This window comes from Bacillus rossius (genome assembly GCF_032445375.1).
Source record: "Bacillus rossius redtenbacheri isolate Brsri chromosome 4 unlocalized genomic scaffold, Brsri_v3 Brsri_v3_scf4_2, whole genome shotgun sequence".
Lineage (NCBI taxonomy): Eukaryota > Metazoa > Arthropoda > Insecta > Phasmatodea > Bacillidae > Bacillus > Bacillus rossius.
Window position 1 is genome coordinate 44,609,044 of NW_026962011.1, and position 1,153,433 is coordinate 45,762,476.

General features: G+C 38.8%; 9 protein-coding genes and 1 non-coding gene across 13 annotated transcripts; 5 read left to right on the forward strand and 5 right to left on the reverse strand.

The window, feature by feature from the left end:
- Positions 1-234: 234 nt before the first annotated feature.
- Positions 235-544,626, forward strand: LOC134542076 (dachshund homolog 1-like). Of its 4 annotated transcripts, none has more exons than XM_063385989.1 (13): positions 235-315; positions 80,436-80,510; positions 212,230-212,369; positions 255,670-255,886; positions 261,277-261,336; positions 338,400-338,476; positions 340,299-340,478; positions 350,190-350,429; positions 391,546-391,629; positions 508,807-508,953; positions 518,859-519,017; positions 537,210-537,338; positions 541,972-544,626. In XM_063385989.1, the coding sequence occupies exons 2-13, from the start codon at positions 80,470-80,472 to the stop codon at positions 542,022-542,024; spliced, it is 1,527 nt and encodes a 508-aa protein (XP_063242059.1). In that variant the 5' UTR covers positions 235-315; positions 80,436-80,469; the 3' UTR covers positions 542,025-544,626. The 4 variants fall into 4 exon arrangements, with proteins under 4 accessions (XP_063242059.1, XP_063242056.1, XP_063242055.1 ...); XM_063385986.1 differs by lacking the exon at positions 235-315 and adding an exon at positions 664-775 and having other exon boundaries at positions 340,320-340,478; XM_063385985.1 differs by lacking the exon at positions 235-315 and adding an exon at positions 664-775 and having other exon boundaries at positions 212,236-212,369.
- A 325,484-nt stretch (positions 544,627-870,110) lies between these two features.
- Positions 870,111-899,723, forward strand: LOC134541844 (juvenile hormone acid O-methyltransferase). Its single transcript, XM_063385541.1, has 7 exons — positions 870,111-870,176; positions 872,200-872,422; positions 874,791-874,957; positions 894,760-894,892; positions 896,931-897,078; positions 898,226-898,339; positions 899,680-899,723. Exons 2-7 carry the CDS (start codon positions 872,216-872,218, stop codon positions 899,721-899,723), a joined length of 813 nt encoding a protein of 270 aa, XP_063241611.1. The 5' UTR covers positions 870,111-870,176; positions 872,200-872,215.
- On the reverse strand, positions 897,640-923,661 carry LOC134541890 (uncharacterized). The gene is made up of 9 exons (XM_063385619.1): positions 923,308-923,661; positions 915,785-916,025; positions 914,295-914,460; positions 911,723-911,856; positions 909,759-909,904; positions 907,919-908,015; positions 905,425-905,756; positions 904,527-904,692; positions 897,640-902,494 (listed from the first exon to the last, which is right to left on the reverse strand). The coding sequence occupies exons 1-9, from the start codon at positions 923,433-923,435 to the stop codon at positions 902,303-902,305; spliced, it is 1,602 nt and encodes a 533-aa protein (XP_063241689.1). The 5' UTR covers positions 923,436-923,661; the 3' UTR covers positions 897,640-902,302.
- Positions 923,662-924,423: 762 nt separating this feature from the next.
- On the forward strand, positions 924,424-938,877 carry LOC134541937 (engulfment and cell motility protein 1). The gene is made up of 8 exons (XM_063385690.1): positions 924,424-925,409; positions 926,802-926,894; positions 927,452-927,694; positions 930,081-930,326; positions 931,431-931,709; positions 933,081-933,256; positions 934,829-934,959; positions 935,647-938,877. The coding sequence occupies exons 1-8, from the start codon at positions 924,552-924,554 to the stop codon at positions 935,808-935,810; spliced, it is 2,190 nt and encodes a 729-aa protein (XP_063241760.1). The 5' UTR covers positions 924,424-924,551; the 3' UTR covers positions 935,811-938,877.
- Positions 938,878-941,970: 3,093 nt separating this feature from the next.
- On the reverse strand, positions 941,971-954,757 carry LOC134542130 (facilitated trehalose transporter Tret1-2 homolog). The gene is made up of 3 exons (XM_063386098.1): positions 954,137-954,757; positions 943,841-944,140; positions 941,971-943,325 (listed from the first exon to the last, which is right to left on the reverse strand). The coding sequence occupies exons 1-3, from the start codon at positions 954,462-954,464 to the stop codon at positions 942,295-942,297; spliced, it is 1,659 nt and encodes a 552-aa protein (XP_063242168.1). The 5' UTR covers positions 954,465-954,757; the 3' UTR covers positions 941,971-942,294.
- Positions 954,758-961,261: 6,504 nt separating this feature from the next.
- LOC134542090 (facilitated trehalose transporter Tret1-like) lies at positions 961,262-967,323 on the reverse strand. Its single transcript, XM_063386010.1, has 3 exons — positions 967,202-967,323; positions 963,162-963,464; positions 961,262-962,668 (listed from the first exon to the last, which is right to left on the reverse strand). The coding sequence occupies exons 1-3, from the start codon at positions 967,269-967,271 to the stop codon at positions 961,632-961,634; spliced, it is 1,410 nt and encodes a 469-aa protein (XP_063242080.1). The 5' UTR covers positions 967,272-967,323; the 3' UTR covers positions 961,262-961,631.
- Positions 967,324-987,021: 19,698 nt separating this feature from the next.
- On the reverse strand, positions 987,022-997,790 carry LOC134541975 (facilitated trehalose transporter Tret1-like). Its single transcript, XM_063385743.1, has 3 exons — positions 997,661-997,790; positions 995,465-995,599; positions 987,022-989,894 (listed from the first exon to the last, which is right to left on the reverse strand). The coding sequence occupies exons 2-3, from the start codon at positions 995,574-995,576 to the stop codon at positions 988,498-988,500; spliced, it is 1,509 nt and encodes a 502-aa protein (XP_063241813.1). The 5' UTR covers positions 995,577-995,599; positions 997,661-997,790; the 3' UTR covers positions 987,022-988,497.
- An 11,236-nt stretch (positions 997,791-1,009,026) lies between these two features.
- On the forward strand, positions 1,009,027-1,018,461 carry LOC134542143 (facilitated trehalose transporter Tret1-like). Its single transcript, XM_063386155.1, has 4 exons — positions 1,009,027-1,009,213; positions 1,011,507-1,011,795; positions 1,012,693-1,013,068; positions 1,015,833-1,018,461. Exons 1-4 carry the CDS (start codon positions 1,009,132-1,009,134, stop codon positions 1,016,562-1,016,564), a joined length of 1,479 nt encoding a protein of 492 aa, XP_063242225.1. The 5' UTR covers positions 1,009,027-1,009,131; the 3' UTR covers positions 1,016,565-1,018,461.
- Positions 1,018,462-1,034,855: 16,394 nt separating this feature from the next.
- LOC134541845 (uncharacterized) lies at positions 1,034,856-1,068,284 on the forward strand. Its single transcript, XM_063385542.1, has 11 exons — positions 1,034,856-1,034,995; positions 1,040,299-1,040,587; positions 1,043,633-1,044,008; positions 1,045,015-1,045,721; positions 1,045,775-1,046,315; positions 1,056,253-1,056,511; positions 1,056,975-1,057,150; positions 1,061,343-1,061,475; positions 1,063,838-1,064,126; positions 1,065,070-1,065,445; positions 1,066,303-1,068,284. The coding sequence occupies exons 1-11, from the start codon at positions 1,034,917-1,034,919 to the stop codon at positions 1,067,047-1,067,049; spliced, it is 3,972 nt and encodes a 1,323-aa protein (XP_063241612.1). The 5' UTR covers positions 1,034,856-1,034,916; the 3' UTR covers positions 1,067,050-1,068,284.
- Positions 1,060,081-1,060,152, reverse strand: Trnat-cgu (transfer RNA threonine (anticodon CGU)). Its single transcript has one exon. It is a non-coding gene; the product is annotated as a tRNA-Thr (tRNA).
- Positions 1,068,285-1,153,433: the final 85,149 nt, after the last annotated feature.

A 1,153,433-nucleotide genomic window follows, 5' to 3' on the forward strand; every position in this document is an offset into this window, starting at 1 on the left:
CTCCACGTCCGACCCCACGGCCAACGAGTGCAAGCTCGTCGACTACCGCGGCCAGAAGGTGGCCGCCTTCATCATCGCCGGCGACACGATGCTGTGCCTGCCGCAGGCCTTCGAGCTGTTCCTGAAGCACCTGGTGGGCGGGCTGCACACCGTGTACACCAAGCTGAAGCGCCTGGACATCGTGCCGCTGGTGTGCAACGTGGAGCAGGTGCGCATCCTCCGAGGGCTGGGCGCCATCCAGCCGGGCGTGAACCGCTGCAAGCTGCTCAGCTGCAAGGACTTCGACATCCTGTACCGAGACTGCACCACGGCCAGGTACGTGGTCCTAGCTGGCGCCTGGCCTGTGTCGCTACCGCCGCCGGGCGCTCGTATTCGCCCCGGGACGAACACTCCCTCACTCTCCACGTCTTGACTCACGTTCCACCAACACACCTTCCTTCCAGCTCTTCCGATGTGTGCGCCGTCTGTCGACCACTGGATCGTGCTGTTCTTTGTCTCTTTGTTTACTTTCACCTTCTCTCTCGCCCTTGACACACATATGAAGCTGTTGTTATTTTTATTTGTGTTGTTGATTTATTTCCCCCCCCCCTTTTTTCCTCCTTGCCAGGGGTGTGCAAATTCCTAACGTCTTGCCCATGTTGTCTTGTTGCAGGGGCGAGTTCAGGCAACCATTACGACATGCGCAAAACGTTGGGAATTTCAACCCCTCGCAAATGCATGTGTCGGCCGCTTCTGCTGCAGTGATGGTGAAAAACCACGAAAATCTTCTCATGAGGTAGTTCAGATAATTTCTGTTTCTCTTCTTTCTGTCTCTAGTTGTACGGCCCACCCCGTTTTCTTCATATGCATGCGTGACTCTTCCTTCAGTACACACACATATTTTTATTCAATAGGTTACATAGAACACATCATTGTTTTTTCCTCCATCTCCGTAGGATTTTTGCCTCTATTTTTATTACTTTTCTGTGACGTGAAATTTTGTAGAGTTTTTTTCTCTTGAAAGCAAATAATTGCAGTATGCTTCAATTATTCAAAGATTGAAATTTTAAATCTATATTGCGTGTTGTTCCTTAATTTTTTTTCTTTATGAATCGAAAAGTAGGCCTATTACGTGGTAAATTTGCTGCAAACAAACTTCTTGCTTTTCATGCGTTCATTCCGGGAAATATTTGTTTAGTGTTTAACGTGAAACAACGTGTTTATTGACGGTGAGTTTTAAAAAATGTTAAATCTATTTTTTTCTCTCCACGTTTCAGCGATGCCAGTGTCAATAGTCGGTATATGTCTTTACTCAGTATAATTAATAATTAATTTTTTATTCGCTAATAACTATCTACATGTCTATTTACTGTGTGACGACATAGTAAAGAATTAGGTAGTGCAACAAGAGTACTTTTCACTGTAAACAAAGCGTAACCTAAATGTGGAGGTTTTTGACTGTGAAGGAATTATGGTTTTTATCGATGTTTTGTTTGCCTGGATGGTCGTGTTAGTACGTCATTCCCGTTGAAATCTTTGCTGAGATAAGTGTCACAAGAATTGAACAATGAACGCAAAGAGAAGATATTTCGCTTGAATTAGCTTGTTATTAATTTCATCTGTAAGATGTCAGAACTGGATATGGTCGGTTGATAAAATCAGGTATGCAACAAAGTGCATTCAGTTGTGGATGTGCATTATTTAACTTTGAAGAAATAAAACGTCTCTCGCTTATGATAAAATTACACGGGTACAAAGTTATATACGGCCTACATGCGCTCTCAGTTGCGATAACCTGACTGACATACAGTGGAATAATCGTCAACTCTCCCGTTAAGATTTATCATAAGGTAGATGTAATTTTGGTTGCGTATCTATTTCCATTTACTCGTAATTCGTCAGTTCTCAACCCATTAAGACGCTAAGCAAACGTGGTCGATTTGAAATGAACCATTACGAAATGTGTAATAATATTACTTTCATGCGTGTATTTTTTACATGTTTTTTGGTTTTTTTATCTTCCTTTAATATTTACAGTTATATAATATTTTTTTACATGCATTTGCGTGTGTTTAAAATTTTAATACCGAAACTAAAATTAGGCTATGTTTGTCACAACTTAAGTTCATTTTAATCATCCGTAAAATGACATCATTGCGTATTAATTTTTTGACAGTGGACCTACAAAAAGGGAGAACTGGATACTTTATTAGCTGCAGATATGTCGTCATTGCAATAGGCTAAATAACCTTACAGACAAATAAACTGATCCCGCTAGCAACATCTTAATCTAGATAGAAGGGTTTACTTACTTTAGTGTTGACTTTTTTATAACGGCATTTTAAAAATCTTGATATGTTGAGCTTCTGCATATCGTTAAAATTAAACATTAGAACACTCGCAAATATTGTCCATATGTCGTAAATGTTTTATGATGGAAGAGGGGTGTAAGGAATAAATATTAAACGCAAATTTTGATCTGAAATGTAGCCTACAGTAAAAGAGAATTGTCACTTGCAACTTTATAAATGTTAACTCCAGACTAACACTTCCAAGAAAATTCGACTGACTCTATGATTTACTATTTACACGTATTTTTCGGCTATAAATTCACTCAAATTTTGTCCCATCTATTTTAAAGCTTACACGATTTTCCATTAGTATTTTTGTTGCTATAGAAACATTATTTCCATTTATATTTTGATTTCAAAGTTGCTGAAAGTTGTGTAGACCATCCTGATTTACGATTTACTCTTGTCACTCATAGTGAACTAAATAAATATAATTATACATTAGAGTGTTCAACCTTACACATTTTAAAACTCATTTCATAAAGGAGCCGTTCGCTTCTGGAAATTAATCACCTAAGTACCCACGCTGATTTTTTGTTCATAAGTCGGTATGAACGGATATTGAATTTTCTGAAATACGGAATGGTTCCTGAAACCATTGTTCTCTTGTCTTTATTTCGGTAAGCTTGGGGGTTAGGTGGTTTATTTCGTTTGTAAGATTGTCAAACGTTGTTTTTCCGCTTCATACCCGTACATTTAGTGTCTCTTCACTGTTAAAAATTTTTATCTTAAAATTACGAAGAACGCTGGTTATATATTATCCAGGGATCTTCGTGAATTTACCATCATCTTCGTAAATTAACGGGTACTAAGTTTATTGTCTTTGAACACGAATCCACGAGTATAATCTCGGAATACTGTCAAAACATAAAAATAAAAATATATATTTAGACTCCTGCGAAAACATTCTTACTTCTTCTACGAGTGTGTTTATCTTAAAAAAACAGAACTTGGAAGTTGTGAAATATGGTGTAATTTTTACGAAGATTCAGTCATATAAAATTATGAAGAACTCTTTGTTTATTTGAGGTGAATTCTTCGTTGAAAAGCACGAAAATTTATTGTAATTTCTAAGAGTGAGTCTAGGAAATATTTATTTTTCAATTTTTGCTATCCATTTACGGTTTTTTTGTACAACTTGTCTTTGGGACATTAATTTATTTCGAAGTTTAAGCGTCCAAATGCGTATTAAAAATATACGAAACATGTACTCTAGAGCCTCCAGTCGGTCACTATAAATATTTTAGAGAATAAGTTCCATTTAGTATATTATTCTCTATAATGCAACAAGTATTACCAAATGAATGTAGCATATAGGGTAAACAATTAAATGGAATCCACAGCATAAAGATAAACTAAAACATTTTCTTTGAAAATAAAAATTCGTGTTATTTATGTTTATTTTTTGTAGGAACATAGTTTTTTTTAAAATAATAGTAGATAGACAACTATTCCAGAAAACTTGTAAGTATTAAGATTTTTATTTCCACTCTGTATACAAACATAATTACGACGAAGTGGTCGCGCTGTTTCAGCAGATGATAATACTACTAATAATAATACTAATAATGTCTCAATCTGAGTGTAGTTAACAGCCTGCCTACAAGTGAGATTTGTTTCCTGCAGAAGTCATTTCCTTAGGCCTATAATACTTAATGCGTTTGAACTGTGTTCGTCTACCCTTAGCATTCTTACGAGAACAATTCCCCGGTGTGAAATGGAATTTTTATTGCACAGTTTAACAAAGTTTTTTTTATTCGAAGTTTTATACTAATATTATTGTTGGGAAACCTGGTCAAAAATCAGATCTAAGTGCCTTCATGAAATACATTATCCTATAAGCGTAGTTTTTTTTTTTTTTTGTAGAATGCATGGCTATATAATAAACATTTCCAAAATTATACACGGCTAGTTTTATTGTGAGCGCACATGAAGATTTTCCTTACACTTTATGTCTGTTAGTTATAAGTATGTCCTAAACTTTATGAAAAAAGGGAAATTCGCAAAGATTAAGGTAGAATTGGAGCACACTTTCCCTACTTTGATGATTAAACGATAATTTTTATAACGTTTTCAATAGGATCACGAGAAATTAATTAACAGCGGTAGAGTGGCTGATAGATGCGTACTCAACCTTGTCGAAAGAACTGCATATTACTCGCTGAAAACTTGGTCAAAGAAGAATCAAAATTAGCTCGATGCATCCAGACGGTATTGAATTTCAGCTGGATTAAAAGTTCTAGTCTGTATACATTATTAATCAAATAATATTAATCGGCACGTTTTATATAAACAGATAAGGAGACGCCTCAAATAAACTAAGGTTTCTTCGTTCTTCTAGATAACTGGATCTTCGTACAAATTACGTTTGGTTCCGAAAAAAAGAGTTGTGTTGGCCTTTGTAAACATGCACAGAGTGTGTTTTAGCTTCATTTATTTATTTATTTATTTATTTATTATCATCTTTATTCATGGCAAAGGTAAGGTGATACATCTTTTCTTGCACTTAAAACACATTTTTTTCCTATTATATCATACATTGAAATTTTACAAAAATTAAGCATAGCAAAAATATAATAGATGATAAAATAGATAATGAGATAGAAACCAGAATCAAGCTGCAACTGAATGTTCAAATATGAGGTAAAAATTAAAAAAATTCAACCAAAAAGCTAACTCACAGGTAACTAAAAGATAAGCATAGGCATACAAGTGCTGGAAAGTAATTGACACTTAAAAAATCAGGCGTTGTTAAGCCAAGATAATAAGTAGTACTAAATTAAAACCAGTCACTCAAACGTTCACACACAGAGTCAAGCAGTAGGTAAACTGCGAAGTGATCAAGGTAAGTAGGTGTTCCAAAGATATTGGGCTAAAAAAGATTTTTTTTTCGTGTTTTGTTAATACTGAGATATTTTTTTGCAAGCTAATGTTCAAAGTAAGTTTACTTAGTGTCCGTAAATTCAAGAAGATAGCCGTAAACTTACGAAGATCAATCGTGGAATTTAGGGCGAAAAATTGTAACAGTAAGTACTTTTAGAATACTTTTTCTGTGTGTTATTTCAAAGTTTCAGTTTAACGAATTGCCTTCACCGCAAATAGAAGCCTAATGGAAATACCTACAAAATACTGATTATTAGAGAACCATGTATTTCACGAAAGCGTCTTGCGTTGAGATGTTATTTTTCAAAACACCGTGGCATTTCTTACTGTTTTGGTCGACAGAAAAACATGTAGTAGTCTTTTTTTCACGCAAATAATTGGAAATTAAACAGTACAGATAACCGCGTTCCCATTGGTGGAAAAAAAATCGCCTTTATCCGACCACAGCCAATAGTAAAAATGTATTGCGAACATCTGAACACGGTCAAGCCGTCACGAAGTTGTCTACTGATTATCATAATCATCATAATCATAATAAGCCACGTTTGATCTCATTCGCTTTTGCGTGGTAGCAGTTTCATAGACTACTTCATAGTCGAGATGACGCGGTTCGTTCGGCGCTAGCCGGGAAGTCGCCTATTGGACAAACAAATTTTATTTAAGCGGGGGGGGGGGGGAGAAGGGGTCCCCCTCCCCTTTTTTTGTAACAGCGGAACTTCGCTCCCGGCCATTTCGAGCTATCTGTCAAGCTTGTTTCGGCCACGTTCGTTTATTTCTTTTTTTATTTCAACGTCCCTCTGCGGACCCCTATAATACCCCCACCACTTTTATCCCCTTCACGTCCCCCCAACTTGTCTTTTTACAAGTTGCGAAACTACTTGTTAAGGGCACAACCGACCGCAATAACGCACAACTCTTTCACGAACCCTTTTTTTCTGATCCCTCCCATCCGTCGAACTCACTTCAATCTTGCCTAAACCTTTAGTTTTATATTGTTAAATGCATAACCTCTACGAGTCATGGCTACTGAGACAAATTCAGGAAAATACCGTTAGGTAGTTAAGGCAGATATATTACACTATTACAATTTTACAAAAAAAAGTGCGCGTAGTAATGTGGGTGCGTTAGAAATTATGGTTATATGGCGTGATAAAAAACTGACATTAATTGTGCAACTAATTAATAGAAATAAAATAATAAAAGGACTGGAGTGATATTATTAATACTTTTGGAAAAGTATAAATTCAAGAAAATTAAGAAAATTAAGTAAGTACTCAGTGTTCAATATTAATATTTACACGTGTACAGAATTATTTTTTAATTTAGTAAAATAAGCGAGATAAATTTAAATTAATAAAAAGTCAATAAATATGCTGATTTTTATTCTAATTTACTATTTTAATTACTTTTCAATAATAATTTGATAATTTTTAAAGCAATTAATTATACACATGGGAGGATAAACTCACTTATATAAATATACTTGAAAATACACTTTAAACACAAATCCTATCACTTATATTCCGAATAAATAAACGTTTTTAATTATGTAGACCAGTATTCAATACAATCATTAAAGTATAAGATTGAAAGGCGCATATATAATTTTTATTTGTATGTAACTTTTTAGTATACTAGCCTTTTTTTTCATCCTGTGAAAATTTCGTTGCATGGTGAGCGCATCGTAAAAATTCACTTCCATCAATTTTTCATAACACGTCTAAAGAAGTATAACTTCAATAATATTGTAGCATGAAGCACACGCTATGTAAGTAAATTGTATTTAATTCTTTAGAAATTAAGGAAATAGATCAACATTAAATAATTCAGTGGTAAACAACACGCATAATAAATATAAGCCTTAATAAATAGTAAAAATCACTTACGGGAAAATTATTTATGATAACCTACTGTGAGAAAGGCTGTTAAATACGCTCCAATATGTTTAGAAAACAAAATTAAGTTAATTGCACATTTTATACGAAAATCAAACAATGCTGAATGAATGACATTTAAGACTAATTTTTATGTGATTTTAGACAAAACAACAAAAAAAAAATTGAGACAATGTTTTTCATCAAAATCGCAATGAATCACAAAATACACTACTTTCGCACATATTTAACGCTTTCGAAACGAAAATTTGATTGTTTGTGAACGAGTATGAAATCACGATTCAAATATTGAAACGTTTTTATTTTCAGTATAAATTTTTTACACACGAAGACTAACGTGAAATTAAAATAAAACATATGCAAACTTAATTTAGTTACTTCTGAGTAGGGTGATTGTATTTTTAATTTTTGACTGCACGATGAAAAAGTAAACTGATGAACATTAGTCTTCCATGACCTTAAATTGCAATATTAGAAATTTTTACTTTAAATGTACGTGTAACTCTGGTTACGAAAAAATATTCAGGGGTATTTATAAATATTCGGATTGTAGGATTATTAATAAATCTTCAGAAATTTAAAGCGTCCAGCGTCCACACACGTTGTTATCGTGTGAACAACGGAACACAGAACTAAGTCGTTATCAGGACTTAGTTTCTACAAAGATTTAGTTATCTGAAACTACGGGGTACTCTTCGTTTATCTGAGGATCACTCGTTGAAAAGTCATAAATTGCTGTGCAATTTCTGACAGTGTACCCTCTCCGTAGCCAACCTGTTGAAGTGCAAATACATGACTAAATTATTAAGATGACTATTTGCTTTTAAGAAAAAAGACCGGGACCATTAATACGGTGAATTTAACCTCGCATTCTTGTTAGTTTCCAGCATTTTGCAGATAAGTTTAGAACAACCATGGCTGCCGACTGATCGATGTTCGTCGCTAGGAAAATGAGCGCGGATAGACATGAGCTCTAATAAATGCAAATTGCGATATACAGAGCCCAACAGCAGTGGCATCCATCGGCGATGAGCACTTTTCTCATAAATTGCCGTGCGTATGGAAATTTCGGACGGAATAGCAAGTCGGAATGTCTACTGTAATGGGAAACGAACCAATTGGGTGAAATACGAAGTATGCCAGATTTGAAAAAAAAAAATTATGCGTAGTTGGACGGCTAGGTGAATACAAATTGCGACAACTGACGTTTGCATTTTTTTTTTTAAATTTTACATCGCGTATAAGAGACATATGATGTTCATCTGCTTTCACGTAAAACTACCAAGGATTCTACCTACATCTAATGGCACAATTAAGTAGTTCGTTTTGGGTTTAGATTTTTTTGTTATTATGTTTGAAGTTACAGTTTTGGATACATGTGATCCAGATCGTTTCTCGCCCAGTGAATTTCTTTAATGTTTTATTGTCTGACGATTCGATAAAGCGCGCTAGAAATTATTGTACAGTAGAGTGAAAATGTTTTCCCTTCAAATAAGTAGAATTGACTGCTGTATCTGTAAAACAGTGATTAATGTGATTGGACTTAATTTTTATAGAGCAGTTTTCATTGATTTTTTAATTATAAAGAAATTATCCTAAACTGGACGCATTTTCAGGAATTAAAGCCACGGGTCTGTAGATCACGATTACAATACTAAGCCGAGTCAGTTTATTCCGTTTGCTGGAACTCATTTCACTACAGATCCAGTGAACGATCTGTAGAATGTTGGCCAATAACTGTTATGTACTGAGACAACTCGGAAGAAACCGCTTTGTATCTCTTACAAAATATTTTGGAAAATTCTCCCAGGAAAATATTTTTGCAGGCCCAAAATATTCTGAAATTACTCAAAAATTATGGTGATAAAACTTCCTGTGTCACTGACAAACAAACTTATTCAAAAACACGGGAATTGTCTGGCAGGTTGAATTTCGGCCTTACAAAATATTCGTCCAATATCCTGTCTTTGTTAAATATGAATATTGGCGGAGTTACGATTAATAGGAAATCATACTTCTATTATTAAAATTAACAGCAAAGTATGTAACTTAATCTAGTGAGTAACATTATTGTGGTTAGTTTGCACATTAAGTTTAATGTTTTGTAGTCGTATTCAGCTATTTCAAGTACAGTGCAAACAGAAAATAACAGCGCCACATGTTACTGTAAAAAATATGATGAATTGATACAAAAAGTTGGGAATGAGTGGGAAAAATATTATTTGTTGCTTACGAGTATAATGTGTAATTTTAGGTTACTTTTTGCTTTATCTGTACAATAACTTATGTTGTCTCAAAATTGGTAGTAAATTAAATTTGTCTCTAATGTAAAAATCTTAATAAATTTACATTATTCCAGTTGTTATAACACATTATAAACTATTTACTGCGTTTGGGACAAAGTTTTTATATTTTGCAATTTACATGACATTGGTATAGTCAAATGATAAAATCACGCAATTTTCAAAAACCTTACGCAGTTGAGATAAATGTTTTTAAACTGTTTTGTAAACAATTTTACGTTCCAAGCCAATTTATTTTGTATTTAAAATACCTTCTCCAGCTCAATACATTTTTATTTACAATGAAAAATAGTGTCTGTCTAAAAATAAAAATTTGGTTTGGAACCCTAAACGTATTTCTTTGAATACATAAGAAATATTTGCTTAAAATTTACAAATATATATAGACTGATTCAATTTTACGAATTTTATTTCCCGTTTGCAGACCATGTATTTTTTTTATACAAACAAATCTCTCTCAAACTGCATGTTCTGATGAAAAACTTGAAATTTCAAAATTATTAAAATCTGAGCATGAAATAATAGAATATTAATAGTTTCCGTGTGTCACTTACAATTAGTCTAATTGTTTACTAACTGGGGTTCTAATACGTCTAAGCACATCCAAAAACTGATTAAAAGGTTGCAAATCTTGTGCAAAAAGTCCAAACAAATAGTCTTGTTTAGTTAAAATCATTACAAGCTCAAAAAATATAACTTTAAAGTAATTTTTTTCGTGGTAAAATTTATGGCTGGAATCACTATTTAAATTTTCTAGCACTCTATCAAAAATAAAATTATTTAGATAATACAGTTTTTTTTAATGTATTGAAATCGTGTAAATATTATTTCGATTGCAACTTATTCGATGTCTAAACATTGTAAGAAGTTACGTAAGACAAATATCATGTCATAAGCAGTTAACTTACGTAAAAAAAAAAACAGGTGCTTAAATTTTCAAAATACGGACATGTATATCCCGACTTTTTTTCAGCATACTAAACACAACAGGCGTTAAATCAGTATTTTACGTTCCTTAACATCTTAAATGTCAACTTCCACACTATTTAACATGGAAATGTTTCTTAGGATCATCAAGATTTATGGGGAAATAATATACAATATGTTTTAGTGATATTGATTTGTAAAATTATTCTTTAAGTGAATGGTTGCCTTAGTTTCCTTAATTAATTTCACAACTGCGCATTACGGCTGCCGGTTAAGTATTATGCGAGTGTAGCATTAAAAGTACAAATTTATAAAAAGTACATAAAATCAAATATATATTAGTGTTTGTTACTGCTTACTTAGATTCCTGTTTCAATTTTATCCCCCAAAGTGTTTCGGTTTTTTAAGATAGCTTATTAAAATGGTGTATTTATTTCTTAGCAGATTGTTAATAAAACAGTCACCAGCAAAAACAAAATTTGTTGATAGGAGTTGAGTATGTTGAGTAACTATGCAAAACCAAATAGTAATGATCACATTAATATACAATGGTTTGGCAGTGATCTAGACATTTAGTGTAGTCTACGGGTTCTGCGGCTTCCGATGTACACAATTCAAGGCATGATCAACAACTTTCCACGTAGGTACGTATCGTAGTGCAGTATTTCTTTAGCGTTTATGAGAACATATGTGCGACTATTCGTAATGTCACTTCATCATTATAACAAAAAAAAATATTTAGTAAAAGTATAGGTAGTTAGTTTTGGTTGAAGCAATATACCTACCAAGTATACAAAATAATTTTATTTGAAAAAAATTGATTACAGTAGTGAGTATAATCGATTTTATGAAACTTACAATCAGAAATTTTCAACTATAATAAATTAATTTCAGGATAAATAATGAATAAACCGACTTGGAAGTGATTTTTATAACTACCTTCATTTTTTATCTGAAGAATACTTTGGATATTTATTATATAGCTTAAATTCAAAGCAATATTGAGATAAATATATCTGCTGGTTTAAATTAATCTTTTTTTTATATTATTTATTTTATTTTAAATACTTTATAATAGGCTTGGGCACGAATAGGCATGAAAATATTTTTCCAAAATTTTTGCATTTGTTTTGAGGATAGAGTGACATACCAATATCTCAATTTGTAACAGCGTGGTGGGGAAATGTAAAGTTTTTGTAATTTCAAAAGCACTGTTAAAGTTTCCGTAAACTGAACTGAAATATTTTGCAGTGCTTAACAAACAAAAAAACCTACGGATTGGCACAATTATTTTTTTGTAATCATGGAACTTTTGTAGGAAGCAAACATTTTGAAGAGCAGTAATTGTATACCTGTAGGAAAAAAAAACTGCAGAAATTAATGGGAACCATAAACCTAATGAAAACTTCTAAGAAAATCAGGCGAAGATTGTATGTGTGTTGCGTATGTGAACACTACCTGTTCAATTCTCGCCAACCTGTAAAACAGCCAGACTTAACTTCACTAATGCCCACGGCATTTCTACTTGCGCAATTGGCCAGAAAACCGCGCAATGTGGTAGTAATCATATGTTAACTAAACATTGTTGCGTAGACCGTAACCTTGTTTCTTGTCTATTAATAAAATACGCCCTTTTCACGACCCACAATTCATATAAATCAAAAGTACGACTTTTTTTTAAAGAAATGGCTGGCTAAATTAATGACTACGTATTACAGTGAAAAAATATAATTTTTGAACTCACCTCGATCTCGTACAATTTAGTACCTACAGTCTAGAGAAATTATTTTAAGTAGCCCAAGTTATCTTAAAAAAAACTATAGTTTACATGCTGTCAATGTTCAGTTTCCACACTGTTAACAATTTTCAGCTTCAATTTACGAAGAACGCTGGTTACGAATTATTCAGGAATCTTCGTAAATTTACTTCGTAGGTAATTAATTCATTTACTTCCGAAATAATTCCACAAAAATAACCTTGTATACAATCATAGCATTCAAAAAACTGTTGAAAACTACTGCAAAAATAAAAATTATACCTTCCACGTGTCTGTTTATCATGTTTACAATGAAAAAAAAAACTCAAAATTCTAAATACGGGTTGTTTCCACGAAGACCGAGTTATCAGAAACTACGAACTCTTCATATATTTCAGGCGCATTCTGCGTTGAAAAGTTCGTACAATTACTGTTATTTCTAACAGTGAATTTGTCTCACTTGCCTGCCGTTTACGGGTTCTTTATAAAGTTAATCCAGCCTTTAATTTTTCCTCCGTGGTAATAGGAAATTTCCATATTTGGTCCAAATTTTCGAACGGCATATCGATTGAACCTTTTCGGACTACCTTCGAAGCATGTTTACAATGTGGTCACTCAGTTTTCTAATAATGACCTGTTTTCATTTTGTTTCTTGATGCTTTCATATTTTACATTTTATAACTTAAATGATTTATTATTGCAAAAAAAAAATATTTAATAATATTCTGATTGAAGATTAATTTGGAAACACGCAAGGCCTGTGCTTTCTGCTTGGGCTTCAGTAACTATCTTGCAAGGGTCTTTTTTACTATACAGGATACGATCAGTAAATCTCGTACGTCTTTCTGAGACGTTAGCTCTTATCTGAAGGGTTGTTTGCACTAGCCAAACACGTCAAGATTCAAGCCGGCGGTTAAACAGCGCCTAACTCTAAATTCTTGTAGGCTTATACTTCTCATAGTTTTACTGCGTGCGTACATACGTTTCAAAAAGCACTCTCAGCTCTCGGGAGCAGTCTGTAGGCCTGCGTCACTCTTGCCAAAGGGGAACTGTAGGCCTACTTCAAAACTTGCATTTTGTTGCTTAACATGCGGTATATAGCTCTGGTGCGAAATGAGCCAATGGCGGCTGATAATTTTCCCAAAATGAACACTTTTTTTAAAATAAATCTCTGAAAATATTCCTTTCTCACACGTCCATGTAGCCAAGGCGAGCCAAGTCGTTCCAAAGTTTATATTTGCTTATCTAAAAACAACTTAAGGTTAGGGATGGGCCAATCCAATTCTCAAATAGGGACCTAGCATAAAAGCTTAGGATTCGACATTCGAGAAAAAATACTCGAAAAAAATTTTAGTGGAAATAAACTAAATTAAAAAAATTCTACAGTGATAATCTCTTAAGTTTACTAGGCCAATTTTTTTCTTCATATCTATATTCCCTAACGTGTAATCATAGAAAAAAAATTACAATATGTATTGTTTCTGGAAACTTAGTTTGTGAAACAACCATTTAAAGGGTTGAATGTTTCAGCACCATAGTTATTTTTTTAAAACTTGACACCGAGAATCGGATTCGAAGAGTATTTATAAGAGGTAACTCTCTGGGACTCGAATTCGAGATTCGGATTCCAGAAAATTTGGATTTGGCACATCAATACTTAAGATATTTTCAATTTACCAATTTTAACTAACATACTAATACACTAAGCAGTAAGGAAACTACTGCATTTGACGTTTATAAAATGTTATCCGAACCCAGTTCGGAAGAATTTTTAGCACTTTTTCAATAAGACACGCATTAATATTGCATAGAATAATTTTTGTTTATATTGATAAAATAATCTGTACGAAAAAGTAGAAGTAACTTCAAACAATTACAGATCCCTTTTTTTAAGATAACGAAATTTATTTAGTGGTAATGTTCATAGTTACAGGTGAAATATTTTCGAATCTAACACGAAAAGTTCTGTTTACCTCTGCCCCCAAGAAATTCACAATTCAGTTTATTATTAAGGTCTGTGCCATGTTACTATCTCAAATTCGACAGTTCTTAAAAATTAGTACGAGTGGTTACCCGTTTCCCTTACAAAGCATCGTGTGAAGTTTGTTTATGAACACCGTCAATCATCTGAAGTTGTCTAAAAATACTCTTGACAGAACATGATACTTATAACATTGGCAGTACTGTTCAGAAATGTTACATGGCACAGACTATAGTTAGCTGGCCGTCCCAAACTATATCCTGGGCTCACCTCGACCCCTCTCTCTCTCTTTTTCAAAAATCATCGCCTTCTCTTTCGCGGGAGAAAATATCTCAATTTACGCACGTCGGGGCTCGTGTTTACGTCTTTAAGACTATCCCGTCCAATCTCTGAAGTATTTGCGCATCGTCTGGCCGCCTTCATTTTTATTATTCATCCGACAACCTCAACCAAACCCCCCTCCCCCCTTCCTTTCGATGCATTAATCGCCAGGCCAGACTTGTTTATTAAACCGCGCCGTATGCCAACATAACGACGGCGAAGCAGTTCGCCGACCAAAGCCTGCTTGGAGGAGGGAGGGAAGAAAAAAAATTATTTTTTGTCCACCCCTGTACCCGGATTTTGACCCCCCCACCTACGACCAACAATTCTCCACCTCCGTGCCATCGGCTGGCGCGACGGTATTTATTGTGTGCCGGCATTGGGTGCTCCTGCCGGGATTATTATTTTATAGTGGCGCGATAAACAGGCCGAACCTGCGATGCGTGGGACCATTCCGCCTCGCTCCGGTAAACATAGTAAACACATGCGGAGTGGCCGGGCGCCATGTTGGAGCTGGTCTGCGGGAGAACAGAGGAGGAGGAGGAGAATATCTCTCGGATGTTTCCCAAAGAATGTGTGGTGAGGGACAATAGGCTTTTCTGAGGTCGAAAATTGTACGAAACAATTTATTTTTAATTTTTTTTTTAGAGTCAGGGTCTATAATCCGTGGATAAACGCATTCAATAGCCTCCTCTCCACGTCTAAAAAACGTGGCTATTGGCTTATTATTTTCGTTTAATTTGGCGTTCAGTTCTCCAGACATTATATAAAATATTCGCTAATACACAATTCATGGAATAATGTCATTGTAAGTACGTGATAATTTTTTATTTTATTTGAAACAAGATGCATATATATATATATATATTTATGTGTAACATCTTAGCTCTCGGTATGCGACATTTGGTGGAAGTAAATTTCGTGGATGGAACGGTGCTACCACATGTGGCGGATGGTGCAAACCAAAGTTCACAAAGGCAAAGGGAAACTTTATAGTATTAACTGTTTAATGAATTTTAACTAGAGAAGCAGTAGTATTTTTAAAATCCCTTTGTCGAAAATCAAATGCAAAACTGGGGTTTATTTTTTCAAAGCCTTTTTACTTTTATCGGAGCCGTTTCATTACATATTTTAATATTTCAGTCTGCTTATCAAACGGATCGTAGTCGACGTAGCTGCTAGCGAATTCTAGCGGTGGATGCGGAAACTACGTGTGATACGCGTCGAGAAAAGTAGCTGAATATAATATTTGCGAGTACTTATCACGCTCGGCATTATTTTAAAGAATTCTATGTTACGTATTATGTGTTTGCAACATGAAAACACATGCGTTCGATCGTCACCGAGGTCGGATGTTACACATCACTGGAAGTGCTGAAAGAATCGCTCACATTATTTTAAAAAATTTCAGCCACTTTATAGGGCTTTGTCAGTTAGGTCATGCACTTCTGTGATGGCAACCATTTCGAAAATCAAGGTACCTGCGCTCATTACGTGGTCCACAGTTTGTGATTCTCCAACTCGCACGAAATGAGGATCAGTGATCCACAGTGCCGGGCTGTTTACCAAAATAGTCTCAGAGTTTTTTTTTCGCAAACGTCCAGCTCAACGTAGCCCGTGAGTATATTCCTCAATTTTAAAAAAAAGCCATTTCATCAAACATTTGGATCATATTTGTTGACGCCACACTTATGTGGTGCGAGGCATCCAGGCACCATGCGTATAATTCACTGTACCTACCTGGAATAATCCAGTTGAGTTTACGTCGTGGTTAAGTACAGAACTTGCACATTACTTGGCTGTTGTTATTTATCATGTACCCGTCAATGAAATCGTACTTTTAAAGAGGCGTGCAACGTTACTTCGCAACTGACTATAAGTGTTTCATTCGCATGCATTGCATTCACAGATACACAACACTAATTATAAATAGAGACCGGAAAAATTCGCGGATTCATTTCACGATATGACAGAATACAAACAACTGTACCTTTAAATTGCTTCTCTGATTGGCTCACAGTTTATCTGAAGGACTTTGAGCCTATGAAAAACCTTCAACCAAAAAAGTATCGAATCGCAAGCGTCCCAGTTGACAGGTGACACGAGCCAGTAGCCAATGAGCAGGTGGCTTTTGCCCGAGTATGTAGGGGATGGTGGAGTCTATCCTGGAGGTCATCCAAAGTGCAAATTTTTCCAGTCTCTAATTATAAACGTTCCTGGTCTGCACCTTTTGTACACGATTACATTCGTTTTCCACAAAGAAAGGCACACTGTGTTCTCACAATGGTTCCGAGCATTAATCGACACTCACGCAATAAACAACTCGTTTGAAATCGACCGTGCTGGCAGGGATTACTATCACTTCTAGCAGAAAATTGATTCTCACGTACGTAGGCGGAAGAACTACCTTCTGAAGCTTTTCCTGGCGGGTTTTTTTCTTTCTTAAATTACACTTTTGCTCGATTATAATGCCGTGTTGTAGATGTTCAGAGCTAGTTCTGTGAGAAAGAGAGATACAAGACCTCTACTTTCTAACTCACCTTGGAGAACGAAACTAGTTTTCGGGATCCTTTACGAGTGGTCGCTTCTAATGCGAAGTAGCTACGTATAGAAGCTGCGAAACGGAGTTAGTGGAGACCTATTTCGCGTGTCCGCTACACCAATCAGAATTTAGAATATTTCAATATAGTCTGACAACCCCTAGAAGAGCTTCCCAGTTCATGTGGACATTCGTCCAATCAACACATACAGAAAACTTTAACCCATTCCTACTGAATGAAAACACTTGACAAGAGTTATAATTGTAAGCGTACACAATACTTCTACGAAAATACTGCGTGCTTGTCATGTTCTAAAACAAAACAAATACATCTTTCTTTGAGAACATAATTTACCAAATTTTGGAATCTTTTATTTCCAGTAAATCTTCAACCGCTTTTGCCTTCTCGATAAATGTTGACACATGCATTCGTAAGCAACTAGTTATTCCATATAACGGAAATCAAATTAAAAATAATAATACATCCAATAAAGACAACAGTTAAAAATGTACACAATTATAGTATGTAGTTTATTTTTTTTGAGACTGATGTATAAGATATTGTTAGAAGCTTATTGGCTTTTCAAACATACATAAAAACCTACAAAAATATTTTAAAACAATTCAGTTGTAGCATACCTACGTTATTACGGGAAGGAAATGTAAATGGCTGACTCTGTACTAATTAACAGCTCTTCAAAAGTGTAACATGAAACCAAATTGTGGTTGGAGAAGGGACAGCGATAGGCTACTCAAAAGGTACATAAATTTAGTTATATCAGTACAAAATTCCTGTTTTTCTGTTTTTGTTTATTCACCTTTTATAGATATAGAAAATTAATACTGTTCATGCACATGTTCGTGTCATATATATACAATGACATTAGAAATATTTTGCAATGTGTTTATGTTCACACAAGTAGCTTGAGAAAATAAATCCTCTACAAAGCAGTGAACTTATTAAAAACCATTTTTATGGGAAACATAGGAAAATTTAACAATGAACTTACATATCGCCACAACATATTAATTCCACTATTTTCAATACATCCCAAGTTGGATAGTACGCGAAACACACCAGTTTCTAAATATTTGACGGTATACATGTATGTATCTTTCAGTACAAATAATCAAGTTAAATTAGCACTCCACCCTTTTTCTTGTGTTCTGACACAACGATATTCAAGTTAATATCTATAGCGAAGTTTACTATGCTAGTTAAGCAACCCCCTAAAATGTAGCGCCCCGCCTGCCCCTATCTAGTTACGTCCTTGCTTATACATGTCACTTGTGCTTGGAAAGTTGCTTGAAAACAGAAGGACGCAAAGAATTCCCTGTAGATGCTGCCCTGCCCTCGTGTTATTTCCTGGGCCCGTGCTTTAACCGAGCCCGGGTGGTTTCCTTGCTTCGCCTCGTAACAGTTATCCACTCTAGCAGTCACTCTTGTTTATGATACACTTTTCGGTTGTTTGCGGAAGAGAATATCTGCCAGTGCTTTCCTCAAAGAACTCAGGGCTATTCTCAAACGTTCATTCCGGTTATTTTCGTAAGTATATACCTTCCTAAGTGATGAGCAGTTACGTAAAAATCCTGCTTCGAGGTTCTCGGTCTAACCCGTCTTGCACAACAACAAGTTTTCGTAAATGGCCCCAAAATTTAGCTACAAAAAAAATAATACGTTCAAAGGCAAAATTTGAAAGTAAATTGTGTTTATCAACTTCCTCTAAGGTTTGTAAAAAAAGGCAAAAAAAAAAAAATAGCTTGTGCAATAATTTTGAAGAAAAAAAACCAGAGGTCGTTTTAAACGATAAATTATGGTACAATTTTGCTAATTTAAACATTTTTAAAATTGCTATATTTACAACTGTATATAATCAACTCAAACATAGCTAGTAAAATGACTGTAAGTACTATACTTCGAATTCTTAATGAAAGGTCAAAGTGTGAACAAAAAGTACATACATGTAACATTCGGCATAATCATGGCATATATTTGTCTCTGACCATTTTATCCTTTACTTGATTAACTCATATTTACATGTAGACCACTATGGTTTATGATAACGATAATTTTGACGTGTGTCGGAAATATATTAATTCGAAGACTTCTAGATTGATCAACTTAAAGTGAAAAAAATATTGATGAGTTTTTTTAGGAGTTGTTTGTTATTTCTAAACAGTTAATGAAAAAAAACCTTGTTTTAACAAAGACAGCAAACACAAATTATGAATACCTATATTGAAAAAAAATTAATTATGAGATTTGTTTGAGTTTTTAACACTAATAAGAAACTACAATTTTTTTATTTAGTTATAAAATTGCAAATAAAAACAAAATCTTCCGTTCCGGATTCACAGTGATGCTTTTTCCTTCAAAATTTAGAATTAAATTTTAACTGATAGCTAAATCGTACAAGAGATTGCCTTGCTAAACACGAAGGAATGTTAGTTACAATGTGGTTATGTAACTTGTTGAAAAATTATACACTTTTACGTTACGGAAATTTTTCTGGAATATAAAATCGAGACCCACAATTGAAAACATCCTTCCTACAAATAAATAATGCGAACGTTTGGGGTTTTGCATGTTTGTTACTCAATCGTGTATTTTATACTAAACTGATTCGGATATAATTTAGAACATAGGTAGCTAATATATATATATATATATATATATATATATATATATATATATATATATATATATATATATATTCCTACATGTTAGTCATGTATAGGACTAACACGTAGGAAGGGACTGAAAATATTTTGCGATTTCGATAAATTCTAGCATAGACTCTACGATATTATACATACTCGGGAAAATCCCACCTGATCATTGGCTACAGAATTGTGAGATTCCTATGGTTCGATACTTCTTTTGTTGAATGTTTTTAATTGGCTCAGAATCGTGCAGGTAAATTTGTTGTCCAATCACAGATGCAGCATATAGGTAAACGTGTTTTGATTCTAGCATATCTCAAAATAAATCCGAGATTTTTTTTCCGGTCTCTACACATGAGATGTATAGCATTAAAAAATTTCGCCCTTAAGGGAATGAAACTATGTAAGATGAGTATCATGGGAAGAAACACGTATCCGAAGCCAATAAAGTGGGCGGTAAAATATTGGTACGTTTCTAAATGAGTCGTGAAATGGGAAATTTTGATTTAATACAATTTTTTTGGACATACGCTATCGCATTATTACACTGTTTGTTGTGGAAAAAATTGATGAATGCGAAATGAGAAATAATAATATAAAACATAAAGTCACAGAGAATCAGCTGATGTTGAACAGATGGACCTAACCTGTTAAGTTTCATCGTTGGGGCCCATCTGTTCCACATCAGCTGATTTAGACTTGTTGCCTGTGGGTTTATGTTTTATTATTATTTCTTACTTTGCATTAATGAATTTTGTCAATGAGAAAACAGTGCAAAACTGCGATGGCGTATGTCCAGAATATTGTATTAAATTAAAATATTGGGTATGAATGCTAAGCATAAAGAACTACCAATCCCATGGCTAGAGACCTGCAAACTTCGCGGTTTCGATGGCCTTCAGGATAGACTGCACATACCCCTGTACACTCGGGCAAATAACGCAAGTTCATTGGCTGCCGACTTGTAAGTCGTCTCAGCTGGTTTGTCTGTGATTCGATCCTTCTTTGTTTGGGGGGTAATAACTGGTTGAGATTCATCCAGATGAACAGTAAGCCAATAGCAAGATTATCTAAGAGGTATATGTATTTGACTTCTAGCTTATCGCCTAATGAATCCGCGAATTTTTCCGGTCTCTAACAATCGCTAGCGCAGACATAACTTAGTAAAGTCTAATGTGTGATCGGATTAAAAAAAAATACATGCCCATTTGTATAAATAAAAGATAGGTTAGGTAACGTATGTAACATAAATAAAATTCTCCTCAATTTAAATGTTTTATTTATTTTTAGTTTCGTCTGGGTGATCAAAACTAAAATTAAACTTTATTTGAGTTTGGTCAGCGACATTAAAAATATTATTAAATCATAAAAAATGTATCAGTTGTTGCAAAATAGTGTTTTTTTTTCAACCAAGAAATTTCACGAGCGAGCGGCGAACATCGGATAAGTTCGGGACTGATCGGGGGTTAGTGAATATTAGGCTTCCCAACGCGAAACCCGGTAACCCTAGGAATAAAAGAGGGGAGAAAAAAACTCGTACCATTCGCTCTCTCTCTCGCTCTTTCCCGAAAACGCGCGAGTACCGGTCAGAGAAAGAGAGAGAGAGAGAGAGGTGTTTCCACGCTGTACGAGCTCTCGGGGGCAAACGAAATACGATAAACGGGGTTGTTACAGGCACTATTATCGTAGTACTTGTACCATAATAGAGCTTCGTCCACCACGTACCATGATTAAGCAAACATCAAGAGCACCGGGGTTGTTACAGGTACTGTTATCGTGGTACTTGTAACATAATAGAGTCTCGTCTGCTACGTAAAATGAAAAATAAGTCACGGTACGCAAATGTAGATAAATAATTTGACTTCAATGCAATTAGAAACAGTGAAAAAAGGTAGGTTTGTGAAACAATAAATCGTTCTAAACATTAGTGCCAGTATTTTTAGCTGTTACAAAGTTAGATGGTTCAGAGGTCCATAGCTCTGTTGGATGCATGCTGCAGTTCAAACAATAATACATTTGTGCTGCTTATGTTATTGGTTCACCGTTAATCTGGACTCTTGGCCAATTACATACCACCAATCGAAGAAGTATCGAATCACAAGTTAGTCAGTTGAGACGACTCGCAAGTCAGCAGTCAATGAACTGCTCTCGCGTACGCAGAGGATTGTGTAGTCCATCCAGAAGGTCATCGAAACGGCGAAATTGTTCCAGTCTCTAGTAATGATCAAGCCATTACTAGAGACCTGTAAAATTCGCGATTTCAAATCCCTAAAGGATAGACTCCAAGATCCTTTATGCACTCGTGCAATTTACATCTGCTGATTGGTTACCGACTTGTATCACCTGTTGACTGGAATGATCGTGATTCGCTAATTCTTCTGTTAAAGATTTTTCATTGGCCCAGAGTCCTTCAGATAAACTGTGGCCCAATCACTGAAGCAAAAATAATGTCAAAAGTATTTGGATTCTATCCTATCGCGAAATGAATCCGCGAATTTTACAGGTCTCTAGCCATTACTTGGCGACGGCGTACCATTATATTGGACATGCTGCACCACACGACCAGACGCTGACGACTCAACACCCGACGGAGAGAAAAGAAAAAACCCCTCGAGCATTGCGCAGTCGTCGAAGAACGTGCGTCCGCTCGTTACGCGAAGGTAGACCCCCCTTCTTTCCAACGCGGGGAGGGGGAGAAGGGGTGGGGTATAAATGACACAATTGCACGTTGCACTGCTCTCGGGACTTGTTATTCCCAGTTTTACGCTCCCCCGCCAACATCCGCGATCTCGCGCTTGATGCTGCACCCAATCACGACGGCGCGACGCGAATGGAACGTTTCACCTGCGGCCAATCGGGTTCGACGCACGCACGTCGAAATTCCCGGCCGCGACACCAACTTTCGGATTTCAAAAAATAAAAAAATAAAAAATAAATAAATTCCCATTTCCATTGCATCGCCGCGGTGCGAAGTGACCGAAATTCGTCGAAGAGTACATAAATTCACCCGATGCCCAACTCTCGTCTCATCGTCTATTAAAGCCCTCAAGGTCGACGAGAATTCATTAGTATATGTAAGTGATGTTAGGGTTTTGAAAAAAAATAAAATAAATCAATACAGGTCTCTTGAGAGTTCGCGACGGTAAATAAAAAAAAAAGGAAAACAAGAAAAGCGATCCTGAAACAACACGGCGTCTAGAGAGGGTCTTCTGGAACTCTGGCGTCGAGAGAAACCAGGCGCCCGCCCGTCATCGCCTCGTTGTCGGCCCACGAGGTCGCTACTGACTGACTGATTGGCTGGCTGGTATGCCGCTAAGGTGCTCCCACGCGCGGTAGAACCTCCTCCACCCCCTTCCGCGCGCTGTCCTGGTCACTCCTTCACTCCGCGGGAGATAGTGCCGGGGTTACATTAGCCCGACGATCAAAAATAAACATCAAAACATAAAATATCTCGTCGCCGTTGACATTCGCAACGTACATTCGACAGACATGTAAAGTTTACTTAAGCACTTAAATTAATCTTTTTAACTTTTATTTCGTTAAAGTTACACGATACTATTGAAATTCAGTACTTGACACCACAAATTTATAAATATTAAAATATATTTCAAGGCCAATCTGTGACTCATGCCATGTTTTTCAATTCGCATCCTTTCTTTGCACGAAAGCCCCTCCCGAAAAGTTTTCCTGGAGCCAGTTAACAAACCACGCTGTGCAGGATTTCGTAAACGAATACCCTGATGTACGCAAAATAATGCCACTCTAATATGTCTCTGAATAATGATGTGTAGGCCGTTTTGTCTTCTGCACAGATCACTAGCTTTTCCAATAAAGCAATCCATAGTTTCGACTGTCACGTTGGCGGGGTAGAGTTGTTTGCAAGCGCGAAACGCGCACGGTAGTTTTTTTTAAATGGAACAGAAATATTTATGTAAAATAACAGATGTTTGTAAATATGTACATTTGTACAAAAAGTTGTTCGCAGTAATAATACTAGGTTCGGATTCTTACCTGGGCATATACTTCGTGTTGTTACAGTACCTCCAATAGTTAAAGTTATTTGTAAACCGTTCCCTGAACACCTTTCCTGTATTAACTGCGCATATTAATAATAGGCCTATTCGATTATGTTGTCCACTGTCCAAAAAAAATATGCTTCAGTGAAACATCAATTAAAATATAAAATTATGCACACATTCTTGCAAGAAATATTCAGTATTATCTCGAAAAAAGGACTTTCATATATACCGAAATAAATAACCATAGCCATGTATTGTACGAAGTTACAATATCTTTCTTGTAGGATTACAAACTATTTCATGGAAACTGGTTTCCAGAGGAGTATTTTGTAAAAGTACAGAATAATAATTTTTGCACAGAACGTGCTGAGGATCTGTGGGTTTTCACGGGGTCTTCCTATTGCCCACAACCATTCAGTCTGTCGTTGCTCGATTCCCAGTCGCCTCTCGTAGTCTCAGACGACCCCAATGTTGACAATATGTCAAGCCTTAATAAATTTATCAATTACTCGTTGGATCACGATTTACTAAGCCAACTACCACAATCAGCTGGTTTTTAGAAGTGCAATAAAGTGTTTGTTTACCAATGGCATACTTTGTTTACAAATGGCATCAATACATTTTTTAGTTTGATGCAGTACATATCTTAATGTAGGCCGCCAATTCATGAAGTGTCAGACACTGCATTCAAACTCGTAAATTTTAAATATCATATGAGATTTGCAAACTTGAAAGATGTGCCATCTGCTTTCGCTAAAACGTATGTGTTTGACGGTTTCTTTGCAAAAAAAGCGTTTTAATTTTAACACAAAAATTTGGCACTGCTTGTCTTACAGGCGTCTTATTGATCTACAGATTTTAATAGAAGCTGAATAGATACCCACAGGATAAAATACCATGTCAACAAAAGTAAATTATTTACATATGACGCAAGTTTTTTTATCATATAATTATTTTTTGTGACACGTTTTTTTATCACAGTAAAACAAACAACAGAGGCGTTTTAAACCATGAATGCTTAAAATTTATTTTGTGTCTAATTGCTAATTGTTCTGTATAGAAATGGCTTGAATTTACATACTGGTACTTGATTGTGTAAAAAGAAATTGTAATATCTATTGCAAAAGTGTTTTTTGTAATAAAATACAATAACTTAATTTGTAGTTTGTGCATAATCGTGAGGTTTCCTCGGCAAAGCACACCTCAGATCTATACTTTGATAATGGTCGCCTAGGAATGAAATGGAATCTAAGTACCTACATGATTAGAATGCAAATATCTTAACGTTTTAAATGTTACCCGTATACACACATGTAACTACACAAACATAGGGGCAGTTATAGAGATTTTAAGTATTAATTTTATTTTAAATTACAGAGCATTGCAAAAGTACCTCCTCGTGGATTTAATTTTTATTTTGCTGGCAAACATAGCTTTCAGTAATTATTTTCTTTTCCAGAAATCAAAAAGACTTAATGAATGTTCACAACTAAATTTTTATTTTTAAACCTTTTGACTATAGGAAATAAGCCCATTAAAAAAGTATATTTATAATTACTTGCTAAACTTGTTATTATACTATGGAGTACTGTTATTATGTATTTTTCTTTCCTATTTAATTATTTTACCATGATCACGTGTTTTTTTAAATTTTATAGGTATAGGCGTGATATTTTTATACGCTTATGACTCATGATAAGGTACCCTTCCTTGTATGAATTTATTTGTAGTGGATCGAGTTTATGCACAAAAAAAGTAATTAGAACAACCGCATAAGAACTCAAGGCGTTTGCTTCGATAAAACTTGGAAAGGTTTTTTTTTTCATTTGTCTGGTTTAAGTTATTCAATCAAAACATTTAGGCACGAAACAAGTCGCAGTGAACCTGTTTCGGTCATTACTTTATGCTTAGCTAACTATACAAGAGAAAATTGCAATGGGTATTTTTACTGTATCCGGTCTTGCGACATTTATAGTTCCACAAAAAAAAAAACAGTGATTTAATTATAAGCATTTAAAGCATTCCTGAAAATTTATGCCAAGTGATTTGAATTAATTTAATTTTATTTGTTTGGTACCTGTTGTCGGCCTATGCGTGCTTTTTACGGCCAGTGATAAAGAATTGAGCCTTTACACATAAAAATTTTTTTGGACTGATAAAAATTGTTTTCTCGTTCCTTAAAATAAGATTTTTGTGAACAGTTCCATTACCTCTTTACCCCACATCACCCATCGCAATTTTTTTCTCGTGTGCTTTCGACAAACTGACCAATTTTCATAAGACAGCGTAAAAATTGCCCAAGTGGCTAATATGTTCCCGGATATATTTTTTAATGTACGTGCAGAATAATTTTAAATTTGCTAACTGATTTGTTACTTATTTTTTGACGTGTGCGTGGTTTTCAAAACCAAAACAAATTCGGTGGGAAGAATGATCGTATTCTTAATGCTAACGTATATAGCGTGTTATTCAGCTATTTTATTTTTTCAAGTTTTTGTAACCATGTATGAACTGAATATACGTATACAATCTTGTGGTCTATGCCAAAACCAAGCGCGTGTTACTGTACAGTATCCACACGATGAGGTTTAGAGATGTCCACAAAGTGGTGTTGTACTTCAAGTGTGTCCGCGCATGTTCGTGCATATAACATTCACGCAAAAGGCTTTGCATCTTAAACACGCTGTAGTATCCGTTGTAAATTTTCTTATCCCTTATAATAATTTTTATGGCGGACTGTGGTAGGTTATTTCAAATGCCCAAGGTGCGACGAAGAGGCTACTGCGCATTTTGAAATAAAATATTTTTATGATACTATTTACGAACTAATTGTTATGTCTGCAAGGCTTCCAAACCGACGCGACTGACAGATAAACACGCCATTGGTCTATGAGTCCCCGCGTCTTCATGATAGGTTCCTGGACACTTAGAGCCTAAGTTGCTAAGTGACTCGCTGGGAAATGCGTCACAACACGTCCCCAGCTTTTTTTTTTATTAGTGACTACCGCTTCGTCCAAAGTTTGAATTTTTTTTACTTTACTTAAAAAAAATTGATATTAAATAAAGTTCATGTCTCGTGAAATCACGTTATAATTTTTGTTGGCTGAGTCAAACGGATTAGTATGGCGTATGAGTATCACTAAAAAATAGTTATTTTTTAAGGTATGTGAATATTTTAAATTATCTATCAGACTTTTAGAACTCCAACGGTTACTCATAGAAATTTAAGCAATGATTTGGCTAGAGAAAAGAAAACTGAACCGCTAACGTTTTGGTTTTTGATTTAATTTTTTTAATACTTTGCTTTCAAGTCAATTATTTGAAGAATACTTTAAAACAAGTTATAAATACACACACATATATGTATCTATAAATATATAAATTTTATTTAATGTATGAAACCTCTCATGTCAAGTTTGTATGAAAGAAATGCTTACAAAAAACTCGTGTGCACACGTATTAACATACAAATAAATATAGACTACTTGAAAGTATAATCCCTGCCGCTTTCGTGTGTGTGAGCCATGTCGGGATATAATGGGGAGGATGTACATTATTTTAGTTCACTAAGGATTAAAAAAAAAAAATCCTTCCAAAATAATACCTCTGTAAACTTAGGCCTATGCCTTAATCGTGGAAGGGAGAAGTCCGGACCCCCCCCCTTTTTTTCCCCATGTCTACGTCACTGGTTCACTCCAGGCCTGTTACAGAGTTTCCAGGTTTCCCGTGGAATAATTTCATCTGTTATGTGTGTTAACCCGGTCGGACTGCCGAGGCAAGAACTGGGAAATGAGATCGCCTTATGTAAGTGTAATTTATCTGCAAACCAGATGATTATTATTAATGCAGATTATTAGACTAACTGGATTTCACTTCCCCGATAGTTTATAACTCTGACGTCATGCATATAATATTTTTCCATTACACTTTTCTCGCCGTATTTAACTTTTTTTTTCCCCGTTGTATTGCCGTAACAGTGGTTTTAAATTTTCCTGGCATGTTGAAAATAATTGTTACCCACGTCTCTATATTATATCCCAACGAAACAGAGTGTTCAGCATCAAATAATAATCGCGACGAATAATCAAGGCCAAGAAATAAACAAATATAAACTGCTTTGATGTTTACATAAATGTTTCGCAAGGCATAATTGGGTAAATTCCGAACGAATAATTGTTTGTACCATATGAATTAAATTAACTCCCAGTACAAGCATTTCTTATTACAATACAACAAAACACTATTTTTTACTAGAATTTACCTTAAAAACCTTAATTATTTTAGTTCATTTCGGGTGAATGGCTGAACGGTTCACGGACATGTATGTGAGGATCAATAATTAATTATTTGATGTAACCTCTGAGAAACATCAAAATGAAATATTTCGGCTTTCACGAAAAAAATACAAGTTCAAATCTATGTTTTAAGAAACCCGAATTCGTTGCAAAGGAAAGTTTGGCTCAAAGAATTTATTTGATATTGTGCTGTGTAGAAAAAAAAAGTATCATTTGATGTATTTGATCATTTCATATTCCCTCCGAAAAAGAGGGAGAATTCGGAATTTTAATTCGAGGGGCTGGGGATGAATTATATTTGAACTGCACTGTTTCGAGAGAAAAATAAATTTAAGCGCGACCACAAGAGCAAAAATTACGCATTCAGTTTTCGGAATTTCGGGGGCGGAGTACCTATGTCCAATTTCTCTGCCCCCTTCCTATTTTTTTTTCCTCACAGGTGCTCGAATAAATCTAGCACTGATGGAATCAGTCGAAGACTGCCAACACATATGGTGCTGGACGTCTTGGAGTTCAGTGCAGCAAAGTTGGTTATGAGTCTGCAGTAGTACAGGTCTCAAATTTGACATTTCCCAAGATTTCACTTCCAGCGAACGAATCACATGATGTTTGTTCACTAACAAAGGCTCCCATCTGTAGTTGTTTACAAATATTGTTGACAAAAATCAAACATCGGCATAAAGATACGTTAAAGACTTTTACAAACTGCAAAATTAAAAAAAAAAAAAACACACAGACTACAGGCACCACTGAAAGTTTAAGACCATTATAAAAATTAATATAACGTTTTTCTGAAGGTCTGGTAGAAATTGCTTTTTAACCTCAACAAATCTTTCAAAGACGTATTTCAAGGCTTTCGTTGCCTAGATAGTAAATTTTATATTAAAAAAATAAAGGCGATGGTATTGTTTTCCTATGAACTGCTATTCGCTAACGTAACTCTCTTTAATAATTATTGTTTATAAAAATATTAACCGTATTTTTGTAAAATGCAGTTCTTTTTTTAATAGATACAGGTCTGTCCCAAAATACAAAAAAAAAAAAAATGTTTCGCGAACTCAGTTATTTCAAAAACATTGAAAAACATAACTTAAATTGTAGTAAATACTATCTAGAACACTAACTTCTGTTTTGTTAGCAAAAAAAAAATACCGTTAATTCAAAATCAGAAAAAAAATTGCCAAAATACAGAATTTGAATTGCAAGAATAAAAAAAAAGCAAGGTTATTTTAAATTTTAAAGGCCAAATTAGGACTTTTAAAAGCTTGACTGAAATTTTTGGGAATTGAAGTAATCTTCTATTATGTAACCACAGACACTTACGAATGCAGAAAATCTTTGAAAAAAAATTATATACTTTAAATTAATGCTTTTAGCTCATATCTTTATTCAAAAAGCCAAAACATCATTCTTAATTACTGTATTTAGTCTGAAAGCTTTGATTAACGCCCTATTACCAGAGAATAACTTTCTAGTTGAAATTTTTTGACAGTAATAATCTGAATTACATATATACTACTATTGACTTACCATAACATCGTATTATTGTAATTTATTGCCTATGCAAATTTTTATTCTAAAATAAATTTTTATATGTATGCATACAATATACTTAAATACCTTACAACAATTCCCATGTCTTGATCAATCCGTATCAAGGATGCCATATTTGTGTCATAATCACAAGTGTAGGAAACCTGACAGCGTAGATGTGATTGATTATTTATTATCTTTGAAAGATTTGTGCACAGGGAGTGCATGGCTTAATGTAAGCTTTTGGACAAACGCCATTGCTTAGAAATGGCGTATTATTTATTTATTTATATATTTATTTATTTATTTATCGTCTTTATTGGTGGCGAAGTTAAGGCGGCACGCCTTTTCTTACACTTAACCATGTCCAAAAGCTTACATCAAGTCATTGATTATTTATTTACTAACGTATTAATTAAGAATTTTAGAATTGTTGAAATTAATGAGTTGTTCCTGCCAGAAGTTACATTATCATGTTAGTTTCTACTGGTGGTCAAACTCTCCGTGGGTCCCTCCCGCGGGGAACAGTGTTGGGATGCGGTTCTTCTCCGCCGCCAGGTGACGTCTTCAGAGACGCCGCCGACAGCGGTGTTGACAGCACAGCTTCCACAGGAGGGTGGCAGTTAACCTCGCTGTCCACCCTAGAGGTGTAATGTCCCACCCCCGCTGCGAGGGGGGGATGTCTTACAAGCCGGTGCCGGCCGGGACCTTTTGAAGAGGCGGGACTTCTGGTCGAGTGTTGTTGTCCCCTTTGCGCGACGGGGGGCGCGCGCGGCCATTGTGGGGTCGTGAAAACACAACACAACACGTCTTCCTCACCTGGGGACCTGCCCCATACCCTCCCTCCCCACGCATTTCTCTTGGCCATCTCTACCTCTCTCCCCCTTACTCACCATTAAATATACACCATGCGAACTTCTTTGGGAAGCCTAAGATGTACATCAAGTTCTATCCCTGCCCGAACACACCCGAAATTTCACCTTCGGCCAACCTCGGGGTTATTTATATATATTTTTTTAAATTTCTCTGTTTATTTTAATGTAGCTATACTAACATAACTAACCCGTCCATAGTGTTTTGAAAGTGTTTTAATGTAGCTAACCTAACAGACCACTTTTTAATTTTGAATTATTTTTTTCCTGCGCAAAAAATAAAACAAATCCCGAGGTTGGCCGAAGGTGAATATTCGGGCGTATTCGGGCAGGGACAGAACTTGATGGACATCTTAGGCTACTCGCGAACTTTTTCAAGAATATGCCATCTTGGCTTCGGTGTCCGACAAGTATAGCCAGGTCTCAAGGGTATTATAATACCTGGCGTAGGGGAAGGTTACGTCTGAACTATCAAGGTGCACAAAGCCACCGTCCTAGATAGAGAAGCACACGCGAGAAACACGCCTTTTTAAAAAATTTTCAGTGGCTCAAGCAAACTGGACGTTATTCCTTATTCGAGCGAGTGCGCAGCTCACACGACAGCGTGCTTATTTAGCGGTCGCTGGATCAAATCTCTCTGCGTATTTATTTTTTTCTTTTTCGTAGTTCTGTTCTTTGCTTTCCACGTATGTTTTGAATAAATTTTTTTTTTTATTTCATGGACATTTTTGGGTGTGAAACAAAAATAAATATTTGGCATGGTGAATACTGTACCTACATTAGTTTTATCAAATTGAAAATAAACCTGGAAATCGTAAATTAATATTCAAAAATCAAGGCTTGGAACGCTGCGAAGCTCTGAGATGAGCGAGAAATTTTTATGAATGTGAATGAAGTTGTGTATACCCAGAAACTTTGAATAAATCATTGTAATTGCAAGAACTTGGCGTTTATTCGACGTGCTGGATATATAACTTACTGCTTTCCATGTTTTTATGAGTACCATTAAGGCGCTTGTAAAACCCCGATTGACGAACATTAGATTAATTTTATTATTTAAGGTAAAATAAGGTGAACGCATTTATTTTTCAATATTAATTTATACGTTTTTGTTTTATTGTTGATCTGGTAAAAAATATATATACAGTATTTTGCCTGCCTAAAGATTTTTTTTTGTTTCAAACCCAAATTGTCACCCATACAAATATTATTATTCGAAATACACGAAGGAAGCCAATTAAAATAAGAAAATAGAGAAAAAAGGGGAGCGAAAAACTGCATGTAGCGAGATTTGTTCCAACGACCTAACGGTAACTAGACAAACACGCTAGCGAATAAGCTACGGACTAGTTCGTAAAGGGTATGACGTTCAGTTAATTACGCCACTTAAAATTTCAAAACAGGCGTCTTTCTGGGATATGCTTCGCTATCTAGCCCAATGGGTTTTCGCATTTAATAGTCGAGATGTGACATTCCATTACGCTAAGTATGAAGATATTTTGATAATCTGCTACCCTGCACTCTCCTTGTAAGCCGCAACTTAGTAGTGCTGCATGCCGAAGTTTCGCCCTGAATTTCATCAAGCATCTTCAGGGTTGATAGTTGCTCTTAATTAATTCTAAGTCCTGAGTCCGCTGCGACACACCTCAACAGAAAATGGCAGCGAAAATCTACTTTGTGAATAATATTCCTTTCTCTTATTTTTTTTCCACATTCGGTACATTCGATAAACTCGAATAAATGATGAAGTTTTTATACAACGCACACTTTCTTGAAACATATTTTTTTAAAGGTTAGGAAATGATGTTTACAGGCGTTTATAGACGCGAAAATTGAACAGCGGATTCAAGGAAATGTATGCATGTACTCTGGATGACACGAATACTCGTGGGATATGTTGAGTTTGATGCTTTGTGCTAAGCGTCTCACATACGTAAATGTAAACGTGTCTTCGAAATTTGAACGGTGTCCATCTAACTAAATGGAATAGGTCACCCATTCTGAAGTATTGGTACACGTGAATTTAACAACTATTTCGTCACCTGAAAATATATTTGAAAATGTATTATTAAAATTTATGAAAAATAAATAAATATTTGGGAGGAAAGTATGCTGTGCGTTATTGACAAATTTTATATTGTACAAAATAACAACTTTGGTTTAATTTTTGGACATAATTTTAATGAGATAAGGATTGTCGTATTGTGTTTATTTTGCCGTTTTACAGTGATAAAATATACTTGAAATGATTTTGCTGTTTGTTTTAATGTGATAACGATGTTAAATTTATTTTTTGTCATCATAGGTGATGGATTACCTAACCCTCACAGAGGTTGATTCCTCATAGCTTCAAAACCCAATGAACTGGTGTTTTAATGTGTGTTAACATTCAGTTTGCGAGGCTGCGAATAACGGCGGCGATTGGATGAAACTCGCGACTGTGCGGTCGCATCCCGCAAAGCTCCGGGATAGGCCCCAACGCGACGCCAGTTGGGGTAGTCCCCTCGCAGTAGTAAATCCCCGCCCCCCACAGTCAGTCGTACGATTTCATTCATCTGTCTCCGTCTCGCTCGGATTCCAATTGAAGCACTCCCCCATTCAACTCCTCCGTCCTCTCTCTCTCTCTCTCTCTCTCTCTCTCTCTCTCTCCCACTCAGCCGCAACCCGGCTCTGTTACTTTCCATCCCTCTTCCCCTTTTCACTCCCACCCCATGCCCCCGCGCCCACGGGGGAACATTCAGACAGTCTGGGAAACATTCCCAGCATCTCTATCTCTCTCTCTATCCACTCCGTTCCATTCAGCATTCGCAACCCCTCCCCTCCCCCTTTCCGGCAAGAGCCCAACAGGTGTCCCTCCAGAGACACACAAAACTTCCTTCCTCGCCACGACTTCCCCCATTTAACTTCCCCCGGCGTCCGTTTCCCTCCGCCACCCCTCGCCGACCCTTTCGGATCCGAATGAAATGTCTCTTTTATTTTCTCTCTCTCTGGCTCTTCCTTCCGGAATACTTTTTTTTTTTTACGCCCTTGTGAACGACTGTGAATGTGCGTACGTGCGGGTGGGGGGGGGCATTCTTTTGTTTTATCCGCGTGGAGTGGCCCTTTATTTTTTTTTGTCGTTCTCCCCCGCGCGAGGGTTTTTATTTCCGTCCTGCGGGCGTTTCGGAGGGTTCCGTCCCGCTGGAGAGAGAGAGAGAGAGAGAGAGAGAGAGAGAGACTGCGCTCGGCTGCGGGAGGGAGCGAGACGGCATGACTCGGCTGCAGCGGGATGCTGTGAGTGAGGATGAGAGGCGGTCAGGAGGTGGGGAGGAGGGGGAGTACCGGCGGCGCTCGCAGGACCTAGAGGTAGTGCCGCCGCGGCCGTCGTGCGAAGCGGGGCTGCCTACCGCGCAGGCGGGGCGCGCGCGCCTTCTATTCCGGTAGGGGAGGCAGTGGCGGATCCAAGGGGGCGCACCAGGGGCAAGTGCCCCCCCCCCCCCCGAAAAACCAATTGTCTGCTACATTAATATTGCCGACAAAAATGATTGTTTCTGAAACCAATAAAATATTTTAATATAATTAATGAATTTCTTGTAGAATCGTAAATGTTGGTGGTTGGATGTTATGTGTAGTGTGAGTAGATTAAATACAAATTTAGTAATTTTAAGACATTTTTTCTCTGGCTATTCTGAAATCCTAGAGTGCCCCGCTCCGAGGTGAACCTCTGGATCCGCCACTGAGGAGAGAAACTCTTAGTCGCCGAGACTGAGACATAGTTCTTGAAGTAGTTTTCGGCCCAGCCGCTAGATGGTTGCCTCCATAATACATTACTGACAAAGCTACGCCGATAGTGTGAATTAATGCATCAGCTGTAATCAGGCAAACAAACCAGCGAAAATTAATTCACCATTTTTTTTGTAGTGTGACAGGAACAGTATTAAGATTTTTGTACATGATATATCTCTTATACTAAGCAAAAGGTCTTCAAGAATTTAAATAATAATTATAAATCTAACACTACGGTTTTTTTAATCGCCTGCCCGTATATATATATATATTTGCTAGTAGTTATGGGCCCACCCGACAGATAGAGCCGCATTTCGCGCAAAACATTGTTTCAGTTTCCACTGTAAGAGTCGCATTTCTATATCTCACTCCTTGTTCAATGTTCTATTCGCCTCCCGACAGAAGTGATACACATTTAGACTAATTTGAAACAATTTAGCATGATATAAACTGGCAGGCTATTTCAATGATTACAGATCTCAGTCTGTAGTCTGTTCAAGTAGGTGCTTTATTACGTCTAACATTGTGCCTTTAAGGATAAACTATGGCGAAACAGTTTGATGTAGTTAATTTCAGCTGTTTACAAAATTTAATAAGTTTGTGCGAAGGTATTTTTTCTTAATCCCGTCAACTAAAAATAATGATATATAACATACACATTAAAAAACAAAATTGGACCTTACAGAAACTTACTCGGAAATAATAATAGATATGTGATATTACAAAATTTCAAACAAACTTTAATTGGATTTACATATTTTCTTGCTAATTGCATTGTGCTGTAAGTGTAAATTAAATGCAAGTCGCAAGGAAATCTATAATGATTCTAAATAGGCCTGTTTACTTACAACCTTCTGCTAGTTAGTCGCCAAGAATGTGACACAGTGAACATCCGGCCACCACATTGTTAGTTTTTTTTTCCCCCAAGCTCGGTCTCACCTTTCTCTATGGAAACTGCGATCAACACTAAACCAAGCACGGTCTCATATTTCTCTATGGAAACTGCGATCAACACTAACCCAAGCACGGTCTCATCTTTCTCTATGGAAACTGCGATCAACACTAAACCAAGCACGGTCTCATATTTCTCTATGGAAACTGCGATCAACACTAAACCAAGCACGGTCTCATATTTCTCTATGGAAACTGCGATCAACACTAACCCAAGCACGGTCTCATCTTTCTCTATGGAAACTGCGATCAACACTAAACCAAGCACGGTCTCATATTTCTCTATGGAAACTGCGATCAACACTAACCCAAGCACGGTCTCATCTTTCTCTATGGAAACTGCGATCAACACTAAACCAAGCACGGTCTCATATTTCTCTATGGAAACTGCGATCAACACTAACCCAAGCACGGTCTCATCTCTCTCTATGGAAACTGCGATCAACACTAGCCTTTGTCTACGGCTGGACCCTGCCTCCTGAAGTTATAAATTAATGCAGAATTTGAGTTCTGCGCAGGCTCCCGCCTGAAACCAGGTCTTCTGGAGATGTCGGTGTACGTCATCGAGGCAGCGCGCCACTCCTCCGACCACAAAAAACTTGACTTCCCCTTGTCCCTCGCAGGCGCTTTATAGCGTGAGTGGAATCTGTAATTGCAAATTTTTCTAAGGGTAATTTTTTTTAAGGGAACAATATTAGAACACATTCAACGAAGGCTAGATGAGATTGCAACCAGTTTATCCAAGATATATCCACAAATGTTTTCTAAATACTACTACAACTTAAATCTGTCACATTACCAAAAATTTCTTACAAGTAATGTACAGGAGGATGCTTTTTTGATTCATGAAACTTTGAGGATAATTAAGTTCTTGGTTTCGTAATAACTTAATAACTTTCTGCCAAATTGTTTTCACTTTAATCTCACATCTTAAGAATTTCCAAATACATATACATATATTTTTTCATAAACGAAACATATATTCACATAAAATGTTAACTGATGTCTTAAGAATGACAGGATAAAAAAATGTGGCGTTTTTCTCGAAAAAAAAATAAATTTTTTGAATTATTCTTGATGATTTCATATTTATTTTCAATGTATAATAAAACTGATACTTTGTAATCAAATAATTTAACTTATGTAGTGTAATTTTGTAATTTTTTATAAACTTTGATGAAGTAAAACTGAACATTAGTAACAATAATGTATTTATTTTTTAGATTTTGTTTATAAAAATTTTACACAATTTTTTTTAAATATTTTTTTTTTTATCAATTTACATTTTCCCTCCGTCTAACTTTAGTAGATACAAGTAGGCTATATCCCGTTGGACTGGCGGAACTGTCCAAACAAAACTAAAACTTAGGATATTTTTCATCAGACACATGGTTTGGAAAAAGAATTGTTTCCTAATAGACCTACTAGAATATAAAACACAGCTGAGACATTGTGTGTACATTTCAGAGGAATTCCCGCGCGGAAAAGTGCTAAAAGTATTTACAGCCGAAACAAGGTTCTACCTGGGAACTCGTAGCTACGTGTTTCGCCCACTCCCCCACTCCCCTTCAACGGAACCAAAATGTGGGTTTCTGTGCAACACACACGCCCCCGCGGATGTTAGGGCCCTTCATACCCAGGGGTCCCCGTCGATGGTAATGCTAGACGCACGCGCTCTCCAAAGAAGGGTGGAAGAGGGTGGGAGACCTCGCATGACCCCTTCCCTTACCAACCCTCTTTTTCTGTTAGTTCGTTACCTCCCCCCCCCCCCCCTCCCCGAGGATCAATGCAGTAGTCGTCGAGATACAACCTCCCCCCTGCAACGAACACTCCTCCGAGAGTTGCCGATGCGTATCTGCCCGACTACCGCGACCCTTCTCGAGTATCGATTGACGGTAATTTTCTTCTGGTACCTACTGCCGCCGAATTCGAGCCCTCTTTTTTGAGAGAGAGGGGGTTGTTCTGCCTATGCCTCGCGTGCCGTCGCGTCGTTTCGGTCACGAGAGATGCTGACGGCCCGTTGAGAGAGAGTGAGAAGGGGTGGATGGGGGGGGTGGGGAGGGGGTGGTGGTTAGGTACTCCGATATTCCGCGAAGCGATGATTCTCGAAACGTCTCCAGCGCGTCGCCCACAGCCAAAACCGAACTTGGGCAACACCTAACTTCATTCTGTCTCCAAGGTTTAAAGCCACTGAGTAATGCGAGTTTAAATAAACGTTCAGCATTAGCTTCAAAGTGAGTCGATGAAATTCGCAAATGACAGAACAACTCATTCATCTGATCACCCGGGAAGACCTATGAAATCAGCACACAAACCACTAATTAAAAAGCTAGGTTAGGACAATATAATGTATACTTTTCCAAGAAATAGCAATGGAGTAGACCAACAGCCAGCCGTATAACAGTTAATATTGGTCAAAGAAACTTGTACAAACAAATAACTAAGAGAAAAAACAAAAATCATACTTATTAGAAAAAAAAAATAAACAGATCACACAACGATAATAAACAACGAAGTAGGACGTTAAATAGGACAACACAACACACAAATTTATGTTTCAAAACTTAAGACTAGAAGAAATGTCACCTTGTTATGCTAGTCGTTAAACACAAATTAATTTTAAGTTTTCGGTGACAAAAAAACACAATCACTCGAAATCTATTAGTTATTAATTAAAAAAAAATATTTGCTTAAAAACTGATCATAATATCCTTGAATAACTTGAGGTCAAAAAGGCAGATTTTTTTATTGATACGAACCATTTAATTCTAAACTGTACAGCGTACGATTTCAAGATCGTACATGATGTTCACATTCTTGAAAAACAGGGGTCATCAGGTAATTTTCAGGGAATTTTTAATTGGTCGATGGAAATCCTGGAACATTCATGTAAATTCACCAGACTGAAAGCAATATATTTTTTCACACGTTTTTAATAGCGCTTATTTATAGACACTATAAAATAGTTATGTTTTAAATTTTTAAAAGGTGGAAAGAGAACTAGTTCAGGTTCGGGGATGGTAGACGCTGGGGTTTTCTTTAGTTACGTATTCCAAAAATTAAAACACAGGTGAATTGTTAAAAAAAAATTAGTCAGTAAATTTATTTTTACTGATTTTTTTTGAACAGCCGGTACTCAGTTCATGCTAGTATTTAAATATAAATACGCCTTTAATATTATATAAATTCTTATTAAATTGATAAAGCCCTTTATAAGTAGAGACCGGAAAAATTCGCGGATTCATTAGGCGATAAGCTAGAAGTCAAATACATAATATACTTTTTAGATGATTTTGATATTGGCTTACTGTTCACCTGGACGAATCTCAACCCATTATAAACCTCCAACCAAAGCAGGATCGAATCACAGACAAACCAGCTGAGACGACTTACAAGTCAGCAGCCAGTGAACTGGCGTTATTTGGCCGAGTGTACAGGTAAATGTGCAGTCTCTCCTGAAGGCCATTGAAACCGCAAATTTTTCCGGTCTCTATTTACAAGTAGGGACACATGTATTTCGCGAATACATTTCGTGTCAAGGTATTTCACAAAATACTGTAGCTTTTCTCCTGTGGTTATTGGCTGAGGTCGGTGAGAGGTGTCGTCCCGCTCTTGACGGGGCCAATGAGAATGTGGTCACCGTACTGCTGCACCCTCACAAACTGCCATGACTAGAGACAGGAAAAATTCGCGGGTTCAATGACCTTCAAAATAGACTCCAATATCCACTACACACTCGGGCAAATGCCAACTGTTCATTGGCTGCTGACTTGTGAGTCGTCTCGACTGGGTGGCATGTGATTCGACACGTCTATGAGTGAGGATCTCTAATTGGCCCTCAGTCCTCCAGATTAACAGTGAACCAATGGCAGAAGAAGCTCTAAGGTATAATTATTTGAATTTTAGCATAACATGAAATAAATCCGCGAATTTTTCAGGTCTGTAGCCATGACTCTTAGAAAAAGCTACAGTGTTTTGTGAAATACCTTGGCATTAAATGAAAACGAAAAATACAGGTGTCCCTATTTATAAGCAATATAAGGTTTAGTTTGAAATGGTGTAATATGGACGACAAACAACACCACAGCGTGTAATGAAAGCTGAAGCGGCGGACTCGCCGAACCTGGTGGGGTCCCGCGGGCAAGTCTGGCGGGCGCCGGCCCGTCCTCGCCCGCCAGAACTTGCCCGCGGGACCCCCGGCGCTCGCGCGTCTTCGGCTGTTCCATCCAGCTGGTTCCTCGAGCGACGCTTCCACCGCGGAGGACTGGCGTCGCACCGCGCGTGTCACTTTCCACGGGGGGTAAACTGTCTGCGGTGTTGCAGTGAAACTTCTTTACTCACTGGGTGGGCCACGATTCCCGAGCGTTTCCAAAGAAAATTGGTTGTCTGTAAAGTCGGTTTACGGACGATAGTTTAACGTGACAACGTCATAACAAAATATTGATGAAATGATTGCATACTTTTATGAATAGTTTAATGCGCCTCGAAAAAGTCAATTCGATGGTTGTTCCAAACGAGTGGAAGAGAGATAGATGCGGCGCAAGCGTACAATGAGCGTAACGGGACACAGCGTAACGGGGCAATGTGCGTTACAGGACACTTTTTCGTGCGTGCAGCCGGCTTTCATCGTTTTATTAGACGTTGTCACGTCAAAAATTCCGATCGCACGAGGGGAATAGTTAAGAGCGAGTGTGCGCGTCCGAGGCGACGCCACTCCAACGCATGCGCTAGCGGTCGAATGGGAATACGGCAAAAAAAGGAGGGGGGATAGGTACGTACCTAGCGTAGCATGCTGTATGTTAGTTCTAACGGCCGGAAGGGGAGACGGCAGGGGAAAGGTAGAAAAGACGCAGTAGTGATGCTACGGAATTATCGCAACGCTGCTTTTGTTTATCTACTCCTGAGTTTCTTTCACCCTCATCCTTACTATTCTAAATTATTATTTCTTGTTAAATTTAAATAAATATATAAATAATTTATTTCTATCTATACCTAATAAGCAATATATAATAAAATATATTCTAATTATTGTTTCAATCAAGCATAATTTTTTTAAACATTAGAAAAGATAATCGAATATTCAATATTTAATTTTTTTATTATGCTTATCAATGTGCGTATTCAATACTGTAAAGCTATTCAGGGAACAGTTTACATATAACTTTAACTAATGTAGGTACTGGGACAAAACAAAATATAAAAAATGCCGGGTAAGGATTCGAACCAAGTACTGCTGTGAACTCTATTTTGTTGTTGATACATTTTTGTTTTCACGAAAATGTACTAAATTTACGAACATTTTGTAATTTTAACATGAATATTTCTGTTAAAATTTAGAAAACTTTTTTTTTTTTTACAAATAATTGTGTGGTGGTAAGGATATGTCAGTAACCACTAAGTGAAATGTATTCTAGTTGAATCACAAATTTTCGAAGGTACATAAAATTTCAAACGCACGCAGGTTAGCGCTGGCGTACCACAGAACACGATAAACCAAAGGGTGCCCCGGTAAGTCAGGGAAGGTAAGACGGAGGGAACACTTTGCCGCTGCGCCGAAGACCTACCGCGGAGGAAAGCACTTGAGCGTGGATGAGGGCCGAGCGGGGAATTGTCCCACCGGAGAATATAGCCCACCCCATTGGTCACCCTCTGCCAGATCCTCCCGGGAAGGGGATGAATGTTTAACGCGGGCGGGAAAAGAGGGGGGGAAGGGGAAGGGGGGTCCAACTCGCCAACTCGCTAAGCTGATTTAGGCCTTCCGACTACCGGAGGGCCTGTTGCTCTTAGCCCCGGGTCTTCGTGGCGGCGGTGGTTGTGGTGGAGGAAGTATAGTTCGACCAGCGCCCCCCGTCGTTGTTTAGGCAGGGCTTCGTCGGGTTCCCCCCTTCCCCTCCCACCATCACACGTACGAGGAGCATAATCTCCGCGTCTTGGGAGCGTCGTCGCAAGGGGTCCATCCACCCCCAGCTTCCCGAACGCATCCCTCCTTCTCTTTCCGCGCGCAGACTTCTCATTTGAATGCGGAAACCCGCGCACCTGTGTCGGAGGGAAAAGAGGACGTGGAGAGAGAGGGGATTGGAGGGTTAAGGTGCTACCGGCGGGGGAGCTCGGGTTACCAACGCCGTAATTAATATTTGCGAGCTGTTGCTGTGGTTGTTTTCGTAGGATCCGGGAAGGATTGCGGGAGGGGGATGTGTACCTAGCGCACGGCGCGGAGCTGCCGGCAGCGCTCGCTTCCTCCCGCCTCCAGAGTCGAGGAAGATTGCTTGCACGCCACGACCAGACCGGCGCGGGTGCGGGGTTTCTTGGGGGTTCCGCCCCTGCCAGACCCCGGCGCGGGTGGGCCTTGGCAGCCGGGAAACCACCCTCCCACCTCCCCTCACAGCCACGACTTGAGATGGCAGCCATAGGAAGCCATATCACACTAAGTTGTCACGGGTATCACTGAAGGAATATGAAACCCTAACAAGGCAGCAAAGAACGGATGCGAGTGTGTCAGTAAATTAGTAGAGACCTGCAAAAATTCGCGGTTTCGATGGCCTTCAGGATAGACTGCACATACCCCTGTACACTCGGGAAAATAACGCAAGTTCATTGGCTGCCGACTTGTATGTCGTCTCAGCTGGTTTGTCTGTGATTCGATACTTCTTTGGTTGAGGGTTTATAACTGGTTGTGATTCGTCCAGATGAACAGTAAGCCAATAGCAAAATTATCTAAGAGGTACTTATATGTGTTTGAATTCTAGCCTATCACCTAATGAATCCGCGAATTTTGCAGGTCTCTATAAATTAGGTGCCCAGTGGAATTCGTAAATACAACAATTTATTTTACAAGTATATTATCACAAAAGAATATCTCATCTCATTCTCGAACTGACATTGATCGTTATAAAGCTGTACCCCTGCGTGGTGGGGTTGAATACCCGCTAGATGGCACACAGAGAAAAAGGTTTGTTTGATTCAAACAAATATTCGTTTATATATGGCGAAACAGATATTTACTTGCTGTAACAAAATATTTTGTCAGCTTAACCAAACTTGGTTAAGTAACAAAATTGATTTGTTACACCCAACCAAATATACAGTTGAGTTGACAAAATCATTTCTGTTGGGTCAACAGAATGTTTCCTACTACAAAATATATGTTTGAATCAGCAAAAATATATTCATTTCGACTCATACAAACAAATATTTTGTGGAGGCAAAGAAACCTTTCTTTCAGTGCATGATGTGACGTGGTTCGGGTCACTTTTTACCCCACCATCGCACCACAGAAATATAGCTTCTGTGGTATTCACGAAAGATTCTTTAGTAATAGTCCGTAAAACTACATGAAATGTATTGTATATTTTTACAACACATGGCTATGTTAAATTTTTGCATATATGACATACTTTGTTTTTTTTACGAAAATTGGTGCAAAATTTTATGTTTAAATTGAAGTTTCATCCTCTCATTATTTTTTTTAACCATACAAAAGATAACTGAATATTCAATAGCTGTACTTATATTTTGTTTCACCATACTTTTTAATGTTCTCAGTTCATAGTTGTATGATATTAGGGAATGGTTTACATATAACCGGTGGTCTGGGAAGAGGGGGAATGACCCCCCCCCCCTTCCGTGTAAGAGGGGTCTGGGGGTCCTCCCCGAGGAAATTAAAAAAAAAAAACTTGCATTAAATTGATAGTTTTAAAACCTTTTTGAGACTATTTTCACGTTTTAACCTTTTTCTATTTCACATTATAATATACAAGTTCCAATAAACATTTTATTTTTCTGCGCTAAATAAGGCTTGATAAATAAATAATTAAGAAAGTGACGTACTTGTAAAATATTATTTTACAATTGTTTGTAAATTATTGTTATTTCTACTTCAAAATGGGATGGTTAAATACTGGGATGAAAAATTCTGGGGTGGCAATAGCCACGTTTTGCCACCTCCGAATTACCGATTAGAGAATTTGTTTCAATTCTGAAGTAAGATGCTATTGATGTTCCTAAGATAAACTGTGCAAATGTTTGCATATTTAGAAATGTGTAAATCACTGCTGGTAATTAAGAGCGAAAGATAACATCGCACCTGGCAAGTCTCAATCAAAATGAGCGATCATTGCGGTGTTGATACTTCTGTCCACCATTATGAAGACGTGCAAACTCTGAAATAAGCCCCTTCTAGAACAATGGACTTTTTCATGCTTCGGTGTTCAAATCGCATTGCATTTGAAATAATAGGCGGATGAGAAAGCAGGCGTAAAGCTTTACAAACATCGTACAGTTGTAAGGTTCTTGGAGTGTGAAACGGATATGGTTTGATCAGACAACGAAGAAAACAGCACGGACGAAGCTACTTCATATTCATTTGTTTACCAAGACCGTTCTCGAATTGGCAGTTTTCTTTTACGCGATTTCGCGTACAAAGAATACAGTACATTATTCGTTCTTTTATTTCAAACCAAATATGTAAAAAAAATACTACACAAATTACTAAATATTTAAACTACCAAAAACACACTTTGTGAATGTGTAACTATTTATATACATTGATAATATAAATTTTTTATAAATCAAATATTTTTATAGTGTACTTAGATTTAATTCCCGGTAAAATTGCTGATTGAGGGATATTGATTATGTATTTTGGCACACAAAAAGAAAATAAAACAAGTCATTTAATTTATTCATTTTTACAAATGTGATAAATTTCGAAATAATTGTTGGAATATTTTATTTTATTTTGAGGTCAATTATTAAGCACCAATTTAAAAAAAAATACTAAGATATATAAAATGTGGAAGAAACAGATCCACCTTAGTCTATGTGTTTTAAACCCTATGTCAAAGTTCTGCTCTGAATGAAAAGCAAAGTCCCCTAATGGTATAAATAAATTTTTAGATGGGAGAAATGACTAAGTTAACTATTTTTTATTGTTTCTGCACCTGAAAAAAAATTCGCAATGCAAGAATTCACACACGCCCTTAGTTGGAGGACTTAGCAAAGCTGGTCCTAGTACCTATTCACTAAGGTGGATTCACTGAAGCAATTTTTTCGCACACCGCAGGCAGTGAAACTTTCCCAAAGGATAAACTGCGAGGTAACGTCTCGGTGAAAGCGGCAGTAAATATTCGCAGACGGTAGACTCCGCATTCGACTTACGCACACAAGCCGGTGAATGTTAGTCAACAGCCAGGAAACTGCGTTAGCTAAATAATGCAGTACAAAATGCGTTCACCGCAGGCGGCACGAATTACCTCGATCTATAGTCGGTCTGCTCCCAACTTCGTCGCCCACACACACGCTTTCAGATCCGATTTTTCTTCGTCTCGATTAGCCAGTTTCTTATTCTGGAGCGTTGGCGTGGCAACGTCAGAAACCAGGATCGACTACAGACAACTGATTTAGCTACTAAACCTATGATTTTTTTTTTACCTATCAAGTACGTTGTTAGAGCAGAGAGTGCCTTCTGTACCAATGGACCCAGTGTTACTGCTACTTGTGGCTACCCAATTAATACAATCTATATAAAGCCACACATTTTATGTTTGAAGTGTGCTGACAAAAGGTAAAAGTTATCACCAATGCTTCAAATACAAGAAGAGATAATAATACTTGTATATAAAATACAATAAGAAAATGAATATCAAATCCTAGTTATAAGTTTATATATTGTAACGGCTTCATTTTTATAAAGTTTTAAAATGTAGACAGAATTTGTAGGATTAAATTTAAACTAAATATTTCTTTGAATTTTTAAAACTTATTGCTGAAATAATATATATAAGAAGAAATACAATTAGTGTAGTTTAAAATTTCAGGGAATAACACTTTCAAAAAGTAAGTTTCCTTATGTAATGATAAAAATATTAATATTTTGTTATGCACTACATGTCAAATAAATGAACTTTAAATTTGTAAAGTTGTTCAAATCTTTATCCCCGTAAGTTCATGCGCAAATAAATCAAGTTGGAAGTAAGAACAGGTTTTCTACGGAGACTTAATATAGTAATTTTTACTTCACCGCCAAAGAAGTAAAACCAAAAAATATAAGATATGTTCCGTACCGAAATAAAACTTAATTCACGGAGAAAATAATTTTGTCCGAATCTGTTCAGACAGATGCAGGTTTTTTTTGTAAGAACAACTCTCCTGTCCTGGCCTTATCTAAAGGGGTGGAAAAAAACGTTTGAGCCATTACAAAATTTTTCTTTTTGTAATAATTATGTTTTATCGGTCAAGCGTAGCCTACATGTTTTGGTTGATTTGTACCAGCCCAAACTACTTAATTCCCTTTGTTCTGACAAAGCCTCCTTATAGGCGTGACGCAAATAGGATTGGCGTTTAGTGACCCCGGATCCCGGATGGATGCGGGCCTCATTTTCACCTGAAAAACACGTTTTGCGAACTGCAGCAGCGATAAGTTTCTCCGTCCCTCGCCAATCTCGCGGGAGAACTTTAGGGGGGGGGGGGACAATTTATGGGCCAGAGTATGATTTGCGAGTTTGTCGACAAGCCGCGTCCCGGTTACTTAATATGCATTTAAATTTGAAAAAAAAAATAATGCCGATGTACGAGAAGAATATATAAAAATAGGAATTTTTTTTATGAACACTTCTAAAACTATGGTGGGCCCTAAAAGTGAAAACCCATCTCGGTCCTCATACAATTCTTGTGGAAAATGTGCAATACTTTTTTGAGCATAGATAAATTTCTTATTCTTCAGTGATGAAACCATTTTGCTTACTTGCAAGCTGGTTTCTTTCTAAAAAAAAATTTCATTTGTATTGGTTTATACGTCATTCAGGTCACTATCACTAACTCGTTACAACGGAATCCATAGTCGCAGAACGTGAATACTTGTGACCAATCATCAGAGCAATGAAAAACACAAAATAGAGCTTGAACTCTGATAGTTATTCTTGAATCTATATTTTCCAAAATATGCTCTTGCATGGAAAGTGAAATATGTATTTTTTTTCTACACGAAACATATAAACTTATATTTGAGGATGAAAAAACACAGTAGCTAAAGCTTGATACGTAGGCTACTACATTACAAAAAAATCTACCCATCTTTTTAGAACATCGGGAAAATATTTTGGCGTCTGTATACTTAACTGTTTGTATCATTTCTTCCGCCACACTCTTGCCGCGTGAATAGGCTCATCAGTAGGCAATCTCAAGTCGGGTCGTCGGCAATTGGAGTGAAGTAATACTCTTGCAATTCATTTCTCTGACTGTTTCACACATATAATAATATATAATGGCACATAAAGGACATATAGTGGACGTGTATATATATATATATATATATATATATATATATATATATATATCATGGTGTTGGTTTTGCTGGACTGTGAAAGCACCTGACTTGAACCCTTACCTGCATACAGCCCCATGTGGGGATTTCAGTCTACAGGTTCCTAAGAAGCCACTATGGGTACCGTAGTGGTGGAGGGGACATGTTTTCTGGATCTGGTAGCTTCAGTAGGAAGGGGCCCTGAACTATACAGATCTGTAAGCAGACTCCCAATCTACCCTTAAAGGGCGCATATTTGGGAGGGGCGGAAGGCGGGTGCGTTGGCCTTCGGGCCTCCGAAAACATGTTTCACACAACACAACCTTTCCTTTCTCAGAATCTCCTCACGATTAAGTTACTACATAACTCGAGGTATTATTGACATTTAGAGCGATTAGTAATGGATTTATATCTCGGGAGCCCTGAATATCTTCGTTTTGTTTTTTTTGAAATTTGAATCCGAGAATTGTTTGTTAATGCCATTCGCGAGATCACAACGAAAATGTGCTCGATGGGAATCATCACAAATAGCCCACCGCCTCCGATGCAGACACGATAGAGAGGCCAATGGTCCACATACCAACCTGGAGCAGTTGACTCACGTATCTCCGAGTAACTTCGTTCCTTCCTTTAAAAAACCACAAGTGATACAAAAAAAAAGTGACAGCGGCTGCACACAAAAAAGTATCACATCTTCTGGACCGCAGCATCAGAGGTGTGTGCACGTCCTTCCCTGCTTGCGCCAACCATTTCCCCAATCTCCCTTTCCGCAAAAACACTTTTCCACCTGCCGGCGAGATATGTCGATAACTGCAACTGCGTATCGATTGTCGATGCAATAAGCGGCGCGCGAGCCTGTGTTAACAACCGCCTACCACTCACTCCCTTGTTCCCGTCAGCCCTTTTGCGTCACGTGCTAATATCAAGCAAATGAGGATGTGCAAACCCTGGAATGACAAAATTAAAATTACCATTTCGAGCGGCGCTTAAAAGCCGTCCCGGTAAAATAAAAAAATTAAAAAAAAAAAAATGGGGGGAGGGGGTTTACAGGAGTAAAGAGGAGAGGTATAAAGGTAACGACGACATATTTTTTTAAAACCCTCTTTTGAAGTAAACAAACAGCGAATGTCATTAATGGATGCGCCGTTTAGACAGTAAATTTGAAGTAATGTGAATATGTCTACAGTTCGACAAGGCGTTTAGGTGCATAGAAATGTTAGGGTTAGTAATTTAATTACTGTGCAACGTAAGCTATCCCATCTCCTTACCTTTATCCATCTACCACAGCCTAAATCATCCCTTGTCAAGTTTCGTGCGGATTGGATATATATTGTGTGCCATTGGCGTAGATCACAGTTGAGGGTTGAGGGTGGGGGGGGGGGGGGGGTCAGGGTGGTAAGGGCCTCCTCTGGAATCAGAAAGCCCCACGCTAAGGGATTGCAAAATCGTAATTGTGGAATAGGAATAATAAATGTTATCTCCCCCTCGCCCCAACAAGGGAATCCTAAAGATTTTCGCCCATGTGTGCAGTTTTACCTGTGTTGGCACCACTGCATGAAAGCAGGACTCGTGCCACAGGCGTAAGTACACTCTTCCGTGAGGGGCTGTCGCACAAAGAAAGGATGCATTTAGAAAACATGACATTAAATAAGTTAAATTTTTCCAAGTCCCACGGCATTGGAACCAACTGGTACAATGTTCCGCGCGTGAACGAAGCTAGTGGTGAAACCCCCGCGAAGAAAAATGTTCCGATTTGCACCCGTGCGGCAAAAGAAAATTTGATCTGTTGCGGGATAAGGATTAAAACTTTTTTTTTTTTTGAGATTCCACACTGTTGAAAGCTGGATTTTAGTGAGGAGGGGGGTGGGGATGTTAGGCGGCGTGTTGAACTTTTCTTTGATAAAAAGTTGTATGGAACTATTAAATGTCAGTATTTGAGTCTACGATGAAGCCGCTCCTGTCCGCTGATGAGCTGATGAGCCAACAACTCTAACGAAGGTTATATTTCACAACACCATTGATTAACAACTCAAGGAAAAGCTACTCTGTGCAGCAACTTGCCATTATTTTAGAATCCTAAGACGTCACCTGGGCCGCAAACATGTTTCAAGGGTATCTTCAAGATAAACGCCTTAAGAAATCAAGTTCACGGTCCTTTTTTGATTATTTTCTAGGCTCTCCATGTAACTCGTCAATGACTCGTGCAGCAGCTAGTAATACAAGGTGTACACTTGGGATGGATAAGTATCCACCGAGTTGAGGCGGTACACAGTTAGGTACCCGAAATTCACCCTGTGTCACCCTTCAGATTTGAAAATAAATGAGTCGCATTAGTTCTAACCTGTACAACCACAGATGACGTCCGTCAAAATTTCAAATGGTATCCGCCGGGTAAAGAGAACCATATGTACCTTAAACCTTTTTTGAATTTCGGTCTTACTGATGGTTAGGGGCATGCAGATTTCGCGAAAAGATTTCGAGACTAGATGAAAGTTAAAAAACTTTAGCACCGACTGTGTTTCGTGATTGGGTGAGTTTCCCCCAGGTACATATCGATTGTAACAACACAAATCACAGTGATTCAGTGCAAACGTAAACGCGTCCTGAGTGGCTCGGTCAAATAAGGCAACGACTTCTCTCACAGACGGCCACCAATCACAAGGAAGAAACCACAGGCGCGGGTATGCAGTGTTGCAGTCTAATAAGTATTCAGATCTTTTCGCGAAAAAAGCCTGCCCATACTGATGGTTATTTTTCCCCAAGCAAAAAAATATTCTTCATGATCGAAGCTGAACACGGCGTGGCAGATAAAATTGTTTCGCCAAGTAGCCACTTAGGGTTTACACAAGAAAGGGCGTGCGTGACGACTGTGGCATTTGTTGACACAGGTTCGGTCGATGTGCGTACCACCTTTGAATATATATACTATATAGAAGTCGCCAGCCCAGGTTAAAATTTCTAATACGGTTTTGAAGTAGTTGGTTAATTCACCGCCGCAATCGCCACCATCTCTAGGGCATCGACTTGTGGTGGTCCCTAGCGGACAAGTGTCGAACTCTTCAAACACCCCTTCCCCCTCCTGTTGAACGAACTTGAGCTGCAGTGAATGAATGGTGGGGGGTGCGGGGAATGTCAGCGGGCGACAGAGCTGCGCTCTAACGTGTAAATAACAACGAAGACGATACAGGGCGTTACGGCAGCGCACTGCAGCGGTGAAGTTCCCAAGCTGCTCATCATACGCTTCTGAAAAACGTAGAGTAAATCCTATCCACTCGCGTCTTCTATACAGTATATATATTCAAAGGTACCACGGCGCAATTGTCGAGCGCTTTACTCGTCCATTACACACAACAAGCACTGATAACGCATCCATAGTGTACTTCTGGACTGTTGACTGCCCCCCCCCCCCCCCACCAGGCAATTTTTTCAACGCCGTATCGAAGAATCAGTAAAGATAGCAGCGTCTTTAAATTTATGGTTAGAAATTCTGTCAATAGACAACTACGTTACACTTTTTGATAATGTCAAAATGTGTGTGTATGTGTGTGTGTGTGTGTGATCTATGCACACTGAAGGAAAATTTTTCATAACAAACGACAAACATTTATTATGGCGTAAAAAACTGTTTTGAACCAACATGTGTTTCTGTTTAAAACTATTCTCCTTTAATGGAGTTTCCACAAAAACAGGAGGTAATTTTGTTTTATTTGTGTTACGTTCTAAGTATTATTTTTTAAGTTGTAAAAATGTTCTTTAGGATACTAAAATTTTCTACCTTGTCTGTTGGTTGGCCTTCTCGAATTATATTCCTCCATATTCATGGTCTTTAACGTACATTTTTCATACTCTTCATATTTTTCCACTGAGCATTCTTCCATTCCAATTTCCGATGAACGGTCTCTTTTTATACAATGTCTGATACAGTTAATATAGCCTATGTTGTCCATTTTTCTTATATACTCTTGAGTATTCTTCTTAACTTTATCCACGTTTCTCAACCCATCCTTCCAGACGACTCTTTTCGAAAGCAGCAGTTAATTCGCATTTCAGTTTTCAAAAACATACCTTTAAGGTAAAATTGTTACTTATCACTTTTTTTTTACTCTAGATAAACCTAATTTTTTTTTATTTATCATTAAAATCACTCCTGTTTTAAAAGTGCAAACGTTCTACTATTATTATTGTTATTACTATTTGTATGAATTTGAAAACACTTGCAACTTAATTTCGAAGGTATTTCATAATTTTTTACTGGGTAGACAGTTAGGCACTGTTATAAAATAGGCTCGTTATAAAAGTAAGAAGTCTGGTTGCCGATACATTAAAAACTTCGCTACAACTAAATGCGGTTTTAAAACAAGAACATTGCGTTGTTTCGATTGTGGATTGCCAACGAGGCGAAAGCAATTTCCATACGATAACAATTATTGCCCATAATTGGCCAGCTGACCGAAAATATCACCAATAAAACATGAAAACTTTATATTCACGTGATTTCAATGATACAGCTACCGTTTTCAAGATAGTAATTTTCTGTTTGGCAATACTTTCTGCGAACTCGTTACGATAAAAAAAAATACCTTCTGCTGTGAAGGTTAAACACTTGTTAAAATCAAGTATTTGATATGCATAAAGTTGTTTGTATTGAGGACAAATTTATAAATTTTTTCAATCTTACATCATAAGACAAATAATAATAAGGCTATAAAAATCAAATTAAAATATGGTTGAAAATTTTAGTTACTTGCAACTTACAGTTTTGAAGTAGTATCTTTATTACCAAGACACTAGAGTTTTAAAATCAGAAAAGAGAATGTACTAAACAGGCGGTGATTGGGGACCAAAATATAGGCTTAGAATGAAGTAGGTCTCAGTTAATTCATTTATTTGAAAGTTTATTTTCAAAGTCATAAATAATTAACGTTTAAATTGCAGAAATATTTAGTCAGTTAGTTTTATAATACCTATCACTTATCTTCAAACATGTGAGTGGTATTAAAATAAACATACTTAATATGAAACTTCAAAAAATCTATGAAATCAAGTGATCTATCGGAATCAGCATTCCATCTGATAGTTTCGGTGACGTTAAGAGTATTTCGTTAAATCAACTGCAATTCCTAAACAGATGTTCAAAGCAACATAATGGTCAGGCGCTTTCCCCATATAAATCATTAGTGAGTAACCATAGCTACCAGCAATTCAAAACCCAGTTAAATTAAAATGATTAAATATAATTAGAATAAGAAAGCATTTGAGAAACCATCTGTTATAAGTTAAGCAATTTCTGAAGTGGGGAAATATTTTGTGGTTCAGAAAAACCCCACGAAATATTAAAATCTAGATTTACTAGAAATTATAAAATATTTTAATTAGTATTTTTTTGCCATTTATATTTTAATCACTCTTTTCATGAGAAGTTGACCATTTTTATTTAATTCGCATAATATTTTTCAAAGAAGTAATAATTTATTTTCTCAACGAGAGTAAATCTTAAAAACGCAACGCCTGTCAGAGACAGTTTATGAAACCAGTGTGTCACACGCTTTACCAGTTGCGAACAACTATCGCGACTACAAATTTTAATGCCTACAAATTAGTCCCGAATTCGACACAAAAAGTTTCAGAACATAAAACAAACAAAAAAGGTATATATATATTTTTTTCTTCTAATATTTTTTATGCTGGAAGCGTAATGTGATTATGATAAATGTGGAGTTTCTTTGCAAGCCGCTGTCTTTCGTACGCTCATCCTTGCATAGGAAATTCAAATATGTTTACCTCCTCTCATTTTCATTTCCCTATGGGAATGTCCTCGTCATGTCCTCTAGATGTGATGGGCCAAATTTCTGGTCGCCGAACTTCCATCCGACGAACAATTCTAGGATACAATGTAATGATCACTAAAAAATTTAGTTTCTCGTATATTTTCGTTAAACTATTTAAATAAAGCCTGTAATATTTGTAACCGTAGGTACTTCACTCGCCAGCGTAACCTCCTCTTGTGATCTATACATCTGGGTCGTGTTTTGGACATGCAAGTTTCGTGATATCACCGCTAATTTGTTTTTAATATCTTTGAAAGACATCCGAAAGCTTAAAAAAAAATAAATAAATAAAACTTTAGCTACGTGTCTTACGATTTACGGATACATATAGCCTATTAAAAAAATCTCCTAGTTATGAAAGTATGAAGTATAATACATTTCTAGATATTCAATTTAACTCTTTCAAAAAGTCAACTTTACACTAAATCTTGAGTTTGAAATTTCATTACGCTTCTCTTTTGCATTAAAATTCTTCTTAAATTAGAATTGTTTTAGCCAAAACCTTGATTTTCAGTTCACCCGCTGCAGGTATTTCATATTTTATCTGCAAAGATAAAAATAATTGCTCTTAATATTACCACGTAGAAGAAAATATTGTTAGCTACAAAATTGTGATGACCAACGAAAAGCATTTTAGTTTTTATAAAACTGTTTAAATAATATATATTAGGCCTATTTACACTCTGATCGTAGTTGGCGTGTGTTCTGAAAATGAAATGATGTACTTAAATGTTTTAAGAGTTTGTACAGAAAAAATAATAATTAATTATTAATTTTTACCTCCACTACAGTAACAAACAAGTAATGATATGATTGTGGGGTCGAGAAATATTAGGTGCCTAAAGTGAATAATTTATCATATTTATGTCGTCTAAGTCACTCAATGTACCTACCTCGTCTTTGAAACTGTCAACCAGAATACCCGACGCCACAGTATATCCAAATATTTGAAAATTTGCCTCTATATAAACTCACAAACATTTAACCAAGAGAATGCAGAATTACGTGTGTTTGAGTGAGTGTGGGTATGACAGTCATAAAAAATATTTATACTATTCTTTATTATTTTTTATAGTAAACACCATTTTATATGTTCCACGTTATTATTAAATATTAGTGTTGTTAGGTAGTCATTACAGATTTACCAGTAATTTTAGGTACGTAATTTCATATTTTTAATTTTTTAATGTTGTGTTCTTGTATCATGGTAGGTACTGGTTTAGTGTGAGAGAAACCGTAAAGGCCTTAACTGTGCGAAGTGAAGTCGAAATAAATAAATCGAAATAAACAAATTTTCTTTATGAGACAGGATTTAAATCATCAACTTAATTTACACACATTTTCTACGCATCAAAATAATTAATTGTTGAAAAAACCTCTTTATAAATGAAAATATATTACCATAAGGTAAAAGATCAGTTCTACATAAATTCCTTTTCTCAATGGATGTATCTGTTGCCATGCAAACTTGTAGCAGTAAAAATATTTAGATTATATTTACAGTATTGCCTTAAAATTAATGTTTAATGGTTATTTTGCAAATATCTTAACAAGCTACTTGTTCTGTAATGAACACAGAGCTTGGAAAGTTATATATATATATATATATATATATATATATACACACACACACACACACAGAGTGGAGTGCAGATTAACTAATGCATGCAGATTATGCAATGTAAAAAGATTGGGCGTAGCAAGAAAATTAAAGTACATGTTACGCCACTCTTCGATGACTTTACCTTATAAGATACGCTGATCATTTCCTGCTTTCTCCCATAAAAAGCTGCAAAAAGTTTGTGTTCACCTTAAAATGTTATGTGAAAATTTACCTTGCGAAATTTTTTATCGTCCACAGCAAAAAGTTAGGTCAATTTATAAAGATGTTATCACAAAAAAATATTAAGAGGATGAGTAAAAAGAACAATTTTTTGGTGGTAGTAGTTTTACTTCTACCGAGCTTACATCGAGAATGATTTTTTTATCCACAAAATGTTTGTTTACGATCGAGAATAATGTGTAAATATTTAATTGGAAGGTATGTTGCTGAAACAATGAAAATTATTCAGTGGTTTAATTTACGTTTTGCTGTATGCATGAAATACATTATTTTTTGTGAATACAATTTTGTTCAGCTGTCAGATTATTTTTTTCCCCAGCCAATCACAAACAATAAAGTTGTAAAATCCACGAATATAGTGGGTTTGGATTGAAACTTGAAGAACTATGTTACCCGTTTGTTATTTTCATGCCCTGTAGACAACGCCAATGCGTTGAGGTGGTGGGGGAGAGTTGAACAAGGGAGGGGGGGGGGGGGGGCATTGAAGATGTTTTAATCTGGCCGCAACTTTGCGGCGACATAGCGGCTCTTCCGCAGATCTTTTTTTCGTGTTGAATCTCTCTCCCCCCATTCCCTTATACGTCCAGTTGTTGCTGCAGATTCGCGTGCTGGCTTGCGTGATAAATGGCGACGAATCTATCACCGACCTGGGCAGTCAATTTGCCTGTCAGAATCAAACGTCGCTCGAGGTATCCCAGGCAGTATGTCACCGGGGAAGGTATATAGGGGTGGTGGGTTTATTCGCCCCTCCCCCCCCCCCGGGGGGGAAATAGCGGGGAAAATGGTTGGTGGAGGGGGGAGAGGTGTTTGTTGGGGTCCAGTGGTCAAGCGCTGGGATCCATCCCTCGTTCCGAACTATTTTTTTTCTCCCCTCCTCTGCTTGCACATGTCACTCTTACAACTTCCAGGATTCAATTCATTGCGTCGCGTGACATTCTTGTTTGCTATCATTTTTATATCTCGTCCTGGTACGATGTCTGCCAAGGTTTATCGTTTCAGAAGTTTGTTTTACTACAATAAATAAATAAATTATATATATATATATATATATATATATATACGAAACTCAAAATTTTTAGAACTTTAGTTCTACTTTAATAGGGAATAATCATTTACCCACATTCACTTATAAGTTTACCAATGTTATGATATTTTGTGTCGAACGATTTAGCCAACTAGGTGTTTAAAAAAAAATTCCGTGGTTATTTGATCGCATTGACGTTATTTAAAACTCTAAGTCAGTGTTTTATCAATTAAGGCTATCAGGGTTGCAAATCTGTAGGATTCGCAAGGAAATCCGAGCCCGAGTTTTGCGCTCGGGTTTTGACCGACATGAATCATCCCTGGGTTAGGGTGCTTGCATGTTGTATACTGACCATATTTTCGCCTTTATGCATACAACAGACAGAAAACTTAAAAAATGTGTAATAAGTTTTTCTTTAAAACATATTTTTGATGCAATGTGACGGCTGAAGGTTTCCCGTCGGCCCACATTCGTCCTGGTGAACAGTGAGCAAACCAATAGCGAAAGCGACCTTTGCGTGTGTATTTGGAGTTCAGCACGTCGCGGAATTCCCCGGGTCTCTGCTTGCAACGTGTCTTTGTTGGAGGACGGCTGAGGCTGCACCTCAACTGCCGCTCAGCGGTGAGCCTCAAGAGGCTGAGGCCCTCGGAGGCTCGGCGGCGGCCTCATGTATTGAAATTGGCCTATTACTCGGACTGCTCAATGGTGTTTCAATAGACCCGCCCTATTCTTCCTGCTGCCCTCCTCTTCCCTCCTCGACGCTCCCCCGAAAAAAAAAAACCTTCGAGCCGCATCCACGCCGGTCCTGTGGGGGTTAGCGCGAAGGAGGGGAAGTGAGGGGTGGCATTCGAGCATTGTTTCCATAAACCCCCTCCACCCCAACCCACCAATCTCCCATACCCCAAAGGAACAGTGATACAAGCGTCGCGAAAAGAATACGTCACTGGAAAATAAAACACACACACCAATATTTTCATAGAAACTCTTTCTTTAAATTCGAGGATTATGAAATTTGATAACAGCAGACTGCGGAATTATTATTCCTCCATACCCCCTGTGTTTTTTTCTCCCCGGGATGATAGTTAGCGAATTTACTTCCAAGTGTGGCACTTCCAATTACGTACTTGAGATTCGAACCCAAAAACCTTTCGAACACGTAAGCGAAACCGGCTGCGGAGGACGTCAGTTTTGGTGCGGGCATTTTTGTGCTGTCTGGGAGATGATTTGGTGATCTCACTCGCCAGGAAAACCTGTTACTGAGGATTTAGTCCGCAAGCAACCAACTGTCAGTGAGACGAACAGCAGAACGAGCCCGGAATGGATCACTCAGAGCTTACAGTCTTCGTCGGAGGACAGTTGAAATCACTGTGAAACAAACGAAATTCAATAAATTGTAACGACCTATAGAACTAAGACTGCGGATGGATGTTGTGGCTTCCACGTAAGAATAAACCGGGTGCGATTTTCACTCCTGGGCAGCTGAACCATCTATACGTTTCTTGTTGAGTAGAACTAGGAAAAAGTAGCTTTCCAGAAATATCATTGCACTCTGAAAAGTGAGATTTAAGACGAAAATTAGAGCTATTTTATAAGTCGGGTTTTAAGGGGCTGACACAAACAACCCCAACGAACTATGAACTCGAAACAAAAATCAGCTGAAATTTTTATTATATATAATAAGTAAATAAGTAATAAAGTTATGCGGCTTCAACACGCGAATTGCTAAAATGACTACATAACGCGCATATCTCCATCCTCGATTGCTTTAACACTTTGAACGCACATACGGTTTAGAATATTAGTTTCAAGACAATCTTACGTCAAGTTCCGCAGAAATAATAAAAAAAATCGGAAATATTAAATACACACTTGGTTTTAAGGGTGGTTCTTAGAATTTGAGAGTATTTGAAGCTGAAAATTCAAAGAACAGTTCCTGACAAAGGACACAGAAAATCAGTAAAAAAATAATTATTCTAAAAGTTTTCTTGAATTAACACAATATAATTTAGCAGAAACAGTTTCTTCGCATTATTACATAACAATTTTAATCTGGTTGTTCGTTGCTGATCAGTTTCAATACACGATGAAAGTTAACTGTGGGCAAACACAAAACTTGTTAGGTTTTTTTTTCTGCCAACTATACCGCGGGCTTGGAAACGCTTCAAGGAGTGTTTACACGCATTAATCCCAAATTTAATCTCATAATTTCGTGCGTTAAATTCAACGGTTCAAGAGAACTGAAATGAACGCGGCAGTGTCTATGGATTTTCGCATCTCTGAGCTTCATTAAGCCCCACTAAAGCTGCGCCTAAATGCCCGTGGCTCGTTCATCGCCGAACCTGCGCGCACCCCTCCGTCCCCCGACCCAAGACATTGTGTTCCCACTCAACCGCAGCCGCAACAGTTTCTTCTAACGTCAGACGCAAGTCATTGTACAGCAGCTAAACCCCCCTACCCCACTCCTTCCCCACAGGATACTTGATAGTGAAAGGATTCTCGAAGATGGCTTTTGTTTCCCAGTTCCCACCGTGAAATCGACGGAGAAAGCTGGATCCGCGTCGTAGGTCGCTCTTGCACGCGGGAAGCAACCCTCCACGCCGTCAACCACACACGCTGTATCTGTTCCAGGGCATCTTCCCCTCCTCCTGTCCTCCCGGTGGCACCATGATTCAGCACACAACACATAAAAGATAATATTAGATTGAATATAATGCACTGCGAGACGGACAGAGACGGAGGGGTGCGGGATCCGAAACCACCCCTCTTGCGCGCGCGTGGTTTTTTTTTTATCGCGTGTTTTCCAGGCGGTTTTTTGGAGCGTCGCCTTCATTGTTCATCGGAACAGCGGGGAGGAAAAGGTAAATAATAATAAAAATAATAAAAAAGTGCGTTGGGAGGATGGGACTGGCACTGCAATACTACATCACCCCAATCCCTTCTTGAACTCACCCCCTTGTTTAAATACAGTAGCGAATACCCCCCTTTTCCCTCACTGCGGGAGGCCAAATACCCCCTACTAGTGCCAACTCACCTCGGCCTAACCCCACCTTTTCCTCCCCCCTGCATTTTCTGCGCCCTTTTTTTAAATTTTATTTTACCTCATGGCCTACTGATCACGCATCGTTTGATACCCTCAAGTACGGAACCACTTCCCCCCCCCCCCCCTGACCAGGTCATCGGAAGTGAATGTACCGACTCCTTTCCTCCCCTCCCTCACCAAACTTCTCCTCGGCAACACGGCATCACCCGTGTGACGCCGCCATTTTGATGGCGATATGCATCCCTCTGTCGGCGGCGAGCGGGCGACAGCTGCCGCCCTTTGCGTTTCCGTCGGCCATTTCCCGACCGACGCGACGTGTCGTTCGGTGCGCGCGCTCCTGTTTCCGGCGTCCTTCGCGCCAAGCCTGCCCCCCCCCCCCCCCCTGCCCGCGTCAAGCCCGGCGACCACACTCGGAGCTCCGAACACTTCCGTTAAGGGGCCCGCCTCGTCAGGGGTGTATGTGTGTTAGTGAGGCGGGATGATAAGCGCGACGCTCGCTGGTGCTTCTAGCGCGGTATAGCCTCTAAGCGCAAGGCTCTGAACTGCCGCGCAGTCTTCTAGTCGCCACAGGATAACTGTGAAATTTGAGCGTTGACCGTAACATTAAATTGCGGGGAAATTAAGATAAAGGTGTAATGCAAGTCCCTTAAGTGCTTTCAAGAATCTGTACCACTTGTTTTACACCTAAAAATTACTCTGAAAACATGCTTTTCAGCCATTTTAACTCTTCTAGAAATACAGTTTAAAAAAAATGATCCAAAATTAAAAGTACTTTTCGGGCCTCAGCAAACTCTTAAATGCTTTTCGTAAACATACCCCACTCGGATATCTTGAGTAGTTTTGAAATCGCGTTGTTTTTCCTGAAGCTCTGAACACCGTGTGTGTGACCAGGTAGGCGGGCCCCTTAAGGCGCCTGCCTCGTTGAGGGTGTATCTGTGTTGGTGAGGCGGGATGATAAAGCGCGACGCTCGCTGGTGTTTCTGAACTGGCGCGCAGTCTTCTCGACCTGCGTACGACAACCAACTAAGAAACTTGAGCGGTGACCGTAACATTATACGGCCGAGAAATTAAGATGAATGTGTAATGCAAGCCCCTTAACTGCTTACAAGACTCTGTAGTACCGGTTGTTTTATGCATAAAAAATTACTCTGAAAACTGGCCTTTCAGCTATTTTTTTTTTAACTCTTCTGAAAACACAGTTTAAAAATTTCATTCGGAAACAAAACTTACTTAGCGGCATTAAACGAATACTTAAATGCTTTTTTTTCGTAAACAGACCCCATTCGGATATCTTGAGTGGTTTTCAAATCGTGTTGTTTTCCTGAAGTTCTGCACACAATATGTGTGTCCGGGCAGGTGGGGCATTGAGGCGGAATTGCAACAGCCTGTCGCCTCCGTCCGTTTTCCGTCTGTCCGTCTCTCTTGACGTCCGTCAAACCACGCATCCAGCCAAGCGATTTACAACTTGACTTCATCCGTCCGTCAGAATATTTCCCCAAATGAGTGCTACCGACAATCCATGCTTTTCTCTCTCAGAGCTTTATGTAGATGTTATATGCTATTTATGCCGTGTTTATGTACGGATTGTGGAAACTAACTGCAGGAGAGCAGGCACTGAGACATTGCGCGTGGCCAGACTTCAGGGGTTTGGTCAAAACGATTAACGATGTAGAGGGTTGCAAAAAGCGGAAAGGTAAAGCAAATAGCTTGAGGTAGGGTGCAGTAATTCTTGATTTAATGCTGTTTTTTTTTTTGGACATACGCCATTGCAGTAGGCCCAAAAATACGGCATTAAATCAAAATTCCCCATTGTATGAATCGTTTAAAGAACGCAGTAATTCTTACAGAAATGGTACATGATCAGATACTGTGTTTTATTCATTCCCAAAAGCGGAAAAGTGAAGAGGAACGACGCAATTTGTAGATTGAAGCTGTAGGCCGACGCAGGCAAAAGTAACTAGGACTAAACTGCTTATATGCCAAAGTTAAAAAAGTATGCAGGTCACATTATTAGGACGTCCGTTGATTAGGTACAATCTGTGTAGAGATTTTGTCACCGACATGGAAATCACGTATTTGACTTAAATTTTTGCATATTTTCTGTAGCTGACAAATAAGGGTTACATGAGAAAACAAACTATAAATACTCTGAATATTTTGTAAGAGAAGTCATAAATATCATTGCTGTTACAAACATATCTATGGTCTATTTCAGAAAAAAAACCATAATATTTATAAAACAATATAATTATTAATTCTACAGATGTCACATCCCGCACACATTTTTACAAATGGCCCGTGAACTTATGGATAACGTTTTGCCATTACTTTTCAGTCATTTCACTTTTATTTTAATATCAAGATTACTATTTATACATGAATTGTTGATGCATTATATTAGACACCTAAAGGGTCCTTTTTTATTTCAGTCTGTTACGTAACGAGTCACCACGGTCAATTCTAAACTGTTTATTTATGTTTTAAACCATTTTTTTTCTGCAGGGATTTTTCATGTGTTTATATGTATAAACTTAAAAACAGTACTGCTCTATGAAATTCATTACTCTATGATGCTACGGATGCCACGTAACAACATGAACCCGTATTCTCTAGGCAGCATTTTATTTTATGTCCTTTTAACATAAGCATTATTTTAACTGTTTTACGGTTTACAACTTTTTGTTTTGTTTTATCAACACTGAATAATGGTGGAGAAAGGGCTAACGTATAGAACAGACAAATCTATGAAACCTGTGGAATTTTTAAGTCAGTGAAATTGTGGTTACTTTACACAGGACTTCTGGTGTATTTAAATTATTAATAAGCCTCTTCTTAAACAGCAACCAATTTTTTTTGTCTCAACAAAATATTGGGTGGTGTGGGTGGTGTTAAGAAATATTTTGTAGTATCCACAAAAGTTTTTTTTAGAGTTGGTAGTCATTTTAAAGGCCACGAAATGTTTTATGTTTTAACAAAACTGATAGTATTCAATTAAAAATAGATATTAAATTTTGGGATTTTTTAATACATAAATTTTTCGGAAAACCTCTTATACAACAAAGATGAATTTATTTGCGTAGTAAAGTGTTTATAATTTTTTAAGGGGGACTTAAATGTGACACAATTTACATAATAAATAAAAACTGTATTTATTGGAACACGAATTATAAAACAGAGCATCTTTGAAACAGAGTTTTCAAAAGTGTTTCTCTCGCTAGAAACTTCTGATGGTCAAATGAATAAATTCATTTGTTAAACGGAAATGTTTTGACTAACAATCACTATAAAACAATTACTTACATTATTCGTACATGCTGTACGGGTAAAAAAAAATTCAAGTTATTTTGCGTATTGATGAAATAGTTCACACTTCAATTAACTTCATTTTATTTGTGCATTCGCCACTTTACTATTGCCAACCACAGATATAGTGAAAATATGATGAGGTTATTTGGAAGCTATTTTACAACTTGATTTGTGTTTTACGTGCGATATGTTCTGCTCCGTATATAAGACAAAAACAAGCACCATATAATAAAACAACATTAAATAGCTTATTGAAGTTTAAATTTTTAATGAAATAGGTTAAGAATTCTAGAGAGTATGCTGTCTACTCTAATTAAATTAAAAAAATTAATGAGGTCCTTACATTTTAAGACTTAAGACAAAATCAATGCTATGTGAATAAGTATTTTTATAAGCTTATCCGTAATAAATTGTCTTTTTTTTTGCAACGCGCTATTTATTTGGAATGGCCTCGTCAAAAGCTGTTGGGCGAGTTACAAAATAATGAACACGTAATCACTTTTGACCTTCGCAAATTTCTGCGTTTTTATGAGTCACTAATTCGAACCGGATTCAGCGTGACTTTATTTTCATCTTGATTTCACGCATGGGTAAATCTATTAAAAACTGCCATATTGATCTTCGACGCATAGGGCAACAACCTTAAGGCTGTGTAGTTTTTTTTTGCATTTCACTTTTTTTCCAGCCACAGAGTGTACGATCAAGCAGCTGGGCCGATTTTTTCAAGTACCAAACTTCAAGAGAGAAAAAAAAAAAACTAAGCGCCACCGATTTCCCTCTCCTTCTTTCAGTCTTCTCCGTGCGTAGGCCACGCCTCCTACTGATACTATATGCGTGTTTTTTTTTTATTCCTCCATTATTCCAATTTTAATAGAAACCTATTTTAATAGTGGCGGCCGGGCTCTCCCAGTTTTACCGCTCCCCCCTCCATTCACCACCCCTACCCCCTTCACGACCATCTTTCCCGAAACCCCTCCCTCATACTTTCAGTCCACCGGGCTTGAGTAATTACAGGGTCTTGTCCGTTCCCATTGGCTGCAGAGAGAGATACTCCCCGGAGCTGCCATTTGGGTATCTAGGTGGGATATGATACGATGCTCCGTACTTTGCATGTTTAAACAGGTAGGTTCGCGCGGCGGCCAGAAGTATGGGAAGAAGAGAAATAAAAAAAAAACATGTTTATATATATGTATATATGTATATTCTTCCCCAGATACCGCTGAAGCGTTGCGTGAGTTCCGTTAATAACAGCTCGCCCCGATATACTACACTTTTTGTTCCGGCCGAAGAAGGGGAAATATTGTTTCTCTGGTTGATAGTTCTTCGTGTGATGGACGCAAACACATTTTTTTTGTAATTTATTGCTTCTTACCCCAAAAACTCCCAACAACCAACCCCCTTTTAACCCGCCGTAGTTAGATGGGCCGTGTGGTTACCGCTTTGCGGTATTTATACTTCAGAACTGGTGAAAGAGGTTGTTATTATTACTTTCCCCTAGACCCGTGGCAAAGTTTCATGCGTGCTTTCTTTGTACGTGGCTAGTATCCGACTACCACGCCGCCATTCTTCCACCGAACCCTCCTTTTTTTTTGTTTCCGAAACCTCGGAAACCTTACCGGAACAATGTTTCATCGAGGAACTTCGTAGCTGTAATTAAGAAGCAAAGTAGGTGTACGTGGGCGACATTTGGTCTTTTTTGCGGTCGTGGTTTTTGAAAAAAGAACGGAAGCTGGTTGCTGGCGAACGTCGCATCGTTTACCACGTGGTCACGCGGCCAGCCGTCCGTGACGAGTCATCCACAGATAAGTTGTCAATTTCTCGGGTGGAACAAAATACCAAACTTTAGGTGGACTACGTCTCGCACGCGTGCCTTACAGACTTTACTCATCAGTAGAGACCTTAAAAATTCGCGCTTATGCTAAAATTCAAATAATTATAACTTAGTGCTGCTTCAGCCATTGGTCCACTGCTAATCTGGAGGACAGAGGGCCAATTAGAGACCCTCACTCATTGAAGTGCCGAATCAAATGCCACCCAGTCGAGACGACTCACAAGTCAGCAGCCAATGAACAGTTGGCATTTGCCCGAGTGTGTAGAGGATATTGGAGTCTATCCTGGAGGTCATTGAACACGCGAATTTTTCCGGTCTCTACTCATTAGTAGTAGTCCAATAAATGGACAGCAAAGTAAAATTACATAAAAAATGGATAGCAATTCACATTCACATTTTTTCCTTTTTAAATTATGAACTGAGAGCCTATATTGGTCCGACTTTCGAACTACAGTGAATTTTGACTTTGTTATAAAACAAAATAAAGACATAGAAAGATTTAGAAAGAATAGTTTTATGTTACAGTTGACTAGATACCTACAAATGTTTCAGACAAATGATTTTTTGAATATTAGGTTTAAATTTTTAAACTTCATAATATAGTAATCTGTTGAAATTTGAAATATATATATATATTGTTCAGTAGCTTTTAAATATTGAAAATAAGGGCACTTTTTGGGGGGGGGGGAAATTGTACTAAACGCGAAAGTATTTTCATCTTAGTCAACATCATTGTTTCTCTGCTTAGCAAAGACACGCACATTCAGTCTTAAGTGATTTTTTTTAATTTTTGTCGTATAGTTCGAAAAAGAAAACAAATATAGTTTGTGTATTTTTTACACTTTCCTTGTGAAAAATAACTACTGTAATTTTACATCAAATGTAGGTGGTTATTCTAAAAACTCAACATTAGTGTATGTCTTAGTAAAATTTCATTAACTTAAATTAAAATAAGTTAGGTTGGTGCAACCACGATGTGTGTGTAATTTTACACAAACAGTATGCCTATCAAACATCTATTACCACAATATCGTTTAGTTTTACACCAAATGTAGGTTGGTATTATAAACAAAAATCAACATTAGTGTAAAAATAAAACACGGTTTCCGTGTAAATAAACTATTGTTTTGAATGTTTCACACTTGCTGAGTTCGAAGCCGCGCCCCATGCTCGCTGAAGTCGCAGCAGCTGGATGGTCGATGATCATACCCTCCACCCCCCTCCCCTTCGCCATCACGAGCAGTCGCATTGTGGCCAACTGCAGGAAGGGAGGCGGAAAAATAAAAGCATTTTCCCTGGTAATTTCCTTGTCATGCGGAAGAGGTCTGAAGCCGTTTCCCCCGATGTAATCCCCTTGTAAAGGGGTGCGAGCCAGTGAGTAATGAATATTTTTAAGGGTCGACTGGAGAACCGAGATATTAAGGCGAAGGGGGGATTGGGAGATTGTGGGGGGGGGGGGGGGGATATCTTGGGGTAGGGTCCACAAGCAGCAATGTAATCTGCGAATGTACAAAGTCTTGTTGTGGATTTGTCCCGCGAGAGAGAATTATGAAGCATTGTTCCGGGGAAGAAAGGCTAAAAAGAAACTTTTAAACGAGAAGTAGGCAACGAAGGGGTTTGGGGAGGAAAAACGGCGGGCAAAGAGGGGGAAAAAATGTTATTAATTACCAAAGAATGACGGAGATTCAGAGTAACGTCTTAAATATGAAGGGGTGGGTTTATTTTGTTTTTAATATGAAGTTAATTAATTAAAAATGAAACACCCTTTCTAGTCCCCTCTTTCTTTTTCAGTTGCTCACGCTTACAAGATTACATTTCTTTCACATTGATTTTTTTAGATGTCTTTCAAAACAAATTTCACTCAGAATATTTTATTAAGTTTTTTTTCTTTATTTCTGGGAAAGAAGAACGTCTAAAACTCAACAAAAATTATATTTCCCAAGCAACAAATAAATTTAAATGCTGAGGACAAAAATATGTAATTTATTTTACAATTACGTGTTTAAAAACTTGGAAAGTTTATCAGAAAACTAATGTGCACTGTATAATAAAGTCACTTTGTATAAATATCTGATTTTACTTTATATACATCAATATATATTCACTCTGAAAATATATTTATATTCACTCTCCTAATAATTACGTTTTAATAAGAATTACTTGGGCATCAATCAGTATTAAGGTTGTTTACTGTTGAATTCTCTACACAGCATAAATACAATGTAGGTATTTAAATTTATATTGCAATTGAAAATAAATTTTTTCAATTTATTGTTAGCAATACTCCTGCCGAGTTATTTGGTTAAACATGCCTTTTGTGACTTAAATCGATATAGTATGTACAATGAAATAATTTAAATCATTGAGATAGCAAGAATATGATTATTTAAAACCAAAAAGGTAACAAGAGAATGATAACACTGGTCACGTAGAAAAATAACAAACAACTAACCCCTGTTATACAAAGTTCTTTATAGGACAAATGTACAACACAAAATTGGCAAAGAAAATATTTAATTCCAAATTATTATAGTTTTATCAACAAAATAAATTCCAATATAATTCTTAAAGAATTGTTATATGCTGAGAGGTGGCTCTAAATATAGCGCTGACGAAAACGACGAGCACAAACTCAACATATGTCGAGGCCTCAGTGGAAATAATCAATTTAATATAAAATTGAAATCTTGAGGAAACTCGCAACTAATAGAAAAATATAATTATTCAGCGTAATGGAGTCAGATATGCGCGAGGTTTTACCTCAACCTCTGTACTTGTAACACAATATTCATTTCGTATATTTGACCTAATTTTAGTAAACATATTCGAGTTGCAGCATTAAAATTGCACACAAACAGTAGTTTAATACATTTAAGTGTCAGTGCATGTGCACTAAGTTGGCTAAATTCACGTGGCATTTACTAAAATCTGCAGTTAGTGAATTATCAAATGCACAAGATGTCCGCAGGAAAGGACGCCAATCTATTTGAGTCGTTTTCTGCACTATTCTTGCCGCACTGATAAAAACTGGTATCACACTACAAAGTTCGTGTTCCCAGGCAATATTTCACTGCAACAATACTTCACACGCTAGTTTTGCGTGATTACGATGGTTTGGCCGTAGCTTAGCCATAATGGCATGTAATCCACTTAGTTCCATTACCCACCATGCCTCTGTCTTAGCGTTCAAGTATCTCAACAATCGAGGCTAGGCCTAGAAAGCTAAGAGATTGAACTGCGTGCCGTGATGACGTCAGACAATCACAACACGTCAGACAATCACAACACGTAAGACAGAATTACGCGTGAGTAGTTTTAAGTAAAACCTTAAACAATAAACTAAAGGAATTAGGCATTATTCACTACAAACATTATGCTTGCGTAATGCAACCATTAATGTAAATAAAGCAAAAACAACATAACATCAACAAAATTTCAAATTTTTACAACCAGTAATAAAATAAAATAACACAGTACTGAAAATGTTCTTCGTACAAGATTACTTTTACACTGCAATATATAATTTTCAAGTACAAGTTGTTTTCCATAGTACGCTAGTAACGTCTGTAGTAAATATTACGAAAGCATTAACGCTCAAAAATTAGAATCAGATTTTCCTTTGTTTTACTTAACGATAGAGTCTCGTTAAAGGCTTCATGTATTAGGTTAAAAAAACATAGCTTCAATTTTGCATTGTAAAGTATTGAATTTAACAATACTTCAAATAAAAGTACAATAACGTGGAAAATTCTGATGCAAATCAGTTTTGTAAATGGTGGCGTAAAAATTACAATAACAAAGATGGCGAAAGACATTCGGCTCTTAAAAAAAAATCGGTTGCAAAATGTTCTCGGCGGAATTCAAACAGCCAATTAAGGCAAAAAAAGTTAAAAGAAAAAAAAAATTTTGCACCGGTTTTTTCACAACGCTCGCCTGTGTCACGATCTCAAAATGGCGGTGAGACAGAAACCAGAGTCGAAGACGAAGAGACGATAGATGTTGCCATGACACCATGACCTTATGATGTCTGACTTCGGTTTCTGTTCGGTTTCATAATTATTTTTACTGTAATACTAGCTAATGCCTGGCAAGCGTTGCAATGCCTGAATCATTTTTTTTTTTTGTAATTTAATGATGTAGGTACACATAAACAAAGGATCTCTCTATCTCTCTATGTATATCTCTCATATGTCTATCTACATATATACTTATCCATCTCTCTTTATCTGTATATATCTGTATATCCATATCTCCCTCTATATCTCTCTATTTCTGTCATATATACCTATATCTATATCTATTTCTCTCTATGTATCTCTATACATGTCACTATACAGCAATGTAAATATTAAATGCTCTGTTTTACCTATGTTTTTATATATATTTTTACCTGTCACAGTTGTGACATTGGTATAGAAAAAGCGCGCGTATTCAAATGAAACGTTGTGTCAAAATTTGAAAGCAATCGGCGAAGAACTTTCGGAGATTTAGGATTTTGAACAAACATTAAAATTTTTATTTATATGGATAATACACATATTGTTCCAAATTTTACAATACAGCATTGTTTCTGGTAACAGTAACAAACTTACAGACTAATTTTTTTTAATGTTGTTGATAATTCTTTTTGTTGCATAAATAACTTCGCTGGTTTTAAACTAAAGAAAAAGATTCCGTCAAAAAATCTCCTCTTATATTAAGATAACTTTGTACAATTTGATAATGTGAACAGTATTATACTGACATTATTTTTGAACCACATGTTGGTCTTTTTGATATCTGTACTATTGTTCTGTTTTATCTGACACTATAGCATTGATTTCATGGTTGTTGTTGAAAGGAAATTTGCTTTTGATATAGAAGGCATTTTATCCGTACATTTATATTCTGTAAATGTTTGGTTTTGTGAAACAGTGGTGAGTATAATTAATTTCAAGTTTTTTTAAAAATCTATTCTGACTGAAATAGGAACCATGAACATTTAATCGTTTAGATTGAAAATCAAGAGATTTTTCTTTCTTCTCGGAATAGATGAAATTCGACAACGAACCAGCATTGTTTTCCACCGGTATTTACTGTTCTTGTTGCAACCGCCTAGTCACTATTTTAGTCTGGGCTGTAATTATTTTGTGACTAAAGTCCTTTCACGGAATTCCCTGTGTTGCCCAAGCATTTTACATGTGACCAGCTGATGCCGGCTTTTTCCACCCGTAACTTCAAGTATCTATTCGTCTTTGTTCATTCTTGAGGTTTTGTTACGACAAGCAGTGGAAAAGAGTTATGGTCCATGAAATCATTTTAAATTGTTATTCTCCATAACAAGCACCATTCAAATAGCGAAACATTTACAATTAAAATTATTTAAATCGTCGTCGACTGGTTTATAGCTCTCAACAGATCGAGTCAGCAGAGGCGGATACAGGGATATTTTTTTTTTTTCGAGAAAAAAAAAGAAATGAAATAAAATAAGAAATGTATTCAAAAAAAATGTGTGTGCGTGGAGTTTACGTGTGACAGAAGTGAAATTTTTTGCTTATTAGGTATGGATAAATATAAATTATTAGTATTTTTTACTGAACAACAGATAATAATTGAGGTTAGTTAAGATGCAGGTATGATCTAAAAAAAATAGGTTAGTAGGCAAACACAACAGCGTTACGATAATTCCGTAGCATCACCGCTGTGTCATTTCTACCTCTCCCCTGCCGTATCCCCTTCCAGCCGTTACAACTAGCATATAGCATGCCACACCAAAAACCTATCCCCTCCCCCGTGTCATTTTCCCATTCGATTGCGGGTGCATGCGTTGGAGTGGCGTCGCCGCTGACGCACTCTCCTCCTCTACCGGTTCCCCTACCTTGTACATAACCCTCAGCAAAGACGTTTCCCTTAAAAAAAAATTGGTTGTCTGTAAAGTTGGTTTACGGACGATAGTTTAACGTGACAACGTCATAACAAAACATTGATGAAATGATTGCATAATTTTATGAATAAAATTGAATCATTTTTTATTGAATTATCACTATTTTGTATGGATACAAAGAAGGAGTGAAATGAAATCTACAATTTAATTGTTAAATTTACTTTTATTTGCACTCATTAATTCAAATATGTTTTTTACTATAACGAAGAGATTATTTTAACTATAACTTTTATACATGTTTGCTATTTAACTTCTTCCAATCTGTGTTGTTCTGTTAAGGATAGGACGATGATAGGAAAAGTAGGAAACGAATGGGAGTGTTTAAAGTTTCATCGATTTATTAGACGTTGTCACATCAAAAAGGAGTTCGAACAGTTGCATTATCATTCCCAACATGTATCACTACATTTGGTCTGTGTTTCCAGGTGATTCCTTACTGCCGTTACTGAGATCTAGCACATCCCTCCCCCCCTTGTAACATCAGGTGGTATAGGGAGGGATATATCCCCTTAATTTTCCCTTGCGTACGCCAATGACAGTCAGCATAAACTCGAAAACTTTTTTTATGATCTTTTTTTTTCACCGTTATAAAAAATTTTTTTGAATCCAAAGACATGTAGATGCCGCCTGCGTATTGTGTCTAGACGCAGGCGCTTAGAAAACTTTGACAGGGCTTTATTTACCACGACGATGATTCGTAGCATTCAGGCAACAGTGATGCTATGCTACGTGTACACCCGAGACTGCTATTGTGTTGCCGTTCGCAATTTTAACGGAATCCAACCATACGAATTCATCCTTCAGCTGATCATTTGCCACCCATTATTCTCACAAAGAGATAGCTGAAACGAACACGTTTTCTATTCCCGATGATTTTTTTTTTCTTTCTCGCGCGTCCATTCAAACATACTTCACTTCTTTCGTGCTTTCTTCTATCCTGATATCTTAAAGTACACAAAACAAAAATTCAAAGGAAAATGTTTTATTGAAAGGAAGGATTGTCTCGCGTGGACTCAATCTATTGCATCACAAGATGTAGGTATAATGTTGTGTACTTTCTCGGAATCGAAAAGTGGATAATGTGTATTTTTTTTATATGTATAACTTATATTTCCTCGTCGCTTGAAAGTAAATGCAAATGCTGAATCATCGCCTTCAGTAACGAGGTTTTACTGCATAGACATCATTTAAAATGATTTTTGACAGGAGAACGCGTCCCGAATTCCACTCGCCACTTGGGGAAATACGTGGTATTTTGCACGCAATTTTGATATACGTATTTTTAACAGTTTTCTGATGTCGGAGAATTAAGGTGACAATAGTAGGTAATATACACAAACGTTTTTTGCAGCTTTTGATTATAAATTAATATTTATACTCACTGGCCTTTTATGTATATTGTTTTCAAATTAAGAAGATAAGTTTCCATAGACTGAAATACAGGATAAAACATGTTCCAAAAATTTTTGTTGGGTTAAAAATATGTATTCTTGTACTACATAAAACAATCTTCAGAGTAAGAAAGAAATGAATTTTGTTTTTTATAAAATAGAACAGATTTGTTTTGAAAGTTATTAATGTGAGCTTAGTTACATGCATGTGTGAAATAACAAAAATAACTATTTTCCGGTGTCAAAAAGCTCTTATTTCTCATATCTTTATTCATTGGTTGCGTTATTTGAACCAATAGCAGTACCATAGTAAAAAGTCAAAATTTTACCGGTTTATTATTTTTTTAGAGAATACATCTGGTTCGCTGGTTGTTAAATATTAATTTTTCTGGAACTATGATAAGTTCCTATCATTAGCCATACTTGCATACTGGGTGTGCCTGACCAATGAAAAATCAGTAGTTATGTTTCGAGCTTTGCCTGCGCTGCCTTCGTTGTGCCGAACAGTATCTTCTGCATATTTTGAATACTCGTTACTCTCGTTATACGTCCAATTATTATTATTTTTACTGAGCTGTTGGTTTTCGTCTGATTTTATTTATTGGCTGTCTTAATTAATTTTCTGGAGTCCTCTCGAGTATGTATTTGTTTTGACCGGTTGAACTAAGCTTTTTTTTTTAATGCGTTTCGTGCATTTTATATACATATATAGCAGGGCTGGCAAAAACCCGGGTTTGTTTGATAAAACCCTACCCGTGTGGGTTTTTCAACCTTTTTTTCAATTTAAATAATCATGTTTTTCTTTCAAAAAGTCTGCATTTTGGTGGGATTTCAGAGGATATACTATATATTTTAAAACTATTAACTTTTTAGAACTAAGCCTACCTTAAACCTTCTGTTTACTTGTCTACACAGTTTATCTAAATTAAATATTATTTACTTTTAACTTGTATGAAATCTAAGTGATATCTTATAATAAACTGATATCAGTCTGTGTTTTGTACTTTTTTGTGTAGGTATCTGTTATGTACGTGGGTACGTACTTTGGATGTGTTGTTTATGTTAAATAAATAATAAAACATAATTAATAACCATATAATCAATAAAACACGCTGATTTGTAATTTGATTTTTTCTTTATTAACATTGAAGGAAAAAATAGTCATTGCCTGGGTTTTTTCAACTGGGTTTTATTGAAAACCCCTATCAAAAACCTGCGGGTCAGTAACATGGCTGCAAACCCATAAATATAGGCATATATATATATGTATGTAAGATGTTAGAAACATATCAATGCTGTCTACTGTAAGCCACTGTTAGAAATTTCAGTAAATTGACGTAATTTTCAACGAAACATTGAACTAAAATGAACGAAGAGATTTTCATAATTTCCAAATTAATAAACTTCGTAGAAACGATACCATTTTTCAACTTCCCCCTTGTAAAATTTGTTCTAAAGACAGGTAAACGTACAATTGGACAAAGTAAATGTTTATGTTGTAGACTTAGCCAGTTTTTGAATGTTCTGCTAATAGACCAAGAATATTCTTTAGATTCATGTTCAATGTAGGCAAGCTAACTCTTGTGGGCGTAAATTTTACGAAGATCCTTGGATAATTTGTAACCAGCGCTCTTCGTAACTTGAAAGTAAAAAATGTTTAACAATGAGAGAGTGTAAACTCTGTTACTGAACTAACGATTTTAGTGAATAAATATAATTTTTTTTTCTTTCGATAACGTTATTACAAGCACCTACCAAGTGTCTAAGGAGAAATTAATTGTACTTTTCTTTTTTCCTTCCCAACGTTGAGTGACAAGTTATTTAATCCTCCAGCAAACGCGGCGATTGTTTTGCGTGCGTTTGCTGCCGTATCAGGAGTGTTTGTGGCGCGATAAGGCGTTGTTTCTCGAACGCAAAGACTCGTGTCGACACGCTGAGACAATAATGTTCGCGATGTTTTCGCCGTCAGCCGCGCTCGGGAGAAATACAGCCGCAGTGTCAACACCGGTCTTCTCATTGTCACAGAAACCACGGAGATTAGAGCTAACCTTTCCAAGAGTCTGATTCGTTCTTTTGTAAATGTGTGTGTTTTTTTGCGATGGGTTTACAAACCTTGAGGAGTCTCAAACATTGACTCGAGATAAGATTTGCCACAAACGCACGTTACTTATTCACTATAAGGATATCTATCAACATTTGATTTTCAGACACATGGAAAAAAAAATTCTTTTCGTCTGTAGATTAAACCTTATTTAATGCTTCATAATTGTATGATAAGCTACTAGAAAACTCTTGAAATTAGAGATTAAAACATAATGTAGCAAATCTGTACAGCAATGTTTTCCGCTGACGTAATCTAGAACGCCAGACACGGTACCTATAATCATTATAAATATATTTTAATAACATTTTAGGCTTATTATTGATGTGAAAGTCATTTAGAGTTAATTAATATATTAAAATAAAACAGTTAAAGTATGGAAGATAGATGTGTATTGAAGTTCTGATTTAAATTTTAATTTGCGACATTAAAGTTCATGATATCCACATATTTTGAATTTTTTCTGAGATCTACAGTATGTCCATAAAAGAATATTTCAGTTTCAATTGTAAATGACAACAGTTTCATTGAGACTATTTACCACAAATCATATATAAAATTGAAGGTAAACTAACCTAATCTTTCTTACAAGTGTTCAATATGTGCACCTTTATTTGCACGGCAAACATTCAACCTAAAGTCCAATTCTTCCCACACTTTGGTTAACACGTCCGGAGTAATGGAAGCAATAGCCTCTTCAATTCTGTGTCTCAACATGGCAAATCTTTAAGTAGCGACGGAACGTAGACACGATCTTTTATAAAGCACCAAAGGAAAAAAAAATCGCATGGCGTTATGTCAGGTGAACGTGGAGGCCAGCGGAAAAGAGCTCTGTTGTCTCGACCATTACGACCAATCCAACAGTCAGAGAATTTGACGTACAGCCACTCTGGTACAAAGAGATTCTATTGGGAAGGGAATCCATCCTGTCGCCAAATAAAGTTTACAGGTTCACCCTCTACTAATCGCTATTTTTCGAAGGTGGTGCTACTTTTTGAGTTACTCCTAAAATTTGTAACTTAGATATTCTTTTATAGACATACCTATGTATAGTGCCAGCTTTCTGTTCGACATTTTTGCTGATTTTTAAAATACACGTTGTTAAGTTAAACACATAGTAAAATACATTGACATTAAAATCTTGCCGAAGGCTAATGTAACAGTTTTTTCTCTCCTGGTGGCTTGACATGAAAGTTGGTTTGGCGATCGATCGTCCGTGTTCGTGCGTGTGCCACACAACTGTCAGATAACACTGCCCTCTGCGCTGCATGACCGCCCGTTCCTAGAGGGGGGGGGGGGAGGGGGGGAGCTCGTCAATACTAAAGTAAACGGTGGCCGGTTGGAGTTAAGCCCCAATTTACAACCAGATTAATGGCGGGCCGTGACGCGAACGCGCTTCCAGCAGCGTTTTGCGCACCATAGGTTACACGGTACATTACACGATTTCTTGAACACACACGGAGTACAAGCTCCTTAATTCTCAACTATCTGGGATCACGACCTGTGCCGGGATAATCGAACGTCAGTATAGTTTTAACATCAGGAAAACCAAAGATAAAATGACTATCTAGCGCAACGATGTTTAAAACAAGTTGTAATAAGCTGTACTACACTGTAAGCTGGTAGTCTGAAAACAAAAAAAAGTGTTTGCTGAATATTTTGCGTCTTTCGTTTTTGCGTAGTTTATGAACTAGGCCTGAGATCCGTTCTATAATGATACAGCAACAAGAGACGTATCTCACGGGGACAGAGTTTCTACAACAGCTCCCAGACTGAGACGGACCCGTACGGATCAGCTCGGCGATGTTGAGCTCTTCCGTTTACTTTGCTTCGCGCGACCAATATGATCCGAGTACTAGGCTGCGGTGGTAGTCATGTTCTAAATACGTTAAAACTGGTTTCGAGTACAGGAATATTTAGTGTTATAGTATTTATTTGCCGTTTATTTATATGTTAATTATATTTTATATATATATTTTAATTGTAAATTCTGCCAGTCCTATGATCTAGAATTGAAATGAAACTAAATGTTTCGTAACCTTGAAATACAATCTCATCGGTTGCCATTTTTTTTCTTTGTTTTCCGTGCATTGTGGAAGAAGCAGGCGTGAAAGTGCAATGTTCCTGGAGATACGTCTCCGTTTACGTGATCCGTCTCCGTGTCCGTGCCATTGTAGCGCGGACCCAAAGGGCAAGAGAGAGAGATGGGAAGGTATCGAGAGGGATCGGCGCATATCCCCAGGGCACAGTGGCGTGCCAGTCCAGTTACCGTCCGTCCGTCCGAGCGAGAGAGAGAGAGAGAGAGAGAGAGAGAGAGAGAGAGAGAGAGGCTCGTGCGCTATTGGGCCCCGCCAGTCACCCGTCAATCACACCCCCCCACCCCTTGCTGGATCGCCACAGGGCCAGAAGGGATTGCGACGGATGGCGTGACGCCATGTCCCGAGACCCTTGAGGGCGTTCTGGGCCTTATACCCGTCTTTCGAATTTGCCACGAAACCTCCACACACACCACATCTGGCCAGGCAATGTGGTGTCTGTGCCATAGAGATATTAGTCTGTGGGGCGGATATCTGTTCTATAGTTAAAGTTTTCCTTGATTACCCTGCGGTTGAACAGTACCGTACGTGCGCAATTGACTACTGGGGCAATCATCTTTTTTGAATGAAGGGATCAGAAAGATCTCCATCCTGTGAAGAAAATGCAATTCTGTTGAAGGAAACTATGAAGGAAAAATAACGCATTTCATTTGTATTTTGTTAAATCACCAAAAAAATAGTATGAAATTTTTTTTTCTTGTTTATGTTTGGAAGACCCTCGTAACTATCGTGGCCTCCTGTTGTCTTTGCGGCGACCCTAATTGCTGCGTGCCCAAGAGGTAAACGCTCTTGAGACCTCCTTCCCGTCGGGCCGACCGAGCAGGCTGTTGACACGACTCTCAAGCAGGGGACCATGTAAACGAGAAGCCTCTCCAGAAGTCGGCCATCCGTCACGTCGCGTCACCGCCCGTCAGCTCTGAATAATTCTCAAGGAGTTCTGAAGTAGTTCCCGGTCCCAAAACATCCGCGCGCCACTTCGAGAGGCGAAGAGAGAGGGAAAAAATACTTCTTCCCAGTTTCGTCCCGGAAGGAAAGAGGATGTGGGGCAGAGAGGGAGAGAGAGAGAGAGAGAGAGAGAGAGAGAGAGAGAGAGAGAGAGAGAGAGAGAGAGAGAGAGAGAGAGAGAGAGGCTACTACGATAGTCAAACGTGCAAATGTTTGTGTTTCTTCCAACTCCCACTTGACTCGACACTTCGCGCGCGACCCCACGAGGATTTTCTTCCCGACTGACACTTTGAACGGTCTGGTTGTTTGTCTGTCTGTACCGAGGCGAGATCTCCCTGCCGGTGTCTAAGCCTCGCGAGCTTCATTTGTCCGTGTCTGGTCGCATTACACGTGAAAAAAAAAAATACTTTGGTTGAAATAAAATGAAATTAAACTATACAGCAGTACAGGTTTATTCAGAACTGAATAAGTAAGTCTAGTCCAGCTTCCGTCTACAGGTTTTGATAACAGAACAATGATGTAAGTCATGAGCATGAGAACAGTGAAGTTTATTTAGATTACCATTCATGTATACTTCCGAGATTTTTTTATACATTAAAACCCCAAGGAGAAATAGTAATAACAATTAATAAAATTAAAATAATACGATAAAAAGTGAAAAAGATATGGAAAAATCTCTCTCAACATGTTTTTTTTTTAGGAGATAGATATCCAAATCCGTTAATGACTCATATGCAGACAGTATTAACATATTGGTTTTATAAAATGTTTCTTAGCTGCATGTTTTTATATTTAGATAAAAATTATTATGCCCCTCACATTGTTGATTCACAGTACACTGAAGAGAACAAACAAAATTCGGGTTTAAAAAAATGCGAAAAAGAAAATACCATGGAGGTATTGGTATACGGGGTGGGTGTCTGTTTTGAAGTTGAAGTCAACTGTTTATTAAAACCAATCACAGCTGCATAATCGCCAATATTCTAGAAATTTGCTTAATAGCGTGAAAAGAAAAATCCCATCTTGTAGTGAGTGTTTTTAATCAAACATGATAAAAAACCATCTGCAAAATAACAAAAAATAAAATTTGGATTTAAGTATTGGCACGACAAACATTGCACGCACCAAATCCATTACGGTCTTATATTCATGCAAAATACAATATGATCAAAAAATATGTCAACTAAAGTTATTCCTCTTAGTGTAGGCTGGAAGCACGGAGAAAGGAATATTGACAAGAGTCGTCATGCTGTGAAGTGGTTGAAGTCACTTTGTAACCATGCCATCACTATATTGTTCCCCCACAAAACATAGCGGAAACGACGATTAATAAAGTCAGATGGTGGTTATTAGATATGTATTAGAATCTCCGCTGTTAAAATCAATCACTTTTATTTTAAAAAATAAGGTCCTTCAAAACTGTTTTGACAATGCGAAAACTACACTTCAGCCAATGTTTTGGCTTCACACACTTTGGAAGTATATTTCAAGCAGGGCTTTCACACTTCGCAGCCAAGCATACCTGAGAAGAGAGGTTTGGCGGTGAAAACTTGTTCAAAGGGGTGCATCGCTTGAAAGGGTGCCGTATGCGGCCCGCCCTTAACGCCGGGGCGGACCGAGAAGGGGCGGCGAAGGGCGGGCCGATGAAGAATTTACCGATCTTCAGGGGATTCCTCCAGTTTTTTTTTTCTCCCCAATTCGTGGCCGCGGGAGGGCTTCGTCTCCGCTCGAAGATCCCTCCGCCTATTACGAGAGGGAAGGAAAAAGGGGTCCAGGGACCAATTTCTTTAATGTCTCGCACCGCAAATCACTATGATATCGGCGAGAGCCGTTTAGCGGGGCCTGTGTTTTTTAAACGCGGGCGTGTGTTCTTCTCGGATGCCCCGGGCGCCTGTTGCCGAGGGGGGGGGGGGGGGGGGGGGAGGGGGGTTGGTTTTTGGCCCGCAGGCGATCAGGGCTGCATAGTGTTCGTGCCGAGATGCGGTGAGTCCTCCTCCCCCCCTCTTACCAACTGAGTGGAGGCTTAAGAAAAAGTATTAAAATCCAAAATATAAACTGTTCCGTTTCCTTTTCTCAAGCAAAATCATTACTTAAATTTCTATATGCAAACGTTGGACTTCTAAAAATCTACTGTTCCCCGAGATTTTAGTGTGACATTTTTCTTTTAAAACAGAAAAATAAATTTTCTAAAAAAAAAAAAGGTTTTTAATTGTTACCTATACTAGACCCGCTCCACAACAAAATCCAGGGTTGATTCCTTATGGTTCTTCGACTGCATCTTACTAGTGAAACTCGGGTGGTTTGGAACCACAGACATGGATAGAGTTTTGGCAATGGGTGGTACTACTCCAAGGACCGAGATGCAAAACACTTGATTCATTAACTGGGAATATATATTCGCTTCCCACAGTTTTTATTTTTTCGGCACGAATCCTTGATGTTGATTAGTCAATGTATGTGCCAAAGTGTTTTGTAGGCTCGGCATATTTCGGTCCATGCACAGCCTCCCCCACGCTCTACACATGTGTTCACTCTACGTTGGTTGTGGACGTCAAGGAAGGAAATTAGTGCCAACAGTCAGACCCGAACCACCTCGTGATCACGCCTATGTTTGGAGCCCACTATAATCTTGGATGTCGCGTCCTCCGCGACTTCCTCTGCACCCCCGTGCGACGTAATACCACAAATCTTCACTCTTTCTCCGGAAACACATTTCACGTCGTGACTACAGTGCAATGCTAGAGACACCGTCTGACAAAACCACCCGAGTAACCGTCGGTTCGTCGCTGGGAGGCACCTATGGACAAGGTACTGAAATGGCCGTTGCAGACGTCATGGCTGCTGGGTGCGAAGGGTAGGCCCGAGAAGTTCATGATGGTTGCCGAGAAGGCCTTGAGAAGGGGGGAGAGTGATTTCGGATGCTAATGGAGACTTGACGTGCCTTTGATTTCTCATCCCTCTCCTCAGCCACTTAACCAGCCGCCTCTTGCATTCCTGCCCGTTTCTTTTTATCCTCGTTTCTATTTCGGATTCCTTTTTTCCGTCGCATCTCGCAATGGAGGTTTGGACGATCCATACGCTATCATTTGTGGATGCCTATAGAGGCCTCATCGGCCGTGTGGCTGTCCCAGGCGGAAACCGTCGAAATACCTGAGGACGCCTGTTGTCGTCTCGTGTTCGGTCACGCGACTGGGATTCCACAGTCTGTTTTTTTTTTTTTTTTTTTAGCTCGCGGAATAAATCGCATCCACCTGCACCAGGCATGTTTTCCCTCCACCAAAAGCTGCTAATCTAGTTTTTCGTGTACCACCCCTCTTACACATTTTCTCACTTGTGTGGTTGACCACACGGATGCAAACCTAATAGCTGAGGATACAAACTTTACTACCATTTAAAATATTGCCGAAAGAAATATCACAAGGAATAGGTAATAAGAATGACTAGATTCGCATGTGTAACGACTACACACTTAACATTCTACTGTAATTGCTTACCACCATAAATAAAGCAAATACATCAACCAGCACCAGAAACACATTGGTCTTGATACAAACAAGCGAAGGCCGAATATTAATACTATGTTAAATTATTATTTTAGTGTTGGCTAGTAATATTTATTTTGCATCTATGGCAACACTACTACTGTAGTAATATCAAGAATAATAACTGGACATAAACGAAGCTCTGGAGTCGATGTTGGGCAGTGTGGTTAATGGGCGATGCGTTAAAAACACAGTACTTGTACTTGCGTTAGTAAACCATGCAGTCACATCACCAATTGAATTACCTCTTTGGCTGAACGTTCAAAGGATGGATGTCAGTTTGACCACTTGGTTGCTGCCAACATCACAGTAAAAAATATTTAAAAGCTAGGATATTTTTATTGATAAATAGTTTCTGACAGTAGTGCCAATTTTAGAACCTAGGTGATTATTTCTACTGTTACTGGGAAACTAACATTTTGTGTGTATTACATTGGATGGAGGGATCGAAAATGCTTTCTCTGGAAGAATTTTTTGTGGACTTCCATCTTTTGGCATCCAGAGGTCCTGGTCTGGTCAGGCGTGTTGAGATTGTGTCCAAGTGGTGAGGCGAATAGTGATGGTTTGCGGCCAAACTTTGGCATGAGACGAGCACAATGGGCTGCAGGTGGTTTGGAGCCCACTTTGTCATTTTAAAAGTGCGCTAGAAGTCAGTGGGAGTCCCGCTTGACCTTACACGACTACAAGTCCACTCTACACACCTTGATCTTTCCGGCTGGGGAGTACAGATCTTTCACTCCTTACGAGATATCATTATAAAAAGCTGTGCCTGTAATATTCAAAGTCTGCATTTTCATTGAAACAGTATGCAGGAGGGTCATTTAAGTTTCAGATTTCATAGTTTATGACTCCTTTTTACTATGCTATGCTTTGGAAAATTTAAATTTACACATCGTGATTATTCATCGAAGCCTGGATACATGCTTTTTTACTTCCTTTCGTGTATATTCAGGAACTGATGGTTGCCTCAAAATTCGCTTTCGTTTCGCGCATTTTTTACAGGCTGCGGACAGTAAATTCTATGGCTCCCACTAACTTTTAAGCATTTTTTTTTTCAATACGCAAATGTGCGATGTAAAACCCTGTTTTTTTTTGGCAATAGCAAATTGTAAACAAGTGATACAAACCAAATTAAAATAACCCATAACTACTTTTTTTAAAAAAAAAATTAACTTCCATGCTTTGTGCGGCCAGCTACAGAATTGTGACACCATTTTTCGACATTTTTGTAGTTCCACGCTGTGGACGACCGGTGTCAGGCGACCCATGTGTTCGGTTCCCAGCCGCTGGGACCCAGGACTTATCAGGTTAGACTAGTCTGTAGTTAGATGGGGTAGATTAAAAATTATTTCATGGACATAACACTGCACACTGGTTCACGCTGGTTGTCATGAAAAGAAGGGGAAAAAAGACCAACTCTCAGGGACTGACAAACAAAGATGAATTCACATGCACACAGAGCACAAGCCAATATCAGCTGATGTACTACCCTGATATTTGACAATTATTGTTACATTCCAGGATAACACAGCTAATTCCGTGGAAAGAATTAGGTTAAAAAAAATACAGCACAGACAAACACAGTGTGCCAACAGTCACAAAAAAGAAAAGTAAATACAGATGAAAAAAATGTTTGCACAACACAGCGATGCATTGACTAACCCAACGACGAAACTAAACATATAAAAAAAATAGTTGTAACGTTTCGGTAACCGACATCTTTGTCCCGTCATCAGACACAAACAGATAGGGTAGGTTAGTTGTTTACCCGCAACAATTGGCGGTCATCATTATTCCTTGCAGGAATTTGGTATCGTGTAAGTTGGCACAGAGACGATTCATTTTCCTCCAAAAATGTTTTTTTTACTTTCCTTATTTCATGAAAATTGTTTATGACGACTTTTCAGAATAATTACATAAACAGAAAATCAACAAGGTTTATCATTATGGGTGATAGAAATTCCTCGCTGAAATAAATAGGGGTGATAGGAATTCCTCGCTGAACCACCCAGCTGATACATGTAAAAAGAATAAAATAGCACTTTGTGCATTTATCCGAAAATAACTAATTTTATATCCCTACATCTTATTATGGGCCTACTGAAAGTACCTATACAACAGTGGTCCAATTCATTGGGAAAAGAATTAGCTGAAAACGTTTTGTTCGTTTATGATTTATTATTTTGCTTCTGTTACACAGAAAATTTGACAACGTGAAAACACTACGTTGACATGCTACTAAAACTTTATACACGAGTTAGCTAAGTGCACGATAGTAAAGCAATAAGATGTTTCCTCCTTCTAACTCATAAAAGAAATAATTAAATTGTCTCCAGCACCGATTAAACTACTGCTATTTTACATCTGCAATAGGTTGCATGCAACTGTATTCTAACGGCCAAATAGGAATAAGTATAAAGAGTTATGTGAGTTTAATGTTGAAAATAATTTAAACATATGCCCTAGTTCATTCGAAGGTAATTTTTGAGCCTCAATGTTGTTCGTGTTTTAGAAGCCATAAACTTAGTTACGTCTCGGGTTAAGATATTCCATGGCGTTCCATTTGGTTTATAAATTTTTACAACTTAGCGTGATGGCAGGATCGAGTTTGTCCTTAGAACTGCTAACGAAGGAACATAGTTCAAAGTGGCATCCAGACGACTACCAGGGTTGAATTTCAGTGTTTCCGTAACTCTATGAGGGCTGTTAATAACTAATATTTCGAGGGGTTAGAGAATTAATATCTGGAAATTTTCTTCCGCCATCCCTTTCTTCCCCCTTCCCCGGCCCCGAAGAAGGGGTGGCAACCGGGGGGTAGGGGAGTGGCACGCCGAAGAGATGGGGGTTAGCGGTACTATTGCCTGTTAATTAGTGAAGAGACAGCCGGAAAGAAACAGGAGCTGGCAACACAGCAGGAACAAACTTCTCTCCCTTGCTCTTTGCAGTTTATTCTCCACGCCCCCCCCCCCCTTCCCCTTTGCTTCAGATCCTCTACCACTCCGAACTCTCTCTCTCCCCGACACGAAATTTTCGTTTTCGAAAACCCCTTGCGGCGAAGTTTCGCGGGCCCCGGAATAACCTACGTTACACGTCTTCGACGCAGTGCTGGTGTTTTGATAAACCACCTCCCCCCTCCCTTCCTAAACCATATTTTCCACCCTCCACTGCACGGCTCTCCGAAGTTCGCCGCCCAAGAATTCCTGAAGGGTACGGGTGTCCGCAGAATGGAAACGCGCCCGTTTCGATATGTGAAACTGAAAACAGGATCGCCCATTGTTTTCCCAACTTTCGCGCGTACTGCCTTCCATCCCTTCCAATCCTTCATCGCCCCCACACCTTCCCCCAACTTCTCCCTTTCCTTCCCTGTCGCAGAAATTTTCCCGATTCTCTCGCATCCTTCGCGCGGCCGAGAACTTCCGAAGACACACACGCCGACGAAAGTCTTCTTCTTCGACTGTTCTGGTTCCTGGGGCGAAATATACCCCGAGCTCTTATTGCAACAAGTTCATCGCCTATTGTTTACGTTTTTTTTGACGGATTTTTCTAAGTTTATGCTAGCATTCGTGTTAAAACCATTCGCTGCAACTTGCACTACGATGAATTCTAAATTAAAAAAGCACTTCCTTTTTGCTGTAAAACATTTACTTATTTAAAAAAAATATATATTTTTAACATTTTAATGCAACTGAAAACCTACGTATACAGTTTCGCATGCAATTTTTTTGATACCACACTGGCACTGATAACACGAAACTAAATTAAACTTGGATTGATAACATCTTAACCAAGTTTTCATCTTCAAGCAACTAGCCAGCTAAAGTCACTTGGAACTACCTCACTATGTACCGTTACGTTTGTACTGGACTTTGATTACTCCTAGAATTCTTATTGATTGCATGCAAGGAATTTGTTTTCAGACCAATGTGTTATAAACTTGTATCCATCTTTCCGCCACAATTGAAATAATAAAAATGTTTCGCAGTTAGGAAATCCGTAAAAAAATATGTGCTAGTAAAGTTATAACTATTGATTTATAGTGCATCTAATATAATTATTAAAAGTAACAAGTTAAATGGTTTTATATTTAAAGTACAGGTGGTTACAGTATGAAACTAACTAAATAACGCTTGAATGGGACGGGTCTCACAAGAATAATTATTAGTTATTCTCTATAACCTGAATAAAATTGAATTATGGGACTATAAAAGTTTTCTACATGAATTTGTTTAGAAAACTATGGCCTAATCTGCTATGATTTTATTTTCATTTCATTATATTTCAGGTAACTGGAGATAATGTTGCAAATTTGGGTCTTTTCATAATTCTTTATATAAAAAAATAAATGAATAAAAAAATTACCTTTATTTATTGCATGAAAAAAAATTCTTCGACATGACAATAATAGTTTTAAGTTTTTTTATAAAACATAAATAGTGTTTTGCACACTTTTGAGCTTATTAAATATTATCTAAAACTTCTGCCTGAAACCGTGGACATGATGATTAACAGCACACACCCACTGATGGAATCCCAGGGTTAGTTAACGGGTTCGTGGCTGGGTAGAGAGGGGCGGGTGTAAAACTAATGTGTAGGTTGCTGTATTGTCAGCCAATCGAACAGCTTACTTATACCTTTGAATATATATACTGTATAGAAGTCGCCAGCCCAGGTTAAAATTTCTAATACGGTTTTGAGGTAGTTGGTTAATTCACCGCCGCAATCGCCACCATCTATAGGGCATCGACTTGTGGTGGTCCCTAGCGGACAAGTGTCGAACTCTTCAAACACCCCTTCCCCCTTATGTTGAACGACCTTGAGCTGTAGTGAATAATTGATGGGGGGTGCGGGGAATGACAGCGGGCGACACTGCTGCGCTCTAACGTGTAAATAACAACAAAGACGATACAGGGCGTTACGGCAGCGCACTGCAGCGGTGAAGTTCCCAAGCTGCTCATCATACGCTCCTGAAAAACGTAGAGTAAATCCTATCCACTCGCGACTTCTATACAGTATATATATTCAAAGCTCATACTTTCCCTGTGCTCGCCAGTGCACAAGGGAGTTTTCCTGTTCGCCTGTGGGCTGGGCAGAGCTAAAATGTGCTAAGTCACAGCATCGGCAACTCTGAAACAGCTTCTTCGGAGCTCTGGAATAGTTCCCTCGAAACGTCCGCTCTGCGCCGCTTCTACCTGGAGACTAACTTCGAAACCTACCTGCAATTGTAGTTCCGAGCCGAAAGGTATTTCGGGTCTTCGCCACAAACTTACGAGGTGACACTTCTAAATCGGAAATTTCGTTGTGGTGTAGACATTCTAGCCCACGAGCCCAAATGTTATTAAATAAATAAAATTAAGTAAAAAACACCAAAAAGCATCAAAAGAACCCATTTATAACGAAATAAGTGTACTTTAATAGAAACTAATTTCAATGATTAAATGCATGAATTGTAGCGAAATAAATCAAAGGAAAGGACTGAAATGTGTGGAAATGTTATCTACTTGATCATATTAAGGTGAAATATCCGAAATAATCTTAAACGATACCAATACCAATACTGATACCGATACCAATACCGTAGCCTACTCTGGGCTGATGTGTGTCCAAACTGCTAGGTGCATTATTCCAACGGCGTTGTTTCCGGGAATTTCAAATGGGAAAACTTAAACAAGACTACTCATTGAAAACTAGAGTGAAACGAAAAGCAAATAGTCACATAAATCCAAATTCTATTTTTCGATGTAGTTTCGAGCTCCAGATACAGTAGTGATACTGGGTTGGTATTTCAAAGGAATACGTCAAGAAGCGTTTACGTCCGATGGACGCCATTTTGTATTCAACAGCTTTTAGGCCACAATATTATTTTATGGTCTGTACTGAAAATTTAACTCTTTAAGTCATATGAAATTTTTATAACGGAATGACTTAAGCACATAATTTCTTCTGTGAAATATTGAGGTTCGGTAATTCATTCTATTTTATTTACTTTCCGGTGTATGATTGACTTATTATAATTCTTGACAATACTGTTAACATTTTTAATACATTTAAGCATCTGAAGGTATATGATTTTAATGTGAAAACATATTCCAACAAAATTATATTTATTTATGCTTGCGTAGCAAAGATTTTCAATCTATGAGCTTAAACTTTTACTGTGTCTCATTTCAGCTATGTAATTAACTCCGAATGTTAAAAATGTTCTCACAGTATTTTATAATGTTATTTTAAGTGCCTACATGGCATTAACTGTATACTTAGAGCGTAAGATTAGGTGGATGTTTGGACCTTTATTAGTATTCTCTCATTCCTATTAAAACAAAGCCGCGATAAGATCGTAATAATACGAACTGATGACTGGAAGAATCTGCACTTAAATCACTTCGAGTGTCAGAATAAATAGCATTAGTTGTGGTAGCAGTGTTTTCAAGAACATAAGTTCCGTATGTATATATTAAAGCAACAAGTGATAAACAGTCTTCCTAAATAGAACACAAAAATATTAAGTGTTTTTTTGTTAATTACCGTCCCAAGAACAAATGGCCTTCCAAAATAATCTCACCGCAGGTTACTGTGGGAATTGAAAGAGTTCTCGTGAACGCAGAGTGGTGAAGACTTGTTAACAAGGTGAATTTGGGAAGGGGGGGGGGATGTTTGAATGGATGATCCTCTAGGGCTTCCTGTAAGTTAATTTTCCACGCTTCTTTTAATTAAAACACAGGGAATGATCCGTTGCACGCAGTGTACCCACCCTCGGAAACTACAAGCTCGTACATCTTGGCGCCTCTGTATAGGCAACACCCCCGGAAGAGTGTCCGTGTTGACCGAAATCTTATTTTGTGTATGTTGGGAACACTCGAGAATAACCACCACCCCTCCTCCTCCACAATACTCCGGAGCCTCATTATCTCAGCTCGCTAATTAGCAATTAATTACGACTCGTTAGGTCTAGCACCAGTTATCGTCCCTTGAAACTCGGCCAATTCGGGTGATTGCGGTTTCATGTCATTTTTAGATCGAGCGAAGCGACGTCTTCCAAATAAACTTGAGCGAATTGACACTACGTTTGTATGTATGTATGTATGTGAATTTGTCCGACGATAACTTTCGAACCGTTGCGTTGATCGGATCTACATAAAATTTGTATATGAGCTAAATAGGTCGAGGGATTGTTAATATATTGGGATAAATTAAAGGGGGGAGGGGGGTAAAAAAAATTCTCAGTTAGTTAATAAGGTTAAGCGGAGTATCATATGAAAGTTCTTTGCACCTTTGAGAAAATTTTTTGCAGCAGGCTTTATGTTATAATCTTAATAACTCCAAATAGTGTCAAAATTCCATTTAGTATAATTTAGTATGATAACCATTATCTTATTTTTCTTTTGTATTCTGCATCATAATTGAATTTTAACTGTGTTTGTGTTAAAAAAATTCTATGTTTACGTTATTAATTAATAAAATCTATTGACTAATGTTGTTTCTGAAATAAACACGTTTTCCATAACAACTACTTCAACTATGTTTATTTGCAATGAAATGAAACCACAGAAAACATTTAAATCAATAACCTTAATGCTATGTATGTAGCATGAGTAAGAAATTGCACACTTAATAACCGGACTACTTAAATAATCTAATATATAAAAATGTTTACATCTTTACAGAGTTCCTTTAGTGTAGTTAATGTCACTCGACAGTTGCCATGATAGATGTAGGTACATTTGGATTAACTGTTTAGTGAAGAAACAACATAACTTTTTGACTTATATTGTATCTGAAATAAATGTTTTCAAGACAATCTAAAATTGCGAGCAATACAATGACATGTTTTTTATGCTTCAAACGGTGCGCGTATACATGAACAGAAGTTGAATTCATGCTGAACTCAAAATTGCGAAAATAGTGATTTATTTTGTTTTGGAAATAACCGATTCAAATAGAGTTTAGCATTGAACTATTTTTTTTAGAATGCCTTCAACTGTAACTAACCAAGGGTATAAAAATAATATTTTTAATGTGTAACAAACATGGTAAAAAAATCTTGCAACGGTAGGAGCCATTTACTCTCTTATGCAAACTAAGATAGAGACACACTACAGAAAATCAAAATCCGTCGAAGCTTCAACAAAGGTCTATCTGTAATAGGCAAAATCCCGAAATCACTTTCGGCTCTGCCTATAGATGCAGTTAGATTCTGAAATTCATATTTTTGTACAGCGGAGAAAAAAAAAACCAAAGTCCATATTAACAGACTGTCTCCCATCTGCATTAATGGTTTCGGTCAAAATTTCAGGTAATATTTAAGAGGTTTACATTAATTTTTAACGGTATTGAGATTATGCTAACGAGGGAAATTATGATAACTTGTGTCTCACAAAGAAATGAGAAGGAGGTACTTGTGAGGATAAAATTGAACGCTATTGTACTCAGTTGTTTACCTCTATGTGTAGATAAGGTTTCCCTGAAGCTGAAGTGCTGATCTATAGCAAGACACCATTAATCTACAAACAGTTTAATAGTCCCTTCTTGAGTGTGGAAAAAACTACGAAATTTTTACAATAAGCAATGTTTTCATACTATAACGCATAAACTTGTAGTTATGCCAAAGGTTTTTTTTTCGTTAGTTACAGATTGTATGTAACTAAGTTTATTCTATCATTAGAGTGATTAATGTATATAAAATGTCGGAAACATAAATTTACTTATGATTCTAACTTACATAAAATAAAAATAATTAAAAATAAAAATTGGTTGTCTGTAAAGACGGTTTACGGACGATAGTTTAACGTGACGTCATAACAAAACATTGATGAAATTATTGCATACTTTTATGAATAAAATTGAATAATGTTTATTGAATTATCACTATTTTGTATGGATATAAAGAAGGAGTGAAATTAAATCTACAATTTATTTGATAAATTTAATTTTATTTGCACTCATTGATTCAAATATGTTTATTACTTTAACGAAGAGATTATTTTAACTTTAACTTTTGTACATGTTTGCTATTTAATTTCTTCCAATCTGTGTTATTCTGTTAAGGATAGGACGATGATAGGAAAAATAGGAAACGAATGGGAGTGTTTGAAGTTTATTGTGTCTCGAAAAAGTCAAATTGATTGTTGTTCCAATCGAGTGGAAGAGAGATAGATGCGGCGCAAGCGTACAATGAGCGTAATGGGATAATGTGCGTAACGGGACACTTTCTCGTGCGTGCAGCCGGCGTTCATCGATTTATTAGACGTTTACACGTCAATAAATTAATAGCACATGCGGCCACAGTGGAACTAAAGAGAACGCTTCCATTATTCGAGCTTCATTCTTCGTTGATAATTTCACTGAATGCGCTGTAATTGCTCGCAGCGCGTTGCGGGACGACCTGATTACGGCCGGGCCAGCGAGTGGCCGGTGTGACGGTTAGTTACAGTTACACAGCGCCGAAACTCCGGCCAGTGCGCCGCCCACAGGGCAGATGGCTGCTCGCCGCGCCGTCACGAACTTCCGGTTCCACCGTCTCGCGGCTGTTTCTGGTGAGCGCGCGCCGCGCAGACGTGCTGCAGCCCTAGGTTTGTTTACTTCGTCGCTGTTATATCTTTGTCGCTGTTTTATCTTTGTCGCTGTTATAGCTTTGTCGCTGTTATATCTTTGTTGCTTTTATAGCTTTGTCGCTGTTACAGCTTTGTCGCTGTTATAGCTTTGTCGCTGTTATTTCTTTGTCACTGTTACAGCTTTGTCGCTGTTACAGCTTTTTCGCTGTTACAGCTTTGTCGCAGTTATAGATTTGTCGCTGTTACATCTTTGTCGCTGTTATTTCTTTGATGCTGTTATTTCTTTGTCGCTGAGTTGCCTTCGTTGCATTGAAGTCGTGTTAGTCGCCTTCACGATTTTATTTTACAGCGGCATCGGCGTTTTTTTTTTTTTTTTTTTTTTTTTCGCTGTCGTGTTGGGCGTCAGTGTTCTTGCTGTGCCGCCGTTCGTTCTGTCGCCGCCGCCTTATCGTCGCCGCGTCTCCGAGAACGTCTCTCTCTAGCGGTTGCGCGGCGCGGCCGCCGGGCACGGAGTAACCTGGAAGGATACTAACCGCGCGGCGGCTATCGCGATAATTGCCTCGGCCCCGCCCCAGTATCTGGGCGGCGATTAGCCTCCGGGTGTACCAAGTCCGCGAAAAAAAAAAAATTACCCTCGCTCCCTTCTCCGACAAGTTCAAAAAATTAGCCATCGTCGGCGATGTTGTTTGTGTTTTTTTTATGTACCACCGGCGCGGCGGCTGAATGAATCACCTTCGTGAGCTCCGCGATGCGTTATCTTCCGCGGCTCCTATCTCTCTCTCTCACTCTATCACGCCCCTCCCCCTATATCTCCTTCTCACTCGTTTTTCAACTACCCCGGGACAGCGCGTGCGCCTCGCTGCTACTCCCCGTTGCACGCCAGCCCGCCATCACCGGCAGCTATGTACTCCCGACCGCACGCTAAGGCGCTCACGTGAAGATCCCCCCCGCTAATTTACTGTTTATGTCACGATCAGGGCAATTTGTCAACCCTCCTCCCTGCGCGTATATTTCCACGTGATAATCGGCACGTACTTTTTTTTTTCCACGTGCGCTGGTGGAAACCTCGGTGTGGAAGCCGATAGCTAGAGGACGACGACTAACGAGTCACGCCCCGGTACAAGGCGATCGGATTGATACGACGCCAGGTATGACCACGGCATTATTATAAATGCACGTAAATAACCCACGCTTGTTTTGCACGAACGCCGCCGTAGCGTAATTAATTTTATAACAGTGAGCGATGCCCTGGAAATTGTACTCATTTTAAAACTTGCGAGAAGCTATACCAACAACACAACAATATTTACATACGCACCAGCCTTTCTAACACAATTTAATACACGTGCAGCACTCAGATAAACGCTGCAAAAAAAAAATTGTTGTGGTGTGTAACAATTTCTTACTGAAATACTGAGTTTATAGAGTTAATTTTTTTTTTTGTGATTTTGGACATGTTTATGTTAAAGGAATTGAATATATTGCTAGAGTCCTCGTAAACGTACAAATATCGTAAACATTACAATTGCACGTTCCTCAGTCTTATATAACACTTCGACCACGGAAAGCACTGCAAAAATTAGTGTTATAGTAAGTAAGTGCTAAATTATTTTAATTCAAGTCACTTATTACCCATTGCAAAAAAATATGGGATCAGAAGTTAAATATTTTAATATTTAAATTGAATGTTAACCAGTTGACACTATATCATAAAACAATGATCAGTTAAAAATGGGTGGATATATTTTTATTACAGCTAGCTTATAGAAAGGTAATTTTTTAAAATCAGCACTTCTGAAGTCGTTCCATTTCAATTAAACGTCATATAAATTTAACCAAACTAAAAATATTCAGATTTTGAATAGATGGATAAAAATCTACATACATTTACCCTGACATGAAACACACATTTATTCCCAACATTAGGATGATAGCTCACATAGTGTATCGGTGAGTAGTGTTAGTTGAAGGCCCGGAATTCAATTCCGTGATATCCACTATCCGTAGACGTACTCAATGATTTCGGGATCAGTGGGTAGAAGTGGCATCTCGTAGAATTGTGCCGTCGAATGCCGCCGTCAGTCGCAACGCCAAATCTCGTCGTGTGACAAAACATTACTTTCATAATTAAAAAATATATTTTTTTAGTTCAATATTTTTGTGCTGTCATCATTTGTGGGTTTTTTTTCGTGCTATTCTGTTTTTGGAAAACTATTGTGTTTGTTTCGTCTTTTAGTTTTGGTGTGTTTTTGTCTCGTTTCAACTGTTGTGCTGAATTTTTTTTAGGGTTCAATATTTTTGTGCTGTCATCATTTGTGGTTTTTTTTTGTTCTGTTTGTCCGTTTTTCTTTGTTTTTCTTTGTTTGTTGACCATATTCCTGTTATGCAATATTATGTGGTGTTTATATCCTGTTGACAACAGCAATTTGTTTTGCTTAATTTGTGTTTTTTTCTTTTGTGTTTTTTTGTAGTTTTATTCTACAGACATACATGTGCTTAGCAATGGCGTATGTCCAAAAGCTTACATCAAGTCATGCACTCCCATTGCACAAATCTTTCAAAGATAATATTAAAATATACTCTTTTTCACCGTTTGCGGCAGTGAACTATCATTTTCGTTTAATATGCCTATATTCTCAGCATTTTCTGCATTTTTCTTGGTAAAATTAGATTAATTTTGTCATAATTATTCACGTAGTAAAACTTCTACGAATTTTGTTACTACAGTTCAATAATGTGACGAAATTGAAGTTTATAATTTGTAGCACTCACAATATTATATTTTACCTGCGCTAGCAAATTATTACGAATAATAATAGTTAAATAAACCTGTAAGTTGTCTTACACCATATTTCATAAGCTATATTTAATCTTATAAGGGGAATTACAACAATAATTATTGACTATGATTGTAGATTGAAATTTTTTGAAGTTATTTAGTTACAGGTACCTGTAGATTAGAAGAAAAGTTCTAGAGATTATAAATTTTAAATTAAATTACTTATTATTAAAAATTAAGCAACTTTTGGAACCTAATGATATTTTAATTTATAAAACGTAATTTTTTAATGGTATATAAACATAAAAAATAACGTTAGTGTGGTGCTTAAATTTTTCTTGATATACTTAGTAAATATTGTATCAACCCTTCAGCGGTGTAAAAAATGGAGGACGCTAAATGGTATTAAAAAACCTACGGTCGTTAAAGAAAGTTATTTCACTACCAGGTAATAAAATAGCACTGCTTAACGGCCGGAAATAAATTGACACGCCTTGCGATATTGAGCAGAAGGAAAACATTGAGCTCTCTAGCTGCCGAATCAAGCTTGGTAGACTTCAGAAGGAGAAGTTCGCGAGAACGCGCACGAAAAAGTCTACAGAGAGTATAGCTTTTTTTTTTGGTTGCAAAAAATATACTGCCAAATGTTAAGGTGTGCTCCTGTTTCGGTGGTTTGCACATATTTTTTCTTCACACTATCTACTGTCCGACAATGCGTAGGAGATGACAATCAATCTACTCGTGGTTTCTTCAGACAGACCTGCGTACGATGACTTAAAAGGGGCGCGTGCCATGTAACCTAGATATGAAATCTGCTATTTCTCAAACGTGGTTGTAGGGTTACCTTTTTCTCTAATGTCATTCGTTTACATGAAAGTGGTTTAGAAACACTGTAAACAGAACACTGGCAGAAGGACACGTAGAAAATTGGCGATACTTTTGATGTTACAATACAAGTCGGCTTAAACTCTTATTGTATCCTAGATTTGTACCCCTGGCGTCGGCAGTCTAGGAGTTTTGTATCTTATTATTATCATTGTTCAATCCCATGCTGCCATTTAATTATTAACAATGTTGGAAATATACCGGGGTTATTGGGGCTACGAGGTGTTATATTATATTACGTATATTATGTTATGATATTATAAATTTCATAAATTAATAAACATGAGCTAACCATAACTATAAACACTCAAATGATTACAAACAATATTATACACGTAATAAAATATAAAATTTAATATTTTATATATGTTTCTTCTAAGACTGCCATCGTGATCTTCCATCTACCTTCTTTCTTTATAATCTTGATGTTCTACCGACCACTGATAATTTTTTTTTATTTGTCATTTATCATACTAATTATCTTCCTTTCCATTATTCAACTACATTGATCCAATAGGCCATTCTTCCTGCCTTCATTTTGGTCTACAAGCAACCAATTTTTAATCTTAATATTCTTTTATTCTTCATGATTTTCCATGTGCTAGGATAAGTTCTGGTTCTCTTCTCCGTCTTCTTCATTCTCCATATCAGGCAGACAGATTCATCATTTTACTAATCGGCATATTCTTCTTAAATCTCCGGGATGTTATCATCAAAGTGGGTAACCTGGAAGTTATTCTCTTCTTAATTTTAATTACTTCGTATCCCTTAACTGCCGTTAGTTATTCTTAACAATGTTTCGGTCTTCAAGGAGCTTACGACACACGAGACGTTCATTTCTATTTATATCATTATTTACATGATTTTGTTTATTATATATATTTTATTATTACTATTTTAATAATAAATATTATTTATATTTATATATACACTGTTTTTACACCAATTGAATAAAGAAGATATTATAAGCGAATTAATATTATACATATATTTCTTTCTATTATTCCAATTTAATCAATTTACAGTTAAAAGCAAGAATAAGATTGTCTAACCTAGACGGTTCGATTACATCCTTTGCGAGAACAGCCGCCAAGAGACTCGCAAAGCCAATTATTCTCCTCGAGGCTCGTGTGATGTCATCAGACAGACAGACAGACGCAAGCCGGGGTCGGCCGACGGGGGGACCTTGCTGGACCCTGCGGGAAAGCTCAGACTCGTCGCTCCATCAGGCAACACCGCCGCAGGGTGAGCTGCAACTGTACTGTCATCATAGCCACATGCGGGCCTCGAAGGTCCGAGTGCCAGATCCGGGCATCAAACCATAGGCCCCGGGGTATAGTTCCAGGCCGCGGATTGCCCGCTCCACTACCACTGGTTGTGAAAATAGATATTAGGTTTTTAATGGTGATGTAGATAACGGATGTTTGGTGACCCTGAGGTGTTGTGAGTGGGTTGGTTTGGCGGGGTTGAAGTCGGGACTCGAACCCGTGCTGTGCTGAGGCTGCGGGAAGGCGAGAGAGTGACTGGGGGGGGGGGACGAGGCGCTGGCGAGGTCACCCGGTGACCTTGACCCAGCCCCACGTGTGTGGGAGTTGTGTCTCGGTTCCGTTCCTGCGGCGACTCGGCGGCGCTGGACCTGCCCTCCCGCCTCCCGCCTCAACCCTTTTTTTTTGTTTCATACCTTCCTCTCTCTCCCCACCCTTCTTCATCGTGACGCCTTACTCTTCCAGCCCCCTCTTCCTCATCTCGCGAAGTGATGAGACGATGTGCGATGGACGTACGCCTCCAACGGGTCCCGGCAAGCGGCCACGGTAGACCGCACCGCCGTTTTTGACGCGATAACGTCTTACGAATCGATGAAGGCCGGCTGCACGCACGAAAAAAATTGTCACGTTCCGCCTGAGCCGAGCGTGCAAGAACCGGCCAACCACCGTGCGAGAAAATCTTCTATAATATCAAACAGGTTAAGGTGTTTTTTTAAACTGATTGTTCGTGATTATATTTAAACAAATTGTTTAAATTAAATATGCAAAAAAAATGTAAATAATATTTGAAAATTAAAAAAATATGCCATTTTTCATCAATGTTTTCTTATGACGTTATCACGTAAAATTATCGTCCGTATACCGACTTTACAGACAAACCCCCCCCTTCCCTTTTATTTATTTTTTCCTCTTTAGTCTCAGTCTTACCCGACACATCAGCTATTTAATTTCCTCGTCGTTACTTTTTTTTTTTAATTTGAGGGCTTTTCGTGTGAATTCATTACGATGGCTGTCTTGCATTTTATGTTAAGGTAAGAAGCATAATTAAGCATTAATCAAATGTTCAATGATAAGAGGCAATCGTTACAAAATTTAAACAAACCTCTAATATGTCACCCATCGTTAATTTTTACGATCATTTGTTTGTTGTTTTTCAGCTTGCAAACTATTGTTGGGTATGTGTATGGAAAAAATTTGTGACGCAACAACAAATGGCAGAGTGCTATTGGAATGAATTCACAGGCAAAAAAAAAAAAAATTGAACGTGGTGTGTAACATCTGACCTCGGTAACAAACAAATTCACGTGTTCTCAAGTTGAAAATACACTTATGATTCAAAACTCGGGGACGGAATGTAACGTAGAATTCTTTAAAATAAGGCCGAGCGTGAAAAAATATACGAAATTTGCGTTTTCAACTTCGTTTTTGCACGTAGTTTCCGCACCCGCCGCTAAAATTCGCTGCTGGAGCAGATACGTCGCTTACTGAATCATTTTATTTGCAGACCGAAATTGTATGTGTGTGTATGTATGTATGTACATATATAATGAAACTGCTCCGATGAAAGCGAAAAAGCTTTAAAAAAAAAAAAGAAACGTATTTGGACTTGATTTTCGACAAGATATTTTTATTTAAATACTGGCCATCATGTTAAAATGAAATAAGCAGTTAATACTATTAAGTTTTCCTTTGTCTTTGTGGACTTTGGTTTGCGCAATCCGCAGAAGATGGCAGTACCGTTCCATGCGATTTCCGCGCCATTCACGAAATTACTGTCCTTCCAGTCGCTGTACAAACGAACCATTGCCAGAAAAATCCTGACGGGCTGCCCTTCCAAGGGGCAAGTTTTCAGGATTATTTAAACACTTAAAGGAACATGTTTTCAGAAATTGGATGGGCTGCCCTTCCAGTCGCTGTACAAACAAACCATTGCCAGAAAAATCCTGAAGGGCTGCCCTTCCAAGGGGCAACAATTCAGCTCCCCCGGAAAACTCGCCGCGCGCCGAACGAGACAGCTGCGCGCGGCGGGGGAGGGCAATACCGCCGGACCCAGAACAGTCACTGCGGTCCAGCTTCCCCGACACGAGAACCGGTAATGGGGGAACAATTTCCGAGAGAGACGTCGCCACTTTGACGATTCTCGTTCACAGCCGCGAGCAAGCCGCGCCAAAGTGCCTGCAGTTCCGTGGAACACATTGTCTGCGGCGGACACCCTTCGCCCGAGGGCTGGCTTTTATTGGCCAATATGTTTTATTGCGGGCGTCTTACCCTCCCCCCCTCCTACACCAAAACCCTCTTCCTAATCTTCCTCTCTCTCTCTTTTCGGGGCCTGGACGATACAGGAGGCTATGCGCGACGACCGCCGGGAATATTTTTGGAAATCCACTTCCAAACCTCTCCTCCCCTCACCCCCTTTCCCAGCTTTCCGCTCTTTGAAGTGGTCTGCGCCTATCTTTCTCCATCTGTCTGCTTCATTTCTTTCGAAAGCATTAAAAAAAAGTTTTAAAAAAAAGAAGAAGAAAAAATGGGACGGGAGGGGAAACCTCTGAGTAAAAAAAAAAAAAAAAAAAAAAAAAAAAAACGCAGTAGGTTCGCTACTTCTGTCGAAGGACGGACGAGATCGATTCTAAAAACCTAAACCTTACTTGGGCCGTACAATTTATTGCCCCGTATAAGAAAAAATATTTTCTCTCTCCCCCCCAGTGTGAATGCAGAAAATTGAAACAAGAGCATAAAAGAGGCACAACAAATTCTAGACAGATAAATATAGCCTCCGAACATTTTTTTTTCCCCCTCGTATTATATTTCCAAGGAATACGATACGTTAAAACAATTGTAAGCGTTTAGGTAAGTGTGTAGAAGTTTCAAAAAAAAGTAAATTAAGGCAATTCGCCTACCCGGGCACACACACACACGGTGTGCAGAGCTCCGGATAAAACCACGCGATTTAAAAATTGCTCAAAGTTTCCGAGTGGTGTCTGTTCACGAAAAGGAAAACGCTAAGGTCGTGATGGTCGTAATGTTTTAGTATTTCGTTTTTAAGTTTTACTTTTATATTAGTGTATGAAAATGACTAATACATAGAGACCTGCAAAATTCGCGGTTTCGATGGCCTTCAGGATAGACTGCACATACCCCTGTACACTCGGGCAAATAACGCAAGTTCAAAGGCTGCCGACTTGTAAGTCGTCTCAGCTGGTTTGTCTGTGATTCGATCCTTCTTCGGTTGAGGGTTTACAACTGGTTGAGATTCGTCCAGATGAACAGTAAGCCAATAACAAAATTATCTAAGTGGTATATGTGTTTGAATTCTAGCCTATCACCGAATGAATCCGCGAATTTTGCAGGTCTCTACGTAATTAAGGATGTATTTGGCTATGAAAGCATTTATGGGACTCGCAATACACCTTTTCCTTCATTTCTGCGCCATGTAATGTTATGGTTACCGCTCAAATCTCACAGTGGCCCTATGCTCGACAAGACGACTGCGCGTCTGTTGATGATATTGCTCTTGAGGGTAACACAGTGCTAGAAGCACCAGCGAGCGTCGTGGCTACAAATGGACGACTCTCTACAGCTTCATTCTTACAAAATACGTTTTCATACGAAGATAAGAACTACATACTAGGTTTAAAATATGTCTGATACAATAAGTATTCAGAGATTTTTACGGTACAGTCCTAAATAAAGCTAATCAAATGTTAAAACGTAAAGTACATTAAACAGTGATTCTTTAAAAAAACTTAATGTTTTCAATTATATCTAACATAAGTGTATATGTGACGCAGATTAATAACGTACTTGTTTAACACATGTATATTTAGATGCGATGTTATGCGGAATGTTTGTAATAAATTTGCAGTCTTTATTAAGCGTTTTCATATTTATTTCATTGGTAGGCCCTATATTTTTTTTATTCTTGTACAATTATTCCCATTATTTACGAATTCTTAAACGTGTAAGTTAATTATATTTATGTTGGGTTACAGCCTTTTGTGCTTGAATATTTTCTTCTTAGTTGGTATTGTAAAAACTTTTTGTTTAGTATTTTCGTTGTTGATACATTCGTGAAGCTTCATGTAACACTAATTCATTTAAGAAAACAGCTGAAAGTTTATTTCACCACTAAATAAAAAATAATGCCCTTATATTTAAAAAAACAAAGCCTTTGCTAGAGTTGATACGCTTGCATTTGATCTGATGGAACGTATATATTTGACTATCGCAATAATCTGTTAATATATATATATATATATATATATATATATATATATATATATATATATATACAGTTGTGTCAATGTGCGTTTTGAAAATGGCAATTCACGTTTCACGTGACAAACATTTTCATTGTAGTATTTTAAGAATTCGAAATACTTAACTTTTTTCTGTGTTTAAAAAATAAAATTACAGGAATAAGTTATTTTTAATGGTAAGAGTTTCTAAGGCTGTTTACATAGCGATCCCCGCCATCGAGGAATCTCCGCAAAAAAAAAATGATAAAGACACCGTCGTTTTTCAAACTGTAAGAACCGTGCCGAAGTTGGACTCGGAATAGTTGTGCGTCATATCGCGCACAGATGGGTCTTTCTACAGCAATTCCCTGTTGTTCCCTGTCGGGACCTTGCAACCCTGGCGGTCGCCCTTGATGTCGGGCGAACACCCCGCCAATGCCCCGGTGTGGAGTGAGGGGTAGGGGGTGTTTTAGGGTCTGGTGGTTCATTGTTCCCTACTGGCACCACAGCTCGTGGGCCCCCGAACACGCCCGGCCCACGCAATGCCGAGGCACCGTTACACGAGGTGTGTTTACCACCCCGCGCCCAGCTGCACCGGACAATGCAGTTCTTTCTAGACGGCGCCCGGGATTCCAGCCCGAGCGGTATCTGCCAAACGCGACCTCGGCCAGTCCGCTCGAAATTTACAGCCATTTGGACCCCTCTTTTATAATATTTACCAGCTTTCTCCTTTTCACATCACCCACAGAAGTACATACACTACATTTCAAAGAAAACAATACTACCACAAAAGTTAGCTTGTGTGTATACAGTGTACTTAATATCTACATGCGGTATTCTTACAGAATTTACCATCGCACAAAATATTTAAGCAATAGGTTAGAAAAAAAAATTCAAATGTACATTCTTATGCCACACGTAATTGCAATAAGTTCCATTTGCAATATAGGAGGACTGCTTCAGCTCAACAGTCAATCTATGCTAAAGGTCTCCAGGAATAGGACAACAATTTGCCAGGTTACATTAGAGAATGACCACATTTAAAAATGTTCAGGAAACACTTACGAAACTATTTGTTATGCAAAAGACAGCAATGACTTGTATACCAACTTTTAAGTCGGTTGGTGTATATATGTATACCAAGGTGATTTTGTATGAATACGTTGTTATAATGTTGTCAGTATTGGATGTATTAAACCTATGTTTTATTTTTATGTGATTATTTTAGCCTCTGTGCTATTAACAACAACAATAAACAATAAACCAACAAAATATCCCAAATTTTCTTTTTTTTGGTAACTAGTGTACTCGCGCTTCGCTTCGGAAGTCCACAGGCAGACCACTCTCGCATCAGCTCATTAGACATGACCCTCCTCGTGGGCACGCCACTGCCGTTGCAAGAGCCGTCACCCATGGATACGCCATGGAAACGCTTGTTGCTTTTGGAGACGAAGAAAGCATCAAGAATGCAATGGCGAAAATTTCACTAATAAAATAATTAAATTCTAGCTTCGAGGGGTTGTTTGCTCGCACTCTCGCCTAGACAGTGACCTTCCTCGTGTTTCGAAGGTCAATCTTCAGAATTTCAACTCAATGAAGCAACAGGAAACATAGCCAAGCGTAGCATAACTTGGACACGCTGATACAGAAAATGCCGGTCCAGGTACAAATTCCTTCATTGCAAACGAATTTACGTCACAACGGACTGCCTTTGCCTTTTGTCTCGAAGATGCAAAATAGTTTTAAAAAATATTCAAATAATACGTCTATGGGTCATTTTCCACAAGTGATAACGGAACATAAACATCCACTTATTGAATACTACCCAAATTGGTTAACGAATTATAAAGTTCCTGTAATTTTTTTTGGTTTTATACCAGCAATTTCTTGGAAAATAACCCTAACTTGCTAATAAAGAAAATATTGTTTTCCTTGCCTTTCTTTGGATTCGTACCTAAAAACACAGCACCCCTTATGGGTGGGTTGACGTCATAACAAAACTAAAACTCGAAGATGAGCTTGGTAATAAAAATATTTTACTGAACGATACTGGAAACTTTTTGTTTCCTTCTCCTTCCCTCCTTTCCCTTCAATTTCCGAATTTTTAAGAGCGTTGCACTGTACCTATCATTTTCTACGCTTTTACCAAGGGGATTTCTTCTCGTCCCATAGCGTTATGTATTTTGGGATTGTTAGGAGAAGGGGCTGGGGTGGTGTTACCCTCTGCCCGCCCTTTTTGTAAGTGGCCCTCGCCATTTTAGCATGCCAAGGACACAGGCCCAGCACGACAAAAGAGACGTCAACTTTTGATGCCTCCGCCGCAACAAAAAGATTGTTTGAGAAGGTCGCCGACCTGCTAGAAGGACAGAGTACCGTTAAGGATCGTTGTCACACGCCATGTTGAGTTTTTTCCTTAATTTTATGGCATTACTATTATATAAGCTGTAAACTCAACACGATACCTGTCTTGCATTATTTGTTTTGTCATAAATATTTCCAACAGATACATAGAAATAAAATGTCGTGGATGTGATTTTTTTTACAAACACTTGTGTGAATTGTTATGCCCATTATATTACAATAAGTGAGTAGATATCTGTTCAAAATATGCGATAAAACATGAAAATTAAAGGGAGACACCGTGTTAAATTTACAGAAATAGGATTTACAAATGCTATAAAAATGAAATCACACAAGTTGGTGATTTGACTTTTTTTTTCATTACTATTATTTGAGGGCTGTAACCTTTAAATTTGTCATGGTATATATCTGGCAATTTTTTTTTGTTTCATCTCCAAATATCTCAACAGATATTTACTGAATATCATCAAGTTCGAAGTTGTAAAAATTCACGCAAATGTCCGTAAGGTTGAAAATAACGTTTGGTAAACATCTTGTGAGAAAGTTTGTGACGTAACAAGAAACGCCAGAGAGCTATTGGAATAAAATTCTCAGGTGGGGCGCACCAGTCGATAAGGGCGACACTGACTCGTGCATCACACGCCTCACAGCCTCTACGCACCAGGAACCGACACCAGTAACTCGCCTCTATGAGACTGTTAGTGTTGCTTCTAACAATTAGTACTGGAATATTGAAGATAAGGAAATGCTCCCTGCGCGTCACTGTGAATTGAAACGTTCTTTAAACGAGTCATGCATTGGGGAATTTTGATTTAATATAATCCGTTGGACACACGCCATTACAGTTATTCACTATGGAAAAAATTCATAAATGCAAACTAAGAAATGAATATGAAAACATAAACCCGCCAAAAACAAGCCTAAATCAGCTGACATCAAACAGATAAACCTGACGAGGGACAAAACAACTACCACACCACGGACGAACACATTCAAACTTAAATATCAGACAGCACAATAATTCCTTGAAGGAATTCAGCCATGATAAAAAGAAAGAAAAGAATAACAGAACAGATGAACACAGCGGGCTAACAACGAGGAGACAGTTTCAGCAATAACAGTAAATGTAGACAGACACCAAATCTGGACATCGCAGCAAATATGTGAACACAACAATGAAAATAAACAGGTACTATGGACAGCACGACAAAAACAGCACCTAATGTTCTCTGTGGGTTTATGTTTTCATTCTTATTGCGCTTTATTGATTTTCTACATGACAAACAGTGCAAAACTGTGAATTGATTTTTCACACCTAAAAATGTCAGTAAAAAACACTCGTTATAGACGTAATCATGCAACGGAACTTGTACAGGAACATGCAATGGCGTACCTACGAGCGAGGAGGGGCGTATATAATGAGCTGCTTGGGAGTTCTCTGTCTGTAGAGAAGCACGGCAACATCAGCTAGTGTGTGTGAGCACATGTAAACACACACACGTGTCAAATTCAGTTTTTATGGGAGTTATTATTGTTCGACCTATAGAGTACAGTTTCCACTACGCAGGGGATCGCTGAAGGGAGGCATCTTGTTGTTCCAACAACCCATCGGCCCTTCGCCAGTTAACAGGGGGCATGGCGAGGGGCCAACAGTTCTTCCTGATTGATTGCTCTTTGGAATTGGACTGTCTTGCGGTTCCAACACCAGACCGACTCTGTGGAACCAATCACAATCTCAGATGACGAATGTCCGCAGCACGTCCACCACTACTTTTTTTTGGGGGGGGGGGGGGGAGGGATAGATTCTCTTGTAGGATTTGAACTTTCCCACAAACTAATTAATCCTAAACACACTCTCGCCTGAGGTGGCATTCGAAGCCACCATCCCTGGGCTATTAGGCGTCCTGAACTCTAGGCGAGGAACAAGGCAGGCCAAGGGGCTGATGCTAGTTAGGTGGTTAATTTCTCAAACGACCTTTGTCCTGTATGTGGCGAGGAAAGAAAAAAAAATTCCAAAGCAGTCGATTTAGTTCTTTCCCCCCCCCCCCCCCCTTAAAATTCATTCTTTGTGCTCGTGTCTGCGCAGGTTTGTTGATGAAGCGTTATTGAGAACGAAGTCGTTCTCTTTGGGGTCATATCGGCGTGCGAGCTCGTGGGAAAATCACCACATGTTGGCAACTAATGTACACCTTAAGGATAAAATAATTAATGAAACAATTCAAGACTATTTTAATCAAAATTGAAGGTAAATTTTATGTATTGGAATTTAACGTGTGGTCCACAATAAAGTCAATATAGACTAATGCACACGACACATTGCACGGAAATACGCGGAAGATATATATACGTCATGGCCTGCTGCCAAACCTTCCTAGCATTTTTCTGTAGTGATTTCGGGAGGTGTTGGGGAGGGAAGGGGGGGTTGGGAAGAGCGGGTAATGGAAAATCAAAATCAGTTTGACCTGATTGAGATCCGAACCCTGTATCTTCTAGAATACAATTCAAAAGTTTTATTACTTTGCTACTTCGCTCACTGTAAAAACATTTTTCGTACCTTCACAATGAAAATCCTTGGAAACTGAGTTGCCAACGGTATCACTTGAAGAACTGCATAGCGGAGCTTTTTACAATTTATAATTTTCAAAAGCTCTGCCTTGCAGTTTTACAAGTGATATTTTTGGCAACTGAGTTTCCAAGGATTTACCTCGTAAAATAACTTTATTTTTTTACAGTACCTGAAAGTAAACATGTCTTCATTATTTACATGCTTATTTGTGAGTAATCTATAACATATTAACATTTAAGGATAATTTTGTTGTATGCATGTTATTTTACTTTTTGCGTCAGTGCATCGATGGTGATGTTAACGTCTTTTTATTTGTCAATGCAGGAACAAAATAAACACAGAGAAAATTGTTTAATGACAAAGAATTCATAAAAGTTTGACTTTCAAGTAGGGAACCGGATCTAGACGTTGAAGTGAACTGAAACACTTCTGCAAAACAGTAGGTTTTTTTGTAGCATGTTCCCGGAGTTAGGTCTGACGACAAGGCGTTCAGTGGCGTAAACATTTCCAAGGAGGGCTGGAAAAACGCTGACCTTTGTCGTCAAGGACTCTAAGAAAATCTTGTTTACGTCGCAATTTTCTGTGGCGTTTAGCGTATGTTGCGTCATTAACCAAGAAAAAAAATTATTAACTACTGGTAGATACATGAAATGATTTAGATGATTTTACTGGAAACTTTGGTAGATAGAAAGATTTTAAATGTATTTTAGTTGCAAAAACACGCAATAGAGATGATATGAAATATGAAATAACACCAACCCCCCTGCCACCCAATTTAAATGTGCTCCGACTACAGGCGTAATGGTCATTGAAGCCTTTCTATGCTTAACCGTGCGACGATAAAACTCCCGCCATCTTTAAAACTGCTACTTCTCTAGCGCTTCGTTGAAAAGACACGCATTTCACACGAAGGTCTAGTTTGTGAGACCGCAGACTAATTTTCTTCCCTCTTTTTTTCTGTCCGCGGCTGGATGCGAAGAGGGGTCGTGCCACAAGCGGAGCGCTGTTTTCCCACCGATCGCCGTCGTCCCTGGTCTGGGCTCCCTCGCCCCTAGGGTCACAGCCCCCCGCGGCGAAGAACAAATCACCTCTCGCTCCTGGACCGCGTTATCTCCACCTTCGGCCCCCCTTCCCCCCCACCCAACAACACCCCACCAAAACTTCATTCCTCGCTGAGCCCAAACGAACCCTTCACAAATTTTCTCCGACCCAATCTCGGACTCCTGTTGGACCCTCCACAAACCATCTCCGTGCCTCGGCCTTCTGAACCAAGACTGACTTTGATTTTGTTTATTCATTTATTACCAATTTGATGGTTCAAGTTTAATTCTTCTCTTACACTCAAAACCATTTGGCAAACCACACAAAAATCAAGTTGCATAAACAAACGACAGTTCTGAACCACTTTCTAAAACAATAATTAAAAAAATATATAACACATACAATATAATCGAACGTATGTTATAAACATGAAAAAAATTGAAATGTAATAAAATAAAGGATTAGAACCGTAGATATACTCATTACACAGGCTATATCCACATTAACGTACGCCTGCCTATAAATTAACCCAGCTGTAGTTCCTGAATCAGTGGCAAAACTTAACGACGTTTTTCGAATCGGACGTTAGTTATTTATTATCAATTTTTTTTGGTTCGACATACCACAGTACCAATCTCTTTGGCCAATCTTGTGTTAACACTCGTGGCGGAGTGGGTCGTATGGATTTTCGTTATTTTATTATTGGCTACTTATATTTCATATTATCTTTGAAAGATTTTTGCAACGGGAGTGCATGACTTGATGTAAGCTTTTGGACATACGCCATTGCTGAGCACATGTATGTCTGTAGAAGAAAACTACAAAAGAACCAAAAGACAAAAACACAAATTTGTCTTTTGGTTTTTTGTAGTTTTCTTCTTCAGACATACATGTGCTCAGCAATGGCGTATGTCCAAAAGCTTACATCAAGTCACTTATATTTCAGTGTGACGTCAAAGACCCACGATCCAATGAAGTTGTTATTTAAGTGTACGGATTTTTTTAAAAAGAAAGTACCGTTTTGAAATTCTACCGCTGCAGCGCTGCGGTCGGCTTTCCGCGCAAGCTGGCTGTGTACCCACCTGTGTTGACAAGCCACAGACCCCATTACGGAAACACTCTACCGCGTTTACCTTTGCTTCAATTGAACATGTCTCCGCCGATCCGAGAATCCCGCCGACGGTGAAATACGCGTTGTAATTCGTTTTCTTAGTGCTGAAGACGTGAAAGCGGCTGAAATTCATCGTCAAATCAGTGAAGTATTTGGCGGAAACATCATGACAGATGGAATGGTACGGGAAATGGGTTAGAGGTTTTAAATATGGCCTTCGAAGTCCTTGCCGAGGAACAAAAGTGGACGACCTTCCGTCATTAAATAAGGTTTTTCTAAGTTATAATTGTTCCAGCTTGCGTGTCTCTAAGATATGGTCGTGCTGTCAGTTCCAAGGTATGCGTATTATTCTCGAGGATCTCACATCACGACTGTTCTGAGTTGTGACTCAAGACCTGCACGGGCAGACACTGCAGAGACGGGAAGCCTACGATTCACGCCGAGTATTTGACATGCCCGAACATTACCGAATACTTGTCTTCGGGTGTCTTCGGAATTATTTTGTTTAGGTGAAAAAAAAACGTCTGTTTTAAATGCCGGACACAAACAAATAAAGGTAGGAAGTTTCATAACAATAATACAAACTAAGCCATTAAAACCAAGACTAATATTTTAATGAATATACGAACATTCTCATCTTTTACATTCGTCTTGCAATGACATCAAATTAAAATGCGATGTAATTAACTTAAGATTTATTTGTTATTTGGATATTGTTGCGCAAGTAATAAGTAAAAAAAAAATTACGTGAGTTCCTACTGTTTATCCTTTGTCCCGGTTTGTTAGGTGAGGACAGTTACATTGTAAATACTTTAAAACTAAACAACCATTAAAAATAATTCATATTATTTTTAATGTCCGCTTAGTTTAAAGTATTTATAATGTAACTGACATGACCTAATCGACCATTTTTAATTAATTAGGCATTCACGAACACACGACAAAATAAAAAAAATGCGTTTTTTTTCCACCTGAACAAAAGAATTCCGAAGTCACCCGAAGGCAGGTATTCGGTAATTTTTCGGGCATGTCGAATACTCGGCGTGAATCGTAGGCTTCCTCTGCAAGAGACAGCAACTGCCTGGAAGACGAGCTCGCAACTGCATCTAGTAGTAGGCGGCCGCCTGCAGGGTGACCTGCGACCTAACAGAACTGCAATCTCGCGTCCCCGTCGCGAGTTGTAAACCCCCCGTTGTATCGCGCTGCAACGCAACGGGTAATGAAACTGGCGTTAAAACGTTTTTTTTCTTGTTACCGCCACTCCGAGATTCCGCGCGGTTGATTTGTAATGACTAAAAAGGCGTGGCGACCGTTAAGGGAGGTCGTGAAAAACCTCTTCGAGTGCACGAAAATCGCCGCTCGGAAGATAATTCCCCCCACCCCCTTTAGAGCGCGCGTGGTTGGTTTTTCACGCCAAAAGTACGACCGCGTGGGCAGTTATGTTAGTAGAAGTTTACAGGCGGTTCAGGGATAGCTACACACGCGAGCTCAGTTTTCCCGCACTTCATGCATACACTTCCGCAATTCGTCAAAAATTAACATCACTTCACAATCCGCGTGCAATCTCTCTTCCCCTCCCAAATTTTGACTTGATTTTCGGTCAACTGAGAAGATTTTTTTAAAATCTTAAGCTTGCTAACTATCAAAACATATCACGCTTTGACAAGTATGAAACAAAAATAAATATATATTTAAGCGGTCAAAAAATCCGCAAAAGGTTTGGTTGAAATCATCTCATTTCAACGCACGACTGATTCGCCACATAATTTTCCCCGTAAACTTGACCAAATGTATGTATGGCAATGTGTATTTCGAAAAATGTTCACGGTTGACAAATAAACTTCATGTGAGAAAATGTACCATGGGGCTTGTAAGAAATTACGAGTGGTAAAATGGTATAGTTCATAAAAATATTTAGGAAAAGGTTAAATAAGTAGTAAAATTATTATAATTGCATTATTCATTTCCCACATAGTGTACAAATAAGTAACTTCCATTCGTACATATTTAGAAACGTGGGCATAGATCCCAGAAACCCCTCACTGAGGGGGCCCGCTTTGCGCTTGCAAAATCGTGACTGTGAAACGGGGTTGAAAAAACGTAAACGTTAATACTATATGTAATGGAAAACTTACTGCATATTTGAAAATTTTTTGCTTATTGCACGCATGTAGGCCAAAATATGGGCAGTGTATAACAGACAGGCACGCTATCCAGAGATGACTTGTGTAGGTTAAGATCTACACGCCAATCTCTCGCCCCCCCCCCCCCCTTACCAACTTGCGTATCCTACAGATTTGCTTAGAAACACTAAATTACCACCCCCCCCCCGTAGTCATTGTTTAAGGGAAAAATTTACCTTAGGTAATTTTTTTCCAAGCAGAAGAGTTGGCATTCCTGGTGCTGGCTCACGTCAAACTCCCAAGCCCCGCTAGCCGTCGGAGACTCTTATCCGTCCAGGAGCCATCAGCCTGACGCTTGTGAAAGTTTCATTCGCCGCACGTCCTCGGCTATCGGTGACCATCCCTTGTCTTTATTAATATCTTACACCCTTCCATCTCCTCCTTCCATCCCCCCTACACCACTCTCCCGGTAACCGGCGGCCGGACTGCGAATGACTTCGTCTCCCCTGACCAATAGCCCCCCTCCCCCATCGCAGCGAGGGTAAAAATGACCCTGTGGTTTGTCAACGTCAGATGGGGTCCGATCAGCCGGATACCGGCGCGGCACGCCGCGGCTGGCATGTGGGTCTGGTGACGTCATCGGTCAAGGATCGCGCACTGTTACAAATTTCCACCTTTAATCTACGAAGAAGGCCGATTACAAATTATACAGCGCATCTTCGTAGATTCACGGGTATAAAGTTCCCTTACATTCAACACAAATAGTCTTGGCATATATGAAAAAAAAAAACATAAAAAAATTGCTAAGACTCATTTAAAAAATACGGTTATTTCGTCCACGTGGGCGTTTATTCTGTTTCTACAGAAAAAAAAAACTGAACAGTTTTCACGCATATCCAGCTATCTGAAATTACTAAGAACTTTTTGTTTATTTAGAGTGAATTCTTCGTTGAAAACCCCGTAAATTTACTACGTGTAAATAAACTGGGAGTAAACTTTTGAGCCTGATTGTATACATATTATGAAATCCTTTATGAAAATAAATTTTTAATTCCCTTCATAAGCTACATCAAATCGTAGATTTTCTTTTTGAGTGTTTTGAAACGAATAACTTCACAACACAAAAATTTATTGTTCTTCCTAAAGATCCACCTGAGAAAATTTCATGCCGCAGAAAATGATATTGAGAAAAAAACTTGAATATATTCAGAGAAATAAACTTTTTGATGTAACCAAAAAATTAGGGCTCATTTTCAACAGCATTTTTTTTTTTTTAAGTTTTCAGTGTTTAATCTACATATTTTTGAATACATATTTAGAGAATGCGACAGTAGAATTCGATTTGAATGGATAACGTTAATAGTAAAAAATATTCTAATAAAATTTTGTAAATTTTTATCTGTTGAAAATATTTGTTTAAAAAATACAAACAAACTGCAATAATGAATTTTTGCGTGGAATCCACACGTGGTAAAAGTGAAACTTCTTTGTCTGAGATCGCAGATCAAAAAAATATATATGTGCAAGTAAACGAGCGGTAAATGATGCTATTTGGTATGTATGCAAGTGTGAAAGTATGCGAGTTCGCAAGTATGCAATTATGCTGTATCATTTCTACCTCTCGCCTCTACCGGTTCCCCCACCACGTATCTTAACTATTCCCTTCGTGCGATCGGAATTTTCGTAATACTCTAAAATTGTAGCTCCTCACTTAAAAAAAAAAATAAAGTGAAAATGATATATCCCAAGGGAAGTTGAAACGGAGCTCTAGACGTTGCTTGCTCAGATAAACCGACGTTCTAAACGAGGCAGCTGGCGAAAACACGCAATCTGCCGTCTTTAAGTAGCTGTAATGACAGTTCCCATAACTTAACGAGCATGCACGAGTAAATGCAAAAAATTGCTTTGTAATGTGAGGCGTGTTCTACTTGCGGAATTAAGTACGGAACTATTGAAGTTAACAACGGGAAAGTTTTCGTTCACGTTGTCTTTAAGTGGTACTTTTACCGACGAGTTTGTGTGGGACTTGTGAATAGAGTACATGACTAGTACCCGGCTTGAATCATTGATCGGTAGAGACCGGAAAAATTCGCGGGTTCAATGACCTTCAGGATAGACTCCAATATCCTCTAAACACTCGGGCAAATGCCAACTGTCCATTGGCTGCTGACTTGTGAGTCGTCTCGACTGGGTGGCCTGTGATTCGACACGTCTATGAGTGAGGGTCTCTAATTGGCCCTCAGTCCTCCAGATTAACAGTGAACCAATGGCAGAAGCAGCACTAAGGTATAATTATTTGAATTTTAGCATAACACGAAATGAATCCGCGAATTTTTCAGGTCTCTATTGTTCGGTGTCACTGGGCATCGGTAAAAAAGCTTGCTAGAGTCACAGTGCACACGGAATTTTATATTCTAACAAAAAACTGTCTTGCAGTAATTTCCAATGTATTTAGTTTTTTTATTTGTAACATCTTAGCTCTAGGTATACATCATTTGGTTGGAGTAATTAACTAAATTAAAGGAATGGAAATATGTAACAGACGGTGCTGCTATCTATGGCGGATGGTGTGAACCGAAGTTCACAAAGCCAAAGGGAAACTAAATAGTATTAACTGTTCAGTGAATTTTCACAAGATGTAAAGTATTTTAGTAAAATTCCTTTTCGAAAATCAGATCCTAACACGGTTTTAGTATTTTCTCTAGACTTACTCGCTTTTATTGGAGCCGTTTCATTGTATAGTTTGAAATTTCGCTCTGCAAATCGAAGATTCGATAGTCAACGTTACTGCACCGGCAGCAATATTTAGCGGAAGGTGCGGAAGCTAGGTGTGATGCGCGTTCAGAAATTTAGTTGAAAATACAATTGCATATATAGTTATCACGCTCGGTATTGTTTTAAAGAATTCTACGTTAAATTTCGTGTTCGAGTTTCGTATTATAAGTGTATTTGGAACACGAGAACATATGAATTTGCTGGTTACCTAGGTTAGATATTACATATCACTCTTTAGTACTAAAAGTATATTACAATTATTTTTAACTGTTACCATTCTCGGTCACTTCCAGGTGTGGCAGTTTTGACCATCACGCACGAAAAAGGTTCTCACAAATAATTTTTGTAGGAATTAAACTAACTATAACTATATTTATTCATTTCAGGTCATCAAAATGCTTTATAATTTCTATGTTCCTTGCAAGAAGCAACGCAGGCAACCTCTAACTTTAAACTTTTTGGGTTTCGACTTGTTTTTCTACCATCTATATCCGAAGTGAAGTGTTTCGAAAACTTTTAGAAGTTTTAGAAATTGCAGACGTGGGTAATGTATACAGAAGACTACAAATCTCTGTTTTTTTATTACATTCATAAAGCTTACGCTTATTAAACTATGTACGGTTAAAGCAAATGACACATTCCAATCAAATGATAAATAATTACTTAAGGAATGAAGTCCGACAGAGAATAATGTTTCTTGAGTTTATGAGAGAAAAAAAATTAAAAAAGCATCGGTAATTAGAAATGTATGCAATTGTATTTACTTAACTTAACTTGGCATTTTTCTTGTATATATATATATATATATATATTGTCCAGAATAATTCAGTAAGTATGTTCACGGAGATCTAACGTATATTTCGCACACAATGTATTTGTCGCTCTATCCCTGCAAGAAATGTGAAATGCAGAAGTAAGGGAGTAAAACCAGAGTAATACGTAGAGACACAGTTCTTCATACAAACTACCATTCGCGGACCTTACTTGGTATACCTACACTTGAAACGTTAAAACTATCGAATAAATTCAATTTAGCTAAAGTTCATGCAATACAAATTAAAATTACCTAGAAATATACTATCTATAAGAATAACTTTTTTATAGCCAAGTGAATGTATTGAGTTTTTAGGATGATAAAATACAGTTTATTGTTTAAGCCTTAAGTATGGCGGTAAAATTTAAATTAAGGTTGAGTTGTGGGATCGAATCCAAGAACCCAAGATCTACGCCAAATGAGAGAGGCGCGTTTAGCGATTATGGGCACTGAGACAGTTTTTGGTGATTTTATACTTGGAGGCACATGTCCCCATTATTTTTCTTCTCTCGACCGTCTGGCGCAAGAACGGCGACCTGCGGAATGTTCCCGTGGGACTCCAACCTACGGGAACACGGGAAGTCACCGCATCCCATTCACCGGGGCGGGAACCGGTGATCCGACGCACGACATCGGAACGCCGTTCGGATCCCGGCATTCAATGCAAATCGAACGACAGCGACGCGTTTTGCATGTCCTCCTATATTCGGTCGGAGTATAGGGCAACTCGCGTCTAAGCGGGGGGGATAGCTTTTCTCTTTCAAAAATATAAAAAAATAAAATATATATACCGAGAGCTCAATTTCTCTGCCCTTGAACACCGGGACGAACGAATTCAAGGATTGCTAAACGAAGCGCGACATCCATAACGTTCCCGAATTCTCCAATTCTGCCTTCTCTTTCTCACGATTGGGAGCGATGAATCTCGCCTGCCAATCCAGTTACACTCAGAGGACTCTGCCGGGATACTGCCACAAAAGGGGAATCCAAGAAATAGGTTTTTTTTTTTACTTTTCTATTTCACGAAAAAAATCTAATAGATCATTCCGGAAAGCCAGTCGGAAAGAAGTAAAATAATAATAATAATAATAAAAGGAATCAGTGCGCATGGAAATAACGTGTGACGGGAAGGTGGGGCGAAAAGACGCATAATCGCCACGGCAAGTTTTTTCTTCCCCCCCCCCCCCATCCTTACGTTTCGTGTCCTTTGGTGTTTTTTTTGTACTCTCTCGCCCCCTCGCTGCAGCGCTGTGCTATTCGCGCGTCGCATCTGTCGACGTCGAAGTCTGCAAGCCGCGTCGCGAACAATCGCCACGAGGCAGAGGGATGTAGGAAAAAAAACAGCCGTGGACTGGAAAAAAGCAAGAAAAAGATGATGGAGGGGGGGAAGAGGAGGCGATTTGACCTCTTCGACCTCGTGCCCATAAATCAAGTTCCATTCCTGACAGTTTCTGCCCCTTCCTTATTTTGTTACACACACACACATACATATTATTTTTTATTGAAACAGGGCGGAAAGCTAGATATCCCACTCGTGTGCTGCAGGAGTCAAGAAGACGTATCTTGTTATCGGCTTCTCCCTCCCACCCTCCCTTATGCTCCCTCGCAAGCGATGTTTTCGTGGGTGAGATGGACTTCGGGAAAGAGCGGAGAGTGGGGGCACATCAGGCCATCTGCAATACCTACTCGCAAGGGATGGTTCTCCCACTTAAATCGACGCCGAATCCGTTCAGCGTCATTGAAGCAAACGCCTTATTTAGGTAAAATTAATAATAAGTTAAAATTTACTTTGGAATTCATCCCCGTGACTGGTCCAAAAGTTTTCTTCAGTAGAAGTTAGATAAAAATAAAATCTCCCCACTTTATAAAGTTTAAAGTTAAAAAGAGCAATTAATTTAAAAACAAGATAAAGTATATAACAATGTTACAGGAAAAAACATATAAGTATATTAAAAAGCCAAAAACTGGTATTTAAAGGAAAAGAGCACGTACATAAGTTACATCAGTTTATTTAACCTTACTAAAATATTAAATAAACGTCTTAATCAGTTAAATTATTCAGCCAAAGATATACTTTTTTTTAAATTTGAAAATAAAAGTCCAGGGTCTTTGGAGGTTGTGATTGCTGAGATGTCATGATAACTTGGTGCGATGGTAAATGGGTTGACTTTCACCACGGCAAGATCGACGCTAGAGTCAACTCTATGATGGCCCAGCACGTATCGAAGAACAAGTAGCCTACACAATTATTGTAAACTCGGAAGTTCGTGTAGGTTCAAGTGTCCCATTTCTCCACCGTTCGAAGATAACTAAACTTAAGATAACTTGTGAAAATTATGCCTGACAGGGTGTTTTAACAACAAACAAGATTTGTTTGTATAAAAAAATATTATTGTTTGCATTGTGATATTTATATTTAAACAATAAGAGAATTTTTAAAATTTAATTGCAAGTATTTTTTTTAAAAATGTGTGATATGTTTTGTTTGCACGTGTAATTATCTTTAGTCGCTAATATATTTTGTTACAGACACCAAAAAGTTGTTTCACCATAAACACTCTTCACGCAATAGATCGATAAAAAAAATAACCCAGTGCAAGGTTTTTTTTTTTTTTTTTTAATATGTTAACTCCCACCAGACAGATTACCGTTTTGGGTTCGGCCTGGGAGTACATAATTCCACAGACGCTCGCGCGCGAAACCACAGGGCATCGCTTCGAAACAGACGCGGTCATTACAGTGGTGGATGGGTTGGGGGAGGGTAGGCTAACTGGCTTTATCACTTCCGTTTCCTCCCCCCTCCCCTTCCCCTTCCAACACCCCGGGCAGGGAAGCAGCTCGACCAAAACATCGCTCTGCCAGCCCCCCTCAATGCACACCAGACAATCACACCCGCGTCAACCCAGTCGCTTTGATCTCCCCCCTTCGCCGCTGCACGTCGGGATGAGCATTGTCATTGGGAGGTGTCCGAGTGTGATTGTTTCAGACGAGACCCTCGCAAACGTTTGTCCGATGGGTGTTTGGTAGGGAGGTGGGGGAACAGCCACATCGACAATAGCCTCGGGGAAATGACTGACTGACTGACTGTCGGAGTGAACTGGCCTAGACGACATCTCCGCAGGCACAATGACTGTCAATGTTCTGTCGCGGCTGTATCAACCTCTCTCCCCCCAAGAGCAACCAACTGTCACACTCCACTTACGACTTACAACCCCTCGTTTTTTTTTTAAATCTATTTCTTTTTACGATTGCAGAACGCACACGTTAAGGAGGGGGGGGGGGGGTGGGGAAACAACTAGAAGTGTCGCTGCATTTGGAATACTTTCCGAAAGAGGGGAGGGAGCGTACAGCAGAAAACATTCTGTACTCCTTTTTTTTTATTATTTACAATTGGTTTCCGGCCCAGAGGGGTTGGTGGGACTTGAGGGTAAAGGGGGGAGGGTAAAGGCCCCTGGCAAACAAAACGGTACAACTGCCACGCCTTCCTGGGATGGTTTTTGCAGCGAGGGGCGAAGAAGAAAGTAGCAGAAACATGCCAAACATATCGCCCGGGCATTTTTCGATTTCGGGAGGGGTGGTATAAGATGAAAAGAACGGAAAAAAAGGGGGGGGGGGGCAGAGAAGTTAAGTGTAACTGCCTAGCGACCTTCTGCGCGTTAGAGCGCGATTCACATGACTCTATTGCAAGAAAGGCACCCGAAAAAAATTCCTCTTAAAAACGTATTTTCTGCCAATATAAAAAAAAAAATTTTTAGACCACTGTATATTTAGATTTTTACTCGTACTGTTTTTTACCATACTAATAGTTCTCTTACTAGCGATTTGAGACTATACAACACAATCTACAAGAAGCAATACCTAAAATATTGATCAAAACTCATTGAAGTAATTTTTACTTGTTAATAAATTTTTTCCAAAAATTGTTTACCTCTGGTTTTACTTAAATTATGAACAAATAAGTAGCTATAGTGTACATCTAATTAATGTTTTCCAGACAAACTGTTTTCAACAGTATTAAACATAATTTTTAGTTTTATTACATGATAACCTTAACCAGTAAAAGTGTGATTTTTTTTAAATATAAGAAGCTACTGCAGAGCTATGAAACATGTGTTTGGTCCTCCCAGAACTTAGTGGCATTAAACGACACATAACATGTATACTAAAAATATATAGCTATTCAAAAACTAAACAAGATAAAATTATGTTTATTAAATGCATACACTTAACAAATATATTTTGTTAGTTATTACATTTTGTGGCTTTAACATCGTATTGATTCTCAGTAATAGTCTACTTCTGTTCTACGTTAGCTTTGAAGCAAAGCCAAATCACGTCTGAATCCTAGCCGCATACGCACACCGTTTCTCAGGCCGAGGATATGGGGCAGTTTTATTTTCACAGACGAGAGAGCCAAACACTCGATCGTGCATCTTCGGTAATTTTTTTTGTTCATTTTAAATAAATATGACGGTGTTGATAAAAGGATACTAATGGTCAATTAGGTTAGGTAAGCTACATTATAAATTACTTTAAAACATTTGTGGACGGTTGATTTGGTTAGGATAGCTACATTAAAGATACGGAAAAAAATTGGTTGTCAGTAAAGTCGGTTTACGGACGATAGTTGAACGTGACAACGTCATAACAAAACATTGATGACATGATTGCATACTTTTATGAATTAAATTGAATAATTTTTATGAATTATCACTATTTCGTATAGATACAAAGAAGGAGTGAAATGAAATCTACAATTTAATTGATAAATTTACTTTTATTTGCACTCATTAATTGAAATATGTTTGTTACTTTAACGAAGAGATTATTTTAACTATAACTTTTATACATGTTTGCTATTTAACTTCTTCCAATCTGTGTTATTCTGTTAAGGATAGGAAGATGATAGGAAAAGTAGGAAACGAATGGGCGTGTTTCAAGTTTAATGTGCCTTGAAAAAGTCAAATCGATGGTTGTTCCAATCGAGTGGAAGAGAGATAGATGCGGCGCAAGCGTACAATGAGCGTAACGGGACAAAGCGTAATGGGACAAATTGCGTTACGGGACGCTTTTTCGTGCGTGCAGCCGGCGTTCATCGATTTATTAGACGTTGTCACTTCAAAAAACACGAACTTCGGGGTACTTCAGGTATTTGGCTCTCTCGTCTGTGGAAAGAAGGCTGCCGGGTCTCGCACTCATGTGAACCGCGCCAGAAACTAGCCTCTCTCACGAGAAGGCCAGGGAGGCTGGTTCTGTGACGTGACGCGCGCCTGTATTTGCACATTCAAATGAAACAGGGAGTGGTTTTTTTTTTCGAGGGCCAAACAGTTGTCATTCCCAGAGTGCTGTTTAAAACCACGCCAGAGGGTTCTTTCGAGGGAAGGTGGCCCCCCCCCCCCCCCCCTATCCTGTTCGAAAGCGGTGAGTCGTAAAAAAAAGTCAAGGAAAAAAAAGAATAACAGAAAAGAAGTTTAAAAAAAAAAAATCGTAAAAGGTAAAAAGTTTGTCCTAGTGCACGAGTAGTAGTTGTTGGAAGTTCCTCTCCCATTGTGCCAATGTTGAATGGGAGGACACGCCGAAAGATTTACTGCCATTGACTTCTGGTCCCCGCTGGCTCTCCCCGCTACAACTGTCTCTTCTGGCCTGTTGTGCGGAGTGTCGTTCGGCCGGCAACAAACAGTTCGGTTGCGTTTCCCCCCACTTTCCCCTCCCCGCCCCAAACAACGCCCCCTCCATCATTCTTCCCTTCGCACACCGGGCCGCCTGCGAAGAAACGCGGGCAAGATGCGCAGTCACTCCCCGGCAATTTTACCGAACTAACGGAAGTTTTCCCGTACCTTCTTCAAGCCACGATTTCGCTAAAGGGGAAAAAAAAAACGCGATCGTTCAACTGTAGTGTTCTGTTTCGTTCTGTTTGTTGACACAGCCTAATGTATTTTTTTTTACCATTAAAACCCGTTCCGCAATGACGCGGAAACATACATGAAACCAGAAACGAATCCCGGAATTATAACAAATGGCAACCAATGAGATTGAATTTCACGGTGGCAAAAAAAAAAAAAAATTATACGAGTAGATTACCCGGTCAGGATTTACACTTATATATATATATATATATATATATATATATATATATATGTATATATATATAATTCACGAAGTCATGTTAGAACAATATATATTTTTGACTTGAAACGTAGCTGAAACTTAAACAAACATGGCTACCACCACGGCCAGAAACTCTGCTCACTAACACAGATGCATTACTGACATGACGACACGTCTAAGATTTTCGTACAACCAACACGTCTAAGATTTTCATACAACCAGGATCACTTTGACATCACTCGAGGGTTTATGTTTACATAAAAAATATTGTGTTGACTAATTTTTACAACTTCCACAAAATACTTTAGGAAAGTTTTATGTTTGTATTTGAATTTATGTGCAAGCGCATATTTTAAGGAACAAAAAATATCATATTTGCGATGTCATTAAACTTTTAAGTGGATAGCTGAATACGCGTTAAATTGTGGTAGGCCTACTAGTCTAGGATTAGTGGAAAGAAGTAGTATTAAAGTTTTGCGTGACACTGTCCTTCCAGTACGCCCTGACGTCTTAGATTTTGAAATTATTTTTGTTATGACTCTACTTTAAGTACTTCTTCTGATAATACACATTGTTATCATCTGGTATTACTACACAGGCTCCGGTATGCAACGCTGGTGGACATCCAATGATTATTTCACTTGACTCAACAAGTGTGCTTACAAGTCTAGCTCACGTGTTTTATCAAGCTAAATAAACCGTCGCCGTTTAAAAAAAAATCCCTGATGGCAAGGTAAAAATCCCGCTAAGATTTAAAAGAATGGTGTAGTTTGGGGGGGGGGGGGGGGGAGCGTTCTTGCTAGTTTTTTCGTGGGCTCTGACCCACTTAAGGGGGCCGTCTGTATTACGGAGACGGGATGATAAGTGTGAAGTTCGCTGGTGCTTCTAGTGCGGTGTCGCCTCTAAGCGCAAGGCTCTGAACTGGCGCGCAGTCTTCTCGTCGTCATAGGATTATCTGTGAAATTTGAGCGGTGACCGTACCATTACATGGTGGAGAAATGAAGATATAAGGTGTAATGTATGTCTCTTAACTCCTTTCAAGAATCTGTAACGGTTGTTTAACGACTTATTACTTACGTGATCCCGATTTGGTTGCGGTTCTAAGGGCTGGTTTACAAACCACGAAACAACGCTACGCAAAGTATTGTTCAGTTTTCAACTTTCTTGCTCTTTGGCTTGCATGTTCGACGGCCGTATTAGAAGATAAGTGTTCCGAAAATGTTTTGAGACGTTATGTGCTTAGAAATCTACGATATCACTTTATTATATTAGTGGTAAATGAAAATAACAATTTTTGGATCCATTTACTGACAATTTTGTTTCCTTGATAGATATTGATATTCAAAAGAATCTCGGGGAAGAAATTTGTTTTATACCGTTTTACAATTTTATAAGGTTGGTGACGTCTTGGCAACCTGCGTGCTTTGTAAAAGACAGTGATTTTTTCTTGCGTTGGTTGCGAAAAGCTCCGTTTCGTCGTTGCGTAGGTTATAAACCCGGCCTGAAAACCTCGCATTAGGTACCAACTTATCCTCCCCAGTTGGCTTAAAATTTCTGATGTCTTCTTTCTTCGAGTTGTAATCACTGAGTAGGGTATACTTGAAGATACATAATATAATTTACATATATTAAAATAAGAACATTAAGACAATTCCTTATAATCGGCATCCCGAGGAATTTCAGTGGTCATCATAAATTGTAGTAGATTCTAGATATTTTTTATATAAACGCTTCATGGTGTTGTTGAACTGTATGGTCATCAGTCTCTTCCATGTCAAGCTACAATTATTTCTCCCTTCCTTTTTACCTGTATATACATACGGCTAAGTATTATATTACTGGCTAACAGACGGTTCGATTACGTCGACGTGAGAAGAACAGTCAATAAACTCACGTGAGAATCATTTATATTGCGGCGGGGTGTGCATTCCATTGTCACGGAGCTTGGTTCACCAAAAAAGGTTTGCGTCTTCTTATCTTCTGCAGTTCAATAAAAGTTTTTCCAACGATGCTGATCACTTCTAGCTCGTGGCCAGGCAGACTTCTCGTGTTACGTAGTAATTCGTGTTCCAGGAGTAGCTTGTTTTCTTAAGATATCCCTGGAACATTAAAAAAAATTGGTTATCTGTAAAGTCGATTTACGGACGATAGTTTAACGTGACAACGTCATAACAAAACATTGATGAAATGATTGCATACTTTTATGAATAAAATTGAATTATTTTTATTGAATTATCACTATTTTGTATGGATACAAAGAAGGATTGAAATGAAATCTAAAATTTAATTGACAAATTTACTTTTATTTGCACTAATTTAATCAAATATGTTTATTACTTTAACGAAGAGATTATTTTAACTATAACTTTTATACATGTTTGCTATTTAACTTCTTCCAATCTGTGTTATTCTGTTAAGGAAAGGGCGATGATATGCAAAAGTAGTAAACGAATGGGAGTGTTTCAAGTTTAAATGCGCCTCGAAAAAGTCAAATCGATGGTTGTTCAAATCGAGTGGAAGAGAGATAGATGCGGCGCAAGCGTAAAATGAGCGTAACGGGACACGGCGTAACGGGACAATGTGCGTTACGGGACACTTTTTTCGTGCGCGCAGCCGGCGATCATCGATTTATTAGACGTTGTCACGTCAAAATTTGCTTGTTTTCTTAAGATATCCTTGGAACATTAAAAAAAAAGAGGGGGAGGATTGGGGATGTGGGACCAGCCTGTTGGCTGAGCGGAAACTCCCAACACCCCTCCCCCCCAGAAAGGGCCACTTACCCCCGAGTGCCACTTCCCGACAGGAGCTGCTTTTGTGAGACACCCCGCGGGAGGCAGGGGTGATCCCATCTCGCGCGCCGCCGACTCCGCAAGACAGCTTCCCGCGTCACCTGGCGCCCCTCCCCCCCCTCCCTGCTCGTCTCACGCGCCCGCGCGCGCCAATGGCGTGTCCGCCTCGCGCGCATGAGAGCCCCCGGACCCAACCGGCGGCCGCTATTCTGCAAGTGCGGCCGGGCCTGATCATTACTACTACTACCACCGTCGCGCGGGCGTCGGTCCGGCATTGTGTCTCTCCCCGGAGGCTAGGAGGGGTTTTTATATCTCGTCGCTTTTGGCGCGGGGGCTGCCGATAATGGCCCGATGGGGGTTAGGCAGTCTTAACAGCGTGTTTTTCGAGTGTCACCCGTGCGCCAATGAGGAGAGGATACCTGTTGATCGCGCTTTACCCCCCCCCCCCCCCCGCACCCCCCCACCAACACCACCCTAACATTTTCTTTCTCCTGTTTCCCCCCCCTCCACCCAACTCTACCCTGATCGAGATGACGTATTCATGCGTCTCGCAGGGGGGTAGAGATGATGTCACACACGCGTAAGGCGTGTTTTGTCGCGGATTCTTCTAGCGCTTTGTGAGCCCCGGGTGGTGGGGGAAAAAAAGAAGAAGGGAGAAAGCCTTTGCGAGCCACGCTGTAGTCTGTCCCGCGCCTTCCATTTTGAAATAAGTTTCGGGATTAGGTCGAGCTTTAGTGCTGTAGCTGCGTCCCAGAAAACTCATTCTTTTATTATTTTCTTTCTATTTTTTCGGTGTTACAAAAACTTCTTTCTTCACAGAGTCACCTCTTGGCTATGTTTCTTGTGCTCGCAACGCCATAAATTGCAAAATCTTCACAGACACACTTTTTTTTAAAAAATCAGCTTGTAATTTTTGTAGCGGGTTAGCTTTTTATGAAGTCCGAAACTATTCGCGATTACTAGCAATTTGGTCCGTTTTATCCTCCAGCAGAACGAGGAAGAAAACACATTAAACTAATCTAGCTAATATGGTGTCAAACCTAGAGATAAATGTTCTCATTGTTACACCACAGATCCATCTGAGTGGTCACTAAATACATTGTATCCTGTGGTCGATCAGATGAAAAGTATCATGTCTTTATGGTGGGCTGTTTGTTTATTGGATCCGACGTGAAAAGTCGCTATGGGATAGTGGAAGATTTAAAACGTATTAGGATATCACCTTATCTTTTTCTGGCAGTAGGCAGTAAGCGACCCAGTAAAAAAAAAAAATGTAACTTTTGTGTGACGTGACCTCGTTAACATTTTTTAACCATCGCGGAAAAAAAAAATTCGACTGGGGGGTGGTTATGGTCAGATTTCCTCTTTTTCACTCCAAATCTCACACCCGCCTGTTTCTTTTGTCGCCTTCCGCGGTCACGGAACTCGATGCGATGACGTCACAAGGGGCTTAGCAACGCTTGGACTGCGACGGTTCGCCGCCCCCCCCCCCCCCTCGTCATGAAAAACAGGCTTATATTTCTGGCGTGCCAAATCTGCCGCGAAAATGCGTTCAGATTCACCCCCCCCCCCCCCTCCCTCCTGCACAGCCCGCCAACCCCGAAAAGGCCGTTGCGAAAATATCCCACAGAATTAGACCCGGGAGGAGGGCTCGTAGTTGGCGCACCGAGGCCGGCCTTCTGGCTCGGTGCAAGTGCGCTCGCCGGCGGTGGGCGGGGCCTAGCGATGCATGCGCGCCCGGATAGGCGGGAGGGCAGCGGGGCGTGGCGTCGTGAAACGGAACAGCCCGTGCGGAACAAAGCGGCCGCGCACGGGCATATTTGCACGCGTCGGGCTGGCCCACGGCCCGCCTAATTGGTCGGAAGACTAAAGCCCCGGCGCTCGCCAGCGAAAAAAAAAACAAAAAAAAAACACTCGCGAGCTCTGAGAATCGACCCGTGTTCGTTATATCGCGGGGGCTTCTGATTATCATTAGCTCCTTTCAACATTAATTTTTTTTAAAAAAAAATCTCTGCTGTTCCCTCACAGAGGGGAGCAAAATTTTGTTTGGTGGGGGGTGATGGAGGGGGGGTGGGGGTTAAGGGGCAGCGTGAAATGTACTCGAAGATGCGAATTTCACGAGCAATGCGTCCGAAACACATTCTCTGCAAAATAAAAATAAAAATTAACAAGGAGGAGTGTGAAGCGACAAAAAAGTGTCACCGGTCCCACCCGAACTTGCGCGTGCATGAGCGCTTCGTGTCACGCATCGGTGAGCGTCTGTGCAGTTTCGGAACGCTTGCGTTTCCGCACGGAAAACGTTTTAGTTCCCTGCGCCAACTCGCACGCATAAAAAAAAAAGGAGCTAAAAGTAGATATTTTTTTTTTGTTGGCCTAAGACTTACGAGTGTGTCCTGCTGTGCTATATTTGCCAGCCGATGGATAATTTACGAAGATTGACAATGATTGAATGATCAGTTAAATATTTTTTTTTCTTCTACTTCTGACAACTATCATTTATCCTTAAGATTTAGTTTACTAGTTCCCTTTGTTTTTGTAGTTTCACTGTATCAGAATAATGTAAGAAACCCGCTTTAAAAGTTCAGCCCGAAATCGATATCATAAAAAAAGTTAAATGATTCCAAAGTAATTTAATCGTTTGTATTTTCTGCGAATGCACTAGTTATAATTAATTTCGTAAAGATAACATTTATTCTAGCTATTGATTAAATTGGTATGTTACTTATTAAAACAAAAAATAATAACATTTTTTAACCATTATTAGCTTCAAACTACCATAATGTTAAACGAAAAAAAAGTAATTAATCACTGCATCAATTGTTTGCTGCACAAAGATTTAGTAACCTCAAAATATTCGGTGAATAAGCAACAGGCTTGATGTTTTGAGGTGGCTAAACAAGGCTGTAGTTAGTGACCTTATTTATCTCTCCCCTAATTAATGTTTTTATAAATACCAAACCTCGTTCTAACGTAGCTGATTTGGCTAACCTCTTTGAGTTAAATTTATGATATATCACGCTGCTCAGTTCCTGACTACTGAGAACGTAGCTAACGTGGCGATAATAGTAAAAAAATTATTGTGCATGTACGTATGTACACACATTAAAAGCCATACTTTTTCCCTGTTTTATGTAGTTATATTGCAACTTTTAGTTTGAAAACTACATAAAAAAAACAGCGCCGCGTTCGTAACGTTGTAGAGAACCAACATTATGTTAAATATGTTAGACGCCATGTTTGTTCTATAACCATTTTTTTTAAGCTAATCAATGATATGTATTTTTTAAAGTTGCTATTATGTTTTGTTACGACTATTCAAGTTCACGGTGTATTCCAGGATAGTTTTACTAATAAAAAATTTGTTTTGGTACACAAATACGCTTAGTACGTCCCTCGATGTTTACGAAAGTCAATATATACAGGTGCGTACCGTCACGCGCAGGTCCGTCATTTTGACGACTTCACCTCGTGGCTATAGCAAAAACGCGCATGCGCTTTGGATCCTTAACCTGTTACGTTTTCCGTTGAGTGATAGCGTGCGCATTTCACCGCATATCCGTTGCACAGTAAAATGTCAGACTCAGCGCTCTTAAAGAAGTGTCAATTAAAAAAAAAAGAAAAACCACGAAGCACCGGAGATTTCCACGAAAGTATGACTCCAGTTACCGGGAATCGAACCCCGCATGGTGAGTCACCAGTAGTAGTAAACTAAATATATGCTGTATGTATCTGGGGGATGTTGATTTGAACAAATGATTCAATTGGAAGCAGCGGACGTAAGGACGAAGGCGTCATCAACAACCCTTCAAGGTTACAGAGGAGGGCGCGAGAGACGGAAAGAAAGAAGTGTACGGAGTAGGAAAAGGAAGGGGGTGAGGGAGGCGTCGGGGAGGAAGTGAGAAGGGTAGTGTCGACGCCCTCATGGTCCAGCGAGCGTCGGCCGACGCCCGCCCCTTCCTCCCCCCTCCGAAGGGCGGGAAAGAAGGGGGTAGTGGCGTCTCTCCTCCCCCCTAACGGCGCCTCTTTTGTGCCCGCGCGTAGTAATTGCTCCGCGGGCGGTCTCCGGACTTTGCCACCCCCGCCGACACGGGAGGTTTCGTTTGTTGGGAAGGGGGGGGGGAGTTTTGGTGGTGAAAAGGGGTGCCAGGCGAGGTGGAAAACTGTCGCAGCTACCGCTCTGCGTCACGGCCTGATGAGCAGTGCGAGTTTTCGGACAAGGAGAGGGCGGGGAGTTCTGAGTACGAACCCCGGGAGCGACAACCATGGGAGTCCTACATTAAAAAAAAAAACCTGTATTTAAATTGCATTAATCTTTTTCTTTGCAAACTGCTAGACGTAATTTTTTTTTTGTAAAATAGTTCGCATTTGGACACATTCTTTTACTTTACGGGTGGTATGACCGGTTACATGTCATTATTTTATTTTTACGTTTAACACTGTTAAACTTGTAGACTTTTTTTGAGTAGCCGAAATTCAGCAAAATTGAAAAAAATGTATAGTGCATACTTTATGCATAATAAGCTGGAAAAATTGATTTTTTTTATTTTTGTGTAGTTTTTTTTTAAACGAAGACCAAATGGAATAAATAACTGTTGCTACTGCATAGTGTGGTGTGATGCTATTTTAGGAAAAAAATATTTGGTTTTATATATCCTTCCAAATGATTAAAATTCTGATGATTTTAAAAGGCCAGGCAAAATTACATAATTTTTTTTCTGAAATAAAGTAAACCATATCACATAGAAGCCAGTAAGTAACATTGACTTGAAACATACAATGGGCCAGCTTTATATTCCGTTTCATTCTCCTTATCCAAAGTGCACAAAAATGTTACAAATGAAACTTTGCACAGCTAACTATGCATAAATTATATATATATATTATTTGTGAATGTTCAAGAATGTTTTAACAACTTATTAACATTTTCCATTTCTTGTACGTAAACTCTTTCGGATTCGAATTTGTGATTCGGATTCGAGAAAATTGGGATTTGACCCATTACTATTTATTATCAATAATGTGATACGCGACCACAATATAATGTTAAACCTATCGTAGTAATAATGCAACCAGAAAATCAGAGAAAAACGGGGAACGCAGGAGATCAGGATGGCTGAAACGGTATTCGAAATCGAGCCAAATGTTTCGCTGTCGCGCCATCTTGCTTGTTCGTCCCTCGCTCGCAAGCAGTTTACTGACTTTGAATATATATACTGTATAGAAGTCGCCAGCCCAGGTTAAAATTTCTAATACGGTTTTGAGGTAGTTGGTTAATTCACCGCCGCAATCGCCACCATCTCTAGGGCATCGACTTGTAGTGGTCCCTAGCGGACAAGTGTCGAACTCTTCAAACATCCCTTCCCCCTCCCGTTGAACGACGTTGAGCTGCAGTGAATGTTGGGTGAGGGGTGCGGGGAATGACAGCGGGCGACAGCGCTGCGCTCTAACGTGTAAATAACAACTAAGACGATACAGGGCGTTACGGCAGCGCACTGCAGCGGTGAAGTTCCCAAGCTGCTCATCATACGCTTCTGAAAAACGTAGAGTAAATCCTATCCACTCGCGACTTCTATACAGTATATATATTCAAAGTTACGGAGAAGGAAATGGCGTGAGATTAAACGCGCGCTGTTTTTGGAGCGTACACGGGGTCTCCACCAGAGACGCAACCGTCCGCCAACACGTTAAATATGATAGTTTAACAACAGTGGGATTAATTGCTGTTGTGTAAGGCGATGCTAAGTCAATCAAGGTCCACTACCTTCCCTACATCTTGCTTATACACTCTCTCGGTGACTGCATAGCATAGTATAGGAACTAAAAGACCCACAGTCTTGAAATTTGGCATGTGTATTCCTTTTGCGGCGTGGAAATCCGCTAAAAAAATTATTTTACGGAATACCTCCCAAGGAGGGTTAAAGTTCAAAAATTCCCTATTTTTCAACGCTATTTAGATTGTTGGTGCTTTCTTCGTCTCAATGACAACAACTATTGCATTGTTGATGCCTTCTTAATCTCCTGGAGACTGCTATTACATTTTAATCCCTTATTTTTTTAAGATCTTGATCAGTTACCAAGGCGTGTTGCAGTAGCGTTGAAAATCAAAATTTCCCGTCGGGTACTGCATCAAGTGTCATGATGAATATTAATACCATTAAAATTTAATTTTTTCCCAGCTGAAACATATATATTTTTATAACCTCAGAAGATCTCAGGGCCAAGACATAACAAGAGTACAAAATAACGAAGAACTAATATTTATATGCTGACTGACTCTAGTGCGAAGAGAACTGGATTCTGACTTAGCTCTATAAACGACGAATTATTTCAGCGCTTTTCAGGTGCATGAATACGATTTATTTTCCAAAAATTTCTTATCATGTCTGTAATCCAAAATGTATATTTTCTAACCTACGTTTCATAATTTAATGACATAAATAAACTAAACTAGGCTAAAGTCACCAACTTTTCATACGTCTTGCTACGACACTCGCGTTGTGACTGCAAATTTGGAACGAAGAGGTAAAAGTTTAAAACTGAACGCACGGAATTTAAAAAAAAAAAAACTTTTAAAAATTCAACACGTGTCAGAATTTCAACTTAGGACGAGAAAACATTAGTTACAAAATAATTAATTGTTTGGGAAAATATTAATTATTTTGTACTTGGTTCTCTGAAGCATCTGACTAATGTCCTTCAGCTGAAGTGAACGATAGACAAAAATACTCCACAATATCTAACAGAGTGGCTTGTCAACTTCAATCCTGTTCCATAATCACGACACGAGAATCAAGAACTCTCTTCATTTACCTACCCAAAATGCATGCATCAGTTTTTAGACACTAATTTACCCACATGGCTTGTAAAAATACGGCATGATCTACCTATAGATCTCAAACATGTTTCACTTATCTCGTTCAAGGAAAAATTTAAGTCCTTTCTAATGCAAAAACCGTTTAATAAAGTGCAATGTTAAATTTCTGTACTGTACCGCTATTTAATGTATTATATGTTTTAATTTAATTAATACGTAGTTTTCTTAATATTAAATTATGAATTCCTAGTGGTTTTGTTTTGTTATGTACAGTTTGAGCTGCGTTCGTCCGTGAAGTAAATATATTAACACTGATAGATAACTTACTGTGTAGGCACGAATGCGAAGTTGCGCGGGTTGCCTACGCGGAGCGGCCAAGGGGCGCAACAAGTGTTCTCGGTGGTGGTTGAAGGAACTCTCCTTTTAGATGGTGAAGTAGGGAAGGGGGGGGGGGGAGGTGAGTGGTGGGTTGCGGGCCCATGAGCCGGGAAGGGGCGAACACCGCAGAGAAAAGGCGAGGGGGTGTAAGCGGCGCCTGGCCAGTCAGAGAAAAATAAATGTCCGTCGGTTCCGTCGGCGGTGGAAGGGTCGTGCGAGGGCTGCATCACTGCCGCCGCGTCCCAGCGCAACAAGGGAACAAGCGACGTCCCAATTACACCGACGTATCAGACGCGATTACACGCATTTGTCGCTTTCAGCCTGCGCATTTAATGGATTTTAAAAAAAAATTAAGTGACATCATTTCTTCACCCCACCGACCTACGAGTGCAGTTATATTATTCTTCAGCTACGGTGAGTATGTTCCAGGGTTAGATTAGCCTACAGGCGATGATACACACCAAATTAAATAAACCATTTTCATTACAGATATGTGCAAGACTCAACCTACACAGGAATTTCGAAACTCATTTAACTCCACATGAAGTACTGGCCAATTTTCAAGCATACTTCGAATTTGTTTGTAAATGATTATAATTTTCTGTCGCTTAAAACCTAGCCTTGCGACCCCAAGCAAAGTCACGATTGTGGCTGTGAAAGTGTTAGTTTTCCAACAATTTAGGTTTCTTGACAGGTGATTTTGCAGTACTTCAAGAATACTCCACAAATTATCCAAGGCATACAAATATATATATATATATATTTCATTCCTTCAAAATACGAATGATAAAATAAAATTTTCATAGCATACTATCTGCACTGCAGTTCAATTTAATCAGCAGGAAAATTGTTATTGCAGTATAAATATTCACAAATTAAATAAATAAATTTCGAACTAAATAATAAACGGAGAAGGCACTCCATTCTTGACAAATATTGAGCAACGAAAAATTTACTGTACGCGTATTCTGGAAAAAAAATTAGCAGTGCTGAATGGTCTCCTTTGTTAGTTGTGCTAATTGTTCGCAAATGCATTTACTGACATGACTGCAGTGTACTGTTCTTTAAAGTTAAAATTTCCATTCTTTAATTGACACGTAACGCACAAATACGAAGAGATTAATTAAAAACAAAATTTAATTTTCAAATACGCGGTTCGATATTACTTCCCTTGAATATTATTGAACATAAACATTTTTTCCACGTTTAAACTGTAATTATTTTTTTTCGCAATACATGTGGATTACTTTTATGTCTACGTATTTCCTGGTCCATTGCTTCCTTCTTCTTCAATCAAGGACCACGTAATTTCAACGTTTTTCTTCCTCGGGCTCTGATTTTGTACACTTTTATCGCATTCTTTTTCTTTGCTGTAGTTTTTTTATTAGTCCTTGTCTTTCCACTTTTTTCCAGCTTCGGATTATCTTGGAAATGTTGGTGTCATAAATATGTTTTAAAATTGAAAGTTAAAAATTTAATTTATTTCGCTCATAACATTTAAACATGAAATATAAATTTTGAAATGTGTAATAAACTAAACTTTCAGATGTCTGAATTAGTTGTCTTGGTGCTTAAATTGAAACGTTTTTAGATTAAAATGTTTATACTGCGAAGTTTAAACAAAAGTACATTTGACACTGAAATGATTTAAGTCTCGACTGCATAAAAAAATGTACATAGCAAAAACGTATTTTTATTTCATTTTGGGAGTGGAATTCGCCAAGATGAAAAAAAAAGAATAATTTCCGATCCTAATTTGCAATCTCCCGTCCCTTCCATTTCGCAGAAACGTCAGTGTGACGGGAGAGACGGCCAAACAACTTTTAATGGAAGTTTCTTTTTCTCGTTGTGAGACCGTCAACTGGCAAACATACACGCAACTTCATTCAACTTGAAATAATAACGTTTCGATTCTGTTTCTTTTCTTCTTACACCTTCGAACTCCCCCCTCCCCTCCACAGAGCCTTACGTCCGTAGCTCTTTTCATTTCGCCCGTAAACGAAAAACAAAATTGTCACAAAAACGTTGTATCCGAAATTAAATTTGAACGTTTTATTTAAGTTAGCGTGGCCGAGCTTTTGCAAAAATATTTCTCCTGTCTGAAGCGTGGCGAAATGATGTATTTTTTATTTTTTATTTTTTACAATTTATGTTAGTTATTTGAGATACGTTTCTAAGTACTGGCTAACATAGTTTATTATTTAATAAACAGTCGTAATTTTTAAAAATGTTTAGTTTTTTTAAGGCATATTAACTTAATCGTAATTTTTCTAATTAATTTGGTTGGTGGTAAAAACCAAAACCTCATGGCACAACTTATAAAATTATTAATCCCTAGCACGCATCGAAGTGAGAGGCATGGACTTATTATGCATGCCTTTGTATAGCTGCTAATAATTTAACGAACTTCGTGAATATACGGATATCTAATCAGATTTTTGACATACTTCCTTTGCTTGTTCAAATATATATGAATACCAATTTTCACAGCGATCGGTTGAACGGTATAGAAGTTAATGCGCAGTAGCGCCATGTAATGGCGAGCTATAACTAAACTGATATAATTAAAACCTTCTCCATGAAAAAAAAAACACTTCGATGTGCCTAATTTCATGGTGATAGGTAAAACGGTGTCGGAATTCATCGACGTCACACATACCGTCTAAATTTATATGTATGGAAGGAATGATCTTGTAAATAGGGCCAAATTGGTTAATCACTTAATCAGTTCGAATATTACAAACGTTAAACGTTTTTTTATTTACTTCAGTGCTGTTTTCTATGAAATAAGTGAAAATACCGCTTCGCCGAGAAAAATATGCGCAATTCGATTCGACTTTTCGAATATTTTAAATATTCGATTTGATATTCGCTTCGATTAAAAAAAAAAGCTAGTGTTCGTACAGGTATAGGCAAGCTTCTGTTGCCGTTCGGGACGCAGATCAAGCAGTAAGCCGTAGCCCGCGCCGCGTCTTGTTCGCGGCCGATGTTTTCAGGACGGGCGGCGTCGGCGGCCCGGCAGTTAATTTGCAACCGCGCGTCGGGAGAGGGCGGCTGAGTCACCGGCAACAGACGCGCACAGACGCTGTTGCTGACATTTAATCTGTGTCGAGATGTCTGCCGGCGGGCGCGCTGCGAGGGGTTGCGACCCCCTCCGTAAATGAGCGCTTCGACGCCTTAAAAAAAAAAAGGCGCTACAACTGGGATTTCGCGATGACTTCCCGTTATTTTGATTTCTGCCCAGCTAGTGCACGATCTACGAACACTTCGGCGCAGTTCATTTTTCTCCCCGTCGTGGAAGTGCGCAAGAGTGGACTTTGATTGATGACCATAATAATTATTCAATGGAATGCATTTTTACTCTTAACCGATATACAGTTTGCAAACACACAGTGTTTTTTTTTCATAAAAAAAAACTACGAAAACATGTTTTATAAGGAAGAGAGACAGAAACCTATAGACCTATACGCCAATTTAGACTAGGCAGTTTTTGGAACATAATTTTTAAAGTAGGTATAATCTGAATTTAGTTTTTTTTTGCAACATTGTAGCTCAGTATTTTTCAACCTTAAAATGACTACAACTGAGATATAATCATAAAAAGTCAGGTTGAAACAGTGCGCAAGTTACTGCGACGAAGGAGTCTTTTTCAAACGTGCATAATAAAATAAAACTTATCGCGATAATTTTATGAATTTGACAGAGCTGGGTAACTCGTAATAATTATTTGATACAGTCCCATTCCTGAATTTTTTTATTTATAAAAATCTGAAATAAGCAAAAAATAAATATATCTGTACCTCCTAGGCATACGACAGTGTCACATAATCCACATTTTTTTTCATGGTAGCAGTTTAAACATTTTTAAATCGTACTTCACTTAATTACATAAATATTTGCTACCGATAATGTGTGAATTTTTGCTAGGGCGTAGATCTAGTGTTGTGTACGTTGTTAAAGTTTCCAGTTAAAAGTGCATTTTGTCCAAAGGTAGACATAGTGCCTTATGCCCCCGAAAAAACAGATATGTTAAAATCGTAGCGGCGCGAACACGCAACGAAGGCAAAACTCGCCCTCGACTGTCTACGTGCTGAAGCGTTGTACAAGGAGGGGCGGGGGGAGGGTTGTCTCTCCTTATCCCTGCCATCCCTTGGGACCAGGGCGGCAGGCGTTGGGAGAGGGAATAGGGGAAGGAAAAAAAAAAAAAAAGAACAAGGGAAGAAATTTGATCCCGGGAATTGTCTGATATGATGGCTGGGGGCCTCTGGGCGCGCGCTACGGAGGTTTACATTCATATTAGTCTGTCTTACAATACACACACATACATGCGCGTGGGGGTGGTACGCTCGCTGGCAGCTGAGAATCGGCACTCGCGCCTAAATGGTACAGTCTTGTCCGCATAAATGGGAAATTCTCGTTGCACTTCTTCATTACAATTGAGTTAATGTTTTGTATTCATCCGAATAACAAGTTTTTTTTTTTTTTTTTTAAATATGAGATTCTGGATTTTCTTTGAATTTGAAATATTGCTAGAAAAATAATAACTAAGGCAGTCAAAAAATTTAGGAAATCTGTAAAATAAAGTGCAGTGAACGATAATTTAGTTTATAAAAGAAAGTAACATAAAAACTTCAGGAAGCAAATTATTGTAAATTTGCGATTAAAAAAATTCATACTTTATTTCATAAAAAATTGCGATTATTAATGTTATAAATCTTAACGAACACGAAGATAAAAAAATTTTCTCACGCATTTATATAGCCGGATAAATTTTGATGGGTAATCTTCATTTCTAATAAGCCTACTTTAAATGCAGAAAATATGAGTTACATCTTGGTCGACAATACGTTAGCGTGGGGAGAGGAATTATGGCACGCGGGCGTTCCTGGAATTCCCTGTAATTGCATTGTTTAATTCGAAGCTTCACTCATGCCCTTGTAATGAGATTTGCGAGCAGTACATCTCGTTGCATTGTTTTATTGCTGCAATACGATTCAGTTTCCTGAGCGGGATTGCTCGTGCGGCAGGGGAAGAAAGATCCTGCGAGAGTCGTCTTTAATCCAATTACCAACTGTAATATATTGCCTCGATGTCCGCGCGCTGCTCCCCTATGAAGGTTGATGCCATTGAGGATGTTACACAGTGCCCAACCCATGCACAGTTGAAACAAACTGAACTCGCTGAGAAATAATAATGTACGTGTGCGTTTGCTACACATACTACACAGAAAAAAAAAAAGATTGCTGTACTTTTCAAAATATTTCTTTGGATACCAGTTGCCTAGAAATAGTTTGTCATAATACAAGAAATATACTGTAAATTGTTATTTTTACATATATGGAATACGTTTTTAGATATAGCCTTGTACTGAGCATTTCTTCCGATAACTGGCCTAAAATTTTATACATATTTTAATTGACACTACATTCAAACATATATATTTTTAATCCATAGGAAATATAGTCGAATATTCAAAAATTTGACTTTATTTTGTTGTATCGTGCTTACTATGCACGCAGTAGTTAATACTGGAAAAAAAATGTCCAAGGAACGGTTTACAAATTACTTTAACTATTAGAGGTAATGGGATAACACGATGGATGAATTCAACGGAAAGAATCTGAACCCAGTAAAACTGCGAACACTATTTTGTAGTGATAGAGTTGTTTTCGTGCAAATACGATAATTTACAAATATCTGTATTTTTACGTGAACATGTTTGTTCCATTTACAAATAAAAATTGCAATGTAGAATACGCGTACATTTCACTTGGTTTCTCGAAATTTATCCTTTGAACAACGCAAATAAATAAATAATCTTTAGGTTTTAAATATGTTTATAATTTGTAAACATTATTTTTACACATAGCCTTTATTCGCCCCTTTAATATATACTTAATAAAACACTAACACTGACAGACAGACAAAGCACAGCTTAAACCGGTAGGTATAGAAGCATGGAATTATGCATAGGAGTTCCTTGAGTAACGTTTGTGACAGGGTACTAAGAAAGTAACTTTTGAAATTCCAAAACGTAAAAGGAGTGAAAGTGGGTGTATGAAGAAAAAAAAATTCTTTTAATATTAAGACGATGGAAATTTGTAAGTATACTTTTCAAAAGAAATAAAAACAACATTTGTTTCATTATTTTTGAAAATTCATCCCCTAAAAAGGAAAAAAAAGGGGGGGGGGGGTTTCCAGGGAATTTAAAATCAAAATTCCTGGTTTTGGTTGAAAATATCCACTGCACGAGTATTGCATTGTTGATACTTCCTTAATCTCCATCGCAACGGCTATGGCATTGTTAATGCATTTTTCGTCTTCGTTGTGGGGGTGTTAAAGATGAAAATTTCCTTTTTTGTTTGGCTTCAAGTAAATGTCCTACGGACATGAAACTCGGCAGTGATGTTCCTTATATCAGATCTACCTGGAATGAGAACGAGGTTTTCCGAAAATCAGCTCCCAAGGGTGGCTAAGCCCGAGCGATGCCGGATGCTTCAGCTAGTAACTTATAAACATTCTAGATCTTTCTCCTCCCACAATTTATTTTTTTCATGTAGCATGCGGCCTCCAGTTTTCCGATGCTTCTTGCTTATCTGTGTCATTCTGACGCTCAAGTAATGTTCAGCCTGGAGCCATCCTCATTTTATCTTCCCTATCCTCTATGCTTCTGCCGGTCAATAACTTTCGTTGCCTTTAAACTCTGGGCTTTTCTATTTCGTAAGTTTTTATTTTATTTTATTTAGACTTGAGCTTTATTTGGCCGCACGCAATGCACGTACATCTAATATTTTATATATATATTTTTTGTGACATAATATAACGGCGAAGAAAACGTTGGCTGGAAACACATTTACGGAAACTTAAACCGTGCGCAATTACTCGTAAATGGAAACCAGTTACACTTCTCACTTAAAACGTTCCGTCGATATTTCTATTCCTGTCCCTCAGTAAAAAAATAATTTAAAAAAATATTTTTTTTCTTGGTGCGCAGATTTAGTTATTAATTAAGAAAAATCTCTCGAATAAGGGGGAAAAAAGAAAAATTGTTTGGGGTGATAGGGGAGGAAGGGGAGATTTCTTGAGCTTACTGTCGGGCGGATTTGTTTATTAGCAGGATCTTAATTTAGTTTCCTTGAAAAACGAAACGAGATGGAATGTTGGCGAGCAAAAAAATATTAACACTCTTTTTTTTTTTGACGGGTACACATCCACCGAAAAGGCAGGAATGAAAGCGGTAAGATGTTTTGAAAGACGTAGTGGGGCGGGCACAGAGAAACATAACGAGTGTATATACGGAAGAAGGGGACGAGGCAAATTTTTCATCACGGAAGGATTTGATGAGTTTTTTTCTTCTTTCCCCCACCTTCATTCAGCCCCACTGACGTTCAACCCCCCCCCCCCCCCCTTTCCCAACACACTTCGTTCTTTTTAAAACGATCCACTCCGAGGATATTTGCAAAAAAACAGAGCAGCGCATCGCTAAGCCGGCAGAATTAATACGTCCTTCGGATAAATGGTTCGGTTCGTTTCTTTAAGAAGTTGTATCTACACCAAGTGTCTTTTTTCCTTTGATGGAACGCTTTTTTGTATGCATAAAAAGCTGGAAAATTAACAGGGGTAAAGTATTTTCATAAAAATAAAATACAATTAATCTTAAAAGAAGCTTTATTAGCAGATACTATAAACCATCTAATATTAGCATTAATTTGGAATTTCATAAAATATAAACGTATTTACAATTACAGTCTGATAATTTATTTAAAATTTAAGGCTTTGTATTATAATAACTGCAAGGATCAAAGTATGACTAAAAAGTCTCCTTATAAATAAATTCAGCTAAACATACACGCGCATTTTGTCATGTGGAATTACCAGGAATAATACGTTATTCTTCTCTTACTATATATTCAATTCAATTATACACCTTAAGATTGTTTTGGCTACTTTTAAATTATAGATCGAAGCAATATTGTTATTTCATCGCTCATAAACGTTACTACATAGCTAAGTAATATAATTGTTTTTTTCTTTTACCTCTTAAATTAAATATTATATTCTTTTTCCGTTAACTATAGCCAAAGTTACGTAAAACTTATCAATATAAAGTAAAAAAACCTAAAAATTATCGAAATTATTAACTTTTCATTTCTATCATTTCATATCGTAGAAGTGCACGCGTTTGGAAGATAGGTTTAGTTATATTCCAATCCCAAAAACCTTGATCAATGATTTTACCGGTGATACACACTGATACTTTTCAATGATATACACATATTTCGTTATAGATTAAATTATCTATGCAATTTGTGTAGCCGTGAAGTCCTCTGGTTTTACATTCCTGGATTTTTATTGAAAAAAAAAAAATCTTCCATTGAAATTTCACTTAGGTTTGGAGTGCAGGGCGTTCAATAAATCGCAAACAGTGTCATATTATCGTAAATCTGATAATTTGACATCTGCGCAAAGCGACTCATTATTATGGTTGGTGACTCGTACCCGCTCACCAAGAACCGATCGAGAGCAGGCCTGCCAACCCTTGCCCGGACGTGAAGTTCCGTCGCATTGCAGGGCCGCCAGCTTCACAAAAGGCTGCAAACTCCTAAATGTCAGTTCATTAATCCAGCTATTAGGAAGCGTCACATTTAAAAAATACCAGGATATTTTATACGCGTTCTTTTAATGCCTGCTCGGGAAATGACATTCGTCGCCGGGAATAAAGGTCGCCTCTGATTGACCCGCGTTTCCGCTCCCGTCGTTGGAAAACATTTCTGCCCGTAAAATTGTTTCGAAAGAGCTCGCCTTCGAAGTGTGTTGTAGCGTGTTAAAAATAGTAAATTATTTATAAAATAACATTAAGTAACACCTCCTCTTTTTTATACCTAGAATCCCATCAGGGAAATGCTTACGACGTATTAATTCTAAATAAACACGTTATTTAAGTGGGACTCAAACTCACGACCCTCAAAGCGATAAGCAAAATACCTAGGTTAAATACGATAGTGTTTACATTATTTACGGAGTTTTACTTCTTATCTGGGATATTTTTAAGTGTTTTATTAATTTCCAGCATGTGCATGACAAAGCCTAATTTTTAGTTACCTGTGAATTAGCCTTGTGGCGCCTGGTACGTAGAGGTGAAGAGGCGTGTAATGCGCGAGTCAGTTTCGTCCTTAGCGACCCTCTACGCATTGCACGGCGTGCCTATACTTAACCTAATTTACTTGTTGTTTTGACGCTCCTCATAGGGTCGAGAGTATGAGTCCGACTTAAATTACATGTTTATTTATTATTACCTCGTCGTCGGTCCTTAACTAATAGGATTTTATGTGAAAGGAGGGGATGTTTTTGAATCTATATTTATATATAAATGAATGCTGGTATATATGACGTTGATAAACTCCGACACCGATTGACCGATCGTCATGGAAGTTTGCACACGGAAGTATTTTTTTCTTAATGGAGAAGGTTTTTATGCTATCCATTTTTTTTGTAACTCTCCGCTAGATGGTTCTGCAGCGCATCAACTTACATATCGTTCAAAACCGATCCCCATGGGTAAATTCATATTTATAACACAATATCACAAGGTCGTAGACATGCAAACTGTGCGTTGTTGTAATTTCTCTACGTCCGCCACACGGTCATACAGTAAGGTTTCGGCAATTTCCTTTCCTTCTCCTTGGTGAGACCCCGTCCGCTCAGTGGAGCTCGCGGCGGCTAGCGGACTAACGGCAGTTTAGATTTTTGAACTTCGTCAATAGTAGGTCCCGCGCGACGCCGGGTACTGCAGCTGGTGTAGTTATGAGATCAGCTGGAACAGTTTAGCTGCGAGCTCTCGTGCCGGGCGAGCGACGTCGGGGCGTTGGCCGCGGAACTCGGCGGAGCCTCCTCCAGGTGGCGCCGCTAATGCCCGCGCTGATTGAGTCGACGGCTGCCCGCCATTGTCGGCGACCCCCTTCTCCGCGCAACAGCGGCGCAACACCGGGTCATTTCAACCTCCCCTGCCGACCGCGAGAGCTTGACCACACGCGGACCGACGACCCAAATGCGTAACGGCGTGCCATCTGCGTCAGGAGACCGAACAAAATCAGGAAATGTAAAGCGGGGATTTCTCGTCCTTGAAAAAGAGAACGTGTCGATACCTTTTGGTTAATAATGTTCGCAGGTTTCAACGGCTATTGTCTGAAGTAGTTTTGGCTTCTGGGTTGTAGCCGTGTCTTTGCTTTTATAAGATATGTCTCCTTAAAAAAAAATGTTACATCAATACATAAAATAACTTTTTCAGCCTACATTTAAAAAATTGTTTTAACACACTCTTGTTACAGTACTTACAAAAACATGGAAGACCATGAACAATTCAACACAAGGAATAATACTATGAGAGAAGAAAATATGACAATGAGATAATGGTACAAAACATTAAGCAAGACACATTTATTGATATCACCTAAAAACGTTTTGTCAAAATGTATATATATATAATTAAGAATGCACTTCATCATGTTCATAATGTTTTATCATGGAGCGACTTCAACGTCAACCGAAACGTTGGTGAATTATTCTCCAAGGACACGGCTACAACCCAGAAGCCAAGCTACTTCGATATCTTTGGTTCTTTACCAAGGTCACTATACACACCGGCGCTTGTTGACGGGTTCGGTAAATTTTTGTATGATGATGTCGTGCCTGAAGGGCACGAAGAGCGCCCAGATTGTCAGAGCTTCGACGGATAAGGTACGGATGCTGTCCGGAGGATCAGAACGAATTGTAACAAATCAATACTAATTATCTTTGAAAGATTTGTGCAATGGTAGTGCATGATTTGATGTAAGCTTTTGGACATACGCCATTGTTAAGCAAATGTATGTCCGTAGAAGAAAACTACAAAAAACACAAAAGACAAAAAAACAAATTAAGCAAAAAATTGCTGTTGTCAACAGGATATAAACACCACATTATATTCCATAACCGGAATATGGTCACCAACCAAAGAAAAACAAAGGAAAATGGACTAACAGAACGAAAAAAAAAATCCCCACAAATGATGACAGCACAAAAATATTGAACCCCCAAAAAAAATTCAGCATAACAGTTGAAACGAGACAAAAACACGACAAAACAAAAAAAAAATGTCTACAGACATACATGTGCTTAGCAATGGCGTATGTCCAAAAGCTTACATAACAATACTAGTTATTTTATTAGCTCTACTTTACGAAACACGTGTTTTCAACGGGGGCATAAGACATATCCTGTACCACAAGCCTATACAGCACCTGTGACCCCGTATTTGGGCCGTCGAGAGGGAACTAGCGGTGGGTCGAATCCCAGTTTTCTCGAATCCTAATCACGATTCAGAATGCCTGTGGTATACCCCTCGAATCCGAAATCAGGTCTCAAGGGTCCAAAATAAAATAATAAACGAGAACTGAAATTTTTTTAACAAACGTGTTGAAATATTTAACCCTTTAAAATTATTCATGAGATAAGTTCACAGAATTAATACTTATTGTAATTTATTTAAGTATATAATTACATCTTGGAAGGAAAATATGTTAACAAAAGAGCCGTGAAGAAGAAAAAAATTGACGTATTAAACTTCACAGGTTATCAGTGTTGAATTTTTTAATCTACTTTATTTATTGTTATATTTTTCTTAGATTTTTTTTCCCTCGAATATAGAATATTTAGAAGAAAAAAAAGGAATTGATGGTGCTTGAGGATTTGAGGGTTTGATTGGTCCATCCCTAAAATAAACTAAAGGGCACGAGGACAAATAATTCTGTCGGGTTCCCCGCCCCATTGTCGAATGTACATCTTTTCAAACTCCACAGTTAAAAAAAAATAGACTCTAAACGTTGCTGATGCCTTAACAACTGGAAAACGTGATTGTGTGTGTATCGCATTAATTGTGACTTTTCCTACCAGTTATATTTACTTATCATAAGACTTACAATTTACGTCATGTGTACCAGGGTAAATGCAAGCAATAAAAAAATTTGGTGGCCTGGGGTATTTCTCTCTATCTCTTTCTCTTTCTCTCTCTCTTTCTCTTTCTCTCTCTCTCTCTCTTTCTCTTTCTCTCTCTCTTTCTCTTTCTCTCTCTCTCTCTCTCTCTCTCTCCCCCCCCCCCCAAAAAAAAACCGCACTCCTTGACAAGCTTTCCATCCAAACTCTCCTGATGGCCATATTCCGATGAAGGAATTTAGTCAGTACGAAGAGAGAGTTGTCACTGCAACAGTTAATACTTGGGGAGGGGGGGGGGAATTAATCACATGGACAACAGCAGCGAAGCACAGACAACCCAACGATGCAACTAAATAGATTATCTGGATGACACAGCCACAGCTGCACGGATAAACTCAGTGAGCTTCCTATGAAATATCAGTTTCGGGAAGTGACATTCATTACGTCATCAGTTACAGAAGTACAAAACGACATTTAATCAGTCTTTTTTTTGTTCATTATTGAAGTTTCATACAAAAAAACAATTCTAAACGAGCAATAGTTTTATCTGTTAGTGGAAAATTTGTTTAATGGATTGTACGCGGTCATGACAAATGCAATTAGTGTTGCATACTTATGAACAGCTAAGCCCTGCATTTTATTATTAAAAAATATTTTTTTGAAGTAACGAAAAATAGTTACTCTTAGGTGTGAATAATACATTTTGGTATCGTTTAAAATTAAATTGGAAAACAATTTCAAAATTATTCGGCTTTAGTGAAAACACATGTTCGGATGCAAGTGCCCTTTCTTGTAGGCAGTTGCGCCGTAGTTTTGTTGTGGCACTCTCAGTGTTGAAGGACTAGTTCAGGAATAGCTCACAACTATTTGTTGCGTTACAGAATGTAAAGACGTTTTCACGACGCATTAATAGTTTTTTTAACGCTACCGCAACAGTTGAGTCAAGCTTTTTTTGTGGTATCGACTGTACACTCACGTGCCTAGCATAAAGTCGTTGGTTAAAGTTCCTTTCAGCAAAGTACGATAAGTCCTTCTTATTCGCCCTTTCCAGGTTTCGTGACGTACCACTGGTTTTTTTTATAGAGAGGAGAGAGGTGTGGGTGGGGAAATGCTCTCTTCGCTTTCACCATTCATTAAGACTTCATTACGCTCTGATAAATGAATTATTTCTTCTGATTGAGTCGAGCCGCAATGCGTCCTGACAAAACCGAGCTGGCACTATGCTAGGGGGGTAAGATTGCAACAACGACATATCTGCACTATAGGAAAGCAAACAAAAATTATATCCTTAAAAACTACAGCCTATATCAAATCATGACGCACAATGTTTAAACTATCCTGATGCCTTTTTTAAATAAATAAAATATATCCTTACATTTGTTTTAAATTAATGCTAAAATTTAAAACAACTTACTTAAGTGGATTTCTTCTGTGACGTTACTAAGCCTAGTTTTGCCGGTATGTAAATGATTTACTTTCAGTATTTTTTTAAACATAGTCGTGTATTTTTATGTATGTTAGTAACTAAATGAAGATGCGGTGCCGAAATTTTTACTGAATAGTGTCGATGCTTATTTCATGTTAAACTTTGAAATAGTCTCTTGCCGATGGTGTCATGAGGGTGTCACGATCACTGAATTGTCACAATCATCATATGAAGAAAATAATTCTGGAGGTTTGGTGCTCTCCGACCTTGAAGCACTAACTAGTGGGTATTACAAATCAGCTCTACTAACATAAACAGCTCTTCTGAAGTCAGGGAAAATCCACTGGTTTTTAATTTTTAATTTTTTTATTTTTTCATTACTCTATGTTTGTATCAAGCACTTGATGATAATGTGTTCATTGGAACACCGTTTCAGAGATCATAAAATGATTTTATTTTCAAGTAATTACTGACTCAAAATCACAATTTTTTGGGTTCTGAAATAATAGCCACTAAAACTTTTGTTATTATAACACTTTCGAAAAATATTCATTTAGAGCCTACAACCGAAAAAAAATATATATAATTTAAATTAGCTAGCCTATAAACATTTAACGAAGACAATAGTATCTAGATTCCTTTTTTTCCTGAACAAACTGGAACATGACATATACCTAAACTGAACTTACCTGCAGTGGACTCCACACAAAGTCCCGGTTGCGACTTGTGCCCTTCTAGCGCGCGGGCGACGCGGCCACCCCAGCAGACCGAAACAAAAAGCGAGCGCGCTGGCAGCAAATGGCGAGGAGAAATTACGGTATGGATTATTTCCTGAGTGAGTGCTGCAGCCGGTGGCGTCACTTCTGTCCGTCTCTGTGTGTGTGTGTGTGACTACACAGCGCGACCACTCTCTCTCTCTCTCTCTCTGGGCGCACCCCATTTGACGATCCGCCTCCTCGGCGGGACTTCAAAGAGACGTTCCTCCCGCGAGGCTAAATGCTAAAGAGGGTCTTACTGCTTTCGAGAGTCCACGCCCGCCTCGTTCAAGTGGCCGTATCGCGAACTAAAAAAACACGCGTGCGAGTCTTCCAGCGCTCGCCTGTGATGTGTAACGTCTATAGAGACCTGAAAACTTTAGGATTCATTTCGTGTTATGCTAAAATTCAAATAATTATACCTTAGTGCTGCTTCTGCCATTGGTCCACTGTTAATCTGGAGGACTGAGAGTCAATTAGAGACCCTCACTCATTGAAGCGTCGAATCACAGGCCACCCAGTCGAGACGACTCACAAGTCAGCAGCCAAACGACAGTTGGCATTTGCCCGAGTGTGTGGAGGATATTGGAGTCTATCCTGAAGGTCATTGAACCCGCGAATTTTTCCGGTCTCTAAAAATCTAACGTCGGATTCACGTGTTCTCATATTGCAAAACGCACTTGTAATACGGAAACTCGGACAGAAATTTAACATAGAATTTTTTTTTTTTAAATAATGCCGAGAGTGATAAATACACGCAAACTGTTTTCAACTAGATTTTTCTTGAAGCGAATCACGCGTAGTATCCGCCGATAAGTCGACTATTGAATCACCTTATTAGCAGACCGAAATTTTAAACTTTACCTTGAAACTGTTCCGATCAAAGCGAAAAAACGACTTGAAAAAAAAAAACTAACTAACTAAAACCCGGATTCGGACCTGATTTCCAACAAGAAATGTTATTGAAATACTGTTCAAATTCTAATAAAATTCCCTTTCGTTTTGTGAACTTCAGTTCGCCCTATTCACCATAGATGGTAGCACCGTTTACGCCCGAACCGTCCAGAAAGGTGGCATATAATTCACGCCACTCCGCGCGGCTTCCCGCGGAATTATCAAGACCGCTCATCGATAGATAACAGCACCGAGGAAGGGCGTTGTGCGGGGTGCGGTGGGGGTGGGGGAGGGAGTAGCGACGACCCTTTCAACCCGGCCGGGCACGCGTGGAGTGCCTTGCGTCAGTGGGCCGCACGTGGCAAGGCGCATGACCCTGTGGTCCGGCAGGGCCGCCAGCCAGCTCCGAACCTGGCGCATGTCGCGGTCCTGCCTGCGCTCGTAACAATATGTTCAACTGACACTAATTACATAATGGGCTATGCAAATATTACTGTGTGATCTCTGTGTTAACAAAGGCAAATTTAAAAAAAAAACTATTTTGTAGTGATCCAGTTATTTTCATGAAAATTGACAAAATTTACAAATAGCTTAAATTTTATCCAAAAAAAATTCTGATTTCTGATATACAGTGTCCAGTTTGTCGTCCACGGTAGCGCTCCTTGTCACTTCAACACCACTTCTTATCGGTGAAACCTCCCTAGGTTCCTAATGGGTTCGTCACTCCGTTTGAAGTCCAACGCCGCGCGCCAAAACGGTCCCGCCGCCGCCTGCCCCCGGACTGTAATTGGTTCACAGCTTCCTGCTAATCCCGCGCCGGCTCTGCACCTCAAGGCAAGGAGGAGGGCAGCTCTTCCCGCCCCTCATTGTTTGCTGAAACGACGACAAATTCCCGGCACAAAGGAACAAATCGCCCGCGCGGGTTCCCCCCCCCCCACTCCGCGCGCTAGGGCGCAACTGCGGGGCCCCTCGCCGAAGAACGAGAAGAGACCCCATCCGCAAAACCATCCTTCCTCTCCGGCAGCTCGCGTGTAAACCCGAAATGAGAATTGTTTATTGAAGTAAAGAAAACAAGTCTGAGTAGTAGAAATCGCGGAAGGGGGGTATGGGGTGGAAGAGAGAGGCGCAGACAAATCTACTGAAAGAGCGAAAAAGGGAAGGGGGTGTGAGTTGGGGGGAGGGGGGAGGGAAATGGTTGGCAGAGATTTAGCGAGTAATTTGAAAAAGGGGGGTGGGAGGGGGTGTGAGAAGGCAAGCAGGGGAAGATGCGCGCAGTGCAGTTAATTAAAATACTGCGCGAGCAAAAGGGTAGGGGAGAGGGGAGGGGTTGGTGGTAATGGGGTGTGGGGCGGAGTGTTTAGAAAGGGGAACCAGTTCGCTCGCAAAGTGTGAATAATTCCCAGTTTAAGACGATTCACTGATTCTCAGTCTGCCCTTGTTGCTGCGAGCAGAAGGAGCGTCTCTCGAATACCCTGCTCGTTCGAGCCGACCGAGTTTGCTTTGAAGCGAGTACGAGAAGTAAGAAACATTCGTAAAGCGAGTACGAGAAGTAAGAAAAATTCGTACCGTATACTAGTGCCACGGGCAACAGTTTTGTGGCAAACCTGCCCTACTTGTTTTTTTTTATAAAGAACTAAGTGCTACGTGAGTCCATTAAAATATGAAAACGTTAAAATTATATTTGACTTTTTGATGATCTTGAACTATCATAGCATTATAAGCCTCACGCCACGTTTTAGTTTCCTACATCAATAATTAATTCAATATTGAAAAAAATCTCATTTACAAGTAAATACAAAGATTTATTCGGTCTGTATACATTAATTTCCATACATAAAATTCATAATCAGTTTTAACACACAGTTTTGCCTCGATATACGTACCTACCATTCCAAGTCAAATTAAGGTTCTAACGTATTTCGAAAGCAAAATGAAATTTTTAAACTGCTGTCCCCTCACCGCTGTTCGGGTTGCTTGGAAGTCTTTTTTTTCTCCGTTCACAGTGAAGTGGCTTCATTCCTTATCCTAAACTATATTAGCGCAAAGCTGTTGACTTCGAGGTAAATTGAAATATAACCAAATCGAGACAATAGCAATGGTTTAGGCGAGAGTTTGCAATTGCAGATAGGTTGGACATGAGACATCTATGTGTAGCTGTGCGAGCAAATCAAAGTGAGTGCGAAAAGGTTTTTTTTTTTTTTTGGAACCGACTGTACGGACTCAAGACCGAGAACTTTGCTTTCCCTGAGACACCGCGTTTTCTGCGAGGCAGTGACAGGATTAAGGGAGCATCGAAGAGGGGGGTTGGAGGGGTGCTGAGGGTGGGTTCGCTCGAGGGGAAAAGAGAGGTGAAGATGAGGCCAGGAGATTAATAGAGAGGAAATTGAAGAAATGAGGCAAAACAATGAGCAAGAGTTCCATTCGACGTCTTCTCCGTCTGCAGCGGAGGGGAGTGTGATCGGCAAGTTGGGTTGAAGAAGTTGGAGGGGGAGGGTGTGGCCCCGATGGGGTTGAATAATGAAACAGATCGGATCGGGCGGACGGAAGGAGGGTGGAAGCTAATTTTCCAGTTTCTTTTCCGGTCTGTCCCGGGACACCCGCAGTCTCTGGGCTTGAGACAAAAGACCTGGGAGCTGTGCGAGAAACGCCGATAGGAAATTTGTTTGGCGGCGGCGGCAGGCGGCAGAACATTTAACAAGCAGCCAAGTCAGCTTTATAGGTACCTACTATCCGCCAGAAATAAAACTATTCGTCTGATCTCTGTTTGACGAGACTTACCTCGGGTCGCATGCAGAGCCAGATGAGTAGGTAACCAATAAGCGGCCCGAAACATCGTGACACTCTGCCGACGAATAAATATTTTCAGGTCTTGCGTTAACCACAAGTGTTCGTATTATCTGGAATACGTTAACATCATACTGTGTTATGAAACCATTGTATACTCACAGATAAGTAGAAACAATATTATTTATTATTAAGTAATATATACATATTTCATGGCACAAATATAATTAAATTTTTTTTATTGTTTATAAATACTACTGTAAGAGAATATTTCGTTTTCTTTTCATTACACGTAGAATATTGAATTTATTGATAACTGTACTCAATAACACGATATTAAAAATTGACTGTAAGAAAATTGATGTTAGTTCTAATTATCTGGTCTTCGAAAAGAGGGAAGTAGGCCGTTACTTATCTAAGCAAAATCTTTTCCCCAAATAACGGCTGTGACAAGCCGCTCTAAAAATCAAAGCATTTCATTTGTTTTGCCCCCAAAAACTTTTATATCGCCGACAGCAAAAAAGGTCCACAACATCGCTAGGTTTAGTAAACACAATATAATGAAATCATATAAGTGATAGGCTTTAACTAATTGCATGTTAATCCACAAAAACTTTTAATAAGTACATCTGAAGGGTTGTTTTGTCAGCTGCCACGAAAATGAAATAAAATAATAATAATAACACATACTGGCGTAATATGAAAGGGGTGTTTTAATGTCCTTACTTACATATTCTTAAGTATGGCTATTTCTGTGGCATCGCAGAAAGCGTTTTTATAATTTATTACTTAATCATCTCATTATATAGGTAAGCTGTTTTTAAAAATGATACAAATATCTTCCAAATATTTTTCTGTGAACGTAAATTTAGTATCAACACGGTAAATTTTCTTTTTACTCTCCTAAGGATTTTACATTTAAAATGGTATGGTAAATTTCCCAACCACATTTCTAGGCTAATAATAGATGTATTGCATTTTTTTGATACTTTATTTAAAAAAAATTGTTTAACGTGGCATAATTAAGGATTTGTCTACCACTTAACCACACACAATTTTATAAAATTATAAAATAAAAAGTATACATAAAATGGACACGTTTGTAACACGTAATATTAGAAACATGGATTGATGTTTCAGAAATTAATAACTGCATTTGAAGAAAATATGATATCTGATTCAGTTTAAATATACCAAACACTATAATTTTACAATAATCTTTTGATAAAAAAAAATCTGTTGTCTTTACAGTCTGTTTACGGACGATAGTTTAACGTGACAACGTCATAACAAAACATTGATGAAATGATTGCATACTTTTATGAATAAAATTGAATAATTTTTATTGAATTATCACTATTTTGTGTGGATACAAAGGAGTGAAATGAAATCTACAATTTAATTGATAAATTTACTTTGATTTGCACTCATTAATTCAAATATGTTTATTACTTTAACGAAGAGATTATTTTAACTATAACTTTTATACATGTTTGCTATCTAACTTCTTCCAATCTGCGTTATTCTTTTAAGGATAGGACGATGATAGGAACAGTAGGAAACGAATGGGCGTGTTTCAAGTATAATGTGCCTCGAAAAAGTCAAATCGATGGTTGTTCCAATCGAGTGGAAGAGAGATAGATGCGGCGCAAGCGTACAATGAGCGTAACGGGACAATGTGCGTAACAAGACACTTTTTAGTGCGTGCGACCGGCTTTCATCGATTTATTAGACGTTGTCACGTCAAATATTTTTAAAAAAATACGCAACTATGTTGAAAAAGACTGGGCGTGAGATGTGTTCGTCGAGATCGCAAGACGCCAAGACTCGGATGACACGGGCCACCCGTATCCGCGGCGTGCGAGCGCCCAGAGCCACCATTCCTGCGACGGGACGGAAGGCGAGAGAGAGCGAGAGAGAATGAAACAAAGACCCTCTCTCGCGCCCGGTCGTATCAGTTACCTGGGGGGGGGGGGGGGGTCCCGAAGGATGGGGGCGCCCACATGGGGACCCCTCTCCGGCGTCCTGGCGCAGCTTCCCCCATCCGGAGACGGCTCGCCGGCATCGTCGCGTGTTCTCCGTGCAGCCCCACCCTGCGGGCCGGCGCGGCGTCGCGAACCTAACAGTTCCTATTATCAAAACACACCCGTCTCACCTGCGAAACCACCGAGCTTTCCTATTCACCCTGTAAATTATTTCTTGACGGGAAACTTCTTTGGGCTCGACGGCAGTCAAATTTCAAGCCCGAATCTTAATGCAACCGTTCCCGTGAAACATATAGTTGCAATTTTTTTTCCTAACCTAACTAATTACTAAGTGTGTATTTGGGAGGGGTCTGGGTTAGGAAGAGACTCTAAGTGCGTCTCAGGCCGAAGCCTATACGCTCTAATAACGCAGGTTTTAAGCCATGCAGGAGAGGAAGCATGCAACATGTGCTAGGAGGGGATTGGCCAGCCATGGCAACGTTTTAGTCATGACTAACTCCCCTCACTGACTATTCTAGACTAAAACTAGATAAGTTGGGTCCAGGTAAAACCTGAATAGATACAGGGAGAACCCTGGGCACTTACATGCGGGATGCAAAATCTCATGCATTATTGACAAGCAGGTTGATTACAGGAAACAGAAGGATGGTTCCGGAAGAAGAGTTGGACAGAGTAGAAAATCGTCTACCATCCGGGGGGTTGGGGGTTTGCACATTGCTGTGCGCATTGGTTTTGGATGGCACTGGTTGTTTCGGGGGCGACTTTTGTAGTTTCCCGCCAGGCTGCCAGACAACCAAGTTACATGAAAGAACATAATTTAATTATATGACCGCAGCTGCCAGGTTGCCCCAGCCGTGAAAAATAGTTGCGAAACGATTTCTGACGCTAGTAGGTTGCGGACGGTGCAGAGAACGTGTGGCGGCGTGCGGCTCAGGCCTAACCATCCTGTGATGTGTTCATGAACAGTAAATAAATACCTGAAAGTAACTCAAACCAATCGCGGAACACAAGACGACACTATACAGTGTTTTAACTTTCAGCTCGTGTCGAAACTTTTCAGCGAAAAAAAAAAAAAAAAAAATGCATGTCTCTAATTTTATGCGAACTTTATTGAATACGAACATTAGTAGTTATTACTTCGCAGGATGCTCGATTTTTTTTTAATTTGTAAATGAACACTTTTTTTGTGTGTTGGATGTGAGAGTTTAAACTGCAGTCTTAATTTGATCAAAACTGACACGGCACGTAATTGGGCTCTCCCAAACTGCCGTTTTAGGTTTTTACCGCACCATTTCAACGAGTTACGAGCGGGAAAACGGTTACGTCGCGAGTTACGGCGCGAAGATTTGTTCCCTCCGACCCGCTGTCTGCAGGAACACATTAAAACACCTCAAGGAAGCTCGGGAATCTGCCTCCTCCCCCCCCCCCCCCGTTTCCACCGTGAACCCCTTCGACTAAGGTATGCGGAGAACCTTGCGGGGGGTGAGGCGGCGTACGAATAAATACGTCGAATTAAACCCCGATCGCAGCGAGCCCGCGAGGAGTAAATCATACGCACCCTAAGCAACAATCTCTCGACTCTCCACCCCCTAGCTACGACCCCCCTATCATACCTTCCTCAACCCGTGTAGCGACTGCGCCGCGTAATCAAAATCTTAATTGCCGCCGAGTAAGACAATACTCGCGCAATGATATGAGTTGTTGCGGGAGGGTGGAGCCACCTCCGTGCTGAAACGACCCAAGTCCCTCCTCAACGGACACACCGTCTCCGCAGCCCGTGTCCGAATTGAAGTACGCACCTGTGCACTTGCGTACTTCACTTGTCCTTGTGGCGTTAGGCCTACTGTACGAATCCTGACGAGCTCAGTGTTTGGCATTCTTCGAACGGTATTAAGCAGCCAAACGGGTCAATTATATAAATATTTTTTTTTTCAAAAAGTATAATTTTACCGTAAAACTATGTTTAACCGAAATTATTAATTTTTACGCATAAATTTACTTTATGATTCTACGTTAGTTTAGAGGTTGCTTACAAACTATTATTTTTATTGAATATATTAATACAAGTAAAATATAGGAAAATGATTTTAAGAGTTTTAAATTACGTACTTAAATATTATATCACACATAACCTGCAATATAATTTTTAATAGCGACATATATTGAAAACGAAGTACCTACGTAATAAGTACACAGACACGTTTACTTGCAGACTTCACTTCCAGTTCCGACATCCGTTGTGACGTCACTTCCGGAGGAAATTACGTACAGGTATATACGTGTAAGTGCACAGCTATGTAAATGCGACTTCGTGTAGGTACTTCACTTGCGGATATAATTTTTGGACTTTATAAACACGTTACCACTTTTTTCTTCTATCAATGAAATTATATTCCGACAAGAAAACTTAATCTTATAGCAGTATTTTTTTTTCCAATTTCATACAAATGAAACACATTATGACAATTTACTTTGAATGTTTCTTTAATTTAACACGTTACTAATGCTTATGTACTTGGTAAATGTAGAAATTAACATAACACTTATGTCAATTTAAATTGAATATAATATTCGAAAAGCTTTTTAAATTTAGCTAAAGTCTATCTTTTTTATCTTTCAACAAAACAGAGTTTTAATTTATTTTTTAACTGAAAATATAAATTACTACTTATTTTTTTAAATTAATCTATTGAACCTACATTTAGATCATGTCTGCTGCACAAAGATGAAATAGTCGATTTCGTTCGAGAGGCCGATTGCGTTCCACTTAGCAGCGAAAGCGAGCTCTGCAAACACAGACGGAACAATTAGGTACGCGAGCGAGTTGCGCCGTTTTTGCGCGCTCCGCCGCCAAAGCTGTTCGCGCCATATAAATTACTCGCGCGAGCAGAGTTTTGTTCATCCACGCAATTACGGTCGCTGTTTGTATCCGAGAAGCGGAACCACGCGAGAATGAATTTCCCAAAACAATCTTTTTTTTTTTGGTTGTGTTTTTGGTAAGGAATGGGAAGGGGAGGGGGTAGGGAGGGTTGTTTTCTTGTCACCTCAGCCGCGAGCAACTTGTTAGCATGGTTGAGCGCCAACTGCGCATGCCCGCACAGCCACGTCATACTTTTAATGTATTTGTTACCGCCTCCTTTCACCCCTCTTCCCTCTTCACACTTTTGGACTGGGTCCTAGCCCTTTCTTCCCCTCGCACTGGGTTTAAAAGGAAATTACAATGTATAAATTTACCTTAAGACGACGTTAATGAAATCTTCCCAGCGTTTTCTTCCTCACTTCCAAACACTCTCGCCTCTCTCTCTCTCTCTCTCTCTCTCTCGTTACTTACAACTTAGTATTTGGTGATGAGGGGGAGGGAGAGAGAGAAGGTCTTTCTCTCCCAGCAGTTTTCATCTCCAATTTCCGTCGCTTTTCTTCCTGTTCCTCTGATTTATTGTCTCTTTTTGCCCGTTTTCGTCCGCAGTTTTCTCCCCTCCTGCGCCCCCTAGTCATGGTCGACCGCTGGTTTCCTTTTGTGGAAACGCCCTGCGCGATGCCTCTGGCGGATGTAATATGTCCGTGTTCAACTGCGAACTTCATAACGCCCCATCGCGCCCAGATATATCACGGGCTTCTCAACTGCACGTCTCCCGGGTTGTTTCAAGTCCTCTCCAATTCAGATATAAGTTGTGCGTCTAAATTTTCGGGTGTAAACTCTCTTAAGAGCCGGGCGAGAATTTAATCTCAAGCGCACTCAGAGGTATAGCGTAAGAGCCGTTTATATTAACATTACTCTTGCTATCAAACACACAAACACAATGACTTGATGTAAGCTTTTGGACATCAGCCATTGCTAAGCATGACACTGTAGAGACTTCTTTTGGACAAGATTCGTGATGGACTGATAAATGCAATTGAAATCTTTAGTATTAAGGATGGACTGAATTTCAAGCTGTAGTGCCGAAATTTCATTGTTCAAATGTGATTTTTGACAGTGATATGCGGCAATTCTTTCACTCAGTAGCTTTTGGCTGGCTTTCCGGGTTATTTGTTGAGCCTGTTTGCTGTTGACCGGGGATTTGACTGTGAGTCCCCTAGGAATGACTCCCTTACTACGACATTTACAGAGAAAAGTCAAGTTGTTGGAACATTGTGATAGATCAATCATTTTCTTTTCCAACTTCCTCAGAGAAATATGCATACTGGATCCATACCGGGCATTGATATTATCTTTGAAAGATTTGTGCAATGGGAGTGCATGACTTGATGTAAGCTTTTGGACATACGCCATTGCTAAGTATGTCCAAAAGCTTACATCAAGTCATGCACTTCCATTGCACAAATCTTTCAAAGATAACACAAACCTCGTAAGTTTGCTTCAAACAATAAATAATTGAAATTTTAGCATGGGTGTGTTCGATTTACAAGATTGCCGAATACAAAACAATTTCCGAGTTTACTGAACTTACATACCTCCACATAATTCCATGTCTTAACCGACATTTTTTTAGAATTCCATCACCTCCAAACTTTTTCTCTTACAATAGTGTGCTTCATACAGAACTTGTTAAATTTCATTAAAAAAAAGAAAAAAATACTTTGTGTTCCAAATAAAAATTACTGTCTTATTTTTTAAAATAAATATTTCTTTGTTGGCTATATTTTTAATACTTTATTAATGTAAAGTTTTAACACAAACTGCATTGCCCTACAAAATTAAAAAAGGGCTTTATATTGGTCCAATGTGTATTTATAACAGCGTTTAGATCTTATAAAAGAATTCTCATAACTCAAGTATGATATAAATATAAGAATGCGAAGTCTAACATACATTTAAAAAAAAAATTATCATCCTTCCACACTGAGCTAAAATCGCCATGTGAAACTTGCACGCTTATAAATTTGAAGTCTATAAACATAAGGCGGAAATTCACAACGAAAATTAGGAGTGTTGGATAAGAGCGTATAGTAAAGCATTATCCTAGGATTTTCCTGGAGTATTCGTAAGAACTATTGAAATATACACCAGAGGTTCCTAACGAAGGGAACCTAATTAAACATCTACGACTGCGTTACCTTGATCAGAACATATTGAATTCCATGTAAAAAAACACAAATTTGAAATAAACCTGTGTAATGGTTTTATACATCATGGAATCTATACTCTTTTATATGTATTTTTTAAGAATACTAGTATTTTGAAACAGCTTGCATTTTCTGTGCAAAGTATTTTATTTACGAATATGATTTTTTTTAATTCTCTGCACCTGCCTACAATAAAACAACTCAATATCACTGATAATACAATTTTTGTATTTAAAAAAAATATATTTTTTTTAAATGTAGTAGCTGTATATTTTCTGGTACCTTAGAAAATATTACCGAATGACAATAATGTTTATTTAAACGATAAAAAATAAGAATTCTGTCATATTTCATGATAATTAATTCCACTATAGTAGATAACGTTCGCTGAATAAAGCGAAATGTTTTGTAGTAACCACATCGTTCTTGTTTACGAACTGGATGATGTTTTGACGGTGGATGCAAGAATGGAAGAAGGGGGTCTAGGTATATATATATATATATATATATATATATATATATATATGGGGGTCTAGGAATATATATATTTATATATATATAAACCTCAAAATTATGAAAATATTTGCAAGTACCAGCGAAAACAGTATGTGACTGTTATGAGTAGCCACGTCGTTTACGACTACTACTGTAGGCCCATATGCCAGTGTGTTAGCTTCAATAATTTAAGTTTTTTTTTAATACACGTGAGCAAATTGTCATTCTTTTCTATATTTTCTCCATAATTACCGCCCTATTTTTCTCTCCGGAAAAAATTTTTCCTCTATCCGCCACTGCGGTTGTGAACGACCAAGGAAAAATGTGTTCCTAAGCACCCGCGCTAACGTCTCGGCAGAGAGCTATTTCGCTCTTATTGGTGTCGAAAACGTTCTGCCAGTTACGTCTCCCCCTCCCCTCCACCCCAAAGCGGCATGGACAATAAAACTCCCGGGACAAAAGGTGCGCCGGCCTTCTAGGCCCCTAGGTTTGCGTCTCGCCATTAATTAGCCACCACCCCAACCGTTTCGGTAATTTAGCGGCCAACCCCCCTTCCCTTTTCCCTCCCCAGACCCCTGCAATAAAGCCCGATACATTCCTTGCGCATTGCACGGATTTCTTAATGCGGACCAGAAGCATCTTCCGCGGTAGGTAAAGCAATGGCTAGGGGCAGGAATTAACGGCTCAAGTGAGCGGAAGAGCCGTCTAAGAAGCCAGAATTTTCTGTTCCCTTTGGAATGGTTTTTCGAAAGCAAAGGTTCTGTGGCTACATACCTGAGATATCAAGTTAAAACTAAGGGAAAAATCTTACAAACTCGAAACAATTTGTGGATTATGTCAGTGAAGAAATTTCGAGGTCAATTAATTATAGTAATTTACAGCCACTAACAGTATTTTTAGCATTTATTATTCCACTATTTTAAATCAAAGCTCTAGAATCTGTGTTGCGGTCGTGCTTTGCCTCGTATTTCAAAGACAGTTAGTTGCAGGATAATTTAAATAAAAATAGTTTAACCCCTCCTTCTCAGCTGTTAGGCAAAGTTCCTAGATTAAATGTAAAAATTCAGTCTGAATTTATTTAACTAAATGGCGAATCAGGTGAACTGCACTCAGAACACGTGACCAAGAGAACTATAACTGAATGTACATTTGTAGACATCGCAATCAGCTATTAGCATTTTGAGTGATTACTATGAAATTTTTGTTTGGTCTCTGCCAAATTGGACTCCTAATTTCTCTCTTTGAAAGTTTAAAAGTAGAGCAAAAAAAATCTTACATCTGTTCAAACGTTTAATATTCGAGTTGTAATATAATTAAATAAATTTTATATTTTTAATTCACGCACAGTAAGCCTCTCTGTTGCTTATTCTTAGAATGCTAATTTCATCTTTAATTTTAAGTAAAGTTCTTTCCGCAATGTAAAGATATCCTTCAATTTATCACGTGAAGTTTGTGTATTCACCTATTTTTTATTGGTTTTATTGAATAGTATATTCCTACGGATGTTATTTCTAGCCCTTGGCCTATGACACGTTGTTGCACTGAAGCCTATGAAATAATAACCGAGTTTCTTAAAAAAAATAAAACAGAGCTACTTGTGTAAGAGATAAGGTAATTACCGCGGCAAGACAGCGTCGGATGGGAAGAGAATGAGAGGGGAGAAAAAAAATTAAGACGTAAGCCGTTAGAATTAATGCATATAAAAACCTTATTGCTGAAGCGTGTCGTGAGGGGGAGGGAAAAGCGAATTACTGGAAACCGGAATGTTATTAATGCAAGGGCGCCGACATGGCGACTGGAAAGTAAGGGTGGGTTTGCGCCCGCTGCTATAGGATCCTCTAGACAGCTTTCTTACACAGACTTATCGGATTTTTTTTGTGTTCTAGCAGATAATCGATGTTATTTCACCGATACATTCAACGGTTTCCACTTAAACAAAATAATTTTATTTTACATGCTTTTTCCTTAATTATTTATCTGTTCAACTCTATAAACGCATATAGATTATGTGTAGGTACGTATACTCTGAACGTGGGCACTTATAATCGCTAAAAAAAAAAGAGAAAATACGTGACTTTACCTATATGGCAAGGCGCGCACTTACTTCGTATAATGTATGGAAATCTTTCAATTATTGGTAAAGACTTCCTAACTAAGGCGTTGCAAATAACTGGAATAAATATTTAGTTTCCACACTCGGGTCACGTTTATTTAATTCGAGCTTTAGGAACGAGCACAAAAATTCGTCACGGACTGGTTAAACGTTGTCAAACAAGAATCCACCCGAGCATAACGACTTATTGGGCAACCGGTGTCTTGGCAGTGACAACAAGTGTGATTTTCTCCCGCAATCGGAAGCATTTTTTATATTTTATTAGAAAGCTGTTTTGCAGCATTTTCTAAAGATTTTGCAATTCGAAAGCGCCAACGTTATTCATCCCCCCCCTCGATGAAAATTAAAGCATTCTACGCCTTTCAGGCTATACGTGTAAATATACGACTGTCCAATAACAATCGGAAAATTCATGATACAACTATCGTAAAAACGTCCGGTAGAAACACGTGAAACTGAACGAGTCGAATATTTTTTTTTGTTGGTGTTTGTTAGTTTTTGATAAAAAGAAGAAAAAAGAAACAACTGACATGCAATTGTAACTAGTTTTAGAGAACATGAGATATCATACGAATATGGCGCATTTACTAAGCACTTGACTGTTTTCCAAACAAAAGTTTAGGAGGGTTACCAATAACTCATGGAATCTCATTTCACTCCAGACTGTACACTCGCCTTGCCTAAACATGATAAGCTTTTGGCGGGATGCACGTTATTGGGCAATAACTTCTTCTTGTTTGTAACTTTCTCAAGGTCTTCAAGGGTGTGTTAAAGCAGGGTAGTCCAATCTTACATGGAATTATAGCCCTAGCAATGTCCAAGCGACTTCGTTCACACTGTTAGAAATAACAGAAAATTTTCGAACTTTTCAGAAGAAGAATTCATTTCAAATAAACGAAGAGCTATTTGCGATTTCAAATAACTGAATCTTCTTAGAAACTACACCGTATTTCGACTTCAGAATCGTATGTTTCGTTCTAAAAGAAAGGCAAACACACACGTGGACTTAAACGGTTTTAGAATTTATTCGTTGTATACCAATAATATTCTTTTTTGATTCGTGTTTAAAGTAAGCGATTACGAAAAAAATTGGTAACAAGCGTTCTACGTTAAGTTGGAGGTGAAAATTTTTGGATAGTGCACGAAAGACACGGGAGTTTGAGAACGCTGGCAACAGGGCGACGGCAGCTGGACGTGCTGCCAATGTCCGTCCTTGCTTCCCGGACACGCTGCCAGTGTCCGTCCTTGCTTCCCGGACACGGACGCCGTCCGGAAAGGGGTTGCTCCGCGGCTCTCCGCAAACACCGCGCGCGACTAAGAATTCATGGGCCTCGATCAAACAGTGGGTTTGCAGCGCCGCAGTTCCCTTCCGACCGCCGTCTCGCCCCTTTGCTAACCCCCTTCTCCACCCCCCATTCCCCTGTCGCTCGGTCCCTCCGCGATATTACAGCTGTTTTATTCACCAGGTTTTAATTGCTCCGAGGCCCTCCGACTGTCTGCGCAGCTTCGCCTCGCCGCCGCGCCGAGCGCCTCAGGTTCGCCAACTTGCGCCGCGCAAATTGTCCGCTCCGTAGAAGGGCGACTCTTTCACGGTGGAAACTGTAACCATGCCTTGCGCGACACATGTTGGGCGGGCCCAGAACTACTAGAATAAGAAGAAGAAAAATCCTCGGGCAGGTTACGATGATAATTTAACTACCTACTTAACGACGAATTAAAAAAAAAAAACTTATTAACGTTTTGTAATAAAAAGAAGTCATGTTCTATATAAATGAGTCGGAGGTAGGCCTACAGTTTTTCTGGTATGCCACACACCCAAAATATTTGGCTACCAAAATTAAGTGAATTTATATTCACAGGTTTGTTTTCCTTGATGATAGCTGTTGCATTACTTCTCACAATCCAACGTAGCTATGTTGGTATTATATTGTTAAAGCTACTGTCTACCGGGTGTGCCCAAAACTACTTGAGCCTACTATGGCTCGTTGCAATTGGAGTTTCTTCCCTATGGTCCGCACCTGGGGTCACTTTACGAATTTGAAAATACTCTAAGGGCCTATCTTATATTTATAAGTTTTCCTTTAAAGTAGTTCATTGTGGCGTTTAAAAAAACTGAAGTTATTAGATTAATCCACTTAGATAACTTATTCCATAGTTCAAAGTTTACATAAAGTTTTGGTTTTCGATCTTTTAGCGTGACATCGTTCACCACTTTTGGAGTACTTAACTTATTATTTTTAATAAGCATGCAATAGCCGAGAAAATTAATGTGATCCACAAAATAATATTTAAAATATGTACTGTTCTGCGAAACGGTACGCAATATCTATTAATATTAGATGGCAGGTCAAAAGTTTAGTAATAAATTATCTTTAATCCAATTCTTTTCAATGTGTAGACATTGTAATTATTATAAATTTTATGACTGCCATTTTGATCTACGTATCAAAAAAGGAAAACCGCATCAAACAGCAAGAGTAAAATATAACGGTTTAACCATTGAAAATATTTCGCCTGGTTATTAATTTAATTATCGGTTTCAACTGCTTTAAGAATCTGGAATTTTAAAATTCCTTTTTTTCCCCCGGTGAATTATAAGTCGTGGACCTTAATCATAAGTGCTGTTAAATTATTGGCCAGTTTATTGACTGAATATTAAATGTACAGTAATATTCTAATCTAATTCATTTATTAAATTCCTGATTAAAAATGTTAGGAGATTGCTATTGAGCGCGTGGTACGTATCTACATATTCAGTGGATCGAGGTAGCGCATTGTGTGCTACGCTAAAATCTAGGTTAATTGTCAGTAGTAAAATACGCATAATATGCAACGTATCATGCAAATTTATCGCTGTGATGGTTTATAGGGTAACGGTTAGTCCACTTATACGTGACCCCGAATATTCGTTTGTCTTTCACTTTGCTCTTAAGTTATGTACCTATCTCGGTGATATTTTGAATTCGAGATTGAGTGAATGTTTTTAGTGGTAAAATCAAAAAGAACATTTGGACAGTAGCTCAAACGACCAAATACGTTTTAGCTACCCGATGATCATGCAATGCTGTAAACAAAAATTTTATTGTGATTTATTATTACAGTAATTTAGGAAACTACAGCCTTCACGGCTACAGTTTTATTTAAACACTTTTAATTATGATTTCTCTAAACATATTGTGCACAAAGGTTATTTTTTTTTATATTTTCAAAATAATATTTTGCAATAACAAAATAAATCATTAGCATTCACTTAAAGAATGATAGCAAGTGTTCTTTTACAAAATGGTTCGTTTTAAGAAGGGTAGAACATTTTTTTTTAAAGAATTCAGGCACTTTAAACTTTTTTCCATTAAATTTCAGGTCCAATACAAGGGCTCTAAAAATTGCAGTATTTTTCTAATGAAAACCATATACTAAATTTAATTATTAAGCTATAATAATATGAGAATATTGCTGTTAAAACGCCTTTATTTATAGTACTCTGTTGTGATTACTCTGTTAAAAACATTTCACCTTAAATTTATGAAGAAAGCTGGTTATACATGAATCTTCAAAATTAATCGTTTTATCTTCGTAAATTTACGGGTACAAAGTTTACTTTCTTTGAATTTGAACCCACAAGAATAAAATGTGTATGTAACAAAACATTCAAAAACTGGTTAAGAGTCATGCAAAAACACACTTATTTGTTACACTTGTAAGTTCATGATGTTTCACCGGAAAACAGAAACACGGCGTTGTTTCTATGATGTTACAGTTATTTGAAATTACGGAGAATTCTTTGTTATTTGAGGTAAAAACTTCGTTGAAATGTCCGTAAATTGACTGTAGTTTTTAATTGTGTAATATTTTGCAAACGATTAAAAAAAATAATCGGTAACATTTGAACATCACATTTATTAAAACCTAGCTTGAGATATTCTGTTGACGACGAAAGGTTGTTGAAACTAATGGATATTTTCAAAATAAAGGTACATTTTTTCTCCCCCTGATGACAGTTGGCAGTCTGCATTTGGACTGCGCCCAGCGACGACCTGGAACCAAAAAAAGTTGACCCCGAGTCATCCTCCACAGTGCTGACAATTCCGCGCCTTCAAATATTCATCGCGCACAAATTGGGAAAGTTCTTGAGCTTCTGCCTACGGCTTTGTGCGCCTATATTCTCCAGTTTCACTGTTTTTTTTTTAATTTTAATTTTTCATGTTGGCCGCACTGAGGGACCCGGGCCAGCTGCGCTCCCTCGCGATCTCGCGGTCGTTAAAGTCGCGTGCGCTGCAGTTGGAGCTCTCCCTTGCGCGGCTCGGAATTAAAACAACTTATTTTACGAGCGTCTCACGGGGCCGCCTCCAACCTCTGCCAGGGATCGAAGCCTTTAAGGGCAAGCCCACAGCAGCCCCAACCTGCGGGCTGACCTGTGTCCCCGTCCGAGCATTGAATGACGTCACTTTGCAGAACTGCCATGTCCGACTCCAATACGATGTCCGACTCTTACTGAATTCTCAAGCAATCACTTAGAGCGCAGTGTACCTATGCAGAGCGGCAAAATAGGTGCTTCTCGATTTTTTCCTGTTTTTTGTTTACATGCATTGTAACTGAGTATGCTGCTTGGTTTTGAATATGAATTTAACGTGTGAAAGTTGCAAGAGTTCAATAGCATTTAGTAAATGCTAAAAAACATGAATTATAATCACACTACCAAGGATAAATTCGTGTGTTTGACATTTCGTCTTGAACATTTAGCATTTCTGTTCCTACCACATAGTTAATTTTCCGTTCACAAACAGTTTTCGGATAAAAGCAAATATCAGGAGTGTCCTTCGCCTATGCTACCAAAGGATTACGTATTGGGACAAACAATTCAAGTTGACCAATGTATTCGGACGAGGAAGATTCGAACCATCGCCCACACCACGCGTGACGTCAGAGGGTCACGTGGACCAATCAGCGATCAGTGTCCGTCGAACACAATTAAGGTCATTGGAATTGTAGATGGGCCTTTATAGCCAGTAGAAATATATTCGACACAATATCTAGGGCATGCATCATTGCTGGTTTTCATAGAAAAACCCCCTCAGGAATAAACAAGAAAGAATGATAAAAAAAACACGCAGAGAACAGCCATGATCAGGCTAATTTCAAAAAGGGAGTAGTAATACATGCTTTAAAAACACAGACAGAAATTTTTGTGTCTAAGCATGTATAATTTTAACATTAATTGACATAAGCGGATGTCCAAGATATTAAGTCTAGTAATCCGTCGAACCATAACTTTCACAAATCCGTACAAAATATTACTTCTAATATATTCCTCGAATCCGAATAAAGGTCTCGCGGGCCCAAAATAATGTACAAGGAACGAAAAATAGTAACTATTGTGTTGAAACTTTTAACCTTCTTAATGTTTTATTAATGAACTGAGTTTCCAGAATCAATATATATTGTAATTTTATTGATATCCTGTAATTACATGTTAAAAGTCAATATCTTGGGGAGAGGAAACAGGACTGGTATATAGAATAAAACTGACCTAGTAAACTTCAGATGTTATCAGTGTTGAATTTTTGTAATTTTCTTTATTTCCTCTAATATTTTCATTCTAATAATATTGACTCGAATACCGAATCATTCGAATACTAAGAATCCGAGGAATAGAGGTTGTGATTGGCCCATCTCTAATTACGTTAATTCAATCTTCCCCAATGTGCAAGGAAGTACGAATACAAATACTTCAGTACGCAAATGAAAGTATCGGCACAATTTGCACAGCAAATAAGTCCGTTTCTTCCCTTACATGATAAATTGTTGGCTAAACAATCACTATGCTAGTTCCTTTGAAAGGCTTTGAAAAATATCTTTAAAGATTTTTATACGTTCATCCAGTTGACAGACCTGTAAAGCACATCACCAAAAATCAATTATACGTACAATACATGGATTGGAATTACAAAAAAATCGGCGTTCAATTAATCTGATGGTGACTGAATTGCCATTCTGCAGATTCGTCCGTCCTTGCCATGAACGGAATGTGTCGCTTCTTCTGTAAGATTGCAGAGCCTCTCCCGATGTCCGTATAAAAGCTTTCTTTTTTTTTTCTTTAGGTGTCCAGTCTTGCAAGGGTAGGGTGGGGGGGGGGGGGTGACCCTGGCACCCACTTAGGAGGCGGCGACAACGACACAATGCGCGCCAGGCTGTGTGATGTCCCTTCGCCAATGTTTACCCTTGAGTTTTTTTTTGGGGGGAGGGGGAGGGGCAATCCGAAAGAAAGAAAAAAAAAGCGACACCTGTCCCAGTGAACCTGTTGTCCTCTGGGTGTTTGGAGGAAGAATGTTTTCACCCTCGCCGCTCGTCCTTCCTTTGTCCGCGTCCTCTTTTCTCCCGCATTTCCCTTCTGTCTCTCCGATCCCGGTCTGTTTCTTCGGCTGCGACACGCCGGTCACCCTGTAGGGGGAGGAGGAGGAGGAGGGAAGAAGTGCGAGATAAATCCGGGGCAATTTTCCTCGCCTCCCAGTTCACGGTTGTCGGATCACACTGCGCCGATGACGTCCTGGTTGCCCGTCCGGTTGGGACTTTTCTGCCCCTGGACAACTCTTTTTTTTCCAGGATCAACCTTCTTGCTCCTGCAATGAACCTGCCTGCTCGATGCTTGGCGCTGTTCAATCCCCGCGCGAATGAGCCCAGGGTCTTCCACTGCGCCTATGCAGGTTTTTTTCTACCTGGGCCCAACTTCGCATGGTTTTTAAGATAGGGGGAGTTAGTCGTGGCATCAGTCGCTGCCATGTTTGGCCATTGCCCGAACAAAGCACACGATGCATGCTATCCTTGGCTGAAACCTGGCATGATTAGGCATATATACATAGGCTTCGGCCCGAGACGCACTTAAAGAGTCTTCCATAACCCAGACCCGTCCCAAACAAATACACTTGGTTTTAGTTACGCCAGGAAAAAAATAATTTGCCGAGAATTGAGTGCTACTTGCAGCATGAAGGATGAATATTTAGAGGAAGTAGGAACAAGAACCTCACGTTGGTAGCTATATTTCCTACCGAGTTACCACACGATCCACAGACAAAACTATGCCAGCAATTCCCGTAGATTCATCTGAACGTTTATCAGCCACGAGCAACAGGCCCTGGAACGAACTGGACCAGAAGCTATATATGTATATGGGAGGTTTGTAATATAAATCGAACAAAACTATTTTTTAAATACAGTTCCAAAGGGACCTAAGTCTAATGGAGAGGGTGCTTGTTTTGCTGACGTAAATAACAAAACAAATATTTATCAGGTTAAGAGTAGGGGAGCTGACATCTGCAAGTGACGCATGCTCGCGGGGGTAGGACACACCGCGACACATCTCGCTCGCGATGTAGCGGATACGTCACGCGGAGGTAACCCGACCCACGCCTGTGCCTCGTTGTTCCTGCGTGACCGAGGAGGGGTGGGGGGATGTGGGGTAGCTCGTCTCAAGGGGGGGTGTCTTTTGTCGCCACGCCTCGCTCTCCTGGCGAGAGGATTACTTTACCTTGCCGCGGGGGTGACGTTCTCGTCCAGTTCTCTTCTGGAGAAACCCGCGCGCGGTGTCCCTGAACACGGCGAGATTTTTATCCCCTCCCCAAAGGGCGCGCCGGGCTTCTTCTTCCGCGACAAAAACGTCCGCGGCGTAATCTCTGCTTCCCCCCCCCCCCCTCACATGGTGTTGGTCGGAGTGTTGTCCTGCGAAGGGCATCAGCTTCATCGGGAGATCTGGACGTGCCCCGAACACCGCCTCTTTTGTGCCCGCGCGGGGGTTGGATCTCCGGTCTGCGGGCGGAGGAAGGGAGGAGGGCTTTTAACGCGTTCCCGTACCGTACCGACGAGTTCTCTCGCGAAAGGATTCTCCTCCCCCCCCCCTCCTCCTAGCCGGGGACCGCAATCCGGGGGGCTCAGGGTCGTCCACAATGGACCGGCGGACATTTACACCAGCTCCTCGTCGGGAAAAGAGCCTCCCTCAAATCCGCATTCCGACAAAACACGACTCCCTCGCGCTGGTCCGCTCCGCTGCGTCATCGCCCCGACATTCCGCCCGAGGCCTGCAATGTCCTCCCTTATGAACTGAACCTAGTTGCGTTGTGCAGACGCAATTTATGGATTTATCGCAGAATGTTATTTTTTTTGGGTTCAAATGATGGTCATCAAAGTACTGTCAACTTCTTCGTAATATTTCGGTTAAGAAAGAAAAAGACGGGCATTAGCTATATTTCCCTACAAAACCACATATATGTCCTGGATAGCAACAGCTAAGTTCTCATGGACCCACATGTTATGCACGCAAGATTTTTTTTTTTCGCTGCCGACTTTCTCCGCTGTGTGTTTTCGAATTATGTCTATTTCTTGGTGGTAATGATAGATGTTTTTGGGATTTCGTGTTGGGGGAATTATCCCTCCCCCCTCCCCCTCAGCAACCACTCATCCTAAACCCCTGAGGGACAGAGCCAGTAAGGTGATTTAAGTTTAGGCGTAACAGTTACATTTTACCAGGATAAATCATCATCAGTAGTTTTGGCGAACTGCTCTTATTTAAACCGACGATCATTTGTTGGTAAAAATATAAAAAAATTGTCGTTTAATTAAATTAAATTGCAGGCTTACGCGCATCAAAATGGCAGATTGTACCGACTTTCCGCTCTGCATTGCAGCAGGAATCTTCACGGTTGGGAAATCAACTGAGAAATCAACTTATAGTCTGACCACCTTATGGTTTTCAGTTTCATTTCCTCTAATCCGAAGATGCCTGCTGCAATGCAGAGCGAAACGTCAGTTATTTATGCTCAATTACAAACGCGATTTTTTAATCTAACGGCACCAATGCATACTGTGATTGCTCCACCTCACAGGTCGTCTCATCATCAAGGCCCACACTTACTTGTCTTCAATTTTCGACGAGACGTTCCTTCAATTATTTTTGATTTAAGTGATATTGAACGTTTATTCGGTTCGGTCTTCGCGCCACGAGGCCTTCATGCGTGCAAAGCTCCAAAGGGTTAGTGCTTTCCCCCACACCCCTCACTACTGCACCTCGCTGATCATCCGGAGACATCTGTGGACTCTGGTTAAGGGCGTATGTCCCGTTCCAGGTCATGGTTTTAGATTTATATTCATCACTGATCAACTTTTAGACATTTTCAATCGTTTAACTTTCACGAAATGAAAAATATATATAGTTGCATACTTTTTGCATAATTATCTGCCAAAGTTACATTTTTAACCTTTTTAGATTGTACAAATAAGGAGAATTTAATTTATTGCAGAACGGAAACTTTTTAGGATTAACTGCAATGCCACTGGCTACTTCAAGAAATGGTTTCCATTTCTTTCAGAAAATATTAATTAATTTTACCTGACATTTCAAAATTCTCTAAATTTTTATGATCTTGACAGCCAAGAAACACGACATGAGTTTTTGTGATAGAAATGCAAACCATTTCTTGAAGTAGCCAGTGGCATTGCAGTTAATCCTAAAAAGTTTCCGTTCTGCAATAAATTAAATTCTCCTTATTTGTACAACCCAAAAAGGTTAAAAATGTAACTTTGGCAGCTTATTATGCAAAAAGTATGCAACTATATATATTTTTCATTTCGTGAAAGTTAAAAGATTGAAAATGTCTAAAAGTTGATCAGTGATTAATATAAATCTAAAATCATGACCTGGAACGGGACATACACCCTTAACCAGAGTTAGCAGGCCGGGGGACATTTCAGCTGCAGCCCACCCTGCCGGCGCGCGCGGGCGTAATAACTGCTCGTAACCACACCTCCTCGCACTTGGGGTCCCACGCGGGATCGACAGCAATCTGCACACAATGCCACCTGATGCCGCCACGCCGCGCCAGTGAAACTATTCCGCCCTCCCTCCCCGCATAGGCTCCATGCCTCCCCGAAAACAACCATTCCACACGGCTCTGGGTAATTATTACCTCCCCCTCATACCCCAGTACCTTCGTCGGGAGAACCGTTACAGCGTGATCACGTCTTTTTTTTTCCTTCCTTCCCCAGAGACACTACGCACTTCCACAGAAGGTGCTTAACACCTGTTCACACCAGGTGGACACTTTTTTTTTGGTTTCGAACCAAATGGACTCGCATATCGGAGCGTCATGGATCGAATACTACGCCCACGACCGTAGCCAGAATTTTGTGATAGGAAGGGGGTCCACTATTACCATTAAAATCGTTTTTTTTTTCAATTGAGTTTTAAAAGAAAAATGTCACACTAAAATCTCAGGTGACAGTAGTAGACTTTTAGAAGCCACGTTTACATATAGGAATTTAAGTAATGATTTTGCTTGAGAAAAGAAAACAGAACATTTTAAATTTTGGTTTTTATTTACATTTTTTTCTTAAGTTAACTGTCTGAGGTTTTCGTTATAACAAGTCATAAATATATATTTATGATGTTATTTAATACACGAAACACACATGTCAAGTTTGCATGAAAGACATGCTTACAACTAACAAGTGTGCAAATAGACCACTTGGAAACGCAATTTATTACTGCCACTTCTGTGTGTGAGGCACGTTGAACTAGATGGGAGAGTAAAACGCATTTATTGTAGCCCACCATAAAAACTACAATATCCCTTCTAAACAAAGCTCTCTGTGAACCTTATGTAGCTAAGTTGTTGTAATGTTCTTATTTTGTCTTGACTGGTAGTTTTTCATTTAGATCCTTGAAGGGAGGGGTCCCGGAACCCCCCCCCCCCCCCCAGACTATATATCTGCCCATTCCATGATCCCGGAATCACACGAAGCAAATGCTGGGATGGCTTTCCTTTCTCATAGATATGGCCATGCAGGGCCATCCAGAGAAACCAAAGGGGAAAAGGGGCAAATAACTTTGCAGGAGCCTGTCCCTGTTATCTAATGCACAATATTTTTTGACGTGATAACGTCTTATAAATCGATGAACGCCGACTGCACGCGCGAAAAAGCATGACTCATTGTCACGTTCCGCCTGAGCCGAGCGTGCAAGAACCGGCCAACCACCGTGCGAGAAAATCTTCTATAATATAAAACAGGTTAAGGCGGGCTTTTTAAAAGCAGCAATTTAAAAAATTTGATTTATTTGTCCAATTTCGTCATTTCAAATTAACAATTTATTGACATTGATTTGATTTCAGTTTATTTCTATAACTAATTGTTCGTGATTATATTGAAACAAATTATTTAAATTAAATTTGCAAAAACTGTAAAAAATATTTGAAAATTTAAAAGTATGCAATTTTTCATCAATATTTTCTTATGACGTTATCACGTAAAATTATCGTCCGTAAACCGACTTTACAGCTAACCCCCCCTTTTTTTCCTTCAAATTCCACAGTTAAAAATAAAATCCAAAGACTTTTAACGTTACCGTGGCCATAACACTTTAAACATGAATCTGTGCGTATATCATAAATTGTAAGGTTTGCTATAAATTATATTAAATTCTAGCAGTTTCACCCGCGCTTCTATCTGGAAGTCCACTGGCAGAACAACCCCGCACTGGTCATTATGAACGTCCCTCCCCGTGGGTACGCCACCGCCGAGTAAAGCCGAGCAGTAGGTAGAGTCAGTGTAGAGCCGAGCGTCCAGTGAGGGAAGTGAACTGCGGACTGGACCAAAGATTGATTAGTTTGCGAACATACATTTTGTGTTCCTCACTAACACTGAAAATGCAGTGTGTCGTGCGAATACGTACAGGTTATTAGCGTATAGATGGCCCTCTTTAAGATTCTAGCAAACTCCGAAATACTTGAGACGCGATTGAGCTCATGAATTAAGATGTTCCGGAAAGGAAAAAAAAAGGCAGGGCGGAGTGGGGAATGTAACCCACATTAACTCGAAACTAACACTTGTTTACGTGTGTATCAACATCATGCAAGTACGCTTTTTTTTTGTAGTCACAGAAAACCTGGAGCACAAAGCAATACAGCGCCGTCAGCTCAACATTCTTCTACGAGTCATAAACTCACATTGCAAGACTCGTTCAAAATTAATATACTGACATAGTTCCAAAGTCTATTCTTGCATGCCATACTTAAACTGCCTTTAAAATTTATCATAAAATAGAACTGTAGCCCATTTGATTGTCAGCTGAAGTTATCTCGGTGACCATACCAAGAAGTATGTTCTTCGGGTTGGATTAACGGGAGGAATACATTTCAGAGTTTTTATTATGGCATTTTAAAGTATAAATAAGTAAATTAGGTTGGCAAATTTTATAAAAATTACCATTTTCTTGTTTAAAGATTTTTTTTTTAAAAATAAAATTTAAGCTTAGATTTAAACCCGTAAAGTAAATATTCAAATTTTGACATTCTTAATTACTGGTCGATTTCTGGTTTGGGCACGACAGTCCTTTTATATCTTTCCCAGGCACGCCTTATTTGACCGTTATGCCCGGTTATTTTTTTAAACATATACTCGCTTAATACTTGAATGGCCTATCGTATTATTCCATTTTGGACGTTTCATCGTTGGCCTCCAAGATTTTCTCCCGAGCTGTGTGGGGTCCTTGTGAAAAAAAAGGGGGGGGGGGGGTGATGGGGGACAGGACCTGGTGGGAGGTTCTGTGGTCCTTGATCCCGGTCGGCGGGTCAAAAAGGAAACTGACCTGCTGGACGGGGGTGAGGGGCACTTGAAGAAACAGCTCTGTGACTATCACAACCCACAACCCCCCCCCCCCCCCCCCCAAGACGATGGCTAAGGGAAAACACGTCTGGCTACGACTGCTTCGACGCAAGGCGTGCGTAAGGGCTCTGCAGTTACGCTATGCTACGCGTGACGGACGAAGTTCACAAGAGCTCTGCGCATAGCCAGCCCCGAAACTAGCTTCGGCATCCAAAATGTAACCCCTTCCGAATTCCTTAAAAAAAATTTGGTAGTCTGTAAAGTCGGGTTACGGACGATAGTTTAACGTGACAACGTCATAACAAAACATTGATGAAATGATTGCGTACTTTTATGAATAAAATTTAATCATTTTTATTGAATTATCACTTTTTTGTATGGATACAAAGAAGGAGTGAAATGAAATCTACAATTTAATTGATAAATTTGCTTTTATTTGCACTCATTAAATCAAATGTTTATTACTTTAACGATGAAATTATTTCAACTATAACTTTTATACATGTTTGCTATTTAACTTCTTCCAATCTGTGTTATTCTGTTAAGGATAGGACGATGATAGGAAAAGTAGGAAACGAATGGGAGTGTTTCAAGTTTAAAGTGCCTCGAAAAAGTCAAATCGATGGTTGTTCCAAACGAGTGGAAGAGAGATATATGCGGCACAAGCGTACAATGAGCGTAACGGGACAAAGCGTAACGGGACAAAGAGTAACGGGACAAAGAGTAACGGGGAAATGAGTCATCATTTTTCGTGCGTCGGCGTTCATCGATTTATTAGACGTTGTCACATCAAAAAAATATCCGTCGAAATCAACCGTTCCTACCGTCAAAAAGGAAATAACTTAAAAGAAAATAGGTGGCACCGTGATTACCCGTGAATTGAAATCCTGCATATGCTTCTGCTCCTTTTTAAAGTATTATTAGCAATTGTTTCCTCCTTATAAAAATTCTTAAAATTCTATGTTTAAAAAAATTTCGAAATTTAGTTTTTCTCATTTCTATAAATAAAAATACTCTTTTGCATTAGCGTCATATATACCAAAAAACGTTACGAAATATAAATTTATTAGAATGACACCCAAATCTAATGGCACGATTTTTCTTATTTGAAACACTACACTGTAAGCTTAAATATAATTTTCTTGACGTACTTTGAATAATATCCAAGCAAACATGTGTTCCATGACAAATAAAAATTTTGTTTAATGTGACATTCGAGGAACTGGCTGAAACTCCATTTATAAGCCTAACACAATAGGGGAAACATGTATGCAAAGCCATACATTATATTCAGAGTGTTATTTGATTCTTTTGGAAGTTTTCGGTTCCTAAAACAGTATGACATTTGAGGAACTAGAACTCTCACTATCTACAAGTTTAACTCTTGTGGAATACACATGCATGCAATGACATGCAATAGTTTTAAAGTACTCATTACATCTTCCAGGATTTTGGAAGCCGAAATGAAAAGCGCGATACCAATCTAAATCGCACAATGATTTGAAACAAATCATATCCCCACTTAATTGACGTTCCACGGAAGTTTAGATATTAAGGTACTTGCGTCACTTTCGCTCAAAGCTCGCGTGGTTAACCACCCCAAGACTTCTGAACCTGGCGTTCAAGAGGCGTGTTCTTGCAGATCACCCCAGTCACTCATATTGCACGCACATTCCTGTTTCTTTCTTTCGGAAAGAATTATACGACGTTGATGCACGCGAAGTGACATTGGATATATATATATATTTTTTCCTGTTTAACCAGCCGACCGGTCTACTCCCTCCCTATTACATCTATCACTCCTCGAATTGTATTTACGTCACATGGTTTGGGATGTGTCGCTCCAAAATATTATCTTTATTCCGAAAGGCTCCCAAACAAAGATGGAGTAAAATATAAATAGTAGGAGATCGAAACCTGGGAGGGGGCCGAAGGTTTTTTTTTTGTGTATTGGCGGGGAGGGAGGGGGGAGAAGCACACCGAGACATCTGTCCGCGCTAACCATTTTCACAGCATCTGGCGCTGGATGTAAAAAAAAAATGAGAGGGGAGATGGAAGCCCCATCAACTTACGACTTTCCATCCTCCAGCACTACGTCGCTTTTTTTTTTTTTTTTTTTTCCCCCTTTCGCATCCACCCCATTTCGGTGAGGTTGTGATGGAGGGGGGGGGGGGGTGAAAAAAATGAGGGGGAAGAAGGGGTAGGTGAAGTCCCAGCGCTTGTTTTTTTCTCGAAAAAACTACCCCGGCGTGTAGTTCCTCTGATGGCTGCGACACTCTCTGGGGCCGTGTCCTCCGCAAGCGGCGCGCGAGGAGTGCTTTATTTATCCTTCCGCCGCGCCGGTCCTGACCTACGACACGGCAGGGGTGAATCCGAGTCCTGCTGTCTGGAAGTAGCAGCCGCTCCCCCTACCCCCCTTCCCACTCATACTCTCGTAGTCAAAGAAAAGCTACGCTTGCAGAAGCAGAACAAACTACCAGTCCTCTCTTTTACTAACGCTGTCTTTGACCACCCGGAGCCTATTATAACTATATATTCTTTTCACTGAGGATCTCTGTGACCACGGCGTGCATTTTAACGCTGTCGTTTGATAACACGTGTCGTTAATGATCCAGAGTCGGACACTTATCCTCTTAGTATTATCCGTGACGTCTCCACGTCGAATATTGCCCAAACCTATCATCTTTTGAACTAGACGGCATGGTGACACGGAAACGAACGTAGCATTTTGTTTCTCTTTCATACGTGAGATGTAAATCAGATCTTTTTTTGTTGTTGTTGTGTAACGTTTCCTCTGTGTAGTCCAGTCACAAGATAAGAGAGGAAATATAATATTCTGACACTGATAAAGTGAATGTAGTGTATCTGCTAAACAGGACCCGTTGTTTACTTTAAAATTATTTTCTTTATTGGTTTTTTTTTTAAAAGGTGCTGGGGGGGGGAAGGAAATCATCCCTCATATCCCCTCTCCCCTTGCGCACGCCCTTGCTACTAAGGGCTTAGTCTAGGTCTATAGAGTCATCTACAAACCGAGTTGTATCGATGTCGTGATGACTGGATGGATGTAACGAAAATCGTAAAATAAGACAACACGTTTGTACAGCCTTACATTGTACCCATTGATCTGAGGGGATGAAGATAGAAGCTATTTTCGATCCATCTATTTTTCAGCCATAAAAATTATGTGTGAAACTCATTTTCGAAAAAAAAATTGCTTCGACAAACGGTTTGGTGATCAGTAAATAAATCATTTCAACTCTCTTGGTACATGGGTTTAGTATCCCGACGATGTTATACACTTCTAATATAAACTGTACAAGTTGACGGCAGGAGTTTAATCACCGAAGTTTCGGTCAACGTTGCATGCACCATCATCAGGGTGAAGGTAACTGCTCCCTGATGATGGCGAATGACGTAGGGACTGGAAAAATTCGCGGTGTCGAAGGCCTTCAGGATAGACTGCACATTCTCCTCTACACTTGGGCAAAAAAACGCAAGTTCATTGGCTACCGACTTGTAAGTCGTCTCGGCTGGTTTGTCTGTGATTCGGTCCTTCTTTGGTTGAGGTTTTATAATTGGTTGAGATTCGTCCCATTGAACAGTAAGCCAATAGCAAAATCATTTTAAAGGTATATGTATTTGAATTATAGCCTATCGCCGAATGAATCCGCGAATTTTTCCGGTCTCTACGAATGAGACGTCGACCGAAACGCCGGTTATATCTTCGCCTTCGACGCAGCTAAAATCCCAGAATCCAAGCAACTTCAGAAAATTTTTATACGAGTTGTAACAGTCTCGGGGGACTGGTTTCTCGAGCAAAAACTTTTACTTGTAACACGGAGTAATGCATTCAAAAGTCTCAGCGGGACCGGAAACGCCCGGCAGTGTGGCGTGGCTACCATCGAGAGGGAAAAGTGCCACAAAATACGAAGTTGGACTTGCACGAGGATCGTATCGAGACCGTTTAATGGCACACCTTGGTTTCTGTGGGAGGGCGCGCCGCAACTCTTTTCTTTTTTCCCCCGGGGCTCGAGTCCCAGACAGCAGCGAGAAGGAAGCGAGTCGTTTTTCGTGCTCGGTCGGTAGTCGGTTGAAGCGCGCCTCGGACGCAATGCACGCGAACGCCTAATCGAGCGGGCTCGTGAATCTGAATCGAGTCCGCTGTTATCGATTTTCGCAGCGCGAAAGCCGTTTCCACGTCACGTTTCTCCGACAAGTCGCGGGGTCAGCGGCACTCGTGTCGTTTCGAACGTGTTTTTTTTCCCCCCTCGAGCTGCAGAAACTAGCACTAGACAGGTGGTTAGAATATTTCAACGAATCATATAAATCTTCGTAGGTTCCATACACGTATTAAATCCTTTATTCGATTCACTCTGTTCCTGAAAGCAGTCCAAAATCCTAATTCTCAGATGCGAAAAAACTAACAAAATTTAAAATAACACAGGTAAAAGGTAATTTATACATTGCGTTAAAAAAAAAATGATTTTGTGTCATTTTACGATTTCACATTTCTCATAAGATGGGTGAAGATAAAATACTGGCAAATTTATTTTTTCTATTAATTCTCGATTAAGAGTTGTAATTACATGTAATAATTTAAAATTGCATAAATAGTCGTTCCTTAACATTTTAATTTGTTGAAATTCAAACATACTTAATATTTTATTAATTTAAGCCTCTAGAAAGTGATAACTGATCAATTAATTTGGATGGCCTTTAACCTAAAACCTTTAACACTAATAGAACAAAACTTACTTAGAGATAGGTCCTATGCCATGCCCTGTACCAAATAAAAACACTTAATATGATAACCATAATTTCCTTGGAGATTGGAGAGAATTTATCTCAAGAAACTAACATATTTGGAAATGTCGTTAGATTCCACGCGTGAATGTAAGATAGGAAAAAATGGCCACATGATCGTTGTTTCGGTTTCCTCAACAATCAGTTGTGACAAATAACGGTCGCAACCCGACCTTCACGGGACTTTTTTTTTCTTTTTTTTTTTTGACCGATCGACAGCCGGATCGTGAAGGGAGCTTGCTCGACATCGGGCCCGCCTGCAGCCAATGAGAGGGGAAGTTATTCCCAGGACCCAACCCCCCTCCAACGCGCCCGCTAACAAATGCAGTTACGACTGGCCCCCGATGGGGCGTTATTTGTTTTCGCGGAGAAACCACGCGTCATCGCCTCCACTTGCTTGCGTCAAGCCGGGAAATAAACATATCTCTCCCCTTTCCTCCTTCTCTCGTATCATCATCGACTCTTCTGCAGTGCTGCCACCCTCACAGCCAGCTGCCGGGGTCTCACAATACCGCCGCCGGTCCAGCTGCTTCGGTGCGGTGGTGGAGGAGGGGGGAAGAATTGTATAATTTACTGTGTGTGTGTGTGTGTTCTCCGGGATTCCAGCGGGTTTACGTTATAGCAGTCGTTCCTCCTCGCGTTGCAGCAACAACACCACGTCATCGCAGCGATAACTCATAGGCGGCCTCCGTGAACGAACGCACGCACCAGAGAGAGAGGAAAGGGCGGATGGTGTGTTTTGGAAGATGAAGGGGAGGGGGGGGGGATGTATCTCCGGGTCCATGGGAACGTGTCTTCTGCCCAAGGACAATGTTTCGTCCGACGCTAAGGGCCGGTATTTCAAGACACAAAAACATAAGTCGAATACGCTACACCTGTTCCCTAACCGTATAGCTAGTAAACGATAGGACACGGCCAGCACCTTATTGTTTTTAGGAAAAGATTTTTGGTGTCCTGTCCGTTGGCCGTCTGTTGCCCAAAATCCGCGCGAGCGCAGAGCTCACCTTTTAGTTGATGTCGTCCAGATGGCGGACTCACCTCGTGATAATCGGGGGACGTCATCATTTGTGTTTTTTTTTTTTTTCGTTCTCTTCTGTTTTGGAAAACTATTGTGTTCGTTTCGTCTTTTCGTTTTGTCGTTTTTTTTTTTGTCTCATTTCAACTGTTGTGCTGAATTTTTTTTTGGTTCAATATTTTTGTGCTGTCATCATTGTGGCTTTTTTTTCGTTCTCTTAGTCCATTTTTCTTTGTTTGTTGAACATATTCCTGTTATGGAATATTATGTGGTGTTTATATCCCGTTGACAACAGCAATTTTTTGCTTAATTTGTGTTTATTTTTGTCTTTTGGGTATTTTTTAGTTTTCTTCTACAGAAAAAGTGCTTAGCAATGGCGTATGTCCAAAAGCTTACATCAAGACGTACCATGCATGTTGGTGTGCCAAATGAATCTTTATGACAGCGAAACTATCCTGGAATACACTTTATAAACTATCATGGACGTAACAAGAAAAAATCGCAACTTAAAAAAAGTGATTAGAAATGCAGTTTGATTTTTGGGTAAAGGTGCCGCTATCTCTAGTATTTTTGCAGTAACAATCGTATCGACAGTTGTGAAACGTCCGCTAGAATGGATCGACACCAATTTATAACCTCGTGCAGGGCACCGTTTATTAAAAAAGGTTGCCGATTTAGTTCCTTACTGGGATATGGTCTGGTCACGTTCTGGAATTCGGCCCGCGAGTTGGTGTCCCAACGAGGCAGTGTTTATTCGCTACCTCGCCCGAACGTCTTGGAATACCACCCTAAGAAGTGTCTGCCTAGCCAAGGGTGTATCCGTGTCAGTGAGGCGGGATGATAGGTGCGACGCTCGATGGTGCTTCTAGCGCGGTGTCACCTCTAAGCGCCAGGTTGTGGACTGACGTACGGTCTTCTCGTCCCGTGTAGTGGTAATCATAATATTTTATGGCAAATAAATGAAGATAAAGGTCTTACGTCAGTTTCTCTCTTGCTTTCAAGCATCTCGGCAGAAATATTCATGCCCAAAATTTATACTGAAAACACTCGTTTCAGGCATTTAGAATCCTAATAATGAAACTACTTATTCTCCCTCGGCTCTCGGCTTAAATGCTTTCCGTTAACAGAAGCCACTCGGGTATGTTGAGTAGTTTCAAGAGGCGTGATTTCTTTTGAAGCTCTGCACATTGTACGTGTGTCCAGGTAGGAGCTGCAATGTGTTCGAGTTGAATGAATAGGCGGGGTCTCGGTCGGTTTTTAGAAACAGTAGAGCTTAAAAAATTCTAAAAAAAATAATAATTACAAAATTCCCTATTTCAAAGGAAAAAAAATCCAGCTTAAAAAGAAAATTTTCCTTTTTTTTCTCAAAAAATCGTGAGCCTTTATTTGCCTCACTGAGGATTAATTTTCCCCAAAAAGTCTTCATTTCATTAAAATAGCCAAAACTCAAACCTCTGGGTCACAACCTCGAACATTGAACTTGATTTTGACTTCAGGTGCCAACTTGGAATCCATTATTTTGAATTATTAAAGTCACTCCTACCATCTTAAATTCTTGGCCAGCCATAGCAGCAGTTAGGTGCCATGACTAACTCCTATATCTTTATTCTAGACTATAACTTTTTAAGTTGGTCCCAGGTAAAATCCTGCATAGACACAGGGAAAACACTGGATACATTCACGCTAGGTTAAATTATTGCAAGCATTAAGCAGGCAAGTTCAATATAGGACAATAAAGATGGTATGAAAGAAGAGTTGGTCTAAATTTTAAATTATGTTTTTATGTTTTTATTTGTTCTCCGCAGAAGTAATCACACGGTTCAGAAGCTATTTTGGATCTGACTTTGGATTGCACAACATCTTCTGTTCCACGTGATGGCGGTTACTGTGGTTGTGCCGGTACACAACCAGAAACGTTTCTTTACAAACGCCTTTGATCAAGTTAGTCGACGAACTTGGCTCGAAACTGCAGCTGAACCCGAGTCGAAGCCGATAGCCGAAAGTACCTCTGGCTTCCCAGCTTCCAGGAACCTCTGGACCAGTTCTGTTGCCCTCTCAGGCCCCGTCCTCCCCTCCCCTCCTCTCCCAGTCCTGAGACTTAACAGAGACAAATTCCAGAAGAGCTTCTGGTCTGAAGTGCGTCGCGGGATGGCCGTGCGCGATAAGAGAAAAGAGCGCATGGCGTCTAGACACGACACAGTCCAAATGTAGAGAAAGATTAGCTTTTGTAGAGAGACCAGGTGACATTTTGAGGGCAGTTACTGGTAAAATTTTGAGCAGAGTGATGTTCTTAACGATGTTTTTTTTACAAAATAAGGAGAAAGGATTGCGAGTTTCTTAGTCGTAAACTTTTTAAGAATGTGGTTGTTTTGATCAATATACAGCTTTACGTTTAATATTTTTGGATCTAGCTTATTTCATGAAAGTTTAACAAAGAATGAACTGGTTAATATGATTGTGAAAAGGGGAAAGAGGTGGTTTGCAGATAATAGTGCAATCGTATGCGGTCGTAACGATACAAATACTGTAGATAATAAGCAAAATGATAGATAATGAGCCACGTCGAGCTAATTTGATGGTAATTTACTATCACCTTGAGCAGTATGAATAGGGAGACGTAAACCCCACTACAAACAAAAGTCTTGACATCATAAAGGAAATAAAATTGATAATAAAGCCTTAACAAGCTGGGAATCGATCTTAGAGGACTATAAGGAGAATATCTGGACCGAAATTAACTTCAGATTACATAGTCGAGTATGGACAATATAAGCAAACAATCTGTGCTGATTATTTAACTAAAGTAATCCTTTTTATTTGTCTGAAGTCACGATTTTTCATTTGAGTCCAAATATTACTGTTCAGACCGAAGCTTCGGGGCAGACAGTGTTTTTGTGATGCGAAGCACGACGCCTCTCCGTTCCTTGTATGGATTTTAAAGAAAACATAAAATATTGATCATAAAAGCAACTAGTCTAATCAAACAAAACCTAGCCATAGGATTTCGTAGATGATTCTAAGTTGCTGAGCGTTTTGAATTCAGAATTGACAAGAAGGATCACAAACATTCATTTCACAAGGTTGTTCTCAGAAATAGTTGCTGTCTAATAGGTACTTAAAAAGAAATAGCATAACTTCCTACGCGTGTACAAAAGTATAAACATTAAAAAAAAAAAAGGTTTTTGAGCCTCCTGACCATTTATTTACTAACTTCGTGCTCATAAAGTAACTAAACATGAGCCGTGCTTGGAACTGGGATCTAATTAACAACATTATGAGCCACGTTATGAGCGTGACGCCTTGGCATCCACGTTCACACATCGGCAACTCTTTGGAACAACAAACCGAATAATTGCACTAATTTCAAAAGTACATTAAGTATGTCACCTAGGCCGTGGCTAAAGCTGGCGATAAGTCTTCTAGCCTTCATACAAATAAATTTTTCTAAACATTAGTGATCCTAAGTAACCGACGGCATGTGGGCGATCAGCATTAAAACTTTTGAACTTCATTAGATCTACAGAAGTTAGAAACGCGAAGTGAACGTTCGTTAAAAGAAAAGATGTTAGTGACTAACGTAATCGCGTCTAAGTGAGCGTGTGGCAGGATCTATTGCCCCGGTTTGTTAAAACACGTTTGCTTTTATATTCTTCTTTTCGAGCGAAGCGGAAACGAGATCGCGTGCTCGTGACGACCGCAAGCTGCTCTCGAAGCAGCGCGTTTCATTCCTCCTCTTCCTTTGTTTTTTTCTTTTTGTCTTCGTTTCCGTCGTTTCTTCGCGCGGAGTTCTTTGGGCCGCTCTTCCCCCCCCCCTAGGACAGTCGACGCCGCAATAAGAGTTGGAATGCCAAGGGGGAAAAGAGGCGGACAACGAAGAACTAGGAAACAATTTGGATTCTGTCACCCTTGATTCCATTTTTCATCCCCAGCAGGCGCCACTGCGGTTTTTCCCCCTACCCCTCCCCTTTCTAGATTCTTCCTCCCGCTCCATACCACCCGAGTCATTTCTGTTCTCTTCCGGCCTGGAGGGTGTTGCAGAGGAGAGGAAGACGCAGGCGGACAGACGAGACTTTCCGCACTTTGTCTTTGCTGGGGGGGGGGAAACCCCTCTCTCGACTTCTTTAATGTTTTTTTTTCTCTCTCTCCTCCTCCTACTCCTCCTTGGCGAGAAAGCGTTCAGGTTAGATTTGTGGAACGGCGCCTCACCACCGACAACCCCCCACCCCCGCATGCCTCTCTCCTGGCGAACATTTTACCCTTCGACCCCGAGTCTGCTCTCACAGCCCCGTCTACCCCAGGAGCCACCTCCATTAAAGAATCTTTCGCAGGCGTCTGCCCCTTATCGCGCGAGGAGTGGACCAGGCTCGCTTCTGGCGCCGTCGCAGTCCCCCCCCCCCCAGGCTGTTCCGAGGACGCCTCGCAAGGGCGTCACCCCGCCGAGGAGAAGAGCGAAGCCCGGTTAGGGTTGTCGCGACGTCGGCCTCACAAAGCAAGGAAGACAAACAATCGCAGCTAAGTGCTATAAACAACGCTCTCATTTTCTTTGGAAATCAGCGAACTGTGCGTTATGTACCGGTAACCTAACAACCTAAAAATCGTTAACGTTTTCAATGTAAATGTTGGCAACCTTGATTTTATTTTGTGGTCGTTCGTTGCTCGTTATATTTACTATAAATGTTAAAGGTTATCTTTTTTGAAAGACATTCTTTGTTGTTGTTTTTATTGTTTTCACGCCGCGGTACCTCGAAACTTAAGAATTAAATTTTATCATGAAAAATGCTCTCTGTTCGTGGCCGCAAGGAAGTTTGAGTCCCGTATTTAAAAGGTTTGATATTTATCCTCGTGTGTTTTAAATATTATTTAACCATGCATAGTCTATATTTCATGTCCAAATACATATCCTAATTCTTAATTTTTGGCATGACATAAATTGACTTAAATGAACCGTTTATAACTACTGCTTAAATAACCGTAAACTAAAAGTCTTGGCTTCAAGAAGGGTGTGGATTCATGCCTAAAGGAATAAATTCATAGTATCTTTGAATATGATACAATATATTTACATTTTATTATATTGTTATACTGTATTAAAATTTATAAATCTCACGTGAAAACCTGTAGGTCACCCCTTAATAATTTTGAAGATTTTCCACAACCTCGTTCCGAAGTTTGTGCGTTGTAATTATAGTCGGTGATCAAGGGTTGCCAACTTCAGCACCGAGACATTGGCGCAGTGTCTGACTTGGCCGGAGCCTGCGAGTGACATTTCCTCGTGCACAATGGCAGGGGAACAAGGGGAAATTTTCCCGCCGGGTGCCGGTGGCAGCACTGTCCCCCGTGCCGGACGCCGTGACGTCACGAATCGAAACACAACACTGCAAGGCATAGTTCACCCCTCTTCCAACCCTCTTCCCCTCACTCCGCACACTTGTGGTCACTTTGATAAGACCCCCGAGGGTGAAAGCGGAACTCCCGTCGAGAATTAATTAACAGCAATTAATTTTCCTGGGCCTGTAAGTAAATTACCGCGAAAAAAGAGGAAAGAGGGGTTAGGGGGGAGATGTTTCTGGTCCAGTCGTGGTCTGCTAGCGCCTGTGAAGGTCAACAGGGCGGGAAGGAAAGGAATCAAGTTATTGTGAATTGTAGCGGTTTCCCTCTAACATTTGAAGCAGCTCACAAACCACTGACACGTACAAAAGGAACACACTCTAAATTTTACTGCAATGTATACAACTATCTTTGCAGCAATCATTCATAGATTACTACACTAAGAATATAAGTAGATGCATTACCAACAAAGCGTTCTGTAATACGTTTATAAGGTACCATAAATCAAAATTCAGTATCAGCATAAAACTGATCTGTACACAGAACATAATCAACCGTAGTTTATAACAGTTATGTGTGTTGCAAAAAAAAAAGTTTTTATGGTACATTCGACCCAGATTATTGTTGTTTCTTATTAGCAGTTTGGAAGTTTTGAAGGTTCAGAATTTTGGCACCTAATTCTAAATGTATCATAGTAAATATGGGTTGATAAATCAATAAATTATTTTCTGAAAGCACGCCATATTTCATTTAGCAAGTAGTACTTTGCATTCCCAGATCTTTATAGAAGTCTTGAAATTAGTAATATTTAATTAAATGACCAATTTTTTTAAAAGACTCTTGGAGACAGCAAAACACGCGAATGCCTAAATGCAGTGAATTTAAGAGTTAGATTTACTGCAAATCAGCAAGAAACAGTGACATTCAACTTTAGGGTTAAAGCAATTTAAATTTGGAAATTTCTCGTATTTTACATTCAAAATTTACATTAGCTTTTTTTCCCCCATCATTTAGTGAACTTTATTCTGAGCTGCAAAAGGTCTTTAGGAAGAATGTTGGCAGTGATCGGTGGGGTAGTTCTCTTACGAACAAAAACCGTCAGTGAACTAAGCCATCTGCTTCCGCACTCGCTTGCGACAGTGCAGTTCCACAGAAGAACGATACACAGTGTAAAAACTGTAAACAAAAGTCATGCCTCGCGTTTTATTACCCACGCACGTTTGAAGCGCACGTGTAATTAAGCTGCAATTAAAAAAGGCAAGCTCCGGAATGATTACACAGCAATTATATATTTAAAAAAAAGGCTGGATGCAGAGTGGCATGGCTTCTCACAGGATCGGGGAAGGAAATAATATCCCCTGTGCCTTAGACATGCCGTGTCGTTTCCTGCCTGGATTCGGGCAGAGCGCAGTTATGTGGCCGGCGTTTACCCGTTTCACCAGCAATTAGGAGGCAGCATTCACAATTGAATTACCCCCGAAAAAAAATTTTCATTTCACTAACTGCTGGGAGATTGGGGCCGGGAAATAATTACACCCCTCCGCGATGTTTACACGTTTTATTCGCGCTACGCGCGGAAAAGAGCTCTCCGACTTAACGAGGCGCGGAAGGGTCTGATGTCCTCTCGCTAACGATGCCGCGTCAACACCACGAACCTCTCGGAGCGGGTGGGTTCGTGCGCCGAGGAGTCGGGAACTGCCAGGATATGGCGTCCCGCGACATGCCCGCCTCGCCACCGCCGTGTTGCAAACACCCTCAACATCGCGCAAACGGCGATTGACCACGCCTGAAGGTGGTACGTTAAGGGGCGTCAGGGGTGTATGTGTGTTAGTGAGGCGGGATGATAAGCGCGACGCTCGCTGGTGCTTCTAGCGCGGTGTCGCCTCTGGACTGGCGCGCAGTCTTCTCGTCGTGCACAGGATAACTGTGAAATTTGAGCGGTGACCGTAACATTATATGGCGGAGAAATAAAGATAAAGGTGTTATGCAAGCCCCTTAAGTGCTTTCAAGAATCTGTACTGATTGTTTTATGCCTAAAAATAACTCTGAAAACACGCGTTTTAGGCATTTTAACGCTTCTAAAAATACAGTTTAAAAACTTAATCCGAAATTAAAAGTACTTTTTTCGGGCCTCAGCGAACTCTTAAATGCTATTCGTTAATAGGCCCCACTCGGATATCTTGAGTAGTTTTGAAATCGCGTTGTTTTTCCTGAAGCTCTGTACACCGTATGTGTGTCCAGGTAGGCGGGCCCCTTAAGCGAGAGTCACAATAACTGTCGCTGAAATCGGAAATCTTACACCGCAGGAGATTGCTACGAAGTTTTAAAGGTTGAAACCAGACAGAAAAAAAAAGTATTGACTCTCGCTTTTAACGGAATTTCGAACATAACAGATAATAATCCCACAAGCTGCTGAACCTTTTAAGCAGTCAGTGTAAGCGGATCCAAAGCTTGTAAAGGATTATATTCAGAAATTATTATCATTATTATTATTATTTCGTTTCATCTTCGGAAACCTAATTCCATACATTGTAAGTGGATGCATGGATGGATTTAACACTGAAAACAGTAGGCTTACATTGCATATAATTCACTAAAAAACATACAGAAAAAAGCTTATTTTAAACGTAAAAATAAGTGTAAATTTGGGAAACATTGCAAGGAACATTGTCAATATTTCCAACTTCTTTCACAGATTTATCAAGACCGATAAAAAAAAATTGTAAACACTAAAATAACATTAACAGAGATGACGAATGTAGATAAAAATATCTGGAATTCTTGGTTCTGCAACTACCGCGAAATGTCACCTTACAAGAAATAGCCACGTTAGCCAGCATCAAACTATGTAAGCAGATTCGTCCTGATTGGCCACTCCCTCCATAGGGACCAGTCACAGCTAGCTGCAAACGTCCATTTTATAAATACTGTGCAAGAAAATCAAGCCTTCAATATGGCTGTGAGAAGGCATATTCCGAAACGTCAGGCAAAAAAAGCCTGTTTCGCCGAAGTGGCCAAAATACAGAAGTTAACGAGTATTTAGTGATCAAATATTATTTTTAAAAATAATTGTAGAAAATTATTGATGAATAACGCCAATTTAAACAAAGTCTTCAATTTTTTTTACTAGTGGCTGTAAAACGTTCATGGCTTAGACCGGTATTCCAATACAAAAAGAAAAGAAAACAGTTTAAGGGTTTGAATATGCTATACCTGTAACCTAACCGTATTCCTAGTGCACGATAGGACACGGCCAGTCCTTTATTTTAAGAGAACGGATTGTGGTGTCCTATCCATGACCTATCTGTTGACCAAATTTCAAATTATCGCAACTTATAAAGTACTTGACAAAATTAAAAAAAGACGTTTATATTTATGTGCGTTGATTCTACTATCTCTTGTACTTTTGCCGTAAAAAAAAATGTATCGATGGTTGTGTATCGTCCCTCTAGAATGCGTTGAAACCAGTTTCTAGTCTCGCGTAGAGCACAGTTTATTAAAAATGCTGCCGATTTCTTTCCTCACTGGGATTTGGTTTTGGACACGTTCTAGAATACAGTCCGCCAGTTAGGTTACGGTTGTATCCAAACAAGGCAATGCTTATTCGTTACCTTATCCGAAAGTCTTGGAATACCGCCCTTAAAGTAAAAAATTAAAAAAAATTAAAAAGAAAATCACGAAGTTACATACGCAGACCAGCATGTGTTAGCAGATCTCGAACAAAGTCCTAAGGTAACGAATGTTTGTAAGTAATGAAGTCGGCCCTGAACGACTTCTGTTGACTTCAATACCACGTAAGGAAAGATATGCTACCTGGCATGGGATTCAAGCCTGAGTCCTTTGGAATGCACGGCAAGTGTACTACCAAAACACTTCTTTGTACTAGCCCAAACTCCGATTGCGCAGATGCCTAGTGAATTCAAGGACCGTTACTCCCTATCTCCTGTTATCCTGGGCGTGGCTCCCGAAATGCAACGAAGCCAGCGCTCTTCCGAGGTCCGCTTTCTTGTCAAACAGCGCTACGGTTTCGTCTTTGAGCAAAGCGATACGGCTTGAAAGCAAAGAAACGCGCAGTAACAGTCGGAAAGGCAGACACGGAAGAAGAAAGGGAGAAATAAAAACCTGGAAAATAAGAGACCAGTTATAATTAGCTATCGGAATTAAGCAGAAGGAAAACGTGTTGCTAATTAAGTTAATTTGCCCGCGAGGTGTTTTTACTAAGGTTTCTCGCTTCTTACCAGTCCCTCTCTCCCTTCGTCCTCCCCCTGGCTGGGAAAGCGTCTTACGTCTCCCTGTGGCGGGAGGCAGAAAACACCCCGTATAGCGAGGTTTGTTTCTTACTACCTACCCTCCACCGCCTTTTCCAAAGTTTTCCCCTCGGTAAGAAAGACGCACTCGCAGTCAGGTTAATGCTGTAATTCCACCTGTTCGTGAAGGCACACGCAGGGTTTTTGTAAAAGGGGGGAAAAAGAGGGGGGTTGAAATTTATTTCTCTCGAGGTGGTGGAAGGAAGGGCAGAAATCTCAATTTAAAGAGCAGCATAAGAGGGGTAGGCCCTTGTTTCCCCTACTTTTCCTCTTTACAAACATCCCCCCCCACCTTAAAAAAAAAATAAAATTCGTGAATGCTTAGGGGAAGGGCTAGACAGGGCTGCTAAGATCTTTTATGTAAGGAGATACCTACGTAGCCCGCGGAAGAATCTGCTCGGAAGAGAGCGATATTTCTCCTTTTTGGAAAATATATTAAATGCAATTAATTTCTTTCATATTCCATTAGGGGCTGTTCTGCCGCCCCGCCCGCCGCTGCGACGGGAGAGGCGCTGGAAGGCAGGGAGGTTGGGGAGGGATGAGCCAAGGAGGGTTTGGGGTGGGCTGGAGTATCAGCATAATGTTTTAATATCGCGGGTCGCCTCCTGGCGCGATCTAGTTAGCGCAGACAGTTTAATACATCTCCGCGGAACGTGAACAGGTGCGGACCCGGAGGGTTGAAGGTTGCTGAGGGGTAGGGGACGAGGACAACACTGTACCGGGGACGCACGCCGAAAAACCACAACGCCGAACGTACAATAACGCCGAAAACCATAACGCCGAATGCCAAATTGACTACAACGCCGACAGCTAGAAAACTGCTGTGTACCACAACGCCGAAATACATTAACGCCGAAAAATGTCATTGCAGGACTGCCACAAAGGTTAGGTTAGGTAAGGTTAGGTTAGGTTAGGTTAGGTAAGGTTAGGTTAGGCTAGCCTAGGTTAGGTTAGGTTGTGGTACATTTTTCGGCGTTACTGTATTCCGGCGATGTGGTACACAGCACTTTTCTAGCTGTCGGCGTTACGGTCAACTTGGCATTCAGCGTTATGGTATTCGGCGTTATTGTACGTTCGGCGTTGTGGTGTTTCGGCGTTGTGGTAACGACCCCACTGTACCCTTCCAGCAAGATGTTCCGCGTGGCAGATCGGCGATGGCGCTGTCTTGCTCGCGATCACGGACCAAGCCGTGTCCGTAGCCATGCGACGACTACACGAACGGACAGCCGTTTCCAGTAATCAGACATGCGTGGCAGATGCTGCTACAGGTGACCGGGTGGACTCAGACATCACTCCTGTCAAACAATAAGTGAATCTATTGCGGTTCACGTAAGACTGTTAGGGTTGAAGTGTATTTTATACCAAGACCAGATGGCGTGGTCGAGTAGACAGTAACATGTCGATTGTACACAAAAAAAAATATCAGAAAGAAGGATATTTATATCTCATAGACTTCGTGGAAATGGTTGCAGGAGGTAAGGAGTAAAGCCATGAGATGGTGTGTCGCTAACCATTTCTGGCGCGAACCCATGGCGTAAGACTGTTGACGATTGAAGTTTCCACGCGGTTAGAATCACATTGATTTTATGCTGTTTTCTCTTCGTAATCTCAGGTGACCTGATCTTCGCATAGACCACGCCTGTTTCCGACTTTCGAGTTTAATGTTTCGTCGTAAACAAGGTAAACACAAGGCATGGGAGGAAAAAAAAAAAGGAGAATTTTTTGCTGTACTGTCAAAATGATTTGTGATGTTTTGTTAATATGATAGGTTTATTACTATTATTATTATTTACGAAGATCCCTGCATCATTTGTAACCAGCGTTCTTCGAAAATTGTTAAGGTGTGAATTTTTGACAGTGCACGAGATTAAGTCATGTCAGTTTTCTATGGCATGTGCTGACCCGTGTACTCGCCAGCTGAGAAACTTCTCAGCCCGTTGTCCCCCCCCCCCCTAAACCCTTCTTCAGCCCGCGGGAATTCGGGGTTCGAACCCTGGACCGCCACCTGCCGAAAGCGCTAATCGACCGGCCGGAGCCGCGGGCTTGTGCATGCAGATCTGGATCCCTCCCCGCCGACCACCACTTTAATTGCGAGCGAGGAATGATACGTCTTTCTGGGGAAATGTTTTTTTTGGGAAGGGGGGGTTTATGGTAAGCGGGGTGGAGGGGAAAAAGTGCTTGGAGAGGGGAGATTAAAAAAATTGGGGAGGGGGGGGGGGGAAATCAGTCTTGGAGACCCGTGGGTGCTGTAAGGAATGGGAAAAAAGGGGGAAGGGAGGGAATCGTAATTACACATTCCATCGGAGCGGCCACTCCGGAAACGCTACATCAGACGTAATCACACGCTGTTTAAGAAGGTTTCTCCCCCTTTCGGATCTCTGTTAACTGATGTCAGTGCGGCGGGAACGAGCGGGCGCGCGCTGGCCATCAGCTGGCGAGCCTTTAACCCCCCCTCATCAACATTACCCCCGGCCAACCCCCTTCTCGACCACCTAATTGCCGGCCGAAACTCACCGGGAACGCTTTGCTCTCACGCGGCGACGAAGGCCTTCGCTAAACGCTCGCCTCTCTCTCTCTCTCTCTCTCTCTCTCTCTCTTTCTCTCTCTCTCTCTCCCTCGCCCCAACTCCTCTCTCCTTCCAGACGCTTCTTCTTTGCTGCGTGAGCCACGCGGTGTCGTCTGACCTCAGCTTGGCCGGTGTGCGATGGTCAGCGACGCAAGTCACTTTTCAAAGGAAAAGACTGATTCCGACTGCTAAAAAGCGACGTGCGACAATTTTCAACTCCCTGTACACGACATTTTTTTTGGTGGGAGCAATCCCGTGAATGCGACGGACGGAAGAAACAACCACAGGTTCTGCCATCTGTGGCAGATGGCGCGAAACAAAGTTCGCAAAGCCAAAGGGAAACTTTGAAGGTGTTAACTGTTTTAGTGAATATTTACAAGTTGGGCATTATTTTTATCAAGTTTTTTCTCTCTCTCTCTCGAAAATCAGGTTCAAAGCCGCGGGGTTTAGTATCTTTCCATGTCTTTTTTTTTTTGCCACTGTGCAAATAGAATGATTCGATATCGCCGTAGCTGCTTCAGCAGCGAATTCCAGCGGCGGTTGTGGAAACTACGCGTGAATTCGCGTCCAGAATTTTAGTTCGATAAAAAAACTGCAATTTGCTCGGCATGATTTCAAAAGAATTCTACGTGAAATAATTTTTCGTGTCTCGAGTTTCGTTTTGTAATCGTGTATCTGCAACGTGAGACCACGTGAGGTTAGATGCTAACACATCTCCGGCGAGTAGGCTACTTCTCAGGTCTGAATCTTCATCATGCTCGCTTACCTTTGGATTTTGTTTTAATTTTTTTTGTTGTTGTTGCGGGGTTTTGTATCTCCTTTTACAGCGAGGTTATCAGTGCCAGAGACACTCACAACTTAAATTATTTTTCAAATATAAAGAAATCATACTTTGGCTGTATAATTTTACTGATGATGAAATTAAAAAAAAATTGTTTGTCTGCAAAGCCGGTATACGGACGATAGTTCAACGTGACGTCATAACAAAACATTGATGAAATGATTGCATACTTTTATGAATGAAATTGAATAATTTTTATTTTGATAACAAAAGAATAAATACTTGAAATTATACTAGTAATCAGATTTTTAAAATGCAAGAATAATTAACCTTTATTGCCGAAATTGTTGTTGTAATAATCAATGAAAACCACATTAACTTTTCACTTCACTTTATAAACAGTCGACGAAACAGTTCACGTGTAGATGACTTGTAATTAATTTTAAAAACTAGCATTTAGCTATAAAGTTTAAATATAATTATGAACAAGTTTTCATGTAAATAAAGTGTAATCAAATATCTATCATCAATTATATGAGTCACCATACTTTTTTAGTCAATTGTAACATAACCTATTATAACTGCACTCGCCGACAGCGTAACGGAACACAGCGTAACGGAACAATGAGCGTAACGGGACACAGCGTAACGGAACAATGTGCGTAACGGTACACTTTTTCGTGCGTGCAGCAGACGTTCATCGATTTATTAGACGTTGTCACGTAAAAAAAAAATTTGGAAAATTCTGAAAGGAAATGACAACTTGTTTCCTTTTACGAATTTCTTCTTGGAGCCTGCCTTGTCCTGTTGTTATTATTATTTATTTATTTTTTTCCTCCGGAGTCCATCTGGTTTTCACGCTTGCGGGGATATGAGCACACCGCGCCGGGCTGGCTCATTAAACCCCCAGCTCATGCGAGGCACGAACGGGGCTGATCACCGGGTCCCGGACCCGAGAGAGACGGTAGTTTCACGTCTGGAAGCGAGTTCCCGTCTGGTGGAATTAAGAGCCGGCGCGGCTGTCATTTGCCCGGGCGCGCCCGAGTTTAAACAGCTGTTGGCTCCGTCCGGAGACAGTTCTTTAATGGGCTTTGTGCACGCTGTCCGTGGCCTGTCGGGCAAAACCACAAAACATCACCATCAGAAACGGAAACGTATTATGACACTTAAACCTGTTTTAGTGAAAAAATGAATAAAAATACGTCTCTTTTTGACGTGAAAACGTCTAATAAATCGATGAACGCCGGCTGCACGCACGAAAAAGTGTCCCGTTACGACATTGTTCCGTTACGCTGTGTCCCGTTACGCTTGCGCTGCATCTATCTCTCTTCCACTCGACTGTTTATAAAGTGAAGTGAAAAGTTAATTTGGTTTTCATTGCTTATTGCAACAACAATTTCGGCAATAAGGGTTAATTATTCTTGCATTTTAAAAATCTGATTACTAGTATAATTTCAAGTATTTATTATTTTATTATTAAAAAAATTATTCAATTTTATTCATAAAGTATGCAATCATTTCATCAATGTGTTGTTATGACGTTGTCACGTTAAAATATCGTCCGCAAACCGACTTTACAGACAACAAATTTTTTTTTTCATTATTCTAACGAAGCAAGAAATATCTTTTTTTCTATAACCTCATACAATTTAAATTAATCATTATTTTTTTAATTATACATAAATTCGTAAAAAAATGAAAATTTACGTGTCTCACCGAGAATTATATGTGAATTTTCTTTTCAGTTCCAAATAAATTCAACTTATGTAAAAAGTGAGTTATTATATTTATCTTTCAAACGGCGAAAGACCGTAAAGATGTTGTTGGCAACTACGAACACGTGTTCTATAACTTATAGATTCTGGACGTGACAGCTTAAAGTGAAGCTGAGTCTGACTGTTTTGTAGGTTACATGTTTCTACCCTTTTTGTTTTGTAAATTCATTAAATCATACCCTGCTTAAGCCGCGTTACATTTCAGTGTGACTTCCATTACCACGCATCACAGCGTCTCACTTTTTTTTTTAGTCCAATCGAATTTTCGTATACTTTCTGAAAATGTTTATCTGTTACATTTATTAAAAAAAATGACAATAGTAGCTTTGATTGTAGCTTGAATATAGTTAGTTACTTTTGGTTTACGGAGACGTGAAATATACTTTACTTCCTTTTATTTTCTACCCAAAATAAATTATCACAAATGGAAAGGTAGACCTATAAAAATTGAGATAGTAGGACAACACAGATGTTAAACATAAGTTCTAGTTCAAAAATTAAATATATAAAATAAAATATGTTTTGATTGTAGCCTATAATATCTTTACGCGAATTTAAAATTTTGGATTACAGTTAACTATAAACCCGATTAAAGGAAGCTCCTTAAGAACAAGAAAAATAACTAGTTAAAAAAGTAAAAAAAAAAAAAAAAACAGCGTTCTGAAGCAGAAAATACGAAATTATATTTTAGGTAGTGGTGGCATCGAGTGAACTGATGTCTTATGCTGAACTTCTGTAACCGAAGAGGAATTCAAATAACCAGATTGCAACGCGAGGGGTAAACTGGAAAGTACGTGACTGAAGGTCTGTGAACAGCATCGTCGTCGTCAAGCGGCAAGAAATCCGGGTTTAAGCGTGGTAGCCGAAGAAACCAGGTCTACCCGCGCCGGATTCCCCCTCCTTCCTGATCATCTCCTGAGGGAAAAGCACACGAACCATGACCGAATCCGTGCTTGATGTGGAAGGGTGGGAGTGGAGTGGGGAGGTAGCTCAAGAGATGTGAGGGGCACCGCCCCCCCCTCCTTCCCACACCTGTGGTGTGGAGGGGGTTTCAGGGCGCAGCGCACATCAGATAAACAAGAATCCCTGGCAAAGGGAGGCTGCGGCCTGGCAGAGGAAATGTGTTGCTCGGGTCCTGGGAGGATTATCTGGGGCGCACTTTCTTCTTAAGCCTTCCAATTTACAGATCTACCCTCTCGCTCGTGTCTTCTTTCCTCGTGTAACCACCCTCCTCACCCCCCCCCCCCCTTTCCCGCACATCACACTCAGCATCCCTCCCCTCCATTCCATCGCTCCATCCTCACCCAGACGCCACTTTGCTTGAAACCCCTTGTCAATTTTACTGTGGGCTGCCACACATATCTACCAAAACCATCGCTCATATTCTTCGAAATTACCCAAGAATTTTTGAAGTTATATTTCTTTAGGCACATTATGGAAAAATGACGAGAGTGAATTTTTATCTTCAAAGGAAGATGGCGGACCCACGTTTATGAGCACAAACCCATATATGACCACGTTCTTAAAAATTAGGGGACATACCAAACGCATTGGTGTGCCAAATGAAACTTTATGATACCGAAGCTACCTTGGAATATAAACAGTCCTAGTAAAAAGTAATCACAAGTTTTATAAAATCTAAGGATACTAGTATTAAAACAATTAATTATAATACATATTCTCCTTATAGTTTTCTGTCAGGCTTCATAGTGCAGGGGTAATAATGCGTGGGTAATATGCTAAATGAAAGTGGTTTAGTGCAGGGGTAATAATGCGTGGGTAATATGCTAAATGAAAGTGGTTTCAAAACACGGCAGTTGAAATTTTTTCCTTTACATTTTTTAAATTTTGATTGCTTGACTATACAAATCGTGCTTTAAATTAATAATTTTATACACGTGTTTACATTATTATTTAATACTGGATTTTTGTTACAATAAATTTCAAAATAGTTGTTTCTTAAATTAACTTTTAACGCGCGTACATAAATAAAAACACTTTTTTTTACTACCGTAATCATATGTTACTAGAAGAATTTTTACTCCAAAATTAATGATCACAAATTGTGAAGACACGTGTATATGGGACCGTGGTGGTATCCCAACCACGTGACTCGGATAACACACGGGAAGGAAATTTCGCACACTTGAAAAATTCTTTGACACAGATGGAAATTGAACCGTGGAATTATCGCTCACCAGTCAAGAGTTCCAACCAACGAAGCGAACAGGTCCGACACATATTCCAATAGCTAGTGTCAAAATATTTTGAAAATAATTTTTATAGATACCAGATTTAAAAACTAAAATGATGTGTCTCAGTGACAGGATTATACATATTGTACCGGAAATAAACAAGATAACGGTTCTGAATTAATAAAAAAATAATAATTTCAAAAAAAAATTGACGTGATAACGTCTTATAAATCGATGAACGCACGAAAAAGCATGACTCATTGTCACGTTCCGCAGGTTTTGGCAGGCTTTTCAAAAGCATCAGTTTCATGAATTTTAATTATGATTTCTATTTCATCGTTTTAAATGAACACTTCATTAGGCCTAACATTAATTTGATTAAAATTTATTTCTAAAAAATTGCTCATAATTCACATTAAACTTGCAAAAATTGAAAAAATAAAATCATGGATGAATTTAATTAAGTGTATTTATTCGTATTTAATTACATGTATTTTCATCTAGCTCAACGCCAATTTTAAAAAATCACAAGTTATCAAATTTTAATTAAGAATGTATCAATAAGTACTTTTTCATCAATGTTTTCTTATGACGTTATCACGTAAAATTATCGTCCGTAAACTGACTTTACAGACAACCCCCCTTTTTTGATTATAGGCTTTTATTCAAAAAGTATTAATATCTACACCCTGAATCTAATTGATACTTAGATATCGTGACAGCAAATTTTTGTCACGCAATCATGAACAACCTCACTATTGAAACCAAATTTACCCAAAAAGATGGCTAATTTTTTGGTCAGTACTCCTTGATTATTCTTTTTATTTAATTTTAAAAGTAATGTAACTCAGAACCTTCAAATTTAGAACCTATATCTTTGGATGATTAGGAAGCAGTGGCGATCGGGCAATTCAAGGGGAAAATTTTTCGATAGTGTTCTATTGGGTGTTGTATGTCGACACTACACGGTTATGAGGCGGAATAACCAAAGCTGAGGCCATGACGTAAGGTGCGTCCACTCAGTACTACGGCGGACGGACAGTAGCCGGACTGCACGCAGGAATGCGAAGTGCATCACGGGTCCTCACCCACCCAGAGCGGTCGTTCCACTTGGCGCTGATGGGGTGCGGGGAAGGTTTTCGAGGGGTCGAAAGGGGGAAGGGTTTTGCGGGCTTGCGGGTTAGATGAGGGGGGAAAAAACTTGGCAGGGAAGCTAGAACACGAGATCACGAGTAGAATATCGTGTTTCCAGGAATAATGACTTACGGGCCATTTTTTTTCTTCTCCTCCGCCACACTCCAACAACCCCTCTTTTCGCATAGGGTTCATTTCCCCGAGCCCCACCCCCCTCCGTCCGGCGGAGAAATCCGCGGAGTTGTAAAGGGGATGAATGGTTGAGTTTTCAATGCGATAATCACGGAGGGTTAGTGTGCATCACGCGTCGGAGGTCCGTGGTGGTCCGACCTCAGAATCCACAAGGGAAAAATATTTTTTTTTCGGGCAGATATTTTTTTTTTTGGATCAAAGGGTGTGGAGGGATCGGACATCAAATCGTTTCTTTGCGGATATTTTTTTTACATCATATTTGTAGATATCGCGTGGCGGGCGAACGGGTGGCAGAAAAGCACGTGCGCAACAATAGCTGGTTCTGTTCCGCAGATCACTCTTTGAAGCTTTAGCCTACTGCTAGATTTGTTTTCCTCCGTGATTTTAATCATTGCCGTAAATATAAAATCAGAACTATCACACGCCATAAATGAAAAAAACCCTTAAAAACCTTAGTTCGGATTTTATAACATGTACTTAAGTTGTCAGGAAGAAGTGTCGATTTACTTTAAATTGTGAAATATTTTTTTTTTTTATGATTTGCTGCCCTATAATATATTACAGTGTGCGTCTTGTAACGTGTTTCAAATTTAAAAATTCTCAAATGTAGTACCTGTAATATACGTAGGTATGCTTCAGCTATCCGTCAGTGTTCTTAAAGAAACATCACCTGCTGCTTTGCAAGTGACGTTTAGGAACTGTGCTAATTTTTTGAGAAAAGGTACACGAGACAGTCCATAAGTAAAGACCGGAAAAATTCGCGGATTCATTCGGCGATAAGCTAGAAGTCAAATACATATACCTTTTAGACGATTTTGCTATTGGCTTACTGTTCATCTGGACGAATCTCAACCCATTATAAACCTCCAACCAAAGCAGGATCGAATCACAGACAAACCAGCTGAGACGACTTACAAGTCAGCAGCCAATGAACTGGCGTTATTTGGCCGAGTGTAGAGGGAAATGTGCAGTCTGTCCTGAAGGCCATTGAAACCACGAAATTTTCCGGTCTCTATCCATTGGATATCATGGGACATATTAAAATTTTTTTTAACATAAATTCAGGAGTTATTGAATATTAAGTTTACTAACCAAAGTTAGCGGCGGTGACGTCATTCACGTCTACTCGGGAGTGCAAGCAAAGAAGAAAGAGAAGAAAAAAAAAGGTCTAGCCATGTTTTCACCGCGGTGACTCGATGCCGTCCGTCCGGATGACGAAGTGCTCTCGTCCCAGGAGAGAGACTTGGACGGCTGGTTTCACGTTTCTGTTTCTCTCCCGTCGTGCACGCATCGCACCCCCTCCCCACTTCGCCCCCCCCCCCACCCAGGGGCCATCTTGCCATCCCCCCCCACCTTAAAAAAAACCACCAACCCCTCCGAACATTTACCCAAGCATTCATCCCCCCAACCCCTCTCCCCAAACCGGCGAGCACTCGTTCAATATCTCCGTCGAAGGGGCGGCCGGCGATCGATGAGGCATACTGTAGGTAAGGGAGATATAACGTCCCTGAGTTCAATCATGGCGCCAGGGAAGGTCCAAGGGGGATAAGGTAATTGTGTTGTAATCTGGTCGGCCGGAGTGGAGTGTGGACACGAGGACGCCAAGCAGAGAACGCGTACCTTCGAAGACAAACCCCCCCCCTCCATCTGCCGCGGAGAAAAGGTCGTGGACCCCAGGTATCCGTGTTAATTAATAACGTTTCGGGAGGAAACCTTCAACGGAGAGCCACAAACTATCTGCCACAAAACACAAAAGCGTAAAATAAAAATTAAAAAGATCTGAAGAAACGAAATCTTGGAATTCATAGTAGACGGCAGTTCAAGTTTACTGTTTCGGCATATTCGATATGATATTCCAGGCTTATTGAGTTAATTTTTATTCAATCCTTACACAAAAAAAATGACTGAGGAGCATTTAAGTATTCATTAAGATGGCGCGAAAACAACCTTACGACTTATTCGAGATTGGAACTTACATCTCAAGAAGCATTGGGTCCAATGAAGAGCTTTGCAGCGCAGTGGGATATGGCATTTGATGCAACAAGAATGTGTGTATTTTTTTTAAGACTCTATGTTCTTGTGCTGAAGAATGATAGGTTTAGGAGTTATGTTTGAGGATCTTGCCTCGTAGGATGAAGGGATACACCGCCTTCTCTCTTCGAGACAGCGAGTCACGTGAAACCATTTAGCTGACGTCTACAGAGAAGGAATAGGGTTTTATCTTGTTTCTATAAACGAAATACTTTGTATTAACAGTAAACTAAAGAGTTTAAAATAAATAATATAGGTACACATGTTCTACCAGTGCAATTGACCGTATTGCAATTTTTTTTATTTACCTCTAATTACCTCATAAAATACAGCAGCAATTATACGTTCCAAAATTCTGATATCATCCCTCACAGCCAACGAAGAAACTAACTGAAATATTTACGCTGCCCAACATTGTGTTGCGGATCCTTTTACGGAGTTGTACGATTTACCGACTGTTTGAAGGGATGGCCTTTCCCCAACAGAAAAACCCGCTTGTTCACAGAAAGCTTAGAAGATACCACAATTGAATGTTACCACACACATGTGGACACCCCCTCCTCCCCCAATTCCCTTTTCAACCACCGCCAGTCGACAAGCTGGTAATGGAAAATAACAGAAGGACGTTAGCGGCGCGTGCGTGGCGAGACAGCCACCAGAGATGGGTGTTATTCCCATCGAATTGAATCAGTGTCAAATGCCAGATCCCTACCAGATCCTACTGTTATTTTTATGTCGGACGTATACAAAAAAAAAAGAGTTGGGGATGTATGAGAAAAAAAATAGAGGTTGGGGAACAGGGTTGCTGGATTTGCACAGTGTCTCGTGTATGATGGTCTTCCTTTCTATATCCCCCAGTCCATTCTCTTCGTTCTGAAAGGGAATATTGCACAGAACGTGCTGGCCAAATAATAGCCTTGGAAGAAAAAAGTGGCCAACGCTCATTCGAAAAAAAAAGTAGATTTTCCACGCGTTACTTTTCTGCGTTGCGCCATACTTTGAGTTTAGACGCCCAAAATATTTTAAATTTATTTTGCAAGAATGTATTGAGAGTTAAATACATGAAAAAAAAAAACACAATCTATCATTGCTGAAATTTGCAAGCAGACGTTTAACCTTGCGTCTTGCACGTGACGAATATGAAAGCAGCTAGCTTTAGGAAGCTTCGTACTATAATCTTATGCGCTGGCTTAGTTGCGTCGGTTCTTGTAGATTTTTTCAACTGCCGTTGGTGAGTTCTTTACTTCAATATGTAACTTGGAATAGTTTAAAAGCTGGTCTCTTAGTTGACGAGTACATTTAATAAATACATTTTATTTGTCATGTTCTAAAGAGCTCAAAGATTAATTTTAACTCTCTATATTTAGGATATTATTCACGAAAATATGTTGACCACATATAAAATTGAATTATTTCCTGTAAAAAACCACAGCATTCTAGGTGATTAAATATAATATATAACCCTGTTATTCAAGGCCCTCAATCTTATACTACTGTAAGAAGTATCCGTATTTTCTAACAATGAAAAACATAATTGTAACCCTTCGACCCTCAGCGAACTCAGCACGTACGGGAACATGTGACGAAGTAAACGGGGCGCGTAGGTCGTTCTTGCAGTGGGGTGTTCACCGCGAAATTTCAACCCCTACAACTCACCCCATCCTCTCTCGCCCTTCCCTCATGTCTGCTCGGGGGTCTCGTTTCAAACTACCCTCCCCAAAAGAGCGCGCGCGCGCTCAATCCAGACCTGCAGTACAATGACGATTATTGGCTCGAAATGTTAAGTTTATTTAGGACATTGTGAGGCGAATGCTACGCGACACGGGGAGAGGAGGGTTGCGATGTTCTTCGTGACCGGGTTCAGGGACAGTCAAAACGAGTTTCTCTTCCTCGCGAGTAGGACGCGGAACTCGCGATGACGATTATAGCCATTTGGACCGTCGTGAAACGTCCTTCGGCCAGACGTCACCGCCGCTGTATGTCATCACTGCAGCTTGTCCATGTCATCATGGATACAGGGCTGCCCTGTATTCTCCTTCAGGAGTATTTACTATCACACATAATCTCTCTTCGTTACCTGACGGCGATCGCGCGTACACGTGTGTGTTAAAAGAATAGTTCTTCTTTCTTCCCTGCACTAGCCACCGCCGCTAATTATACTGCATCAGCAACTGGAGTTCGCTTTCCGTAACATAAAATAGAAAAAAAACATGTTTTAAGGCAATATAAGTATCATACCGTACTACCAAAAACAGACCCAGCAAGTAAAACTAAAATAGATATCATAAAAGTTATGTTATTTGATATTATTGAAGTTAAAAACTGAATTTTTAAAAATTGCTGAATTTATAAAAGAAAATATTAAAATGTTTAAATACAACTGTAATCCTTCCTGCATGCAAACATTTCATAATATTCAGCTTTAAACCGTGGAATATTCTCAAGCTGAAAGAGTGAAGTCCAAACTGAAACTCAATCGACTAAATTTAATTCCTGTGTTAGATTTTAGCCGTAATGCCACATAAGAATAAATCTAAATGATGAGCGAAATGAGAAAGAATATCTTATAACTATTTTTATTTTGCACTAGTGGTTTCACGAAAACGTGATCATGATTTTGATACCTGAATTTTGAACGTTGTGACACCCAGAAGCAGTGGCGCTCCTTAGGTTTTCATGGCAGGGAGAGACTGTCATGGTTCAACGCTGCCTTCTGCAGTATGAATGAGAAAGGACGACAGATCGCGGGAATCGTCCCAGACGACGCGAACGTAAATGTTTAAAAAAAAGAAGCTAACTTGTGGTCGCTCCTCTCGATTGTGATGTGATATTTTATGACGCACCTTTCGGTTTGAAGATAAACTCGAAAAGAAACTCCCTCTACAGAACCAAACACTAACCATACAATGCGTGTTGAATCACAGCGATTTACCGAGGCGATCCATACCACGGGGAACCGTCAAACATAATAACACCGTGTATTTCCCTCCCACGTTTTGTGTTACAGAAAACTCCCCCCAAACATTTTTTTTTTCGCCCGCCACCGATGAGAAACTATTGTTAAACATCGGCAGGACACGTGTACCTGCCCTTTTAAACAATAAAATCGGGGGAGAAGCATTAAAGTCTCATATATTTTTTGAGAACCCCCAAACATCTGCCGGTTTTAACCCGCCATAAACCTCCGCGGTGTTTACTCGACGGGCTATTCGGCCGGTGTAGGAATATCAGGGTGTCGAGAATAACAGATTTTCTTCGCCAGCGTGCGGAAAGTGATTGGAGAGTAAGCAGTGTTTCTCAGCCATTGTTAGTTGCGAACTTTGTGCAGTTTAATTTATATAGTTTATACAAACAATTCACGATTGAAGCTCAAACTGAATCGGTCATCTGCAATTTGGGTACCAAAAGACGTGGTAAAACACCCTTTCAGCTGCCAGCCTAGTCATGGGTGCATCTCTGTTAGTGAATCGGGAGGATAAGTGCGACTCTCTTTGGTGTTTCCAGTGCGGTATCGCCTCTAAGCGCAAGGCTCTGAAATGGCGCGCACTCTTCGCGAATAGGCCAGCTATGAAACTTTAATGGTAACCATACACCATTGTATTTCGGATAATCGAATATAAATGGCAATGCAAGGACCTCGGGTGTATTCGATATTCTTTACTGAGTATTCAGGTCAAAACATTATTCAGAAAACATTCGTTTTAGCCATCTTCACTCTCTATAAATACAGTTTAAAAACCAACTACGAACGAAACAGAACTATTCATCCGTGCTCAGCGTATTATTAAATGTTTATGCGTCAGCTCAAAACGCAAGTCATAGACTAGGGCCTACATCGAAATCGTCTTCCGTTTCATGGATATTTTTGACCACCCATTAGAGACCAGTTAATTTAAGAATATCGTCTAGGACGAGAGCTCAAAATGTACACTGAAAAAATTATGAAAATAACTCATAGTCTTGCAAACCAGATATCGCAAGCAAATGTTTCGATTTAGGACAAGTATCAGAATCGACGCCTACACCAGGGCATTCCTGAAGAATGCTCAGAATGACATGATGCGCGGACGGGTAAGCGGTCAGAAGATAAGTTTCCGGATATAATGGGAGCACTTAGAGACAACCCAACACAGCAAATAATAATAATAATAATAATAATAATAATAATAACCCAGCGAAGTGCGGTGCACCTGGGATTCGAACCCGAATCCACTCGCTTCTAGCTGCGAAGACTTCCGGGAACTGTTTCCCGGACGGAATCCACATTTGGAACGCTTGCGGCGGGTATTTTTTTTTCGTGGAATGAGGCTGTTTAGCGTCACAGACATATTCCTTCTTCCCTCACCTCCCGAACCGGGCGCAGCGCAGAGGAGTCGGATGGTGGTTTGTGAGCGGGGGAAGCGGGGAGTGGCTGGCGCCTGGGACAGTGTTTCACAGTTATGTACACAAGGCCGCCTTGGAAGACGACGGCGGCGTAGGTGGGCCGGCAGATAGACGGAGTAATAATACCAACAACCACCCCTCCTCTCTCTCCCTCCAACCTTCAGGCCGGTTTTTATTGTGCGGCTCTGGTGCCCGGGATAAACCCCCCTCCCCCCCAGACGCCCGACATGGGTGGTGGCGCCTCTAGCGGCGTCCCCGTTAGTTTAGTCTCCCGCGGGCCCCACCCCTCACCGCCCACCGGGTCCACGAATTCGACAACGAGGTTCCTTGTGCCGAGTCGGGTGTAACCTTTCGCTTCCTGGCCATAAACGTGTGAAGAAGGTGGTCGGATAGGGAGAAGGTAAAATTTTGGGAAGGAAGGGAGGGGGAGGGGAGGAGGGGGCAGGTTGGTGCGGCTCTGTTTTCTTTATTTGCCCAGGCTCGCAGACGACCCACGTGTACGGCGCCGACGATGATCATCCTGGGAACGCGCGTTGCTTCGACGCTCGACGCAAGCTCCACCTTCAATTATAAAGATGTAATTCTCTGGCGGTATGATTAAAGGTATCACCTTGTTGTGCCTAACACGCCAGCCTCTTGATTTACTGAAATCTGTAAACCCTGTCGCGAGTTTGACTACTGAAATTTGTAGTCTACACTTACCTGAAGAGATCCAAGAAGATCGAAACATGGATGCGTAAATTTCTGAACCTTGAGCAGCCTCACGGTTTTACAACCCGAATTCTGTACCTATACCGCGAGGCTGCTCAAGGTTCAGAAATGTAAGCATCCATGTTTCGATCTTCTTGGCTCTCTTCAGTTAAGTGTAGACTACAGATTTCAGTAGTAAAACTTACGACAGGGTTTACAGATTTCAGTAAATCAAGAGGCTGGCGTGTTAGCCACAACAATGTGATACCTTCCATCTTCAATACTTTCTTTTTACGTGTAAAGGTCTCAGCTCTCGGTACACGTCAAGTGCGGGAGTGATTCGTGAGTGCGAATGAATTCAAGGAACGGAAATGTGTAACAACCATCTTTGGTGGATGACGCGGAACACAATTTCTACAAAGACAAAGGGAAACTTTGTAATATTAACTGTTTAATGAATTTTTATTTTTAACAAGATGCACAATATTATTAGTAAAATTAAGTACTTGTAGAAAATTAGGTCCAAAGCCGAGGTTTAGTTTTCAATCCTTTTTTAAACTTTTATGGAGCCGTTTTATTTTAGAGTTTAAATTTTTGATTTACTAATAAAAAGATTCAATTGTCGTCGTAGCTGCTTCGGCAGCGAATTATAGCGGCGGGTAGGGTAACAACGCGTGATTCGCGTAAAAAAAGTAGTTGAAAACAAATTTGCATATATTTATCACACTCAGCATTATTTTAAATAATTATATGTTAAATTTCATGTGTGAGACCAGAGTTTCGTATTATAAGTGCATTTGCAACATGAGAACACATGAATTTGCTCGGTACCGACTGTTAGATGTTACACATCTTGCGAACACTGAAAGACTTGCTCACTTTTTTTATTTTGCGAGCGCCCTCTGTTGTTCGAGTTGTCAGTACACTTCTCGTCCCTCTGCCCCCCCCCCCGGCCTTTTTTCCCCAACCCCCAACCCAAGATGTTGCTGCTTCGATCTTCCCAGTGGGGTTCGAACCCTGGTTTTTTTCACGTTGGGATTTTTCGGGGTATTTCCGTTTCCCACATCGTTTCATTCCAACTCTGCTTCGTTACCATGTCAACACCTTTTTTCCCATTGTCTGAAATTTACCAGATTTCTACGCGATGTCAGTCTGAATCGATTTCCAATTTTTATTTTTCTGTGAGGAGATATTTGCGTGTTCAACTCTGGGCTACGCGTATAGATAGGTCGTGTTTCATTCTCAGTCAAAAATGTATTGCCTCACAACAGTATTATTTTATTGACGTAATTGCGATGAGGTTTGTTTAACTGGCTAAGACATCCAACCGTTGGAACGTTAAGAGAATTGCTTTACGGCAAATGAAATGTGTTATCTACTCTAAGACATGCAACGTACAAATATATTGCTTCAGTGCAGTCAACGAAATATTGTTGCTCATGCAACACACGAGTTGTTTTAGTTTTATTCACCTAATTACTGAAGTTCCTAAAGTTTCGCGCGATATAAACTAAAAATGCTCAAGAATGCACGACGTCTCAGAAAGGATTTGCACGAATAAACGAAAGACAATAAGAATATGGTTAGTAGTTTAGAATGCTACCAACGTGGGTCGTCTATCACACCCAGAGATACAAACAGGATAAGACCAAGTGTTAAATTAATGAAAATAAACACACGTACTTGAAAAAAAAAACAGCAAGTTCCGAGTTTCACCTCAAGACTGATAGAGAATAACTTTGCGATGAGAAAGAAACATTTAAATTTTAAACATCGTTAGCAAGCAGGGGAAAAAAAAACCACCCCCTCCCGTGGCGTATAAATATCTACGCTTCACTCTTCTTCAGGAGAAGGAAAATAAAATATACAAAAGGAACGTTTTTTTTTGAAAACCCATCTCTTTCCCGGGGCCATCTCAGGAGTTTGTTTGCATTATTTTTCCGGCTAATTTCTGTTCTCGTGCCGAGTTCTTTTATTTATTTTTCTTTCTTCGGCAGCCCCCGCGCGGATTGCGAGCTCGGGTTTGATCCTGGGGGTTGTAAGGGGGGAGGGGGAAGGTTGGGGTGGATATTGTTCGGCTTCCAAACCCACCCCCTCCACTCGCCGGGGGGTGCCACGAGGCCTTGGAATTATGGAAAAGGAGGGGGGTGGGAGAATGATACCGTTTGAATCCAAGGGGATGGCTCGGGGTTCGGGGAGAGAGATGCGGAGAGTGAATGAACAGTATTTGTTTATCTGCTCCGGTGAGCAGACGGGGGAGACCCCGGCAGATCTAGACACCCCCTCCCTTCCCCCCACCAAACTACTCTACATTCGTACCCGCGGGCCCATCCAGCTCCTCGCTTGTTGTTTGCCGTAATTATTATGATTTCCTCCTGAGAAACGGGCGGTTGAGATCCATAGATGCCAGGAAGCCCCATTTTATTTTCGTCCGATGTTCCTATTATCTCGCATCACCGACTCTTTATTTAGTTTTGATGGCAGGGGGAAGAAAGCCTAAAACGATATATATATATAATATGTATAGACTACATAATATTCCGCAAGGAAAATTCTGTATCGGATAAACAAGTCGAAAGCCACACTACTTTTCATTACTAAACTATTAGAAATACTGCAAATCAATAGAATTTCACAGAAAATGATTAAAATGCCTTTCGACCAGGTTTAATGTAGATCAGTTTCAACAACTTCCCATCAAAATTTTACTGGTTCGCATTTAATATATACTGATATTAAAATATGTTATCAGCCAATTTTTTTAAAGAAAATATATGACATGCCTTGGAACGTATTTAAATAGGTTCACATATAAACTAAGACGAAGTTTTACAGAATGAAATGCAGGACATCTGAGGTATTGTCTGTAAAATGGCCGTAAAATACGAAACGTGACACTAAAAAATGTTCCCGGAAGAATAGTGTTGCAATTCGAGGGTTATAATTGAGCGAATCCAAATTTTACATCCAGGTTTTAAGATTATATTAAAGTATTAATTGTTGTTGAAGTGCTATGTATTGTTTTTCTATTGCAAAGTTTACTGCCGTAAAGACCAAAACTTGGATTTGCGACATTATCATCCAATAAACATAGCAGCATCAGAGAAACTGCCTTATGTATGTGAAAATAGTTTGTAATGAAATATATATTCAGTAGTGATACTTATTCAGGAATACAATGCAACTATTTTTAAAAGTAGGGAAAAATGTATTTTTAATTTTTTTTAAATGTCAAGCATAATATAAAAAATTAAACAAAAATACAACTACGAAAACCACGGGGAAGACGGTTGGGGTAATGTTGCAACAAGGAAAGATAAAGAAGAGGGAGTTCGGCTATACCCGGAGGCACGCTGCTACTTCCCAGTATCGCTGCCCCTTGAACCTTCCAGCCGTTATGCAACTCCCTAAACAGCCATGAAGAGCGGGATTGTCTACGTAGCCAGGAGTCACGAAACTGCCGCCTCGCGATGCTGCCTTTTCTCCTCCCGGACGCCGAGGCAGGACGCGCTGTTTTTTTTTTTTTTTTAATGAAAATGTTGGGCATTCCACGTGTCGCCCGACCCGCCCTCCTACTACTCACTACCAGGCTTCATCGTCTGGCTGGGCTCCCTCCTCCCCTGATTAATAACACGAGATTAACCTTTAAGGGTGCGCGAGGAGGGGCAAAAATCCTCTCCTACGATTGTCCCTGCGGGAAGAAGTTGCAGCCGGCACCGACGATGAATGATATCCTACATCTCAGACGTTTACTACGCCTTTATTATGTCTCGCGGGACAGATTACTTTGGGTGTTCCAACATGGCTGAAGAGACGTTTAAAAATACGTTTGCGAACTCACTATCTGAATTGTACTGGCGCACTGGGAGACACTTTCAGACTTAAATACATTCATCGTACAAACTTAATTTTATCCAGAAAATGTAATCGTTTTCACGTGTCAATAACGTTAATACATAAATTGTAAAGTTAAATATATTACAACAATGAAATAATACAAAATATTCACATTAAAAATATGCTGTCAGTTTTTTATGAGATAATTATTAAAACTATGAGATGGGAGATTGTTTTTAAACTTTCATTACTAATATAATATTAAAATTATTCAAACCTCTTTTTGACCTAGGCATATTGTTTTTATTTGTTCCACCGTCATCAATTAAAACCAGTAAATAAATAGGTCAAGTTCATTGTACTCTAACAAATTTTTTAACCCGTCATGTTTTGTCACCAGTCGTCCATGAAGAACTAAGGTTTAGGATGAGATTTTTTTTATTTTGTCATACGTTGCAGGAGCTTAACATTAAAACTGTTGAGTCAGCTATCATTGTTAGCAAGCTAATGCCAACACGCTTGCTACTAGCTCGATGCTTCAGAAATATTTCATATTACGTTGTTATAATTAGAACTGTCAAAACTTAGAAATACGTAACTTAGAAACACACAACGCCGAACCACATAATTAAAAACACAATAAGATATAAACGCATGACTTAGAACTTTCATGATTTAGAAACACGTAACTTAGAAAACCGCAAATGAAACACACAATGCCGAACAACATAACTTAGAATCGTCTAATTAAGAAACTCACAACATAGAACACAACCTACAACTTATTATTCAAGAAAAAAATTCCACATTACTCAGAACTGCCTCATGTTAGAACAAAAATAATTTAGAAACACAACGTCGAAATACGCAACTTAGATACATCGTAACTTAGCAAACCATAACTTAGAAATATCACAGCTTAGATCACGTTTCTTAGAAATAGGTACATAACGTTGAAACACACAACGTGCCGCAAAAGACTCAACTTGGAATCGTCAAAAAATTATGTACACACAACGTAGAAACAGGGGTAACTTAGGTAACTCTGTCTTGTGTGTTTTTAAGTCACGACAGCGAGAGCGCTGCCTGGCGCCGTCGACAAAGAGTCCCCGGCGGAGGGATACGGCGCGAGGGAGAGCAGGGGCATCAGGGGCACTTACTACCGGCGGTGCGGAGGCTAGCGCCCCAACCGCCCTGATAACCATGAGAATGGCCCAGTTTGTCGGAGCTGTTTCCGGCGCCCGGCCGACAGGTGTCGACACTGTTCCTCTTCCCTCCCTCCCCCCCACCCCACAACCCCCCTCCGCGGCTCCACCTCCGACGTCCGCGCCCGGCGTATCGTAACTCAAGAGACCCCTCCCCATCCCTTCTGCCCGCGACAATGCCGGCCCATTCACCGGCGCGACACAGCGCCTCCCGTGGTCCCCCGCGCGGGACTGCGGCCGTCGTCGCATGCATAAGTGACGTCATCCCCATGCCACTCCAACCCTTCCTCGCGACACCTCCATCGGGAGCCTGTGTGCCGGCCGCCGGCTCATTGACATTCGAGGTACGGCTCTTAAGAGGCCTGGCCACACGGCGAGCTGGATTACCGACAGCCGACCCAAAGGGCGCGGCGGACAGAACACAGAGGTGTCGAGGCCTTCATTGTTGCCCTTCCTCCTGTTCCGAAGCCAAGGGGCATGGATCACCATCTCGTCACGTCACTCAGTGACACACTCGCGCGCCCACAATACGCCATGATGGCTTCTTGGCTTTTAGGGTCGAGACCGCGTCTGCTGGGAAACGATGACAGGCCCTTTCGTTTCGGCACGCCTCGTTGCAGCCATCTTCTGAGCGATGGCTGCGAAACTTTGACCATGACAGCCTTCGATCAAGAATGAATATTCAATTGGTTACTCAAAGACAAAAGCTTGTCCCAACTAACACTTACTTAAAATTCTTACTGAGCAGAAACAAAATTGTGAATACTGTTTGATTAAAATTAAATTTTAGAAAGTTACAAGTTAAAATAATAATACCCAAGGCGTGATTCTCAGTCCGTACCCACGCTACTATTTCTGTTGGCTGTACGTATCCTTTTTTTTTTGTATGCTGGCGCTTAAAAACTAGCCCCCTGGTAAAAATAACAGACACTTAATGATACAGTGTTTCCTTGTTTTCATTCTCTTTCTCTCTCAGTCCCACCCCATCCCACGATATGTGTAATAATAATCATCACAGTTTACACTCCGGGATGTTAAGGCTTGGAATTGAACGGTGCCGTTATGGGAGCTTGGATCTTAACGGTGGGGCAGGAGTAAATATGGTCGAGGTCGTTACGGAAATAAATTGGTAGAAAAAAAAGTGTTATGTGTTTTATTTGTTAAGCTATGAACACTTTAGTACCTTCCTGCATGATTACAATTCAACAGTGGTTGGTATTGCGACGGGAATGTAAACTTTAATATTAGAAATATTTGTGTCTTAAAATATAGTAACGAGTTAGCCTCGGCAGGTTTTCTTAGGGATGCGTTTACGTTGGGCGCGTGGAACTAAAGGACTCACTCCCGTTGCTTGTTAATGCGGCAATCTGCTTGTATTTCAAGAAGGCATACCTATAAACAACTTAAAAATTTCATAACTTTTAAACGTTTCTTTTTTTGCAGCACGTGAACTTCATAATCATTTATGTGTTTCTGTGATTTATTCCTGTATGAACTTAATTAATAAATAAATATATAGGCATGTATAGGAATATATATATATAAAAAGAAAAGATTCCGTTAATGTTCTTAAAAATATATAAATGTGTTTTTGGAGTTAGTCTCCAAGTGGCTTTGGAGTCAACTTTATCTTGTCAGGCCCTCTGGGCATAACTGTGCGACATTAAAAACAACAACGCATCTTTGTTCGCAACATAGGCGCCTTAGGTCTGTTTCGAAACGGGACGTCTAAGTGAAGCGCCACGTTTTGGACACGGTTAGCGGATCGCTGGGCATTCTTGTCCACCCCTCGACCATCCCGTTATCTCAGCCGCGACAGTCAACTGTTGCGAGAGAGCCGGGGTCCTTCTTCAGGTTGTGGGAGGGTCGCACGGCCATTAGTGTCGAAACAGAAGTGTCGCGAGGGGAGTCCGCGATGCTACAACACCTTAGTCTTCTCCTCCACCCACACTGCTTCCTCCAAGGAAACGGCGATATTACGGAAGACTACCTTCCCTCCTCCAAAAGTCCTGGTCGGGATTTTTCTTCCGCCGGCGGGGGAGACAATAAAGAGTTATTGGCCGCTATATCAATCTCATGTTGGGGGCGAGTGTGGAGGAGGTTTTGGCCTTCGCGTGCCCCCCCCCCCCCCTTTTTTCCCTCCTCCAAAAGCCTCTAATGAAACGGTCCGCCACCCAAGCGCCGTTAAACTGTCGACGTCACGTGATTCACAGGCGTCCACCGACAAGGAGTCCCGACGTCGATTCCTTCAAGAATCTGACTCATTCATTAATTTTTTTAAGTTGAAACTTATTTACGAGTGACACGGGTGAGTCTGTGGGGGTGATTAATCAGAGCATGGCGAAAATTGCAGCGCTCAGGAGTGGGGAGGTAGATGACGTAGAGGTGGAGGGTGAACATTGAGGGTCCCACTCCTCACTCTCAGGAAAGCGTTAGTGAAGTGACGTTATAGTGCTGCGATATGCGGAACACTGGAAAATCTATTATAAATTTTTTAAAAGTTCACTGAAGACACGGAAATTAGTGGATATAAATACATTTTCAATGTATAATGGCATATTTTTCAATGAGTCCTGCCCAAAACACAGTCGAAATATGCAACCGTAAAAACTTTCTCAAACTCATCTAATAATGGATCAGTTGTAACCGTTTCTTCATCGTTCTAATCATTACTTTGCTTATGTTAGCATAGTTTCATTTTTTTCTTCAATGTTTGCTTAAACCATTGATCGTTCCTTAACAGTATGACCGCGAGACTTTAAATGTGCGTGTCTCAGTTAAAAAAAAAAAAAGAAAAAAAAACTATACATAAATCAGTTTGGTAATTTGAACGCAATTTTCTGTTGAAAACTCAAATGTACCATTTTTGTGACCTACTCCCAACGATTAGGTTTAGTTTTTCTGAAGAGATTCAAGTAGGCCTACTCATTTTAAAGAGGCAAAATTTTCCAAAGTAGGCAATTCAGTTTTGAAATCGGTAATATTCGATTTTTTTTTTTAAATAAAAAACAAACAAAACAACTGAAACACTTGCCGCTTTATTAAAAGAGTATGTATTTGAAGCGTGTGCACTCAAATTGGACCGAGGATCTAATGTTGACTGGGAAGGGTGGGGGGGGGGGGGCAGGTAGAAGGCGCTAGGTAAGCGCTGGGCGAATGAAAGCGAGGCAGGAGAGGTGAAATACCTCCGAAGAGGTAATCAGAGAGACGCGTTATGATCTCATCTGGAGTGTCGACGTCTTCTCGGCCTTAATCAGACCTTGGCGACACGGAGGGGGAGGGAGAGTGCCGTAGGGGTGAGAGAGACAGAGAGAGAGGGGATGGTCGTCAGAGGCCAGTTACAAGGACTGACAGCACACGGAACAGGAAGGGGGGGAAGAGGTGTTGGGAAAAGGGAGACGCAGGGCAGAAATTGCCGAGCAGTTAACGTCTTAGACGACTCTCCGAGACGAAGTCGCAGTTCCGTCCGCGAGAAGGGTGCCCCACGGCTCTTTCTCTCTCTCTCTCTCTCTCTCTCTTCATCTGACGTGGCGCGCAGTTTGCCAAGTGCCCATCCCTTCCTCCCCCCCCCCCCCCCAGCCCTCATGACGTCCAACCAACTCTCCCAAGTCGTCCACCTGATGTGATCCCGCTTAAAGTGCCTCCCTGAAGGGCGAAGATTCACTCCTGGAATGGGATTTTCTCTTATTACATTCGTCAGACGACGTTATCCAAGTCCCCTGGTATGGCCAACATCGTCCATTTTCTCTTAATTAGAAAACTCTCGTAATCTAATGGTACATTGTTAAAACTAGGCGCTATTATTTTATAAAATCTTGAAAATGTTGTCAGTAAATTTCTAAGCATTCAAAAAAATTAAGTTTAAGTATAATGATATAAATGTTTCTGCGTTTTAATATTTTTACAACATATACTTCTACTGGTTTACCCACAATAAAGGTAATGTTAATGATTTTATATAATTAAGTTTAACTCGAAACTTAGATTGTATTACTGCTATAAAAATATATTTGTTAAATAATGTTACCATATTCCCTTACTTTATGAAATTGTATAACTTTCACTCTGTTTAAGATAAGGTGTCACTTTTGAACAGTTTCTTCTGATTGTTACAATCAGACTTGTTAATTAAATAGCTATTGCGATGTTTTAAACAATACAAATGAAGATTTGTATAGCAACAGAATACTTACATCGATAACTATTTTATTTTATTTTATAAGATTATTCATCTGTCAAATTCCGAATGTTAGCTGAAGTAACAGTATAAATAGCGACACATTACCGTGAATAGAGTGTTATTTATCTTAATTATCTCTTCTCTGAACAAGTGAAGCCGGTTTTATTTGTTTATCTTTTTAAAATCTTTCTTTGGCATTGAAAATTACAATTCCTAATAAATAATTATACCTGACACACACTTAGTAATTTAAATTTTAACAATTAGTAATGTACAAAAATTATTCACCAAATTTATTTTATGTCTAATATATATCAAAAAGGGTAAACAATTATTCCTAACCTCCTGATAGAACTTAAGGTTAACTTTTCTAAGAAGTAGATTTCAGTCATTTCACACACACAGACACACACACAATCGAGATGTAATTACAGGATATTAAATTTAGTAATTGCTTTCGAAATAACATCAATCTTTTAAGAAATAAGCGGGTTAAACTTATGATGGACATAGACTTAGATGAGCAACTTATGAGCTTGCATGCCATCAGTCTCTCTCAAGCGAGAGATATGTCAATACCCACGGACTATCCTCATGCGGCGCCTCGAATGAGCGCAATGCCGTTGTGCTCTATGTCCGTCCGACATCCAGAGAAAACACGTTCCTCACGGAACGGAGAGAAAGAGAGGAGTGTCGCTATTTAAGTGGCTTATCGCAAAGCCCACCTCTCCCCTCTCCACTTTCCCGGTCCGGTCGAGGTGTTATATCGTCCAGGGGCGAAACGTTTGCCGGAATGGAGGGGGGGAGGGGGGTGGAAAAGGTTTATAGCCGGAAGTATATGAAGTCCAGCAGGGTTTACTTGGTCGCCGACACCTCCGATAGCACCTCCCTCTCCCCCCCCCCCCTTCACTGGCCAGACCTGACACAATGACATAAAAACTGTTATTGCCTCCAATAGAAGGCCCCTCTGGAATCGCAGTGCCTCCTGGGGTCGGAGTTCCTCGCCGAAGAAGATTTACCCCGCGCGGGCTTTTGCGGGGTGTGGAGAGTTGAGGGGAAAGAATAAAACACGATGACCGGCGTAATTGGCAGTTTTACGGCGTTCTATTCGGACGGGGGGGTGGGGGTTGCAGGAGAAGAATCTTCTGGTCCACCAGGTCCTTCATTTAGCGCGCGGGGCGGCCGCAGCGTCGCCGAACTTGATTCGTTGCCGCGGTTACATGGGTTGGTTGCTATCTCGCGACAGCCACGGCTTTCGAAACCAGGCGTGATCCTAAAGTGCCAATCATTTTATTTATTTCCTAACCTGACTGAAAACTAAGTCTGTCTGTTCGAGAGGTTCTGGGTTATGGAAGACTCCATGTGCGTCCCGGACCGAAGCCTGATCATGCTGGGTTTTCTTCATGTTCGTTCAGGGACTTGAACCAGCCATTGCAGCAACTGACGCCGTGAATGACTCCCACAAAACTCCAGGCTTTAACCAGTTAAGTCGGGTTCAGGTTAAACCTAACTTGGAAACAGGTAAAACCCTGGGCTTATTCTTGAGGGGGTTAAATATCGCAAGCATTAAGAAGGCAGGTTCAATACAGGACAAGAAGTGTTGGTCGGGACGGAAAGTTTCAACCAAATGTTTGGACCTTGCGGGCCCGCATTAGTGGTTTTTTGGTTGTTCGCATCTGGACTTGTACCAGTGGTGCGTGCGCCCCTGGCGGCGGACGACAGTACTCGTCAGCCCACGGCTGCTAGTCAGCTCGTGTGCTCGAGACTAGGAAAGCAGATGGTGTTGGAACGCGCACAAGAAAACAATTGTATTGACGCGACTGGCCGTCAGATCTCGCTCCAGAAGGGTTGGAGCGGCAGGTCGCCTGTCGCCAGGGACGGCTCGTTACCACAACGCCGAAATATCATAATCAAACCTAACCTTACCTAACCTAACCTTACCTAGCGTAATATAACTTAACCTAACTTAACCTAGCCTATCCTAGCCTAGCCTAATCTAACCTAGCCTAACCTAGCCTAACCTAACCGAACCTAGTCTAACCTAACCTAGTCTAACCTAACCTAGTCTAACCTAACCTAACCTTTGTGGCAGTCCTGCAATGACATTTTTCGGCCTTAGTGTATTTCGGCGTTGTGGTAATTCGGCGTTGTGGTAATTCGGCGTTGTGGTAATTCGGCGTTGTGGTAATTCGGCGTTGTGGTAATTCGGCGTTGAGGTGATTCAGCGTTGTGGTGATTTGGCGTCGTGGTAATATGGCGTTGTGGTAATTCGGCGTTGTGGTAATTCGGCGTTGTGGTAATTCAGCGTTGTGGTGATTCGGCGTTGTGGTATTTCGGCGTTGTGGTGCGTCCCCGCCAGGGACAGGCGGTCGGCACTTAGCGAAATGATCCAGTCTGTCATCGCAGAACCCTGGTCCCTCAGCATCTACGCTTCAGGAGCTACGAGTTAATCAACTTTGAAATGTCTAACCGTGAGTTGGTGCATCGGGACGAGCTCAGGAAAGATAGAGCTGCAGTTTGACCTGTCGCGAGTAGGCAGTCGGTATCACAAAAGCCCCGTAGGTTTCTATCTGTTCCAGCGGAGCCCGAAATGTCCGCGTGCCGATGTTTCGACATACGCGGCAAGGTTTATTCATATTTTGCCAGATTCTAGTGTCATTTTACCTGACACCAGTTTAATAATTTCTTCCCAAAATCTGCTGTCTTGTTGAGCTTGAAAGCGCACACTACTTTGTTCACAACAATTTCATTCAAAAGAATGATAGTTACGTGAATTTTGCTTTCCAAACAGAAGTTTGCAGTAGGTTATGACTAACGAACATATTCATTACAACTAATTTATCAAGCGTTTATATTTACATACACCTGTAAGCACCAAGGATATTTCGGAAAGCTGAAAATGTTAGGAATGTGTGAAACATGGATGTACCTATAGCAAACCACAATGTTTGTCGTTGCTTGTTTAAGATTGACACATATTTAAAAACTACTGAGTCACGAAGAATGTGGGTTACAAAATACATTTTATTAAGTATAATGATACCTCACCGAGCATTTAGGTCACGATAACAAGATAAATTTGCTACTGTGAACTTTTAACACAATAGTGGAATATTTAAAACTAATTGTGGACGATGATTTCTCAACAATCAGTGTTAAAATGTTATCGATACTTAAATGCAATCTAAATAATGCCTTTAAATATGTGTCACAAATAAAAAGTATATATTGTGAAATAATTTGAAATTATGAATCTATTAATAATCTTTACAGAATGAGTCAATTAATAATTATTTTACAAAGATAATCATAGTTGCATTTTTGTCTTATAATAAAACAATTGCACGCATGTTATGTATTAGTATATAAAATTATTTGTATTGCATATGAATGTTTACTAACTTTCCTTATTATTTCTTTGTCCTGGACACAGCATTAATCTTGACGTCATTTTCCAATGGATCATAAATTTAAATTTGTAATTACGTAGATGTACACAACAATTCCTATATATTGCAAGAAACTTAAAAATACGATTCTTTTAGTATACGTTATAATGTTTCGCATCCGTTTGAAGAAATAAAATGTGTCAACACTAGTTTAGGACATAATTAATACAGTATTAATTTACTAAACGTACTAAAATATGCATAATTTAATATGTTTAGACAGGTACGACTGTAGCAGCATATTAAATTAATGAATGACGTCAAGATAATGAAATCCATAATCTATCTCCTACTTACTTCTATCAATTTATCTACTGTCTCCTTACCAAACAGCCTATGCTGACACCTGATTTTCCTCCAGATCACACGTTAATACCTTCAACCCAGCACTTTTCCCATACCAATCTCACTTATAAGAAATTAAATGGCGGCAAACGTCTCCACGTTATGCAAGCTAATTCCTCCAAACTGCTATCTATAAAATTATGTACTTAAAGTCGTTACTCGATGGCAGCAACCTAAAAAATTTCGCACACAGTACTCCAGTACCTCGAATATGGTGGAATCTCCTACCTGCTCACTTTAAAAAAAAACTTTCGCTATCAATGACTGCATAAAAAGTGACTTCTGTCACACAATCATCCCAACAACATGGTAGAATTCTTCAAACAACCATGACATGTCAATCTATACATCTAGTATATCTCCATTCCCGACAGCAATGTCTGTGCTATCTCTCAATCGTACATTTCTTCTTACAACATCACAGCATGGTCAAACAACCTGCCCATCTAATATATCGCTATAGCTGACAGCAACGGCCAAACCGTATCTCAATCTTACCCTTCTTCCCACAACATGACGACAACGTCAACCCACCCAGCTAGTACATATACCGCAAACGCTGACAAGCAATAACACTGTGATACCTCTTGATCTTACCTTTCTTCTTACAACATCACAACACGACGAACCTGTTTACCTAGTATATCTTTATCGCTGACAGCTACAACTAAACCATCTCTCAATTTTCACCCCTATTCTCACAACATGGCAGCATCACAAACCTGTCCATCGAATATGTCGCTGTCACTGACAAAAAAAAAAACATTTCTTCTCACAACACGGCAGCATCACAAACCTGTCCATCGAATATGTCGCTGTCGCTGACAAAAAAAAAAAAACAACAGTTCTCACAACACGGCAGCATCACAAACCTGTCCATCGAATATGTCGCTGTCGCTGACAAAAAAAAAAAAAACAGTTCTTCTCACAACATGACACGTCGCCGTTGCCGACGACGAGTGCGCCACATCTCTGCGTCACTGCCACTCACGCCGCCGGCCACCGACTCACCACCCGCCCCGCTCCCGTCCCCTACTAACTCTGTGCCTCTAACCACAGTAACTGTTCTACCACTCCGCAGCTCCAGACCCGGGCGGCCGCCGAAGAGGGCCACGGTCGGCCTGTCCATCGCGGCGTCGCACCTCAGCCACCACCACCAGCTCAAGAAGCACCGGCTGGACAACGGCGAGTACCCCGGCTACGAGAACGGCCACATGGGAGGTGAGGAACTGCCCCTCTTCAGCCCTGTTTCTGTACCTCACCTACAGCTATAGCTAGCGACCGGAAAAATTCGCGAATTCATTTCGCGATAGGCTATAATACATATAGTTATACCTCAGTGCTGCCTCTGCTATTGGCTCACAACTCAATGATAAACGCCCGACCAAATCTTTATCGAATCACAGGCTGCTATGTTGGGACGTCTCACAAGAGAGCAGCCAATGAGAGGGTGACATTTGACCGAGTGTAGGTAGAACTATGGAGTTCATCCTGCAGGTCATTGAACCCGCGAATTTTTTCCGGTCCCTAGCTATAGCTGAAGATACACCCTATCTTGTTAAAAAAATTTTTTATAGGTTAACTAGCTGCAGTACCCGGCGTTGCCCGTGCTGAACACAAAGTTATATACGGTCCGCTAGTTAAAACAAAATATATAGCGCAAAAATAATGCCTGTTATTTAATCAATGATTAAATTATTAATTATATGAATCAATATCAATCTAAATTGTTAGAGGAAAAGATACCTAACCCAAATCTACCCGAAAAGAAAATATCGAGATCCCAGAAAACCCCAAGGCAAGATGTGACAAACGCACCAAACGGTAGCGCGTTTAAAATTCAAGGCAACGCCATCTATTGGCGAAGTTGTAAACTAAACTGTTGTAAGCACCGTTAGTTCGCTAGCCGCCGCGAGCTCCACTGAGCGGACGGCTCTCACCAAGGAGAATAGGAATTGGCCAAACCTTACTATATGACCGTGTGATGGACATAGGGAAATGACACATACTAACTGTTTGTATGTCTATGACCTATGATTTTCTGTTAAAAATAAATGAATTCACTCATGGTAATCGGTTGAACGGTAAATAAATTGATATGTTACTTATTTTTGAATGTTACAAGGTTATTAGATAAAAAAATAATATAATTTAAAAACATGCGTAAGGTTGAAAAGATTGATATCAGTTCTCACATTATAGTTTTTACCAAAAAAAAGATAAACATTGTTACTCATTTATCAAATGGACATGTAATATATATTAAAATCGTGTGAACAGTAATTTTTTAATGATATTAATAATGTGTTAAACTAGACTAAGTATTTCAGTTGGGAATGTAATGAAATTTTTGATGCCGGTGTTTGCAACTTAATTGTTTCCAACTTGTATGATGGCAGAAACTCAAAGGGTGTCACATTGGAGTAATTGAAATTGGATGGACATAAAAACGAATATTAATTTTTTTGATTTAGCAATTTCTAGTAACCGTTGTACTGTACGAATAATGTGATATGTCAAGGAGTAATAAAATCCGCTCTCGTACTAAAATAAATTCATTAAAAATGTACTTCAAACCATACACGTAAACAAGACATGAGTTATTTTCAGTTCCTCGCGTCTCCTCACTCTTTTTTATTTTTTTATTTTTTATTCTGGAGCCTCTACTAACATTTTCGTAATATGCACGCGCTTCGCCATATAAACTTTTACGGCGATATTTTATTATCTTGGCGGTGGGAAACGAGGGAGGTGAAAAATCTACAGTAAAGCTGTTTCGGCGCTTACGACTGTTCCTAAGAAGAAAAAAAAACTAGCTGCTACTGGTACGATAGCTTGAAGAAAGAAAAAAAAACTAAACAGAATAATATCACATAAAAACATACAGCATGCTCTATTTAGTTTTAGTCAAAAATGTATCATGTTTTATACGTCTTGAGTATGTACTTTAAAATTTGTTAAAATATGTAAGATATGAGCGAATAACATAAGCTTTAACCCATTAGTTAAGTCATTACCGATAATTCAAGGTGGTAATTTTCATCGCACGAACTTTAAGATTAAATTTGAAATTAAGAAAATTAGTTGGGATTTGACTGGGGTACTAACTACTTTAATCACTGGGATAAAAGTATTTTTTTTTTTTACGTCGGTTTAAGCTGGGGTAACGGTGGCCGAGTGTTCAGTTCACCTTGAATTCCAGCAAAGCGATCTGAGTTCGATTCTCGGGTGTGGTTGATCCCGCACATTTTTAAAAGTGGGGAAACATGACGGTCGTTGCCTCGAACTGGTTGGTTTTTCTCGGGGGGTATTACCGCCAATGCTCCATTATAATCTCGTTGGCCGGAACATTCTCTAATTCCGTCGTTGTCGACGAGACTTACAGCTCATTTATCTTATTTCAAGGAATGAATTAAACAAATTTGACTATATTTTGTGTCAATGGCGCATGGCGTTATCGAATCGCAAACACCCCAGTTGACAGATCTCACAAGATAGTATCCAATGAGCAGGTGCCCTAAGCCCTAGCCTGTAGGGGATTGTGGTATCTACCCTCCAGGTAATTATTGAAACAACGAATTTTTTCCCCAGCCCCTGTGAATATCATTGTGGCGTCTGGCTCGGGATAAGTGGATCTAAAGGTTTCTCGTATTCAACAGCCCGCAGCCTTATCGAAGCCACGCATAGAGAGACCAGCAGACCGCTCGGTCGTTCGGAAACGTGTTTCAAATTACTGTAATTACCTTTCTGAGTGATGTACGAGTGCCGGTCAGCTGTATCCTGCATTTTCACTTCTATTTTTATTTTTATAACGACGGTTGTTTTAGGCACGCGCCCGTTTTACGAAGCGGATTCGGAACTAGAAAGTATATTACGAAATATCAGAGTTGCAGCACGCCGAGAAAACCGCTAACACGGACAAATACGTTCTCACGCGCCCGGTAAGATTTATCATTGCTGGTTTATTACCTGATAGGAAGATATATATATGCTCATGGCTTTTACTGATGCAAAAATAAGCAATACCAATTATTGAAGACGATTAAAAACGGGAAATAATTGAGAATATTTTAAAGCATTTATAATAAGCCGTACTTTGTTAATGATCTTAAATCTCAGCATGTGGTTTTTATTTAAAATGTCTATGAGCCTCTCGCATATAAACAAAATTAAAAACTTTTTTTTTTTTTGGAAAAGGGAAAAGTGGCGGGCGTTTGGTGGGTATATTGCATTGTACGTAAGGTTGCTATTACCGGTTGGTTATATTTCCACCGCTATTTTCGTTTTAACGGCAGAGTTTACCATAAGTCATTGTTGGTTTGCTTAAGTATGCTTCCCCCACTTCGCCACTTTCTAGATTTTGCGTGATATCTCTTGAGGGATATATATACACATATACATACAAACATACTTACTTGGCGTAATAAAAAAATTAACTTTAATTTTTCACGCAATTATTCAAGAGAAATAAAATAAAAAAATGACTGGAGTTATTTTATAAATACGGTTTATGAAGTATAAATTAAATAAAAATAATTTTTTTAAATAAATACTTAGTATCAAGCATTAATATAAACATGAGTATAAAATTAATTATTTAATTTAGTTAAATGATTGAGATAAAAATTAATTAATAATGAAAATCGATAAATATGCATAAAATTATTTTAATTTACTAATTTTAATTATGTATTTATTAATAAATAATGTAACATTTTATTATTTTAAAAGCAAACCCATTATACATACCGTAACATAACTACACTTACAAATACACTTGAAATGGTTTATAAACACAATTTATATCCCTAATGTTTACAATAAATAAATGTTTTTAATTATATGGACCAGTATTCAATATCAATCACTAAAGTATAAGATTTAAAAGCACATATATAATTGTTTTGTATATAGCCTTTTTTTCATCCTGTGAAAATTTCGTTGCATGTTGTGCGAACATGGTAAAAATTCACTCTCACTCTTTTTCCCCTAACGCGCCTAAAGACGTATAACTTAAAAAAAAAAAGACACGTTTCTGCGTCGCAAGGTTGCGGTCAAGGTGCGAGGGACATTATTGTATTTATTGTATTTGGCTCTATAGTTGTATACCTCATGGGTACCAACTCACGCTCACATTCGCACTCACACTCACTCTGGACTTTAGTTTTGTATTTTGCTCTATATTTGTTGTATACCTCATGGGTACCAACTCGGTGCTCACACGTCGAATCAAGCCATGGTACTTACTCTGTTTTTTCAATGATACTTGTAATGGTGATTATTGATGAAAACACTTCCGTGGACATACGCCATAGTGGGTTGTACAGAGAATGTCGTAGCAAAAACCTCGAGAATGAAGATCAAAGATGAAAGAACTAAAACAAACGGAGAACTAGCCAAAATCTGCTGTCTAATTTTTAACTCAAAGACAACATACGGAATTCTCTGTGCTGTATAGGTATTTGATATCAGTTGATTTTGGATTTTTCTCCGTGTGTTTATGTTTTTTTATAATCTTTTTTGTCTTCCATTCTTGATTTTTTTCTATGACATACAGTTAGTCCAGGAATGGCATAAATATATGCAATTGTTTTATTTCAAGGCACTTAGGTTAAATGCCACATTATTTTTGCTGTTGTTTAATGCCAGTTAGTTGCTGTAGTTTTGTTCCGTCGTTTTGCTCTTATTTGGGAAGACTGTAATGTTGGTTGTGTTTTTAAATATTTTTCGTAAGCTCATTTGGATTCAATTTAAAAGTGAGAATTTTGAATATGGAAAACTTTCGTGTGGGCAAGCTAGAAAATTATGAGTTCACAGTACATTTCGCGGTTTTTAATTTACTAGAAATTTAGTCTCATTATTTTATTATTCTCTTTTTACGCAATCGTTACTTATTACAAATTTCGTGAACACAGCCCTACTAAAAAAAAAAAAAAAAATTAATGACTTTTGATGTTCGATACAAAATCAAGTAAATTATCTTCAGTTTTTGGGCAACTGTTACGATACATAACTTCTTGAAGTTAATTGCACTATCGAAATAAGCTACGTTGTAAGATTTGAAGATCGCGTGTATGTACTATAATTAAATTATGCATGTAAAAAAATTTTGTTTTGTGTGTTCTACGCTGATGGAAATTACATACAACGAAATTTATTTTTGTTAAAATACATACTACATTTTAATCTATACCTACATAAAAAAGAGTAACTATATGTGTTCGAAATGAATAAATTCCAATAAAATAAAAAAATTATAATTTCTTTACATTGGTCATACAACTATTCGAACATTTTCATGACACTTCTTTTTTTTTTTTTTTTTTCAATATCAAAATTCTGGTTTTCGGATTGCTAATTTGACATTAACTGTACAAAAAAAATCGCCATTGAATTGCAGGTTCAGTTTTTTTTTTAAAGACACGAAACGGGAAGCATAGCTAGTAGCGCTTTACCAGCAAGTAATGAAAAAAAGAAGCTCTTTGGAGGTGTGAAAAAGGGCTGCATGTGTAAAGGGGGCGGGCGGAGGGGGGGGGGGGGGGTTGTAAAAAGAATGGTTACACAGCAGTCATAGGACGACACTCGACTGTCAGTCAAACGGGGGGGCGCAAAGAGTCAATATTGAGAGTCTGCCCATTGAAAATGACTAGTCAGCGGCGGACAGCCGGGCAGTTTGAATAGAAACCGCGGAAGGTGAGAGAGAGCGGTAAAAAAAAAAAAGAAACGGCTTCTCACAAAAACACCTTCCCACTGGCCCCCGTCGTCACCCCTTTTCCCACCGCGCAATCCCTTACCTTTAGCAGCTCGTAAAACAAACACGGGAGGTCTCTCGTTAGCGATAATTACCGCGGGATCGATTCGCAACGCCGCGCCGACGTCGCGAAGCGCGGGTATATCAGGGAGGGGGGGAGGGGGGAAGGCGAAGCCAGAGATTCACCCACCTCCGATCTATCCCGAACGGGAAGCCTACGATTCACTCGTCTTTCTGGACATACCCGAATACTCACGTTGGCAAAGCCTTCTTTTCACAGACGAGAGTGCCAAACCCGAAGTTCGCCGAAGTTCATGCTCGCTTTTTTTTCCCGTACCACAACAGGTGTAATTTTTGGGGGAAACCGTTTACATGATTTAACAGTATCTTTAATGTAGCTATCCTAACCAAATCAACCGTCCACAATGTTTCAAAGTATTTGTAATGTAGCTAACCTAACCTAATTGACCATTAGTTATCATAATTTGTATATTTATTTACAATGAACAAAAAAAAACCGGACGGACGATCGGACGTTTGGCTCTCTCGTCTGTTGAAAGAAGGCTTGCCAACGTGAGTATTCGGGTATGTCCAGAAGGACGAATGAATCGTAGGCTTCCTGTCCCGAACACGTCCCGATGTTCACCCCTCGCTCGTGTGAGCCAGACTCGTGCGTGTATGGCTCCGCTTTAGATGTGAAACTTCACTCTCATATTAATCCGCTTAAAAAAAAAAAAAAAAAGAATAAGCAAAATATTCAATGATTCACTTGAACGATAAAAATAAACAATAAAGCTTGGCCTAGTAAAAAAAAAACTGTACAAAATTTCAGAATATTAGAATTGAATAGCTTATTTCAAAAACAGATTAAGTCAATTAACCATACTTTCTCAGGATGTACAAAAAACATAAAATTATTTTTTTTTTAAATTTTCACATAAACATTTTTATAAATCTTTTATATTTTCTTTATCATAATAGAATTTTAAATGTACTTGCGTTAGAAAAATTTAACAATTATGGGTTTACGTTTTAATTAGTAAATCCTAATGACGTAATGACTCATGATAATTTGAAGGAAAAAAAACCCACCACACTCTTCCCAAACAAATACTTCAACTATATTTATTTGCAATTAAATTAAAACACACAAATTATTTAAATCAATAACCTTTATGTTGCCTTAGTACAAAAAATGGCACACTAAAAATCTTAAATACCTAAATAACTTATTACCTATACAACATATTTTTACATCATAGTTGTAGGAAATTTTTATTATCTGTTTAGTGGAGACAATACACAACCCTTTCATTTGCATCTGCAATAAATGATGTTTTTCATGACCATTTAAAACACCTATTACTGGTCTGACTAATGTTTTTTTTTTTTCAAACTGTGCGTCTACATGTAAAGAAGTTGAATTCATGCTTAACTCAATACAGCAAAAATAGTCACTAATGCACTTTTTGAAATAACCAATTCAACTGCATTATTAAAGAGGAGTCTCTTCGTCGTTTCATTTACGCTTGTCTCACACTCAGAAGTGGAGCACTAAATATTCCCTTTCTCCTCCGCCATTGATTGCCCCACTCCTCAGCTTTGAAATTTTAGTTTGGATCTTATGAGTCATCGCCATTATTTTCCCGAGATCTCGCACGAGTTTAGAAAAAATTTTGAATGTAGCTCACCTAACCCAGCCAACATTTTTCTTTTTAGTTAAAATTAAACTACCATCTCGGAAGAAAATTTAGCGAGAATTTTATTTATGTAACACACGTCACATAATATACAATTTAATTTCACAACAGTAAAAAAAAAAATAATCAGGATTAAATTTCACACGAACGTGAATTTTCAAGCACCTGACTCGGGTTCAATGAATAGAAATGTTTATCAAAGAGGTTGGAGCATAGGGTGGCGAGGTGAGAGGGTGATGTGTTGGGGACCTAGAAAATGGGGGGGGGGGGGGGGAGACCACGTAAGTGCCGTGGAATTATGCTTGAGTGCTTGAAATGCTCGATTTACAAAGAATACTTCAAAATATCATACGTATTCGCAATTTTTTTTTTTCGCAGGGAAAGTCGTGTGTCATTTTCTTGTTGTTTAGGGTCTTTATGACACCCGGTTCAAGCATGGAGTTTTTTTTCCCATGCTGGTAAACGTGGCGGAAGTTTTTAGTGAGTCGACGGGTGTTTTAGAGATAGAGACAGAAAAAAATTCGCGGATATCTTTCGTAATTTGATAAAATTTAAACAATTACAGGTTTGTGCTGTTTATGCTGTTGGTTCATTGTTTATATGGACGACTCTGGAGCCAATCAGACCACTTCAATCAAAGACGCGTCGGAACACAAGTTATCCAGTACAGACGAATTTCAACAGAGGAAAACATTCGATTGAAAAACAGTCTGAATAGAACATTCATAGAGTCTAGTCTGGCCAAGATTGGTGTGTCGACAGTAGACATGTCACCTGAAATAAATCTAGCCAATCACAAAACACAGAAAATGCTACACAGCGGCGGAGACCTAATGAAAAACAAAAAAAAAAATTTAAAAGGCTTTTAAAGGATTTTGGACGTCTTGAAAAGTCGTTAGGAAACTACAGTTTTATCTCATTTTAAGAGTTTTAAAGTTTAAAAAAATTGCACACAGTAGAGTAGCCCTAAAACTGTAGAATTACACATGTTATAAACAATCTAACGAACTTCAAAATTCAGGCGTGGGAAAAGGAGGTAGGATCGTCAAATAACCGCCACTGATGCTGCAAAGTCTTAACACACATTTTGTTTCAAGGACGTAGTCAGGAAGAGGACATGGCTGCCATCTGAAGATTCTTACAAAAATAATGCAACTAATTAAGCAGTTTAAAATGACTGTTTTATGGTTCAATTTATGACCACCAAATGCAACATTATAGAGAATCTCTCTCTTTAAACATAAGTAAGAACACGACCATAACCAGTAGTACTGAAAGGCTCTAGCTACCTTTCACAAGTGGCAATTATTATTTAAGAATTTATGTTTTTAAAATCATTAAATGTTCTTCAGGTAGATCCAATATGCATTTTAAGAATTATACTTTTTTATGAAATCCCCCCTCCCCCTCCCCCCTCCCACTCGTTTCCACAAAGCCTTGCTTAGCCCATGGTTTTTGAAGTGAAACTTCTTTGGGCGCTATGGGAGTAAAATCTCACGGTAAAAAGACGGAAAATAGGTTGCGGACGGTGCAGAGAACTCGTCGGGCCGCGGGCTCCATGTAGCGGCGGGCGGCTCAGGTTGAACCCCGCCATGCTGCAGGGATAGACGGGTCGCGGCGGTAGGGACCCGCCTGCGCCTGACGCCACCCCTACTTGGGCAGAGGGCAACACAACGGGGTTTGAGGTTATTTTGAAGTGAGCAGTATATATTTTTTTTAATTCATGTTTATTTATAAAATTGTCTTACTTCTCTCTTTCTCTCTGTCTGCCGTTACACTCCTTACAATTTACTTACTGGTCGAGTGTGAATTTCCAAAGAAGTTTCTCTTCAAACAAATGTACTGAGATACACGCGCTCTTTTTTTTTTAATCTTTTCGCAAAAAAAAAAATACATAGACCATTAGATGACTCTGCAGAAGTTATTTTAAAAATTCACTAATAAATTTAACTGCGCAATTGGGGGAAGGAGACAGGCAGTTGCTTCGAAACACCCCTTTTGACACCACGTGACAGCGGACAAGAGGCGCCACGCCCCCTCACTCCTCTGTCGCCAGAGCGCAGGTTGTGCGCGGGAGGGTAAAATGGGGGAGGACAAGGTTGGGGGGAAGGGGAGAGGCAGGAGGCAGCAGGAAGACAAATAACACAGCTTTTGTGCGCGTTCAGCGACCGCTCAAAGAGTGTGTGTGTGCGCGCGCGGGCAAGGCTTGGCATTGCACGCGTTGTTTTCTCCCCGACGAATGATGGTGAATTTGGGGGGGGGGGGGGGGGAAGCAGGAGAAAAAGGGGAGAACGTTCGTGAAGGTGTTGTGTTTGTAAGAGAAACGAGCGAAAAGACAGTGGGAGTTCCGTGCAATTCACCAGCCTCGGCGGAACAGTGGTTTAAGGGGGTTTAGGCCTCTCCATCTTGCAATTTCTAATATTTTGATACTGCTTGCAGTAAAGCTTCCGTGCTAATATATCTTTTTTTTTGGTTTGACATAGCATAGGACTTAGCTTTGGCTACTTGTTGAGTTAGAACTTGTGAACTGGTGTGATTATCATGATAATTGTAGTCACCCACGTGAAACAATATGTTATTTCCTCGCGGTTCGTACAGACTAGAGCCTGTTAGTAAATGTGTGGTTGCAAAAAAGTATGTATGGAAGGTATGTGAAATATTATTTATGCCTTGACATGTCCAAAATACGGTAGCATAGTTCAAAATTGGAATTTTAGAAAAAAAAGATGGAAAAATCTAAGACGGCGGGGTTTAATACCCCTTAAAGCGCCCGACAAACCTCGATTTATAATAATAATAATTATTATTATTTTGGCACCGTTAGAGATCCAGATACTATTGTATAGCGGCTCACGGTTAAATGTTTAAAATTTCTGAAAATGTTGTTACCTTGGGTATAGTGGCTAGTGTAGCCTACGTGTTAGCCATTCATGACGTCGCACACTCTTAAGTGGACACCGATACTGTTTTCGGTATGCCCAGAAAAGTTAATTATTCGGTATGATACCTTAAACAAAATAAATATATTTAGTTTATAATATTCATTTATTTAGATACTAATAACATTCAATATTAGGCCGGTTATCGAATATTAATGCTTTTACAGAGTAGGCATGTAGTCCCAATATCAATTAAATTTAACACTGGAAATAATACAAAACATAATATAAAGTTGATTGTGTACAAATTGTTTTGTAAAGGTGATGTTTCGTACATACTTCTCTTTCCAAACGGAATTTAAATAAAGGACTGATTTTGAAGAAGTTTACAGTAACTCTTCCAAACAATTTTTTTTTTTAATATTCACACAGGTAAAAAGCTTAGTTAAAATCGATAATATTTTAGTACAATATCTTCTGCAGCAGCAAATATTAAAAAAAATATTAAAAAATAAAATAAAGTAAAAAAAAAATACTGGGCTTGAATTCACTTCGAAACGAACAAACGAAACTATCTACGTGAGGGCAGAGTACACAGTAATATCTAAATAAACTATAATTTAAGTTTCATAGCACACAGTGATGTTATCTTTATTTATAAATAAAGTCGTAATTACGGCCAAGTACGTGGATTGTCCAGCACACGAAGGGTTGCCTAATTTTATACATTCTGAATGCTACCTCTGAACTTACACGATTTAAATGATAGAAACATTGGGGTCTGAATAATGTTAAACTTCACCCTAAACTAACGTAAATACAAATCCAAAATATGCACTTAAATCCTCAAATCATCAGGTATTCGATGGGCTAACTAGTATTCAACAATAAAATTTTCCCCTTATTTTACAATATAAATTTAAAAATTTTCTCTATTTTTGTCGTAACAGGAAACGAGAAAAAAAGGATAATATTCAAATATTTTCTTACATTTATTTCCCATTATATATAATGAATAACAATATGTTTAGCAGTTTGTAGAGTAGCATAGTTTTTTTTATTAAAACTAGATTTGTTATTTGTCAAAGTATGCAACTAGTATTTTTCGGGAAGACGTACACCAGTTTTGCACGCGAAAGCTTTTCCTGAAAAGCCATATTTGTGTTATGGGGGAACAAAATATTCCCCCCTCCCTCTTGTGTCCGTTTTCTTTTCATCAGCCATCCTACGCTTTTGTGTTTAATCATTATTTCCCGGTGTATTGCTTCACCACTACCTGGCTAATACCTACCCTCACTTCGAAGTTGCTCCGAAAATATTGTTCACCTGAACATTCTCCTATGAACAGACGAAACGTTTTTGAGAAAGTTTTTCCAGGGTTATTTCTGCCATTTTTGTTTTGTTCTGTTTGTTTTGTTGCACAGAGCTGTGCTTACAATGCTGTTTTGTTGGCATCTCATTTATTTACGACCCTGTTTAGATAAATAAAAATATCTATATAAAGACCAAACACGAAAAAAAGTCTATGTAGGGAAAAATAAAATCCCTTTCGGCGTTTGTAGATTTCGTAGTACCTACTTATTCTGTAATTGTTCTGTTAACAACTATAAACTTCTGGAACATTTTAAAAACTTAATTTAAATTTTTTCATAACCCACGCAGCGAAAATATTTCGAATGTTTTTAATTCAATGCACCCAGAATTTAATAGCTAAGAAAGATTTTGATATTTTGACTGTTGAGGTAGTAGTGATTTTTTTGATCATCAAAAGTTTTTCATCCCTTGCTCTAATAATGCACAGATAATTTTTATGCCTTTTACAATGAATTATAATGGATTTGATAGTATACCTTATAAAATTTTTATTATTTCTTTGTCTTTCAATTTGTGTTATTTTAATCCCTTTGCAGTAATGGTTGGTTACATAAAAAAATAATTTAGACAAAGTTTTACAATAATTTTAAGAACTTAAAATAAATAAGATTGGATTCAATAGTGTACATGATACAGAATTTTTATTTATATGTTTGTTCCAACTCTTGTCTTTTCAATCATTTGCAGCCATGGTTCGTCGTAACAAAAAATTGTTTCAGACAAAAGTTTTAAATAATTTTTAGAAGATTTACAATCACTTGTTATACATTTTATAGTTTACCTAATAAGGGAGTCATTAATTTATTCTGTCCTTTAACCTTTTTGTTTCTCACCCTTTGAAACAATGGTTGTATCAAGTATTGTTTCAGACAAAAGTTTTGGATAACAATTTTTAAGGTTTACAAACTGAATGAACGTATTTGATAAATTGTCCACTAAGGATGTCGGAGGTCAGCATCACTCAACTACCGCAGCACCTGAAACTCAGCTAGGTTTAAGGGCGGTATTCCAAGACGTTCGGGTAAGGCAGCGAATAAGCACTGCCTTGTTAAAAACACAACCGTAACGTAGCTTGCGTGCCGTGTTCCTTAACGTGTCCAAAACCGAATCCCGTTAAGCAAACAAATCGGCAACCGTTTAAATAAACCTGGCCCTGCGCGAGGGTAGAAACTGCTTTCAACTCATACTATCGGTCGTTTTGCAGCTATCGATAGAATGATTACGTCAAAAATACTGTAGATGGCAGCACCATAGCACAAAAACACAACCGCATGCATGCTTTTCTAATTTCCTCAAGTAATTATAAAGTTGCGAATACTTCTTGTTATGAATATTAAAATGTACAAATGTATTTCGGGATAGTTTCGCTATCATAAAGTTTAATTTGGAACAGCGTTACGCTTAGTACGTCCTCCAATGATCACAAAAATGACTATATACGAGTTAATGGCGCCAGACGCGGCGCCGCCATCTGGACGAAATCAACGAATGCGCGGAATTAGGGCAAAAAATCGGCCACGGATAAAATACCCAAAATACTACCGTGCACTAGGAATACGGTTAGGTTACAAGTGTACCATATTAATCACCTAAACTCTTATTTTTGAGTCTTGGAATACCGGTGCAGCAATCAAACGCAACAGCACTGTAGCGGTTTCATCAGATGTTCGGCGTCGACCTAGCAAAAGGCTTTGTTGATTCTCTTACGAAGAACGGTCCGGGGGAAGGAGGAAACGGTCTAGTGTAATGTTTCCCCTCCGAGGATTTAATTGCTCTGAAGAAGGCCGCAATTGGCCTGTGTCACGGATTTCGCCTCTAGAACCAACTGTGGGATGGGCGGTTAAATACCTGCGTGACAAACATGCTTGGAAAGGACTGATTGGAAAGAAAAAAAAATACTTTTTTTTTCGAGTTGAGGGAGTGTTGTCAAGCGGAGGGTAAAACAAGCGAGAAGGTAATTTTTTTTTACGGCTGTCTCCTCTTTCTTTTGTTTCCCCTGAGCGCACGAGGGGGTGAAAATAAAAGACGAGGCAATCGCACGTCCTGTCGAGACAGTCTGCGACCGCATTTTAATTGCGTCGGATCACGACAGGCAATCCCAGCGTCCTTTTCAAAAAACATGCCCTCCTTGTCGTCTACCTATGCGCAAACCTTTCGGCAAGTCGAGTCATTTGTGAAACAGCTCGAGATTTCGAAAAGGGGTTATGATTTTATTCGGCGAGTCGAGTCATTTGTGAAACAGCTCGAGATTTCGAAGAGGGGTCAGGATTTTATTCGACAAGTCGAGTCATTTGTAAAACAGCTCGAGATTTCGTAGAAGTGTCATGATTTTATTCGACAAGTCGAGTCATTTGTGAAACAGCTCGAGATTTCGAAGAGGGGTCAGGATTTTATTCGGCAAGTCGAGTCATTTGTGAAACAACTCGAGATTTCGAAGAAGGGTCATGATTTTATTCGGCAATTCGAGTCATTTGTAAAACAGATCGAGATTTCGAAGAGGGGTCATGATTTTATTCGGCAAGTCGAGTCATTTGTGAAACAGTTCGAGATTTCGAAGAGGGGTCAGGATTTTATTCGACAAGTCGAGTAATTTGTGAAACAGCTTGAGATTTCGAAGAGGGGTCCGGATTTTAAGTACTATCACTTAGACAAGCGAAAACCTTGAAAAATAAATAAATAAAGTTACGTGAATGTTACATACTAAACCTAACCTAACATTTCCAAACAGAAAAAAATACCCTTGTATTCATGAAAGCGGATTGTGTGGGCATTTGACTCTGAGTAAATGAATAAGTGTAGTCGGCCGCGTGAAATAATAAGTTAATTTCTCGCAGCGCTTACAGAATACAGCCTGTTAGTAAATATGTGGTGTGAACAAAGTATCGAAGGTCTGGGCGATATGATTATTGACTCTACGTGACAAAAATTAAGAAAAAATTGTTAATAATTATAATTATAATGGTCTAGTAATCCTCCTTAAATCTTCTGTAAAAACACTTGTTTTGTCTTCATCAATGCCACACACACACACACACACACACACACACACACACACACACACACACACACACAAAATTAACGCAACCAAAAACTACAACATGTATAGGCAAGCAAATAGGATAGTATTATTCAGATACCTTTAAGAAATGTAGAGCGTGTTGTAAAGGGAATCCTTATTTTCACAGACGAGAGAGCCAAACGTCCGATCGTGCATCATCGGTTTTTTTTTGTTCATTGTAAATAAATATGGCGATGTTGATAAAAGGATACTAATGGTCAATTAGGTTAAATTAGCTACATTATAAATACCTCAAAACATTGCGGACGGTTGATTTGGTTAGGATAGCTACATTAAAGATACGAAAAAAAAAACATGAGCTTCGGGGAACTTCGGGTTTTTGCTATCGCGTCTGTGAAAAGAAGGCTTCCCGTGTTGTAAATGTGACATTAGCACGTGGAGCTCTGCACGCCATTCGGCGACCCGACAATCGACTTGCTGAGCAGTGTTGTGAACGGCGCGCACTATCGATCAATCGCAGCCCCGCCATGCCTCCGAGGCCGGTCCGGCGAAGGGGCCCGATGCGCGCGAACGGCCCATCGTCGCCCGCCCTAAACGACGTCTCGCGCCAAACACCGGCCCATAAAGATACTCCCGACCGAAGAATCTGCAACGACGTCCGTGGAAACGTTTCCCCGTTACCGCTTTTCCTCCGCTTTCCCCATTAAAATGTCCCAAGAGGTACATCTACCTTCTTCTTCTTTTTTTAATCTTCCTCTGCCTCCTCGCTTCAGATGTCCGTCGGAGATAGTATTTTTCTTCTTCCCGAACACGAAGGAAGGCGTTGGTCAAGAGCGGGGCGGTAACATTAGCTGATGGTCTCTTATCGGTTGTGGCTTCCTCCGGCTGTTTGAGGCCTGGTGGGGGGGGGGGGGGGGGGATAAAAGGTTATGTTAAAGCGCGGACAGACGCGAAGAAGAGGTTATCGACGGGCGACGATGGGTGTTCGATCGCCGTGACGGTCAGCTCGTAGCCGGGGGTCTATGGCGACGTCCGGGGAAGATGGTTGTCGATCTTTGGTTGTGCTCGGTGAGGGGAAAAAAAAGGGGGGGGGATTGTGACGCGGCGCCTGGAGAGTCGTTCAAGGGGGGGGGGGGAGGGGGGGAAGTGTGTTTTGTAACCGACAATAAAGTGGCGTTTCATTAGTTTTTACGAGGAAATCGTGAGAAGCCATTCCGCGCGCTCACAATAGACTTTTTGGGGGTCCGGGAAAAAAAAGGAGGGTGGAGGGGAAGGAGGAATAGAAAAGGAGGGATAGGGTAAAACGCCTTGACGGTCCACTGGCCATTTGCCAGCCGTCGCAATGACGGCCACGTCACAACACTCAGTCGACGTCGCGCTACTATACACGGCTACAGGGCCGGGCAATTATTGGAAACAGAAAAATTAAATTCTTATTAACATATAACATTTAAAGAGCAGATCAATAGCTATTTAAATTCATAAAATCGTATAAGAAAAACTTTCAGTTTTTTAATTGCTTCCTACAATGAAACGGTTTTACCAGAATTTGGATCGTAAGAATTCATAAAACTAACAGGTGGATACTTTATTAGGAATTATCAAATTTTTTTAAAAGATAACTTAGCAAAACCATCGTTAAAATAGTAGATACATGTTTGCTTTTTTTTAAAAAAAATCTTTGATTGAAAGAGTTTATTTTTCAAATACTTTGGGGGAGTGCTTGGGGGCTATATATTATTCCTCCTCTCCCCTCACCAACGGTTAGTCGTATCTTCAAAATATTATGCCCCCGTTAAAGTAAATGCCTCAGGACCGCGCAAAGTCTACGTTCGTCACTACATACTTATTTAGGAACATGGTTCCTAGAGAGGTAAAATGCTATAGTTATGGTATTCTTCCCACGATTTCTTGAGACGGGACTTCCAAGATATTACTTTACTTGCTGAACCGCTTGGATAAACGTAAGGCAGTTGTTCGGAGCCCGCGGTAACATCGGAGATAGCGTCGCCTCGAGGGCTTAAAAACCCAAATAAACAATTCGAAAACACGTTGGCGACGCTGGAATGTCCCAGAGCTGGACTCACAATGTCGCGACATTGTCGCATTGTTATAAAAAAAAACCTGTGGTTCTACAACTGCGCGAGGAACAGAAACACCCTAAACGTATGCTACTAATACACCGAGTCTTACCCCGAAGTTAATTGCCGCAAGTCTTGCTCTTCTCCCGTGAGTAAAAAGTTTTAATTTCATATTTGTTCATAAAATAAATTTTTGTTCGTGCACGCCTGTTAAAATATCAGTTGAATGATGATTGCATTATCAATGAAACAATTTAATCATCATTGGAAAAAAGAAGAACGAAAACTTCAAAGCTCTTTTCGGCAAAATGGGGCGGCGTCACAGCGTGGTATAGTGTGTGTATGTATATATATGTATATGTATGTACATATATATATATATATATATGTATATATATGTATATGTATGTACATATATATATATATATATATATATATATATATATACCGTAAAGTCTGTCGCCGTCCGCGAATTACGTCGTCGCGATGACGACGTCACAGATATTTCAAATGATTTCCATTATCGTGGCTTCCGTCGCGCCGATGTGATTCCAGAGCCTTGTATGTGTTGTGGTTAGGGGAGGGGGGAGAATGCAAACGCCTGTTGCGACACGACGCCCGCCCGCGGGGGTAGGAAGCCGCCGATTACGGCCAATCGGCGGGCGCGGGCCCCTCCTCCAGGCCAGCATGTTTCCTCGTCGCCGGGCCGGCGGGGCACAACAGCAAACACCCGGACTCAGGTTCTCTCTGGGGTCGCCGTGAGAGGCGTAGGGAGGCGTGGGGCGGTGGCCACAAACGGACACACGGACACACGGACATCGCGTGAAGCCGCTGGTGGTCCGCGGGACACCCCGGTGTCCGGTGTTCCTGGACGTTCGGGGTGAGGCAGCGAACAAGCACGGCCTTGTCGGGACACACAGCCGTCAACCTAACTCGCGGGGCCGTGTTCCAGAGCGTGACCCAAAAATCCCGGCAATGAAACAAACCAGCAACTTTTTTTTTTAAATTTCTGTGCCCTGCGCGAGGCTGGAATCTGGTTCCAACGCATTCTAGCGGACTTTTAGCAACCACCGATACAATTGTCACGGTAAAAATATTAGAGATAGCAGCAATATCGCACAAAAAAAAAAGAAAACAGTTTTTTTTATATATAATTTTCTCAAGTACCTTTTAAGTTGCGACTATTTCTTGTTAAGACCATTAACGCGTACAAAATGTTTTCCATGATATTTTTGCTTTCATAAAGTTTCATTTGGCACACCAACAAGCTTGGTACATCCCTCGATGATCACAAGGTGGGTCCGCCATCTGAGTGACATCAAAAAAGTGGGATGTGCGCATGCGCGGAATTCGGACAAACATCGACAACGCATAGGACACCAAAATCCGTTCCCTAAAAGTAAGGACCTGGCAGTGTCCTGTCGTGCATTAGGAATGCGGTTAGGGAACAGGTGTAGGGTATTCGACACCTAAACGCTTAATTTTTGTGTCTTGTAATACCAGCGTAAGTGCATTGTTTCTGTCGAAGGACAGTTTAAAATTATTTTTAATTATGAAAGTGACAGTGTTTACTGTCAGAAATTATAATTCATACTTAATTACCTCCTTCAGACGTGGCCAATCACCATTTCCGCAATGTTTCGAGTGTTTTAATATGGTGGTTTTGTGGTAGGACGTGACACTTCAACTGAGTTAATGCACATTATCTTCTGACCATTCCTAACTCTATGGAAAAAGTCCTATATTTCCCTTCATAGAATCACATAGAACAAGTTAAATTTAAACCAAAAAGTACAGTTCCAATAAAATTAATCGGACGTCGTAGCGTATGATTGTTTTGACTGCGTGTACCTTGTCATTCAACATTCATCGACAACTAAGTTTGGTTGTGAACTAACTTTCTCGGTGTTTTTCGAACAGGTCCGTTATCAATGCGTAATAATTTCGTCTTACAGGTGTTTATCCTGGCAGGTGCGACTGAAGGGTACCTGCGACCAGTTTCCTTGGCAAGCAACCTGCGAATTAGTGGCGGCCAGAGGCTAAGCAATTAAGTGTCTTATTTGGAATGCAAATTCAATCGTTTCCACACGCATATTTCATCAGTGCACGATCACGTTTATCGAGTTTACATTTCATCTGTGCTCGTTAGAACAACATCACATAAACTCCAAAGTTTACGAATAGCATTGGGTTGAAATTACAAACGAGTACACTTTTACAAACTTAAAATACACATGAGTACACGTTTACAGAAAAATATTACCTACTGGACATACGAATGATAGCCAAAAACCACAGTTGAAACTTATTGTGATGTTTAGAATGCTTAAGGGAGATAAGGCCGCGTCATTTTTGATTTTTCCATATCTGTGCTATAATTATAATTTTGAACTATTTATCCAAACTTGTGGCTTGCCAAGCCTCAAATAAAATCTCCCAGACCTTCTGTACCTTGCTACAACCACACAAGGCCTTAGTCTGTAAGTGCCGCGAGGAAACAACTTGTTATTTCACGCAGACGTCACCAGTTCACAACTGATGACTTCAACAAGTAGCCAAAGCTAAGTCACATCCAATGTCAAACCAAGTCTAGATTAGGTACTAGTGTTCAAATATGCAAAGTACCGCACATTGTAATTTATGCAGCACGAACTCAACATTAGAGCGTTTTGTGAGGTATGACACATGACTTACGAGCATGTTATCATCACCCCAACATTGACACTATTTCTTGAAGTGGTTCTACGAGGCGAGTAAGTGCATTGGTAACGTACCTACTGCACTCACATTCTCAGATGACCTGGGTTCGAATTCTGGTTGGGCCATGCTGATTCCAATGCTTTCAAGATATCACTTCCCCGCGAATTCTATGGTTCTTTACAATAGGCAATGGCCAATTTTTTTTCCTTCAAATTTCCTTGAACTTTTCTGCTTATTCGTCTCCGATAACTTTGCTGCGACGAGATGTAAGTCACAGATGTCACGATAGTTTTTATTCTCTGCGCAGGAGCCTACACATATTGCGTGCTGAGAACTGCCGGGAAAGTTTCCAACTGTTACGAGAAAAAAAAACCTACTCGTGTACCTTTAGCTGAAACACGCGCATTCTTTCCGATATATCGTGCGTTCATTTTCATTTCGAGACAGGTTTTTTTTTTTAAACTCTGTTTTGTCATTTTACTTTCACAATACGACACCGATTTCATAATGAGCTTTACGTTTAGCCTGAAGAGTTTGCTTATGTTACATTTCTAAACCTCTTAGCTCCTCGACCATGCGTAGATTGCATCTATCAAGTCGTCTGGATCTTACAGTAAGTAGTCTACTCCTTCACTACTGAATGTTAGTTAGGTCAGACAAACCACAATCCTGGAATAGATGTAACTTTGGATTTAATCAAAGACATTCTTTTTCTTTTATCGCTAAACAACTCTGGACTGTAGTTAACTTTTGGGTTTTAGTTGTGACAATGATATCGGGCTGTGACTTGGTGGGTAGCTGCAATCCTGAAGATGTTCTCCGCAATGTTAGTCGAAACTGTGATATGCTGCACGAAAACAGTGCTTGTATGAAGCAAATTCAATGGTAATGAAATCCTGCTCGTTCAATTAGGGAAAACTGTGGTTTCGTTTGGATTTAACTTTTTTAAAAATGATATTTTGTAGATGGTTAGTCGTGTAGCGATTTTTAATATCTACACACTTTATCGGTGACACGTCGCTTATCAATAGAACCGAACAGTTAAGAGTACGAATTGTTTGTCAATACAAGTGTTATTTGACTCCACATATCCCATGCACTGCCAAAGGATTATATATAAAAAAAATTTTTTACGTTCTAAACAGAAGTTGATTTGGAAGATGTTAAACGTCTCATCAGACAAGTCGTTCGACGGCCGACAATGTAAAACGCTATTAGAATTAACACTATGCATTTCCGGCTCAAACCGGTTTCCATCCGAATGCAATGCAAGTGGGCCCAGTCTCTAGGATACTTTAAGTGCCGGTTTTTTTTTGTTGATGATTTATGCTCATGCGACGAGGGTCCTGGGATCGATCACCAAGAACCGAGCGAGTTAGAGGGACTGTAAAACATTTGGTTCGCATGCCAGAGGAGCCAGATTCGAATCTCAAGTTCATCCGTTTTAATTTGTTTCCCAACGTTTACAGAGTGACACTTGAAGCAAATGGCCGAGTGCTTCCACGAATTCTCGTCCGTCTCTAAGGACCTTATTGACAACCTCGACCACAAAGTACTCCTGGAGGGGCGATATGTTATTAAAAGAGATATGTGAAGGTGTGTGGTAAAGAAAGAGGTCAGGTTTCTAGGGGCATGGAAAATTCGTGTTATTATTCGTCAAAAGACTAGACGCCAAAATACATTTTAATAACTTCTTCCATTTATTCGTGTGCTATTTGTAGGGGCAGGTATTTTTCACGAAAAAAATCTCAACGCTTACTAGACTGCAATATGCGTGGAGTGTCCTCGCCAGCGGTTCCTGCTTTGTAATTGTCAGCAGTCTGCAAGAGAAGACACTGCCTTCTTTGGCCGGGCTTATTAAAACGCGTTTTCTTCTGCACAAAAATAGCTGTGTTTGGTTTGCCGAAAGTAGACATGTAACTGAAAAAAACAAAACAAACTAAACATTGACGTAACACAGAAGATTCTACAGTGTTCTTAACGCATCTAGTCACAAAATCTTTTTATTTAAAACTCCACAAAGTTCTGAAAGCCAATAACAAAAAATGCGAACAAAGTGTCACCCAATCACAATAGAGGGTGTAGTGGAGCAGCAGCCAATTATCAAACGACACACAAGAATAATGGATTCTACCTTGACGCACTGTTAATTTACGGATTTTTCAATGAAGCATTTAACTCAAACAAAATAAGAGTTCTTCATAATTTCAAATAGCTAAATCTTCGTAGAAACTACGCTGTATTTTGACTTCCCCGATGTATATTTCGTTCTAAACACGTAAACAAAACAAGCGTGTTTCTGCTGTAGACTTAACCAGTATTTATATACTTTACTAATACAAAAATAATATTTTTTTTTTTGGATTCATGTTCAAAGTAAGTGAACTCGGTGTCCGTTAATTTACGAAGATCCATGGATGATTTTTTTAACGAGCGTTCTTCGAAAATTGTAGGTGAACATTTTTTTAACGGTGTGATGGAAAATGAACTAAATTTCACAGGCGTGTGCAGATTGCACGTGAAAGCTTCCAACTGCGCAGACATTGCTGATCTGTGCCTGCGCTCGGTGTACCTAGCCCACCGACCTCAACGATCGCCACGCCGCCGAGTCGCGAGGGGAAGAAGAGAAAAAAAAGGCCCAACTGGGGCCACGGGCAGACGATCCCGGTTCTTATCGGCGAGTCTTCATCTCTAATTAGCCGGCCGCAGGTCTTCTTCCTCGTTAATGCGCGAGGAGTGACCAGGAGGGGCGAACCGCGGCGCCTAATTGGTGCAATGCTGGCAGATGCTGTTATAATTCCTTCCGATAATTACCGGCCGCCTCCCCCCCCCCCCCCCCCCACCGAAGCGATGATGACACGCGTACGAATGGTACTTTTCTGCTGACACGCGAAAGCTCATGTGTGTTTTCCAAAGCGTGCTGTGTACAGTCAGGCTGAATTTCCTGGCGCAGGTGGACACTCAAAAGACCTCTCGTGGCTCTGCTTCTATCCTACGTGTGCTTAAGTATCATTAAGTTATAAATATATACGACGGGTGTATTTTATAATGTTGAAGCCACTCTGTTTAGCATTTAGTTTGTTAAACAAACCGTAGTCGCACAAAGCCTAATGTGAGAAGTTGGTAAAAGAGCTTGGAAGGAACTCGCTAAGAAGAATCGTAAAACTGCCGTCATGAAGTGAGTAGGCCCTATTGTTGAACAAAATGTTAGCAACATATCAGCAAAAACGTTTTGCTATCGAACTGAAAAAAGGGGCGAATTTGGAACTTGATCTCAGGGAATGCAATTATTAACATGGCAAAGTTTGCACACATTCACGTCCTGACTTGTTACCTCCATATATATATATATATATATACACATACGTATAGTTTGCATATTCCGCTAGGATACAACCATAACCTAACTCGCGGACAATATTTCAGAGTGTGTCCAAGCCGAATCCCAGTAGGTAACAAATCGGAAACCGTTTTAATAAAACGAACCCTGCGTGAGGTTAAATCCGGTTCAACGACTTATACCGGAGGTTTCGCATCCACCCATACAATTTTTACGGCAGAAATCCTAGATATATCATTACCATCGCATAAAACATTATTTAAATTTGATTTACGAATGATATACAAACATTTAAGTCATAGCACTATTATTACATACTCTTAGTTGATGCTAGGGTTAATATAAAATTTGACCTTAAAGTTCCTCAAAACCATTCACTAAATACTAAATTTATAAAAAAAAACATGTTTAAGACATCAATGGGTTTGGCAAATAGTATTAACGATTATTTTGCTGAAGAAGAACTTAATAATATTTGAGGCATCGGCTATTTTATTTACTGTGTATCTAAATATTTCTTTAAAAAATAAAATCCTTGCGAATGTTTTAAAGGCAACCAAAAATAACTATTTAAAGATGAAACAATAACATATTTCGCCAAAGTTTTTATAAAATAAACTAGCGTGATGATAGTCTAACAAAAATGTATGGTTTTGACGGAAAACTGCCGTAATTTTCTCGCGCGGAACTGCACTCAGCCGAGGAGTTGTTCGGTAGGGTTGACGCTGAAGCCAGCGACCTTGGACCGCGTGAGTAGGCCCGCGCCAGTGGAGTTATAAGATAAGGCCGGGCAGGAGCAGAGTGTCTGCCGCCGCCGCCAGGGGAGGAAGAGCGCCTCACGACCCGAAGAACAGTCCGCGCGACCCTGCGGAAGGCTTCACCAGCCGGCCTTTGAAGCCCAGACCTCGCCTGTCCCTCTCGGTCTCGCGCAACAACGAGACAAAGGACGGTCGTGGAATCCGATTCACTCAACTGCGGCCTAAACTGGCAGTATCCTAAAATATTTTTTCTTCCACGATTTCATGCTTTTGCTAATTATTTTTAATGAATTCATAATATAACTATCGTCGACTGCTTTACCGTTGCACCAACTCAACATTTTCATCAGAAACTTAAAAAGCTTAATTTTGTGTCCATCCTAGCACCAACTAAGAGGACAAAATTACAGTTATAAATTAATCGTTTGTATTATTTTTTTTAATCTACCACGAAATTGAAATAATTTTTCAAGCACTTAGCTTGTAACAATTGGAATTTAGTTCTACTTGTCTTTATGAGACGATCCCTAAGCGATTTAGACCATCACGTCCCAAGAGTGTGGAAGGTGTGTGTGCTTTCCTAAGCCACCAGTATTTATTTCCAGCTGCTGTAATAAGAACTAAAATATTTTGGTAGTTTCTGATATTCGTTGTAATAGACTCCCGTGTATTATGATCATGATCTTATAATCTTAATGCGCTAGACTAAAGCTTTTTGGAGTTGGGAAGCAGATTATTGGGGCGTTTATTGTTGAACCATTGTTTAGGGACCACGATATACATTATGCAGTATCAGTTCTATGGGAAGGGGTGGGAACAGGAAGACGCCAACTTTACTTTCACATTTTTGAAGCCAAAAAAGTTTTTTTCTAAGTGTTCGTATTGGAAAATGGCCTTTCGTTACGGCACCCAATAGAAATTAAGAAATTTTCTGATACATTAAAATAGTGTCTACAGACTATATTTTATCAGTTAAAGCCATTCAAAAAAAATTAATACTAAACGCCAGTGACTTCACAGTCAGTCACTTTTGGGCCTAACATCCGACATTCCAGTAAATTGAGTAATATGCTTCAACGACGATATATTTTCAAGTATAAACAATAAGTTGTTGCGCTCTAATACAGTTGAAACCAGTATCGAATATTTCGGCTCTTATATCTTCCGATTAATACAGAAAAAATGTTGGACTTGGGCCATTATAGCGCGGGAACCGTTACAGATGGAATGGAATTACAAGACGGGCGAAATAAAAAGTCCATATTCATTTGTCTGCTAGTGTGTATGTGTGTCCGTGTGGATGAAAATGAAATGGTTTTAAAAAACGGGGGGGGGATGGGATGATGATGAAGAAGAAGGCAGGTAGGAAGTGCACGGTAATGGCGAGTTTTGTATCAGGCGGTGATAATAATAGCCGAGGTAAGCTGTGCAGTGACAACCCGTAATTACTCTGCCTAGACCTGTCAACCGATGCTGCGTCTGAGTCGGTATAGCCGCTGGACCAAAAAAATTACGGATATTAGAAGCAACGTACTCGCCGCTAGTATTATCATTTAATTTTATGAATGTTTGTGTCTTTCCTTAAACATGTCTTTTAACCTATAAGTTCGTATTTTCTGTGGTCTTGTTTTGTTGATAATGCGCTTTAGTTTGATAATACTGTGGCTTAAAACATAGACTAGATAAACTTTTAACTTTCTGGCCTGATATTACTGCAGATGCTTATTATGCCTACGCCTAAGTATTGATATCGTTATTTTTTTTATATTTTTTTGGCAACATACCCCTATGTTGAATATTTTCCTTACGTGAAAATTTTTTATTACATACTAACCAGTAAATTGGACAAGAGACAGTAACTAATTAAAGATTAACTCAAACAAGCCCATGACAGAAAAAACTCGTGTGATATGTTTAAAATTTGCGTTCTCTCAATATGTCCGAGCGAAGATGAACAGAACGCTGCAGAATGATACAGCATGTTGGCAATCAGTCAATTAGATAATGCATAATAGGAGTTGATATACCGGACAGGCCATTCTAACTGCTTGTGCAGTAAATTAATTTCTGATCAGCATTGTGTATACTTCTTTTTTCTTCTTATTTGAGCGACAGTTTTGGTCAAGCGCAGCCTTTAAATATTTATACAGTATCAATGTAATAGGATAGTTTTTAAATATTTAATAACATTTAAAAATAATTTTTAAGCGAGTTTTAACTATCTTAAATGTCTTAAAAAATGTTTACATTAAGAGAGAGAGAGAAAGAAAGAGAGAGAGCGAGCTACAAGGAGGAGAGGAAGAAGCTTCCCGTCTTATTGTGAATTGAACTCTCTACTCGCCACTGCTCGGCGAGTTCAAACTTGACCGCTGATTCCTCGACAGCCCGGTATTCCCGACGGGCAGACTCCGGTGCTTGGTTTCCATTCGCCGAACGGGAGGACGCACTACAACGCCGAAATACCACAACGCCGAAATACCACAACGCCGAAATACCACAACGCCGAAATGCCAAAATGACCACAACGCCGACAGCTAGAAAACTGCTGTGTACCACAACGCCGAAATACACCAACGCCGAAAAATGTCATTGCAGGACTGCCACAAAGGTTAAGTTAGCATAGACTAGGTTAGGTTAGGCTAGGTTAAGTTAGGCTATATTACGCTAGGTTAGGTTAGGTAAGGTTAGGTTTGATTGTGGTATTTCGGCGTTAAGGTACATTTAAGAAACACACACAAATTCATTCAGTTGCTATTTCGGCGTTGTGGTACACAGCAGTTTTCTAGCTGTCGGCGTTGTGGTCAATTTTGACATTCGGCGTTATGGCATTTTGGCGTTGTGGTAACGACCCGCCCAACGGGATGCCTCGACGACTCGCTCGGTGTTCAGGTGGTCCAGAGACTGTACCAGTCGGCCACCCTCGCCGCCTCTGCCATCACGCGGGAGAGATACCCCAAGAAGCTGGCTTTTACCATTCCCGTCGACGAATTACATAACACACCTCAACCGCAAACGGAAAGAAAGAAACGGGTTGGCAGAGGTTTGGTTCGAGGAAGGGTAGGTTAAAAAAAAAATGAGAGGGGGTGATGGGGTGGCAGGAGGCGGAAGAAATAAAATACTACAACTCGTTTCCCCGGCTTTTATTCCACGTCCTTGTCTCCTCCTTTATTACTTTTATTGCGAGCACACTTCTGACATTTATGCCACGCCACCCCCATTTTTTTTTCCTCCGACTAAACCCTGGCCTCCCTACGGGTTCCCACCCCCCACCCGTCCCAAAACCCGTACCAATTTTCACTTGGTGTGTACACTCGTGCGAAGGGATCATTAAAGGCCCACGGGATTTATGGGAGGCGCAAGTTTATACGCATTGCTGTGGATGTAATGTGTTCGACTGAAGGCGAGCTTATGTGTCGCAATTAAATTTTGAAAAATACCCTGAAGGAGAAATTTGATACAGAATCCTGTTACAGAGTTTGAGGGGCAGTAATTTAAAATAGGAAACGCTACTCACTCGTGTACGTATATAACGTCTGAAAAATTGCTTTATTAAAACTGCAAAGACGTAAAATAATTAATTATCACTTATTATTAATTGTCACTTTTAATGATTTTTAGGTACAAAATGTCATTTTTGCTAGAAATTTTCAACGACTCCCAATGGTGCGAATGATCTTGGAGATAATTTTAATCACTGCCTAAGCTTTAAATCATACGTAAAAAGGAATTGGATCCCTGATTAATCATACAAAGAGACGTATTAAAATATTTTTTTAGAATGTATTTAGAAAAAAGACAGTCTACGAAATGTCGTAATGGAAACGAGCAAAAAACTGCGCGATTGCTGACTAATATAACTTTAGTGCTTTGTCACGATACATGTAGGCTATATGTTTTAAAACTCACTTGTTTCTCAAATTTCACGGAAATAAAGTCATAACTTTTATTCCTATAAAGACGCAGTGTTCTAACGTATGCACGTACTTAATTTTACAAGTCCTAAAACACATCATGGCTTTTTCAAGGATGCTTTTCGTTGAAATGTAGACGACGGTTTACTTTCTGCGAATCACAAACAAAAACATAATACCTCGCGTGTTCTTAAACGTATTGCGTATTTTTTTGGTAATATATATCTACTGTACCAGTTTCTCCAGTGTAGCAAGCGATGGAAATGTTCGACGTACTTGCACGACCCTCGCATAGAAGTTTTAAAATGTAGGCGAATGAGTAACGACTTCTAGTCACGGTATTAAAAAAAAATCTCTTGTGTCACTGCTTTCTTCGTGCTGTAAAACTGTGCAATGGAGGGCAATATTCCTTTCGGACCGGGTAAAGATAAAGAGCATAATAGGTTATTATTCGTGCCCAAAATGTAATGCTTACCGCCAGTGCACTAGAAACGCAGCCAAAGCAAAAATGTTACAGCAGGCGCAGAATATCTGTAATCATGTTTACAGTTGAATTTATTTTCTAACTAGGACACCAAATACTAGTCCATTTTTTATTTGTGCGTAAAAACTGTGAATATTCAAGCATTTCAAAAATTAATATTTAGGTTTTACGTTACCCTTATTCGAGTGTTTTTTCATAACTCTCCGAGCTTTAAGATATACTGCAACCACTGTACATTTATGGCGTTTTGGAGTAACTTGAATAAAAAAACATGTCAATAAATTGTTCATAGTTACAAAGGATAGCAGTTTTAGGCTTCTAAAAATTTTAAAATAATTTTGCAGTGAAATTCACTTAAACCCCTTCCCCCCTTTACAATGTACGTAGTGTCCACTAATTTGTCCGACAGTATCAGAGTGATAGCTGAAGTATTTGTGCAAAATAATACTCATTTCACTAATTCGGAAATAAATATTTTTTTAGGTATAAAGTACTCATGAAACTTACACCAATGAATAAACAAACACCTTTTTATCTTACGCCCTTAGCTTCAACATTAACATACGTATTTCCAATACAACTTTCAAAAAATGGTGATGAAAAATACGTCATGTGTATTGGTTTACAAATGTTATCCTTAACAAACACACGCTTCACTCTACGCTATTAAATATAAAATAGTTTTTGACACAGTATATATTATTAAAAATGTTAGCCAATAAATATATAACTCACTGCCTTTAAACTCTGGACGTAATAAATGCAAGAAAAGATTTTACATCCACAGCGACGTGCCAAGTGCGTACGCCAAGATATGAGGTTGTAGTGTCGTGTTATATTCATGGTGTCAGGAACTCCGCCATCGCCATATTGTTTCAGCCAAAATAAATTATTCTTGACCACCTCTGATGATGACTATACCAACAAAGCACAGACCGTTACCTGAAAGAGAGAAAAATAAAAATTGGTTTTCTGTAAAGTCGGTTTACGGACGATAGTTTAACGTGACAACGTCATAACAAAACATTTAAAGAAATGATTGCATACTTTATGAATAAAATTGAATCATTTTTATTTTAATAATAAAAGAATAAATACTTGAAATTATACTAGTAATCAGATTTTTAAAATGCAAGAATAATTAACCTTTATTGCCGAAATTGTTGTTTTGTAATAAGCAATGAAAACCACATTAACTTTTCACTTCACTTTATAAACAGTCGAGTGGAAGAGAGATAGATGCGGCGCAAGCGTACAATGAGCGTAACGGGACACAGCGTAACGGAACAATGTGCGTAACGGGACACTTTTTCGTGCGTTCAGCCGGCGTTCATCGATTTATTAGACGTCACGTCAAAATCTGCTACACCCGGTTACCATGTTATCATGCAGACTTGGCCAACCCTGGTTCTATTGGCAAATGATTTCGTCCAATGTTGGGGACACCAGTTTCATTCTCTATGCAGCTTGCAGACGTGCATGGTAGTTTCTGCTCAAGAGTCTTCTAGATGAACGCAAAAACTACAAACCCGCGAGCAGGGAGTGGACATGCATGCATTACTTCATGGAAACTGAGCAAAGAAAATTTTCTGTACTCGAACAACAGATTAGTTTGGAAACCAATTGCCTAAAAAAAGGTTTGTTTATATTACAAGAAAGACTTTGTACAAAACATGGCTGTGGTTATTTGTGCATATATGAGGGACTTTTTTCGAGATAATAACCCAGTAACTATGAAGAAAATTGACGCGTAATTTTAACGTTTTTATTGATTTTTCATTCAAGCATAAGTTTTTTAAACCACGTAAAAGATTACCGAATATTCAATAATGGGACATTATTTCGTTTTATTATTCTTATTATTGACGGCACTGGGACGAAACAAAGCATAAATGGCCGGGTAAAATTCTGAACCCAGTATTACTATAAACTCTATTTTGAGGAGATACAGTTTTTTTCTTCATGGAAATGTACAAAATTACCAATGAATTTACAAAAAAAAATTACAGTATATGAAGCCAATTATTGTCTAGCTGAAGGTCTGCTCCATGTTTGCTGAACAACAAAAAAAAATTGGGTACAGTGTAGGGTTTTCGTTGTGGAATCAGTTTCAAAGGACTGTATTTTATGGAAATGGCGGTTTTTTTCTATGTGCTTCTCAACCTTCAGCAGGCATGGCCAAATGAACATTTTCCCGCAATATTGTCAATATGGCGACTGTGAGGTTAGAAAGTGACCTTAAACTACGCCGTAGCATTCCATCTCCCGACAATATTCCTTACTCCACGCCCCGCGGGGGACACCTGTCCTCGCATCTGGCGGGTGGGGCATTGCCCAAGCTCCCTCGCCACCACGCTGCTTTTCTCTCTCTTCTCCTCCAACCTTACTTCTGGGTCTGTTGCGTTCACGGCTCGTTTGCAGTCGAAGAGGGGTTGCGACCCCCTCCTGCCTTTCCCCCTGGAGGCCGTGCGCGACCCTAGAGGGTATCCCGAAGTGGGCCTCCAGACAAACTCCCAACCGGCGCATCTGCCGAGCGCACGCATGCGGCAAATATGGGGCTCTCGACACGCGCAGCGCAACAGCGGCATACAGTCCGAGCCACGTAGCTCGACTCGAATTTGACCGTCGTAAAAATGTTCCGTATGTCCGGAATAGGAATGCCTATGGGAATGCAAATTTCACGAAAAGATTCCGAGACTAGCCGATAAAAATAAAACACTGTAGCAACATCTGTGTTTCATAATTGGGTAAGTTTCTTTCAGGTCAGTGTAAATTTTTACAACACCAATCACCGTGAGTCAGTGCGGAAGCAAACAAGTCCTGATTGGCCCGGTCAAATAAGGCGTTGACTTGTCTCGCAGACGGCCGCCAATCACAAGGAAGAAACCACTGGTACGGGTATACTTTGTTGCAGTCTAATAGGTGCTCAGATTTATTCGCGAAAAATGCCTGCCCCTAGGAATGCCTAGAGACCGGAAAAATTCGCGGATTCCCTTCGAGACAGGCTGGAATCCAAAACTCGTTTAGCTTAATGCTGCGTCAGTGATTGGACCGCAATTTACCTGAAGGACTCTGAGCCAATGGCCAACACTCAACAAAAGAAGTATCGATTCATAAGAATCGCAGTAAACAGATGTCCCGAGTTGGTAGCCAATGACCAGATGATAGTTGCCCGAGTACATAGAGAATCGTGGAGTCTATCCTAGTGGTAATAGAAACCGCGAATTTTTCCAGTCCCTAGGAATGCCCCAGCTATAAAATTTAAAAGTATCAACTGTTAGCGTCTTGGTTCCGTTTCACAATTAAAGAGCAATTAAAAAAGTTTCAGATCATTCAAGCGCGAATACTGTTCTGTGGTTTTCTCGCTTGCAATGTGAAAGAATAGCTTTTTTTTTTTCCAATTGGTGGAGGGCGAACCTGGAATTTTTTTTTTTTTTTTGCAAAAGGATGGAGATCCTCACCATTGGAATCTCTTTGTACGAGAGTGGTTGAATTGGTCGTAATGGTCGAACGCCATGCAATTTTTTTCCCTTGTGGCTTTATAAAAGATCCTGTCTACGTTCTGCCGCTACCTAAATATATGTCAGAGGTGAGACACAGAATTAAAGAGGCTATTGCTTCCGTTACTCTGGAAGTGTTAACCAAAGTGTGGCCATAATTGACTTAAGGTCGGATGTGTGCCGTAGAACTAAAGTTGCACATATAGAACATTTGTAAAAAAAATTTATTTACCTTCGATTTGATGTATGATTTGTTGTAAATAGTCTAAATTAAACTGTTTTAATTGAAACTGGGACATTATTTTATGGACTTCCTGTATTACCAGTGGTTAGGGCCATGCGTTTTTTTGCGAAGAGATTTCCCTAACAAATAGTGTGTTAAAAACTTTGGGGCACGGTATGTGTTTCAGGGTTTGCTGATGGATTTCGTTCTTGTAAAAGGTGTCTGCATTCTGGAAAGTCAGGGAAAATCAGGGGAGTTGAAATTGGTCAGTGAAAGTCAGGGAATATACTTTAAAACCTGGCATAGTTCTGCTTATTAACCAGCGATAGTCTGCCATCACTCAGAAGTATTATTTTTTGGATGGTGTTTTAGTGCTTAGTCATACTCCCTATAAAATTAAGTATGGAAGGTTTGTTAACAATGAAATGTAGAGATAGCGCAGTGTTCGTCAATCAATAGATATACAGGAAACTATTAGACTACATTTATTCGACGCCATGTTACAAGACATTTACTGGTTAAATATTTACTTTTAAATCTGACATGTTAAATAAACTCAATTAGAAAAAGTTTTTTTGTAGGAAGTACTTACTGACGGAATTATGTTGTTTAAGCAAAAACAATATATAGATACATATACTTAGAGTTATTATTAGTGTTTTGAAATATTTAAGGTTAATCAGGTTAATGAACTGCAACTTTTAGTTAGAAAAATTCTTAAAAGATACCAGCTCGCTCGTAATGCTTTATAGAACCAACAAACCGATATACCTATATCATTGACGCAATGTTCGTCGCAACACAGTTTCCCTGGATAATAAATTTTGGGTGTTTCGTTTACGAGCATCGTTATTATTAGTTCATTTGCAACACGAAAATACATAAATTTGCACTTTTTTTTCCGAGATTACATGTTTACACATCTCTGGCGAGTGTGCTGTAAAATATTCGCTCACATTTTTTGTTGTTGAGAAATGTTGATTTTGAGAGGCGAGTCGCGTGACACAGACTTTACCTTCAGCGTGTTCAAAACGAACTGTGAAGCTCGTCACTCTATGCAGACAATTCGCGCCATCTTCGTGCCAAAGCGTTTACATTCACGTCAACGTCCTTGATCCGTTACCGTGACGTCGTGGAAACCCTGCTTGAGGGGAAGCCTTCTTTTCACAGACGAGAGAGCCAAACACCCGATCGTGCATCTTCGGTTTTTTTTTTTGGTTCATTGTAAAAGGTTAGGTTAGCTACATTATAAATACTTTAAAACATTGTGGACGGTTGATTTGGTTAGGATAGCTACATTAAAGATACTGTGAAATCATGTAAACGGTTTCCTAGCCATAGATAGCTACATATTAAAAAGTTATTTGCTAAGCAACCATAAAATGATTTTACAGTATTTTTAATGTAGCTATACTTACCTAATGTAACCAACCGTCCACAATGTGTTAAAGTATTTATAATGTAGCTAACCTATCCGAATCGACCGCAAAATTTAATGCCACATCGGTTTATACAACGAAATAGAACGGGGGAAAAAAGCGAGCATGAACTTCGGGTAACTTCGGGTGTGGCTCTCTCGTCTGTGAAATGAAGGCTTCCCCTGATTAAGGCGGCGCGCTGGTGACGGATATGTAGGTTAGGAAGATCAGAACTTCCTGGCAGACAATTGTTATTATTTCCGCCCCCCCCCCCCCCCCCGGCCGGTGAAAGGTAGTTAAGGGGAGGGGGAGGTGGTGGTGGATCATCCCCACACGCCCAAAACGTACCCAGGTGCACGGTTCGAAGGCAACAGAAGGTCCGGTATCAGCTGGAAGGGGGGTTGGGGTGGAGCGAACGCGAGGGCTAGCAATTCCCCTGATCGGCCCTTTATCTCAAACACACACATTTCTCCCTCCCCCCTCTTCATCCGCAGCCAGCGAGCCCACAACCCGGGTCCCTTTTCATCGCTAATAGCGGAAACAATCGAAAGGGGCCCCCCTCTGGTTAAGGGGGCAGGGCGCAGATTATAATAAGGAGAAGAAGAAGACCAATTACCGGAGCTGTGGGAACACAAACGGTCTAACTGAAAGGAATAAAAAAAAGAACAAACCCCGTGGTCTTTGCCTGCGGTCTGAGAGGAGTGGGTAAGGTCTTTGAAGACGAAGACGACGACGTCGACGGCGCGCGAGGTATCGTGTTAGCGCCGCGCGGCCTAGGGGCGTCGTCTGCCGTCGGATGGGTTCGACTCCCTCCGGATCGGGGCGCCAACACCCCCCCCCCCCGCATCTCTTCAAGGGAACGCCCGAGACTTTTGTGGACGGTGACTGACGAACTTTTCCGGAAGGTTCTCGCGATTCAGACCGAAAACCTCCTCCACGTCGCCGGTTCTTTGTGAGAATTAATTGATAACTATTAGAGACCTGCAAAATTCGCGGATTCATTCGGTGATAGGCTAGAATTCAAACACATATACCTCTTAGATAATTTTGTTATCGGCTTACTGTTCATCTGGACGAATCTCAACCAGTTATAAACCCTCAACCAAAGAAGCATCGAATCACAGACAAACCAGCTGAGACGACTTACAAGTCGGCAGCCAATGAACTTGCGTTATTTGCCCGAGTGTACAGGAGTATGTGCAGTCTATCCTGAAGGCCATCGAAACCGCGAATTTTGCAGGTCTCTAATAATTATTCATAATATTGTAATTCATAATAACGTGCCGTTATATGCATACCTGTTTCCTCCTCTTCGCAGATGTACTACTGCAAGACGGATTCCGAATTCCAAGGCTGGTTCCCCCCCCCCTCGGTGACCTTGGAGCCGACAGTGGTATAAACGCCGAACCCATTTCACGTTTTACCCTCGCATCGTATTTCATTTGTACTCTCCCCTCCCTCCCTTCCATGCGGTGAACCGGCCCGTATATCTCCGATGCGGTCTTCCTTCTTGGGCCCGTTCCTAGCAGTGACCACCTACCACCAGTCAGTGCAAACAGAGCATCACGGTATAGTCTGTGTCACGTAACACTGCGACACTTCTTTCTCTCCAGTGGTACCACGTATCCTTTCTGCCAGGGTCGTTCCGTCAAACAGTGTTTGTGTTTGTGTTGCTTTGCGAGCGACAGAATTTGGGCAACCACTTGCACTAACTACTCTTGAGAACTGTCAAGTTTGAGACAAGTTACGCTGCACAGACTTAACTGCTGTACAAACAGAATTCAAGGAAACGTTAGGCTTTAGGAAGCTCATTAATTTCAAGCAATATTATACTCTCCGTGTTAGATTTTTGGTTTTTAGCTAGTTGTGTAATATATTTCTGAGATAATATTTAAAAAAAATACATGGGACTATGCGAAAAGTTTCATTTATTTCATTTGGCATGTCGACTTGGCTCGCAAAAAAAAAAAACCTTACACTTGAAATTAAAAAAAATCACACATTTCCATGCCTTAAGCAGCATTCTTATCCAGAACCCCTCGCATTGAGGTTAACGCTTTTAATAACATCGCTACAGATATTGGCTAATAGTAACGGTGTTTACATATGTAATAAGTAAAGATATTTTTAACTATGGATATTTCAAGACCTTTTTTTCTGAAATTAGTAGATGACGTGTAATATATAATAGGAAGAAAGAACAAATGAATGTAAAACAACCGAAGAATTGCAATAAAAATAGTAATAACGTGAAAATGCAAATACCCAAAAAAATTTTTTTTTTTTTGTGAAATTCAAACTTGGCCTGTTCAAACAGCCAATGCATACAAACGGAAAATTGCAGATGTATATTTAACCTATTACTTGAGTGTAAGTAAAAGAGCAGCATGCGTACAAAATATTGAATTAATGATGGGTTTAAAAAAAAGTATAAAGTTTATGGCAATGAAGACATCAGCACGTGTACAAAATATTGCATTAATGATGGGTTAAAAAAAGTATAAAGTTTATGGCAATGAAGACATTAGCTTCTCAGGTTTGGTTGAAATACACACGTGTGACGTGTTGGCCCAGTGGTTTGAAATTCGGTCTGGTAAGCCGAAAGTCCTAGGTTCGTTGCCCGGCTGGGTGTGGAAAAACATCCTTTGCCTAGTTAAGCATGGGGTGTTGTGTTATTCCTTCGCCTCTGTGCTGCGGAAGGCAACGTCGAGACATCGCAGAATCGAAAACCCCCTAGTGCCGTCGTGCCCGGACACAACTGTCAATTAATAATGGTTAGCGACATGCAAAATTCGCGGATTCATTTCGCGATAGGCTAGCATCAAAACAACTATACCTTCGTACCGCTTCTGCGATTGGCCCACATTTTGTCCGGGGAACTGTGAGCCAATGGGAAACACTAAACCAAGAAAGTGCCGAATTACGTACAGCCTAGTTGAGATGTCTCACACGTCAGTAGCCAATGAACAGGTGTCATTTCCGCGAGTATTTAAAGGACTGGAGTCTATCCTAGAGGTCAATGAATCCGCGAATTTTGCAGGTCTCTCTAATAATGGTTGTATAAATTATTTTCCACGTGTATACAGCTTAGCTCTCAGTATACAGCATTTGGCAGGAGTAATTTCGTGAAAATGGAACGGAAATCGATGAACGGAAATGTGACAAAAAAAGGTGGCGTACCTACATGCAGAAACATAAACCCGTACATAGTCATTTTCGTAAACATTCGGGTACATATCAAAGGTATTGGTGTGCTAGGGAAATTTTTATGATAGTGAAAATACCTTGGAATATATTTGGCAAACCCAAAAAATGCATAGTAATCTCAAGTTTTTGAAATAACTAAGAAAAACCTGGAATTACACACTTTTTAAATACACATTCTCCTTATATTTTCTTTATCCAATTGACTTAATAGCACAGTGGTAGAGCGCTTGCGTGTTAATCTCAAGGGACGCTGTTGGAATATCGTCAGTGGATTTTTTTTTAATTTTTATAATAAAAATATAAAATAATAATATTATATGGATTTTTGTAGATGTTTGTAATTTGTATAGCGAATAATTTAAAACAGACCTTCATGCCCAATAACTAATAAAGTTAACCGTCTAAATAACCAGTTATTCAATCGGAACCATAACTGCCTTAACCGGTGTTGAAAAATAACCATTTCGCTCATCCCTAGATGTTTTATCTGCGCGTGATGGCGGCAAGCAACGTTTACAATTCAGGCGCAGAATAAAGGTATGTGGGTGATTTGCGTCCAGAAAAATTGGTATTTGAAAAGTGAGGATTTTTATCTCTAAGTTTATGGATCACGCTCGGTATTAATTTTAAAGAATTCCACATTAAAATTCGTGTCAGAGTTTCGTTTTATAGGTTTATTTGCAACGCGAACAACTTGAGAACACATGCATTTGCACGCGTTACCGAGGTTGGATGTTTACACATCTATTGCGAGTACTGAAAAACTTAGCTCATATTCCTCCCCCCCCCCCCAAAAAAAAAAAACCAACGTAAATTCTCACTTGGTTTTGACGGCCCCAGCCTCAAAAATTCTACTTCTATCTTTGTCTTCAACTGCAAGACGGATGTTTTCGCGTCGGTTAGTACCGGTGGCGATGTGTCTCAGTGGGGGGGCTTCTTGTTACCGGAGATCCCCCTAGTGAGGCGCGCGGAAACCCTGCCCCCCCGCCCCCCTTGGCCAGCACCCCCACAGCCCCTAATTCCTCCTGCCCAAAAATACACGATATTTCATAACCGGGGGTCCCGGGTTATTTTTCGCTCATCTGGCCGCGTTCACAGCCTCCGCAGCGCCGCCGCCGTCGGGAAGAGAATTAAAAAAAAAAAAAAAAAAAAAAAAACGCACTTGGGAGGGGGAAGGGAGGGGAAAAAATAATAACTTACTATCTCAGAACTCATTCCCTTCTCCCCCGGCGAAACAGCACCTTTTGTTTCAAGGTGTCTTCCGTTACGGCGATACCTCACGAGGGCAGAGACCCACCCGCCGAGAGACTGGTCCTTCGTTTCGGCCCGTTCCATCGATGGAGCTCTTATAACATCGTGCACTCATTTTGTTACAAGCTGATGCCCGGCTTGCGCTGCTATGCCTAGTTCAGTTTTTTTAAAAATAATTTGTTTGAAGTAGGTACACATATCTCAATCATCTATCTATCTCTATATAAATCTAACTATATTTCTCTCTATATATAACACTCTTTACATATCTATTTATGTCCATATGTTTATCCACATCACTCTATCTCTATATCTCCCTATGTATCTATGTTTCTATCTCAATATTTCTCTATACATATATCCCTCGATCTATCTTTCGATACCTCTATATATATTTATCTCCCTCTCTCTATCTCTCTATATCTCTCTATACCTCTCTCTATATCAATATTTTTCTTTGTCTATATCTTCCTATCTATATATTTATCTTTACAGAAGCCGAACACGTAAACATTTATTTTTATACCTATGTATATATATTTATCTATTGTTTAACCTGTCACAGGTCTGACATAGACGGTGTATAAAAATATGAACGTATTCGAATGCATCGTTGTGTCCAAATTTTAAATCAGTCGGTGAAAAACTTACGGAAATTTAAGATTTTGAACGAACAAACATTTACATTTTTATTTATATAGATCACATTGTTGGACTTTAGACTATGTCTCACACGCCGGGGTTTGTTGTTTCATTTTCTTGTCATTACTGTTGAGAGATTTTTCCTGTAAATAAATTCCGATAGCTCTAACCGGATATTTACTGGGCGTTATTTTCGAGTTGTCGTCGAGATGTTAAGTCCAAATGAGAATTTTCGTGGCATATGTATTGAAGCGCTATCATTGTTGCGAGGGACTCTAGGTTTGAATACAAGTTGAAGTACACATGGCTGCCGTTTTTGCTAAGTTTTTTTTTTTTCGTAAGCCGCATACCGTTTATTATTCCAGCACAAAATGTTTCCATTTATCGAGCTATTTAGATTAGGATTATCCATAAGAGCACCTTAGTTAAAACTGATCGTAATTATTGATACAATATTATTATTAGGAAGCATTTTTTGTGAAAGACGAAATATTTGCCCTTTAACAAGACAAGAATAACTGTTAGTAAAAAAAATGTGTTTTTTTAGGCTTGTGAACTGTGTCCGACAGTGGACGCAACAGTTGACTGTCGAGTACTTGTGGAGATGCCCACCACCGCGTCTTGATATCCACAATCTACAGCTTGTCAGTCATTGTGCAAGTAATTCCCAGCGCGTTCTTCAGCGGAACTGCTAAAGAGAGAACTCGCCGTACGAAACACTCCGAACTCAATACATCCTATATGTTGTATGTGTGTATGTGTGTGAGTGAGTGAGTAGAAGAGTGGAGGGAGTGGGTTGGATAATTTTTTTTCGAACAGTCCCTCGATCCCATATATATATATATATATATATATGTGTGTGTGTGTGTGTGTGTGTGTGTGTGTTTTCTTCAGACGTCCGTCAGCGACGTCAGTCGAAGCGGAAACGTAACCGCCTGAAATCAGTTCGAATCATGTTCGGGGCTCGGGTAAAAAGGTCTCCCCCCCTCCCCTATCTTTTTTTTTTTCGTTCTCTCTTTGGCGGAGGCTGCATTTTCTCGTGTGTGCTCTGTTTCCACGGAATGATGGATCATTCTGCTCGCTTCCGCAGCTTCTCTCCACGCGAGGGAAAACTGTATCTTCCCGCGTGCGTGCGTGCGTGCGTGCGTGGGTGAAAGGAATATCTCCCCCCCCCCCCCCACCTAACCGCCTCTTCTTTCTGGCCCCGCCCGAATGTTCTCCGCGGCGGCATTGTGCAGCTGTCAGTTCGACGATGGATTCGCGGACGTCATAATGCGACCGCCGCTTTGCCGCGGGGTGCAAAAGGATAAAGGATTTTTAGGGGGTTGTACCGTGAAAATGTGGGGGGGGGGGGGGTAGTCGTGGCATAAGATCTCCAGCATGTGATACCGCTTATTATGTTAGCTTTTCCTTGCGCTCTGCAGGAATGAGACAGGAGACAGCCGAGAGTACGGAAGCGTTAACCAACTTACTGCTTATTAAAAAAAAAACCTCTGGTCATCAACAGAGTTAAAAATAACTATCAATAGCATATATATATATATATAAATTTCCAACTACACACAGTATTTTTCACAGGAAAAATTTCCTTAGCACATACGCTGACATATTCATCCAAGGGGCAAACATCTGGGACTAGGAACTGCCAGGGTCATACTACAGGTAAAAATCGAACTCTCGGAGATGGTAGGCTCGTGGTTTTTTTTTAAAAATTATAGTTTGTGTTTCTCTGCTGAAAAAAACTTTTTTTAAACTTAACAACTATTTTCAGTATTTTGTCATCAATGCGTTTTTAAGAACGAAAAATCTAACAAAAAGCACAGAGAAATGGGGATATGTGGATGTGATGAGGAACCATTCGAAAAATGTGAATATTGCTGAACATTGAGTGATTTCAGCAAACTATGTTTATTAATATAATTTTTTCATAGCTAGGATCAAATGTAATCCGCCTTCTTTATCTCCCAATTTTTGTGTCAATAAAAGCTGCAGTGGCAATGCGTAATTATTTGAAACTCAGATTCAGTTAGTATTTCCATTCTCTTTAGCCTGACATACAAGTAAAATGACTGTCAGCCCGAACAGAATAGTTGATTAGGTTCATTCTAAGCTTTTGGGTGAAGGACAAAATTCGAATGCACCAACCTGCCAAGGTAATTTCTTGGGAGCATTAATACCACGCAACAAGCATTGTTTGGCGAGCCACGAACAGGTTTCATGCAAATTACACTACCAAGGTTTTTAAATGTACGGTCGTTTCAAGGTGAAAAAAAAAAAAACACAACAGTCGGGTCACTATCAAGAAATATCTATACCTTCTTCGACACGACCTTTCTAAACCCTGGATATAAGAGGCAACTCATGCAAAGATGGTCTTTGCATAATTGATAAACACTGGGTTTCTGTGCTTGATGATTCGGAGACTGGTGTTTAGCGAAACAGCGCTGTTTCCCCATTAAACTTTCAAATGACACATTTCATGCAATTTTCTTGACGGCATATTTTCGAGGACAAATCATTAATATTTTTATTTATTTAATAATTTATACACGAACAACATTAAACACTATGCCGGTTCAAATTTTTCTCCCGTTATTACACCGTGCGAAAATTAAAATATCAATTTAACACTAAACATTTAAATCATGCCGTAGAACACAATTAACACATTTAATGTAAATCAGAGCCCGGATTCGATGGCCGGGTTACTCAGAAAATTGTTTTAATGTTGTGTTTTATTCCTTCAAAAGGGGAAATAAAAAATATTCACTTCACAGTGCTTATTTTTGTTATTCGCTGCTAATTCCATTCAGTTGCTGTGCCTTGGGGTGACAGTGTATTGCTGGTAATTACCAGAATTCATCTTACAGTATGCAACAGCAAGCGAATTGCTTTTTTTTCTTCCTGTGGCTGACATAATGCGAGTGACGACTTGGCAGCTGGGGAACAGACAGGATTCTTTCCAGCCAGAGTGAAAGGCGGGCGGAATGATATAAACGTTCTGCTGCGATGGAACTGATCGTTACGCCTGGTAATAACATTGTCTGTGCTCCGTCATCTAGCAGAAGGAATCGCCCAGAAAACCTTGGCACTTTTTTTCTGCCGACGTGTTGTTAAAGGTCACCAACACAGCGATAGCTATCGGTCGGCATCTTTTTTGTCCATTCTTTTGTAGCTCATATCACGTTTATCCTCCATCGGTAAAAGTTGTATTGTGGATTAGTAAGAGAATTACACTACTTGTTTGTCAAAATAATATGCTTCCAGCTTTTGCATGAAAAAAAAAATTCTAATCACAATGGCAAAATAAGTTAAAAATAATTATACTAAGGATTTTTTTTATCCTAAAATACTAGATTGATGAAATAAAATAAGCATTTAAGTCACAAATTAAAACAAAATTACTTAGCTCGTAAATTCCGAATGTGGTGACCCAATGCAAAGTCTCGTTTCTCTTAGACGCGACGTGACTTTTTGTGGCAGGGTGATCGGTTTTTGTGTAATTGCCTTCCGTACTGTGAAAGTGACGTCACAGCATGAAAACCAGCTCCTACCACTTGAATTATTTTTTATAGAAGTTTAAAATCATTGACACCCTTAAAAATATACTGCTAGACGACAAGTACCTTAAAAATAAGCGTCCGATAGCGTGATTCGTGAGAGGAGTGAGAATTTCCTTCAAGATAATTGATGCAATTTCTTACGAGTGTGGCCATATGCCATAAAGTATAGGGACAATCACCAACGATCTGCTACTGGCAAGCTTGCGGCATAATTTATACGTCTTGTTTCATTGTCACCTTAATGCCATTTTGTCATCGATGTGTTTAGATTATGTTGGAGATTCGCCCCCAACCAAGAAGTGCATTACTTCTGTGCTCTTTAACTGGTGTGGTCACTTGAGAATTGCTAAATACCTTTACTCAGAAAAAAAGAGCTATGTTCTAAGATCGTTGTGGCCAGTTTAGCGCTGTTTCATACTAAATTTGGCAAATGAAAACAGGACTTACCGCTATGGTGACCAATTGGTGCGATTATTTGGGAAATTAAGAGCCTTCTTCCAAGAAAGGCATTCTATGTTATGTTGTATCTTCGGTTTTAATCAGTTGGTCGTGGTTTCAGACTTCGTAATTGTAGGAGTGACAACGGTTGTTGTCAGCATGCTTAATGGGGGCTGGTTTCAGACGAACCCCTTCCGACCGAGCCCAGGTTTAAGACGAGTGTTGGTTAAGGTCCATAACCGGGTAGTCTCGGTCCCGAAAGAGCCGGGAGATCCCGGTACTTTTTTTTGACATGGTAAAAGATCCGGGAACTTGAAATCCATTCCCGGTTCTTTCGGTTACTTTCGGAACTCGACATCGACAGCACAAAATTTCATTTATATTGGGCGCTAAGGTTGCTTTCATTTAATACTCTCCTCTGGTGAGGCGATCTTTGTGGGCGGGGTGAGGGGAGTGGGTCTGCCGCTCCCCAGTCTTCAGTCAGTTTTCGTATTTCTGAGTGTGTCCAATTGCCTGTGGTTGTTGTGCCATTATTATATAAATAACGATATTTTTTCCTAAAAAGTATGTTATGAAAAATATTACAAAAATAATGTTATTTTAAGTTACATGCATCAAAAATATTAATTGTTTGAATGGTTTTCTTCCAAAATTAAAGTTTGATAGTAAGACTGAGAATGTTCACGTTAGTAAAATAATTTTTGCAATAAAAGATATGTATGACAAATATTTATATATATATTTTTAATTTTTGGTCACTAAAATACCTTTTTTTTATAATAGTTCAAAACTATCACTACTTCAATCACCGATTGCTCTACAGTTAATGAACAAAAGACTGGTACCGAAAATTCCCGGTTTTTTGAAAATCGGTCACCTGCTCCGCAGGGGTGTAGCCAGGATTTCTTTTCGGGGGGTGTTTACTTACACCCTGCCCCGGAAAAATTTTGATTATAATGTGCAATTTGGTGCTATTTAAAGCACATTCGTAATTAAAATATTGGATTTAAATAACATAAATTTGTGTCCCGACTATATGATATTTTTAACGAGACACTGTTGAAAACTAATTTCTGAATATTAAGGGTTATCGGGTAAAGGGTTCTTTCTTAGTTTCATCTAAGTGCATTTGCAACAGCTAGACAAGTGTAAATTTTGTCATAAGTACATAAATATACATTTTTTAATATTTCGGGGGGTGTTTGGACACCCAAAACACCCCCCCTGGCTACGCCCCTGTGCTCCGGATGCCCCTAACGCTGGTTGGGTTCCGTGCTTGCAGACCCGCCGCGCATGGAGAAGTCGCCGCTGCTCGCCAACGGCTACAACCACCCGCCCACGCACCTCAACCACATGCAGTTCATGGGGCTGAACCACCACCCGGCGGCCGCGCACACGGCCATCCTGTCGCCGGCCGGCATGCCCCACCCGGGGCTGGCGCGCGCCGACGGCTCCATCATCAAGAACCAGGGCATCCCGGGCATGGAGGCCATCGCCAGGTACGCCGATCAGGGCTGGGCGTCCGGGAAGTCACGGCAAGTCAGGGAAGGCGGAACCGCCCGGGGAATCTGCTTTTTACCCTGGACCAGCGGCGTGGCCAGAATTTGTGTATGGGGGAGTGTTAAGAAGCATGGCCCCCCCGTATTAAAGCGGGGGGTCGGAGGGTACTCCCCCGGGAAAATTTGGATTTGAAGGTGTAAAATAGTGCTATTTTAGCAGTTTCGGTACTAAAATTAAAAAATATTGTAACGGTAAAATTTTTATTAATTTTAACATGCAATTTGTTTGAGTGATGAATAAGAAATTAATTAAAGATTTGGTTCTAAGGGGGGGATTTGAAACCCCCTGGTTACGCCCCTGCCCTGGACAAATCACCGAAATTCCATGTGACGGCATTTTAACAGGAAAATGTAATGCTCTAGTTCGATATCATTCAGAAAGTGTGAGAAATTGTTTCGGATGGTGTTTTAGTACACGGTCATCAAGAGCATACCCATAATTTTATTTCGGGGAGAGGAGGGGGCGGGGAATAAAGCCACTTTGCCTGCTATTTGTGTTTTAGAACGTAGTAAACAGAAAATAATTTTCATGCTGTTTCCATGATATCAAAAACCACGTAGCTATTAAGATTAAGCTTATTACTGTTGTGTTGGTGTTTGTTTTATGAATAGCGTTTGTTAGCACAGTTTTAATGCTTGCGTAGAGGTCTTGTGATTTCTTTTGACCTTTAGGGATATAAGGCCACGCCATTTTGAATTTTTTTCTTTTCTTTATTACTATAATCCCAATTTGTGGTATGTCATGGCCCAGACCTTCTATAACCTTGTTGAAAACACATATTTAACTACAGGCTATAGTCTGTAAGCGCCACGAGAAAATAACTGCTTATTTTACGCGCGAAAACTACAACTGTCATGATAATCAGATCAGTTCACAAATGTTGACTTCAAATAGTAGCCACAGCTAGTAGTGTTACTACCAGTTAAGCCGAAATGTTTGAAACGGAATCTCTATTGTAAGTGGTATATAAAAAAATGCGAAATTGCAAGATGGCAAGGCCTAATCCCCATTAGTGTTTCACAGACAAAGATAAAATCCTTAAGAATCTTGTGAGGCACTGGTAAATCTGCGATGATAGCCCATGAAGAGTGTCGGCCACTGGTGATGGTGTTGGAGGACCATGTTGTCCGGTGGTGGTGGCGAGCAGTCCCGAGGAATTTTGGGGCAGGCGGGAAGAGTAATGGGAACCCGAAGCAGCCCACGAGTGGAAAGGGCAGACGAAGTGACATGGCGTCTTTTCTACGGCTTTCTAATCTCCTTTCCCCCCCTCCCCTTTTCTTGCAGGCAGCCAACTTGTAATGGACTTAACCCGTGAACCGAGAAATTCCTTTGGCCTCTTGACTGGCCCCTTGTTTTGTCTCGCTGCGTCGTCTTATCCAATTGGCAGGCTTAGCGCTAAATAGATGGGAAGGAGAGAAAACTAGAGGTTTGTTTAGTCCCAAGAACGGCATCGACTTGTGTGCTTTCTTTTAGAATAACGAACACCCTTATCAGTGTTTAGGGGTACTGAATATTTAGTCATCTACAGATGACACCAATATATTTACAGCACAATGAATGCTAAGGAATAAAAAATAGATATTATTTTGAATTTTTCTCTCTTAACTTTTTTTATATTTACTGCAATGATATTTTGAGTAGTTTTATATCTTATTTTTTTCAACATGTCGGATTTATTTTACAAATAATGTTCATACAATTTTTTACGAACTTTGTTTTATGCTGGATAGAGCTTTAATCTACACATGATTTATTTTAAAGTCAATTATGGCATAACTTCACCTAAATATATCTAAATTAAGCCTCTATCTTTTCTGTTTTCCTCATCCAACGTTATTAATATTTGAAAGCAACATGGAAATCTCCATAAACGTGAAAATGGACTGTATCAGTTTGAAGAGTTAAACAGGGGTAAGCCTCGAAGACCAACCAAAATTTAGCAATATTGCAAAAACCTGGACGATCCGAAAGAAGAAATTTCCCCCCTGGGATTCGATCACGGATTGTTTCTAAGAGCTATGCGTGTGAACCAGCAAAGTGGTTCATTCCTTTGAGATTTTCGTTAGCATTCGGCGAGGACCTTCCCTGTACCGTGGCTGCAGCACCTGTAGTGTTGGAAGCTATGCAGGCGATGAACACAGACGATACCAGACGCCCAAGACGAGAACAAAACCCGCACCCACCTTTCGACGAGGCCTGACGTTTTACTCGCAACCCTTTGATTCCCCGCGTCCCCTTTCGGGAACTCCCACTTCTTACTCTCTGTCTGTCCATCTCTTCCTCTGTCTCTCCCCGTCTCTCTGCCCTAGCTTCCTCCGAGTGTGCGTCCTCCCCTGTAATCCTTCTTACGGAAGATTTGCATTTTAATTAAAAGCAAAAGTGATGAAATGATAATCAGTTAACCATGCACGACCTCGCCCAACCCCTTCAGTATTTTTTTTCGGAGCCGTCAGCTTTTCTGACGGCGGCGTCCTGTTCTGTCTGCAGAGAAGTTCTCTTCATCTCTGAGTCGAAGCTAGTTCCTCTCGAGGCATCGTCGATCAGTTGTTAAGGCTCTGCATCTCACGCCGAGTCGGTCTTGTCATTACTTATATTTTTCCTGTAAATTTACTTTCGTAGTTTTCTAACGTTTGTTGTTGAGTCACAAAATTTCTTACAAGGTATTTAATAAACGTTATTTTGTAACTGTAAAAGGTCCCGCAATCGATAAACGCTATTTTATTTACGTGTGGGAAACCAGGTTCGAAAAGGATAGTCCAGTTAATTAAATATATGTTTACTTATTAACTACTATTTACAATATTAATTAAATACAACACAAAGTTTATGTTAAGGAAATCAACCACTCGTTCATTTAGTCCACAGTTCACTATCCCCACTGGAGTTCGTCTCGACAGTGTATCTACCCTACCGCTAGTCTCTTACCTCGCACCTCTGTACCGACACAATGGCTCGCGCTACTCACTCTTCCGCACAGCAACATAGTCACGACGCACCAGTCTCCGCACACGAGGCCTGTCGCATGTCGTCCGGTCATCGCTCGCCAAGGGGGTCACTTGCCCTCTTCACTTCACTTCACTCGGAGGTTGGAATCGTCGTATTTATACCTGCCAGCCCACCTTCTGGAATGATCTCGCACCCGAAGATTCCAGAACAATGGCGTCTTAGTTACGCCACTCCACGCTGCGTCCTCTGAGAGCCCGCAGAACCCTCCATATCGTCTGAGAGTTCAATGACAAAGCGCTGAGAAAGGGGGAGTGGTGGGGGAGGGTTGTAGCGAGGAACCCACCCGGGGGTCAACGCGACTGCTGACCGATGAGCAGGCCCACTGGCCTGCCTTGCGCCCCGCCTCCAGTATGCTCGTAACACTATGAACATTTACGTGACTTCCTAGCGCTATTAGATACTATATAGTACACAAATATAAAGATAATCTGATACGAAACATAAAATGCAAAGAGAGCTATTGCGATATTACTAACATAAAATTAACACTCAAACAACAGTAATGGCAAGAATATTAAATAACTCACATGATGCGAGAGACCACGCCTCAGCAATCAGTCTTTTTAGAGTATTCATGGGCGTAGTCGGGAAGAGGTCGTGGCCTCCCGGTAGACGCAAATTTTCCCCCATTAATAATGCACCTAATTAACCAGCTTAACATGACTAAAGTATGGCTCAGTTTATGGATACTAAATATGAAAAACTAGAGTCAATCTTTCTCTTTAAACATGTATCGGAACATAATCATGAGCACTGGTGTTAAGTCGCCATTTTTATCTAAGAAAATTATGGTGTAAATAAAAGCACCAAATGGTCCTTATACAGTCTAAAATTGCGTTTTCAAACCTGTTTCATTTCATACCTCTCAGAGTCCCAGAGCCCCCCAGAAATAGGCATGTGCAATATATATTCTTACAGCTCACATCTCTTCTCCTTTCTTATCCACAAATACTGACTACGCTCATGGGGGCGTTAGTTATTTAAGAGCCTCAATTAATAAGATTTAATGATATTAAATTGAAAAGGTTTATTTGAATTCTTGAAGGAGAGTTCCGCTTATAGCTGCATGATTTAGATTAAAAAATCTATTAAAGAGGTAATTTTTCTTATGTCCAAAGTGTGCAAAAAAAACACACAAATTCGAAATGTCTGCTATTTTCAAACAGGAGCTCGATTTTTTCGTGCAAGTAATACATATTGTAGCTATTTGCTTTAAGTCATAAATAAGGGCTTCGATTGCTCCTTTTCATATCTGAATTTTGAAAGAAAATTTTCTTATGTATGTTTTCGTTTTCAGTGCTCGCCCTGCCTTTGACGAGCACTCTGAAAACTAATCAGAGCGTATCTTCTGCTACATTGATTAGTTGCAGACTGAAAAGGAAAAAATATCTTTTAAAACTGCTCCTGTTCTTAGTTGTGATCAGGGCTGCGTACTGGAATTTAATCAAAATTCTTTAAACAAGTCTTTTTTTTCAGTGCTACGTCTCTCGACTTAATGAAATTCGTTTATCGCTTTGGTTTATTTACCTTCCCCATTAACGACAAGAAATATTTGAATAACATATTTTCCTCCTTTCGTCAGGATTAGTTTGATTATCTACGAATATTCCTAGAGCTATCGTCCAAAGGAATCAGCCAGATTAAAAATCTAATTAACTATAAGGCCATGTTTAGTACAAACCTGTCTTACAAACTGCTACAAAGGAATGCCTAAGCCAGTTACATATTTACTATTTCTTCACAATATGCGTAAATCAGTTTTTTTACAATTTAATATTCTTTGAAGAGGGAGTTATTATATTCTGTGCCTATCTGTGCACACACATAGTGTGCAGATAATCAGAAATAAAAACACGCCATTTGTAAACTGCTCAAGGTAGCCGAGTGGGGTCTGTTTACGAAAAGCAATTAGATTCGCAAAGGGCAGATGAGTAGTTTCGTTTCCATATTTCGTTTTTAAACCATATTTCAAGCATGCAAATATTGGTAGAGATTCTTGAAAGCAGTAAATAAACTTACATTGAACCTTTGACTTTATTTATACGCCATAATATGTTATGATTACCACCCAAATCTCATAGTTGCCTTACGCACTACGAGAGGCCTTGCGCTTAGAGGCGATACCACTAGCGTCGCACTTATCACCCGTCTCACCGACACAACTACACATATGGCTATTTAATTCCATGTTCCCAAGGCACTGTCGCCCTTTACGTGGCTCACTTCTGCCAAATATCCTTGCCTCAGGAAAAGTGTTTTGTTGTCCCATCAACCCCCCTCCCAAATCTATTGTGTGTTTATTAATTTTTTTTCTGCTCCTCAGGTCTGGCATCTGGGAGAACTGTCGTGCCGCGTACGAAGACATCGTGAAGCACTTAGAAAGGTAAGCAAATCCTGCAATGTAGTTACTAACTAGTTCGTAGTCACGTTAGCTAGGCAACAGTTTTATAAGGAAGGCAAGAGGGAGGCGATGAGATCGGAGGGAACACCACCTGTGACTTCGGCCATGTGTCCTAAAAATAGCACGAGTGATACCAATTATTGTGATCTGTAAATCGAACACAGCGCTCCTAGAAGCAAGTAATGATGGCGGCAGCGCTCTCTAGCAGACGATGTGTGCAGTACGCAATACTTGCGCTCCTAGTAGCAAGTATTGAAAACAATAGCGGCTCGGCTTCCAACAGGAGTTGCTATTATTACTTCACACAAAATTTTTTTTTCCAAATATGTGTTATTTTTATTCATACCTTATCTCATTCTCACTCTAGCAAATGTCTCGGTGCTCTGGAAGAAATGAACGCGAAGCATTTCTTGGATTACTTTAGACAATATTAAGTAAATTGGAAGGAGCTAGTCGATGTATTGATCTTATATACCAGGAAAAAACAGAGTTTTCATTCCGAGCCAAAATTGCTGTATATGACAGTTATTTTTCGGCCTAATGTTTGCAAGTAATCAGGATGAAAATTTTATTATCAGAAAATAATTAACATACATAAGATTATTTTTCGATATATATAATTAACTAAAGTAAAGGGCATTTTGTAACGCAAAAATAGTTTTTTCTCAGCATAGTTGTGTGTCTGTGTGAAAATCTCGCCAGTGAAGAGTGTATTTTAATACAGCACCCAAGCATAATTAACATGTGTTTGATATCAAGTACCTAACAAAATCGTGGCACCAACCCCATCCTTGCCACTTGCAAATGGGGGTGTTAAGAGTCATTTAGGTCCACATGCAGTCGGGTGAAAAAAACTGAGGCTACCTTCCAGCACTTGGAATCCACCATTCCACGTTTGATCATACCCACTACCAAGTACCACTCACATATATGTGTCGATACTAGAAATAACACCTGTACATAAATCGGCAATGAATTCTGCTTTCAATGCAAATGCTCAAAGGACGGGAAAATTATCAAACGTATGGAAACTGATCATCACACACAACGCGAGGTGGACCAGTGTTATGATACTGGACTCTTATTATGCAGGACATGGGTTCGAGTCGCGAAAATCTCGGTCAGGCCAATATGATTTAGATCAGTCCCTTATAAAAGAAAACTTAATTGTTTTCAACAAAAAAATGTTCAACTGACTGAAGGAATAAAAACCACGGGATATATTTTAACTATTATTTTTATTAAATATCATATATCATAGGCCTACTGTATTGCTAAAATGTACAGGTATCTAGTTCTCTCCGCTTAATTAATAAATGATGATTACACCAAATGATACTGTGTATAGCCCCTTTCATACTTAAATTGTTTATTGCTATCATTGTATAAGATCAACTGGATGCGCTATGCAAAGTCGTATATTGCTATAGGCCTAGTCATCCACCATGAGTGTCAGGTGCTAAACATTCACTAGGTTAATAAGTCGTTTTAATAACTATTTTTTTACTTCGTAATGGTTGAATGTTATCCGCAGTTAATAAATCTTTAAAAATTGTGTTACAAGCCAACGGGTTTAAGTTATGTACTAAGCTACTTAAACCGAATATGTTTTGCCTGGACTTTTCGTGCTATACGTAGGTGAGCAAATCTGTTAAAAATATATACATTATGTATATTTTGCATCAGTGACAAGTGATCTGAAGTTATTTAATATGATTTCAACTAACTTACCCTTGGGTACTGCGCAGAATAAAATCGGATAAACAAACGTACGCAGATTGGTTTGGCAAATGGGGAAATAAAAAAGACACAGGTTGTTATTGAAAGGAAAGCAGAGAGTGGAGTCGTGGAAAAGACGGGACTGTAAATCACACAGCTCAGTAAAAAAAGAAAAAAATAACCCTTATTTGCATCATCGTGAGTGGAGTATCACGAACGTTTCCGATCAGTTCGTTAGCTTTTTACTCGCGCACCGGGCAACAATTATTGATGATACCGCGGCGTGCTGATGACGTCAGACCCACCTGCTCACGAAGCGACCGGCGATCAGGGACCACGTGGCCCGGGCCGAGATCCGCGTCGGATGCTGGGCTGAGATCCGCGTCGGATGCTGGGCTGAGATCCGCGTCGGTTGCTGGGCTGAGATCCGCGTCGGTTGCTGGGCTGAGATCCGCGTCGGATGCTGGGCTGAGATCCGCGTTTGATGCTGGGCTGAGATCCGCGTCGGATGCTGGGCTGAGATCCGCGTCGGTTGCTGGGCTGAGATCACGGGCAACCAATCAGCAGAGACCTGTAAAATTCGCGGATTCATTTCACGATATGATAAGAGTCCAAACACTTTTGACATTATTTTTCTTCAGTGATTGGGCCACAGTTTATCTGAAGGACACTGGGCCAATGAATAAATCTTTAACAGAAGAATTAGCGAATCACGATCATTCCAGTCAACAGGTGTTACGAGTCGGTAACCAATCAGCAGGTTTAATTTGCACGAGTGCATGGAGGATCATGGAGTCTAATCCGACTGCAGCTGCGCAAACAACTTCCCGAGTGCGCGAGCAGTCTCCCAGATCAACAAGCACGCACTTCAATAAATACGCAACCCCCCCCCCCCAAAAAAAAAAGTTATAATTGAGGAGTTCCGGGCATATAGTACTATGGGATCTTCCCCTCCAGGATTGTTTTTAATTACTCTTTTAATCCAATTCAAATAATTACAGCTCAAAAGTAATAAAACAAGTCGGAAGACCAAGACAACGAATAAGTGAAAAAAAAAAAATCGTTAGCTGTTATGTATGTATGTATGTAATACATTTTATATACTGTCAGTTTTTTTTTTTGTCATCCAGTTCTGAGCAATGTTCTGAGCCAACTCTAGCCCATCGGAAAATTAGTTTAAAATCGATTGCAAAATTTGTACCGAACGGACAAACATACGGGAAGAAAAAAAGAAGTGAGTTATAAAAAAAAGGTGATGAAAATGTAAAAAAAAAAATAATAAATTTTACTCTTAAAAAACTTCAACTTATTCAGCCGTCATGTTTGGGTTGTAGTAATTTCATTTTTGATTTATTTTTGTCATCAAACTAGTTTTTTTTTTTTTTTTTTTTAGTTGTTAGGACTGCCACTAAACGAGTACATTTGTTGATGCCGGGTTGGACATCTCTAGCATTTCCCCCTCTCTCTTCAACCGCGGACCGATTCGCCACAGGAAAACCCTGCGTACGGTTTAATCCGAACGCTCCCAAATCCCCCCCCCCCCCCCCCAATCCTCTTCTAACCCTTTTCGGGGCTACCGAGCGTCAGGCAGCGTCCACCCGGCGATTTGTCGCGCCGCGTCGCCGTCGCTTAGTGGTGACGTCACACCGCACCCCCTACCCCTCCACCCCCACCGCATGCACGAGACGGGACTGACACGCACATAAAGCACGTTCCCGCACGGGCGCACATCGCGTTGGCACGACGCGTTATTCATTGCCGTTTTTCTCTCCCCCCCCCCACCCTACCCTGAAACCCTTTTCCAAATGGTTGTGTGAAAGGGGGTGGTTCGGGAAGGGAAACGAGAGAAGAGAAGGGTAGGGATTTTCTAGTTTACAAACTTCGCACGGTTGATGTCCCGGGATTTGGGTCGCCCTCGTTTTGTTTTATTGCTGACTTCCCCCCACTTCCCGTAGCCGGTAACACCAACCAACCAACCAACCACCCGTGTCCGAACCCTTCGCTTCCTGGTTTCATCCCTTTCGGATGAGTGCAACTCGTTTCGTTCTACAGTTTGGTGTTGCCCGACCCGTAGGACAGTCGACAAATTGAGAAAGCTAAACAGATTCCAAGAGGCAGTGGCACATCCAAGTTGGCAGTTATCGAAAGTAGTTCCCAGTGGTTACCCATTTTCCCAAAAGTCACCTTCGAAAACTGACAACCACGTGAAGTTGTTTACAAACAATTTAACAACAAACAATAGTGGCGGAAGGATACCTAGACCATTGGTACTATACTCTCCAGAGCTGTTAAGTACCGTGACAACTTACCTGACGTGCTCGCGTTAAGTGTTTTACTGATGTAAAGTTAAGTAGTTTTTAGCAAAATACTATTTCGAAACATGCAGTTATTTACATTTTTCTTTTGAATTAACTGTCCTCGGACGCATTTTAACCACGTTTTCTTATTAACTCACTTTCTTGACTGTCTGTCTCTGTGTTCGGTACAAATTTTTGCAATCAAATTTAAACTTACTTCTTATTTTCTTACTTCTTACTTCTTACTACTTATTTTAAACTTTAAAAATTGCTCAAAACTGAATGAACATGCACACATAAGACTACAAAACAGAAATTACTTAAGCAAAAATAATTTTTAATATATACTTTCCAAACGGACTAAAAAGTATAAAGTATAAAATAATTTTTTCCTCGCTCCATACAGATTCATAACCTTATACAGATTGTCCTGAAAATTTGTTATTGTATATTTTTAATGACTATGAAAATTCTTGTAACATTTAAAATGAAAAATAAACCTTGGGGTGCATACAATAGATAATAGAAAGGATTGTAGGGAATAACTGCAATTGAGAAAAAACACACAACATTTCATATTATTTGCAGTGCAATAAAATTTTTTGTGACTTAGGTTAACTATTCATATTCCATTGCGCAATCATGAAAGGCCCCTTTTGCCTTAAGTCTCTGTGCATAAAAGTATTATCTAAAACCATGCATAAGGTAAGTAAGTCTGTGGGATTGTTTTGTTTTTAATACAAATCTACAGCTTTTATACGAGTGTGATAACATTTTGCTAATTTTACCATCAAAACAATTTAAAGTACATTGTTTTTGTGCAATTAGAATTCAAAATAAGAAAAAAATTTGGGTCTTCTTCTGATGAGAAAAAAAAAACACCACCCTTACGTAGCCATTAACACTTCCATGTTTCATCCCTGTGGCCACCAGTAATTTATTTTCTTTAATAAAAAATATACGTTGTTTTATTTGCACAATTGACCTAGGATAAAAATAAAGGAAAAAAAAATCAAAAAATAACTCAGATTAAATGAGGCCTCTTCGCCAGGTACTTCAGCTAGTATCAAACAAACAATGCCAAGTTGTACTCGTCCGCGGAATTCACAGGTTACGGCGGTTGTAATTTCATCAACAGCGAAGTATCGTCATGCGTGCGTCACGGCTGTTAGGAACAACATGGCGGGAAACGGAAAAAAAAAAAAAAAGCTGTTGCGAGGAAAAAAAAATCTACGTAGTAGTCACTCCGCGCGTTAATAGCTAACCCACGACCGCGCTATTTCAGTCCCATTTGTTTCGTTACCCAGGTCTGCGGAAGGGTGTGTATAAAAAAAAGAAAAGGTGAAAAAAAGGGGAATGGGTGGCGGAGGAGAATCATTTCATGGCTCGTCACCGAGGGAGCTCGCCGGCGATTCGTCCCTCATTAATCAGTCGCCGTCGTCGCCGTCGTCGTCGTCGTCTTCGCCACCCGGAGGCGACACACGCGCGCTGAAGCTCTTCTCTCTCTCTCTCTCTCTCTCTCTCTCTCTCTCTCTCTCTCTCTCTCTCTCCCGTGCGGGCGAGGGATCCGCCCGAGGCAGCTGTGCGTTACACCTCTCCCCGACACCTCCTTAACCCACAACGGGGAGCTCCTACCCCCCTACCGCCATCACACACACACACACAGAGACACGGGGGTGCGCGATGATGCGGTAACGAGGTCATCTCCTCCACCACCCCCTGGCGAGACGCCAGTTAATTAAACCCGCCTTCTCAGGTCCGCCGGTGATGGATGCCCCTCGCAGTCGTCGGGGACAGAGGACCTACGCCCCTTAACCGCGCCACGTCCCCCGTTTCCCCCCTTCCACCCTCCACCTTATTTTCCTTCGCGCCTAACACATTTTTTTTTTATTTTCGCGGGGAAAATAGCCGCGACATCGCCCGCCCGTGTGTCAGCTAGCGCGCAACTCCTCTTCCCGGCAGTGTTGCTCCTAGTCGTCTCCTCCCGAAAATAGTGCCTTCCTCACTCACCTTCGACGGACACCCCACCACCGGCTCTTTGGTTCCCCAGCAGACCATGCGTGGGACTCTTAGAGACCGAGCTCAGACTGTCTAGCACAGTGCCAAGATACACGCGTGCCACAGTTTGTAGGCATGATTTTTTTTCCCTCTTTCGTGTACTGGCGATTACGAAATAAGAGCCAAAAGTCATCATCGCTACAAACCACAATTTCCTATGTCCTCCCTGTATGAGTACCAATATCGACGTCCCTAAACGTAGCTAATATTGGATTTCCTGTTTCACCCGTCCGGCATTTCACTTTATTTACTCGTGTAATTTTTTTTTTTTAATTTCTGTCGCCGGCTCAAGTACATATATAATAAATTAAGAGGTTATGCTTTACCATCACACTTGGGTCTTTTTAGACATATTTAAAACGTACGTTTCCTTCGGATGGGCCTATTTTTCTAAACAAATATAAAGGAGACACGATTTACTCGCGGGGAGTATCTTTACCATTCGCAATTCCTGGTCACAGCCATACAATTAGTATGGTAGGTTGAGCTTAGTGAGCAAGTAAGTAAATACTGATTAGTCACTTACTCATTTAACATTGCGACGGAATATTCGGATGATTAGTACATAATCGTAAAAAAGTACTGAAAAGGATGCATAAATCTAATTTTGTGCTTGCGAAAAGAAAATGCTGCTCGTTCGGTATTACGATTCAATACACACATACTGAATGGTTAATTTACGATATGGATTTTCTTAGCCCAAAATAAAAATAAAATAATGATAAACATTACAAAATAACACTTGATTTGAAATATCAGTTAACTCACATGAATTTGCATTTAATGCAATGCAATATATTCATTATTTTTTAATGGTCATTTTAGTCACATTTTGCTCGAGTAATCATTCAGATTTCGCCAATGCAGTGTTTGGTAGTACGATGACGTCTTTAGGTCGCACTTATAAGCCTTAAAAAAAGACCAGCGAGTTTCTTCGCGTGGGTCGTCACATCTTTAATCTGCAGAACGATTCGGTACGTGTAGGTAGTTCGCAGCCTTCTCTCATCTTGGATGACCTGTCGCATTAACAGTTTATCTTTTATTAGCCGGATGAAGTTAAAGGTTAGCTATTCATAGACAAGCCGAGTCAATTACATTTTTTGCACGGAATTTTGTCAAATCAATTACGCTTATTACTGAGAATTTTTTTAAACCAGACGCTCTTGTTTTATTGATTGTCGTAGAATGCCGATAGTAGCGAAAGGTCTGTTAGAGTCTACTTCCTGTGCCGACGAGATTCCTTCAAGTCCGAACAATGCCCTCAGTCCAGTTGATTTATCGTCCGGGGAGTGGGGGAAGGGCCGAAGAGAGAGAGGGGGGAGGCAGCGTGGTCCAGTGAAGGATTCGGCGGTGGTTAACAGAGGGTGGATAATGGGGCAGGGCAGGAAGACTTGGGGAGTCATTCAGAGTCGACCTCCCTCACACGCACGCGCGCACACACATCCACACACGTTCGCCTTTTCCAACCCCACACACACACACACAAACACACACACACACGAGAGAGAGGGTTGTTTGGGGAGAGAAAGAAAAAAAATTCCATGCCCCCCTTATTCCTCCCCTTCCCCGCACACGGGGCGAAGGACTTGAGTAATCGCCGCTCGCAAAGATTAATTAATTTTCCTTTCTAAATTCAAATCAGCCACCGGGGGAGGTTTCGGCAGGGGCTTGTTGGCATGTGTAGGGATGGTGGAGGGGGAGGGGATGTGAGTTTGTGTGACCGCAGTTCGTGGTTAATCGCCGCGCCTCCAGACGTGTAATGTGTGTCGACGTGGCGCGAAGACCCCGAACGGGGAGATTCCCCTCCTCCTGCTCGTGTGTTGACGGCGGCCTCGGCCGGGCGCATGAATATGCATGGCGGGCGCGGGCGGCGCGGCGGCGGTTTCCGCGCATGCGCGCCAGGCACGCGGCGGGACATTTGACGCTGACTCGCGGCGATGCGCGTCAAGTCGCCCGTGAAAATTGTGTGTGTGTGTGTGTGTGTGTGTGGGCGCGTGCGAGTTGGACCGCCGTGGTGTCGGGTGACGCCCGTCCTTCCCGCTCCCCTCCCCCTCTTAATGATCCCCCCCCCCCCCGCACCAAACGACCCCAGGGGGCTTGTTGACTCAACAGCGACCCACGACCGCCGACAACACAGACCTGAGAGGAAAAGGACGAGGCAGTGAAATACATATTTGCGCCCTCCGGCATCCGACGGCTGAAAGGGTTATGACCAGCGACCGGAAAAATTCGCGAATTCATTTCCCGATAGGCTAAAATGCAAATATTTATACCTCAGTGATGCCTCTGCTATTGGCTCACAAACTCACCATGATGACTCTGGGCCAATGAGAAACGCCCGAGCAAAGCTTTATCAAATCACAGGCTGCTACGTTGGGACGTCTCACAAGACAGCAGCCAATGAGTGGGTGACATTTGACCGAGTGTATGTAGAACTACGGAGTTCATCCTACAGGTCATTGAACCCGCGAATTTTTCCAGTCCCTAGTTATGACCGGTTCCATGTGATTATTTTGTTAAGAAAATTGATCGTGATCCAAACTCTGCAATTTATTTCTTCCGATCTCATCATTAGTCAGTACCACTGCGACTCCCGAACTGACCACGCCCTCGTAAAGGCACCGTTTTTGTCAACAATAAAAAAGGGGGGGTCTTTTACATTACAACATTGTTGTTCCTTTAAAAGCCCCCACGAGAAAATAAATTTTGTGTAAAAATGTGGCTAAAGGAAAGAAAGTAATTTAACCATTCGATATTGTTGAATTTATTGAACTCGGACGATTTCCGATTTTTTTTTTTTTTTTTTTTATGGAATAATGTTTTATGGAATTGGCTGAGAATGGTTCTCTAGATTCGTCTCCGGAAATTTTGCTGAAGAAACAAGACTAATTTAAAAACTCGTTCAACAACTTGCAGTCCGTTGAACAGAAAACAAACAACTAACTAATCGAAACCCCACGACCGACTGCTCTACACGCTATCCGATCTGGGAAGGAAAGTGGAGGGGATCTGTCCTAAGTCGAATAGTCCGGATTGGGAAGACCGTCCGACTTTCGTAAATAGGATTTCAACTTTTCTGTTTAGAATGATCGACGTACACACTACCCAAGTGACCATTTTTCATCATCCATTGATTGAATTAGAAGGTTTGAGTGGTCAATTAGGATCCTCTACGTGGTATTAAATGAGACTCCGTGCACTTCTCCGATAGTACGCATTGGATTATGGCAATGTCGATTGGCATCAGCGAGAGAGCAAGCAATCCGTAAGGCCATCGATATGGACGAAACGACACAGAACATGTAAGCATCCTTCCAGAAATTACAATTCTCCGAATGCAGAGTCAGCACAACATTGACTAAATCCGACTGGTGCTATTCGGGCCGTGCGTACGTTGACGACCAATAGGCGTCTACCTTTATTCACAAACAGCACCGTCAAAAACCGCGTGATGCGGCAGACGCAGGCAGTGCATTTTTGAGGTAATTTCGTCTCGTAGAACCTTACATATAGTGCATTAAAATATGTATTTATTGTTTATCAAAACAGTACTTAACCGTTCAATAACTTACAAAAATAATTTAGTATCTAATGGACTATCATTTTTTTACAAACGCACATGGCCTTGCATAACGTGAACTGATTTTGATATTTCTAATGGGGAATCATACACGAATGTTGGAGTCACGAGTATATACCACGGAAGAACGCAATTTACTGACAGACAGGCAACTGTGACATTACATAATATTCACAAAACAGGTTTTTAGTAACAAAAAAAAACTTGTGTTTTTGTTACATATAGTGGGGTCATTGGAAAAATGTTTGTACGTCAAGTTTCTTTAAAGTGACGTTTTAAGGGTAAATGAAACATAATTATGTACTTGAAAGAAGTCAGGGATTCTTAAAATTTTTACATATGACTGATTTGGAGATTGAATGATTTGGCAGGAACTATTCTGTGTTATTATTGATAGCAATTATACTTAAAGATGTTTCTGTTGGTTACCAACCTTTTTTTTTCGGCAACCCCACGTATGCCTCGTGAGACAATGCGCGCAGTTTGTACATCCATACACTTCCCTCCCTTGTGCCCACAGCGATGGACCAAATCTCGGGACCGAGCGTGTTGCTACAGCTCTCATCCTCTCTCCCCCCCCCCTTCCCCCTTCCCAGCCGCGAACCATTTGTCCGCGTCAGTCTGTATTAGCTAGCCCTGCGCTGGTGTTTAAACTGAACATTTCTCTCGGACTAGACTACACAAATCTCTGCAAACCCGGAGCATTTATTTCCACGCAGAGCTCTGCAGTGCGCGTCTTGTTCGGGGATTCCACCCGGAACATCTCGGAACGTGATGCCCTCGTCATTTGTCATTGAATGGGAGGTTTTTTTTTTTTTTTTTTTTTTTTAGAATTTAGAATTTAGCTAGGGGGTATAGAGTACTCGTAGCATAAATCAATCCCAATAATTTAGGGAAAAAACGTTTTTCCTTAACTGTAATTTAAAGTTTAATATTAAGAACTAAACTAAACTCTAGATTAATTCGAGCACGGAATGATTCTTGCAGTGGGCAGAATGATTAAAAATATTTTTGTGGCCACAGAATAAACAAGCAAAGGCATAGGTATGTCCACAAAAATTTTTTTATTCATGGGGGCACCCTTCCAAAATTTAAACTTTGTCCTGTTTTTATTATTGAACGAATTTTTATTTTGGCTCACTGCTGGTATCGACAATCATTTGCCCTGCCACAGACATTTGTTTCATCATTGAATTTCTTCTCTTTCTTTTTTCTTTTTTTCATACAAAAATCTGGTTTCGACAGGCGTTTCTTGAGAGATTCTTCAGAGTGAAAAACTCCCCGTCCCTCCTCTAGAGAAGCGATATCAAGCTGCGGTTTTACATTCCGCGTGAGGCTGTAGGAAAGTACGTAAAAAAAAAAGTTGAAGATCTCTTATACCACGTGGTCTGACAGGGAATGCGGTTGTTTTATGGTCCTTGAAAATGCGCGGAAAAATTCGCTGACGCCCCCGGTTTTATCGGTCGCGAGTGGTGTTTGAAGTAGTCCTGGATCATGGGCTCGAGGCTGGTTGGATGAGGGGGGGGGGAGGTGTGGTTCCTGGTTGGGAGGGAGGAGGGATGTTGGAATTATGTAAAGTGACCTTCCCCTGCCATCACCACGGATTGCGAACAGGGGCTGAACAGTTGTTTCCGTCTGGGGCTATGCAGATTAACAGTGGTTTCCCAAAGTGCGGTTGGACGCGACTTTTAATGGGCTAGCACACACGGCCCGGGCGTATTGGAGGCTGGTGGGGGGGGGGGGGGAAAGTGCGTTGGAAAAAAAAAAAAAGAAGGGGGGGATCATGAGTTAAAAATTGTGGAAGATATTTACCCATCGTTTTTCACGGCGACCCGCATAAGTTGAGGCCGGGGCCCCCAGCATTTTACGACCCTTCCAACTAGGGGTAGGAAAAAAATAAAAGAGAGCCCTGCTTAGATAAGCCATTGTCGTCGGGGTGTTATCGCATTTTCTTGCAGCGTGGGTGGAAAAAAATTTTTTCTCTCTCTCTACCCCCTTCCCCCCTGCTTCACAGTGACAGCGGGAGTTTTTTTGTGCTGTTTTATTTCCCCGCGCGAATCATTTGTTTCAACGCGTGTTTTATCCGGCATCGAGGGTCGCACAACGCAGGGAAGAGAGGGAAGCCACAAGAACAAACAACGCAGAGAGGCTCGCCGCTCGTACGAATGATAAGTGGGGCAGCGCGCGGCCGCGTCTGAATAATTAGCACCTGGCGTGTTTTCCCCCTTTTTCGGTTTCAATTGTCACTGTCGCCGATAACTTGACAAGGCCGCGAGCTCGGATTGGAGCTAGGCTTTGCTGGGCCCCATTGGCTAGCCACTTTTTTTTTTGGAGGCCCTCCCCACGGAAAATTTGAAAAATTTACTCTTTCAATCATTTCTAAACCCGATCTGGAACTTATATTTCGACTATGGTATAGCTAATTTATCTTGGGATATTTTGAATGTTCTTTCCTGATCAATTATCTTCAGATCGGTTTTATTAATGCTTAAAGTAAAAATCTCCGGTATATTCACATCATCATGCGAGGCAATATAATATTAGAAAGTTTTTTCTTTCTTTATGAAATACGGAATCATGAATTGAAATAGGTATTGACCAGCACATTAAGTCACAAGATAATAAAAAAAATTAAATTTTCCTTATCCTATTAATATCCAAAGTTATATAAATACAAGTATATGATAAAACAAATAATAATAAAATTGAATGTAATAATACAATAATAAATCCAATATTACAATAAATAAATAAAAACAATAAAAACAATAAATAAAAATAGAAGTATATAAGACAAAAACTTACTTGCCAAATATTTTTCAATTCCTGAAAAAATTCAAAGCAAATCTGCATTGCACTTCATGACCACTTTAAGACGCAGAATCCGTTCTCTTGAACTCATTTTTTTTCTAACCAAAAATTCACTAGATTTCAGTTAAAAAAATATTTAAATTCATATTTACCCTTTAGAAGGGCATAGAAAAATAAATGGTAAGAGTAATTTAATTATTCACGTCGGAAGAAAATGTTGGCGGAAAAAAGGCGGCGCGACGGTGATTCCAATAAGTTAGTGAACTATAAGAGACTTCGCATGTGGTCTCAGCAATGATCGTCTGTGGCCGTGCTCACTAAGGCGTTGTGCACATGGCTTAGCGACGGATTGATTCAATTCACGAGCTCAGAGTCGGAGCCCAAGTACAAGAGAGACCGCTCTTACCTTGGAGGTCCGTAGTAGTTAAAGAAATGCTGAACTCATTTTTGGTTGGATTTAATCTAATCTTGAATACATTTGAAAAATGAAATGCGTGAAATATTATCGAAAATTTTACGAATATAAATAAACAATATACAACAATCGTAGATGTTACGTTAGGGAAAAGTCACAATAGTGCAGTTGTGACCAGTTTTTAAGATTATTTTTTTAGACACACGTCATTCATGTATGTGAAATAAATAAAAAAACTCACAGCAGTGAATGTTTTCCGTCAGAATTCCTGTAAAACTTGTGTGTGATCACTGAAGCCTTTTCGAGATAAATTGAGTTAATATGTGTTAGCACTTTAACATAACGTATGTCTGTGGTAGCTTCATTGTTAGAGGCGATTTTAATGACAATCTCCCCCCCCCCCCCAATTGATTACTTCAATAGTAAACATCGCGTTACTTAATTTCCTGTATCTTGATCTCTAATAGCTCTTTAATTGATGGCAATTTTAAAGATCGTTATTATACCAATGTGATACTTCAAAATGAAACAAATTTGTAAATGGCAAAAATTTTAAAAGTCTAAAACAACTATAATGAATATGCTCAGCTTTTTCTTACCTTATCCCGACCCACAAAAATATTTTCCATTACCATAGATACCAGATACGATAAAAAAATCAGATTTCAAGAAATCATAATTACGGACTTTTACCTACAACCCTACGAAATTTTTACTTCTTGTAAGTTTCAGCGCTCTAGTCCCGTTACGACTTCCGTTGCAAGATCTTCATCTCCGTTCGCGTAGGTCACTTTTACTGAATCACTTCCGGGCAAGGTATCGAGTACACGGACACTCCTTGTGTCTGCTGAGTTAAAAAAAAAAAAAAAGTTCGCAAAGGGAATGCGACGTATCGGATGGACGTGCGTGCCGGGAAACCGGATCGCGACACACACCCCCGTGAATCCGCTTTCTCTGCCGGGGAAGTTAGGTACCTACCACTCGTTTGCCAAGCATCCGCCGGGGTGTATGACTCGCGAAGGTGGAATGCCGCAGTTTCCGCGTGCTTCTCGCGACGCACCCTTCACGAAAATCGAACTGCTGTAGTTTAATTAACGCAGCAAGTCCCCTCCTCCAACACACACACACACACACACACACACGAGGAAACCTTGCCCTCCAGCGATGCGTCATGGAATAACTGACGTGGCTGGGGCGTGTTCCCGTCTGTGCTCATTTCCACACGACACAAACCTAAGTAGCAATGATAAATTCCACTGAATAAAGAAGATATGACTAAATAGACAAGGAACAAACGTGGTTACCACCTTAAAACGTTACATGTTCCCCATAGACAGGGGAAATAATAAAAAAAAAATTGGTTGTCTGTAAAGTCGGTTTACGGGCGATAGTTTAACGTGACAACGTCATAACAAAACATTGATGAAATGATTGCATACTTTTATGGATAAAATTGAATCATTTTTATTTTTAATAATAAAAGAATAAATACTTGAAATTATACTAGTACTCAGATTTTTAAAATGCAAGAATAATTAACCTTTATTGCCGACATTGTTGTTGTAATAAGCAATGAAAACCACATTAACTTTTAACTTCACTTTATAAACAGTGGAGTGGAAGAGAGATGTGGCGCAAACGTACAATGAGCGTAACGGGACAAGGCGTAACGGAACAATGTGCGTAACGGGACACCTTTTCGTGCGTGCAGCCGGCGTTCATCGATTTATTAGACGTTGTCACGTCAAAAAATAGGGAAAACTCAAGAGTCTTAAAAACCTGGAAAACACGGGACAATTGGATTGTCTTACCAACTTTTTTTAAACGTATTATTCAGTATCTTACATAATGTGTTAAAACCAGTATTTTTTTTTTAAATATATATTTTTCTGCCATTAATAATTCATACCACTAACATTAATTTAAAGTAAGGGATAGAAATTATCTTTGTTATTTTTAAGCACAGTAAAATGTTTACAGTCACACTTAGTAACGTTTTTTTTCTAAGTTTGAATAATTGTATTGTGATGAGTTCAGAAAAAAAGGTTTTTGTTGTATATACTGCATGTTATGTTTTATTGGTGAAATGTATTTTGATGATATTGTAATACATCTGTTATCTTGCCAGACAACAAAGAAATTTTAGTTTTAAACAGAGAAACCAGGGAAAAAAACTCAGGACAAATAGCTTTGGGAAGAGAATGGGAACCCTGCATCAATGTTGTATTTGCTCTTAAAAAATACATTACAATTACATTACGAATTTAATTTATAATATCATAACTAATGAACAGATGGTTAAAATAATTAAACCATTTACAGGTTACATTTAAATACACATCAACACTTTGGCTATATATGGAGGACGTGTAGATTTGGCAGAAAAGTTAAAAAGTTGTTCTGTTTATCGCTTAGAGTCTTCGTCGTGTAGCAGAAAACACACTGGAGGCCGGTTATGTGGAATGCCAAGTGAAAGATCGTTAACACTTACACAACAACTCATATGCATGGGTTTATTGGTGTAGCTTGCCAATATGGCATTTATTCCACATAACAGGGATACCGTGTTTTTCATTGTACACGGCTACGGCCTCAGCCATAAACACAAGCAGCATACCCGGACCAATGTTCATTGTCATTTATACCTCCATTAGTACATATCCTGTATTCATTTGTGCTCAAAATTTTGACTCTTTTGTTGATGGGTACAGAAATCAATACGATATCGTTACGAATATTAATAATTTAGATACATTTATACTAATATATAGCACGACTTGGCATAAATGATAGCTTCTCAAATATGAATTCATCGTTATACTCTTTAAATTAATAACAACAGTGAACACTTAAGGCAATTTAGATAAATGCACACAAGTTAAGTCTTTTTGAACTGTCAAAACTTTTTTTCACAATTAAGTGATAAACCTATTAGTTTCGCAATTTTTGACATTGGGGACAACTATTAGCTCTTCATATTTATTAGGCACAGAAGTTAAACCGTAAAAACAGTTTTTTTTTTTTTAAATATTACTCACTTGTTCTTTAGATTCCTAGACGACTGTACCGCACACGGTTACTAAGAAATGTGTTAGTGTGTCTAGACGGTAAGTATTATTCTTTATTTGGCGCCAGGACGACAGGTATGAACAAAATAACGCTTCAGTTGAATTACATGTCGCATGCAAAGTCGATATGTATATACATATCATAAAAAATATATATATTATGTATATACATATAAAATATATCATATATATTTAAAAACACGCGTTTTAAAAACTCTTCAAAGTATCATAGTGGTTTCTGTTTACGAAAAGCATTTAAGAAAACACAGACGTTGAGGGCATGTAGGTAGTTCTGTTTAAACTTTATTTTTAGTGAGAGTGGGCATGGCTAAGAACGCGTGTTTTCAGAATATTTTTTTTTTAGACTTGAAACTATTCAAGGGACTTGCAAAAAACGTTCATCTGCATGTCACCGCCATATATAATATTATGTTTGCCTCTGAGATCTCACAGTAATCTTATCCACGACGAGAAGACAGCGCGCCAGTTCAGAGGAGACACCGCTCTAGAAGCACCAGCGGGCGTCGCGCTAATCGTCCCGCATCATCGCCGACACAAATGCGCCCCTGAATATAGTTGCGCCTGGTCGAGAAACTTCTGGTAGGGATGCTTAGGACGTCCCGACCTACCAAGGCTCGCACCAACGTTGATTGGAGAAGCAAGGAGGGCGGGCGTGTGCGTGTGTGTGTGTTGATGTCACGGGAAGATGAGGGTGGGTTTACGGCGGTAAAGAAGGGGGGGGGGGGGGACGAATTAACTTTTTATTCACCCCGCCTGTAAGTCTTTTCGTCTCCGCCTCCCCTCCCCTCCGGCGACTTCGTCCGTCGAGGCCCCAGACGCCTGTCAATACCTTGACAAATGGAGTGCTCGGTCACTCGCGCGGGAAGAAAAATGACCCGCGAATTGAAATCCAATATTTTGATATGCAATCCTAGGGGCTCCCCCACTACCCCCCTCCTCTTCAACACCAGATGAGCGACTAGTCCCCACGCTGCGGTTATATATATATATATATATATATATATATATATATATATATATATATATATATATATATATATATATTCCGTCGGTGTTCGCAAGGGGGTCGACAAGGAAGCTCGCTAGGGGAGAAGATGCGGATAAAAGTGACGGGATGCTATTAAAAAAAATGTCGAGGGGGGGGGGGGGAAGGGTGGTCGTGACGCATCAACAATGAAAATATGGAAAGTCACGCCGCGAGCGAACCAGCTGTTGACGTGCGAAAAGGGAAAAAAAAATATAAATGAATGTCTCGAGTAACGGTCTCCGTGAACGATATATTTTTCTATTCGGGAGAAATGCGATCGAGGGATGGGCAATGCGAGTTGAACTATACGTTAGACACATTGGCGTGGAGATTGCATTTTGTCCAACTGATGGTTGGCTTCGTGTTTGCGGGGAACTCACTAAACTTTGGGTGAGGTATATTATTTTATTTTAAAAAACAGTTACAAAGGGCTTTATTTCTTGGAAGTGTCTGTGCTTTAACGAGGAGAATTTTAATTCATACGTACGTGGTCCAGCATCATTTCCGCAATGTCAATAGGTGATGCGATATGGTGATGGGAGATTCAAATGTTGCTTCGACTACGTTTCAGCATGCCATATCCTGACGAGTTTTCTAACTGTATGCTACATGCCTTAACGCTAGGAAATAAAGAGGATTTTTTTTTAAATGCCACTGACGTTGGGAAATATCAGGGTGTTATATATATATATATATATATACACACTTATTACCTAATGAGTAAAGACCGGAAATATTCGCGTATTCATTTCACGACAGCATGAAATTCAAATAGTTATACCTCAGTACTACCTCTGCTATTGGCTCACAACTCACCTAGACGACTCTGGGCCAGTGAGAAACACTCAACCGAAGCTGCATTGAATCACAGGCCGCTACGTTAGGACACCTCCACAAGACAGCAGCCAATGAGAGGGTGACATTTGACCGAGTGTACGTAGAACTATAAAGTTCATCTTAGAGGTCATTGAACCCGCGAATTTTTTCGGTCCCTACTAATGAGAAACATGGTGGACGTTGCAATGATCATTATAACTTTAATTATCAGACAGCACAAGAATCTCGTTGAAGGGATTTTGCAATAAAAAAATTAACAGCACAGACGGCACAGTGGGATAGCAACGACGAGTCAGTTTCAATACAAAACAAAAAAGGAAGACAGACGACAGACTTGGACAACACAGCAAACATACGAACGACGACAGCGCCAATAAACACAATAGGTTTCCTGTGACAAAAACATTGCGAAGTTTCCGGGGTTGGCGTCTGTTCCCGTCATCAGGCAAAAATAGATTTGTATTATTATTTATTATCTTACATTCTTAATTTTTTTTCCAAGACAAACAGTGCGAAACGGCAATATGGTGTATGTCCAAGAAAAAAATTGTATTAAATCTAAATGCCCCATTGCACGAATCATTTAAAGAACGTATGAATAATCTATGTAGGCCTATTTGTGCTAATCTACGTCAGGGCCAGTGCAAGGTAAATTGGCGCCCTAGGCGAAAAACCTTAATGCCCCCCCCCCCCCCCCTCCGGACACCCCAAAAAAATTTTCCTTGCCTCAAAATACATCACGTAAGCCTAAGATTTTGTCAACAATCAAATGTAAGCAGGCTTGTGTGTTTTTTTTTTACTTTTTTACTTAATACAAATCATAAACAGGTCACCGTGGACTTTAAATAATTACTTACATCAATATAAACATTCCAAACTGTTAAAAAAATCCATTTTCATCTAGTTTCAATAATCGTTAAACATATTATATCAGCTGTTATGTGTCGTGCTGCGCCGCCCCCAGCTATTTGGCGCCCTAGGTGGTTGCCTATTTTGCCAATATGGACGCGCCGGCCCTTATCTAGTAGATTGTGTTATTGAAGTGAAACTTCTTTGGGCGCGTTGAGTGTAAAATTTCAAGGCCGAATTTTAATGCAACGTTTCCGTAAAAAACTGTTGCGAGACGTTTCTGACGCCGAAGAGACACGTAAAGAGAGCAATTACGAGTCGAGGTTTGAATATTACCGAATAAGTTTTACTTCTATCAAGTGTACCGGGTCACATGCGCGCTTTTCCTTGCCCTGAGTTTGAAAATATTAACATGCAACTTTTTATAACATATAAATTTATTTATTCTCTGGAAATTTTCTACGTGTTGGAGTTAAGGAAATTAAATTCCTTCAGACACAATATAATCATGGAATTAGGATTTTTCTAGAAGAAAGCATGCTGTGACGTAGTTGAAGTCACGTGTTTACCTCACCATCACCATCCTGCCCGAAACATCGCTGAAATGCTGCTTCACCATGTCTGAAGATGGTTAGTATAGTTATTCAAAACTGTATCCACAATTCAAACAGTACACTTCAGCCAATGGTTTGGGTGGCTGACAAAAAGGAGGCATCAAAGCAGAAGAAGAAAAAAAATGGCTTCACCCAGTTACCATGTAGGTAATCATGCAGACGTGTCTGGCTGTGATAGTAATAACATGGAAAACATTTATTTGACTACGGAGTAGATGTCTTCACCGCCACGCAGCGCCCCTGGCGACCGCCAGTTGCAGTCGAGCGCTGCATTATCTCGCCCGCTGCTCTGTTATCAGCGCTCGGAGCGACCGCTTCGACGCGCCGATGATTAGCCTCCCATATGCCCGGCAGGTCTGCTAGGCGAGGCTCTCATTCTCGTTACAGAGATTGATGTTTTGGGACGTCGCGTCGCGTCAAGGCGCCCTTCCTCCCCTCCATCACCCCCACCGTTGGCCAGGGGAACTGCCGAGGTGATAAGTCTTATCTTGATGAATCGCTCTCCTTCATAATAATAGTTTATCGCTCGCAGGTACAAAATGATCCGGGGGTGATTTTCTCTGTTATTGTTCAAAACCGATACCATAAACAACGATAGCCATTGTCTTTATTTTGGGGAAAAAAATCAATTTGTTTTAAAAATGAAACGTACAATAGTTTGTGCCAACACAAAGTCTATGTTCGCGTTAGTGTTTTTAAGCACAGTTTTTGCTGAAAACCTGTTTTTTTTTTTTTTTTTTTTTTTTTGCGTTTGATGTGAAAACAAACATAACAGTTTCTCGATTCTCACTTAGATTCTACCAAACTGAGAAGTTTAGAATTTGCGTCCACAATGTTTGTTGTTAGCCATTAAATGCTTATCGACATTTGGTATTGTATGTATTTTCCACTCTATATGAATTTACCTGTTGATACGGTTAACCTTTAGGTGACAATTTTTTTTTAGTTTTGGCTACTTAACTCACTATTTTTGTATCTTCTCAGTTAAATTTATGGCAGTATAAGTATATGCACGATTTAAGACCGTCTCACTTATAATTATATCGGAATTCTATGGTCTTGATACGAAATAAAACAAAAAAACGTAGGTTAAGAAAACGTAACGGTACTTATTGATGCGGTCAATAAAGGAATCCTTATGAAATGTCTTCAAGGCCATCCGAGGAAACGCCCTTAATTAAAAGACATTTTAAATTAAAATTTGTATTGTGAGGGACATTTACGTGGAACAATAATGAGATGGGCCTGAATTCAAAATGCAATGCATTAACGTTATTTATTCAACATGACTGCGACACGAAAGAGAGTTTTTCTGTTTGGGCGATGAGTCACAGTTTTACTATAGAAAAACAATAAATAAAAATGGTTAGTTGTGTATGTGCGCGCATACGGAAGATAAAAAAACATTATTATTAAATTAATGTAATCTAAAGTTATAACTTGACAATAAAAAATATTGCAGATTCGCTGTTACATCATGATTAAACTGGATGCACGTGGCAGTGAAAACCTGGTCGAATCCTAGGGAGTTGTGATTGCTAAGGCTCCCCAATTATCTACCAAGACAAAGGACAATTGTTCTATACCAGCCTCCTAAAGAAGCGCTGTTGTGAATGCAAATAAAATTATTTATAAACTGGTGTAATGATTTCTAACGTTGAAATAAATATCTTAAAATTAAGTATCGTGTTTTAAATATGTATATTACGTTAGTCCTAGCATGTACTTACTGAAAGCATGAAATTATTTTTTATATTAACCATTCGTGTGCAGTATTTATCTTAAAACTGTATTTGTAGAATATCATTCATAAATAAATAAAAATTCTTTTTTTCCAATGTCATCGACACGTGAGTTTTTCAAAGTTTTTGTGGGAATACCTAATGGCTATTGATGTGTGAATGATATAGTACTTAAAAAAAAGTGAGCGATTCTTTTAGTACTCGCCAGTGATGTTTAAAAACCTAACCTAACCTCGGTAACGAGCAAATTGATGTGTTCTCATTTTGCAATAACACTAATAATACGAAACGCGGACACGAAATATAACGTAGAATTCTTTTAATAATGCCAAGCGTGATAAATATATTCGCAAATTGTGTTTTCAACTACATTTCCAGACGCGAATCACACTTAGTTTCCGCACTTGCCGCTAGAATTCGTTGCCAGAAGCAGCTGCGTCGACTAGCGAATCATTCGACTTACAGAACAAAATTTTAAACTACGTATATAAAGAATCGGCTCCGATACAAGCGGGAAAGACTCGGAAAAAAAAAAAACCCTTCTCTGGACCTGATTTTCGACAAGGAATTTTATAGAAATTCTACCCATCTTGTTAACATTCACTATAAACAGTTGACACTATAACAATTTTTCCTTTAGCTTTGTGAACATATGTTCACGCCATTCGACACAGATGGAATCAGCGTTCCATGCTACTTCCGTTCACAAGATATTACTCTTACCAAACGCCGCATTCTGAGAGCTAAGATGTTACACACAAAAAAAAAAAACTATGAAACAAAGTCGATCAGATATTTTTATAAAATGAGTTGTTTAACTGTCCGGGTGGGGGGGGGGGGGGAGGAAAAAATAATGTTCGCGGGAAGAACGCAGCGGCGTGGAAAGTGGAACCCAGAGACGGTTCACCTTGTGGTTCGGAGCCCTGGTAACCGCGTCGTCCCATTTCCGAGCGACGCAGGAACACCCTATACCTTGGCTTCCGGGAAACCAACAATTTAACCCCCCCCCCCCCCACCCCCACCACTTTTCCATCCTTATTTTCCACCGTGACGGTATCGATAAAGCCAGCTGTGGAGGTGTTGACGTCCTCGGAAAAGTCACCCGCGCAAGAACTGCGGCGTAGGGGTTGAACGCGGGAAGGATAGGGGTTGCGGATAGGGGGCGAAAAGGGTCGAGCAGCTGGCCTTGCGGGGGAAGAAGAAGAAGAAGAAGAAGAAGAAAAAAAATGTGCGGGGGTGGTGTGAGGTGGGGGATTCATTAATTTAAATGGGTACGTAGCGAGGGGGCAGTTGATGTTGATTCACGCGCGCGCAAACAGAAACCGGGCGGCGGGGGTTCGGTCGAGGCGGGAGACCTCAGGTACCTCGGAGATGAGCTAAAGCTGGGTCCAAACTACCCCCCCTCCCCACACCCCCCCCCCCCCCCATCGCGCCACCAGGGTCGGCCACCGACGAACAGGCTGCCGGCACCGAGACTCGAATAAGGACTCGCCCACTGTTAGAAATCACAGTGATTTACGGACTTCTCTAAAGAAGAATTCGCCTCAAATAAATTAGGAGTAATTTGAATGATTCATGCAATCGGGAATTTCGATTCAATGAAATTTTTTTTCGGACATACGCCATTTGCAGTTTCGCACAGTTTGTCATGAAAAAATAACACACACACCACAAAGCGCAGTTTAAAACCTACGACTCTCGCGGCAATACACAGGCCAATAATATCAGACATTAGGTTGCGCGGCCAATCAGGGGAGCCCTTGCTTGCCGTTGGCTGTGCCAAAAGAGGAGATCGAACGTATATAAACCCCCTGTTTTAGATTGTTTGTTCCTGATGACGGGAACATATGTCAGTTCCCGAAACGTCGCAACTGTTTCGTCATGGTAAACATTTTGTGTTAGTCCTAGCTGTCACCGTTGTGCTGTCCCTAATAAATGTTTTGTTTCATCATTAGGTTCATGTTTTTATTTTTTTTTGCTTTTGTGAGCTTTTCCATGACAAACAGTATAAAACTGCAGTGGCGTATGTTTAAATGATTTTATTAAATTATACTAAAAGTTCTTCGTTTTTTTCTGACTCCTCGGGGAAAATACATACGTCGTATTTCAAATTCTGAATGATTATTTTCGGTATAAATATGATAATCGCACACCAGGTTGAAGAACGTGTGTTTTCGCATGAGTCTTAGCCATTAATTTTTTTTTTACTTTTTTAAAAATAATATTTTGGGTTTATTTTCAAATTAAGTGAACTTTTCACCGGTAAATTTACGAGGATATCGATAAATTAACGATTATCCCTGGACAATTTGTAATCAGCGTACTTCGTAAATTATAAGGTGAAAACTTTTAACAGTCTTGAAGGTGGTTTGAAGATATGCGGCCTATATCAACTCCCTGCTACTATAACAACTCAATGGTACGCTATACCAACACCATGGTACGCTATACCAACTCCCTAGTACGCCCTACATTCGCTTACGTTCTTGAAATGGTTCTTGCAATGGAAAAGAATGATTGAGTTTTTTACATACGCTTTTGCTGGTTTCATTGTATACTATAAGAAACCACAATAAGTATAACAAATATTGATATGGGAAACACATACAAAAGGAAGCTAAAAGAAGCTGACATCAAATAAAAAAAAAAAACAGAAAATATAGTGAGAGAAATTAATCAGAAAAATAGTACAGCAAAGTATGAAACCATTGTCTCGCCGTGGTCAGCCCGCTGTGTTCTTCTGTGCTGTAGTGTTTTTTTTATTATTCCTTCCACGTTATTTTCTGTGCTCTCTATGTTTGTAACTCTTGACATACTTGAAAGAATTTTCACCTTTATGTTCTACCTTCAACTTGTTTGTTATCAGTCGAGGAGTATTTGCGCATAATTTAACTATTTAATTGATAACAACTTTACTTGAGTCACCCAGGAAGGAATAAATGATAAAAACCTGGCACTGCACAATTCTTTACGTTTACAAAAAACTGTATTGGAAAATTTATTTTTAATAATTTTTTTTACAGAATATTAGTGTCTTACAATTAAATTTATTTCGTACAAAAAAATTCGCGAAAGATAACGCTCATAAAACTTGTCTGTGTATTGACAAAAATACATTTGGGCGACTGAGGTTCTTGTAGCCCTTTTTATTTTTAAATCACTAAATTATGGAATGAACTTTAAATTGAAGCTAACAAAGAATTCTCCCGATTGGATGATTGTTATAAGTGACAATTCATCTGCTGTCAGTGCAAAAATTGGAAAACCCTCTAAGATGATTTTCATTATTGTTATAAGATTAGATTTTCCGTGAGGATACAATTTTTAATTTTGTAAATTAACTCTTTTCTCTTTAAAAAATGCGTTAATGAAATACTTGATATATATATCTCAACAAAATAGTTTACTGTGTATTACGACCACATTTTTGGGTGATATACATTCAGCTGAACTAAATACAGCGACCTATCCATTTGCGACCATATACAATAAGAGAAAGAGACAGCGAATTTATATTTCTACTTTTTTCTCTCTCACAGGTTTTAAAAGTTTATCCGCCCGTTTATATCGTCACTATCATTAAATAATTTTTGCGCAATTAAGTTGAATTAACATAACATGAAGGAAAATTTGTTCTTCCAGCTTGAATTGATATGGTTATGTTTATTTCATTGGGAACTTTTCATCTTTATGTTGTTTAATTTTATCGACAGGATACAATTTGCACGATTTTTTTTTCTTCTTCAGAAATTACTGCTTTCATTTATCGTAACTTAAACTTTTTTTTTTAATGTTTCTAAAGATTTTTATAACTAGGTAAAAAAAAAAATGTTTCCATTGAGAAGATGGTATTATATTTAGATAATATGTACCACTTTTCAACGGGAAGTCTTTCCCTAATAACTCCGAACCTCAAAGTTCTTTGGACGGCCACATTTTTATATTGTTGTTAAGTCGTGGCGAGGCGTTCAAGACGGGAGGCCTACCGTGAAATTGGCTCACTGCTCCTGTCCGAGACACTTCGTGGTTACGTCATGGTTACGTTGGCTTTGGATGTTGGGTAGGTGTGAGGGGGGGGGGGAGGGTAGAAGGGGCGTGTATTTTCGTGATAAGAGGGGATGGGGCACAATGGTTAAAAGCTGGCCAGGGGAACACACACCTCCATTCTACCGCGCTCAAAGAAGCGCAGCGACCAAAATTGAAAAAAAAAAACATGACGGAAACGCGTATTGATTTTTATTAAATTGTTATTGCACGTCCGATTGTTTAGCGACGTACCAACCCCCCCCCCCCTCCTTCCCCCTTCTTCATCCATTGTTGTCAAGGTGGAAGGGATATTGGAGATGGGTTGTACCTCCCCTCTTTATTTATACAGTCGTGGCGATGCATAAAAAAAAAAAGGACTGTCGAAGGCAAGAAAGAACAAAACAACAAAAAAAAAAAAAGAAGGGAAGCATTTTGGCGCCAGAACCGGAACCAATAATGTGTCTTTTCCTCGCCGGAACTTATCAATCAGACCGCTCGTTAGAATCGCGGGAGGTTGCGTCGCGGCTTTGCAAAGTCCGGTAGAAAAACCTTGATGATAATAATAATAATAATAATAATAAATAAAACAGTCGCGGGTGGTCGCGAAGCTCAAAGAATGTTTTGCTCGTGCGCGCCGGGAAATATTTACCTTGCGAGTGAAAGAAAAAAGAAATTTTCCTTTATAGATCGGCTGCAGCGGAGCGCGAAGATGGTAATCTTTCTTCTACTTTTTTTTTACTTTCAGGCCGATTTTTTTTTGCCCTCTGTATTCGTTTTTCTTGCCATTGTTCGCTTAGCAAACACGTCTGGACAAGTTACGTTTCTTAGGTTCTTTTCAAACTCCACGACTGCGAATTATTTTTTTTAAACAGAAAAATGTAACATCAAAGATAATTGTATGATAACGTTCTTATCAATACAGTTTGTCATTTCAGAAAGGAATGAATTGAAATTCTTCCGATCCAACCTTTTGTAATAGTTACCAATGGCGCTACACAAAACTAAAACATAAAGAATGCTTGACTTGACAGGATGTCGTATTAATAAATTAACAGTAGTCAGCATATATATATGCTATATATATATCTTGTATATATACTATATATAAAGCATATAAATGCTATATATACGTTTGTGCTTTAGATGCGTGCGCAAAAACCCAAGCAGACACTTAGCAGGCAGTCGTAGACGAATGGTGTTATTTAACATAATAAACTATTCCAATAACGTACGGAAAATATAATCATGTTAAAAACCGAAATTATTTGCTTGAAAAATGGACACATCAAATGATTTGAAGAAACTTCACATTGTAAATTGGTTAAGCTTTCCGTAATATTAATTTCACGAAACTTAGAACATTTCTACCAATATTTTAAGTCTCAAACATGTGTACGAATATGTGTACAAATACGTGCGGCCAAATTTTTTTTTGAAGAATAAGTAAATTACAAAGAAATTTTATTTACATTCCTTGACCTTTAACTTTTAAATTATTTTAACATAAAATGCTGCAAATACAACGTTCTAATTTTTTTTTTAATTTTTAAGTGAAAACCATTTCGCGATGTTGAACTGAGTTTGGGAAATAGTCCTACCTCGTGACGCTATATCTTCGAAACACTTCCTGATATCCGAAAATACAAAAAAAAAAAAAAAAAATGATAGTACTTAACTAATAATTCAATTTATTCAGGCTTGGTTTTTACTTAACGATGTGTTTGTTGTATATAAATACACTTTGTTCGTTACTTTGTACAATCTATTCTTTGACGCTGCGACCGCGTTTTTTTCTTTAAAAAAGTAATCTTATCACGAAAGACATTAAGTGCATTAAAAATATTAAACGCTATGTCAACAGATTTCTGAATAGCAAATTGGACTTCAAGACGATCTGGAGATTGGGGGCGCGCAGTGGTTCCAGAATGTAAATTTTTTTTTGTTTCCGCGGCTCCGCCGACCTTCTTTTCCCCCTAAATTTTGAGGATGTGGTGGGAGGGGACAATACTTTATTCCCCTCGCGACACCGTTGGGGGAATATACCGGCTGCTGTCATATTTCAACATTTACCTCGTGCTTCACGATTCCCTCCTTACCCCCCTTTTTTTTCTTTCTTTCATCGTGTTCCTCTTCCTCTCATCGCCCATCTCAGGACTTGTCGCTAAGTATGCGCGACAGGCCGCAGTCTATTTGTCAAGTTAAAAACATTAGGCGCGGAAAAGCCGCTACCCGCTGTACTTAACTTCCTTGGCGAGACGTCGGTACGAGGCTTACGAGTTCTCCCCTCCATACCTCCCCACCTTTTTTTTATATCAACTGTTCTTTTTATTTCTCTTCCTTCCGACTGACTCCCTTCTCACGACGACCTTGATGTCTCCAAAGCGGAGTTGTTTCGCGTGGTAAATATTCATCCTTGTTCCCCCACTTCGATAACCGCCAACTTTAAATACTGTCGTGTAGAGACCTGAAAGATTCGCGCGTTCATTTCACGATAGGCTAGAATCCAAAAAGTTTGCATTTTTTATGCCTCGGTGATTGGGCCACAGTATATCTGAAGGACTTTGGGCCAATGAAAAAAATGTAAACAATAGAAGTAGCGAATCGCGAGCATCCCAGTTAACAGGTGCTGCGAGTCAGTAACCAATGAGCAGATGCAATTATTCGGCCGAGTGCATAGAGGATCATGGAGTCCATCCTATAGGTCATTGAACTCGCGAATTTTTCCGGTCTCTACTATCGTGCCTTTGCAGCTGCTACCAAACTGTACACGTCCCGCCTGATCTCATTGGCCTATCCAGGAAAAAAAGGGGTTGGTGGTAAAGGAGAGGGAATTTGTCCACCTTCCAAAGAAAGAAAACTTTTAACAACACAGGGATCAACCCCCTGCAGTTAGAAAACATCTGTAAATAAACTGCATGTTACTAACATCACAAATGATACCTTTTTGTAATAGTATATAACAGGACAGTAATTTTTGTAACAGTCATTGCAGCGTTTGGCGCCATGGCGGACGCCCCTTTGGTCGCCCTAGCTTAAAGATAAATACTGTGGCCCAGGTAAGACTCGCATAGACACAGGCCCTTGGCCGTATAAAATTAACATGCATTCAAGCAATCAATGTCACTATTGGATAAGGGGAAAAGGTCCAGGTGAGAAGAGTTGGGTATGGCAGAAATGCTGCAATGCAAAGTTTGAGAACTTGGGCCTTTTGACCCGCATTAATTTTGTTGCACGATTCCTTTCTTTGTGGGTTTGTATGCATCCGCCTCCGATATGCTGTCGAAAAGACGTATACATACACAAAAAAAATATCCAATATGTTTACGAATGGATCTGTGCCAAATAAAATGTTAATATGTATTAAGTGAATTTATAGGAACACGCAGATAGAGAGTGATCGGGTCCATAGAGTTTACAAGAGTGCGAAAGAGTCGCAGAATTGAAAACTCTGGACAAATCAAACGCCAAATCCTCTTATAAGTCTTATTTTGCACGTATCACGCGATGTAGCCTCGAACAAGCATGTGTCTGCGGGTGTTCAACATTTTTTTACTTATTTTTCTTTTTGGTTTTTGCCCTGACAACTTTAGAGAACACAGTTAAATTTTTTTTTTTCATTTCATCCAACAAAACATGGTGTACGTTTTTGTTTATTTTCCCTAGCTTCGATCAGCGTTTTGCCGCATCCTTATAAGTGAATCATGACAGCATATGTTCTTCTCGCGCCAGCTGTGTCTTCCATTACGCTTCGTCCCTGCGAAAAAAATTTGCCCCACCGGAGGGGAGTTCTCTTACGGTTGGGGAAATACGCGTCGTCACGAGCCAGCGACACCAGGCGTCCGTCGCTCGAGAAACGACCAGCGTCCCCCATTTGACGTTTCCTACATCTGGGAGCGGCTTCTGAGACCACGTAGTTTTACACCTTTTGACTTGACTCCACACATGTATGAAAAAAAATTGTGCGTTTGGTAGTTATGGTTAGAGACAGAAAAAATTTCGCGGATTCATTTCGCGATATGCTGGAATGCAAATAATTGTACCTTTATTCAACTTCTGGTATTGGTTCACTGTTAACCTGGAGGACTGTGGGCAAACTATAGACCCTCAGTCAAAGCAGTATCGAATCACGAGTCTCCCAGTTGAGACGCCTCACAAGTCAGTAGCCAATGAACATGTGACGTTTGTCCGAGTGTGCACAGGATCGTGGAGTCTATCCTGGAGGTCGTTGAATACGCGAATTTTTCCAGTCCGTAGAAAATCAACTATTGCGCTCCGTGAGCAAGTGTAAACATAAATTAAGAACCCGTGTTATCTGCAGAACATAGGATTTCGATCGACAAAATTACGTCTGGGATGAGTTACGTTTTACAGAACAGAAAACAAAAAGGTTTTGAGGGTTTTGTAAAATTATTAAAAAACAAAATTGCAATATTTAGATTCGCTAGAACCTACTTTGGTCCATAACCGAAAAAAAATCATCTTGTTTTCTCTCGTTTCACTTTTCACCGCGTGTGCAGAATTTGTCGGTTTTGCGTCAAATCACTTACGCGCTCCAATGGCAGACAAAAAGAAGCATGAGTACAGTGCGATGAGGAGGGGAGGGGATACTCACACGTGTAAAAATTTCCGTCGGACGTGTTTAAGTGATTAATTACGGACGTGACGCGAACATCCGAAACCGCGCACCTACCCCCTATTGCCCCTCTCGGGGATTCAACACCCCGCCACCCCCATCCTTTGTCGAAAAAAAACCCCACTCCCAACCAGAAATTTCCATACCCTTGTTAATTAATTTAATAAATACGAGCATGTATGAATACCTGGCGCCTCCAACCCCGTTCACCGGTCCCACGTCACGGCGATTATTTATTTTATTTTTATATTTTTGCCTCCATGCTCCCAAAAGCCGCCTGCCTCCACCCAACGTCAGCCATTTCCCTCCCCTCCAGTGGATCGTCGGAGGGACCGAAGCGATTTCATTCATCCCTCGGGCCACGATGTTTGATCTTTGTGTGCAAATGCCGGTCGATGCGCGGGGGAAGGGAGGCATCTAGGTCCGTGCATATTACAGGAGAGGGTACCCGATGGTCCGCGATATTGTTTCAACCCCCTGTGCCCCCTCCCCAAATTCTACCATCTCTCTCGCCATCCACCCTCTCATACCTTATCTGCCGAGCGCACAAAGACAGATCGACGGAAAAATTCAGGGGAATGCAAGGGAATGCTTTACCCCCACCCCCTTTCCCAATGTCCATCATTCCCTCCCTTGGGGTGCAGCATAGTGTTTTCATATGTAAACACCCCTTTTCCACCCCAAACTCCATCAGCATCCCTTCGCACCTGGGGCAAAGCTAGCACCGGGGAAAAAGATTGCGATGGGTTGATTAAGGGGGGGGGGGGGGGGGAGAGAAAAAAAGGAAGAGGGCATGGGGTTGCGTCACCGCGCGTAAATACACGAAGCAATTAATATCGCGTGGCGAATATCTCCCTTCTCTCTCAGTCCGTGGCCTGCCCGCGCGCCGCTAAATGATGCGCCTCTGATATCCGATGCAATATGCGAAAACGGAACGGAAACCAATAGCAGGGAATGCCTTTTTAATATTCCCGCCTTTCCCCCCCTCCGACCCCTCCAAAGCCATGGTTCCAACCTAGCGCTCTTGGGACCCATCGGAGAGTTCCGAGTGTCTGCTCCAAGGGAGGGAAAATAAAATATTTCTATGTTTTTCATGGGAATTTCTTCCATTTTTTTCCCCATCTTCTTTTGGATGGTATGTTTACCGAAGTTATTTATTGTTGCTGGCAATTAGCGGTGAACGTATGAACATATGTATGTTAGCGTTCAACAGATGCGGTGCGTAGTAAGTTCTCGAAATTCTTGCTACGTTCTTGCTGGGTACATTTGCAAGGCAGGTAATGTAAACTATTCTATGTAATAGTCACAAAACTACTCAATAGCTCTTTGGAGTAGAAATAATTACTTCTTTGTTAATTGCAGTCCTAAATCTCAACGTACACTGATTAAAATAATGGTCAGACAAATTACACATATGTTTTTGTCAAAAAAAAAAAAAAGACAAATTTGTTTAAATAAAATCTTTTTCCCATAGCACCAACAAAAAAGAAATGTTTCACTTCATTTTTACTGGTGAGAGCAAAATTAGTGACGCTTTTTGCTTGGGTTTCTTACGTCTCAAAAAAATAATGTTTCTTTAGTCGATACAAATCACCTCTTTCTTATTTTAATGTGGGAAATATTAAGCACTATCCATTAACTATTCTATATTTTAGACGTATTTTAGGACGAGGTACTTTAATTTTTAAATTAAGGTTTATGGTTTTATCATTGACAATTTTTTTATTGTTGAAATTAAAGGAAATACTCTAAATAATTTCAACCATGCGAATGGCGATAGTTTTGAAATTAAAAGTTCTGTCTGTTAATATATGAGAAATGACGTGATTATTAATACACATTATACACCCAACTATTCCATAACATGCAATTAGAGACCGGAAAAATTCGCGAATTCATTTCGCGATAGGCTAAAATACAAATAGTTATACCTCAGTGCTGCTTCTGCTATTGGCTCACAACTCACCTGGATGACTCTGGGCCAATGAGAAACACCCAATCAAAGCTTCATCGAATAACAGGCTGCTACGCTGGAACGTCTCACAAGACAGCAGCCAATGAGTGGGTGACATTTGACCTATTGTACGTAGAACTATGGAGTTCATCCTACAGGTAATTGAACCCGCGAATTTTTCCTGTCCCTATATATAATAAACTAACAACTGCCTTTAATTCACACAAAATTTTAGCTTTTGCGAAAATTTCTGAATAATTTTGGGACTAAACGTGACGTCATAAAGGTGAATTCATTATTCAACGAGCTGATTTAAAGATTACGCCTTATTATGAGAAGGAAAAAAAAGCGGTAAAAGATAGTTTATTTTTAAAAACCACTACCGCGTCGTTGCGCTATTCTTCGTGCTATGAATACACATTGCGTCTTTTTCAAAGCAGTTTTATTTTTGACCTTAGAAACTCCATTTTTGAAACATGCGTAGTTGTTTTAGTGCGTGCGATAAGAACGACGAAGTTCAGGTTTCACGTCACACAAGGGGCCAAAGTGGTCGAGTGGTCAGATAGATCGCCTTCCATCAAGCCGATCCCAGTTAGATTCCTAGATGGGTTCAAACGTTGGTGGGGTTTTTTCCCCGCAAGTTCGGAAGTACAAAGAAATAAATTTATAATACTTTATGAGTATTTATATTTCTGTATTTGGTTTTTAAAACTGTACTTTATGAGAGTGGAAATGGCTAAAAAGCGTGTTTTCAGAATAATATTTAATCATGAAACATTCTGTACAGATTTTAAAAAGTGCACTATAGGGACTTGCGTTACACGTTTATCTACATTGCTACGCCAAAAAGTGTTACGTTACCGCTCAAATATCATAGTTGTCCTGTGCACGACGAAAAAGACTGCACAATTTCGGAGGCTAGAAGCACGCCCTCGGCTAGGCGGGTGCCATTTAAGCCGTAATTCATTTAGTTATTTACGTCACACAAGTCATGCACTGAGGATTTAAGGCAAAGTGGCCTCCGGAGATGTCTGCGTGTCTGCTCGGGGCTCGTAATTCTTCGAAACGGGACGGACAGCAGGGGCGACTGAAATGCTACCCCTTGGAAGGGCAGCCCTTCAGGATTTTTCTGGCAATGGTTTGTTCAGCGACTGTAAGGGCAGCCCATCCAATTTCTGAAAACATGTTTCTTTAAGTGTTTAAATAATCCTGAAAACTTGCCCCTTGGAAGGGCAGCACATAAGAATTTTTCTGACAGTAGTGTGTTTTAAAGGTTGTCTGAATTGTTGCCCCTTGGATGGGCAGCCCTTTAGGATTTTTCTGACAGTGGTTAGTTTATAAAGTGACCTAACCTAACCTAACCTAACCTAACCTAACCTAACCTAACCTAACCTTACCTAAACTAACCACTGTCAGAAAAATCCTGAAGGACTGCCCATCCAAGGGGCAACAATTCAGACAACCTTTCAAAAAAACTACTATCAGAAAAATCCTGTTGGGCTGCCCTTCCAAGGGGCAAGTTTTCAGGATCATTTAAACACTTAAAGAAACATGTTTTCAGAAATTGGATGGGCTGCGATTCCAGTCGCTGTACAAACAAACCATTGCCAGAAAAATCCTGAAGGGCTGCCCATCCAAGGGGAAACAATTCAGCTCCCCCGGACAACAGAGTCCAGTCTCCTGGTAGACCCACGTCATCACGACTCCAAAAAGGTGTCGCACTCTCTCGGAAGCTGCTCCCACAGAACGGCGAACGGGCTTCCTCCAAACCAACCTCTCCTCCGCGGAGTAACGTTCTTCTTTCCGAACGAGTTCGGCTTTGGAACGCCGCAAGAAAAGGTAGAGCCCGGAAAGACGCTCCAAAGCGGTTAGAAGATCCCCTTCTTTCCCAATTAATTTATTTTCTCGGAGGGGCAAAGGAAGGCCTGGGTAGCAGCAGTCGCGTCTCGCGCACAATGCGATCGGGTGTTATTAAACTCGGGCCAAGGGCGGGGAGTCTAAAGGGGAGGAACGTAAGAGACCGGGGGCGGGTTGACGTTAACAATAGCTGCCGCCTTCCCCGGGCTCGGTCGAAGACACAAAGTAACCTCGCCGGATGAATCGGCTAATAAGAAATGCAGCCAACCAGCCAACCCCTCTTCTTTTCGAGCCTCGTAAACCTGGGCGGGCATCCAGAGACAACTTGGGTCCACGTGTGCAACCTCCTCCTACACCCCCCCCCCCCCCCCCCCGCCCCTCACTCACCAGACTTTTTCTCCTCTGCATTGCCTTCTTTCCCTCGGCGCAGCGAATAAGGAATCTCTCCAGGAGGGAGGGAAAGTTTCAAAATTTCCTCCATCCATCGCGAGATTTAATTTTCGCCCATCCCCCCCCCCCCTTCTTTAAGGTTATCCTCTGCTTACGTTCCCGGGGGGATGCCTACCGAACTGCGGGCATGACGTCAGTTTCCTGGGTGTTCCTTGTACAGCCATGGAAATCCACGCACAGTTTATTTGGAGGAACTTTGGTTGCTCGCGATGGCCTTGTTTAAAGGCACGAAAACTGGTTTGAAATTTACGATGAAAGGACAAAGATGGTATGGTACCTACACTCCGCCGTTTTGCTTAGGTAAATTTTGTGACCAAAGCCACTTTTAAAGTAACGATACTCTGGAAAATTTTATCCTTTTAATTTTTTTTTCTCACGGGTGGAAGTTATTTTTTTTTTGCTTTCTTACTTAAAATTGTCGATTTCAAATCGGACAGTTTCAAATTTAAATTTTTTCGTCATGTAAGGACAAGTCTTTCATTAATTTTTTTTATTTTTATCTTTTAAGTTTCGCTTGCTGGTGTTTTAGTGAAACGAAGAGGTGAAGGGAAGATACACTCTCAATACGCTTTTATTTAAATAATGTTTTTATAAAAATCTGTTAACTGTGATGGACAGTTGGGATTTTGTACATTCATAATTATATTTTGGCCGTTAAATTTAAAGCTTAGGAATTTTCATTAGTCAGGTCGGAAGGAAGTATTTGACTTATTGACTGGTTCGCCTAAGGGAAATGTTCTTTGCCAAAAAAGACTTGACAGAATTTACAGTCGGCGTTCACTTTGCCTCCCTTGTATATATATATATATATATATATATATATATATAATATTTATATATTTCAGCTTATAATTCACTGAATAATTTTATAAACTTACACTTAGTTTAGCCATGACTGAAACGCGCACTATGTTTTCTCGTTAAAACGGTTACATAAATTTAAAGCGATGACGATGGTTAATGAGATGACAAAGTTCTTTGTATTTACTAAAGAGAGCCTGTCCTTGTTGGAAAAGAATTCAGTTGATTGATAAGTAAATCTTTATCTATTATTTTTTTCACAATTTCCATGCGTCGGAGAAATTAAAAAAAAGTTAAATGAGTATTTATTTATATATTTAAAATATTCTCCAAGTGACTGTATCTGTAGCAATAACTTTATTTGACCGACGAAACACTGATCACAAATAAAGGTCTTAAAATAGTAAACTCTCATTGGTCTCAAATCATATGCCTTCGACGGAAGGGAGTTTTGCTTGAGGTCAGAGGTTCAGGACACCCCTATAGCAGGCTAGTTTCGACGGAAGAGAGTTTCGCGCGAGACCGGAGGTTTTGGACACCCCTGTTGCAGGCTAGTTTCGAAAAGGCCCGTTGTAACCCCGCCCACTCATCCCCCCTCCCCCCTTCTACTGCTCCCTTGCCATCAAAAACCCCCGCATGCACTCCTGTCCGGTGGCTGCAATTAGATTCTTGCCTTTTGTTCGGCGATTATTCCCTTCGGGAGGCGAATTCTCCGGAGTTGAAATTGAAAGATCTGACGGGGGCTTCCAAACCCCCCCCCCCCCTCCCGAACCCTGCTACGCGCTCAACTCCCTTCCAATTCCGCCTCCCATCGCCCTACGTTTCCGGTTTCATCCCTAATAAATGAGGTAACCATCGGTCTGTCCCGCTTTTGAGAAACGCTCCCTCGTTTGTGTTTCCGATGATGCATCGCCGAGTGTCGGCTTTCATTTCTCTGTTGGGATTTCAGCGAAAATATAATATTTCTCATCTCGAAGTCATCAGAAACACTAAAATACTACCTGACCTACCCTATGAGGCTCAAGAAAAAATTAATTGAACAAATAAAACGAACAAAGAATTTTTAAATTGATTATTTAATTATATTTCAGGTAGATGATTGTAAAACAGAAATTTCGCTGTTAAAAAACTGTACGTAATCAATCAATAGTAAGTTAACTTTACTTTCATGAGGTTTAAGGACTAAACAAATTACTCTTCAATGGTGACCCCACAGGGAAAATATACAAACAAAACATCTCGTTATTCCAAAAAAAAAAATAATTTAATAGCTATTTTAAAACGAGGACATATTCCGGGATATCGACATCACTAAATAAGGCATGGAGGTACTGAACTGGACCTAGGTAATATGGGACAGCAAATTCCGCTGAAGCCGGCCAGAGGACCGAAATTTGAGGTGAAGCTGTTTGGCGACGACGGCTTGGTTTCGTAATGTTCCAGTGCCACCGGGAGATTTAATTAACCACGCACACTGATTCCGACACGTTGTTTGGGGATCCAAAAACGACTTTGAAATTTCGCGCTTTGTTGCTTTGTGCGTTGGCATCAAGCAAGAGTTAGCAGTTACTCGTGGTCGGCTTGGTTTATTTTGAGAACTAAAATTTAATTGGAACCCACAGGTTTTCACCGGTGCCGAAGAAGCCATAAAAAGTTACACTATGTGGGGAAACTCGCGCACGAAAATAAAAAGAGTTGTCTTTTTTTTTTTTTTTTTTTTCCAAAAAAGACTTTTGGTTTTTAATATACTCTCTTCCTCGCGCACGTGTTCTTGTCGGGCTACGTTCTGTCCCCTGCAGCAGAGAGCCTTGTGATCAGTAGCGAAACCCCGACGTGCGACGCGCGGTGCATTGTCCGACGACGCCGTCTTTTGTCCGTCGCGGACCGCCCGGTTTTTATCGCGCGACCCCCACGCGTGGGCTAGGCGGAGGGGAAAAGGGACGGTGAAAAAAAAAGAAAAAATGAAAGCGTCCGGCACCCGGCGCATGCGTCACAGATAGCAATCTGCGTGATAACAAGCTCAGAAAAATCATAGCGGAATGGAAAAAAAAGGGGGGGGGGGAGGGGAAAACTTAAAATGCGAAAATGTAATAGGGGGTGGGTGAGGGTCTTGTCTTGAACAGCACGAGGGGGAGGAAAATAGTTCCATGTACGCCCGTGTGTCAGAGAGACGCCCTGTTAAAAGTTCGTTCAAGTCACAAATGACATACACACACTACACCTATATAGCACATCGTCGGAGACTTCAATTAGTAGATACGTAAGCTACACGATGCTGGGAAAAAAAAAATTGTGCTTGGTTAAAAATACGTCAAACGTATTTATACTTTATTTCATATTTTAAAATAGGTATACGGACAAAACAAGCACATTTTTTTCACTGAGTTTCAAGAAAATAACAACATAGTTAAGACCCTCTCAGGTATCGGTACCTCCGGTAAAAAAATAAAATCTACTTTTAGTAAAATTTTAATTTTTTTTTTAAATTTTGATCACACTTTCTATAGACCTACACAAACACCGTCTTCAGCTTGAAACGGAGTATTCGATATAGAAAATATTTTCAGCGACTGTTTTTCTCTGCCCCCGCAAATCGGTAGAAAGGGCATTTGGGGGTGTGTGCAATGATTGATGACGTGTTTTGTTTTTGATGTGGAGCTTTGCGAGGGGCGAGACTCAGCAGTCGTCGCCTGAGCAACCCCCCCCCCCCCCTCACACACACCGCCCCCCACTCCCCTTGTAAACATCTTCTCTCTTCAGCCGTCACGACCACCGATTAAAGGGACTCTGCCATAAACAGCGACGAACCATAATGATGCCTTAGTATCTCCGCAGAACAGATAAGTACCATCGAGTCGTCGTTAGGGTGGCTGCCATTGCCAGATAGCGCTCTTTTTTTTTTAGTATACACAAACACATCGTAATTGCTGGGTTCTGTAGTTAAAAAGGCCTTATAAGTTTAGTCTGTGTTCTCGTGGATTTTCGATTGCAAAGTGTATATGCATACTATGAAAAAAAATAGTATTTTCAGATGGCTGTTAGTGAAATGAAATGTATAAATAGTTAAATAAACTACTATTTTGAATTTATTTCCCCAATACTTCGCATTGAGAACTATCGTCCGAAACGTGCTCAAAATTTCCTAAGTCATTGTTTCCAAGTACTCATACAACGGTTTCCTGTAAATATCTACTTGTGGAGTACTAACGTTCATTACATGAAAAGTAAAATTAAACAAAAAAAAGTGCTGCAACACGAACTGAAAATTCTTAAATGAAATTTCTTTTTCAGATTAAGACATTAAACTTAATATAAATATTTTAAAAAGCTCAACTACTTTAAACAAAATAAAAAAACCACCAGGTTTGTGTTTGGATTTTAAGATAAGATAGAGTGCTTGTTTTTAACCATTAATTTTTTCAAACTAAAAAGAATATATTCAAATTTCCCTCACCCTGTTTTCAAATTAGCTAATATATTATAAATTTTTATTAATTTTCAATTTGCGTGACGTTCATGAAGCGAGGATCGTGGGCTTGATCGCAACATCTCGGCACGAGTCATTTGTCAGCTCTGAGTTTGTATCCAAGTGGTAGCTCTCTAAAGGTAATATTAAATGTCCCGCTGCCTCAAACGAGAAGCCTAAGATGTAAATCACGTTCTGTCCCTGCCCGAACACGCACGAATATTCACCTTCGGCCAACCTCGGGATTTGTTTTATTTTTGCGCAGGAAAAATTAATTCAATTATTAAAAGTGGTCGGTTAGGTTAGATATATTAAAACACTTTAAAACACTATGAACGGTTATTAAGGTTAGTATAGCTACATTCAAATAAAATGAGAAATATAAATATATATAAATAAACCCGAGGTTGGCCGAAGGTGAATATTCGGGCGTGTTCGGGCAGGGACAGAACTTGATGTACATCTTAGGCTTCCCGCCTCAAACTTCTTTGCATAAACGTGCGACGTCAACTCCATTAAACAAAACATATTAGCTGGAAGAGTTTTAAAAATTGTAAAACAATTAAATTGGGCTTAACCCTAAAACTGAGATCGAAAATCGCGGTTTAAATGAACACCACACAATTGTAGTTACTGTACCTATAAGAATCGCCACGACGTCTAGCAACATAATTGAGGTTTGGTGCAACTTTTTTCTTAAAACGAAATTTCGCATTTCCATACAGCGTATTAACAGTGCGTAGCAACGTGTACTTAAGAGGCGGGGTGATTTGGAGTTATTTTTTTTGGATGCACAGTCATTGCGAATGAATGTTTGTCCACACACCCGCTGCCAACAACAATGTCCGACTCTGTCGGTAGCGATGAGTTTTAAAAATTTTTATTTTAGTGCAAATGCAGGCAGTTTACCAGAAATCACACTTTGCTATAAAACACTCTTAAGTTGTCACATAAAGCGTATTTGAAGTGAAAACTTGTTTAGCCGCGTTGAGAGATTTTTGGTAGGGGCAAAACTTATGGGTTCGCGTCACTGACATGCTAGTGACGTGTTGCGCCAGACTGGCGAATCGCAGTGGCCTGTGTACATGTACACGCATATATACACTAATGCATTGTTTATACTCGACTGTATCATGTGCGTGTTGGACTCTTTTTTGGATGGGTAAAATCTTGTGAGTTCGCATCACCGACATGCTGTAGTAGCAGTAGGTGAAGTTAATTTGACCACGCGAATACATGACCTAAGTCTGACATCACTGGTAAGTCATAGCTAGGTAATGAATTTTTACGTAATTTGTACATAAAACTGACATCTGTTGTGACTAAAAAATGATGTAAGGATAAATTATATCATGGTGACATCGTACTGATATAATACCAAACTCATTTTCTTACGTACATTCGACGTAGACATGAATTCATATTACACATTTAAAAACAAAGTTCTAAGTTTTCACTTCTGTTGACAGTCCCATTGACTGGCTATTTTTTTCTTCTTCTTATTCGTGTAGACATCGGGTCCACGCGTTAGATAATAATATTCTGCGCAGCACAAATACGCCAAACTTCTGAACCTTGCGGATATCAGAATTTCACGTCGGTTCGTTTCGATCATTCCCCGGCATTTTCAACTCGTCATTCCGTCATTATCAATCACCGGGGTTTGGCACAACGACGCATCTGCACAGACGCCCCTGGAAAAAAAAAAAACTTCTTCGGAGAGACACCGAGGCCTTCCCAGGCAGTAATTGCAATCAATTTCAGGGCGCACAGCTGACAGACACTTTTTTTTTTTCTCTCGCAAAGTGCGCCTTTTGGCAATGATTGAAAAGACTGGCGGTTTTCACTGCTTTACCGAAAGGGGTGTGTTTGGAAGGGTTTTCGGTGAAAAGGGGGGAGGGGTTAAAAAACAACTCCCCCCCCCCCTTTTCGGCATCGTCCCTCGATTAGCCACCGCCCCCTTGCGTTTTCCGCGTGCGACTCTGCGTGCGAGGATTTTTTTTATTCTTTTCTCTTCTGGAGAGAGAGAGAAAAAAGCCGGAATGAGTGATCCATTTCGGGCGAGGTTCTCCGGTCCGAGGCTCCTCCCCCCCTGCCCCTCGCCCATCTCGTCCTCGCCAGCTTGCTATGCCCTTCCCACCGTGGTCCACGGGGTTTGAAAAGGGATTGCCATCTAGCCGCCGCCCCTCCACTCCTCAGCATCCCTTCAAAACTCATTCCGGATGCTCTTTTCTGCGGGATGAAGGCAGCCACCGCCAGCACTCATTCATCACTCCGCCGCGAGTGCTGTCACTGATGAAAATTAACTAACTTGCAGAAGGAAAATCACGGATAAGCCAATCCCCCTCCTCCCCTCCCCCCGTCTTCTCTTCCTCGCTTCCTCTTATTTCACCCTCCTTTGCCTGGCCATAGTTACCTCCCCCCCCCCACATTACCCCCTTCCCAACCGGCCCAACATCATTTTAAACCCCTCCACAGGGACCGTCCAATTTTTTTCCCCCCCACTCGATTTACTTGGACGTTTTTTTTTCTCCCAGGAATACGCGGCTCCAGTTCGCGTCTCAATCAGGGCCGGCGATTGGTAGCATCTGCCGGCTCCTACAGCCTCTGGCGCGGAGCAGCATTATTCCACACCTCGACCACAAACGTCCACGGGGCCCATTGGGGTCTAACTTAGCTTATTATTCTAGTCTCATTGAATACTACTCATCGTCAGAGATTTTTTTTAAAGATGAAATTGTCCAGTGGAATCTGCGAGAGTCTACTATGTGACTGTAATTTAAACCCACTTATCTTAAGAAAAACCTTTTTCCAGAATATTTTTACATTAATCCTCCATTCCAAAGCGTATATAATTTTTACTAAACCATGGTCTGATTTACATTACCGACTCGCTTTAGTTGACGAGAGTCATAATTGAATCTCATATATAAATAGAACCCTCTAAGCTCTTAAATATTCATGGTTATAACAACATACGACGTGTCAGTTAAACTAACATGTCTTGTAATTCAGTTGGGAGGATTCTTTTCCATGTCAAAGTAGACAGGATTGACAACACGAAAAAAAAAAAGTCTTCGTTGTGTTTTGTTTTCTTTGTGGCGCCAAAACGGCGGCTGATGCATACTCTCAACATTTCCCTGTAGTCATCACACTTTTTAAAGGTGCCCTTATCACAAATTGTTGACCCCGGGCGCCGTCGGGGGCGATTTGTCCCAGCTTCCATTTGGTGGTGTCTGGGTGTAGGTATACGCGCCCTGCCACTCCATCCACTATACGTTTCTAAAAACCCATCGGCAACCACGTGTGCTTCAGGAAATGGATCGAACCCGAGCGGTTCCCCCGACCCCCTTCCCCCGATGGCGCAGCCAACCTACCGCTTACCACACAGTCTCCTCTCCCAGCTTCTTCCTTCCCCACCCCCCTTCGTCACACTCCCGCCATTCTCTCCAGTATCGGTTTGCAATGTGTCAAGCTCTCCTCTCGCAGGGGCCCATTCCGTCACCTTTCGCCTGCCGCGTAGGCAACACATTTTCAGGTCCGCCCTCAGTGCGAGAGCCGCGCAAGTCTCACAACCACCGCTTGTTTGCCGAAAACTCCACGATCCGGGTGAAACATGGCACAAAGATATACCTGCACATTTATAGTTAAATATGTGGTACAATGTGAAGTTCGGATACAATAGAATAATTAACTAAAACACTAACCTTAAAATAAAAAAAAAACTAGGGATGTGCTAGCTAAATACCATAAAATCGTTCGTATTCGAAGAATTTGGTATTCAAGGAAAATGATTCGAAGAATAATATTTTAGGAAATAAAAGCAAGTTAAAAAATATCAACACTTGATAACTTTCGAAGTTTGCTGGGTCAAATTATTTCTTCATATACCTATCCCATTGTATACCGTAAATAAAATATTATGTATTAATTCTGGAAACTTTGTTTGTGAAATAACTATTTAAAGGGCAGAATATTTCATAGTTATTTTTCTTATTTACTATACATAATTTTATTTTTGACCCTTGACACCTAGATTCGGATTCGAGGAGTATATTTCAGGTACTCTAGCATTCGAACTCAAGATTCGAATTCAAGAAAATTTGAATTTCATCCATCAATAAATAAAACCATTTCTTTTATATATAAATGTTCGTTTAAGTAAGAAATTTTATGAACAACAAAAGTTTTATTTGGTTACGCAAACCAAATGTAGGCCTCAGTAGAAATGTATCAACTAAACTTTCTTGTTAGAACTAGGTAACATGATTTTCAGCTGAATATATTGTTTAAATAAATCGTTAGAATATTTTGCAACATCGGTAAAACATATTTGAATTATGTATTTTCTTTTATTATTTTGGAATTTGGTTACCAATCCGTAAATTGGACTGATATCCAACAATGTTTCTCAAATATTTTTTCAAAAAAATCTCAGTTTTTTTAAAACATGAATATACTGGTTTCACAGAGATTTCTACAAGTTGCACTGTACTCGGATTTTTCCACAGGTTAATATATTATCTAAAGAATAATATTTTCAGAATAATTTTGGTAATTGATATGTATGCATATACTGTATATATAATTTAGCAAGAGATATAGGATTATATATATATATAAAATGCATTTGTCTTGAGACTTAAGAGTTTTTGGAAATAGAAAGTGTGTGTGTATATATATATATAAAATGCATTTGTCTTGAGACTTAAGAGTTTTTGGAAATAGAAAGTGTGTGTGTGTGTGTGTATATATATATATATATATATATATATATATATATATATATATGCGTGCGTGTGTGTGTGAGTGTGTGTGTGCGTGCAAAATAGAAATATATGTGGATTTTACAAGAAGAATTTTATAAAATATGCTCAGTATTTTAAATCTAGGTTGCTATAAAAAGTAACTTCTGCTCCCGAAATGAAAATGACAAAATAGTCTAGCGCGGGATCGCGGTACGCTTCCTTCGTCGCCAACTACAGACAGATGGTTCCCGTAACTTTCCTCGGATGTGGATACTTGGCCGGTTCTTGCCTTCCGCCGAGGCCCGCTTCGCCGCGTGAGTTCCCACGTCGCCTTCGGATTTGGAGCCAGGAAACCAAGAGATAAGTCAGTTAAGTACCTTATATTGCTTCGATTTTTGCATCGCTTTATCATTTCCAACGAGAGAGCGGTAGATGAGGAAGGGGGTGAAAAAAAGGCGTTGAAGGGGAAAGCTGGATGGGGTTGAAGAGATGCCGCTCCGTATAGGCCACGTCGATCGAAGGGCGTTTATGACTTTCCAGCAGAGTAAGGACGAAGGACGAAGCAAGATGGGCTCTCACGAAACTCCTTTTTTTTTTCCTTCGCCTTTGCTTTCCTCTAGCGCTCATTTGATTATGCGATTTTTAAGCAGGTAATGTGATGTGCTATTGACAGATGATAGGGAGTCCCCCGAGTTCACGACCACATCAGAGGGCTAAGGGTTGAGGCGGACGAGATTAGATTCCATTATGATGGCGGCTGTGCGGATAGGGATGGGAGGAAGGGAACGATAAGTAGCGAAAATCTATATAAAAAAATTAAAAAAAAGGAATGTGGTTTTTGAGAATTTCAGTTATTTGGCACGTGTTACTGAAGAGTAGAGCCGAGAGTATTTACCACAAAATCAAAAAAGTATTTATTCCTGTAACTGTTTAGTATTTTCGGTCAAATCATTATATGTGTACCTATATAATCCCTTTTTATGACCACCGAGTAACTATATTGTAGTAATAGATATAAATATATTTTTTCGCACGGTTATTTGAAAAACTATTAGCAAAAATTGCGATAATTCTTGAGGCGGGAGCATGTGCGCCGCGCGATTAGTCCATCCGCCTTACAGCGGCGTCGTGAGGGAGAGGGTTATCCAGGCGCTGGCCCTTTACCTCTATTCACTGTCGCGTAACTTCCTCGAAGAAGGCATTGAGATGCTTGTGTCACGATATGGCAAATGCCTCGATCGTTTTGGCGATTATGTCGAAATATAAGTAAGACCCCCCGCTGAACGTTAGGTAATAAAATTATAATATTATGTAAATTGGTCTTTTTATAGCACACATTGGTTTTTTTTAGTACACTTACACAATTATTATTGTAAACATCATAGCTCTCGGTATATGGCATTTGATAGGAATAATTTCGCGAATGGAACGGAAGACCCGTGGGACGGAAATGTGTAACCACAGTGCTGCAATCTGACAAAGGGAAACACAGAGAACAAGGGTAGCCTTTATAGTAAGTGTACTAGTACTAGTAACTGTTAAGTGAATTTTAACAATATGGGCAGTATTTTAATAAATTTACTTGTCGAAAATTGTGTCAAATGCAGGGTTTTGGTTCCCCCCCCTTTTTTCAACTTTTTTTCGCTTTTATCAGACTAGTTTCATTAGTTTAACCTATCGCTGCTCTGGCATTAAATTGTAGAGACGGGAGCGAAAACTATGTGTGATTCGCGTTTATAAATGTTATTGAAAACACAGTTTGCATATATTTATCACGCTTGGCATTATTTTAAAGAAATCTAAGTTGAATTTCGTGTCAGAGTTTCATATTATACGTGTATTTGAAACACGAGAACACATGAATTGACTCCTTACGGAGATTAGATGTTTAACATCTCTGGCGCTAAAATAGCGTCCACACAAATCTGCAATAAATTTCCCTGACGTTCAAAATGTCATATTTTCCTAACTTTTTTAACAATTTAACTATTTTACGGTTTCCTAAAATATATAAAGAAAATACAGCGAATATAGCCGAGAATAATATTTAAAAAAATTGAAACAGAACTTTGCATACACCAGTTTATAGTGTTAAGATTATACAATAAACCACTACCTGTAATATTTTTTTTCACATTGTAGGTGATGGCAAATTGGAGCATGAAATTTCTCCAAGTGATTACCACTGGAGAAATTTCACGACTTTTCCAGGATTTCAAGTTAATTCTCTGACCAATTGCAAATTCCCTGAATATTCTCTGAATTTCCAAAAAATTAGTACCCTGATTCAACGTAACTAACATCAAAAAATCAGTACTAACTTAGAGGCCGTATCTTAAATTAATATCAATACTGTGGGAAAAGTGTAGGATGCATAAATGTTAGTGAACATTGATTAGTTACCGTGCACACCAAGATACACTGGGGCACTCTTACGTGGAATGCCATACCGGGCAACTTGCGCGTATGGTTAGTTGTGCATCTTGATGATTTGGCATCCCGCATAACAAGGGTCCATTGGTTCTTGATTGTTCGCGGCAACGGCTCTAGCGATAAACAAAGGCATTTTCGGACCTATGTGAGTTTACTGACATTTTGTATCCATGTGGCCATGTGGCCAAAATTTTGACGAGTATTTTATGTACACTCTGTATTGAATCGTGGCCAATATAAATATAGATTATTGTGTTATGGTGAAGGTAGTTGACACATTGTGGAATTTATGAAATATCATAACATTCTAAATGATAAGAGTTTGAATTCTGTAGGTGCACTGTTAAAAATGTTTACCTTCAATCTATGAAGAACGCTGGTTACAAATTATCCAAGGATCTTCGTAAATTTACATCGATCTTCGTGGTTGTACGGACATTTGAGTTCACTTACTTTGAACATTAATCTTAAATATGATTCTTGGTATATTAGCAAAACATTCTAAAACTGGTTAAATATACAGCCACAGGGGTCTTAAATGTTGTCCCCTTGTGTATTTACCTTTGTTTAGAACGAAATTTACGACAAGGAAGTAAAAATGCGGTGCATTTTGTACATATATAATCAGTTATTTGAAATTATGAAGAACTCTTTTGTTTATTTGAATATAATTTTTCGTCAAAAATTTCGTAAATTTACTGTAATATATATCAGTGTGTTAATTATAACAGTTTTTGACGTGATAACGTCTTATAAATCGATGAACGCCGGCTGAACGCACTAAAAATTGTCACGTTCCGCCTGAGGCGAGCGTGCAAGAACCAGCCAACCAACGTGCTATAAAATGTTCTATAATATCAAACAGGTTAAGGCGTGCTTTTTAACTAATTGTTCGTGATTATATTTAAAAACATTATTTAAATTAAATTTGCAAAATCTGTAAATAATATTTGAAAATTAAAAAAAGTGTTAAATATTTCATTAATGTTTTCTTATGACGTTATCACGTAAAATTATCGGCCGTAAACCGACTTTGTAGACAACCCCACTTTTTTTTTTTAAGTAGTTTCTCGCTGAATAATTTCCTTACATTCAGCAGTTTGAACAAATGTGCAGTTCCGTTTGAGTGGCACCCTGGAAACAGATGCGCACGTGATTGTAGTTGGCCCCGCGCGCTCTGTAGACAAGAACCCGTCTACGTCGTGTCGTTAATCCATGGTCGTATCTCTCTCTCTCTCTCTCTCTCTCTCTCTCTCTCTCTCTCTCTCTCTCTCTCTCTCTGGTTCGCCACACGCGGACGCGCGCAACGGGAACAGCGGCAGGTGATCCTGACTCTTCGCCGCACTGCTTGTTTGCGTCATGAAGCTGTATCAGCCGTTATCAGTTTGACGGCCGACACGGTTCCAAACACAGTTCCTCCGATATTACCAGCTCGCAGTCGTGATCAATAACACACGGCAGCATGCAATTTTGCGAACGAGTTCTGGTATCTTTTTTTTTTTTTTTTTTTTTAATGAGTAAACAACTTACCCCTCGGTGTACGGCATTTCGGTGGGAGTAATTTCGTGAAAATGAAACGGAAGTCGATGAACGGAAATGTGGGAAAAAGATGGCGGACCCACTTATAGCAACATAAACCCGTATACATAGTCACTTAAAAAAAATAATAGGGTACATACCAAACGTACAAGTGTGCCAAATGAAACTTAACTATAGTGAAACTACCCTGGAATATATTTTGTAAAATAAAATATTTAAAGCAAAAATGTAATAAGTTTGAAAATATGCTTGAAGAATGCCATTGCATAGCTGATAATACATAGTCTCCTTCCCAGGCAGTCGTTTACTTGAAGATATGTGGAACGAAACTCGCCAATGAGAATGTTTATTTATTTTTTACTTTTTAAAACATAACAATTTAGTTATATTATAATAATGTTAAAAAGTCTCAATAAAGTTAAGCTATGTGTGTAAAAAAGTATCTACAGACTAATTTTAGTCGTTTAAGCAAAAACAAATTTACAAACGTATACTTAGTGTTATAATGTGTGTTTTAAAAAGTTTCCGATTAGTATTTTAGTAATGCCGTAGAATAAAAACTTATAACGTACGCGGAAATTAACTGTTGAATAAATTTTAACAAGATGGTTAGTATTTGAGTAAAATTCCTTATCGAAAATCAAGTTGAAAGCCGGGATCTATTGTACTGCCACTTTCATTTTGAAAAAAATACCTGAAAGACAGCGCCACGTTCGTACGTAATGCTTCAGAGAACCAACCAAGCGTTAAATATTTTTGATGTTCGTCCGAACACAATGTTCTTGGCTAATAAATTACAGGCATTTTAAAAGTTGCTTTTAATTTTTTTTTACCATTTTTCCCTAAAAAAATTTTTTTGTATATTCATCGGCGTTATTTTTAAGAATTCTACGTTAATTTTGGTGTCTAAGTTTCGTATTATAAGTGTATTTGCAACATGCGAACACATGAATTTGCTCTGACTTGATGTAGGCTTTTGGACCTACGCCACTGCTAAGCACATGTATGTCTGTAGAAGAAATCTACAAAAAAAACACAAATGACAAAAACACAAATTAAGCAAAAAATTGCTGTTGTCAGGATATAAACACCACACAATACTCCACAACAAGAATATGGTCAACAAACAAAGAAAAATGGACTAACAGAGCTCTTTTTCTTTGTTTTTCTTTGTTTGTTGACAATATTCTTGTTGTGGAGTATTGTGTGGTGTTTATATCCTGACAACAGCAATTTTTTGCTTAATTTGTGTTTATGTCATTTGTGTTTTTTTTGTAGTTTTCTTCTACAGACATACATGTACTTAGCAATGGCGTATGTCCAAAAGCCTACATCAAGTCATGCGCTCCCATTGCACAAATATTTCAAAGATAATATGAATTTTCTCGTTACCGAGGTTCGAGGTTAAATGTTTAAACATTTTTTACACATCACTGGCGAGTACTGAACGACTCGCTCTTTTTTACTGTTTTTTTTGGTGTGGAGAGTGCGGGAGGAGATATCTCAACCTTGGCCGTGGAAACTAACGCAAATATTAAGAGACACGCCTACAGGAGCACATATACTGAGTGCAGAACTTCAGAAAAAAAAATACCCACGATTTAAAAAAAAATAAAACTGCTCAAAATGAAAAATGCTACTGACTTATTGATTAAACTTTTTATTTCACTCTATTTTTAAAAATAAAACTGGAAATTATTATGTTTTAATTCATGCATTATTAATGGCGGCTCATATTCGCTCATATTTGTATGTATCTTGTTTTCACGAACCTGATACCATGTTTAATTTTACTTTCTGCAAAAAAAAAAAAAAAAATCCAACCAAAAGCCTGGAATCAGAAATAAAAATCACGCTTGAAACCTTAGAGCACAAAATTAACTTTTATCAGTCATCATCATCTGGTATTTCGTTGTAATGGTCGCAGGAGAGCTGGGGCAGGGAAATGCCACATGATCACACGGAATAATAAAATGGCGGACGATACATCTACTCTTCCTGTTTCCGGTTTCGCGAGAGAGTGTTTGCTCGTTGAAAAGGATTGGTTGGAAGGGTGATGGGGGGGGGGGGGAGGGTGGTCGCTTGAGGGGAGGGAACGTTTACGTGGAAAATGTTCCGTAACCAGATACTAGGCAATGTAAACAACACCCGCCAAAATCCGCTAAGCACGTGTGATTGCTGTCCAGCGCGCAGGCCTGTGCGATGCTGCTGTAAATAGCAACCGTCATAAATTTTTTTTGTCTCAGCGGAGGAGTTTAGGGTTTCACCGCGGAAGAGAGCGGAAAAGTGTTACGATCCATGCATGGACAACTGCATTACCTTCCGAAGTATAAAAAATTATAAAAATGTAGAAAATAATTAAATAATCGTCACAAAATAATATTTAAAAAAATTAATTCGTAATGTTTTTCTTTTTGTTTTTGTTTACTAGCTGCACCGGCCACGCATTGCTGTAATTGTCTGGTTAAATGGAAAAAGAAAGAACGGAGAAAGCTCACATTTTTTTGTAATATGTTTGAAGTACGTACATATATACAAAACATATCTCTTTATCTCTCTATATATGTGTGTATGTCTCCATATCACACTCTTTTTATATCTCAGTATATCTATATCTTTCGCTATATCTCTCTGTGCCTCTATATATCGGTTCGTCTCACTCTCTCAATTTCTCTATACCTATTTATACCTCTCTTTCTATCTCTGTTCCTTTATAACTATATCTTCCTATCTATATCTTTATCTTTACAAAACAGATGACGAACACACAAACATTCATATTGAACACACGAACAATATTTTCACTTATCTATATAGCATTTAAGAATGCACTGAGGCACTGGTGGGCAGTTCTGTTTGCGTATTCCGTTTTAAAACTGTATTTTTAGAAGAGTGAAATAATGTTTAGACGTGAAACGCCCGGTACAGTTTTTCATTGTTGTCCTATCGACGATGAGAAGACTGCGCGCATGTTTAGAACCTCGCTTGTAGAGGCGATGTCGTACTAGAAACACCAGCGAGCGTCGCACTTATGTATCATCCCGGCCGATGATACCTTAAAGGGGAAACTTAAAGGGCGGATGGTTGACCCGTTGGTAATGTCAAATTTGCCAACGAAGTTAACGTTTGAATGGCGGCAGTGTTCAAACGTGGGACATGGATTTCAGTTTTCCATGCTAGAAAATGGTAGATTGCTTCCCCAGTTTCACTGAATTTCTCTAATGACCTCGTTTCCGACGAGGCGTAGAAATGAAATACATAATTAGAAACAGCGAACAATACCTGTCGCTGTCTTCCCGCTTCAAGCAGTTGTTGCCTTCGTACGCGGTTATTGCGGGGACTTGGCCGGTTTTTCTTCCCGGAAGACGCCGCGGCCGAATTGGAATGCTACAACCGGCGCGGTGCCAGCAAATTAAGATTAATATTCGTCGTCAGGAATCGTAATGCCTTTTATTATCGGCGACCCCCCTCACGTGAGTCAGGAGACGAGAGAGAGAATGAGAATGACGTGAGCAGGGGGAGGGGGAAAGAGAGAAGAGCTGAAGAAGTTGTGCGCACGAACTGTAGGAAAGGAGTAGTCTCAAGGGAGTGGCCGCGGGGAAGAAAAAGCGAAAAAGGGGTGGAGGGGGGAGAAGTTATTGCCCCCTTTACTTAGGCATTCACTACCCCTCACCCCTTAGCTCCGTCGCCAACAACATCTCCGCCCCACATATTCCGCGTTTGCTCCCTGATCGTCCCTGCCCCCCCCCCCCCCTTCCCATGTACCCAACTGATGCTCTTTTCGCTTTGTTCCCCTTCCCCCCACCCTTAAAAGCATCTTTTCTCCTTACCGAGCGTTTCACCGTTGCTTCATGCATCCGCAGGAAATTGCTTCCTTTTGGAACACAGCCGACGTTATTGCAATTATCATTTCGCTGCGTGCCCCTCCTTTATTGCAATCTAAATATTCCCGCAGGAAGGCGGAGCTGCAGGGAAGTGAAGCCTGGTTGTTTTCAGCTCGCCTGCCTTTGTCCGCACTTCTCGGCGGGTCGACCGGCTTGTTCCGCGTCCTGATCTGCGCCCGATAGCGATTCATTAGTCGCGGGGACTCTGTTAGGTGGTCGGCTGTGGTCATGACATAGGTGGAACCATGCTATTTTTTTTTGACGTGACAACGTCTAATAAATCGATGAACGCCGGCTGCACGCACGAAAAAAGTGTCCCGTAGCGCACATTGTCCCGTTACGCTGTGTCCCGTTGCGCCGCATCACTCTCTTTTCCACTCGATTGGAACAACCATCGATTTGACTTTTTCGAGGCACTTTAAACTTGAAACACTCCCATTCGTTTCCTACTTTTCCTATCATCGTCCTATCCTTAACAGAATAACACAGATTGGAAGAAGTTAAATAGCAAACAAGTATAAAAGTTATAGTTAAAATAATCTGTTCGTTAAAGTAAAAAACATATTTGAATTAATGAGTGCAAATAAAAATAAATTTATCAAATAAATTGTATTTTTTATTTCACTCCTTCTTTGTATCCATACAAAATAGTGAAAATTTAATTAAAATTATTCAATTGTATTCATAAAATTATGCAATAATTTCATTAATGTTTTGTTATGACGTTGTCACGTTAAACTATCGTCCGTAAACGGACTTTACAGACAACCTTTTTTTTTTAATAAGACGTGGTGGTTTTTTTATCTACTGCGCCGTTTCAACAATGTATTAACTTGAAAAAAATAACGAAAATATCAAATATCAAGAAATAAACACATAAATAATAAATTAATAATACTATCTCGGCTTCCGAGTTTGAGCTGTGTCGAAACAATAAAATGTACCGGAGTTTCGCTTTGCATTGCAGCAGGCATCTTCAGGTCTGAGAAATCAAGTAAGTGTGTAGGTACAATCCAACACTTCGACGTGGCTCAACTTCGAAAGCCATGTTAGTTCATTAGTCATCGGCCGCGGAACATTCGAATTCAAAAAATGTATTCCTACCTAATATATAAAGTGACGTCTACGCAAAAAATCTCTCCATCAAACGGTAAAACGCGGAAAATGAGGTTGGAAATAGAGGAGGGGGCAGTATGTACTTCTTGCTTAGAACCGTCACAGTATGCGGTATGGTAAGGTCGCAGGCATGCAAGTAAACGAAAGTGTGTGCTACTAGCGTATTTTCAGGTAAAGAAAAGTCGCTATTTAAAAAAAAAGGTGTTTTGAAGATTATATTTTATTGAAAAATAAAGGAAAAAAAAAAAAAAAAAACTCGTAAAATCGTTTTCGCATTATAATTGACGGGAACTCTAAAACCACCGTCAAAAAAGTTACCTCTGTACGTGTACTCTGAAAAATAAAACCTTATTATATCGACATTTAAAAAAAAAAGTTTTCATGATAAATTATAAATAACCAAAATGAAATAATTCTAAACGGAAATTATAGTTTTTTTGTGGGGGTATTCAGACTAGGATATTTAAAAAAGATTAAAAAAAGGGTGGTTTTATAATTCTTTCAGTCTACATCAGCTTGTTCACCATAACAAATTACGGTGCAAAGGCATTAACATAGGAAGCGTCTTTCACCCTAACGTTTAATATAAAACGTAAGATAAGATTTAACATCTCATGATATAAGTTAAGAGTATCAGGGTATAGTGCCATGTTAGAATCGTGGTCACAAGAGACTGCAAAACACACACAATTAAACAGACAATGGATATTGGGGAAGGAAGAGGCCATATCCTATAGTTAGGTAGCCTACCATCTCAGCATTGCCTGCGAGTGATTTTTGAAGTTATACTTCCTTAGGCGCGTAATGGGGAAAAAAAAATCATGAGAGTGAATTTTTACGATGCGCACGCATAATGCAACGAAATTTTCATAGGAATATGGTGGACACACGTGTATGAACATAAACCCATTTATAGTCACATTCATAATAAGGGGCTATACCAAACGTATTGGTGTGCCAAATGAAACTAAGATAGCGGAACTACCCTGGAATATATTTAATGAATTAAAATAGTAAAATAGTAAAGTTATCCCAAATTGTTTAAACTAAGTGAGGTTATGTTCCCGTATGTACGTAGTTGCATTATAAAGTATTAAATTATTACTGACAAATAATTAAAATTATTGAATAGGAATGTACATTCGGCATATTAATTCATTTTCATTATTAATTAAAATTTATCTCGATTATTTTACAAAATTAAATAATTAATTAATTTTACGCAATATTTTATACTGAGTATTTATTTAATTATTACTTGTCACAATTAAATTTCAAAATAAGTCAGTGTCTTTAAATCAAATAAGTATAACTTCTAACGTGAGTAGAAAAGTAGTTTCATTTTTTTTGGCCGGGGATTCGAACCCGTGTCCTCCGGAGGGCGAGCGCAGTGCCCCACCACTGCGCCACCTACCCCACCACACGCGCGCTAACGATCAACCAAGGTATACCCGGGAGAACCACACCCTCCTCCCGCCACCAAGGAATTTAATAACGCCCCTTCCGCTTCCTTTGTCTCGACGGTCGCATTTGACGTCCTGACAGCCAGACTGCTCTCCCGCTGGCCCCGTGTCGGCGAAACTGTAGCTGAGGGGTTGGCGGAGAGGGGGTGGTGGGCTTGATCTCTGTAGCTCGGGGGTAGCAGTGGTAGTAGAAGGGTAGCGTTTTCCGAATCGGTTAAAAGGGACGGGGGGAGGGGGGTTGATGAAGGATTCATTTCTGTCGCTGGGAGACGCCGAGGATCTCTCGCGCAAAACATTTCTAATTTTCCAACTTTAATTACATTTTAATTAGTACTTGAAGGCTAATTAAGACCCGATCAATTAGTTCTTTACCCCTTTCCACAACCAACAACCCTCTCACCCCTTCGCCTAGGGCACTGGGAGAGACCATCAGCAGTCGACATGGAACGGGTTATTAAATTCTCGAGGTTTGACGAAGCGGTTGCGTCCTTTCCCCCCCCCCCCCCCCCCCCGAAATCAACAACTTGCTGCACGAGTGTAACTGCTGCTGCCGCGCCGCGGGACTACAGTGTTGCCGTCTGAGGGAGAGGACAGCCTAGCAGCTCAGGACGTCGAGTTGCTACGGAGAAAGGGGATGCCAAGGGGGGGAGGGAGGAGGGGGAGGGGCGTAGTTAAGAGTTTTGAGTTTGCGGGGAGACCCGGGCGAAGTAATAACTGTGTTTAATATTCGGTTCCCTCAAGTTTCAGACGAGGCAATTGTGTTTTCGTTTCTCCGGGAAGGGCGGAAACCCCTTTGACGGGGTCGAAGCAACTTAAAGACGCGCGCGGGGCTCCCTGTCTTCCCACTTTGTCGGAATCGCAATCTTCGGGACCATCCTCCCCTCCCACCCTTCCCCTTTAACCGAGGGGGAGGGAGGTAGAACATGGACCCCCTTCGTCCTGCCACCAGCTGAAACCCTATGTCCGAGCTCTGTACAGTCGCAATCACGAGACTGTTTCTGTTTCCTAAAGTGGCTCGCCTATGGTCACGGGTGCATCTGTGTTGGTGAGGCGACTTGAGTGCGACGAACGCTTGTGTTTCTAGCGCGGTATCGCCTCTAAGCGCAAGGCCCTGAACTGGCGAGCAGATTCCTCCTCGTAGTGCATTGGACTACCATGAGATCTGAGCGGTAGCCATAACGTTACATGGCGGAGAAATAAAGATAATGGTGTAATGAAAGGTCTTGGAGTGCTTTCAAGAATCTGCACTGGGTTTTCCATGTCTAAATATTATTCTAAATACACGTGTTTCATCCCTCTGTGCTTTTCCTAAAAATACAGTTTCGAAACGAAATTTGGAAACATAACCACACATCCGCACGCAGCGCATTCTTAAATGCTTTTCGCAAACAGAAACCACTCGGATATCTCGAGCAGTTTTCAAATCGTGTGTTTTTCTTCTGAAGCCCACCCAATTAGATGGGCTCCTCAAGTGATAGCCTGATTCGGAATTACTTTAGAAATTGGACAACAGGCTTGTACTTATTTTAATATATAACACTTAAACAAATAAATATATATATAATGTCATGAATTGGTATCAATAAGTAATGATATTAAATCTGAAAAAAAATGCTTGCAATTATGTGGGACATTGAGAGATGGCTCTTTGAGTGTCGTTTGGTGTTACGTCGATATTTCGGACATGTTTCTTTTATCAGTCGATGGAAGTCCTTGACTAATGTTCGAAAGAACTGCGCTGCGAGTTGACTGTGTTCGGCAAACCCGTAATTGGAATTAGAATGTTTATTTTAATGAAATTAGGCTCTTGCAATACCCTAGTAAAAGAATAAATAAAAAATGTATCACAATAACAATTTCATTTTCAAACTATTATAGGTGGAATTTTTTTTTTTAATTGGCGGTGAATACTCTTTGGTTTCTTTTGAAACCTCATTTTCCAAACTCACTACATTGTAGGCTATCGCACGCAATTTAGATACTTAAAAGAGTTTCATTGGAGAAGAAATTTAACCTGTGTTCATAATTATGTACTTTGAATAGCTCCGTATTTCATCGGCACATATAAAACAACTGGTCCTTTTCCAAGCAAAACTTAATGGATGTCTGAAAGCTAGTTTAAGATTGAGTTTTAAGAATTAGAAGTCGGAATCAGTTCTGTTCTGAAAATACGTCTGACCAATTCTCACTGCCAATATATAGAGTCTTCGGTTGTAAAATTTCATACACTAACGCGCAACAGAATATTTAAAAAAAAACATTCGTTATTTATTTTAGCGTGAGAAGTAATTTACTTGTATGAGGTGAAAATGTCAGGCGACTATCGTTGGTACGAAATTTTCGCGATGTCCCTGTTTGAAAAAGTTTTTTTCCCCCTCCTATTCGGATCCCTCTCTTATCAGCATCTCTAATTATCAACCTCCCGCTGTGAGGCAGGAAATGAGCCGCGCTGTCGGATGTCGTGGCAGAGACTGTCTTAACGAGATTCGAAATGGCATCCATACAAAGTCACTTATTCCTGTACCATTCCCCCTCCCTCCTTCGCACTCCCCTCTCAACAGACAGGTACCGTGTCGATTTCCAGTGTCCACGAAGCTCACTATGTACGTTCTCAGTGTCACAGATAAGACAGCCTACGTAAAATACACCCTAGCAAAAATTTGCTCTAATTTCTCAGGGACCTTGTTTCAAAGCATTTTTTGCATGTTTGCTAATTTGAGAAAATAAAATTTCGTTGAATAATTTTTAGAATACACGCATGTGCTGGCTATGCGATGAAATTTGTGAACTCTACTTTATCAGTAGAAAAAACAGCATAAATAATGATTTTCACCACTGAATGAAAAAAAAGGTAGGTATGTGACACAATTAATAAACAAATATATGGCTTTCGATTATTTAAATGAATACATATTGTTTTTACCTTTTTAAGTGTATCAGGTAGTGTGATATTTCCCACAAAAGAAATATTTAAGCTTGGCTTATTCTTGGAATCTGTGAGATATTTTCCACGTAAAACTCAACTATGTGAAATTTAATTTCTGGTAAATCCGTGGGATGCACAATGAGTTGGTGTTTTGGGTTATAACAGTCATGGTTATATTTCAGTTATTAAAGTTATGCTTTATAAAAGCGTAACAGTTATTGAGAATTGGTTGAACGCATGGATGATATTTAAACCTGACTTTAGTGACGTTTTAATTGATTTTAACCAATTTTCAGTTTTCTTCTTTCCAGTTTTGGAATTAAAACATGGAAGAAGTAAGTCACAAAGTTGTTTCTGGCTCTGAAAAATTTATTTTTTCGTGCATGTTGAGAACTCAGGACTCTGCCTTGAATATGCATCGTGTTGTATTTCTAACCGAAAGAAGGTATTTAAAACTGGTCAAAAGTCAGCCTTTGTTTATCCCCGACTGCAAACGAGGCGCCACTCAACCCATGTATTCGTGATTTAGGTGGGAACACGTGCTCAGAAAGAAGTAAATAAAACAAAACAAGGACGATGAAATTAATTAGGAAGCCACAGTAACTAAGCAGCCCGACCACTTGCCTCCCACTAAGGCTATGCGCGTTCAATTATAGGTGATTTGAACCCGTAAATTTTGCAAGTGAGAAACGTGACGGACATTTCCGAGAGCTACTAAACACACCGTTGCTGCTACAGCCCACTTTTCCACCCCTTATCGGTCGATAATACCTTTGTGCAAATGAGCCTTCAATATCTAATGTATTCATTTATTCATTTTATCATCATTCCTGAGTTCATGTGAGTTATCTGTGCCGAACACGGCATGGTCATAAATATGGCCCGCTGGTCACCATCTTGTTAGAATCACTCGCATTCGAGTGGTACCTCTACATATTAGTCTTGGGCGAGCACATATATCATCCACAGATGCCTTGATCACACCAGTTAAATTTTAAATATTAGGTGGGTCATGATAGGCAGTGCTGCCAAATACCAGGCATGCCCATTAGTAATTTCATTTATGGATGCAATAAAACACGTGTAAAACAAACGCTTAAGGCTAAACTCTACAACGTACTGTATGTAATTAACACTCATTCCTGTACAGAATGAAGTAAATTAAAAATTACTCAGGTTTTCAAACAAACTAATATCCAAATAATCAAAAAATAGCCTACAGTATTAATGTCTTATGTATATTATAAAATGATTTACCCTCTTATTACATGAGATAGAAGAAGGAATAGTTGCGTACTAAACACTTATAGACACCATATTTCAGACATGACATGAAAATATTTGAGAAAGAATTGATGTTTTCGTGGATCTTGGTTTGTGTTGACGAGGAGGGGGGGGGGGGGAGTCCATCGCGCAGTCCACTGACTGTACACTTGGGGCGTCTCTCCTCCGGAAATCAGAGTATCGCAAGAGGCGGGCGACTGAACTATGACTAATTGAATAACTCGTCCTAATGGAAGGGAATAAGGCAGACATTTGGGTCGGGGGGAGGGGGGGAGGTAAGGAGTGGTCGACCGAGGGCTTCACTCGCAACATCCCCAGAACTTTCACGACTCCCTCCTATCTCCTCTCTCCTATATCCTCTCCCGCGGAGGGGAATCATTTCCTGTTGCGGTTATTCGTGCCGGTGTGTGGCGATTCGATTACTGTATCAACCATCGTCGTGTTTAATCACATGAACTCGAATGTTCGAGTTTGGTTCGACGAATGCATATTCGCGTTCCACATCGGCTTTCCAACGGCCAGATATTACAATAAAATTAATTAAATAACGCGTCCTAATGAAAGCGTGAAAGGGAATAAGGGCATAATCCTGATAAATTTCTAACTCTATGGGTAAAGATGATTGAAATTTTTGTAAACTGCGTTTGAGGACAGTTATATTTTATTCTATAGTTTTTACAGCGTGCGCACCTTTCCCCATGCTTGCCAACCGATCGATGAAAATCTCAACCAGTTGAACAGGCGGGATGAGGCCAGGCAACCTCTCGCACCCTCTCCCCAACTGCTCTTGTCTTCGCCGTGTTTCGCTACTTGGTTATTGCAGCAGACAGTTGGCTTCTTCATCCATCAGTCGCTGGGATGCGTGACGGCGCGAGGGGTGGATGATTTGGGCCCCTGGAGATTGTGGCAAGGGGAGAGAGCTGCACAGCCGCGACACATGGGAAGGGAAGGAGTGTAGGAAATGAGCGGCAGGTTACTAAAAATACTTACAACTCCCCTGGAGAAAGAGTAGCTCTGCCCTCTCTCCCTCTCACAATCTTCCCCAAAAGAGAGAATAACTTTGCTCTCTCTCTTCACTTTCTTCCCCAGGAGAGAGGGAGAGTAGCTATGCCCTCTCTCCCTTTTACACTTTTCTCCAGGAGAGAGGGAGAGTAGCTATGCCCACTCTCCCTCTTACACTTTCCTCCAGGAGAGAGGGAGAGTAGCTATGCCCTCTCTCCCTCTTACGCTTTTCTCCAGGAGAGAGGGCGATTAGCTATGCCCTCTCTCCCTCTTACACTTTTCTCCAGGAGAGAGGGAGAGTAGCTATGCCCTCTCTCCCTTTTACACTTTTCTCCAGGAGAGAGGGAGAGTAGCTATGCCCACTCTCCCTCTTACACTTTTCTCCAGGAGAGAGGGAGAGTAGCTATGCCCTCTCTCCCTCTTACACTTTCCTCCAGGAGAGAGGGAGAGTAGCTATGCCCTCTCTCCCTCTTACGCTTTTCTCCAGGAGAGAGGGCGATTAGCTATGCCCTCTTCCCTCTTACACTTTTCTCCAGGAGAGAGGGAGAGTAGCTATGCCCTCTCTCCCTTTTACACTTTTCTCCAGGAGAGAGTGAGAGTAGCTATGCCCACTCTCCCTCTTACACTTTCCTCCAGGAGAGAGGGAGAGTAGCTATGCCCTCTCTCCCTCTTACACTTTTCTCCAGGAGAGAGGGCGATTAGCTATGCCCTCTCTCCCTCTTACACTTTTCTCCAGGATAGAGGGAGAGTAGCTATGCCCTCTCTCCCTCTTACACTTTTCTCCAGGAGAGAGGGAGAGTAGCTATGCCCTCTCTCCCTCTTACACTTTTCTCCAGCACAGAGTATAAGTACGTTGATGGAGATATTGTGTTGACAATTGAAAATTTAAACGTGGGATGCCTTTCCTCTTCCCTCAACCTACTACCCAGTAAGAATTAATTAATTCCCCATTGTTTACGCCATGCTCTGTATAACATGTACAACGAAGACAGTGAGCATGAATTTCCAGTTTCTGCACATGGGTAATATATTCAAGTTCGTAGCTGGTTTGAAAAAAAATAAGCAAATATTCGCCCTTCACACAGTAATGAGTTTTTTTTTTCGCCGGGAGATTATTCCTAACAAGACCATGCCATAGTAAAAAAAATAAAAGCATAGATACTTCAACTTCTTCTTGCGTCAGAATTGTCGTCGGCTCTGCCACCTCCGACAGGCAGCGGGTCCCCGGATGGCTGTCTTCTCGATGACTCGGGATCAATTCTCGCCAATCACGATCCCCCGCCTCTGATTCACCCCTCCTCCAAACCCCCCTCCCCCCTCCCTGCTTGGAAGGGGTACCTGCTCGTCCGAAAGGAGGTCTTCTCCTCCGGTGACTGATGATAGGTCGCAGCGGTGCCGACAGCATCCCTGCTCCTCGTCTTTGCCTCGTCCCCTCCTTTTTTGGATTATCACACCCCCCCTTCCCCCATAACACACACCCCAAGAGTGTTTTATAAATCATATCACCGTCTGACACCCGCTTGAGATCATATTTCACCTGCAGGTGCCTTGAAACCATGGGTCCCCGAACGGCCCCGACGAAGAAACAAACAATACCACCTGTACACAGATTGCCTACTTCTCGCCGGGGCAGTGTTTCGTGCATTTTTCATCCACAACCCGAATCATCTGATCGTCCCTTCCTTTCCTACCTTTGCACACACAAACACACACGTACATTTACACGCACATTCGGCTACTGGGCACTTAATGCAAACCTACTTATTTCATTCAGAGGGATTAGGCCCCAACATTTTGAATTTTTTAAAATCGTTTTGCTATAACTGGAATTTTTATTTATTTTTCCCGATTTTTGGCATGCTCTTTTGGCAAGCATATCACCCAGACGTTCTATTCTTGTTTCAACCACAGATTGGCTAGCAGGAAACCAGAGCGAGGAAATAACTTACGATTTCTCGCGGGCGACTACAACTATCATTATAATGACACCAGTTTACAAGTGTTAACTTCAACAAGTAGCCAAAGCTAATTACTATGCCATGCCATATCAGAAATGTTAGCACGGAAGCTATATTGCGAGCTGCAAAAAATATTTGAAATTGAAAGATGGCGAGGCCTAATAGCCCTCAACATTGTTTATCGTCTGAAGCAGAACAGCAGTTGCCCATCCCATTTAACTTTAGAGGATTCTTCATCACAGGATGTCGGGTCCGAGTCTTAGCTACTTGTTAGCTTCTGGGTTGAGACAACGTCCAAGTATATGATGATGAGATCGACGTTGCGGCCTGCCACGCTGCAGCAAACTTTGAGGTTGATTAAAAACTAAAGGCCTTGTGTTCTGGCGTATTTAATAGATTGGGTCATTCACTGCCAAGATTGGTCCTGGCCATGTTGGGGTGACATGTGGCCAATCAGGATGGGCGTAGTTAATGTAAACTCTTTTTTTTATCTAGTTGTCCGGAATCAGACTACTACCATAAACCCCCCCCCTCCCTTTACAGAGGCTTTCGTAGCAACACGTTTTTAAATTAATTATCGACTTTTGGGCTGAGACAATTTTCAAAGAAATCATAAAGTGCCCAACTTTTCGGCTTTCCGTGTTTAAAGGTTTTCTTCGGGTATGTCTGGGGTGGTGTGAGTTATAAACCAAAACTTGGTCAAACCTATTGAGTTAACTTTATGCTTAATTGGCGGCATTTGAAAATGGACCAACGGTTCAATACTTCGACAAGTATGACCTACTTGTGCCTTTGCATACCCAAGAAAGACCAAATTTCGGATGTAGGATGAAGTCAATTCGTAACACTTTTCAGCAAGGAACTCATATGAATTGGGGGTTTCCGTGGTCGATCAATGTGATCACCTGCCTCTTACAAAGGCGATTCAAATTCGATTCCCGGCGGGGGCAACCCCAAATTTTTTCGCGAGTAGAAATCGCGGTGGACAGTGACATTGTTTTCTCGACTGACCATCATGTCTCTCCCACCCAGTTCATTCCGACAATGCCAACATTCTTATATTATCACCGCTTATCGTATCTAGTGACCACGATGTCTACAAGATAATTAATTTATTCTGGTAAATAGTCGACTAATGAATACTTGAAGTTAAAAAATCAATGCACTTTGTTGCTGCCAAAGTCATCAATCAAAGATTAGGTTACAGACGTGATGCTAGACTATTGGTAGTACCGTGTAAGATTCAGCATGGTCTCTGTGTATTAAGCGGACTGGAAAATACACTCAGGAATTTTTAGAAAAAAAATATATATTAATGTGAATCCGAACATCCACCATCTGAGATCGTACCCAAGGAACTGTTGATTAAAGTGGTACGACTGTCTTTTTTGTTCTTGCGTGCAAGCGTGTGTCCGGATTAGCTAGCGTGGTTCGTTGCCCGTGGCAACGTCGCCGTTATCCGTCGATAAGCATCGGCTGCTCTTCGGGAACATCACGAAGTTCGGCTTTGAGCGGCGCGCTCAAACGGGGAGCTTTCCAAGACACGGGGACCTCTCGGGGGGAGGGGGGGGAGTGTGATCCTGTGGTGATCCACCCGTTGCCTTCCGCATTGTGTGGAGGTACAGCGACCGCACAACACCCAGTCCTGAACACCGGGAGGGATATTTTCAACAAATTAAAAAAAAATCCTCTGACCCGGCTGGGAATCGAACTCTGAACCTTTGGCTCATTAGCCAGGAACTCCCACGAGAGCCGTCGTGAGTGAGGGGTTGAGGGGGAGGGTGGATCCCCGATGGGCCCTGGTTGAGTTTCGATTTTTATTCTAATTGAATGAGTTTACTTTGATTGTAGCATTTAATGACAATTTTATTCCTACTAACCAAGTTACGTATTATGTGCAGTTCACATTAACAGTTATGACCACGGTAATGTTAACAGTCTTAATATTTTTTTATAAAATGGTATTTGAAAATCTGTAAATAAAATAATGTGGAAAGGTGCCCGGCAAAACCATCTGCCCCTTGGGCCCTTCGTTCCTCTCTATGGTCTTGGCTCTAATCATTGGGTCCTACAAGTCGGACTGTCCTATCTTCCCCATGTTAAATCTGCTATGTATGTGTGTTATTATCTTAGAAACTATTTAACATAGAACTTACAGATTTTAACAGTGTTATTTATATAATTTTTATTTATACTGTACTAGAATAATTTGTTTTGATTTTTTGGAGAAAGTTATTAAGAATTTAAAAAATAAAAATATTTTCTATACATTTTAGTATACATTTTTCCTAGATTAGAAATTTCTTAAAACTACTTCACAATTCTAGTACAGTAATTTAATAATAATTATTAAAAGTTTTGATTTAAGTTTAATCTTTGTAGCTTTGTAGTTATTGCGATAATGAGTTGAATATAATAAAACTGCATTTTTCTAGAATTAAGGTCAAGGTCTATACATCAACAAAACTCAAGTAAGACTTTGAGTTAAAAAAAATAAAAAAAATATGCATTTTGAAAAATTTTTATTACTAAGAGGTTGCCTGGAAAATATTGATTCAAAATTATTTCTTTTTTAATAAAAAACTAAACGTTATTAAAAAAATATAAAAACTCTAGGATCAATGGAAACAACTTTTTAATATTATTTAAGGGAATTTCTTACGATTTACATATTTTCTAAAAAATGTTGCACTATATATTTTAAATATTTTGCTGTAAGGATTCTCATATAAAAATGGTTTTACAGAAACATAATTTATCTTCAATCACCTCTCCACCACTCTCGTTATGAGTGACTACCAGCCACATATAATGGTACCAGTTCTTTTTCTTCATGTTCTTTCAAAATTCTCTTTCTCTTCTGCTCTCGTGCTTCTTCTTTGACAGTTTTGCAATATCTGCTATTTTTTTTAATTCGCATCTTGTCCAGAAATTTGAAAGTCTTCAATGAATCGGGTCATGAACTGAGATGAAGTTCCTGGAGCATTTCGAATCTTTCAAAATTACCATCATTGAAGTTTATCACATCATCATTCACTCCCCACTTTAAAGTTTTTAGACCAAAAACACTAAAATTATTTTGTTGTTTACTGGCTCTCTTTAAGACGGTTAGTCTTGACCATCTTCGATGTTAAATTATTTTACCATAATTTCGCATTTTATCTGTTTATCTACATTTTGGCATACTGGGAATAAACTTCTCACTATTTAAATAAAATGTTACAGCCTGATCATTACTAACAGTAAAAAGAACATATTATTTCATGTTAACAATTACAATGGTAAAATAGTTACACAAATCCCCTAATGCTGACTAAAGCCCATAGCTAAATGCTATGTAATAGGGGAGCTGCACTAAAAAATGTGTCCAGATGTATGGAAATTCAAAAGACGCCTCAGCAGATGGTTTTTGTGATACATGCATTTTTCCTCATGCAGGTTTCAGACGTCTTACGCTAAAAGTAAAACATAGATAGTTAATATTTTGTGTTTGATACATAGTCATACTGCTGATTATGCACAAGATTTTTATTTTTACTTGTATTGCTAGAGGTTCGAACAAATAAGATCAGTATTCGCCTTTTAATTACTGGTAGTTTTTAATGATTTGTCATTGGTGGAAATAATCATTCAATGTTTTTTTCTTCTGAATGACCAAAAATCAAGGTTCTGATAATTTGAATAAAACTTTACGGGAACAGTACGGATTAAAAGCAGTGAGTGAATGTATGTTTTTCAGTCCAAAAATGAAAGTAATATTCTGCTTATTAAGTTTATTGAGAGAAGTATATTAAAAAAAACATTAAGTTCTTTTCACTGAAATATGAGGAGGGAGGGAAGGAAGGGCAGAAACAGTCTTATAATGTGTTTTTACGTTAACATTCTCGTGTGTACAAATTCAGTTTTATGCTGTTTTACGTGAAGATGAAGTAATGTTTATACCCATGTTTGGCCGTAATTTCCACCTATAGTCGTGCTACGAGCGGCTGAAACCTCACAGACGAAAAGGATTCCTCACGTAGTTTCGGCCGCAACTCGCTTTGTGCGTAACTGGTCGTTTATCTCGTTATGTAGCCGGAGATATCTGAGTCGTGGATCAATGGGAAACAAAAAACCATCGCCTACGTAAGTATACGTTCTATTCGGCCATTGACCTAAGTGCGAGCGGAAGAAGAGAAAACGCGAGGGTACAGACGTATAGGTGGACAATTATTGACTCGTTCGCGTCTTGCCTTGTTAGTGATTTCCTTCCCGTTCCAACTGGACCCTTTTTCAAAACTCACGGATGCCTTTTGGCATCATCATAGCCCTGCGATGTTCGGGTGGCAAGAAGCCATACTTCGTTTTGTGATTCACTTCACTACGATTACGGGTTCGTCGACTAAAGGCGGCGAAATGCTGACGTTAAGGTAGGATCAATCTTACCTTCTCGAGTAGGCTAAATTGACTTCTTGAGGGAATGAATTTTCAGCCAGGTTGGTTCAAGTGGGTTCGAGCGAGCTGGCAGTACACTTTACTTTACTGTGCATCCGGTTTAGTTTCGGGAAATCCGTCATTGCGAAGACGTGGACGAAATGGAATGAGATGTTCACAATTTCTGCCCTCAAATGTATATACCAGAAAATAATTACCAATATAGACATAACATATAAACGCCAGTGTAGTCTCAGTATTTTTCTTCAGTTTATATATGTCCAAAGACATAGAATACAGGGTATTTCCCAGGGTTCTTTATTGGTCGTTGGCCTACTCTATTCGTTTTATTGCTACATAACACAATTAGGGATTCCCGCAGAATCATTGAAAAATTGGCAATTATACAATTTCAATCACTGCTACGTTCTATGATCGCGCCGCATTGATTGGTGCGAATAATCATAACCAAATCATAACCACCGGAATCTGAAACAAAAAATGCAGCATGGGTGGTTTTTCCGCTTGCTCCTTGAACTTTTGACGTTACTATCTGACCTGGGACCTGGGAAAGTTCGAGCTGGGATTTAGAAGCGAGTGATGATACAGGAAAAACATTCAAAATAACGAACTAAGGTCCCTCGTTTGAAGCTTAGAAACTAAGTATTCCGTCATCAACGCGCGTGTTACAAAAATAAAATATTGCTTTGCAAAATTTACCAACACAAACATTAAACGAAAAATTACGAATGTTTTAATTTTAAAGAGCTCTATATTTCATAACTCACTTGAATCCCAACTTTTATTTAGCCACTTCATTGTAGTTTCGATTTACATGTCAAATTTAGATTTTTTTGCCGAAGTTCCTACGGTGTCTAATGTTATATGATGACATAGAAAAAAAATACTTGGCTTCATAAATTTTGGAGGTAATTATTGATCCTTAAAACTCATAACTTATAAGTGGATTCTGTCAAGTGAGTCAAAAACCTTTAGGTCATTAAGGAATAACATGGATTTTTTTTTCTTTTTCCGTTTGTATAAACAACATTGAGATATTAAGGCATGAGAAATTAATAACGATTAAATTACCTGAAGTTTAAAAAACTTATTTTTGAAGTGAAACTTCTTTGGGCGCGATGATAGAAAATTTGCAATTACAATTTCAAGGTTTTCGTGAAACATTGTTTTGAAACGTTTCTGACGCCAAAGCGATATAAAGAGAACACTTAAGAGTAAAGGTTTTTAATTGCCAAATACCTAAGTTTTACTTCTGTCACGTGTACTGAGATACACGCGATAAATTTTTTTTCGATGGGAAGTAAGTTGAAATTCAGCGTTAAGTCTTCTTTATGAAATTGACATTCTGCTATCAGTGTAGTATTTGCATGTTTTACATCAGCTGATGTAGGCTTGTTTTCTTAATTTGTATAGAAATTTTTTCCATGACAAGCAATGCCAAATTGCAATGACGTATGTCCAAATATTTAAATTAAGTACATGCATTTTAAAGTAAAAAAGGGGACTTTTTACCGGAGGGTGTTTACAATATTTTGCTCTGTACAATTTCAGAGAGTGTTCAGCCGCGCAACGCGGAATACGGAAGAACATCAGAATGAATAGTCGCCCAAGTCCACCGAGTTTTGTCGCCTCCAAAAAGGCGAAACTTGCGAATCAACCCGGGGGTAATTTTTCACAAAGGAAAGCTAAAAAGCCGACGCGGAGCCTAATAATTACAACCGGATACGAGAAAAAGGACCCGCCTTAGGTTTTTCTTGACGCGCGCGCCCCGCATAGCAAACTCCTTGCATTATTAAAGTCTCGCCCGCTGAAGACGGGCGGTTCGTTCCTTCTGTCGCACCCCCCCCCCCCCCCCCCTTTTGGCCGCTACTTGTTGAAATCCGATCGCGTTGAGAGGCAAGGATGTCCTTAGGGTCTCTTCCCGTAATAACCCAATCCTCTCTTCCTGGTCCAACCCCCCTTCCACCCCTCCTTTTGCAACCACCTCAAATTCCCTCAACTTCCAGGTGCCTAATGAGCACAAAGAGGCAAACGACCTGATGAAGAAAATGTGCCAGCGGGGGAAATATAATATTCCTCGCCATTCAAATGGACAAGGAAGTATTTTTATTTTCTCCTTTCGTAAAGATGTTTGTACAAAGAGGTCGTGAAAAGATGAGTTAGGTGGTAGGTACCTCGGCGAAAGAAGAGGAGGGAAGAAGAAAAAAAAAACACATTACCGATGTCTCCATTAGTTTAGCCCTGGTATTTTCTTAAAAGCATTTCCTCATTAGACGGCAAGACTGGAATGGGCCGTTTGAGTTCGTCCTCCCTCCCACACTCCCCCCCCCCCCCCCAAAAAAAAAATCTACCAACTCCGCAACTTTTAGTCCCGTGTTTTATATCGCGGCAGTCGGTGGTGGATCTTCGTCCAACATTTCAACCGCTCTCCCACCCAGCGGGGAAAAAACCCTCGCAACCGCCTTCTGGAAAACTTTTCCCCCCTCAAGCACTCGCGAAGCACTTTTACCTACTTACGTATTCCTGTATACTGGCCTCGCGCGCACTATGCGTGAGGGGCGAAGGGGGGGAGGAGAGGGAACGAACGTTTCGCTGGCATCAGGTATTTGTTTCTCTATTCCTTCCCTTTTATTTTTCCTCAGGGGAGAAGAGAGAAGGACGCGAAGAGCCCCCGTGCGAAGCAGCTGCGGACCGCGCTCCCCTGGCGGCGAAAATGCGAACTATAATTCTTCATTTCTCTCAGCAGAATTGTGGCGGGCATGGGGGAGGGGGAGGGTTGCGATGCGCTCGCGCCTCGTGTTGTACGCGTGGGCATGGTAAAGGAGGGGGGGGGAATTACACATCCGCGGCTCCCGAAGGATTAGTTCTGGATTTTTGCCGCCAGCTGACGCCTAGGGGGTTGATATCACGTGTATTTTTTCTCTCTCCCCCATCTCACCCATCGTGATTCTCCCTGCGGAGGATATTTACCACCCCCCTCCCCCCCAACCATTATCTCTCTCTCTCTCTTTCTCTCGGAAATGTTCTTGGGAATAAGAACCGAGAGAGCCGTAAATATTATTTTAGCTTCCTCTTCCCAACGCAGACTGTGTCTTGTCTCCCTCCACTCTGCACGTTGAGTTAATAATATCCGAGTTATCCCTCTATTAACGGCCACGATATTTGTATAGTGCAAGTTAAAGAAAAAGAGAAAAATTTTTTTAGCCTTTTGATGATGACCTGCCCTACACAAGTATATTTTTGCTGCCTCTAAAATTTTTCTTCGTTTAGTATTTATCTGGACAGAGAAATTGGAAAAATAATCACAATGCAATAAACTAAGGTCTCTTATATTTTCGTTTTAAACAGCCCAAAAGTTTTTTCGGTCGCATTCAGACTCGCTTTGCATGAACTGTCAGAGCGGCTGAGGAAAGCGCTCGCAGCTTCACAAGAAGTGTTCTGCAAAACAAAGATATTTTATGTGTTGCCAAGGAGCGCGTCTGGGAATCGGCCGGAAAATCTCGAGACGCGAGGTTGAGACACGGCGGTGCCGTGACAGGCGTAGTTGTTGCTAAGGCTACAGAATTTCAAGGCAGCCGATGACTGGGCCGCGCGATTGAAGAAAATCCAAGTCTCTGGAGCGACCAGCTGGAACGGCCCTCGCCTAACGCCCAACGCGTGGGCTGTCCGTCTGTGGACGTTCCTTCTCGTAGCAATGCTTAGCCATGGGGACGCACCACAACGCCGAACGTACAATAACGCCGAACGTACAATAACGCCGAAAACCATAACGCCGAAAGCCAAATTGACTACAACGCCGACAGCTAGAAAACTGCTGTGTACCACAAAGCCGAATTACCACAACGCCGAAATACATTAACGCCGAAAAATGTCACTGCAGGACTGCCACAAAGGTTAGGTTAGGTTAGACTAGGTAAGGTTAGGTTAGGCTAGGTAAGGCTAGCCTAGGTCAGGTTAGGTTGTGGTATTTCGGCGTTAAGATACATTTAAGAAACACACACACATTCATTCAGTTGTTTTTCATTTTGCTCCTGTGGACCCCCCTCCCCGCAGGAACACTTTTCGGCGTTACTGTATTTCGGCGTTATGGAACACAGCAGTTTCCTAGCTGTCGGCGTTTCGGTCAACTTGGCATTCGGCGTTATGGTATTCGGCGTTATTGAACGTTCGGCGTTGTGTTAACGACCCCTTAGCCATGCACCTCCTAAACACACGTGAACAGGCCGATGCCTTTTTCCCGTCTGCGGCGACAACGAGTCGAGGTCAGATAAAAACAAACGGCGAAGGGGTGGGGAGGACACCCCATCACCACTGAACGCCAAGGGTGTCCTTCGACGTCCGAGGATATCAATTGGTCGAGTGTTCGCTCCCAGCAGGGGTTGTCATCCACGGAGAAGCGCGACATATGGCCGCCTTTTTCATTTTTTTTTCTTATCCGTCCAGTGAGTGCCCTTTTAGGCCCGTTTCGTTATCTCTAATAAAATAACATCGGTATCGCGGCGCGGAAACAGCAGTAATTTCAATGCAATGTTCGGTACCGTGTTGGGGCCGGAGTGGTTTGCCACGACATTCGCCGATAAGGCGGTGATAAGCCCTGCCAGGCTGGAGGAAGAGCCGAACACACGGCAAGTGGGGGTCGAGCGTATGTTCTGTAGTGAAATTAGTTTGTAAATTTATTACAGAAATCTTCATGTAAATTTACAGATATTTGTACGTTTGTACATTTACATGAAAACAGCTGTATCACTACAAAACAGCTTTCGCAATAATACTGGGTTTGGATTCTAACCTCCAATAGAAATTGACAAATTTTTTTCCCCTTAACTCGTGTCATGGTTTGTCTACAAAAAAAAAAGCAAAACGAAATGCAATTTATGACAGAAATTACCAAACATGACGTATAAGAACCCCTGGAATTCATGCATGTAAATACGTATATTATTACTTTCAGAGTATTTTTAAGTGCTACTTACTAAACGACCCGTTCAATCTTAGAATTTTCAGGAAGGATTTTAAAATACTCAGTAATAAACATTTTGTTTCAAGTTACTGATTTAGTAGAAGTAAGACTTAGTAAGTCTGATTGGTAAGGATAATTTATACTTGAAAAGACAACTCTTTTAAGTATTAGGGTGAAAGAAAATTATTGAATAGAATCAGCTATGCATTTAGGAACCAACTACTGTAACACTTCTCGATCTACATTCTACAGCCATTTTCAAAAAAACTTTCAAATAACCCTTTTACACATAGCCGCAACATTTTGCGTTACTTTTTTTCCATACCGATTTATATTCAAAGGAATTGCCAAGTTCAATTATGTTATCTGAATGATTCTTGCAAATGAGAATATTGATTGAAAAAGTAATATTTTTTTGGTCATACGCAATTGCTGGTTAAAAAATGTATGTCATAAAGAAACCTCAATAACCGACAAAGTAGATAAATATGCAAAAACACAGAAAACAAGCAAAAATCAGCCGACTTCAATCGCCCTATTTTGTCTTGCTTTCTGCGCGTTTTCGTATCCATGTTTTCGTTTGTTCATATTTCAGGTTTTTATTATGACATACAGAATAATCAGTAATGTCATGCGTAAAAAAACATTTAAATCAAGCACAATTTTTTTTTTTTAATTTTCGAGCTAAGATCCCAAACATAGGAAATTGCAAAATATTGGTTTCTTATTGCCATGCTCTTCGAAGAATCGATACCACAGCAGTTGGGGGAGATGCCTAAGATGTCCATCAAGTTCTGTCCCTGCCCGAACACGCCCGAATATTCACCTTCGGCCAACCTCGGGATTTGTTTTATTTTTGCGCAGGAAAAATGAATTCAAATATTAAAAGTGGTCGGTTAGGTTAGCTACATCAAAACACTTTAAAACACTATGGACGGTTTAGTTAGGTTAGTATAGCTACATTAAAATAAACAGAGAAAAATAAATACTTATATATAAATAAACCCGAGGTTGGCCGAAGGTGAATATACGGGCGTGTTCGGGCAGGGGACAGAACTTGATGTACATCTTAGGCTTCCCGCAGTTGGGGAAGCTTTGATGATGATGTTTGGTTGAATGGGGAACGATGGGTGTAAGGGAAAGAAGGTTTTGGTGAAGTGGGGGCAGCGGAAAACTGTCAAATAATTCAGCTTCAGTGGGAAGTTGTTTCAGAGCGTAGAATAAATTTCAACCGCCGACAGGCGTGTTGTCACCGCGCCGGCAGACGCCACGAAACGATGCAATTATGTCCCCGTCGACGTGTGCGCAGCAGTCGCTATCAACGCGGGAACCTGCCACCTGGAACCTCGCTCCCCGGGTAAATACTCGCGGCCGGAGACGTAATTACGCGAGCAGCAACCCGCTTCCGAAACGGAGTTTGCCAGCCGAGGGTGCTTTCGAATAACAAACCGCCGACTCGAGGCTGACGCTTCATTGCTGTTTATTAAGGCCCCTTTTTTTTTCTTTCAAGGCCCTCGCTCGTCCACCGTGTTTGCTTACTACAGTCACGTGTCGTTGAGGGCGGTGTTCCAAGACGTTCGGGTAAGGTAGCGTATAAGCACCGTCTAGTCGGGATACAACCGTAACTTAACTCGTGGCCCGTACTACTGCCAAAGTTTTTCTGTCTAATTCTAAATTATTCTGTGTAAACATTGCGTATAAAGATTGATTGAAAATTGATTCATTAACATTGGTATGTGCTAAAATTGATATGTGCTACATTTTATCTAATATAACACAAAATTTATAATTAAAAAATGTGCCTGACTTATTACTTTACTGTCTCTCAGTGTTCATCTTTCTTCTTTTTACAGAGGAGTAATCGTTAAAACTTAGATAATTAAATACTGCTTCAGAAATATCTGGAATAATCAAATAAAATTTCATCATTGCGCAAGATGCAATATCTTAAGGTGACCCCATGACTGTAAGTACTTTATATATTTAAGATCGAGCTTGAAATATACAATGGATCAAGTGTCATATGCGTCACTGTGTTATGCGCGAAATTTAGTCTCTTGTGAATAACAGGAAATGTAGAGAGTTAGGTTATTTATACAAAGGCGTAACTAAAGAGCTTTCAGATCCGCGCCAGCGCTCGATAACTGTCGCGCTCGTCCGTGTTTCGAGTACCTTATCAACTATAGTGAGTTACTGTTTCGAAAAGTGAAATGTCTTCCGCTGAAACCTCATCGAAGAAAATTCTCCTGACTTGATTAATTTCAACGCCCGGAGTTGGAACTATTAGTGATAAGTTGATTGAAATAATCAGAATATTAGCAAATATTTTGGAGCAAATCAATACGATTGAGTCATTTAAATAACAAAAATAATAAAATGGAACAATTTAATCTCGTTTGTAGCCTCATATATGAGATAATGATGAAATTGTGGAAATATACTAGCCTATTAAAAACATTGAAAAAAACACCATATTACAATAGTTTTTGAAAATTATACTCTGAAAGTAATATGAGGAGGGGAGGGGTTACAGATAAAATTTCCCGTTTTTTGGTCGAAAATCCCCATGGTAACGACTATTGCATTGTTGATACATTCTTTTGTCTCCGTTAAAACTTAGCAAGGGGGTTAAAGATGAAAATTTCCCGTTTTTCAAGTAAAAATCCTACAGACTTTAAAGATGGCAGAGATGTTCCTTACATCAACTGAGAACGAGTTTTTTTTTTATATTTCCGAAAATCAGCTCCCAAGGGTAGTTTAGCCCGGTCAACGCCGGGGTACTTCAGCTAGTAAAAATAAAATAAAAAATTTGGTTGTCTGTAAAGTCAGTTTACGGACGATAGTTTAACGTGACAACGTCATAACAAAACATTGATGAAATGATTGCATACTTTTATGAATAAAATTGAATAATTTTTATTGAATTATCACTATTTTGTATGGATACAAAGAACGAGTGAAATGAAATTTACAATTTAATTAATAAATTTACTTTTATTTGCACTCATTAATTCAAATATGTTTATTACTTTAACGAAGAGATAATTTTAACTATAACTTTTATACATGTTTGCTATTTAACTTCTTCCAATCTCTGTTATTCTGTTAAGGATAGGACGATGATAGGAATAGTAGGAAACGAATGGGAGTGTTTCAAGTTTAATGTGCCTCGAAAAAGTCAAAACGATGGTTGTTCCAATCGAGTGGAAGAGAGATATGTAGATGCGGCGCAAGCGTACAATGAGCGTAACGGGACACAGCGTAACGGGGAAATGTGCGTAACGGGATACTTTTTCGTGCGTGCAGCCGGCGTTCATCGATTTAATAGACGTTGTCACGTCAATAAAATAAAACCCGCACTGTTTCCAATACTTCGAATGCAGTGTGGGATGGATGGATATGAGTGGTTTTCGCTCCGAGGTCCGCCCCCCCCCCTCCCACTCGCGGCTACGCGATGTAAGTGATTACTGATTACATATCTCTCCTGGCGGCGGGAAGCAATAACCCACTGATCCATCACGGCCTGAAATGTTTGACGTGCCATCCAGGCGACCAGCTGACGCCAGATAGCAGTTCCCCCGGCTCGGGGTTCCTTCGGGGTGCTCCTGCGTGGATGGTCTCGCCCCTGCGCCGACAGGTGGTTCGCTGGCTGATAATCGACTGCGTGACGCCCGGGCAGGGAGTGGCTCGCGTCCGTCGAAGCTTCCACCTCGGGAATCCTTCGTTTCACAGAAGAGAGAGCCAAACGCCCGATCGTGCATCTTCGGTTCTTTTTTTTGACGTGACGTCTAATAAATCGATGAACGCCGGCTGCACGCACGAAAAAGTGTCCCGTAACGCACAATTCCCAGTTACGCTGTGTCCCGTTACACTCATTGTACGCTTGCGCCGCATCTATCTCTCATCCACTCGATTGGAACAACCATCGATTTGACTTTTTCGAGGCACATCAATCTTGAAACACTCCCATTCGTTTCCTACTTTTCCTATCATCGTCCCATCCTTAACAAAATAACACAGATTGGAAGAAGTTAAATAGCAAACACGTATAAAAGTTATAGTTGAAATAATCTCTTCGTTAAAGTAATAAACATTTGAATGAATGAGTGCAAACAAAAGTAAATTTATCAATTAAATTGTAGATTTCATTTCACTCCTTCTTTGTATCCATACAAAATAGTGATAACTCAAAAAATTTATTCAATTTTATTCATAAAAGTATGCCATTATTTCATCAATGTTTTGTTATGACGTTGTCACGTTAAACTATCGTCCGTAAACTGACTTTACAGACAACCAATTTTTTTTTGTTCATTGTAAAAGGTTAGGTTAGCTACATTATATAAATACTTTAAAACATTGTGGACGGTTGATTTGGTTAGGATAGCTACATTAAATATACTGTGAAATAATGTAAACGGTTTTCTAGCCCTGGATAGCTACATATTAAAAAGTTATTTGCTAAGCAACCATAAAATGATTTTACAGTATTTTTAATGTAGCTATACTTACCTAATATAACCAACCATCAACATTGTTTTAAGTATTTATGTTGTAGCTAACCTATCCTAATCGACCGTAAAATTTAATGTCACACCGGTTTATACAATGAGATAGAACAAAAAAAAAGCGAGCATGAACTTCGGGGAACTTCGGGTATGGCTCTCTCGTCTGTGAAATGAAGGCTTCCCTTCCTCCTCGGTCAAGGAAGGGCGCATTTATACACATTATTTTACCAAAGACTCCTTTGGAAACCAGTCGCCAAGAAATAGTTTTTAATACTACAAGAAAAATATCGTAACTTCGTACAACATACTGCTAAGGTTATTTTTTCATACATGTACGAAATACTTTTTTTTAGAGATAATACTGTTTCTTACGAAAATTGGGCATAATTTTATATTTTAATTGATGTTCCATTCACGGATAATTTTTTTAAGCCGTGTAAAAGATAATGGCATATTAAATAATTCGACTATATTTGGGTTTATTATGCTTATTAATGCGCGCAGATAATATTGGAAAGCTATTCAGGTAACGGTTTACCAATAACTTTTCGCCGGTATTACTGCGTACGCTTTTTTTAGTGATGCAGATGTTTTCATGTAAATGTACAAATTTACAGATATATGTAATTTTACATGAATTGTTCCATTTACAAAAATAAATTACAGTCTAGACGGATGGGTGTAAATTAAAAAGCCTCTCACTGACGGGGTACGCTTGCCCTTGAAAAACCGTAACTTATCTGGGAAACGGGAATAATCGTAATCACGCGCCATGGAATAAATACTTCAGTTTTTTTTTGCATAGACCTCTGCTAGCATAGGCTGATTTCGGGTGCGTTCTTCACTGATGCAGCCTTATCGAAAAATCCTTTCAAACATAAGTTTGAAATTTAGCGAGAAACTTTTCGTGAAAAGACGTCCAAATTCTTTCGACGATAAAACAAATTTGTGTACCAAATAGAAGAAAACACTTTTTTTTTGCCGGTCATGTGCTTGTGTTTACAGATTCTTCGCAATATTATAACGAGTAATGTTTAATTACACGTTCTTCCAAGTTGCTAAACTCACAATATTAAAAACTCAGAAAAAAAACGTGGATACCAGTTGGCTGGTTCAACTACTGACCATCACATTTCTACTGAAGAAAGCGTCACAAGCTTCTAAAAAGCCTTAAGGGTGCTTTCATGGAAATGTTTCGTTGGCTATTCTGTAAATTTCCCAACAGCTATTCAGGATGACATCTTTTCAGATGCTTTTTTAATGGATCCTTCAAGGTCCTACAAAAAGGTTTTGGCGAACAACTGTATTCAGTCCTCTACGCTTAGCGTCGTAAAGAGCTGATGCACATAGTTCTTTCACATTTAGTATTTAAAAATATCTTCATTTTATATTTGGAATCATTCAATGTTAAGTAGTAACATGACTCAGTTCATCCTTCATTCTACTAGTAACTAATATTTGAAATACTGTTTGCTAGAAAACTCCCACATAATGAATAACATCACTTTTTTTAAAAAAAACCTAAACTGCCTGTGCCAATACACACGATTTTGACAGTAAAATGACAAAAATTTGCGTTTTAATTAAAAAAATTAATGTTTTAATATACACAGTTTGTGTGCACGGTTCTTACACACAAATTATTTTTAATCATTCCAACACGGTTCGAAGAAAATTTAATGGATGAGCTGCTACTTACCTGCGAACAAAATTAAACGTGTGGGTGGTAATGGTAACTTTATCATAAATTATAATAATCATTTTTTTTTATAATCTCATCGAGTAAAAACGATATTATAAAATCACCGCTGCCGCCAAAAATACGTAAAATTGTTCTCAAACACAACCAGGTGTACGCATGTGTCAATTCACGACACATTTGGACAAATAAGGTTTTAGACAAAGATTAACCTGGAAAGATAAATCAATTTTGGAATATTTATTTTTATCAAACTATAACGAAAGAGTGCAAACAAATGCAATGACCTCATAACTGTTAATGCTATTCAACATGCTGAACCATAAATTCGTTAAAACTAAAGTGACCTATGTTATAACTTGGACTATAATTTAACTATCATTTTGTATTGTTTTTTTTCCGTTTTGTAATATTTATTTATCATTCATCAAATACAAATATCACTAGTGTTATTTCGGTGCTTTATTTATGTGCGTACAATTGTTTCATTTTATATCGTTCTGCCTCTGATCTTGTTGGTAGTCTTACACCAAGTATTTTGCAGTTTGTTTGAAACTTTCCGGCGCAACACGATGTAAGGGCCGAAATAAATATTTCTGGGAGGATTAAAATATTTACGGGAATAGGCTAAGGGTTTTTTTTTAATGCCAGCACGACAAACCTACCATTTATTTATATCTTTTAACTACAAGGAAACGTGGGACGCACTTAGATCACAGTGCACTGCAAAATCGATTGTTTGTACACCATTGTACTTGCCCCCCGGGAAGCTTCAGTTCAAACGATTATTTATTCCTTGTGTTTGCGCAGCGGAATGACGTCGTGAACCTGTTTCTGACGAAGCACGTGTTGTTCGTGTGTTGCAGGCTACGAGAGGAGAGAGGGGAAGCTGAGAGAGCGCTGGTTTTGGACCACAAAGTGAGAGACCTCAGCTCCCACAACGGTAAGCTAAACCTCCATCTTCCGTCCTTCTTCCGAAAGCATGCAATCCTCATGCACTGATCCCTATTTCTCACGTTATTGATTTCGTGATGCAAGCGATTATTCTTTGACCTGTGATACTTTAAATACTGAGTGATATTTCCCTTACGAATGATATTATTCACTAGAAATTTAAATCGTGGAGTAATAATAAGACAATTTTAGAACTAGGAACACGATTTTCTGGAAAAAAAACTGTGAAAGCAACAACAGATTATAATCTTCGTTAAGAAATCTATTTGCTAAGTATAAACAGTTCAACCCGTGTTAAAAAAAAATTGTCTGTATACAAAAATAAACTTAAATATTTAAGAAAAATGTATAACATGATGAAGTATATATGTTCAAAAAATGTTTTATATGTGTAAATCATATGTAAATCATATATTTTCTCACATATAGCAACTAAGAGCGGTTAAACTGGCAACTTTAATATTTTCAATAATCCATAGTCGTACAATATGTCGAAAAGTTGGGCATCTAATTTTAAAACTGTACTTTAAAAACTGATAGTTTGGTCTATTAATTCATATAATACTATTAAAATAAGGCCTAGGCCAGTGCAGTTCATAATTCATATTTTTTTAGATGTGTTTTATCAGTATTGATAAGGAAGTTACCCTCCCAAAGGTACATCCATCAAACTTCCGTATTACCTTTTCCTGCCAACATAACACCCTATTAAAAAAAATTGTGACAACATGATTAAAGTTTAAAGTATAATCTTGTGTATATTATAGGTGTACCTTGTCTAAATTACTAACTTACTAACCATCAGGATTATTTTGTATGCTTCTGAGAGTGAGAGAAAAACGAGGAAGAAAGATACAGTACATACGTACACGAACGCTGCCTCGCAATGATTAGACGTGAATGTAAAGACACCCCCACACACGATCAGTCTGAATTTAGGTTCGGACTTATCAGTTGGAACTTAACATTTGGAATTGTCATGCAGCGTCTCGCCAGTCCAAACAAACAATCCATCAGTCCATTAGCTGAGTGTCATGGCAGACATATTTGCTTATACTCTCTGGTTGATTTACAATCCCCCCCTTTTTTTTAAAACAAAAAATCCAACTGCAATTGCAAAATTCAAAGTTTCGTCCCTATTCGACGATGGAATGATACATCCAACAGCAACAGCAACAACAAGACTGATCGTGTATGGAAAAAGCTTCAGTTAAGTCCAAGCTGTCAGTACGGACTGTTCGGTCCGAACTGAGCATCTGGACTTATGGTGTGTACAGAAATCCTTAAACTGACAGTTCATACTGAGTGGTCCGAAATGAGCAACTGGACTAATCGTGTGTGTGGGGCCTTTAATTTTCCTTGTAAGTGTTAAACTCAGAGATTAGGAAAGTATACAGATGGAGCATTAGCCGTCAGACGTGAAACAGTTTTTTTTCTTCTGATTTTCACATACTAATATGGCGGATTGTTTATTTATATTTGTATCACCTGTTATAGTCTGCTTTTATTAATGATTTTAGTTAAGTTGTTCGGATGAAAAATAGATCAATGTAGGACTGGTTAATATGTTTAAATGTATTACAATTCCAAAACTAATCTTCATAATACAAATGTAATGATAACAGTTGACATTTATCTCCGATTTAACCTCCAAATCAGGTAGAGCTGATACGTTTGCAAACAAAAGGCAGCCATGTCGGCACTTGCAGAACACTCGGACCTAGTGCTCCATCTGCACGTGTGGCTGGTGGCGGCAGGGGTTGTTGGGGAGGACCCGCGGCGTGCTGCCAACCTACTGAAGTTCCCCCCAGACTGGCGTTGGCATGCCGCAGGCTCGTCGAACGGGCCGAGCCCCGTGCTGAACCTGTCCAAGTCGGGCGGCGGCTCGGGCGGCGAGCAGTCGGGCAGCGAGGCGGGCCACACGGGGCCGGACGACGACGAGGAGGACGACAACGCGAGCGACGTGGACGAGGAGGACGACAAGGACCAAGGTGAGCACCCTCCCTCCCCTCCCTGCTGGTCTACCTCCTCCTGGTGCTAGCGAGGCTCCGTGGTCTGGACTCGAGCGGCGAGTCCGCGCGAGTGATGCTCCTAGAGGTCCCTTTGCCTTCAGGGTGTTTCCTTATCAGGGGCTCTCCTAGTCGGGGGCTCTTCTAGACAGGGGCTCTCCTAGTCAGGGGCTCTTCTAGTCAGGGGCTCTCTTAGTCAGGGGTCTCCTAGTCAGGGGCTCTCCTAGTCAGGGGCTCTCCTAGTCAGGGGCTCTTCTAGTCAGGGGCTCTCTTAGTCAGGGGTCTCCTAGTCAGGGGCTCTCCTAGTCAGGGGCTTTCCTAGTCAGGGGCTCTCCTAGTCAGGGGCTCTCCTAGTCAGGGGCTCTTCTAGTCAGGGGCTCTCCTAGTTAGGGGCTCTCCTAATCAGGGGCTCTCTTAGTCAGGGGTCTCCTAGGCAGGGGCTCTCCTAGTCAGGGGCTCTCTTAGTCAGGGGTCTCCTAGTCAGGGGCTCTCCTAGTCAGGGGCTCTCCTAGTCAGGGGCTCTTCTAGTCAGGGGCTCTCTTAGTCAGGGGTCTCCTAGTCAGGGGCTCTCCTAGTCAGGGGCTCTCCTAGTCAGGGGCTCTTCTAGTCAGGGGCTCTCTTAGTCAGGGGTCTCCTAGTCAGGGGCTCTCCTAGTCAGGGGCTCTCCTAGTCAGGGGCTCTTCTAGTCAGGGGCTCTCTTAGTCAGGGGTCTCCTAGTCAGGGGCTCTCCTAGTCAGGGGCTTTCCTAGTCAGGGGCTCTCCTAGTCAGGGGCTCTCCTAGTCAGGGGCTCTTCTAGTCAGGGGCTCTCCTAGTCAGGGGCTCTTCTAGTCAGGGGCTCTCTTAGTCAGGGGTCTCCTAGTCAGGGGCTCTCCTAGTCAGGGGCTTTCCTAGTCAGGGGCTCTCCTAGTCAGGGGCTCTCCTAGTCAGGGGCTCTTCTAGTCAGGGGCTCTCCTAGTTAGGGGCTCTCCTAGTCAGGGGATCTCCTAGTCAGGGGCTCTCCTAGTCAGGGGCTCTCCTATTCAGGGGCTCTCCTAGTCAGGGGCTCTCCTAGTCAGGGGCTCTCCTAGTTAGGGGCTCTCCTAGTCAGGGACTCTCCTAGTCAGGGACTCTCCTAGTCAGGGGCTCTCCTAGTCAGGGGCTCTCCTAGTCAGGGGCTCTCCTAGTCAGGGGCTCTCCTAGTCAGGGGCTCTCCTAGTCAGGGGCTCTCCTAGTCAGGGGCTCTCCTAGTCAGGGGCTCTCCTAGTTAGGGGCTCTCCTAGTCGGGGGCTCTTCTAGTCAGGGGCTCTCTTAGTCAGGGGTCTCCTAGTCAGGGGCTCGACTAGTCAGGGGCTCTTCTAGTCAGGGGCTCTCCTAGTTAGGGGCTCTCCTAGTCAGGGTATCTCCTAGTCAGGGGCTCTCCTAGTCAGGGGCTCTCCTAGTCAGGGGCTCTCCTAGTCAGGGGCTCTCCTAGTCAGGGGCTCTCTTAGTCAGGGGTCTCCTAGTCAGGGGCTATTCTAGTCAGGGAATCTACTAGTCAGGGGCTCTCCTAGTCAGGGGCTCTCATAGACAGGGGCTCTCCTAGTCAGGGGCTCTCCTAGTCAGGGGCTCTCCTAGTCAGGGGCTCTTCTAGTCAGGGGCTCTTCTAGTCAGGGGCTCACCTAGTCAGTGGCGACCCCAGACTTTGCGCGGCCCTGGGGCATTTACTTTTGAGAGGGAGGGTGGCGAAATAATTGGAGGACGTTCGGGAGATCCACCTTGGAAAATGACCAAATTAAACTCTTTGTAACAACAATTTTAAGCCAATCTGAAACTTGTGAATTTTATAATTTCTCTTAAGAAATGTTAGATTTATTTTTCCTGATAAATTACATTCGGTTTGTTATTATTAAAAACATGCTAAATTCGGGTATTCGACCCTTGGGTCTGATGTGGAGATGATGGTATCCCTGTAGCAGCCAATGATGTATGCTTGGGCCTGCTTCAGTAAGCAAATATTCTGAGAGTTCTTCATAATTTCATATATATGGATCTTCGTATATGTATACTTCGCTACTTGATACTACGTATAGACTCCTCTAACTTCCGAGTTCTGTCTTTTTTTTCTTCTTTATAAGCAGGATCAAGGCACAGGTAAAGGAAATGAATGTGTTTTTTTGCATGAGTCTTTGCCAGTTTCTGAATGTTTATCTTGTATACTAGGATTATTCTTGTAAGTTCATAATAAAAGTAAGTGAACTTCGCACCCGTTAACTTACGAAGGTATCCGCCAGTTTACGAAGATCACTGGATAATTTGTGACCAGCGCTTTTCTTAAATTTAAGGTGAAAATTTTAAGCAGTGTAACCATGACAATCAAATTTCAAATGTTGTACTATATTGTGAGTCTTGACTGTCAGTCGTATTTGCAAAGTGTTTTATTTTTGTTTATTTTGAGCGTTTATACTATCGGAAAGAAATAATTTTCATACCGTCGGTCAATAATAAGGAAGATAAGCCTATAGTACCATGTACCTAGTTAAAAGTGAATTTTGATCAAAAGTGGACATATTGTCTTATGCCTCCGAGGTAAAGAGTTATTTCTATGAAAGAAGGCGTGCTTAACGTCTCTTGATCCTGCAAAAATAATGGAATTCAGCTTGACGCACTTATTTAGCTAGCTTACTAATCTCGACCTAACCAGCAGGATCACAGTGGTCCCTAACGTTTCCAAGCGTAGCTACGATTTTACGACCCAGTGTTCTTCCCGCACGCACGGTCTTCACAGTATCCCATGCTCCAGGTATAATTTACGAGTGACGGGTTTTATTATACAATATTTTTATTTTTCCAATAATAGAAAAGCGGCACCCCCTCTGAGAGTTGTTTCTGTTATTCCCCTCGCTCGGCGGTCGAGGCAAACACTTTGGAGCGGGAAGGCGAAGGTGTGGGGAGGAAGAAACACAGAGAGAGAGAGAGAGACACGTACTTTCGGGGAATAAATGTCAGCGTGCGTGCGTGATATGGCGGTCCGACTGGTCACGTGTCCAGGGGCAATAAACATGGCGCAGGGACCGACCCTGGGTCTGGCCAGTTCAGTCACGTGAGACCGCTGGGGATACACGTATTTCCATTTCGATTTCGTAACAGGAGGCAAAAATTTCCTCGGTGGATACACTCGCTCCGGACGTTCGAACTGGAACTATGACTCACTTGTATGTTTCCGCTCTGGCCCACCGTACCAATCCATGCGTAGGAAATTTAAAAAAATATAACGCAATAAAAGTTTGAATAGCAAAAAAAAAAAAGTATATATAAAAAATGTTTTACTTCTATCACATATCCATTTCACGCATATTTTTATTCTTTATTCTGTACACATTTTTGATGCTAATCGGTCAAGAGAAAGAGTCGCATGTTTTTACGCACAACATGTTTTTGGCCACATCATTTCCCTTCTGCGTTCCACCTCTATATTCACTCAACGGGCTCAGTGGTTAGATATTCTGACTGTGTGGATTCCCGACTGAGTAGGTTATTTCTTTCTTTTCGTTTTTTCGGATTTTCTTCCTGGATGCTTTTACGCTGTGTTGTCCCTACATCACCATATTTTCGGAAGGCAGCGGGGAACCGCTATGTTACCATCTTTACCCTTGAATGCTTTGGGTGCTTCACGGTTTCCTTCACCGTGGCTTTTCGGGGGTTCGGACTTGACATTATCGAGAGGAAATCGATTATGAAGCGTCGTGCTTGCTTTAAGAGATAGAAACAAAAATTAAAAAAAAAAAATAATTTCTGACTGAAAACCTATTTCAATAAAGCCGTAGTTCTCAATGACCTCAAAAATAAAAATATTTCTCAGCGTTTGTAAATATGCTATCGTGAGTCTATGTTTTAAGGATTTTTTTTCTTGCGATTCAATTACAGGTAGAGTAACTTTTGGTACGTTGTTTTAATGTATATACGTATGAATACTGTACATACGTGTTAATTTAACAAAAATTAAATGCACAAATATTTGTTTTATAACAGAAATTATCTCAGTTCTGTTTGGTTTGTTTATTTACGGCGTATGCGCCCCCCTCCCTTTACAGTACGGAACACTTAATTAGCGTGACTACTACACAAGGAGAAAATTTCACACTCACTTCTACGTGACAATTTCCTGCAGGTGCTAAACACTCAATTTAGAACACAGGAAACGAATGATCTACAGGTTACGAGGATGAATCATAATTATTTTTAAATTAGACAGGAAGTTGGGTTCCACCTCATCTTTAAAGGACTAGCATGTACGACCCTAAATATCCCCAAACGCAGATGATTGGTACAACTTATTTTCCGTCGTCCTAAATTATAATCACGTTAAACTGTTATTTCCTTTGGCATTTGTAATCCTGTGGTTATACAAGTTTTTTTCCAGCAAAACATAGCCATATTTGGTAAAAAAAAAAATCTATTTTGGCTTTTTTTATACGACCAACCCTTACTGCAAGAAGTCACCCAAAATCTATCTTTTAGGAAAAATTTAATTTCTCCCTTACTAACCATATCTTAGAGGCCATTAAAAGTTGTTGAATATATTAAAATTGTTACCAAACAATTTTGTATAATTTTTTGGTAGTTTTTCTTAGGGTTAGGGGTATAAAAATTTGTTTGATACATAAGATATGGTATTAAATGTGTGTAATTTCCCCATAGGATTTTTCACTAGTGGCACAGCACAGAAAGTTTTCCTGCCTGCACCAGGCCATCTGCAGCTCAATCTCGGCTCGTCATTCTCAACGAGAATATTTTAAAATTTCTACCAAATATCAGAATGCATGAAATACAAAATATACGAAACATTTTGGCTGTATGGAATATGCTGAAATGTTTGATCGATCCTTTTGGAATAGGTATCCAAGAAAGAACAGGGAGATTTGTTTATAAGCATGTCCCAGAATTTTCTAAAACGATTCATAAGTTTCCAGAATGTTTAAAAGAAACGTGAACTTCGATATATACCTGAGCCTGTAGGTCAAGCCAAAATTGATTTAATATTTATTTCTTCTAATTAGTATATCTCAAACACTCTTTGTTTATATGTAGTCTAGTACCTATTATTTTCTTCAACTTGCTTGCTCTCCAAAAGCTTTGCCAGGAATGTATGCCATATACCGTGGAAAGGACACTGATCTTGCAAAGTACTTTACAAGGACGCAAAAAATATATAAGTTTTCCTCCATCCTAGCATCGTAAGGCTTAATGAATATTTTTAAAGTGAATTGTAATGTGAAACAGCCTTCATTATTAACTTACGCACCCAAGATTAAATCAAAAACAATTAACATTTATAAAAGAGTTGTTCTTGACGACAGAAATCCTGAGTTCCTTACTCTATCAAACTTGTTAATTAAGGCCATAGTGATAGTGTAATTGTCAAACTTCTAATGCCACAATAGGCTTATTCAAACACATACCGATTCAGATCTGGCTAGGATCAAACCAGTCTTCGGGCTGAATAACACGCATAACGTACAAAAAATACAAAGAAAAACGATTTCATAAATTAATGAATCCTCATTCGGATTTTAGTTAATTAGCTGCTAAGGCACTGACGAGTTGGCCGACGGCGCTGAGAACTAGTCCAACAAGAGGCCTATTAATTCTTACACGAATCAGTACAAAGCACCGTTAAGTAAGTAATTTTCAGCTAAGGAAGAAATCAGCAGGCACCTACCGAGTCCGGTTGGATTTGGGTCGATTTCTTCAGTTTCATTTTTTTTTTTTGCCCCGAGTTAATCTGATGATATTGCTGTAATCATACAGGCGTTATACTACGGGAAAAAGACATCGGCGGTTTACCATATATGAGGAGAAAAATGTACTCGCTAACCTGTTGGTTGCGGGGGGGAGGTGGGGAATAACTTCCATCTTAGGTGGTGGATGGGGGTTCGAAGAGAATCACTCAATTTTGGCCTCCCGCGAGCGGAAATCGGCCGAGATCGCCCCGGGTCATGATAACGGCATCGGTCGCAGGTGGTTTTTCGGATGATTTACGTGCGGGGTGTTTTTGCATGTTTGGCGGAGCACTCCGGGGCGAAAGTGCAAGCACTCTTTACTCTCCTCCCACCTTTCCTCCCATCACCTCCCCCCCAACCCTTGTACGGACACCCCGCGGCGTTTACAGAATGTGGCCAGTATTCGGAGACCGGTCGGCGCGGCGCGCACTAAATCAACTCCCGCGGGGATTCGACTCCTCCGTCGTCGACGGGACCCGCCAGCTATCCGGTCCCTCGATCTGGGGCAGTTTGCGGAATCGACAGCTTGCTCGTTCCGCTAACGAGCACCGCCAGATGCGCCGGAAGACCTCCCGCGATTACGTGCGAGAGAACGCAAAAACACCCCTTCCCGTCTTGTCTCGGGGGACTCTTCCGATATGTTTACCGCGTCCAGGCCTCTTTTCTTTTTCTTTCTTCTTGTCCGTTCCGCGCTAAATTGGGGAACGACGCGCGTTGGCCGTCGTTAAACCTCGCCGGTTTTCCACTGACGCGTCCGCTCCATCTGCGTTACCCCCCCGCGATTTATGAACCTCGAGGTTTGGTCACTGCAGGTGTTTCTGTTCTTTGAATAACCACGCGGCGCAAGACTAAAATGTAAAAAAATTCCATTCGGTTCGTAACTGATGATTGTGTACAATTATTATTTTTTTTGTAAATCTCGCTTTTTTTTATGTAGTGCTTAATTTTAAAAAATGGATATCATATGTATTTACCCTCTCGGCCATCACAACATCATGAATAACATTAGTCTTTTACTGGTATATATACATAAAATGTCTCAGTAATATAAAAATACGAGTTTTTAAATAAATAAGTACGTTTCATTAAAAATAATTTTATAATCTTAAGGAATAGTTATGTGTTTCGACGTAAGTCCATGATAAAACGTTATTTAACATAACCATATTGCAAAGGTAAAATGAATCATAAATAACAATAATCAAATATAATTTTTAATAAATGTTAATACATCTTATGGCCTATGTTTGTCTTTAGATTACTCCCCTTTATACATTATGTGTAAACATAAGTTATTCAGCCAGTGTCGATTGCGCATGATTAGTGAAAGTCGTGGTATACGTGCTACCTCCGTCATGAGTTATGTTCGAGTGTTGGGAGCCCGCTTCAAACCCTCTTTGCGTTTCATTTTGCTCGGGATCCCCGTGCGATTCATGGTTACCTTTATTTCCTCTTTATCTCTTTATTCAACAGCTAAAGTTAATTAGAAGTAGCTTTGCACAGTTATCACAAGTTTCCTGAAGAGCATTGAACTCGACCGAGATTTTTCATGTTTATATTTTATGTATCAGTTTGGAAGTGATTTGTGAAAAATTCCGGCAGCCATCGTGTCTACAAAAATGTGATATATGTGCATACACTTTTAGTTGACGATAGTTTTGGGGTTTATTGACCATGGAACGAAAAACTATTTAAATTTTTTTTACCGAATTTGCACCATGGTAACGGCTAAAATAGGTTGTATTTCTTCTAAATCTACCCAAAAAACCAAAATCGTTCAAGCAACCATAACACACGATGTATACATTCGTTATGCTGAACTTATTTATGCCTTATATTTGCACGCATCAATTGAGTAACTTCGCGTAAATTGTTCCAACTCACTGACACTAACATAGTCCTACCTATTTTCAGGTGGGCCTTCTTAAGAAAAAAACGTTAAGGTGTTCATCACCTTTAAATCCGCTGCGGAGTGAGGTTTCGACGGAATAAGAAGGCTTGGTATTGAGGGTAAACGGGAGCAATACGGGGAATCCCACCACCAGACCGCGATGGCCGCCACGGTTCCCGAAATTTGAAAAATCCTGGTTGGACCCCGCCGGTAATCCAACCAGAATAGCGTTGATTGGTGGAACGTGATATGACCACTGCGCCACTAGTATAACTACCACATCAGGTGATCGTTATTGGCGGACTGTCCATACGATCAAGATGACTCCCATTTAATTTTGGCTTATATGCATTTTTTTCGTTTCATTACGACTTGTTGGCTCAGTGGTTAGCGCTTATGGTTTTTTGAGCCAAGCATACTGGGGTCAATGGTGGAAAAATTTCCCTCGTAGGTATCTTTGTCCATTCTCCTCCTTACAGCGGAAGTCAATGATAAACCATCGTAGATTCATCCCGCCTAGTATGCCCAAGTCAAATTCTACCATAGAAATAACCTGAGATTAAAAACGAACTTCCTGGCCTTTTAGTACATCAACATTCTGTTACAACAAGACGAAGAAATAATTGAATTAAAATAGTAGTTTGCTAGTTCGAAATAATGTCTACTTCTCACGGCGCGGCGAAACAGGCGCAGCGACCAGACGAGGTTGCGTGTCGCTGATGACGTAAACAGCGACAGGAGGCGGCTGCACCGCCGACGGGCGTGCGTCACCAAACCATGTGACCTTCAGACCACGACTCGAACAATGCCGACAAGAGATGGTCTTACATGGGACCAAGTGCTGGCAAAATACAGTCTTGGTTGGGACCAGAACGACCAATTCTGGTAAGAGACAGTCTTGTAAAGGACCAGAACGACCAATATGGGCAAGAGACAGTCTTGTTTGGGACCAGAATGACCAACTCTGGCAATAGATAGTCCTCGATGGGACCAGAATGATCAATCCTGTTAGAATTTGTCTTCGATGAAACCAGAACGAATAATTCTGGGTAAGTACAGTCTTCGATTGAACCAGAACAACCTATTCTGTCTAAAAAAAGTCTTCGATGGGACCAGAACGACCAATTCTGGCTAGGGACAGTCTCCCATGAGACCAGAAAAACCAATGATAGCTAGAGACAGAGATGGAACTAAAATGATCGGTGCTGGCATATAACATTCTTCGATGGAACCAGAATAGTGGCAAGAAACGTCTTCTATGGTACCAGAACGACTCCGAACCAAGTTGATGCCACGGTGAAAAGTAGGATACGCGTTCAGGAGTGCGTAGGTTCGGAATCCTTGTCCGGCGAGCCCTTATTTATTTTGTCTATGATTTCACCGTGGCTTATTTCTTTCCAAATATCTGTTATGTGCGCTGGTGTGTGTCTGTGCCACGTCAATTGGATCTCGTTGTCAACGAGCCTTTATGTACAAATTCTTGTACTAATTATTTATGTAGACTTTCCAATTACAAGGGCGTAGGTGAAATTTATGTTTGTGCTGGCCAATCAAATCAGTTAATGCCATCGAATTTTTAACTATCGAGAAAAAAATGTTATATTCAAGGAAAAATATTCGTACCCAAAATATAGGGAAGAAAAATTCAGAAATTAAAAACATTAGAAACTGTGTAAATGACAATGACTGCGTTGTTTATCTCTGCAATAATCTACAATGTTCCAGAGAATGTTTGTTTATCCTTTGAAAGAACATTTTTGACACATGCGTATGAAATTGTTTGTGTCCTACACGTATAATATGTTTTTTATTCATAAATATTTTTTAAAACTAAATAGTTGATTGTCTTTATAAATGAGTTATTTTTTGTGATTTGAGGCACTGTTTTAAGAATCGAATTTGATATTTTAAGTTAGGAAAAAAATTAATTTGACCAATTACTAATTTTGTGTTTTTTTTAATTTGTTTATCTTGAGATTAAAAAAAATGTTGGGGAAGGGACAGCATGCAGATACTTGAGTCGTGTGAGAGGTTGCTCACCGGAGGGCTTGGTGTTGTGGCAGACCTGAGCGACGCCCCCGACCTGGGGGCGGGCAGCGCCCCCGGCAGCGACTCGCAGCACGCGCTCAACTACTCGACGCTGGCGGCGGCGGCGGCGGCGGGCGGCCAGGTGGTGGGTCCCGGCGGCATGGTGGACCCCAGCCTGTCGTCCACCGAGACGCTGCTGAGGAACATCCAGGGCCTGCTCAAGGTCGCCGCCGACAACGCGCGCCAGCAGGAGCGCCAGATCAGCTACGAGAAGAGTGAGTGGGCTCTTCTCATGCTCCCTCCCTCTCCCGCATGGCTTAACCCAGACCCCTCCCAAATACACTTAGTTTTGATTTAGGTTAGGAAAAAAAATAATCTTCTTCCTCTGCCGTGCCTCCTGGCCTGCAGTCTGTCTCACGCGTGGAATGCAGTACAGGGCGAATGGCGACCACCGTTGCCAGATTGCAGTTCAGAGTAAATGGCGATCATCGCTGACAGATTGCAGTACAGAGTAAATGGCGACCAACGTTGCCAGATTGTAGTTCAGAGTAAATGACGACGACTGTTGCCAGATTGCAGTAGAGTAAATGGCGACCCTCGTTGCCAGATTGCAGTACAGAGTAAAAGGCGACCACCGTTGACAGACTGCAGTACAGAGTAAATGGCGAACAACGTTGCCAGATTGCAGCACAAAGTAAATGGCGAATAACGTTGCCAGATTGCAGTACAGAGTAAATAGCGACCACCGTTGCCAGATTGCAGTACAGAGTAAATGGCGACCCTCGTTGCCAGATTGCAGTACAGATTAAATGGCAACCACCGTTGCCAGATTGCAGTACAGAGTAAACGGCGACCATCGTTGACAAACTGCAGTACAGAGTAAATGGCGACCAACGTTGCCATATTTCAGTAAAGAGTAAATGGTGACCAACGTTGCCAGATTGCAGTACAGATAAAATGGCGACCAACGTTGCCTGATTGCAGTTCAGAGTAAATGACGACGACTGTTGCCAAATTGTTAATACCTGGCTTGTTTACATTAAAAAATATATTTTTCACACCATCTTTAATTGTAAGTAATATGTTTTATAATTTTGTTTTATTCTAATAATTGTTGATTTTTAATACCATAAATTAGTTTCATTTGATAGTATTATTAAAGTTTGTTATTATGACAATTATTTTCAACGCTAAATACTTGGAAATTATTATTATCAGATGATGCTCTTGATAAAATACAACTAGTAAAAATATTTTCAAAATTTGTTTCATTTTTTTTTTGCATTTTGAAAAAAAAATAGTTAATTGCATTACAAAGTTATTTCGAAAACTTTTGTACTCTGTGGAGTATATATAGCAATAGCGCAAACCGAAACAAGGGCAATGCAATTGCCAGAAATCGTGAATTAGAAATAGAGGGAGAATAAATGCCCATTTAAATGCTTACTGAAAACTAAGACTTGTTTTTGTTAGTAATGTTAGTGAGTCAAAATGATGGTAAGTGCTACGCTCGCTGGTGCTGCTAGCGCGATATCGCCTCTAAGCACAAGTTTCTTAACTAGCACGCAGTCTTTACGTCATGCATAGTGCAACTAGAATATTTAAGGGGTAAGAGTACCATCTTATGACTTATAATGAAGATAATGAAGATAATGAAGTAGTGCAAGTCCCTTGAGTGCTTCCAAAAATCCCTACCGGGGGTTTCATGCCTAAAAAAATGATTTGAAAAACACGCTTTTCAGTAATTGTTTACTCTTCCAAAAAAAAAACAGTCTAAAGCGAAATCCCCAAATGCTTTTCGTAAACAGGCACCACTGGGATATGTGTTCCCGTGTAGGTTGGGTCCTTGAATAAGAGGATTTTTGCTGCTAACTAGTTAAGGAATGAGCCTTGTGATTGGTGGCCTCTCCTCGTGCATCACGCTGTATAACGCACCACTTGAACAAGACTACACAGTTATATACAATTATGTTTAAAAAAACTTTTAAAATTACTCACGCCCAGGCATACTGTAAATTTTACCATTGATGAATGATTTTCTATTACATGATGTGATAGTTAGAAAGGGAAAGAAATTCACCGTGAAGATTATTCTAACTGGGATACATACTAGTATATCATGTTTGTTTATAAAATAAATGAACAACAATTTTGTTAGTAACAATTTTTTTTGTAAATTCTCAGTACAATGTATGGGTTAACCTATGTTCCTAAAAAAGTGAATGACACACAACTACAGAAAGACACAATACTTATTTTCAATGCCCAGGGCAGTTAAAGGTACGGGACTGTTTCTTGCGGTGACGGGTCTTGAACTTCAGCCCCCTTAAGGGGCCCGCCTCGTCAGAGATGTGTGTGTGTTAATGAGGCGGGTTGATAAGCGCGACGCTCGTTGGTGTTTCTAGCGCGGTATCGCCTCTAAGCGCAAGGCTCTGAACTGACGCGCAGTCTTCTTCGTAGTCACAGGATAACTGTGAAATTTGAGCGGTGACCGTAACATTATATGGCCGAGAAATGAAGTTAATGGTGTAATGCAAGTCCCTTAAGTGCTTTCAAGAATCTGTACCGGTTGTTTTACGCCTAAAAATTACTCCGTAAACATGCGTTATAGAAATTTCAACTCTTCTAAAAATACTGTTTAAACACTTAATCGGAAATCAAAAGTACTTTTCGGCCCTCAGCGAACTCTTAAAATGCTTTCCGTAAGCAGACATCTTGAGTTGTTTAGAAATCTCGTTGTTTTTCCTGAAGCTCTGCACACCGTATGTGTGTGCCCGGGTAGGCGGAGACGTTAATGAACAGTCCGAGACGGACTGCGCAAGCTAATAGGCCAGTCAATAAGAGGAAAAGTAAGCACTTTTTACCAGCAGACCTCAAAACGCGATATAAGGGTAATTCGAGGACGCTGAATGGAATGGTGTGAAGTTTTTGGAGAAAAGGGTTAAAATTTGGTTTTCACTCAGTTTTTCTCTGAATCTAGGCGTTCAAGCGAAAAAAGTGTCAAACAAAGGTTGTGGAGAATCAAAAAATACATACAAAAGGTCCCCAGGTCCATCTTCGTATTTGTAAACATGAGCGAGAAATATTGGAAAGAAAGTAGTGAAGCGTAATTGTAAAAGTGGGGCTAGTGTGCGGGCAAGCGTTCGTGTGAACTAAACACAAACGAAGGGTCTTCGGCAAATTCTCGGGCCTCTCCGTCATGACTAGAGAGTGCGAGTGAGAGAAGGAACCATTTGACGTCTATTTTTTTTTATTATCTCACGCGTTAGCGAGTATTTTTCGTCTCTAAGTGATTGTCCTGCTCGCCGCAGGCCTGGTCTGTAACCCGAAGGGCAGAGGGATGGCAGAGGAGGACAGCGAGAGAACCGGAGATTCCTTCTCGTCGTCCCTTCTCGGTCCTCGGTTCCCCGCGCCTAGGGCCACATCTCCGCGAGCCCCAGGCCGAAGGGAAAGCGCCTGTGTACAATGTGAGCAGCGCGCGGGGGTCGCCGGGCCCCCAACGCTCAAGAATTTATGTCCGCTCACGAACTGGACGAGCCGGTAATTAAATATTGTGTTAGCTACCTCCCCCCTCTCTTTTTCTCATCCTCCTGAAGCATCGCACAGTCCTCTTCACCCCTCCCCCTCATCGCCCCAATCCTGAAGACCATCCTCCCGACCCACCTCATCTCTTCCACCGCCCTGGGCCAGGCCTGGAGATTGGCTACTTTTAACGATTGCCTCTGGGGTCACACCTTGGGGTCACCTGCATCTCGGCCTGTCCGGCTTTGGAAGGCCCGGGCGAGACCCAATAAAACAAACACAGCATTTTTTGTTTTCATCTTTACACAATGTTGCGGTGGGAGTTCTCTATTTCTTCCCTCTCACGTGCATTTTTTTTATTCCCGGCGGAAAGGGCGAGCTCGCTTACGAAGAGAAAGAGAAAATAAAAATAAAACGAGCATTGCGCACACGTTACGTCTGTGCCAGGAATTATAAATTATGATTGCGCGAGGGATGGGAAGATAGAGAACAGACACGTGATACCGACGAGCAGACACGACGAGAAAAGAGAATAAGGGAAGGGGGAAGGGGGGAGGGAGGGAGGAGGAGGAGAAATAAAGACCGTGAAAGTTGTTTAACTGCTTGTCAAAAGAAGTCTCTGGTCGTAAATAATGCCATTGTTTGTTATTTCGCTCCGCGCGTATTTCATTTTGCTCTTTGTGAGCCTGGCCCGAGTCGGTAATTACTATTCCGGCCGTTAATTGATATTGCTCGGAAACTATTTTTTTTTTTCGAAAACGTTTCGAGCTTTCCGCTTGTGGTGGGAAAGATTATAGAGGCGATGGGAGATAAAATTAAGTAAGATGTCGTGGACTCTCGTAGTTGACGACACAAATATTACTTCTCGCTACGTAGAAATTAAATTTTTCTTGATTTACGTATTTCTCCCTTGGTGTTTTTTTTTTTAAATGCCAAACAGATTATAATGAATGGCCTCTGATAAATTAGTTCTCAATGATAAAACCATCCATTGAAGAATAATTGGTAGATTACCATCAAACCCATATGGGTTTGTCTTTAGACATTAATCACGAGTTTTTTTTAGTGGCCTTTATCACCTAGTATTCGTTGAGTTGAATTCGATTGGTTGAAAACTCGTATTATGTAACTAGGAAATGACTGTTCGAGAATAAGAAGAGAAAAACTTTCAAAATAACTCAAATTTAGTTTAGTCTGACTAATAAAAACATATGTTTTATGGTTTTTTAAGGTCTGTGAACACTGACCGAGTGCTCAAAACCTACTGAAAGAATACTTACCACTGGAAATTTAGGACACTTTAAATATTTATAATGCTATGAAAATTTATATAATTTAATTAAATAAATGTATCACAAGCCTAAATGGGCTGAAGTCGAACAGATGGGCCAAACGATGAATCTAAAGAGGTATTGTGGACATCACAACACAGACGAACGGAACGAATTTTATAAACTGCAGTGGCATATGACCAAATAATGGAATTAAATCAAAACTCCCAATGCATGAATCGGTTAAAGAAAGATAGTTATACTTTATAGAATGAAACATAATCCATTTTTTTTTCTCGATGCTATAGGCGCATTGCATCAGGCAGTATTATGAGAACTGCTGCTTACTCGCCAATCTGAACAAAATTTTGGGAGATAGGCAACTCTGCCTGTGATTTTGAAAGAAAACGCTTTCTTAGGCCTGCGAGATAGGTAACCCAGCCTGTGATATTATTGAATTTTAAACTTTAAAAAAAAAAAAAAACGCATTGGCGTGTGTTCATCTGGTTTGTTTCAACGTAATGTCAGCTAAAATTGTTTGTTACAATTTATGAATGTAGATTTCTCGCTTTCCCGGACATTATCTTTTAAATAACTTGGCTCCCAGAGGTAGATTGGCGCCGGTGTTTCCGCTCTGCATTTAAGCAAGCATCTTCAGGGTTGAGATTTAAATAATAAATCATTTCAAACTCGGAAAGCCGAGATAACAAAATTTAATAATTATTTTTTGCTCACCCCAAACAGTCTGTAGAATAATTTAATATGAACGTTCAGAAAGTTGGTCAGCCCGACCAGGTGACAAGCAGAAACATAGTTGCCCGAGACAGCGCACGGGAATCGAAGCCACGGACCAATGATCGGGAGCCGTGGCCTGTGACGTCAGCGGTCGCTTGAGAGTCTCCCCTTCCCCTGACACTGCTACCCCCCCCCCCCCTTGCCAAGTGTTTCAGTTAAGTACCTGGCGCGCACTTAATGTTTTTATTTATTTATTTCATCATTTTTACCACTCGGGACGCGCTTTCTGCATTTTGACCTCTCCTCCTCTTCATGTTCATCACCCCGGCCTTCTACTTTTTGTTTTCCTTTTTTTTTGCTTCCTATCGTCCACTTGCGTTTGTCCTCCGTCCGCGAATGCTGATGATGCCGATTACGGCCACTTGCAGAATCGCTAATAACTGACTTTTCAGTTTTGCACGAACGATCACTCATGTAGTTTGAATATAAATCGACGTTTTCCAGTGACCGTGAAATGAGGCAAAATAACAACAAAAAAAAATACGTGACAGTACAAACTAGTAAAAAAAAACATAATGAAAAAAAAACAGAAAAAAACAGAAAGACAAATGTCTAGGAATAACCGGGAAATTTAACATTCATGGAGACGTTGCGAAAATTGCAACACAGAAATGAAAAAAAACGAGGACTAATCTTACTTAAGAGCAGCAGAGATTAGGATTATTGAATCACTGTAATTTTTTTAATGTGTAACAACTTAGTTCTCTGTATACGGCATATATTGGAAGTATTTTCGTGAATACCACGGAAGTCGCATGGAACGGAAATGTGTAACCACGGTGCTGCCATCTGTGGCGGATGGCACGAACCAAAGTTCACGAAGCCAATGGGAAACTTTATAATATTAACTGGTTTGTGAATTTTAACAATGGTCCGAATTGTAATTAATTTCATTGTTGAAAATCAGGCAGAATGCCGGGGTTTAGTATTTTTTCAAATGTTTTTAGCTTTTATCGGAGTCGTTTCATTATGTAGTTTAAAATTTCGACGTTGTTGCTCCGGCAGCGATTTCTGGAGTCGCGTGCGGAAACTACATGTTATATACGTCCGTAGTTGAAAACACAGTTTTCGTACATTTATCAAGAACGGCGATGTTCTTTTATTTTTTTAAGAATTGTACGTTAAATTTCGTGTTCGAGTTAAGTGTTGTAAGTTTATTTTGCAACATGAGAACACATGGCACTTTCCTCGTTACCGAAGGTCAGATAGCCTATTAGTAGAGACCGGAAAAATCCGCGGATTCATTCGGCGATAAGCTAGAAGTCAAATACATATACCTTTTAGATGATTTTGCTATTGGCTTACTGTTCATCTGGACGAATCTCAACCAATTATAAACCTCCAACCAAAGAAGGATCGAATCACAGGCAAACCAGCTTAGACGACTTACAAGTCAGCAGCCAATAAACTGGCGTTATTTGGCCGAGTGTACAGGTACAGTGTACAGTCTATACTGAAGGCCATTGAAACTGCGAATTTTTCCGGTCCTTGGATATTACAAGAGACCCGTGAATTTCGCGGATTCAATGACCTCCAGGATAGACTCCAATATCCTCTACACACTCGGGGCAAATGCCAACTGTTCATTGGCTGCTGACTATTGAGTCGTCTCGACTGGGTGGCCTGTGATTCGACACGTCTATGAGTGTGGGTCTCTAATTGGCCATCAGTCCTCCAGATTAACAGTGGACCAATGGCAGAAGCAGCACTAAGGTATAATTATTTGAATTTTAGCATAACACGAAATGAACCCGCGAATTTTTCAGGTCTCTACTCATCACTGGCTAGTACTGAAGGACTCGCTCACTCGCTTAATGACTTTTGAATCTTTGTAATGCGTGCTTGGCGGCGTGGCGTGAAGAAACCGCGCAGAACCACCAACACGGAGGAGCCATCTGCTTGTTTGGAGAGCTGACAGAGTTCGGCCTCGCTGGGGCGCTCTGGCGGGCTGAAGAGACTGTTGCCCTCCGCGTCTGCAGGGAAGACTCCGAGGTCGACAGCAGTCGACGGGAGTGCACGGAGCGACAGACAGACAGACGGACGGACAGAGAGAGAGAGAGAGAGAGAAAGAGAGAGAAAGTTATTCCGGAATCGGCCACACGCCCCCGGGCGCCCGTCAGACAGGTTCCGAAAATTGTCGGCGGTGGAGAGGGGAGTTATGGGGGAGAGAGAGATATAGAGTGAGAGAGATATACATATCTCCTTATGGTTTTTTTTGTTCTCCGGGGATCGATGGTAGCGTAGGCACGTCGGGAAGCCACATATCCGTACGTCGATCATCTTCGACAGCAGCACGAATACACCGGAAGGAAATAATTAGCTTACAACTCTTCGTAAAAGTTACAGTCCACGACAAGCGTTTTAAAAGTGACCTATGGTCCCTTTTTTTTCCATACTATCACTCAATAGTTCTCCCATCCCCACTACAACCGCCGTCCTGGAATATATATTTAAATTTCTAATCCTTGAGAAAAATATCTTATTTCGATAATACATTCATTCCATAACTGCGGAAACACTAGTTTGTGACAATGCGATTGTTCGTAATGGGAAAATTATAATAAAAATGAATTTTTTACAAAAAAAAATGTAGTTAATATGTATGCATTTTGAGGGGCTATAAATAAATACTTAAAGTTATTTTCAATGCTTGAAACATCCTTAGGGCTTTTAATAGATATAACATGTTCACGTGAAAATACAATAAACCTGCATAACGGTCTCAGACGCCGATTTGGTTGTGCTGTTCTACTTTCTTGACGTTACAAATTAATTGAGGCATTTTTCTTGTGAATTTGTTGCGAATACTTTCTTGGGTTTATATAAGTGATCGTAATAATGAAAACTTGCATGACATTTTAGCGCTGTTGAGGAAATTGTAGACGAATCATAAAATGCAAGTGAGCTTCCGGGATGAAGTTGCAGGTAGAGCACTCAGATAATAGTAACGACTACCTAAGTATTATTATTTATTTTTAAATAGCAAGTTTTTGTAATTGGTTTAAGTTCTTAATTTTTATTGTAAATCATTTTAAAAGGGGAAAAATATAAGAACAAAATAACTTATATTGCCCGAAATGAGAGATTTTAAAAAAAATTATAAGTAGTATATAATAGTTCCTCCTGGGACAGGGTTCATGGTGTGGAGCGAGAGCCGTGGAGCCTGCCGATTGCTCTGACGTCACGACGGCCATCTTGGATGATCGTTACCTTGACCTTTGACCTTTGAGATTGACCTTGACCCCGGCGGCCATCTTGGATCGCCATATTGGATCCGCCATCTTTAAAAAAATAAAAATAAAAAAATACAAAAACAGATTCTGCTAGCTTGTGAACTTCTCATTGTCGTGCAAAGTTACAGTTCTTGTACAATACAGAATTTTTGTATTTATTTGTTTTTATTTTAAATTTTTTATTAATTAATTTTTTTTTTTCTGTAATTCCAAAAGTAGTAATTCAATCCGTGAACCGTATTCTTGATTATTAAAGAATTGGCGAACGTTAAGGAGCCGATTGCAGCTTTCAAGCCCTCCGACCCCAGATGGCGACAGGGACATGAAGCGATTCCTCTTCTCTCCCCTCCTCATTCATCATCCTTTTCCACTCCTCCCCCCTCCCGCACCCCTCGGACACTCGCGACGCAGCCTCCCGGAGGCGCATGTGGCGCGACTGCGTCTCTGGACGTCTTCCGTCAGCGCTAGAGGCCGCCACGTCGCCAGGCGCGCCACCCCAGCGGGCGCGAAAATAATTAATGGCGCTGCAAAAAAAAAATTTAAAAAATAATAATGATACTGAGACTTGCGAAGCGCGCAGCTTCGCCAAAAAACAAAACCTTCCTGCTGCAGAAGGCGGCTAACGTAAACCAGGAAATGAGGAGTGTCTTCCCTAAACAGCGCGCCCGGCCCACGTGGAAGCTGGCAGCGAGTGACACGCAGATTAAGACTGAGATGTTTGAGAAATATTTGGCTCCTTGTGTGTTTGTTGTTCGACGCAGATAATTCCTCAACATCTTACGAATACTTTTTTTTTTTCACACCAGTGTCTTTACGAGCGATAGCTATACATACATCCGCTTCGCAGCTTTTAAAATTGTGTACAATATGATATAAATTTGCAATAAAACAATTCATTTAATCTTTTGCAAGCTAAAATTTTCTTTTGGGTTACTGTACCAAAAATGTTACTGTATTAGATATTAATGCTTATACTTTGCTCTACGTATATGGGGTTTGTAGACTACCCGGTTGTTATGCCGACGTGATAAGCTCAGAAAATGACATATGTGCTTTTAGGCCTAAATCTTATTCTTTAGTGACAAATATTTAATACTGACCATATAATTAAAAATATTTATTTATTTTAAATATTAGCGATATAAATTATGTTTATAATCCTTTTCATATGTATTTTCAAGTGTATTTATATATGTGAGATTATGTTCTCTATATATAATTTATTTTAATTAAAAATTATTACATATTATTTTAATAATAATTAAAAAATATTTTTAATAAATATTCTGCTAATTTATTGTGTTTTATTATTAATTATAAAGACTAAACAATTTATTTCAATTTTTAATTATACGCTATTTAATTTATACCTTACTAACGGAATTTGTAGTATTACTGCAGTTTTTTATTGTTATTAATTATTTTCATGCAAATAAGAAGTTATTTTTTTACCACGCCAAGTAAGTATAAATCCTAACACGCGTACGTAAGTACACGCACCTTTTTTTTTTTTTTTTTGTGAGTTCGGTTCGATAGTGAGTTCGGACAACTATGGGACAGCAGAAAAATACTATATCTCACTCTGCGTTCAAACACAGCGTGTGATCGTGTGCGTGGTGAAAAATTTATGCACCAGTAAATTGGCCTGCGGTCAACGCGTAACTCCGTGCGGCGAGCGCGTTGCTGTTATGTACGAGTCTTTATTGGTCTGCGGTTCTGACAACTGGGGAAAAAATATAAATAGTAGGCGGCAGGATTCTGAGGAGGGTATATATCGTAAGGAAGAACCTACAAAAAAAAATGTTGGACTAGCAGAACAGTAAAATTGAAAGTTGCGATGTCTGCCGTATGCAAATAGTACGTCGGGCAGCATTGTGATAATGTAGCACAGTTTGAAATACGGGAGGGTAATGCGGCAAATGATTTACGGCTCGTCGTAAACTTTCGTCCGGACGAGATACCGAGTCCGTTTCTTCTGCTCGCCGGGTACAGTCTCCATGGCGTTTGCAACTCCGTGCGCATCCGAATTGCAACACTGTACTTCTTTCTCTAAGTGGCCGCGAGTGCATTAACAACACCAACTGTGAGCGAGCCTTTCAGTACTCGCCAGAGATGTGTAACATCTAACCTCGGTAACGAGCAATTACACGTGTTCTCTTGCTGCAAATACATTTATAATACGTAGAGACCTGAAAAATTCGCGGATTCATTTCGTGTTGATATAAAATTCATATAATTATACCTTAGAGCTGCTTCTGCCATTGGTTCACTGTTTATCTGGAAGACTGGTGGCCAATTAGAGACCCTCACTCATTGAAGTGTCGAATCACAGGCCACCCAGTTGAGATGGCTCACAAGTCAGCAGCCAATGAACAGTTGGCATTTGCCCGAGTGTGTAGTGGATATTGGAGTCTATCCTGGAGGTCATTGAACCCGCGAATTTTTCCGGTGTCTAATAATAGGAAACTCGGACACGAAATTTAACGCATAATTCTTTTAAAAAATAATAATGCCGCTCTTGATAAATTTACGAAAATCGTGTTTTCAACTACATTTCTTGACGCAAATCACACGTAGTTTCCGCAAACCGCCGTAAGAAATCGTTGCCGGAGCAGCTGTGTCGAAATTTTAAACTTTATAATGAAACTGCTCCGATAAAGCCTAAAAAAACATTTAAAAATAATACCAAACCCCAGCTTTGGGCCTGATTTTCGACAAGGAATTGTATTAAAATACTGTCAATCTTGTAAAAATCCACTAAACAGTTAATACTATAAAGTTTTTCTTTGGATTTTTAACTTTGGTTTACGCCATCCACCAGATATGGCTGCATCTTGGTTACACATTTCCGTTCCATGGGACTTCCGTTCCATTTACAAAAATTACTACCCCTAAATGCCGTACACCGAGAGCTAAGATACCACACAGCTTACTTCAGTAATGTAGAATAACATCCACTGTAAACAAAAATTCGTAAAGAGGTTTCTTGGGTTTTGTGTTTTAGTCGCGTCGAAAGAAATTAGTCCACCGACACTTCGGTAGATATTGTGGTCGCATATCATCGGAGTAACAGAAGGAGTCTGTTTGTTTGACGTTGGTAACTGAAATTTCTACCGAAAATTTTGTAAACTCATCTCTTTCGACGTGAATACAACTCAGATGCCAAGAAACCCCAGGAATTGGCAACGTAAGCCCGTGTTCCTTATTAAAATAAGTAAAATTAGTTCAGACGCTGGACTGTCTAATAATGTGGTGTCTGTACGCCGCTAGTTCGTTTAGAGTGCAAGAAGAGTTTTATCTTTAATATGGAGGTGTTATAATTAAAAATCGTCCTAAAGTACATATTATTCTATAACGGTTATTAAGCTAAAACAAATCTCTAAGTAACACAATTTTATGTTCATTGTTTGTTTGTGTAAGTTTACTAAAAGATACAGTAATAATAACTGAAAGTTGTGTTTAATTTTCTCAATTATATATATATATAAATTTATATAGCACGGAGTAAAAAATGCCAATACGTGTAGGTGTAAAATTAAACTTACATCGATGAAGAACACTGCTGCCGCATAAGCACTACATTTTGTGCAAACCTAAACAAATATCTCGCAGTGCAAATCGACCGTAAAAGCACAGAAAATCGCATTCGTTAGACTGAAGACGGCTGATGGCTCTGAAACTAGCATATCCAACGACCATCGTGAATAACTAATAACGAACATAAATATGTTTAAGCACGCCTTTCACTGCACTGCGTCGCAATAAGCTGTTGCCTAGGAGCCGCACAATATGCATAAGGTGACCTTCGACGGCCGCAGTCTCTTGACACACAACATTCGGAACACGACATCTGCCTGTGTTTGGCGAAACACAGACCAATCGCCTCTGGTTGGCCAAACAGCCCAGCCAACCAGAAGAGAAGAGGCCAACTGATTGGCCAGCACTCCCAGCCAATCAGAGAAGCCCAGCTCCGTTTGGCCAAACCAACAGGCCAACCAAGGAGAAAGGAAGATTCTGATTGGCTCACAACTGCAGATAATCGGGAAACACTCCACTCTCGCCTGAGAGAACTTGTAATAACCTCAGTAGGTAACTGCTCCCTGATGATAGCGACTGCAGCGTCGACCGAAACGTCTGTGAATTCTTTGCCTTCGACGCCAAGAAACTCCAAGAACTTGTTTAGTAGAAAAAAACTTTTCTAAACAATTAAATATGTTTATGTATAACTATGTATTATATATAAATAAAATAATTTATGATACTACCTCCTTATCGGCTAGAAGCCCACCACAAGCTCGTAAGAAAAGGTCTGACCGAATCATGTGTGATCCGGAGAGAAAGTGGAATGCAGCAGCAGCTGATGTTACAACTGTTGTCGACTTGTCTGTACACATGTTCGTGGAGTTTACTAATCTTAGCTGGCAAATGACGCGAAATTTTCAGTTCGAATCACATTCGATCGTGGCCCCAGAGGTGAGCCATCACGCAAAGCAGTCACGCCATTCTCAGTTCACGTCTGTAAATCATTCCGAGAGAACGTTGTAAAAGCAGATTGCGAGAGACTAAAACGAGCATGTGATTCGCGAATAGTAAATCACATGTAAATTAGGTTATATTTTCAGCTGTATAAATGAACCCTCGTAATGAATTGTTGTTAGGCCTACATTAATACTTGAACAAAAACTATTTTATAAATGGCTACAAGTTAAACACGGAAGGTTGAAAAATCGGTTGTCTGTAAAGTCGGTTTACGGACGATAGTTTAACGTGACAACGTAATAACAAAACATTGATGAAATGATTGCATACTTTTATGAATAAAATTGAATCATTTTTATTGAATTATCACTATTTTGTATGGATACAAAGAAGGAGTAAAATTAAATCTACAATTGAATTGATAAATGTACTTTTATTTGCACTCATTAATTCAAATATGTTTATTACTTTAACGAACAGATTATTTTAACTATGACTTTTATACATGTTTGCTATTTAACTTCTTCCAATCTGTGTTATTATGTTAAGGATAGGACGATGATAGGAAAAAGTAGGAAACGAATGGGAGTGTTTCAAGTTTAATGTGCCTCGAAAAAGTCAAATCGATGGTTGTTCCAATCGATTGGAAGAGAGATAGATGCGGCGCAAGCGTACAATGAACGTAACGGTACAAAGCGTAACGGGACAATGTGCGTAACGGGAAAATGAGTTATCCTTTTTCGTGCGTGCAGCCGGCGTTCATCGATTTATTAGACGTCACGTCAAAAATCTCTGTGCTTACGGGTGTTTGGTCGCACAGAACCTTCGAGGGGTTTTATGGTTGTTTTCAGATCTCGCCCATCTAACGCTTAAACCTGGAACTTGGCCTTCTGTGGTCAGAGTATTCACTACTTTTTGGCCTCCGTACGGGCTGAGGCGACGCCAATGAAAAATATGCGACGTTTCGTACTCGCCCTTGAGGATATCTGCAAAGAGGCATGCCGAAACCCGTCGGGAACATTTTTTTTTTTTTAGTAGACGTGGCCTCAGCCCAGAAACCAATTTATTTTTATTTTATACATCACGACGCTTTGAAATCTAGTGGTAAAACTCTGAATTTTCGGCCATTTGATTTTTAAAGAAATTGTTTAAGCGCTGAAAACTAAATCAACACACACATACACACAAAACCCTAGTGCTGTAATTCAGAAAGAAGTTTTTTTTTTTTTTTTTTTTACCGCGCTTGAGGTGGCATCGCTAGAAAAGAGATCGTGGGCGCAATACCATCCAGACGTGTCCCCTCCCCCTTCTCACCAAAGCCAATCGTGAGCTAGTGACGCAAGCGGCCAGCGGCAATATAGTCCCCTGTCTAGCGCCGACCCCGCACGTATAAATCTCCCGTAGGAGCCTTTGCGCCCCGCGCGGCAGCACCTTCGGCCGCGCCATTGTTTTAATTAAATTAACTCTTTAACGGATGTCTCCGTCGCCCCGCAGGGTGGTTTGGGTGGAGGAGAGGGGGTGTTTGTTTAACAAGACGAACCCGGGCGGGGCCAGGGGTGGGCAAAGTTCGTCCCTCGCGTCTCGGAGAGGTCACGGGACTGGACTCGAAATGTGTCTGTCGCCCCTGGCTGCTCGTTGGCTGTCGAGTCTCTGTTCTCGCTTCAGCCTCCGACGAAGACTTGCAGAGCGATCTCCGGTCTCGTCACCACCATTCGTGGTGGTCACTGCAATTGCTGCCATTCCCACGGATGTTTAGATATTAGTGACAAGCTTATGTATGTGGAATATTGTGATAACACCGAACACTGTGTCGATACAACTTGTAACACCGAAAAGAAATTTAAATCATAAAAATAAGCAAAATTAAAACAATTAATTAATAATTTCAATCCAAGAATCACGTTATTTTAGAAAGATTTTGCACCTGGTTTGATAGTACGTTCATCACTTATTGAAAAAATTTTAATCCATCCATGTTAGTACATTTACTAAACACGAAAATTCTTGCTGATTTATCAATACTTACTATTGTTCCAAATAAATCTGTTTTACACAAAAATTTTTACATCATAATTATTAAAAAAATTGGTTCTCTGTGAAGTCGGTTTACGGACGATAGTTTAACGTGACGTCATAACAAAACATTGATGAAATGATTGCATACTTTTATGAATAAAATTGAATCATTTTTATTTTTATAATAAAAGAATAAATACTTTAAATTACACTAGTAATCAGATTTTTAAAATGCAAGAATAATTAAACTTTATTGCCGAAATTGTTGTTGTAATCAGTATTGACATTAACTTTTCACTTCACTTTATAAACAGTCGACGAAACAGTTCACGTGTAGATGACTTGTAATTAATTTTAAAAACTGGCGTTTAGCTATAAAGTTTAAATATAATTATGAACAAGTTTGAAAAATATACAAACTGTAATGAAATATGTATCATCAATTATATGAATGACCATAATTTTTTAGTCAATTGTAACATAACCTATTATTACTGCACTCACCGAAAGCGTAACGGAACACAGCGTAACGGAACAATGAGCGTAACGGAACATTGTGCGTAACGGGACACAGCGTAACGGAACAATGTGCGTAATGGGACATTTTTTCGTGCGTGCAGCCGGCGTTCATCGATTTATTAGACGTCACGTCAAAATTATTCAATTTTATTCATAAAATTATGCAATTATTTCATCAATGTTTTGTTATGACGTTGTCACGTTAAACTATCGTCCATAAACCGACTTTACAGACAACCAATTTTTTTTATTTTTCATTTTACTTTGTACAAAATATTTTTTTGGACAGAAATAGACATACACAACCATTAAATGAACTTTTGATACTGTAACAGTCAAAACATAGTACATGTTTTCTACTATTACACGTAGAAATATAACAACCAAAATATTTTAAATACCTTATTCCAACTTTTGTTACAATTGAAATTACAAATAATTAAATAGCGATGTCACTACGATGTGCACAAATATTTAAAAAAAAACTTTCTGTGGTTGTGTACTCAAAAAAGTTAATGTTTAATAATCCCGATGATTTAATTAAGTTTCTGAGGGTTTCATTATATGAAATAAAACATTTATGCTCCTGCTAAACTCTGATTTTTGTTCCTGCTTAACCCTCAAGTAAGCTATTACCAAGAATTCTGTACTCAGGAGTAATGCAAGTTCCAATAAAATATAGTTGTATTCAAATAATGTGAATATTTCTAAATAAGTAAGCAAATATCACAAAACTAGTGTCATCTAAATTCTTAGTCTTCGCAAACTAAAATTCCGGTGATGTCAGTATGAAAATGTATCTTTTATTTCACATCTCCAATACCATCATAGATTTAGTACTTAATTTAAGATTTTTAAAACGCCTATTTGCAAACAGTTGTTTAAATAGCTTTCCAGTATTAACTGCGCATATTAAGCACGGTAAAACAAAAGAAAGCCAAATGTTTTAAAAACGTTAACTTTTCTGTGGCTTTAAAACCAAATAAATAAAATGTTTTTACAATAACTTCATGCTTGTAAGCACACATATATTTAAACTAAACACATTCGTTTAATATCTAACATTTACTTCAAAATAACTTTACCATCGACAGTGCAAGCTCTTACGTATTTTTTTACTAGTCTATATTTCTATATAATTATAGTACAGCGGAACTGTGAGTTTTTGTTTGCAGGAAATCAACTAAAAACTTGCCAGACTAGTTATTTAAATTATATTTCGCTATTATGAAAATACATAATTCATGCTGAACGAACAACATAAGAACACATAAATTTGTTCATTAACAAGGTTAGAAGTTACTGCACGTGTTGATGACACACGAAAATACAGTCAACTCGCGGAATAAAATCATGTCAATGTTAAGAAGACTGCAAGTATCCGCTCTACCACTCTGGTTCTGGGGTAGAGCGCCTGCCTTGTGACTTGTAGGACCCGGGTTCGCGCCCCGGCTCCTCCAAGGCGGATTGCCCAGATAAAATGGAGGCATTTTCTCTGGTAGGAATACAATCCCTTGTAACAAGTCAGGCTACCAAAGAAACGGTGGGTGGAACAGAAAAAAACCTTCCAGGTGGCTTCCAAATGGGGAGCCCGTTTCTTTTCCTGGGCTCCCCATGCGGTGGCCATTCCGGGGGTTTCTCCGGGGGAACGGAGTTTTGCAAAAATATTTTTTGTAGTTTTGTAGCGTTTTACTTTTAAGTAACTGCAGCATTATCATTCCACCATGTTATAAATAAAGCTCAACCAACATATATATTTTTTGCTTTTGTACATAATATATTTGAAGTATTAAGTGTGTATCAGTCGCTGAGTGGTTGTATACCGATGTTGTGTGTTCAACCATTTATCGGTAAATATTTTCTTGAAGTATTATTGACAGTTTAATTTTAATTACAAACTATTGTTTTGTTATGTATTATTTTAGAAGTTTTGAACGAAATAATATTTATAGGCACATGAATTTTATTCCTAAAAATCAACATTGTTTTCAATCAGGAAGATCGTTTTTAACACACACACGAATTTTATATATATGTAACAGTTTAACATCCAGACATAAATAAAATATTCTATTTATTTCAACATAAGCAAATTATCAATTTTAGGCCTCGTCAAGCAATTCGTGGTATATATATATACATGTTTTAATTATCTTACAAATATACGCTTTTCAGTCAAATTTCCTAGGTTTTCGGTTCATGGTCCTTATACTCCCAAAATAATAATAATTATCTCTAACGTATACATATATATATCACTTTTTCATGGACACGATAATTGCGGTAACACAAATTACTGCCAGTATATGTTAAATATCGCTGTTGAATATCTCCGTAGTGTTCCTTGATGGGAAAAGATAGGAATACTTTCTTTATTATTAATAAACTATTTTGGCTTTGGAGGTTGAGTTTCGTCAGAGTAGTAGATTTTATTGACGTTTCACTCTGCATTGCAGCAGGTATCTTCAGAGTCGAGAAATAACACGAGAAGAGCTGTAGAAGGTGGCGAGACTCTATAATACAGTGCCAGGGTTCTTCTTCGGGTGACCAATCACGGGAGGCCTCTTCATATTGGCTCAGGTGTCAGCCAGTCAGAGGGGAGGGCTTTCCTGTCATTCATTGGCTTCTGCATCGGCCAATCATATTTTCTTCTCTTTACATTGGCCGTGATTGTAATTTAGAGTTCTTTATCTGCTCAACTGTTCTCTCCTACTTCTGTCTCATGAGCGCGAAGACTTAGCGTCTGCTATCAGGCGTATTCACTGATTCCGGCCGCAGATGGATTATTATTTTGGAGAATGATAGGAGAGAGCACACAGGCTGGAAATATCAGCAGACAAGGCTCTCTCTCTTAAATTCAATATAGAGAATTAAAACTTGTCACAAGTAATTCATGGATCATCGTAAAATTTTACTGATGTATTCAAAAATTTCTAAAAAAGAAGAAGAAAAATTTGCTCATTGCGATGGCGACGGGAACAGTATTTCCTACAAAAGCGTCCGCGACTAATCCTTCGAACGCCGACGGCCGAAAGCCACCAGCTGTCGGGGTGGGCCGGTGGAATGGGCTTGGGGGCGTGGCAAAGAAAGAATGGTTAAATGGGGGAGGGGGGGTGGGGGGAGTAGCGTATCGCCGGGAAGATGAAGCGTTCGTCGTCGATGCGAAGTTGCGATAACCTCCCGGAGTCGTGAGTCCCCGCTCGGTGGGGAAAAGGCTGTACATACACCTCCAAAAAAATATTTCCCATTAAATTCTCGACAAAGGCTGGTTACATATATATCACAATTTTTTACGATTAATCTCGTAAATTTATGAGTTATGAGTAGAGACCTGTAAAATTCGCCGGATTCATTTCGCGATAGGATAGAGTCCAAATAATTTTGACATTATTTTGCTTCAGTGATTGGGCCACAGGGTGACGATTGGTCGGGAAATTCGGGAAAACCTGGAATTACCCAGGATAATTTTGCCTCTGGAAAAATACTGGAAATACCCAGGAATTTATTCACCCCTTGGGAGATTCGCTATTCTTCCATATTGTAATTATCGTCTAACGTTAAAGTCGTTGATTATGTACATTTGCAATTGATATCGATATTGAATATTATATATTATATTAAATAGCAATGGATTGTGTAATAAATATTTATTTTTAGAATAAGAGACGACATGGGAGAGTCAGCATCCACAGACGAAAGCGTGATCGGCAATCCTGACGCCATTCATGTTTACGTGTGTGACTGTGACACTTAGAGAAATGTTTTCAGAACCTGACGCCAGAGCACAGCAGAATTAAGATTGTTTACCATGCGTAATTCCAATTTTCTTAAAAAAAAAATGAAGTTTAATATTTTATTCATTGGATAATTTATGGATTCAGTTTATTAAATTTTCATACGGCATATCTTTTAACTAATTGTTGGTTTTATAACAGCTAATACTTTTTTAGGTGTAAACTTTTATCTTGTCAATAGTTGGCAACACTTCATCTAATGTACCAATATCATTGTATCTGCAATGTGCATTAGCGCGGAAAGTAACGTAATTCAGCATTTTGTTAGGATATGTTTACGTAGGCAGGCTTGGAAGTAAATTTAAATTTTAAGTATAATTTAGTATTACAAAGAACGCATAGACTTAGTATAGAAAATGAGTTAAATATTCTGGAAAAATGAAAATAAATTTCTGGAAAACCTGGAAATACCCAGGAATTTTATACTAGGGTTGGAGTAGTCACCCTGCAGTCAACAGGTGTAGACAGGTAACCAATCAGCATATGTAATTTGCACGAGTGCGTACAGGATCATGGAGTCTATCCTTTAGGGATTTGAAATCGCGAATTTTACAGGTCTCTAGCAATAGGTAGAGACCGGAAAATTTCGCGGGTTCACATCGTGAAATGCTAGAATCAAAACAAAAGTATCTTCATATTCCTTCTGTGATAGGCTCACAGTTTATCTCAAGGATTCTTAGCCAATGGAAAACCTTCAACCAAATATGTATAGTATCGCAAGCATCCAAGATGACATCTCTCACTTGTCTGTAGCCAATTAGAAGGTGGCGTTTACCGAAGTATGTAAAGGATTGTAAAATCTATCCTAGAGGTCATTTAAACCGCGAATTTTTCCAGTCCCTAGCAAAAGGATTTAGCTCGTATGAACACAGTGTTATCAGGTCCATCCTGTATGTCTTTGAACACGCGAACTTCCCCGGACCCTTCAGTAGTAGACTGCTACAATGATGATGGCGACTACAAAGTTGACCGAAACGTCGGTGAACCCTTCGCCTTCTATGCGGCTAGAGCCGACACACCAAGCTTCTTCAGGCAATGTCCGCGAAAGCCTGCGAGCGATCGTTGTTAAATATCAGTGCCATATTTACACCATTAATGGTTCGGGGTTAGTGACGGGCGTGACACATCAAAGTTTTATCAAACTGATAGGACGGGATCCTATAGATTAAGGTAAAATGTATAGGGCCATAGGCAGAGACCTGAAAAATTCGCGAATTTCAATAACCTATAGGATATACTCCATTATCCGCTATGCACTTGTGAAAATTACATCTCCCCATTGGCTATTGACTCGTGACACCTGTTAACTGGGATTTTCGTGATTCTATAATTTTTTTGTTGAAGGTTTTCCATTTGGCCAATGTCCTTCAGCTAAACTGTGGCCCAGTTACTGAAGCAGCAAAAAAAGGCAAACATATTTTGGATTCTAGCCTAGCGCGAAATGATTCCGCGAATTTTTCAAGCCTCCAGCCATAGGGTTTATTTCTGGTAGATGTCTACTGTCAGCGCACCAATCACAGCATAGCCAGTGCGGAAACAAAGGCATCCTAAATGTCCCGGACAAACAGGGCTATGGCTTCTCTTGCAGACGGCCGCCAATTATAAGAAGCCATTGCTAGCGTGAGCATACCTTATTGCAGTCTGATGAGTGATCAGATTACCACGCAATAAATAATAATATGCCCGTAGCAATAAGGAACCTATATTAAGATTTATATCGGTGCAGATAAAGAGTCTACGTGAGTCAAAGTTTAAAATATATATGTATGAACCGAAATTTGAATCCAATTCCGTTAGTGAAATTCCGCTCATGATGATTAATGTGTGACAAGTGGATTGGGTGAGGCTCTTAGAAGCACGAGAATTCTTTATTTCCCTCATGACCCCATTGTCTTCGCAAAATGATAAAAAAAAACATCCTTGTAGAGTGTGGAGAAAGAAAACTTGGGTGATGAGCCAGTAGGATGAAAAGAAGGAAATGTGAAAAGGGGGGAGGGAGGGGGAAGCTTAGAAACCTGCGGTTATGAGACAGTAGCCCTCTAGGGTTATAAGATATTCAGAAACGAAGCCACAATTACAAAAATTACTTCAGCGTTCTCGAGTGGGAAAGGGGGAAGGGGGGTTGAAAAAAATACCTCCCTTAGCAAGTGTCTTGCCGCGATAAAACCTTCCCTTTCTCGAGGGATGGGGAGACGGGGCGGCCATTAAAATCTAGGGTTATTGTTTTCGCGTCCGTTCTTTTTTTTTTCTTTCTCCGCGCGGGCGCGAAAACTTATTTTTCTTTCATTCCCAGAAGTGTCGTTTCGGAGGGTTCGCCGACGACTTCCTTGTCTCAAGACTCTACCCCCCATCACCAAATTCTCCCCCCCCCCCCCCTAACTCCATAACCGCTTCACTTCCCCTCCCCCCCCCCCAACCCACCCTTGTTATCCGGAATCGGGCCCACACCACTTCCCTTCATGACATTTTAATGGAGAGCCGCACCCTCCTTAGCGACATATTTTCAATTAAAACTGGAAATCATTATTTAATCAGCGGCATCGTCGAAGAGGTTCCTCGCGGCTTTGTTTGCCCAGCTCCAAGGCGGGAGTGGAAACTGCCTCCAAGGAGTGAGGGACCCCGCCTTACCAGGAACGCAAGCTGCTCTCGCGATACCGCATCAGCTCACAGGAATAGACAGTTGCTATTTATCTCCCGAAATATTCGTTCTTTTTTTTTGCCTCAAGCGGAATATCGAGAGAAATTATTTGAACTACTGGGTGACAAAGAAAAATTGGTAGATTCTTTAAGTACTCGCCAATAAATAGCAAATTAATGTGTTTTCATGTTGCAAATACACTTATAATACGAAACTCGGACATGGATTTTAACGTAGATTTATTTAAAAAAAAAATCATATTAACATTAATGCTGAGCGTGATAAATATACACAAATAGTATTTTCAATTGCATTTCTGAAAGCGAATCACAAAGCAAAAAAGGAAACTTGAAAAAAGATTAAATTTTCCGGTTTGGACTATGATTTTCGAAAAGGAATTTTTATTAAGATGCTGTCCGTCTTGTTCAAATTCATTAAAAAGTTAATACTATAAAGTAACCTCTTGGCTTTGTGAAATTTTATTTGCACCTAACGCCACAGATGGTTTCACCGTGGTTACACATGTCCGTTCCGCGCAACTTCCGTTCCAATCTCATAATTGCTCCTTCCAAATGCCGTACACCAAGATCTAAGATGTTACACGTCAAAAATAGTATTGATTTTAGCTAATCTGTCAAGGAATTCCCCGTCTAGGTAAATATGAGACGCTTGTAAGTATTTTGAAATAAGTTTAAATATTCCTTAATGACATGTGTAATTACTTTAATCGTAATATATTAATATAAAATAATTATTTGTTTAATATATTGTTGTATTAAGGACGGATTGCGTTTGCCAATATAAGTTTTAAAAGTTGAACAGTACAGGACTTTTACGTAAAATAATCAACACTATAATGTTAAAATGTAGTTCATATTTCTTTTTTTTTGTTTCCGAGGTAAACAAATGTCACAGAGATGACCAGGAAATTCTAATTCTTCCTTTCATGAGCTTCCAGAAGAAAATATATCCACTTCACTTTAACGCTAACTTAGGAACCACTGGCTGTTCTCTCGCCAGCTTATTCCATCTTTCGACTTTTTTTTTCCGGCTGATGTGAGTAAACCGTTTTATGTTCATGCCTAGCAACAATGGGGGAAAACAATCACGCTGATTCAGACACAAGGTCGTTTCTGTATTCAAATTTAGAGTGTGTACGTTGCTGCACTGGAAAACAATTGGCTCCACTTCTTAGTCAGTCAGCTCCCTAGAACTTGACTTAGCTGGATTCAGTGGCCTGGTGATCCTACGAAAACAACTAATAACACGTGTACAGTGGGTTAGAGATCCGCTTAAAGAATTAGTATGGCTAAGTTTGTAATTTTTTTTCTCCCGCCAAACTCCTGGAGTCAGACAAAGATGTTTAGTAGTATACGAATGGCGGAACTGGAACATGGCTTCTGGCTGTGGATTGATGATTGTCTGTCCGCCATCTTGGATTGTGACGTCACGGCGGCCATCTTGGATTGTGACGTCACGGCGGCCATCTTGGACGAGCGTAACGTGACAATATGCGTAACGTGACACTTTTTCGTGCATGCAGCCGGCGTAACGGGACACAGCGTAACGGGACATAACGTAACGGGACAAGTATATCACGGCGGCCATCTTGGATCCGCCATCTTGGGTGACGTCATTTTGTTTTCTCGAACTTTCCGCCATTTTGTTTTCCGCCATATTGGATGATGACGTCACCGTTGCAATTTCCGTTACGGCCGCCATCTTTAACTTTTTTATTTATTATCCGATTTTAATGAATTTTTTTTTTTTAAATTATAAAAAAATTTAAATAATATAAATTTAATAAAATATTTATAAAAAACAAACATTATCGATACGGAGCACGGAGTCCTCGGTTCGAACCCGACGAGGTCAAAAAATTAATAATGGCGACCGATCCTTCCCCCTGTGGTGGCTGCTGACAGACTGCCCCCCCACCACTTTTTTCAAAGCATATATATCGACAGTGAGCATGACGTCATGTCCGCCATCTTGAAATCTGGACGCCATCTTGAAAATCTTTATTTATTATCCGATTTTAATGAAACAAATTCCAAAATTCATCAAAAAATTAACGTATTTGAATTCTGTTTGATTATATCGATGTACGTCCTTGGTTCGATTCCCGGCGAGAGTAAACGATCAATCCTTCCTCCATGAAAGCTACCTAGACTGATCTACCACCAACAATACCAAGGTTTATATCATCAACTGGTATGACATCATGTCCGCCATCTTGTCTTCATCCGCTGGAGTCCACCATCTTGTTTTCGTCTGCTAGAGTGTGCCGATACCATGTAGTATAATTATCTGGTCACCATACTTTTGTCCTCAACTGTTGTCATTGACCTTGGCCTTTGACCTTGACCTTGGCCTTTGACCTTGACCTTGAAATTTTACCTTGACCTTGAAATTTGACCTTGACCTTGAAATTTGACCTTGACATTGAAATTTGACCTTGACCTTGAAATTTGACCTTGACATTGAAATTTGACTTTGTCCTCGAAATTTGACTTTGTCCTTGTTGACCATTATGGATCCGACATTTTATGTTCAGTAGATGCTACCAGGAGCTACCACCTGCTGGAGTAAGCCATCTTGTGTGTGTGTACTCGTATTATAGAGTTCATTTCCATCTGGATAATTTTATTCTAACCCGCTACAGTACAGTAATCAATTACTACTGTGACACACGACATCTTGAAATTTTGACGCCATCTTGAAAATCCGTAATTTTAATGCTAGAGATTCGGGAAAAAGTTCAAAATTCATTAAATAAATTTGTAATCTATATACTGATTGATTGGATCGACTAAGGTCCTTGGTTCGACCCCTGACCGATACCAATCAACTTTAATTTTAAAAAATACCACAAAAGCGACAGGTTTGAGAAAATAAAAAACACCACAAGTTCTTTTAAAAACTTTTATTACATACATTCTAATCTACTACAAGTACATAATAAACACAGACAAAGTACTAAAGTCTTGTGGATTCCTCGATTCAAACAGTCTTCTTATTGTACGGACAAAGCCTTTTACATGACTTTAAATGTCTATACGATCCGTTCATCACCGCAGCCAGAGACGGACTGAAGTTCATATCACCAGGGTCCCACTTATATATTCTCATTTGCTGGTACAACACACGAGTCAAAACAATAACCATGTTCATTATACTTCTCGGAGCATTTTTTATAATGAAGATGTAAGCTATCAAGACGTGAAATTAGTTTTTTGCACTTATTGCACTGAAATTGTATTCTTTTAACATTATTAGAACAACTGCTTCTTTCATGTCTGCGAGCATTTGAGGTAATAGTAAATGATGCGTCACAGTATTTGCACCGACGCAATGTATGCTTTTCATTAGTGGAAGAATCCATTGCTGACGATGAAACTTCGGATGATGGTGGTATCACATCTGTTGAAATCTCCTCCAATGTTGACGTCGTCGTTGCCAACGGGATCTGCACCTTCTCCATCGTAGCTGTCGTCAAGGTTCCCGTAGACGATGGTACAACCTCCGAGTTCGACGTTAAAGACGGTAAAGATGCCATCGAGGTCTCAAGAACAGCTAATTGACACGTCTTATGCACCAGAAGAAACAAACTAGGTGATCCTTACACCGCCGACGTCAGTAACTAACTGAGCGTCCTGCTGTCTAGGACTCGCTTATATACATGCACCGGATGGAATAATAATACGCTAGTCAAATCAAGAACCATTTACAATAATACTAGAGTCAAATATACAAATTAAAAAAGAGGATCATTTGATCGAAAAAAAATTCGATCTCTCCAATATACGCCAGGCTCCAAGAGCTACAATTCACGTCATCAGATCCATCTAAATTTTGCTCCTATGCTTCAATTGACCATTAGCTGCAAGTGCTCCAACAGATCCATCAGCTCCAACACGTAATGTACGCAATGTACGCACAATACATGCAATTTACATGCAATAAATGTAATGATCACTCACTACACACAGGAAACGGAACGTACACACAGTACACACAGGAAACGGAACGTACACACAATACACACAGGAAACAAAACGTACACACAGTACACACAGGAAACGAAACGTACACACAGTACACACAGGAAACGGAACGTACACACAGTACACACAGGAAACGAAACGTACACACAGTACACACAGGAAACGAAACGTACACACAGTACACACAGGAAGCGGAACGTACACACAGTACACACAGGAAACGGAACGTACACACAGTACACACAGGAAACGGAACGTACACACAATACACACAGGAAACGGAACGTACACACAGTACACACAGGAAACGAAACGTACACACAATACACACAGGAAACGAAACGTACACACAGTACACACAGGAAACGAAACGTATACACACAGTACACACAGGAAACGGAACGTACACACAGTACACACAGGAAAAGGAACGTACACACAGTACACACAGGAAACGGAACGTACACACAGTACACACAGGAAACGGATCGTATACACAGTACACACAGGAAACAGAACGTACACACAGGAAACGAAACGTACACACAGTACACACAGAAAACGGAACGTACACACAGTACACACAGAAAACGGAACGTACACACAGGAAACGAAACGTACACACAGTACACACAGGAAAGGAAACGTATACACACATTACACACATTAAACGGAATGATCACACATACATTAGCGGAAACACACAGGCTTAGTTGGAAATCAGAATACAAGAAACAAAAACATTAAATTTTTACTTTCAATATTTAATTACTTCTCAACATTACACAAATACAAGTAAAAGAAACCATTATTGTATGTAGCCAGCTTTCCTCAGTTCTTTGAGTATGAAGGATATTTCTTTGATGCACGAATAGTTTCCTGCACAAAGCGAGTCATGTAGAAGTCTTAGCCGGTCAACCAATATGTTTGGATCTTTCCATGATGTGTAATCAATCTCTTCTACCACCATCTTACTTGCTTGTTTATTATAAATACTGTTAATATCACAATCGTCCCTGCGATCATAATAAGCATTATCAGATTTATTTTTTATAACACGACGTTTCCATCGTTTCGGTCTCAGGACATCGCCACATTCTTCGATCTTGTCAGCTCTAGGTGCTTCATCACAGTCTATGCCTTTGTCAACAGCCTTAGAGTCACTGTAACAATCACTGTAGAAGACATCCTCTTCACCCATATTACCGTATGAATTCGCTATCGATGATGTCGAAGTGTCTTCATCGTCTTCATGCTTCCTTTTTAGGAGTCCATCATTTTTACAAAGAATGGAGGATCTACTGAATATAGGCTTGAATGTATTCTCACTTTTCACGGTGTTGATACTTCCATTAGTTTCAGTCTTCCCGAAGCCATTAGCATCCTTCAATTTATGTTCTTCCTCACAATCGGGTGAGCTAATACCATCACGCTCAGGACAAGGAAAATTATTGACGTAATGCAGATCACTCTTCTTTAGTCTAGTGGATTCATCGGTGTCCTCTATGCCGTAAGTAGTCTTGACTTTACATGTTCTACCATGTCTTTTTAAGCTGTCAATTCTTGTTAACAACCTGCTACAACGATTACGGCTTAACATGTTGCGTAGTGGGTTTCTAGCACAATCATTCTTCTCATGACGTCTAGCATTCCTTCTCATGGCAAAATCCTTGCCACAGTATCTACAGCGGCTTCCTTCCGATTCAGCTGCAGATAACAAACCACGATCCATGGTAGCTTCTGTGACTAATGTTAGATACAAACTGTCAGTTTTCTCCAATTGGAACCATTTCTTAAATAGAGTTTTTGAAATGTTTCATCAGCGAGAGTTAAGTTATCTAATGCAAAGAAAATTGATGCAAGTAGTTCTGGCTGTCGTCAACAGATGTCGCTACGTGTTGCTTGTAGGTAAATAATATCTATTTCATTAATGTGGGATGCGTAACGCTCACTATCGATCGCAAAGGGAGGTTGGCTTCGATAGTATCCAAGGAGAAAAAAAGTTCGTCCGTGCTTCTCAGATTTCTCACGGTACACCATCTTGGATTGTGACGTCACGGCGGCCATCTTGGATGGGTGTGACCTTGACCTTTGACCGAAACCTCAGGAATGATCGCAAGCACACGGATTAACCATCAAAATATTGATAAGAATAATCAGGAGCACACGGAGAAAAACCATCATAATATTGGCAAGAATAATCAGGAGCACACGGAGAAAACCGACACAAGTTTTCTTTGATATCATAAAAATATAAAAAAAAATTAATAAAAAATTAAAAATAAAAACGAAAAAAAAAAATCAAACATTCTGGCTTGTGAACTTCTCATTGTTGAGCAAAGATAGAGTTCTAGCTTTTAATGATTAAGAGTTTCGGAATATGTAATTGAAATATTTCCAAGATATAAAACAAGCAAAAAAAAAAAGGAAACGCTGAATTTCGGACTGATGTAATTTACGTGTTTCCCACAAGGGAGATAAAGTCTTTTAACTTTATCACATCCAACTTCCCATTAAAAAAAAAAAAACTTTATTTTTAAATATTCCTGGCGGCACACAGCCAGCGCAATCTCAGGTCGCTACGGCAAAGCTGATCTTCCTTTGGCAATTCCCCTTCCACTCCCACCTCACCCCTCCCCCTTATTTTCCCCCTGCAACCGCGCGCTGCAACGGAAAGTAATTATTTAGAAATAAATCATGTCTGCGGTGTCTCGGATAGCTGTCGTCGGAAGGGCGTGGCTCGTCGGCACATTGTAGTTTTTATTTTATATTTTTACAAATGGAAAGGAAGTGATCATGTAAAATTACTGATATCTGCAAATTTGCGCATTTATGAGATAAAACTACAGGGATACAAAATATTGTTTACAGTATTACTGGGTTCAGATGTATTTTTTCCTGGGCATTTATGTTTTGTGTTGTCTCAGTACCTACATGAGTTATATTTAAACCATCCCCTCAATAGCTTTCCTGTCTTAAATGCGCACATTTATAAGTATAATTAAACAAAATAAATTCCAATAGTTGAATATTCGACTATCTTTTCCCGTGGTTCGAAATTATGCGACAGTATATATCCATTACTAATTAATTCCGCCAATATGTTTCAATGCCTCAATATTTTTTAATTTGTTACGCTTATGTAACGGACTTTTATTTATAAACAGCAGCCTAAGCACCAATTTCCCTATTTCTAACTTTAAAAAAATGTAAAACTTCTATATAAATTTTCATTTCCTTTTTAAGCCCGTTTGGGGCTGAATTTTCAGAAACACTTATGAGGAACGCCTATGCAAAATTCCATGCTTCAAGGCGCACCGGTTTAAATGGTACGTTGTCTGTCAGCCAGTGTTAGAGATTTTTGAAAGTTTATGCTTTAACGAAAACAAAATTTTAATAACAATCAAACTACAGAAAATTACAATAGCCAAAAAAGTTTGGAGCCGGAAAGGCGTCTCTCGGTTCCTATCTCTAGCTCTTAAATTTTAGCTACGTACGTCCGTTGGATACCGAAAATTCGCGCAGCCAAAGCAGCCCCAAGCTAAAGCGAAGAGAAAATAACAATAGTAATTAACGCTGATAACTTGCTCGAAACTTCGCGTTTCGCGGCGCTCAGGCCAGGTGGTGTATACCTTCAGGGTATGACCCAAACCAGGTGGTGTTCCGTCAGGGTATGCCCCAAACCGACGACCTCGAACAGTTCGTTGGAGATGTTTTCCCGCGTCGGAGGCCCGCTCGCGCTCAGGGCGACGCAACGGAGCAGCGATTCGGAGAGAAAACGGAGGAAAAATCAACAGAATCAACTTAACGGGGAGGAAAGACACCTCCGGTATTATTTTCCCCGCTGAAAGGGACGACGGGTAAGGAAAAGAGAGTTTGGACCCCACGACAGCGTCGGCAAGGGGGGGGGTGGGGGGGGGGGGAAGTCTCCGAACACGGAAGATTGAGGAAAAAGGTGATGGATGCAAAACACACTCCGTAAGTTGATAATATTTACATAGATATGGAAGGAGAGAGAGGAAAAAAAAGGGGATGTGCGGAAGGGAAAGGGTGTTTTTCTGCTTACGCTCTCCTGCGGTTGTAGCCGCAAGAGGGCTCGAAGGAAAGGGAAGTGCTGTGAAGGCGGATGCGATTGCTAGGGGATAGAAAGAAAGAAAAAAAGAAAGAAAGGGGGGAATTGGGGTTGGTCGTACGTCACTTCTGGAGAAGACGATGAAACGAAAACATTTTTTTCGGATCCGGAGGAGACAGGAGTAGGTAAATATAGCAGGGCTTAAGACAAAAGGACGACGCTTCGAAAGTAAGAGAAAAGGTTTTCTTCGGCAGGCAGTGAAAGGGGAAATCTTTTGGCCCTAGTCTTGGCTCGAAAAAAAATGTCCAAGGTCATGTCTCGTGAACTAAGTTGGTACCTATACTTAACTTGCTGTAATTCAGCTGGGCTTGCGATGCTTAAAGCTTCAAAACCGACATGACTCTTTTCCACCGAGTTCAGTCGTAAAAATCACGCTTGATTCAGGCACGAAGTCCAATAATACCAGAACTTTGTACTTCAATGTGGTTCGATGAGAGTAAAGCTTTATTAATCATAATGGCTTGCTTATAAAACAGTTTATAAAATCACATTAAAAAAATAAAGCCAATGGTAATGTTTCCCCAGAGTATGGTAGCTTTCTCGCGGGGTTACTGGAAAATGTTGGTAACTTACAGAAAATGGGTAAAGGTTTATATGTCAACAATGCGACCAAATTGTAATTGTCAAAAATGATTCCATGTCAAGCAAATCCATAAAATCTTCTTCTTGATTTCCTGATTTCTTTTGGACACAGAAACCGTTCTATCCGCATTAATAACTACAAAAAACCAAATACTTTGTCTTGGTCTCACGTAATTGTTGCTTAGTTCATCTCTGCTATAGAAAAAAAATATTTATGTAAATTTATAATTATTGCCCTGTTGAATTTGTGGTTTTGTCAAAAAAATTTTAAATATACACACACACACACCTATGTGTGTGTGTGTCTGATAACAGTGAAGTGTCACGCTATCACATGCGATCACATGCGTGACATTTTGCAGTTTTCAAATAACGTATATTGATAAAAGGCAGTGCAAGAGAGCTAACGTGATAAATATTGTCGAAAACATTAAATAATCAGCCGGGTGAGACCACGTGAATCCGTGACTTAACAACCTTTTACATGTGTAACTTTTAGCTCTCGGTATACGGCAGTTAGTAGAAGTTATTTCGTGAATGGAACGGAATTCGCATGGAACGGAAATGGGTTAACCACGGTGCTGCCATCTGTGGCGAATGGTGAGAATCAAAGTTCACAAAGCCGAAGAGAAACTTTATAGTAGTAACTGTTTAATTAATTTTAACAAGATGGGCAGTATTATAGTGAAATTCCTTGTCGAAAATTAAGTCCAAGGCCGGTGTTTAGTATTTTTCAGGTCTTTTTAGTTTTCTATCGGAAACGTTTCATAATAAGTTTTTTAATTTAGCTCTGCAAATCGAATGATTCAACAGTCGACGTAGTTGCTCCGGTAGCGAATTATAGAGGCGGGTGCGGAAACTGCGCGTGATTCACGTCGAGATAATGTAAGTAGTTAGCACAATATTCTAATATATTTATCACGATCGGCATTAGTTTTTATAGACTTGTAGGTTAAATTTCGGGTCCAGATTTAGTATCATGAGCGTATTTGCGACGTGAGAAGCCGCATGAATTCGCTCGTTACCAAGGTTGGATGTTACACATATCCGGCGAGTAAAATCACGGACACCTGCGATAGGGTGGGACGCACACAAAATTTTCGAAAGGCAATGATGGTTTATGTAACGCGAAGGATATTCCTGCTGAGTTTCCTCCGAAGAAGATCACGCCACTCTGGAAGGAGTCATGTTCTCTCTGGCGGCGGCTCATAGCCTGCGGAACCCTCCCTTCCAGGTGGTTTATGCAACTCACGGTATTCCTCCCAGGGTTTCAATGGATCCAAGAAATGCGCGCGCGTGTTTAGATACGAGATTATGACATGGCGGAGGGAAATTGTTGCCGGGAAGGGGGACTAGCGAAGAGAGGTGTCGGGACTCCGGGAGTCAGCGGAAGAAAAATAATCCACGGGGAGTTTGTGAAACATTTCGGGTTTGGGAAATAGAAGGGTGGCTGGCTGGCTCCCGGCGCTAAGTGAGTCGGGTAATCCGAACCTCCACCCTTCTCCCACCCCTCACCCCCCACCCATCATCAAAGATAGCAACGCAGATCTCGGCGAGATGATGGCGCGGAGTGGTGCAGCGCACAAGTAGGCCCCGGGTAGCAAGAACCAGTCGGAAGGACGAAGGATAAGGAAATCTTGTCAGCAGATTTGCCGAAGGAGATGGAGTAAAGGAGAAAGCCGAGTTCCATCTTCTTCCCTGTGCTCGAAACTCACCGCCTTCTCTGACTTCGATGTTCCCGGTTCGAGAGTTTCTACATACATACGTTTCGCCGGTGAGCGTTCTGAAACGGAACAGTATATGTGACACTATGAAAGTCATATCTCAAAAACTGATACTGCACAGAGATTCAATTTTTCTCTCGGTGCTGATAAATTCTGGAACAGTTTCTCGACTTATTCCTTCACGGTACTGGGTCAGTAGTTGGAATAAAGCTGTAGACCAGCAACTAAAGCAGATATTAAATAAAAAAATATTCACGATTTTCAACATAATCAATAAATGTTATTCACTACATTAATCAAATGAGTCAATACAATAATTGTAAGGAAACATGTGCCTACAGACAAAATTGACTAATTTGGAGTGATTTTAGTTTATTTTCAATTCTTAGTGAGTTATAAAAAATATTTTTTTTTTAATGTGAAAAATTCTTACCTATGGAATTTCTTATAATCTAATCAGTACCAAATTATGAAGTGAATTAATGTTCCTCTTACACGTAGTAGTAAAGGACGGTTGTTTTAATTTAATAACCCATACCATCATATCTGAATGCGTCTGTTAATAAGGAACACAATCGCAGCTCATAGTGTGTGCGGGTTGATGCGTATATTAAGTCTCTCTCTCTCTCTCGTTCTTCATAGTTAGGGCTTCGTCATCCTTTACTCCCCTATACATAATTTCCCTTTCTTGTACGTGTTAAGAGAGAGAGAGACAGAGGAAGAGTACGCGCCCAAACGGAAGGACGCAATGAGACGGCAAAAGGTAATGACATCCACCGGTAACTCGTCTTTGTCCAATATCCATGTCACCCGCCGTGAAAGGGGGTGAGAATGTATGCAGGGAATCGTGTGCTGTGGGTGGGGGGGGGGGAGGGGAGGACCAACTCCCTGCTTCCTAACAGGGCTGCCCCGTGTAATTACCGGGCCTTAACTGAATTTCATCTCTGCTGACTAGCCCTTTCCCGGCCGCGATTCGGGCATTGTTCCCTTGGGGGCCCTGGGAAGACGTCGGCGAGCCACGCCCGGGCAAGTGCCCGGAGCCCTGTGCGGAACCGTTCTGCGAGCGCGAGCGCTGATGGGACCTTTCATGTCTCTGATTGACTGTCTCCGAACAGCGCTGATAGCTCCGGGTCGCCTCGCTACAAAGGCCGCCTGCGAGCGTTGGAGGTGCGTCGGGATCCCCCCCTGTTTCCCGAGAGCGATATCAGCGCCGAAGTGAAGCTGTGCCACCAGCCACATATTGCCACTGTGGTTCAACATGCTTGAAACGTGTGCCAGGCCGTGTTTCGATAAACAATTTCCGGACTAAAATATCCATAAAAAATAACCAATTTAATGCCAAGTACTTTCAGTATAGATACTGTTAGTTCAAGTACATTTTTATGTAGAGCAGATCAAAGGTCCCAAATCGTAAGAATGAATAAAAAAAAATATATCGGCGTTCAGCCAGTTTTACAAACAAAAAGTAGTATTTTAATTTTCATGAAACTTTATTCTCTTAGAAAATAATATCTTCCTAAATAAGAACTGATATCGCTATATGTTTTGTTTGTACTTTTATTTATATATTCTTTTAAACTTATGGACTGTATTCGATATAAGTGAAGATTATAAATAACGATATGTGTGACAAGTGAGTACTAATTACTCAGAAAATGCCGTATAAAATTTTACTTGTGAGATTAGAAGAGCGAATTTAATATTACAATGATAAAGATGCATGCCATTTCCTAATTATTAATCGAATAGAAGAGTAAACAGCTAACCAATAATTCATTTCACCAACAGAGGGACTATGCTAATTTCCAAAGAGTTCTGAGTTCGTACAATGTAATGAGTTTAACCTTTGTATAATAACTAGATAACATTTAGTAACCTTGGTTCAGCTTTATACGCTTGTTGGATTACCGTAGGTAAGCTAAATCAAGGAGGAACATGGGCTACTCTGAGGTTGCCCTGCCAATATCAATTGAGGAACTCAACTGATACTTGAGAAGCAAACGCAGGTGGTAGCTTTGTATAGAGTCTCTCTGTGCCCTATTTCACAACAGTTTTTTTTTTTTGTCTTTGCATTTGAAGTGCTTTCACGATGTTTATCCAGCGCGTTCCTTCGCCTGTTGAGATATGTCTCATTCTCTAAGTGCGCGCGGCGAATGGAGTGCGGGGAGACAAAAGGGGTGCCCCTGTTCTCCCGGGTGGCTCTCTTTGTGCGTCTTGCGAGTGGCGGAACACCCCTTCTTCTGTGTCGCGGAACTACCCTCGGTTCAATTCAGCGACTCTCCCCGATTTCCTTACAACCCTGCCCCCTCCTCCCCTCCTTCAACGTTTTCCTTCCAGCCGTCTTTCTCCGCGCCGGGGTGGATGTTAGTTTAATTACACACATAACATTGTATTAAGCATCATTATCCCAGGGCACTCGAGCCTCCCCATTCGCGTGTGATTCAATTACGTCGTCCGACTGGGCGGGCGAATGAAGGCGCGCGCGCGGGTTCTGGCGCTGCCGCCGCGACACTGGCGCTCCTATCAGCCACTTGTGGAATCACTCGGGAGTTCGCTTCAACCCCTTCCCCCAACCCCAGCCCTCTCTTAATTAGCCGGGGGATCGTTCCAGCAGCAGCCGCCCCGTCGTCGCTCGTCGCCCGCCGACCCCACCTTGTTCTCGGCGGCTCTGGTGCTTCGGCCTCCCCGCTTCGAGTGCCTGGTGTGCTCGGTGACCGCGCTCTCTCAAGACGTCGCGAATGAATGGACTTCATGAGGGAGGGGAACGGTTTAAAGTCTCGTCGGCAGGGAGGTCATTGCAGATGGTGGCACACGACGTGAAAAGACCAGGCATTTTCGAAAATAAATACGGGTGAAATGGATTTCACAATTTTCTAGCCAAAAAAGAAAGAAAAAAAATTCTAAAGAGAAAACATACAACGTTTGGTCTATGTAAAGGTAGATTCTTTATTTTGATAAATAACATCCCTCACTAGTGTCAACAAAATATTACCTGAGTTATAACTTGCCACGAAAACCTAATATCTAGTAATGGACCTTCGAAATCGAGATTAAAATTAACTATCAAGGAAATGAATAGTTTATTTTGACTCTGTCACTATTTAGAAGCAGCATTGTTCTTAAGTATGCAACTTTTGAACATGAATGTGTAGTTCTTGAATTACTACATTAAAACCTCAGATAAACATAAACAATATCATAATACACAAAGAAGTAGTTTACAAGAGGTTACTGGTGGCAAATGGAATGAGCAAATATAAATTTTCGATAGAACAACAATTACATTTCTTTGCGTTAAGTGGTCTTCAAAAGTTTAATTAAATCATTAATTTCGACTAACTAACATATGGTAGAGTTTAAAATGCTTATCTCTAAATAGAACCACTGGGAAAAAAACTCAAGTATGACAAAAGAATGTGATAAGTAGAGACCTGTAAAATTCGCGATTTCAAATCCCTACAGGATAGACTCCATGATCCTCTATGCACTCGTGCCAAACTACATCTGCTGATTGTTTACCGAATCGTAACACCTGTTGACTTGGAATGATCGTGATTCGCTAATTCTTCTGTTAAAGATTTTTCATTGACCCAGAGTCCTTCAGATAAACTGTGGCCCTATCACTGAAGCAAAATAATGTCAAAAGTAGTTGGACTCTATCCTATCGCGAAATGAATCCGCAAATTTTGCAGGTCTCTACTTATAGTCCTTCACAAAAAAAAATGTCTGTACTTTTAGAAGAGATTCCTTTGGAAACCAGTTGCCAAGCAAGATATTGTAACTTTCTCCAACACATCTATGGTTGTTTTTGCATATATGAAATACGATTTCTTTCAGACAAAAGTCGAAAATTGGGACATAATTTTATATTTTTAATTATGTTTCATTCAGGCATACGTTTTTTTAAAACCACAGAAATAATAATCGGATATTTGAAAGTTTGACTTTATTTTGAAGTTTCGTGGTAATTTTGTGTGCAGTTAACCCTGGAACGCTATTGAAGGAATTGTTTACAAATAACTTTAACTGTTGGATAATTCTGGGACTACACCCAGTATATTTTTGTAGTGAGAGAGTTGTTTACATTTAATCGTACAAACTTACAAAAATTTGTAATTAAACATGAATATTTCTGTTCATTTTACAAAAATAAATCAAATTACTGCTCTGCATTCACCTGGGATGATTCGGGGGGAAAATTTGGACATGAATCAGGATTATCAAAACGAAATTCTAACACCGGACCTATGAAGTGCTGGTTCACTGTATCTGCCACCATGTCAACTCGCTCCATAGCGAAGGAATGAATTTGGGTTTGTTAACGTCCAGGGTACAAGGATGGAAAAAGGGGGGGGGGGGGGGGTGGAACTTGAGAAAAACCTATGACTAAACCCCTTTGGGAAACGAACCCAGGAGGCGAGTTACCCGACCGCCAGCCACCGTGGTCCAATAGAGTGAGGTGACTCAAATACTGAGTCATGTACGAACTCTCGGAAAGTTTCGTCGCGTTGAACCATGCAGAATACAACCCTGCCTAGATCTATTTCAACACAAGAATCCATTTGAAAGCTTGCAGTTTTCACCTCTTGTCACCAAAGTGACTTGTTGCTAAAACCACCCTGGGTGACTAAAATTTTTGACGTTACAACGTCTAATAAATCGATGAACGCCGGCTGCACGCACGAAAAAGTGTCCCGTTACGCACATTTTCCCGTTACGCTGTGTCCCGTTACCCTCATTGTACGCTTGCGCCGCATCTATCTCTCTTCCACTCGATTGGAACAACCATCGATTTGACTTTTTTGAGGCACATGAAACTTCAAACACTCCCATTCGTTTCCTACTTTTCCTATCATCGTCCTGTCCTTAACATAATAACACAGATTGTAAGACGTTAAATAGCAAACATTTATAAAAGTTATAGTTTAAATTATCTTTTCGTTAAAGTAATGAACATATTTGAATTGATGAGTGCAAATAAAAGTAAATTTATCAATTAAATTGTAGATTTCATTTCACTCCTTCTTTGTATCCATACAAAATAGTGATAATTCAATAAAAATGATTCAATTTTATTCATAAAAGTATGCAATCATATCATCAATGCTTTGTTATGACGTCACGTTAAACTTTCGTCCGTAAACCGACTTTACAGACAACCAATTTTTTTTTTGGGTCCCGGAAGCACGTCGAAATTAACGTATTTTAACTGTCTCAAAAAATCAGGGGCAAATTACTTCTCCCCTGAGTGACGAGAAGGTTAAAACCCAGAATGGCTCAGAAACATTCCGAATCGAAAATTAATTGGTTTTTAAAATTATCGAAATTTTGACCCTCCCCCCTTCCCACGAGAGGGAGTCGACTTCGGGAAAATTTCCCACCATGCCCCAGACTCATGAATATACAAAAAGACAAGGTTATTGCCCTTATGCCCCTCTCCCTTTCTATATTCGAGTCATAGTCATGAAGTTATTGTATTGTCATCAGTATTACATATACTTGCAAAATTTCAAATCGATACGACAATTATAAGTAGGTTAAAACCGAATTACAAGATTTGATTACTTAGTTACAAGTAATAAAGGCGTTTTTTAAAAAAAAATAGATCAAATACTTCAAAGTAATTTGGATATGTAATGGTAACAAATGTGCACCACCGCTCATCTGCCGTGACTGTACGTCCTAAACATCGGCGAGTGCGGAAAGAAATTGACTTGCGATAGCATTTCCATCTTGGGAGGAAGTGTGTTCTAGGGGCGGGTCGAGTTTAACCCCAATATCCTGGCGCAAACCTTCGCTGAGAGCTACCTCCACCCCGTCCACCCCCCGCCCCCTAATCTTGCAGCGAGTGCCACCCCGCCTCCAACCCTCCCTCGCCATCACTCCGGCAATTTGCATAACAACAGCGGTATGTTGTGTGTGTGTGTGCCCGCGGGGCCATGCAATGTACGCCCTGGAAATGCTTTAGATTTAAATGCTAATTAAGACCGTGTCGGGGAAGGGCAAACAAAAGTAGGAATCGTTTCTTCGAATCCAAAAACCAACAAAGCCCGAGGGGTCGAAATGTCGAGGGGGATGTTCGGGGGAGAACTTGGAGGAGGGGGGAAGAGGGAAGTGCCCGTACTTAGAGTTCCCTGCAGGGTGAAGGGTTCGCGTGTTAGGGGGGGGAGGGAGGATGGAGAGTGCTAACTGTGTTAAGGAGGATTTCGAGATAAGGAGCCGGAGAGGAGATGGTGAAGTTGCAGTTCTGAGGGCTGATCTCCGGAGATGATGAATCAGATCCGCGGAGCAGTACTTCGCACTTCGGTGACGGGATTAGTTCGCTGACGTAGCGCATTTCCCTCACTTAAAACATATCGCTCATTTTGCGTCATCAGTTATGTGGACTCAGTGCTTATTGATTTTATTTTGATAAAAGTTACATAGTGTCAAAAAAATATATATTTCTGACATGCATTGAAAGGAAAACAAATGATCTAAATTTTTGTGCAAATATTGATTGAAAGATTAAATAATATAAATAGTTTTGTAATCACACTATTTAAAGATTATGATTTTTTTAAGCTCGGGATATTGATTCGTACATATGCACGAATATTCAAAAAAAATCTTTTTTATATAAATAGCAGGTTTTTGGTGTAGGGTTTATGTATAACATTATTATGGCCTCTTTGCAATATATGTTTTAAGTTTTCCGATGAGTTGCGCATTCATTGTGGTGACATTTTGTCATTACTCTGTCGATCGACCCGCAATGATATGCTACTGAGTTAAGGGTACAACCTCAGTCTAGTAAATGCCGATGTGATATTATTGTCTCTTTTTTAAATACAGAAAACATGAAAAAAAACTGGCTACTACAAATACTACAGATATCTGCAGGAAATAAATTTGGATTATTTTATCAGTAAATAGTGTCTGGGGGAAAAACCTAGGGTGTAACAAAACACCCCATATGCAGACAATCTAATCATATGTCTAGGTGTCAATCTGTCTTCTTTAGAGTGACATGGGATGGGAACCTTTCAAGAAACAGCAACGGAACGCACGGTACGACAACTCTGACACCAACAGCGAACGTCAGCTGTGTACAAGGACTGGGGAAATTAGCGAAGTCTGTGGTCTCGAGGGTAAACTAAACAGTTCTTCGTATACTCAGGAAAAAATTTCACCCACTCATACGCCGTTGTCTTGTAGAACGTCCGAACGCAGGAGACTGTTATTCGGTGTCACTTTGGTCGAGAGTTTCTCATTGGTCCAGTATCCATTAGAGCCAATATCCGAATCAGCACTAAAAATAAATATTATATTTTTAGGGTGTTGAGAAAGTTTCCTGTCCTTAGCTATGTTTCCTACAATGGGGAAATCAGTTTGTTACACCTCGGTGAAGTTGACCCCTTAATTTAACTTTTTTTTTTGTAAATGGACAGAAATATTCACGTAAAATTACAGATATTTGAAAACAACGGTATCTTTAAAATAATATTGGCACTAATTCTGCGTTCGGATTCTATCCCAGGCTTTTATGCATTGTGTTATTCCAGTACCTCCAATACATAGTTAAACCGTTCCCTGAATATCTTTCCAGTAATAACTGCGCACAATAATAACCATAATATAACAAAATAATGACGAATTGTTGGATATTCGAATATCTTTTTCAACTTGTGCCTGAATGAAACATAAATTGAAATTTAAAATTATGCTCCAATCTTTTGTGAGAAATACTCGTATTCTCTCTCTCTCTCTCTCTCTCTCTCGAGAGAGAGAGAGAGAAAATGTATTTCACACATAACCAAGTGTGGTACGGATTTACAGTACCTATCTTTATTGCGGTGTTGCAAAACGTATTTCATAGCAACTGGTTTCTACAGACCGGAAAAATTCGCGGATTCATTAGTCGATAAGCTAGAAGTCAAATACATATATAACATTTAAATGATTTTGCTATTGGCTTACTGTTCATCTGGACGAATCTCAACCAATTATAAACCTCCAACCAAAGAAGGATCGAATCACAGACAAACCAGCTGAGACGATTTACAAGTCGGCAGCCAAGGAACTGGCGTTATTTGACCGAGTGTACAGGGAAATGTGCAGTCTATCCTGAAGGCCACTGAAACCGCGAATTTTTTTTCCGATCTCTTTTCACTGCTGTTCCACTGTCGCCAACCACACATTAATTATTTCCTCGTTACTGTGCAGTGTTTAGTAATAAAGTGTTATATGAGTGTTGCCCAAGCTTGTTTTCTTGAAATTATTCAACATGCTGTAGTCACATTCAGCTTGTCTGCAGTCACAAAACTGAAGAGCTAGTCATGAAAGTAAATTATTTTTCAAAACCATCTTAAAAAGATGGAATGATACAGTGGCATAACTGTAAACATGACCTGAATTCATTGCATAACTTGTAACGTTTCCAAATGAATTGTATTAGCAATAAATACACTTGTACTTTTTGTCCAACTATCAAGGTAAACATCGCATTTAAAAAAAATATATTTTGAAAATGAAACTGGGCCCCAGGAATTTCTTTCCCCTCTCAATGGCCTGGGTTTGATATACTCCACTTAATTCGTGTGGAAATAATCTTTGAAGAAAGTTGAGCTGCGTCTCGGAAGGCGCGCGAGGGTGTAGGCTAGCGCGCTGACCAGGGGGCGGGTTGTATCTTGTTCGCAGCCGAGCTGAAGATGGACGTGCTGCGGGAGAGGGAGGTGAAGGAGAGTCTGGAGAGGCAGCTCCTCGACGAGCAGAAGATACGAGGTGAGTGTCCCCCCCCCCCCCTACCAACCCCGCGCAACGACTTCGACGTCGACGCAGGGACGGATCTGGCCGTCTACCTCGCGCTCAGACCGCATCAGCGGCGGACCGCCTCCCGACTTGTCGACATTCTGAACCCCCTTTATTTCGTGTACAGAGTCTTCAATATTTAATAAGTCTTTATATAGATACATTTATGGCTTCTGGGTTGTAGCCGCTTCCAAGGCGAATAATAACATCACCGACGTGTTTCAGTCGACGTCTCTCGGTCGCCGTCATCAAGTGGGTAGAGTTAGTTACCTGCTGAGGTTATTTTACAACACGCCAAACTAGACAAAAGGGAAGGCTGCGATTGGCCCGCAGCTGCAGCCGATCGGGTAAGTAAAAACTCCTCTTCGGGCGAGAGTATTAAAGGCAGAAGAACTTGTAATATAACCTCGGTGGGTAGCTCTATCCTGATGATGGCGACTGCGAAGTCTAACGAAACGTCGGTCATGTATTCGCCTTGGACGCGGCTACGACCCAGAAGCCAAGAAAATCCAGAAAATGGCCGTGAAAGCTTGTGATCTTTATTAATATACATATTTTGCTGTTTGTGGATTTTTTAAGACTATAAATTAGTGAATGTTAAGTATTTTCGTATGTGTAGTCAGTCATCCTGACAAAATAATTATTCAATGCTGAACACCAATTATTATTTCACAGGAGAACCTTTTTGTGGTAGTCTGTCACTATTAATAACAAGGCGTTCCATGAAATTGTGTGCTATGCTCAAAAGAGCAAAATATTTCATTGATATACGAAATTGTTAAAAAAAATATATACTTGAATACAATTTCTCAATTACCACTCCTTAGAAATAAATAATGAACATTATCAGATGATGCTCTTGACGGAATACAACAAAAATGTAATTACAAAATTCTCATACCAAAATTTACTTTACAAAATGCAATGTTCAGATAAATTTTTAAAAAAATTTCATGTCATTACAAAGTTTTTTATATATTTTTTTGCTCATTCGAATGAGATTTGGCAACAGGGCACACCGAAACAACGACTGTGCTAATGGCAGAAATGGTGCATTGGAAACAAAAAGGTGCTAGTTGCTACGTTTACTTACATATAAATAACATTCAATAGCTATTGTTGTTTTACTTATAGTGACATTGTGAATCTCTCCTTAAATAGATACTAAACTGTATTGTGGTCGCAGCCACAAGAATATAGTTTGCCAAGTAAATCAAAGCAGAGGACATACACGATTTGTTTTAAATTTGTCCGTACTACGGAAGAACTTCGATTCTTAAGAAAGAAAGAAAGAAAGTCATCAAGAAATCGACGTGCCCACTCCAGAGGGCGATGGTGGTGACGTCAAGAATGAAGAGAAGGGGACTGTGGATAGACGCAGTGACCTTTCTCAGGGGCTAAATGTCAAGTGCCATTTATAGGGTTCCTTAAAACAGAAGGACTTGGAGATTGGTTTATATCACGTCGCCCCGCAGTGTAAATCTCCTCGGCGTTGTCTTGACCCCCAGGGACTCGACATTTAGACTGACTCCACCCTCAGCAGATCCTGACCCCAAGTTGGACTAACTGGCTTCCTTGCTTTCGATAGTTGAAACGTGAACTACGACTAGCAGATCATTAAAATCGATTTCATCACAGAACGCTTGTCAATTACTTTGACGATTCCTTTCTTCCTCCAATCCCAGAATGACTCATTTTTAAGCATCCAGTTGGCACCAAAATTATTACGAGACCATTATAAATTTATTGAGATTCCGTATCATAATAACGTAATGCATTACCGTGAGAATTAAAACTCAATTTTTTTTACATTTTTTTATCTCTTTACTTTAAATGTTTCAGACATTCATTCCTAGCACATTATACTTTGGCCTATCCACTAGTCGCCTGCAGATAATGAACTGTGATATAAGTAAGTGAAATTTTACTTATCGAAATCATTTGACTTATATATATATATATTTGCGAATGAAAATGATTTAATTTGGTACGGTAATTGCCAAGTCAGATTAGTTGAAGCTTTGAGACGTTCGGTTTGGTGAATTTTCTGTGACAGCGAAAAAGTAAACGGAAATTAATGCCTAACTGGGCATTTCACCTTATCTGTCCACCACTTACTTATTTGTTTAAATTACCTCATAGTCTATATTTTACTTGGATATTGATTTGTTTTATTGAAATTAATATTCCAGTTCAACAAATACCAAAAATACATACGTTCTTAAATAGTTCGCAAGTTAGATTCTTAAGTACAAATGCAGATCCAGTGGGTGGCCTTGAGGAACTTAAGTATCTTCCCTCTAATCGGAAACTTCACTGGATTAGTTGACAATCTCGCGAGAAAACTGCGAGAAAAAAAAGAACAAGTTTCCAAATGCGAGCCGAACTTCTGGATCCCCAAATAAATTTAACGTTATAGTCATAAAAGTACACTTTCTCGTGGGATTTTCAATGGTTAAGGCTGCGAATATTTCCGAAATAAATCTCACTCCAAGGCTGGACACCACTTAACTGTCTGCAATCAAGCATTTTTTTAGAATAATCATTAGTCGACAACTTTGGAAGGTTACGGGTGATTGGGTACTCATTCTTCTTTTAGTTCTTTTGCAACTATTTCATGGTCGTTAAAAGCTTCTGGAGAGATATGAATTTCAATAATTAACGCCAAGCGGATGTATATGTGTTTCAAGCCTACTTTTCTACCCAATGAATCAGCGAAGTAATCGTGGTATGCATACACAACGGCTTAAATGAACATCGTTAAGTTCGCGGAAGTGGTTTGCCATAAGTAGAGGCCTGAAAAATTCGCTTGTTCATTTCGTGTTATGCTAAAATTCTAATAATTATACCTTAGTGCTGCTTCTGCCATTGGTCCACTGTTAATCTGGAGGACTGAGGGCCAATTAGAGACCCTCACTCATAGAAGTGTCGAATCACAGACCACCCAGTCGAGACGACTCACAAGTCAGCAGCCAATGAACAGTTGGCATTTGCCCGAGTGTGTAGAGGATATTGGAGTCTATTATGGAGGTCATTGAACCCGCGAATTTTTCTGGTCTCTAGCCATAGACCTAAGCGAAACTTCTATCCCGAAGGATGATACACCTCGCTCAAGACAGGAAAATGCCACTCCTCGGGGTAGACCGGCGCCGAACTCCTGTGACGGTCTCTCGACCACGAGGGGTCGCGACCCCTTGACAAAGGAGCTCTCCTTGAAGGGGGGAAGGTTTTGGTGGTAGGGCGGGGAGTGGTCTAGTGGAACACCGAGCAAGGGCCGTAAATGTCAGGTGGCTAGACGGACCCGCACAGCTAGAGAGGATGTGGTCGTGCATCGCGCACTGATACAAACGAGCAAAAGGAGGACAGGAGAACAGTTTTACGAGCTAGCAGCGAACAAATTTCGATCAACCACCAACATGATCACAGATTTAGGGATGGGCCAAGAGATGGCGTGCTATGAACTAGTTTGAGGTTTTTCTGTAACGCCCAAATTAACATTGTGGAAATGATGCTTGGTAAATTAGGGTTTGCACGAGGGTCATTCAAATATGAACAGGAATACTGTCAGATAAAATCAAGTAGTGACGTGAGTAAGGAATGGGTGGCGGGAGAATGGAGATATGACAGACATACGCAAGGCCCTCGCACTCGCGTCCGTCATTATCAGTGTCGCTGTGATAGCACCAGTGCCAGTTGCGCAGCGCGTCATTGTTCGTTTTTCTCGCCAACGAAGGTGTGAAATCGATTGAAATCGTGAATAAATGGCAAGCACACTTTGGTGATGCTATTCTGAGCAAAACCATACTGTTCCATTGGGTTTAGAAGTTTCGAAATGGCCGTGACAAAAAAAGGAACATCAAAGCCATGAATTGCGTCCGGCGACCTCTTGAATACCCACCATTCAGTTCATACTTTACCCCATGTGACTACCATATATGTTTGGACCACTGAAGGATGCTTTCGGAGGCTAATGATTAGAAATAAGACAATGCTGCAGTCGAACAGTATATGCGCAATTGGCTACTTTTTTTTTTCCATGAGGAGATCAAAAAGCTTCCTATCCGATAGGAGAATATTTCTTTCTGTTGAAGGAAACTTAAGTAAAAAAAAGAAATGCATTTCATTTGTATTTTCGTAAATCACCATAAAATCTTTAAAGTCAATTGGTTGAAAATTCGATTATCTTTTCTACGTTTAAAAAAAAAATATGCTTGGATGAAAAATCAATTAAATCATAAGAAATACTCCGTATTATCTCGAAAAAATCTTATTACATAAATATGCAAGCAATAACCATAGCCATGTGTTGTATGAAGTTACAACATCTTTCTTGTAGTATTACAATATTACAAACTAATGCTTGGCAACTGGTTTCCTAAGGTGTCTTTTGTAAAAGTATTGACTTTTTTTTCTTTGCTTTGTGATGACCTTTAATTACGATATTTTCATCCGTTATTCCTCGGGGTTGCTTGTGACGCACCGGCTTGTTTAGCCCTGAGCTGATGTGCGTATTTTGCGATAAGCTTGTGCGTATTTTGCGATAAGCTTGTGCGTATTTTGCGATGAGCTTGTGCGTATTTTGCGATGAGCTTGGCCAAATGGCACCAGAGACGTCTCCGGATACGCCGCTGGTCTCGCCGACGCCTCTCCCCAGCAAGATGGACGACGGCAGAGTTGTCCCCGTCGAGTGGGCGACGCTAATCCATCTCGCGTGATGGATGTTGGAAGAGGTGTGGGGGAGGGGGGAGGAGGTAAGAGAGTCCGCGACAAGTTGACACAGCGACCTTGGTGGTTGGAGGGGAGGGGGAGAGGAGATCCTCCGACGTCGTCGCGGCGAGTCCGGGGGGAGGGGGAGACGCGTCTGCGTCTACTCTCGAGAGTCGCCGTCGATCAAACTTAAAGGGTTCTCCCCCAGCCGAGGATAGGGGAAGAAGGACTGAGGACGAAAGACGCTAATGGTGGCCCAGTTTCGAGTGCTGCGGCGCAGCCACACCAGGTCCCTGGGTTCTTCCGGTGCTCGAAGAGGAGAGCACTCGCCGGCAGACACTCCAACTCCGACGCCGTTCTCGACTCCGCCTGTCCGGGGCTGAGGACGACTGTCGGCGGGCTGTTTCCGCTCTAGAGGCGCGGGCGATTGCCCGTCGCGGTCCGCGCAACACTGGAGCAAGACTTTATGTAAGCTTTTGGAGATACGCCATTGCTAAGCACTTTTTCTGTAGAACAAAACTAAAAAAAATACCCAAAAGACAAAAACACAAATTAAGCAAAAAATGTATGTTGTCAGCAGAATATAAACACCACATAATATTCCATAACAGGAATATGTTTCTGTTTTGGATACCTATTGTGTTTGTTTCGTCTTTTCGTTTTGTCACGTTTTTGTCTCGTTTTAACTGTTGTGCTGAATATTTTGTGGTTCAATATTTTTGTGCTGTCATCATTTGTGGTTTTTTTTTTTTTTTTCGTTCTCTTAGTCCATTTTTCTTTGTTTTTCTTTGTTTGTTGACCATATTCCTGTTATGGAATATTATGTTGTGTTTATATCCTGTTGACAACAGCAATTTTTTGCTTAATTTGTGTTTTTTGTCTTTTGGGTATTTTTTAGTTTTCTTCTACAGAAAAAGTGCTTAGCAATGGTGTATGTCCAAAAGCTAACATCAAGTCATGCACTCCCATTGCACAAATCTTTCAAAGATAATACTGGAGCAAGAGGCTACGACTCCCTTCCCCCGCCATCTTCACAACGCTTCTGCACGCCGAAGAACGCGTGCATTGCCATCCGATATTACAATCTTGTTTTTTTAATTACGTTCCTTTGAATGATTCTTGCAGTAGGGAAAATTTATAAAAAAAAGCCACTTGTGCGAGTCTTTCAGTACTCGACAGAGATGTGTAATGATCAAATTCTGGTGTTCAGCTAAATTTCTTGACGCGAATTTAAACTTCGTTTCCGCACCCGCCGCTAGAATTCACTGCCGGTGCAGCTACGTCGAACTATTAAACCTTTTGATAAGAAGACCGAAATTTTAAACTATAAAACTAAACGGCTCTGATAGAAGCGAAAAAGACTCGGAAAAACATGACTAAATCCCGTCTTTGAGCGTGATTTTCGACAAGGAGTTTTATTAAAATGGTTCCCATCATGTTAAAATTCACTGAACAGTTAATAAAGTTTCCCTTCTATCTTTATATTAAATATAAAAGCACCTTGTGGTTACACATTTCCGTTTCATGGGACTTTCATTCACCGAAATTACTCCTGACAATTGCCGTACACAGAGCCAAGATGTTAGTTACACATCAGTAATTTCCTCGACGTAACGCCATTTCTGGTTTACAGTAAGTTATCGTATGTAAACCTCAATGATGGACTACAGATATGATAAAATAAACTCACGGAGGGCAAACCAAGCTTAAATGTTAACATGCCTAGATACAGTGCAGTTATGGAAGGTTATGGACATAAAAAAATTTCTTTCAGCACAGGCTGACACAAGGTGCTGCCAATGACGAGACAGTTGTAAAAAGAACAGAAAATGAAAAAAATTCTCACAGGTATTTGATTCAGTGTGTTCTGATAGTAAGTCAAGATTTATGGGTACGAGATATCTTATCATTAACTGATCTCCGTTCTGTTAGAATTTCAACTCAGAACTCTGGTTTTGAGGGATCCAACCTTCATCATAAAAACTTGTTGGGCCATCTTTCCACATAGTTGTGGGAAAAATATAAACAAATATAATTAATTTTAATACCAAAAAGTAATATTGAACAGCAGGATGTGTAACATTTATAATAATAAACCGTTAAAAAATGTTTCTAATTTAATTTCAGTCTGTTTCAATTTAAAATCAATATTTTCATGGACATATCGTCATTTCAACTGATTATTCCGCCAATCCTGGCACCACTTATATATATAACTTTATATGATATACAAATTAAAAATAAAAATGAACATGACGTACGCGAAATTTAATGAAAGTTGAAAAGTTACGTATATTATTTACCAACATACTGAGTCACGGTTAACTATGTGCTTGTAGAGGGTCTATTTTATTTCCTTCTTACTTTGTACAGTTGCACCGAACGGCAAATTGTGCCATGCCATTGAACTCGTTACAGAATAATTATTTTCACTTCGTGACAAATCTTGCTTTTATGTCCTAAAACAATATTTGTTGAAGTGTTCATTGAATATATTAAACGTTTTGTTTGAAGACCGTTGTATTCTAGAATTATGTTTTCTCATAACTTTCTGAGCAAACTTATATTTTTGGTCCCTCTGACTTGGCATAGACTATCTTTAATTATGGTTGTTGGAACATATACTTTTCTCTGTGACAGACGATTTACGAAAACTGTAATAAGCATGAAGATTACACATATGCATATATGCATATATTTGTTGTCTTTAATAATAAATAATGTAACTCGTAGCTTTTTGCTGTTAGTTGTCTGAAGGAAGAAGCACAAAATTAACTGTAATTATTAAAAGTAACATTGCCAGTGAAAACATGGAAATGTAAGATGTAAGGTTTTATTTTGTGTTTTCGATGGTGAAAGTCGTTTGCAATACTATTCTTCGTGTCACTTTACAAGAACTCCTCCCATTATGTCTCCTGCAGAAGGGAGTGTTTTTTTCTTCTTCTTACAAACTATCGCCTATCCTCACGTCAACTTGAAAAACAACCATCAATCTCTATACTCTTATCTTCAACGTTTCTGCCATTTTTGGTCGTGGGCGTGACATCAATGACTCTGAGAGTGACACTCCTTTTTTTTCCTAATATATATGTACAGTAGAACCTTGTTTAAACGGGGAAATTAGGGGGGGGGGGGGGGAGAGATAATCACGGATAAGCGAAAATAACGAATAATTAATCTTAGGTTATACAAGAAATTTTTACAAAACAAATGTACAAGTATTACTGACACTAATCGTTAATTTTTAAAAGTATGTATAAATGAAATTATTTCTAATGACCGAAAAGAAATGAAAAATATAAATTATATTTACAATTTAATACATTGTTTTTAGTTTTACTCCTTTCTTGTCCCTTCCTTATGAATTACAATTCGCGGGTTTATCCCCCCCCTCCCCCCAAAAAAATTAATTTTTAATTGAGAACCCGGTTAACCGTATGCCTGGATAATCGGGTCACGAATAATCGAAGTTCTACTGTAGATACACACATTTTCCTTATTCTATCGCATGCGCGTAAACATTAATGTATAAATATTCATAATAGTGACGCCATCGTGACACGATGCCATGATGCCACAGGCACTTGAGAGTAACGAACCCCTGGAAAAATAACAAACAACAGAAGATGTTGTGTTGTCTTTCGAACTTCGTGTGGCGGAAGGCAGTGGCGATGGCTGAATATCCAAACCAACACTCAGATTAGAGAATCCTTCAACATCGGGGCCTCGATGGTAAATAGTCGCTCAACCCCCAAGAATGGCCAGGTTCGATTCACCTCTGAACGAAAGCCGGATCTTCTCGCAAGTGTAAAACATGACGGACTTTTGCCGTTTCCTCCACCAAGTTTTTTTTTCGTTAATATCCCATTTTCATATCTTCACACCCTTCCCCGACTCTAGTGATTTAGATTCGTATGTGAGTTTCAGCTCTAGTTTACTTAATTATTGTCCACAACGAAGTCTCTATACAGGTAGCTAGTTACTGGAAAAGCCATGTAAAAAAATTATATTATGTTTGTCACATGAGTTAATCTACGGTTATTTGCGGATTCGAATTTGCTATAGCCTAGACATAATTTTTATGTATGGATTTATATAATCAAGCCTTTTTAGAGTGTTCATTGGTCGGTAACAAGGTCATCCCATTCGGCCGGGTTGATTGGGTAACCAGTTCTCTATTTAAGGATCGTCAAGGGCGTATCGAGAGCACTTTAGTCAGATCAACGAGGTACCTGCGCTTCAAGTATACTTTGACACCCAAAGAATACGCGAAAAAAAATCGTGGCTGCACACATGAGTATGGATCTGTAGAATTTCAGTTATTATTTGGAGGAAGGCTAGAATGCATATCATTGTGCACTTGAACTGCGTTCTCATTGGACCATAGGTAGCTTCGAAGCGTCCCGAAGGACATAAACCTACAACATTATCAAATTAAGATGACCCAATAACATGCAATCGGGACGGAAGGTAAATTATGGCAGCAGCAGCCAATAGACAAAAGACCATGACTATAGACCAGAAAATTTCGTGGATTCACTTGGTGTCTGGCTAATTTACAGTCCTATACAACATAATAGACAAACTTTCTTTCATAATGGCTTATTTCTTACTGCAGAAACATTTATTTGGATTTTGTTGATGTGATATGGACCCTCTAGTGCTGGCTGGTAGTTAAATGGCCCACAATCGTAGAAGGGAGTATACAAATAATTGTCATTAAATCTATGCAAATGTATACATATTTGCAGTATATCTTGCGACCAAATGAATCCGCGAAATTGCCGGGTCTCTAACCATCACTAGGGCCACGTTCATTAGACTGCAATAAAGTATGCTCACACCTGCGATGTCCTTCTTTGTAGTTGGGGACCGTCTGCAAGAGAAGACATCACCTCATTTCACCATGTCATAGAGGACGCGATTTTTCCCCACACTGAATGGCTTCGACTCGTGTACTAACATTGAACCTATTTAAACAAAGAAACTCAACCAATCACGAAACACAGACGATACTACAATGTTTAAATTCTTCAGGCAGTATCGAATTTTTTTTCGCGAAAAATACAATCCTCATAACCATGACTTATTTACGAACAAAGGTGTATGGTTACCAGAAAGTAACGCCTCTAGGTATGAGTGAGAAGTCCTTGCAGTGGATTGAGGGATATCATGTCGCATCTCTAACATAGGTACAGTAATGGAGAGAGTCAGCAAAGTGGTGGGACAATGGACACTCGTTTTTAGTGGGCCTGGTCCGGAGTCCAATTCCGGCTGTGACGATTTCGTTTTTTTTTGGCCGGTACTGCTGAAATCACTCCAGGCGTCGCTCCGTACGATGGGCCACAGATGATTCCACCCACAAGTACCCGCGGCATGCGCCTTGCGTCGGCGGTGTCTTATGGGTTAGGGCCATGCAAATTTCGCGTAAAAGATTCGAGGACTGGCTGAAAGTCGAAACACTGTAGCATCGTCTGTGTTTCGTGATTGGGTGAGTTTCTTTCAGGTGCATGTCGATTGTTACAGCGCCAATCACGGTAGTTCAGTGAGGAAGCAACGCGTCCTGGGTGGCTCGGTCAAATAAGGCAACGACTTCTCTCGCAGACGACCGCCAATCACAAGGAGGAAATCTCTGGTGGCGGGTGTACCTTGTTGCAGTCTAAAATGCGTTCAGATTTTTTTTTTTTTCGCGAAAAATGCCTGCCCCTACTTATGGACCTTGTCGTCACGACATCAGACCCCAAACAGCTGACCGAGGGTGGCCAGTTCGTTGGGTCCGCAGATGTACCAGCGGGGGGGAGAGACGCGGAAAGGCGTCCGTCGTGGTCCTTCCTCGAGGAAGAGGGGGGGAAGGGGCGGGGACGTGCCTCGCGGTAACTGTAGCCTGGCCGAGTCAACAGACGACCATTAGTACTGTCCTCCCCGGTTTCTCCTCCCCAATCAACCTACCGCCCTTCTTTCCCCGCCCCCGAATGAACAGCAACCCGGCGGGCAAACAAATCGCCCGCCTCCCTTGCGCGGACGCTCTTCGTCCTGGAGTCTGCTTTCTTTCTTTACTTCCGCCGTCGGTCGGCGCATCGGCTGGGGAGAAACTTTCTTTTCTTAAATTTTTGCTTTACATCTTGACCGAACAAAGTCATCAGTGGGTACCGAAGAAAAAAAAAATCGTGGGTTTTACGACTGCACAAGTCCTCTGCGTTCTGCTACTGACTGTTGAGAAGTCCCGACTGGGAATATTTTCTTAGGTTGAGATTTTATCGTTGTCTTATGGCCAGTTTCTTATTTTTTTATTATTATTTAATGAGCGGGAAATTTCTCCTCCATCTACATCCCCTACCCCCCCATTTTTTTTTTTTTTTTTTTTACGTACACTCCTGTTCGTAGGTGAAGAAAGAGGAGGTTTTAACGTAGGTACGAGAAAGCGATGATCGTGAAATCCTTGGTGTATGCAGGTTCCACCATTTGTTCTTCCCTTACCTACCTTTTTCAACGCGTGTGCACGTGATACCGGGTCCGCATCAGCATGTGGTGACATCCGCAGTCATGTCAAAACCGCCTTCACGGACGGTGTAGGAAGAGGGGAGGAGAAGTAACATCCCCGTGGTGGGTGGCTGGCGAGGGTGAGACGGGGTGGCATAACATCGGCGGGAGTGTTGACGAGTCGACAGTATATGCTTACAGGCGTGCCCCAACTCCACCCTTCCCCCCCCCCTCAACCGTGCGGGTCATCACCCGTCAGCAAAATTAAAAAATATATATATTCGCTTTGGGGGTGTGGCAGGGTGGCTGCATTAATGCCTGTCAGATCTAGCAGAAGCCTCCCTCCACCCTTCCTCCCTTCCCCCACACACTATTGGACGTAGCAGGAAGAGAATATTTTTTTAATAAAAAAAATCCGCGCGCATTGTGTTGCGAAATCTTTTATTTCGCGCGGATTTCGACATGACGCCAAAATTAGCATGAGTTTTGGTACCAGTGGGGAAAAAAAATTAAATCCTTTGACTCGCGGCTTAGCGCTAAATGAATTTAATAAACATTTCAATGGAACTGTATAACTTAAAAACAAAAATATGGCACAGGATTTATGTTTGCCAATTATATAGGATGTACAGTTGGTCCAAGACTTGCGTCGATATCTTATTCGCGTATCGGATAACAGCCAACACATTTCGAAACAACCAAATCGAGGAGATTAATAAAGTATCATTAACTAATTATATTATACATTTTGTGTTAAAAAATATATTATTTAAATTTATACTAAGCTGAGTTCAGAGTTATCTCCTTTTATTTGTCATTCATTAACAGCTACAAAATATAATTTGGTGTTTCTATTTGTGAAATAGGTAATACTGGTCATATTTTTTGGCATAGTAAAAACTGACCAATCGACTAAATTGCGGAAAATAAATACTGGCCAATTTATATAATTCTATTTACCATACAAATTTTATTAGAACTGTTGACACTTTGTCATGTTTAATTGACAAATATTACTTTTTACCGTTGAAAAATGTGTGCAACGCATGGTTGCTGAAAGAAGAAAAAAAAATGTGGGAAGGGGAGGTAGAGAAGGGGAATTTTTATTTTACTGCTTACCGCTTGGAGCGATCGGTCAGGGAAATTTCGCGATTGCAGCCGAATGGACCGAACGGAGCAAAATGTAAGTTAATGAGAGGGTAGCGGGGGAAGGGTTTTGTTGTTGTTGTTGGAGAGAGGGAGGGGGTGTGGTGGAGAGGTAGGTGTGGAGGCTTTTCGAGAACAGCGAGCGCGTGCGAAAGCCGCGATCAAATAACCAAGCCGATCCATCATCGCGGAAATCAGCAGAACAATGCTGATAACACGCCGTGGTAATGAGAGCGGGTTCGCCCGAAACCTATCCCCCCCTTCCCTTCTCCACTTATTCACAGTCTAATCCCCTCCTCTCGCCCCTGAACCGACGCTAGGTGATTTATGTCGTCCCGGGGGATGTCATTAGTCCCCGTGACGTGTGGAAGCGTCGGGTCACGTGGCTCAGGTTCGCCGTGACGTCACGCGGGGGCGGCCCCCTTTCCATCCTCCGGGCCGACAAATTGCCGGTGGCTCCAGAAGAATGGAATAATTACCCCCGCCCGGCTACCACTCTGTCCCCCCCTCCCCATCACCACAAATCCCTCCCACAAGAATTCTTCTTGGTGTGACCAAGGGGTTCAAACTCTCTCTCACTCAACCAAAGACTTCTCCCGGTCCATTTCGCCATTGGCTGCGACTAGAGACCGGAAAAATTCGCGGATTCCTTTCGAGGCAGACTGGAATCCAAACTCGTTTAGCTTAATGCTGCGTCAGTGATTGGACCGCAATTTACCTGAAGGACTCTGAGCCAATGGCAAACACTCAACAAAAGAAGTATCGATTCATAAGTATCGCAGTAAACAGGTGTCCCGAGTCGGTAGCCAATGACCAGGGTGATAGTTACCCGAGTACATAGAGAATCGTGGAGTCTATCCTAGTGGTCATTGAAACAGCGAATTTTTCCAGTCCCTAGCTGTGACCCATCTTGGCAGTAGCGGCGGTCGCTGGTCTTTGGAGCATGACTAAAGAAACGTGGCGCCCCTCTGGAAGGCCCCAAAAACTACATAATCCAGTATGCTACAGAAATGTGAAAGGAGCAACATCATGATGTACTGTAATGTTAAACATTAAAAAGTAAATTTGTTTTTAAAATATACCAAAATATATATTTTTTTCATGGTGAACTTTAAAGGATTTTTAAACTTGATGTTTGACGCCTAGGTTAGAAGGCACACATTGGCGTATCCAGTAGTGGAAGGGGGTGAAGAAGGAAAATCCCCTTCCTGCCCCATCCACACAAACACCTTCGAAGTGGAACAAATATTTTTTCCTTGTGTAATTGTTTATTAAAATATGACTAAGGAACACAATTGGCGAAAACCGTGTTTTTTTTTTATGTTCTTAATATTGTTAGTGTTTATTGTTGTATGTCACCGTTGATCTACCTGTTCCATGAAAGTGATCGAGTTTCAAAAAATGCACATCCGTCCGTTTTGAGTTGTAAACGCCCTTCAAGGAAAGAGCAAATTCCTTAAATTTTAATGTCTAGTAAAAAAAATCGATCTTTTTAGCAAATGTTAAGTTAAAAAATAAATTTAAATAATTTATGATAAGGTTTTAACGACTGTGTTTTTGTGCTTCGAGAATTTAGTTTTTTTGAAATGCAAGTAGTTGAACAGGAACATAATCCAGTACACATGCATCACTTAAAATTATATGCAGGCTTACAATTTGTTATGTGACTACAGTATCGTGAACGTTAACTTTTTTCATGTTATCATTATTTATTTTTATGCTTATAAATTATAACATAAAGTATTAAAGGATAATTGAACCACTATAAAGTTTTACTTTTTAATACCTATGCACGGTGTTAATTCTGTGATGTCCACAAAAGCACCATATAAGGATGAATCGCATGTATGCACCATTTTTTTAAAAGAGCTTAGAGACTTTCATAGATGGTGACACATTTACGTTCATATCGACTTAAGTTCTATTCACGGAATTACTCATATGAAATGTCATACCGAGAACTAAAATATCTACACATAAAAAAAATATGTTTGGTGGCAAAATATGCCAACTGCTCAGAACGTGGTTTGCCACGAAGCGCCTTGATCAGCTGTTCGCCACGCGCCATCTTGTCACGTGTCTCAGCCTAGTTCGCCGTTTTTCCGGTAGAGATAGCCACCGTCGCGGCTTCGGAGATTCCCTCACCCCTCTCCCTCCTCCTTGACCACCTTTTTCTTCCTTTTTCAGCTCTTCCTTTTTTTTTTCCGCGCTGTCGGAACGACATTCTTGACGTCTGTCTACAAACGTCATCCCCTTGCTACGGCCATTTCATCGCCTCACTCGCCATCCCCCCTTTTTTTTTATCCACAAGTATGATTGTCTTGACCAGTTGTCTGCTCGCTCGACGGATGATGAATTTCTGTTTGCCTTGGCGTCGAACCTGTCTTTGCTTCCATTTCCCTCGCTCCCTTCACGACGCAGGAGGAAAATAAGCGAGGAGGGGAGAGAAGGGGGTATGCGCCGGAAATTGCAGTCCGCGGCCGCCGCACCGCGTCGGATATTTGCGGGGCGGGTCATGTTTAATGTTGCTTCTGGGAAAGTAGGCGCGGGAGGGGGTTGCGGCTTGCCGGGAAGGTGGGGAAAGGGGATATTCACACCGGATATTAAGTGACACATGAAACCTCCCAGTTCCCCCAACGCTCCATCGCGTAAGAAGGAAAAAAAATTGACCGGGGAAAATAAGGAAGGGGGGGGGGGGGGGGCAGAGAGGGGTAAATTTCGGACAGCTTCCTGTTGGAGTTAATTTTTCTCCCCCCCCCCTTTTTTTTTTCCAGACCAGGCTAAAGTTTCGCGACCTTTAGGCGAGCGCTGCTGTCTCTTGTTTGTTTGTGTTTTCCTAAAGGCCTGGGACACCCAAGTTGAAGCCCCCCGATGTTATCTCCGTCTCTCTTCCTCGCCCCCTTCCTTTCTTCTGCGTTTCCCGCGATCCTGGGTTTGTTTTCGGTAAACCGCGCGCCTCGCGAAGCAGAAACAGATTGTCACAACAACAACCACGGGGCTGCAGCTCAAGAAGTCGCGTTGCTGAGAGAGAGAGAGAGAGAGAGAGAGAGATAGAGATAGAGATAGAGAGAGAGAGAGTGCGGGAGCAGAAGAGCTTCCATTGGCCGAAACCGCAGAAGCGTGCACGGCGGGGAAAGTCGGAAAAAAAAAGTAGTTTCGGCCAAGCTCGCCGGCGCTGTCTTCCATTTATTTTCTTCGCGAGCGTGATGTATATGGGACCTGCCATAACGTTTGGCGTTGTCCAGACGAGGCTGGCTGCTCTCCCGTTAAACAAATCCTGCGCGCGCGATTCTTTACGAGTGCCGCCCCGAATGACAACGTGACCATCAATCAAGTTTTGCTGAAGGAGGGGGGAGGAGTAAAAATTTTTCTTAAGAGAGATAAAAAAAAATATTTCTGCTTTCCGCTCCGCTTCAGTTATGAAAATCGGGAGGGTTTTACGTCCCGAGAGAGAATGCAAACAAACTTCCCTTGTTCCGTTGTTACTGACATTCTGCATTCAACGTTCTTGCGTAAATTTTCCGACGTGCGGACGCGCGTTTAACAGAGCCGTCCGATTGGAATTCCAGGCGTAAAACATTGGTGCTCCTTTCTCTGGCAGGGAAATTTAGGCTAAGTTTGAAAACTGCTCAAGATATCCGAGTGGGGTCTGTTTACGGAAAACATTAAATAATACGCTGAGGAGCCGTTCAGTAGTTAGTTTTTAAACAGTATCTTCCGAAACACGAACATAGTTAAAACGCTTTTATTTTGACGTGACAACGTCTAATAAATCGATGAACGCCGGTTGCGAGCACGAAAAAGTGTCCCGTTACGCACATTTTTCCGTTACGCTGTGTCCCGTTACGCTCATTGTACGCTTGCGCCGCATCTATCTCTTCCACTCGACTGTTTATAAAGTGAAGTGAAAAGTTAATGTGGTTTTCATTGCTTATTACAACAACAATTTCGGCAATAAAAGTTAATTATTCTTGCATTTTGAAAATCTGATTACTAGTATAATTTCAAGTATTTATTCTTTTATTATTAAAATAAAAATTATTCAATTTTATTGATAAAGTATGCAATCATTTCATCAATGTTTTGTTATGACGTTGTCACGTGAAACTATCGTCCGTAAACCGACTTTACAGACAACCATGAAACATCCGGTAGAGATTGTTGAAAGCACCCAAGGAACTTGCACTGCGCCTTTACCTTAATTTCCTCGCCGTGTGATGTTTACGGTAACCGCTCAGAGTCTCACAGTTGTCTGCGCGATGGTTCAGAGAGGCGACAACGCGCTGGAAGCACCAGCCTAGAGTCGCGCCTGGCATCCCGCCTTCAACGACACAGACACACCCTTGACCAGGCGCACCCCATGGCACGCCGGACCATCCATCACTGATAAACTTCCGAGCTTTATCCATCGACGTGGTGAGAGGGGTATTCGCATTACAGAAGACCATGGTGCGGATCCCCAGCGGGGCAGTCCACATTTCGTTTGATCCGTGGATTGCCAAGGTCACTCCAGGGAAAAAAAAAAATCTTGCATGCCTTATTATTACAGGCCGTGGCACAGTCAGTCATCCCCCAGTGTCCCTGACACGTGTCACCGTGTGTCACCGTCTCTAATGACTTCGCTGTCAAGCCTAGATATAATTATTCTCGCTTAAGGCCGTAGTTTCCTAAATTATTTTGCTTCTAATATGTTGTGTTTTTTGTCCATTCTTTTAAATAAATTATGAATGTAACCTTATTTAATTATTTATTAAAACTTTTTAAAAAATTCCTGTTTTAGTTTTTTATGAACTTGATGTCAATCCTAACATTTACTGAACACAGTCTTGGATTAATTATTCGTATGTAACCTTCCTTTTCACTTTATTTTCAGTGTATATTTAATAAATCAATAAAAATTGGTATTCCTGAAACCCCTGAAAAAATTAGGTTTATATTGTGTTGAGTTAACCTATTTTTTTTATATCTTCATGAATGATGTAGGCACTAAAAACAATGTATTTGAAGCTGAGAGCTACATACGAATTTTTGTTAATCCAAAAACTGTGTACCATACAGTTCCATGCTAGGACTGATATTAGATTTGCCATTATGTTCATAAAATGCAATGACTTGTTTATTATAAAAAGCCTTTTATTAACAATTAAACATTGTTATGAAATTAATTTATTTAAAATCGTGTGCAAAATAACACAAGAAATATTAGGTGCAAAATATTTAAGACACTACACCATTAAGCTGCTATCTCGCACGCCGAGGTGGTCATGCCATTATCAAGTCCTTGTTGTTGTTTAAGATGTTCTTCTTGTGAATTTATTCTAACAGCTCTCTTTAATTTGTTGTCGTGTCGCAAATTTACTTACCAGATATTCAATAAACGTTATTCTCGATCTGTAGCATGTCGCGCAATTGATCATGATTATGAAAACTTTCGTGAATTTTAACCGCCATTTGATAATCTTTAGTAATCATCTGTTGAGAGAAATGTAGGATTGAACATCAACTTCAAGATCGCAGTTGAGATAAATTTACAGGAAAAGCCGTAATAAAATATTCATGACAAGAAATTTGCGTGTGAAACATTTTTAGGTTTAGTAATTATTAGTGTGTTAAAATGCATTAAATCTGTTCTTTTCTAGATCATTTTAAGTAAGAAAACTCTGTTGAATAGAAACTGAAATTTTTAAAGCCTTCGTGTGGTTTTGTCATAGTTTTTAGGGTGACTGTTAAAATGTTGCTTGGAGATATAAACTGTACGCTTGTACAGTGACTAAGTGAGTGGTTTTTTTTAACACCTTGATGTTTATGCGGGGTCCTGTTATCGCTTATTCGCTTCCATGCTTAAAACGCGTAAAACGGCTGTAGGTTAGAGGAGTAGAAAGTCTGTTTGTGTAGTGTTTTACTACTGATAAGTGCCAGGTTTGTGTATGTGTATATATATATATATATATATATATATATATATATATATATATATATATACGTACAAGCGTACAGTTTATATTCCCTAATTACTTCGAATTTTGATTAATAATATAAAATAAGGTCATCCATTTTTCGGTAAGGTCGATACAGAACGCAAACGAGTGATGCTCTCACGCCTTACCAAATCTTTTTTTTTTCTCCTTACAATATTATTTCGTGGTTTTACACTATTGTTTTTTTTTTGGTGATATAAAAAATTACCAAAAAGATAGGAGAAACTCACAAACGTTTACGCAGTAGCTATGTATCGAGTTTCGCTTCCTTTGCGCTGATTCGTTCGTTCAAATACGGTCACCAGGAGGTACGATAATGCCATTACGCGCGCACAAAGTTTGGGCCGCGCTCTCACGTATGAAAGTGCTGGTAGCAACTCAATTACCTCGCCACGGGCATTGCATGGTATGCAGCGCTCGCACAATCGTTTTATTTAATTTTTTTTTTTATTTTCGTGATGGCCGAATGTAACAATATAAAAAAACAATGACGAAACACCGCTCGTCACAGATGGGTGCACGACGGTAAAAAGGGGAAAATATTTATTATTTCAGCGACAGTTATTTAATTGCGTTACAGACGGCAACGCGCAGGTATAAATATCATCTGAAATTAGGTTTTGCTGCAATGACATTATGTTTTTTTTTCCAGGATTGTGGAAGCAGTGCATGCCTATGAAACTGGTCTGATGCTTTAAAAAAAAATTTTCCCCCTAAAGAATTTACCTATTATGAGTGGAGGATTAGACTAAAATAATTTTTACTAGTAGATACCTAAACGGGACAGTAATATTTTTTCAACGCCTTAATATATTATCTCATACTTTATTTTCATACTCAACACACTAAACAATGCAAAATAAATTTTAATTATTATGCATATCCATGAATTTATTGGAATACGAACTAAGACAAGGTTTATGAAGTATGAATGATTTGGTTAATTTTAAAGTTTGTCAGTGTTTGTCTTTATCGCCATACTTTCGGATCAGGGATTGGTGTGGGGCGAGTGAACTTTGAACTTGACGAATTAACCACCTTCACCCCATCGACGTTAATAAACGGAGGATGGGGAGGGGGGAAGACACAAAAATATGTCTATTTTTGGAAAAATCTACTAGTCTTCGTTTGTTTTTAGCACCGCACGAATAACTACAAGAAGTTGCTTGAAAATCCTTTAATTGAAAAATATGCCTGCAAAAAACGTTTTTAAAATGTAAAAATACTGTTAATGAGGTTTTTCCGCCCACAAGAACGGGCTTTAAGTGTCAAGGATAATTATAATAGTTTTAAAAAATAGCGTATATTTTTTCAAAATTTGCAGAACAATTTCAATATGGTAAAATTAGCCCGAGTGTGGTAAAATTAATTCATAAGTTATTTTTTTTTTTTGTTTGTTTCATTTCAAAATCTTTAAAACGGATAACGCAACTAAAATATATTATTTAAGACATGTAGCTTAAAATAGCTTGTCATCGAGAAGTTAAAAAAAAAAAACTATAAAATTGACTAAGCAAATAATTTAAATTGGTTAAAAATTTAATATGTCCTCTAATTATGTAAGTTATAAGCAGCATAGCAATCCTCGAATAGTTTTCGCATGGCCTTGATAAAAAAGGGAAATAATTGTAAATCAGGCGTCTGCAACTGAATTAAGCTAGTTGATAACCGAAATTCTGGCTTATTGACAACGAGTTTAAAATTAAGTTGGCTTGGATTAGGAACCAGGTACAGATAACGCTCTTAAAAATTTTGGGAATTTGTGTTTCCAGATGAGAACGATTCCTGAGGTCTCACCTTATTTACAGTTCTCTAAAGCACTATAGCGTATTTTTGAATGATGGACACTTTTGAACCTAGGTGCACGCGAATGGAATCTGCAGAGAAGTGAGACCTTGTAAAATTATATATTTATATTTAAAAATTTGATCAAGCATGGAATTTTTTTTTGTGTAAATGAGATACTATTTCTTGTCACCCCTCTGCGTGCGGAAGCAGGACGAATGGCGAATGATTGATCGTCCCGGAGGGGTTATTGTTGCCATGGGGTGAGGGGAGTGGAGAGAGAGAGGCGTAGAATCACACCAGGAAACAATGGACAGACGCCATTCGCATTCGTTAGCGATAGACTTGCCGGCAGCAAAGTGGAAAGAGGAACGGTGGAAGGGGCACACACTCACTCCCATATTCCCCCTCCCTTCACCAACGGGTCGATATGTTGAATGTAACCCATTTTGAGCGGTCGGGTTTGCGAGCGATGTTTGTGCCCAATGCGTTCCTGTGAAGAGAGAATGGGGCAAAGGGGGCACGCGGGAAATAAATGGACATTGATGAAATTATAATTTCTCAGCGAGCAAAAGCCCAACCCTATCACCGCCGTGGGAAGGGGGTTGCGGTGATATGGTGCGTTCGAGAGTTGAGTTACTTGCGAGAGGGTTGGGTACGGAATCGAAGCCTGAGTTGGTGTTCAGAAGCTTTTTTTTTAACTCACTGAAAAACGCCATGACAAAGGAAGACAGTCAGCGGACGGAGAAAATTGCATACATTCATGAACTGAACCGACGCCCCCCTGATCCCTTTTTCGTCCTTCCTGTTCGGACAGCTCAAAAACCCTTTCTAGTTCACTTTACATAAAACCAACCCCTTCACTCTCCCACTTCCTTCAATTCTAAATCCCACCCCCCCTCCACCCCTTCTTTTCTCATGTCCGCGCTTGCTCTTCTCTGAAGTCACCGACTGGTTTTACATTTTAAGTGTTCCGCGCCGCATCCAACATCCCACCCCTTAAACTCCCCTCGGCGGCAAATGGACGTCGCATTCTTGCAATTCGACGGCGGTCGAGCTGCAGACCCGGGGTGTGGGGGGGGGGGGGGCGCCTGATGCGATTAAGGGGAAGCCATGCTTCGCTCCGTTTTGAAAGCAGAGTGTACGTACGTGAACAAAGATAAACGGCGCGTACGATACAAATATCGTCTGCAGACACGGGAGTGCGCGTGTTCTGGATGGTCGATGGTGAAGCAAACGATCGAAGGTTTTTCTTATTCCATTCCCACCGATGCATTCACTGTAATTTTTTTTTATGTGACAGAAATATTCATGAAAAATTTACAAATATTTGCACATATACATGAAAACAACTGTGTCGCTACAAAATGGTGTTCGCAGTAATACTGGCGTTCGGATTCTTACCCGGGTATTTATGCTTTGTGTTGACCCAGTACCTCCAATAGTACTCGTGCAAATACCTCCTGCCCGTTGGCTACTGACTGATTGGCTCAGAGTACCTTCAGATTGGCTGCGGCCCAATCGCACAAGGAGGAAATAAAATTATAACTGTTACGACTGGGAAAATAGGTTCGAAAGGTTAGCACGATTAATTAAATATATTTAGGCCTATATTTATTTATTACCTTATATTCACACTTTTAAGTTACAACAATTAAATTACATGTCTACAAATTAATCTTTCTTTCATTTATAACACAGTTTACGCCTCCCCATTGGAGCTTGACTCTACAGTGGCTCTCACGTCTGCTCGTCTCTTACTTCGCGCTTCTGACTCGACACACTGCCTCGCGCTACTCACTCGTCCGCCGCGCACACAACACAGCCCCGGATGCTTTGATCCGCGCTGCACCAGTCTCTGCGCACGAAGCACGTCGCTCGTCGTCCACCTTTAGCTCGCCAAGGGTGTCACTCGCCCTCTTCACACTTCACTGGCTGGCGTCGCTGTTTTTACACCCCTCAGCCCCCCTTCGAAGTGTCGCGTCGTCAGGTTTCGGCTTGAAACACGAAGCTCTCAGAACAATGGCTTTCTAGTTACGCCATTCCACGCAGGCGGGCCTCTGGGAACGGGCCGAACTCTCCAGAGCTGCAGAGAGTTTTCCGGGGGTGCGAAGCGCCAGTGCTAATCAGATTAGACGTGTGACGGTAATGTACCCGCGCCCCACCTGCAGGTGAGCGCGCGGGCTGTCTGACGAGCTGGCCTGTCTCGTTGCCTCGCATCTATACTATCCTCGTAACATAACCCGTAAAAAATTGAATCCACGAATTTTTCCGGTCTCTAAACATAAGTGAAATATCACCGTGCCAAGACTATAACTCGCATTCCTGAGGCCCCCCGGTTATAAAAGCTGGTTGGTTTGACCATTCTGGTTTCGATTCATTGGATTCCCAAAATCCACCTGATCCAAAATGCTGGGATGCCTTCTAATTTTATATCCATTGTCGAGTCTCAATATCGCTGGTTTATGTTAAGTGTTACCGTCACTCGAGCCCTCGCTGTCTATAAAACGTTATGCCCATAAAAATAATTAGCAACGTGGAGCCTAAATCCGACTTAAGTATTCATTAGGGTGATGTTATGGTAGGACTTCTAGTCGAACGGAAATTCTCCACGAAAGACTGGTTCTCAAATGGACACTCGATCACTTATATTTAGGACAGTAACAGGTATAGAATTTTTTTTCGCGAGGGAATAAGAAATTTATTTGAATTAAAATTTTGTAATAAAAAAATAATATCAGCAAAAAGAATTTTGTAGTTCCTGGTGTTGAAACAGCTTACTTTGCATCACCCAAAACAACACACTGCCTTCACCGAGAACTAGCGTACTTCTTCATAGAATCTGGAGGAGGGGTATAAATATCTCCTTTATCCCATCCTTTCCACTTGCCATTGGTTTAGGGGCATGCACTTTTTCACGGAAAGGTTTCTTTGTTAGCTGAGTGTTAAAACACGTATGCGCCATCTGTTTTTTTGTTGTTGGATGAGTTTCTTTCTCGTATGGATCTATTTTTGGCACATGAATCACAGAAATTATTGTGCGGAATCAAACGCGTCCTGAATTACCTTGCCAGATGAGGCGGTTGATTCTCTTGCGGCCCGCCACCATTTATTATGGGAGGGGGAAGGGGGTTGGGAAACACCACTGGAACGGGCATACCTTATTGCATAATAATGAACGTTCGGATGATTTTTTTTTTCCTCGCGGAAAAGTACCTGCCTCTACCGATATACCGGTTTAGTTCTCGTAATTACGAGTCATATTCCTTATTCAAGGAGAACATCGCGTGTGTCGGCATCGAAACTCCCACTACTGCGGCAAGAAGAAGAAGAATACAACCCTCTGACTGAGCTTTAGCCGAGCTGCGGAATCAGGAGACAAGTATGCCGGGGATACGAAGACGAGGGGAGTCAGGAATTTACGTATTCATGAACGCTGGTCTGATGCTCTGCAGACGGCCTCGTTCTCTTTATGCCAATGTAACTTAATTAATATTCCGCTTTTCTGCCCCCCTACCCGAATCTTTTGATGTGGCAATACCGAGCAAAGGTTCAAATATATTAGGAATGTATCAAGCGAGAATTCATTTCCACGCAGAGCCTTGCGTCTGAGATGGAATTTTGACGGAAGAAATAATAAAAAAATATAAAAAACACACCGGAAAGGGTTGTTCTGCAACCTGGGAGGCAAAGGACAAGGAATATCATCGCGACTTGGGGTGGGTTTATACAACGATCGTGCCCTGAATGCAGGGATAACCAAGACAGTTTTGTTATTTTTTTCCAACAACCACCAGAGACAAGATTCAAATAAGACAATTTATATACTTATAGTTATTATAAAGTAGAATGTGTATCAACATTCAATCAGTCGATTATAAGTAGGACGTAACTGAGGGATACGAGTGTCGTTTTGGACATTTCAATGGTTGCCAGAAACCATAACACTTTTTTTCTAGTTGTTAGCATGTTCAGGTATTTTATTTTCATCCGAAAGCCATCGTTGATATTCCCACCAGAACTGCTGTTATTATTATGATGCCATGGGATGCTTCGACCGAAACGTTGGTGAACTATTCATTTTTGACGCCGCTAAAACCCACAATCCTAAAACCTCAGACAGTACCCGCGAAGTCCTGCGCTCCTCAACAGTCAAATGAACTTAAAATGATTTCTTGCGAATGGGATAAAATCCGCAACTGCACGGTGGCGGAAAATGTCCGTAGCCGATTGCTATAATTTTCACAAATAGTAATACCACTTAGTAATATATATATATTTTAAATTCTGATTAAAATATTTTAAACATCTATTTAAAATGTTGATTTGCACGTTTATATTTTGCTTAGAAACTTAAAAATTTTGGCGGATTTTTTTTTTTTTTTTGCGATAGGTTAGCATCCAAATACAGCAAGCGCGATTAAAGGACAAGCAGTTAACGAGGTATTTGCTAATGAAGATTGGTTAGACTTAGCGGGGTAACACTCGTGGCGCAAATAATTTTTTAGCGGGAATGGTAATAAAATACTAGAACACGCAAAAAAAAAGTGAGTGAGTCTTCCAATATTCGCCAAAGATGTGTAACATCTAACCTTAGTAACGAATAAAATTCACATATTTTCAATTTGCAAATACACATAATGCGAAACTAGTAGGTACACGATACTTTACGTGTAATTCGTTAAAATAATGCCGAGCTTGATAAATACATTCGCGAATCGCACGCATTTTCCACAACCGCCGCTAGAATTCGCTAACGGAGCAGGTACGTTCACTATAGAAATATTCGATTTGCGGAAAGAAATATTAAACAACGTATATAATGAAAAGGCTCCGATAATAATGAAAAGGACTTGAAATGATGCTTGACCCCGACTTTGGTCCAGATTTTCGACAAGGGATTTCGCTAAATTACTGCCCATCTTGTTAAAATTCGGTAAACCGTTAATAGTTTTAAGATTACTTTTGGTTTTGTGAATCTTTGTTCGCGTCATCCATCACAGATGGCAGCACCGTGCTGGCAATCCTTGTAAATTCATCCAACAGCTTATCAGGATCTTTTTCAGCTGCAAGCAGCAGGCTCTGTATTGAACTGGACCAGACGACAAGGCAGTCTAAATAACCTAGCAACATTCAAACACAGGCTGAAGAAACATCTCTCTGGAACATCTCAGCATGATCACTTCACGGCTTACCTACTGTTACAATGTGTGTGTGTGTGGTGAGTGAATGTGTGGGAGAATGGTATTAATGTTATACTACATCATTTTGGCAACATATTATTCTTAACCTTTAATTACATATCAGATGGTGTGCATGCCAATCTCGAGTTAAATATAAATATGTTTTCTGTTTCTCTTTTCTCTTTGTGTATTTGATTTAGCTACATTCAAGTTTGTCTCATATCGAGTATTATTTTGGTATACTTTATTATTTAAATTTTTTTTAACATGCAATGTTAATCTACAGAAATTTAAATGTTTAGTGTGGTTAAATGTAAGAAAAGGCGTATCGCCTTAACTTCGCCACCATTAAAGACGATAAATAAATAAATGTTGAGGAAATGCACCAGACCAACGAAACACGCAATTTCCAGGAATCTACCCTTTTTTTCAGTTATTTATATATTCAAAAATGCGATAAGTCCCCACCAAATACGTTCCGGAGTATAGGATTCTCTGTTCATGAACAGGTTTTGATCATTTTAAATGTACTTGCAAACAATTTTTTTTTCAATCGTTGTTTTATAGTCCGATGGCGTTAACACGCACAAATTAATTGAGAAACAGTTAACAAATTACCTCTATTTTTTTGTTAGAATACAACACGCAGTATATTAATATACGAACATTAAATTTCCTTTCACGGTCGGGTAAAAACTTTTTTTTTAAACGTTACAACATCTCAACTCATGTGTAACTGAAATTGTGATAATCCTTACAAATGACTACACTTATCATTGACCACTCACAAATTCGAGTAATTAGAAGCATTGAAAACTTTAAACTTTTTAAAGTGTTGTTTCAAATCTAAGGAAAAATTGTTTTCCGCAAGACGCAAAAAATGCTTTTAAAATTACTCCCAGATTTAGTCTTTGTTGAAACGAACTTCGTGTGGTTATCACAAAATTCCCATTCCAGACTAATTTTGAACATTTGGTATCGGATCAAATGCCGAGCTTTTTCACTTTACAGAAATAGCACCTCTTTTGACTTCTTTTGTCCGACACGTCAAGTTGGTTTCTTTCTATAAAACGTCTCTCGATTGGTTTTTTATTATTATTTTATTTTGTCATACGTATGAAGGGGTTGGGGTCCGTGTCACGTCGTTTTCCTTTGTTTATTCGCGCAAAGGGACCCCATGTTATTACAAATCCTCACACAGGGCGCGTTTCAACCCTTGTGTTCTGTCCGAAACTCTCCACCCTCTCTTCCCATTACTACGTCACCGTTTTCCCCCTCCACCCCAAACCTTCACCCCCGGTCCCACACCGCGTGTCGCACCGAGTCCTTTTGTAGCGACTACCTTTCTCTTAATTACAACTGCCGTCTGTGATACGTTAAGGCCCGCCCCCACCTCGCCAGTCAAGTATGAACTCTCGACAGAGCGCAGCACCGGCGAGTTTCACTTTGTCGCCCGCTAGATGTCTCCGCCAACACTCCCCCCTCCATCCGTCCTGCTAGGACCGTGTTCAGAAGAGGGGGGGGGGGGGGGGGGTTGGAAGGGGTTGACGTCTGTAAGTGCTTGGAAGAGCCGCAGGTAATGGCCAGGGACGTTTCCCCCCGTTTATTTAATTTCACACCCCCTTTCAGATGGTTTACCGGGGTACAGGGTTGACCAAAATAGTTTCTCCTTTTTCCCCCCCTGAAGAACAAAGGAACGAAAATAAAAACAGCAATACTTTTTTTTTGACTGAAAAATAGTTTAATAAAAATGCAAAACGTTAGCATTTTATGTATAATCACCGAACGTTCTTTAAGAACCGAGTCGGAGACAAGCAGTTCGAAACCCGTTATTATACTGGATTTTCCGTCGGCGTGAAACATTTACGTTTAGGCTACTACGTCTAACGAAAAATAAATTGTAGCCTTGCTTGTATATTTAAGCAAGAATATTCCAAGCAAAAACTTTTCAAATTAATAAAATGTATTTATTGTTTCCCTTTCTTCATGATACCTTTGCTCGTTGACATATTTTACAATGATGTAACATTGGTTGTAAAATACGTATATTGTAGAATGATCATCAAACATTGGTTATAAAATACCAGCATAGGTTATTATTTGAAATTTTTTTTTAAAAACTGCCTTTACATTATACCTCATGATTAGAATGCGATCTCATTACTAAAATTGAACACAGTCGCATGCATTGCTTCCATATATCTTACCATTGAGTTTGTAGTCCGTCGGCGACAACTCACCAAATCATACAAAGGAGGCCACTTTGCAGCTTAATAAACTCAAGCACAACCAATTAAGTCTTAATAATTATATTGTCCTTAATTTAACGTTGCTATTAGACACTATGATAAAAATAATTAATTGTAAGCCTATGGCAGCGTTGTATTTATTTTCTAATTCGGATGTAACCTATTCAAGTTGACATGATATTTCACAGAATTCTTTTTGTAAATATTTAGTCATTATCATGTGTAATTTTATTGACAGACAGCAAATAAGTCATCCTGTTTGGACTGCTTAGTAGTATTAAAAAATTGTATCGGGTGCGACTCACTGAGCATAATTATTTCCTGGTGTTGAACTCGTAAACATTAACTGATTGCTTTCGCTATCAAAAATGTTTGTAGTGTATCTTGTTTAAGAAAAAAAATGTTGAATAGAACTGATGATTACATTAACACACAATTAACGGTCGGAAGGAATCACAGTATTTACGTCGCGGGGTTGATGCTATCGTTTCGTTTGGTCATTTCTGATTAAGAGAAGGTGTTTGTGTGTGTGTGTGTATGTGTATGTGTGTATGTTTGAAGCAAACACAATGATTCCGGTGAAATTGGACTGTCGGAGCCACGTGTCGGAAACACCGGACCCCCGTGTGTTTATTTACTGTTGATTCCCGTGTTATGATTGCTCGATGCTGATTATTGCTAATGAATTAACCGCGAGCTGAGTGTGTGCTCGTGTGCCGACGTGGTGGATGTTTGTTCCGAGTCGCGGTATCGGAAGAGGGGGGCGGGGGGTAGGGGGTTGTCGAGTGTACAAGGGGTTGTTCGGGGAACTGGAGTTCGCTCTCCATTCCGCGCGCATTAAGCTCAGTTCTCAATTCAGCGCCCTCCTTCCCCATTTGACCCTCTCATCAGAGATCGGTGGCCAGACAAGGACCACGGTTGTTCAGGGAAAAGCCTCGCTGACTGGCAGCGTAAAGGACGATGAACACTGTAGCCTGCCAATCCCGACGCGCGCAAGCACCAATGAGGGCCGCAAGATTCATGCATGGTTGGAACTTCCTGCCCCGACCAACTCTTCTTCCTGGACCATCCTTATTGTCCTGTGTTGAACCTGCCTGCTTACTGCTTGCACTACTTAACCCCCGCACGAATGTCCCAATGTGCACGCAGATGTTACCAGGAGGCCCAACTTAACTAGTTATAGTCGAGAGTTTAAAATAGGGGAGTTAATCATGGCATCAGTTACTGCCATGTCTGGCCAATCCCCGAAAAAAAGCACACCTTTTCTGCATGGCTGAATCCCCGGCTTGAATGGGCGTAAATGCTTTGGCCTGAGACGCACATAGAGTCTTCCCTAACCCAGACCGCTCCCAAACAAACATACTTAGGTCAGGAAAATAAAATAAAAAAATTGAGAAGCCAAACTCCGAGGTGAAATGACAACTTTCGGTGCGAAGGATTCCGGGCAAGAATACGTATTCGTCTATAAAAAAAACGTGATCGAGTCTTTCATCACACGCCAGAGATGTGTATACATCTAACCTGGGTAACGAGCAAATTAATGTGCTCTCAGGTTGGAAATGCACTCATAATACGGAACTGGGATACGAAAAGCAACGTGGAATTCTTCAAAATTATGCCAAGCGTGATAAATATAAGAAAATTGTTTTTTTTTTTTTAAATACATTTCTTGATGCGAATCCCATGTAGTTACCACACCCCTCGCTAGAATTTCGTTGCCGGAGCAGCTATGTCGAATATTAATTCATTTGGTTAGCAGACCGGGATTTTAAACAATTTATGTTAAACTATTTAACGTCTCCATTGAAAGTGAAAAAAACTTTAAAAAATACTTAACCCCAAATTTGTACCTTATTAATAAGTAAATATCCTTACCGTGTACAGCATTTGGTATAAGTAAATTCGTGAGAATGGGACGGAAGTTTATGAACGGAAATGTTCCACGTATAGCAACATAAACCCGCATGTAGTCTCACTTTCGTAAACATAAGGGGACATACCAAACGTATTGGTGTCCCAAATAAAACTTTATGATAGTGAAAGTACCCTGGAATATATTTGGTAAACTAAAATAGTTATGATAAAAATTAAAAATACTATTTTTAAAATACAGTAGAACCTCACATATCCGACCATGACGGGACCGGGCCAAGGTCGGAACGGCCAAAAGGTCGGATTTCCGTAGGAGCAAAAAAAAAAAAACGCCTTTCCCAGCTATACAGTGCGTACAGTTATACAACTTTATTTGTAAAATGTTGCTGTATACATTTCAAACATTTACTTTTGTTAAATTATAAATGAGACGATAAATACAATGTAAGCCTACCTTATTTAAAGAATTCAGTAATGTATTTTTGTTTCAGTTTTGCCAAATCTTGATTTTGCAGAAGTGTCCCTCCACTTTTTCTACCCACAATACATTACGTTACGTTTAAAAAAAACACAGAACAGTACAAGATTATAGTAGTAGAACATTCTGCACCAACAATCACGGCTGAACTGAACAGTTTGCGACACGAAGACATATTGTAGATGCGTCACTTTTTCAAGTCTGAACAGGCTCGCCAACCACGGAGACTAGGTCGGATATCCGGAGGAGTCGGTTGTGAGAAGGTCGGATATGAGGGGTTCTACTGTACCTAACAAAACTGGCATTGCAATAATTTCAATACATGTTCTTCTTCAAGATTAAGAGGCCTAGTAAAACAGCTGTAGATCGCGAGCTTAGTAACCTCAAAGTGCGTGGTTCGAATCTCGTCACTGAAATTTTTTTTCCTGTTTTTAATAATATAATATAATGCTGAATCAGCTCAATAATATTAAGGTTTGTTCGTAGGAAGTATTTACAGACTGATTTCAGTTGTTTAAGCAAAAACAAATTTACAAACATATACTCAGTGATCAAATATTTATTTTTAAAAATGTTTCGGGTTAATATTTTAGTAATGCCATATAAGTGTTACTTCTAACGAGTGCGGAAACTTTATAGTATAAACTGTTTAGTTACTTTTAAAAAAATAGGCAGTATTTTAATAAAATTCCTTTGCCGAAAATCAGGTCCAAAGCCGTGGTTTTAACGTAGCCGTTTATCAGAGATTTAAATTTCCTGTTGTTTCGTGCTGATAATTGCTATCTGCATTTTATTATGGCAAGCAAAATTTGCGTTTCAGACAGCGAATTCTAGCGGTGGGCGCGGAAAGTATGTGTGTTATTAGTATCCGGACTTGTTGGAATTGGAAAAGTGACTATTTTAATTTTTCACGTTCGGCATTGTTTTGATGAATGATACTTTGAACTTTGCTTCCCGAGTTTCTCTGAACAACGCGGGCAACGCATGAGTATGCTCGTTACCGAAGTTAGGGGATTTGCACATACTAGCGAGTACGGAGACACTTTTTTTTTTGGGTTCAATATTTTTGTGCTGTCATCATTTGTGGGTATTTTTCGTTCTCTTAGTCCATTTTTCTTTGTTTTTCTTTGTTTGTTGACCATATTCGTGTTATGGAATATTATGTGGTGTTAATATCATGTTGACAACAGCAATTTTTTTTGCTTAATTTGTGTTTTTGTTTTTTGGGTATTTTATAGTTTTCTTCTACAGAAAAAAGTGCTAAGCAATGGCGTATGTCCAAAAGCTTACATCAAGCCACGGAGAAACTCGCTCGCAATTATTTTTTTTACGGTCACTCATTCTCATAACTCTGCAGAACACCGACACTTAACGTTCGAGTCATCGTACTCGAGAAAAGGCGTCGACAGCCGCGCTTCAACGCAGTTGTTCCGGGCTCGAAGCAGCGACCGCGGAACTGCACTCCGCTCTGGACGACGCGACTTCCAGAAAGGTCCGTAACTGCCAACCCCCCCCCCCCCCTCCCTGCGAGCTAGGCAGCACGCCGAACCAAATCAAGCATAGCGTCGGGGCAGGGGAGAGGCGGGGGTTAGATCGCGCAGCCCAAGCCATCACCATGTTAATGTAATGTTGCAATCAACCCCCCTCCTCCTCCTCCTCCCACGCTGCCTTCCCTTCCGCGTCTCTCTCCCTCTTCCCCTCCCACCACCCCTGATCATCCCGGCTACAAAAGGCACAGCGCGATGTTCTATTGTGTTAAGAGAATCATGGGGCACGAGGTAGGGTGTTTGGTGGAAATGGGAAGGGGGATGAAAGCAACGAAGGGAAGGGTTCGCGGAGCTATCCCCCCCCCCCTTCTGTGACGTGAAATGACATCCAGTGTTAGTGTTTTGGTGTTTGTGTTTGTTCGATAAGCCAAACACTGAATAGGCCGGGGACTGAGAGAGAGCCACAACAAACCCAATAAAGGTGGTTCGGGAGGTGGTGGTTGTTCATAGATGCGGGCGCCCGGTCGCGCAAGGGTTAAATGACGCTATGGCGCGGAGGGGCAAGGGGGGTAGGTGGCGTCGGTGATGACGGTGATGAGATGGCGATAACAATAATATTGTGCGAAGGGAGGACCCCCCCCCCCCCCCTGGAGGGCACTCGCGGACACGCGCCTTATTAACCGCGCGGCGCGCTGGCGTGCGAGGTGAGGCTGCCCCGACGCGAGGCGCCGCGACGCCCAGGCGCAGCGAATGACGGCGTCGTCCAGGGACGCTCGCTGGTTGCGAATCGCTCCTTCACCTTGAAGAATTTGTCTGGCACAAAAACATAAATTGCCCTGAATATTTTAAAACTATATTCGTCACACGATTTTGGGCCATCGGTTTTCTTGATCACCAAGGCTGTGTGGAACCAAGTTTCTTAAATAATCATCTGGGGAATAAGCAGGACATAATTCTGTTGGTGTTTCCTGAACCATGCAAATTATCTTGTTGTTCATACGATGAAAATGTATTAAAGTCCTGACCTTTAGTCGTTTATCTATTCATTTTTTAATTTAACATGACAAAAGTGGTTCATGTCTGTAACCGGGATTATATGCCCTTAGTTGGTACCTACCGATGTTTGGAGTAGAATGTGATATTGTTTGCTCGTCATATATATATATATATATATATATATATATCAAAACCTGAAAGGTACATTATTTACAATGGTTAAAGAATGTTTTGTTGGCGACGCACATAAAAAAATATTAAGTAAACAAGAATAATATTATAGATCAAAAGAACAAATATTTCTTATTTAAATGCAGACATATTTTTGGACGAACTGACCGCGTCAACGAAGCTATTAAACTGCTAATTTGGCCACTCTTTGAAACTACTACCGCGATCATAGAAATGGATATTTTTTTTTTCCTGATTTCCGCCTCGTGTCAGTTAGTTCCTTCCCATTAAAATATTTCTGGTGGAAAAACTCTTCGACCCCAACGGGTGCGATCGGTAGAAATAAAACATTCCACCCCCTTTAGCTACAGCTGCGCAGGTTTAACTTAGTGGTCGCGACAGCGAAACATATCTTCTGCGGCGAGTTTACCGAGCGTCGCTGAACTTGCGTAACGGCCGAGCCGTGGGCAGTCAAATTGTTCTCACCTGTCTCTCCTCTCTTAGCTGCGGGATTTACCAACCAAGCGTTTGCCCTCCACCCCTCCCCAACTACCAAAGAGGCTTATCGACATGGGCCTGTAACAATCATTTCGAATTACTTCATGCCGGGACCGATATGCCGAGACTCACGTGAAAACGTCGACATTTCTGAAGCCGTCTTCGACATCTTCTAGACCGACATGTCGAGCGCTCAGTGGTGACATTTGAAACATGTCGATGGTCGACATCAACGTTTCGCAATTTAAAATATTATGTCGTTAGAGAAAATTTAAGAACTTGAAACAAATGTAAAAATTCTGTGGTTTTTGCACATAAGTGAGCCAATTTGAGGATATAACTTTTCATCTTTGTGTTAGTGCGTTCATTTCCAATACTTCATTTCCCACGGAATTGCAGCTTAGTAAGTGAAAATAATTTGTTAACTACGTTTGTTAATCCATTACTATTATTATTTTTCGTAAGTGCATCCCGTTTTGATAATAAACCCAAAAAGCGAACAAAAATATTTCAACTAAGTTTTTTAAGTTGACGTAGTGAAATTTAGTTACAACTTAGATAATCAAGCACATTAAGTTCATTGAATGGCAATTGATCTTGTTTCAGAGAAGTAGGTTCGATCCGATCATCAATGCTTAGGATCGATGGGAATAGTAGCATAGTTTATTGGTACATCACTTGAAAGCCGAAGTCTACGTTCGCGAAACGAATGACGAAGATGAAAGAACTTCACCGACGTGACTCAGAGCTCGGACCTCCAGTGCTGCAGTTGTCGGAACGATTTGTAGTCCAAAAAAAAAAAAAAATTCGAACGTGCCCGAGTTAGGGAAGGTTGACTAAGAAGGAAAATAATCGGCGCTGCCTGTTCCGATAAGTGGACACACCACTTGTTGCGGGATTTGCCATCCGAAACGCCTCGTGGTACAGGCGGCGAACCGCAACTCCACTCCTGTCCTTCTTCTTTTTTATTATTATATTTCTGCGGTTTTTTTGCCGACATTCGACCTACTGAGGTGGCTGGTCATCCGCGTGAAATATCCCAAGGAGAATATGAATTTATGCATATACCTCGTGAGAGGCAACCGATGCGAATTAAGGACAGAGATCAAGGCGTTTGTTACTGGCGTGAAATTTCTGCTGCGCGTCTGGTTTCTGTTTTCTCCTGAAGCTTGCGTTGGGTACGGAAGGAAGGAAGGGATGGAGAAGGGGGGGGGGGGGGTGGAAGAGGGCAATATTTTTTCTCCCGCAACAATGCAGTGGCAGGCGGTCACGACAGGGTTACACACGACCCAGCCCCGAATCATATATTTTTACCTTCCTGCTCTCCTCTCGGACGTATTTCCCCGAGAGCAGGAGGACAGCTACCCGCGGTGGCGAGCAAAGTGTAGAAGTAGGAGGAACAAAGGGATTCAGGACCAGGGAGTGGGGGGATGGATAGGAGGCAAACGGAAAATTGTCTGTCGTCTTCTCTCGCGGCCTAACCTTGAAGTGTATAGCCTCCGGCGGAGATGGTAGGTGCCACGCGCAACTGAAGGGGCTTAACTCTTCGCGCCACGCACGCACTTCCTCATCCACCGTGTTTGAATTCTGGTTATTTTATAATATGTGTCACGTATTTATGAAGAAATGTTTAAAAAAAAAATGGAACTATAGAAGTATAGTTGGTTGCAGTTATCATGAACAAACTTCCAGCGAATAACCTCAACTGGTTTAGTTAGGCAGAAATATAAATTACTAATATTTGTCGGACTTTTTTTTTTTACGGGTAACAGATATCGTGATGTCTAGAGTACAAATTAACAACTTATAATAAAACATCCTAATGAATTGAAAAAAAAGGAACACAGTTATGTGAAAAGGATTTTCATAGATATGGAACGAAGTCCAAAAAATGGTAGCTGATACCAACTTGAGTTCTAGCAAAAATAAATTTGGTAAACACATTTTTTTTAATATCAATATATGTTTGTGATAATTTTGATGTGTTTTAAAACTGCCAAGTAATTAGCCCCTCTCTGGTATATTCTAGAAATGCTTTCAAGGTCCTTTATTTTTTTTTTTATCTCTGCCAACCTCACTGTCGTTTGTTCAGTTCAAGAATTCACATTATTTGAGTTTGAGTTTATGTATTTACCATTACTGTTTAGAGTTCTATAGACTGTTTTACACTTTCTCACGCATATTTAAAAAAAAAAAATTCCTTGAAATTTTTCCCCCCCGGAATATCTTGCCTGGTTGTAATCGCCAACGGGTAGTGTTCATGTGATGAAGGAAGTACAGTCTCTGACCAAGTAGCAAGACCTTTCGGAACTTGCAATAAATATACAGGCCAAGTCTTTGTGTAAGCAGGTGGACGACTCGTGAAATTTATTTATTTGTCTTAATTTAACATGTGGCAATGTTATGGCGGTAACACAGCCCTGTCTTACACTTAACTGCAGATTTTAAAAATATAAAAGTATATTACTTTAACAAATAAAATAAAATAAAACAGAAGTGATAACATAAAATATATGACTAAAATAAGAAAATATTTCACACTTAAACTACGGAAAAAAGGTATAGTTATTTGTTTTTTTATTTCAATGTGTGTTTTTAATGGTGGTCTTACAGAGAAAAATTTCACAGTATAAATATATAACAAGGATAGAAAAACAAGAACAAAAACTGTAATTTAAAAAGACAAATTAATCCTCACAATTTTCATAACGCGTTTAAAGAAGTATAAACTAACATCCTTATAAAAAACACTTGAAAATACACTTAAAAAAGGTTTATAAACGTAATTTCTATCACTAATATTAACCACGAATTTTTTTTTTTTATGATTTGGACCAGTATTCAATATCATTCACTAAAGTATAAGAATGAAAAAAATATACATAATTTTTTTATTTATATGTAACATTTTTTTTCATCCTGTGAAAATGTCATTGCATGGTGCGTGCGCGTCGTGAAAATTCACTCACATAATTGTTTTCAAAGGGTGGCTAGAGAAGCGTAACATCAAAAATTAAACTGACGTCACATAAGAAGTGTCGACCGCGGTGGGAGAGGCGGTGGAGTCGGCGCATGGCACGACACACGAGGGGAGAGCCGACCATGGGTGTGGTAACGGGACAGCGTCGCGACGCCCGGCGTCGTCAGGGGCTGCCGTGGACGGTGTCGGATGCCCGCCCCAACACGCGACCGCTTCGCTTCGAGAGGATCAGATCAGTGCGCTCAAGGTCGACCAACATTTACGGTTTACTTGCCTGCGTTTTTTTGACGTGAATTTCCGACAGGAACGTGAAATGTCTTTAATCTCGGGTTGGGTGTCACTTCGGTTTGAGGATCCGACACCGCTTAAAATCTCGTATACTATGAAAGCTGCAGAGTTGAAGTAAAAATTTCTTACTAGCGCAGACTTTGTTCGTGGTCGTTACGTATGAGTCACCCGGTTGACATTTTCAGCGATGACGTAATGAGCGTTGGTGTGGAGCGTCGAACTGAATTCAGTGAGAACTGTAACTCCGGAAAGTAACTGAAGGATTTGCGTGATTTAAACTTTTAGTTGCTCGTGAGTGAGCACTGAGTGGTGTTGGTTGAGTGGAATAACTATAAAGTTACTAACTTTGGTTCATGAGCCATCAATCGCAAAATGTGTAAGCGAAAACAGGTGGGTTATGTGGGAGAAAAGAAAAGAACCACATACACTCTCTCTTTCTCTCTCTCTCTCTCTCTCTCTCTCTCTCTCTCTCTCTCTCTCTCTCTCTCTCTCCCCTCGTCACTTGAGCACGGATCTGCATCTTGTACGGTCAGAGACTAAGTCAAAGTTAGGCGCCTCATTGCAGTTATTTGCAAGATCACAGTAGAATCTCAGTCTCTGGAATTGCCTTTTCTGAGCTCGTGCGTTAAGGGTGTACATCTCATTCCAGGTCATTATTTTATACTTACGTTACACACGGATAACTTACCGACTTTATGAATGGCTTCACATTCACAAAATTAATAATAAAATATACATCGCATAGTTTTTTTTTGCATAATTAGCTGTCAAAGTAGCATTTTTAACGTTTATGTGCAGTATGGATAAGGAGAATCTAATATAAAATAAAATTGAAGATTTTTAAGTTTAATGTCAAATTTAAAGGATGCGATGTGATTTGGTTTAATTTCTTTCAGAAAAATTACTATTTTTTTCCTAGCCTTTTAAATTCCTCATACATTTTATGATTCTCTAAGGTTATAGAATAAAATAAATTTTTCTGATAGAAAATTTAAACATGCCCACGCAGTAGCCACCAGCATTGCTTTTAAACCCAAAAATTTTCATTTTTTTTTAAATTACTTCTGGTATTCCTTATACGTAGGCTACTTCACAAAAATGTTAAAATTTCAGCTTCGCCAGCTAATTAAGTAAAAATGTTTGCTCTACGTATGTTAGGTATTCATTTTGTTGAAGTTCGGTCACTACAAACGTTTACAAGTGTAACCATGTCAAACATAAAAATAAAATAATGACCTTAAGTTTCTTCTCTTCCATGTGTTAGATTTTTGGCGGGCGCCGAACCTGGATTAAGTTTCATTCGCAAGGGGCGAAACGCGGCGGACGTTTCCTTGAGTCGGAGGGGCTTTCAGGGAGAAATTCCATTCGTTCCGTCAATGCTCCATTCTCATCTCATCACCCCCTCGTCGTCCCAGATGGCCTAGATGCCGACGAAACGTTAAAAAACCCTTATTAATTCGTTAATTTGTTTACGCGGACGGCTTCAGGTAGGCCCGACGAAAGACGACGGCTCAGAAGACCTGCTTGGAATGCGGATATCAGAGAATTTCTGAGGTGGAGTCACAAGGTACTGAGACCGCGCTCTTGTCTGTTCGGGCATGGGGTGTGGAAGGGGGAGAGGAGTTGGGGAGGGGTAGGGGTTCTTAGTGTGAGGTAATGTTCGAAGGTTGCAAAGGAATTCCGGCCGCCGAAGACACTCGTACTTGCACCGGCTGCAAGCAAGCAAGCCCTCCGACGCGCTCAGCGTGGCGGAGGTTGTGGGGGGGGGGGGGGGGGGGGAAGGCTGTTGCGTTGTTTCGGCGACGTATCGAGGTTGATGAGTGGTGTGCTGAAGGGGTTGAGGGTGGCGGAAGGTAAGGGATGCGCTGCAACATGCCTGGAATGTCGCAGATGCCGGCATACCTTTGCCCGGGAAGGTCGTCTTCGTGACTTACGACCGCGCGGGTGATCTCTGGCCCCGAGGGCACACACGTCTCCGACGGCGTCAGCCCCCCCCCCCCCACCCCCACACACGTTCCTCTCTCGCACCGGATTATTTATTGCTACTGGAATTACGTGCGTGTCTCTGAAAACTTTTTTCAGCTCCGCAAACTGAACACTCAAGGAACTAAACGAAACAGGCTTTTAAAATATTATCTTTGAAAGATTTGTGCAATGGGAGTGCATGACTTGATGTAAGCTTTTGAACATACGCCATTGATAAGCACATGTATGTATGTCTGTAGAAGAAAACTAAAAAAATACCCAAAAGACCAAAACACAAATTAAGTAAAAAAATTAAGCAACAGCAATTTTTTGCTTAATTTGTGTTTTTGTCTTTTGGGTATTTTTTTAGTTTTCTTCTACAGACATACATGTGCTTAGCAATGGCGTATGTCCAAAAGCTTACATCAAGTTAGGCTTTTAAAGTCACTACATTTTTGAAAGGGCTGTGCCTGTGGTATTATTCCTTCTCTTTTATAGCTGTTCATCGGTATATTTATTACTTTACCAAAAGTATTATCATTTTTTACCGTAATTTTTTTGCGCTATTTCATTTTCCTTTAAACGGAAGACATAGTTTTGTATTTTTGATAATACATCAATATCAATTTTATGACTTGGTTATTTTGGAAAAGATATCAGCTATTATTCGCACTAAAAAGTAATATTGAATTTGCATCCAGTTTACATAGAATTTTAAACGGACTAAAATAGGACTGAAACTAACCTATATATAATTTGAATGAATACACGCATATAATAAAATTTCAAACCTCGCATGAATTGTAAACACCTGGGAAAAAGTAGTGAAATTTCCGAAGAAAGTTTGGAAATTTTTAATTGACTGAAGTTATTGAATAATTAACCTGTGAAACTCTTATTTATTTTTAACTGATGCTTCTTTTTTTTTTAACAATTCTAATTCGTTGGCAAATTTTTTTGTGTTGCTAGAATTCATCTTTACGTACTACAGTTTTCAGATATTAAAAAATACTAAATCCTTTGCATAGTAGAAGAATCTTAATATGGTGAAAGCTCATTTTTAATAAGAATTAAATTTTGTTCAAGTCAGTTGTTTTTTTCTTTCTTTCTCTCGAATTTTACTTCCCTTAACACGTAGGCTCTTTTATATACTCACACTACCTTTACTTAAGTGTACACGTTTCGAATGGGAATTATATTTTTTTCTAACTCGATGCAGGAGTCTGTAAATTCGCATTTAGTATTGAGATTTTGAAATTAATTTCTATTTTACCGCTATTGTTTTCAAAATCGTATACGAGTCGAATAATAAAAATTAAAACAAATTACATTTATTATTGTTAAAATTAACATTTCTTTTGGTTATAAAATTAAGGTATTGTTTCGTAATTTTGGATTTAAAAAGAATTCACAGAGTATCATGGAGCGCGAAGCAAGACAAAGCCTGTCTCCGAGATACCTTCCAGACCTGAGTGTTCCACCGAGACCTCCCCACAAAGACTCTTGTCACACGCGTGTGAGAACTCCCAACACAGTATTCCGAGTTATTCAAATGCGCATACGGAGCGCACACCACACCCGTCTGATACGAGTCCATTGTTCTTCAACTCTTACGAGAAAATAAAAATTAAAATAAAATACCCGTCTTTTCAACTGAGAATTTCACGGTAATTTCCCATATTACACAAATTACAGGATGTCGAAGGAGGGGGGGGGGGGGGGGGGGGCGGAGAGAGGAAAAATTCAGCCCCTATTCAAATTAAGGGGGGCAGTAATATATTCATTCTTCGAAGAATATTCCACCTTGATAATTTTTTTTTTCATTTCACCCCGCCCTCAGCCCTTCTCCTTAAAAAATACGATAGAGATAATGTTCCGGCGCGCACCGGGAGAAAAACCTCTTTCTCTTTTCAGGATAACCATCCTTCGGGTACGAAAAAGGTGAGAGAGTGGTAAGGAAGGGGGGAAGGGTTTTTTTCTCTACTCCTTTAGCCGCAAAACTTTTTACGCTCGAAAAAATTCTCGAGCCCTTCATACCGCTTGGCCTGTGATATCGAACGTATGGGTTTTTGTAGAAAAGCGAGAAAGGGGGCGAGGGGTGGGTTTGAAGCCGTGGTTCGTTGCTTGTTCGACGGAAAGTCCCCTGGGGCCAATTGCAGGGTCTCGCAGGAGACGAAGCTCCCTGCGGGCAGTCGGCGAGAGAGAGGGACGCACTGATTGGAGCATGACGGAATCGCGTAATTCGTGGTTCAATTCACACGCAGCTCATCCTCTGTGCCGGCCATGCCGTTGTCTTCTTCTCCCCCGCCGGCAGCGGTCGTCAGAGAGAGAGAGAGAGAGAGAGAGAGAGAGAGAGAGAGAGAGAGAGAGAGGGGGGGGAAGGGGGAGTCTCCTCTCAACTCGTAGGGGACTCGAACCCGCACGGACGCCTCGGTGCGGAAGAGACCCCGAAGGGCGTAGGGAGCGATCAGACAGACGTAAGAGGTTTCCGGTCGCCTCCACCCCCCATCTAGGTAAAGGTTTCAGGGCCGGCGTACTTTCCTCCCTTTCTCTCCCCCAAGGGTACAACCCCCCCCCCCCCCCACCAACCCAACAAAACATTTTTACACGCTCAGGTTGTCTCGGCAGAGGACTCGGGCGGCAGATCCAAGGGGCGTAAGAGTTTGTGGAAAGGTTTGAGCGGAAGACGAAGGAAGGGAGGGTTGAACGTTTGTTTCAGCGCTGGTCGCCTGTCGCCCGTGTCAAGACTAAAAACCTTCGAGGGGACTAATCGGCCGGTTCTCTCTCGCTCTCGTGTCTCTTTCGCCCCGTGGTCCTTTTGGCTTTGTCACAAAGTGTCACGGGACGGTAAAAAGTGTATCCCCCTCCCTTTCCCCAACCTTTTACCCCTCGTCTACCCCCACCTCCTGCCCTGTCTTTCCCACCGCGATGAAGAGGAAAAGAAGGCTTAACAAAGTTATTATTTTCATTGGTAAACCCGCTACCTGCCCTTCTGCTTGCATCACGAAAGACAAAAAAAAAAAAGTGTCTTTCAAATAAGCTGCGAGGAAACGTCTACGTCTGTGTAACGAAGCATAGTCCATTTTTTTGTCTCTCGTTATATTTAGGTTGTTAATTTTTTTAATACAATAATCTTTTTGGATTAGCCGAGAAAAAAGCTTAAAATCTAAAACTTGAAATACGATTGTATTTTTACCGAGTTGGGTAAGATTCCAATATATTGCCTGGATATAAAGTACATAATATTAATTGAGGATATAATTGTTTTATATATATATATATATCCTACTGTAACTGCTACATGAGTGAGCTCAGAAAAAAAAATAACAGAATATAAAATACGGATTGCACCAAAACCTTATCATAATCTTATTCTAACACCTTCATGTGCTTATATAAGTACATACGTATGGTCTTTCGGCGTACAAAGCATTTATGAAGTAGATTTAAAATAAATATAATAACATAGATAATGCTGCTGGTATTTTTATCTTCAAATAAATTATGCTACTCAAGGGAGGAAAAATTATTTCTAGTGTTTTAGTGATGGGGGAACAAGCTAAAATATCATTCAATTGCCATGAACGGTTTGGCTTTTCTATAGCGTTAAGCTACGTTAAGATACCTTACATTCTGCTTTTCATCTAGTTACTAATTGATTCGACTGTAAATTTCTTAATGATGCCCAACATGACCATCCAAAGTTTCACACAGGCTACATACAGTTCTTGGAATGTTTTACTGACTAAAAATGTGCAGAAGGGATTCGCACACAACTAAAGTCATAAGATAGAATAATTATAACTTAGAATTATCGAAAAACAAACCACACAACATGGAGGTTAGAACTTATCATAACGTAAAAATCACAACTGAGAAAAAACTTTTAGAAAAACTACACTTAGAAGTAACATAACTTCGCGCAACTTATAAACAAGTAACTTAGCACCATAACTTAGAAATTAGAACATTTTATAGTGTTATTCTACGTTGCATGTTTTGACAGCCCCTGAGTAGACTAAGCGCCTGGCTCTAGTTTTATCAGCGAATGGGTCACATGTGTTCCTTTTCGCGATCACAACACCAGGGAAAAGTGCCACTTAATTTTCGCGAAAAATATCTGAACTCTCATTAGACTAAAATAATGTTTCTTCTTTGAAATTGGTGACCGTCTGCAAGAGAAGCAATAACCTAATTTTGCCGTGCCATTCAGGACGCGTTTGCTTCCACAGTTGATGGCTGTGATTCGTGTGCCAACAGTAAACATAACTCAAACAATCAAAAAAACATAATCGACGCTATAGTGATTAAGCTCTCAGCTACTGTAGTCTCAAAATCTTATCGCTAAAAATACACGCCTCTAAAGGGCGGTATTCGAGGACGTTCGGGTAAGTTAGCAAATAAGCACTGCCTCTTTGGGATACAACCGTAACTTAACTGGCGGGCCGTATTCCAGAACGTGTCCAAACTGAATCCCGTTAAGGAATCAAATCGGTAACAGATTCAATAAACGTTGCCCTGCACAGAGGCTATAAAACTGGTTTCAACGCAATCCAGTTGATGTTTCGAAACCATCGATACAATATTTACGGTAAAAAAAAATCCACAAAAATAGAAAAGCTTTTCTAATTTTCTCAAGTACCTTTTAAGTTTTTTTTTTTTTTTACAAAACGTATTTCAGTATAGTTTCATAAAGTTTCATTTGGCACAAACCAAATGTTTGGTACGTCCCTCTGATGATCAGAAAAATTACGATATGCGAGTTAATGACCCAGACGCGAGTCCGCCATCTGGACGAAATCAACGAAAAAGTGAGTTCTGCGCGTGCGCGGAATTTTGGCAGTAAATCGGCAACGGATAGGACACCAAAATCCATTCCGTAAAAAAAATAAGGGAATGACCGTGCACTGGGGAACACGGTGAGGGAACAGGTGTGACATATTCAACACCTGAACCCTCATGTGTCTTGTAACACCGGCTCAAGTGCAGGGCATCGTCGGAGCGACCCAGCTGAAAAAAACTGCCGCGCAAAAACGCGCTTCTGGCGAGTGACCTCGCGAATCAGAAAGGGGCAGGGGGGGTCCGACCCTCAGGGGCAATGTCAACCGATGCGAAACACCGGGTAACTTGTGTGTGCGTGTGTATGTGTGTTTTGCGGGCGCCGGTCGTTTCCGACTTGGTGCCCCGGGAATGAGCGACGCGGTGCGACAATTTGTGGGAGTCGAGTGGGGGAGACGCGCTCGGCCATCAGGGGCGTCCAATATGCGTCTAGGCCCTTGCCACAGGAGCGTTCCGAGGAGTTCCTTTTTGATGCGTGACATCTCAGCTCTCTTTGGCCGAACGGAAATATGTAACCACGGTGCTGCCACCTGAGGCGGATGACGCAAAACAAAGTTCACAAATCTAAAAGAAAACTTCAAAGCATTTTGATGAATCTTTACAAGCCTCTGGCACTATAGTCGATGTCATGTAAAGTGTCTTAAGGTGGGGTCTCACAATCCTTGATTTTTTTTTAAATTTTATTGCCACTACTATTAGTTAAGGGTTATTTATGTAAATCTAACACTACACATTTCTTGCATTTTTTTGGTTGTAACAAATATTTTTAACAGATATGGACTAATTGTGATATAATTGCTGTAAAAAGTCGCGCAATATCTTATCAGAAGCACTTGCACGACGTTTTACACTCATTAAATGAAACACTTAGTAGATGTTTCTATAATGTTAAAATTTACAGCAATTAACTACTGGAACGTACGAGAAAATGTGCGAGACTTCATCCTTACATGACATTCCTTATAGCACCAACGATACTCATTTCTCAAAAAACGTCACTTGCAAGATGACATTTGTGTAAAGTCGGTTTACGGACGATAATTTTACGTGATAACGTCATAATAAAACATTGATAAAACATTGCATACTTTTTAATTATCAAATATTATTTACAGTTTTAGCCAAATTCAATCTAAATAATATTTGTTTATATATAATCACGAACAATAAGATAAAAAGCCCGCCTTAACCTGTTTGATATTATATAGAAGATTTTCTCGCACGGTGGTTGGCCAGGTTCTCGCACGCTCGGCTCAGCCGGAACGTGACAATGAATCATGCTTTTTTCGTGCGTGCAGCCGGTGTTCATCGATTTAAAAGACATTATCACGTCAAAAAAAAACTGTTGAGAGTACAACACTGGAAGGATACGTAGGCCTTCGGTGTGTCAGATTTGAGACACGTCGCGCAAGCTATGCTAGACTTACTTGTTCTCGAGAAGCTGCTGTCTCGCCAGATTGTCCACCCCTGGACCCCGCGTCGCCGCGGGCCCCTAAAAGGGGCACTCCGGCCCCACTGCCCCCCCCCCCCCAACCGCCCAACACCGCCGACCCTCCTTTCACCCCCAGATATGACGCTCATCACCGCCGGCGCGGCCGGGAACTGTATTAGAGTCGATTTGAGTTCGCTTTCGATTCCGTTTGCTCTGTTGATTCTCAAGTTTTATACGGAGTGGGGGAGGGGACTGACGTAGCGCTCCGGGCGAAAGCGTCTCATGTCCAGCCCCTTGTTGGAACGGCGTTCGCTCGGGAACAAAAATAGACGCACGTTTCCTTGAAACAAAAAAAAAACTGCTGGAAATACTGTTTAAAGGACTGACACTTATGATGAAATAAATGTCATAAATTACGCCACAATGTTAACGTTGACAAACTAAAACAAAGGTTCTAATAGAAAGAGTTATTATCAGTTCATAGCTCAGAATTATTTGCAGTATTTGGCTCCCGATGGCCAATTTGACTGTCATACTACCTGCAGCACTAGTTTAAAATGTGGTACGGGTGGCCGTGGGTTCGAATCCTTGTCGGACATGGTAGGTTCAGGTTTAGCGAGAAATTTTCGTGTAAGACGTTTTCCGTTTAGGCTGTCGTCGGCTGGCGCCAGCAGTCAGTTAACGGGAGTTTAAGTCACCTCAGCAGCTTTATGTTTTATAGGAGGTAGTCAAGAAACAGCCTGCAGATGCCGGATTGCCGGTTGGTTTGCGCGAAATTCCTGGAAGCAAATTTTATAAGCTGGAGCCTGACACACGTCACTCCTATATCGTCATCACCAAGCTGTTAAACTATGGACACTGCTTGAAATTTTCTCTCAGAAGGAAAGGCGGGATTTTTAAGTCACTCTGTTACGCGCAGAGGCTTAAATGACGAGGAACTGCAAGACAGGGATGCCAACTTGGGGGTTTACCCCCAAATTTAGGGGGAGCCAAGATGTAATGGGGTTTTTTAGGGGGTACATTTATTTAGGGGGATTTTTCAGCAGGTACATTATTTAACAAATTTTTTGAGGGCGTGAAATTAAAGTGTATATCTTGAAAACAAAGTTAAAAAATAACAGCCACACAAGTGGCGCTGGTGGCTGAATTTTGCACTACGACCAACAAAAACTTGCTGGTCAAGAAAATTTCGTTTTTACTTTTACCGTTAAACGTTTTCACGTTGTAAGTTGTCTGGTTGATGTTGTGTCCGTTAGTTAGTTGTGTACTCGCGAGTTTTATTGGAATGCAAAGTAAGTCGTTTTATGTTTTTCTGTGGTGCTAAGGAATTTAAAAAAAAACAAGAATAACAATTAATTAATCGTGTTCAAATCTTGTCCAAAATGCAAAAAAAAAAAAAAATTATCAGAAAAATTTACGAAATGTTTTAATCGAAATCTAGGGGTATTTTAAGTTGGTCCTAGGGGGAACACTCTGCAGGAGTTGGCATCACTGCTGCAAAATAATTGTGTGGGTTCCGAACCAATTAAGACTCGACTTGGAGATCTTATGATTCCAGCATTTTCATTTGGGTTTCGAACCCACGACTCCCGGCAAAGTAATCGCTGCTCGTCAGCGCTCAAGACAACCGACGACCCGGCAACGGGAAGACTGCTTCGCGCGTTAGGGCGGATACGGCAACTGATAACAGCAGTAGGCGTCGTCCTTAGAGGTCCAAGCTTCGAGTCATCAAGCACGCGAAACATCACCAGCCAGTTTGCACTCTTTAAGGTTCACGTTGGTTTCAGCGGTTTTGAGGCGTTAAAGGAATGCCGTAAGCGAATAATGACGTACTGCTTCAGTTAGTCCACCTTCTGAAGTCAGTGGCGTTTAGCATTGAATTCATATTTTTTGCGAATGACTTCAAATGATAATATACAATCGATATATTTTATTTTAAGTGTCATAGAAAATAATTTGCCCGCTGCTTAAAAGAAGGTAGAATTTCCAAATAAAACGTTAAACGATTTTCATGACATAAAGAAATTGTAGAAACCAGTATTGCGTGCTTCGTTAAAATAACTTAAGTAGGTATTTATGGAAGATAGTTCGTTGTGGCACGGGTGAGAAAAAACGAGCAGGGGACCCTATTGTGGATTTAGGCGGGAAAAAGGGGGAGTAGAGCGACGGGGAATTAAAGAGACGAGGAATTCACGGACAAATAAGAGATGGCTGGCCGGAGATACGAGTGATTCGGGGTGGCGGGCCGAGAAGAAGGGTTGTGTCAGCCGAGGAAAAGAAAAGAGAGGGGGGGGGGTGGTAAGGGGGTGGGGGGGGGGGGAGGCGAACCTAAGACGACGGAGCGAGTCTGGGAGGTGTTGTTGGCTTTTGTTTCCTTCGTGGAAGGTAACGAAGAAGTATTCGGTTTCGTATCGCCACGGCATGCCCCGGCCGCGGTGATCGGCGGCGACAGGGGCCAGTGGCGCGATCCGGGATGTTGTGTAAGGGGGGCCCACGGGGAGAAAGGTGGGGGAGGGTGTGTCCTTACCTCAACCCATTTCACGTCGGCCTCGCCAACAGAAGCGTTGCCGAATTTCATTTCGAGGTAAAACAAACTGTTAACAATCCTTGAAATTTCGAGCCCAAGGTGATTAACAGTTTATAACCGAATAATTTAATTTGAATTGATTTTTGATGTGAAATCTTTTTAACAGCCGGTATCCCAAGTCAAGGCGCTGACGTCATAAAATCACAACGAAAACTGAAGTTAAATAACTTGTCTAAAACACAGAGATAAAATAATCGGTTTCGACTCGTTTCTTGGAAATGGGAAAATTAAGAGACTTTTGACGTACTACATGAATATTTTTTTTTACGAGAAATGAAATTTAAAAAAAAAAAGCCTAGAAGACGTGGTGAAATTCGGTAAAGCTGTTTCGATCACATTCGGCTCTGCTTTTTATACGTTTGGTTGCCGTTGTCCCAGCCAGTTCGCAATTTTATTTCTCCCATAAACGTGGAGGAGCTAAGTGTATGACCCAGTTTTTATCGTGGGGAACGTCTAAATAACATAGTTTTTTTTTCTCTCTCTCTCTCCAAACAGCGTGTTTAATTGAAACCCACGTTGTCTCACCGAGCTGGGTTCAATCTCCCGTCGCGCTGTCGCGTTGTCTTCAGCTGTAATAGAACAGGATGTGGAGCGAAGAGAGGGAGGAATGGAGGAAGGGAAGAGGTGTTAGATGCGACCCCTTTATTGCTTGCCTCTCACGGTCTCCTCCAATGTCGCAGCTAAACCTCTCCCCTTCCCCCACAAACGAACCTGGTACACAGACTCATTAAATTCCGTTATGAAATGCGTTCTGTTTCTCCGCGCGAACAGGCATTGAGATGTCTTCTCCCCACAACCAGGAGTTTGAGCACGGGGGGGTTGTTTTATGGGCGCCGGACTCAAACCCCGCCAGACGCCTCGTCCGCAATGCGAGAAAACACGTAAGGTCGTAATAAGGACTCGCCTGCTTTGCAATGGTGTGCCGTGCGGTGAAATACGAGCTCATAAAAGTACAGTCTGGGAAAGGACAAATTTCGCGCGGCCTCGTGTTTCGACGACGACGGCGCATCCTTCCCGCAAACGAGAGCGAGCAGCTAGGGGATCCCCACATAACTTAGAAAGTCACATCTTAGAACAGTCATAACTTCGAAATACACAACGCTGAAACACGTAACTTATAACCTCATAATTTAGAACTATAACAACTTAGAAAATGTCATATATTAGAAACATGTAACTTATAAACACAAAGCCGACACACAACTTAGAAACGTCATAAATTAGAATAGTCATAACTTAGAACATTCAATATTGCGTGTTTCTAAGTTGTGTTTTTCTAAGTTATAACAGCAACCAAGCAGCGAGTCTCGAAAACAGCTTTCTTTGGAGGAAAATAGTTCACAATGATTTCAATCAAATAAATTTATCGAACCGAATGATTTCTGTTCACCGAAAAAAAAAAAACTTTGATTTCCGAAACAATACGTGACCCTTTTGACATGCAACATCTTAGCTCTCGGTATAAGGCATTTTATGAGAGTAATTTCATGAATACGACTGAAATGTGTAGCAGGAAGTCTGCTAATCGAATGGTTCGATAGTGGACGCAGCAAACGAACTGCTGTCTGCGCGTGAAGCTGCCAAACCACTTTTACAATTCTGGCAAAGAATTCAGTACGTGTGATTCGCGCGCATGAATGTACTTGAAAACACTTTTTGCGTATGTTTATAACGCTCGGCCTTTTCTTTGAAGGATTCTACGTTATCATAGAAACCGATAAAATTTAAAAAAAAATGGTTGCCTGTAAAGTCGGTTTACGGACGATAGTTTAACGTGACGTCATAACAATTATTGCATACTTTTATTAATAAAATTGAATCATTTTTATTGAATTATCACTATTTTGTATGGATACAAAGAAGGAGTGAAATTAAATCTACAATTTAATTGATAAATGTACTTTTATTTGCACTCATTAATTCAAATATGTTTATTACTTTAACGAAGATTATTTTAACTATAACTTTTAAACATGATTGCTATTTAACTTCTTCCAATCTGTGTTATTCTGTTAACGATAGGTCGATGATAGGAAAAGTAGGAAACGAATGGGAGTGTTTCAAGTTGAATGTGCCTCGAAAAATTCAAATAGATGGTTGTTCCAATCGAGTGGAAGAGAGATAGATGCGGCGCAAGCGTACAACGAGCGTAACGGGACACAGCGTAACGGGACCATGTGCGTAACGGGACCATGTGCGTGCAGACGGCGTTCATCGATTTATTAGACGTTGTCACGTCAATTATATTTTAAATCTTAAAAAGCTAAGTATATTCAACAGTGGGCGTAATTTACTCTGCACTGCAAGCCATGAGTGAGGCACTCTATAAGGGGGGAGGGGGTGTCTGTGTCTGTATAGTAGGCAATCAAAGGGAGGGCGGATATGAAAATGACCTCTTCCATGTGCTCCCCCCCCCCCCCTACTAGGAGGTAACGACGAGAACACGCCGTAAAGAGAGCCGTGTCGCGGTTGGTTCTCCGGGTGAAGTAGTGGGGGAGGGGGGGTTGTTCGCGACTGTTGGAGTGGTCACAGAGGCACGATTGCTGACGCATTGTGAATTAGAGCGTCGTAAAGCGAGGAGGCTAGTACGCGCGAATCACGCCCTCGGCCCTTGACGTCATAACACCGCCTTTCGCGGGCCGCTTGAGGAAAAAAAAAAAAACTCTTTCACTGTACACCGAAGCCCTTCATTTAGAATTTCATCTGATCCACTGACCTTTCTTGGAGTTGAATAAACATATTCCTTTTTTGACGTGACGACGTCTAATAAATCGATGAACGCCGGCTCCACGCACGAAAAAGTGTCCCGTGACGCACATTGTTCCGATACGCTGTGTCCCGTTACGCTCATTGTACGCTTGCGCCGTATTTATCTCTCTTCCACTCGACTGTTCATTAAGTGAAGTGAAAAGTTAATGTGGTTTTCATTGCTTATTACAAAAATAATTTCGGCAATAAAGGTTAATTATTCTTGCATTTAAAAAATATGATTACTAGTATAATTTAAAGTATTTATTCTTTTATTATTAAAATAAAAATGATTCAATTTATTCATAAAGTATGCAATAATTTCATCAATGTTTTGTTATGACGTCACGTTAAACTATCGTCCGTAAACCGACTTTACAGACAACCAATGTTTTTTATTGTAACTAAACTATTTTTATGTGGTAATTATCTTACGCTATAGTTATAATATTGATGTATAATTATTCTATAATAGAATAATAGTAGTAAAATAAAATGTATTTATTTCTTTGTCGTAAAATACGATGTCCACTACACCTTAACCAACACATTCGATGATTGATATACTCCATGCATCATTGAGATATACATAATATACAAATTGTCCACTTCAGCGGACTAATGCACCTGACTTGGTGCACGAGCGTTAAGGGCGATATTGGCTCGCACTTCTCGCCTCAACGCACCAGGCGTGCAGTCTCTTCTTGTCGGTAACGCGCCTCTATGAAACTTTAAGCGGTGACCCTATAATTTAATTCCGAAATATCAAAGATGAAGACTTCCTGCACGTCACTATATCACTTAAAAATACTGTGTCTAGAATTTTTAATCAATAAAAAGTCCGTGAAAACACCCGTTTTATCATTTTTCAGTGTTAAAAAAAAACACACTTTAAAGACTCAACCACGAAACGAAATTTGTTTAGACAATGTGACATGGCTCTTAAATGCTTTTCGTAATCTGATACTTTCACGTGTCTTAAGTGGTTTGTAAATGTCACGTTAATGCAGCTTGTTTCCACGGAAATCTTAGGTCTATTAAAATTGTGTACGAATACTAGGTCAGCCGTATTATCGAGAGCATAATTTTGTTTGATTCATCTTTTTAATTCCGGTACTAAAATTTAGAACACATCCAAAATCAGCACTGAAGTCATGTGGTTGGGGGATTAAGATCAAAATATTTTATAAAAAAATGAACCGTTGTATTAATATTTTGTGTGATTAGAGTAAAAGCTTTTAACGCGTACAACAATAAACTTTCAGAACCCACCCTATTGTTGGAGGTAGCTTCGCCTGAAAATGGAGACGGAAAGGTACCATTTTGGATTCCAGAATTTTATTAGTTCATCGCAATTATTTTTTATTGTTCATCGTAAATATTCTCTAAGCTGTAAAAAAAAACTCTGTTGATTATTCCTTCACAGCTGTAGTCAAACTTATAAATGAATTGAATCCTAGACTTCCAATTACTTTACAGGGTGAATCGTTTTATATTTGCAGCCAATCGTTGTCATAAAATTGAGTTCGAAATTTCATTTTTAAAAAAATTGTTAATAAAATTGATGTTAAATTTTGGTGAATTCAAGTTATCGTCTTTTGGCTGTGTATCCCTCTCCCTTAACACATTTGAGACTATTTTACGAGACAAAAAAAAAAGCATAAAAATGGAGCGTCAAATTGATTATATATGCATCTGTTCGACAGCAGCCGAAAAGTGTGTTTTTCCCGGGACAAAAAAAAAAGAAGAAGAAAAAAACACCAGTTTATCACGGCGGGGTAACGAGCCGACGTCAGCTAAAGCTGCGTCACGACGGGCTATCCGTGAAATCGAACCCAAGACCTCCTGGGGTGTTGGTTGGAGGGGGGGGGGGTGGGGGTGTTTGTGGGCGGGGGACATTGGGATGCGGCCGAAGTGACTGGCTGGCGAGTGCGCTGGGGAAACTGCGATGGACCAGTTCTCGTCTGTCCGGTGCGATGGCCACGGGCTCTCCTCCCAGAGACCGCTGTCCGCGAGTCTCGTTCGAGAGGCGGGCGGCCCATGACTTTGGAATTACTCTCTGCGAAAACAAATGAAGAAATAAACTCTGCCACAAAATTTAACGTCGACTTCTTCAAAATCATGCCGAGCTCGATAAACATGAGCTCAAATTGTTATTTCAACTACATTTCATGACGCATCTATCGCACGTAGTTTACACATACGCCTCTATAATTCGTTGCCGAAGCATTTAATTGGACTATCGAATCGTTCGATTTGCCGACAGAAATGTTAAACTAAGTAATGAAACGCCTCCGATAAAGGCGAAAATGACTTGAAAAAAAAATTACCCCAAACTCTTGCTTTGGACAGAATTTTCGACAAGGAATTTTATGAAAATTCTGCCGTATTGTGGAAATTCATTAAATCGCTAGTACTACCAAGTTTCCCTTTTGCTTTGTGAACTCTGGTTAGTGACATGCGACACCCATTCCATTCACGAAAATACTACTACCAAACGCCGCATCCCGAGAGATTCGATGTTACACGTAAAAACAACTTCGTATTTTGAGGTCGGTGAGGAAAATTCAAAATTCAACTACAGAGAGTAAGTACCTTCGCAGATAGTTTTTCCAAGCAGAAGATTTCAATCTTCTGGGAGAGTCCTTGTGCCCAAAAATACACGTTGACCATTCTAAACCTCTTTTTCTATCTTCCTACTGGTTCTGTACAAAAGGTATCAGGAACAAGCGTCAATAATAACAGAACACAGATTTGAGTTGGGTGTAGTTATACAATTTTAACTGAAAAATATAGTTAAAGCGCGCAATATGTTCCTATTATAAGTATGGCTTACTAGCACATACGCACGTAGAAGTTTTTTTTTTGGTAGTAACCCGTGTTTCAAGTAGATTATATCTAGTGTAAAATATTACTTTTCTTGACAGATTGCATATACACCAATATGAACACTGGCGTAATATTTTAAAATTTACAAGCTTCCTACACAAAAGTGGTTAATATAAGGCACAAGTAGCTACTTTCTTGTTGACTTGTGGTAACTACCTGGTGCTTGAAGTATAACTACACTACAGAGTTGTCGAAATACCTGCTTTTGATTGATCAACGTCTAATGAAAATTTTAATTATGGTATTGCTCATGCCGGAAGTGATTTTAAATACTTATTTGGAAATTGTTTCAGGCGACTTTTAAGCATTTGTTGATGAGTTATATAATATCTTTCAGAAGTTATTAAAATATATATCTAAACAAAAAAAAAACGAAGATAAGCCTTTTTGTCGTTAAGTTTCCTTTTCCTTGTGAGGGACGACGACATTCAGAAATGCTAACAAATAAAACGTCTATAATATAAGTATGCATTTAGTTTATAAAAAAACCTTGAGTCTTTATTTTAGTGCCCAAACATTACTGAATTAATGATAATAGTGCTTCAGCCTACCACAAATTAAAATTTAAATATTAAACTTTTAAACATGTGGTTACTATCTCCGATACTACAACACAAGTTTCTGAAGTCAGGGGGGGAGCAATTTTGTGAGAAAATTTTTGTGTGTTTATATTTAAATGACAGTGGCAACAAAAATAAATTTGGAACTGTGTGTGTTTGGTTTGTGTGTTTGCGCGTGTAGACATGCGGTATTTTAGTAGTCGAAAACAAATAAATTTTCAAAGTTGAGCTCTAGAAGGAGATGTAGTGCGGGAAAGAGTTTGTGAAGGGTTTTAAAAGGAAGGGGGGGGGGGGTGGTTGTATGTGGGGGAAGAGGGGAATGATACTGGAATGGTGGGGGGGGGGGAAGTAAGTAAAAAAAAAAGATGCTTCGGTCCATGCGCCCGGCCAATAAATTATTGCGCGCTGGGAAACGAGAGCGCGCGTTGGGAAGGAGGTGGCTTCTACCGGGACGGGCAGGCTTCCCGTGGCACCTCGCGGCGTCGGACGAAGAGGTTTCACGCCTGTTACAGCTTTGTTCCGGCTGCCTCCTGGACTCCGGCAGCTCCGCGGGCCACCTAGGGCGAGGGGGGGGGGGAGGAGGGGGGGTAACCTCCATCACGCCACTTTACGGCCCTATAAGCATCGTGATTTACTACCATCACCCCCTTCACACTCCCGAACCACACATACTGGACAAGAAACGAGTGCGCATGCGTAATCATTCCCCCTCCCCCCCCCCTTCCCAGGGAGGGAATCAAAGAAATGCGGAGGAACTACTAACCTCTTCTTCGCGATCGCCGATCGCGAAGTATTCTTCTTGTTTTACTTCTTCGTCTTCTTCACCTCCTTCTCCTCCTCCGAGTGTCTCCGCGGTCTTGGGTCGTCCGTTTAAGGCCTACCGCGCAGAGTCGTATCAGCTATCTCCCCCCACCCCCTTCCCCCCCCCCCCCCCCCCCCCGTCGGAGGCTGCGAAATACAGAAAATACCTTTAAGTTCGAGGCAGATAGAAACACGTGTCTTCACGACACTGGCCCTCCTGCGGCTATAGGTTGATAGGCTGGAGGTTTGTTTTTAGATCCCCACTCCTCGCAACAGCATTGTACTTTTTAAAAAAAAATTGTAAATGGCACATAAATATTCACGTAAAATTTACAGGTATTTGTAAAATTGGTACATTTACATGGAAAAAATTCTATCGCTACGAAATAGTGTTCGCAGTAATACTGGTTTCGGATTCTTACCAGGGAATTTACGATTGTGTTTTCCCGGTATCTCCAATAGTTAAAGTTATTTGTAAACCGTTTCCTGAATAGCTTTCCAGTATTAAATTGCCACGTAACAAGCATTATACTACAAAATTAATTCATTGTTAAATATTCATTAATCTTTTTCATGGTTTAAAAAATTATGCTTGAAACATCAATTAAAATTTTAAAATGCGCCAATTTTTCTAAGAAATACTCAATATATTTTCGAAAATTAAGTCATATACGCAAAAATCACTATAGCCATATGTTGAACAAAGTTACACTTTCTTTATTGTAGTAATATAAACTATTTCTTGGCAACTGGTTTCCAAAGGAATAATTTGTAAAAGTAAACAATTATTTTTCTGTGAGGGAGAAAGCCAGGGTGTTGACTAGGTGAGATGTAGATGGAAATGAATGTACAACAAACACCTTGTTCGGGAATTGAACCCGGGACCTTGGCTCTCCAGCCAGAAGTTCCAATCACAGAGCCAACATGGTCAAACTCCAAAGTGAAGGAATGTGTTTTCAGTTGTACGTCCACGGACCGCAATTTTTCCTTCAAGTGACGTTTTTGTCGCGTCGAAAAAAAAAATGAAACTGTTTCAATCGTGGGCGGGGACGCAGCAGTAGGCCGAAAATCACTACTCCGAAAGGCATTTGGCCGAAAATCATTTTAGCCGAAAGGCACTAGGCCGAACGGTCAAATGACTTTCGGCCTAGTGCCTGCTACCCCGTGAAACAGTGTTTGCCTTGCAGACTTTTTAAGAGTAGCATTATTTCCTTGCACGTTGTATGCACAATTAGCTGCAAAGTTGAAATTTTTGTACATTCCAGCGGCCTCCCCAAAATTAGCGCTAAACTAATGACAGAATTGAAAATACCATGACATAATTAAAATTTTTCAAACACAAATTTTTGTAACTTTATTTTCGTGGGAACACATTTTTAAACCATTGGTTTCCGAGACATTAGTTAGGGGTATCGGCGTGTTTTAAAGAAATTGTTGTTAACAAATGTGGTTTTATTTTATTCAAGAATGTTTTTTAAAAAGTCAAGTCTACTCCCAGCTGAGTTGTCTTAATTTGTCTTCACTACTTCGAGCAGCGAATAGTGACCAGAGCTGTAGAAAGGTTGAAGCTAAAAGTCTGTTTAATGGTTTGAAATTAATTTTCTATTAAGAATCGTAAATATGTCATCAGGAGGTGAGTATTCTTAAACAAACACGTTGTCAACACATCAGCAAGGAATCAGCATTTTTCATTTGAAACATTTTTTTTATTTTAGATGGGAAAATGATGTGTGAGACGTTATCATTTTTACTTCAATTAGGTATCAATAACTATTCCCGTGGCAAAGATTGCACAGACCCACCCACTTTCTCATTTATTACCTCGCTGGTTTCGGCGCGCTTTTTAAAAATTTCCAAGTTGACGGGGATACGATCTCCCGAGCCCTGGTGACTTTGTGGTCAAGTTCCACCGGCCGCACTCACGCCCGCAGATGCACGGGCGGTAACTCGGTTGTGTACGGCGGTCCCAGGGGTGTTGTCCACTTCGGCCAGTCTTAACCGCCTGCGCATCCCTTTCTTCGTTAATCCAGCCCCCTCCCACCCCCTTCCCACCCTACCAACCTCCTCAGCTCGAGAGCTCTCGAACATCCCCTTCCACCAAACGCACTCTCCGAGTCAACTTAATGCTCATCCCGGTCTGAAACATTGAGGTAATTCAGACCGAGGGGCAATTATTTATTTATTAACAACGGCGCGATGCGTCGTTTGGTGATGGTGGGGGGTTTGGGCTGATGAAGGGGAGGTTCCGTTGGAGAAGGAAGGGGGGGGGGGAGGAGGAAGTGAAGTAAGGGTTTGGGCATCCTATATCCTTCCTTAAGTCCCAGCCGGTAGTAAGGGGCTTCCTCGGATCCCCTCCTCTACCCCCCCCCCCTCACTATTCAACCTTGTGGATGGTTATGGCGGTCTGAATATTGCTCCTTCCAATTATGGAATTTATGCTGATGCTGCTTCTTAGTTACCTATCCTCTGGTTCTCGGAGGGCCGCAAAATACTATCTGCTCCGCCGAACCTCTGCCTCCACTCTTCCTCGGAAGGGACTCTGCCCCCATTTCACCCCCCCCCCCCCCCCCGCTCGCCGGGCCCTTTTCTTGCGCGCGCTTCCTCGCCCATGTAATGTTTAAGCCGCGCTGAATAATTAGTCCGCGGCGATCCTCCGACCCTCCTACCCCCCCCCCTTCCCCCCCCCCCCCCCCGGGCGTCGACCCCGCGGGCGCCCGTCGCGCCGCGGGCTTCCGGGCCCGATCGCCGGCTTGACCGCGTTCTGCGCGCGCATAATTCATGGCGGGAACAGGTGCGCCTCCGGGATATTGATCCCGCCTTCGGGGGCCTTTGCGAGCTTGTCCGCAGGTCGCATCAGGAATTGATGGGCGTGGGGATCACGCGTGTTTCGACGGACGTGAACTACTGTTCTTATGAGAACCCACCTCCACCTCCACCTCCCCACCGTTAGGCACATTTCGGTCAGCGGGCCGAGAAGCAGGCCAAAACGTGTGGTGAGTCAAAAAAATGCAAAAGCAGGCTTTGGCGAAGTTGTTGAGAGGTGTCCTTCGATGCTCCACTGGGTTCGCAACTAAGACAAGAAAATTACAAACGCTCCATCCACAGACAACACTTATATATATATATCTTTTTTTTTTTTTCCGTCATTGTCTGAGTTATAATGCTTGTTTGGTATAACGTAGAAATTTTCCATTTTCATCCAATAATCTTTACATAATTTTTTTTCTGCTTAATGCTATAGTATATTTTGGTACAGGTTTGTTATGAGAAAATACGAAGCAGAAATGTTGAACTCCTTCCATTGAAAAATGATTCTTCACTTTTGAGTACACTCTAGAACGCTTTTACAAAAAAAAAAAAAAAGTGAAAATTATTTACCTTGAAAGTAAAACTTGAAAAGCAGTTTTTTGTGGTTCAGTGGACGTCTTCGAGGCAACAAACCATTTGTCAGAACAAAGGACGGAGCTTTAAGAGTGCGCGCGGACGGACGCCTTCTTTGCCATCAGCCAATCAGGGCGGAGACAGGCGTCGTTGTTCAGATGATGAAGCGCCCGCGGTATCCTCTCTCTCTCCTCGCGAGGGACGTAACGAACCCAGGGAAAGGCTGTCCGTTGCTGTCCGTCGCTGTCCGTTGCTGTCCGTTGCTGTCCGACGGACACCTCCTCAAGCCCGCCGGGACCCCTGGCGCGCCCACTCGACGACTCTTCGCTCGCCGGTCGGGGTCTTCACCTCTTCCAGCGCTGACCTCTGGATCGTCTCCCTCGCTGACAGCGGGTACCGACCTCTGCCCCGCGAAACTATTCCAGCAAACCGAGCAGACAAAGATTTCTTTAACATTTGCGTTTACTCATTCATACCAAAAAAAAATAATTCGGAATATGACATACAGTAAAATTTTACATACGGAGACACAGTTATGCGAAATTACGGAATCAGTTTATTTGAGATAATTCTTCATTGGGAAGTACGTAGAATTTGCGGTAATTTCTAACAGCGCAAACTATTTACAGTTGGGGAACAGCGTCTCTCTTAGCCAAACAGAGTAACCTCCCCCTTCCTTTAGTTTGGAATATTCGAGCTGACCGTGGACACTACCGCACGTGCCCGCGACATAAACATTCACGCTCGGTTTAACGAGCCCCCCGGAATTTATAATTTTACTGTGTCCCGGGGACGAAGTATTATTGTTTCCCTCAGTGCGCAGATGCGCGGGCGATCAAGCGTGGGCACTCGTGACGTCATGTCACGCCATGTGGTGTGCTCATATCCGAGGCTTAGGTGGTCGAGGTAGACGGAACATTCTAGGGAGACCTAAGATGCACATAAAGTTCTGCCATTCACGATTACACCCGAACAATTCACCTTCGGCCAACTTCGGGATTTGTTTTGTTTATGCGCAGGAAAAAATGAATTCAAATATTAAAAGTGGTCGGTTAGGTTAGCTACATTAAAACACTTCAAAACACTATGGACGGTTAGTTAGGTTAGTATAGCTACATTAAAATAAACAGATAAATATAAATATATATAAATAAACCCGAGGTTGGCCGAAGGTGAATTATTCGGGTGTAATCTGTAATGGCAGAACTTTATGTGCATCTTAGGCTTCACAACATTTTATTGAAGTGTAAACATGTTAGCTCTCGGTGTACGGCGTTTGCTAGGAGTAATCACGTGAAGGGAACGGAAGTCAGGTGGAACGGAAACGCGTGACCACGGTACTGCCATCTGTGGAAGACGGCGCGAACCGAAGATCACAAAACCAAAGGGAATCGTTTTAGAGTTAACTATATACTAGTGAATTTCAACAAGTTGGGAAAATTTATTAAAACATAAAATCTGGTGTTTAAGTATTTTTTTAAGACTTTTTTTCGCTTTCATCAGAGCCGTTTCATTATAAAGTTTAACGTTTCGCTTTACGAATCAAATGAATCGATAGTCAACGTAGCTGCTCCTGCATGTGGATTCAAGCGGCAGGAGTGGGAACTAAGCGTGATTCGCGTCAAGAAATGCAGTTGAAATCACAATTCCACGTTGAATTCCGTGTCCGAGTTTCGTGTTATAAGTATATTTCCAACATGAGAACACCTGAAATTGCTCGTTACCAAGGTTAGATGTTACACATCACTGTCGAGTACTGAAAGACTCACTCGCATTTTTGACGTGACAACGTCTAATAAATCGATGAACGCACGCACGAAAAAGTTTTCTAAACGCACATTGTCCCGTTACGCTGTGTCCCGTTACGCTCATTGTACGCTTGCGCCGCATCTATCTCTCTTCCACTCGATTGGAACAACCATCGATTTGACTTTTTCGAGGCACATTAAACTTGAAACTCTCCCATTCGTTTCCTACTTTTCCTATCATCGTCCTATCCTTAACAGAATAACACAGATTGGAAGAAGTTAAATAGCAAACATGTATAAAAGTTATAGTTAAAATAATCTCTTCGTTAAAGTAATAAACATATTTGAATTAATGAGTGCAAATAAAAGTAAGTAAATTTATCAATTAAATTGTAGATATCATTTCACTCCTTCGTTGTATCCATACAAAATAGATAATTCAATAATAATGATTTAATTTTATTCATAAAAGTATGCAATCATTTCATCAATGTTTTGTTATGACGTCACGTTAAACTATCGTCCGTAAACCGACTTTACAGACAACAAATGATTTTTTTTTCTAATTTTACTTTAGCATAATTTTAAACAGTTTTACGCTAACAACCAGTCTCTTCTTTATCGATGTTTATACGAACTTATTCAAAATGCCGTATTTTCTTATATAAATATTACGTATAGATCGCTGGCTTCAGTGGCCAGAGTTGTTAATCACGATTGTGGCCACGTCCGTATAATCAATGGTTTGCCCGACGTTTCGGCGTGACTTGCTGCAGCCATCTTCAAACGCAGTTTGATAACGGTTGTGGACAGTTTTTTTTACGTTGACTGCAACAAGGTACGCTGGAACGTCGAGCAAACCATTGATTATACTTCAAACCTAAAACTTAACAATGTAATTTTTTTTTTCAAATGTAAAAAGAATGTTCATTTAAAATTACAGATACGTTTAAGGTACTAAAGCAGTTCTCACCAATAATTAATGAAAAACAGAAAAAAAAATTTTTTGATATTTGTTAACACATTATAAATGATTATTATTGTTTTAAAAAGTTAGTGAATTGATTATACTGAGGTATTATCCGTCCCTTGAAAAATAATGTCCATGCCAGTCTAGAACTATAATATCTAATAGGTAAAAAAAAAAAAGAATCATTTACACCTTCCTAAGAAATCTACTTTTTAGAAAAAATAAATCTTGTTTTCAAACTTGTTATGATGTTTTCAGCCAGAAACTCGTGAAAGGCCGCGATAAGCGATGCAAATGTGTGCTTATGTACGTTTTAAGGAGATACTGGACGACCGATCTATCGTCGTTAGCGTTTAGACAACGCCTAGAGTTCATGTCTATTTTAATCTCTTTGTGTAATTTGAAGATCAAGAATTTCGAAATATCTTGACACCCTACACTCGAGCAAAACCACCAAGTGGGAGAACGGAATGTAATAAGGTTTCACCCAAAAAGGCTCCGAAAAGTGGACGACGTAATTTTTCGAGGCAATTTTTTTTTAATCTAGAAGACAAAGGGGACTAGAATGACAATGACACTTGATTTTGTTTTTTTAAGGCACACCTGTTGAGTTTTATTTTTCACCGTCCACCCCTTTTCCACGTGTTCGGCGACACAGACTTCCGCACCGGACCGATCGACCTGTCAACCCCAGCGGTGTCGTCTTCCCCCGCGGAAACTGAACCTCTCCCGGTGTGGTCCTCTTTGTCACCGGGAGATTCGGCGTGTCTGTAAGACGAGCAGTTGACCCGGGGAAGGGGGGGGGGGAATGCGGCAGTTTAGTTCATCTGCTGACCAACAGGGGTTGGCAAAAGGGAAACGGGGGGTCGGCGTTTCTGCGGCTTCGGCCCCCGGTCCCCTCCTCCACCACCACCACTTGAAGACGCCAATTTGCGTGACCCCTTCTCCCCCTACCCTTTTCAACCAACCTTCCTAGCTGCTTCATCAAGGTGTTGCCTTACCCAAACGGCGAAAAAAAAAAAAAAAAAAAAGACATAGGTGACGGCATCCTGTCGTCGTGTTACCCTGGGACCCTTCCACCCACCCCGAATGTCCTCCAAAGTGGACTTCCTCTATCGCTGTCGGGGCCCTGACGGAGAGGAAACAGGACGCGCGCGCTGTCTTCTAGGTGGGAGGTCGTCGAAACCCAACAGAGGCCGAGGGCAGAACGACTGAGTTCGACCGCCGGTAGAGTTAAACGCGGCGCGGTGCCGTTATGCACGGAGGCTCAAGATGACGGGGCATCGAATATTAATATTTTTTGACGTGACCACGTCTAAAAAAATCGATGAACGCCGGCTGCACGCACGAAAAAGTGTCCCGTAACGCGCATTGTCCCGTTACGCTCATTGTACGCTTGCGCCGCATCTATCTCTCTTCCACTCGATTGGAACAACCATCGATTTGACTTTTTTTCGAGGCACATTAAACTTGAAACACTCTCATTCGTTTCCTACTTTTCCTATCACCGTCCTATCCTTAACAGAATAACACAGATTGGAAGAAGTTAAATAGCAAACATGTATAAAAGTGATAATTATAATAATCTCTTCGTAAAAGTAGTAAGCGTATTTGAATTATTGAGTGCAAATAAAAGTAAATTTATCAATAAAATTGTATATTTAATTTCACTCCTTTGTATCCATACAAAATAGTGATAATTCAATAAAAATGATTCAATTTTATTCATAAAAGTATGCAATCATATCATCAATGTTTTGTTATGACGTTTTGTCACGTTAAACTATCGTCTGTAAACCGACTTTACAGACAACCATATTTTTTTTATTTATTCACTAATTTAAAGTCTCTTAGGGTTGTTAAATCAAGGCTATCGACCTAATATTACTCTTAACCACATTTTTATAATTATTTACTATTGTATATTTTATCCAAAACAAACTATTTAACATAACAGATATAGAGTTGACGATAAAATTGGCTGGAAAACAAATTAAGCGCTAGATGATTGTTTAAAAAATCTGTCAAAAAAATAGCAAACAAAAACTAATCTATATACATATAACTATAAATTAAGTATAGGAATACACCTGCTGCAAATAAATTAAGAGTAAAACATCACACATCAACGATTTAAGATAAACGTGAAAATTGCTTTACATTAAGATGTTTAACACAGATCCATGCATCAGTGGGTTCCACGTTTCCAGCCACACGAGCGTGAGTTGGTGTTAGCAAAGGTTTCCTTCTTGCGCGGAACATTGGTGTGTGATTTCCGTTCAGCCAAGTTTCTGGCTCGATTGTGTGGAAGAAATCTAATTCGTGATGTCTGATTGCTAAACGAGTTCACTTGTACCATTTAAAGCGTGTTTTGAAGTTAAATAATGTAAATAAACCTTAGGATTTTTTTAAATAAAGACTTTTTTTTGATAGTTTAAAAATCTTTACTGAAAAACCATTATTTATAATACTTAATTAATTGTATTTTTAAAACGACATTAAGTAAAGAGAATTGTATATCATCTGCAAATTATTAAGTGTTAATGAAAATAATTTGGTACACTAAAAGTCATATTAAAAAAATCAATAGGGCATTAGATTTATTATTATTTAATGAAAATATCATAAAAATGTTTGTACACTTTCAACGTATTTATTAAATAAACTGACAAAAGTATAATATATATGATTTCGTATTTATTAAGAACTGAGTTACCTCCTGGATACTTATAATTTCCAAGTTTTTTTAAAATCATTTTCAAGTGGTTTGTAGGCCATGCCTATTGTTGTTAGTTAATTTAATTAGCCACGGCTTCATCGTGGGCATGCCAATTGTGTTAAAATTTTACTAACCACTGAACCAGTTACTTTTAGAATAAAATTTAACACTATTTATAGCTAATCTCGGAATAATTATATCACGCTTTCTTAAATTAACCAGCGTATTTAGACAAAAGTTAAGATATGATCGTGTGGCTACGCAATAATATATTACTTTTTAAGGGTCGCTAATTAAATTATTTCTCAAGAGATATTCTGGAATTAAACAAGGTTTTAGAAAATCATGAAGGTAAATTTGTTTATTTATTTCGCCTGTGGGTGGGACGAGTTACCATGTGTACAAAAAATTCATTACTCCGAAACAGTATAATATTTTTTAACGTTTATTAGATATATTTATTTAACACTCTTTTACGTACTTCGCTTGGATAATGCTCTGTCGTCGGGCATGAGGGACGATGTATAATCCTCATCTTAAAAAAAAAATGTTAAAATTCCACGGCAGAAATTTGAAACCAGCTCCGAGCTCAAAGCTAAACAATTCGACTAATGCGTGTAACGTCTTAATCAATCATTATTATTTTCCTCTTAATACCACACACTTTTGGTAATGACACCGAGTTCTCGCTACACGGCCGCAACCCTCCGACAACGTCGCCGAGAAGCTGGGGTGGGGGATTTCGAAAAGTGGCGAAGGAAAAGTGGAAAAGACGGAAAGACGTCGTCATAAAGCGACGGCGGGAAATAAAAAAAAATATGAAGGGAACCGAAAGACATGTTAATACCGCGATCACTCCATTACATTTATGAAACAATCCACTAGGTAGCAATTTTCCTAATGGGCCAAACAGACCCCGCTTTCGTCTATCCCTCTTCCCCGCGTCTACCTCCTTGGAAATGCCTTCTTTTTCTTTCCATCACCACGTCATTCGTCACCCACCACCGCCAGCCGGCCGTCATCTTCACCGCCGGGTCGCCGCATGCACGGGTTTGTTCACCATCTCTCCCGGAGATCAGGGAAGGACCCCAATGGAGCATTGGTAGAGACTGGAAAAATTCGCGAGTTCGAAGACCTCTAGGATAGACTCCACAATCCCCTACACACTCAGGCCAATGCCACCTGCTCATTGGCTACTGACCCGTGACCAGTGGCGTAGCTAGGATTTGTGTATGGGGGGTGTTAAGAAGCATGCCCCCCCCCCCGTATTAAAGAGGGGGGTCCGGGGGTCCTCCCCCGCGAAAATTTGGATTTTAAGGTGTAAAATAGTGCTATTTTAGCAGTTTTCCGTACTTAAATTTAAATATTGTAATGGTAAAAATTTTATTATTTTTAATATGAAATTTGTTTGAGTGATGAGTAAGAAATTAATTACAGATTTGGTGCTAGGGGTTGGGGGGGTTTGAACCCCTAAAAAAAAAAAACCCTGGCTACGCCCCTGCTCGTGACACCTGTCAACTGAGACGCTTGCCATTCGATACTATTTTTTGGTTGAAGGTTTTTCATTGGCTCAAAGTCCTTCAGATAAACTGTGAGTCAATCACAGAAGCAATATAAAGATACAGTTTTTTGGATTATAGCATATCATGAAATGAACCCGCGAATTTTTCCGGTCTCCAAGCATTGGCCGTCAGACGTGAAGAAGTTTCTCCCCCCCCCCCCCCCCTCCTTTCGGCAATTTTTTCCCTGATTATCACATACCTATATGGCGGACGTTTGTTTGTAGTTGTATCAGCTGTTCTAGCCTGTTTATTCAGCGACTGCAGATAAACTGTCCGGAAGAAAACTAGACAACAATATCACTGGTTAATATGTTTTTATACATGTATAAAAAGTCCAAAACGAGTCTTCATAACACAGATGTAATTATTATATGAGTTGACAATTTTTTTCTCCAATATAACCTCCAGTACAGGTACAGCAGATAGATACATTAAAAAAAAAGCCTCCCCTTTTGGCTTCACCCCCCTTGTCTATAATTGTACCTTATGCTCCATCTGTATATTTACCTAATCTCTGGTATCTCCCAGCTTAGAGCGACTGTGTGACCTTGGAGCGTTATTTTCTTCAAGGAATTTCATTAAAATAAAATACTGTCCTTTATGTTAAAATTTATTAAACATACTATAAAGTTTCACTTTGGCTTTGTGAACTTTGCTTCGCGCCATCCGCCACAGATGACAGCACCGTGGTTACACATTTCCGTTCCATGCGACTTCCGTTTCATTCACGAAATTACTCTCACCAAATGCCGTATACCGAGAGCTATGATGTTACACCTAAAAACTTAGTATGTTCAAATGTTACAAAGCGTTGAGCAAACCTCCAAAATGGTACACCCCAAGCAGCGAACTGCTTAGCCACGACGGCTAAACACATACCGTTTCATCTCGTAACTATTTACACCGGCAAACGAAAGTATAATAGCCTATAATATTACATAGCGCCTGCGAACTTGAATTTATTTTTTGCTCTTTTGGTATGAATCTGGTTTTACTTCTGGGTGATTTCTGATAGTTTTTGACGTGACAACGTCTAATAAATCGATAAACGTCGGCTGAACGCACGAAAAAGTGTCCCGTAACGCACATTGTCCCGTTACGCGGTGTCCCGTTACGCTCATTGAACGCTTGCGCCGCATCTATCTCCCTTCCACTCGATTGGAACAACCATCGATTTTACTTTTTTGAGGCACATTAAACTTGAAACACTCCCATTCGTTTCCTACTTTTCCTATCATCGTCCTATCCTTAACAGAATAACACAGATTGGAAGAAGTTAAATAGCAATCATGTATAAACGTTATAGTTAAATATATTAATCTCTTTGTTAAAGTAATAAACATAATTGAATTTATGAGTGCAAATAAAAGTAAATTTATCAATTAAATTGTATAGTTCATTTCACTCCTTCTTTGTATCCATCCAAAATAGTGATAATTCAATAAAATGATTCAATTTTATTAATTAAAGTATGCAATCATTTCATCAATGTTTTGTTATGACGTTGTCACGTTAAACTATCGTCCGTAAGCCGACTTTACAGACAACCAATTTTTTTGCTTTCGCTTTCTTCCGTCCACAAGCAAGCCCGTGCCACTGGACAATGTGTCCAGTCGGTTGTTGAGGAAAGAGGAACGAAGTGCCAATGGGAAACTCTTCGAATGTCATGCGTGCTCATTGGGCGAGTTGGAGAGTGATGGTTCGCCCGTAGTTTCAAACAGAAGACCCGTGAAATTTGGTCAGTGATTCAGAGTTAACCATTTTATTAATCTTAATTTTGTTAATCTTTTTATTAAATCTGACGACGTTTTACCACCCCACAACTTTTTGTGTTTATTTTCGTTTTCGTCACATGACTTGTTATTGGCTACGAAAAAAAAAAAAAAACATGACGATGGATGTGTCAACACTTAAGTGACGTGATGGAAAACATTTTATCATTGGTTTAGGCGCTCATAAACGAACACGAGACACGTCGCAGGCCACCGGTTGCATTGCGCCATGAGTGAGACGCCATAGGCGATCAGGATGCCCGGGGTGGATAGTGAACAAGAAATGAACCGCACCAGAAATTCCCTAAAATCTGTTTGAAAAAAAATATCGCTGAGGAATATGTAGTACTTTGGACGAGTTATGCATGTTAAATTATGATCACTTAAACTTGAAATTAAAATTAACAAAATATTTTTTTGTGTCTGTCAGATAACTGTATCGAACAACCGGTCAGTAGGATTAACTACTTAAGGTGCTGAAAGTAAATTCTTGTTTAGATGAAGTGTGTTTTATATCCCAAAAGTAAAAATAATCCGATGCCAATAAACGTTGCCTCTCCCCTATTTAAGACCCATCACGTCTGAGGCGTTCCTCCGTGAATATTCAAAGCATCCATTTTGCGTCTTTGCCCCGACCAACAATCCGTCTCTCCTTTCTTCCCCTCATTCACATTTTCAGTGACTTTTTTTTTCTTGGTTTCCCCCCAAATTTCCTTCCAGAATCCATCCCCTCTTGCATTTCCTTTCCCTCCTTCTCCGGAGCTTCACCAACAACCCTTTCGACAGTTTCCGGATCTTAAAGGTTTGCAAGTGTTTTGTCGTATATAACGACGGTAATTTGCATCAACCCCTAATGCGGGGCCCTCTCTATCCTCTCTCTCTCAATCTCTCTTTCTCTTTCTCTGTGTGACGGGTCGATGCGCGTTTCAGGGTTGAGGGATTCGAATTTCGTGTCTAAGGGGTGTCCAGCACTGTCCAGGCGAGAGGTTACAGGCGGACAGCCAAACACGACGGTCTGAACATTAATGTTACATCTTGCCTTACTGGTTTACAATACCATGTTTTAATCTAACCCGGGGATTAACTTGCGAGATACCTAATAGGTAGAGACCGGAAAAATTCGCGCATTCATTTAGTGATAGGCTGAAATTCAAACATGTGTACAATTCTGCTGGTTCTGCTATTGGCTCGCAGTTTAACTGGAGCTCTCTGGGCCAATGAGAGACTATCGACCAAAGAAGCGTCGAATCACAAGCTACCCAGTGTAGACGCCTCACAATTTAGTACCCAATGAACACACATGTTTTCTTGAGAAATGCAGAGGATAATGGAGTCTATCCTAGCGGTCATTGAATCCGCGAATTTTTCGGGTCCCTACTGATAGGTTTACAGATTCTTTTCGTTAACTATCAGTTTTTTTTTCTCACAGACATATTCTTATCAGCATTACAATATCCTTTGGTGTGAAGGTAATATTAATAAATTTCCACTCACAAAAAAATAACTATCTTATAGACTGTGTGCTTTCTCCTTAAGACCAAATAACACCTTGTATGTGCTAGTTTATATTAAATGTTGATATTTCCAGGCCTATATTTTCTTGTATCTGTCACAACTGTCTGTTATTGGTAGATTCGTAAAACTTTTTTCAACGTAGAAAAATAAAATTTTTACAGCTCCGCATATGAAGGACACTTAAGTTTTTGCACGGAAGTTACATTTACTTGCAGGAAACGTAGCGTCTTGTAAGCAGACTTCTTGTATATAATATATATATACTTATATAAGTACAATTATTTATTCATGACTTTTTTAAACGTTAACATAAGTATGTTGGCTTGATTATATGTCTGCATACAACATACAGACGGCGAAATTGGCCCATTTTTTGTCAAGTGATGCTCTTGTCCTCAGGCACAGAAAATTGTCGGAAATCCCATCACAACATTTTACTGAAACTACCCCATACACGTGGTAAAACCTTTTCGTCTCAGTACAGGAATGAAAACCAATTTAAATATTCAAGTGCTTCATTTAAGTTCTTTGTTCTAGCCAAAGTTTTAACAAAATATACTTTAAATATATTAAAAATATCGCACATAGAAAACAGATTCATTAAGTAATAAATTTTGTGGACCTAATTGAACTGTTTATCCAATAGAAAAAAATTATGTTCTACCAACGATTTTTTAAATCTAAGCTACCTTTATATCGCTACTAAGTATAGTATTTTGCAAGTGATGCAGTATACTTTTCATAACTTAGATTTAAGAAAGAATACGCTGATACTACTAAAGAGTGTTTCACCGGTTCGGTGACTCTGACTTACACATAGGCTACGAGAAGACAATCTGCATTCAGTGTTTGATTCGACGCTGTTTCGAGAAATTGTGGACACAGCGTTCACCGCGCTTGGGAATCCCGACAAAAGATACCAATTTCACGCCGAGAGACGTCTGAGGGGAGCCAGGTTTTTACGATTTCGTTCGTCAGGGTTGGTTGAACCCTATCCCCCGATCCCCTCTCCAACAGGGGCTGGGAGGCAGAGAGAGGCAAAGGCTGAAAACGAAGAGCAACAACTCTAGTCTCTTTTGCCTGCGAGCTGTCGATGAAAGAAAAAAAAAATTCTGACCGAGGGGAGAGAAGCCACGATACGTGTCCGTGCAATGGACGCAAGGTCTAAATGACCAGAAATGTTTGCACTTAAATCGATCAGTGTCCTGTCTGTCTTCCCCCTCCACCCTTCCCATACTCTTTTAAGATAGCTCTCTTCGTTTCCGTGTCTGCAACGTGACGGGACGGCCGAAAGTAATCCGAAGCAGCGGCGTCCTCTTTGAAGTGCTTGCCGAAGATTGTCCGTTGGAGCGTCCGCCTGTTCGACGCGTGAAATCCGTTGCAGCGTGCTGTTTGAGATACGCTTTTTTTCTTCTTTTAAAAAAGAAATGATTTCACGATCTGGTTTCTCCGGAAAATAACGCAAACAAACACTTCGTCTGCTCTTCCGAGCAGTCCGAAGCGTCATTCTCAAGATTTCTGTATATTTAAATTATTTATTTATTATTATTTGAGTGCCTACCAACAGTCAATGCCTTTAACAGGTGGGCACTTAACAAATATTACATAAAGAAATAACAATAACATCCACAAAACACAATGATAAATACAACAATAAAAATAGGACAACACAAACATAAACACATGACAAAAGACACTTAAAAAATTATAATAACTAAATTTGTCAATTTTAAATTAATTCTTATCAATGAAATAACAATAATACATTATTTAAATCAGAAGTTATCTTAACTGCAAGAAAATTAAGAATTCAAAATGTCTTTCATTGAGATTTTTGCCCTTTGGAAAGGGTCTAAATCTTTCAAAATATCATTACAATTATCAGTACACAGTTTTGATAGCTCATTTTTTATGTGATACGTTCGAAAGGGGTCGCATTGTTCTATGACTGAATAAAAACAATAATAAAAAACGAATTTTGTTGAGTCGTGCATACGTTTTTTTTTTTTTTTTTTTTTTTTTTTAGCCGATCGACCAGTTTTCATCTTCTTGAACTTTTTGAACATGTATGGTCATGCGGAAGCATGTCCAGCTCGCGTATAAAAGGTCGTATGTTCGACTACGCCCTTCAACTCTGGGTGTGGTTTTCACTCACTACTCCGATGGTGCTTGAAGTTCCTCAACACATACCTTCCCTATTCCCCAATCTTCACTTGTTCGCCAAGCATTAGGCTAGCATCTGATGCTCCAAGCAGCGTAGGAGAGCATGTTATAAATTTTTGTCTAGGTTGACGGCGTACATTCTTGTCGGACTGTGATCGTCATGAGATTCGTAGAGTCTTGAACAAGTGGCTACATATTTACTAGGATGTTAGAGATCATAATACACGGATTAGCGCACCTCAGGCTAGTAATGTTAGCGGATTCCGAACGCACCATAGGGGTATACGCCGGTAGGAGCGAGCATTGTAATCTTCTTCAGGAACATTGTCATTAATTTCACACATTCCTATGGCATTCTCGCCACTGAAAATAACTGCTGAGCCAATCACCTTAGAAACGACGGCATTTTTGTACCTTTCGGGCACTTAAATTGGGCTATGAAATACATCTGGTCTCCTAGATACACGTAGAATGACGCACGGATCTTGCGTAAAAATATGTTAGTTCTAGAGAAATAGATATGATTTTTCCACAAAATAATATTACTGCTTATATCTTAGATAACGTTTTCCTAGGGCTACCTAAATGTTTCTTCGTCAACCATTTGGCAAGACACCAATAGGAACACTCACATCCTCATGATACTAGCACAAAACTATTTTTATGCGTGCAAAAAATTTATCCACATACGTTTTAGCACGGTTGATTTAAATTAGATTTTAAATTTAAGTGGGCCATTTTGACACTGGTACCTACTATCCAACGAATATGTCCACCAACGCGTGTGGCACTATGTGCCACACACTTACATATGCATTTTGCCTGGTTAACATTATTAATCTTTTGTTTCCTTAATTTGACTTTACAGCTTGCTTTTTCAAATTTTATTTGGTACTCAGATGCTTTTGAATACTTTGCTGTATGTGATTCATATCGGTGTACCGAACTTTAGTAGTGGACAAAAAAGATTTTGATATTTAGAGCTTGATTTAATTCCAAGGATAGGGTGTAAATATTTGTTTTATAATAATTATATTTATCCCCCTCCCAGTTGATTCGTTTAATTGTCTTTTGATATTTTATGGCATTGCTTCGACGGTGATAGGGACTAAGTTCAAAACCTTTCAATTTGTTTTATTTGTCTAATTTTGAGGAATATATATATATTTTTGGGGGGAATTGTGGGGGGCAATGATTTGCTGGCACGCGGTGCTTGTGTTGGGGGCAACGCAAACCCGCGCGCTTCCAAACGCCCTCACCAGTAAGTGTCGTCGCGCTGACACTGTCGCGAGGTTGGGTGATCTCCAGCGGTGACTGAAGGCCCTCCGCAATGAAGACTCATGATGAAATTTTCGCGGGCGACTCCTCCGCGGAGTTGAACGCCGGTTGAATTATTGAAACAACTCTGCCGGGACGGGTGGGTGATGGAGTGGGTGGAGGGGGTGAAAGCCGGGCGGAATTAGGGAAACTCCAGACAGAAGGAGGGAGTGCGAGGGGTTCTAAGTGGTTTTAAAGGGGGTTTTCCTCCAAAGAGGAGGAAAATCACTTTAAATTATGTATTAAGATTATTTCTGTGTCGGGGCACGAGTAATAACTGTGGAAACCCTTTCGTCTGCACCCCAACCCCCTTTCCCACCTTTTCCTTTTCCTCTTTCCGCGCCCCGCGACATCTCCTCTTATTGCTGTTTCTGGGTGTTGAAGGTTTCTCCGGGGAGGGGTGGAAGCGGCGGAGTTGTTTTCTTCGCTGTTTCCGCGCGGGGCATTAGAAGTTTCCAGGGGTTTATGCGTACTTGGCGCGCCTGGAGTGGCCCTCGCCCATTGTGTTTCGTTCCGCCCCTAGCTTCCCCTGCCCCCGCGAAGAGCTTTATTAACCGTGTCGTCTCGAAGCAAGTTTCACATTTTAACCTTCCTTTCACATCACTGACGATTCTCAAGACGATATTCTCGCTGTATAAAACAGCATGAACACCAGAAAAGCTCTGTCTTTAAGGCAAAACTATGTATGTTTCCACAACACTTCCAGGTATAATATAGTTAATTTTATTTGGGATTTTCTAGATGATTCTGCAATTGCCACCTTATCTAGTATATCATGAAATTGCTTTGTAAGTTAAATGAATAGGTTATTTTTATTAGGCCAGTTCGTGCTGTGGATCTGGTGGAAATATTGCAAAGAGGAGATATCTGTAAAAAAATATTTCGAATAATCGAGAATAACGCAATGAATAGGAACATCGTTATTTTTACCTCGATGGTTTTTGTCCGTGTAAGCGTTGTACGCAAATTTGTGATTAAAAATTTATTATTAATAATGAATAGATGATATTCCGTAACTATGTAGTCCTTAGTCTCTGCACTTAAATTTCTGCTAAGCTTGGCAGTGAGTGTAAAATAACATATGTATTTTGAAGTATGATTATTTACAGCTATTAAAAATAGATTGTTATCAAATTTCGGATTATGTTTTACGGGGAATGACTCGGTGAACTGGTAAAAGACACTTTATTTACTTGCCCATGGACTTGGGTCAGTTTCTGATTAGGATATCTCATGCAGTTGCACGTTCAACGAAACGAGCATGCCCCTTGATTCGGGTTGTGGGGGGGGGGGAAAGAAGTAATAGGGGGCCCGGACCCCCCTGGATTTAAGAAGCACCTCACTGAGGGGGCCCGCTTACGCATGAAAAATCGTGACTGATAAACGTAAACGTCAAAACTATGTTTCATGTAAAACCTTTTTGTATATGTTTTTGAGTTTTCTGCTTATTGCATGCATATGAGCCGAAATATGGGCAGTGTACACACACAAGCACCCCCATCCAGAGGTGAATTGTGTCGGTTATATAACTCAAGCCCAGAACCCCCTTGGGAACATCTGTCGGGACATCCTTGCGAATCCTACAGATTTGCGCCCCTGGGATGGCACGTGTATTTTTTTTTCTTCGAGTCGGAGGAGCTGGGTGTCAAACCCAACCTCCCAAAAAAGCAAGGAGGGAGGGGGGGGGGGTGGTCGGGTGGGCAAGATCCCCTTGCAGTCGTCGAGAGGAGAGAGATTCTAGTTACCCCGGTAGGGTTCGTGGTTCCACCCATACACACACATCGGCGACGTCTGCGGACGTGGTTAGGACGTGATTCCCGTCGGAAGGTTATACCCCCCCCCCCCATCCTCCTAGGCCACCATGGCGGACTCCCGTTTCCGTCGCGCGAGACGGCCTGCTGATTGCTGTTGACACAGCTGCCGACGACCGCTGTTCTTCTGCCCGCCGGGGTGGTGTGGGGAGGGGGGGCAAGGGGAGGGGGGTTAGCCCGGCCGGCCGCGGCCACGACGAGGGAGGCTCGAAAGGAAAAGGAATTCCTGATTGAATTTGGCGCGAAGGTAAGAACAGGGAGGAGGAGGAGGGGCTAAGCGGAGGAAGCAGTAACAGGGTGTCCGTCGGACGTGCCTACGAGTAAATCGGCGAAATTAAAGCGGGGGAGGAGAGAGGTGCGAAGTAACGGATGTTCCGAAAATTGTGATGCGCGCGCGCCAAGACGACTTATTCCTTCTCTCATGTCTTGTAATTTCATTTCCACGAGTACAATTTAAGAAATAAAGTTCTTAACTACTCTCTTATCGTCACGTGCGCGTCGCGTCTGCAGTTGTACAGTGTATTTTTTTTTTTTTTTGTATTTTCACAAGGAAAGCCCTTTTGGGTAAATTAGTTGCGAACGATATCACTTGTAAAAACTACAAGGCAGCGCTTTGTGTCATAATTTGTAATTTTACAAAGCGTTGCCTTGATGTTTTAATAGCGATACCGTTGCCAACTGAGCTGCCAAAGATTCTCCTTGTAAAAGTTCGAAAAAGATTTTACTCCAGGCCACGATTGATGACATTAACAATGATTCATGCAAACTGTGGCTAAGGAGTGTAATCCCACTTAACTTGCTATTTGCACTGTTTCACGTAGATACATCTTAAGCTTCTAGTGCCAAATCCACCGTAAAACATTAGCTGAAACCATCATAGAGTCTTTTACAAACATCACTTTTCCCAGACGCAGAAAATTCTTCATGGGCAGAACAAGAGGTGTTAAGGAAGGTGCCTATAATTTTCTTTTGGCGGTACTTGTGTAATAAATTCTACAGTTATTTTCCCATCTCGTATTTTTATGACTATTTGAAGTGGAATCATTTGATTCGATTCTAATTACAGTTGGTAGGAAACAATTTGGCTCTTCAACTAATCAACAAAACATTTGGTAACATTTACTAACATAGGCCAACATTTAAAATCGCTCCCTCACTCACACAAACATATATGTATATGAATTAAATTTTACTGCCTGGAGATAAAAAAAAAATCAGGTTTTATTTTTTGACAAATATGTTCAAACGGTTACATTTTGGTCAATTGCTTGTTTAGTAACAACAATGGTTTTTGATTGCTTGATACTAATTTTTGTTTACTTTAGCTTACCCTACACAATTTTTAGAAGCGTGAATGAAGACTTCTTTATTCGGACGGAAGATGTCTCGTGGGTGGACCAGGTTGAGCCGAGCTCCGGAACACCCTGTGGCAGGGAACGACGCTCATTGTCTAGCCCTGGCCAACCGCTCCTCCTTCAATTCCAATTAAAGCCACCCCAGCTGCAAACAGTTATTATTTGTACCGCTATCCCACATAATGCCGTCACTAATTATCTGGGCTCGGACCCTTTCCTCTCACCTAGGTTCCGACCCTAAAACCCCATCCCCTTTCCTTTTTCTCCTGTCCACCCCACGGCACTTCCTCTTTCACCCCTTCTCCCTTATTTCCGAGTTCTTGTTCTCGGACCGTTTCGGCGACCAACACCAAGGGCTGCTGGTCGCTGTCGGACCCCCGTAAGAAATATACTGCCATCGACTGCATTGTTTGCGAATCCCCTTCTTTCATCCCACTCGGATGAAGTATATTACACCACATACACTAGCAAGCACACACATATACTAGTGCATGGCAATACATTAGAAACACGTATTATTGCAGGATAACTTCCACATACTGCCGTTTTCCAAAATAGGAAGCGAACATTCCAACGACTGGAATGTTAATTTTCTTCGAAACAGAACAATTTTCTTGTACTTTTGATTATTTCAGATGATGAAACATATTTCCATAAAAAGATGAAGCTGAATTTGAAATTAGATTCTTGATTTAGTCCAACTGCTAACGACTTTACGAAGTTTATTTTTTAGCACACTGGTCGCTCTTATGTTTATTTTAACACGTGCATTCTTTTAATCTTTCACCTTACATTTATGTAAAGCTGTTGTTATATTTTCGAACAGCATTGAGGTTTAAATGAACATGGAAATACCCATTAAGGCTAAATCATTATAAATGCACAATGGTAAAAATTATAAAATATCTGTGTAATGTGATAAACTAATTTGTCTTTGTCTCGTAACGACACGAAAGTTTTTGAGATATTTCATCAAAAAAAATGTACAAACAACATCATACTTATAGCAAAACTAAGATTACACTGCCCTTATATTTATTAAGAAAATAATATTTAACTTTCCAATTTTACTCTGTCACATTGTTTAGCCGAGCGGCAATGAAAAAAAAATTCTTAAAATTTTAACAATCACTGTAAATAATAATAAGTCCGATTAAGTTTTTATGTGTGTTTAAAAATGAGTAAATTTATTTTTTAGGCAAAAACACTGGCTAAATCAACCAAATAAATTTATCATTACTCGTAAGCTTGATGCACTTCTTAATGTTTTACGTATAATTTTACAGAAAAATAAGGTAAAATTGTAGTTTAAAGCTTATCTGATCTGTAATCTCCAAAATACTGATTAAATAAAAATCTTATTCGACGTTCATGTATTCGGCAACGTCTTCGACTTCCTTGCGTTATGCAACGGTATATCTGGGAAGGGTTCGGGAAGAAGAAGGGGAGGGGCGAAGCAAGGACCGAAACTGCTTTGGCCTGCAGAACACTAATACCCCGCCCGCAAACAGCGTGCGACATATTGTTTCCTTGATCAATAATTCCCGCAACTCGACGGACACCCTCTTCCTGCCACCCTCAGCCACCCCCGTTCCTCGCCCACCCTCTTCAACCCTTCCCGCCCTGCTCCAAGTCCTCCTCCTCCTCCTTGGCAATCATATCAGTATGCTCCAGGAAACCAATTTGGAGGCAGGCGTGTCCACGCATACGACGCCAGGACCTTAGTTGCCCCACCCTCCACCCTGCCCTTGGTCCCATACCCCCCCTTCTCCACGACGCCATCTCGTGCCTCCTGTAAGAAGTCGGAGGAAACTTAGCCGCTCGTGAGCGGGGTCGCCCCGCGCTCTCCTTCACCCGGCACGTAGGCCGCCCTGCGATACAGCGGCGCGCGGCCGGTTGCCTACGTCGTGGGCGCGGCGCCGCCGACCCGAGTGCAACAGCGGCCCAACTCTCACGCCAAAATTTTTGGCAATGAGAAGACGTTGGTGGAACTTGATGTAATGGTTCTTATTGTTCCTAAAATACTTGTTACGCTTGGTAATAGCTTAGATGCCCAAGTTAAAATCTATATAAAAAAAAAATGTAAATGTTTGTTCAAAGTATTAAATCTCCGAAATTTCTACACAGATTGTTTTAAAATTTTGACACAATGTTGTATTCAAATACTTGTGTGTTTATATATACCTATATATAGCTATGTTACACCTGTGGCCCGTAAAAAGATAAATAAAATATATAGGTTAACACCTATATTTTTAATATTTTAATTGCTATAAAGTGACATATATATATATTTATATAAAGAGACATAAAGAAAGATAGAGGTAGATATATATGTAGATACAAGTATAGAGAGATAGAGATATACATAGAGCGATAGAGATAATTAGAGAGAGATTGAGAGATGCTTTGTATATATGTTTACCTAATTTAAACAAAGTATAAAAAAATGATTGAGGCATTGCAACGCATGCTTAACATTAGCTAGCTTTTAATGTATGTTTTGTTGTGTCATTATCACCCCGTTTCTTATAGCTAAAATTGGTTGGCTTTCTAATAATTATTTTATGATTAATTAGTTTCTAGTATTCTTAATAACTAAATAATAGCGTATTATGATAACCTCCGTAACCAAGTTCATAGAGATGAAATCTTGTGATCACGTTGCTCTGATTTCGTTACTCAATCGTTCAATTAGAGAGGCACGGTGATTGTGCGGTCAGAACACTAGCCTATCCCAAGGACGAACCGAGTTCGGTTCCCGGCAAAGTAAAAACCCAGATTTTTTCGCAAGTGAGACATGGGGCGGAAGTTACTGTGGCCTGTGGGTTTCCTCGGGGTGCTCTTAATTTCCCCTACCAGTTCATTCCGTTGCTGCTTCGTACCTTATCTCAACTCACGAAGGTCCACGCTGGCCGAAACGACAAGCTCCTGTTGGTTGCAGCCCCATTGCATCCATGCAGACCCTGACTCAGACGGGAAAAAAATGTAGATTTTATTAAAATCAATCAATTACATCTTGACCGATACATTTCCTTCAAGAAAACTGAAATAAAAATCATAATTAAGGAGTTGAAAGCAGGCTGGTTTGAAATAATTAAAGATAAAGTTCCGGTCGAGGATGTTTGAAACATGTGGTTAATAAAATACGCGTAGTTCCACACAATCAGAGTTACTAAAATCCTCCTCAATCTTGGAGGCCGAAATAAGTAATTTTTTGCAACAAAGGTGGCATTTGAATAGTTCTGAACGAATAAAGGTATTGCATTTTTACTGGCCTGTGGTATTCGAACTGGTATTTCCACCGTTCCTTGGTTGTTTCCACAACCGAAGATTTTCTGGGTTGACTGGTGACATTAAGTGGTTCATTATGGGTGTTGTTTGACGGCGCGGCAGAAACCGAAAGCTTGGGTTTACAGTGCGATCAGTTTAACGGCCCTCGGCTGAGCGGCATTCTTGGTTTGGTTACCTCCTGTCAGGAAAAGAGGGACGGGAGGTCAAGAGTCTGAATCAGAATAAGTTTTGAGTTTCGCAGAGCTGATCTGCGTTAACAGTTTGAATCGCGAGTTCGTTGAGTCGGCGTGATAAATTGCAGCTCCTCTGGCGGTTGATCGTCCGTTACGGAGGCGGAAGAGACCCGGTCATGGGCCGTTGTCGCGCGGGGCGTCACGGCGCCAGGTGGCGCTCATAGGGGCGTCGCGAGCCCGGGAGTAATGAATGAGCCGCAATATGGGCCCGGGCGAAGACTCCCACCTCTTGCTCCCCTGCTGCCTCTCTCTCTCTTCTCTCTCTCTCTCTCTCTCGGTCCGCACCGCCTGCACTCCAGTCTCACTCGCCTTCTAATCTGGCCCTGCTCACGTCCCGCGCACACGTGAGACGGTCCGCACGACCATTTAGCGAGCAACCTTCCCTCGTCCTCATCCACCCCCCACTCCCACTTCATCCTCCTCCGTGAAACCTCCGTGGATGAGACACCGCAGGTGCGAACCAGGGTTGTTGGACGAACCCTTTACCGCGGCGACGTCACCATTATTACCGAGTTTTGTGTACCGCGTATACCCAGAGATTAGAGAAAGTTAACAGCTGGAGCATAAGCTCTGAGCACTGTAGCCAGTTTGTTCACGTAAGAAGAGGGCGGCCATTCGTTTATATAGTGTATATAGAATAGTAGTTTACTACATACTCTTGTACACAATCATTTTTCTCGAGTCAACAGTCTTTATTTGTTTAATATTCATGCACTTTTCCACCACCATACATACATCCATCACTTATATGAGAAAATGCGATTTTCTTCGTGGAACAATATGGCGGCGACCTGCTTCCCCATTACGTCCGTTGGCTTCAGCAGAGATACCTACAAACTGTGTTTATGCTCCATCTGTAACTTTATCTAATCTCTGATTATTACCGAGTTTTGTGTACCGCGTATACCGCGATGAAGCCGTCAAAGAGTGCGCAACTATACCTTCGCTTGACAGCACTGGAGATTAACGGCGAATCCAACATATTCAGCACTTTATAAGAAACAGTGTACTTAACTATACTTCATCAGCTTTTTTAGGTTTGTATTACATTGAATGACAACGCGATTTCAAAACTACTGCTGATACCCGAGTGAGGGCTGTTCACGGAAAGCATTTAAGAATTCTGTGAGAGCCTGAAATTACGTACATATATAAAACTGTTTTTTTTTAGAAGAGTGGAAATTAACTAAAAGGCGTGTTTTTAGAGTATTATTTAGGCGTAAAACTACTGGTACAGATTCTTGAAAACACTTGAGGAGCTTGCATTACACATTCATCTTCATTTTTCCGCCATATAAAATGTTAACGGTCACCGCTCAAATTTCACAGTTTTCCTGTGACGACGATAAGACTGCGCGCCAGTTCAGAGCCTTGCGCTTAGAGGCTATACCGCGCTAGAAAATACCAGCGAGCGTCGCACTTATCATCCCGCCACACCAACACATATACACCCCGACCAGACGGCGCCCTTAGGGATAATATTTCTGAGGTAAGTCAATGAAACGCCCAGGCCAGAAAAGTTCGAAGCGAAACAGACCGAGTATCAGCGGAACGAAATCGTCGGATGGAAATATACACCACGTCTCCCCCTCCCCCTCTCCATCCAATCCTTCACAAATATCATAAAAAAAGAAAGAAAGAAAAATAAATCGATTGGGTAGTGAAACACGAAACTCCCGGGGCTGTTAGCAACACTGCGTTATGTGTTCCGGCCTAGTTACCCCTGCTATGAGTCACACACCCGCGCAACCCCTCTGCTTTGTAGGGGTGATTTTTTTTTTTTTGTGGAGGAGGAGTTGAAATGGAGTACGTTGGTGTAAGAGGCAAGGAAATAAAGAGGGTGGGGGGAGGTTTTGTCCAAAAAGCACGAACGCACACACGCACTAGGCGAACAACGTCGGCCGCAGATAGAACCGACTCCTCGTGGTCATCTAAATCGAATTTTCTGGAACACGGCGTAAGGGCGAGAAGTCTTTGGATGGGGTTGAGGAGAAGGGGGAGAGTATGGATTTGGAAATTCGGTAACAGAAAAAAAAGGCGAAAGAGCGGGGCTCAAGTCGGATATGGAAACGAAACAGCTTGACACAGGAATACATTATTTTACAATTCTGAAAAGGGGAATGTAACGGAAGGGACCCCGAATGTCGATGGGCAAGAAAAAAAAATATGGCAACGACGAAAGTCAAGATTGAAAAAATGTAAACCTAGGAAAATTCGAGATGGACACAAGTCGTCATGTTTCCTTTCTGTTCAAGAGATGATATTTCAAACTGGAAAAAAGTAAATAGAAAAAAAAGTAGAATATATCTTTAAAAAATTTTATTCTTCAGAAAACTATTTCACAGATCTCTTTGGAACTTCGCTTCCAAAAATTTAAGCTTCTCTTCCAGGAAAAAAAATTAAAATTTGTAAATAATTTTCGAACAATAGTATTTATAAATCTTTGGCTGAATAGTTTAACTAATATTTTTTCTTTGATTTTGAAGAAGGGTTCCTTTTCTCTGATAGCTTATGTAGACATATTTTTCTAATAAGCAGTATTTAATTTTTTAACCAGCGTAGTTGTTTATCTTAAACAATAATTTATTGCATTTTTAAACCAAGTACCATCTTAAATAACAAAAAAAAAAGTTTGCAATTGCAAGATAGATGTTTGAATTTTTTCATATTTGGTTCCTGCTAAACAAAGTGCATTTGTGTAAACGATGTAAAAAAAAGTGGTAATAATGAATGTTAACAGTCCGATACATTGCCTAGAATATTACTTAGTCACTTGTGCAAGTGATGGCATTTTCTATTCCAAGAGGCTGTTAGCAACCTACAGTTTATTACTTGGCCCATGCTTCTAAACAACTTTAAAATATTTTCTTTCGCATTATATACATTTGAAAAATATATCACGAAAGTTTGCTGATCGCCATTTGTATTAACAATGAATGTAACACATAACATACCTACTGGACAAAATTATATCTATTTGTAGATTAAAATATAAACAGAAATAGAAAAACGAGCATAGAAATCATATCAGCAATACATTTTCTGGCTAATGAAAATATAAATAATGCCAGATTCTAATGAACGAACACGAATAACATGAAAGCTTGGAATTATATTTTAATCAATTGCTTGTTAATTCACTAAAACAACGAAACTAAATTTTTTTTAAATGAAAATATTTTTTGGTGGAAATATAACACTTAATACTACTAGACTTTGTCACACTAACAATGTTTATGATTTATAATTTTATAAAGAAACTTTTGAAAACTAGTTCTTAAAATATTTTCTTTTAAATCTACAAGGATACGACATGTATTAGTAAAATGCTTTATCTGAGCAAGCATGCATTTCAGTCTTACAAATTATGATAAAACGTAATTTACTGGTTTCGTATTGTATTTCCCACAACAGTGTGTAAGAAAATAGACAATATATTAAATATTAATTACTTGAAGTATTGTAACCAAGCACTCAGGTAACCAGAACTTCCCTGTAAAATTGTAAAATGTAAAACTGCTGTTTTATTGCGCATGAGTTAACGCGCGCAGAGTAGGTATACAATCGGTATTTTAGTATTGGAGTTTATAATAGCCCATTTAAGTTTGCTCACTCTGATTTGATAATTTTAAAAAGCAGCGAAACATTTTTCTCCGCTCTATCTTAATTGGTTGTTTGTCTTCTCGCTTATTTTAGACTTTTAACGATAAAACAATAACATGCCCGGTAGTTTTACTCTCGACGATAGTTTTCATTCAATTTCCTGTTCCAGTTTTTTTTTATTTATAGTGTTTCAGCTAAGCGCGAAGGTCGTAAAATTTGTTACGGGACGAAGTTATCGTTGATTGTCGTATGTTTTTTTTTTTTTGTTACTAGCCGGTCTCTCGTTTCCGGTACACTAGACAGCATCCCAACTGCACACCTACTTTTTACGCGGTCCTCAGAAACAATATCGCCGATATCCCGATGCGACCCCGGCAGTTATGCCGTTGATCGTATCGCGACACCTCTCCCCTTCCCTTCCCCTTCACCCCTCCTTCTGCTACAGCTGGCATATCTGTCCCCTCACCGCCCTCCTTTTCCACGGACATATTCTCGCACAATAAAACTTGATTCGACGCGGCCAAACGCCGCTATTTACGACGTCACTGGCCCGTGCTGATAACGCAGAATAAAAGAGGGACAAGGGGAGAAACAGATCTCGTTTTGTCTCTTTCCGCTCTTTCTTTCAATTTCTTCCGCGTTTACGGAAGGGACTTTTTTTTTCCAGCGGAGGAAAGAGCAGAGAGGAAGTCGGGATATGTAAGGACTGCCCGTACAAGTATACAGCATGTAACCACAATTGTGACACCGGTATCAAATAAGTGCAACCGTGCGCACACACCTTGGAAACTAAACACTATCCGATGAAATTTAATTTACATACATTCACTAGAGACGCAGTTAATAAGCTATCGATACTGGTTCATCTGCTAAGTGATCTGTGTCCTATAGCATGAATTAGGAGTCTAATATTTATTTGCATACAGTAAACATCAAACAAAATATGTATGTAACGTAAGTTTTGAATTTTTCCCTCCCAAATAGTTTTACGGACATAATACCTACATAGCATAAATATCATGTAAGGAAAAAAAAATGTGAGATTGTCTTCTAGCACTCGCCAGAGATGAGTGACGTCTTACCCCGGTAACGAGCCAATTCATGAGTTTTTATGTTGAAAATACACTTATAATACGAAACACTGACACGAAATTAAACGTAGAATTCTTTAAAATAATGCCAAGCGTGATAAATACATATAAGCAAAAAGTGTTTTTCAACTAAATTTCTGGCCGCAAATCACACGTAGTTTCCATACCCAAGGCTAGAATTTGCTGGCCGGAGCAGCTACAGCGACTATTGAATTATTCCATTTGCAGACAGAAATGTCCAACTATATAATGAAACGGCTCCGATAAAAGCGAAGAAGACTTGAAAAAAAAACCCGCTAAACCCCAGCTATAGACCTGATTTCTGGCAAGGAATGTTGTTAAAATACTGCCCATATTGTTAAATATCAATAAAAAGTTAATATTATAAAGTTTCACTTTACCTTTGTGACTTTGGCTTAGCGCCGCCTGCCAATGATGGTAGCACCGTTGTTACACATTTACATTCCATGCGACATTCACAAAATTACTCCTACCAAATCCCGGATACCAAGAACTAAGATGTTGCAACTCAATAACCAAATTTGTATCTATAACATGTGCCATTATTTTGTATGTATAAGCTATGTCGCACAGTAGTAAAGTTTTAATACTAAAACAGCACGCAGAGGCTTCAGTGTACAAGCGTGAAGTGTCATATTTAAGACCGACAAGTTGATACCCATGTCATATCGAGCGTATTTATTATCTTGGCCGTCTACATTACCGAGAGAACTAAAACTGTACCAAGTTATTTTTTTTTGTTACACAATTTAAAAAAACGCGATTCAAAGTTCACAGATGTGTGCAAGTAATTAAAATACGATCCGAATACTGTCTCGTAACTTAATAAATATACGTTAATGATGTAATGCGGTTTTTGTAATTAGTTATTGAGCTTTTGCAAGCAAATGTCCTCGACTGGGAAAGAGGACTTTTTTTTATCACTTTCATCCACGAAACAATTTTTTCGAACCCCAGGGGCGTTCGCTAACGTGTGCCCTTGCTGCTCGCTTCTCTTCCTGCAGAGAAGTAAAACTGGGAATCTGTCGACTTGATCGCAGGAGATTTGGAAAGGTTAGGGAAGCTAAAAGGGCGTCTTTCATCATCCATTTATTTTCTGCGTCAAGATTTAATGCGACTGTTACATTCCCCGGCTTTTATGTAGGAAAAGCGTTTTTCCGCGCAGAAAAGCGGGCCGGCCCTGTCGTTGCGAAAGAGATGGGGAAAAAGGGAGGGGGGAGGGGAGGCTGAGAATAGGGGAATGGAGTTAGAGTAGAAGCGGAGGTTATGACATGGTATGTTTTTTTTTTTTGATGGTCCTGTTCTCCCCCTAGTGTTTGATAGTCATGTGTTAGGGGGGTTGGAAAAGGGGAGTGAGTGCGTGTATCACATGTGAGTGTCACCCCACCCCCCACCCCCTTCAGATCTCCTTCACGCGCAGCAATCATTTCCACACGACAAGAAAAGAAGAAGAAAAAAATATGTTAGCTCAAGCTATTTATTTTTATGTTAGGGAAGTTATCATCATTTTACGGAGAGGTGGGTGCCTACAGATACCCATTCCCATTTTTTTTTCTGTGCAATTCTCTCTACGTCTCCACGTTTTTTTTTCCCCTTATCCTGATTCTTTAAATTCTACAACAAAAATACAACGTTCGGTGACATTTCGCACTGAAGCTAGCTAGCCCGTAAATTGGACCTTCATTTGGAGATCACGATAGTAAGGGCGCGCAAGTTATAAGAGTCAGTATAAATAAAACCAAAAAAAAAGTTGGCAAAAACATTACTAATTGAAATATATCGCAAATAACTTTAAAGACAGAGCGAGAATTTACGTGTTGACATTAATTTACCGCATTTCGGCCCGTAAATATATCGATGTTTTACCGCATGAGATAGACCAAGATAGATAATAGGCTATGGCATAGTCTCGCTCGCAAGACAGTAAATTTGACAATGACAGCTTTATAGTTTGCCTCAAAATGCCTCTACATTTTCGCTCACGTCCTCTTTCACGAAACTGGGCACAAGATAATGGAATATTATCCAAGCCCTTATCCTGAGCGTGGTTCATTCCATGATTTGATATTACTTTACGGAGCAAAGGGACGCAGTGAACGGACACTAGATGTGCTTTCCGGATAACCTGGACCATCCTTATTTCTGTTCACAGATTTCCGAAAATATTATGGGATGGTACCTACAATGTAATTTTTTTGTTGTATATGGAACAGAAATATTCATATAAAATTACAGAGATTTGTAAATTTATTTATTTACATGACAACAGCTGCATCACTACAAAATATTGTTTGCAGTAATATTGGGTTCGGATTCTTACCCAGTAATTTATGCTTTGTGATGTCCCAGTAGCTCCAATAGTTAAAATTCATTTGTAAACCGTTCCCTGAATAGCTTTCCAGTATCAACTGCGCACATAATTAAAGTAAAATCGTCAAAAATTCATGTATATTTTCCATGGTCTAAAAAACACTATGCATAAATGAAACATCAATAATCAAGATTTAAAATTATGCACCAATTTTCGTAAGAAATACTGAGTATTATCTCGACAAACGTATTTCGTATTTGCAAAAATAACCCTAGCCATGCATTTCACTAAGTAACAATATATATATATTTTTTACGATTTACAAATTTTATTTTGGAAAATGGTTTCCAAAATAATCATTTGTAAATGTACATAATTTTTTTTCTTCTATGTCTCTAAGGTTCGTGTCCGTCTGTTTCGTTTCACGTTATCGTCCCTAATGGCATCGCTGTCGATAGGATCTAAAGTTTCAGTAAAATTAAAAAAAAAAATAATTATTACAGCTAACATTTTATGCGTCTTGTGTTGTACCTAATCGTATAAAAGTGTATTGTTTACTTCAGGTTTTGAAACAAAATGCTTGTTTCCTAACAAGGGATACTAAAACGTTTCAAAATTTACGTACAAATCTCTCGCGTGGTCTGCAACTTAAAGCACAAAATTTCCCCATATTTGATACTCCAGTAGGTATTTAATAATGTAGGGACCATATATTACTTTTTTTAAACCATGTCTTAGAAGGATTACATTTTTCCTTTCCCATGGAGAAAAAAAAATTGGAGGGAGAAAAATGAAACACAAAAGACTGAATGGGTGAAATGGAAAGAAATGTAAAGAATTATTATATTTTTTTTAGGGAAAATTGGATTTGCATTCAGAAGTGGAACTGAAAGGACGCAGTAGGAAAGAGAGAGAGAGAGAGAAAGAAAGAAAGATATTCGCATGTCGCAGATGGAAGGGGGTCGACTCGTGTGCTGTATTTAAATAATGTAACAAATTCAAATTGAATTCCCTCTAATTTCAAAAGAATGATTTCAAAAGCCGAAAGAATAGGAAAGCTGAAGGGATGAAGATATATGTACAGAATGGAAAGATGTTGGGGAGGGGGAGGGGGTGCGTAGGAAAGCTATTTTTCTGCTCTGTTTTCTTATCCATTATCTTTTTATATTCGCTCCCGATCTTTTTTTTTTTTTTTAGCATTTTTCATTCTTCTTTGGGTTTTAAGTTGTAATGTCAATAGGCAGGGATATGAGATATCTGTTTGATATTCGGAGCTATTGTGAGTCACGCTGGCCGGCGAAGAGGAAGGAGACAGAGCATGCATGCCCGCAATAAAGCGGGCAGCACCGGGGATTACGCCGCAGGGCATTATGGGCGAACTGGCCCCAATGCGAAAAAGAAAAGTGAGTTGGAGGAAGGAGGGGAGGATATTAGGGCGAAGGAGGGGAAGGCGATGAGATCTTGGGTCTAGCACGGCTACGCTGTCACATCGCGGTCTGTCCGCGGCGAAGGGGCGCAGCGGGAGAAACTTGCCAGCTTCGCCACGACAGAAGCGAGGTTCGCACCATGGACTCAGCCCGTGGTACAGATCGTTTCTTCTCTGTTCATGAGCCGCAGTGGAGCACTCAGCCTAAAATTTTGGGAGGGGCTGATTACAGGGAAGTTTTGGGTCGTATGGAATACCTTCCAGTCATATTTTGAAGTCCAAAATTTTTATATAGCAGGCATTTAGAGGTTGAAAATTTTTTGTCCTTGCTGTTGTCGTTCAATATTCCATAATACTTGTTCAGTTTCATCGTTGGTTTCGTTTGTCCGACATCAGCTGATTAAGTCTTGTTTTCTGTAATTTTTTTATCTTTAGAATTTTTTTTTCTTTTTTTTTTCGGAAATTTTCCATGACAAACAGTGCAAAACTCTCAATGGCGTATGTTCAAAACCTGCATTAAATCAAAATTCCACATTGCATGAATCGTTTAAAGAATATGAGAATTTGAGGTGCGAATAAAATTTAAGGACAAACAAATTTTTGGGATGGGAAAAAAAGTTTTATTTTTGACGTAAGTTAATAATTTGCTTTAAATAAATACATGTAAAATCATACAATTTAACGTTACAACAGCCGTGAAACTGCAATGAAACTGCAACAACCAATTATTAAGTTTAAAAAAAAGACAAACAGACAATGTAAACTGAAAAACCTTGGTATTGAAAACTGATAATAAAAAGCTTGAATTTGTAAACTTTTATGATATTTGGGGAGAAAAAGAACTTAAAGGAGGACGGCTAAAGATTATCTCCCCAAAGCGCGAGATACCTGAAATCGGGGCCTGGTTCTATGATTATAGGCATTTTTAAAACGTTTTGAAATCCCCTCTGTGCACAAAATTACTAGACACTGTGATTACAAATTTTTGTCACGCAATCCAAAATGACCTTATTAAGTAGTTGATAGCAAAATTAAAATATTTAATATTAAAGCTAAAACATATTACTTTTGTATACCTTTTGTTTTTGGATTAGAATTATTTGTTCGATTCTCTTCGATTTTGTGCGAAGCATGGTATATTATATTCAAGCCATGTTTAGACGAATAAAGATGATAGTTTGACTTCAGTTAGGCCTACGAAGAAAATATTACATACTTTTACGGGGAAAAAAATTGTGTGCCAGACTTACATGTAAGAAATTTTGATCGGGAAACTTGCTATTTATACTGTAAAAAATTATAATGTTGGATTAGCAAGTTATTTGCTAAGTGGCTTGAACCAATCATATTCATTATTTCTAAAAATAAAAACAGAATTTTTTTTTCTGCTAATGGGTTATATTTAATATAAGTAAACACAGTTAAACATTTTACACATTTAATAGTATGTTTTTTAATTCATTGTTTTAGGTTTTTTTTTGTTTTGTGCCATTATGTAAATCAATACAATAGAATGCTTGAAGATACGAACTTATAAAAAAAGTTTCATTGTCACAGCTCTACATTTGACAAGACCTATTTAAAAAGTGTAAGATTGCACGTATACATATAGCATCGTATTGGCTAAGATTTATCACCTTAGTTGGAACGTTCTAGGCCTAGTTTTGAAATTAGCCATCTTGTATCAAAACTTACCGTCGCTGAAAATTCCAAGACACCATTGTCAAAATTTGTAGGTTTTTAGGAGGTTGAAACTAGAACATATAAAAAAAAACTCTTTGTAAGAAATGTTGTTACTTTCCTTAGTTTTTAGTCTTGAAATCAATATTTACTCTCCTAATGTTTACTGATACTGTAGCCTCTCTTTTCCTGTGTAGAAATTATAAAATCTTCAAAACTTTCAATACGAAGTCTTGTTACAAAGAAAATGTTTTATAATTCTTATAAGTCACATTAAATAATTGGTTATTTTCTAGTACCTGTGTGCTAATTTATGTTCTATATTGTCCATGAAGATTTTGTATTACATTTTCAAGTATCGTATGTAAGTTGGTTCTATGCGTGCAAGTCTACTAGACTAGATTTGCTTTATAATATTTGAGATAACGGCTGAAAAACTCTTTGCCACAAGTTATAAGAAGTTTCTAGGAATGAACCAGAACATTTTTTGTAAATTTATCTCCTTGGCAAACAGATTATTGGGGATAGGGAATGCTAATTGAGGTTATATAAGAAATTAAAATATTGGCAAAGTTGATTATTGAATTTTATTTACGTACCTGACGTAGACAAACTAGCCAGTATAAATTACTGGAAAACAATACTAGCTGAAGTTTCATTTAAATTTGGTAACATATTTGTACATAATTATTTATATTTAAAGCTATAAATGTATATTCCTTGGTTAAAACTAATGATTTTTTAGTTTTTTTAACTTTCGAAAATTTATTTTGCTATCTGTGAGAATCACTTGAATTTTTTACTTTCAAAAATTAATTTACAAAAATTTACATTAGTTCTTCACCAGCGTATTGTTTAAAATTTTAGTTAAGAGCATGTTGATGATTTCAATTGCTTCTTTGTCCGTATCGGTTGCAAAAATAATAGATTCGTTCCTCAGAATTATATAATTACCACCACAGTAACTAGACTACCACAAAAATATTAAATCTGAAACGTCTTACATTTGCATTTAATTTTTTGTTTTTGGATTATAATTTTTTGTTGGGTTGTCTTTTATTATGTGTGCAGCTTTTTAACTTATATTCAGGCCTTGTTTAGACGAATGAAGATGAAAGTTTCGACTTCAGTTACCAAGCTATCGATGACGCAAGAAATAACCTTTTCTTGTTTTATGGTTTTAATATATATTTGAATTTTTTTAATATTTTTTTTCTTATTTTCGTTTGTGAACGTTAGTATTTGTGTTCTTAGAATCAAAATCTGTGTAAGAACACAGGAAACGCATGCAATTTGTGTAGTTAACTAACCAATTTTTATTCTTGTACCCATCGGAACGGGCCCAGTGTCTGTGTTTAAAAATAAATGAATGTTAATTAGTTTAATTTAATTTCACCATACATGCCATACAGTTATTTTTTGGTTTTTCTAATTCGAATTGTTCAATTACAGAAATCAGGAATAGATGTCTAAATTGACTGGGTATCGTAAGAAAAAATTTATACATGTTTACGCATGCAAACTCGGATGTATGTGAACATTATTTTTACAAAAATGCTAAAAATAAACAAATAATAAAATATTTCATAATTATTTTACCCCTAATATCCCCAGTAAATTTTATCTGCCGAACTTCAAGCATAACTTCGCAAATTGATGTTACGTTGTAGGACCTTTATTGTACCAGAATGTTCAAACAATTCCGATCACTATTTTGTTTTAATAATTAAAACATAAGATTTTTATTTGTTTTAGTTTATTGCTTACCTATACATTTTTTTCAACACTTTAAAAGGTTTAAATTCTGAAAACCAGGGCATTTAAATTACACATGCAATTAATCAGAATACTTTAAAGTGAACCGGGGACATCATTATTTCAGCGAATGTAGACCTTATTCAGAATATTTTGGTGAAACATATTTCATAGAATAGCTTTAATTTTAAGTTTAATTTAAATAGTAGGTTAATTTCATGAAAGATAAAGATGTTTGAAAGTTTTTAAGTAAGTTTTAAGTATACAATTATGTACTAACAAGACTGTATTACAGAAGGCTTCTGTTATATTTTGCATCACACAAGAGCAGAAATTTTTTTAATAACTAGAGCTACTGATTCAACCTTTGAATACATATATTTTTTTTACTTTGTTTTATATTTATGATAGGCCTTATTATAAAATATAACCTATAGGTCTGACTAAAAGATTCTTAGATTTTATAACTGAAGCTTATCAAACCTGTAGGCGATAGCAAAACAAAGTGATTATGCCAATTTTTAATTTGTTAATTTTTTACTTAAAGTATCTGGCCTTTACGAACTAAATTAATGCGATATAATCACCTTTTTACAAGATTTTATCGAATAAAAATTTTTCATGTATAGTTTAGGCCTTGAAACATATTGCTCTTCTATGAGACAGAAGTACTACCACAAAAGTATTTCCCAAGTACTAGTCTTAACTATAAATTTCATTGTTTATGTTCGCGTTCAGTAAAACACTTTAATTATAGTGACACGAATATTCATGTAAGACAATATTTATTCATTTATATTGATATATTTCACTTGGCAAATTTAAGGTGGCTTAGTCAAAAATGTAACCACACAATGTTTATAAAGGTAGGAAAAATAATGAAACAAAACACATATATTTAACCTAACATAAATAAAACAATTACTAAGTATATGAAAAACCTTTAAAATAAAACAAAAAACAATTAACGAGTAACTAAAAAACACATTTGCTACACATGAGATACTTTACATAATTATGACGTGTTTTAATTAAATACTAAATAGAAATAATAACATTTTTAAAGACTTTTTCAAAAGTTGTATAGTAAAGAAAATTACAAGAATTTTACAGACAAATAGTTTTAAATATACCTAAAACTGTACACGTATTTTCATACTAAATTCATTAAAAACTTATAAAACATAATTAATTATCCTATAATACTAACACGTTTTATTACCATAATTCACACTTATTCACGCATATTCACACATATTCAGTCAAACATTGCTCACACCACATGGGCATGGGAATTTATGTTAATTTCTTAGTAATTTTTTCATAAATATTTGAAGCGAATTTTGAAGCCTAACTCGCGATGTTCATTCCAGGTGTGTCCATTAATTAAATAAAAGTTAAGTATTGATTGGACTCTTTTACAACTTTTATGTATATAGTATTGTGAAATCACAGACTTTGGTTGCTTTGTAACCTGCAGCATTTGCTAGCGTGGATTACCTGATGGTATATATTTTAGTGGCGTATTAAAGATTTAATGAAATAACTTTTTAATATTATGTCAGTCGTCATTTATGGGAAATAACCACAATATAAAAGAGGGCGATGAATATTTAGTGGCTATGCCTCAGTTGAGATGAATATCATAATTTCTTTACGATATTAATGTTCTAAGAATATCGGTTGCTTATGCTAACAATAAAAAATTTCCTAAGCCGAAATGTTGCAGTTGATTCAGATCGGCAAAAAATTCTACTGGGTATTCGTTTATGTAAGGTCGGTGAATCATATGGTAACTAAAAAAACACATTTGTGGAACGTTTAAGTAGAAATTATTTGTCAAAGTGTTTCTTTTCTTTTTTTAATATGAATAGCTTTCATAGGCCTAATGTGTGCTGCAATTTTCAGTTTTGTGAATAAAATATGCTATACACTCGCTTCTCAGCAAACTGAAGTACGAATTGAACCTCGTGGAATTCTTGGTAGCAGCACAGGCCATGTTGTTCGAGGATTATCAGAAGAGCAAGCCACATATTGCCTCCAGTTTCAGCACCAATAAAAAAAAAGAAGTCTTGTTTATTAAAAAATTCTCTTTTCCCCTCTACACCCCTCTTTCGTACGTACTTCTCCCTGGCGCACTTCTGTTTAACGACGAAGCTTAAAACTTACGTGAATTTTTTTTTTGGTAAGCTTCTGTTGCTTGCCCTGGGTTTCTTTTTTGTTTCCCGTTATTAAATGCGTATCTTTGGCGGCCGCGGCAGTGCGGGCTCCCTTTTGCGCCGGGTTCGTGGAGAAGGGGAGGGGTGAGGGGGAGTTGTTCCCGGACCAGCCAGAACTTTACCGTCCTTTTATTTTACGCCCTCCTTGTTTACCTGGAGAGGAGACCAGCTTCCAGGGAGACGGCGCGCTGGACCAATCCGGAATCCGCCTCCGGCTCGCTCAAGTTGAGAATCCGGATCTCCCAACGTCCGACAAGCGCCCCTACGCTGTTAAATGTTCCCGCAGTGAAACTTCTTTAAATCTAGCAGAGCGGTCCAGGCGACGTCTCGACAGAGCGTGAAGAGAGGATGGTCAGACGACTGCAGGACTTTTTGCAATATAACTTTTTTTTTTGTTTGTTACGATTGCGAACCTCCATTGTGCACTTTATCGTAAGGTTTTATCGGTCAAGTGAATTCTTGATTTTTTTTTCCATCGTTTACAAAGGGAATTTTTTTTTACAAAAAACTTCCTTTGGAAACAAGTGCCAAGAAATATACTACAAGAAAGATATTGTTAATTTTTACAACATATGGCGATGGTCTTTTTGCTTATATGAAATACATTTTTCGAGATAATACTGAGTATTACTAGGAAAATTGGCGCATAATTTTGTATTTCATATTTCATTCAAACATAACTTTTTAAAACTATAAAAAATATAATCGAAAATTCAACAATTTGATTTTATTTTGTTATATTATGATTCTTAATGTGCTCATTTAATACTGGAGAGCCATGCAGGAAGCAGTTTACAAATAACTTTAACTATTGGAGGTACTGGGACAACACACAACATAAATTCCCGGGTAAGAACCCAAATTCCAGTATTACTGCAAACACTATTTGTGTAGTGATACGGTTTTTATAATGTAAATGTACAAATTTTCCAAACATATTTAAGTTTGCATGAATATTTATGTTCCATCTACGAAATAAAATTACAGTGTTTAAGGAAATTTCAAGTATGATGTTTCGCTTCGAACGCGCGTGGGGGCTACCCACCGATTCTTTTGAAACTTACTTTTTTAAACATGAAATTTACAAAGGCTTCAACTCACACATGTCGTTTATTTGATTTTATTTCCGTTATTATTATTGTTGTTGTTATTATCTAAGAGCTACTTCTAAAAAATTCACGATAGTTCTTTTGCACTTGTATATTCGCTAAATTTTAATGATTCATCAGATTTTTTCAATAAGTTGGAACAAAAATTTGTAAATTAAAATCTAATTGTTTGGTAAGAAGTCTTTTTATGCTGAACTACGAAACTTTTAAACAAAAGTGTATTAGGCTTAAATATTAAATTTCTTTTGAAAACATAACTTGATTATTAACTTTTTTTTTAAATCTGCACTAGTCACTCTTTAGAATAGTAGTAACTAATGCTTAGTAAAACAGTGTTTTTTAATTCATCCTAACGAAACTTATATTTGGAAATAAAGAATTGTTTGCTTGGGCGATGAAAGAAGGAAATTTATATACTTCAGCAAACGGAAATCATGGTTTCAGCAAACTGAAATAATGGTTTCAGAAAACATAAATAATTCCTTTTGAAGGCAACTTTGTTTAAAATGATAACATTAAGACTAATGAACACACTTGTGTAGGACAAAACAACATATCTAGTAGAACATAAGCACTTGTGTATTAGTTAAGAATTATCATAAATATAGCCTATTTAAACACTCAACTCTCGGATCTTATTTGTGAATTTAATTGTGAAATTTTGCAGTCAAATATAGCTAAGTTGTGATACTTTTCATGTGTAGACCCTATACAAGGTTTTATTTAAACAAAATTAAAATTTAACTTCTTTAAGTGAATAGTTATTTATTATATGATGTTCACATTGTAGTGGGCCCATACATAATATATTTATAATGGTAAATACATGTAGTTATAAATCAATAAGGTTATGAAATCGAAGAGTAAATGTTTTTAATCAGTATAAAATACAATGACCATAAAATATTTAAAAAAAACTTTACTGTGAAAGTTAAATAAGTTTTTTCCATAAGTCTTCCTGAAATTCATACACTTCTACGTTTTCAAAAATGAACCATCACTCGCTGAAATTTGAATTTATTTAGAGTTGTTTCATGTTTTTGATAGAGAATAAGCATTGACAGTGATCGTTTTGTTTAAATACATGTAGCTATAACTAAAGTGGTTCAATGTTTTCTTTTTTTATATTGTTTTGTAAAGTAATTCTGAAATTATTTTGATACAAAGTTAAAAGTTTACTAAAAGTGAACCACAATCCCACCGATAGTAACTCAAAACACGTATGGAGAAACAAAGTTATTTCTCTGATCTATATTCACTTGCTTTATACACACACTTGTAGGTACGTTATTACGGGTGGATTTAGTTGATTCAGCATAATTATATTATTTTTTATATGTGTAGAGTTTTAACTTGCTTAACAAGCAATAATAGTATAAAGGAACTCTATGCCTGTAAAAAATACTAGTATATTGTGATTGGTTGACATAGTTATTTTTCTTACGCGCAGTGAATTATACTGTGAGATATAGTTGTTTTAGACTAGTTTGAATACCTTTAGTAAAACATCTAATATAAATAGATGATAATAAACTTGGATTTGTAACTGAGAAACAGCGTGTAGTTGCTTTAAGATTTATTTCACAGTTATAAGGAGATGAAAATATTAACAATATATATATATATATATATATATATATATGATTGCATAGAGAGTTGCTTAAACTGGTACGAGCACATATGAGTTAAACAATAGAAGTCGGTGTTCATAATTTTTTCACTAATTTTCTTGGCATCGCATATTCAGTTATTCTTTTAAAAAGTTCGTAAAGTTTATTTATGAACATAAGTTTGTAATTGTTACTCCAAGTTTAATTTCTCAGCAGGAAGCGAAAATTGGACTTCCATTTAAAAATTTTACTCACCCTATTTTTTTTTCCAGTAAGAGCACACGTATTACATTAAAATAAAAACAGCTGCAGGCCATTAAAAAAGAAAACATGGAAACTGGTTTTTGAGGCGGTCAGTAGTGAAGAGAAATATAAAAAGAAATTTTCTGTTCGGATGAAGCCAAACACAAAATAAAAATAAAACATAAACTCTAAGAAATATTTTAATTTTAAGTTATAGAATCCTTGCGAGGTTTCGTCATGGTTTTGTACACGTTGGAAGATGACAACTTTTTTTCTTATCTTCCTGTTGTCCAGGAATGTTTATGATGAGACAGGGGCGTCATTCTGTATTGTAAAGCGAGCCCCGAGGAACATGAACGATTTACTCAAAGTAAAAATTACCTAACAAAATTATAAATGTGCGGGGTCTCCATTGGACCGTCTCTATTGCTGGTTGGTATTGAAGGCGGGACATGTCTTCATTGTATGTAATTTTCTACCCCTTCTCCCACTCCCCTCCTCACCCAAACCAACAATGTTTGTCCAAACCTTTTTACCCCCTTGCGTACACTCACTCTTTTTCAGTCGTCGGAGCTCTACGAATATTTTTTTTTTTGTTTCCGTCTGTGTGGAAGGAGTGGCCTGGACGCAGCACGTAATAGCGCGAGCCGTCCAATCACGACGCTCCGACGGGGAATAAAAAAACGCCCCATCGCAGTGCCGCGAAGCAACGGTAATGATTCCACGACGCGGCCAGCATAATACCGCGCGCTCGCAACCTGCTTATTACTTATTCCCCTTCTCCCCACCAACTCCTTTCCCCTTCTCCCCCTTTTATTCGTTCACCCCCTTCCACTCACCCACCACCCCTTCCCTTTTCAACGAAGCGGCGTCGTCCAAGATGGCGGACCCTACCCCCTCCCCGCCGTCGGTGAGCGAGCGAGACGGCGGCGGTGTAGGTGAGAGTGCGAGAGAGAAAGAGAGTGACGGAGAGAGAGGAACTGTCGTGGGGATGGAGAGAGACGGAGAGATGGAAGGGGTAGATTTGTGTGTGTGTGTGTGTGTGTGTGTTGTGCTCGACGGTTGTCCGCGCGTATTGATGAATGTTCGGGAAACGCGCCGACTACTGATGAGTGCGTGAGACAGGGCGTTAACTCGCCGCGCGATCCAACACTCCCGAGTTTACCTTCGTAGCCGCTTTCCACACAAGACGCAGCGCCTGTTCCCGGAATGGCAACGGCGCGCGTCTTTTTACCTTACGCGAAGGATCTTTTTTTTTTTTGAAACATAAGCTGCATTCGGCGAGAATTCTGGCGCTAAAAGCAGTCCGATCGATTTCGACACTGACGCAACCCGAGCGAGTCTTTTTAAGTACTCGCCAGTGATGTGTAACATATCTAACCTCGATGACGAAACAAATTCGTGCGTTCTCATGTTGCAGACACACTTTTAATACGAAACTCGGACACGAAATTTAACGTAGAATTATTTTTAATGATACCGAGCGTGAATAATATACGCAAATTGTGTGTTCAACGTAATATATCACACGCAGTTTCCACAGCCGCCGATAGAATTCGTTGCAGGAGCATCCACGTCGACTATCGACTCATTCGATTTGCAGAGTGAAAGGTTTCTCTATGTAATGAAACGGCTCCTATAAAAGCGAAAAAGACTTGAAAATAATACTAAACCACGGCGTTGGACCTGATTTTTGACAATGAATTTTATTAAAATACTGCCATATTTTTTTTAAAAAAAATTCATTATAATGTTTGCTTTGGCTTTTATGAGCTCTGGTTCGCGCTATCCTCTACAGATGGCAGCACCGTTGTTACACATCTCCGTTGCGTTCACGTTACTTCTACCAAATGCCGTATATCGAGAGATAAGATGTTTGGACAAATGAACCCAGCAATGGAAAAAACAACGAGGACAGCACAGGTGAACACATTCAAACTTTAAATATCAGACAGCACAAGAATCCCTTGGAAGGAATTTAGCCATGAAAAAAATAACAGCACAGAAGAATACAGTAGGCTGGCCACGACGGGACAGTGTCAACAATAACAGTAAATGCAGACGGACAACAAACCTGGTCAACGCAGCAAACATACGAACACAATGATTAATATTAACTGGTATTATGGAAAACACAACGACAACAACGGCGACGAATACAGTTGTGCTATACATAACCTGTTAAGTTTCATCATCAAGTCCATCTGTTAGACACCAGCTTTCAGTGAGTTTGTTTTTATATTTATTTCTTATTTTGCATTCTTGATTTTTTTTTTCCGTGACAAACAGTGCAAAACTGCAATGGTATGTGTTCGGAAATTTGTATTAAGTCAAAATTCCCGATTGCATGAATCATTTAAAGAATGTTGTGTTTATGCCTCCGAGACACAGGGGAATCATCAAGTATATTGTACGCTGTAAAGGTGCAATATAGGCATGACATCTGATGCGTCGTGTTGTTGGGTCGTTACCACAACACCGAACGTACAATAACGCCGAATACCATAACGCCGAATGTCAAATTGACTACAACGCCGACAGCTAGAAAACTGTTGTGTACCACAACGCCGAAATACAGTAACGCCGAAAAATGTTGCTGCGGGGAGGAGGGGCCACAGGAGCAAAATGAAAAACAACTGAATGAATTTGTGTGCTAACCTTACCTAACCTAACCTTTGTGGCAGTCCTGCAATGACATTTTTCAGGGTTAATGTATTTCGGCGTTGTGGTGAATTGGCGTTGTGGTACACAGCAGTTTTCTAGCTGTCGGCGTTGTAGTCAATTTGGAATTCAGCGTTATGGTTTTCGGCGTTATTGTACGTTCGGCGTTGTAGTATTTCGGCGTTGTGGTAATACTTCACCTAGAGACTTCTGGCGCACGGCACTTTCCAGAACATTCATCCTCACGCCTTACAGAAAGCTGGAACAGATGTTTCAATATTAAAAAAAAAACTAAAAATCAATAATGGGGACTGTCGACAGAATTGGAAACTTAATATTTTGTTTTTTAAATGTGAAATTATGAAATCATTTCTACGTCGAATATACGCAAGAAAATGATATTTGTATTATATCACTAGCATGTCGGTGACGCGAACCCATAAGTTTTGCCCCTACCAATAATAACTTTAAAACTAGATGAAATGAAGTTTTTTCATTGAAAGAATAAAATATTATCTACAAATAATCAACATTATCTCTAATAAATCAATAACCTGACATTTGAAGAGATTCACATCGTAAATAAATGAACAAAATAAAAAAAACATAACCTCAACTTAACTACCTACTAAAAAATATCCCAATAATGTTAAAATTTCCTTGTAAAATAAAGATAAAACTAAACTTATATCATTAAAAATAGAATAATTTAAGTTTTATCCTTGAAATATAATAAAATTAACACGTCACGTGACCATGTCGATGATGACTTACATGAATTTACTCCCTATCCAAACCTTCCTATAGACGTTTTCACTTCAAAAAACTTTTTCGCGAGCTTCTGCGGAAAGGCGAATCGGTGGATTCATCTGAAATTGTTGATTGCGTCAATAATATTCCGTAACAGAGTATTTAAAAAAAATCTAGAGAAGTCAGTGTGACGGGAACAGTTTTCACTTTATCACAGTCGTATTTGACCAAACTGCGGGGTTGTTATTTTTCTATTTCTTATATAAGAGTTACTAGGTATCTTGCCTACTTTTCCCTTGAAAGTTGGAATAATGTGGTTCATATGCATGCCTGTAGGGAGGAAATTCGGGCGTGTGACATGAGACATGACCCTTTTAAACAATAATAAATTTCTATAGTTGAAATACAGCATTAAAAAAAAAAAAAAACTTTTCTTCGGGTGAAGCAACGGTTAAATTTTCAAAATGGTTTTACATGTTTGTAAAATTGCTCCATAGTGAAAAAAATTTGGTTCTCAACTAGTAAAGTGTTTTTATGAAACAAATCAATATGGTCCTCACCACAAAATATTCTTCAGAACTTACGAGAAAATGACACTAAAAAAAATTAACTACACACGTTTCTTCACTTAAGTAATTAATAAAAGAGTTATTTGACTATAAATATCAAATTTTAAAAACACATTTCTAAAATAAATAACAAAAACTCTTTGCAGTTAAGAAATATGTTACTTACAACACAGAACAAACGTGAAGACATGATTGACAATAAAACTTGCTCTTCATTAACATAATGGGGTTAGCTTAGGGCTGTAAAATAAATGCTTATGTTATTGTCAAACATGTGTTTACATTTTAGAGATTTGCTGTACAAGAAATATTATTCGCCTATTTATAGCTTAGTTGTAAATAGATTTCGATACATAACTAAACAAAAAAGGTTTTTCTAAAATTTGATTCTTTTTGCCGTCTTGCTTAGTCTTGACTTGAAAATGAAGTAAAGTATTTATCCATTTGATTAACCTGTTTAGTTTTTATTTACATTTTATTCACCTGATTCTGCAAGCACCCCTTAATGCCGCATAAACTGCCGTGATAATGACTTAAGGTGAAAAAAAAACTAATACTCAGTTCATAGTAAGGAGTAACCTCTCGCTGGGGTACTGTTACAAAATACATTAAATTTACGAACATTTACAGAAGAAATTATCTGAAATAAACGAAGAGTCCTTCGAAATTTCAGATAGATGAAATTTCGTAAAAAAATAGGTTGTCTGTAAAGTCGGTTTACGGACGATAGTTTAACGTGACAACGTCATAACAAAACATTGATGAAATAATTGCATACTTTTATGAATAAAATTGAATCTTTTTTATTAAATTATCACTATCTTGTATGAATACAAAGAAGTGAAATTAAATCTACAATTTAATTGATAAATTTACTTTTATTTGCACTCATTAATTCAAATATATTTATTACTTTAACGGAGATATTTTTTTAACTTCAACTTTTATACATGTTTGCTATTTAACTTCTTCCAATCTGTGTTATTCTGTTAAGGATAGGACGATGATAGGAAAAGTAGGAAACGAATGGGAGTGTTTCAAGTTTAATGTGCCTCGAAAAAGTCAAATCGATGGTTGTTCCAATCGAGTGGAAGAGAGATAGATGAGGTGCAAGCGTACAATGAGCGTAACGGGACACAGCGTAACGGGAAAATGTGCGTAACGGGACACTTTTTTGTGCGTGCAGCGGGCGTGCATCGATTTATTAGACGTTGTCACGTCAAAAATGGGGCTCATTTCAAATTAGGAGTTTACACGCTGCGTTGTAAAAGGGTAAACAGGCAAGCGTAAGGAAGATTTATTTTCCTTGCTGTAGACTTATCAAGATTTTGATTGTTTTTGTCGGTGTGCCGAGATTATTCTTGTGGGTCCATGCTTAATGCAAGTGAAATAATTACACGTCGAAAACGAGGATCCTTGTATAATTTGTAGCCAGCGTTCTTCGTAAAATTACGGTGAAAATTATTAACCATGTACTTGTTATTTTATAACGTTACTGTATATACAAAAAAAAAGATGAATTCGTCCGAGATGCAAATGAAGTGCATTTCCATTGCGCTGAATCACTTCAAAGATTAAATGTTGTTTATACTGAGCGCAGTCATTTTACTGAGCACATTTCTTTTGAAAACTTTTGTTATGTTTGTTTAATAATTTATATGTTTTATCCAATTGTGTTTTACTCCAAGCCAACTATATCTATTTAACTATAATGTAGTCGGAGTTCTCATTTTGTTTCGAACAGCCTAAACATCAAGTGGCTTATATTTGTAACATGTTGTAACACAAATTAAATTGAAAACAGTTGAAAATACGGAAAATTCTACGACGTGTGATTCCCTATCAAAATAAAGATGTCTATGAATGTATTAGTGGTAGCCTATATCTATACGCATGAAACCTTGGGACTCATTACTCCGTCTAGACCTAGCGAGGATAAATGTCATAAATAAATTCTGGCTATTACAGTTTGAGGTTGTAAGAACCTCAGAGAGAGAGGAATTACAAGCAGTTTCTTACAAAACAAATGACGACAAAGTGGAGACGTAAGTTGACCAAGGAGGGGGGAAGAACTCATACAGTATGATGGACCATTGTTTGGCTAAAATATTCAACACGCCGTGCATGACGAATATAAAAGAATTTGTTAAGTCGGGCTAGCGAGTGTGGCCAGAATCGCTGGTTCGTACTTTTATATTCAAGTTCCTCCGGTGCGGCTGCCTTTCTTATTGCCACATATTCCACACCGCTGCGCGCATCTATAAATTAGTGGAAAACGAAAAAGGCTATAATAAACACTATAATAACCACCAAGGTATACTTGCGTGACTGAACGGTTCGAAGGTCATCCAGTATACCTCTGGCAGAGTTTATGACGAGGACCCGAACGAAAATTCCAGTTCGCTTCGAAGACGAAGAAGAAGAAGAAAATCGCCGATTGAATATGCATACACTGTAAATGAATAGAAATATTCATGTAACATTACAGATATTTGTAAATTTGTACATTCACATGAAAAGAACCGTATCACTACAAAATAATGTTCGGATTCTTAGCCGGGTTATTCATTTGTATTACCCCAATACCTCCAATATTTAAAAGTTATTTGTAAACCTTTCCTTGAATAGCTTTCCAGCAAAGTCAAGTCCAATTTCTGAATATTCGATTATATTTCCCATGGTTAAAAAAAAAATTATGCCTGAATGAAACACCCATTAAAATATTTTAAAAATCGCGCCAAGTTTTGTAAGAAATGTCCAGTACTATCTCAAAAACGTATTTCATATACTATGCAAAAAAAATGGCAACTGGTTTCTTTATGAATCCTTTAGTAAAAGTACAGAAATTTTCTTTTCTGCCTATGAAGCTGTCCAGTTCAGCGCGACCGAGCTGCACATACGAGGGTGGTTTTGGTTTGAATGATATGCCTTGCGCTGTGCTGGGCTCTGTGGGAGACTGCAGTGACCCGTGAAACACAGCAAGTTTGCTTCCTTTCTTCAAGCGCGCTTCGTAGAGAACTAGTTCTCAAGCTCCCGAGTGAAGTCGGAATCACGTTAGTCCGTCTCCTCCGTCCAACCGGCACCAGGGTTTCCACAAGTAAAAAAAATATTTCGTACCAACTTAGGCAAGAAAAAAGTACTATATTTAAAAAAAGAGTACTAAATTATAATTTGTTATGGTTTCAACAATTTAGAAAGTTATTATGACATTGCAATGCTCTAACTTAAATATCACACCACACACACACATACATTCCATAGTTTTTTTTAAAAATAATTACGCTTAATAACAAAACATATTGGAGTCACTGTAATATTATTATATTAAAGAAAAAAGTTCTAGATCTGAACGTATATGTACTAGACCACTAAAAAACTTATAAAAGTACTAGATCTAGTACGAAAGAACTAACTGTGGACACCCTGACCGTCACTCTTTCTCTCGTCACCGCCTCGCAGCTAGCTAAGCGATTTACATCGAATCATTACCCAAAAAAAAAAAAAAAAAATCCGCTGCCAGCAATCCATTTTTTTCTCTCTCTCTTACATTTACATTAATGTTTTTTTTTGCCGTAAATGTCTTGTCCCTGCACTGTTAAAAATTTTCACCTTTAACTTACGCCGATTAAAAATTATCCAGGGATCTTCCTAAATCAACGGACTCTGAACATGAATCCAAAAGAATATTTTCTGTATATAAAAAAACACATTCAAAAACTAGTCAAGTCTACAATAAGAACACTCTTCTTTTGTCCACCTTTGTTTAGAACGAAACCTTCAACCTAACAGTCTAAATATGGCGTCGTTTCTACGAAGATTCAGTTATTTGGAAATCCGAAGAATTCTTCAGTTTACTTGAGTTTGAATTCTTCGTTGGAAAAGTCCGTATATTTACAGTACATTTATAACAGTGTGTAGGGTGTTGAATCAAGGAATTATATTAAAAAAAATCTGAGTCATGATCGAATTGTTTGGATGTGAATTTTAACAAGCGTCGACGTGTTTTTCTTCTCTCCATCTGCTTCGCCTTCGTCTTCTGCGACGCGCCGGGAACTCAAAAGTCTCTGTTGGACGGGTCTAGGCCCGCTGCTCCGGTGGCCGTCGAAGACAAGACGTCCTCCCGATGTTTTGCGACCCGACGGGCAGGCCGACCACGACGTTCCCTCCCCCCTTACACTCACTTCAACCCTTTCCTTTATTTTCTTGCCCAACACAGAATTCGCCTCGTCCATTCTCCTCGCTTTTGTTTCCTTCCGTTTGCTCGCCCACCGCCGCCCGGCGCTCTCTCGGAGTTTCTTCCCTCCGGGCTTCTTCTTTCTCTTCCTCTTTTCGTTTCTTCTTTTCTTTTTTTTTCTCGCTCCTAATTCCTGTCGATACCACTTGACGTCTCGACAACGGCCAATCGCCGGCAGTGCGACTGCGTTGCGACCGACAGAGGCTGGGCGCACATGTGAACACCTGTCCTACCCGGGAAAAAAATTTAATAAAATATTGGAGACGAGTAAATGCGCAATCGTTCACAGGCTGGTTTCTGCACTAAAAAAATAACTAAAACAGGACTTACCAATAATATTTTTTTTTGCGTTGCAAACAAATTAATTTCGTATGTTGTTCTATCGAAGCCTTTTATTAGTGACCTCAAAATTTTTCTTAATCTAATAGCTACACTTCTGGTATATTTTACACTACATTTTAATTTATCTCAAAGGGTAGTTTACGGTTGAGTATGATGGTCGGTACCGACTTTAGGTAATCGGGTATCCAGTAGATCGCGTTGGTATGCCCTTAAAGAATGCCTGATATCTTCCGAGAAACATGGACATACTGTTGGTCACTGGTGGTCGTTTCAGAAAATTTATTTATGGCATAATTCTTGAAAATATTAAATAAGTTATCCACACGGAGAACCGAGCAACTAGAAGTGACCTGACATTAAAAGCCACAGGCTATATTTTCGAGGCTTTACGTTACATTGAAGAAACCGCTGTGATTAATAGTTGGCAGTGGTGTGTACTGTTCGTTTTGTAGTCGTCATGGAGCTTTCTCGGCTGGAAGGGCCAAACTACTAAACCGCCCTTAGTCTTTGATCCTTCCCAGCCAAAGTAGTCGACCACCGCGCCGTACGCACCGCTGTCGGAAATGAAAGGTTCTCGAGTACAATAATTCAAGCAGCTTCATTGTTCATAGAGTTTGTGAGCCCGCTTTGTAATTACGAACAATTTTGATTAATCGAGTAAAATTGTTCCCGGGCTTCACTCTAGTCGCTTTAGTCCACAGATGTCCGGGTTGAGTTCAAAGGAAGATTGGATACAGGAAAGCTACAACAAGGCGGCTACACAGGGTTTCAAGGAAAGGGTGGGAACTTAAACGTGCGTCACAAATAAACAAATTTAAAAAAAATATACACAATAATTGATCGGGAACTTTCCGAACCTAGGCTAGGTTATTGGCTGTCCTAAACTTGGTTGGGTAATTACGGCGTTTCTTAAAAGTTATGTAGGTACCAACCGATTACAAATCTAGTTAACTTGGCCACGTTTCATCTTCTCTGGCCGCCGTCTGTTTAATGATGTCGGCGAGGTGTTCCTTAAAAGGTTTTTGTGCCGTGTGGGATTGGTGGGTTTTCCACGGAAGGGGTGGAGGGGGGTAGGTGCCCCCCTGCTGATGTGAAACATAAGGGGGGTTGCCTTCTTCTCAGCGGGGGACCTACAAAACCTTTCGACAGCATCGCCGACTCTGCTTTTTATTTTCTCTATCTATCTATCTATCTCTCTCTCTCTCTCTCTCTCTCTCTCTCTCTCTCTCTCTCCAAAGCGCAAGTTATTTTGTTGTCATGTACTAGGCGTGTTTACACAGAGGGTCCTTAGAACTACAGATTGCAAGAAGTGTTTAAAAAAAAAAAATAATAATCAGTAGTATATACCTCGGCGCAGAATGCAAATAAAAAGTCTTCCATAATTTTGATGTGAAGCTTAAATGGTCCCATTTATAGCGCGCCGGCTTGCGTATGCAGTGATTCCAAATCAAATACTTTGCTATGTAAGAAGTATTTTTTAACTTACTACATATGCCAGTGCCTGGGCCAGGGTGAGTTGAATAAATATTATTTTTTTTCTCTATGCACTATAATGCGGAATAGTAGCCTCTTTCAGTAAGGAAAAAAACCAAGAAAACATTAAAATCTGTTGACATCTTCTGGTCATGTGCGAGATCGTACTAAAATTTTATTGAAATTGACAAATTGAACTTTTTTAATATTTTAATTTTAATTCATATGTTAAATCCCGTCATTTCATAAACCTTTAGTAAAACGTGCAACCAGAATATGTATGCAGATTTTTTTTTTAGTTTTTATACTTAAAAACCGTAATTAAATTGCATTAAAACCTATAATTTACATTTTAACTAACATAAAAAATCACCACATAAACATATTCTTATAATATGGGACGATATTTATGATTTATAGTGGCTTAAAAAAAATCGTTAATATTATTACCAGTGATGGGTCAACTCCCAATTTTCTCGAATTCGAATCCCAAAGAGTACTTTGAATACACCCCTTGTTATCAGTATCTAGGTCTCAAGAGTCAGAAATTAAATAATGCACAAGAAAAGAAAAAAATATTACAATGGTGTTGAAAAAAATTTAATACTTTGAATGTTTTATTCATAAACAAAGTTTCCAGAATCAATACATATTGTAATTTTATTTATATGATTGCATGCTAAAAGTAAACTAACTTGAGGAACGGTAACATGACAGGTATGACGAAATAAATTGACCTAGATAACCTCAGAGGTTATCAGTGTTGAATTTTTTTTTAATTTACACTATTTCCTGTAATGTTTTTTTTTCTAAGAATATTTTCCCTCGAATGTCAAATCCTTAGAATACTAAGGATTGTATAATATTTGAAGATTTGAGGATTTGACTGGTCCATCCCTGATTATTACACACCATCCGAGTCTAAAATCGGAGACCTGCAGATCATGTTTACTAGCGGCTGGTTACTCTTCAGCGTTCCCGCTCTCTTTAAATCATATTTTAATGTAATCTCATACGACCTTTCATTCACCTAAGAAAAAAGCCACCCGGATACCGTGCTAAATTGTGTTGCTGTTATAGCAGTACACTCACAAGAGTGCCCTCTGCTAAATATTGTGATATACAGAATGTGTTAAATTAGCTATATTTGTTGCTTTTCCTGGCCTTATACCTTTTCGGATTTTTTTTCCAATTAAATACGACTAGTCTGCAAATTTAAGTTTATGATTAATTTTAAGACAGATATATTTAACTTTGATTTTTTTTAAATGACTTATGACTATTTTGTGTTTGTTGTGGCAGGATTGTATATTTTATCAAACACAATAATATTTTTAAAAGTATTTTTTTTCTTTTTTTTAGTTTTTTGTGGTTAGTCCAACTCCCTTATTTTTTAGGTGCAATTTTGGAATCACCCTAACGATTTGTGTAGATGCAGTTGATAGAATGTTAATTACACTTTTAATCAGAAGCAGCGTATTACTAGAGACCTGTAAAATTCGCGATTTCAAATCCCTAAAGGATAGACTCCATGATCCTCTACGCACTCGTGCAAATTACATCTGCTGATTGGTTACCGACTCGTAACACCTGTTGACTGGAATGATCGTGATTCGCTAATTCTTCTGTTAAAGATTTTTCATTGGCCCAGAGTCCTTCAGATAAACTGTGGCCCAATCACTGAAGCAAAATAATGTCAAAAGTATTTGGACACTATCCTATCGCGAAATGAATCCGCCAATTTTACAGGTCTCTACGGTATTACCCATGTTAGAAAATTTTACCATAGCAATTCACAGGTTGATAATTTGAACTTGACCCCTTGCGCGTCTCTTACTAAATCAGGAGCACTGGGTCAATTTTCAAGCGGTTTCCAAGCCCTCTACACATTGTCTTCGGAGGTACCTTGTTCTTAACCCAAATTTTCTGTTCATTTACGTAAGAGCGATGGAGCACATCGACCGGGTTGCGGCATTATTTTCTGCGAAATTCTGTTCCTTATAAACCACAAATTTTAATTGTATTTTTTTTTTTAATTGACTCAGGCTTTGTTAGCAATCGATTACTTTTAATTGCAATTCTTTTTTTTTTCCACTTCGAATATCGTGAGAAATGAAGTATCAGCTTTTGTCTTCACGAAGCACGTGCTGGGTTTGGAGAGATGAAACACTGTAATAACGGCCAAAAAAAAATTCAAGGGCGGGGGGGGGGGGGGGCGGGTTGAAATGACTTCGCTTCGCTTCCAAGCTCTCTTCTCGCTTGGCTGACCACATACCTTATTATAGCTTTTATTTGTTTTGCAATGGTTTGCTCATCAGAGTTGTTTAGTTATCGCCTTCTTTCGTTCAAAACTTCTCCGAAAATATATACTAGGCCTATCTACCAGCGGTGCATCGGCGCATACGAACTGGGATTCGGGAAGCTTGTTAATGATTTATTAATTTAATTTGATGTTTCATAGCAACCAACTTCACGTCTAGCCAATACTGTTTGTTTCCATGCCTAAATGTTTCAAGGTGGATAACTCGAGATAATATATACACAGAAAAATTTTTTTTTTTCTTTTACAAAAGATTCCTTTGGAATCCAGTTTCCAAGAAATAGCTTGTAATAATAGTTTGGCTGCGATATTGTAATTTTGTACAACACATGGTTATGGTATTTTTTTGCATATATGTATTACTTTTCCGATATAACCCTGAGTATTTCTTACGAAAATTAGCCCATAAATTTATACTTTAAACGATTTTCTTTCTAAACCATGAAAAAAATATTGAAATATTCAATCATTGGACTTTAATTTGTTTAATTATGCTTATTAATGTGCGCAGTTAATACTGTAAAGCTATTCAGGGAACTGTTTGCAAATAACTTTTAAGTATTGAAGGTACTGATACAACACAGTGCATAATGCCCGGGAAAGAATCCAAACCCAGTATTACAGAGAACATTATATTGTAGTGATACCGTTGTTGACATGTAAATGTATAAATAAATGTAATTTTACATGAATATTTCTGTTCAAATTACAAAAAAAATAATATTACAGTGTACCTGTTTTAGCCAGTTGCAATCAGGACCATAATCTTTAAATTCATTTTAACTTACTTTACCGCAGGTTTTCTAATTTTGAGTAAAATAAATAAATAAAATATAATATTAGTTTAATTCACGAAAATTAGTGGGCTGCCAACCACGTGTTAGCGAGACGGTGCAGACAGATAGGAATCAAAACCATTACCATATATTCATATTATACATATATACACACGTGACATGCGTGATGCTGCAGCGCAAACCGAGTAGCTCTATACTTGTTAAGGAGACCGCAGACCGCTATATGCCCGCCTCGTCAGACACCGGGAGAAGGTACAGTGCAGTACAGCTAATGTGAGCATTTTCAGATCTCTTCTTAAGGCCCGGTCGCTCACGCGTGTGGATGTTGTTTTTTTTTTCATTCTGTCGTCAAAACATTTATTTGAGGGCTATTAATGAAAATTTTAACACGATACCTCCCTTCTTGCATATGCTGTTCTGTCACAAATATTTTTATTAACATATATTATACTTAGTGAATATAAACAAATATAATATAGTTTATGCATAAAACCGTAACACTGGTACCTATCTCGGTACCTAGTGACGTTGGCAAGAACTGGCAGAACGTTTTTAAAAAGTTACTGTCAGACAATCGTACTGATCAATTATATTTTTTTTTTAAATTTCCCTTTATAAAATACAATAAAGAGGAGTTGTAATTTTTGTAGTAGCCTACCTATTATTGCTAAAATATTTCGTTTAAACAAATTTAACGAAACTAGGGAGCATGCACTTTTTTAGTTATGTATGTGAGCTGAAAATTAGTTTCATTAACCATGGATTAATCCGAATTGAAGATTTATAAATAAAAATTTATAAAATGCTTCTCACAAAAATATACCAGATGAGGTATTTGTTGAAACCGGTTCAAATTACACATAACAGTTCAATTGCACAAATACTCCTTTGAATTTCAAACAATTTTTTTTTTTTTTCACTAACTCGCAAACAAAGAAATTCCAACCACCCAGCATGATTTCCGTGCGTGTAACATGAAAATTATACTTAAGGGTGCGCCCACACAGTGCTCCATAGACCGATGTTGCTCCGAGGGCGAACGGCAATACGCCGTCCACCAAACAATACAAATATTAACTATGTTCTGAGTTATCGCCAGGTCCGGCGATAACTTATTGTCTCGCCACGCCAGTTACGTGTTCCGAGAGGGAGGCGGAGAAAACAACAACTAGAAGAAGAAGAACCCATAACGAGTAATTATAACCGTTAAGGGTTATGGCAACCATTACTTACCCGTTTCAAAGGCCGCGGAACCTCCGCAGTGATTGACATCGGCCTTTTGCGAGTTTTCTGGCAGGGAAGTAAAGTTTACTGCCGACGGATCAACTGACGAAACGAAGCACCCTTTGGAGGAGGAAACAGGATTTCCTCGTGTGAACCGATGAGCTATAAGTACTCAATAGTCCACCCCACTGTTAACTCGATGCCATAAAATTGTTTATCGCATTGTGTCAGAATTAATATTTCTACACTGCGATCTTGTTTTTTTTTTTTTTTTTTGCAAACGATACAGAAATATTCATGTAAAATAACAGATGTTTAAAAATTTTTACACTTACATGAAAACATCTCTATCACTACAAAGTAGGTAGTGTTCGCAGTAATACTGGGTTCGTATTCTTACCAGGGAATTTATGCTTTGTGTTGTCCCAGTAGTTAAAGTGTTTTATAAACCGTTCCCTCAATATTTTTGCAGCATTATCTGCGCTCATTAATAAAAATAATAAAATACAATAAAGACCAATGATTAAAAATTCGATTTTATTTCCAAGGTTAAACAAAATTATTCTTGAATAACTAATTAGTTAAAATATAAAATAATACGCCAATTTACGTAATAAAACGTATTTCATACATCAATGTTTTGAACCAAGTTACAATATATTGCTTGTAGTTTTAGAAATTATTTCTTGGCTACTCGTTTCCAAAGTAATCTTTTCTAATTGGACATTTTTTCTGTGTAGTGTAACCGTGCAACTAGCCTTCGTTGTGAATCTCTACGTGTATGTAAAGGTAAACGTGAAATGTTTGTTTTTGCGGAAGAAATTATTTTGTTGGTCACTACATGTAGTCATGTGTGAGCCTTATTTTAAGTTTTTTTTCTGTGGCTGATTTAACTTCGAAATTATTAAACGACTTCAGTTTAGCCAATAATGTGTTTAAAAATAAAACATAAATCTCAAAATTAAATAAAAAATAAATGTTTTGATGATATATGTTGATAAATATGTTAAAGATCCGATTACAATAGACAATGGCTAAATAAGCTATAGAAAAATTTATTAACATTTTATGTAGGTACAGTTTGATCAAATCGATCATTATGTAACTGGGAAATATTTTTTATCTGAAAGTTTATTTTTAATGCTAACCCCAATGGATTTTTGAACTTTGGATTAGGAAAGACACACTCATTGCTGGAAATAAAAGGAACGAAATGTTTAGTGCAAATTCGCTTTGCCAGATTTGTTGTGTTGGCACCCATAATTTTGCGTTGACGCACAAATGTTAGTGTGCATCAAAAAAATTCTCTTTTTCATATAAATAACCTGCAGTTACGTGGGTTACTAAAAATATAATTTGCGACTATCACAAAACTTTCGGTTGGGTAAATTGATAAACGAATGATAATAGGCTAAATGTTACACATTTAAATCATCGAATAATTAATTGTGCGACGAGTGAATATCATTCATTGTCTTTTACAGCTTACTACTAAAGAAAAAAACTTGAGTGAGATTTCGTGCACTCACATTTTATGGCATGTTTCATGTCACTTGTCCTTATTTTGACAGTTGTCAAAATTATAGCACCAAAGATCCACTAATCCATCGGCCACTTTATTTATGTCAAAAGTTTTTGTAAAAACCTTCGCTTGATCGTCATTTTTCGTAAACAAACATCATGTTTTACATTGCAAATGATATTACAGGAATGCGTTAGACTAGAACTACATTATGTTAATATCTTAACTCTCGGTGTACGGCATTTGCAAGGAGTAATTTCGTGAGTCGAACAGAAGTTTCATGGAACGGAAATGCGTGTAACAACGGTGCTGCCATCTGTAGCGCATGACGCAGAACCAAAGTTCACAAAGCCAAGGGGAAACTTTATAGTATTTAAATGGTTGATGAAATTTAACAATATTAGCAGTGTTTTAATACAATTCTTTTTTTTTTTTTTTTTTTTTTTTTTTTTGAAAAATCAGGTTCAAAGACGGGTCTTTTTCGCTTTTATCGGAGTCGTTTCATTATATAATTTAAAATTTCAGTCTGCTAATCAAATCATTAAGTGGTCGATGTGTCTGCTCCGGAAGCGAATTATATCGGTAGGTGCGGAAACTACGTGTGATTTGCGTCCAGAAATGTAATTTAAACACAATTTTGTATAGGCTATTATATATTTGTTTTATTATTCATTAAATCATAGTAAATCTAGATTTAATCTATAATAATGTATTAATATAAGACATCTAAATTACAATAATAACTTAATGATGAAAATAAAATTTTCGGAACAAAGTAAGTAATATATATTAAAGTAATTTGTTTTACCTGTAGTAGAAATGTTCTGAAAGAGCGAAGGTGTGTCAAACTGATGTTAATAATTTATATTATTGATAATTTATTTTAATTTACTCCTAGAAAAAAAACACTTGTTTGCACACTATTTTAATGGTTGCGTCACGTATCAATCGTTAAAACTGACAAACATTACATACCTACACAGTTTACAAAATCTATATAAGTTATAAACTATAACATAATCCATAACTTATAATTACATAGACTCTTCGGATTATAGGAATTGTGTAGGACTAAGGATGTCGATATAGACGACAAAGAAACAAATAAATGTTGTAGAAGAAACACACCCCACTTCTCCCCGCTGGCACCGTGTACCAAAATAATGCAAGGGAGTTACATCGCATTTTGGTTCAACATGCATTTTGTACCCGCGTATTGCAAAGGTAAAAGTAATTTTATGTATATTTACTTTGGAGTATCAACATATTAGCCATATTCAGTAGTATTTTCCCAATGTTGTCCCTCTGTTTCTTCCGCCCAAATCTTAGAAAGGATGTGTTATCGGAGTTTTTTTTTTTATTCAGCAGCGAGGTGTGTCTTGAGCGGTTGTTGCTCCCGCAAGCCACGAGAGGTGGGGGAATTTTTTTTTTTTTTTCCCCGCGGGAGGGAAATTGAGGTACGCCCGGAGCTGCACCTTTCGTCCGCGGCGGTGCAAGGTTCGGTCCGCCGACGGCAGATGGCAGCAGCGTCCCAGTCGCGGCCGTAGCTAGGGAAGCCTACGATTCACGCCGAGTATTCGACATGCCCGAAGATTACCGAATACCTGCCTTCGGGTGACTTCGGAATTCTTTTGTTTACCTATGTAGCTAACCTATCCTAACCAATCATCCTAATTTTAAAGAATATTAAATGGACCTAACCTATCATAACCCACTGTCCACACAACCTAACCCAACTGACCATTTTCATTCTCTGTATCACAGATTTGTAATACATAAACCTAACTTAGTCATTTGTTAAAATGGTGAACTATTATATCACAATGTCAGAAAAACCTTGTTAAAAAGTAGTTATTATTATTTTCCCTTTTATAAAAATTACTCACCTTAATAATTACAAATTTAATATTTCAGAAGAACAAACATAAATGGTGTTTTATTTCTTTTTTCATTCATACATAACTTTCCAGTATATGTGACACTCACATTGACCAGATTTTCTCATTGGTAGCATTGGAGAAGTTAGCATTGACATTTCCGGCATTTAAAACAGACGTTTTGTCACCTAAAAAAAAAAAAAAAAAAAAAAAAATCCGAAGACACCCGAAGGCAAGTATTCGGTAATGTTCGGGCATGTCAAATACTCGGCGTGAATCGTAGGCTTCCCGCCGTAACCAACCGCAAAGGAAGCCCACGATTCGCAGTGACTTGTCAACATGCCCGAATACTTCCCTTCGTGTGACTTCGGTTCTCGCTGTGCGATGTCTTCTTGCGACCGCAGTTATCGCACGCAGTGGCTTATGGTGGTATCGCATGTAGCCAGTTGATGATCATCTGTTTGAAGTTTGACGGTAGTAACACCAACTATTGTAGGTACGAACTCGTCGCAGTCGAGTCCAAGATTAGTTCATATGTTTTCGTAGTGTAATTGGACCCTGTTCTATAGTAAATGAGTCTATTTTCAATGATTTCGTGCGAAAATCTACACAGTTCGTTTTGCAGCCCTCGAATACCTGTAACAGACAGTTATTTCAGAAGTCTATTACAATATACTGAATTTTTTTCTTGTTTTGGCGTAATTCTTATGGCTTCTGATTCGAGTTTTCCACACTAAATTATAATATTCAGAAAAACGACGCAGCAGCTATCATATTGTACTCTCAAAACTTCTGAAATATTTTTACAATCAACAGTTCTCCTGCCATTAACCAATGATTTCTTTAAAAAAAAAAATTTAATCTTCCTCCGTGAATTTACTGTCAAACACTGGCCCTGTTGTATCAATCTTTACATTTTAACAACTGAAACATTTTTTATCAAATTTCAAAACATATTATTATTTAAAAAAAAAATAACGAAACCTGTAAGCGGCCTTACAACGTGATTTTAAAGAAACGGGTTAACCTATTCCAGATTTAAAGTCCGCCCGAAAACATGATGAGTGAACACATTAAAAATAATTAACGAATAAATTTAGTGCAGAAAACATTTTTTTTAAATAGACGAATGGTAATGATATAATTGATAATTTAACAATTCAGCAAGCATGGAAATAGAAAAGCATTATAATCGTGTAAGTCTGTCATACGCCCCCTCCCCCTTCATCACTCCTTCACGCTCTTGGAACCCGTCATCCCCCTGTTAGCCGAACCGAACAGATGTCACCCCAGTTCTCATGGCCGCCGACTTGAACACACCTGCGCGCTTGCGAACCCCTTCTCCCCCCTCCCCCTTCAACAAGCATGAGGGCAGCGAACGGAACGCACTCCGCCCCCTGCCTAAGGGACCACGCCTTACAGCCTGGTTCCAAGAGAGAGATAAAAAAAATATATATAACATGGCACGGTTAAATTATGGTCCCGAGTTCGGGTCGTTTAGTGGTTAAAAAAATTTACAAAAATACACGTTATAACACATTAAAAAAAAATGTTCTTGGTTTTTGTCCACGCACTGTAATTTACTCGAACTCCATCCACGCGCCCCAGGAGAATGGCTCTCGGTCTGAACAATGTGGCGGGCATGTTTCCAACCAACCAGGGTAGCGTTTTACTCAGGGACCTGTGGTAACATATGCTATTTCTCTGTGTTCACCTAGGATATTTATTATTTTTATGAAAGTTACATGTCGTGCGACGTAGCAAAACAAAGGAAAACGTTTTGTTCATTTGTCGACATGCGGTCTTTAACTAAACTATTATCTATATAATGTAAACATGGGCGAAGAACCGGAAGAAGAGGGGGGGGGGGGGGGTAAATGCGCTTGCAAAATCGTAACTGTGAAATGGGAATGATTATCGTTATCCCTCACCCCCCTGGGAATCCTACAGATTTTCGCCCATGAATATAAACATAAGTGTTACGCACGTGTGTTAAAAACTTTCAAATATCGAGAGATAGAAAAAAAATATCAGTGCGCTAAGTTAAGCTAAGTTTAATAATAATATTTTTTATTTTGGGTTTCAGTCTGTATGCAGGCATTACTCACTTTTCAAGTTTTGTTCAACGCTATCTAAACTTTCAGTCACAGATAAAATTTTGGAGCGAATAGTACTCTTCTCTAAAACAATTTACAAATCTAAAACTTCTTTAAAATTATCTTGAGTGAACTGAAATTTTGTGAGAGGATTGCTGAATATTGCAATAACTTAATTTTTTTCCTTCAAAATATGTTACTGTTTTAAAGTAATTCGTGTAGTAATTATATTTTTTGTTCTGATAAACCTCAATGATTTCACTGGAAAATTTTTTATCACAGTCAACAACTCAGAATTTTCAGCGATCCAACATATTACGTTTAACGTTTTAACGCAGTCAATGTAATATTTTGTAATGATAAAAATAATAAAATTATTGAAAACGAAATGCCATTTCTTTGTTATTTATTTATCCTTCGAAACATTGAGAATAGGAATACTTTTCGAATGTAAATTTCGAATTATCCAAGCTAACGAAGAAAGCACTGCATTTATTACCGTGCCTCACAAAAATTATAGTCTGTCTGTTACATGTATATTCTTTATTTGTCAGTGGGATAAAGAATATGGCGATAGCCAACCATAATTTCTTATCAAGCCCGAAGAGTGAGTTTTTTTTTCTTCCTCGAGCACACATATCTGATTGGTTAAAAAAAAACCTCGTGTGTATGTGTGACTATTCCTGATGCATGAGATTTCGTTTCGAAGGCGCGCGGAGATGGGCAATTTGCCAGTTTTAGTGAACGGACGGAAGATTCCCGATGTAGCTGACCCGAAGGAAACATTTGCATAAATACTTTTACTTGACTCGTGTTCCGTTTGCATCGCCTGCACACGTAATCGTGAGTTTTTTTTAAAATTTACTCACCTTTTTTTTTAATCTTATCAATTATTTTATTGTGGCAGCCCCCCCCCCCTCACACACACACACACACACACACACTTTTATTGCCTTTAAAGACTACATTTCCTTCTCACGAGGTTTACATGAATCGTTGTATTGTTTAATAAAATACTTAGGCCGGGTTTATAAACCAAGCAAGAACACAAAAAAAAAAAAACTATCATCGGCTAATTTTCAACTTCTTTCGTTTCGGCTTGCGTTTTTCGCCTTTCGTATTGGAAATGAATTGTTCCGTAAAATTTAAGGACGCAAACGTTATCTGAATAGAAGGCCACGGTGTTATTCTTATAATTATCATCTCGTTTACACTTGTTAAACTTTATCACAGTAAAATAAATTAACACATTTAAATACTTCTTTTTACAATCACATATGTTTTCATGATGAAAAAAAAATCTTCAAAAAAGGCCCGGGAGGAAATTTGTTTTCCACCGTTTTATAACACCATTTTGTAGAGTTGCTGATTTCTTGCGACTTTCGTCAAAGTGGCGGACCGGCGTGTCGAAACATGTATCCATACATATTGACTTTCGTGAACATCGGGGAATGTGATGAAGCGTGTTAGTGGGCCAGATGAAACTCTATTACACTGAAAATATCCTGGAATACACTTTGTAAACTTGAATAGCCATAGGACATAACATCAATCATTAAAAAAACCTATAATTTACTAGCCACGAGAACTGTGTTGGAACAAACATGGCAAACATTGTGTTTGTTTCGTCTTTTCGTTTTGTCGTGTTTTTGTCTCGTTTTGACTGTTATAATGAATTTTTTTTTGGTTCAATATTTTTGTGCTGTCATCATTTGTGGGCTTTTTTTTCTCGCTCTCTTCTGTTTTTGGAAAACTATTGTGTTTGTTTCGTATTTTCGTTTTGCTGTGTTTTTTGTCTCGTTTCAACTGTTGTGCTTATTTGTTTTTGGTTCGGTATTTTTGTGCTGTCATCATTTGTGGGGTATTTTTCGTTCAGTTAATCCATTTTTCGATGTTTTTCTTTGTTTGTTGACCATATTCCTGTTGTGGAGTATTGTGTGGTGTTTATATCCTTACAACAGCAATTTTTTTTTGCTTATTTTGTGTTTTTGTCATGTGTGTTTTTTTTTGCAGTTTTCTTCCACAGACATACACGTGCTTAGCAATGGCTTATGTCCAAAAGCTTACATCAAGCCATGGCGTCAAGCGTATTTAACATTTAAGGTGTTTCTCTACAACATTACGAACGCGGTGTGTATTTCAAACAAAAAGTGGGGAAAAAAAAAAAAATATGTGTAACTTCTAACGCATGTATGTACGTATGTACAAGGACAATAATTTTTTTTTTTCTCACGTGCGGGCTCGCGTTCTGTGCGCAGTGCTGTACCAGAAGCGGCTGAAGAAGGAGCGCAAGGCCCGCCGGAGGCTGCAGGAGCAACTGGAGCTGGAGATGAAGAGGCGCTCCCAGTTGGAGGAAGCCCTTAAAGCCAGCGGCGCCCCTCCTGACGCGCTGCGGATGCTCAACGGTGAGTGCGTGAAGCTCTCTCTCTCTCTCTCTCTCTCTCTCTCTCTCTCTCTCTCCCCTCCCCAAACCCCTACACCGTCATCTCGGACTCGGGTCGCCTCTCAAACTCGCGTACGTAAGAACTCTGGCGAGTTCGTCCCATTGGCAGGGACACCTGTATTTCGCGAATACATTTCGTGTCAAGGTATTTCACAAAATACTGTAGCTTTTCTCCTGTGGTTATTGGCTGAGGTCGGGGAGAGGTGTCGTCCCGCTCTTGAAGGGGTATGTGGTCACCGTACTGCTGCACCCTCAAAATTTGCAATGACTCTCGGAAAAAGCTACAGTGTTTTGTGAAATACCTTGAAATGAAATGAAATCGCGAAGTACAGGTGTCCCTAACCATTGGGGCTGAAGGGGCCCGCCTAAGACAGGGGCGTATCTGTGTCGGCGAGGCGGGGATGATAAGAGCGACGCTCGCTGGTGCTTCCAGCGCGGTGTCGCCTCTGGAACTGGCGCGCAGTCTTCTCGTCGTGCATGGGACAGCTATGAAATCTGAGGTGTAACCATGACATTTTATTGGTGGGAGAAATGCACGTAAAGTTGTAATGCAGTTCAAAAACGAAATACGGAAAAAGAACTACCCATCTGCCCTCAGCTTATTCTTGAATGGTTTTCGTAAACAGACCCCACTGGGATGTCTTGAGCAGTTTTCAAACAGAGTTGTTTCTTCTGAAGCTCTGCGCCACTGTATGTGTGTACACGTAAGCGCCCCGTCCCACATGCCTAGTATGATATTTCTTCTAGATGTATTAAAATTTCGCGAATTCACTTGTCCGCAAGCTAGAATTAAAACCTTCATACTCGTTCACCTTTGCGATCGTGAGCCAAGGACGCCCAGCTAGGAGAGAAGAAAGCGAATCAAGAAGTATCGATTAAAAAAAGACAAACAATTTTGTCCAAGAAATGAGTCAATATAAAAATCAGATAATGGTGGTTCAAACATAGGACTTTGAATTCTAGTCTGACGCCTAACGAATACGCGAAATTTCCCGGCCTCTAGTTATTACATTTTCTTTTCAATACTCTTTACTCATGGAATTTCCTGTATATTTAATCCGATGGCTCTCTTTAACATGTGGTTGGATAATGAATTTTGATCCCCATAATGTTCCCTAAACATGGTATAGTTCTTAAATGGTCGCGGAAATGATCATAATTATGGACATAATATCTTAGTATGCAACGGTGGTTCAACCTTTACAATTCCCTCAAAATTAAACACTTTACTATACTAAAAAAAAACAAAAACAAATAATGTTGGCTTTGGTGTTAAAGAAAATTGATATGTAATTGAATGTCTTACATAGCTTCTGGAAATAAAACCGAAGAAAATGGTGACTTTAATGCAATTGAAACAGTGGGACTAACTACCGTTATTTTCGCAAAGTGTCTTAAAGTTTTCGACGAAAAACAGATTGCCTCCTAAATATTTCCACTGGATTTTTTTAAAACTTCTAATTGAACATTTCTTGTCGTGCATCCAGTCTCGCTAATTAGAAATTAAAGCCACTTTAAATGTTCTTTCCTGTACAAAAAAAGCGACACGCTGTTTAATTTCGTTTTACTGGATAGGAAAGAAATTTTTTTCCTTGAGAAAAAGGGTAGTTTAAACAGAAAAAGAAGTGAAATTTCTTCTGTGTTTGAAAATTAATTGTGTTTTAATTAAGAGAAAAACCACTTCTCTCCTTCTCCTTGCCTGTAGTTTATTGATGCGCCCAGCTTACAATTAAGGCTACATTATCTAACGTGTTCTTTCTGAGTCTGTAAAAAACAAAGAGACGCACTCGTTCAGCTTTTTGATGATACTGTGAACAATTATTATCGTTGTTTTAAATTTATCTGTTAGTATGATTAAGTATCTAAAAATATACTATACAAATCTGGTCCGGAAAAGGTTAAAAATATCTTCTTAAGTGCGATTTCAATCACTGTTAAGATACCCACTTGGAATTTCCGTTCGTGGATTATTGTTGAATTTCGTCTTAAAGGGATCAGTTGAAAATTGTTAATAGTAAAGTTACGCGAATTTTTAACTCAGAATTATTAAAAGTAAAGTAACATAATTTTAGCTACATTAATTATTTTTTAGTTTCGAGTGATAAATATAAGAATTTATAGTTTTATTTTTTAGTCCAATTTCGTTTTTAAAAGAGAAGTTTACGAAGTTATAGTTTTTATTTTTTATGAATTTGGTTTTACAATACTTATTCCACTAATATGTCTCGTTTAAAGTAAACTTTCCGCATTTTTACAATTAAATAGGTTGTAATTAGTTTGTCTTAAACAGATACATTCAAAACATTAAAAATAATTGAATGAACATTTGTATTTTAAAAGTTTTTTTAATGCATGATCAAACAAATTAAATTAACTTTGCTACAAACTTCGTATGGGAATGACATTCCTTGAATTTCAAACACTAAAAGAATAATTTTTTGACTGATTTCAATAAAGTTTTTGTTTTAATGCTGTTTAATTGCATGATTTAACTTGCCTTTTAATGCGGTGTAGTGTTATAATTTGAATTTCTGTGATATACTGTGTATTGGTGAGTTTTTTTTGTGTCATATCGATTTTATCGCAATTTGACACATAATATAATTTCGAATCAAGATTTCACGTCTCTGAAGCAGTTACCTCCGTCCCGGCTGGAGCAGTGATAGTTATCGAGATGCGTGATCGATAGTTATCGAACAGAGATCGCGGAGGGGGAAAAGCACGTGATGAAGAGTCCACTAATCTCCCGGGCTGCTCTATGCACACGACGTGCCACCCAACACGACGAATAAGATCGTTCTTTCTCCTCCTTTATCGCTGCTCTATTCTTGTCTTTGTTCCCGGATTCCCGGCAAGGAAAAAAAAACAAATTAGCACAAAATATTTTGCTCCGCCGCTCCTTCCAATCCGACCATTTTCCCCACTTCTCTCCTGCTTACCGCGTGCTTGCTCGTCGACTGCGATTAATTTTTTAACTTTTAAGAAGTTCATTAGGTCTTACGTTTCCGTAATTAAAGACGAAAAAAAAGCTGGATACTTGCGCGGATAGGGCTTGCGTTGTGGACCGTCGTATTTAGTTTGTGTACTTTTGAAAGAAGAGAAAGAAAGGAAACATCTCAAGGCTTCTCTCGGATTTTAAAATTTTTAATTTCGTTGGACCAGGCATTGCGTGTAGTTACAGAAAAAAATATTTTTAATCGATAGAAATATCGCATATTAAATACGGTTTTTTTTTGTGATAAGCGTTACATAGGACTTTCTTGGATTGGCAACTTTTTGTTTTCTAGAAAAATCGTCCCATCGTCATCGTTGTAATTTTCTACAAACAATCCGAATAAGAACATGCTGTACGGTTCTGCCATGTTGTGAGCGCATGTAGAATATCTAAGCGCCTTGGCAATGAGTGATTTACAACATGGTTTTGTCAAGTCTTTGGACAGTCCGAACTCTCTTTGATTGGCTGTAGTACACCGTCAAAAAAATTTCCCGTCTATCACGGGAAAGTGCTGTTAAAATGCATACAGAAATATTCTTAATAATTCGAAGGAAAATGCTTTTAGTTTTCAGGAACTTTCCGGGATTTATTTATTTTACGGTTTCAATTTGGGATTCGGTTTTGAATTCGAAAAAAAAAAGTTATGCAGTTGTATCATTCTCCAACTTTTATATTCAAAAAGTTGGAATCTTTGTTAACTTTTCATTAACAATGAGTAAACTATGACCTATTATTACAAAAAAAGTTTCACATTACCAATTGTATTGGATGTATCAGAGTTAATGTAACAACAGTAGTGACCAACTATAGGACAAATACAATTTTACGTCCATGCCATAACCTGGGACTTGAGCCCGGAATCTCTCGCCTCGAAAGTCGGCGTGCGTCAATTTTATTTATCTTACAAATATTTTCCTTTACTAGTACTTGGTAAGCATGAACAATTAACATTTGAAAATTTTACTAGTATCAGAAGAATACCGGAACTACAATAACTTTATTCATTCATAAAATGTTTCGGGTGCAAAGTGGACACTGTTCCTCGAGTGGAGAGGAGAACTGGACAGAAATCATGTACTTCTCTGCGGAGGTTTGGAACGTTAAGCATTCTACTTTTGACTATTACCCTCTGACTTCCGCGTACATTTCCTAACAAATAATTCTACATTTACGTAACTGTAAAATCCGAACAGTAGCCGTCTGTTTTCTGCAATAGCACCAATAATTATCAGGCTTCATCGGCGCAGGAACGCTTCGTTATAATCCATTAAAAAATTCAGTGAATTTCAGTCGCTGAAACGATAAGTAGATATTAAAATATTAATGCCAATATTCTATAAATATTTGCTAAGAAAAAAAACTGTTAATGAATATTTTGATACTCGTCGGTGATGTGGAAAAAACTGACATCCGTAACGAACAAACGCCTGTCTTCCTATGTTGTACGTGTTGCAAATAAATTTATAATACGAAACTCGGACACGAAATTTAGCGTACAATTATTTACAATAATGCCGAGCATGAAATATAAACTTATAAAAAATAAGTCGCTTTTTAAATACCAAAATTTCTGGATGAGAATCACACAACTACTTTCTGTGCCCGCCGCTAGGTTTCACTGCCTAGTATTGTAAACGTTTATTGAGCAGTCAAGCGCAGTTTGCAATTAGCAGCACGAAAATTTTAAACTATTAGAAATGGCCCCGATAAAACCTCAAATTTGGACTTTATTTTCGACAAGGAATTTTACCAAAATACTCCCCATTTTGTTAAAATTCACTAAACAGTACATACTATAAATTTTTCGCCTTGAAACATTTTATAAACTATGTTTAACGATCCAGTATATGTGTGTATATTTGTTTTTTTCTTAAATGACTTAAATCATTCTGGAACATTTTAGAGCTGATTAAACAGTTTTATTGTTACATTATAATGTTACTAAAAAAAGTAAAAATAAAGAAAATTTCCAGTGACGAGATCTGACCCCGCCCCTTGCGGTCTCCAAGCACGCATTCTACCGCTGTACTGCTATGCTTCTTGGCAATATAGAAGGAGAATATATATTATTATAATTGCAATGCCAATTTTTCTTAGGTTTTTTGATTAATTTTACTATGACTATTTTTTACCAAATATATTCGAGGGTAGTTTCACCATCAAAAAGTTTCATTTGGCACACCAATACGCTTTGGTATGTGCCGTAATGTTTACAGAAGTGACTACATCCGGGTTCATGTCGCTGCACGTGTGTCCGCCATCTTTGCGACAAATTTCCGCTCAGCGACCCCCGTTCCAATTTTTTTCTCCCCACGAAGTCACTCCCACCAAATGCCGTATATCGGGGGCTAAGACGTTCACACAACCAAAAAAAAAATTGGTTCTCTGTAAAGTCGGTTTACGGACGATAGTTTAACGTGACAACGTCATAACAAAACATTGATGAAATGATTGCATACTTTTGTGAATAAAATTGAATCATTTTTATTGAATTATCACTATTTTGTATGGATACAAAGAAGGAGTGAAATGATATCTACAATTTAATTGATAAATTTAATTTTATTTGCACTCATTAATTCTAATATGTTTATTACTTTAACGAACAGATTATTTTAACTATACCTTTTATACATGTTTGCTATTTAACTTCTTCCAATCTGTGTTATTCTGTTAAGGACAGTACAATGATAGGAAATGTAGGAAACGAATGGGAGTGTTTCAAGTATAATGTGCCTCTAAAAAGTCAAATCGATGGTTGTTCCAATCGAGTGGAAGAGAGATAGACGCGGCGCAAGCGTACAATGAGCGTAACGGGACACAGCGTAACGGGGCAATTTGCGTAACGGGACACTTTTTTTCGTGCGTGCAGCCGGCGTTCATCGATTCATTAGACGTTGTCACGTCAAAAAAATTCGCTGGTCGCGGTCTGGAATTCGGGAGAGTGCGCTGTCGTGGGCGGAAGAAGGACGTCTTTCGAGGCTTTCCCCCCCCCCGCTGCCAGGAGCACAAACAACCTTTCCCCGAGGAAGACCTGTCCTGCGCGTGCCGCTCGCTGTTAATTAACCCCCTGCGCGCGCGCGAAGGACGTGCGTGTGTCAGGACCTCACCGTCTGTCCGGGCGTGTTGCGGGCGAGAGCCCCCCCCGCCACATCCTACCGACCCTGGGAGGTGTATGGGGGGTTGAAGACTCTCGAACAAGCACCCAAGATTCCCCCCCTACCCCCCTACTGCTATCCCCGCAAACCAGCAAGTTTCGATGCGAGCGAACCACCTCTGGGGTTTCCGCGACCCTCGCGGAGGATTCTGACGGGGAGGAGGCTGAGAGACGCGAGCGGAGCGAAGCATCTGCAGCGGAAAGGCCGGGACGAAGGCGCCGAGAGCGCCTCTCTCCGATCCGCCGATGACTTGACGGCGGTGTCTCGGTCACGGTTGCGATAATCACGCGATCACACATTACCGAAACCGTTCGTCAAAAACCAGTTTTTGACGTGATAGCGTCTAATAAATCGATGAACGCCGGCTGCACGCACGTAAAAGGATGACTCGTTGTCCCGTTACGAACAGTGACCCGTTACGCTCATTGTACGCGATGGCGCCGCATCTATCTCTCTTCCCACTCGATTGGAACCACCATCGATTTGACCTTTTCGAGGCACATTAAACTTGAAACACTCCCATTCGTTTACTACTTTTCCGATCATCGTCCTATCCTTAACAGAATAACACAGATTGGGAGAAGTTAAATAGGAAACATGTAAAAAATGTTAAAGTTAAAATAATCTCTTCGTTAAAGTAATAAACATATTTGAATTAATGAGTGCAAATAAAAGTAAATTTATCAATTAAATTGTAGATTTGATTTTACTCCTTCTTTGTATTCATAAAAATAGTGATAATTCAATGAAAATGATTCAATTTTATTCATAAAATTATGCAATCATTTCATCAATGTCTTGTTATGACGTTGTCACGTTAAACTATCGTCCGTAAACCGACTTTACAGACAACCAATTTTTAGTTTCTCTAATAGCTCGACGCAAAACCAAACCCTGAGAAAAAAAAGTTTTCAAGCTATTTTATTTTACTTATATTGAAGTAATTAAGTAAATTATACTTGTTAGTTTCAACTTTATAAAACCCTCAAATTTTTATAATTTTTAAATGCGAAAAACAGAAATTTTAATATTTTGAAGTGAAACTTCTTTACTGAGGTGGCAACAATTTTTGAGCGTTACGATAATTACGATCGCACGAGGGGAATAGTTAGGTACGTGGTGGGGGAACCGGGAGAGTGCGTCATCGGCGACGCCCCTCCAACGCATGCGCTAGCGGTCGAATGGAAAGACTGCAAGTTGGGGTTGGTATAGGTAGGAAGCGTATCATGGAATATGCTATAGTTGTAACGGTCGGAAGGGGCCGCGGCGGGGGAGAGATAGAAATGACGCAGCAGTGATGCTACGGAATTCTCGTAACGCTGGTTGTGTTTGTCTACTCCTCAGTTTTCGTAACGGCTGTCGATTGACGCTGCCACATTTCTTTTCTTTTATTTCAAGAATATATAATTAATTTATTTGTATGGAAAAGCGTTATTGATTTGTGCAATTGAGTTTATATTTATCATGTATTTTTATCTGAATAGTTTGATTGAAAATGAAAAATAATTTAACAAGGAGGTGTATAAGTGACCGCAGTGCTAGCTGTAAGGAAACTTATTCAGCAATATTAATTTTGTGAAATATGCGTGAATTTCATATGTACTGTAATATTACAATGACAGAAGACTAAAAATTAATAAGATTTTCTTCAATCTTCCATATTTTATACCAACATATAAAATGTTACAAAGCCCTATAAATACTTCCCTAGTTTCATCATAGAGATTTTTACACAAATATTTTTCTTTTATTGTATACCTACATAAAATGGTAGAATTTAGACGCACAGATTATCGTTAAAACATATCATTTATAGATTTTCGAAAGGTTTATTGTAAATTAGAAGCGTGACAAAACCGTTTGAAAGTTGGCCATCTTGTAGCATAATAATGAAGGAAAAACGGAAAGATTCAATAGCATTGAGTGCCCACACTGTATTAGTATTTTATTTATTTATGGTCAAAACTTTGGGTAAAAACAATTAAATTTGAACTAATACCGGACACTCTCTGGTAATAGTGGAAACTACTGCGTTCAGCGCTCCTAGTGAGATTTTTTAGTTACGAAAGATTGAAGAAGATCAATTATGGTTATGAATTTCGGTAAATATTAAAACGGTTAGAGTGTATTGGTGTTAACAGATTTGAAGAAACATTTTACGGCTCAAATGTGTCAAGTTTATAAAACAATGATTGCATAATGTAGAAAAGGTTATAGTCTGGCCACTATTCGAATGTGTGTTTGTTCTCGTAGCATGTACCGTGATGTTAGATCAGCGTGGAAATCAGTTAGGACATACTGATAATGGATCAGATGCATGGGAAAACCGCCACAATTTGTACTATTTATGGCTGTAATAAATACCGAGTGCAGAAGAAAGTGAAATCATTCTCTTCATTCCCGAAAACCTACATGTTATTATATGCCTGAAAACATATTTTACTCTGTAAATATATTTTACTCAAATAATTTGAAACGCCTGTTGATTATATAAACCCACAGAGACTTGGAAAATAAATACAGATTCATTTTTCAGGTATTACTACTTCCATTAAGGATTACCTGTGTGAAAGAGGTTATTAATAGTTTGTTTCAGAACAAATTATAGAAAGCTTTTTTTTTTTTTTTGGTTATTTTAACAATAATATTTCTCCATGCAAAACAAGCAGAGTATTCAGTATTGAGTTCAACAGTATTTGGTAAAAATGCAAGACATGCAGAGGCGGTGGAAATGTCAATGGACATAAGTGTCCGGAAATGATTATATTTATTGCTGGAGCCGTTAACGAGTGCAAAATTAAGGTTGTTAATTGAACACAGGCTAGAATATTTACGGTCAGAAAGTAAATTTGGCAGTAGTCAATGAAAAAAAAACCTGGTTTTAGTACAATTTTATGGAGTCTAGTCTGATACCAGAAAATTACGTAAATTTTGCCTGTCTCCAGAAATTAGATGAACTGGATTCGTTTACGTGAAATGCCAAATGTGCGATTTTGTGCACAGTGCAGAACACTACCGAACCTAAGATTTATTGTACGTATGAGTGAATTTCCGACAGTGATAAAACCACAAAGGGCAGTATTATAAACTATACGAAGCATTCCTTCATTGTAAATACAAGTAATAAATACGTCGTGTTCTCAGTGTATTATTTCATGTGATTTTTTTCCATAAAATGCTCAACCATATAAATGTAGAAATAAATTAATCAATGAAAAGTCATGGAGCTTCTTTTCTATGCCTTTGAAAGCTTGCCAATTTTACATCAACAATACACTAGTACAAAAATTTGCAGAATTAAGGTTATGTTGTAAAAAATAAATTTTAATGACATCATGTTTCATATTAGGCTACCATTGAGCATGGCGTTAGCAATATTGCCAAAATACAGTATGGTGTGACGTAGTTGAAGTCACTTATTTTTTACTTCGCCATATCCATATTGTTCCACCTAAACATTGCGGAAATGGTTCTTAACCACGTCTGTTGATGGTAAGTATGGATTGGAATCACAGTCGTTAAAAACAGTTACGTCCATAAAACGACAGTCGTTAAAAACTGTTTCCACAATGCACAAAAATTCAATAATCAACATGGCGCACGACAAAATAATACCGCTTCGCCCGGTTACCGTGAAATCATGCAGTGCACATTTTGTTGTTTGTTGTTTGGCGACGATGCTGACAAGCCTGTGTCCTGTTGGCTGTCGCGCAGAGAGCGCCGGAGAGCACCGCGTCACGAGCGACCAATCGGAGAGCCCGTACCCCCGCCAGCCGGCCAGCCACGTGGCAGAGCCGCCTAGCGAGAAGCAGTGGAACTACTCCGGACTGGACCTCATGGGCTCCGGGGCAGCGTTCTGGCAGAACTACTCCGGTGAGCTTAAGGCCCATCCCACAATGGCACGCATGCGGAAACTGAACCTAACGAGTAGTCCATCCGTGTACGTTACTCCGTGCCGAGTATTTGGTCGCGGTGGTAGCCATTGTTGTTTGCGTTCTAAATACATTAAAAATTGTTTCCAGTACAACAACATCTAGTGTTAAGACATTGCTTTATGGTTTATTTTTAATATGTATGTAGGCTAAATCTCGACAGTTATTATATATTATCTCAACGTTTTTCAGTTACGTTAATTGCTAGCTAATGCCTAGCATGCGTTGCAATGCTTCAATCAATTTTTTTTGTAATTTTTTTGAAGTAGGTATATATATAAAAAGCATATTACTATCTTTATCTCTCTATATTTTTATTTATAATATATATACATACATATTACTGTTTAGCTCTCCTCTATATACCTATATCTGCACACACACATATATATATATGTCACTCTGTAGCAATGAAAATATTAAAAATCTAGGTTTCTACCTACCTATAGTTTTATCTATCTTTTTTACTTGTCACATGTGTGACATGAGTATTTTAAAACTCGCGTAATTTATTGGTTAAGAAGTTTATAAAAAATAAAAAGTTCAAATGAAATATTTTAGTTTTCTTCATAATAGTAAAATCTTCTCTTGCCTTAAGATTTATGTCTAGTTCAAATAATTCACTGAATTAAATTTAGTACTCTGCATACGAAATAGCCTAGTGTCAGTTATATTGCTCTACATTTATCAGAAAAACATTAGTGAAATATTAATAGATTTGAAATTAAAAAATAATATATTTTTCCTCTTTTAATAAATGCATAAAGTATTTCCTCGGTAACATTTTTAAAACAGAAGATACATTTTTATTTACAGGCTTAACACTGTTACAAATAAACACAACCCTTACAAAGTGTATAATAAATTATGAAAGCTTCCCGCTAGTAATTAAATTGATGCCTAATTATATTTTACTAACCTCAGTGTTTTGTGGCACAATTAATTAGACTGAACGTTTTACCAGCGCTATAAACAAACGTGTGTGCCAATGATTTTTTTCAATTTGCTAATGATTGAACTATGTTACGCAATTAATTATCATTGGTTTTTACCGTTCGCACTAAATGATTGCGTGCAGGCCGGTATTACGGTTCAGTGGTTCTCAGTAAACCAAAACCTGACAAACATAAGGTAACTTTAATACATAGATATTTAAACGGATCGAGATTCTCTGTGCGAGGAATGTAATTTTTTTTGTCCACACGCACAACTTTTTATCTAAAAATCAAGGAGGTCCATAATGTCAAGTATAATGGGTTTCTGAATAACGAGTAGTTAACGATTTCTGACTCAATCTGTAACTTTTTTTATATATAATTCCACTTCTTAACATATTCACATTCTGACCATATATTTTTTTCTTATGTGATAGTTTGGCATTTGATACACCGTGTAAGACAGCATGATAGTTTTTGATGTGTGAACATATGGTATTTAGTAGGAGGATTTTCGTAAATGGAGCGAAAGTGTCATGGAACGGAAATGTGCAACCACGCTGCTGCCATCTGTGGCGGATGGCGTGATCCCAAGTTCAAAGAGACATAGAGGCATAGGGAAACGCTATAGTGTTAACTGTTAAATGAATTTTAACAAGAGGGGCAGTATCTTAATAAAATTCCTTGCCTAAAATCAGGTCCAAGCCAGGGTTTAGTTATATTTTCAAGTATTTTTTTGACGTAACGTCTAATAAATCGATGAAAACCGGCTAAACACACGAAAAATGTCCCGTTACGCTCATTGTTCCGTTACGATGTGTCCCGTTACGCTCATTGTACGGTTACGCTGTGTCCCGTTGCGCTCACAGTTGCGTTACGCTCATTGTACGCTTGCGCCGCACCGACAGAATTGAAAACTTAAAACTTTGTTTATAAATGTGTAATATGAAATAATTTCTACGTCAAAAGTACGTAAGAAAATGAATCTGATTACTAGTATAATTTCAAGTATTTATTCTTTTATTTTTAAAAAAAGTAACATTTGTCGGCGAGTGCAGTAATAATAGGTTATGTAAGATATTTGATTACAATTTATTTATATGAAAACTTGTTCATAATTATATTTAAACTTTATAGCTAAACGCAAGTTTTTAAAATTAATTACAAGTCATCTACACGTTAACTGTTTCGTCGACTGTTTATAAAGTGATGTGAAAAGTGAATGTGGTTTTCATTGCTTATTACAACAACAATTTCGGCAATAAAGGTTAATTATTTTTGCAATTTAAAAATCTGATTACTAGTATAATGTCAGGTATTTATTCTTTTATTATTAAAATAAAAATGATTAAATTTTATTCATAAATGTTTCATCAATGTTTTGTTATGACGTTGTCACGTTAAACTATCGTCCGTAAACCGACTTTACAGACAACCATTTTTTTTTTTTACTTTATTGGAGCCATTTATATATACAGTTAAGCTTTCACTCTGCAAATAGAATGATTCGATAGTCGACACAGTTGCTCCGGCAGTGAATTATAGCGGTAGGTGCGTTTATTTGCAACATGAGAACACATTAATTTGCTGGTTACCGCGGTTAGATGTATATTTATCACTGGCGACTACTGAAAGATTCACAAATATTTTTTTTTCATTTGACACATTATCAAAGTATTAAAAAAATACAATCTGTACATTGCGTTAAGTAAAAAATGTTGAATGAACCTGTACGCTCTTCGAGTTTAGGGTAAGCGCACCCCCTGAAATACATATGATTACTTTTCATCAGCTTCTGCTGATAGAAAACCTGAATCAAGTAAATGCCTAAGCAGTATTCTTGGGAACCATTCTAAGGAGTCCCCCAGAGATGCCGCCTCGTAATTCAGCGATTCCACCTACGCTACAAACTTCGTCCTTCCGAGTGGCCGCGCCGATTCTCGTAGCACACGAACTACTATTAACTGATTTTTTCCCCTCCCTCTTTCCTTCCCAGCACTTCCTCCGGATCTTTTTTTCCATTGTCTACAATTTTTTTTTATCGAACTATAAACCTTCCCCTGAACGCGAGCCGTAACAAAATTGGTAAAAAAAAAAAAAAAAAAAAAAAATCCCCGATATAAGTCTTTCTTCTGATATCATCACTGGACCCTGTAAATTACTTCGGCGTTATTACTTTCAACCCTCCCGTAACATCTCCCCCCTCCCACCCAATCCCCTCACTCATGCCTTGCGCGCACTGTAGCAAATACCGTGGCTTGGCCACGCACTTCTCTCTCAATTCTCCGAGGGGGTTTTAAAAACCATATTAAGCTATCGAGGAAAAGTGGTGTAGGGGAAACTGGAGCAGGTTTGTCAAGGAAGGGTACTGGGGGAAGCACCGGCCCACGGTCTGGATTTTATATTGGAATTATACGGCTTAGGGGTTAAACCTCTGGACCATCCTTCCTCCCTCCCCGAACATATCCCCTCCCCTCCCACACAACTTCTCCGCTTCCAGCAACCCAAAGTTTCCAACTTGATAATTGTTAGCTTGCGCGCGCGCGCGTGTGTGTAAGAGAGCGAGAGATGAGAGTTTATTTCACCCCCCTTCCCCGCCCTTCAGGAACCTTGCAAGAACCCGGTGGCTACCACAGGAGCCGTGGTACGCGATATTGATCCTGGCTTTAAGCTGTTTTAATTGTTTTCTCGTCGTTTGCGGTTCGAGCCGTTGCACAGATTCCCAAGTGGTCAGCCTTAATCCGGGAAGAACTGAATATGAGACGTACACTCTTTTTTTTCTCTTTAAATTACAAAGAAATTCCAAAAATTTCAAAGAATAATTCGCCTCAAATAAACTAAGAGTTCTTCATGATTCCAGAAAAGTGTATCTTCGTAGAAGCTACGCGGTATTTCAACTTCCGAGTTCTGTTTTTAGGATAAGCGCACACGTCACTGAGAGAAAGAATTGTTTGTCTTAACAATATATCTGTTTTTATATGGCGAAATAAATATAATTTGTTAATTCAAGCAAATATTTGGTAGTATGAAAGATTCTGTTGACCCAACAAAAATGTTGTTTTCAACTCAACTGTATCTTTGGCAGTGTTGTTAAAAGTACTCGGAAAAAGTAATTGGGCTCAATTACAATTACTGTGGTGATAATGTAACTAATTACAAGTAAAAATTACTTTACATAGAAGTAATCAGTAAAATTACAATTACAATTACTTTCCGCTACCATTTTAAAACTGACCTACCATTCAATGTTTTTACACTTTGTTGCATTAATAAACATACATATATGTTTTGTTAAAAAATTTATTTCATGTATTTATTAAATTTATTATCTTTAATTAAATGAATATTATTTGAGGACAAACTTGCTTGCATAACTTTATACAAGTAGTGGAATTGACCTTACAAAACAATTGCGTTTTAAAGTTCTCATCAGATAGATTCCCTCTCTTGATGGCAAAAACATCTTTGTCCAACACTAAAATGACGCTCAACGCACTTGACAGCAGCGATGAGTTAAATTTTTAAAATGCAGAATTTAGGATAGGGTAATTTTGGAGACACTGCAAGTCACTATGGCTCTTCATGTTTGATCATAGATGTTGTTCATACGATCGTAGCACTACAAGCGTAAAAACTTTACTAATACAAAAGTGTATCATCTTCTTGCTCTTAATTGTATTCATTATACGTTCCGAGAATAAAAGTAACGGCAAGTAAATATAAAGTATCGATTACCTTAATCTATCGATTACAATTAATGTTATGTATTCCGATTACAAGTACGAATTACATTTTTTAAATGTAATTCGTTACAAATATAAATTACTTGAAAAGTAATCGTTACAAGTAATCCGATTACTTGTAATTCGTTACTTAACAACACTGATATTTGGTTAGGTGTAACAAATCATTTTTGTTACTTACTAAGTTTGGTTAAGATAACAAAGTATTTTGTTACAGAAAGTAAATATTTGTTTCGCCATATATAAACAAATATTTGTTTGATTCAAACAAACCTTTTTCTCTATGTAGGAGATATATGAGAGTCCTAACAAGTTTTTGAATGTTTTATTAGTGTACCAAGGATATTTTAGTCGTTTTGTTCACTAATTCAATACAATCAGCAAGTGATCGAAATTTAGGAAAGTAACCTTAGATTTACGAAGATTGCTGGATTATTTGTAATCAGAGTGCTTCGTAAATTTAAGATGTAAATGTTTAATAGTGAAGGAACACAAAAGGAAATCGCGAGAAAGCGTTACAGTTTTTAATGCAACGAGATTATTTTGTTTGGCCAACTTAAATGAAATAATGGTAGCTTTGAGTTAAATTCCTTTCAATTGCAAAAGAGCACTCTCAACTAAAAAAAAAAATCGGATTAGAATAGAAACCACTTTTTAAATTTTCGTAGAGCATGTATATATTTTCTAGGGGTTAAACGCTGGAAGACATTTTTGTTTTAAAATCTTAATAATGGACGTTTCTTGTGCACGTTTTATGATTAAATAATGATTTGACAACTTAATGAAAACCAATCAGTTACCAGTGATGAGCGATACGAAAGTGCTGTTTATTAAGAATAGAATTTTAAATTCCTTTATTATCTTGCCCTTAAAACCATTTTAAATAAAAAATATAGTGATTATAACTTTCTTAAAATATGTTCATTCTCCTGCAGAAAAATACAATAAGTATATATGCCATAAAATATGTGCAAAATGTCATGTCTGAGGGAAATGTAGAGCTAAAATCCTATCGGCTGTTAGTAATGACCATTATTTTCATGAGTCGATTGACTCTGCCAAGATCGCCGTGTTAAGGCCTACTGAAGAAAAACTACAATTTTCCTTCCACAATTCATAACAAACGACATGGTATCATAGTCCTAGCTTTGATTATGCTAACACGTCTATATAAACGGGCAATATCAATTAGTTGATTGTAACTTGTTATAATCGTACTATCATAAGTTTATGCAGCCAGTATTTTAGAAATGTTATCGTAATGCATTAATATGTTATTTCTATGCCCCTTAAATCGATTTAGTACAATTTAACATTAACTGCTACATTAACAAATACTGTGAACATAAAATATCATTAGCATATAAAAATTTTCAAAATGGTGTTATGTGCTGCTATAAAATAATCTTTTGGAAATAATTATAAATAAGATTAATAAAGTTTTTTTTTAACATTAACAATTAAATTCTGGAAATTTTTTAGAAACAAAGTAGAAGCATGTTTGTTTAAGCCTGTGGTATCATACTGAGTATTATAACATGTATTTCGCTATTCGTGCTCCAAAGTTACCGCAAAGGCAACTACTTCCTACTGTGCTGCCTCTTTTTTTTTGTTCGTGCTCCTGAATACCAAGTTAGTGTGTCCTTTCTCCTGGTTTTCTTCTTTTGTTTTTCATACCCCAGGATGCGACACAGATACCTCATTTTCTTCTGGACTGTCTTTTATGCTGTTCATGTCCCATGGTATACCACCCAGGTACATCTTTCCTCCTGTTTTGCCTCCTTGTTTCGCCCGGATACATACGGAGCGCACCGACGCTAGCATCACTCCTGGTGGATAGACGTAACAGGCGCACCGAACAACAAGCCCCCCTCCCTCATTCTTCTTCTCCCAGCCCTTCCCACTTCCTCTCCTAACTAACAAGAAACCCTTTTTCTCCGCGCCGCCACCTTCATGCATGCCAGACGAGCTGGTGCAATATTACCGAGCGCTTTATGAAGACAGTCGAGGTAATTTCCCCAGCGTCTTCGGGGGTTATGGCACCGCCGGTTTATGTTTCCGAGGGTGTTCGGCCGCGGCGTCAGGGATTCCGGGCGCTTCTTCGTCGTCGACCACGACTGCCGTGCGTCTGCCCGCCTGGCCGGCGCTGGTTTCTGCGTGTTGGGCGCTGCTTCAGCAACTACGCAAACAAACTAAAGCATCCCATCCCAAACCCACCACGCCATCATAAATAACACAATTATTCTTCCCCGGATCCTAGCAAGTAATCCCAATTAAAAATACCACCCATGGTTTTCAGCACACAAGACCTGGTAAAACCTTTTATTCATATGCTCTATAATATTACGCACAATTTATTGTCTCCCAATAAAAAAAAACTTCCAAACCCTCGAGACGCATTTACACCGCTTGAAAATTCGATCCTAATGTTTCGATGACAAAGATCCTTGAATAGGGACTGGGAAAATTCTCGCTGTTTCGACGACCTTCAGGATAGACTACATACACAGTGCTCGGAATTCTTGGGCAAATAAAAAGCTACCTCAGCTGGTTTGTCTGTCATCCGATACTTATTTTGTTGAGTGTTTTTCTTTTGCCCAAAGTCGTTCAGATGAACAATGAGCCAATAGAAAATGCTAATGAGGTAGCTATTCTCCTTGAACTGAAAAAATTTAGAGTTGGTGAAAAAAAACAAAACAAAATTTGTGAGAGATAACATAACGGCTATTATCGTGTCAGTTTAATGTTTGGAAGAAAATGTATACAAGAAAAATTAAATAAATATCATTAAAAAAGGTTTTTACACGATTATGTTTATTCAAATCCACGTGATCAACGTTTAACATCTACAATTGTAACAAAGTATACATTTTATGTCATCAAAGCGCGCACTTTATGTAAAAAACTAACCAAAAAAAGGCTAGAAAAAGTATACATTGTGCATATCATGCCCAAAGATAGCTGGGTGCTGTAAAAGTATTTTAAATTGTGAATTTTATGCGCTCAGTATATGAATCGACTTCTGTTTTGTCGTGTTTTTAATGCTTTATGACGTACTGTTTTACAACTATTAGTTTTCATTCCATTACATCGGAAACAAAGTCTACTGTATACGTTGAAAGCGATTTCGTTTATACTCTTTCATAATCCCGCAAATAGTTTTCTTATAGGGAATATCGTTTTAATAACCTCAAATATTTGACAGTCGACTCATTTTGTTAAGATTCGTTTGTCAGCTATAATTGAACTTCCTCTCTCAAAGGCAACCTAATCTCAGCATGTTCAAATGTTGTCTGCACGAAGGATCATCTTACTTCAAGAATGGAAGAATGGCTCACGTTTCATTTGGGCGTGGTAAGGTGGGAGAGGGGAAATACCAGTTGAACCAAGTCTTAGGTCGTGAAACAAATGTACATACTCACTCATCCCCAGGCCCTGCACCTTTATTTTCTCATCCAGCGTTTAACATAGTTCTCGTCCACCAATAAGCGCGTACAATCCGATTGCTTTGTCATCCTACCAAGGATACCAGTTTCTGGAATGTGTTTAATTTGCCGGGAGCGCGAAGGGAAAGGGCTGTCCAACCATCACTTGCCGCGTAAAAATGTGCTGGCATCCATTTGAAATGGAATCTTATAAATCCATATTTTTATTGGTTGATTGCTTGTAACATGGACGTAGATTCCAGGGGAGCCCAGAAGTGACACCCCCACACCCCGGAATTTATAAGCCAGGCCTGCCTGAACTTGCAAAAGTGTGACTGTGAAACGGGTTTGATGTCAAAACTTTGTCTTAATGAAAAACTTCCTGTATATTTTAAAGTTTTCTTCTTAGGCCATAATATGGGCAGTAATATGGCCATATTATGGGCAGAATACAACATACAAGCACCATACCAAGAGATGACGTGTTAGTTAACCCCACGTGCAAAACTCTAGTGACGTGCGGACCCCCCTTGCGATTCCTACAGTTTTAAGCCACTGGTTTGTCAATTTAGTTGGAAGTCAGTTGGGAAATTTACCTTCATTGAAAATTTGTACGCACTCACTATAATTCGTTATTGATGTCATTAAACCTAATGGAAAACCTACTTATAAGCTTAATTTGGTAGACTTAGTTTGTTGAACAGTTTCAGCGTACAATCTCATGCCACTTCCTGTTAGTTTACGTTTCTAGGGTTACTGGATTTCTTTGAATCTTTGAATGTGCTTTATTACTACACCATTAAATTATGAAATGACCGTTTGATGACATACAACTGCTCGTACCGTTATGGAAATCTAACTGTCACGTGTGTCGAAACGACTACTGTCATTATGTATTCTGACACAAGCTAGCTAGGCGCTCGACATTCATTTCCAAAGCTTGCAAAGGAATAATTTGAAATGCTAGAAAATTAGTGTTGTGACTGCAATAAAATGAGACAATAGACGTTTCCATAACTTTACTGTTCCAACACCACAATATAACTGACTGCCCAGCAGGCCATTCTTTTACCAACAACAAATACGCAACACGGAAATTACACCAACTTTACAATACTAAAAACACACTTACCAACTGTAACATTTACAACAATTAGTTCGTGATTTTCTGCTATTCCCGATGTCCCTTCGCACTGCCACTGGCTGTCCCGGTCAGAGTTGACCCACCCCTGTCGAAGGTGGAAGAGGGGTAGAGGGAAGGAAACGCTTTCGGTTTCGTTCAAAAATGGCGCCATCCGCATTGTTGGGGCACTGCCGGGCGTTGGATTGGTTTATTGTGGCCACCGGTGTTACAGCGACCAATCGCAGAAGAATGGGAAACTAAATGCTCGGGAATAAGTTTCCAGAAAGGGAATCTGGAAGCGGGGACGTTTTCGAACGCAATAATGGAACAATAAAAAAGCTTTTTTTTCTCCACCCTCTTCTATTTTGTGTACCTGGAAAGGAGACGGTCAGAAGAGGGAACGATTAGAAGAAAAGATTTCATGGTGGATGTTTTTTTCCCCCCCGGGGAAAGTGTTATCAGAATACTTGGAACCGAAATTGAATTGGTTTTCATTTATTTGGATTTTTTCTCTCCTCTCACCTTCCCTTTACCTTAACACACGAGTAGCTGAAGAGTATCTCAGAATATGTTTTTTTCCTAGTAAGTATGACCCATACAGAAATATGTAACGCATTCTTTACATTAAAACGTTACCATCGCCCCTACATCCGAGAATCATTAAATCAATATATGACAGGTTTCAAGTAAGCAATTAACTGCGCAGGTACATTTGACATTTTACTAATGATTCGAAATTTTATTTTTACCAATGAGTTCACGCTTTTTCAGTAAACCGATTCATTTCAAGAACAGCACTCATTTATTTGAAATGTTAGAAAATCACGTTCTGCATCCTTAAGATTAAATTAAAATCTTCCGTATAAAATATATTTCAAGTTTTTGTGAAACGTAAAAGTAATTTATAAAAGAAAAATGTTGAAATACAAAGCTTAACCACGTGTATAGAACCTAAAGCATACGGAGACACATTGTTATGAATTTTCATTTATGTCGGTAGGAGAATACTTATGTATTCGCCTGTGTTAGGATTAATTTTTTTTGGGGGTTGTTTTTGGTTAACGTTAAGCCACATCATGCAAGGCGACCTACGTTTTCTGGTGCTTGAAAACAGTATCTCCCTTATTATTTAATAAAATTACCAGAACAGATGCCATTGCAGTTTTGCACTGTCATAATAAATATAATATTGATGCAAATAAGAATTAAAAAAATTAAAACATAAACTGACGGATAACAATCATAAATCGGCTGTGTCAAACAGATAAACCCAATGATGAACCTAAACAAGTATTATCGACAACACAATGACAACAGCACATAGGAGCACATTCAAACTTAAATATCAGACAGCACAAGAATTACGTTGAAGGAATTTAGTCATAAAAAAATTGGTTGTCTGTAAAGTCAGTTTACGGACGATAGTTTAACGTGAAAACGTCATAACAAAACATTGATGAAATGATTGCATACTTTTATGAACAAAATTGAATAATTTTTATTGAATTATCACTATTTCGTATGGATACAAAGAAGGAGTGAAATGAAATATACAATTCAATTGATAAATTTACTTTTATTTGCACTCATTAATTCAAATATGTTTATTACTTTAACGAAGAGATTATTTTAACTATAACTTTTATACATGTTTGCTATTTAACTTCTTCCAATCTGTGTTATTCTGTTAAGGATAGGACGATGATAGGAAAAGTCGGAAAAGAATGGGAGTGTTTCAAGTTTAATGCGCCTCGAAAAAGTCAAATCGATGGTTGTTCCAATCGAGTGGAAGAGAGATAGATACGGCGCAAGCGTACAATGAGCGTAACGAGACACAGCGAAACGGGACAATGTGCGTTACGGAAAACTTTTTCGTGCGTGCAGCCGGCGTTCATCGATTTATTAGACGTTGTCACGTCAAAAAATAATATTATCACAGACGAGCACAGTGGACAACACCAACGAACACAGAAGGTTTACTATGACAAAACCGTTGCAAAGTGGGAACTGACATCTGTTCCCGTTATCGGGAACAATCAGACTGACATCCGACACTGGAAAATAGGGGGTTACATATGTTCGACCTCCTACCCTAGCACATCGAATGGCTGGTGACAGAAAGTGTAAAACAGTAATAGCGTATGTCCATTAAATTGCATTAAATAATAATTCCCCATTACATGAATCTTTTAAAGGACATATCTCCCTTACGCTTGAATCTGGACTGGCGTGAAGTTTTGCCATCCTTCGTTACACCCCCAGAGTGATGATAACCAGGAGGCTGGGAAAACTTGACGAGGTGATAGTGGAAAACACAATACAACAAAAACACCCGGTTCTGGGTCCGGGAATCGAACCAAAGACCCTTTGCGGTCATTCACATACATTATTTACTTGTTTTATTTTCAGATAGAGCTGTCTAATAATACTGTCCTTTTTAAGCCAATACCCTACGTTATCAAAACAATTTTTGTGACGCGTAAAGAAAATGCCTCAAAAAAAAAATTTTTTTCCGTATGGAAACAAATTGTGAATGATTTTCACTTCGTTTTTACAGAATTTTAAACACATACAACGCATTTGTCAATCCAAGTGTATATTTTGCTGTTGGTAAAAAGAAATACTAGCCAAAGTTAGTTCCCAGTCAACACTAGTGTGTAAATGATGCCATGCCATTTCATTTTTATTTCTTGTGCAGAGGATGCACAGAAAACAAATGTTTTGTTCTTCTACAAAATAGTATTTTAGGAACTGGTTGTCAAGAAATGCATAGTTTGTAATACTAAATAAATACATTGTAACTTTGTACATTTTTTTTGCATACATGAAACACAATTTTTTGAGATAATATTATTTCTCACAGAAATTGAAGCATAATTTTATATTTTAATTGATGTTTCATTCAAGCATCCTGGAAATTATAATCGAATATTCAACTAATAGACTTTAATTATGTGCGCAGTTGATACTAGAAAGCTATTCATGGAACGGTTTATCTATTGGTGGTACTGGAACAACATAAAGCATAAATTTCCTGATAAGAATCCTAACCCGTTAGCTAATAGTTTGTAGTAATGCAGTAGCTTTCGTGTAACTGCACTAATTTACAAATATCTGTAATTTCACACGAATATTTCTGTTCCATTTGCTCAAAATCAAATTAACAGTGTGCTGGGAAGAGACGTGCGTACCTGAGCCAAGGGTTAAAAAAAAAATTAAGAAAAAAAATATTAAATTAAAAATGATATCTTCTTGGCAGATAGAGAGAGGGTGGACTAATGGAAGGGGCATCGGGGGATGTGGCCATGACTGAAATGCGAGGGACCCGATCAGTTCCTAATGGCGCGTCTATGACTCCGCACTTAAAGGGATAATTAACCCCACCAGGGACTAGCCCAGTCGGCACGGAAGGTCGACAACAATGGGGCACCTGGGGAAGAGGGAGGGGGGGGATGAGGTTGGCGCACGGTAGCCCCAGGAATTAGATATGCCCTTCTGTGGGACTCCCACCCGTGGACCAGCGCAGAGGGGATGCTGCGATGCTCCGTTGGAGGTGGATATACAATTGATGCTGTCTTATCTCGTGCGTACAAAAAAACAAACAATATTTTCAATTTAGACTGTTGCTTTGTGTTAGTCGTTTAAATTCGTGTGTCTTTTAATACTTGCCCTTCTACACAGTGGAAAAAGTTTGTTTAGATCTTTTTATAGCCAAATCTATCATTATACTAGAACAAAATAAAATCGTCTATTAGCCAAAGATATTATTAATACGCATCAAAAATAACGTTGCTTGTCCAACAAGTTTCTGTAAGGTTCCTTAACAGATAATGGACGTTATAAAATCGTTTCCCACAATTTCATGGTATAATGTCCTTCATATGTGTAGGAAACAGTTAAATTCATAGAAAAAAACATAGTTTTTTTAGGAAAATTTTGTATAAGAACTTTACCAAACGTTTATATATAGAAGTTTGAATTTTTTTTCTATTAGACGAAATATGAGGTCAAACTAATTTTTTTTTGTTAACAAAAATTTATATTTATATATTGACCTTATGCGGGACTAATTTATTCGGATGCATTAACTATTCTGTCGTAGGTAAGTCTTTACGACTAGTAGCCTACTTGCGGGTGTAGAGAGAGATTTTATACTGTTACAAAGACTCACTTCAAAAGTGAAAAAAAAAATTAATTCGGAGATCACTTTTCATAAAAAACGAGGCCACTATAGGCATACATTAAGGACCCCGTCCACCCGGGCCCACACACTGTGTTCAGAGCTTCAGAAAAAAAACTACGTGATTTGATGACTGCTCCGAGTGTAAAAAAGCATTTGAGAATGCACTGAGAGGGGAATGAGTGGTTATGTTTTCATGTTTTCTGTTTTAATTGAATTATTTTAGAAGAGTGAAAATATGGCTGAAACTCGCGATTTCGGAATGATTTTATGGCATGAAACTTCCGTTGGAGAGAAAGCAATCAAGGGGTTGCAGTAAAACTTTATCTTCATTTTTTTCGCCATGTAAGAACATGGTTACCGCTCAGATCTCATAGATGCCCCGTGCACGTAGAGAAGACTGCGCGCCGGTTCAGAGGCGATACAACGCTGGAAGCACCAGCGAGCGTCGCGCTTATAATCCCACCTCACCGACACAGATACACCCCTGACTACACACCAATGCAGACAAATCAGGGTAAGGAATCGTTCGTGCCCGATCGTTCCGTCATTTGCCTGGAGTGACTTTATGAAACCGCTATAAACAGGAATCTCTCATGGCTGGTCGGAGTGATCTCGTGAAATTGCTATAAACCGAAATCGTTCATGACTAATCGATACCGCAATACCAATTAAATTCTCAGAGCAAAATGTTCAGGCCCTGACCAATTTGGGAAACTTAATGACTACTTATTTCACGTACCGCAACTACTAAATTAGTTGTAACTCGCGCCCCAACTCCAAACCCCATTTCGGGTGGCCAAACGACGCGAACTTGCCCGGGCGGTTTTGGGTTGACAAAGAGGGGGGGGGGGGGTGGAGGGGGGCCGTAACGATGATGAATTCGTTAAACAAAGATCATCCGACTTGAGTTGGCAGTCCCGGACCAATATTGCAGCCCCTCCTGCCCTGAGGGAGCAACGGGTCCGTAATTAATTGAGGAGGTAAACAGTGCTCCAAGATATCCCTAAGGATGTTTGAAATTTCCACCCTCGTGTCCCGGCTGGGTTTAGAGGCCGCCTTGTTTCCGGCAAACATCTTGGCTTCACGTCCCGAAGCAATGCTCTCGCCATTCGGCAGCAGTATGTCTTGTGCTTCCAAGAAACTCTGCATTTCTAGCTGACTCCACTGTCCACGAAAACCTACGCACTTTACAGCAAATATTTGGGTTTCGAGTCCGCCCACTTGCCGTAGCGTGGTCGGAAACGCTCTGGGTTCGCATCCCGGGTAAAACACGTATTTAATATGCGTCTCCTTGGCAGTTACTAACAACTACAACAATACCTACAGTTACATAACTGCTCGGGGTTACTAAACAAATACATCGTTTGACCGCATTTTCCGTTCCACCATTGTGCTGCGAGCGCTGAGCGAAGATTGATGAACAGACTCTTGGAGCGACACAGCACGAGCAGACATGGCCGGCATTTTCACAGACATTGTGCAGGTTGATTTAATCAGAACTAAATTTTAGAATATTATTTACCAAATTCCAGTTTCATTGCAACAAACGAATCAACACTTTTACTTACTAGTGTCAAATAAAATAAGATAAACAATGATTTATTTTATACACAATGAGACATGAATTGAACCATTCAAGGATTGGTTTCTTTTCAAGAACTTTATCTGAGGTTAAAAACTTGTCATGTCATTTCCCCCTTGAGGCTAAGATCTGTGCGTGTTGAACGAGTTCCTTTTTTTTTTTTTTTTTTCCTTCCAAGTGTAAATTAAGGGTGTTAACTGCGTGTCCCTTTCTACCGCGTCGCTTGCTGTCTCTACGACAATTACCCTCGCTGAGATTAGTTCTCGCTCTGGGGTTGCTGCGCCTCTTCCGTGCAGCAGTGGCCTATAGTACTCGACTCTGCGCTTCTTTGGCGGACGGCTCAGCTCCATGTTTCTCGTTCTCACCAGTCCTCCGACACTAACTCATTTGGTTTGCAATTTATCTTTGCACGCGGTAACTTAGCAAACGCCACAGATGTCGCGCATAACAAGGACAGATGTATGAAATCGATATTTCACGTAACTTGGCTTACTAGGATATATATATATATATATATATATATATATATATATATATAGTTGTAGCCTCGTCGAAGACGAAGATATCACCGACGTTTCTGTCGACGTTGCAGTTGCCATCATCAGGGTAGCAAAGGTAGCAGTTTCGCCTTTGACTTGTCTACAACCCAGAAGCCAAGCAACTCCATTATATGTACCTATGTAATTAATTATATACCTGGGTTCTGTTCCCCGGCCAAGCCAGAGATTTTTTTTTCACTTATGGAATATTTACTGTCCCTTCAACTCCATGCTGTGGTAGGAACAGCAGAATCACTTGGCCTGGTGCCCCAGTCTTGCCAAGGCCATCTTCAGTGGAGTTTACAATATTTAAAAATTAAAAATACGTGGACGATATATTATAACAGAACACAAGAAGATAATTAAGTTTCAAAAGCAGTAAATACACAAATTGAGTGTGCAAAATTGTCGTCCCACACTTGCATTAAATCATGCAGCAGTTTTTTTTTTTTCAACGCGATGTCAAAAGCACTCCGAAATCCGCGTCGCGTCGCCTCGTGTCGCTCTTGCTCGCGCGCGCGACAGTGTCGACCCCCTCGCCCCCCCCCCCCCCCCCCCAAACCCTGCTTCACGCGCGCGACAATAATCTCGATGTTGAAGAGACTCTGGCCTCGGAAGGCACAAGCACACACTTCTCTCCCTCCTGCGGCCCCGAAGAAACGAATTATTTTCACCGGAGAGGAGTTTTGCCTTGCCAAACCGGGCCGCCTCACCTTCTCTACAACCACCCCTCCCCCTTTCCCACTCCCACTTATTCCCCATCGGCGACCAACGAAACTCGACTAACTACAAAGATATTATATTCCCTCCGTCCCTTCAGGGGTGTTTTTGCCTCCCTCCCCGCGCGAACCCTCGCAGCAAAACGCCTCTTGTCGCGATGCTGGTTCTGGGATCCCGCGCGCATCCCCCAAGAGACGAGAACAGTTTATTCAATTTCACGCACTGCTGACTGCATATTACAATTTAACATTTTCCCCTCCTCCCCCTTCGCTCCGGCACCTTTTCCGCCCGTCCGTTTTTTTTTTCTTCCTCCTACTTCTTTCTTGTCGCCAGTCTTTTCTGTTTTCCGCGTTATTGTTCGGCCTGCGGGGGATGTTTCCCTTTCCTCCCTCTTGTTGGCTGCGGGGTGCTTTTTTGAAGGGGGTGAAAGAACTCGTCGGCAGTTTTCCCCACTCTTCCTCTTCGCGACGAATGAAAGTGGATTACGCCCAAGACCGAAATTGGTCCTCTAGTGTCCCCCCACGAGTCCTCCCGGTTGGTCGTGCCCACGTGTCGAGAAGGTCTGAACCTCTGTGACAGTCTCGAGCCCACTTATTCACGCACGGAAGTGTGAAACTATTCAACCAGAATTACGAAACATCAGGGAACTCATTGGAACAGATGTGCCCATAACTCTGCAATCAAAACATATCATGATGCAATAATTTTAAAAACAATTACACACTATATCCTTCGGAGTTAATTGTATTTTCAAATCGTTCATATCGAATGCCGTCGGGTTACTGTAAACACTTGCATTGTCACTGAATAAAAGTTAACGGTCAGAATCTATTTAACATGGTCGTTTTGAAGAAAATGCTTCGGCAACACAAAGACAAAATCATTTTCGAACACTGTCATGCCAAATCCTAAAAAAAAAAAAAAATACTTTTGGTATTAATGATACACAAAATAAGTACACAGAAAGTCTTTATGACTTAATTAACACCAACACAGTTACATATTTATAAGAGGAATACATTATAGATTTTTTTTCACTTTGCAGTTCATATTTCAGAATTTCATATTATTTAGTACGTACTGCCGTTTTTTCTTATTAGTAAAAATATTTTTTTCCTAGAGATATAACAAAAACCTATTCATAATTTTACGTGAATTTCCTTGGGAAGTAACTCTGTGTCTATCAATAATTAATTTTTACTTACCAAACTGTTTTCTGTTTTAATAGTAACTAAATAAATAACCAAACATTTATACAGATAATAATAATTTTATAGGAAACTAATATTGTGTGTGCAGTCTTCTTAAACGGTCGAACGTATGTAATCATTTAAGCCGATACATGTGGCAAAAAATATCAGCGGTAGGTATTTTATTTTGCGTAAAACCACCGCAACACGTGAGCAAGGAATGTTGGAGGATAAAGCACACCGAGATGCTCTTTTTCTACGGGCCACTTGTTTCAACGCATCAGCGAAAACCCTTGCGTACTATCGCAATTAGCGTAAAGTTACCATTTACTTCCGAGTTGAAACTTCATGATAGAAACTTTCATATTTGAGCTATTCTGGAGTTGAAGTAGATAACCAAGTCTAGATGGAAAGATGGACCTCTTTGGGGTAGCAGTCAAGACTGAAATGACGGAGAAAGACTGTCGGGGAATTTTTTTTTTTGACAAGTTAATTTCGGTAAAGTGCTCTCTTCGGTAAACTGCATGTTACCGGCATTAATGTTTTTTTCCAGAAGAAATAAATGTTGGGGTTTTTGGTTAGATGAATTTTCGGTCTACTGTCGTGGTCCATGCTGGCCTTCTCAAGTGTAGGACCCAAAACCAAAGGGTGGGAAACCGGCGCTAAACGCTGGCCGCGTGTCGCGGTTTGCAGAGTCGCTGGCCCAGGAGCTGGAGCTGGAGAGGAAGTCGCGCCAGCAGCAGCAGCAGCAGCAACAACAACAGCAGCAGCAGCAGCAACAGCAGCAGCAGTCGGAGCGGGAGGTCAAGTCGCCGCTCCAAGGTACAGCGACCCGGCGCGCGACTAACTCTCCAGCCTCCTGGTCCCGTCCTCACCCCTCGCCACTGCCTGAAGTGGACCGCAGTCGAAGTCACATTCCGGCAATCGTGCAGCGAACATTCTCTTCAGAAGAGCGATTATTTTCTGGGGTAATATTTTGCTAGAAAGCATTGATAGCGGAGTCAGATTGTGGCATATAATTTATAATCCCTTGATTTCTTAAATCGTGACGCGTATAAAAACAAAATATTTACTTTTTTATTAATTTATGTCCACAATATAGTTTTTGACTCTCTTTTTATATGCAGCTCAAAAAAAATTCTCCACTTTTGCAAAATATTCATTTGGAAAACCATTTGGCAATAAATATTATGCTATACTACAATAAATATATTGTAACTTTATGCAACACATAACTATAGTTGTTTTTACACATATTAAATACGTTTTTCGATATGATACTGAGTATTTATTACGAAAATTGGATCATAATTTTGTATTTTTATTGGTGTTTCATTCAAGCATTAATTTTTTTTTAACCACTGGAAATCCATAATTGGACTTTATTTTGGTTTTATTGTGCTTATTTATGTACACAGTTAATACTGGAAAGCTATTCAGGGAACGGTTTACAAATAACTTTAACTATTGGAAATACTGGGACGAAGTAAAGCATTAATGCCCGGGAAAAAAGGCGAACCCAGTATTACCACGAACAGCATTTTGTAGTTATACAGTTGCTGTCATCTCCTCCCTATGTCAGGCCTTCTTTTTTATAAAGTTCACATTGCTCTCCTTGCGATGAAAGGTGAACATGTGTTTACTGTGATAGACGTAATGGGAAAAAAAAGTATTTTCGAGCAACACGATATTCGAAACCGCTGACCGTGTGAACTTAACGTCAATTGGTCGTGTTCACGCTTTGAACTTGAGCAGTACCGACGAAATTTCGGATTATGGCCATCGACTGAAGGATGGACACCAACCGAAAGACCCTGCTGCGCGCGTGTGTATGTTGCAAAGGTGCGGACGGAATGGGTCCTGAGGGGAAGTCGACATCCCCTTCTGCCGTGACTGCCCGACCCCCCCACCACCCTCCCCACTTCCACGCCGGAGAATCGAGTTTCACAGTGTTGTCAGAAGCACACGAGGCTGATTTTTGAGTCGGCGCGCGCCGGCGGCTCATGATTGATAGAGCGGCGAGCAGTCTTTCGGGAGAAATGATTGATGAAACATAGGGTGCGTCTGTGTCTGCGTTGTGCGCGCGCGCACTGGGAGAAGGTGTGAGGGGCACAAAGTGCGGAGGGGCATAAAAAGGGGGGGGGGGGAGGGAAGCGAAAACGGAAGACTGCGTGTGTATTCTAGGTATTGCGGGTTATTGAAACACAGAAACGAGCGTGTCTCGAGGTTCCTCGGTGATTGTAATACAATACCTCCTTACCTATCCTTCCCCGGCGTATCTCAAAAATTTTGAGTTTCGAGTTTGTGGCCAAGAGGTTCGGTGCCAACCATAGAATCGGAGATCCCGTCTCGCCTTGAGCCTCTGTCCAACTGGGCGACGCAAACCCCTTTCATTTCCAATTTTCACATCGCCATAACACCTACTCTCCTCGAACTAACTATAAGGCATTTGTTGGTCTTAGAAGGTCTCAGAAGGCATCCCACCACGTGGAAACGGTTTTAAGCCCCTTATGCACTTTAAAAGTTTTCACTTTAAATTTATGAAGAACACTGGTTAAAAATTATCTAGGTATGTTAGTAAATTTACGTCCATCTTCGTAACTTTACTGACACTGATTTCACTTACTTGAACATGAATCCAAAAACAACCTGTTTTGGTATATTTACAAAAACATTCAGAAACTGGTTAAGTCTACGGCAACAACACTCTTATTTTGTCTACGTGTGGGTTTGCTTTTCTTCAAAACGTAACACACTGCTCGTGAGTCGAAATGCAGCGTAGTTCCTGGGGAGATCCAGCTATCTGAAATTACTAAGAACTCTTATTTAAGGGTGAATTATTCGTTGAGAAACCGGTAGATTTTCTGCAATTTCTAACAGTGTGGCAATCGAATAATGATTTTTCGATTATTGGTGACGTAGGGGACTTTCAAGTTGGGGGACGAGCTACCCCTTACGACTGCTTCTTTCGTTGCTTCTCTCTGGCTGGTCGTACCGCATGTCGGCCGGTGGGCGTCTACCAGGCTCTAGAATTCATACACGAAGGAATGATAATAATGATCGTTTTTGTTTGCCTTCAGTTAGCTTTAGTAAGATAATTGCACACTAAAGACGACGTAGGAAAATTATATACGAAGGGAAGAATAAACTTTAAGTAACGAATTGGTCAAAACATTTAGAATGAGTGAACGAAGAAAACAATACCAAAGCAAAGAGGACAATTATAGCCAAAGAGGAATTAAAAAGTTGAGAGTATAGAGGGAAAGACGGACTGAGTAACATGCCATCTAGCTTCAAACGAAGAGGGAAGAAAAAAAGAAGGGCCTTTTCATAATTGTATTAGAATTGCCAAAATTATCCTGAATCATAATTTTTTTCACCATTATTCTCAGGGAAAATCAAATTAATGAGCTGACTTCTTACAAGGTGAACCAGGTCCTGGTAATAAAGAAGCTCACCATGCATGCGAGAAAATCATAGTAATTAATTAATGTTATGGTGAGTGAACATATGAGCTTACTTCTTATTTGAGCCTAGAGACCCATCAGTAGCGAGGTCATTAGAGACGCTGGAACAAGACGTTTCTGGCCAAGAATGTTGGGGAAGAAATCGGCTACGTGATATAGACAAGAATATTTCCAGCATTTGCTTGGAGTGATATCTTTATGTAAGCTTTTGGACATACGCCATTGCTAAGCACATTTTCTGTAGAAAAAAAAAAAAAAGACAAAAAACACAAATTAAGCAAAAAAATTTCTGTTGTCAACAGGATTTTTTGCTTAATTTGTGTTTTTTGTCTTTTGGGTATTTTTTAGTTTTCTTCTACAGAAAAAGTGCTTAGCAATGGCGTATATCCAAAAGCTTACATCAAGTCATGCACTCCCATTGCACAAATCTTTCAAAGATAATATGGAGTGATATCGATAAACCATTGGGGGGGGGGGGGGTGTGACATAGGTTTCCTGCATCAGAAATCGAACTCGTTCTTCTGGTATGTGCCATTTAGCTACATAGCGGACGTAAATATTTTTATTAATATAATTATATTTTAAAATTTTTGATATTAAACACCCTAGATCTCGGTATACGACAATTAATAGAAGGAATCTCGTGAATGGAAGTCGCATGGAATGTAGATGTGTAACCACGGTGCTGCCATCTGTGGCGGATGGGTTTTATCGGAGCCGTTTTAAAGTTTTAACTTTTGCTCTGCAAATATAATGATTTGATAGTAAGATGTAACTGTTCCGGTGGCGAATTCTAGCGGCGGTTGCGGAAACTACATGTGAAGCCGAGAAATGAAGTTAAAGAAACAAATTTTCGTCATTTTGGTCACGTTCGGCATTATTTTATAGAATTATACGATAAAATTCGAGTCCGAGTTCCGTGTTATAAGTTTATTTGCAACGTTCAGCACATTAAATTGCTGTTTACCGAGGTTAGATGTTGACACATCGCTGACGAGCACTGAAAGAATAACTCACATTCTTTTTTTTTTATTATTTTTTTTTTAGCTTTGCACGTGCCTCCAAGTAATCATTCATTCTTATCATTTGCAAGGATGTAAAACTGCAGGTCAAAAATTAGCCAACATATCCAAATTATCTATCGAAGAGATATTAATTAGCTTCAGACTTCTGGTATGACTTAAAACTTTATGTGCAAAAATTTGGTGAACAAGTGGTTTTGGGCCGGATATAATTTTGAGAGTTACTCTACATTACTCCGTGACATGAAGAAACGATAGCTTGTAATACATATGTGGGTAGAACTGACAAATTGCTAGTTTATTTACTGTAGTTAACATAATAAAATGAAGATTTTTCATGTGTCTTTATTAATGTGCAGGGCTATAAATGTCTTCAAATATTCTGTGTTTCATGTCTTCCATGTTTTAGCAGTATTTTTATTGAATTTATAATTACTTAAATATTTAGAACCAAGTTTCCTTCTAATAATTTTTTTAAGTTCCCTTGAAAATTAGTTTTTTTCTTGAAAAATTAGATTGGTCATTATTAGAGACCTGTAAAATTCGCGGATTCATTTCGCGATAGGATAGAGTCCAAATACTTTTGACATTATTTTGCTTCAGTGATTGGGCCACAGTTTATCTGAAGGACTCTGGGCCAATAAAAAATCTTCAATAGAAGAATTAGCGAATCACGATCATTCCAGTCAACAGTTGTTACGAGTTGGTAACCAATCAGCAGATGTAATTTGCACGAGTGCATAGAGGATCATGGAGTCTATCCTTTAAGGATTTGAAATCGCGAATTTTACAGGTCTCTAGTCATTAGATATGTGTTAGCGTATTTAATCAATTTACTTTTGAAATCTGATTATATGTATATTAACAATGATTAATTATTTTTGTGCAATAACAAAGCTGTGGTAGATTGCAATGACCATGCGGGAACTAGTTTCGCTGACGGGCGGGTGTGCCGTCGTGTTGCAGAGTCCCGAGCCGGCTACTACAAGAACTCTGTGCTCTTCACCAGCGCCACCTAGTCGAGTGGTCACGTGATCTGCGGCCTGCGCGCCGGAGATGCGCAGCAGCACCACGCGCCGGCCCAACCGATCTCATTTCGACAGGCGTAGCTCTTGTCCTCGTGGGCCGAGGCGGCTGCGCTCCGGGGCGAAAACACAAAACAAACGAACCAAAAACAACTGTTCTTCGAACCGAGAGAACGAAAATCGAGCGTATTGTTTTAAACACCGTCCCGCTTTATGGACATCGCATTTTTTTTTCTCTCTCTCTTTCTCTCTTTTTCGCAAAAACGAGCATTTGCCACTCCTCCAGGAAATGCAGGAATTTCTTCGAAGCGAGTTACGCAAGAAAATAACGATGAAGTGTAAAAATAAATGTTGATGATAACACGCATGTTCTTTTGTATTAATGTGTATAGTTTTGTTCTCCGTGTTCGGAACACCCATCAGTGTTCGTTTCAAGCGCCGAAGCTAAAGAGAAGACTTCGTCAGTGCTTGAAGCAGTTGTATAAGATATTTATTAAGAGAGATGGAAACGAAAACGTCCCTGTGGAATGTTTTTAAGTACTTTGGCACACGACGCAAAAAGACGAAAGAGTTTCGGCGTAGTGCTAGTGTATTGAGTGTTTTATCTGTGGAACTGTCAGCACCGTGAAATAATTTAGAAAAGAAGCAGTATCTGTAGAAACTTTACACTATTATTAAGGTTTAAAATGATTATTGATAACGTTTAAATCTTCATCAAGCTGTAGGAAAGGTTGTTGCATATGAATATATTATATGGTTAATTGGACTAATTATGTTGTTTCTTTGGATGGAGAAAGTGTTGATGGTTCCCGACTCACCGGTGTTTACAAAACTTCGCTTGCGGAGTTTGAATCAAATTCGAGGACGGTTTTGTGAAGTAACAGAAGGAGATGATTTTCGGTCCGTCAGAAACGAGCTACATATCCGATGACTTGTAGTGCTGATTTAAATTCAGTTTTATGAGATGTCCTACCAATGGACACTTTCATAACTGCTTAGCGGAGGAAATGTGACGACCGTATATGCTGAGGCATGTGTAGAATTTTGTGCGCACCCCGAAGCGACGTGTGAAATACAGACATGTCGGCATTCCGTTGGCGTTTCTTCCGAAACGACAGATGCATCTGAAACGTAACATCTCAAAAATTTTCTCTCATGGCTGGCGACATATTTCTTCTTTTAGAAGATTTGTGGCGGATTCGGGAGATTCTGAATCAGTGACGTGCATGGTTATTGTATCAAATTTGGGAAGAACAGTTTAAACCCAGAACTGAAACAATTGTGTGTCTGAACTTCTGAAAGGGGTACTTGCAAAAAAGACAGTTCTTTCAAGGGTCGTTAAATGTGTGGTCTCCACAAAGATATCATGTTGTGAGGAAATATTAGATGAACTTATTTGTCCTCTCACTATAGCAGTTTCGTAGTTCTTATACAGATACACATTTTCTCAGTAAACACTAAGCGAAATATCAAATAAAAAGATTAACTTTTAACGTGTTTTAGAGTTTGATAAGGAAACCCCTGTCGCAAATCCAGTATAGCTATTTCAAATTCCATTAGCAGTGTTTGAACCTTCCATACGTGAGAATGCGAAGTTTGTTGAAACAGTGCTGTGTTTGTATACGTTAATAATTATTTCAGAGACTACAGCACTGAGTTCATTTCTTTCCGACAGCGAGATTTTGTGAGAAATGAAAGTGTAAGTTATTTCTAACAATGCAATTTTAATATTTGAAGGTCCTATGATTTTGTTCGGCTGATGTATTACGTTTTTAATATCTATGCTAATTTAAGTGTATAGTTTTATTGGTATTCAAATTCTAAATTGTAAACTTTTTAGAAATTTTGTTGTTAAGAATCGATGTAAGCTATGACATGCTTATGCACATGTTGAAATGACTAAGAATATGTGAAGGTTTTTTATCTTGAAAATTTAAGGGGAATACATGCTAACGAGTTTTTCATGTATGAACTATTTATAAAAAGAATGTTAAAATTTTTAACACTGAACAATGTGTAATTTGTGTTTAATAAATGTAAACAAATTGTGATGCTAATACGTATTGCATGTGTGCTATTACAGTATAATTGCTCTTGTTATTATAATTATTTATTGCAAAGTATAACAACCCTTTCCTTAACATGTCTGTTAAAGTACACGTGTAGTCAAGTTCTCATTCAATTTGTTGGAGATATGTGAACGAAGGTTAATCGTCTTCGCAGTGTATATAGTAGTGTAGCTAGACGATTATTTCTTAATGGGAGCTTTTCTTAATCATTGCTCCATTTTTGTTTTAACTCCACTTGCTTGGTAGATATATATGTAGATTTTTGCAAGTTTGGATGTCGAAGGCACATCGTGCCAAATATCACAGCGAGAAAACAACCAAAATGTAACTTTGTGCCATCTTTTGTAGTCCTTCGTTCACAAATCTTGGAAAGATTTTTCTGACAGTGTTATTTAATAATGAAACTAAACATTCAAAATACAAAAAAAATGACCGGTATTTTTTTGTAACTGTATATTTGTGTGTGCCTTGTATAGTAGAGAGAATACAAAAAATAATACTAATTAAAATCTCCAAAAATACAGGCATGTGTTGTGGAGTTTATTCATACCTATTTCCCCATATAATCTGGCTTACTGGAGCACTGTTAGTAGCCAATGTCTTCAGTAAACTGTAGAACAGCTAAATACATATTTAACACTTTTCATGCAAAGATAGTAGTTACTTTTAAACTTTAAGGTCTAAAATTAATTTCAAAACCATTTCGTACGAAGTACTCATTTACTGCAATTACTATACTGTTGAATTTCACGCGATAGTTTTCGAGATTAGTTGAAAGTTAAAATACTTTAGCATCGTCTGTGTTTCGTGATTGGGTGAACTTCTTTCAGTTATATGTATACTGTCAGTACACTAATCACATTAATTCAGTGTATAAGAATAAGTGTCCCGAGTGGCATGGTCAAATAAGTCAACTGCTTAGCTCGCAAACTGCCGTGAATAACGTGTAATAAAACGTTTGTGTAGGTATACATTGGTGCAGTCTAATAGGTCCTCAGATTTTTTCACGAAAAATGCCTGCCCCTATAATAAGCCATTCAAGTGTGATTCATGGTAATCTTTAAAGTAAAATAAACTGTCGATATGTGTGAAAGATACGTATACTTCTCTTTAACTTATTAAAAAATACAGTTAGTTAGGCCAACACAAACATGGAAGGTATTTTTGTTGCCATAATAAATTATGTGATTGTTAAATTGTGCAATTTAATTAACAAGGCACAATATTTTCTTGGTTTCTTAATCAGCCATAAGAAATTAATGTTTTAAAGGAGCTGTCCAAAAATCTTGAACCAAAGTAAATTATATTGTAAGATTGTTTAGTTATTTTCGAGGTGATTGGTGGGCCAAAATTCTGCTACAGATAAACAAAAACAAAGTAAAAAATAACATATACATGATAATTAAGGAGTATTTACAGCTACTAACTAGATGTATGCCTTACATTATTTTGAGAAATAATGCTATTGAATGTGGGTCCTGTTTCCTATTCCCAATATTAACAATTTTATTCAAACTTCAGAAAAAATAACTAATAAAATAGTAATCCATTCAGAGGTAAATACTGTAATGTATAATCATACCTAGGGACCGGAAAAATTTGCGGGTTTAATGACCTCTCGGATAAACTTTATAGTTCTACGTACACTCGGTCAAATGTCGCCCTCTCATTGGCTGCTGCCTTGTGAAGGTTTCCCAATGTAGCGGCCTGTGATTCGACACAGCTTCGGTTGATTGTTTCTCACTGGCCAAGAGTCATCCAGGTGGGTTGTGAGCCAATAGCAGAGGCAGCACTGAGGTATAACTATTTGAAATTCAGGCTGTCGTGAAATGAATCCGCGAATTTTTTCCGCTCTCTAATCATACCTTATTTATATTACATGTAGTTGATCATAACAATTGTACGTTCTTTAAATGAGTCATGCATTGGGGAATTTTGATTTAATACAATTTCTTGGACATACGCCATTTAAGTTTTGCACTGTTTGTCATGAAAAAATTTAAACGCAAATTTATAACTAAAAAAGAAAATATTAACTCACAGAGAACAAGTCTATATCAGCTATGTCAAGCAGGTAACCCAAACTATGTGCCTAAACAGGTATTATAGACAACACACTCAAACTTAAATATCGAACCGCAGAATAATTCCGTGGAAGCAATTTATAACAGCACAGACGAACTCAGCGGGCTAATAATGAGAAGACCGTTTCAACAATAACAGTAAATGCAAGCAGACAACAAAACCTGGACCACGTAGCAAATATACGAACTCAACGATGAAGAAAGCAGGTATTATGGAAAACACGACAAAAACACAGCCGAACACGGTAGGTTTCGTATGACAAAACAGTTGTGACGTTTCCGCAACTGGCATCTGATCTGTTCCCTTCATCAGGCACAAACAGACTGGTTAGCCCCATCGTTTACTATTAGCTTTTATATCTCCCACCCTTCCACCCCCCCCCCCCCCGCTTTTCGCTTCAAATCTTACAAGTATTTTCATAGCTATTAAAAATTCATAATCACAAATTTTCAAGACAATGTGTATGGGGTTAGGAATCTGTATGGAATTGTAAATACGTATGACGCAAGGAAAAATTATTTTATACTTTTTAGTACGTTGTAAAGTGGTGGATTAATTTTTTATTCATATAATTTTTTTTGTTCTTTGCGTGCATTGTCACCATTTCTGAACTATGTTTAAAGTATTTAGTTCTGATTCATTGGGGAGTTAGTTCATAATCGATTGCAATTGTACCTAACAGAACAACAGACAGGCAAAAATGCGAGTTAACAAAAATCTGGCAAAAGAAAAGGAGCTTTAGATTTACGTATTACTGTTATTATTAGAGACCTGTAAAATTCGCGGATTCATTTCGCGATAGGCTAGAGTCCAAATACTTTTGACATTATTTTGCTTCAGTGATTGGGCCACAGTTTATCTGAAGGACTCTAGACCAATGAAAAATCTTTAACAGAAGAATTAGCGAATCACCATCATTCCAGTCAACAGGTGTTACGAGTCGGTAACCAATCAGCAGATGTTATTTGCACGAGTGCATAGAGGATCATGGAGTCTATCCTTTAGGGATTTGATATCGCGAATTTTACAGGTCTCTAGTTATTAGTGTAACTGCACTTGGCAGTGTCCTACGACATCACTATGGAACCACGGTTATTTGGGAGAGAATCAAAGTTTCGAACTTCTGCCCCAGGAGACTTAAATTCATTTACGTCGATTCAGCAGAGTCCCGCAACATTCACGTTATTTATTTTTGGAAAGAGGCTGGAATGCATTACTGGAATTGCGATCTCATTGGACCATAAGTGCAATGTAATAAAAAAGAGTTTTGTATTTTCACGAGGATATTCCTTAGAAACTCAATTGCCTACGATATCGCATGTAAAAGAGCAAGACAGAGCTTTGTACCATTTGCAATTTTACAAAGCTCTACCTTTGCAGTTTTATCGTTGGAAAATGAGATTTTAAGGATATTCCTAATAAAAAAAATTTTACTGTGTAATTTCGACGCGTTATAAATAACACTGTAAAATATATTTTGTACTTTTGACTGGTAAAATCCATGGAAACTCATTTGCCAATGATATCACTTGTAAAAATGCAAGGCAACTTTGTCAAATTGTCAAAGGTACAAAGCTCTTGACTTGCAATTTTACAAGATATATCGTTGGCAACTGAGTTTCCAAGGACTATCCGTGTAAAAGTACAAAAAAAAAACGTACAGTGCAAGAAACCAGTAACTGCATTACCAAATTTAAATAACCACTTTCAATCAAGCATGGAATGTTAAAAGGAGGCAGCAACGTGCAACTTTAAATATATACATATAGTTATATAATATGTACGCATACTCATATACATAATTACATTAGGTCCCTTGCAGATTTGATTAGAAATACATTTTTGGCACTATCCCGACAGACTTGTACCTATAGGAAATCGGTTGTGGTCGGCCTTTGGTAAGGGCCATTCACATGATTTCGTATTTATTGAATTCAATCCATTGAAGAAATTGATTAACTATTGATACACGTGAATGCTCTTCAAAGGTTGGAACACTTTAAAATTAAAACAGATTTTACTAAAAGGCCATTCACAAGCTTGAAGAAATTGCACCTGTTTCGGTTAATATATTGTATTAAATAAACAAAAACATTTCTTGGAGAAGTATGTGTATTTAAAATTATTATTGTCATAGACATATAACTTAGACCTCAGCGTTGGCAGCTTTAAAACATATTCAAAAAACTATAAATATTTTACATTAAATAATGTTTTCGTCCTCATCAAGCCATATTATTTTAATGCATTGAGACTTTTAAATACATTCTCAAAACTACTGCCAACGTGCCGAAGTTTACCTGAACCATATTCAAGTTTAATTTGGTTCGTTGTCATTACGTGTTTCTAATAAAGGTTGTCCATCAAAGAATGTCTCATTTTCAAAGCTATATTAAAAAAATTTAATTTAAATTACTTACAACAAATCATACATCAGATTTGAAGTTCAACTAACCTATTTTCACTTACAAATGTCCAGTTTGTGCATCTTTAGTTATACGACACACATCCAATCTAAAGTCAACTCTTTCCACACTTTGGTTAACACATCCGGAGTAATGGAAGCAATAAAAAGCTTTTTTTTTTAAATTCTGTGGCTCAACTCTGGCAAATCATTAGGTAGCGCTGGAACGTAGATACAATCTTTTATAAAGCCTCAAAGTAAAAAAAAATCACTTGGCGTTATGTCAGGTGAACGTGGAGGCTACCGAAAAAAAGCTCTGTCGCCTCGGCCATTGCGACCAATTCAAAGGTCAGGGACTTCGACGTTCAACCACTCTTGTACAAAGAGATTACAATGGGGAGGGTTGAAATTACAGATTAACTCTTAGAAAATTGCAGAACACAAAACGCTTTTACGCTCAGGAGTCGCCATTTTGCGTAGGTGGCGCTGCCAGCGAGAAAAAATGAAGCAAAACTCGCGCATGCGCTTATCTAAAACTGTTTGAGTTACTCTTTGATCGTGACATTGAACCAAAAATCGACAATGCTGACAGTTGATACTATTCAAATTTATAACTGGGAATTTTTTTTATGAAAAAACCGTATATGTCTAAGATATATTTAATTATCTATGGACCAGCTTCATAAACTTGCGTTTAAAATTCAAGCCTTGCATTGCCAAGGCTGAAATTTTAGTTTATTGATTGTAAAAGACGTATGAGAATACAGAGGTATATTGAACTGAAAATAAAGGCATTATTTCAACTCATAAAACAAAACAAAACAAAATTAACTAAGTGTTATCAAAGCAGTTTCTATAATATTTAAATTTTGATACAAAATAACCTGTCAATAGTGATTTTTAAAATTTATTTTAAAGTACAATGCTCTTCGTAGTAATACCTATATCAATATCGACTAATAAAAAGCAAAAAAACATGGAATAAAAAGTTAAATTATAAAAATAAATTAATATTAAAGAAAAATACAAAAACAGTGATTTTTTTCCAATAACAACTATAAATATAATTAAAGCATAACTGGTAATTGATTTAAAAATACAGCTATAAATAACTTTAAAAATTCTTTAAAAAGCGTCAATTGTTTGTCATTTATTTGGTATTATATCGGATTATAAGAGGTTAAAGTGCAGCAAAAATATTTGTGTTTTGTTCCGTTTAATAAAACAATTACCATTTAATATTGAAATTATATTCATTTAACACTACAATAGCCAGGATATGTGTTTATAAATTGCCCAATAAAATACTTTGAGTTAAAAATTCCACTTAGTTAATACATATGCAGATCCATAAGTGTAACAAATTTTGTATGTTGAGAACAATAGTAGATTGGGTTCATGAATATGCGTCATGATTTATAATACGTTCTGACCCTACGTGTGAATTTAAGTATACAATTAATTAAACTTCGTGTATTCTTTGATGACAGCAAGCGTTCTTCAGTTTCGAATCGGGCATTGTCTTCAAAAAATTATTACATTTCCCTCTCACTCGCGGAGACGTTTGAACGTAACTTTATTATTCAATTTAAAAAAACGAGCACATCATATATTAACCGGCTCAAACTAAAATCACATATTTTGGAGCTCCGTTTTACATGTTTTCAGTGTAATTTAACCACGTGCCATAATAGCATTGTTATGAGCCTTGTAATCTATAGGCGTGAGTCTGTCAAGGCGAAACTGTTACTAAACCCCAAACACAGAAAAATTTTCTGAACTTTTACAAAAGATTCCTTTGGAAACCAGTTGCCAAGAAATTGTTTGTCATACTACAAGAAATATATTATAATTTTGTACAACACATGGCTATTTTTATTTTTGCACATATGAAATACTTTTTTACATACTGATTATTTATTACGAAAATTAGAGCATAATTTTATATTTTAATTGATGTTTCATTCAAGCATATATATTTTTAAAACATGGAAAGTAAATTCGATTATTGTATTTTATTTTGTTTTATTATGCTTATAATTTCGTACTAAATATTGTGAAGCTATTCAGGAAACGATTTACAATTAACTTTAACTATTGGAGGTACTGGGACAACATAAAACATGAATACCCTGGTAAGAATCCTAATCGATTATTACTACGAACACTATTTCATGGTGGTACAGTTGTTTTCAATTAAAAAGTTACAAAAAAATGTAATTTCACGTGGACATTCATGTTCCATTAATAAATAAATAAAAATACGGTTTATGTCGATACGAAAGATGACAAACAAAAAAAACTTAAACGTTTCCTCACAAAATAATAGGACAATTACTCCGTCTTTGCACTGTAGGGAATTATAAATACGTATGAGGCAGGGAAAAATTATTTCATACTTTTTAGTACGTTGAAAAGTGGTGGATTAATTGTTTATTCAAATAATTTTTTTTTTATTCTTTGCTTGCATTGTCATAATTTCTGAGCTATGTTTAAAGCATTCAGTTCTAGCTCATCGGGAAGTTAGTTTAAAAACAATTGCAAAATGTACCTAACAGAACAACAGACAGACAAGAATGCGAGTTAACAAAAATCTGGCAACAAAAAAAGGGCTGCTTTAGAGTTACGTACTACTGTTATTAGTAGAGACCGGAAAAATTCGCGATTTCAATGACCCGTAGGATGTACTGCATGATCCTCTATGCACGCGGGAAAATTACATTTGCTCATTGGCTACTGACTCGTGACACCTTTTAACTGGGACGCTAGTAATTCGACACTTCTTTTGTTAAAGGTTTTTCATTGGCAGAGTATCATTCAGATAAACTGTAGCCCCATCAGAATTACTGATGCAGCAAAAGGGCAAACGTTTTTGGATTTTAGACTATCACGAAATGAATCCGCGAATTTTTCCGGTCTCTCTGACTACGTGGCACTTAAGGGCCCCGCCTCGTCAGGGGTGTAAGTGTGTTGGTGAGGCGGGATGATAAGCGCGACGATCGTTGGTGCTTCTAGCGCGGTATCGCCTCTAAGCGCAAGTCTCAGGACTGGCGCGCAGTCTTCTCGTCGTCACAGGATAACTGTGAAATTTGAGCGGTGACCGTAACATTATATGGCTGAGAAATTATGATAAAGGCGTAATGCAAGTCCCTTAAGTGCTTTCAAGAATCTGTACTGGTTGTTTTACGCCTAAAAATCACTCTGAAAACATGCGTTTTAGCCATTTAAACTCTTCTAAAACTACAGTTTAAAAACTTCATCCGAAATCAAAAGTACTTTTCGGCCCTCAGCGAACTCTAAAATGCTTTTCGTAAACAGAACCCACTCGGATATCTTGAGTAGTTTTCAAATCGCGTTGTTTTTCCTGAAGCTCTGCACACCGAATGTGTGTCCGAGTAGGCGGAGCCCTTAACACCGCCACGTGAAGTCGGAGACCTGCGTCGCAGTAAGTTGGGCGGGCACAACCACGCGACCAGCAGGGATGCAATTACCTCCGCACAGATGAACTGGAAGCGCGCGCAACTTGAGAACTGCCGACAGTTCGGAAGATTGCCCGCGGAGAACTATGCGCAAGCAATTAACCCCCTCCTCGGCTCTCCGGTGAGCACACCTGATCTGGAGCCTCTAGATAACCCGAGCAACGAACATTTACCACGGCACCAACTTGTGAAACTGCAAGATTTCCAGGCTAACAATATTGATTGTTTCTTCAGAACATAAAGCCTTCATCAGCATATTTTTGTAAAGGATCTGTTTTAACCTCGCAACACAATCTCATTATTATTAAGTTTTGTACACAAAAACAACAAAATTACATTACTTCCAAAAGTCGAAATAAAGTAAAAAGAAAGTTTGGAACAGAAGTTCCAAGCTTTGGCTAAGCAGAGCGTACCAAAATTGTATATTCCATTTTCAATCTGCTTTGGGAACTTAAACGTGTTCACGCTCGTATTTAATTCTACTCGTTCGTGCATGTATAAAACTTCCAATTACAGTTTTTCTTAATTAGTGGCAGGCTACTATCTAAGGTGATTCATTTTCAAGAAACTTATTTGCGTACGAATTTCATCACCATAAATGCAAGGAAGAAAAATGAGTCGCCCCGTATGGAAATAAATTTATGGGGGAACGTCTGAGAATGTGGTTTCAATCAGGAAGAAGAAGCAAGCTGCAGCTATGTGGGTGCAACAGGGATAGTTGAGGGGAGAAGGGGGTAGGGGGGGGGGGAGAGAGAGAAGCATGAATCTGTGCGGAACTTGACGCTAAACTGGTTTTTCGGTCTTTTAGGCCTGGTTCTGCCAGCGCCGGGTAGCCGGTCATCTCCAGTTCTTCACGCCTCTGCCGGCCATTAGCACAAACCAGCTCGAGCGGCGACGGCGGAGCGCGACCGCTAACGAGCGAAGAACCAGTCCGTCGCGGGGGCAGTTACTGAGGGAAATTGTTTCTGCGTCGGGGGAAAATATCGAGGGCGAGCTTCCTGAACGAGCGGCCATGCGCACGTGGTCAGTTGCGAAAAAAAAGTCAAGCCACGTGCCGCTGAATTCGGCGGTACCGGCAGTTACGACGTTAGGAATTTTAACAAGTTTTTATAATTTTTTTTTTCTAAAGAAGGATGCGCCGCAAATAAACAAATAAATCTTCGTAGTACCAACTGTTTTTTTTTTAAAGCGATTCTTTCAGTACCTCAGTAACGAGCAAAATCACGTGGGAATACCCATTTAAAGATGAATATGGATTAAAACCATTGGAATCTCAGTTTTTTAAGGTATTTTAAAACTTAAGATTACTTTTAACCATGACTATTTTAACTTACGAAATATATTCAAGGGCAGTTACACTGCCATTAAATTTAATTTGGCACACCAATACATTTGGTATGTACCATCATGTTCACGGAAGTGACTATATACAGGTTTACGTTGCTAGGCGTGGGTCCACCATCTTTGTGTCACATTTATATTCATCTATTTCGGTTCCGTTTTCACGAAAATGTAAAAAAATACCAAATATCAAAAAGGCGTACACTGGACGCTAAGATGTTTACACGTAAAGGATAAATAGCTGTACGTAGGGGCATGCATATTTCGCGAAAAGATTCCGAGGCTAGCTGAAAGTGAAAACACTGTAGCATCGCCTGTGTCTCGTGATTGGGTGAGTTTCTTTCAGGTCAATATCGATTGTTACAACACCAATCACAGTGAGTCAGTGCGGAAGCAAACACGTCCTAAGTGGCTCGGTCAAACAAGGCTACGACTACCCTGGCAGACGTCCGCCAATCACAAGGAAGAAACCGCTGGTGTGAGTATAACTTGTTGCAGTCTGATAGGCGTTCAGATTTATTCGCGAAAAATTGCGTGCCTCTAGCTATACGTGACAAGGTTGGCTTCGCAACAGGAGGAGGCGGGGCCAGTTCGGCCCGACCAGCGACTGTACCATGGCCGCCGCGCGCCGCCGAGCATTAGCATAATAGCGCCGCGCGCGTCGCCGCGGGAGGGGATGCGCGGCGCTTGGGTCGCTTCTGCACCCCAGCGCTTCAGTTCCGCGCGGTGGGCATGGCGAGGCGGGGAGGTGAAGGCGTCCACTTTCCTCGCACTTGGGCCCCCCTCCCCCCTGCCCGGGCACACGTACGGTGCGCAGAGCTTCAGGAAGAACCACACTAGATATCCCGGTGGGCGAGTAGTTTTGTTTCCGTACTCGGTTTTTAAAATATATTTTTAGGACAGTGAAAAGGTCTGAAACATGCGTTTGAAGAATAATTTTTTTTTCTCGTGGTAACGTCTTATAAATAGACACCTGAAAAATTCGCGGGTTCATTTCGTGTTATGCTAAAATTCAAATAATTATAACAACTTAGTGCTGATTCTGTCATTGGTCCACTGTTAATCTGGAGGACTGAGGGCCAATTAGAGACCCTCACTCATAGAAGTGTCGAATCACAGGCCACCCAGTCGAGACGACTCACAAGTCAGCAGCCAATGAACAGTTGGCATTTGCCCGAGTGTGTAGAGGATATTGGAGTCTATCCTGGAGGTCATTGAACCCCCGAATTATTTCCGGTCTCTACTTATAAATCGATGAACGCCGGCTGCACGCACGAAAAAGCATGACTCATTGTTACGTTCCACCTGAGCCGAGCGCGCAAGAGAGAGAGAGAGCGCGGAACAAGCGACAGAGAGGCACGATCGGCTTGTGACGCATCTATCTCTCTTCCACTCCATCGGCCGATGCGTCCGAGTAGAAGAGAGACAGCTGCAACAGACAACCTACGCGTGAACTGTTTTGCCAACACTGTTTATAAAGTGAAGTGAAAATTTGATGTGGTTTGTATGCAATTTTTCATCAATGTTCTCTTATGACGTTATCACTTAAAATTATCGTCCGTAAACTGACTTTACAGACAACCCCCCTTTTTCATGTCAACGTGACCCGTGAAGATGCATTACACCTTTATCAATATTTCTCAAAATGCATGGTTGTCGTATGCATAGGGGCATGCAAATTTCGCAAGAAGATTCCGAGACTAGCTGAAAGTTAAAACACTGTAGCATCATCTGTGTTTCTTAATTGGATGAGTTTCTTTCAGGTCAATGTAGATTTTTACAACACCAATCACCGTGAGTCAGTGCGGAAGCAAATAAGTCCTGATTGGCCCGGTCAAATAAGACAATAACTTCTCTCGCAGACGGCCGCCAATCACAAGGAAGAAACCACTGGTGCGTGTATACCTTGTTGCAGTCTAATAGGCGCTCAGATTTATTCGCGAAAAATGCCTGCCTCTACGTATGCATGACGAGAAGACTGCGCGCCAGTTCAGAGGCGACACCGCGCTAGAAGTAACCTACCGCCTCACTAACACAGAAACACCCCTGACCAGAGGAGCCCCTTAAAACCAGGAGGACATTTGACGCTAGGGAGTCGCAGGCTAGACCGCTCATTCATTGACTGTGACTCATGTTTAGGAGGAGGACATAGTCCATTTAGACGCGAAGCGGAAAATGTCTCCGGCTAGGACCATGTACTTACTGCTTAATATATTCACACCAGTTTTGTGTTAAAAAAAATCTTTGTAGCATTTTCTGTGTTTAGTGGTCGGCTGGGTTGCTTCCAGGTACATGCATACTATCAGCACACCAATCATAGCCATCCAGTGCGGAAGCAAACGTTGTTGAATGACCCGGCCAAACTGCGCAATGGGTTCTCTTGCAGACGGATGCCAATTATTAGACCTGAAAAATTCGCGGGTTCATTTCGTGTTTTGCTAAAATTCAAATATTATACCTTAGCGCTGCTTCTGCAATTGGTTTACTGTTAATCTTGGAGGACTGAAGGCCAATTAGGGACCCTCACTCATAGAAGTGTCGAATCACAGACCACCCAGTCGAGACGTCTCACAAGTCAGCAGCCAATTAACAGTTGGCATTTGCCCGAGTGTCTAGAGGATATTGGAGTCTATCCTGAAGGTCATTGAAACCGCAAATTTTGTCCGGTCTCTACAAATTTTCAGTGAACAATATCTTGCATAGATATAACTTTTTCCAGTCTAACGAGCGAGAAATTTTTTTTTCAGCAAAAAAAAATGGCTCTACCATTGATTACCATTGATTACCATTGATGATCTACCATTGAATTGTTTGAGACCCGGTCTTTCGTATCTCAGCTTTTGCGAAAGCGATTTTTTTTCTTGAGAAATTTAATTTTTTACTGAAAGAAAATTACGAAAGAATCATTGCGCAACCTCCCAATGATATAAGACACCACCAATTTACATTAAATATGTGGGGGGAAAACTAAAATAACTTTTTTTGTAAAAAAAATGCAAAGGAGCTTATCTTGTCGGAAATAGTTACGAGTTAGATTATTCTCTGGTTGTGATTACAACACCAATGTTAAAACCGTGTTCTTCCGTCAAATACTTACTTTACAAAACTTCTATTCATTATAACTTACGTGGAAAACAGTGCAGATTACTGATATTTGAGAAGAATTATTTGTAAGATTATGTTATAGAATCAGTTTTTTATACGCTTGTTAGCTAAAAAAATTAAACTAAAAAAATCATTAAAAGAGTTTGAGTAAGTGACCACGACGCAATAAGACAAAAAAAATTATTATGAATACTTGCCCTAATAAACATCAGATACCGAGCGGTGTTTATCAGGAGACAAAATGTTCCTCAAAAGTCTATTGTTGTGCAGCACATCCGTAGACATTGTCGACATTGTCCCTGATAAAAATAATGGCGAAAAAATCTACTAACCAAAGTGGGTGAAGCCGTTTGTTTTTGGCTTTTGATATTTACAAAATTTCATTAAGATTTTTTTTTTGTTTTGTTGACATGCGTTACCAAGCTTTGGAAAAACATCAAATAAAACAAGTACTGAGTTTCGATGACGGGCCAATCAGGTATCAACTGTTTACCTCCGCACAAAATTACGTACTATCATTGGTGGGCCGGCGGTAGGTGCGGGTCCCATAGAAGCTAACTCCAATCACAAACACAGACGATGTCATAGCATCCAACACACAGCTGTAGCGCAGTCTTTTATTTCGTTGTTGGTTGAGTTTTTTTCAGGTTCGTGTCTACTGTCAGCTCACAACCCAGCATGCTATTGAGCGGAAGAAAACGCGTGCTGATTGGCCTGGAAAAAAGAGACAATGGCTTCTCTTGCAGACGGCCGCAAATTACGAGGAAGAAACCGCCTGCGGGGGCATACCTCATTTCAGTCAACAACACCTGCCCCATCTCCCGAGTAACAATTTGTAGCTATGTCACGTGACAGCTCACTCTAAATTAAGTATGTTCACATGAAATATGTTTCTCTTTCCTTGAAAACTTGCAAGATATATATGCAGAAATTGGATAGGATAAATTTACAATACTCATACCTTTGTAATTCTTCTGCTATTGGCTCGAGGTTTATCTTCTAGACTCTGGCGCAATGAGATATCGTCAACCAAAGAAGTGTCTAACAACAGGCTATCCAGTTGAGACGTCTGACTAGTCTCTCAAAAGATTGTAGACGACTGTGGAGCCTAACATAGACGCAATTGAAAGAGCACATTTTTCTAGTCCCTAGATACATGTATGACGAGACAACGGCCGCGAAATCACAAATCGGTTTTGTTAGATAAGCTGCACATCTAGGGACCGGAAAAATTCGCGGGTTCAATGACCTCTAGGATTAATTTTATAGTTCTACGTACACTCGGTCAAATGTCACCGCAAGTTCGTGATTCTCGCACTTGCAATTTAAGTCACGCGGGTCGCTGGGTTCTCCAACTATGGCAGTGTCTCAAACATAGGACCTCTGTACTCTGTGTGAGGCTCGTGGCCAGCTGGTCTCTTGGCGACAGAACGCTATCACTGTGCAACTGCTGATTACTGAACTTAACATCTGCCCGAAAACAACCATCCTTGGAGCCTGCTGACCACGCACTGTGTGAACTCTACTGAACCCGCGGCATCAAAAACTACTAGTCAGCTCGACGCTTAAAGCATTGCAAGGCGGTGGTCATCTGCGGCAGAAGAAGGAAGAGTGACCTGGGTGCTGCACCAAAAATTGTCCACTCTCCGACTTCTTCGTGGTCTTATTGCGAAATAAATACTCTAGTCGTAAGTTCTCTCACAAAAGCAAAACAATTCGGGATACTGCCCCCCTTAAGGCCTAGGTCCGTGCACATACTAGCATCGTGTTTCAGCGCGGGAGGGTCGAGAGGGGGAAGGCGGGGGACAGGAATTAAATTTCTCTTTATCCGTTCCCCACGGGTGCCAACTGTCGGAACCCCGCTGGCGGTGTCACCCTCCAAGAACCAACCACAAAGAGCCTCTCGGCTCGACACGGGGGGAGAAAGGGGTCCCCCATTCAGAGGAGCCAGGTGACCGACTGAATAACCGGATCCTCACTTGGACTGCGTCCAGGTCCTTGTGTTTATTTTTTTTTTTTTACCAATGAAATCCAGGGAAAATGGGAGGGATGGCGGAGAGCATGCTGTCTCTGGGCGAGCAGCCGAAAGACCCGAACCAATCACAAATTACACCTCCTCGTCGTCACAGCCCCGTGGTCTCCGGCGGTTGACACATCTGGCATCCTCGATCGGTCGCCGCACCTCGATTGTTAATTAGCTTCTCCGGAAAGAACCTCACCCTCCCACCCACCAGAGGAAACCTAACATTTCCGTTTCATTGTTAAACAATTTTTTTTGAGCAATTTTTTCGATGACATCTTTTTGAAGGGAAATTTTCTTCACAGACATTAGGGTGATTCAAGGCGATGATGTCTTCAGAGCGTAACGAAAGTTTAACGCACAGATGGTAAAGAAAAGTGCAACGATCAGGAGTGGGGCGCTCGATGGCCTTCGTTGGTCTAGGATGCGGGCTGCAGGCCCATTCCACCTAGGAATCCAATGATGCACACACAGCCACAGAACAACCTTTGAGCAGGCATAATCCAGCTAACATCGAAAAATGTCCTGATGACAAAAATTCTATGATTAACTCTAACAGCATGAGCAGTAATTCAAATGTTCCTTCCCGCTCGTTGGATACTGACTCGTGACATGGATGCTTATGATTCGATCCTTATTTGGTTGAAGATTTTTAATTTACTTATTGTCCTCCAGATTAACTGTGGCCCAATCGCACAAGCAGCAAACGTTAAACGTGTTTGAATTATAACATATCACAAAATGAATCTGAGAAATTTTCCTGCCTCTAACAATAAATTAAGTAAATCAAATATATATTTTAATCATATAATTTTAAATAATACACTTATATCTTACTTCAAATATAAATGATACCATGTTACTAATTTTTAAATTGTTTGAACCCATCTAGACCAATGGGCAGGAAAGTTAGCGACATGTCGCAGCCTAGCATCGAGCTGTGCTCCTTAGAGTTACGAACTGAGCGAGTTTTCCCCCCGAGTCCAGCGGTTGCCTAGCAACCCTGGACTTGTTGACGCTCTTCCCTCCGCTGCCCCATATTCGCACCCTTCGCGCAGGACGGGGGGAGGGGGTGGAATGAGGGCGTAATGGTCCAGGAAAATGGGTCAGTGGGGGAGTGTGGAGGGCCATCCACCCCAGTAGCGAGGACGCAGGGGTTGTTCGTTATGATCTCTCTCTGTCTCTCTCTATGTCTCGTCACCCTCCTTACGTATGGTGCAATCAAAATAATCTGCATTCTTCTGAGATCAATACTTCGGTAAAATACCATTCCTCAAATGCTGACTTTGAACAACTTAAACATTTTAAGTAATGCGCAAACTTACACTTAAATAAGATGCACACATAGGCAAAGAAAATATTAGTGGGTAGAAACATATTTCGTGTTTTTAAACGCAAGACAATTTTTAGATTTCAGAATAAATATTTTGGAGCTATATTTTTAAAATTATTAAAATAATCTTAAATTATCAATTCACAACTCATCACAAGAGCAAACGTTTAGTAATAATTTGGACAAAAAATAATGCAGCCTTCATGAAGTGACAAACTTTTTTGTTATAAATTTTAGTTTATTTTATTATTTAATTTATATTTCTTCTTTGCATTTTATATTTCCTTGCATTACGATCTTTAAAAGCAAATTCATTTATTAATTCAAGTGTTGTTTTCAGTTATATAGCAATCTATCATTAAATATTTTATTTAATTAAAACCTAGCATAGGCTATACAGTATTTATTACTTGAGGATTTAACATTTCTCTTCGATCGATAATGTTTTAAAATCTGTATTTTGAGCTCACATTTCCCAAATGAACAATAAGACACGCCTTCGCTCGTAGCCCTTGGAGAGTCCGGAGTCTGCGTGGCATCTGGGTGAAGAGACCTCCTGGCAGCATCCGTTGGAGAACCTTTCCCTGATCTCCCTCTATCACTGACCGTCGCGAGCTGGATTCCCCTATCCGCTTACCTTCTCGCTCTTATGAAACATCTCCGACACTTCATCTCAGTTTCTTCTCTGGTTTGCGCTCCTGGGAGTGATTTATTTTTACCTCGCGACCCACCGTCAAGAACTCTCGAGGACAATCCAAAACCGTCCACAAAACGTACATCCCGACTTACCACCTGAAAAAATTTCCCGCCAATAATGTTCTGTCCAACTCCCAATCAGTCGGCTAGGTACACGCATAAAAAAAAGTTTGTTTGAAGCAAACAAATATTTGTTTATACATGGCGAAGAAAATATTTAGTTGCTGTAGCAAATTATGTTGTAGGCATAACCAAATTTGGTGAGTAAAAAAATTAATTTTTCATAGTTGAGTTGACAAAATCTTTCTTACTGCAAAATATTCGCTTGAGAAAACAAAATATATTTATTTCGCCATATACTATCAACATATTTTGTTGATGCAAACAAACATTTCTATCAGTGTAGACTAACAAGTCAGCGACCAACAACCGATGCGAGAGAAACATGGTACAGCTCCTTGAAATTATACATTTTTCGAACAAACATCCGGCCATCCAGTAGCCTACAGCACACTTAGGAACTACTGTTGGCAGGGCTTCAGATAAAGCAACTTGTAAAAAATGTATCTTGGGCAAGACTGACTGAAGAACCGTGATGGAACTGATATTTTGTTTTGTTCGGAAAATTTTATCATCACTCAATACCGACGTATAATTATATATTTTGATAAATGTTTCGAAACTCAAAATTTAAGGGTCACGATGTATAAAAAAATGGGCAAAATGTATTTTCTGCAGCATAAATATTTTTATAAAAATGTCTAAAATAATCATTCATAAATATTTACACGAGTTGTTAAGGGGTTCAAAACCCATAAAATAGGATTACGTATCATACTTATTTCCCTTCAAAATAATTCCAACACGTTCTTGGATTGGAGATAATAAGGTGAAATGTGTTTTCGTGAAATCTCCGTTAGCTGCTTAAAAAAAATAAAAAAAAATTAAAAAAATACAGACTGATACCTCATCAATTTCTCGGAACTATTTGAAACATTAACAAAACTGAAAACTAAATTTTAAGGATCTTTAAAATGTACTTCTCAATTACGGCGAAAGGACGTGGAATGTGGTTTCAGAAAAACTGAAACATGAAAATCTGTGATGCAATCGAAAACAACAAATGATCTATACCATTGCACAATAAACATGAGTTTTTGCTTCTTAAAAAGATTTTGGTCAGATATTCGCCCCAAATAAGTACAAATTTGGTAAAATATTTTATATAAAAGTCCACTGTATCACTCAGTCCCAAAAAGAAATCCAAAGTTTGTTCTTTAAAATGAATAAAATAATCGAAATTAAGTTGTAAAGTACGTTTTAAAATGACAAAAATTGGTTTTAGGATTAGTAAACTCTAAGGAACTATCAACCAAAATGATCTAATAAAATTTATTTCTTGCATCAAACGGTTACTTTTTCAAACTTAAAAGTAATTTCATATTTACATATGTGAAATTCCAAATACAGAGCGTGAATAGAGGCAAATGTTACTTTTTTTTCCCCTGAGATGCAGCGAAGTTTTCTGAAGGTTCAAGCGTACAATATTTCTAAACTTGAATTGGAGGTTGTTTTTTTTTAAATTTGCTTGCAGTTTGTGCGAGAATATCTTCAAAAACATTTTGGTCCCGTAGTTCTTAAAGGAGGTTGCTTAACGCTTGAACAATAATACCTTCGTGTGCGTTTGTTAAACCAGTTTTGGCAGTTATATTTGGAAACGGTAAAAAGAAACTATGTAAGTGATAAATAGTTTTTCCGTGTCTATTTAAAAGGAATAAAAGAGTTTTCTTACTTGTATAGTTTTAAGCTTGTGTAAACCTGAGCGTATCAGCTATTAGATACCAACTAAGCCTATTTTAAATAGTCACTTTCAATGCTTCCATTTAAAATCGGCTAAAATTATAAGATTAAAATCCATTATAGCAGCGAAAATATTCTCGTGTGATAAGGGTTTTAGAAAATAAAGGCCTGCGATTTGAAACATAACAACCTATTTTACATGGTCCTCTGTGGTTGTTAATACACTGTCTTATGATTTTTTATTTACTCTTCGAAAACGTTATTTCTAGTTTGGAAATAGAAGTCTGGTAAATTTCTCCAAATACTACTAACGATTTTGTTATAATAAGAGTCTAAAAATTGTCGTCTAAAAGTAGCCTTTATATATTAGCTGTGATCCAGGGATAGAAAAAAGCTTGATTAAATCATATTATAACACAAAATCTATATGTGTAACTACATTCTACAAAGAACTAAAAATACGATTTTCAAGAACAGAAGTCTTAATCAAAAGATGGTAAAAATCCAGCCTGCAACTTCTTACCTATAGTCTACAATTATGTTTAATATTGAACTGTGTCCATGTATTACGTTCAAAAAAATTATTGATGTTATAATTAAAGTAAAAATGCTATAATTTAAAAAAAACGCAAAAAAATCTCGAAACGATTCCTGTGTGCAACTTATTTCCACCTACTAAAGTTACGCACGAAATTCCAATTTTTTTTTAAAATTTCAAATTTAAACATGCATATGCCTTCCGGCACAGACATTCTTGCGCGGCAAATTATGTCGCAAGCCCTCACTTCCGACAAGTCCCTAGCTACGCACCTCCTGAAATTTATATTACGATTCTAATAAGAAGGCTCTTAATCGCCAACCGCTCCACTAAAATGCGCGTCTAAGATCGACGGCAATAAATAAAACACCTTCCCCCCTCCTACTCCACTTATATATTTTTTTTCATCTCGCGGAAGATATTACCAAAATTTGATTCAGAATTTATGTTAAGGCAGGCAGTAAATCTCATAGACAAGACAGAGAACAGCTTCTGAATCCTCCACCCTTCGACATTACGTCTTCTAACCAGATGTAGATGGAATAATAAATAAACCGTGCACCAGAAGAAGAGAAAGAGAGACGAAGAAAGCAGAGAATAATAATAAAGGGCAGTCTCCCGCGCCCGGGAAAGAGAAAGAAGGGGGAGAGACGAAAGAAAAAAACACATCAACGTTTCACAAAAGCGAATAAGAAATTTCTTGGCTGTAAAAATCAAGTTAAACTTCCATTGTAAGCGCGTCCCGCTGCCCCACGAAATGGGAACATCATGTGAGGAGGAAAAAAAAGGGGGGGGGGCAACTCGAGGCAGGAAACGCCCGGGTACAAGGAGGGGGTGAAGTTTAGGGCTGCGATGGAAGGGAAAGAAAAATGCGCATTTGAATGCAAATCAAGATGCTCAGCTAATGCGATATTTCCTTGGCCGTACAGCGAAGACGCCCGCTAGTCTTCTCCCCCACACCCCCCCCCCCCCTCCAATTCCCTTTTGCATTTAGGGCAGCAAAGAATACAAGAAGCGACGGGACCGCGGTTAAGTATGTGCAGCAACAAGAAACGTCTCGTTGATTTAGTTCCAAGTGAATTTCTCACAGACAACCCTGAAAGATGTAAATACTTGTAAACGTCGCATATTACAGCTCATTAACATTTCGTTCGGCATTATGTATGTATTTAAATTTTATTTAATTAAAGATAATTATCCCAAGTAAATCAGACGTAGTCTGACACCTAAACAACTTTTATTATATAACTGTCATTTCTTCAACGACCACATTAATTTTTTTAATCATCATAATTCATACAGATTCATGATGAATTCTTGGTATTATGAATAAATGCAACATAATTTTCTAAGAAATTTCTATTGACAGTAACCAGAAGAAATTTTTATTCTCGTGAAGTGTTTTGCACATAAAGTGACGAACTCAATGTTTAAGTGGCTGCAAAAATTTATGATAAGTCAACGTACATAATTGTTTATAAACTACGGTCAAGTTGCTCACACTTTAACTAAATCTGTAAATATGGTTAATTTTGTCACCAAAATATACTCAAGAGTTGAGAATAACTATTCAAGTGTTGAAATAATGTTTCACGTAAGGGACCCGACTAGTCAAGGGTGTATCAGTGTTAGTGAGGCGGGGTGATAAGCGCGGAGCTCGCTCTTGTTTCTAGTGCGGTAATGCCTCTAAGCGTAAAGCTATGGACTAGTGCGCAGTCTTCTCGTCGTTCATAGCACAAGTATGAAATCCGAGAGGTAACCTTAGCATTATAAGGCGGAAAAATGAACATAAAGGTATAATGAAAGTCCCTTAAGTGCTTTCAAGAATCTGTACCAATTGTTTTATGCCTAAACATTACTCTGAAAACACGCAATTTTAGCCATTTTAACTCTCCTGAGAATTCTATTTAGAAATTTAATCCGGGAACCAAACCTACTTTTCGGCCCTCAGCGAACTCTTGAAAGCTTTTCGTAAACAGTTCCCGCTCGGATGTCTTAAGTAGTTTTCAAATCCGTTGTTTTTTTCCTGAAGCTCTGCGCACCGTGTGTATGTCCGGGCAGGCGGGGGCCTTTTAGTCTAGATTTAGGTTTTGGTGTGGCGTTCACAACGAAGCTGGCCGAGTTGGACGGGTGTTCGTACGACGAGACAAAGCAGTGACGTATTGCATTTGCGTGAGGAAACTCACCGGCTCACTAAGGCTGGTATTCCAAGACGCAAAAATTAAGGGTTTAGGTGTCGAATATGCTACACCTGTACCCTAGTCTCTTTTTTTTAAGGGAACGGATTTTTTTGTCCCTGCACGTTTGCCTATCTATTGCCCAAGTTCCGCGCATGCGCATGGCTCACTTTACCGTTGATTTCGTCCAGATTGTGGACCCGCGTCTGGAGTCATTAACACGTATGTGGTCATTTTTGTGATCATCGGGGGACGTACCAAGCATGTTGGTGCGCCGAACGAAACTTAATGGTAGTGAAACTGGTCTTGAATATATCTCGTACATTTTAAATGGTCATACAAAAAAATAATCAGAAATTTAAAACGTACTTGAGAAAACTCTGCTTGCTCAAGTATTGTTTGCCGTAACAGTTGTATTGAAGGTTGCGAAACGTCCACTAGAATGCGTTGAACCAGTTTCTGGCTTCACGCAGGTTCACCGTTAGTTAAAACGGTTGCCGATATGTTTCCTTACCGGGATTCGGTTTGGACACGTCCTGGAATACGGCCCGCGAGTAAGGTAACTGCTGTGTCCCAACAACGCGGTGCTTATTCGCTACCTTACCCGAACGTTTTGGAATACCGCCCTATGTCCATCACGTTTCATACTGGCGGAAAATCCGAGCTTGATCAAGTCCGCAATAGAGCTCAGGTCGTCTAAGTGTGGTTCCGGCCAAAATAAAATTGGCACGCGAAACGTTGCTGGTTATACGTAATATAAATTGTCATGTCTAACGCAGAAAGGATATATAGATCAAGCTAAAAGATAAATTTTTATACGCCTAATACCTATAATTTTTATAACTTACGTTCGAAAGGTAGACTATGGTGAAATTTAAAAATGCGAAGTTTTGCATTTCATGAAAGATGTAAAGCTTTTTAAATGCGATGTAGCTCAAAACTGCTTAAGTAGATTCAATAATGAATTAAAATGTACTTGGAGCCTTTCACAAACTAAAAAAAAGGAGCTACACTAGTTGGGCATATTTTAATGTTAACTTAGTAATGAATGAAAAATAAAACCAAATAAGAGTTTCCTATCACAATAGTCTTTCGCCCCACGGCCCCCCCCCCCCCCCCATCCCGCTCCATAAAATGAGATGTTGATTATGTTGATGAGTCTTGGTACTCATTTATGAGCGTAGTGGCTGCAGATAACGTTGTCACTGCTCATTACGGGGCGTATCTGCAATGGCTAGCAATTGCCTTCTGCAGAATAGAGGTAAAAGGTACAAAGAACATCTGGTTATGGACCTAAGAAGACAATTTTTCCCTGAGTAAATAAAATCCTTTACCCGGATGGGAATCTAACCTAGAACCTATTGACCACCAGTCAGAAGCTGTTCATTCACGCAAGGAGATAAAAAAATAACAAATAAAGATATAAACAAAACAATGCTGTGAACCACTTGATGATTTAATTACGGAATGGAGTGCATTGTTATTGGTCTAAAGCAAGGATCCGACAAATTCAAGCCACTTTGAAGAATTAGTACTGACTCTCATTCCGGGGAAGAAAAAAAACTCGAAAATATTTCCCTGTACTGTGGAATGTAGTATAAGGGAGAGGGAGAGGGGTACAAGAGAATACGCAGCATTCCGAAAAGCAGCGGTGGTTTTCTAGAAACGAATTTTTGGATAGGACGCAGGAAGGACTGAGAAGGGAATATGTGAAAACTGAGGAGGATAACTGGGAAGGAATTACTAAGGGATTTCGATGGGAAGGAGGGTTCAGCAAGGGGGTGGGGGGTTGGGGGTCACTTCTTCTTATGACCACTGACTGCGGTTTATCGAATCGAGGATCCGAAAGCGCTGGGCTAAAATAATTCTCCCAGGCTAGCAGCGGTCAGAAAGCGAAGAGGGGGAAAAGACGGCAATTATCGAATATTTCGCCAAACCAATTTCTTTGTCTGAGGTTCTTGTGGACGCAACGTTCATATCTCTCTCCCTCTCTCAGAAACCGGCTCTGGAGATTCGAATGATGGCTGAGACATTGAAGGCCCCGCCAGCAACTGGCAGCTTCTCTTCATTGTTTCAAAGCCCGCTCGAGCTACAACTGCGAGTCACGTATCAATCAACGCGCCACACCAAACTTGCCCCAGCATTAATAAATAATTAATTCACTTGACATAACTGTCGTCCTTTTGTTACTCAATCAAGTATTTATAGCTAAACTAATTTCGATTATTTTTTGGAATAGAACTGTCCCATGTATTTTGTATCAAATCAAATGTTACTTTTCATTCATTGAAAACTAAGTTCTTTAGGGAATATAGCTTTAATTACGTTAGATACGTCGAACACGGTTCACAACAGTGATAGCTTTGAATAAGGGTGATAGCAATACGGAATGCCTGCTGCCTGTATTTATAAGTAGTTTCAATAAACATTTCGTTTGCATTATAATTCATTTCAAATTTTATTGCATAAACGTATGTAAAAATTTATGTTGTTAATTATGAGATTATGAGTTATTTTCGTAACGATATCCATAAATATGGACTTTGTGATGAAACTGAAATCGAACCTGTCAACGAGGTGTTACAGCTAGTAATAAAATACATTACGAAAGCCCAATTTTATTTTCAAAGGAGATTAATTTAGATTTGTTGGAATAAAAGTTTAGCATCAGCATGAAAATAGCTGTTTCACTGAAGACTGCGCGCTGTTTTCGTAAAAATAAAATAATGTAGTATATATATGTATATATTGACTGTTAACAGCTTTTATATCAGCTGGGTTGAAAATTTATTCAAATTTACTTAATTTCAAAGTAATTCCTTTATGTCACGCTATCTTGGGTTGGCTGCACGCTGAAATTTTCACGCGCGAGCCTTTCTTAGGCACCGTCATCTTAGACTTTTCCCTCGTTTTGCTATAATTATAATTTTTTGACCAAGTTACCCCCAATTTTTGGGCATGTAAAGGAATAAATCATACCCCTCAGATATTCCATACCTTGTTGCGACCACAATGTTACTAACAGGGTATAGTTCTGTAAGTGCCGCTAGTAAATAGGTAACTTATCATTTCACGTGGGCGACTGCAACTGTCATGATAATCACACCATTTTCCAAGTTTTGACATAAAAAAAAAGTATCCAAAGCTTAGTCCAATGCCACGTCGACCAAAAAAAAAAATAAGCATGGAAGTATTATTCCAAGCGGCATCAAAATATTTGAAACTGCAAGATGGTGAGACCTAATCGCCACTAAGAGCAACGTTATTTGTGTCGCACGTTAGTGCGGCGTGGGTTTGTAATTAAAACTAAACTTATGGCATGGCTCGATCAAAGAGCTCTGAGATGGGAGATGATACCCAAATGGTAAACATTGTACATATATTATGTATTATAATCTGTCACCTTGAGGCATTTCCGTGCGACACACCCTCCTCATTTTAAATCTTATTGAAAACATTTTTTTTTTGCTGTGTCTAGGGTGTTATTATAAACGAATTATTTAATTTACTGCAGAAGTGAATAAATTATTCGTCAGATTTCGGTCTGTTTGTTCAACCCACGTGCTGGATTCCCAAGCGCGACAAATTATTTACGTATTTATTTTTTATTTTTTACTAAAGTGAACAATTTTCTAAGAATATATATATTTATGTGAATTCAACCTTAAAAAAACTGCGAACGAGCACAAAAAAAAATCGATTAATCTTAAACTATTATTTAAAATATAATATAAAATATAATATATAATATTGTTAATTCATCTTAATTTATCTTAAATTCAAAAAAAAATTCAAATGACTGCCTCGTATTTTAATGATGTATCATTACTAGGGACCGGAAAAATTCGCGGGTTCAATGACCTGCAGGGTGAACTCCATACATAGTTCTACGTACACTTAGTCAAATGTAACCCACTCATTGACTGCTGTCTTGTGAGACGTCCCAACGTAGCAGCCTGTGATTCGATAAAGCTTTGGTCGGGCGTTTCTCATTGGCCCAGAGTCATCCAGGTGAGTTGTGAGCCAATAGCAGAGGCAGCACTGAGGTACAACTATTTGTATTTTTGTATTTTTGTATTTACATATCGCGAAATGAATTAGCGAATTTTTCCGGTCTCTAATCATTAAACGCGAGAAAACGTTACGGAGGTCTCCTGAACAAGCCGTTAGTTGTGTGGCGTACACTGAGCAGGCCCTTTCACAGTTCTTCTCCCCTGCGAGCCCTCGGCGCCTCCAGCCATTCCGCGGCACGAGACCACGGATCCCGAGGGGTGGTGGGGGGACGCCGGGGGGGGGGGGAGAAGAGAGAGGTCGCCGACGGTTTGTAGAAATCGAATGACCGCGAACTGCTGGACCGAGTGACTGGCTTCCTTCTCCCCTCGCCCGCCCTTCCCCTTGCTTCCTCGCCCTCCGACCCCTCTGGGTGCGGCGGGCAAGGCAGGCGGGGTTGTCCCGCGCATATTTTCCGATACGCTGCTTCCCCCCCCCCCCCCACCCCCACCCCTCCTCCTTCAGCGAACCCACGCGCAAACCTTCTTGCGCCCCTGACCAATCGAAATTCGTCCGGAAACCACGTTTCGCCCTCTCCAGCCGTCCTAATAGCACTCGCAGAAATTTAATAATAAAATACCAAAATGGAAATATATTGGCGATGTGTAATTTATTTGAGGGTAGTGGATTCGGGATGGGAATTGGGAAAGGGGGTAGGATTGGAATGGGATTGGAGTGTCCACGCGAAATTGAGAGTTTAAGGCTGGGGGAGATATTGAAGGAAATGCCGAGGGGTGTATGTAATAAATATCACAGACTACTATTCCAAAGATTACGTTTGATAATTCGTTTGGAAAACGGTCTATGGAGACAACACGGTCAGGGTATTTGAATTTTCCTTGGCAGCTGTAGGTGCGGAAAATGTTCAACCTTTTCGTACTTTAAAAATTAACTTAATTTTTTTTTATATATTTACTAAAAAAATGCACTAGCTATTCACACTTTATTTAAATTGGAAACAAATCACTAGCATACGGGCAATGTTTTAGAAGAAAGAAGTTCTAACGTCTGAAGTTCTTGCAAAATGTGAGACGGAGTTGTGGTTTTTTTTAACCTACTTCTTCTCGTTCTTTAAATGGTTCTTAAAGTGTAGGAGGTTGATTTAAGATGCTGTTTTCGACAATAGGTGTCATAAGAAACCTCAATACCAGGCAAAACAGATAAATATGCAAATATACAGAAAACAAGCAAAAATCAGACGATGTAGAAAAATTAAAAACATTGTACAGAAAACTCCGCGGAAGGATATAGTCCAAAAAAATACAGCACCAACGGACTCGGGCTAACAACGAGACAACAGCAACAAGAACAATAAATAAAAACTTTAAGCAACCTTGGACAATCTGACAACATAACATGATGACATTACGATAATTTTTGACGAATACCTTCCACGGAACTTTCTGTGTTGTGTTTTTAATTTATTGACATCGCCCGATTTCAGCTTGTTTTCTGTGAGTTAGGATATTTATTTTTTCTTGTCTTTTATTGAGAATTTTTATGAAATAAGAGTGTCATCAGCAATGGCATGTGTCCAAAAAAACATCTTAAATTGCTTCATCTCGTGTTCACTTCACATCTGCTAAATCTAAGTCCTTTTGCAGTCGTGGTCACTAAGTCAAAGGTCGAAAAATTCGATTACAACTCCAGGCATGGGCCACGCATCTATGTGCACCGCGCTAATCTGGTAGTGGTTGAGGGTCTTTATATTCATATCCATATTTCATCACCGAGTTCATAAATAAGTAGTTTTAGAGAATACAAAGGTTTTAGATAACCATCGTATCAACCTTAAACATGCAAATTCGTGTGATTTAAACTCAATATTTAAGCTTTATCTTCTGCACGTTCTACAAGGGCCCATTTTTTTTTATTCTTGCTGGAATGGACAGTTTTATTTTTTTGGGTGAGCTAGCCTATGATAGAACATTGAGCGTCAGGCTTCGACTTTCCCGACTACGAGTTTTGTTCAAACGGAGAACAAAGTACATATAATAACAAAATTTCAGTACATTTTAAACTAAAATATAGGTTCATGCTGTCCCATTGACCGATGCACATAATATTCCAAGGGATAATTCAAACCATAGGGAAATTTATATGTGTTGGCGTTGAGCGATTCATAAAAGGCCTCATATTCATTAAAAAAAAACACTTGCCTCGTAAAAAACTAAACTAAAAAATGCTGTAATTTTGTTTCTCGAAGTTTCTAAACAGTAAACCTTTTTTCTGAAAAACTGTTAGACCTAACCGAAAAGTCAATTTTCTCATGGGCCTTGGGGAAGGTTCTGCATTCATTGAAGAAAAACCGCAAGCTCAAGACTACCTAGAACTTCCCATATTTTCATGGCAGTCTGTCATCGTTCAGATTTATCTACGCTTTGATTGAGGTAGGCTCAGAACACAGTTACGAGAGCGAGTTATTTCGACCCTGAGAAGGACGAGACTGATAATAGCCCTGATTGATCCTTCCCCCCCCCCCCCCCCCAAAAAAAAAAAAAACAACTTTTTTTTTCTCTTTAATGTGCTTGAAGGGAAACGTGAAGACTTGTAAATAAAAGTAGCGCACAATACCTCTGATCTGCCTATACTTAGGATTTTATTTGTTTGAAAGACGCGATTTTATTGTACTCGATTTTCGTTGGTTAGCCAGAAAATACATTCACAATTAAAAATTCAACATACGCATGAAAACATTGTTTTATTTTTCATTAAAACCTGTGAGCTAACGTCTTTATGCTAAAAATAGATCATTACAGTTGGGCTGACTTTTCTACTGGGCATACACTGGTGATAATATTTTCCCCTTCAGTTTGCTTTGGTGTAGACAAATAAATAGCGCCAACGTGATATAAATAATGTTTTGGAGACATCCTCGAGTGTCTTTTTTTTTTGCGCGAACATGTCCATGCTTTCGAAACGTCTGTCACCGTCATTTTTTTTAGCGGTTTCATGTTCCAATGTTTTTGACACGAATTTTGTCACCTGATATTTACTTATCGTTATTTTTACCTGTAAAATGATCACACGAGTGGTCATTATAACGTACAATCGCGTGAAATTTCACCATTATTAAATAATCTTTAGTAAATATGTGTTGAGAAAATCTGAGACGAAACATAAAATGCAAGAGAACTAACGTAATAAATTTATAGAAAAACTCACAAGTAATAAAAACGAAAAAAAATTAATTAACTAAATACAAAAAAAAAAAATGAGTACGTCTTCCAGTTCTAGCCATTGATTTGTAACATCTAACCTCGGTAACGAGCTAACTCATGTATTCTCATGTTGAAAATACACTTTTAATACGAAACTCGGAAACGAAATAAAACGTTTAATTATTTAAATTAAAACAAAGTATAAAAAATTAACGCAAATTGTGTTTTTTAACTTAATTTAAGGACGCGAATCACACTTAGTTTTCGCACCCGCCGAAAGAATTCGCTGCCGGAGCAGCTACGTCGACTATCGAAGCATTAGATTTGCAGATAAATATTTAAAATCCGAAAAAAGCGAACTAGTATTTAAGAAAAATACTAAACTTCGGCTTTGGACCTGATTTTCGACAGTTATTTGTATTAAAATATTTTCCGTCTTGTTAAAATTTATGAAACAGTTAATACTGTAAAGTTTCCCTTTATATTTGTGAACTTTAGTTCGCGCCATCTACCACAAATGGCCGCACTGTGGTTTTTTTACAAATTTCCTTTCTATGATTTCCGTTGCATTCTCGAAATTACACCCACCAAATGCCGTGTATATGTTATTCATTAATGACCAAAATGGCGTGCGCGACAGAGTCTTGACGTATGGTTGACGTGAAGGGCACAAGAGATGGTGGAACGGTGAGCTGGAGAGTTTGTTGGAGGGGGGTGGGGATAGGGGTATCCGAATATAAAAAAAAAACACGGGTACTCACAACAACGTCCGCCATGTTTCCTAACCGTACAAATTCCAGAGTCCGACATCGACGGGGAATCGAACACGGATTGCCTCGGCGGCAGGCCACGAAGACTCCCGAAGAAACAGGAGGGTGAAGATTCATTAAGCTATTAGGAAAGAGGCGGGTGGAAGCCAGACGGGCGGTCCGCACGCACCGCGAAGAGATCGCGCCCGACGGTCACCTGGGGGCGACTTCCCGGTAAGGTCATCCTCCGGAGACCGCGGCAGAATCCAAACCCGTAATCAAGGTGTCTGGCGGGGAGGAAATATGACGAACGCCTTCTGGGGAATAGGTGGAGGGGGGTTGGGGAGGAGAGAAGAAGGAACAACAACAGCAACAAGAGCGGGTCGTTCCGTAATCGTCGTCGTTCCTCCTTTCTGTGCCGCGATAACCCGGGACACAAATGGTTGTGGAGCGATTAGCCAGGCCAATCTTCTCGTGGGGTCTCTCTCCCGGCCTTCGTCTTCATCCCGGGCTCTGGGGACCACGGTTTGAATGTCTGAGTAGCCGTCCGGCGCGCCGGCCGCCGTAACTTCTGGCGTGGCAACTCGACACCGGGGTGTCGGCTGCGGCAGCTGCGGGTCTCGTGGCACGAGGGTCGCGGGTTCGATCCCCGCACGCATTCCGACATGACTCAAATCCATGTCCGTACCCGTGTGTGGTTCGGAGCGCACTAACATGTTGGAGGTCTCGTCGCTTTAAGTCCGTGGGCATAACCGTGAGACGTGGGAACTTGCACAGAACCAAACCAATCGTAGTGCAAGTGAGGTTAGTTTCTTACTCAACCATCGAAGTCACTGAGCAAGAAAGTACACATCTTCAGAAAAATACATCAATTCAGATATTTCCATCGCTTTTTTCGAGCTGTGCGGTTTTATTACATCGTTATATTTATTTATCCACCACCAGATAATTTTATAATTACCACTCAAACATCATAGTTGTCTTATGTATGACAAGAAGACTGCACTCCAGTTCAGAACCTTGCGCTTAGAGGCGATATCCCGCTAGAAGCATCAGCAAGCGTAACACTATTATACCGCCTCATCAACAGAAATATACCCCTGACTTGGCGCTTTCTTTAAGATGAAAGTGTGAAACCCACCATTTTCTTAGGAATGCCGGCAGTTACGTCCTTTGATCTTTTTTACTTTGTGCTCCGGCAAGGATAGGTTAAAAAACACAAAACTGGTTGCAAGACCAGACAAATGAAACAACAACTGAATTCAAAAATTGGCCTCTCACAAAAACTCGGCTGTTAGATGTTTGATTTATGATTAATTTAATATAATAGTTATTTATTTACCATTAGAATTCAATTGTAAATCACGGACGGAATTATTATTCAATAAACTATTACGTGGCCTCCGCAGGCCGATGCTATTCCCTGGGGTCGGCGTTTACGTCTCAGTCCCCAGAACTGGATCAAATACTAAATGGTGCCGTGACCTCTCGAAGGCTGGAAACGTAATTACGCCTTCGAGGCAGTATCGAGACCAGTGGCGCACCCAGGGGAGGGGGGGGGGGGGGTGATTTAAACTCCCTCCGAAATTGTGAAGAAAATATCTAGAATGGAAAAAGTAAAAACATTCCCATTCCCAGCAAAATAGGTACAGTGGTCTATGGGCAGCGCTCAATCTACCAAACTTTGTGGGATGTTTTCACATCAGTGTATACATTATGGTGTTAGTATTACATTTGTAGTCTTTTACCATGAATTACTTTAATTATTTTACAAATTAGTTTATGTTATATAAAAACTACGAATTGTTTGTGCGCTACGTTTATCTCAATTTTTTCATAATTTTGGACTGTATTTTTTGAAGTTTTAACTAAACATAAAAACTTCATACCCCCCTCCCCCCCCCCAAAAAAAAAAATTCCTGGGTGTGCCTCTGATCGAGACCCTTTTCTACTCCGCACATCATCTCTCGAGGCTAGGTCAGTGCCCAGGACTCTCCCGGCTCCACCAATCAGCGCTCATCGGAAAAAATACAAGCCCCGCCCCTACAGCCAGATTTCATGTTCGCGGGCAGAGTTTTACTGTGATCTATTCGGATTTTTATATTTGTGACATTTACACATAGGTGACATTGATTTCTCGAATCAGAATTATTATTTGTGTGATAGTTTAGGAAAAAGTTTTAAATTTTTTACATACGACCAGCCTTGGAATACAGCTTCCCCATTGGCCAGTAGGAAAAAAAGACGGGCCAATCACCCTGTCTGGCACCGTCAGCTCCGGCATGGTCCTCACAAGCAGCAGAACGTCCCTTGACAAGGACAACATTAAATGTCTTCAAGCTGTAAAGCGTAGTTTTAACTACTGAATATTTCACGTGATATCTTAAATTAAAACATATTTATGATGAATTCTCTTATACATTAAATATATTTATAATGCCAAATAAGATTAATGAAATGGGCGTAGTGGTAGTCTAGTTTCATCTCGAATTATCGTCTTGCAATTATCTAGGATGGAATTTAGCCTTCTGGTAGTTTACGGAAACATCTTTGCAAATCCAATCACTCGTGGACGGTGTCGGGCCTCGAGGTTGTGGCGGCCTCGTGTGGCCCGATGCAGCCAGGGAAACCCGTCGTCGCGCGCCCGGCGACTCGGAAACAACCCCAGCCGTCACGCGCAGCTCGATCGAAGCGATCCCCGCTGCCAGGGAGAGATCGTCTGTCTGCGAGAGGAATACTCGCCCGAGAGGCACGCCGAAAGGGAGGGAAGCTTATTTTCAGCATTACGGCCCAGTGCGCCGAGCGAGTAATGCAATTTTACAGCTTTTCCACTTCTTTCCACCCCCTTCACCGTCGCTCCCCTCCCAAACCTACCCCCTTCCCGGACGGGATCAGCGAGCGGGTGTATGGGGGGGAGGGAGTCGAGCCAACCCCGCAGGAACAAATAATAGGTAATAAGACCCGGAGAGTACACAGAACGATGGCAGCCTCTTTGCTGTTCGCCAGATAAGAATAAAAGATCGCGATTTATGCCTCTGTCTGAGAAACCAACCCGAAACTCCTCTCCCTCCCCCCTCTCTCTCACCCCCGCTTCCTCCTTTGCCTTAACAACGCACCCCCGCAACTCCACCCTTGTTCTTTCAAACTACCTCCGAGGGATGGCGCTTGCCGAAAAGCCAGGTTATGTCGCAACATTTCACAATAACAATAACATAACTCCGCTGGCATTCCTTTAAGGAATCGTCTTTCCCGGTTACACTTTCATCTTTTTTCTCCCCTCCTTTCCACCCCTTTCGCGTGAGTCTTTTTTTTTTTTACTTATATCTTTCTTCTTCCTTCTTCGGCAAAATGCGTAGCCTCGGGTGCCCCGACGGAAAAAGTGGTTAGGGGGGGAAAAAAATGAAAATAATAAAAACGTTATTTTCTTTCATCATGTTCATCATTGTGTTTGGAATTCCGGTGTCTTCCCTTTGGCGAACCGGCTGCGCTCCGGCCCGCTTCCCGAGCGAGATAGCCGCCGCCGACACCACACGAGCTGACACGTGGTGACCAGTGCGCTGAGTCACGTGCTGGGCCGAGCGCTCGTCTTCGAACACAGCCGTTGACTTAGGACGCCCACGTAACTCAGAACGTCACAACTTGGAAAAGTGATAACTTAAAATTCTATAATAAAAAAAACCCACATGAATTAGAACTTCCACAGTTTAGAACGATCATGACGTAGAAACATACAACTTAAAACCCACGACTCCGAAACACACAACTTAGGAACATCGTAACTTAGAACTATCACGACTTAGAAACACGCTACTCAGAACTGTCATAACTTAGAAACACGTAACTTAGAAACACACAACGCAGCAACACGCAACTAAGATAAGTCATATCTTCGAAAATGATATATTGTGTGTTTCTAAGCTATGTGTGTTACTAAGTTGTATGTTTCTAAGTTGTGTATTTTTAAGATGTGTGTTTTTAAATTGTGTGTTTCTAAGTAATGTTTCTAAATGGTGTGTTTTTAAGTTATGTCAGCACCCCCGTTTACTTAAAAGTGTTGTGTCCCATTCCAGGATGTGCTTTGATTTATTTCACAAAAACAAATTTACGTAGCCTTTTTAAATCCGTAGAATTTTTATGATTATAATTGATAAATTCATTAGATAAAATATTCTTTTAAATTTTAAACAATATAATGGAGTAACCACCAGCATGCCTAAAACAAAAAACAATGTTCGGTTATTAATTTTATTTGGTTCTGCTTATCTATACTGCACAAAAATGTTTTTTAAAAAATTCAACTTTACCAGCTAATTGCGTACAACATATATATTTTTTTCATCTTGTTGAAGTTCGGCCACTAAAGTCTTCACGTTTAACTGTGTTAAACGTAAATTTAAAATAATTACCTGAAACGGGACATATCGGTTTTAACTTTATAGCTCTGGAGACGGCAGATGCATGTAGTGTGACCATAAAATAATCGCTAGGTACCATGAAATAAATAAAAAATATTCAATCATTTATTTTTAACCAAATTTAACCGTACGTCACAATATATTTTCACTGTAAAATACTAAACATGAGGTTGATTACGTACAATTAAAACATCGATGTAAACATTATCAAAAATTAAAGAATTGAATTTTATAATTTCCTTTTAACAAAACTAGTTTAGAAATAAGAATGACTTATTCTTTTCTCAGAACGAAAAATATATTTATTATTATTATTATTACTAAGCACTTTTCATAATGTCTTCTCATAACTCACATGTCATGTAGGTGAAAGATATATGAAAAATTTGGACACCTGAAGCGAGTTCTCATCTTTCGTCTCTAACTCTTTAAAAAAATATATTTCTTTCAAATAGCGTTGTAAAATATTATATTAAAAAAATATGCGTATATTGAATAGAAAAAAAATTATTTCTATGTATGGTACACTGAGATTTAAAATAATAGAGTTAAGATAATATATAATTAAAGATTTTGGCATAGAATTACTTTTTTAATGCAGTGACATTTTATAAAATAAATCATCTAAACATTGACAAATGTATTAATCTCTCACTTGCTTGTACCAGAAGACGCTGATCAGTATTTTTTTTTGTAAAAGTAAAGAAAAATATTTTATCGCCGGTGGCAACGTATAACATTTCGCTTCACTCGTGTTCAGGCATGCACTGATAATAGGTGACATTGTCCCGCAAACAATGGAGGCTCGATAACTCTCCGAGGAGATTTGCAAACGTGTAATTAAGCGCAGCTTTCAATTACGCTCACCGTGTCTATCCAGAAACTCCAGCCCACGAAAGAAGGATACGTTTTCTCACAGGTGGTTTAAAATATCCCGAACAATGCATTTTTTTTTTTGCCAAGCAAATTCACTGCGGCGTGTACCATACTTTCTGTGATGAAGACATGCTGCACACAATGAACGAGAAATTTGCTTAAAGATGGCATTGTATTAACATAATTCAGGTTGAAAATGTAATTATTATATTTATATTTTTTTTTCATGTCAACATTTTACCTTAGGCTATCTGGTGAAGAAAATCTCACAAATTACCCGCTGAACACAACGCCAACTTCTATATGATAATAAATTTTGCAAGTACGTGTGCCAACGATAGATTGAAGCTCTTCACATTTTGATCCAGCGGGCATTAACACAAAATTTATATAAACAATTTATTCTTATTATATGAAGCTCCTTAGTATTTAAAATAGTGATAGTTTATTAACAACCTAAATATTTAAGAATACTATCAACTTACATACATATATCTTTAGATGTAGAAAAATATAATGACGGTAATACAAATCCCCTATGCGCAATCCCGTTGATGTGTTTAAAATTTGTGTGAGGACATAAATTTAAACACACTAAAATTTTTTGCCATTATTTATATTCTATTTTTTTGCCTTTTTTAATGTCAAGTAGGCTAATAATACTGAATAATGTTTTCTAATTAAAAAATCGCCATGATTTAATTCTAAAACACCATACAAATTTAGTTCATTGTTAGTTAATGCTTTTATTAACCAATATATGTCTATTTAATGCTATTAGCAAATATAAACGCCAATTATAAATTTATGTTTCAAATAAATGACATTAACTGGTAATATTTATTTATGTGGTAGATAATCATTTTTGAATAATCTGTTTATGTGTAAAAATTAGAAATAAATTTAAATTTATAATATCCTGGAAATTTAAGTTTTTCAAGTTTTAAGAACTTTTTTTTAATTGATGACTGGCGCACTAAAATATTTGTTTATAACTTAGGCTACATAAAAACCACTTATTAAAAACTTTGGTACACGTTTCTACGTCACGTCAAAGTTTATGTTTTAATTGGCGTTTATAGTTTAAACAAACCAATAAACAAAGACTCGTTTGATTGATAAAAACATATTCAAGCAATCGACCATGGTATAGATAACATATTCAGTTCGAACAACGCGCAAAAATACAAAAAAAAATATTTCTAGTAGCGCTAATAATTTAGGAAACTACCCTATTTAGGCGAGGCGCGCTCAAACGTGCATTCCGGAACGCGGTCCTGCGGTCGACCCCCGAGGCATGCAAATGGCAAACGAGTCTGGCTCTCGCCCACCCAACCCCCTTCCACTGTGCGGTCTCATGCCGGCCCCAGCATTCCTGTGATTATTATTAAAAGGTAGGTGTGTTCTCCACCACCGTAATCACGATAATAAAAGTATGGTATGGGTAGGAGTAAGCGAGAGACAAAAAAAGGGGGGGGGGGGGGAGAAGAGAAGTACTGCTGATCTTTGTTTTTAAACTGTCTTAACGCCAGCCCCGAGTTTTACGACCCCTTCCCTGCGGAGCAAGCGCGGAAAAAAAAAAACGAGTTGGAAGCATGGAGTCTCTGCTCCGGACAATAGGTACTGCAGGCGCGTTGCAGCTTGCGCCTTGCGAGGGCAGGATGGCGGACGTACCAATTACTGTTAAAAATTTTCATCTCCAATTTACGATTTACACAACGTAAAACAAAAGTAATCAAGTGATCTTTAATTTTTAGGATTTAGTCATGAATTTACGAGTACTGAGTTATCTTTCTTTAACCGCTAAAACATAAAAAAAAAATGGTTGTCTGTAAAGTCGGTTAACGGACGATAGTTAAACGTGACAAAGTCATAACAAATATTGATGAAATGATTGCATACTTTTATGAATAAAATTGAATCATTTTTATTGAATTATCACTATTTTGTATGGATAAAAAGAACGAGTGAAATTAAATCTACAATTTAATTGAAAATTTACTTTTATTTGCACTCATTAATTCAAATATGTTTATTACTTTAACGAAGAGATTATTTTAACTATAACTTTTATACATGTTTGCTATTTAACTTCTTCCAATCTGTGTTATTCTGTTAAGGATAGGACGATGATAGGAAAAGTAGGAAACGAATGAGAGTGTTCCAAGTTTAATGTGCCTCGAAAATGTCAAATCGATGGTTGTTCCAATCGAGTGGAAGAGAGATAGATGCGGCGCAAGCGCACAATGAGCGTAACGGGACACAGCGTAACGGGACAATATGCGTAACGGGACACTTTTTCGTGCGTGCAGCTGGCGTTCATCGATTTATTAGACGTTGTCACGTCAAAAAAATAAAACTTATTCATACCAACAACGTGCAATTGTGAAGTTTCCGCTGCGTTCCTGCCGAGTAAGGAACAAAACTTACCAGCCTCGCGTTGTTCGTGAGAATCAGTCTTTTTTTATTTTCGTGTCACGAACGGGTTATCATCGCCTCAGCAGATAGCTTGACAAATGGATAATAAATAATCTGAATTTTTTTCATAATTTTTTTATTATATTCTGTAGCAAAATGAATCCGTGAAATTCCCAGGTCCCTGAGTGTCGAAAGCTATTTTCCGTATCATGATTTCAAAAGGATTATACTTCACAACTATAGAACAGTAAGTAATATATCTGAGTATTACAGATTTCTGTATCAATTTACTTCATAAAAAATTACTATTTGTTTTAGTTCTAATCAAACTGCATTCAATATAAGTTAACCTGTGGCTTTAACAATTTTTAAGTTTTTTTTATTTAACTACGAGATAAAGGTGTTGTAACTACACAATTAAAATATGTTATACTGATTACAATTAAAGTGCCTTTGAATAACGAGTAAATTTGAAAAAAAAAACAAGAGTAACAACTATATTAATAATGCCTCTGAAGCTGAATAATTAGATATAAAATAAATTTCTTTTTAATAGTTACTTTGAAAGATGTACCTACTTACCTAAGGCAAAAAGTGAAAACACTTGCATTTCTCGTGATTCATAAGTTGTCGTACGGTGTCGGCAATCTTGCGCTGACACCGTTTGAACACAATATTATCTAAGACTGGCCCCATTGCAATTCTGGAAGAGTATCTGAAACATTCTGTGCTCCTACTGCCCTGAGCCTATTTCGGCCTTCTAATTTGCCTTTTCGGTTTGCTTATTCAGTGATACGTGTTCCCGTTTCATCTTCCATTGAGGTTTGCGAGGTTACGTTAGAGGTTTGCGATGAGAGCTCAGACAACCTCGTGCTCGGCGGCGAAGTTTAGGTTAAGCGAAATGTTTCGCGGGAATTCCCCAGAGGTTTGCAGAGTCGGGTTTCTCGCGCGCGATCGGAAGCTGGATCAAAATTTCGTCGAGAGCGCTGAGAACTGCAGAAGTGTTTATGCGTATCTCTTGGCTCGTCTGGAAATCTCGGTTTTGCTGCGTGACGTACGTTACTCGAGAGCGGTTGAAAGGGCAGCGAACCAATTTTGTCCTGCCCTCATCCAGACCTCTCTTCATCCCACTTCAAATTATGTTCCACCCCCCTCTACTCTACCTCTTCGAGTCCTCCCAACTCCTTCCGACGTTCCCTCGTCCAGCATCCTTCAACGCGAGGTTTGTTGTGCCTGGACTTTAACCTGTAATTACTCCACCCTGGAGTCTCCAGAACAGAGCGTCTTGCGCCGTCCACAATGAGACCTGATTGCCCGGGAGACAGAGAACAGGGAGGAAAGAGAGACCGTCAGAGAGGGCGGAGGGGAAGGCACATTCCGCGATGAGATCAATTCTTTTCCCGCGGCAGCATCATCGTCTGGACCCCTCCGACGCCGTGCATCTCTTCAGACACGCGCGTTAACACAACGTACACACAATAAGATCAAGTCCGGGCCATATCGCACATGTAAGTATCCGTGCAGCGACGGACAAGAGCTGGACCATCGCTACAGGAACTCGTCTAAAACATTCCTCCCGCCAATTCGGAAAACATACACTGTAAGTAAAAAATAAAAAAAGTAGCAACGTTAAAAAAAAAATTGTTTGTCTGTAAAGACGTTTTACGGACGATAGTTTAACATGCCGTCATAACAAAACATTGATGAAATGATTGATCCAGAAGAAAATGAAATATATTCTGCCTGAGACTGAGCCGTAATAGGTTTTTGCAACCAAACCATTTAGTCATTAAAAATATTATATTCTTTGAGGAAGAAATTTTTTTTAAAATTTTTCTATCTTTTGTATGATAAAATCTACCTCTGCATACTTTTATGAATAAAATTGAATCATTTTTTTTGAAATATCACTATTTTGTATGGATACAAAATAGGATTGAAATGAAATCTACAATTTAATTGATAAATTTACTTTTATTTGCATTCATTAATTCAAATATATTTATTACTTTTTTGTGTCGCGCACGGCGTATTTATTTTTACAAGTACAAAAATGAAAGTATTGCAGCAGCTGGGATTCGATCCGTCAACCCTTGGATATGCTAACCGCACGGCCATGAGGCCATATTGGAAACAATTGTTTCAGATGTTATATATATATTTATATAAAAAAAAAAATTGTGTTGTGGAAGTTTTAAAAACGTATGTAGTCCGCCATGTTCATTTCTTATAGTGGTAGGTGGGAAATTAATAACCGCACCGATTGTGCTGGAATTCGGTGGACGATCGTTAAATTACATAAAATTATTAATTCAAAAGACGAAAATATGACTGAAAAGTCAAATCGATGGTTGTTCCAATCCTGTGGAAGAGAGATGCCACGCATGCGTACAATGAGCCTAACAGGACACATCCGTACTAGGACATCCGTAGTGGGACATCCGTAGTGGGACATCCGTAGTGGGACAATGTGCGTTACGGGACACTTTTTCGTACGTGCAGCCGGCGTTCATCGCTTTATTAGACGTTGTCACGTCAAAAATTAGAATGGCTATTTTTTTGCAAGCTATCTCTATTATTTTTAACGTAACAATTGTATCGATGATTGCGAAACTTCTGCTAGAATGCGTTGAAGCCAGTTACTATCCTCGTGCAGAGCAGCTCTCATTAAAGCGGTTTCCGATTTGTTCTCTTACTGGGATACGCTTGTATCCCAACAAGGCAGTGCTTATTCGCAACACCGCTTGGTAGTGAACGTGTAACTAACACGTCTACAAATCATCATCATCATCATCATCATCAAATTCGAAACTAGTGATTCCCCAGTGGGTAAAAGAAACAAAAACGGTGGAGAATTTGGAAGAAAAAAAACGTCGGGTGGGGGAGCCACATCATCTAGCCGCCACTTCCTTCCCGAGTCGCTTGCAAGCATAAGCGATATGAAAGCCGAGATATGTAATCTGGCATCCTTCTCCTTACCCCCCCCCCCCTCCAGGCAGTCAACCTTACCAACCCTCCTTCCAGTCTCGGGTCCTCGGATGCTGCAGAGATCAACTCCGACCCTCGGTAAGAAATTGCTTGGATTACTGGAACTAACAACACGAAGAGGAGACATAAACGAAAATCAATGCCGCGTGGCGGGGCCGTGCGCGCTCGTCAAGTCAAAGGAGAAGGGAAGATCGGGAGTAGGAGGAGGCAGAAATTAGGTACGCGAGTTCGATCACTTACGTATGCACGAGGGGTGGGTGGGTTCGGTTATATTTGAGAGGGGGGGGGGTTAAGGGGCGAGCGAGGAAGCTGGTTTCTTCATCTTCATCTTCATCTCTCTCTTCTGAAGCTGATCCATTCCGCACGCCTGCTCTCGAGACGGGGGAGATCCGACTTCTTTTCTATGATTATATGAACACTAAACCTTTTGTTTCACCGGCCATAAAATGACAGAGACTGTAGAGTAATTATTTAGATCTTAAATGTTTTCAATAATTTGTGATGCACAAATATTTTAATCACACACACACATACACATAGGTACATCACCAGATGTGCATTAAAAATATTAAGGAAAATAAATCGATGCCCAAGAACAATGGCAATGTCAAATGTTACAAGCAAACCAAAGAGAACAAGAAAAATAATTGTGCAGCTATCCATACATGATCTGTACGCTCGTATTGTGATGGGTTGTATAGTGGTGATTCTAAGGGCGAAGTGTGGGATTGTTCTTAAAATGTAAGAACTGGTGCTATGAGCGATGGGTAGGTGCAGGAAAAATTGACTCTTCGTTAACGCTAATTCAACAACAGCCTATAACTAACATTTAACTACTTTAGGCATTATAAATGCTGCGTTATTTTTACTTATGTCAATTCAATATTTAGATGGATATATTTTTTCAAAAATGGTGCAAATTAATTTAAATTGCATGAAGGCAATCCCAAGCAATGGAAACACATAAAATGAACTTATAGCAAACGATTATAACTTAATTTGCCAAATAAACTGTTTAAGTTATGGATAAGACTTCATATTATAAGATAAAGTCTAACAATTATGCAAACACATTTTTAAAAATATAAACATTACTGTGGTTGTTCAGGAAATTTGCAACCAGTAACACAGACCCAGCAGTTAACTGGTGATGTTGCAGACTCTCAAACCTAAATTGAGGATAGTGTCACCCAAGTTAAAGATAGTGCCACCCAATTACAATAGGTATCTCCAACACTATCGACCGAACTCTCTATCAAAACAAGTGACCAACCACGTCCAATAAGATCGTCGTCCAAGAGGAATTTATGCAAAACAGGCGTACAGGACAAAAATTCAGCTTCATTAGCAGATCTCTCTGTAGCAGAGTAGTACTTTAAACCAAAAAAAAATCTCAGTTGCAATGAAATGCCGTGACTGAGAATATCTCCCATAGAATTTTTAGTCAAAAGGGACTCAATATGTTCCTGCTCAGTTTGATACCAGAATTGGACGAGCAGAGTGATTCACAAATAAAAATATTCAAACGACAAATTTTCAGGGTTAATGATGATATTGCAGCTTCCAGGCACCAGCCACAGACACCATCAGGACTTACAATGCTCGCTATCACATGGAACTAAACGCTCTGCCCTGGAACCTTCGTTCAAGGACTTCGCCACTCTGCCGCACCCACGGCACGAACTGATTCACAATCAGTCATGTCCGTGTGCGGACAGAAGTATCGTTCAGGTTGTAAACTGGTTGCTAACTCAACTGGTTTGTAACCGTCATTTCAAAACAGTTGCTCTGTGTGCGCTTCTAAGGGAGTTTTCTCCTATGGTATGATATTAACAAATCTCTGAAATTATGATATAAGAAAATAACAGAAAATTTGCACTATACAAGAAATCATAATCATGTTACTGCCAGCTAAGATATTTGTAGATGGTAATCAATATAATAGCCATACGTTAATGAAAGACTCGTTTGAAAAATTGCAGTTAAATTAAAATCACGACTACGCAGTGAAACCCAGACTACCAAACAATATCAGCTTTTGAGAATAAGCTCGCCTAAAATTGATCTGTTGAAAATTTAAATATCAGGATAATTATTTCAAAGTGCGTCCGTTGCCTTATATAAGAACCAGGAAAATAAACTTAAGTACAACGGTTGACCTTTTGAAACATTCGAACGTTTCCAAGCCATAATAAAAACCCTCCCAAAATATACCCCCACCCCACAGTCGCACACCATCCAACCCATGTTCTTATAAGCGACGATCAACCGACTGAGAGTATATTAAAACGTACCGGATTACTATCCCAGTAATAACATACTTTTTTTCCCCCCTTTTCATCAACACCGATCGGCGTTTGAAAATTAACATTGGGTTACGTGCAGGTATGGGAGGAAATGGAAGGAGGTAAAAAGGTTTTTTTTTTTTTTTTAACTTAGTGGACATATGTTCCCGTGCGCATGCGCGAACAGCCGCCCTCGTAAACGAAGCATTGTGTGCGGCGGCAAATTGGCGTATCGAGTGCTAATACTCTAATAATGGCCGGATGGGCCCCGGTGCCGAAACGTTCACTACCCGAAAAGGAAAAAAAAAAGGGGGGAGGCAGATAACGAGAGAGTGCGAAAAAAAAATCCTTCACACGCCATTAACATTGCCGGGAATATTGATACTTCCCCCTTCCCCCCCCCCCTTTTTTTTTGTACTCACACACATACATACCCACACACTTCCAGTATTGCCATTTGTGTCTGGTATCATTTTGGAGGTTACTATGGATACCTTAAGTGGATTAAATACATCGGAAAACGTACTAACGGTAGAGAGAACATTCCTAAAACGGTACAAGTGTTCAACATTGTGACACCGTGGGTCTCAAGTATATATGTTTTTTCCATTTCATATTAATTAATTAAGTAATTAAGGGCGTCATTTGCTCTTTGTATTTACTCTTAATCTTAATTTGTTTGTTACCCACGATTAAGACTTTTAGTAGGACACGATCAAAGACTCTTTTTCGGGTAAGCGCGCCATAGCTTCTGTGTTTCGCGTACCACGTTTTGTGTGACGGGTCGTACCATATCATTTTCGACGTTTTGTTGTCACAGGTTTTACTATAAACATAGGAAAACCCTAACAAGGAGGAAAAATAACGTTTGCAAGTGGTTCGTAAATTAGCTGCCAAGTAGAATTCATTCCAATGATAATTTATTAACAAGCCCAATAACAAAAACAAGTATTTAATTGCATCTCAAACTGACATGTGTCGTAAATAAGCCGGGTCCGTGTGAAGTCGAACGGCTGACACATGATCCCACTACAACACAAAACAGACGAATTAACACTCTGTGAATAATTATGAAACATGTAAAAACAATAGTCTTAATTCTGTCGAGGCGTGAGCTCGTCACAGCCTACGACCAGTACGCTGTTAATCTAAACTGCAATCTGAACTGTTGGTACGCGAACTGACCACTGCGCGGCGCGATGATCGGCGGAGACGCGAGTAGTTGCGGCCATCTTTGCGGCCTGCAGGATTGTAGAGAAGAGTCTAGCAGCAGCAATGCTACCTTCCTGCAACTGGCTGCAAATGCCGCACCGCTCACGCTCGTTCCGGGGCCGGCGGCACGATGATATATGTCATCTGAAACTTCAAATTATCAAATATGGCTTCGTGGCTGAGCGCTCAGCGGCATTATCTTCTAATCGTAAGGTAGACGGTTCGAATCTCAGCAGGTGCGAATTTTTTTTGTACTTGTAAAAATAAATACGAGTACGTAACATTTCAAAAGTAATAAATATATTTGAATAATGAATGCAAATAAAAGTAAATTTATTAATTAAATTGTAATTTTCAGGTAAGGACATGATAACTAATGGTCAATTAGGTTAGGTTAGCTACATTATAAATACTTTAAAACTTTGTGGACGGTTGATTTGGTTAGGATAGTTACATTAAAGATACTTGGAAATCATGTAAACGGTTTCCTAGCGCTGAATAGCTACCGATCGGCCAACTTCGGAGAGGATCGGCATTTGCAGCCAGTTGCAGGAAGGTAGCATTGCTGCCGCTAGACTCTTGTGATTGTAGCTGCTGACCGAGGCGGTCGTGCTGACCAGTCTCCTGCGCCGGACTTGTCGATCCCACCCGGACTGCGTGAACTTCTGAACTTCCCACGAGACCATCTTCACGCCCTGGCAGCTGGGGTTTCGGCGGAGACTGCCGCATTAAGGCTAGTGGCGTTGGACCTAGTGGCACGAACGGTATGAACGGTAATTGCTTGGAAAAAAAATTCTCTGCCCCAGTCATTGCTTCGCAACGCAGTTTGACCTGGGTTGTTTTAACGACACATTTTGCTAAAGGAATTGCATTAAGAAATCAAATGCAGGAAAGCTGGTGTGGAATCTTTTTCTGCCATCGAGACAGCAGCGTTTGGTATATTTCAGTGGCTACCAAGTAGTAGCTGTGACGAACTCGAACTAACAGTTACAGCCCAACCTCGTCACAGCTGATAGAGTTGTAATTTTTGGAAGAAATAATGGCGGCATAATGCACGAACGCCATGCCGATAGATGGACCTTCTTTACGTCTCGTGCATTTCTGGCAAGTTATTTGCTAGTCCGGACGATTACATGCGGTACGATAGAGAAGTGGGCGCGGCCCTAATGTTTGGGTCAGGCTATAAGTAGCTTGCGACAGGAGCAAGTACGAACAGGCTGCGTGCTCGAGGTTTCCGCGCAGGCCCGTTGAAAACGCCAGGGTGGTGCGAGAAAAAGACTTAAGTGTTCTTAAATGAGATTTTGTACAGTTAATTGACCATCACGAAGCACAAGACAGTTTGAAATAGCGCATAGTTGACGTGCAACTTTTCTCCAACCTTTTTTTGTGAAACTTTGTAAAATTAATTTTGTGTTTCTTGTTGTGTTTAGCTTGAGAATTACGTTACGTATTAGTATTCACGTTAACGCTCGCGTCAAGGTTGAAATACTCTAATTGCCATGTGTTTTGTAAGCATGGGTTAGCGCATACTGATGAGCGGCAAATCCCGACAGTATTTTTATTATTGTAATAAGTACTATTGTATTTTCTTTCATAATGTTATATCTAAATTGGGTAATTTGCAGGTGAACCCCAGTAGCGAGTATAGATTACCATCGTGTATTCACCCAAGCCATAATTATCATTTTGAGTATTGCAGTATCATTTTGTTCTAATTTTTCGTAAAGTAAAGAGAGCAATGAACAACAATTTCAGCCTTTTATTGTGTTTGTGCTCAATTCACAGTAAGTGGATTACCAGGGTAACTCGAGCTTGGCTCTGACTTTAAATTTTTTGTCCACCACCCGCATAGAAGCCTCAACATTAACATACAACCGTTACTGAAGAAATTTTCCAAATGCGGAAAATGTTGACCTAAAAAAAATTATAATACATGCATGTCATGAAATTATAATCCTAATATTTATCACCGGATTACAGGAAGGAAATGTGTAAGCTAATTGTGATATATTTCTAAAAAAAACAACTAATGTTAGTTTGATAAATAGTGCCAGGTCTCTTGTGCTAAACAAAAAAAAAAACATAATACTCTTGGTCGCGGTATTTATTTGAACATATCTGCTACCAAAAATCAAAGGCCCAAGTAGATATGTGTCCCATGTTTTCTTACTCGCCCCCGGGTCGGACACGAATATATATTTTCTTTCTTCCTTTCCCTCGTGAGTTTTATCTGAAATATTTTTCTCCTCATCTCTGTGCTGAGAAGATTGTATTTTATTTCTCACAGCAATGCCCCTTTCGAATCCACGCTACGGCTAGAACAAAAAAAAAAGCGTGTTCGTGGTCGGAGAATCCATACCTTTTTTTTATGTCCTGAGGTGGTTAACGAAATAACAGTTGGAATTATATTTAATAGCGGTTGTGGTTCGTGGTCCCGTGCGGTCATTATGAGGTGAACACCCCCTCCCTCGGCTAGATGGTCGTCCCGGGCCTTAAACTCGGTACGGACTCCTCTTCGTGGCTATAATTTGCCATCTGGTTGCGCTTTGAGGCTTTCGTTCTAAACGACCTCTTTCGATTCGTGGCTGGAATGCTTACCGGTGCTACATCGGTCAGATAGCATCGCGCGCACCTTTCCTCGCCTCTCTTAAACCACGCGTCCTTTTCCATTCCCCCGTTCTCTCATCGCCGTCCCTGTTTTGTGTTCCCCTTCGCCTCTCTCTCTCTCTCTCTCTCTAATTCCGACAGCTTCTTTGCATTTTCGGGTGTCCTTCCTTCTTCCAGCGACTATGTCACGTAATTCTCTGTAGCAAGCCATGGTTATTGACATTCTAGCTTCTGTCCAAATTGCATACGTTTGGGTAACATGAATTTCGGTATTTTATTATTGACTTCTTGTATAATCTTTTGCTTTGACGGTAAAGGGGGGATGAGGGTTTGTGAGTCTGAAACTACCCATAGCCTGTTTCGAAATAAAAAAGCTAATTTTGCAGTTCTTCAGAAATATCTAAGTGTACGTGTAACATGAATTTTACGTGGCACCAAAAAGCAGGGAAGAAGATCGAAACCAGCTTTAAAACAAGTACCTTTACGAAATAAATAATCTGTAATATTTTTGCAAGTTGTATAAATTATGAAAATGCTGTCAACACAATTAACATTAAAAATAAATAACGTTTGGAGGACTTATCTTCTATCTCTGCGATTTTAGTTTTATTTGGCGAGAAATGCACGTCTTCACAAAATCTACCAAGAACTTTTTAATAGGCCTACCTCTGTTTACCAGTTCCTTTCCAATGAAATAATTTCCAACCTAAATAAAATAAATTTAATGTAGCTTAATATTTTATAACATTTTATTATGGGCGTGTTTTATATGAAATTGAACAAAATAATTTCTTCACAAGAACCCAGTGTGTTTGTATTTACAAAAATTTTTATTTTAATATTTTTTTTTAATTTAGGCATCTATATAATAATATATTATTTCATTTTATAGAAATGTAAATTGTATCAGGAAGTAAACAGAATCATTAACTTTTAAACTAAATACTGTATTGTGTGTGTATTTTAAGCTATCCTTGAAGGTAAGAACCAAACTATTAAAATTTGTTTTTGTAAAAGCAAAAATATAAAATAATATGTGCGCGTACGTATGAACGCATGCTAGAAGTTATACTTACTGATGTGATAAATAAAAACTAAATTAAATTTAATAGAAATTAAATAATAAAAGTACTGGAGTGGTATCATACATAAATACGTTTGGTTAGTATAATTTCAATCAAATTTTTAAAATTTATAACTACTCAGTATTAAATTTTAATAAAATCACGTATACAAATTAATAATGTAATTTAGTAAAATAATAATACATTTTTTATTAATGGTGAAAATTTATAAATATGCTGAATTTTTATTCTAATTTACTAATTTTAATTATTTATTAAATATTAATGTAATATTGATAATTCAAATAAACTGTACATACGGGAACATAAATTCACTTTTAAAAATACACCTGAAAAAGTTTATAAACACAATTTCTATTACTACTGTTCACAATAAATCATTGTTTTTATTATATGGACCAGTATTCAATATCAGTTAATAAAGTATATGATTCAAAAGTAAATTTATAACTTTTATTTGAATGTGGCCTTTTTCATCCTGTCAATGCGCGTGCATATTAAAAATTCATTCCCATAAAAATTTATATAATGCGCCTAACGGTATATAACCTAACCTCACTTAAATAAATACACTTGGGAAAGTTTATAAACACAATTTATATCACTAATTTTCACAGTAAAAATATATGTTTTTAATGATGCGGACCAGTTTTTAATATCAATCACTAAAGTATAAGATATAAATGCAAAATTATTTTATTTTTATTTTTATGCAGTTTTATTTATCCTGTGAAAATTTTGTTGCATAGCGAGCGCTCATCGTAAAAAAATACACTCATCAATTTTTTTTTCATAACGCACCTAAAAACTAAAAAAAGTATAAGATCAAAAAGAAAATGTAAATTTGACTGAACAAACCACCTGCGTGTGGCATATGTGGGGTGAGTTAAACCTCTCTAGGGACTTTTGTTTCGTTCCTCAGGCTGTCGGCCGCATCAAACCTCCCTCCAGCTTTTTCTGTCCCGCGCAAGTTAACATCAGCGACCCCCTAAAACCTTTCCCTGTTCTCTCTTTTTTTTTTTTTTTTTTTTTTTTTTGCCGTAGCAACTAACTATTCATAACATAGTAATTCACTGCGGAGCCCGTGCTGTATGGAGATTTAAATTTCGAGCAAAGTGGCGCCGTGTGCGTGCGTGCGTGTGTGTGTGCTCCAGGGGTTGAGGGAGGGGGGGAGGTTCAGCAGATATCTAGATGGTATTCCGTCCAGGCTCTTTGGTAATACCTGTTATGAGAGGGAAGGTAATGGTGGCTAGCTGCGAGCAGTGTCAGATGTCTGGTTAAGTTGGGCGGGGAAGGTAATGAAGAGGGGAGCAGGTGGATATTCCTTAGAAAGGGGGGAGGGAGGGGGTATGGATGGTCTTTACCGGACGTTAGAACAACCCGAAGCTTACCTTTACGTTGACCGAAACATCATCAATAGGTTTGCCGCGTCGATGTACAGCACAAAAAAATAAAGTGATTTTTTTTCCAAGTTTATTTTACTCAAATTTAAGGTAAATATCAAGTAGTAAATAACAGCAACCGATTTCATATTAACCAATCAAGCGTTGAATAAATTTCTCTCGCCGGTTAAAGCCAGTACAACATATAAAAGTGTTTATATTACAAACACGCAATTTATAAGTAAGTTACATATACGAAACGGTTAAAATTTTCGCCTAAGGGAGTGATAATCTTAAATATTTAGCTTCTTTGATTTCATGTATTTTGCTTATTATTTTAATGAATTTAGGACATAATCTTCGCAGAATATTTCATAAAAAGTTTTAACTGTTAAAAAAATGTTTATTTTTAACAATTTCGTTACGAAATAGACGTAACTCGATTGCGAGATGACTCGATGGATGTAACGATGAACTTAGAATTAGATGTCCTACGGTCTCTATGGTAAGTTATGATCATTCGATTACCTATCATCTCGTTCGACCTGATGGCAAGCGACAGTATAAATATTACGCACAAGAAAATAATTTATGATAGTGTTGCGAGAATACTAGAGGCTGGGTCAGGAGGCAGGCCAGTTGGACAGTCCGGTAGCCCCTGGATGGGGCGCTGTTTCGCGCAGCACATTCCTCGCCCCTCCACCCCGCTCCCCTCACCAAAACCCACCTGGACATTTCTACGGGCTAATCGGTAGCCACCACGTGGAGTGGCGTAACTAGGATGCCATTGTTCTGGGAGCTTCGGGCGCGAGACCATTCCAGAATGATGGTGGCTGAGCGGTATAAATACGGCGATGCCAGCCTCCGAGGCTGTGCAGTGAAAAGGTTGAGTGACTCCTTCGTGAGCGAACGACGTCGACAGGCGACGGGTCTCGTGTGCGGAGACTGGTGCGTCGAGACTGTGTTGTGTGCGACCGACAAGTGAATGGTGCGAGGCTGTGTGGTTGGGACAGAGGTAACAGGCGAGCTGTATGGAGAGCCACAGCTACAGTGGGGAGAGTGGAACTGTGGACAGAACGAAAGAGTGATTGATTAGTGTACAGACATCTAAAGTGTTGTAATTTAAGTAGAGTTTAAATAGTAGCTAATAAATAGAATTGCATTTAATTAACTGGGATATATGCTTATCGAACCCGTTTTCCCACCCGCCACAATGCTTATTCGTCTCGTTAGTGTAATTGCCCTCTCGCAGGTTAAAATTTTTTTTTATACATTTGCAGTTGTTGCGACGCGGAAAACTGAGGATACAAAACTGTCGATAATGAACGATAATATTGGTAAGCATCGACGCCATTTTATCGCAAAGAAAGAAAAATTAAGATCTAATTCCCAGTAAAAACGATCGTTCACTCGATTTTCTCTCGTTATTGCCGGCTCGATCGCTAGAGTTTCTCTCAGAGCTAGCCATCTATGTTGCTGATGCGTTCGAGCCCATTAAGAGATGGCCATTCCAAAGTTTTCACACGGTGATGGAGGGAAGCGAGTGGATGTTAGATGGGAAAATAGTGGTCCGAATGTTGGTGAGGGAGACGGGGAGCGGAATTAAAAAAGGCGAGTGCAGAAACACGAGTCGGGTGAAGAGTTCAAGTGATGACCTTTCCCGTCTCTCTCTCTCTCTCTCTCTCTCTCTCTCTCTCTCTGTCGAGCGGACAGAGCATTATACCCGGGTTGTGTACGTTGCCCGCGCGCTGGTAAAACCGTCCTGGGATCACCGCCGCAGCTAATGAATGCCTTTGGCCGGCCGCATCTCCAATCGCGAGGGAGGTTTAATATAATAACAGCACGCGGCGAGACGTCCGCGGTCCGAAACTGACCCCACGCCCCTTGACGCGACTTACACTCGGCCCCGCTTAGCCCTCTTATACACCATCGCATTTATGCTCCCCGTGGGTTTTAAAGAAATTAATTCCTTAGATACCACGTGCTATGGTTTTGTTACTAACCGCGATTTCATTTTTTTTTGAACTGGAAGATTTCACTTTTTATTTAGTCTTTTTTTTTTGCAGATATTTATTTCAGATTCATTTTAAGGATGTTGGTGCATCGTTCACAGCACATGATCGTTTATTTATTTAGAAAAAGTAATAAATATATTTGAACACTTCCAAGAACATGCAATTATCTGGTGCAAATTTTAAAATTAACTGTTTAAAGGAAATTTTTTTCATTAAATTATTTAGTTACAAAATTTAATTAATAAATAAGCAAAAATTTTGTTTTCCCAAAAGAATAGAAAAGTAATTATTTTTAGGGCTTTAGGGAAACTACTTTCATGTTAATTAATTAATGATATGCAAAAAACAATTAGTTCTTAAAACAAAGGATACATCAAATTGTTAATTATAAAATTTTGAAACATGAATTTTCATTTATGTTGCATGAATTGAGAGGATAGATAGTGTAGTAATGTTTTTTTTTATCTTCGAATTATTTGAAACGAAAACCTGTTGTACTGGTCAATTCTTAAACTATTATCTATAGTAAAATATTTAGTTAAATTTAAATAATCGCCAAAAAAATACAAAATTAAATAAGCAATAGAGTTAAGGAAACTGCACCCTTAAAAAAGGGGGATGGTTCTACGTCACGCAAGTTGAAGTAGTAGGAATGAATAGGAACGTCGAGAACTTCTACTCAATTTCCCTCTCCCTCGCTCTTCGTCGCCTCTTCCCGGAGTTATCAATCGTCCATTACCTCCCTGATCACTGTGTCTGCGCTAGGCCGCGCGAGTTGGAACTTTTCTGTGATGTAGAGAGTTGCTGACGAGTTGGAAACACAATAGCTCAGGGCTGAGCAAACTTCAGTCCTGTTCGGTAGGTTGGCATCCGAAACCAAAGAACATTTTCGGCAGTTTTCCTGGATTGATGTCGAGGAACAATGGAGAATTGCGTTCAGAATGCATGGCCCGGTTTTCGAACAAAGGTCCCCGTGAAGCGATGACCCGTTATCCACGTAGTTTTACTTTCTTTTCACTGTCCGCAGACCATGAAACCATCAACTCGTGTGTACAACACGTTGTTATTGTTATTTTTGCAAATATGAAATACGTTTTTCGGGATCATATCGAGTCTTTCTTACAAAAATGCGCGCCTAATTTTATATTTTAATTTATGTTTCATTCAAGTATTATTTATTTTGAACAATTGTAATGATAATCTAGTATTAAATAATTGTATTTTATTTTGTTTTACTATGATTATTAATGCTCAATAAATACTGGAAAGCTATTCAGGGAACGGTTTACAAATAACTTAAACTATTAGAGGTACTGGGACAACACAAAGTATAAATGCCCGGGTAAGAATCCTAACCCAGTGATTACTGCGTACACTATTTTTCAGTGATAGATTTGGTTGTGTGTAAATGTACAAATGTACAAATAACTTTAATTTTACATGAATATTTCTGTTCCATTTACAAAAAACAAATTGTGTACATGTATTTACATATTATCTATAATTCCATAGTATTTTATTGAAACTATGAAAACCGTTAACATACACAAATTACTTCCAGATTGATACATTAAATATAACGATGGATAATCTTGGTCGATTTTTTTAAAAGGCAAAATTAAACCAACGAAGTAGAAATGAAGGGAAAAAAAATATCTAAAAATCATTATAACTCATTTGACATGAGAAAATATATTGAGTTCCTTTAGGGTTATTAAATATTTTAATTTAATTTAATTTATTTTCCAGAAGTACCACTCGTTCGATGTGGTTGGAAGTTGGTCCATCAGTATCTGGCTAGATAAAGTGATGATTCTTCAAATTGATTGATATTTCTGCGCGCTTGCCTCTTATTGCCCAAACTAAAGTTGTTTTCCATTAAATATGGTGATATTTGAACACATGCTGCATTAAATGCTTTTTTTACACATCGGTTCCGTATCTCAAAAGAAAGACGGTATTTTTCAACGAGAAAGCCAGGTGGGACCATGGTTGACTGCACGTGTTAAACTAAAAATTGAAGCTTATACTCACCGCGTGAGGGGTCCACGGTAAATATTAGGCGAGTTTCAAACTGTCTTACAATTTAACTTATAATGTTGTCTATTAAACTTGACGTCATTCAAGCCAGTGTTATCTGCGGTCCTTTGCGTGGTTGTATGTCGTGCATTTCAAACTGCTAGTAGTTTGTTGTGACCTACATAAACCATAGTTAAATAATTTTTTTTTTAGTATTGTAATTCATGTGACTACATTAGTCTATATTACCATATTACTTTTATTGTGGGATGTCAAGACTTCGTGGATAGGCTAAACGTTGATTTCTGTTTTAATATGCGTATTTTTTGAAGTTACATTTTTTAAGAAGGTATGTTGAATAGAGGCGAGCGTGACGTAAAGTGGAACGCTCAGTATTTGTGAACTCAATGTCGGTGAAGAAGAGAGGGAATATCGAGCGACACCACTTCTCACTCTCTGTCAACCGCTAGTGAAGAGACGCTACAGTGCTGAGTTATTCCATTACGCTGGAAACGACGAAGGCATTCTATTTAAAAATTAAATTAAATACATTCAGAATCTTTAAAGTTTGTACAGACATTGCCATTACTACTAGTGTGTTTTTTTAATGAACAAGTCTATGACTCAATTTAAGATTTAAAAGAATTTTAATAGTATATTATTGCTGAGAGAGTCTCGTTATCATGAACCAAACCTGAAAGGAATAATATATGTAATCTCCTCTAAGACACGCTCGTGTTGCTGACCGACGCTTCTCATGGACACAGCCCGCTGAAAACACGGCGACAAACATTTCGTGAACGCGTTGCATTTAGTGATCATGTTCTTTGTTGTTTGGTTTAATCGTCCGAGTGAATCCGCCGTCGACGTGTGTCGTTGAAGTGTGAAGTTTCACTTGTGACGCGCGCGGCATCCGCGCAGCCGTAAGTCACGTCCTCTGCCGTCACCAGCACCTCCGGGTGCGGCGCAAGACGGGAAGCCTAAGATGTACATCAAGTTCTGTCCCTGCTCGAACACGCCCGAATATTCACCTTCGGCCAACCTCGGGATTTGTTTATATTTATTTTTCTCTGTTTATTTTAATGTAGCTATACTAACCTAACTAACCCGTTTATAGTGTTCTAAAGTGTTTTAATGTAGCTAACCTAACCGACCACTTTTAATATTTGAATTCATTTTTTCCCGCGCAAAAATAAAACAAATCCCGAGGTTTGGCCGGAGGTGAATATTCGGGCGTGTTCGGGCAGGGACAGAGCCTGATGTACATCTTGGGGATTCTCTCGCAAGACGTCTTCCTGGTCGGGCGGCATCCACCCCCTCCCTCCTCCAAGAACTGCGATCATCGCCGTGGGGACCGCTCGCGCATAGACCCTCCTGCAGATGGCGGGTCCACCAGGTGGAGGAGGGGCAGGGGAGTTGTCTGCCCCGCCATCACGCCCGCCGACGTGTCCCTTCCTCCGGCGCCGGCCGTATCTGACCGCGGAGAGATCGCTGGCCGTCGTTTACGCCGCGCCAACAACGGTATCGCAGTTCAGTGATGCCAACTTGAAGGTTCCCCCCCCCCCCCCAACTCACTCCAATGTGGTGGAGGGGGGAATTTTAAAACGTTGATTATATGGTTGGAAATATTTTATTAGGGTTTTTATTTATAGGTAGAGACTGGTCAAATCCGCGATTTCGATGACCTCTAAGATAAACTCCACAACCCCCTACATACTCAGGCAAATGCCTCCTGCTCACTGGTAATTGACTCGTGACACCTGTCACCTGGGAATCTTGCGATTCGATACTTTTTGGGTTGAAGGTTTTTCGTTGGCTCAAAGTCCTTCAGATAAACTGTGAGTCAATCACAGAAGCAATATAAAGATACAGTTGTTTGGATTATAGCATATCATGAAATAAACCCGCGAATTTTTTCGGTCTCTACTTATAGGGAGAAAATGAAAATATGCTAAAAATGTTTAACATGAAAATTAAGACTTTAAAAACACTGACCCAAATTAAGAACAAGAAGCTAATAAGTTCTTTGAAATTATTTACAAGTTTTGGGAATAAACGTAGTCTGAATATGTACAGTTTCATATATACATGTATTTTTTATTACTTATCATTTACACAATAAATAAGTTAACTCTTTTATAAATCCTATATTCTGTATTTAATAGAACCTTTTGACATGACAACTTCTAATAAAACGATAAACACTGGCAGCAACACGAAAAAGTGTCCCGTTACGCACATTATCCCGTTACGGTGTGTCCCGTTTCGCACATTGTACGCTTGCGCCGCATCTATCTCTCTTCCACTCTATTGGAACAACCATCGATTTGACTTTTTCGAGGCACATTAAACTTGAAACACTCCCATTCGTTTCCTACTTTTCCTATCATCGTCCTATCCTTAACAGAATAACACAGATTGGAATAAGTTAAATAGAAAATATGAATAAAAGTTAAAGTTAAATAATCTCTTCGTTAAAGTAATAAACATATTTGATTTAATGAGTGCAAATTAAAGTAAATTTATCAATTAAATTGTAAATTTCATTTCAATCCTTCTTTGTATCCATACAAATAGTGATAATTCAATAAAAATGATTCAATTTTATTCATAAAAGTATCGTCCGTAAACCGACTTTACAGACAACCAATTTTTTTTTTTCATTAGAATCTTTTCTTGATCAATTCTGATTACAATTGGAATATCATTTAGTAAATATTAAAGAGTAGTTAAGATAAACTACTACTTTGCGGAACACCTAATATCATAAAATTGCATTTGCAAATTTGACTGAAAAGCGTCTTTTTGTAAGATATTTAAATTATATATATATAGCTACACCACGTATTGCTTGCGAAGCTTAAAAATGATAATTTTTTATTGATAAGATTGTGTTGGAAAGAATCAAAAGGCTTTGCTTAAGTTGAAATACATAAAATATTTTATTTATGTTATCTGCCTTTTTTAAAACTGTATGGTTTTTCAGAAATAATATTTTTAGGAATAAAATTCATGTGCCTCTAAATATTTTTTCGTCAAAAACTTCTAAAATACTTCATAAAAAAGGTATCGGTCAATAGTTTGTGACTAAAATTTAACTGTCAATAATACTTCAAGAAATATACTGATAAATCGTTGAACACACAACATCGGTCTACACACTTAAAACAAATATTTTATGTACAAAAGCAAAAACATATATGTTGAGCTTTATTTATAACATGGTGGAATGATAATGCTACAGTTACTAAAAACTAAAACGCTACAAAACTACAAAAAAATATATTTGCAAAACTCCGTTCCCCCGGAGAAACCCCCGGAATGGCCACCGCATGGGGAGCCCAGGAAAAGAAACGGGCTCCCCATTTGGAAGCCACCTGGAAGGTTTTTTTCTGTTCCACCCACCGTTTCTTTGGTAGCCTGACTTGTTACAAGGGATTGTATTCCTACCAGAGAAAATGCCTCCATTTTATCTGGGCAATCCGCCTTGGAGGAGCCGGGGCGCGAACCCGGGTCCTACAAGTCACAAGGCAGGCGCTCTACCCCAGAACCAGAGTGGTAGAGCGGATACTTGCAGTCTTCTTAACACTGACATGATGTTATTCCACGAGTTTACTGTAGTTTCGTGTGCCATTAACACGTGCAGTACGTGCAGTAACTTCCAACCTTGTTAACGAACAAATTTATGTGTTCTTATGTTGTTCGTTCAGCATGAATTATGTAATTTCATAATAGTGAAATATAATTTAAATACTAGTCTGGCAATTTTTTAGTTGATTTCCTGCAAAAAAAACTTACCGTTCCGCTGTACTATAGTACTATAATTATATAGAAATATGTACTAGTAAAAAAATACGTAAGAGCTTGCACTGTCTATGGTAAAGTTATTTTGAAATAAATGTTAGAAATTAAAAAATAATATTTAAAAAATCTAAAAAACACGCTTTATATAGAAAACTTAAATAAAAAAAATTGGTTTTCTGTAAACTCTGTTTATGGACGATAGTTTATCGTGACGTCATAACAAACCATTGATGAAATGATTGATCCAGAAGAAAATTAAATATCATATTCGGCCTGACACTGACCCGTAATAGGTTTTTGCAACCAAACCATTTAGGCATTAAAAATATTATATTCTTTGAGGAAGAAGTTTATTAAAAAATTTTTTATCTTTTGTATGATAAAATCTACCTCTGCATACTTTTATAAATAAAATTGAATCATTTTTTTATTGAATTATCACTATTTTGTATAGATAAAAAGAAAGAGTGAAATGAAATGTACAAATTAATTAATAAATTTGCTTTTATTTGCATTCATTAATTCAAATATATTTATTACTTTTGAAATGTTGCGTGCGCCGTATTTATTTTTACAAGTACAAAAAAAAAATTCGCAGCTGCCGGAATTCGAACCGACAAGAGTCAGCCATGCTAACCGCACGGCCACGAGGCCACATTGAAAATAATTGTTTCAGATGTTATAAATTAATAATATTCTACGCACGATATTTGTTTGAATTTCTTTTAACTAGCATATTCTCTGTTGGACTCGAAATATTTACACGCTCGTGGGCTCATAAATATAATACGGTGTGTTATTTAGTTGATCAAATAATAACTCATGACAAATAATTACCAATGTCAAACTAAAGCGTGAAAAGTATCATACCAGCAAAAAATATTTAGTTACACAGCTAAAACAATACTCATACATCACTGTTTAAATATACTGATTTACACTAGTAAATAATATAATACCTACTTGTAAGAACGCAATTTCCTTGCGAATATACTCCCGTGGCCCGGCGCACAATAACCTCGAACCCCGCTATGTTGTCGTCTGCCCCAAGCCGTGTGTGGCGACATGCGCAGGCGTGATCCAACAGTCGTGACCCGCCTATCCCTGCAGCATGGCGGGGTGAAATCTGAGCAGTACGCCGCCACGTGACGGCCGAGTTCTCTGTTCCGTCCGCAACATACCAGAGAGATGCCACGCATGCGTGAACACGAGCAAATTCATGTGTTCTCGTGTTGCAAATAAACTTAGTAACATTAACTCGGATACGAAATTTTAGAGAATAACACTTTTTTTAAAATAATGCCAAATGTGATAAATGTACGAAATGTGTGTTTTCAACTACATTTGTGGACGCGAATCACAAGTAGTTTCCGCATGCGCCACTAATAATGCCGGAACAGCTACGTCGTCTACCGAATCATTCGATTTGCAAAGCGAAAGGTTAAACTATATAATGAAACGGCTCCGACAAAAGCGAAAAAGACTTGAAAAAAATAACTAAACCGCGGAGTTAGTAGTATAAAATCTCCATTTCGCTTTGTGAAATTTGGTTCGCGCCCTCCGCCGCAGATGGCAGCACCGTGGTTACACATTTCCGTTCCACGTGACCTACGTTCCATTCACGGGATTACTCCTACCAAGTGCCTCATACACATCAAAAAAATTAAGTAATATGAATGAGACGGGGGACGCACCACAACGCCGAAATACCACAACGCCGAACGTACAATAACGCGGAAAACCATAACGCCGAATGACAAATTGACTACAACGCCGGCAGCTAGAAAACTGCTGTGTACCACAACGCCGAAATACATTAACGCCGAAAAATGTCATTGCAGGACTGCCACAAAGGTTAGGTTAGGTGAGGTTAGCACACAAATTCATTCAGTTGTTTTTTATTTTGCTCCTGTGCCCCCCCCCCCCCCCTCCATGCAGCAACATTTTTCGGCGTTACTGTATTTCGGTGTTGTGGTACACAGCAGTTTTCTAGCTGTCGGCGTTGCGGTCAATTTGGCATTCGGTGTTATTGTACGTTCGGCGTTGTGGTATTTCGGCGTTGTGGTAACGACCCCGTGAGACGTGTTGTCGGAAGAGTGGCGCTGCAGGTATACACTTCCATGTCAGAGGGAGAGATGGCATCGCTTCTCTCTCTCTTTCTCTCTCTCTCTCTCGCAAGGGGAAGGTCGAAGCGTTTGACCCGCCGGGAAACAGCCCGCCTAATGGCTTCTAACAACAGTCGGAAACATTTTTATGGCCTCCTCGTGGTTTCGAGGAAACCAGTGGACTCTGCTCCCCCCACCACCCTTTTATTTCCCAACATTATTTTCCAAACCTACTCTCAACCCCTTTCCGCATTTTATTTTCCACCTTTCCCCGGGTGGGAGGTTCTCCCGCCACACTCCCGAGTGTGACTTTGCCAGATCGACCGTGGCGTGGCCGGGTTTCCTGACAGGGTCGTGACATAACGCATGCCAAATTTTTCTGGCATTTAACGAATGCGAAAATGAAGTTTTCAAATCCTGAGGTTGGCAACGAACTGTTGGCGCGACTGGCGTTCTCCCTGACTTATCTTTACTCTTGCGGATAAATGAAGTAGAGTTTTGACTATCTATCTTCCAATACTATGAATAGAGACCGGAAAAATTCGTGAATTCATTTCGCGATATGCTAAAATACAAATAGTTATACCTCAGTGCTGCCTCTGCCGTTGGCTCACAACACACCTGGATGAATCTGGGCCAATGAAAAAAACACCCAGCAAAAGCTTTATCGAATCACAGGCTGCTACTTTGGAACGTCTCACAAGACAGCAGCCAATGAGTGGGTGGCATTTGACAGAGTGTACGTAGAACTATGGAGTTCATCCTGCAGGTCATTGAAACCCGCGAATTTTTCCGGTCCCTAACTATGAACCGTGACAGAACTTTAAAGGTAGCTCTGAAAAACGTTACTGGTTTTCGGGGTCTTCGGGCAGCATTTTCCAAAGCGACGGAATTTGTTGCACGCGAGCCAACGCAGAGGGATTTTTTGACGAATGACGACTTGTGACCTGCGCCGCGATGCAACCGGACCGGAGTGAGGTATTCGCGAGCGGGGAACACTATCCTGGTAGCGGGGAGAAACGTGACACCTTCACGGACCCGCTTGTGCCGACTGCTTCCCACAGCGGCGACTCGCCTGTCCCTGGTAACGGATACGGCGACAGGTGAAAACTGCAGTCTTGCTGCAACGACCTCCCGCCCTCCTTTCTTTCTTTTCGCCGGCCTGCCATCATCGTGTTTCACTTGCAAACAAGACATTCCCCCTCTTTTCCCTTTTTACACAAAATCAAATTTAAGTTTCCTGGGAAACATGCCCTGCCAAAGAATATTTTTTTTTTGCCTTTTAATTAATATGTTGGCACTTATCGGTTGGTCGCGCGTATAGAGTTTCACGACGAAGAAACCTTTCAGTGACGAGGGGTAGAAGACGGAAACCCGACACCCCTTTTTCAATCTCCTTCCTCCTCCCTTCCCCACCCCCTCCCTTTTTGTACCAGCTAAGTCACCGCCCTGTAAGTCCAGCGTTAATGTGATGGAAGTGAACTACAGAGCGGCTGAGGGTGGGTTCACAATGTGGCCCATAATAACAAATAATACATTTACTGCTATCGTAGATGGGTGGCTAATTAGATAATCAGCGGGTTGAAACGAAAAAAAAAAACTGGTGTCGGGGAGGTAACTTTTCTGCCGAACCCTTTCAGTTCACTTTCCTCTCACCCCCCCCCCCCCTTCTTTGTGTTATTCAACCTCACCCCCTTTTTCCTCTCAAACCCCTCACCTTCCTGCCACTTCCGGTCTTCGTGTCTAGCATAGCTGGGCCAAATCCTTTTTGTATCAAGCGCTGTTTAACCTCTGTGAAATTTAATGGATTTTTTTTGTAATCGTAAGAGAAAGATAATTACTGAATATATTCTTTTCAAAGTTCTGTAAATTTTAAATTCAAATGTTTACACTTATTGTAAATATTATAAATTGTATTGTATCTGGTTCTCTACCAAAAAAAATATTCAAAAATAAAACAAGTGCTGAGCTGCATATTTCTGTAATCTTCGTAGTCAAATTACTTGTTCATAACTTTTCCATATTGTGTCTTCCCAGCAGCATTCACATGTGTGTTGATGAATCAACGATAGCATATAAATATTCGTCTGGAGTTTGCACTATGTCACTAGGCATCAATGTTTGTATTAATTTAATTGTTTTTTTTTCTTTTAATCTGGCCTTAATTGGGCTGATGAAATACAGTCAATGAAGGAAGAAAAACCGACAACCTAAAATACCCTTCAGGAATGTCTGTTTCAAAGTTAGAACGATGGGCTTGTCTTCCTGTATTTCTTGTATTTGCGTCGTAACTTCATCACATTATGTCATATTTTATTACTCTTTGTACCGAAATTCCTCTAATTATTTTCCTAATTTCTCACACAACTGAATACATGTGTTAAGATCAATCTGATTTGAGTGCAGAAGAGTGGGTAAACCATGGGATATGATAAAAACATGGCTTGTGATAACCTTAGACCCCGGGAAAATTGGTTTTTGTGTCATGTTTCGGTATCGGTGAATTCTGTATTTCAGTCAAAAACGATTCGAGGATGAGAGAATCTAATTCTACAAACAAGGAGGTCGCAGCCAGCCTCTCTGTCCAGAGTCTCGCAGAATTTATTAAGTCCTCTTCTTCTGCTTTACCATAAACCCGTAATACTCTTCCATCAAAATCTTTTACCTCTTAGGCAGGGCTCTGAAAAAATATAGTAAACAAGGGGTTTGGATATCAACGTCAACTTGCATCACTTCCTGTGTATTATGTAGATCCAGGTGCTGTAACAGCTCACCTTGCAACATCAAAAGCAACACACCACTATTACTGACATCTTGCTAAAAATTTCATACCTCCATTGAGGGATATATACCCCTCCCCCCTAACCACCTCCCCACACGACCACCACTGAAATCCATTATCAGGTCGCAAGTTGAACACTTGAACACAAGATCGTGAGCACTCGAGCAGACAATGTGTAATAGGTACATATGTGCCTTAATTTACGTTTATTTGGTGTATATTTATGTCTTATACGGTTATATTTTATTTGATACAGTTAGATTTTTATCTTAAACTTTTAACTATAACACTTTTAAAAGTACTAATAAATATCATTTTAATAAATTACCTGGAACATTTTTTGTGCAGTTCATAAACATTTGATGAATTTATTCTCAAGACCTGTGTGAGTTAGACGGAGCAATTTCCACGATTTTCAACAAAAAAAAATGTGTCGTACTGTCAGCATTGAATAGAGTTTAAGCTTCTTAACGTAAATACAATAAGTAATGCCGGGGAACTTGCACGCAGGCCTTCTTCCCTTAAGCATGTATGAGAAAGTAATTTTAAATTTTATATATTAAATTCGCTGTTTTTATCTTTAAACTAGTAAATTGACATTTAAAAAACTAATTTACAGACATTACTTACATTGAATATTATTGATGTCATATAATTTATACCTGTATAAAAAGTGTTTCAAAATTCGTGGTAGGTATAAAGCCTATGTTAGGGGATGATAAAATCAACTAGAAGAGCATAAGTCACCATTAAATTGTTTTTAACCCACAATTTTCTAAGTAATGCTGGCAGTTACCTCCTTTGATCTGTTTTACTTAGTGCTCCGGTTAGGTCAGGGTAAAATCACAAGACTGGTTAGCGAGATCATAAAAAAACAAAAGAACATCTGTGTTTTAAAAGAAGACTGCGCCCACAAAACGTGGCTGCTGGAGATTCGATTCATCGTGAATTTTAACATAACAATTATTCTTTTACCATTAGCATTCTATCGTAAATCAAAGACTGAATTATTATTCAGTAAACCATCTCATGCCTCCACGATCCGATACGTAGGGACCGGAAGAATTCGCGGATTCAATGACCTCTAGGATAGCCTCCATTATCCTCTGCATTTCTCAAGTAAACACGCGTGTTCATTGGGTAGTAAATTGTAAGGCGTCTCCACTGGGTAGCTCGTGATTCGACGCTTCATTGGTCGATAGTCTCTCATTGGTCCAGAGAGCTCCAGTTAAACTGCGAGCCAATAGCAGAACAAGCAGAATTGTACACATGTTTGAATTTTAGCCTATCACGAAATTAATACGCGAATTTTTCCGGTCTCTACCGATACGATTCCCTGGGGTAGGAGTTCACGTTTAAGGACTCAGAACTGGATCAAATACTAAAGGTGTCGTGACTCATCGAAAGCTGGGCGTGTCAGTACGCCTTCGAGTCAGTATTCAGACCCTTCGCTTCTACTCCGCACACTGCCTCTTTACGCATCCATCTCGTTGGATGTCTGCAGCACAGAATTGCAGTTGCTGTGAACTGCGTGTTTATATGGTTTTCTGGAAAGCACCCTGAAGCGATTCACCAGATTGAGTTCCGAGTATCCATTGTGCGGTGACATGCGCTGTCTGGTTGCGCTTCAAATCACTCCCCCTAACGTATGTGTCATAAGTAGAGACCGGAAAAATTCGCGGGTTCATTTCATGATATGCTATACGCCAAACAACTGTATTTTTATATTGCTTCTGTGATTGACTCACAGTTTATATGAAGGACTTTGAGCCAAGGAAAAACCTTCAACCAAAAAAGTATCGAATCGCAAGCGTCCCAGTTGACAGGTGTCACGAGTCAGTAGCCAATGAGCAGGTGGCATTTGCCTGAGTGTGTAGGGGTTTGTGGAGTCTATCCTAGAGGTTATCGAACTCACGAATTTTTCCAGTCTCTAGTGATAAGTTTCTAAATTCAGTGTCCAATTTTCGTATATACGTTTATTTGGAACACGAGAAAACATGGATTTGCTCGTTACTGAGGTTAAATGTTTACACATAATTTGAAGAGTACTGAAAGACTCACACTGAATTATTTTTTTTACAAATATCTTCTTTAGGCGAGGGAGGAAATTTCACCGAGCCATGCACGCGATATAGCCACGTGCCGATTACAAAAATGGCGGCGAACCAAAGAAGGCAGACACGAAAGCTCTAGGGCAAACCACGCAGGTTATCGGTTTTTCGTATAGTGTGGTCTCCCTTTGATGACCGGGTTTCGGCCGTGGACTCGCATGTGATTGGAGGGTGCAACTATGACGTGGCACAGGACAGATCAGATTAACTGACTCCGGTCTGAGAAGGTGTTGTGAAGTTGGGGGGGGGGGGGGGGGTTAGGATAATGAAAAAAATTGGCTTCTAGATTATGTGATCCGGTCAGCTGTCTGTGACGTTGACGGAAAACCAATGCTGAGCGTCCATAAGCAATAATATAGCACGCGTCTAAATACAATTGTTAAAAAAATGTTTATGGCTATATGATATTTAAATTTTAAGAAACTTAATTACATAGAAGAATGATATCCATCATTTCAACACTGCGATAAACAGCAATTGCAAAATTTAAAAAAAAATTCTAAACCCCGGCTTTGGTCCTGATTTTCAACAAGGAATTTTATTAAAACAATGCTCCTCTTGTTAAAAATTCACTAAGCAATATAAGGTTTCCCTTTGAATTTGTGAACTTTGGTTCGCACCATCCGCCACAGATGGCAGCACCGTGGATACACATTTCCGTTCCATGCGACTTCCTTTCCATTCACGAAATCACGCCCACAAAATGCCGTATACCGAGAGCTAAGATGTTACACATCATTAAATCCCATTAAATACCACTCACAGACTTGCCTTGATTTAGAAAAATGTTAAATAAAGTGGTGAGGAAAATTAGTCAACTTTAGATGTGACGATTGAGCTGTTAAACTTACGCGCAATTCAAATGTATCATGTAATGACTTTCATCGTTTGACTTAACATTGCACATGTCATTTTGCATGTTGAAAAGTTTTCGAGCATCTGTGGGAGTAAATGGTCTTGCTAATAATGGCCAAACACAGGCCAATAAACTTGAAACTTAGCGGGGTTGCATAGATTTTTTTTCCCCCGCAAATGTATTCACCAATGTCGAGACGCTGTTGAGATGTTTCATAGTGATGCGAAGGATGAAGAATGTTCTGATTATTTGTAAACAAGCTGGAGGTCTGTGTAGAATATCGCGGATTGAGAAGGACACGTAACAAGAGATGATCAACCTCGCCAGTAATTAAAGATTTTGGTTTAAACGGACGCATTTTTCAAAATGATGCAATATATCTTATTATTAAGTCGCAGGTTGTTATTTTAAAAACGTTATTGGAAAGAAATCAATATTTCTTTTCGTAGTACACTAGTTAGAAACAGTGGCTAGTTTAGGATAAGTCATCACAGCTACAAAACATATTATAAAGGAAAACAGCTGTCTGTATTTTCTTTGTTAACTTTTAAATGTAAAATAAATTTCTAAAATTTTGAGATTTTACTATTTGTTTCTCTTATTAACAATACAATTGCCTGGGTTGGTATCCATTCTAGGAGGCGAGACTTTCAGACTCTGAAAAATATCGTCTCTTTTAGACTACTGAGGGTGTATCAAGAACACGTTATTTACCGGGGAGATTATTTTAATTTTATTTTGCTTTGAGAATGACTTTCGATCTACTCACATAAACCGCGAACATGCAATGACGGGCTGCCACCATTATCCCGGAGTGTAAACGGGAAGAAGCTTAGAGAAGGGCGTGTGAAGATGTGATTCGTGTGCGCGCGCTCATCGAAGTTCCAACTATCTTCACTTCATCCGTCCCCTGACTCCCTCTGGCGAGAACGAGGAACTCAAGGGGGAAAGTAGGGGAGGTGGTGGGGGTCGTACACCCCCCCCCCGGCCCCCCGGGTGTTTGGAGTCAAAACACCACGGCGGGGGGGGGGGGGGGGCATTCACCTTTGCACTTGGAGATTACATCCGCGCGCCGGCCGACAATGTCGCCATTATGCGTCGCCGGCGACGAGAGATGAGGTCACTTGCCCCCCCCCCCCCCCAACGCCACAACCCCCACAACTAACCAGTGCGGACCTGTCCGGCCAACACACACATGCACACACCTTCCATACGACAATCGATATATTCCTTCACATTGTTGCCGGCTCGCGCGGGACTCGAAGAGAGGACAACATCAATCTCCCGGTACACATGTCCGACGGCTTTTGGGGGAGGAGAGGACAGGGGCTCAATGTTATCGCACGAGCAGACGGCTGCTGTTGTTCCAAAGGGGTGGTTGAGGGTTGCAGGCAGCTTTGCCCCTGGAGCTAGGGGTGTGTTGGGCTTCGACGGGGCGGAGGAGGGGTGTAATTATGAAAAGAGGGTTTTCAAGGCCCACGCGAGAGAGAGAGAGAGAGAGATAGCACCTGCGAGGGGGGTGTAAACAGATTGGTCGTAATGAGATAGGCTGTCGCGGGACGAAGGGGGGTGGGAGGCGTGGTGCGGAGGTAATAGCGATTCACAATCAACGCGGGGGCTGATTAGAATACCTGCAGAAAACAAGAGGGACTGATTTCTTCCCGTGAGGAAGAGGGGGGGGGGGGAGGGGTTGTTACCGCCGAGGGAAAGGGGCGGAGGTTAATGGAACACACACGTCGGAGCGGTCGCCGTTGCTGATGTTGTTGCGGAAGGGTCGAGCGAGGGCGCTATGGATCGTCGTGATGTTGGAACAACACGGCCTGCTGGAGCGGAGTTATCGGTCATCCACCTGCCGCGCGTGACACATCCCGTCGTGACAGTTTTCCCGTCGTACCACCGCGCTTGTCACTACTAGAGACCGGAAAAATTCGCGGATTTATTTCGTGATAGGCTGAAATTCAAACATGTGTATAAATCTGCTGATTCTGCTATTGGCTCGCGGTTTAACTGGAGCTCTCTGTGCCAATGAGAGATTATCGACCAAAGAAGCGTCAAATCACAAGCTACCCAGTGGAGACGACTCACAATTTAGTAACCAATGAACACGCGTGTTTAGTTGAGAAGTGCAGAGGATAATGGAGGCTATCCTAGAGGTCATTGAATCCGCGAATTTTTCCGGTCCCTAGTCATTACTACTCATTACTAGAGACCGGAAAAATTTGCGGGTTCATTGACCTTCAGGATAGACTCAAATACCCTCTGCACACTCGAGCAATTGCCAACTGTTCATTGGCTGCTGACTTGTGAGTCGTCTCGACTGGGTGGCCTGTGATTCGACACTTCTATGAGTGAGGGTCTCTAAATGGCCCTCAGTCCTCCAGATTAACAGTGATCCAACGGCAGAAACAGCACTTAGGTAAAATTATTTGAATTTTAGCATAACACGAAATGAATCCGCGAATTTTTCAGGTCTCTACTCATTACCCGTCTTTACATGTTCTTCAATTTGGTACACACCTGACGCTGCTCTGAGAATTCCCGTTATAAACGTTGGCTGAAAAGATAAAACGATAAAAGCAGCAAAAGGAAAAAACAATTCATACCGCACAAATATTTCCTTAACAATATATATATATTTTTTAAATTCAAGAAAAATGTTTATACAAAACTGTTAATTTTTGTACAAAAATGCACGGCAGAAATTTTATCACAGTAATACATACAGATACTAAAGTAAATCTTAAAAATTCAGACGTCTTTCAAAAATCAATTACAATATTGATTATTTCGTAACTGAACGAACATTTTGCTAGCTTTGAAGAACAATTTTAACAAACAACGTGGTTTAAAACGAATATAGTACTTGAGGTGTATATTTAAAAAAGATTTTTTGTGTATGTAAAGGAACATAGAATATAATGTTTGTAAGACAACGTACTCTTATACAAATTATGTTGTCAAAAATGACGCTGATTTATTTGTATGTTCTACAGTAATTTCTGGTAACTTATTTCTAAAATTGTTTATTATATATTATATGCTCTGTCTTGTTAACTGATAATAAACCCGAACAAATGGAGAGCTTATGGTTTGGCCGAAGTCTTATTTTGAAGATTAAATTACGCTTAGGAAAACGACAAAAAATTGCCTTTACTTAGAGTCATTTACGGCTACGTTAAATTTTTCTGGATTAAAAACATAAATAATGCACTTATTACATATAATTAACAGAGTTTACCAAAGAAAGGAGTATCTCCTAAAGATAAAAAATGAAAAATAGGTTAACTGTGATACCACATTCGCTTAACTGGGCGGAAACTATGTTGCTAACGACTTCTGTGAACCTGGTCTGCAGTATGTCAGCCTAGAGAAGGCCCTACTACAGCTTATATAATAAGTCAATGCGCTAAGTGGTCGAATAAAAATGAAATAAAAATAATACAGTACTTAAAGTTTCATGAAATCTTTGTTATCTTTGGAACTGGAAAACGGGTGATCCAGACTCACCAAAAATTTTTTGCGTTCGCTTTAGAACTATTAAAGGTTTTGATAAGAAGTTTCGTTGCCTGGGAGCTGCAAATGGATAATTACGCCTTAGCACCGCCTACATCTCATTTATAACAGACTTCGTCACTGATTTCTGCAAAGTCATTTTTTGGTAGTTTATTTCGTCATTGGAGCCGCTTGTTCTTAACCAATTTATTTTCTTTCCCCCCCCCCTCCCTTTCCCAACGCCCTCCATCCCTTTGGAGCGGTTTGTGCTAAAAGGGATCTAAACAATACCATGACTCGCAATGAGGATGTTATGAGTTTCTTTCGCAATCGCTGGATTTAGGACATTGTTTTTTACAATGAGTTTCCAACTCTTCCCCCAAAGAAATTACGTCGCAACAACCTTGCGTTTAAGTACCTACTTAATGCCGTACGTAGGTGTCCAGAATCGGTTCTTTATCCATTTACAGTCCCGTGTTCACGATCGCACGCGTGGCGATTGGCAAGCTTGAAACATTTCCGATCGTGCTCCGAAAGTATCCGAAGTTAGCCGTTTGCTCCCAATACATTTTTGATACAGCGAATAATAACTGCAAGGGGTGGAGGACATAGGCATTCATAACTCCTTTAGTAGAGAACCAATCTAATCCGTTCAGATTGTTTGTAAATATTATAATTTATCTAAAACTTTCGTGTAGAACAATTTTTAATAAGATGAACCATTGCTGCAAGGGGTTAAATATAAACTTTCAAACGGAATTGATATTCGTTATATTATGGGAGTCATTGCGATTTTTTTGTTTTTCAAAAAACCTCTCCTATTTCTACCTCTTTGGTCGTATTTTGCCTATTAACGAACTCGACCGAGATTTCCCATTACTAGGTTTTAAGTTTGGAAGTGGAAATTTACGGAAGTTACCTTGTCCATAAAAATGTGATAGATATATAATAACATAAGTACATATAATTAAACGATATTTTGCGTTGACGATGATTTTGGGGTCTATGGACGATAAAACGAAAACTGAATAAAATGTTTCTGGAAGTCGCACCATGGTTACGGTTAACAATAAGTAGTCTTTCTTCGAAATCTACCTAAAAGTTAACAAAAATGAGTTGAATACACGCTCAATCTATATCCGCACATCCATAACTCTTTAGTGTAGCTTCATTCCACACTGATATGCATATCGTCAAGATATTCATATAACAATGGTATGTTTGCTTACGGTTATTTTCAAGTATTTAATAATTATTATTTTAATATAAGTAGTATATAATGGTCGGTCCAGCGCCTGGGTTCTAAGTGTGGAAGCGGAGATTCTGACATCACGGCGGCCATATTGGATGACCTTGAACATTGACCTTCAAAATTTGCCAAATATTTTCAAAAAGATTCAAAATTCTTCAAAATGTTCCCAGAATTCACCGAAAATCAGCTAAAATTTTCTTTTTTAGGACAAAAATCCGTCAAAAAATAAATTAAAAAATTCCCTATTTTGAGGGGAAAAAACCCGCAAAAAATACATTAATTGGGAATTCTAAAAGCCTCAAAAACATTTGCCTTAGAAAAAAACAAAATGTCCAAAAAGCAAGCCGCCCTAGGCCGCCGAGGTCATGACCTTAGGATGTAATGGCCGCCATTTGCCAGAATATTATTTACGTAAAATCCCTGAACTAACTTACCTTAAAATTTCGTTCAGAACAGCAATAATCTTAAGTTGCACCATTGCGAGTGCTGGTTGCTCGGGCTGCTGACCCGGTGTGGAACGAACAGTAAGTTCCCTCTCCCGCCGAAAACTGCTGGGCGCTATGACAAAGCCTCTCCCAGAGGATATGAGTCAACAAGCACCATTTGTGTGCTCGCCTGCCGGAGTCACGGGAAAGGCTTTCGGCGTTTCGCACCTCTCGCATAAAAGGTCCGGTGATGGAATGAGAAGGGGATTTGGGGGGGGGGGGGAATTAGCCAGACAGTCGGACACAGAGGCCGCCCGAAGACAATGGCGACTGCTGTCGGAATAGCACGGGACGGCCCTGCTAAGACCTTGAAATACCGTCCCCGAAGGTGGCAACGATGTCGCTATTTTCCGCCGCGGGCGACCTTCAGGATAGACTACACAGTCCTCTGTATGCTTGGGACATTTAAGGGCTCCGCCTACCCGTACACACACACGGTGCGCAGAGCTTCAGAGAAAACAACGCGTTTTCAAAACTACTCAGGATATCCTAGTGGGGTCTGCTTACGAAAAGCATTTAAGAGTTCTCTGAGGGCCGAAAAGTACTTTTGATGTCTGATAAAGTTTATAAACTGTATTTTTAGAAGAGTCAAAATGGCTAAAACGCGTGTTTTCAGAGTAATTTTTAGGCGTAAAACAACCAGTACAGATTCTTGAAAGCACTTAAGGAATTTGCATTACACCTTTATCTTCATTTCTCGGCCATATAACGTTACGGTCACCGCTCAAATGTTACAGTTATCCTGTGACTACGAGAAGACTGCACGTCAGTTCTGAGCCTTGCGCTTAGAGGCTATACCGCGCTAGAAATACCAGCGAGTGTCGTTCTTATCATCCCGCCTCTCCAACACACATACATCCCTGACGAGGCGGGCCTCTTAACACCAGTTGATTGGTCGCTGACTTGCAAGTCTTCCCATTTGGTTTGCCTGTGATTCTAAATTACTTTGGTTGAAAGTTTCTCATTGGTCCAGAGTAGTCCAGATGAACGGTGAGCCAATACGCGTTTACTTAGTGCCTCACAACAGTTTCGCTTGGTGAGTACGACGAACTGGTCCTCGATTGTCTAAATAGCGTTTTCTTTTTTATATTCTTTCACGGGGTTTTGCCACGTCAGGTAACATCATCGGTGATGTTTACAACTTCTCACCTCCCAGACACCAGATTATCGACAGCCTGTTACTCACTTCGCTACCCGATAAAAGTTCGCCAAATTGCTCCACCTTTAATTAACACTCTAAATTCGGACGTGTTTTGAGATTGCAGGGGATTTTTTTTTCCCCATCACAAAACAGGTTTTTGCCCTTCTCTGTAATTAAACATTCTTGGCACTGCAATTTTACTCTCGTAATGATTTGGCGGGAGTTGGAAAAACGTTCCAGATACTCAAAATATTCACCCACGCTCAGATGTTGCAGAATCGGAAGATTTTTCACACAAGAGTAAAAATCTAACTTTTTAAGGAATATCATCAAATAATTTTATTTAACTTGTGTGACATGTTCAGTTTCTTTTGGATGTTTAGTATATATACCATCATAGTTCGGTACGCTCATCAAAAATTTCTAAAAAGGAAAATTATGACAGTTGATAAATATGTAATAAGAATAATATATATTAAGGTCATTTTTCATTTTTGAAATTACTTGTTTCATTTAAGTATATAAGTTTTTGAAGTCTATTTTCAGAACTGAAATACTGTATGTAAAATTTTATAACGCTATAATTTCGTGCAGATATAAATTTAAAAAAAATGTTATGTACACATTTATAAGGCATAAGTTAGTGTTGTTTTAAAATAAATATTAAATTGGTTGTTGGTTTCTTTGACTTGCTTAGATTATCAAATATCAGCATATCACAGAATATTTGCAAAGTTATAAATGGCTAAATATGGAAAATATGGTAAGTGCTCCAACTAAATACGCACTTAGAAAAAAAATAAAATCCATAAGAATCTTAAATACATGTCCATTTTACAGATTTAAAAAAACTATGAGCTATTTAATTCAAGTACTGCTCCGGCTACGAATTCTAGCGGTGGGTGCGGAGATTACGTGTGGTTAACGTCCAGAAATGCAGTTGAGAAAACTCAATACGCGCGGTATAATTTTAAAGAACTCTACATTGAATTGTGTGTCCGAGTTTCGAATTGTACGTGTATGTGCAGCATGAAAACACATGAATTCGCTCGTTTCCGATGTTATATGTTTAGAGACAGAAAACATTCGCGGGTTCAATGACCTCCAGGATACATAGACTCCAATATCCTCTACACACTCGGGCAAATGCCAACTGTTCATTGGCTGCTGACTTGTGAGTCGTCTCGACTGGGTGGCCTGTGATTCGACACTTCAATGAGTGAGGGTCTCTAATAGGCGCTCAGTCCTCCAGAATAACAGTGGACCAATGGCAGAAGCAGCACTAAGGTATAATTATTTGAATATTTAGCATAACACGAAATTAACCCGCGAATTTTTCAGGTCTCTATGTTGCACATCTCCGGCGAGTATCGAAAGACTCAATCACGAGATTTTTTTAAAAATGATGATTCGCACCTACACATCCACTAATGCGTCGTCATTCGGCGACGCGGCTTCTCTTTGGCCGACCTGCTTCCCCCCTTCCCCCACCCTGATGAGACCCTGCCTCACCCGAGATGAGAAACTACCGGGTGGGTCGCAGGTCGCGCCCACTGTCCCAACACCCCTCGGCTATTAACGCGGTCGGACAAAACAAATGAAGACCGCGGAGATCGATAGGTGCCGCCTAGGGGGGCCCGTCTCGACCCCCAGGAGAAAACAAAAGAGCGTAAACTCCCAGTTCTGACTGTTCCTTTCAGGTGCTTGGTGCTACAAGGTTCTATAACACCTCTCTTTTTCTTCACTACGTAACAAAATTCTACAATTTTTGCTACCTATTATTTTATTTTATGGTACACGGAATCTTTCCTGAAATTAGTTTGAATAGTAAAATAATTAAATTCTTGGTAGTTTTTTATGAAACAATATTAGTTTTCTTTAAATAAAAAAGGACAATACATCCATAATTTAATTATTTGAACCAACATGGTTGAACGTTAATATTTCAACCGTAGTATACTATTCATTTCACCGATAGTTAAACTATTCAGAAAAAGTTATCAAAACGAATCTTTAATTGTATACGCAGACCAGATTTGATTTTAATCTGGTATGTAAAACTATTATTTTAAAATATTAGACCCTTATAATTAAAATTTTCATTTGCCTTCGGTTATATTTTAACTACTAAAATTTTCAAAATTGAAACCATTCTCGATCTCAATGGAAGTAATTTACCAATTTATTTCAATAAATTATCTTGAAAAAAATTGCCTTAAAACTTTTTCAATTCAAAAATAAAACGTTTACATATATATATATATATATATATATATATATATATATATATATATATATATATATATATATATAGCTGACCCGGCAAACGTTGTTGTGCCATATAAATTATTTCTAGGGATTTTATAGTGTAGAAAAAAAACCTAACTTATTGTAAGTGTTTAAGGATGTGGTATATGAGGATGTGGTGAAAGAGGCATGGAGCGCTGTGAACGATGAGGGAATATAAAAATAACAAAAAACCAAAAATTAATATTTTTAATTTATTTTAATGTATTATTTAAAATTATATATATCATTAGTTTATTACGATAGTAACAGTAACAATCAATATCAATATCTTAATGCTATAGCGTGAACAATATTTTTTGTTAGCCCATATTTAGCTAACACAAACAAACTGGATGGCTCGAGAGCATGCCACGTATAATTGTCCGTGCAGTACCCGGCGTTGCCCGGGCTGAACACAGGGTGAAGGGGACCTTTTTCGAAATCAGATGTAGTTAGTAATTGTCTTCTTAATGTGAATGTCAAGTGTGCAAAATAATTTATATCACTTTCAGATCCCGACAGACGTTGTTCTGCCAGTGTATAGTTATTTACCTGTATATATCTAAAAATTTGAGGTCTGTATGTAATCTAGACTCTATAAAGCACTATAGAAAAAAGCTTAAAAATAAAAGATTACTAATATTGAAAAGATTCCATTATCTAGCTAATGCTCGGCATGCATTGCAATGCCTCATTCAGTTTTGTTTTGTAATATGTTTGAAGTAGTTACACATATACAAATCATCTATTGATCTCTCTAAATATATATTTATCTCTATCTACATCTATATATATATCTATTTATCTCTTTATATTTATATATACATATATAACTCCCACTATCTCTATCTCTTCTATATATAAATCTCTATATAGCTCTATATATCTATATATCTCTATATCTAACCCATTTCATTCTCTATACCTCGCTCTATCTCAACGTATCCCTCTGTCGCTCTCTATCTCACTCTATATGTATACTCTATCTCTATCTCTCTTTTAAATTTAAATAAATTGTGTCATGCATGCGCACTTATACAACAAAAACAGACGAAGTGCCGTTATATAATAATAAATAAACAATTTTTTTAAAAACTATTTGTGCTACAACTATTGCAAAATAGTTATACCGTCTCAGAAACCTTCACGGGCATGCGCATAACAGCTCACCAAAATTTCATCGCAATCGGATGAATGGTATAGGAACGCATACGGCACAAACAAACGAAAATTAAAGACATGACAAACGCATCAAACGATGGTGCGTTTAAAATTCAAGGCAACTAACTCTCTCTATTGACGAAGTTAAGAAAAAATCTGTTATGAGCGCCTTTATTTTGCTAGCCGCTGCGAGCTCCACTAAGCGGGCTGGTCTCACCAAGGAGAAAAATATTAATTTTCCAGACCTTACTATGTGTATGATCGTGTGGCAGACATAGAGAAATGACACTCACTCACTATTTGTATGTCTCTGACCTATGATTTTTTCTGTTAGAAAAATGAAATTATCACTTTTTCACTCCCTTAGGGATGGAATTTCATATTAATATGTGGTCGGTGTGTTAATCCAGGTAATGAGCTCGCTGTAGGCGGGGAAGGTTGATCAAGTGTTAATTGATCATCTATCGACCGGGGTTGAAAAATATAAAAATCTATTAAAAATTAGGGGTTGGTGATAGAAGGGTGAAAATTTAGGGTTGTATGTATTTTTTAATGCCACATTATAAAAAAATTAAAATTAAAATTTTGTCCAAAAAATTAAAAAAATAAATGTTAGGGGTGGACAACCCTTATCACTTAGGGGTATGAAAAATAGATAGTAGCCGATTCTCAGACCTACTGAATATGCATACAAAATTTCATCAAAATCGGTCAAGCCGTTTCGGAGGAGTATGGCAACGAAAACTGTGACACGAGAATTTTATATATTAGATATATATATATATATATATATATATTTATAAAAAACAAATTGCTTGAATGTGGATATCTGAAAGCTGCGAATATTGTACTAGACAGACCGTCAAGAATTTTGCTCCACGTGGTAGTGATGAGGAATATTTAGGATTTCCGAACGCTATGCTTGTGGGATTGCTCCAATAATAAAACAGATTTCCTGGTGGGATTTAAAAATTATTTTCTTATGCATAATATGAACATGTGCATGTCCTCAAGATGATAAAAAATAATATGATATCGGTTTGTGATTGTTTGCATGAATATCCTGTGTACTTTGAGATAAAACAAATTTGAGCTAATATTTCAGCACTCGCCAGTGATGTGGAACATCTAATCTCTGTAACGAACAAATTCGTGTGCTCTCGTGATGAAAATAAACTTACAATACTAAACTGGACACGAAATTTAACGCTAAATTCTTTAAAATAATGCCTAGCGTGATAGGTATGCGAAAATTCTGTTTTCAACTAGCTACATATCGGCACGCGAATTACGCGTAGTTACCGCGCCCGCCGCTAGAATTCGCTGCTGGAGCAGTTTCGTCGACTTTTGAATCATTTGATTAGGAGACCGGAATTTTAAACTACATATATAATGAAACGGCTCCAATGAAAGCGAAAAAGACTTGAAAAAAATACTAAATCCTGATTATAGACCTGATTTTCGACAAGGAATATTATTCAAATATTGCCCATCTTGTTAAAATTCATTAAACCGTTAATAGTTAAATGTTTCCATTTGTCCTTGTGAACTTTGCTGTGTGCCTTCCGCTACAGAAGGTAGCACAGTGGTTGTTACACATTTTCGTTCCTTGACTTCCGTTTCATTCACAAAATTACACTCACCTTAAGTCGTTTAACGAGAGCTAAGAACAATTTAAGTTCACAAGCCGTCAGGCTTTTTTTTGTCCTTACCGCAATATTAATTTTAAGCAGCAAGCAAACAAACTAATTTCATCACACAGGCTGTCAATGTGCCAAAATTGAAAAAAAAAAAAAAAAAATCTGGTCATGTAAAAATATTGTGACTTGGTACGCTCTTCGGCCCAGACTCCGGCTCGTTCTCACAGCGAAACACACAACCAAAAAAAAAAAAAAGTTCCCTGAAATGAAATTTTGAAGACAGACGATATTAGCTCATTAGGTCCCAATGCCTTTCTCTCGACGGGGAGCTTCTTCTTTATCTTAAAAAAAAAAAAACACAATATTTTTCTTATTAGTGTGTTCAAGTACGAAGATTGCGTTTGTTCGGACACAAGCAAAGCACCGACCTTTGTTTTTCTATTTAAAAAAAAAAGCTTTTTTTGTTTTCTTTTCCCACGGGAATCAACAATGGGACTTCTTCAAACATCGGAGCTATTCGTGGACGTAAAAAAATTGATCGCGAATCTATTTTTACTGCGGGTAGCCGAAGAGTGGTTAGGGGGCGACCCTTGCTATTGTTGTTTACCGATGGTGAGGTTTTTACGACGGAGCCCAGCGCTTTGGGTGGCGGATAAAAGAACTAAATGAAGGCGATGGTCGTAAAAAAAATAGTGCCGTCGTCCGCGCATTAGTCTCGACCCGGCGGGTGTGTGAAATTCAAATAAAGTTAAAATAAAGTCCGCGGTAAGAAATTTGTCGAGCTGGTAGGTCGCCGGCGTCACTGGTTTAAGTGATTCGTGATTCCGGTCCGGTGGGAGGGGGCGGCTAAGAAGCGGAATGTTAATCAAGGTCGCATGACTCGGCGGAATAAACATTTTAGGTAAATTAAATGTAATATCGGAACGCGAACACAGGCGCACAATCTTCTCTAGCTGTGACAACGAGTCCTACGCTGTCCAAACCAATAAAATCATTCATACTCTGCGCAGGGTATACGAAAACCCGGCCACCATTGGATCAATCTTAAGATTCATCTGCAATGCTTAATTTTTAATTTTATTTTAGCATAAATTTAAACCAAAAATATATAAATTTTTTTAAAATGAGGATATAGAAATTAAATTAGGGAATCACTGTACTTCAATTTCTAGATAGTTTCCATGATAAAATTATTCAAACAAAATGTGTCAAGTCATTGTGTATTTTTTATTTGTATTTATGTATAAAGTATACCAATATGTATGTGTATGTATGTATCATCCATTGTAGGCTATTTATGTTTACTGATATACGTTACAACCTATAATTTAGGTACACCCTCTACACATTTTATATACATAATTAATGTCTAGTATCAGTCTCATCAATAATAAAGTCCATTCAATGTGTATATAGTATTAAAAATATTAAAAAATTTAATATGCATTAAAAATATGAAATTTAATGTAATTTTGAATTCGTTATGTGAGACACATTCAACAATACAAAAATGTAATCATAATAATTCATAAAACATAAAGACTATATTCATAGATAACTAAACTTGAAATAACTTAAATCTAAATTACTGCAATGGCGGTAGTTCGACAGGTTATAGAAAATGTAACTTATATTATCAATATCCAACACACATATGTTAATTTTATGTTTTGAAATGTTATAAAATAAGAATTATGAATGTCAAAGATATGGCTATCTCAAAAAGACTATACACTGAAAAATTACACGTTGAACTGATTTAAATTTTGTGCATTGAGACTTTAAAGCAAATAAAATGTTTAAGGTTTTGCTACAACAAAAACTCAGGGTTCTTTTATCATTTGTCTTAAAACGGACCTCTGGTTACCGTGAGTCATTGACACGTCACAGTTCACTAGATAAGAATGATAATTTCATTAAAAATAATAAAGTACTTTAGTCAATTGCAATGTTGGAGTTCACATAATATAATAAATACATTTGTCAAATTTTTAACTGTCAATTTAAGTATTATAAGCTTGGCTTCACTTCGATACAAGCATTCCACAGCTTACCTTACTAGCTGATTATACAAGACACTTATATTTCACTCCTAAATAAGATATTTTCAAATATGTTCCTCAATAGCTAGTTAATTTGCCTTCTAAGCTTAGCCTTTTCTGTACCTATTTACAGAATCCTAGCTATCTTGCATGATAATTGATACAAGATATCTCAGAGTTTCTCAACATTACATAAATTAAAAAACAGCTGGGAAGAAACTTTCCATTTTCACTTATTGATTTTTCGCAAAGGTTCTGGTTACTATGTCAGTCCCAAAGACAAAATAATTACTGGCATTTTAGCAAAAAATACATTCCGAAATCTTTAAATTGCTTACTTAAATAACATAAAAATATAGAATGATAATAATTAAAATGATTAATTTTACAATATTAATATTAAATTGTAAACAACCTTTCTTTCGTGGCTGTGATCACACTATAAACTAACCTTAAATAACCAAATGTAATTTTATCGATTGTGTATAATGTTATTTTAACTGATACTTCAAAATGTGTAAATTTTTAATTAAAAATTATAAATATAGCATTCAAGACTTTTTTTTAGAACGTCTCTGTTTGTTCTCTACCGAACACCATGACAATATTGGCTAAATATTTTACAAGTAATATTAATTTCGGGACAAAATTAAAAAAAAAACCATAATATTTTATGCTTAATAGTGAAATATTGGTGTAAATTTTCCTTACCAGAAAATAAGGGCATAGATGAAGCTCAGGCTTATAGAAGAGCACGAAATACCCTTTAAAACCTCACATTTTCCACGTAAGAGCTTTGGAGTCCTGAACATGACGTGAAGTGAAACATAAGGAGTCTAACAGTTGTGCAAGGTACCTTGATAACCAAGCTCCTGGATATCATGCTTGTTAATATGTAAGTAACAAGTAACAAGCTCAAAGATTGTTTGCAAATACTAAAACATGTTTTGTTGTCAAATATCGCTGCAACGATTTTAAAGTAAAATGACAGATTTATCCAAATAGTCTGGTACTTTACTACAAAATGATCACAAGAAGCATAAAACGGTTTGTCTCTTTATTGCTGAAATTTGTTATGGAGTTGCTGTTTTTGTAATGGTACTAAAACGTGAATAGTTTAAAAAGTTTTATATTTTTATTTTGAAAAATTATTTTTGATTATATATTACAAAAAAAAATTAAAACTTTTTTTTTTGAAAATTGGACGGAAAGATTGAAAAATTGTCAGAATGTGGAAGAAACCAAGCAGTAGGTATTATATCTAGATATTACGTTAATAAGTGAACCAGCAACATGAAGACCTCAAGTTTACGCTCTTTCCTGCAACGCCGTGTGGAAGGTCATTATCATGTCCTTGAATAATAATACTATTGAGTTTGCCAAACTACTGACCGTGGTCATAAAACAGTAGTGTCCTTGGACTGCTCACGTCTGTCCACAGCGTAGAACTGAGAGCCGATTATTCACCAAAGGGGCCTGCTAGATTATTCCTTCTTTTCTTATCGTCGACTCGTTTATTGAGAGGTCGAATAAATTAAATGCGCCGAATATGGATGTCAGGGGAAGAAAAAGAAGAGAGTAAGAGGATCGAAAGGCTGACATGTGTATCGGACACTTTGGTTCGACTTGACCACGCTGTTATTCCTTCCACGCTACCCACGGGCTTCTGATTGCATTACGGGAAGGAAAACAAGATATATATGTATAACAGGGAGGAGAGAGAGAGAGAGATAGACGTCTGTGTGTGTAGAAGAAAATGATTAGTTATTCCCTTGTCCTACTTTCAAAAGTTATTAATGTTCGGCGCGGTAATCAAAATCGTTTCGTTCTTTGTTGCCGCCTCTAGGGGCCCGGGCGGGGGGTCGGGAAGGAAGGATGGTTGTCACGGGGGGGGGGGGGGGAGGAGGAGGCGGACCGGGGGGGGGGGGGGAGAGAAAGCAAAAACAACGAGAGGGTTCAAAGAGAGTTCACGCATGCGCAAACAGAGGGAAAACTTTGAAAGCGACAGGCGCGCACGGACAACCACCCGCAAACAACGCGGCCGCCGACCGACTGGAAAAGCAATCGTACGGGCAGATCGGCGAGGCCGCCTCCTCCTCCTCCTCTCTTCGCACGCCGCTGGAGAACAAGAGGCGGAGGAGAGACGACAGCCGCTGCGCGCAACAGCGGCGCAAGTCGCGGCGCGGCGCAGTCTCCGGAGACGCGATCCTAGAGGGCTTCAAGCGGACCGTCATAACAAAACATTGATGAAATGATTGCATACTTTTATGAATAAAATTGAATCATTTTAATTGAATTATCGCCATTTTGTATGGATACAAATAAGGAGTGAAATGAAATCTACAATTTAATTGATAAATTTACTTTTATTTGCACTCATGGATTCAAATATGTTTATTACTTTAACGAAGAGATTATTTTAACTATAACTTTTATACATGTTTGCTATTTAACTTCTTCCAATCTGTGTTATTCTGTTAAGGATAGGACGATGATAGGAAAAGTGGGAAAGTTTTTCAAGTTTAATGTGCCTCGAAAAAGTCAAATCGATGGTTGTTCCAATCGAGTGGAAGAGAGATAGATGCGGCGCAAGCGTACAATGAGCGTAACGGGACACATCGCAACGGGACAATGTGCGTAACGGGACACTTTCTCGTGCGTGCAGTCGGCGTTCATCGATTTATTAGATGTCACGTCAAAAAAAAACACGCGTTTTGAAAACTGCTCAATATATCCGAGTAGTGTGTGTTTTCGAAAAGCATTCAAGAATAGGTACCCTAACGACGGATGAGTAGATCCTTCTCCTTATTCAAGGGACTTGCGTTACACCTTTATGTTCATTTTTTCCGCCCTGTAACATTTAGGGAAACCGCTAAAATCTCACAGTTTAAAGGCGGTACACCTCACTTTGCGGGGCCATTTTATAAATGTTTTGTCCGTGCTCTCCACAACTGTTTTTTTTGTGTGGTATTCAAAATAATTCTGTAGTCTGAACAAAACCAATATATTTTTGTTAGCCTACAGACACACATAGTCACACATAGTCACAATTATTTCGCGGATCCAATTGGGTTGCAAAAAAGTCTTGAAACATAACATGCAGGCCCTGATTCCAGGCAGCTAGCGCTCTGGGAAGATAATCTTTAACCCCCCCCCCCCTTTTTTTTCCTTTTCCAGTTCCCTCTTATAAACATAAAATTGTACAGATTCAAGCTTATTTTCTATCAGTTTTAAAACATCACATCATGCGACTATATACTAAGGTTTTCTTTCTCCAAGACATGCGTCGTTTGTCTTTTTCCCTATATAAATTTAATAAATGATTTTTGCAGTTTTGTACGACAGTTATAGAAACCGTATTGAAAAATGAGTTACAGTGTGCTGTATATTGGTTTAAGGCCCTATATTTTTAAGTGCGCTGCAACAGTTAGTAACATTTCCCCTTGACATGTATTTTTAATAATCAAATCATATACCTACGTTAAAGAAAAAAGTTATTTTTTTTTCCACCGCACAAATTTTTGTCATATTTTTTTTTTTTTTCCTTCTACAAATTCTCCCGCCCCCTAAAAACAGGTGCTCTGGGCAATTGCCCGGTTGTCCCGTTGGTTATTCGAGGCCTGGAAACATGCATACATCTGTTACAAGTTGATGATTGAACTACATCTTGACAAGACCTTCAAGAGAAGAATTTGACTTGATGTAAGCTTTTGGACATACGCCATTGCTAAGCACATGTATTGTCTGTAGAAGAAAACTACAAAAAACCCAAAAGACAAAAACACAAATTAAGCAAAAAGTTGCTCTTGTGAACAGGATATAAACACCACATAATATTCCATAACAGGAATATGGTCAACAAACAAAGAAAAATGGACAAAGAGATCGAAAAACCTCCACAAATGATGACAGCATAAAAATATTGAACCCAAACAATTCAGCACAACAGTTGAACCGTTTGTTGACCATATTCCTTTTTATGGAATATTATGTGGTATTTATATCCTGTTGACAACATCATTTTTTTGCTAAATTTGTATTTTTGTCTTTTGGGTTTTTTTGTAGTTTTCTTCTACAGACATACATGTGCTTAGCAATGGCGTATGTCCAAAAGCTTACATCAAGTCATGCACTCCCATTGCACAAATCTTTCTAAGATAATAAGAAGAGAATTTGTTACTCAGTCACGTGCAACCCGCCAAAGAATGATAGTTTGTTTTTGAAGAATGAGCATTTTTAAAACGCTTCATTTCATATAGGCAAATATAATCTAGCCATTCTCAGATTTTACCAAATTTTTTTCTATGGGAGACAAAAAAAAATGATCTGAAACTTACAACTAAGACGACATTACAAGCTATTGTACTAAATTTAACTATGGTCGTGTTATATTCGATGTAATCAAATTATGATAATCTAATAACAGGGTTTTAAAAAAAATTATCTATTTTTACATGTATGGAGCCATCTCTTACAAATTAAATACGTTTTGACGTGACAACGTCTAATAAATCGATGAACGCCGGCTGCACGCACGAAAAAGTGTCCCGTTACGAACATTGTCCCGTTACGTTGTGTTCCGTTACGCTCATTGTACGCTTGCGCCGCATCTATCTCTCTTCCACTCGATTGGAACAACCATCGATTTTACTTTTTCGAGGCACATTAAACTTGAAACACTCCCATTCGTTTCCTACTTTTCCCATCATCGTCCTATCTTTAACAGAATAACACAGATTGGAAGAAGTTAAATAGCAAAACATGTATAAAAGTTATAGTCAAACTAATCTGTTCGTTAAAGTAGTAAACATATTTGAATTAATGAGTGCAAATAAAAGTAAATTTATCAATTAAATTGTAGATTTCATTTCACTCCTTCTTTTTATCCATACAAAATAGTGATAATTCAATAAAAATATTCAATTCTATTCATAAAAGTATGCAATCATTTCATCAATGTTTTTTTATGACGTTGTCACGTTGAACTATCGTCCGTAAACCGACTTTACAGACAATCAATTTTTTAAATATTATTATTCAGTTTCAAACAATAAATAGTTAATGTGAGGGAACTTCCTGCATATTGGGAGTCTGGGCGTGCGAGCGTGCGTGTATTCGCACCGTCAGCTCCGAGTTCGTCGTCCCTCTGGCGGCCGCTGCGAGAGGCGTGTGTTGTGTCGTCCACCAGTTCCCTTCTGTTGTGGAGGAGACCCCGCTGACCCCCAGTGCAGGCCACGAGAGGTCACTTGTGTTCGTGCAGAAGCAACGGACCAGAGCAGAGTTACGTTAGTAGTAGACTTGCCATACGTCCCGGTTTCGCCGGGACAGTCCCGGATATAAGTACTGGGTTGTCCCGGTGTCCCGCCCGGTTGTTGAAATTGTCCCGGTTTAGATTCAGGGCACAGTTTCTTGGAAATAATTGAGCAAAATTATTAGATCAGAGATTGATTAACCTGCTCTTGTGTGATCAGTAACATTTTGGTAAGTAACACAGTAATACAAATTTACAGAAGTCGGCAGCAGAGAAGTCCGTTGGAGGCGAAGCCTGCAGTCGACGTAACCTTGAATCAACCAATACGCATCCCGCCCCCGCGTGATTGTCATTGTCAATATGTTTCCCCACTCTAGCAGCGCCAAAATATACCTACCACTTACGAAACTGCCCGACTTGTACCGAGCACTAACGGAATCTCGCGGTAGTCGCCATCTCCAACAGTCCATCAGTCACGTACTACAATAGCGTGTAGGTACACGTGTGCAGTATTAGTTATTAATTTATTATTAATATTAAGTATTAACTATTCATCGTCATTTCAGTGTGTTTTGCAGGAGTTAAATATATAGCCTTAATCGATTTAATAACTATATTTTAAGTGTTTTTTACATTACTGTTTCCATAACCCCCTCCCCCCCCCCCCCCCCCGAAACCGACATCCCTAAAACCTAAAGTAAAAAAGACAGAACTGTCCCGGTTGGTCCGTGAAAAAATATGGCAACCCTAGTTTGTAGCGAGGGCAGAGACATGCAGAGTAGTGTGTCAGACTGAACAAGTGCAGTGGGTTGCATACCCGACCAGTGAGAATGTGCCGCACCCGGGTTGCGTGCGCTGGGGTCTCCGGTTCGAAGCTGGGGAGAATAGGAGCATCCAAATGTCCGAAGCTGTGACGTGCATATCCGCGTCAAAGAAAAAAAAAATCGGGTGTTTAAGGAACGGATAGTATCTCAGTACATCTTTCTGACTCCTCAGACTAAGACAATACTTAACCAATAAGTGCGAATATCCAGATATACAGAAACCTACCCAATACGATCTTAACTCCCTATTATACCTTCTTCTTCATCATCTCCTTATTTCCAGAGTTTACTCTGGCAGTGGCAAAACGTCGGACCATGACAGCAAGGGGCCAAGAATGATTAATAAATCATTTACATTTATCCATTGAAATTTTAACTTTCTCTCTTATCCCATTTGAGAGTTAGAGATTTGTGACGTACGTAGAGAAAGAAAAAAGTACATTTGTCAAAACAAAACAAAAAAAGGTCTTGTGTGAAGAACACGGAATTCTTAAATGATTTGTTAAAATACACAACATTATTTATAACATATGTTTTAGGAATGAGAAGTAGGTTTTCCATACAACATGTTGATACAACAGTACTAGGCCTACTATATACATTGTTTCGATAGGAAGAAAAAATCTTGAATTGTAAAATAGTAACAACCAATTGAACGCTTTCAATACCCCGACAGCACACGGTAGGAAATCGAATACCAAAATATTCCCGCATGCAATTCTTCAAAATAGGCTTCTGCGGTTTCTTATTTGCCTATTGTTTTCAAGTATAAAAAATTGAAAGGATAAAAATCCAAAAGTGCTACTTTAAATGCAAACTATGACGGAAAATTGAAATAAAATATAATAATGTTTCTCCCCCTGTTTCTGTTCTCCGCGTTGATAGAAAAAAAAGGAAGGAATGAAATTTGTCGATTTTTTTTTTCAAGGGTTGGTAAGGAAATAACGCCACGATTTGAAATGCATGTGTGAAAGAAGAGTAGAAAGATAGGTTTATGGAGGGTGCATTTGCAACGCCTTTAAGAGGAGCAAGCAAACCAGTCTTATCTTCCTATATATCGAAACGGGAGTAATTCGATGACGAAAATATCTTACCGCGAAATATTTTCAACGAAGAAGAACCTAGTTACTCGCCACCTCGTAAACTCTGCCATCGTCACCTCATCTGCACTCCGATGCTGTTATAAAAAAATATAATAAAGACTTCCAATCGTTTAAATATTTCAGAAGACCATATAAGAGTACATAATACTCCGACCTCACAAGAGATACCTGGATACTTAATACGTGCTGTAACAAAATCTTATTAATGGAGAAAATTATTCTAAACATTATTACATCGTAATAAATAACTTTTTATAATATTAAAATAAATCAAAAATTGGAGACTCACTTCTTGAAGTATAGAAGTCAAATAGTGCGACAAGCGATGCTAGCTAGCACTTATGGCAGCTTCGGTATGACGGCCAAGTTTCTGAATAAATATATATTGCAAGACATTATTTTAAACTTATATATACATAATTAAATTTAACCTATGAACGGAATAGTATGTGCAGATTTTTACAAAATTGAATACCAAGCTGTGCTAGTAATAAAATAATTAAGGCAAACTTCTGTAAATATAATGATTTATAAATATTAGGAAACATATTTACAATACTGAAAATCAAATATCTTGAACGGTCAAGGTCTAAATTTCAAGGTCTGGGTCATCTAAGATGGCCGCCGTGACGTCAGAATCCAAGATGACGGACATCGGCTCCCGGCTCCTCACTTCTACTCCTGCCGCAGGAGGTAGGCCTACTAATATATTCTAGGGCCTACTAACGGATTTTACAAAAACCAGATTGGTTTGCGGGGGCGATAAGTATCTACATTTCCTTTATTGCAATGCTATTGAGTCATGGTGCTTTCATTGTCTACATGGCAAAAGCTATTGCATTGTTGATGCCTTCTGCGTCTCCTGGCGATGGCTGTTACACGTACGTTAATGCTTTACTCACTATCAGATCTTAACTAGCTAAAGGAGGATCAAAATTTCCCGTGTCTCAAATATGCCTGTATGTCCTATAAATATATATTAGCTGAAGTAACCGTCACTCTTTGTTCTCAGTTAATGTTTGTGTATTATGAAGAATGTTCCTGCCGAGATTCAAGTCTGTAAGTTTACGCCATGTTTATTTTTTATAGTGCTAGGCGGGAAATTTAAACAAGCTGCTATGCGGCCGCCATTTACAAAAAAAATCAGTGTGTAACCTCTCGTTCCAAACGCAAGAGGAACAAGGGGTGATATGGTTTTATGATTTTCAAACACACAAATCTTAAACCCTTATAATTTACCTTAACGCTCTTAAGTACCTATGACATTAATTCTTAGGAACATAATTATTAAACATCACTGAACCAAGCGACGGAGTGACTGCTAAATTTATCAACGTTTAAAGTCCTCAATGTTCAAAATTCTTGTATCTCCATTTACGTGTTAGTTTATTTATAACTGAAAAACACGTAGTTCTGACTGTTGAATCCGGGAGTTACTGTTATTTGTCAAATCAAAGAAAATGTCTAATTTAATATTATATCTATATGAGTGTTGGAGGGGAAAATAATGTGCAGTTTTCCCCTCCCCCCTTGCACAAAATGAACGCGGTGGTAACTGCTCATGCTGCCCCCGCTATTCTGACGCGTCTGTGTGAATGCATGGCTGCAAATTAATAATGCATCTAAAAACTTGAAGCTGTAAGAGCAGAAACTGGTCTTGGTTGTCTGCGGGCGCAAAGAACCTCCTCGAACAGACTCACACGAAGACGTCAACCCTTCCCGCGTTGACAAAGGATTGTTACGTCGTCGACAACCTCGGAAGAAGCGAGAGCGACTGAGGAAAGGGGTGGAAAGCGCGCGGTCTAGGGTGGGAAAAAAATATAAGGGGTGGGAGGGGGATCGTAATAGAATAACTTGCGCAGGAGTGGGTGCGAACAGAGGGGAAAGTTTCATACCCCCTTTCCACCAGACTTTTACACCCTCCTTCCAACCCCACGCAAAACCATCTACATCTGAATCTCGCGGCTAACGCGGTGTGAAGACATTATCACAGATGACATCTCCGGCGAACCCGTCCCCCTATCCGCGCAGTTGCAGCATCTCCGGGCCTTTACAAGGGACAATCCGGAAGGTTTAGAGAGGGGGTTGGGGCTTCTCTGTTCATTGCGCCACGGCACCGCAACTCAGACAGCAGGCAATGCTCTTCCCCGCCTTTTAAGAAGATGGTGGTCAGTTCCGTCTGCAGAGAAGCACTCGTTCACCTCCGAGTCGAGTATTAGGTCATGCTAGTTTCTCTCACGGCGTCGGCAGCCAATCCGTTTTTGGAGGTGTCAGGTCTTTCAAAGAACCTCTAAAAAAAAATAGACTGTCTTAGCCTTAAATACAAATTTTTAATTGGATACTTAAAGGATTTTTCTCCATGGTGGTACATGATTTGAGTTATTCGTCTTCATGACCAATTTGTGCGATCAGACATAGGTACAAACTAACAATTCATCACTAAAATTTTCGAAGAAAAAAAAATTGGTTGTCTGTAAAGTCGGTTTACGGACGATAGTTTAACGTGACAAAGTCTTACCAAAGTCTATGATTTGTCCGTAATTTTTTTTATACTAATTTTGCGGCGATTATTCTTGACTTGACAACATCTGGCGGTTATTTCTAGTAAAGGCCGGTGATTTTCCCGTAAACGAAACCTCACTAACTAAAGTTTTTAGTATAAAATTGTCTTAAATTCGAACAAACCTGTAACTTCCGCGCTTTTATTTCTTGGACCTATCCCAGGTACACAGATATCTTCAGTACTATTGTGCGATCACAGTATTTCGGGCACTTTAAAAATAATATTTGAAGGAAAAAAGTACTTAACACTCAAACTGAAATATTAACCTGGCATATACAACGAGTCAAGGCAGACAGAAAATATCAGAAGTAGTTTCATATCTTAAGGGAGAAACATTCATTCCTTCGAACCCACATCTTTTTCATTTTAATTTCTTAGCATCGAAATGCGTTCAACCTTTTTTTCTCTTGACCAGGAAAAGAGCTTACGTACTGCTTACATTTTCTGTGGTAAATTAAAACTGGCTGTTCTTAAATTTATAGCAATACTTTTGATATAAATTCCACTGGATTCACAAGGTAGGAGGGAAGAAGATATTTTCCCCAGTAATTAATGGGAACAAGTCCTACAGAAACTAGTTGTCCAAATAAAAGTAGCCAGGAAACTATGCAAACGTAGAACGGTAAGTTTATTGTTGGCCAAATTAAATTGATCAACAGAAAAAAAAAATCCTGTTGATTTCTATGAGAAAAGCGAAATATTTCCCAAAAAGCAAGAACCACAGGTCCATAGGTTCACATTTCATAAGCCACGAAGATGACGACACTACAACTGCATGAGCATCAAGATATGTCACAAGCCACGGATACTTCATCCAGCTGATAGTATGTACACTCTGCACCATGTTTGTAGGGCATCCATAACATTGTTTGCACTGGGGAAACAGAAATGGCTGTATTACATACACGTGACCGTAATTAACGTCGGGAATCTAATTCGTTCTTGTTAACCTTAACCCGGCGTGGGCAATCCTACATTTGATTTTTCTGTCAATAAATACATTTCCAATGCAGTAACTTTAAAGTGAGCTATTCTCTTAATTTAGTAGTTTTAAAATTGATTAATATTATTTTCTTCTTCTTAATATTTTTTTTGATTCTTTAAGTAACTAATTGTTTTTTTGCACTGTAGATAAGTATAAGACAAGGCGGTCAGAACCTTAACTAAATAATATAACAAATTTTTGAATTTTTTTTTTTGGGGGGGGGGTGGGTTCAAATATGACGACGACGAGGTAGAAAGTGACATATTACGGCACGCCAAGCCTTCTCCTGAGAACTCTTTTAAGTCACAAGCGTAGCCATCACCGTTGTTAGCCTATAGAACTGGACCAGTTGTGAATTGCAGTCGAGCGCCGAGCTTAAAACCTTTCCTATTTTTTTTTTCCTACTCTCCCGTCGGCCGGGAGTGTTGCAAAGTGCGGCCACAAATTCAGAAACGGCTCTAACCCCCCCTCCCCCACCACCGTATGGGAATGGGTACCCGAGGGAGTCCGCCAACCCGCGCGCCGTTGTTATTTTCTTCTCCATTAAAACATTTAAAACCCTTTCTTCGCTAATGCCCGCCATTTTAACAGTTACACTAAGTGGTGGGTGTGCTAACGCGGAGACGTGACGCCTAAAGGATTACAGAGACGAGGTTAGTTGTCGGGTATTAGCGAGTAAAAGTTTGCTATTACTGACGCCATTGCAAACATTTAACGGCCAATTCATGTTTACAAATTTTAATGTTCCATTTCAAAAATACATGTAGAATTGTGTTTACTTTGTTTATAAAATTTCTTTCAAAATTTGTTCCAGCAATTTTTATTTTTGTTTTAAAAAAACATCATGGTATAGCAAAGATTATTTTAATTAGATTTTTTTTAGAATAATACTTTCTAATAATTATTTTTGCGTCAAATATTTTACTTTACAGATTTATATATTTTTTTTTGGAGTTCAAAACATAATAAGTGTCTCCCGTGTTATTTTCTTAAACTCGGAACATTTCAAGCCGAGAGTTTGTTGTCCCATCATAGTTTACTAATATTTTCCGCAAATTTCCGGGTAACTTTGGAAAAGAAAACTTTCAACATAAATCGGTATTTCACTCACAATCTGCCAAAATGACCCCAATGATTGTTATACAAGCAACCATCTCGCGAAACTATTAATTTACTGACTTATTTTGTTACTATTATGTAAATTATTCTGCTAGTAGCTACATAGGCACAGTTACGTCGATGGTCATTGCATAAAAAATTTTGGTCTTTTCAATAAGAAGTTTCCAAAATAAAATACAGAAATTTTTTCTTTATCGGAAAATGTGTTGGAATGTTTATTGGATAAAATCCATCGTGCGAACATAATAAACAAAAGAAAATAACATTCAGCACACACTAGTCAACGCACGCATTCACTTATCCATGAAATAAAGTTTTCGAAAACAATTTAGCAGGACATAACTCAAAAACGGTTCCAATGGTAACAGAGTAAACCTACAGCGAACTGTACTAAATGTCAATACCGCGACTGTTTAAAGCTTAACGCAAAGTTTACAAGGAAATGCTTTTATCATTTTTAATTGTAGCCTTCACGTAGTATGACTTTCATATGCAATCAGGACTGTTTGTAGTACTCGAGTATATGTGTTATGTTAGAAGGCCAGGTAACAGACACTCAGCTGTTCAATAGGTTACACTTTTCTGTCAGGTGCTACCAGGAACAAAATAATCATTGATACATGAACATGGATATTGATTGAGCTTTACGTCTCGTCCACATCGATGTCATTAAAGGCGATGAAATATGATGAGATGCTAATGGATAGATACAGGGAAATATTCGCGAATTCATTTCGCGAAAGTCTAAAATACAAATAGTTATACCTCAGTGCTGCCTCTGCTATTGGCTCACAACTCACCTGGATGATTCTGGGCCGACGAGAAACACCCAACCAAAGCTTTATCGAATCACAGGCTGCTATGTTGGGACGTCTCACAAGACAGCAGCCAATGAGTGGGTGATATTTGACCGAATGTACGAAGAACTATGGAGTTCATCCTGCAGGTCATTGAACCCGCGAATTTTTCCGGTCCCTACTAATGGAGCATTTGCTGGAATGAATTGTTGAGGTAAAACGGGAGTACTTCTAGATTGTATTTGAACGATTTTTCACATAAGCAGGAAAGTTTTAAGTTTTGAAATTTAATGTCGAATTACCGGGAGGTACCTGCGCAAATCTGCACGTCAAGAAGACGTAATGGGAGGCAATGGAAAAAGTGGTTGAGGGGTGGGAGGGAGGGGGGTCGCCAGAGGGATATTTACAAATATGTCGACAGTCGAAGATATGCCGCGGGTGAAGAGAGAGAATCACGGCGGGGGTCAGCCAACTCCCAAGCTCCGAGCAAGACCGGGACAAGGGAACACCGCACCAACAACCGCAAACGATTGACGCTTACGTACGGAATTCAATTGGGGCTAGCACGATGATAGACAAAGGGCCGGGCACAATCTACGTAAGCATTTTCACGAGCGCGACACAGCATTGCAAATGACAATTTAACTGCGCGTAATTTAATGTTCACATTACAACTGAACTTTGCGTTAAGCATCAAGCAAGCGCGGTATTCACATTTAGTGGAGTTCGCTATAGGTAGGGACCGGAAAAATTCGCGGGTTCAATGACCTGCAGGATGAACTCCATAGTTCTTCGTACATTCGGTCAAATGTCACCCACTCATTGGCTGCTGTCTGGTGAGACGTCCCAACATAGCAGCCTGTGATTCGATAAAGCTTTGGTTGGGTGTTTCTCATCGGCCCAGAATCATCCAGGTGAGTTGTGAGCCAATAGCAGAGGCAGCACTGAGGTATAACTATTTGTATTTTAGACTATCACAAAATGAATTCGCGAATTTTTCCGGTCTCTAGCTATAGGTTTTCTGCGTTACCATTGAAAAAGTTTTTTACAAGCTCTGGATGTCCTACTTGTTATATGTTTTTAGAACTTTATTTCATAGATAAATAAATTCGCGCGTTTTCTAGTGTTTGATGAATATTATTTTCGTTTGCACGATGGGTTTACGCAATTAACATCACAGCGCACTTTCCGAAGAGGATATTTAATTTCAGAATTCACGCGCTTTTAATAGTTAAAATTACACACTATTACACACTATCAACTACATCAGAATTAATTCCTCGCAAGCTAAAAAAAACCAAAGTATACAAAGTAACGGGGTTAAGTTTTAGTCGTAACCAGGCTGGTGTGTACGTTTTGCTTTCTGCTGTAACTATCTATGTGTCAATGTTTGTGACGGTCGCAATCCAAGCTTAAATTTTAAAAAAATGGTTGTCTGTAAAGTCGGTTTACGGACGATAGTTTAACGTGACAACGTCATAACAAAACATTGATGAAATGATTGCATACTTTTATGATTAAAATGAATCACTTTTATTTAACTATCACTATTTTTTATGGATACAAAGAAGGAGTGAAATGAAATCTACAATTGAATTGATAAATTTACTTTTATTTGCACTCATTAATTCAAATATTTTTCTTACTTTCACGAAGAGATTATTTTAACTATAACTTTTATACATGTTTGCTATTTAACTTCTTCCAATCTGTGTTATTCTGTTAAGGATAGTACGATGATGGGAAAAGTAGGAAACGAATGGGAGTGTTTCAAGTTAAATGTGCCTCGAAAAAGTCAAATCGATGGTTGTTTCAATCGAGTGGAAGAGAAATAGATGCGGCGCAAGCGTACAATGAGCGTAACGGGACACAGCGTTACGGGACACTTTTTCGTGCGTACAGCCGGTGTTCATCGATTTATTTTATCACGTCAAAAAAAATATATAAATACTTGTGAGATAGTCCTCAAGAACTCAACATCTTTATGAACAGGGGGAAATAATACCTAACCAGTGAGATGAGACACCTGATTCTACGGAGTCCATTGGATCTGAGCTGCACACACCCCGACCAGACGGCGCCCTCAAGGTTTGCCGCCTGACGGAACGACCACCGATGGCGCTCGCCGATAAACAAACGGCCAGCGGCCGCCATTACTGCAATGGCCTAATTGGCCCGGGCAGATCGCGCCGTGCATGCGCGTGTCTCCCGCGCTGACGGAAAATTGCTCGTTTAATTGGGCTGCTTTCTCCCGCGCGACCGAACAGGTTTCATTCCGACACGAAGGACCGAAAAACCCAGGAAGCCATACATACCTGGAGCGCGACATCTCAGCTCTTGGCATACGGCAGTCGGGGGGAGTCGTTTCGTGAATGCGACGGAAGACAAGGAATGGAAATGCGCCTTCTGTGGCGGGTGGCGCGAACGGAAGTTCGCAAAGACAAAGGTAAAGACAAAGCTTACGTGAACTTAAGCAAAATGATAAAGATCGCAGGCTTCCGCAACCATTGTCTGAAGTAGCTTGGCTTCTGGGTTGTAGCCGCGTCCGAGGCGAATGTATCATCTTGGACGCAGCTGCAATCCAGTAGCCAAGATACTTCACTTTTTAATAAAATGGTTAATATTTTAATGTAATTCCTTGTCGAAAATCAGTTACAAAGTAAAAGTATTTATTATATATTTCAGAAAATATAATTAATTTTACCTGGCATTTCAAAATTCTCAAATTTGTTACGATTTCGACAGCAAAGAAACATGAAATGAGTTTTTTTGTGGTGTAAATGCGAACCGTATCATGAAGTAGATCACCCAGCACGTAAGCCCGAGTCCCGAGTCGCAAAGGGCCGGCGCCGGGAAAAGGGCGAGAGAGACTCGAGGACTATGGCCCGGTGTTGCAGGGCAGAGGCGGGCCTCCTTGCGGGAAGACGTCTCCGCCCCATTTAGCTGATTGTCGGCGGCGCTGCCGAGTGACTGCGGAGCGCCCGGCAGGGGGGGGGGGGGGAAGGGGGCGAGCGAAGAGGAGAGAAGTGGGGATGTTTCACTTCGCAATTGGATCTCAGCGGGATGAGGGAGTGATCGGCCGAGATTAAGACACTCGGATCTGACACCCCGGGATCCACTGCTTCCCGGATTTCCAAGGTAGGGTAGATTTTTCCCTAAAGGTGTTTGTTTCCAAAAAAAAAAATCCTTCGGGCACTTAACTGAATCCAACCAGGGCGTTTGTTTTTAAACTTAGATCCCCCTAATAGACGTTTTCCTCAAATATATCGGTTGTCCTAGAATTTGTACGCCCAAAATGATTTTGCCCCAAAACAAAATTTCGTCGCCCGAGAATTGGAGTGTTCTATGTCCATTGAAGTTGGAACTAAGATAAAAGCATTTGAAAGTTCAAATAACTATGAATATCATGGCATAGAACAAAACAATATTGGTCCTAAATTAAGAACAAACATTTTTATGTGCGTAGACGTGTGTTGGATATAGTACAAATGAATACTAATATTAATTTCGTGTCCATAGCATGAAAAACCTAAAAAGTGGACATAGAACACTCCAATACTCAGGCGGCGATTTGCCGTGAAGGTATTTGCTTTGCAATGTTGTTTTGCCCTATGTTTATGGAAAATGCTTCTAGGGCAAATTTCTGTCTCACAGACAAGTTATTAAAGAACTCGAAAAAAAAAAAAAATTCCGGAACCACACACCTCAAGTTTGTTTTGACTGCGGGCAGGATGATTGTGAGCTCTGCCCGAATTCTCTCCCTCACGGTCAAGAAATTTTTTTCTGGAAAAGACCAACTGTGCAGATGTACCTAAGCCCGTTTTCTGTCAAACGTCAAGTTATTAACGTCTCTAGAACTCATTGACGGAATGTTTGTTATAAAGGCCCATTTTTATCGTGGACTTTCGTCGCCAGATTTCTAAATACTTCTTAGCTTTTGGTTTGTGTTCACGTCCGAGGAAATGATGTGCCTGACGTTTAGGCTTATCCTGATGCAACCACGCAACAACTGGAGGCCTGTTTTTCTGGTACAGTATTTATACACTGTCATTTTTATTTGTAGATGGAACCGAAATATTCATTTAAAATGACAGATTTTTTTAAGTTGTACATTTCCAAGAAAACAATGTATCACTAAAAAATAAAGTTCGAATTAATACTGGGTTAGGATTCTTACCTGGTCATTTATGCTTTGTGTTGTTCCAGTACCTCCAATTGTTAAAGTTATTTGTAAACATTTCCCTCAATTGATTTCCAGTTTTGGTAAGCACGTTCAAAAAAATTAAGTCGAATGGTATAATTTATAATTTTCGAGATTTAAAAAAAATATATTGCTTGAATGAAAAATCAGTTGAAATATAAAATCATTTGCCAATTTTCGTAAGAAATACTCAGTATTATCTTGAAAAACGTATTTCATATATGTGAAAATAACCATGTGTTGCACAAAGTTATTTCTTGTAGTATTACAAAATAATTTTTAGCAAATGTTTTTAAAAGGAATTTTTTTAAAAGTACAGAATTTTTTTTTCTGTGTATAAGGCATTTCGCAGTATAGCTATGATTAGTTAATTTGGGCAGATATGATTGGATAAACCTGCTGAGTAGAAGCTTGGTTTATTAAGTTGTATGAATTCAGGAAACTTGGTTGTTAATGGCACTGTTAAAGTACAGCCAGAACATCATCGCCATTGAAGATAGTTGCAACATTACAAGCCGAAAAGTCAGCCACACCATCTTTTTCTTGGAATTGGTCTCGACCAGAAAGCCAACGAGTTGTTGAAAAATATTAATTTTGGCTATCAAATCATTGTTTAATTTATAAAGGTTAGAAAATGATTTGGACTCGGTGACTTATACACACCAAAGATCTCTAATCTTTAAACTCCGACTTCGTGGGAGGTTTTAAACTAATCACGCGCATTCCAGCCCTTCTGAGGCATTGTCAGTATTATCGTTATATATCGCCATAGCTGTGGCTTCACTGCGAAATTAATGGTGAAATGCAACTGTTTAAAATCCAGTCCCTAGTTGTTAACAACAGCATACAACACGAAGCTTGTGAAATGAGCACTCCCTAAGCGTATACAAACATTATAGCATAGGAAGTACTAAATAATAACATAAAACACATGCAGACCCTGCCACGAACCGATATTTAAATTTAATAGTTATTTTTAGTACGAATTTTCTTATTGCGTTGTTTAAATTTAATAATATTTGAAAAAAAAAAGATTACTTTTATTTTTAAATAAATTTAAAAAATATATATTATTGCAACGGACCTGTACTCTTCGCATAGTTCAAGGTTTTTTTTTAAAGATAAAAAAGAATCCATAATTTGTGCACAGAAATTCAGAACAAATATTTAGTTTGGCTTAAAATTATCGCTGATTTAGTAGAAACGTGTAAAATTATTTAATGCGATATGCGATTTTTTTATTGATTTCTTTGCATCGAACTGATCGGCTGATCAGTCACGAATCTCCGATGGACAGGAGCGAACTTAACGCGCGCCTACTGGAAACTCAGGTTTTATTAAGCGAGTGCCGCGGGCGTATTTCGCTCGTAAATTTTCAGGTAAAGATATTTATATTTCCCGCGTGCCTGAGCGCCGTTTATCCGCTCTATCTTGCGCGCACATGTTTTCTCAACTCTTGTTCAGAGTGCCAGCGGCCCGAGGCTGTGAATATCTGGTTCTGAAGTTGAATGACAGACGTACAGACATACATAACCATTTATCCCGCGACGGGTCCGAATTTTTCAAGCGGAACGTAATAAAGTGGAAAAAAAAATTCATTATCCCTGCATCATTAATTTTTAAGTTGATATTACTCACTGCCAACATTTATTTTAATGCCAAAATAAATTGACTAGATAATAGCCGGCGTGTGCGTTAACGTTCATAAAAAAGTAAACTACTGCGAAGGAAGCAGACGTGCTTTCGATATTTTCAGGAATTGTTCAATAATTTGTCGTGAATGATCTTCATATCAACCCCATTGCGCAGCTTCTCGTGACGTGATTCAATCGAATCTTCAACAAAATTAAAAATATTATAGACCGAGTTAGCATGTAACACAGTAAAAAAAAACGCAAATTATTGATATTGTTATAGGTGGTATTATTAGCGTATGGTACTGGGAACCTTGTTATGAGAAGCGTTGTGTATCTGTCGCGAAAATTGATTGTAAACGAATGTTCTGACATATATGTAACTCTTTTAATTCTTGTAATCTGACCTATAAAGATAATTCGGGAGGCCACCGTTTTTAAAAAGTTTAAATGTTTATTTTTCTGACTTACTTTCTTTAACGTTTGCGTTAGCAAAGCTGTGGAATAACTATAATTATTTTTTTAAAAGTCTCTTTGTGCCTGATGACGGGAACACGTGCCAGTTTCCGAAATGTCAAAACTGTTTTGTCATAGGAAACCTGCTGTTCTCGCCTGTGTGGTCTTGTTGTCCATAATACCTGTTTAGGTTCATTTTTAGGGTTTACCTGTTTGGCACCAGTTGATTTAGGCTTGGTCACTGTGGGTTTATGTTTTCATTTTTATTTCTTAATTTGCGTTATTGAAATCTTTCCCATGACAAACAGTGCAATACTGCAATGGCGTTTGTCCGAGAAATATTGTATTAAATCGAAATTCCCCATTGCTACATTCATTTACAGAACTCTCTCATGTAAACTTGTATCTCAAATTTGAATGTTCTGAGAAGTGGTACCCATGCTGTACCCATCCACCAACTATCGATCGGAAAGCAACACAACGCATGATGTTTGTTTACAAGCACTGACAACAACATGAAGTTGTGTACAGACACTGTTGACAGAACAGTGGCAGGAGGATTCGCAGACCCTTTGAACTACTTTTCGATAACTGTCAGTTTTAAAGATAAGTTACATACGCTACACGAGACACACTTTTAACGTCTTAGCGTAAAAGTTTCGCATTTAAAATTTCGAATAAAAAGGCAATTACTGTTTTACGTCACGTGTTTAAGTGAAAGGTGATGGGACTTCTAGATTACAGTAGTGGGTAAATTCCGACTATATTCTAATAAATTTGTGTCATGTTGGGAGTTCGGACCGGAATCGTAACCTTCGAACTTATTACCAATTATACTTCAGACAAGTATAAATCGACAATTTCCATGCTGGCTACGAATAATTTTAGATCGCATTTATTTTTCGATAGCATATTATTAAAATTTTCAACTTTGTTAATCAAAGTACATGATCTCATAGAATTCCTGTAGTTTCATTACAATTGGCTGCTCTTAATATTTACCTATGCTTTACTTTTTAAAGAAATACTACCGTTGTAATATTAAATATTAAATTAATCGAACATGTTATAGAAAATGTAAAAACTCAAAATTTACAGCTAATTAAGCTCCAGTGTCATTTGAATAACAGTTTAATTCAATGCCAGAAAATGACAACGGTAAGACAAATAGATTCGTAATGCATTTAATTTGTCAAAAATATTAAGAATAACAAAGATATAGAGCAAATATTTTTAATTAATAAAAATATTTAAGATATAGTTGAAATTATGTTATGCCAAGAAAGTATAACGGATACAAGCTGGATAACATTAATAACAGATTTGAATACATTTATGAAAATATTTTTACAGCTTACTAATCACAAATTGACTGTGCAGCGATAATTTTAATCGATTCTCAAATGCATTAAACATTACTAGATTTTTTTCTGTCTTATTAATTTTATGGCTGCCGTAAATTCGTTCCCGATCATCCTACAGCAGTTAAGCATCTGAGCTGATCCTGTCCAAGCAATTTGTACAAGCCAGCAATTTTCACGAAGAAAATAAAACGTAATGTCCATACTTCGACGAGTTTAGTTTCGTGGGTTCTAAGATTACAGGTCATTGCTACTACAGCACGATAATTATGGGGAATAAATCGACGTATATAGAGATTTTGAAATGAATTTTCAAATCTAATAAAAGATACATTACATGTTTGTTCCTTTACGCCTTAGGCTGAAATTGATAATATTTTAAGCGTCATCTACTTAAAAATTTCTATTGTATGTTGGGTTTGAATTCCATAGTCCTTCAATGATCGATTATCTAAAAATATTTCTGCTTTTAAGTACAGATAGTTTTTCAATATTTCCATAGCTCAGTGATGCTCTTTTCAAAACACGTTTTATAAAAGTTCAAATGTCAACAAAGTTTAGAAAAAATATAACCAATTATTTTTTGTGTTAAATAATTGCATGCAATGTGCCTGAATTTATATTTTGTGTAATTTGCATAAAACAATTATGGGTGAGAACTTATAAGCGAACCACAAAAAAAATAAGGCTCTGTGAATGCATGTGTATTTTCGAATACTGCTACATTACTATTACATATAAGCTTTACCTAATGTTATTCTTTTGAGTGCTTTGCAAAGAATTGTCTATGTAACACTTAATAAACATAACTTATAAGCATGAAAATTGTATCTGAAAAACCAAGAAACTAAACAACTTAGCGGCAATTTAAAGAAAAAACAAACACGTACAGAAAAGTATCACAAAGCAGACCAAAGTATAAAAGCTTAAATTGTTTTCCATATGAGGTTTGCTAAACCGTTGGATCACTTCAGCTGTATAACTGTCACACATTTCACACCCTGCGAGATGCTCCAAATGGGTTGCGACAATCGAAAATTGTAACTGGAGGTTGAAGAAATAAAACGTTTAAGTTTTTATTTCTGCCGTAAGTAATTAAACTGGATTATATTTCTTTTTTGCCTGTATTTAACCTTTTTTTATGTTTCATTACAAAAAACGCGCCCTGCAGATAAAAACCAAAACAAAAGGTAAATATTTCATACAACTTACAACCTCCTACAGTGGCATCAAATGTATAATACTTATATACTTATGATGAAATGTTGAAAAAGTGTCAAAGTATTAACCCTCATGAATTATGGCTATAAATTTAGCGTACAGTTGGATATGAAATATTATGATGATAAAACTGACGTTTCACTTATTATTATTGCATTATCTCTCTTCTATCAAAGTTATTTTAAAAAGTGAAACCCCGGTACACTGCTGAAACTAATATGAGAACTCATAAATATTCTCTCAACTAACCTGTGCATTAATTTCATGAGACACATTAAGTTTGAAGTTTCTCGCGTTTCATTTTTACTCTTGACAACCTATCTGCCTGTGTATCTGTGTATGTATGTATGTGTATAATTGTTTATTTGTATAAAAGTGTATAAAATTTATGTTTGTGTTTGTATGAGCATGTAAATGTTTATGTTTTTGTGTAGACATGTGTGTCCCTATTTAATTATTTTCTGCTTAACCGCTTTCGAAGAGATTGCATATCCCAGATATTTTTTAAGCTTTTAGATTGACTGTAAAATTTATTTTTAAAATTAGTTTTCAAAATATATAAAAATACTTAGATTCTAAACTAAAAGTTAAATACCTTAAAACTACACAATCTATAAAAGAACTAAAACTAAAATATAGCATTTTCTGTGATAAGAAAGAAATTACAGAATATTTTACCTATTTGATGTGAACGTATATTTATATTTTGATAAAATAATACCTTAACTCTTCTAGTTAACTGAGTTGAAATATATCTAGCAGTATACAACTTACAAAATTAGTTTAATTTGTCATACTATATAATGATGGTTTACAAATATTAATATATTTACGTAATTTTAGCAAAGATATAATCTTTACACTGTTACCAGAATAATGGATTAATGTTTTATTGTTAGATTATTTTTATTTGTTCACAATAAATTTCATTTTGATCAGAATTTGTTGACAAACTCTTGGAAATTGCTTTATTCTGGATTTATTGCCTCCTGCTTTATTTTATGTTGTTTTATTTATTCTTACAGTTTTCCAAAAAAATTGTTTAAAATTTTAACAATTTAATAATTGTATGTCATCTTTTTTCGAAATTTAATGATTTATTATTTAATATTGACGCGTAAGAACGTTTGAATTTAATATTCGAGATTATCATTGCTAATAACAATAGAATATCTAGAAAAGAGTTGTATACTTTGATGCTAAAAATTTACCTGTGGACAGCAAAAAAGAAATTAATGCGAACTATGTTCTATTTACTAACCCTTTTAAATTATAGTTTATGAGTTTTTAAAAGTCCAACCATTTTAACAAAGATAAAAATTAATTGATGTAATAAAACGACTTGAAAAAATACTTTCTGTCGCAAAAATAGAACAATTAATTTTAAAACTCCACATTTTTAATCGAAAAAATTTTATGAGTTTATTTATTTTGCATGTACTGCCATATAAACGCTGAGCGGGTATTAATGTCGCTGTTTGAAGCTCATATAAGTTCGAAGTTTTTGTTATTTTTCGGCCTTATATTTGCAGCGTGAGCCATCGCCATCCAAACAAACTATTGGATCAAAAAATATTCGTTAAGCTGCCAGTTTTGTTGGCCATAAAGCAGATTTTACTAATACCAACATTTCTGAAATGCACCATTTTGTTTTATCAAAATAACGAAAGATTTAGTGAAGTATTTTTTTTGTAATAGTGTACAATAATTCACACAAACCTTAAGTACAACTTTAATTAATTATTGACATAATTCGGAAATTATGACCCATGGAGTTGGGTCATATTTTATATTGCAATGATTTACGAAATCAATTGAGATTTCCGCAAATAAATTTATTTGGTCACGGATCAAAGAATAATACCTGTGCGCAGACACGCAGTCACGGTACCAATTAATTGTCAGTGTCGCTCTGACCGCTACGTTACTTTAATGTTTCATCCAATTTCCTCAAAAATCTATACTTGTAGGCATGTAAGTTTCCCAGACCCGTATCCAGTGAGTCACGTTTACCGTAATATGAGCCTTTTTTTATTTCCCCGTAACTAGCAACCTAACATTCGGTGCAGTGTACTTTACAAGTTCTATCTTTACAGTTCTGACGTAGCCTGTATACATTTTTATTTCCTTCTTCGTAATGGCAACCGGTAACCACAACCATGTGCCTTAAAATATGTCCAGAATATTTTCCTCAAGTATCCGCGCATGCTCGACCTTCCACAACAACATTCCAAAGTGTTTTGATTTCGTACCCTGTACACACAACGAATTTTCACCATAAACAAATTCATTGTTCACAAATTACAGGTTAATAAAATGGTATGACTCAAAAGCACTTTTACTAATTTGCAGCCAAATTCAGTCGATGTATACCTAAACCAGATACTATTTTAAGTTAAAATAAGTGCTCTAATTATACAGCAGATTTAAAACTTTTATTCTTAACAATCTATGAAATACAGAAACACGTTAATACAATTCTCACCAGCGGTTGAAATAAAAAAACTCGTCTTAAACAAAGTAGTAGCATAAAAATTTGTTCTAGGAAGATGGTTGCGTATGCAAACCTTAAATCACTTGGTCATGAAAGTTCGTCAAGTAAATATGCTAAGCGCATCCGGTGTTCGTTAGGAAGTAGTCCCAGGAAATCAACTAGGCCCTACATAGAAAAGCACTGAACTTGGGATTTCTGTCACAATGGTATAACTTTTCTTAAAAAAAATAAATTTACATCAGAAGCCGCATAAACTGTAGATACTGTAGGTATTTCACCCTGGCAACCACCATGAAAAATGTTACGAATTTAGCACTGCAAGTTTTGGAGGTCATGGAAGAAAACTATTATTCCAAACGAATTTTATTTTATTTTTTTAAATAATTCATCTTTCCGACAAAGATAAATCCAAACATTTGAGGATTTTATTTTTAAAATTAAAAATCTTTGTGTCGTCGTAGAACATGAAAGATACTCGACAAAAGCTGAAAGTGTTTTTCTCAATTTCTGTGATCAAAGAAAACGATTCTTAAATTTTTCTGAAGGGGGAAAAAACTTTGCATGAGATTTTGTGTCTGGACAAGTATAAATATATATTTTTTTGTTTCCTCAAATTAAAAAAAAACGAGGTTTTAATGGCTTCGCTTTTACCTGAGATGATGCTTCATTTCATTTCTACTTGAAGGTCCAATAATATTTAACGGTGTATTGGACGAGGTGGACTCGAATAACTTGTTCGCCGTGTGTGACCTCCCAGCCATTGCCCATCAAGAATTTTATCTGTGAAGGTACATCGAACTGATGTAGTCCTTACATTTAAAAAAATCAGACACTAGTTTCTTGGAGCGTAGAAAAATTAAATTGACTACCATTTTGATATTGGTCGGATAACACATAGTGCCCAATTTGAGTGTTTAGATAATTTACCATAGCAATTTTAATTTTTTTTCTATCCAGTGATATGTGGTATGTTTTCATACATATAATATAACATATTAAATAGAAATTTGAAACTGCCCAATTTTTTTTAATAATTGAAGATTTAGGGTGTTAATAGTGATAACGAACATTCTTGTGTAGTGTGGCCACAGTGAAAGTAATTTTTATGCAATCAATAAAAAAAAACTATTTATGAAGGTTTTCTCTTTGAATTTCTAAGAAAGAATTCCTGGATAAGGAACACACTCACGATCAACTTTTAAAACGGAAATTTCGTTCCTTTTGGTGGTTATCATTATTTGCTCCCGAGACCTGTACTTTTGTAAGTTCTTAATAGTTTTCTCTTTCCTCCTGAGGTGGTTTGATGATCCCGTACCCCGTGAGCAAACTGGGTCAGCAGGCGCCAGTGAGTACCAGTGGCGCACCGCCGCGGCCGGAGATGAAAGCGCGCGGCCCGACTCCCAGCATCCACTCCTGTTTCCCGCCGAGTCACTCAAGGGCAATCCTCGGCCGGCTATTGTCGGAGGAGATGAGATCCCAGCTCTGGAAGGAGGTGGGAGGCGCCAAGGGCTGCGACGAAACCGTCAGGATGGGGGGGAAAAAAAGGGGGGGTGTTTGAGGAGAGGGGGAGGAGGGGAAGGTGAGTGATGAGCTATGGCATCCTCCCTCTCCTCCACTCGAATTGCCCAGAGAAGATTGCGGGATTCGAACCACTCCCGATAGCGAGGAAAAATCTCCGCGATCCGCTGACCCGACTGACGGTTAATCTAATGAGTCAGAATTCTACCAGCAAGCTTCGGCTGCAAGTTCGTCAAGAAAAAAAAAAGATCGCTTGTAACTCAGTGCACGTGAGAAACTTCTTTGGCAAGTCAAACCTTGACTCGTAAGTATATCGTAAAGGATAAAACGGCAGAGAGATAGAGAGAGACAGCGAGAGAGAGAGAGAGAAAACCAATTACAAAAAAAGAGCGTGTTTGTTTCGAAAAACAATTCTGCCATTTGGAACACGCCAAATCTCTGAATGAAACATGAAATTTATAACAGGTAGCGTTATATATATGCGGTAAAAACAGAGACTGTCTCAAGAGCGCTCCTGGTAGAAACAGGAGGAACGTGAGAGTGCTGGTAGCAAGTATAAAATCCAAGGCATTCACAGCTGACTATGGGATACGTATATATATTCTCTGTCTTATTCTTTCGTTCATCTGTGTCTCTCGGTTCTGTTTTTTTTTTTTTGGGTTGCGAGGAACGAATCATCGCACAAAGAGGAGAACGAACGAGCCCAGCAACTTATATAGAATAGTGCTCTCTTTGTATATATTTGGCCAATTACCTATTATCTGTCCTTTTCGCGTTAGAAACGTTTCACTACAATGTTCCACGAAAACATTGCATAAAAATTCGGTTTCACATGAAAAATAAGTTGGAAACATACAGTGCAACTTACGATCTAAAATCCTTCACAAGGCTGGTCTACACCTTTGAAGTTAAAGCCGAGCAACCCGTTTACTGCAAACAATAAAGTATTTAAGTGAAACACTAAGCACATGGGTAATTTTTAATTAATTGATCAAAGTTGTACAACCACCACAAAACAAGTTATTCTCGCAAAATGTTTTCATTTAAATTTTAAAATAATTAGGGTTAAAAACCCGTCAAAAATATGTATGGAAAATAAGGCGTAGGAAGAGAATACAGGAGGAATATAGATGAGCAAAATTTGGAAGGTAACACAAGGGAACTGGTCCATAGGGTCAGCTCCTCGGATACTCCGCCTGCTCCAGTGCCGTGGAGCTTACAGCATTATTTCGTGTCCGCGTGTGTCCGTTTCCACAGCGTAAGCCGAACCCGCACTAGCCCTTGCCATCACGTCATTGGTCCAAGGGACCCGGCGGCCTGAGGGCCCGGCAGTGCTGACTCCCCACGTAAAGTTTCCAAACCATCTGCTGCTGCTTGCACAGAAGGCCTTTCCGCCTCACCAGATACCTCTTTCCCAACATCTGAGGATGTCGAGTGACTAGAACTCCCCGATAAAGCTTTATGAGGTGAACATCACCGGTGCCACGATGAGGTAGAAGGTTTGCCTTGGCATAGAGAATCTATGTCTTCCCAGCATGCACCTTCCCGCAGATCTGTTGGATACTAGAGACGGCAACAGCTCGGACACCTCGAATGACATTCACCTTCCCTTGCGGAGGCCAGTACCACTCCCAGTCAACATCTGATCACATTTCGCATTTCGCAGTACTTACTACTCGCCAGTTGTGAAGCCCGTGAAGGGCCGGCATACACACCCAACGAGGGGCAGAGCCAGTTTTTGACGTGGCCCTATGTGGCGAGGTAAGTGGATACGCATATTCAACGTGGTTCAGAGGTGTTTGGGGAAGATCTATGTCAAGAGGCTGAAGGAACCCAGCCCATCATTGACAACACCACGACCCCTTTTAACCCATTCAGCCACCATCAGACTCTCACTGCACTGAGGGCGCGCCTATCCGAATCTATCACATCTCTGGGACTCCTCAGAAAACCCAGAGAGCCTGTTATGCGAATCAACGACAGTGTGATACTGTGAGTTAAGCTCTTCTTAGCATCCCGAAAGTCGGATCGGGGAACTGTTTGAACAATCGTTTACTTTCGTGTAGCCGTCGGGATCTGTGTAAACCAGGATGAATCAATGGTTAATCCGAATACATTTTTGGCAACCGTTCACTGTATTTGCTACCGCTGAGTTTGACCGAGTCCGCCGCGGCTAAGCCATTGAGTTCCAAAGATCTGGTGGCATTAGCGACGATTAGGGACCGGAAAGATTCATAGATTCAATGACCTCTAGGATGAACTTCATAGTTCTACATACACTCGGACAAATGTCACCTTCTCATTGGCTGCTCTCTTGTGAAGGTGTCCTAACGTAGCGGCCTGTGATTCGATACTGCTTCGGTTGAGTTTTTCTCACTGGCCCAGAGTCCTCCAGTTGAGATGTGAGCCAATAGCAGAGGCGGCACTGAGGTATAACTATTTGAATTTTATGCTGTCGTGAAATGAATCCGCTAATTTTTCCGGTCTCTAGCGATCGCGCAAAAAAAAAAAACAGGCGCACAAAACCGCGCAGCGCGCGCACGCAAGCGCACACACGCCGACCATGTACTGCCTCTCGACTTCGTCAGGTTGCCGACAAAAGCAGCTCCTATAGCGCCCGCGCTAGTCACGACCAACAAAACCAAGTAGGAGGCTGACTCTCTCCCCGTCTCCCACTCCTCTCTCTCTCTCTCTCATTCTCTCTCTCGCACTTCTTTCGTCCGTAAGGAAAGAAACAGGAGGAAAAACTAAAAAAAAAAATAAAAAAAAATGTTACGATGCGGCTGAAGAGGGGAGCACTTTGATTGGTCCGCTATTGAAATACTCGGCTATATTGGGTGCCAGGCCATCTGGTATTGTTATGGCGGCCGCAACAATTAAATAGGCGGATCAATTACCTGGGAAGGGGCGGGAGGGGTCCCAGGTAATGGTGGGGGGTTGGAGTGTTGGGGGAAACGGTACGTGGAGGGGGAGGGGCCACTGGCGTCTCCCGGCGAGAGCGAGCCAACTCACACGTTCACGTCGCTTCACCCGAGCTTCGGGACGGAGAACTGCTTTCGAGATCTTTTCGTCACGAAGCTAATGTTAAACCATGCGCGAGGGAAAAAGAAATTTTTCGTGCACTTTTTTACACACGTTATGAGTTATTCTTTTTGGTTTTAAATGCATCTATTTAGTTTTAAAATATACTAAAAAGATAACGAAGTATTCGTAACGTTATAGAGAACCTAAAAAAAATAATATACATATTAAATTTTTTTTGACGCCATCTTCGTTCAAAAACAGTTTTCTTGGTTTACAAATTGATAAGCATTTTTTAAGTTACGATTGTGTTTTGTAAAGACTATTCAAGTTTCCCGGATTGTTTCACTGTCATAAAGTTTAATTCGGCAAACCGATCTCCCGACGTTCGTGAAAGTAAGTATATACGGATACATGCTACCACACGCCGGTTCGTCATCTTGATAGTTTCATTTTTTTTTCTCTATAATAGAAAAGTGCACGCTCAATGCACTTTAAACCAGTTTGTTTCCGTTGTGCTATGCCCGCGCATTTCTTTGCTTTTCCGTCGCATACTAATTCCTCCCCCCCCCCCCCCCCCCCCCTAAACCGAGCCTAAAGAAGTACAAGAATGGCACTTCTAAAGCTTCATGTTTTTCATCACTAGGGACGGAAAATAAGATAAACTTGATAAAGATTTCAAAAGCTCAAATGTTGGCAAAAACTCTATTTGCAATCGTAAATGTAGGTTTTCATACATTATCTTTGTTGTATAGTATCTAGATATTCTTTTTTTCACGATTTAAATTTCATCCATAAAATTATAATGGACATTTTTTTTTTTCTCAAAAAAATATCTCAACGCTCGTTAGACTGCAAAACAGTATGCCCGCTTCAGCAGTTTCTTCCTTATGATTGGCGGCCGCTGGCAAGTGAAGCCACTGCCCCATTTGACTGAGCCATAAAAGACGCGTTTGCTTTCGCAAAGAATGGCTGCGATTCGTGTGTCTGCAGGAGACATGTACCTGGGGAAACCCAACCAATCACACGAAACACAGATCAAGCTTAAGTGTATTATCACATAGCCTGTCTCGAAATCGTTTCGCGATAAATGCGTGACCTTAATGGTTAGTATTTTATATTTATTTTAAAAGGTTTCCATGAATCTTAAAATCCAATTTACGATTAAAAATTTCAATAGCACCAAATTAAAAGAGCAAAACAAGAAAGTAAAAATCCATATTAACTGCGCGCAGCGAGAAAATATCGTCAAATAACAAAGGAATTTTTTTTTTACTGGATACTCATAGTGGGGTTTCTATCGACAAAAAATGTTACGCTTATTCATTATGTTAGAATATCATTAAAGGAAATTTCACTAAATATTTCCAACTAATCATGTATATTTGTTTATGTGATAATATTTTTTTAACTATTAAATGCAGCTATATTTTTCCAATCATTAATTGTATATGGAAAATTATTATGAAATAATATGTCATATTGTGTTTTTCCGCAGTATGCTAGAATAGCTGCATGATTTTTCTTAGCTTACAGAAATTTAACTTATAGTTTTGCACAAAATAAATTTATAATAATAATAACTGTTCAAGATGTATTTTAAACAATTAATAATTGTTTGAGACCCATTAAAACGTTATTCTTTTATATAAAATATTTATTGCAGGCTCTACATTAGTAAGTTATATATTGCTTGTACATACCCTCCTAGGCCTTAGTGTGTTTTATACCTGAAACACCTTACAATTGAAATTTGCACAACTATTGTGAAGTTTCACCTAATTTGTATATATTTTGACCCTATGCATTCCTTTGCAATTACAGCAACTAAAAACTGAAGTACCTACATAATTTCCGTATTATAATTGCTTAATGGGTGATTTGTAATTTAATATTTATAATGTTTAAATAAAAAAAAATATTTTTTTCAAACTTATGGTGACATTTAGATTAAGAATTACGTAGTTGTTTGAGTTTGTAACAAACATGACGAAAGATAAAAATCCGATTTATGTCAATACTTAAAGATGGAAACAGTTAAACTTTACCAGAATCAATTGAATGACTAAATATTTATAGATATAGATGAAATATAAGTACATTGAAAATTGTTCATGCAGGAGAGACAAAGTTCCGCTTAGCCTTACAGTTTTTTTATACTTAGTGAATTAACTTAACACTGTTGAACAAAATGAGTTTATAAATAAGCTGTTTACAATACAAAAAATTATAATATTGGAAAAATAGTGCTACTCTTCTCTCTATAATTCCACGATCACTTGATGATTTACTAGGATTGACAATGAGCTGTTCATTTTGGTTTTTAAATGCAAAACACAAATAATTGCGTATGCGAAATTCACTCAAGAAATGATTCCATCGATAAAATATATCATGTCAAACACAGAGGGTAACAGACACTACTCAAGAATTGAAGCAGAATAACATACTGGTACTTTCGATATTAAACGATCACACTTTTATGTCGTACATTCTGCTTAGGACTCTTATTCTCATGACCGGCTGGTACGATTTGTCTTAGAAGACAAGCTTGTCAGGTACAAGGAAATTATTAATTAGAAACATACCAGAAATTATATTTTTATCTTTGCAATACTACACAAGTTTTCATAATCACTCGTGCTCTTTCTCGTCGTAATTTTCATGCTGTGCCGATCGTGTAACATGAAGTAATAAATATTGTGTGTCGGGAGAGACAAGTATATCATATACTATATCTCTAATTTAAGTATAGAACAAAGTCGATATCCGCGTCTGTTTGTACTGTTACTTCTTTTAAACTACACAGTGGATTTTGATGCGGTTTTCATCATTATTTAAAGAATTTCTCAGGAAGGTTTCTGTGCACAAAACATTCATATTACATTTAAATATAGTTGATAAATCTCGACAATTTGTAATAGGACGGAAAAATCTGTTTTAAGGCGCTTACAAGGATTACACTTACATGGATTATACATTAAATGAATGTACTGCAGAATTATAGGTCTTAAAAGGGCCTACAGAAAATTCCACGATAGCGTATGTGTGTCTTCTAATGATGATCCACATTGACCATTTTTATCTTTCAAAATTTTTTCAAAAATAATGATTTATTTACTAATCCATTATGTTTATACATTTATATTAGATCAAAATGGTCATTCACACTATGTAGTTTAAATGAATATGTTAGACGATATCACAGATTTAAAAATTACTCGCAACAAAATAATTATGGTTTACTTGCGAATATATTTTGATCGACAAGGTATTAATCCTTATCTAATTAAATATGTTAGTTACACTATGCAATATATTTAGGTGTAAATTGTTCTGTATGCCCTATAATTTTAAATATATATCTTAGAAGATATCACATTAGTAGATCGCTTCAATGCAAAGCAGGGGTGGGTCGCTCATATATGTATATAAAAAAATCCTGTAAAAATTTACCTTATTTTTTCGGAGTGATGGCAAAATAATTTCATAATGGCCTACAAATTTAATGTTATCGACAGTGAAATAATGTAGTCAAAAAGATTTCTTAGGCCACTAATAAAAATTTGTCAATACTTCAAAGTCATTTTTAAGGAAAATGTTTATAAAATATTCTTTGAGCCGTTGACATCTCTGTCTCCTCCCCCCAACCAACAATTGTCTGCTTTTATTGACGGTATGATTGGAATGCTCTGAAATTAAAAATGTAAATTTTTGATAGATATTTTTAAGATATACTTTCAATTTACTAAATATTCTACCGCTGTATGCCAGAGAGTCAAAGCGTCAATCCAGAAAAACTACAATATCATTAGAAAAACCGTACATATTAATATCACTTCTTTTTTAATTTATTATTATAATATATAACATGGCGGATTTAAATTATCACTGAAAACAAATAACACACTTTCAGACTTCAAGACATAGGATTAATTTTCTTAGCTCGGTGTCCACTTAAGTAATATGTAATTTTTTTTTTTCGATTCAGAGTTTGCACTAGATTTTTTTCGATGTATGATTTTTAAATGTTTCAGTTAAGGTGGATTAAAAAAAAGAATATGTCTTATGTTACTGGAAATGAATAAGTAATATTTTTTTCACGTTTAAAAACAAATAAAAAGTGACAACATTTAATCACATTTTGAATGTTGTAACAGATCTGACGCAATTTAGCATACTGAAGCTAAATATTTATAATTTTGAAATAACAGTCAAAATATTATTCATGCCCTAATGAAGCCAGTATTAAAAAAATTAACTTTAACATTACCTAAGATGTGAAGCAATGTATAAAAAACCCATACAGAACCTCGCTCGCTTGGTTAGCTTATTCCAATTCTAAGTGTTTAGAAAGAAACGTTCTACCCGTGAAGCACATTAACAAGAATATTTATTTTTTTGGTCGATAAATCCAATTTTTGCCTACTTAATTGGTTGAATGTCTCATGTTACAAATATATGTTTTAGAAAAAAATTTAATTCATAAATAAATGCAATTGCATCAATTTACTTTTGATTTAGCAAACTGTATCTAACTGTAAAACCAATAAAAATGATTAGCTGAAGATTGACTGGTTATTATTGATTATCTTTAGAAAGATCCAAGTTTTATTCTGCTGTGTGTTTTCGCGGGTTTTGCAATTGGTTTTCGAGAAATACGCGGAAATTTTACTCGTGTACCTACATACGTATCTTCTCTATGACTTTGAGAGCAGCGATGTATAGAAATACATTGGAATTTCGTTTTATGGGAAGAATGCGGTCGCAACGTCGCGGCCAGTCTCGGAGAATAATTAAGAAAAAAAATTCCAATCGTCTGGGGACAAAAAGAAAACACGGTGTGTAGGGAGAATTTTATGAAACGTCTGCGCGCACCCGTGTTATTGGTGTACGCGTTTTCGTGAAAATAATTCATTATTTCCGTGGGCAGAAAAAATAAACATCGTCGTGGTGTCTAGTCTCTAGGACGTAATGAAACTGGGTGACGCAGAGCTGCCTGCAAGAAGGGAGCAAGTAGTACTGATTGCTAACCAAAACAGACACTACCACCCAGTATGGTGTCCAGCTACAGTATGTCCATAAAATAATGTCCCATTCATAGAGACCTGAAAAATTCGCGGGTTCATTTCGTGTAATGCTAAAATTCAAATAATTATACTTTAGTTCTGCTTCTGCCGTTGGTCCACTGTTAATCTGGAGGACTGAGGGCCAATTAGGGACCCTCACTCATTGAAGTGTCGAATCACAGGACACCCAGTCGGGCCGACTCACAAGTCAGCAGCCAATGAACAGTTGGCATTTGCCCGAGTGTGTAGAGGATATTGGAGTCTATCCTGGAGGTCATTGAACCCTCGAATTTTTCCGGTCTCTACCCATTTATAAAATTTAATATTATCAACTGTAAGCGTTGTATATTGTTGGTTCAAGGTCACAAATAAGGAGTCACTCAAACTGTTTCAGATAAGCGCATGCGCGAATACTGCTTTGTTGTTTTCTCGCTTGCAGCGCGGAAGAATGGATAATTTGTATTTTACCTTGCAGTGATACCAACCTTCTTTGAACTTGCACGGTTCGCACCCAAAACCTCATGTTTTTATATAAGTCTCTGCGCACTTGACTGTTCTCCGGATAAAGAAGTGCCACTTATTTTTACGAGGATATTCCTTCGTAGCTCTTAGACAAGACACTTCGCAAATGGATCTCATCAAGGATTTTAATGAAACAGCTTTACCAGCGAAATAAAATAGCCTTGTTAACTAGGTGTTAAACTGTGTTTTTTTTTGTAGTAATTTCCCTATAAGAGTGTGTAATGTGAGTTAACAACAAACGCATTGTACATATTTACAATTCGTTTGTTATTAACTAGGTTGAAACATGAGTACGAAAACTTTCCCTGCTTGAGTATACATTTTATTTTAAATTCTTAATCATAACACGCTACATCTGAATTATAGTTTGCGCACAATTTCAAAATACTTCTTAGTCTACTAATTTTCCAGATAAAAGTACTGTAGAACACTTTATTTTTCCGTGAGTAACACTAATAATACGTTAAGTGCTATAAAAATGTTTTTAATATATGAAATTCTTATTATTAATACTCTAAAGAAAACGGACTACCCCTGAATATTTTTGACTTTGAGCAGTAATTATAATTAAACAAACTTCTCTTAAGTAAACGAGTGATTTAATATTACCAGATATCACCTGATAACTGTTTATTTTCTGCAAATGAAGAACGAATATTATTTACAGTTTTTTTCTTTGCTATTTAAATCCTACACCAGGCACGCAGAATTAAATGTTGTGATTAAAAACGTGAGGGAAAAAAAAATTGTTTCAACTTTTATTCATGATACAGGTGGTAGACAGATCGAGTAGTAAGGTTGCAATTAACGAACTAAATTGTGGATAAAGTTGCCGTAAAAAAAAAAAACACCAGACGTATTCGTGTCTCACTTGGGGTTTGAACCAATAACGTCTAACACCTAGGAGTTCCACAGAAGTTGGATCTCTCTTTATCACAAACATTTTCACAATTAAAATATTACCTTTCTAGCAAAGGGAGGAAAAATTCTATTTTTGTTTTGCTTGGAACATGAGTGTAAACTCCTTGGGGGGGGGGGGGGGGGGGGCTGGGCTCCCCTGAAACTAAGCAGCCACTCACTCAGGAGGCCCTCTTGCACTTGCAAAAGCGTGACTAAATGGGGTGATGAACTTAGTAAAACACAAAAACTATGTTTTATGGAAAAAAATTCTGTATATATTTTAGTTTTCTGGTGATTGCATGCACTTAGGTCAAAATATGGGAGCTATACAATGCACAAGAACTCTATCCAGAGATTACTTGGGTTGGTTAATCCTACCCGCAAATCTTTCGGGCCAGGGTGGTTAACTTCTACCCCCCCCCCCCCCCCCCCCCGGGCCAAACCAAAAATTTCCGCTGGCCCCCAGTGCAAAGCCTACAAATTTGTGCTCCTGGTTTAGAATATTTATGTGTTTTTTTAAAGTTTATTAGCTTAAACCAATAAGATTTCGTAAACTGTTCCTTGAGCTGCATAAATTGCAAATGGAACCAAACATACATTGGATATTTCTGATTATTATGTTTAGCTGCCGAACATACTTTCCGATATATATCAAATTTGGCTGCGTTGAACCCAGTGTATCGGTATAGTCTACGAGTCGTCCGTGACCTTGACTTCTAATGAAGCATTTTTGTAAATAAATTTCGAAGCGTTATGTTATAACCAAGCACAGTTTAGGATAATATTATTTTTAATCCTAAATTCGACCCGGAAAATTTATTTTTTTCTAAATGTTTTATTTATTTCACATGTAACTGGTTTCCTTCCATAAATAAAAATTTTCATAAATCGTTTCCAAACTACAAAAATAACCACATGATATGTAGTTTTATTTTTTTTTAATTCCTGTTCTGTGACATAAAATAACTTTTCAAGCCATTGCTGAAATTTTAAATTTTATGAAATATTTTCGTATTTTTCAGAGTTTAACTACGATGATAAATGTCTAGAGACCGGAAAAATTCGCGAATTCATTTCGCGATAGGCTCAAATACAAATAGTTATACCTCAGTGCTGCCTCTGCTATTGGCTCACAACTCACCTGGATGACTCTGGGCCAATGAGAAACACCCAACCAACGCTTTATCGAATCATAGGCTGCTACGTTGGGACGTCTCACAAGACAGCAGCCAATGAGTGGGTGACATTTTACCGAGCGTACGTATAACTATGGAGTTCATCCTACAGGTCATTGAACCCGCGAATTTTTCCGGTCCCTATAAATGTCTCATTTTGGACAATAGAGTTAATCTGTACAATCTGATTTGATTTGATATACGAAAGTAAAAACTGTATAGTCAGATTAAAAAGAAAAAAAACAATTCGCAGAATCTTCGTGTTCTAAACATGTTGTGCTTGACCCGACACATTTGGTTCAAAGTTCACTCACCTCATTCGCCGATCTGCAGCCACGGTTAGTCGCATGAATAACCAACGAGCAGCGTTTAACTGACTGGAAAAAACTGGAAATAACTTTTGATCCTGTTTCGGAGTACGCGAGTAAACAGCGTCATAACGGGTGGGTACATCTGGACGTACCCGGGAAAGAGGGGGGGGGGGGGGGGGGGGGAGGAGCAACCCAGTTTTCATGTACTTGTGCGCCGAACCGGTACTTGCGATACCGTACTTCGAGATAATGTCACCGAGAACAGATTTACAAGGAAAAGCTAATCATCCGGACCCCGCCTCACAGGGAGAGTAAACGTTCTTCGATTATTTTTTTTTACTATCACTAGAGACCGGAAAAATTCGCGGTTTCATTTCGCGATAGGCTAGAATCCAAGTGCTTGTAACTTATTGCCGCTTCAGTAATTGGAACACAGTTTGCTTGAAGGACTGTGAGCCAATGAATGACCCTCAATGGAAGAAGTATCTAATCACAAACATCCCAGTTTAGCAGGTGTCACGAGTCAGTAGCCAATGAGCTGGTGTAATTTTCCCGCGTACATAGAGGATCGTGGAACCTATCCTGGGGGTCATCGAAACCACGAATTTTTCCAGTCCCTAACTATCACTAGGGGCACCTGTATTTCGCGAATACATTTCGTGTCAAGGTATTCCACTAAATACTGTAGCTGTTCTCCTGTGGTTATTGGCTCAGGTCGGTGAGAGGTGTCGTCCCGCTCTTGACGGGGCCAATGAGAATGTGGTCATCGTACTGATGCACCCTCACAATTTGCCATGACTAGGGACACCTGTATTTCGCGATTTCATTTCATGTCAAGGTATTTCACAAAACACTGTAGATTTTTCTAAGAGTCATGGCTAGAGACCTGCAAAATTCGCGGATTCATTCGGTGATAGGCTAGAATTCAAACACATATACCTCTTAGATCATTTTGCTATTGGCTTACTGTTCATCTGGACGAATCTCAACCAGTTATAAACCCTCAACCAAAGAAGGATCGAATCACAGACAAACCAGCTGAGACGACTTACATGTCGGCAGCCAATGAACTTGCGTTATTTGCTCGAGTGTACAGGGCTATGTGCATTCTATCCTGAAGGTCATCGAAACCGCGAATTTTGCAGGTCTCTAGTCATGGCTAGAGACCTGTAAAATTCGCGATTTCAAATCCCTAAAGGATAGACTCCATGATCCTCTACGCACTCGTGAAAATTACATCTGCTGATTGGTTACCGACTCGTAACACCTGTTGACTGGAATGATCGTGATTCGCTAATTCTTCTGTTAAGGTTTTTTCATTGGCCGAGAGTCCTTCAGATAAACTGTGTCCCAATCACTGAAGCAAAATAATGTCAAAAGTATTTGGACTCTATCCTATCGCGAAATGAATACGCGAATTTTACAGGTCTCTAGTCATGGCAAATTGTGAGGGTGCAGCAGTGCGGTGACCACATTCTCATTGGCCCCGTCAAGAGCGGGACGACACCTCTCACTGACCTCAGCCAATAACCACAGGAGAAAAGCTACAGTATTTTGTGAAATACCTTGACACGAAATGTATTCGCGAAATACAGGTGTCCCTAGCCATGAATCTTAGAAAAATGCTACAGTGTTTTGTGAAATACCTTGACATGAAATGAAATCGCGAAATACAGGTGTCCCTAACTATCACTAGAGTCCCGGAAATTTCGCGGATTCCTCTGGCCTCAGGGTAGAATTCAAAGTTATAGATGTACTCGACCCATGTTTACTTTCCCATTGGTTGATTTCTTAGCGAGAACATTTTTATCCTTGTTATTTGGCACCACCTGATTCGCATACTTCTCTCCTAGCTGGACATCGTTGGCTCACGGTCGTAGAGAGGCGTGTCCTTATAACTACGGGCCAATCATGAACACAGTGCGACAGTGTGGAGGTTCGCATTCTAGCTTGCGATTAAATGAATTCGCGAAATTTCCGTGGCTCAAACTATCACTTAAGCTGCGAGTTCAACGCAACTGGCACGAGGACCTTGAAATCCAAAACATTAAATTTTTCCCATGAGTACTTACATTATTATGAAACAATATTACAAGTTTGTAATATTATTAATGCTAGTAGGTATGTATGTTTTAAGATATATGAAATATATATATATATAACCAGCAATTCTACGTCCGAAAATGCGCTTTTTAATGCAAAACACATTTTACGTGTTATATTAGAAAAAACTATGTACACGAAGCCTAAATAACAGAGTTTTTCTGTGTATGTTAAATAGGTACATGTATGAAATAATTTAATGAATTTTTTATTTAGTTTTATTTTAATTTATTGCTCTCTCCCTTAGAATATTAAAATCACTGAAAAGGATTTGAGTTAGTATCTTAAAACTGTATTATTAAATATTAATGGTTTTAATGTGTATGTGTGTTACATAAACGTTTAAAAAAATTAGTATCTGGAATATTATGCAGATAATATGTAACCGATACATATTTTATTGCTGGAGCTTGTGAAAATATAAATATTAAAATTCCATAAATTACAACTTAAAATAATTTTAACAACCAATTATAAAAATTCATTTTGTATAATTTTTTAAGTTTTTTATAATGCATTTAATTACTTTCAATCCATTATCAAACTATACCTTTGAATATTTTGACATTTCGATTGTCTCAGCGGGAATAATAATCACAAAGTTATTGTCAAAAGTGATTTGCGCTATTCTTAAAAAAACTATTAGGAATAACATATTAAGGAATTAAATGATTTTATAATTTTTAATTTTCATTATTAGTGGCCTTTGGTAATGATGTAACTTTATAATAAGATTTTAAAACCTTATTTTTGTGACTTCATTTCGATGTTAATTATAAATTATTAATTTTCATAAATTTAGTTGTTGTACTGGCTACGCGTTGCTGTGGCTCAGTCTAGTGAAATGGAATAGAAAGAAAAGAGAAATAACACAATTTTTTTTTTGTAATTTGTTTTAAGTAGATACATATGTACAAAACACCTCTTTCTATCTCTCTATATATGTCCCTCTATAAATCTCACTATATTTCTGTCTATATATAAACATTTATATACATCTCTAAATCTTACTATCGCTATGTATCTCCATCTCTATATCTCTCCATATCTCTCTGTCTCTCTTTTTATCAATGTTTTATATAAGTAAATGTATTTATCTATATATCTCTACATCTATATATATTCCTCTCTATATCTATAACGCTATATATATGTATATCTCCCTCCCTATCTCCCTATGCCCCTCTCTACATCTATCTCGCTGTCTATATATTCGTATCTATATCTTTATCTATACAAATCAGAAGACAAACACCCAAAAATCATTCATATATTTTTATCTTTCTTTTTACCGGTCACAAGAGCGACATAGGTATACAAAAACACGCGCGTATTCGAATACAACGTTGTGTCAAAATTTCAAAGAAATCGGTGAAGAACTTTGTACAAACAAACATTTACATTTTTTATTTATATAGATAATAGATAAGAAAAGCTTATCACAAAAAATTAATTAATTTGGTAGACCTTTTAATACATTGTGAAAAAATAAATAAAAACAGTCCCTTACAGTTCCTTGAACTTCTTGAAAACGTATCAAAAATTAAAGTCATGCATAATAATAATAATAATAATAATAATAATAATATTGTACTATTAGCATATTTTCATTTTGTTTTTGTGATTTGATTTTGATCAAATTGTGTTCTTAGTTAATATTGTTTAACTCCTGAAAAATGTACTATGTCCAAAAGGTTTATAAATCGTTTGCGATTTCCCTTTGACATAGTTACATGTGAAAGACTATGCACGGATATGGGTGTATCATTATATATAGGTATATATAGATTAATGAAGTGGTTTTGTACCAGTGCAGTTTTCCGTACCATATATAAACGTTACTCTAGAAAATGGGCCTTTTTATTAGCTTACGCGTTATACTTAACGGACAAGTTACATTTATATCAAACCTAATTCTGCAAAATAATTCACCTTTAAAGTCTTTAATTGACTTTAATAAGAAACACAAACTTATGAACAAGGTAAAACCACACTTTTCTGAAATTACTTTCAAGTCCAGACTATAAATTGTTCAGCTTGTAAATTTTTGAGGTCATACTTACAGATGATAAAATTTCAAAATTTAAGCAAGATACTCATCTTTGATGTTTTACGTATACTCAGATCCAAAATATTGTATTTGTTTAGTTAAATGACATGTAAGGGTAAACTAAAAAAATTGGGCATTATAATCATGCTTCTTTATAACCAAATGGCTGCACACAACAATCAGAGTAGCTTGCAGGGAAAATATATATTATATACTGAAATACCTTAAGATAACCACTCAATGGAATGAAAAACAAATTAAAAATTCAGTAAAATAGGCTGTTTAAAATATTTTTTTTTACAACGGGTGCAGCAAATACATAATAGTTAGCTTATTTTGGTGAGGTTCAACAGTTATTTACCTTGTACATTTACCTTTGCACCCATAAGTATCAGTCACAGCAACGTGTCTCTCTCTCTCTCTCTCTCTCTCCTTTACTCAGAATAGTCTATTGGTTGCAACCAAACAATAAATGCCACACACAATAAATTGATGTATTGAGAGACGGATTACGATTGTGTTATATATACACCGCTATCTGATATTAAACAAATATTTCACGTTTCAAGCATATTGTTTATCTGAAAAACAGGCATCCTCAACTGAACATCAAAAAAAATTTTTATCTGCACGAAATAAAATTAGCCATAAAGTACTTTACTCTGTCAGTCACAATTTTCGACAGAATAATCTAGTTGGTATTAAATTATTCTACTTGATGGGTTTCGACAACACTGCTGTTGAAAGAGTTGGGCACAGAGTACGATCGACAGAAGGAGTTCATTCATCTGCGACGGCAATGTTGAAAATTTTCGAAAGAACACGCAGGGAACCCTAATGAATCCATTTTCGCCCTTTGAGACCTAACGCAGACGTGTCAGCGGCCATGCACCGCCGACAAGACGCAGCGACGCAAGAGACTCGCTCTTCACTACAAATTCCTAAAGACAGGAAAATTTTGCGGATTATTTGATGTAAACTTTTGGACATACTCCATTGCTAAGCACTTTTTTCTGTAGAAGAAAACTAAAAATTACCCAAAAGACAAAAAACACAAACTAAGCAAAAAATTGCGGTTGTCAGCAGGATATAAACACCACATAATATTCCATAACAGGAATATGGTCAACAAACAAAGAAAAACAAAGAAAAATGAACTAAGAGAACGAAAAAAACCCACAAATGATGACAGTACAAAAATATTGAACCCAAAAAAATTCAGCACAACAGTTGAAACGAGACAAAAACACGACAAAATGAAAAGACAAAACAAACACAATAGTTACATAGTTTTTCTTTTTTGTCTTTTGGGTATTTTTTAGTTTTCTTCTACAGAAAAAGTGCTTAGCAATGGCGTATGTCTAAAATATTACATCAAATCATGCACTCCCATTGCAAAAATCTTTCAAAGTTTCGCGATACACTAAAAACTCAGACACACCTTTAAGCTCTTTTTTCTATTGGCTCCATCTTCATTTGGACGACTCAGCCAATGAGAAACCCTCAACCGAAGAAGTATCGAATTACAGTCAAACCAACTGAGACGACTCACAAGTCAGCAGCCAATGAACTGGCGTTATTTTCCCGAGTACACAGAAAAACTGCGTAGTCCATCCTGAAAGTCATCGAAACTACGAATTTTTCCGTTTCCTTACAAATCCTCTGTGGCATTTAAAAATATCTCTGGATTTTTATAGTTTTTTTTTCTTTTCAAATCGCTGTACTTATTAGATTTTTCAAGATATTTTTACAATATTATTAATGTTTATCTATTTTATATTGACAACATACATTCCTTTATTTAGTATTCATTAGGTGTTAATAATTTGTTATCTTTGTTATTTGTTTACAAAATCAAACAAGTAAAAAAAGTGTTTGATTATAATACTTGTTGACTTATCTCAAAGATCAAAATAATCTATTAACATTTTGAATCATGTATCACTGAGAGAAAGGTTTGTTTGCCTCAACAAAATATTTGTTTATATATGGCGAAATAAATGTATTTTGTTAATTCAAAAAAGTATTTTGTAGTAGGAAAAATTCTGATGACCCAACAAACTGATTTTGTCAACTCAAAAGCACATTTGGTTAGGTGTAACAAATTATTTTTGTTACTTACCGAGTTTGATTAAACTAACAAAATATTTTGTTCCACCAAGTAAATATTTGTTTCGCCATATAAACAGATATTTGTTTGATTCAAACAAACCTTTTTCTCTGTGATAGTATCAGTGCAACGAGCAGGATTTTTTTTTTTTTAAGTTGGCATGCCATCTCTCGTAGGGAGACTGTCGCGGTGTCCCCACAGTTTGTTTCGACATTCGCCCTGAAGACACTTGCAGCACCGAGGTCACTTTTGCCCGGAGCCGCCTCGTGGTCGCATCGTCGTCCATGGCACTCACGGCCCGTGTATAATTAACCCCCTCCATACCTAAACACCCTCCCCCCCTTTCGAACTTCTTCCTTCTCTTCAGGCTACACGACGAAGCAGTTGTAATTCATCGGACCCCCACTTATCTGCTGCCCGCTTCTCAGACGACATCTATCTATCTCCTGTTTCGTAAACGCGCATTTAAAACCCCCTCCCTCCCTCCCTCCCTCTTTTCACGATCATTTCCATTTCTCTTTTTTACCACTTTATATATACCCCCTCCCCTTCTCACTCCCACGGACTTCGCTCCGGGTCCAAGCAGAACGTGTAATTATGTATAATTAAAGACATTATTAATACGGAGTACGACTGAGCGAGGCATCAAAAATGTCGGGTACATATATACTGTTCTCGGACGAAAAAAAAAAACTCTTTGGTATTCAACATGGGTAGCCGACGACGTGTATGACAAGGAGAGGAGACACGAGGGACAAGAATATAATTTTTTTTTTTGTTTCTCGGGATGAGATATAATGAAAAAGAGAATTTTTTTTTTTTTACCCTTCCCCCACCAGAAATAAACCAAACCTTTCTTGACACACACGATGGTTCCTCGGCGGGTCGCTTGTGTCCGGGTGCGATTTGAATAACCTGCCCTCCGGGCGGGGCCACGTGGTCGTGTGACTGCTCGCGGATTGGTGGGCGCCGCCATCTTGTCTCCGGACGGGGGAGCGCTTCGGAAGGTCGCGCCGCGCTGCCGGAAGCCACCGGATTCCTCCGCGGAGCAGCGAACAAGGGGGAGGGGAAGCAAACCTCCAGAGGACGAGAAGTACAGCATGTCCATAAAACCATGGGCGTCGCAAGGATATATATTTTTTGGGGGGGGGGGGGGCTGCAATTGATTTAGTTGTTGAGGAATATCCATCCCCTGGGGAAAATAAAGCGGGGACCCGGGAAAATTTGGGATTTGATGGTGCAAAAAGGTGGTTTTTAGGCATTTTTCTTTCCTAAATATTCTAATTATAGTTGGTTGCAATATATATATATATTTTTTTTAAAATATTTTCAGAGAAAAAATTTGTAAAAACACAGTGCTCACATTACCACGATTGGACTAAATGCACCATGTGCAACATATGGGTTATATAACAGAAATCATATTAATAATATAACTACGAAACTAAATATGTTATTGGAGGGGACGAAATTTAAGACTTTTATTATTGGGGGGACGTGTCCCCCCGTCCCCCCCCCCCCCCGTCCCACCCGGTTGCGACGCCCATGATAAAACAACGTCCTAGTCGTAAATTTTTATTAGTATCAACTGTAAGCGTTGTAGATTTTTGGTTCAAAGGTCACAATCAAAGAGTAACTCAAAACGGTTTCAGATAAGCGCACAAGCGTGTTCTGCTTTTGGTGTTTTCTTGCAGCGCCACCAACGCAAAATGGCGATTAGTAGAGGGTTTCCCCTTTAAACTTTATTTGGCAACAGGATGGAGCCCCTTCCCCATTTGAATCTGATTGTGCGAGAGTAGTTGAACGACGAAGTCCCTGACCGTTTGATTGGTCGTAATGGTCGAGACGACAGATCTCCTTTTAGCTGGATTCCACGTTCACCTTACATAACGCAAAGCGATTTTTTTTTTTCCATTTTGGGGTTTTATAAAAGATCGTGTCTACGTTCCGCCGCTACCTAATGATTTACCAGAGTTGTGACACTAAAACGAATATACTTTTGCTTCCATTGCTCCGGAATTGTTAATCAAAGTGTGTGAAAGTGCTTTAGGTTGGGTGTGTGTGTGTCGTAACTGAAGGTGCACATGTTAAACATTCTTAAGAATAACTAGGTTGCTTTACCTTCATTTTTGACTAGACAACGTCTAATAAATCGATGAACGCCAGCTGCACGCACGAAAAAGTCTCCCGTTACGCACATTGTCCCGTTTCGATGTGTCCCGTTACGCTCATTTTATATTGCTCTTTGCTAACCTGAACCTCCTAGCATTGCGACCGAGTCCGTGGCGTAATTCTGTTTTCATGCATTTCAATGTAACATTTTTATTGCTCTTTGCTAACCGGTTCCTCCTAGCATTGCTGCAGAGTCCGTGGCCCAAATATCTCTCTTCCACTCGATTGGAACAACCATCGATTTGACTTTTTCGAGGCACATTAAACTTGAAACACTACCATTCGTTTTCTACTTTTTCTATCATCGTCCTATCCGTAACAGAATAACACAGATTGGAAGAAATTAAATAGCAAACATGTATAAAAGTTATAGTTAAAATAATTTCTTCGTTAAAGTAATAAACATATTTAAATTAATGAGTGCAAATAAAAGTAAATTTATCAATTAAATTGTATATTTCATTTCACTCCTTCTTTGTATCCATACAAAATAGTGATAATTAAACAAAAATTATTCAATTTTATTCATAAAAGTATGCAATCATTTCATTAATGTTTTGTTATGATGTTGTCACGTTAAACTATTGTCCGTAAACCTACTTAACAGACAACTAATTTTTCAAGTGTATTTATATAAGTGAAGTTATGTTCCCGTATTTGTAACTTATTTGCATTATAAATTATTACAATATGATTTAATAATTAATTAAAGTTAATAAATTAGAATTAACATTCAGCATATTTATTTTATTTGATTTGTTGTAAATAGTCTAAATTAAACTGTTATAATATACCAATGGAATTGGGGTATCCTTTCATGGACACCCGGTAAACCACTCTACAGGCAGACGGTGGCGAGCGAGAATCAAGCCACGCGAATGGAAACAAAAACCGTAAAATAAATTTAGTACATGGCCGCCGTTAGAAGTGAAACTTCACACTTCTTTAATATACATTTGGACAGTAAAAACAAAATATTAAAGTACTAATTTGATGTTCACACTGGCGGTTCACCATTGTTACAAACATACGCGACAAAAAAATAAACACTGCAGAGAGTCTTACAGTTCTCTTGACTCTCCACTTTAATTGTTAATCACCCTACCTGAGTTTTTCATTCCTCAATGTTGCACCTTTCGTTACTCCTTGATGAGTCATCGCCTCAAATAACTCTAACAGTATTTATTGATCACATAACGTAGCTTCGGGTGTTTATTGTGGAGTTGCACTTCGTAACGTTGTATGTACTCAACCTGTTTACATGATTTTTTTTTGGAAAACTGGACATCATGCAGGCTCAGTTTTGTGAATATTGAAAATAATTACTTGGCTATGTAATTTTTTTTTGTATTTTAATCATATCTAAATGTAAATGGTGAGAAATGTGAAACTTATTTGTAATCTTAAGTGAAGTGCTTCAAGATATATATATATATATATATATATATATATATAGTCAGTTGGGCGAAGTTTTGCCACTCATAAACCAACAAAAAAAAATCACTTATCTTGGTATCCGTACAGGCATTTTCACAGTCTTCCGACTAAAATTTTTAACTTAACAACGCTGCTATATACATAATTGTGAGTCATTATTTTTCATGTTGATTGTTTTAGAAAGTAGTTGGCAAATTATATGTATATTTTTTTCAAACCAAGATTACAAATTTAAAACAACATCGTATTTGGTCCCATATCGCGTAAATGCGTTCACTAAAACAGATCCAGATGACTAATTTTTAATTTATATTGTATTTTTAATGTAAACAAAAATCATTGAACATAAGTTTGCTACAAAAAATAAACATTATATTGCATTAGCGGCACAGCTTTTATCTGCAGCAAATGAAATGTATGAAAATGTTTGTGCAAATTTGGTTTGATTTCAAATTATTTAGCAGTGCATCTGTGACTGGTAGTTATAGCTTCGTGGCTCATTGGTTGGTCGTTATTGACATATTATGAATACGAACGAAGCGAGCACCATTTGTTGTTTGTTTCTTACACTTGTCAAAAAATAATCTTCAATCTTGCACAACAAATTTTGTCAATGTTAGCTGAAGCGCATTTACTTAATAATGTACTAGAGCTGCGTCTCGAATCGTATCGGCCAAGCAGTGACGCTAGATAAGGGATGGAAGATCGTCACGGTAGAATTATCCTGGCTTCTTCATTTCCTTCATGCAGCACCATGACCATGACCATTTTCCCGAAAGTTAAAGAAAATTTCATCTTCACGAAGAAAATCAGTTACTAATTATCTGTGAATAATCGTAAATTTTAAGATCTAATGAGTTCACTTGCTTCGAACAAGATATCACTCCAAAAACCAGTTACGTCCACAGAAAATTAACACTATTCTCCCTTCCACGTAACTCATAACTTGTAAGTCAGAGTTTGGCGTAGTTTTCAAGAAAATTCTTTTTATCTGGAATTGAACCGGACACCAATGATTTGAGATCCATTGTTCTTTGAAAATTCCCTAAATCAACTGTAAGGACTGTTCAAATCATAACATTTAAGGAAATGTGATTTTAGCGACACTATTCTCCGCATGTCAGCAACCGCTATACTCCTGTATCAATTGATCAATTGAGTATACAGAATTTAATTTATTATCTTATCAAATCATTTCTAGAAGCAAAGATTGTTTTGTATTTACTTCTGAGTTACGAGAACTCATAATGAATGTCAAAAATTTTAAAGTGATTTACAATTTACACTGACAAGCATTGAAAGACCAAAGACTCTCTTCGAACTCTAATGATTTGGTGGAAGGACAGCTGAATTTCCTTATTCCAAAAAATCTTTGAAACACATATATAGTTTGCCGAGCAAGAGCGGATTGGAATGGCTTTGTCCCATGTTTGATAATGTAAAAAACTAAGCAAAATTGTTAGTAAAAATTACCTGAGTACAACATATAAGTGAACATATCAGTTGCAATCAGACTAACGAAACTCTCTCCCAATTAAAGTTTTACCAGTAATTGTATGTTACCTTTTATATATGAAATACGTTGAGAAACCCAAGAAATTGGAAGCAAATATTAAAGTGGAAATACTAGTTATTGGAATATTACGTAGCATGTAACTTCAGCGTTCACAAGGTCGTTTAAGAATAGGCTTTACAAATTATTTCGATATTTAGATTTGAAAAGGAGCCTAAAGGCTCTAATCTTACCAGGATAAATAAAAAATAATTATATAATCGCAGATAATACCTATCCGGTACACCACAAACCGATCATTATTATTTTTTTACAAATTTTCTGAGTAATTGTGCAGTCAGGCATGTAGTGTGAGATTTTATACTAAACGTGACACAACACCGGAATTACAATAAACTGCGCCAATAATTTCAATCTTTTTTTAAATTTTTGATCGTAAGTTAACTCAAACATTGAAAGTGTAATCTGCAAAGAACAAGGATTGATAAGTACCATGATGTTGCTGATTAAGTTGAAAACATTGTAAGTGGGCTTTTAAGAAACCTTAAAAATTCGACTATTGTATATTTTCATATAGAATGTTAAAGTGATTCATTTAACTTTGTAAACTGCAATTCCATGCAATATCTAACCCTAACGTTCATTTATAGATACATGCAATACCACTGTCTAACAAAGTATTTGTTTAATCTTATCATTCTTTGTTTGTATAAATGTATTTACATAAATATATAAATGCATATTATATATATATGCATATAACAACTGAAACAGTTATGTAACTCAACGATAATGATTTATAGGCCAGCATATTTATTGCTGACGTAATAAATTATTTTAAACAAAAAACTAAATTGAAATTTTAAAATATGAATCTTTGAATCTATGTTACTTTAAATATTTTATTAAAGATCACAAAATATTGCAAATATTTTGTTAAAATTACTTTTTACAAATTATAGTGATACTAAAGAGATAAATATATTAGACAAAACGTTTTTCAGTGTTAATAACTACAATAACATTTCAGTAAAAATGCATTCTCACCATTTATCAAAATTTAATTTTAATGTAATATATACCTTTGATTTTATAAAAACAGAATTTTAAGCCTGTTGATATAATATCAAAAGAAAAATTGTTATAAAATTATCAACAAATGATAAAAATAAGCGTTAAATCTTATCATTGGCCTCAATATTATATTCACAGAAATCTATAACGCTTGTTAAAATTTTTAACGTTTGGTTACATATAAATTAGACTTAACGTTTTGGAAGGTGAATAATCAGCTCGCAATTATTTTAATTTAATTCAGAAATACCACACAATCTCTATATGTCTAAGCGCTGAGTATCCAGGGGGAAAATATACATAAAACTATTAAATGTAACGATCTCATACTAAGTAGGTCTCGAAAAATACCTTGTCAATTCGTTATGAATTTACATCCATAGATTCAAAACAGTTCAAATTATATATTTAAATTAAATGTTTAGATAAAATATTACCCAACTTTTATGTTATTTTTTCCTTCATTGTCAGGTAAATCAATGTTGTTCTAACACTGAAAGATAAAATGCCAAGTGGTAAAATATATTCCGAAATGTGTGTTATGTTGAATTATTTTTTTTGTAGGTACTCTTAGAAGCTAAAATAGTGAGAAAAGAAAAAGAACTGCAGTTAAGATCTTTCAATTATATGCTGGCAGTCAAATATTTTGCCAAGCCTTTTTTCAGTGTTGGAAAATATCTCGTTTACACCTCCGACAAAGCAAGCTTACCGCTGAAGATAACAGATAACGAAACGACGCACCCGGTAGAACCACACGCTCCGAGTAAAATGCTTATTCGGTTCATTAAGCTTTCTCGGCGGCGCCGAAGAACGAAAACCAGTTCCTTCGATACCACGGAAGCAAGGCAAAAAAAGTGGGGAGGGGGAAATCTTGTCAGCAATGCGGTTCAACTAAATACGCACTTCCGCTCGAATCTAAAAATAAAAAATAAAAAAAATCCGTGATTGCTAGAGACCGGAAAAATTCGCGGATTCATTCGGCGATAAGCTAGAAGTCAAATACATATACCTTTTAGATGATTTTGCTATTGGCTTACTGTTCATCTGGACGAATCTCCACCAATTATAAACCTCCAACCAAAGAAGTATCGAATCACAGACAAACTAGCTGAGACGACTTACAAGTCAGCAGCCAATGAACTGGCGTTATTTGTCCGAGTGTACAGGGAAATGTGCAGTCTATCCTGAAGACCATTGAAACCGCGAATTTTTCCGGTCTCTAGTGATTGCATTGAAAAGCCTAGAAAATTAAAAAAAAAAAAAAACTATTTAGCATCTAGTAAATGTGCACTGTTCAGGGACTGGAAAAATTCTGCTGGTTCAGAAACTAACAGGATAGACTTCATAATCCTGTGCACACTCGGACCGATGTCAACAGTCCACTGGCGAGTATCTTGGCTGGGTCTCTCGTGTTCGGCATCTCCTCGGCTTGCAAGCATGTTATCGGCGCAGATGTCAACTCTTTTGAATTCTAGCCTGTCGCGAAATGAGCACGGGGAATTCTGGCCGGTCTCTAGCAAACGTTTCGAGATCAGAAAATCTCATGGTTTCATTTCGGGGTTGGGATAAAAAGAAAATTATTTTACATTTGGGCTACTTCTGGAATTGGCCCACAGGCATTGTGTTGAGGACTCAACAGACAAAGCATAACCCTAAACAACGGGCAACGCAATCAAGAAATCTCTCAAGTGAACAGCCAACGGAGAAGTGATTTTGGCTCGAGTACGTATACGACTGCGGAGTTCATCCTAGAGGTCAATGAACTTGCGAATTTTTTCTATCGCTGGAAATGTTCAGATCCTTGGGTTCTACGCACAACAATGCGTATCAATAACGTTTGGCAGTCGCCATTTCTTCGAGCGCCACTGCCTTTTAGCTTCCAACCAGAATGGGAAAAAAATTAATGATTCCAATCATACGTAAGAGCAGGTGATTCGTAAAATAAGTTAGCTATAGAAGTTTACCACCAAGTAATATGAACTTCTGAATAGAATCTGAAACATCACAAATTTATCAATAGTAAATACCATACAAAATTTGTCTTGTTGCTTGTTGGAAACTAAGAAATGTATGTATGTATGTATTAAGAAAAAAATTACTATTTCAAAAGCTTACCGGTGAAATTTTTCAGGAGATTTATCTTATTGTTTTCCAAAAGGACTCCAGACACCACTTAAAACAAAATAACTAGTTATGAAAAAAAAAGAGCTTTCGTAATTTTTTCTTTAAATAAGAAGAGAATAAAACAAGTAAACTTTTATTTACTGCCTCATGAAACAACTCAACAATTATTATTTCAACTTGACTTCCAAATATAAGTATGTGATTACGTATATATAAAATTAAATTGTAAAATATTGATTACAAGATCAAAAACTTTAGTTTACTACACTGCGTTAAAAATCTAAAAGTATATATTTTTGATAAAATAAACTTTTAGTTGAAACGTTTCTAACCCTTAGGCTAAAATGTTTTGAGGCATCCCAAAGGGCTTGTTTCGAAAGATGCAGTATGCGGCCAGGTGGCTACACCTAAAGCAAAATTGCCAGCCCACCGGACCACTGCGTGCTGGAGATCTCGATGCGAGAATCTCAACCTACCTTAAAAATAAAAACAAAAAGACCGGCACTTGAGGAAGCCCCTCCCCCCGGGGCGGCTCTTTAAACGGAGGTGCGCGGCATACCTGCGCAGAACAGCATACATCACGCCGAACAGCTCCGGGCGTGGACCGATTCTCGTCCCCTGCGCATGTGGCCATCATCGGCTGGCGATTTGACGCCGTGAGCCGATAAAAAAATAAAAAGTTATCACGTGATGTAAACACAGAGACGCGCGCGCTTATTTCGCAATTGTTTCAATCCAGGAAGCCTGCGCTTTTGTGGTTTAACCGTTAGTTAACCACAGGTATCACCGACTTTTTTTTTTTTGCAAGGGTAAACTTGGCCAAAATTTTCGCGATAAAAACAAAACCCTGTGAATATCAGAGTGGCGAAATTATATACTGTCCTAATGTTTGGGTTGTTTTATCTTGGTTTCATCCAACACACTACATTTTTTTCTTTTTGATGGAACAGAAATATTCTTGTAAACTTACATGAAAGAATATTTATCACTAAAAAATATTGTTCCTATAGTAGTAATGGGTTCAGTCTTAGACAGGCTTTTATGCTTTGTGTAGTCCCAGTACCACCAAAAGTAAAAGCTATATTTAAACTGTTCCCTGAATAGATTTACAATATCGATAAGCATGGTCCAACAAATAAAGTCAAATTGTTGAATATTCAATTATTTTTCCCGTTGTTTTAAAAATTATGCTTGAATTAAACATCAATTATAAAATTTTGCGCCAATTTTCGTAAGAAATACTTAGTATTATCTCGAAACGCGTATTTCATATATTCAAAAATTAAACCATAGCCAAGTGTTGTACAAAGATACATTATCTTTCTTGTAGTTTTACAAACGATTTATTGGCTACTGGTTTCCAAAGGAATCTTTGGTAAAATTACAGAAAATATTTTTTTCTGTGTATGGTATAGTAGTTTGCTTTGAAAGAAAATTATATGGACCTAAGCAATTGCTGGTTAACACTGCAAGTCAGAGGAAAACCTACATCAGAAATGGACAAGAAAGATGAATTTGTGCGCATGATGTCGGGAGAAGATGCCATTTCCCAAAAATGTTGCAACTGTTTTGTCATTAGAAGCCTGCTGTGATCGTATGTGCTTTTTGACGTTGTGTTTAAACTATATCTGTCTATTTTCATCGCTGAGTTCATCTGTGCGTCGCGTAACTGTATTGTCGTTGTATTGTCCAGCTTATATGTTGAGAATCATCGTTGGGCTTGCCTGTCTGTCGCCGTGTGGTCCAAGGTTGTTCTTGTTACAACTGTCTCGTCGTCTTCAATCCACTGCGTGCGTCTGCACTGCTTTTTACATGCTTTATATTAGCTTCACCTGTATGTTTGTTTGTCTGTCCGTCTGTAACTCTTTCAACTAAGAGTGAGTGGCCCATCACTGTAAAATGTCCCACCAATTTCAATACGTTCGTTAGCCGAGCTTTCGGATTCAGCGATCGTGGGTTCTACTCCCGGCCACGCCGAAAAAATAAAAATTTTTTTTTCCCGATAAATTCTAAGATTATATCCATACATCTAACTGTAAATGATTCGGAGAGACTTTACCATTTCTTTGTGACGTTGCAACTCCAAATAGTTATCTCAGATGGTAATAGGTAGTGTCGGTAACTCAATTCCTTATGATAATTATACATAAATATAGTTTAAAAAACTAAAAAACATGCTTTTAAAGAATATCAAACTAAAAAGTTAAAAATAAATATAGTTTAAAAAACTAAAAAAAATGCTTTTAAAGAATATCAAACTAAAAAGTTAAAAAAAAATATAGTTTAAAAAAACTAAAGAAACATGCTTTTAAAGATTATCAAACTAAAAAGTAAAAAATAATTTTAAAATTTAATTTATGACAATAGTATGTAAGAAAACTAGTATAAATGAGAAAAAAGCATGGGGCGCTTAATATACAAAAAATATGGCACAAAGCGCCTCAAGATATTTTCTCATTTATACTAGTATTGCTTATATACTATTGTTAGAGCCACGGAATTTTCGCGCATTCATTTAGTCGCAAGCTAGAATGCAAACCTCCACACTGTCGCACTATGTTCATGATTGGACCACAGTTATCTGGACATGCCCCTCTACGACCGTTAGCCAAAGATATCCAGCTAGGAGAGAAGTAAGTGAATCAGGTAGTGCCAAATAACAAGGATAAAAATGTTCTCGCTAAGACATCAAACAATGGGAAAGAAAACATGGGTCGAGCACACCTATAATTTTGAATTCTATCCTGAGACCAGAGGAATCCGCGAAATTTCCGGGACTCTAACTATTGTCATAAATTAAACTTTAAAATTATTTTTTTACTTTTTAGTTTGATAATCTTTAAAAGCATGTTTCTTTAGTTTTTTAAACTATATTTATTTTTCTGAAATATTTTCCTTCCACGAAATTCTCTATGCTGTATAGATAGAGACCGGAAACATTCGCGAATTCATTTCGCGATAGGCTAAAATACAAATAGTTATACCTCAGTGCTGCCTCTGCTATTGGTAGGGACTGGAAAAATTCGCGGTTTCAATGACCACTAGGATAGACTCCGCGATTCTCTATGTACTCGGGCAACTATCACCTGGTCATTGGCTACCGACTCGGAACACCTGTTTACTGCGATTCTTATGATTCGATACTTCTTTTGTTGAGTGTTTGCCATTGGCTCAGAGTCCTTCAGGTAAATTGCGGTCCAATCACTGAAGCAGCATTAAGCTAAACGTGTTTGGATTCCAGCCTGTCTCGAAAGGAATCCGCGAATTTTTCCGGTCTCTAGCTATTGGCTCACAACTCACCTCGATGACTCTGGGCCAATGAGAAACACTCAACCAAAGCCGTATCGAATCACAGGCTGCTACGTTGGGACACCGTACAAGACAGCAGCAAATGAATGGATGACATTTGACCAATTGTACGTATAACTATGGAGTTCATCCTACAGGTCATTGATCCCGCGAATTTTTCCGGCCCTTATGAATAGGCTCATCAGCTGATTTTGGCTTATTATTCATGTATTATCTATTCATATTGGTTGTACATTCTTATTTTTTTTCCTATGACAAGTGTAAAATCAGTAATGGCTAGAGACATGAAAAATTCGTGGGTTCATTTCGTGTTATGCTAAAATTCAAATAATTATACCTTAGTGCTGCTTCTGCCATTGGTCCACTGTTAATCTGGAGGACTGAGGGCCAATTAGAGGCCCTCACTCATTGAAGTGTCGAATCACAGGCCATCCAGTCGAGACGACTCACAAGTCAGCAGCCAATGAACAGTTGGCATTTGCCCGAGTGTGTAGAGGATATTGGAGTCTATCCTGGAGGTCATTGAAACCGCGAATTTTTCCGGTCTCTAGTAATGGCGCATCTCTATAAAATTGTTTAAATCAAGCTTTCACATTCCAAGAATCATTCAAAGGACGCATTAATGGTGGCAGTATATTCTTAAATTATTATTTTCACGAACGCGATAACCTGCGAACACGATACGTGAATAACCGCACTTTAGAACAGCGTTGGAACAAATGAAGCAAGGCCAAAGTTAGCAGCATGACGCACAACGTAATCTAAAGAGGTTACAGGATAGAGACGTCGATGCTAATCGACTTTCTCGTCGGACGTGTATTCCGACACTTTTGTCCGGCCATCCCGTACCTGGAGTCAACTTACAGATGCCGTTTTCGAGCTAAGAAGGGAATACTGGATGAATGTGCGTGTGAGTGTGGGAGAGAATGACACTATTACAATAAGTGTATTTATAATATATTTTTGTAATATTTTACTATTTAAAACAATATTAAATAGGTTTTAGGTTATAATTAAATTATATTTGAATATTTTTATCTTTCATACAATATTTAATATGGTTTTTGATAGTACTAAACTTGGAACTCAAATTTGGTGGACGATATATAAGTAATTTCTGTAATTTGTAATCCCTATTATTTTGGATAGTGGCATCAGAAAAAAGCCCCCACCCATTTTTGGTGGTTATAAAACACCCCTACAAAATCTGGGAACATTGGAAATATTTAAAAAATAAACTCTTTGAATCAAAGTCTCGAAGCCAGCCATGAAAAAATTTTTAATGATGGTTTTGCTCATTTTTTTTATTTGTCGAATGTACAAAAATAAATAACGATAAAGATGAACTAAGCGTTATCATAATTCCTAATAAGTGAGGTTTACGTAACGGAATGAATAGGATTTTAACAGTTTAGTGAAGAATATTTTATTTTACAGATGACTCGCTGGGCTCGGAGCTTCGCCCGAGCTTACTCCAGTCATCTGGAGTGCTCGGTGTGGTCTCTGGCCGGCGCACAGCCGAGCAAACTGCCCTTCCTCGACTCCATTGGCCGCGTCGCACGGCGCGCGCCGCGGCGGCGAGCAAAGCAGCGACCGCCGTCAAATGGGGCACACGGATCGGCGGAGGCGACGGCGCCATTCACGACCTCGGGGCGCCGGACACAAAAACGTTTTTTTTTTTTTTTTTAAAACACTCGGCCACAACTTTGCGGAACAGATCACACAGCCCTCACATTGCTCAATATAATGTACCACTCTTCACGTGCCCTTTATTCGATTTTTGTGTCGGTAATTCGAATATTCTACTTTGTAAGGATATTTATTTAAAATTCGTACGTTATTTTTAAATAATTTCTAATTTCTAAAAATGTAAATGTGTTGTGGGTTGTGTAATATGGAAAACAGTGGCATTGAAATCTGACGATGCATAAATAGCAAAACCATCACTTTCCAAAAATGTCTCAATTGATTTGAAAATTTAACAGTATTTTTTTCCCCATTATTTAATAGCATTATAACGAACATAGTTTAAAGTGAGAAAACCATAGTTCGATATTAACTAAGATAAAAACATGTTTTAATACATTTATGAATTGTCTGTGGTGTTTATAACGTGACTTTGAGGATAAGTTGTCCATAGACCGCAATAAATATTTTACTAAGGCTCTATAAATCATTTTCAAAAGTGGTTCGTGGGTATATGTTTTCACTAAATATAAATAAATTTTCTTGACGTTCATTTAAATTATCTATAATTTTACAACGGTTTATCCGATTTTTATAAAAATGTCATTTTATCTTTTTTTACCTTTGATTTGTTATCAGTGAATTATCATTTTTCAAAATCTTGCTAAAACGATTTTAATTTAAAATGGGTTGAGTAATACCTATTAGCCATTGGGTAAAGTTGCTCATAACTAACGAAATACAGTACACCAGTCATATTATATGGCTTAATTAATATGCTAAGTGTACCAATGTATTTCAACTAAATATATTTTAGTGAAATAAATATGATTGAAAAACACTTAGATCAAAATTTATCAATGGAGAATTTAGTAAAAAGTGCGTCAATCTTAGCGACTCAATCCTCAAAACTGTCTGGTGTCAATAAGAAAATATTTATAAAATTATTTTTGTTAATTTTTTCAATAATAGCGTGTGTATTTCCTTCTGTTTTACTAGTTTATTTTGTCTAAAAAAATGAATAACACGGTTACGTAATCAATTTATAGTAATTTGATAAAGAAAATAGAATCCAAACTAATTTATAGTTTGTGATTATGAGAGTGTGAAATTAAGTCAATAAAGAAATTTTTAAAATAATAGTTAATTATAAAATAATTAGAAAAAATTTACTCTTCGAGTTAAATAATGGTGGTAAACGTTGAACAGCGTCTATCATATGCATTTATTATGACTTTGCCTTCTGACAATTATAAAAAGGCAAATGAATAAATTCATTGTAAACGTGTTTTCACAGATCATAAACAAAAACGTCTCGGTAATCAAAGGACATGGAACACGCCTCGATCATTACTTCGTGAAATGACAGGTTGCAGCTTGGGAAAACTTGAGAGGCGTTGGGGAATGTGCGCTTGCCGCCGTGTCCCGCAAGACCTGCTATTGTTTACGTTCCTCAAGGAAAAAACACAATAGCTTCATCAAGGTGAACCCATTAGTATACAAGACGACGGCCGTAATCTAAAGGACTTGAACGTACCATGACCCAGTGATATAGCCACACACAATGAAGATGGCTAAAATCCCTGACGCGAAAGGAAAAAAACTTGTTCAGAGCAACATGAAAAGAAACAATTTGTCTTCCGATTTATAATATTTACTACTGACTTAAAAATAAACATTGAGTACCACAGGACGGAAGATCTCTACACTTGGCTCTTTTATATTATTATTTAAATTTTTAATCTATTACCTAAACAAATGTTTCTAAATGTTCGACCACTTGGCAGAATCTCTACCGCAATGTTTTACAGAAACCACCATTAATCCATACGTTTCAAACAGCTGAATCGGCGAAGAGACAAAAAAATGCGTTGCGCTGTAAGAAATTAAAGGATGACCTTTGCGAATGCACCACATATCAAATAAAATTTCTCATTAGTTCCAGATAACTAGATCATCGTAGAATCAACGACGAGTTCCGAAATTCCGAGTTCTGTATTATCTTTGTAAACAGGTTAAACAGAAAAATAATAAAAAAAGATTACGCTGGTATCCTTGAGGTATCTTTAACTTATTAAATTAATAAAATATGAGTGAATCACAAATTGGTGTATGTAAAAATAAAAAAGTTTACTTGTAAGGACGAAAAAAGTTTTTTATTATTGATGTTGACATATTTTTTCTGAGGTTTTAATCAAATGTCATACCTGATTCTTTGGATTTCATATTTAAAGTATGTAAGCGAACTCAGTGCCTATAAATTTACTAAGCCATTTGTAAATTAGCGAATTTCCCTGGATAGTTTGTAACCAGTATTTTGGTAAATTGGAGGTGAACTATTTTAAGAACGTGGTCTAAGGTCACTGTGACCTCTAGTGGGGGTGGTAATGACGGCTCTATGTAAACTCTCTGCATGAGTCGCAGTTTGCAAGAACTGAGTCGGTGGCCACGTGATTCGGTGACTATTTTTATTTTTGCGCGAACGTGTGAATAACATTCCAAATATTTTTAACTTCAACCAATTAAAAATGAAAAAATCCCTCCAAATTCAGTGAAAAACAATACAGATATGTTCGGTATTGTCATTTTAAATACTTTGTACGTTTTTTTTTTTTATGTTTAACATTTTAGCTCTCGGTGTGTGGAATTCGGTGGGAGTAATTTCATGAATGCGACAGAAGTCAAGGAAGGGAAATATGTAACAACCATGGCTCTGCTTTTAACGGTGGATGGCACGCACCAAGGTTCACAAAGCTAAAGGGAATCTTTATAGTTTTAACTGTTTAATGAATTTTAACCATATAAGTAGTATTTTAATAAAATTTTGTTGACCCAAATCAGGTCTAAATCGGGGAATTAATATATTTTCAACGGTTTTTTTTTTTATTTTCGCATTTATCACAGCGTTTCATTATATCGATTAAACATTTCAGTCTATAATCCGAATGATTCGATAGTCGACATAGCTGCTTCGGCAACGAATTCTAGCGGCGGGTGCAGAAACTACGTGTGATTCGTGTCGAGGATTGAAGTTGAAAACACAATATTTTTATGTTTATTAAGCTCTGCGTTATTTTTAAGTAGTTTATGTTAAATTTAGTATCAGAGTTTCGTATTACACATAGCCTAAGTGTATTTGCACCATGGTAACACATTAATTTGCTCGTTACAGAGGTTAGATGTTACACGTCTATGGCGAGTACTGAAATACTCGCTCAAATTTATTTTTAATTTTTAACTTATCATCCGATTCTTTAACTAAGTCATAAAGACAACTTAACTGATATGGAAAATCGTTTCTTGTACAATTCCTGGCTGGATGCGTAATTTTTTTAAATAAAATTTTCTTCACAGTAGCGCAGTGGCCGTTACCTATGTTTAGAGGTACGGATATTTCGTGGATTAATTTGGTCGCAAGCTAGAATGCAAAACTTAATACTATTGCACTGTTTTCATGATTGAACCGCGGTATTTTCATTACATATATAGGCTATTGTTTTCTTGTCTCATTATTTTTCTCTATGTTATCAAGTGGCATGAACTTAAACTTTACTTTTATCTTAAATACCCAGCATCTTTCATCTGTTTCTTCAGTAATGTATATATTTTTTAAGTTAAATAAAATTGATTTCCTTAACAAGTATTTCTCATGTTTTTTCAAGCTCACAATGCATTACAGTGACATTATCGAAAATTTCCAATTTATTATATTTTATTCTGTCCTTACTTAGTATTTTAATTGTGTGGTTGTTGATATTATGATTTATAATTCTTCTGGCGAAATATTGTATGAGTGAGCGGCATCATTAAGATGATATTTCATACGTTAACTAAATGTACACATGTCTAATTAGCCATAAGCTAAGCGCAATGTTACAGCGTCACGTAAAAATAAACACGAACTTACATTGTGAACATTACAATCAAAAGTTCTTTTTAATCAGATGTGCTGCAGTGGTTTATGGGGGTCCTTAAAATATATTTTTCTTTTATTCTTTTAAACATTCAGTCAGATATTTCAACTACAATAAGTAACTGCCTGAGAATGCTTTCATAGACAAGATTTTTCAAGAAATATTTTAAATTCAAGTGACCAGAAAGCATAACTGTAAATTAAAACACAAGCAATTTTGGGAACCTGTGGTTTTTGTTTTCAAGCCGATGAAAAATTCTTCACTGAAGTTAATTAATTCATAGTGATTAATTCAATTTTTAAACGTAATTATTTTTATATAATTAACTTGTAATTTATAGAGTTTTTATAAGCAATGTATACTTCATATTCTATTTGGCACGCAGGCTAATCTTAATAAAGTTTTTTTTAATAAATAGTTATAAACTTGTTTTCAATTGCTTGTTAATTTATTATTTAATAAACAACACCTGTGTAAATTATGTATTTTAGCCACTCTTCTCGATATAGTTGTATACATTATACTACTATATACTATAAAAACGTAGAGGTTCCTCGCCATTGAATATGTCGCATACAGAGGACCCATATGAAATTAGATTAAAATAAATATGACAACAAAAGACAGCTAAAATTGTTTTGATTGTTTTGTATAAATAACTTGAATATAAAACGTGAAGAACTCGACTCTCAACTTTCACCAAGCTAAACTTTTATTGACTGCAATAGCATTGTTTGAATACTGTCAAAATTATAGAATTTCTTTCAATGACAAACTGTAAACAACAAGAAAAAATTACTGCAACGATAAAGAAATTTGAAATCAGCAAAGGTCGTAGTTTTCATAGCTACATTTCAAACGGCAGCACTAAAAAAATTGACAAGTTCAACCCCCAAGAGATAAATAAGGAATGACAATTTTTATTAGTAACATGATTGTCAAAGTCAACAAATAACTACCCAAAAATTATTTTAGTTCAAAAAAAAACTTATCGTAAAACAACCAAAGAGTAAAACAAGACACAGCACTGATACAAATAGAGTCCAAACTCAAAAGGTATTAAACTATATTTGTGACGGTCAGAAATTTTTCGCATTACCTATTATCAGTCTAATTTGTTAATCTAAAAAAAATCCTGCTCACATTCAAAAAAAATGTATGATACCACTCCAACAACCTTAAGTCACACGGAAGGAATCAGACAATAACAAGCTTACCCTTTTTTTTCCCGAAAATATCTGTGGCAAGCTTCATTTAAAATATCAAAGAGCTGGTTGAAATCCATTTATAACACTCATCGACTGGTTGTGGACTATTCGCAAGCCTTTCACTTACGAAACGGCTGAATTTTTATGGCATCTGCCGCAAACAGTAACGACCAGTGAGCAGAAAAAGATTTTTCTGACGTGTCTTTGCTGTTTTTTGTTAATAAACTTATTTTATTTTATCGACTTAATTTATTTGGCAAATTATAGCAATATAATAAAACACCTAGAAATTTGAAAACAACTAAAGGAATTGATAATCAAATGATTAACAAGAAAATAATTAAAGACACGTGTTAGTAACTTATGAGATGAAGCTTTAGGGATTAAAATCCCCGCGCTACAATACAGCCCGTTCTGCGATCGTTTCGCGACAGTACCGACTTCTCCTGCAGCTAATCAAGCAGCTTATAAGCCGTGTTGCAAGCACGCCCTCTCCGGAAGTACCCGGGGCTTCACCTGCAGCTAATCAAGCAGCTTAGCAGCCGTGTTGCAAGCACGCCCTCTCCGGAAGTACCCGGGGATTCTCCTGCAGCTAATCAAGCAGCTTAGCAGCCGTGTTGCAAGCACGCCCTCTCCGGAAGTACCCGGGGCTTCTCCTGCAGCTGATCAAGCAGCTTAGAAGCCGTGTTGCAAGCACGCCCTCTCCGGAAGTACCCGGGGCTTCTGCAGCTGATCAAGCAGCTTAGCAGCCGTGTTGCAAGCACGCCCTCTCCGGAAGTACCCGGGGATTCTCCTGCAGCTGATCAAGCAGCTTAGCAGCCGTGTTGCAAGCACGCCCTCTCCGGAAGTACCCGGGGATTCTCCTGCAGCTAATCAAGCAGCTTAGCAGCCGTGTTGCAAGCACGCCCTCTCCGGAAGTACCCGGGGCTTCTCCTGCAGCTGATCAAGCAGCTTAGAAGCCGTGTTGCAAGCACGCCCTCTCCGGAAGTACCCGGGGATTCTCCTGCAGCTAATCAAGCAGCTTAGCAGCCGTGTTGCAAGCACGCCCTCTCCGGAAGTGCCCGGGGATTCTCCTGCAGCTAATCAAGCAGCTTAGCAGCCGTGTTGCAAGCACGCCCTCTCCGGAAGTACCCGGGGCTTCTCCTGCAGCTGATAAAGCAGCTTAGAAGCCGTGTTGCAAGCACGCCCTCTCCGGAAGTACCCGGGGCTTCTGCAGCTGATCAAGCAGCTTAGCAGCCGTGTTGCAAGCACGCCCTCTCCGGAAGTACCCGGGGATTCTCCTGCAGCCAATCAAGGCGGCGGGGCAACAACGCGTGGGAAAAACCTCGTCCCGAGCTTACATGGTTGCTCGCACGGTACGAAAACCGTGCGTGCGCGGGGCCGTATGTGCGTAGGTATAACTTAGCCCGTCACTGAACGAAGGCCCAAAGTGCGTATTCGAACGTGCGTTAACTCTTTTTCTCCCTTACCTTCTCCCCTCTTCCCTTACCTCGATCGAAATTTTTTTTTGTGTTTATTATTCCGGAGAACAAAACAAAATGGTTGAAGAAAGTGGTTGGAGGAGGAGGGGAAGAAGGGAGTCTTGCGCGGCTCAGGAGTGGTTACTTCTCTCGGAACCGTTGCAACGTATGATTTTACAAATTGTTGGGCTGCCGCGCGCGCCGCGATGGTATCGGCACCGCCTGGGTCTTGAGACGCCGCCCGCCGGCGTCTGCTAGCCAGAGGCGCACACTGGCAGAGACCACCGCCGGAATACCTAAGCAAAAAAAAAAATTATGTATATAAGTAAGGGGGAGGGGCAGACGAAGGGGTAGAAATTATGAATCACGGGAGGGCGAGTGTGGTACGCTCTGTGGTAATACCCAGAGGAGCTGGCATGGCGCCGCACCATCGGCAGCCATCAATCGACTTCTCCGCCGACTTCCTTGGCCGTTGACGTTGTGTGTGTGCGTGTATGTGCGGCGCGATCCCAAACAACCACTGAATATTTACCGACAGTGTTCGGTGCCAGTGAAGACTGAAAACTCCGTGGGCTATCGTTCAATCCAAAAGAAACGGAAAAGGCCCCAGTTTTTCCCTAAAAGACGCCCGGTGATCGTCTCAAATTGCAAAGTATTTTAAAACAGTACAACTTAACTTTGTTTCCCACATGAACAAACAGTCGCTGAAACTGATGTGCACAAAAATTGCGTTGGGCCAAAAATTAAAATATTTAATTTTACAGCCGAGATGAAAATAATTAAACAAAAATAACACCCTACGTTTGGTTTCAGGTTAATCATTTTGTAAATTATTTTATTTTAACTAATTACAAGGCATGAAATAAAAGTTTCATTCTGGTTCTGTCTTTACGGACGATATGTAAACTTGTCATGCGTAAAACCCAACATCGAAACGCATGTTCTGGGCCTTAACGCCAAAAACCTGGCCAACGTGTTGTGCACTCGTAACAGTTGATCACAAAGTACACACTTCCGAAGTGGCTGAATTTTTATGGCATCTGCCGCAAACAGCAACAACCGAGCAGAAAGAGATTTCTGACGTCTCCTCGCTCAATTTGATAGTTAACTTCTTTTGTTTTATCGACTTATTTTATGTGGCAAATTCTCGTAAGATGATAATACACCGTGAAATTTGAAAATATCAATAAGAGTTAAAAATCAAATTATTAGAGACCCGGAAATTACGCGAATTCGTCTGGCCTCAAGGTAGAATTCAAAGTCATATGTGTGTTAAACCGATGTTTGCTTATCCATTGGTTCATTTCTTAGTGAGAACAGTTATATACTTGTTAATTGACACTAGCTGATTCGCTTACTTCTCTCCTAGCTGGGCATCGTTGGCTCACGGTCGCAGAGGGGCGTGTCCAAACAACTGCGGTCCAATCATGAACACAGTGCGCGAGTGTGAACGTTTGCATTCTAACTTGCGACTAAATGAATGCGCGGAATTTTCGTATCACTACAAATGATTAACAAATAAATAATTAAATATACGTGTTAGTAACTTAAGAGATTTTTTACATAATTTAAAGCTTTAGCGATTAAAAAAAAAACGTACTGGCCTGACGAGCGGCCCACTCTTTGGCGCTTCTTAAGACACGAAGGATTGCCAACGACAGAGATGAAGGAACAGTTTAATGGAAGAATGGCGCGGGAGAAGATCTAGAACTGTGCCACTTGAATCACGTGATAAAAGACTAAGTATGCATAAGCTATGTTGTGATGAGGATAAAGGCTGAAAGACGCGGAAAATGGAGAACTGTAGACAATTGACAACCAACCTTTCGGTTGTGCATAAAGAAGAAAATTCATTACTCACAATGACATAGTTTCCCAACTTTTCAAAAAATACATATATTTGTTTTTTTTATTATTTTACCTTGAATATATAGAACATCGTGACCGTTTTAAATATATCCTCCATTCTACTTGATTGTTGTTTTTAAACCAAGTTCACAAACAACTATAGATTTTCCTCTCCTGTTTTTACCACATTCGGTATTTGCTGATAACACACTTATTTCAGAGTTATTTTGATAAAGTCGTTTTGTAATCTTATTCTGGAAGTTAGCCACTTAGTGATCAGCTCAATATGGCTTAATTTACAAATGTTATTATTTAATTTATGTATATATTTACGAGTGACTTGTAATTTTCTTTATCGCCTTCATTTCAACGACGTCCAGTTATGGTTCCGTGAGTTTCCATTCACATCTTATCGCTTGTATATCTCATATTGGCTCTTATTACAGCGTTTAGTCATAATACGTGAACGTATGCTTTTTATTTTAAATCTAATATCAAGGAATAAATAAATAAAAAAATATGTTAACTATATGCTGCTAATTGGCAAACAAGACGTACGATAATCTAAGAATTCGTATCCACGGTATGAGATTCACCCCAACCTGTATATTACAAAATGTGGTTGTGAAGTGTGTCCGTAAAATAAATTAATTCTTTGAATTCATCTGCAGAGTTTAACTGGTCATAGTGTGATAGAAGTTCTCTGGCTTGAGGTAAGTGAAAATCACTTGAACAATAAGTCTCATTGTACTGACTTGTGCGCGCAATTGTTGAGTTTAGGAACATTGTTCAAGTCACGCAATAAAAAAGAAGAAGAAATCACACTTTTTTCACTGTCGCTTAAACTGTACTCTGAAAATGTTTTATTTTATGTGTAACATTATAGCTCTCTGTATGCGGAATTTGGCAGGAGTAATTTCGCCATTGGAATGAAAGTCTTATGAACAGAAAAATGCTTAAACCACGGCACTGCCATCAGTGGCGGATGGCGCAAAAAGAAAAATTACAAAGCCAAGGGAAAATTTATAGCATTAAATGTTTCATGAATTAAAAAAGATAGGCAGTATTTTAATAAAATTCCTTGTCGAAAATCAGGTCCAAATCCAGAGTTTAGTATTTTTTAAATACTATTTCGCTTTTATCGGAGCCGTTAAATAATATATATTTTAAATGTCGCTCTGCAAATCTAATGATTCGATAGTCGACGTAGCTGCTCTGGCAGCGAATTCTAGCGGCGGGTGAGAGAACTACGTGTGATTCGCGTCCAGAAATAAAGTTTAAAACACAATTTTCGGGTATTTATGACGCTCGGTATTATTTTTAAGAAGTCGATGTTAAATTTAACGTCCCAGGTTCTTATTATAACTGTATTTGCAACATGAGAACATAATTCATTTGTTCGTTCCCGAGGCTAGATGTTAGGCTACAATCCCCAATGTCCCCGCGGAACTGCTGAGGTTTTAATTGGTGAGACAGAATCGCGTTGGTGTCGGGTTCGTGGAGACAGTGGTCGGCATGCATACCTGGAAAAAGTTAGACAGTGATCTCCGTGCCCCGATGCACAGACTGGCGACACGTCTGCAGCACTGGCCAGAGAGAGCTGGGAGGGGCTGCGGTCACGCGGACTGTGGTCGACCGCGATGAAACGACAACAAACACGTCCTCCCGCTGTGGCCAAGAGCGCGTGCTACTCCAACAAGCCGCAAAAAGCTGTTGTAAACACACTGTAGCGACCTGTCCTGACGTAGAGACGTTTTCTAGTTCCACGAAGCTCATGAGTAGAGACCTGAAAAATTCGCTGATTCAATGACCTCCAGGATAGTCTCTACTACACTCTACACACTCGGGCAAATGCCACCTGTTTATTGGCTGTTGACTTGTGAGTCGTCTCGACTGGGTGGCCTGTGATTCGACACTTCTATGAGCGAGGGTCTCTAATTGGCCCTCAGTCCTCCAGATTAGCAGTGGACCAATGGCAGAAGCAGCGCTAAGGTATAATTATTTGAATTGTAGCATATAACGAAATAAATCCGCGAATTTTCAGGTCTCTAGGGGTAGGGGCAGGCATTTTTCGCGAATAAATATGAACGTATATTAAACTGCAACAAGGTATACCCGCACCAGCGGTTTCTTCCTTGTGGTTGGCGGCCGTCTGCGAGAGAAGTCGTTGCCTTTTTTGACCGAGCCACTCAGGACGCGTTTGCTTTCACACTAATTGGTGTTGCATCAATCGACATGTACCTGAAAGAAATTCACCCAATCACGAAACACAAACGGTGCTACAGTGTTTTAACTTATAACTAGACTCGTAATCTTTTCGCGGAATATTCACGGCCCTACGTCATGAGCAACGCTGCTAATCGTCGCCATGCTTAACGAAACTAGTCATCGCTGCAGCCAAGTGCGCAGATATGTAGGACTCGCTGGACGGAGGGTGAAAAGGAGGGGAAGGGGTGGAAATTTTCGCGTTGGTTTAACTGGCACAAACAGTCTCACTCCGCATGCAACCAGCGGAAAACTTTCTTATTAAAAAAAAAAAGTGTTCCTTCGTTTGTCGTCTCAATCTTAGAATCAATTACGATTGCCTCCACGGCAAGGAAGATTTTGTGAAAAATCAGCTCGTCATCGCAGGAGACGTGGGTTTCCGTCGAAAGGACTGAAGAAAAAAAAATACGCTGTTTCGATGATCTTCAGGATAGACCACACAGTCCTCTGTACAGTCGGGGAAAATTAACGCCAGTTCTTTGGCCGCTGAGATTTTGAGTAGTCTTAAGTTGGTTTTTGCCTGTTGTTCGGAACTTCTTTGGTTGATGGGTGGTTTCTCTCATTGACCCAGAGTAGTCCAGATGAACAGTGATCCGGATGTAATAGAAATATCAGCTGTTTTAGCCTATCGCTAGGGACCGGAAAAATTCTTGGGTTCAATGACCTCCAGGATGAACTCCATAGTTCTACGTACGTTCGGTCAAATGTCACCCACCCATTGGCTGCTGTCTTGTGAGATGTCCCAGCGTAGCAGCCTGTGATTCGCATAAAGCTTTGGTTGGGTGTTTCTCATTGGCCCAGAGTCCTCCAGGTGAGTTGTGAGCCAATAGCAGCGGCAGCACTGAGGTATAAATATTTATATTTTAGCCTATCGCGAAATGAATTCGCGAATTTTTCCGGTCTCTACCTAACGCTAGGGCCATGCATATTTCGCGAAAAGATTCCGATATTAGTTATAAGTCAAAAAACTGTAACATCGTCTGTGTTTCGTGATCGGGTGAGTTTCTTTCAAGCGCGTTGTCGATTGTTTCAACAACCAATCACAGAAATTCAGTGCGGAAGCAAACAAGTCCTGAGTGGCTCGGTCAAAAAAAGAAAGGCAACTAACTACTTCTCTCGCAGACGGCCGCCAATCACAAGGAAGAAACCTCTGATGTGGGTATACCGTGTTGCTAGGGCCATGCATATTTCGTGAAAAGAAACCAAGGTTAGCTGAACGTTACATCACTTTAGCATCGTCTGTAATCCGTGATTAGGTGAGTTTCTTTCAGGTACAAGTCGATTGTTAAAACACCAATCACAGTTAAGTCAGTGCGGAAGCAAACGCATACTGAGCGGCTGGGTCAAATAAGGCACCGACTTCTCTCGCAGACAGACGCCAATCACAAGGAAGAAACGGTTGGTGCGGGTATATCTTGTTGCAGTCTAACAGGCGTTCAGATTGATTCGCGAAAAATGCCTGCCCCTACCTATCGCCTGATTGAATCCGCGAATGTTTCCGGGTGTCCGCGCATAGGCCACCTGCCCGGAGCGACTCTTCGCCGACTGCGGAGGTCGGGCCGGCACCCACCGGCCGGACAGCCGCCCCCGAAGGTGGACGTGCCGCGAGCTAGGCGTGTCGGAAGGACGGCTAATGGGGCTCGGGTAACCACCAGCTATCCGGGAACGCTACCGCCGAACACCGCGTGTAATCGCCAGCGCTAAGTGATCGGACGTGCGTACACGCAACTTTGGGCGGGACATTAAGTGGTGCCCCGCGCAACCACCTGAAATTGCAACCGCCCTAACCCCCCTCCCCCCCTCACGGTCCTACTTATAACTCAACCCCTTCCTCTACAAAGGAAGCTGCGTGGGGCGTAGCCCTCACAAGCCAACTCTCCCCTCTCCCCCCTTCCACCAGCCTAGCGCCAACGCCTTAATTACCAATTTTCTACAATGTAAATTTTCGAAATTCGTAATCGCGCCATTATTTTATTACCTCTTCTGAACGGCGCGTCGCAAGAAAGTTCGTAATTAAAGCCGAGGGTGTACTCCGAGATTAAGAACCTGGGATGGAAGCGCATCGGCATTAGGCGGCGTATCGTCCGGGGTCTGGCGTTGCTCCGTCATTAACACGGGAGTACGGGCGATTACCGACAGATTGCAGCACGTCCCGAAGCGCAGCCAATCCGCGCGTCGGCGAGGGGCCTTAAGAGGGCCGCGCGGAGCTTTACGGAGTCGGAGAGGTCTTCAACGTTTTCCAATAGCTGAAAACTGCTTAAGGCCCTGGCGCACCAACCATGATGAACTATTTAATTTTCATGTTTTTATTTTTGTTTTAGGGAAAACTACACATGTATGTTTCATAAAATATGCTTATTCAGTACAAAATATATTTCGTTGTAAATTCTGTCGCCAGATAGTTTTATACCATACATTATCAGTAGAGACCGGAAAAATTCGCGGATTCATTTCGTGATAGGCTGAAATTCCAACATGTGTATAATTCTGCTGGTTCTGCTATTGGCTCGCGGTTTAACTGGATCTCTCTGGGACAATGAGAGACTATCGACCAAAGAAGCGTCGAATCACAAGCTACCCAGTGGAGACGACTCACAATTTAGTAACCAATGAACACGCGTGTTTACTTGAGAAGTGCAAGGATAATAGAGGCTATCCTAGAGGTAATTGAATCCGCCAATTTTTCCTGTCCCTAATTATCAGTAGGGCCCAGAAAATTTAGCTTTTTAATTTCATCTGGAATAGACTTTACAGTTTCACGTGTACTCGGACAAATGTCACCCGTTCATTGACTCCCGACTCGTGTGATATCTCCACTTGGGAGCCTGTGATTCGGTAATTTTTCATTAGTTGAGGAATTCTCATTTGTCAGTAGTACTCCCTATAATTTGTGTGCCAATAGTGAAATTAGCTTAGAGATATACATGTTTGAATTTTTTTCAATCGCGAAATGAATTCGCAATATTTTTCGGACCTTTGTTTATCAGCTGTTTGTAAAAATACATATAGGTACTCATAATTATAATTTGTTATTTGACAAATTTTTTTTTGTTTTCCGCCACAAATCACTGTATTTGTATTCATAACTAGGTATTTTTATACAACTTGACTTATAGTGTCATTTTTTAAATATAAATATTTCATAAAAATTGTTTTTTCAGCAAATAAATCATAACATGGCGAGCTTAGATAAAAAAAACTAGTTTTGAGAAGTTTTGCTTCTTTGTTTAAAAAAATAAGTTTCTTACTTTAAATAACATCACAGCTGAAGTCTGTGAATACCGTCAATTTCTCGGGTTTCAAATATTAATAAAGATTATTAGGGATTGTAAAAATTCGCCGGTTAAATTACCTCCAGGGTAGACTTCAAGACCCTCTACATACTTGGTCAAACGTCGCCTGTTCATTGGCTGTTGATTTGTGAGTCGTCTCAACTGTTTAACTTTTGATACAATACTTCTTTGATTGAGGGTATTTAATTGGCCAAGAGTACGCTAGATTAACATTGATCAAACAGCAGTTTGATTTGTAGCATATCACAAAATGTTCCCGCAATTTTTTTTTCTACTGAGTGAATGGAACCAGTTATTTTTCGCGAAAAAAATTCTGACCTCGCAATGGACTGGTTACTTTATTTTTTTTTTAATGTTAAAATATCACTGGGTATTTTACATAGAACAATAGCTCTCGAGAGCAATGAAAGTGGTATTTTACATATTTTCAAAATCCAATATATATCAGTAATTATACAGCTTTTCATCACAAACTATCCAATTCATTTATTTAATATTTTATATTAAAACTAGCTGAATTACCTTCTTTGACCGGACTTCACATATCATTACTATAGACCTGAAAAATTCGCGGGTTCATTTCGTGTTATGCTAAAATTCAAATAATTATACCTTAGTGCTACTTCTCTCATTGGTTCACTGTTAATCTGGAGGACTGAGGGCCAATTAGAGACCCTCACTCATAGAAGTGTCGAATCACAGGCCACCCAGTCGATACGACTCACAAGTCAACAGCCAATGAACAGTTGGCATTTGCCCGAGTGTGTAGAGGATTTTTGAGTCTATCCTGGAGGTCATTGAACCCGCGAATTTTTCCGGTCTCTAATCATTACGCATCAGGCCAAGTTTTTTGAAAGACGGGAGATGACTACGAATTACCAGAAATGCTGATACGACTGACTTTTATTCACAAAAAGATGCCTAGACACCCATTTCCATATTTACCTAACTAAAAAAAATGACAAACTTCCAAAGAAAATTTCATCCCCTGTTTAATCTTCTGAAGTGTATGAATTTTAAAAAGTCCTTTGTTAGTGCTTATCTACGTTATATAAGTAGAGACCGGAAAAATTCGCGGGTTCGATGACCTCCAATATAAACTCCAATATCCTCTACACACTCGGGCAAATGCCAACTGTTCATTGGCTTCTGACTTATGAGTCGTCTCGACTGGGTGGCCTGTGATTCGACACTTCTATTGAGTGAGGGTCTCTTATTGTCCCTCAGTCCTCCAGATTAAACAGAACCAATGGCAGAAGCAGCACTAAGGTATAATTATTTGAATTTTAGCATAACACGAAATGAACCCGCGAATTTTTCAGGTCTCTATATATAAGGAACTTCTACGCAAAATAGCGTGCTTCTAGAGCCACCGGATTAATCTGAGGGTTGTCTGTCGTGCGGTCAGTCAGCGCCGGAGTTTTTTTTTATATTAAGTGGATGCATCTGGACACGCAATAAGTAGAGACCTGAAAAATTCGCCGTTTCGATGGCTTTCAGGATAGACTGCACATACCCCTGTAAATTCGGGCAAATAACGTAAGTTCATTGGCTGCCGACTTGTAAGTCGTCTTAGCTGGTTTGTCTGTGATTCGATCCTTCTTTGGTTGAGGGTTTATAACTGGTTGAGATTCGTCCAGATGAACAGTAAGCCAATAGCAAAATTATATAAGAGGTATATGTGTTTGAATTCTAGCCTATCACCGAATGAATCCGCGAATTTTGCAGGTCTCTAGCAATAAGGAATAATTACCGTCTGAAGATTGAAAACGAAAAAATCGACGCGGTAAAGAAAAAAACACGTGATATCTGATCGATTGTCGCGTAGGTCGCACGTGGGTGGGCGAATCAACTCGGGTCGCTCCCCGTCGTTGGCTGAACTTGAGCATAGTTGAGCAGTGGACCGGTTTCTTTCTTTTTTTTTTGGCCTGCCCATTTCTGCTACCGTGAGCGCGGCGTGGGCGGCCGGTGGGAGTTCTCCGTGATTTACGACGACGCCCGTGGCCGCGAGGATGAGAATATGCGCACCGGAGACGAAGACAGCCAGCGGTGAGGTTACCCGAATCCCCGAACCAGCTAAACGCGCATTTCATCTACACTGCTATAAATTGACACTAACTTTAACGGACTTTCCAACGAAGAATTCAACTGGAATTTTACCTGGCATTTCAAAATTCTAAAATTTGTTACGATTTTGACAGCGAAGAAACATGAAATGAGTTTTGTATATATTTTTATATATACATTTTTTATATACACAGGTTTTTTTTTCATATATATTTTCAACTTAACTTTTGTGTTGAATCTGCAGTCGAATACTCCAGGTATGTGATTCCTTACGAGTAAATAAGACGAAAAGGTATTTACAGTTTATTACCCTCAAGGGATCACTAAGGAAGTTATTCGTTATTTAAAGCCAATAAAATCCACACCCGTTTCCCCCCGATGCACGATGTTTCTATGTTTAAACTGGCGCAAACCTAGAACAAAACTCTCTTTCGACGTGAATCAATGGTTAGTATACCTAAGTTTGAATTAAAACAAACATTTTATATTGATTAACACAAACAAAAAAAATTATTAATAAAGTGGGATAGGGTGAACTCAAATTCTAAAAAAAAAAAAAAAAAAAAAAAACAGACATAAATCTGGAAACCCAGCAGAGGACCTGCAGTAGCAGACAAGAAGCCATGAACAAAATAACACAAAAACAAAAATAAAATCAGGTAGATACACAAGTAATAGAGATAAAGAAAATAAATCCTTGGCAGTAGCTAGAAAAGAAGAAGTATAAAATTAATACTTTACAAATGGTGATCAGGGTGAAAAAGGAGAGACCAAATAACATTTGAACCTCCAAAAGTTTTGTTTAATATCTCGCTAAAAATGAGGTCATTTGAAACTGATGAGAAGTAAAAAATGAGATGGAGCAGTGGCGAAATGCATTGGTAGTGGGAAGGAGCACCCCAAGAAAAAACACGTCCGTTCCAGGCAACGTCCGTCACGTTTCTCAATTGCTTTCGAACCCGGATCCACGCGATTTCAATTGCGCGGATACCTCAACAAAATAAAACTTATTCAGTCTAATGTTTATTTTTGGTCTATTATTTTGTAATGTCCCTCATTTTTATTGCAAATAGTTCAAAAGTACAGAATACTAATCAAGAGTTAATGTTCTAATGACCAGACACCTGAAATATTTCACAAGCCTTCAGTTATAAATTCATCTCGAAGTGACTCTCACCGATTTCCTTTTCGTCGCGTAAATATGTTTTTTTTTTTGTATTTATGCAACTCGCAGGGACTCTCCAGTGTAAAAATAAAGCGAAACTTTGCCGAGTGTTGCCTGATATGCATAATATCGGCAGTTTCTTGTGCTAGCTCTGGAGCAACTTTAACATCTACCACTTTTCTTTTGGTGTTGCTTTTTTTTATTTGTTTGATGTCTCGTGCGCAAGATGCTTAAGTGTCTATAAAAAAAGTTCCCTTTCGTGTAACTGCCTCGTATTTTAACATCCCTGAAAGCCAGTTACTTCACTCCACTGCCGGTTGCAATATAGCATTAACTATTTAATTTTCTAAGTGATGCTTGGTTGGAACCCGTCAGTAGTCACTAACTGGCGTAGGCATTTATTGGCAAGTATTATAATTATTTTGAGCTCAAAGTAATGTAATTTTAATATAATAGTTAGAATTTTTTTTAATTTTCTTAATTTATTCTTACTTCATTACTTGATGTACTGTTTAAGCTTCTTTCATAGTTCATAATTGTTGCCTTTGTAGAGGCAATAGTTAAATTAGCTATATCCTCACAAAAAATATGATAAAATTAATTATCTATGCTATGTTCAAACACGAGTGAATTAAGGCAGATGAGAATGGTTTCAGTTTTGGATTCATAAACGCGATCGGCTCATTTAAGAGGAGTTGAAATAATTTCTTACATTTACCAAGCATGGTGATTCTGGCTTGTGCTAGAATTCTATTCTTTTTTATTAAAAGGAGAAACTCACAAGCTGATATAAGTTGTTTTGTAATTTTCTAAATATAATTTAGATTCACAGATTTTGATGTGGCAAAACGTACGTAGGTTTTCCTTCGTGTGCTTCTGGTAATTCCTGTAAATATTCTGTTGGTTTTCTCTGTGTGCTCCTCGTTATTCTGAGAATAGAATCACCACGTGTATTTTTTGTAATGGGATATAATCAATTTTATTCAGAGTTTCGTTTGACTAGTGAATTTCTGTCACCGTATCAGTACTTACAATAGTTTTTTTATCAGGAGAATTTCAGACAAAAATGATTCATTACCAGATGATTACACTTTGCCTTAAAACCACTGAGAAACACTGTCAGGTGGAATTAAAACAAAAAAAAAATGTTTTCATTACTCAGACGAAAACTATGCCTTAAAGCAGCTGAGAAACACTATCATGCAAGGTGATTTCCCTTCCCTTTGAGGTCTAGCGAAGCCCTCCTCTTGCGATCGTGAGTGAGAATCCCGCATCCCACATAAAACAATAAATAATATTTACCTCAACACAACACGTGGCGACATCTGTAGGCAAGAATAGGAACTACTTGCAACATTGTTCACGTATGAGGTAAATTAACTTTCGCTAGTGAAATATTAAAAATTCTATTTAAGTAATTATTGTTCCAATTTAAATTGCTCAGTAAGCAACTTGTATTAGTCACAGAATCTAATATGAATCCCGATTCAATGCCTGTAGCATTATCGAAAGGACACCGCGGTAGATACTGCAGCATGAGAGGACCGAGTGTATTTTGGGTCCTTGCCAAAAACTATTTAGTTGCAGTCAGTGTCATAAATCCTTTGGTCGAAGATATTGCTTGAATAAAACATCTGAATACCTGTACAACTAAACAGACTGGAGATTACGATGACGGGTCTACAACACCGAGGAAGTGGAATGAGAGAGTCGCCTAATAGTGGACTTGCACCTATAAGGTTTACATTTGACTTGATTTTAACCCACTTAGTAAAAATCGCATGCTTTCGCAGCCATTTCTAGGCTTTTGGGTTGTGGCCGCGTCGAAGGAGAATATCTCACTGACGTTTGGGTCAACCTCGCAGTCACTATCATCAGGATAGCAGTAGGTAATTGAGATTATGGGGAAACCAGGTCAACCGAAACGTCAGTGAAATCATCACCTTTGACCTGGCTACAACCCATAAGCCAGGCAACTCCATTAACACACATAAAAAATTTCATAGTTCCCACACTGTTGGAAAACACAGTAAATTTATGGACTTTTAACGAAAAAAAAAACCTGAAATAAACTAAGAGTTGTTTGTAATTTCAGATTACCGAATCTTAGAGAAAAGTACGTTGTGTTCCAACTACCTAGTTCTTTGCTCTGCTGTAAACAAGGAAAAAAGACAATTGTAAGGAAGAAGGCCGTTCTTGCTGTAAACGTACCAAGTTTTTGAATGTTTTTGTGGTATACCGAAATTATTCCTGTGAATTCGTACTCAATGTAAGCGACTTCCCGGAATATTTACGAAGACACCTAGATAATGTGTAAGCAGCTTTCTTCGTAAAAATTAAGTTGAAAATTTCAAACAGTGCACCAAACGTACACGCACTATAGTGTCATCGCCCAAATCACTCCAGACCACCTGCCAAATGACGCATGAGGTGTTGGCCAGACGAAGTTTGACGAAGTATACTGACTTTGGCGCTCTTGATTTAGTTACGGAACTCCTTCAATTTCGCACTGACGTAGAAACGAAACTCGACTTGAGATGATTGAAGAAGGTCACAGACGGTGAACTGGCAGGTAAGGGTCGTGAGAAGAGGTCACTTCACTGCCTGGAACAGCTACCATGCCTACGACTTCGTTCAAGGCCAGCGGTAGAGAGAACCTGTTGAACTCGCGCGGGAGACCTGAAATCACCTATGACAGTTACAGCCCCCTCGTTCACCTGATAAAGAGTAAACATGTTTCTTTTATTAGCTTTGGAAACTGGATCACAACAGACTAACAAAGCGACCATACCATGTGGATAACCATCACCCCACAACTATGATGCTACACAGCTATAAAATGTAAGCTTGAAAGTCAAAGTTAGAAACAAACGCTTGTGTTAACTTTTAAGTGAGACAAACTAAATCTTATTTTAAAAAAAACTACAGATTATTTTCAATGCGCAACTTGTACTGATATTCATAATACTGATCTCAAGTTAATGTCGCAAGTATTTCTTAAAGGTTGAATTTCTTTGAAGAACATTGTTATTTTCACATAATACCACCTTTATTTTTCTGATTTAAATGTTTATTTTGAATTGTGTCTTACACAAATGCATTAAAATATAATAGAAGTATACAGTTTTATAAAATAACAAAATCTCATTCATATAAATATGCATAAATAATAGACAGGCATGTAATCTATACGTATCATGGAGTTTTAATGAGAGTCTAGCATATAATTATTTTAGTTTTCGAATATATATTGGTGACTAGGCAGAAATACCATATCCACGAAAAAAAAGTTATTTATATATCTGCAATGTTAATACCTAGTATTTGAAGAACTATTTAATTTATTAATGTTTTATTTTAAACCACAATGCCATAATGTATTCACCTTAAAGATAAAATTATATATAATCCTTAATATCTACCGTTTAAACAAGTTTTTTCAGGTAATGTATAATGAAAAAAAATAATTTTACTTCTTAAATTATAATATAAAAGCTAAAATTATTTTGTATGAATAACATGCAAAAAACAAACCAACTTATGTAATTTACTAAAAATAATAGCCAAGACAAAACATAAGCTATGAAAATATTTTATTTCTTTTTTTTATATTAAAATAAAACATTACATTTAAAGTTTAAAAAACTTTTTATTAATATTTCTGTCATGTATTCGTAATCCAAATGATAAATTTTAAATGTTTCATTTTATTTCAATTATTGTACGATACTTTGCTTGAAATAATTTATACTGCATGCATTAGCCATTTTCATTGCGATAGACACTGTTAAATGACGCACAGCATTACAGAAAGAACGTAAACGCTTTGTTAAGAAGTGAACAATAAATCAGCAACGACGGTAACTCCAGCACGTTAATTACAAACTTGAGGCTGGTAAAATAAAACATTACTCATCGATTTTAATTGCGCATGTTAACCGCAAGCTTACATCATCTTTAATTTATGCTCAAAATAAGTGCTTTAAGCATCTAAATTGTAAAATAACTCAAGTAAAACAAATAATACTACAAAACAGTTTGCTTAAACAATTACGGGGTTGTTATTTTGAGGAATAACAAAAACAAGGGCGTAAAAGTTGTTAATAGGCACAAAGTTAATTTTTTCTTCTTTAAATTTGTTTTGGATATTCAAAGAAAATATGGAATCATAGTTTAGGTTTAAGATTATAATCTGAACAGTTTGATGAAATTACCATACATAAAAACTTATAATATTGGATTGCTACGCTACAGTTGTTCTAGATAAAATAATTTTTTTATCATTGCGAAAACATTTTAATTTTACTCTACTTTGAAGCACCTTTTTCATATCAATCATATTAGATGAAGATGACACAGACAAGAAAAAACTCTTTGCACGTAAAATTAGGTTTGGCAATTAAAACAATACGTTACAGCAAATAAAAAAGTTTCACTAATGTACGATACAATCGACTATCGCCACTAAAATTCGGAATTCTTCCCTAAGGTGCTGAAAAAGGGGTAAGTTAAAGTAAATGAAGTGGAAGTTAAGAATTTGAGTATGACTATCAAAAATTAAACACCCAATTAGGTGAAAATTTGTTAGGTTTTTTTACTTTAAAATCTGAATCCACTAAGATTTAATGTAAAATATAGAACGAATAACACGTATAAGAGTTACGTATTTTTGGATACCACTTTTTGATATTCGATCGCTAAGAGGTTAAAATAGGGGTAAGTATGTCTGAGTATTAATAAAAAGTACCTCCAGAGCTAATCAAGCAATAAGTTATATATTGGATATGGATAATAACGCGACAACTATCAACTCCCTTCTACCTAACTATTCGTCCCTTAATTTAAGACTGCAGAATCCATTTCCTGGAGCATTTCTATTGACGATAAATAAGTCACTTGGGTAAACATTGAAAGTGGTTATGATAAATTTGTGCACCTTGTGCTTTTACATTGCAAACATTATGTTGCCTGCTCATATCTAGTGCTCAATATGACATGTTTATAGAGGTGTGTTACATTAATGATATACAGCCCCCGGCTAAACCGTGGTGTAAAATCTATGATTTGTAGTCGTGTTAACAACAGGAATGATAAAAAAAATACTAGTTGACTCTCGTAGAGACAGGAAAAATTTGCGGATTCATTTCGCATTAGGTTAAATTCAAAAATATTTACCTTTAAGTTGCTTATGCAATTGGCTCACTGTTCATCTAGTTGACTCCGAGCCAATAATGAACTCCCATCCAAAGAAGTATCTAGTCACAAGAAAACCAACTGAGACGACTCACAAGTCATTAACCAATGAACTGCGTTATTTTCCAGAGTATTCAGAGGACTGTGTAGTCTATTCTGAAGGTCATCGAAACCACGAATTTTTCCAGTTTCTACTCATAGTTAGATATGACACACACGCGCACACACACACGTCCATAACCTACTTGGGCTTCGAACCGAGGACCTCTGGCAATGAACTGGGCCGACATTTAAACCGAACGCCCTGCGGGGGTCGAAAACGACGGCGTCAATTTTTACACTGGCGGACAAATAATAGATGCGTAGAGACCGGAAAAACTCGCGGGTTCAATGACCTCCAGGATAGACTTCAATATCCTCGACACACTCGGGCAAATGCCAACTGTTCATTGGCTGCTGACTGGTGAGTCGTCTCGACTGGGTGTTCTGTGATTCGACACTTCTATGAGTGAGGATCTCTAATTGGCCCTTAGTCCTCCAGATTAATAGTGAACCAATGATAGAAGCAGCACTAAGGTATAATTATTTGAATTTTAGCATAACACGAAATGAACCCACGAATTTTTCAGGTCTCTATAGATGCGTAAATCAAGAAGGGTTTCCGAAATTGTTTACTAGAAGGCAAGATTCTGTAGGCAAAACTTCAACCGTTCTTTGTGCAAACGGCATGATAATCTGGGGAGCCATATGTTCTTGGTAACGACTTCACTTAAACATCGTGTCATGTCGTGCAAGGAAATACGTGCGTGGGGGGCACCCTGCATGCAATATGTTCCTTGCTTCCTGCAATCGTTAAAATGATGCCGCGGCTCTCTCGCTTCAAGTTACAACTCCATATCGTGTTTTACAGCGTCGTAAAGTTTTTACAAAAAAAATTCTTCCTTCTGCATGATTCGACGAGAAACCGCCGTCATTGTGTGCCGACTAACGTTGAGTGTTTCCAGTAAACGTTGTGTAAAGACTCAAACAGACAACACGCGTTTTTTCACGTCATTGCGGTCCATCGCACTCCTAGCTTTTCGATTGAATCACCAATTCCATAGATTCTGTTAGGAGAGTAGGTATATAAATGGGTAAATTTTGGGCACGTAAATTCTACCCAGGCAAACATTTCACAACGTGCGTCACAATAAATGTAACAGTGACATAATTTCGGATTAATATTGTTTTTGTAAAATTATACAAACAAACGGGGCAAAAAATTAAATTATATTTGTAATGCTTTTATACAGGCATCCGTGTGATGGCACCTCGCAACAACCAAATATTTGCATTGTAACTAATTTTGGTTACCTCAAAATGCTTGAACTTAGTCATTTCTTTTTCGATCCCGGGTAAATTTTTGAGGTAGTAACAAATTTTTTTCCTGGAAAATTTTATCAAAGTGTTATTACCGCAGTATATTTCTTGAACATGATGTTGAAAACCCAGTTGTAATACTGTTTATAATAGCCGCCCATTAAAATACATACAGATACATATAATAGGTTGTGGTTGACTGTCGTCCAATAAAGTGTGACTCGTGAAGGGGGGTGTTGGTGTCCCTAGAAGGTTTAATTCTTTCATAAATATTCTTTAATCAGGCATTTTATAATACAGCTCTCAGAGTCTTGAAAAAAAAGGCTACATCATCCGAGTAACGCGTCAGGAATCATTATTTTTTACCCCTTACCAAATATTTCGAAATGTTATGAGTGATTATATTCTCCGGCGTGTTTCTTGATGGACTTCCAAATACGTGGGATCCAAAAACTGAAGGGACTCGAGGGTGTAGATTGCTCCAATCGCTGTTAAATCGGCCCCTGGGTCTCGGCGTGGCGCAGTCCAGACGGAACCCCAGACGGCGCCCAGGAGACGATGTTTGATGCATGTTGACGATTTCGAATTCCGAGCCGGTATCAAATTATGTGAAGAAGGGAATGGTCCGTGTTTAATAACAGGCTCGCAGGCTCTGGTCGTTAAAAAATATGGGCGAAATTTAAATTCAACCGGCCAGGGGACAAGTAAAATTAGGCGGGGGAAAAGGGTATTTGGTTTTGTTGAAGGGAGGGAAGGTGTTCTGGAAGGGGTTAGAAAGATCGGGTCTCTCCCGACGTACGTAACCTTCTTCCTTCCATCTCGAACTCCACCCGAAATGTAATTCACGTCCATCCTTTGATCGAGTCCATTGTGCCGGACTATTAATACAGATTAGGTCGGCGGTCGGGTGCATGTGTTTTATTTATGGTCGGTCAAAATGGCCGCCCATCAATAACGTTGGGGCGGGTAGCGGATGGCCGCAGGAGCGATTAGGAAATGAGAAGGCACGGGCGAACGTTTTTCGTGGGCCGGCTTCGTTCATCTTCCCTCCCCTCCCCCGGCTTTTTATTCCCTTCTCACTCGCCCCCTCCCCTGAAAAAAAAAAAAAAACAACCTCCTGGAAAACAATGTCGTAACGCGCGGCGAGAGCGGAGATCGATAAATCGATATCTTGTGATTGGCAACGGAGTAATCAGCTTCGTGATGCACCGCGTTAGCTGGGCTTGTAACACCCCGAGTGCGGTTCACATGTTAGGGTCGACTGAATTGTAAATTCTTCTCTGTGAAATGGAAGCATGAAAGATATTTCGAAATTCCGAAAGCAAGAAATACGTATTTAACAATAACTTATTTTCCTTCCAATATAATGTTCTTAAAAAATCATAAGAGTATTTTATTTAATTTTGAATATAAATATACTTTTAAAAATCAATGTGTAAAGGAATTTTTAATTAAAAACGAAGTTACCTGCATGTTTCATTTCCACATTTTCTGGCTGTCAATAAATAATTAATTATTTTATCATATTTCTAATATTTCTTACTCTGCAGTCCGATGTAAAAATGACTTATCAAGTCACTCTCGTTCCTGTGTTTTTGTGTGCATTCGTGGGTCTTAACTATTAATTTAAATTTTTATTTTGGCTTGTTGATTTAGTTGACATTTAATATTTTAGAGTTTTACAGTTTTAAGATAAATGCTTATTTATCGAAAATTAGTTTGGAAACACCGGGGCTTTACTTAAGCTGTTATATAATTAAGTACGCCGTAAATAACTGAAAAAAATTAATGATAGGAAAAAAAATTATTAATATAAAATTGTCTGTGTTAAATTATTCTTAAAAATAATTTTAATTATTAATGAATAATTGGAGAAATGTTCTTATTAATTTAATTAAATATTATTTTTTACGTATATCTTCTAATAAATTAAATTAAATCAATTTTAGGACATTATTATTTTTAAATATTTTCTAAACAATAGCATTACGTAAAGACTGGGTCTCTTTAAAAATAATTTCCACCTTGTAAGAACGTATTATTTTTAAAACTTCAATTAAACTAACTTTATTTTTATTTATTATTTCGCTGCCTTGTTTTCCATAATGTTAAGTTTTGGTTTTGTTAATTTGTATAAAAACCCAAAAACATACCAGCATTTAATTTAAATTTATATAAATAAATGCTAGTAAACGTTACAGTCAAAGTTTGAAAACATAGGAGACTTGTGTCAGTGCATTATTAAGTAAGGAAACATCATCAAAGAAGACTACTAGATATGTGAGAAGACTTCTGCATGTGCTCATGATGCACGAGGGCATGAGGAGAAAGAATGCTTGAAGAACCAATCACGCTATGCGTTTCGCTGTGATAAGTGTCACGCATGGTGAACCCGTACTGGCAATTTGAGAAGACACGTGGAAAACTGTAAAGGCGAGATTCGTTCACCTACTGCGGACCACACAGTGTTGCAATCTCCCCCCACAAGTTAAGGGTGAGACTCTCATGCATTACGACTCCAACAGCAAAACAGATATGCAGCAAGCAGCTTCGACATCGACCCAATGTGCAACACAACCTACAACTGGCCTCGACACGTTCAGACCGAATGGAAATGAACTCGACCTGGTGAAATCAACTTCCCGTGGAATTTTGGAAATCGTTTATTACCTGAACGGCCCTCTTGCGCCAAGAGATATTTTTACTTTTCAATCTGATGTCAAGAAGGATGAAGTTAATCAACTTGAAGAAGTACTGGATAACGATCACTCTGTGAAATACATATAATTCGTGACGGGAATGTACTTATGGCAAACCTGAGCCATTTCGAGACCAGATTTGCAAAAGAGCATTCAGGATGAAAAATACTGCTCTCTACGTATCACACGACATCGAAGATTCTGTGTATGAAGGTATTGAAAATAATATGTCGCAAAGAAGAAGCATACCAAAGAAAAGCGATGCGGATTGAAACATAGCCACATGGATCGATTGCAAGTGAGAAAAAGCAGACACAACTCAGTGAAAGAATAACATTTATAAATTTATTAACTAACGTAATACATTCTATTTGTAACAAAAGTGTTGTTATATTTTTTTTTAACATGGCACTTTTATTGCAAAAAGTTAAAAAAAATTTTTTTAATTAATTGTAAATATGGCAAACGATAGGACGATCTGGTGATTTGTATATACTACTGCACTCTAGTGGTTAAAAAATAAACCAATTTGGAAACAGTGAACTCTATACGACGAAAACAAAACGGCGGATAAAAATGGCTGCCATAACATCATACTAGTTGGTGTAATATCTAAAATTAGTAGTATTGGTGGAATGTAAGCTTCAATGAGAAAGTACATACTCCGGGAATAGAACCGAGGACCAAAATTCGTGTTAGTAATGAAATATGAAAATATTTTTTAAAATATTATTAGTTTTTTTATTTTTTGGTTAAAATTTAAAGATTTTCAAGCTTACGGTCAATATCTAGATCATGGCCAGAGACGAGCTTTTGTCAATTTAAGGAATTTAAGCCTTGGCGTGGAATATAAGGCCTCTCTGAGGAAAATTAAGATTCTCTGAAGAATACTAAGCTTCTGAGGTAAATTAAGCCTCTCGATTTTTTTTTTTTTTTGCGAAAAAATGAGAAATTTTCACTAAAAATGGGAATATTTTTCTTTGAAATAGAGAAAATTTTAGTCAATTAGCAGATTTTTGAGTCTTTTTGAAAGAAAATCGTAAATTTTACACCAAAAATGGCCGCCGTAACATCAAAATCCAACATAGCGGATGGCACCTCTGGTACCTCCTTACGAAGCCTGTGTTTGGATGGGCCATGCAATTTGCAACTTGTTAGACATTCCATTTTAATGTACACCAACATGTCTTCGAAATCCTCTTGATTTTTCAACAATCCTGCCCGGCCGTGGTTCCAAACGTATCGAAACCGAAGACCTCACAACTTGAGTACACTATCACGTGGCAGCAAGAGCTGCACTCGGTTGCTTCTGGTTGCAGTATTCGCCGAGCACGATGGGTTCTGCCACGGCAACTAGCCCCAGGCACCAACCTAAAAAAAAAAGAAGGAAAAGGGGGTGAGTAAGGGGTGAAACACCCTCAAACAGCTGCTCGATTCCAGGCGTTCCAGACGGGGGGGACTCACGATCCATCAAAAAAAAAATATATATATATATAACAAAAAAAAATGACCAGTCTTCAGCACCAAATGTTGTCCCGTGAACGGGACTTTTGGATCACCCTCCCAACTTTCCTCGCTGCAAACCATCCGCCCCTATCTAGGTAATTGGTCAGTTGCCGGGCAGGTTAGGAAAGGAAGGGGTGGGGGTTGGGGGTAGGAGGGTGGCGAGGAAGTCCACGAGCGAGCATACCTCTCGCGATTAGACTTGATAGATATTCGGCGGGCAGGCGATGCGGTCTGATTGATAGGCTCCCCCTTGGGGAGGAGGCGTCGAAGGAGCAGCGAGGGAGCGGGAAGGAAGGACTCAGGACATCGCCCGTGCCTGCGAAGACACGGCAGGAGGACTCTTCACTAGGCGGGGTCGCTCCCTCGCGGACACACACACACACACACACACCAACACACACACACACACCGCGCGCTGGGCCGAAACACGAGCCGCAGTGCGTTCCGTCATCGTCCGTGAGCCTTGTGACGAGTTCCGTCACGCCCCAAAAGGGCAAGCAACCACCCAATGTAGGGACATGCAGATTTCGCGAAAAGATTCCGAGACTAGACGAAAGTTAAAACACTGTAGCACCGTCTGTGTTTTCGTGATTGGGTGGGTTTCTCCCAGGTACGTATCGATTGTGACAACACCAATTACAGTGATTCAGTGCGGAAGTAAACGCGTCCTGAGCGACTCAGTCAAATAAGACAACGACTTTTCTCGCAGCCGGCCGCTAATCACAAGGAAGGAACCACAGATGCGGGTGTACTTTGTTGCAGTCTATTAAGTGTTAAGATCTTTGCGCGAAAAATGCCTGCCTCTAATAGGTAACTTATTTGCTGAATACAATAATGAATCAGCGAAACATTACAATTTTATTTACATTCCTTCTCAAATATATAAAAATTTTAGTATTTAATTTCTCATATCAAATATTTAGAGGTTTGGCTGATAATGTTTTTTGTCCATAATAATTTAACTAAATTTGCAATACAATATTTCGTGTCATCAATGTTGCTCAGCGTCTATATTTTCACAGATAATATTAAAAAATCTACTTAAAAACAAAACTACAAGAGTAACAGTTCCCTACCTCAATTTTTTTTACGATAAACTTAAAATTTAAGAAAGTTGGCTGCCTAACACATTCAACATAGTTAAAATAAAATCGTGCAACTTAGTGTTCACACTCCTCATACAACTGTAGTTAAATTACATCTTAAACTTTTTATTCCCTTGGCATCACCAACTGATACTTGGGACATAGGAAACGTAGCACCCGTGAGGTAAATAACTAGGTCGTTTCAATAATTAACTCGATTCCTCCATGTAATTGGTTTTTCTGCCGCAAATATTTCCAACAGATCTTCACTGACACAAGTGTAATAACATGGGTGCAATTATCATCACTTGCACAACTTTTCACACCTATTATATTACACAAAGTGAATATATGTTGAAAAAATCTTAGGCGAACCAAAAATGCAAAGAAGGGATCAGGTAAAAATTTGAGAAATAGTACTTAAATAAAAGCAATGACAAAAAATTTAATTATGGCATGTGAAATCTAGACTTAAAAAATAATTATGGTTTAAAAGTTTATGCTCATTTTTATTCCAGATCCTATAACATTACTAATGGCACCATTTTGTACCGTTTAAACATTATTTTTAAGTGCACAGTGAACGGATTGGATTTTTGCCCGCAGCTACACTGGCGTTTCGTAGAAGACTGTACCAGGCTGGGTACCAATTGAATTCTCGCTCGTTGATACATAACAGTATATGCCAGCTTCCTCGCACGATCTTGCAGTTAGATTTCGATTAAACATCACTCCCACTCCTCCTCCTCCCCCCCCCCACCCCCGTCGACGAGATCTACCCCTAAACCCCTTCACCCCTTCACCCCTCTACCCCTTGTAAGAACATCCTATAGCTCACGTGCTAGGCACCTCGAATAATTGAATTACAACTTGAGAGATTAACAGGGAATCTCATTACTACCAAGGCAACGCAACAAGCGCTTAGATAGCGCCCTAATGAAAATGAGACTTTATTAATTAACAATTTTTCTTTGCTCTTTTCCTTCCGGCGAAATATTTTCAAAAGGAAAACTACGCAGGAAATACAAACTAAGAGAAAGATGGTAGCTTTTATTTTTTTTTCTGCCTTTCGTGAAAAACAGCGTTTGTGTGGTGACGAAAGGCTTCCAGAAGAAGGAAAAAAAAGAAAAGGTCCCTGAAGAAGCGACAACCCGGAAGAAATGAGAAAAACACGAAATGTAATTTTATTAAAGCAGGGATGGAGGGTGGTCCTTCTTTATTATTTTTTTTTTTAGCGATTATTAACTTACTCTGCATTACATTCGTTTAATGTTTTTGGCCTCTATTTTTTTTCTTTGTCGCCTGAGGGGAGCGATAGAAGGATTGCCTGGGGGGGGGGGGGAGGCTGAACGAACCGAGGCCCAGCTAGTTCTTTCCGAAAATTTGGTTTGTAAATTGGCGGTAAGAGCGGGCGAAAGACAATACTCGCCTTGTTCTTTCACTTAACGGCATTAACGGGATGGCGATGCGTCAAGGGGGGGGGGGGGGAGCGACATTGCCTCACCTCGCTTCCTGATAAACCACGAGGCTGCGCCCGTCGAATCTGCACTCTCGTCGTCTAGTCATTGGCCAACATCGGCACACCCAGCTTCCAAGCTAGGGTAGAGCGCTTGATCGGAGGTTTCCGGACGTGCTGAATACCTTCCAGCTGAATGGGGGAAAAAATTACTGTATGTGTAGGTACGAACCCCCTACAAATAAACGTATTACTTATTATTTTAAAAGCATTTTCAAAAATTTTTTTTCATCCGATATTTGAAATGTGACACTTCTACTGAAATATGATATTCCGATAGTAATTAGACACCCCAATTGCGTTTTTACCTAAAATTAAAAAAAAAACAGTCGCCATATTGAATTACATGAATTGTAACGAAATAAATCAAAGGAAAGCACTGAAATGTGTTGAATATATTAATGTGAAATAACCGAAAGTATCTTAAACGATACAAATGAAAATAAAATTATTCCACATATACTGAAATCAGTTGGAAACCTAATATAACAAATAAAAACACTTAATACAATACAAATTAAATGATTTGTACCCAAATGTAATTTAAAAAATTAAATGAGCTAAAATTACATGAAAAAGAATCAAAAGAACCCATTTATAACGAAATAAGTATATTTTAATAAAAATTTGTAAAACAAATTTCTAGGTTCAATTTCGTTGGGAATTGGACGAGCGTGACCTGAGTGGAAGGGAGGTAGGTGATATCCGTCACCTACGGGCCTAACTGATATTTGCTGTGGAGGGGTGTAATTTTCGAGCGTTGCGAAAATTCCGATCGCGCGAGGGGAATAGTTAGGTACGTGGTGGGGGAACTGGTAGAGAAAGGGTGCACATGCACCAGCGGTCGAATGGGAAGACGGTAAAAAAAAGGGGGGGATAGGTGCGTAGCGAAGCAGCTATATGCTAGTTGTAACGGACGGCAGGGGGGAGGTAGAAATGAAGCCGTAGTGATGCTATGGATAGAGAACGAAAGAATTCGCGAGTTCAATGACCTTTAGGAAAGACTCCAATATCCTTTACACACTCGGGCAAATGCCAACTGTTCATTGGCTGCTGACTTGTGAGTTGTCACGACTGGGTGGCCTGTGTTTCGACACTTCTATGAGTGAGGGTCTCTAATTGGCCCTCAGTCCTCCAGATTAACAGTGGACCAATGACAGAAGCAGCACTAAGGTATAATTATTTGAATTTTAACATAGCACGTAATGAACCCGTGAATTTTTCAGGTCTCTAGCTATGAAATTCTCGTAACGCTGCTTGTGTTTGTCTTAGGCTAATTATTGACGCTACAGTTTTACTTTTATTCTATTTAAAGGACCCACAATTGATTTATTCGTGTGGAAAAGAGTTATTGGTTTGTGCATTTAACTTTATAAGTATCATTCATTCTTATGTAAATAGTGTGATTGAATGAAAATGTAAAAAAAGACATATAAGAGTATAAAAGAGTTATGAGTATAATTGTTTTTTGGTATGTGAACACTGTGATTTGAAATGTCATAAGGACTTATAGAATTGTGAGGTAGACTTTATAAGTGTATCTAATATATGTTCGATTGGAGTAGTTATTTTTTTTTAATTTTATTCAGATAGAGATCGTGATTTAACATTATTCCTTAAATAACTAAAAAGCTAAAAGCATATAAGAGGTATTATCAATGTCAACTTGGGAATAAACCGCCAAAAAATGCCAGGGATCGGATGCGAGAGTAGAGGAAGTGGGAAAAGGTTTTTTTTATTGATATCATACCCGCCTCGTTACTATTCTCAATTATGATCTCTTGTTAAATAAAAATATATACTAATAATTTATCGCTATCTATAAGTAATAAGCAAGAAATCTCATTTCCGCCACGCATGGTCTCCACACACACACACACACATATTTTAAAATATAATTTACACATGATATAGTGACACTAAAAAGTGTCAAATAATACATTTTCTTATCAAAAGAAACTAAACCAATTTCAAAGGTCAGGGGCGGACTAGAGAATATTTTTTGTACGTTCTTTAAATGATTCATGAAATGGGGAATTTTGATTATATACAATTTTTTGCACATCCACGTCATTGCAGTTTTACACTGTTTGTCATGGAAACAAATTTGAAAATGCAAAATAAGAAATAAAATAGTGAAAACATAAAATTCTCAGAGAACGAGCCTCAATTAACTGATGTGGAACAAATTGACCCAACCTGTTTAGTTTCATCGTTCGACATTAGCTTTGTTTTCACAGAACGTGGGGTACGCTACACCCTTAAAACTCTAATTCATTTTTGTTAATGCGCTGATTCGTTCGTGGATTTTTTTTTGGACCTCCCAATACGGTGGTTCACGGGAACCCGTCTATACCATCCTATACTATACACTGTACTAAACTATGCGGCACCTCGACTTCTGTTATTATTTTTATCTGTTTTTGTGTGCGCAATGTAAGCGGGCTTGCTGGTCACACAGGGGGGAAGGCGAAGGGTAATTGTCTTAATAACGGAAAGAGTTTTGCCTTGTCCCGCGTCAGCGCTGCGTGGTTTATCACGCGTGCGACGGGTAGGACAGTGGATATCGTCAAGCCACGCGGACACGCCCCATCCCAAAGGGGGCCTCGTTGCAGCGGGTCAAGTGTAGCCGCGAAGAACATCCCAGTGCAGTTTTACTGCACCAACCGTTGGGGAAAACGGATCATAGCGTCTCAGTGTTAAGGCTCAGTCTCACGTGCCATGTAGATTTTATCGTTTCACTATCATTAAATTTTTTTAAAGGAATATTTCTACAATTTTACCTCAATATCCCTAGCATTAGTTCTTCTGCCACAAAAATATTAAAAAAAAATTATATAAAAAACTGTTTGTACCTTTATAATTAACTTAAAATCAGTGTGATAAAACTTGTCCCAAATTTCACATATGTCAAATTATTTGTACCGATAGCAATCTTAAGTATTCTTCTGCCTCTGTTGATATGTTGACAGCGTAGGCACAGTTGGCATTGTTTCTTAAAACCGTGGAAATTTAAGACAAGTTACGTGACACAAACTGTAATTAAACGGATGTTTGAAGGGGAAAAAAAATCAGGAGTTGGTTGATTCATTGCGTGATTTGTGTGAATTCTTACACTGCGCTGAGTTAAAAGTTGACGAGCTAAGAATACGTGAATCTAAAAATAAAAAAAAGTAGGGGGTGGGGGGGAACTAAACAATTATACGGTTTGAACTCCGTTACAAAGTTCTCCTGAGCGTTTAAAAGCGCATTCAAACTGAACAATGGCTCCCATCTCCGGACATTACTGTCCGTCTCCGCGAAGATGCGTGTTGCCTCCTGCGGCGGTTATGGATCACCTCGAGTCGCCATTTCCGTGCCCGTCCGGTTCCGAACCCCTTCGCACCGATTATAAACTGCATGACGTCCCGTCTCTCCTTCCCTCTCCTTGTTCTCTCTTCTTGTTCTCTCTCCACTGTCTCCGCTCTTCGGCCGGTCCGCGGCAACCTGGCCGAGGCGTGTGCGGTAGGGACACGGAGGAAGAGAGAAACGCGGCGGAAGGGTAAAATAATTTTTGGGACGGGACGGGTTGGTACAGGGGAGGGGGGTTAGAAGGGCACCTTGTGAGCGCCCGCAACATTTGAACCCGTCCTGACTGATGGCGCAATGATTCATGGCTTTCTGATCCTCCTCCCCTCTAATTTACAGACGCAAACAACTGCTGGATTTTTATACTTCTCCGTATTATAGAGGTTTGCTCCGGACTGTGGGAAAAGAAAGAAAGAAAAAAAAAGGACGTGAAAGTGATGCCCCGAAATAATGATAATAAGAGCAAAGTAAAACATCCCTTTGTACAGGCGCTTCAAATAATAACGTGGCCACATAAACTGTCAGAGCTGGAAAAAAAATCTTATTTCCAGTATATCATTAACCTCTTACGAAGTGGTAAAAAGGAAGTGACTAAAAATATGTTAGGTACTGTTAGCTACAAAACCCTTTTTTTTAATCGGTAAAGTGTGTGTGCAATGTGTGTATAAACTACGAAGAAACACTTTGTTAGATCCATATTAAATGTTTATAGTATTTCACTGCATAATATGAAAGGTTGATCGCCTAAAAGTCAACAAAAGTTATGATTTATAGTAATACACAAAGCGTGCACAGTTTAATATTAGTTTAAACTTTTATTTACATAAACTATTTTTTTTACGTTTGCATCCCGATTTATTGTAGCAAACATGAAATAATTTACGCTTGCTCTCTGAAATATTGCATGTTAACACTCGTATCAAAGCGCAATTTAAAAAAGTTTAAGTCTATGGAAACCTGTGTAATGGAAGCGAGGTCACTTTTGAAACAAAACAGACTATCCTCTCGGGTGTAATACCACTTTCCACTTGTGCAGTAATTGTCCGAAGCAAGAGCCTTGAACCTCTAGCACCACTTTAATAACATAAAACTCCAACCAGCGAACGTGGATGGATAGGCAGGGAGAGGGAGAGGGGAATATAAAAAAACAGTAACGCGTTTTCTACGGGTTTAAAAAAATTTCCACATTATTATTATTATAAAACACGACTATAATAGTAATTACATACCACTTCTCTTCAACCGCTGTTATTCCGTGAGATCTCTTAACAATTACGAAGAGCACTCGCAACAGACGTTCTGGTCACAATTTTGGTAAAAAGGGCAACCCCTCCAGTCGACCGGAACCTATGGAAGAATTAGCCACTTGGAAGCGGCTTCTTTGGCAGCCGTTTCGCTCCAATTTCGATGCGCAGTAACAGGCCAGGAAGAAAAGCAGTCACATTAACATACATTTAAAAAATTGTTCCATAAAATGTTATCGGCGGGGTGTTTTTCTAAATCGATAGACTAGGGCTACTGAAAGAATTATATTGTGCAGTCAACACTAATAATTTACGTCTACCCTTATTTTTTTTTTGTCTTCAAACCACTCATTACAAAGCAAGTAGAATAAAAGCGGGACACTCTTTCAGGATAGCACTTAATTTCAGACCTGGCCATCTTTTTTAATGTCCATTTGCGGTCTGGAACATGGGGACTGGAAATAGGCTGTTTTCGAGACTAGCTTCCTGTAATTCATTATGTATCTTATCATGTAAAGTGGCCAAGTTCTGAATCTGCTGCTGAAAACGTCAAAACATATTTCTTACGTGTGGAATTAATTTGCATTACTTTATATACGACACGGGTACAGTTTCCTTTGAAACACTTACGAACCCAAACCACATATTACAATATTTCTTTTAAATTTCTGAATCATTTATTTTTCAAAAAGCGTAATAAGAATAGTAAAAAAATTCAATCCCTATGATTTGCGACACAGTCATCGGTGAATATATACTAAAATTTATGTAATTTGAATCGATATTTTTAAGCTATAATAACTTAGAGACGTACTTTACTTCCCAAAAATGAGGAAATACTTATTTTAGAGACGTACTTTACTTCCCAAAAATGAGGAAATACTTACCATTAAATTATGACTTGTCATTTATGCTAATGTTCTTAAGGGGTTATGCCCAGTTCCATGTCATTATTTTATATTTACGTTTAATGCTGTTAAATTTGTAGAGTTTTTGAGTGACCGAAAATCAAATAAAGAAAAAATTAAAAATATATAATGCATACTTTTTGTATAATTAGCAGGCATTGTTGCATGTTTAACATTTTTTTTGCAGTGTGGACAAGGAGAATAAATCAGAATAAATAACTGAAAAATTTGTGTTCAAAGGCAATGCTGGTGGCTATTGCATGGTATTGTTTAGATTCCTTTAAGATAAAAAAAAAATATTTAAATTTATTCAGCCTTTTAAAATCATAAAAGGTCTAATGATTTTAAAACTATAGGTAAATAAATTAAACCATATCACATAGTAGCTAGTAAAATTGACTTTAAAAATGATAAGTTCCAGTTTTAATATTCTATTTCATTCAACTTATCCATACGCCATAGCCAACGTTGAAAATGCAACTTTGCTAGCTAATTATGCAACAAGTATGTGATTATATATATTTTTGGAATTTCGGCCACTCAAAAAGGCGGCACGTTTAACCGTGTGGAACACAAGTATAAAATAATTACCTGAATTGGACCATATAGCCTTAAGGCAGAAAACAGAATTATATACTAGATACACAGCTTGATTTGCTGTCTCGTAATACATAATAATTGTGTAGACCACAAGAATTATTTTTCTGCTTAGCAGAGTTCTGCTAAAATTATATCTATTTTATAGTTGAAACTCAACATAAGTAGAGTTTTTAAAATAAATAAAGGGATGCATCTTCCTGAAGAACATATTTTGCTTTAATACGCTTAACTATTTTGAATTTAGAAATAACAAAAATTAAATTATTAAAATTTGGGTAAATAACTTTTGTTTCAGAAAAAGACATGTTGCAGCACAATGGATACAGAGAAAATATTAAGCATAAAGGATGTTCACAAATTGCGGGGCATAAATTTTATGGGTGGCAGTAAATGTCTTAACACCAACGTTTGTTGAAGAACATATGTCCTGGAACTAAACCCAACAAAGTTAAAATTCATAAAATGTGTTCCAGAGTAGTTTTGCTATCACGAAAATTATTTGCCACACTTATACGCATAGTATGTCCTCCGATGTTTAAAACAAGCGACTAAATACAGTATACCACTACAGCGTCACAGACGTTGTTAAATTGTTTATTATATTTACAATAACTGTTTTAATAATATTGATATATGTTGCAAGGCATTATGATTGTTACACTTTCAAATATTATTTACAAATTTTAACGTAAAATTGATATGACCAGCCATTACTGCAAGGGGTGTAAATAACAAGAGTTGAATAAAATGTTTTTATACGACCAACCATAACTGCAAGGGGTAACAAAACCAAGCTTGGAGGACAAAAAAATTGTAACTTCCGAAATAAACACACCATCAAATCCACTCAAATAGTTTTTCAATATATTAAATATAATTTTTAACTTAAGTCTGAAATACGTTTTGATAAGACAAACCTTTGCTGCAAGGGGTTGAAAAAATGAGGATTGAAATTAAAAAAAATACCTTTGGTGATTTTTAGTTACTGTCGATGTTTCGTACTGTCTGTATCCTGCCTGCCCTTGACCAGACTAGCTTGTAGCCATCTCTCTGCTGCTATTGATGTTCTTAGCCCCTTTCTGCACCAACACTCTTGCCTTACTCGCCTTCTCAATACTCGCTCGGCGAGTAAAATTTATCACATCGTCGGCGAGTCTTTTAAAGTACCGGGCGCTATTCTGACCATCTAACTGTACCCAAATCCGATGAGCGGGTTTTTTTGCAATTAACTCACTCAGCGAGTTCAAACTCGCAGGGCGAGTTGAGTATATCAGTCCTCGAGCGAGTTACCTCAGTACACTGCAGCACTCACTCTCCGATGACAGTAGCTTTCTTCCTCGTGGTCGCTGGTGCTAAGTCTGAACTCAAAGATAGACAAAGTCGCTCTTAAGGGGCCCGCCTTGTCAGGGGTGTATGTGTGTTAGTGAGGCGGGATAATAAGCGCGACGCTCGCTGGTGCTTCCAGCGCGGCATAGCCTCTAAGCGCAAGTCTCTGAACTGGTGCGCATTCGTCTCGTCGTCACAGGATAACTGTGAAATTTGAGCGGTGACCGTAACATTATATGGCGGAGAAATGAAGATAAAGGTGTTATGCAAGCCCCTTAAGTGCTTTCAAGAATCTGTACTGATTGTTTTATGCCTAAAAATTACTCTGAAATCACGCGTTTTAGGCATTTTAACGCTTCTAAAAATACAGTTAAAAAACTTAATCAGAAATTAAAAGTACTTTTCGGCCCTCAGCGAACTCTTAAATGCTATTCGTAAATAGGCCCCACTCGGATATCTTGAGTAGTTTTGAAATCGCGTTGTTTTTCCTGAAGCTCTGCACACCGTATGTGTGCCCAGGTAGGCGGGGCCCTTAACCAATTGAGTGGCTAAGTCCATCATCGGACATCATCATGAATTCCGGCAGCATGGCGGCGCGTAGGATATCGGCGGTCCACGCGGCGAGAAAGTCACGCCGCCGCGGCGGCGTGACTAGCTTCTCTGCTTGTGCTTCTCTACTTCTCTGGGCCCGTGGATGGATATATACACCCAGCAGCTCGGCGCCCAGAACGAGACAGAATGTTCGCGCACCGATCGCGCTCCGAGTATCACTCCGCGCCTAGAGTTAGGCGGAGGCATCGCGAACAATCTCCCACCGGAACTACTTGCTGGTCGCGTGACTCGATAATATGACACGGTAAAAATGACCCTGTCACATGACCCGGTCACATGATCCAGTCACGTGATCTGGTCAAATGACCGTCCCATGACTCAGTCAAATGACCCGGACTCATGATTAAGTCACATGACCCAGTCACATGACCCGTTCACATGACTCGGTCGCATGACCCGGTCGAATTACCCAGTCAAGTGACTGCCTCAGAACCTCTTCCTTTGGTAGTTAGGCAACTGTAAATGCTTCGATGTATGGCGGGTGGTAAGCACTCAGGAGTTAACGTTACACAAAGACGGGATAGACAAAAGAGAATTGCGGGCGGAAAAATTACACCAGAAACAAGTTTTATGAAAACAGAACTTCTTCAATTTTAGCTAGAATATTGATCGTTTTAATTTTTCATCTTATTGGAGGAAGTTAAAGTTCTGGTATTCATTTAAATATAATTTTCAGAGTATGTAATGTTATCTTTGTTGTTGACTGTGCAGAGTTTTATGTATGTGTTAATGATTGAATTGGTCTGTATTTTTTCTTATATTTTTTATATGTGTAATTACATAAACTAACATCGTTTTCATGTAAAGAAGATTTCTATTAATTTCTTGGTATAAAACCTTTCATAATCTTTGATAGCTTTACCACATACTAGTCAAATATTTATAAAGCTTAGATAAGGCAACCAAGGAAAGACAGAACAATAAATATAAATAAATTAAAGAATTGTATCCTAGAACGAATATTGAAATTTTTTTTGATAATTTGTACATTTTTTTTTTCATTTTGTATGTCATTATGTATAATAATGGGTAACCTTAGTAGGTACCTTTCGTCGAAGATTTTAATAACTAGAACGGAATAAAAATCACACAGACGTATTTTCATTACTTTGTGTCATTGTGTCGTTTTATTTCTGTTTTGAAAACATTATGTACATTAAAATTCAAATTTTTGCCATTAATAATATCAAAAGAGAAAAAAAAGCTAATTGAAAACGAACACCCATAGATGTTGTTTTATATTGACTGTTCACTGGGACAATGAACGTGAACAAAACATGACGAGGACAAAAAACTTAATCAGCTCGCACAACCCAAGAGAACACAAAACATTTAACTTATGCCAACTATCCAAAACCGTATGACTTCCCACGTGAATAAATTTGCATCACAACTAAATCGCATTTAGTAAATTACAACTAAGAAGTTTTTGTTTACGTTGCTTACCAGATAGCTTCCAAAAATTCAGCCAAAATTGAAGTGTTGAGTTCCAATTTTTCTTCGATTTCTGTCCCAACATTATTGACGTGAAAGCTTCGATTCGAACTTTCTTGTGTGGCAAAATACAGTCAGATTTGAATCGTTAATAACTGCGAAACTAATGATGCGTAAACAATGGTCGATCACGGATAGATCATGTCTGTGAGTGTTTCTCGCGCAGTGTTTGTTTGGCCTGTGATGTGATCGTGCCAGAGTAGACGCATGAGCGTGATTGTTACGAATTAGTAGAGACCGGAAAAATTCGCGGGTTCAATGACCTTCAGGGTAGACTCCAATATCCTCTACACACTCGGGCAAATGCCAACTGTTCATTGGCTGCTGACTTGTGAGTCGTCTCGACTGGGTGGCCTGTGATTCGACACGTCTATGAGTGAGGGTCTTTAATTGGCCCTCAGTCCTCCAGATTAACAGAGAACCAATGGCAGAAGCAGCTCTAAGGTATAATTATTTGAATTTTAGCATAAAACGAAATGACTCCGCGAATTTTTCAGGTCTCTGCGAATTAGCCTTGAGTAAAGTTATAAACTGGTCTGGAGTGGAAACGCGTCTGGCTGGAACACCGATTCGGGTGTCATTGTGAATAGCTTGCGGAGCACTACTAGGGCCTTAAGTGAGACAAGTAAAAGTATTCACCGAATTATAAGTCAAAATCGGTAATTTATACTGAAAATTACAAAATGATTAAATATGACACGTAAATATGCTCGGAATTGTATAAATGCTAGCCAGAGGAAAGCTCGCCTAGAAGGGAATCCAAAAAAGCCCATAAAGTATAGTGCCGAACAAATGCAAGAGCTAGGGCAGCGTTGGAAAGGAAATGAAAACTGAGGTCGATGGTATAATTACAATATATTAATACTAAATACTTATGATTTTACCCCGATGTTTTCAAGAGAGAGAGAAAAAAATCAGTGGCGCGGATGCGAACTGCGCCTTTCTATGTGTTTTTTTTTTTTTTATGATTTACAGATGCACCCATTTTACTTAACTCCCCATTAAAAAAAAAAGTCAAAATTATTCTGCTCGCTTTACAATTATTAATGTTTATAATATATAATCAACAGTTTATTTTTATTTAAATTTTTCACTGTGCCTGAAATGACTCTGATCAAATTATTTTATTACGAAATTCCACGAATGACTTTCATTCCAAAATTTCCCTGAATATTGTATTAAATTTTTAAATTGTAACTAATGGGTAGAGACCTGCAAAATTCGCGGTTTCAATTGCCTTCAGGATAGACTGCACATACCCCTGTACACTCGGGCAAATAACGCCAGTTCATTGGCTGCTGACTTGTAAGTCGTCTCAGTTGGTTTGTCTGTGATTCGATCCTTCTTTGGTTGAGGGTTTATAATTGGTTGAGATTCGTCTACATGAACAGTAAGCCAATAGCAAAATCATCTAAAAGATATATGTATTTGACTTCTAGAATATCGCCGAATGAATCCGCGAATTTTTCCGGTCTCTAAAAATGGGCGTTCAAGCTAGGCACAACCTCTGGCCACGACGTCAGGACTCCGAGCGGCTACATGGGGGAATCACTGTACACGAACAGCCCTCACATGAGGCAGTCGGGTGGCTCATTTGTCGGCAGTTCTATTTCGGTCCCGGAGTTTCGCCCGCCCCCTCTGGCCCTCCTTGACGCAGTGTCTGAAACCACGCAATTTCGAACACGTCTCTATTCCCACTCAATTTTCCCGCTCCCTATTTTCCCTTGAAAGGTTGTAAATTACAAATCTCCCATCAAGCTGCTTTCGGGAAAGCCCCCTTTCTCGTGCGGACAGAAAGAAAGTAAAAGGAAAAAAACTCCAGTAGGAAGAAGAGCAGGAGAACGGCTAAAGGGAGGAGGGGGGTGGAAACAAAAGACGATGATAACGGTGTTTTATGTAATTCTAGGCATTACATCGCGTGACAATTTGCGGTCAGAAACCTTCTTGGTGGTTGGAGGGGTAGGGGTAGGGGTAGGGGCGCAGAAAACGGCGGGCTGGCATGCGGGTCCGCGCAGAGCTTCCCAGATAGCGCGGCAGATGGCAGCTCGATCGCTCGCGCGGTTATCGCCTCCCTCGACCGACACGTCACTCGGGGGAAGCCTTCTCGGCGATCGGGAAACAAAACGTGGACGATAAAAAAAAATTGGTTGTCTGTAAAGTCGGTTTACGGACGATAGTTTAACGTGACAACGTCATAACAAAACGTTGATGAAATGATTGCATACTTTTATGAATAAAATTGAATCATTTTTATTGACTTATCACTATTTTTTTATGGATTCAAAGAAGGAGTGAAATGAAATCTACAATTTAATTGATAAATTTACTTTTATTTGCACTCATTAATTCCAATATGTTTATTACTTTAACGAACAAATTATTTTAACTATAACTTTTATACATGTTTGCTATTTAACTTCTTCCAATCTGTGTTATTCTGTTAAGGATAGGACGATGATAGGAAAAGTAGGAAATGAATGGGAGTGCTTCAAGTTTAATGTGCCTCGAAACAGTCAAATCGATGGTTGTTCTAATCGAGTGAAAGAGAGATAGATGCGGCGCAAGCGTACAATGAGCGTAACGGGACACAGCGCAACGGGACAATGTGCGTAACGGGACACTTTTTCGTGCGTGCAGCCGGCGTTTATCGATTTATTAGACGTCGTCACGTCAAAAAAGTATCCTACGCCAAGCGGACCGTTAGAGAAACTCATTTCGGAACTTATATATATTCTATATTTTTATTTTTGTGATAGACCGAGCTTATTTTACATATAAATTTACAATCTCTTTTTTTATTCATTTATACCAAATAATTTTTATTATTCCATCTCAACTTGAGGGATATTTCTCGTAACGACGCCATCTACAGATTTATTTAATCTATGTTGTCAAACACGACAAAATGGTATAGATAGAATTTTTTATTGTATTTTAACTCTTTTAATCATACTACTATGTCAATTCATAAGATACAACAAAATTTAATTTTTAATTGTAACTGAACTATTTTTAGTGTGTTAATAATCTTATACGCTATAATTTATAATAATTGTATAATTATTTTATAATAATTAAAAAATACAATTTATTTATTTATTTATTTCATAGCCAAAAATACGTGTTCACTAGAATGTACGTAAACCTTAACCCACACATTCAAGGTTTGGAAACTCCATGTATCACTGAGATATTAACTGTTCACTTCAGTTGACGTATACACTGAAAGGGTTAAATATACTCATGGTTAATTAACTGAAAAATATTTTATGGGCTTGATTAAGATCCTTAAGTAAAACTAAGCTTCTGTCATTGTATTATTGCTTTTAGTTGTTTTGTTTTTAATTGATCGATAAAATGATATTAATGTTGATTTTTGTATGTATATTTAATTTCGTCTCACGTCTTACCATTCTGTTTAACTTGGCCAAAAAGAACTACTGAATTTGGCCTAGTGCCGATTATGTTCTTGAGTTAACCGTGATTATAGTTTGTCAATGTTGTTATTATATTAATGTCATTAATTTGTACGAAGGTATTTTTTTAATAAATTGTGTACTCGGCGTTGCCCGTGAAGAGGCTTCTTTTAGTCGAACAAAGATTTCCAAATACGCCCCCGCAACACCCCCCCCCCTTTCCACAGGGAGCTGATTTTTCGTAAAACTTCGTTCTTAGTTGATGTGCATATAATATAAGGAACATCCCTGCCTAGTTTCAAGTATGTAGAACATAAAGGTACTTGAATGTGAGCTGATTTTCGTAAAATCCGTTCTTAGCGGATGCCTAAGTAGCAAAAGGCACAAACTTGCTAAATTTTAAGTCTGTATGTCTTCTTATAGTCCACGATAATTCGTGATCAGTGAGTCAGTGAGTGGTATTTCATTTTTATATGCATACATACATATATATAGTTATTTCTTGTAATGCCTGTTTTTATTAATATTGCCTGAAAAAATCTGAGTAGTATATGCAATTAATTATATTTGGTTATCAATACTTGCTTGGCTTCTTTTTTACATACGGCAGATACAATATAGTGTATTTATGTGTATTCATATAAAACTGGTATCAACAAAAAAACCAACAATATAAGTTAAAACAAAGTGGGTGAAGTCGAGCGTTAAATTCAAGTCAACCGAATATATGTATGTAGTCAGACTAGTGCTAGTTATTTAGATGATATATAAAAATTAAAGGTGCTAAAAAAGTAGTACATTGCAAGATCTTTAAAAAAAAAAAGTGTAATGGATTTTCAGCGCGTTCTTTTTAGTATCCCTTCCTACTGGTGGACATTGAAATTACATTGTAGCAGCTGCTTTCGCCCTACCCCGGGAGTCGACACCCGTTAAAAAAAATAAAACACACACTCGGTCTGCCCTTCGCCTAATTGTAATTTCCGATTAACTGGCCGAGTCCTGGGCGAGCTGCGAGAACAAAAGCGAAATTTGACCCCCGACACCGGGACCTCCGAAAAGTCAGTGCCTCCCTCCTTTTTTTCCTCCAATCCTTTTTATTTCCCCCCCACCCCTTCCTTTCGCGGATGTAAAAAAAAAAGGGCCAGAGATAACAACAACCCTTTTGGTTCCAGTCATCGGTTTAATTATCGCCACAGCCGTGCCAACGAGAAGGGGTTGTTGCGAGAGGAGTTGTTCGGGAAGGGGGGGTAGGGGAGGGGGGAGGGGTTAACTGAAGGGAGATTTGAAAAAAAAAAACCAGCAAAGCCGAAGAAAAATCAATTAAAAACACGAAATTGTTCTGCCCGTTCATTAACTGGCGATGGAGGCGATTAGCGAAAGAACAATATTTCAATGGTGTTTTAATCACACGAAATTGAAAAGGAATAGAGATCACTTTGTAATTGCGGTCGATGGAAGAGCGTGTGAGTCACGATTCTCTTGATTTTGGGTTAAAAACAGATATCGGTTCAAGTAAAAATTCTGACAAGTGAAAAAAAAAAAAAATACTGAATTATCGCGTTGCCATCGCGTTATGCGAGTCCAGACGAATGCATGATAACATCAGTTTTTTTTTCATTGAAAATTATTAATTAAAAGCCAGAGCGAGGTCGTACTTTTAAAAGTAATGCGTCTAATAAAATGAAATGCTGTTTGAAAAACCGAGTGTAACGAAATTATGATGGATTTTAAAACGTTATAAAACATAAACCGGGTTTAGCATGTTCGAGTTGCGCATATATAGGTAAGGGTTTACGCATGCCCCATTTTGAACATTTTTTTTGTATATTTAAAAGCCCACACGAGTAATATGAAAGTTTCGCGAACGTTCGATTCCGGAAGAGACATCTATTTGAGAGCAGATATAAGACACACGCGTTAATCAAATTGTATCAAATAAAATTCGTATCGTGCAGAATATAATGAACTATTTAAAACCAAATTTGAAAACTTAAAAAAATATTAACGTTATAACAACTGCGAGATGAAATTACGAAAACAACCATCCAACATTTCAAATGGAACATTTCTAAATGCATAACGCAAAATGCGGACTACCAACAACCAAACTAATTGGAAAAAGGTGTACGCCTACATGATAGACAACCAATCGGCTAGCTTTGTAATGCGGAACGTTTTTGCAAGGAGTAAAAAATTCAGTAGTGCTTGCGAGAACCCCAAACACATTTTTTTGCTGACGTTAAATAACTTAATTTATCATAAATCCAATGATTAATTTTAAAACCATTATTTGTACACGACTTAATAAATATGAGATAGGACAAATAAAACTTTAAAGGCGTATTTTATAATGCACAACAGATTCAAATAGTTTGAATATGCCTGCGCAGGTAGAGTGAAAAGCTGATCAACACGAATAAAAATAATTTAATTGTTTGTCACATTATTGAACAGTTAAATATTAAGTCTGAATAATTCATTTATTTGTATCACTGGGCAAGAACTGAACATAATTATTGGGAGCAGTTGTAAATCTATTTCGTGGGAAACTTGGTTCTTATAATTCTGTTTATGATGGGCAAATTTTAGAGGCTCAGGAGTACTTTTTTGTTACTGGAAAGAGTTGTGTGAAGTGTTACGACATGCACTGACTTATTTTGGAATTAGCGTTCGCGAAATTAAAATCATATTACAAACCAAACGAGACAGAAAATGTTTTGCACTAAACTAACCACTATTTTAATTTAATATCATATTATTAAGGCTCCGTTTCATAAGCCGTATTGATTTTTTTTTTGTTATTCAATCATAACTTTTATTTAAGATCTATTTCTGAAATTTGAAACTCAGCACCTCCCTTGTTTTTGTTTTTCTGTCTCAAATATTTTCAACAGAAATCCCTCTAGTGCAATATGATGTGTGATGATAATTACGAATATTCGCACGATATTTTACACCTATGATATTACACTGTGTGAATATATGTTTTAAAATATTTGTACCAGGAAAAAAACAAATGCAAGATAATTAGCTGAAATTTCGGAAATAGACCCTAAATAAAGGTAATGATTTGAAAAAACGTGCACACCTTATGGGCTAGAGACGACGACTTTTGTGATAAACGATTTGATGTTCGTGTGGCAGCTACGAGTCGTGAGCCATCTTTATTTAATTTTTATCTTTCAGCACACGTCTATCTTCCTCGCTAAAATAGCGCGTGACATCTCGGGAACTGCGGTGCCGTCTGTTCATTGGCCGAGTATTGTCTGGGGGGGGGGGGGGGGGGGTTACAGAGTCGGGTCATTGGCCTCGCATTCCTGAGGAACCCGGGCTCCAACCCCGAACGTCTCGCTGAATTGCGCCATGCAATTGCAATAGTCGATGGCCAGTTCCTGACCGAATGTCCCTTTGACAGTACCGCCGTGTGTTACCGTCTCGCGAGACATGGTTGCCAAACGAAACTTAAAACCCTATAAAACGAATAATCCCTAGGGCCGTGCATTTTTTTTTTTTTTGAGAAAAAATATTTCGAGACTGTTTGCGTGCAAAAAAAAAAGCATTGCAGCATCGTCTGTGTTTTCGTGATTGGTCGAATTTCTGTCAGGTACGTACGTATCTTCTGTCAGCATGCGTCTGCGCATACAAGATTTCGAACTGTAGGGGGTAAAAACAAAAAGAAAATTTTCTTCTTTAGAAGATTTTGGACCAAAATGGATTTGAAATATGTTTTCAATGATATATATAGAGAGAGGCAAATTAAGTATTAACGTGGTTTGAAAGGAATTTTTTACGTGATCAGCAACCATTTTTTTTAAAGAAAAATGATTGTGTTTCTTTGGCAAATTCAGTCTTGTCAAAGCACTTTTCGTTTGAAATTAGACGGTACAGATGGCACCATTACGAGCAATGAACGCGTTTACATACGTAATCAGAATCACGTCCAAACAGTCGTGGCGCCGACCCTCGCAGCGGACAGCTGAGCTAACCGCATTACGGGAGGGAATCGAAGCCCGCACCCGCTCAGCCATTTAAACCGACCACCGCTCCCGGCAGGGAAATGATTGCGGTCGGCAGCAATTCATAAAGCGAATGATCCCCCGCGCCATTAACATTAGGACGCGAGGGAAAGTGCAACCGTGCGGCGGTAACGCCCTCGCGCGCGAACTGCAAGAAGTGCGATGCATCACCGGGCCCGGCTGCGCGCAACAGCGGGCTACGTCACCTCTTTGTGTCGATCAGGGGGGAGGGGGTCGCAGCCCTGTCTCCCGTAAGCACTCGTTTCTCGCCGCGATCACTTCGATTGTGAACAAATTTCGAACTACATCACGCGCTGCAAAATACGACCCCCCCCCCCCTTTTTTTTTTGACGTGACAACTTCTAATAAATCGTTGAACGCCGGCTGCACGCACGGAAAAAGTGTCCCGTAACGCACGTTGTCCCGTTGCGCTCATTGTCCGCTTGCGCCGCATCTATCTCTCTTCCACTCGATTTGGAACAACCATCGATTTCTCTTTTTCGAGGTACATTAAACTTGAAACACTACCATTCGTTTCCCACTTTTCCTATCATCGTCCTATCCTTAACAGAATAACACAGATTGGAATAAGTTAAATACCAAACATGTATAAAAGTTATAGTTAAAATAATCTGTTCGTTAAAGTAATAAACATATTTGAATTAATGAGTGCAAATAAAAGTAAATTTATCGATTAAACTGTAGATTTAATTTCACTCCTTCTTTGTATCCATACAAAATAGTGATAATTCAATAAAAATGATTCAATTTTATTCATAAATGTATGCAATCATTTCATCAATGTTTTGTTATGACGTTGTCACGTAAAACTATCGTCCGTAAACCATGTGCGTCTCTGCCTGAGGACGGGAGCAGATAGCAGTTCCCGAAATTCGCTTGTTTCTGTTTTAGAAAACTGTTGTGTTTGTTTCGTCTTTTCGTTTGATCGTGTTTTTGACTCGGTTTGACTGTTGTGCTGAATTTTTTTGGATTCAATATTTTTGAGCTGTCATCATTTGTTGGGTTTTTTTTCGTTTTTTTTTGTTTCTCTTTTGTTTTTGTTTTTTTGTTTTCTGGAAAACTATTGTGTTGGTTTCGTCTTTTCATTTTGCTGTGTTTTTGTCTCGTTTCAACTGTTGTGCTGAATTTTTTGGGTTCCGTATTTTTGTGCTGTCATCATTTGTGGGGTTCTTTTTGTTTCGTTCTGTTAGTCCATTTTTCTTTGTTTTTCTTTGTTTGTTGACCATATTCCTGCTGTGGAGTATTGTGTGGCGTTAAATCCTGACAACATTTTTTTTTGCTTAATTTGTGTTTTTTGTTATTTGTGTTTTTTTGTAGTTTTCTTCTACAGACATACATGTGCAAAGCAATGGCGTATGTCCAAAAGCTTACATGAAGTCATGCACTCCCATTGCATAAAACTTTCAAAGATAATTTGAATTTTTAACATAATCGTGCAGAATGTATAAGGAAAACCAAGTAAACAATAAATGGAAAATTTTACGTTTTAGGAAAAGCTGGTGTCTACTGCGTATTGTGGCTTAAAATTATTTCAGAAAATGTTATTTAATTTTATTCAGCCTTTTAAAATCACTATCAATTCCGATGATTTTAAAAGGCCACATTAAAAATTAGTTTTTTTTCTGAAAGAAATTAAACTATATCACATAACAGCCAGTAAAATTGAGTTTAAACCTAAAAAAAGTTTCAATTTTATATTCAATTTCATTCTCCTTGTCCATATGCATGTACCTCTCAAAAACCATAAAAATGAAAATTTTTCAGCTAATTCTGCAAAAAGTATGCGTTATATATATTTTTTTTCATTTTGTGAAAAATATATTTATATATTACCAAAAACTTGCAAAAAAATGTCGGCAAGTTAATGTGTATCAAAACGCATAAGTGTAATTTGCGAACGAAATGCACGGAATATATATATATATATATTTTAAATTTAAATATAAGAGATAAACAAATACACGAGTCCCGGCTCGAAGCGAGCCCCTCTGTCCGGTGCGAGAAGACACTCCTGCACTTACGCCCTTGTGGCCCGCGTCGCGACCAGTTGCACCGCCTGCGCCTGTTTATGAGGGATTAGCGATGCCGGTCCAAACACATGCAATCGTATAACGTGGCAATCACCGACTAAATGATTGCGATTCGCCCGACGTGGCGGGTGGTAGTGGAGGGGAGGTGGGCAGGGTTGGAATGGGGCGCGAGTGTGACTGTTTCAGGGAAGGGGAGGCCGGAGGAAGGGATTTGCAGAGGTGTGACAGCCAACGTTGCGTAAAAGCGACGCAACTCGACGCAGATGTTGCGGTCTTCACGAATGGGATGCCGGGATATATATTTTTTTTTTCGTTGACAATATGAAACAAATACACGTAGTCTTCTCGTTGTAATTGGGGGTAACTATGAGACTTCGAGTTGTAACCATAACATTTTATGGCGAAGAAACGGAGACACATGGCAAGGCCCTCCAGGGATTTCAATTATCTCGACTGGGAGTATCGTGCCTAAATATTAATCTGGCAATATAAGTTTTTTGCCATTTTAAAACTTATAAAAATAAAGTTTAATAACGAAATACGTAAATAGAACAACTGCTGATCCACCCTCAACATATTCTTAAATGTTTTCGTAAACAGACAACACTCGGATGTACTGAACAGTTTTAAAGTGACGTGTTTTTTTTTCCTGGAGCTCTGCACAAAGCATGCATAGGTATGCGGGGGCCCTTAACATGTCACATGATTTCGCCTTAAGAGGAAAAGTTAATTTGGTCGCAATGTAAAATTGATGCTGTATAGTTTAGCTAGTCGTCAATAATCTTTTCTTGGATTTAAATATGTCCAACGGTCCCTCTGTGTGATTCGGATAAAAGTAAATTACATCTAGATGTGGTTTGAAACGAATAATTTAAATGATTGAAACAAAAATACTTACGGATACCTATATTGCTTTGGTTGAGAGAATTCTTGGTGATATTTTTTTTGAACCACTTTGCTCTAATAGCTGTTGTTTAGACCCACTGGCACTGAACGGAGAAGCGCGAAGGTAAAATTTTGAACTTGAATTGGGATATACCCAAGTTGGCTACAGCCATATTATCTGATTTCAATTGCTTCCCGAAAAGAATGAAACATACTGTTCGGTTGGCACTTCGTAACATACCACATAGCTGGTGACATCCCCGATTGAGTTATTTGTATATACGTGTGTTTGTTAGCAACGACCTCGTTGTCAACCATAACCAAAATTAAACAAAAGTCCACTGTTAATCGGACTTAACTCCGCGTATTTTCCACCAACCACTGTCGTAATCACATTTGTAAACACCATTTCACACATCTTAACTTTACTTAAAGTTGTTTCGATTATGTTAAAAATATATCCTGTTTTATTTCTTCAAACTCTGATGACATAGTTCGTGCGTCATTCATCCCAAATACATCGCCCTTTAAGAGGCAGTTGATTACGACAGTCACTCAATTTTAAAGCAATGACTAGAGACCGGAAAAATTCGCGAATTTATTTTGCGATCGGCTAAAATACATATCGTTATACCTCAGTGCTGCCTCTGCTATTGGTTCACAACTCACCTGGATGACTCTGGGCCAATGAGAAAGACCCAACCAAAGCTTTATCGAATCACAGGCTGCTACGCTGGAACGTCTCACAAGACAGCAGCCAATGAGTGGGTGGCATTTGACCGAGTGTACGTAGAACTATGGAGTTCATCCTGCAGGTCTTTGAACCCGCGAATTTTTCCGGTCCCTAGCAATGACCCAAATAGCAGCTGAGTCCAACCTATACGACCAATATTTTTGCGATACTATTACGTCAACCGCGTGAGATTTTTAAGTTAGGGATTGCAAGTAAATTGGCAAATAAATATTATATACCTACTGAGTCTATATTCTACCAACAAACAACATCTGCAGGTTTATTCCGACAAGCTGAAAACATCCATACAACCATCGGTCTTGAGTGCTTCCCAAAGCTGATATGCGCATTTGAAGTTAGAACTGAACAACACTTTTATTGAAAATATTTGATAAAGTATTTCAGTTGGAACACCGAGTGTCTGGATTATGTTCAATTGAACGAATTTCTACAAACATTGCGACTTTTGTCGCTGTAGCGAAATTATTCCATTGAAATAGTAAAACATTTATTTTACGCATGTGTTTGTGACGTGTTACTACCTCCAATTATTTCAATGAAATAATTTTCCTACCTGCCACAAAATTCGCGGTGATTGTAGAACTTCGTTCATTTGAAAGTAATCTAAGCGCTCAGCGATACAGCTTAATCTTATATTTTCTTTTATTTGCAATAAAATTGTTGTTCAGCCACAACTTCAAAGACTTAACACCGAGCTTGGGAAGCATTTTAGACCACAAGTCGCATTGATGTTTTCAACTTATTGACGTGAATACGTCTTTAAAATTGCTTCCATAGTGGGAGGCAATTCAAAAAAACGAATGATAACAAAATCAGGGGTTACAGTTTGGTGTTGCAGCTACATATCTGTCATCTCCATCCAACATTTAATTACACCACTGAATAGCTAAAGGATCAAAGAATTCGTTACGCTAAGTGTGGACTGTGACTATCTCGCGCCATTTTGAGGTCATTTTGCTGCGTTTCGATATTTCCATTTAGTATAACGTTTGACTCGGAGAAGCTACGACATTCGTTTGGGTTTTAATCGTCAGTTATCGTCAAAATATATCAAATGCACGTATAAAAAATGAATGTAAAATATTTACAGTGAATATATATGGTGTTAAAATTAAAAAAATATAATATATATAAAATAGCGTATTTTATATTTTGTATAGAAAATATAACCTTTCACGTACACGTATTCACGTACAACACACCCTTTTTTTTGGGATGAACCGGCCTCCGAAGTTTGTGGGTTGAATTCAGACTCATCCTGTTTAACGCGTCTGCATTGAAATTCAAACTGAAACTGTTAGGAGTTTGAGACGTTGTTGCTCGCCGCGATGGATGGACGCAGGTTGTTCATACATCGCTGAGCGAAGAGCAGGGGAAATTAGGTAGCCTGCGATGTCGGAGGAGCGAAGAGAAACATTTTACAGTGTTAGCGCAAGAGGAACAGTTTTGGCGTTGTGAAGAGGGGGTGAAAAAAAAGAGGGGGGGGCAGGGGGAAGAAGAGAGAGGAAACACAGTAGCATTACAGCCGGCAAACTTTTCGCGGGTATTCAAATTGATTCGTAATTCGATTTTCGCCATCATGGGCGTCATTAAGTTTGCACGGGGGGCAGGAAAAAAAATACACAAACGGCTGGTGCCTGAAAAGATGGTTTCAATTTCGCCTCTATTTCAACGCCCATTAAATCCGTAATTATAGGCTCCAGTGTAAAGTTCGGCGCCGTAACAGATGATGGAAGTGGGGCAGTCAGATAGGTAAGGGGGAAAGGGCGTGTAGGCGGAGTGATATTAGCAATCGGATTTTTCGACCCCAATCCCCTCGCTCATACGCACGTTTCGTGAGATCGAATAATTTCTCAGCACATCGTCCGTTATCTTCCTACGCATCTACGCAATATTGCCTCGTTCATTATTTTTTTCTCGCCGAATAACTAACGCATGATTTACAAATTCCCAGGAACTTCGGATATCCCTGAAGCATGAGCATGGAAAATATACTTTTGTCAAGAAATCGGCTTAATCATGGTGATTAACCTAAATATACAATAAGATTTAATACTATGCTTGGCAAATCTTTCTTTAAAAAAAGGGGGGGGGGTGTTTCTGTAAAGTCGGTTTACGGACGATAATTTTACGTGATAACGTCATAAGAAAAAAATTGATGATAAATTGCATACTTTTTTAATTTTCAAATATTATTTACAGTTTTTTTTGCAAATTTAATTTAAATAATTTGTATAAATATAACCACGAAAATTAGTTAAAAAGCCCGCCTTAACCTTTTTGATATTATACAAAATTTTCTCGCAAGGTGGTTGGACGGTTCTTGCACGCTCGGCTCAGGCGGAACGTGACAATTTTTCGTGCGTGCAGCCGGCTTTCATCGATTTATAAGACGTTATCACGTCAAAAGTGAGCAATTTTAAAAAATATATATGTTTTTTTGGGTGGTGGGCATTGCTCTGTGTTTCGTGGCTGTATGTGGGTTTGTTTGTTGCAGGTACATGTCTACTGTCGGCGCACCAATCACAGCCATCCAGCGCGGAAGCAAACGCGACCTGAATGGCCCGGGCCAAACAGGGCAGTCGCTTCTCTTGCAGACGGCCGCCAATCACAAGGGAACAGTCGCTACCGCAGGAATAACTTATTGATTGCTAGGGACTGAAAAAATGTCAATGACCTCTAGTATAGACTCTTCGATCCTCTGCGCACTCGGACAAATTTACACCTGCTCATTGGCTACTGACTCTTGACGCCAATGTTTCGATACTTGTCCTGCTGAGGGTTTTTCTATTTACTCAGAGTCATTCAGGTAAATCGTGGCCCAATCAACGAAGCAGCACGAAGCTAAACGAGTTTGGATTCTAGCCTGTCGCGAAATGGATCCGCGAATATTTCCGGCCTATAATTATTGCAGTCTAATGAGCGAGCAGATCTTTTTTCGCGAAATATAAACGCCTTTAATAATGAACAATCACTGAGTAGCATAATTACTGTGGAGGTGATTCCGTTAAAGGTTTACGTGGAGATGTTTTAACATGCTTTGACAGTTATTCATACACTGTCGCTTGATGTAAATATCTAACAGCTCAATGAGAAAGATTACATATAACATTTCAGTGTGACATTGCTTAGGTCTGTAAATAAAATATATACTTTATATATATATATATCCAAAAAGATTATATACGAACTTTATTGTATACATTTAATTGAAAATAATGTGTTAATGACTTTGTGGGAGCTATTAGCGTCTATATGATGTTACGGTATTTCTCTGTAGTGTTATTAAACACTTTTTTCACTCCTTAAGTTTTGAATTTTTCAAAATGGTAAAATGGTTGGTTAAATGGTTAATTAGCTTCAAGCTGTACACAAAAACATCAAGGAAAACTTAAAATTAATAAAAGAAAAACCTCCGAAAATAACACTTGATTCGTTTAACTAAACATTGACATTTACTATGTTTTTTATTATTATTATTTATTTTCCTCTTGCTTGACATCAACAGGATGTCTTGGATAGAAATTTCCCCTGGGAGTTGTAACCCATATTACCGCTAAGAAGCGAAGCTCGGAAACCATTACACCGAGTGTAGTCACACAGACTGTGATTACCCAGCACAGGGGTTTAATTATTACCGGGAACAACGCCAGCATTTTGGATCGGCTGCGAAACCCGCGTGAAGGGATTGGGGGGGGGGGGGGGAGGTGGTTCGTGTGCTCGCAGACAACCGCAACAGCAGCCAGCAGATACAAACTTCAATTACCGGCAGCTAATGTCAAAACTTGACACCCGAAGTTTGGAGAGCCGAGGGTAAGGCGCAAGGGGCCGAAGGGTTTTTGGGGGAGGGGGGGGGGGGTGTTTGGAGCGGGGGTGGGGTGGGAAACAAGAGGAGTTTCAGGGGGTAAGTAGCCCATCTCGCGGTTACACCATCTTATTTCCACCCCACCTTCACCCCCCTCCCATCCCCCACACCATCTCTTTTCCGGCACAACAGTTCGGCCCACGCGCAACACCCCTCCCCTCCCCTTCCGCAAGCCCAATATTAACACCTTAATATTTAATGCTGCCAGGGGTAAAGGAGGAGCGCGCCAGACGGGAATCCCTCCCGAGTTTCGACAGTTGGCCGCCAGGGGCGCCCCTGCCGCAGCGCCGCTGAAAGGCAGGGCCTCGCCGCCATCTTGCCGACTTCCTAACCTCATCTTCTCGCACGGCCCGGAGCTTACTCACCTCCCCTCCCCCCCCCCTGTGTTCCTTGCCACCCCTCCACCCCCGTGGAATTGTATTTGCACTTCGCGCGAGGCGGCGAGGCGGTTCAGTGCATTATGCAAAGCGACGCATAAACAAAATGTTATGTTTCTAGGTGCTGAGAGGGAATGCTTGTAATGGTGGCAACGTCGTGTGGGCGAAGGGGGGGTGGGAAGGAGGGGGGTAGAAGGTTTGTCCGGGCTCGAAGAGGTAGAAGGGGGAGGAATTTGAAGATCGAGTCATCACCAAGTGCCGCAAGATGGCATTGAAAATTTAATGTGGCCGGAACGACGCTCGACGAAGAGGTTTTGGAATTGGGGGAGGAGAGAGGCATTCAAGGTTATGTTCCAATTTCTGGTCTTCCATTAAATGGGCTGTAGGTAGGCGCCGGGACGCATCTGGAAGGCGGCTGGGAAAGCGCCGTGCGTCTTCGGGATCAGCGTTCTGTTGCCTGCTCGCCCGATAATGGCGCTGGGATTGCACTCTGGTCGTTATCCGAGGCGCGCACGTTACTCCCGACTAAAAGCAGAACAAAATGTTTATTGATTGGTCGTGTTCTCGACCGAATTATGACTTTACTGCAGTTTTATAGACTTTTCAAGCCGTACTGTTTAAATTTTTCATTTATCAAGCTTTAACGTGTACAAGGTATTCTGTCCGTCTACTTATAAAACGCATTTAATAATACTAGTGTGTTTCCCCGTGCGAATAATCACACGGTGATATTTTGTCCCCTTTAATTAACACATCGTGTAAAAAAAATTGTGAAATTATTATTGATTATTATAGAATACATAAATTAGATTAAGTGTGTGGTACATAGTAGTATTGGTAGAAGTGGAAGTTGGTATAAATGGTAGTACACCTTATGTTAGTTGAAAATGGTTGTGAAAAAATTTGTTTTTTTTTGTTATATCTACAGTTCGCCTCATCCTATATAAATAAAAAATATACCAGTTTTTAAGTCTAATCATAAGATTTTTAAAAACAAAAAGTCAATCCTGTGCAGTAGTTTTTTCACGATACTCGAACAAACAGACAAAAAGAAAAATATTAAATAGTAATGTAAACTTCAATAACAATAATGCAATAATATTTTTTTTAATTAAAACTATTTTTAATTTAATAATAATAAAACTATTTAACGATACATAATTTAGATGGATTAACTGCGTGTTTTTTTGCTAAAAAAAGGGATTAACACATTTGAGTTCCTATTGATGATCATCGATTATGATGATAGTTATAGTTATGAGTGTTCGACGATCCGTCATGTCTATATGGCCAAAAGGGTTAACTGGAGATTATCTGCGTCACACGCCCAGAAATATTTGTGATTTGTAGTTTTGACAATTCCTCGTGGGAAAAAAACGCCAAAGGAAAAAATGCCAAAGGGAAATACGCCAAAGGAAAATATGCTAAAGGGAAAGACGCCAAAGGAAAATACATCAAAGGGAAAGACGCCAAAGGAAAGCGTGCCAAATGAAAATATGCAAAGGAAAATATGCAAAAGAAAAAAACCAAAAGGAAAGACGCCAAAGAAAAAGATGCTAAAGGGAAAGACGCCAAAACAAAATATACCATTGACCACAAAAAAAATTCCAAATGACCCAAGCACCCGGCGATCCGGGCAGAAGGTAAAAGGTATCAGCAGCCAGTGGAAAACAGACGCTGGTTTAAATTGCGTTAACAGCGCGTGGAGATGATTCTGTCCGCGGGAAACAACCCCAAGTCGTCCCGTCTCTGAACTACAGCCCAACATCCTCCCCTGGACCACCCTCTGTTGTCCCTTACTGAACCTGCATCCTGAATGCATGACCTATTGCACCCGTCGCGACTGAGCCCAGAGCCCAACCTTGCATCCATGCAGGGGTTTTACCTGGGCCCAGCTTCACTAGTTTTCAGTCTAGAGGAAAGATGGGGGGCGTTGGTCATGGCAACAATCTCGCTGCCGTGGCTGGTCAATCCCCCGAATAATGCACACGATGCATGCTACCCTTCCTCCGTGGCTGAAACCCAGCATGATTAGTAATGTAGGCTTCGGCCCCAGACGTCTTTTAGAGTTTTCCCTGACCCAGACTTAGAATAACGTACGTTAAGGAAGGAGGGGGGGGGGGGGAACTAGCTGTTAACGAATGCGTCACGCGGGATATGAATTACACAGGATGTTCTCCAGCGACCATTGTGGACGTCTTTCATGCGACTTTGTCACCGCGTCGTTAAGAGGGTATGCCGGAGGGCGTCGGGCTGGTGAAATACTACAAGGCCCGGCATCAAGGATTCGGTTTGAAGGGGAGAGAGGGGGGAGAGGTGTTGTGTGGTCGGGGAAGCGGAGAGGGTCGCCTGACCCCCACAGGGGCCGTTGAAACGACGCACAGACGGGAACAGCATTCGGGGGGGAGGGAGGGGAGCAGGAGATAAGGGTGTCGGTCACGCTGGCTCGCTGGGTAACAGCGCGTAGCGACCGTCCCCCCCCCCCTTATCATCTCCCCCCACCAAAACCCTTTCCAATTTCAGCTCTCCTCCCCCTCCAACCATTTCCACAACGGCTCATCCCCTATTCTCCTGTCCGCTCTATGAATACTGCATCAAACGGAATGCACGATGCTGTGAGTTTTTTTTTTTTTATATATGTTTGCGCAGCGAACGCGCGCATGGTTTGACCGTGTGACGAGCTGCCACACCCTTACCCCTCCTCCTTCGGCAAGTCAACTCTTCGCCGCTTTCATATCCTTCCGCCGTAGGTGCGACTCTTAAGGCGACGGACTCTCCTATGCCACAGTAAAAAAGAAATGAAGTCAACAACTCTCATTATCTCGACGTCCATCGGCAATTCTGGAATCACCAAACTTTCATTTCTCGTACTGGAAGAAAGCCCTTTCATACGTAAGAGGCTGATTTTTGTCACACAGACATCTGAAGAAAATGAGATGCACGAATGAAACATTTAAATGGTGTGTAATCAATTATGCTAAACCTTTTAAAATCATTATAACTGGAAAGTTCTTCGAAAGGGCAGACAAAGTAATGTGTAGATATAATCATAGGGTTCGTTTCGTCCGTTATACCGTTACTTAGGAAATATACATTAAACTATACTTAAAAAGATATTGTACGGTGACAAAACGCTAATAGCTATTTCAATAGGGAGTAACCTACTGTCTGTGTTTAAAGTTTTCATAAACATTTGGTTTTCATTATTGTATTGTACCTATAAAATTTATGACCACGTTACATAGGTTACGTTTTACTCAGCTTAAGCTTGCGTGTATTTTGAGATTTTCTCCGATTTTAATTTTAAATATTGCTATATCTTATAAAAACCTTAAATATATAAAATGAAACTTTCACTATGTTCATCGTCCATTTGGAATAATGTAGCTGTATTACAGTGATTTTTAATAGGTACAATATATATACCCTAAAACTTATTAAAAATATAGATTAATTAGTATAGTTTACAACAGTTAAGTGTATGTTTTATAAAGGTGGGGCACGTCTGGATGATTGCATGTTGTGTTCGTGAAGCCGTTTTTTCTTCATTACAGTGCCATAATGGTTACATGCCCAAAACGTTTGCATCGTAGAAAGAGTTTAAATTTTTTTTTAAAGTGGCTTTTTAACGACGGAGATTATAATTATTCATGTTTACTAACCATTATCTGATATTATCGAACACCATTTTTGCAATGTTTTAGGCGGGACAATATGGCGATGGCGAAGTTAAAAAGAGACTTAAACCATATCAAAGCATGCTGTCACTTGACAATTCTTAACTCAATTGTTAAATACACATTTAGTTTATATCTACACTTCCATATCTTTGACGTAAATTATTCCTTCCATACATGAATGTATTTACGATACATATATATATATATATATATATATCGTAAATACATGCATGTATGGAAGGAATAATATATATATATATATATATATATATATATATCCATGGTGTAATTTTTACGGTTATGTTTAAATATGTTTATATTATTTGTTAATAATTGGCAAATATAAACATAGCCTACATAAGTATGTCCAGAATAACGTGTTTTTATTTCAGAGAAAGAATTTTGATATATATCCAATAATTTGTGAATTTATTTATTACAAACAAATTCAAACACTCTTCTAATTTTTTTGGGATATATTTCGTGTTCTTAAAAATGATGTTTGTTTTTTGACGTTACAAATCATATACATGATATAAGAGGAATTATAATTAAGAAGTGAGAGATTTTCTACCATATGCACTTTGTTTTCAAGAATTTCTCGATGGAGTTTTTGATGGAGTTACGAAGCAAGTATAATTTAGTCTAAAAATGTATCACTTTAATTTGAATATTTATTCAATCATTTGGGAACATGTTTTGTTTAGTAACGATCAAATATTTTTAACATTCCTTTCCGATAATTAATATTAAATTGAATTCAGTTACTTATCTATTTTGGTTTCTTTGAGTGTCTTGGTCAATGTTGAATGAATTTCAGCAAATGTATCTGCTTAAAATGCAATGCAACTTGCAGAACGTAAGTTTTCCTATCATTTATAATAATTCCTTCCACTCCAAAATTTTTATAAAATATAAAATCAGAGCGTTATTTTGAATAACTATGGGTTACACGTCATAAATTATATTAAATCCTTTTCGAACTAAGAAAACTTTCATAGTGTTCTTAATGCTAGTAAATCCTTTAAGTTTCATATTGAACTATTCAGTACTGTTATTTATTTACTCTCTTTTTTTTACGTGTGATGAAGTCAAAGCACTAACAGACTTTTCTTAAACCTAATCCCAGGAAAATGAATAAATTACTTTTAATAATAAAATCAACAATAAAGTTAATAGTAATGATTAATTTCAAAAAGACTGCATTTGAGGGTCAAACTCCCATTAAAGTTGGTAACTTTTGTAAACTGAAGTACATTTAATTGGAAACGAAAACGTAATCCTTTAATGAAACACATTTTTATCAACGAACTAGTTTATAAACTTCCCAATCGACCATTGTTTCCACAGCCTCTGTGTAGCTCTTTCAAAGCCAATGGAGGCTACACAATATAACGTTACGTGCAGTTTTTTTTATCTGAGTTTGGAACCTGGAGTATTCTTAGTGGCACCGTCGCACTAATCTTCTGAGCAACGTCAAATCTTACACTGAGAAAAAGGCTTGTTTGAATCAACAAAATATTTGTTTGTATATGGCGAAACAAATATTTACTTGGTGGAACAAAATATTTAGTTAGTTTAACCAAACTCGGTAGGTAACAAAAATAATTCGTTACGCCTAACCAAATATACATTTGAGTTAACAAAATCATTTTGTTGGGTCAACAGAATCATTCCTACTACAAAATATTTGTTTGAATTAACAAAATATATTTATTTCGCCATATATAAACAAATATTTTGTTGAGTCAAACAAACCTTTCTCTCTGTGATACCTTTTGCCGCAGTCGCTCCGGAAGCTGGGAGAGGAGGGAAGTGAAGGCTGTGTCCTTGTCATGCACGTACAGTCGTGTCTGTCGAGGAATCGGGTAGACGGTCGACATGCCAGGGGTGTCCAAAGCAAGACAGCCCCTGGCTCACTCTGACATCGTTGGCTTCGTTCACCGGAACCTTTGTTTGCATTCACGTTAGATCAAGGGTGAATTCCGCTCAAAACCGAAAATTGTACAAAATAATGAGTTGCATTTTGTGGAATTAAATCTCTTTTATGGCAGAGGATGGTCCATGGGACCATACAATAATAATAAATGAAGTAGCTTGGCCGAAAACCTAGCTGGTGAGTACAAGGTTCCATGTTCTTGTATCAAGGGGTGTAAAGGAAAAAAACTGGCTGACTAATAATCACAAGGGTTAAAGAACTTATCAGCGACTATAAACATGAAAACCCATGATCAACTATAGCAGAACACTCCTTGGAAACCAGACACAGCATTGATTTCGACCAAATCCACACCATAGCCAACATCCGACAATACAAGAAATTATGCATTCGAGAATCAGTAGGAATATTAAAACACCTAGCAAACATAAATAGAAGAAATGTCTACAAATTAAGCATAATATGGGATATACTCTTCAGAAAACCTCATAACCTAGCTCTGCATCTAACAAAGACAGATCGTTTCTGGTTGGCCAAACAGCCCAGCCAATCAGAAGAGAAGAGGCCACTGATTTCCCAGCACCCCAAGCCAATCACAGAAGCCTAGCTCCTATTCGTTAAATCAACAGGCCAACCAGACGAAAGGAAGGCTGTAATTTGCCCACAGCTGCAGACAATCGGAAAACACTCCTCCCAGGCGAGACTATTTAAAGCAGAATAACTTGTAATAACCTCAGTAGGTAAATCTACCCAGATGATGGCGACTGCAATGTCGACCGAAACGTCGGTTATATATTCGCCTTGGACGCGGCTGAAACCCAGAAGCCAAGATACTTCAGACAATGGCCGCGAAAGCCTGAGATCTTTAATAATAAATATAAAAGATAAACATCATTGAAAAAATTTAAAACTTATTTGTATTAGTTACAATTTTTTTCGAACTACAGAGCCTTGTTTCCTGTATTTTTTCCGATTAGGAAAAGGGGGAGCTGCTCCCCATTTTTTTTCCCTCCCCTTGGATACTCCCATTCGTTTGATTTTGAAATTGTTTTATTACACACACACACACACACACACACACACACACACACACACACACACATATATATATATATATATATATATATATATATATATATAAATTTTCCTACCACTTTCATCTCAGTTTACCGTACTTATGAAAATTGCATCACGCAAGTTTAATATATATATATATATATATATATATATATATATATATATATATATATATATATAAAGTGGTAGGAAAATTTAAAAATGTTTTAGAATAATATTAATCTACGTATAAGAACTCCAGCAAGATGATTCAAAAATAGTCAGATTGCATCTGTGTAGTAGTTGGCAATATATTCCAACCAAACATATTTGGAAATCATTTTAAAGATTGTTCTCTCGGCCCACTGTATAAATTTTCGTCCTATGGGTGACTGCGTCTCGAATAGTATAAAATACCGGTTCTACAGGAACCAACTTCGTGACTCTCATCAAAGAAGTCGCCAAGAGGGAAGCAGCACTGATAAATAGATAAAACATTGTTATCCTCCTTTAAGAATCATAAACCACGCTTTACTGATAGACATCCCAGCAGCAGACATATGTAGTATTCCGAAAATTACTTTCGATTGCCGTTTCAAGCGTTAATCTTAAATTATTTTATATCATTGCAGAAAAAGTTTAAGTGGCTGCCATGTGAGAATATATTATGTTTCTTAGTACGTTAATTTATTGATTCAAGAAGTGTGATTTCTCTAAAGTCAAGAGATTAAACTCTTTTGCAATGAGCGTGATTTTTCCTATATTCAAGAGATTCAACTCTTTTGGCTTTAAAATTGACTGCAAGTAACGTAATCTCCAAAGAGTTAAGAGATTCAACTATGGGTTTCGCCCTGTGGCTGCAAGAATGTTTATCACACTCTAGTCAAGAGATTCAACTCTATTGGCTTCACTCTGTGAGCGCAAGATTTGTGGTCTGCCTCTAGTCAAGAGAGTAAACTTTTTGTCTTCAAACCCTCCTACTGATTGGCATGCAAATAGTGTACGGTTAATGGACTGGCAGACTTCACAATTGTGCCTTCAGGAGACCAGATACTGGGTCCGACGTGTCTACAAAATAAAAGACAATTCATTTGCATCTGTTGAAGAAAGCACGTAGTAGTTGAGAAGACCACAGATCATGCTGGTTTACACACCCCTGATGTCCCTTGGCCGATAATGGCGGGTGGGGAAGAAAAAAATATAAGAGAAGAGGTGAAATGAATTGTGAATGTCGAAACACTGATTTCAAGCATGTCCCCTGTTCCCTCTTCTACCCACCAATCAAACCGCAGCCTCGGTAAAAACTGTCACCGGAGCGTCAAATACCCGTGCAGTACCGACACAGAACTCTGGTTCCGAACAAATAGAATTAAAACTCACGTCATCGATTAGTCGCGTCAAGGAAAGTAAACGAGATTCTCGACTAAACTGCTTCGAGGCGAAGGAAAAAAAATTATAGTCTCTTATTACAAGGACTGGCCACGCTCGACTCGGGTTTCAACTTTTGTCAAAAAAACTTTTGGTCTCGTAATAATTCACTTTCAATAGGTAGTTACAACCCAACTGCGGCTATTAGGAACTTCCTGCTAATAGTACCGTGTTTCTATATAGATAGCTTGTTTAAAGCTCGTTATCAACAGCCATGTTGAATTTGTAGTTTGTTTTTTGGCTACTTTGATATTTTTATGAAGAGATGTTTCGGCAATCGGCATGGAATGAAACTCGGAAAATCTGAAGACGATATATCAGTATAAATTGTACTCGATAAATGACAAGTAAAATTAAAAACCTAACAATAGAATGGATTTAAACATTCCAATTTTAAGATTGTGTGTTACTTTAATTATTATGGCGTACAAATCGGCTGCATTTTTTTTTTTGTCCTCGCATATTTCCTCAATTCTAAAGTAGGTATTTTTCAGGCTTTCACAACTTTCACAATAGCTTTGATCCCGTTAACCAGGCCCCGGATATTTTTTTCCATCCCACGGAGTTAACATCAGGACGCATTTTAAAAATAAATTTGAGGGGCGAAATGCAAAACAGGATCGCAGGATCACAGGATCAGGCAGACGGGTTCTTCTTGGACGACGCCCCAAGACGTTACAAAACCGTCGAGCCTTGTATTATGACTCCGAAACACAACCCTCAAATCCCATAGTCTAATTCACCCCCCAGGAAATCCACACCCTTCGCTTTTTCACACCCACCCCCTTCCTCCAGCCAAGGCAAACTACCACCCCTATTAGCTAATGTAAGGAAAAACCTCATTAATTCTCTTCCCAAGTTTTTTTTTCTTTCTCCACCTCGCCATTTCCCCCTGTCTCCTTTCGCTAATGTCTTTTCCTTTAATTCCTCCGCTATTTCTCTATTCATAAAGTTACATTTCTTTCTTCGCCCGGAGTCCCTCCTGGGTCTCCGCCAGCCTCCCTCGACCGCTGTATCTGCGCTCGCAGCCTTCTTTACTTCCTTAATTCAATTATTTCTTCATTTATCATTCATATTCATTTTTCATTTCTTATCTCTCCGCGCTCGCACGCGCGGTTGGCGAAGTAACACTTCGAGTCGACGGCCATTGGTTGACGAGCTATCACAGGGCTGCTTTTGTTCCGTGCAGTTGTTTATGTAAGATGCGTAGTCCCTTGGTGCTTCCAACACCCAAAAAAATCCATAAAAAACGTTTATTCAAAGGCCAGGACTGTCAGCTATTTACACTTTCTAAAGCTATGCCTATACTTTCTATCTTTCTCGTGTAGACTTTTTATTATTTTTCTCATAATTATAACATTTCATGACTATAGGGCTCAAAGACGTGTGAATTTTACGTCAAACAGAACGAATTTGTGACAAATACATAAACATATAAAATTTATCCAGAGTATCGATCATGAAGTTCATGTACCTAGAAAATCATATTTTCCACGAACCAATTTTTTTTTTCAATATTTTCTTTGATACTTACTTCCCAACAATAGACTGTTTGATCACTGATGGGAAAATTATATAATGGATCTTACAGATTTTTTAATACTACATATATGGGGGTAAAGTTTTAATGTTCAAATTTTTTTAATTTGATTAAAAATATGTAACTTTCATTGCAAACTTAAACACTTTGGCACATAATCATTATTCAAATTGTCTTAATAATAAGTTAATAACTTTAAACTTAACTCTGATATTTAAATGTCTTTTTAAAAAAGTTTTATTGGTATAAATCGCTAAAAATATTTAACTAAAAACTATTTGATAAAACTCAGTTTTCACACATAAATGAAAATACATTAAAAATAACTGCAAGTAGTAGATACTTAACTCATCTTAAGATGAATTTATATTGAATTATTTACCAAGCCTTTTCCTTAGCCTGTCTATATGACGTAACTGTTTCAAGTAAACTCACGTTCAGCGCAAATTAGTATATTTTGATTTATGTTAACCTATAACGACGAGAAAGTCCATGATAACTGTAATGTCAGTCTAATCTTGCACGTGCATTATTGATGACGAAAATGATGTCGTATTATAGCCTATTTACGAATTATAGTGGCTAATGATTTTTTTATTGTTGGTTTAATTTTTTTTTCTAGTTTGTTTTCAGGTGCAAAGGAAGTTTCACTGCAAGGCACTTGCGTCGTGCAGCCGCTGTTACGTCTGCGACGCAGAGAGACTGTGAGTTGAATGACGTCAGCAACTCACCCGGTCCCGCAGATGATGCAGTGATTGTTACTGAGCTTTAATCCCTCGCGCGAAATGGGGGAAGACGTTGATTTATATATATCTGATGTTGGTTTGCCAATTTCTGAAGAATATAAATTTTTATATGGGCCACACGTTGCGGTGATGCTTTCTGTAGATACATAACTTAAATAAATATGTATGTAGGGATAAAGTGTATTGTACTCAAGCCTTACCTAACGGTGAAACCATGAAATATTATAGAATATATTCATATAATTCGTTTTTTCCTTCTCTGACTTCAGGTCTCTTTCAGCATACTATCATCGCTCATCTTCATGCCTAGTTTATCAGTTTGGTATATATAGCTGGATTAATCTTTTGAAGGGAAGTTTATAACATTCGAAAATATTTTTAAAAATAATTCTGTATACCTCTAGAACCTAACGGACAGATTAATAAAAAACTAACAAAAAATTTCAAACCATGATAATGATTTTTTTTGTCAATTATAATTTGGTCTTCTGTATATCACTGTCAATTGTCATTCAAAATATCAAAATATTACAAACAAAATGTCAAAAAATTAATTTATATTTTATATCTTTTACATTGTAAGATGGTCAGTGTGTAATTATTCTGATAAGTCCTGTTTGGTAATTAAGCTGACAATTGCTGGATAGTATGTGTTAAATTCCACAATTTTTTTAGCTGCGTAAATATAATTGATGATTGATTTGTTTAGCACTTTTTAATTTTAAGGAAAAATCCCAAAACCAGTGGGATAAATTTAAAAACTGTAAACCAGATTTACAAACATTCGGAAGAAAAAATTATTTAAAAATGTAATTGAAATCTGAGATGAATATGGGGATAAATTATTTAATTGAAACAACTGCAAAAAAAAAATCGCAGTATATTTCCTTGACAAACAAAGGAAGATGAGTATGCAGTAGTATACGGATCTTCATTTTGAAACTTGCGTAGTAACGGTTGGCTTGGTCCTGACTTGATACCAGCTGTCCACGAAAGTTGCCGTCAAATGTAAACCTCTTCGTTTATCCCCAAACAGAAGACTGTTGGCGTAAACAACTGTGGTCTCTATGGAGGAAAAGAGACAAGTCTCCTACGGCGGGTCTGTTCCTTTAACAAAACACTTTCACCATCCCCCCCCTCCCCCTTTTACGACCCTCTTGGATTCTTAATTAACCAGACGAAGAGGTTAATTAAAGCGCATTGTTGGCGCCGCCTGGGCCGAGGTTAATGAGGCGGACTCTGGAGAAGCAGGGGTGGAGTTCGGTCCTCGGGGAACGCCGCTTCGAGACTCGACTACGAGATTTTCAACTTGAATGCTTTTTTCATGGTGTTCTTTGAAAAAAAATAGTGCGTGGAGTCCCTCCGCGCGGAAGAAGTGAAACTTCGTAATGTGGAAATAAAAATAGGAAGGGGTATAAATTGATTTTTAGTAAAATCATGTATCAAATCAAACGAAAAAAAAATAAATGAAATAAATTTGTAACGATTCATAAATTGATTTTCAGAGAGAGAGAGAGAGAGACCTATTGAATGTATATAAAACTAACTTTTTTATGAGATCAGCTTTTCATGAAATAAATCATGAAATCATTCAACGATAAAAGCTGTTTATTTAACTAAGCGGACGGGTTCGCCCCAAGGAGAAAATTGACGCGGCGAGACCTCGTGGACATAGAGAAATGACACACGCTCACTATTTGTGTGTCTATGAAACATGATTTTTTTTCTGCAATTTAAATTGTAATATACAAAAAGGGTATTGACAATTGAAACAAATATGGCGACACTACAAACTGTGAGGATATTTATTTTTTTCTTACTCTCTAATTAGTTCCTTACAATAGCATTCACTCTCGCTCTCTCTCTCTCTCTCTTTCTATTCCCCCTCCCCAGGAGCGTTAAACGTTTAACGCAACCTGGTTGGAAGTCGCATTAGAAGTTTCACTTCAAAAAAAATTGTGGGTGAGTCTTTCAGTGCTGGACAGTGATGTGTAAATATCTAACCTCGATAACGAGCAAACTCATGTGTTCTCATGTTGTTCATGTTGCAAATGAACTTATAATACGAAACTCAGACACAAAATATAAAATAGAATGCTTTAAAATTAGTTAGTTTTAAGGTTCCCAAGGCACCCGTTGAAAAGTGATGAAAACAACAAAACTGTAATCTAATATAAGCTACACGATATATTTATCGAAATTCGATTTGTTTTAATGTTTTGCAAATGAATATTATTTCTTATATGTATGAAATAAAAAAAATTAATTGAAAAAAATGGCCTTTTAATGAAGAACCTGTAAACATTACATTGCATTTGTTAGACTCCACATAATAAATTTATCTAACATTAAGTTTGGCACATTGTGATTTCTCATTTATTTGTTGATTGTGTGTGTGATGTTTTGTGATGCGTTTGGCCATTGATTTTTAAAAGTTATTTATCATGACCCAGAAAAACGACGATTTTGGCACCCATTAAAGCGAATGACAAGGTATTATTGTAAGAACGAATCTGGTCTCTGAATTTTTTCCCCATTTTCTAGCTTTCAAATTATGGATTTTCAAGATGGCAGCTGTAAAAAAAGTGCAACGTCATAGTGGGGAATTCGAATCTAAAATGGCGAAAAGTACTAGAATTCAAGATTTCAACAAAAAATGATGGTCGTGTAATAGTTTCAAAATGGTGGAATGGGTTTTATTGAAATTTAATTAAATATTTTTTATGAATTTGAACATTTTTCTCGATTCCATGCTTTAATAATTACAAATTTTTAATATGGCGGCCATAATTAAAACTGTAACAGTGATTTCATAATTCAAAATGTCAAAATGTTTTATTAAAATTTGATTTATTTTTTTATAAAGTTTAAAAGGTTCCCCGATTCTCTAGCATAAAAATACGGAATTTAAGATAGCAGCCTTATTGAAAAATACAAAGTTCGATTTCAAGATGGCGGCAAAAGTGGCGGAAAGAAAATAGCGAAATATTCTATACTTTAAAATGATTGTATCCAAGATGGTGCATTTAAGATAGCCTCCGTGATGTCATTATGGTAGGTCATGGACCCCATCCACAATCCACAACCTGGGACCTGCCGCAGGAGGATACATCATATATTACTTTGAATAATTTTTTATAATTTATAGTCATAAAAAATGACAACTTAAAAAAGGATAGAGTCCTGGCATTGTAACCCTTAGTTAACATTGAAATGTATTGATGGCGCAGCGTTCATCAAATTGAAGAGACACAACAAATTGTTAGCCTACATTTATTCGACTCCAAGAAAAATAAAAATAAATTCGTGACAAAATGTTTACTGTTAAATCTTTGATATTTAATCAGCTCAAAGAAACTTAGGAATTATAATTACAGTAACTAGCCAAAAAAATTCGATCGAATTTACTTAGAGCACAAACAGTAATTATTGTTCCATTAAAATGGCTGATTGCAAAAGAATTTGTTTTGGGCTATTAACCATTTTTCGCTGTACGTATTGAAACCGATGGAGACGTACCTGCCAATGTTGTCGGAAATAACTTCAAAGAATTTTCGCTCGGGCGCTTGGAAGGAAAGAGTTGGCGATTCAGAATGGCGAAAGCAGGGCACCTTAATTGAAGGAAATTAGAAACAGTTATTGAGACGGAAGTCTCAACTAAAGTTTGCCCATGAATAAAGGCAACGCTGCAATACCACCCCCGCCCCCTTCCCCATCGCCATTAGCACCCTCGGTTGTGTCGAGTCTAACAAGAATTCTGGCCTTCCTTGGTGTATAAATACCACCCGAGAGATTTCAAAGACGGCGCGCCGACCCTATTATATTGCATCATTCATAATTGTTCAAATTCAGGCAAAAATAAAACTACAGCAAAAGTATAGGAAAAGACGTTCGCGGGAGAAAGTTTTAATCAACTTCCATATGCTGTAATTACTCTATCGACAGATGCGTTTCCTTCGTTATAGAACTTTCATCCTGATTGTTGGAAGTATTCGTGTGTTAAACTGATTGAGAAGTGCGAGAAAGTGTGGTGCTTCTGATCCTATCTTCTCATTTGCCTTCGCTGCCTTTACATCAAAGCTGTAAGCCCGAACATGTCAATATTTAAGAAACCAACGAGGATTTAAAAAGATGTAAGAAAATATGCATAATATTAATAACAAGACGAAGAAATTTTTATTATTTAAACCATTTATTTTTTTAATTTAATCAATGGTCTGTGGCTCACCAAATTGCAGCAAATACAGATGGACATAAAATTATAAACGGGTGGATTTTTTTATGGATATAGATACTTAACAGCAAAATTCTCCTGTTGCTATAAATTTACTATACACTTTTCAACTTGTGTGATGTGTGTACTACCTGAGACACTCGGTTGGGCGCATTTCTTTCTGGTTGGACTGCTACCACCTTAATATTCACTATTGTAGTGACACCTTTCTGAGTGTACACTACGCTATTGGATTGAGTTAATGAACATCCACAGAACACTATGAAATTTACATTTATATTCTATGTTTTGGGTCAATAATTCGTGAAAATGTAGATCTAATTTTATTCAATATATGGATCTTTGCAAATATTAAAACTTTAATGAGCATAGGTATGCCAAGCAGTGGCCATATACTTATTATTTCAAGTTTACTTGAAGGGGACAGTTCAATGTTTAGCCTAATAACAGTATTACTGTAAGAATCAAATGTTTGTGTATTTAACATAATTTATAATTTTACTTAAACAAAAAATTATGTACTACAAATAACATCATACATGATCGATTCTGCAAGGATACAGGTATTTTACATTATTCATGTTATGTTATTCTGGTGGGATAATTTCAGATATCTATGTTCTGGTTTTAACAATCTCTTTGCTTTTAGTTTTTTTTTTTTTGTGAAGATTATTAAAAACATAGCAGGTCTTTGACTTTGGCTTGATAAAATTTGGAAATATATAGTGTGTCGTTGAATCAAATGATGCTAAAAGAATATATGTTTTATAATTTGATATAATGTATTTTATTCCATATACCTAGGTATGGTATAGACGACAATATTCTGGCACTTGCTGTGATAACAGAATTGAATTTGTAACCTGTGGAAGTGATGATAGTGACTTTCTACGTTGACGCGTGTAAGCATACGACCCCACTTTATGGTAGCCAATTAAGTTCTGTAAGCTTTCTTAGCCCCACGTAGTAGTGCCAATTATTTCTGTATGTTTACAGCTCACTATAACATGCCCCAAGTTATAGTAACCAAATTGATCTGTATTATCATGAGCATACAATAAAAACAAATTTTTAATGGGATTGGGCGCCTTGTGTTATGATTAACATTATCTAGTGATTATTAGTACCTACCACAGTAACATAAACACAACATTTATTTTTGAAGAATACTCGACAAGAATAATATACATCAACACAGATTTCTCGAATATGTCCAAAAGAAAACAAATTATGTCCAAATCTATGTTCAGTTACGTTGGGCACATGTTTATTAATTTTCAAAAGTCTATTTATTATTTGCCTCCAGCTAGTCAGACACGAGACTCGGACTCCTAGGCCTACTGGACCTGTGTGCGACAGTTTGATGAAATAGTTCGTTGTTTTTAATAAAATTACTGGAAACACGTCAATGCTAATTACGTGCGTGATTTTAATAGTGTTCACTGGGATGGAGCTATCGACACACGGCGCAAACGTCTCTAAATGATGGTGCAGCCAGCCATACCTGAGTCCTGGTACAAGGGAATTTCTCAACCTTATAATTTGCGCTCTGCCTTCATTTGCTGACGTCCGGAGTGATTCGTACTCGCGTTTAACTACACATTTGTAGTTAAACACGACGCTGATATACTTCAAACGTCCAAATTCCGCACGGGAATTATCGCCGAAATCATGTCATATTCCCGGCGTCAGAAGCACTTTTTTTCTTTATATTTTAAATTTAATATTGTCGGTATTAGTCGGCCAATCCAAACTTAGACGCTAGGCGTCATTATTACAAGCGACCAATTATAATGTTATTGTTTCGAACCACGGCCGAATGTTGTTGATTTCATGAGTCGTTATGGCAACGTCCGAGGCCGCTGACGCTCGTGACCACACCAAACAAAACACTGTCGAAAGTCCGGTAACAAAACAAATGAGCATCAAAAACAGTTGCAGTAAACCTGTAAATACCGTAGTAATACACACGAAGAAAAAAATTACACGAGCCATTGAATTCAACAACTTCAAGGTGAGATCATTCCTACTTTGAGAGTCGTGAACAATATATATTTATTCAAATTGAAGCTACACTTTAATAAATTTTAAAATAGCATCCATGGATTCTCAAATTTGTTAAGACTATTCAAAATATCATGTGATAGTTGAATTAAACATATTTTATTACTGTATTACTAACATAGTTAATACCAAGACTAGCGGTCCGGAGTTAAGACCTTTTGCAATACCGTTTGTGTTAAGCGTGCATGTTAAAAGATTTTTCTGAGATCTTATTCACAATCGAGCTATAACAGTATAATACATATTATGCATAAGTTAAAGGACATTTGAAATGGTGTGCCATCATATAAGCAACGTTAGTTTAAATCAGTTATGGTTTACAATGTTTCGTGGTCTGGAGGAATTATTGATACTAATGCATGATTTTGTTTGACCATTACAAATAATGTTTGTTAGTCATTCATTACCCTCATTCTCCTGTTTTCTTCGTTAAATTAACAAAATGTACAATCACAATACTCGATAGAGATTTAAACTTAAGGCCATCACACTATAATATCGCACAATATATGTGGTGTGTGTATGTATATATGTATAATAGTTCTGTTTAATTTCTCACATGAGTGTTTACGGAAAATTATAATATACACAACAGTGCATTGCAATACACAGTAACCATATCATATAATCAAATATAAAGTATTCTTTATGATAACCTTATTATGGTTCAGCAGCACATAAACCTTCAATTTGATTTATATGTACATCTGTCCAGTAACTATGACACTGATTAATCATATAAGTTATATTGGCGACTAAAATAATTGTTTCCATAAATAGCGTTTAGTGGTATAAGTTATTAAGTCTCAATCTTAAAAATGGATATTAATGCTTCATAAAAGTTCCAGGCCAGCTATCAGTAGTTTACTGAGAATACTGAGAATGAATCGAGTTAGAGACTTTGAAGATAATACTTATTCCAATTTCAAGTTCATTATAGACCTAGTGAGTATGTTGAATAATTAAGATTATCTTGAACGAATAAATCATGATTGTAGTTTCAAAGAGACCATCAAAGATGGATAATGCCAACACAGCAATAGTAAAGAAATGTGTAAAATGAATTGGCCAAGTTCTGTGATTAGGGTTAATATCAAAAATAGTCCCAGAATACGGTGGAGATAGGAAATGAGGATTTCTGCCAGGCTTTAAACTTAAATACAATGTTCACATGGACAAAACTATGCAAAACTCTCCTTAGGTAATAATAATGACGTAAATGAAGTAGCTCATAATGGCAGGTGAGGTAGAGCCTTAGTAATTATCTTTGGATGTTTGAAACACTTACGCTTAGCTTATGCGAATCATTTTATTAGTTATGTAGGCTGTATATCGTGTGACTGGGAGCCGTCAGTTCATAAACAGTATGTAAATCTTTGAAAATATTCAGATCTGCAATGGCATGTTCAACGTATCGCGTGCCACAGAGCAGTACTGAATGCCAGTCCAGCGGTATATCCTTCCAACTCATCTCTCGGACCGCACAACCTCCACATTTTTACAGGATCCATAAAATTAGACCAATAATGGCTTACGCATATTACTTCGCCTTAAAGTCAGTGGGTCCTATAATTTTATTTTCCTCGAAAACAATAATCTCACAACGACCTTCTCTGGATCTCACACCTATGGCCGTTCTCTTTCCCAACTCGTCAAAAGAAGGAGAGACGTTGGCAATAATCTCCGCAAGAAGAAAGATGTTCTAAGGATTTTATTTCAAAGACACGACGCCCTTGCTTCGTACATAGTTACGCCTTCTTCTACCGGATGTTCTCAGCTGTGTGGCTCGTCTGTCCTGCTTAGCAGTCCGTAACGGAGTCTCTGAAATATTATATTCATTAAGTCCGAAGCAAGAAGGGCCCCGGGGTTTCGCAGCAATTAAAAACTGCTCCCTCGTTTGCGGCAACTCCCCCCCACCACAACCCTCTTATATTTTACTTTTCCCGACAACACCACTGTGCACGACCCTCGTTTCATTACCCCAGCCTGCCTTCCCCGTCAACAGCGAAACTTGTGCTCGTCTTAAAAATTGTACCCGTTAGGGCGTTAACCCTTCGCCCCCCCCCCCCCTCCCACGCCTCCACCACCTCCTCCAATTAAAAACAAGGAAGAAACACCTACGAAACAGGTGGTACTCCTGGGGGAAAGCGGGGAACCGCCCATATTAAGGAGAGAGTTTCTAGGGATCGTGGCTAGCTGACGCTAAATAATGCAGGCAATTTGGCGCTCGTTTTCCCGTCCCACGTCGTCGGCCAGAAAGAAGACATGTCCGCGAAACTTAACAGAAGTAACACGTTTGTATTGTCTCGGGAAGCTTGCTGTGTTAGTCTGTGCTTCCGTCGTTGTGTTGCCGGAATATCTGTTTGAATTTCGTCGCTGGGTTTTGCCTGTGCGTACCTGTACCTTCCAGATTATCTGTTGAGAATAGCCGTTGGTTTCCTCTGTTTGTCGCTGTCTGTGTTGTAAAGGGTTGTTGTTTGTCCGTGGGGGTAAACTGTTTTTAATTGCAACTGTCTCGTCTTTGCCAGCCTACTCTGTTCGCATGTGCTGTGCTTCCACGGAGTTCTCTGTGCGGTCCATACATGTTACATCTTCGGTGTGTTTGTGTATTCATCTTTCTTTTTTCCATTATCCAGGTTTTATTTATGACATATGTAGCGAAATTTCAATTCATAAAAATTAAGTAGAGTTCTGGTCTTGTTGTTCAAAACACACGCTGGCTTAATATGACAAGATATACCTTCATGACGCCAAAAATTGGTGAGCTACCATTATTGTTGTGTTACCTCAGAGATATTTTGTATTCTTATTTTATTTTAAAATAACGTCATTTCTTCTCAAGAGATGTATTTATTAAAAATAAAGAATTTTTTTCTCATTTTTTTTTAAAAGGTTTGTCAGCTGTTTTATTTACATAGTTTTGAAGCAATCTATAATTATGTTTCGTTCCAAAACGATATTGCTCATGACGAAACAGTTTTCCCTGTGTGTGAACAGCGCGCATGTTCTTCACTCTGATATACAAGTGCCACTGCGGGATGTTCCGCAAACAGGGAACCTAATTTTGCCGGTAAGCCCCACCCACCTCCTCCCCTTCCAAAAACACCGGCCTAGGACGGCGGACCCATCGGTAACGACGGCGGTGTTTGTAGATGGCGCAAGTTCGAAAACACGGTGTCTCGCACGCCGCGCGTGCCGTGTTAATGGCCAGCATCTTGGTCCATCATCTGCGAGACGCCCGTGTTTGCCCTCAGACCGACCCTACCCTCGCGCCTGGAAGGGCAAACACCGCTCGGAGATAGCGGGAAGGTCCTGGTGCTCGCCGATGGAAAGGGACCGGGGGAAAGGGTTGTGGGGGGCAGAGATCGTAAGGCGCTGAGCGTGGTCGTTCATAATGAGACTCCCCTTCCTTGGACCACGTCGGAAAAGGGTTCCGAGGAGGAAAAAATTGAAGGGGGGGGGGGGTGGGTTGGGGTGGAAAGGAGGAGGGTGATTAATCGGGCCACCGTCGGGCCGAGTGTCCAGTTCATTTGTCAGCCCTCTTCCCCTCGTCCTGCTGACCAAACATCCCGCACTTCGGCGGTAATTAAGTCCCTCGCGAGATGGCGAGGGGGCGCAGCGGTCAAGATACTGGAAGAAACGGCGCTCCGAAGGGGGCGGAGTTATTAAAAACTCACCTTCGGTGGTTTTGGTAATAATTCACGAGGTCAGCCTTTGAGACCACGGGGTCGTGCAAACCAACCAACAGTGGGAAAACACGCTGTGACTGCCGGTTGTTCAGCGAGGACTGACAGCTGTTCACTACTTGGGCCAGTTCCTGTGTTCACTAATATCTGGCTACCTTTCCCAGGTTCGAACCACTGATTGCCGGCAATCAACTTCGGGACTCGATGAGTGACGTCACAGCTCTAGAACGGGCGATCGCAATATGACATTGACAAAAGCTCGAACACGCGTCTGCCAATTATTCCCAGAAAACGTGTCATTTTACTTTGCTAAGCATCACAAATAACATCCGCTTTATTCAACACTACCACTACAAGAACTGAAAAAAAATTCCTAATTCGTGTAAAATATTTCAACCCTTGTCCATTTAAACTTTGCCATTCCAGTGGTATTTATCAAATGTAAAAAACATTTCCAGAAACACGTCGCTTATTATATGCTTTGACTTAAAACTGAAATTCCTGTGTGAAAATACAATGACTTTTTTTTAATGTGCATAACATTTTAAGAGGCTTATGCGCTAAATCATGCTTTAAGTATTAAAGAACAAGGCTGCATTTTTTTATAAATTTAGATTGAACTTGACAGAATTTGAGATATCATCAATTTCGCCGCAATTCCAGAACGTTTTTTTGTATTAGCCTACGATTTGAAAACAGTAATGAATTTACTGCATATTGAAACATAATACTTTGATAATTCCAGCTGAAATTGTTTCCGAGCTAAGGGCAAACATGTGTGTTTTGTGATCCGTTGTTCTTCCCGTTCGTCGAAAGACTTCCCTTCCTCCCCCCTCAATCATCCCGGAACACCCTCTTTCACGAATGCGGTTTCGTGTTCCACCGGCAGCTTCCATTTTTATCACAACTCAAATATTTCCTTCCTCCCCAATTTTTTTGTCTGCTCCGTTCTTTTTTTTTTAAGTCCCGCCTATTTCTTTTCCCTTTTTTTTCATTCTCTCCTCTTTCCTTCAGTTATCTTTTATTACCGCCTATTTAATCTTCTGGGCGCTATATTTTCCCATCAGTTCCTCCGCAATGATCGCCCGCCCTATGTCCCACCTACAGTTCCCCTCACCACCCCCTTCCCCAACCGCCCTTCCGAACGGGCATGCTCGTCATATTTCGGCCAATTTCCCCCGTGCCAATTTGGGAGGGAGGGATCGGGGCGTTTGTCTCCGCGGGTCTCCTCCTTTCGCCCTTCGTTTAGTGTCGTCCCCGCCCCTCCCTGGCCCTGCTTCATCTTCTCTCCTCGCACTTCCCGTTCTCGTTCAGGCGCCGAGGCAAATGTCCCCACTTCTGTTTTCCCTTTCCTCCCGCTTTGACGCGTGACAGTGAAGGAAAAAAATAGATTTCGAATCTTATTTTGGGTTGAACAGTGATTGGTCCTCGTGCGCTTCCACTTTAAGAACTGTAAAAAATTTGTATTACTGTAAAGTTGCATTGTTTTTTTTTGTTGAAACTTGTCTAGTCGTCAATTCCTGTTTGACGTTAGTGTTATTGGTTTCATGTCATCGCATGCCATACAAACCACGTTATTTCAAGTTAGATCCGATGTTCATTTTCAAAATACCTAGAACATTATAAATAATATTATAATTTTTGGGTGTTTCCCACATGAAGGTAGCGCCTGCCTTGTGGGTAGTACCTGCCTTGTGGGTAGTGCCTGTCTTGTGGGTAGTGCCTGCCTGTATATAATGCCTGCCCTACACTACTCTATCCACCATATAGTTATTTTTTCTTGACCTGTCAGTCAGTATTATGTTTTATCTATTGTGTATCTGTATTTGTGTTGTGTCTATCTGCAAAGTTAACCTGCTTAATCATTGATAGGCAAGTTACGAATAAATAAATAACATATTGTGTTACATTTTATTCTAAACTAGCTAAACCCGGCCACGCTTTGCTGTGGCACAGTTTAATATTAATTCATTGTTTAATTTAATATTTTACTGTGCATGGCTGTGGAATGTAATAGAAGAAATAAAAATGTGTTTAGCTTAAATATTTTTATTGTAAAGCTAATGGAAGGACTACATTCCTTGTTTTCCCATTTTTTGCATAAACATATAGATCAGATGGTTTACCGACTCTGGAGCACCCGACATATAACTGTCCATGAGAGAAGCATTCATTTTCTAAATTCAAACCGCACACTTGCAAAGATTGTCCTTGTGCTTTATTGATGGTCATAGCGAACGCAAGGCGTATTGGAAATTGAAGTCGTTTGAACTCGAACGCCATATCTGTCGGAATAAGTGGCATTCGTGGAAGTAATACGTCTTCACCTTTATGAAGTCCAATCAAAATTGTTGCTTCAATAAGATTATCCATTAATTTTTTAACTACTAATCGTGTACCATTACATAATTTAGGCTGACAGATATTTCGAAGCAATATAATTGGCACACCAATTTTCAAATTCAAAATATGTGGTGGTAATCCTGGAACATCGAGTGAATTGAGAAATTCCGTTGGAAAGTTCACTGCTTCATTTTGGTGCACTACTGAATCAATAGATTTGTATGTCATTGTTTCACCTTCGATTCTGTTTATAATACTATTGTTCATATCGTGTACGTCAACATTTTTAGCCGCTAGAATGGCTCTTTCGCTCAACCATGCATGATTTTTGAATTTTGTTTCGATGTTTTGGAATACCTTGTCTACTAATTCCTCTTTTGAATCTACGATGTTGCATAAATCAGATGATAAGCTGATTTTTCCTGTTTCTGGATTTGTAGGTACAGTGCCGTTACCAACTTCAATTAATTGTCTTGAAAATATGACTGCTGTTGGATCGTTCTGAAGTTTAACTCGCATATTCGTGGTTAAATGCATTTTTTTTACTGTGCTCAAAAAATTTGAATATTTTTTAATTTAAACGTATTTTTATCAATAGAGTCGAAAGAATATACTTTCAAATTAAATAAAGTTTTTTATTCTTTCTTGAAATATATATATATATATATATATATATATATATATATACATATTTGTGTAAATTATAGTCGTCAAGGCACAATGGTCGAGTAGCCTGATGTGCTTGAACTTCGACTATATGATACAGCATCGTCGAGCGTAGTCACAACTAAGTTAGGTGACCATGATATATAGTTGTAGAAACTTTTTTTTCCGACTTTTCCGGTGGATTTTCCCAAACTTTTATTTCATATAAACACTCTTCTGTTAAGATGCAATGTTCTGTAAAAATTTCAATCCAAACCATCGTATACTTTCCGAGTTTTGCGGCCAAATACATACGGAAGCTAAATTTTTATATATATAGATTATTATTTTTAATTCACCCCTACTTAAGATATCTTTCGTTTAACATCTTCATAGTCACACAATGAATTTAACGCCTTATTGCTTGTCCGAAGTAAATATTTATATTGCGTTATAACAACCAATTAAAGTATCGTATCTTAACAAAATTTTATTTTTTTGCGGGTAGTGACTCTTTTTTGTAGAAAATTTAAGTACATCTCTGGTTGTTAAGAACACTACAAGACAAAATAAATTTTACACCAAAATAACATTATTATTTGTAAATGCGCATTTTTTATGTATCAGTAACTGTACTGAAATCACTAAAAAGTACCTTTATTTCTGAGCCATTCTCTCTCTCTCTCTCTCTCTCTCTATCCGGCTATATAAGTCTCTGAAATACTCTTAAATTTTTTTTTCATCTAATAACAACATACATGTCTGCTCTTTGTAAAGATTCTACTCAAATGGCAACTTAACATTTTATCCTTATTGTGTATCAAGGTATATTTAAGAATATAATATTTCTCTCAATTTTTCAATACAAAAAATTTACTTTATTCTATTTATCAAAAAATTATTACTTTGACCTTTTCCTGAATTTATTGTCTTCTTTGCTTTGTAAACATTTTCAACTTTTCTCAAATATTTATGACCCGTACTTACCAAAATATACGACGTGGTATTTTGAACACGGTTAGGTTTTACTTACATGAATCGAAATTTACAGGCCATTTTTTCATTTCAAATTTTATTGCTCCGAAGAGCATTTCGTATGCCAGAGTTAGAATACCGTTTCAAAATTCTGGTGATAATTTACTTGATTTATCGCCCTCTCCTTTAGGGTCCACAATAACTTTCAATGTATATAACCCCTGTATAGCATAGAAGAACGTGCACATATAAATGCGCGAATTTGCAGTTCGCTTCTAAATGTCTGTATAATCGCAATGTGCCTTGCGCTCATTTTTCACCGTCCGCATTACAATGTGTTGTTTTTTAAGTTTTTAATGCCGCTATTTAAGCCTTTGATTTACGGCAGGTCGTAAAAATTGGCTTTCTGCGGGCCTTTGTTTTACGACCAGTTAAAGGAAGCTTGCTTGGGAGCAGAAGAAGAGGAAATATGAAGCTTGTGCTGGACTGCCCACAGAATGTCAAGTGAAGAGAGAGAGAGAGAGAAGAAAAAGTCATGATCATTTTAAAATCTGACCCACGCTATGCGTAACCACTTAAAAAAATTCTTCGTCTTTTCGAAATTATTTTTTAAAAATTAATTTCAATAAATTCAATAATATATTTTATTTGACGATACGTAAAACATTATATCAAGGCACGTTTAAATTGTTTTAAGAAATCCCAAACAATTTTTTTTAATTTCTGTCAAAAGTTACGTCTTTTCTACTGACGATCTAGCAAAATCAGGTATGTCGTCGGCTTTTGGGATCTCTGTTGAAACGCACGAGAGGTTGAATATAAACTAGCAGGCGGGAGCTTCCTATTAAAACCAAGTTCGAAGTTCCACACTTCCTGAACTATTCCCAAGCAGCTGGCGCAAGAGTTTGCACTCTATACGTAGCTGAAAGCATAGCGATTAACCGCTGCAACAACCGTGGTTCGCATGCTTTAATTAAACGTATTTTTAATTTTTATTAATTCGGCTTAAATTATTCGTTTCGTTATATTTCGACATAGTAAATGTACATTGGGTAAACATTCCACATTATATTAAACGTAATAAACGGATTCACTATGTATAGAGACCGGAAAAATTCGCGGTTTCATTTCACGATATGCTAGAATCCAAACAACAGTACATTTATATTGCTTCTGTGATTGGCTTACAGTTTATCTGAAGGACTTTTAGGCAATGGGAAACCTTCAACCAAAATAGTATCGAATCGCAAGCGTCCCAGTTGACAAGTGTCACGAGTCAATAGCCAATGAGCAAGTGGCATTTGCCTGAGTATGTAGAGGGTTGTGAAGTCAATCCTAGAGGTCATCGAAAGCGCGAATTTTTCCAGTCTCTAACTATGTATTAATTAATAACAAATTTTATATACATAATGTCCATAAAAGAACATCTTTGATTAAGGGGTATATTATAACAGTTTAACTTAGAATATTTACAAAAAATAATAATCAAATTGAAGGGAAACGAGCATAGTTTTTCTTACGAATGTCCAATTTGTGCACCTTTAGTTACATGGGACACATCCAACCTAAAGTCCAGTTCTTCTCACACTTTGGGCATGGCGATATGTAAGGTGGACATGGAGGCCAGCGAAAGAATAGCTCTGTCGCCTCGGCCATTACGACCAATCCAACGATCAGGAACTTCGGCGTTCAACCACTCTCGTACAAAGAGATTCCAATGGGGAGGGCTGAAATTAAGGATTCGCTCTTAGAAAATTTCAGAACACAAAACGATTTACGCTCAGGAGTCGCCATTTTGCGTAGGTGGCGCTGCAAGCGAGAAAAAAAAAACAAAGCAGTACTCGCACATGCGCTTATATAAAACTGTTTGAGTTTCTCTTTGATTGTGACCATGAACAAAATCTCTGCAGCACTTGCAGTTGAAACTATTGAAATTTATACCTAGGACATTAAAAAGCTTACTCTCAGAAAAGTCTTAAAAGAAATTTAAAGTGTTGTACCAAAATAAATTATATTTGACACTTGTTCGTAAGGAGTTCTCTATAACGTAACTTATACCACACCAGAAAATTTATTTTACGAAAACATATGTTTTAAAGTATATATATTATTTTAGTCTAAAAATCCAAGTAATATAGCAATCTTCAACATTGAATTAAATTTAATTTCATATTTATTTCCCTACAACCATAGAAAAACTAAACGAAAATTATAATTGCTAATTACCTTTTTTATATGAAAACATTTTCAATAAGTTTATGTAAAAGATTGTAACAAACTTAATACAATGAACATACAATTTTATAGAAAATTAAAAACTCCTTTGCTAAATGTCACGCATTATAATTTTTTTAAAATTATATTGACACTAAAAAACAAACAAAAAAATTAATTTGAAACCATAAAAGTGTATTTTTCATCCGGTTTTATTTATTTTCGCTAATAGGCCTGATTTTACCTTGTATCTTACTATTTATATTGCTGTTATAATTCGAACACACAATTACGAGCTCGGTAATAACGGGCGAAATCAGAACTGGATATCGTGATCTAAAAATAAATTTTATCTTCTCTGGGTAAACATTCGTTGTTAGGGTCAAAGAAGTATTAATGCTGCAATTTATTTGTAATGAGTCTGATTATAGCCTTTGCTAAGGTCCGGTGTGATTATTGTCCACGGAGAAAAAAATTTAGAGATCGGATATTTTTTTTTTTACATTTAAGCAATGAAGCAACGCAATGATTCCACTGAAAATTTAAAATAGTACCCCCCCCCCCCCCCAACTCCTTTCCCTCTCAACACCAACCCAAACCACATAACAAACCTTTCAGCTGGTTCGCCCACAAGCCTGGCAGTGTCCATTTAACTTTGGCAACACGTCGCAAATTGCCAGGAATCGAGAGCCGAAGACGCATGTTTGGAGTTGGCCGACCTTAATTAGCGACTCCGCGTAATTACATTCCAGTAATTATTGTTATTGCTGCCCGTGCGATGGCTCTCCCACTTAACGCGCGCGCGCACACACACACACGCACACAATAGCGCTGTTGCGCGCAGAACTACGCACACCAATCGTTGCAAACTACTCCAGAGTGGCCAAACTAATAGGTTCTGGTCGTTAGTCGAGCCACCGGCGAGCACGCTCCGAAAACAAAGGAGCGTGTATTTATGCACGGGCGTTAGAAGTTATACTTACTTGGCGCAATAACAAACTAACTTAAATATTGCATGCGAACAATTAATTTGAATAAAATAATAAAAGGACTGGAGTGATTGTGTAAATACTGTTGGTAAATTATAAATTCAATATCAAATTAAAAATTAAATAAATACTAAGTATTGTATAAAAATATAAACACGTGTATAAAATTCATTATTTAATTTTGTAAAATAATCGAGACAAATTTTAATTAAAATTGAAAATAAATATGATTAAAGTTTATTCTAATTTATAGATTTTATTAAATAACAATGCAGTAGTTTATAATTTAAATGCAAATAAGTTATACATGCGGAATCATAACCTCACAAACACTCCCATAGATACACAAACACTCCCTGCCAGCGACCATGGAAGCTTACAATCAATTTGACATCGTTATACATAAGGAAACATAAACTCACATATATAAATATAAAATTATCTTTGAAATATTTGTGCAATGGGAGTGCATGACATGATGTAAGCTTTTGGACATACGCCATTGCTAAGCAATAAATAAATATACTTGAAAATGTTTATAAACACAATTGCTATCACTAATATTCACAGTAAATACATTTTAATTATATGGACTTATATTAAATATCAAACAATAAAATATATGATTAAAAAGCACAAAAGTAATTTTTTTATATGTAGCCTTTTTTTCATCCTGTCATTTTTTGTTGCATCTGCACGTGCATCGTAAAACTTCACTCTACTCATATAACTTAAAAAAACATGGCCACGTGCGTTAGAAGAAAAAATTCACAGTTAAGAGGGATACAAAATTTTTTTTGGAGTATTCTACACAAAATATGATACACGCGTAATAATGCCTTGAAAATATACCTTTATTTTCTAGTGTCTCACAACGTCTTTAATGGACTCTAAGATTGAATTAATGCGATTATGATAGGTAAAATTTGAACTATACAGAAACATTTTAGAAATGTCGACACAAGCTCTCACAATTTTAATGCTAAAAACGTATACGACCTTTAAGTTGAGAGTTACGATTTGCGAATTACTAGTTTGAGAAAGTATACAAATGTATGCAAAAGTATTAATGGTATGTTACAAATGTATTGATAAGTATACGAAATCAAACGCTGCTGCTGTCTGTAACCAGCTGTGATAATGTTTCAGTCCAAAACTTAAAAAAAAAAAAAAAAAAAAAAATGTTGTCTGTAAAGTCGGTTTACGGACGATAGTTTAACGTGACAACGTCATAACAAAACATTGATGAAATGATTGCATACTTTTATGAATAAAATTGAATCATTTTTATTTTAATAATAAAAGAATAATTTCTTGAAATTATACTAGTAATCAAATTTTTAAAATGCAAGAATAATTAACTTTTATTGCCGAAATTGTTGTTGTAATAAGCAATGAAAACCACATTAACTTTTCACTTCACTTTTTTAAACAGTCGACGAAACAGTTCACGTGTAGATGACTTGTAATTAATTTAAAAAACTGGCGTTTAGCAATAAATTTTAAATATAATTATGAACAAGTTTTCATAAAAATAAACTGTAATCAAATATCTAGCATCAATTATATGAATCACCATACTTTTTTAGTCAATTGTAACAATAACCTATTATTACTGCACTCGCCGACAGCGTAACGGAACACAGCGTAACGGAACAATGAGTGTAACGGGACACAGCGTAACGGAACAATGAGCGTAACGGGACACAGCGTAACGAAACAATGCGCGTAACGGGACAGTTTTTCGTGCGTGCAGCCGGCGTTCATCGATTTATTAGACGTTGTCACGTACAAAAAATAAAGAAACCTCCGCGCCATTGAGCAAAATTCGTTACATACTTTTCACACGTTATCTCCTTCACCTTCTCACTTTCGTTACCATGTGATTCTTATATTACTCTGCCGGCTGTAAAATGTTTACACTTATAAAAATACAATAAAGCACTGGTGGGAGGAGAGAATATGCTGCGGACAGGCAAACCTTACACCACGAAAGCGTACACAGTCGGGCATAAAATATGAGCGTAAGCATGTGGTTTTGGAAGCACAAAGAAGATTTTTTTTTCTTAGCGACGTGGTGAGAATGGAGCTTCAAGAAACAATTAAGGCGGTGCGTCGCGCGCTATGAAATATGAACACCGCACCCTCCGAGAGAGAACAAAGGTTAAAGCCTAGGTGCCATGAGACCTAGGCGGGGAAGAAGATGCAATAGAACGTAAACGTACACCCAGTTACATAAAACATGAGCACGGCTGCGGCTGCTCCGCGGAGGAAGACTAGAAGAAAAGACCGTTACAAAATTAAACTAACGTGCGCGCGAGAACACCCATGGAAGTTGCGTGGGCTTTCCCGCTCGTGTTCGTTACAAACTGTTGTGCGCTTATTAGAATTCGCGTATAAATTAAAATTTCAAACATTTATCAATGGGTTTAGAAATAATTATATGTTTTAAGAGAGTGCCAGAAAATTTACTGGTATGTACAGTACTGAATGACGCAATTCGTAAACACACTTGTTAGAAATTTATTTTATTCCCCTTAATTTTGAGGCAAATGATTTGAAAGTCATGTGACATAGCGATGCTGTACCGAGAGTTACATATGTTCGCTCATAATACAGGCATTTTTTTTTTGTTGGGTAACATCTTAGCTTTCGGTATTCGGCATTTGGTGGGAGTAATTTCGCGAACAAAACGAAAGTCGAATGGAACGGAAATGTGTAACCAAGGAGCTGCAATCTGTAACGGAAGATGTGGATATAGTTCATAGAGGCATAGGAATATATTATATTATTTAATGTTTATAGAATTTTAACAAGATGGACAGTGTTATAATAAAATTCCTTGTCTAAAATTAAGTCAAAAGCCAGGGTTTGATATTTTTTCAAGTTTTTTTTTCGCTTTTATCGAAGTAGTTTCATTACATAATTAAATATTTTGCACTGCAAATTGAATAATTCGATAGTTGACGCAGCTGCTTCGGCAACGAATTCTAGTGGCGGGAGTGGAAACTACGTGTGCAGAAATTTTGTTGAATACACAATATGCGTATATTTATCAGGCTCGGCATTGTTTGAAAATACTACGTTATTCCGTGTCCGATTTTCGTATTATAAGTGTATTTACAAAGATAAACAGTCCTATGAGAAATATTGGATGACATAATTTTCACCTGGCGAACTGTGATAAGGTGTAAATTCACGATGCATGTGTGCCTAGTGCCGACACAGTACAAAAAGGAATGATTGAATGATAAAAATAAATATAAACAGTAAACTAGCGGAAATAAAACTGTAAATAAAAGTTAAATAATACTTCTGAGGAAGGGTAGCTCGCTATAACACTAAGATAACTTTCGTAGAAAGCATTCCAATAATTAAAATTAATATTTAGAAACAAATATCTAAAAAATAACCATAATCAACAACATGTAAACATTCTAAATGTTTACAATGTAAGAATATTCTCATACTTTTCAGTACTCTTTGATAGTAGTCATCAGTGAAGTACTGTATTCTTACACGAGTATGTCTAGTTTTACCAAGGTCACTTCCTTTTAGAGATTTTTGAAAAAATTTTAGTTTTTCGTTTGGCTAAAAACCATTATTCTAATCGATAATACTTAATACGTGTCTATATAGTTCAGAGAAATTAATATGGCTAGGATAGCCTGAAATGTTTTATTTCAACCCGAGGAGCGTTTAAATTATATATAGTTATATAAAAAGGAGATATTGGACAATGACCTTTGCTACCAACTTCTATTCCGATAGCAATTCTTCACATTAAATAGTACGAATACTCCATTTTGTGTTAAATTAAGAGAAATTTCCAGAACAAATACCAAACAGATATTGAAATTAGCTTCATATTTGTACATAAATTATATTGAGAATAATCTGAAAATGTTGTTCTTAATTTAGTTTTCATTTAAATACATATTGAAATATTTTCCCTAAGAGACATTATTTTGGAAAATCTGTGTCCAAATTCACCAACCTAATAGGGGAAACAACAAGCGTGTGCTTGATTATGAACATGTCGTAGCAAAAATACGATTTAAAATTTCTGAAAACTTCCTTTGGACGTTATTAGTTGTAAAGCGAATTAGATATTTTACCATTTTTATCATTCTGAAGTTAATAGAATTAATAATATATTATCAGGCCTAACTATTGTATGCATAAATGGTTGTTAGTAGTTACGTAATGCTTGTGGCTTGTAGATATATATGATGTGTGATGAATGAACTTTCGGTACTACTAAATGGCAACTAAAATTGTTTATAAATGTGTCACATATTAAATAAATAATATCATTTAGTCTAAGATTTAACTGAAAAAATATGAACTCTTTATATTAACATTTTTAATACACTCAACAGATTAGCAAAATTAAATTGAATTTATATAAATGGGATTTTTTTTTTAGCCCTGGTGGTTTGTATAATTTCTTGAAGTCTCCATAAATTACACAATAATAGTGAAAGAGTCGTATGTAATTTTTAATCAACAGTTGTTTCGTTACTTTCAAACATTTAATTTTGACTCTAAATAATTTCAGACAAAATTCAGAGTTGAAAACTGTGGAAACATTTAAAATTCCAAGAGGAGTATCGAATAATCCCGTACCATAGGCCGATTCGTTTCCGAATATCCCTGAATTTTCCCATCTCTGTAACTGCCTTGTCTTCAAAGAGAATCAAAGACCCAGTAAATTCAAGTGTATAATGTATCCCGTTGGCGATTGAAGCACAGCGCTGAAACCAACCCTGAAATCGGACGCCCGGAAAGCGAGCTTCCCCCGCGACTAGCACGAATTGCGTGCTGCATAACCATCCCGGGGCGAGTCACGCCATCCGTCGTGACGTCACGGCGCCCGAGGAGACCGCTCGCTCGAGAGAGAAGCGAGGAAGGAGGGTGAGGGAGGGTGAGGGGAGGGACGGAGCCGGGACTCGGGGGCGCCTTGGAGTCCTGCCGGCCAGCGGTGCCAACCGACGAAAAGTCAATTTCCCCGGGCCCGTGGCCCGTAATCAAACTCGGATTGAAGAGGGCTGGTGTGGGCGGGTGCGAGGGGGGCGGGAGGGATCCAGGCCGGTCAGCGCGCCGCCATGGAAATGTGATTGCATACATTACAGGGGCAGCTCATACATTCACATGAGGGACGGAGGGGGTAGGGTGCGGGGGGGGGGGGAAACGGCGCCCGAGGAGGGGAGGAAGGGGTCACGGGGAACATCAAAAGTGCCGCCGGGTGCGACACCTCGCGTCCTAATCACCTCCTGGACCCTCTTTGTACGCCGCCCTAGTCCGGCGCTATATTGGTCTGTTTCTTTGACTGGCTCTGCCGAGGGGGTGGGTTTTGGAAAGGGGGGGGGGGGAGGCGACTGACGAATTGTTGTTTTTAAATGACCTCTTTTTTTTTTGTCGCCCTGTTCACCAAGCTGTAGAGGTGGGGACATGATCCTCGATTGCCATCTACCCATCCCCTTCTGTTTGTGACGTTTGAAATTTTTTTTATCCCCTTTCCCCTTACCCCTATCACCCCTCTCCAATAAACCATTTGGTTGACGTTTCCGGCTGCGCGTGAGAAACGTAAAGAAACCAGAGTTGACTGTGACAAGGCGCTTGAAATAACTTAAAAAAAAAAAAATAATGAAAATATTTTAAATATAATCCGAATGCTCTTGTTTCTGTTACATCTTAATTTAAGATTAGACATAAATCATGCCAGCAGCAGTGCAAACGATGCTTATAGGTCTCTTTTTTATTTCGTTTATCTTGAAAACTATATTAAAGTTTAGAGTGTGATGATATCCAAAATTTTCAATTCGTGTAAGAAAGAAAGACATTCATCGTGTGATATCAAACTAGCACATATCTCAGGGTTAAACTTGCGTTAACTTATGTGAACGAAAAATGCATTAAGGAACTTTGCTGACAAGATATTGGATGCTCTCGCAGCGCAGTGAATCCACAGGCACGGTATAATTCGCGTGACATTAGATAAATATAAACCAACAATAAAATGTAAAAGGCTAGCAGGAACTCACGTCTTGGCACTAAAACGAAAATAGCCATATTTGGACTTACGACCTTTTGGTCTGCTGCAGGGATGTTATCGCAAGTAGATACTTTCACTGAGTACAAATATTTCAGACTTAGTTCAGCTTTTCATTTCATCCGGAGGGCCAGCACATGTCGAAAAATCTTATGTATCAACTCATTAGGTTAACGGCTGAAATTCGCATACGAAACGGAGGTATGCACTTAAGAAAAACTCAATTATTTTGTCGCTGGCATTAGCCTAAAAATTAGGATGATAATTATTCAATTACAATTATTTTTTCGGATATAAAACACAAAAATAAGTAAAGTAATATTTAAATAAAAATTTGAACTATTGAATTTCACGTTGTGGATAATATTGGTGAGATTTGAAATACAATCCTACAAACTAAGTATGTATATTTTACAATATGACTGCATTTTAATATCATCTAAGATCTATTAATGACTGTATACCAAAGAAAATTGTGGTTTTTCGAATAAGAGCGCTTCGATAAAATGGATAATTTTGTTTAAAGTCATCATTTATTCATTTACTGTCTAATAACACTTAAAGCGCAGTTTAAGGCCCTACCATTTATATAACCGGTATTGCCATTCATATTTACTAGTTTTTTTATTGAAAAATAATAAATATAACCTTTGGGGCCATTAAAAAAATATATAATTATTTAGCCCAAAAATACTGGTTTTAATAGTACCTACTTAAACAGTTACTAAAAAAATAATATTCGTGGTAAAATGCGTCTGAAAGTGTAAATGAAAATTCATTTTGGTGTCAAGAACAATACAGTAACATCGTATCTCGTATTTTATTAGTTCTTGTAGTGCGCCACACTAATAAGGAGGTTGGACTTCTTAAAGTTTAGATCATAGTTTTGAAACATCTAATTGGTAACCAAGTCTTGAAACATCATATTCTTATGAAGAAAATCCATTCACATTACTTAATTGAGAAATCTTGTTATTACTGGCGGATTTTTTTTTGTAAAGTGTTGGCATGTTATTTTAGTTTTCTTAGTATACTTTGTAGAGAAATTTTGTGAGTAATATAAATTTTAGTTTTTTTTTCTTTTGTTTTTGACGTGATAACGTCTTATAGATCGACGAACGCCGGTTGCACGCGCGAAAAAGCATGACTCATCGTCACGTTCCGCCTGAGCCGAGCGTGCAAAATCCGACCAACCACCGTGCGAGAAAATCTTCTATAATATCAAACAGGTTAAGGTATGCAATTTTTCATCAATGTTTCCTTATGACGTTATCACGTAAAATTATCGTCCGTAAACCGACTTTTACAGACAAACCACCTTTTATTTTTGTTTGCAGCCGCTCAACCTCGGCGATTCAAAAAGTGCCGTCAGTACTCGTCGCAGTATAGCTTCAACGAGACTGTGTGCCGAGTGAAGAATCCCAGTAAAAGAAGAAAAGAAGAGTTTGCGTGTCATTCTGGAGCAGAGCTACGAGACACTGACTTCTGACCTGCTACGATCTGGTCAGCAAGCTAGGGAATGGCGTCCCATGCATCTGTGTCACCACCAGAGAGCCAACCTTTTCGCGGGTTCGATAACCTGCAGGCTAGATTTTATGACACTGTGTTTCCTCTAACGCTAAGCAAGTTTTTCAATCGTTGGTGTATTTGAAAGGAGACATTATACCTTTCACTGTCCTGAATGTGATTAAAAATTTCAGTTACTTTTGGTTCGTTTTTATATTTGTTTATACTATTTAGAGGTGAGTCAAAAACAACTGAGACCGAACTGAATAAGTCACAAAAGCATTAAAAGCATTTGTAATTTGATTATTCGTTTGATGAACTTGCGAAGTTTATGGGTCTCCAACTGCGTCAAATAATGGACAAAAGTAAATGGAAGCATAGCCTAATGAATCAGATTAGGGTCTAGGTTAAATTAAAAATAAATTTTAAAATATTCTGTTTGCTTTTCTTATTTAAACCAGTTTGTGTCACTACACTGCAAATTCAAGAAAACATCACTATGAATCAATTGACTCTTGCCTAAATCAAAATTAGGTGAAATAGAAAAAAAATTAATGTCTACGAGAGTTGAAAATAGTGTAATAATGTTATATGCGTGATAATTACAAATTGATATTAATCAGAATTTTTTTAATTGTCGCTGATATTTTAATATTCGTAAAGAAAGATTAAATTATGACGAATAGACAGATAAATAATAGGACCCAAAAAACAGATCGATTAACTGTCTGATGTTTGTAAAATTACTTTCAAAGTAACTGGATAGTAATAAATAAAGTGAAGTGTATACTTTGATTTAGTTTGTGTCTTATCATTCTTAGCCCACGTGCATCGGCACGACAATATGTATTTGGTTTTGTTTTGCAAGAGCAGTTAATGCCATAGTTAGGACAACCACCATGTCCCATATTCACCCCATGTTTCCTGTTTTTAATGCTTGAGTTGGACTATAAAATTTTTTCCTCGTAATATTCAAGCTTGTTCTACTTCCGCTTCGAGATGACTCCAGTCAAAATAAACTATTTTCTGAAATGCTAATATAAACGTAATACATTTGTGTCAAGCTACCTCAAAGCCAATTCCATCGCTCCATAAACCATTCGTCTTCATTCCTCCCTGATCGAGCCTTCTAAACCAGGAGGCAATGAGATAATATGGCAAATCATACTTGAGTCCAGTTGTTCTTAAGAAAACCCGGGAACGTATATCCCAAACGCGTGAGTATGCATTCTAACATTTCACTTTTTCTCTCAGGGTCTAAATTTCTCATTTCTTTCCCATTTGGCATTAATTTGCGATCGAAAACAATTGCATTAAATTGAGTCTCATCGAAGAAATTCAGGTAATAATTTTTGTAGCCCACTAATGCTAACTTCATGTTATTTTTGAAAACAACAGGAGAAAGTACGAACTGTCCAATTTTCATTTCGTGAAAACATTTTTTTGGATACTTGTAATTGCCTATAAGTCTAATTATTGTCTACAATAAACCCTTTACAACAGTACATATTTGACAACATTTTTAACGATAACTGTTACAAATTTCATTTGCACAAACATTGCACACATATTTATCCCTCAGCAATTCTTTTCCGTTGTTCAAATTGTATTCAAGATAGTATGATAGTAAGCGAGCGCCTTTGTGAGTTTTTAGTTAATGGTCATTTCATTTCAAAAGACAACGGCCAAGCTCTAGAAATATATTGCTACATGAATCAAAAGTTTTCCGTGCAAACTCAAGAGATATTAGACGGTATAAGGCGTTTTCAAAATACTTAGTAGTTATTTATTTTTAAACTTTTGTCAGCTGATAACTGATATGAAATCTCCTTTATTGCAGTACATATACTCACTGCTTCGTTGTCTATATACTTAAGCATTCGCTGATTTTACTTACTGATGTTGACATGCGAAATGCTAAGGAAATAACGGAGAAGATACATTTAACAAATTTATAGTTGCGATTGCAGTTTAGATACAGAAATATTTAGAAAATTCTTTTGTGAATAATTTTATTCCCTGTCTTGGGGAACTGCAAATGGAAACGTAATCTGTTGATTGATAGCCAGAAAGCTGTGCCAAGATTAAGAGGGGAATAAAAAAATCTCTCAGCAATTCGCACTAAACCAGAGGCGTTCGGCAGTATGAAAGATAAACTGTTTGGCAAATCGACCAATACCTCATTCTTTTTTATTATTATTATTTTCGTCCTATTCACTTTGAACATCCCGTTCCCTTTTTTCCTTGGGTCCCTGGGGTGCAGTACACCGGACCATGCCACAGAGATTAGACCTCTCTATATCTCCCTCTCTCTTTCTCCTTTCACTCTACAACAGAGAGCTGCTTCTGTTTCTCCCGCCCTGCCTTTCCTTCTGCACCCTCGCAGCTTTATCGCAGTCTTGAGGGAAGGGGGGAAAGAACTCACTCGCTTTTCTGACCCATCCCCCCCTCACCAAAAACACGCTTCCATCCCAGAAATCGCATTTTTCTTCGCGGACGTGGAAGGCCAAAAAAAAAAAATACATATATTCCTGCACGATACATCTTTCTTGAAAACACTTGCTCCTGACGTTTTCCTTCCCCTCTATCACGCACTGGGCGTGATCTCCCGTGGGAACACTGCGGAGATAAACGCTGAAGCCCGCCGGAGACTGGGGCGGGGGGACCACCGCCGCGAGGCATCACCCTCGTCCACCAGCGTCCACCAGTGTTCATCGGCGTCCACCAGCGTTCACCGGCGTCCACTGGTGTTCACCTGCGTCCACCAGCGTCCATCAGCGTCCACCGGCGTCCATCGGCGTCCACCAGCGTTCATCGGCGTCCATCGGCGTCCATCAGCGTCCATCAGCGTCCACCAGCGTCCATCAGCGTCCACCAGCGTTCACCGGCGTCCATCGGCGTCCACCAGCGTTCATCGGCGTCCATCGGCGTCTAACAGCGTCCACCGGCGTCCACCAGCGTCCACCGGCGTCCACCAGCGTCCATCGGCGTCCACCAGCGTTCACCAGCATCCACTGGCGTCCACCAGCATCCATTGGCGTCCATCGGCGTCCACCAGCGTCCACCGGCGTCCCCCAGCGTCCATCGGCGTCTATCAGCGTCCACCAGCGTCCATCAGCGTCCACCAGCGTTCACCGGCGTCCACCGGCGTCCACCAGCGTCCACCGGCGTCCACCAGCGTCCATCGGCATCTACCAGCGTCCACCAGCTCCACAGTGCTGGGAACATCACCGCAACTTCTGGGCACAATGACGGTCTCAGCGTCGCAATTCGGGGAGGAGGGATGACTTGAGTGTGTTTGGCCGGTAGGAACACCTCCCAGTTAAAATGTGCAAACAAAAATTTGATTATATTTATGTCAGGGTGTCAACACAAATATATAATAACATGTTCCTGTCTTACTACAAACATTTTTTAAAAATTTCCCTAGTTGTTTTAAATAATAATTTTTTTTTTTTTGCAATTTTATGAAAAAAGAAATAAAATTAAGCCTCCAACATCACTTTAGGTAGTCTAAAGAAAACAGAAGTTTGCATTTGCCATTAAATAGCGGTATAACTATGCACATTAACATCAAATTAAAAAAAAAATTCTTTCACAGTCCAGGTAATGACAAATTTGATAATAAAATTTTACCTTTACATTACTAGCACAGGGGAATTTCCATGAATTTTCCAGGATTTAAAGTCAATTCCCTGACGAATTATAATTTTTTGATTTTCTGACTTTCCATAATGTTTACATACAGCCTGTATACGTACGTACATACATGTGTGTATGTGTGAGTTCCTGAACAGCCTGTTTTGACGCATTTCCACAGTTTGAAAAGTCATTATCAAAACTATGATATAATGTTATATTAAGCATTCTTGAGTTTAAAAAAAATACATGCAATAAATACATTTAAACTAAGAAATTAAAATTTTCCTTTTTACATAAAAATTTCACCTACCAGAAGATTATGTTTCGAATGTAAAATATTATCGTATGTTATCTCTTCAGTTTCTCTTATTTTTCTCTCTAGGGGTTTTTGGAAGCCGGGGAAATGGAAAGTTGTACCACAACCTCCTCACAAATAACCACCACTGCCTCTGTGTATTGAACTTGATGATTTCCTATCTTTCTCTGCTGCGAAACACTTGCCGCAGAAGAAGGTCCAAGCAGATAGCAGAATTAAACAATTTGGAATAAAAAAAACTAATGTCTGTTTTACTATCGCACCAAAGCTTAACCCAACATTTGGGAAAATCTCAATTTTTTTACACATATGACCTTATTAGTGTTCTTGTGAATTCAATGGGTGCTTTCTGGTGTCAAAAAATCAACTCGGTAAACAGGTTTTGAATTACAAAACATTAATAACTTCATAAAAATTAAACGTACACATTGAGATGAACAACATAGCAAATATAAAATTTAATTCTTATCCTTAAGTAATAATACAATTTTTGTTATTTTTCGAATAAATTTAGAACTAATATATATCTTTAGGTGGCATTAGCCTTACGAAATAAGAATAATATATGTGCTACGACATTTTAAAAAGCTTATCTCTGTTTAGAATTTAAAAAAATTATTGAGAAAGTTCTACACAATGTGACCATGATTGATAATTCTGCACTGTGGACAGTATAAAAAATAGCACCTTATTTAAACAATTAAATAAAACAATATCTCTGACTTTACTTTCAAGAGCTAGTGTGGGAATTCCGATATCTTCCATTTTATATGTGGAACGTTGTATTCGTCATGTTTACTAAAGTTGACACAAATTAAAATAAAGTTTCCTGTATGGGTCAGATTTGATTAACGAAACTGCTACTATAATTGCGATGACAAGGGAAGGGAAGGGAACACATATCCGATAGTTATAGTTTTTTCTAAAAAAAAAAAAAATGGTTATTTGATGGCAGACTCCAGGAGTGGCCACATCGCAGTCGCTTCACGGAAATGCGACGAAAAGAATAGGCAGGTTCGTGGTGGAAGAGATATCCTTCTCAGATCGGAGATAATAAAAAAAAGACTTGTGGGGGTGAGTGCGAGTAGGTAAGCATACGACAATGATCTGGAGATCGCAGGGGATAAAGAGTGATGGGAAAGGGGGATAGGGGGGGTGAGAGAGGGATGAAACAAAAGGGTTGTAAAACCGCTTGTCGCTGCTCTTTTGTCCGCTTGGAAGGGGGAGTGGGGGGGAGTGGCGTGACACTCGTGAATTGTGCGGAGCTCGCGAGAAAACGTCGCGAGAGGCGAGACCCACTCCGCCGACATTGTCTATGCTCGGAGCCGTCCAATTAGGACGAGGCGGCGCGGTCGCAGCTGAGTCAGGACGCCGCCATTGTGCCCGTCGCGTGGGCGGCAGCTACAGCGTTCCTGCGACGAACAAGACTTCCACCTTCCCTTTCCCACCACCCTCACTCTAACCCTCCAACCTCTCCTAGGATCCCTACTACACGCTGGACACATGCACCAGAGAGCAAACAAACAAGATTTAGTCAGGGTACGAAAAAAAAAAAAATAATTGGTTGTCTGTAAAGTCGGTTTACGGACGATAGTTTAAGAGGCCACTCCAGTGTTTCAGGGGCACTACGCAACCCGCGTTAACCTCATAAGATTCAATGCTATTTTCATTTTGCTTATAACTTATTAGCTAATATATATTTCGAAATGATGCTTGCTTGATATGTAAGACAACGATGCTCTTATCAAAGCCCCTTTCTTCAAAAACGTGCATAAATTATGGTTCAAACCTAGACAATACACTTATGCATATTAGTAAAGATTAGAATAAAACCATAATTTATGCACGTTTTTGAAGAAAGGGGCTTTGATGAGAGCATCGTTGTCTTACATATGAAGCAAGCATCATATCGAAATCTATATTAGTTAATTAGTTATAAGCAAAATGAAAATAGCATTGAATCTTATGAGGTTAACGCGGGTTGCGTAGTGCACCTGAAACACTGGAGCGGCCTCTTAACGTGACAACGTCATAACAAAACATTGATGAAAAGATTGCATACTTTTATGAATAAAATCGAATTATTTTTATTGAGTTATCACTAATTTGTATGGATAAAAAGGAGTGAAATGAAATCTACAATTTAATTGATAAATTTACTATTTATTTGCACTCATTAATTCAAATATGTTTATTACTTTAACGAAGAGATTATTTTAACTATAACTTTTATACATGTTAGCTATTTAACTTCTTCCAATCTGTGTTATTCTGTTAAGGATAGGACGATGATAGGAAAAGTAGGAAACGAATCGGAGTGTTTCAAGTTTAATGTGCCTTGAAAATGTCAAATCGATGGTTGTTCCGATCGAGTGGAAGAGAGATATATGCGGCGCAAGCGTACAATGAGCGTAACGGGACACAGCGTGACGGGACAATGTGCGGTACGGGACGCTTTTTCGTGCGTGCAGCCGGCGTTCATCGTTTTATTAGACGTTATCACGTCAAAAAAAATTGGCCGTTGGCCACGGAAAAAAAAACTCACAATCAGAGTGACTGGACCGGAATTCGAACACGGTTTTCCCTCGATTGCACATAGTTACAAAACTTTTATTGGTTTCGTGAATAAATGAACACTTCAGAAAGCAGCACAAACGTTAACTTGTTTCGAAAACGAAACGTGGCGTGTTTAGCCGTCTAGAGGTTAGCCTGACTTTTAACCATTTGCAGTATTCGCAAATATCTGTGTGGCATATTATGTACGAAGTAGTTCCTAACGTTTCGTTCCTTTTACGTAAAACATATGACGATCTCACACTTAGAATAATATTTAGTGTTCATCTTTGGTTGCTTGAATAAATGTGGTCTCTCTCTCTCTCTTTTTATTAGAAATTTCAATTCTTTCAATTTTTTGTTTTTGTTTAAAAGACGGCTTTCCCAAATATTTTCAGTTCATTATTTGTTTGTACTTTTTCTCTGAACAATCCTAATACATTTTAGTATGCTAAAGATTAAAGTATTACCATGATGAATTCTGTCTGCATTTTTTAAAACTCATTTCTTGTAATTTATTTTATTTTTGGTTTCTGGTAATGCTCGTTGTACAACAAATGTGCAACGGCTACAAAGGCGATTAAAATGACACCACCAAATACGCATATATTTATGCATATATGTTTTCTGAAAAATATTTAACATCCTATTTAACAAAAGACAAAATTAAAGGATAAGCTACCGAGGTGTTCACAAATATGAAGAAATCCAAGCCTAAAAATTCTAGTTCACTGTACACTCGTTTTCCCAGAAAGTTCTAGAAGAGCAAGTTAGAGAGAGAAAAAATTGGGGGGGGGGGGGGGGGAATTTAAACACGTCATGCTCGAAAACGCAACGCACATCTCGACACCGGGTTTTGGACGTTGCGAGGAAACGAGGAAGCTGCGGAAGATAATGGGAGTCTGGCGGACAACATTCTCCAGTCGCTACTTGTTTGTTTACAGCAAACCAATTTCCCTTTCTACCCCTCGCCCACCCGCCCACACCCCTTGTCACACACTATCCATCAGAAAAACCCAGAAGAGCAACCAACGTTGCCCGCGTTAAATACATTCTCTTCTCTGTCGACATCCACACACACACACACACACACACCGTGTTGGCGCGTGCCTGCACCCCCTTCCCGACATATAAACTCCCCCCTTCCCAACCACCCCTTCCATTCCCTCCGCGGGCCGCCATTTTAATTACATTTTCTTTAATTAATATGCTAATAATAATTTTGCATACTAATTATTGCGGCTGGCGTCATCACTCGCCTCTTTGATGTTTCCATACGCATTCAGATGCGCGGGGGTGGCTTATGCGTGTGTGTATGTGCATGTGCCGACTCGCGGCACACCATGCACGCACGGTTGTCAGAGGACTTGTTACAAGCTCTCTGGTTGGCCCTCGGTCACCCGAAGCGGCCGTGTCGGTCCGCCCAGAGTGGCTGGTAAACATCCCACAAGTTTGGAACGAAAAAAATTAATGTGGAGGAAAGAGGCGTGCGTACTTAATAAGCTATGCTCATTTAGCATGATTAAACGAGCCAGAGGTAGCGCAACGCGCGTGTCCTTTGGACTGCGACGTTTAGTATTCGACAAACAAAACTAAAGCGTACAGTTACCATCAAAAGGAAGACATGGCGCAGCGTTCGTCAAATTACGGAGAGTCAACAAAGTGTTAAAATATCATCGACACTATGTGCGTTCCAGCACAATTTTTCTCGGCTAATAAATTACAAGAAAACCTTAAGAAAACCAAATTTCAGAAACTAAGATCGCTAGTTTCAGCATTCAAAAAGAAAATCTATGTCTCAGCAGTTGTACCACATGGCAGACATCAATTCTTCCAGTGTCATCCTTTTAAACTACGTGAACCACATACAATCATGGTGGGATTTTCAATTTTTTCAAGTTCAATGTATTTATTAGGAAATATTTACATAACCCCTAATTTCAGATACAACATGTGACAACAGTGTTAATTTTTATTTTGAAAATAAGCTAACATGAGTGGACATTAACCACAATAAACGTAATTCTAATAGGTTGAACTTAAATAAAATAACCCATTAGTAAATACAATACATTTCACCCATTATTGCGATATCAAAATTTTTTACAAGAATATGTGTTTTAATTTTTTGTTACATGAACTATTTTTAATTCGTTCAAAAATAACATACGCGCAACGTTGTAGGCTGGCTATATCTTGCGTTTGAACACAATTTGGACGAAACGCGTACTTGCAATGTATTTCATTTCGTTGCATGGTACGTGCACATTTCGTTGCATACTAAAATTTCACCCACAAAGGCGCAAAAAGTTTAACTTAAAAAAAAACTTTTCTTCTGCTCATTCATGTATTTTTTTCGTATAGCTCGTACATTTTACAATATGTTTCAGGAGAAACTGTTTACTCAGTGATAGCGATGATACAGTTTTCACATGATTAGCATCCACGTATAGCGACACACGGCAAAATTCTTATCTGTGGCTAAAATAAATACCCTGTTCTCCAGATATGCGAATAATCGGGTTTTCATTAAAAGATCTATTTAATTTTTTGTTACTTTCAAAATTAAATAAAATGGTTCCTACTGGCACACATGTTACTAACTTTATATCTGAAAAATTCAATCTTTTCTCGGAACTATGTGATTAAAATTTGTCCAAATATTGTTTGAACGAATGTTTTCCCATGGAAATCATTAGGCAAATTAACTATCAAGAACAAAACCGTCATTTTCTATAAGTCAGACAGAAAAATGCTAGCGCGTGTTTAGAAAACGTCCTTCCATTATGGTCTATGTTCAATTGCTAGTTCCGTCCGTCCATATTGACTCCTCTATTCTCAGTTCACATTTTTATATTTATCGCCAGCTCACGGCGGACTTTTTAAGTGAATACCTCAACATCCTTGTACGAGCGGAATATGTAAGTAGCAATTTATGTCAGCCAACACTTTACATTGCACTGCAGATGGTAGCTGGAAGAGGCTCACAATCAAGTTTCAAAAGTCAGTCACCAAACTAGATGAGGCCTCATCTAGTTGGTATTTACAGTAGCTAAAAAAAAGGCGGTCAGTATTTCCTCATTTATCCGTGTGAAAGCCAATTACTGCCAGACCCGTGCTGTAAACAATCACAATCTGTTTTTTTTTTCGATTGAAGAATGGGAGGATTTTCATGTTTTCTTTTAATTAGCTCTGAATCCGCGGTAGTAAACACTTTACAGAGGATGACATGGTTTCAGTTTTGAATCCGTGTACCCCGTATGTGGATCGCTGAATTTGTTTGTGTATTATGTTGCTATGTTATTTTGTTCGTGTTTATCTTCCTTGTCGTTGGTCTACAGACTTGAATCTGGTTTTAGTATAATTGAACAATAATAGGCCTCTCTACATACCTTAGTCCAATCGTTCTTTCATCATTTTACAAAAAAAAAATTCGCTTGATGTGGTCCAGCTGCGCTGTCCTATGCAGACGTCGTTTGTGACCTCTTTCCAAGTGAAGTAGTTTATAGCCGCCAGGATTGTTGCAGGCACCACGTTCCAGTTCCTACCCAGCTCTGCTCTCCTGAACGCCATGAGGATTCTCCAGAGTTCCGAAAGACTACGATTCTCATCTCTACTCCGTTCCAGGACGACTTAAAGAACATCTTGAAGTGTGTGTAAACTGCAAGTCCAGTATGCCATCATCATCACTACAAAACCATTCACTAGGTGATATTTTAATCATAACTGAGTTTGCTCATAGGAATTTGTAAAAGCATTCAAAAAAGATTAATATTTAAATCTTCATATAGTAATATCAAAGAATATTAAAGTGTATTGTGAATGTATGTATACATAGTAACCAATCAATTCTGTTAAAAGGTGGTTAGATGATTTAATTTAAATATTTTACTTTATTACAATCACCCAGAATATAATAACACAGGAGGTAGTTAGTTTGATATGTTCATTATGTTTTAGAAATGATATTATCAAGTTAGCCTGCCACCACACACCATTAAACATTACCATTTTAATTCAAATCATCGCTCTTTCATACATACTATCTATCCAGGAACGTATCTCAATCAAATGTATTTTTACTGCGGTTATTATATTGCCGGACGAACCAATAGTAATTTATTATAACACCATAAAAGTAATTCCAAACGTTTTCTACTATTGAACAACTCTCCAAAAACTCATTATACTGGCAGGATTTGAGATAATGCGCACTGAATTTGAAGTACAACAAAGTGAAAATTAGGCTCCCTTAAAAGGAATTAGTTCCCATCAGCTTGGATGCTCAAAATTTTCTGTCTACTTAGTGCTACTTTGGTACGTTCACGTTAATTGATATAGGCCTACACAGTAATGATAGCTAATTGTAATAAAAATGAGTTATCCACCCTGCACCAGTTAAAATATTAAGTGGCGTGATCAGACATGAATCAAAGCAATCTTGTGGGTTTTTTTTTTCTCGGCCAAGTATCCAAGCTATGAAGAGTCGACCATTACTGACAGCACTTACACCACTTTCGCCCGCAAGCGGCCCACACCGTCACAATGTCACCGCGTAATTTGAAACGTTCTAAATCGTTTTCGTCCTGTTTTTAATTCCCCCTTCATGTCACCACATGGTCTGTCTCCACCAAAATCCCCCCTCCCATCACCCCCAAAAAAATCCTCTTTTTTTTTCTCTTTATCCCGCACGGCAAGCGACACACCTCCCTGTTCCCTGTCTCGCTCGAACATCGACTCCGCCCCACCCCAACCTTTTTTTTTTCAGTAGTGACGCCGCTCGCTTTTATAACAAATGAACAGCGATGCGCGCGCACTTATTGCAGCGACGTGACGAGGCAAATTTTGTTGTTATTGCGATTTTTTTCCCCCCGCCCGTGGCTTTCGAAGTGTGGATGCGGGTTAGGGGGGATAAAATACCACCACGAACCGTACAATGGGAGCGCGCGACGGGGTTTGTAAAATGGTAGAGGGGGGGATTGGAAAAAAAAAACAGGAGAGGCTGCGGAAAGGATATGAAATTGTTGAAGCGAGCAAAGCATTTAAAAAATGAAAGTTGATATTCGCGCTCGCAAATGGTAAACGATGATGGGAATGAATTTTCTGTTTGTCACGATGCTTCGTTGAAGAGGGGTTGCATTAACCAAGGGTTCAGCGTTTGGGCGATTGGCAAGGGGGAGGAAAAGGGAGGGAGGTAGGTGTGGTTGTGTGTGGTTTAAAGGGGTGCCAACCCGGTGGCGAGCGAGAGCACGAATATCCCTCGACGAGTCGGTGGTTTAGTGAAGTTCCCCGACGGGCGAAGCTGAGACTCCATTCATCTCGCCCCCGTGTCATAGAAGGAGAAACCCCTGCTAACGGGTTCTCCCAGCTGACTCTTCCCGTTGTCGGCAAACGTCTTGCTGGTACCTCCCCCCCCCCCCCGGAACACTACCGCGAACATGTCGACGTCTCCCGGCCTAAGCCTGGGTCCGAATTCGCCAATTTCCCCGAATTTCAAGATCCGTTCAACTGACATCATCTTATCTTTCCGCGTCGTCGAGGCCCATTTCTGCGTAAATGGACGGTGTTCCCAGAAGATGGCCGCAACGAAGCATGCCGAAACGCTGGACATGCCCCTGATGCCCACGAACGTGGCATCGATCATGGCGAGAATGCAGGCCCCGATTTACAAACGGGACAACCTGGCATTTGATCAGAGCGTCAGTTTCTTCCGGGGCGGAAGAATTTGAGGTGCAAAAATAAAATTGAGGGACGGGGAAAATAAGTTTTTAGCGTACGGTAATTATTTGATTTTTCGAAAATACATGTCAAGGGGAAATTTTAGTTTATACCAACTATTGCAATGTGCTTAAAAACATTAGCCCGTCAACGAAAACTTTGTAAATAGATTACAAATTCGTTTAACAATATTATAGTGTACGGAAACTCATGTTTTATTACGGTAGTTATAACAGCCGTATAAAACTACCACAAACATTTATTGGATTTGAAAAAGGAAAAAACACAATGAACCTATGTGTTTGGAGAAAAAAAAATTAGTAGAATAATGTGCTGCATTAAAACTGATAAATAAGCTTGAATTTGTAAAATTTTGTGAGTTTTGGGGGGAACTGATAAAGGAAAGAGGGGTGGCTAAATATTTTTTGCACAGAGCGCTATCTATTTGAAATCGGGGCTTGATGACAAGAAGTAGTTAATGACTCTGGTCACGAAAACCAACGATCGAGATTTAAAATTTGGTTGTGTGAGGTGACCTAACTCGTGGGTCAAACATCAACATCAAGAGCCCCTTACTGGTCTGTTTCAACGATTATTTGTTACTCTAGCAGGATATAAACACTTACATTGTAATTTTAGGTATTTTATAATATCTACCAACGTAAAAAAAGTCCCGTTACCGTGTTACTAGAGACCTGAAAAATTCGCGGGTTCATTTCGTGTTTTGCTAAAATTCAAATAATTATACCTTAGTGCTGCTTCTGTCATTGGTTCACTGTTAATCTGGAGGACTGAGGGCCAATTAGAGACCCTCACTCATTGAAGTGTCGAATCACAGGCCACCCAGTCCAGACGACTCACAAGTCAGCAGCCAATGAACAGTTGGCATTTGCCCGAGTGTGTAGAGGATATTGGAGTCTATCCTGGAGGTCATTGAACCCGCGAATTTTTCCGGTCTCTACGTGTTACATATTCAACCCTTAGTTTCGAACGTTTTCTCCGCAACGAAGTAGGCTGGAATGCAATTTCAAGCAACAAACATTATACGTGCACTGTTAACGATGTTCACCTTAAATTTACGAATAACGCTAGTTACTAATTATTCAGGGATCTTCAAAAATGTATCGCTATCTTCGAAAATGAATCAACCAGAATTGTCTTTTTATGGAAGCAAATCATTCAAAAACTGTTTAAAGTCTAATGTGACAAGGCAATTGTTTCTTCCACGTGCGTGTTCAACCTTTTTTATAACTACAAAACAGAACTCGAAAGTCTAAATACAGTGTGGCTTCTGCGAAGACCAAGTTATATGAATTTCGAAGAACTCGTATGTCTAACCTTGTGTAGCTATCTTGCTCTTTCAACTCCTCAAATAAGACACAAAATTTAAAAAAAAAAAAGTTATTGTGTAAAGTTTTTTCTTAGTCGTGTGATAAACTTAAGGCCCTAAATATAAAATTTCAAACGGGCTTTTATTAAAATTTAATTTATAAATTTAACATGGCACTCCAATACATGGCTTTGTAAATATTAATATTTCCTATATTGTAAGATTAATAACAAGTCTTAAAAATTCATCAGATGATTATCCTCACTGTTCTGGCCTGAGTAAATAGTAAACTGTAGTAATTACTGTAATTTTCGTTTTCATTTGGAATATTTAAATTTTTAGGCAAAATTTTGTAAATAAATACTTTGGCTGAAAGAATTCTAAGTTCAAGCCAGACTTGTGCTACTCGTACTTAAAGTATTGCTGTGAAATACGCCACTTAACTCAAAGGAAAATTATCTGTGAAGAGTCTACTTAACATGTTTTAGTGCGAATATTTCGTAAGTCGCGTTCCAGATAGTTTTTATGAGTTTACAAACTGAATCTGAACAGTGCTACAATAATTAATTATTTTTGCTGACTACATGCTCTAATATTTCATAAACAAATATTTATTACAAATTTAAAATAATTTACTTGTCGAGGTACTAATTTTTTTTACCAACTTTATTTTGTTTTACCGGGAAATTTTTGGTAAATTAGTACTTAACTTAACATGATCGATGGTCACTGACTTTTTTATCCAAACTTACATCCATCACCGTTGAAATAAAATATGTATGTACGATAGGACAATTTCCGTTTCAAAGAACTACTTCGGCAGCCTTTTCCGTTTTGCAGCATGTTTTACCGTATGTATGTATTTACAGGTTGTCCCATAACTCGACTTCAAGCTTTGTGATAGGCAAATAAATCACGGTTCTGAAACAAAAAACCAAAATTCAAAAAGTGTCTTAAATTTCGATTTATGTTTTTTTTTATTTTTAAATCCCCACCCCTCATCAAATTATTATATTCTGTGACAAACAAATTTTTTCACGCAATCATATATAACCAATATATTATTAACTAATAAAAAAAACATTATATACTTTTGGGGGGGGGGGGAAGGGAAACTTCTTTGCATGTCTTATGCGGCAACAATTTTTAATCGGATACTTTGACTATACACACTGTAAAAAATACCATGTTTACTTCGCAAGTTATTTGCTTTAACGAGCCAAATTTTCTAATAACTCGCTAAGCTAGCAAAGCAATTTTTACAGCATGACTAGTCAAAATTACTTGATTAAATTATTTTGCTGCATAATTCTTCCAAATACTTTTTTCCCCTAAAATTATATCATGTTGGATATTAATTTTGAATTGTTATCAACAGTAGGGTTATTTATGATTGGGTAGAAAAAAAATTGGTCGCAATATTTAATAATTAAGTGCAGAGTGAGTATTTAAAAAATTTGAAAATAATGCCTGTAACTCGAAAACTACGACTTTATTTTTAATTTTGGTTTTTGTTTCAGAATTTAATTTTAATGACCTATCTTCTGCTCTCGTCTTGACGATGAATTATGGATAGAGACCGGAAAAATTCGCGAGTTCAATGACCTCCAGGATAGACTCCAATATCCTCTACACACTCGGGCAAATGCCAACTGTTCATTGGCTGCTGACTTGTGAGTCGTCTCGACTGGGTGGCCTGTGATTCGACACTTCTTTGAGCGAGGGTCTCTAATTGGCCCTCAGTCCTCCAGATTAACAGTGGACCAATGGCAGAAGCAGCACTAAGGTATAATTATTTGAATTTTAGCATAACACGAAATGAACCTGCGAATTTTTCAGGTCTCTAATTATGGAACATTCTTGATGTGTATATTTTTATGCATGTATATAAATAAAACGAAATTTTCCAACCATCCGTGGTCTTTGCAAACAACAGGAACATTACCCAGCTACGGTTATCCGGTTTCCACGTTGTACCTCCTCCGCCCCCCTTTCCGGGGTTTTCCTTCTCTCTCAAATGGTGCTACCCTTTCCCCTCCCAACCCCCTGCCCCTTTCCGTCTCTGGACGAGGCAACACACCGTAGCCACACCCTCCTCATGATAAATGGAGCTCGCTGCTGTTTATTCCCCACTCACTTTCTCATTCCCTCTCACCGCCATCTCGCTTACCCTTCTCTACTTGATACGCACCCTTTACCGCTCACTCTTCGCCAAATATAAGTCTTCGTAAAAAAAAGAATGTTTCCTGCTGTTGGGATTGATTTATTCTTTGTGGGAAAAACAGTTAAGCACAGTCATCGCCAAAGTCACACAGTACGTAAGATTTTTTTTTCCACGTGAATTTACGTTAAAAATATAAGTATTCACCCAGTAGTTTTCTGTACTTTTACAAAAGATTCCTTAAGAAACCACTTGCCAAGAAATAGTTTGTAGTACTTCAAGAAATATATTGTACCTTTGTGCAACGCATGGCTATGGTTATGTTTGTATACATGAAATACGTTATTCAAACTGAGTGTTCGTTACGAAAATTGGAGGATAATTTTCTATTTTTATTTATGTTTCATTCAATAATAATTTCTTTAAACCATGGCAAAGATAATCGAACATTCAATAAATGAATTGTTTTGTTTATGTAAGTGCTCAGTTAATACTGGAAAGCTATTCAGGGAACGGTTTACATATAACTTTAACTATTTAAGGCACTGGGACAGCACAAAGCATAAACGCCCGAGTAGAAAACAGAACCCGGTACTACTGTGAGCACAATTTTGTTGTGATACAGCTGTTTTTATGTAAACATACTAAAAATATCTGTAATTTTACATGAATATTTCTATTTCTTTTACACAAATAAATACAGAGTACGTGTGCCTAATATGGCCCGCATGAGTTTTGAGAGTTCATTTCATTCAGATGACTTACATATCCGTGGCTCACTCAAGCATTGGTCTCAAAAGAAGAGTTGATTATTTCCATATTCTTGCTATTACCGTTGTTTAAGGGCTTTTCCTTTTTGGGACACAAATTCTCTCACCAGATGTTGTCTTTACTATACGTCATTTCCAAGCTGCAAAATGTCACAAATATGATGATAGTCATGAACAGTATCATGACCATTTACGGCTGCAGATAATATTCAGTAAAAATCTGTTGAGAAAATTTGAGACAGAACTTAAAATGAAAAAGAGTTAACGTGATAAATTTACAGAAGAGAGTCTTAGATAATAGAAATTACAGTAAAATTACACAACCAGCATAGCATATGGGATCATGCGGTTACAACGGTTTCTAACAAAATGGCTGCTATTGTGCCATACTGATTACTATGCCAAATACAGCACAATTACCATACATGTTTAAATGAATTGTAAAAAAAATGCATTTCTTTGCATGTTGTGAAATAGACTTAGCGTCGAAGCTTTTTACGGAGATGAAATTCCTAATATTTAAACTGTGTGTCCTATGCTATGCATTTAATTACTTTATTACCAGTAGCCAAGGTATGTGAAATTATTCACGGATAAGTCCGTCATCCAAACCTTAATTTTTAAAAATATGTATTTCTAAAAATTTCTTCACCTCTAATAGTAAGATTAAATGTAACGTTATTTTTTTCATTGTTCTTACGCAAGTCTAATAAAAATGGTCCAGAATACGGCTCGAATAAAAAATGTAAACTCAAAGAAGCCAGCCATGTTATATTGTTTATAAGCGATATAGTAATTTCTATGCGGCTCAATAAAATGAATAAGCTCGGAAATAACTAGCTTTCAAGTAATTCCTGCGTAGTGTGCACATCACTTTGTGCGTAACCTTTGCACGAGTAAGATACCCAAAATATTACCCTTGTACGTCAAGATCGTAAAATTAATCGCAAAGCGAAGTTGGGTGGCGTCCTAACTGGGTGAAGCTGTAGTAAACGCTAACGTAGAACACGTAATTTCATTATAAAAAGATTTTTATTTATTTTTTTGATCTGATAATTTATAGTTGCAACCTACTATCGTCTAATAATATATTACCTCGTAATTTAGTATTTTTTTAATAATACTCTTTGTTACTATAGAACACTGGAACTAGGTATCTATTAATCATGTATACGCTATGCTGTGTGATTCATACTAGTCAGAGATTCGTTGAGGTTTACTTTTATTAATATTACGATAGTAAAAGAAAGATATGTCAAGAGAAATGCTCATTTCTAAAATAAACTCTTAGGTTCCGTAAGCATTTAGTTATGCCTTGTTAATTAATAGTAGTGCATTAATTCTCCTGATATAAATGTATTTTTGTGAACGGTTTTGCGTTGCGGATTTTTTTTGTTAGCATAATGCTTCGAGAAATTATTAAATATTACGCGAAGGAAACTACAGTAAAAATTCAATTAATTAATTAGTGATAAACATTACCTATGTTAAAACTTTTTTACGCTTTATATTTTAATCGTAACATGGCATAGTCCGGAGAATTATGTAAGATAATAATAGAATCAAAAATTTATACCATAAAAGGTTTAAGTTAAAATTTTTAAGTCGCATCCCGATAACAGTTGAATTAAGAACTGTATAAAAACTTCTGTTCGAAAACTACAAGTTTGCAGTTTTTACGTATTGCATAATTTAGTATAGCTTTTTTAAAATCTTTTGCTGACAAAAAAATGCATCTTATTTAGTAACATTTACTCTTTAAATGCCAAATACTATTATGTAGGTATAACCTCTAAAAAGTTTATTAATTTTATTTTGAGAGAACTCAAATAATCTCAACACTTCGCAATATAAAATTAAAAATACTATTATAGTATATTCTATACATATAAATATATATATTTCTAAAACGTAACTGATTCATGATTACCTTCTTCACGTGTATCATTCACGTCACACATCTCTGTCACATTGTTCTGGCATCCATGGTGTTAAATTTGAAAGAAGGTAGCCACATGTATCATCCTACGTTTGGCACCACTGCACAAAGGTATTAAAATAAAAACCTGCAGATCATGATGATGGTGGTACCACAGCGCACGAGTAAAAAAAAAAAATAGTTCGTGTTGCGAATGCCAACATTTCGCACGAGTCTTGCTCCTATGAAAGCGACGAATGTTTCCACTGCAATAAAAATGAAATAACGACACCCCCATTGTCCCGTCGCTCGCGAAGGTTGGAAAGGGGGAGAGGGGTCCGGCGGTCTCCTTCTGTGTTTGTGCATGCAAAGGTTAGCCCGCGGGGAGCTGGAGGGTAGAAGATGGTGGCTTTCGGGGTGGAGAGATTCGCAGTGTTGACATGTGCCTAGTCACGGCGAGACCGTAGGGTACACGTTTCCCCTTTTTCGGTAAAGTCATATGTCAACCGTTCGGTAGAAAAGGTCTTAGGGTCTGTCGTTGACAAGGGGGAGAGGGGGTGAGGCAGGGTCTTTCCTCCGGAATGATTCGCTACAAAGGCGATGTGGTAAAGACGCCATTTCTCTCTCTCTCTCTCTCTATCGCTCTCTCTCTCTATCGCTCTCTCTCTCTATCTCTCTCTATCGCTCTCTCTATCTCTCTCCATCTCTCTCTATCCAAGTCCCGCCAAAAGTTTAAGGCCATCAGTAGATTTACATTAGATTTTTTTTAAAGTAAAGTTGTAGTAAATTATTACATGTTCAGAAAAACCTGTATCTAGTACAAAAATAACTCTGAGTAGATTGCGGCATTTTTTTTTTTTTTTAATCATAATTAGTAATGAAACGTACGTAAACGATTAGCTTTTCAGATAGAAAAACTTCTTATCTTTTTAATTTTACATTTATAAAATTTGTTTGCTAGATTTCAGAAGATAACAAATAGCGGCTTTTAAAATACTTATTGTGTTTAAGAAGCAATAGTTAACAAAACTTTTGAACAAAATATTATTATATTAAAGTCTCCAAAGGTCTTAATTGTTGGGCGGAACCTGCTTTCCTCTTTCGAACTCGATTCTCTTCGTGTGTCTACTTTCGCACGGAAGACTAAGTGATAACCGCCGGGTCCATCCGAATAGAGTCAAGATGCTGGACTTGCAGCTGCGGCCATACGGTTAAATTCGGGGGGCAGTTATTTACAATTACTAATAGTCAGGAGTGGCTCTAGAGCAGAGTAAGCCAAGGCCCCGAGCCTAGGAGGGCCCCGAGCCTAGTAGGGCCCCGCGCCTAGGAGGGCCCCATGCCTAGTAGGGCCCCGCACTTTATAGGACCCAGCACCTAGTAGGGCCCCGTGCCTATGAGGGCCCCGTGCCTAGTAGGGCCCCGCGCCTAGGAAGGCCCAGAGCCTAGGAGGGCCCAGAGCCTAGTAGGGCCCCGCGCCTAGGAGGGCCCGCACCTTATAGGAACCAGCACCTAGTAGGGCCCCGCGCCTAGAAGGACCCAGAGCCTAGTAGGGCCCCGCGCCTAGGAGGGTCCCGCACCTTATAGGACCCAGCAACTAGTAGGGCCTCGCGCCTAGGAGGGCCCCGCACCTTATAGGACCCAGCACCTAGTAGGGCCCCGTGCCTAGTAGGGCCCCGCGCCTAGGAGGGCACCGCTCAGTAGAGGCCCCGCACCTAGTAGGACCCTACGCCTAGTAGAGCCCAGAGCCTAATATGGCCCAACGTCTAGTATGGTTCCGTGCCTAGTAGGGCCCCGCAATTTGTAGGGCTCTGTGCCTATTAGTGCTTGATTAAAACCTCAAAATAAAAATTATATAATTATGCGCCAATTTTCATAAGAAATACACGATATTTCTCGAAAAATACTTTAATAAAAAGCAAAAATAATCGCAGTCATGTGTTGCACAATGTTACAATATCATTCTTATAGTATTACAAACTATTTCTTGGCAACTGATTTCCAAAGGAATCTTTTCTAAAAAAAATACAGATTTTTGTTTTATGTACAATAACAATTGAAACCAGTTGTAGTACTCTGCTGTATAGAAAGAAGAAAATATATATTGGCGCTGGTAGTCTTCAAAAACAATTACAGTAAAATAACCGTTATATTTGAAATATGAAATGAATCCCAATAGAAAACAGGAAAAACTGAAGTGAGAAAAGACGGCGACAATAAACTCTGAGAGAACTAAAAATCTCGGCAGCGCAGTAATGCGACTTGGTGGCCAGGTTCGACAACTGTAATCAACCTGAAAAGAAAAAAAAATCTCAAAATTGAGTGGCTGGATTGGTGCCGAATAACGGAATGTACTCGACCGCATGTAAAACGTTGACAATAATAATATAAATTTAAAATATATATTGTTATCAATGTGAAAATTTTAATTGCATATTTTTTAATTTAACGTTATTACAAAAGACAATTTTTTTCAGTAGCATTGTCTGAATACAGCATCTGAAATAAATAATTGGGATGTATTCACAATTTTTTATGATAAAAATTTCAGAGGCATTGAACTAGGTGAACGAGGTGTACCTAATCGTCACCTAGTCTTTATATTATCTTTGGTTTACTTAAATTGTTACATAAATTTTGGTCAGAGTGTAATTCTATAATACACACTCATGGTGGCACCAATCCAAAATATTTTGCGTGATGTACACACTTTATTTACGTTAATTACAGTCTAAAGAAGTGTCAACCGATCAGTAAATCTTGTACGCAATTTTTAATCAAAATTCGTCACTCCATGTCGGATAGATATTTTATATAATTTTGTTAAAGAAATAAAAATTAGTTTCTCAGTCTGGCAAACTCCGTTTAGACTTATTTATTTTTAGAAAATAACAAATACGTTTTGTACTTTATTTCTCACGATGCAATAACACTTATTATTTATTAAAGCACTCTGTTCCAATTTAATCTTTATTACGCAATCTGTTCTGATATAATCTTTATTAAGAAATACTTAGAAGATCGAGGATAAAGTATTGCATAAAGAAACATAATAATTATTTCTGAAATGGGTCTTTTACGGTTAATGCCATTTAATTGGAAAGCGCAAGAGTAAAATGGCAACCAAATGCAACAAACATAAATCTTCCCTTTTTTTAATGGCTCGAACCTGTATCTCCATAACATCGACCCTTGAGCCGCTTGTACGTGATTTGCGAATCGGGGCGTGTGCGCGAATGAGTATGGATGTGAAATTCTTGATTGTTCTCGTCCCAAGCTGCCTGGAAGGTCACGCGCATGCCGTAACGAACACTCAGGAATGCGTAAATTGCCAGCAAGCGCAGTGAGGGAGAAAAAATTTGATCGAGGCCAGGAAATATTTACCCCCGTTTATCAAGATCTGCTGAGTTTTGGTATCTGCCTTACACTGAAACAACGAGAAATGTACGAGGCGTGATAAAAAATAAAATTACGGTGAGTAATTTTATTACGAACAAAGTAATGAGCTTACGTGAAATTTTAACTAATCTCCTTCAAAATACTATCCTTGGCTAGCTATGCGCACTTAACCCAATGTCGATTCCATGATTGGAAACATTTCTAAATGAGAACAGACAGGAACCTTTAATTCGGCAAAAAAAGAACTCTCACGGCGCGTTGTGGTGAAGAAGGACGCAACTGATACATTTATTCTGGTCTTCGTTTCGCAAAGCAAACTTAATGTTGACGCGTTGCTCGAAACCCATGATTAGAGATACGGATATTATTTCGCACGTTCATTTAAAATGCAAGTTAGAATGCAAAACTTAAAACTCTCGCCTTGTGTCCATGATTGGACAGCTGTTATTTGGACACGCCCCCTCTACGACCTCAGCCAACGATGACCAGCTAGGAGAGAAGACTAGGCTAGAATATTCATATCATAATAATTTTGCTGCACCTTATCGTAATAAAATATATTTACTTTAAAAATTTTTACTTTTGCTCAGTTAAACAATTGTTGGACAGTTAAAATATTTGGAAATTCTGTAATACACAAATTGGAGAACAATATTCAGAGTGTACCGGTTTTGCACAGCATAAAATTTGTCTTGTTGAAAGGTGACTAAGAATATTCGCACAGAGAAGGAAAAGAAAAAATAATAGTATTAGTTATGAGATATATCATATCGTGCACGATTCTTGTATGAAATAAGATATAGGAAATCAGTAATATTATTAAGGGACAATGACTTGAAAATATATTTGAGCCCTTATCAATAATACATCAGTTAAAAACATTTTGCGTAATACAGTAGGCCCACATTAACTTTAGATTTTACCCTGAAAATAAATATTTCAATTTTGCAATATTATTTGATTTTAATTTTATATTTTTTTTGAACCAATTTTCCCCCACGTAGATAAAAACTTTTCCTTTGGAGTGTGAAAGCACGGTGGAAAGTTGGACAGAAAAGAATTTTTATTTTATATCAGAAAGAGGAGCACTTATTAGCGAACAGTAATAAAAATGCAAAAGAAAAAATAGAAGGTTAGAGAGGGGGGAACCTGTAATGGGGGAGTGAAAATAGGTGTTATAAGAGATTGCAGAAAAGTTGGCGCGTACATATGCTCGTATCAGAGACTTTCAACCCCTCTGAATTTTTATGTGGTGGAAACTATAAAAATATATATTCGAGATTTGTGAATAGCGCTGGCGTTCCCTTCGCTCTAATCAATGCTATTAGGGAGGAAAATGGTTGCCAGAAGCAAAGAAGGGGATCTGGGAATATTGGAATATTCCCAGCAAAGCTTAATGTGACGTGTGAGAATTGGAAAGAAGGAAAATAACCTTTTTTTATGTGTATTACGAGTAAGTTTCGGTAGCTCAAAATTACGTTCTTAATCATTATCAAAATGTTATTGGTTTGAGTGGAATTATTTTTTACGTTTATAGAGAGTACACTGGTTCCAAAAATCATTTATAATGTTTTTATCATTTGTGAAGTTAATGTTTATTGTTGATTTTATGATTTTACAAACCAGATTCAGCAAACGAAGTACTTGTAATTAACATCCTTTTAAAAATAAATGCGACACAAAATACAAAAGAAAGGAAAATAAACAAATAACATAAAAATTAGCTTGCTCTTGACACAAGTTAAAGAAATGTTTCGTTTTCTCGAGAGTTATATAATTAAAACCATGAAATGTTTCCTCACGAAGAAGACAATCAAAATTATATCTTTGGTGTGTAAGGTCATCCGTTATAATTTTGAGACAGTAGATCACACAAATCTGGTGTGATGAGGCGTTTATCTAGCGAGAGTGATTCAAATAGTGTCCAGAAAATATATATTACAAAGCTATGAAATTTTTATGATTTATGACGTTCCGTTACGACCGTTATACGTGGAAACATACTATCTTCCAATTTTTCGCTTTTTGGAAGAAATAAAAACCCTGATCGAGTAAGGGTAAACAATAACCAATAGATTTTCTAACCTTTTCAATTGATTTCCCATTCAGTTAAATCAAATTTAAATACTTTTCCCATTTTAATTATCCAGATATATTCGGACGACTCAGAGAATGGTTAAGAAATTGGTGCATGTTCATGATTATTCAATGATAAAATTACGCAGTTGCAGCAGACATGCATGGAACAATAACTTACATTAAAATAATCATTAAATAAGGATGATTTTTAAAAAATCTTTAAGAATATTTATACCTCTTATATATTTTTATTGGAAAAATAATTTAAACAAAAATTACCCTGTTTACTATATCTTAATTTTATTTTTTGCTTTATAAAATAAAAACATCAATAGATGTGTTCCTAATCTCTCTATTTTAATTTTTAAATGTTTGGCTAAATGTGTGCTTACAATCAGAAACATTAAACGTGATGTCTCATGTCACTACTGAATGTGAAATAATTACGATAGCATTTATTGTTTAACCTTTAGTAAAAACAAAAACAAAAACAAATTCAATTAATTAGAATTATCACATAGTAAGAAATGACATAAAACTTGGTGTCCACTTTTAATACCTTGGAGTTGTATTGGATATCAATCTTTTTTTTCCCCGCCAACATGTATACAATACTATTATTTGCACTTGAAGATCTTAGGTCTTATTGAATTGTATAACTTTCGCCGACGCCAGACGCGCAGAGCGCTGTAGTCCCGCGGCGCTTGCCCGAGCGCAGCGGACAGAGACGTTTCGGCCCTAGTTCTTCGCCCAGGGTCTGGCGGCGGCAGTTAGGCCCAGCCGCGGCCTGGTGCGACACGTTAGGCCCTGGCAGGAGCGCCCTCCGCGACCCAGCGAGGCATGCCGGTGTCTCCCCCGACTCCCGGAGACCCCGCGTCCACTCCTGCAATACCGGCCAGCCGAGCCCCACAGAAGCCTTTCCCATCCCTCAAGCCTTTCCCATCCCTCTCCCCCTCGACCGGCAAGAATTCCCCGCATAGCTCTTGCAAGATATGCCACACACGCGTCACCTCAAAGTATTTCCCACTTTGATCCCCGTCGGACCGCAAGAATTGACCCTTAGACGGCGGCCGTGGGCGTCTTGGGCGCCGGCGCGCCAGGCCTTCCAGAGGGTTCGAGGAGGGAGGGGGGGAGAACATCCGAGCACTTTGCTGGGCGTCTCTCTGCCAAGGTATCGTCCGCTGATGCCACTCGTCGCTAACCAGGACGCTTGGCCGTGCGTGCGAATATCATGACTAGAGACCTGTCAAATTCGCTCATTCATTTCGCGATAGGATAGAGTCCAAATACTCTTGACATTATTTTGCTTCAGTGGTTGGGCCACAGTTTATCTGAAGGACTCTGGGCCAATAAAAAAAATCTTTAACAGAAGAATTAGCGAATCACGATCATTCCAGACAACAGGTGTTACGAGTCGGTAACCAATCAGCAGATGTAATTTGCACGAGTGCATAGAGGATCATGGAGTCTATCCTTTAGGGATTTGAAATCGTGAATTTTACAGGTCTCTAATCATAATATTTAGATTTCACGCAACTGCTTCATAGTTCAACGTGTTTTTTTAAAACAACTATACGCGTGTGAAAAAAATAATTTAGAATCTAATTTCTGCAAAAGACCAAATACAGCCAGAAGTTGGCTTCATAGTTACACTTGTTTTTTTTTTAAATAGTTATTTACATGTAAAAATATATTGTATCATTACATTTCTGCAAAATATCAAATATAGTCAGAAGTTGGTGATTCGGAACTAAGAAAGGTTGTACTATACCAACAATACTGCACTAATATGTATCGGCTTATTGAGAACATAAACATATACGAGTATATTTTCTCCGAAAATTGAAAAAAGGAAAAAAAAAGGGTAAAGAAGTTTTATCGGTGCCATAACTACCTGAAGAAACATATACTTATTAAATATAGGTTTAACATTTTCAACGAACTGGCAAAATAACGCAGTATCACACTCATGCAACCTATATGTACGGAATTAAGGCAAGGTTCCTGAATCAACAACGGTGTTCGTTGGCAATTGTGTTTATTTCACTCAAAAAAGTACACAGATTTCTGGTTATTGCGCCAAAAGAATCAAACTGTCCTACAATATATGGTGCAAGCTCAAACGCCTATTTGACCAAAAGTATACTTACCTGGTTTTTGAACAAGAAAAGCCCATTTCGAATTTTTGACTAAAACACCTACCCAAAAACAGAATCTAATTAAATTTAACCGATTTAAAATTAAAATTTAACCGATTTACATTAGATCTATCAATTAAGTATTTTGATCACAAAGTTTTTTTAGAGTGGGTGTGTAAAAACACCCTCTCCTGAAGGTTTTTTTTCAGTGGGTAAGATATATTTATGAAGATTTCATTGACAGACGACATTGCTGGTTTGCACTAATTGTCATAGAAAAACCTCAAGAATGAACAACAAAGATGAATATATAAACACAGAGAGAACAATTCAAACAAGATGACTTTGGATGATTTTTTCTTATTCTCCGTGTGTTTGGGTACTTCATCTTCTTCGTTGTTCATTCTCGAGACATTATTGTACGACATTCAGTGTGAACCATGAAACTGTTTTAAAACGACTCATTTCAGTATTATTTTCGTTTTCACAGCAACTCACCGTGAAATATTTTTGCTAGACACAACACTGTAAAAAAATTTTTGTAGATGGAACAGAAATATTAAAGAAAAATTACAGATATTGGTTATGTGTACGTTTACATGAAATCAACTGTATCGCTACAAAATAGTGTACACAATATTACTGGGTTCGGATTCTTACCCGGAAATTTATGCTTTTGTGTTGTCCCAGTACCTCCAATAGTTAAAAGTATTTGTAAACCGTTACCTTAATAGTATTTCAGTATTAACTGCGCACAATAATAAGCATAAAAAAACAAAATAAAGTCAATTCATAAAATATTCGGTTATCTTTCCCATGAGTAAAAAAAAGTTATGCTTGAATAAAACATCAATTAAAATGTAAAATTATGTTCCAATTTTAGCAAGAAATACTCAGTATTATCTTTAAAAAAAGTTATTTCATATATAAAAAGAATAGCCATTGTCAGGTGTGTTTTACAGAGTTGCAATATCTTTCTTGAAGTATTACAAACATGTTTCTAGGCACCTGGTTTCCCAAAATTTATATTTTTGTGAAAGTACAGAAATTATATTTTTTTGACGTGACAACGTCTAATAAATAGATGAACGCTGGCTGCACGCACAAAAAAGTGTCCCGTTTCGCACATTATCCCGTTACGCTGTATCCCGTTACGCTCATTGTTCCGTTACGCTGTCGGCGAGTGCAGTAATAATAGGTTATGTTACAATTGACTAAAAAATTATGGTGATTCATATAATTGATGATAGATATTTGATTACAGTTTATTTATATGAAAACTTGTTCATAATTATATATAAACTTTATAGCTAAACGCCCGTTTTTAAAATTAATTACAAGTCATCTACACGTGAACTGTTTCGTCGACTGTTTATAAAGTGAAGTGAAAAGTTAATGTGGTTTTCATTGCTTATTACATCAACAATTTCGGCAATAAAGGTTATTTATTCTTGCATTTTAAAAATCTGATTACTAGTATTATTTCAAGTATTTAATCTTTTATTATTAAAATAAAAATGATTCAATTTTATTCATAAAGTATGCAATAATTTCATCAATGTTTTGTTATGACGTTGTCACGTTAAACTATCGTCCGTAAACAGACTTTACAGAAAACCTTTTTTTTTTTCCTGTGTGCCCTCGGCGTCCCGGGAACATCCAGCCAGCGACGCCGGGCGTCGACGAACGCGGACGTCGATGGTCCTCGCGCGGCGCCGTGACGCGGCAAGACGGCGCGCGATTACGAGTCGTCGCTAATTGCTCCTGGGATAAGATGTACGCAAGGATTGGGGGGGGGGGGGGGGGGTTGCATTACCGCCTTGCGGCTAGCACTCGACCACGAGAGCCGACTCCATCACATTCCACCACGCCACACGGCGCATCGTGTCTTGAATCACATTACTCCGACAATTACTAATCGCTAGGGGCATGCATATTTCGCGAAAAGATTCCGAGGCTAGCTGAAAGTTGAAACACTGTAGCATCGTCTGTGTCTCGTGATTGGGTGAGTTTCTTTCAGGTGCATGTCGATTGTTACAACACCAATCACAGTGAGTCAGTGCGGAAGCAAACACGTCCTGAGTGGCTCGGTCAAATAAGGCAACGACTTTCCCTGGCAGACGTCCGCCAATCACAAGGAAGAAACCGCTGGTGTGAGTATAACTTGTTGCAGTCTAATAGGTGTTCAGATTTATTCGCGAAAAATGCCTGCCCCTACTAATCGCTTGAGACAGGAAATATTCGCGGGTTCAATGACCTCCAGGATGGACTCTACTACACTCTACACACTCGGGCAAATGCCACCTGTTCATTGGCATCGTCTCGACTGACGGTCTGTGATTCAACACTTCTTTGGGCGAGGGTCTGTAATTGGTCCTCATTAAACCAGATTAACAGTGAACCAGTGGTAGAAGCAGCGCTAAGGTATAATTATTTAAATTGTAGCATATCACGAAATTAATCCGCGAATTTTGCAGGTCTCTACTAATCGCCTTGCAGTAATTAAATCTTTCTTTTACGTGTAAATTACTTAGCTCTCTGCATATACGGCATTCAGCAGGATTGTTTTCTCGTGAAAATGGAACGGAAATTCGATGAACGGAAACGTGACGCAAAGATTGCGGACCAACGTGCGGCAACGTAAACCCTTACAGTAATCACATTCTTAAACGTTAAAGTGCATGCCGAACGCACTGGTGTGCCAAATGAAACTTTATGAAAGTGGAACTACCCCGGAATATATTTGATAAACAAAAATAGTCCTAGTGAAAAGTAATCTGTAGTTTTAATATGCCTAAAAAGAAACTGGCATAACATTCATTATAATACATTTTGTCCATGCAATATGTCAACGAACTCTGTGGTACAGTGGTAGAGAGCGCGCTTGTTAACCTTACAGGACGTGGGTCAAATTCCATTACTGTTTTTTTTTAAACTTTTTAATAACATTTGTATTTTATAATATCATTGACTCAGCTCAGTAAGGTTAAGGTTTGTTTGAAGAAATAATTTACATAATGATTTTAGTCATTTGTGGAAAAAAATAGTTATATACACAAACATATACTTAGTGTTTTAATGTGTTTTTTTTTTTAATGTTTCAGGTTAATATTTTAGTAGTGCCATAGTAGTATAACTTCTAAGGTGTGCGAAAACTTTAAAGTACTGACTGTTTATCGAATTTTAACAAGATGAACAGTAAAGCCTGGGGCTCAGATGTGTTTCGATTCTTTTTCGCTTTTATCGGAGTCTTTTCTGGAATTAAATGGCTAAACATTACATTATGTTTTCCAATGCCGGTTACACATTATGCGTCTCTGCCGCTGTGGCTAAATATCCCGCAGCTTTTTTTTTTGTGGAATATTCTATTTTTACACTTTTCTTAGAGTGTTCAGTGCAGATTTCTAGAATATGCACAATTAGAATATATCAAAACATAACATTAAACATTGACCTAAGAATAAATTTCCGCGTAGAAAATAGCAACCGTTCCGTTTCGCGTTGAAACCTGAGCCGTTTTTGTTTCTAGTCACCTGTCGCCTTCCTGCTTGCACAAGCCAAGCATCTTGTTCATTGCAAACCATTTCTCGATTCAACAACAGCATTTCCCCCCCCCCCCCCCCCCCCCCGAGGGAAACTTAAAATTCACAAGCCCCGAGTCAGAAGGGCCGAATATTCCGAGTTCGTGCATCTTTCGGATCATTGAAGCTGATCTCTCTTACAGCCGATCGGGTAAAGTCGATACGATGAATCATCAGCGTATAAGAAAAAAAAAGTGCAACGCCCAGGATCGGGGAGCTGGACGTCTGAAAAGGAGGGTGAGGGAATATTGAGCGTCCTGATCTTCACTCTCGGGTGTAGACGTGGATACATGGAGGGGGATGGAGGGAGAGAAGCCCCCCCCTCTCCTGGAATCAAGAAGCCCCTCACTGAGGGCCCCCGCTTTGCGCTTGCAAAATCGTGACTGTGAAACGGTGTTGATAAAACGTAAACGTCAAAACTATGTTTTATGGAAAACTTTCGTTATGTTTTAAAGTTTTCTGCACTGAGAGAAAGATTTGTTTATGCCAACAAAATATTTGTTTATATATGGCGGAATAAATATATTTTGTTAATTAGAACAAATATTTTGTACCTAGAAGGAAAAATTCTGTTGACCCAAAAAAAAATTATTTTGTCAACTAAAATGTATATTTTGTTAGGTGTAATAAATTATTTTTGTTACTTACCGAGTTTGGTTAAACTAACAAATTATATTGTTCCACTAAGTAAATATTTGTTTCGCCAGATATGAACAAATATTTGTTTCATTCAAACAAAGCTTTTTCTCTGTGTGCTTACTGCATGAATAAAGGCCCTAAATATGGGCAGTCTACAGCATACAATCACCCTATCCAGAGATGACTTGTTTTGGTTAAAACCCACGGGCATAACTCTCGGGCCACCACCACCCCCCCCCCCCCCCCCTCCTAGCGTCCATGCTCTCGGCATGCGTCAGTGAAGCGACGCTACAAAACTGCAGTGTTCATTGCATTGAAAACAACAAACGTTTTATTCTTTAATAATTATATTAAAATTATGAAAAAATATATATTTTTATAATATTTTAGAAAGTTTTTTTTTGTTATTTTATGATTTAAAAAATTTTTTTTATCAAATTAAAACTTACAATAGTTTAGTGCTGAGACCGCTTCGTCATTACAAACCAAACCTTAAAGGAAATATGTTGTTAGTGAAACTTATTTGCAACAAACTCCTGCAGACCGCTGCTTCTCAAGTTGACACTCAGCTGCACATTTATTGTTCCGATGGTACACAATGTGCTTTTGTGTACTTCATTATTTAGTTATAAGTTCAAAGTTAATTACAGAATATTTTGGTTTATCTATTAAGTGGTTTACTGAAGTGTGATGTTTCACTTGTAAGGCACGTTAAGGCCACGTACCCATTTATTAAAGATAATTTTTGCTGTTGTAAAAGTTAAAGCTGGTTTAACTTAGGTGTGTAACATCAATTAAAATCCTCGCAAAAAAATATTTTTTGAAAGGGATGTTATTTTTTCTCTCGTATTAATTATTGTAACCAAAATTAATGGTTGGTTAGGTTATGATGGACCAGTAGCACTAAGATCGTGATTTGCATGAAAAAACCAAAAAAATTGTCCTTTTTTAATTATTCCAACAGCAAAGTTTGACAAGCAAGCGGGAAACTTCGGATATGTTCGGGATTAATCAAGGGTAAGTGAATTGGAGGGCTTCCCGTATACGTGTAGCGCTCTCTCATAGAATTTACACTAATGCAACTGACAAAACCAATACGCGAGTATTGCTTCATTCTGTGAAATGTCACTTCGGTGCTGATCTTTATTTTACTCTCGCTTCTAATTTTTTTCGCAACCTCTATCATTTGGAAATTATATTTTGATTTGTTTTCATTCAGTGACATGTAAGACGTATTATTGGAAGAGCTCGAATAAAAATGGTTTGATATGCGAGTATTTAAGTGGAACATAAAACATGGAAATAATAATGTTGTTTTATTTACCATAACTTTATTGAACCATGAAATAACTTAAACAAACAATACTGTGTCGATACTTTAACTTTAAGTAATAATATATTTACAAGAAATATACGAATTTTTAATTTATATAAACTTTTAGTACGATCTGCGATCGCAAGATGTAGACTTTCTTTTTATTTTAAGTCGTTTTACTTCTTGCTATAATAGACAACTACTTTTCTACACTATAGCAGCTCGGGAAAATTTTTTAACAAACACCTCACTCACATGCGTTATCCACACTGAAGTACATCATAACGTGACAGACCCAGATGCTACCAGTGGAAGCATCTCAAGGTCTTACTTTTCGCTCTCTCTTTTTTTTTCCACGCGTAAAAGTAACCCACGGCTGGATAAGAATATCGCTTAGCGCGCGAGAACTTGGAAGCACCCCGCACTAAAACTTGCCTAGTGGAAGAAAGAAAAGGAAAAAAAAAAAGAAGAACCTCCTCCACTTTCACTCTCGGCGTCTGGTAGTTTCACACTTGATGGGACTGGGAATGTAAATATTTTCCGCGATCTCCCTTCCGCCCCTAGAGTCACCCATGTGTTGTTGGGGGGGGGGGGGGTGGAGTTGGGATAAGAGGTTCCCGTGGGTGGGGGGGGGGGGGGGTGGCACGGGGCCACACCTCAAAACAGACCGAGCAGTCGACAAACTCGATGGCTCTCAACCGTCTTTTCCTCCCCACCCCCAACCCACCTTCTTCGTTAATATTCAGTATGGGTGAAGGTGGTGGAGGGAAAGCGGGGGGAAACAAATCACGATGAGCACTTTTTTTTTTTTTTTGGTTTTTGCATACGTGGAGAGGAGTGAGTCACGAGGGGAACCCCCCCCCCCCCCCTTCACAGGAGGTCGCGGGTACGATGAATAAACATGGACGAACCCCGGTCGTCGCGGGTTGGAGTCAAGTGCGCAATCGTATTCTCAGACGCTAACGACGAGCCGCTCGCGACAACATATCCGTTAGTTTCCAGGCTCCAGGCACAATCACTGGCCAGCTAGGCCTGTGCGAAGCTCCGACGACCAGACACACTCAAGAGACTAATATACAGGACCGCTCCAAAACCTGGAGTTGTCCCGCGTCAGTCGTCACAGACAGCAGACCGTATGCCCTAGTATGAACCATGGAGATATCAGTCTACTTATTATCTCCATGGTATGAACATTGTAGCGGTCTGCAAAAAAAATTACATAGTTTCAGTATTGATTCGATGTGACAAAACGAAAGATTTCAAAAAAGAAAGGAATTTTAACCATCTGATCAATGTAATATGTTTTTGCCCCGAAAATAAAGTTACGTTGGTTAAGTAAAATTCCAAAAACATCTTTTCTGGTGTCGATACATAAAATGTGATATAAGCCGCAATTTGAGTAGTTTTATACATTTATGCAATGAACCAGTGACATAGGCAAATCATTAATAAAAAATAAAGAAAACCATTATAAAGAGATATTAATTTTTTCATAGTGATATTGGTCAAAATGTAAAACCATAGAATCGTTCTGCTGATAAGGAGGGTGAGTTCTCGCGCAACTAAGCGGTGCCGGTAACTGGTAACTAAGTTACGTCCGCAGTTCGAAGGCGAGTTCAGCGTAAGACAGAAGACAGACCGACTAATGCAAAGCCTCCGGGCCCTGGGATTTCCTCCGGATTCTCCCGGACTTTGGGGAACAATAACACATGCCCCGAGCGCTGGGCTGAAGAGCGGACCAAGTCGCTCAGTGGTAGCACCGCACATCTGGAGCTGAGTCGCACGGCAGAAAGTGCGGTTATTTAAAACGGAATTTTGCCATTTTTCAAAGCAATTATTGCAAAATATTTTCATCTATAATACATTCTTGTGGAGTATGTAAAAATAACGATTTATCAGAACAACCAATATTATAATCCCCCAAATATAAAAAAAATGTAATTAAAGCATACATTTATACAGAAATGCGTTAGAAAGTGTACAGTTATTAACTTGTGGCACTACAATAAAACATATTTCAAAATAATTTTTAAAACAAAAAACATGATAAAATCGTGTGAATTCTCCAAGAGAGGCATCCATATAATAGACAGAAATAAAATTGAACCCACGTATGTACTAATTTTATTTGTTTGTTTTAATAGTGGCCAACAGCTAACTTCTATTTTTACGGGGATATACATATATATTCTATGACATAGATGCACACATACATTATATATGTGATAATGTGCATCTGGTGAAAGAATAATGTCTCCACATTAACAACTTATTTAGATACTTAAAAGAAATAAAAAAACGTATAATTATTTAAATGATAATTCTATGAATGATTCTTCCAATGGCGAAGTTAGATTTGAAACAATTTCTTGGACATTCGCCATTACTGGTTTACATTAGATTTCAAGGATGGACGACAATGATGACTACGTAGACACGCCGAGAACAAGCCGCAGTCAGCTAATGTTCAATCCGTAGACAGCACAGAGAGTTCCGTGAAATTTTGGTTTGTTTTCCATGTGTTTACATAGTTAGGGACCGGAAAAAAATCGCGGATTCGATGACCCCCGGGATAGACTCCACGATACTGTTCATGCTTGGGCAAACATCACCTGTTAGAATTGGCTGCTGACTTGTGAGGCGTCTCAGCTGGGCAACTTGTGATTCGACAATTCCATGATTGAGGGTCTCTAATTAACCTCACAGTCCTGCAGATCAACAGTGAACCAATAGCAAAAGCAGCACAAAGGCATAATTATTTGGATTCTAGCCTATCACGAAATGAATCCGCGAATTTTTCCGGTTTCTATACATAGTTCACCTTTGAGTCCATATTTTGAGGTTTTTTTTATGACATCCAGTGTAAGTCAGAAATAGCGTATTTCTAACCATTTCTTTTTAAATGATACGCCGCTTTTAAGGGACAAGCAGATGACACATGTCCACACAATTAGGTGTACGGGCTGAAGTGTCTGGAGAGATCATGAGATCGGAAAGGTGGGAGATCGCGGGAGCTGTACATAAAGATCATGGGTTGACGCCTGGGTGCTCGTATGTTTTATCGCTGCTGGAGACCGGGACTGGACCCGCCCCTAACCATCGTCACGCGAACGTGACATCCCATCAGCGACCACAGCGATTGAGAACGAGGTAAGCCTTCTTTTCACAGACGAGAGACCCAAACGTCCGATCGTGCATCTTCGGTTTTTTTTTAATTCATTGTAAATAAATATGGCGGTGTTGATAAAAGCTAAGACCATAAACAAGGCAACGGTATTTATTTGTACGCCGCCATATTTTCCGTTTGCCGTGTTGTCCGTGAATGTTTATTTTGGACAACTCATGATAACTAATGGTCGATTAGGTTGTGTTAGCTACATTATAAATACTTTAAAACATTGCGGACGGTTGATTTGGTTAGGATAGCTACATTAAAGATACTGTGAAATCATGTAAACGATTTCTTAGCGCTGGATAGCTACATATTACAAACTTTATTTGCTAAGCAACCATAAAATGATTTTACAGTTTTTTTAGTATGTAGCTATACTTACCTAATGTAACCAACCATCCACAATGTTTTAAAGTATTTATAATGTAGCTAACCTATCCTAATCGACAGCAAAATTTAAGAATGCCACACCGGTTCATACAATGAGATAGAACGGCGTATGACGTATGAGTAGAGACATGCAAAATTCGCGGATTCATTTCGCGATAGGCTAGCATCAAAACAACTATATCTTCGTACCGCTTCTGCGATTGGCCCAAATTTTGTCTAGGGAACTGTGAGCCAATAGGAAACACTAAACCAAGAAAGTGCCGAATTACGGACAGCCTAGTTGAGACGTCTCACACGTCAGTAGCCAATGAACAGGTGTCATTTCCGCGAGTATTTAAAGGACTGTGGAGTCTATCCTAGAGGTCAATGAATCCGCGAATTTTGCAGGTCTCTACGTATGAGTAAGCTACATCCCAAATAAATACACATGTTGTGGTACGTAATAAAAAAAGCTAGCATGAACTTCGGGGAACTTCGGGCGTGGCTCTCTCGTCTGTGAAATGAGGGCTTCCCTGAGAACGACGACCACCAGGCCATCGGTGAAGGGGGGGGGGGGAGTCCATCATCACGGTTCCCTCGTATTCCCGGCGAGGCGAGGCGGTCTAGGGTATACACTGTCGATGAGACGCGTCCTCCTCCTCCTCTTTTGAAATTCTGCGCTGCCCACTCTGGGACAGTTTCTCGTGTGACGTCCGTAATAACGACGAGCTCCCAAGAGGACTTTCCCTATTACCCCCTCTCCACCCAAGAGAGTTTCATTCTGGTGCTTGTAGCCCGCGCAAATCGGTGATGAACCCCTTTACCTCAGTCGCTCCCTAACATGGTCTGTGTCATTTGACTTGTCTACACGTTCTTTAACTGATTCATGCAATATATGGAATTTTGATTTAGTACCTACAAATTTTCTGACATGCGCCATCGCAGTTTTGCACTGTTTATTAATGGAAAAAAAATTCAAGAATTCAAAATAATAAATAAAGACTAAAAAATTAAAACACAAAGAACTAAGCCTAAATCAGCTGATGTCGAACGTCTTGACCCAAATATGAAACTTAACAGGTACTTATTATGGCAAACACAACGAACGACAGCACAAACGAACGCTTTCAAACTTCAAATACCAGACAGCACAATAATTGCGTGGAAGGAATTAAGTCATGAATAAATAACAGCACAGATGAACACAGTGGGCTGAAAAAGACGAGACAGTTTCAACGAGAACAGTGAATGCAGACAGACAACAAACAACTCAGCAAACATACGAACATAACCATAAAAAATGATCGTATATTATGGTTGGGTCCGTATGTTCGACATCACCTTGTTTTCTATGGGTTTACGTTTCCATTTTGATTTCTTATTTTGCATTCTTGAATTTTTTTCCGTGACAAACGGTACAAAACTGAAATAGCGAATCTCCAAAAAAGTGTATTAAAATCATCTACAGTTTGACAATTCTCAAAAGTACGTTCTACCAGTGGTAACTATTTCCCAACTGTCATTAACAAAGTATGACATGAAAACCACATTGAGATTTTTATAAATACTGTTGACAGCAGTGACAGAAGAATATATGACCATTAGTACTACTACTGAGATCTGTCAAATATGAGACAAGTTACATGATAAAAAAATTTACCTGTCACAAAATGTTCAAGAGTCACAATAATTTTACCTTAATGAAGAGGGATAGAATTTGTAAAAAAAAACACATGTAGAAAAATTTACATATGCTCTTAATCATACCAAAAAAATATTATTAACTTTAATTAACGATTTATCATAGTTAGTATATAAAAGTTAAGCTGATTCCTACCACAGATTTTTTTTACATCTGGAGTAGGTTACAAATGGGATGTGGTTTCTAATCTTAGAACATTTTGAATTTGTGTTATTCGTTTTTATATAAAGCATTTATCTTTGTTTGAAACATTTATCTCCTGAACCAGATTGACAACTTTCGCTGAACACGCTTAAATTGCGAGAAGCTACCTAGACTGTCATTTACGATGATTATTGTATTTAAAATTCGAAGATTGTGTTTCTTATCACGTCATCCCAACATTCGTCATCGTAACATGTTTAAAAAACGGACGAAGGATTGAATAACTGTCAATATCCGAGGTAAACCGAGTCAGAAAGAAGAGGTGGAGCAGTGACGAAACTCGTTCAGAGTGACAAGGGAAGGGGGAAGAATGGAAGTAGATCTCTGGGGGGTAAATGGGGCACATTTTCGCTCCCCCTGAAACTGAGAACCCCATTCATTGAATCGGCCCACTTGCGCTTGCTGAATATGTGACTGTGAAACACGGGGTTGTTAAACGTAAATGTCAAAAAACTATCTTTTATGGAAAACTTTCTCTATATTTTAATTGCATGCTTATAAGTATAGACCTGAAAAATTCGCAGGTTCATTTTGTGTTATGCTACAATTCAAATAATTATACCTTAGTGCTGCTTCTGCCATTGGTTCACTGTTAATCTGGAGGACTGAGGGCCAATTAGAGACCCTCACTCATTGAAGTGTCGAATCACAGACCACCCAGTCGAGACGACTCACAAGTCAGCAGCCGATGAACAGTTGGCTTTTGCCCGAGTGTGTAGATGATATTGGAGTCTATACTGGAGGTCATTGAACCAGCTAATTTTTCCGGTCTCTACTTATAAGGGAGGGGATAAATGGGCAGTATACAACTTACAAGCACCCCATCATCCAGAGATGACTTGTGTCGGTTAAAAACCCACACCAAAACTCTCGGGTCACAAACAACTCCCCCCCCCCCCCCCCCCCCAACCCTTGCGAATCCATCAGATTTGCGCCCCTTGAGGTGAGTAGGTACCTCGAGAAAATCCCGCCGACTCTCGATGAACTTGGACCGCAGACGGCCCCAGGGACTCGCAAGGCAGGATGGTCGTTGGTCCGCTCTCTCCCCGAGGCCTAGGCCTGGCCCGGGAGTTGGCCTCTCCTAACAGGAGCCGACCAGCGACCTGTCTCCTCCAGTCTTGCCCGGGATTAAACTCCTTTTGTGTGCGTGTGTACTTAGCCAGCCCCGTTAACCAAGTTTCAGGGGAGGGGGGTGGTTTTCGGCGGCGTCGACGAGGTGAGGGGGTGTGGGTGTCGAAGAAACGTCAGGGAGAGGAGGGGTACGAACTGGAACTTTGGGAGGCCTTCCTTTCCCCCCCCCCCCCCGACCTTCCCGCCACTGCACACCCAGAAACATTCTCGGCCAATACTTCGCAACCTCCTTCCTCGGCACGCACCAAAACCTCCACTCCCTTCGCTCCCTCCACCCCATTCCTCCGAAAGCCGCGAGACCCCATGCTTCCTTCCTGGAACACACAACACGGTGCAATCCATCCGTCTTCATTAATTTACATCGTTAGGTAAACCTTTGGCCGGAGGCGGACGAAGTTGGGATACGCGTGCGGCGGTGATTAGAAGTCGTCGCTACGCCGCGGAGGAGGAAAGGTACGAGTCGCCGAGGAGATTGCAGGGGTGTGGGGGGGGGGGGGGGGGTGTGAAGGGGAAGTCGGGTTACTTCCCGTGGACAGGCCGGCCATGTTCCGTTACTTACACGGACCTGCATCTTAGGACGCATGACCCGTTACAGGTCGTTAGTTCACATTTTTGACGTGACGTCTTATAAATCGATGAACGCCGGCTGCACGCAAGAAAAAGGATGACTCATTGTCCCGTTACGCACATTGTCCCGTTATGCACATTGTCCCGTTATGCACATTGTCCCGTTATGAATATTGTCCCGTTAGGCACATTGTCCCGTTAGGCACATTGTCCCGTTACGCTCATTGTCCCGTTACGCGCATTGTCCCGTTACGCACATTGTCCCGTTACGCTTTGTCCCGTTACGCTAATTGTACGCTTGCACCGCATCTATCGCTCTTCCACCCGATTGGAACAACCATCGATTTGACGTTTTCGAGGCACATTAAACTTGAAACACTCCCATTTTTTTCTACTTTTCCCATCATCGTCCTATCCTTAACAGAATAACACAGATTGGAGGAAGTTAAATAGCAAACATCTATAAAAGTTAAAGTTAAAATAATCTCTTTGTTAAAGTAATAAAAATATATGAATTAAAAGTGCAAATAAAAGTAAATTTATCAATTAAATTGTAGATTTCCTTTCATTCTTTCTTTGAAGCCATACAAAATAGTGATAATTCAATAAAAATGATTCATTTTTATTCATAAAAGTATGCAATCATTTCATCAATGTTTTGTTATGACGTTGTCACGTTAAACTATCGTCCGTAAACTGACTTTACAGACAACCAATTTTATTTATTAATGATGACCACGGTTAAACTTGTAATATTTTCGATTTACTGAACTTTCACATGATGACAGATGTATATGCATGGCATACGTTTTCATAATTATCTGCAAAAGTTTTATTTTTAACATTATTGTGCAGTTTCGATAAAAAGACTCAATTGTAGTAATTAACTGAACATTTTTTGGGGTTTAAAATAATATTACTGACTACTTCTTGATATGGTTTATTTTTTTCATTTAGAAAAAAAAAATATTTAATTGTACTCTGGGCTAGGTAAAATTAAATAAACTTAAAATCTCAGGGAATATTTAGACTTTTAGATCTCCAACATTTATACATTGAGGTCATGATTATGCCCGAGAATAAAAAAGTTTAACATTCATTATTTCGCTTTTCATACTTTGTTCTTAAGTTAATTTGATTTTGATTTCTTTAAAACAACTCTTAAATACATATATATAAATTAATTTTCTAAAATCAAATTAAAAAGGCATATCAATTTTATAAGAAAAACATGATAGACTACTTGGAAGCACAATTAATGCTGCTTATGTTTGAGGCATGTTGGGCTAAAATGAAGAGGAAATGCATTATTTTATGCATTGCATTATTAAATGCATTAAGGAAACAACTGTCCTTCCAACATAATCTCTCTGTAACCTTGCGTTGGTAAGTTGCTATAATTTTTCTTATTATGTCTTCGCTTGTAATTTTATTCTACTTTGAAATCCTGAAAGGCAGAAGTCCGAACCACACGCCCAAGAGGAGGATAAGTTTTGGAGGGTGGGGGGAGGGGGTTGGAAAAAATCCCAGCTTGTTTGTACCCTGGTTTGAATCGGTGGCAACAATAGTGGAGAGGCCGACTGATGCAGTAAAAATTTAGCCTTATATATAGAGACCTGCAAAATTCGCGGTTTCGATGGCCTTCAGGATAGACTTCACATACCCCTGTACACTCGGGAAAATAACGCAAGTTCATTGGCTGCCGACTTGTAAGTCGTCTCAGCTGGTTTGTCTGTGATTCGATCCTTCTTTGGTTGAGGGTTTATAACTGGTTGAATTTCATCCAAATGAACAGTAAGCCAATAGAAAAATTATCTAAGAGGTATATGTGTTTGAATTCTAGCCTATCACCGAATGAATCCGTGAATTTTGCAGGTCTCTACTTATATAATATAATATAATATAGTTAAAATTTTGCATATCAATAGCTTCCAAGAGTTAAATAATCAAACGTAAATTAATAAGCGTAGCTAAAATTTAAAATTAGGGTCCGTTCTCACTGCCTAGCACGAGTTTGGTACTCGCCAGTGATGTGTGAACATCTAACATCGGTATCGAGCACATTCGTGTGTTCTCGTGTTGCAAAACACACTTATATTACGATACTTGGTACACGGAAATTAAACTATTAATTCTTTAAAATAATGTCGAGCCTAATAAATATTTACGAAAAATTGTGTTTTAAACTACATTTCTGGACGCGAATCACACGTAGTTCCCGCACCCGCCGCTAGAATTCGCTGCCAGTACAGCTACGTGGACTATTGAATCATTCGATTAGAAGCTAGAGAAATTTTAAACTAACAGCTCCGAAAAAAAAAGCGAGAAAGACTTGAAAAAAAATATCAAACCCCGGCTTGAGACCTGATTTTCGACAAGGAATGGTTTTAAAATGCTGCCCATCTTTTTAGACTTCATTAAAAAAATGTAATACTATAAATTTTCTCTTTGTCTTTGTGAACTTTGGTTCGAACCATCCGCCGCAGACGGTAACACCGTGGTTGTTTAACATTTTCCCGTTCCTTGGATTCCGTTTTTTTTTTCCCCACGTAATTACCCTCACCAAAATCCCGTATACAGAGAGCTAGGATGTTACACATCAAAACCCTTATAAAATAAACCTCAGAAAGAAAGATTCGAGAATCGCACACCGATTCCTTAGCTCGCAAACAAGTTTCCGCTGGCGAGTTCTTTGGTGTTGCGAAGAAAGGCGGGCGGTGATTGGTGGAAATTAACGACTGACCACTTACGAAGCGTCCCGGCGCAGACCAGAATCGCTCGGTGAATAGTGTTTGCGAAGCCGAGTCGAGGCGAAGATATAGGATAAGGCGCAGAAGAGAAAAACGGGCGGTGAAACATTGGGCGAACGAAGGACGAAGGAGTGTAGGAGGGTTCGCAGCAGAAGCGAGCTCAAAATATAAGAAAATAAAAAAAAAAGAGAGAAGTGAGCTAGGGAATATATATTCATAAAGAAGTGGAACGCACGAAGAAGTGGTGGCGGGGAGCGGGCAGGACTAAGGACTAAGGATTTGGTTGCTGTGACAGAGATGGATGAGATCTCCTTCGGAAGGGGGGTGCCGCTCGGCGCAAATACAATAAAGCACATTGCTACCCCCTGGCGGCCAGAGAGTGCGCGAGTGTTTAGACAGGGTGGTTCGCAGGGGGCGGTAGCAGGGGGGTAGGCGGCTCGCTGTTTACACTGATAAGCCAGTGGGACTTGCACGGGGCAAACTCCTTGCAGGATAGTTCCCTTTTCCCTCGTGTTTCCTACACCATCTAGAATTCCCCGAGAAGTCAAGCCCGAACACGCTCAAAAAACCTTCATATAAAAAAAATGTTAACGTACCGCAAAACCCATAATTTATATAAAAAAAACACTGTTTCGAATGCTTCTAAAATAATTGGTGCAGAATTTCCTAAGGACGACAACTCACTACACAGTAATGTTTTGTACTTTCACAAGGAAAACCTTTGGAAACTCAGTTGCCATCAACATAACTTTTAAAACTACAAGGTTTACATGTTACAAAGCTCTACCTTTCAGTTTTACAGAATTTTATTTAATGGTATCGTTGGTAACTGAGTTTCCAAGGACCATCCTTGTAAAAGTACAAAAATAAAATTTACAGTGTGAGTAGCCATACATAATAACTCTGTTGATAACTCTAGTGTCAAAAGTTATGGCATGTATTATGAGTAGAGACTTGAAAAATTCGCGGGTTCATTTCGTGTTATGCTAAAATGCAAATAATTATACCTTAGTGCGGCTTCTGTCATTGGTTCACTGTTAATCTGGAGGACTGAGGGCCAATTAGAGACCCTCACTCATAGAAGTGTCGAATCACAGATTACCCAGTCGAGACGACTCACAAGTCAGCAGCCAATGCCCGAGTGTGTAGAGGATATTGAAGTCTATCCTGAAGTTCATTGAACCCGCGAATTTTCCTGTCTCTAATTATGAGTTGTAGATGAATGTATGAAATAACTATCCTTTTTTTTTTAACTATTTGTTCTACGACTTCCATGACCTGTATTATAAACATACTGCTACGAGGTTGTTGGAGACGAGACACGCCAGCCAGTGGGGGAGAAAGATGAAGCCCGGGCACATTTTCCACCATAACACGACCTCGGAAAAACTCTAAATCTAAAAGAATACATTTTTTAAAATTTTCGAAATTTAGGAGCATTAAGCCCCTCTCCCGTACCCAGACACATTTTTCATCATAACCATAACCCGACCTTTTGGTTAGAAAACACTCCAAATCGAAAAATCATTGAGTTTAAAAATTTTCGAAATTTTTGTTCTTTGACCCTTCCCCTCTCACCCCCCCCCCCCCCCCACACACACACACATAGGGAAACAGTCGACCTCGGGGCAAATTCCCACCACGCCCCGACCTCATGGATACACAAAAAGCATGGTTGTTACCGTAACTCGAAATTTTTTTTTTACCCTCTGATTCCTCCCCAACTTCCCCTTACTTCTAAGGTCTTAAATTATCAAAATATTCTATTGTCAGAGGTTCTTTATATGTATACAAAATTTGAACACCTTTGGAAGTCGAGAAGTAGGTAAAAATTGAATGGAAAGATTGTATTACCTAGTCAATTCATTCATACATACAGGTCAAGCTAATAGAAGCGTGGTAAAAAATTAAGACGTTTATAAATTTTTTAAGGATTTTGGTGTGCAATATAAACTGCCATAGACCTTTGAGAAAAGATTTATTATTCTGAAAAAGTTTGTACGGCTGTGTTTAGAGAAGCATTAGGAAAGAAAGAGAGTTGCAGAATAAAGAGGTCTAATTTTTAACGTAATCCAATTAAAACTTTAACATACCGCATATTTAGTGTCGGCGCAGAAACCTGATTAACTGCAACGGTGACTTCAACAAAAGAATGATAGGGAAAAATAAGCTTGCTTTTAACATGTATATTCATGCATTTTTTTTCTCAAGAAAATTGCTATATATGTAGATATATTTAACAAAAAAATTCATGTCTCCTCCAATTTTGTTTTAATATAACGTATCTCTGTTATTTCAACTTAAAAAAGAAAACAAATAAAGTGTTTGATTGTTTCCATACCAATATATTTTTTATGGTAAATAGTATAACATACATCTTTTAGTACATATAAGAATTCTTATGATTTTAAATATTTCAGGATGCTCAGGATTTTTCAAATTGCGATAGCAAAAATCTCAAAGTAATATATTCTCATTTTATATAATTAATTATATATGGGAAATTTATGGCATATCAAATTTTTTGTAATAGACAAGTATAATTCTGTTCATTTTAGACCTATATTTCCTTTTTAATAAATCGAAAAACTCTAGTAACATATTTACTTTTTGAAATGCAACGTGAAATTTATATATTATACAGAAGCGTGTTCTAAAATTTAATATGTTTTAACTTGTATTACAAGAAAAAATATTCAGAAAATATAAACACTCCGGAATACTTTCCAGCAAAAAGTAATGTTCCCTTATAATTTTCGCTCATATTTGTCATAAATGTAAATGATAATTGCCTAAACAGTCAAGATTGCAACAGGAAATGACTGTGTCGTCTTAGTTCTGCAAATTCAGCACAAATTTTAATTTTATTGTTTAATATGAGTGCACACATTTTCGCTAATGAAAACACTTTTTGTACATAACGCAGTTTAACCAAAATACTATTAAATAACATTACCTACCTATTTGCCAAAATATATGGCTGGAATTTTCATGGCAGCAGATTAAAATGGACACAAAATTATTTCAATTGTTCATAACATTTGTAACAAAACATTTATTTATTCTAAATATAATTTTATGATAAAGCTTTTGCCTGTAACTATTTTTTTTTAATTTTGTAAAGAAATAGGCCTTATATAGCAGGGACTTACTGATTTATATAAAAAGGTTATCATTTTCTTGTGCTTCTAAAATATATTTTGAGTCTATATATTTCACTTACTTTTTATGCGGCTATTTATTTCAGGCATCATGCATTCTAAGTAGAATCGCGCCATCTTTGGTAGCATCTTGTCCTGCCAACATTGTACAAAAACGTAATTACTGCTGCATGTCAAAAATTTTAAGTTGTCCTTTAATTGTAATAAATTTAATAAAACAGTCTTTTTTATAACGTGTAAGTTCTGAGCTCTCGTCATAGAGTATTTGGTAGTTGTAATTGCGTGAATGGAACGTGCTGTCATCTGTGGCGGATGGCAAAGAAACTTAAAAAAATTAACGGCTTAATGATTTTTATCAATATGGGCAATATTTTTATAAAATTTCTTTTTTAAAATAAGGTTCATAGTGAGGGTCTTTTTCGATAGTCGACGTAGCTGCTCCCGCAACGAATTCTAGTGGCGGTAGTTGAAATCATAATTTGCGTACATTTATCAAGCTAAGGTCCGAGTTTCGTTTTATAAATGTATTTGAAACATGAAAGTTCATAAATTTGCTCTTTACGAAGGTTAAATTTTACACATCCCTGGCGAGTTTTTTAATACCCTACATAGGTTACGATCGCTTCCCAAATCAACTAACAGAATAAACACCTACAGTAATCTTGTGGAATAACATCGTGTCAGTGTTGAGAAGACTGCAGTTTGTCGCTCTACCACTCTGGCTCTGGGGTAGAGCGCCTAACTTGTGACTTGAAGGACCTGGGTTCGTGCCCCGGCTCCTCCAAGGCGGATTGCCTCAGTCAATTGGTGGAATTTTTCTGATAGGACTACAATCTCTTGCAAAAGTCAGGCTACCAAAGAGACGGTGGGTGGAAACAAAAAACTTGCAGGGTGGCTTCCAAATGGGGAGCCCGTTTCTTTTCTAGGGCTCCCCATGCGGAGGCCATCCGGGGGTTTCTCCGGGGTCGCGGAGTTCTGCAAAAAAACTTTTAGAATATATATAAATATTTTATAAATAAAGCTCTATCAAACGAGAAAAAATTACGTAAAAATTTTGCTTTTGTACATAATTTTTTTTAAAAACACACGTTTCAGTCAGTGAGTGCGTCACACGTGGAGATGTGTATATTATTTGATTCGTTTTACTTTTTCATTTTATGTTTTACGTTATTTATATGGGATATTTAGTTGTAGAAACAATAATTTCTATACTGCTAAAATTGACACGAATTTTCTGCGCATAATTTCGTTGAAGGGAATGTAGAATAATTAATTCCTCAGGTGTTGTGGTTATCGTCCGACGTAACGTTAAAATAACCATAAAAACTTTAACACATCTGGTGAAATTAATTATCAAAATTATCATTGTAGATTTTTCAAGATTTTTTCAAAACTAAATGGAATAAAAATAGAATTTGTAAATTTATTATATAAACATTCAAGTTGGCGTTTTACAAATTTATTGCAACAGAAATGATCGAAAAGCGATTATATTGTTGAACATTGAATATACAAATGTAAAATGAAAAACATGCCACTTTTTAGGGCGAACCTAAATAAATTAACATATTTTTGTTAATGCCTCGTTGGTACGGAGATGTGAAGTGTGGCTTTATTAAATGCTGGAATTAGAGGAATATTAAATGAATCAGTAACCAACTAGAAATTATTTAATGAGGTAAAAGTTTTTTTTTACCTACACTCAGAATCCCATTAACTAATTAATCATTGCATTTGAATCCCGAGCAAGAAAATTCAATGTGACAGTTAACAAGAGAAATCATAAGGCATGTCAGTCTACATTCAAAATTAAGTGTGTGTGTATATAATTTTAGTAGTAGAATTTAAACTTCATCGCGTCTCCAGCATTATATTAATACTTTTACAACCATTGTCTTAAAATGCATTATTTACAACAACAGGAAAGTCTAATTGTATGCAGTGTAAGCTACAAAATGTCCAAATGTTGGTTTTGTTGTACCGGGAGGAGGGGGTCAGGTCTTCGGCTGCATCAGATCCTAACCGTGGAGAAGTGACTCGTATACATTTGTGTTAACCACAATCTGACGTCAAATATTTTACAACATATGTGTCATGTTCTTTCTCTGATTGATCTCCAAATTGTTTCAATGTTCATTTGATACGTGTGTATATATACAGTATGTCCATAAAATAATGACCCAGTTATAAATTTTGATAGTATCAGCTGTAAGCGTTGTTGAGTTTTGGTTCAAGGTCACAATTAAAGAGTTACTCAAACAGTTTCAGATAAGCCTAGTTATTTTCTCGCTTGCAGCGCAAAAGAATGTCTCTTTCCCCAATTAGCAGAGGGTGCTATCACATGGTGCCCCTCTCCATTGGATCTTATTTAAACGAGAGTGGTTGAAAGTCGAAGTCCCTGGCTGTTGTATTGGTCGTAATGTTCGAGACGACAGAGCTCTTTTTCGCTGGCCTCAACGTTCATCTGTAAAACACCATGCGATTTTTTTCCGCCACTACCTAATGATCTGCCCAAATTGAGACATAATTGAAGAGGCTATTGCTTCCATTACGCAAGAATTTTTTTTATCCAAAGTGTGGGAAGAATTGGACTTTAGGTTGGATGTTTGCCTTATAACTAAAGGTGCACACATTGAACATTTGTAAGAAAAACTAGGTTAGTTTGACCTTCATTTTGATGTATGATTGGTTGTAAATATTCTAAATTGAAGTATTATAATATATCATTGAATCTGGAACATTCTTTTATGGATATCCTGTATATTATAAGTATAGATATTGCGCTTTTAATACGACGTTGAAACATTCAGATACATTTCTTTGCTCGCTGCTAATTCAAATTAAGGCTCTGTTCCATTTGCTGAGTTCATTATTACATTTTCTTATTATTACTATTAATCATGTAATTTTGCTGTAAACTTTCATGTTTTTTATGCATTTTATGTATCGTCTTAAATTTTATCGGATATTTAGTGGTATTATATTATATTAATATAGTGGTAAACATTCACGCATGTGTTCATAAATAAAATCACTCATGCCTTTTAGCAGTTATCTGGTGAGAAAATTTGTGACCCAAATTTAATTTACAGGAAAATCCCTTAATTAATAGTACTGACAAGAAGATTAAATAACTAACTTCGTGCGTGGAACAGAGACTTAACCGTGTGTATGACAGACTTGAATATGCACATGTTGTAGCAATAAGAATCAGTTTTATCTATTAAATTAAAAAAATTAATAATATTTTTCAAGGAGTTCAATGATCCGCCTATTCATGAATTGCCTGGATAGATTAATTATTTTCTGAAGTGAAATTTTATAACATCTTACAGAATTCTAGTGGTCAAACAAAATTTTCACACAGCTAATTTTGTAATTGGCTCTGAATTTATTTTTCTCTCTCAAAAATCTGTCATCCTGCCAAAGTTGGGCAAAAAATTGAAGAATGTTATAACTTTTAAATATAAAATGATACGTGCTTTATTAAATAATTATATTGTTTATTGATATTGATGATATGCCTGCAACTATATTTACGCTTTTGTGGATTTTTGAAACACGTCAATTTTTACAAGTTTTGAACAATAGTTAAACCGTTTCACTGTTTTTTTTTGTTTTTTTGTTTATCACACCAGGACCACCACATACTTTAAATCCGTAAATTACAATAAGTTTTATTTTTATAAAGCTTTAGTGGGTAAAATACAAACACGTTTACCCATGAGCTGCCCTGCAAAACTGCTACCTCCAGTCGGGGTTTCAAAGGGTGGAAGAGGCGAACAGAAGGCAACGAAGAGAGACGCAGACAGCAACAAACCCCACAAAAAGCGAAGACGGAATGGAAGGGGGCAAGGGGAATTGGGTAGCCCAGGCGAGGGGTTGGAACAGAATTGGTGTAGGGTGGGGGGAAAGAGGGGTTAGACTGGAGAGGGAAACGCACGCACACACACAGTCGAAATAAAATATTTGGGAACAGTGGGAATTGAGTCGGCGCACCTCCCGCTTTCCATTCCGAGCCCTGTGATTGGCCCGCAGCCTACACTTGCGTGCTGCGACTCGCGGCTCCCATTGGCTAAAGGCCTTATGTTTTTAGTTCCATTGTGACCCCCCCCCCCCCTCTTTTCGCCCTTCGTCGACCCCCGCTGACTCCCCCCTTCGACGTGCTGCGCCGTGGAGGGAAAAAAAAGCCCCCAACAGAACACGCTGCATACTGAAAAGGAATAGCGGTTCCCGGGAAGAGAGAAAAAAAAAGCTCGTAACATCGGCTGCGCGATGGATGCTCGCAGGCAGAGAACCACCCGGTTTGGTGCGCTGCTGCCATCTACCGGCGTCGCTTCGAACTACGTGCTCAACGTGAACAGGTGCCGATGTCTGAAATAAATAATTTGAAATACCGTCTCCAGCACCGAACCCAACTAGCATAGACAAATCTTACAAATATTGACCACGAAGTTTATACATAATTTTATAACTAATAAATTTTAGTAAAATATCAAAATTAAGAATATAATATTTTTTATCATATTAATGGGAATGTTTAATATTTCAGGAAAATTACTAATGGAAACCGGGTATATAAATTACAATTATTTGACTACTAATGCGGCGAAATATTAACCCGTATGGTTAAATTCGTACCGTAAACAGAGAGTTTTAGAAAGTGAACTGCATCTGCTCTAGTTATTTTCATATAAATATTTCTCTAATTACCAATCTTTGATTGAAATTACTGATAACTGTACTTCATGATTTAAAAAAATCCTCTAAGAGCAGATCATTGTATTTTTAGTAAATATCTTTGTCACTTAATTAATTGATTATTTTTATAGGTTTGTAGCCTAAATTTTAATATTCAAATTTTATTAAGAAAGTAAACGATTTAAATAAAAAAAATAAAAATTTACTAGCAAAGTGTTTGTAAGGCAAAACGTTCATTTACCAACATGAATAAATGTTTATTTATATAGAATTTTAGCGTATAATTAATTATTTTTAAAACTACCATTAAAATAGACATTCATCAATTTTCACGTCACAATCCATTTATTAGATTTCCGCTGAAGTTATTTAAAACAAACCGCTGACATGTTAGATACAATATCTTATTAACTATAAAAATTCTCGCTGTAAGACTTAGTTGCCGCTGATACACGTATCAAAACTATTGTCAGAGGCGGCTTTAGGGCAGGGCAATTGCCCCGCTTTTCATTTTTTATTTATTTTTGTTTGTCCAGTGTTCTGTTCAAAATACGGACATAAATGGGAAAAGAAAAATTAAATTTTTATTATTTTGTAACTTAATGTGCTGGCCAATACCAATAACAATTCATGATTTCGAATTAGAAAAAAAACTTCAATGATTGTATTATCAAGTAAAATGATGTGATGATACCGGAAATTTAATATTAAGCATTTACAAAATTGACCATAGGATAATTTATCAGGAAAGGATATAAAAAAATATATTCAAATGAATTAGATAATCCATCGTTGAAATAAAGTTCAAGGTTGGGTTAAAAATCATTGAAAGAGTGATTTTTTTTTTAATTTACCGTGGGAGATCCTCCATAGAAATAAACAGTAGAATCGCGTTGTTACAATAAAAAATATTACATTTACACTATACAAGAGACTTAACTTATTATGTACAGAAATTAATTAATTTCTACTTGGAAGAGACTTGATATTTTTGCTTGACTCGATGGGAACTGAAAATGAACCATGTACGAGCAGTTCGCTATCATCATAAGACGATATTGTGATGAAAATCTGTGTTATCGCCACTTGTTCAGAGTTCGGAGAGAAAAATAATTTCTGCCTACCTTGCTTTTATTTTTAGGTTGACAGTCCACATAAAATTCCTTGTCAAAAATCAGTTCCTAAGCCTTGGTTTAGTATTTTATTCAAGTCCTTTTCGCTTTTTATCGGAGCCGTTTTGCTCTGCAAATCGAATGATTCGGTAGACAACGTAGCTGTTCCGGAAACTAATTTTAGCGGCAGATGCGGGAAATACGTAAGAATTATTCACGACAGTAAATGTAGTGAAAAACACAATATTCATATATCTATTACGCTCGGCATTATTTAAAAAAAATTCTACGTTTAATTCCGTGTCCGAGTTTCGTATTATTAGTTTATTTGTAACACGAGAACACGTGAATTTTCTCGTGGCTGATGTTAGATGTCTACACGTCATTTTCGAGTAATAAGAAACTCGCTCACGATATTTTTGACGTGACAACGACTAATATATTGATGAAAGCCGGCTGCAAGCGTGAAAAAGTGTCCCGTTACGCACATTATCCCGTTACGCTGTGTCCTGTTACGCTCACTGTACGCTTGCGCCGCATCTATCTCTCTTACACTCGATTTGGAACAACCATCGATTTGACTTTTTCGAGGCACATTAAACTTGAAACACTCCCATTCGTTTCCTACTTTTCCTATCATCGTCCTATCCTTAACATAATAACACAGATTGGAAGAAGTTAAATAGCAAGCATGTATAAAAGTTATAGTTAAAATAATCTGTTCGTTAAAGTAATAAACATATTTGAAGTAATGAGTGCAAATAAAAGTAAAATTTATCAATTGAATTGTAGATTTCATTTCACTCCTTCTTTGTATCCATACAAAATACTGATAATTCAATAAAAATTATTCAATTTTATTCATAAAAGTATGCAATCATTTCATTAATGTTTTGTTATGACGTTGTCACGTTAAACTATCGTCCGTAAACCGACTTTACAGACAACCCAATTTTTTTTTTAATGTGCGTTAATTTTTTGCCCTCGTGTTCTTAGTTTCCCTTGACGGCCCTTGCGAGAGGGCGCAGTGAGTGTAGATCGTAGTTCACTCTCCTTTTAACATTCTCTACATCGAGTTGCGTAGGAAGCTCGCTCCCAGATGCCAAGATCAGGCGAAAGAGCACTTTCTCGACGCGTTGTGGACACAGGCTCGGTCGATGGATTGTGCAAAACCCAACTGCAGCTCTTCCCTTTCGTAACGTCCACGCCACCTTACCCCAGCTTTTAAGGAAGGTCTCGATGATGGGTGAGCGATTTCCTCTCAGGCTTACAATCAATGGGGTTGTTTGATTTTTTTCTATTTCGTTATTGATAGGGACACCTGTATTTCGCGAATACATTTCGTGTCAAGGTATTTTACAAAATACTGTAGCTTTTCTCCTGTGGTTATTGGCTGAGGTCGGGGAGAGGTGTCGTCCCGCTCTTGACGGGGCCAATGAGAATGTGGTCACCGTACTGCTGCACCCTCAAAATTTGCCATGACTCTTAGAAAAAGCTACAGTGTTTTGTGAAATACCTTGACATGAAATGAAATCGCGAAATACAGGTGTCCCTACGTATTGATCTTCCATTTCCTCTGGCGCGCCACTAAAGCAGTAAGGTGTGCTCAGCAAAACCAAACGCGAACAAAAAATTTTTTTTTAACATCAAAGGTTGTTTTAGCAGATAATTTTTATTGCTATCATGCTAGTTGGCATGTCTTATCATCGTCTCGCCTAATTTAACTTTTTTCTCTGTACAAACCAGATCTTATTTTGTTTCTTCTGTTTCCTACTAACCTTAATACGTTCACAAAATAAAACAATTTCCTTTGGCTACTAATTATTCCCGAAAGATTCTTTAAAGAAATCATCTGTATATATTAAATTATTAATTTGTAAAAATATTCGGACAAACGTTTTGACGTTATTTATGCGGAGATAAATCCCCCATGCATGGAGCTGGGCCACGGGTGAAATAAATGTTAATGGTGAGCAAGCGACTGCGAGGTGCCTTTGCTAAGCGCCGGGGGAAGGTAATCCCAAATCCGGCAGCCCCAGTCCTGCCTGAAGCCCGGGGGGGGGGGAGGGAGGGGGAGAAGGGTAGAAATGGCGCCCCGTGCGACAGGCGATTTCACAAGGTGTTGTATAATTTACCGCAAAGTAACAAAGCGAGGCGAGAGAGTTATTTGGAAGAGGGGGGAAGGAGGAGGTTCGACTCGGGGTACGTCTCTTGTGAAAATACCCCCGGATCCCTTTGGAAGTTTTTTTTTTTTTTTTTTTTTTTTTTAGGCCGACGCTATCTCCCCCTTACCTGGTGTAAGAGTTCTCGCAGATGCTAAAGCGTCTCGGCTCTTTAACGTCCCCGTTGTTTATTCATCCTTCCCTCCCTCCCTTCTCCTTTGCAGGTTCCCTTCCTCCAGGGAGACGGCTCACGCCTTCTAAACCACCCTCCACCCAGCTCTCGAAGTCGCCTCCCTCGCTCCAACCAGCTTAACACCACGGTGGTCGGGCTCCTGACGCGAGGGTCGCTGGTTCGAGCCTGCCGCAGCAGGAGCCCACTGCTGGAGGTAGCAGGGGCTTGGATAGGCTCCCGACGGGTCGTTACCACAACGCCGAACGTACAATAACGCCGAATGCCAAATTGACCGCAACGCTGACAGCTAGAAAACTGCTGTGTACCACAACGCCGAAATACAGTAACGCCGAAAAATGTTGCTGCGGGGAGGAGAGGCCACAGGAGAAAAATGAAAAAAAAAAAAACAACTGAATGCATGTGTATGTTTCTTAAATGTATCTTAACGACGAAATACCACAACCTAACCTAACCTAGGCTAGCCTAGCCTAGCCTAACCTAACCTAGGCAAGCCTAACCTAGCCTAACCTAGCCTAACCTAGCCTAACCTAGCCTAACCTAACCTAACCTAACCTTACCTTACCTTACCTAACCTAACCTTTGTGGCAGTCCTGCAATTACATTTTTCGGCTTTAATGTATTTCGGCGTTGTGGTGATTCGGCGTTGTGGTACACAGCAGTTTTCTAGCTGTCGGCGTTGTAGTCAATTAGGCATTCGGCGTTATGGTTTTCGGCGTTGTGGTGCGTCCCCGCTCCGGACGGACCACTGAGACGTGGTAGGTCAGGGTAGGCAACAGTACAGTGTTCAGTGTATTGAACCAAAATTCACAAAGATAAAGGTAAACTGTATAGTAGGCCTATTAACTGTTCCATTAATATTAACAAGTAAAATTCCTTGTCGAAAATCAGGTCCCAAAACCGGGATTTAGTAAAAGTTTTTGTTTTTCAAATATTTTACGCTTTCATCGAAACTGTTAATTATATAGTTTTGAAATTTTGCTATGTAAATCGAATGATTCGATAGCTGACGCAGCTGCTCCGAAATCTAATCATAGCGGCTGGTGCGGATTAGCGTCGAGACATGAAGTTGAAACACAACTTGCGTGTATTTATCACGGTCGACTTTATCTCATAGAGTTCTACGTTAAGTTTTTGTTTCCAAGTTTCGTATAAGCGTATTTGCAAAATGAGATTACATGAATTTTTCTTGTTGCCGAGGTTAGATGTTGCACATCTCTGGCGAGTGCTAAAACACTCGCTCGCATATTTTTATTTCGGTTGAATTCCGGCTCTTAACCTTGCCCAATAGGTAGAGACCGGAAAAATTCGCTGTTTCAATGGCCTTCAGAATAGACTGCACATTTTACTGTACACTCGGCCAAATAACGCCAGTTCATTGGCTGCTGACTTGTAAGTCGTCTCAGCTGGTTTGTCTGTGATTCGATCCTTCTTTGGTTGGAGGTTTATAATTGGTTGAGATTCGTCCAGATGAACAGTAAGCCAATAGCAAAATCATCTAAAAAGTATATGTATTTGACTTCTAGCTTATCGCCTAATGAATACGCGAATTTTTCCGGTCTATACCAATAGGTCGCATTGCTTCGTTTTCACATTCGGTATCCCCGTTAAAATTATACTGACGCTCGATGATCCGGCAAAATCGTTTATTCAGCATGGCCGTGGTTTTCGAACGCATCGGATTAAAAGACCAATCACTGTACTTACCATCCATACTGTACGTGGATGTTTTGACGGCTGAGAGAAGCTGTGTTGCCGGGGTGTAAAGGGAAGGGGGGGGGGGAGGTAAAGGCGCTGATAAGGAAATGTAGGCCAATGGACGGGAGGCTGAGTATGCGACCTATTACGTCGTTCTCTCCACCCACCACCGCCTAGAAAAAAAAAACCAAATGAGAACGTGACTTCCGGGAAAGATAGCTTCGATAGAGTTTGAAGTTTGGTCGGTGAGAGATTCTCCCGATTGGGCCCTGACCTGCTGCCACGAAGATCGCCTGGGGCGTTCAACAACCTCTTGGGAACTGACCACACTTTGACGGAAAACGAACGTGTATCTAAATGTTTCTTATACACAGTCATGAACTCTAAATTAAGGGAGCAGCCTATTAACAAATAAATATCTGTCAGTTTACAAAAACCGTATCCTCCTCTGAGGTTGATTGAATTTTCACAGGGATCAAGAGACAACCGCCGAGAGTCTTGACCAATATTTAGTTAAATATATTTTTTTTTAAATTCTCAGTATGTTTTAAATGTTATTTCTTTCAGGTTTGAGAGAAATACAAATATTATTAATTAACTTACGGTTTCTGATAGTGGTGTCGGAAGCCTCATTTCTGTACAGACGTAACACCACGAGAAAACAATCTGTGTTCAATTTGACAAATTTAAACTTACAAGTCTGATAATAGTCTGCTCCATGTAATTTATCTCACTATCGAAAGTTTTCAAAAGCAGTAGCCTACCAGTGGTACTCATTTCCCAAATTTCACTTCCAAAGCAACACATAATGACAACAAAATTAACGAAGTTGTTTACAAATACTGTTGACAGAACTACAGTGACAGGAGGAATACGTAGCCCATTCTGTATAATTACAACTTTTGAGAACTCTCAAATTTGAGGCAAGTTACATGGCATACAGTAAATGCGACTGATAGCTCGTGAGCTTTCCTGTGGGATCATTCAAATTCATCCGTCACAAGCTCTTACTTTACCTTCTGGACAACACAACTTTTTTTTTAGTATGTATGGAGTTAAACGATTTTTCCTTGTGATGTGTTTTTCAACATATGTATTTAACAATTACTCACTTCACGATGAAATTTTTACTATTCGTCCTGGCGAGTTCATTTCTAGCTACCAAATAAATTTCTAGTATTAGTCTTTTCGCTAACCAATTGCTAACTGCAGTGACTTCAACTTAATAACAGGCATACATTTAATAGAATATTTCAGTCATATTCAAAACAAAATTATTTTTTCTATACCTAGCGTGGTTATTGTTTGAAAGCTAAATTGTGTAAAACAGTATTAAAAATAGAAAACATTATCCATACATAAAACTAGCTCGAAAGCTAGACAGGCCGTTAGAATACTCAATTAAAAAAATAATAATAAAATACTAACGTAAAATTATTTACAAGTGCAACAATTGTACGTTTCGATAAGCATTCATACAAGCACTGTAGGTACACTTACTAAGCGGATTTTTATATAGCTTTAACTTTTGCTCAACAGTGTTTTATTACTAAAACTTGTAACAATATTGGTAGGGGCATGCAGATTTCGCGAAAAGATTTTGAGACTAGATGAAAGTTAAAACACTATAGCACCGTCTGTGTTTCGAGATTGAGCGTGTTTCTCCCAGGTACATATCGATTGTAATAACACCAATCACAGTGAATCAATGAGGTAGCAAACCCGTACTGATTGGCTCGGTCAAATAAGTGAGTGACTTCTCTTGCAGATGGGCCGCCAATCACAAGGAAGAAACCACAGGTGCGGGTATTCTTTGTTGCAGTCTAATAGGCGTTCAGAACTTTTCGCGAAAAATGCATGCCCCTAAATATTGGCCAATTAGAAGCTTTGAAAGTCATTGTCAAATGTGCTCGTACGGGCTATCGCGTTGTATTTCACAGATTAACCTGTTTAGCATCACCGTTGGGTTAGTGTGTTTTTCACTGTGTGTTGTCCATGTTTGTTGTCTGTTCGTTGTTGGATCTGACTCGTCGTTGTCGGCTGCCCGCTGTGTTAGTCTCGGCTGCAACTATTTTTTTTGACGTGACAACGTCTAATAAATCGATGAACGCCGGCTGCACGCACGAAAAAGTGTCCCGTTATACACATTTCCCCGTTTCGATGTGTCCCGTCACGCTCATTGTACGCTTGCGCCGCATCTTTCTCTCTTACACTCCATTGGAACAACCATCGATTTGAATTTTTCGAGGCACATTAAACTTGAAACTCTCACAATCGTTTCCTACTTTTCTTATCATCGTCCTATCGTTAATAGAATAACACAGATTGGAACAAGTTAAATAGCAAACATGTATAAAAGTTATAGTTAAAATAATCTCTTCGTTAAAGTTATAAACATATTTGAATTAATGAGTGCAAATAAAAACAAATTTATCAATTAAATTGTAGATTTAATTTCACTCCTTTTTTGTATCCATATAAAATAGTGATAATTCAATAAAAATGATTCAATTTTATTCATAAAAGTATGGAATCATTTCATCAATGTTTTGTTATGACGTAGTCACGTTAAACTATCGTCCGAAAACCGACTTTACAGACAACCATTTTTTTTTGTGACGGGATTCCTTCTTCGTAATTCTCTTTGACCTCTGGGAATTTAACATTTGACGTAAATATTGGCTTGTTCCTCGTGTGTTTGTGTTGTCCATTTCTTGAGGGTTTTGGTGATTTTCAGCGTAAACCAGCTTACACTTTGTAATTTTCTAAGATGTATTTACTCATTTTATTTTAACTAAGCTTAATCGATAAAATCTTAAGCTCTATTATAACACATAATAATATATAATTCAAAAACTTAACACAACATTTGTGGACAATAGAGTACAAGGGGTCTCAGAAGCATTTTTATCATTTTTAGAAATTGTTATTTGAAGTTTGAAAAATTATTTTTGTGCGGAATTGAAAAATTAACTTTATTTTTGTATTCCAAAGTCTTAATTAAGCCATTGACTATAGTATCAGTTACAACCATTTTATAGTTTTTTTTTAGTTTTAGGTATTTTTTAGAATTTTTAAGACATTGTTGTTTGCCCTTAGACCCCTTGACTGTGAAGAAGTCGTCATTTAGACTCCTTTTCTTCTGGTGTCCACATTCATGCTTCTAATAGTTAGGGGCCAGAAAAATTCGCGGTTTCGATGACCTTCAGGATAGACTGCACATTCCTATGTATACTTGGGCAAAAAACGCAAGTTCATTGGCTGCCGACTTGTGAGTCGTCTCAGCTGGTTTGTCTGTGATTCGATCCTTCTTTGGTTGAGAGTTTTTAATTGTTTGAGATTCGTCCAGATGAACAGTAAGCCAACAGCATAATCATCTAAAGGGTATATGTGTTTGAATTTTAGCCTATCGTCGAATGAATATGCGAATTTTTCCGGTCTCTACTATTAGTCCTAAAGAATGATGTCGGCTATAATGTAGGCTTCACCGTGACCCACGAATTCAAAGTTTAGTTTATCCGTGTACCATCAAGATATGAATTGCCCACTCCAGTTGACGAACAGACTGGATGGGCAGGACAAAGTACAGACTGAACGAGGACAGGCGGGGGTCGCACCACAACGCCGAAATACCACAACGCCGAACGTACAATAACGCCGAAAACCATATCGCCGAAATGCCAAATCGACCACAACGCCGACAGCTAGAAAACTGCTGTGTACCACAACGCCCAATTACCACAACCCCGAAAAACGTCCTTGCAGGACTGCCACAAGGTTAGCACACAAATTCATTCAGTTGTTTTTTATTTTGCTTCTGTGACGACCCCCCCCCCCCCCTTTTCAGCAGCAACATTTTTCGGCGTTACTGTATTTCGGCGTTGTGGTACACAGCAGTTTTCTAGCTGTCGGCGTTGCGGTCAATTTGTCATTTCGGCGTTATGGTATTCGGCGTTATTGTACGTTCGGCGTTGTGGCAACGGCCCGGACAGGCGCTGCAGACTCGAGGAAGCAGCCACCGACAGCTCGTCGGAGGCGCGGGTAAAAGGGCGGCGACGCATCGCGTCGACGGACGGCGGCGCGCGCAATAATTCAGGCGCGGCGGCGGGCTTCGACGTCGACGACGGCGGCGGAGGCGCGTGGAAGGTGACGGGCGCTTGAAAGGGAATGCGATGTCGGGTGACGCGCCAGACGCGCCAGGCGCGGACGTCGCGAGCTTGAATACTGCATGTGCCCCTGTTCACAGCCTTCCACCCTCTACCCCCTCGCGCACCGACTACCTCACGCCTTGTTGCTGGCACGTTCTGGCGTCGCTGATGGGTAGAGACCTGAACAATTCGCGGGTTCATTTCGTGTTATGCTAAAAATACAAATAATTAAACCTTAGTTCTGTTTTTGCCGTTGGTCCACTGTTAATCTGGAGGACTGAGGGCCAATTAGAGACCCTCACTCATTGAAGTGTCGAATCACAGGCCACCCAGTCGAGACGACTCACAAGTCAGCAGCCAATGAACAGTTGGCAAAACGTTTCCGCAAATCTCTCTCGTGACACTCCCCGCCATGTGACACACAGTTCTGTTAGTGAGGCGGGATGATAAGGGCGACGCTCGCTGGCGCTCCTAGTGCGGAGTCACCTCTAAGCTCAAGGCTCCGAACTGGCGCGCAGTCTTCCCGTCGGGCGCAGGGCAAATATAATATTTAGAGACCCGGAAAATTCGCGGGTTCATTTCGTGCTATGCTAAAATTCAAATAATTATACCTTAGTGCTGCTTCTGCCATTGGTTCACTGTTAATCTGGAGGACTGAGGGCCAATTAGAGACCCTCGCTCATTGAAGTGTCGAATCACAGGCCACCCAGTCCAGACGACTCACAAGTCAGCAGCCAATTAACAGTTGGCATTTGCCCGAGTGTATAAAGGATATTGTAGTCCATACTGTAGGTCATTAAACCCGAGAATTTTTGCGGTCTCTACTGATGGGTTGTGCAGTGAAAAGGAAGGGGGATATATATGTACGCGCGTTATGAGTAGAGACCGGAAAAATTTGCGCGTTCACTGACCTGTGTAGGATAAAACTCCATAGTTCTACGTACACTCAGTAAAATGCCACCCACTCATTGGGCTGCTGTCTTGTGAGACGTCCGAACGTAGCAGCCTGTGATTCGGTAAAGATTTGGTCGGGTGTATCTCATTGGCCCAGAGTCATCCAGGTAAGTTGTGAGCCAATGGCAGAGGCAGCACTGAGGTGTAAGGTAGTGGAGGGTAAGTGTGCGCATTTAGTGGAATATTTGGCATAAATATTTACCAATACGCATTAGAAGAAAATTAATAATACAGGATGATAGAATAATTATTCGAGAATGTCCTGGAGAGCCCAAGTAATTGTACAGCAGGAGATTCTATTTTAATGAGCCAAATGGTAAAAGTCGGCATCTGCGCACACTTACATTCTGTGGGAGGGTAAGTGTGCGCAGCATGTCGGGTAAGTGTGCGCATAATTCTTATCAGTTGTACATTGTATACATTATATTTCTGTACCCACTGTATTCACTTTTACACATAAAATCGTATTGGACGAACATTTATACATTTATTTATAAATGTAAAATATTATTTGGATAATTAAAACATTTCGAATTTCTTTTTATACAACCAATAAATCTGATGCTACTATTCCCTATACACACTACTCGCACCCAGTCAAAATCATCACATAGGCCTATTCTTTAAACAATAACCACAATAAAAAAACTCCGCACCCTTCATAAGATGAGAAAAGTTCATGCCACCATACACTACACTCACAACATTGCACCCAGTCCTCATCACTGCATGATTCATCACATCCAGGGCAGATGTAGTCTTGTGAAGGAGATTGCTGATCGGACGCACTTCTCGTATTGAATGTTAGTTTGCGTTTGGTTGCAAGTAACTTCGATGTTTCACATTTCTCTTCTTTGTTGTTTTTCAACAACTGAGTGTTTGACTTGATTAGCTTTCTTTCAGCTATTGCTTTCGCATTTTCAATTTTTTTTCTTTACTTCCTCTTCTTTAGGTGTCTTTTTTTCTAAGAGCAAATTTTTGTAAGGTGTTGCAGTTAAAATCTCAGATATCTGCCAAATTCTTTTCCTTTTGGTTTGCTTTTGAGCTTTGGACAAGATATATATCGCTGTGACCGAGACAGTTGGTCCTGACGAAGTACCAGCAATTGGAATGATTTCTATTTGTGACACACGTTTGTGTTTTCTTGCGTCTTTGTTTCTTCTCCTGTTATTTTATCCTCCAATTCTTCAACTTCTACAACTGGAAAAAATAATAATATGAACCTATGATTCCAATACAGAAATTATTATGTAATAGCAAAATACTAACAATAAACTAATTGAATGTATTTTTCGGGAACGAGAGGCAAAGTGTACGCAGGCGGGTAAGTGTGCGCATTAACAATATTGGTACGCACACTTGCACGCCTGCAACACTAGTTCATAAAAGTCCCTCTAGATGGCATAAGAAGGAACATTTTAACAAATGAGCTACAGCAAACGTAAGCTACGCCTGCCAGTTTTTACGCGACAACTGTGAGAACATGATTGACTTATTTTCAAAGGCTTAAGACCTTATATTAACATACCAAAATATTACATTATATACGGTGAAAACTAGTATATTACCTGTACAAATCGCAGAATTCGATTAGGAATCTTCGCTGTTCATTCTTCTTGCTTCTTTCCCAACTCGCTACAATACTAGCATGTCAGTTGCTGCACCAGTGTTACCAATTACTGAAAAACATCACTGCGCACACTTTCCCGCCTGCGCACACTTACCCTCCACTACCTTAACTATTTGTATTTTAGCCTATCGTGAAATGAATTCGCGAAATTTTCCGTTCTCTAGTTATAAGTTATACCTACTATACGTGATAACGATAACTAAATTACATTTGTATTGCAAATAATTAACGGATATAAAATAATAAAAGTAATCGAATGGTATAAGTACGGTTGGTAGAGTATAAATTCCTTCAAATAAAAAATACACATGTATAAAAATTATTTGTTTAACTTAGTAAAATAATCTAGATGAATTTTAATTAATATTGAAAATATTTTTTTCTAATTTATTAATCTTATTTATGTATTAAATAATACTGTAATAGTTTGTAGTGGAAATATATTATGCACACGGGAACATAAAATCACTTGAATAAATACACTTTTGAAATACGCTTGGAAAAAGTTTATAAACACAATTTCTATCACTTATATTGACAATAAATAAATGTATGTAATCATATGGATCAGTATTCAGTACCAATCAATAAAATATAAGATTTAAAAACATATATATATAATTTTTATTTATGTGTAGGCCTACTTTTTTTTTCATACTGTGTGCCTACTTGGGCGAACATACGGTGTGAGGGCTTTAGAAGAAGCCACGTGATTTTAAATCTGCTCAAGGTATCGTGGTGACTGTTTACAAAAAGCATTTTAGGATACGGTGAGTGCGGATTAGTGCTTCGTTTATTTCTAGAAGAGTGAATTTGGATAAAACTTAAGATCTTCTTGAAAGCACTCCAAGGACTTGCATTTCACCTTCATCTTCATTTCTCCGCCTTATAATATTACTAGCTGCCCGACCCGGCTTCGCACGGTTGTATTTATGGGGGGGGAAATGAGACCAAATCTCCTATTTACAGTTATAATAAATTAAATAAAATGAAAATTAATTAATTTTGACAAAAACTTAATACAATGCTTTGTAATGTACCGAAGAAAAAACGAATAGCACCGATGGTTTCCGACTCTCAAGCACGCAGCGTTGTCATGGAGACGAAGTACCCACTGTTTCCCGGGCTTAAACACCAATCAACATTGATAATCAGTTTATTATTAATTATAAATTTTTAAGACTATTAATCGAAATAAAAACTACCCTATCTCTCAAGTTGGAAACAATTACACATAAATGCCAATTTTCATCGAAATCGGTTGACTTGTTAAAGAGTTCACTGGACCTTTTTAGAAATCACTTTCAAATCCCGACCGACTTTGTTCTACCAGTGTATAGTTATTTACCTGTATATATCTAAAAATTGGTGGTCTGTATTTAATGAGTGATGAGGACTACACTAACAATGAAATAGTCGTTGCCATGGAGACAAATGAAGCATCAACAATGCTACAGCCGTTGCCGTGGTGATTTTCTGCCAACTCATACATACATCACATTAGAAAACTCTAAAATTATCAGATTAAGACCATTAATCGAAATAAAAACTATCCTATCTCTCAAGTTGGAAAAAATTACACATAAATGCCAATTTTCATCGAAATCGGTTAAGTGGTTTAGGAGTCCATTGAGGACAGACATTGTGACACGAGATTTATATATATTAAGATTAGAGACCCGGAAAATTCGCGGGTTCAATGACCTCCAGGATACATAGACTCCAATATCCTCTACACACTCGGGCAAATGCCAACTGGTCATTGGCTGCTGACTTGTGAGTCGTCTCGACTGGGTGGCCTGTGATTCGACACTTCTATGAGTGAGGGTCTCTAATTGGCCCTCAGTCCTCCAGATTAACAGTGAACCAATGGCAGAAGCAGCACTAAGGTATAATTATTTGAATTTTAGCATAGCACGAAATGAACCCGCGAATTTTCCGGGTCTCTAAATATTATATTTGCCCTGCGCCCGATGGGAAGACTGCGCGCCAGTTCGGAGCCTTGAGCTTAGAGGTGACTCCGCACTAGCAGCGCCAGCGAGCGTCGCCCTTATCATCCCGCCTCACTAACAGAACTGTGTGTCACATGGCGGGGAGTGTCACGAGAGAGATTTGCGGAAACGTTTTGGCAGTTAAAATTTTGTTCAGTAGAATTACGTGAAAGTTAATTTGAATTTGTAAAACTTACCGAAAATAAATGTATTACTAATGTAAGGAAAATGAAAATTAAAAAAGTTTACTAAATTTTTTGTGATCACCAAAGATTTTAAATACAATATATCTGGTTATATATAATTTGAATTATTTTGGACTTGAAAATCAACAAAACAACTACTAATAATCACCATAATTTACTTATTGACAAAATATTGTGAAAATTCGTAATTCATACTTATGTAAATTCGAACAGTATTGCTTTTCTCTTATTTTGAAAAGTTTCAATTGGGTTTCTGGTGATATGCGCCACATGTTTGGACTTCAAGATACAGGTGCAAGTGGTGTTTTTGTTTAGACTGGTACAGGAAATTGTATTTCTGAGCTTCACAGGCGTAACGATTCGTGTACTGTCGTTAATGTCCCTTCTCAACTCCTGAAGCTAAAAAAGAAGTTACTTATTTGTAAAGCAAGGATATTTGAACGTTTTTCGACATTATGGACCAGGTTTCCGCGGATTTACGGTAAATTTCCGTAAAAGATCCCGTAAATTTATCGAAATGTCTAACAGAGTGACTTATTGACTGTGCTGTGTGGCCTATCAGAGGCGATCATATTTTAATTTCACATCCGTCCAAGTTTAGAAGTTTTTGAAGATATCTACCTAAACACCGCTCAGTGTATTTCCACTTCCTATGTTCCTGTATTAACGTTACCTCTCGATGATTTATTTTATTATAGTATAATGTATTAAACTGTTCAGTTATGAGAGTTGGTTTCAACGTAGTGTTCTTCAATGTTCAATTTAGTGTTTTTGGTGAGCTTTATCAAGTTGACGGGAAATTATTCTGTACTCCAGAAATTTATTCATTTACAGTATTGTCTCTCGTTAATGAAAGGGTCCCTTCAAACTTTTTAACGGGTTTTGAACAGGAAAAATGTCCTATTTTCTGAGAAGATGAGGTCATTTCCCAATTTTCCTGTCAGTCGCTGTACTCTTTCAGTTCTCGTCGTCCTAATACTACATATTTATAATGGTAAAACTTAATATCTTGCATTTGCCTTCCTTCATGTCAGATTGTCAAAATCGGTAGGCTTATTCGCTGTCAATTGCTATTTGAAATGTCCAAGCAGCTAGACATGGGCAAATCGTTGTTGCTACGTGCTATATTTTGTTTGGCACATACCATGCCACTTACCTCTCTCCAGTGGTTATCATGAAGTCTTGCGTTTCACGCGCTCTTGGTATTCTTTAAAGACCCAGGCACACACCTGGGTGAATAGCTACAGAAGAACCCATGTGAACGAAAAATGGTTTAATATGTCCAGGTGGTGTTTGTTTATAAAAGGCAGCAAAGAAGTTCTTGAGGTTGGAATGGTAGTCCCTTTTCCGGATTTACTTCATCAACTGTATTTTTTGGAGAGTGAAAATAGCTGAAAACCTGTGTTTTCAAAATATAATTTTGGTTAGATTTTTAGTACATACTCTTGAAAATAAAATGTACGACCATGACACAAACACACTTGTAGCTAGGCTGCACAATGGCTGAAAGATTGCTAAAATCCCGGACATACCACATAGCATTTGACAACGCAGTAAAGTATTATACATAATAGTTAAAGTTGATGTAGTTTAATCAAACTCGCAACGATTGTACGTTGCAATAAGCATTCACATAAGCGCTGTGTAAATATTAAGTGGAGTTTGTTATAGGTTTTAATCTTGCTAAATTTTGTGTTATTACTGAAATGAGTAACAATGCTGGCCAATTAGAAGTTCTGAAAGTCATACTACTCATAATTTGAGAACTTTATTAATAAATAAGAGAGTGTTGAGCGTGATCGGTCTAGATTGTGTCATTTTTTTCTTTTTATGTTTGCAACATATAGTAACTCTATAAACATCACGATTCTCTTTAAGAAATTAAAAAAATCTATTTCTTCACTTCTTTGGATTTCATGTGCTATTTTGGATATTATTTTGTAAATACTTTTTTTTAAGTGAACACTTCTATAGGAAGGTTTGCATAGGGCATAAATTCATGTAAGTCGTCATCGACATAGTCACGTGACTTCAGCTTTGTATGTGTGTATATATATATATATATATATATATATATACATACATACACACACACTCAGTGGTGCGTGCGCAGCCAGTACACATAACACAAGTCGACAAGTAATGCACACGACATATACCAATACATATCTTATTAATACGCGTCTTCAGTCCCTGTACATCAGTGCTGTGCATATGTGAATCGAATGTGTGTATGCAGTAAAAAGTGAGTGTAAAATATATTAATATTCTCATATAGATATATAGTTTGAATAAAGAAGAAAACGGAGTCTTTGTATCCGTATAACCTTAAAATTAAGAACATCAATATTAATTTTTTTTAATACCTACAATTACAATGCAATGCGTACTTTATAGCAATTTAGGAGTTAATTTACTAACGTGATAAAACGAATTTGTTGTGTGATAATATTGTTTTCGTAAAAATTGAGAAAAATTCTCTGATTTTTTATCAAAAATTAATTTGTTTATAGGTTTAAGTTTTCACTTCGGTGGGCAGTCCTCATGACTGCTTTGATTTTTTTTTTCTTTTTGAGTAAACACTGCCAAATAGAGCATCATTAATTTCTCATTAGCTAAAATTTGGTTAAATGCTTATCACTATAACCGTCCATGTGCAAAATGTTTATGTCGTCTTCAGTACTGCCTTTAGCTGTTAGGTATTTCGGAGGGAATAAAATTTTGGCTGTCAAACGTGGTCTACTTTCCAGGCGCAAGCTGTCGTGGTCATTTCCTGAACTACCTTTGCTTGCAAGTTGCAGCTGCATTAAGGTTTGAAGGATAGCTACCTCTGACGTTTCGGCCGGGATCGTATTAAACGTTTCCACGGTAAGTTTCCTTCTGAGTTTCCTCGCTTTTATAACGAATTATTAGAGACCTGTAAAATTCGCGGATTCATTTCGCGATAAGATAGAGTCCAAATACTTTTTGACATTATTTTGCTTCAGTGATTGGGCCACAGTTTATCTGAAGGACTCTGGGCCAATGAAAAATCTTTAACAGAAGAATTAGCGAATCACGATCATTCCAGTCAACAGGTGTTACGAGTCGGTAACCAATCAGCAGATGTAATTTGCACGAGCGCGTATAGATGATCATGGAGGTCTATCCTTTAGGGATTTGAAATCGCGAATTGTACAGGTCTCTACGAATTATTCTTGCATGTGGTTGCATGCTGAGTGACAGAAGGACCTTGCCAGACGATATAGTACACCCTGCTTAAGCAATGCCTCCCAAAGTTACGCCCGACGGGGCACACGAGTTCTCAGAACGCGAGGGTCGCTAAGGGCGACACCGGCTCGCGTATCACGCGCTTCGACGCCTTTACGCGCCAGGTCTGACGGCAACGCGCCTCTGTGGGACTTACCTGCGACTTTATGGGGAAATATTAAAGGCGAAGGCTCCCTGCGCGTATCCATTCCACTTTACATAGCGCGCAGTCTTTTTCGCTGTCAAATAATTTCACCTTAAAAACCAAAAACTGTAACCCAAAACTTGCACGATAAAGAGTAATATTGTCCTTAAATGATATTTTTTCATTAGACACTTAAAAAAAAAATCTTTTGCAGTTCACAAATATCACGTCAACGCCTGGGGTTGTGAACGCCGCACGTAAAGGAAAAATCTGTATAAGCAGTATCAATTGGTAGAGATAAACATCTTGAGGAACATGTACAGTGTGAGTGAAACGCTGCATATTTTTTTAATGTTTTTTTTCTTTCCCTTCAGGTGCGTCTGTTGAAGAGCGTGGTTGAAGTTCATTTTGCGCCAAAGAACCACGTGAAGGACTCCTTCTTTTTTGAAAATTTTTAATACGAGCATCGCTGAAGGCCCTTTGCTTTTTTCCATTCATCAATCCGGTCGTAACCCGGCCGGCTAGCCTGCTGTCCTTCTTCCCCGCCTCCCGCCGGCTCCCGCAGCGAGATCCTGGGCGTGTCGCGGCCTCCCTCCCTCCCTCCCTCCCCCTGAGGACTCGCTTCCCCTCCGCCGACGAGGCTCCAGGGTCCTGGCGAGACTCGCCTCGCCGCGGAGACCCCTGGATCGATGGCACAAGACTTCGTGCCCGGAAAACTTAAAGAGCACGGCGCGTTCAGCTCTGCCCCCCGCGGCGGCAGGGCAGCTGGGTCGCTCCTCCGGGGTTCGAACCCCGCGCGCGCTCGGCGCACGGAGCAGATCTGCGACAGATCGCACTGCAGTGCCGCCACACTGGAGACTATCACCGGACAGTTATACACCAACAACACACTGGAGACTATCACCGGACAGTTGTACACCAACAACACACTGGAGACTATCACCGGACAGTTGTACACCAACAACACACTGGAGACTATCACCGGACAGTTGTACACCAACAACACACTGGAGACTATCACCGGACAGTTGTACACCAACAACACACTGGAGACTATCACCGGACAGCTCTACACTAATAACACTCTAGAGACTAACACCGGACAACTCTACACTAACAACACTCTAGAGACAAACATTGAACAGCCCCATACTAACAACACTCTAGAGACTAACACCGTACAGCTCTACTAACAACACACCAGAGTCTAACACCGGACAGCTCTACACTAACAACACACTAGAGACAAACATTGAAGTGCCCCATACTAACAACACTCTAGAGACTAACACCGGACAGCTCTACTAACAACACACTAAAGTCTAACAACGGACAGTTCTACAGTAACAACACCCTAGAGACTAACATTGGACAGCTATATACTAATAACACTCTAGAGACTAACACCGGACAGCTATACACTAACAACACACTAGAGACAAACATTGAACAGCCCCATACTAACAACACTCTAGAGACTAACACCGTACAGCTCTACTAACAACACACCAGAGTCTAACACCGGACAGCTCTACACTAACAACACACTAGAGACAAACATTGAAGAGCCCCATACTAACAACACTCTAGAGACTAACACCGGACAGCTCTACTAACAACACACTAAAGTCTAACAACGGACAGTTCTACAGTAACAACAACCTAGAGACTAACATTGGACAGCTATATACTAATAACACTCTAGAGACTAACACCGGACAGCTATACACTAACAACACTCTAGAGACTAACACTGGACAGCTCTACATTAACAACACACTGTCGAGTTTAACACCGGACAGTTCTACACTAACAACACAGGCGATGGTGTGAAAAATAACCGAGCGGCAAGTGGCGTGACTACAAAAATAATTTGTAGATAAATGGTAATTTTTTTTTCTAGTATCAAATTTAGTTATTTCTTTTTTAAGAAATTTGTATCATTAAAGTATAATTTTTAATGAATATTTCTAAGAGATGAAAATGTTATTTTCATTTTAATACAATTTCAGTTTTTCACTGTATGTCATTAAAAAAATTCAAGAATGCATATTAAGAAATAAAAATGAAAATAAAAACCCACAGAGAACAAGCCTAAATCAGCTATGTCAAACAGATAAACCCAAAGATGTGCCTAAACAAGTATTATGGACAACAAATCAACGAGAGTACAGACGAACACATTCAGACAGCTCATTAATTCCGTGGAAGTAATTTAGTCGTGAGAAAAAAAATAACAACAGCACAGACTAACACAGTGTGGGCTAACAACGACGACAGTTTCAACAATAACGGCAAATGCAGGCAGACAACCAAAACTGGACAACGCAGCAAATGTACGAACACAACGATGAAGATAAACTGAAATTATGTACAACACAATGCCGAACATGGTATGTTTCCTATGACCAAACAGTTGCGACGTTTTGGGAACTGGCACCTGCTTCCGTCATCAGGCACAAACAGACCGATATCGGACACTGAAAAAACCCTGGAGTGGGGGAGAGGGGTTATGTATGTTCGACCTCTTCTTCACGTCGTTGTCATATTGTTGGTACCATGTGTATTAAACAGCTACATTGTTCATGCTAAGCATACCATCTGCCATCTATCGGACTGACGTGAAAACAACGTTAGGTATTCACGCAAGAAATCTTGGGACCTGACCGGTATTAGTGTCTAGCGAATTTGAACGAACCATTCGCGTTCGACACCAAGACATCAGTCCGCGGGGCGATAGCATGTCCAGATGTTGACGTCACTCGTTAGCAATTTGATGGCAAAAAACCACTGCTGGATAAAGGAACTCGCTTGGAAAAATTGGTTGTCTGATAAGTCGGTTTACGGACGATAGTTTGTGACAACGTCATAACAAAACATTGGTGAAATTATTGCATACTTTTATGAATAAAATTGAATCATTTTTATTGAATTATCACTATTTTGTATGGATACAAAGAAGTAGTGAAATGAAATCTACAATTTAATTGATAAATTTACTTTTATTTGTTATCTTTTCCAGTTCAAGGATATTTTCTACAAACAGACCGATGGCATGGCAATGGGCTCTTCTCTTTCACCATTTAGGGCCAATATATTTATGGAAAACTTTGAGCAGGAAGCACTTAGCAAAAGTAATAGCCCTCCTAAAATCTGGCTCCGTTATGTGGATGACACCTTCACTGTCTGGCAACATGGATCTGAAACTTTGGAGGAATTTGTGAACCACCTCAACTCTCTGAGGCCATCAATAAAATTCACATATCAAAAAGAAACCAAAGGTAGCATTCCTTTCCTGGATGTACTAGTCAGCAGAAAAAACAACAGCCTGGAAACTAAAGTATACAGGAAACCTACGCACACAGGCCAATACCTTAATTTTGCATCCAACCATCCCAAAACAACAAAAACTGGCATAATTCACACACTAACAAACCGTGCTGAGATTATTTGTTCTAATGAGAAATCTATTGCGGTTGAACACAATCGTATAAAAAAAGAACTCATAGCCAATGGTTACCCTGTCAACACCATCAAACAGCATATGAAATCCAACAAAACACTCAAATCCACAGAAACTGAGAAACCTGCAGGAACCCTAGTTATTCCGTATGTTCAAGGTCTTTCAGAAAAAATAAGACGCCTGGGAAACAAATATGGACTTCAAACAGCATTCCGTTCTAAATCTACAATTAAAAGTATTGTTACCAAGGTGAAACCAGCCACAGAAAAATTACAAACTCACAGCTGTGTGTATCAGATCTCCTGTGAATGTGGCCACATGTACATAGGTGAAACTGGCAGAGCTCTATTCACCCGAATCAAAGAACACAAAAACAACTGCAAGAAGGGTGAAACCCTAAAATCCAGACTTGCTGAACATACATGGGAAAATAGCCACAAAATTCTCTGGGAAGACTCCACACCACTCATACAGGAATCTGATAAAATAAAAAGGAAAATCAAAGAATCAGCCTTCATTATTAGCAATAAAAATATTTTCAGCCAGCAGAGCATTGAATTAAAAAATATGTGGATCCCTTTGATAAAGAGAGAAACATCCCTGCAGCACAAAACAATAGCCAATACTCAACCCACCATAACCAATCCGCTTTAACTACATGGTGCACAGCCAATGGGGAGACAGCTCGTCTGTAGCCCCTTTTCAGTCAATCAGCCAGGAATTTCCTTTCAACTTCAAAATGTGGCAAGGTATCCAGATGGCGTGATAGGTGGTTATTATAAATGATTCTCCTTCTGACTGCAGTTACTAACACAGTAAATATTGCACACACCCATTCCCTAATTCCTTACCTCAGCGGTACTCAGAACATCCTTAAGCATCCTATACATAGTTACGGTCATCACTGACTCAATGACTCTGTAACGCCCACTAGATATATTGTAAACCTGAGAGACAAGCGTATCATTAAGCACAGATATTAGATTACTCCTTTAATATGTGTATAAAATAGAAAATGGAAGTGGAACATGTCTTGATTATTAAATTTAAGTGTTTGTTTAGTTCATAATTTTTCAACGGACGCCTTAGACGGCTTACGAAAACCTATGCATTTAATTACTAAAAAGGAAAATGGCTTATGTCTCAGAAAGTTTAGCTGTAAAAGAAAAACGGTAAACAACATTTTTTTTAAATCCAATTTGTTGTCTATGGGAATCTTTTGATGATATTTTGAATTTTGTACTTATGCCCTTTCAAAATTCTTTTTTTTTAATATTATTACATCTTTGTAGTTTAAGTATTTATGTATTACATATATATATAAATAAATTTATATATATATTTGTATTCCCGAGAAAGTTATTTTCGGCACATTTACTTTTTTGTAGTTACACGCTTTTGAATTTGTATATTATATTTTCTTTTGTAGTCAATTTCTTGCTGCTAAAATTAACGGTAAATGGCACCAATGCACTATATATATATATATATATATATATATATATATATCATTTGTTGTCAAATAGTTTTTATCATTTCATATATTCATGATAAAAATGATAAAAAGGATCAAAATATTTGATAACAAATTGTATACAACAGAAATAATAAAAGAAAGTGAATTTTAATAAGAATTTCGTATATATTAAATTAAAGTGTTTGTTGTATTCATCATTTTTCCCCGGGCGCCGTAGGCGCTTACAACCTGCTAGTTAATTCTTTTGAATTATTAGTTGCGTGGCACCAGCGACACCTACCCGATTAACTGTGCCTTATCAACAGTCTAGATGGGTTGGGGATATATTTGTTTTTACAATCAAACTCTTTTTACTCTGTTAAATTTCCCGAGGAGAAACACCTACAAATTGTTGTTAAATTTAATTTTACTAGAAAAATGGAGGTAATTACTGTACCACATTTCTTTATGACAGTTCAATTAAATAAAACTATGACTCAGCTAAATTATTTACAAATTAAATTAATTTGTCAATGAATGTTATACAGTATAATTTTTTATGACACCTTATAACTTGATACCGACTTAGATACTACATTTAAGTACAGTTAGGAGTATTCAACCCTTAATGGATTTATATATTTGTCTTGAACATGACATTCCGTTTTAAATACCTAAAAAGTTTACATTTTATTACTTTCTTAACAAATAGTAGTTGATTAATTATATTCTCGTATCAGAACGGTATGAATAAAAATTTAAAAAATAATTTCCTCCCTCCTTAAAATACGTTTTGAGCTTTTTGTTGCAAAGTACACAGAAAAAAATTTCAGCATATTTAAAGTATCAGAAAAATTATGTTTTTCTCATTTGATAAAGGTGGTGTAAAGAAAGAATTTTCTTGGACATAATTCAAACTAGGTCAATTAACTAGTCCAAAAGAAATGTAATTGTAGGTAAGCAGTTATGCAATTCCAGAAACTAGTTTATTAATTAGGCGTGTTTTTTGGGGGTGGAAAGGAGGGAGGGAGAGGGGGGTTGCTTTTCCATACGGCTTAGGAGGCGAAACCAGGGCTCGAGCAATATATTTCCATAGCTGTTCCAAGGCTCGAACCCCCTTCCTCTATGTATTGCGCTCCCCAACATCCTTCCTTCCCCCCCCCCCCCCTCCTTTCTCTTGGGAGCGTCTCGCACGTGGCGCAGTCTGTCTGTACCCAGCATCTCTCTGTTTGTTCCCTCCGCACCTCCTCTCTCTCTCTTTCTCTTCGCGTGGAGACCTCCCGTCTCTGTCTACCCCCAGCCGGGGCGAATCAATACGGCGAATAAGAAAACCAGAAGGGGGTGGGGTAGGGGGTGGAGGGGGTTGTACCCCGGGGGCCCTTGCCAGCAAGGCAGCGCCACTACCGCCTTTCCCCGTTTCTCTCTCTCTCTCTCTCTCTCTCTCTCTCTCCTTCCCACACGTCACCGCCCTCTTGCTCTAGATTTCCTTCTCCTGTCCCTTTCTCACCCCCTTCTCACTTTCTCCATCTCTCTCTCTCTCGGCTTAACACACGCGCGCTTTGCAACACCTCCCCGACAACCCCTCTGCCCCCTTCTCCGGGAAACCCTTCACCGCCACGACTTTTTTTTACTCTCTCTCTCTCTCTCTCTCTCTCTCGGTCGACGCTCGCTGCGGCAAAGCCATCTCTCCGGGCGCCCGCGGAAAGCAATTCCGCGTGACGTATCCCCGCCTGCGCCATTTTGGACGAATGCCGCTTCAGCTACAGAGCGGGATCCGTTCCCGCCATCTTGGATTTTTTTTTTAATATCAAGCCGCAGCTTCCGTATAACACTCTGCCGGCTCCACGGGGGGCGTACAACCTTTTTTGTTTTTGTTTTTCAAGTTCACGTAACTAGTTAAAGTAGCATAAGGGTGTGTAGGTGCACAGGTATGAAACCCGACAAAGTGTACCCACAAACCCTAGCAACACGTTGTACAGGAACAACGATGAACTGGGTCGAGGGTGACACACAACTGTTGCGACACACGCAACTGCTACAAAACTACGATTAATGATGTTCTGCGTACATATAATTATGTTCCTGGGGCTGAAGTTACCGCTCTCTTGTAAACGTTATATAGAACTTTTTCTGTACTAATTAAGCTACACCTCGCTTTCACCGCGTGCGATGAACAGGTCTGAGACTTCCGACATCAAACAGTTTAGACTAAAATAAAATCAATGTAAGTATTATATATCCTTTTTAAGGACAATATATTTTGTTTAATAAAACAGAAATTAAATATGTGGCAAAAAGAATAAAACATTTTGAAGATGGCGTGGACGTGCTGCCTAAACAACATTCCAACAAAGAAATATTATCAGGTACACTGTCATGAATTAGCAGTCTTCGCTTGCATACCTATATATAGAATAAAGTTCTTAGAAGTGTTTAGAAGCCACATTATTCTTACATAAATGCTCATAATATATGATATCTATAGCTGTTGTAATATTTTATGGTTTTTATTTTTTGTAAATTATATTTTTGAAATACTTATTTTGTATTTCATCATCACATGTCTCATATTTTATTTATTAATCACTGTATATAACTTATAAGACAATTTTTCATGTGGGTCTGACTCTAGGATATGATTTAAAATATTATATCTGGCTCTCGAAAAGAGAGACTCGCCATCACTGGCATAGGTAGATCCCACATTCAACTCATTGCATTAAAACCCCGTGTGGAAGTTAACAAACAAAACATTTCGCTGATGAACTATGGCAGAATTTCTTCTCATTCGTGTTGTGAACTCTTAGCTTGTCAAAATAGACCAATTTTATAATTGCACCTGCGCACAAGGTTCATCAGTGGCAAAACATGTTTACTTGATCTGAATCTCATTATGATTTATAATTGAGGCACTTCACTTACAGTGTATATTTCGAGTACCTAACTAATATGTGTTCAAAGAAAACGCAATAATTTAGTGAAACCTAGAGCAAGCGAAGAAGGGTTTTAACACTGTTCATTTACCGAATAGCTCAGGAAACGCCAAATTCGATATTAGTGAACAGGCCAATTAACAATACTTCAAATAATATTTTTGTAGGAGTAGTTTTTTTAAGGTTCTTCACTCGCTCTTTTCCTTTTCTTCAATCGAACATTTATAATTTTGCACTTATTTTTCCAACCCACTTTCATGATACTGAGCTCTTCTCACAGATTATTCGTGGTTTAATTTCTTACAGACTAACCCAAAATATGCACTTACTTCATTTATAAAAACATGGCAACATAATTTTGCGTACAAGCTCTTGCAAGTTTAGAATATTTAGGTCTAGTGAATAATACGACGAATTTATCCTATATGAGAAATTATCAAGCTTGCTAGTGAAGGAAAACTTTCACACTAAAAAAGGTTTTATTTCCTGGGAATATTTTGTGTTAGGGACTTTGTTTTTTTTACATTTATATAAAAAATAATGCTACAAACAAATTCTGTTTCTTTTCTACGTAAAATTCTGGTTCATGAACTTCACAATTCTGTAACAAAAAATTATTACTTAACATATACCCAAAAATAACAAACCTTTTAGTTTAGTGTTTTCCTTTTCACATTGTTGAAACAGTATCTGTTACTATAAATTTTTTCAGACAACTTAAGTAGAAGTGTCTAAAGTGGGTGGTATTGTTCACTTCAGTATAGATTATCTCCTTGATTTTATACGGAAACGATTGTCGTGTAAGGCTAACGCATTTTGTATTACCCCACTGCAGGGAGGGAAATCAATTTCCCTGGATAAGGGATAAAACCTCTCCTTCAAGCAGGCAAAACTTTGATGCAAAAAGGAGGGGTATAGAAACTCCTCCGCCTTTTCTGCCAGTGAATTCGCGCACTAGAGTCAAAATATTTAGCGGGTGCATCCATGTGAATTGAGAAAAAAAAGGTATCCAATTTTTAGTGTATTTGTTGCAAGTTGAGGCAGTGTTTATTTAATATATTTTTTCGCTATGTTTTATTAGTTTTATTATAATAATTTTAAACGGTATCGATAAAACACAACGTAAACCTAAAAATTACCCATTTACCTGGAATTATAATTGCAGAGAGAAAATCGTATAATTCACGTCTTTAAAGAAAGAATACTAAAATGACTTGCTTTGAAATTAAATCGCTACTATATTTGCAAACAAGTCTGTATTTATAAAATAAAAATAGGTTGATAAAATATTCAAGAAATATAATCAATATGACAACCAACTTAAAATTTTATAAAATTTATTAACTTTCTTTATAATATAAAGAGAATAAAAATTATTTGTTTTAAATAAAAGTATATTTTCTTTTGGAGTTATTGTGGTGACGATCCAAATAAATGAAATGTTAATTGAGTATTTTCCCAAATTAAATATATATTATTCTCTTTCTTAATTCATTATGTATTTAATGAGATGACTCAAACTGTTGGTCCCAACTTCCTTTATTTCTGTTTCGTACTATTATTAACTGTTATAAATCCGGAGTTTACCTGTATATATTGAATAATACAAATTTATAATGAATTTGTCCAATTTTCTTAAAGAAATAATATTCCGGACTATAACTGCCCTAGTTGGTGTTTATAGGGGGACTTAATAAGAATAACCAAATATTAAATCTTAAGGAAAAATATTTTTTCAGCTGTCCCAATTGGAAGTTTAATATTTTATTGTATTCAAGCCTAAACTTTCTTGATATATATTTTTACTGCGTATGGTAGAGATGATGTAGATGCTCAAGGGAATTACTCAAAACTAATACGAAATATGAAACATTTGTTCTACTTTACCCAGTTTACAATGGCGCAAGCGTAAACCCGTACCGAAATTAAAGTAAGCGCAATTCTAATAAACTTAACCCGGTTTTCAATTTAAAATATTTCAAATTCATCGTATTTTCGTTAAACTCCACTTGTCAAACAGGCATCACGATTTTTAAGGATTATTATCGTCATTGCATAAAAAACTAAAATGAGATACTCTTTGCTTTTAAATAATAACATAAGTTCACTTTAACGTACGTCATGCGCAAACGTGTGTCGACCCCCGCGTATCGGCACGCGCCTGTATCTGTAGGCAACTTGCCCGTCATTGATTCTGAAGAATTATGTATAACTAGGCTGCGTGCGTATCAGGCGTGGCTGAAACTCGTACTTGCAAACACATTATAGCGTCCTCCACACACATTATGTATTAATTGAACCCATTTTTTTTTACGAGCAGACCTATCCAGTGTGGCTTACGAAGTTCAAAGAGACTTCTTAACGAGTCACTACCTTATGCGCGAGTGTTACGTTATTTACTTTACTTCAGATAGGCCTCTTCATTTTATAATTTTATTTGGGGAACGTAAATTTCCAATCTCTTAAAAGCCTGATCATATATCGTAAAAACGGCTCATAAGTAAAAATAAAATTTCTTCAAGAGACACATCTCAATTTCACCTCACCTAAGTTCAATGGAGGCAAGATCTCAAATGCATGCCCAACCTGGGTCATAATACAACCTGTTTGAGTAGGACTAAGTCGATATTTAAGTCGTTAAATGATAACGTTTAAGTGTACCTTGATAAATCTCAATTGCAGAAAATCGGCTTTACCTATGTAGGCAGTGAATAAAACCCATCCGAAACTAAATCTTCCGGAATATAATTTTCGAGGGAATCATATGCATGTACTTACAAAGGATTACACTTTGGAAACTTAAAATAATTATCAGGAACAACAGAATATTAACCTGCTACATAAAAACTGTATAGTTTAATATATAGTTTCAGAATTCACCGTACTTTTTCGTTAATCCCAAGTCGTTCGTGGTTAAAGCAGAAGAGATAAAATCTTAGAACAATACCTGTGAGTAGTTAAAAATGTAACCATATATGACTACAAGGCTTTAAGCAGTAATATATATGTAGACATCAGAAATGAACGTATTGAATTTTTCCTCTCCACTTTTCACTCCACTGTATTGCCTTGTACAATACCAATTATCGATTAACAAAGATTTATGAAACAAACAAGCCCCATACGTTTAAAAAACTATTTTGTACACTGTAATGAAAATAGTATCCCTAGTTAATAAAGCATTGATTATTCATAATATTTGTAGACTATGTGTATAAGTTTCTGTTTGACGTCTCTTGAATAAATAAAGATCCTCTCAAGCACTTTATTCAACCTCTTGGGAGTCCTGTCATAACTAAAGAAAACACAACTTAGAAATACACAACTTCGAAACACACAACTTATAAATTCACAGCTCAAAAAACAAATGTTATAAACACACATGATAGAATTTTCTAATATATGACAGTTCTATGTTATGACTTCATAAGTTATAATGGGTCTAATTTTGACGTTTCTAAGTTATGACATTTCTATATTATATGGTTCGGCGTTGTGTGTTTCTAAGTGTAATGTGTTTCTACGTTATGATCGTTCTAAGTTATGTGGATTTTTGAAGAGCTCTAAGTTATTATTTTTCTAAGTTTAACTTTCTAAATTATGTGGGGATCGCAACCTCTTGGCCTCATGTCTGCAGTCAGCCGCTGGGACGCTAAAGGTAAATAATTTCCGGCCGTATATCCCAACAGCGCATCTCATCTGAGATTGGCGTTCCGCAGTCGGCACCGGCCAATCGCAGACGTGCCGAGTTCTGTTTGTCTGCAATTCGCCCGCCGACTTCTCCGGCGGTGGAGGGGGCAGGGATGGGCGGGGCGGCTCGTATTCGGCGGGATCAGCCCCGCAGAGTTTCTAGTATTGCGTGGGCGTGGCCGGCAGCTGTGCGCACGACGGCGGGCGTATCACCGCCTCTCCCCTCCCAGCCTCAAGGAGAGAGAGAGAGAGATGCAGCTCGCAGTTGGATTGGGCCGGAACAGTTGCAGATATTTCTCCTCCCTTTTACCCCGACATTCGGCGCGCGCACAAGTCGGCATTTTCCTTCTCGCTCGCATTTCCCTCAACTCTCTCTCTCTGTTTGCTCGGGGCCACTCCCTTTTCCGCCGAATCCAACTCTCCCGCCCCCTCTCAGTTTCTCTCTATCTCCGTCTGTCCGATTCCCTCCCCAACTCCCCCCAGCCTTCTCCCCTGAAGTTTCTCCGTTTCCCACGATCGCATTGGGGGAAGAGGGGAAAGCGTTCCGAAAACAACCACCCGGGCTCGGACCAATGACAACGCCGCTAGTCGTGCTCTTTTTTTTATCTCCTCTTCCTCTCGCAGCAACAAAGAGACGTAAAACGAATAAAACGGTCTTTCTGGCGTCACACGGAATCGATTCTAGAAAAAAAAATGTTTGCCGTTTTTATTTCGGTTTTCTCTGGCTGTACACGTCCTCTCCGGGTGGATGCGAGATCTGGCTGTGAGTTTGAGATAAAATTATATATAATTCCGAACAATAATCTTAAATAGCACGTAGGCCCTATCTGAAAATATGATTGTTGTAGTAATAGGTAAACGTCAGTTATCTTTATTGAAATTTCACTATTACGCTGAGAGAATAAAACACAAAACTTACTGATTCGTTTGCACAATACAACACAATTTCAGTTACATAATCCATCGTAATTAATTACAAAATAGAAGTATACTTCTACTAAATAATAATATACTTTATACTGAATAAATCAACTTATCTAAAAAAACACACACAATCTTCAATATAGTACGTGATTCGGCTTTTCCACAATTCTTGCTATGACTTCATTGTATTAAAACTCGAAAAAGGATAATTTTTTAAAATTTCCTTTGGTCTAAGTATGTCAACTATATCTAGAGTGCTTGTCCTTGGTTGGTACTGAATTTGAAAGTGAAAATATTTCAGACTTACAACCAAGTTGTTTTTATTTATTGACATACAAAACTTAACACTCAATAGCTTTCTCACAAATATTTTGAAAAGGTGCGTTAAATAAAAGCAGTGAATGTACTGCCTAGTGGCATGATTATATTATATCCCTAGTTATATGGTACTTAAAGACTTTCAGAAGGAAAAAAATCAAGTCTCTGATGAACTTTAAGCGTCAACATGTATTTCAGTAATATATATGTTTTCAACGTAACGTGCCATAAAGGAATTAAACATTATTCAAAGTTTTTACTTCAATCAACTATTTTGTGACATTAGATCCCACTGGGAAAGAAGAAATGTATTCCAACATGGCTTGCTGCAAAATAATGTTCAAGCGAAACTTCTTTGCTCAGGCGGCTACAATTTTCGAGCGTTACAAAAATTCCGATCTTAAGAGGGAGTAACATGTAGAGTAGGATAGTGTCAGCGGCGACGCCACTCCAACGCATGCACTAGCGTCGAATGGGAAGACAGCAGGGGGAGGAGGGATAAGTACGTAGCGGGTATGCCATATGCTAATTGTAATGGCTAGAAGGGGAGACTGCAGGGGATAGGTAGAAATGACGCAGCAGTGATGCTACGGAATTCTCGCAACGCCTCGTGTATTTGTCAACTACTCAGTTTTCGTAACGGCTAACGATTGATGCAACCATATTTATTTTATTTTAAGTATCTACAATCAGTTTCTATGTTTGGAAAAGAGTTATTGATTTGTGCAAATAATTTTTTTAAGTATCATTCATTTTAAGTGAATAGTGTGATTGAAAATATAAATTTTATATCCCCATCTATATCTAATAAGCAAGAATTTTCACTTCTGTCGCGCGTGGACTCACGCACACACTTTCTTTATTTTTCTCACAGTAAAATTCTCATAAGAAAACATATATAATCGCAACTCAGAGCTGATTAATTCAAGGCCTCTCCCTTTAACGCCTGCTCGAACAGGGAACGGTACAAAAAAAGTGCACATCTTAAAGTTGCGAAACTGCGATAGCCCCTGGAGGGAACGCCACCTGCACATCAGGCGCGCTGTGCAGGTGGCGTCTTTCGCCCCTTTGCTTTGCTGCACACGTATTCGAACGCTCAGACGCGAGACGCATTGGTGCGCAATCCGCACGCGGTCCGTTACTCGTGTTCGTGCTCGTCGGTGCGGCGATTTGCCTCCGTGCGCGATTCCCCGGTGCGGCAATATAACCAACCCGTGCTCTGTTATGCGCTCCCGAGCGCCATGTACCGTGTGGTTGCGGAGTTGTGATCAGGTTCATCTACGATAGCTTGCTAACAATGGTAAATATAATTCACAGTTAAATAAGTCTAACACCTTTTGTTAATATTATTACAAATTAAGTAATTTATACTATATATTCACTCCAGCCAAACAGATTAAGTCGAAAACTTTAACAAAACCAATTTTTTTTTATTTCGGCGAATATTTTCAGTGTCTCACTTTGGATCCTGGTAGTGTTCCGTAAGCTACTCATAATAACAGCCGAATCAATGTCCTAGATAAACGTGTTTTCCACGCTACACCGATTTATAACTTTACACGCGCATGCGCCTACACTGGTACAAACACTGCGCGATATACACGTGCAGACATGATCCATCCGTTGTGGGCTCAACCATTTTTTACGCGATTCAAATCTGACGATAAGAAAGTTCGACCCTTATATCACTGTAACGAGTGAATAGACGTTTTTTACGTCAAAAACTAAATTAACCTTTCCCCCCGGCCGTGTTGTGTGGCATGCAAACTATTTCCAGGCGGTATTTTTGACGTGATAACGTCTTATAAATCGATGAACGCCGGCTGCACGCACGAAAAAAGCATGACTCTTCGTCACGCTCCGCCTGAGCCGAGCGTGCAAGAACCGGCCAACCACCGTGCGAGAAAATCTTCCATGATGTCAAACAGGTTAAGGCGGGCTTTTTAAAAGCAGCAACTTAAAAACTTTATTTATATTTCCAATTTCGTCATTTCAAATTAAAATTTGTTTGTCATTGATTTGATTTCAATTTATTTATATAACTAATTGTTCGTGATTATATTTTAACTAATTATTTAAATTAAATTTGCAAAAACTGTAAATAATATTTTAAAATTAAAAAGTATGCAATTTTTCTTCAATGTTTTCTTGTGACGTTATAACGTAAAATTATCGTCCGTAAACCTACTTTATAGACAACCCCCTCTTTTTTTTTTTTGCGTGAATTTCCAGCGGAGGTATTTGGCGGCACTGGGTTCCTCAGCTGTTGTTTCGCTCCGCGCGCGGCGGAGTTGCGGCCGAGAGGGACGGGCGGAGGAAGGCGGGAGCAGGTGAAGACAGGAAGAGGAAGAGGGGGGTGGAAAGGGTGTAGGAGAACCGGGGCTCCGGAAGCTGGAGAGACCAGGCAGGGGTCCGCGGATCGATACCAGGGGCTCTGTAAGACACGAGCGCGCGGAGTTAGGGCAACTGAAGGGGGGTGGGGTGGAAGGGGGAAGTGGATTGTGCGCACGTCTGTCGCGGACGTTCACGAGTGCCAACCCTCTCTCTCTCTCTCTCTCTCTCTATCTCTCACTTAACCCCCCCCCCCCCACCTACCACCTTCTATCTCCTGGGCTTTAATTTTCCCCACCCGCGGCTATCCTTTACGGAAATAACACAACTTCCCACACTTCCAGCTACGGGTTATTTTGGGGATCGAACTTCGAAGAAACGACTACATATGTTTGTTTTTTATCAACTAGACTATATTAGCGTGATCATAATTTTCTAGGACACGGGTATTCACACTTGACACACATCCAAGGAGTAGCAGGTTTGTAAGCAGCTTTTTTTTCTCTCTCCCCCTAGGCGAATATCCCCTACCCCTACCCGGAGGGTGGGGGGGGGGAGGGCTCGTTTAAAATAAATATCGTGATAATTATCACGTGAACTCTAACGAGTGATATCCTGGTATGATCACGGTGGTTGATTGGTCAGATTACTCGTATCCAGACTGGGTAAACATTGTTTTTTTTTTTTTTTTTTCGGTTTGCTCCCGTTGACCCAACCTTCATTAATTCCGTCAATGCTCCATTCTTATCTCATCACAACTCATCGTTTCTTAGTGACCTCGATTTCACTGTCTATGAATTATTTGGGTTTTTAATATTGCCATGTCGCTCTGTAGGTGATTCTTCATACATAATGGTAGATATTGCCTTTTATAATTACTTTTTTTAATTACACGTTCAACATACATGTAATTGACTCAATCCCGTGTTTACTGAATAAATCCTGCCATTTAAATGCTGCTTACTTTCGACAAATGAAATAATTATTTTATCTTTTGATTGTTTAAGTTAAGATGAGTGTCTTAAAAATACAAAATCAAGCTCCAGCCAAATTCATCGCTCACAAAACTAAGGTAAAATTTTTAGGTTCATGAAAAAATAAATATTTCTATGTCACTTACCAATTAGATAGGGCTCTGCATAAAAATATAAGTTCAATTTAAAATTATAACTAGTAAGATCAGTGTAATGTCAACCCCTGATAATAATTTGGTATACTCATTAGAATTATCAAAATATGATGACTGAAGAAGCAACGATGTTGTTGGTTGACAAAATAATACCCACACGTGCAACGCAATATTGTGAAATTCTTAAAAACTAAATAACCAAATTTTAAATACTATTAAATTTAATATCATTTAGGAAGTTAAGTACTATAAAATTATTTATACCTAATTTTGTCTCAAGTATTTTAGAATTGTTCTGAACAATTTTAATGATAGTATTTGCATGGCCAATTGCGAAACATTTGAAGATGGTTAGAGTTTTGCTCATAACGCACGACGAAAAAAACAAAAACAAAGGTAATTATGAAAATTGTTTTTGAGCAATTCAAAAGCAGCTAACAAAATGGTGCCATACCAGTGCTTATTAGAGTAAAGTGGATAATAATTTTGTAATAATTAATTAACCCTCTCTAATGTTTGTAGACTTCGAGAACAAGTAAATATTTTACCAAGTTTAATGTAAACCAACATCTGAAAAACAAACATTTGCTTCACTGAGATATTGTTTGACAGGCTCTCCCATAATACACAACAATTCAATCAATTTAATGCAAAAGATAATATATGAAAATAATAACTATATACAAAAATTATATAACGTCACATATTGATTAAAACCCCACTTCTCGGACATTTTTTGCCCAACAATCCCACCATACGCAACACAACGCAGAATTATCCAACTATATAATAATATATAATATATAATCCTAATATATATAATAGTCTAATCTATGACATCACCAATTGTTCACCACCACTAAGCGGTTCACTTGTTAACAGCTTCTATTTGATTTCTTGCTGTGACTACTTCTAGTTCTACAAGAATTTTTTTTTTTTTTAGTTTCTCTGAACTTAATTAAGAAATCTTACTCAAATTTCCTGTATATACAGATACAAAATATAATAAATACTGTGGGAGCTCTAGATTAAAAACATTTTAAATAATTTCTATTGCAGTTTTTTATGCTTAAAATGTGTAATATTCTATAAAATACAAATAAATTGTTTGTTTTTTTAGAATAATACGGGTGTGTTTCCATACGTTAGTAAAACATTTTCCATAACATACACGAACACCGGTTCAAACACAACACCGCCGCATGAAAAATATTTTGATAGCTTAGGCTACTAACAATTGTGACAACTATCACGCAACAAAAATTTAACAAGGAAATATATATTTTTTAAATACTCACGGTGGAATAACCACGAAAAATCTCTAACATGAACTTAATCCGACTGCCAAGAGCCAGCGAGCTAGCGGATGCTGCCAACCTTACTAACCTAGTTTCTGTTCCTCGCCGTTAATTATTAACGGCGGACGGAAAGGGGGGGGGGGGGTGTTTTCATGCGGGAGTCGTCTAGCTTATAATCCCGGCTGCTCCTCTCGAGCTGAGAACCAGAAGAAGTCTTCGAAGCAGGTGCAAGCAGCTTCCTCGGATTCAAGGTGATGAATGCAGAAAGCTTTACGGAGAAAGCGTAGGAACCGCCGTTAAGGCGAAAAAGGACGCCATATTAATGTCAACAGTTTTAACTAATGACTATATTCCAACGTTCAATCTTCCATGTTTATCACGTCATTACAGTACGTGTTGAAATGGATTGTCATAACTTAACACTGACTGGTTGCTACAAATAGTCCGGTTACAAATAGTCATTGGCTGATAAAATTGAATAATTTAAAACAACGACTACAACTGTAATAATAATGTCAATAGACACTCTCTAATATCCTTTGAAACGCTTTAATTGTGCCAGTGTTAAAAATTGCAAACTTGATTTGGTATGAAATCTGTTGAAACCAATATGACGTCCTTTAACCTAACCACACTGTTACACTTTTAGAAATTACATTAAATTCACGGAGTTTTCAACGCATAATTCACCTCAAACAAAGACCTCAAAGGAAAACTACGATGAATTCCAACTTCCAAGTTTCGAGTTGAATTTAATTCAGGGTAAATAGACACGTGAGTTGAAGAAAAGTGTTAAGGGTGTAGTCCTAACAAGTTTTTCAGTATTTGGTTTATTTACCATGAAAATTATCGTGGATCCAAGTTCAAAATTAGTAACCTAAATACTCTTAGATTAACGAAGATTAACGAAAATCCCTGGATAATTTGTATCTTAAAACAGTCATACGATACCAACTGTCACTGTTCAATGGTTTTGCAACATTCTGCGTTGCGCAAAGAAATTTGTATCTATAAGCGTTTTACTTGCTAAATGTTTTCGTCTCTCTGGCTGTGGTGTAGGTTTTAGCAACTAAAACCTCTTCGATGCTCCCCTGCCGACTCTTAACTTCACGGAAACCAAATTTTAAAAAAGTACTTATTTTCTACAGCACAAATTTTGCGGTAAGTAATAACAGGCAGGTCACAAATAATATCACGGAGTAAAATATTTTACACGAGGAAAATTACCGCTTAGAGAAAGCTTGTTTTCGAATATAGATCTCTGCTGAACACAACCAAAAAAATCATGGCATTACTGGAAAAAGGTTGGTAACAAACGAAAACAGGTACAAGCCTTTTGCTATGAAAAAAAAAGGACAATAGTCAAAAAATTCAATTTGTGAAAAAACCATAAGAAATATGCTTTGCAATTGTTGACCTATTCTGTACACGGTGTTATTTACCAAACACCAGATTTCAGAAACTGGACTTTCAAAACATTTTTGCAACAACTCTACGAAATGCTGCGTTTGCGTCTTCCAAAAAAAAAATCGCACTCCCGAAAATCTCTGACTCGCTGTTCGGTTGCCGACGTTATCGAAGGGACACATGATTGTTGACTTATTCTGTAAACGATGTTATTTACCGAACACCAGATTTCAGAAACTGGACTTTCAAACATGTTTGCAAAAACTCTACGAAATGCTGCGTTTGCGTCGTCCAAAAAAAAAAAAACGCGCTCCCGAAAATATCTTACTCGCTGTTCGAACGCCGATGTTATCGAAGGGACACACGATTGTTGACTTATTCTGTAAACGGTGTTATTTACCGAACACCAGATTTCAGAAACTGGACTTACGAAACATTTTTGCAACAACTCAACGAAATGCTACGTTGGCGTCGTCCCAAAAATAAAAATCGCGCTCCCGCTGTTCGGTTGCCGACGTCATCGAAGGGACGCACGCAGATACGGGGCGGGTATCTGCTGTCATCTGCCCCGCTCGAGCGCCGCGTCTGGAAAACAATGGTCTCGTTCGCTCCGGAGGCCCGGAGACAAAGGAGCGACGGCTTCGAGAGTCCTCAGCTTTCTGCTCGCAGATCGCGCGGAGAGATCGCGACAAAAGAAGAACGAAATACCGCGGGCAACCCGGGTCCGGGAAAAACTTGCGCGGCCGCGCTTTCCCCGAAAAAGAAGATGGCAGCGGCAAAGAAAACGCAGATACCGCCGAATCCTTTTGTTCGCCGCCACTTCTGCACTCCCCTCCACCCGCTCCCCCTTCCCCCTGAATAAAAATGTCCCATACCGAGAAGAATGGAGAGGTTTTTCGCTCGAGCGTCCTTGAGGGACAGATAAAAGAGATGGTGAAAATAGAGAGGCGGGTTTTGTAAGAGGCAGGGAAACATTGTTTCAAAAACTGTGGCTGAACCATTGATACGGTGGCTACTCATCGGTACTACAGACACACGCATATACTCGCAGAATAGAAATCTTTCACCAGCTAGTACAGAGCCTGCAACAACAGGACATGTTATGAAGTACTCTTCACGACCCTCAAGAGATGTATCAAGCACTATCTTCTTACATATGTATCACAAGATATTTGTCTCGCATTGTGTACTCCGTAACCCAGTGCAGCGTTGTACCCCATAATATATTTCCACGAGCAATTTAATACGAATGTATAAATTATAAACATTACATTCGATTTTTTTCTACAAATTATACTTTCAAAAAATTTTATTAATTAAAAGTTTGGATTTTTAATTGCATTCACAACTCTCGGCTCTATATTTTTTGAAAGTTCTTTCATCATCGTTTAAGTACACTCTCGACGAAAAAAAATGTTTTTTAAGAGTTTGCACGGGGCTCTTACACGTTCCATAGTATTGAGTTTATATATGCTTAACATTTCACACATCTCTAAATCCCGTGGGCTGCAACAAAATATCATCACAAATTAAATATTTTATATAATTTGTAGTGACAAAAAATTATTTGGCGACCCACTTAACCGTTTTATAGGCTCAAAACTAGTTTGTTATCGCTATTTAAAACTTTTTGTATCACTTAAAAAATTAATCGGAGAATTTACTAAATCACATAAAGCATAAGCTTTGTATTATCACAGCATTGCACTGCAAAACACACTATTATTAATGTATTGCTTAAAACATTTGTGTTGAACACTTTACAGAGAGAATTTGTTGCAGTGCAAACGTTGTACTGTGTTATTGTGTGTCAAATGTAACTAAATAATTATTTTAGTCAGATGTGTACAATATAAATCAATAATCCGCTCTAAATCATTTTATGACGAAAAAAATTTGTATGTGAAACCAATGTTTAAATAAACAATTCTTATAATTGTTTACTAACCATTCTAGGAAAAATATTTTATGAATGAGAAATAGAACGTTTTTAGTGCAGTATTAAAAATATCGCTATGATTATGACGGCAGTAGTTTCTTCTTATTTAAAATTATTTATATCACGAACTAAAACACACTTTTTCGCTAACAGAATAATCATACTTCTATGTCTGAAATTTAATTTTTTGATTATTCATATGAGACGAAAGTTTATAAAAATTATAAATAAGTGTTTTAAGTATGTAGCTCTGCGTCAGATTATATTTTTCTCCCACGTATGTAAACGAACTCTTCAACTTTAATTGCTCACGCTATTTTTTCTTAACTACAAATTGTGCAGAAAACTTATACGCTAAAGGTAGATAATACGTAATTTATAAAAACGTCATTTAAATGTTTCGGAAAACTATTCAATTTATTTATATTAAATACAAAATCAAATACGCGAAAAAATTCCTCTAGACGCATACGGATTCAGAGCGACCAAAAATTATTGCTAAAATTCAAGAATCACATCAGGTTTCGGTATTGTTTAACATATATTTTTTTCAGTAAGCGTGCCATAAAGCATCTAGCTAGGCCAAATATTGCTATTGCTCTAATATAATAACCAAAACATTTACTGTGACAATCGGCACGGTTAGTATACCCAATATTTCTTAAGTATGTGATACTACATGAGTAGAAACCTGCAAAATTCGCGGTTTCGATGGCCTTCAGGATAAACTGCATATACCCTTGTACACTCGAGCAAATAACGCAAGTTCATTGGCTGTCGACTTGTAAGTCGTCTCAGCTAGTTTGTCTGTGATACGATCCTCCTTTGGTTGAGGGTTTATAACTGGTGGAGATTCGTCCAGATGAACAGTAAGCCAATAGCAACATTATCTAAGAGGTATATGTGTTTGAATTCTAGCCTATCACCGAATGAATCCGCGAATTTTGTAGGTCTCTATACATGAGGAATCTATTTTTGTTTTTTCAGTAATCCATTAATAAAACAATGTATCTTCCATTCATCCGTTAGGCATGCTAAATTTAATTTACTTTTTTGAATTATATATTTAAAAAAAATAATAATTCTTCAGGTGTAATAAATCAAATGGTAGAAACATAGTACTTATTTCGTACAGTGGATTATTATTTTCCCGAGATGTGAACAATTTTGTAACGTTTGACTGATGTAGCGAATGAAGAGCCTGACGGACGCGGCGGGATTTCGCCAGACGCTTATTGGATCTTCCATCCAGTCCGCCATGGTTTCAAGGGGCGTGGCAAGAGTTCTCCCTGGATCTGAGGCAAGAGGAGGAATCGAGGTCGTATTTTTAGGCATTTTCCCCGCCGCATCCACCGAACCATCCATCCATGCCGGGCGGAGAAAGCAGAGACTTTCATTTCTGGGATGGAAAAACATAGAGAGAAAGGGAGAGAAGAGGTCTGCCACGGGGAAAGGAAGGGGGGAACAGTCAGAGAGAGAGAGAGAGAGAGAGAGAGAGATGAACGCGAAGTGCCCTGGAGAGGAGAGACCCAGAGATCGATTGGCGAAAGAGAGACGGAAGGCTGTACACCACCTGAGTTGAGGTTTGTTGCGAGCGGGGTGGATGCGGATAGCTAACTGACATAGCGGCGCGAATGTGGACGTAACGTTAAAAATTGTTTAACGTGAGCTATCACCATGCATTGTAATATTTTTAGTTGTAAATGCAAAATAAATATTCGTGTAAAATTCCATATATTTGTATATTTATATAAAATAGTGTTCGCAGTAATATTGGGTTCGGATTCTTACACGGGGATTTATGCTTTGTGTTTTCCCAATACCTATAATAGTTAAAAGATTGTCATAAACCGTTCTCTGAATTGCTTTTGAGTATTAACTGCACACATTAATAGCATTAATAAATCAAATAAATTCGAATTGACTTAATTTGTATTATATTTCCCTTGGTTTGAATAAAATTGTGATTTAATAAAACTTAAATCAAAATATAAAATGTATGGGCAAATTTTGGTAAAAATACTCAGTGTTATACCGAAAAACGCATTTTATGAACGCAAAAAGAACCATAGCCGCGTGTTGTGCTAGGTTATGATTTCATTCTTGGAGTATTACAAACTATTTATTGGCAACTGCTTTCCAAAGAAATCTTTTGTAAATATACAGGATTTTTTTCTCTGTGCAAGTCAAGTTATTGACTAGGAGTCTGCAAAATTCGTGTTTATTTTATTTTTACAACATAGGCCTACCAGATTGCGTATTTTCGTGCGTTTCAATGATCGGTATCGTTTGATACGATTTATTGACAACTTAAGTCTGTGTAACTTAACTTGTGGTATTTCTCAGAAGTAATGCCATCTGTCTGCGTTTTTGTCCTCTCAACAATGTTAATAAACAAGTTAGTGTGATTAACAAAGAGTTTCGGTCGACGTTGCTGTCGAAAATATCAGGGAGCATTTACCTGCTGAGGTTATTGCAAGTTCTCTCGCCTGAGAGGAGAATGTTTCCCGATTGGCTGCAGCCGTGGGCCAGCCAGAGCCTTCGTTTCTTCTGGTTGGCCTGTTGGTTTGACCAACTGGAACTGGGCTTTCGTGATTGGCTGGGAGTACTGGCCAATCAGTGGCCTCTTCTACTGGTTGCTGGGCTGTTGTTTGGCCAACCAGAGGCGATCTGTCTGTTGTTGGATGCTACTTTTTAGAACTGTCAAATTCCAAACAAAATAAATAACGAAATCTTTAACCTAATTTGTAGAAAAGTCAATAACAAACATTTTAACACTATATGACTTAGTCATGAGTAACCAGGACAGAGGGTACAAAGCGGCAGTGGAAAATCCACCAATAAATAGACTCCTCCTAATGTAGAATCAGCTAATATTTCAACCTGGAATTATTTCCGTCACGTCAAGGATGAATATAGTTATTCCTTTCCAACCCAGATGAACAATTGTAACATAAACTTCTCGATGCCAATCCTTTTTTCGATTTGAACTATAGAAATTTATGTTCGTAGCGTGGGCGTTCTTAAAGGTACACATGCAACGACGTATCACACTCCGAAATTTGATAAGTAGTTTTGGAGAAATTACAGCATTTTAAACGCAGTATCAGCGTTAGTAGGGAACAGCCGGCCAAGTGGCGTCAAATACGATGATAATTGGTTATCAAGCTTGGGCGTCCCAACACCAAGCGCGACATCCTTTATTTAAATACTGTAATTTCTCCGAAACTACTGATTATTATCTACGAGTGATTAACTCCGTTGAATTCGTCTCTTTCAGAGCTTCAATGCTAGCATCAGAATTTCTTGAAGTTATGTATGAAAAAACATTTTGATACCGGTACCTCTAAGATTATCCTTGATAATACAAGAAACTTCGCGTTGTTTATAGAAGACTTTATTTCAATTCATCTTGAAGCAAACGAAATATACTTAACGGTTTATCCAATGACTCCGTTATTATTTCAAATTAAACGTATAAAACAACAATAAATTTTAATGTTAAGAGATGCATGAAAATCGCAACAAATTAAAATTTTCCATCCACTTCTGCGATATATTATTTTTATTTACAGAAATGCAAAATTTAAATAAAAATGAGCTGGCACAGTCCAACGATTAAAATTTGATAGCGTGACAAACTTGTTTGAGATTATCCGTCAATTTTATTTCATAAAGAAAATTTAGAGCTGTATTTCATCGAATTTATTGTCAAATGTGTATTTGGGAACAAAAATTTGACAGCGTGACAATGCCTTTAGCATTGATCGTGCGCCTAAATACTCAGGCTTGTGAAATTTTTGCGAGAAACCTTTCGGAGCTTTTTCAATTGTGAAAGTCACTCTCCCTTCCATGATGCACAACGCCCCTTTTCCCAAGCCGGCATTTTTATAAAACACAAGTACGGGCAAACCACTCGCCACACGCCAATGCGACCCGGGTTCGATCCCTGGGCTGGGGTTTGTACCGGATATTTTTCGCAAGGAGGGAATCGAGGTGGAAGTTACCGTGAGCCACTTGAGTTTTATCTCTTTCCCACGATGAATTCTGACACCACGAAGTCATTTCATTACCTCTTGACATCTCTAATTAACTCATTCATCCATTCATTTGATTCTCTAGGTGTGGAGTGGAGCCCCAGAATTTTTTTTTGCCATGAGTGGAAGGCTGGTCAGGTTTTTTTTCTGGTTTCTCCCCCTTTCCCCCAATCAATACATCCAGACCATGCTTAGTTCCCATCTCATCATCCTTCATAGTCTTTAAACGACCCAGATGTCGACAAGAAACTAGGCCTTAAATTCATTCGGTCCATCACTCCTTCTTTCACTTCTGTCGCCAGTAATTGGGAAGTCGTCCGTGAGGGGTGTCCGAAAAGGTCGCCGTAGAAGGCGCATGCTCTGAGCCCGCCAGGTGATCTCCCAGCATGACCTTGAAGACGCCCGGCGTCCCGGCGTCGCGGCGCCTGCTGCTTCCTTCAGTCCAATCCGTCCATGTCCTCCGCCGAGACATTGCCGTCGAGTCGTTGGTGAAAAGTTTCCCCCCGGGTGGCGGTGATCGCCCAAGACCTTGGCACGGCTCAAATTTAAGAGCGCGCAGTTGGTACCCAAGCAGTTCGGAACCCACTGTTATCTTGGAGCGGCTCTAAACGCTTAGAGCACGTCCGCAGTAGCCCCCACGAGTGGACGCGGTGAGCGGAGGAACAGTTCCGGTGCTAACCCGGACAACTCTCTGGGTTGTCTGAGAGGTCCCAGAGATGTGACAGGCTCGGTTAAGCGCATCGTGATACTCTTGGGACAGGAATTATTTGAGTCAACCACAGATCAGCAGTGATGCTTGGATGAGTAGCCTCATACTCTCATTGTAACCTCTCCTCAAACACCTCCGAGTTTTAATGAGTAGGTAGAACTAGTGATCTAAGGTTATCTCAGAGTTCCCACATATTGGGTATCATGTTGATGATCTTGCAATGAAATAACCAACATTCTTTTACATTTCTGTTAAGCACTATTTACTTCGTGAATCTTGCTTCATTTAAATAACCTTGAAAAGATTTGCAACTCTATTTAAGATTATTTGTTATGATTTTTATAATTTTTTTGTACCAATAGGTGAATTTGTTTGCGATAAAAATAATTTTTTTAGAACTCAAATGTTGTCTACCTGTATCCTCAGCACCTAGTTAGACTTTAGAAATAAGACCTTGAGATGTTATTTTTCTTTAGTAACATGGTGTTATTTTCTTATCATGTTGACTTATGTTTGGTACAATTTTTAAAAAAAAATAGACAATAAAATACAAAAAGGATTGATTTGATAGTTTTTAACGGCGTAAATGGTTATGCTCCTGAATGCGGTTGAATCGGGGTGGTTTCTACTCGGTGAATACTTCTATCTCACTTGTTTACATGTTTCATTTTGGTAAATTTACTTAGTGAATTTTTGAGAGACCTGCATCGTACACTCTAAGAAAAGCGTTCGAGAGAATATTCGGCCAAAAAAAAACTCCGTGTAAGTTTTAGCTGCAGTGGTATAAGCACATGGAGTGACACGAGCCTTAAAGTAACGGGACCTACAAGATAACATTAACGTCGCGCTTCGATTACTAAAATGATGGAGGTATACCAGGTCGCACCAGACCTCAGAAGTCGGTTATGAATAATTGCAAAATTATATAAATTTACTTTTTTTTAATGTTATTGTATTGCAATTATTTAAAACTCAGAAAAAAAAGATGTAAAAACAGTTTAGGTTATAACTTTACATACCAAAACCAAATTTCGAATTCATTCCACCGAGTGGTGTTCCACACTACCCAAAACCCTCTGGTCATTTACCCATACTATTTCCCACCAAAAACATTATCCGCCACTGAGCTTAAGAGTTTTAAATAACAGCTGCGGTATTTTCTTGGCCAGAGCTAGACTATCATCTGGATGGAAAAGGATGGAGGGGGGGGGGGGGGCACACAGGCAGTCTGTACGACGACAACATTACATTACCCCTCGCCGCTGATAAACTGGTCATGGGGGATAAGGAAGGAAGGGGAGGAGGAGGATTAAATAGCTTGGGGAGAGTGGTGGGAGGGGAGGACTGGACTTGAAACCCCCGAAGCGGCCACAGGGTCGGGCCAAGGACGAAGGTATTGCCCTAGGACTGGCGCACAATCTCCCCCCTCTCTCTCGTAGACTCAACCACTCTCGGCGGTGTGGCACCCGCGGCATCAGAGTCTTCAGATTGTCTCCCCCCAGCCGATACTTTACAAACACGTCGACGCGTGCGACGCGACATTTGAATAACTGTAGCTATTTCGTCGCCCGAAAAAAAAAAAAAAATCACAATGCGGAAGGAAAAATATTAGGGTAAAAAAAGTCGATGAAAATTTTCTAAAATGTATTTCTACCTATAGTTAAGCTCGTCACTGACTCATTAACTATGTATACCCTGGAGAACAGGTATTAGCACAAATATTAGCCTAATCCATAAAGATGTGTACAAAATATGAAATGGAAGTGTAACAATAGAGTAACATTTAAAATGCAGTTGCATTAATGGAACATGCCTTAATTATTAAATCAAAGTTGTGCCGTACGAATAATTATGCTTATAATTACTTTTTAAAAAAAGGCTTATTATCTCAGAAATTTAGATCCAAACAAAAAACTGTGAAAAATTTTCTCTCTTAGGATATTTAAGTTTTCGTCACTGGGAATTTTTTCGATGATATTTTGGAATTTTGTACGTGTGTCCTTTCGAAAATCTTTGCTTTATTTTTATTTTTTATTTTAAGTTGTTTGTAGCAAATCTCCCAGGTACTCTCGTTGCTAGCTCGCTCGTGACTGAACGCCAGCCGCGCCCACCAGGCTTGTTGGTGTTCCCTGCCGAGCGGTGACGTCACTGCGGGGGACGCGGGGGGAGTGTGGTCACCAGCGTCTCCCGTCGCCGTCAGAGCGGGCTGCACGGCGGTGTGGTCATCACTAGCCTCGAGTGTGTAGTTCGGCCGCAGTGGGCGTTTACAAGTGTCGCCGAGATTCTGTCATGACCGCCCCGTGCGAAACGTAAGGGTCGTTACCACAACGCCGAACGTACAATAACGCCGAATGCCGAATTGACCGCAACGCCGACAGCTATAAAACTGTTGTGTACCACAACGCCGAAATATAGTAACACCGAAAAATGTTGCTGGGGGGGGGGGGGGGGAGGGCACAGGAACAAAATGAAAAACAACTGAATGAATTTGTGTACCTAATCAAACCTAGGCTACCCTAACCTAGCCTAACCTAACCTAACCTTACCTAACCTAACCTTTGTGGCAGTCCTGCAATGTCATTTTTCGGCGTTAATGTATTTCGGCGTTGTGGTAATTCGGCGTTGTGGTACACAGATGTTTTCTAGCTGTCGGCGTTGTAGTCAATTTGGTATTAGGCGTTATGGTTTTCGGCGTTATTGTACGTTCGGCGTTGTGGTATTTCGGCGTTGTGGTGCGTCCCCGAAACGTACGACGTTCATCGATCCGCGTCAAAACCGCACGTTCCCAGTTTTTTTGCTGTAGTAGGCCTATGTCGCACTATTGTGATTTCAGCGTGAGGTGGTGGGCTGGAGAGGCGAGACCTGTGCTCTGGAGCTATCCGAGCTGATGGATCGTCCAATAGGGGCTCCAGGCGGGGTGCATCAGAAGCCCCCAGCAGGCGAGGAAGGATCAACGGCTCCCGCCATTGCTGCAGTGCCTGTGAGACCACTGCGTCGTCGATTGCTGGGCATCCCAAACCTGCCTCTTTGTTGCCAGCTCACTGCTTGTCGGTTATGTGATGTTGTTTCTCGGCTAGTCCCTTCCACTCATTTCTCTCTGTGCTGGCTGTGGGTTTCACATCTGACATATGCTTATTTCGGCTAGTTTTGAGTGTGTTTGTGTATTCATCTTTCTTGCTCATTCTCGTGGCTTGTCTATGACATACGGTAAAAATCAGCAATGGCACATGTACGTGTGAATCTTTTATATCTCACTTATAAGTTCGTCGCTTGATGGTTGTAGGCTAATATCTAATTAAATAAACCAATTGAAATATCCCTATTTGTGAGTTAAAGAAATACTTGGACCTAATGAAGTCATTCTCGGGTGTTCATTGGCTGGTGACACTTTTAAATTTTTCTCCAGGTTGTACTTCATTCGGTTAGTTGATTCTTGGAGTGTTGTCATTGGCTAGTCCATCAAGGCGTGTCAAATGACATTTTATCTAATGGCAAAAGTCAATTAGAGTACTAAAATTTACAATTTAGACTGTGATAAAATATTAACGCGAATCTTGCAGGTCTATACGTATTGGTTTCAACAACTATGATGCCATAAACTATAATATATACTTTAATACTGACAATTTCCCTGCGTAAAGGCACAGACTATCCATTAAGAGATTTTATAATGCCATGAAATATTGTCCATTGTCAATAATATTTCATTTTGAGATTATTCCCAAAAATTACATAATACTCAACTTCAATGACCTCACAAGAAAATTCCTATTGGTAGCAAACCCGTCACTATTTATTATTTAATTCTGTGTTTAAACGAAACTAAAATTTGTGAAATTAATGAAAAGAAAGTTTTACGGCCTAAATATCTGTTGAAACCAAGATGGAGATTTAAGGGTTACTACCCCCCCCCCCCCCCCCCACCCCCCCCCCTCAACATTTTCTAGTTACACGCTCAATGAATTTTTTTGCGTTTTTAAATTGTTGTAGAAGTTAATAACATAAGTTTTGGTTTCTCACGGGCCTCACATCATCATACCATACCATCGATGGCCTACGAGCACAAGTCATAGTGCTGACTGAAAAAAAAATTCTTAATTAATTCTTTTTGCCTCGGGTCGCACCATTGCCGGAGGTGGAACTATCCGACCGAGCCACAAAAATGTCATGGTTTGCTGGAGATGAAATATACGTCTGCAAGAACCATCTGTGGCTGTCGATGCAGAGGCAGCGATCTGCTAGTTACTCCTGGGTGTTTCTTGCAAACAGATGACGCAGTTAATGCGCTGTTCTGTAACACACTTTGCCCAAGAGAAACTTACTACATATTTTGACAGCGTGTCTACGTTGGAGATCCGGCAGAGTGCGCGCACTGGCCACCAGACATCGCCTCATGGACGGCTGTAGGAAGCGGGATAAAACAATTTGTACCCCCGTCCCCTTCAAGCCCTTCAGTGCCACAATCTTTAATGCCCCCTCCTGGTCTTTTTTAGTCGTTGGTGGTGGCGGGGGGAGTCGTTATCAATTGGGGTGGACGAGGGGTGGGTAAGGACAGACAAGCGTGTGGGAGGGGAGTGAAGCCCCATGTGTACGTGGAGGGCAGTACCCTAACCAAGGACAACATGCTTCTCCCTGCCCGGCGGCTATGGGGGGAGAAAGGGTCAACGCCCTCCTCTCCGACGGCCGGGCTTGTGCCTTCAACCCCGGGCCCCCAGCACACATCTTCTCGTCCCTATGACCTATCACAACCTTCCCCGCGTGGAACAGTCAGGCGCCCGGGTCTCGTCGCACGAGGTCGTCCACAGAAGCGGCTGCTTGATGTAAGCTTTTGGACATACGCCATTGCTATGCCGCCATGGCGTACGTCCTAAAGCTTACATCAAGTCATGCACTCCCATTGCACAAATTCTTTCAAAGATAAGCGGCTACTTCCGAGTCGGCTCCAACTTTTTCCCCACAACTTGAGTCCCCGTCACGACAGCCCTGTAAATAGAGCCAATATCTAACGGTGCTAAAACAAAAGCCAATTTCTTCACTACAAAACAGTGGATCCCAGTTTTTATTTTCATTAAAAAATCAATTAACACACACATTATGATAAAATAAATTTGGCTTAACTGCTTCAACAATTTGTGGTAAGGCACTTAAAACTACAAATCCACATTTATTGATGACAGTAAGTTAAAAAAAAATTGTAACTCATACATACAGTATTCTTATTTAACATTCCTTAGTTCACAAGAAAGTTATAAATACTATATTAAAGAGACCTGCTAAACATTTTTTAATGCAATGTTTAGAGCGAAGATGGTTTTATGTTTTGGAAAAGTGGAGTTGTTATAGTTTCTAATTTTGAAGTATAAAATTACACAAAATATCAAAACAAGAGATGGTATTATTTTAACTACTAAAACTTTATAACATTTAAGCTGTGTAAAAAAATATATATAGTAGATTATGTGGTAAGTCTATTTCAGGTGCAATCATGTTTTAAAATTTAGATTTTACATTGTGTCACTGTCTTATTATTTCAATACTATTAACATGATCAATATATCAATATGCAATGTAAAAACACAAAATCATTATCCTTGTACATTTCCTTGTGAAGTTTATCTGTATTCCTTTAGCCGTACACAGAAACTAAATTATTTTTTTACTGATATTATAATATTTTAAGTTTTTAAACAAAACCTTGATCTAAATATTTATGAAATAAATTCTAAATTTTTAAAAGACAAAGTGAGGTAATTGAGTTAGTTTCGCTGCATTTTTTGTTATGTGGTGTATTAACTACCTTTCGGTATTTGGCGGTGTATTAACTTCAATTTAGCTGTTATTTCGGTTGTATTGTTTATTCACCACAAAATCTTGCATCTACTTGATGAGCCGATTAACAATTTACGTTGGTGCAACAAAAATGTTGAAATCAAACATAATGTTTGAAAGGAAAGGTCGTTTCAATGTTAAAGCATTTCCTGATATAATTTATGCTTGTTATAAAACGTTTCATAGCATAATAATTGATCTTCCTGTCATAAAGCTGCAAGCCTTGCTGAAAATATCCACCATTAAATGGCAATGGTTACTCAACGCGAAAAGACTAACTTTGCACAACTCCTCAGAAAGCTGAAAAGAGTAAAATTTATAAAATATGAAAGTCGCTGTCAGGGATCGATTCCAGTTCCAGGTGTTACGGTGGTGAGACAAACGAGATTTCATAGTAGCGTGCTTACCGCAGTCAAGATGTAAAAAATCATTTTAAAATAAAATATTTCTCGAGTAATTAAAGCTTTTTTATTTTTACGAATCATAATCTGTTAAAATTAATTCGTTTGATGATTACATTTTTATCAGCGTCTTGAGAAATTTTCCAACCTAGCTTTATCGTGGGTGGAAGTCAAACAACTACCAAAACATTAATACCATCATAAGAGTCAGGAAAATATATATGTTGAAGGAATCAACTTCTGGACACACAGTCTTTGAATTATCAATCAAGAAAATTAAATAAAATCAAAGTCTCTTGCTGCAAAATTTGTATTATAACATATTAAAAATATTTCTCCTGTTAGCAAATTAGATCTCATAACCAAACCTAGAGTTAAAATACTTTTTTGTCTATCCCTACAAAATTATTTATATCAAAAATCGCTAATGCATGACATTATGAAATAACATTTAAACAAGTTTTTGATAAAAACCCTAAGATTAATTTAGTATTTCAAACTGTTCCAAAGATATGATGACAATCATATAGCCTACCAAAATTTTATTTCCGTAAAGCATTACAACGCAGAGTTATAAATTCGTTGCATCTTATTTAATATATATTGTATACTGGTAAACATATTTTTTAAATTATTTTCTTACATATTGAACTGGACAAAAAACACAACAAATAAAATAATTATATAATTTAAACACATAATATAATAAAACATATATAAAGTGGCCATATTCTATGTAAGTATGCTGTGTGAATTACTGTCATCGTGAATTAAGTAACTACTAAAGCTAAAAAAAAAATATGATGGGTTGAAGTAATGTCTCGTAATTATTGCTTCGTCCAAACTAGGTGTCTCCTATTTTTTTATGACTAGATCTTCGTAGAAGAAAACTTTTAACAAAAAAACATTTTTTTATTTAGCCCTAGAACATGGTGTCTTATTTCACATTCGTTTCGCTCTGTCAAACCAAATTTGACAAACTGACCAAGGCCTATTTTAGAGACTAAACATTTATCACCACGGTCGGGATATGTAGGCTAGTGAAAAGATAAACGACTTTCTCATAAGTTTACTTTTCGAACCTGTTCTTCACCTAGGTCAGTACATCTTCTGGGGTCCGATATTTTCTCACATACTGTACACGCTACATGTTTTAAGTTACCAAAAAATGGTAAAAGATGCACTTGAAGGGTTATCTGTAGAGTTCATGAAAACACGAATAAGAATTAGAAGGAGCGCACGAAATGAGAGGGGACGAGCTCGGTAAAGGGGGTGGAAGGGAGAGAATAAAAAGAGATGGATTTCTTTTGTCCGAAGTAACGGGGCCCCCCGGTGACCGAAATAGCCCAACTCGTGCACGCTGGAGGTGTCCAGGTTCTTTTTATCCACCTGGATGGCAATGAAACGAGTTACTCCGGAACCCAAAGCTCATTAAGTTGGTTAATGCCCATGTGTTCACTACAGCAGTGCTTTTATCTTTCACTGGTTCAGTACTTAGATACGTCGAACATTGGTATCTATGAATAAGCGCTGTAGGGCTGGTATTCCAAGAGACAAAAATAAGGATTCAGGTGTCGAATACACTACACCTGTACCCCAACATGTATTTCTTATGCACGATATAACACGACCAGCTCATTTTTAGGGAACGGATTTTGGTGTCCTATCCGTTGCCGATCTGTTGCCCAAATTTCGCGCATGCGCAAAGCTCACTTTTTCGTTGATTTCGTCCAGATGGCGGACCTGCGTCTGGCGCCATTAACTCGTATATAGTCATATTTGTTAACATCGGGGGACATACCAAACTTTTTGGTGTGCCAAATGAAACTTTATGGTAGCGAAATTATACTGGAATACATTTTTTACACTAAATAATCGCAACTTAAAAGTACTTGAGAACATTATATAGACGGTCCTATTTTTGTGCGATGATGCTGCTATAGCTAGTATTTTTGCCAAAACAATTGTATAGATGGTTGCCGAAAGGCTGCTAGAATGCGTTGAAACCAGTTTTTAGCCTGACGCAGGGCACTGTTTATTAAAACTTGCCGATTTGATTCCTTACTGGGATTTGGTTGAGACACGTTCTGGAATACATGCCGCAAGTTAGGTTACAGTTGTATCCCAACAAGCAATTCTTATTCACTGTCTTACCCGAACATCTTCGAATAACGCCCTGGGTGCTTGAAACCTAACAGCATTCACAACTATTGGAATAACTTTATTGAAACTTTGATGACGATCTTCTACGCGATTTCGTTTAGTTCTTGACCTACACCACTGACCATAATTTTAAAACTATGGTGATGCCATACAAGTACAGTTTATTTTTATGAAAAGCTAAGATTTTCTGTCAGTCTTTGCCTGTTATGTCTGTGATAGCTGCAGAATCTCAATGGAATTCGTGAAAGCGAATCTTCGCCGTAAATCTGCAATTCATTGTTTAAATTTTGCACTGTAACTTACCGTGTAGAGTGTTACAAAGCTTTTTTTGTGAATAATTATTTTCTCACTGTATGTAATGTTAAACCCTGTGCACAATGTTTAAACAAAACGAGTCATTAATGCATGGAACATTTAAATGTAAGTTTTTCGAAAATTCTGTACAGTATGTCACACAACAGATTTTTAACGTGTTCTTTTGAAGCAGGATTGTAATATTAATGGTTTTTGTACTTAAAAACTATCCTAGATGAAATTGAACCAAGATTGTTCTTATATTATTTATCAGATATGTAATATGCAATCATTATTTTCTTTGATCCTCAGTTACTTTTTTTTTCGTGTTCAATGTTCTAAGTATTTGCTTCCTACGTTCTGCAAATGTTAACCCTTTTTTTTAAATTTGTTTGTGATAGACCATAGAGAAACCAGCGACCACGTGAGTTAACACTGCTTTGTGATATTTTTTTTTTTTTACAGGAGTGATGCAACAGAGCAGTAATTTCCATTTCCTTTCCAGGGACGGTCTTAAAGACAGAACAGTTTTAAAAATAAGGCGTTCGAACAATTCGACAAAAGAGGCGCAAGGTCCGAAGGGGGTGGGGAAAGCAAGACAGAGACGGGACACGGACGAAGAAAAGAGGGGAAAGGGAAGAGGAAACTGGAGGACCAGGCGGCAGACGGAGAGCAGCGAGGGGGACATGCCAACTGGAGGAAGCGAGACAGAGAGGGAGACAGACATGAAGAAGTAGGGCCCCTCCGCGCGAGAGAAGGCGCGGAGATAAATAGTCGTAAGTGGGCTGCGATGGCCGGCACTCGTCCACCTTGCGGCGTCCGAGCGGCGGTCCTCCGACTGCCGAAGACGTCAGTAGAGAGCGTCCCGACGCCGATAACAGGTACTTGTCCGCTTCGCCCCCTGGCCGGTGTCCTCCGGAAACTCTCCTCGGCATTGCCTTCTGGATGTCCCACGACTCTACGTCAAAGCCGAGAACAACTGGTAGGCCAGTCAATTACGGTTCTCGATCAAAAAAAAAATACAAAATTCCAAAGATTTGTATACGATTGCTTATTAAAAAGCAAGCAAATGCTAAGTTACCAAAGTATTATATTTTACAGTGTGAAATGTCAAAGTTACCAGATTAGAAATTTTGTTTCGTATAAGTCGTATAAAAAAAATTTTCCCCTCAAAAGTAAAGAAAGTTTTATTTTATTCTTATTTGTTATCATAATCGCAGTATCTAATAATTTGGTGCAGGGTGGGGATTCAAAAACTCTTTAAAAAGGGATTATAACTCGTAAACTACGACACGTTGAATATGGTTATTTTATTTTCTTGGCTTGACGTTTAGTTGTGAGACATACAGTAGTACAGTATTCAGTATGGTCCCAACAATTCGGACCCCCATTCGTCCGGAGATCCTGTTAATCCATACTGGATACAAAAAAAAACACAATTTATTACATTTTACAATCTAGAATTTTAGTTGCAATAATGTTTTTGAGTTAATGAGTTCTTAGTTTATAAACTTATGTATAAGTATGCAGTAGTGTTATAACTAAAACTAAGCTGTAGAAAAAGTTGCATTTAAAAAAATTAGTTTAACCTATCTTAAACTTGCAGTAGTGCATTTTGAAGAGAAATACCGTTTAATCCATAAATTTCTGTTATCCGGACAGGGTCGGGTCCCATCTAGTTCGAATGCGCGCCACTCTACTACTTCTTCACGCGCATTAAGTGGCATTTCAGTGAAACTATGCAACGTATTGCGCACGACATGCACACAGAAAATTTACAGAATTGAAATCCAATGATAATGCGTATTCTGTCCGGTTGTCTTCAAGCGCAAAATAACAACGTAGCAAGTGGTTTATTTTCAAACGAATGAAAAATAGTTAAAGTAAAAAAACAAATAAAAAACGTATGGTCATATTGAACTAATAGTCGTATTGAACCAAATGATAGATAACTTTAGGTTCATTGAAACTTTAACTTACTAACCTAACCTAACTTAACTTAGCCTGCGATCAAAAATTAATCTAACATTGCCCAGCCAGCGTTGGGTAGACCTAGGTGTACACGCGTAAACGCCGAATTCAAATATATTTTAGTTGTTATTCGGAGTTTAAACGACAAACTTGCATAATTTCTAAGCTAAACCTCGTAGAACTAGGTTAACTTCTTCTTCTTCTGCTTCTAGCAATACCAATAGCAGATTCATCATATTCACACACATTAAAAGCCTGATGTTGCAATCCACCGCACTGACTTACTGTGGCAATCAAATGTTTCCCATCGCAAGATCGACGGCCTCTATAGGCCCACACACTCGATCAGTCCAGCTCCGAGTCAGAAACTGACAGTGTGGACTGGTTTTAGGCCCTCTGCACGCACGATCTGTTAAGGTGGTCAGTTCGGAACGAACAGTCGAAACGGTTAGTTTGGACTGAATTGAAGCTTACGGTTTCTGTTGCTGTTGCTGTGGTACGTATCGTTTCATCGTAGAAAATGGAATAAACTTTGGATGTTGCAATTGCAGTTGCACTTTTAGTCAAAAAAAAAACCAAGCAACCAAGAGTATAAAAAATACGTCTGCCATGACACTCAGGTGATGAACTGAGGGAATTATTCTTTTCTTTTTTTTTTTTTTTGACCGATGGTTTGGAGCCGAGGCTACCCATCCCAGCTTGTTCACCACCTAGGTCTCACTCAGCTAACCAGACAATTGGCCGCGTCCTAAGCTCTTAGACGTTATCAGCATTGCTGGCGCGTACCCCGTTCTTCCACAATCACCCAGTGAACCCGTGGTCCGGTGGATGATCTATCCAAACCTCTGCTAGCTGCCCGGAGCTCCGTCGTCGCTCACCTCGTCGGGCTAGACGACCCTCGGAGCCCGCTGAGAGCGTCGGTGCCGCCGGCAGGTGGTCGCGGCCAGCCATGCTCCAGGCGCGCCTCTACGCCGCGGCGCACGCCATGCAGCAGCGCGACGCCCGCGCGCTGCTGGCCGAGCACCCGGCGCTGCTGCAGGGGCGACCCGGGGACCTGGTGCTCGACGTGGGCTGCGGTCCGGGCTGCGTCTCCGCGGGGCTGCTGCGGCCCGCCGCCGCCGGCCGCCTCGTCGCCGTCGACTCCTGCCCGCGCATGGTGAGCCCCTGCCCCGACGCCCAAATACCACAACGCCGAATGACAAAATTGACCACAACGCCGAAATACCACAACGCCGAATGTCAGAATTGACCACAACGCCGAAATACCACAACGCCGAATGACAAAATTGACCACAACGCCGAAATACCATAACGCCGAATGACAAAATTGACCACAACGCCGAATGACAAAATTGACCACAACGCCGAAATACCATAAAGCCGAATGTCAAAATTGACCACAACGCCGACAGCTAGCAAACTGCTGTGTACCACAACGCCGAAATAACAACTGGACGAATTTGTGTGTGTTTTTTAATTGTACCTTAACGCCGAAATACCACAATCAAACCTAACCTTACCCTAACCTAACCTAACCTAGCGTAATATAACCTAACCTAACTTAACCTAGCCTATCCTAGCCTAACCTAACCTAGTCTAACCTTACCTAGTCTAACCTTACCTAGTCTAACCAAACCTAACCTTTGTGGCAGTCCTGCTATGATATTTTTCGGCGTTAGTGTATTTTGTCGTTGTGGTACACAGTAGTTTTCTAGCTGTTGGCGTTGTGGTCGATTTGGCATTTCGGCGTTGTGGTATTTCGGCGTTGTGGTGCGTCCTTCCCCACCCCCTTCCCCCCCAGGCAACCCAGGGTCCGACCCTTCCACCTTCCGCGTCTCGTCCTCGAGCTGCGGTGCGAGCTGAGTAGCGTCAGTCTGGCGACTGCACCACTGCCACCAGTGGCGGCACGTGAACTTATTTCGAGAGGGTAATTCGCAAGAAACATTAAAAATAAACAAAATGTGAACGAGTTTTTCAGTACTCGACAGAGATGTGTAACATCTAACCTCGTGTGTTCTCATGCTGCAAACACACATGCGAAACTCGGAGTTTAACGTGGAATTCTTAAAAAATAATACCGATCGTGATGAATCTGCGGAATTTTTTTTTATGCTATAACACCAGACGCGAATCACACGTGGTTTTCGCGCACGCCGATATAATTCGCTGCCGGAGCTTCTACGTCGGCTGTTGAACCAATTGATTAGCAGATCGAAATTGTAAATCATACTAGCTTTAACCCGTGGCTTCGCTCGCATTGAAGCCATTAAATAAATATCAGAGATCATTACAATATAAATGAAGCAATAAAATATATTTCTGTGTAACAAAAATTAATAATTTTGAATTTTGACCGTCGATAATACAGTGCAACGGTATTACAGTACTCAGGGTTGGAATTTTATAACTGGAATGCTAGATGGCGTTAAAGAAGGTAAATATTGAGGTTTATTGATAAATATTTTTTTATCTTTCGTAAAAAATTTTTTTTTTCAATAAAAAGTATCCTATGTTACTTCTAATACCTCCAATAATATGTGTTCAAAGTTTCATGATGATCGGTCAAGTGGTTTTCGCGTAAAAGCGTAACAAACAAACTTACATTAACATTTATAATATTAGTAGGGAAGTAGGGATAGGGATAATGAAAGCTCCGATAAAAATAAGTGATAAAATAGAAAAAAATACTATCAATTTTGAACCTGAATTTTTGACAAGGAAGTTTAATAAAATACTGCCCATCTTGTTAAAATTCATTAAACAGTTAATACTATAAAGTTTCCCTTCGCAGATGGCAGCACCGTGGTTACACATTTCCGTTCCATGAGACTTCCTTTTCGTTCACGAAATTACTCCTACCAGATGCCGTATACCGAAAACTAAGACGTTACACATTAAAAAAATTTAAAAAATTACGTCAACAACAAGGGGTTTTGTCAGTTACATCATCTTTCTCTACGTGCATCTCTGCCTTTTGTGGTATGTGATTCCCTGTGTTGTAACAACTCATCTTGCATCGCCCAAAATATCATACTGCATTTACCATGATTTCCAATTTTTTTTTCATAATTTCAAGAGAAGAGGGATATATATCCCCCTAGCCCCCCCCCCCCCCCCCCCCACCCACTTTTCGTACCAAAACCCAATTATTTTGGTTTGCATAGGATATAAAGTGATAACCAGAAATGGCATGTATCCATATTATTGTTTTGAAATCAATCATCCCCCATTTGATAAGATCATCATTCAAAGAACGTTATGAACGAAAAAAAAAAAAACAATAAAGTGCACGATAATATGATAAGTATTATCCTTAAAGGATTTGTGCAATGGTAGTGCATGACTTTATGTAAGTTTTTGGACATACGCCATTGTAAAGCACTTTTTCTGTAAAAGAAAAATAAAAAATAAAAAATAAATATATAAATAAAAAAACCCAATACCCAATATGATGAGTACCATCATGTTTAAATTAAAATGCAGTTGGAAGACGTTTCTGTAATCAGCGAAGCGCCGTGCGGCAGGTGGAGCACGCGAGGAGGACCTACGGTCACCAGGACATCGTGTTCGAGCAGTTTGACATCACGGAGGAGCTCACCCCGGAGAAGAGAGCACGCCTGCTGCCCGGGGCAGCCGACGGCTTCCACAAGGTCTTCAGCTTCTACTGCCTGCACTGGGTCCAGGAGCAGAGGTTCGTGGAATGCCGTAACTCCTGCCCACTCTCCTCTGCCTCTTCCACTGCCTGCACTGGGTACAGGAGCAGAGGTTCGTGGACTGCCGTAACTCCTGTCCACTCTCCTCTGCCTCTTCTACTGCCTGCACTGGGTCCAGGAGCAGAGGTTAGTGGACTGCCGTAACTCCTGCCCACTCTCCTCTGCCTCTTCTACTGCCTGCACTGGGTCCAGGAGCAGAGGTTCGTGGAATGCCGTAACTCCTGCCCACTCTCCTCTGCCTCTTCTACTGCCTGCACTGGGTACAGGAGCAGAGGTTCGTGGACTGCCGTAACTCCTGTCCACTCTCCTCTGCCTCTTCTACTGCCTGCACTGGGTCCAGGAGCAGAGGTTAGTGGACTGCCGTAACTCCTGCCCACTCTCCTCTGCCTCTTCTACTGCCTGCACTGGGTCCAGGAGCAGAGGTTCGTGGACTGCCGTAACTCCTGTCCACTCTCCTCTGCCTCTTCTACTGCCTTCACTGGGTACAGGAGCAGAGGTTCGTGGAATGCCGTAACTCCTGCCCACTCTCCTCTGCCTCTTCTACTGCCTGCACTGGGTACAGGAGCAGAGGTTCGTGGACTGCCGTAACTCCTGCCCACTCTCCTCTGCCTCTTCTACTGCCTGCACTGGGTCCAGGAGCAGAGGTTAGTGGACTGCCGTAACTCCTGCCCACTCTCCTCTGCCTCTTCTACTGCCTGCACTGGGTCCAGGAGCAGAGGTTCGTGGAATGCCGTAACTCCTGCCCACTCTCCTCTGCCTCTTCTACTGCCTGCACTGGGTACAGGAGCAGAGGTTCGTGGACTGCCGTAACTCCTGTCCACTCTCCTCTGCCTCTTCTACTGCCTGCACTGGGTCCAGGAGCAGAGGTTAGTGGACTGCCGTAACTCCTGCCCACTCTCCTCTGCCTCTTCTACTGCCTGCACTGGGTCCAGGAGCAGAGGTTCGTGGACTGCCGTGACTCCTGCCCACTCTCCTCTGCCTCTTCCACTGCCTGCACTGCATCCAGGAGCAGAGGTTCGTAGACTGCCGTGACTCCTGCCCACTCTCCTCTGCCTCTTCCACTGCCTGCACCGGGTCCAGGAGCAGAGGTTCGTGGAATGCCGTAACTCCTGCCCACTCTCCTCTGCCTCTCCACTGCCTGCACTGGGTCCAGGAGCAGAGGTTCGTGGACTGCCGTAACTCCTGTCCACTCTCCTCTGCCTCTTCCACTGCCGGCAATGGGTCCAGGAGCAGAGGTTCGTGGACTGCCGTAACTCCTGCCCACTCTCCTCTGCCTCTTCCACTGCCTGCACTGGGTCCAGGAGCAGAGGTTCGTGGACTGCCGAAACTTCTGTCCACTCTCCTCTGCCTCTTCCACTGCCTGCACTGGGTCCAGGAGCAGAGGTTCGTGGACTGCCGTGACTCCTGTCCACTCTCCTCTGCCTCTTCTACTGCCTGCACTGGGTCCAGGAGCAGAGGTTCGTTTAATGCTGTAACTCCTGCCCACTCTCCTCTGCCTCTTCCACTGCCTGCACTGGGTCCAGGAGCAGAGGTTCGTGGAATGCCGTAACTCCTGCCCACTCTCCTCTTCCTCTTCCACTGCCTGCACTGGGTCCAGGAGCAGAGGTTCGTAGATTGCCGTAACTCCTGCCCACTCTCCTCTGCCTCTTCTACTGCCTGCACTGGGTCCAGGAGCAGAGGTTCGTGGACTGCCGTGACTCCTGCCCACTCTCCTCTGCCTCTTCTACTGCCTGCACTGGGTCCAGGAGCAGAGGTTCGTGGACTGCCGTGACTCCTGCCCACTCTCCTCTGCCTCTTCCACTGCCTGCACTGGGTCAGGAGCAGAGGTTCGTGGAGTGCCGTAACTCCTGCCCACTCTCCTCTGCCTCTTCCACTGCCTGCACTGGGTCCAGGAGCAGAGGTTCGTGGACTGCCGTAACTCCTGTCCACTCTCCTCTGCCTCTTCCACTGCCTGCACTGGGTCCAGGAGCAGAGGTTCGTGGACTGCCGTGACTCCTGTCCACTCTCCTCTGCATTTTCTACTGCCTGCACTGGGTCCAGGAGCAGAGGTTCGTGGACTGCCGTGACTCCTGTCCACTCTCCTCTGCATTTTCTACTGCCTGCACTGGGTCCAGGAGCAGAGGTTCGTGGACTGCCGTGACTCCTGTCCACTCTCCTCTGCCTCTTCCACTGCCTGCACTGGGTCCAGGAGCAGAGGTTCGTGGACTGCCGTGACTCCTGCCCACTCTCCTCTGCCTCTTCTACTGCCTGCACTGGGTCCAGGAGCAGAGGTTCGTGGACTGCCGTGACTCCTGCCCACTCTCCTCTGCCTCTTCCACTGCCTGCACTGGGTCCTGGAGCAGAGGTTCCAGGACTGCTGTAACTCCTGCCCACTCTCCTCTGTCTCTTCCACTGCCTGCACTGGGTCCAGGAGCAGAGGTTCGTGGACTTCCGTAACTCCTGCCCACTCTCCTCTGCCTCTTCCACTGCCGGCACTGGGTCCAGGAGCAGAGGTTCGTGGACTGCCGTGACTCCTGTCCACTCTCCTCTGCCTTTTCTACTGCCTGCACTGGGTCCAGGAGCAGAGGTTCGTGGACTGCCGTGACTCCTGCCCACTCTCCTCTGCCTCTTCCACTGCCTGCACTGGGTCCAGGAGCAGAGGTTCGTGGACTGCCGTCACTCCTGTCCACTCTCCTCTGCCTCTTCCACTGCCTGCACTGGGTCCAGGAGCAGAGGTTCGTGGACTGCCGTGACTCCTGCCCACTCTCCTCTGCCTCTTCCACTGCCTGCACTGGGTCCAGGAGCAGAGGTTCGTGGACTGCCGTGACTCCTGCCCACTCTCCTCTGCCTCTTCCACTGCCGGCACTGGGTCCAGGAGCAGAGGTTCGTGGACTGCCGTGACTCCTGCCCACTCTCCTCTGCCTCTTCCACTGCCTGCACTGGGTCCAGGAGCAGAGGTTCGTGGACTGCCGTGACTCCTGCCCACTCTCCTCTGCCTCTTCCACTGCCTGCACTGGGTCCAGGAGCAGAGGTTCGTGGACTGCCGTGACTCCTGCCCACTCTCCTCTGCCTCTTCCACTGCCGGCAATGGGTCCAGGAGCAGAGGTTCGTGGACTGCCGTCACTCCTGTCCACTCTCCTCTGCCTCTTCCACTGCCTGCACTGGGTCCAGGAGCAGAGGTTCGTGGACTGCCGTGACTCCTGCCCACTCTCCTCTGCCTCTTCCACTGCCTGCACTGGGTCCAGGAGCAGAGGTTCGTGGACTGCCGTGACTCCTGCCCACTCTCCTCTGCCTCTTCCACTGCCTGCACTGGGTCCTGGAGCAGAGGTTCCAGGACTGCTGTAACTCCTGCCCACTCTCCTCTGTCTCTTCCACTGCCTGCACTGGGTCCAGGAGCAGAGGTTCGTGGACTGCCGTGACTCCTGCCCACTCTCCTCTGCCTCTTCCACTGCCTGCACTGGGTCCTGGAGCAGAGGTTCCAGGACTGCTGTAACTCCTGCCCACTCTCCTCTGTCTCTTCCACTGCCTGCACTGGGTCCAGGAGCAGAGGTTCGTGGACTGCCGTAACTCCTGCCCACTCTCCTCTGCCTCTTCCACTGCCTGCACTGGGTCCAGGAGCAGAGGTTCGTGGACTGCCGTGACTCCTGCCCACTCTCCTCTGCCTCTTCCACTGCCTGCACTGGGTCCTGGAGCAGAGGTTCCAGGACTGCTGTAACTCCTGCCCACTCTCCTCTGTCTCTTCCACTGCCTGCACTGGGTCCAGGAGCAGAGGTTCGTGGACTGCCGTAACTCCTGCCCACTCTCCTCTGCCTCTTGTACTCCCTGCACTGGGTCCAGGAGCAGAGGTTCGTGGACTGCCGTGAATCCTGCCCACTCTCCTCTGCCTCTTGTACTGCCTGCACTGGGTCCAGGAGCAGAGGTTTTTGGACTGCCGTAACTCCTGCCCACTCTCCTCTGCCTCTTGTACTGCCTGCACTGTGTCCAGGAGCAGAGGTTCGTGGACTGCCATGAATCCTGCCCTTTCTCCTCTGCCTCTTGTACTGCCTGCACTGGGTCCAGGAGCAGAGGTTTGTGGACTGCTGTAACTCCTGTCAATTCTTCTCTAACACTTCGGCTTCCGTCTTCATCAGCTGCAACCATCGCACACATGAAATCTAGAACGTGTGCCTAATGTGTTTATTTGTTTTAAAGAAGTAGGACCACATAACTAATGTCATGTGCACAACAAAAATGACATGAAATATTGAATGCCTAACATTTTACAACTCAGTTTAAAGGTGCAGTAGATAAATGAAATATTCCTTTTTGCACAGCATACTGGCGTAGGTTAGATTTATGTGTATGTATGTGTTATTATTTCTGAATCATTATACAATTGTTATGTGCATAACATCTTTATGTTTTCCAAAATTTTCTTTTTTTCCACACAGCGAAAATTTTTGAATGTTTTTAACTCAATGCATCCAGATTTGAATAGCTTACCAAAAATATAATATTATTCAAACTAAGGTTTTTTATGATTTTTTCCCCTTCTCACATTATTTTTTATCCCTGCACTAATAACGTGGTCGTAAATAATATTATTTACACCACTTTTCAATTTTAAATTAAGATGGTTTACATTAAATAATAACTAATTTTATATTCAGCAATTTTTAATATTTTTAATTTCAATATCTGTTTTTACGGTGACTATTTGTTTAGTAAAAAGTAGTTTCAGCCAAAGTTTTAGATGATATTTATAAGGTTTACAATAAACTGAACAGATTTGACAGTGTACCTACTAAGGGAGTTATGAATTTTTTTGTCATTCAACCCCGTTTTATTTCATCCCATGCAGTGATGTTTCACCTTATCAATAATTGTTTCTGACAAAACTTTTAGATACAATTTATAAGATTTATCAACCATTTTTTTCTGGGTTGTGGTTTGTCTACGAAGGGAGTTGTATTTTTTGTCCTTTTGAAATTTATTTGCAAACTTTATAATGCAGTACAAAATCTGCTGACTTTTAAATCCAAGGCTAGTTACTGAAGCTATAAAAAATTTATATTACGGTTATGAAACGCGAGAAGAAAACACGTAAGGGATTAAATATAAAATAAAAATTAACCATTAGATAATGATAGAACACTGTTTGTATGTATATGTCCTTGAATGTGAAAAATAAATTTAACATATTTTAAACACAAACAATCAAATCTATCACCACGAGAAAAAAATTCGGCTTATATCGGAAAAACGTAGTAATGTGAACGGAAGAGATGAATTTTATATACTTTTTTTTTTTTTTTTCGTGACTTACGTATTCGTTTACATGATCCATATCCACTTTCGTGTAATCGCGTAATTGTGGAACGAGATTTGCATTGCAAAAATAACTATGGACATAGTAAAATATGAATCTTGGTACAGTCAATTATTACGCATAAAGAAAAAAATATATAGGTATTTTTAATGTTTTCTATAGTTTAACGAAATTTTTTAATAAATACGCAACTGAACTCCAATTACGTAAAGCGTTCTACGTGGCTGTCATATTTTTTTTCTTAGACTCTCGTCTGGGCGATAATGATTCTTTCCCTCACAAGGGAAGGCGACCAATCAAACAGGGATATTCTGGTCTGATTCCTAAAAACGTGTTTAATAAAATGCTCGCGTCGGTGTTTCCCTTGATGGTTACAAGGAGGAAGAGAGGGGGGAGACGGGGCTTCATTTGCCATTACGACCAGCAACTGCACGCATGGTTAGAACGTTGGCGGAGGGGGAGGGGGGTTGAAGTGGAAGGATCTCCAGGGAGATGCGCGGGGTAGAAGACTGCGGAGATAAAACCAGAGAACCAAGTTGGAGGCTCGTGAAACATAGCCTCACGCATCTCTCTTAAGACTTTCCTCCCTGCTTTTTTTTTTTTGTTATTGGAGGAGAAAAGGGAGGAGGGGGAGGGAGTGAATAAAAAAAATTGGAAAATTTCGTTTCGTGTTAGTGTCCGGGAAGCCGCGCAGACTATGGAAAGGAGATAATGAGGAAATATGGCGTCTGCGATTCGAGCTTTAAAGACCCTTTTGCGACTGGCTTTAAGCCGGCGTTGATGACTTCGGTAAGGAGGTTGGGGCGGGGAGTGGTGGGGGAACTGTCGTGTTGTCTCATAGCAGTTCGCTTGGGGAGCACGGGCGACGACTGCGATTGGAGCAGAGTTCCGATGGAGAAGCAATGCGTTCCCGATCCTTGCCGCTACCTCCCGCCAACATTCTAGGATCGCTAGTCTCTAACTGGCATCACTCCTCGGCAGGATGAATACTTCAACATATAAAAAAAATAAAAATTGGTTGTCTGTAAAGTCGGTTTACGGACGATAGTTTGTGACAACATCATAACAAAACATTGATGAAATGTTTGCATACATTTATGAATAAAATTGAATAATTTTTATTGACTTATCACTATTTTGTATGGATAAAAAGAAGGAGTAAAATGAAATCTACAATTTAATTGATAAATTTACTTTTATAGGCACTCATTAATTCAAATATGTTTATTACTTTAACGAAGAGATAATTTTAACTATAACTTTTATACATGTTTGCTATTTAACTTCTTCCAATCTGTGTTATTCTGTTAAGGATAGGACGATGATAGTAAAAGTGGGAAACGAAAGGGAGTGTTTCAAGTTTAATGTGCCTCGAAACAGTCAAATAGATGGTTGTTCCAATCTAGTGGAAGAGAGATAGATGCGGCGCAAGCGTACAATGAGCGTAACGGGACACAGCGTAACGGAACAATGTGCGTTACGGGACACTTTTTCGTGCGTGCAGCCGGCGTTCATCGATTTATTAGACGTCACGTCAAAAAACTTGTTGCTGTAAGCAGCTGTCGAATCATGTCGGCTGAATAACTGAAGATTTCTGGCGAGTGAAAGCCCTTGTGTCTCGGAAAGTGGCTGCCCTCATAAACGCTTTGACTTCACAGTACATGTCTGTACCGTGGAAGTGAAAAACACCATCACAAAAACTGTAACTTTTCATGAGAGCAAATTTTTTTATTTGTTTCAACTTTGTTTGCTGTCAGGTTTCTTGGATAACAATAGGAATTGCTTTATGACTTCTTTATTATACAAAAGAAAACTATGTTTTTTTTAATTTTTAAGATAATGGGTTGATTTTTCTTTTTAAAAACTAAATAAAAAATTTGTAACACTCCTGTACTCCGTTATATATATATATAAATTATACATTTTACATAATGGCATTTGTGCTGTTTACCAATACATGGAACAAAAAGTGTAAGTACACCGTGGACACGTTGCCAACTATATTTCATAAAATGATAGACATGGTGTTCTTTACATCAGGGTTACAGATGTATACAAGAAATAAAACGGATTTCCACCATACTTGGCGAAGGCGTGACTCCCCTGGCTTAAATAATACACCCACTTGCGCTTTTTTATTTGTCTCCGGTGGAATATGGCATAAAAAAATGGTATTATTACTATTATTGGCAGATGCTTTTTCAGGGATCTTACTGATTCTGTATTTTTCTAAATCACATACATTTGTTCGTTACCGAGGTTAGATGTTACTGCACGTACTGCACGTGTTAATGACACACGAAACTACAGTAAACTCGTGGAATAACATCATGTCAGTGTTAAGAAGACTGCAAGCATCCGCTCTACCACTCTGGTTCTGGGGTAGAGCGCCTGCCTTGTGACTTGTAGGACCCGGGTTCGCGCCCCGGCTCCTCCAAGGCGGATTGCCCAGACAAAATGGTGGCATTTTCTCTGGTAGGAATACAATCCCTTGTAACATGTCAGGCTACCAAAGAAACGGTGGGTGGAACAGAAAAAAACCTTCCAGGTGGCTTCCAAATGGGGAGCCCGTTTCTTTTCTTGGGCTCCCCATGCGGTGGCCATTCCGGGGGTTTCTCCGGGGGAACGGAGTTTTGCAAAAATATTTTTTTAGTATTTAGTAACTGTAGCATTATCATTCCACCATGTAATAAATATAGCTCAAACCTATATATATATATATATATATGCTTTTGTACATAATATATTTGAATAATTTATCAGTAGGCCTATATATTTTCTTGAAGTATTATTTTATTTATTTGTCTTTTTTTTACATGTGGCGAAGTTAAGGGGAGCCCACCATCTTGCCTTACACGTGACCACAGATTTAAAAAAAAAAATATTTTTAAAATTAAAAATAAACATAAAAAAGAAAAATTCCTGCGCATGCGGCTCGCAGGAGGGAGAGGATTAGACCATTAGACCAAAGAGAAGATACAAAAACTAATGAAGTAGTGGAAACCAGGGATTCAAGTAACAATTTAACTTCAACATTTTTGGGTAATATGTTTTGACTAAAGTACTTAAGTATTAATTTATTGTACGAAACCCATAACTATATTTTATTATAAAACACATTACCGTATCCACGGCCATCAGGCCAAACCAAAAACTAAAGGTGACAGATCATTCCAAATTAATGTAACATCCAAATACCCCACCTGTTAGGTTATAACTTGTATTCTTCTTCCGGCATTCTTTCTAACGCAGTTTTGAAAGTGTTAATGAGGCTGTTATGATCGTGCAATATTCTTTGAATTTTTAAAACTATATCTCTTTCAACTTCTTGAATATTTTGACACCTGCGATCAACTTCGCTATTTTCGTCTCCCATAAAGTAAATCTGCAAAAATTTTGGCTGATCATCTGTAGGCAGTAAATAACCAATCCTATGATAGATCTGTCCTTGGATTGTAAACGTAGTGGAAAATCCGGGCATAACAACTTCATTATCTACTCCAAACGACGTCATTTGAAAACAACAATTGTATTTCCTTATTCATTACTTTCGTACAAAAGTAAGGATTTTAGAGGTTCCTCTGGCTCACCAAAGGCTGGAAATGAAATTTTACGACCAAAACAACACATACCCGGAGTTTCCTCTTTCCATTTTAGTGCTTTTTATCCATCCGCCCTATAATAATTAATCGATGATAAATATAATCGATCAAAAGCAGCGTCTTGAAATGCCTCCCATGTACTACTCCATTGCGACTGCCGTTCAGCATTTAAAATACGTATTTTTACGATTACTCATGTGACTGTGCAGCAAATAATGGCGCATGACGCTCAGCATCTAAAACCCGACTACCTGAGTTTGCTCTAATGTTTCAGCAGCCCTTTGAGATGCCTGACGTTCGGCATCTAATAGTCGCCGTGCTTGACTTTGCTCTTGAGTCTCAGCAGCTCTTCGAGATGCGTGGCGCTCGGCATCTAAAGTCAAACGGGTTTGAGAGTGGCTTGGCTTCTAGCAATTTTCTTAGCGCGAGCTCCGCTAGAACTACCCGCTAGATTATATTTGCGTTTTCTAGGCATATTGCAATAAAAAAAAGTAACTAAACAGAAAAAAAATCTGCTACCTAACCTACGTTTATTGACCCAAATAATAAAAACATTTATACTATAACTTCTCACACTTAACTTAAGAAAATAATCAAAGCAAAATAAACTTATTAATTTTTTTTAGAACATAAAAAACACAAAAGATTATGAAAACTACGTATAACGAAAATACACATGCAAACCAACTACAAAATTAATGACAACAATGGTATTTTATGTATGATTCACAAAAAAAAAATCTTATAAAAAAAATCGTACTGAGATTGTTTGTTATTACAAAATAAACAAAAGGAGTAACCGTTCTCAGGTACCTAGCTAATATTCAGATTTACAACAAATAATAATGACGTAATAACATCTAACTAAATTCGAAAGTAATCTACTTTTGACGAATGAAATGAAACAATGACCCAACTAAAGAAAAAAATATTTAATAACCTAACCCAAAAACATAAAGTTATTTGTATTTCACGAAAAACATTATTTAAATAAACAAAAAATCGTGTAAGCAAATCGAATTGTAATCAAGTTGCTGTAAATAATAATAAATTTGCAGCGGAAAAAAATCAGTATTCGCATGCGTGTGGCTCAGTCGTCTGCCCTTTCGGGTAAGCAAAATTTCCCCAACTACACCACGCCGTACCATATATTTCCATACAAACTTTTATCCCCTATTCCCTATTGTTATTTTACACCCTTGAGAGTAAAACGTTTACAAACTTTGAATGTCATATTTATTTATATCTAATTAATAGCCTAAAAATAAGTTTCAAGCTGCTAGCTCTAAAACTGACGATAATTCCATACAACTTTTCATCCCCCCCCCCCCTTTAAACCCCTTACAACCATTTTTTCGCATTAAAGAGTAGCCTATGTCATTTCTCAGGCTCTAGACTATCTGTGTACCAAATTTCATTTAAATCGGTTCAGTAGTTTTGGCGTGAAAGCGCGACAGACAGACAGACAGAGTTGCTTTCGCATTTATAATATTAGTAAGTATTGTGCAGCGGGACTGTAAAATTATTAGCAGGAAATCGACTAAAAAATTGCCAGACTAGTTTTTGGTGAATTTGCAAAACGACGTAAGTCCAAACTAATAGTTTTGAGAAAATCACAAAAAACTGTGTAATGTGCTGTGGGCACATATTGTGCCACTTTTTACTGGCGTAAAGCAAACAGATCAGTATTGCGAATATTTTTCAACTTCTGAAAGAAGGTTTAAATTTTATACGTTTTTAGAAAAAATAAATAAAAATGCTGGACATTTAAGACATTTTGCAAATTCACAAATGTTCAATACAAAATATAATATATTTTGTAATAATTATCATTAAAATTAAATTAATCTCTTAATGTTTTTATTAAGAAACGAGGTGAAGTTACGAAGTAATTATTGTTGTATGTTTGGCAACATATTTTTTAGCAGATGGCACTGAGAAACTCATTATCCTCAATATCAATTTATTTCAACAATACATTCACGTGTTACAAACAATTTTTAGAGATAGTAGGATTATTTTTCTCAATTTACAAGGATACTTCAACAATGAGAATAACAGTTCAGTCAACATAATAAGATTGTGTCAACAATTCACTCTGCATCAGACACAACCTACATGTGGTAAACGATTAATGGTCTATTGCTGCCCATTGTACAATGCCAAGGTAGAATGCCTGCACGACTTCTTCTTCTGGAATGTATTTGAGCATCTTTCGTACATCTTGTAATTTGTCTGGATTAATTAAGATAAAACCATTGGGATAAGCTTTCTGAGTTGGAAGACCTGGGTTGTGGGGATATGTTGGGCCAAGGGCAAATGTGTGAGCAACTAGGCTATCAATAAATGGCTTGGCTACGACAATGCCGAAGTGGTCTGCAGAAAATTGGAACTCCATGAAGGAGGAAATGCTGAACGGGATTTTCTGACTTTGTGGTACATTGCAGGTTGATGATTCCAGTGAATTTACATTCTTTTTGTAAATAGTTGGCCACCAACTATGAAAGTTGTACACATTTTCACTTTCGACAATGTTCACTGTAAATTTTTTCTTTGCACTAGAGTGCACAATTAGCTCACACACATCCTTTAGTGTGTCGAATCTGTCCAAACGACGCAAACACCTTTTCACCACAGCAAAATCTCTGTCCGAAGGTAAAAATTAATGGCCTCTGATGGGAAACAGAAGTCTGATCTTGAGGAACCGTTTTTGTGCAGTTAATGCCATTAAAAATCTGATGACAGTGTTGTTTTTGTTCTGGCCTGGACATCCGTCACAAAACAACCATATCTCGGTTGCTGAGTCAGGAATAAAGTTGTTCATGTAGTCAAGTAGGAAACTACATACCTCGTTCGGCCCCTTTTTGGCCTGTCCTTCGTGGTATATGTAAAATACGGCCTCGCTGGTTTTAAGGTTGTGCACTGAAAATACAGGAACAGTCAGCTGACGAAGATAATACATATCCTGCACTGGAATCTTTGGCAACGATATGTTTTGCATGTAGTCAAATGACAATGCAACAAAATCATCTCTTTCGATGCACAATTGAGATGCATGTTTCAATGTTAAATATAATTTCTTGCTCCTGCGTTTATGCACAAGGAGTTCGGCCGTTGCGACGCGTTTGGCGGTGTCATTTAGACAGCTTTTCAGTTTCGTACTTTTTTCTTCACAAATTACACAAGTATCAACACTAGGTCTACCAAACTTCAAACTAAAATGGCTCTTGAAATACTTGTGGTAGTAATGATATGATACATTCCTGTCTGCATACTTGTCAACAAACATTTCATGCATTTTCTTGACTGTTAGTTCTCCACTAAGATAATAAATATAAACATCACCATAATGAGTTTGATGAACTGGAAAGGAGGATATATGGCTATGAATATCCGCAAGAATAGTAGCGTCTTTTGCACTTGATGGTTTGTGTTTTCCCCTCTCATCACTTGGTGATTTTCCAAGTAGTATCAGCTGGCACAAACGCTTGACACTAGATTCACTAACACAATAAATACTCAAAAATGCTTTCTTACACACAGCAACCAGTTTACCAAAGTCCCTTACTTGGTACACAAACATAGCTTCTTGTCTGCCAGGTTTGTCTTTCCTGCCCCTTCTTCTTTGAACGTCTTTACGCATTATTAGTCCTTGCAAAAACACATCCTGCTCATTCTTGGTATTAAACCCATTCATTTGGTTTACTGCCTCAATGAAGGTATTATCTGAAACTAGCCTGAATCACTTTTTCTTGCAACTGAAATCAAAGAACAGTACATAATTATTATTACCTCTTGTAATTTGCTTGTCACTCTTCAATATCTGTTAATGTTAGTTATTTAATTGGTATCTAGTACAAAATGCAATAATACACCAAACAGTCTACGCCCTACTATTTCTAACCATTCGGAAATCTGTGAAAAATAGTGTGATTGAGTTCGAGGTACATAACTGAACACATCCATTTAATTTTATTGTTTAGCTTAATTATGTTATTTATTCAAAAATAAAATATGACAGTTTTTTTGTAAAGCACTCTAAGATTTTTATATGCCATAGAAGTTACTAGTTTAGTAACCTGTATCCTAATTCGAACTAGGTACTTTATAGTAATAAGTCGTGCATTTTCTGCAACGTTTGCATATAACAACAATTATGTATAGTAAATGCCGTAAAAGGGGAAGACTGGCTAGCAATTTATAAATAACATTCGTGAGAATGTGACAAATAATCTATTGGCTGGAGGACTAACGTTTATTTTTTATTTTTGGAATAAATGTTAACTTATATTGTATTATTATCAAGTATCACTCTTTTTTAACACATTTAACACACAAGGGGTTTGTGTTGCCGTCGTCCGGGGTCTAGGGCTCGAGTCCCGGTGCGGTTCCTAGCGGTGGCGGCTGTGAATGGAATGTGTCCGGATGGGCGCCAGACTAGCTCTGGTGCTAGTCGGTAGGTGGGTCGTGGGGTCGATTGCCCTGCGTGGCCCACTAGGACCGTCGGCGATGTTGCGTGGGTTTAAGGAATTCCCTACTCGGCGGTGGTTGGGAATCGTAGGGTTAAGTAATCATACGCTGGAATGAGGCAATAAATGACGTGCGTCATTTATTCAGGCGACTGTGGTTCGGGTGTAACTCCGTTGGTTACACGCCACGTCGTACAACAGGTGACGTCACAAAAATACAAAAACTACACAATTACACAACAATGAGTGTGAAAGTTACTCAATAAAAACGTGGCACAAGTTTACAAAATAAATGTTACACGAGGGTGCGTTACACAGGTTTATGAATGTTACGTGGGGATGCGTTGCACAAGTTTATGAATGTTACGTATTAGCGTGGCACTAGGCGTTTCTGAGCCTGGTTACTCACACGAGGGATGAGGGTGATTGGACGCGGCCAATCCCGTAAGTCTACGTATCGAGGCGGCGCTCGCGTCCACGGTAGTGGAGCGCGGACCGCAGCTAAATTCGTTCAAAGTTCCCTTACGGGTGGTGTCAGTGCCGGAGCGACTGATTTTAACTAAAGTTCTGTTCCTCGGGAGACGGCCCGTGCCGGATGCTGAACCTACCCCGTGGACCAAGTGTGGTGCAGGGGGGTTTTAAATTTATGCGGCCGGATTAGGTCCTGGACCGAGAATTGGACCGGGTACGCACGGAGAGATTAGTAAAAAAGAGGTTTTAAGAAGTGACTATATTTACCAGAAGTGAACTCGGTGTGGACAAAGGATGATGTCTCTCCGTGGGACGTGCGTCCGCCCCGGTCCACGAGTCGCGCTGTACTGGCGTCATGTCATGGCGCCCGGCCGAGGCTCGGTGGCCCTCGCGCCAGGGTTGACCTCATTACGTTAGTTTCTGATGTGACCTGTTAAATAAGAGAATTTAATGACGTTAAATTCTTACATTAATTATTAAAGCTGAACCAAGGTCATTCGTCCCTTCTACAAATTGAAGTTATTGTGTTTAGGAATTATTTCATTTAAATTTTACGTCACACCAGCGACTGTTCGTCTCTTGCCGGACTGCTCTGGTGGGGGTAAAAACGTAACACGAGGGTTGAATAATTATGTCATATGGTTTCATTGACTAATTCAGGCAGAAGGCCGCCAGGGGAACACTCACACACGTATCGCCGTATTACACACGTGAGTGCCCGGGCACTCCTACGTCGCACTTTCGTCAACCAACTTCAAATTAATATTCAATACTGTTTAATAATCTGTGTTTATTTTTAAACGTGGTTGGTTGAAATGACGGTCTGTTTATTTGGGGGGGGGGGGGGGGGGCTTCTACCTTGGTTGCTGGTGGCTCGCCTGACTCGGGTGGGCCATGGCTAGGGGCGCGTTCCGTTAGCGGGGTTGGATACTGGCGGTTGCAGGTCGGGCTTTAGGGTGGCCTTCGGTCGGACGACGTCAGTGTTGTTAATTATATTTTCAGGACATCTATTAATAAATTATTCTGAAGGTAAAAAATTTATTTTGTCTTCATCTATATTCACAGAGAAACATTTTACTGATTTAAATGTAATGTTCTGCAGTTCGTTTTCCTGAGATGGCAACACCACTAACATTTCTCACTAATTGCAAGACCGCGAGTGTTCTGGTATTCTCATTTTACTGTATTATTTAGTATCGTTCTTACAACTTATTAGCACTATGTACTTACCCACATTCTTGTCCAGTGCATCTAGCTGGTACAAGCTTGTTTACATGGTTCTTGTGTTCCAAACCTTTTACCTTAGCCATTTTTATAATGTTTCTTTTGTATTCAGCAGTCCTTTTGACACCCTTCTTTCGTATATCATTGTTGTTAATAGCTTCTTAAAAATAACTCTTCAAACTACTGCTAGAACACGCCATTTTCCTGCAAACTTACTTTTGTTTTATTTCACAACACGCACGTTTGCAACAACATTTTCGTTCACATTGAGCTGAACATATTTGTCAACAGATAGCATACAAGTGTCAGAACATTTAGTTCCAGTTATTTAAGGTAGATGGCATATGTGTCCACACAACCACGCTTACTCTCACATCAAAAAATTTTTCACAGTCTAAACGACCTAAGGGCGCGGTTACACGGGAGTCTGAACTACTTCAAGTGAACATGTTCAGCTGTTGAGTGCGGTTACACACAGTCTGAACATGTTTCGTTCGAGGCCATTTCCCATTTAACTTAAACAGGTTGGCAAAGTAGTTCAGATCGACATATCTTCTACATTAGCCTCTGATTGGCTGTTTAGAATATAAACAGTCCTTTTCAGAAATCCAATATGGAAAGTATCCTGGCACAAGTAGAGTAATATGTTACCGAATGCAACAAAAAAAAATCAACAGGTAATTATATTACTTTTTTTAAATTGATCCTGACATTAATTATCTTAAAACTGAGATAGGTACCTACTCTCGCTCAAAAATAATAAAAAATAAGTTTTAAAAAATTTACTGTGTATGTTGTTTGAATTCCCGATTTGTAAAAAAAATATTGAGTAATATAATCATAACATTTCTGCTGATAATACTGTATAAACAAGTGAGAAAATCCCGCGTTTTCTGGATACAAAATAGAGAAGATCAACAACAGTCATTCGTTGACAGTGGACAATCGGTTTTAGAGCTGAACACACTTTTCAGCAACTACCGTGTAACCGTACACTTTCGCGTTTGTAAACGTGTTTACTTAAACATGTTCACCTGAAGTAGTTCAGGGTCCCGTGTAACCGCGCCCTAAGTCCGGGACTTAGGTTGTTTTGTCTATAAAGATAAAAATGCAGGAGCAGATAAAAACGCAACAAAGACGTGGACTAAAGTCATTTTACTAGTAAACTGTAGCCCTTTGCAATTGCTTCACGATCAGGCAATAATCTCCAAACACCAAAAATGTGACTTAAGTTGTTTTGCAAATTCACCATTCAGTTATACAAATTATATTTCACTGTTATTAAATTACATAATCCATGCTGAACGAAGATCAAAAGAATACATACATTTGTTCGTTACCGAGGTTAGATGTTACTGCACATGTTAATTACACATGAAACTACAGTAAACTCGTGGAACAACATGTCAGTGTTAAGAAAACTGCAAGTATACGCTCTAGCACTCTGGTTCTGTGGTAGAGCGCCTGCCTTGTGACTTGTAGGACCTGGGTTCGCAACCCGGCTTCTCCAAGGCGGATTGCCCAGACAAAATGGTGGCATTTTCTCTGGTAGGAATACAATCCCTTGTAACAAGTCAGGCTGCCAAAGAAACGGTAGGTGGAACAGAAAAAAACCTTCTAGGTGGCTTCCAAATGGGGAGCCCGTTTCTTTTCTTGAGCTCCCCATGCGGTGGCCATTCCGGGGGTTTCTCCGAGGGAACAGAGTTCTGAAAAAATATTTTTTTTTTTTAGTTTTTAATAACTGTAGCATTATCATTACACCATGTAATAAATATAGTTCAAACCTATATATATGTATATGTATATGTGTATATGTATATATGCTTTTGTACATAAAATTTTTGAATTTATCAGTACTTACATATTTCTTGAAGTATTATTGACAGTTATATATATATATATATATATATGTATATATGTATATATATAAATATAGCTAAAACCTATATATATTTGCTTTTGTACATAAAATATTTGAATTTATCAGTATACATTTTCTTGAAGTATTATTGACAGTTAAATTTTAGTTAGCTATGTAGTATTTTAGAAGTTATCGACGAAAAAATATTTATAGGCACGTGAATTTTATTCCTAGCAATATTATATCTGTAAAACCACATAGTTTTCAATCAGTAACATCGTCTTTAACGCACGTTTTTTTATATATGTGTGTGTACCAATATAAATCCATATGTAAATAAAATATTCTATTCATTTTAACATTAGCAAAGCCTTTGATACTTTCAAACATAATTTTATAAAAAAAAAAAATTATCAAGTTTAGGCCTCGTCAAGCAATGCGTGGTATATATGTTTTAATTATCTTACAAATAGACGATTTTCAGTCAAATTTGCAAAAGCAATTTCATGGTATTAGGTGTTCCGCAAACTAGTAGTTTATCTCAACTACTCTTTAATATATGATATTCCAACTGTGATCCGAATTGATCAAGAAAAGATGGTGATGAAAAAAAGTATAATTGGGAAATATGTTTGTGAAACTATTCAGCAAGATATTTCAGCTGTCCGGATCTGATTTTCAAGTTAACAAACGTCTCTGAATTACGATAGCATTTATTGTATAACCTTTAGTCAAAAAACTAATTTAATTAATCAGAATTATCACATAGTAATTAATTACATTAAACGTGGTGTCCTATTTTAAGACCTTCGAGTTATATTGGATGCCAAGCTTTTTTTTTTTTTCACCAACATGTAGACAATACTATTAGCAACAATTGAATATCTTTAGGTCTTATTAAATTTAAAACTTTCTCTGCATCAAATGATTTTAATTAGAAAAGAATTGAAAGTATGCAGAAAAAGTTCTTAAATTTAAATATTTAAAAATTTAAGGCATTTAAATTATTTTTAATATGCTACATTCCTATATAACCTATTTGCATTTTATATTTATTAGACGTTTGATCAGTGATGCACTTTTTGTTATATACATTTTATTACAACTTTTTTTTTGGTTTCAGATTTAATGACTCGGTTTGGATTAAGAATTTAAGAATTCCAACTTGCAATTACAGAATTAGTGACACTTTTAAAACCATTAGTAACTATAAAATGTGTAAAAAAATTATAACTCCTATGCAATAATCTACAAATATTCATTGCTAAAACTTTTGTAATCTACATATTTATTTTGTATACACCATTTTAGTTTCGGTTTAGGATTTTTGTGAAAACCAAAGTAACAAAATGATTAACATAAACTTTATCAATCTTCATCTATCTGTGTGTTGTGTTGTTTCATGTTTTGTCGCATTGATGTGTATCATTGTATGTATTGTGTTAATGTGTATTTGTTGTTATTTTATGTCATAATTCGTTTATAGGTGCTGTAAGGCAAAAAAAAAACTGTATTTCAATTTTACCTGACAGTTTTAATGAAGCAGGATAATATGCTACCTACGCAAAGTATTTTTTTTTCTAATATAAAGACTGCAAGCCTGTGCAAAGCCCATCAACATTCTATGTACGAGCCTATATCTCCCCTAGAGCGCCTGTGCTGCTTTCCCTGTGCTAACAAACTACACTACACAAAAATATTTTCCTCGCATTTCAGCATCTTAAAAACACATTTTGTAGACTTTAAATAATTTATTATAGACATTATAAACCTTAATGTCTGAGTTTTTTTTTGTGTTCAGTCACCCTAATAATGAAAACATTACATTAAAAAATCCTTGAATATTTGCGTTGGCTTTGCACTCATTCAATAATGATATACCAATTACTTCAATAATTCCAGTGTGCAAAAATGTAAATTCTATGAAGCTAGTTACATTACAATTTTACGATTAAGGGCGTTTTCCTCATTCCGTAGAATGTATAAGAAATTTTGACTGAATGGAATACTAGGTACCACATGTATTGAGGGTTGACAGCGCTACCTACCGAGTATTGTATACACTACTTCGAGGGCAATGGTGCTGTACTCATTCCATAAAGGGTGTAAGAACATATGGCAGAATTCCGTTTCGTCCTTTGGACGTATGGCACTTTTCCGTAATGGTACTTTTCCGCCTAGAGGCCAGGCGGAATACTGTCATTATGGTAGTCTTCCGATATAGCAGTCTTCCGTCGCCCCGGCCACGGAGCTAGCAAGCGATTATAACTTGACTTCATCTGTCCGTCAGAATATTTTCCCAAATGAGTGCTGCCAACAATCCATTATTTTCTCTCGTAGATTTATTTGTGTGTTGTGTGCTATGTATGTCGTGTTTAAATATATACTTTTTCCTTCGGAAAAAATTCATGTTGTTTTCAGCTTGTAATTTATTTCCTTGTTGTACATAGTTTATATACAGGGGCGCAACAACTAAATTTCTAAAGGGGGGGGGGGGGGGCAAAATACCTTTTTGTAAAGAATCATCGATCCCCCTATTGAGGCGCGGGGTCCGGGGGTCCTCCTCCGGGAAAATTTTTATTTCAAGGTGGAAAATGGTGCTATTTAAGCAGTTTTATTATCTAAAAATTGATTACACAGCACTTTCTTTGCCCCCCGTTTGCCCCCACTTCAAGGTTTCAGAGGGGGGGCAAAATACCCTTCCCCCCCCCCCTGTTGTTGCGTCCCTGTTTATATATATGTATGTGTGTGTATAATAGACCACACTAAACACATACACATATATTTCTAGTAGGTATTGTGATTTGCCGCACCGCAATGCTTGTGCGACGTCGACGGTTGACACGTGTACTGCGGTGTGCTGCAGGCAAGCCCTACGGAACATCATGCTACTGCTGAGGCCCGGCGGGAAGGCTCTCCTCGTGTTCCTCGCCAACTGCCCCGTCTTCACCATGTACGAAGTGATGTCCAGCAAGTCCCTCTGGAGACCGTACACGCAGGTGCGGAGACGCCAGCACTTAACTACAGCCAAACCTCGCCCATCCAAACTAACTAGGACCACAGGCAATCCGGATAATACGGGAGATTATGAGTAATAAGCGAGATAAAATCATTAAATAAGAAGATTTAACATTTGTCACTAAGTTTTGTGACAAAATTACCTATTACACATGCCCTATATTGTTTTCAACGCGTTAAAAAAAAACGTATAAAATAATAACCTTTTACATTTCTTAATAAAGAATCCCACCAGCAATACTACCTTCGACTCGGTATTTTCTCCACTGTGGATTTCATTCATCTCATTTCACTGAACTAAGACACAAGCTATAGGTAGCCTTTCTTTTATTTTTTTTTTATTTTTTTTCTTTTTTAATTTTCTTTCTCTGGCCTTTGTACGCGTGGATAGTGAGGATGTATCCTTTACCCACCAATGCAGACTTAACCAAAATGATCCTTCAATTTCAAGGCTACAATCAGTGAGAAACCGAAAAGTGGGATTCCGTCCGAATTCTTCCGACGCTGACACAACCTAGCGTATCAACGAAGAAATACTTTTCGAACCATGTGTGTGGTGTGCGTTTACGAATTCTTCACGTTGTATGTTTAGGAAATTGTAAAATTTTACGCGATCAGGTTAATAATCTGACAGTAATTGACTGACATTAATGGGTGCAGACAGCAGCAACTGACCATTGTTTCATTTGCGCTTGTAAAAACCTCGAAGATTACACGGGGAGCGACTCATTCTTTCACGGAAGGCTGCATCGGCGTCTCCGCTAAGATCCTTGAAACTATTCGGGAGGTCAACAAAATTGGATGATATACTTTATGATGCTCGTTTGGAAGATTATTTAGGCTTAAGGGTAGTTTAAGAAGTCTTTCTGAAATAGCATGCTCCGCCTCGGAGACGAGTTTCCATGCCTTTAAGGCCCGTTCTACAATGACACGTAAACGGAGACGGACCCGTACGGATCAGCTCGGTAATGCTGAGCTCTTCCGTTTACGTTCCTCCGTGCGACCAATATGAGCCAGTACTTGTCTGCGGTGGTAACCATGTTTGTTTAAGTTAGAAATATGTTAAAAAAAAAATGTCAAGTACAATAATATATTGTGTTTTGTTATTACTTCGGCGTTTATTTTAATTTTATATGTAAATAATGCCCGTGCTGTGATACCGAAGCATAGGTATTTATTAATGTAATTAATATTTCTTAATCTTGAAATGCAATCTTAATGGTTGTTATTTGTTACGTTTCCGAGCATTGTGGGAGCAGCAGACGTGATACAATGTTCGTAAGATACGTCTTTTGTTTCCTTGCCATTGTAGAACGGTTCTGATACGTGTTGTAACTTATATTATGCGCGCTGTTTTAATTTAGTACGTCCAAAGATCCTGGCTAAAAAAAACAAACTCGAATATCAAAATACAAAAAAATATATATATATGTGTGTGTGTGTGTGTCAGGTCTTGTTGAAATTTCTTTCGCATTCAACTTACGATCATAATTCATTGTTACATCAAAAGATTTTTTTGAGTCCAGGATCTTTCGACGAACTAAATTAAAACAGCAAACATCGCGTTCCACAAGATCCATGCATATACAGGATAAAGGGAATACTTGGAAACTTGATCCGAAACATTTCTGGGTGTCCACAGAAATCTGTAGAAAACTTTCCCTGATTTTTTCATGTCCAAAATTACAATTTTTTTTAAATAATTCAAGTTTTCTTGCAATTATCTGAAAGAAATAAAGACAATGCAGCCTCCGTCCATATAGCTTCACTAGTTCTATGCACTAAAACACCATCTGAAAGAAAAAATAAGTGTTCAAGGCCTGAGTGATGGCATACTGGAGCATGGTATTTCCCTTTCATATTTCAACTTCCCTGACTTTCCAGAATGAGGACGCCTTCCGTTTTTTTACCCACACGCGAATACGTTTTTTTTTTTTTTTTTTTTTTTTTTTTTTAAAATCTTGAGGTTGTAATTGGGTACCGGACCGATGGGAATCGGAAACCCGAAAATGTGCGCAGGATTTCCTGAGGTTCGTGTCCCCGTACCAGTACAACCCGCAGCCCGCCGCGACCTTGGGGAAGATGCTGAGGGACGTCGGCTTCAAGGTCACCCACTGCGAGTGCCGCCCCTGCTCCTTCGAGTACAGCAGCACCCAGCAGCTGACGGGTGAGGCGCGCGGCACCCCGTCGCACCGGTCCGGGGTTTGTTTCTGGGTTGGCTCGGGCTTTACCTACCACAGGGGCGTAGGCACGGTTTTGGGAGTCCGGGCTGGGGACGCACCACAACGCCGAAAACCAAATTGACTACAACGCCGACAGCTTTAGAAAACTGCTGTGTACCACAACGACGAAATACATTAACGCCGAAAAATGTCATTGCAGGACTGCCACAAAGGTTAGGTTAAGGTAAGGTTGGCACACAAATTCATTCAGTTGTTTTTCATTTTGCTCCTGTGGCCCCCCCCCCCTCCCCGCAGTAACATTTGTTGGTGTTACTGTATTTCGGCGTTTTGGTACACAGCAGTTTCCTAGCTGTCGGCGTTGCGGTAAATTTGGCATTCGGCGTTATGGTATTCGGCGTTATTGTACGTTCGGCGTTGTGGTAACGACCCGTCTGGGCTCTACCGCCTTGAGAAGGAGGGAGTTGTCGTGTTTTGTCCCGAATCATAAGGGGGTCCAAGGGAATTTTTAAAATTCAGATGCAAAAATGATAAATTTCGTGGCTTTCTGAAGGTAATTTATTTTTCTCTGAAGTCCAATGTGCATAATACATTAAGCATGAGAATTATTATTATAAACGTACATATAATTGTATGACAACAAAATACACTTTCACACCTATAAAGATCACAAAATTAGCTTTAAGGATTATCTTGAACATTGCAACACAAACACGAACGTAAATAATGTTACAAAACGTCAGGCCAATGTACGTATAGTTCCTTTCATTGCAAGCTGTTTTTTTTTTTTTTTTTGCTCAGAAGGGCAGGTGATTACAGGTTGTAATGGAGATAAGATTTACTTTTTCTCATCATTTTTAAAATAAACCTATTGTTTGATATGAATGGTGTATTTTTATAAAAAAAAAAATTCTTATGCAACATAACATAGCATAAAATGTAAACAAAAAATGGTAACCAATAAGAAATATTCAGCACTATCCGCTTGAAATATTAGGCATGAGTTTCACTGATGTTAACTTAAAAGATTAGTAACAATCATTTTTACTGCTTTTCCATGAAAATGAGCATGTTCATAAAAAATATTCAGTTCATTCTGTAACACTTTGGTATGTGCTGAATATTCTGTTGCAGATTCTCTAATGGCGGTGAACCCTTTCCTGAACAGAATACCTGAAGAATTAAAACATAGTTTCATCAGTGATTGTATAAGCGAGGCAATGAAGCTGATGTCAGCAAAGCCCACTGGTAACGGGCATTGCACCTCGAACACAGTTCAGTATCATCTGCTTATTGCAAGTGTCGAGAAGACATTACTACCACCTACTTAACTCATTAGAAAAATATATTATATTATAAATAACTGTATTTATATTCACATACTACTTGACTTGTTTAAGTAGTGTGCATATTGGTGATGCTTACTTAGTCTTGGGTGTTTTAAACCATTAAATGTTGTTAAAAATAAAAAAATAAACTGAATAAAGCATTTTAATTTTCGAAATCTCACTTATTTTGATTTTGTTCAGCTAATTAACTGTTTTGCTGGAAAAAAGGAAATGAAACAGTGTTGCAGTTTGATACAAGCAGTCTAGTGTTGCTGGCAAAAATTAACTACACATAAAATAAAATATATTTTGACCACAGTCGTATAACGCAGCGTAAGAAAACACCCCAGTCGACAAAAGATGCATGCTGTCAAGTAAGCGATATTTCATGCATTCGAGATAAGTCAAACGATGCAGTTAGAGTAAAAAAAAGGTTCAGTTCTGCAAAGACATTTGCCAAATTTAATTTAAAAATTATTTGTCCCACTCTGTTAACAGAAAAAAAAAAGCAAATAATCACGCAAAATAGGAATAAATAAACTAAGAAAACTACATAACTAGTTTAACAAAATCATCACAAGATAAGAATTCCAGAATCTCCAGGTATGGTTAGCAGCAACAAATTAAACTAAATTTAAAAAAAAAAAAGGTTATTACAAAGCTAATTTACCTGCGTGCTAATAACATGCCACTTGAAGAGTTATTTTAGAAAAGAGTACCACTTCGTGGAATCTTTCCCCACCAGTTTAACCTTCAAACATCAGTGAATTACATACCTCTTATTTTAGTGAGTGGACACATCATTACTTTGACATGCCTTCGAAGCACTCGAGCCAATGGTAAACTCTTGTCTCTCAACTAAGGAACTTCAACACGATTCTAGCCACAAGCAGGGGCGGGCCCAGCTTCGAGTGTTGGGAAGGGCAGATGACTAGAGGATTTTGGGTGGAATGGGAACACCTTCCAGTTAAATGGGAATTCCCAAAATTCTCAATAATTTTATCTTAAAAAAAGCCATTCTAATGCAATTATGACATCTTGAAGAGTCATTATCAAAACTATGGCGGCACGTGGCGCAGTGGCGTGTAGTAAATCTCGGTACCGAACTCCTTGGACGTCTTTCTGTATTTGTCCACGTGTTCACGACTCTTGAGCGACAGGCGTGTGGGATGCCTCTAAGAGCCCGCTTAATTAATATCTTATAGTGTGTGCAATGCTGAGAGCGGACCAGAACTTTGCACATCAGGGTAATTGCGCCAGGGGGATACGAGTCATCCTTCCACACGGACGATGTCACGCCCTGAGAACAGTGTCCCTGCCAGGTCTGTGTCCCTTAAATACAGTGGCGCCCATTACCCTCACTAACTTCATTAAGCAAATCCCCTGACCACATCATACTTATAACATTTCACTATTAAATTAGGTATAGGGGTGAGTCAAAACTCATTCTTCAATCTCATAACAAACACTCATTCTTCTGTTTAAACTACTTAACATTTAGTACACTATATTGCTTACATTTATTACAATTGGAATGTGTGCTTAAGGTTGTTGATGAAGAAGGTGGAAACTGCAAAATGAAGGTTCATAGATTATTTTATATATTTAAAAGATTTATTTTATGCGATGAAATCAATCCGCGGCTCATATTCACTCAACCACACAATGATACATATATGTGATTTAAAAGATAAAAGTAACAAGTATATCTAAATTCTTTCAGCACAAATAGTCCATCTTAAATGAAACCTATTTTAAACAATGAAGATATTTTATATTTGTACATCATAATTCAATATGCAATACGTAGCAAATTTTGGCAACACACTACATTGTATGTCACAAGAATAATGACTAATGATAAAACTTCCAGACACTGGTTGTTAATTGAAGTCAATGAGCAAATCCTCATTCTACAAGTGTACACTACAAACTACTATCTGTACCACAAGTAGCAAAAGAAAGTGAAAAAATGTATTCATTGTGAAAATTAATGCTTTGTTGTTTATTGTCTAAGAATGTATTAAATACAAAATTACTTAAAAAGTACATGAAGCAAACACAATGAGTACTTTTGAAATACAATTAAAAGAATTTTTCTCTCTCACTATCTTTCAAAATGAGAAAGATGCAGATACATAGCAATGGCTTAAATACAATTATAAGTAATAATTTTCTTACAACAGGCAAAAGTCAACTTCGACAAACTTGAACATCCCCAATCCCCAAATACGGAAAGAAACATTCATGTGAAAAATTTCGTTACTAGTTTCACAAAGTACCATTAAAAAAAACTTTTTTAATTATAGTACTATTCCTAATAATTACTATGAATATTATAATAAAAAAAAAAGAAGCTTAAGCTGGAAATTGCTTGTAAGCCTGGAAAAGACTGCATACATTTTAAATGTACACAACTACAAAGATTGCTAATATGAATCGCAGTCCACAAATGGAGACAAAAAACTACTGTGCCAAAAATTAAGCAAAAATATTTATTGAAAGATCTATTTGTATCAGGGTTGCCAGGTAAATGATTAATTCTTTTTTCTTATTATTTTTGAACTGCTTATCTGAGTGTTGGCGTAAAAATATTTTCAAGTCGCACACTTTGTTCTGACGTTGCTGTAACTGGGCCGTGTTCAAAACCAATTTTGTACAACTATAAATTACATAATTAGCATTTGGCAGTGACAAAAAAACATATATATATTTCAAACTGGATTTCACAATCTTCAACGGCTGAAAAATGTTTGAGAAACACTATACTACAACTACGCAATTAACAAATTGCACATACACTGCACAGCAATGTTTTCAATTAAAATTTTTAAAAGGATATGATATAAGATTTTGTAAAGTCTAATACAATTACAAAATAAATTATCTAATACCAGGATTATTACACATAAACCGTACACATCTTAACTAGTGGTATCTAATGTTTAAAAAAAAAGTTATTTTAGAAAAAAGAAAAAATAAGTGTGGAAATTTGATATTTCCATCCCAGCGTAACCCATGGGAAAGTTGTGAAGTTACTCCTTACCGGTCAATCCGAGTTTTGTTGAAAGTAGCTGTGCCACCCGGTCATTGTGATCGCCTTATGGGTACCAGTGTGATGGCTAGACTTGCCGTCGGTCATGCTACCCACCCGAAAAAAATAAAAGTGAATGTCAAATGCAATTAACTAAGATAATTTTTTTAAAATTAATTTTCTACAATTTCAATATATTTCTAAAACCAAGTTAAGAATTTACTGAAAAATGCACTAATATTTTAGGTTATCTCATATTGCATGTGTGTTCGCTTCAAATGCTGATTAACAAAGATAGCAGCATTTAAGAATATGACAGGGCAGCGGAGACAGCAAAAAAATATGAAAGAATTCATACTTATGCAAAGAAAGAGGAATTGACAAAACTCGGCTTATTTTCAGCCTACATAATGTCAACTGGGCCGACAAACTCAATCTTCCTAAGCTAGCCATTATTTCTCAGTTTTTTAGTTAGTCTTAAAACCTTCCCCACTTTCTAACTCTTCTCTTGCTACCTAGTTCTCCACTCCCCTTTTAATAAATCCATTTTCCCCTGAAAAAAGATTAATTTTCTACCTTATTACTTTCAACATCGCAAATCTTCTCAAGCATATTACATACAGTACTTGATTTAATCATTAAACCTCTCTCTTCAAATCTTTATAATTTATCTTACAGAATGCATTCTCCAGAAGTGCCCAACATAATTATGCTTGAATACCGAATCAAGTATATCAATGCTCAAACATCACAACCTGACAACCCAGTGATTATAGCCTTGACAAAAATCTCTACAAGCTTGTGCATAGAGTTGTTTGTGCCAACACTATGAAATCGAGGCCCAATACTTTAGATGACATCTTCTTCAAGCAGCTCCAGGTCGCTGGCATAGTCCGGCGTGCACACGAAGAACTCCAAGAGGTTGAGGAACGGGCCACGCGAGAAGGGGTTGAAATAACGACCCCTTTTGTCGCGCAGGTAAGAGTACCGTTTGTAGTTCAGCATCTCGTTGGTTGTGAGGTTCATGCAAGCATGGAGGATCTAGACAAAAGAGACAAGAAAACCATATTGGTAAAGAGTATTAAAAATGAATGCGTTATTTTTGAAACATAAAATAGCATCATCTTCTGAATGCTCTCAAAAGACAGAAAAAAAAAAAAACATATCTGCTAATAGTTCCTGCTGTACAGTGGAACTTTTGGAACACTTTGTTACGGTCAAAAATGTTTGTGGCTATGATCACAAAGACATTATTCTCTAAAAGGCAAGTGTTGAAGGTTTAAACATAACTGCCAGCATAACTGAAATGTATTCATGAGCATTACGTATTTATCCCAAAGGTTTGGAGCCAACTACAACTTTGTAGGTCCAACTTTTTTCAAGCTATAGAACGCCTCATCCTTAGTTTCCAGTGTACATTGTAATGGGCATTTACTCTCTTTCAAATGCATTGTAATGACACAGACTTCAGTCCTACCCACTTGTTTAACAGTTTCATTAATAATTTATTATGTTGTCAGATCATGTAAGTACTATGGTTAGGTTTTCGGGTATGACGTAAATAACAGCTGATTAGTCATTTGAAAAGTAACTTGTGTATTTTCAACCTGTTTTATGATCATAATTTACATTACGTATTTCGTGTTGGCAGGTATTTCTGATTATTTGCTTACTTTATTGTGAAAAAGTAGCTGAAAATTATTTTTTAACTATTTTTTACAGGTTGGTTAAGTTTTGTGTGTGTTGAAGTAAATTTATTTTGTATTTTTTGCTATGGGTTTTTGTTTGAAAGCTGTCTGATGAAATAGTTTAGCAGTCATGTAAGAATTAAAGAGTGACAGAGTTCTGCAAGTGTGGGAAAGACAGGTGACTTGAGAATAAATGTTGTTGCAAAGTGCCATTATCAGCTGATATTTTGATGCAGTTTTGTGAGTGGTTGAGCATTCTGTCACGTGAATATCCTTGTTCTTCCCGGACGAGATGGGTGCACGAGTCAGTCAGTGTCTGTATGAGGTACAATTAAGTCGCATGTCATTTTGTCTATAGAATAATGGTTCCCATAATTTTGTTAACAAAATCCATTGTTAGCTAAGATTGTTAATTTTTTATACTGATACAAATTATCATACAAACAACTAACTGTTTCTTATGCATTTCATATGTCTAATATGTAGAGACAAGATTTTATGGTTTTATTTTTAGTACAAATAGAGGATTTGGATGTTTTTATTTATATGAAAGCTGTTTTACAATACTTACTCCAGAATAGTGATAAAATTTACATGCTGCATGTTTACAATAAAAAAATTTGTAATAAATTGGTAAAAAACATATACCTTCAGAACAATAAATATAAATTAACTAGCACTAGTGGTTTTAAAGTGATTCAAGAAGAGATGCACAATACAACAATATAAATTAATTTTTCTGATTCATGCACATTGGCATAAATTTTTTTGTATGGAAATAACTACATACAATAAATTTCAAAAATAAAAATATATATTTTTTTTTTGTGATTTGAATTAAGATTTAGTTAAATACTACTTAATTCCATGATATAACTTGCATTTCGGTGCTATATGATGTTATTAACATGCTTTTCGGTGTTATTTTGATTTTATCGCGATTCACCACATGATCTTGTCCTAACTAATACGGGTAGTTTCAATCAAGACGAGATTCGTTCTGCTACCTTCTTGCGACAATAGTGAAATAACTTTGATTATTTGGTGTATGTTTCAAATGCTGAATAAAGTGCTTGTTTACGATCGTACCTGTGAATATTTTTATACCGCTATTAATAGTGTGAGTTTGAACTGCTGAAAGTGCATATACCTATAGTAAGGATGTTTAGGTTTTTTTTAAATGCTGTTGCTTTCTTAGAAAATAGTTTTTTTGACAAGTTCTGCACAAGGACATACATACAAATAGAATAAAATCAGAAAACGGGATAAAGTAATTTCCCGCCCATAGTTTCGGAAAACATACGTTTGCGATTTTTTGGGAAAAAACAAGGGATCCCACCCAGCTGTAGTTACGTTAGCATCTGAACTTTCACGTAGGAACTTACCGAAGTGCAGGTCAGAATCCAGCCAAGGCCACAGAACACTAAGGCTTCGATGAGTCCCAAAACATATAGCATCTGGAAACCTTCAATAGCGATGCAGTAGCACGCAAAGTAAATGGTGAACGAGCAATTGATTGCTACGCTCACTACAAATAAGAAAAACCACATCCTGTAACAGAAACAAAAATTTAAATTATCTTTAACACGTTTACCAGATTCACCAAATATTTTAAGTTATACACCACTAAGTTCAGACTTACTGTAGTATATGTAGTCACAGTATGCTTTTTCGTTTGAACTCTAAGTAGTTATATTGACATTTAAATATGAAGAATTTGCTGTATAAACTGACAAAATCATATTCTACACTTAAAAGTTCAAGAAAAATTATTCCTTGAGATAAATGAAGCAATACATGCAAAAAAAAACTGCTGCCAATAGAGGTGAAATATAGCACTGATCTCTAGCCATGAGGGTAGTGAATATGCTCCTGAAAAAAGCTAAGTTCCTCGCCTGCGCACCTCGGTCATCCAAGCCCGGAGGGACCGTAGTTTTGTAACTTTGCGATAACGGGGTTTTCATTAACCAAGTTATTACAAAATTTTTATTTGATTTCTCTATCATATTCAAATAAAGTTAATATTTTTTTTCCATTTTGGAAACATGACAAACATATATTTATATATTTTAATTAGAGAAATCTTATTTTAAATTAGTAGTGCAGATTCATAGTAAATAATCCTATAACTAAGAGACAATTGACAAGTCTTGGGTCCATTCAAAGGCAAGGTGAAGATTTGCACACAATGTTAGTAAGTTGTACCAGATTTGCGCACAATGTTAGTGAGTCATACCAGATTTCACAGAATCGAATCACGAAAACATAAATTGTCTCGCCCACCTGTTGCGCACGCCCACGCAGTTGTAGACGAAGGGGCAGTGGTGGTCGAAGTACTCGACGCAGCGGCCGCACACGCGGCAGTGCTTGGCCCGCAGCGGGCGCAGGCAGCGGCACGAGTGGCACAGGCGGGACAGCACCAGGCCCGAGCGCCGGCGCTGCCACCTGTCCAGGCGGGGGATGCTCCGGACCGCCTGGCGGTACGCGTCCGAGTCCAGGGGCAGGTAGCCCGGGTCGCGGCGGTTCGCCACCGCCCACGAGAGCCACATCGCCAGGTTCCAGTAGATGAACACGTAGTGGGAGCCTCGCAGCGCGTTCCACGTTATCGGCACGCACTGCGCACGCAACAACACCGCTCTAGCACGGGCCAAAAAAAAGAAGGCATTTCCTTATTTCATTATCTTTCCAAAACTACTTTCACTCACAATATATAACAAATTTACTCAAATTTAAGAAATAATTGATTCTAAGAAACTCTACTCTAAAAAAAAAAAAAAAAGGAATTTCCTTATTTTCTTAATTTTCCAAAACTACTTTCACTCAAATAAATACCAAATTTACTCAAATTTAAGAAATAATTTATTCTAAGAAGCTCTACTCTTTGGGTCCTTAGATATTCCTCATAATATTTTTTTTTACCAGTTGGAGATGTACTTTAATATTATTATTATTATCATGAAATTGCATAGTTAAATTAGCTGCCCAAATCTAATTTTTTACATTTTGGCTGCTTATGGAAAAGGAAAAGAAAAAAACTTTATTAATGAAATGAAACTTTCCTTTTTAAAAGTGTTACTGATGACTTTATGACAAAATTATTACTTAGCTCAGATACATTTATCTAACCTAATTGAGGTATCAAAATTCTCACATTATTTCAAGAATTTTGATCAAAATTGAAGTTACAGATACAACCCAAAATTTTTCATTTCTTTAATCAAATTACTGTACTTATTTTTGTAGGTAAGCAACCAGTATGTTAAATGTAGGACTTTTACAGCTAACTATGCAAAAAAAAAAAGTTAAACTTTTTTTTTTCCTAACACTATTTTAAACATTTACAAACACAGCAATGTTTCATATAAATATTAAACACTGAGCTCTACGCTGCCATAAACCCTTCTTAAGTTTCAAAAATGTTGCACCTGACTTATTGATAACATAGACACTTTTAAGAGGTATTCTGGTTAATAAATCTTCAATTCAAAGTCCCTGAGAAAATTTTTGTCAGAGTTTTACTGTACTAAATAGCAAACACTTATGTGAAAATATTTAATACAGTTAAATTATGATGAAATGCATCCAAACATGACAACAATCACATTAAACCATGCAGAGAAAACATCAAAATTACAGTTTAAAAAATCTCGCACATGCAAATTAAAAGAAAAAATCTACAAGTCACGAAACACACAGCACATAGCTACTTAACCAACTCAAAAGATCAAATAAGAGTACTGAATAACTGAATAAAAAAAAAATCACGAAACACATGCCCTTATAATTTCCTACTAACCAATACAGTACTTCAACTTAACCTAATATTCATAATAAAACTTAATTCTACTTCTATAAAAAAGGCTCTCTTTAGTTTTACAAAAAAAATTAATTCTCACCATATAAATATTAAAATAAAATGATGCTCGGGTGAACCAATGTGAAATTTCAAAGCATTAAAAAAATAAGAAGAGTAAAATGGTGTTGGGTCAATTCCAATTCTATGTATAAGTAATACCAATGGATTACTTTTACAAGCCAATAGTTTTGCAACAGAAGTGGACCAATTTTTCAAATACAGAATATGATTATGATTTCTGGAGTATGGATTTTATGAATTTTCTGTTTTACTAGAAGCATAAAGTTTATTCAAAAGTAAAATTTTGCTATCAAGATATTTTATATCAGTCTATTTGATTTTAAAAATTTTCTCACAATTTTTTTTGTAACTGCATAAAAAAATATCTTGTAACATTATGTTAAAATAAAAAAAAAATAAAAATAGTTAATTATTATAACAAAAACTTTTTTTTGTTGTTTTAAAAACAAAGTTCCTTGCAATGCAAAATAAGTCCTAAATAATATTGACAAAGTCATTTGCACTACACTGATAGGGTTTAAATTTCTGAACTTTCCTATCCTCAACTCATTTTACTAGAATTTAAATTATATTGAACACAAAATATTTTGTCAGTTTAAAGATTTCACTAGTCCATCTCTAATGGTTATCATTTCTTCATAATATGTAGTATAAAACTAGCATTAAAAGTGCATAAACGTAAAAATATGTTTGTTGAATTAAAAAAAAAAAAAAAAAACATCCAGTTACCAAGTACATGTGACGTTATTTAATTTCATCAAATAGCAGGAAATTGTAACAAAATCTGTTTGAATGGTATACCGCGTATCTTGGAAACTAACCAAACACCATAATCAAACTAAAATAAATGTGAGCAATGCGGCGGAATCAAATACGTGGGGTAGAGACGAATGTAGCTACCCTAAGGATGTACATGGGATAGCCCCACAAGAGAACCGACCCCATGAAGAGGAGCAGAGGGCCTTTCGAGTCCCCCGCACCCCCGAACAGCAAAGCCCTGCAACGCAACGCCGCACAAGTCCACAAGAAGTTGGTGTCTTCGAATGTCGCTTCAAGCTACACGAGACCTTCACATGCATCATCGAGACAATATACAACTTTTGAAAGTCAACCCCAGGTGATATTCACCACATCATCAGTATGCAAAATTGTACGACAGATGTTGATATTGTCGCATCAACAAGGATATCGTGCAGGAGGAAGTTTTTTTCTCTTACCATGAACTCGTCATTAAACTGCAGTCATCCATTTTAAATGCATGATATCATCAATTATGCTTGTCAATTAGAGGCTGTGTCTGATGGAAGTTCTGTCTTGATATTTTCACCCACTATATTATCTAAAATAAAAACCATAGCCATTCACCAATAAATTAGAAAGTTTTACTAAGTTCTCTTTTACTAATTATAACATATTAGGTATTTTAAAAAAAGTAAACAAATAAAGTTACTAAACTTTTGTCAACTGTAGATGTTATACTTACTTACTTATTCATCCCTTTCCTTTATTATGACATGTGAAAACTATACAGCAAAAAACCATACCATGAGCATATGCAGGATTTCATTTAGGATTAGGTAGAGGGGGAAGGGGGAAAGAACCACTATGACTGCTGTTTACTTTTTAATTCTTTTTTGTTTTTCGTGGGAATAGTAGTTTTTTTGGGGTAGGGGAGATGCATCCCAATCTCCTCCCTGCAAACAACACTGTACACTTACAGCTGTATCATTTATCAGATGCTTTGCTCTCATAAGACCATGGCCTTCAAGAGAAACTAAGGAGAAAATGTTTTAAACCCCACAATAAAAATAAAAAAAACACCTGAAGGCTGTAAATGTTACTGTGGCAATAACTGTAAATGTTCAGTGTTTACAAAACAACCTTAAGAGGAACATTTTTATGGAACTTAATCATTTTTTTTCAACACATAACCAATTTTTTTTTTTTTTAAGAGTTCATGATGGTGCAAAATTTTCCTTGTCAAGGAAGTGTATTTTAGACTGTGATACAAACATTTTTACAACAAAATAATTTGAAATAACCAATTCAAGGGCAGAATTACCCAGAACAATAAAAATTAATCTGCGAAATATACCAATGTATGTAACGTAAAAATTATTTGTTAAGATATTTTGGATAAAACAAAGAAAAAATATTTTTTTTTTTTAATCCTTTACATTAGACCTATACTTTTACAAAATTGATAAATTTTATATATCGAAAGATTTATTTATGAGTTTTAATATTCATTAAAATGCTAATTATTTTGTATGATTTTAATTTAATTTTGGTGGTATATGTTGTATTATTATCCTGCAATATCCCCGTTACATGGTGTACTGGCATACTTTACGGTTTAATTTCTGGTTTATTGAAATTCGCCATAAAATAGTGTCCCTAGCAAAGGACGAAACTTGAAAAAGTGTGATTCATAAATTCTATGGCTCAAAAAAATAAACATTAGGTCAGGAAATTTCATGAAATGTGGAAATGTCCGGAAGAAACATGAAACGTCGGGAAAGAAAAAAAGTATTAAAAAAAAACAGCATCAAAAGAATCATTTTATAACGAAATACCTTAACCTTGAAATTTGACCTGGAACACATTCACACAAATTTCACACCAAACAACACGCCCTAATTATCGGCCATTTCAAAAGATCACGGTAGAAGACCCTGCGCAGTTTCTCCGCAACGGCCCCCGGGTTGCCGCCACTCTGCCGCGGGCCCGCGCCACTCACCACATCTCGGAGAGCGGGGGCATCCAGCGGTTGCGTCTCTTCTGCTCCTCCGCCAGCACCTGAACCACCTGCGTGTGGCGGTGGCTTTTGGCCAGCAGGAGTGGCGTCTTGCCGTTCTTGTCCCTCGGCTCCAGTTCAATCTTGCTCTGCGGGGAACAGCCCACGTGCATTCCATTACTTTCTTTCTTTCCTCTGACGAACGACAAGCAACATCTAGCAATCACCAGGGCCGAAGAGTAGAGACGGGTCACATCCCAAAATTTTTTCGAATTCGAATCTCGAATCTGAATCCCTCGAATATACCCCTCGACTCTTAATCAAGGCGTAAAGGATATGAAAAAAATAAAATTAAGTTAAATAAAAGAAAAATATTAACCATTGTGTTAAACATTCTACCTTTTAAATGGTTATTTCACAAACTAAGTTTTAATTTTTATATAATTGCATGTTAAAAGAACAATATCTTGGGGAATTAAAAACAGAATAGTTTGATGGAAAAAAATTGACCTGGTAAACTGCAGAGGTTATTAGTGTTGAATCTTATAGTTTGCTTTATTTTATATTCTCCTTCAATTTTTTTTCCCTCTAATTTTTAATCCTTCGAATACTAAGGTTTGGAGGTATTTCAGGATTTGATTGGCCCATCCCTATCGTTGAGAGAAAGCAAATAAATTTTTCTGACCCCCTCCGCATAACCTAATGTACAACTTTTCAAACTTCACAATTTATAAAAATATATATGAAGACTGCAAATATTACATGGCCATAATTGAAAATGTGATCTGCAGTTTAGATTAGCATACCTGGAAGATTTCTAATGAAATCTTTTATCAAAAGACTTGCAATTATCATCACATAAAAAAAAATCTCAAAAATCAACCGGACCCCTCTGGTGCCCAGGGTCTCGATTCTGAAATGCACTCTGTGAATAGACGAACCATTGCTGCAAGGGAATAAACAGGAGTTGAATGACAAAAAAATGTATAATTCCCTTAGTTGGCACACTATCATATCCATTGAGATTGTTTGTAAACCCTTTAAATATAATCAAAACTTATGTCTGATTAAACTAGCCAGCCATATCTGCAAGGGGTGGATAAAAAAGGTTTACAATACAAAAATAAATTAATAATTCCCTTAGTATGCATACCATCAAATCTGTTCACATTGTTTGTAAATATTATTATTTTTACCTAAAACTTGTATCAAACAATTTTTGATAATACAAACCATTACTGCAAAGAGTCGAAAAAACCTGGGGTTGAGATAAGAAAATAAATAAATTCCTTTAGACAAAGCAGTATACTTCAGGTTTTATTTATTATTAATACTAAAAAAAACTATTTTTTCAAACCTGGTAATTATTTTCCCATCTTGTGATGCTTAACCCAGTATAGGCAGAGTTACATTTTGGTTGATAGATATTTTTTTTTTTGTACTAAATGTAATTAAATATTTGAAAAATTTAATTTACTCGACTCGACCTCACGACATTTAGCTTAGGATCAACTCAAAGATGACTAAACTCGAAAAACCCAATCTCAGATGTCTACTTTCTACTGTATATTTTAAAATGAATAACCGTATAACTTGGTTGAACTTTTTACATTTGTCACTGTAATGAGGATTTTATATGTAAAAATTCAACCTTTGAAAAATCTTGTACATCAAAACTGGTAGATTTTACGGAGATTGATAAAACATTATCTAAAACCAACTTTTGCAAGAGTAAATTTTTATTTGCCTTCAGTTGGTATTGGAAGATGAATACATAAAGGTCATACATGTCAGTTGCACATGGTGCACGGAATGTTTGCTGATATTTTTTATGCTGAGATTGAAAAATCCCTGAAATTGAAATATGTACTAGGTTTTGCATCCGAAGAGGACAAAATGATACTATAACATGACAATCGGAAAAGCATTACCTAACATCACAAAAATTACATAACTATGTTGCTCACCTTCTCACAAAGCAGCTTGACGCAGTTAACATTACCAGACAAACATGCCAAGTGAAGCGGCGTTGAGCCAAAATTATCTGGCTTCTGCAGGTCGATCCCGGAGTACATCAGCAACCGTATCAAGTCCGCATGGCCTGACGGAGACAACAAGTGTGCAACTGTGTTAGATACTCAGTTTCTACAAGTCTCAACACCGAGTAGTCAACTAAGTCACATCCAACATACAGACAGGAAAACAGTACTCATTTACCAGTCCTAATTCAGTTGTAAGGTTCTCAAATTCTTTCTTCAGCCAATTCTCTAGAGTTTTCCCTCACCCAACTAACATTTTCCCTGTCTCATCGGTCGAATTAGCAATGCATTAGATATATGTACTATAATTAGGGACAAGATGTTATGGTTTTATTTTTACATAAATTTCATTTTTAAAAATAGGGTAAATATTCTTAATACTTTCTTTTACCAAAACGGTCATATTAACTGACACATGATGCACTTATACAATAAAATCATTTGTAATAAGCCTGACTTGAACAGAACTACTACAAAAAAACAAATTGGCAAATTTTTAAGGGTTATTACTTTTGTTATAGATCTGACAGTTAATTATTTTTATTCAAAAAGCCTTTCAACTACATTATTACCAACTATCACAATGTTGACTATGTTGTTATTAGTGTGTGATTTTCAGTATGTTTATTTAATTTAAATGTTATTTTTTATGGTGTAATATTACATGTATAGTTATTCATGGTGTTTTTGGGATGTTTCTAGAATAAGAGACAGTGGTTTCTGTGAGAAAAAGACAGATAGATGAGCGATGCTGAGTCATCTAAATGATAGACAATATTTATTGCATCCTGTGTTAGATACAGATGTTTTCCAGAACAATCTTTGTAGCCAATTGGAAATCAGATATTTCTGGTTTGTACTTTGTTTTTGTACTGTGCTTTGGCTAGTCATTGCTTGGACGTTCCCACGTGAGGTCGTGTTGGTTGGTGGCTCACAAATCTAACATTTTAATGTAGTAGTTGAGTAGATTTTTACGTCTGTGGTAGAGGACATGCTGTTTTCAACTTTTTTTTCCAAATGTTATTTAAAATATTTTGACCACAGACGGCAGCGTAGGCCTTCGGCGAGACTTGGGGTGCTTCGTTTTCCTCCGAGAACAATATCATACTCACACTGTACCTCAAGTTCAAGGCAAATGAGGGATTTAACCATCAAATTATGTCATTTTTAAAGTAAGTACAGTAATTAACTGTGAATAATATGCAAATTGTTTCTGAGCGACAAACTGCCTTGATGAAGTTAATACTTCTGAATAAAACTGTTTCATCGTTTCAACATGGAATTTCAGTTAAAAACATAATAATAAAGGAACAAAACTTTATTTTCACCTTCCGTTTATTTTTGCAAGTACATCATCATAACTTCTTAAATAACACTATCTTAATTTTCGTGAGCTGTTTTGAATTACAATTCACAGTGCTAAGTATTTTATGTGTGAGCAATTCTGACCCTAGCTAGGCGGGAAGCCTGGATTGCTACAACATAGCAAACTCACAAAAACCACAAGTGAACAAAAAAATTAACTTTTTAGCCACATTAGCTTAGTAGACTGCAAAAAAGAATTTGAAAGTAAATAGCAGTAATAGTGGTTCTTTCCCCCTTCCCCCTCCCTCATACCTAAATGAAATCCTGCATATGCTCATGGTATGGTTTTTTGCTGTATAGTTTTCACATGTCATAATAAAGGAATAGGATGATTAAGTAAGTATAACATCTACAGTTGACAAGTTTAGTAACTTTATTTGTTTACTTTTTTTTTTTTAAATACGTACTTAATATGTTATGATTTGTAAAAGATAACTTAGTAAAAATTTCTAATTTATTGGTGAATGACTATGGTTTTTATTTTAGATAATATAGTGGGTGAAAATATCAAGACAGAACTTCCATCAGACACAACCTCTACTTGACAAGCATACTTTTAACAAAAACATGTCTTTGTTTGCAAGCCATTTGAAAACTAATGGCTTGGTCTTGTTGAAATTGCTCTCAGAACAGACAATCATAAGCCAGGTTTATAAACTCTACAAGAAATGAAAAAACCAATGACAATGTTTTCAAATACCAGTTTATAAACTATGCATGATGCAAAAACGCAGCACAAGCATCTGCAAACTTTCAATTTGTTGTGTTTCAGCCTGCGTTTCTGCTGTATACTGTTCCAAAAACTTTTAAAGGTGCAGACATTATGTGAATAGGCGACAACAAAGTTGTTTTCATTACAGAATCACGTTTTGGCTTCATGCACAATAAAAGAAAATAACGTTAAAAAAAAATAATTATTGACAATTTCATAAATGTTTTCATGATAAATACTAAATAGTCAAAATAAGCCCACAGGTAATAATTTATTTTCTACCGTCTTTTGTCAGTTGCGAGTCATGCAAATTTTTTTTTATTAACGACCGTGATTTACTTGCATGGTCGTGTGTTGTGTTGTTGCGATATCGCATCCCTTGGGTTGTTTATAAATCCTGTCTTAGTCTTCTAGGTGGCTAACCTTTGTAAGCTGCCCAGTGCAAGGCAGTGTCGCCATTGATGTCCGTCAGGTGGTTGAGGGCGCCCATCCCCAGCAGGAAGGTAGCGGTGGCCGAGCGACCAAACATGCACGCCGTCATGAGGGGCGTGAGCCCCTTGAAGTCCGCAGCGTTCACCGCCACGCCGGCCTGCAGCGACGGGGACAGGCAGCACAGTGGTGAGACCCCCGACACTCGCTCCTTCACTCCCGAGGACACTGGGTTCCAGTCCCGGGTCCGGCCATCCCCACGCCGGGTCGGCTCGCTTACAAGTCCTTCATCCGTATCCCTGATTTCTGTCTCCAATGACCTCACTGTCAATAAACACTTAGCAACGTTTTTAAAAGAAAAAAAAAATTGGTTGTCTGTAAAGTCGGTTTACGGACGATAGTTTAAAGTGACAACGTCATAACAAAACATTGATGAAATGATTGCATGATTTTATGAATAAAATTGAATAATTTTTATTGAATTATCACTATTTTGTATGGATACAAAGTAGGAGTGAAATTAAATCAACAAATTAATTGATAAATTTACTTTTATTTGCACTCGTTAATTCAAATATGTTCATTACTTTAACGAAGAGATTATTTTAACTATAACTTTTATACATGTTTGCTATTTAACTTCTTCCGATCTGTGTTATTCTGTTAAGGATAGGACAACGATAAGAAAAGTAGGAAACGAATGGGAGTGTTTCAAGTTTAATGTGCCTCGAAAAAGTAAAATCGATAGTTGTTCCAAGCGAGTGGAAGAGAGATAGATGCAGCGCAAGTGTACAATGTGCGTAACGGGACACTTTTTCGTGCATGCAGCCGGCATTCATTGATTTATTAGACGTCACGTCAAAAAACTTTTCCGTCATTAAACAATTATTGAAATTTAACCAATAATCTGGAACTAAAAACTTGTAGATATAAATTGAAACACCAATCGTAACTTGAATGCAAAATTAATTGTATTAGAAACTCTATAAGAAAAAGTTATCAAAAGCTTGCTAGGTAGGAACGAAACTTACAAATCTGATTCCCAACAAAATAGTTGTAGAGCCATAATCATAGTAGCAGGGTTCAAGTGTAATATAATTTTAATGGCAAAGATGTGACAATATACATTACAATGGAAACATACTTACTACTCCTCACTGAGGAGTTTTGTGGAAGACTAGGGTCTATAAAGCTGTAAGCAAAGAATTTCTATAAATCTTTTGCTAAAAAAATATACATCACTATACATTCTGATGGAAAAATAAAGCTCCTTCTCAATGGTGCTGAAAAATTAAAATAACTAATTTTGCATAATTATAACAGTCTTAATGATTCATTTAAAACATTCTTGGGGAAAAGAGCATTGCACTATCTTTTCCAGAACTACTCAAATCCGAAAAGCCTACATCTACCTAAAATATAAATAATGATATTAAATTCATGGCCGACATTTATTTGAGAGGTTACATTTGCACAGTGGTTACCTGAAGCAGGACCTGCACAATGGCGGTGTGCCCCTTGCGGCAGGCCCAGTGGATCGGGCGCGGGCCCTGGGTGCCCAGGCAGGACAGGTCTACGGGAGCCGAGCGCCCCACGAGGTACCGCATCACCTCCACGTTGCCGTCCAGCGCCGCCCAGTGGGCCGGCGTGTAGCCCCATTCGTCGCGGGAGCTCAGGCACTCCGGCCCCAGTTTCTCCACCAGGGACTCGATGTCGCACACCTCCCTGGAGCGACACACCACCACTTGCGGGCATTGCAAAAATTCAAATTTGATTTCAAATCATTTAAAGCCCACCGCACACGGTACAATATTTTCTACTAGTTTGCTTACTAGAATGCTTACTGGTTTCTGTACTGTGTAGGCTACAAGCTGAAACACTAGGTGTGCTACAAGTTTCTGCTGCACACGATTCTAGCTGCCTTACTAGTTTTGTTAAGAGAATATTCTCCACAACAAATTTTTATTATGATAATTCACATTTTTTTTACTGCATACAAACAAGGCTCTTATTTGTATGCATTTATTAAAACAAGGAGTTGGTCACTATTCCACTTCTTTCCATCCATGTTTATCACGACATGCGTGCTTAAAAGTGTAAACAACCCCTCATGCTGTTTTCGTGAGTTCTGATTGGCCACTCCTTAAATATTGGAACACACAAAGCAACGAAAATAGTACGCAGTCTATTACTCAAAACCAGTAGCTCAGCTCGTACAGCTGCTAGTATCCAGTTTGAATTCGAGTGAAGAAACTAGTAGTAGAGCCAGTACGACTCCTAGCTTACAATATTGTAAGGAATATTGTACCGTGTGCGGCGGGCTTAATATTCAGCTCAACATTTTAAATTGAATCATTTTTTGTAACTGGGGGTGTACATATAGCCCTCCGCCGAGTGCAGAGGGGAAGACTACAAGCAACCACCGATGTGTTGGCATCAAGATGCTGCATTCACACTGTACTACCCCCGGCTGCCCTGCTGCCAGTGACGTCATGCTGTCCGTCGGTGTGCTGTCCAGGCTACTCCGGAATTACACTGCGATTCAGTAGGCCACAACAGTTCGATATTTAAGCAAACAGATTTATGTTGTCAGTCAATGAGGACAGCCACCATCAAAGATTGAAAGCAGAACGTGTCCAAGAGGTAACTTGGAAGCTCACTTGCTCACTCCCTCATCTGTTAATGAAGGTAACTGCCAAAACGAGTCAGGGAAATAACTTGATGGTGGTGTAGGTTGAATCGCTTTTACTGTGAGTATATGCGGATGCGGACCAAGTAGAACACTGTGGAAGGCCGAAACAGTAAAATCTGAGGCAGCTACAAAGAACTTGGGCCGGCAGCTAGTAATTTGCAGACATGTTTCTTCGATACTAGAGAAGAATAGATTAGACTTCACTCTCTTCTGGGTCGGAAGAGTTGTACAGTAAGCAGTAAGTTATTGAACATTTGGGGCTTCAATCTGCTTTGTTAGTTGGTTCAGCCGAGGGCGGTGCTGGACGAGTAGAAGTTTACTCGCTTCCGAAGGAGAGGTCGGCAGTTTGGCCGAGACGCTGAGGAAGACACCAGGCATTTTGTCACCGTGTCTAGGGACCGCAGGGACGACTCATCGGTGAGTCAATCCAGAACAAATGTTCATGGTGAACAAGTATCCAACTCCCTCTCTTTCTGCAGTGAGCAGAAGACGACTCACCGTAGGAGTCCCACATTGGCATCAACTGGGACTATTTAAGGCAAATGTTGATCTGGTGTCAACCCCGATTCTCGAAGGGGTTGCAGCTGAGGACTAAGTAATCTAGAGAAATTTGCGGAATGTTAACGGTCCGTAAAAATAACGTAACTTGTTGGCCTAAAGCCATGGTAATTGATATGGAGTATTTATTTTAAACAGTCTGTAACATATCGTAAATTGGAGAAATATCTATCTGAAAAAGGCTTTTTAAAATCATCATTCTGTATTGTAACGTGTAGCCTAAAAGTATGATTTTATTAATAGTGTGATATTTTTTGTGTTCATACCAGGTTGGAGTCCAGTGAGTATGCATGTAAAAATGAAGAAAGAAACGTTACCACTGGAAAATGTTTAAATGCATGTATGGTAAATGCAATGTGGAAATAAAATAATTTTATGTTACTCATAGCCTTTCGCGTTCTATAAAATAAAAACTACTCTCCTTGTTCATCTCGGAGCGCAACACGATAATCACTAAGTTACCCTGCGACATGTGGTATAATACATATTAAAAAAACTCTGGGTGCAGAGGAGAGCAGCTAGATGGGTGACGGGCAAGTGGAGGAGAATGGACAGAGAAGGGAAGGGGGAGTGCAGTACCACAGAGATGATGATAGGAATGAGATGGGAGAGTTTAAAGGATAGAAGACAGAAGGAGAGACTGGTCAAGATATACCAAGTGCTGAGTGGAGTGGGAGGATGGGGAGAGTTGGGGAGACAAGTCAAAATGGGAATCCCTAGAAGTAGGAAGGAAAATACTAGGGAAGGTTTTCAAAGAGAGGAGGAGAACAGAAAGGGGAAAGAATGCGATAGTTGTGGGGACGGTAGGGGAATGGAATAGGCTGGAGGAGGAGTGTGTGTCGACTGGGAGTGTTCAAAATACTTACTTATTATTACTTAACCTGCAATTGGGCTTTCACCCGGTGGCAAGAACTCCCACTCACTCCCCTCTCCCCCCCCCCCCTCCATCAGCTTTCTCCTCAGCTCCCTCCCATCCCTGACCTCCACCATTTCCTCCCCCAGCCCATTCCACTCCCTCCCCGTCCTCACCAGGAAGGTGTTCCGCCCTCTCTCTGTCCGCCTCCACACCCTCTGGAGCTTACATCTGTGGTCTCTTCGTCCTCTGTACTCCCCTCTATGTACTTTGCTTCCCAATTGCCCCCATCCCCCTTCCCCCTTCAGCACCTTGAACATCCTGACCAACCTTTCCACTCTTCTTCTCCTCTGTAACGTTTCCCACCCCAACTCCTTAATCATTTCCGTTGGGCTATGCAGTTTCCCATCCTGCCCCTCCCTCCTTCTCCACATTCCCATCACCCACCTAGCCGCTCTGCGCTGCACCCCTTCCAGCTCCTTCACCTCAGTCACCAGGTAGGGGTCCCAGACCGCCGCCGCATACTCCAACATTGGCCTGACCAATGTGGAGTATGCCTTCTCCTTTGTCCTCCTCCCAGCTCCCTGCAGGGTCCTACCAAGCAACCCCAGCGCCTGCCTTCCCCTCCTGACCACCCCCTCTATGTGCTCCGCCCATCCTAGGTCATTTTTCAGTGTCACCCCCAGGTACTTATATCCTGCTGCCTCTCTTATCTCCTGCCCCTTCCAGTAATATACATTTCGTGTGACTTTCCTCCTCTTTGTAAATCTGACAACTTTTGTCTTACCAACATTCAAGGACATTCCATTTTTCTCCGTCCATTGCTCCAACCTTATCAAGTCCTCTGTTAAACATCCCCCTTCCCCCACAACCTCATACACTACACAGTCATCTGCAAATAGCCTCCATCTGGCTTTCATGCCCTCCCCCAGATCGTTTATCATAATTGTGAACAACAGAGGCCCCAGCACACTCCCCTGTGGCACCCCCGACGTCACTTCCCCCTCCTCGGAGCTTTCCTCACCCACTCTCACTCTTTGTCTTCTATTCCTCAGGAAATCACCCACCCAGTTTACCACCCTTCCATCCCTCACCAGCAACTCAACCTTTTCCATTAACCTCCTATGGGGGACCTTATCAAACGCCTTTTCAAAATCTATAAAGATTGCATCTATCTGCTTCCCCCCGTCCACCGCTTCCACCAGGTCTTCCAACAGCCCAGCCATCTGGGTCTCGCATGAGAACCCCATCCTGAATCCATGCTGCCTGTTATCCACCCACCCCAGATCTTCCATTTCCCCCTTTACGTACCTTCCTACCAACCTCTCCATCACTTTTCCTACACAGGACGTCAAACTGACCGGCCTGTAACTTCCTGGCTCCGCCTTATCATTTCCCCCCTTGTAGATGGGAACTACCACTGCCTCCTTCCATTCCATTGGTAGTTTCCCCTCCTCCAGAGACTGCTTGAAAACCTCCAACAGGTACTTCCCAATCTCCCTATCACCCAACTTCAAATGACTATTCCCTATACCATCTGGCCCAGCTGCCTTTCTCCCTTTCAACCTCCTGATCACCTTAATTACATCTGTCAGTCGCAGCTCAAAGGCCTTCCTGCCCATTAAACTGTCGTCCTCTTTACCCTCCCATGCCTCCTCCTTTGTAAATACTGCCAGATATTGCTCCTGCAGTAAGTCTGCCTTTTCCCTGTCCTCTGTATATTCCTGCCCCCCTCCTCCTCTGAGAACCCCTATTCCCTCCTCACCCTTCACTCTTCTTATGTATCTGTAGAGCTCCGCCCCATTTACCGTCCCCCCTTCCCCCATCAGCTGTTCCATGTAAGCATCCCTTGCTTCCCGCGATTTCCTCCCTAGTTCCTTCCCAAGCGCCTTCATTTCCGCCTCTATCTCCTCTCCCCCAAGCTTCCTTGCCCTCGCATGCAGCCTCCTACATTTCCTTTTCAACACTTTCAACTCCCTTCCATAGTAGGGAGGGTCACCTCCTTGGCCTACCCTCCTCTGAGGTACAAAACGTGTAGCCATCTGCAGCAGAATATTTCTTAAGGCAGCCCATCTACCTTCGAGGTCCTCTATATCTACCCATCTACTGTATTCCCCCTTCAGGAATGCCTCTGCCCCCACTCTATCAGCCTTACCCCAACAGTTTACCACGTTTCCCCTCCTTACCCTTTTCTCCCTCCAGCCCACGTCTAACTCCACTACTGGGATCCTGTGATCACTGATGCCCTCCATTACCACACTTCCCCTGACCGCCTCCATTGGTCTCACAAGTACCACATCCAACAGGTTCCCGTCATCCTGCTCTCCTCTCCTGGCACCTTTTCTGGTGCTTTCAGTCACCACCTGCTCCAGTCCTCTGTTTGCCAGTTGAGATGCCCATCTCTGTTCCCTTGACCCCATCCCCTCCGGCCCCTTTTCCCATGCCACCCCTGGCATGTTCAGATCCCCCGCCACTATCACCCACTTGCCTTCCCCTAGCATGTCCAACCTGTCCTGCACCTCCCGTATGGCTTCATCCCCTTGCCCTGGTGGCCGGTACACCGCAATCAGCCGTACATTTTTCTCTCCTACCTGGAACTGCATCTCCAATAACTCCGCTCTCCCCCCAACCCATACAACCCTACCACAGAGTCCCTCTCGCATGCACACCATTACCCCTCCTCCATTCCTGTTCCTGTCCCTTCTAAATATTTCAAAGTGTGCTCTCTTCAGTTCCCCATCTCTAATTTCCTCGTCCAACCATGTCTCCACCGCTACAATGATATCCGCCCCATAGGCTTCCACCCTGCCCCAGAACTCCTCCACCTTCTTATATATACTTCTACAGTTTATAACTGCGACTTTTACATATTGGCATTTTCCCCTTTGCGCCTCTGTCCCTTCCGCCCTGATACGAGTGCCCCTTCCCCTTAGAACCCCGATTTCCAGCACTCTTGCAGCCCTATCCAACTCCACCCCCCTCTTTCCTCCTTCCTCGCTCCCCGTCCAACCAATCTGAGTTTTGTTGACTTTAGCTGTCACCTCCTCCCTAGCATTGCTATCGGCTCTATATTCACAATCACCCCCCTTCTCTCCACCTTCCTCACTATCTAGTTGCTATCTTCTTCCCTGCTGCTCAAACCTTGCCCTTTCCAAATGGCCAGAAGTCTCCCTTCCTAGCAGGTCTCCTAGCATCCATTTTCCCCTCTCTGTTAGGTGAACCTGATCCCTGCCCACACAGTCCTGCCCCACCCATTTCCTGCTATCTACCAACATGGCTCCCAAGTCCCTACACACCCTCTCATACACCTCGCTGACCGCCGCAGCCTTGACATAGTTTATACCCCTCCTTACTAGTACCCCACTGACCACAACTCTGGCTACAGGGAACTTCTCCTTCACCTTGCCCACTAGCCCCCTCATATCCTCCTCTACTTCCCTCCCCACCACTCTACCAGCCACATCATTTCCCCCTACATGAACAACCACCACCTTAACTTTACTGCTTCCTTTCATGCAGCCTACCCTCTCCCCCAAGTTCCTAATCTTTGCACCCCCAAACGCAGCTTTATATATACTTCCTTTCCCCACCCCCTGCAATTCTACCCCCTTCACAATAGAGCTGCCCAGGAAAATCACTTCGGGCTCCTGTCTAACTATTGTACCCCTTTTCGTATCCCTGCCCTCTTCATGCCTGTTCACATCTACGTTGCTTGTACCCACAGCCTTACTGCCGGCCTCCTCCCGCACCCTCCTTGCTACCCCTTCATTCTGCAACCTGACACCTGTTTCCTGAACTTCCCCAGTACATGCCTCTGCATATGTGGCCTTAACAGCTTGAGTCCTTACTTTCTCCCTCCCTTCCAGCTCCTCCACCCTCCTGCGCAGCCTATCTACCTCCACATCTGCCTCCTTTCTCATCTGCCTTTCCTTCTCAACTTCCTCCTTTGTCCTCTTCAGCTCGCACTCCAGCCTTTCGACCCTTACTAACACACTTCTCAACCCATCCTCCCTTTTTACTTCTTCCTCTACCCTCTCTAATCTATGTTTTATTTCCATCTCCTTCCTGTACAACACCTCACCTAATCCTTCTTTCAAATCGACTTCCCTCCTTGTCCCACTCAGACCCTCAACAATCTTTCCTCCCAGAATATCACCAATGAAATTGAGTGCCCAGTCCTTACCCACATCTACATTCCCTCCTTCCCTCTGAGTTCCTGACACCCCACCTACCAGCTCCTGGCTATCACTGCTTCCTGCCATTGCCACTACACTTCCTGAACGCTTGTTATCCTTGTCACAATCCTTACACATCCACTCCTGCCCCAGACTACCCAGCTCCCCCTCCTCTAGTCCTGCACACTCCGTATGGACCCAGCCTTCGCATTTGTCACACCGTACACCACTCTCTCCATCTTTCCACACCTTTTTACAACCCACACATTTAAGCTTCGACTTACATTTCACCCTACCCATTTTGTCACAATTCACTATTCTACACTAACCTATTACCCAAATAACTTAAATAATATATAATCCTACTGTAATAACCAACAGATAATCCTACACCTTAGATCTTATTTCTACTCTAATTAAACGGCCACGTGGCGACCGCAAATCAACACAACACTACTACCTCCTTATGCAAAAGATTAAACACTAAAACCCTTAATTCTTATCTACATTGATACAAAATATATAATGTTACGCTGCTATCTTAGTATACTCCCTTCTCAACTCCTTTGTACTCCTATAATTCCACCATTTCCGCAGAGCTCAATTCCACATCACATTACTTGCCCGCCATCACAAGTTCAGAAGAGTGCGGGGAAAGTAGGGAGAATGCTTGCCACCGGGCACTTCTGTACCCAATTGCAGCTATAATAACAATAATACACAACTCACCCTGTGCGAACAACGTCGAAGATAGACTTGTATGTGTGCTCAACGTTGAATTCAGTGCTGTCGGAGCAGCACAAAATATTACTATCTCTTTCTTCTCTCACAACTAACGACACATGCTCTGCGACCATTTTGCGGGTTTGACTTGTCAGAGGTTCAAAACCCCAAACACTACGGGCTAAGCCCGGACTAGGATATACTTTGCACAGCGTTATGCTGCTTTAGTAAACAAACATTTGTCAGGAACAATCACAAAATTTGACAAATACACCTCCGTCAAATACTCTTTACTCTATGATTTCTATACAAAAACAATTGAACATGCAATTTTCATTCGAGTCATACCATAGAATAGTACGTAATAAGTAACTCATGGAGGACCAACGACCAGGTCGTTGTGGAGGACTATTACCTCCATGAAGTAACTACGTATATTTAAAATGACCATGTTGACACAAATATATTTTACACCATTATTATTATTACTTATTAACCTGCAATTGGGCTTTCACCCGGTGGCAGGAACTCCCACTCACTCCCCTCTCCCCCCCCCCCCTCCATCAGCTTTCTCCTCAGCTCCCTCCCATCCCTGACCTCCACCATTTCCTCCCCCAGCCCATTCCACTCCCTCCCCGTCCTCACCAGGAAGGTGTTCCGCCCTCTCTCTGTCCGCCTCCACACCCTCTGGAGCTTACATCTGTGGTCTCTTCGTCCTCTGTACTCCCCTCTATGTACTTTGCTTCCCAATTGCCCCCATCCCCCTTCCCCCTTCAGCACCTTGAACATCCTGACCAACCTTTCCACTCTTCTTCTCCTCTGTAACGTTTCCCACCCCAACTCCTTAATCATTTCCGTTGGGCTATGCAGTTTCCCATCCTGCCCCTCCCTCCTTCTCCACATTCCCATCACCCACCTATATACTCCTCGATTTAATTTTTTATGATTTTTAAATTTGTAGAGGTTTTGTCATTAATAAAAGGTTAATAAATTATTAAATGGGTTTCACTAATTCTTGCTTTATTAATTCACAGGCCGCCGCGAGCGACACTAAGCGGATGAAACACAAAGGATGGAATTCCGTGTTACCCTCCATTGTGTTACTCGGTGGCTGGTGGTCCATGTTATCTCTGGTTATGACAAAGTGACATTTATTAGCTTGTTTATGTTTACCAAATGGATTGAAATGTTTGTACGATTTTGTAGGTAGAAGTTTTGCAGGTTTTGTTTTGTGATATTTCTGTTTGCACATGAATACGAAAGTTTCCAAAATGCCGGCAATAAAGGATTCAAATATCGTTAAAATTGCAGTTGAAATGGAGAATCAAGTAGCCCAACTTATTGAATTTAATCAGAAACAACCTCTTGCTACAATAATCACAGAACTGTGCAATGCATGGGGTTTGTCCGATTCAGAGAAGTTTGCTTTGCAGTTTTCGGAGAACAATAACGAGAACTACATCACCGAGAAAAACAGAAACGAAATAAAAAACGGTTCAGTTTTAAGACTTGCTTTATCACCTTCAACTACGGCACAGGATATCCTTCAGAAGTTGAATTCGGGAACAAATGAAGAGAAAACCAATGCACTAGAACGTCTGTCTAAAATCAGTACCGATGTCACTTTTGCGCTTGAATTCATTAACAAGCAGGGTCTAGCCTTAGTTATTAGCATGATAGAAGGTGAAAAATACAAAGCGAACACACTTGCTTACGCGTTGACATCATTTGTGGAACTCATGGATCATGGAATAGTATCCTGGGACATCCTCGAAGCACCTTTCATAAATAAAGTTGTGAGTTATGTGAACAATCTTGCAGTTTCCCACGATGCCAAGATCATTCAAGCTTCACTGTCGATCCTCGAGAACATTGTGTTGAACAGCTCGGGTAAATATACACAGGTCGAAAAAGAAGTTACGTTTCCTAATCTCGTGAAGCACCTGGAGAGTCAGAACCCAGCGATACAGTTGAACGCCATCGCGCTCATCAATGCTCTGTTCCTCAAGGCTGATCTCGGGAAGAGGAAGGCTGTGGCTGCCACGCTGTCCTCAAAACATGTTCGCAACGTGATGCTGAACCATATAATACAGTCTGCCTCGGGCCAGGTGAGTTAGCTCTTAACAATTTTTGAGGAAATTTCCTGACCTACATTATGGCACTTGGAAGTAGCTGAGATAGGAAAAAAATCAAGGGATAGAAATTCAGTTTGGAGGCGTATGAAGCTCAAAACACTGTGCAGGATGTCTGCATTGTGAAATGTCAGGTAAAATCAGGGAAAAGTCTGAGATTTTACTTGAAATCCTGGGAAAGTCACTTGAAGAGAAATTGTCATCCTTCAGTGTGCCATCACTTGGATTGTGAAAGCATTTTTTTTCAGGTGTATTTAAGTGCATAGTCAAAAATAGTATAAAATAGCATGGGTAATTCTCTGACATTGCAGCTTTTTAGAACGGAAAAAAAAAATAAAATTTGAAGACATGGTTTTAAGACACTACACATGTCCCTAAATGTACCTTGAAGGGATGGTTTCTTAATTCCTACTGATAAAATTTTAAATGTTACACTACAATAACAGTGTTTTCACACTGACACCACCATTTATTGGTTACCCGCGATTGTGTATCTCTTTGTTTAGCACAACTAAATAATTTAGATATGCTAATTCTTCCTTTTCATATATTGAAGTTTAACCCTGGATCCTGAAGGCATGATCCTGTTTGCTTGATCCTGTGGTAGGTGATGCTTGCTGTTTTAATGTAGTACATCACAAGATCCTGTAGATAAAAAAAAATATTGTCATGCTATAATGAATTATGACCGTAAGTAGTATTATTTTTGAACCCACAGTTATAAATTTTACTTATTTCCCAATTTCATACAATTATAGTAATAAGTTATACAATTACTTAGTATAGGTAATAAAACAAATAACATGAAACATAAGCATTAAAAATTCCTTACAATTGCAATGCAGTCATTATTTAAACAAATTTTATTATTAGAACACCTACGTTGACTAAAGTTCCCTAAACAAAAAACAAAAAAAAAACTCACAAGTGTAAACAATGAATGGCGGTGATTCCGTGAATACATACGACTTGTAATGTTAGCTGTGAACTTTTAGTTTTTCACAAACCAGTAAAAATTAAGAAACCTTCCTTTCAGTGTTAATTCAGGGACGACTGTGGTATATGGAAAACATATATTCGTTTTCTTTTTGTGGGTAAACAATGAATTGTGGCTGCAGCGTAAAAGCACAGGTATTGTGATGTAAGATATAAAAATGTAATATTTTGTAAACTAGTAGGAATTATGAAACCATTCCTTCGGAGTAAATTTAGGGACGTGCGTTGTGTGTGAAAACAATGTTTTCCGGTTTATTTTTCTTTTCGTTCTAAGAAGCCGCCCTGTCCGATAATTGCTATAGCATTATACAGGTTCAAGTGATTTTGGCAGTTTTTGAATTGTATCTTGCAGTGTTTCTTTTTTGCCTGCAGGTGGGAGCGGAGATGGCACATCAGCTGTACGTTCTCCAGACGTTAATGCTGGGCCTGCTGGAACAGAGGATGAACACAAAAATGGACCCCCAGGTAGCCTAATCATATAACCTCGTAATCAAGGTGGTTTTCCTTGGGAAGTGGAACTTCTTTGCTGAGAGGGGAAAGAATTCTTCGAGCGTTATAAAAATTCTGATGTCATGAGGGGAAATAGCTAGGTATGTGGTGGTGGAACCGGGAGAGGAGGGGAATAGTTAGGTTCGGGGTGGGGGAACCGGTAGAGGAGACAGCAGGGAAGGTAGAAATGATGCAGCATACTTGCTCACGAGCAAGCTTGCATACATGCATTCTTGCAATCATTCATACTTTCACACTTTAATACTTTCACACTTACTTACTTACTTACTTACTTGAATACTTGCACAAATTGCATAATTGCACACTTGCTTGATTGCATACTTGCATACTTACATATATGTTACACTTGCACACTTACATATCACGTGGTTTTGTTTCTGAAGCTCTGCACATCTGGTGTATGTGCAAGATTGTTTTACGAGGCAGGGAAGGATGTGTTTGGTCGGACAGGGCAGACCGAGGGTAATCATGTAATCATGTAGAGGGACAGCGGGGGACCTTGCTTCCGCCAGGACCAGGACGCCCACGAGAAGATCAAGGAGCTGAGGCGGATCGCCTTCGACTCGGACGGCTCGGGCGTGGGCGCGGACGTGATCGCCCGCCGCCAGCAGGGGGGCTTCTCCAAGGAGTACAAGAAGCTGGGGTTCAAGTGCGACATCAACCCCGCGCAGGACTTCACGGAGACCCCGCCGGGCATGCTGGCGCTCGACTGCATGGTGTACTTCGCCCGCCACCACACCGAGAGCTACACCAAGGTCGGGAAGGTTTCCGAACGCGCGGCGACAGCCGGCCGGCGACACAGCTTTCTAACCCATTTGCATCCACTCACTTTAATGTTAGACATACCATGGAATCCATAAACTTTTTTATATATTACTATTATTAAAGTTATTTTCTATTTTCGTTATATTTTTATTCTTTAAATAAAAATTTTAAAAATAGTTTAAGTTTTACGATAATATACCTTTGTTATAACAATACTAGCTACTCTGAGGGGTTATTTTCATTCTAAAGGGATTTTTTTCAAGTTTTTTGGGCAGATTAGCCATTTTGCATGCCAGTACGCCTATGGTGTTATTGGCCAGAAAAACAGCTGCGTACTAGTACGCTTGTAGATGCAAATGGGTTAAGGCCCGCCTCGAAAAAAGAAACACTATCAGTTGCACGTATGTAGAATGAGTTGTCAACATACACCGTTATGGAGCCACGTTATTCTCGTACAGATATTGAAAGTAAAAGAATTTTTTTGTACGTTTGTAATTCCCACTTGCAAAAATCCGGGTTGAACCCTGCCGGGAATCGAACCCGGGCCATCTTGGTGAGGGGTGATTGTTCTAAACACTCAGCCAGCGCACCTTTTACTGGTGTAAAAAGTTAATAATGAATAATTTTAAATATGGTTTAAGTACACCCATTTTAAAAATCTAGTTTTAGTGTGTTCGGAGATATCTTAGTTTGATGAAATCAGACTTACCTCCCTCCCCCCTTTTTTTTTCCACTTTATGAAATAGCTTATTTTAAAATTGGTGAAACACGTGTGTATCTAACATTAATGTGTAGTTTGTCATGTCTCACATTTCCAATTTCATTTAATTTGATTATACACACAGAATGATTAAAAAAAAAAATCCTCCTTTTCACTTCATTACAGACACCTATATTATTATAAAAAATTTTGAAATATTCGCATTGTAATTTGAAATGTATAATACAAGTATCAATTTTCTTATTGTACGTGTATGTACACTACTTATAAATCAAAATTCCCAAAAAATTTTAAACCTCCCTCTTGATTATATTCGTTTATATAATAATTTTTATAAACCAAAGTTGACTTAACTTTTCACCCTCTTTTGAAAGTTATTATTTCTCAGTTATACATTATTTGCTCTTGGTTTATTACCTCCTGCTTGATGTGGGTGCACAATGTATCATGCAAAATGTAAAATGCAAAAAAATTATAAAATGAATGCTTTTCGTATATTATTTATCACCCTTGGCATAATTTGAAAGAATTCTACATTAAATTTTCATTGTGTAAGTTTATTTACAACACGATGTTAGATGTTTAGACATCACTGACAAGTACTGTAAATCTTGCTCATGTATCTTGATTTTTTATTTATTTACAGTATTTTAAAATTCTATCTTACCTTACAACATTAGCCATTATTCTGTTATTTCATAGCGAGTCAAAATGAAAGCAATTGATCATAAACAAATCCCGTAGTCTCGTAGCAAATTTTGCAAAGTTTTCACTGTTTCTAGTTCTAGGTGATACGTGTCGTAAAAACCATTGCTACTGTTATAACTTAGCGAAAAACTAAACATCTGTCTATCGAAGTGTAATGTTTGGTTTGAAAAATAATAATAGATAGCACCTCTTACACAAATCTTTGTAGAACCAACAAAATGTTAAATTTCTTTGACGCCATGTTGTGACTTTCAAGTGGTGATCCTCCTGTTATACACTGGACTTCCCTGTACCTCTTACAATACTGTGTTTAGAATTTTTCCTGCCTAAAAATGCTTGTCAAAATAGCTGTTCTAGCCTTTAATCACTATACAGAAAATAATTTTTTGAATAGGGAATCATGAAATGAGACTTGTATAGACAAGTGCAAAGGTTCCTTAAATGTTGTTGAGAAACTTTTGATAAATCTTGGCACGGTTTCCGAACGACACGCAAACACCTGGAGCTCGGCACGCCGTTTGGCGACCCAGCCAGGCGGGTGGTTTCAGGCCTTTGCGAGTATTACTAGAGTCCCGGAAATTTCGCGGATTCCTCCGGCCTCAGGATAAAATTCAAAGTTATAGGTGTGCTCGACCCATGTTTTACTTTCCCATTGGTGGGCAAACGAGGAGGCAAAGAAAGTGCTGTGTAATCAATTTTTAGATAATAAAACTGCTTAAAAATAGCACCATTTTCCACCTTGAAATACAAATTTTCCCGGGGGAGGACCCCCGGACCCCCCCCCCACCCCCCACCACGCTTCAATTTAGGGGGATCGATAATTGTTTATAAAAAGGTATAATGCCCCCCCTTTGGAAATGTAGTTGTTGCGCCCCGGGCCCCAAGCGTCGCGCGCGGACCCACGGGTGTAAACGATGGAACAGACAGGAGAGTGGCACGGGCCGCAGGTGGTGCTGGAGAACTCGTGCCGCGCGGACGAGCACGAGTGCCCGTTCGGCCGCACCAGCGTGGAGCTGTGCAAGCTGCTGTGCGAGGTGCTGCGCATCGGGGAGCCGCCCAGCGAGCAGGGCCAGGTCTACCACCCCATGTTCTTCACGCACGACCGCCCCGTCGACGAGTTCTTCTGCATCTGCATCGTGATGCTCAACAAGACGTGGAAGGAGATGAGGGCCACCACCGAGGACTTCGTCAAGGTCGGTGTCTTGAGTAGGCCGGTCCGTTTCACGCTCCAATTGCGGTACAGAGTAAGTGGCGAACACTGGTGCCGAAAATATGCTACCTGTCATGCTAAAATCAATTCTTATTTTGTATACCATCGTTAATCATAATAAGTTTGAATATAATTTTTTTTTTAATTATACTATTTATTGATTTGTCTAATACCATAAAACAGTGTCTACTATCAGTGTTATTTTAGTCTTCATTTCTGACCAAAAAAAAATTAGGTGCTAAACATATTATTTCACAGGCAAAACTGTGATTCTGATTAGTATATTTAATTTTTGTACCTGTAAGTCACAGGAAACGTTAATGAGTACAAAACTGTTGTTATTATAGTGGAGTTAAACCTTTCATTATAAAAAAATATATAAATTTTATATTTAATAAATACATTATTTAAAAAAAAAAATTTGGTTTTTAATGAAACCACTTTAAACCATGGTAGTTCAAATCAGCCAACCCTGGTTCCCTTCACCAATTGCCTTTGTGGGAGGCGAGTGATCTCGCCACCCGACCACTGTGGCCGTGTAAAGGAACGTAGTCACGGTGCGCCGGCAGGAAGTGGTTTTGTGGGAGGCGAGTGATCTCGCCACCCGACCACTGCGGCCGTGTAAAGGACGGCAGTCACGGTGCGCCGGCAGGAAGTGGTTTTGTGGGAGGCGAGTGATCTCGCCACCCGACCACTGCGGCCGCGTGAAGGACGGCGGTCACGGTGGGCCGGCAGGAAGTGGTTTTGTGGGAGGCGAGTGATCTCGCCACCCGACCACTGCGGCCGTGTAAAGGACGGCAGTCACGGTGCGCCGGCAGGAAGTGGTTTTGTGGGAGGCGAGTGATCTCGCCACCCGACCACTGTGGCCGTGTAAAGGAACGTAGTCACGGTGCGCCGGCAGGAAGTGGTTTTGTGGGAGGCGAGTGATCTCGCCACCCGACCACTGCGGCCGTGTAAAGGACGGCAGTCACGGTGCGCCGGCAGGAAGTGGTTTTGTGGGAGGCGAGTGATCTCGCCACCCGACCACTGCGGCCGCGTGAAGGACGGCGGTCACGGTGGGCCGGCAGGAAGTGTCGTGTCGGCGCAGGTGTTCAGCGTGGTGCGGGAGCAGATCACCCGCGCGCTCGCCGCCCAGCCGACCGGCCTCGACAAGTTCCGCGCCAGGCTGCAGCAGCTCACGTACCAGGAGATCACCAACCTGTGGCAGCAGGAGCGCACGCAGCGCGAGGAGTGGGAGACGCACGCCCGCCCCATCGTGGAGCTCAAGGAGCAGATCACGCCCGAGATCGTGGAGCTGATCCACCAGCAGCGGCTGGGGTTCCTCGTCGAGGGCACGCGCTTCACCAAGTACTCGTCCCGCGGCCAGGTGGGGCCCGCATCGCCTTCTCTTCCGTGCCTTCTGCCGGCCGTGGGGAGGGAGAGGTGAAACTTCTTTGGGCCCGGTGGGAGTAAAATTTCAAGTTTGAATTTTTAATGCAACTTTTTAGTAAACCATTTTTGTGTAATTTTAATTATTGTTTATTTAGAAAATTGTCTTTTATCTCTCTTTCTCTCTCTGTGTTTTACCCCTTACAATATACTTACGAGTCGAGGTTTGAATTACCAAAGAAGTTTCACTTCTATCATATGTACTGATTTATACACACTTTTTTTTATTGACTTTTACTTGTATTTAATGTATCTTCAAGTATGGTCATTATAGTTTGAAAAATACTACAAAATTCAGGAAAAATTTATCCACATCCTTTAGTGAGGAACCATCCCAGCATTTACCCCGAGAGGTGTCGGGGGAAACCTTGGGAAATTCAAAATTAGTATGGCAGGAACAGGATTGGTACCCAGGTACAGTGAAATTTGAGTTCACTGTACAGCCTCTCTACATGGAGGGGGAGGTGTATCTGTGTACATCCTTCCACTCCTATTCCCCAACCGAAATTCACTAAACCAGAGTAACATTTTGCTTTTGTAGTCATGTTCTATAAACACATGAGTAATTTGGTTTTTTGAAGAAGTTTTTATATCTACTTAATATGAATCACTTCGATTCTTTTAGGAATCTCTTTAGTGGGACTTTAATGAACAATGGCAATTAGTTTCCTTACTGTATAATAATGTATGATAAACAAAAAGAAATTATTCATTGGCACAAATTGAAATAGTACAACTAAGTATACAATTTGTAAGGCCTATGAGAATATTTAAATTTAAATCCAAAATTAGTTTATGAACATTGATTTCAAGAATTCAAGAATTGTGTAAAGCCATCCGAATGTACTTTGTTTATAGTTTAGCCACTGAGTATGTATTTGTAACCTTACTGTCAAGCCAACTCGACCAGTTAAATGAATATCATACTGAAACACGACTTGAAGTACCTATAAATAAAAAAACTTCGGTAGACCCTTGGCTTAAAAAAATCAACTCATCAATGTCCCATGTTTTTGTTCTGATAAAACAAGGATAAATATTGAGAGGTATTGTCCTGAGCGGAATGGCACGGATTGTTATAGCTGGCATTTGTAACAGCTAGGCTGTGTAGAGACTGTGACTAATTGTGTGCCAACCATTAAAGGCTTTCTCCTGTTGGTTGACATGTTACAATTACAAATAAATAAATAAATAAATAAAACATTGATTGATGGTCGTATCTTTAGTTTCCTGCAATGGTGCATGTCCGCTCACCCTACCAAGGCGCTTGGCGTGGGACTGTAGCCTTGCGTGTGGTGTGTTTGCCCAGAGGATCAAGGACAAGTTCTGGTACGTGCGCCTGTCCCCCAACCACAAGGTGTTCCACTACGGCGACTGCGACGAGAAGAGCGTGCCGACGCTGGAGGAGCTGCCGAACAAGCTGGCGGTGGTGGACGTCAAGGCGCTGGTCACCGGGAAGGAGTGCCCGCACATGAAGGACGTCAAGTGAGTTCCCGAGCCGGTGCGGGCGTGGCCCAGCCACCCAACACACCTCATTTTGATATCAAACAGGGGGTCCAGCGTCAGATGAAACACGGAAAAATCTGGAATAATCAGGAAATTTCGGAGAATAGTCAGGTTAGAGATTTAAATAAGAAGGCACATTTGCTGACCTGGCCACAGGCTGGAACCAGTGGAGATGATTAGACTGTGAATATTTGTTTTATAGTTACCTATAATTCAATGATAAATATCAAAATATTCTCCAAGTTGCTTGGATTCTGGGTTCTAGTCGTGTCAAAGGCCTCAGGTACAGTAGAACCTAATTTTTTACCTGGGATTTACGAATTCCGGTGATAAACATATTTTTTTTTTTTGGCTATGGGAAAATTCATTAAGGTATTAAGCTTATCCACTCAACCAACTTCAAAAAACGATCCAAAGACAATAATAATTACATTATTCTGAAGAGTTGGGTTTTGCAAGACAAATGGTCCTTTCATTATTTCATGGATATTCCTAGCTGTTAACTTTTATTAAAATATTTTTTTATAAGTGTAATAATTTTTTTATAAAATTATTAAAGTTATGATTATATAAATTAACATATCACTTGGTTTGTCATATATGTGCTTTAACTAAAGAAATGTATTTTTTACTCTTAGACTTCCCTACAATTTCACCCAAGATTTGATGTCGGTCATCCAAAAATTTTAAAACTTGCTACTCAAGAAATTTTTGGGTCTCTACCTATATTTACAACACAACCTATTATATCATGTATTAATATACTCATTAAACAGACCTCTGTTAACTTGGGTGTTCCATCCCTTATTCATTGTAATACATACATACTTGCTACTCCAGTATTAGTTTTTTTATTATTTATTTTGTATCAATGACTTATTCTCTTTTGAACAAACATTTACATTTTTCCTGGAGCAAATTTTTATTGTTCTACATAAATTAAATGCTGATCCAGAAAAAAAAAAAAAAAGCTGTTATTTGTATTACAAGATATTGCTGCACCACAGCATGTTGGTACACTGTTGCTCCAGTATCTAGTGAGATGAGAAGCTACCTAGGGGCTAGGTGACTGTTTTGTGGTCTAAATTATGGTACAGTAGGTCACTGATGAGTCATGTTAAACAAATACACCATTTATTACGGTATACTGTATCTTTGGTGCGACTTGAAATTTAGTGTAGGTTAACCTGAAACTGGGAATAGGAAAACAATTTTTAAGAACCTGAACCGAATCGAGAACCGGAAAAAAAGTGGAACCAACAAATCACTAATTTGTATGTATTTGTACATGTTTATTTATGTATATTTATGGGAAGCGTATAACTATTGGATAGTACTTTAATAAACATTTAAATTAAAACCAATTTTACCACAAACTTTAGAAAGTTTTTTTGTTGCTTTGGTTGATGTTTGAAAATAAAGAGGTAATAACCGGTAAAATGAGTTGAATGTAGTGTTTTCATCACACAATCATACAGTAATGCATGGGTTGGATTCTTGGATTAAACATTCTCTTCTCTCTGACGGTGTGTATGTTATGCGTGCTATCAGGGGAAGGAAGACGACCCACCAACTTGCCTTCTCGCTCACTCTCGACTCGGTGGAAACCACTTCGTTGGACTTTGTCGCCCCGGAGGAACAGGTGTTTGATTACTGGACAGATGGCATCAATGCTTTGTTGGGTAAGTATGGATGATGCTTGCTGTTTGATTCTTTAACATTTTATTGCAGGAATCAGGTGAAAGGTTCACTGTGCTGGTTCAGTGTGTTGCTTGCCTGGAGAATCAAAATTAGCCGAATCATTGCAGATGTCTCATAACTCATAACTAACAGTTCTTCGAATCTGTTTACCCAAATATACTCTTGATTGTTTTAATATTTATCTAAATTCATAACCATCACAAATCTCCAATCCTATGTTCTATAATCAACTGTCGCTAGGATTGCTGAGTGCCGTGGTTTCCAATGATTTCCAGAGAGTGTTCGGTATTGAGTTCTACAGAATTTTCTGTTAATGTTTTATCCTTCTTATTGCGCCCTGCATTTCTTTGTCAGTTAGAATTTTACATTGCTTACATTCAGGGGTGCAACAATGGGGGGGGGGGGGGGGGGGGGGCAAGGGTATTTTGCCCCCCTCTGAAACCTTGAAGTGGGGGCAAACGGGGACAAAGAAAGTGCTGTGTAATCAATTTTTAGATAGTAAAACTGCTTAAATAGCACCATTTTCCACCTTGAAATACAAATTTTCCCAGGGGTTGGAAATTTAGTTGTTGTGCCCCTGCTTACATTAATTTTATTTATAAGCTAAACATTGCCTGTCTGTGTTATCATTTTTTGTTTCCGAAATTCTTAATTTATGTTCTGGAAAGGTAACAAGATAATGAGCAAGGAAGCAGAGAAGGACTTGGAGACTTTGCTCTCGATGGACATAAAGCTGCGGCTGCTGGATGCAGAGGGGGTGGACATCCCTCAGGATCCACCGCCCATCCCGGCCGATCCTCCCAACTACGACTTCTGCTATGAGCTTAAATGATGCACAGGGTCATCATTTTTGGCTCGTGGCCACAATCCCAACATTCTCATTAAGTGGCGTGCATTTTTCCTGCACGTCAATTGTTCAGTATGTATATTTATGTATTTCCAAAGGTAAGTTAAGAACTTTATTTATGCATCATTCACATTTAATTGCCATTCCTATATATATTTTAAAAAAATATATAAATGAGACCACATGTTATTTATGTAACAGATTAACAGAATGTCCTGCATGAATTTCACTGTTTCAAAGTATTGTGTTGTGAATTTCCATTTTATGCCCTAAACTATATAGTAGTAGTATTCCATTTAGAATCTTTTTTTTTTATGTGAGTGAAATCAGGCAATACTTTGACTGAAAACGATTTGATCTTATTTGGCTGAATGTACAGTAGGTATTCCCCCTTCCCACCACACCATTTTCACAACAATCAATAATATCCTACTTAGGTATTTTCTTCAATGTTTTGTACATTTTATTATTAAAGTTTGGATTGTCCGAGGCTTCGTTGTCATGTGTTTAGGGTAGCTGGTTCAGTCCCACCCTCAGTAATAACTCAGTTTATAAAGGCATAGTCAAGTGAAACGTTAACAAATTTTAAGCTTGTTGGTTTATTATTACATACTTAGTTTAATGAAAACTATTTGTTAGTGTACCTGAATTTATATATTTTATTTAGCTTGTATTTTAAAGTTTGAGGATGAGGTTCTATTTTTCAGTCTCAGAACTACATAGAATTTAAATTTAAAAAAAAAAAGGCTTGACTGGTTAATATTTGTTTAATTAGATTTAATATGTGGAATTGTCGTAAATACTATACTGGTAATTTCAAAGTGAAACGTTTTTTGTTTGTTTTATAGACTGAGTTTAAGTTTATGAATGTGGTAAGAGATTTTTTCTTCTGGTAGTACACAGTGAATAATATTTTTTTTTGTTTTAAAAAATAAACAGGTTTTTATCAAAAAATGCTGCTCTATAACAAACACATTGCCAAGTACTCGTAAAAAAAAGCAGTTTTATCTCTTATCACATTCACTGAACAATCTTGTATAACCACAACATTCAAATTAAATTTTCTCTTCATTTTACATTGAAGTGGCTGTATAAAAGATATTATATATGTTCACAATGAAATAAATACCTTGTTGATAAATTTTTCATGCAGTAGATCAATAATGCATGGGGATATTTGTATCTAAACAGTCACAGGAAATATTCAGATCTGAAATAGAGTAATGTAGAAATACTGGAGATTGGCTGTGGAAATCATGGACACTAGCAGTAATCATTATGTTCTCATTTTTAGTGGTCTGTTTTGATTGTTTTGTTAAGATTGCCTCATTTATGTAGTGAAAAGTTATTTTCTCAGCATATTACCTAATTAGTAATTAGGTTATAGCCTGCTGAAGAGACAGTCATTTTCAGTCAGATGGGAGACACATCAGACAGTGTTATTTTGAAGTGGAAAACTATTAAAAAATACTACCTTTTAAAAATACATTAATTGAGAAATGTACTGCAGTTTTTGTAATGACTAGAATGAAAATTTGTTGATCATTTTGTCTACATGAATGTGATATTATGGCCATTTATAATTTTTCTTCTCGGCAAAAAACTTCTCTACATATATGTAGCAAGCAAATAAAATAATTGTCTCTTTAGTTTAGTTATGTAATGTTATCTGACTGGTAAGTAGTTACTCTGTGGGTTTCATGAATCTCATTCAGACAATTAGCGACTAAATCAAGGATTGTGGTATGTCTAATTGTATAGGGATTAGTGATGGGTAAAATCCCATTTTTCTTATATCAAAATCCAGAATTCAAATCCTTAAGAGTATGATTATACCCCTTGAATCTTAATCTTATGTCTCAAGGGTCAAAAATAATATAATATACAAGAAATTAAAAGTATTAACTTGGTGTAGAAACATTCAACCCTTTAATTGTTTGTTTCACAAATTAAGTTCCGAGATTCTGTACAGATTGTATTTTATTTATGAAATACATATTAAAAGTACATTATCTTGGGGAATGGTAACAGGATCTGCATGAAGAAAAAAAATTGGCCTTGGATATTTCAGAGATTATCATTCTTGAATTTTTTTTTATTTACTTGTTATTTATTACCTCTTAATATTTTTCTTCACATCTTTCTCCTAGAATATCAAATTTTTCAGATACTAAGGTTTTTATTTCAGAATGTGAGGATTTGATTGGTCCATCTCTAATAGTAATCAAATCATTGTATTTTTAATTGGTATGATACAAACTGAACACAACAATTTTGAATTTGGTGTAACTGTTCACACAGTTCAACAATATTTTGTGCTTTGAATAAATATTTAAGATCTGGAAGTATATAGCTGCAAATATAAAGTGTAATTTTATAGCATTTATTATTTCTGTATTATTAAAAATAGTTTAGTACATAGCAGTATTTTTCTCTTATTTTTTATCAATAAAAATGATATTACTTTATAAATAATGCTGGAATTGTGTTATATTTTAATATTGAAGCATTTTTACCCAATGGTTATTTTTGCAAACAATTGTACATGTACCAAAGATAAATAGATCTTAAAATAATGATATTATTTAGTTACTAAATGCACTGAAAAAATATTTTTGTAAGTGTTAGTATGTAATGGCCTTAAATTTAGTAGGAAGTGAAATAAGATGTATGTAATGTAAATTTCATAGATCAAATATACACTATGAATGTCAGTTCTACTTTTTAAATGTAATGTCCTTTAGCTCTCAGACACACACCCAAATTGTAATTGGCACTGTTATTTTTTGAAATTTTGCAATGTACTAATTTTAGAATGTATATACTGTAGAAAAAGTTGAAAGAAAGTCTGATAATGTATGTTGCTTTGAACATTTATATTGGATTCACAATTTGAAGAACATTAGTACAGCAACCAAAGCAACATATTGCTGCTGAAAGATTGTACATTTACTCATTGTCTTAAGTTATTACCGGTGTAATTTACTGTGGTCATGACCATTTTGTAAATGGAAAAATCCTTGTTACGAAGTACATTCTAAATTTCTTTTCATTTTTCTAGTAGTTATTTTACCCCATTCTTGCTAAACCAAAATTATTTATTTGTATTATTTGCAATTGTGAAACCCTGCGAAAAATTTTGGATGCACTCAGTTTTGGAGCTTATTATGTGATAAAAAAGCTAGGAGTGATGAATATATGTAGGCACAGAGTATGACACAGGAGTGTTATAAAGAGAAAAAAAATATTGGCAAAAGTAATCAAGTTGGTAGGAAAAAATCCAGAAGAAATAATGAATGAGTACAAAAAGTATAGAAAATAGGTTAATAACTGACACAATGAAGAAAGCACAGACAAAGCAGTACCAATAAAGTAGTACCTCTAATAATCTTGATAAATACACAGTAGAAAGTAGACATCTGAGATTAGGTTTTTCGAGTTAAGTCAACTTTGAGTTGATCCTAAGCTAAATCTCATGAGGTCGAGTTGAGTAAATTAAATTTTTCAAATATTTATTAACATTTAGTACACAAAAAAAAATATCTATCAACCAAAATGTAACTCTGCCTATACTGGGTTAAGCATCACAAGATGGGAAAATAATTACCAGGTTTGAAAAATAGTTTTTTGACGTGACAACGTCTAATAAATCGATGAACGCCGGCTGCACGCACAAAAAAGTGTCCCACTACGGCTGTCCCACTACGGAGGTTTTCTGTTTGCTCATTCTACGCATGCGTGGCATCTTTCTTCCACTCGACTGGAACGACCATCAATTTGACTTTTCAATCATATTTTCGTCATTTGAATTATTAATATTATGTAATTTAACGATCGTCCACCGATTTTCAGCACAATCGGTACGGTTTTTTAACAGTAATGTTGAAAATTCAATTACATTTTGAAACAACAATAGTGTTTTACAGTTACACATAATAATTCAAATTACACCCGGGATCTTTTGCACAATGTTTTAAAAATATTGTAACACATTATAAATAAGTATTTGTGATGCGTATTTGTTATAAAATCATGTTAATATAAACCCTTACCGTGAACAAAGTGTGTGTGTATATATATATGTATATATATATATGTGTGTATATATATATATATATATATATATATATATATATATATATATATATATATATATATAGAGAGAGAGAGAGAGAGAGAGAGAGAGAGAGAGAGGAGAGAGAGAGACAGACACACACACACACACACCATTTGAAACTACATTACCTTAGTATGGCCTCGTGGGCGTGTGGTTAGCGTACCTAACTCTTAAACCAAAGGTTATCGGTTGGAAACCCAGCAGCTGTGAATTTTTTTTTTTTTACTTTAAAAAATAAATATGGCGCACACAACATTTCAAAAGTAGTAAATATATTTGAATTAATGAATGCAAATAAAAGTAAATTTGTTAATTCAATTGCACATTTCATTTCACTCCTTTGTATCCATACAAAATAGTGATAATTCAATAAAAATGATTCAATTTTATTCATAAAAGTATGCAGAGGTAGATTTTATCATGAAAAATTTAAAAAAAATTCTTCCTCAAAGAACATAGGTAATATTTTTAATGCCTAAATGGTTTGGTTGCAAAAACCTATTATGGCTGAGTCTCAGGCCGAATATGATATTTGTTATTTCCTTTTCTTCTGGATCAATCATTTCATCAATGTTTTGTTATGACGTCACGTTAAACTATCGTCCGTAAACCGACTTTACAGACAACCAATTTTTTTCAATATTAATAATTAACAACACAATTACACTAAAAATTTCCAGGTTAATCAAGGAATCCTCCAATTAACACACAAAATTATTATTTAAGTTATTGGTTATATACCAGGTTGGCCTGGCCAGGCAACCAAAAATAGTAACAATTTTCTGGTCCTCTTGACTATATTGTTCTGTGTATATGAAATAACTTTTGTTAGTCTTTTCACTAAAAGATAGGATTATCTATTTATTAAATAGAAAAATTGTATTTTTTCTATAAAAATACAAAGATTTACTTTAATTATGACAGTTATTTTCCTTTACTAGTTAAAATACGGAAAATATGTGTAAAAAATCTTACTAACCTTTATTTTAATTAAAATTGTAACAGGAAGTTATAAACATTAGGGTTGTCTAGTATTGTCAAGCAATCTAGTCCTTGAACTTGTTTCTGTAATTTTTTTTTGGTTTGTGTATTATTGTTTTTTTATTGTGCGTACCATTTAAGGCTTCTAACTGTAGGAAGATCTGTGTCAAAAATCCAATAGATAAATCATGACAGTTTATTTTAATTCAGTTTTTAAAATTAATAATATGTAATTAAACTTGAGTGTAGGTTTCCCCAATTTAGTGGCATATTTAAGGCCAAAGATTATGTTCTGGTTAATATAAGATAGATAGTACTTTGCATTTATATTAATTATTGATTGTATATTTTGACAATAGTGTTTGTTACCTCTTGGTAATAATTTGTTTGTATGTAAGTAAAGTATTAAGTAAATATTTTTCAGTGAAAAATGTACAACTTTTACTTACAAGATTAAACTTATCCATGTTATTTTCTCATTCTATCCAATTAATATGCCCATTATGCTATTAAGGGATTGTTTGTTATGTAAGCCGTATGGTTAGGGGACTTTCACTTGTTAAACTACACTTAATGTTGGGAACTTTTCTGCATCTGAAGCAGAACTCACATTTGAAAAGTTGGAAACAATTCTAGCCACGAAATTTACGTGACCTCCATAGTGTGTCTGTGCCCTATGTCATAGGCATTATTGCATCTCCAATGAGTTCCCTGCTTTAAAAACTTGTAAACTACTGAAACAAGTTGTAAACTTGATTGTGAACTTGACCACTGTCTGTTTTGCTGGTTGCCAGCCTGTCTGATTCTTTAATTCAGAGATGTCAACTGCGGGAGTTTAATGGCAGCCCAGCAGTTATGACTTATCAGCCTTTTGTATATATTCCAATGATAAATAGTTGCTGTACTTTAAACTTGCAGCAGTTAAGCCAGTGTAACATGATGAAGTGAGAGTATTTTACATTTTGTTCTGTATTTTGAAGTAAGATAAAAAATATTATTAAAATAATTTGAAATAGTGAAAAATTCTATGTATTAAAAACAAAATACTTTTCAAAACAAATATTTATATTTAAAAAAATGTTACAAATCACATCAAACTTTCAGGTACATCAGTGACTTCAAATTTTTAAAATTGATTCATACACATTTTTTTACTAACAAAAAAAATTTCAATTTAGTTAAATATTATTACTTAATTGACTGTGCTCCACAATTTCCAAATATATTCCGAACACACAGGCAAAAATCCGAGTAAAAAATAATTTTATTAATTACCTAACTTAACAAAAAAAATTTGTGCACAAAGTCATAAGTTTGTAAAAGTTATGTTTTCATGAAATACAGCAGGTAGTTATTTTATTTGTAATTAAATCAGACACCTGCAAGGTTTTCTTTAGCATCCTTGGATCCATTGTGTCCATTTAGTTCTTCGATGATTTTTTCCAGACTGCGGTTCTTGGTCTCGGGAACCACGAAGTGGCAGAAGAAGACCGACGCGACGCAGCACGACGCGCACAGCCAGTAGCAGCCGTCCATCCCCAGCGCCCGCGCCAAGGGGAGGAAGAACCGGGCCACGAGGAAGGCCAGGCCGTTGAGGACGCAGATGCAGACGGCGGTGGCGAAGCCCTTGGCCTCGGGTGGGAATATCTCGCTGATCACGACGAAGGGGACGGAGCCGACGCCCAGGGCCACGCCCACCACGTAGGCGCAGAGGCAGGCGACGGGCGCCCAGCCGAAGCCGCTCACGTCGACGCCCCGGGCCCTCAGGTTGAAGTAGAGCCCCAGGAGCAGCAGGCTGGCGGCCGCGACCGCGTTCGAGGCCATCAGGAGCGCCTTCCTGCCGGCGCGGTCCACCAGGTAGGACGTGAGGTAGACGCCGAACAGCTGGAGCGCGCCCACGAGGACGGTGGACAGTTGGGGCGACAGCTCGCCGCCCGACTCGCGGAAGATGGCGCCGGCGTAGCTGACGACGGCCAGGATGCCGGACAGCTGGTTGTTGACCATGAGGCCGACGCCCACGAGCAGCGCCCTGCGCGTGCCCCGCCGGGAGAGGACGTCTTTGAGGCTCGAGGCGGCCCGCGGGGTCACATCGGGCGCCGGCAGGCCTCCGGAGACTCGCAGCCACTCGAGCGCCCGCAGCGCCTCCACGTGGCGGCCGGCGGCGGCGAGGTACACGGGCGACTCGGGCAGCGGCGCGAAGGCCAGGGCGAACGCAACGAACGTGGCGAGGCAGCAGAGGCAGAACTGCTGGTAGGGAAGGACGGAGCCGAGGGCGTAGGCGAACAGCACGCCGCAGTTGCCGAAGAGCGCGAGGAACGAGCACAGCGTCCCGCGCACCTCGGGCTCCGCCGTCTCGGCCACGTACTGTGGGCACAGCATGGTCGCCCCCGCGCCGGCCACTCCTGCGCACACGGCCCGTTGGGCGAACATTTGTGATGTTTCTCTCTCATGGCCTGCTGCCTAGATCAGTTCAGCAACTATTTTTTTGTTGGGGGGGGGAGGGAAGGGGTGGTTGGGTGGGAATGCAACACTTTAACTATTACTTGCTAAAATCGGCAGTACTCTACATAAATCTTTGACTCATTTTTACACATTAATAATTTTTTTAATCTCTGTTGGGTTTGAAAGTTTAAAAGTTTAATAATTTTATTTTAAAGCACGCAATTGTAAGTTTATTTTTTTGAATTTCATACAAATTTATGTATATAAAGAAATAAGTCTTAAAAAAAAACATCTTCATACAGAAGTCATCAAAATAGATAAGATAAAGAGTGGAACATTGTTGGAATGAATAATTATGGAAAAGATATAACCCACCAGCTCGCGGCTAAATTCACCAAGTTTCCTACTTCAGAGAAAAAAAATAGGGTCCATCTCTGCCTTGAATGGAACCCGTGTCCCCCAGTAGTTGTCTCACCCAGCATGAACCTGCCGAAGAACAGCGTGGCCTCCGACGTGGCCGTGGCGACGAGCGCCCAGCCGACGACGCCCTGCAGGGCGACGAGGTAGCCGGTGGTCTTGCGGCTGTGGCGGCTGCATAGCCGGCCGTAGGCGGGCGCGGCGACCAGCGAGCCCAGGCACATGAGTGAGCCCAGCCAGGAGGCGGCGTCGTCCGTCATGGGCGCGACCCCCACCGGGCTCGCGTCCGACTGCAGCGCCGCCAGCGCCGGGGACGGCCAGCCCACCACCGCGCCGTTCGCGAACGCCGCCAAGTTCACTGCGGCAGAACCGCCCTCATACTACTACTCACATCCACGCCTGTAGTCAACGCTTCGGAAACCAAACTCTACATTTTTTTTTACTGCCTGTAACTGACTACACTGTCAAGTAATTCAACGGTAGTTCCAAGATATAACGTCTCATTGAACTTTATTAAATTTGACCCCATAATAGCTCTTGAATATTAGAAGTATGATTTTCATGACAGCGTTGAATTTTAAATCATGCGAGTGGAAACTGAAAGCATATTTTGAAGCAGGACTTCCAAAAATTTTAAGTTTTATGCGAGCCCCGAATTTTATGTGCGGGCATTTTTGCACTCTACGGAGTTTTGAAAGCATGGTCACTTCAAATGATTTTATTTTGTTATTTAGTCTATTTGGAATCACCAAGTTCTCGCTGATTCTTACTTTGACAGAAAAAAGGCTGAAGTGCAAGTAATTACATAAACAAAATTACAAATATGATTTTTAAAACGGCGTTAACTATTTATATGTTAAAGGATTTGTTTATATTTTTTCATATTAAGTGTTCTTAGGCCACTATTAGATTCTGCAACAGGTGATATTTTGGTAACACACATGTACTTTAGTTAGTGTCCCATCACATTATATTCCAGAAACAAAAAAAAACACTTGGTCTCGCAGTGATTGAGAATGGAAATTATTCCTAAAGAAAATCCCATAATGGCATAATGAACCGCATGTTTTATCGCTACATCAAACACATGAAAATGTTATCATGGCATCACAGCACATGCATGGTAAACGCGCGGAATCCTTAAGGCCGGGCTTCAACCAAATTCACTCCGGCCGCGGGATAGGCATTTACATGCAAAACAAATTCCCGCGCGATTTCCACAATTTTTGTGATAACGGCGTCAAACAAAAACCATGTTGTAGATTTTGAAGACCTTAACAGCGCTATATCTTTAAAAGTTTTAATTTTTTATTTCAAGATGGTGATATCATGTGATATAATATTCAAAGTATCATAGTTTTCAGGCTATTCATTTAATCGCTTAAACGGCTGTACTGGAACCTTGACTGAGTTGAATTCTTTAAAAAAGTCAGCGGGGCTGATACTCTATCTCTAAAAACAAAGTCACAGGATGGTTATTTGTAATGGAAACATTGAGGCCGCGAGGCTCTAGCACGTGGTTGTGGACGAGGGGTGACAGGGGGAAGAGGATGACGCGCGGGTGGCGGAGACACGCTGCCATGTTGCCAGCTCCTTCCTGGAAGGTCACCCACCCCTCGCGACTGTGAGCCAGGGAGACGGACACGGACTAGTCATCTGTAACACATTGCGCGCGAGGTAGTGACATTTCTGCATTTACAACTTCAGTGGTTAATGTTTAACTCTTTACAGGACAGCAAATAAAACAAAAACTGATAGCACGATGGCATGTATTAAAAACAGTATAAATTGTGCTCGCGCAGTTCGTCTTCACAAATTAAATTTGTTCATTATTTTAAATAGCTTTTTCTGTGGTCGTTTTTTCGTATATAATTTAGGAGGATTTTATGTCACACTTTTATGCACACCGACGCTTCATCGAAACAATCCTGTCTAAACCAAATGTTTATTAAAAATTTTAACTTCACATTTATTGTGACACAGATCTCAAATTCCTATCTGAATATCTACACATACTTGATAAAATTTTATTTTAATAACGAGTTTAAAAAATAACATAGAATAGCTTTTGCTATCTTTAGGTTTAGGCTTCTCCTGAAAATGCAAATGTTTCTGAAGACGCACAAACTATTACATTATGGAGGTTTGCTTCAAACTTTGATATTATTGGTAGACCTGAGTAGATAAAAACACCTAGCGACACTCACATTCTGTCAATTAGAACTTTTTGTAATAAAAAAATTTGATGGCGTTGAGGCCCGTGGCTAGTTGCACCCTCGACTACTTTGCATGATGGGAAGGGATGGGGAAAGGTGTTTGGCGCCAGCGTCTCACCGAGGTCACTCATTCTCTCTTGTGTAGTATTAGTGTTCGCAACGCTCGACTACGTGTGACTTATTCAACGAAATTTATCAAGTCTTGGTACGCATTGTGCGATTATCGGCAGCACAAAATGTCTCAAGAAACGGCCACAATTATCAAAGCGAAAGAAATCCGCAAAAAAAGAAAATGCTTCTGGCACGTAGGTACTGCTAAAAATAAAAAGGATGTACATGTGTTATATATATTATTATACATACACGGATATGAGACATTTATATGTGACCTACTGTAAAACTTTTAAAATAATATTGAAAACTGAATCCTGGAAATTAATTTTTAACATTTGTAAGAGTTGATAAATATATTTGCTCTAAAAACATTTTAAACGAATTTAACGTTTCCTTTTATGCGTAAAAATAAGCCTATAGTTTGAAAATGTATTAATGATACATTACACATTTGTTCTAGTGACAATGTTAGCCGTAAAATTGCGGATGCATGCGGGGCAATTTTGATTTTTATATGCAGCTATAAATACCATTTTTATTAGGATGCAATTTTGTCTATAATTTTTTGTAATCTTTGCTGTCAATTTTACGTGCTGGCACTTATTGTCGGCGACAATAGATTATAAAACAGAAACTAAGAAAACAATCCCGAAATATTTCTGTAAAATATGCTTTATGTTATTCAATTTTTAAATTTTACCATGTATAAATTATTTATACGTCTATGTAAAACAAACATTTTATTAAAAATTTTAATTTAATGTAAAAATCAATTTACTTTAAAAGTAGTAATAAATTATAATTTCTGAGTTTCGGTGACGCCTTTGCCCACTCACCGATGGACTGCCATTGTGATTATACACACGTCTTATATTTACTATAATGTGACTGAAAAACACTATATTAATAACGTTTATTTTTATTTATTAGTAATGAACAGTATTAAAAATGTATATTATTGGCATGTTATAATTGCATGTCTGACATCTAACAGGTGCACAAGTTAGTATATTTAGGAGTATTATTTCTGTGACAAAACTACTTATGTAATTATTGTTGATTACATCGAATCACTGCAAGTCACTTTTGGAGAAAGAACTAATATCGTGAAACGAACAAAAATGCTAGCTGATTGTGAGCTATGGCACAAAATGAGACGTGTGCGGTTAAAAGTCAGTAATTTCGGCGTTGTTTGTCGCCGGAAAGAATCTATGTCCTGTTCAAATCATGTTAAACACTTACCTACTTTACACGCCCCCGTTTTCGACACTGGCAATGGAGTACAGTGGTCGCAATGAGCATATTGCCATTCAGAGGTTTCAAGCACAAACCGGATTAGTTGTACAGAAGTGTGGTTTATTTTTGGATCTCTAATACGGATATTTCAGTGCTAGCCCTGACGGACTTGTGGTCGAAGAAAATGTGATTGTTGAAATCAAGTGTGTGCCTTCTGCAGTTGACCAAGGGCTCCAAGAAACTGCAATAAGAAAAAGAAAGTTTTTTCCACGTGTGAATGAAACGGAAGTTTAATTCTTAAACGTTCACACCTTTATTTTTATGAGCTGCAAGGGACTTTAAACATACATAGCGCGAATACTGTTACTTCATGGTAATGTCTGTTGTTCGTCAGAATGTACAAATAGAAAGAGTAGAAAGAGATGAGCTCATGCGGGAAACAGAAATGTTGCCGAAACTGACTAGATTTTATCGTAGGTGTTTTCTGCCTGAGATAGTGGTGCCAAATCAAAGCATAGACAGAGCCATTAAAGAACCAGATTACATTTTGGAAGCTGAAAGAAGCTTGGCAGAGAAACAGCAATCAAGACGTCAAAAACTGACCCGGAAAAAGCAAGGGATAAATGAATGTAAATATAATTGAAGTAAGATATTTTTGTTCTTTGAAACTCTAGACGATTGCCATAAAATGTTCTGTTGTGTTCAAATTTGTTCTAACATCGAAAACATTAAGTTAAACGAAAGCAAAAAAATTTTTTTTGGAAGTAACTGTACATGAGTTTTATATAAGGTTATAATTTTATCTGAAGTTTATATTTTAATTCTGTTGAGACATACCTTTTAAAATATTATTTACACTGAATTCCGAAGAACTGATTATAGTTGTTTATTTTTATTATGGTTATTTATTTGTTTTGTATGTTGTAGTAATATACGTGTCTTTTGGTCTCTATGCTGATATAATCTGTGTTTCTACTATCAGTTATAGCCTATCGTTTTTCTTCTCATTTTTCTATTTTGTATGATATATTATACTGAATGAGTTAATGTCACTATTATTTTGAATTCTTTGTAAAATATTAAATATAAAACATGATTTTCAAACATAATGTATTTTCTTTAACTGTGGTTCACATTTCGCAACAACATAAGAAGTGATCATTCTACGTAATAACTATTTGTAGTACCGGTAAATGTAATAATTAATACACGGTTACCAATAGTTGTACAATCATTAGCATTAAACATTATGGCAGAGGGTACATAAATTTTTTTAAGAAAAGTTAATCTAATATTGTGTTAATTCTGATTTAGACACATTTTTCACAATACCAATTTTTTGAGCATTGTCATAGCCACATCCTCTGATAAGATCCTTCATAAATATAAACTCATATCGCTGCATTTACTGATCAATAAAGAAAAATATTTGTAAAATTTACAGCTTTGAAACGTATGGAACCGTATTTATGTTTCAAAAATACATAAAACATTTCTTGTAATTATTTTGACTCACTCTCAGCTGATATTAATTGCCTGAAAATAATTTTTAAAAATCAAAGCAAACAACTTTAATTATTATGTAATACTTTAGCTGTGAAGTTATATGTGGATGAAAATTATTCAAATTCTGGCAGGTTTCATTAATGTTTTATTATTATGAGGTTTTTTTTTTCTTGCAGCAATTGAATATTAAAAATGTAAATCGGTTTCAGCTAAGAATGTCTTACACTTAACTGAAATTAATGATAAAAACATATAAATACGTTAACGTGTAGTTCTTACTAACTTATAACAAACTTCTTTATCTTGGAGAGATCTCAGTTTCGCAAAAAAACTTAGTTTTCAAAGTAAAGTTATATTTCAATGACACACACAAACACACACACACACACATATATATATATATGTGTGTGTATGTGTATATATATATATATAATTATTTTTCATGCATTAAGAACAATTTTACTCTACTGAAAATCTCTGTGTGTGTTAATAAATGCTGATTTATCATTATTTGCTTGGTAATGGGAAACTAAAAGGAAATATATATTTTTTAATGAGGTTTGGATGGCCACTTCTAGAAAATTGAGAAAATGACTAAGTGAATACGAAACTTCGTACACACGTACTGATTTCACGTTACTTCCATGTAGGGACACGGAAATTTCGTGAATTAATCTGGAATCAGGATATAATTAAATGTCTTACATGTGCTCAACCCATGTTTGCTTTTCCTTTGGCTGATTTCTTATCCTAGTTGATCAGCACTACCTGATTTACTTTTTTTTCCCTCCTAGTTGGGCATCGCAGAGGGGTAGCCAAATAACTATCGCCCAAAAATGAACTCAGTGGAACAGTATAAATGTTTTCATACTAACTTGCGACGAAATTAATGCGCGAAATTTACCTATCTCTATGTATAGGCCTATCCAGACATAATACTGGCTGTGATTCGATTCGCCAGGAGTATAGGAATGTATGTCCGGGCACAGGCGCCGGCGCTGGTGCCGGTGCCGGGTCAATGACCGACCGACCTCTGACGTCACGGCGGCCATCTTGGACTCAAAAATTCCTTAAAATTTCTCAAAAATGACTCAAAATTTCCTGTTTTCCAGGGAAAAATTCCCGTCTCGAGGGAAAACTTACCTTTTTAGATCTTAAAAATACCAGCGACTAGAAATATCCATATTTATAAAAAAGTTATATTTATAAAAAAAATTAATTTTTTTCATTAAAATCGGATAATAAATATTGATTTTCAAGATGGCTGCCGTAACGGAAATTGCAACGGTGACGTCATATTACATGATGACATATTCAATGATGACGTCAGAGGCTTATCGGAAGCTGTAGACATGGATGCTTAAGCCTCAATATGGATATTTCTAGCCGCTGGTATTTTTAAGGTCTACAAACGGTAAATTTTCCCTCAAGACGGGAATTTTTCCCTGAAAAACGGGAAATGTTTTAGAAATTTTGAGTCATTTTTGAGGAATGTTGAGTCATTTTGAGGAACTTTTGAGTCCAAGATGGCCGCCGTGACGTCAGAGGTCAGTCGGTCATTGACCCGGCACCGGCACCAGCGCCGGCGCCTGTGCCCGGACATACATTCCTATACTTATTTCGCCTCTTTTTACACTTCCGTCCCTGTTTCAGGTAAAAGGTCTAACAGATTTGGTAACCAACCTTGTTTTGTCTAATCTGGTCATTTGTCAGTCTGCATTTGCTTTTATGTCTTGTCTGCACTGGCCTGTAGATCATAAAAGACAAACTATAAAAATTTCCATGTTCACATATTATATATGTAGTTTGTTAGGAACGCTGCATCTGCAAAGTTGTTGACAGCTCGTCAAGCATAACTTTACCGTGGTTACAGCCAATATGACTGAAACATTGTTGATTCTTATACTGGAAAGCTTAGACAGTACTCAGTAATTTTTTTTCAATCAAACTGAAATGTTCATGCACACAAAATTACAGATATTTGTAAATCTGTACATTTGCACGAAAGCAAATCGCTGCAAATGTGGGATTGTATTATTGCCCGGGCATTTATGCTTTGGGTTGTCCCAGTACCTAAATTAGTTTAAGTTATTTATAAACTTTTCCCTGTATAGCTTTCCACGACTAAATGCGCACATACAAAAGCACAATAAACAATTATGAAGTCCAATTGCTAAATATTATTACATTTTCCAAGGGTTAAAAAATGAACTCTTGTACAAAAAAGTCGAAATATAATATAATATTGCAATATTCGTAAGCGCGAAAGTAAATATTCAGCTTTGTTTCGAAAAACTCAAATCATAAATTCAAAAATAACCATATCAATGTTTTGTAGAAATTTACTATATTTTCTCTTGTAATATTACGAAATATTTCTTGGCAACCGATTTCTAAAGGAATTTTGTGTAAATGTCCAAAAACATTTTTTTCTGTGTAAGGAATACGATATTTAATTATATTAAATTATTTTTATACTACTAATTTACAGATTACTTCAGTTTACAAGTTTGCAAGCTAAGAACACATATCCATGAACGATACGGAGTACTTGATTTACCTATTGTACTTGCACTTGGCAATTCTTTTATAAACTTAAGTTTTAATACATACTTGTATTAGGTCCTAATTTTTTACATTTTGTTACATTGCCAATGTGTAACAAGTATATGCATGTATGTACATCGTATTTTATTTCTTACGAAATATTTGTGTCTTGAAATAAATAACTATATTTCAAGAAACGCATCTCGACTACTGTTAAATTTTTTAATAAATGACAAATTGTTTAATATTATGAAAATAGTCCTGCCCTATAACTCGAGTATATATATATATATATATATATATATATATATATATATATATATATATAGATTTATGTTTATATCTATAAACATAATTCAAACATTTGGTCACAAGTGTAATATTCGCATACATTATGTGGATAAGTTAAAATATTTTAAATTAAAAAAAAAATAGGTTTGTTCATAAAATGAAATGCGTGTGTAGGAAAAACCCGCCAGAGTGACGGGGCTTATGTTATAGGACGTGTAAGTGCACGTCATCCTTGAACGTGACATGCAATAGATTTCAGTTTAACTGACCATTGGTTGTAGGATTATAATTAAAAAAAAACGTTATCGATGTCGTATTATCTGAATTCATCTCCAAAAACATCCTGCTCTATACGATGCCCAATGAAGATTCCGGCTGTCCCGGGCTTCTAGTGCTGAAGCTCTGCTGAGTGAGTGTCGCTCGCCTAACGGTCCGCCCCTAGCCAGGCACGCGCCTGTGCTCCTCAGTGGGACACAGAGCTGGCAACACCGGATGAACACGTGATCCCGCCGGCGCACCCCTTCCACCCTTCAGACCACTCGCTGCCACGGTCTTATCTCTGTCTGCGATCTGTCGCTCTCAGCTCCACCCCAACACTATCTGGTGACCGTGATTCACAACCGCGACCTTGAAGCTTGCCCTTAAGCACACAGCATAACGGCGTTACCGCTGACATTGGAGACGTGCGGTGACTCATGAGTTGCGAGTAAACAAGAAGAATGTAAGTTTATACCTTCAGCGGGTAAGCATTCTATCAACACGTTTATCACGCTCTACTGCAGCAGCAAGTTAATGGTTCAGACGCATGGACAGTAAGCTTGGTAGAGGTCACGATCAGAAGATGTGTGAATTGGAGGGCGTGCTACCAACTATTTTTTAAGAGATGGACCATATTCTCAAGGAAACAAATCATTTAGGCATATAACATGCTATACAACTACCCCTTACTAAAAACGTAGTGCGCGTGACAAAAGTGACACTTCTTGCTTCTAGCGTCGCAGATAAAAAAAATTTAAATATGCGAGCGCTAGATTATGCTATTGCGCAAGTATGCTAGTGTGAGAGGATGCAAGTGTCAAGTACACAAGTGTGCACATATGCAAGTATGCAAGTGTAAAATATGTTGCGTCATTTCTACCTTTCCCCTTCTCTACCGGTTCTCCCTCCACGTACATATTTCCCTACTCATGCAATTGGAATATACGTAACGCCCGAAAATTATAGCCGAATTTCAACGTGACTTCCATTACGTTATAATGTCATGGTGGGAAATTTGCATGTGGACTAAAGTTAGCAGCTATCAGTATGTTGGTGTGACTGATTCGTCATTAAGTTTTCCTTTCATCTATCTGTAAGAGGAAAAAATACATTTAATAAAAAAAATTGAGGCTTCTTTTTCAAAATTCAAATTGTTCCAGAAAGATCTTAACACATTTGATCGTCAATAATTTGGAAACTGCGAATACCAGAAATGTAGCACGATATTTAGACACGCCTGAAGTTTATATCTGCGCAGGCGAGTGTTTAAGATGACACGTAATGCAGCAGCATACGGCCCAGTGTGTTGAATGGTTCATTGACACCAAACCTGAAGATCAGATGCGGCTCCACAGAATATGCGAGCGAGCACCACATCTGCGTCCGAGCACCCGAGAGTGATATTTAACTAATGTTCGGGGAGATGAGTCCAGGGCAATAAAGCCCGAGTTTTGTAGACACGGCACGTGTGCAAGAAAAAAACTCCTTCGGAACCTCCACCTTATCAATACGCTATACCTCCAGACAATCGCCGCAAAGCTCAACCATCATGCACGGGACATTACTCAAAATAATTAAACTGCACACATCCAGTGTCTTCATGATCATAGGACCAAAATAAATACAAACATGAAAATGTGGAGCACAAAGCCAAAAAAAAAAAAAAATATCGTCAAGTCAACGGATGTCATCAAAGATGATTCAAACAACACGAGTTCTAACTCTTCATAAATAATGAGGAATTTATAATGTTACTGGTAGAGACCGGAAAAATTCGCGAATTCATTTCGCGGTAGGCTAAAATACAAATAGTGTTGCCTCTGCTATTGGCTCACAACTCACCTGGATGACTCTGGGCCGATGAGAAACACCCGACCAAAGCTTTATCGAATCACAGGCCGCTACGTTGGGACGCCTCACAAGACAGCAGCCAATGAGTGGGTGACATTTGACCGAGTGTACGTAGAACTGTGGAGTTCATCCAGGAGGTCATTGAACCCGCGAATTTTTCCGGTCCCTAGTTACTGGCGTGAAAACATTTACCACATAACTAATTTAAAGAGAGCATAATTCAGATAAGTGGATCTAATAACATCTTTCAACGTTGATGCTGAAGCCGAGCTTTCACGCACGGGGAAGTGAAGGAGTCATCGGATATGGCCTGGCCGGCATCTGGATGAACCCACCTGCCGAGGCGGCCAGGTACTGTCGCAGCCGACGTCCCGAAGTCTTCCCGCCCTGCTGCTCGACTGCATCCTTCGCGACGGACTCCATTCCGTTCTTCTCGTCGGCGCGTCCTGCCTGCCGGGCCAGCCTGCGGTGCTCGGTCTGTTCTGGTCGGCGGTCGCAACTCCGGGCGCTCTCCTTATACCCTCCCGCGCCGACGCCGTCGCGTCTCGCCAGACGGCGCGCAAACTTCGCGAGATAAGATTTACGATCGTCGACGGCGTTCCTGCCGTCGCGCGATCGACTCCTGCGCGTCTGTTTGCACGACCTTGGCGCCGCTGGGTGCATCTTCAAGCGCCCTCTCCTCCCGCTGCAGATAGGGCGAGTTCAAGGGGATGATGGAAGCGTCTCTTTAAGATGGCTGACCTGTCTCACACGTGACAGCGCCGGCTCACGCGATAGCGCGCACGGGCGCCTGTAACAAAGGTCCTTTTTTTAATTACCGGTATCAGGCGGTTGTAAAAGCTGAGGGGTTTATTGCTGTCGCAGCGGTCTTGTCCGGGGCCCGTGCGTGTTTTGTTTGTACTGATGTCTGGTCTAGAAAAAAAAACCTTTCGTTGCGTAACAACCGTCTACAACCTGCTGAATCCCGAGACACGCGGCTATAGCCCGATTGTTGTAGTTTGTTCGTCAGTTTGAATCCCACGGAGGTAAGAAGTTAAGGAGTGGCTTTTTGCAATATTTTTCATGTTAATAATTATTATGAAGTTGAAACAGTTCCCAGTCAGTCGTAACCTGTGTTTTCGTACCATGTGCGTCTCTGCCTGAGGACGGGAGCAGATAGCAGTTCCCGAAACGTCGCTTGTTTCTGTTTTGGAAAACTATTGTGTTTGTTTCGTCTTTTCGTTTTGTCGTCTTTTTGTCTCGTTTCAACTGTTGCGCTGAATTTTTTTGGGTTCAATATTTTTGTGCTGTCATCATTTGTGGGGATTTTTTCGTTCGCTTCTTTTTTGGAAAACTATTGTGTTTGTTTCGTCTTTTCGTTTTGTCGTGTTTTTTCTCGTTTCACCTGTTGTGCTGAATTTTTTTGGGTTCAATATTTTTGTGCAGTCATCATTTTTGGGTTTTTTTTCGTTCTCTTAGTCCATTTTTTTTTTGTTTTTCTTTGTTTGTTCACCATATTCCTTGGAATATTATGTGGTGTTTATATCCTGTTGATAACAGCAATTTTTTGCTTAATTTGTGTTTTTGTCTTTTGGGTTTTTTGTATTTTTCTTCTACAGACATACATTTGCTTAGCAATGGCGTATGTACAAAAGCTAACATCAAGTCAGTTCCCAACCCCTTTCCCATCTAGATAGCCAAACATTTTTTTTTATGTGTAAACATCTTCACCTCTCGGTATACGGCTTTTGGTAGGAGTAATCTCGTGAAAATGGATCGGTAGTCGATGAACGGAAATGTGCCACAAAGATGGCGAACTTACGTGTAGCCACATAAACCAGCATAAAGTCTCTTTCGTGAACATTAGAGGACATGCCAAACGTATTGGTGCGCCAAATGAAACTTCATGATCGTGCAGCTACCCCTGAATATATCTGGTAAAATAAAATAGTCCAAGTAAAAATGTAATCTAGAGTTTTATAATCCCTAAGAAAACTGGCATTACAATGATTATGATTAGTGACCTGCAAAATTCGCGGATTCATTCGGTGATAGGCTAGAATTCAAACACATATACCTCTTAGATAATTTTGCTATTGGCTTACTGTTCATCTGGACGAATCTCAACCAGTTATAAACCCTCAACGAAAGAAGGATCGAATCACAGACAAACCAGCTGAGATGACTTACAAGTCGGCAGCCAATGAACTTGCGTTATTTGCCCGAGTGTACAGGGGTATGTCCAGTCCATCCTGAAGGCCATCGAAACCGCGAATTTTGCAGGTCTCTAATTATTATACATATTCTCCTTCTAAATCCCCAATTTTTCCGAATAGCACAGCGATAGAGCGTAAGCTTGTTAACTTCAAGGGGCGTTATTCGAATGTGGTCAAAGGAATTTTTTTTTACCTTTTTTAATAACATAATATAACATAATAATAATGTTGAAACAGCTCAATAAATCTAAGGTTTGTTTGTAGGAATTATTTACACATTGAGTTTAAGGAAAAACAAATATGAAAACATATAATTATTGGTCTATTATACATAACTTCATATGTAATTACATTGTTAATATTATAGCAATGCCATAGAAGTATACATTCTAACTTGCGCAAAAAAAAAACTTGAAAGTTTAAACTTTTTGATAAATTTTAACACAACGTGCAGTAATTCAATGAAATTCCTTGTTGAGAATCAGCTTCTAAACCGAGGTTTCAGATTTTTTCAAGTCTTTTTCGCTTTTATTGGAGCCGTTTCTAATAGTTTAAAAGTTCCGTTTTTTTTTTTTTTTCGTGCTGCCATATGCGGGCGATGGTGCGGCAAGCACCGTTTACTAGAGACCGAAAAAATTCGCGGGTTCAATGACCTCCAGCATAGACTCCAATATCCTCCACACACTCGGGCAAATGCCAACTGTTCATTGGCTGCTGACTTGTGAGTCGTCTCGACTGGGTGGCCTGTGATTCGACACTCCAATGAGTGAGGGTCTCTAATTGGCCCTCAGTCCTCCAGATTAACAGTGGACCAATGGCAGAAGCAGCACTAAGGTATAATTATTTGAATTTTATCATAACACGAAATGAACCCGCAAAGTTTTCAGGTCTCTACAGTTTACGATTCAGGCAGAGAATTATAGTGGCGGGCGCAGAAAGTAAGTGTGTGATTTGCATCTAGAAACATTTTTAAAGTGTACTTGAAAAGCATATATTTTATCGATCAGTATATTTATCATGCTCGGAATTACTTTCAAGAAGTGTCCAATGTTCGTATTATAAGTTTATTTGCAACATAAACAACGCGAGAACACAAGAATTTGCTGCGAAATTTTAGCTTCCAACCTGATGTAGGTAATGTTGTTGTTGTTGTTGTTGTTGTTGTTTCTTGTCCTACGGGGCGGGTCAAAACTATACACATGGTCCAACGAGAACGCAGTTGAGGTGTATATCGAAATGCATTCTACCCGATCTCCAAAATATAACGGGAATTTTGCAGGTCTCATTACTATAGCGTTTAACGCTAATTTCTTTCTTTTCATTTTTTTCCTTGCGAGCCCTTTCAAGCTATTAAAAAAATATATATGGGTAAGTTTCTCAGTACTCGTCAGAGATGTATAAAATGTAACCTTGGTAACGAGCATATTCATGTGTTCTCTTGTTGCAAATACACATATGATACAAAACTAGGACACGAAATTTAATTTAGAATTCTTTAAAATAATGCCAAGCGTGATAAATCTACGAAAATTGTGTTTTCACCTACCTACATTTCTTGACGCGGATCACAAGTAGTTATCTTACCTACCATCAGAATTGCTGCCGGAGCAGCTACGACGACTATCGAATAATTCGATTTACAGAGCGAAAGGATAAACAATATAATAAAAGGCTCCCAAAATAGCAAAAAAATAAAAAATATGAAAAAATACTTAACCCCGGCTGAATTTTATTTAAATACTGTCCATCTTGTTAAAATTAATTAAACAGTTAATTCTATAAACTTTCCCTTTGGGTTCGTGAGTTTTGGTTGTCGCGATCCGCCACAGATGGCAGCACCGTGGTTGTTACACATTTCCGTTCCTTGACTTCCGTAGCATTCACGTAACTACTATCAAAAGCCGAATGCCGAGAGACAAGATGTTACATTTCAAAAAACTTCTAGTTTTAGCAGTATGGTTTGTTTTTCTAGTCAATTGATAACCACAGTGACTTTAACTTTTAAAAAGACACCTACTCGATAGACTAACTAACCCCTTCATGATGAATTTGTTATCGAATAAACTTAAGGTTTGGTCGTATACGCCATGTTGATTTCTTCATTTTTTTTTCGTTATCACTGTTATTTAGGGGTTATTTTTTGTTAATTTTAACACGAAACCTATCTCGAATTTGTTTAATTGCCACCCATATTTTCATGAGATTTAAATAAAATATCTGTTGAAATTATTAGTCACATAACAAAAAATGCAAGAGAGGTATTTGGTTGTAATTTCAGAGAAAAAAAAACCTTAAATAATAGTAATGGCGATAAAGTGGGGGGAAAAAAAACAAAGGAATAAGTTGAGTTAGAACGAACATTAAAGTTTTTTCAGTTATTTAATTTAAATTGTATTTTTATCTTCCAGGCTTCCATATATTATGGAAATCCGACTTTTACATCCAAGTTAGTTTGACTTCACCGTGCCGTGAAGAAAAAGAACATTAATTCGAACAGGCAACTTCAAATAATCATAACAATCTCAAGCTAAACTTCCTTTTTTTTCTTCAATCGACCATGAATCGAACCAAGGACTGGAATCAATCGATTGAATCAGTAGGTATGTTATATTTTAGTAAGTAAATTTTAAAATGAGTTTTGAAAATTGTCTGATTTTTTTTGTTGATAATTATTTATTTTCAATTTGGTTGTCAAGATGGCCGACAGTATAGCGAACTTTATGATCTGGTGATTGACACTACTGCACTATAGCGGGTAACAATTGAAGCATGTATACAATAGCGCATTCTACCATACGAAAACAATATGGCAGATCTCAGATGTCGGTCGGTAATTTCAGGTGGGGAAAGTGGTATGTCAATATATCCCCTGGTAAAAGTGGCATGTGTCAATATGCTGATTGTCACTGTGGAGGAATGAATAAAACAAAAATGAAATTGTTCTTGCCGAGATCGAACAGAAGTCTCCAAGGTGCATGAAGTAAGTTAACTTTTTATTAGAATTTTGTTAAAATTGAAATAAAATATTTTTTAACAATTTTTTTTCAGAATTGTTTGGAAAATAATTACGGTTTTTCAATATGGCGGATGTGATGTCATAATCCAAGATGACAGAAAGTGCTAGAATGCAAGATGGCGGAACAAAATATGGCAAACAGTTCTATAAAACAAAATGGCGGAATACAAAATGGTGGCCGGGTCAAGGTCATTCAAAATGGCAACCGGGGTCAAGAACAAAGACAAAGTTGAAGGACAAATATCACTGTCAAGGTCATCCAAGATGACTTTCGTGACGTCAGTAATCCAAGACGACACGTTCCCTGCTCCACAGCCCAACATCTCCATTTTATTAAACAAGTAACCCAAAAATATGTCTTATGCCACATGAAAAAAATTTACGGAAGCTGTGTTGCAGGCTGTGGTATAATTGAAAACGCCAGATTGTGGTAACCTAATGTCCACTAACAGGCCCTTCTAGTCAGGGGTATGTGTGTTAGTGAGGCGGGATGATAAGGTCGATGTTCACTAGTACTTCTAGCGCGGTTTCGCCTCCAAACGCAAGCCTTTGATGATCTGGCGCGCAGACTTTTCGACGTGAGAGGTGAGTAGTAACCGTAGCATTATGTTGTTACGGTTGGTTTCCCGCCCCGCAACGTTATCTTTATTTTGACGAGGTTTTGTAAAGTTAGCCCCTGGACGTGACACTACTGGCAGAACAGCGAGGCTTCTCTGGTGGCCTACCCCTCCGGCATCCTTCGAACGCGAAGGGAAGTGAAAAAGGTAAAGAAACCCAGTGGGGAGCAAGTCAGGCGAGGGGGAGTTGTGAAATCAGCGGAAGTTTCTAAAAAAGGAGGAGGGTTGGGAAGGTTTTCGACTGTCTTAAAATGACAAGGGAAAAGTTGCTGAAGAGTAAGTACCAATGTTTCTATTTGGTGAACCAGAATATAGTTTTCAGAAAACTGAGATTCTTTCCTTAACCTAGCTCAATAGAATACGAAAATTACTTCCAGATACCTCTGGGAGAAATAGGAAAATTAATTTTATAAACAGCAAAACTTAATGGTCTCTGTAGCATGTAGAATTCAAGATTCATTAGAATATTGGTCAATTTTATTGTAGACAATATTTACGTAGATAATATTTACTTAAATCAATTTTCTTTTTAACGAAACAGGAAAGAGTTTTAAGAAGTTACCCAGCTTAATGAAGTTGTACTTACACTTACTGTGAATTTAAAAATACATTAAACACTAAGTTCTCTGCACGGTGAATACTATCTAAACCGACTAACAATATAATTTCATTGCTGTCAGGTTCATATCGAATAACTAATCCGCGATCGTCTCGAGGTCTTCTGGGAGGTCCTGTGAGGGGTCCTGTAACGCCCCACACACAAGATACGTCTTGCCCGATCTCCTGCTAGGAAGCGAATCTTCCCTTCGCTTACTTAAACTGCATTATTACCAGAAACTTCTAAGTCAAAACTGAGTGAGGCACCAAAGAAAAACAGTCATATGAGAAATATTGGATGACATAATTTCCACCTAGCGAACAGTGTTCCGGGGTATATTCAAAAATAAATTGTGCCTAGTTACAACTCAGTACAAAAAGGAATGATTCAATTATAAAAATAAATTTAATGAATAAACTAGAAGGAGTTAAACCGCAAATAAGGATTAACTAACACTACTAATGGTGGGGATCTTGTTACAACACCATGATTACTTTTGTATGAAACATTACAATAATTATAATTAATATTTAAACAAATATCTCGAAATAACAACAACAAAAAAACATTCTGAATGGCAACAACATATAAAAATAGTTTTGATATTTTTCTTCCTAAAAATGTTTTAATTAATCTTACTTATCTAGGCCTAAGAGTTCAAGATTGTAGTCAACTTCAAGGTTCACGAAGGTAAATAAGTACGAAATCTTCGGTCCACTAGTGTTGTGACATGGATACTTGACTAATAGGTAGATTTGAAACTACAAATTAGCTTCTACATGGGAAAATAAAGACAAAAAAAACCAAAACGGTGTTCAAATATACTAATATTATAGCAATTCTGAGAACTTAGTTTAGATTGTAGAAAATGTCAACTAATCTACACCAGTATTCTCTTCATTCAGTTTAATCAAATTAACTCCATACTGATTAGTAATAAACACGTCCGTTGTAAAAATAATTCTTTATTTCACTACAAAATTCAGAGTAGGAAAAGAATCCTAAAGGACCAAGGAATGAATGATAAAGTGAGGTTCGTATGTGAATTGGATAGTATAAATTTTCTAATTGTCTAAAATACCTAGTAACTGTTTAAGTCAGGTACATAAACATTTGTACAAGATCAAAGCAAACATCAATTGATACTGTTATTCAAAATACAATTATTCAATTTTATAGCATATAAAACAAATTTTTTATTCTTAGCATACGCAAATACGAAAAAAACAATTTATAACACTGTTATAATGTTGTTATGAACCTACATCATTTTTAAAATGAATAAACTTATTTTACATTTAATATCAATATTCCGTTCACGTTAAACGTACTCAAGTTTTTTTTGTACACACGTAAACGACAATGTCTTCGTTAAATGGGTGAACAAAAGCTCCTTACTGAGTTTCAAACCAACCCCGGTTTCTCCGGTTCCAGTCCAGACTTCTCGCCGCCGTCCAGCTCCGCCAGGATGGACTCGATGGTCCTGTTCTTGGTCTCCGGCACGCAGAAGTGGCAGAAGAACACGGAGAGGAAGCAGAACGCCGCGAAGAACCAGAAGCAGCCGCCCATGCCGAGCGCGTCCACCAGCCCCATGAAGAACCTGGTGACCAGGAAGGCCACGAAGTTGAGGAAGCAGATGCAGGTGGTGACGGCGGATTCCTTCACGTGTGGCGGGAATATCTCGCCGACGAGGACGAAAGTGAGGGTGCCGGGCCCCATGGCGAACGCCGCCACGAAGACGCACAGGCTGACGACGGGGACCCAGCCGAGCGACGACACCTCGTACCCGCCGCCCTCGAGGTGGAAGAACAGCCCCAGGACCGCGAGGCACGCGGACGTGGTCAGGTTGGAGCCGAGCAGGAGCGCCTTCCTGCCGGCGCGGTCGACGAGGAACGAGGTGAGGTACACGGCGGACAGCTGGAGGGCTCCGACGAGCATGGCGGACACGTGCGGAGACAGCGAGCTGCCGGACGCCTGGAAGATGGTGACGGTGTAGCTGAGGACGGCGGTAATGCCCGACAGCTGGTTGTTGAGCACGAGGCCGAAGCCGACGGCCATGGCCCTCCTGGTGCCCTTGCTGCGGACCAGCTCGGCCGCCAGCGACCTGTCGTCGACGGGGACCTGTTTCTCCGAGACCTCCGCCTCCTTCTTCAGCCGCAGCCACCGGCGGGACCTGTCGGCCGCGTCGCGCTCGCCCGCCGAGTCCAGGTACGCCGGGGTCTCGGGCAGCCGCCAGAAGGCCAGCAGGAAGCACAGAGCGAGCGACAGGCACAGCAGGTTGAAAGTCTGGTAGGACACGCACGACCCCGCCGCGTACGAGAACAGCACGCCGGCGCAGATGAACAGGTTGATCATGGAGCCCATGGAGCCTCGGATGTCGTCGTCGACGCACTCCACGATGTACAGCGTGCAGATTATGCAGCTCCCCGAGGCGACGAAGCCTGCGCGAAAGAAAACATAACTTCTTTAAGACCTGTTCGTGTAGCGAACAAAACAGTCACTTGTACAACTGTTACACGTAACGTAAGAATAAGTAAAAAAAAATATTAATAAAAAAATTAATTTTTATAAGAGGCTGAGGTTTTACTATAATTTATAATTACCAATTAAAAAATATAAGCAAGTAATACATTAGTAAAAGGATTAACATAATTATATTTTCTTTACTATTAATTACTTTTACACAGTAAATTATATGTTCTTTAAACAAAAATTAATTTTTTTCATCGACTATATTTAATTATACGTATTTCTTAACCAAACTACACACTATTAAAAATAATAAAAGCATATATTCATTTAGGGAAATAATTTTATCAGCTTTAAAAACCATCCTTGTGGTGAGGGGAAGGGGGTGGGTATTTTAACCAAACTGCACACTACTAAAACTAATGAAAGCATAATCGTCCTTGAGGGTAGGGGGCGGGCACGCACCCAGCACGACCCGGGCGGCGAGCAGCGCAGCCTCGCAGGGGGCGAGTGCAGTGAGCAGCCAGCCGGCCGCGCCCGCCAGCCCCACGGAGTAGCCGGCCGTCTTGCGGCTGCGGCGCCGGCACAGGTAGCCGAGCAGCGGGGCGGAGACCAGCGCGCCCAGGCACAGGAGCGAGCCCAGCCAGGAGGCGGCGGTGTCCGTCATGGGCTTGCCCGCCCCCACGGGGTTGCCCGCCGCCTGCAGCCAGGGCAGCGCCGGCGAGGTCCAGCCCAGCGCCGCGCCGTACTCCATCGCCGCCAGGTTCACTGTACACGCACCAGTCGGCGAGCGTTACGCCACCGAGAGAAAGGTTTGTCTGTCCCAACAAAATATGGCGAAACAAATATATTTTGTTAATTCAAACAAATATTTTGTAGTAAGATAAGATTCTGTCGACACCAAAAAAAAAGATTTTTTTTTTCAACTCAAATGTATATTTCGTTAGGTGTTACGAATCATTTTTGTTACTTACCGAGTTTGGTTAAGCTAACAAAATATTTTGTTCCACCAAGTAGAATATTTGTTTCGCCATATATAATAAAATATTCGGTTGATTCAAACAAACCTTTTTCTCTGAGTAACCATCATACGAGAGAACAGTTGTTGGGATGAATAAGACTGCGAGGGAATGAGTTGCTAGGAGAGAATGACTATGCCAATGAATGGTTATGGGAGTGAATAAGTGAACGAGAGAATGAGTATGCGAGTGATCAGGAATGCGAGTAAATGAGATTGCGAGTGAATGAGATTGCGAGTGAATGAGAAGGCGTGTGAATGAAAAGGCGAGTGAATGAGTATGTGAGTGATTGAGTATATGAGTGATTGAGTATGTGAGTGATTGAGTATGTGAATGATTGAGTATGCGAGTGATTGAGTATGTGAGTGATTGAGTATGTGAGTGATTGAGTATGTGAGTGATTGAGTATGCGAGTGAGCGAGTGAGTGAATGAGTTGCGAGAGAATGATTATGCAAGTGAATTGGTATGCTAGTGAATGAGAAGGCGGATGAATGAAAATACGAGCGAATGAGTATATGTGAGTGAGTACATGTGCGAAATTGGTTAAAAAAATTATTTTTTTATGCGTTAGTAGGTTCAAAATCATGGAAGTGAAATGTTTATTTTTTGATACTGTTGCGTTTTAAAACGTTAATATATTTTCAGGTGCTCCCATATCATTTGCGGCACATAACATAGTTATAATAAGCTGTGGATCAATTTTTTTTTAAATATAATGATTAAAATTTTCAGGTCGAATATTGTACGTGCTTTTGTCTGTCAGTCGACACTCGGACGCTATAAGGGCAAAAAATATTTTCTCCATCATCAATATCGCATGTAACTGACGTGTATAATGATATTAAATTTGTAATTCAAGTCCAAAAACATCCAGATGAATCATTTCAATATTAATCTGCAGGAATAAAACTGAATTTAGCTAGGATTGTGAAGGAAAAAAATTTAAATTAAAAATAAATGTATTATTTGAGCCAGGCCCATCAACCACCGCATAGTGTCCAAGTATTGAAAATGATAACCTATCACGAAAACAAAAAAAAAGATTAATTATCAGATATTTAAAAAATGGCATTATTGTAATATTGTTACCGGCAGAAACCCTGTCTCTGGTACCGTGGGTGTCGTAACCCCTAACCAAGCGGCGGATACCACCCGCCACACTCCTGACGACTGTACTTTTCTGCTCCGCGCTTTTTACCCCTGATCCTGCCTACACCCGCATAGCCACCTCTGGGACCAATTAAGGTATTTTAAAGAAAACATGTAAAAAACTTAAGTTATTTTTGGCACACGGGTTAGTAATTAGACTGCGTTACCAAATTTTATGTGAAATATTGGATGATATCATAAAATATTTCAGTGAAATAATTTTATAACAGCGACAAGTTTTTCAGTGGTTGTAAAGCATTTAAATTTAAAAAATAGACACTTAGTACCTATTCCATCTTAAATATTTTATCTATTTTTTTTTTGCATGAAACAAGTTTTTCAGCTCCGATTTAAAATACGTACCATTACCAGCCCTGGGAATCACGTCAGATCAAGTTAGCCCATAAATATATGATGGATTTTTCGTTGTAAATTTACTCTCAGAGATACTTATGTTAACGATATCTCTTACACAACGTTGAGTTACAGTTATTTATTTTGGATTTCTTTTGTCACTAGCCAATGAAGACTTAGGACGGAAGAAACACGACACAAGACCCCCCAAAAAAAATAATGAATATAACTTGCAAGCAAAGAATGATCAATCACACTTAAAAGATCAGCGTGATCATACGAAATAGATACAAATATATTCCGTGTTTAGCTATATTGAGCCATACATTTTAGTTTATTTAGCACCCTACATTTGAAATTAATGAGGAAATTGATTATTATTAATTGATTTATTTGGGATTCCCATTATTGATGGTTATCTTGATGTAATCATCCGAACAATCCAAATTCTTATAGTTATTAAAAAAGCGTCACTCAAGTATATAAACATGTATTCATGCATTGTAAATTTATGAAAATATCTTACACAAGTAAGAGGCATTTAGAATTTAAAAAAAATTTCCTCAAGGAACAAAATAATATATTTTAATCTATTGGTTAAAACACAATATTACAAATTTAATGTAATTTTCTGATGCAGAAGTGGGTGGGTTGATCATTTAGCCAAATATTTCATGATTATAAGATAATTAGTTTTTAAGAAAACATTTCCTGTGCAAAGAAAACACATTATCAGCATTACCGTGTGAAATATATATTCCATACTCTCTGATTGGGACGTTAGGGTGAGATTTGTATTAAGCTTAAATTTGTTGTGGTTGGAGACGAAATTCAAAGCGATTTGTACGAGAACTGAGTCGCCTAATGTTTTGAAACTTCTTAAAAACACAAGTTTCGATACGAGCAACTTAATTACATCGCCGCAACGGACATCCCGGCTAGACACCAAACTAACTTCACAAAATTTAACGTTGTGTGTGTGACAAGTGTTGAACGCAGCTACTTGAGACAATGGGGGTCTTAATAAGGGAGGGTGAACCATTTAAGTACTCCAGCTTTCGGCAGACCGAGTAATTTTGATGTGTAACATCTTAGCTCTCGGTACGGTATTTGGTGGGAGTAATTTCGTGAATGGAACGGAAGTCAGATGGAACGGAAATGTGTAATCACGGTGCTGCCATCTGTGGCGGATGGCACGAACCAAATTTCACAAAGTCAAAGGTAAACTCTATAGTATTAACTGTTTAATGCATTTGAACGAAATGGGCCATATTTTAATAAAATTCATTGTCGAAAATTAGGTCCAGAACCAGGGTTCAGTACTTCTTCATTTTTTTTTTTTTTTTTTTTATTTTTTTTTTTAGCTTTTATCAAGCTGTTTCATTTTATAGTTTGAAATTTCAGTCTGCATATCGAATGATTCGATAGTTTGATGCAGCTTCTCCGACAGAAAATTTTAGCGGTTTGTGCAGAACTGCGTGAGATCCACTTCCATAAATTTATTGCAAAAAAATTGCGTTTATTTATCACCCTCAGTGGCGGATCCAAAGGGGTGGGGGCACCAGGGGCAAGTGCCCCCCTCCCCCCGAAAAACCAGTTGTCTGCTACATTAATATTACCGACAAAAATGATTGTTTCTGAAACCAATAAAATATTTTAATATAAATAATGAATTTCTTGTAGAATCATAAAATCTGGTGGTTGGACGTTATGTGTAGCGTGAGTAGATTAAATACAAATTTATTAATTTTAAGACATTTTTTCTCTGGCTACTCTGAAATCCTAGAGTGCCCCCCTCCGAGGTGAACCTCTGGATCCGCCACTGATCACACTCGGCATTATTTTAAAGAATTCTTCGTGACCGAGTTAGTATTATAAGTGTATTTGCAACATGAGAACAAAATAACTAGCCCTCAACGTCTTAACCGCCACGCAACAATGGGCCGGAAGAACTCCAGCTCCAACTGGGACGAGTCACTCACCTACCGCGACGGCCAGGTACTGGCGGAAACGTCCGTTGCGCCCCTCGTGGTCTGGCGATGCGACCTCCATGGCCGCTGGCAGCTACCTCGCTGGCGGCGCTCCTGCAAGGACGTGCGGCGGTCTGACCCACTCGCCCTGCCGTCGCAGAGGGCTTATATGCACCACCACCCGCACGTGGGTCCGACCTCGCACCGATCTTCGAACCTTCACCTGATAACCTCTCCTCGACACTCAAAAAATAAAAAATATCCCACGATCACGTTCAATTGTTTTCCCAGTTGGATTCCCACGCAGCCGAGAATATTTCAAGGCAACTTAATACCCAGCTGGGAGCTGCACGTAGTTTTTTTTTTTGGGACTAGAGTTAATTTACTGCTTCGTTGTAATGCTAAGACATTGATGACGGGGGGAGCTTTCAAATGCACAACACCCGCCACGTGATCTCGAAAAATATCGTCGTGCAGAACAATGCTGAGCCTTTTACAGGTAATTTCCAAACAAACGTGAGAGAGAGGCTGTCTAGACCGTTACGTCACTCAGGAGATGCGTCACGATGCGTGACCTGTTGCTACGGGAGAGTAATGACACGCTCAGACATAACTCGAAGCTTTTTTTAAAATAAAACAGGAATCACGAAGAAATCTAGCAAGTCGAATGATGATATGAATTGACGTCTTTGTGAGACAAACGAAGGAAATTCTAAGGTTATTGGTGTTCCAGCGTCACTTGGTGACTCACTTGGAGGTCATTAATTATGAGTCGAACCAGAGGTGAAAGCGTGAAATTGTTCGCGAGATCCAGAATCACCAGAGCTACTCGTTTTAAGCATGAAATTTACGAGGACAACTTTGGAAGTAAATATGAGAGAGAGAGAGAGAGAGAGAATTAAGGCACAATGTTTCACAAGTAAAATCTGAAATGCAGGAACAACACAACAAGAAAGAATTTAGCTGGGATATTCCAGCTAAATGAGAAGGGCCAGGTGAGATTCGAGAATGATAGAGCTGAAACATGTAGGGGAGAGGGAGACCACCCTGGGAACACCAGGGATGAGGCAGTAACCGATAATAACGGACATGCAGGAAAGTGGGGAAGAGGAGAAACGCCGTATTGATATACGGCACATAGAGACACACACATAGAGAGAGAGAGCGAGATGGCGGCTCTAAGCAGCCTTGAGCGATGATGACTTAATTTATGTCTTAAATATCACCCAAAACCAACGAAGGACTCAAAAATGCGACTACTCGAGCTGCAGCATAAGCAATTTGATTTCAGTACGAAAGAAGTTTGGCATACCTACTTAAAATATTAATACAAAACGAAAGATTATCAAACAATAAATAAAATGTTTAAAATATAGGGAAAAAATAAATGCTGTCCTCTGAATTCATGAACTCCTGAATTCATTCTTTCTTAGAGCTGTATGTCTGAATATAGAAAACTATGCAAACAATAACCTCCGTGACAGTATATTTTTCTTGTTAACATAAGTTCACGGTTAGTGCTGTCAAAAAATTATCGGTTGTTAGCCTATATCGTAAGAGGAACATACAAAAAAATCTCTAAGATTAAAGCAATTAGAGAAAAAAAAACCTTACCTAGTGATCAAATTACTAACTCCTTCTGAATTTCCGTTGAAAGTGTGTTACAGGTAAAAAAAAATGCGAAGTGCTTTGTACGGTTAAATGGTAAAATAAATTTTAAATAGTTGACAAAAGCAGTGTTACACAAGTCAGTGGCCAATTTCTACTGTGGCTCAGTCACTACTGAAGTTGAATTGCGGCTGTGAGAATAAGTAGATGTGAGATTTTTTTACAAGACCTACAGAAGTTCGTCAACAATGCTCAGAATAACAAAATACTTGATAACATCCCATATAATATTCCTTGCGCCGTAAGTTACTTCTCTTTCCAACAATTGCGATAATGTACATGTAAAAATACTGACACACCTTTTCTTACGTACGGCTGCATGTTAGCGAAGCGACGTAATTTAGAAGATAAACAAACAAAAAGTCTCACATGACTATCTTCAAGAGGCCTTAATTGTACATCAAAAAGATTAATTAATCAATTACGATAAGAATGTTTGTACGTCTTGCAAACAATACTTTGAAGAAAATTTGCAAAAAAAAATAATTGTGACTTCACTTGTTATTGTGTACACATTAAACATTGTTGTGCAACATATGAAACTAATTCTGAGTTTCAATATTTATCAAGCACGAAGACTACACGAATAACTTATTCATATTCACTTTTTCCAAAGAACCGTTGTAAAAATAAATTATGGTATTGTTTGGGCCCACATGTGTTCTTTATTCCTTAAGTGTCATGAAATAAGGGAGAACTCATAATTGTTGTGAATTGCAGTGAATTTACGGAAGTTTCAATGAAGAATAAACCTCAAACAACAGAAGAGTTCTTCGTTATATCAGGTGATTGAAACTTCGTTAAAACTGCGGTGGTTTCCGAATTCCAAGTTTTGTATTACTTTGTACACAAGGTAAGCACACTCTCGTAAGAAACTTCACCAGTTTGTGACTGTTTTCTTGAAAATTTAAGATTATTCTTTAGGATTTATCTTAAAAAAAAACAAATGAACTCAGTGCCCATAACATTTACAAAGATAAACTGCAAACATATGAAGATGCCTGGATAATTTGTAACATGCGTCCTTCGAAAATTTTCTACAGGATGAAGAAGAAACTCACTTGTGATGAGCTGGGAGTTCGCTGAAAACATAACATGCAACAAATCTGCAGCTGGAACTCAAGAGGAAGTCAACTCGGACGGCGAAGGAAAAATGGGGCGGCCGTTGATGATCACTATTAAAATAATGTCACTGGAGTAGTGCTAATAAATCTCTACAGTTTTCACCATGGAGTTTTTTTCTTTCGGAATGACCAAGTTCATAACTAAGTGCCTTAAAATACCTTCAAACATTCTATCTGTTATTTTTGTGCAACCCTGTCACCAAATTTAACCTCTTCCTTCACGTTATAGTTTTTTATTATTATATTTTACGCCGTACTCACTGGAATTTTATCAATTTCATTGATAACATGTCATTTCGAAAAGCTTCAGTAATTACATTTTATTGAAATACGGTGGTCTAAGTTTATATTTATCAGCAACGATAACAATAAACACAGAACACGGAAATAAAATTTTATCAGGTAGGTCGGCAAATGATTTTAATTAATGCCGATTTATTCTGGCGCCTCATTAGCGTGACAGGTGTGACGCGGTGGACGCGACGCCAAATTAATATGTTCCTAGCCAATTACGTTCGAAACATCTGTGGACACCAGTGCGACAAAATTCGCGAGTGCGATGGACTTTCCCGTAAGAAAGATTTCCTATTTCCATCGAAACATGTTTCATATTGATGCGTTGTTTTATTATTGATATTTATTAATTTTTATTTATTAATAATATATTTTTAAAGGTTAAGCTTTGAAATGTGTTCACGCACAGAGAACTTAACCACCACGCCAGGTTGCCTGAGCTGTAAGTAAGGGTTTGCTTACACGACCTATTTCAGCTCATCAACACGGTTAATTTACCTGTTCTCAGGATAACCACGTACTTGATAACTCTTCAGAAATCCTCAAAACTTAGCTCTGCAGCCAACTAAAGACAGATCGCCACCGATTGGCCAAACAGCCCAGCCAACTAGAAGAGAGGAGGCCAGTGATTGGTTAGCACCCGCCCCCCCCCCCTCCAATCAAAGAAGCTCAACTCAGATTAGCCAAAACAACCAAGCCAACCTAGAAGAAAGGATAGCTCTGGTTGGCCCACAGCTGCAGCCAATCGGGAAACGATCCCTTCTCAGTAGTATTAAAAGGCAGAACTTCCAAGAACCTCTGCGAGCGAGAAAGGCTGCTGACCAACAATTTACAGAATTATGAAAAGCGTATAGGCTCGCACCTGGCAAGCATTAGGATCCTCCCTTTAACTTCACTCCCAGTTTTACTACAGGGCTCACAATCACTTCGGTTGTGTGGGACTAGCTTCAGCGTGGAGGGGCTGTAGCTTAAAAAAAAAAGCAAGCCAAGAACCTCAGTATTTAACTCTTTGTATAATTATATCTTTATATATATATATTTATTTTATTTTCTATACACATAGATTTGAGTTAATATGCGAAGAAATCACGGGGTTCACATATACAACCTCCGCTCTAGTCTGAAAGAGAAAATGCTCCACTTGGCCACCACTTCAGGATGCCTGAGCTGCGAGCCGGGGAGCGATTTACTGCATGGCCGGACGGTAATTTTCAAGCTTGGAAAAAATGTTCGTTCACCAGATCCAGAACCGATCGCTGTGTTGTCCTTTAAATCTCCCTCTATTTCCCCCCTTTTTTCTTCCAGCGAACACAATGGTCAATCACTGCGAAACCGTCTGGCCCTGCAAGCCTTCTGAATGACCTGGTTCCCCCAGGCCAGAGAGCCCACGAGCGCTAAGCCCCAAAGCGAAAAAGGACATGACTTATGTTTACAAGGAAATTCTCTCACTCATTCACCGCAAATCGAGCGGTCCAGTGGAATGACGGGCCTCGGTCGACGCAGTCAGATGCGCACTGGCTCTCCTTGCGAGGGCTGCTGTGTTCGAGAACTGGTCAGGGCAGGGCGTAGACTTGGACTTTCAATATCTAAACACGCGGTAGATCAAACACACGTAACAAGTGAAAGAAATGTTAATAAGTAGAGACCGGAAAAATTCGCGAATTCATTTCGCGATAGGCTGAAATACAAATACATAGTTATACCTCAGTGCTGCCTTTGCCATTGGCTCACAACTCACCTGGATGACTCTGGGCCAATGAGAAATACCTAACCAAAGCTTTATCATCACAGGCTGCTACGCTGAAACGTCTCACAAGACAGCAGCCAATGAGTGGGTGGCATTTGACCGAGTGTACGTAGAACTATGGAAGGTCATTGAACCCGCGAATTTTTCCGGTCCCTATTAATAAGTCAATAATACCGGGTAAAATAAGCCAAATAAATGGGGATTGTTGTCTTGCTCTTAATGAAATTTTAAAAGCAAAACTTAAAAAAACCAAAAGTGAGCCAGCCGTTCAGTACTCGTTAGAGATGAGTGACATTTAATATCAGTAACGTGCGAATTCATGTTTTCTCATGTTATAAATACAATAATAATACGTAACGCGGACACAAAATATAATTTGAATTCTTTGAAAAAAAAATGTTGAGAGTGGTTAAATATATACGTAAACTGTGTTTTTAAAGACATGTCTTTATGTGAATCACACGTAGTTACCGCATTCACCACTATAATTCGCTGCCGGAGCAACTACGTCGGCTATAGAATCATTCGATTGACAGAGCGAAAGGTTAAAATATATTACAAAACGGTTCCGATAAAAGCAAAAAAAAAAAAATTGAAAAAATACTAAACCCCTGCTTTTGACCTGACTTTCAACAAGGAATTTGATTAAAATACTGCCCATCTGTTAAAATTCACAAAAGTGTGATTACTATAAAGTTTACCTGGTGAGTTCGCGCCATCTGCCATATATGGCAGGACCATGGTTACACATTTCCGTTCCATGCGACTTTCGTTCCATTCCCGCAATTACTCCCACGAAATGCATTATACCGAGAGCCAAGTTGTTACACATTAAAAAAAAAGTTCCTATCACCTGCCACCACCAAGGCAATTCTAGGATATAAATTTTTCGGGTATTCTCTATTACAAGGAGTTCAAACAAGCAATAACGTACTTAAAAATTAATGATTTTAATCACAATCGATATCATCGAAATAATATAGAATTAAATATTAAACCTTCTACGCCTGCCATATTTACAGAAAAACAAAAAACAAAAACAATTAATGCACTTTATATTCGTTTTGTAATATGTCAGTGAGACTTCAAAATCATTAGTTTGGGTTTTTATCCAAGATAAATCATGGGAAAGGAATCCACGGTGTGTATATAGTTCTCACTGAGGTTTACCTTCTGAAATGTAAGTGAGCAAAAAATAATAATAATTAAATAAAAACCCTAAAGCTTGTGAGAAACCATTTTCAACTTAAAATATTTAAAAGCAGCTATAAAACCAACCCAGGACGATTGAAGAACGAGTCAGTGTTTCTGATCATTGGACTTTAATGTCAAACCATGCCCTTTATAATAAAACGTGTAATGTCAGTATAGGTTATTAACACGGAAAATTATTAGTTAAGTAATGATTATTTAGTACATAACTTTCAAGTGATCATTAACGCGTTAGAATTACGTATGTATGTTCTATTCACGCAGCATAAAAAAAAAGAGTGATACGTTTGCACAGCATTGAGTAAGTCTTCTACAAAGAGAAACCAGTAATAACCAGATCTCCTTCTTTGTTTTTAACATACAGTTGTAAACTCTGCGATAAGAAAGTCACGTTTGTCTCGTTGGAAACCAAACTGCACGCACTTCACAAGAATATTTGTTACAAAGGTCATCGTTTTCATAGTGCTATTCAAGGGTGGTTATAGCGTCTATTCGGCGCATAAATATTTCAACACCATAGAAAATTCAAACTATAGTATAAAAAGTTATTTGCAATCAGTCGTGTATCTTGAATACTCCAATATAATTTCAATTAAACTTAAGCTCATATCTTTAACTAGCTAAGCTTTTTTTATCTTCGACAATAAAATATACTGCGTATCCCATAGAGAAAAATGAACACAAAAACTATCGAAACATATATATATATACAACATGCTGTGGATAAATGCACATATTAAAGCTATGGAAATGTGTTACACTAAAAAATTACAAAGGAGTTCAAAATATAATCAACAACATAGCTACTCTAAAAGCTTTACGTTAAAATAATTAACACGAAGTTTTAAGCTGAAACGTAACAACCAATCAACTGAGAGTTTCTTTTTTCACTTACGGAGATATTGTAAACTGTTAGCTTCCGTACATCGTGTTTGTGTGAGAACGTGTCACCGTGGTAAAAGTTTTCAGCATAGCGGGTAAGTATTATGGATGCGTTAAATTATGCACTCTTGCGATGCGTGAATGTGTAACTGCACACTCACTTGTCTCTCATTTTTTGCTTGCACACTTGTGCCTACATATCTCACGATTCAGGGATAATTTAACCATGGATGTCAGTTACCAAAGCAGATAGACTAAAGCTTTCAGTACGTAAGATTTATTGCCACCAGTCGCGCGACAGCATTACTCCAGTAGCCAATTTCATCAAGATTTAACCAAATTTAAATATTATTAAATGTACATTTAAAGTTACAAATTTGTTCACAATGAAAAATCCAGAGAAATTTATTTTTATAAAAAAATTATTTATCCATTATATCATTATAACTTAAATTAAATAAAACGATTTACAATTTTTATAATGTCGATCACTTATAAATGTTATCTTATAATTTAACATTTCAAAATTATTTTTACTGATATATTTAATATTTTATGAACGAAAACAAACTGGGGTGAATATTTACACGCTTTATATTAGCTTCACCTGTATGATTGTTTGTATGTTTGTAACCGACTCCTTTGCACTCGATTTGACCCACTTTAAACGGACAGATTTAATCTAAACTTCGTACACTTATCGAGGACCGGTGAAAATACACTAATTTAATAAGTTTATCTCATTATCCTGATTAGGATCGACAGGATTAAATAATTTCCTTACTCAGCCTCTGTGTGAGAGCAAGTGAGACAACCGTGTAGTCGGCGCATGCGTACCGTCTACCTACTTTTCAGCTCGAGCACTCGCGGTATTGGTATTATTACAATATATTCATGACAGATGATTTGAGGCCGAGCGGACTAAGGCGCGGGTTTACGATGACGTCTATTTACGAATACACCTGTCGTGGGTTCTAATCCTGTCCACGGCTGAAGTAAAAAAAATTTTTGTTTTCTTTTCAACAAATTTTGGGATTGGTGCCGTAAATCCAACTGTAATTCGTCTGGGACTTCGCTAATCCTTCTATTAAAACTAAAAAGTGAAAAATAAATATAATTTCAAAAACTAATAAACACGCTTTTAAAGTACATCGAACTAAAAAGTAAAAACTAATTTTTAAAATAAGCTTAAAACAATAATGAATGAAAAATACTAGTATTATTGTGAAAAAAGCGTGGGGCGATTTGTTCCATATTTATCGTACATCGAGCGCCCGATGGTAGAGCAGCCGACATATCATTGGAAGGCTCTGGGTTCGAATCCCAGTCCGGGCTATCCGAATTTTTCTCACATATTCTATACACTCTCATTGAGAAGGTCCTTTCCTCATCCTTTCTCAATCCTTATCCTTCGCAAAATTCCTGTTACGTAAATGTGGAACGCTTCACGTAATAATTAATCCGTAACTTCCATCCTTTCCTGCTTCATAACATTAATTTCGTACAGTATGTAAGACTGGTCGATATCACTTTTTCGTCAATAACCTTATACCATTAAGTCTCACTGTATATATTGATAACGTTAAAATCGTTGAATGGCTAATAAAATGGAGATTTGACTATCAATACAGCTGTACACATTAATAATTTGGAAAATAATTACAGTTACTTATAGTTATCACGGAATTACTAGTAGATTAGAACAAATAACAGTTTAATTTTTTTTTAAAAAAACATGCTTTTATAAATAAACCAAACTAAAAAGTAGAAAAGAAAAAATAGTTTAAAAAAACAAAAAAAAACCGCTTTTATAGAAAATCCAACTAAAAAATAGAAAATTTTTTTAAAAAATTTGAATTTAAAATAGTGTAAAATAAAAATATATATATGTTATTTTAAAATAAAAGCGTGGGGTGATTTTTAAGATATTATCAAAATGATAATCCTTCTACTCATATTCAATAAAATAATTATCACTATTGACACCATGCACCCAACGTATTTTTAAAAATAACATACATTTTATCTGTCAAGTTTCATCGTTGACACCGTAAAGTTTCTTTGTAAATGGAACAGAAATATTACTGTAAACTTTCATATTTGTTAATTTCTACATTTATATAAAAATAACTGTATCACTAATGTATTTATTTGCAAACAGTTGTTAGAATAGCTTTCCAGTATTAGCTGCGCATATTAAGCACGGTACAACAAAAGAAAACCAAAAGTAATATAAAAAATTTAACTTTTCTGTGGTTTTAAAACTAAATAAATAAAGTATTTATACAATAACTTCATGCTTGTAAGAACACACATATTTGAACTAAACACTCTCTTTTTATATCTAACATTAATTTCAAAATAACTTTACCATCGACAGTGCAACACTAGTCTATATTTCTATATAATTATTGTACAGCTGGGCTGTAGGTTTGTTTGCAGGAAATCAACTAAAAATTGTCAGATTAGTTATACCAATTATATTTCACTGTTATGAAATTAAATAATTTGTTTGTTACCGAGGTTAGATGTTACTGCTCGTACTGCACGTGTTAATGCCACACGAAACTACAGTAAACTCGTGCAATAACATCATGGCAGTGTTAAGAAGAATGCAAGTATCCGCTCTACCACTCTGGTTCTGGGGTAGAGCGCCTGCCTTGTGACTTGTAGGACCCGGGTTCGCGCCCCGGCTCCTCCAAGGTGGATTGCCCAGAGAAAATGGTGGCATTTTCTCTGGTAGGAATACAATCCCTTGTAACAAGTCAGGCTACCAAAGAAACGGTGGGTGGAACAGAAAAAAACCTTCCAGGTGGCTTCCAAATGGGGAGTCCGTTTCTTTTCTTGGGCTCCCCATGCGGTGGCCATTCCGGGGGTTTCTCCGGGGGAACGGAGTTTTGCAAAAAAGATTTTTGACGTGACAATGTCTAATAAATCGATGAACGCCGGCTTCACGCACGAAAATGTGTCCCGTTACGCAGTGTACCGTTACGGTGTCGGTGAGTGCAGTAATAATAAGTTATGTTACAATTGACTAAAAAATTATGGTGATTCATATAATTGATGATAGATATTTGATTACAGTTTATTCATATGAAAACTTGTTCATAATTATATTTAAACTTTATAGCTAAACGCGAGTTTTTAAAATTAATTACAAGTCATCTACACGTAAACTGTTTCGTCGACTGTTTATAAAGTGAAGTGAAAAGGTAATGTGGTTTTCATTGCTTATTAAAACAACAATTTCGACAATAAAGGTTAATTATTCTTATATTTTAAAAATCTGATTACTAATATAATTTCAAATATTTATTCTTTTATTATTAAAATGAAATCAATGATTCAATTTTATTCATAAAAGTATGCAATCATTTCATCAATGTTTTGTTATGACGTTGTCACGTTTAACTATTGTCCGTAAACCGACTTTACAGACAACCAATTTTTTTTAGTTTTAAGTAACTGTAGCATTATCATTCCACCATTTTAATAAATAATAGTTTAAAAAAACTAAAAAAAACGCTTTATATAGAATACCAAACTAAAAAATAGAAAATAAATAATAATAAATTTGAATTAACAATAGTGTGAAATTTTTTAATAAATATAAATTAATATATAAGAAAAAATGTATTGTATTTAAAAAAGCGTGGGGTGCATGGTGTAAATAGTTATAAATATTTTATTGACATTTATGAGTAGAAGGATTATCATTTCGATGATATCTTAAAAAGCACGCCACGCTTTTTTTTAATAAAATACATTTTTTTCTTATATACACTATTATTAAATTATATTTATTAAAAATTTTCACACTATTATTTTGGTTTTCTATATAAAGCGTGTATTTTAGTTTTTTTAAACTATTATTTATTTTTGTTACAAAAATGGGTCTTTAATATATTTTAGTAATAACATTCGAACCCCTAAAGGGCAGAATGCTGAAGATAACTATATATTTTTTATTCTATCTATACATAATAAATGAATGTTTTTATGTATGTATGTCCTCTATGCGCTACTTAACCCTTCGTCCGATTGCGATGAAATGTTGGAGATAGAAGTTGTAACGTGTCTACCTGCGTACACTTGCAAAGTATTGTACCCCTGACTTTTCACGGCATACCACCTGCAACACAGTTAGCTGGGCAGGCTTCCCCCGAATAGACGAGACTATTCTTCTTCCAGCTCGTCTGGGAAGCCTGCGAGTGTAAAAGGGCATGCGCCCAGACTATCGATGAGCAGAACAACTGGAACATCCAGCTGAGCAGGCTGCTTCTCTGCTCCGACACCGCTCGCCGGCCTACACCGTCAATCGCCGCGGAATTGCTGCCGCCCGAGGACCGACAAGACATCGACTGGGTGAGACCTCTCCGAGTGGTAACCCAGGATATGGACAGTTCTTGTGGAAGCGTCGCTGGATTAGGCATAAAATCTTTCAGTAAGAACATTAATTAAAAACGAAGGTCCGGCCACGAGGGCGTGGATTAGCAAACTCCGTGAGGGCCGAGCGAGCGGAAGTATTAACACAATCACGACACTATCGCGACCAGATCGCTACACAGTTTGGACTCTAACTCTACCGCCGGTAACGAAGAATCGTAGCCCCAAGAGACAGTGAACAAAATAACGAACTTACGCGTTACTGCGGGAATGCGGAGAAAGCTTCACATGGTACCGGAGGAAGAGTAACGAAAACCTACCCATAAACATTGACAGCGTTACACGACTAGTTGCGTGTATATAATTGTAACCTCTGGTATTAACAATCTGTATTGTTTGTTACGTGTAACATTGAGTATATTTAGATAAAGAATGTTCATTAAGACTTTGTAAGTGGTATAGGCTTAGTAGTTGAAATTGACGGCGTTTTGATCGTTAGCTGTGACGAGCGCACGGCTCGCCACAATTAAGGGTATTGTTTTGTTTTGTTTTAATTGTTCAGGAATCGAGCACGTAGCGTTAATTCGTACGTTTTGTGTTCTAGAGCGTACTTGCATCAGCAGTTCGTCTTCACGAGAACCCGACTTGTTAAAGTGTAATGTCAGTTTGAGAATCCATGCAATTCCTTTTGGTGTTATTAAGTTTGTCAATAAATTGTTATTGGATCGAATTTAACTTAGCAACTAATTTAATAACCACCCGCAAACCTCCCTTTTTCCTCCTTGTTAGGGTTTTCCTTTGTACTTAGTAAAACCCGCGAAGTGAAGGTTTCTATGGTATCCTTTTTTTGTAACTCGTCACTAGATGGTGCTGCAGCACACAAACTTCTACACCGTTCAACGGATCGTCATGAAAATGGGTAATTACAGTTAAATTAAAACGGCGAACATTTGAAAGAATTTTAAAGTGTGCCTCACTTATTTACCCAACTATTTTCTCCCCACAATATGTTAATTTTTTTTACTTCGTAGATCTTATTAGAGTTTTGGTGTTGCGTGCCAGAAGAAAGAACGTTAAACGGTGGCCAAGTTTAGGGTCAAAAGGGCATTTAGTCCAAAAGTGGACATAGTGTCTTATGCTTCCGAAGTATGTGTATGTATATATATATATAACTAGCTGCCCGACCCGGCTTCGCACGGTTGTATTAATGGGGGGGGGGGGGGGGGGAAATGAGACCAAATCTCTTATTTACAGTTATAATAAATGAAATAAAATGAAAATTAATTAATTTTGACAAAAACTTAATACAATGCTTTGTAATGTACCGAAGAAAAAACGAATAGCACCGATGGTTTCCGACTCTCAAGCACGCAACGTTGTCATGGAAACGAAGTACCCACTGTTTCCCGGGCTTAAACACCAATCAACATTGATAATCAGTTTATAATTAATTATAAAGTATTAAGACCATTAATCGAAATAAAAACTACCCTATCTCTCAAGTTGGAAACAATTACACATAAATGCCAATTTTCATCGAAATCGGTTGACTTGGTGAAGAGTTCACTGGATTTATATATATTAAGATTGTGGGGTTTGAAAAACTGTATGTTAAGTAATGGAGATGCCTGAAAGAAAAATTATTTGTGCCCCCGTGACGGTGGTTTCCCTGGACGGCCATCAGGGGCGGGATACTCGCAGAAACTCTGAACGGGTATTCTTGGACATGAATCGTCCGTGGCCCCACGGCGAAGAACGATCCCAGACTTTGTCCGGAGTGATGTCGAGATGCTGGGACCGGTACTCGATCGCCGTACCTCTGGAGCGAGTGACCAGTCAGTGTTTACCGCCAACCCCCCCACAGCCCTCATAGTGACGATGGTAATGTCGATGCATCCATTTATTTAAGTATGTGTCATTCACCGAAGCAGCATTGAAGGCTGAAACTAGCCGAGACATGACACCCGATTTTTTTTTTAAGTGAAACTTCTAATGCGACTTTCAACAAGGTTGCGTTGAACGTTTAACGCTACCATGGAGGGGGTATGAAAGCACTGTTGCGTTAAACGTTCAACGCTCCTGGGGAGGGGGAATAGATAGAGTCAGAGCGAGAGTGAATTGTAAGCAATGTTAATAAAGTTTGTCTTAAAGAAACAATATGATTTCACTAAAAATCAATTTCTACCCCTTCCTATTTTCATTTCCACATTACGAAGTTTCAATTCTTCCGCGCGGAGGAACTCCACGCACTATTTTTTTTTACAATGCTAACACAACCAGGTGTGGTAAACAAATGCATGTTCTTCAGCAGTATTTTTTTTTTTTTTCAAATTTTCAAAACTATATTTACTATTTTTACGTGTTCAAGCTAATTATTTGACAGTTAGGGATAAACAAAAAAGAGCGCATACACCAGTCGGCTCTCCAAGCAACAGACAATCGTTTGGTTTTTACTAGAAAGTAGGCCAGTCCCTAATGACCAAAAGGTTCATAAAAATTAGCGAGAATTTCGTCAGTTTCCATGAGGATACACGCAACTATTGGAAAGGCAACAAAAACGCCTGACATCCTTAGATAAGTACTTTTCAAAGACCCTTCCGGCTAAAGGGCCCCTTCAAGAGTTACTCGTAAACAGTGAATGTGGACGTTTTTGTATATTCATGAAATTGGGAATTTTGATTTAGAACGATTTTTTTGGACATACGCTATTAGAGTTTCGCACTGTTTTGTCATGGAAAAAATTAAATTATACAAAAATAAATAAATAAACATAAAACATAACCCCACAGAGAACAATCCTAAGTCAGCTGATTTCGAACCAATGGACCCAACGATTTAAACTAAACAGATATTACGAACAACACTACGACACCAGCACCATCGAACAAAGAAGGTTTCCTATGACCCCCCCCCCCCCCCCAAAAAAAAAAGAAGTTGCGACGTTTTGTGAACTGACATATGTTCCCGTCAGCAGGCACAAACATACTGATGACGTCGTCCTTGACATTTTATGGCACTGCTCAAAATCTGTAGTGGTTCTGAAGGGTTGTATCAATAGTACTAATATGCTTAAGCCGTGACCCTATCTCCGTACTTAACATTCGACATTAACAATTCAATTGTATAAACATTTGTTAAAACAGCAGGTAAAGAGTATTATTCGATCGTTTAATGACTCATACGCTGCATAAATTGTTTACATATTAGGGCCAATGTAGAAAACAAACCCAGCACATTTAAACTATAGTGATTTAAGAATATTGCTATAAATTTAGTTTTGGTGTCTTAAGTATCAACTTTAAAGCAGACGCCAACTCTCATAAGTAATCAACACTATTGGTGCTGTACTCATTATGACTTATCTTTTCATCTTGAGATTAATATATATATTAGTTTGATAACAACATTGCATGTGGCACCTGTTTCCCTCATGGTTGATACCGTGAAAATGTTCACGAATGACATAACCTCATTACGATTAACTGAAAAGGTCTTCAAATAATATCGGGAAAGACTAACTTATGTGGTCACAACTCACTTTAAAATATTTTTTATCACTAACTGTCTATTATAATTAATTACAAGCCCTACTACTTAAGCGAACAGCAGTAAAACACTTTAAGTTTTTAATTCAATTATTTGGAAGTAATAAGAGAGCCTGGATTAAATTGCAAACAATATTAAAGCTAGGCTCACGAAAAATATAATTTGATCACGACTTGCAAATAACATTTAAAAATTGATAATGACTGACTTCGTAAAAGCTAAAATGTAAATTTCACTAGTCTGCCCGTGGTTGGTTGCACACAATTTCTAGTCGCTAAAATTGTTTTTTTTTGTATTAAAATTTTTATCCTCCGACTAGACACGCCTGAAGTTGCAATAAATATTTATCTAAAATAAATGTACCAACTTTTGTTTTGTCAAATGTCTTTTAAAAATTTTATATGCATTTTGTATACCAGTATGTATAGTTAAGTTAGTGTTTTGAGTTTTACTCATGAGCGAATCCTAATTTTTTTAAATAGTTTTTTCCTATTGAACTTCAATTTTAACACAGAGGCTTAAAGTCTCATTATTATGACAATAATATGTGTTGTCACGCATTAAATTTTCCAGCTTCAATATATATTAGAAAAATATGTTTGGATACTTACCTCTAAAAAATAAAATAAAACTTAAATATTAAGCTAGGAAGAAAATGTTTAGAGCAAGGTTCTTGATGTTGTCAGTTCATAAAAATCCAGATTCGATTAATCAAAATTATTTGTTAATGAGATCATGGTAAAAAATCACATTAAAATACATTAGATTTTGTGATATGACATCTTTAAGAAAAAAATCAACGTACTCGTAAGAAAATGTTTACTCTTCTTTTATTACTTTAAAGTGAAAAAATACGAATTTTAACTATTTTTCTTTCAACATAATTTAAACGACTATTGCATTAGAAATTTGTTTGATAATTGAGTATTTAAGTTATCTATAAAGCACGGTAAGTTCTTAAACATGCAATGCTTATTTTTATAAGTTTAACTAACTATAATATCTTATGCCTTTTGCTACTTACCTATATTAAAGGGATGACATCATGGATTCCTTAGAATAGTTTGGTTTCTTGGCGTGCAAAGTAAAAATGCATTTTGAATAGGTACTCATTTTAACCCGACTGTATAAAATATTAAAATCATTACATTTTTTTACGACAGAAAAAACTTACAATTTGTAAGTTGAAAACTTTCGTGTACTATCGTTTATTATCACGTTTAAGAACACTAATCTGAAGATGATAAATTATATAGCTGTGTAAGTTATAAAAATGCTGCCGAAATTTTTATGGAGGTAGAAACGTTTAAATTTAGAAACGACTGTTATGTTTAATTTGGGTTTTATACTGGCTTACTGTTATAAAATGTCACACAATAGTGCAAAAGTACACATTGCGTAATTATTTTTACAACAATAATGACCAAGTATGTTTCAAAAGACTTTATTTCGTAAGAAGAATATTCAAAAATTCAATTACGCAAGTATGCTAAGACTTAAAAGTTGAGCTTTTCCAAGTGGGAATATATTTATTTATTTTTGCCAAAAATTACCTTAAAATTCCAAAAACACAGTACAGGCAGTAGTTATAAATCTCTCCTCAAGTGAAATAAAGGGCGTAGGGGTATGTTTTGCATACCACTAAAACTACGAGGTCGCGCAGAACATTCCACGACTCTAGTAGGAAGCTTTCCGACTTGCGTATCAAAGCGCAAAACTTTCGCAGGCAATTGAGATACGGGCAAATAATTTATAATCTGACAACTTCTGAGGCAACCTCACTCATAGGATTAAAGCGGGATGCCAACACGCCAATAAATATTTAAAAAAAAATTATCGTACTGTCACTTTGAACGCTGACTTTATGTAAGCTTTTGGACATACGCCATTGCTAAGCACATAGGTATATATGTCTGTAGAAGAAAACTACAAAAAAAAAGCAAAAATTGCTGTTGTCAACAGGATATATACACCACATAATATTCCATAACAGGAATATGGTCAACAAACAAAGAAAAACAAAGAAAAATGGACTAAGAGAAGGAAAAAACTCACAAATAATGGAATATTATGATTTTTGTCATTTGGTTTTTTTTATAGTTTTCTTCTACAGACATACATGTGTTTAGCAATTGCGTACATCCAAAAGCTTACATCAAGTCATGCACTCCCATTGCACCAATCTTTCAAAGATAATACTTTGAACGCGGTTTTACGTCCTGAAAGAAGTTCAGTATGTGACAACCATGCGACGGCGGAATCATTTTTACTTGCTATCAATTTATCAGCTATAACAGAATAAGCTAATGTCTTTCCGGGCACTCGAACCCGCAACCCGTCACTCCACAAGCCAAAAGCCAAGTAGTGATGGGCTGAATCGGTTAAAATAAAACCGATACATCGAAAAGTATAAGAGAAAAAATAGACAGTCTCCCCTCCCCCTTAAACAACAGCTATTTTTCGTAACTAGTCTTGTACTGTAGACTGAGGCTCACAATTTTTACTCAGAGAAAATCTTTTCCTAAAAAACCTATTTTTACAAACTTTTATTTAAGTTCACATGCTTTTTCTTTGTCTGTTTAGTTCAAATCTTGCAAATTAAATTCAAACAACTACCGCTTGAACTAGAGCTGAAATTTAATATACTTGTTCAGTTCTGATGACAGTAACGTATTTGATACACAGAGATTCCGTCATTTTGAATTTTGGCCGCAATCTTGAAAATCCTTTATTATAACCCAAAAAACCAAATTGGGAAAAAAAATTTAATTTATAAAAAAAATACTTGATTTAATTTAAATAAAACTTTTATAAAAATAATTCCGCCATTTTTTTTAAAACACTCCAAGGTTTTGTATTCTTATAAAACATACATTAAAAAGTCTCTAATTTTAAATATGCTGGTGAAAATCAAGTGGCCTGGTCGACTGGAACACACAAAGCAACGGTGGAATTGAAATCACAGGCGCCCGACGTAGGTAATTGAAATGCCAGCCGACGATGAAACATCGCGTTGCGCGATGAGGGGTAAAGAGAGAGGAAATAAGGAAGGGAAGGGGTTAGTATCTGAGGGTGGGTGGCTGTTGACAAGGGGTTGTTGAGGGGGGCGGGTCTCTCTTTCGCTTTGATGCTCCGCACAAGCGCAACCCTGAGCGCGCGAGATCAATGCAAGGGTAACGAGTACGCAAAACTGTGAGGGGCGAGGGTGGTTGAGGGGGGGTGGTGGTGTAAAAAAAAGCGTGTGTGGTTTTCATGGTAAAGGGAGGGGCAGGGGCTCCGGCCTTTTCAGGCAGTGATTGATTCTTTGTGAAGCTATATGAGAAACCGCCCCGCTCTGGATTTGTGGGTAAAAGGTGTAGACGGGTGATGGAGGGAGGGAGGGAGGGAGGGAGGGAGAGACCGCCAACGCAGGGTATATAAAGTACGGTCCACTTGGTAACACGCAGACACGAACATACGCTTGGCGAGATCGCGTGCGAAAACGCAATGCGAATAGCGCGAAAAAATATATTAAATTATTTTTTTCCTTGAAAACAGCTGACTCGCTTTCCCAGTTCACTGAGTGGAAATACCGATAACGTTTTTTTTTTTTGAGTGAGATTAATATTCTCTGTAACCCGATGGAATCGTTTTGGGGACTAATTTTTGAAAAGAAAATAGAGATATAAAGAAATGAACGGTTCACCAACTCTCATCACTGGCGCTAAGAAGTTTTACAAACTTTTTTTTTAACTGCTGGTATCTCTTTGCACTGTACATTACCAAAAAGCTACGCTCGCAGATTTCACCATGCGGATCCTTGACAGAAAATGAATCGATAAACGTCCTTCTTTCAAAGCCTGCGTATTGATTGATTTCCAGTTAATTTTATACAGTTATTTATTTAATTGTTAAATGTTTATCTTCCCAGAATAACATACTCGTAAGTAGGCTGAGGAAAGGAACTTTCAATAAATACGAGTTTTAAAACCACAACAATTTAGCCCTGCTGAATTGAACACTATACATAAAACTAGTATACTCTCTACAAATATTTTCCATGGCCCGAAAACTGTTCTTAAAGTACTGTGCAATTTTATGGTTCATATTTTGCCAAACATGGAGTAAAGATTTTAGATAAATAATAATGTTTTTTTTATATGGATGACTTTGAGATTGAATAGCTGCGTCTGGCTAAACGACACAACTGTAATGATTACTCATATCGTATATAATTTATTTTAAAAACCTTGGGTCGAAATAATCTGTTAGTAATAAAGAAAAATCCAGTGGGCGTCTGTGTGAAAATTAATTCAATATTGTGTTATTTTAAGTAAGGGATATTTAAATTGTCATTGGTTGCATAAAAGTTTCAGTGGAGGCAAATTTTAAATTCATTCCCTTACGCGTGCTTAAACAAATCATGATTGATTGTGATCATATTGGCATCAGTTTATAGGTATATAAAGCATTTGTAATAAAACAAACATGTTATAATCAAGTTACTGATCGCTGCTTGAAAACAATTCCAAAGATAAGATATTTGACTGACTTAATCTTATCTGCGTTCATACATCAGCATTGGCATACTTAACGATGACAGGAAAAGCTTAATTAGGTACTGCAATGCAACTCCTTGTAACCATTTCAATGAGAGAGAATCTATGGCTTGAAATAACGTAGAGCAATTTCTCTCACCACAATGTCAGTTACCTTAGTTAGCAAGGTGTAGCAGTGGTAAAACACGGAACTCCCATTCAGATTAACAGGTTTAAAATCCCATTCTAGCCATGCTGGTTTATGTTTTCATTTGTTTCTGTAATTACGCGAGGCAAATCTTTCCACATCTCATCACCAAAGCAATGGCTGACTCGTTTAAAAACTCTTTTAATCGTTTTGAATGACTCTTGTCTCTGCTGTCAACACTAAGTAATGAAATTAGTAAAAAAAAATACAACCATAAAATCCTTAATATTACATAATCATATTCAAAATTATAATTTAAATTTTTAATGCTGCCGTGAACTTAGTGGCTTAAGTATTTTCGGCGTGACTGTAACGAGACATTCGGATGACATTGTACACTCAAGACTACACGGCAATCTTTATACTAGTTACATACATTTTTGTATTATTATACTATGGCAAAAAAGTGACTTATTCTTGGAATTATAGAATTATTATGTCACCTATTAATGTTAAAAGTCTAAGATAATTATAGCTATGAGAAGGACCAGAAAGTTATCTTTTATTTTGTGTGACGCCAATAATCCAAATAACAGTCCATTAGAATAAACATTGACAAAAAATTTCATTGCGTGGTTGCAGTTATTGTAACCATCATTAATATAAGGAAAAGAACAAACTTAGAGGAGGAAGACAATTAAATATTTGCTTTTTTCGACAACAGCCAGAGTACATGAAATTTCAGTTTCTCACGTTGTCAACATAAAAATGCAAATAACAATTACAAAGAAAATGGTTACATTACCAACAACGTAACTTCGATATTGTTTTACATACTATTTAGAGTATCAGCATTGTGGTAGTTCAACAAACAGGTTTTGCAAAATCAGAAAATTCATTGTAAAAATGGCTGAAGCAGATATCTTAAATTTCAAGGATCGTAGTATTAAACCATAAATTATATCTCACAAGCATCTTTTTTAACAAAGTTATTTGAAAATTTTAAACATTTAGTTGATTCTACTCTTTTAATTAATCAGGGAAAAGGAAACAAATACTGACAAATAATTTGTCAAATTTTAAAGTGAGTAAAAGTTTCTCTGGCTATACATAATAGGATATACTAGTATGATTAAAGGCAAATATCGTATAATAGGACAATATGGGAAATTTTGGCCAATTAGTACTGAGGAAGTGCGAGACTATTTACTGCATTGCTATCTAGCTCTTTTAAACTCCTTGCCACTAGATGTTCATACTGTAGCTAGTCTCACGCATTTAAAACACACATTGTAACAAACCGTAGGTACACTCCACACCACCAGGTTCGCTGACATCACTTGTCTCGCGTATTGTTTCCCATATTGTCTATATTACAATATTTCTTAAAGGTAATTACATTGAATGGTGGTCAAAGTCCACACTGATGCACCAGACCAATGGAAAGTATCAAATTTCGTGTCGTATAATCATTGCGAAAATACGATAGTGCTGAAGAGTTTATCGGGAACCCACACGTATACATTTTGTTATAAAAATAAAAATTAAAAACTAATCCCTATTTTTCAAGAAAGTTTGTTTTCAAGCGATGGTGATTTCTGTATCGTCGTACAACTCTTTGACAACCTTTATAATCAAACAAGAAACATTTCTCGTAAACCATGTAAAATTAAGAACTCGTGCCAACGAATAAATCGTATCAGAACACAAAGGATTTGATACTGCACCACCTTTATCGTTGTGTTAATTCTTCGATACCATTTAAGGATCGCTTGTTTTCTCTCTCACGTGTGTAAATTGTTCGCGGATTCCTTCTCCGAAATTATAGCTTGCAGAGGGATTCCTAGTTCTGCGTTGCCACTGAGCTCCTTCAGAATGGAATCCAGGCTTCTGTTCTTGGTCTCAGGCACAACGAAGTGCGAGAAGAAGGCACCTGCGACGCAGCAGAGGGCAAAGAACCCGTAGCAGACGTCCAGCCCGAACACGTCCGACACGGGGATGAAGTAGCGCGCGACGAGGAACGCCAGCACCCACAGCACCATCAGGCAGATGGTGAGTGCCTTGCCTCGCAGTTCCGGGCTGAATATCTCGTTCATTATAATGTAAGGGATGGTGCCGATGCCGAGACCGATGAACACCACGTAGCAGCACAGGCACACGATGGGCACCCACCCGTAGGACGACACGTCATACCCGCGGAACTTGAAGTAGGAGTGGAAGGACAGGACTATCAAGCACGCGGAAAGTCCCACGTTCGAGATGACGAGGAGGATCTTGCGACCAGCTCTGTCGACCAGCGCGGCGGTCAGGAATGTCCCGAGGCACTGCAGGCAGCCGACGATGATGGACGACACAACGGGGGACAGCCCGCTGCCGGACTCCTGGAAGATCGTGACGGTGAAGGTGAGGACCGCGAAGAACCCGCACAGCTGGTTGTTCGCGACCATTCCCAAGCTGATGATCATGGCCTTCCTCGCCCCGATGTCTGAGAACAGATCCTTCATCGTCGCTTTCTTGGCCCTGTCGTGTTTGGATCTTCTTATGGTCTCCATCATCGTGGACATTGTTTCCTCCACCGCGTTCTTATCGCCACTTCTCAGCCACATTAGAGCTTTCCTGGCCTCCTCTTGTTTATTCTTCATGATGAGATAAAAAGGAGATTCCGGTATCCAGAAGAAACAAAACATGAATACAAGTGGGATGGTGAGGCATATGGTGGAGAAAGTTTTGTAGTCCGTGAAACCACCAACGATGGAAGAGAACAGGACCCCGACATAGAAAAATAGCATCACATATGTGCCGAGGGAGCCCCTGACGGTGTCATCGGCTGTTTCCGTGACGTACAGAGGACACAGTATGGTGTTTCCCGCACCGACGCAGCCGATGAAGAACCTGGCGACGTAGAGGGTGACGTTGGAGGTGGCGAATATCTTCATGATCCAGCATACGACCGGAGGGATGCCGACGAGGTATCCCGTCAGCTTGCGACTGTAGTTGTTGGCGAGGTAGCTGTAGACAGGCGTCATTACGGTGGCCCCTGCGCACAGCATGGCCCCCAGCAAGGACACCTGGTCGTCTGTCATCGGGCTGTCCCCGATGGGAGAGTTGTCCGACTTGAGCGAGTCCACGACCGGCGACATCCATCCTACTATCGTCCCTTGGGTGAAGGCAGCCAAGTTTGCTGGAAGAATATCCACCAGAAACATGTAAGTGTTCATTTACAGAAGACATAGGGACTTAACCCTAAATAACATTGCTACAGAAAGATATATATGTCTGTAGCTTGCTGAATATGTACTTTTACTACAATGTACTAGCAATAATAAAACTTTCTTAGAAAGGTAATGTGAGTAAAACATACTTTAAAATTATTCAACCCAGAAAATTCATTGATTGTTTCGTGCACAAAAGGGAACATTTCAATTTTACGTCTTTTAAGGTTATTTGCGTACAGAAACCATAAAAAAATATTCAATCACATGAAAGAATCATACGTTCTTTACATGATTGATTCAAGGAGGAAATTTGATCTAACACGATTTCTTCTACATACACCACTGCAATGTCGTATGTCCAAGAAATTGTATTAAATCATGAAATAATTATGTTATTTCTTAAAACCAATGCATTACACATCTTAAAGGTGAGTGTTGAAAAGGGTAAGATATTACAATTTTGAGCATACATTTATAGGATATTATCTTACTGTTAGTTAATTTGCGTGAATTATTTATTACTTCTAAATGCAGTCAGAATGCTTGTGTATTGTATTTTAAGCTAAGTTAGAACGTGATTAGAGAAAAAAATTGTTAGATGATTTCCAAGCTGTACAGGATTGCTAACGTAATTTATTTAAATACTTAATTGTACCTGGCTTAAAAAATCGTGCTGTTGAACTTGTTAGATATGTTAGAAAAACACATATTGTTGTAAATTTGAAGATTTAGTATTAATCTGTTTTGGACAGAAACTTCACTTTAGTAGATAATAAGAAGTATGTTACTTATCGATTAAAGATAAGCATAAAAATTAAGTGGGAAACACCCATGTACTATCACATTCTTAGCTTAGTTAGTTTAAAGATTGTTAAAACCATTTCTTTATATTACAAATACATGCTATTTTTGTATAGTGTAAAAATAATAAAGTGACTCTTTAGGCATAATATAATTTACGTGAGCTGTCTCTAACATTATTTAACAAATTTAATTCGAATTAATGAAAATTTTAATGGCCAAAATTCAGGCTTGGGCACGTTATAATTAAAGTTTGAACGCTCTGGTTTAAGAAAAGAACAATTGATTAAAAATTCAACACGTGAGTTGCTCTAGAAATGATTTCAGTAAAAATATTATATTAGTAAATTACATACCAGTCATATAATACCAGATCCCGACTATTATGGACCTACCCTCATGTGTTTTTTTGAATAAGAGGTATTTTTTTATGAAAAAATAAAACTCTAACCAATAAATCGCATTTCGGTTGCCGAATCATTCCCTGGCCAGGTTGGCTACCTTAAAATAAAAACAATTAAATTATTTTTTTCCTCAGAAATTTTCATACCAATCAGTAGTACAATAAATGAATCAAAGGAAAACAATAGGTTTCCTATCTTTTTTTTCCGCCCTAGTAACATGTTGCCAGGGATATGTGTAAACGAGGGTAATTTACCCACGTTTGTTATTTAATTGACGTATGTATATTTAAATGAAGGTCATTTTATTGCGAACACGATGGCATTATGTTGCCTAAGCAAAAGTTGTGCAGACTGACTCACGGTCGCCGAGGTTTAAATTACGAATATTTGAGTGAGCGAGTGGGGGTGACAGAGAAGCTTTTACGGGAAGCCTAAGATGTAGGTACATAAAGTTCTGTCCCTGCCCGAACACGCCCGAATATTCACCTTCGGCCAACCTCAGGTTCATTTATATATATTTATATTTTTCTGTTTATTTTAATGTAGCTATACTAACCTAACTAACCGTCCATAGTGTTTTAAAGTGTTATAATGTAGCTAACCTAACCGACCAGTTTTAATATTTGAATTCATTTTTCCTGCGCAAAAATAAAACAAATCCCGAGGTTAGCCGAAGGTGAATGTTCGGGCGTGTTCGGGCAGGGACAGAACTTGATGGACATCTTAGGATTCTCAGCTTTTACGCACCACTCTTCAAAAATTGAACGATCTGAGGGAATGCCATCAGTATCTCTGTCGCGCGTGGTATTCCATCAACTTGCAAGGGAGTTGTTTTCCCGAAGGAACCTCCGGGCTTTAAACAGTCATTCCCGAACCAACATTTTAACCCTCAGGATATGTTTTCACACAACAAAGATCAGTTGCATAAAGCCACGTGGTGGTATCAAATTGGAGTAGAAGCTTTTAATTATCTTCACAAATCGTTCGTAGTATTTTTTTTTATATTTTATATCTTGCCATTTTCACATTTGTACAATGCTCGATGCTATACGTAATAGCAGTAAACTTCTGAATAAAGTTAATTTTTTTTCGTCGATGAAATTGTTGGCTTCATCTGTTAATGACGCAAAAAAAGTTTCTGGGACGTTGAGTTTTTCGATAAAAAAATAAAACATTTTAAAATGCCTGGCTTGAACATAAAAAAGCTGCCATGTGATGGCTTCCTGTGAATGCATGGAAAGCAGGAAGTGTAGTCTTCCTCTATCACATGGAAAAAATAGCATACGCACTCGGTTTAACTCCGCTAAGTCCTTTTATGCCTAACAAAGTAATGCGTGCACGTTTATATCCGCCCACTTGCTTGATTAAATATTCGTACTTTTAACCATAGCAACCGTGCTTCGGAAACCTAATACCATTGTGTTTTGAACATAAAATACCTTCCTTAAAAATAATATATTTCAATCAAATAACATACTGTGTGTAATTGCACACGCAAAATTTGAAAATGTTTTAACTGATGTAGCTCAGAGTCCTTTGTAACCGCGCTATTAGTTGTTAGGTTGACGATTACATTGCAAATACTAGTTATTAGTTATGGGGTTAAAATCTACAAAATTGCTAAAAACGAAACAACGTGAGGGCTCATTTTGGAGCGAGCTAGAAGTAATACGGTGCGTAAACCCTGACTATAATAATTGCATGTACTATGTTTTATAGTCGACCGAGCTAAGCTAGGTCTCCAAATAAACTTGAGTGAATCGGCTTTTATTTGCTTGTACGTGACTTTGTCCAAAGATAAATTTCTAACTGTTGACTGAATCTTAATACGGTCGAGTGGTTGTTGATATATTGGGGACAAATATGAGTTAATCAAGCGGCGCATTAATGACAGTTCTTTGTATATTTCAGAACTTTATTTTACCTTAGGACTTATGTTTTTAGTCATTAAAACCCAAAATATAGTCAAAACTTCATTTTGTATGCTGCAATAGACGAAATATGGAGTAAATATTTAAAAAGTGAAATGACAGTTATGTTATGTGGTATCAATAAAAATGTTTCTTTACGCAGCTTAAAATAATACTTACGTTTAAAACTACTTATGAACGTAAATAATGCTCATTGTAGTACAAAATTCACAACTAGATGTCACTAGAGAAATGTGTCAATTTCTGACTAAAACGCATGCCGAAGTTGTGTTAACTTTTAAAAATTTGGCCCAACTCTCTACATTTCGTATTATTTTTTCAGTATGTTGTTGATTAAATTGTAAATATTAGTTATTAGGTTGTTATTGATTTACTTTAAATTGTTTCCTTGTTTTCTTTATTACTTGTCGGAATTATTTTCTGATTTAATTTGTTAATATTAGCGTGTAAGGCGGTAGTAGATATTTAAATATGTTCCTTGGTCGGTACTGGTAATAAGCAAGTAAGTACTAACTTTGGTCAGTAATTACCTACACTCAAAACGGAAAATTTCGAGGTCTCAGTTCCCGGTTGAATCTAGTGGAATTAATTCTGCAGGTATCATAATTCGTTACATTTTAACAGAGAGCTATGAAAAGAAAGTTGTAACTTTGGCAAAGTTAATCGTTTGGTTTCAGTCTGACTTTATTTTAACGTAGGGCGATAAAGTAATTTCACATACTGTTTTGATAAATTCTGAAGGGAATTTATACAATCATTCTCTGATACAAAATGAAAGAGATAATGAAAATTTTTTCAAATTCATTTACATTCAATATTGTCTGAATGTGTTCTTGTCTAAGAGAGGTGTATCATTCACTTACAATGTTGTATCTAATTTACAAAAAAAAACCTCATATGTTTATCTATACGCTTACTAAGTGATTCGCTTCTGTTCATTTTAACAGATTACGCGCATATCAGGCGTAGCTATCCCGATGAGATAATTCATTAAGCACTATTTACCATAACCGCGCGTATCCAGAAAACTAAGAATATTGGCAATGATAATAAGCCAATGCACCCAAAAAAATAGTTAATTATCTAGCTGTACATCGTAGAATGAAAAGCCACGATATCGAAATCAGCTGCCAATTATTATTTTGATAACCAACTTATAGATCATCGAATAAGTATTTCACTGGAGTTCCGAGAATATATTGCATGGTAATTTGTGCTTGTCTTGATGTGTCGTATCATTTCCTTGATGCATGAACCAGACTTTTGCAACACTGTGTAAGGACCTGAATTTTTAAACACTTTATAAGTACCAGAATTTCGAAAATCTATGTATGGACCAAAATTTTGAATCATACTGTACGAACCAGAATTTTGCTACACTTTGTAAGGAACAGAATTGGGAAACACATTTTATGTACCAGAATTAATTAAACTTCCTTTATGAACCAGAATTTCGGAACATTATGTAAGGACCAGCATTTTGTAACACTCTGTATGAATCAGAATTTTGAAACACTCTCTATGTACCAGAGTTTTTTTTAACTCTCTTTGTGATTAAGAATTTCTTAACACTTATGTAAGGACCAGAATTTGATTAATGCTGTGTGATTCAGAAAATTTGCAGCACTGTGCAGGGACCGGAATTTTGAAACACTCTCTATGTGCCAGTGTTTTTTAACTCTCTTTGCGATTGAGAATTTCGAAACACTTATGCAAGGACCAGAATTTGATTAATGCTGTGTGATTCAGAATTTTTGCAGCACTGTGCAGGGACCGGAATTTTGAAACACTCTCTATGTGCCAGTGTTTTTTTCTAAACTCTCTTTGCGATTAAGAATTTCTAAACACTTATGTAAGGACCAGAATTTTAAACATGCTGTGTGATTCAGAAAATTTGCAGCACTGTGCAGGGACCGGAATTTTGAAACACTCTCTATGTGCCAGTGTTTTTTTTTTAACTCTCTTTGCGATTGAGAATTTCGAAACACTTATGCAAGGACCAGAATTTGATTAATGCTGTGTGATTCAGAATTTTTGCAGCACTGTGCAGGGACCGGAATTTTGAAAACACTCTCTATGTACCAGTGTTTTTTTTTTTAAACTCTCTTTGTGATTAAGAATTTCGAAACATTTATGTAAGAACCAGAATTTTAAACATGCTGTGTGATTCAGAATTTTTCGCAGCACCGTGCAGGGACCGGAATTTTGAAACATCCTGTATATGTACAAGAATTTCATTAAGGTTCCCCGTGAGAAGAAGAATTTCAGAATTTTGCAGCACTGTGCAGGGACCGGAATTTTGAAACACTGTGTTTCCTGTGTGAAGAATAATATTTCGGAGCGCTCTTCGCGAAGAGCGGGAGGTGTGTGGCGGTAAACACACCGCAGGATCGGCCTCACCTACGACGGCGGCCACGTACTGCGGCAGCTTGCTGGGCGCCCGGTAGGCCCGTCCTGCGTCGACGTCGACTTTGACGCCGCCACCGTCCTTCTTCTTCGCGGCGTCCTCCATGGCTGTGCCGCCCGGTCCGCCACCTGCGCGCGAGAACAACGTCGCCGATACAATTTTTTATTTATTTCGGTAGACGCCGACAAGAAGAAGAACAAAAAAACCCACGTAATCTGCCTCACTTATCAGGAAAAAGCCCGCTCGAGTATGTTATCTAACCAGGAGGTATGATGACCTCGTGATCACCAGCTGGTGGCCACGGAGGGGATCTCCCCCAGCTCCCGTTTGGCCCGACTGCAGTGGTGTATGTATCCAGGATTTTGGTTTGGGAGGGGCTTGACCCAGCTGAGGCTATGCTTTATCAAGGCAAACGCTAAAACGATAGTGGATCCAGATGCTTTCGGAGGGGGCTTGAGCCCCTTAGCCCCCCCCTACCCCCCTCTGGATCCGCTACTGGGCCCGAGTGCCGGACGGACACGAAGTGACGTGAGCGCAGAGCGGGTTGGAGCCAGTCTCGCTGATGTGCCGGTTTCTCGAGTCCCCCCCCCCCCCTCCCACCGAGATCGCAACCGAGCAAACGCTGGGGATGCAGAGGCGGGACTTGGACTCTCTGCTGGGCCCTGGGCCATTTACTTTGGCGCGGCCCTAAGTATTTGGAAACGTGACTTCACCAAAGTCTCTCCCCTCCGCTTTAATTCACGAAAGCCGCCAGAATTTCAGGATGTCCATAAATGAATGTCCCAGTTTCAATGGTACAAATATAACATTTGACTATTTACAAAAAAAAAAATCATACACCAAACTAAAGATTAGACTAACCTAGTTTTTCTTACGTATGTTAAATATTTGCACCTTAAGTTATACGGCACACGTCCGACCTAAAGTCCAATAATTCTTCACACACCTTGGTTAACGAGTCCGGACTAATGGAAACAACGACGTCTTCAATTCTGTCTCTCAACTCCGGAAAATCATCAGGTAGCGGTGGAAGGTAGACACGATCTTTTTTAAAGCCCAAAAGGAAAAAAAAAACATCGCATGAAGTGGAGGCCAGCGAAAAAAATATTTTTGTCGTTTCGAATCGTCTTTACCATCGGCAGATGTTTTTTTTTCCACATTGGGGATCACAATTAAACTTTAAATGAAACCCACTTCGAACTGGAATTACAGATTCACTTTTAATAAATTGCAGAACACAAAACGCTTTACGCTCAGGAGTCGCCAATTTGCGTAGGTGGCGCTGCCAGTGTGAAAACCACAAAACAGTACTCGAGCATGCGCTTTTCTAAAAGTGTTTGAGTTACTCTTTGATCGTGACATTGAACCAACACTATACAACGCTTACAGTTGACACCATTAAAATTTGTATATGGGAAATACTTTTGACGTGACAACGTCTAATAAATCGATGAACGCCGACTGCACGCACGAAAAAGGATGACTCGTTGTCCCGTTACGTACATTGTCCCGTTACGTTCATTGTACGCTTGCGCCGCATCTATCTCACTTCCACTCGATTTTAACAACCATCGATTTGACTTTTTCGAGGCACATTAATCTTGAAACACTCCCAATCGTTTCCTAATTTTTCTATCATCGTCCTATCCTTAACAGATTGGGAGAAGTTAAATAGCAAACACGTATAAAAGTTAAAGTTAAAATAATCTCTTCGTTAAAGTAATAAATATATTTGAATTAATGAGTGCAAATAAAAGTAAATTTATCAATTAAATTGTAGATTTAATTTACTCCTTCTTTGTATCCATACAAAATAGTGATAATTCAATAAAAATGATTCAATTTTATTCATAAAAGTATGCAATCATTTCATCAATGTTTTGTTATGACGTTGTCACGTTAAACTATCGTCCGTATACCGACTTTACAGACAACCAATTTTTTTTTCTTTTTTTTTGGACAGTGCACAGAGTGAGTTTTCTAAACTTGGTTTTTCTGGCCTCGCCCGGATGGCAGAACTTTGGGTCGACGACCGGAACTTCTGTTTCTCAACCGCCCGTGGAGACGGCTTCAGCTTGGCTGGCCGAAACACCGGGCATATGATAATTTCCTTCGACCCAAGAGTCAAAAGCCCCACGTCGTGACTCAAAGCGCGTGCTACCTGAACTGTATCCGAGGCGACGCCTCACCCGGCTGGACGGCGCGTGTGTCTCCGTCGACCTCCCCCGCGTGCTGGCGTGCGGGGAAATACGTCTTTATACAAGCGCGCGCGTGCGGTTCCTTAAAGACCAAGGTCGCTCGCGCTCGCAAACAGCAATGATCCCCACCACAACCTCCGCAAGACATGATTTTTATCAGCTGTCGCTCGGGTTGCGATATCAGGTGAGATACAGCCACTATCGCGGGAGCCGGAGAGACAGAGTAATGCCTCGTGTGATTCTTCGCCTCGAAGTTTGGGGTCCTGTTTGCTTTGCGACGCGCTGCCGTGGAAACAGCAGGCGTGGCCTTGAAGTATCTGCGTCACATCACGTGTTTTCCATCTCTTCAGAATTAAATCTCTATTACAAACGTTCTTTCCAAAGTTTACTAATTTATTCGCTTTCATAATCATGTAATTTTTTTTCCTCGTTATGTTATTGAATCAATAACTGACACAACTTTAGTTGTCAGTTAAAAAAATGCCTCTTTTAACTAAATCACCTCAATAGTGGGACTAAATGAGAGCATGAATTCGGCAGGTTCAACATTTTTAAGTCAACAGTTTGTACGCAGTTTTTGTCGCATACAAAATCCTGTATATCTAAGGTTATTTTTATGATTTTGGGAAAAATAATTTTTTTTTACAAATAATATCCTAAATATAAAAATATGTTTTGGTTCAAAATCAATATATCAACATTTAATTTAAATGTGTGAACCACATGATCATATTGTCATAGCTAATTAGAGAGTTGAAATATTAATTTGTCCGCAGGGTTCTAAAAAACACAAAATAAGCCCTTGTAAAATTTATAATACTATTTATAAACTATTAACGATGATTAAACTAAATATGTATGTATTATGAGCAAAAATGTAAAATTGCAGAAGCAAAGAAATTTATCTTCCTCCATTTTAGATACACTGATTAATCTACGGCTTCAGCATTGAAGCTTACACCTTGAAAGGGGATATGATATGACCTAGCTTTCGAAACTTGTTGAAGTCAATATTCGTTGAGCAATAATGTTGTCTTCCAGATGAAATAACCAGTTATATTTTCAAAGCGATCACAGAAAATAGCCCGTTAAAATATCCAAACTGTAATAATGTACAAAAGCATAACAAATATTTGTCACATCATGCAAAAAATTTTTGACACACTACTGAAACTTTAAAATTCAGCATAACATTAAAGAAAAAATGCATTTATGGTGGAAATTAATTGCTCTTAATAGGAGTAAGATATTTTAATGGCGATCAAGCCTATGCGTTCATTTACCCGTACTGAAATCGAACATTAAAATTTTTGGCAAGTTGATACACTTGGAGTTGGAAGCCAGAACATAAAATAGAATTATTCTCAAATTCAGGTAAACAATCTAAGGTTGTACACTGACCACCATGCGATTCAGGTCAAAACAAACTAAAATATGTATAAAATGTAGAAGATTACTACACACATTACGCCAAAGTAATATGTGTGCACTACTTCTTGTACAGCTTTCTTCTTCATAGTAAAAAGTGACTTTAACGCGCTGTGTTATTTGTGGATTTTTTTAATTTTGTCAAATTACGGCCTGTGGAAGAAATAAAGAAAATGGGGAACATCACTTTGCGTAAGCGGCTTCCTTGGTATAAAGGCTATAAGCACGTTTGCAATTGTTCCGAAAGTTATTTTATAATTGCTGCAGTGTGTTATTTGTAGTTTATAAATTCATTTAAAACAAAAATGGTTTTGTCTATGCCAAAGACCTATCAATAGACTTCCTGCAAACACATAAGGTTGGTTAACCCCGAGTTGGAATTTAATTGGACGATACTGATAACCCGCGCTAAATTAACGACCTACTGCACACGATATCGCAATGGTTTGTGAACCGTAACATCTCATATCGCACAGAGCTAGAGTTATGCATCAGCAAAATTAAAATAGCAAAATAAAAACTTAAAAATCGACTATTTGAAAGTAATTCTTCATTATGAAATCACAGTGTATTAAGTCATTAAAAATGTAATTTTGCAGCCTTGCATTCGGTTGTACGTAAATATTTTACTAGTGGGTGAGGTCACTTGGATCTGCCCATTCGGAAACCTGGGAAGTCTGAGATTGGAGCAGTGTTTGAGCAAACATTCCATAGAAGGATGTAGGAACGAGGAACGAAGATTATTTTGTTGTTGTATTGTCATGAAAACTTGTGTAACTTTCTTTGTGATTAAAAAAAAAAGAAATACAGCGTTATTTTCGCAGAAATAAAAGGATATTCCGTCATTAAAGAGCATAAATAAAATATATATTCTTCTCGTCAGGGTTCATAAAATTACCAAACGTGATGGTTTTAAACAATAATTAATTAATACCATGATGTATCTATGACACGAGATCCGAGTGGGGTCTGTTTACGAAAAGATTTCCAGAGTTCTCTGAGGTCCGATTAGTATTTTGGCTTCCAGATTAAATTTTTCAACTGTGTTATGGTAGGTTACCCCCACCTAACGATTTTGCCCCTAAACGGCAGGACATCTGCGAAACGGTCAAGTCAAGAGCGTTGTATAACACTCAGGTATTGACAACTCGTATAGCCATTTCGCCTTTGGCATCTCTTGAAGATCTGCTACAGGAGAGATAACAACTGTGTTTTTAGAAAAGTTACATTGCCTAAAATGCTTATTTTCAGAGTAAATTTCAGGCATAAAACAACCGGTAAAGATTCTTGAAAGCACTCAAGGAACTTGCATTACACCTTCATCTTCATTTCTCCGCTTTGTAATGTCACGGTCAGCGCTCAAGTCTCGTTGTTTCCCCAAAGCACGAAGAGGAGACACCGCGCTCAAAGCACCAGCGAGCTTCACACTTGTCATCCCGCCTCACCGACGCAGATACGCCCCTGACGAGGCGGGCCCCTTGAAATGCCGACCAATCTCGACTGCCTTGACGGTCGACCCCGCCGGGAACCGAATCCGCACACGCCTTTGCGGGAGACGAGTTGCGCATGACCACTATACCACGGCGGCTCCACTAACCGCGTGCGCTGACGTGTTTTTGATGGAAAGCCTTCATTTCACAGACGAGAGAGCCACACCCGAAGTTCCCCGAAGTTCATGCTCACTTTTCCCCCCTACCCCCTCCGTTCTATCTCATTGTATAAACCGGTGTGGCATTAAATTTTGCGGTCGATTAGGATAGGTTAGCTACATTATAAATACTTTGAAACATTGTGGATGGTGGGTTATATTAGATAAGTATGGCTACATTAAAAATACTGTAAAATAATTTTATGGTTGCTTAGCAAATAACTTTTTTAATATGTAGCTATCCAGCGCTAGGAAACCGTTTACATGATTTCACAGTATCTTTAATGTAGCTATCCTAACCAAATCAACCGTCCACAATGTTTTAAAGTATTTATAATGTAGCTAACCTAACCTTTTACAATGAACAAAAAAATAACCCGAAGATGCACGATCGGACGTTTGGCTCTCTCGTCTGTGAAAAGAAGGCTTCCCGTTTTTGAGCCGGTGGCGGTTCTGTGGGAGAGGCACTCACCCTCAACCCCACAAAATCACAAATGAACTATAACAAAACGGTGCACTGTAATTTTTTTTGTAAATGGATCAGAAATATTGATATAATGACAGATATTTGTAAATTTGTGCAGTTTCAGGAAAACCATTCCATCAATTTGTATACTTACCCAGGAATTAATACTTTTTGTTGTCCCAGTGCCTTAACTTATTTGTAAACCGTGCCTTGAATATCTTTACAGTGAGTATAAACTGCGCACATTAATAAGCGCACTTAAATAATTAAGTCCAATTATTGAATATTCGATTATTTTTTGCACGGTTTGAAAATCATGCATGAATGAAACATAAATTAAAATGTAAAATTATGCACCAATTTTTGTAAAAAAATACACAGTATTACAGTATCTAAAAAAAGTATTTCACGTATGAAAAAATAACCATAGTCATGTGTTGTACAAACTATTTATTGGCAACCGGTTTACAAAGGAATCTTTTGTAAAAGTACAGAAATTGTTTTTATGTGCAGAGAGAACAACAAATATGTTACTTTATAGCTTTGATAATAAATTTTTAAAGGTGTCAGAAATGCGCTATAATAACGATTTTGGGGGCTAATATTTTTAAAAAATTTGCATTTCCCATAAACTGAGAGGTATTCCAACCATGCCATTCAAAATGCTTCAGTCATTCGCCCCTTTAAATTTTCTGATTTGTGTTTGATCCTTTTTTTTTTGTGTGAAGATGAGATATCACGAACCTGAATCTCGGAAGTAAGTGTGAATGTAAGAGGCGGCATTAACGATTGGACGTGTAAGCGCAGCGGCTATACACGTTGAGAAATAACTTGAACACTTGAACTGTTTCTCTGAGTTGCGCTGGTAAACATTTCTCAATCAAGTCACTATTGCTGAGTAGAAGGGGTCATGTCCATTTGTTGCAAAAGAGGAGAAATGTGTCGTAAAAAAATTACGACGTTTTTTTTTTTTTAAGTTTAGGTTTTTTAATAAATATGTTTTGGTCAGTAAAGGTTTACTTAACTTATCAAGTTATTTTGTTTTTATGCGTGTGTCTGAACGCATACATAATGATTTCCACTTAAAAATTCATTTTCAGTCATTTGTTTGAAACGTGATTTTAAAAAAAGTATTTTGAAAGATATGCGGTATTATGTAAACAGAACCAGGTAATTAATATCGGCGTGTTTATAAACTAGCTTATTACGTAACCCTTACTTAACGAGGCCACGATAATAATGAACAGCAGTCTCATTATCTATACCATGAAAATTTCCAAAACATTCATGGTTTACAAACACGATTGAAATTTTAGCACGTTACGGCCATCTATAAAGAAAATCACCTTATGCAACTAAGAAGCTCAATCATGACTTAATTAACTATTTGTCCAGTGCAATTATATTAATTAATTTTCAGGGTTTTCACAGCTGAGTGAAACATACAAAAATACTTATATAACCGTCGAAATTATTCTTTACAATATTCTCATATTAGAAAAAAAATAAAATTAGCCTTAAGGGGAGTGAAAAGAACATAAAGACGCCATGTTAGTTTCAAAATATTTTTTTTTTCATAGTTTAACATCGAAAATTTGCATTCGTTAAGGAAGATACCGTATTTTAAGAGATTTCCAAAGAAAATAACAACTTGTACATGGGTAATATTATGACAGTTGTAGCTGAATATATTACTAAACGCCAAATGGCTTCGTTGGGATAACTATTTTTGTAGTAGGCAGTGATTATTAACTGCAGGCATTCTAGTGAATCATTTGGAAAACGGATCGATAGGAAGAAAATAGGCGGATGGCCTAGCGACCGTCGAAACCAAAGATAGCGTCTTTTCTGTTCCTGGTAAGCATAGAGAGCGAGAGGCATACGTACGGGATGCGGGCTCACATGTGTTCTCGTGTCGGCGAGGCAAGGACCTACGAGAGGCGGGTGTCGGCGGCGTACTGCCCGCGGCTTGCGCGACCGCACGGGCGTCCGCTGATAGCCGACCGAACTCCTTGACCCTTTCGCCCTCCCCCCCTACCCGCACCACCTCCCCGTCGTCTCCAAACCCAGCCGCCAACCCAGATTAACCAATTTCGCCGCGCCGCCCCGAGCGTGTGGAATGTTTCCGAGCGCGCCTTATCGCTCGCGTTGCGTCCCACCCGTTAGTACGTACGTACGTACGTCCGCGACCGCGGCCCATGCATCGATAGTGTGTAAAAAAATAAAATAATTTTTTTTTAGTTTTGTAGCGTTTTAGTTTTTAGTAACTGTAGCATTATCATTCCACCATGTTATAAATAAAGCTCAAACCAACATATATATATATTTTTGCTTTTGTAAATAAAATATTTTATTTAAGTGTGTATCAATCAGTGAGTTGTATACAGTATATATTTTCTTGAAGTATTATTGACTGTTAAATTTTAGTAAAAAACTATTGACCAATAACTCTGTTATGTAGTATTTTAGACGTTTTTGATGAGAAAAATATTTATAGGCACATTAATTTTATTCCTAAAAAAAATTGGTTGTCTGTAAAGTCGGTTTGCGGACGATAGTTGAACGTGACAACGTCATAACAAAACATTGATGAAATGATTGCATACTTTTATGAATAAAATTGAATCATATTTATTTTAATAATAAAAGAATAAATACTTGAAATCATAGTAGTAATCATATTTTTATAATGGAAGAATAATTAACCTTTATTGCCGAAATTGTTGTTGTAATAAGCAATGAAAACCACATTAACTTTTCACTTCACTTTATAAACAGTCGAGTGGAAGAGATATAGATGCGGAACAAGCGTACAATGAGCGTAACGGGACACAGCGTAACGGGACACAGAGTAACGGGACAATATGCGTTACGGGACAATATGCGTTACGGGACAATATGCGTTACGGGACACTTTTTCGTGCGTGCAGACGGCGTTCATTGATTTTTTAGACGTTGTCACGTCAAAAATAATGAAAAGTGATTCTTTCAGTACTCGACAGTGATGTGTAAACACATAACCTCGGTAACGAGAAAAGTAACGTGTTTTTCGTGTTGCAAATACACTTGCGATACGAAACTCGGACGTAAAACATAACTAAACTAAACCGTAGCTGTTTGAAAAGAACTTGGTATGATGAAAAAAATCATATTTATGTGAGTATTTTTAAACAAAGATTTTAATTAACACATATACTACATAAAACTTTAACACTGTCTGAATGACAGACCAAGCATAGCTTGAACCGGTGGGTCTAGAAACATGAAAGTTTGCATAGGGGTTCCTTATATAAGGTAGGTAGGTAGTTTACTTTTTTTAAAATCATCCACTAAGGGGGGTAAATAGGGGATAAAGTTTGTATGGAAGTTTGTAAATTTTTGGATGTTATATATATATATATATATATATATATATATATGGAAATTGGTGTTTAGGTTTCTGTTAAAGTCAGTTGTATAAGCGTTTTTGGTAATTAATCAAAAATGAGGATTAAGTACTTGCCCACCGGACACACAGCTAGTAAGCAATAAATTAGCTTTAAACTTCATTACAGCAATGAAAAACGTTTGGCTGTGGAAATAAGTTAGAAGGCGGGGGGTCGTTCTAAATTTTACACAAATCATTAACTGAAAAAGACTGCACACACAAACACCACTAATTTTTTTTAATTCATGGGTATAATAAAAACATTTTTTTTTTGCGAAGGAAGCCTTTTTGTTCGTTTGAACGGTTTTTATGTCAATGTACAGAGTTGTTTGCTTGTTTTGAAAATTTTTTATACTTTGCGTTTGTTCAATACTTTTTTTCTTATTGACTTTTGTTTTAGTGCTGATATTTTATTCTATCATCTGATTCAACAACAAATGACTACGACGTTTTTTTTAAAAATATTTATATTCATTAATATTAACTTGAGATTTTTTTACATAAAATGTATGCCCATATTGCATGACCACAATTAATCTCAGTTTTTAAAATTAATTTATTGCAAATAAAAGTTGTTTTTAAGAAATTTTTCAGAAAATATTTGTTTTAGATAAAAAAAATTTAACAAAGAAGTAGGAGTTCAACAACATCATGAAACGGTATTGAAATAAATTTAATTGTGCAACAGTAATTAACAACGGCAGATAATATTCTGCTGTGCTTGAGATAGCGGCTATTTTTTTATCCAAGATAATTATCTAAGCGCGTTGTTGTAAACATTCATAAGAATTGCTTAACTCTTTGCTTTAGGACACAACAATTTCGTCCAAAAAATAAACGCAGCTACACTGACCTAATTCAATAAAGTAAACAAATTAATTATTTCAGGCGTTATGGATAAGTGGCTCTCGTTTGCTAAACATTTCAGTTGCACTCAGATTAAAACCGTACCAATTTATAAATTATGTTAATTGGTTTACCCTCCAGAATAATTGGTTGTCTGTAAAGTCGGTTTACGGACGATAGTTTAACGTGACAACGTCATAACAAAACATCAATGAAATGATTGCATACTTTTATGAATAAAATTGAATCATTTTTATTGAATTATCACTATTTTGTATGGATACATATAAGGAGTGAAATGAAATCTACAATTTAATTGATAAATTTACTTTTATTTACACTCATTAATTCAAATATGTTTATTACTTTAACGAACAGATTATTTTAACTATAACTTTTATACATGTTTGCTATTTAACTTTTTTCAATCTTTGTTATTTTGTTAAGGATAGGACAATGATAGGAAAAGTAGGAAACGAATGGGAGTGTTTCAAGTTTAATGTGCCTCGAAAAAGTCAAATCTATGGTTATTCTAATCGAGTGGAAGAGAGATAGATGCGGCGCAAGCGTACAATTAACTTAACGGGACAAAGCGTAACGGGACAATGTGCGAAACGGGACAATGAGTCATTCTTTTTCGTGCGTGCAGCTAGCGTTCATCGATTTATTAGACGTTGTGACGTCAAAAATAAACGCAGCTACACTGACCTATTTCAATAAAGTAAACAAATTAATTATTTCAGGCGTTATGGATTAGTGGCTTCTCGTTTGCTAAACATTTCAGTTGCACTCAAATTAAAACCGTACCAATCTATAAGTGATGTTAATTGGTTTACCCTCCAAAATAATAGAGCGAGTCTTTCAGTTCTCGGCAGTGATGTGTAACATCTAACCTCGGTAACGAGCGAACTCGTGTGTTCTCATGTTGTTCATGTTGCAAATAAACATAAAGTATAGACATTTGACAATTAATTTAACGTATAATACTTTAAAATAATGCTGAGAGTGATAAATAAACTGATAAATAAAATAGTTGCTTTTCAAATACCAACATTTCTGAATGCGAATCAAACAAAATTATTTCTGCGCCCACCGCTAGAATTCACTGTCTGAATCGTAAACGTTGCTGCAATCATCAAACACAAATAGCGATAGCAGCACGAAACAACTGTAAATCTTAAACTGTTAGAAACGGCTCCGATAAAAGAAAAAAAAATTGAAAAAATCTTAAACCAAAGCTTTGAACCGGATTTTCGACAAAGAATGTTATGAAAAAAACTGCCCATCTGGTTAAAATTCACCAAACAGCTAATGGTGTAAAGTTTACGCACACGTTAGAATTTATACTTATATGGAATTAATAACATATTACACTGAAACATTTTAAAACATAAATTATAAAAATTAGTATATTTTTGAATATTTGTTTATGCTTAAACTAATGAAATCCGTCTCTAAATACTTCGTACTATAAAAACCCTTAGCCTTATTGAGCTAATAAAATATTATTAATATGTTATTAAATAAAGTAAATAAAATTACAGTGCCAAAATTTCAACCACGTTCCTTGAGGTTAACCTATAAATTACACTTTTGTTTGCAGAAAATTCAATTTATACGAATTTTAATAAATGGGTTCACCTCATTACCCTCTACTCACATAATATGGCAGTATCAACGCAATATTTATGTTCCAGTCAATTGCAGAGCAAACTGAATGGAGAAAACGCCACGCCTGTTATCTACCCGACCTGCAACACAATCATGTAGGTGTAGTTGCGGAGAAGCTAGGGGTATCATTCTGCTACAATTTCCGATATCTAGTTGCGCCTGGGATGCAATGTGCGACTTGGTTATTTCATTTTATATCATATATCTGTCTTCGTGTACAGTTACCGACACATTTCTTGGCAAACGTTATTCAACTTTTGATCATTACTCTGTCTTTTTGTACTAGCTGACACATTTCTTGGCAAACGTTATTTAACTTGCGACAATAACTCTGTCGTTTTGTACAACCGCTGCAACATTTTTTTTGGCAAAAGTTATCCAAACTTTCTATCATATATGTGTATTATTGACAAATTCTGACACATTTCTTGGCAAAAGCTATTTAAATGTTGATCATATAACTGTCTTGTACGATCATCGAGACAAAACGAAATGAGAGAATTCCAAGGTGAGAATGCCTAGCGTTTAATCGCCTCAGAAAACGTAATAGAAGTAAACTATGTCCATGAGAGAATGCCTCAGTTGTAAATTTTAATATTATCAACTGTAATATTTGTATAGTTTTGGTTCAAGGTCACAAATAAAGAGTAACTCAAACATTTTTAGATAGCGCATGCGCGAGTACTGCTTTGTTGTTTTCTCGCTTGCAGCGCCACCTGCGCGAAATGGTGACTCCTGAGCGTAAAGCGTTTTGTGTTCTGCAATTTTCTAAGAGTGCATCTGTTATTTCAGTCCTCCCCATTGGATTCTCGTTGTACGAGTGTGGTTGAACGTCGAAGTCTCTGACCGTTGGATTGGTCGAAATGGTCGAGACGACAGAGCTCTTTTACGTTGGCCTCCACATTCACCTAACAAAACGCCAAGCGATATTTTTTTCCTTTGAGGATTTATAAAATATCGTGTCTCCGTTCCGCCGCTACTTAACGATTTGCCAGAGACACAGCATTGAAGTGGCTTTTGCTTCCATTACTCCGGACTTGTTATTTAAAGTGTGGGGAGATTTGGACTTTAGGTTGGACGTGTGTCGTATAACTGAAGGTGCACATATTTTACATTTGTAAGAGAAAAAAATTAGGGTAGTTTACGTTCAGTTTGGTTTGTTGTCAAATGGTCAATTTTATAATTTACCATTGTAACTGGGGCATTCTTTTATGGACACTCTGTAAAACTTAAAAAAAAATATTGTTTGTCTGTAAAGTCGGTTTACGGACGATAGTTTAACGTGACAAGTCATAACAAAACTTTAATGAAATGATTGCTTACTTTTATAAATAAAATTAATTCATTTTTATTTATTATCACTATTTTGTATGGATACAAAAAAGGAGTGAAATGAAATCTACAATTTAATGGATAAATTTACTTTTATTGCACTCATTAATTTTAATATGTATATTACTTTAACGAAGAGATTATTTCAACTATAACTTTTATACATGTTTGCTATTTAACTTCTTCCAATCTGTGTTATTCTGTTAAGGATTGGACAATGATAGGAAAAGTAGGAAACGAATGGGAGTGTTTCAAGTTTAATTCGCCTCGAAAAATTGAAATCGATGGTTGTTCCAATCAAGTGGAAGAGAGATAGATGCGGCGCAAGCGTACAATGAGCGTAACGGGACAATGAGTCATCCTTTTTCGTGCGTGCAGCCGGCGTTCATTGATTTATTAGACGTTGTCGCGTCAAAACTAAATGTAAGTGGGCTGCTGTTGAAGTTAGGCGCTCGCGCACACGGCCTTGCTGCGACGTTCGTTCCAAACGCGACAAGACGCAGCTCGCAAACAGACGTAGTGCGTGGTGAAGACGCGGACCGGGCGTGTAAAGCCCCCCGGGGCTTACGGGGAGCGAGGTCGCCGCACGCAGGCGACGAACGCGGAGTCGCAGTCGCGGGTCCGACGAGGCGCGACGCGGCGGCATGGCGACCGAGAAGGAGAAGAACGGCGACGACGACGGCAGATCGGCGCGTCGCTGGAGGCAGTACCTCGCCGCGGTCGTGGGTGAGACCTCGCGCCAAGGGACGGGTCTCTTCTTAAGTTGCGCGGAGAATAATTGTTTCGACGCGTGCGGGAGAACGCGAGACGGTGGAAAAGTAAACCTTATGGAAAAGTCTTTCAGAACTCGTCAAAGATGTGTAACATCTAAAACCCTCGGTAACGAGCGAAATTCACATGTTCTCATGTCGCGAACACACTCATAATTAAAAGCTATGGGACATAAAAATTTTAACATAGAATTCTTCAAAATAATGCCGAGCTTGACAAATATATGCAAACCATGTTTTCAACTAAATTTTTGGACGAAAACCACACGTAGTTCATGCACCCTCTGCTAGAATTCGCTGCCGGAGCGGATACTTGGACTATTATAATTGAATGGCTCCATTAAAAGCAAAAAAAAAAAAAACTTGACAAAATACTAAATCCCAGCTTTGGACCTGATTCTCTACTAGAAATTATATTTTAACACTGCATATCTTGTTAAAATTCATTAAAGATATAATAATTTAAAGATAACATTTGTCTTTGTGAACTTTGTTTCGCGCCATCCGCCACAGATGGCCAAACTATGGTTGTTATACATTTCCGTTACTTCCCTCGCATTCACGAAACTAAACCCACCAAATTCCTTATGCCATGAGTTAAGATATAACACATCAAAAAGGCAAAAAAAAATTAAAAAAACATTTACCGAAATGAAAACGGACAGTAACGATAAACCCAGAGAAAAGTCAAAAATGCCCGCAGCGCAATTATGCGAATGGGCGGCCTAGGTCTACAAATTTGAATCCACCCGAAAAGTTTTCCTCCGTGGGTGCCGCTTTACAAACTTTGCAGAACCGTCAAATGCCGGATCGATGACCCCACACTGTACGTAAATATCGGTGACTCCTGTGTTGTCAAGTGTCGCTCCTGTCAGTGGCCCGGGCGCAAGCGCGCACAGCTAAGTAAACAATCTACCATGGAGGTATTAGACTGTGAAGTGGGTATCTATCCTTAAGTTGAATTCAACTGTTTGAAAAGACTAATGCCAGAAGTTTGTTTAGTTGTTTGAAAGGAGTTCGCCATGAGTGATTATTAATAAAAAAAGATGTAAACAACACATCAGTAAGTTCATGGCGTCAAAATAAATAATGAAAAGTGGTATTATTGACTTAGATTGTCAACGTGAAAAGATTGTACACACCCACTCCCTCACATTGTACGTCCATATGTAAGATAAACATATCTTTAACGTGTATAATACTTAGTAAACTATATCAATGGAAATTCCCTTTCGCATCATTGTTGAAACTCTGAAACAAAATAAAATAATCAAAAGAAAATAAGAATTAATAGCGCTCACTGTGGGAGCATGCAGCATTACAGTGTCTCGTAACTCTCACTTGATAGATCCCACATTTCGGGCGAGGTGGGCTTCAAGCAAGACCCTGTGAGACGAGTCACTATTATTGCACTAATTATTTCCGTCCAAGGCTAGACTCAACTCCACTTCACAATGATAATCACGCCACTTCGGTGTGCTATTTGGGCATTACTAGGGCCATGAAAATTTCGCTAAAAGATCCCGAGAGTAGCTGGAAGTTAAAACACTGTAGCATCGTCTGTGTTTCGTGATTGGGTGAGTTACTTTGAGGTGCATGTCGATTGTTACATCAACCAATCACACTAATTCAGTGTGGAAGCAAACTCGTCCTGAGTGGCTCGTGCAAACAAGGCAACGACTTCTCTCGCAGACGGCCGCCAATCACAAGGAAGAAACCGCTGATGTGGGTATACCTAGTTGCAGTCTAGTAGGCGTTCAGATTTATTCGCGAAAATTTCCTGCCTCTAGGCATTACCAAGGTCAGAAGATAATTGGGCCAAAATAAACATCGTGTCTCCTTATTTACTTCCGAATTACTTCGTCCTGAATATGTCGAGATAAGTGCATTTAAATAGTTGATGCACATGTGCTTCAAATTAAGTTTTACACAAAATTAATCTTCTAAATTCACTATCATTATGCCGATATTATTTAAGCAATACTATAACTGTATCACAATTGAGAGTGTGAAGAATCTTACAAAGTTGTTGCTTGGAAATTAATATCATTTTTTATATATTTTTGAATAAACTTGTAAAACGCGATGCATATCATGGCAATAAAAATAACTGACTATTAGTTGTTGAAAGCATGTATTTTCATTATCATAATTTGATGAATTTTGGCATATTAAACGCCGAGTTAATATGCCAAGATTACTACAATTAGAAACTGTTATTTGAGTTCTGACTTGTTGGTTTTTTGCAGTTAACATCGCGGGATTTATATCGGGCACAGCCTATGGGTGGACGGCGCCTATTCTTCCAGTACTTCAATCTGAAAACTCTCCAGTGGGAATACCACCGATCACAGAAGTCGATGCATCATGGCTAGCGTCTATAATCAATCTGACCCGCATTGTGGCCACCCCTGCCTTCATGTATGTCAATGATCGTTATGGTCGCAAGATAACAGGCTACGCCATCGCGGCTTTAAGCATCCTTAGCTGGGCTATGATGCTGTATGCCAACTCCGTTACCATGATATTCTCTGCCAGGTATGTACCGTAAGTCAGATGACCTTTTTTGGCATTATCGTATTACACTTCAAGTTCTTCAATCTTAAAATAAGGCGATGGCATTTTTTTAATTTGAAGACGTTGTGTCATGATACTGACAAAATTAGCCAAGTAAATATTCTAAACTAAATGTTTTATTAAAGAACAAGGTAAACATTTTATAACATATATTGTTCTTATCTAAGATAAAAATAATATAAAATAATAATGCCTTGTGTGTCACAAAAATTATACCTTGTAACTACTTATTCAAAGTTAAAAACTGTGAACTTCCAAGTAATACTTTAAAAGTATTATATATTTTTTGACGTGACAACGTCTAATAAATCGATGAACGCCGGCTGAAAGCACGAAAAAGTGTCCCGTAACGCACATTGTCCCGTTATTTTGTGTCCCGTTACGCTCATTCTACGCTTGCGCCGCATCTATCTCTCTTTCACTCGATTGGAACAACCATTGATTTGACTTTTTTGAGGCACATTAACTTGAAACACTCTCATTCGTTTCCTACTTTTCCTATCATCGTCCTATCCTTAACACAATAACACAAACTGGAAGAAGTTAAATAGCAAACATCTATAAAAGTTATAGTTAAAATAATCTGTTCGTTAAAGTAATAAACATATTTGAATTAATGAGTGGAAATAAAAGTAAATTTATGAATTAAATTGTAGAGTTCATTTCACTCATTCTTTGTATCCATACAAAATAGTGATAATTCAATAAAAATGATTCACTTTTACTCATAAAAGTATGCAATCATTTCATCAATGTTTTGTTATGACGTTGTCACGTTAAACTATCGTCCGTAAACCGACTTTACAGACAACCAATTTTTTTTTGAGACGATTGAAACCACTTATTTGCAATTTCCAGGGTCATCATCGGGATCTCGAGCGGAGGCATCGTCCTCCTGGTGCCGGCGTTCACCAGCGACTTCGCCGAGGATGACATCAAAGGACGGCTGGCCGCCATCTTCGGACTGTCGATGAACCTGGGCGCGACCTTCTCCTACGCGGCGGGGAACTACGCGTCGTACCCGGTCTACCACGCGTCCTGCCTGCTGGTGCCGGTCCTGTTCGCCGCGTGCTTCTTCCGGCTGCCCGAGTCGCCCTTGTTCCTCATGACCGCGGGCAGGACGAAGGAGGCCGAGGACTCGCTCCGGTGGTACAGGGCCGGCCAGGACTGCGACCTCGAGCTGGAGCGCGTGCGAGCGAGGGCGAGCGAGGCGCTGGACAAACGGAACAGAAAGGTCCTGACGGGTCGTTACCACGACGCCGAACGTACAATAACGCCGGCGAATGTCAAAATTGAACACAACGCCCGACAGCTAGAAAACTTCTGTGTACCACAACGCCGAATTACCACAACGCCGAAAAATGATTTTGCGGGGAAGGGGGGCCACAGGAGCAAAATGAAAAACAACTGAAGGAATTTGTGTGCTAACCTTACCTAACGTAACCTTTGTGGCAGTCCTGCACAGTGGCGTCTCGTCAGGGCAAGCAAGGCAAGCAGTGCTTGCCCAGGCAGTTTCCAGACAATGTATTTTTTAAATAAATATGTTATTCAGTATAGTATTTTACTTTGGCTCGTGCAGTTAGGTGTATGTATTTTTTACATTATCTTCTTGGGACCCAATACTGTGCGCTGTGCGCTAAAAGAAAAGAACTCGTTGACACACAAAACATGCTGTTTAAGAAGCGTTGCTAGGTTTAGAAGCGCTGGTAGGACCGCTTTCAGCAGGAAGGCTGCCGCAGTAGTTTCCTTTCAGAAGGGGGGTGGCATGGTACAAAGGTTCGAGGAGGGGATTGGCTGTAAAAACACGTGGTAGAAGCTACGAAGGTAGCGCTTTCTTGCCGAACTGAAGCGAACATGGCCGAAGCAGACGGTGGAATTCTTCCGCCGACTGCTTCGGCTATGTCCGCTAAAGTTCGGCAGGGCAGGTGGCGAGGTGGCGTTTCAGTCGGCGGTCGTCTCTCGGGGCGCGCGCATCTCTCTCGCGGGCTGTTTGCTGGGAGTTCCCTTGCGCCCTATTGGGTAACCAAAGGCTGGTAGTGCGTGGGGGATTTGTGGGCGTACGGGAGGCGGCCTAGCAGTGCCAACTGCTACCGACCGCGTCCCGCGGGTGGCGGATACGGGATCCCAGCTCCCCGCGGGTGGCGGATACGGGATCCCAGCTCGAGAGTTGCAATCTCGCTGGAGTGACTGTGAATAACCACGTACCAGTTAACAGAGTTTCTGATAACGTATGAAGATAGTTTTTTTTGTATTGGTACAAAAAATACCAACATTTAATTTTTACTATTCTAGTACATTTTTATGAGCTTCTTCTCTTTATTTTAAGTACTTACTTTGCCATGTGTTGTCTGTTTATATATTTTGTAACAGATATCGATGATACTACACTCCCACTTAGTATATAAATAATGAAGAGTAGGTATTTTATTATCAGAATAATGTATGCCAAACATTATTATTTTTCAAAAATAGTTTATAATTTAAAAAAAAATGTCAATTTTTCTACCTGTGGAATAGTCAATGTTCAGTTAAGAAAACTACTTAAATAGCACCCTTTTGTACCTTGAAAACTTAATTTTCCCGGGGGAAGGCCCCCGGACCCCCCCCCCCCCTCCACCGTGTTTTGGGGTGAACGGAGTTGTTGCTTTCCCTCAATGAAACCTCACGCCTCGCCACTGGTCCTGCAATGACTTTTTTTCGGCGTTAATGTATTTCGGCGTTGTGGTACACAGCAGTTTTCTAGCTGTCGGCGTTGTGGTCAATTGTGACATTCGGCGTTATGGTATTCGGCGTTATTGTACGATCGGCGTTGTGGTATTTCGGCGTTGTGGTGCGTCCCCGGTCCTAACTACTCGCGAGATTGCATTTAACGTTTAACATTGTCTTTTACATCTCATTCCACGCTAAAGCTACAGCTTGTCTGCTTGTCTGCCAAGAAATGGTAATGATATGGGGAGTTTTAATGATATTTTAAATACAGTATTGTAATTTTTGCATGACTTTAAGACAAACTTTATGGTAGGTTGAATTTTATAGTTAATTATTATGTAGATAATCCTCTACACTAACAATATATGTACCTTTTATTGTAGTTAAAATGTTCCTATTTCCCAGAACCTGTTTATAGTAGTACCCTGAATAAAAAATATCTGCTATTTACATGAGCAACATATATTAACTGATACATACTATAATTGCTGGTGACTTATTGTTTTCATGTTTTTTATTAATTAACAGTTAACCACATCATCTTTGAGACAGGTCCCAAGAAGTACAGTGCCCAATGTATAAAATATTTTTTTTTTTTTTTTTTTTACTTGGCGAGTTTACCCAGTAGGTCTATTATACCATTACTGTGTGTGTTAACAACTCTGTCATGCCCACAAGAAACAATTCTTGATAAAATCCTTTAACCCCATCACTATGGACCGGAAAAATTCGCGGATTCAATGACCTCTAGGATAGCCTCCATTATCATCTGTATTTCTCGAGTAAACACGCGTGTTCATTGGGTACTAAATTGTGAGGAGTCTCCACTGGGTAGCTTGTGATTCGACGCTTCATTGGTCGATAGTCTCTCTCATTGGTCCAGAGAGATTCCAGTCAATCTGAGAGCCAATAGCAGAACCAGCAGAATTGTACACATGTTTGAATTTCAGCCTATCACGAAATGAATCCGCAAATTTTTCCGGTCTCTACCCATCACCAGGGACACCTGTATTTCGCGAGTACATTTCGTGTCAAGGTATTTTACAAAATACTGTAGCTTTTCTCCTGTGGTTATTTGCTTAGGTCGGGGGAGAGGTGTCGTCACGCTCTTGACGGGGCCAATGAGAATGTGTTCACCGTACTGCTGCACCCTCACAATTTGCCGCGGCTCTTAGAGAAAGCTACAGTGTTTTGTGAAATACCTTGACGTGAAATGAAATCGCGAAATACAGGTGTCCCTACCCATCACTGTATTCTTAAAAGGTGTGCATGTTTGTGGTGTTGGCCAGGTGGCTCTGTCCGGCGTGTTCGACAAGCCCACACTGAGAGCGCTGCTGATCACCATGGGGCTCCTGACCAACAAGCAGCTGGGCGGCGCGACGGTGGTCACCACCTTCACCGTGTCCATCTTCCAGCAGTCGGGCTCGGCCATGTCCCCCGGACTGTCGACCGTGGCCATCGGGCTGCTGCTGGTGTTCGGCACCCTGGCGTCCGCGCTGGTGGTGGAGCGGTTCGGCCGGAGGCCCCTGCTGCTGTACACAGACCTCTTCATCGGCGCGTGCCTGGCGGCGCTGGGGACCTTCCTGTACCTGAAGGACGCCGGCCGGGTGTCGGGGTCCCTGGGGTGGATCCCGCTGGCCTGCCTGTCGGGGTACATCCTGGGGCTGTCTCTGGCCCTGGGGCCCATGACCTTCACCGTCGCCACGGAGATGGTGGCCGCCAGCGCCAAGGGCCCCGTGCAGACGGTCTGCAGCGTGTACGGCGCCCTGGTGGCCTTCGCGTCCGCCTTCAGCTACGCGCCGCTCGCGCGCGCCGCCGGTCAGCACGGCGCCTTCTGGCTCTTCTCCGCGGTGTGCCTCGTGGGTTCGGCGGGAGTCTTCCTCACCATGCCCGAGACCAAGGGCAGGAGCGCAGAGGACGTGGTGGAGCAGCTCAGGGGCGACCGCTACGTCCGCTCCGTGCTGCGGGGTCCGCCGCGCAAGTCGACCAGCGATGCACGCTCCGTTCCACACGTTCTTTGAGCAGTCCTTCCGATGGGGGCTTTATGACATGTAGTCAGAGACCGGAATAATTCGCGGATTCATTTCGCGATAGGCTAAAATACAAATAGTTATATCTCAGTGCTGCCTCTACTATTGGCTCACAACTCACCTGGATGACTCTGGGCCAATGATAAACACCCAACCAAAGCTGTATCGAATCACAGGCTGCTACGTTGCGACGTCTCACAGGACAGCAGCCAATGAGTTGGTGACATTTGACCGAGTGTACGTAGAACTATGGAGTTCATCCTACAGGTCATTGAACCCGCGAATTTTTCCGGTCCCTGCATATAGTTAGAGACTGGAAAAATTCGCGAGTTCAATGACCTCCAGGATAGATTACACGATCCTCTGCCTACTTGGGCAAATGGCGCCCGTTCATTGGGTACTGAATTTTGAGGCGTCTCAAGTGGGTAACTTGTGGTTGGATACTTCTTTGATTGATCGTCTCTAATTGGCCAAGAGTCCTACATATTAACAGTGGACCAATGACAGAAGCAACACAACTGTATAATTATTTGAATTTTACCATAACACGAAATGAACCCGCGAATTTTTCAGGTCTCTATATATAGTGTAAACTAGCAATGGCGTACGTCCAAAAAAAAAAACCCTGTTCCATGTAAGGTGTCACTTTTTTGACAAGTGTTCCAGTGAGCAATCAGACTTTAACCGCTGGATTTTCTTATGGCACTAACAAAATAACTACCTATACATTATTGCTAGTCGGAATCTGCGTTTGTTTTGTTTTATTATTTCACGTTATCCAGCTGAAAAAGTCTAAATCTTCAGTGAAGTACGTTTATAAAGGGCACATACTCTCTGGAATAGAGTGACACAAGAAAATTTTGATGGTCGACAGGAAAAATCACTTAAGTAAAAAATGTATGTTACTTTTATTTCCCTGCTACTCTTTTTGAACGTTTTCTACGAGAAAATTAGACGTGACTGACTCATATGCTTAATATCAATGTCTATTCAGGCACTTAACTGACTTATGAGAAATAAACTAAACACATACATTTTTGACATTTGGTGGTACTGAAATGAATAAAACCGTTTGTGTCACCTTTAGAAAGACGCGTTATTATTTTAGGAACATTTGCAGAGTACATATAGAATCACCTAAATGGTTCGAGAGCTTTTATCCTTTATATTTTTAAGTGTATTATGCATTTGAGTTGCATAATTAGACAATGAAGTGTAAATTAAATTGTTTTGTGTTCTTTGTAATAATATGTAAATATTTAGTTATAATTTGTCAATTTGTTTGATTACGATTACGTGTAAGATTTTTGTTATAAATGAAACCTTTGCTCTTTATTGTTTTTATTTTTAAAAATATTATTTAGTATTTATTTCGGATCGTATCCTAAAATGATCTCAAGGTTTATGTTGTTTAATCACTGTAAATAAAACATAATACCAAATATCTATTAACAAAAATATTATCAGTAATCATGTAAAAACATCAAACAAACAGTTCATTAAATTTTCCAACAAAAATGTCATGCATAACATAATGATATTGAAATACAATTGTAGAATTTTATTTTTAGTTTACCTATGCCAATACAAGTTTATTAAAGATCACGTGTTAATAAGTACGCGAATTTATTTAAATTGTCGTGTTTAAAGGGGAAGGTTTAAGGAGATTGAAAATAATTTGTAATCATATTTATTTATATCCTACATATCTGCAGTCTGCTGATGGGCTTAGTGATGTACAGTTCCAGGACGAGATTTATTATTTGGTTTTGCACATTTAATGAGAATTAAAAATTCACTGTTAATGGATTTATTTATAGAATAAAAAATGTCAGACTCCTTTTGGGGTCAAAATAAAAAAAGTCTTATAAAAATATTAGAATATTGTACACATTATGTCTTTCAAAAAGTTTTTTTAATAAAATTTTCAGTAATATGTAAAACGTTTTAATTATTTTATTAGTCACAAATTACACATTGCTAGAATTTTTTTATGTTGGTTATGGGTCATTACATTAATTGCTAGACATTCGTGGTTTCATGTTTTGAACTGAATTGTTCAGTCAACTGTGTTTAGTAAATTATTTCTATAAAGAAACTGCAGACCAAAATGACTCACCTCAACAGAGATAAATAATTTTGATAACTGTTCTTGATTATTTTGTATTATTTGAAGCATTTAAATATTTTTGTAATTGTAAGATTTTTTGGGATTTTTAGAGGTTTCAAGTAACTATCAAAGTGAAAGTTTTAAGTCTTGACCATTTCGTTCAAGATAATGATCATATGTTTCAAAAAGCAGACCCCTGGTGTTATAACAACGTTCTCCTTTAGGACGAAAATAGACACAATGTTTGGCTGAATAATGATTATTTTCATATTCAATCCCTTATGATGTCTAATACCACACAGTTGGGCCTAAGCATAACACTTCAGGTATTTCTGTGTTTCGAATAAGAGAAGGTAGTTAGAAGCTCACTATAAACGCAAGATTCGTAGTCATATGTAAAACTTGGTGTGATTAATTTTTATTTCAGTAATTTTAGAGAACAGGTAGAGTGGATGTTTCACGATAACTGTTATTTAAAACTCATATATTAAACAAAACTTCCATTGGGCTCATTTAAAATTAAAAAATAATTGTATATAATTATACATGTAATTTTAATTACATATTTATTTTATATATTTATATTATATATAATTATAATACTATAAACGAAAAAACACTTAAAACTTTATGTATGGTTTTGCTACGTGTAGAAAAAACAGGTTCGAAATGATAGCCAATTAATTAAACAGAGTTTTATTTATTTACTGATATTGAGACAGTTAATTACAACAATCTAAACATCTTTCCACAAATTAATTACTCTTTCACTCAGTCCACAGTTCACTCACCTCACTGAGCTTGGCTCGACAGTGGCTCTGCATACAGCTCGTCTCTCAGCTCGCACCTCTGTCCCAACACACTGCCTCGCGCCACTCACTCGTCCGTCGCACACAACACTATCCTAGTAATAACATACTATTAAATTTACATAAGAAGTAAAAACTCTTCTCAATTAAAAAGAAAATGTCTGTGTAAAGTTGGTTTACGGACGATAGTTTAAAGTGATAACGTCATAACAAAACATTAGTGAAATAATTGCATACTTTTATGAATAAAATTGAATCATTTTAATTGAATTATCACTATTTCGTATGGATACAAAGGAGTGAAATGAAACCTACAGTTTAATTGATAAATTTACTTTTATTTGCACTCATTAATTCAAATATCTTTATTACTTTAACGAAGAGATTATTTTAACTATAACTTTTATACATGTTTGCTATTTAACTTCTTCCAATCTGTGTTATTCTGTTAAGGATAGGACGATGATAGGAAAAATAAGAAACGAATGGGAGTGTTTCAAGTTTAATGTGCCTCTAAAAAGTCAAATCGATGGTTGTTCCAATCGAGTGGAAGAGAGATAGATGCGGCGCAAGCGTACAATGAGCGTAACGGGACACAGCGTAACGGGAAAATGTGCGTAACGGGACACTTTTTAATGTGTGCAGCCGGCGTTAATAGATTTATTAGACGTTGTCACGTCAAAAATAGTCACATTTCAGGGGTATTTGTGGAAAAAAAAGGTAGATTAACACGTCAACATTTTTCAAGGTAATTCCACTTAGCCTTAAAATGGCAAAGCAAAACTGATATTACGTAGTTATTGCCCTTTTTTCACAAATAAAGTTTAAATTTATCTGCAAAGTAAGTGCAGAGATCAAGGTATGTTTGATCTTCTTAGGGAGCTACTGGAGTTGTCGAGTAAGCAAGCAAGATTATGTTTACCAGTTGATAAGGTTTTGGTTCGTGTAGTAACAAGCGAAACTATTTTCAGTACCACTGTCAAAATATAATTTAATCTTTGTTCCAAACACACTAAAACACTATTTCACTCTCATTTTGTGGTCTAAAGTTATAAACAATAACGCACGTAGGACAAAAACAACGTAAGTTATTCATTGCTTTTAAGCTAACTGAAACACAATACTCACCTCAAACGAAAACTTCGGACTCTATCAAATCCCAATTATTATTATTAATTTAAAATCGGGTGAGTATATAACACACAGGCAAGGTTTTTAATTACATTTTATTAGAAAGTGTCACCAAAGTCTCAGTATGGAAGATGACATTTGGAAACTGTCTGGTTCACTGGCATTTTCTCTTCAGTCTGATTGTGCCTCCTGGCCTTCTTTCACCCCTGTCTATATTTTATGTTATGTTTTTGCTGTGCATTGAATTATGTATAAAACTTTGACGGTATATGTGGTAGCCCACCAGAAAGGCAGGAGAAAAATATTGCCACAGGTTAGAGAAAAGATTCTCCGTAAAGTGAGAAGTGTTGCACGTGTAAACAAAACAGTCAAGTGATAAGGAAATAGGTTTGTCACGACTTTGATATCGAAGATCGGAGAAAGTTCTTCCTTGGTATTCCGAGCTAGCTCGTCGCGTATATACGAGTAAACCCCTGGTGAAGAGCTGCAGAGGGGCAGCAGGTCGTGGGGAGAAGACTTCCGGACGGCCCGCCCTCGCTCCAGGTCGTCACTATGTCCGTCGTGACGCTTCCAACTACGTCACTATGTCATCGTCGCTATATTTGAGTAGAGAGATCGAATTGTTTCGTGAAGCCAGACGTTGGACATTACAAATTTTTGACGTGAAAACGTCTAATAAATCGGTGAACGCCAGCTGCACGCACAATAAAGTGTCCCGTTACGCACATTGTCCCGTTACGCGGTGTCCCGTTACGCTCATTGTACGCTTGCGCCGCATCTATCCCTCTTCCATTTGATTGTAACAACCATCCATTTGACGTTTTAGAGGCACATTAAACTTGAAACACTCCCATTAGCTTCCTACTTTTCCTATCATCGTCCTATCCTTAACAGAATAACACAGATTGGATGAAGTTAAATAGCAAACATGTATAAAAGTTATAGTTAAAATAATTTGTTTGTTAAAGTAATAAACATATTTGTTTTAATGCGTGCAAATAAAAGTAAATTTATCAATTAAATTGTAGATTTAATTTACTCCTTCTTTGTATCCATACAAAATAGTGATAATTCAATAAAAATAATTCAATTTTATTAATAAATGTATGCAATCATTTCATCAATGTTTTGTTATGACGTTGTCACGTTAAACTATCGTCCGTAAACCGACTTTACAGACAACCAATTTTTTTTCCTCAGGCTTCGGCAATAGAATTTGTGTAAGAGAGGTGGATCTTGGACTAAGTTATTTTTTTTGGAAGAGATCTCTCTCTTAAGTGACTGTTCTCATGTGGCTTGGCTAGTAACGATACTGTGGAGCTGGAGTGGTGAGGTATCTACAATAATAACGCCTTTGATATTAACTGGCTTCCGCAGTGGCATCCATAAGAGTTAATGAAGATACCTATGCGATGTAACACGCTTACGTTACGTTACGTAAGAATTGTTTGTTTGCTTGGGACAATTATAAAAATACGACTTTTTATATACATGAGCGAAGTTGTCTCTTGCAAATTATTTATTTATGCCTATATCAGAAACTTATCAGTACCTTTAAAATTTTTTTGCCAACTTTTACATTAGCTGGTAATAATTAATTAACTTTTATTAGTGTGTTAACAACCACAGAGTTTTTTTTTTACGATGAACCTAGTGTGTATTTGGAAATAAGGAAAATCATAAATCCTGAAGTACTAACACAAGTGATGTAGTATCTACATTCTGCAATACTGTATTCAAGTATTCGAGTAAAAATAAATGTATACACAGTTCATATAATGTTTATTACATGGACAAGAATGTTGAATAATAATTTGGGACAAAATTCGTGACGACAGTGATATTCACTATGTAAAAATTTGTTTCAAAACTGTTCAGTAAATGTTTCAAACTGATTGTAAGTAACATTAGAGAAAAATTGATTCATCTATGTAACTACATGAGCAAGAGTGAGTTTCATTGGGTTTGAAGCAAGATAACGCAAGACTAGTCGCTTTAATTGTCCTCGGCCTTACAATGGATCTCAAGTTCCTGGGAATTCATTCTCTCTGACATGTAGATAAAAAAGATTTATGATAGAAAATTAAGTGTTCCTCCATGAAAATTAAGAAGGTCACGCAAGCCTCTTATATTGCTATATTCATCTATTCTCAGTTATTTGTTTTATGTAACCAAGGAGTCTTCGCATTGGCCAATTCTCTTACCTTTCTTATGATTATTTTTCAAAATAACAAGTAAAATAATAGAATAATAAAATGTTAGTGTTAAGAATTTTATTATTTTATGGATATTATTTCGTGAAAAAATTCTTTAAAAAGTAATAGCACGGTATAATTAGAATATTTGAGTATTTAGATATTTTTCTTTAAAAAGTTTGTATTTTTCACTGAATTTTAATCGTTTGTAAAAATGTAGTTATTTAAGATCACACTCGCAAATGCTACCGCATACGAACGACGTCGTACAGCCTGTTTGTCTGTAACTCCACTGTGAACAATGTTAAGTCCGTAATATATGTTGAGCGGGTAATGACCACTCAGAATAGACAAAAATAATAAGCAAATAATTTGTATATGTATATAATTATTTAAACATTTGTCAAAGACTGAAATAATTCAAAAACATTACATAGTTATAAATATATGGGACAATTGCATAGCAGCAGTAATGCAAACAGACTGCAAAGACTATTATTTTAACTTTAATTCATATAGTTTGTCTACTGTGTGCAATTTCATTTTATTTTCTCATTGTTCATGTTAACTTTTTTAATGTTACAAAATTGTTTAGTTTATAGTTCGTTATAAGTGTTTCTCATTTTAAGAATGATAGGAACTATGACCCCAGGCCATAGTAAAATTTAATTAGAAACTCTTATATTTAAGAATCTTTGGAAGAAGAGAGTATAAAAAAATAGCCTGATAGAAATGTGAAGTAAATTTCGTTACCAGTATAATTTTTAGTGTTTGCAAGCTTATTAACCATGGCAATCATGGTATATTGTCACGTGCACCTAGCCGGTGCCACCGCCATTTCTGTCACGATCCACTTTCAGAGGGGGGAGAGAATCGTAGCTCTTTACATAGAAACAACTCGCTTGGCATCAACTAGTCTTAACTTCATAAAATACTTTACTGTACCTAGGATCATAGGTTCGTCATCCCGTACAGGATGTCTGGTGAGAGCTGAACTAAGGAGATTTTGCAAAATAACATAATACTTAATTAAAATTATTTTATTCTTAAAGTCAAATACTCAACATCATTTTAAAGAACATTTAAATAGCGGGATTACAATTTAAAACAATAATCTCTTTACTTCCTTAACGATTGAACGACCTTACAAGAGAGAGAATGAGAGAACTTCACTAAACACTTCCCTAGTCCTTCCGAATACCTCAAATCATAATTAATACTTAAAATTAAAACAAAGATAAGTCCATACTCACATTTTCCGAAAAGCCTTTCTTGATCGATTACTTAAAACTAACGTAGGGGCCTCTCCTGCCCTTAAAATCCGAACGAACATTACATTTTAAAAATTATAACTAAACGACTAGTGACGAAGGCCATTGCCTCCGCCCGAAAGCTTGACGACTACATTATGACCTAACTTAAATTAAACGACTCGTGGCCTCTGGCGTCGGCCATAGCTTCTGCCCGAAAGCTTGAATTCCTACATCACGAACGAACTAACAACTCGTGACCACAGGTGAGACGCATAGCCTCCGCCTGAGTGAGCCTGAATTCCTACATCACGAACGAACTAACAACTCGTGACCACAGGTGAGACGCATAGCCTCCGCCTGAGTGAGCCTGAATTCCTACATCACGAACGAACTAACAACTCGTGACCACAGGTGAGACGCATAGCCTCCGCCTGAGTGAGCCCCGAGTCACCACTCACTTGCGCTTAAATTCGCGCGCCCTGCCGCGCCTACCATAACAAAAGCTCGTTATTGAAGTCAAATTTACTAAACAACTAACTAGAACATCTGGGAAGACTACCCCCCCTCTACCCCGATGTGCAGGCCACACCGCGCGGCTTGTTACGACAGCGCGCCCCAGTAACTGCGGCCCGTGGCTGCGCCAGCGCGCGGCCAAACAAACAAACAAAATTCTGCAAGCCCGCAGCGCGCCGCGCCGGCCCCGTGCCCCAATTACATGGTCACGCCACTTGCGCTGACGAGTGAACAGAGCAGCCAGCCCAGAGTCCCGTCAGTAAAGTCCCTAAATTTGATTTCAACAACCCTGCAAAATTTCAACCCGCGACATAACCCTCCCCTCACAGAGCTCGAGCCCCATCGAGCTACCTCAAAATTACAAATTGTCTTTTTCCATTAAACCATAACTATAAATTCCTCATTTCACAAAAATAATAATTTTCTTAGTTCCTTGCTGTCTGAACATACATCTAGATTCTGCATAAGATTTATTTTAAAACAACAAGTATTCATAAAATTAAATGTAAAACTTTTATCTGGTTTGTTCTCACAGGAACCTTCAGAGGCTCGAGTTCTCAATTCTAAAAAAATTGTTCTGTTAGTGAAGCTCTCTTTACAAATTAAATTACTGTTCTTAGTTTCTCAGTATTCGTTAAACAATGTGCAAATTCTTGATAATTATTATTATTTTTTTTTTTTCGGTTTCCGTTTATTACCATACTTCTTTCGTTCTTCAAAAAAAATTAAGTGTCCTTACAGTGTTTCAATTAATTAAACTCTTATCTCGTGAAGGTTGGTGCAACTCCTCGAAGTCAGTGTTGTCGAGAAGAGTAGCTCCCTGGGCTGGCCATCAGCAAACACCACTCAACTCCAACAGCTACTGGACTGGCTTCCAGGGCAGCTCACAACTTCTCCCCACATCTGCTTCGGAGTTGTGCCATCCTCATCACGAACAGATTACAATTCTGAAACATCATCAACAGGCATTACCATCACGCCTGACAAATACAAAACTAACTACTAAACTGCAATCGATGGGCAAGGATGCAAACACACAAAAAAATAAAATTAATTAATTCAACTGCTAACATAAAGTATCCCACCCTTAGCATAATCTAATCAGGCAAATAATTTGATAGGAAAAACTTAAGGAAGGGAAACATGACCTCCAATGATTTTCCCTACCTCTTGAGTCTTGATCTTCTCTATACAGCAAATAGTCCCCACGAAGTAACTGGGTTGAAGGTCAGTTCACATGACCCACCCATAACCTCTTCTACTCTTCTTTTCTTCTGGGGGCAACCACAATGCCCACCAATCTCTCTCCATGGTGCCGAACCAGCTATCCCATGAGAGTAAACAACGTAGTCAATAGGAGCGCAGAGGGGAAACACCAATCTCTGGCTTGTCGAGTCATAAAACTGCTTTATCTTCTTCTTCTTCTTCTTCTGAGTAAAACATCTGATTAATCTTGCTACTATTCTTCCCAACAATAAAAAAAAAGTTCATCAGGTATCTTCATAAAAAAACATTCTAACTAATAATAAGTCTTCTTTTTCTTCTTTTTTTTTCTGTTAGATGTAATAGAAGGCCATGTTAGGGAGGTTATAGGGAAAAAGAGTGGCCAATTCCCACCCCATCACCCACCTAGATCATGACTAATTAACTTTTAAATTTTCTATTTCAAACAAATTAAAAAAAAACCATTTTTATTCAAATTTTTAAATTATAGCTACTTTTCCTTCATAACCTCAAAAGCAAATCAATAATTCTAAATGAAATTGTGATTTACTGCATCCTTGTTCCATCCGATCTGTTTGTTTATAACCTTTCTTGTAAAGTATAAAATTTTCAAACATTACTAATTCAAAAAAAAATTAAATTCTGGTGTCCTTTGAGTTACAATTAACTTTACTATTTCTTAGCTTGAAATAATTTAAGTTTTCAGAACTATTTCATTGTCTAATTCACAACACTTAAAAATCAACTCAAAACAACAAATCATCAAAATCAATAAGATCATCTGACCTACCTATCAGTACTGTGAACTTGAACTGTTCGTACACATTTATAATAAGCTATTGTATTTAAATTCCAACCTAAATAAGGTTTAAAAAAAACTACTAATCCCTCTGTAAATTAAGAAAATTAACTTTAAAAATTAAACTTAAGGTATTAGTTCTTTTTGACAGCTACCACAACTCACTAGTTCCATCACATTACTATAACCTAAAAAGTTCTGTAAATAATGTTTATAACAAAAAAAAACTCCAGTTACTGTCTTCCATAAAAAAAAATAAAACTTTACATGACCTTATTAATCTCCACTTGTAAGTCCATGGCTGCCAGCTTTCTCTTCTCTTGAATCTTCAGTCTTGGCTCTTGTTTCAGTGATCTTGTATCTTGTCTCTCGAACTCTTGTCATCTTGTAAACTGGACTGCTGCTCAGCTCATCTTAAGGAATCTGTAACAGTTTCAAAAATACATGTTAATTTAAATTACATAATTCCTGTTCTTTGGTCCTAAAAAAAATGGTATTATTAGTACACATAACCCTGAAACAACATTATTATTCATTGTTTATTACTTAAAAAAAATGCTTTACCATAAAATCCTTTTTTGTTCTTTTCATTAGGCCTATTTATTTTCCTTCTTCTTAATTAAATTCTGCTTCAAATGTTAATCCTAACTTAAGACCTACCATCTATTTATTATTCATTACCTACATTATTTATGTTACCCTAAAATTCCCATAAGTTTCTAATACTTCCTATCAAAGACATTCTCTCTAAAAAAAAATTTACTTGTGACTCTTAACTTAACAAACTTAAAAAAAACTTTTACACTAGACTTAACTTATTATTCATTCTTAGTTACTAAATTTCTATATGTAAACTTTAGTACTTACAAACAAAAACTGCCTATTTCTCTCTACCTCTTAATCTCTTTCAATTATTACAATAATAATGTTACCTTGCATCTTTAAACTTTCTTCTTTTCAATTAAATTAGACATCTCATAACAATAAAAATTCTGCCTATACTCTTCTTATGGGTGTACAAACCAACAACAAAATTTCAAATTCTCAAGTTTCCTTATATTTAAATTATGCAATGCACATAACCTCTGTGGTGCCTGTACCCTTTTAGGCCTACCACCTTCTCCTCTCACAGCATGACAACTCTTATTCCTCGGGGTCTGTATTCACTGTTACAAATCAAATATCTCAAAAAAAATTAAAAACAAATTTATTATTTTAAGAAAACAAAAATTTACATTGAATTTACTATGGAGCCTGGAAATCTTAATGTCTCACAGCAGCTAACATGACTAAATCCCATGGAACCCCAGGTTTACATAACCTGTGCCCAAAAATTTAAGCATACCAGGCTTTCTCTGCACTGGTTTTACAGCATCACACACTATTTAGGGCCCCTGATCTGCCATCAGTCCCAAGGAGTTTTCCCACAACCCCTCTCTACACAAGCGCCTACCGCATTCCTCTCAATTGGCTATCGGTTTTACGGCATTCTTTTGGGATCCGACCATCAAGTTAGGGCTAATCGAACACTAAACCTCCATACTTCCAAACTAATGTAAATCAATTAAATTTTCTCTGTAAATTCTAAAAATCAAAAAAAATTATTCCAACATGCCAAAGAAACTTCCAAAAAAAATTCATAATCTTATCTTCAAACCATTAAAATAAAAATAAATAGATTACTCTGTTTTCTCCTTAATAACTGTAAACTGTCAACAAATATCATGTCGTAAATTTTAACTATGCTTACTGACTCTTAATCATAAAATCTCATTTGTCCTAATTAATAAACAACCGATTTCCTTAAAATCTCACTGTATCTCTCACACTCAAACTTCACTGGCTGAATATCTCAATAAATTCAAAAACAATTATCTAAACTCTTAAAGAAACTCCTCCCCAATTATTCAAATTACTTCACCTTATTTTATTTCATTTCTTAAAACACCTTACTCAAAAAAAATTAATTAATTATCTAGCTATCTTCCATTATTATTTATTTACCGAACAAAACTTTCTCCTAAATTAATTTAGTAAAATTCAATTTCACATTAGGCAAGTACACTAACTCTCTACAGCAATGTTTCTCATTTCCCTCCTTCCTAACTGAATCCAATCTTACTTAACCTCCAGGGAATTTACCTCACAAAATAACCAAAAATTTCACTGTAGTGCCTATCTGCTATAGGCCCACTACACAGGGGGCTCTAACCCCACCAACAAACTTCATTGAAATGGTACCCTATCCCATACAGGATAGCCACTTCGGTACTACCATGGGGAACTCCTGCCCCAAACTACTCACAACTCTCAGGATTCTCCTGACCCTTAATTCCGTAGTCAGCCCATCTCCTATGGTCTGCGCTACAATTCCCTTTCTTCCCAGGGACACAACACCTCACCTTAGGGTCCCTCGCCTTAAAGAAAACATTAATTTTCTCTGTTCCCTTGGAGTAAATTCCCTCTACACACAAAAACTATCCTTCCCAGTTTTCTCAATGCTTATCGATTTTATAGTGTACCTCCTTAATAATGTTTACAAATCCCAAAAAAAATATTTTTAAAACCGAGGTAGAATTTAACTAACAAAAACATAAACAACTTACAACGAAACACTTCTAGCCTATACATCATACACTTCTTAAATTAAATTACTTACATACTGAAAGTTCCTCTTCTCCTAAAACACACTTAAATTTAAATTTATTTAACCAATAGTCTATTTTCTTATCGCTAAGTTACCGTACAGCTGATCAAAACAAGGTCACGGCCTGTCCACGTCTCCTTATGAGCCCGTGACGTCACCGAATTCCATCAGGTGCGCCAACCCTCGCTTGCGGTTCCTCCGTTCACCGCTAGGTCTCAGCACCTCCCCGTCACGTGTTCATTCTGCCACGTCCACTGACGTGTCGTTCTGAAACAACTCTCAACATTTTTCTAATTAAAACAAAACATCACTATAAATTCTATAACTCTCTTTTACATAAACTCTCGTTTTCTCTTTAATTCCTTTCTAACGTTTATCCTTCCCTCGACTGATTTAATTCGTACGTCTCGTCTCCTACGCGCACGAAAACAAAACAAACTTCTCTTGAAAATAATTCCTATTTACGACAAAAACTTAATTTTAAATTTTAATTCTCTTAACCTTCAATCTTAAAATGAACTTCAATTAAATTAAACCACTTGCATTATCTCTAATAAGCATTTAACTTATAACGTATTCTCCTCACGTAATAATCCCCGATATAAATCTACAATAAATTCAACGACTTAAAACAACTTATCACTATAAACTTTATCCTTACAAGTATCCTCAAATAAACATCTGTTACGTCAAAAAAAAAATCTCAAAGACTTCCTCCACTATAGACTAAAATTCCGTAATCCTCTCCTCAAGTAAACTCTTAATAACCTGCTATCAGAAGCTGAAACTAACTTAATAATAAACATAAAAATCTACCTCTCTCTCTCTCCAGAAATAGAACCTATCCGGCGAACTCTACCATTTCTGTCACGTGCACCTAGCCGGTGCCACCGCCATTTCTGTCACGATCCACTTTCAGAGGGGGGAGAGAATCGTAGCTCTTTACATAGAAACAACTCGCTTGGCATCAACTAGTCTTAACTTCATAAAATACTTTACTGTACCTAGGATCATAGGTTCGTCATCCCGTACAGGATGTCTGGTGAGAGCTGAACTAAGGAGATTTTGCAAAATAACATAATACTTAATTAAAATTATTTTATTCTTAAAGTCAAATACTCAACATCATTTTAAAGAACATTTAAATAGCGGGATTACAATTTAAAACAATAATCTCTTTACTTCCTTAACGATTGAACGACCTTACAAGAGAGAGAATGAGAGAACTTCACTAAACACTTCCCTAGTCCTTCCGAATACCTCAAATCATAATTAATACTTAAAATTAAAACAAAGATAAGTCCATACTCACATTTTCCGAAAAGCCTTTCTTGATCGATTACTTAAAACTAACGTAGGGGCCTCTCCTGCCCTTAAAATCCGAACGAACATTACATTTTAAAAATTATAACTAAACGACTAGTGACGAAGGCCATTGCCTCCGCCCGAAAGCTTGACGACTACATTATGACCTAACTTAAATTAAACGACTCGTGGCCTCTGGCGTCGACCATAGCTTCCGCCCGAAAGCTTGAATTCCTACATCACGAACGAACTAACAACTCGTGACCACAGGTGAGACGCATAGCCTCCGCCTGAGTGAGCCTGAATTCCTACATCACGAACGAACTAACAACTCGTGACCACAGGTGAGACGCATAGCCTCCGCCTGAGTGAGCCTGAATTCCTACATCACGAACGAACTAACAACTCGTGACCACAGGTGAGACGCATAGCCTCCGCCTGAGTGAGCCCCGAGTCACCACTCACTTGCGCTTAAATTCGCGCGCCCTGCCGCGCCTACCATAACAAAAGCTCGTTATTGAAGTCAAATTTACTAAACAACTAACTAGAACATCTGGGAAGACTACCCCCCCTCTACCCCGATGTGCAGGCCACACCGCGCGGCTTGTTACGACAGCGCGCCCCAGTAACTGCGGCCCGTGGCTGCGCCAGCGCGCGGCCAAACAAACAAACAAAATTCTGCAAGCCCGCAGCGCGCCGCGCCGGCCCCGTGCCCCAATTACATGGTCACGCCACTTGCGCTGACGAGTGAACAGAGCAGCCAGCCCAGAGTCCCGTCAGTAAAGTCCCTAAATTTGATTTCAACAACCCTGCAAAATTTCAACCCGCGACAATATCATACTGAATTAAGGCATCAAGATAAAATTAAATGATTGCGATAATATTTGTAATGAATATAATTATTACTACGAGCGAGATTTATGTGCCTAAAGATAGGACTGAGGTGAACTAAATATCTTAACCTTTTCCGAATATTAGCTTGACCAAATACCTTGTGTGGTCACAGAAATTGACACTATTGAAATAGTCGCAAATAACTTTGTTTCTCCCCATAACTTGTGTTAAAACTAGTGGTCCTATAGATTATATTATCTTATATATAAAATTCTCGTGTCACAGTTTTCGTTGCCATACTCCTCCGAAACGGCTTGACCGATTTTGATGAAATTTTTTGTGCTTATCCGGTATCTATGAGAATCGGCCAACATCTATTTTTCATCCCCCTAAATGTTAGGGGTAGTCCACCCCTAAATTTTTTTTTATTTCCAGTTTTTGGTAGGAAATCACCATGGCAACGGCTGTTGCTTTGTTGATGCTTCATTCGTCTCTATGGCAACGGCTATTTCATTGTTAGTGCAGTCCTCATCACCGTTGAAATTTTTCAAGTACTTTAAATATCAAAATTGCCATACTCCTCCGAAACGGCTTGACCGATTTTGATGAAATTTTTTGTGCTTATCCGGTATCTATGAGAATCGGCCAACATCTATTTTTCATCCCCCTAAATTTTAGGGGTAGTCCACCCCTAATTTGTTTTTTATTTTTTAGACAAAATTTTTAATTTCTATTTTTTTATGATACAACATACAAAAATACATACAATCCTCAATTTTCACCCTTCTACGACCAACCCTTATTTTTTAATAGCCATTTTAGTAATTTAATCATTTTTCCTCTCCGGTCGAAAACTGATCAATCGTCATTTAATTAGTTATCCCCGCCAGATGTCTACAGGTGTCACTTCTGACCCAGTAAACAGCACGGAGTAGGGATGCTATAGCATTAAGAGATTGATATTGTTTAATAGTGTTACTGTCGTAATTGTTTAATTAATGATATATAATTTTAAGGAATAAATTATAATAACTTAAAAATAATGTTTGCCTTTTGTTATTTTTAAAAATCCTCATCGTTCACAGCGCTCCATGCTTATTTCACGCATATACCACATTCGTACATACATACAATATACACATTCTAACATACATTACAATAAGTAAGCTATTTTATGTCTACACTAGAAATTACTAGGAAATTATTTATATGGCAAAACAACGTTTGCCGGGTCAGCTAGTGATTATCTAAATCTACCCAAATGAAGCCGAGGTACAGTCTATATATGAGAATATTACAAACCCAAATTTAGTTTCTTTATAATTTTCATAAACAATAATATTCAATAAGACTTGAACTTTTGTTAGAAGCCGGACCCAAAATAACTTCCGGTAATTAGACATACAAAGTATGGTTTAAAGCATGTGTTTGGTTCCTTATATTATTAACTAGCTGCCCGACCCGGCTTCGCACGGCTATACTAATTGAAAAAAATTAAACCACATCTCCCATTTACAGTAATGATAAATAAAAAAAATTCAGTGAAAATTTATTACAATGCTGTATAATGTACCGGAGAGAAAATGAATAGCACCGATGGTTTCCCGACTCGTGCACGCAACGTACAACTGATGTACCCGTACTTCGCTACGGCAGTCTACAGGCAGATCACTCTTGCGTCGCTCATTATACATGCCCCTCCTTGTGGGTACGCCACTGCCGCGCGATGACTGTTGCCATGGAGACGCAGAAGGCATGAACAATGTAAAATCCTGTTCTCATGCAGACAAAGTACCCACTGTTGCCTGGTTTTAACCACCCATGGGATCTAATTTTCGGAAAATGTCATCCTGCGTAACATAAGGAATATTTCTGTGAAGTTTCAAGTCTGTAAAATATATATACTTGAAAAAAAGGGCAATAAAAACAAATTAAACACAGATAGAGGGAAAAAAACAATAGTTTAGGTTTGCGATTTAAAGTGATAAAAAGTATTTAAATACTAATTGAACTCTAATGAGGGTACTGATTGCTTCGTTGTTAATATCACACGGGTGTTCTTTACTTGTATGGGAAAATTAAGAATGATAAGGCATCTAGTGCGTGGCAACAATGTTAATAGGCAATAGGAAATAAACTTCTAGCGCCTGCGGCATTGTCAACACACACTTCGTACGTGTACTGCATGTTGTATCTAACCCCCTCCAACGCATTTGATTCTAAATTGGACTTTTAGTAAGAATCTCTAATGTTATTGATAGTATAATATAGCCTATAGCCTTCCTCGATAAATGTACTATCCAACACTGAAAGAATTTTTTAAATCGGACCAGTGGTTCCTGAGATTAGCGCGTTCAAACAAACAACCAAACAAACTCTCCAGCTTTATAATATTAGTATAGATATGCTTTGTGTGTTGTGCATGTCAAAACAGTAATTAATATATATTCTGAAATTATAAGATCAAAACCTACTTGTGTACTTACATCACTGATAACTAAGTATATATATATCCTGTATATAAATAATAATTATGCAAGAGGAACTCTAAATAGTCACTGCATTGTAATTTCACACCACCAGAACACACCTCTACATATAAGTTCCCCGCGGCACTCAAAAAACCCGCGCGCTCCATGCGCGGCGGGACAGTATCACATTCGGCAGGGGCTCACGCGCATGTGTGCTCGGGTACACGGGGAACCTCATTCTCTTTAATTTTTTAAACGAAGAAAATTAATATCAACACGTATTTCGCGTCTGAGGCAGGGGTCCACACGCATGGAATTGGGGCTGACACACTGTCCTACCGGAGGGACAGACCTGTCGTCCCGGCTAGCCTGGATAATACGAGAGGTGAGACGGGATTGGCAATGGAGCAACGACGGAATGAACTGTTGGGGGGAAAACGGGAGTACCCCGAAGAAAACCCATAGTCCACGGCAAATGAGATTTTGACCCCGCCGAGAATTGAAACCCGGTCGCCGTGGTGGAAACCAAGTGTCCTGACTACTTAAAAAAAAAAATTATTTCTACAAAGATGATGGCAATTTTTAACTGTCAATAGTGCCCTAACCATTTCCCTTAACTTAATTTTTATATTTATTTCATGTAACCCAGACTCGTTGTGAAATGATAGTTGTTGTTGAAATGGGTTTTTTTTTGCATGGGTAAGCGCCAGGGAGACGTTCAGGACAACACAAGTTACATTCGTATCCCATCCGGGGATTCGAACCCAGATACCCCGGAGCCGACCCTCTCAACCACAGCGTCATCGGGTGTAATCCTCCCCGCCACACGCCCGGCACGCGGCGGCCTCAGTATTCGGCATTGTTGTTCGTTGTAAACAAGGTGTTCAGCCACCCACGGCGAACACCGGCAGTTGTTTACACGTGCTCGCGGGGGCGGGAGCGGGGGCAAGGTTCCGTCGAGAAGTGGAGTGGGTTGGGGGAGGGAGGGAGGAACCCTCAGAAGCACGCGCGGAGCGACGCCGGGACGACGCGGGACGTCTCTCTGCCTCGACATGACGTCGGTCAAGTCTCTGCGCGTGGCGGGCAAGAAGGCGGCGCAGAGATGGCACCAGTACCTGGCGGCGTTCCTAGGTGAGGCCTGCCGTCCGCTCGCGGCAGTTCAGGCGCAGCATCTCACACCCATGTGGCAGACGTCTCCGCGAAACAAGCGCGGCTCCGGAGGAAGGGCGCAGGGGGCGATAGCCCCTTCCGAGCCCACATTTCACTTCTTATTTCTTTGTAGGCAGGGGCGCAGCAACTAAATTTCCAAAAGGGGGAGGCAACATACCTTTTTATAAAGAATCATCGATCCCCCCTACTGAAGCGGGGGGGTCCGGGGGTCCTCCCCCCTGGAAAATTTGTATTTCAAGGTGGAAAATGGTGCTATTTAAGCAGTTTTATCATCTAAAAATTGATCACACAGCACTTTCTTTGCCCCCGTTTGCCCCCACACTAAGGTTTCAGAAGGGGGGGGGGGGAAATACCCTTGCCCCCTCCCCTGTTGTTGCGCCCCTGTTTGTAGGGAATATTAATGTTAACTTAAATAATTTCGTTAACGTGCTGAACTCTTCTTTCAATCGAAATTTGTACGAAAATACTAAATTTCAGTATTTGAGACCATATATTTTGTGAATATCCCAAGGGCAATGTCATGATTATTAACTGCATCCTCCTGCGTGTGAGAGCCCTGCCTGATAGGTCTTCCCGGAGCCGCCATTGCTGCGAGTGCGACGGAAGTCAAGGGACGGAAAAAGAGTAACAAACAACGGTGCTGCCATCTGTGGCGGTCGGCGCGAACCAAAGTTAACACACACAAAGGGAAAATTCTATAGTATTAACTGTTCAATGATTTACTTGTCGAGAATTAGGTCAAAAATCTACTAAAATTAAAAAAAAAAACGAGTTGTGGGCAGCGACTATCAACCACAACATATAAATTTGAAAGTTAAAATGTTGAAAATTTTGGATTTGTAAATGAATTGTCACATCACTAAATGTACTTATGTGGACGCTAATATTTTAATCATGAATTACGTACGTAAACACAACATAGATATTATTTTTTTTCATTGTATTTTTAATTCAACTTCAAATTTTGGTGGGAATTGTGTTTGTGTTTTGGTTGTCCCAAAGCTGAACAAGCAGAAAGTAAAATTTCGCTCTGTAAATCTAATGATTTGATAGTTTTTCCGGCAGCGAATCATATCGGTGGGTGCGGAAACTACGTCCAGAAATGTAAATGAGAATTTGCATACATTCATCACGCTCGTTTCGTATTATAAGTGTATTTGCAATTTGAAAACACTTGAATTTTGTTCGTTACCGAGGTTAAATGTTACTCATCACTGGCGATTACTGAAAGACCTTTTTTTTACCTCGCCATGTTGCAAAGCCCAAAACATTGCGGGAATAGTACTTTATCACTCCTGATGGTAGTTATAAATGTTAATTACAATTGTAATAATTAAAAAAAATCACTCCCATGATAAAATAGTATTTTGAAACTGTTTCCACAATGCAAACAAAACACTTTAGCCAATGTTTTGTGCGTCTAACCAACATGGCACAGTCGATGAGCTGAAAAAAATAGCTTCACCTGGTTACCATGTACTTAATTATGCGGAAGTGGCCACTTCTGTGCTATTGCATATTCGCATTTTTCTTTTCGAAGCCGCTGTACAAAATTTTCCTAAAATACGATAAACGCTGCTATTTTCTATGCATCTGTGCAATAAATAGTTATAATGTGTGTAGAATCTGTATGGAGAGAGTATAAGTTTATTCGTTGGCGTATGGAGTGGTAGCCCTAATTATTCTATTATTCTAAAAGCTTTGTAACAGTTGGTGTAGCTAATAAAACGATGGTAGTTTGAAGAAGAGCATATATGTTTTTCTGTTATTTTGTCCTCGTGGTATTTAAAACACTGCACGGACACTTCACAAACATTTGTATCATAAAATGAGAATCCTTTCAGCAGGCACGAATTTTACCACGGCATTTAGTAAAAAAAAGAATAAATTATTTTATGATATTTAAAAGTATAAATATTTTATGTAAAATACTTAGAGGCTTGTAAAGTTTTATTTTAAATTTCTAAGGTTCAAATTAGCATATATCTGAGGATATACACCTTTCTCGCGATCACTGTGACGTTGCGAGTTCTTCTTTGTGACTCAAACTAAAAAAAAAATTATATCGCAGTCCTCTGTTATTAAGTATACCCTAGATAGTCAATCATGTTGATCAAAAGATTGCGTCAATCGATTGAGTCAAGAAAGACTGATCGTCTAGGAACCCGTTTAACGCATAAGTCGAGCATTCATTAACCGTGAGTAATGGAAAGTTTGACTGACGCACACTATATTTGACAATCCACGAAAAAGTAAATAAAAAAAGCACAATTTCAATATTAGTTCACTAAAGTCTTGTAACAGAAGGAATAATACCTTATATACGGAAAATCCACTATGAATTGGTTTTTATTAAAATATTTAAAAGTTGATTGATGGGTTGATTGAAAACCCGCGTCATTCGATTCACTCAATCTTTTGATCAAACGATTGACCGTTTTGGAGCAAGGCGTCACGTAGTACTAAGGACGCAGCCGGCCAGTGGAAAGGGAGGAAGGCGTATCGGAATATTCCAACTCCCTTCCGGTATTCCGCGAAGTAAAGTTCACACTTTTAAATACTGTGCACTAAAAAAACTAACATCAGAAAACTGAACCTTACGAAAAAATAAAATAAAATTTTTTCTTCGCAGAAATATCTTCCCAAAACTATAATCTACTAAAATTTAAAAACAAGTGGTGTGCAGCGACTAGCAACAACAACATATAAATTTGAAAGCTTGGATGTTGGAAAGTTTTGATATGTAAATAAATTGTCATATCACTAAATATACTTACGTGGAAGCTAAGATTTTAAAGAATTACATACATAAAAACAACATAATCTTTTTCATTGCATTTTTAACTCAACTTAAAATTTGATACGAATTGTGTATATATTTTTATAATAATAAATCTTGTCTCCGAAGCTAAACAAGCTGAAAGTAACATGTGGATATCAAAAATAAAGATAAACTCCATCAAAACATATTATCACTTTTTGAAATACAGTCCCTAGGAAGGAGAATGAGAGTTTAGTAAATTTTCATACATTTTCTCTGATTTTAAGTGGATGTAACAGTTTTATTTTCAAAGAGAAATGGAACGGTAAACAATAAAACATTCAATCAAATATTCCTTCATTTGTAACCCATACCACACACCAAAAACATTCTTGATTCCAGTTACAATCAAACTTGCCACGACACTCAGTTGAGCTTGTTGCAAGTCTACTAAGGCAGGCAACAGCAAGCATTATGCAGGAAAAAAAAATAAAAACCTTTGGCAAGCGTTCGGGAAGCAATTCTCAGCCTCAATGATCAAATCTTGGTTTGAGTAAAACTTGAGTAAAGCTTGTTGTGTCAGGTTTGCACAATAAGCCAAATTAAAGTAAATTCCAAGCTTTCAGAAAACATGTCTTGGTATCAAAAGGCCAAATCTTGGTTTGAATCAAGCTAGTTGTGTCAGGAATGCACAGAAAGCCTAATTCAAGTGAATGCCAAGCTTTCAGAAAGCATGTCTCGGTCTCAAAAGCCAAATCTTGGTTTGAGTCGAGCTTGAGCCCAGCTTGTGGTGTCAGGAATGCAAAGTAAGCCAAATTCAAGTAAATTCCAAGCTTTCAGAAAACATGTCTTGGTATCAAAAGGTCAAATCTTGGTTTGAGTCAAGCTTGTTGTGTCAGGAATGCACAGCAAGCCTAATTCAAGTGAATTCCAAGCTTTCAGAAAGCATGTCTCGGTCTCAAAATGCCAAATCTTGGTTTGAGTCGAGCTTGAGCCCAGCTTGTGGTGTCAGGAATGCACAGTAAGCCAAATTCAAGTAAATTCCAAGCTTTCAGAAAACATGTCTTGGTATCAAAAGGCCAAATCTTGGTTTGAATCAAGCTAGTTGTGTCAGGAATGCACATAAAGCCTAATTCAAGTGAATGCCAAGCTTTCAGAAAGCATGTCTCGGTCTCAAAAGGCCAAATCTTGGTTTGAGTCGATCTTGAGCCCAGCTTGTGGTGTCAGGAATGCAAAGTAAGCCAAATTCAAGTAAATTCCAAGCTTTCAGAAAACATGTCTTGGTATCAAAAGGCCAAATCTTGGTTTGAGTCAAGCTTGTTGTGTCAGGAATGCACAGCAAGCCTAATTCGAGTGAATGCCAAGTTTTCAGAAAGCATGTCTCGGTCTCAAAAGGCCAAATCTTGGTTTGAGTCAAGCTTGTTGAGTCAGGTTTGCACGATAAGTCTAATTCAAGTAAATGCCAAGCTTTCAGAAAGCATGTCTCGGTCTCAAAAGGCCAAATCTTGGTTTGAGTCAATCTTAGTAAGTTACAAGATTTTAGAAAGCAAGAGGTCAACTCTTGGTTTGAGTGGAGCTTGAGCCAAGCTTGTTGTGTCAGGAATGCACAGGAAGCCTAATCAAGTAAATTCCAAGCTTTCAGAAAACATGTCTTGGTATCAAAATGCCAAATCGTGGTTTGAGTCCAGCTTGTTGTGTCAGGAATGCACAGCAAGCCTAAATCAAGTTAATTCCAAGCTTTCAGAAAGCATGTTTCGGTCAAAAAATGCCAAATCTTGGTTTGAGTCGAGCTTGAGCCCAGCTTGTGGTGTCAGGAATGCACAGTAAGCCAAATTCAAGTAAATTCTAAGCTTTCAGAAAACATGTCTTGGTATCAAAAGGCCAAATCTTGGTTTGAGTCCAGCTTGTTGTGTCAGGAATGCACAGCAAGCCAAATTCAAGTAAATTCCAAGCTTTCAGAAAACATGTCTTGGTATAAAAAGGCCAAATCTTGGTTTGAGTCAAGCTTGTTGTGTCAGGAATGCACAGCAAGCCTAATTCAAGTGAATGCCAAGCTTTCAGAAAGCATGTCTCGGTCTCAAAATGCCAAATCTTGGTTTGAGTCGAGCTTGAGCCCAGCTTGTGGTGTCAGGAATGCACAGTAAGCCAAATTCAAGTAAATTCCAAGCTTTCAGAAAACATGTCTTGGTATCAAAAGGCCAAATCTTGGTTTGAGTCAAGCTTGTTGTGTCAGGAATGCACAGCAAGCCTAATTCAAGTGAATTCCAAGCTTTCAGAAAGCATGTTTCGGTCTCAAAATGCTAAATCTTGGTTTGAGTAGAGCTTGAGCCCAGCTTGTTGTTTCAGGAATGTACGGAAAGCCTAATTCAAGTAAATGCCAAGCTTTCAGAAAGCATGTCTCGGTCTCAAAAGGCGAAATATTGGTCAAATGTTGTTTCGAGTGGAGCTTGTTGTGGTGCAAGCCTGCAGGTAGCTGAAACAAGCCGCTAGCGCTTGTCCGCAGTGAACATCGTCTCCGTGTCGGCGGGCACCACGTACGGCTGGCTCACGCCCATGCTGCCGCTGCTCCAGTCGGACAGCTCGCCGCTCGGCATCCCGCCCATCTCGGACGGCGAGGCGTCGTGGATCGCCTCCGTCGCGACGCTGGCGCGCCTCGTGTCCATCCCGGCATACATGTACTCGCACGACCGCCTGGGCCGGCGCGTCACTGCCTACCTGACCGCGGCGCCGCTCGTCGCCTGCTGGGCGATGCTGCTGGCGGCGCGCTCCGCGCTCATGCTGCTGGTGGCCAGGTCAGCACACGCGGGTATCCATATGGTGCCTGTCAGCCGTTGCGTGTCATCGTAACGTATAAACCCTTGACACCAGGGCCGGCGCGTCCACACAGGCGAACTAGGCGACCGCCCAGGGCGCCAAGTAGCCTGGGGGCGGCGCAGCACGACACATAACAGCTGATATAACATGTTTAACGATTATTGAAACTAGATAAAAATGGACTTTTGTAACAGTTTCGACTGTTTATATTGATATAAGTAATTATTTAAAGTCCACGGTGACCTGTTTATGATTTGTAATAAGTAAAAAATTAAAAAAAAAACACAAACCTGCTTACATTTGATTATTGACAAAATCTTAGGCTTACGTGATGTATTTTGAGGCAATGAAAATTTTTTTTGGGGTGTCCGGCCGGGGGGGGGGGGGGCATTAAGGTTTTTCGCCTAGGGCGCCAATTTACCTTGCACCGGCCCTGCTTGACACGACACGGTGCAACGATGTTGGAATTCCTACCGTGTCATTCATCCGTTGCAACGTATCCGTATCAAAAACAGATGTTACATCCCATCACACCAGAAGGGCAGTGTATAGCCATGAGTGCAACTCAGCTTGCAGCAGCAGCCTACATTTGTATACGCTAGACAACTCAGCTTGCACACATATGGATAAGACTTAAGGCCCCCGCCTACCCGGGTACACATGTGGTGCGCAGAGCTTCAGGACAAACAACGCGATTTCAAAACTACTCAAGATATCCGAGTGGGGTCTGTTTATGAAAAGCATTTAAGAGTCCGCCGAGAGACGAAAAGTACTTTTGATTTACGATTAAGTTCTTAAACTGTATTTTTAGAATAGTTAAAATGGCTAAAACGCATGTTTTCAGGGTAAATGATAGGCGTAAAACAACCGGTACAGATTCTTGAAAGCACTTAAGGGACTTACATTACACCTTTATCTTCATTTCTCCGCAATATAATGTTACGGTCACCGCTCAAATTTCACAGTTATCCTGTGCACGACGAGAAGACTGCGCGCCAGTCCAGAGGCGACACCGCGCTGGAAGCACCAGCGAGCGTCGCGCTTATCATCCCGCCTCACTAACACACATACACCCCTGACGAGGCGGGCCCCTTAACAACTGGCCTTCTTCAAGGCTGCGTTCACACATACGCGCCAGCGGAGACGAGAAGATTTCCAAACAGTCACGTTCGACGCATCGTCCATGACGTCATCTCAACTGAATTTGAGGACGGGGAACCGATTATGAATATTTTTTTTCTCGAACGCTTCGCGGGTGCGGTGCCAGAGTTTTTGTTTTAGGAAGAAAGATGGTTAAACCGGTTTATTATTAGTTCTATAATATTTTTAGGGGTTTTATTTACTTAATTTATCCGTGAAATCTCTGAAAAGTGTTTACGCACAGTTATGTCCACAGTAACGTGACATTTAGCTTTCGCATCGCGCTGTCGCGTTATTGTGATTCCAGCATTTGACTCAACATCTCCTTTTCTAAATAAATTTAATTTAAAGACTTCTATAAAATTCTAATTGTTACCTCCCTTGTATTTGTTGTTTTGCCACAAATATTTTCAGCTAATATTCACTTAGTATTTTAACATGGGTGAAAAGGCGTGGTAGTCTTCTTAATTGCCCGACTTTTACAACCCATGATATTACACTAATAGTATTTAGGTTAAAAAATTAATTAAAAACCGAAAACAGCATCGAGTTAATTTTTTATAAATAGTATTTAAATAAAAGCAATGACGAAAGACTGAAAAATTCAGATTTGCGTGTGAGACCGAGTCTAAAATGAAAAGAGAGTTTTTCTTTTCTAGGGCTCCCCATGCGGGGGTTTCTCTGGGGTCACGTAGTTTTGCAAAAACTTTTTTTTTTATTTTCCAGCAATTTCATTATTCCATGTTAGGTATAAAGCTTAATCATATAAAAACACACACGCCTTTTAACAGGTTTTTGGTTTGTTTGTATATTAGTTTTAGTATTTAATCATCTACCAATATTTCTTCATTAAATTTTTTTAACTTTGTTAGGATTTATTCGATGTTTATCCTTTAATAGCTAATCAAGAAAAAATTGTATTTCATCAATATAATGTGAAGACTGTCATCTTTTGCTGGAGTGTGACACCTTGTTTTGCTAATAAAATTCATAAAGTTCTTTACTTTCATATTTAATGAAAGGTAGCTAATATTTTGAAATGTTCTAAGTTACTATATTTAATCCACATTAAGCCATAGTCTTAGTATCTGAACGGGAAATTGTTTGTTATGTCATATGAGAATATATTTATTTCGTAAATGTTCAAACATATGCATTGTGTGAAGGTATATGATTGCTTATAGAACTAAACCGACATTGTCCCAATAAAAGAATTATGTGATTAATAAAATAATTTTTGTTGTTTCAATAATTTATCTTACTGATTAGTGCAAACTTAATTTAAGTCATGTCAAATAGAGAAAATGGCTGCACTGAAATTCTTGAAAACACATTGTAATTATTTTATTATTTTATTTAATGTAACCTTTATATTTGTAAGTCAGGTGCTTAAAATAAATATACTTATGGAATGTAAATTTAAAAGCAGTAATTAAGAATACGTTATTTGCCGTCAATGTTTATGACAAAATGTCACAACAGAGATAAATATGTTTCTCCTAAAATATAGAAACATATCTAACACACAAACAGATTTTTAGACCTAATACTTAGAGACCGGAAAAACTCGCGGGTTCAATGACCTTTAGGATAGACTCCAATATCCTTTTACACACTCGGGCAAATGCCAACTGTTCATTGGTTACTGACTTGTGAGTCGTTACGACTGGGTGGCCTGTGATCGGACACTTCTATGAGTGAGGGTCTCTAATTGGCCCTCAGTCCTCCAGATTAACTGTGGACCAATGGCAGAAAACAGCACTAAGGTATAATTATTTGAATTTTAGCATAGCACGTAATGAACCCGCGAATTTTTCAGGTCTCTACCAATACTACGTTCGGCTATAAATCAGTAAATATGTTTACTTTCATTTTTTTTTCAGATTGCTTTTCGGAGTATCGAGCGCCGGGATATGCTTGCTCGTCCCGTCGTACCTGAGCGACATCGCTGAAGACGACGTGAAAGGACAGCTGGGCGTGTTCTACACGCTGTCCATCGACGTGGGGCTGACCATGTCCTACGCCATGGGCCACTACATGTCGTACGTGGCCTACAACACCTGCTGCCTCATCCTGCCAATCGTGTTCGCCGCGGCGATGTTCTGGCTGCCAGAGTCCCCCATATTCCTCATGACGGAGGGCAAGACCGAGGAGGCGAAGAAGGCGCTCCGGTGGCTGAGGAACGGACAGGACAAGGAGTTGGAGATCGACCGACTGAAAGCCAGGGCGGAGGACACTTTGAAGAAGCGCCAGACCAAAGTGAGCTTGCTTCCAGTGAACATCAGATTTTCAGAATGTCTGTAAAGTCGGTTTACGGACGATAGTTTAACGTGACAACGTCATAACAAAACATTGATGAAATGATTGCATACTTTCATGAATAAAATTGAATCATTTTTATTGAATTATCACTATTTTGTATGGATACAAAGAAGGAGTGAAATGAATTCTACAATTTAATTGATAAATTTTCTTTTATTTGCACTCATTAATTCAAACATGTTTATTACTTTAACGAAGAGATTATTTCAACTGTAACTTTCATACAAGTTTGCTATTTAACTTCTTCCTATCTGTGTTATTCTGTTAAGGATATGACGATGATAGGAAAAGTAGGAAACGAATGGGAGTGTTTCAAGTTTAATGTGCCTCGAAAAAGTCAAATCGATGGTTGTTCCAATCGAGTGGAAGAGAGATAGATGCGGCGCAAACGTAAAATGAGCGCAACGGGACTATGTGCGTAACGGGACACTTTTTCGTGCGTGCAGCCGGCGTTCATCGATTTATTAGACGTTGTTACGTCAAAATAGTATTATTTTATCACACAGCACAAAATTTTCAGACTCGTATCTGTAATGATGCAACCAAAGTTGTTTTAGTGTTCTGAAAGACATCTGAATCGTCATGAATTTCGTGGATAAGGGCCATGGATAGAAACCGAGGCTGTGAAAGACAAAAATAAAAAATGTCAAGGAACCCTTCCTATTGTTTAATGTACACAATTTCAAATTCCACTGTTTTAAAAAAAGGTTATACTTTTTTTTTAACTTTACTGTGGCTATAACTAGGGTTTATTAGGAATAATATTTGTAGTGTACTTGTAAAATTTAAACCTGAGCATTAAAAAAAATTGTGAAACTCAACAAGGACCCCTTTGGTGTCCAGACCCCGAGGATTTTGCTCCCTTTTCCCTACCCTGGATGGATGAATGTTGGTTGATCTCGAATTCCTTCTAATGTGGGCTTGTTCTCGTGTTGTGTTCCAGCTATCGCTGTCGGACATCACGGAGCGAAGCACCATGAGAGGCATCCTCATCAACCTCAGCCTCACCTCCGTGAGGTACCTGTGCGGGGTGAACGCCATCATGACCTACACGGTGGTGATCTTCCAGGAGGCAGGGTCGACCATCGAGCCCAACCTCGCGACGATACTGGTGGGGGTGCTGGTGATCATCGGGTCCGTGTTCTCCTCGCTGGTGGTGGAGAGGTGCGGCCGGCGACCGCTGCTCATATACACCACGGTGCTTCTGGCCGTCTCGCTCATCTCCCTGGGCGCCTTCTGCTACCTGAGGAGCCTGGGCTGGGACCTGGACCACCTGGGCTGGCTGCCGCTCGCCTGCATGTGCCTCTACAACCTGGTGCACGGAGTCGCGCTCAGCCCCTTGCCCAGCGCCATCGTCAACGAGACGGTCACCGTCCACGCCCGCGGAGCCGTGCAGAGCCTCTGCAACATCGTCGGCGCGGTGTTCTCCTTCGCCGTGCTCATGACCTACTCGCCGCTCACCAAGGCCGTGGGGCAGCACGGCTGCTTCTGGCTGTACGCCTCCGTGTGCGTGGCGGGCACCGTCACCATGTACCTCACCGTGCCGGAGACCAAGAACAGGAGCATCGAGGAGGTCATCGAGCAGCTCAGGAGCGACCACTACGTCCGCTCAGTGCTGCAGAAGAGGCCCCGGCCCGGCGACCCGGCCTAGTCGCTGCCGAGGTCCGCGTCTTCAGCTGCGGCGATCACTGAGACGTCTTCAGCTGCGACGATCACAGCGACGTCTTCAGCTGCGACGATCACAGCGACGTCTTCAGCTGCGGCGGTCACACCGACGTCTTCAGCTGCGGCGGTCACACCGACGTCTTCAGCTGCGACGATCACAGCGACGTCTTCAGCTGCGACGATCACAGCGACGTCTTCAGCTGCGGCGGTCACACCGACGTCTTCAGCTGCGGCGGTCACACCGACGTCTTAAGCTGCGGCGATCAAAGCGACGTCATCAGCTGCGGTTGTCACAGCGACGTCTTCAGCTGCGGCGGTCACAGCGACGTCTTCAGCTGCGGCGGTCACTGCGACGTCTTCAGCTGCGGTTGTCACAGCGACGTCTTCAGCTGTGGCGATCACTGCGACGTCTTCAGCTGCGGCGATCACTGCGGCGATCACTGCGACGTCTTCAGCTGCGGCGATCACTGCGACGTCTTCAGCTGCGGCGATCACTGCGACGTCTTCAGCTGCGGCGATCACAGCGACGTCTTCAGCTGCGGCGATCACAGCGAACAGCGAACAATGAACAATGAAACAGTGATTTCAGTAAAAATACAACAGACCTTCATTGCAAGGTTTTAAATGGTCATATTTTTATCGCTCCAGCTGCAAAGGATGATTTTTTTTTAAATTGCAATATGTGATATTAATTTCAAGAATTTCTCTCGTTTCAAGTGATTTTTTTTGAATAAGTAAGCTCGTTTCGTCTCCGAACAGAATGCGAAGAAAATCCTAACAGAAAGTAATTTTAAGTCATAAATTTTTGTAAAGTGAATATTTTTTTTTTTTAGTTTTTGTTTGCATTTTTTTTAGTGCATCATTTCACGAAATTAAGGTCACTCACTGAGTTCTTTGTTCAGACGAAATCAATCAGATTTTTCAAGAACGCAAATTTTATTTAATATTTATTTGATGCTGAAAATAGTCCTAACTTTGAAAACACGTGTGCAAACTCGAAATTGGAAACAAATATATATATATTTATTTAAAAAAATTAGTAGTAGAATACAGTATTTGTTGGACCATTTATTTTATACATTATTCTGTCTGTAATTATAATCAAAGAAAACTTTCTATAAATCTTACAAACTTTAAGCTTTTTCAAGAGAACAAATGCTTACACAATTTATTAATTTATTCTAGTAGTTACTGTGTTTTAATGGCTATTTTCCAGTTTATTATAACGTAAGATATAAAAATAAAAATAGAATAGTAGTACTTGTAAGATCAAACAGAATTACTCAATATTATTGTTTGGATTTTAGTATTTAAATTAACAAAGAAATTAAAAACCATTAATAGGTTGTTAAAAAAATACTTCTAATAACTTGTTAGTTAAAACTTTACATTTGATTATAATGCGTTTACAAAAAACAATATTATCACTTTGTCACAATTAAAATTTATCATTCTCACCTAATTGTTTATGCAATGAGATATGAAATATAGTGCGCGTCCAAAACTGTTAAAATAATGGGGGGAAAAACATGTATTAAGGAATATACAATAAAATTATAATCAGCTTTCAGAAAATTTTATTTAAAAAAATGGTGAGTGAGTCTTTTAGTACTTGCCAGTGATGTGTAAACATCTAACATCGGTAACGAACAAAATTCATGTCTTCTTTTGTTGCAAATAAACTAATAATACGCAACTCGGACCAGTGGCGGATCCAGGATTTTGGTTTGGGAGGGGCTTGACCCAGCTGAGGCTAGGCTTTATCAAGGCAAACACTAAAACAATAGTGGACCCAGATGTTTTTGTAGGGGGCTTGAGCCACTAAGCCCCTCTGGATCCGCTATTGACTCGGACACCTAATTTAACGTAGAATTCTGCAAAATAATTCCGAGAGTAATAAATATACGGAAAAATTAATTATAGGGAAAAACAGTAAAAATTGGTCTCCTTTTAAAACCTAAATATATTTCGTTTAACAAGACCGTACTATTGATTTTTCAAGGCTAACCGAACGACAGGAGTACCAAACGTGTCGCATTTAATGTTTCAACGCTGAACAAGTGACATTTACCCCTGTTGCCTACCCTGACAACTGGGTGAGTTAAGTGATAACTCATAAGTAGAGACCTGCAAAATTCGCAGATTCAGTGACCTCCAGGATAGACTCTACTACACTCTACACACTCGGGCAAATGCCACCTGTTCATTGGCTCCTGACTTGTGAGTCGTCTCGACTGAGTGTCTGTGATTCGACACTTCTTTGAGCGAGCGTCTCTAATTGGCCCTCATTACTCCAGATTAACAGTGAACCAGTGGTAGAAGCAGCGCTGAGGTATAATTATTTGAATTGTAGCATATCACGAAATGAATACGCGAATTTTGCAGGTCTCTGCTCATAAGCAAATGAAAAAAAAGTGTGCTTTGAGCCACATACAATATTTTATCCAAAAAAGTAACCAGCATTAAACTCTCAATAACAAAACATATATCTTGCTTAACACTGACTCAATGATCCCCAACATTTTTTTATGCTCGCATGATTCCAAAGGTACTGTTACACACAGAATGTTTTCGATACTGCATGATTTTGCACCAGCTTACATACTTTGCAAAAGATGTGGGTGAGTACTTGACATTTACATTTTATGATCGCTGGATTGGTCGTGGAGGTCTTATACCTTAGCCTGCAACTTTTACTTTCGCGTGAAACCACATGCAGTCTGTAATGTAGGATCTCGGGATATTGTTAAGCGGACCCCCTCCCCCCCCCCCCCACCCATCCGGGTCAATCAGAACCTACGTGTGCATTCGCCCGTGCGATTTTTGATGTCGTATTGAAGCTCCCGATCGCACCTTTAAAGATGTGTTGTAAATAGCGAGTGAGCACTTTTGTAGTGGTATGTGAATTTTTTTTAACTCATAACCATTTAACATAAGTGATTGAAGTTCAAAGATAATTTTAGCGTCGCCTCACATTCCTGCTTGATTAACCAGCACCAAAGCTCATTGAGCGCGCAGTACGTGTTGCCTACTTGTCAGGCAGTTGAGACATCGTGTCTGAAACTTGTGTCTGTTTATCTGAGAAGGTTTCGACACGAACATTTTTTTTTGTTAATTCTGCTATGCTTGTCAAAAATTTCATTTAAAGTTTATTACAACTTTTTTTTGTAAAATTACATGTGAAAAAATTACCAACCGTTATATATTACTAAAAAAAACATGATATTGACAAACGAGTTGTCACAGGTGTAAGAAATGTGAAAATATTTTTTAACGATTTGTTGTATACGTGCGTATAGTTTCACATATGCTTTTTTGGTGTGCACCTAAATTTGATATCTGAGAGTGTGTAACTACTTTAAAAGTTACCGATGGTTAAAGTAGTAAGCATTGTTTTCTTCATATTAGCTCGTCAGTAGTCATCGGGTGGGTTATATGTTGTAGTACGGAAAAAGCATGTATATAGTTAGACATAAAGCTACTTTGCCTGAATAATCAGGCCTTAGTTACTGACCACCAAATTACTCGATATGATTTTTAGTTACTTGAGTGAAACAACTTTGACTTCAAATACTTTTGCAAAATAGTAATAGGCTAAATTACATTACATAAAACAATTTTAAGTTAAATGACTTTAGACTGAAAAATTTATGCTTCCAAAAAAAATACTTTATGGTAAATTATTTCAGATCGAGTGACTAGGCCGGATTGTTTGGTATAAATAACTTAAAAAATCTTAATTCAAATTATTTTAGACCAAAAAAATATATCTAAAACATCCTTAGACCATATATAACTAAATATAAAATAATTTTCGGGCAAATAATTTTAAGGACTAATGTTATTAAGTGTTATTATTTAATGAAAAATAAATTTAGACAAAAATATCTATTCATTTTGGACCATGGTACATAAAATTAAACATTGTAGGCATGGTTATTTAATACCACATATTTTAAGAACCTATGACAAATACAAAAAGAAATTATTAAAGTTACTGCGTTAATCCGCAATGGTTCGCTAGCTGTGCTAGTGTCACCTGTGAGATATTCTACCGTCACCGGACGCAATATTTTATATTTTTCTCGGCGTTGGCTATTTATACTGCAAAAATCGCTACATGTCATTCCTTAGCCAGATACTTTAAAATTTAAAAAAAAAATAGAAATATTTTGCAGGTAGGTGGGTTCGAACCCAAGACTTGCAGCTTATCAGTATAGCGCTTTGTAGTCAAAATGGAGAAAGGTGTTTTATATGTGTATACTAGAACAATATTCTTTAACAAATTATAAATATTCATCCGGTACTACAAAATGTTTAACAAGTCAACCTAATTTTTTTTCCACAGTATAAATATTTATTTTTAATTTTATTTACGTAAAATGGTTATTACTACACAGAAATCTCAATATTAAGCATATTAAATGTTACAAGTTTTTAAGTCTGTAGTGGTCTTTTTGCCAAACTTCCTGCTTACAATCTAACGTAACATCACAATTTAGGTCTAGATAAAATGCCTTTTGTAGGATATTATTGATTTAAAGATTTTGAAATTTAAAAATTTAAAAATAATATGAAATATTACGGTAAAAGTATAGATACTTATATTAAAAATATATTCTCAGTTCTGTGATAAACACTACCAAACAGTTTGAAGTTGGCCGAAGCAGCCTTGCGTACAGCTTCAAGTTAGATTAATATTTTAGGTAAAAAAATAACATATTCAATCTAATATGGAGCAAAATCCAAAAAAAAATTTATTATCCTCCAGCCTCCATTAAGCTGATGATGACATATTGACAGACATTTTGGAAATTTGTAATTATTAACCTGGAAATTCAAAAAAAAAAAAATTCAATAATTATCAAAAAATTATTTTACTAAAATAATTATTAACTCTGTATATAAAATTCAGCACTTAATAAAATCCTTGGTCGATTAGAAAAAAAGTAATTTAGACTCTAAAATATTAAATTAATCATCCTTACTACGAAAAACTACCCTATACAAGATACCTGCATGGCTTAAATAATACGTTACTCGATTTCACTTCGCCTACCAAGGAGGTATTTTTTTCGATACTCGACGAATATTTAAAACATGTTATGATCAATGTTAGGTGAATAAACCAGGCGTCACGAGGCCAAACATGTCCTGTTTATAGACTTGACGATGCACATTAAACAAAAAAGCAAGCACATTTGCAAGCAGACTAAACTCGGTAGGATACGACCGCAGGATACGATCTAATTCATTAGAGGAATACGATCCCATTAGAGAGATAACTTCTCATCACTATGGATACAATATCTTCAGAAGGATAAGATCACATGAAAGGGATACAATCTTTTCCCTAAGACGAAAAAAAGGTGTAGGACCTTCACCGGTTTTAATGTGATTTTTTTTTAAATTGAACACTTCGTCCAAACTGAAAGCAGAAATTGTCGCAACGTAGCAATTCCTCAAAGGACTCTTTGCAAAATTGACTTTCTCATTACGTATAGCATTGTTGGTTTTAGTGAACGAAATGACACAGTACCGACACATATAAGCCGACGATGCCACTTCTGCTTTGAAACCACACGGACTGTTCTTGATATGCCATCAAAAAGTCTTCAAAAATTAAAACAAAAAATGATTCAACCAGCTTCGAACACTCTCACTGTCAAAAATATTTTTGCCTATATTATCGCTCTTATATGTATGAATTAAAAATTTTCGTGAGTAGGAGTTCATTTATCTCATACAAGAAAATTGCTGCAAGTAGTTCCTATTTCTGCCAAACAGATGTTGCCACATGTTGTGTTGACTTGATGTAAGTTTTTGGACATACGCCATTGCTAAGAACTTTTTCTGTTGAAGAAAAACTAAAAAAATAAAACAATCAAGAAATGAATAAATAAAAATACCCAAAAAAGACAAAAAATTGCTATTGTCAACAAGGATATAAACACCTCAAAATATGCTGTAACAGGAATATGGTCAACAAACAAAGAAAAACAAAGAAAGATGTACTAAGAAAACGAAAAAAAAACCAAAATTATTACGACAAAGAAATATTGAACCCAAAAAAATTCAGCACAACGGTTGAAACGAAACAAAAACACAACAAAACGAAAAGAAGAAACAAACACAATAGTTTTCCAAAACAGAATAGAACGATAAAAAAAAAACCACAAATGATGACAGCACAAAAATATTGAACCCAAATAATTCAGCACAACCGTTGAAACGAGACAAAAACACGACAAAACGAAAAGACAAAACAAACACAATAGTTTTACCAAAACAGAAACAAGCGACGTTTCGGGAACTGCTATCTGCTCCCGTCCTCAGGCAGAGACGCACATGGTACGGAAACGGTCTTTTTTGGGTATTTATTCATTTCTTTATTTTTATTTTTTTTATTTTTTTAGTTTTTCTTCAACAGTAAAAGTTCTTAGCAATGGCGTATGTCCAAAAACTTACATCAAGTCATGCACTCTCATTGCACAAATCTTTCAAAGATAATATTTTGTGTTGAGGTAAATATTATTTATTATTTATGTGGGATGTTAGATGCTCTCTCAGGGCCGCAAGAGGAGGGCTTCGCTAGAAATCAAGGAGAAGAAAATTCGTCTTGTATGATAGTGTCAATAGTAACTGACTCAGTAATGAATCACTTTTGTCTTAATTCCACAAAATAAAGTAAAATATTGTAAGTGTTGGTTTGGTAACAGGACATCAGCAATTAAACGAAATTCTAAATATAATTGCACGGCTCTATAAGAAAATGCATTCAGTGAACATTTTCTCACCAATAACCAGAAGCACATGGAGAAAACTAACACAATATGGTCAGGAATAACCAGAAGCACACGGAGAAAACCAACAAAATGTTTTCAATTTTTTTTTGTTTTGGGTTCAATATTTCTGGTCATCATTTGTATGTTTTTTTTTTTTTCGTTCTCTTAGTACATGTTTCTTTGTTTTGATGACCATATTCCTGTTACGGAATATTTTGTGGTGTTTATATCCTTGTTGACAACAGCAATTTTTTGCTTAATTTTGTGTTGTTTTGTCTTTTTGGGTTTTATTTATTATTTTTTTTATTTTCTAGTTTTTCTTCAACAGAAAAAGTTCAGTTTTCCTCAAGAAGAGAAATTTTTAATTTTTTCAAATTTTTTGAGAATTTTCGACGGAAACTTTTTTCCAAAAACTGGAAATTTTGGCGAGTTTTGAGTATTTTTGGGTAAATTTGGGCTAATTTGGGCAGTTGTTAACAAATTTTGAAGGTCAAAGGTCTAGTTCAAGGTCACGGTCATCCAAGATGGCCGCCGTGAGGTCACAATCCAAGATGGCGGACCGGCTGAAGCTCCACGCGCCGGCGCCTGTTTCCGGATACCCCATTATATATACTACTTGTAATGCAAGTCCCTTAAATGCTTTCAATAATTTGTACTGGTTGTTTTACGCCTAAAAATTACCCGAAAAACATGCGTTTTAGCCATTTGAACTCTTCTAAAAATACAGTTAATAAACTAAATCCGAAATCAGAAGTAGCCCACCTTTTGGCCCTCAGAGAACTCTTAAATGCTTTTCGAAATCAGACTCCACCCCGATATCATGAGTAGTTTAGAAATCGCGTTGTTTTTCCTGAAGCTCTGCACACCGTATGTGCGCCCCGGTAGGTACGTCTATAGTGACGTTGTTGCTGAAAAGGCGTAACAACCAAACCAAGACAAAATAGGATAGCCTACAGTTGACAGGGATGAAAGCCACAACCACAACCTCAACAGTTCCGAAGTTCACCAAATAAAAGGCTAGGTTAGGTTCGGTCAGTGTAATAAATAATAGTTCTTTTTCATCTAGAAGTGTAGGTCAGGTTAGGTTATTGTGACTTCAATGAAAGATTTTTTGGGTTAGCGTTATTTAAAATGCTCTATGACAGTACAATTTATAAATCTTTGCAATATGATGTTTTCTCACGAGCGATCGGCTAACTTCGGAGAACTTCGGAACTGTTCGGGTGTGTCTCTCATCGATGTGAACAGTAAAGGAAATATCGCGGAGATACTGGAACATATTGGAAACTAACAGAGACCGGTGCGACCTTTTTTCCCTGTCAATAATGAAACAAGACTGTACTTGTGAAAATACACTTATAATATCTGAAACATCCATATGAAATATGATTTGCACTTTCCGACTTTTTCTTGACACATAAACTGTTATCTTTGCCTCGGTTATTACAAAACAGCAAATTTAAGAAACCTTTTTCCCAATAACTCCACTATATACTTTGTTCTGAAAATTATTTTCAATATTAAACCCATAAAAAAACATAATCGGAATGTGCTAAGTCAGTATAACTTTTGCCTTTTTTTGGCAAATTTATTCCCAATGTAAAGCCCCAAGGCAAGAGGACTGCATTAACATTGTTTACACACAGAGAGCATGCTAAAGTTCTTGAGAATCTCTGCTATATTTTTATATAAAAACGAGGTTTCAATTTTTTTCAAACGATCAAAAAACATTTAAAATTATTCTAAAAAACTTTGTCACTGTTATTGTAACTTTCCCCCGCAAAACTTAAAACTATCTTGTTATTTGAATTTGTCCGTAGAAAATGGCACCCTTGGTTGAAAACAACGTCACAGGAGGTGAAATTTAAAGTAGCTCTATTAAAAGATATTGTAGCAGGTAATAAACTTTTTTTCCGTGCAGCGAAGTACATAGCTACCAGCTGCTTTTTTATTTGCTATTTTTTAATTTAATAATGGGACGCATTAAAAATATTTGGATACACTTAAAAATCTTCAACTACAATATACTATTAAAATTAGCTAGTATAATTCCATCCAAATATTTTTTATCTAAATAAATAAATTTGTATTTATTTACACTGATTGACCTATTATTGAATCATTTTCAATAGCTGCTCAGGAATCGAACACGAAGATTACCTTAATTTAAGATGATATTCCTTGCTAAATGGGATTAATTAACTTTCTGTTCGTAAAAGAAAATTGGTGAGGTTGTGAGATGTTATCAACAATTAATGAAACAATACATTATTATTTATGCTTTTTACCCTTTGTAAAACGATATTATTGTGTCATTTACCAAAATGAGTAAACTGAAATGGTTAATTTTGTTATATTCACTGAAGATGCTATGCACCAGGGTAGAATCATATCACTCTTGGCTAAAGCAGTTTACATTGATTTTGCTTATAAAATTACCTGCTATCAATTTAAGAAATCGCTTTATAGTGTTCCTTTAGGAAACTTACAACTTTCTTTGAATAGACTGAAGGCACTACTTCTAAAAAAAAACATTGGTGATGTTTGTGTTACAAATGTGTAAATATGAAAAAGCATGAGTCAACATAGCTGCTTAGCTAACTAAAAGGGTTTGTCTGAAACCATATTCTACGCTCGCATTATTTTTAAACTAGTTTTGAACGAACCGATCATAAAGATGGAACTTTAATCACGAAAGTTCAAATAAATACGGTAAAATGTAATGAGCAAATAGGATGACAAAAATACTTAAAACTATTAATGACAAAATTGTGTTACAAGTTTCTCAACACCGCATGGTTTTCATGAGCCGTTGGGAATTTGTTCAGCAGTGATAAGTAACGCGTAACAAATTCGCACAAGTAACTTTTAATGTAAGTTAAAGCACATTCATACTTAAAACTTATTTTTAATTTTTATTATTCGTAACCCATTTATGAATTTAAATAGTGTAAATTAAATTTTAACGCTAACAATTATCATTAAAAGTATCAATAAAATCGTACTTATTCTACAATTTGGCATACTGGATTATGGTTGATTTTTTCGGTACTGCATTTAGGAAGTGAATGTTTAATAATATTAAGAGAGTAAAAAAACAATATTTTAAATGTTGTTCATTTAAGAGTAAAGTCTCACCATAGCAACTGTGCAATAAATATTATATGTCTACCAACTCTAAAAGTGGAAATGCATTTGGTGTAAGTTAAGTACCAACATAAAATGATTTGTCATATTTTATCCATAATTCAATCATATTATATGTACACAACATTGCCTAGCCCATGCAATTTTCTGTTAGCAACAATGGCACGCAAATAAAGATATAGATGTAAATATGATAAAACAGGAACTTTCTTGTGCAATGCGTTTCATACGGTGACGTGTATAGTTAAACTGTCAACATGGCACGTAACATTGATAACACCAGATTACAGCTTATGTAATAATTAACATAAACATGAGAATGTTATCTACATAACCTTGCTTGAGGATGGATTAGATTCTGCCAAAATAAATACGTTTTAAGATTCACAATGCTAGCGTGTGCGAAGGTGTGTTTTTTTTTCTGTAGTGTTATTTGTGTAAGATTATTTAACTACATACATACACTTTCTGACTAAATTTTTTTTTTCCTTACTTCCATCAAGCATTCACTTTAAAGTTTTTTTGAAATCAACAATTCTGTAAACAATGGCAAAATTATTTATTTTTAAATTATTTTCTTTCAGATGTTGTCCGAGCTGGCCGACAGAAGGATGCTGCGAGGTCTGTTCATCTGCCTGGGGCTCACCCTGAACCAGCAGCTGATGGGGCTGGCCAGTTGGCCAGATGGCCAGTTGGCCAGATGGCCAGATGGCCAGATGGCCAGATGGCCAGATGACCTCACCACCATCCTCCTGGGTGCGCTGGTGGTGGTTGGCACCTTCTTCTCGTCGCTGGCCATCGGGAGGTTACTGCCCATCGCCTCCGACGTGGTCATCACCCTGTGTCTGCTGGCGGTCGGTCTTTTAGACCTGTATTTTCACATGTAACAACATGTATGTGTATTAATGCGCATTTTATATATTTAAAGATTCACATAAAAATTTATTTTCTTTTATGTACGGGTTTATTCAAAATTGATACTTTTCTAGGGAAAAAGCTCATCTGTAAAAGATTCTTTTTATCTGGTATCTGTAGCACCAGGGGCGCAGTTCTGCAGTATTCTCGGGGGGGGGGGGGGGGTTGGCGGAAAATTTGCAAGAGGGCCCCGCGTGGCCCGAGGGTTTCGCACGTGGGTTTTAACCGACACAATTCATCTCTGGATAGGGTGCTAAAATGTTGCACACTGCCTGTATCTTAGCCTATATGCATACACCAAGCAGAAAACTTAAAAATATACGCAAAAATGTTCCATAAAATGGAGCGTCTTGGGGAGGGGACGTGTCTGGCATCGGCTGGCTGCCGATAGCGGCGCTGTGCGTGCACATCCTGAGCTCCGGGTTAGGAGGACTCGGGACTCTGCCGTTCACCATCGCGACGGAGCTGGTGCAACCACGACCGCCGCGGCCTCGTGTGCAGACCGCCGACACGACGATGCCGCTGTCGGTCTCGACCTTCGGCCTGACTCTGGGACTCGCGTCCCTCGTGAGTTGCCGTGGGTCAGCGCGGCTGCTTCTGGCTCTTTCTCCGCGTTCTTCACCGTGTTCCGTCTTCTTCTTCTTCTTCTTCGCACCTGCGCGAACCTGTAGGACCTCCTGGAGCAGATGGACAGCGACCGCTTCATCCGCGATCTGCGGTGCAACTACAAGAAGAAAACCTTCGAGGATAAAACTAGGGAAGCCTTCTTTTCACAGACGAAAGAGCCAAAACCCGAAGTTCCCCGAAGTTCATGTCTTTTTCCCGTATCTTTAATGTAGCTATCCTAACCAAATCAACCGTCCACAATGGTTCAAAGTATTTATAATGTAGCTAACCTAACCTAATTCACCATTAACATCCTTTTATCAACACCGCCATATTTATTTACGATGAACAAAAAAAACCTAAGATGCACGATCGGGTGTTTGGCTCTCTCGTCTGTGAAAAGAAGTCTTCCCGATAAAACTTGGAGACACATATGGCATGAGAAATAACGATGGCATGAAATGCTGATTCCATAATTTTGTTTAAAAAGCTGGCTCTACTGATTTCTCACGGCTCGCCGAACATGAGTACCGAACGTGTCGCATGTGAATGAGCGCTCTTATTTAATTGCTTTTTTGATGCATACTAAAATTTCACCTTCGACGTACCTAAATAAGCATAACCTCAAATAAAGCAGGGGGTTATAATTCCATGCCTAGGGATAAATGTCACAGGTTTAGCGTTGAGGAATTTACTACAAAAAATTTATTTTATGGGAATAATTAAAAATATTATTCGACTCCAATCCACAAAATGATTTCCCTGCAGCTAAACAAGTGTTACTGTCATGTCAACGAAAAATCCTTTAAATAATGTTACAAAATTATATTTTACGTGACGAAAGTGAACAGTTGTGTAAAAATTGCCAGAGTTCATATGCACCGAGAAGAAACATAATATGGATTGTTTTATACCTGTCATTCAGTAAATGCATTTATTTTATAGAAAAAGCCTATGTTAAAATGAATATGTTATTTTATTTGGAAATTAATTTTTTTTAAACATTCTTGCTCCATTTTGGTGAGCTGTGAAACACGGATCACTAGTATATCATCACACAATATTTAAGTATTCCATACACTTTGATCTGTTGCACTTGCTGAACAATTTAATATAACGTACTTATTCTACGTATATAATGGTGCGGGGACATATTACATTGAAAAGAATACATATCCTTCTTGAGTTTGTTGTCAGGGTTAATGAACCCAATGCTGGAGCAAGGCCAACACTTTGGTTACCTCTCAAGGCAAAATATCTTGAGATATCAAATGTATATAATGTGCTAGATTGTGTTGCATCAAGGCCACGTTTCTTTCAGGCATTTTATTCTTGCATTTTTTACAAACTAGTAACCCAAATCTGAACTGTAGGAGGCATATTGTATTGTGGACCGGTACACACTATCAGACCAGACCATCAGGAGGTCTGGAGGTCTGGCGACCGGGTGAAGTGGCCTAGCTGTGTGTTGGTATGTCGTCAGACTAGACCGGTCTTGGTAAGACGGTCTGGCGGTGCGAGCCGAATGTTATGTCACGCATCAAGCAAGAGTCAACAACGAGAGAGGTGTTGTGATCCAGGTTCTGAATCTGTAATGGGATTTCGGATGTTTGAGTGACCTCAAAAGCGAGAACTAATCAAATAAAGGTGTTATAAATGATGACACAATTAAATATCCAATCTTAATTATTTAATAAAAAAAATGTCGTGCTCAATCCCGGGTTTTTTTGGTAGCAGAATGAACAAGCTTAGAGGACCAGTTACCCATGTGTGCTTCCGTTGTGAGATGTTGATGGACAGAAAGGCGCCGTACAAGCTTCACGACGCTTCATGTCATAGATTACATGAGCTCATATTTCCAGGTTTACTGGGAAATTGTTACTGAACCATGCAAAGTTTTAATCAATGCAGGAGAACGTTTTGCAACTATGCATAGTTTGAAAAATCATTGTATTAATATTTTCTTATATAAAAATTGCAAAACTGCTTGGAAACAACAATGATTCAAATGCATCACATATAAATAATATTTTGAGAAATCAACAAAAATTTACTTTGAAAAATTAGCGAAATTTATCTAGGTGATGTGTGAGGCCAATCATGGTAGTAAACCTGATATATGCTGGTGGTAAGCCTGAGATATACTGGTGGTAAACCTGAGATATACTGGTTGTAAGCCTGAGATATAATGGTGATGTGATTTAGGATTTGAAGGACGAGGCATCATTCAGGAGTTTTTCTGTCAACCATGCACGTTAACTGGTAGGTAACGTCCTGCATTGTAACTACGTGAATAATATGTATCGAAACATGTAGAGTTACCGAGCAGTTAAACTAAAATAAAACCAATTAATAGACGATTTATAGCTTGTATAAGAGCTATAAATTAAATACTTCAACAGCATTGTAATCTCAATATATGTGTTCAAACTTACTTTTCGATGCCATCATAACTCTTTTCCTATTGGCGGGATGTGGGGGTAGGTATTTTTTTTCCACGATTCTGATATCAGATACCACTTCAGGGGCAAGCTGATGAAAACTTTCTGAAATACAATACTTTTTAATATTTACTACAAATAGATTTAATCCCTTGCGCATTAATTTAAAAATTAGTGATACAATGCAACTGCCATGAAAAACTTAGTTACAAGTACCGGATAAGTGAAAATGGACAATATATTCCCGCTCTTTCCTTTTAAACTTGTATTTCAAATAATGCTTAAAAACTATATTGTTTCATCCAGTTGATGGTATAGGACTCATTGTCCCACTTAATGCTACCGCGAAGTACTTGACGTAAAAAAATGTGCACATATACCTGAAATCGCATGAGTTCAGTTATGGTTTACTTCAACACTTCACATTAAAAATTTCAGTGAATATCTACCTGCCTCCTGTGAGGTTCGAACTCACGACCACTGGTTTACGAGACCAGTGCTCTACCACTGAGCTAAAGAGGCCTTCAATCATATTGGATTATTATGCCTTACATGTTTATTTAATGGCAGATAACCAATTACTTGTTTAATTAAAAAATATAATTATTGGAAACAGTGTTACAACTTTTCAAGTTAAAATGATTGCGATAGGGGAATTTTGTTTGTTGAAAATATATATACATACTTGCCTTTCCAGTTGGGTCTTCATACCCTAAACTTATACAAGCTAAGAAAAATTTCTTAAACATTTCCCTAAACCAAAACTATTTGGGGTCATGGCCCAAAATAATGACCTCCTAACTTCTACTCGTTGGGGGAATATCCCAAAATGTATAATTTTTAAGGACTTCGGCCCCAAATGCACACCCTTTGAGGGTTTTTCTTCTACACTTGTAATAATTGTGGGCTTCGTCTTTTGTTTAGGACATTTTGAATTTTTGGATCTCTTATGTTAGACTGCGTGGACTTAATGAGTTTTAAAGATGGTAACCATAAAAATTAAAACTTTCGAGAAACAAAAAATATCTTATCTCATATCTATAAAGACTTAAATCTTTTTTCTTAAATCAATGATAGTCATAATGAAAGTAAAAAAAAAAGTTAGATATATAAACTTTTTACGATGACGAATGGCTTTGCTCAGAAATGTTCAGTAGGAGTTATAATACGTGGGAGGTTTAAATCAAAATACAAATAGGTCAAAGCTAGCGTATTTACATGACAGAACTCAATGACACGGAATGACAGAACATGAAGAAATTCGCCTGCTTCTCCAGGTCCTCAAATGGAGAAACCATGCCCAATAAGTTTACCGAAAGTTCACTTTTAATAATCGAAACACAGCGACTTTGTGCATTTCGAGATATGAATTGAGCAATGTGGAGGAATCTTAGTTGTTTTGTGAACCTATGACACAGATCAAGGTCTAGAAAGAAGCCTTTGAGTTATTCAACTTCGTTTGCATTTCATCATGCTGGTAATGCGGGAAGCAAACAACTGGGTTGGCAAGTACAGTCTGCAGAGACGTCTTAAATACCCAGGGCGTTGTTTTGTTCGCAATATCATTCGAGAAGCGATCACCGGCAGGTTGGGTGTTCTCGCACGGCGGGCGAGGTCACGCCAGCTCTCACGCTCTGACGTCGCGCGGAGAGTGCTTAAAGCCCGCGGATCGGCGCGGTCGGTGACTCATTCGCGTCGGGGACTGACTCTCGTCAGGGCGCGAGCTGACGAGTCAGGGTCTCTCGCTTGTTGCCATGGAGTCTGCGCGGAAGCAGTCGATCTCACCCTCCGAGGAAGCTTGGAAACCCCACGGCCAGTGGCGCCAATACTTGGTCACCGCCATGGGTGAGGACCATTTCAACAACTCTCGCGCACATAAGCAATGAAAAAAATTGGTTGTCTGTAAAGTCGGTTTGCGGACGATAGTTTAACGTGGCAGCGTCATAAAAAAACATTGATGAAATGATTGCATACTTTTATGAATAAAATTGAATTATTTTTATTGAATTATCACTATTTTGTATGGATACAAAGAAAGAGTGAAATGAAATCTACAATTTAATTGATAAATTTACTTTTATTTGCACTCATTAATTCAAATATGTTTATTACTTTAACGAAGAGTTTATTTTAACTATAACATTTATACATGTTTGCTATTTAACTTCTTCCAATCTGCGTTATTCTGATAAGGATAGGACGATGATAGGACAAGTAGGAAACGAATGGGAGTGTTTCAAGTTTAATGTGCCTCGAAAAAGTCTAATTGATGGTTGTTCCAATCGAGTGGAAGAGAGATAGATGCGGTGCAAGCGTACAATGAGCGTAACGGGACACAGCGTAACTGGACAATGTACGTAACGGGACACTTTTTCGTGCGTGTAGCCGGCGTTCATCGATTTGTTAGACGTTGTCACGTCAAAAAAAATATTTTTTTTAATATTAAAAACAATTTATTTCTAGAATATACTGCATTCATACTGAAGTCACGTTTGAGTTTGATTATCCGCAATTAATGGTAATTTTAAAACCACAATCATAATTGCAAATAAAACTAAATTTTACAATTTGGAATACTTGCTTTAATTATGTATAACGTATTGTTACGACCTTTGTGGGAAGAAATGTATTCGTAAAGGATAGCCCATAGGATGTTTTATTACAGTTTTATTAATTACTAATACTTACATTACTAATAAATAATAGTACTTAAACATGTCCGATCAACACTCACTGGCACTTAAAAATGTTTATTCGCCAGTCACTCAATGTCTGTAAAGTTCCAAATTCACACTCCTCACTGGAGCTAGGCTCAACAGTCGCGCCTGTCCACACACACAGTCTCGCGCCACTCAGTCGCACTCTCTCGAGCCAGTTGCTCCGCGTCGCGCCACTCTTGATGAGGTCTCTAACCCTCTTCGCCGATATCGCACCTCCCTTCACTTGCGGAACTCTCCGAACTCTCGAAACTCGCTGGGAACTGTCGCGGAAACCGTCACAGCAGTCGCGGAACAAGTCGCGGAGGCCAGCGTCGCTGATCAAGTACCTGAGGTGCCTTTCCGAACCGACGGGAGCCGCAGTGACGAGTCTCGTCATCCTGGGCCGACCCGAAGCCCGAAACATCAAGAAAGGCGGCGCCTATTCACGCCACTCCGTGCGGCGTCCGCGGAATTCCCAAGACCGCTCAGCAGTAGCGGATCCAGAGGAGGGGGGCTAAGGGGCTCAAGCCCCCTCCAAAAGCATCTGGATCCACTATTGCTTTAGTGTTTGCCTTGATAAAGCCTAGCCTCAGCTGAGTCAAGCCCCTCCCAAACCAAAATCTTGGATCCGCCACTGCCGCTCAGCGATAGATAACAGCGCCGAGGAAGGACGATGCTGGGGGAAGAGGAGGGGGCAGGCGGTAGCGACGACCCTTGTAATCCGGCCAGGCGCGTGTGGCATGCCTTACGTCAGTGGACTCCAGTAGCCTGCAGGGCTGCCAGCCAGCTCCAAACCTGGCGTTCGAAACAGTATCTTAAGTGTTCCAGTTGAAGCTTGATTTAATGAACAAAGACATTTTGTAAAAAAAAATAATAATTAGAGCAGTTAATGAGTTATAATGTTTCACACATTGCTGACTGACAAGACAGAGAGACGAACACACGGGAAATATTTTTTTTTCTTGTAATACAATAATTATGGATGTCATCAAAATAAAAACTATCTGTAAAGATGTTTGAAAAATGTATAAGATAATTACCGTTGAATTTTTATTATAAGTAAAGAGGGAGATTGGAATACTGTTGTGGAAAACCCACAGCATAATAACACACCCTAATATATAGAGTGAGCTGAGAAAAAGACTTGGGTGAATCTATGGGCGAGAGTAGATAATTAGTAAAAATATCATAAAATTGTGTATGTCTAGATTAAAAGTAAGTACTATCATTTAATGTAGCTAATAGTCACTGTAATATGTTACATGTTTTTTTTCAATCCAAAACTATTTACAACTAAAATAATTTTTTTAATTTCCTTTATTTATAATTAAAATGTAAAACTTTATAGTCAACGTATGTATATAATTAAAAATTATATTCTAAGTAAAATATAATTGAAGGAATGTATAATATGTATAATAATTTTTTTTCTTTGTAAATAAGATTATATTTTCTGAACTCAGGTTACTGATAAAGATGTTACGTGTTTTTTTTTTTTTTTTTTTCAGTGAACAGCGTAACATTCTTAGCAGGAACCACGTACGGTTGGCCTGCACCGATACTGCCCGTCCTCCAATCAGCGGACTCCCCAGTCGGCATCCCGCCAATCACAGACGACGAGGCGTCGTGGCTGGCGTCAGTTTACTGCCTGTCGCGGATTGCCGCCCTGCCTTTCTTCATGTACATCATCGAGCGCTACGGGTGCAAGGTCACAGGTTACTGCGTGGCCGCGCCGTTCGTAGTCAGCTACGCAATGCTGCTGTTCGCCAACTCTATGGGCATGCTGTTCTGGGCGAGGTCAGCTACGTTTTGTTTCCTGTGCATAGTTTAGGTTTCAATAGAAAGGTCCTAAAGATTCTACTTGTTGAAGTCTTTTGAAGAAACAGATAAAGACTTCGTAGATAACGAAACACGCATGTGATGGTAGCAGGTACATAAAGAGGAAACACGTGTCGTGGCGTGGTTAGATTGTTATTCCATTCGACCTCATGGTTTATTCAAGTTCGAGGCCGCAAGTTACATCATACTCTTATTTGTACCTGGTTTTGAAGCTTAACCTAGCTGCAGACGGCTTCCTTTACCTTCACTTTCCTGGGAATCTACGTAGGCCACCTTTAAGCGCTGCGTTGATGATAGCTCTAATTATTTTATACTACACATATTTAAAAGTGATATTTGGACTGCAAGACAGTTGCTAACCAATTTTTTTTAAAAGGATGCTATTTGGGCCAAAACATAAAATATAATTTATTTGAACAAGTTGGTATGTCTAACACCTACATTTATGTCTACATATAAAAAGAAAATATGTTTTTGACAAATTGGCAATTATCTTAAACCCCATAAAAAAATTCTGTACTTTTCCTAACTCCTCTAGGAAGAGAAATAATTTCCTTGACTTTACAAATCACCAGATTTAAAGAAATTAGACTACCAGCTTTTTCCAATAACTCCAAAACAAATGAATTAAAGAATTGATATGATGCACATTAAAAATACGGAACCAGATGTGTATTTTTGGTCCAAAAGATGTTGGACATTTTTGGAACTATAAAGATCACTAGATAACAATAAAGATGGACTTCTTTTTTTTCCTCTGGAGGAAGTTAACAATACTAACATGCCCGTTAATTTTAAGTAGGATATAGTTTACATTTGGTGTATGTGCGAATGAACTTTATTATTTAATTTTTTTAAAGTTTCATAACGAAAATATCTGTTTCAAAATTTTTTTTTCCAGATTCATCACTGGGATCGCGTCTGCAGGCACTGGAATTCTCCCTCCCAGCTACACAATAGACATCGCCGAGGACACGAACAAGGGGAAACTGAACGTCATCTACGCACAGACGATGAACGTCGGCATCACGCTCTCCTACGTCATGGGCTACTACACCTCGTACACGGTGTTCCACGCGAGCTGCCTGGCCATGAGTGTGGTGTTCACCGCCGGCTTCCTCTGGCTGCCGGAGTCCCCCCTCTTCCTGATGACCGTCGGCAGGACGCAGGAGGCGAGGGAGACGCTCATGTGGCTGAGGAACGACCAGGAGAGCGAGTTCGAGCTCGAGAGGACGAAGACCAGAGCCCAAGAAGTTTTGGCGAAGAGAAAAGAAAAGGTATTCGTCGACGCAAAACTTGGTACTTTACGTAAATCTTGTGACCGAGGTAGCAAAGATGTTGCATGAAGAAGTCACTTCTATGAGTCCCAATAGTTAGGGACCGGAAAACTTCGCGGGTTCAATGACCTGCAGGATGAACTCCATAGTTCTACGTACACTCGGTCAAATGTCACAAACTCATTGGCTGCTGTCGTGTGAGACGTCCCAGCGTAGCAGTCTGTGATTCCATAAAGATTTGGTTGGGTGTTTCTCATTGGCCCAGCGTCATCCAGGTGAGTTGTGAGCCAATAGCAGAGGCAGCACTGAGGTATAACTATTTGTATTTTAGCTTATCTCGAAATGAATTCCCGAATATTTCCGGTCTCTACCAATAGTATAAACTATACGCCTTTGCGTAAATTCTGTGCTGACACCAAAATGCACTGGTCAAAAATAATTATGGAATCCAAAACACATAATCCAGGGATCAGACAAAAATATTAAAGTATCAGAGAAGCAGCAGCAGTAGATCGAGTTACAAGCTAACTATTTGGACCAGTGTGTGTTGATCATATATAATTGGTTCTTGGACGAAACCATTTATCACAATTTAAATTTTATCTCACTTAATTTAAAAAAAAAATTGTTTCAACACAATGCAACTTTTATTGCTTAAACAATCGCATCGAAATTACCATCTAATTGTTTTATTGTTTTCAAAATGCGACGAGATGTAACGCGGATAAAATGTCCTAAGCTTGATAATTTTATAGTCAATTTACTTATCAGGGGCACTCTGGATTGGTGGTTAGGCCAAAACAAAATAAGTGGTGTTATTTTTTAAATTGTGCAATAAATTTGTATTTTTTTTACAGGTGTCTTTCAACAAATTCGCCGACAGAACGATGTTGCGAGGACTCTTCATCTCCTTGGCCCTCACCCTGAACCAACAGCTCAGCGGGATAGGACCGATCATATCGTTCGCCGTGGCCATCTTCCAGCAGGCCGGGGCGGCGATACCGCCGAACCTAACCACCATACTGCTGGGCGTTGTAATGATCGTCGGCACGCACTTGTCCTCCATGGCCGTCGAGAAGTTCGGCAGGAGATTCCTCCTGATCGGCTCCGACGTCGTCATCACCGTCTGCCTGTTCGCCGTCGGCGCGTACTTCTACCTGCAGCAGCTGGGGCGGGACGTGTCCGGAGTCGGGTGGCTGCCGGTAGCGGCGCTGTGCGCGTACATCCTCAGCACCGGGGTGGGACTCGGGACCCTGCCGTTCACGATCGCCACGGAGCTGGTGCACCCCAATAGCCGCGGCCTCGTGCAGACGGCCAACACGATGCTGCTGTCCGTCCTGGCCTTCGCCTCAACGCTGGGGTTCGCTCCGCTCGCGCGCGCAGCCGGGCAGCACGGCTGCTTCTGGCTCTTCTCCGCGTTCTGCGCCTGCGGGACCGTCTTCGCGTTCTTAGCCCTGCCGGAGACGAAGGGCAGGAGCCTGGAGGACGTCCTGGAGCAGATGGGCAGCGATGGTTTCATCCGCTCGGTCGTGTGCTACAAGACGGACACCCGAGCTGACAGAACTAGAGAACCATATCTTACCAAAGAATCAACGAAGGCATGAAATTTTCAGTAATGGACGTCTGAATTTAACTAGAGAACCATTTTTTTACCAAAAAATCAACGAAGGCATGAAATTTTCAGTAATGGACTATCTGAATTTAACTAAAGAACCATATTTTACCAAAGAATCAACGAAGGCATGAAATTTTCAGTAATGGACTATCTGAATTTAACTAAAGAACCATATTTTACCAAAGAATCAACGAAGGCATGAAATTTTCAGTAATGGACATCTGAATTTAACTAAAGAACCATATTTTACCAAAGAATCAACGAAGGCATGAAATTTTCAGTAATGGACATCTGAATTTAACTAAAGAACCATATTTTACCAAAAAATCAACGAAGGCATGAAATTTTCAGTAATGGACATCTGAATTTAACTAAAGAACCATATTTTACCAAAGAATCAACGAAGGCATGAAATTTTCAGTAATGGACATCTGAATTTAACTAAAGAACCATATTTTACCAAAGAATCAACGAAGGCATGAAATTTTCAGTAATGGACATCTGAATTTAACTAAAGAACCATATTTTACCAAAGAATCAACGAAGGCATGAAATTTTCAGTAATGGACATCTGAATTTAACTAAAGAACCATATTTTACCAAAGAATCAACGAAGGCATGAAATTTTCAGTAATGGACATCTGAATTTAACTAAAGAACCATATTTTACCAAAGAATCAACGAAGGCATGAAATTTTCAGTAATGGACATCTGAATTTAACTAAAGAACCATATTTTACCAAAGAATCAACGAAGGCGTGAAATTTTTCAGTAATGGACATCTGAATTCATCCCAATGAAATTCACTGTGCAGAAATAAAATTCAAAATTATATATTATCTTTGAAATATTTGTGCAATGGGAGTGCATGACTTGATGTAAGCTTTTGGACATGCGCCATTGCTAGCACATGTATGTCTGTGTTTTTTTATGTAGTTTTCTTCTACAGACATACATGTGCTAAGCAATGGCGTATGTCCAAAAGCTTACATCAAGTCAAAATTATATTCCACTCTTTTCAAACAATACTGAATTTACTGGAGTTAAGACAGATATAACTTCATGAAAATCGATGAATTCGGAAGGGTCTTGTCAAATAAAATATTTTTTTTTAAAAATATATATGTAACAAACAATTATTTTACTGATTGAAAACCATTTGTGATTTCTGAATTTTCGATTACTTGAAATTCAACAAATATATTTATTTTATACGATTGTAAATGTCTGTTTTGTTTTATTTTTGAAATTTGTTCATGTCCTGCTCCGATCGGCCAAACCAACAGGCCAACTAGAAGACAGGAAGGCTGTGATTGGCCCACAGCTGCAGCCAATCGGAAAACATTACTTTCAGGCGAGAGTATTAAAGGCAGTGGAACTTGTAATAACCTTAGTAGGTAACTCTACCCTGATTATGGCGACTGTAATTTCGGCCCGAAACGTCGGGGCTACAACCCAGAAGCCAAGCTATTTCAGACGATGGCCAAGAAAGCCTGCGAACTTTATTAAAAATTAATTTTAACAATAGTTTTGGACAATATTTAGAAATTCAAACAAAAATAAGAATGTATTCGATAGTAAACATGGTAGGGAAGTTTTATTTATTTTCTCATTGCAACCCCAGGTTTTATCAACTCCTTGCAATAATGGTCTGTATTATCAAGTGTTGTTTCAGACAAACGTTTTAGATAAAAATTATAAGATTTACAAACAATTTGAACGGATTTGATAGTGTGCCTACTAAGCGAGTTATGATATATATTTTTTTAATTCCACCCCTCATTTTTCACCCTTTTGCATCAATGGTTCGTCTAATAAAAATGGTTTCATACAAAAGTTTTAGATAAAAATAGATTTACAAAATATCTTATCGAATTCGATGTTCCACGAGCTAGGATGTTGCACGCGATGTTCGTTCACGTACGCGGGAAGACCGCCAGGTAGAGGCGCCAAGGCGGCGTCTTCGGTGCTGGCGGCGTCTTGGGTGCGGGCGCCCCGCAAAACTGTGGTCCAGAGAGACGTCTTCATGCCGCCGCCGTCGCACTGACGCCTTATTCGCGCTCGGCGGCGTGCGGCGTCGAGGGCGAAGATAACAACACCTTCTGGCGCAACCCAAGGCTGTTCTCCGGCAGAGATGTTGCGCACTCAGCGAGCTACACGGTTCAAAACAGCAAGCTCCGCGGGAGCAAACAACCTGAGCGGTTGTTTTCAGTCGCTCACAGATAATGAAGTATGTAGCTCGGCTTCTGGGTTTGTAGCAGCTGCGTCCTTGGCGAATAATTCGCCGACGTTTCGGTCGACGTATGCAGTCGCCGTCACCGAAACTTCGGTGAATTAATTATTCCCCAAGGACGCGGCTACAACCCAGAAGAGCCAAGCTACTTCAGACGCAATGGCCGTGAAAGCCTGCGAACATTACTCACAGATAATGCCCTCGAGTGACAACCAACATGAAACTTCTTCCACGCACGAATTTTGCATTGGATTACTGTGCTGTTAAACGAGTTACCTTCGCATAAATACGTTTTAAATATATTTGTAAAGGCGTACTATTACTACTACCGGAAAAAATATTCTAAATTTACGAATTCGATCTAGTTTGGTCACAACTGCAGAAAAATAACTTTAACATAAAGTTTTAATGGCCTATAAAAATACGTATTTGTAATAGAAAAAATTGAGATTTGTATATCTTGTAAAAAGAAGCTACATTATATAGATATGAGAGTGCATCACCTTTAATGAAATACAGCCAAATATAAATTGACCACACCTTTGCCATTCTTTCCAACATAAAACATTATAAATACCACAATTTTTCTTAAATATCTTTTATTTTTGCAAACACTGTTGAAAATTATATATATGCGCCAGTAACAATGAAAATAAATACATATAGACAAATTCCACTGTAAATCTAAACATGTGTGCATAAATACATAAACTATGTACGACTAATTTAAAAACCTTAAACACTTAAAAATAACATCGCTAAAGCAAAAGGTTTTTCTAACTATCTCTTAATTTTATTAAAATGATCATTCTACCAGAATCATTTACGACTTATCATTAACTATACATGAACATAATTTTCTTCATGAACAAAATAATTGTATTTTTTTTAATTTTAAGCTAGAGGATTTCACATCCACTTTGTTTTATTTTAACCACTAATAGCTCACGTACAATGGAGGAATGAAAAATGCAATGCAGTCACGAACTGTATTTCCAGCGAATAACAATTTCTGGTGCGAGTAGTTAAAATAATTTCGGTTCGAACACTGTTTTAATTTTAAGTTCACTTGGTAACAAATGTTGTTAGTGTTTTCGATACAGATGATTGTAATTAAACTGGACTCTTTCGAGCAAAGTTCGGTCATCCAGATATCAAGTAATTAACCAAAAAAACTAACATTTTTACATATGCAAATCCATATGGGATTGTTTATTATCACGCGAATGTTTAATAAAACTCAAATATTAACATGAACATACACAGTAAACAGTTTTCTAGAAAAATTATTATTAAAAGGCGTTTAAGCAGAATTATGGAGAATTAGGTAGATTATTTTACGGTCTACATGCAGATTTTTTTAAAGCTGTAAAAACCGCAAAAAACTGGGATGACCAAATTATGATCGCAATAACAAAATTAATTCTAAAAATATAAATTATTAATAATAGTAGCAAAAATGTGTCTATGGTATAAAATCAATTCTGTATGTGGTGACAATAACTTTGCTATGTTTATTTTGTATACTTGGCTTACCTACATTTATTTTAAAACAAAATATTAAGAAACAGTGATGTATAGAAGTATAAATACGTTAAAATCACAAAATCCTGTTCAGAACTGAATTAGAGTAGCAGTATTAGATTAAATTTCCATAATAATTAAACCTTTACATTTAATCTCCATCTTGTAAAGCAAGTAATCTCAGGAGCGTCTTTATGAGAACTGAAGTAATAGCGGAAGTATGTTTTGTTTTATGATTCATAAGTTTTGGTACATAGTTCACAGGGTTGTGTATTAAGGTTTCTCACGAGAGCCGTCAGACTCCCTGTGACACAGTGCAGCCTATATTCGTGTCCCCACTTGTATCAGATCACAGTATCTGTATCACGGTTGGCCTGCGAATGAAAGAGTTCCGTGCCAGGCGCGCGTATCAAAAAAAATATATACAATGATCAGGTCGGACATGATCCCGCAAGGAGTCAGTCTTTAGCGGTCACATCAAAGGGAACATACGTGACACTGATGCAGCCAGTGTTGAAGAGGTGTTCCCCGATCACTAGTTTGTATTATCGCCAAGCGAGCTGCGTGGCCGAAGATCCACTCCAGTAGTTCCCTGCTTCACTTACCATGTTCACACAGTTCATTCAGATGCAGAAACAGTTCCGCGTGTCAAGCTAACGATAGTGTTTTGAAACGTACAAGAGCTGCTTGAATTTGATCTCAACTCGGACCCCACGACTTCCTCCGATGACAAAAAAAAACTTTCATCCACCAACTTCGAGATCTTCTCGTCTTACATCTTAATGCGTGATGCACGGGAAAAAAAAAACATATCTGGTGGCAGCCAACTGCAGCTGGAGAGACGAGGCAACAATATTGGGGCTAGCTCTCAAACAATGACACAAAACTAGAGGGTGTTAAACCGAAGGCACGCTTGGATGACACAGACATGTACTACAGATCGAGCTGCCTTGTCGTTGAACTTTTTTGTCGTGATCGCGCATCAAATTCTGCTGCAGATACGCTGATCTGATACAAGAGAGGACAAGCTTTAGTATTTCTTCCGGGAAAAAGAAGTGATTCGCAAGGCTCCTTGTCTCATCGCAGATCATATATGCGTTCACAGAAATATATATATCTCTCTCTCTCTCTCTCTCTCTCTCTCTCTCTCTCCCATCCCTTCCCAAGCAACCATTCAAACAGTGTCACAGCTTCTAGCTCACAAGGAGCTCACACACAATCGGGGTCGAACCTCGGACAAGACCGTCCGGGCGAACTGTCCGCGTGTTCGTGGCAAATCCGCTCAAAATCGGACCGAACCACAATGCAGTCCAAGAGAGAAAATCAGGCCGTTGACCAGTGTCGTGTCTGGCTTCGCGTGGAGAGACGCTTTAACGTTATGCATCCTGAGTTTTCCTTGTACAAAACATCGGGCTAGCTGTCTGAAAATTAATCTTTTTTTTTTTTTACCCACAAAGAGATTTAATTTTTCCAACCCTGCGCAAGCTCTATTATCAAATCTTTTCGTTATTTGCCATTCTACAAAGCCTGCATTATGGGATGCTCTCTCTCTCTCATATCGCGGGACTGACAATTATTCATGTTTCTTTGCTTTATAAAATGTGGGCGAATTAAAATTTCCTCAAGCAGATTTAAAATATAATTACCAGCACAGTTGTGGACACAATAGAATTTAGCGGAATTCGATAATTTTCTTAAAGAACGAAGTACAAATTTTTTTTTCGTCGTGTTTGATGGCGATTTTCAAACGTTTATTTATCATTTATAGTTATCATAGTTTTCATCTTAGTACGATAAATAGCAAGTATGGTCTAAAATTAACGTCTTTGACGACTTCTGAATCTGTTATCAATGGTCTGAAAAAATTAAATTTAAATACTTATACCCGTGTTTCATTTACCGATTTTTGAATTAATTTATCACGCAAAAAAGGAGAATAATTTCTTTTTTCTTCAAATTACATAAACTTTAGTGTTCCCATGAACAATTCAACTGTATTTTAACAACGAATTTGTGGTTTGTGTTCAAGCATTACAAATAATATAGATATTTTAATTTACTATATTACTCAAATAGTCCTGAAGTATCTTCCATATGGACAAATATAAACATTTGTAACAGCAATAGTGTTCAGTTTTTAAAGCAGTTTAAAGCAAATTAAAATAAGAATCGTATTTAAGTTAAGTATTTTTATAGTGTCCCTTATGATCGAGTTTTAATATTTTCATTATTATAATTAAAGTTTAACCGTGATTGTAGATGTTTGTTATGATTTTCCTAGTATTTATTGTGTTCCTTAATCTGAAAAATAGATGTGTAAGTGCTTACTTTGCACATAAAAATAACTAAATAAGCAATGTTTGAAGTGGTTTTTACCTTCGTTTATGAATTTTGCAGCCTCTAGTTATTACGTAGAAAATGAACCATTTACACCTTCTCATTATATTTCCACTGTCTATTTGTCTACATATTCCAATATCTTACTCATTCACGCCCGCATTTTCCTTCACTTCTTTCAGAAAGAGATTCTTTGTCCTTCCCCTCAGCCCTTTGCCTTCAACTCCAATCTCGCGCAACTTCATTGACGTCACATCTTCCGTTCTCTTCACATGTCCGCACCGTCTGTTTTTGACATTTCTACTTGTCCTGCAAGAATTCATTTTTCATTCCTTCCAGAATTTTTTTTTCCTTTTTTTCCCAACCATTCTTTATGTCATTATTCTAATATCAAGAAAGCGCGTCTAACTTTTAATAGTTACGCACTGATGGCTCTAAAATTTTATAATTTTCCTCACTCACAAACTGATAATTCCCCTTTTCATGCGGTTAGCAAAAACCTTTGAATAATGTTTTTATGAGTAAATAAGAAAGTTATTTATTTTAGTGCCTGCCTGCGTATGACATGAATTTCAACTTTTCTCGTGACAACATTATTTAAGTTTCCTTAAATGAGATTTTTTAAAGGTTATTTATTTTTATTATTTTTAATTATTGAATATTTTTTATGACAAACAGTGCAAAATTGCAATGTCATATGTCCAAAAAATTGTATTAAATAAACTATTTTTCGCTATACAAATTAACTTATGCAAATAGATGATCAATAAAGTGTGTGAGTTGTAAACTAAATTTGTCTTGTTTTTTCTCTATTCGTATGTGTGTACGTGCGTATGTTTTGATAATTTTGTAAGTTTTAGGTTTCGTCCGCATTGACTCTCTTTGCGCACATTCATCATCATTTCACTCCGTCGTCGTGGTGCGAGGTTTCAACCAGAATTTATTTACTTTCACCCTCTGCATTTTCTTCCCTTCCATCCACCGTGCCGTTACGTTGTCATGGAAACGCGCCAACGACAGGGACCATAATTAACCTCCCTCGCAGATAATTTCCCTCTCCGCATAAACAAGCAAAACTGTTTGTGATTCATGTTGGGACGGTCGGCACGTTTCTGCGTTCTCTTTAATACCAAAGGTAGATAAGATAAAGTCACTGCTCGGTGTCTGAAGTTCAACAAAGCGATGGGTAATAGCTGAGTGCACTGAATTGTTAGTAGAATCAAAAGTATTTTCCAGGTTATTTTTTTAGAAATTATAGAATCAATATATTCTGCCTCGTCGTGGTAAAATAAACAGCTTCTTGATATAAACTTGCGATTTTTAAGTGTTTAAAACTTACCAAAGATACCTTAAACATAATTATGTAATATGTTCTTTCAAAGTTTGATATTTTTTATTGAGAAATATTTAAAACATACGACTACAAAGGCTAATTTTGGTTGAATTATCAATTTATGGAAACACAAAACATTAAATCAAACAATTAATAATAATACCTTGTTATTTGTACAGATAATAGATAAAGTATATATACAAATATATATTAGTAAGGTCATTGGTCAATGCAAAAAAAATATCTATATTTTAAAAAATATTTTTTAAAATTAAAATTGTTCCTAGCTTAACATTTTACCATAAAAGTCAAATAAATGAATATTCTTTAATACTATTAGTAAAACAAGCAAATTATTAAAGCCTTTTATGTTTGTCGAAAACTGCATCTGCTACCAACTAATTAAAGCGAGGTGGGGAGCCCCAAATTAACATAGGATCGTCCATTTATTCATTTGAGAATCTTCTCCAAGTGCGTGCCAGAATACAAACTTGAAACTGTAGGCTGAGCCAAAAGGGACTTTTTTTCAACAATGTATCTGACGATCGCATGCATTAAACAAAACCTCACTTGTTTATGTAATATAAATTCGTGAAAGTAGTGTTTTAATATTAGTTTGATACTCTCACAAGAAATAAACTACAGCGAGAGAAAAACAACACAAAAGAGTCAAAGGGTGTACTAAACTTTGTGCGGTTTTCCACAGCTAGACTTAGTCATTTACATCTCGTTTACAGTTAAGTCATAAGATGCGACCACACGCAACACAAGAAACAAGGAAAACAACTTAACAAGGAATCAGTCGTGGTCGAAAGTTATTAGTAGGCTTACTATCCCAGAATATGCCTAGAGTGATTTCAGAAAATCATGGAAACATTAATCAGTTCTCTTGCCAAACCGGGATTGTAACTCAAGTCCTCTGGAACACGAGCTCACTGTGCCACTACACTATACTATTTATATAGAATGGTAAGAAATATATATATATATATATTTGTAGTTCCATCAGCCCTAAGTAATAAGCTGGTGACAGTAAATGATAGGGCCAGATATGTAAAGGTGAACAAAAGCTATATTAAAATATTGTTCGATGGGCTACATATTAGATAAAAATATTGGCACAAATAAAAAAAATAACACGTCTGTGGAAGAAACAATTAAGATGTACGAAACCGTAAAAATAAATAAATAATGGAAATCACATTATATATAAAACTAAATATAAATATTCTCATATAACAAAAAAATAGATAAACGTATTTCATCTGACTTTCCATCAAAAAAATTAAAAAATTAAAAAAATCGATATAATGGACACTAAAACGTGCAGAACAACTTGTTCACTTTCTCAGGAGTCCAAGACTAGTAAATATTTCTAGCCCCACGCCCCTTACACACCTGCCATTAACGCTGAAATGAAATAGAGTAAAGGGTTTATGGAAAAGGGGAAGTTCGACAGGAAAGTCCAGAACAGCCCCTAACGAAACCTATCACTAACACAGCATATAAAATATAGCCTGTGTCATGAAACTTGTCTCAAATACGACAGTTAAAAAAAAAAAAAAAAAACGGCATCTGTGGTACCCAGTTATACCAACGGTCACTTTCAAAGCAACGCATGATGTTAGTTCACAATGCGTCAAGCTGTCTGCAAAACACTGTTTGCCAGAACAAGTGTGGGGGAATGATACGTGGATCATTTGGTCGTCATTTGACAGTTTTCAGGTTTGAGGCAAGTCACGCGTCACCAAATTTAATACAGGTACAGACACGCCTGAATGTGGACGACTACCTGTTATACGTGCTACACCGCGCAAGTGCCGGGTTCCAAAGGTTGGCGGATGTGCAAGGGACAACACAGCAGGAGGAGAGATAGAAGGCGAGAGAGAGAGAGAGAGACGGAGAGAAAAGAGTCAATTCTGGAGGAGACAGGAGGGAGAGAAAGAAGAAGATAGTCTCGCGGTCCATTAGCGAGGAGATTCGGTTTCGGTTGGGTTTTTCTTCGGGAGAAGCGCTCCTGACGTTGCCAGGAAGAAGGGTGGGATCGTTCTTCACCGGCGCGACATCGGGCTGGAAGATCCCCGAGTCCTCGCCTCCCGGTTCGTCAGACAGCTTCCTTTCGGGGTCTGACAAGATGATGTCACGCGAGCGAAACTTTTCCCGAGAAAGCCGTGAATGACAGCTAAAAGGAACAGGTATTACAGCTTTATAGAAAACTGTGCTGAGGTTTTGAAATATATATATATATATAAAGGTATGAAGACATCTAAAACAATAACTGTATATTTTAAGTCCAAAATAATATGAATTTTTTTTCCGTCTATCTAGTTTGTAGAACCTTACAAGGGCGTCGCCAGCCGATGGCCAGCCGATGTCCTGGGGGGGGGGGGGCAAGTGGTGGGAAAACTATGTATTGTTTTGCATTTAGCTACATTTTTTTGAATCTCTAGGGCTCTACCGGGCGGGGGGCAACTGCCCCCCTACCCTCCCCTGGCGACGCCCTTGGAACCTTAAACAATATTTTCTTGCTAACAGTCTCATCCGAGATATTAAAAAGAATACAGCTTTATTTTAAAACATTTAAACAAATATTTAAAAATTTAATTTAATAAAAAAACGCATCTTGCTCGTGTGGTGGGCAATGTCTTGCTGACGGAAGAACACCGGCGAGCCAAGGGTGTATTCGGCCAGGCGAAGCTGTGTGTTGTAACGTCGCGTCTCCCGCTGTCTGGGAGTGGAAGGTGGACGGTGCTCCAGTCTCCCAGCAGTTGCAAGAGTAATGTCACACCTGCACCCAGGTGCCTTTGTAGAAGTAGCCCAACATACCCTCCGTGACACCTACATCTTGACTCCCAACACACGTCGCATCCGAATTTATGTATGTAAAAATAACACTCCCCGCAGTTTTTGTAATCTGTTATAATTTATGTACATACCGCATACGACCCAAAAATAACAATACAAACTTATACTTCCGTGGAGGAAACGAAAGTTCAAGTTGGATAGAAGAACATTTAGCAAAATTCGCTGTTGTGTTAAAAGTAATTTATATTAGCTTTGATGGCATTTTTCAGTGTCATAATTTATTTCATTAGCTACTATACGATTTTTTTTTCATTTCTATCATTCATATTCGAACTTGCCGGCGCAGTATTTAGAGCTTCTGTCTAATGATCCAAAGGTCACGTGATCCATTACCGCCTGGGTAAGGGATTTTTCACCTTTGGATAATTTACTTTCCGTGTCACAATTTTCGTCATAAATATTACCGAACCGTCCACCTGAGATACTTCAAACTTAAATTAAATACAGGAAGTTTAAATAGTGGCATTATTTGTAGTGATTGAACCTGTAACAGAATTCCATTATTTAAAATATATATGCTTGAATGAAACATTAATATAAATATAACATTAAGCACCGATTTCGTAAAAAAAAATACTCAGTATTATATCGAAAATCGTATTTCATACGTGGAAAAATAACCACAGACACGTGTGGTACAAAGTTACAATATCTTTCTTGTAGTGTTACAAATTATTTCTTGGCAACTGGTTTCAAAAGGATTTTTGTTTTTTTTTTGTAAAAGAACAGAAGTAGGTCGAACACTGCGGCCTGGAGACGAAGTGAGTATGAAGGGGAACAGGGAGAGAGAAAGATGGAGAGGAAAGACCCCGATATCCAGGACCACATGTCGCCGGAAAACCTCGCGGAAAAACCCCCCCTCCGCTCGAAAAGTCCGGGAGATCAAGTAATCCGTCCACGGAGCGGAGGGACGGACTCCCGAGCTCCCGGGAAACTTTGAACCTCGATGGTTCTTGGAACCAGTTCGTGTCTTTTATTTTATTTTATGTTCCTAGCAAAGAAACAAGTAGGTGGATGTCGTTTTTTGAATTGTTATGCATCAAATCCGCTGAGCAGCACATTCCTTATTCTAAGGGTGCTGTGGTGCTAACCTGGAGGTCGCAAGTCTTAATGCGTTTCGGTCCATTCTTACGTATCAGTAAAATTAATAATAAAGTGCGCGTTTAACTCAGTTGCATGCATGTGATAGAAGTGAAACTAATTTGGCAATTCGAACCTCGACTCGTAAGTATATCGTAAGGAGTAAAACGGCAGAGAGAGAGAGAAAAAAAAAGAAAAAGAAAGACTATTAACAAACTTATGAATTTAAAAAAAAATACTATTCACTTCAAAATGACTGCTCAAGATATCGATAACTATTGATCAATCAACAATAATTAACTAACAATAAATATTATTCACTTTGAAATATTCACACCAATAAAAATAATTATATTAAGATTTTAAGAACCCCAAACCATGGCATGAAAACAATTTTAACTACAATTTATATAGGTACGTTTAAAAAAGTAAATCGTTTTCGTTAAATTTTATTCTCAACCACAATTATAATATTACTTAGTATTACTCAGCAAAACCATTTATACAATTTAATAACACGATACCGCAGTGCGGGAATTTTCTTTTTGAAGTTTTTAAGAATCATAACCATTTTAATTTATTAGAATTTTGATTAAAAAAATTAATAAACATGAATTAACAAAATTATTACTCATTTCAAAATAACAGCAATTTTAATTAATTAAAAAAATTACTTATTGTTGCAATACTTACACCATTAAAACTGGAGGGCTACTCAGGAACGGTTTACAAGTAACTTAACTATTAGAGGTACTGGGACAACACAAATAATAAATTCCAGGGTAAGAATACGAACACAGCATTCTACTGCGAACACTTTTTAGAAGTGGTACCGTTGTTTTCATGTAATTGTACAAATCTACATATACCTGCATTTCTGTTCCATTTACAAAAAAAAAATTAAATTACAGTGCACAGGTGACGTTCTTTATCGCACTAAGGATGGAGAGACGTAATCCTTAGCGCACTGCAGATTGTAAACTTGTAGGATTTTCGAGGGAGCAAGATACAGGCTGAGCATTTAGTCTTGCCCTAATTTATATATATATATATATATATATATATACAAACTATGCTATGGAAAAATAATGTTTGGTTCATATTTGTTCGCAACTTATGAAGTCTTTGCCATGACACTAGAGAACTACTTGTACTACATTCATGTACTACGTTCGATGCCTTTAAGAAATTCCTGTTGACTATCGGTTTATGTTCACGTTTCCTTTCAGCATGTGACGTTTTTATCCATACCGCATCCACTAATTCTCGTCTCAAAAACATTAATGTCAGGATTTGGTGATAAATGCTGCGTAGGATAACTATAGACACACAGTATATAACCTTAGATGTTTTCACATCTGATGTAAGACACCTGCACTCCCTGTATTGGTGAATTATAATCCATGAAACCACAAAACACTTAGAGATGATAATACTTCTTATGCTGGCTACTACATAGGGAAGAAATACTATATATTTGTATATATATGGTGTAATAAATACTGCTGCAAAATTTCACGTTTTATATAAAATAGATTTTACAAATTACAAAATTATTTGTCTTCACAGGGCGAGAGAGGAACAGAAATACATATTATTGGTATCAACATTTTTATTCTATATTTCACGGTTAAATATTGAATATTTGCCATCAAATAAATATATCCAATGACCGTAATATAGTGTGTATTGCAGTTTATTACAGTTAGCCATTCTAAAAAATAAAAAAAGACTTAAATGAAGCTATATATATGTATATACATTTATTTATATGTCCGGGCACAGGGTGCAGGGTGTGGTTTGTGTTTTGCAGGAAACGTATTGGATTGTTACGACACGGCGGCCATATTGGATGACCTTGACCTTTAAACTTGAACCCGGTGGCCAATTTGGATACGACATTTTGTTTTTCCGCCATATTGGATTCCACCAATTTGAGTTAAGACATCGTTGCACTTTTCGTTGTGCCCACCATAATGAATTCTAGGCTTTTTCGCCATCTTGGAATAGAATTCCACATCATTTAACATTGCAATTTTCGTTACGGCCGCCATATTTAAAATCCGCAATTTTCATGAAAAAAAAGTAGGATTTTTTTTTAATTTATTAAAAATAATTATTTCATGAAAATTTTGATAAAAATAGTACATATTTTAAAGAATCCTCGGTTCGAACCCGGCGAGGGCAATAAAGTCAATGTCTTTACAGGAATAAATACTTATATGGATTAGCTAGTCACTATTACGAGTAACTTAAAAATGTCTACTAAATTTTTAACTATTCTTTAATCAAGCCAAAATTTGGAAACTTATCCGATATGAAAATGTGTCGTTAACATTTTTTTTTAAAACCATAATGGCGTCTTCGGCCATCATCCTGTACTTCTAACGCGACGCTTGTGAGCCGTTGTAGTGGCGCTTGTGCGGTGGTGAACTTCGTCATTTCGGCGGCAGCTGCTGACGGTAGCTCGTAAGCAGCCCGTGTTGCAAACTCGGGCGTAAACCTAATGTCGGTGCAGACCAAAGTTTTAGGGGAGTACAAGGCGTTTCCTGCCTAGGCACGTGCTCCAAATAGCTGGCAGTGAAGCGAGAGGTGGTGGCAGAAGCCATAACAGAAACTTTTGAGCTTGAACCGGCGTTGAAATGGTTAGGAACCCACTGAAATTTTGAAACCGCAATAGCTATAAGCGTTACGTTGCTTCATCACATAACGTAAATCCCTTTCTTACGTTCACCTGAGCTTTAAATCAAATGTTAAAATAATTTGATACTTAAGAATATGATTATTTCAATTGGTTTTCATTCAGGGAGTGGCAAACACATGCAGATTTTTTTTTACAGAACTGATATTAATTAATTTAAGTTTTTTTAAAAGAAATCTTTCTAAAATAAGAGATAATAAGTGTTCAATGTGTGAGCTAAGATATAACTTGCGTTAACAGGAAGTAACAGAAGGGTGAAACGTTTGTACCACGGGGCACTGTTTCACATTAAAACATTACTTTACAATTGTACGAGTATAGATACTGTTTCTGGAAGATTTATTTAATCGAATACGCATACTTACATTTCTTAAAAAGGAAGCAAAGAGTTGCGAATGAATAAAAGTTAATTATAATACGTTTTCAAATTTTTAAATAGTGTTGAATTGGTCGCAAGCTATAAGTAAGTCAACGTTACACGGTAACAGTAAAATATGTTGAGATAGTAAGACTTAATTTTTTTTACAACCAAAGTTCTGCTTTAATTTTGAAAACCCAAAATGAACTGTCTTCCATCATGCTTAGGTTTGTGTAAATATTTTCCGGTTATTCAAGCCATAACACATTAAAATATATTAAATATTTTATGATGACCCACTAACTCTGTCCTGTTCACACACACACACACACACACACACACACACACACACACACACACACATATATATATATATATATATATATATAATGACTAAAATCATGGTTGCATTTGTCGTTATTTTTAAAATAGACCAATTTGCTCCCACGTGTATTCAAATTTGAATATACGTACGGCACAGTGTTTTTTTTTAGTTTATTTCCTTAAATGAATTTTTAACATGAACCAAAATGTACTGTATTGTTTAAGAGTTGCATTATTTGTAGACTACACACTTCCGAACAGTTGGCTAGCTGTAGAAATGTTCTAAGTTATATTAATGCCTTGAGGCTATTTGCGAAAAATAATGTTCATGAGTTTTTATTTGCTTTAACTCTAAATAGCCAGCAATAAAGGAAGTAATTTAGCCAGCCGGCCAGATTGCTGTGGAGTCTCAGATACAAATGTGCCCGGAAGTCATACGCAGTGCGCTTGCTTTGTTCGGTGCGCGTCGGTTTCGGAAAGGGGCGGATTTCCATTTATGCGTGACAGCTCCTCTTTGTTGTTTCCTCCTCGCTGAATGCAGCCTCGTTACGGAGCAAACAGAGGGGCGCTCTGTGCTTTTGATCTCCGCGCAATAGCGCGGTCATACCCACACTCGGTTCCACCTCCGGTTCACTATGCTTCACCCTGTTTCCCATAACAGTTACATAACCCCATTATGCACCATGAAACCTCTTCACTTGCTGCAACGCATGTTTTGTTGCGACAAACCAAAATTTTTATTCAAATATAAGCCATTGAGGAGATTACGTTGCTGCAAAAATGTATATGTTCTGTTTGAAGTGCATATTACAGTAAAAGCAAACTTGCGTTATTATTAAAATACTGGAAATTACTTTAATAATGATAAAGTTACACAATATTCCAACAAGAAAAGTCCATGCGGTAATTCATATTATTGTGACCTAGAAGAAATATTAATATCTAAATGAAACAAAATATAAAAAAGAAAACATTTAACCAGCGATAATAATTACTTGTTTACTATAAAGTAATAAATAATGTTTTTATTTTATTTAAAAAAAAAATTTGGATACTACAATTATTTCCAAAAAAGAATGTGGTTTAAAGTTTAGACTACACAAAGGAACGTTTTGTTGCATCAAATTTCTTGGGCTGATGTCAAGTCTAAAGAAACCTGGTAAAATACTGTCTCAGGGGTTCTTTGTGCCATGCATTTTAAATAAAGGCCATATCGAAATGAAGAAAACTACCAGTCTTACGTTCAGCATCATAAAAAGTCGCATGCCTCAGTGCCACTTAAATGTTGTTAGTTAACTGGCACTTTCTGTATTTAACTCGCAAATAAAAAAAAACGGAGATTTAGATTGATAGCAATTAAACATCATCTTCTAACAGCGTTTAGTAGTGTTCACTGAAGCGTGGCAGTTGAAGGTTTGAAACCTTTTCTAACAAATTGTCGACGTGAAAACGTCTGTTCGCTTGTTACAGTGATAGTTGGTCCAACTTTGATGTGTGACAAAATACAGTCAAGGTTTTAATCGCTAATATCTTCAAGACTAATATTGCGTCAACGATGATTGAGCCCACAGAGGATAGATCATGTCTGTACGAGTTTGTCGCGCAGTTTTTTTTCTGCCTCTGACGTCACCGTGCTATCCCTCGTGTCAATCTTGTGCAAAGTAATGCGCTATGCTTTAGCTGCCCCAGAGCCTTGCTTTACGCAATATACTTGTGATTTATCTATTCTGTAACCATCGTATTACTCTGTGTAACCATTGTGTTAAAGAAATTGATAATTAAATTACATATTAATACGAAAGACTTGAAATGATTTTATCCTGAAGTTTTTTTTCTCGAAATATCTACGGCGTGAACTACGTGTCAATTTTTTTTTTTACGTTTTACACCCTAATATCGACACAGTTGGATAAGTGTTTGCATAGTAACATCGTCACGTAAGTTTTACTTCCAAATTGATAGTGCTAACAATAAAACCTAACGTAATGGAAGAAAAATATACATTTTGATAACATTGATATTGAATACAGTCTTTTTAATTTAAGTTGTTTGGTTATTATAAACTACATTCAGAGATACGTACAGCAAGTAAGTGAGAAAATATATTGCAAAAAACATATTGTAGTAAGATGTTTCTTGTGAATAGAAAGTAATTCCGTTACTTAAATATCTTTCCTAGAGTTGATTCTCATCAGAATGCTACTCGTAGTATTGGTTGAATTTAAATGTAACTTGCTCGTTCACTCGGGCGCTAACTTTATACAATTAGGTTCCAAACTTGAAGAATACGAAAGCCATGGCATATACATTCGCGGGTTTTGAAGTTGTATTTTCGTAGAGCCTCCTGAAATTCTGCACACAAAAAAAAATTGGTTGTCTGTAAAGTCGGTTTACGGACGATAGTTTAACGTGACAACGTCATAACAAAACATTGATAAAATTATTGCATACTTTTATAAATAAAAATTAATCATTTTTATTTTAATAATAAAAGAATAAATACTTTAAATTATACTAATAATCAGATTTTTAAAATTCAAGAATAATCAACATTTATTGCCGAAATTGTTGTTGTAATAAGCAATGAAAACCACATTAACTTTTCACTTCACTTTATAAACAGTCGACGAAACAGTTCACGCGTAGATGACTTGTAATTAATTTTAAAAACTGGCGTTTAGCTGTAAAGTTTAAATATAATTATGAACAAGTTTTCATATAAATAAACTGTAATCAAATATCTATCATCAATTATATGAATCACCATAATTTTTTAGTCAATTGTAACATAACCTATTATTACAACACTCGCTGACAGCGTAACGGAACACAGCGTAACGGAACAATGTGCGTAACGGTACACTTTTTCGTGCGTGCAGCCGGCGATCATCGATTTATTATACGTTGTCACGTCAAAAAAAGGTTGTTTTAAACAGCAAAGAACTTAAGTCATTATGAGAATGAGCGATACAAGTAAGATATCTCAGGCTTCGTCTCGTGTATAGAAAAGTCATTAGGAGTGACTGACAGGTATCCAAACCACTATCGTGAGAGGTAACAACGCAGGTGAGACGTGCGTCAGAGAGGGGGAGAGAGAGAGAGACAGAGAGAGAGACAGAGCGGACCAATCAGGGAGGTGGGCCTGACGAGCGTCACGGGACAGAAAACAGATTCATCCATCACAGGCCGTCAAACGTGAAGATCTCTGCAGCATCTCTATGGAGGCGCGGGCTATGACAATCTCATGTTCGGGACGATAAATCACAATCGTGTCCTTCATGTGACTTTCATTAAAGCTGGGGCGAAAACATCGATCGTTTCATGATGAATTACTCGTATATCCAAGAAGAAAAAGTTTTACCCCGAAATTCTCTAAAAGCTAATGGTTAGGTAAACAATTATAGATGATTATAAGGATGAAAACTTACTATGTCAATTGCATTTTTGTGATAAAACTCAGGTAAATAAGTTCCTTACTACAATCTTATTGGACTTGTAACCAGGAAGTGAATTTACATTAAGGTGAAGTATACTTTACAATACCGTTTCGGAACCATATTTAAGCTACCTCTTTGTCCGGAACTTTGGTGGCGTCAGGCGAGTGTTTTCGGCAGTTACATAAGCTTTTGGCCCAAATGCCCCATTTTCCTCTCCTCTTTCCCCGTTCTTTTTCATGAGCATGAAAGAGGACGGGTATCAAGTGTGGTGGGGGAAACTGTTTTCTGCGCATGCCTTGTTTTGTTTTTGTTTGTGTGTGTAAGCAAACAAATACTACATTCGGTTAGGTATTGCGGATGCATGCATAATCGGCATATTCTGAAACTTTAATTTTTTCATTAAATTTTTATCAGTGTCCAAAAAATATAATTCCTCTTTTAGCTTGAAACAAATTTAAGTTTCAAAATTATTTTGGGATCGCAATTTAAGAGTTCTATTAGTGTTAATTTCAAATGCCGGAACGCGGAAAACGAAAAAGTTTTAAGTTACCACCGGGGTATTTGTCAAAATTTTTTATTTGGTTGACCTAAATACTGAGTATTAAAGTGTCAAAGACTCGTCATTAGGAATGTATGGTAAATTAAAAAAAAAAAGTATGATACTCAATAGTTAAAGCATACACAGTAAGAATATGAAAAAAAAATTCTACTCGCTTACGACAAAGTAATAACATTTCTGAAACTTCCAGCTGATTCCAGGCATCGGCTTGAATCACCTTGCACAATAATGTGCCAGCGTTTTTTATTATCTCAGTCATAAACCTATGCGTATTCCAAACTCACCGTAATCAATTAACAGGCTGTCGGGAAGTGGAAAGATACATTTTGAATGATATACTGTCATTCCGACTGATTCAAATAGTTTGAGGAAATCGGCAGATAACTACATGGTATTCAGGGAACAGCTGGCAAGTTGTTAGACATGTTTCTTACTCACGAAGTTTCGAGTTGAAGTTGTACCTATAACTAACAGCAGGAGACTCAGAGAGAAGAGCTTTTTAGGGTGTTACATTTGATTAAATATTACCGGACATAATTTAAAAACCTTTGATAACGAAGAGAGAATTTTTTTTATTATAAGTGACTGCACGTAAATTAGCTTCTTGGCCTAGTTACCTTAATGGTAAAACGATTCAGTGGTTAAAAGTTTAAGATACTTTACTAGTGTCTTTGTCCACAGTCCGACAGTTTAAAAAAAAATTGGTTGTCTGTAAAGTCGGTTTACGGACGATAGTTTAACGTGACGTCATAACAAAACATTGATGAAATAATTGCATACTTTATTAATAAAATTGAATCATTTTAATTTTAGTTATAAAAGAAGAAATACTTGAAATTATACAAGGAATCATATTTTTAAAATGCAAGAATAATTAACCATTATTGCAGAAATTGTTGTTGTAATAAGCAATGAAAACCACATAAACTTTTCGATTCACTTTATAAACAGTCGACTGGAAGATAAATAGATGCGGCGCAAGCGTACAATGAGCGTAACGGGACACAGCGTAACGGAACAATGTGCGTAACGGGACACTTTTTCGTGCGTGCAGCCGGCGTTCATCGATTTATCAAACGTTGTCACGTCAATAATAGCCAGACTTTTCTCAGCGTAGCCATTCCTGCATGGCAGTTGGAAATAACTATTAATCAGCGCGCCTGCGATGGTTCGGCAACACCCGCCTTCTGGGTGGCAATAAAGCAGTTAAGACTCGTTCGCGGCACAAAACATGTTCACAAATGAGCGCAGGAGTGTGACCCGCTCTAAGAATTGTAACGATCCTGCACCGCAGGGTCCAATAAAACCCAATGGGCCGGTGCGGGAAAGGAAACAGCGTAGCAAAAGGGAGGGGGGGGGGGGTGGAAGGGGTAGTAAATCGAGTCCACCTTCCTTCTTCGCCCGCCCCTTGTACTCGCCGCGAGGAACACATAAACCTTTTACCGCTTTCCGCCCGAGAAGATTTTTTCCTCTCCGTTACTGCCACCACCCTGTGCTTGCCCCGGCTGGCGGCTGGCTTGGTCCGACACCAGGCAAGCCGCGTGCGCCGAGGGGCGGTGGCTGTTTTACGAGCTCGATGTGAGGCGTCGTTCCTGGCGCGAGAGGGCAGCAGGTATGCCGCGCGCAGGCCTCGTGGCGGCAGCGCAAACTGCGCCGTCGGGGCGGGTCTTGACGTCACACCCACGAGCACGTCACTCCTCCATCCCACCCCCCCCCCCCCCCCCCTTTTCCCTTCCTCCCACTGACACCCGTTCAGCCACCGTGGTTCGCCGCTCGCTGGTGCACCCACGTGGCAGGAATAACAATATAAACGAAACTTGATGTAAGTTTTTGGACATACGCCATTGCTAAGCTAATAGATCAAATAATTTATTTTCCAACTTCCTCAGAGAAATATGCATACCGGGTCCATACCGGGAATTGATATTATCTTAGAAAGATTTGTGCAATGGGAGTGCATGACTTGCTAAGCAATGGCGTACGTCCAAAAACTTACATCAAGTCATGCACTCCCATTGCATAAATCTTTCAAAGATAATAAAAACAAATCTGCGTCATCTTGTTTCATTCAAAAATGCCATACGAGTTTGAAACAGAAGAAAGTGGACGAATTCCTTGCTAAAAAAAATTATGTGAAAAGTTATTTTTATTTATTTATTTTTTATTTTGTTATTCAAAAGACATGCCTCGCACATTTGTTTACGGCCGAGATATATTTTCATATGTAGCTGCGGTCTTTGAAATTCAAGCTTCCCTTTTAAATTCCTTTTTTTTTTTACCCAGGCGCTTTTGGGAGTCAAGAAAAAAAAAAGCGGCTCAGAAGTTCGGGAAGTTATTTTGGAAAGACGTGTGCATGATACACTCTGAAACTCCCCGCGCGGCACACAGACAAGACTGCGCGCCTAAGCACAGCGCCGACGCCCTGTTTGTCTGACACCCTGTCTTGCCCGACTGAAAACTTGGTGGACGTCGCTGCTCGCTCAGCTGGAAAATAACGCCGCTCCCTCTCTCTCCAGCGAACACATTTCCTTACCGATTCCTCAGTCCAGTTATCTTCTCCTTCCCAGCGCGCGCTTCTTGCTTCGCCTGAAACTGAACAGCTTGTCTGGGGAGAACAGACGGCTCATTATCGTCAGGGGAGAAGCGAGCACGTCGAGGAAACGACAGACCCCTCTCACTCCTCACCACCACAAATCAACAGCCAGACCTGACATTCGCCAGGAGCGACATTGACGTAGTAAAGTGTCAGTAGTTCGCAGACTTCCCTCTTCCCTTGGGAAAGCTTTATTTTTGACTTGAGGAAAAGTACACGTCTGAAGGCACGTGATTAAAACCACTAAGTGACACCCGGTGTTTCTTCCAAGAGGGTTACTAACCCCAGGGATATTGCCACAACCCTTTAGCCCCGGGAGAGATATTTAAATGCGGCCAAATATATTTGGTTGAATAAAAAAAGTCTGAAATGAATAGAATAAAAAATATTTTCAAAACTCAACAGTTAATAACATGCCAGTTTCTACCGAGAATTTACTGATGTCGGAAACACGGAATCATTATTTCGTCCTGATTGTCACAACTTCTTTATACGTGTCCTCTACATGTTGTGCCAACATTAAGCCAGACCTAAGTTACGAGTCCAAAAATGTCTTACAATGAAAAACGTAATTTGGAGACTATGGACATAAACTAGGCAGCCAAACGTAATGCAGGCAGATGAAAAACAGTATCATGCTAAACATAAAAGAGGCTAAAATAACTATTGATCTTACTTTTAAGAGAGGGGAAATACGTACACTAAAATAAGTCATAAACCAATATAAAGTAAAGCAGAAGTTAGAACATTGAAACTCATGGTTTATCAGCAAAGAGCTCAAGAAAAAAACAAGACGAATTATATATGGTTCTAACTAATTAATAACCCACTCAAAAATTTTGGAAGTAATTTTAGTTTGTGGCAAAAAGAAATAAACTCGCATCTTAAGAACGGAAATAGACCAAATTGCGCAAAACCACGCAAGTCCGATATTCCCAACAAAAAACAATTTCCATTTTTATCTTTAATAATTTAAAAGTTATTTTAACACCTGTGAATTCTCATTTTAACTGCGACTTTTACTTATCCAAGATTAATTATAAACTCAATGAAACTGTTTCCTACGCGCGCTGTACCTACAGTTTTACAAACAATGTGATTTTTTTTACCTGTTCAATAATTATTCTTACCTTGCAAGGTACAAAAACACTGTCTCTCAGAGAATGCATCGATGTCCGTATCGCGTGTATTCCCACAGCAATTCGTCCTCGCCGCAAACTGACTAATCCGGCAGTAATTCGTCCATCGAGGGGGGTCGCAAAACAAATCAGTTATGGAAATATATGTCTCCAGGAACACGGCGGCTCGCCGCGTGTGTGTGTGATTCATGCAGTTTCGCTGCCGGATTTATGTTGCTCGTCCATCAAGTCCCAGTTACGTCGCAGGTTAGGCCCATCTCCTACGCTCCCAAAACACCAGGAGCAAGCAAACATTCCTCTGGTTTAATCCGGTCGCAGAGTCTCCGTTTTCAACAGATGGGTTCAAGGAATGGGATTGAATTGTTTATTAGCGTTCTTTGAATTTTTTCCTCTCCCCCCCCCCTCCCCTTGAAGCGAGTGAAAAGCGAGGGTTATTTTTTTTTTTCACTCTCCGAAATCGTTTTCGTGTTTCGTTCTTCCCTTTACTCCGTGAGACTATACCCTGGAAATGGCGTGCGGAATCGTTTCTCGTGGTTTCTGCACGGAGGGAAATGCGGAATTCAATTTCCCTTTCTCAGGGACGTTCCTGAAATTCCACTCCGCGCACGGTTTTGATTCATTTATGTTCCGGTCCACATTCTAAGCGGCCTGGACGGTTGGTTTCGTGCAGGTCACGCGCAAAAACAATCCCGCCTAATGACCGTTAACCCTTTTCTGGTATAATAGACATAGAGCGTCGACGTAGAGGGATATAGATATAATGAAAGGTGATAATATGCTAATGGGCCTGATCAGTTGAAGGTGTTGAGGGGAAAACGGAACAACATATGCTCACGGTGACATCCAACAGCGAAAAAGAACTGGTGTTCGACCCCGCCAGGAATCGAATACGTATCGCCTATTTGGGTTTGACAGTCACCCAATGTGCCAATAATCTCTCCCCCCCCCCCTTAATTTTGTTCTTTTTTGATGGAACCCCGCGTCGTTGTGAAATTGTAGTTGTAATTGTTATTGTATGGGTAGGCGCCAAGGATACGAGTAGGACATCACAAATCAGATCCGTGTCTTACCCGGGATTCAAACCCCGATCCCCCGCATAGTAACACGGTGCGTTGCTGACTACGCTACGAAGGCTGACCCAATGCCACCGCGGTCCCAGTAGCTGAAGTATATCCACAGTGAGTGTTACACTCGAATTTTTGGTCCGTCTAGTATCAAACTGCAGATTTTATGTTAATTTTCTTATCTCATTGCAGCTAATTCAATTCCCTTAATTTCCCATTCCACTAATTCATAGATTTGGATCGTAAAATTATTTTTAATTACCTTGGAAAATGTGTAAAATACGCATAGTGAGGGACAGTAAAAGAATGGCTAATCTTATCTTTAATTTTTTAAATTATTCATGCATAAGGTGATTCCGATCTCTTACAATTCTTTGGACATATGCCATTGCAGTTTTGCAAATGTTATCACGGAATAATTCCGAAAATACAAGATAAAAAATTTAAATTAAAAATATGTTGTTCTCTAAGGGTTTATGTTTTCTTTTTTATTTTTTTATTTTGCATTCGTGAAGTTTTTCTATGCCAAAAATTTAAACTGCTTATTTTAGGGTTTCTTGCGAAATTACAAAAACAGCAAAAAACCAGGTTTGCTTTGATGGCTAGGAGTGGATTACAATTTCGACAGTATTTCAGCAAACACGTACTAAATAATTTGGTATGTTTTCTGTACACAAACATCAATATGCACGAGTATAAACACGTGCCTGTGGAAACGCCTAGTTTAAATCTGTGTCGAGGATGATATCGATGTGTGCGGACAATACAACAGGTAACTCTAAACTATCTTCTTCATACCTGCCATCAGATTTTACGTGAGGAACCCAGAACGAAATTAACATAAAAATGGTTTTTGGCATTTCAGCATTGGGCATGGGAAAAACAATATACATAAAAAACCTTCCTACAAACCACAATTTAACTCGTATTCAAACAGAAAAAGTGTTTTGTGCCACACAACTAATTAAAATCTAGGCCTGCCATTCAGTAAGTGGCCAAAAATCTATATTGTGAGATTAATATGAATAAAGTGCATTTAAAGTTGCATTTGAAGTATTTTTTTTTCGAAACAAAGCTGGCAAAATAATCTTTTCGCAAAGGTTTTCCAGCATGAATCCTTAAGTGCATAAAGTGTTTGGAGCAACTATCTGCGTTATCTCAGAATAAACTTTGGAGAATATTCCACAAAGTTATGGTTTCCCCGCTTAAAGAAATACAATAAAATGCACAGTGGCAAAACAAAACGCCTTATTAATGCCTTACAAATAAGTGCGATATAAAATTATCTTTGTAAACATCTTACGCTTTCTACCCAACTACATATTAAACACGCTAAAATTCTTCAAACGACGATGCACTTTAAAATTTTCTTTCATGTTTGTAATTATTATAATTAATTTTACTTTAAACGGTTATTAACTCATTTGTGACGGCATTGGTTCGTAGAATAACTACTATCATCAGCTGCTAGCTAAAACTAAAACAATAAGTGATCAAGCCCGTGTGTCTTTGAATTTTATACAGCTTATACACAGCTAATCTCGCAAACATTTCTGCTAGGCATAGGAAAAAAGTTCACTCATCCACTTTAAAACAAATTAATCGGTATTGGCAGATAGGCAACAAGTCTATTATTAAAATAATATATATATTTTATGGACCACTTATAATTATTACATTTAAATAAAAAATAACTTGCATACTACAGGTAATAACAAAAGTTTTTTTTCCCTCTCATATATAATTGAAGAGTGTGAACGTGTCGTTTTTCTGTAGTTAGCAATTATCCTTTAATACTTTAAAACATAATTTATAGTCATAACAAGAAATAATGACAGCTTAAACTACGCATTAAAAGTTCGATACCTTAGTTAACATTGAAATGTAGAGATATCGCAACGTTCCTCATACTGTAAAGACACAAGAAATGGTTAGGCTACATATGTATTCGAAGCCGAAAGAAATAAAAGAATTTGAAATAACAACATGACAATTAATATTGCAAGAGCTTAATTCTGGCTGTGACGAGCCACACGCACTGCAACAGCTTTGCCGGGGCTTTTATGAAGGGGAAGCCTAAGATGTACATCAAGTTCTGTCCCTGCCCGAACACGCCCGAATATTCACCTTCGGCCAACCTCGGGTTTATATATATATATATATATTTATATTTCTCTGTTTATTTTAATGTAGCTATATACTAACCTAACTAACCGTCCATAGTGTTTTAAAGTGTTTTAATGTAGCTTACCTAACCGACCACTTTCAATATTTGAATTCATTTTTTTCCTGCGCAAAAATAAAACAAATCCCGAGGTTGGCCGAAGGTGAATATTCGGGCGTGTTCGGGCAGGGACAGAACTTGATCTACATCTTAGGCTTCTCGTCATGAAGCGAGCCAGCTCGTGGCGAGACACGGGACGTGGCTAGAGATAGCGTGTGCTGGTCTGCCACAGCGCTCCATCTGGTGGGTGGGTGTGGGGGGGGGGGGGGGGCAGGGCGGGACAGGGGGAGGGGTTTACGACCGCCAGCCCGGGGCACGAACGAGGACCCCTGGGGGGTCACGCCCCCCCCCCCCCTCTCCTCATCGGTGAAGGTGACCGCAACCCTGCACTCCTCCTCCTCCTCTTGCAAGACTCCCCTTTAAAACACCGCGGTCACCCCCCTTCGACCCGGTGGACGCAGAGCTGAGCAGCGCTGGGTCGAGACCACGGGACACGCCGCGAACTCCATTGTCGTCTCGGCGGTGGCCAGACGCGGGAGTCGAACCGCGGACTCCGGTGCGACTATCTCTGTGGGCTGCTTGCAGGTAACAGGAATATAGTCAAGGTGGCTATTACCGCTTGCCGGATTCAATAAAATTATATTATATATATTACATATTATATATATAAATCTCTTTTATTGTTGTATGAACTTCTTTCGAGCTTCTTTTTTTTTTGTTGCCCATTTGCCCCCACTCTCCCTTCAGGTCATAGTCATGAAATTATTTTAATGTCATCGATTATTCGTTTCCTTTATAAATTTAAGTAATACTTCTCGAAATGCATCACCAAATCAAAGTTCATAATTCCTACAAATATTAGATACCTAAAACATTTTCAATTTTTCTGAAACAATGCAAAGGGTGGATAAAAAAAGGGGTTTAAACTACGAAAATAAATTCGTGACTCCCTTTAGTAAGCACACTAATTGGTAGAAATAATTTCGTGAATGGAACGGAATTGGCGTGGAACGGAAATGTGTAACCACGATGATGCCATCTGTGGCGGATGGCACAGAAATCTCAAAAAGATGGCGGACCCATGTGATTCAACCGTACGTATTGCTGTCGTGAACATGGCATAATGTACACCACGTATAGGTACTAAAAATTGCACGTAATAATAATACAACTATTATCTTTGAAATATTTGTGCAATGGGAGTGCATGACTATATGTAGGCTTTAGGACATACGCCATTGCTGTGTTTTCGTACCATGTGCGTCTCTGCCTGAGGACGGGAGCAGATAGCAGTTCCCGAAACGTCACTTGTTTCTGTTTTAGAAAACTGTTATGTTTGTTTCGTCTTTTTCGTTTCGTTGTGTTTTTGTCTCGTTTTGACTTTTGTGCTGATTTTTTTTTTGGTTCAATATTTTTGTGCTGTCATCATTTGTGGGGGTTTTTTCGTTCTGTTTATCCTTTTTTTTTCTTTGTTGACCATATTCCTGTTGTGGAGTATTGTGTGGTGTTAAATCCTGACAACAGTAACTTTTTGCTTAATTTGTGGTCTTGTCATTTGTGGGTTTTTTTTGTAGTTTTTTTTTCTACAGACAAACATGTGCTCAGCAATGGCGTATGTCCAAAAGTCTACATTGAGTCAATAATACAACTATACTTTAATACTTTATAATATATTTATAGTCATTACAAGAAATAATGATGGCTTAAACTACGCATTGCATGTTTTAAACCTTAGTTAATAATAAATTTCGAGATAGCGCAGCGTTCATTATACTTTAGAGACTAAAAAAATTGCTAGTATACACATATTCGGTGCCAATAAAAATAAAATAATATTTCGTAATGAAATATTTAGTGTTAAATATTAAATGTTGAATCAGCTAAATAATACGGCGCCCATGACACTTCAAAAGTAATAAATATATTTGAATTAATGAATGCAAATAAAAGTAAATTTATTAATTAAATTGTAGATTTCATTTCACTCCTTCATTGTATCCATACAAAATAGTGATAATTCAATAAAACTGATTCAATTTTATTCATAAAAGTATGCAGAGGTAGATTTTATCATACAAAAGATAGAAAAATTTTAAAAAAAATTCTTTCTCAAAGAATATAATATTTGTAATGCTTAAATGGTTTGGTTACAAAAACCTATTACGGCTCAGTCTCAGGCCGAATATGATATTTCATTTTCTTCTGGATCAATAATTTCATCAATGTTTTGTTATGACGTTGTCACGTTAAACTATCGTCCGTAAACCGACTTTACAGACAACCAAATTTTTTTGGGTAACGTTTGGCTTCAACAAAGCATAGCGAAAAGTCCGGCACTTCAATATTTTGACAGCAGTCGCCTAAAAATGCAAGTAGTTATAATGCTTAATTATTTCCAGCATAACAATTCAATGCACTATAAATATCTCAAATGCAATAAAGTTGCTTACAAATAATTATAAACAACTATAAAGAACTAATATTTGGTTACAAATATATATTTATTACAATACTAGGAATTTTTTTCAAGCCTTTTATAGTTCTATTTAATAATGTGAATTTTATCGTAGAGTACCAAATCTCATTAATGCAAACTTTATTTGTTTATGTAACGAACCCTGTAATTTAGGAAGTGTTACGTTTTATTTTCTTCGGAAGAATGGTAATTATTCAAATACGTGTTTATGAATACGTGGATCTTTCTCATTTAGAAAAAGGAAATTCTCGCTCTTTGCACGAGTTACAGCTACTTCTTCACCTCATCTTTCTTTTACACAATTATTATTCTGATGGTTATCAACTTGCAGTTCCCTTAATTGTCTTTCTTCGTGCGCCAGTTGTTTGCGAGACAATTGCCTGGAGTAGGGGGGGGGGGGGGGTTTGTGCGAACTTTCCTGCCACTTCGCCACACGAGACAGGTTCGTGTCTCCTGCGCGGAGCTCGCAAGAAGCGAAGCAGCTCTTCGCCAGCGAGAGACGGGCTGGCGAACTGTTGTTGTTATTGGCGCGGGGTGGCCCGGGGAAAACACCAAAGTTTCTCCAGACGAAACTTGAGCTGGAAAACATCCGCCCGACCGATTCGACTGTGCGCGAGACGACCGACCGTGCGTTAAATGGGGCGAGAAACAAAAAAAACTGTACGATGTAACAAAGTTGCACTGTGTTTGCGGCAGAAAGAGAGAGAGAGAATCATAGAGGTGAGAAGTTATGGAGTAGTTGTGTGCAAGCATTGTCGTGTTAATGATTTAATTAAAAATGAGAATGACCATCTACCTTCCTTATCCCATCTGGATCATAAAACATTTTTTCTTTTCTTTTTGTTACAACGAAGTTTAATGCTAGTTATTTTTTGCTGATTTTTTCACACCTTTGTTTAACAATTCTCAAATCATGATGGAATTTTTACGATTTTTCATGGCGAGTTATTTTCAAGCAATTAAACAAACTTCTATCAATGACTTTGTATAGGTCCAAAATTTGCGTGATACTCAATTCGAAACAGCAATAAAGACGATTATTCTGAAGTGGTAGTATAAGAAGGAGAAAAAGACACAATAAATGTATATATTTGAGATAATTAAACAAAATACTTTCTATGCTGTTTGAGATATGCCAATAAATATAATTACTATCTTTTTGTAATTGCGAATAGACAAGAATATATACAACTGCGAATCGATATCTGTTTGACAAACATTTCCATGAGCTTTACGATACCTAGTATTAAAAAAATTTATCACAACCAGATATAAGCTTGATAACTAACAGGATTAATTTTTGGCACAATAATACTATAAATGTTCGTAACTGTATTTTCAATCATTAATATCAATGTTAATTCCGCATTTATATTACTGCACAATACAATAGCTTGATAAATGTTTTAATTTCAATTGCTCCGACTATTTTCGTGCAGTGGCTAGCACGTGCTCACAGAACCACTCACTGCTCTTTATTTCACTCTCAATTAAATAAATTATTGTCTTTAATAGGCGATCATGTCTAGTTTATAACAATTCTTAGTTTGCTTCAATCGGACGTTGTTTTTTTTTAATTACGTCCTTGGGGTAACTTGACGGTCATCACTATAGCGGATACATATATATATATATATATATATATATATATATATATATATATCTTCTTTCATTTTCATAATGACTCTGTATTTAGAGAATATACACTAGTGGTAGAAAATTTATGACAGCTGATATCAAGGGCCCCCCCCCCCCCCAGCTTTTCTTATTAAAATTAATTGTTTTGAATATGTATCTTCACCTTAAAAATTATACAATTGCGTTTAAGAAAACATATCAATTGGTCAAGCAAATCTTTGGTGATTTTAATAATAGTTTTTTTGCTTCCAGTTATGACTAATATGAAGACTTCGGGTGTTAATAGTTAATAGTTAATTGCCATCACAATGAGGTAAATATTTAGAAAATCAGAGATAACCATTTTTTAAACTAAGCTTTGTTTTTTTGTATATTTTGCAAGAAAGTTTATACAATTGACAGTATATACTTTCATGGTCAATATTATAAAAGGAAATTTAGTTGTTTACGCCCAATGTTTCCACGCATCGTCGAGGCACGAAAGGTTTTCTCTCAGCGCAGAAGATGTAGTGCCAAGGGGGTGAGAGAGGGGAGTGGGGGGGGTGTTTTCGTGGCCTCCACCGCTGTTCATCGTCGAAGGGGCTCCAGCAAAGCGCCGGCGCACCTGCCATTACCGGCAACCATCCAAGACTGGGGCGACGGCGGGACGACCAATGAGCAGGCGGGGGCAGGGGGTTGGGAGCGGTCGCCCCTTACCTCCCCGTTCCCGAGGAATTAACGAGGAAACTAGGAGGGAGCGGAAGAATAACTGGCGAGAGAGAGAGAGAGAGAGACTCCGGGAGAGAATGGGGGAGCCTGCACACGGTGTTGGATTCTGGGTCGAAGGAAGGAGGCATGATCGGAGAATCAGGACGGGACTAACCTGAGAAAAGTTTTCCCTTTCTCGCGAACCCCTCCTCGTGAGGGGAAGGGGGGCAGGCGTTAACGGAATGCTCCCGCCCCTTTCGACCAATTAACACCTTCCTTTCGGGACGCGGCGGAAACTATGCGCGGTGCTTTCGTTCGGTCCGAACGATCGCGACGCCTTGCGTCGAAGGAGACGCGTCCAGGCGCCCGAGATGAGACGGAAACTGTTTGTGCTAAAAAAAAAAGGAAAGAAAGTAGAAGAACGTGCAAAGTTTTCTCCCGAGGATATTAGGTCAGGAACTTGGGCAACTTGTCACAGAGGATTTTAGCACAAAGTAGGGATCCACAAGAAAATACTCCAAGGAACAACATGGTAGGAAATTATGGACACACGCTACAGAGAATGATAAATAAAATGTGTATAGAACAAAGAATAATTATTTAAAATTGGAGCGAGATAATTTATTTCTTAAATTTATTTTATTCATTTTTTATTGTTTTTTCTGATACTAAGGGCGGTATTACAAGACGTTAGTGTGAGGTAGTGAATAAGCACAATCTTGTCGTATCCCAGTAAAGGATCATATCTGCAGCCGTTTAAATAACGGTGCCCTGCGCGATGCTAGAAACTGGTTGCAACGTATTCTAGAGGACGTTTGGCAACCATCGATACAATTTTTAGGCAAAAATACTAGTGATAGCAGCACCATCGCACGAATTAAAAAGGTGTTTACTATACTTATTTCCTGAAGTAATTTCCAAGTTGCGATCATTTCTTGTTATGGCCATCAAAGTTTACAAAACGTATTCCAGGATAGTTTCGCTACCATGAGGTTTCATTTGGCTTCGAGGCCAGTTTCTCGCAAGCGACTCGCTTCACGGGGGAAGTGTGGCAACATAGCGCGCCGTTGTTTGAACCAGCGTCACAGCGACGGGTTTGGTAGCACGAATAAGGCGCGGTTGGTTGTCTGTATTGTAACCCATGCTCTTTGGTAAACTGTTGCAAATATTCCCGTCAGGACATTTTTCCCGTGTTATTTTTTTGACGTGACAACGTCTAATAAATCGATGAACGCCGGTTGCAAGCACGTAAAAGTGTCCCGTTACGCACGTTGTCCCGTTACGCTGTGTCCCGTCACGCTCATTGTACGCTTGAGCCGCATCTATCTTTCTTCCACTCGATCGGAACAACCATCGATTTGACTTTTTCGAGGCACATTAAACTTGAAACACTCTCATTCGTTTCCTACTTTTCCTATCATCGTCCTATCCGTAACAGAATAACACAGAATGGAAGAAGTTAAATAGCAAACATGTATAAAGGTTATAGTTAAAATAATCTCTTCGTTTAAGTAATAAACATATATGAACTAATGAGTGCAAATAAAAGTAAATTTATCAATTAAATTGTAGATTTAATTTCACTCCTTCTTTGTATCCATACAAATAGTGATAATTCAATAAAAATGATTCAATTTTATTCATAAAAGTATGCCATCATTTCATCGATGTTTTGTTATAACGTTGTCACGTTAAACTATCGTCCGTAAACCGACTTTACAGACAACATAATTTTTTTTTTGGGTGTGGGACAGGAGGATGATTTAACAATTAACAGCGGTCGGTAGAGAGTGTCGTGGTCGGTTGTCTACCTTGGAGTCTGTCATGCTGCCCGAGCTAAAACAAAATTTCATACATATACTTTGTGTTATAATGTTTATTTATACAGTTGCTAAAATGCTAATCCTGGCTTATTTTCTGTATTCTAAGCACAATTACATTGCTCACTTTTTTTTGTTTTCTGCTATAGAAAACTGCTCTTCAGCGACGCATGTCCATAACGTTTTACCAAATTTATCGCCACTATAGCAACAGACTTCAGACCAAACGAGAGGCCTTATCAAATCCGCGTTAGAAAAGTAGCTTAGATTCTCGCAGGTTTAACGAATAATATTAAAAAAACATTAAGTTCATAAGTAATTCAAATAATTTAAAAGTTTTCTAGCTTTGGGACTTTTTTAAAAAAATATATAGTGTAATTTGTGGAGTATTTAAACCTCAACTTTCGGCTTCGATGACAAAAGATAAGTTAGATTTAGTTAGCGATTAGGCCTCCTGCTGAATTAAATTGTGGGTTTTAATGTAAATGTTAAAAGTTCCACTTAACACTGGGCGAAATTACTGTGTTCTGAGTAAATGCATAGGCTGAGAGTACACGTAGTTAATTTGTCCGTGTAGGAGCGATAAAGACGAAATTATTAAAAATATACTGACTTTAGTATTATGTTCTCGTTATTTCCCGGAAAAAGGTATACCAGCCCCGGATGCAGCGCGGAACGCCGCAGAAGGTATTGGTAGTAACGCAAGTCCGCGCGGGATTATATTTACGAGCCCCTGGCTGGTACGGAAGCCCGCCAAGCAGGTGCGCCTGGATTATGCCTACCTCGCTCTCCCCCAGGCGCCTGGGGCTGGGAGGCGGTTTGCGGCACGGGAGGGGTGAGATGGAGAAATATCGTTCGGTGGCTGCGGTAAAGTTTCGATGGGTCTCTATCTCTCCCTCTCCATCTATCTATCTCTATCTCTCCCTCTCCATCTATCTATCTCTATCTCTCCCTCTCCATCTATCTATCTCTATCTCTCCCTCTCCATCTATCTATCTCTATCTCTCTCTCTCCCCCTCCCCAAAACTTTGGTGGTCTGCTCCACTTGCTTCCTCGCCCGTGAGTGCATGCGAGCGAGGCGCCAGGAGTATTTCGTGATTTACGGGCCTTTCGCCATCGCAAACCGCTGGCACACCAACGTCACACAACACACGACCTTTTTTTTTTTTTTAACCTTGAGAGAGAAAAATCTCCCAAGGGGCCCACCTAGTCAGGGGCGTATCTGTGTCGGTGAGGCGGGATGATAAGCGCGACGCTCGCTGGTGCTTCTAGCGCGGTGTCGCCTCTGAACCGGCGCGCAGTCTTCTCGTCGTGTATGGGACCACTACTGGATTTCAGAGGTGACCATAACACTATATGGCGGAGAAATGAAGATAAACGTGTAATGCAAGCCATTTGAGTTCTTTCAAAAATCTCTACCGGGATTTTTTTATGACTAAACATTACTCCAAAAACACGCCTTTGAACAATTTTACCTGTTCTGAAAATACAGTTTCAAATCTTAAACAAAACCACGTATCGGCCCTCAGAGAATTATTTCATGCTTTTCGTAAACAGACCCTGCGCGGATATCTTAAGTAGTTTTTTGAATTCGCGTGGTTTTTCCAGAAGATCTGCACACCATGTGTGTGCCTAAGCCGGTAGGGTAAGATGACATTTCAGAATGTAACGTCAAATGAAACGCTCAGGAGTGGTATGATCGATGGTTGCAGTGCTGCAATATTTCGTTACTCTGGAAACTTTTTAAAAGTTCAATAACAGTTGAGGAAATTTGTACAGATATTTATAATAGTGTGTTAGTGTGTTTCTTAATATGTTACTGTGTAATTTATTTATTTATTTTTAGTTTTCTCGTTCGAGTGAAATACTGTATATTTATTTTGTTTTTATCGTACAAGTGTTTTATTGCAGCGTAAAGTTTCACTTGTAACTTGCGTGATGGCCGCGTACCCGTGTCAATAGATGTCCAGGGATGAGGGAAATGTACAGATGGAGCATAATGTCCGATTATAGACGAGGGTAGAACGATGAAGCTAAAAGGGGAGGGTAATTTCAGTGTATTACACGTACCAATATGAAGGCAGTTTGTTACAAAAAAAATGTATCAACTGTGCCTGTATCGGAGGTTAAATTGGAGATAAATGTCAAGATTAGTTTCGGACTTTGAATATATACATAAACATATTAACCTTGCAATATGTAGATCGAATTTCATTCCGTACAGCTTTACTACAATCGTTGATGAAAAGCAGGCTAGAAAAGCTGATCCATATATAAACAAATGTCTGCCATATTGGTACGTGAAAATCAGAAGAGAAAAAAAGGAAAAAAAAGGGGGGGTAGTCTGTATAGTCGGTTTATAGACGATAATTTTACGTGATAACGTCATAAGAAAACATTGATGAAATGATTGCATAAATTTATGAATAAAATTGAATCAAGAATAATTAACCTTTATTGCCGAAATCGTTGTAATAAGCCATGAAAACCACATTAACTTTTCACTTCACTTTATAAACAGTCGACGAAACAGTTCACGTGTAGATGTAAGTTGTGTGCTGCCGCTGTCTTTCTTCTCCTCGGACGCATAGGCCAATCGAGTGGAAGAGAGATAGATGAGGCGCAAGCGTACAATGAGCGTAACGGGACACCGCGTAACGGAACAATGAGCGTAACGGGACATAGCGAAACGGGACAATGTGTGTAACAGGACACTTTTTCGTGCGTGCAGCCGGCGTTCATCGATTTATTAGAGGTTGTCACGTCAAAAATATAGTTCTTTAAACGCAAGAAAATAAAGGAGTACTTCTCAAACATTATCTTCCGAATTAATTACAGTATTTTACAACTAAAGTAAAAACATTTTTTTTATTTTTTGTAGTAAATAAATGGTTAAACTTTAAATATTTATCATTTTTGTATTCATTAAACTTTTTTCCCCAAATTCATATATTTTTTTTTGTTTTCTGTTTTAGAATAATGTAAATTTAATCGTAAATTGAATTTTTATTTTTTATGTTTCAATAACTAACGGAGCTTAATGCAAAATGTAAAAACACATTATACGATTGGTACAATTTTCATGTTATAGTCTACTTAAAATAGATTGAAAAGAAAAACATTACAGCATTTATTTTTTTTTAGCAAAAATTTAAGAATGGAAGTTGGTACTGGTAATATTTCTCCATCAGAGAGATTTATCCTCAAAATTTGCTACTATTTAAAGTTTATTTAACACAGTATACAATAAGTATTTTTATTATTCTAAATTTAAGGTATATTTATCAAAGAGTATATATTTGTATAAAAATAAATTAAAATTAATGTAAACAAACTTGTGTTCCCGTTTTGTCAATTCGTGGAAGTGCAGAGATGATTATTATAAGGGTCATTTTTATTTTATTTATTTTTGTGTTTGTTTACATTTTAATTTTCGGCAAATTACAATGTATACTTTAAATAAATATTTAAGTAAGTAAGGCAGTTTGAAGCTGTATTTATTTTACTGTTAAGTAATAATATTTATAACTGTACACAAGTTATAACAATGTTAAACATATAAAATGTTTTAAAAAAGTTTCAAAAAAATCTAAAATACAATTTTCAAATTAATTAACGCTAATAAACCAACTTATCGCCTCAGACTACCCTTACGATCGAATACTTAATTGGGTTTCTAATTAAATTACTCAACACTCCCTGGACGTATCGGAAGCAGTTAATAAACTAATCGTGTTTCGCTCCTAGTTTCTGACTCAACAGAGGCGCTAATGATAGGAGGAACAAGCTTCCGTAACTCGGCATGCTAATTAAGGCGGCTTGTTTCTGAGTGTAGCCGCCACAACCTTGCGATAATTTTAGGTTCAGTGAAACTGCGGTTGAGTTTAGAAGTTTCCCCAAAAATGTTTTACCTGCTCCAAAAACCACGCAAATATGAAACTGTTCCTATCGATAGAATCACAATAGTGCGACGTGGACACGATGAGAATGGAACTGTTTTGTAGCGAATCATTTCCGACTCATGTGTGACATGAAGTTCTACAAAAATGGTGGAATCCAACTGACTTTCCAACTAGAAATATTTTTCTACTTTTATTGTGCTAAGGTAATGAAACGAGTGTCGAAATTTTATTTTCCTAAGGTGGCTGGACTTTCGAATTGGCAATACTTGTATTATTTGTTTTCTTTTAAGATTTTTAGCATTATTCTGTGAAATTTTGGAATGTGAAAACTCACAGTATCTTTTTCTCTCTCTATCTCTCTCGAATGAAAGAGTAATTTAAATCATCATAGCCTATTGGCTTTAAATTTGTTTATAAAACAATCCTGTTATTTACGGCTGTCCTATGCTTGGTGCGTGTGGAATAATAACTTCTTTTATTCGCGCGGTTAAAACTCTTATGTTCACAATAACGCGACATTTTGTTGACGCATCGCGTCCTTCGTGTTGCGTCCGTCGTGATAATATAATTCCATCACAACCTATTATCAGAGCAACTATTATTTCATGGAATCATTGGGTATAGAAGTAGACTTGAATGACATATACGGCTACTTCTAGTGGTTGATTGGATGACAGTGCTCTTGACAACCCCTTGGCGTATCTAATCCAGTTATAAACACGGAAAAGGAGTGGTTACCCACGCACGCGTAACCTGCCAAAGGATGTTATCTTTGTTTTACCTAGCAGTAAGAACTACAAAAATGTTTGATTATGTGTGGACAAGTAGAGACTATCTCGTTGTGAAATGAATCCGGTAAATAAACGTAGATCTACTGTGGGAGCTCAATTGTTGCCCCTTGTAAGGGCAGCCCTTCAGGATTTTTCTGCAATGGTTTGTTTGTACAGCGACTGGAAGGCCAGCCCATCCAATTTATGAAAACATGTTTCTTTAAGTGTTTAAATAATCCTGAAAACTTGCCCCTTGGAAGGGCAGCCCATCATGATTTTTCTGACCGTAGTGTTTTTGAAAGGTTGTCTGAATTTTTGCCCCTTGGATGGGCAGCCCTTCAGGATTTTTCTGACAGTGGTTAGTTTACGTTAGGTTAGGTTAGGTCACTTTACAAACTAACCACTGTCAGAAAAATCCTGAAGGGCTGCCCATACAAGGGGCAGCATTTCAGTCGCCCCGCTCTACCGAGAGTGTAAAATTTATTTTGTACTTTTTACAGGGAAAACCTTGGAAACTCATTTGCCAATGATATCACTTGTAAAACTGCAGTGCAGAGATTTGTAAAAATTGCAAATGGTTCCAAGCTCTGCTTTGAAATGTTACGAGTGATATCGTTGTCAACTGAGTTTACTGGGACTATCCTTGTAAAAATACAAAACTTTTCTACAGTGTATCATTAATCGTACGTGATAACTATGCAAAAAAAAATTTTCCAGCGTAACAGCTAACTTAAATCTTATAGCTTCAAGTATTGAAAGCTACACCGGGGGAAGTGACGGCACATCACAATCGCATTATCTTGTAACTGGAAGGCAGTTTATTGAATAACTACAGCTGCAAGACTGACAACAATGCATTTCAAGCGTTATCTGTCCCATTTTAATTTTTGAAAAGTCAGGTTGAATATAAAGTCTTTTTGGAGTATGATTTTGCACAGAAAAAAAAAGTTTTATTGAAACAATGCATAAAAGAATTAATCCCCTGCAAGAGTACAGTTCAGCAATGTTGTGTTCTATCCATAACTCATGACTATTTTAACAGACCATTTACCCTGGTAACAGTCCAACTTCCAGTATGACTCAACTTGCAAGCAGAGAGTCGGTTAAAGTGGTTCAAAATCCGCTGCAATATTGTATGTTGCAACTTACAATATTGCAGCGGACAAGATTTTAAGAAAACTCAGTTACTTAGAACTGGGAATAAATCTTTTGGTTTATTTTATGCGCGCTATTCGTTAATAAAAATGTCAGACATTTTACTGTAATTTTTGACAGTGTACGCACATTACCTTGGCACTCAGAATTTTCGATTGCCCACCGATGCTCTCAGTTTTCAACCGTGCCGCGCGTCTTTGTGACGGGAGATAGTCGGCGTGAGCGACTTAATCGATTCATCACGCGAAGAGGGGCTGCCAGTAGTACTCAGCTCCGTGCGAGCAACACAAAACTTCCGCGAGTCAACTCGGTTACTGCTAGGCTTCTGCTGAGGCGTGTGCCCCACCTCACGTGAGTTTAACTGCTATTTTTTATTAATGTTATTTATATTCTTATTTATTTATATATTCTTATTTATGTTAGTTATATTCTTTTGGGTAGTTAATTTGCACAGAGACGTGGGGGCAAATATTTATTACACTCGTACCACGCGTTAGAGACTTTGGCTGGGTTGCAGTACCTGAGTGAGCACAAGTGACAGTTGGCAATGGTCAGTACCTTTTTTTGGAAGAGTTGGTAGCAAGTGTCGTGTGACGCGTAGCGCGAGTGCGCTGCTGGCGGCTGTGAAGTGAATGACTGACACCGGAGACGAGTGTGTGGGCCGACGCGCGGCAGTTAAGACTTGGGCGCGATCCGCGACGGGAGTGAATGTCCGGTAGCACGGGAGTGAGTTACCGGACAGCGTGTGTGGTCCGCTGAAGCAGTCGTGTGCGAGGCGCACCCGACCCAGACGGCTGCAAGCACACCAAACGGGGCCTGAGCTGGGGCCTTTCGACAACTGCAAACCACGAGACATTCAAGTAAGGTCGTCGCCATTTGCCCACCCCTCGACTCGTCTTTTACGCACTCCCATGCAATATTACGAGTCACCAAGATTTTTTAAAAACTTTTTTTATATACTCGTCTGTGCTGATCGAGCGCCGCCTCTGAAAGATTCGGTTCCCGAACTTTGATCGTTTAAATGATTTAGTGATATTTCTACATTGACTTTAACGTTTGCGGAGTTATTATCTGCAAGATTAGCTTTCACGAACAACGTAATTAAAAGAACTCATAATGCTAAAGACTGGTAGTTTTGTTTAAATCATTAAATTTCTCCACTTCAGATTTTTTTGTTAATAACGAGCTCAACCCATTTAACACCGGTAGCTGTACACGCTTCGTGACGTCACTACGTGTAACCTGCGCACCTTTTCAACTGCGAAACGCTGTGGATAAATCCCTACGCTATGTCACCCAACAAGTAAACTTGCAATAAACAATCAAAGGTCTTTCATACTTTGCATTTCCGTAAAAAATCTTGGTAATAGTGCATCCCACGGACTTGGACTATCTTTGAACGTACTGTAATATCTTTGTTTTTTTTTCTGTTGCTGTTGTAAATTATTTTGTATTCAGACGTGTAATATCAGGCGTGTAAAACCACTGCTTTTTATTTAGTCAAGCTTTTTGTTTGAAAATAAATGTATCGCAGTCGGAATCCAAGAATTAGTCATTGTAAGTTGTCCGTACACCCTGTAGGGCCTAACGCTGCGCGAATTATTCTCATAATATTCTCCGCTAATGTTTGTTATACTCTGCTTGTTTGCGTGAGTGTAGACAGCGCGTTTAGTTGGTCAATTTTTTGTGAGATTACAGCTGGTCTACACCCAATGTTTAAGTTGAGGCCCACCCTGTGAGGTGGTTTAAAGCCTCACTGCGAATTACGTGTATTTCGTTGGAATCGAATTTATGATCGATTATCAAATAATTAATATGGGATATAATTTTATTCGAATTCGAACAAACAGATAATATTTTTAAAATTAAACTTCACACTTCATTGAAGTCCAAGAAAAAAATTCTTTCAAAATACAATTAAATCTTTTTACTTCTTACTTCTTCAGGAAGCTGGCTGACCATACATTTTGGCGAAAATATTTCGAGACCAGCATTAAAATACTGTAGTATCATAGTCTGTGTTTCATTATTGTTTAAGTTTCTTTCAGTTAGTTACATGTCTACTGTTGGCACACAAATCGCAGCCGTTCAGTGCGGAAGCCAACACGTCTTGATAGGCCTGGCCAAATAAGGAAATAGCTTATCTAGCCAATCGGAAGCAAAAAATAACTAGCGTGGGCATAACTTATTGCGGGCTAATGTACGTTGAGTTTCTTTTTTCACGAAAAACACGTTGCCCCTAGACCAACGTAACCTTAACGTCAAACATTAATGATCACAATGATATTGTATTTATATTATACGGAGAGCTAATAATTCTAAACTTCCGTACGTTATTATGGTATGTATCGGTGAAGAATCATGTAAAAAAAATCGATTAATCGATTTCGAAAAAGAATCGAATATAAAAAATAATCGAATATAAATAAATAATATAATATAAAATCATTCTAATCGAATTCGAAACTGCCGAGTACTTTCAGACCACAAGTTATTGCCACGTCGTTCCCACGAGCCGTTGGCTTCCTTTCCCAGGGACGCTCGTAAATAACCGAGGGTTACTGCGCATGCGCAGTGGGAGGAATATCGGCGTCTCAGACGAGGAAGTAATTCTTCGCCAGGCTCGGCGGGCCGCTACTTTACCGCCTTCATTTCGCTGCCATTGCCTCCCGGACATTCAACTTCCACCGCTCCTTTATGAATTTTTTCTAGGTGTCCACTCGCAAAACTTGTCATTAATCTTTAAAAAAAAATTTTGAATGGGGGATATGAATACTGGAAACTTCTACGGAATTGATTTATTGTAATACTTCATAATAAGAAATTTCACAGTGAAACCCTCCCAAGGAAATTTCGGGACGAATAATTTGTACCCTCCCGAAAATCATCGGAGAATACATGATTTCACCGTTAAACATTTTTACCTTGAATTTAACTGTAACATTATTTTCTGGAATCTTCGTAAAGTTAGTTGTACCTAAGTCTTCTTACTTTTAATACGAACTTTCAACTACTAAAAAAAATAACCTTCAAAAACCAGTTAGTTTGACGGCAAGAACTCTTTCTTATCCTTCCACGCACAAGCTTACCAAGTTCACAGACGATCGAAGAGCCAGGAAGTGAAAAATCACACTGCAGGTTAAACTGTAATGCAAAAACGCCAGAATCCTGATCAGACATGCAAATGTTTCGTCAAATTTATTCAATTAAAATTGTGCAATAACATTATCGCCAAAATTATACTGTAGGTGCATGGGGCGAATAAACCCTGCAAAATTTCCCAGGCATGAGCATACGGTTTTCCTTTCTAGATATCAGGCATGCCGAGCGCACTTAACCGCGGTCCATGGGCCACTATAACTCCCCCCCCCCCCTCCTCGCTAGGGACACACCGGCGACCCGACCACAACTCGCTAATGACCTCCGCCCCCCTCCACCCCCCGCCTGACCCGCCACGGCCGGGGTAATCTCCGTGGCAGGGACGCCGCCATTATCCGCCACGCGATTCCTCCCCTAGGGAGACACCGCATCCCCGCGGGAGGAGGGGGGGGGGTGGTATGGTAGATGCGTCCATGACGCCAGGACCTCGCTCGCGCACGACAGGTCGTTATTATCAGGGACATGACTGGTGTGTAGTTTACACCCGGGTGCAAGAACTCATCTCGGCTCGACCCCCCCCCCCCCCCCCCCCCAATGTTTTTTCATCAATCCAAACAAATTTCTTTAATTTTTCCCGCATTTGGCTGGTGTAATCAATAATTATCTTTGAAAGATTTGTGCAATGGGAGTGCATGACTTGATGTAAGCTTTTGGACATACGCCCATTGCTAAGCACATTTTTTTGGGGGTTCAATATTTTTGTGCTGTCATCATTTGTAGTTGTTTTTTTTCGTTCTCTTTTTTTTTTGGAAAACTATTGTGTTTGTTTCGTCTTTTCGTTTTTTTTGTCTCGTGTCAACTGTTGTGCTGAATTTTTTTTGGGGTTCAATATTTTTGAGCTGTCATCATTTGTGGGGGGGGGAGGGGGGTTCGTTCTCTTAGTCCATTTTTGTTTGTTTTTCTTTGCTTGTTTACCATATTCCTGTTATGGAATGTTATGTGGTGTTTATATCCTGTTGACAACAGCAATTTTTTTCTTAATTTGGTTTTTTTGTGTTTTGGGGTATTTTTTTAGGTTTCTTGTACAGAAAAAGTGCTTAGCAATGGCGTATGTCCAAAAGCTTAAAGCTTACATCAAGTCTTGGTGTAATCAAGTTCCAAACATTAGCCCTTTATAGTGTTAACGACGAAAGTGATATAATATTAAGTAATATAATATTAAGCTGGAAGGGTTTGTGATAGTGTCGTCCTGCCGTTGTCTGTGCCTTTGTTGGGAGTGGTGGGAGTGGTGGGGGGTTGCTGGGGGTCGTCTGTTCGCAGGTAGAGCAGGACTCTTCTCTGGGCGTGACGTAGCCACGAGGCTGACAGAGGACCCCCCCCCCCCCCCCCGGCTCTTGTAGCCACCAGGGATGCTTATTGAGAGAGCATTGTGTTAAATACTATGAGATGAAATATACGGCGCTGCCGGTTAACATCGCCGTTATCCCTTCTGGAGCCTGAGTTTGACGCCTCAAGTATTCACGTTCGCCGATCAGCGATGCGAGGTGAAGTTACGTACATGCGTTTACGTGGTTATTATTCATTAGTAGGACTTGAAACATAAAATTAAAAAAAAAAAAATTATGTTTCAATTTTTGTAAGAAGTGCCCAGTGTTATCTCGAAAAATTTATTTCATATGTGCAAAAATAATCATAGCCATGTTTTGTACAAAGTTACCTACAATATATTTCTTGTAGTATTACTAACAGTTTTTGGCAACTTGTTTCCAAAGGAATCTTTTCTTAAAGTACAGAAAAATTATTCTGTGTACCGGAGGTTTGTACAGAGATCGCGGAGTTGTAAGTATGTTAAGTCTGAGAAGAAACAGGGGTGCGGATGACAGACTCCTCATGTTACGGTGTCCTGCCTCGATGCAAAGTCCTGCAGCGAAGATGATCACACGCAAAGGGAGCGAATACAGTTACACTACAAATATTAAGGGCGCCGACATTCTCCCAATGGTCGCGCTTCCAACAAATACAAAAAAAAACACCCGAACACACGCACTAACAAGACACTAAAAGCCAATTTTCACATGGGTGATCTCTTTGTAGTATACGCATAGCCATATGGCACGCGGCCTTTAATTCAAACTAACGCCACGTGGGTGGAACAAAAGATGGACCCCGGATTAATTAATTTAAAGAGGATGATGTTAGCGCAGTTTTATGTACAGTTACCCGCGGGGCCGATGATATTACCCACAGCTTACACGGAACATTTTGTTATTTCAGATTATTTTTCGAGATACTGTTTTCTGATTCAAACGTTTAGGTACTTAAATGTTTCATTCAAACGGATTCTCATTTTTAAACCAGCAGCGTTTTAAAACTTACGCGAAACTACATCATTTTGGATAATGTTTGGTTAATTTAATAAAGTAGAATATATTTACTCATGTAAACGCTTTATCAACGGGTTGTTATTTCGTTAGATCTTAATATATTGCTACCAAAAAAATGTATCTTTAAGATAGAAAAAAATAATACATGAGTGCAGAAAAACGTTTTTTTTAATCTATATTTGGTAAATTAAGCTTCAAAAATTTAATGTAATTGAAGCACCTACTTTTATAGCTTTCAACACTAAACTAATGCTTTCTATATAAATGTCACAGTTCTGAACACTAGTATGTAAATGTTAACAACAATTTAAGAATTTGCGGTGATAACTTTTTTCAGTTAAGTTCAAACTGCTATGAACAACTATCGTCAGTCCAGTTTGATATTTATTTTTTTAAATAAATGAACTAAAAAATAACATGGTTTGAAACTCATGTAGCCGACCTGTCCAGGGTACACCTGACAGCAATCGAGACTGCTATTTCAAATGAAAACAGAAATCCCTGCGTAGAATGTTTAGGTATATTTTGCATGGAGTTTCTCATCAAATTTACCATTAAACACCTCAGCTCCTAAAACTGATTATTATGCTTGTAACGCAAAATCAACACACTTTGCTGTCAGCGAAATTAGCGCGCAAGATTGGATAAATGTGTTAAACATCTAAGTCACTAGAAAGAATAACGCATGACTTCAGCATCGACGGAATACATGGATTGGGGAAGGGGAGAACTCCAAGAAAACCAGCTAGCTCACTTTTCACACATGTGAAAAGTTTTGTGTTTCACCCCACCGAGCATCGAACCCCCATCACCTTTTGTGGTAAGCAAATGATGGGTTCACTACGCCACCGGGGTGCTTAAAAGACTTTGGAAGTCCTCGAAAACAGCTCGGCTTCTATCAACTGTAAAATGACGTCTCCATTAGTTTTACTTCCCAAAATATTTTCTTAGAATTATATGACTTTTCAAATTGAAATTCTTTCCAAACTATTTTCATACTATTCAAATTCCCTTTGAGGATACGTCACTTACCAAATCTTTTTTTTTTTTTCTTTTAGCTTGCTCTTCCAACAAATGTTATTCTCAGCTCCTTTCTTTCCTTCCTTTCGTTTAATCTTGGCGCCCATCTTTCGGAGTTTTCCGAGCAAATAAAGAACTCCCGTGGCCTTTTTTTGATTTTTTTTTATTATTTTCCTTCTTCACTTATTCTCCGCGTCACCCTTCTGCAACGCCGTCGCAATTTCCAGGTGCGATGCAAGTCTCTCTCCCCCCTTTCATGAAACTTTTACGACTCGCTACTCAAATCGTGAATACCTAGTAGCGCGGCCCGGCACGGGGAACCCACGTGTTTCCATCCTCACTTCAAAGGAAGTTATGACTGCGCACAAACAGAATAGCAATCTGGAGTTTATGGCGAAGGAAAAATGTCACAACTCGCACAGAAAAATAAACGCGAACGGTGGAAAAAATATGCTTTCTCCTTCACGGAATACACCTCTTACCCCAGCTCGGTGATATTTTGACGTGACAACGTCTAATAAATCGATGAACGCCGGCTGCACGCACGAATAAGTGTCCCATTACGCACATTGTTCCTTTACGCTGTGTCCCGTTACGCTCATATTACACTTGCGACGCATCTATCTCTCTTCCACTCGACTGTTTATAAAGTGAATTGAAAAGTTAATGTTGTTTTCATTCCTTATTACAACAATAATTTCGGCAATAAATGTTAATTATTCTTGCATTTTAAAAATCTGATTACTAGTATAATTTCAAGTATTTATTATTTTATTATTAAAATTAACTGATTCAATTTTATTCATAAAGTATGCAATAATTTCATCAATGTTTTGTTATGACGTCATGTTAAACTATCGTCTGTAAACCGACTTTACAGACAACCAATTTTTTTGTGTAGTCGTATTTTCTTGAAAATTGGCGTCCAATCGACGATGCCACACGAAGTCTAATAAAAAACGTTAATTAGTTGATTTGTAACATCTTAGCTCTCGGTTCACGGAATTCGGTGGGAGAAATTTCATTAATGCTACGGAAGTCAAGGAAAGGAAAAAATTAACAACTAAAGTGCTGCCATTTGTGGCGGATGGCGCGAACCGAAGTTCACAAAGACAAAGGTAAACTTTATTGTTTTAGCTGTTTATTGAATTTTAAGAAGATGGGGCAGCATTTAAATAAAATTCCTTTTTTGAAAATCAGGCCCATAGCCGAAGTCAAAGGAAAGAATCTAAAATAAACCAAATTTGGCATTCTTAATTCTATTATATATTTTTTAAATTGGTAATAATATATATTGAAGCAGGCACTATTTTGTACTCGTTTACTGTTTGTTGTTGCTTTGTGTATTAAATGCAATTGCTGGCCTGGCATAAGATGTTTTAAATTGTTATAAATGTTATAAACGGTTTGACATTGACTTTAATTAACGTTGACTCTCTTGAGATCAGAGCGGACAAATTTTGTAATATGTAGGACGATATGGGAAACTGGCCAGTTGGCAGTGGCTGCAGCGCGAGTCACTTGATTGCATTGCTTTCAAGCTGTTTTTACATTTCATGCCGCTAGATGCCACTACTGTCACTAGTCTCATGCACTTGGAAACGTCGCTACGCGCTCCACGCCGCCAGGTTCGCTGACGTCTCTTGTCTCGCGCGTAACTTACCAGTGTACCAACCTCGAGGATTAGTACAAGTATTCACCAATTAATTTAATAGAAAATTGCAATAGAACATTAGCATTGAAAAAAAAAGCAAGGTGCCTAATGAAGGACATGTGAACTCTTACAAAAAATAATACTTTCCAAGGAATTTACACAATTAATAGTTTATTTGTTCAAAACAAGTAACATGCAACTATGAAACTGACAGCGATAAGTCGCAAGTAAGCACATAAAGGGTACAAAGTTTATGAAAATAACGACCAAGAACAATTAAGGCGTACTTGCACTAAAAACTCTGGAATACAGTCGCTGGAGCAATGACTGACCTTTAAATCATGCAGATGCAATATACTGAACAATTTATGCAATACAATAAGGTTTTCTGCACATCATGATCATACAATTAAGCTTAACAGCACCAAAAAAAACTCGTGAGTACAGTCGCAATAGCAATAGCAATGACTACCGCCGCTAGAGCGCATGCGCAGAGAGAAGACTGAAGTAGGGGAAAAGGAGGGAAGGCAGTACAGACAACCAGGGAGGGGGCAATAAGAAGAAGAGGAGGAAGCATGGAAGATTATTTTTTTTTTTTTAGCGATGACGTCACACTCATAAATGTCTTCTTGCTGCCGGCACACCAGTTCGGCATATATCGTTCGATGTTACCATATTTGGTTCAGATCAGCACGAATTCTCGCCCACGCCTCGAACCCGGGTCTCGAACCCTCGACCCTTCGCGCCGAGAGCCGGCGGACGACAGCCCTCGCTGCGGGGAGGGGCCGAAGGGCCGAACTACTGGTTGCCGGGAATACATTAAAGTTATACCTGCACACACACACACACACACACACACACCACACTCCGGGGCGCAGCTGTCTGCAGAGAGGAAGTTGGGTCGTAATTAAATTCCTCCCGCCTAGTTAGCCGCGGTGGTTGGCTGTGCCTCGCCCGTTGAATAATTCTCCCACGCCGAGTCTGTTCACCGCTCCCGCGACGGCGCTACCCGAAGTATATTTAACTTGGCGAAACTGGGGTTTTAAGAGAGTGGCGTCCTAAGTTGTTTTAATTCTTTGGACGCGATGAGGGCGAACAATTTTAGTTAGCTACGGAAATACAATGAAGTACGCGCGCGTCACGGACGGAAGTCTGTGACGCGCATGCGCGTTCCTGCTGCGCCCGCGAAGCAAATCTCGTTCACACAGCCGACCTGTACATATTGGCTTTCTCGAACATCAAGCGGGGGAGGGAACGTACGAAGCGTAAAATTGTGCCAAATATTAAAATTGAGACAGCAATACTTTTCTAGAAAGACATTTTACAAACTTTTATATTCACAATAAAATAAATAATTGCAGTTTTTTAAAATACTTATTATTCGAGGGATTTACCACGTACATGAACAAATATCTCCCGTTTGATATGGTTCTGTATCTTTAGACGATGTTGGATGGTTAATTTGGAAATCTTTTTTTTTTTTTTAGATTAGTGAAGACACGATTATTTCTTCCAGCAAGTGCTAGGTTCTGTAGATATCCAAGCTTAAACGAAAACAGAGTTTTCAGCCAACATTGTCAAAAACCTTCATTCATGGGAATGAGGTAGCAATAGACTTAATCCACGAAGTGTATGATCATTTTGAATGTATACCGGTAAATAACAGAAAGGCCACTATTTTCTAGGATATCCCGTTGCCTTAAAGCGTCTGTGTATAACAGTATGACGTAAGAACCCATCACCTTAAAAAATTACTTTTTTATTAGACTTTGCGTGAAATCATCGATTTGACGCCGTTTCTGTCATCGTGGAGAGATGCCGATGTAAATTTCATAAATTTGAGTCGTGCCGATGTGACCCCTGACCCCCAAACAACAAAGTCAAGTACAAAATTCGTTTACGTGGACCAGAGCGTTGTGCCAATACGTTAATCTAAAAGTACTCGTAATTTATGCTGTTCATCTCCGACGAGAAGGAAGCGTGCGCGAACCAAGATAAGGACTTCATGCTCAAGGACTTCAAGTTGCTAACTAATCAATGAAAAGTCTGTTTGTTCACTCACTGCAACAAAAATGTGTAAAATCCCGAACTTAAAAGGTTTGTTGTTATATAGGAAAACATATCTTACTCATTTTTTCCAGGTTCATACGTAACTTTAAGCCGTACAAATTTTATGTTTTGTGCAGAAATACTTGCCAGCAAGTTTAAATGTGGGGAAATTTTTCTGTCATTGACAAATTAGCCTTCTATTCCTTCAATAACTGTTGCGCACTGTGCATTCTTGTCTATATTGCGCTTACGGGCAAGAGGGCTTGCGGACGGCAAGGCAAGGGAAGCTACCAGCGACTGCACAGACATCTCTGCAGGAGAAGGGGCTGGTATTCGGGTCGCAAGTGGAATGCCAGGTGTGCAAGGAGAGTGTCCGTTTACTCCCTCTCTTTCTGTCTTGTTTGTCATAGTTCCATAACACAGAATGTACCGGCCTCTGGGTTGAGTTCCCAGCATAAACGATACGGTTATCTGTGCTCGACTATTTGTTTCTGTCACCAATTAAAAATAATTACCATGAATTTCGAAACATGCATATATTTTGAGCATCCAAATGATAATACTAGATGAGAAAAATATATTTCAAATCAGATTTAATGTTCAGGTATAATTTTGTGCTTACGCAGGTGCAAAATATCCTTGATGTTGATTGGCCGAGCGAACATTTACGAGTTTGCGTGCCAGAAGAATTCTTTACTGCACAGTCCAACTACTAAAATGGTTTTGTTAAGTACCCAATATACACTCGCTTCTTTCATCACCTCGAGGTAAACGCCTTGCTGCATTGATTACAGTCATGTAGGGCAACTTTGTGCCAGTGGGTGTAACTTTGCTCCACTAGCTTCTTTTGTTTTAAAAGACAGTTAACAATATCTCTTTATTCTGTGGAGAGAAATTTTTTTTGTAAACATTTCTGAAATTTTAGTTTTCCTGATAAGTTGGCAGTGGTGCAGACAAGTCCTCTCATCTATATTAAGATATGTTTGAATTCAACTGTGATTTTTAGTTGATTTTGACTGTTGTTTTAAAGTTGTCAGTGTTTTTAGGGTGATGGTCAAGGAGATACCTCTTAAAAAGCACCATCTGTTTTACAGTTAACACTTTAATGGTAAGTAAATAAAGTGGAACAACAAATAATGAAAAAATTACTAATAATACAAATGCATGCTTACCTTCAATTCAGAACATTTCAGGGCAACTTTGCCCCGGCTCAAAGTTACACACAATTTGTGTTTCTGAGATGTTTTGTAGGCCTATGTGACTGTGTAATTGACCAAATATTATATTGTAAACCTAATATTTTGATACAAACCAAAATCTTTTCACAGCCTATTTTAATGTTTAAATATTGTAAAAACGTTACTGTATTTACGGTACAAAGAATGCTAATTTAGGCCTAAGTGATTGAAACTGTAAAGGCAGTGATTTCAAAATATTAGGCCTACTTATTGTACTGTATTATTTGTTTACAGAAGACTGTACAATGTCTGAGCTGAGGAAAAAGAAGTTACCTGGTACCAGGCCATATAAATCATATACTGATGCTGTTCTACAGCAGGTATTAGAGGATATCAAAGCAGGTAAAATTGGTCATCGCCAAGCAGAAAGAGAGTATGGTATACCAAGGAACACAATTCGCAACAAGTTAAAGCGATGCCACGAAAAAGAAATAGGCAGGCCTCAGGCGTTTACCGAGATAGAAGAACAGAGTTTTGTAAACCATGTTATAACATGCAGTGAATTTGGAATGCCTTTATAAATGTGTGATGTGCGCTTTATCGTAAAAGGTTACTTAGATTCAACAAACACTAAAGTGCCTCAGTTTAAAAACAATTTACCAGGCGTGGATTGGGGTAGACTGTTTCTAAAGCGTCACAAAGCTGAGTTAGGTCAAAGGTTCGCAAGTAATATCTCAAGATCCCGGGCTGAAGTCAGTGAAGACATGGTAAAACATTTATTTGTGCATTTAGAAAAAGAAATTGAGGGTGTACTACCTTGTAACATTTATAACTATGACGAGACAGGTTTCCATGATGTGCCTAGTAAGAAAAAACTTCTGTTTCGACGAGGGTTGCGCCACCCTGAACTTATTTTGAATAGCACAAAGTCTTGTTTTACCACAAAGTTTTGTGGAAATGCCTTAGGAGAATTTCTTCCTCCTTATGTTATCCTGAAAAGGAAACAGAAATGGAGTGACTGGCTGAAGGGTGCTCCACCAGGCACTAGGTTAAATGTAACACTTCATGGGTGTATTGATCAGGATGTCTTCGACGATTGGTTTGAGAACCACTTCCTTCCTTTTGCTTTGAAACATCCAGGCAAGAAAGTGTTAATCGGAGACAACATGTCAGCACACTTGACTTTGAAAACCTTAAAGTTATGTACTGAAAACAATATATCTTTCGTCATGCTTATTCCCAATTCCACTCATTTACTCCAACCTCTAGATGTGGCATATTTTTCGTCGCTAAAGTCTAATTGGAGGAAAATCCTGTATGATTGGAGACAAACCAGAGAAGGAAAACGTTGTGTTGCCCTTCCAAAATCACTTTTTTGTCAGCTTCTAAAGTTTACACTAGATATGGGCGAATCAACTGCATCAAGTAACCTAGTAAAAGGGTTTTTAACAACTGGTATCCATCCCATAGATAAAGATAAGGTTATCCAAAAATTGCCGCAATATGCTAAAGAAGCATTGCAGATAACTGACAATGTAGGTGAATGTTTCAAATCATTCATATCAGAAGTGCGTTCTTCTGATCTGGATAAGGTTCAACGATCAAGAAAGTTTAAACTACCTATTGAACCTGGCAGGAGTGTATCAGTAGAAAAAGTAGAAACTTTCTATGACAAAAAAATTCTGTGTGCGCGCTCAGGACCAAAAACTAGAGGTGGTGTTCGGAAGTTTCCAGGACGATGTAAGGTTATCAAACCAAATAGGCCTAGGGAAGGCGAGCACATTCCATGTACTAGTACTTCAGAAAGTCAGGACGTAGTTGACGTGTGTGTTATCAACAATACATGCTGGCCCTACTATGTTGCTTGAAGATTGCATAATAATAGTTTTTATTCAAGCCGTAGCATTAAATAATCTATCAGCGAGAGATAATATTTAATTTTTTTTTATATAATTCATGCCCCTTAACACCAAATCATGTCTTCGAGAGTGCACGTGTTTCGAGTTGCAGTCGCTACGCCGGCTGGATCAGTTACAGTTCCGCGGAACAGTGCACATTTGCAGCCGGATTCGAGGGGCGAGCAAACAGACAGCAGAGCCCGGGAACAATACCCGCTTGCCAGGGAGGGGAAGTGTGTGACGGAGGAGGGGCTGGTGGGTGTGTAGTTCCCCCCCCCCCTCTCGAGAAGGGAAACAAGGGGAAGGGTTGAGTGACGTAGTCGGTGGCGAGAGCTTGCTCCTCATCTCTCCGAAGCACTGAGAACTCTAGGCCAAACCTGGGGCTCGTACACTCCCTCGGCTGGTATCGACTCGGCGTGAGAACCCTCCAGAAACACGGAGTCACTTCCCCGCCTCCTGTGGTGGGTGGAGGGGGTGGTGAGGTCAGGTGACTAAGTCACGTGGTTCCCCCTCTTCCGCGCCTTGTTGTCGCTGTGTATGAGGCACGCTTGAGGGGTAGGCAACCAGATACGCCTCGCAGGTCTGCCGGTGTTGTCACGTCTAGGGGCTAACAACATCGTTACAATATGTATTACTTTGTGGGCTGAAAACGAACCACAACAGTCCTTCTCCCTATCTGGAAACAGGACTTTTATCAATTTTTTTTTACTTTGGTAACACGGTTTCAATTTTTTTTCGTTGCTCCCTAATGTTATTTAAACTACTATCAGAGAAATTAAATTTGTTTAGGCTAAATAGTTAATATCATAACACATTCACACATTGAACCCTTAATTTGTATGAGCCTCAGAAATTTAAAAATGTGTATCTCATACTTTCAACGCGTTTATTTTATGTATAACACTCTTTCTTCACTTTATCTCATAACTAGACAAAATATTTTTCTAAATAAATTATAACAAATTTTTAGTTTCATATTTATTTAGTTTGAATTGACTACAGCACATTTTAAGTTTTAAGGCTACGAAATAAATAAGCTTGTAGTTTAAATAGGCACCTTGATTAATGTAATTTTCTCTTATTTATTGCAATAATATAATTTTATTGGTTGTGATTAGGTTTGACGACTCGCGGCTGTGCCAACTAGCTTCTTCCGACGGGACGTCCGACGTTTAAGTGGGCTCCGAACCGCTCCATTCTCATGAACTTGAACCGCACCGGGCCGCTGGGACTCAACCCGGGACCCTCGCCACAGTCGCGTGACGCGTCATCGATCACTCAAACCGAGGACATTAATGACAGAGGAAAGCAACATTTTTTTGACGTGACAGCGCCTAATAAATCGATGAACGCCAGCTGCACGCACAAAAAAGTTTCTCGTTACGCACGTTGTCCCGTTACGCTGTGTCCCGTTACGCTCATCGTACGCTTGCGCCGCATTTATCTCTCTTCCACTCGATTGGAACAACCATCGATTTGACTTTTTCGAGGCACATTAAACTTCAAACACTCCCATTCGTTTCCTACTTTTCCTATCATCGTCCTATCCTTAACAGAATAACACAGATTGGAAGAAATTAAATTGCAAACAAGTATAAAAGTTATAGTTAAAATAATATCTTCGTTAAAGTAAAAACATATTTGAATTAATGAGTGCAAATAAAAGTAAATTTATCAATTAAATTGTAGATTTATTTCACCCCTTCTTTGTATTGATACAAAATAGTGATAATTCAATAAAAATGATTAAATTTTATTAATAAAAGTATGCAATCATTTCATCAATGTTTTGTTATGACGTTGTCACGTTAAACTATCGTCCATAAACTGACTTTACAGACAACCCATTTTTAAGGCATACACGTGACGTTCCTTTTAGCACCGACTGTTGAATGTGCGTCGGTACCTAAACACTTTTTCATCCACGAGTTCAAATACACAAATACATGGAAAAAAAGAAAATTAATTAATGTATATCACACTTTTATGCGAGAAATACTGAAGTTTTAAAATTATATGACTTGCAGTGAGCCGTCAAATGAACGTTCTCGATCTAATAACTAAATTTTTGAATTATTAAATTCATACTATGAAATGACAGGTCCATGTGGATCTCAATTTATAATTTTTATATTTTTTTAAATTATTTTTTTTCCGTCTTTCTGAAGAATGTATAATATTTGTTGTTTAAATGAAATTTGAGGCCCCAAGTTGGCCAAAGATAAATTATATATACTGCTGTACCTCTATAAATAAAATTATAAAATTGATATACATAATGAGATAATCAAATACAGAAAGATAAATTGATGCGTTACTTGGTTTGGTAAATCTTATTGTTGAATTCATCATTCTATAAATTTGTTTTACTCAGTATTTCTTCCCACTACTGAACAAGTTAATAAAATTTATATTGAAATGAATTTTCTTACTATCTGAGTAAAGTATTTTTCTTCACAAATCTTTTTTTTTTCTGAGACCAATTCTGTCCTCGTGGAATTGGTAGAATCGATGGACTCATCAGTGAAGCAGTGTTGAAGGCGACCCCTGTGTCTTATAAATCACCCAGGCCTCCGATAAGGAAGAAAACGTCAACCCACGCGGGGTGATTTATCTTTTCCTTCGTTTTTTTGATTTTTTTTTTCTTTTTGTAAGAAGTCTTCACCTTTTTGAACAGTCTCTTTACGGTCCCTCGAAGTGATAAAAAAACTTGATAGCACATAATTCACACGTACACTTAATTTTAGTTTGTGACAGACTCAACGGAAGAAATTTCAATGAGTGCAGTGCAATGAATGTGTTGACATATATTTTGCCAGATGATGATAATGAACGTATTCAAAGACCATACGTGATGCCGTATATGTAAAGTCACAAGTTGTGCTGTCTGGCCACAAAATTTAAGCCCGCAACGGACTTGGAATAATTTCCAACTCCCCCTGCTGTGATCCTTTCTGAATATTTCCTATCACCTGCAGTACTCTATCACCAAAATTAACTTAGTTTGTGACGGGCTGTCGAAATCACGCCCTTATGTACTCGTCTTGAGCAGCAGTCGAGACAGCCTAGAACATCCCACTACGAACTACTCATTGCTCGCGACAATGGTGGTTTTCCAATGACGTCATATCCGCTGTTGATATTGGAGACTTTCTTCATCACTATGACTAGAGACATGCAAAATTGGCGGATTCATTTCGCGATAGGCTAGCATCAAAACAACTATACCTTCGTACCGCTTCTGCGATTGGCCCACATTTTATCCGGGGAACTGTGAGCCAATGGGAAACACTAAACCAAGAAAGTGCCGAATTACGGACAGCCTAGTTGAGACGTCTCACGCGTCAGTAGCCAATGAACAGGTGTCATTTCCGTGAGTATTTAAAGGACTGTGGAGTCTATCCTAGAGGTCAATGAATCCGCGAATTTTGCAGGTCTCGAACTATGACATTTTTTCCAAGGGTGCTTGGCGGGTTGCCTATACCATACGCTTCCGGAGCGTCGCGCGTTGCCTACACCACAGGCTACGGCATCGCTAAAGCAGCAACATACGACACAGTAAGGGACGCATACAAGAAATTTCACACCATAGCAAAAAAAAATCTTAAATTCTTTTTAATTGAAAATCGCATTCATTGATTCTTTATCCTACACACAATATACCACTGATCAAAATAAAAGAAAATTAATTGTTTTCTACTGCCCTATAAGTGCAAAGAACTGCGCTCATCAAGAAATAAAAATAAATTTTTTTCATTATTATAGCATTTACATTTGAGTTAGTGCATTAATTATATCATTGACATTCATACATGTTTTTGAAACAATAGTTTTAATCGTATTCCTACAAATATTTCGATTAGTTTAAAATTTCTTACGAAGCTCATGCTTAGGACTATCTATCTACGAATAGAACAGTTGTTTTCTGAGAATTTTACATTTCTAATTTGAAAGTTAGCACTATTTATCAATAAACTACAATTAAAGTTTTTAATGATGTTAAATTTTATTTTATTTCTGACTTTCGGTGTTACGGACACAAAAACAGAATCTTAAATATTGCTGGAATTTTTCGAGTCTAAAAGTTGGATTTCGATACATCTAAATCATTTTTTCTTCACCATTAATCTCTCTGCAACATGTTTAAGATAGGCCTAAATCCTTGATGTCAAATGAGAATGATTAATAGCTGTGTAATGAACATAAATAGACTTTATACTGCAAATAAAGCAGAAGTGATGACTTTTAAAATAAAAATATCTGTTAATAGTTACTATAGCACTCACTGTCGAAAGGTATTTATTTGACAGTACGTACGAGCGACGTCTTCAGCTAACGACGTGACGCTACAGGGATGAAGTAATGCCGACTCCACTGCTAATGGCACATGAAAGTTTCTCTAATGAGCCAACAGAGTCTCCTCGAGAGAGTAATTCATTAACGAAAGTGCGCTGCAGGCATTAGGCAGGCTTGTGACCCTGTCTCTTTATCTTGGAGACAAACGCAACCCGCATTGTCCCTAAAAAACAAAAGCTTTCTTTCTTTACATCCGGGATGGAATATTTACAGTTAGGAAAGTGAAAATAAGCGAGAAAATTTTTTTCCATCCCTCTTTTAAAGGGGAGACCTTAACTTTTAATGAGATACTGATGGAAATGGCACCTGAATCGCTAAATAAAAACGTAAAATAATTGTACAACTTAATAGTGAATGTATCTTATTAGGCTAAAACAATTTTATTTTTCCTTGGATGTCATTTCAAATGCGATTTCGTAACACTTTATGAACGCTGTATTAGTGCAAAAAGGTTATCAGTTATTTCTAGCCAAGTTAGTTAACTTTTCAGTAGTATAGCACTCGCACTTAGTATGTATTAAAGAATGGATTAAGTAAGGCCTTACGTCTCGTTTGCATCGAGGTCGTAAGAGATAATAAGCGGTGAGGAATACCCGGAGGAAACCCATCTAAACATGGCAACGTCCGCCATGTTTTCCGTTTGGGAAAAATTATTTTACGACCCCTTCCGGAATCGAACCTGGACAATCATGGTAAGAGACGAGTTATGTGAACGCTTTGTTTTTATTTTATAAATTCTAATGAAATAAAAGTGTACTTGAATTTTTTTTTCAACTTTTAATGAAATTTTCTTTTGCTTTTAAAACAATACTATAATGGATCTGATTATAGTTAATCATAGTTGATCCTCAGAGAGTAAGTTAATGTGGTTCCAGGTACGACGTGGCAACTATGTAATTGCTAGGTATGTTCGGTCGGATGCAAAGTTGACGCATCGACGGGCGGTGAAAGGCGCCGGCGCGGTGTTTGATTTGGCAGAAGGGGTTGGGGGAATGATGGTTCGCTATCAGGTACCGTGGGCACCGGTGGTAGTGGTAAAAAAAGTGGTTACATGCAGTTTTGTTTTTGGAATATAAAATAAACCAGATGGAATTAAATGTATAAAATAAATTAAGATGATGCGCTTATATAAAACTTATATCAAACTTATATAAAACTGTTTTAGTTACTCTTTACCTGTGTCATTGAACCAACACTCTACAACTATTACACTTGATACTATTGAACTTTATAATTGAGAAATTCTTTTATAGACATACTGTATTTTTGAGTCCTTTTCGCGTAAGACGATGGCAAATTTCCTCCCCCCGCCGCAATGACGCGGAGACGGCCGGGGGAAAGTTTCACGCCAGCGCAGCGGCGGCGGCGCGCAGACGGGTCTGGCTTGAAAAGGTAGCAGGGGGCGTGGTAGGGGGCGCTGCTGTATAATTAATGACGCCCCCCCGGTTATCTTCAGCTCGCGCGAACAGGGTCGCCGAGGACCTCCTGCCCGCCCGTCCCTTCCTGTAATTTACGCCCCCGCGCCCGGCCCTCCATAAATAGTCATTACGACGCGCGGGCGGTACCGGCAAGTCGATGGCGATCCGGCACTGCTTCGCTCCGCCGCGCAGAAGCCCGTCTGCGCTGGAATACCGGCCTGTCGCAGGCCATTATGTAGAAGCACATAAATTAGAAACACACAGCTTAGAAACAAACCCTTTATAATCCCACAACTTAAAACACACATCTTAGAAACACACATCTTAGAAACACACATCTTAGAAACACACATCTTAGAAACACACAACTTAGAAACACACAACTTAGAAACACACAACTTAGAAACACACAACTTAGAAACACACAACTTAGAATCACAAACTTAGAATCACACAACTTTGAAACACACATCTTAGAAACACACAGCTTAGAAATACGTAACTTAGAAACAACCACCTCATAAACCCACATCTGAGAAACACAATTCTTAGAAACACATCTAAGAAACACACAATCTAGGGGAAAAAACACCTTATAAACACATGACACATGTTAGGGCGCGGTTACACGGAATGTCGAACTACTTCGGATGAACAGGTTCAACTTAACATGTTTACAAACGCGAAAGAGTGCGTTGTCTTTTGTCCTCTTGTCTATTCTCATCGAATGAATGTGTTGTGGATCCGATTTAATTGAGAAAATGAGCCTCTGTTAGAGAATTACTGTCAGCATCAATTTCAAACAATAAAATATTTACCTGCAGATCTTTTTTTGTTGCAGTTGGTAAAATATCACACGAACTTGTGCCAGAAACATTCTCCATCTGGCGTTGTTCGCAAGGGACTCTTTATACTCTCTCAACAGCCAAATAAAGGCTTAAGTAAGAGACTACTTTGGCAACTTTTTAAAGTTGAATATTCAAATTGTGTGTAACCGCATGCAAAATTTGAACATGTTTAACTGAAGTAATTCAGAGTCATGTGCAACCACGCCTTTATAAACACGCATCTTACTTAGAAACAAAAAAGATATAATGTTCTAAGTTATGCCAGTTATAGGTTATGTCGTTCTAGCTTGCGATAGCTACGTAGTGACTTTTTTTAAGTAATGGTATGTCTAAAGTGTGTGTTTCTAAGTTTTTCTCTCTTTATTGAATTTAGGGACTTACATTAAGCGTGTGTTTCAATCGTGCGTTATGGTACTGTTAGCACGTTGAAATTAGATATTAATAAAAGAGTCATAAGACCGGTAGCTAATATGATAAAAATTACTTGACCAAATAGATATTAGAAACTAAATAAATATAATAACAACATTTTAAGCCAAAACATTTCATCAACGTCAGTTAAGAAGTAAATAGCATATTTTATTGTATTCCATATAAAACATATTTGACCGATAAAATATTTGTTAAATAAATTTAATTTAGTAAATTTACTATTCTTTATTTGATAAATTATGAATAATCAAGGTTCTAATTTAATTTGTTTCAAAATGCTTAAACAGAATTTTATCAGAGCACCCTATGCCAGTTTGAGTTTTAATATCTCACAGATACGTTCATTATATACTTCAGGTTGCATATTCAAATAAATTAAACTTAGAATCTCATTTAGAAAACAACTGTAACGTTTTTGTAGGTGATGTTCAAGTCATAACCTTTAGTTCTAAGTAACGTAATTATTAAATTTATAGAGTACGTTTTATTGGATGTTTATTGACGTGACGTCTAATAAATCGATGAACGCCAGCTGCACGCACGAAAAAGGATGACTCATTGTCCCGTTACGATTTGTCCCGTTACGCTCATTGTACCCTTGCGCCCCATCTATCTCTCTTCCACTCGATTGGAACAACCATCGACTTGACTTTTTCGAGGCACATTAAACTTGAAACACTCCCATTCGTTTCCTACTTTTCGTATCATCGTCCTATCCTTAAAAGAATAACACAGATTGGAAGAAGTTAAATAGCAGACATGTATAAAAGTTATAGTTAAAATAATCTGTTCGTTAAAGTATTAAAAATATTTGAATTAATGAGTGCAAATAAAAGTAAATTTATCAATTAAATTGTAGATTTCATTTCACTTCTTCTTTGTATCCATACAAAATAATGATAATTCAATAAAAATGATTCAATTTTATTTATAAAAGTATGCATCATTTCATCAATGTTTTGTCACGTTAAACTATCGTCCGTAAACCGACTTCACAGACAAACAATTTTTTTTTAAAGGAAAATGTTTTACAGTCTGCAGAATTGTAATTATAATAAATCAAAGTTTATTATTTTCGTTTCCAAAAATATTAAAAATCTTGAATTTTTTGTGTTACATAAATGTGGGTTAAAATAAAATAGCTTTTAAAGAAGATTATTTAATTGTGAAAAAAAAAAAAACTTTTTTTTTTTTCCAAGAAAAATCCGTCTTCTGGGTTCAGCTCTGTCTACTAACGTGTTCTTGTGTCACTGTTCCTCCGCAAGGGGATTTTCTTCAGTCCCCCACCAGACAAAGCCTCGCTGGCAGAGAACCAGTGTTAAGCCGGCATTGTCTGGTCCGAATCACCTTGTTCTTGGGCCTCTGCAGGGAAAAGAGGTCGAGTAAGACAAAGAATTCTCGGGTCTCTGAACTTTCCTCCTCCTAACTCGAGCGGAAACAAAAGGAAGACGAGAAAAGGGTAGAGAAGAATAAAATAAAGCGTTATTACTTTCTCTTAACAACAAGACGTCGTTTCCTATTGGGTGTTTAATGAGTATACATAATTATATTTTTTGCAATTATGACTTTTTTTAGTATTATTTATTTCAACAAAATATACACCATTGATTTGTGTAAAACATATCTCTTTATCTGCTAGGTTTTGATTTTTCAAGTTTTTATTTAAATAAAATGATATAAACATTACCTACGAGTATGTGTAACATATCCTGCTAAGCATTATTGCTTGAAAAGCTTTTGAGCTCTATATTCCTATTTTCAAAAGTGCTGTATCCTTCCCCCGTTGTGGTTCAATTTCGGACCTAAATTACTTCCAACTGATTTACGTCAGGTAGCCAGCTACGTCGCCCTACAAAATTTTTGCTTCTGTTGTCGTACTGACTGGTTCATTCATCACGAAAGATATATGACGTTTATAATAGCACGTACATGCATACGTAGGGCAGCATGACAAAAGCTAACAAGCTATTAAATCCAATAGCTTTAATAGCACATGTCTACTCCGGTAAAATATATTTGTTATTTTTATTAGATAGTGGAATGATTACAAAAAAATTTGACATGCCGCAAATTTTAGTATTTTTATTCAGTTCATAATAAAAAGCAAAACCACAAAATATTACCACATGCTTGAAATAATATGCACATTCTTATATTGGCTCCCTTTTTTTATTGACAAAATGAGAAGATAAACACTTTTTAGTTCAATACCTGTCATTTTGAAATTAAGTACACAACAGTTACACATTTTATTTTTACACAGTTCTGGGATTTTTTTTTACATGTTTTGCAGAATGATTGAATTTTAATAAGTTTAAATACAGGAGTCAATAAACAAGATACATTGAGTTTAAAAAAATTAATGAGCCACTAGGAGGAATGAAAATTCATTTATTTTAATATTCATAATTATAACATGGTTATTGTTGGAAAACAACTTAAATTTTGTATTTTTACTGAGTATTATTATATTGATATTTTTTTAAAAGTACTGAATTAAACATTAATTTTAAATAACTACGTCAGTCTATATACATAACGTAATATCACTTCATGTAAAATAAAATTTATTAAATTAATTTTTTTCGACTAAGTCATTATGCAATACTGATGCAATTAGTTATTATTTTTGTTCAAATATTTATATTTAAAAGTTAGTTTTATTCAATTTTTGTGTAATGGTTGGTCTTCGAGGACACCAGTGATATTTATAACGCCTTTGGAAAACAACGTAAGATCGCCTCTTACAATGCTAAGTAATAATATGTCATATAAATAAATATTGTATAATCTCGCTCGCGGAAAGACGTACCTAGGAGGTAGCGGCACACTTTGTAAGCTGGTGCGTTCGCCTGTTGTCTTCGGAAGAAACTTTCACGAGAAACTGCGTGTGTGGAAGGGTGTAGTAGTTTGCATCACGTGCCCCCCACTAACCCCTACCAGCCCACGGGGATAAGCTGCCTTGAGCCTCCAACTTGCCGTGCAGTGTTTGCGGACTACAAACATGATACACTCTCTCGCGAATAACCCGCGGCGGTTAGGGTTCCGGCCCCCGAGAAAAGCGAGGAATAAACACGCCTCCGCGCGAATTTGAGAGATTCCGGCAACTCGAATCCGGCTCGTATTTCATCCCCACCAATACGACATTCATCCGGACGGAATTTCCCCCCCCCCCCCACCCCGCAAACGCCCTTTTGAGCTTGTAAATAGTTACCCCTACCTTCGTTTCTGCTCCCTTTCTGTACCATTTCTGAAGTCTCCACCCGAAAACATACCTCCCAAAATTATGCTCAAGTATTTCATACCTGCTTGTAAGTTCTTACCAAGCGAGCCTTTGACTTTCTTCAGTTGCTTTTACAAATAACATGGTAGTATTTAACTTGAGCGGCTTTCGCCCCACAATTGAATATAGATTTGAATATAATGACTCGAAAAACCCGTTTTCCACAAACATGTTGAAACTGCATATGAAAATAAGGCGGTGAAACTTCAAGGTCGATACATAAAACGAGCTCTTATTAATTAACATTTTTAAGCAGTCATCATTAGACACTTAGAGCTTGTTTGTTTAGCGTAAGAATGATTTCGTCAAGGCGTAGTACAGACTGCTTGTAATTTAAAGCGATAAAAAAATACATATTGTTTTCCCAGAGGCTAAAAAAACGAAGGAGAATTTAACACTTATATTTCACATGTTTTATCTACTGAAGGGGTTTAAGGGGAGCCTTAATATAGCTGAGATTTATAAGGCTATCGAAGTTTTCTCTCCTAAAATTTTTTCATGGCATGAAGAAATTATTGATAAATTGTGTCATGTATGATTCACCATGTCGGATGCCTTCTGAGAACGCGGAAGCAATTTTTTTTCTCTCCTCTATGTAGCCTGTGCCGAGGTGGTAATTTGTCGTCAGTGCATGTCCGTGTTGCCAGCTGCCTTAATATCTAGCTCGCGGCAGTAGATATGAATTTGTAGTGCCTCTTTGTAGTCCTACCGCCGGTCTTCCCCTCCGCACTACTACTACGGACAGCGCCGCGACCCTACGTCCCCCCCACCCCCACCTCCCCCCTCCGACTCGACCCCTGACCCCGAAGCCCCGCCCCTGCAGTGTCGCTCTGGTAATCCTCGCGTTCTTTCCGCGCGCTCTTTATCTCGCCCGCCAGCGAGCAGGCAATTAGCGCGGAGCGATGCTGCGGCGCTCTTCCGGGGGGGATTACCGGCGACATGACCTGTGATCCCCTTCATCTGCCTCCTCTTTGCAGCCGCGGGGCAGCTGCAGCTATCTCTATCCCCCGCGTGCGACGGCAGTTATCAGCATCTCTCATTTTTTACCCTTCTCTTTCTTCATCCGCGCCAGACGGATGCTGTACAAGACAGGGGGATCGAGAGAAACTACACAGCTAACAGCCTGCGGGTAAATAATTTTCTAGGGCTCCCTTACCATTACTGAATCCAATAATCTGCAGAACCTTTACAAATTAAAAAAAAAATCTTAAAACTGTTAACATTACAGTAACCATGCGCGTGTCAGCGTATCACATGGCTTGTAACGATTCAAATAAATTATTTGTCCTTCACAGAAAACCTTTGTTTTTATACTTTTGCAAAAAAAAAAAATCCCTTGGAAAGCAGTTGCCAAGAAATAATTTTTTATACTACTATAAAATTACTGTAAATTTTATTACACATTGCTATGCTTATTTTCGCGTGTATTATATACATACGATTTTTGTAAACAATACTGAATACATATATGGTCACGCATACGAAGATTGTAAAAAAATATTGATTGATGTTTAATACGATCATAATAGTTTTTTTACCTTGGGAAAGATAATAAAATATTCCAAAATTGGGCTTTATTTTTTATCATGCTAATTAATTTGTTCAGTTAATACTGGGAAGCTAGTCAAGGAATTGTTAACAAATAACTTTAACTAATGAAGGAACTGGTACAACACAAAGCATAAATTTCCGGAAAATAATTCAAACTCAGTAGTAATGCGAACCTTTTTTTGTGGTGATATAGTTGCTTTCATTACAAATATCTGCAATTTTACGTAATAATTTCAGTTTCATTTACAAAAAAAGTGTACTATCAGGGTAAACACAATCATGAAAGAGCGCCAAAAAACTGCTCTGCTCTACCAATTCGACTGCCCTGTAAATATATGGGTTGGATGACTTCTCTCTCTCTCTCTCTCTCTCTCTCTCTGATGTTTTATTAGTAGCGTGGGAATCGGGAGAGAGGCTTAACTACTTTTTTTATGCATACCTTTCGTGATGTATAACAGTTATTTATTCCTGACAGAAGCTTGGCTTGTTAATTCTAGCCGCATCCAAGTCGAAAGGTACTCTTGCGTTTCGGGTGGAATTTCAGTCGCCATCTTCAGGGTAGCAGTCAGCAGGAGAGTACCATCCTGAAGCTGGTGGTTGCGATGTCACCGCAATGTGGGAGAAAACTTCACCTTCGACGACGTCAAATAACTTCAGACAATGACCGCGAAAACCTGTGATCCCCATTAACTTCGTAGTTATGTATTTATTAACTCCTTTGCTCTTCGGTTTTTACATCGGGAAATCAATAAAAGTATTTATTTAATGGCCTGGAAGCCTTTTTAATTGTAGCTGCTCCGGCAGCGACTTCTAGCTGCAAGTGCGTAAACTACTTGTGATCTTCGTCAGTTAAATGTGGTTGAAATCTCAATTTGCGTATTTGTTTATCACGCTCAGCATTATTGACGTGACAACGTCTAATAAATCGATGGACGCCGGCTGCATGCACGAAAAAATGTCCCGTTACACACATTGTCCCGTTACGCTGTGTCACGTTATGATCATTGTACGCTTGCGCCGCATCTATCTTATACTTAAGAAGAAGAAAAAAATTATTTGTCTGTAAAGTCGTTTTACGGACGATAGTTTAACGTGACAACGTCATAACAAAACATTGATGAAATGATTCCATACTTTTATGAGTAAAATTGAATCATTTTTTATTGAATTACCACTATTTTGTATGGATACAAAGAAGGAGTGAAATTAAATCTACAATTTAATTGATGAATTTACTTTTATTTGCACTCATTAATTCAAATATGTTAATTACTTAAACGAAGAGATTATCTTAACTATAACTTTTATACATGTTTGCTATTTAACTTCTTCCAATCTGTGTTATTCTGTTAAGGATAGGACGATGATAGGAAAAGTAGGAAACAAATGGGAGTGTTTCAAGTTTAATGTGCCTCGAAAAAGTAAAACCGATGGTTGTTCCAAACGAGTGGAAGAGAGATAGATGCGGGGCAAGCGTACAATGAGCGTAACGGGACACGGCGTAACGGGACAATGTGTGTAACGGGACACTTCTTTCGTGCGTCCAGCCGGCGTTCATCGATTTATTAGACGTTGTCACGTCAAAAAATTACCAAAACTGTGTTGGCGCTCAACCATCGATAACTGGTGTCAAAATCCCCATATTGGAAAAACCTTGCTTCGCGCCTCTCCTCCTCACAAACGCCGATGAATATTTCAACAGGGTTCTCCGCCCGAGGGCGCGTTCCGCCGGGTCTTTTTATTTCTATATTTTAATCCCCCTCCGCCGCACCTCGCCAGCCCAACGGGGGCCCAAAGGGCGTTACTCAGTTCAGCCCCTCGCGCGTGTGAACGTGGCGGAGCGACGGCTAATGGCCGCCGATAACGGGGCGGGGCGGGGGGACTTCCAAGCGACGCAACTCAGAACCCCTCCCGTCTCCTCTGCAGCCCCGGACAACGACTGCACGGCCTTACGGCAGGTCCCCCGGAAGCACTTAAGGCTCTGCCCCACGCTGTTAAAAATATTTTCAGCTCAAATTCACAAATAACGCCGGTTTTGAAATCATCCAGGAACCTCGGGAAAAATGTTACCGTCATCTACGTGAATTTACAGACACTATGTTCACTTACTTCAGCAAAAATTCATAAAATGTTGTTAAGACAACCTGCAAGAACGCTCTATATTTCTTCCACGTGTGTGTGTTTCCTCTGTTTACAACAACGACAAAAAAATAACTCGGATGTTCAATTTTATACGAGTATTCAGTTATCTGAAACGAAGAAGAACTTTTCGATTATTTGAAGCGAATTATTTTTTGAAAAGTCCGTAACTTTACTGCAGTTATTAATAGTGCACACAACGTGTAGGTTTCCTTTATTTAAGCGCGTTCCCTCTTAATTCACAAACTTATTTCTCTCTTATTTTATGTCTTGTCTCAAATATAGAAAAATGTTTTCATTCAAATTACATATAGGTTTTATTTTAGTCTGTACTTTATTCTCGAATCCTTTTTTTATATTATTCTTTCTGCTAGCTGTTGTGTTTTCATTTTTTTAACTCAGTGCGGTACGTCTGGAGTCCAAGGAACAGAAGTTTGGCAATTGGAAAAGTTTCTAAGTTGATTTCTTGAAGGTTTTTTTTTTAATTCATCTATCCATTTAGTATTTCAGAAAGCACAGAGCGGATGTTTTATTCCTTTGAATCCCTTGGCAGTTGGCAGTGGAAACCTATTTGAAGTAAATTTGCACAAAAGAATAACTTTATGTACATCTCGCTTTTTCTCGAACGCTATCACAAGTTTATTATATCTATTTTGAAAATTAAATTAAATTTTTTTTTGCATGCAGAAAACCAGGCAGATTTACGCAAATAATTAACATAGCTAACTACATCATTTTAATGTTTTGTACGGGTTAAATATAGTTTCTTAGAAGAAAAAAAGCAATAGTGAAATATATTGTTACGACCTATAATGTGGGGTAAAATTGGTTCGTAACAGATATTCCAATTAGGTTTCATTGATTACTAACATTTACATTAATAATAAATTATTGTTCCTAAAAATATTCGATGTCATATCACTGGCATCTAAAAATGTTTATCCTCAAGTCACTCAAAGTCTGTCAAGTTCTGCATTTGCACTCCTCACTGGAGCTAGGCTCGACAGTGGTTCGTCCCTTACCACGCGCCTGTTAACACACACAGTCTCGCGTCACTCAATCACCGCTCTCTCCCAATTCATATGAAATCCGCGTCGCGCCACTCTCAGGGAGGGGGGGGGGGTTGTCTCTCACCCTCTTCACCGATGTCGCACTTCCCTTCACCCGGAATCCGCTCGGAACCCCGGAACTGTCGCGGCGCTCGCCCGGAATCCACCCGGAACAAGATTTTCAACAGGTCTGTTAGTGCCGAAACAAATAATATTGTTACCCCTACACGACATTTTCCCCAATGTCCTAGTTCTTTCAGCATAAGTACTTTTATCTTTCTTTAAAAATATTGTGATATAACATTTTTAAACAGATAGCGCCACTTATGGAAAACAACACATTATCTCTTGGCTCGAAATAGATACTGACTGTTAGATACACTGAGCAAATAAGCGGACACAGAACAGTTGGTTCCAAAATATATTATTTAGGAAGCGGTTAACGAAATTTAGTACCAGCAGCTAAATCATTCATTATAAAGCTCAGTTCAAAATACTTACATGTGGTTAAAATCATCCCAAAAATAGCTGGCCCCTATGAACAGTGTAATACTGGTTGGGTACCGAAATTCAGTCCCTACAACCTTACTCTTTTCTTAGTGCACTGCAACTTGGTACACCAAGGAAAATAAGTTATTTAACAAATTAACCTTAGCGGAACTCTCGCTGCACTACTCGCGGAACTCCCGCCACAAACTCCCGTCGCCGAACTCTAGGCACTCTCACCGTCGCGGGACTCCATCGCCCAACTCCCGCGGAATCTGTAGTGCCCTTCTCGAACCAACGAGAGCGACCGTGCCGAGTCAATGTCATCCCGGGCAAAACCCCGACGACCGAACAGTCCAGAACGGCTGCGTCCATTCTCGCCACTCCGCGCGGCCGCCCACGGGATTCCCAAGGTCGCTCAGCGATAGATAACAGTGCCGAGGTAGGACGATGCGCTGGGAGCTGGAGGGGTGGTGGAGGGGATAGCGACGACCCTTGTAATCCGGCCAGGCACGCGAGGTAAGCCTTACGTCAGTGACACGGCGACATGACGCCTGTGGCCTGGCAGCTCCGAACCTGGCATCGCGGTCCTGTTCGTAACAATATTATAAATGTTAAGAACTTGTTTGTTACAAGTTTAGTTACAATGATGTCAGAAAGGTAAAAAAAAATATTTTAAGGAATGACTACAAAATATCAGATCTTTGTTGTGTTCTTAGTTTAAAACATTTTTTTGAAAAATTATATTATATTAACTGTCTGCACAAAACTGTGTGGTTGCAGTCTTACTCTTGAAAACATCATTTTTTAAATCATACCGAGAGAAGCTCGCCGCGGTAAAAACTTTTGCAGCAGAGTGTGCACTTTGCTTCTAGAGGCAAAGGCCTACAGGTGCTGCGCTTCTGCGGGCAGAATCCTTGCAGTGCTGCGCGGCAGTATTGTGGCGGAGTGATTGGCAGCCCTGCTTTACGGCGGGACCAGAGGAAAAAAAATGCAAGCTTTGAAAAGGGCCGAGGGAGATTCACCGGGTCACGCCCTGCCTCCTCTAGAGGTGAAGTCAAAAATACCCTCTTTTTTTTCTCTCTCTCTAATTTTGACCAATCTTTCTTTTATCTTTCTTTTCTAGCTTCTTACTAAACGTATTATTTAAATCTTCGAACTGATTACAGCTTTCTATGTTCATGAACATTTTTTGGGAAATTGTTCCTGTTAATATCAAATAGCGCTAAAAGCATGTAATTTTTTTGTGTTAAGTTGACCCTTTTAAAAAATATTTAAGGTTTATTTTATTTAGTTCTGTTCTTTATTCACTAATGATTAATGACTGAATCCACCCCAGTATTTAAAAAAAAAAATTACTAAAAATATTTTGTGCAAAGGGATTTCCTATCCAAGCAGAAAAACCCCCAACAATTACCACGTGACTTAAAATACTGCTAGGCTTTAGGGTTCCTGCGCCCTGAAACATTAGTGTTTACGCGTGTAAATGTTCTAACGACGTTATTCTGCGGATACTTTTCTGTCTTTGTTTTCGCTAATGAGGAGCAGGTTGTTTTAACGAGCACAGTCTTCGAAGAAAAACTGGTTAAGATACACATTCGCCCCGACATTCAGAAAGAACAAGATTTTCAACAAGTCTGTTGGTGCCGAAACAAATAATATTTTTACCCCTTCACGAATTTTTTCCCAATGTCCTAGTTCTTTCAGTATAAGTACTTTTATCTTTAAAAAAAATTGTGATATAACATTTTTTAAATAGATAGCGCAACTTATGGAAAACAACACACTATCTCTTGGCTCGAAATAGATACTGACTGTCAGATACACTGAGCAAATAAGCGGACACAAAACAGTTGGTTCCAAAATAGATTATTTAGGAAGCGGTTACCAAAATTCAGTACCAGCAGCTAAATCATTCATTATAAAGCTCAGTTCAAAATATTTACATGTTAAAATCATCCCAAACATTGCTGGTCCCTATGAACAGCGTATACTGGTTAGGTACCGACATTCAGTCCCTACAACCTTACTCTTTTCTTAGTGCACTACAACTTGGTACGCCAAGGAAAATAATAAGTTATTTGACAAAATTTTAATTTTATGAATACAGATTGCTTGTTGCGTCAAAGACGAGAGGTTCACAGAAGTTTCGGGCCACATTATAGAGTCCATCTTTAGGGTAGCAGTCTGTTAAGTTTCGTCTTATACCGGGAATTACCTGTTTTACTTGACTCTCCGCCATGATATCGGTTTCAAGTGTGAGACTGCTACCCTGAAGATGATGAATGCAATGTCCTTCCTGCAATGTTCTTCCTGCAAAACAAAAAACTAAAAATTATTTTCAAATGAAAAATATATGTTAATATTTGGCTACATAATTTAACTGATGAAGAGATGGCTTTAGTATTTAAGAAAGTTTTATATATTGTTATAGCTTTGTACCTGTACTTTACTTAAATACTAATTTTTATTTAATTATATTTTCATTTATTCGTGTAACAATGTTATAATTTATAATAATTTATACGTTTTTAGTTTATACATAATATTAAATTTTAATAAATTGCTCTTTTTAACATTCATCTTTATATAACTAACGTAAAGTTTTTAGGTTATATTTTATATATTTATTTCTCAGTTATTAAACATTTACAAATGTTTACAATCGTCAAAATACCGCATGTAATTTGAAGTGAATCGTTGCACTCACATACAAGCTTGCTTTCGTGAGTGCTAAACTTCCTGGTTAATTAAGTGAATATTGTTAACAAAGTGTAAAAAAATAGGAAATAAATAATTATTATTTAAAAAAAGCTCATGAAACCTTCCCCCCCTTCTTTGGACACGGTTAAGCCCTCAAGCCAAGTAACGTGTGACAACTACCGCGGAAGCCTGCTATCCTTTACCTTTAAGGTAGCGTGTTCTGACGAGAAGAGAGCACCAAAGAGTTCATCAGAACATTAAAGCAATGCGCATGAAACCCGCGATCGCCTCTGCAGGTCACACACGAACATGTCAGAACAAACTGGTCGTTAAAACCAGTTTGATTTTTGACGTGACAACGTCTAATAAATAGATGAACACCGGCTGCACGCACGAAAAAGTGTCCCGTTACGCACATTGTCCCGTTGCGCTGTGTCCCGCTAAGCACATTGTACGCTTGCGCCGCATCTATCTCTCTTCCACTCGATTGGAACAACCATCTATTTGACTTTTTCGAGGCACATTAAACTTGAAACACTCCCATTCGTTTCCTACTTTTCCTATCGTCGTCCTATCCTTAACAGAATAACACAGATTGGAAGAAGTTAAATAGCAAAAATGTATAAAAGTTATAGTTAAAATTATCTCTTCGTTAAAGTTATAAACATATTTGAATTAATGAGTGCAAATAAAAGTAGATTTGTCAATTAAATTGTAGATTTCATTTCACTCCTTCTTTGTATCCAAACAAAATAGTGATAATTCAATAAAAAATATTCAATTTTATTCATAAAAGTATGCAATCATTTCATCAATGTTTTGTTATGACGTTTTCACGTTAAACTATCGTCCGTAAACCAACTTTACAGACAACCAAATGTTTTTTTTTTTTTTTTTCAAATTTATATGTGACGTTCACGTGCTTAATGTAGGTTAATCAAAAGATCATGATAATGGCTGTATAAGAATTTATTATTCTTGTATTTGAAAACAAATGTCTGTGGGATATGCAAGGAAAAGATTACCACAACAGAGATCTTTCCCGGCGGAAATGGAATATATAACTCCTGGAGAAATTGGTAAAAGTAGTAGGTATCATTTTTTATCGCATTTTATGTTGTTCTTGTGGGTACATATTTAGCCGACAATCCACTAACAATTCCGTGTTTTTTTTTACATTCTCAGTAATAGATACTTCACTTTCGGGCTTTCAAAAAATTACGCATCGTCTGTGGGTGCCATCTTCGCTGGTGGGTAGAAGCGAACTGATATCAGAACACGCCTGCACTGAAACCAACGCTGATTTGTTCTGACGAACAAATCTGAGCTACCGTGACGAATTCATTTTCGTAAGACCACGCATGCGCCGTGACCGTAACCGTATGCGTAGAGACCGGAAAAATTCGCGGATTCATTAGGCGATAAGCTAGAAGTCAAATACATATACCTTTCAGATGATTGGCTTACTGTTCATCTGGACGAATCTCAACCAAATTATAAACCTCCAACCAAAGAAGGATCGAATCACAGACAAACCAGCTGAGACGACTCACAAGTCAGCAGCCAATGAACTGGCGTTATTTGGCCGAGTGTACAGGGAAATGTGCAGTCTATCCTGAAGGCCATTGAAACCGCGAATTTTTCCGGTCTCTACGTATGCGTAAGCCCTACAACTTTAAAGCTAGCGCGAATCCGCGTTCAGCGGTCCCTGAACCCACAAATGACGGTTGCTCGTGTGCGCCGGGAGAGAGTAGCTATCGTCAGGGAAGGGTAATTGCGAACTTGTCTCCGATGCGTTTCCCTGACAACGCGGTCGTCCTGGTGTTGGGGGAAGAGGATAACGCGAAGGCCGAAAATAGGGAGAAAATAAATTCCCCTGCGAGCAGAAACCACGTGCCGAAGGCAGCACGGAGGGGGGCTGATGAATATGCACGTAGAGACTTCGTAGGGGTTGGAATTGAAACCCAGCAATCCGATGCAAAGTGACTAGTTTATCCAGAGAGAGAGAGAGAGAGAGAGAGAATCGTAAAAAGAGAGAACATCATAAACTTGTTTCGTCGACTCTGTTCGTAGCGAATCTACAATTCACGTTCCACTTACTTTCAACTCTTCTACAAACGTGTGTGTAAAAAATTTAATGAATACGTTGATGATAAAATATTAATGAGTATTCTATAGCAATTAACGAGCGATTGTACTCATGCTAATGGAACTGAAGGCAATGCTGAATTAAAAAACTTTTTGGAACAATCATTTGCACTATAGAATTAATCGGTTATCTAAAAAGACAAGTAACGTGTTTAAAACAGTTGGAAAACCTGTTAGTTAAAAGATTTTAATTTGAGAATGCACAAAATTGGAAATAAGAATTTATGCAGTATTTTTAAGTTTTGTGAAATAATTTTATTTTTATAATTATTAATAATATGCAATGATTATTCGTGTTTATATTTTACGATATTCCTCTTGAATTTTTATGTTTTGTCACAAATTTCGTAATCATACTTTTATAAGGTGTCATCTGATAGCAAAATTAGCTTTGATAATTTGGGTTGCATTATAGAGTTTGCAAATAATGTTTTTAGTGAAATATCTGAAACACCAAACTTCAACTAACAACAAGCGGAAAAAAAAAAAAATCCTGATAAATTTCGCAGGAATGTCATTTGAATAATGGCAGTGGCAAGAGGTTGTAAAAACGAACGTGACGTGTGAGACACAACCAAGAAGTTTTGCGAGAAAAAAAATTCTGAACGGCTACTAGATTGCAACAAGGTATATCCGCACCAGCGGTTTCTTCTTTGTGACTGGCGGCCGTCTGCGAAGAGAAGTCGTTGCCTTGTTTGGCCGAGTCACTCAGGACGCGTTTGCTCACGCACTGAATCAATGTGACCGGGTGTTGTTAACAATCGACGTGTACATGAAAAGAAAAACTCACTCAATGAAGAAACACAGACGGTGCTACCGTGTTTTAACTGTAAGCTAGTCTCGGGATCTTCCCGCGAAATATGCGTGGCCGTACGCGTGATCCGGAACGCCTCTCTGCTTGCACTCCGGGGAAGACCGTCGTAGCCGCGACGGTGCTGCGACCGAAGGAGAAGCCTAAGATGCACATCAAGTTCTGTCCATGCCCGAACACGCCCGAATATTCACCTTCGGCCAACCTCGGGATTTGTTTTATTTTTGTGCAGGAAAAATGAATTAAAATATTAAAAGTGGTCGGTTAGGTTAGCTACATTAAAACACTTTAAAAGACTGTGGACCGTTAGTTAGGTTAGTATAGCTACATTAAAATAAACAGAGAAATATAAATATATACAAATAAACCCGAGGTTGGCCGAAGGTGAATATTCGGGCGTGTTAGGGCAGGGGAAGAACTTGATGTACATCTTAGGCTTTGCCGACCGAAGTCTCCGGAGATCCATTCGGACACGGTCGGCTGTTTCCGGAGGCGGCCGGGACTCCGTGCCGCGGTCGGGCGCCCACAGAGAACAAGAAAGTGGGAAGAAAGTAAATGAAGCGTGGATGAAATAAGGCAAGGCGGCCCAGCTAGTTGGGCTGGATGCCCCAGGTGTGCCATCAGGGCTGTAATTACCCACCAACAAAAATACTTTTCCTTCCTTCCTGGCAGTTTTAAATTTACAACGCCGTTACGGAGGATAGTGTGCCTTTCTAAAAGAATGATCTCCCCCCCAGAAAGGAAAGCTTCTTTAAAGATTTATCATGCCATTAAATATTTTCCGCCTCCTGAAACTCGGCGCTGTTTGAAGAGGTTTCCGATATCCGAAGGACTAAGCTTCTGGTAGCTTATTTTAGCGCACTGAATCATTTAATTATGTATTGACATAATCAACGTTTAAACCCACTAAACAGTGAAGTTGAAAAAAATAATAATTCTTAACCACGCTTGAAAAACAATGTGCCATTTACTTGCTATAGTAAATCGTGAACACCATGGAAAGTCTTAGACACCATAAAACTACAAAATTCTTAAGTTTGCTAAGTGATTTAACTTCCCATTGCTACAAAAACGACGTAATTTTTAAATATAACAAATAAAACAATTTGTTATGAAAAATAATGTATTGAGTTACACCACAGTACTCTTCCAAAAGTTTTAATTTGCTTCCAAACATAACATGTAACGGTAAGCACCCAAATTCTGGTTCTCATTTAAGCGAATAGTTATAATTATGTATTTATGTGTGTGTCAGATAGCTGCTCTAGGTAGTGGTAACCCCATAAAATTCATCGAATTCCGAAGTTTAAAGGACTAGAATTTTACTTACTTACCTATTTGACTCAGATAGAAAAGTGTACTCAAACATTATAAAAGTATTGTTTTCATACATGGTCTAGATAATATTTCAGACGTACCCTCTTCCCTCGAAGACCAGCAGTAGTATATAATAGTATGTCCTGAAACTGGGTTCTGGGTGTGGTGTCTGTGGTGTTTTCCGCCATCTTGGATTTGTGACGTCACGGCGGCTAAAATTCCTCAAAATTCCTCAAAAATGACTCAAAATGACTCCAAATTTCCCGTTTTAAGAAAAAAATTCCCGTTTTCGAGGGAAAAATTCCCGTTTCGAGGGGAAAATTCCCCGTTTTATTCCTTAAAAATCCCAGCGGCTGAAAATTCCTAAAACTGGCTTAAGCATCCTTAACTCAAGCCAACGTTAAGCCATTTATAGGATGATGACGTCACCGTTGCAATTTTCGTTACGTCCGTCATCTTGAAAATCCGCAATTTTTATGTTAGAAAATCGGGGAAATTTTTTAAAAATCATTAAAAAAAATTATTTAATCTAATAAATAATAAAAATCTTAAAAACCACTGTTGCAGTTATCGTTACGGTCACCATCTTGGATTATATAAATGTTGCATATTTCGTTACACCCGCCATCTTGGTTGAGTACTATACCATCGTTACACTCTATGTTACGACCACCATATTGGATCCTATTAATGTTGCAATTATCGTTATGGTCGCCATCTTAAAATTTAGACGCCATCATGAAAATCCGTAATTTTAATGCTAGAGATTCGGGAAAAAAATTCAAAAATCATTAAAAAAATTAATCAACCTAATTAAATAATAAAAAAATCCTTAAAACCAACGTTGCACTTTTCGTGACGACCGCCATCTTGAAATCACCCGCTGGAGATCATCATCTTGTTTTCGTCCGCTAGAGTGTGCTGATACCATGTTAGTATAAGTATCTAGTCACCACACATTTTACCTTGACCTTGAACTTTGACCTTGACCTTGAAATTTGACCTTGAACTTGAAATTTGACCTTGACCTTGAATTTTGACCTTGACCTTGAACTTTAACCTTGCCCTTGAAATTTGACCTTGACCTTGAAATTTGACATTTAAATGTTACCTTGGCCTTGAACTTTGACCTTGACCTTGAAGTTTGACCTTGACCTTGAAATTTGACCTTGACCTTGTACTTTGACCTTGACCTTGAAATTTGACCTTGACCTTGAAATTTGACTTTGTCCTTGAAATTTGACTTTGTCCTTGTCGACCATCATGGATCCGACATTTTATGTTCAGTACATGCTGCCAGGAGCTACCACCTGCCGGAGTACACCATCTTGTGTGTGTACTTGTATTATGGAGTACATTTCCATCTGGATAATTTTATTCTAACCCGCTACAGTGCATTAATCATTTATTACCGAGGTGCCCCCGCCATCTTGAAATTCGACCGCCATCTTGAAATCATGTAATAATGTAGCTAGAAAAGCGGGAAAAAATCCAAAATTCATTAAATAAATCACTCATTAACTTACATATTGATTCGATCCGCTCCAGTCCTTGGTTCGATCCCTGAATGATGCAAAACATTTAATTTTATATAAAAAATAATAATTTCAATAAACCATGTTCAAAATTCTTAAAGAGACTTTAAATCCTCTACTACCATTATCCTATCAGACATCAAGACCACCATATTGGAAATTCGTAATTGTAATGCTAGAGATTCGGGAAAAAGTTCAAAATTCATTAAATAAATTTGTAATCTATATACTGATTGATTAGATCGACTAAGGTCCTTGGTTCGATCCCTGACCGATACAAATCAACTTTAATTTTAAAAAAGAACCAGAAAAGTGTAAGGTTCGAGAAATAAAACACCTCAAAGTCTTTTACAAACATAATATTTATTACACAATTTCTATCCTACTACAGAATCACTTGCGAAAGCCAGCAATCTTATAAACATTTAGCTCTGCATAGACATGCAACGACTACTTCTTAGCTCCAAATGGCTCCAAATGCTCCAAACGGTCTTCAAATGGCTCCAACAGCTCCAACAACCTCCAAATGCTTGACAGCTCAAATGGCTCCAAATGCTTCAAGAGGCTCCAAATGCTCCAACAGCTCCAAAAAAAGGCTCCAAATGCTCCAATAGCCTCCAAATGCCTAACACAGCTCCAAATGGCTCCAAATGCTCCAAACAGGCTCCAAATGGCTCCAACTGCCTCCAAATGCTTAAAACAGCTCCAAATGGCTCCAAATGCTCCAAATGTCTCCAAATGGCACAAATGCTCCAAATGTCTCCAACAGCTCCAAATGCTCCAACAGCTCCAAAAAAGGCTCCAAATGCTCCAACAGCCTCCAAATGCTTAACACAGCTCCAAATGGCTCCAAATGCTCCAAACGGCCTCCAAATGTCTCCAACAGCTCCAAGTGCTTAACACAGCTCCAAAAAAGGCTCCAAATGCTCCAACAGCCTCCAAATGCTTAACACAGCTCCAAAAAAAGGTTCCAAATGCTCCAATAGCCTCCAAATGCTTAACACAGCTCCAAATGGCTTCAAATGCTTGACAGCTCCAAATGGCTCCAAATGCTCCAAACGGCTCCAAATGCTCCAAATGTCTCCAAATGGCTCCAACACCCTCCAAATGCCTAACACAGCTCCAAATGGCTCCAAATGCTCCAAACAGGCTCCAAATGCTTGACAGCTCCAAATGGCTCCAAATGGCTCCAAATGCTCCAAATGGCTCCAACAGCTCCAAAAGGCTCCAAATGCTTCAAAAGGCTCCAATTGTTCCAAGAGCTCCATCTTCAATTGGTTCCAACTGATTCCAATTACTTTTCTTATCGAACTTGGCTTGATTACTAACATGTCTTTATTAGTATACATTTTGACTGGCAGTGGTAACGTATTTTTCACCTTTAAGTTATAAGTTTTATTTAGAAATCAGATTTCGATAAATGGTAGATACCATTTGGAAAGAAAATATATTAATTTATCCTCAAGTTTATGCACATACATTTAATTTAAGCCATTATTGTATGTAGCCAGCTTCCCTCAGTTCTTCGAGTATGAAGGATATTTCTTTAATGTTCGAATAGTTTCCTGCAAAAAGCGATCCATGTAGTAGTCGTAGCCTGTCAACCAATATGTTAGGATCTTCCCATGAGGTATAATCAATCTCTTCTGCTGCGTTCATCCTTGCATGTTTATAATAAATATTATTATCTCTGGTGTCTTTCGTTTTAACACCATCCTCAAGGTCACTATCGTCATCGTGCCAGTGATTATCACAAGTTTGATCAGGGTAATTTATTTTATTACGACGTTTCCATCGTTTTGGCCTCAAACCACCATCACAGTTTTCGCTCTTGCATGCTTTTGGTGCTTCAGCACAGTACTCAATCATGTCAGCCTTAGATGTGTCAGCACAGTCTTCGTTCATGCCAGCTTCTGATGTGTCACCACAGTCTTCAATCATGTCAGCACCACAAACTTGATCAGGATAATTTATTTTATTACGTCGTTTCCATCGTTTTGGTCTCAGACCGCCATCACAGTATTCGATCTTGCCTGCTTTAGGTGCTTCAGTACAGTACTCAATCATGTCAGCCTCAGATGTGTCACCACAATCTTCAATCATGCCCGCTTCAGATGATTCATCAAAGTCTTCGCCCTTTTAAGCTTCAGATGGTTCTCCATCTTTCTCATTTTCATGGAGACGACTAGATATTGGAGTAAATATATTTTCATTTCTAATGTGGTTACAACTTCCTTCGTTTGTTTTAAATTTTAAATTATTATCTTGATCTAGATCAGTAATTTTAGCATTAGCTTTTTCGCCTTCGTTCCTCTTCCGTGATGTTGTAGCCCAGTCTTCGTTATCTTTATTCATCTTAATTGTACAGGTCTTGTAATGTCTATCCAAGTAATATCTTCTACCAAAGGATTTCTGACACTGACTGCAATGAAATGGTTTTTGACAAGGACCCAAATTACACTCGCTTCTCTCATGTCGTTTAGCATTCTTTCTCAAGGTAAACACCTTGCTACAGTATCTACAGTGATGACGTTTCGATACAGCAACAAATCCCGAATCAGGATTCATATTAGTTACTGAGACTAATGCCAGATGCAAACTAAGAGTTTTAAATTAGATATATTACTTAAATAGATTTTTTTAATTATTTCATCAGCGAGAATTAATTTATCTCATTCAAAGGTACTTGTTGCAAGTAGTTCTGCTTTTCAACAACAGATGTCGCTACATGTTACTTGCAGGTAAATAATATTTAGTTCTTTTATGCGGGATGCGGGATGTTGATTTGAGGCTATTGGAGCATTTGGAGCCTTTTTTTGGAGCTGTTGGAGCATTTGGAGCCTCTTGAAGCATTTGGAGCCATTTGAGCTGTCAAGCATTTGGAGGTTGTTGGAGCTGTTGGAGCCATTTGAAGACCGTTTGGAGCATTTGGAGCCATTTGGAGCTAAGAAGTAGTCGTTGCATGTCTATGCAGAGCTAAATGTTTATAAGATTGCTGGCTTTCGCAAGTGATTCTGTAGTAGGATAGAAATTGTGTAATAAATATTATGTTTGTAAAAGACTTTGAGGTGTTTTATTTCTCGAACCTTACACTTTTCTGGTTCTTTTTTAAAATTAAAGTTGATTTGTATCGGTCAGGGATCGAACCAAGGACCTTAGTCGATCTAATCAATCAGTATATAGATTACAAATTTATTTAATGAATTTTGAACTTTTTCCCGAATCTCTAGCATTACAATTACGAATTTCCAATATGGTGGTCTTGATGTCTGATAGGATAATGGTAGTAGAGGATTTAAAGTCTCTTTAAGAATTTTGAACATGGTTTATTGAAATTATTATTTTTTATATAAAATTAAATGTTTTGCATCATTCAGGGATCGAACCAAGGACTGGAGCGGATCGAATCAATATGTAAGTTAATGAGTGATTTATTTAATGAATTTTGGATTTTTTCCCGCTTTTCTAGCTACATTATTACATGATTTCAAGATGGCGGTCGAATTTCAAGATGGCGGGGGCACCTCGGTAATAAATGATTAATGCACTGTAGCGGGTTAGAATAAAATTATCCAGATGGAAATGTACTCCATAATACAAGTACACACACAAGATGGTGTACTCCGGCAGGTGGTAGCTCCTGGCAGCATGTACTGAACATAAAATGTCGGATCCATGATGGTCGACAAGGACAAAGTCAAATTTCAAGGACAAAGTCAAATTTCAAGGTCAAGGTCAAATTTCAAGGTCAAGGTCAAAGTTCAAGGTCAAGGTCAAATTTCAAGGTCAAGGTCAAACTTCAAGGTAAAGGTCAAAGTTCAAGTTCAAGGTCAAAGTTCAAGGTCAAGGTCAAAGTTCAAGGCCAAGGTAAAATTTCAAGGTCAAATTTCAAGGTCAAGGTCAAATTTCAAGGGCAAGGTTAAAGTTCAAGGTCAAGGTCAAAGTTCAAGGTCAAGGTCAAATTTCAAGGTCAAGGTCAAGGTCAATTTTCAAGGTCAAGGTCAAAGTTCAAGGTCAAGGTAAAATGTGTGGTGACTAGATACTTATACTAACATGGTATCAGCACACTCTAGCGGACGAAAACAAGATGATGATCTCCAGCGGGTGATTTCAAGATGGCGGTCGTCACGAAAAGTGCAACGTTGGTTTTAAGGATTTTTTTATTATTTAATTAGGTTGATTAATTTTTTTTAATGATTTTTGAATTTTTTTCCCGAATCTCTAGCATTAAAATTACGGATTTTCATGATGGCGTCTAAATTTTAAGATGGCGACCATAACGATAATTGCAACATTAATAGGATCCAATATGGTGGTCGTAACATAAAGTGTAACGATGGTATAGTACTCAACCAAGATGGTGGGTGTAACGAAATATGCAACATTTATATAATCCAAGATGGCAACCGTAACGATAACTGCAACAGTGGTTTTTAAGATTTTTATTATTTATTCGATTAAATATTTTTTTTTAATGATTTTTAAAAAATTTCCCCGATTTTCTAACATAAAAATTGCGGATTTTCAAGATGACGGACGTAACGAAAATTGCAACGGTGACGTCATCATCCTATAAATGGCTTAACGTTGGCTTGAGTTAAGGATGCTTAAGCCAGTTTTAGGAATTTTCAGCCGCTGGGATTTTTAAGGAATAAAACGGGGAATTTTCCCCTCGAAACGGGAATTTTTCCCTCGAAAACGGGAATTTTTTTCTTAAAACGGGAAATTTTGAGTCATTTTGAGTCATTTTTGAGGAATTTTGAGGAATTTTTGCCGCCGTGAAGTCACAAATCCAAGATGGCGGAAAACACCACAGACACCACACCCAGAACCCAGTTTCAGGACATACTATTATATACTACTACCAGCGGATTAGCATCCGGATGTGACGTCTAGCTTTTAACGTGATGTACGTTGCTAGTGATTGATGAGTTTAAGTATGATTCCACTGTTGATGATACAATTTCATTCGGCTTTCAGTGTTTCTGTATTCGAGTCCCGGGAAAGTCATATGTGTAAATTTGTATCGCCTAAAAATTTGTCTCAAAATTTTAAACCAATCTATACTCAATTAAACAACTGCTTGCTAAATAAAAACTCAAAAAATTTACAATTGTAATAAAACTGCGTGTGATTACGCTTTTTTAGGCATGAAGTATTTTCATAGAATTTTTGGAAATTTATTTCAGTTAGCAACATATTGCCATGCCCCTACCAATAACCTGTCAGGTGCTATTCACATGCGCGCGGACTCATTTGACGGTTGGCGAACTTGTATCTGGGTTACGCATCTGCTGACAGTGGGCTTAAATGTGAATAGTTGTCGCCAACATCGAATAACGGTCTGATTTAATGCAGGTATACGAAACGCACGGACAAGCAAATCCTTCTGCGTCCATCCGTGCAATAAAAAAAAGGCGTGAAATAATCACCCCTGTGGCAGATGTCAAAAGGTTTCGAAATAAAACAGAAAAATAAAGAAATAAAATTGACAGTGACGGCTTGTTATCCATCTTATATCTTCTTTGTGAGAATGAATACCGTATCAAAACACAAATATCGAAAACAGTCATTCGCATAGCTGTAAATAAATGTAATAAAAACGTCGTGTCGTGAATTACATTTGCTACGTGTTTGTGTCACAGAACTGTCGCCTGCAATGAATTTTAGTGATAGCCATGATACTTTTTTTTCTGTATCATTTTAGAAAAATATTTTATTTTAAATACTCTATATACATCTCTCTCTGTGTGCTTTTGTGCGTTTCTCTGGATCTTTTTTTCCAACTCGATTTTCATTCCGTTCTTAAAAATAAGATTATGAAAGCAAAGATATTTTTGTTTTAAAATATTTACATTTCGTGAAATGAGTTTCAGGAAAAATATTTCACAATATATTTTTTTTTAATTAAAAAATAATCTTTGATATAAAACGTCATCTTAAAAATATTTATTAATTTATTTTTAAATTAAATTCTTAACAACATTGGGTGGTAATTTTTGAGTAAATACTATAAATAATACTATCGAAATTCTTTCTTTAATCTCTTCAGTATATTAAAATATTTTTTGTTATCCACTCGTGTGTGTGTGTATGTTCTGAAATAGCTGCTCTATATTATTATACAGTTTAAAGAACTTTCTACGTTTGACTTGTAATTTGAAATATAATAAGTAAAATTTTTCAGATTATTTTATTAAATGATAAAAACGTTTAAAGGTTAACATTGAAACTTATTAATTTCATTTTTATTTTGACATGGCTGCACAACTCTTCGACGATGATGCCAGCATAGTGTATTCAGTCCAGACAACGCCATTTAAATGAATCAACCGTTGATTAAAGTAAGGAGCCACAGCAGGTTTTGCACAGAGATAAAGGTTTGTTTGAATCAAACAAATATTTGTTTATGTATGGCGAAACAGATATTTACTTGACGGGACAAAATATTTTGTTAGTTTAACCAAACTCGGTAAGTAAAAAAAATAATTTGTTACACCTAACCAAATATACAATTTAGTTGACAAAATCATTTTGTTGGGTCAACAGAATCTTTCCTACTACAAAATATTTGTTTGAATTAACAAAATATATTTATTTCGTCATGTATGAACAAATATTTTGTTGAGGCAAACATACCTTTCTCTCAGTGTGGACAGGTTAACTTCGCTGAAAAATTGGAAAACTGAAATCAGAATAACCGGTCTGTGATTCAGTCCCTGGTAGTCGACAACGCGCTAACACACTCGGTTCACTCATTGCAGTGTCCCAGTGACCCACCCTCACAAAACTTGGTAGTTTGTGTACCACGGAGCGTAGCGTGTCAACAAAACTATTGAAATAGTTTCTCTAATATATGGCAATCATCAGTTTATTTCTCGTTTATACCAACTAAGAGATAGTGAGCACTTTGATAGGCTAGGCTATAATAATCTTTATCGATATCTTAATTTTTTTTCCTTGAATTTAATCGTCAAAATTATCTTGCACTTAACACATCTAATGAGGAAAAACAGTCTTCCATCGCATGGAAGAAATTACTTCCACTAAATGGCGTATACTGAGAGCTAAGATGTTACACATAAAAAAAACTTTTTATATTTAAAAAAGTTGCGTCAGGAACAAGCACAAATGTTAGGGTCTCCGGCGTTGTCAAGCTTTAAATGATGTTGCGCAGGGTATAATCAGACACAATTTTGCAGGATCCATCGGATTTCATATAATATGATTGACCATGCTAGCTTAACAGCTAGAATGAATTAAAGATTGACATTTTGTTGAAATCGAGTTCTTCCAGAGCCGGATGAGGTGTGGAAAGTTTAAATGGAGCAGTAGTGGAGAAAACGCTTGCCACTTTTTAACTACGATAAGTTTCATCACGTGAAGATTAAAAACAGAAACGAGATAAGATAACTTTTGCGAGATGCCGGAGTGCTGACTTTACAGCCCTGACCTCCCTAGGTTAGTAATAATAATTGTCCTGATAAATTCATAAAATTTACTTAGTATGCCCTAATTAATTTTTAGTACCACTACTGGTGATGAATTACCAGAAACGCTCATACAACTAAATTTTATTTATAAACAGAAGCCTTAAAACCAAGTTCCATATTTATTACTTCAAAAGTAACAAACTTACATACAAATTTTCATTCCCTATTTAACTCCCTTATAAGATAAATTTTCCAAAAAATCTTTTCTTAGTGCTCGCCTCCGTTAAATAAGGAACACCTATGCAAAATTTCATTCTAGACCCACCCGTTAAAGCTGTGCGTTGTCAGTATTAAGAGGTTTATAAAGTTGATACAACACAATTATTTATAAAACAGTAAATATTAATTACAATAGAGTGAAAAAAACCATAAGCCCATAACGTTTCATCACAAGCGTATTATTCAACCGGAAAAAACATCAGAAAAGTTCGGATATGAACCATAACTGCTCGTGAGAAACTCCTAAGGGTACATTCTTTTAATATCTCTTTCACTGCGTAATAAACGAAAGACGAGCTCCTGCGCACACGCTGATTCGCAAACCCGAGATTTTCCCCTTTTACTCTCCATTTTCCTCCCGTCGCCGCTGCAATTTTCTTTAATTTTCTTCTGAAGTTTTCCTCGGGCAGCGCATCCGAATATGAGGAAGGGGCTTGATATTAAAAAAGTTGCGAGGAGTTCACAAATAAAATTTTATTTCAAGTCTAGCTGCGAGCATGTGCTCTGCAAATGGCATGGAGGGATATTTGCCAAATGTAGACTTTAACATTCTTTTTTAACATCTCAAACGTTCAATTGCATCGTGGACATATATGCTGTTTTATGGCAAAGATTTAGCTTAGTTAAAACCCAACTACTGACATCGAAGTAGTAAGCCTAAAAACTACACACAAACATTTGTTTAGTACACAGGATTAGTTGGAATTCTACCGAAATCTTTGGCTGCGGGTTTATATAAAAAAAGATAAATTGGAAACATACATACGACTTATGGTTGAAACTGGAGCTGAAAAAGTTTTATAGCAAAACTAGAGATGAAACAATGATATTTAATTGTATATAAACAACTTTCTGTAATAAAATGATTTCATAGAAATAATTGGAACAGTGCCATTATTTTTCATACTTTTATTTGACATGCATTTAGCGCTGAAACTGCCGCCTAAGACTTTCGGTCAAGTTCTCACTCATCTTTAGCACCATAAAATGAAGTAGCTTGGCTTCTGGGTTGTTGCCGTGTCCTTGGCAAAAAAAATTACCAACGTTTCTGTCCACATTGCAGTCACCATCATCAGGGAGCAGTTACCTACTGAGGTTCTTACCGATTTTTTTTCCTAGCCTAAATTATTCTAAGTGTGTATGGAGAGGGTCCAGGTTAGGGGAGGACCTAAGTGTGTCTCAGGCCGAAGCCTATACACTCTACCATGCGGGTTTTTAACCATGCAGGACAAGGGCGCGTGCATCATGTGCTATTGGGGTTTACTGGCCAGCCATGGCTTTAATTGGCGCCATGGCTGACGCCCCATTAGTCGTTTAGCTTAAAAGCTAACTAATGTGACCCAGGTAAAACCTGCATAGACACAGGTAAAACCCTGGGCCGGGTCATGCGGGGATCAAATAACATGCATTAAGCAAGCAGGTAACTACTGGACAAAAGGGAAGATGGGTTCCGGTAAAAAGAGTTGGAGGGGCTGAAAAATCAACCATGCAGGGGTTGGATGATTGAGCCTTGCGGCCCACATTTAAATTTCGGGCACTCCTGAGTTATTACCTCTGCCTTTATATACTCTTGCCTGAGGAGAAGGTGCTTCCTGATTGGCTGCTGCTGTGGGCCAATCAGAGTCTTCCTTTCTTCTGGTTGGCTGGGCTGTTTTGCCAATCAGGGGCGATTTGTCTGATGTTGGCCGTGGAGCTATGTTATGAGGATTTCTAAAGAGTGGGTTCCTTATTTTACTTAATTTGTAGCCATATTCTCTATTAATGTTTGCTGGGTGTTTTAATATTTCTATTGATTCTCGAATGTATCTTTTCTTGTATTGTCGGATGTTGGCTATAGTGTGGAATTGGTCGAAATCAATGCTGTGTCTGGTTTCCAAGGAGTGTTCTGCTATAGCTGAACGAGGGTTTTCATGTTTATAATCACTGATGTGTTCTTTAACTCTTGTAATTATTCGTCTGCCAGTTTGTCCTATATATACCTTGCCACAGGAACATGGAATCTTGTATACACCGGCTAGGTTTTCGGCGGGGGTTTTGTCTTTCACCGATTTCAGAGACACCTCAATCTTGTTTATGGGTTTGAGAACTGTGTGAATATCTTCCTTCCTAAGAATTCTTGCCACTTGGTCAGAAATTCTTTGACATAAGGAATGAAGGCTTTATTAGGAAGATGTTCTATCTTTTTCTGTTGAGGTGGTTTCATGGCTTTCCTTATTTCTGACTTTGAATAACCATTCGCTTGAAGAGCACTTGTAAGATGTTTAATTTCTTCCACAATATTGTCTTCTTCACAAATGGCTCGAGCTCTGTTTACCAAAGTTGAGATGACTGTTCCCTTCTGTGATGGGGGGTGGTGTGTACTTGCCTGTATATACCTGTCTGTGTGGGTTGGCTTTCTGTAAAAACGGTGGCCGATGTGACTTTCCTTTTATCTTGTGACCAAGATATCCAGAAAAGGTAATTTCCCTTCTACTTCCACCTCCATGGTGAATTGTTTGTTCGGATGGATGCTGTTCATGTGTTTAAGAAAGTCTAGCAGCTTTTCTTTTCCATGGCTCCAAATAACAAAGGTGTCATCAACATACCTCTACCAGCACTTGGGTTTAAGCTGGCTGGTACTTATTTCTTTCTCCTCAAATTCGGCCATAAAAATGTTAGCTAATAGGGGAGAGAGAGGCGAGCCCATGGCAGTGCCTTCCTGTTGCTTGTAGATCTGCCCCTTGAACGAGAAAAAGGTCAAAGAAACACAGTGTTTTGTGAGCTTCACTATGTCTCTGCTCAGATTGTCTTCTCCCAGGTGTGTGAGGAGAATTTGAAGGGCTTCTGGGACAGGCACTTCAGTGAAGAGTGAAACCACATCAAAGCTGACCAGAAGATCTGTTGGTTGAAGAGAAAGTTGTTTCAGAATAGAAATAATATGTGCTGAATTTCCGACATGAGAAGCTGTAGTGGGTAATAAAGGTTGTATTAATCCATTCAAGTATCTGGCTAGTGCATGGATATGAGAGCCAATTGCACTCACTATTGGTCAAAGAGGAAATGTCCTTCTTATGTATCTTCCGAAGATACATGCGTTTCATGTCC

Excerpts from the sequence above, each read along its gene's own strand:
- LOC134542090 (XM_063386010.1), bottom strand. The coding sequence starts at position 967,271 with ATGGAGGTCGCATCGCCAGACCACGAGGGGCGCAACGGACGTTTCCGC. Across the intron at positions 963,465-967,201 it reads GTACCTGGCCGTCGCGGTAG|TGAACCTGGCGGCGATGGAG; the intron begins GTGAGTGACTCG and ends GTGCGTGTACAG. Across the intron at positions 962,669-963,161 it reads CGCCGCCCGGGTCGTGCTGG|GCTTCGTCGCCTCGGGGAGC; the intron begins GTGCGTGCCCGC and ends TCTTTCGCGCAG.
- LOC134541890 (XM_063385619.1), bottom strand. The coding sequence starts at position 923,435 with ATGGTCGCAGAGCATGTGTCGTTAGTTGTGAGAGAAGAAAGAGATAGT. Across the intron at positions 916,026-923,307 it reads TTCGACGTTGTTCGCACAGG|GGAGGTGTGCGACATCGAGT; the intron begins GTGAGTTGTGTA and ends GTGTCGCTCCAG. Across the intron at positions 908,016-909,758 it reads CCCCCGCTCTCCGAGATGTG|GGCTTTGCTGTTCGGGGGTG; the intron begins GTGAGTGGCGCG and ends GTTGCGTTGCAG.
- LOC134541844 (XM_063385541.1), top strand. The coding sequence starts at position 872,216 with ATGCTCCAGGCGCGCCTCTACGCCGCGGCGCACGCCATGCAGCAGCGC. Across the intron at positions 894,893-896,930 it reads TCTGGAGACCGTACACGCAG|GATTTCCTGAGGTTCGTGTC; the intron begins GTGCGGAGACGC and ends AAATGTGCGCAG. Across the intron at positions 897,079-898,225 it reads CAGCACCCAGCAGCTGACGG|ATTCTCTAATGGCGGTGAAC; the intron begins GTGAGGCGCGCG and ends ATTCTGTTGCAG.
- LOC134542143 (XM_063386155.1), top strand. The coding sequence starts at position 1,009,132 with ATGGCGACCGAGAAGGAGAAGAACGGCGACGACGACGGCAGATCGGCG. Across the intron at positions 1,009,214-1,011,506 it reads GTACCTCGCCGCGGTCGTGG|TTAACATCGCGGGATTTATA; the intron begins GTGAGACCTCGC and ends GGTTTTTTGCAG. Across the intron at positions 1,013,069-1,015,832 it reads TGGACAAACGGAACAGAAAG|GTGGCTCTGTCCGGCGTGTT; the intron begins GTCCTGACGGGT and ends GGTGTTGGCCAG.
- LOC134542130 (XM_063386098.1), bottom strand. The coding sequence starts at position 954,464 with ATGCACCCAGCGGCGCCAAGGTCGTGCAAACAGACGCGCAGGAGTCGA. Across the intron at positions 944,141-954,136 it reads GTACCTGGCCGCCTCGGCAG|TGAACTTGGCGGCGTTCGCG; the intron begins GTGGGTTCATCC and ends GTTCTGCCGCAG. Across the intron at positions 943,326-943,840 it reads CTTCGGCAGGTTCATGCTGG|GAGTGGCCGGCGCGGGGGCG; the intron begins GTGAGACAACTA and ends CCGTGTGCGCAG.
- LOC134542076 (XM_063385985.1), top strand. The coding sequence starts at position 714 with ATGCATGTGTCGGCCGCTTCTGCTGCAGTGATGGTGAAAAACCACGAA. Across the intron at positions 80,511-212,235 it reads TGGGACCCAGGACTTATCAG|ACCCGGGCGGCCGCCGAAGA; the intron begins GTTAGACTAGTC and ends CCGCAGCTCCAG. Across the intron at positions 261,337-338,399 it reads ATCGTGAAGCACTTAGAAAG|GCTACGAGAGGAGAGAGGGG; the intron begins GTAAGCAAATCC and ends CGTGTGTTGCAG.
- LOC134541937 (XM_063385690.1), top strand. The coding sequence starts at position 924,552 with ATGAATACGAAAGTTTCCAAAATGCCGGCAATAAAGGATTCAAATATC. Across the intron at positions 926,895-927,451 it reads ACACAAAAATGGACCCCCAG|GACCAGGACGCCCACGAGAA; the intron begins GTAGCCTAATCA and ends TGCTTCCGCCAG. Across the intron at positions 934,960-935,646 it reads TGGCATCAATGCTTTGTTGG|GTAACAAGATAATGAGCAAG; the intron begins GTAAGTATGGAT and ends TGTTCTGGAAAG.
- LOC134541975 (XM_063385743.1), bottom strand. The coding sequence starts at position 995,576 with ATGGAGGACGCCGCGAAGAAGAAGGACGGTGGCGGCGTCAAAGTCGAC. Across the intron at positions 989,895-995,464 it reads GTACGTGGCCGCCGTCGTAG|CAAACTTGGCTGCCTTCACC; the intron begins GTGAGGCCGATC and ends ATATTCTTCCAG.
- LOC134541845 (XM_063385542.1), top strand. The coding sequence starts at position 1,034,917 with ATGACGTCGGTCAAGTCTCTGCGCGTGGCGGGCAAGAAGGCGGCGCAG. Across the intron at positions 1,057,151-1,061,342 it reads CTCTGGGACTCGCGTCCCTC|TCAGGGCGCGAGCTGACGAG; the intron begins GTGAGTTGCCGT and ends GACTGACTCTCG. Across the intron at positions 1,065,446-1,066,302 it reads TGGCGAAGAGAAAAGAAAAG|GTGTCTTTCAACAAATTCGC; the intron begins GTATTCGTCGAC and ends TTTTTTTTACAG.